The sequence below is a fragment of the Ischnura elegans genome, chromosome 12, assembly GCF_921293095.1.
Source record: "Ischnura elegans chromosome 12, ioIscEleg1.1, whole genome shotgun sequence".
NCBI lineage: Eukaryota > Metazoa > Arthropoda > Insecta > Odonata > Coenagrionidae > Ischnura > Ischnura elegans.
The window spans coordinates 45,673,633-46,827,065 of NC_060257.1; the positions used below are offsets into that span (position 1 = coordinate 45,673,633).

Below are 1,153,433 nucleotides of genomic sequence, written 5' to 3' on the forward strand. Positions count from 1 at the left end.
TTAAATGCAAAAACTACAATAAAATTTAAATAATCACAGAATTTATTCAAATAAATTTTTTATCATGCATTAATAGCTCAAGTTGTGTTGGAACAATCAATGATGATAGCCGCAAAACAGAATCGTATGGGGTAATTATATATTCCACTAATTTTTAATGAAATTACTCTAATTGTGTATGAGTGGTATAAAGTTATATTATCATAAAAAGTTATCATTTCGTTTAAATTACTACCATGAAACTTCATGATTCAAATCAGGAGTTTTTCTACGTTACACCATCATCAAACCAATGCAGCCACCCGACAAATTAACTCTTTCCTAACGGACTCGAATGAAACCGTTTTTGAGGACACAGATGCTCTCTGGTGTACTTATATCAGAGGTTATCAGGTTCAAATTGTTTCGCGAAGCACATGATTTTTTTAATAAATTGAATCACACTTTCAACTAAGAAACTGATTCTTAAAATTGAATGCGCAAACGATCAGAAAATAAAAAAATAACAGTGAATGAAATGGAAGATCATTTGTACCATTTATTGTTATAACTAATTTTATTGGAGTAATATACGGTGGTATCCCCAAAACAGATTCATATGGCTTTGTTATGTATTACACTGCTTTTGTAAAGGTTATAGGTACATTCGTATGAGTGGAATTAAGTAAAATATTTCATGATCTCTGCATATCTTCCGGGTTTCCTTCCGCGTCAGCTTGTTTGTAGACAACAGTTTCGCCGGCTATCCTGCCAGCGTCTTCAGGTCGAAAGTAAAGACGCTGGCAGGATAGCCGGCGAAATTGTTGTCTACAAACAAGCTGACGCGGAAGGAAACCCGGAAGAAATGCACAGATCAAACCATCGCCGCGGAAACCTACGTTCTAATAAAATATTTCATGTTTCACTCTAGTCATGCTTCAAATTAGATTTTTTTGCTACGTAACGCCATCAGCATACCACTATATCCACCTGACAAATTAACTCTTCCCTCTCCTAACGGACTAAAATAAAACCTCGTTTGCGGACACAGTGTACTCGTATGTAATCCTACACAAAGAAGAGTGGCCGTAGATGAAGAGGTCGAGGAGTTGGTTGAAGAGAATGAATAAGGCGAGGCAAGAGGAGGTCTTGATGGGGAGAAGGAGATGAATACCCCAGTCGTTGGAGGTGGAGACTTCATCTCTATAGAAACCCTGACTCGCGAAGGATGGCCGGGAAGAAAGAAAGAAAAATCTCCCGCAGGGAATCCGAAGGCAGGGGTGGGGGAAGATTTCTCAGGAGGTGAGGTTACGCTAGGGTTTGAAGGGGTCCAAGGAGTAGGGGGTGGCGAGGCAGGTGTAGTACTGAGTGGTGTGGGTTTGGACTTGCCTTCCGAGATCAGGACGGGACATCAATAACACGTGGTCCTTCATTGATACGTCCGCTGGACACAATGGCCGATTGGAAGAAAGGGAACTATCACGAAACCATCGAGCAGCCTTTTTATATATCCCTTTCTATATCTCTATTCATAAGAACTTACATTTCATATAATTTGCACGGGGTTACCATGAAAGAATGGTGCAATTTTGAACATGGTTAAAATGAAAATAATGAGTACTCATTGAATGTAATTATGTTTATATTAAAATAAGTAAATTTTTTTTCACTGACAGTTGACCTTTTTATGAATCAACTTGCCCCCTCAATTCTGAAGAACTTATTTTTTATATAATACGCAGATTTTCCTTGCCATCATCCTTAAATAGAATTTGAAATGTGCCATTTTACTATTTAAACAGATCTCATTGCTTTTACCAACACTATTTTTGAGATTTTAATCAACAGGACGAGGTCAAAATCATTTTCCTTGGCATTAAGGTGGTGGCACTTAGATCCATGATCTACTACAATATGATGACAACACCACGTTTTAGACACTTATATCAACTTTTTACTCGCAATATTATTTTAACTTGTCTTTATTACATCCTTCATTAGTTTTGCTTAATAGCTCATATTTTATCAATTTTAGTGTCTGTTCAACCAAATTCATTAGGTCTCCTAAGGATTTGAAGAAGTCCGAGTGTTAAAATAATGCACAGCGGTTTCTATTTCAATTGCGCCCTTCGCATGATTTAGTATTACCCTCTTCACTGCTTTCCGGTGCGATCTGCCATAGGCCCCTAAACTTCCTTCCGGACAGAACTTGACTGGATTTACATATAAAATCCTCATTTCTTCCCCAGACTCCGCTACGGGATCATTCATCATCCAATACCGCATGCACCCTACAAGGTTGTCATATTGTGTGACGGTTTCGCTCGTTGGCTCCCATTGTGATACTAATGCGACTGGATATCCTCTGGCATAACATTTTAGACAAAGGAGGAGACTATACGAGGGTGAAAATAAAATTGTATCGGGCGTGGCTTTTATTTTACTTACTTTGACATACTACCTGTCTGTATATGATAAAAATAGGTATTTATACCTTCCTTACCTACCTACACTTACAGTTACAATTGTTTGAGCCCGTGTATCTAGCCGTTTAAGTAAACTAAAACAGCTAGATGCATATTTACTATTTAGCTACCTACTACTGTACCTCTATGGAGATAATTGCACTGGTTCGTTGTTAGGAAATTATAAAATGATCGAGTTTATTGTCATGCAACGTAAATTATACTGATTAAGGCATGATACAGTGGTAATATATTTAAGTTCAACAAATTGTAGGTAGTTGCATTTTTCCAAAATTATTTTAATGCGTATGACGCGTTTGATTCACAAAGCCATCATCATTACAAAAAATCATTGTACATCAGAACATCTCATTTAAACATTTGCAGAAGAGGTGGGGGAGGATTTTACAATCCTCTTGACCTTCCTGTTCCCGTGGTTCTTTTCCCTTTGTCGTTCTTCCGCAGAAATACTAGAGTTCTAACCCGGGTTTTTCCGTATCTCTTTAGTTGTCTGTTTCCTCACTGTCCTCGCACTGTGCGTCTGTTTCCCAGACCTTCCTAAATCTTGTAAAATCCTATCCCATCCCTTCCTCTAAGGTTTAAATTCTCATGTACTACAATGTCATATGCCAGATGATGGTTCTGTGAGCCGAAATATGTCGAACACATAAAAAAATTTGTGAAAAATTGCAACTATCTTTATTAAAATACGTCAAACCTCCACTAAATCACACCTGAATTGGTTTTAATTATGTTTCATGACCACAAAATCGACCATTTTATAATTTTCTAGCTGTGCAACATTGAAACACTCATTTTTTTAAATTTAGGCTGGTGTAGTGTACTTTTTCTTCTTAATTAAGATACAATTCGGTTCAAGTTCTTTGAACATTATTTAGATGCGTGAAGTGAAATTAATGGAACCGAAAAGTTAGGGTTTAATTTGTATATAACTGTTTTAGTTTACTTAATCTTCGAGATACACAGGCTCAATCCATTCATAAACTTAGTCAAACTGAGGAAACTGGTGGTTTCTGCTGGAAAGTAATGGAACTGATCCGTCACAAATGAAAGAGATCTTGCAAGTTCTACTGAAAAACTTTATTTATATATTTTTTTTAGAACACGAGATGTGGGTCAAACCCACATCTCGTGATCTAAAAAATATATATATATATATAATAAGGGGTCGTGAAGCATAAAGTTTGAAAAACTTTATTCACTGCACGATGCGGTTCAATGCTTTCACATCACGCCACACACCTGAAAATGATGTGGAAAGATTGATACGTGTCGTGTAGTGAAAAAAGTTTTCTAATAGAACTTGTAGTATTTATTTCATTTACAAAAATGACGATTAAAAATATGATTACAAGATGGATGTTTTCTCAGAATATTTCCCTCTTCGCATAAATGTTACAGCGCCTAAGCACGTCACTATTTATGTAAATAAATTGAAGCAGAGATTATAAAAATAATGGCGCCTCTTTTTCTGCTAATTTTTATTTCATTGAAATGACCTCTCACTCTGAAAGACGCACCAATTCTTAAATTCGGCAATCAATTTAATTTAGGTGGTTTTCAAAGAATTTTGGCATTTTAACGCTCAATGACAGGTTTAAAAAATTTTTACTTGGAGTATGTTTATGCCAGAATAAAAGAAGATAAAATAATACATTCAAATGCAAGGTAATGGTGAAAATTAAAAAGAAGATATTTATGTAAGGAATTTTATTCTGCACTGCGATACAATTTTCTATGACTCAGAATTCATCGAAAACTTCTGAAGGTGCTCTATTGTACGTGGCTTTAGGGAATATTTATTTTTTTTGTTTCAAGAGGTGAGTATTTTACATAAATTATCTTTATTTAACACGTTTATAAAGAGGAGTTAGACCTGGTTCAAAACAACTGAAATTAACTTAAATACAGCTTTGGAGATGAAAACTTTTGCTTTACAATTTTTTAACTACAACAGTGGAGTTTAGGCTGTAAAGTGGAGAAAAAAATGATGTCTGTCTTTGAAAAAATATTTCCCCGGACAGGCTCAAACCACATTTATACGACAGTGGTTGATCTGCTGCTTTTCCACAGCCTAAACCTAATCAATCACTGTTAATAATGGTGCCTCGTTACGAGTTTTCTTAAGTCACCTGCGTTTATATGCTGGTGAAGAAAGATTTTCTTGATACATTGTTAGTAAAATTATTTGACGCATCGCTCATATACTTAGATGCTTCATTGAGATAAATTCAATAGCGTAAAGCCCCATTCTATTTGTGCCAAAAGAATGCTCGTTATGGAATGCGATATTAGCTATGGAGTACTCAATTAAATCAGCTTAGGAGTGAATATACAGAATGAAATCAGCAATGGAGTATATATGCATAATAAAACAGGCGATGGAGTAAATACATATATTGTTATTAAAAAAATCATTCGTTGAGAGCATTATTCCCGTGTGTTGTTCACGCTGTAGAGCTAAATGGAGGTAAAACTCTGCATTTGCAAAGCTTGAAGAAAAGAGCGTTCATAAACGTAAGTTCTAATTTATACTTCCATGCTTAAATTTCCCACTGACAGTAGATTTTTCTTTTGGATGAATTTTCTCGTCACCTGCGCTGTTCTACTGATAATTTCTATCTAGTGTCTTTCATTGCTTGTTGTGTTTTATGTTTCCTAAATAACTGGAATTACCTAGGAAATTTTTATTTTTACTTAGGAAAATTTCAGTACGTTCCAAGAAGCAACTAACAATTTTAAGTGTTCATATAACATATCATGTATATATTTACGCAAGTATTTTTATTTGTTCTGTAACTTGCGTTAATTAAATGGTTCCCTTTTGTGTTTGTACAATTAAGCGGAAAATTTCAGTTCGTGTATGGCAGTACCAATAATTGCCTGCATTTATTCGCGGAAGGCAGTCGTGACGCAGGTGATTGAATCTCAGAGGCTGCCTACGGCTCCAAATCATTTGCATGAAAAGAATTTTATCAGATATGGAGTAAAAATACATTATTATTAAAAAATAATATTGTGGGAGAGCATGAGTCCCGTTTGTTATTCCTGCTGGAGATGGAAATTGAGGTAAAACTCGCGCATGTTCTAAAGAAATGTTCGTGCTTGAAGAAAAGGGCGTTCATATAGGTTGAGCGTTGTCTGCAGAAAGGTGTAGCAGGGGCGCCGTTGCAGTCTCCTTGGACAATGGAAGATTGAAATGCTGGCTGAGGTGATGTATTGCCTTGGTCGGGAAGTGACGTCTCCAGTCCGCATAGGCACAAGCGGACGACTTCCTTCTTTGTGTCCCACGTTACTTTCTCCTCTTTATCTCAATCCCATACCTTTGTCGCCCCATTCCTTTTCCAACTCCGCAACCTTTCAACCCTAAAAAACCTCCCGCGTATCATTCTTGCGCTAAAAACCATCCCTCGAACAACCCCTCTGCTTTCGGGACAAACCTGACACATCGCCTTAAAAAATCTCCTCCTGTTCCCTCGAAGGTTTGAGACGCGCCTATCAATAACCAAGACGACGATTGACGTTTTGAGGTCTCACTTTTTTTATTTATCTCCATCGGTGAACTTCGAGGCGTTCTTCTTTTGTTGTCAATTTAATTTCGCGAAACCCGGAAAATTTTCGGCACAATGACGAAAGTTGACAGTTCCCGTGATTTTTCCTTTGAAGGGAGAAGAGGCGTTGTGAGGAGAAAATGTTGTGGTAAAGGGATGAACAATATTCCCACCAATCACAACGTTCATGCTGCGATTGGAAAGAACATTGAAGAGACGTGCCATGGATCAATGCTTCTTTTTTCGGGCTCTTTGCCAATTTGAGTAATGCATAGAAAAACATAGATTTTACCTATATACACAGGTGTATATAAATCATAGACTGGAAGAATACACAATCCTTCTTTCATAAAGTTCCTGTGTTGAAAAGCTTTTAAGCATTGATTTTTTAGCCAATTAGTTGACACATCTATCACAATGCTTCCAAAATAACACCCATTCCACTTCATTGAGATGAATTTCATAGCTTTCTCTGCAACTCAGTTATTACTAAACTCAATAATTGAAGAAACAGACACTATTGAATAAAGAACTCAACATGTATAGTGACGATATCATGCTAGCATACCATCAAAGATCCTACAAAAGAACCTTTCGTCATTTAAAAATTATTGTTGATGAAATAAATTTTGTGCTCATAATTATTTTGTTAACAGTTATTAAATGGCAACGATTATTTCTCACTTTAGAATTGCGAATGTTATAATTTTTTAATAATCATTTCATTTTCATGATTTATAATTTAAGACCGACTAATATTTGCTAGTCAGGTTAAAGTAACAACGAGAAAAAAACATCTAACACTCCTGCTAGAGCTCGGAATTGATCTCACTTAAAATGTGCTTGGATAAAGTTTACATTCATTTGAACACTACATTATATTAACGACAGTAAAATTTGGTGAATGAAGACAGACAACCTTCGTAAATTTTCGCAGATTATTTTATTTGGTGCGATGTATTTCGACGCTAAGGCGTCATTCTCGAGGAAAGTCCTTGTACTTTCTAAAGATTTCTCGAGTACATGATTCTTGTAAAAATAAAAAGATCGGTTATAAATTTGCAAAGACTGTACACCTGCATTAGCATGAATTTTCACCCAATGAAATCGGAATCGATCGATTTAATGAATCTTGGTAATAATAATATCAGAGCAACCCAAACTGGAACATAAAAACGCCAATTCCAGCAGACAGAAGGGTATGATCTCGGGAAAACTGAGTAATAACTACAGTAGTAAGCAGTAAGATAAAGTGTAAGAGGGCATTACGGTGTTTATTGTTAAATTTAGCCTACCGATGAATCCTGTCACAACAACTTCGGAAATAACGAGATCATTCGCATAGCAAGGGATTGGGAACTTATGCCACCGTTTCGCTAAAAGAATATCGCGGAATAAGGGCAAGGGGCCCATTAGAGAAACACGTCACTCACTGTCGAAAATTCCACTCCAAGAAGGTGGAGATTAATGCTCTCCGCTCCCTATTCTCTGCGCCCCTCTTGTGCCAGAAGGCAAGGCGTCAAACGACCCATCGCACCAAAGCTGCACACTCGAAGTTAAGATTGTGTGCGCAGCTGTGACGTTAAGGCGAATCGAATTATTAACACTACATAAATGCGGCTTCCGCTATGATTACCTTATTCTCTCTTTGAAAGGACGCATCGTCTCAGAGTTTTTATTTCTAAGAATTTAAGGATAAAATGAATTTTACAAGTGAAGGTGTCAGAAATATTTAAATATATTTTTGCGAAATGGTATGGTTTTTCTGTCTACGTCCAGTAAGGAAAAAAATAATTGTTTCGTGAGTACTACGAGAGAAATCATCCCCCGGACATACCCCCTCCCCCGAAATACAAAAACACAATTATTTTCCTTCATTAAAGAAAACAAAATATTGAAAAATCATGAATTTACAACTATTGCTTTAAAAAATCAAGTTTTTTCGATTGTGAAAAGTGTTAAAATTAGTTTAAATCCCATAACCTAGTACCATGTTTTCAAAAACTCCCCCCTGGTTTTGGAGCCCCCCGAACGAAATTCCTGGCTACGCCACTGAGTTAAGTAGAATATAATTGTTTCTAGGCTTATGCCGAATCATTCTCAGTTAAATATATTGCACTCAATGAATATTATTTTATCCATGTGATATTTATCTACAGATGACACGCCAAATTTACTTCCAGTCGCAGAAACCCAAACAGGAAAGTAGATAATTATTTTCATTAAATATGAAAGGTAAAGAATTGGAGTACAAAAGACATAAAGCAAATAAAATTATTAACTCTACATAAATGGGGCTTCCAATATGATTAACTCACTATCTTATAAAATCGTATCCGGCTCGAAGTTCTTTATATCCATGGTAAAAAGAAGAACACAATGGTAATTTCTACACTTTTAATGTCACAACTCAGCAACCGACCATGGTTTCAACACGTAAGTGTCGAACTATGAAATACCTTGAAAATGACACGTGTTGAAACCATGGTCGGTTGCTGAGTTGTGACATTAAAAGTGTGGAAATTACCATTGTGTTCTTCTTTTTGTCATGGAACTCATTATCTCTTGGTAAGGATGAATATCCCCTGAGTTTTTATTGCTATGAATTTAAGAATTGAATTTAATCTAGGAGTGAAAGTGTCAATCGTATTTGCATTTAATAATCTTCTGCGAAATAACTATAATGCTCCTATCTACGTCCAATAAGGAAAAAATGTATTTTTTGGGTGATGAAGCATACTAAAATCGTTTCTGAATTTCTCTTGAATTACTCTCAGTTAATTATAATTAACCTCAGCACTCAACGAATAGTATTTTTTCTACGTGATCTTTATCCACTGATGACACGCCGAATTTCCTTCTACACGGAGGAATCTCAAACAGGAGAGAAGGAAATTACTATCAGTAAATAGGAAAGGCAAAGAATCGGAATACAAAATGCTAAAGACATTATTGAATTATGTTTTACCCCATTTCCCTACGCCCAATTCTAACTTATTCATCTTTTTTTAAAGTGTCAAATGTATTTGCATCCATTCATCTTTTATCAAATAAATAAAATTTTCGTGTCAATGACCTGTAAGGAGAACAATTTGCTCCGTGGGTGATGAAGTAGAGCATAATTGTTTATATTTTTATGTTGAATCTTTATAATTTAAATATATCCCTCTAATACAAGTTTCTATCAATGTTGTGGTGAACTCCAACTAATCTGATGGCTTCTTCCTAGCTTAATAAGTTTCCCTGCAAAATTTTACTTTCATTTACCGATGACACGCCGAAATCACTACGGACAGAGGCAACTCAAATGGGAAGACAGGAAATTGATTTTAAAAATGAAAAAAAAAAAAAATTCTCTCACAGTGGTGCTTAAAATCTTCCTCAAATACCGTAAGCTATTTGGATACTTCCTTTGCACTCTTTATGCAATTTATATTTAGCAATTTATATTTGCAACATATATTTAGAGGAACGTATTCTTACTATGACCATATTCGACGCATCTAAAGCTGGACAAGAGGGTAATGGTAGTGTTAGTAATATGGATGGACAATTTGTGATTTAAAATAAGTTTGAAGATATGAAAGATCAATAAAAACCGTGTGAGGAATGATGCATGTAATTGGAGAATGCTGTGGATGAGAAAATTTCTTTAAAACACGTTGCCCGACAAAGTGTGGCCTGAGAAGCGCTCTGTCTTGTACCAAATATTATACCGATACATTTTAAGGTAGAGGAAATTGAATTTGATGTACCAAGGACATAATTACCTAAACATTTATCTGAACTTAACATATTTTGAAGTTACTCGAAGTGCATATGGAGTGACACTCTGGTAGGTGACATAGTGTCTAGAATTCAAAACCTACTAAATCTACTACTACCTTCAAAATCCACAAAAGTTTTATATTTGAACGTGTTTCACTGCACACGCTTCTAGTATTTTGAATATGTTGAAGTAACATTGAAATCTAGGCCGAAAAAATTTATAATCGTGGAAAATTAATATTATTTGTTTAAATAATTAACTTTTTTTTACTTTTTTCTGTTAGAAAAAGAAATTAAGTTCTTTTCCAGTTCATTGTTAAATGATAAAATTTTATGTGTCTATTGTTAGCAATGCATATGACCACTTCCCTTATTTGTTTTCTCATTGGTTTGTTACCGTATTAATTGCTTTGCGCACCACTGTAATAATATCTATGTTACAAAGGAGTTCACTCTTAGAACAATAAATGAGTTAATTATTATTATTAAAATACAAGGAAATACATGGTAGCCCCAGTTTAGCTAAAAACCACTCTCTCCAACCTTCCTTCCCAGCTATATCCTTCAGCGCAATTGACCAAAGCTCTCAATCGCCACCTTTAAATAGCAATGCTCTAATTAGGGTACTGATTCCTTTGAGGATCTCTTCTTGAACGTAAAAGAGCATGTCTATTTGTCTATTCGCGATGCATTTCCATACAGCTGCACGAATTATAATCAGAGGTTGTACATTGGTACATATCATTCTCACAAAGCCCGTAGCGCCACTTTCGATATCGTCCCTTGCGTCATTTTCTGATTAACGTTGTTTACGCCTCGTAATAAAACTGCTGCGGTTGAAAACCCTGCCGGGTAGGCAACCCTCATGACCCACCCAAGGGCAAAACAGTAACTCGAAGGATTCAACTCTTAACTATTAATCCTCTCGGTGAAAACCCATATGCTGGCATATGCGTTCAAACGACGTTATTGGTCAACCCCCGTAAGGACATACACTCAATGTTGCGGAGCGGGTTATTAGCTGATACCGCAGTACCTACTGCTTGAAACAAGTGCTTTTGTACGCAGTCACGCGCACGGGTGCAAAGTTATATACGCCAAAGGATGAATTTCGTCCTGAATAAATATTTGACTCAGCCGGGATTCGAACCCGGATCTCCCACAGTGTGGACTTGTGGCGTCAACAACTTGTTCGGTAAAACCCATCCCAAAGTTCGCTCTGAGAAAATGGCTTGCTGGTGTAACTTGTTAACGCACCTGGCCGGCAATCCGGATCTCCCGAAGGTCTCATGGTCCATTTTCCAACGTTGATGATGGAGTCCACACGGGGCTACGGTGGCTTCTCTGCAGGCTTAAGGGGTCCAGGCATGTGCATCAAGGGGGATGGAAGGTGAACGTTTAGTGGAAATAGAAAATAGGGGTGAAAATATGAGGGCTGGTGGAAGGGGTCGAAAAAATCTCCGTCATGAAGTACATGAGCAAAGAAAATCGAGAGATCCGGGTTCGAATCCCGGCTAAGTCAAATGTATTTTCAGGGTAAACTTCATCCTTTGGTGTATGACACCGCGGTACTTCTCTGGGTACTTTTTCTTTCGCGAGCGAGCAACACCGGGTGTCCTGCTGGCAAAATATAAAACAAATTTCCATATAGATCCCCTTCTTACTCAGAAAAAAACGGACCCCTTCATTTTGGAAGATTTTATTCGCTCGTCTACTTCACGACGGAGATTTCTTCGGCCCCTTCCACCACCCCTATTTTCTATTTCCACTAAACGTTCACCCTCCATCCCCCTTTGCTACACATGCCCCTAAGCCTCCAGAGAAGCCACCGCTGCCCCATCTGGGGGTATGTGGACTCCATCATCAACGTCGGAGAAATGGACCATGAGACCTTCCACGTCGCATCACCACGCTATCACGTCCTGAAACCAACCCCTCCTCACATATGAATGCTCAAACCTGCACAGGGAGTAGTATTATTTTACCTCATTTCCTTATGCTGTCCGCGACGCGGATGTCTCGTCGGATTCTCGTGGAGTTTCGCGGTGTAAAAAAGGGGAAGGATATCCATTCTTTGAAACTTCCACTACCCTCCTCATATCCACCAACATTCTCCACACGTGCCACATATGCCAAGAATCATCCTCCCCTTTCTCACCCCACATCGCATGCATTTCCTCTTCAGTGTACCTCTTTCCTCTCATGCATAATACCGAGGCATATTTTTATTCACTAAATTCTTAGTAATTGATATGAGTTCAGATTATTGAATGCTTGGAATTATTACTATTATAGTATATTATCGATTAAGGTAGGTTTTCATGGAGCACATAAGAAGAATTCTGGAAGCCTCTTCTTTCTTCGATACTTTATTATACAGTTCCACTACCGACCATAATTTCGATACATTTAGGTCAAGGAATCATAATCCTTGAGATTGTTCTAAAAGTGTTGAATTCATGATCAGTGGTGGAGTTGTGCATTTTTATTTTTATCATCTTTTTCCTCAAATTTTCTTCAGTCTTCATTGAGTTGTTTTAGCGTAGAGAGCACGGGTTCTCACCTAGGTAAGTCTTTACTGTTCTATTGCGTTGATAAATTTTCTAGTGATATGGCAGATTGAAATTATTATTATTATAATTATTATTATATTTCATTATTATTATTGCTATTATAGTATTCTATCGATTACGGTAGGATTCCGTGGAGTACATGAGACGCATTCTGGGAGCCTACCCTTCCTTCAAACACTTCTCTCTTCAATTCACAGTAAGACCTACTCCTTTCAATCTAAAAATCCTATTCTGTTCCTACCTCTCCCTCGTTTACCCAAAAATCTACCCTCTAACGCTGTCTTCAAAATACCCCTTCCGCTAAGTACCCCATCCATCCATACCTTCTGTCTCCTCCTTATCTCATCTAGAAGCTGCCTCTCCTCAACCACCATGTTCAGCACTCCGTCGTTCATCCTCCTCTCCGTCCATTTCTCCATCTCCTTTCGGTGCCACACCAACATCTCGATTGTCTGCAGTCTCCTCTCGTACTGCTTCCTAAATGTTTACGTTTCCGCACCGTAAAGAACCAAGGCATTTTTTAATTCCTAAGTTCTTAGTTATTAATGTTTATGAGTTCAGATTAGTCATCAACTCAGTACAAAGGGGGAGTGATGAAGCTGTAATTTTTGTTTATGGGGTATATATTTCGATGAGAGGCTAGTTGTATGAGAAATTAGTATCACATATTTACAAACAAGGAAACCTGATAGAAAACATATGTATATGAGACGTCAGTCATTTTTCAATGTTTACCAGTGAAATAGCGTTACTCCCCAAGAGTTAGTTGATTCGCAATACAAATGATACCAACATTATAAATACCGCCACTTGTTCCCATCCCGTAAATAGAAAATAAGAAGTATTTTAGTTTCTTACCTAGCAAAAACTACCGGTAAGGCAATTATTTTTTGGAAGACAACTAGCACAAGAGATCATAAGCGCATAAGTTGAAGTAAATTTCAGGAAAGCCAGTCAATCAGCTGCGTCAAATTTTAAAATCAGTGCGAAGGTTTGAGAAATAAAGCACTGCAGGAACAAGTGACTTTGTACGCACTCACGCGCACGGGTGGGTGTATTTATGTTTAAGAAATACTTCAGGAGAACCAGAAAAGTAGCTGTAAAATCAATAGAACATGTTGAAAATATCTGAGTAAATTTGCGGAGACGAATAAAGGGATTGAGTCATTAGTTGAGGATGGAATTTAGGAGTAGAGCCGTTTGAGTAACACCGGAAAATCCGTAGAAGTTAAAAAATGGAAAGGAACTATGGTCCCTGTATACATATTTTCATAGCGGAGTATAAGACTTTAGTTCTGTCTAGGTGGACGGGCGATTAATGCACTCTTCGCCGTCCATTTCCGGCTCGGATACTTTTCTCATCCCTCTAACCGTGATGCATCACGCGACATCCGTCTTGCAATACGAGATGATCCGCCGTTCCGCCTCGGACAAATGAGACGTAGGAAGTTGAAGAATTCTCCTCATTGACCCACATTCCCCACTCGGAGCTATGCACCTCCAATTCCCTCCGTAGTGCAGTACCTTCATCAACAGTTCCTTTACCTTTTCCTCGTTACGAAGAAAGAGATGTACGCACAAAATATGTCTCCGGATAGCGAAGGACTTCCTATTCACTGGCAGAATTGATGAATGGCTCGGAAACTGAAACAACATATGCACTCAAAAGGGCAATGTTCGCGGTGTTTGCGTTCTTGGTTTCATAATTATTCACGAGAAATTCAAATGAACAAAATACAAATGACGAGATCATATATATATAACTAGATTTAATCAATCTTAAAATAGTTAAAATTTTCTCTTGTTTCTGTGGATGACCGAATGAGTTTATATGTTTCAAGATTAAGTAAGTACATGATTTTTGTGAAAGTATCCTAAATCCTATCTATCAATCTATAGGTTTTGAGGTGACCAAGATTTGTCAGAGAAAAGGATTATGAGCAGAATTGCATATTTTTTATTCATGTTTGCATTTTAAAACGGAGTATTCCAGTTATTCTTCTCATGTTAATAAGCTCCTCATAAAAATATTTGATCACAATAATCGCACGATTGAATCCTAAAAAGTATTGAAGGACGGATGATGACAAATGTTCGTTGTAGTGCTGAATTCGATTGAGAATCACACTTCAATCCTAGGCCAAAAATTCATGGAAAATCTATATTTACTACCGCCAGTTTTTCATTTCAACCTAGTATCTCTTCCATATGATTGAATTTTAAAAAGGATACAGTAAGCCCTGATGATGACAACTATTTTTTTGTGACGCTGCTTTCGATCAAAAATTAAATATTTTAGCGGTGAAGCATTAAATCCATCTAACCAGAGCTTTTAAAGACATTTCTGCCGAATAGTTCATAACTAACGCTGTCTATTGAGGGAAATAAACAAATATTTTCCACGTGGAAATTTAGTAAATTTAGTAGAGCACAATTAAAAAGAATTCAATTGTCTGAGTGTTGAATTATACTGTGATCAAAAGGGAGGAATTATTTACAAAATTTCAATCTGATCCGACAATGGGAAGTGGGTTAAAAATCAATCACAAGATTCCATCGTTGAAACAAACGAAGCAAGTTAAGAAAGAGCGCGCAAAAATGGAGGCGGATCAGCGGCGGCGAAGGCAGCGCTCCTGGCGACGAGGAGTTGAACCAAGGGGTCGAATGGCGGAAAGGTATTCTGCGGTTCCACCTTACCACCCTTCTGCACCACCTTTCTTGTGTGTTTGTGTGTGCGGGCGAAGGAGTTTGTGTCTTTTCGCGCTTCTTCGGGATATTCAGAGCACGCTCTCCGGCGCCTCCTCCCTTCGTCGAGGCAGATAAGCGCTCCGGGGTCTCGCCAGCTGGGCGGAACGGACGAGGATGGCGGTCGTGAGAAGGAAGGGACAGTGAGAACGGCGGGGACGGATGGAGAGAAAGATAGTAGAGGGCGCGGCGGGTTGGCGCCACGCCCAAACGATTCCCCTACTTTCCACCTCTCTTCGTCAGGCAGCTCCTCGCCAACCCAAACCACCAACCACCTCCACGTCCAATGACACCACCTTGCAGCAACCTCGATAAGAATAGCAATACACTTCCTCATAGGCTATATTAAACTGCATTTGTTTCGTATAAATTTATGGGCATACTTTTAATATTTGTTTATCAATACATACGGATACACATTACAGAAATTCTCATTGAAGCCATTAATATTGGTCAACATTCCCAAGATTGCAGTCGACTTTTTCCTGAGAGATATCGTTTAACAGCATTCTAAATTTTGCACAAAGATACTGAGTGCATAATGATAACCGTAAGCCAGTTTTAACACGTATTGTAGAGTTTTTTCAATTAAATTAAGTTGACAGTACAATATTTTTGGGTATAATTTCAAATATTGGGTTGACGCAGCTATTAATGCAAGACTCCTATCGGCTAATCTTTTCACACCCACATATTTCTTCTTTTTCACATCCTTCTTTACCTGCTCCATATATTTTATTCAAGGCATTCCTTTCCGCTCTTGCTCTCTACTTGTCCCTAGAAATTGTTTTTGTTGTTTAAACTATATTCACGAGGTTTCTCATCTCCCCTACTTGTCTTAGGACTTTCTCATTGCTAACTCGATCGATCCATTTGATTTTCGTCATTAGTCTAAAGCACCACATTTCAAAATCACCCCCCTTGATTTCTCCGCTACTGTCATTATCTATACCACATTTCCGTAAAAAAAGCACATTTCTTCCAAAGGTAACTTCTGATAAATTGATTCCTTGCTTAAATATCCGTTCGTAAAGAGATATTTCTTTTAGTTCTCTTCGCCTAAGTTGTTATGCAAATGTTTTCATTCTCATTTCTTCCATTGCTAATAATTAAGTTTCTCAAATGACAAACTAACTAATTTATCTACATCTTTTTTTATTTATAATGAATCAATTGATTTATAAATATCTTACTATTTGTGGTACATAAATTCAATTGATTTCTTCTCATTTCTCAAATCTTATTTCACACAATCTTCTGCAAGTCATTCTCTTAATCTGCTCTAACAGTTTTATTGTATAAAATGCATTCATTGAATATATGTTATATAAACTCGTCATAATTTATAGCAAAATTTGCAACACTCAGAAGTACTCATGAACTTTCAGCCACAAAACGGCAAAAAATGGAATATGATGGGGTGGATAAATAGGTTATTTAAATAACATAAGAGTTATAAACGATTTAAGTTTTTCCTGGTGAATACTTCTGACAAATATTTCTCGGGTTTGCATCCAGGTTAAAGCTTTTATGTAAGCCGACGTTTCGAAGACGACTTGTCTTCCATCCTCAAGGCTGTGTTACTTGAATGAAGTTCAATTTCACACTGAACAGGATCGACCGTTTACGGAAACAACAATACAAGTCGTCTTCCGAAACGTCGGCTTACATAAAAGCTTTAACCTGGATGCAAACCCGAGAAATATTTGTCAGAACGTAAGAGTTGGTTATCTTTCATTTGCTAATCCCAATTCTGATCGAGAAAATATCAATCGAGAAAAGCAACAATTAATATCCATCCAGAAGTTACTGTTTGTATCGTGCCTCAATTCATAAATTTCCGTCAACAATGACGTCATCATTCGAAGACAGCTGTCTCCCCAATCACATGGGACCAAGTATAATGAGAATATACGCAGGATTAAACGTTTTGAGGATTAATTTGATTATTTTTGGAATTATAAATTCACATTACGTACTCATGAATAGTCATGATAGAAGTTCATAACTTACTTAAATTATAGACGGGCGTATTTCCAAATTTTAACGCTAAAAGGTTCAATAAATTATTGCATGTGGTTGAAATTTTGTCATTTTAGAGCTATTTAGTGCAGATATTTCTGGTGACACCACTGCCATTACCTAATATGCCGATTGCACGTTTGTCTTTAAATTAGAACCAGATTACATACAAACTAGGCATAAATTCCTTTAGCATTAAGAAGAGTCATGTCGTACTTAAAATAAATGAACAACATCAAATGGAGAAAAAAAATTATAGGCAGTCAAATATTCCACGATACGAGTAGGTATATGTGGAATGCTAAACATTTTGGCACTATATTATCAACCGTAAGCATGAATAACCGTATGAATTTTTGATTTTTCCAAAATAGAGTTAAAATGATTTGCATTAAAATGAGTCAAATAAGATGAATTGCCTGTAGAAAAGCTAAAGACACTCATATAAATAGGGAATTTAGACAGAGATACCGAAGATAAAGATTTAGATGCAGCTCCCTTGGTATTTGCTGGTAAGTTAGAGAATAAATTAATCAGGGCAATGACTTCAAACTTTAAGTTGCTGCTCCAAGTTTCCCAACTCTTCACCGAGATGCAGACAACACGGGAAGGATCTTAAACTTACATATCACGTGCCCTCTGATACCATGCTTCGAATTAAAGGATCGCTGCAATTCACCTAAATAGGTTAAAATAAATTGAGTGGTTACGGTTAGCTGTGCTGGTTCGCTGAAAATAAATCTATTCATAATATTGTGACGATGAAGTAATTCCATTCAATGTCGTATTAAAAAAATTAATATCTTCAACAAAAATGATTTTTAATTCAAATAGAAGTTTATTTGTGCTATAAATTTTTATTTAATCACTCACCTATTATTTTTTTTTCATCAACCATGACTGAGAATATTAATAGCATTACATCAAAAACAAGAATAACATGCTTTACATTGACGAACGCATTAATATAAAACGGCCGTATGTGACGATGACTACTGATTTCGGAGAATTATATCATTCGTTTCCATATTATTTAAAGATTTTCAAGAATAAAAATCGAATAACTAATTTTCAAATTGGTCATTAATGTTGACTATAAATTGAAATTTTCTAATGAAGACATCTATAAGATAAACCTTTGAAATATGATTTGACGCTTTCCCGGCGAATAATGTGGTTTTTCTTTTCTTTCACTCACTAAAATAATGATAGCACAAAAGACTAGGGCATTGTAAGATTCAATACTTGAAGAAAATTGATGGCATAAAGTCAACTGAAGAGGGTAAAGGCAGCAAAAAGTTTCAGATATAGATCAAGAAGAAATTAGACATTCTAATGAGAAATATAAAGTTTGTATACAAACAAATAAAATAACATTCCGCCCTGAGGATGAGCCCTATTCGGTGCTTGAAAAGTTAGCCATTATAGATAATTTAACCCGGTTGGAATCCCTAGAAGAGTTTACCGAGATAAATATTTGTTCAGTCAAATTTTTCCCACCAGTAGTAACTTAATGTTTAATCAGCAACATTATATTATAATAAAACTTGATTTAATCTTGGTATCTCAAAAGAAAATTAAAATTATTATAATGGCGAATATAACGGCAACTGTGAGAACGTAGGTTCTGAACATAGATTGTTGTCTAGTGTCCACTAGAAATTCTGATATTTCAACATACCCTAAGAAATCATACCTTATTTCTCTCCTATACCAAATACTGAGGTCTGTCCTAACACAGATTACTATGATAAAGCTGTATTTGCTAATGCTAAATGAATTTTTTAAATTCATTGCATAAAATGTTTCTTGCACTGAATTTGTGTCCCAAAAATGTTTTATTTTTACTCTGGATTATTTAATATATGGTATTATTACCTGAAATTTCTACTATAATGAGAATGCACTCCATACCAATTGTGTTTTTTTATGTGTCTCTTTAGTTTTTTAAATAAAAGCTCATTGTTGTCCTCTTACCTTTAAATACAAAAGGGCTCCTCCCGTAAATAAAAGGTATTTTAATTATTATTTAAAAACTTGGCCGGAGATAATAAAACGATGCATATATGTGAGGTCAAATTATTTTCTAGAAATTAAGAAAAATGACGAAAGTGGCACGGAAGGGAAGTCCAATTTGCAGAAGTATAAACTTGAAACCCCATGGCCTACTGCGATTCTAATGAATATCGATATTTTGGATAATTCAAACAGGGAAAGAAATAAAATTAAGGTCCAAAAATGATAAATGACGTGATTTTGACGTCATGGAACAAGAGTAATATGAGTTCCCCGGGGAAAGACAGTAGTCAGCTACATGATTGGATAGGCAGGGTGAACGAGGAAGTCGAATAAAAAAAGAGTTCGATGAAATGACCAAGTTTGCATAAGAGGTGAGTTAGCAAAAAAATTTGATTTGAAATTAATTTTTCCTCTCGACTCGAAAAAGCAATTCAATCATTGAGTTTCAGGGCACTGGAACTGGATGTGCAAACAGGGAAACGAAGGAGGAAAAGTAAATATCTAAACTCGGCCTGTGATGCAGTGAGAATACAATCGATACTACCATTAAGAGACAGCGAAAAAAGGAGGGACAGCGTAAAAAAAGTAGAAAATCTCGCTAATGGCCTTGGATTATTACTCCATTAGGTCAAGACACCGGGGCAAAAAAAGTTCTTCCACGGTAGCGATACTCCTAAAAATCTTAAAGCTGAGATTAAGCTTGTTTAATATAGAGGGGTCTGAAGAAACTGGGGTAGTTTATAATTCGTTCACGGAATATTTAGAAAAGGAAAATAATAAATATAATGTTGGTAAAATGATAGAATAAAATTGGAAAAAAAGGTATTTTGCTTTTTAGATTTTCCAAAACTCACTCAATCGTTAAAAGCAATCAATGGAGGAGATGTACAAATAAATCCTCACTTTATTGAATACAGAACCGCCAATTCATCCAGGACGAATACATAATTCTTAAGAGCAAGTCACATTAAATTTCTTCACTCTTCAGCTGGGCCTCATTATATGTATCGTAAACGGAAAGGATCTTTTCAAAATGGTTAAGCAAACACTGGCACTATCGTCCAAAGATACTACCCAAATATTAGTAACCTTAAAATATCTACCGATGACTTTGTAAGCTCTCAAGGTGCTATTTCGTAGGGTAAGTAGAACTACGACTTATATTGCTGTCATCTTTTATAAGGAGAAAGCACAACTCCTTTCCGATGATTACTAATGCTAATTACATATTCATTCATAAATCCGTTATTTGTAAGATACAAAACCTTTTGAAAACCTTTCAAAGAAATATTTTACGCTACTACCTCAAGCATTCGATATTGATTAGAAATTAAACAAATAAATATTTTCTAGCAATATTACCAGGATGTATAAATGAAATAATTTCCAGTTATTTTTCCAGTATATTCTTTCACCGGATATGTTTATTGAATTATTATTTACAAATTTATTTACTTACATGATGAAGAATGCATTGATGAAGAACGCATTATATTTTTCCTAATTACCTCTATAGTCTAACACTCAAATTAAGGAAGTTTAAGTTCAAGTAATCACCGCGGAAACCTGCGTACGAACATTAAGGAAGTTTCTTTTAATTATGTAATTAATTTTTTTTTTAATTCCACCATTTTATTTAAACGTATGACTAATTTCGACGTAGTGGCGTAATTATCAGATAAGTATAAATATTATCTATCTGATGATGACCCCGCTGCACTGAAACTAGTCACGCTTTTAAATAAATGGTGGAAAAAAAGAAGTTTTTCAAAATTTCATTATTACGTCCTTTTTCTTCCCTCCTTCCATTAATCTTTTTCTAAAAAACATTTCTAATGATATCTCAAATTAACCAAGTATTTACAAATTTATTTTTAAATTATAAACCTTTTAGGTGATTTAATTGATGCTGTTTTGTTAGGTGAAAGGTTTACCCTCTCAAAAAGATAGAGATACGTTTATCTTGCGGTTGCAGGGGAAGATTACGACTGAAGGAGCCATGACGTTTGTCAACGCTGACCTGGAGCCCATCGAAGAGAACACACAGGGTCGGGAATAGAGGGCAGGAAAATGCACAGAACACAGGCGCACACAGAGCGCGTGTACTCGTTGAAGGCACATCCTTGATTAATCTTGAACAATGAACTCCCACCGATTCGGTCTAGTCAATTGAATCGCAGGGAGCCAGGAGCGGAGGTACTCCCACAGATAGAGAGGAGAGTGTAATTAATTCCCTGCTTTCGTTCAAAAATAAAATAAAGAATCTCAGCTCAGTCCCTTGCGGAACCAACTACTCTTCCCATCTTATCCCTTCTTTAATGCTGCGTGGTCTCCTTCACCCCTTTACTTTCGTCCTTCGACTTCCTCTTTCTCAACAGCAGTCCATCCACTCATTCCAAAGGGATGTAGGTAGCACAAAGGCTTACGTGGGGCTTCCCTCTTCCAACTCTCGACTTGGACTGTGCCTACCTTCGGGGGGTCACACCAAAGGGAATATTCCCCCGTCAGACTGTGTGTAGCCGAACGTTGCGTGAGGGACGTAGCGGACATTTAGACGTCATCATTGCTCTCTGTGATAGGGTACTGGGACGAGACGATGCTCTTGAAAGCGCGTGTTGTACCTGTGCAGATAATGGAATGGTTACAATACGTGTGCTTTCTAGGGGAGACAGTTTAAGAGAAAGACCCAAATTATATGCGTTTTACGGGTCATTTCTTTTGACTTCATCACATAACTGAATCCAACCCACTCCGTTTCCCTTCAAATACGGCACATTTAGAGACCCTAATTACGCAATATCGTAACAACAATGGGGGAAGTATTGCCGTAACTAAAGTGATAGTTACAGAGCACGAAATTTTGGAGTTTTTGTGTAATTTGAGTGTGCCTACTTTTAGATAAAAGTTCTAAACTATCTTCTTGAGCATATTAACATATAATTTTGAAAAGGGAATAAATAAATCTTTAACTTGTTATTAAGTGTGAAATGTTTGTAGGAAATGTTTGTGCGATTTCATCAAAGCTCTCGACCCCAGCCTTCCGGATTCATTTTCAACTTGTCAGGCTTGTTGACCTTCGCAGACAATTAAATAATCCCAACTATGAGAGCTATATGACAATTAGCAAGAAGTGCACAGGGGACCAAATTCTGAAAATTTTGTCAAATTTGCTCGTAAGTACCCATAAATATCTAACCCTCGTTGCAATATAGATATGTGGAATAAGCTAAGAAAAGTATATGTTGAGACTTTTAAAGTACGATGAATCTTGAACTGCTTAAATTCTAAAATCAAAGGTTATATACGTTTAAAATTCGATCTTAAATGTTTCAAAGGAGCCTCAATTAAATTACATATTAACGTGATGATGCAAGTTATGACTACCCGGGTAAATATGAGGAAGTGAGAAGTCGAGGGTTAAAAACGATTTTAAAAAAATGGAGTTAGGCACAAAAATTGATCAAAGAAATACGATTGAGTCTCTGTTCTGTGCTGACATCGAGTGGAAAATCAAGTACAAAACTAAATATATAGTTGATTTCATTTGTTTTCATTACCTAATCTTAGTGAAAAACTGTTCAAATATAAAAATATCTCTTTCACCCCGAATTTTCTCACCCCCAAATATGACTGAAAAATAGACTAAACCTATAACAAAAATTTAAGAGCAAGTGTATTTTCCGACGAAGTTAGACGAAGTATTTTACGAACGCCAACCTACTACGGTAGATCAGATCACATAACTAAAATAAGAGAGATACCTAGACTGCTGAACAGATAGATTCAGAATGTCGTTTTTTCCACGATCAATAAGTAACTATAACGGCAGCTTTAGAACTCACAAATAGATTAGATAACTTGTAGTGGTGCCAACTAATTTACGCATTCCAAAATGCATGTTTCTGAATTTTCTTGTTATTTCTTACAGCATTTTTTGTGAATTCTATCTTTACAGGTTACCTTAATAAGTAGTTGGCAAGTTTTACATATCCTTGAATGTGGCGATATAATTTCTTAATATTTTGGACCTATTGCATGCGGGAATTCAATTGAATGCTGCATGCTGGTGATCGATCACCCCCAGTGAAACACCCTGGAGGTGGCACGCAGGGTATTATGTAGATGTAGATGAAAGTTGTATTAAATGTTTCGAAAATTTCAATGGCATATACCAACTTCATAAAGACAATAATTCACTTCACTTATCACACCTACGAAAGGGTTGAAACACGTTTTTTTTTACGTGTTGGTGTATATTATTATGCAATTTCAATGTTTATTTCTCTGAGTTGCCGGGTGCATTGTTGTTTGTTGATTCTTTAAAGTGTGAGTTTTCAGTTTAAAAGACTTACGACAGAGATTAAATGTAATTTTAAGGTTCAAGTTACCAATTAATTTCCATCCAGCTTGAAAACCAACCTGCGATCCGAGTATTGAAGTATGATCATCTTTTACAAAAGGCATGGAGGTGAGTAGGCACGGGTAAGGATCATGGATAAGGGATCAAGAAACAAGGGCAAAAGGGAAATGCGATGGGGATGGTGACCGTAGGGTGTTGAAAAGGGTTTAAGGAGCAATTTCTTTCCGACCTTAACTCTGGGATCCTCTCCCTGTGGCGGATTGGTCCACAAGTTTCGTATCGGATATCTCTCGTACCCAACTGCGATGTCCCCTTTCCGGCCGCTCACCAGATTAAATCCCGCATCCACGGCTCTTCCCTTACCACCCTATCCATTCTCTCATCCATCTTCCATTTTTCCCTTTGTCCCAGCACCTTCGACTCTCTATTTATCACCACCTACTCGTTTCTATCTTCCGGATCGGTTCGTGAGAGGGCTCTTTCTTCCTTGCTCCATCCTCACCGAAATTCAAGCCTTTTCACATTCCTCATTCGAACGGCATGCTCAATCCATGATAAAAACACAATGGTAATTTCCACACTATTTAATCAACACTCAAAGACCGACCATGGCTTCAACACTTTGTGTAATTTTCAAGATGAAAAAATGGTCGAACGTTGAGTGTTATATTAAATAGGTTGGAAATTACCATTGTGTTTTTATCATGGGTATCGCAAAATTTCACAAAATCAAGCCTGAAACGATTTTATAAGCATGCTCAGTTTTCGAAAATATGTGGCAATTTTTGCTTCATCTTATCGTCAAGGAAATTTACCATGGTGTAGCGGCGCAGTGAAAGGGGATTTGGGGCATAAAACCCCCCCAGAACTCACACAAATTTTAGCATTAATCCAGTTTACATAATTGAATAAATATAACCTATAGGATAGTGCAAGGATTAACTAAATATCCCTCAGCGATCCGTAAAAATACCGATTTTGAACCATTTATCTAGAAATTTTCTGATTTTCTGAGGGAGGGCACCCACACCTCCCGTATTCCATACCCCCAGCATTAGTTGCTCCTAAAACCCCCCTTTCCTTAATTCCTAGCTGCGTGCCTGCCATGATGGACATCTGAAAGGAACCAGGATGTAGCAGCTCTGGGGAAATGTATGCAAAAGCGTGCATGATGGTTATGGAATAAAAAAAAACCATTAACATAAACATAATCGAAAAACTGAAGGATAAAACATCTTAGTCCGTAATTACTTGAAAAATGAAAACAGTTACTGAAGTCATATTTATAAATTTATGAATGGATAGAATTAAAATCCTAACCTCTCAGTGTCTCAGCCCGAAGAATGATTTGGGAACAATTTGTTAATTTTAGGGAAAACAATAAAAAATTTACTTACTTCTGTAATTTGGGTTTTTCTGCTCTAAAAATATAATTTGATGGCCAGGCTTAAGTCTTTAGAATAATCACAGTAGTGTAGTTTCTGCATCAAACGATGTAACATAACATCTGCACATATCGTTGGAAAGGAAAGAGGATAAAAAAACCTTATCCATTATCAACCAAAGTTTCATCCAATCAATTATGGCATGGTTGGATGTTGCAGAATCCCATTTGAGTAGGGCAATTATATAATATGCATTATCTTTAGTAATTGTAAAAAAAACACGAAATTAGCCGTCCGCTTTTCATGAGTTGGTGACATCATTTGGCTGCTGCTCATAAATCAATCAGTGAGGACAAACTCACTGATAAAAATGAAACAATTATATCGCTGCCATAAGGAAATCAATTGTCTTTCCCGTCACGAAGACTAGGAGTGTTGGGGATATCGCACGATGTTCAAATATTCAATTTTTGCCAAATATCGTCTTCCGCTGCCCATGCCATCAACCATCATATCATAAACATGAAATAACAGTGATATACTGTAGAATAGATTTAGAATGCCGTTTTATCCGCGATCGATAAGATACTATAACATTAGAAGACTCTTAGACAGGATTAGGACTTAGAAATTCAGCTTAAGGTTGGAAGGCGATATTTGGTGGAACTTGTTGACAGGAAACATAATGAAGATGCACTCTTGTATGTTCATTATCATATGTACGACTTAGAAATTGGCTAGTTTAATTGTAGTGTAACTTACTAACTTAGGCATTCCTTAATGGATGTTTCTGAATGTTCCTAGTATTTATCACAGCATGTTTTCTATTTTTTAGCTTCATGTGCAATTTGCCCTGATAAGTAGGACATAGATTAATCACATAGTTTATGCGTCTTACGAAGCATTCATATGTAATATGCATTTTTGTGGAAGTAAACTATAGTCCCTATGGATGGTGTTATGCATGGTGGATGTCGGTAATGGTTTCATATTGGTACTGGCTCACCCCCTGCAAAACACCTCTGTATTTGGCTTGCAGGGTATTACGTATATATAGATGATTTAAAGAGCGGAGCCAAAGTTTTATTGTAAAGGAAATTATTTCCGCTATTTCACGCTCCGTTCACACAATCATGTTTGTAATTATGTAATATTCCCATTCGCGTTCACATAGTTTCTTAATTATGAAACGCCATCCCTTGAGAACTCGAGGAAATCCGCCATTACGTTACCTATCTAAATTATGCACGTTTTTATGTAACAGAGTAGTGAGCTTATGATTATACACGTATCGACAATATCAATAATCGCTTTAAAAAGTATGTAATGATATTTATTGATCGTTGATGTCTTTTTGACGTTTTGATTTCAGATAACAGGTTTTCAGCTGCCACTTGATCTATTTTCGTGAACATTTTTTATTCAATGCAGTAAAGAGATCATTTTGCACTTAATTAACAGCAGGCAGTTTTAAATAGACATTCATTTCCATCAACTTAAGAAATAAAGGTATGATGCCACTATAGTTCTGATGTTTGTACGGCTGAAAAGATCCTACCGAATAATACGGCCTGTTTATTAAGTTATAAAAACGTTATCCAGCTTGCGGTCATGAAATAAATAATACGCAGATATCAAGAAGGCATTGGTGAACTTCCAAATCCAACAAAGCCAATCTCAAGCACCACACCTCTTCAAACTTTGGCCCGCGGATCGGTCCTTGAATCAATAGATTTTATTTTAAAAATTTGAATCAAAAACCTACTAACTGCATCATTGAGAATTAAAAATCTGTTCTTAAAATTCAATGGTGAGTTGAGTTCCATCTCAGTTGAGATAAATATTATTCATTAACCATCAAATAAAAATACTAAGACATAATATCTGCCTATATCACGGGCAAAGTAGGAGGATAAAAAACCTCATCCATTATCAACCAAGGTTTCAATTAATGGATTACGGCAGGATTTATGACCCCATATGAGTAGGGCAATCTGTAATAATTGCAAAAAAACACGAAATTAGCTACCCGCTTTTCATGGGTTGGTGATGTCATTTGAGCTGCGGTTCAGAAATCAATCAGCGAGGACTCCTCGAGAGAAGGATTTGCTAATTAGAGTGAAAATAACAACAAGACCCTCGAGGACGATGCGACGAACAGGTCATTAAAAGGTGGCGACCCTATTCACAGCAGTAGATTAGGTCATCATATTATTCGCCAAATATTAAAACCAGTCGATTTTTCGATAGACATAGTCTCGACAATTTTGGCGACTGATTAAAAATTGAAAAAATTACTGATCTCTTGAATTTTAAAACACTTATCTTCATTGTAAAAAATTGTTATTAATAAAGTATTATACCGATTTAGGTTGGTTTTCATGGTGTAATCAGGAAGTATTTTGGTAGCCTCCTCTACCTTCATGGACTACCCTATTCAATTTACAGTCAGACCTACTACCTTTTATTCTATCTAATAATCCTATTCCTTTCCTTCCTCTCCCTCGTTTACCAAATATTCTATCCTCTAACACATTTTCAAAATCTCCTCCTCTCTAAGTACTCGCTCCATCCATACCGTCTGTCCCCTCCATGCCATTTGGTAGAAATAGTTATTATAAAATTATAATTAAAATAATTCGGTGACATATCCTTCGGAAAGGGATCTACAATTTGAGTCAATTGGTACTTGAGGCTTGGTCTTTGGAGGTGTGTAGAATAGGTACTTTCATACACGTCGCGGAGGTGATAGAATACATGCAGAAACGATTTATTTTTTTTATTTGCTCGGTATAGACGGTACAAAGAGACAAGCGCTCAGATGTAGCACTGACGGGCGTAACAGGCGGTGTGTCGATGACTGGGCAAGACTGGTCACACAACTCCTTCACGAGCAACTCCCCGGGAACTTGCGCGTATCGGTTCGCCACTGTTTTTTTGGGAGTTCCTTGAACGGCCGCAGACGGCGCGCGGTGCGCCGTTGTGAGACGGAACACCTCCACTATTATGCCGTGGTGTGCAAGACCACCACAGGAGCAATAAGGGTCAAATCTGTACAGAAGTATTGAGGAAAAGAGTTGAAGAAGATGAAGTAAAATGGACTCAAAAGCAGTGTTTACGCCCTCAATTGTTGAAAGGACACAATAAACACTGCGATCACAAATACCGCTCTTTTCATTGAGAGAAGAAGCAGCGAGCGACTTAAGATGGTTGAACCACATGACGATTTGAACGGCTATTTACTGAAAATACCTGAACGTGTTATTCTTATTTCGCAATCTAAATGAAGGCTCAAAACAATTTGCTCTCTTTCCTGTTTCATTTGCATAGCGCCGATTAAAATACATACATTGCCTCAAGGCCATTCCTTGAAATAAAAAGGTGGTTGTACTTTTCCACATTACTTTATGCGTACGACGCGTTAAATAATTGTGCTAAAGTGCCACCAGCCTTTCATTTCAATTTTTTGAAAATTCACCCTATCACGTCCAAACCTGTGGAACATCTTGGGGTAATTCTCCTAAGAAATGGCTACATATGCGTGTGAACTATGAACAATTTTTTATTGAATATTTTCGAAAGCATTAGTTTTTTATCAAAGAATAACAAGCACGATGGAAACTTTTATCGCCATACCAATTTCAAAATTACGTGGATATTCATCAAGCAATGTGTGTCATTAAACTTTATTTGATCTAATAAAAAATGATCACATAGGAGCATCACGACAAAATGAAGCTATACCCTATTCACTAGTCTGAATTTCCATGTATTTGTACTAATTTTTATCTTCCCGATGTGGCACTTGTGACTTCAAACTTGAATCTAGGAAAATTAAAAATCGAGAGCGTAAATCTGCGTGCGCAGATAGCGCTCAGCTGTGGCGCTTAGTATTAAAATAATTAAATACATATTAGATGCTAGATGCTAAAAGAGATGAGTGACGACGTGAATGCCATCCGGCGGTGGGTTTAGAACTGTTTCCACTGAACGGAGAAGTATGCAGCTTAAATAGTGGTTAATTTTGGAACTACTTGAAACTCTACCGATGAGTTTACGCACAAATCTTCTAGATAGTATAGCTGGAGGAAGTGTGAACTAATGTCTTTCATTTTCACGCATGACACGTAACCTCGCCATATACAGAATCGATATCCGACGGTCGATGAATTAGAAGAGATACCTCATAGAGTGGATGGATAAAGAAATGATTATTTTTTACCGACAGCATAGATTCTCAGAAGAACAGATCCACCTTCAAGATGATCCCGAAATAATCCCAAATTAAATTACTTACAACCTCAAAAATCACAACTGGTCCTAATAACCACAATTACAAACCCATTTTGGTAAGAATTCCCACTATACCAGGTATGTCAAGTGAAACGAAACGAAAATGCTTCGTTTGGGCACGAAGGGAAACGAAAATGTGAGGCCTAGTTTTAGTTTCGTTCCCGCACGAAATTAGTCTCCAAAGAGTTGAGTTTCCATCCCAGAAGTTGAGTGGAGGGGGAAAGGAGGGAATAGTTTCGACCCATTACGTGTGACTTACTTGTGGAGAGGTTGAAACATTGAGCTTAAAGATCAAATGGCCAGTTTGCGTTCACCTTTCTGCTGTTTGTGGTCAAAATATCAGTGCCCTGTGCATGTAATGGTGATAAGCCGGACGTTTACTTCATTCAACCATATATCGTACTCGGTGTGTGTCGAAACTAAACTGTTCGAAGGTGAAGCACGTGGTCCCACCGGTGCGGAACATAATCAGTGTTTCGTTCCGTCCCAGAGATTAAGTTAAGTTTCGATCGAAGTTGTTTTGACTCCGATTTCGTTTCAACCGTGAGTTTAACTCCCCAGGTTTAAATCCGTTTCGTTTCCACATTTCTCTACCAGGAACGAAACTATTAAAATTTACTGGTTTTCACTTTCGTTTCGTTTCACTTGCCATCCCTGCAATTTACACTACTGAATCCTATGGAGACAAAGAGGCATTAGTGCCCAGCACTAGGCAATTAGTGCCCAGTATATATGAACCGATTTCATTTTATTGATTTAAAAAATCCTATCTTTTATGCCTTACCCTACAAGAATACCACATTGATGATTGAAAACAATATAAACTTATCCCGTTTTCAAAATAAAAGAAATATTTTCCTCCAATTTTAAATATCAAGTGGTACAAATTACATGTCAGTCAACGCATGGTTACCAGAACGGAACGATTCCTCTTTAACAGTGTTTTTCGTGTTAAAATACTTGTTTGAAACTTACGCCATCATCTCGAGACCAAGATAAATGAAGTCGATACCAAATAAAATGTTTCTGCATCCAATAATTGAAAATTTTCTCGAGTGTTTCCTAATATTTTTAGGTTATAATTCGTACGAAAATGTTCATAATGATTAACACCATGCGTCACCATTTTACACTGATAATGACGTTAGTTAATGCAGTGCCAAATATTTCGAATAGAACCAGTCACCTGGGACTGATGTTTCCTCATTGAAAATTATCCAAAAAACTACCGTGAAACTCAGAGAAGACTAAACGAGGCTCGTCTTTCTAAACAAAGAATTATACGGAAAAAAGCGCACTAGGCTCGTCCGGAGCTGAAGAATGGTAGGGGAGGCTTATCTGAATGAGTGAGGGGGCTTATTCAGCAAGTACCAGGGATCGATATCCTTGGTCCTCCCCGGCCTACGGTCAATTGGCAACCGGCTTAAGTGGAAATGGGAGGATGGTTTGGGATTACGGGCAAGACACCGGCAAATGCGGAGGACTTCAGCCGGGTGCTGTTGAGAAAGGAGGCGTGGGAAATGAAGGCTTGCTTGCTTGCTTCCCATAGGAAGGGCATGAGTACCTCAATGTCGGCGGACCTCACTGGCTGAAATATTTTCAGTTAGCTTAATCCTCCGACACTTAAACTTTCCCTATGGCCTAAAACTCGGATTTTTTTAAAAATTTTATTTAGTGAGAAGTTATTATTTAGTGAGAAACATTGACTTGCATTACTTAATTCAATTTTAGAATTGGATATGTATCACTAATGCACTACTGAGGTGGGTTCTCGTAAATCTCGGAAAAAATTGTATTTTTTTGTACCCCAAATACTCACCTTACATGTTCTATTTAAGTTATTATTAAGTGAGACACATTGACTTGCTTTACTGAATTCAATTTTAGCATTGGATATTTATCCCTAATGCATTACTGAGGTCAGTTCTCCTTAATCTCGAAAAAAAATCTTTTTTTACTCCATATACTCACCTTACATGATCTATTTAAGTTATGATTTAGTAAGAAACATTGACTTGCTTTACTGAATTCAATTTAAGCATTGGCTACGTATCCCTAATACGCTACAGAGGTGGGTTCTCCTTAATGCGACAATTTTTTAAGCCATTTGTAAGGTTTAACATTTATTTTTTGAGGTTGTTAGAGAGTTTTTGATGGGAGGACAGGGAGGACTGTTGAGGAGAGAGGAAGATGGAAAAGTTGCTCTATATAGTGAGGCAAAAATAAACTATATCTTTGAGAATATAAAGAGGGTTTGGGACCAAATAAACGTCAAACTCTACACTTCAAATAGTGATGCTTTTAACATTCACCAGTTGCTAAATATTTAATAAAGACCATCAGTTCATGGAAACTTAAAAGTTATATATTTCTTTCTCAAGCAACCGACTCCGTATATTGCTAAATTATGACCCTAATTCAAGCAATTACAAGATTGAATGGTATGCTATTTGAAAGAGGCGACCGACAGCGAAGTTTTCATCGCGAGGGAAGGGTAGGAGAGGAATGGAGGAGAGACATGTAGCATCGGCATCGGCCTGCTTTAAAGGAGGCCGCCGAGGGGACAACAGCTTAACGTCCCATCCGACAGACGGAGTGCTGCGCTTGAAAAGCCTCCACACAACAGTGAAGTAGTGCTCGTGTAGTCTGCAAATTCTTCGCCACCGCTGGGATTTAAACCCGTGCCCAGGGGTGGGGAGCTTGTTTAAGCCACGACACCAACCTGATTCCCTATAGCATTGTATTTTATCTTCATATGCAAGACCATCAATTATTTAGTCTGCAGATGTCAACGGAGAATTCAGTCGACTTTGAAGAAAACCTCATTTACGTTGCAAGTGTTCAAACGTGCAACGTAATTTAAGAATTACCTTACAATATTTACAGGGATAGTGATGTGACATTTCCAGTAATTATAGCTGAGATTGTATTACATGGTTATTTACCAATTTGCATAACACAAATCATACATAGTCGGATATTGATAACTTAAACGATATATAGTATAATGTACTTTTTTCCATAATATTTTAATGTGTGAGAATGAGGCAATGAAATGAGAGTCGAATAAATTTTTAAATCATTCCAGATGGGATTCGCCCTTTCATAAATGATTCGCCCTTTCATATGTACTCCAAAAAGTGAAAGAAAGTCGCTTTAGGAAGTTAGTAATGTGTACTGAAATCAATGAGCAATCAAAGCGATATTTGAAGTTTTTCCATGCCAAAAGTCTGCTTTTTTTCTTCTTTACTTCCAATTTTAAGGATATACGCGTCATAATAATAAAAAAACTATGATAGTTCATGACACTTTTCTTTGTTCAATTAATCCCATCATTCAAAACCCGACATTCGCAGAGCTTAAGTATCTAAGTGAATGTGAAAAAATTATTGTCTTTGATCCCGTGTCTTATAAAATAAACGAATGAAATTCATATAAAATCGTATCCGGCTCGATTTTTTGGAAGTTCTTTATATCCATGATTAAAAGAAGAACACAATGGTAATTTCCACACTTTTAATGTCACAACTCAGCAATCGACCATGGTTTCAACGCGAAAACAACCTTGAAAATGACACTTGCTTGTTGAAACCATGGTCGGTTGCTGAGTTGTGACATTAAAAGTGTGGAAATTACCATTGTGTTCTTCTTTTTATCACGGAATGAAGTTCATTTTCGTAATGATTGATTGGCCAGGCCATTGGTGGGTCCCCAGGTAGACTTCCTCTGTCTCTAATCCCCCTTTGCTATTAGGCGTCGGGGTCCACCAGCCACTTTCTAAACTCCCTCCTATTCTGAGCGAGCCACTTCCAATCATCCATACTCAGCCCGCGCCGGTCTGACAGTCTCTCCACATAACCTTCCCACTCCAGCCTTGGCATTCCTCTTCCTCGCCTTCCCTCCGGTCTTGCTTCCATCACCTCTCTTGGTTTCCTATCCACCTTCATCCTAACCACATGTCCATACCATCCTAGTGCTTTACTTTCTATTGCTTCACTGATTGAGTCTTGCTGGAATTGTGCCCTCGTTGTAGTATTTTTTACTCGATCTCTTCTAGTGCGTCCTGCTACACCTCTGAGGTATCGCATCTCGCAGCTTTGGAATCTACTCCTGTGTTTATCTAGTAGGGTAAGTCTCTCCGTTCCAGACATCAATACTGGCCGGAAAATTGTTTGTACACCCTCATCTTTGCCTTCTCCAATATTTCTATTAGAAGGCAAACCCCCAAGTAGACAATAATTTATAAACACGTGCTCCGTGTACTTATACACCTACTCCGTATACAACTACTCCGTGTAAGTTTTTTGCGACCTGGTTGGGAACGGCGTGGTACCTCACCGCCAATTTGGTTTCCCTGGTAGAAAAGAATACGCATTGGAAACGCAAACGCATGCGTTTTGGGATGGAGGGGTGTTCCGATCTTAGTAACGTAAATCAGACGCGCCAAATCAATGCGACCTTTTTCCTATATAAAAATCTCCCTGAAACACGTGTACGAAGTTCATGTTGCGAACGCAGGAAATCGTAATGGGAATCGGATGGGCTCTGCAGAGTCGAAAGGAATGAAAACGACAAGAATCAAGGAACGATTTGTGGAAGAAAAGCAAAGAAACCAATATTGTTGAAAAAAGTATGCAGAAATCGAATTTGTGGAAAAAATGAGAAAACAAATATTGGGAAAGAACTCCAATTTTGACCTACCACACAGGACGCTGCGAGTGAATTTCCAAGTTTATGCCATGATAATTATTAATTAACCATCTTAGAAGGGATGGCAAGTGAAACTAAACGAAATTCAAAACCAGTAAAATTTAAATAGTTTCGTTCCCGGGAGCGAAATGTAGAAACGAAATGAAAAATAATTAAACCTATTGGGTAAATGTTAAGTACATAAAACCATCCCAGGTCTAGAATAAATTCCTTGATGATTTTAATTTCGTGCGAAACTAAACCCAGGCCTCGTATTTTCGTTTCCCTCCGGTTCGAAACGAGACATTTTCGTTTCGTTTCACTTGCCATCCCTGCATCTTTGTGTGTTATCCTACTTCCTATGGTACTGACGAAGAAATAAGGAGGGTATTTTCATAAAGTGTAGCAACTAGGAAAAAAAAGAATACAAAGCTATTTCATTACATATCCATAAGCGGTTTTTTTTATTATTGAGGTTAAACATGTTAATATTGACAAAATATTCTTACGTTTACTGAAATAAAATTTATCCATACAATAAGCTATGGCGAATTGAATAATGAACTACGTAAGAGCCGATATATCGGCCCGCCGCACTTTTCGCCTAAGCGGCAAAAGCCGATACATCGGCCCACCATATTAAAAGGGTTAATGTTGAAAATATGACCGGTGTAAACAATAAAAAAGATAAATTTTATTGGCTTTGCCTTCGCCCAGGAGTTGGTTATCGTCACCTACCACTAACGACCTACGCGTTGAATCGGTGAGTGAGTGTAGGATCTTTTCTGTGGTTCTACAGACAATCAGAACGAGATTATTACAAAATAAAAGATGAATGAAAGTATTCATCTTAAGATCTGACCGCATCATGCTGCCCGGTGTGCTTGACCTGTGCCAGGCAATCGAGCGCAGTTCCGATCAAGGCTGGCGTGAGTGGTGCGTTTCTGGTGAGGACAAACCCCGTGCCACACACCTTGGTGATGGCTTACACGATACCTCGTAGTTGTAGATTCGCCATTCATACCTTCTGACCTAAAACTCTTCCAAAATTTGTACAACATGTATGCATCATTTAATTAGATACTATTGTTTTTTCTGAAGATTTATCAATACATCCAATATCGTAATTAATGCTATGTAACAAAAATATCAATGACAATCATGCTTATATCTCTGACTAAATTCATCTATCTTAGAGCTAATTCTTTCCGGCTTCAATGGTCTCCTACATGCTAAAAGAAATAATATTGGTTCACAGCAAAAGAGAGAAAATTAATTCTAGATTATCATCAATTATGTAAACAGTTCTTTTAAAGCCTCGATGTCAATTTAATTTATTACTATGACACACAGAATGTGGACAGTAACCAAATCATATTAATCAAATACGTTATACCTGACGAAAATTTTCTCAATCAAGCATCGGAGCCTGACGAGTTAAAATCAACGAGCAAATATTATTTAATATGCAACATCAAATTCTATTCTGAACTAAATTCTACTTTACATCAGAAGTATTAAGAATCGAGTAAAAGTTTCAATTTAAAAAATTCTCTAGAGACACGGCAATATAAAGGAATCAAATGTAAGTTAGAAAATATTTTTTCAAAAATGCAGTTTGGTAAAAAAAAGTGAGAAAATTATTTTCCTTTATTGGTGAAATTTAAGCAATAGGATAAACTTGTCTTTCTTCAAGTCGTGCTCCCTGAATTAAAGTTTGGAAATAGGAGATTATTTCCAAGAATTACTAAATATTTAGCTCATTAAAATATCAAAAAGTTTGGAATTTGCACCTTACCTTACATGCATGCATCTAATTTTAGATTTTGGAAGGAGCAACAGAGTAACTGAAGCAACACTTTATAAGATTTTAATATTCTCAAAATTTATTCATCATTTTTCAAATTACAACGTCACCATCATCACCACATTAAATAAATGGAACCTTTTACCACAATGTACTATACAATGCTCATTTGTTCCATTATGACAGATTAATAAATGCGACGAAATGTGCATCACTTTATTCACGTGATTAAGGGCTGAAACCTAGATAATACTGTAATGTCATTACATTTGGCGACAAATTGAATGATTTATGTAACATTTACCCTGCATAAGAATCCTGAAAATAAACATTAGTCCACAAACGCACCGGAGTTTTTTTTAATGTATTTTATTCCTTTTTTTATAAAAAAAACGAGTGGCCTTTGTATTTGCAAGGTAAAAGAAAAATGCAGTTTCAACACGTCTAAAACTCAAACAATCAGTCGAAAGACTATTGAAAAAATTAAAAATCACAAATATGTAAAAGATATATCATTGAATATTACATCAAAATAAACTTTGAAATTACTATTTCCTTTGTAAAAATTTGTCGCACGAACTAATTATATGCAAGCAATTGATAATATGATATCGCTCTTAAGGGACAAGCTGGCCAGGACTATTTTTTCACAAAGCATAGGTAATTTATTTTTACGTCACAGTAATATACGGTTGGTTCAAGTTTTTTTTATGCCCCTGATGTAGTACACTTGGAATTTGTAATAACGCTGAGTTTTAACACGGAAGCAGTGGTTATGAGGGTATCATTTACAACAACTGACCAATCTCTTACTTTTCCTTAAACGTTATAATTACATCTTCGTCATAATTTAGTCGAATAATCAGTCAGGATTGACAAAGGTTAGTTAAACAGAGAACGTTTACGTCATTGCCCAAAATAATACACCTTTAGATCCAAAAATACAGAATTAAAGTAATCACGCAGGGCCGTAAATTATGGATACAATCACGTTCAATTATTCCCACTAAATTTTTACCAATGATTTTTAATGTGACTCGTATGTAAACGTACACTCATGAGTCAGAAATACTTTGGACCAGGTGATTCATCAAAGTTAAGCCAACATAAATTACATTGATTCAAATCTATCTTTAAGACCTCTATTTTGTTCGTCACACTGCAACAGATTGTATTTTCTATGAAAATATAATATCCTTTTGCTTCAACTCTTTTTACAACATTGCATACACCATTGGTTAACTCTGAATGTGAATCAAATCACGGAAATTATCGTGGCAAAATCTTATTGAAACCAAATTAGGCGTGACAAAATACATAAGACTACTGCTTTTGGCATTAATGTACAAAGAATATTAAGCAAACGATTGCACATCACAAAAATATCTTACCTACTACGGTTAATACTTGTATAAATCCTAATTTCTAATACCAATACCTAACTTAGGATTAATATCTAACCCTAATTAATATGCAAAATAACATGAAATGAATAAGGATTAGCATCTAGCATTCCGATCCTCGGGATACCTTTATTACACATATTAAATTTCATCACTTGAGCCTTTAAAATATACAAAATACTCTTTTTCAAATCATTACACTCAGAAAAATGCTGAAATCATAGGTTTGCGGTTATTCCCAAAGAAAATACTGATGATTTCTTATGAACCATTTAGTCCTTGATTCAAGCATTGTTGTTACAAGAGAGTTCTTGTAGAAACGGAATATCCTTTTTTATCCATTAGATAGACTTTCATGAGCAAATCTCATTTCAAAATGCCTTGTTAGTGAATTTTCAAACGTGAAATAATGCTCTTCCATTGCCCTTGAATTTGGCGATAAGAAATACAATGAGCTTTGGCATAAAAGGTGATCTCAAATGCCAAAAGAACTACCATCATTTCACAATGGCAATACGTTTTTATGAACAATTTAGAGGAACTATTAAAGAAACTGAGAAATTAGTTGTTCTGTTTTTCTTTTCAGTAAAAAATATTGATCCCGGATGAAAAAAAAGTATCCATGAAATTAAAAATGGATTCAAAAATGTACCTAATGTATGGAAAAAGAGCAGCATAATCATTTTTTGTGTTAGCAGTCAGCATACTTGGATAATGTTCACAATTTTTCATCATTCAATCAATATCGAGCAATACTATGGGGTATCAAGTTACTGCACAATCAACTTTGGATACAATTGATAAGTATTTAACAACTATGTCCTCCTTTGGAAACATACATAGCCTCACCAATGTTCTAGGCAAACGACGAAGGCCCGTAATTCAGTCTCTTCAAACGTTAATCCACCGGAAACAAATTTTATTCAATCACTAAGACACATTAAGAACTCGCAAATATAACTCATTTAGTACCGGGGCTAAGCTTTACTCGCCACTTGCCCAAAATGTCACGCTTTGTTTGTCACTACGAATTCTCATTTGCATAACAACAGCATTTCAAAACGCGCACACAATGAGTCACTCAGTCATCATTCTGAAAGAGAGTATAAGGCCCAGTAAGAAAAGCACACGGATGCATTTATATCTATTAGAGAATACGGTCTCCTTAGTGACGATGTCGTTCACATACATTCGCTGTCGCAACAAAAGGTTTTGCAAACAATTCCTCCTAACATCTGGAGCCCCAATAGTATTCCTTCATGCGTTCCATGGAAACACTTGAGAAAATAACAAAACCACATACTGGGGAGGAAATAATACTGAAGAGGCAATAGGATGATGCTCAGTGTCCGAGTGAAACAAATATTACTTCTTCTGACGATCTGTGACAGGTTCACACATCTGTAACTGTTACATTAATATTTTAACCAGATCATTCATAAAAATCCATCGAACAATTGACGAATATCACCCCACATCATCTTTAAAACAAGCTCATTCCAGCCCATGTCTCCATTTTGTCGTTTTTCCATTCCACACTCAGTTGCTGTCGAGACCTCTGTTGTTGGTTGACGTGACTCGTTCACGGTGGCAAAATGCTGTAACCCGCCATCTTGCGGTTCGCTAGCCAAGCAGAATACCAATTCTAGCGAACCGACGACGGCCGCGGAACAAAGATTTACCATAATTTCTCAACCGTCATCGTCACTCCTTTGTTCGCGACCAGTGGCATTTTCCAAACGAGTAGCTTCCGCGGGCCACAGCAGTTAGGCTCACCAACCAGACCACAAGTGGTGACTCGCATCCCCGGATGGCTGCACAGAAACGCCACATTGTCCAAGCGTACCCGCAGCGAGGCGAGAAAATCTTCCCCGCACTTCAAGAAAAGCACCCAAGCTGATTTATTTTTCATCAGAATTATTTTTTTCTTCTTTGTGTTCGGTTTTAATATTAATAATTTCAGTTTTCGCTGTCTATGAGATTCACACTGTACAACTATTATTACAAGTTACGAGTATATTTATATATTGGTATGGTTATAAGCTCCTTCATTGTTGTTTTTTATTTTAAAACTCGTTTTAAACCTGGTCTTCTTTTAATTGGAACATTTTCATGTTTTTTTGTATATTATTATGACTATCAATACATTATTGTTATTCTAAAGAGTCCATGATTATATTTTCTCATGTTTTCCCTCCTCCTTTTCACCCGTTTCCCCATTCCATTGCTTTTATTCTGCTGCAAATCGTAATTCCGCCCATGAAATCTTCCGTTTCACTTCCCGCTAATGCGGAAAAAAATGAAGTCTGCTCCGCGAACCGCTGGTTCCCTTTTTCCCCTCTTGACTCGGGAGCTGACTGCAACCCCGCCAACCCTATCCATGCTTTTTTCTTTCCTTCTTCCTGCCTTTAAAAAAAATAATAATAATAATAGACCTCATCCCACTCTCTTGTCGAAACCAAAAAGCTCCTCATCTTCTCCCTAACTTTTCCCCCTCACTTAAATATTTGTATTTATCCTTATGCACTCGTATATTTTGTTTTGTTTATTCGTTTGAGAGGCGTCGACAAAGTTTATAATGGTTTCTTCTTCCTCCATCTTTTTCCTCCAATGCCGTCTTCCATCACCAAATACTTGTGCTGTCCCCGATTCAAATATAATTAAATAAAAACAAATTCCCCTGTCTCCGCTCCTACACTCCGCCCATAGCGAAGGATGGACTCCATACCCTTGCCCTCCATTCCCTATTCAAACCTCCCACAACGCCATCTCGTGTCATCAACACGAGGCATCCGTGCACCCACGCAGACGGTCACAAAATCTCACATCGCACACATTTGTACTAGCGCGCACACACTCCAAAAACTCTCCTTTTCAGATTCCCCAGGGGGCACGGATTAATGAGATTTGCTCCTTTTGTCACTGTTATAATTATTTTTATCCCATGCTACACCTTTCTTCTGCCTTCCTCCGCGCTCTTCAAAATTTCACCGTTGGTCTCTTCGCGAGCGTGCCCTAGTTTCAGACTCCCTGCCTTGTCACTGGTCCATGCCTTCAACTCTACCCCATTCCACTATTAGAATTTTCTCCCACGCCAAAATAAAAATACGCGAACCATCCCCAATCCACCTTTACCTTTCCCATCTTTCCTCCTCCCCTTCCGAACGCAGTGATGTGCTTTTACGTCCTTATATTCCCCGGCGCACTTGGGGTCCTCCCTCATTCTGCTAGCTCGCTCGTTTTCCACCGGTCGCGCACACATGCGAAACGGAATACTGCTCTCGCACGAGGTCCCAGGAGAGGAGACGGCAAGCCATGCATCCATTGGAATCTGCGCGGATAACCATGCATATTGCACATGCAAGGTGCTCGCCCAGTAACTCAACCGCCCGCTTCGTCGCCGGTGGCGCGGATGACGTGAATTCCGGCGCCATCTTTGGGCGAGTGGGACGAAATTGAAGGCGTGATGAAATGACGTCACCGATGCAGCATGACGGGTATACGTCTTCGTACTACCCCGCAAGCCGCCTAAAAAGGCGTGTGGCAGGGGGTGTTATGACACCAGCCGTGACGGTTGCCGAGGCTTCTTGCATTTTTCCCTCCCAGTTCCATGTCTAATTTTTCCAGCGACGTCCAATTGATTCCAATGCATTCGATATATATCATTTTTTACTCGACCCAAGCACAACCAGACCATGTAGAGTTCATCTTTGGATACATAAAACGTGCTGGATACAATGTGCTACAGCACCGAAGTTACCTCTCGGGTATATATAGTTCTTTGATATAAAAGATTTTTCGCTTTTACGGTTCTGCACAAATACCTAAATGCTTGCATAGTCTTCGGGGAAAGCTTTTACGATTCTCAGGGGAACACTCTGGTGGATGGAAAATAAGAAGTATTGATCAACAGTTCAAGCTTTTCAATACGGTCATCACTTTTAGAAGCACAATGTATTGATTAACACCACTGCACAGAACAGCAATTGTAAAAACTTGGTGCATACATTCAGCGTAGACTACGGTGAAGTCTCTCAATGCAGGGGCTTATGCACACAATTTTCTCTTGGAAGAACATACAATATTATTATATTTTTTCAACTTTAAAAGGGGTTAGGAAGATCCGATGCATTTAATCATGCTTAAGGAAGGAGAGAAAATAGGAGTGGTAACAGAAATAACCCCTTGGTTAGAACATTGAGTACATGCACCTCTTAGCCAATCATCTTCGTTTTAACATTTGTGTTTTCTGGTATCACCGTCGTGCCTCCAGCTTGTGTATATTGTATTGGGCGTGTAATAATACCGGGAGGTTGTTTGGTATATTATGGGGAACGGGCCTTTTTGAAAAGGAGGAGGTTTTCAATGTCCATCAGTCACAAATAAGTTGGGACAACGTCCCTCTACCGCCTCTTGGGAGACAGGACTTCCTCTTGAGCGGGAAGTTCCAAAGACAGAGGACGGAGTCCAGCAAGTTTCCTCTGAGCCTCGCCCGAGGCCGTCCGGCTGGTCCGGTGGGGTCTTGGCGGCAGGATAAGGTCACGTTTGCTGACGACACCATCGACCTCTGCCGGCAACACTTGAGACCCTGTCGATGCCATCACTATACTGGCCAAGACGCACAGGATCATGGGCAAGACACCTGGATACAGCGTCGATGTCCTCGCTGTGGAAAGGGAACAAATCACGATTGTTTCCAACGTCAGGTTAACCATTAGGGTAGGATCTATAGATGCCAGCATGCATTTGACGTGCGATACATCCTTCTCTGAAAAATGTATCGCCTTCTTGCGGAAAATATTGAGGGACTTCCCGTGCAAATAGGATGCATGCAGATCACTCTAAAATCTTTATGCGACGAGGACTGCAATTTCATTCTCAGTAACTGATGCCTACATGTACAAAAACAAGCATGAAAATGCATTACTTAATCATGCGTTAGGTGCTTTATGATTTTGACAGATTCTTCAGCGAGAAAATAATTTGTATCCTCCATGCACATTTCCCAAAAATATACATAGTGACACACATCAATTGCAATTGGATTCATGCACTAAGAAATGAACGAAAAAGATAAAGCAATGAGTGCCTTAGCAGTAATTATGTGGGTGCAAAACATGCGATTTTTCATGACGCTGGTACAAAGCGATATATTGCGGAAAGAAGATAAGAAGCTTGAAGTCACGACTAGTAATGAATGACGAGGTTATTTTTCTGAAAACCAACATTTCAATGGAGTAGAATGAGAGCTTGGAGAGAGTTCATATTTTAGTAAAGATTTTATCTTTTCCAAGAGTCATTCATATATGCATACTTTTTTATTCATACATACATACGTTTATCTTCATTCATTTTTACTTGTCTTGCACAAAGCGTAATCATATCGTTATTTGATTGCTATAAAAATAAATTTGAAAAATTTAACAATATAAAATATTTTAGTGTACATATGGGTAAATTGTATGATTATTCCAGAATGCAGGAAACTCCATTCCTACTGCAAGTAAATAATAACATAAGGTTAAAGTATAAGACGCCTAAAGATCCGTGTGTGCATAAGGCCTCGCTCTGAAAATTCGCTGTCGAAAACCGTCATTACGAACTTTAGTGAAACCACTGGCGGCAATAAGAGACATCCTCCTACGACGAAGACGCTTGGATTCAATCCTCTCGAGTACCTACTCACGTTCCTGTTCAAACCTTCATGCACTGGAACTAGTTCACTAACAAATCTTTCTAGCTCAACCCCCTCGGTAAACACTTGCTCCTCTACGCGTCTGAATGCTCAATTTTCACTGCTCTTTGGGAGCTCTGCTTCTTCCGACTAAACACAGGGCCCTGTTAAGCACAGGAGATGTCCTCTTCCACCCCGAGTGTATTTCCTCACAAGGCTTGTGTACCTACTACAGGAAGGATTCACGGTGGAGGCAAACAAGACAAATTCAGTTTCTTTCGCGACAAACGAACTACGGAGGACATGGTGTAGGAAAAAGGAAACGAGAGAGAAGCAGATGAACAAACAGAACAGATTTGAAGACAAAACAAAGAAATAAGGTTAAGACGGATTGCAGTTCTAAACGGAAGGGGAGGAATGAAGGAATTTCGTAAACAGCCTGTCTCAATCGGAAATGCATGACAAAAGCACACCGGGTCAGAGAATATCGTGCGTAAATCTTGACAGGCAAGCCGAAGGTGATAGAAAGTCTTACCGATTTATCAAATCATACCATCATGAAAAGATAATACTCCCTCCTTTAAAAGAACACATATTGTCGGACGCAGAGCAATCTTTTTTCTTTGATAAATTAACGGGATAGAATATTTTTGGCTTTTTCATTTGTTAAGGCAGTACTTTACTACCAACACCTACCAACTAATGTTTCGCGCGCAAAAGAGTCAAATTTGAAAATGAGCATTACAAAGCATAAATAAAGCAATCACTATTTACGCCACAGACTATCTGAATCCTCTAAAATTTACATTTATTAGTTGGTTCTTCATTTGATTAGTACTTGCTGCTATATACTTGTACTTGCATTATAGAATATCAATTAATATATAAGAATATTAATTAAACTGGCGGGGAAATGCTACAACAACCTCCATATATATTTCTTCCCACCTTATACATGTGTATTTATTTTATGAACATAAAGCTGTGTTCAATAAATCGTAATAAAAGAGCCCAAAAATAATGCACATAAAATATGCGGGAAAAATACAAATTTTAGTAATTTATGCTAGACCCCTAGACAGAGCAGGAGATAAAAGTCTAACGTGCTAAGTCATGAGTCCTAAACTATAACGAATAGATGAATCTTATCAGAGCATAAATGCCTTTAACTACAACTTGAATAGGTCGAAAAGATAAACAACTAGGCCAAACTTTACTAAATATAGAAAATACCAAGGCAAAAAATTACCTGCACCCGCAATTCTGTATCAAAAACAACTATAGAAAAAGTAATGAGTTTCATATAAGTATACCGGGACTAGCCTCTGTGATTACTTTACGGAGTCACCCGCACAATTTCAATAATTCTGAGTACATCTTTTATTCCTAATAAATTAAATAATTATACTACCGCACAGTGAGAGTAAGACTGCAGGAAAGGCAATAAAAATGCTGAGTTTCGTTTTGTTTCCTCAATTCTCTGTAACAAAGCGTGAAAGGGATTTCGTGGGGGAGTGCAATGAATTCGGTACCATTCGAGAGCTTAATACCCAATTTGAGTCCCTTGTGAAACTCCTATTTTCCAATGGGACGATTCGGCCTCCTTGCTCCTCAAGCCGAGCAGAATGTTCACGCCAAAATCACTTTGGTATACCTCGTCAATTAGGTACTAAGCGGTGGGGACTTGTTGTCCCAGCTAACAAAGCATTTTCTGCGTACATTCACTCGGGTCTTGGAATTTCCTTCGGTCTGTTTCACATATCAGAGTCACAGCTGTTGCATTTCAACTTCGTAAGCCTTGAATTTCCAGCAGGTTACCTACGCCAACGCCCATAATTAGGCGCTTTAAGAACAGTGAAGAGATATTTGTTTCTCATGAAATAAAACGGCATACTGATATGCATTTTACACAAATAAAGGAAATGGCCCTTTAAATTCTAGGTCAAATCTATTTTACCATTGTCTGACCAAAACAAGAATTGCAAGAACAAATCAAGGGTTTTCATTTCTCAGTCATTGTCATTAAGATATATTTGTTACTTCCAAAAAAAAACAAAGAAAAGAATGGATATTAGCTTTTACAGTCATTTTAATTTTTACAGTACTTTTATATGCATGGAAGCTCTAATACATATAAAAGATAACTGAGTTAACTTCTCCAAAACATTAGGCATTTACCAAAATACTTAATACACGATAAATTGCTTTAAGTGATCATAAAACCATATCTGACGTGAAATAGCAAAACAATAATTTGTAACGCCACTATATCTATGTAAAAATAATTCATCGCATTTTCCATAGTTTATGCTATTTCAAATAGTTCAGAACTTGTGAACGGATATATCTACATAATATCTAGTGCTTGACATTAAGGTGAGTAATGCCTAAAGTGCATAATTTGCGGAACGCGATCGAACATCGTAACCTAATTTCAATCAAATTGTATTTTACGATTCTGACTATGCAGTATAATGTAATTAATTTTCGTAAACGATACCTCTTCTCTCACATTAAGGGTCTATACGCACGGCCTTGTACCTGTGCTATCAAATAGACTTAGGTTCCGAACAGCAAGTAATGAAAGTTGAAGTATCCTGAAAAATAGGCAACTTTAGAGTGCATATCTGTATGCCAGGAAGCAATGATTTACGGGGCACGAAAACAATGAGGTAAGCAGTTATAAAGATTCGCTAAGATCGGTGATTTCCCCTGATTGTGGTTCATTTGCCTGAATGGAATTCAGCTGGATATCACACATAACTCACATAAAAATATCGAATGCAACAGCAGTTTTGTACACAACACATGTGATGTGATTATGTCATTAAAATTAATAATAACTCTTTACTACTGGTGCTGGCCGTCTGAGACACCGACTGCGCAACGCCTCCTAAATTAAACTCTAGTTGTAGTAGTTTACTCTAGGAGGCATTGGCCTGAGCCGCCAAAAATATACTAAGAATGGTTATCACATCGTATAATATGGGCAATTCAAGCATGAAGATCATAATATTTTTGGGAAATAGATGGGGAATGTTAGTTCGTCATGAGACAGCGTTGTATCCCTTTACCTATGAGGGAGGGTATTTCGTAGGAAAATATCTAATCTATCCAAATCATAAAACTTTTTTCCACAGATTATTCCAAGTCCCATACATGACTGCATATGGTTTTCACCTCTGAAATACACATCGATTCCCATAGCCGAATCTAAGTTTTTGAATCATATTCTGTACTATACCGTGTTAAAATGAAGCAAAGAAGCATTTCACGAAGAACAGATTTGTAATATTTAATGTCATACCACGTATTTTTACTACGGGAGGGGCGGAATTGCTGAACTTTTACTTAATACTACTTAGAAAAGATCAAAAAGAATAAAAATTGCCCTAAAAAGGCTTTTTTAAGCTATATATTAATCCGTGTGAGCAAATGTGGAATGGATGAACGAATTGAGAACAAGTTCCGTTACCTATTCATTCATAGTTAAGTGGTTACGCGAGGCTTAGCTGCGTCCTCTCGCTAATACATCTACGTATTAACTACGGTACGCAAATGTATCACGTAATCAAGACTTTATTCAACGCTCGATTAAACTCCAGCAAATTTGCAAGCTGTGAGGATTTACCACCCTACTTTTGATATAGTCGACTTACGCAATAGTTTTATATCTCAATTTCAGCACCATTCCATCTGATAAATCCGCTGTGTTCTACTATTTTTTTGTTTCCATACAAATTGTTTGCCATTTTTGAATTGAATTATTCTTGTTAATGTCACAATTTAAATTCCAATGTGCTGTTTAAGAGAGAGAGACGACGAGTATGTAGAAGGAGTGGAGAGGAGAGAGCTCATGAAAAGATGAACTAAAGGAAAAACTTGACGAACGCTAGGCAAAGACTTGGTCGTAGGAGTTATGAAAGATTTTTATGAGAGTGCTCGCAGAGATGAGGAACTACGCTAAAGGGTAGGGGCAGTGAGATATGATGGGAATCGGCGAGGGAGAAAAAATGGGTGTTGAGGAATGTAAGTTGCAAAGAGGTTGGGTTGGAAAAAGTGGGGGTTTATAGCATCGTCCGCGCGAGAAAAGTGCAGATGGATTCGGATTGGGTGCCAACGGGAGGGAGATAGGGCGAAAAACACAAGAAAATTGGACGTCTCTGAGGTCGAAATCTCGGAACACGAGAGTCGAAACTTTCGGAGGAAAAAACTTCCTTCCACTCCTCCAACTTACTTTCCACAGTTCACATATCTCCTTTCCCCGCCTAAAGGTAATCCACTTTCCAAATCTCTCCACGTCACACCTCAGCAACTGCTCTTCCTCTTAATCTTTCAAAGTTTCCTACCTCAGCATCTTAAAAGCGAATTAATTTTTGCTTCGCTATAAGATGAAATATGATTAAAAATGTGAGAACTGAAACAAAACTAAAATTGACCGCAATATGCTGGGTTATAATCTTTGCTCTTCAGTGCATGCAACAAAAAATTTATAACTGCTATAAATATGGAGGGTATTCTTCAAGAAAAATTATGTTGCTTTTGTATAAATTTGAATTGCGATTGAGTTTTTGGACTTTGAGTTGGATTAGGAATGAAATTTGTTCATTGGTACAGAAAATAACAGATGTAAAAAGGATTTTCCTCATGGCAGAATGATATGATAAGCAATATCACGATCCTACTCGATTACACCAAGGCCGCTAGTATACCATGGTAAGGATTTTTATGGAGGCCACCTTATCTCACGAACAAAATTAACCGTGCATAAAGAACACACAAGAAAATCAAATGTATATAATAAGCTGCTTTGGAAGCCATAAAAAAATAGTTGAAAGGAAATCGTAAATCAATGTCTGTTAATTATACGGAATAAACTATGCACTATAACTTCTTTTCTTTTAAGACACCTAAATTAATATATGCATCAAGCATGAATGAATATCACATGCTTACATCCATCGGAATTACATCGGAATACAGGTATATGCATAATTTATTGCAAACAATTGACACAAAATTTCCTTAAATTTCATCTTCCTCGAGAAATCGTCGTTAGTACATGTAGAAAATATATATCAATATTACATAAACATATTCATCAAAGTTACATTGGAATACAGGAGTGAATATTACTTCCATACATTCACCAGAATTGCATCGGTCCGCAGGCATCTGCAAATGCGCTTGAAAAAAAGTGGAACTTTAGGTGGGGTACCACGAATGCTCTCTTACACGGTATCTTGATTAACAATTCAAAATTATAAAGTAAAAATATAAATGCAAAACGATTCAAGACCCGTGATGCCTATATCGTTAAGTTCATTACGTGTAACTTATTATGGAATTGGATTGCAATTTCTTCAAGACATTTTAGCTAATATATATAACAAATATAAAAGAATAATACATTCTTACATTTATCAGAATGGCAACAGGACACAGAAATGAATATCAAATCCATAAAATCATCAAAATTGCATCGGAATGCAGGCATCTGCACAAGCGCTTGAAAAAAAGTGGATCTCCAGATAGGGTTCCACGAATGCTCTCTTACACGGTATCTTGAGTCACCTCTCAAAAGAATAAAGTGAAAATAGAACTGCAGAACGATGCCTACATCATTAAGTCTCAAGCAATCTTCGCTTCGCTTAACATCTTTTGTCGCCGCGGCATTTGTTGTTTCGCACTACCTAAATCGCGGGAGATTCCTTCCACACGAAGGAGTCGCGTCGTCTCTCCTCCAAAAAAAAAAGGGAGAAAATGTTCCAGAAAAGTGTATGCGAATGGGAAACTTGTCCCATATGCATTTCCTCGACTCCAACCCCCGACTATCCAACCCCTTTTGTTCGCACCGCGCGCTGGCCCGCAAGACTCCTCATCCGGAAGCGACCTCCCCGCTTCAACCTCCGGAGCGGAGCCGTCACGGCGAATCCAATAGATCCGTTCGTATCAGGCGTGAAGGAAGTATATAACTCCGCCCCCCCCCCCTCCGTAGCCTACGGAAGCGGGCTTGGGGTGACGTCAGACGTCGAAAGTAGGAGGAGGGGTGCGGACCGATATAAAAAGGAGAAAGAATATTCGTTCTGGGGAGAAAAATGGGGAAAATATTCTATAGACGTTTTAGTCTGCAACGTAAAAGAGGCATAAACTGTCTTTTCATCATAACTTTATGTCAATTAAATGAAGCAATGATTCGGATAGCGTAAATTGTCGGGGAAGGGAGGTAAAACTAAAAATATGTATGATTTGTAGAGAAATGATAGAAAAAAGTAAAATTATTTACAGATTTCAACGTAGACAGCAGGTTTTAATATGCATAAAAGCAACATAATATTTACCAGTAATATATTATTATAGTTTTGCGCGTAAAAATATTTTTAACATGCTTCTGAAATTCATTGAAATGGATACAATGATAGGATAGATCAGGATTCAACCAAAACCTACGCGGCGGTGAAACCAACCAAACCATAAGCGGTGGACCAGTAAAAGAAGGAAGAAAAATCGTCCTACATAGAAAAATAAGAAAAGAGTGACTTAAATTTTATAATTATACCGTAAAAGCAGCAGGAGCTGCCTTTTATCAAAATATTGTACGAATAAAATTGTGTTAGAGCCTCAAAAACGCCAAATATCAAGGGCGCACGCTTATCTAGATGTCATTATAGCCATTGGCTTACATCCGTTCATATTAAGCCTCATGAAAGTATGTGACAATGTGAATCCGCCACCCAAACCAATATTAACTTAAGATTAGTAAAAAAGGATTGCGGGCTGGTAAAAATAGAAGATATACGTAAGAGAATAAGAAAACTGGGAGAGCAGAGACTTTTAAATGGTTATATGATTAAACGTAGTAACTAATGACGTATGAAATAAAGTTCATTGAAACTAACTAATATTTGCATTTGATGTACCAAATTAGCTCTCCTATAAATATGAAATTGGTTTAAAATGGTATAGTCCTAAAATTTCCTCAACCGGCTCAAGTGACTAAGTACTCGGCCGGAGCCGGAAACGATGGATCCGAGTTCGAATCCCGGTCAATGCGAATATGTTTTCTCGGTGGATTTTTCGCACAATTGTACATTGCGGGTGACTCCGTTAAGTCACCACCGTGGCTAGTCTAGGTATACCTAAATCGGTATAATACCATTCCGATCGAGCGTACTAGATTGCACTTCATAGCTAGAAGGGTCTGCATCAGATTCCTATCACACATACCTTATTTGTTTCATTGATTCCCCCTCATATTTAACCTAATAGCCAGTTGAAGTCAGGGGAAGAGAGTATGGGTAAAGTATGATCGCTCATCACCTTAGACTTCATAGGTCATATTTGGTTCATTTTAGTATCAGTAGCTAAGCTCCTCCCCAGGCGTAATGGAATTACGTAAACTCCAACCAAACATCCCGGAAAGAAGATGAGATGGCGTTAAATGTCAATAGAGAAGGTATGCTTTTATGATGCAGAAGAATTCGGCAGAGAAGAAAGTTAATACACATAGCAATACGTAAAAAATCAACATTAGAGTGCCGTGAAGAGGAAAAATTGGCGGGACTACCTGATGTTTATAATGACATCACGGAGGCAAAACAATACCCACATATATTCGAATATAAATGGCTTAGATTTGCTCAAACTGAGAAGAAGTACCGTCATTAATTAACTTCCATAACAATCAAAGTGCCCAGGTTGAAGATTTACGTCAATGGTGAAAGAAGACTGATGAAATGGATACGGTTACTATTTCTTGGAAGAAAATAGAATACGGATATGCATCTTGCTTAACAGCACGGGCTTTCATCCACATATTCCTACTAATAAAGCTCCTATAACAACCAATTCGCAGGTTGTGAATTAAATATATAATATTGGAACCAAAAGTAATCACGGTACCGTATACACGGTATCAGGAGATATTTTGAGCGCAACTTATCTTGGAAACAAGGATGTAAAGCTAAATTCCAAGGTTAAAAATAGTACTCTTGATTAGCCAAATCGACTTAGGCAGGATAAAATTCACATTAGGTGCGGTGCTTCAATAAGCAACGGTATATTACTGTTTCAGCATCTCAGCAGTGGTGGATACAGATGTGGGGCGCAGGGGGCGCGCCCCCATTGCCGAACATTGTAGAACCACAATTACAACTTTTTTATATCGTAAGATATTGTCTTATATACGTGTATAATTAGTTTACATAAAACTTTCTTCAACTTCGCAAAGTGGCTTGATTAATTTTTTATTGCGATAAAAGTAAAGGTAGCTCAAGACATCCTATGCGCCCCCCCCCTTGAGTATATTTCTGTATCCGCTACTGCATCTCAGAGAGCAAAAGTAAGTTCTAACGAGCAACCAAACATGCAAACATGAGGCCAAGGAATGCAAATCAAAAATACTTACATAAAAAAAGTGTCAAGAATGCAACAAAATCATGTAATATGTAATGAAAGACGTATTGAAAAAATATTAGTACTCACAAACGCTGTCACTTTGTGGCCAGTCGTAGTGAACACCTTTTCCCGACTCTTGGGAAGATTTTCGTTCTGACTTGTCGATCTCGTTCAGGTTGGACTGGTACTTCGTTCCTAAAAGAGTAAATATGACATTTAGTCCTGTTGTAAATGGTGACACATCGGTAAAAACACACAGAAGCTAAATCAAAGAGTGCACAACGGAATCATCCTATTCTAACAAAACATAACTTAAAATATGCGTAAGCACTACAATAACTATTGAGAGACAGGACAGACAGGGCCGAGAGGTGATAAGAAACAGAAAGTGTATTGCAATGAAACAATAAAGTATGCATGTAAAAGAAACCAAAATGTGCAGAGAAATAACAAAATCGCTTCAGACAACAGATAAATCACACATTCATCTTTAAAAATAGATTTACGCATGTTAATTTATTATTTCGTGGGCAGCAATATTAACTTGTAATTTACAAAAAAATACTTTTCTACATCGATAGAGCTAGAAAGTAGCTCGTGTCAATTTATAAACTTATATCGCAAAGCACATTAAAATTCTTCATCAGAGAACAGGAGTTTTTAAGTAGTTTCAACAGAGATTATACTTTAAGGATTGATATATGCAAATGGACCACAGTATATTTTAAAGAATGTTTACCTATGTTAGTGAATATTTCGCACATAAAGTATGAAAAAAGAGTGAAAGAAGGTGTTCTGGTTTCTTCGATTTTTCAAACGATTGTAAGTTTTTAATCGCGTATCTGAAATAAATCCGACGGCTCATTATTGTGACTTGAGGATGACATGATCTTTCAACAAAGATTGCAAGGGGAGATCGAAAAAGTAAACACTAACTCATTCTTGCCGTACATTTTTGTTTATGGCAGCCAATTTCTTGGAACTTCATCTACATGTAATAATTGAAGGTTAAAATAATTTACCATACTTATTTTAGAATTTCCTTAAATGCATAATTGTATTCGTTCACGTTTTAAATTTTTCCTTTACCTGCCATGCAGGTACACGTTAGAAAACAAACTAAGTGAGTAACTCCGAGCTAAAAATGAGAGAATTTCTATTAAACCTTTGTGAATACATCATCAGAACATATTTATTATGCCTTAGTGATCTTATTTACCCTATAAAACTCCTGCTATGCATATATTAATGTTAAAATCCAATTTTGCATTTCAAAAAATAATTTTCCAAGTTTCTGAGGTGTTTTTCCTCATCCTGCCTTTTTCTCCCCGTGTTAGCTCCTCGGAATATCATTTCTGGTTGTCCGTCAACAAGAAAACATTTTCACTTTACGCTCCTTTCCCTTTTCCTTGTCTAACCAAATGTATAATCAAACGTCAGTGTCCGTTCTTCCTTATTCCATACTTTTTCCTAAATTGCGAGTACCATTTTCAAAAATAGAACAACTGTGACTGCGTAGGTTTACCTCTTTCATCACCATGCCACCCTGAGTAAAATATAAATATTTCCTGCCGTCAATGTAATAACTACAAAATTTTTACGCCTTCCTACTCAGAGCATACAGAAGCTCGATACCTTTGATGGAAAATGATGAAATACTGAAACGTACTTTTGGGGAAAATACAATTCATTTCAATATGTAATAAGGTTACTGTCACATTTTGAAGAAAAAAGCCTCACCGTGGTCAATAATATTTTATATTTTATTAACGCTAAAATATTAATGTTGATGCACAAGCTTCTTTGCATCACTTTATAATTGCTTTAATCCATTTATTTCGTTCATCCTTCCAGTTTAGTATAAATATTTATTTTTTTCACTTCCATCTGCATTCAATTATTCATACATTCAGTAAATTATTCCCGTACTAAATTCTATTCTTAATTATTATGAAAGATATATTATTGGTCAAACAGGAGAGATAACTGTAACCATTTCTGTAACTAGGTTTAATTTGACTGTTTCAATGTTCTGCATAACTTTATGATTAATCTGAATCGTTGAAGTTCTGATTCCTCCGTATGAAGCCTCATTTGGATATGAAATTTGGGTATGAATCCGTATGAAGGTAATTTTAAAAATTATCATTTTCACCGAATGTCCACCGATTTGGACTGTTTATTATAAAAAAGGGGATAAACATTGTTTTCATTTCTCTAATGTGTCCCCATTTCAGCTTAGAATATCCGAATCTCCAATTAGACTCTTCAAATTACCATACAATCATACATTTTTTTTTGCATCTAATCTATGAGGGCCGTTTTTTTAACCCCTGATGGATTGTGAACAGAAGGCGGAGTTATTGATGAAAAATTATTTCATTGCAAAATGTTGAGATACTTGTGGTATCCTTTTGACATAATCGCCTCGGCGATTGAAGAGTTAGTCGCTCTGAGGACAAGCTTTACTATGCCTTCATCATAAGATGTTACCGCCAATGACTTCCAATTAATTTGGTCTTTCCCCTGAAGCTCATCGCCCGTTTGATAACGGTTCCCTCCTAGCCACATCTTCATGTCAGCGTAAAGATGGAAGTCACACGGCACTATGTCGAAATTGCACGGCGAGTGATTGAAAATGTCCCATTGAAATTGCTCAAGGAGCAGTTGGGCTGCATCAGCGCAGAAATGACGGGCGTTGTCATGGATCAGAACACTTCCAGAAGTCAGCATGTCTACTCTTGAATGGGAATGGGCATAATTTTTCACACGGTTTCCCACTCTACCCACAGTTCATTAGAAAAATTCTCTTTTATCGGCATAAAGTTCAAAGCATGTCTATGCTGAAGCCATTCGGCAAGTTTTCTGGCCCTCTTTCCGCCATGCACACTCGATGAGAGAATAAATTGAGGCTGTGTAGTTAATAAGATTGCTACTAACCTTAAACCTACAACTTACGGTCAGAAATGACTTGAGGGTGTGGTAAAAAGGACGCGTAAGTGCCCAAACTTCGCATTACCCGCATGTGGCTTGTACGGTGTTTTTGATGAGCGATAGGAGGTTGAAACAAAAGCCACCCCCGAACATAACAAGGTGAAAAGGCTATTTCAATGACTAAAGCTATATTATCGATTCACTGTAGAGGGATATGAGAGGAAAGCAAAATTAAATTTAGTATGAAGCTCATCATATTATAACAAATTTGAATTCTATCTATGCAAGGTGTTCATTTTTGACTAAATATTTTTAATCTGACTCGTAAATATTGCTAGTGATGAAAATAATACACCCTACGGCTAATTCTTATCGCTATTAAGGGGAACAAAATAAAATTGAGTATGAACCTTATTATAGTACTACAACTTTGCATTCAATCCACATATGTGGTTCATTTCCCACTAAATATTGTAACTCTCACTCGTAAATATTACCAGTAATGAAGATAACACACCATAAGGATAACTGTGACCGCTAACATGGTAGGTTGTGCCCTACTCATGCCCCGAAAACGTATTCCTTTGTTTTCCATTACAGCATATTACCCCACATCTTCCAGACCTGCCCCACAATATCATCTCTGCTAAGGGATCCTAAAACAAGGCCATACCACTTCAACTCACTGCCCGTCTCCTTTCAAACTTGACTTACGCAAATTTCATTCTCCCCGCTTTTATTTGGCTCCCACCCACTTTCACTCCCTCCAAAAAAAAACCACCTAACCCCCTCGCGTTTCACGCTCCTCACATTCATTTATTCCGGAGCCTTTCCTTCATCTTGAAGGGTGGTGGTGAAGAGAGGGGAGAGAGAATAAAAAATCTAACCAACCTCACAAAACCCTGGGAGATGCTCCACCTTGACTGTGATTTGAAAATCAGGGATGGGAACATCTGCCTTTCTTGCTCACTTGCCGGAGCAGACGTCGCTTCCTTCAAAACCAATCCCACCCTCCCTCCCCAACCCCCATAACATCCCCCGAACCCCTGTTTAAAACCTCACGGCCCTTTCCATTCAACCCCCACCCGGAATATCTTCAGCGCCTCACATATCCCTCAACCCAACAAATGCTCCCACATCTCCCTTCACGCTTCCAACCCTCCTTCCCGTGCGAAGCGTCGGTAAAAGAGAATTCCAAATGAACATCGCAATTAATGCTAAGTGGCAGCAGTGACTTTTCATTAAAAGGGTCGTCTTTCATCTCTTCTGCCCATCTGCTTCCCGGCCTTTCCTCTTCCTCGCCTACTTGTCTTCAGACCATCTTCCTTTCCAGTCAGCAATGGGCTTCCCAATCTTCTACTCAACTGCTTTTCAACAAAAACACTTCTTGATTTCCAGCACTTCGCCCACACCAAAAAAGCAGTGGCGTTATGATTGTAGCTAATTATGATATGTTTGGATATGCCGATCCACAGTTTGATCGGAAACGTGGATCAACGGTAAAAATTAGGTAACGAATAAATCAATAATTGTATTTACTGAAAATATAAGCAATAATTCCTGTCCACCTTGGACTATACTCAGCTCTGTTCCTCAAATACCTATCAAAATATTAAGGATCAGGACTTAAGAAATAACATTAGATCACTACGTCTGGCATGTCCGTTATCGAATAGTATTGCTCACATTACGCATAACTGTAGAATAGAGAATATGATGAGGAAAGAAAATCCAAACCTATATTCAGACTTTGATCAGCCCTCGATCGTGGACTTGTACAACCAAAAATCGCTCTTTTTCTACTTCATCTCTTTCCTTCCACTATTTTATTTTCTAAGAAAGCTTTTCTGGAGGACAAGAACTCAAGAAAAATAAAAGGAAGCAATACTAATCAAAGTATATTCTATAAAATGCTATTTTTGGCACTGGTCAAATGGTGAAACTAGAAAGGGAGAAACGGAAATATCGATGAGATGAATCAATGTCTGCGGATAGAGAATATATTATAGGCGAAAGCGTAAAAAAATGACTCTGATCCTCTGTGGGGTTCAGCATTTGGCCCTCTTCCGTTGAAACCGTTGCCATTTTTCTCGATTCCTTTTTAACCACTTCTCACCTCTGTCCACCTTTACTTATTCTTTTATTAAAAGAACAGAAACACAGACCGCAGGAAAATTGATCATGACCGCTAGTTGCCTTCTGGCCTTCTTCTAGGGCTCATTCACGGTGCAACCTGACACATTTTTCTCAATTTATTTTCGAAAAGGCCACTTCTCAAGGTTAAAAATTATAAATAGCACATCAGCAGACTAGTACTGTCCAGAGTTTCAGAACGAAAGTAATATTTTTGGATATCCCTAAGTCAGATAAATAGAATAAGTAATGTTAATTCAGTCAGAGAAAATTAAAGCACTCAATATTTGGAGCTAGTAGTAGAGAGGATGATGATGTCTATAATGCTTGATAAGGAGAAAAGAATTGGAGGATTACTAGGGATAGTTTAAAATAATACAATACAAAACACCAAAATACAAAGAATTACGAGGTGGTCACTTCTGATGCGGCAATTACGTGAGAAATAATTTGGAGATATAACTGGGAGCATACGTAGTTCTAGAAACAAGTGCTTGTGGGATATAGAAATATTACGGGGCAAAAGTTCCGCAAAAGGAGTAAAATGGATCTAGCAAACTATTGAAGGCTTGGTTATGGCAAGCTACAACTGACGTCATTGGCAGTCACGCACGAATTTCAATTTCACGACTATGGCTTTAACTTAAATATAGTATTTACGTATCCGTATTAAGCCACTGCCATTCTTTGGAGAATGAAAGAAAATCCCCAATAGGTGACGCCAGCCGTAAAATGATTTATCCATACTACATTTTAATAGTCTATAACAGATAAATAAGTGCCATTAAGAATTTTTTAAGTTTTGAAGTCTCGTAGATAGATGAGATACATACCGATAAAGGCAAGGATCTCGTGGCTAACACGGCTAAGCTTTAATGTTCTCCTATGAGAAGTATAGGTTATTTCCGTGTCTTCAATATACAAGCTTTATATGTTATTTATATAATGGTTAATATATATGTTTGGTATTATTATGCTCTTGCTGTTTTAATTACCTGTGCTTAATATTTCATTGTATTAAGCGAGATTCTCTAATTTTTACCTCATTAATAACTCAAAAGCGGAGAGAGGGTTAATAATTATTAGATGCTATTCCCTCACTTGCCCTTCAACCCCTCCCCAATAACCAAATCCTAAACCTATAATGCTTCCCACTCCTCTAGAGCTTCGTCATGAAGTTTCGTCGTTTATTAGAATTTCATCCTGCTCTACCTGTGACAAGAGTTGTAATGACTGCTAAATAGGGTGCTATACACTTGAAAAATATGAAATAATATGAATAATATACAATCATCACGAGTTAAAGCATATTATTCCGCTTGATTGATAATTATCAATGTGATGGGTTCATAGCCCACTAAGTATAGGAGGGAATGGTGTTTCTCCTAAATACACACTAAGAAAGCAATTTTGCAGAAAAATTCCAGTAACATTATTTAAAAATACACTCCAGATATTGGAATATCCTAGAATAAGATGTAGAATTTAAGTTTTTCTCGGCGTATGATCTGCAGGAATAGTTCTCGTGTTTCCCACGCCTCTTAAGCGGCTCACTGCACTTAAACGGCTCTCAACGGCATAAATACCAGGAAGAACTTTACTCGACATTCAAACCCTGAAGACGATGGCAGACTTCGTTATCGAAACGTTGGGACCTGTTACCCAAATTTACACCCGGTAGGAAACCCGAGAACTATTCCTGCATCCTCAATTGCTTTGGCCTTCGTATATTATTGTGTAAAAATAGATTTTGAGGGCAATGTAAATGTAGACATGCATTGCTTTTTTGCTGATTTGGTGCTATGTACATGGGGACATGTAGTGTGTAAAAACGGTTTTTTGAGGGCTTTTTAAAAATTTTTATTGCACTTAGTATTTTGTTTTGCATTTTGGTTTATGTATACTTTTGTGTGTGATGTAACCTATCAAACAAGCTGGTACTCTGCATTTTATATTTTTATCTTAATGTACTTCCTGTCTTTATGTTACCACCTGAATTCATGTTCGACTTGTAGCAATTTATGTAATAATAATAATCCTTGACTAACTTTTTAATTTCGGCTCTTTACTCCCATCAAAAATCAATTTCAGTTCCCCTCACAATTCACATCTTAAACTGCTGTATTCAATCTCTTCCATTCATGAAAAACACCTTTCTTTAGCACTCATGAAAACATTCACTCGTCTTTTGGTCTTGCGCTCAACTCCGAAAAAATCATTCTCACCTTTCTCCGTCGAGTGGACGGTGAGGGAGCTCGGATTCCTGTAGAGCGAGTTGTTCAGCGAGTTGTCCATATCTGCAAGAGGACGGGAAATGAACAAAAGAGTGCTGGTGTGTGGTTTCATGATGATTGAGCTGTTTTCAACAGAAATCTCTCCGCATTCTCCGTGCATCTCCCTCTTATGACACTAAAAATGTTCCCCACCATTAACAATGGAAGGACCGGTATCGTATGACAACTTAGAAGGACCATTACCATCATATTAACGGGTAGTAATTATTTTAATTATTTCTTCGTTTATGTTAGAATTAATTCATAACTTCATTTAAATATAACCTTTTCCTTTAGTTATCAGCACAACAGAGCAATCAAAAATATAATTTTAAAATAAAAGATTAAAAATTAACAGCGGTGACGACGCTTCTCTTTTCCCTGCCTTGGCTTACCACACGCCACTACGTGTGGCAGATATGCTTCTTATTTCCATTCAGAATGTAAAAAGGAATTTTAAATGCATGTCTATGCCAAATAAAACATAAAAATGACCAGATTTAATATAACGTAGTGGTTTGCGGAATATCACGCGCGTTGCCGTTACAAATAAAAGAGAAACGATTAACCCGTAATTTTTACGGGTGTTGGTCTTCAAGATAAAGAGGTTGTATAACTCCATTTCTATGTAAAAAATGCGCACCTAAAAAATAAATGAAAGTTGGAAAAAATGAAGACGAAAAAATATTTTATAGCCAATACCATTAAGTAGAGGTTACCCGTCAAAACAACGAACCTGGTCCTTCTAGTGTTATCGCCGTAACCATTTTCTTAAACATGATTTTGCTTTTTACGGAATGCTGAAAAAATAACGTGATGTTTCCACTAAATAAATTCATAATTTTTGTTAAAAATTCAATATGATAAAAATTTTCCAATTATTATTTCGACGATGTCAGGCGATATATTAGCTTTATATTTTACTAATATTTCCTTCCCTCTGTCCTAGGCCCTTTTGGACCCGTAGCTTTCCAGAATTTCCTGAGACTGGATCGGCAGAAATTTTGTGTTTTGACAAACCCACTCAGGAGAAACTCGAAGCATGGCCCCAGAATTAGCAGGCGAGGACTTCACCCCGGTGCTGCTGAGGCCAATAGGATATAAGGCAAAACATCATGTCACAATTATAAACAATGAAGCTATTGTGCGTTTCGCAGTGTTATCTTCATCTCATGAATCTTCGTTCAAATATATAAGTTCTTTCGGGATCCAATGATATGGGTTTATAAATAACCATTGAATGTTTTTATCCATAGAGCAACTATCATAGATAGAAAATGAGCACTGGCTTTAATAATAAGCCGTACAGAAAAAGGAAAAACTGGTGAAAAAGAGTTTAGTAGATTCGCCACTGTAATAGGAATTTTTTCAGAAACTCCAAAAAGTGATTCAATGATTGCAACACAACTATTCAAGTAATTTCATTAGTTTTCGCTTGAATAACTATCGCAAGATCCAAAGAATAATTGTAGGCATTTGTTAAAAGTGTAAGATATTTGTGTGCCTTGATAGTATTCATATGGTAATACAAATATTATATTTGGTCCTATTTTATAAAAATATTACAGTTACATTACCCCAGAGAAGATTCACTGTTGTTGCTCATACGGAAGTATCAAAGCCCGTCACTCGCCCTCAAAGGCAACTTCACAACAACCGAAATAAAACACAGGTTAAATTCTATGCTTCAGGTTTCCAACTGATGTAAACTGAGAGTTTACTGATTAGAGCATAACAGTGTATGCTAATATATTTAAGTTTTTGAATGGTGGTTAAAAATCAATAATTTGTAAGATAAAATTCTTTTTTCCTAACATGAGGGTATATATTAATTGTACCGTGTAACGAGTAATATTCTAACACATGCCTCCACTCAGGAAGTCTAGTGTCTTACCTGATGGGATACCCATTGAATAGAAAGCGGAGAATTTATTCCGATCAGTAGTAGATTTGATTTAGAACTAAGATATCAAAGATAAGTTGAAGGAGATGCATGAAGCGTGCAATTGCATTGAGCATAGAGCAGAAAGACTCTCGGCCAATTTTGATAAATGTAATAGTTACTGCAAACCTGTCTTTCAAATACCAGAGTGGAACTGAATAAGAAATACACTTTAGAAATTAAACACACAACATTCTAATACTCAGAAATTCCCACACAACAATTGGGTAATAGGTAAAGAGCACATTGCCATTTTAAATGTTAAATCTGCTCTCGGAAAATCAAAGTGAAAGAAAGCATTGCGCTCTGAAGTTGGGTAGCATTGTTGAATCGTGATCAACAGTACCACGCGAAATAAGTCATGTATAAATTATCATCATCCCCCTGTAAACCTGAAGCCAGTGTGCAATTACATTCAAACAGTTCTAATACATGCAGTGCATGGGAGTGATCATATAGAAATATTGTGCAGTGATATTAGTATTTTTTTTAACCTGTCTTTAAACTTTGATAGACAATTCCAATCTAATTAATTGGTGGTTCTAGGGAAGGACTATACCAGTCAAAATTATTATTATAGTTATCTCATATTCAAAATATTGATAATAATGTGCAAAATATAGTACTGATCGTATCAAAAAATTAAAAAAAGTACCAACCTGTTTTCTTTGATGGAAGCTCAGTCGTTGTCGGTGGAGGTGTCGTCGAAGGAGGAGCTGATGCTTTGAGAAGCAGCAAGTGGCGATATCAAAGGAGGCAGAGAAATAGAAAAATGCAAATGAATACATGATACCAAGAAAAAATCATTGTTAGTACATAATTAAAACCTTTATAAAATTCACTCCCTTATAAAAATATAAAAATGGATCATAAAAATTACAACTTCAATTCATATAAAAATGTATCCTATAAATATACAAATACCAAGATAAAGGAATAATTAACGTAAAGAGTAAACGTCCGATTACATGCCATAAACCCATGTTTTACTTAATTTTGACAGCTGGTCGCTTATTATGATTAGTAAATATGCACTGATTGTTTTAATCATTATTGTTAGCACTGATGCATAAAAGATAGCACATAACACAGGCAAAATTGGTGGCAAGTAGTGAATTATAATCTGTACTGTAATAAGAAATTTATAGCATTAAATGATAATTCATATAAAATTGTATCTAAAAAATACACATTTCTAAAGATAAGGGAAGAATTACCGTAAAGAGTTTACTTCAGAAAATAAGAATTATAACCCAAGTTTAACCCAAATTTGATACATATTCCTATGTTACGATAATTAAATGCTCAGTAAACCTTTAAATCAATGAGTTAACTGGAATTACAGGCATGTGAACACTGTTATTAAAAAAATAGCGCTGAAAACAGGCGAATCTGGTGGAGTTAAGTCGCAAATAGTTCAGTAGAATTAACACTGCTGCAAAAATATATTTATCTAAAATTCACTACAGATGGGTAATGCCTATGGGTAAAAACCGAGTAGTAATATACATCCGATATTTCCATGGGTGAATAAAATTTCCTGTAAATGGAGCAAGCAACAAATAAATTAAACGACAGGAGCAATTAAATATCTCATGAATCAAGGTAACTCAAAATGGAAAGTCATGTTTGTTGAAATATTTGTAATGGAAAGCTGACTTTCCGTCGAAGTAATAATTTCATAATAAACATTGACGTTGATATTAATTTAACTAATAATTTTACGTTCAAACATAGAAGAATGAAAATTTAGAATAGAAATTCCTAGCTCTAATGAATTTCCCTGTATACGATACTTGAAATTTCATAGAGAAAATTAAAAATTACGTCCAAGATACCAGTAGAACAATACCCTCGCCTACTACATATAAAATTTTTAAAAGTGTATATAGAGCCTCGAAAAGTATTTAAATTAGTAATCCAACTAAATGCAAGAGACATGAATGTTAATTTTAAAATAGTATAGCCACAAATCTTGTACTTATCAAATCTAATATCGAATTTTTTCAGTTATTGCATGAAGGAAAATCTCCTTCCATAATATAAAATACACGATTCATGTTATACCAAAAATAATCATTTTCTTTTAGGGACAGGTTCTGTAGAACATATTTAAATGGTGCGCACTTAGTTTTGAATTAAGTTTAAAAATTCAAAATAAAAAATAAAGAGGACTAAAAGTAATCAAAAGGTAAAAATAATATGAATTTTTTTCCTATTATAAACTTGAAACTTTTGAAATTTTTTTCTTACGGCCTCAGTTGCCAACTTACCCAGATCATTAAACATTTTTTACAGCCTAACAGGTTTTAAAGGCTTTTTTCTTAATATTATTAAATCATTATTTAATTTTATGGCACAGACCTTCAATATTAAAATAATACCCAACTTTCCTGTCGACCGGAAAAAAAATCACATTAAGTATAAAGATTTTTCATAATAACTCCGAGCCGTCATTAAATTTCAGTGATGGAAATCGAAGCAAAAAGTAATATAAGCATTCGATTATCCATAAAAAGCCCACCGATAATGAAATTAATTGCAGGAAAAATAACATTAAAATAATATTACCAAAAAACACATTAACCTGGCTATCACTCTCTCATTTTAAGGGATATATCGGCGAGAAGATTGAAGTGCCTGAAGATATTTTCCATAAACGTTAAGAACAAATATAATTAAAATTTAAAAACACAGTTACCTGGAGGTTCGTTTTATGCAGCACGAGGGCCGAGATACGAGCGTTAATAATGTGCCAACTCAGCATTAATAACCATAATTATTCATAATGACCACATATTTCACATATACATTCATCAATGCGAATTGGTGTCACTAGTAATTGCTATTTATCCTCACCAATGAAAAAATAGCAATTGCTCAAGTTAAAAACTGAATTCAATACAACGACCTAAAACATATTTAGGAATATGTGAACATCCAATCTGTCTCTCACGTGAAAGTTATTCATAATCAGCTTAAATTGATGTTACTACTATAATAGTTGAAGATCCAAAAATAAAAGCGTCTATTTTGCCAAAGTATTTCTCAAATAGTAAGACATTTATTACGTTTTCTATGCCAAAATTAGCCAATAAGAGTTAGTAGAAATGATATTTGCTGCATTTGCTGCAAAGGAGAAATGTGAACTACTGATACCTAACCCAGCAGAATGGTACTGAACAGAAACGAACTCTATTCAGGACTATTAATAATTAACTCATCCCATAACGCAGCCCATCATTACATAATACGCATTTGACTTATATTTTACTTTTGGAAAAATAAATTACTCAAGGCTATATATTACCATCTCAATAAAAATGACTCAAGTCTATCATGGAAAAATATCCACGTCCGTGTCATTAAAACCTTTTGAGTTAATTCACTCGTAGATTTAATTAATGCTTCAAGACTTATGAAAACATAAATATATTTTTCCACCTATGCCATTTATTTGATGAACAGTAGAAAAAGTGCGTTTATATATAACAGGGGATTGAGCAATCAAGGTAGATTTAAAATTAAGACTTGTTGTATTTCTAGCAGTTATAATTAAACTTTCTACCGATTTCGACCATTTCAGATCATTCTCAAGACGTAATAGAAGTAAATCTTACCGATTACCTCTTGATAATGACCTGAAAGGCAGAAACCTGTAGTGTGTTAAATAAATACTGTGCGGAATATAACAATGTTTATTTTGTACTATAATCATGTTGCCATTTCACAAAAATTCTCGCGAACAATTGATTTTAATAAAAATGGGCTAAATATATAGATAATAACCTATCTCCAAAAAGTTCAAGACATTTCAAATATACAGTACTGCCTTGTAAGGGGAAAACAAAAAATGTTTGAAAGGACAAAGATGATCATAACGTGTCAACTCTCCCACGCACGGTTGTTGAATGCGTGAGGCTCGTGAGATGTTTTCCCTGAAATACGGTTCAGGTGTGAGGGGAGAGAGTCAAGATCTCCCTCGGAAACACTAAAAGCTATGGCCAAAAAGTGAAAACGGGAGGAAACGCTGGGTACGAGGCATGATTATTACATCGAAAAAAAAAGTTGGGACAAGTTGAAAGGACAAAGGCCTAGCATCGTCATGGCTTCTCTTTTGAAGAGTAGAGGAGGTTGCGCAACAATAGGACAACGAACATTGATTTCATAATAAGCTCCAAAAACGTAATAAATACCACACGACTATCATCAATGCTACAGAAATTCATGGAACTACTATGTAATTCACGCAGCTTTATTGGCTACTCAAAATATGGAATTTTTACAGGATTGCATTTCTCATCAGGTTATCAAACATATTGTGTCAAAATGTGACACAATTTGACAATATGACAAAATTTTCATTGCAATTTTAATAAATATTTATCCATTTCCTTTACTTAAAACAAATAAAAAAGTGTCATAATTGTACGACTATTTAATCAAATGCTGAAAAATCAATGACATTGAGTTTCAAATTGTTTGGTTGCATATCATGTCTTAACACATACCAAGAAGGCCTCGGCCTTAAAAAGAAGACACGACAAAATTAGTACGACTCTGAAAAAAATTCTTTCTCTACCCATACACTTCAAAATCTACCAAATACCTAAATTGTTATGTAATTTTTCTTAAGCACTCGATTAAATAGCTCTTTGAATGACAAAGTATACCAGTGAAAATGAAAAGTGGAATAATATTCATCGCAATTGATATTTTTTATCTTTCCCATATTTTCATGTAAAAGAACCATGCAATTTCCGACTTTTAGCCTATAAATTAATAATTAACAAGCTTTCTTGAGGTATATTTAATAAAAAACGTGAAAGAATCATTTTTCAGATCGATTCGAGCTATAAATTACTATCCACACAACTTATTGTTTTCATTTTAACCAAAATTAAAATTATAAGAAATTTTTCATTTTCCCATTGCTAACTTCGACTTGACTCACACATAATTTTCCTTGCAAGAACTGTGCTGAGGTAAGCAGAAGGCAATTTAATTTATGTATCTACCCTTATTTTTATAGTTCTTGAATTAGCACTGATTATGAGAAGGAGGAAACTCTGTAAAACTGTGATCCCACGACTGATTTTCAACTATCCCTACATGTCCCACCGTTCGTTATGCGATGTTGAGAGTGCTTAAGGAAAAAAGCTAAGGGTATTCGGGAAGTCGTAGGATATCAAAGGTTATGCGTTTTGGAACTACTTTTCCGAAGTACAACTGAGGGTCGAGTAGTAGGAAAACATGAATAGGGAGGGAAGACTAGTATATAGTTAGACGTTTAGGAGGAAAGGACGTCAAGATTCGTAAAATGGCGGGTTGCAGGTGGAGTGGTAAGGGACTCTTGGGGTTCTGAGGGGTCGTGAAAAGTTTTCTCCGAGGACTCAGGGGTCTTTGTGAGGGGAAGGATATCAACAATGGTGTTTGACAATGGAGAAGAGAGTGAATGAGTACCATGGAAGGTGAATATGGAGGAAAAGGGGAGCATAACACGGGCGACGACAATGGAGCAAGTTTATAAGCGTTTTGTGGTCTTCTATGCCCTCATATCACCCCAAATCATAGTTTCCGCAACACGCCAGAGGAAATGTTAGCGAGTTTGCCTCTCAAAAACATTATATCTTACACTTTCACAAATTGCGTTACACTGCACGCTGAGATCTTGGGTGATTTGAAACGATTTACGAATTACATCTAATTTTTGTGAAAATTTGTAAATAAGCCTCTGTAATTATTATTTTATTGTTAGTTACATTACACTCTACGCTGAATTATCGGGTGATTGAATAGGATTCACGAATTATATCTATTTTTTGAGGAAATTTATTAATAACTTTCTTCATTGATTCTCAAATCGTAAAGAGGAATGTAAAAAGAGCAGCTGAATTGTTTTAAAAAACCTACAGAGGTTATGTGTTTTTGGGTATGGCATTCAAAAGAGGTAAATGTTTTTACTGTTATAAGCGGTGATGGTACTCTAAAAGCATAAAACTTACGTACGTACTAATACTAGAACAACATCTGCCAATGCCTACCTATACAAGTTGAATTCTGCCTCAACATGCGGAGCATATGGGAATACTCACTAAAAATGTCAACAATCCTTGCTTAAGTTTCTGTGATATTAGGAAAAAGGGAGCATAACATTGTTGACGACTTCGGCAAAAGTTCGTAAGTGTTATGTGATCTTTTTTGACCACCTCTCTAACCAAGTCAAGGTTTCCGCCACACGTCAGAGGAAATGTTAGCGAGTTTGCCTCTCAAAAAAACTCCTCGTATCTTACACTCGCGCAAATTACTTTAAACAGTACACATAATTCTTGGGTGATTGAAAACGATTTACAAATTATATTTAATTCTTGTGAAAATTTGAACCTCTCTAATTAATTCTGAAACTCTCAAGAATATGCTGCATAGGATACATATTTTTAGGGTATTATATACTACTGCATGTTTTCACTGTTGCGGTGACGCAACACTCAAAGTAGAAAACTTGCCTATACTAGAAGTGGAACGACATCTGCCGATACTTACCAATGCATTGAAAGTCTCTACGATACCCAAGTGTAGTATTTGTAATAAAATCCAAAAAATTCCAACATATATTGGCTCACACAGCCAAAGTTTGCCTCAGTATTGATTAAATTCCAAGGATAAAATATAAAGAGGCTATATTTCAAATATACATAAATATGCATCAATAACATGCGGTTTATTATTTTTTAATTATTTCCTTTAATCAGATCAATGGGTACGAACTTCATCCCCATTCATGTATGCATTTAATAGGCAATAGTTCAAATGAGTAGTGAGGGAAAAGCTAGCGGTCTAGTATGTAGATGTAGAAATGAAGTTAGCGGAACGGTAAGCAAATGGAGTGAGTGGTTGTAACTATTCTTAAATTTATTTAAAACATTTTGCTGCTTTAAGGAAAAAATAAGCAGTAGTCGTTAAAAGCTTTTAATCAATACCGCTACGATATTCTATTCCCCAACAAACTGAGAATGATCACCAAAATAACGTTAAGGCTCTTGTATTACATCATGTCAGGCTGATTATCACCTATAAACTACACTCTATGTCGTTAATCAACATTTGATAACTGAGATAAAGAAAAAGATTAAAGAAATGAAACACATATATTAAGGACGCATCGATATGTTGGCGTAGACACATAGGACTATGCGCATTAGAGTGTAACTCACTCGGCCAGTATGAGTGTTGTGAGGAAATTGGGAATGGGTTAGTAGCGCCAGGGGGCGTGGGAGGGCGGGAAAGCTGTGGAAAGCACAATCGGTGCCTGAGCCGTGCAAATGAAATTCCGGAGATTACCGTTGGCTTTGCGAGGGACTAGGGCCGGCGCCACAGCAACTGTTGCCCCGTGGCCTGCTCTTCTTCATCTCAACCCCTTCTTCATCCACTGCGATTCTCACCGCTATCCTTTACCCGTTCCGCAGGGCCACGCCAAGTCCCGAAGCTATCCCACAGATCCTCATGGTGACGCAACGTTGGTTACTTGTCCTTCATTCCTCGTTTTTGGAGACTCGTTTGGCCTGATTTCGTCCTCATAAAGTTCCTTGACAGACTACCTATTCTAGTGGCGTAGTCGCGGGGGGGGGGGGGGGGAGGAGGGGGTTTCCCGTAAATAACCCACGACCCCTTGAGCCCTTAGAGCTTTTACATCATCCAATTTATATAATACCTTATTTTAATAAATACCCGTACAAAATTACTGTTTTTGAGTCCTAAAAATCACGTTTTCAGCATCAAAAATCCCAAAATTTTTGGGGGTGGACCTCCTGACCCCCTTCGTCCTGGAATGTTTTCTATACACTCCGGAAGGGCCCCGAAATCTCCGGTAAATACCATCCCATTTCAGATACCTGGCTACAACTCTGACCTATTCTAGATCTTTCGTTCTACGTCACACATCTTTGTTTTCATGATTTATATTTCCCCAATCTATTTTTCCTCGTAAGGTATGAGAGTGTAGAAGTCGCAAATACAAACTTGACCTATTGTGCAATATTATTTGGTCGGGCAAACGAGCTTGCATATTGACCGGATAAGAAACCTCTCCTAAGAGTTATTAACAGAAAATAAGGTCTTGAATTATTATAATATGGAGTAAAAATTTCACTTAAATCAGGCGATCTCAATTGTTTTCGGTATTAATATTTTTCAATAAAGTATAATGTTTTAGGTATGCAAAGCCATTATGCCAAATTAATAATTGGATATTGGAGAAAAAATGCAAAACAATCGATCAAGTTGTATTAAATATGCCGGGTGTTTCAAAATTAATAGCAGGGATTTAACGCAATAAAATTTTTAATGCACGAAGTTACAGCTATAAATCATACAATAAATGAAAAAAAAACACAAACAGTTTTACACAAAAGCCTAAAAGTGTACATCGTCCGTCCATCGGTCCATATGGCACACGTCAAGACGATATATGATTTCCTCCCAAAAGTTGTTTGGTCTCTCTCTCTCGAGTATTTGTTGCCAGCGCTTTCTAGCGGATGGCGGCGGAAACATTGGGCGCAACGCTGCCAGGAAAAATAAACTGTTTGAGCTGCTATTTCATTGATTGTACCATTTACAGCATTAAGTGTAATGAATATTAAAAAGCGTTAAGACACCGCTAGTTCATTTTGACAAATCTGGTGTATTTAAAAAGTTTCAATTAATATTACATCCATTTTACTATGTTAAAACTTCATTATTTCTCCTTCAAATATCCTAATAATTGGCTTCATGCAATGACTACTGGCCAGCCGCATTAACCTTTTCTAACCCAGAGCTGCCTCTGGGAGAAAGAAAATTTCAACATATTTCATTTTGAAAACTTGAAAATTTTGCACTCAACCATAACCAAGTCATAACAATTTACACAACAAATTAATGCTTACTTTAGATAACTCCTTAATAGATCATAAAATTTAAACATTTTTGATATTCCTTGGAAGAAACATTGGGTTACAATGGGTTCCGCGTAACAGTACCAGTCATAGAAAATAATGTGAAATTAGTATAATGAAATTAGTGTCGTGATATTAGTATGACTAATATGCGAAATTAGTATAGCGAAATTAGTACTTATAGAAGTAGCATTGGTATGAAATTAGTTTCCGTTCACGCGGTTCCTACTAATTTCGCAATATTTTCTAGTTATCTATTCCCCTATCCCATCTTATTTCGTTTCAAATTCGTCAAAGTTTCTCCTGCACTTCTCTTTATCAGAGGATGAGTCAGAACGTATTCGCTCGGGCCTGGCCTCGTTCCCTGCCATGGTCAACATTGATCCTGCCGATAATCTCGGATCACAAAGTAAACTACACCTTATTAGCATGGATGCGTTAGATGATCAACGTGCCCGTCTGCTGAAGAGCGTTGGGATAAACGTTTTAATGCCATTAGTGGCTTGGAGATTATCGCGCCAGATACTGTTAGCGGAAACCTGTTGGTGAATCGGTTTTGCTAAATTGTGCACCGGGTCATGGAAAGGGAGATTTTTATTACGGATGTTTACAATATGGGGAGTATAATTCGAATTTCATCTCTTCAGCCCACGATTCCCTAATCCCGAATAAGGATCCGATTACGCTGCAGTGTGAGCAGAGATTCAATGAGGCCATTCAATAAATTGCATTCGATAGTTCAAAATAGATTTAGATTAATTTTTTCAGACTTCACCAGCCGTCATATTCATTGCTTTCAATGATCAATTTTAAGTTCGTAAAAGTCTTTGATTAATCGCGTCGCGAGGTAAATAAATGCGATATGTTTTCGCACTCAATTTATCACACTGAGCCATATTGTGACATGTGTGAGCGTTTACGAGATGAGGATTAGCGCATTGAAACATCGAATGATTTATTTTATTCGTCGCTGAAATAAATGTGGGCGATTTCACACATATAGCATATCAATGTCATTGATACACTAATTGGAACAGGGTTTAATTCTATCAAACGCATAGTTTTGAGGCTGGTATTTTTTTAATAAAAAAATATTCAGCTTTTTTCCTTGAGATTAAATCAATCAGGTCAACCCACATTTCATTGAAAGGACCTATAAGAAGCAAAAAAGGGAAATTTTACAGACAAAGACAATTAATTCATATTAATGTAATGACAGTTTTTTGGGAGATAAGTTTAAAACACGTTAAGTAGCTTCACTACGTAAATCGCTTAGGATATCAAAGATAACAACAATAGGAACGAGTTAGTGGTGCCAGATTTATAAATAAATTTGAATGAATTACTGATAGTTATATAAGTATTTATTTATCTGCGGAAAATGCTTTGAAAAATAAATTAAGTATTATAACAAAAGGACTGAGTTTGAATCCTACTTCTTGGTGCACGTATGGAAAAGTCGTTTCTTTAAAAAATATTCTGTAAACAAACACAAAAAATGGAGATAAAATATTGAGAAACTACATGATCCGGTTGAGGGATAAAAAATTATTATACTTAAGTACTATTAGCAGACTCATCACCGTAACTAAATTTCATATTATTGACCTCGTGTTGAAGATTTTAAAATTCTGGGAGGAGCTAAGGTTTTTTAAACATTGTTTACTCGAGCTAGGTCAAAGGTAAAGGAACATAATTTAAGAAGAAAACGAAGAAAAAGAATATAGGAAAATCAAATAGGAAGTACAGAATAGCTTCTGCCCCGATATTCCGGCTTCATTTTTGACGTGATGGATATTTATTACCAAGGACCAAAACCAGTACAAATAGAATATATCGGAAAGCTCGTGGGAGCGTACGGTAAGCTAGCTGTAGCGCAGAGCTTCTAGTCTCTGTAATTAAAAGCCCAGGAATTTTTTGCTTTTTGAAGTAGTGGACAATGTGAAATAAAAAATACATAGCTCAATTAACTTGCAGCAAAGAAGTCAAATCCGTAAAAAGTCTGTCATTTAACATTTTTTAGCTCTTATTTATAAAAAAAAGCATTCCTATAATCTATTGAAATTAAACTAAACAACCGATATAGGTTCTAATTTTCTTTGCAGGCTTTTACTGTGAAGATATTTAATGTCAATTGAAAGAACAACGCCAATATGTGTTAGAGATATATACCCAAACTATTTACTATCATTATTACCATTTTCAATATAAATAGATTAAATAACGGAAAACCTGTAATTAAGTATGAAAATAAAGGATTATTGCGGACAAAATGTTTAACAAAACATTAACTGCAGTTCATGCAGCAATAAATAAATATATAGGAATGGTGAGTTGACTATGAATATGATGAATAGAAAAATATGATGCTTCACGATATCATTAAAAGCTACGAGTACTATTGACTATCGACTTATTATCACACTTTCAATGCAAAACCATCAAAATTTCATCGTAGGATTTTAATTGATCTATTTTAGTTAGAATACATATATACCTATTAAACCTAAAATTTACTACGGTGATGATTATTTTGTTATTCTTAGAATAAATTAAGGTAAATTAATAATTTTGATGGCATGGGCGTATTTAGATTGCCCGCTAACAAATAAAAAGTGAACGAAACTTCATTTTAACACTGACACACAATTAACCCATTTTCAGGAAATGTTGTTTCTAAATAACATCAAAAAGGTACACATATTGAGCTCTATATTGAAAAGATCTAAATTACATGTCGATCATTATGATTGAGTGGAAATTTTTCACATTTTTAATATGAAAATCTTGCAATTTGATTTATCCCAGAAGCAATTCCAGGTTATATAGGGCTAATGCTGGTAATTGAAGCAGGCGCAAATTATCGAGAGATTTTCACCATTTGTTTTAGGAAGAACATAGAAATCAAAATGTTTTATTATGCAATACTCACGACGACTCATGTTGTAGTTTAAAGCAAAGGGAAAGATTGTGATTCCAAACTAAAACCGAGCACAAAGCAACCCCGACGTGGATTCGATCCTTAATATCCCCTCCTCAGAGTTTATTTGTCCATGCTACGATTTCCCAACGCATTTAGCAAAACGCCGGCCGTTTTGACTCGGCCTTTTTCCGCCGACCGCTATTTTTTATTCCGGCCATTTTTTACCGCAGTCCAGTGGGGGAAGGAGTCAAGGAGCTGGGCCCAAGGGAGGATTTGAAGATATCCACTAGACGTCACGGAGAAGGAACGATCCCTGCGGTAAGGATGGGGGGAAGTTATAATAGAGAGAATCCGGAATTTCCAGGCCTTGGATTGAGAGAAGTGTTTCCCCGGAAACTCACATTTCCGGGCTCCCCAGCATGCTCCTCTGCTTCCATGAGAGTTAGTTTGTCATCTTCCTGCACTGGAATTTTTTTTAAGGGGTAAGGCAGAAGGGGCTTATCAGTGACAGCTTCTCCTTAGCTACCAACGTTCCCTAAGAATGGACATTGTCTCTAGCGGGGTGCTCTTCCTTACCCTGATATGTCCATCACGCTCATCCTTTTGCCCAAACCCTACAGCTCGCCCATCCAATTCCTCCTCTGGTCCACGTTTGACTTCCGACCTCCGGTCCTTCAAAGCAATTCCCATCCCGCCGTTATATTCAAGCTATCTGGACTTCCGTCGTCTAGTTTCCCCGTTTGGATGCAATGAAATCTAAGAAGTAGTTAATGGTGCGTTATGTTAGAAACCTCATCTCCAAAGAAAATCTTACAAAACAACACTTATTCTAATGCGAGTATGTGTGTTGCATAATTTTAGTGAAAACCGTAACTTCCAGGTGCAAAATATATGCCAATTTCATAATTTAATTTGATGATATTATTATAAATTTTGATAGGTATTATGCTAATAACTTTTACAAAATTGAAATAAATTCCATTAACATACGCTATACGCATTGCTATAACACATTCCGTGTTCATAGGACATTCCTCGTTGACATAAGACACCATTTATCCCTCACACTAGCATGTCTCATAGCGATTTTGTTCCTGCCTATAAATTCAAGTTATCTGACCTTCTATCATCTATGTTATCGTTATTTGATAGCTGCAAAGTCGAAAACAAAGACATTATGCCACAGCTTTAAAGAAAAAAGGTATTGTTTTCTTGTTTCATTTTGATGAGTGAGCAAAAATTCATTACTTAAATTAACTAATTGTAAGTACATAATAGTATCCTTTTTCAGCTGTTAGAACTCATTCCAAAAAGCATTATTAGATGATATATTATAGCAATCATGGGCATTTTTTATGCCCATAAAAGTACTTCCAATTATAGCAGGTTTACTAAATGGGTTTTTCGATACAATCTCCAGAGAGTATAACACGGAGCGCGTAATTTTGCGGCCACCAGTCTATGAAGTACAGGTAAAAGATTGTAGAAAATCTTTTTGTAGAAATTAACACATTCCTCACGCCAATGTACTTAAGGAAACACTAAATTTTCCCAACTGTCTTCCATGTTCAATCATTTTGTCTCCCTCGCTTGTTCTTCTCTTTCATGCAAGACTTTTACCTCCAATTCAATATAAATTAATTCTCCTGCGATGAACCACCCTCTGAGTTCCCATTCCCAAGGTTACTATCCTTCGGTCTCATGGCTCGATACAAAATCTCAGGCGCTAGATTTTTATTGACTATCTTAAAACTCAAAATTATGTGAAATATTCGACGATTTTCGAAATGAAGTATTAAAAAAAGTAGATAAAAATACGTAAATCCTCCAAACATAAGTTTCAGCCGAAGAAAATAACACATTGCTTTTAATCCCATACGCCTTATTGATGATTACTATTATGCCTACGTTGACAATATCACGAGTAAGTCACTTAAGGTCACAAAATTGTATCACATTTTCTCCCAATATTGAGAATTCTAACTACTTAATTAAAAAATTTTGCACCATAAATATTTAATTTTCTTTCTTTCACAACTTGAATACACGAATTTGATTTCATAACTTCCATAGACGAATTTTTTCTGCCAATATTTGTTTTTGGTTACTCTCAGAACAACAATTTTACGAAGCGGGTCGCTATAGTCACCAATGAGAATAAGCTTTTTGAATAAATGACGTTTGAATTGGTGCCATGGAAATAATGACTATTCCTCTCTAATAAGTGGTACACAGTTCAAAAAATATATAACTAAATGTCAAGTATTTTGCGGATGTTTCCAACGATATATGACCTCGTCAGGTAAATTGCGACTAAAAAAATTATTACTTATCGTCATGAATTATAAGTAAATGTTAATGATTAAATTTTCGTGCACTATCTTAAAGTACTTGTACACAATAAAAATTATATTTTAATCAATTAATTTAAACTCAGTCACCACTCTTCAACGGCGTACTACTGTCGTGAATAAAGAAACAAGAGAGAAAGGTAGGGTAACCTTGATTAGTCTCGAAATTTCTTGGTTCTGCTAGACCGAGGAAATAAACGATGAAAAGAGCGAGGAAAATGATGAGACTGGATGAAAAAAGGGAATCCTTGAGAATAAAGAACCAAGGCATTTGGGATGCTCCCTGAACGTAAAAACGAAGAAAGAAAGCCATACATAGAGAGAATTCCTGCAAACAGTACGAAAAGGAAAGGCAGAAGATGTTGATGGTAGATAACGGTAGTTTCTTCTTTATATTATCACAAGTGCTACGTATTGGTATTCAATGGGTGTAGAAGGGATGAGTGATAAAAATGGTTGAAGAATAGAACGAAACGACATAGAAAACAAAATAAGTTAATTAAATTAAAACTTGAATCTTGTACGTAATGGAAGGGCTCTATGCTATCAATAAAAGATACTTTGTTACTTCCACTATATATTCGAAAATTCCAACCGGTTTCGGCTTTTATCAAGTACATAAAATATTGAAAATATTGTGAGGACAATTTATACAGGCTTTAGCTTATGCTTATATTTATGCCTCCATTAACAACAGTAGCCTATATGAACCATTTCCTCAACATTTTTTTTCATATTTCATACTAGATAATGGTGTAACAGCCGAAACCGGTCGGAACTTATAAATATATAGCGGAAGTAACAAGATGTCTTTTATAGCTAACAAAAAGTAAACGAATTTGTGAATAAAACATTTGGAGATAGGTGATTTTAGTTTTTTTAATAGAAAAATGCGTCCGAATTTCCGCGCAATAATTGTTATGCATGTGCATCGTAAAATTACTCTAATTATATATATCTAGAAACCTTTTGCAGCTCAAAGGTCGTTCGCATATATGTTATCAATTATAAATTAAGAATAATAATGGTGAATTCTTAAGGTTAACAACTTTATGTTCATTTAACCCACTTAATGCAGAAAGTAATTTATTTTATCGGAAAAATGTCTTGCCAATTTTTCTAACCTCAAACTGACGACCGATAAATTGACTCAAATTCTTATCCGTGAATATATAATATGTATTGTGTGAATATATAAGTATGGCTTATGATGCTTATGCATCCGTGAATATATAAGTATGGCTTGTGATTGTACATACAGCTATTAATTAGCTAAGCGTTAAAGGCTTAGTTTGACGAAAAAAAGGAGAGAAACAAAGAAAGCCATGCGACCAAAGATTCTTTTGTTTTCAGAAATTATGAGGGGTATAAAAAAATCAACGCCTCCCCAAATCGGAGATGAATTTTAATATATTCCGGAATTTACAATAATACTAATTTAGGAAATATGATACATTGAAACAACTTGATAATATGATTTCAATTTCATAAATTTTCATTGACGAATTTTAATGAAAACACTTGATTTTGGTATCTCACAAAACCGCGATTCAATTTAGTGGTTTGTCATAATCTCCAATGAAAATCACCTCATTCAATAAATGATATTAAAAATATTTTATCTTAAAACTATATATATTCTACGTTATGTTTCATTTAGGACTTTTAAGCATTAATATTAATAGCTACATTGCACTTCAGAGAGAATGCACTCCGTGTACTCACATTTTTCTATCGCATCAAAGTTTATTACGGAACAGAAAGAATTAGTAGCAAGAAAACCGTATCTGTTGCGGTTCAAAGTATTCTGTGCAGGGAATGTTCTGGAGATCCAAGTTGTTTACTGCCGTCGTAAAAGTTTATATTAGCGTTCTTCCATTTCAGGAAGCATAAACCACTCCCGTTTTGCATGAACCTAATCTATTCAATGCGACCACGATATCGCAGAATCTATTCCAATGTTTTGGGGAAGAGCAGTGTCGGCTACAAAAAAAACAATCGCTCTGCTTTATTATCAGACGCCATAAAAAATAACAAGTACACCATTCGGAGCTAAAAAAAAAATCTACAGAAAGGTTTCCAGCTATCATTTCATTACATTTTCCGCTAGAATATTTTCTGATCGTAAGAAATCAATGCGGTGTATTACCAATTATATTAAAGAGAAATATTGTACATAAATAATAACTATTTTATAAATCATTGCGGTGATTGACCAATTTTCCTAAAAGATATATTATACATACGCAAAATAGTAACAAGGCACTAGGACATCTTATTTCTTCTATATTCTTTTATTCTAGTACTCGTCATTAGTTCTTAAAACTGACCTGCAAAGAATCTGCAACACCACTGTTACGTCTATTTTGTACTATTAAGCGCATTAAGTTCCGGAAATGATTTTGCTATAATTAATTGCAATTGACGACACAAGCGAGATTTATGCATGCTCAGTATTGAAATGAAAAGAAGACCATTTAGTATATTTCACATGATTTGTCCGCACTATCATGGAAGTATTACAGTTGTATTTTCGTATTTATTTAGCCCTTTCGTGACAGTGCGGTGTAACTCAGTTACCTCAAATTATGTTAATGTTGTATATTTTTTTAAATTTTGTCCTTTTGATATTTTTTGCATTTTAGCTCAACCGTTTTGTCGTTATTTAGGCGACGAATGACATTTTTGCATTTAAATTGTTTTTGAAAACTTCAATGTTCATTTGTGGGTAACTGAGTTACCCAGCACAGTTGTTGGCGGCAGGAAAAAAACGTGTTTCTTTTATAAGTGCAGCGATAGAAGTTGAATTCAATAAATCTTATTATATTATAACTTCAAAAATGCCGGTTTTCTACATGATGTCACCTGTTCTACTTTTTTTTTTATAACATGTTAGTCAATGCACAGTTACATTAGCAAAAAATGAAAGATTCCTGACCTTTCGCACTAAATCAATGCACAAATCTAAATGTAGCCTACAATACATTTATAAATTATAAAAAAAACAAGATAAAATATAATAAAAAAGAGCCAAGGTGTTAAATTACGGGACAGATTAAAATAAAAAATATCATTTATGAATTACCAATGGGGTTCCTGAGATTCCCCACACAGTCGTTCGCGTAAGTTTTCTAGGCACAGTCACGGAAAGGTTAATAAAAATATTTGGGCTGAAGATGATTAATTATTTTACCGGGGTAAAAATTTCGGTTACCACAAATTTTAAAATAATTCCGCAAGACTGAAAATATAAAACAAATTCATGATTTCACTAGTCTAAAATCAAAGGGATTCTTTAAAAACTATTCAAATACACATTACAAATACACAATTTCTAATCAAGAGTCGTACTTGTTGATACTAGCTATTGGGACGGTAAATTTTATCACCGTTGGTAATATTGATTTCCAGACATTTTAATGTAAGTCTAGAATACTCCGGCCGGCAACCGGGAGGTTCTGGGTTCGAGTCCCAGTCAGGTAGCATTTTTACCCTCTGATTTATGGCTTTTTCAATCTACCCCAGCACCGCTGTTCTCGTCCTTTTTCTATTATATGTTCCTATCTCAGTCTTTCCTTAGCTCTGAAATTATTTGAATGTTTACGCTTAAGGCGTCGCGTCGTGTGAATGAATGAAGTAGTAAAGTAGATAAAAAAATATACATGATTTTTCGTTTTTAGAATTAAAGGAATTCTAAAAATATTGTACAAAGATTATCATGCAAGTATATTTGCATCCATTCTTGCATGTTGCTTGTGAAAGAATTTGTTTTTGGGTAGCTATATTTTTTATACATTGAAAATCTCGGTTTCCAATCAATTTTAACGAAAATAGCGTAACTCCGACCACTTTATTGGCCGTCGTCAAAATTCCATTTTCAAAAACTTTTCTTTTAACTATATTCTCCATGAAGTATCACCTGTTTAAAACCATTACCTTCTATCTCATCCATCGCTGATCCATTTAGCGAGCCCGTTTTTAACCGCCGCATAATTTCTTAAGCCTTCTCTTTTCATTAAACATCTTTCCGTTTTAAAGGGAACGCATAACGGATGGCGCAGTTATCCGCAATCACTTTTCCGAAAACAAACACGCCCAAAAGTTCATTATTATTTATCGCGGAATCTAATTTATGATTCTCATGACGTGAAAAAGCCAGTGTATCGGTGGAGAGGATCTCGTCGCGCTTTTGCACCAGGTCACGTACAGCCTCCGCGTTCATCCGTCAACATACCACCCACCCCTGTGGAACCTCCCCTCCTCCTCCGCACTCCTTTCTCATCCCATCCATTTTGCCGTATCTTTTTCATCCCCTCCCTAGCAACCACATTCTCTCTTTCTCATCATTCTCATCTTTCAAGTTCTCTACTATGCGTTCACAGCTTCTAATCCCAAAATATCTCGCTTGATTTTTTCCCGCTGTTTTATTATGTGCGCATTTCCATGAAAATGTCAACTTTCCCTCCCAAATTAAAATTTAGGCTGGAAATATTTTATTTAGAGAAATCAATAGCCTAGTAATTGAATTTTATGAAATCAGTATTTGAAACATTATTCAGAGCTTTATAAAAGTTTTTCAAAGTATACTTCGATTCACAGAGTTTTCGAGATGCTTGAAATCATTACATTTAGGAGGTTGGCGTGGCATTAATTCCGTCACATGTTGATTTTGGGCATATTTAGAACGTATTTTGATAACTAATTTTGTTTCTGTATATTTAAATCATCTTCATAAATGTATTTTGATCATGCGCAGCTAGAAGTAATGCAATTTTTTTTGCATTTTATAATTTTATCAATGTATCCTATTGCATAGTTTTGTCTAAAGATAATTCCGTCACAAAATGGAATAGCCCATATACATATGATTCGCTTTTTTATAGTATAGATTTTCGTTTTTTCCCAAATCAATTGCTCATTGCAAAATAAAAACAACTAAATGCTCAGGATTGTGGTTATTAACCGCATTCGTGAATACTAGAGCTTCATTTTTCTCGCGTTGAAATGCAATACATTATATTCAAATTTCTCTTAGATTATATTTCAAACCGTTCCTTAATAAAATTGTTTCTGATTTGTATAGTATAACTCCGGCGAACTTCGTCTTTTCCTAAATTAATTGCATCCTACTAAATGAAAGCATTGTTTGTTTCGGATTGAGGTTTTTAACCACATTCGTGAATAAAAGAGCTTTATTTTTCTCGCATTTGAATGCAATATGTCCTATTTAAATTTTTCGTATATTCCACTTCAAACCGTTTATTAATAAAATTGTTTCTGATTTGCATAGTATAACTCCGGCGAAGTTCGTGTCGCCTTATAATCAACGAACAGTGTAGTTATACCATTTATAAATCAACAGTGGCAGCAGCAATAGAACTTATTTTTTCAGTTATTATAATAATATATTTTTTAAAATTCCGAGTAATGAAAACAATCCGATCTATTTGTTGACAGAATCATTGCCATTACCGATAATAGTCATAAAACGCTTAGAGATTTGCTTACACACACGGTAGTGACCAATACTGACGTGTTTGTTGACGACTCAACTTGAGCTGGGTTTAGCTAGAATTAAATGATTTTAATATTATTTTAATATTTTAACTCATTGTTTTAATATTGTTACGAAGCTCAGTCATTATATTGGTAAAAACTAATATCGTGTAGTTTAGACCGGCATGACTGCTTTTTCAGTGTTACGAACTCAGGGATGCCGACTTAACAAAAAATATTGGGGGGGGCCAAAACCGGGGATCTTTCCCCAGTCATTTTTGGAAGAATCGAGTTTTCAGTTTTTTAAACATTTTAGAAGAGTCATATGATCAACATTAGAACCCTGATAACTACAATCTCGATATCTGGACACTCCGGGGAAAATCGACGAGCCTGATACATTTTTTCCTCACACCCGTAACGGATTTTTGAGGGGGGCTCGGGCCCCCTCAGGCTCCATGAAGTTGGCACCACTCCACCAACTCTTTAAAAAATACCCCTGAAATCAAGATTATTTTTTTGGAGAACGTTTACTATTTTTAATGTTTATTCTGTTATTCGGGACTGAGACGAATTAAAAAAATATCATTCCAATCGGTTAAGCTATTCATTAGTAAATAATAATACAACTACCACGATTTTCGGCTTTTTTATTATAACTATAGATATCGAGTGGACATTTTAGCTCTTTCACATTATTTTAGGAAGAATGTGGTAGTTAATGTACTGCATATGCAGTTTCAGTCATATTTTAAAATAATTCCGCAATACTGATTATATAAAAAATATAGATGATTTTTCATTATAATAATCCAAGAAATTCCTTAAACAACTATGTACAAAAATGTAATTTAAGTAGAAAAAATTCGAATCTCGAATCTTACTACGTGCATTTATTTCTAGGAAGATGTACATCTTTAGAGTTACCTATTTATGCTCAAATAACCGCAGTATTTTGATTCTATCACCGTTAATTTAAAAATTTCAAAGCTCATATCTCTTCCCGTTCTTCTATTCTTTTTTTACTTCCTCTATTTCTTCGGTGGTATAACACCTGATTCATATATCCTAGTGTAATATTTTTCTTGCGTAGTGATAGACTTTTTCCTCAAACCCCAGGTTGGTGCCCACATTAATTAAACCTACATACGATTTTCTCATCCCGCATACCTCATTTTTTTATTGTTCCTTCATCTTCGTTTTGGTTCGTAGGAAGGTACCTCATTCATAAATTCTTGAGCAGTAATACAATACTCGCGATGCGATAACCTTTTCCTAAGATCATAGATTTACTGACCAAGCCTCCGTACGTGCTTCCAGTTCCTCAAGCCCTGTGTCTTCAATTGTACTCATGCATTTGTTCACCTCTTAATTTCAATTTTAAATTTAAATAAAATTCTTGCAATAAAGGTAAAAAGATGCCAATTTTTCAAATGACGTATATGAATGTAAATAATTATTTCTTAAGCGGAAATTTACCTTAAACCATTGTAATCATCATTACAGTTACAAATTACGTCTAATAATTTCCCAAGGCGTATTTAATGAATTCCAAGTACTTTTTATGAACATGGTCCTTTTAATTAACGCTAATTTATTGCTCTCATGTGAGAACCTATCAAAATTTATTCAAATGCAACAGATTTTAAATCAATATCTAGCAACTACAATTTCATATATGCCTGCATAACGCCAGCCTTTTAAAAACAATTACATCTACAGAATAATATTGCGAAGTTGAGTGCTAATATCCCATTAGCCAGTAACATAAGCTATTCAAATGAATACCATAAATTTGCGTTTTTCCATACTAAGAGTTTTGAGAAAATGCTATGGAATACTTCATAGTTTAGCTTTCTTCTACCAGAACACTATCTTACGAGTATTTTTCTTCAGAATCCATCTAATTATTTTCTTAGGATACTAACCCAATTATTGCACATGACATAAAATGAAAATTTAGGAAAATTTGATCGCTTAGCATTATAAGCAATATAAAAAAATATGGGCTGTATATCAGAGCCCCCCAATCAAAAGTGCAATTCTTTCCTCTGAAAGTAATCATAGGTACTTAATCAATTATATCGTAACATGATATATCTTGAATGACTGCGTTAATTATAATTACTGTTTTTCGCTAAATTTTGAATGAACCAACTCTTCATAAAATTGTTTTGCGGCATCAGTTTATGGGAGAATAGTACCTACGTTATTGATGAAAGAAACGCCAGTATTTTACTAAATCTAATTTATACAAAAATTAACACGGGTCTCAGCAATTTCTTTCACACAGCTTCAAACCAACAAAATGGCACAAACTATTAAATTAAATAAGTTGGTCATTTCATCCACACAGCTTATTTGGTATTCTTCCACCTTTATCAACACTCCCCTGTCATTTTTTAGAGGAAACAATATTATGATCCATTTATTGTGGAAGTGCTATCAAGTATAAATTCTATAAATGACCAGGGAATGTTGAATCAGGTGGAAGTGTACTAAATAAAGCGTGAAGAATAGACAAGGTGACCAACGTTGAATTAACCATGATAAAATTAACCATGAGGAAATTCCAAAAAGTCAGTGCATACACAGTTGAAGATGCAGGGCAAGAAGTTGCCATAATCGGGATATGCTACCTCATTAAATATATGTTTGAAGTACTACTAGTATTTTTCATAAGCATGATAAAAAATTTACGCGAAGACAACTTTACAAAAACTTAAGCATACTGAAATCACTTCAGTTTTATGTTCACCTTTCTGCATTTCGACCGACCATAGTATTTTCAGCACGTACCTAATACCATTCTAAAGATACATAATTCTTGAATAACAGCCATAAAATATCCATCTGTCATAAATGTATAAATAGGCTGTCATCCAAGAATCATGTATTTTGGAAATGGCATTATCTACTGAAACTTAGGTCGGTCGAAATGAAAGAGTGAAGAAATGATTTCATGACTACATGATTTCACATGATACAACTATTTGAATATTAACGATTTCCATATAACTACACCGTAAACTGTATCTTATATCTTTCAAAAAAGGTTCAAATACATCATAAAAATATCAATGCATGTCTCATAACTCACTGTAAAGCCTAATGGTCCCGTCGGTCTCTCCTCGTGGGTTCTTGGCCACACACTTGTAAGTCCCGTAGTCCTTCTCCTGAATGTTCGAAATGGTGAGCTTCATGTGCGTCTTGTAAGGCGGCGTCCCAACCACGTTCTCCGCCCGGTATTTGTGGCTCTCGTGTATCATATGTCCATCCTCGCGGGTCCAGTAGTTCAGGGAAGACGGGTGGGCCTCCGTGAAGCACTCCAAGGTTACGCTGTAAGCCAGTGGAGCGCCGACCAGCTGGTGAGGAATCCAAAGCATAGGTGGGACTGAAATAGAGAGGGTAATAATGCATTAAACAACGAATCGTGAATTAACTACCTCGGGGGGAGGAGGGAAGGGTCATGCAGAGCTGTGGCGGATTTAGCTTGGGGGGTCACAGAGGTAGTTTAAAAAAATTTAGATTTAAAAATTTTTCAAAATTTAGGCAGTTCAACAGCTTTTTTAGGGTTTCTTTATTCTATTTATTCATTAATTTTATATATTCCTTTATTACGTTTGTTTCTCTAAACTGTACGAGGGGCTTTTCGTCGTGCATTCTGAGCCCGATGACGAATGATGCAGGAATCCCGGACTAGGCTTTATTATGTTATTTATTTAAAAATTTTGCAAAATATCTAGTATTTTTGTGCTTTTAAGGCTATTTATTTATTCCTCTAATTTCTTAAACGCCTAAAATTTTTCAATTTCTTCTGTTTTTAAGAATGAATATGAAATTTTAAGCTCCAAAATGCGTACAAAAAACATAGGGTTTCAGACGATTTGAGAGGGGGTCGATTCTATGACTTTTTGTTGTTTCTCGTCTCATTTATGGTTGTATGGATAAACCGAGTCTTAGAGAAACGGAAGAAAGAAGTCCTAGGAAGAGCGGGTAAAAAGAGGTCATTTGAAAACCGTAACATGCAGGAGGAAAGCATTCATTGGCCACATGACGACGGTATACCTTATCATATGTCATTGTAGTGTATAATATTGCCAAATATTAAACACTCAATGTTAGTTAGAGAGGGCTCCATTTATATCACTATATTGGTAGTTCTTTCCATTTTGTTTTTCTTCAACGATTATTTTTATAAATCCATCGTCTTTCATGGCATGTCAAATTAACCTTCTTAATGTTTTATGCCAATGAAAAATCTTAAAGCTAGCATCGCTTTGCACAGTATCGCAAAACATTTAGTGTGTCATTACTTTATTTTGATTCATGCTACGTAAGATGCTATTACTAAGTGACACATACGACTTATATACGGTCCTAATTTTTTAATTTTATGGTACATAAAAAGTAAGACAATGCACAAATTAAAATGCGGAGTTTATTCAGCACTGAATATCAGAAAAAGTATTAGAAAACAAGGATTACACACAAAATTAAAACTTTCATTTGAAAATAACTGACAAAGGGAACAGAAATAAAGAGCATTACGGATACAAATGGAAAATAATGCAGCGTTCAAGTTTTCTTGCTATAACTTCAACAATAATGCATTAAATCCAGCAACCTACGGTCATAAATAAAGAAAAAAGGTGACACTAGCATTATTAATAAAGAAATACAAAAGAACCCAATTTTAAAAGATATTAGCAAAATAAAACGTAGCGCCGATGCGGCGCCGTACCTAAATCCAACGACCGCGATGTAACTAAATTCGTAAATCCGTATGAGGGTAAAAAGAAACGGCTTCGCGAATTCCTTAAGAGCACGACTGATTACGCGGAGTGGGAAGGAGGTGATTTCAAAGCAAACGCTATGTGGAAATCGCTACAGGAATGGAGAGCGGTAGGTAGAAGCCGTCCCTCTCCGCTCAAAGTGCAGTCGGGGATTCCTGCACCATTCGTCATCGGGCTCAGAATGCACGTCGACAAGCCCCTCGCACACTTCCCCACTCCAGACCTCAAACCACCACTGCTCACTCCACTGCCCTCCAATGGCTTCAGCGGTGACCTAAACCAAATCCAACCGGGAGAGCTACAGGGCGGGACAGGTTGGGTGGGAGAGAGATCTCGCGACAAACGCGTACAGAAGGGAAACGGACCCAGGCACACAAATCGGCCGGAACACACGCACGCACATCTATATAGAAGCACACACGCACTGAGTGACGTCAGGGTTCGTTTACCCCATCCCACCAGAACGTTCCGCGAGCCGTAATTCCCCCAACCCCCTCCACCCACCCAACAGTCCACGGAACGTGCCGGGCTAATTAGTCATCAGCGTTGGCGACTGGACCGGTGGAGCTGCGTTTGTTCTCGGATTGGAGATGGAATGGTGGGAGTTGGGTGGGATTGTTTGGGGCTGGATTTTACTCCAGGAGACACATGGGTGGTAAGATCGCGTTATCACTCGTGATGGGTAGGGTAGGTGCGTGTGGGAGTGTAGAAATGTTATTGATTTGAGAGCCTGTGATTGATTCCGTTACTGTATCCCTCAAGCACGTGCCATTATTTATTTCAACCCCTTCCAAAATTACGGTATCGAAAAATTTAAACTGCCTATAATAATGCCACAGCTATAAATTTTGGTGAATTAAAGGAAAGTTTTTTTAAATTGAAGCTTGAATTTTGAAAATTTAAAGAATATCTTCAGCCAAGAACAGTTGTTAGATTACGGTATCAAATTTTTTGAATTGTCTACCAAAATTCCACGGCTCTAAATGTTGGTGAATAAAAGGAAAGTTTTCTAATTGACGCTTGAATTTTGACAATTTAGAGAATATCTTCAGCCAAGATAAAATGTTATAGCATTGTGCAGAAAAATCCATTGAGAAAAAAATTATTCGCCTTGACTAGGATTTTTCTATGTGGATTTTTCACACAATATGTGCGTGACTCCGAAAAGTTATCACCGTGGCTGGTCCCGTTATACTTAAATTGTTGTGGCATATTGAACTACGTAAATTTGATAAATTCTTCAGAAGATGCTCTACAAGGCGAATCAACAATAAAATATTTAAGCTTTGTGTAGTAATCTGTAGAGATAGTTCACGTTAATGTTTTTCTACTATTTTGGAAGTAGCACCAATTAGAACGTCTTCTCCTTGCTGATTCACAGGGAAACAGATTATTTCACGAATACTTGGTTCATCGACAAGTAGCATAACTGTTTTATCAATCCTTCATGCTATTAAAATAAAGTCATCTATAGTCGTTGAAGAATAATTGCACTGTAATTTCAAGACCCGCATTTAATTATGTTTACTTTTTACCTTTTTTACCAAAATATTGTGTTCTTGTGACAGCTTTGGTAAAGTTTTCTTTAAACTTTCATACTTATATTTTTTGTAATATTGATACTGAATCTATTGTTTAGTTTTCAAGTCATTTTTTGTCTACGATCATAGTTTAAAAATGTAATTTCTTATTCTCTCCAATATAAGAATTGTGCAATGGGTCAGATGAAAAAACTATATAACGCTATTATTTGAGAGCTTTCTTATTTGCGAGACGAAAGTTGTTTAATGAAACATCATGAAATTGGTATTGTACAAACATTAACCCTTTTCAAAATTTCTCTGAATAACATAAATAAATACATTCTACAATTTGAGAAAACATTTATTGTATTTGAAATTGTTAGGTTAATTTTAAATGCAGTATACTCCTTTTCAATATTAATGCTTTATAAGTGGTTATTATTGGTCAAGCTTTTAGCTGCTAAAATGTCGAGAAAAATAGTCAGGTCGAGCGGGATTGATCCCTCTCTTTACGTAAATAAATAACGTAAGAAATAAATAATACATTATAAAAGTGCACAAAATTACCCAATTCAAAAATTACTTGCAACTAACATACAATAATATTATATATGAGGAGATATTAAGAGTTTAAAAATGTTTAAAAAAAAGCGTTTAAAAATGGCCGATCCTTGTTGTACGCGGACCACTCCATGTCAATTTATAGCTTAAACTTTACTTATCATAACGTCTGAAAGAAGACTGATCAAGCGCTAGTGATTTTGCTTATATGAACGAGGGCAACAGGAATGAAATAAATTTCACCAAATTAAAAATAGTATACACGAGGGCCTAGAGTTTTTATATGGATAGGGCGGAGGGGTTGAGATCTGGAACATTCCGTCAGCCGAGTGGAGATTACATTCCCGGAGTGACAGTGAATCGACTAGGGGGTGCGCGGACGGACCTGGGCGTTTCCAACCCCCCTCAGGCCCAACAGCAGTCCATTCCAAACCTACCCTCTCCCCACACAGTCCAGCATAGCACATCTCCCCTTCGAAAATGCACAAGGCCGTCCGTCAAATTGACGGTCACCCTTACCGCAACCCAACTCCCACCACGCCGGCTCGCCAGCATTCCCTGTAGAGGCGACCCTGGGTTGACATCCCAGGCTGCATACACCAACCCTGCCCCTAGCTAGGGTATTCAACCCCAACGAAGTCAGCGTGTTCCTTGATCGAATGAATGGAATTCTATCCTCCGTTTCGAATTTCCATTCTACCTGTCACACTGTTTCCGCACTCCTATGGAATATTTCTGCTATCTGTTTACCTCAGAGCAAGGTGTTGACGTCTTTGGGACCTTTTTTTAGGTTGCCATGATTGCAAGCCTTGAATAAACCCCAGAAAGGAACCTTGCCTGATGCTGATGAGTATAATATAAGTCATGAGCAAATACTGCGATGAAAATAATCAACCTGAATCCACCTTTTATAATCTAAGAGCAACTGACGTGTTGCAAGAAAATAAACCGCCCATTTTGGAAAATATTATATTCCCCTCCAAATTCAGCGTGAACATTGATTGATTGAATGGAATTCTATTCTCTGTTACGAATTTCCATTCTACCTGTCACACCGTTTCAGCATTGCAAAAGGAAGAGTTTTGCTGTCCGGTTACCTCGGAGCAAGGTATTGACGACATTAGGGCCTTTTTAAGGCTACCATGATTTCAAGAATTAATGAAAATTCAGCAAGTCACCTTACTTGCACAAAAATGTGAATAATGTACTGCACAAGGAAATACTACTATAAAAAACTCAAGCCGAATTTTCATGCATAATCTAAACACACTGACACGTTCCAAGCTAATAAACCATCTCCTACCTTGGATTTTATTCCCCTCCAAATTCAGCGTATTACTTGATTGAATGAATGGAATTCTATCCTCCGTTTTGAATTTCCATTCTGCCTGTCGCACTATTTCCGCACTTCTGTGGAATTTTTCTGCTCTCCATTAGCCCCAAAGCAAGGTTTTGACGTATTTCGGGCCTTTTTTAAAGGCTACCATAATCGCAAGTATTGAATGAACCATAGGAAATTAACCTGACTCGCAAAAAAACTTATGAGAGTAATGCAGTGTATGTGAAAATACTGCGATTAAAGTGCTCAAACGGAATCTACGTTGTAGATACATTCCAAACGGACTGAAACGTTCCAAGTTGATAAACGGCCTCCCTGACGAGGATTCTTCCCCTTCAAATTCAGCGTATTCCTGAGACCAATGAATGGAATTCTAGACCCTGTTTCAAATTGTTCATTCTATCAGTCGCACCGTTTTCGCATTCTAATGGAATATCTCCGTTATTTGTTGAGCACAAGGTAAGGTGTTGAGGATATTTGGGCATAGTTTTGGCGGCAATGATAGCAAGGATTAAGAAAAACCTTTATAAAAACCTGCTTAGTAGAAACAAATACTGTGATTTAACCAGTAAATAATCTAGCTGAATGCAGGGTTCCCACTCTAACTACATTATAAAATTCGCGGTTTTTCCAGGTTTTCACGGTCTAATATCATCAAAATTCACGGTTTGTAAATAGGGCATTTTAGGCAGAAATATTGATTGCGTAACAATCATCGGCCGCACATAAACTAAAAATGTAACAAACGCGACAGATGCCTTGAATGCAAACGCAGCAATGAAAGTGCTATCTCTCATGACGTCACCTATCGTGAGCAAAATTCATGTCCGGCCAAAAGGGTGTGAGTTGGAAAATGAAGAGAGCAGGGTGGCAGGGAAGTGAAGAAGTACCTGGTTTTTGCCAGGATTAACGTCTTCCAATCGCAGGCTTAAGGTCAATGTGCTGTCATGGCACACACGGACCGATTAATAGTTGCGCTTTCGAATACACGCGTGCAGGTAAATGCGTGCACATTGCCTGCACGCGAATGACCTTGAAACCTGATGGAAATATCGTTTTTTTTTCTTTAACCCGTCTATCGTTGTTCTACATTGGGTGCTTTCCATTCATGCGACTCACGCGTCGACTTGTGTCGACTCGCGGCATTTGTTTATAACTCTCCTATTCCTGTGCGTTACCGTTTGTTGACTTGTGTCACAACAGTCGGCGACACACACCGAATGGAACACGAAAACCGCGACGCAAGTCGACATGTGTCGACGTGTGTCAATGAATGGAAAGCACCCATTCAAGTTTGAGAGATTTTTAAGGTTTTATGACGAAATTCACGGCTATTTCCAGTTTTTTTTTCACGGTAGACGAAATTCACGGCTTATTCACGGTTTTAAGGTTTTCACGGTTGAGTGGGAACCCTGTGAATGTATCTCATTTCATCTAAACGCTTCGTCAAATTCCAGGGTAGGAAGTAACCTGACTCGCAAAAAAACTAATGTGAGTAGTGCAGTGTAAGTGAAAATACACTACCCACCCAAGCTAGGCGAATCAGCCCTGCCAAAGTCAGCATGTTCCTAGATCGAATGAACAGAATCCCACCCACCTTTTAAACTTTCATTCAACCTGTCAAAGTATTTCCGCCCTCCTATGGATTGTTTGCTATTTTTAAGCTCAAGGCAAGATTTTTAAGTCTTTTGAGCCTATTTGTGGGATATATCACTGCAATCACTGAAAAAATACCACAAAAAAGAACGTGCGAAAAATCCTCAGAGAAAAAAGTCATTCACCTTGAATGGGATTCGAACCCAGATCCCCAGATACCCGGTCAAGTGCTTAACCCATTTAAGCTAGCGAGCGTCATTACTCCCTGTGGGTATTTGTGGACACTACCGAGCAAGGTGGTATGGAATGCTGAGCTTACAAGTAGTCCAAATCGGGCGCTCTGCGCCACAGCCGTAGAGCAAATCCAGGCCTATGAACACGTAGAGGTGTTTGCTCTTGACTATTTTAAGTATACCGGGATAAGCCGCGGTGATAACCTTACGGGAGTCACCCGCAATGCACAAACTATGCGAAAAATCCACAGAGAAAAAAAATCATTCACCTTGACCGGGATTCGAACCAGGACCCCCCGATCAAGAGCGAAAACCTCTAGTGTTCTAAAATCGTGCCTTGTCCTTCGGCTGTGGCCCTGTGCGCACGATTTAGACTGCTTGTGGCATCATATGCTCAGCCGCCCATAGCACCTTGTGTGGTAGTGTCCACATAGGTATGGGAAATGACGTCTCGCTAGCTCAAAAGGCTACAGCTTTCGACCAGAATTCGGAGGATTTGGGTTCGAATCCCAATGAAGGCGAATTATTTTTTTTCTCTGTTTTCGTACAATTTTTCCATTGTGGGTGACTCCTCTAAAGTTGTCACCATGGTAAGTCCCGGTATACTTAAACTACATAAAACTTTCCTTGTATAAACAACTACTGCGATTTAACTTGTCTAGCCGGATCTATCTTCCTTAATCTAAATGCCCGAGCTAATTTAGTACCCGACGTATTAAGGCTATGTAACCCCGCCAAAGTTAACGTGTTATATGGTCGAATTAATGGTATTCAGTACTTCGTTTCGTATTCTCATTCCATTTGTTACACTTTTTTACATGCCTGTAGTATTGCTTTTCTGTAATACATTTGGTTAAGACGAAGACGAAGACGATTTGGATGAAGACGCGTTTAGGACCTGATTTAGGCAACTTAACCTTTAAATACTTTAAACCAACGCAAAATAAAAACCTGTCTGGTAGAAACAACTGCCACTCGTCAACCACATCGTCCTTGGTTTTGTATTACCATTTCTCAAGCCAACACATGCCGCATTTCATTAGAAAGTTGCCTTGTCATGTTCCAGCCTAATATACCTCAAGCCAAGTTTGGCTATGCAACGCCGTTAGCTCACTGCGTTCCTGAATCGCATTACCGGAGTTCTGTTTTCACTCTTCACGGAATATTTCTGTAATTCATTAAGTTCAATTCGTATTTTTTCGTATTCTGGCATCGACGTCATTCTGGCATCAACATCGTTAAAGTGATTGAACCCACTCTAAATATTAAAAAAAAACAATTTATATGCATACACTTCCTCATGCGCGGGTACTCGACCCCAGCCAGCCGACTTGAAATCAGTTATAGAGATGGTTAGTTCGTGAACGAGCGATTCCAAATGAACCATTCATTTTGGTGAACAAAGTGAGCTTTTTTACCATTTAATATTTTTTAATATTTAATATTTTAACAATAACACGTGATTCGTTCAATTTGAAGAAAAACTTGATTTTTTAATATTGGCCAATCATACACTATGCAGTAATTTCATTTTTCACCATATTATAAAAGGTCATCATTATTTATTGATTAATTATTTTTCTCAATTGGGTTGTTTTTAGTAGTTATTGATTTTTTTCGCACTACCACAAAAAATATAATAGTTCCATCAAGGCTTTTCAAAGAATTTATACACGAGAGGCATTGTAATATTTTCATATACGTTCATCCATACAAGAAGGCCTAGAGAATGTGAGACGCAGATGTGATAAAATTCAATTTGCTGACGCATGAATAGATTAAAAATGCATAACCTCGTATATTATGCTACCCCATTTGCTGAAACATACAATTAAATAGGTAATTCAATAATAATTTTTATACAAATAAAATAGCCTTTACCCCAATTAAGATTGCGTGTTGTTTAGCGTAAAACAGCTGATTTCCTAAAAACAACCAAATAGTGACCTTTATGTAAGGCACGTACTTTGAAAAATTCAGTGAATACATAAAAAAAATGCCGGGGAAACTATTTACCGACCATGTCTGATAGCAATCATTAGAGGAATCAAGTATTAAAAGTTAATTAAGAATGGATCTATAATTTTGAATATGTTTACATGATTACGTATGTTTAAGTAAATCTAAGGAGACGTAGCTACAAAATACTATTCCGACTATTTTTAACTAACAATGAGGAATGGATAAGACGGTTAAACTAAAATTTCGGTCATAGTTTGTAAACTAAACTTTTGACTGAACGATAATGTGATAACGAGGTAGAATGGACATATTTCATGCACTGAATGGTTGAGTCCTCAACTTTGTAGAAATCAGAAACGTTGTAGAAATAGGGTAATGAAAAATCTCTACCCGTGATTTCTTGGGAAAATAATAATAAGCAATGAATAAACTTCGTGTTTAAGATATATTTAAAACCAGCCGCGTGAAGTAAATGTGATATTAAAATGCGTGAAGACTTCTCGGAATCACCAACGGGTCAGCAACTACACTACTGCCTACATAGAACGCCTAACGCCTATTTAGAGCCTGCGGAAAAACTTCCACTGCAACGCCTAGGTCCCTTAATTTGCATGATGATTTTACCAAAGTTCATTGCGCTTGGTGAAAATCCCTCGCGTGGTAACGCGAGCCTCATTTATACGCGCGAATGATTGCTGACCAAAACTCTATACGACGTGCTTATTCCTTATTCTTCTTCTAGTATATGAATAGCCTTTTATTCTTCCTCTGGTCTGAAGTCTCCTTTTGGCAATGGGATAACGAGGTATAATGGACAGATTTAATGCACTGAATGGTTGAGGCCTTAACTTTGTTGAAATCAGAAACTTTGTAGAAATGGGGTTGGGAAAAATAACAACTTTGCTTTTCTACAAACACATATTGTCGATAACTAATTTCGATACACTGTATCATTTTCAAGACTAGTTTATACTAGTATATCGATGACTAAGTTCTAACAACACGTATCACAAAAGTGGCAACTTTTCAGAAGAGCAATATAACGATTTATTTTTTTTAATTGCATACAATTCTAATTGATATTAAAAATCAAAAATATATGAAACTGAAAATAAGCATAAGTTTGCAAACATAGAGTTGTGTTTGCTTGAATTTTATTTTGTATTAACAGTGTTAGAAGTAGTTACACCGGCCAAATTTTGAGATACGTGTTGTTAGAACTTAGCCATCGATATATAGCTATATAATAACAATTTTGCTTTCTCAAGACTACTGAGAATATTACGGAGTGTGGACACTAGTTGACGACATTATAAGTGTTTGTTAAAAAAGCAAGGTTGTTATTTATCCTAACCCTGGAGAGATTCATGTTGGTCCCCCTGCAAATCATCGATGTTATTTTTTTCTGTCTTTTCGAACACGTAACGCGTGTCTATTGTTTCAGGCAGCAATCACAAAACTGTTCTCTTTGATGTAACAACGCTGAAGGGACATTACCTTCACTGAAAGGAGTGCACAACTAGGAGGATGACAAGAGTTAACTACCCAATCTCCCATTAACTCAACAGCAAAGCAGCGACTCTAGCCGTGAGGCAGTGCGAATGCCTCCCACAAACGCCTCGGTAAACAATTCGTCCATCCACAGCCCATCTGCCCAGCGGCGTTGCAAGACAACGCGAAGCGACGACAGGGGAGCTCCGTGCTTTACGACGGCCTTTATGCCCACGTCCAGCTCCGGCAATGGTCAGCACTGAGCTCGCTAAACACGCGTTGCTCTCTGGCGACTGCCGTGGCGGATGGGACAGGGGCACCACATCCTTCCAAAGGGTCACGTGAGAGTGAAACTCTACGCGGATGGACGTGGCTGACGGCTGGAAAATCGGTATGCCATGCGCGGACGAAGTGACAGTCCAGATTGGATGGGCACGGTATGTCAAAAAGACAGGGATGGGGAAAGATTGCTGATTTATCATTGGAGAGGTACATAGCCGGGAAGATGCATTTGCCTTCAGTCGAGTATTGTTCTAAGACCACTCATTAATTTTGGTCTGAGAAGAAACGAATTGTAGGTATGTAAATATCAATAATTTGCGTGATACTTGTATAATCAAATAAAACTGTTGATTACTGCAGCAATATTTGAGTGTTTTAAACAAAAACAGATAAATTTTTCGTGATATATGAAAATACAAGATGAAAATTACGTCTGAGAACAGAGTACTTAAGTACTTTTTGACTCTCATATTTATTTCAAACCGATTTCACAGATAAATCGTCGTTGTTGCTGCGATTAAAAGTCTGCCATTATTTGATCTCGTTCTCAATATGTCGAGCAACGCCAAATTAAGTTGCTGTGAATGGGTATTTACCGTTCTACCGAATAATACTAGGTCACTCATTCGCATTATGAATCCATTTTATTACCCTTTTATTTAACTTTCTCTGAATGATACATCATTCCTTTCCAGACCTCAAATATCACAAAGCTTTAATGGTCGAGATATTGAGTGCCATGGAGTAATTTACAGCTCCATTAAACGTTGAAATCCAATTTTATTTTAACGAAACGGGTAAAAAAATTCAAAAGTTTCTCCTCCTGCAGGTTTTGTATTGGATAGAGTTATTAACTCTGCTTGAAAATTCATGATGCTACGATTCTAAAACAAAATTGTTGATGATGACTTTGTGACTAGAATAAGCTAAGCGCTTAATGCAGAATATTTTACTCATCAATTACACATGATACTAGCTACTAATTCAGTGACCAAATCCTCCGGCCCAGAAATCACTTTCTAACCAGGAGCCTAGAGGTGGGATTAAAGATTTAATCAGAACATGGGCGCGGTAATTAACAAGTACCCTAATTTAATTAGTTATTTGCTAGCGCTCCTTCAAGATAAACTTACTTACTCAAGCTAACTTATCTATGATAATTTTCACCTTAATTTCTTTGGCTTCAGGTCGCCAGCCACTCGGTAAAAAAACTATTGCATTATAATGCGAGTCAAAAAATTTCAGTACAGCCACCTTATCTCAGGCTAAAAAGGTAGATACAAAATAAATTCACCATATGAACTAAGAGAAAAAAGCTTTGGTTTCCAAAATAAATATTTATAATGGGAAATTTTTGTTTCCTGGGCATTTTAGAAGAGCAAATAATGTTTTTGCTCCAATTTGGCTATTTATTGTTACAAGTAATAGTAGGTGTGCACCATCTTAACCTATACTACACTGGCTTCCGTGAAAACCAAAATTGATCAGTTTTGCTCAAAAGCTTCGGACTGGAAAGATAGTTATCTTTTGCGGATCATGGTTTCAGGTGCTCCTGTAGCGTTTAATCCCTTTTTTCCGGTAATTCTCACTGTCACCCCTGGTATCGCGAATCGGGTTCAACTGTTTTTCGGATGCTCAGCTCTGCTGATTGGATTCTCGCTTGAGCTGATGGGGCAATCTGAAAACTGCCCGCCACTTCCCATCGATGTGAACCAAATAAGGATTGAATGCATTGAAAATTTCATGTTTCCTTCAAAAAAAAAGAAAAACCACGAATCAGGCTAAAAGGCAGAGAAAAATAGTCATAAGCAAAGGGACTGCATAGAGGAGGCCCAATTCCATCCCATAGATGGCTGATTTCTGTTGCCACTTCGGTCGCATTTTAATCGGTTTTCAAAAATGTCCGCGGCGCGGTGATGAGTGCAATGCGATCCAATTTTATCCAATATTTTGGTGTATAATGTCTGACATTGCAAGAAATAGCTCTGGAGAGTAATGCATTTGATATATCACATCATCATATATGTAAATTTAGGTTAACAGCCCTAATTATGCCTTATTTCCTCGTGAAACTCGGATCACTTTGTCTGTCAGCGACGCGAGTGGCGACTTTTGTAAACCCATTTAAATGCGCGGTGGGAGACAATGCATTCAAAGGCCGACTTGAGATTCCTTTCTATTATAATCTTGGTCACAAGTTTCTTATTCTGCAGCTGTGGCATTTAATATAGATACTGATTTTGCTTGAAGGTCCGTGATACATATATTTGCTATGTTCACCAAATTTTCTCCTTTTCTGCGTGGTCTTATTGGCAAAACATTATGGAACGATAAATTCCTTATTTCAATCCTCTCACAGTTACCATCTTTCATAAGCCAATCGCTTTATCATGTGCTTTGGCTGTTTAATTTACAGTTTATGTGCTTTACATCTCTTCCCAGAGAATTACTATAAGTGATCAAATAAGATTTTGGCTCGCAAATGATTTACTCTTTCTGCATGATATAATTAATAAAGGTAATTGTATTTAATTGGTTGGGAAACTGAACATTTAGTCCCAGCAAAAAATATAAGGTTAAAAAGGACTTTCTATGGTAGAAGTATAGATAAAAATTATTTTATAAATGCACCAATGAATAGAATACGTATCTTATACAATAGGCTTCAACATAAATTTATCTATATAAATGTTTCGCCGACAGATATCGTCGATGCTAGCGACTTTACAAACTTGTAGAGAATTTTGCATGTGGAATTAAGCTGGCCTTGACTGTTTTGGTAATTAATTGTATTATTAGTGTATTAGTACCTTGTGTATTATGATTGTGATTATGATAAATTGTGAATACTTTACCCTTTTATTGTATTTTTATGTTGGGTAAACTTAAATTATTACTAAATAAATAAATAAATTTGCGCTGTAGATCCGACATAAATGTCCTTCTGACATGAATTCACTCGATTCGGCTTTTACCTTTTAATTTTATTCTCTCACAGTTACCATCTTTCATAAGCCTTTAATGTTAATTTTCTGTTTAATTTACAGTTTATGTGTTTTAGATCTCTTCCCAGAGAAATGTAAGTGCTCAATTAAGCTTTTTGTTAGCAGATTATTTAGATAATTTACTCTTTCTGCATGATATAATTAATAATCATATGGAATTGGTTGGGAAACTGAACTTTTTAATCCGAGCAAAAATGTAAGGCTAAAAAGGGCATTCTTTCGTCCTTCTGACATCCCTTAAAGTCAAAGCGTTGTTACCAACACTTTTGTATTTGTATTCACGCTAAGTACCCGTTTCATGATGATTTCCAGCTCTAAGTTGAACATAGACTTGGGTCGACACATTTTCGTCGGAAAAATAGGACAGGCGAATGAGACAAAAAAGCACAGATAATAGTCACAAGTGTTATCTTCTGCAGCTGTAATATTGGATAGAGAAATTAATTTTGCTTGAGAATTCGCCATGCTTCGACCTGTTTAGCTAAGATTATTTTCACCTTTTCCCCTTATTTTTTCTGGAAAAAAATAACATGGAACAATAAAATCCTTATTTTCATCCTGTCACAGTTTTCATCTTACATAAACTAATCGGTGTTTCAAAATATCATGTTGTTTCAAATGTTTTAAAATTTCATCGTACAGGGAAACTCAAGTGTTCGAATAATCTTCGAGGTAGACTCTTCCGGTATTAGTGTCCTTTTACTATCCCTAATAGTCAAAGCATTATAACCAACAGTTTTGTCTTTCTAATCCTTGTGAGTACCCATTTCACGATACTTTCCAGCTTTGGGTCGACTCATTTCCTTCGGAAAAATAGCACAGCGGAATTAGACAAAAAAAGCACTGAAAATAGTTTCATATTCTGCAGATGTTGTATTGGACTGAGATATTGATTTTGTTCTTTCAAATTTGGTGATACTTCGATCTGTTAAGTCTGCCAACTTTTCATCTTTCGTCCTTAGTCTTGCTGGCAAAACATTATAGATCAATAAATACAGCATTTTTATCATCTCAAAGTTTCCATCTTACAGAATCCTATCGGTCTTTTATGTACAATTTCTGACTAATTTGCATTTCATGTGTTTTTGATCTCTTCCCGGAGAAATTTAAGTACTCAAATAAGCGTATTGCTCGCAATTTCGACGTTGACTCTTCCGGTACTAGTGTCCCTTAGCCATCCCTAATAGTCGATGCATTGTTAACAACACTTTTGTCTTTCCATTCATGCCGAGTACCCATTTCACGATGCTTTCCAGATTTGGCTTGACCATAGACCTCTTCCAACGTCGTTGAGGGTAGAAAATAATCCCTCCACGGAAGCCAGGGTACACCGTACTTCATACCCCTTTTGCGGGCGACTATTTGCCAAAGGCATTAAGTGACGCGTACGGCCGCTTAACGAGCTGGCTGTGGCTGAATTCCGACCCAGCACGGATTGAGTGGAATTATGAGTAATGGCGTCGGTGGGCTGGGGAAATGGAGCGGAATCCACAGAGCTATGCAAAGGATTGGGCGTGCTTGAATGCGGGGCAGGGAAGGAATCAGTGGCGGACGTACGAAGGGAATTCTCCGGCCTTGTATCCCAGATGCATTACATACCTTCTGCAATTGCGATCTCGCGTCCCCTTTGGTGATATATGGTGATACTTTTCCCAGCATTGAATGCAACGATTCAAGCGGGACGAAATTTCATCGAGCGGGGTAGAGTGGCCGTTTGATTACGGTTTTGATGCATTCATTCGTCATTGAAAGAGTTTTTGATGCGTGTATTCAATCCACTTACTTCACTGAATACTAAATTAATGACGTCTTGGAGTATAAGTCTAGGAATGGAACGCAGAAAATGTTTGACGACGTTCTGATATATTTCTTACACCTTCATCAGGGCTATGAATAATAAAGGTTACAATAAATTAACACATGAAGGAATGAAAGATATTAACAATGTGTTCTACGATATTAAAAAAAATTCATTTGTAGGCAAATAAAAAAGAAGAGACAAGAATTTTGGTCGAATCTAGTGGAAAACCCGGGAGGAATTCATCAATAGAATTGATTTGGATTATTTCATGATAGCTATGCCTTATTGGATTGTTTTAGTGCTCATGTTGCATGGGAATTTATAATATTATCTTAAAAATTATCTCCAAGCTTTGTATGAAAAGTCTTACCTTCCCTTCCTGACCTAAGTTCATGTACTTATCCTCCGATACGCATAATTCATGCAGTCCTCGTATTAATATGTCATGCAAGCCATTTTTGATACGGCTGAAAGCCTTTTCGGATGTTTTCCAGGAAAAATGACTGAACACCAATTATGTTAACAACTGTGAAAGGATGGAAATGGGGCATTTCCTTCAAAAGAAGATCTACGCCTTTGAAAGATCAAAATATTTATGCCTGGAATTCAATCACAAATAAATATTTCGACTTATTTCTGAAATCAATTTAGCATTCAGAAAAGAATTTCGGCCCCCTATGTGCAGGAAGATATTTACATACTATTCTTTCCTAACCTCTGAAATAAACGAAAATTAATACCTTTCTAGTGGTATTCATTTCAATTGGATAATTGCCCAGACATCAGGCACAAATCTAGAATTTTCTTAGAAATTATTTGGAATTCCAAAAGTACGTGTATTTTAGATGACTGAACTCCAAAATTGGGTATGGCTCAATAACTCACACTTTGGTCCTTTGAAATAGAAAAAGAATCGTTGAACAAAACATGCTATTGTTACAGAGGAATGCTTCCCAAAATCCGGTGATTGTAGACACAGTCCCAAGGGGCCTGACCAAAGAGCATATAATTACAGCATCTGAATTTGGAATTGGTTGACATCACAAACTTGTCGAGGGTCATGATTAAGTAGAATGGACTTGTTGGCTCGAATTCAAAGGGAATTCTAGGAAATATACTGTAATTCAAGCGGCAATAATCACCTCTCACCATATAGGCATTTTCAAGAAAGCACTGACTGTATCTTTCCCTTCAGCCATTAAAATCCAATGAAAACCTTGAGCTTTTCTCTTTGTTTACGATCATTATCATTACGATCTCTCTACTGTCTGAAAAAAAACTATCCCTACAAAAAAACATATCTCCTGCAATAACTGCTCATTCTTCAAACTCATCTTCATCGCTGTGAGGCAAAGTTTAAAACTTTTGTAAACATTTCCATGCACACAATCCCTCCACTTACTCTTCTATGAGTCTTTCGTATGTCTGTACCTCCTTCTTATCACAGGTTGTAAGGAATGCCATGCCTCATAAACGTTTGAATTTTCCCCCGCTTTGATGAGTGAAGTGTCGTTAATACAACTAGTTCAGAGACTCCCGACACATGAAAGCATTGTACAAAAGCATGATTTACAGAAAGCGATAATTTTGTTTGTTAAAATCTTATTAACCACAATGCATAAAATTCATACAAGAAATAACGGTAGATATGTCCAGGGACTGAGGTGGATATATATTCACAATTTTATTTATTGAGTAGACGGGTGGTATTTCCTACTTACACAGACAATAACAAGGTGAATGAGAACTTCCATTTATTTATTTTACAAATTTTCTGGGCAGAATTGTAGCTCTAACAATAACGCAGTAACTTTTAATAATATGCACATTAACTATCAAAAGTTATAACTGAAACATGTATCCCAGAAGGAGATGATGTTCTCTTAATTTGTTAAATGTTACAGTTCATTCTTATGGTTTGATATATATGCCAGATTCAGTAAGTTATCGAGGGAAAACTTGTAAACCTCCTTCACCTATCTGTAAACCAACATCACCTATTAAAAATACTATCAGGGTTTCAGAGAGAAAAATATTATTTTAAATTTAAAAATTGACTCCAAGTTTTAACATTTTGCATTGATAATTTTAAATACTAAATTAAGAGGAAGGGATGAAATTGAAATTAAGATGAAGGAATATACAAAGTACGCCGCGCGACCAGCCGTGTGCCTCGTGCTTTTCTTTTCTTGAATGTTCTCGTGTATTCTTAGAATGTCTTTTTGAATTTCTATAACGTGAGTTTTTCAAGCACAACGTATTGTAGCATTTTTTTTAGATCAGCAAGAGGAACCCGACACCCGTGGCGTATAAATTACGCCGCGCGACCGACCGTGTACCACCTGTGTACCTTTACTTCTGCATCACCTATTAATGTATGAGCTTGAAATAATTTCTACAAACAACGTATTTTATAAGAAAATGACGTGTCTCTGGACATGTTAATAACATTGAATTTGTGAGAGACAACATATCATCAATTGCAATAGTAGGAATTTATCCGTAATCCTACGCTAATTGGCGAAAATCCTTTAAGCAATCAATTCAGCAATTTAGAGCAAGTTAAAGGGTTATAAGAGAGGAAAGGCTGTCGGTAGCAAGTATAAATTAATTTGCCCAGTGAATTGTTCCACCCATTTTACTTTATTATCACTGAGGGTATAGTGGTATATACTTGTCAAGACCATATAATCATCTGCTGTGCAATATAAAAAAAGCATCATTAGAGTGGTATTCATTTACAAATAAGAGTTTTTTTTAAGGCTTAAGGAAGATAGGAGGTACATCAACCAGAAGATGCCATTGATAGAGAAATAAATTAAAGATCCAACTCCTTGCGTCTGTTTTTTGTTAAAATGGCCAAACCCTCGCAATGATTTCACGTGGTGGCGCAAAAAATCAGATAAAAATATGATTTTTTCAAATGATTCCGACAAGAGCTAATTTTTTTATTTTATTAACTAAATACAGGTAAATAATTTTCATAAGAGGTACTTACAAAGTTGAATAGTATATTTTGACGAATGATTTTTCCTATGCTGTTAGAAATTTTATATTTATCAAAAAGTTTAACTCTCGCGAAATAGCAAATTTGCATTTATTCCTATTTGCGTTATTATAACAAATGATTTTTAATATGCTGCAAGAAATTTTATATTTATCAAAAAGTTTTACCTTCGTGAAATAGCAAATTTGCATTTATTCCTATTTGCGTTATTATATACAAATGATTTTACTATGCTGTAAGAAATTTTATATTTATCAAAAAGTTTAACTTTAGTGAAATAGCAAATTTGAATTTATTCCTATTTGCGTTATTATTTTTCATAGTGCATCCTAAGAAGGCATCCTAACGTTAAGATTTATATAAAGATTTTATCTAGTGGGTGTTTAGGCCAATTTAGATTTCCTTTCCATTTAAAAATTACTACGGCGACTTTTATACAATTTTTGCAACAAAATAGTCTAATTCTCACAGCTTGCTCGAATTTGTAAAGTATATACTGTCCAATGGTTTTCACCTTGCTGTAAGCAATTTTATATTTATCGACAAATTAAAATTTTCACCAAGAAACTAGGTTGAAACCATTCCTGTAACTGCGATATTAGTTCCCATAGGACCTGATAAATAGAATCGTAACTTTAAGAATTATATGAATAAAATTGAGACGGAATTCAGGCCAATTAACATTTCCTTTTCATTAAAAATTGCCAATGTGTTTTCTATTAAAGGCTAGCAACAAAATGGAGATAATTTTGTTCTTTACCGGCAAATGATACTGGTTTAATCATCTAGGGTTTTCCACAGTTAAAGTTTCATTGTTTCCACGTCAATTTTTTTTGTTTAAGTAACGTTTGCAACAAAATAGAGCCTAATATAGGGGTCTCCAACCTTTTTAATGCAAGGGCCAAAAATCGAATTCACATAAATCCGAAAAGCCACAATGTTTCACGCCATTTTACTACCACATCAATACAATAGAAAAACAAAGCTTCAAAGTGCAATAATATTTATCGGTAAAAAAAGTTCACTCAGTCAATGCAATTTTTAGCTATGTTCATTTTTTACGAGGTTGTCGAAATTTGGTATATGTAAATGTAATTTAATGTTTCCTTTAGCTCCCAGGGGCCGCAAGAAATTGGCCGGCGGGCCGCATGCGGACCAGAGGCCGCGAATTGAAAACCCTTGGTATAAAATATGATTATTTTTTTTCCAGCGTATGTTACTGGTTTATTCTTCTCGGGTTTTACAAAAAACTCACTCGGTGGAAAACCCGTTAAGATTTCACCACAAATAGAGTCAAAAACTCGCAGCTTGCTTTCACTTCACACTCCAGTCTGTACGTGAATGCCTAAAGAATTTTGCCACCAAGTTCTTCCACCCAGCTCAGCGAGGTTCACCTTCACTCCTTTCATTTTTCCACATAAAACTCTTCTCGGTGCTTTTATTTTTCCCCTCTTACGACCGCATGCCTTCCCAACTACGTATAAAACGGCCTATTTCGTACTTACTTTTACGGCTATCTGGAGATGCCGAGCAGAAGGCAGTGAAATCTGGTTGCGGCAATAAAATGCTTTTTATCGCGAGACGATTTCAAATTTAACAGTTATACACTCATTTTAAAGACATTACGAAGATAATACGTGCTAAGCGTTAAGAGAATACTACAGAGAGAAAATTTCCAGGAATAAAACAGAACGGAAGCACAAAATAAATGAAAACAAGAGACTTGAGACCATTGACTTCGTGTCTAGAGCGTTTACCATTGGAAATTCAAAGCCTTTATAATTTTTTAAATATTTAAAAATAGGTCTCGAAAAGGGAGATATTAAAAAAATTTAATTTACAATGTTTGCCAACCATTATGAATGTCCTTTGCACGATTAAAACAGAGAAAAAAACCTAACTGTACAGACGATGGAGGGTAATTGAAATAGAATCCAGACCTACCATCATAACTTAAATGCAGAGGTAAGAATTACAAATACTTTTTACAAATAGTCCTTGAAAACAGAGTAATTCTGCAATAATTTAAATTGCCCTATACACGATATAAACTGAGAAAAAATCCTAACTCTACAGAAGGGTTCAGGGTAATTGAAAGACCATAATAACTTAAATGAAGAGATAAAAATCACAAAGACTAATTACTCCGCCATGTGGTCTTTAACCTAGTCAGTGAAATTAAGTGGGCTCTTGAAATACGATAATATTTTGTGTAATAAATGATAATGTCTTTTTGGCATGTAAGGGCACCAGTTTTCATTTGAGAGTTTAACAGAAGAAGTCATTTTTATCGGCTAAATCTACGCAATAAAAATCGATACTGCACTCCACCTCCGCTGGACAAGCGCTCAACCCACCCACCACCCATTGCCCAGCGAATCAAATCCGCTCATCTAGTAGCCCAACAATACGAAACCGCTCCGCTGGCAGTATCCGGAGCACAAACGCTCACCTCCAATTCTCCATGCTTCGGAGATGAGCAGATTTCATTCGGTGGGCGATTGTTGAGCGTTTTTGCAGTGGAAGTATAAAACTGGTCTTCTACATTACAACAAATGGTTTTGATTTTTAAAATGCAGAAGCGTTGTCCTAATAACTCTACTGATATTTCAAAATGGTTGCTTTTCATACCCGTGATTACTAGGGAAAATAATAGCAAAAATGGAATAAATTCCACGAGTAAGATATATATTTAAAACCAGCCGCGTGTAGTAAGTGTGCTATTAAAATGCGTGAAGAGTTCTCGGAATCGCCACCGGGTCAGCAACTGCAATATTGCCCATGACCGACAGCGAAACGTAGGCGGTAATGCAGTTCCTGACCCGGTGGTACTCCCAAGAACTCTTCACGAAATCTTTCTTTAGATATTAAAATGGTTTGAAACAGGTGCCATATTTAGAACCTGAGGATACACATTCACTGCAACGTCTAGTTCCCTTAGTTTGCATGGTAATTTTACCAAAGTTCACTACGCTTGGTGAAAACCCCTCGCGTGATAACGCGAACCTCATTTTCACGCGCGAATGATTGCTGACCAAAACTCTATACGACGTACTTATTCCTTATTCTTCTTCTAGTACATGAATAGCTTTTTATTCCTCTTCCGCAGGTCTGAAGTCTCCTTTTGGCATGCAAATGTCCCCTCGCACATCGTAAGACGCTTAGCCCTTCCTTTAAAAACAATTCCTTCCCCGTTTCTACTCCTCACGTAAAATCCTTGCAGTGTTTCTTCTCCATCCCCTTATCTCCTCTTAGCACACGCCCCAGGGGGGACCGTACAGTGCGATAAACGTCAAAAGGAAAAGACGAGAAGGTGACAAAGGGAAGGGGTGAAGAGAACAGAATAGGGGGAGACGGCTTACTATGGCGACCGGGGAGGGGTGAAAATTTTTACCGAGAGAAGAGAAAGATAGAAAGAAACGGAATCCGAAACTAAAGAATGCGGAAAAATTTCTTTTAAGTAGAAGAATTATAATTGTTCCCGAAAAACTCGGTGCAATGTCTCAAGCGTTACCAAGGATACAAGTTTTATAAATTGCGACAAACATTCACGCACAACTATGGATGAAGTCAGACCTATAGGTAAGGAAATATGACCACAAGTATTAGTTTCACCATTGTTTTATTAAAAAAAATTCCCTAAGCCTCTCCCGTATCTGAGCTAGAGATTATCCCGAATTTCGTGCAAAAGACAACAGAAAGAAGTTACTGTAGACATAGAACTCTGTATTGTAAAAAAATTTACGCACACCTATGGATGACGTAAGACCTATAGGTAAAGAATCAGGACATCAAGTAATGGTTTCAGAACACCTTTATTTAAAGAACTCCTCTCAACCTCTCCCATTGCCACGATAAAGGTTTAGCAATTTTGTGAGGGTAACACAGCAAAATTGAGTAGCTACAGACAGTTTCAGAAAGTTAGCGAGAAATCATTGAATTGTGCACATAATACCTTTGAAGGATCACAGCTACTGAATTGTGCCTATATAAATACTATTCAGAATGTCACAAAATGTAAGAAAGACCTGAACATTCTTCGTTTACTCCTTGAAGCCCGACAGAAGAAGAATACGGAAGGTAGTCACCGTCCTATGCTAATAAATTTATCGATTAAACGCATCTGATTGCCATGTAACTAATAACAGTCTATATAGGTGATATTACATTCGTTTTTCATTTTTTATTATCATAATTGGGAGAGAAAAGATGGCTTACTATGGCGACCGGGAGGAGGTAAAAATAATATTTTCTGAGAGGAGAGAAAGAAAGAAATGGAAGCAGAAACTAAAAAAATGAAGAAGTTTTTCGAAAGGAGGAAAAAGTTTAAAATTATTTCAGAAAAAGTCGGTGAAGTGTTCCAAGCGCTACCCGGGATATAAGATTTCTAAATAACAAACAGTTACGCACATTTATGGATGTGGTCAGGTCTATAGGTAAAGAAATATGGCGATATGTAATAGCTTCAGAAAAGGGTTATTAAAAAAAACTCCCCTCAGCATCTCCCGTAGCTAAGCAAGAGATTATCCTAATTTTCGTAGTATATTGACGGAAAAATCGGCAGCTGCTGATTGTTACTAAAAGTTAACACTGACACACTAACAGGAACTTAACTTAGTACTAAATACCTTTGAGGAATCATAACTACTGAATTGTGCTTAGAAATGCTATTTACGCATCGTAGGCCGCACAGAGAAAATTAAAATAAAAAAGAACATCATAAGAGAAATTATATTTTTTTCCAGGAATTCAAATTAATTTCTACTAGCTTGTTAGATAGTAATCGTAACTTAAAATACAACCAACGATGGCGGGATTGATTTTAGCCACGAATCTGAGGTAAGTCGATTTTAATTTTCACGGCAAACGAGCCGATTTTCGCGCGGTGAATTTCAATAGTCTTAGCTGCACTGCAGATTTAATTACGTGCTAATCGGCATAAAAATGTTTCCCCTACAATTTAAAGTGTACTTGTACGTTGTGCATCGACTGGTAATGATAAAAGAATTTTTTTATATATATTTACACGACATTAAAATTAATTACAGCCGAACCAAAGGTCAAAATTCTCACAACTGTAAAGCAAGGTTTTTTCTTTTTGTGTTGAGTACTATCGGGCACAACGTTTTGATGCATTGTACAATAGAATCAGTTTAACAAGACAGAAGAGAAAAAGCCTATGCACGTTGGCACTTTCGTTTCATTTTTACGTTTAAATCAAAAATGGATTTTTGGTCACTGCTCCTAATCTCACTAACCCACTGCTATTATGCATTCTCTCAAATGAGTCTTAGTTATTAAAAGCATGATGTATGCAATAACTAATTTATTGGTAAATATTTTTCCAAATGCCTAAATTTGTAAAAAAATTCGATAATTTAAAAATTTGATCGAAACATTCCGTAAAAATCCTTCTCGGACTATCGCACTACTCTAACATATTCTTTAACTAAATGGTTCGCTCGATACAGTTCAATCGAGTGGGTCGATTTTGAAAGTAATTCATTACTAAAATTAAAAAACTGGTGATGACGTCTAACGTTGAAACCATGGTCGTATAACTGTGTGAATAAATATTCATGTGAAAGCACAAAGTTCTTCTTTTTAATTTTAATAATGAATCGCTTTCACAAAGTTACGCCTCAATCAATTTTATCAAGTGCGAAAGTAATTTGTTTAAAAAGCGAAAAAGCTGTTACTGAACTGAGTTTACAGTTTGCATATTTTAATAAATTATCACAGGAATGAATTTCGTTAGAATTAAGTTAGAAATCACCTATTTATCATCAGTATTCCAAGCACAAAGTTTTCTGGGCGGAAATGAGTAAACCCAAATCATACTTTAAGTTAACTTAATACTCCCACTTTTTTCACCCCTTGACACCCAAACCCAAATTCTGACGATGGCGACCGCAAGTTATCAACCTGGCATTCGAGAGAGCAGACGGAATCCTTGCTCCCAAACGGTCGCTTGCTCATTCCGATCACAGTCGACACAGCTCTGTCCACGTCCATCACCGCGACCATTCAGCGAAAAACGTGCCAGCTCGAATAGTCGGGTGCAAAAGCGTCGGGAAGCATCGCACGCACACATAATCACTCACGTTAGAGGCACCGACAAGGGCCAAGATGCCCTCCTCTGACCGTCCTACAACCCACTCTCCAACGTACTATTAAGAGGACTCAACACTCCCGTCCGATTGATTTTCTGCGAGGCGTATTAAGGCTGGTGTATAGAAAAAATGACCACTTCATTTATTTTAACCCACAGCTGCTTCTGGAAAAAATTAAATTTCAAGAGTTTTCGTTGTAAAAGTGTGATTATTTTCTTCTCAATCATAGTTATTGTGGCAGCTACATTTTGCGCCATTAAACTTTACAGCACAAAATGTTACGTTTTTCTAAACATTTTCTGTAGAGAGAGCTGAAAATATGTAATTTTTTTATTTTAATTAGAAGCAGCATTGGGTCATAATGGGTGAACGAAAAAATTTGACTTATCAACTTCGGGGCCGTCTTTTGCCTTTCTTCCTAACTAAGTGTTCTTTTATGATTGTCTTCATTAGTATCAGGTTACAAATTAGTTTTTAGCATCGACCTTGAATGCTTATTTTCAACACTTCGTCATTATAAGTCATCATTCTCATGATAGGAGATGGTAGTGGATGGTACAGGAAACCTTACGTATTCATATTTAGGATTTTTCTCTCTCTAACGCCCTAAGTACTTTTTCAATGAAATCATTCGGGTCCGTCCTTTACCTTTCATCCCATCCACTTGTCTTTCAACGATTGTCTTCATCAGTACATATTGGGACCGATCAATTAGTCGCGTCTTCTTCTTAGTGATTTCAGAAGACTTCTCTTTCTCTAATTCCATTAAACATTCCCTCATTACTTCACGCGGTTGATCCATTTTAGAGGAAAAACATTACTTATGAAAGATAACACAATAACTTTTTTAAGTCAGAAAATGTTTCCAATTTTTCACATTAACCCAACTCATACCAATAGTTTACTTTCTCTTCCGACTTTATTTTTACGAGAAATCACTGGACTGGACGCTATCTATCATTCTCATGAAGAATTAAAAATGCAAATACAAACAAACATTGCATTAAAATTGAGTTAAGCTGCTCCTAAACCGCAGCAACGTCTTTTCCATGATTAACTTCTCAATCCAATATTATGTCTCCGTAATCATTCATTCCGAGGCGTCTACCACGAATCATTGCTGAAAGTTACAAAATGCGGACACAAAGCGCATGAGCAAAATGAATATTATACTACGCATTCCAAAGTTTTACGCTCAGTGCTGCTATTAAAAATCGAGCAAACCTCATGCTTATTTTTGCATTCATTTCATCAGGTTCGGCGTCCCTTTTTCCTATGATCGCCGTCATTGGTGAGTGGGTAATAGAATATCACGCCTGGAGCTCCCTACCGATAATTCATACCTAGTTACTATTTTAACCGGGCTTTACTCGTATGAAACTTAATGGAGCCCAAACTTCCGCTTAATCGAAATTTTGGTCACGGATAACGGTCACTAAAACTTTCCTTATCATCTTGAAATGATCAGGATACGTATACTATTTTTAGAAGAATTCTTCTTCCTTCTACTCCTCTTAGTATTTATTCATAAATTACTTGGTCGATCAATTTTAGGGAACACAAATTACTTACGAAAGATAACGCATTACTGCGAGAAATTCATATTTTTTACATTAACCCAGCTCATATTATTGTTTTACTCGATACTTTGATTTAATTCGATTACCCCTTGACATCCATAACCAAATTCTGCGGTGGAGACCGAAATTTATCATTTAAGTGAAAAGGTAGGCCGTACCCCCTATGCAAGAGCAGACAGAGACCCTGGCCAACTTTAGACTTTCCAAACTTGGAAATTTTGCATCAGTACCTACGCACATGAATTTTTGTAATATTTGAGAATGGTTTACGTGGGATGGGGAGGACGGACTCTCATCGCATGAAAAGGTTAATTCAACATCAGCACCACCTCATTAACCAGATTTTCTTCATACATATTTAGATACACTCCTTTTTCAATAAATTCCAGTTTAGTACCTTCATCAAATATATGTAAACCTCCCAATTATACTTCTAAATTTACCCCCACCTACTCCTCCCAGCAATGCATACACCCGACTTGCGGCTCCTCATTCAGGCAGCTCTCTAAATGTGACGTGTAAAAGTTGAAACTGGTTGAGCTCGTAAATAAGTGTGGAAATAACTATTACTGTTTCTATCTTAATTAACCCGCCAATTTTACTCTGAATTTTCAGTGATGCAATGGTCATACTGTTTCTTGCTTTTTGATCCCAGATGAAATCAGCGAGCACCGATACTCTAATAAGTTTAACCGATTCAAGCGTTATAAAGTGGAAGTTCTATGCACTGAAATGGAAGGTACTTGAACTTTTCCTCAATAATTAAATTCGTATGGGCTCATAGAGCCTTCATCTGGTACAAAACCAGTACTTCGACCAGATGACCAGAAACGCGGCGTACGCACTAAATTATTGTGAAAATGGAATGTGCAAATACCTTTCAATGCAATAAAATTAATACTTCTTATTCACATTACATTAGGCCGGCGCTTATTTTTAGCCTAATCTTTTTTTCTAATAACTCATTTATTTAATGGGTTAATATAAAACACTTTATATCGTTGTCCATTGATTACAAGTATTCAAGGTAAAAAGAAAAAAAAGACACATCAAAAATATAAAGGAAAACTTCAAATAAAAATATCATGGCAATAGTAACAACTGAAATAAGACACATTTTATATAGGAATATAAATATCACATTAAATAAAAAAAGGCAAAACAGTCAGGAAACATTGCTTCTCATATATCTTTTGAAGGAGCTTGAAGAGGAAGCAAAAAAGTCGATGTCCCTTGAGATTTCATTTGCATCTCTCATTGCGCGGTATAGTGGCAAGTAGAAAGAGTAATTATTCAGTAGATTAGGAAGATTAAACATATTACTCAGTTTGGTATTCACCAAAGATACTCTTAAATAGAGAAATGATAATAAAGTTGAGCACTTAATGTAATTGTTCAAAACATAATATAGAAATATAACCCCAAATTGTGTGCAAATACCTTTCAATTCAATACAATTAACGCTGTTATTTACTTTGGGGTATCGCCATACACGCAAGACAACTTGGAATGATACATGCGGGACGAAGGTAACGCCCCTTTTTAATATCCACGTCACGATCCCTCACAGCGATCACACCCTTATTCCCCCAATCTTAAAACCCTTAACCCTCACCATTTCCTCCTTTGTCTTCTCGTCATACCATTCCCAAGGTGCACATGCAAGCCCTTAACGACAATCTTCGCACTAGACTCCACCAACCCTTCCCCAAGGGCGCCCTTATCTTGCGGAGGAGGCGCGGTCGCTTCTTGGGGTCTCTTGAGCGATGGAAGCGGCAAACCGCATCCCCGCACCTCACCCCAAACCTCTCTTCCCCAAAAGCGTCTGCCTCACCGAACATTCCCATCATCCTCAGCGAAGTCTTCGCGCCATCCTCAAACCCCGAAAATCCTTCAACCCAGACTGCACCTCTTCATTTTCTTTCCACTGCAGCTCGCTCGAGTGCATTTATAGAGTCATGGGCCTCATCGACTACGAATCCCATTTCAGTATTTAACGTGGGTTCTTGTACTTGGTGTTTGGAAACGAATGATCACACACAAATATGTTTCGGCCTCGGTGGCGGCGAGGTAACGTCCTCGCCTGCCAAACAAGAGGTCGCGGGTTCGAGTCCCGCCTGGGTAGGTTTCCCCTGTTGGGCATGGTTTTTGGTGAAAGTTTACATGTTAAATTTGTTGTAATGTAAAATGGCCAATGTAAACTGTAATCGATGGTTTGAGAATAAAATAAAAATAAAATAGAATATTAAAAGTCAAATAAATTCAATGAAAAAATTTGAAAAGGTGAATTTCTCCGTCTAGAGTAGCCAAAGTTGAAGATATTACCAATGACTCGGGATGGAGAGGAACCGCTTGTGATGCCACGGGTCGATAGCAAAGTGCGTCGACTTCTACTAATAGGTACATTGTGACTGCACCATCAGTGAATGGCTCTAGAAAAACCAACAGTCGATAACTAACCAATGCCGGCCTCGGTGGCGGGGTTCAGTCCTCGCCTGCCAAATCAGAGGTCGCGGCTTCAAGTCCCGCCTGGGTAAGTTACCCTTATCCAGCGCATAGATGTTTTTAAACGTTTGGTTGTTACATTTTATCATAGAGCCCGGACGTTAAGGCCGTTCAGTTATGTTTTCGGTGGTTAGGAAATAAATTAATAAATGAGACACTGGTGAACCACTATGACTGACTGTCCACCGATGGTAATGCGAATTGACCTAAATTTATTATTTCCATTTAACTATCAGTGGACCCAGCGTGGTCACGCTGTAGTATTCAATGCTGAACTCTATCATTGCGTTATCATTCTTTCCCTCATAGGCTCTCCCATTCGTCCGCACGAGATAAATTGCTTTTTCAATAGCGGAGTGTTGGAATAGCGGAGAGGGGCGGAGTCCGGCATTTTACTTCCTTTCCTTAGGTTTTTCTATAAATTGCATGCGTTACTTGATAAAAAATTCCACAATACCTCCATAGCTTTGTTCTTATTCCTATTTTAAGGCTTCTCCAATTTGTATTTTCAAGAGCAAATTCTCTCCTATATTCGGAGCATTGGAAAAAAATAGGAAAGTCTTTATAGCTATCGAAAGAAGTAACGTCAACGAGTAATGCAGCATTAATGCGATTTAATCTCAATGTATTTTACTTTATTTTAGCAATCAGCAAACCTAACGTCGTCATCTTCTAGTATTTCAGTGCGAAGTTATTGATTACAGCCAACAAATAGCTTTTTTTACAATCATAAGTTGTAATGATATCAAGTAATGCAACAGTAATACGAATTGATCTAAATATATTATTTTCCATTAGCAACACGCAGGACTGGCGATTTCACGTTCTTGTATTTTAGTGCGGAGCTATTGAATAAAACTAAAAAAAATTTTACAGTAAGAAATTTTAATGATAAAAAACGATGCAAAAGTAATGCGAGTTATTCTACATATTGATGGCTAAGTTCTGACAACACGTATCTCAAAATTTGGCCGTTTTGAGACAAGTATATCAAACAAAGTGTAATGACATTAAAAAAATAAAATTCAAGTAAAAAACAACTCTTTCTTGCAAATTCATGCATCTTTGTCAGTTTTTACTATCACGGTACAATTAAAAATATAAATCGTTTCTTTTGCTCTCCGAAAAAGTTGCTATTTTTGAGATACGTGTTGTTAGAACTTAGCCATCGATATACTATTTTATTAATCACCAAACCTAACGTAGTCATAATATAGTATTCAATGCTTAGTTATATCACTGCGTCATCATCCTTTCCCCTACAGACTCTCCCATTCGTCTGCGAGAGAATAAATCCATTCCTAACAGCGGAATGATGGAATGGCGGAGGAGGCCTGTCCACAGAGAGAAGGCGCACGGTCGCGGAGCTGAACTCGAGCCAATCATCGGCCCGTCCGATATATGTGCCAACCTCGCGGGAACAGATCCCATTCCGAGCGATAGAGACGCCACTCCACTGACGTGTCGGAATCGCCGAAGCCACAGGAGCCGTGCCCTGCATCACAACGCGGTTCGCCCCAAGGAATATTTCCACCCTACACGACGTCATCTTCCTCCCAACTATATCCGAAAAAAATACGTTTCCATTCCCTCTCCGGGGACAATTATCTCGACGAGAGACGTCACGCGGCGTAACATCCGGAAACCTTCATATATTTATTTTTTTCTCTCTCTCTCCCCATATTCCGACAGGAGGAAGATTGGTTGAGGCCGATGTAATCCCGTGGCAGCTAGGATAGGAGGCGTAAGGTGTTTGGGAGAGGTTTTTTTCCCGATGAAAGAATCAATCGAAAAAAAGCGTGGAATGGTGCGGCTCAATTTTTGGCACCGTCGCTGAAAATGGGAGATGCAAGTTCAATGGATGACTCACGGAGAATAGATGACGGTTTTCGCATGACCGAGTTTACCACCGTCTCGTGCAATGCCGGCTCGTAATGGGTAGTGCTATGTGCTAAAGAGGAAGATGCTGAAGAATGCCATATGTTAGATAAATAAGGTATTAATCAATCATATTCAATTTATTTACTCTACGTAAATATTCCACTGACTAATAGTTGGTATTATACTATTATTGTAAATGTGTCTTATTCACAGATTGTAGGGTCCCCTTATTTGCGGGGTAACTTGGACTAACGCTATATTCCGGTAAGATACTGCTGGAAATGCTCCCACGTAAGATCCAAAATTTGATTAAATAGAACATTTGGAAAGTCTATCGAATACTTTCATTCCACTTTATTTATTTATACCTCATTAATAATGAATAATGTTAGGCACTTCGAGAATGATGTAAAAAGTATGGTTTCTTAAAGAAAATCAAAATTCTGGAATAATTTCTCAGGTTTTTTTTTTAATTTGACTTTATACTGTACTTGTCATCTTACACACTCTTCTCTATTCTGGATTAATCGCACAATATTTACGCCGAACATCATACTAGTTGCAATGTAAACATGGATGGCATTAGCTAGGGCGGTTGGTTGTACATTTAGGGGTACCGGGATCAAATCCAAGGGAAATCTTCCCCTCTAACTACATTCCACGAGAGCGAGCTGGCGTAGGTTTGGTTCCTCTACTCTGTGCGTAGGAAATTAACACACCTGTTTTTTTGCGGGGTAAGATTTAACCATACTCAACAAATCAGCCTTAAGGCTGTCTTCAGCCAGCATTAGTAGATATTAACAGAATGTGTATCAATATTTCCATCGAACCTAGCCAAATATCCGCGAAATGAAAACCCATTTAAGCAGAGGATAAGTGAAGGACACAATGTGACCCTAAAATATGATTGCTAGAAAAATTTACAGGCTGAGGCCATTTCCTCTATTTTATGCTGAATAAAGTTACTAAATACCAAGTATAGAACTGAACTCAAAATTTATTAAGCTAACTTTAAATCTCAACTTGAAGTGTGTACGCGGTGGAAGGGCTCCATGCTATCAATAACAGACATTTTGTTACTTCCACAAAATATTTTCAAAATTTTTTGACTGGTTTCGGCTTTTACGCCATTATCAAGTTACTATATAAGATATTTTCTGTACTTCATATTGGTATAACAGCCGAAACCGGTCAAAATAAAAAAATATATTGTTACAATAACAAAGTCTCTGTTATTGATAATAAGAAGCTAACTTTCTTTTCACTCTCTCCGTTCGTTTATAGCACTCACTCAAATATGTATCCCCGCATATCTAAATAATATACCTCCGCATAAATATATACTTCATTCACCTCACTTTAATCAGAAATATTGATGTCTATAGCGCTAAAGGACGATGTGGATACGATTCGCTTAGAATACGCTCCAACTTCCTTTTAATAAGATCGGAAAATATATTTCTCAAGTTATCTGATTAGCAAGGTCAACGAATGCTGTAATGCAAACAAAGGTTTAAATAATTTACGATAGTTGCAGGGATCAAACAGGTTTTAAATATAAAAAAACGATCAAATCAAGGCTTGATCTTACTTTTCTATCACACAATTACAAATTATCGATTTAAATGCTAATATTTTCCGCAAATCGTATATTATTTCCTATAATTTCTGTTTCATCAAAGATTGTGAGGTGATACCATTCGTTACACGGTACAGATAAGTTTAGGGTCTAAATATTTTTTTCTGATATATATGGAAATGGCTGATTCGAGCAGCTTCGCGGTTATTTCAATACCTGCTCATCAATCCCTATTACTTTAAAATATTCTCGTATTATCGCTATTCTTCAATCTCAAATTTTCTCAAACCGGTTATACATTAATATCGCCATCAATCCATAAAACATAATATCATCTCAACAATTAGATACAATCTTAAATGTGCTTCATCAAATGGTATGGTATCTGTGAAAAGTTCTAGATAAAAAAATCACGATTTAGGAGGATATAAATCACGTTACAAAAGTAAAAACTACGGTCAGTTTTCCACAAAACAAAATCTACATGTAATGTTTGAAAACTTTAATCATGATATCTTCCCGAAAAAATTCAGAATATATTGAAATGGTTGTGCCGATAAATTTTTACTAGAGAATTGGCAGTTATTTTTATTTTATAAAAAGAACTATCGACCTAATTCTAGCTTCTGACATTCTCTAACTGTAAAAACATAAGGCATAACAATCAAGCATCAAGATGTATCCATCTTCCGTTCATAAATTTATCCATCAAGCTATTAAACATTATATCCTTTCGTCATTCAGATACAAGCTCAAACCTACTTCACCCAATATGATGAGATGGTGATATTTGCGATAAGTTCTATGAAAACATTGCAAATTAAGAGTAAATATAACATATCAATAAGAATAAACAATACGTTTTGGTCCGTAAAAACACTAATCACAAAAAGGGTTTCAGAACTTTGTTTATTATATCTTCCTGAACATAATTCATAATATATTGAAATAATAATAATATATATAATTTATTCCATTTACAATCAAATATTACATTTTAGAACATACTTAAATATTTTGGAATATATAGGTACCCCTTTTAGTAGTTTTGGGGCTACCATCATAAACTTTTTACATAGGTCTGGTGCTAGCACACATGAGAAGTAAAATTTCTTTGTATTCAGTTATTTGTTCTATTGCCGATTGCATTCATTATTACAAAACGTATTTCAAATATTTGGACAAGGATAACTATTTTTCTTATTTTTCTTATATAAACGCATAATTACATACATAGAATATACAATATACCTTTTATTGTAAACTTTTTAACCCACCTTTCTTAGTAGAAACTCTACTTCCTCACACATCATAAGCCATTTTTTAACTGCGGATTTAAATCCCCATCTTTTTTCCGAGTTTGCTACATTACTCGGCAACATACTAAACAATTTAGGCCCTAAGTAATTGTATGACTGTCGATAAATTTCGGTCGTCGGCCTAGGTATATGGAAGTTTCTCCAAGCTCTAATGTCATAGTTTTGTGGTCGGGCCTTTTCACCACTACGGTTATAGAATATTCTAAGGACTTTATAAATGAATAAATGCCTTAGTGGGAGGACATCTAATTTTTTGAATAGAGGAAATGAGTGGCTTTTCCTATACGATCGTGTTATAACCCTGATAACCCTTTTTTGCGCCACTATCAATGGTTTAATGTTGATAAAATATGCTCCACCCCAGCAGGCTATTCCGTATTGCAATCTTGAATTAACGAGAGCATAATATACCATTTTTAACACTGATTCAGGGCATATGTATCTGAGGAAGTAGAATTTTCTTACAATAGTAATCATTTCTGATTTTAATTTATTTATGTGAGACTTCCATTTACAATTTTGGTCAAAATATATACCTAAATATTTTATGTGACTAACCTGTTCGATCAAAATACATTTATCACAGGAAGTAACATTATCTTTTATACAATTTGCACATTGATAGTATAGTTTACTTTTGTTTGAGGTAGATTTACTCATGCTAAACATAATATATTTCGTTTTTTCACTTAACAACATATAATTAGCCGAAAACCACATATTGAGTGTTAATAGATCACTTTGTATGTGTTCATATAGATCATCAACACTATTAACAGAGTAACTTAGTGCAGTGTCATCTGCGAATGAAGTTAATTGACCTTTAAACCTGCCAGCACATAAATTGTTTACATATATTAAAAACAGTATGGGTCCCAACACAGACCCCTGTGGGACACCACAGGTGAGTCGAATCTTTTCACTGTAGCAATTTTTGAGACGCACACATTGATCTCGATCACAAAGATAACTTTGAAACCAATCATATGCGGTTCCACGTATACCCGCTTCCCATAATCGATTCATTAGTATGTTATGATTAATGGAGTCGAAGGCTTTGGTAATGTCTACAAATAAGCCAGCAACTCTACAGTTCTTATTCAGTCCGTCGTTCAGCTCTGAACAGAATTTTAATAATGCATCCTCTGTACTCTTACCACTCATAAATCCAAATTGGTTTTTATTGAAAAAACTATGCTGATTTAGAAATTTAAGGAGTCTGACTTTAACAACTTTTTCTATTATTTTAGCAAATACAGATAATAGGGATATTGGTCTGTAATTATTTACGTTCATTTTATCACCTTTTTTAAAAATTGGTATCACTATTGCAGTTTTTAATTGTTTAGGAAATATTCCAGTATACATACTTAGATTAGCAATATGGGCAAGGACCTCCGAAATATTTGCATTTACTTCTTTTATAACTTGTGTGGAAATATTATCAACACCTTTAGATTTTTTAGACTTTAATTCCTTAATAATGCTGCTAATTTCTTTCGCATCAGTAGGAACAAAAAACAGTGAGTCAATTGAATTGGAGGTTGGGAATATTTCTTTGTATTTATTCGTATTACTTTCAAAATAATTGTTCTGGGTCAATTCTTGAATTACTTTACCATAATGTGAACTAAATTCGTTTACAATGTCCTGGCACTTAGTGACAACGATACCATTACTAGTTCTAATTTTTACACAATTCTCATTTCCTTGCTTTCCTCCCGTGAGTGAATCTAAAATGCGCCATTGAGCAGCGGTATTATTGACATTACTATCAAATAGGTCCCTGTAATACTTTTCTTTGCGCTTTTTAATATCATATTCTAATCTTTGCGTGTACGATACGTAGTACCTATTTAGCTTTTCATTTTCAGGGTGTTTCCTCATTTTTTTATACAGAAAATTTCGCCTAGAAATTCTCCCGCACAAAGCGTAAGTCATCCATGGCCTCTTCATTCCTCCCGATCTGTTACTGTCTGACACGTATTCAGCTTTTTCAATGCAGCATTTCAATTTATTTATAAATATTTCATAGGCTTCATTGACATTTTGTTGTGAATAAACATCATTCCAGTCACATCTTAGCAAACTATTATTTAGATGGTTAAAGTTTATCCGGCAATGGCTTCGATAAACTCGTTCGTATATATTAATGGGTACATTAATATTTAAAGAACATGATACAGCATGATGGTCTGTTAAACCCCAATCGTCCGCTCTTCCCTCATACTTATAGTTATCTCTACTTCTGCAAAAAATGTGATCTATACATGTACTACCCGTTTTGCTAATTCTAGTTGGTACTCGAATAAGCTGGTCCAGTCCATGACTAGCCATAAGGGTTTGATATTCAAAGGAAATATCGTTGGGTTGTAATATACATAAATTAATATCACCAATTACAATTAAATTCCTCTCACTAGAGATGGTTAATACATTCTCCAATTCACTCAAAAAATGTTCAACAGGATTAAAATTAAGTCTATATACACCAATAATGCTTATCCAAGAAGAATCATTTATCCCTACTGATATTTTAACCATATCAGCAGTTTTTAATTCACCCAGATCAATAGAAGAACACTCATAAGTATCTGCTACATATGCAATAACTCCTCCAGCCCTATAGTTATTGTTACACACATCAAAACTCCGATAGCCAGTTATTTGATACATAGATACTTCAGTGTCATTGACCCAAATTTCTCTCAAAAGAATTACAGCGGGTTTTATATCGAGATTAATTAGTTGAAATACAAATTTATCAAAATTAGCTCTTAGACTTCTTATATTTTGATGCAAGACAAGGAACCTGCCACCATTAAATTCACTATCATTAACAGTACTCTGCATTTTGTTAGTAAAGATAGGTTGAAGACATACATAACTCACTCACAGAATGCTTACAGTTTCTCCAGGTCATCAGAGGATTTCAGAGTGATTACTTGATCATTCTCCTTCTTCCTCATGAGTATTGTCCCATGCCTTAGCCATAAATATTTGTATCCCTTTTCTTTCTTCGCAAGACGCGCAGCAGTGAAGAGTCTCCTCCGACCTGGACTCAGGCTCTCGTTTATGTACACCGGAGTATCGGTCGCCAAGCCCAGGTGCCGTGTGGAGAAGGTCCTTTTCACTCGCCTCTTTTGAAGAATTTCTTCTTTTGTATACCTACGGACGAATTTGACTATGATACCTCTCGTTCCGCCTTCGTGTCCCTTCTTTCCCAATCGGTGGCATGTGTTCACCATATCGTCGGTTATTTTAACACCAAGGGCGTCCCCCACACTTTTCACGATTTCTAAGGTATTTTCATTTGGTTGCTGGGGAATGCCGTGTATTTCAAGGTCATTAACGCGAGAATATTGCTCTTGGTCGTCTAACCTCTTTTCTAATTCACTCACTCGAGATTTTAAGCCAACATTTTCTTGCCTAAGTAAGTCTATTGTCGCTAAATATTCAGCAATCTGCGTTGAGTTTTCTTGAAGCACTTTAGTATTTTCATCTAATCTATTGTGCACAAACTCAATAGCCTTGTTCAAGTCCAATTCCATGCGTTTCCTGTCCTCTTTAGCTTCTTCTAGAAGGTTTATAATATGAGAGATATTAGCAGTGTCCGTATCCGCCAGTGGAACTACTGACATGCTCTTACGTTTTTCCGCAGCACAGGTAGGACAACGCCAACTTTGCTTTTCAGCGCCAATATACTCGATATCCTCTTTGGACAAGTGAACACAAGTAGCGTGACACTGAGTTTGACATTCACTGCAGGTAATCCTTAGCTGGCGCTTAAGAACATTCACATTACATACACTGCAATTAGCCATTTTAAACTGCGGTTTCCACTTAATATTAGTAACTCGAGCTAAATTGAGTAGGAAGTTATCCTCGTAATTGAATGCACTTATACTCTGGACGCAACTGAACACATCACTAAGGCACCTGCCTGTCTCGAGCGAAGCACCAGCCCACGTCTGTCTCGCGTGGAAGCTCAACCATGACAAATCGGTGTTGAGATTAATTTTTTACTGGAGATTAAGCGGTAATTTCTAATTTTATCAAAATTCTATCGCCCTAGTTCTAGTTTCTGATATTGTTTAACGGTTGAAACGGCTCTAAGCAGCTTTGCGGTCAGTGAAACAAAGGCTCACTAATCCAGAACACTTGAACTATATCCCATCCTTGAGTTCTTCCTCAACCTCCAGTCTACCCCTATCCTTTGTCCTAGCAAATATCAAGGCATCGTCGTCCTCTGCTCCCATCCAACATCAAGTCATCATTTGGAATTCTGGAACATCTACATTACAAATGCGGCAGTTCTTTTCACACTGCTCACGGCACCGTATGACCGCGAATTCCCTCCCCAACCCCCAACTCATTTCCTCAGAAATCTTGCGGACTTCAAAACCGCAAGCCGAGCTCACACGAAGCCGGCCCGCCCTCACTCTAATTTCACGCTACATATAGCATTCCACTCCACTCATCTGACACTTTGTGTCTCTTTAGAGGCCGACTGTAGCCTTCTACGCTTCCCCACCCATCGTAATATCTACTCCATCCTCTTCTTCATCATTACCGCCTCTCCTTCCGTGGAAACTATCACATCCCCACAACTTCGGCCGATTCTTGCGAAGAAATTGCGGCCTAGTTTCGTTACAGCCCACTTTCCTAGTTTACTTGAGTGAGGCTTGGACACTGACAGCAGAGAAGTCAAGAGTCGATACCTTCACTGCATAAACGCTCAAAAATCGCCCACCGAATTAAATCCGCTCATCTAGTACTATAAAGGCTACGTTGATGAGCATATTTGTTTCGATGGATGATTGTTGAGCGTTTATGCAGTGGAGGTATCGGAGTGGCCGCAATCGAAATGTGATCATACTCAATTTACTAAATACTGATGGCGCATAAATCGAGAAAGCCATCAATAAAATAGAATAGCTTTGGGTGTCATTATCCAACGAGAAATAATTCGTATGCTGCAATTGGGTGACAACATAGCAGTCATAGACTCATCTCCATCACTAAAATAGCCTTTCCTGGCATCCCATTGCGGAAACTATTGCATCGTCACAACTTTGACTGAATCCTGCAAAGAACTTTCGGCCTAGTTTCCTATTAGTCCTTTCTTTCGTGTCTTAGTCTATGAGAGCTCAGCTTGGACGTTGACAACAGCAGAGAGGTCAAGAGTGACAGCATTAGAAATGAGGCCATTGTCAATTCAGTTGGATGACCCATATACATCCACAATGCCAGCAATAAAATCAAAAAGAAATTTTTTGGGTGCCATAGTCCACTGAGAATATAATAGCATGCTACGAATTGGTGACGAAATTCAGCAGTCATAGCAGAAACAGGATAATTAGATGAAGAATTCGACAAATATCGTAAGGACAAAAGCCAGATCTCAGCTGAAAGTCAACATAAAGAGGGCTAAGATATTAGTATGCAGCAAAAGAGAGGAGGCAACGACAAACATAAAATTAGGAAAACAAAAGGTTGAAGAGGTGAAAGAGTTGATTACCTAGGAAGCCGAATTTCAAAGGATAGACATAGCCAAAGAGAAATAGTCAGCAGAATAGCACAGACGAAGAGGGCTTTCTACAAAAAGAATCCTCTTACAGCTGAGAATCCCAATATTGAAGTTAGGATACAATTCATCAGATGAAACATATGGGGCATGTTTATCTATGGAAGCGGTTTAGACGTTGACAGCAGCAGAGAAGTCAAGAGTAGAAGCAGGCGAAATGTGGTGCTACCGAAGAATAATGAAGATATGATGGAACGGCCGAGTAAATAATGAGGAAGTGCTAAGAAGAGTGGGAGAAAAGAGAAGACTTCTAAAAACTTTAAAGATATGACGGGACAACTTCACTGGCCACATTATGAGACATTATGGCCTGACGAAAACGATCGTGTAAGGACAGGTGGGTGAAAAGGGTTAGGGTCGAACCCTAATGAGTAAAAAGGACCAAGCAGGTTATAAAGGACGTATAAAAGAGAAGAAATACGTCACTATACGAAGTCTAGGGGATAGGAGAAAGGAATAGAGAGCTGCTCAAACCAGTCTTAGGAATGTAGACTTATGGTGATGAATCTGAAATGTCTCTTTTTGTGCAGTATTGCATCAAAGTAAAGAAAGATTGCCATATAAGTATACCTTACAAGATTTAATTACATAATAAGTAAAATTTAGCAACAAAGATTAAGCTGTAGACAATCTGGAGAGATGGAGGTGAGTATAAAAAGGATAAGGGATTCTTGGAGTAAAGTTCAAATAGGTAAAGTAAGTAAATATTGCCGTGTAGGATTTCCCATACAAGCACTAATTAAATAACATTTTAGTTAATAATATGTAAGCTTTAGCAGTATAGGTAAAGATGGGGACAATCCTGAGTGATGTAGGTGTAGATGAGAGGCATAAATGGTTCTTGGAGTAAAGGTCAACCTGATACAGCAAAGAATAATTGCCATATAAGTTTACCTATACAAGCATTAATGACGTACTAATTTTAGAATTACTAATTACCCTTAAGATTCTGCAATAAAAATGAAGATGAGGACGGTCACACGAGATGGAGGTATAGACAAAACGGGTAAAGGGCTATTGGAGTAAAAGTCGAGTAAACAACGCAAAGAAATAATGCCAAACAAGGTTTCCTATGCAAGCATCAATGAAATAATAAGTAAGATTTAGCAATAAAGATTAATACGTGGGCAATCTGGAGAAATGGAGATGTAGATAAAAGTGATAATGGGCTCTTGGAGCAAAGGAAGATTTAAAAAATTGAGTGGAGGAGAAGTGAAGTCGTGCTTAAAAAAGATAAAGGCAGGGAGAGGCAGAGGGGGTGCTTGAGACGGGGAACTAAATAATGGAGAGGGGGTGCTTCATCAAAAGGGATAGTACCTACTTCAGGGAAGAATGGCTTTGGGATGAGACTGGAAAGCGGGGTATAAACAAAGGAGGGGAGGTCGGATTTGATTGAGGGAAGGGCGTCCTGGTCCGGAATGTTGGGGAAGAGTGTGAGTTCAGGATTTTGATCTCTGGAGATGCCCTCCGGTCCTTCAAGGCACTGTTGATGTGGAAGAGTAGGAGGAGTCGGCGCTTGGGGACGGGGTAAAGGAAGACCGGTCGGCGGTAACGAAGCCAATAAGAGCGTGCTGTGATTATGATTGGGAAAATAAAGACGTCTGAGAGGAAAGGAGAGAAGTCGTACAAGTGATGTTGGGGAAGTAGACGCATTTTAGTCGCTGGTCGATTTTTAATAGCTCCTCCAATGTCAAGATGTCTGGTTTGTTATACGAATTCCATGTTAAAAACGTTTGTTAATTTTGAACAAGCAATGGGTTTCCTTCAACTGACCCATACCTGTAAATATATAACTGAAAACACTATATTTCATGAAATACCCTTAAATATCACACGTTTAGTACGCAATTGTATCCAAGGCTAAGTTATGTCCTTTACATCGATGGAAAAAGCAATGTTTGGTAATTGGACTTGGAGCATACTAATTAAATAGGTAAAATAATAAACAATAATCTTCTAACTTAATCGTCAATAACAAATGTGCTACAAAGCTCCATAAGCGAATTCCTAAACTATCCCTTATGATAATACACCCCTTCTCTTTTATTTAGTTCCCCGTCTCAAGCGCCCCCCCTCTGTCTTCAGCTTTTTTAAGCACGAATTCTCCTCTCCTCCACTGAATTTTTAAAATCTTCCCTTGCTCCAAGAACCCATTATACATAAAAATAAGCACTTTGCATAAAAATGTTTATTTTACCATCATAAATCTTTAATGTAGGTAAAACATACATAGAAATAGTACTACAAGATACTTTGCTAATTAGCCAAAAATAAGCTCATAAAATCGTATTATTTCAAGCAACATTATGTTTTAAATAAAATAAAGTCTATAATTGCACAGCAGATACTCCAATAATTGTCTAAGTATTTTATTAATGATGCATATTCGTGAAATAACTTCTGCCTTATTTGACTTAGTACTCAATCAGCGACACATACCCCTGGAATAACAAACGTTACTCGTCCAAAATTAAACGTCAATACCTGAAGTATTAATAAACCCCAAAAATTCCTTTCCATGTTCAGAGAGGGGCTTATTAAATGTGAACTCAATTCCTTTCATCTTTATACACGCAGCAATGAAGTGGAGGGGTGACACGTGGTCTCGAGATGTCGCCATGGGGATGAGTGAGGTTGGAAAGCAAAGAGGGGAGTTCAAATGCGGGAAGGGAGACAGAGGGATGAAGGTAACCATCCCATGTTCTTACCCTCCGGGGCAGCGGTAAATTTTTTTTTATGTCTGTCGGAGAAGATGAAACATTTAAGCTCCTCTCTACATACTTCCCCCAACTCTCTTTTGCATCCGCTTCAACCGTGCTTCCTTTGTTCCTTCCGCCTTTCCCATCTATCTAAGCCTAAACATTTTCCGTTGCGACCTCCTCCTTTCTCTTTCACCTTATTCCTTTCCGTTCCGCTTCATTCGATCTGATTTACTATGTTAAAGCGACATGGGTTAGATTTTGTTTCTTCACACACATGTTTTTAGAAAACCGTCTTTTTCGAGTTGTTTGTTACATGCATTACGTTTTTGAAAATCTCTCATAGGAAGTTTCAATAATCTAAGAATTTCGTTACATGAATGCGTTTATTGGTACATTTATTCTTCCCTATCGTCCTCTTTATTGAACATTACATTACTGTCCTGTAGTGTAGGTCTTGGAAAATTTTTCATTCAAAATTTTCTAACGCTTTGTTGCACTTATACGCTTTCATCAGGGCTTGGAATGAGAATGAGTAACTAATATTAATAGATTAACAGGTTACTAAGTTTATGAAAATGTTTTTACTATAATAAAATTTTAAAAAATGAAGTCATAAATTAACAAAAAAGAACAGACAAGAATTTTGACATACCGTTTTGCTCTGTATGATGGTATAAATGCAAATATATTTAATGGTTATCTATCAATTTTAATGATGAATTAAAATTTATTAAGTTATTAAATAACATTTTCCATTAGTTTTGTCGGTGGTTGAATATGCTAATAATTGCTCTTAATATCATCTCATCACCAAAAATATTTGAAGTATGCAAAGAGACATCAAGGTAAACATGGTACTTTGCTAAGACAAGGAATATGAATTACAATCGCATACCTGACAGTTCATTAGGCAGACCAAATTGTGTGAACTAAAATTAATTAAAGCTCTAAATTGTAGGGTTAGCATTCATAATGGGCCAAGTACTATATTGGCAAGGATTTGAACTGGGCAACTCTATCACAATGCCTCTACAGGCTTAAAATGACTGAAGCAATTCGGTATGGGCAACAAAAATAATATATGTATATCTTTGTTCTGCATAACGTAAGGTTCACTTAAATAACACTTATTGTACGAGAAAATATATAGTTTGAAGAGGAAAATAATGGCCTTTGCTTTGTTGAATAGTTAAAAAATTTGTCTTTGTCCTTGCAAAATGCTTTTTCCTAGCGGTATATTTTTCAACGTAATGCCCTTTGCCACCGTCTGAATTAAAAACATGTATTTTAAAGATCACAATGGTCCTTTCTTTACCGATTAGATGTGACTGTAAATTTAATTTCACTGACAATCAAATGCGGCAGAAACAAAATAGTTTTTGTCCTTACTCCGTGTCCTCTAAAAATTCCTATCCTTGCCTTTACCTGCAATATGGAATAGGTAACAGAATGAAACGTAGTAAGATTCGTAGCCTATTTAATTCAGGATGTCACCACGCTAATTATATCTTTTTAAAAATTATTGTTCCTTAACTGTCATTTACAGTAATTTTTCAAACAGGAATGAACTACATCATTCTATTAAGTAAGAGTCAGAATATAATTTAAACTCTCACAATTCTATTCTAAAGTTCCCTTTTTTCTTGGCTTTATTTTTCACTTCCAGTATCCTGCCTCATATTTATTTACAAACTGTTTCTTTATTTCCTAGCAACATATATGTTTAAAATTTCTGTAGAATAATTTCACATACATGAATGAATTACAATAACAGTCAATTGAATAAGATTCAGAATATACTTTTCGCTCCAACATTCTGCTTGAAACGTTTTCTGTTTACGTAGTTTTATATATTGATTCCAGTTTTTTGCTTTTTATTTATTTTCTAATCATTTATACATTTTTGAACAGTATTTATTTTCTAACTGTAATTTAGAATAATTTTACAAACTGTAATGAAAAAAAAAATCAATCTATGAAATAAGAGTCGGAATATACTTTCATCTCCCAAAATTCTGTTTGAAACGTCCGCTTTTTACGTGGTTTTACGTATTCCTTCCGGTTTCCTGCTTTGTATTTATTTTCTCTCCATCCCTCCAGCCTTCACTCCATTCTTTCCTTTTAAATAAATTCCCAAGCCCCACCACGCTTCCATGAAGAACCCCACAAACCAACTACTGAGATTCATTTTTCCTCCCTTCCAGTCTCCATTTTTTTCCAACTTTATTTTATTCCATTCTAAGATCACGTCTCCTCGGATACTGAAGAATCCCTCGCAGTAGGGAGTGAGGTGGGGTACCTCAATCACCCCTCAAAAAAAATCCTTCATCCTTATCCCCAACTGAACCTTCCGTTTCCTTACATTCCCCTTCAAAACCAACCCCAATTCTTCCCCCTACAGATATACTACCGCTCGTACACAACCCCAACGTTGTGCTTCCCAAACCAGCGGTGTGCTGCGTCGTTTTTTTTTATCATATCTCTCCCCAGTTTCTTCCAAACCCCTCGGAAGAACACCACAGTCTCTGAGACTTCCACCGCATATACTAATAACTTAGAACGTCGCTCTTCTCTTCACTAGTTCCAGGAGTGGGCACGAGATGGGGTTGGCTGCGGAGCTCAAGGAGAGGAGGAGTTTTAAACTGGTACCTTCCGCAGGAAGGTTTCTTTATGGCAACCTTACCCGATTTCATCCCTATCCCAAATGTTCTTTCCCTCGCGGTTCCACCTCCTGAAGGTAAGCGGGGTGGAGAGGGATGCGTGAAAAAAAGTATGGAAGGTGGGAAGGGGGAATCAAGTTTTTTTAGAGTAGGGGTGAAGATGGCGGTTGGCTTCGAAAACACGCCGGAGATTAAAAATTTCGAGACTTGGGGGAGGGTAAAAAGAAAAACTTAAAAATATAACGGCAGTTTCTGGAATTTTGTATTGCTTCAAAAAAAAGGCAAAATAGTCGATTTCAGGGTTCATGCCCCAGAATATCTCGAAACTTAAAATCACTATCTCGAGGAACCCGGAAAGAGACTGCGATGTTATGCTTGCGGTATTGAATTCTTTGAAGTGGCTTCCTCAATGGCCGTTCTGAATCAACTAAACGGTTGAAGAATGCAATTTCATAACTTGGTAACTTGTAATTATAGACATTGATTAGGGTCTTGCAGTGTAGGTCATAAAAAATAAATTAGAATTTTTGGCAAACGTTACAGTATATGTTAAAACATTCATCAGGGTTATTTTAGCAAAGAATACGAATTACTTATTACTTCTAATAGGCCTACAATCCAAGGCACTAATAAACACTAAAAATTGGGGTCATGAGAAGCGAAAATAACTCAATTTTATTTTATATAATTTCATTATAATTTATAAAACTTATTTAATAATATTTTTAATTAATGCAATTATAAATTTGAATTACCCAAAAATGATATTTTCTTACATTTTTTTGGGAAATGCATCCTAGGAAAATACAAGTATTACAAGTGTACGGTATTTTTTTGAATTAATATTGTAATAGACATACTCTTTCAATGGGTGACATTTGGTTTAACTCGAATTTGTTTCAGCCTGGGAATGCTTTTATTTGTGAAGAGGTTGTAGTTAAAGAATTGGGTTGGTTAATTGCTGAATTCTGTGGTTTCAGGGAAACTGAGAAAGTAAAAATTACACTACAACACATGATATATATTTGAAGTATAAATCAGCTTCCAGTCTCGCTAATTTGTGAGTAAAAATATATGATACCAATTACAACCCAATGTTAGAAAACAAAAACAAAAATAACGGATAATAAAATCTGAAGGATAGGTAGTGATTGCATTTTGGTTTAACAGAGGCTTTTTAAAATTCTCTTATACTTCATGAATCAGGTAATCACTTATGTATAATCAATGCCGGTTTTAGTACTCTCACATAATCTTAGACGTGCATAAAAATTTTTAAGTTGTTTGTGATAGTAGATTAGGGAAATTGCTCTGCTAGTGAAATTTTGCATTGATCCTAAAGAAAAAAATACTCTGAGATTTTGAGCTTCAATTCACTAAAAAAATGCATCAAATCAAGAAACTGCTCGAGGAATTGCAATCGTAACCATTCCTAAGGTATAAATGTCATGAGAGATTTTTCTCTCCGAAACAAAATTCATGGAAACAAAAAGCTGCGCTCTGAATAGAGATTGAATTCAATCCCGTTTTATACTGAACGTTACGATTTTAAAACGGATAGCAGACAAAGTTTCTGAGAAAAATAACCAAAAATCAAGGTAACGTTGTTGAGTCAAAAATTGTAAATATCAATTTTCTTTACCTGGTTGAATTTAATGATGTGTACATAATTTCACTACTCATTCAGATGATTCTGAAGGGTACTTTCATCGGTGAAATAGACCCCGTCCCAGACTCAGCAACAGTCGTGTCAGTTTCACATTTTCACTGAGAGGGAGCCAGAATTTTATGTCACATGGGTCTTCACGTTGATCTAAAGCGTTGTTTATAAACACATAATTCGCGAACTTATACCTAATAAACAAGGTTAATGAAGCAATGACAAATTATTAACAAGGAAATCTTAAATAATGTTTGAACAAATTGAGTATCGTTTGGACATTTTTCGAGCCTCAAAGAGGGCACATATTGAAATGTAATATATTGTACAAAAATGCTTGAAACGAAAAATTTGAAAACTATAAATAATATAAAATAAAATACTACATGTAATATAAATAATAATATGAGTATAGTATAATTATATTATTATATATTGTATAAGTATAGCCTTGTAGTATATTATATATGCTGCAAGTAATATATGATATACTAAAAGTAAGTCTCTTTTCATTGAAAAAATATTAAAATCCCACCATTCTTTTATGATAATCCTAGATATCGCAATGCCAAGATATAAAAACCCATGTGCAATTATAGAAATCAAATCTCAAGCCATGCGAACCAAACTGAATTGAACCATTGCCCATGAATTTGAGTTATATCTTCAAATTTATCTGCGAGCCATAAATTAGGGGATTTTATAAAACTTGTAAATTAACTTATTGTGCACCTAGAAATAAGTTATTGCTACAGACAAATTCGGGAAAGTGCTTTGAAACCAAACTTACAGCCTCTTATCGCCACATTGGCTGTAATGCATGGCAAAAGACGTTCATTGAAGTATAGCATTAAATTAAGCCAACTGGAGGGTCACAGTTACCTTTCGAAATGTAGCCTAATCGTCTTAATAATGTTACATTGTTAAGGATATGTTACATTCAATATTTATTCTAATTCATAACCGGCCTGGTATTCTTATTATCCTCGTCTTTAGAACCCAAGCCCAATAAGGAAGCGTTCATTTTTACCGTGAAGTTTTATATGCCAAATTTTAAAATGCTAAATGATTTCATCGATACGGAAATATTTTAAAATATTTCAGAAACTACCTTTATTGCGATTCACTTCCGTAATATCTCAGACGGAAGCTCTATGGAAAGACGGGCAAAGTTTCTGAAGATCAGAAATTGCCATCGGATTTTAGAGGAGTCCCCAGTCACCAATACGAAATATATTTGGTTGTCGGGAAAGACTCGTCAGTTTGACTTATAATAAAAAAAAACCTTTCAATCACATCCCTTCTCAAACTTTCAACCCTTCGCAAGTGACATCCTTTCCTTAATCTTCAAAGAAATGCCTTGCCCCCACCCCCTTCTTTCTAAACTTCCAATCTCACACTTCTATCCTTCCTTTTCGCTCCAAACACATTTTGCTTAAAAAAAATTCGTACATTCAACTCCCTCATTCCAAAATACCCCCTTCCTCTCCTGAAGCCTGTCACCTCCACCAAACTTGCTTCACAGTTGACCCACCATGACGTCTGTGCACCTACTTCAAGCTCACGTGACCCGATTCTAATAGCAACAATCCGTACGTATGCCAGACATTCCAGACCATTTTTTTGCACAAAACTCATCACGTCTGATCAAAGTAGTAATCGAAGTCACCATATTTTTTTCTCATTCTACCTTCCTGATATTATAAATCAAACAATTGCCTATATGAATTTGATTTATTCCAAATCTTATTAATCCTCTTATTCACATCGTTCATCAATAGTAATATCATTTAAATACATGTGGTCTTCACGATTTAAAACAACGAAAGTTTTTAAAATACACATAGGAAATATCTTAAGATAAACTTCTACAACTTCGTACTAAATCTCTTGTTTAATGACAGTTGTAAACGGACCGAAATACAATTTCACTCATTGGCATAATTTTTAAAATATTTTAATCAAAATATTTATGAGACCTTCCATTTTTATCAAATTTTATGCAAGGTCCAATGAAGTATTTAACTCTCTGAAAGTTTTACCCTACTTACATACCAATTCATGTGACAAGGAAATGCTTAGTAGTATCTACGTTTTCACCCAAAGCTATTTGCAGAGGCTTTATGCAACTTCTTTCGTAGCCATAAAACTCTAGAGTCGATATGAAACTGTTGGAATGGTGCTTAAACTATCGTCATGCGCAATATTGGAATTGCTGAGTTCTGGCGCAATGTGCCTGACAGGCAATGATGTAAAAAAAACATTATAAACTCTTAGCATAGTTGATTTTTACACCTTTAAAGTTTAAGCCACCATTATTAGTGTAGTCAAACACTTACAAAAAGTCTTTCGTGCTATGCATATACCCCTTTACATGCCGTCACAAGTCCCCGGACCGATCCAGCAAGGTGTGATTTAGCGGGCTCTTTAGGCTATTAAGTATTTTTATATGTATTTTAGCATGTGAATTCGATAAGTTCGGTGTTTTATATTTTCCTATCTTATTTCTATAATATTGATTTTATGTCACTTTATTTTGCCGTTATTTTTCTTAATTATGCTGAAAATTCGCCACTGATCTGTCGGCATAAATTTGAAGGATTTCGAAGGCTGTATAGAGGGTGTCGAAAAAAAGCTACCACGAGCGTAGAAGGGTCTATGCCGCCTAGCGGACCGAAGAAATGAAAAAAAAACACTTGCATTCTGCCTGTCAGATCCATTGCACCCGACGGAAGGTTAACTATGGTCAAGTTTACTAAAATACGACTATCGGATGAGATTACATGTGTATTTAAAGCTACGGGCAATGGAAAGCATTGATTTATCGGCCCCTTCGGTTGAGGCATGGTGGGGAATTTAGCTCTAAGACGTTTTCACTTTCGAATTGAAATATTGTTTTTCGTATTTTTTACGAAAACCTAAAATTGCTCTTCTGAAACAATAATACGTTCTAATGAATTTGAATTCAAACAAAGTAGCGAGAAATACTTTTCTGTACCGTATTTAAATCAAATGACGCACGACATACGATTATGGACGACGTGCAGGGACTCTTAAGGATATTTGTATGTTTAGCAGCAAGTATTCATCAATTTCAGGCTGAAATTATACTACTAACTTACAAAATGATAACTAAGAGCCTTATTTTAAAATTTTAACCCACATAAAGGTGGGTTATTATTTTCACCACATTTCGTGAAAAATACGATCGGTAAAAATGCAGGATATTAAAGTGGCAATGCTATCTATGTCGTCCTTCATAATCATGCCGCGCCACACTAATATAAACGCAAACGAAGTCACTATTTAATTGTATATCAGAGTTATATTAAGTATTTACCTAATTCTGCCTCACCTTCTTCACTTTGCAAATGTATTGAAATATCGTGTATGAATAATTATTGCATTTGGTTCCATGAATGAATACGTTATATTACATCATTTTAGTTGCTACTTATGTTTTCATAAAATAATGATACTTTTTTTATTATTCTTTGGTAATCGTCTGAGCACATGAAAGTTGTACCGAATGGATATGCTAGAATGTAAGTGAATTCTAAACGTAAGAATTAATTCTTCTTTTCTTGTTTAAGTGCGATGGCAACCCCCAAAACAGATCATATCTACTGCGGTAACCCATTCCATATTATGCTTGGAAAATGCGATATAGTATAATTTGTTTCTCAAGTGGTTCGAATGAAAGGCTAATTATTTTTTATAATTACTACATTACATTACTACATTACTGTATTATTATGCCATACTTAATATTATATTTAGGAGGCCGTAGAGCTCAAATTCCCCACCCCTTTCAAATTCCTCAACATGTTTCGTAAGTTAAAAGGCAGGGTAATAAAGCGACAATGCTTTCTACCTCGTCCTTCCTAATCACGTCACTCCACGATAACAAACACGTCCTCACGCATGATCCAATTCGAGATACTCCGGATGAAAACCTTAATATGTGTGAGCCTTCCGGAAAGATGAATGCATTTTTTATAAACTAATGGATTAAAAAAATATCATTTGTTAATCGTCTGAACACATGTAGGTAGTACGGAATTAATTTTCAGGAATACAAATAAGTAGTAAATGTGATAAAAAAGCCCACCTAGGTCAATATAATGTTATTATATCCCCAAAAATACATAATTTACACAGCGGTAACTATTAAAACATTGTACTAAAAATTATAAAATGGTTTAATTTGTGTCTAAAGTGGTGAAATGAAAGATTATTCATGGTAATTTAACATTAAAATTACTATGTCATACCTCCCAACTTCATTTAGTATTTAGGAGGTCACAGAATTTATTTCCCTCTCCCTTAGTGCCCCACTATGTTTTGCTTAAAATACGGCTGGTAACAATGAAGGGTTAATAAAATGACAGTACTTTGTACGTAGTCCTTCCTAATCATGTCATCCAGCGATAACAGACCCACCCTCTCGCGAGATCCAATTCTAGATAACCCGGAGAAAAACCTTTGTATATGCGAGCCTTCCGAATAGATGCATTGGATGGTCATGTGAACCAATCAGCTTCACATTTGAAATTCCTGAGCACCCTCCCTCTTTTTATTCATTTACTTATTTTTTACCGATTCCGATCTAATTTTCTCTTCTCCCCCAACCCACCAATCTCGGCCTTCGATAGGTTAGGCATTCTGTCTGCCCACCCCTTACTCGAATCCCCACACTCTTTTGGCAGGACGTACACAAGGGAGGCTGAAAGGCGAAATTCTGAGGGATGTTAAAGTAGTTCGGAAAGTCAACTGTTGGGCAGGGAGGGATGGGTCTGGAAATAGGGGGTTGAGATTTGAAAAGAGGTCGTGCGGGCGGAGGGAAGGATGAATAGAGCTGGAGGAGTGTTGTGGGGGGGGAGGAAAGGACGTGTTCTCATGGGTTGGAAGAGGAATTAGAAGTTGAGCCGTGAGGTAAGGCGAGGGAGGGGTGGAGGGCAAACCCAACAATGGATTGGTTGAGTCGAGTTGGTAGACGGGGCCAAGGAGCGGCATGCAGAGGCAAGATTAAACTGGAGCGAGGAAGAAGGGGGAGGATACGAGTTCCTGAAGGGGAGGACGAGGCTAGGAGTCAAGGCTAGGTATTAAGCACATTCAAATTTCAATGTAGCCTTTCGAAACGAATTTAGAATATCAGATTTCCCCTTCAAAATATTGTATCGACGGAAATTTTGCGATACTTAGAGCTTTAAAATCACGCATTTCTCCCTGCCTAGTTATACACTGCATGCGGTTGCATTATACTCTTAATCGTCACGCTAAACTTGGTGATATTAAATGTTGAAATTTTAAGTATATCAAGGGTCTATTAATATGAATATTTTTATTGAGAAATTAATAACTTTGGATATTTATAAGACACGTCACTTTCGCGAAATATGTCATTTTCCTTAACAATTATATTATCAACCTTAAATTATTAGAAAGATTGAATGGGCGGTCGACAATCAGGGCCAGCATTCAATATCCTGAAGAGTAAAAAGAGGCTAGGAGACTAGGCTTGGGAAATATATCGTTCCAATTTTTTTCAAAGTTTCAATGTAGCCCTCAATTTGGCGAATTTAGTGCATCAAATTATTTGTATCAACAAAAATGATACAGTGCAAAATGCGTTAAAATGACGAATCTCTCATGATCAACTAATGCATTCCAAATGGTTGAATTCTTCTTCGTCATGTTTAACTTCCTCATAACTAAAGTAGAAGTCTTCTGTTTATCACGGAAAACTTTTTAAAATATGAAAATCTAATTTTAAAGTTTTCAGCTGAGAAAATACTTCATCAGAATATGTGATAGAACCTGTCACTTCCACTGGACCTATTACTTTTTTTGCTACGAATTACTTGTTACAAGCTTAAATTACTACATAAAGCAAGAATGAGTGGCCGGCAAACATAAAAAATGGATTGGTTGAGTTGGTACAATGGGCCAAGAAAAGCCATGAAAAAGAAAGATAAAACTGGAGCAAGGAAAAAGTGGGAGAATACGATATACTGAAGAAGAGTCTAGAAGTCAAGGCTAGATGCTGAGCAATATTCAAATGTCAATGTATTTCGTAACAATTTTCGTGCATCAAATTTTCGCTAGCACTTAACTTTATCTATGGAAATTATACGTAGTATATTAAAAGCGTTATGGAGAATTTCCCTCAGACAACTTTTACACTGCAAGTGGTTGCATTATTCTCTCCTTCGTCACGTTTAATTAGCAGATGACTATGGCATAAATCTTCAGGGTATAAACGGTGAACGTTTGTTAATATGAATCTTAAATATTTAAATGTTTTGGCTGAGTAAATGCTAAATTAGAACTTTTATTAGGAATTGTCATTTCAGAGAGACCAATTGATCTTCGTTACGGATTATTTTTTTCAAACTTGAAGAATAAATAGCAATTATATGTGGAAGGAAAATATATAATTGGATTAGTAAATAAATAGTTATTAATGGATTGGTATATATACTCTTGAGTCCAATTGTTAGACGGGGCAAAGTAACGACAACACTAAACCTGGATTTTTATGAGAACGGGTCATTTTCCCTGAACATATTTTTTATCTTAAATGAAATAAAATAACTATGTTTTAATCCACACTTTATTTTAAATCGTACGACCGGTTTCAACACTTACAGTGTTGATATATGACACAATATGATGACACCTGATGATAACACTAAGTGCTGAAACCGGTCGTACGATTTAAAATAAAGTGTGGAATAAAACATAGTTATTTTATTTCATTTAACATGAGGCAATTCCACAAAGTAACGCCTGATACCGTGTCTTATATATTTTTTATCCTTAATGATTAAATATTTTTAAACTTGAATTTAAAAAATCCGGTGGCCTACAAACCAAACAATGGATTGGTTGAGTCGATTTGGTAGACAGGGTCAAGGAAAGGGGTGCAAAGGCAAGATTATACTGGAGCGAGAGACGAGGAGGATAAGACATCCTTAAGCGTAAGAGGGGGCAAGGAGTGAAAGCTAAACCTTCCGAAAAAATTTCGCGTAGCAACGGTTCCGTGCAACTAAACTATATCGACGAAATAATACAATACAAAGCGCGTTAACATCCCTCAAAGCACATTTCTCCCAGTCATCTGGTAATAATGAACAATCTGAGGTTTCAGGCGAGATGGAGTGCAAACTTCTTCATTATGGTAGTAATATGGTTTTGTTCGTCCCGTTTAACTTTCTGATTAGTAAGGAATTAACCATAGCTTATTGAAATTGATTATTTATGTTTGTATGTTTAACTAATAACTAGTGTGAAACTTATTTATAGTTTTTTTTTTCATAATAAGAGATAATATCAACTGTATCTGATCATCCAATTAGCTCTTCTATTCCTTATCGTAAGCATCTAAAGAGTAAATTTCAATTATAACACTTTATTAATAGGGAAAATAGAGAATTAAGATATTTTAGATGACTTTTTACTCCAACTTGACAGACCGTTTTTCGTAACGGATTATTAATTTAAAACTTCAATGACATTTTGAGCATATACTCATTAGAAATATTTATTATGACAACCAATATAAGGTAAAAAAACATTAAATGTAAATGACGTTGAGACATACAGAATTGTATGTAGTTCCATAGACATACACCAATATTGGGGACGGAATGGTTGGAGAAAACTATGCCGAAATAGCTCAACTCTGTAAATATTGAAACACCAAACATAACTACAATATCACAATTAAAAATAAATTGTAAGGAATAACTACTTGAAAATAAATTATAACTTAAGGAAATGGATGGTTATTTTTCTGTATAACTGATTACAAGTGTGATGAGTAACTGATAACAAGTGGGTAATTTAGCTTCTTCATAGTAAGAGACATACTAATTTAGAGTTTTCAGCCCAAAAGACACTTCAAACGCTTAGTTCACACGGAATTAAGAAATTTATTACCTTATTAGAAAGTAACCCTCCCACTTATAGCGCCCACGCACATACGCTCCACTTTGTAAACTTTATACTCATAAAAATTTACATCACACTGTTAACATACAAAACATTGATTTAAAAAAATAAAATTAACTTTTATTAGAACTAAATAAATTGACTGCCCAATAATCCATAATTATGCCATACATTCCTGGCATTATCTGCGTGGGTAAACGGCTCATGTGTACGAAAATCCACGTATTAACAAAATGGTTACATTACATTCTTAAATGGATTATTTTTTGCACTCTCAAAGCGGGTATCAAATATCCTTACAATAAGTAAAGTATATGTATTCAGTACTCACAGTCAACGCTGACCTTGATCCTTTTGGAGACTGTTGGAGGAACACCATTGGATGCAATGCAAAGGTAGGCGCCCATATCCAATCGGCTGATTCTCGTGAGTTCCAACACCTCTCCCACAAACTCGGTCACTTTGATGTGATGCGCAACATTGAAGAAAGAAAAAATTAAAGTTCATATGATAACCATCACTAACAGGGCATTATTTAAGATAAAAATCAGATTTTGACTCTAATCAAGAAATTTGACTTAAAAGATTTATTCTTAACCGCATTTATTTCTTATTCCACGTATTGGTGAATTAATATTTATTTCAAACAACAGTGCTGAATGGAATTGCAGATTAATACATGATGATTTTTTAATGGGGTAACAATATATCCTGCACAACCATTTTTCGTTGAACGGTTCATGACTTGCCACGCAAAAATTGATCAAAAGTGGTATAAGTCAACCCTTTCATATTGATTTTTATACCATTCATTTTTATTGTATTCACAGTAAATAAAATTCATTAATATATAAAATCTCATACAAAATGATGTTCTTGGTGTGCCTGGAGGGCACATTCTGTGTTCCCAGATTACACATAGTGAAAATTTTTAATCTGACACTGTAAAAATTTATGATGACATTATAATATTTTTCTACGTTTTAAAGGAAATGTGGAAATAAAAATTAATGAATGAAATGAACATTCTAATAAAAAAGTAAACAATTTGTTTAATTTAACTCATATTTTTGTTATGTTGTACAAGAGCTTGAATATTTGTTATAGATAAATATATACTATTTTTTAAATTGGAATGTCAGTCGCGTCACGTTTTGGAATGCTATTTGTCGTGAGGCGCCTCATAGACACCATTTTGGAATGGTTAAACAAAATGCATGCAAGTGGAAATTACTGTTTCATTACCATGAATAATTCATTGAATACTTCATTTCACGAATGGATACAAATTTATTCATAGTAATGATTAAGATATTTGCATTAATAAAAGACTAGATACAACTTATTGTTACTATTCTTTAAGTTTTTCTTTCATCGAAATTATATACATATGTTTAACTTGGACGGTATATACAAACATATTTTCTACAGTTTTACAGTACGGATTTTGCTAATAACCTAAAAAATCGTTTTCACTACAGGTGGAATTATTGATTTTGGAGACATTTCATGTTTACAGCGCGTTCAGCTGAACTTGAACCAAAATATTGATGGAATATATTGAATACAATTTCAATGTTTATATTTGTGAGTTACTATGTGAGTTGTTGTTTGTTGATTTTTAAAGCATAAGTTTCAGTTGAGTGAATCTTTCAATAGACAATATATGTGCTTTTAAGGTTCAATTTATCAATTAATTTCCATCCTTGAAAACCAACCTGGGTAACAAATACCTACTCTCAGATTGGTAAGTTATTATTCGATGCAATAACAAAATTGTTATGTACATGTTTACGGCTAATGTTATTCATCCAAATCAATATAAAAAGTCACTATAAACGTATGTAGCAGGGAGGAAAACGGTGTATCATACGCCAAAGTTTACTAAAATTATGTGAGAACCATAGTAAATTCGCTATATTAGTTTATTCAGGTGTTAAATGAATAGCAATAAAAAAACTCGCAGCAATAAGACGTGTATCCAAAATTTAATACATAAAATAGTTATTATTTTAAATTATAAACGTATTTAAAAATTTGCGATGAATATCACGAAGCTATTAGCATCTGACATATTGTAGTTGTCGCGGCAAAAATATAATCTCCAAAAACAACAAAACATCAAAATTTACACCATAAATGTGACAAAACATATAATCATATTGGTGACTATTTAAGAATTATAAAATAATAGTATACAAGGATTGAGTTTCCCAACTATGTTACGATGTGGGCAAAAGAAAGAAAAAGGTCTGGCGTCTGATAGACGCCACGTGACCAACGAAGAGTTAAATCCATTCTACAATTGTTTTTTTGAAGATTTTATTTTTTAGTGTTCAAGAATGTCTTGTGACAATGGACCTAAAACTGCTATAACTATCTAACTAATTGCTTATTCCTATGATACGCTAAAGTTCACTCAAATTATGTGAGAACCATAATTCGCAATAGTTGGTTTATTCAGTTATTAAATGGATTACAATTTAAAATTCGTAACTAACTGCTTTTTTCTAATTTTTATACATTGGTCCTTTTTACTCTACATTGTTCTTAAGATTGAAAGTGCTAAGGTAGAATTACATTTCTATTACAATTACAAGAGTGTGATTAGCTAACATTGGACCTTTTAGCAACAATCCTCAGAACTATTTGTCGATGTAAGGAAGGAAATTAAAAAAAAAACTCTTAATTATACCACAGAGAAATCTCAAATTATGGATAACAGAACTAGCACACGAGGTTTACTTATGTCGTTAAGGTTCGTTTTTGGAAGGCACTGAATCCTGGCAGCCGTAACGAGCGATATCTTTCATCGACGAGGAAAAACAGGCGTTCCACCTCTAGATTTAATGATTGCTTTGAAGCGCAAGCGTTACCGGACACTGCTATCGCTACGATCTCACGTCATCTCACACCGACTGCCTCGCACGCAACGTTTAGAGGTGTCAAGGGGACGGGAGGGGGACACTGCTTGCTTCCTTACGTGTGTGTGACTTGTTGATGGCTATGTTGCTGCCGTCATCTCGCTTCCAACGGACGCTGGGCGGCGGAGAGCCGGACGCGTGACAAGTCAGGGTTACGTTGGCACCTTCCCGTACGATTACGTCAGAGCTACTCAGGTTGTCATCAATATTCGGAGGAACTGAAATGAGAGAGAAAATATGGTAATGAGCTTGGCATACACAAATTATAATAAAAGCAACATTTTTACAATTAATAATAAATAAGAATAATTGTGACTGATATAATTTAAAATATTTCCCCACTCAGGGTATCAATCCGAATTTTGGTGTCATTAATTCACATGCTAACATGTGAGTAGTCAACTTTTGACAAAATTTTACGTTGCAATTGCGTAGATAAGTAAAAATATTTCTTGACACGCAGATGTATGCTGAAAAACCAAAGCCTCGAAACAAAGCATGCACTAGCTTGCTGCTTGGCTGCTATTCCAGCACTCCCGCCACACTTATTTTGGGGTGGGTTGCGGAAGAACTGCGTCGTTGTTGTAGATTATCCTACCTCACTCTCCTGACAGGAAATAGCCTATGGCATACATTATAATCGATAAAAAAACTCAATTTGTGGTCCTTTATCACCGTATTCCGGTATCCTAGTAAACTAGTTAAGAATAAAATTCTATGTTTGTATTAATATATTTATTCAAAATGGATAAATATATAACTCGCTCTCTACGATGAAATTTTACTTCTTTTGCGCGCAATAATAATTTCTAAATGTAAATAGCAGCCACGATTTATTCCCAGAGTCTTGACAAGCTAATTGCTAACTTTTAAGTCTCTTTTCTACTGTTTTTTTTTTTTGGAAAAAGCGTGTATTTCAAATTTTTATTCCTTTTATTTTTATTTTCCACATTTTAAATACGTATCATGACGAATCATGCATACGAATAAACCGTAGCTGTTAAAGAATTTTTCTTCCAAAAACTTTAAGCTAACGCCATCTATAGAGAAGTTTTAAAACTATAATACCTAATGAATCCTTTGCTAGTCAGAGCACAATAAGAGCAACAAAATTTCAAATGCCTTATTACTGAATATTGCATTGCCATCAGAAGCAAGGAAGTCTGAAAAATTTCAAGCCGATCCGAAAATTGGAAGTGATTAAAGCACAAATGGTAATATCCACACTATTTTAATTATCACGTAACCGACCATGGTTTCGTCACTTGGTGTCATTTTCAAGGTAATCCAACAAAAAAACTCTCTCGGATATATAAAATGGTGTGGATATTACTATTTGTGCTTTAATCATGGATATATCATTTTTCCACAAATTTAAGCCGGAAACGATTTTATACATTGGAAGTGAGTTAACCGTTTACTGTATATTGTTCCCATTTGAGAACAGATTTATAAAAAAATTATGTGAAAATTATATTTCGGATCTATGAATGGTTTTATAGCTCTAGTTACGTAAATAAGGTATGGAAGTATATTTCAAAGAGAATCGCATGACTTGTGCATACATTGGACGTTAATTAAACATTTTATTAAATACATCAAAGGATGAAGTTCGCCATGAAAAAATATTTGACTTAGCCGGGACTCGAACCCGGATCTCCCGATTGCCGATCAGGTGTGTTAACCAGTTCCACCATCAAGTCATTTTCTCAGATCGAACTTCTGGATGGGTTTTACCGAACAAGATGTTGACGTCACAAGTCCACATTGTGGCACATGTGGCGAGGGTCGTGCTTACTAAGCCACTGTCGGGGTGAAAAACCCTTATTTTGTCGCTGATATGCGACGACGAATTTCAAAAGCACCCCAGGAACAAGTTACTGCAGGAACAAGTTATATTTTTTCATGGCGAACTTCATCCTTCGATGTATTTAACTTTGCACCCGTGCGCGTGAATGCGTACAAAGTAACTTGTTCCTGCAGGGCTTTGAAACATTTTATTTTCATCAGCTCTGTAGTGAGCATGAGGCTTATTCCATATTTTCCTCTACACTCGCTCTTCAGAAACAAATTCACATTTATTCAAAATATTAATTCATAATACATTGTTAAACTTAGTTTTTTGGTCAAGTTATATTTATTTTTTTAAGCAATAACAACATTTTGTGGCGTGTTCCTATTTGGAGACGCAAAATTTTGTTCGGGTTTTCTTTCATAATATCTCTTGATTAGTTGTTAAATAAATAGGACATGCAGAAAATAATAAATTCAGTTAAGAAAATAGTTTGGTCTTTAAAGGGTAAAAAATCTTACAAGATTCCATCGATGAAACAAACAAACGAAGCATGTTGAGAAAAATCGTATAAAAATTAACTCAATTTGCGTAAAATAATGATGTGGCGCTTCTTAAGGAATGTTAACAATGACGGTAACAGAAAGTATCCCGGAGAGTTAGGGTAAGTGTTAAATGAGGACGTAATTTCTTTTAGAAAATCGAGCTGCGGTAAAGGCCTAATGCTTTACAGTGAGTTAATTTCGCGTGGCAGTATTCAACGGTTTGGAGACGAGGAAAGAGGACATGTGGGTGGCGGAAAAGAAAGGTCATTGGGATTTCCCAACGAACGGACATGACCTCGATTGGATTAAGCGAAGAGAAGGCGGAATGCAAAGGAACTGGACCTAGTCCGGAGAATCCTCGTGAGAAGACGGAGAGATCCTCAAGCGAAAAAGGAGCTTTCCACCATCTCCTCTTAGTCAAGAACTCCCTTCTACACCTTATCAACCCTTCTGAAATCCTACCGTAGCTTGCCCACCCCTAGTTTGGCCCAGACTCGACCGCAAAAGGGGAGAGGGGAGCCAGCCAGCCACACTACGACTACGGCGTCCCGGAGTTACCTGTTGTCACAGCGGCAGACTACGTGGCGCAAATCCATAATCGCACAAACCACCCTTAGAATCTAACCCCTTCCACGGTTTCCTAACCTCATTTGCCCACACTCCCACACACCCTGCGTCTCCGAATTCATTTGGGATTCAGGAAGCGCCAGGCCTCCGCCGTAACTAGGCAACTAACTAGGCGGCAGACGGTCGGTTGGCATCGGGGAAAATAGTGGTCAATGCGACGAAGACATTGGAGACTTCCCATCGTTTATCCAACGTTCTTACCCTGTCACTTCAAGTCTTTCTCGTTTCTTCTTTTCAATTCCACATGCCTGCCTAACACACATGTGCCCTAGCATACTCTTCTCACAAGGATTCAAGCTCATTGGGATTAATCCAGTTCCTCACAAAAGGATTACAGACCAAATGACGCGGTGATTGAATTTAGCCGAGAAAACCTCTTTCTACCCACTGATTAGCTTACATAAAACACTGTTCCTAACTAGAAGCAGTATGGATGAACGATTCTTGCGTGCAACCTTAAGAATATGAGTTTGAGCCTGATTACGTAGTATTTTATATCATCAAGGTCGACGATGTGTAATTTTAATGGAAATTAATTTATCTTAGAACTATATCCCGAGAAAATTATAAGGGTGAGAAAAGAAGGAAATACTTTCAACTTAACAACTTTATCCCAGCCATACATATCTGAGATAAAATACCAATTATAAGATTGGAATAAGAGGTTGTTGCCCTTTTCCACAGTTATTTTAATCATATTGGTTTACATGGTCATCTCATCTTAAACCAGCTTATAGCTCTGTGATTTGAAACGCGTCGTACGCATTACAATAATTGTTGAAAAGTGCAACTGCCTTTTATTTAAATATGTCGACCTTTCACTATATGTCGCCTGAATCGGTTGAACTAAGTTTATTGGTAGTTACGAGATAAACCATTCACTGCTAGTAAAATTAAGAGTCTAAATACAACTGATAGCTACGTTAACATGATTAAATATATTCGAATTTACATGCTTGCAAATTGATTAAATGTGAATGAGGCAAATAAATTATCATGTATCCCCTGAAGTTTTGATTTTGAACCGTATGTGGATCGCATGTGACTATGCTCCCAAGTCATAATGTTCCACTTACGGCCTCCATGCGGACTTAACTAAGTCACCTGCCAGGGCGACATCCCTTGATGCTCGGACGCAGAATCGAGTGGCTCAGGGGACGACATAGGTGGCGCCCCATTCTATCCCGTGGATGCTTGAATTATTTCGCCACTTAGGGTGTATTTAAATTGGCTTCCAGAAATCCCGATGAATGCGATGAATGCCGGGCCTACGCCACCTGAATTATTTACCATAGATGGAGTGGCAGGGCGATCAATTAATTCTAAAAAAATTGAAAACGTATTTCGACTTTGAGGGACAGAATTGAAAACTAATGAACTTGATAAATTATATACTCTCGAACAAAAATTTTGACTCAAATAATACACATCAATTGCCGTGAGAAAAACTTTCATTGATCCAGAAATCGAACCACGGACCTTAGGATTTCTTCTTCGCGTTGCAATCTTAGATTAACTACAAGAGCCTGACATCTATAACCATGAACTTCGGTACAGTTTCCATGGGAAATCGGGACTCTAGCGTAGGAGATCTAAAGGCCCGTGGTTTGATTCCCGGTTGAGGGAAACTTTTCCACGAAAATACAAGCGAATATCACCGCCGCACACGCGGCATAATCAAAATACTAAGTAGAACCAAATAATGATTTCCACTTAACTAAGTTAATTAATGATTTATTTCACCGTGAATTCCGGGTCCTCTGCCGTAAGCGAGGCGAGTGGTGACTACCGTAAATCCATAACAATGTTGGATAGGTAAAACATCTAGCGGCCAAGTAGAGAATCCTCAATTGTAATATTGGTGGAAGTGGCTATGTTAAGGATAGACAGACGAATGAGGTTTGTAGGGAGGTGATCTTATAAGGCGACAAAAGGAACTGCTCCCGTGCCAAAAATAAAGGGAGAATTATAAAAACTAAACACATTGGACTTATCTTCTGTATTATTCATTTTCTAAAAATAATCATTTTATCGACTGAAGTGAATCAGTGTTGAAAGAACAAAAGATAAGATTTCTTGGATGAATATATGATAACTTTTAGGTAAAGAAGTGGTAAAAGTAATTGATATTCATTTAAGAAATTTTAAAATAGAATACCACATAGTTATACAAGAGTTTCGGACTTTTAGCAGGTAAGATCATCCATCATAAAATAACACAAATGGTAATTTCCACACTTTTAATAAAGAGCTCAAAAACCGACCATGGTTTCAACACATTGTGTAATTTTCAAGGTTGACCTTGGAAGTGTGAAAATTACCATATGTGTTATTTTATCATGGAGATATCGAACTTCAACAAAATCCAGCCTGAAACGATTTTATACGTATGTATTATCATACTGTACAAGTAAAATACTGCTTCAAAGATGATTGCTACTGCTGACTCCAATGCTTAAGTAACTAATAATAAAGCCCAAGCATCATAGCTGATCAATATGTAAAACAGTGGATTCTGAAATAGTCATCTATTTTTTTTCCTTTTTCATGCATAACCTCCCTTAATGTATAATTCTTCAGTGTTAAGGATATCAAATGAGAAGATTGTATTTGTCATCAAATTTATCATTCCACAAATTACATTTATGCTCTCAAGTGAAAACTATCCAATTTTGGTCTCGATAGGGACTGATTTCCACATCGGAGAGACGGATTCAGAACTGATTGCCAATGGGACGTCAAGGGCTGAATTGTGGAGACGGTTTGCAATGGAGAGCAAGGAAAGAGGTGATCGAGGGGTTGGGAGAAGTAGGTACCTCCCGCAACGAACAACAGCAATTAATTGATAAGCTATTCATCATTTTACATGTTCTTTTCTCTATAATTCACAATATATCAGTATTTTTCAGAAAGCAAATATTCATGCAAAAAGCGAAGATTAAAACCGAAACAAACAGTTGGCTAGATTTAAAAATATCCCATATTTTACGAGTCAAATTCAATATTTTTAACGATATTTCAGCATTGCCACAATCGCAATCAAAAATTCAGACAAATTCAATCGTGTCAGGCGAAACATTATGGAACTCCTTCATGATGTAACAGATAGGAAAGAAAATGGTAGGTTCCACAATTTATTAATTACTGCGACCGGTTTCGATTACATAGTATAGCTTGATGATGATAATATGTAATCGAAACGAAAAAAAATAGAAAATGGAAACCGGTGGCAGTAATTAATAAATTGCGGAACCTGCTATTGTCTTCCCTTTCTGATACATCAAAGATTCAGACATTTGGGAGCAAAATGCCTTCGTATACAATATCATTTCCTCGACCATAGATTCCATCTAAGATCAGCATTAGTACAATTCGACTGAACTTGATATTGATATCCATAGGCGATTGAAGCGAACTCCAGGAAATATTCCTTGATGTTCGCACGTGGAATAGGGTAGCAATGGGACGTCAAGGGTTGAATGGGGGATGGGACGTTTGGAAGGGGATGGTCAGTAATGGTAGGGGTTGAGGGTTACCGTGGGGGTGGATAAGAGGGTGTTGGTATAGTTGCGAGAAGGGGAGGTTCCCGGGAAGGGTACAACGAAGGAGGGGGAAGGGAATACCACAATGTCGCGGTCAGGAAGCAAAGCAACCTCGCTACGTCCCACCTCCCACCCGAGGCGTCTCGAGTCCATAGGGGCGAGAATGGGTTGACAGGAATGAACGAGGATACGGAAGCGGACGTAAAGTAGAAGACAATGCATTTGGTAATTCTCACGTTAAATTATCAAATGAATTTCATCTAGGACCGGCTGATAGAAATAAATAGCGATCTAAACCATTTCCGCCCATAAAATTTCAATTTGAGTAATTTAAGAATACCGGGACTAGCTACGGTGAATACTTAACGGAGTCACCGGCAAATTTTGTGAAAAATCCGCTGAGAAAAATAATTCGCCCTGACCGGGATTCGACCCCGGATCCCCCCATATCCGATGGAGTGCTTTAGCCAGTTAATCTACCGGTATATTTAAATTCGTCTTTGCAATTCTCTAGCAATCCCCCTCAAGGCGAATGATTGTTTTTATCAATGGATTTTTCGCACAATTTCTGTTTGAGATTAAAAATATATTTAAATACTTTGTTCATACGGTCATTTTTAGTAATCCAGTGAAATATATTGGAGGTACACCAATTTGTTTCTTCAAACCGACCCGCGCACGAAGTATTCATATCGACTCTTAACCGCATCGATGACTTTTCCGGAGTTTAAGATTAGAATAGATTTGACTATTCGAATAGAAATTACTATTATAATAAAAAAACCTCTTTATGTTTACGGAGAAACCCAATTTATAGCTTCACAATTGCATGCTATTGTTTAGATTTTAGATACAATTTATGACATATTAAAAAAAAAACGTTCTAAACTTTACTGAATTTGGCACCAACTCACTTCAGAGAGTAGAAACAACTTTCGTACTATCCTCAATTAGTTAGACCTTTCATTAAATTCACTCTACGAATTCTTATTGATTGGCCATACACCAGTACTATTTCCAGGCTCGGTGGAGGCCGGGTAAAATCCTCGCTAGCCAAACAAGGGGTTGCGGCTTCGATTCCCACCCGGGTAGGTTTCCCCTATCCAGGGAATGGTTGTTAGTGCACGTTTAGTTGTTAAATATCCCAGTATGAAAGCACCAATATGAGCTGTATTCGGTGGTTTGGGAATAAATAAGAAATGCCAAATCACGCATTGAACCTATTACTTAAAACCTATTATCTTATTTAACCAACTGTCCATATTTATCGATCATACACACGAAATACTCAGTATTTAAATGAAGTGAACCCATTTGTCTTCAATTATATCACTGTGTACCCTCCAAAAGTGAGTTACGACTGAGGGGAAACAATCAACAATAATACCAGTATTTTCCTCAGTCCGTAATGTGCCGTGAGGTAATGAATGGAGGTGCTATGAAAGGTTCCATGCAACGAGTTGGTCGACCTATTCCTCAATCAAAAAAAACATTTCATGTTTACGCTACAGATTCAGAATAGGGTAAGCGTTAAACGTACTTCTTAATCAACTGAATTTACTTTTATTAACAAGACACATTTTTAAAGACTAACCTACGCATAAATTAATGTAAATTCGCTTAAAAAATATGTGTGAGTATATGTGTGTCATTGATTATTTATAGCATATCGACTATTTCTAAAATTTGACATTATTCGACCTGGGTGGAAGTGGTGTAAGTCCTCGCCTGTCAAACCGCAGGTCGTGGGTTCGAATCCCACCTGGGTAGGTGATCCCTTTGTGTTTGTGTCGTGTTTTGTTAATTTCTCCGTTGTAAAAGCCTTATGTGCTGTATAGGGGAAGTTGGAAATAAAGATTAAAAATATGAAAAATATATAAAATGAACATTACGCATTAAATTCATAAAGTAAGCCTATTCTCCAACCTTAAGCGTCTTATTTAATCATCAATCTGTAAATAATTGGTTGACTACAAAGAAATAACTCATTCGTGTCATTAAGAAAAGTTCTCCTGTTCTCCTACATTTACATCAATTCGTTCTGTCTGATGGTGAGTTTGACTGAAAATCTCACAATCAACAATTTTTTGGTACCTGCAATTATATCCCGCCCAAAATTCGTTGCGCAGTAAATAACGGAGACGTTATAAAAGGTCGATTTCCATGCAACAACAGGAGAGTAATTTACTTCTCAGCATTCTCCGATATGAATAAAGCATTCTTCATGGCTACCGTGCCACCGTGAGAATAGCGTGAGAGTTGAATGCACTTTTCAACATGCATTTTTGTGACGAATTTCCGATGTAAATTTAGGATATATTAACTTCAGTTATACCATGCACGGACTCATATCAAGTAGCTCAATGTCCATATAAACATTTAAGCTTTTATTTTTATCATAAACTTTACATTTAATTCGCCCTCTAAATCTCGTTAATTGGAAATGCCCACAGGTATCATATGCCGAATCCGTTCCCTGATATTTAGCCTTTAATTTCATTAACTGTCCAAGTTTTACTGATAATCTACATGAAATAAGTCTTCGTTAACATTTACATTTTAACAGGGACACCGGCCTTAAAATAAGTCGTACTGAGCAACCCGTAATCCGGAAAAACAATCAAAAATCTACTCCTCCAACCTCCTGCTCCCCTCCCTCCACCCTATGACACGGATACCTATATATATGACTTTAATACACGAGCGGGCGCCCTGGCGTATGAAGTACGCCAATCTTCGGAAGCCAAGGATTTCAACATTTAACATACATTCTGGTCTAGAATGGCCTCGTGTATTCTTACAATGTACTTTGACTGTTTACCGTGCCAGTTTTCAAAGCTCAAAGTATTGTAGCAATTTTATTGTTAGATCGGTAAGGGGAACACGACACCCGTGAGGTATAAATGACGCCACGTAATTGGCCGTGTACCATCTGTGCCACCTAGGTGGTACACAGCTAAAACAGCAGCGAACATTTATATCTATAAAGCCTATAAATATACAAGCTTAAACTAATTTCTACAAAAAAGACAAATTTTAACAAAAATGGAGTGTTATCATATGAACGTATATATCGTGGACAAAGTACGCCACGCGCCCAGTCGTGTAAAAATATCAGGCGCGCCCGCTCGTGGGTTAATTTCCCACCTCTTCAGATTCCCTTGATAAAGCGACCAATATCGGTCGAGAAACGTTTGGGCCACCCAAAAATTGACGCGGCGACACAGACATATCCCAAAAGTTTTTATTTAACACTACAAAAATACACAGTATTTTTGTTAATAAAACCTATTCTATAACATATATACCGATGGATACTGTCTGAAGGTGAGTCTGACTCGATGCTAACCGTTGACAATTTCTGGGTACCTGCAATTCTTTCTCCCGCCCATAATGCGGCGCGCGGTAATTAATGGAGACGTTATGAGAGGTCGACCTTCCATGCCACGAGTAGAGAACAAACAGGAGCGAAAGGCAACTCTCAGAGTCCTAGGGAATTGTTGGGTACACTCCGAGGGGAAGAAGGGGGGGGGGGGGAGAAATGGAGAAAGGGTCTGCCAGGGTACGGAAAGGAGTGTGAAGCGGTCGGGAGTCCGAAGAGAGTGAGAGAACCATGACGAAAAGGAAATAGAACTCAATATGACGGGTCGGGGATCTCCAAATCCCCTGTTTGACTTGCGAGGTGGCTCCCGCATTGCAAAGTGGGAAAGCTGTTGCCCCTACCTCCCAACTCATACTATCGTGGCCACTCCAACCCTCCCTATTCTGTTTACCTCTCCTTCCACAATTCTCTCCCTCTCCTACCATCTCTTTCCAGGCTCGCCAAGGCCCCACGCTGTTCCCTCCCAGCACCCAAGCTGGGCAGTCCTTCCCCCCTCTGCTATCAAAGCAGAAGTGATTCCCTTGGCCTGTGTCCACCTTATGGGGTTTCCCCCCTCTCACTCTCCTCTCACTCATGGCACCAAAAAGGGAACCCTACGCGTCAAGTGTCGGGACGTAAGAAGTGGGGGCAGGAGGCTTTCCTTATACTTTGAAGTCCCTCTTCCCTCCCCCACACTTCCCGCCCCTACCTCGCCTTCCCGTCCTCGACGGCTCCTTTGAAATGCACTCTGTAGCGGTTCGAGTGGGTACCTCCAGAGTCCTTTCATGAAGCTATCCCACTTCTCCTTCACCGTCTTACTTTGCTCCTCCTCTCACGGAAAACACTTAAAATATTGGACCAAATCAGTAGGTTGTTCTCTCGGGTCAAAAGGAAAAAAAAATAATATTCTGGGGGGAATATATTGGACGGTTTAATTTAGAGAAAATCAAATTGTAAGAGTCAAAGCAAGAATGAGTATGGGAATATTAGAGGTGCTTTGGCAAAATTCTCATGGACATCGAAGCCGAGGTCGTGTCGAACAGGTTTGTAGGGTATAAATATTCACTTGCGTTTAGGTAAGCACATTGGGCATTCATCAAATTAATTTTTTTTCATAATTTATTCATAATATATATTTCTTAATTGCTAAAAATTTTAGTTCGTCACTGTTTTCATGACAATTCGATCTCCGTTTTTTATAAAATCTGAGTGATAACAAAAGTTAAAAAGTTACGCTCTTCTTTATTGTGTACAAAAAACTTACTTAAAATATTGGGCCGATTTGGCCAATTAGCTTGCCATTTAGGGTCAAAAGAACAAAAATCAATATTTCTGAAGGAAACGACGGCACAGATCTCTATGTGGAGAAAATGAAATGGTAAGGCGCAAAGCAAGAATAAATGTAGGAATATTAGAGGTGCTCAGGTAAAATTTCTCATGGACATCGAAGCCAAGTTCATGTCGAACAAGTTTATGGTCCATAAATATTCACTGGCGTTTAAAGAAGCACTTTGGGAATTCAATTATCAATTAATTTTTCATTATTTATTCATAATATATATTTATTAATTACTAAAATTTCTTGTTCGTCACTACTTTCATAACAATTTGAATTTGGTCTTTTTTTAAATCTGATTGATAACAAATGTTTAAAAGTTTTTTCTTCTTTCTTACGCATAAAAAACTTCCTGAAAATATCTAATTTAATTATGTTTAATAGTAGGTTTCGTTTTCGGGCAAGAAGAATAAAAATCAATATTTTAGGAGGAAACGATTGCACATATCTCTTTGTGGAGAAAATGAAATGGCAAGAGGCTGAAACAAGAATAAATATGGGAATATTAGAGGCGCTTTCACCAAATTTCTCATCGACATAGAAGTCAAGGTCGAGTCGAACAGGTTTGTAGTCCATTAGTATTCACTGGCGTTTAAATGAACACATAGGGCATTCAACTATTAATTATTTTTCATTATTTATTCATAATATATATTTATTGATTGCTAAAATGTTTAGTTTGCCAATGCTTTCATAACTATTTTATTTTGGCCAGTTATAAAATCTGAGTGATAAAAAAATGTTTAAAAGTTTCGTTCTCTTTTATCATGCACAGAAACTTACTTAAACTATTGAACAGAATCAGTTGGTTGCGTTTTTGCGTCAAAAGAATAAAAACTAAATTTTAGGAGGAAACGATTCCACGTCGGCCACGAATAATCACAGACGCTTGAGTAAGTAAACTCTGTACTTGTTTGGCGTATTAAATCTTAGCCTACACAGGTAAAATTTCCAGTCTCTCACCATTTCATGAAAATTTCGTGTCACTTAAAAAGGCGAGCGATAATAAGTCTTAAAGAGATGTTGTTCATTAGTATGCAAAGAAAGGATGACCAATGTAGAGATAAGGGCCAATCCAAATCGATCGCACAGAGCCGATTAAGTGTCTTCAAAGATGAGTCCATCATGTTGACAGGCTATTGAATGGCTATAAAAATTGATTCCGAATGAAGAAAAACAAATGAGAGCTATTCTGAGAAATGATAGTAAGATACATATCTAAGTTTGCACTTGTACGGCTATTGATTGAAAATGGTTTGCAGATTTAATAATTCTGTTTTATCTCAAATGGCCTTTACACTTCCCGAAAACTGAGAAGAAGTGAAACGAAAACGTAGAGTAGACTACATTTCAGAGAGTCAGCATTAAATTACACCTCACATGAGAACCAAAGGGAGTGCACAGAGGATTCAATGGAGAAATGTGCGATAGGGGTCGTTGCAGCTAGTACCTCGGCGGCAGGGACTTTAACCTGCCTCCTTAGGCTGTCCCAAAAAAACACTTTTTTGGAAATTCCAAAATCGTCACTCGGATTTCGATGACCCTCGGGTATACAAGGATAGGCAAAAAAAGATTTTCGAAAAAGTTTAAATAATTAGGTTGCGAGGGGCGCCTAAATACCAACACCCTTAATTTATCATACGATTTCCCCAAAAATGTCCAATTTAGGGTAACCAGGGTAAGTTGTGGCCCTCTGGGCTAAAATTTCGTCGGTTTTTGCGTATCTTTCACCGTTTAGGCTTCGCGGCCCGCGCAGCCTGGCGCCAAGAGTGGCGCTAAGCGATGCGGCTCGTGCGACGCGGCGCAACTGACGGCTGAGGCGGTCCCCCTCCCCTCCCACACCCCTCCTCCTCACCTGCCGTCGCCCGCCATGTTCGCATGCTTCAGTGACTCTGTCTCTCTCTAAAATTCAGATTTTGAACTCCTTTCGTAGACCAAATCATGTCGGCACGTATGGTAATAATCAATCTTATCCTTATTTTGGAAAATCGTTATAAATTTGTTAGCCTACTGAGAAAATTATTCAACAAAACCAGGTTTCAGTTGAACAAGCTCTTTCCTCGTACCCCCATTTAGCATTTACCGAAGTTGGGAAGCAATCTGCAGTAAATATTGCTTTTGTTCTTCGTCGTTTGAGATACTGCTATTTAATTCTATGATTGGGGCCACCCCCTCTCGGCCACATCATTCACCACCTTGAACTGTTTGATGTGATGTCGAACTGTTTGGTAGCTTTCTGTTGTTTCCCAATTCTTAGGATATTTGTTGAGAAATTCTTGCGATAGCTCACGAATAAAACATTCATTGAACTTGATGAAACAAAAAATGATAAATCTTACCTGTGCACGTTTCTAGTCACGGGCAATTTTTTCAGAGATTGAACGAAATCATTTTCACGTTCATGCATTCGTTTCATCATTTTTATTTTGATGTGAAACGGCTTGATTGTCAAACGATTAATGAGAATAGTTCCTGGCTTAGCTTTTTTCGTTTGTTCCAAAGTTCGATCTGCTTCTTACGACCTTGGATCACATTCCACCTTTCTATGGCTGGTATCCGAGCTCTACCGTAAATCACGAGAGCAGTATGTACTCGATAAATAGCACTGACGCTTATGGTGTGCTTCAACTTTCTCATTTGGAATAATAAAACTGATAGTAGATCACGCAATTTTGGTATGTGCTTGGTGTACGAAATTCAGATTTTTCTTTTATCCCGAGGGCGAAGATATCGCGGGCTCTTCTGATCACCTTCTTGGCTCCATGTCTGCAGCTAAAATACAAACCACTATGTTCCTAGTATGCATACGCTTTTACACACTTAGACGCAAATTGGAAATGCAAGCGTTTAGAACGTATTGCGGAACAAGAGTAAAGCCCACTGAATAACAGCACGATTCAGTAGACACGAAGCTGCCCCACAATGAACTGACTTCGCAATTCACAATGAAGGTCCGAAAGAGAATGGGGCGTAAGAATGTAATACCATGCCAATTACAGCAGTGGTATCAGCTTCTGTCCTTTCGCAGAAAAATGATTTTATGGCTTGGACATCAGAACTTTCAAAACCCTGTCTGGCGGGGCAGGAAGGTTATAAACTATGGAGGGTCAATGAGAGAACCCTTAATAGTTGCTGCTAACCCTAGCGCCTCAGTAAATTCCATGATTCATATCTACCAGAGGTCCGTGTTGTTACATTGAATTCGCAAAAGGTGAGGAAATGCGCCGTGAGGACCAAAAGCATAATCTGTTGCAGTTTGTATCTCAGTCTCGAAAAATGGCAGGACAAATAACGGAGAAAGAGCTTCTGGACATGAGTAGGATTGGATAAGTGAGGAGGATAGGGTGCGGAGGGAGACGGTCTCAGCCGTGGTGGTCCTAATAACAGAATTCAATATCAGTATCTCAAACGACGAAGAACAAAAGCAATATTTACTGCAGATTGCTTCCCAACTTCGGTAAATGCTAAATGGGGGTACGAGGAAAGAGCTTGTTCAACTGAAACCTGGTTTTGTTGAATAATTTTCTCAGTAGGCTAACAAATTTATAACGATTTTCCAAAATAAGGATAAGATTGATTATTACCATACGTGCCGACATGATTTGGTCTACGAAAGGAGTTCAAAATCTGAATTTTAGAGAGAGACAGAGTCACTGAAGCATGCGAACATGGCGGGCGACGGCAGGTGAGGAGGAGGGGTGTGGGAGGGGAGGGGGACCGCCTCAGCCGTCAGTTGCGCCGCGTCGCACGAGCCGCATCGCTTAGCGCCACTCTTGGCGCCAGGCTGCGCGGGCCGCGAAGCCTAAACGGTGAAAGATACGCAAAAACCGACGAAATTTTAGCCCAGAGGGCCACAACTTACCCTGGTTACCCTAAATTGGACATTTTTGGGGAAATCGTATGATAAATAAAGGGTGTTGGTATTTAGGCGCCCCTCGCAACCTAATTATTTAAACTTTTTCGAAAATCTTTTTTTGCCTATCCTTGTATACCCGAGGGTCATCGAAATCCGAGTGACGATTTTGGAATTTCCAAAAAAGTGTTTTTTTGGACAGCCTACTGCCTCCTGTCATAAGGCTGGTGAAGTCTGAGCAGGATGAACCGGAGATGAACAAGTGTGTGGCCAATCGATATCATAGAGGAAAATGGGTTCATCCAAGATATGAATGAACGGACATTATCATCGAATAAGAGTCCAAATGCACTAAAAGAGTGAATGGTGAAATCGATTTCTTCATCATGACCTCAAAATTATATAGTAATTAATAGTCTTGGAGTATAGGTTAGGGAGATTTTCTCTACTCCATTTATTAATTAATACAATAGTTAACTAGCGAGTCACTATCACTAAAAACAGAAACACATATGAGGAAAAAAAATATACTGGAGCTATCATAGTATCTGCTTCATTCTCAAAATCCAAGAGGAAACTAGTAGGGTATACCATATAACACAAAAAAAAAACATTTGCGAAAAATTTCAATGCATTTAGTCATCGTATGCGCAGGAAGGATTTTTCATGGGCATTTGATTTGGTGATGATCGAAGGCTTCATTCAGAATTGTTACCAGGGACATTTCAGTCAAACCCCAAAGGCAATGCTCTCTAGGAGACCACGTTTACCTTGTGATAGGTTAGCGTAGAGCTCTCCTTGGACTAAATTTCTTGTAAGCGCGTAATGTCGTCCCTAGTGAAAATTAGCGAGTGACTGCATACAATTCATTTGATTAAAATGTAGGTACGTCTAAAATGTATTTGTACAGACGTATTTTGACATTTATTTACTTCGTGAGGTCAAAATACCCTAAAAGTCATGTCCATTTTAATGGGCACTATAACTGAAAGGTATGCATTTACAAAAAAAAAATATTTCTTCCATGCAGAACACTTAAGAAATAAAAAACAGCAGAATATTTAAATTCACCATCAAGGAATTCAAAATCTTGGATATAGGGGTCACCTATGGTGAATGGTGATAACGAGGAAAGGGTTCGAAATGCTGTTTGTGGAAGTAGGGAAACTCGCCGAACTCGCTCGCTGGATTCCCCACCTCTCAACCGATTGCGCTTCTTTGATTAATGACGGGCCCTGGCCATCACTCCACGAGTTATTGTCGTCCCCCTCTCCTCCGCGAACTAGCCGGACAAATTACCAGGCGCCGGGCAGCTCGACCGCTATCTCCCACCTCTCCCTTCGTCACAGCATCAAAAAAATTGGTTGGCAAGTGGCGAGGGGTATGATAGGGAGACACAGAGTTGGATTGCGGATGATGAAATCTGCTTTTTTTTTGATCGTTTTATTTGAAAGTGGGACCTACGGACAATATTTCTCACGAGGAAATATGAGTAACAACAGCAAGAATTTTTTTATTTTTTCTTCCGTGAAAAGTTGAAAGGGAGTATGCGTCCAGAAGTATATAGAAAGGTGCGTTTCGATTTGGGGATGATCGAAGGCTTCAAACGGAATTTGAATGTTGGATTTATTAGTCAGAACCCGAAAGCATTGCTCGTAAGGAGATCACGATTAAATTTGCGTGGGTTAGCGTAGACCTTCCCTTGGCTATCTGGCAAGTGTCCAATATAAAAAGTTTAAAAAATGAGGGCCAGTCCTTTTACCTGAGTTTCCTCGTACTTAAAGTATATCAGTTATAGATTTGTGAAGGCTTCACTCAAGAGTAGAACCCGAGACCTAACGATCAAAGGCACAATTTAAATTATACTCCTTTAATATTCTTATATTGATGATTGTTTTGTTTAAGTTTAAGGGGACTTAGAAATTTGGTTTCTTATTGAAAACAGTCTACTTAAACATGATTTCACCTTCAAAATGAATTTTCCGTTTTTTAAGCAGAAAATATCTCTTCAGAAATAACTTCCTTAAAAATTTCCCCGCAGCTATTCCTATTTCTTTCAACTCTTTTCTCTTCATTGATTAGTCCATAGTGAGTTTCTACCATTGCAATAGGAGCTACGGTCACTAATGATACTTAAGCATGTTGCATGGATTGCTATAAGACATCTTCATCTGTTGTGCTCTTCTTCAAGGCCTTCCTTTGCCACATGCTCTAAACATTTAGCATAAAACGTTTTGAATGGAAGACGGCATGTATGCTCGTCAGATTTATTTGGGTTATCATGCGGACTGCAGTGAAAAAGTAATTATTAATTTGGTTTTTTTTCTTCATAAAAGCTTCTAATTCTATTCATGCTTTTTGTTTTGTTTTCCTAGTTACATTTTAGTCCCTATCTCCTCTTTTTTGCTTCACACTAATATCTAAGTCGTCTTTTTGTTGGCTTTTATATGATACATGGCCATTACCCTTTCTATATTGGCCATAGTCTTTTTCAAATCATTTTCTTTCTCTGCTATGACTGCTATGTCGTCATCAAACTACATAGTTTAATTCTTTCTCCATGGATGTAGACACCCATAACCTTTTTTTTATTCGTTTGATGGCTTCCTCGTTGCAAACACAAATAATTACGTAGTTCAGTGCACACCCTTGTCTCACTCCTTTTCCTGTCCATTCCTCTTCACAATTGTGTCCAGATTTCATCACAACCTCTTGGTTTTTATATGAACTGTTTTGCTGCATGCTAATATGTATAACCAAACGAAAAGACGACTTCGATGACTACCACTGATTTATTTTCTTAGTACAACATGTTTCAATCCATAAAGGTCATTTTCAAATACCAAATGAGGACCAATTTTTTTCCCCTGAGCTTCCTTGCACTTCACGTATATTAGTTATAGATGTTTGAAGGCTTCACTCAAGATAAGAACCTGAAACCCTCCGATAAAAGGGTATGCGGTTAGGGACAATTTAAAATATACTCCTTGACTTGAAAATGACCTCTATGGATCGAAACATGTCGCGCCAAGAAAATAAATCAGTGGAAGTCAACGAAGTCGTCATTTTATTTGTGAATATCAACTTCCACATAGTTGAGCCTGATGCTATTGAACTAATATACAGGTTGTCCCATTTATCTTGACCACTCGAAATAACTTTTTGTCCAGATGCAAATTCAAAAATGTGTCAAGCAAATGTTCATTATCCGTCAGGTGGACATTAATCAGCATGATTGCCTTCCTTGTAGCTTTGTTATTTACAAAGATATGAACAGTGGTATGTCTTTTTTTTAAATGGCACCCTATATTTTATATTTGGCAATTCATTTCCTCTCCTAAAAAGACATTAAAAAATGTAGCACAGTGGACCATTAACATAAACACAGTGTTATGAAAAATGACTGACTCACTAGCGCTTAGTGCAGGCACACGGGTATTGGAACTACTCCACTTGCTGGCGTTGACAGTGAACAAAAGGAAACAGTAAAATCCACACCAGTCATTCATAAAAATATAGGGTGCCATTTAAAAAAGGCATACCGTTGTTCATATCTTTGTAAATAACAAATCTACAAGGAAGGCAGTCATGCTGATTAATGTCCCCCTGACTGCTAATGAACATTTGCTTGATGCATTTTTGAATTTGCATCTTGACAAAAAGTTATTTCGGGAGGTCAAGAAAAACGGGACACCCTCCATGTATGTCAACTGCTTGTCAAATTCCAGATGGTACTAATTTCATAGTCCTATGGGAAAGTATTCGGGTCGTAAGAAAGATTCCTCGATCGATTTAAACCGGTTTCACTCTCCTCAGTCTCATCTTCTCCTACCCCAGCACAGCATACACCTTTTCCGCCCTACCTCGCGCTCTGCAAGGATTTACGGTCCCGCAACCATTCCTCCCGCCCCTTCCCTTTCATCCCCTGCCACCCACCCCTCTCAGCACGGCGCGATCCCCTTATAATGCGTTTCTTGTGTTAGGCATTCGCGCGTTGAAAGAAGGGATACGGTGGGGAGGGATGGGGGTGGCAATATCCGTGTGCCTGCCCGCCTTTATGTTTCCGATGGGCCAGACACTTGTGAAGCCTCCATCGTCGGCTCATCCTGTGATCCCTTTGCGGGCCAAAAGACGTGAGGCTGGCCGAAGCTCACTCCGGTGTTGGATGCGACCACCTCTGCCGGCCATCTCCCGAACTTCTCGTCTGCCTATATGTTTCCGTTCTTCTTTGAGTTCTAATCTACTGCAGTGGGTTTTGAAGTTCGTTAAAATCTTATTTGTCAGAAAGTATAACTGTAGTCCTTCATTGATCTACCAGCAAAACTATTTAAGCCCTTCCCGAATATTTTTATATTTTAAAAAAGCGGTTGAAGAGGTAGGGACAAAGTTTTTCGTTATGATGCTTTGCATCGTATGTTCATGTTACCACCAGGCCTATGGCTTACCAGTAACAATGTAATGATGATAATAATAATATCCCATTCTTCATGTTTGATGTTTTCTCTTCTGCATTTTTGATATTTCCTCTAGACCGTAGTAAACATTTCGTTCTAACTTGTTATGTTAATGTAGAAAATGTTTCCTAAGAGTTTTTTCTCGATACTTATTTAATTTTATATGCGAGCAAATGTGGACGAAATAATTTTCTATGTAGCCTTAATTTTTTGATTTTAGATGTAACTTTTAAATAAGCAACTCGTCACGGAATGTGATGAGTAGCGACCAATCAAGATTGACTGATACATGTACTTGATAACTCTGCTTTCACGTACTTCAAAAATGTGATCAGCACACCCATACACCCGTTTTGACAGAATTTAAAATACGTAAGGCTGGCCGAAGCTCACTCCGGTGTTGGACGCGACCACCTCTGCCGGCCATCTCTCTAACTTCTCAATGCACAGCGTCTTCCTATATGTTTCGGTTCTTCTTTAAGTTCTTATGTACTGCAGAGGGTTTTGAAGTTCCTCAAAATCTTATTTGACAGGATATATGGTCAATGAAGGAATGCAGTATAACTGCATTCCTTCATTGACCATATATCCTGTCAAATACTTTTGTCCAGTATAACTGCATTCCTTCATTGACTAACCAGCAAAACTATTTGAGCCCTTGCCGAAAAATTTAAATATTTTTAAAAAGCGGTTGAAGAGGTAGGGACCAAGGGTTTCGATGTGATGCTTTGCATCGTATGTTCATGTTACCACCAGGCCAACGGCCTACGTGAGGCAATGTAACGATGATGATGATTTAAAAATAATAATAATGATAAAAATAATAATAATATCCCATTATTTATGTTTAATGTTTTTTCTTCTGCATTTTTATATTTCCTTTAGACCGTAGTAAGCATTTCGTTGTAACTTATTATGTTGGAAATGTTACCTCAGAGTTTTTTTCTATTCTTATTTAATTTAATATGCGCGCAAATGTGGACGAAATAACATAAGGAACCTTTATATTTTGGAATTTAAAGGCAACTTTTAAACAAGCAAATTGTCACGGAAAGTGACGAGTAACAACCGGTCAAGATTGACTGATACCTACACTTGATAATTCTGATTTCAGATGCTCCAAACATTATTCAGCATATCTATATACCCATTTTCACAGAATTGAAAATAAGAGAAAAAAAGAGGCCCAAGCTCATGGCGGTGTAGGACGCGACCTTCTCGGCCGGCCATCTCTCGTACTCCGAATACCCATCATCTACCTGTATGTTTCGCTTCTTCTTTGAAGTCTAATATACTGCAGAGGGTTTTGAAGATACTCAAACCTTTTTTTTTTGCAAGAATAATAACTATGTGACTACATTAACTTATATTTTGATTTGACAGGCATAATAAAATTCCTTCAATAACTCATATTGAAATAAAAGGTATTTGCAGTTTGCCACAATTATTTTTAGAGTACGACGCTTTTTTTGCTCACAAAGCCATCATATGGTACAAGCCATTACGGGAACATCACGTTGTGATGACTTGTACCATATGATGGGTCTGTTAGTCGAAACGCATTTAAGTAATTGTGGAAAATTTCGACTACCTTTTATTTCGTTGCGTCGAACTTCCACTATATCACGCCTGAATCAGCTGAATTTACCCATACATCACGCCTAATATTTTCTCTTCTGCGTCTTAAATATTCCTTGAAGATTAATCCACCGAAATTACCCTTTGTCGATCGGTTTTATCCAACAGTGGACACCATCAGGACATGATTCGCATTCTTATTTCCTCACTGAACATCCATCTGACTTCTCGATACCCGCTACGCACTTTTCGTTCATCTTTGAGGTTTTAAACACTAAGTAGGCTTTCGAGGACACGCGGAAACATTTTCGGCCGCCACTGTTCTCTTCTTCACTAAATCCCTCTCTTTATAGTTATATCAACCCCTCATTGAACTATCTAAGTCAGATCAGGTTTGTTTTTTGTCCATTTAAGTAATCAGTGAAACAGTTGACTAGTGGGTCGGAATACATTAAGAGGACGCATAACACCAGGTAGATCGCTCTATTTTGTGAATATTGGCTTAATAAAATTTTTCATTATTTTTTGGATGGTTTCATATGCCACAGAATGCATTTCTTTTCACAATTCCACTCTAATTGAGACTTTAACTTTGTAAAGTGTCGAAACCTGCGAGAATTTGTGGAAAAAAATATAAAACTGCTTATGATTATTTTTCCTGCTACACAGTTCCACTAAATATCGCAATTCACCCTTAAGTAGGAACCTGTGCTCAATCCAATTCACAAATATTTAAGTTATTGTGTCAATGGTAAAAGCTATGCTACATTACAATCGATATGACTAACTCCTCGGCAAAATTTAAACTCGTCCATAAAGACCATCATCAATCCCTTCAATCAGCATCTTTTTAGTCTTATACTGCCCTACAATCCCCACTTGCCTTCCGTTATACCCTCCCTACTCACATACGGAGACGGAAAAAGGGAGTTCACGAGAGCGAACACAAAACACACGGAAACTCAGCACGCTGTGATTGAAGCCGGTCGATAGAGCATAAAATAAATAAAAGAAAATACGCTCGAAAAGGAGAGGAAGGGGAAAAAATAATAAAAAGAAGAAATGAATGACCCGCACCACGCTCTTCAAATTATTCAAACTAGATACACGAAAACGTCGATACGGCCCTGAAAGATAAAAAAGGATAAAATAAGATTGAAAGTATATATGCGAAGATAGAATCTAGACCAGCCACTACCGTTTTCCATTTGCTGCCGCTCGTCTATTGTGTTCTTCTTCACTGCAAAGGCCTGAAATCATTTCTCTTTTCAAAGATTTTCCACAAAAAACAGTACAAATGAAAGTCGGGGATTGGTATTGTTTTGTAAAATTTTGATCAACTTCCCATCCGTAAAATTATCTTTGTAATGTGCGCAGAAACTATACATACTTTCAACTAAAAGTAAATTTTTTACCATGTATAATATTATTTATGATACATATACTTTAAGATGTTCCTCGGTGTTACACAAATATAAACCAGGTTGGGTACAAACAATATAGAGGACAATCAAAGACGCAAAAGACTCACGCAACTAAATTTTCGGTGGCTCAACCACCTTCCTCTGAGTTAGGAATGAGAGTGTTATTTCTAACATTATATTTATCATTAAAATACATAAAATATTTTTTGTAAAACAGAGACTCCTTAAAATCTTTACCGGCCGAGGCGGCAGAGGGGTGAAATCCTCGCCAAACTGAAGGTCGCGGGTTCGAGTCCCACCTGGGTAAGTTATCCTCATTCAGGTCATGGATATATGTGCACGTTTGTTAACATGAACCCCGATGTAAAGGCCGAATTATGCTATTTTTGGAAGTGTAGAGCTAAATAAAAAAGAGCTCACCTCAGAACGCCATACACGCACGAATTAAATTAGCTGAGGCAGACGATATATAGTCGAATGACATCTAGATTTAATGAAAAAGATACATGGTAATTTATACACAAATTTATTTCATTATGCAAAACGCGTTCCGACCATAAGACCATTCGCATGTACAATATATGGAAAAATAATATAATTAAATTTGAGGAAAAATTGACACCTCTCATTTTCATTAAATTAACTTTTCATACTAAGCAATAGATATTTTAGTTTTTTCTATCAAAAAATTAATGAAAAAATAAGTGTTGTTTTGAGGAATCAGCTAATGGGCGAAACCATATGCACAATAAATCTTGCAAGACGAACAGATCTACATATTATGAGCATTCCTATCGTGAAAATATTTCTCAGAGCAGTTTTCGTTTCAATACCATGACTCAGGTCGTCGGAAAACCTTTGTAGAGATTCTTTGGTAATTTAAAAATAATTGTTGGGTATATGCATAAAAAAGTGTTTTATTTACACAGTTATTAATTCATTAATTAATTATTGGAAATACCTAGTAAGTTTTTTAAAATGACTTAAAATTGTAAACTTCAACATAACCGTAAATAATTATTTATGATCCATTGTCTCTCACATTTAGCTGAATAGCAGCCAGGTTTTACAATGCCTGGTAAACGTGAACCAAAATATTATATCTATAAGTAGATGAAATTGAAAGTCATAGGTAGCGTCTGTGTAAGATCAACCATCAAGCTAAGCCAGTGGCGCAGCGAGGGAGGGATTTGGGGGATAAAATGGATTGAAGAGAAAAAATTTTGTAACTAATATTAGGGGGACGGATGACCCAAAAGCAAAACTTTGAACTATTCACACAGCCGTAAAACTCACCATTTTGAACCATTTATCCTAACGGTTTTCTGGGGAAGGGCTCTCGCAACTCCCGCTTATCATGCTGGGTATTCTATATCCCCCAGACCTCTTAACATTAGTTGCGCCTAAAACCCCCCATATCCTTAACTCCTAGCTGCGCCCCTGAGCACCGCCACTCAACCGCCGTCAGGTGAAGCTTGGTGCCTAGTATTTCAGAGGTAAAGTTACATTTTAAGCTAAAGTTAAGGTGTTAACCTTATGGTAAATTACTAGCTCTACCTGAATCTCCTAAGTATTCAATTTCTTCAATTCAAATAAAATGAAGTGCAGAAGCCCATTTGGGCATGTTTTTGAGCTCGGTTTAGTAATAAATTCCTGCATTTAATTCCATTTTTGGTTTAAATCTAAGGCTGCAGTTTAAATACTAATTTATTTACGATTCTCACGTCGTTTATAACACTGGCCGTAATTTTATTATTAGCCGTTATAGCATTGCCAAGCAGAGAGAAAGAATATATTTAATTCATCAGAGCTTGATTTTATAATTTAAATAAATAAATTAAGAGAAATCAGTTTTATTATGCATCAGCGCATTTACGTGTTGCTATTTTAAAATGCGCTTCAAAGTAAGACACAGAGCTAAATTATAGATGACTATATGTCAGCGAAAATAGATCAATGGGATTTTAAATTATGAAAAGCGCGCGCGATGCCAGCTGAGCATGCCCACACCATCTTAAGTCGAACTTATCGTAAGGCGGGATAAACTGCATTCCCAAAGGGCGTCATAGAAACCCTTAACTCAAATTCAAACCTTGTCCGTTCTAGTCCCAGACGCGTTCAATCCCTCCTCGGCCTACTCCGCTAGTACTCTCGGTACACTGTTTCGTTCACTGCTATAACCAATTGGAATCCTCACATTCCACGAATGGTTTGCGTTCATCCAACCCTCAGTCCTTCCCCGAGAACGCACTGTTCATCCCCATTCTATAAATTCAACCCTTCAACGAAGCAACCCTTCAGGTTGCAGCACTTGCGAAAATATTTGTTTCTGCGGCGACAAACGACTATCTCAACCGATCGTGTAGTTAGAAAGCTTCATGTTTGCTGTGTTAGTCGAAAATAATCTTGCGGTATCTAATATTACCCTGATTTCATGAGATTATATGAAATACGTACCCTCTATTTCATGATTAAATTTCAGCAATTCGAAATCACCTCATGAAAAAAATTTCTTTGCACAGGTGCAAAGATGAAGGTCACCATGAAAAAATATTCGAACCCGGATTTCCGGGTTCAAACCCCGGCTTAGCCGAATATGTTTTCATGGAGAACTTTACTCTTCATGCATACAATAATAATTTTAAAGACAAGAGTCAGTGCTTCAGTCCCTTTTGAATCACAAAACTCCTACCCGTTCCAACACAAATAGCTCACAAGGAGTTTTCGTCCTTTGGCCGAATCAGCCAAAAGATTCTTTTTTAAGACCAAGTCTATCATGCCGTCTCACTTACCTTTGGGCGATAATTCAAACTGACGAACATTTTTAAATTGTAAATAACACGAAATTATGACAAATTCTACTTAATTTCTTTTCAATAAAAAAGAGCTTTAAAGAATTGAAGTAAAATAAAAAGAAATCACTATGTACATGAACAATTGAGGGTAGAGCTCACCCTGAGCCAAAGGGCTTGGCTTAAATCACTCATTCACCGGTAATCACGGAAAGGGCAATTTATATTCCTGGTCAAAATGCTCTTCTTGGATTTTTGTTGAGGGGCGCATTAATCACATGGCAACCACGCTCCATTAAATAAAATATTTATTATGAATTTATCACGTTTGCGCATGAAATATCTCAGAGGAATTGGAGTGATAAGTATTAGTATCAGAAGTGTGAGGGAATATTGGATGGAGGGCCTTTATAACAAAGAATAGTATATACGAGTCCTCTTTTCATGCATAATCATGTAATAAGTAAGATAAAAAATATTTTAAAGTTTCTCTCGTAGGATGCAATGAAAATTATGCGTACGAATCGAACAACTTTTTAAAAACTCTGACTAAAATCAGTAATTTAACCAGAATTGTAAAAGTAAATATTTATTAATGGGATAACAATATTCAACAAAATCATGAATGATATAAATTGCGTTAATCCATTTTATTACTAGAAAAATATACGTGAAATTGCGAAGACCAATCAACGTTTAACGTAAGAAATTATAATATGTAACTATAGACATTTATATACCTACCTTGTGATCAATCAAGAATTTTTACATGAATTTGTGCATTCTTCTTGTTTAACCTCTAAAATTGCTTAGTCTATTTGTGATTTAAATGTAATCACACGATGTGATAATTACTGTGTGATGAACATCATGTACCTAATTTTTTAATATATGTTTTGAACCATTAATGTCAAATTTTGTACAGAAATAAGTTTGAAATATAAATTATTGATTCGAAAGACCTATAAAATGAATAACTGCTATTACTTCTATCACCTTCAGAATGGAGTGGATACATTTTGCATTGGGTTCGAGGTCAATTTTTCCATAGCTTGAATCCACATTCTTTAATCCACCTCTGCGACCATATCCTCGCAAGGTTCACCAATTCTCCCGAGCTCAAAGCTAAGCCCCGGCCAATTTCGATTCGTCTGCATGCCCAAACACTAAATCTTTACTCCCTCCCATAACGCTTATCCCATTCCTCCGCAAGTCCCACCTGTACAACCGTCGCACCCTGCTACCCGTGCTACGATTAAAATTTCTCATCGCCGCTGCTTTCCTTGTCGGATGAATTTTTAAACGAGATGGCAACAGATTGGGACTGTCTTCCTCTCTTTTGCGCTGTGGTTCGCCGCGATATCAACCCTCTTTTAACAGTCCCCTTCCCTTTTAAGGGAGTTCTTAAGTCCAAGAGGGAGAAAAATGGCTCTAGAGTTAAGAGTTATTTTTTTCCTCACTTGCAAATGCCTCGAACACAAAGAAAACCGTGAAATATATCCAGAGGCGGGGAAGATACGTTAAATACAGAATAATAATAAAAAGAAGTTTACTGTGACAGACAAGTTATAATGTTTTATAAACAATATTGTATTGCCTAAAATGTTAGGCATGGCACCACACAAGCCAATTATAGTGTTCAGCAGAAGATAATTTCTAGCATACAAAAATATTCCAATTTAATAGCTTCATTTCGAAGCGAGGCTACGATTTTCGGCCGCTATAAATTAGATACTTCGTTCGAATTTGCGATTATATAATTCTCATGTAAATATTTTACGACTAATACACGGTTTTCTTGGAGTATTTTACGTACAGGTCAACGTGGTTTAACGGTAAGTTAGGTCACGTTGAGTTGTAAACGGCCATGTTTGAGATGTAAAAGGACATGTTTGGAACCAAAACAAGGGGAACCTTTACCTCAGCGTAAAAAAATTATAAATTCCCTTAAAGGGAAGTTTGGACCGTTTTCAGAAGGATAAATAAATATGCCACTAAGTGCATAACTCACGAAGGTAATTTATTCCGAACAGATATCAATGAAGAGCATATTACACGATATACAAAGATGCCTACTACTACGAACATGTTAAACATGTGGTTATTCGAAACGCATATAGTAGACATTTAACCGTTTGTTACATTAAAGTAAAGTAAAAAGTATCTTTTGCGTTGTTTTTTATGCATAACGTATAAATTTGTCTGGAAATACTCACGCATACGTCAATATTACATAAAAATAAATAGTATATGTACTCAAGTTTCATAGATAAATTAACATAGAAATTTCTATTTAAAACACTTCAAACTATAAAATCAAATTAATGCCAATTAATTCAAAGATGACGACAAAGGTTAATCAATAATAAAACTAGGCAAACATTGTTAAGAAATTATACATTTTTAATTTGCATATTGTTGGGCTATAGCCAAGGCCACATTGGTTATCATCTTGAAGTACCACAGATAAAGTTTCAATTACTTCTATAGACATAGCTATGCATTCATAATTTGCAATTGGAATACCTCAAAATAAGCATGAAGAACATTTTTGGGGCAAAAAAAGAAAAGAAAATCTTTTCTCCGCGTCAAACAAATGAGAAATGCCCATTGAGGGAAGTTCGTGCCGTTCTCAAAACGATCATTTGAATCGGAGCTCATCCCATGCACATCTCGGCCTTTACGGCTGTCTCAAACGACCATTCCGGCGAAGAAAACGCCCTCACATTTCAGGCTTTTAAAGCCCTTAATATTTACAATGCTCTCACGCCGCATTATCCCTCTACCCCTTTCACGATCCCTTCCCCCATCCCCCATACCCATCAACACTACCAACACTCCTCCCCTTCATACCCCTGACTATTCATCTCCTTTTCGTCCAGTCACGCAGTCTAACCCTTACCTTCACCTTACCAATGCCACCTCGATATCGATAAATCGAACCGGTTGATATCGATATAAATACATCGGTATCGATGCACTGAACCACTCGATATCGATACATCTAAACGTTAGATATCGATAAATCGAAACACTCGATATCGTTTGATAGACCAAAAGTTTTTACATCATACCGAGATAAAAAAATATCATATTTATATCGAGAGTAAACATTGGAATCATTACGAGACAAAATATCTATGGAAAGAAGATTCCCCAATTTTATGACATTCATTATTGCATCGATGATTTTCAACGACAGTGATTTACAATACTTCATTCAACTAAAATTTTACTAATCAAGAATAGGTTGCAAACCGTAATCCGAAAATTGGATCACTCGAGATATTTTGACTATACATCGAAAACGTTTCGATAGTAAATATCTATGGAAAAAAGATTCCACGATTATGTAAAACTCATGATTGTGTTGATGATTTTCGACAAGAGCGATTCGCAATAATTAATTTAACCAAAATTTTACTGATAAAAAATATGTTTCAGGGCATTCAAGCCATAAAGTAAATATTGTTTACCCTTCCATTAAACCTATCATCTGTGAGTAAGAAAAGAAATGTAGGTACATAAGGTCTTGGTATTTCAAATTATTTTCAAAGTTTATTATAGCATGATAACATTAATTGTTAAATAGATTGCATTTGTATTTAAGATGTTTTTTTCAAGAAATAGTTGAAGCAGTGAGTCACTTTTAAAACAAAAAATTATCTATCATCTTATATAAACTTACAATACATTCAAAATAAATTAATGATACTAATTTGAAAATTACTCGCCTTTATACTTCAACATTTATATTACCTTCAAAATATAATAACTGATTTGTGAGAGCTCATATACACGCAACAAGAAATAATTATGGGATAGAAAAATTAATCAATAACTAAATGTTGTGAACTAATTTTTAGTACATTTGTAATTCTCTTTTTATATTTTTACACCTAAGGAATACGAAATAAAGCAAATTACCTATTCAGTGCTGAAATGTTCCATCATGTACAATAATTTCAAATTTTTACAGGAAATTCAACATACCAGTTAGCATAAAAATTTCACATTCGAAGTAAAAAAGAATCTATTTAAAACACCTATAGCTACTTCTTCATTAACATTTGAAAAGTAAATATGTGGTAAGTACTTTCATAATCATCGTAAAATTCACTGTATATTCGATATTTTTTAGCAATTCCGACTGAAAATATACCAAAACCTACGGATCCTTTTGTTACCCTCTTTATGCTCTATTGATTTCGCGTTAGTGCTACTGTCCATGTCTATATATGGGAAAGGCACGAAGAAGGGGCCTTTCTACAACTTAATTATTCACATTAGTTTTAATTAATAGTGGGTGAGTTGTGTCTAAATGCACTTAGAAAATAATAATGACTAGCTCAATGTTTCCAGCCAACTTTTGGTTAAACTTTCATCCTTTTTTCATCATTTTCAGAACTTGTAAGGCCAATATTAAGCAAATGAAGCCATCTAGCACTAGGCTGATTTTATATATTTACTTACTTCGCATCTTAAGTAAAATGCTTTCGAAAATTCTAATTATATTTACCAAAAAAAAACTTGTTTTCATCGATTTATTTAAGCAATTAGAGGTGAACATGTGTGTACTTAAATAAACATCGAATAATCGATGTTTTTAAGCCAATTCTGACTGCACATATCCCAAAACCTACGAACCCTTTTGTAACCCTTCTCGTTCCCTATTGATTTCCTGTTAGTGCTACAGTTCTCATCCATTTGGTTGGGGAAGGAGTGAAGGAGGGACCATTGGATGAAGGTTCGGAAGGGGTTGGAGGAATAGAAGCTCTCAGGAACGGCGCTGAGGGTCTGAAAGGAAGGGGAAGGACGCTTTCCGAGTGACAACGGCGGTGGTGTAATTTAGGTCTGCGAGGCGTCGTTTTACTAAAACCCATGTCAACCGTGTTCGTGGGGCAATTCATCGCCGGTCCGGAACGTGCGTTTCTCCAAACGGCGGAGGGTAGGACAAGAGTGGGCGCAGAAAAGAGTCGGAGGAGCATAGCCGACTGGGAAAGGACACTGAAGGTATGAGAAAGACTAAGGCCGTTTACGCAAAGGAAGTTAGATCACTTAGGGGATAGAAAAAAAATATCTTCACGGAAAAACAACTATGGTATTGAGACTTGATTTCTGTAATTTTTCTTTTCATGCAACTTGCTAATGATCAAAAAGTGATAATGATAACTTTTGATTTTCCACTTTGCAATTTTGGTACAAGCTAGAGCAGTTTCAACAATCCAGTGTTACTTGCTGACCATTGTATTTCCTCTCGATAATGGCGAGATAGTTTTGAAACCGGTCTAGGCTGTACCGAATAAATCTGTGCCGAATATACAAAGTTATCAATATTATTATATTATGTTTATACTTCTTTACTACTTTGGCATACTCTTACAACTTTTATGTAATATAATTAAAAAGTGAAAAGGAAGTTTTAAAGAAAGATGTGGTAATAGTATGCCAAAGCCTAAAAACCCAAATTTTACGCAATCGTTCAAGTACCTTGCCGCCAAAATGTTTTGTTCATTACCGCTTGATAAAAAAAAATGTGTGCCTCTATGTCAAACTTAAATAATTAGGTGTTTTTATGGCTTCCTTCAAATAGAGACTTAACAAATTTATGGAAAAATCATTCATTAATATTTTTTGTACATAGTTTTTGAGTATGATTGCAGTATGCAACAGGTAATTATTGCAGGAGGATCACACTGAAAATAAAATGCATTCGTCATCTATACTCTATTACGTATTCTTTAAATAAACCTAAGCTAAAAAGTATTCATAAACCATGCAAATACGAGAAACGTTTTAACACCTTCGAGAAGTTATTGCGATAAAAAGACAGGTACATCAAAAGTTTGAGACTCACTTGGTAGGTGGTTACAACCTTATAATTCGGCATTCTGGAGGTCTAGACCCAATTTATCGCCGATGACGCATGGAAACCTTTTTTGATTTTCATTCCAATAAGAGGAGAATCTGAAAATTCAACTTCAAATTGCATTAAGATATTTTTCTCCAAAAGCTAGTACAAAATATATTTTGAGCTCACCATTTCCAATACCGTGCGAGGAATTATTCTTGATACAATTGAATAAAAGTAGTTCCCAGGAAAATTTGAATACATCTGCTAAAACATAAGTTTTGTTGCCTCTTTATTAGCAATAATTCATGGATTTCCGATTGAATTTTATCTTTCATTTACCCGTACACTTAAAATTGGACGAAAATATTACCGCTACAATAAGCATGACGTATTCCACTATTCTCATGTAGCATTATATTGTTGATGGTCATACACGCAGTATGCATGACCAGGCTTGCTATAAATGCAATTTTACTGCTTGTGCATTTACTGTATTGCAAATTTACTGTTCTTGTAATTCAAACATTTATGCAAGGTGAGGTGAATTGGATATTGATACTAGTTGATATCGGTGGTTTTGATATCACTAAGGATTTCACTTAATTGGTGGTTTTAATATCCGTAGTGGATATCAGAACCCCCAATCAACCATATATTTTCCCCACATCTATTCTTTTTCTATATTTTTTTTCTTGCGACCGACAGCTGTGGTCAATAACACCATGAAGGGGAGAAACCAGGCGTCGGTATTAGCCTGCTCTTAACGAAAGGTGCTAACGAGACCACGGCTTTACTTCCCATCCAATGGTCGGAATATTGCGAATGAACTGTCCTCCACACAACATACATGCAGGGATCGGGCAGTCTCTGAAAATTTTGTGACACCACCGGGATTTGAACCTGAATTCACTGGGCGGAAAACCAACACACTAGCCACCACACCAACCCAAACCCCCGTCAATGTTTAGCTCGAGACACAGCTATGATGGGAGATATGGTTTTTTTATGCAGGAAAGAGGGGGCTTTTACATGCAAAATGATTAATATAGGTAAGAGGTAGGAGCGGGTAAATATAGGCTGAAATATGTAAAATTATAACTCACGCATGATATATTTAATCAAAGAAATTTCTGGTACACGCTACCTAAGCTCCACCCAGGCAAAATCATCAACATTCTGTCCTGCAAGTTTTTTTCTTTTCACTTCTTCTAAATTAAACTGAAAACTCTCTTGTCAATTCCCTTTTTCTTTTGTTCCTCTCGCCAAACTACCTGTCATTCCTGGAATTTGCATTCTTTCCTAAAGCTGAGGTTTAGCAAGAGAAATATTATATATTTTTTAACCTTCTGGATTTTTTTCCACTCTCACCTTCCAACCTCTCACAACTACAGTGAGATGCATTAAAAAAACATGTTTTCAGCATATAAGATACTTCTCAAATCCACAAAGTGGTCAAAATTAGCTGTTTAAGTAATCGATTCATTTTAATGTTCCCATTGCAACATTAAACATCAAGATGCTTCGCGGAAAAAATCTGAATTTGGTCAACTATTCTGAACTACTGTAGCTGTATGACCCTATGATACGTAGCAGAAAGCAAATAAAAAAGTTATGGAAGAATGTGAGGCAGACAAGTCAAAAATTAACCTACTACGTACTAAACTGGTGGTAAAGATATTTGTATAAATTACCATGATAACCCAATATCGACTTAAATAATCATAAAAAGAAATAATCCCTCTCCTCACTTCAATTACTTATAAATGGCATGCATATAAGATATGCATCCTTTAACGTCAAAACGGACAAGATGCCAAAAACAGGGATACGAATTCAAAATTAAATAGATTAAATGCACTGAAGCACTGAAAAAAATTAACAATCTGCGTCACATAGTTGCTATGATGCAGATGAGAAGTCAATTTGACTTCCATAAATTTTTTGGAATTGAATTTGTAGCGTTTCAATCCACCTGATAGGAAGAATAAATATTGAATTGGTTCGAAGTTTGCCGAGGGTCAATGCTTTGAAACCAAGACGTATTCACGTGAATCCAATATACATACTGTTTACGAGCAAACGATCTATCCACGCTATTTGGTTAGCTACACGACGCCAACTTTCCTTTGACCTAAGACTCTTAAAAAATGTAAATTTTCCAAAGATTCCTTTCACTGGTCCCTCCAATCACTTTTTCAGCAACTTTCTCTTTCTGATCAGTATACACAACCCACTCGTATTTTTTTTCTTTCAATGGAATTCTCCAAAGGATTCGTGTAGAGCAAACGGACCATATGTAGTACGGTGTGTATGTAGTAATGTTCGTATGCAGTCATGTACACATGAACCTGAAGAGATAAACTAACATAATGTGTATTTCAATTTCTTATTTTAGGTTTTGATCCACAAAAAAAAACACAAATTATGCATGAATATTTGGGAAACGCTGTTGGTTTTAAGTGATATACGTAACAATATTACTCAGAAAAAATCCTGCTGGTACAATTTTCAAACACCTGCACTTAAGGTTATTTATAATACTTAAATAATATTTTATACATCTTGATCAGAGCTATGAATAATGGTAACAATGTACTAATACATGAAGGCATATATTTACAATGTTTTTTAATAATAATATAAAAATATAAAAATTCTATTATGGATAATGAAGAAGAAGAGACAACACTTTGGGGTACCTCATTTGCACTTTGTTTGTCGACTATAACTAGACTAGTAAAATATCATGGTTACCGTCCATTTGGTTTAATTAAATAACAATGTATTTGCAGATATTGTTAGTGTCAGATATTTTATTGCAGTTATTTATATTTTTAGAATTATAATTCAATTATTGAAATCATATTTATTTTATATCATTTCACAATCTAAAATTTCACTTTTATCAAAATCAGGAGTATGGCTATTGTTTACACTATGCTTTGCAAGGGTAAACAGTGTTTTTCTTTAGTTTATTGATGATTTGTGCTGAGATATCCCGTTCTTTAAATATTTCGATATCTGTCCTATGTGGCAACTATTACAATCGAGGAATGAGATTTTATATACGGTATTAGTTTTTAGATTTTTAGGGGTTTCTGATATCATTTATGCGAAAAGAAGCGTGTTTAAATTCATTTTTGCATTTCATTTCCCTGGTCTACACTCCAAGACTCTATTTATTACAATATACATTTAGATAGTGAAAAATAAACCGATTTTGCTTTATTCTTGTTACAACCAACTATTTCATGCAATGAACATTCTTTCCTTTCTGAGCTTTCGTATCCGCAATTTCCACTCTTAAAATCAGATCGTCTTTTCTTCGTGAGTCTTGACGTCGCATGGAGGCTGCCACAAAGGAACATATTCGTAAAACGAGATTGACATCTAAACGTGGGAGAGAGGGAAAGAGAATAAAGGAGAACCGTTTGTTTATTTTATTTTTCCAAACATTCCCTGAATTTATTTCCCAGAAACGTAACGATGACGTGTGTCTCAAGTTTATACTGTTTTTTTTTAAATTCCACGGTAAATAGAACGAAAGGAAGAAATATTTTCAAAGGCTTGTCTTGGAAAGTTTTCAATAGTTTCTTCCAAGAATTCAAATTACAGAACTAAGTTTCATGAATATATTTACGTTAAAACTCAAATTCAACCAGGAGCATCCGGTTTTTTCTAATTCCACCTCATGTTTTTCGCTCGGGGGGTGATTTCAAAACTTAGCATTGAAATCCTTACATATTTGGTTTATTTTCACGACGCCAAATACGCTAAGCTGTACTCGTTGTTATTGGTGTTACACATGAGGAATAGTATTTATGCATCGAAATTTGATACCAAAATCTTTACAGCAAAAGGTAGGTTTATAATTGATGCGTAGCGTAATTTGCGTTCCAATAAAACATTGGTTCTCTTCCTTCTACCAGGACGATAATTTGGGTTTGTAGCTGGGTTTCTCGACAGGGAGTAGGCGAAAGAAACCCATCAAGTTTGACAGCCATGAATGGGAATGAAATTTTCAAAAATTCCTCAGTTGGTTGTGGAGGCAAAGGAAAAATCTAACCCACCTTATTCCATCGTTTCCAGGAATAGGGATGAGGAGGTGAACTGGAAAGAGGCGAGGAACTGAGGGGTTTAAGTCCGCAAGGAAAAAAAATGAAGGTCGAAATTCGCATGAAGAGAGACAGAGAAACGGAACGAAGAACGATATTGGGAAACGTAAAAAAAGAGAGAAAAACAATTCCTTGAAAGCTTCAAATAAAAAAACGTCCCACCGAGTCACAAAATTAGGAAATAGCACCCTTCCTCCTGGGATAAATATTTATTCAGGCACTCAAGAGGCGTTTGATTTATTTTTTCCCGAGTGAACAGGTGAAAATCTAGTTGAGAGGAGGTAATTATTTTATGAAAGGTAAACCTTGAAACGGAGCCGAGATTTTTGTACTGAAAGTGTAATGACAGGAAAAGCTAACACAATTTGTTTTCATTTATTAATCTAGAATCAAAATCTCCTATGCATTAAGGGAAAAAACATTTACCCATACAACACCATAAAAGTCTCTAAAGATGTTGCACGCAGTTTACCTAAAAGAGTATACTTTTTATTTAGCAAATAAAATAAAGTAGCTAGTCACAGAAAAGAAATTGAGCGTTACATAATTTTATTAAATATTTCCAAGGTGCAATTACTTTTCGGTGATACTAAAATTCCACAAAGTATTGACCGCTACAATTACTTGTAAAATAACGTCACTCTTCAGATTGCGAACGGTTACTTTTTCTCTGGTTATAATGGGAAACGAGTTCTAAGGAGTTCATTTTAAATGATGAGAAAAAGATTCAAAATATCGATTTAAAATTTAAAAAGAGTGTAAATTTTTGGTGTTCTTTTAAGGAATATTTAAGGTATCCTTGAATTGGCTTAATGAAACTTTGACACTAGAGAAACAAGTAGGCTGCTCAGCTAAAATCTTTCGGCTTGATAAATCAATACTATCAGGTGGTTATGATACGTTATGAAATCTTGTATAAGTCTAACGCTATTTTGCTAATATATATGCTATAAATGCTATAAATATAATATATATGCTATAAATGCTATAAATATAATATATATGCTATAAATAATACAAATATAATATATATGCTATAAATAATATGCTAACACTTATTTTATGCGTGTAATAATGAGTGATGGACACATAGTACAAGAATAGATTAAAAAAACCATTTTGACTAGTTCAGACTACGATTGTCCGAGCGATCGTCCTAACGATGATTGGCCGAAAGAGCAGTGTGAATGCATGTTCCGACCATATTTACCGTAGTTCCGAACGTTGCCACTTTACGATGGTTAAGCGCTGGGAGACCGGAAAAGGAAGTGACAAGAGAAAGACGAAAAGTTCGTGAAGCTCCCTTCGCTCTATTTTTTCCACAAATTTGTCCAAGCAATGAAGAATATCGGCGAAAGAAAAGTTATTTGCTAAATACACATTGAACACAGTAACATCTTGACCCTGCATACCTCAACACCCTTGCTAACCGTCAATTTCTCGTTCACTTTAGATGTCAGCACTAGAGGGCAGTACAGGTTTTAACCATCGTTGTGTTAATGCACGATAGTTCCAACAATTGCTGGAACAATCTCAATCCGAACGAGGCACTAGCTAACTTGCTAATTTTGAGAAATGATGCACATAAAATGGAAGTAAATTCTCAAATTCCTTGGAACAATTGTTGAAGAATTACTGCAAAGTGAAAATTTTGCGTTTGATTTTGGCGAGACAGAGGAAGTACGTCGTCTGCAAAGCAATTTTGAGCGTTGCGTGGGACGTAGGCAGAGGTGACCATGGGAAGGTTTTTTTTGAAAAGAGAAGAATTTATGGAAAGGAAGTAAGAGGACGGAAAGGAAATTGAATGAGACCCAAAGATTGAAAAAGAAGAAATTTATTCTTTGACACCTCATCCCGTATAGAACACAGTTCCCAGAGTAAGTCCTCCCACACCAGAACTTAAAAGAATCCGGTATCAAAGCTGACGTACCCCTAAATACACGCCAAGGGTGCAAAATTCCATGCGTATATAGTAACGTGAGGACAGTTTACGTTTTTTTGTGAAATACATTTCTGAGACTTAATGTCCTGATGCATACACTCGTCGGGAGATAAGTGGATGGCAAGACCGAAAAAGGAAGACCTTCTACAAAATATATGGAACAGGTAAGGAAGGGTGTGAAATAGAAGAAATACGTAATTGTGAAAAGATTAGCTGATGGGAGGATTGGGTGGAGAACTACGTCATACCAATCTCAGAAAGTTGACCAGTGATGATGATAAATGTGCAATATTCGCTGAAACCTGACTTAAATATTTTTGTGAAAGCAGGTACTAAGAATAATATGGGAGAAGATAATCAATTCTCCCTGAAAGCTTTCGCGTTGCTACTCCATATGTTGGGAAACTTTTTTGACCCATAGAACATTACAGCAAACCACAAAGATTTTTCTCGACGAAATAAATTTTTGACAGACACCTGAAGAATAAGCACTGGACTCATTCCAGTCCCCCTCCAAGGTGTAGAAATTAGACAAAAAAATTTCTCTTATGAAACTCAAACACAACGTTCATTAAACGTTCCGCATTTTAGGTAACCTTCACGGAAAAATAATTGTCAATGAAAACACATACGTTTAGCATCGCTCGTGATCATGATGAGTTCTCAATGAGTACTCTATCTTCTGCCATTCCTCGTACAACTTTAACATTACAAAAATGCAAAAAGAATTGTCTATTAAAATCTCTTAGTGTTTGGTAATTTACAACTGCATGTTTCTTTTTTTTGTCATATTATTGCAGAAACATTGTCGTAGCCCTTTAAATTGTCTGTTTACAAAATTATAGTCTCATTTTCATTTCAAGCTTTTGCCGACATTTTGGTTTATAAATATTACCAAAAAGATAAATACTAATTATAGCCAAAATCACGACAAAAATTGCATTTCAAGTTAAAAACCAACACTCCAAGGTTCGAATTTAATACAGAAGATAAAAGAAAATCGGTGAAATAAATATTCCCGTACTGGTGAAAGGCCGTTACTTTAAAACTCTGTTTCAGGAGCACTCGCGTAATATGCGCTGTGATTATCGAGAGTTCAGGTAAAATATGTAATGTAAAAAAAAGTTGGCTATCACTCCACGTTGCTCTGCTGATCTCATAATAGGAGACAACAAAAATAAGCATTAAATTCAACTTCCGCGCGTAAACAACGTCACTACATACGAATTTATCGCTGGCCAAAAATGAAGTCGTAAAAATTTAACGATGCGATGAAGAATAGGCAGGAAGTATCAAAAACATGGAGTTATGTCAGTGGCTCATGCAGAGCCTAAAAAAGTGATTAGCTCAGTAAGAGAGAAAGAAAAAATTTCCAATGGCAATGACTCATTAGCTTAAGTAGACCTTTAGGGTCTGGATTAGGCCGCAGTCAAAAGGTAGTCAAATTTCGGCATATATTTGAAATGCAGTTTTTGAGGATTAATACCAAGACTATTTGACAAGAATGATTGTTGCGGCTAAAACATATCATACTATCTGCTTGCAAATAGCAATGTCCAAAAAAGATGGAAACGAAGGTGATTTTTTTCTAATTGTATTTCAACAAGTTTAGCCGTCAATAAATATTGAATTGGAACCGACATTATTGTTTTAGTTTTACAGAAAAGTATTAATGGAACCAATTACCTCAAATTTTTAAAACTGCTATGTGGAGAAACATAATTAATTCTTGCCTATATATCTCGACTTACTAATAAAATAAGCATAGTGATGCATTTTTAAGTTTACAATAACCGTATTATTTACGTAAGCAGTCCCTTTAACTTTCAAACTCTAGCATGAAAGAAGAATGTTTCGCGTGACAGAAACTGCATACAATACGCGTTCACATTTTATAAATTCATGCCTCTGCATTATAGATGATTCCGTGAAGGTCGTTCGGGCGTACCCTGACTCTAGAAAACCGGTTCTAAAAGGGCTCGAAAGTTATTTAACAGTCAATTGCAGGCAAAAAATACGAAATTGAATCTTTCGAATTATGAAGCAACGCATTTAGAATATTTTTCACGCCTTTCATGGACGGATTCCACAAGGAAGCGGTGACAATCCGGAACAATTTCTTGCTGCTGATTTTATCACGTCTCATGGACAGATCGAACGGAAATAAAAAGGAGGTCATGTACGGCTGAGGAGTGATGATTTTTTTTCATGCTACTGTGGTTCCTAGGGGTTTATTTCGTAACAGTAGGAATAGGATAAAAGGGTGTTAAGGAAGTTGAAAGAATGACCTTTTCATTAACAGAATGATAAGTAACAACTCAATCTGTTATCTTCCCAACTATGAACAATGAAAGAATGACATGTGATGAACAATGGGTGAAATTTGGTCACTCAGTCCACGCAATGGATTTACAAAGTAATTTTGGATTGATATTATTAAATGTATGCTCTTCGTACCACCAGGGGCGTAGCCAGGAATTTCGCTGTGGAGGGTCCAAAAATAGGGGGGAAAATGTTTGAAAAACGGGGTACCAAGGAGAGGGTTTTAATCTAATTAAAACACTTTTCATAATCGAAAAAACTTAATTTGTTAAAGAATTATTTTGTAAATTTATGATTTTTCAATATTTTGTTTTCTTTTATGAAGAAAAATTATTGAGTTTTTATGTTTCGGGGAAGTCCGGACCCTCGTTGGCTTTACTTTTACCACTTTTTTCTATTAATTCCTATGTTGTATCTAGGCCATTAAGAGACGTATTCCTAACTAATAACGTTCTGAGGACTTGCTTCCGAGGTACGGACTACAAAACCAAATCAAAATCTAATTAATGGTAGAGGGCGTAACTTGGTGGAAATCCATAATCGCAGGAAAAGAAGGATCAACAACTTAGCTTTTTCCACATAGTAATTTATTGACATCGACCATGGTTTCGTTACAGAGTAACAACTCTGTAACTCTGTAACGAAACTATGGTCGGTAAATTACTGTGTGGAAATAGCAAAGTTGTTGATCCTTCTATTCCTGCAAAATCAAAATCTATTATTAAGACTAAAGGACGGCAAGAGAATCTTCCCATGCCGTTGATCTTCAAAGGATTTACGAAAGTGAATGAGCGAAAACCGTGAGAATATTTTCCATTGGATTTTCTCACACCGTTTAACTCGCAGAAGGTCAGATGAATGGAATATAAACACAAAGCAATTAAGAATTAGGACTTATCCATGCTTATTTATAGCAATAAGGCATGAAAAATAATAGTGGCGGGTAAATCAAGGTTGTAATCTTTCGATATAAGGTGGATATGTGGAAGAATTATGAATTATATCTAAAGGATGAAGAAAAAATATCAAAAGGATAGGCCGTAAGAGTAATGAGTCGACGAGAAGGTAAGTTTTTGAAGACGTAGAAGACGGGACGATGAAATTGGCTACATCATGAGCCACGATGATCTAATGAATATCGTCATCGGATTGCTAAAGGGTGCTAAAATATTGGCCAATATGGAAATCGATTGGAGAGCTGTGTCAAAACAATGTTGGTATTGATGATTGTTGGTGAAGTACATCACGATTTTACTTAGTACATAGGATTTTCCATTAAGAGAAATGATATTTCTAGGGTAAAGCATGTATATAGACCATTATACTGATAAATCTTATAACACCAGCATTTTAAGGACTCATAACGGTGAAATTATAAGTATTCATATAATTGTTTCCTTATACTTGTGCTTCTTCTCGTCCTCACCCTTAGATTGTTCTATTACTTTCACCCCATTCTACAATATCCTTGTGCTCCTGTTCCACCAATTACGTATTGGCTTTTTACATCGGGATTTATTCCATATTTCACCAATTACAGATGCACGAAAAACCATCCCTAGGTTGGGGACCACATTCCCCGACGGGACTTGAACCCGCGTCCTCTTTTTTGGCAGGCAAGAACTTTAACCCGCGGCCACCGAGGTTGGCGTGTTGATCTATATGATGATTTTTGAATTATTCTAACATATACTAATTTCGCAGCTCTTCACGTAGAATAAATATTACGCAAAATACTAGATTGAATGAAAAAATGTTGTATTTTCTTTGACTTACTTTTTCTCCGGCTGAAATTCCTAACACAGACGTAGCTCGAACCCGCGACCTCTTGCTTCGCAAGATAGGACTTCACCACGCGACCCCTGAGGTAGGTATGTTGAATGATGATTCTTGAATTGTACTGACAAATGTTAATTTCACAGCCCTTCACGCGAAATATTACGGAGAATACTAGGTTACGTGAGACACTGAATATTTTACGTCTTATTTCCTCTACGGCTTCAATTCCCAGCCTCCAATGTTATTCCAGTTTTTTCGGCCCACCCCAAGGTTGGGTGTAAGATGGGAAAAAGGGGGTTGTGGAAGGGAACACTGTGAACGAGATGAAGAGGGAAGTAGGGTTTTAGAGGGTATCAGAAAAGAAAACACTTCTCACGTGAGAGAGAGGGAAAGAAAATCTTTTCTCCACCCTGCCTCTTTCGTCTCCATTTCTTTCTCCTCCTTCTTTTGTTATTTGCGTTCCGTTTTATTGTTTTCTCTTGCCAGTCCCCCTACCCTTTGGGAATCACGTCCCATTCAGATTTTTCTTTTGATCCCAAAACCTCTCGCGATGTTGAAATTTCAACTTGTCATTCTCTCTCGACGAAAAAAAAGGGTTTGTGTTTCCTGGGAGCATTTCCTTTCTGCCTTTAGCTCCGCTTGACGCTAGAGCGCAAGAAACCACAGGGAAACCTCTGTTACCAGGAAAAAAGTCAAACACTCTCCTCAACCGTGAATTGTGTCCGTTTTTATTCCACTCGTCTGAATAAATACATGAATGAAAAACAAATGGAATGGTATAATGTTGGTAAAATATCATCAAGCATTTCATAAATTATTATTTGAAGGCATCTTTTGACTGCATGAAATATATTTTTCACGTGTTGCAGCTGAGATATTGGATTCTATTTGATTTTGTAGCCTTTAGATAACCTTCGATTAGTTTTAAATCACAGAGAAATTGAGATACTCATGCATGACAGCAAACGGATAAGTGTAAGTCGAAGAGTAAACAAATCATATTGCATATAAATTGAACTTCGTAAGCTATAATTGCTACATTTCCCAACGATTGCATGCTAACTGAAATTACAAAAATTTGAACAACACGTCGAAAAGGTATTACAAATAGACTCACTAAAGATTGCAAAGGCTTTCAGGCTTTCTGGCTCAATAGAATTGTAGAAAGGAGCGCAAGGATGCTGTAGAATGGGTTCAAGGTAAAACAAGAATCTGGACGACCAGGCGAGGAGGAGAAGTGGTGAAAGTATGAGGCTGGAATTTTGCGGATAAATTGGTTGGAAAATCGAATACGTTAAAAAATGTCCTTCGTAAATCGTCACTGAATATGATAAAAAAATAGTTATCGTAATTGATCCCTTTACTGGCCCAGTAAAAAAAAAACTCAGAAATCGATTGTTAATTATTTCATAGCAATTTTAAAAAGCATCATTGATGGATATTGCTCCAGTGTAATGTGGAGCACATAATTTAGAAAAAGTACACATAAAGGGAATAAAACTACCTTTCATGTTTTATGGAACCCTTCATATGACACTCAAATTTAGCCATCCAACAGTGATCAGTGATCAAATAAAGTTAATACACTTAAATCACACTTTTAAATTCACTAAAATCAATCTATGCTGAAAGAAAAATTAAAAAAACTCATTATGATTTTAAGAAGGTCAGCAAGCCCAAAGTGAAAAGAACAAGGAGAAGCTGGAGAGAATACTATGTCGGAGAATAGTAGGAAATTATGAGAGAATGATAGTATCATGAGCGGTTTATATGAACAAGTTCAAATGCAGACAAATTTGGCGTGAAAAATGGCCATGAAAATATATTTTTTGCAACTTATCATGCTTATGTTGTTGCTTTTGGAAAAAATTCGATCTCAAATGCTTTGAATAAATGTTAAATTGGAAACTTCATCATCATCATCATACAGGGATGAATTGAGGCATAGACGGTGATTTAATTTACATAAAAATTGAAAGTCACGTTGTCACTACCTCAATCAATTTGTCAAATAACCGTTGAAATATAACCACAATTTTAACACGAATTAGTGCAAATGACAACATTAAATCATAAAACTTTATTGACGCACTACACATGGAAGGTATAGCCTGAAGGTATAGTCTGTTCATGGTTTACCGAAGACTTGAGGTTAGCAGTTACGCAGGACGAGTTTTTCTTACGATTTCCTTCCATTTTGTGTTATAATATTCTTCTTTTATTTATTTTTCACATAGAGAAATGCCAAAAAGTTGTTAAAACACAATTTTGTTCATATTTTTGAAGGTAATGAGTGAAAATATTTTACGTATGAGTACGCCAGGAGTTACGACTGCATGAGATAAAACTGAAAGATATAATTTTAATGCGTTTTAAGTATACCGGGACTAGCCATGGTGATAACTTCACGGGAGTCACCCAAAATGCACAAATTTTGCGAAAAATCCACAGAGAACATTAAGGCTATCTCGATCAAGGCGAATGATTTTTCCTCTGTGGATTTTTCGCACAATTTTAATGGATTTTTGATTCTGAGCATTGAAATGAAAAATAAATCTTTATTGACACCAACATGGTTTACAAATTACTTTTTACCAATTGTGATATCACGATATACTAATAAAACGACATAAAATGCAAAAATTTATAACTTTAACGAATGATTTCATTTTGGCGTTTATCAAGTTCTCTATAATTCATATTTTTTCCATTCACATGCGATTCCAGAGAATTACGGGAAATACGAAACACTACTACGCACCGAGGGTAAAACGACTTTTCATAGTGTACGGAAAACTCGGGTGACAAACAAAGATATCGTACCGATTAATAGTTTCATTTAACAGCTCACAACTCGCGTTTCGATTGCCTTACTATGATTAGGTACTAAAACATTCCCATTTCAGACAGATACTTTTTTCTTCAAAGGAGTGATGCACAAATCTGTCTAAAATAGGAATTTGAATTTGTTACAGAGTAAGTTTAAGAGAGGTATCCTCAAAAGTAGTGTTATATGTGTATCTGTCAGAAATAGGAAGTTGTTAGTACCTCATGATAATTGCAAGGTTATCGAAACACGTCTTGTGAGCTGTTTAATGAATGTAGTGGGCGATACGATATCCATGTCTATCATTCTATATGCTGCTCCACGATATCTCTCCAGAAAAAGCTTGAAGACTTGAGGTTAGCAGACAAGGAGGGGAAGAAGTCAGGAGAGAAAGAAGAATGGAAGAGCTGGAAACAATGGAATACCGGAGAAAGGAATAAAGTTGAGAGAAGAATCCAGAAGTCGACTCGGCGTGGAGAAGTTTGGCTGTGCCGAAGGAAGAGAATGGAAGAAGGAAGAGATGCCTTGGAGGAGAGGAAAGGGAACAGAAAAGGCGGACGAGGTTCTTGGAACAGAGAAGAGATTGTAAGGGATGTGAAAGTGGGTGTGTTCAAACTGCACACTACACGCCGCAAGAGAATGGTCATCGTCCTCTCGTGGAACGCCTTCCAGATATTGCCGTGTACCCACGTCGCCTTTACGACCTCGAGGAGGACGCTAAGGCGGGAGGTATAAGGACCACTTGGTCGCCTTGCCTTCACCTCCTCGTGAGAGAAAAGAAAAGGGGAGGATATTTTTACACCCGCGGGATATCTCGAGAAAACATTCAAAGTTTTTCTTTCTTTCTTTTCCTCCCCGCGAACGCGACAAGGCGAGTAAATTCATGCGCCGCACTCCGAAGCTCTTTTTTTAGTAAATCTCATAAAAAATTCACGCAACCTGGGCGTTTTACAAGAAATTTATAGTGCTTGTCGTAATATGACCACATTCGAAAGTTTTATTGCAAACCAAAATATTCACTAGCTTGATTGAAAGTGCATGAATATAGTGTGAGGAATGAATCATTTAAATCGTGAATCCTGTAAATTTCTCAGTGTTTAATTATAATCATATTAATACATTGATATTGGCATATCATCATTGTGCATTAAAATCTGTAGGTAAACCTCACAACTACTGTAGACAAAAATGAATATTATATAATTATTTTTAAAAAGCTTAGTGACCCAATTTATTCTAACCTATTTTGTTTAAAATTTTAATACCACAAAAAGTTAATTATCATTTATGGAATATAATACCGACTAATTTTAAAATATTCTCTTTAAAATATGAAATTCATAAATGGATAGCTGTGCCACCATCGCTGGTTAAAGTTCTCGCCTACAAGTCCTGGCCTCCAATTAAACATTAGTATTTATAATCACATTAATGGAATGAAAAAATCTTGTTTGTAGATTTAGGAGAACCCTAGCAATTGCTAGCTTATTCATTTTTTAAACCCAACGATTGCTTAGGATTGGTGGGGTACAGCTCAACCAATATTGCTTTGCGGTAATGCGTGTTTTTTATCTTTATTTATTTTATTCTTATTTTCAATTTTTTTGGTGGTGAATCATTTAATCGATTTAACCATTACCTACAGTTATAGAAATTTCTGGCAAAATTGAAAACAAACCCATCAATTGAAATATTTTCAATTTTTTACGTGGGGTATTTTAGTTAACTACGGCGCAGTGGAACAAAATTTCAAATGCCTGATTATCGCATATTCTATTGTCATTGGAAGCAAGTAATTGTACAAATACAAAATGTCAAGGCCATCCGGAAATGAAAAGTGAGGTAATATTTAATTACATTATTCAAACAATGAAACAGGTGATGCAAGTCCACAAAAAGCGTGTAAATTAGAAGTGTATTATCCATCAAAGAAGCGATGAGTTGAGTGAGAAATGAAAGACGGAATAACATAATTATAATAACAGAATCATTTTTTTTACTTGGAGCAACAGAAATTTGCTTGAAAAAGCTTGTTTTTTTCTTCTCTTTAGCATTTTCAATGCTTTGGAAATTAGGGCGCTTTCTTTCATTTCTTAAATATTCTTTTTATTCCCAAATTTTTGATCATGTTTCAAGGATAATCATGTAAACAAATAAACCAGAGCTTTCAAAGATATTTCTGCCAAAAACTTCACAACTACGTCATCTATTGTGGAAATTCAAAAACAAATTCCATATGGAAATATTATAAATAAATTAGGGCGCAATGGAATAAAGTTTCAAGTATCTAACAAATTAATATTGTATTTTTATCAGAAGCAAGCATGTGTGCAAATTTTTAAGCCGTTCTGAAAATGGGAATGGGGTCAAAAATCAAATACAAGATTCCATCGATGAAACAGATGAAGCAAGTTAAGTAAAAGCGTGTAAATTAAAAGTAAAGTATACATCAAAGAAGGGATGAGTTTATACGTCGAAGAGGATGTGACGAAGACGGAGTAACAGAATAATGCTTTAAAAGGCTTTTTATTTACTTGCATTTTGAACTGTTTTCGGAAAAAAGTGCTTTCTTTCATGTTTAATTCTTAATTTTTTTTTGCTCTTTAATTATGTATCAAAATGAGTCACATAATCAAATAAACCAGAGATGCAACAGAAATGTCTGCCGAAAAATTCATAACTAAAGCCATCTATTGAATTTTTTTTCCATATGGAAACAAATAAATGTCTTGAAGTCGTAATATTTTTAACATAGTAAAGCACAACGGAATCAAGTTTCAAATGTCTGATAAGTGAATTTTGCATTGTGATAAGAAGGGAGGAAGACTACAAAGAAGTCCATCCGAAAATGGTGAGTAGATTAAAGATCAATGAAATTACTGTATCGATGAAACAAACTAAGCAAGTTGAGAAAAAGCTGTTAGTTACAAGCAAAGTATCCATCAAAGAAGCGATAAGTTTATGTGACAAAGTAGACGAAAGTAAGACACAATAACAGAATGGGAGCAAAAAAGGGATTAGATTCCAATAAAATTGAGGCAAGGTGGTGAAGAGCAAAGGAGGAGGTCGAAGAAGGCTTTTTTTCGCCAGCTGGCAAGAAAGAACATCGATGGAAATGAAGAATGGAGGCAAGAGGCAAAAGGCAATCAAGTTTCAAATGTCTAATAAATGAATAATGCATTGTGATCAGAAGCGAGCAAGACTACAAAATTTCAAGTCCATCGGACAATAGTAAGTGGATTAAAAATCATTGAAACTATTACATCGATGAATCAAACTAAGCGCGTTGAGAAAGAGCGTGTAAACTACAAGATTAGTATCCCTCAATAGTGCGATGAGTTTATACGGCGAAGTAGACAAAAGTAAGAAAGAGTAACAGAAAGGGAGCAAAAAAGGGATTGGATTCCAATAAAATGGAGGCAAGGTAAGGAAGAGCAAAGGAAGAGGTCGAAGACGGCTTTTTTCGCCAGCTGGCAAGAAAAACATCGAGGGAAATGAAGAATGGAGGCAAGAGGCAAAAGAAACCTCGAGGAATGTGGGCGAAGAAATACAGTTTAATATTCTTCATTCCCCCTTTCATAATTCGGAATTCCGTTTTCCCCACGGCCAAAAAAGTGAGAATGTTAAAACCCCCTGAGAAAGTAAAAGGAAGTTATAAATTCATTGCCATTTATTTGATTCTCATTCGAATGGAAAGTAGCCGAGGAATTCGAGATTTGAATTATAATGCTCACGGCATGCAAATTAGGAGGCGCTAAGCCCGTCCAGTTTCTTACAGGCCCCGCTAATTAGGTTGTTGAAATCATTAATGACGAAGGGAAATGCTTTCAGAATAGAGGTTTCCTTACGTTTTCCTTCCATTTGGTGCTAGAGTACTCCAATTTTATTTCTTTTGCAGATAGAGAAATGCCAAAGAGCTGTCAAAACGTAATATTTAAAAATTTTTTTCGACGATAAAGTGTGCAAAGATTTTCTGAATTAGTACATCAAGAGTTACCAAGATTTTGGAAAGATGAGAGAAAGATGATAGTAATGATTTTAATGCGTTTTTTATTCAGAGTATTTTAAATGAAAAATTGAATCTATACCAATCATCATGTGTGACACATTACTTACGATATGCACATCAAGGGGCGCTAAACCAGTCCCGTTTTCAACAGACCCGCTAATTGTTGAAAACCTAGGTGGTTGACCAAGAAAAATGCCTTCATAACATAGTTTTCTTACGATTTCTTCCGTTTTAGTGTTAGAATATAGAAAAAGTTTATTTATTTTACAGAGAGAAAATGGCAAAGAGTAATCAAAACATAAATTGTTCACAATTTATGAAGGTAAGGAGTACAAAGAGGAGGAGACAAAGTGTGAGTACATTACGACCTTTGAAGTTGTTGAACAATCATGGCATAGCGCTGTAAGTGAAAATTTTAAAGCATATTTTGATTTTTTCAGAGTATTTGAAATGAAAAATTGAATCTTTATCAACATCAATATGTGTTAGTATTTACTTTAACCAGTTTTTAGAAAAAGGGATACTCATGAAACGACGGTCAAGTGGAAAATGGAAATCTTATTACTTCGTTTAACGTTAAGTCACCTTATTTATCATAAGTTCATAGCTGCTCTTTTTTGAGGGAATAATGTACTTTTACCATTGCATAGCTTCAACAAATTTTTCAGGTGTCTCTCCAACAAATATTATTTTTCCGATGAAAACCAAACTTTATTCCATTAACTGGGCGGAAATACGCAAATATCATGGTTTTTACGTCACCAATGGTTTACGCATACAAAATAGTCATAATTCAATAGTAGTTGAAACCGTTGTCGAAGAACAAAGAACAAGTGTGCTACAATTATTTTTTTACAATGTTTTACAAGAAAATATTTTTTCTTACTATTGTCAAAATATAATAATTAAAAACTGCATATTCAGCAAAAAATTGAGAAAAATAAATTTCGCTTGAATACAATTTTGCTTAGTTAATTAATGGCTCTTAGGTAATTATGAATTATTCCCCACTTTTTATTCAACAATCTGTGAATATTATGCACGGTTCACTACCCGGTCTTGCTATAGCAATCGTAGACTTTTCTCGGTTCTTGACCGTTCCATCACTTTCATATAATATCCTTTTGGCTGACCCCTTCTTCCGCCGACAGCACAACTGGCACTCGACCTCACCCCTTCAATTCTAACGCCATTTCTGGCCACTGTTTCCCACGAAATTCCACGAAAATCTCTCACCACACCCCCATATATTTTTTCTTCCTCTCTCGTGGAATCTCTGACGAAGGCCGGCCGCTCATAACGTATCAGTTGTCGACTCGTCCTTGTTGTTTGTGTGTACTTGGGCAACTACCCCTTGTTTGCTCCAACTCACGCATTCGAGACCAGCCTCTTCACAAAACTTTGGCAGACCCGTCCGGCCCAACATGCGGTGCACTGTAACGTAAAACCTTCTCTTCTCCCCACGTCTTTCTCGATAGGCATCGGGACACAAAAACACGTAACACACGCGGATGAAGGGACAGAAGAAAAATGATCAGAAAGCGAATGTAAGGTGCCAAATATAGGACAGCTTATTTGGAAAAACAAGCAGAGCAAATAGATTAAAGAGGAAACCAGCCTTAAATGAGCTCGAATGATTTTTAGATTGATTTTTAACTATTTAGTTGCTTTGAGGAAGTTCCAATGAAACGCACGGCATTGACTGTGGCCTCGCGTACGGGCGACTTTTTATTTGCGGCAGCTAAATAATTGCATCAGGATCTGATCTGAGGGTGAGGAAACTGTTGCCAGCAGGAATAGACCACGCGGGGTTTTAGCTACTAAATAGTTGCTCTGAAAAGTTGCCAGTGCGCAGGGGCCCTTTGATTCATTAATATTGCAATTGCTGATACCGTGGACGAAACTTGGCGAGGTAGTTGTTATTTGACTAAATTTCGGGTCCATAATTTCAAACTACTGCACATATGCGCTATTATAACATAGTGGCAAGATTTCGATTCAATGATAGCGTATAGTTAGTGTCTTGAAGATTTATTTATTTCATCAATGTTATAATATCAGCTATGGGCATAACATCTTAAGCTAATTCTTGGAATAAAATACTGAAAAGGTATTCAAACTACTTAAGCGTACGATAACTTGCACTGACAATGAGTAGATTTTAAGCTATGCATAAGTAATTATTTCAAATTTTCCAGCAAACATAACACTATTGGCTGTATAAGTGATTAGAAACCTCTTTGACTACTTCCTTTCCGATTATAAAACGTATAAATATCTATGAAATGTTTTCATATACATAATGTCTTTAAAAGTCTTCTTCTTCTAGTTTTTTTTAATTTCAATTTCTCTTTCCGCCCATTATTATCAGCACCTTCTCTATAATAGCCAAACTAGGAAATTCCCGGAGGCAGACATTACCAAAAAAAGCTGCGTAAGAGCGAGGAGTACGTCACTGCCCTCTCTCGACAGCAATTCACAACAACACATATATATCTTTTTCCCCATTTGGGCTTGCCCTCTCTTCTCCTCTCTGGTAAGAGGGAAGAAGAAGAAGAAGGAGTAAAATGGTTCGTGAAAGGTCCATTTAATAAACGCCCGTTTTAAGGTATGTGTTCCTCAATACTTTCATGTTTAACATATTAATTATAAAATAAATATGACGTCAATGGATCTTAAAACCCCAAGGCGTTGAATATATTTCTTTATTAGGATATATAAGTTATGACAATAATCAATACCGAGTAAATTTTTAGCATTACACAGGAAATTAGCGAATTTTTCAAGTTAACACAAAACTAATTGATGCATAAATGTTATAAAAGAACTCAAAGAATATTTTTGAGAGTAATAACTATAACCATCAATAAAACGTTTAAAAAATAAATATGTAATTATTTATATGTATTTTATAGTACTCTTTAGCATCCATCCCTAAGATGACTGAGAAACCGTCGAAATTTTTAATCTAAACGCGTGAGTGAATATTTTATTTGTGCTTTCGTCCTTATTCTAAAGGCTATATTAAATAACTAGCCATAACTAATAAATTTACACCAATTATTCTTAATGCCGACTCGGTGAGAGCCAAAGTAGGAAATTCCCGTAGCCAGACATTCCCAAAAACGCTGCGCAAGGCTCCTTCGCACGGTTAAGAGAGAAGGCGGGAGTAAAATGGCTTGTGGAAGGCCCAGGAAACAATCGCCCGTTTTACGGGGTGTATATGGCTTCTGGAAGTGGGAAGGAAGGGTTCTACCCCAACCCTACGAGAACTGCTGAGAAGTGGGAGTTATTCGTTTCCTTCCCATAAGACTGGAGCGAGTTGAGGAATGCGTATCTTGGACAGATAGTGAAAGTCTTATGTCGCCTTCGGTTCCGCCGTGGGTATGTGAAGGACATAAAGGGAAGGCAATAAGGTTTGGAGGAGTGCAAGTTCCCCTGTGTGCGTGAGAAGTGAACAAAAGGAAAGGAGAAGAATGGGGACCGTCTCCCTGGACACGGATACCGGAGTGAATACCATTGAAATAAAATGAAGATCGACAAAAGGAGACAGCAGTGTTTCTCGGGGACCAAAGAGGAGAAACACTTTTAAGAGGTTGGCTGTCTCCATACAAGGGTGTAAATGAGTGTGTGGATCATGGAACCGTCTGAAAGTACCGCGAAGTTATATATAATAAATCGATTTCTTTTTCATGAACTCAATTTTTATAGTAATTAATACAGTCCTGGAGTATAAGTCAGGGAATGAAATGCAAAAATATTTCCTGACGTTTCGATATAATTCTTATATCATCTTCAGAGCGATGCATAATGGATACAATAAATTAATACGGAGGGGTATGAACTATTTTTACAATGTTTTTTTACAGTAACAAAATGAAAAATGTACACAGAATTCTCTTTTCTTTTCCATTAATGTACATTTTTAAAATAATTTTCTTTAAATATTTGAAATTTTTACTTTTTTTAATTTTAAAAATATCATAGTAATAATCATTCATGCCCTCATGTACTAATTCATTGTAAAAATTATTCATAAGCCCTGATGAAGATATGAGAGAATATCGAACCGTCGGCAAAAAAAATTTTCATTTCATTCCCTGGCCTATACTCCGAGACAATATTAATTGCTGTGTATAATGGAATAGTGTAAAGATTTTGCTAAGAATATTAACCGACATTATGAAAATTTCATATGAAAGATTTTAGTCCTTAACTGTAGATTTTATATAAGAAATAAAAATACGCGTTCGATTTTTTATTGGTGCAAGTACATACATCGAACAGTTATTCATCTATAAGTGTGTAAGTGCTTGTTAGCTAAATGAGCAGTTACAAAACCTGGCTTAGACATTGAGTTCATAGCTGCCCATTTTGCAATAATTGTGAATTTTTGTCATGAGAGCAAAAAAGTCTTTCGGTGTCTTTTCGAGAAAAAATAAATTATTTTGTTAATGAAAACCAAAATGTATGCTATTATGCAGGTGAAATAAACGCTCAGATCATGGTTCATCTTATTATATCAAGAGGGCATATAAGTGATTCCAGCCATTCACTGTCGTTATTGTACGCTTTTACTCCTAATAGAAATATTATCAGGTAGAAATACATTAAATATTTATTATTTTATTCTTGATGCTTTTTATTATACGAAACATGTTATACTTTAATTCACTTAAGTCACCCAAGTGCCATAGCTATTATGGTATCAATCTCTGGACATTTCCTAAAGTTCATAGTATGAACCTATATCGATTTGACTCGAATATTTTAAATATATGTCAAACTAATTCCTAAAGTAGCTAACTAACTCAAATAAAACCTCCATACACAACTGTCGCAACGCAAACGATGAGGCCTATCCTCACCTATTCCAGGCAACGATGGAGTTTCACCAATGAGTGAGGTGATTCAAATGGTATGCAAGACCTTGTTAGGAGCAGCAAGAGATAGTCAGAAGATCTTAATTGGAACAAAATTAAATCGGCTGTACATTTAACAAAGAAATATAAATTCAATAAGAACAAGTAACATATCATTTTTATTGACTTACTATCGTGAGCAATCTTTAAACTGGAAAATAAATAGAAATATTTATTCACATTACACTTACAATCTTGTTGAGTAAAAATTAAATATGGGATTCAGACTCTGTTTAATTTTTAGGGACTAAATATCACACCTTTATGTGCAAGGATTCAATATATCTACAAGCACCTTCAATTTCGATAGTGGCTTATTGAAATTTTAATTTCCATTCAAATCCAAAAATGAAAAAATGAGCTCGTAAGTCACCTATCGAAATAATAGCAGACTAGCCCAATCAAATCACGAGGAGCACGTCATCCAACTGCATCTAAAGTTCGAAAATTTCATATAGGATATACCCTACCACTGCCTCATCACCGGTCTCCCAACAGCACATCTGGGTGACGAAGGATTCGAATTCCGGTCAAGGCAAATGCATCTTCTCCTGCCTTCTCTGACATTGTAGCACTTAAAACCATATGATGATAAGGAGGAAAGTAGATGAATGGAATAGATTAATAAGAAAATCTAAGAACCACAGTTCCGGTAGGTGATGAGTTTCCAAAAGGGTACAGAACGATGAAAAGATGGAGATGCAAATAAAATACAACATTGAGCTAGAAAGGAATAAAAATAAGTTGAAAAGAATGTATTCGTAGACGAGGTTGGGATAATGAATGGAAAGATAAGAGAAAAACCCATAGAAGATGGTGAAGAACTGAGGTGCAGAGTAAAAAAGAGCCAAGAGCATTTCCTCGAACGAGGTGTGTGAAGAGCCAGGAGACCTAAATTATTCATCCTTTAAATTTGATATCAAACACAGGAATTCTTACTCCATCAACACTACTTTTCCCTTCATCTATGGGCCAAGAAGAATGAATAAAAAACCTCAGGTACTTACCGAGATTGAGTCCATGTTGAGTCTGATTTACCGAAACCGTGATATATATTCATTGTTATCTTTCCATCCGAGTGAAAACGGCGTTTCTTTCTTTAGTTTTAGTAAGTGCTAATAATTACCTAGATTGTTGTTCTAAAAAAATAAAGGATACCATTAATAGTATCAATTAAATATAAAATCATTTACTTTTCAGTATTACGATTTTTTTAGTCCTTTAGTTATAACATTTTTAATCCTATAGATTATAGTTCTATAATCATAGCACTTAAAACTCAAGTATGTAGCACCATTTTCACTCGGTAGGAAAGATGACATTGAATATGTAGGTATCATGGTTTCGGTAAATCAGACTCAAAATGGACTCAATTTCAGTAAATACCCTGAGGTTTTTCTCCTTTGCCCATAGATGATAGAAAAAGTAGTGCTGATGGAGCAATAATTTCTTTGCTTTAGATTGAGTCCATATTGAGACCTATCGATAGAAAACATGATACATATTTATTGTTATCTTTCGTGCGCAATGAAAACGGCGCTACGTCTTCAAGTTTGAAGTTATTTTAAGTGCATTTGAAACTTTTGGCGCTTAAAATTTCTTACTTGGAAATAAAGAAATAAAAATAAAATAACATCAATAAATAAAATTACATCATCACCTGAAGATGTAACCAAGTTACGAAAGTTTTATTTATTTATTTCCAATGTGGAAAGGTTACAAAAAGTAAAACCTAAAGTTATCAATATAACTTAACATGAAAATCGAATCACCAAATCATTGCTAGGTGATGAGCTTCCAACGGAGTACAGAAAGATGAATATATGGTGAGATTTACAAAATGCTACGCTGAACGAGAAAGGAATAAAATTAAGTATGAAAGAAGGTGGGCGTAGAAAGAAGAGGTAGGAAGAATAAAGGAAAAGGCATAGGACGGTGAAGAATTGAGATTGAGAGGAAAAAAAGAGGCAAGAGCATTTCCTGGAACGAGGTGTGTGAAGAGTCGGGAAAGGAAAAAAAAAAGATACGAGATGGAAAAATATAAGACGCAAGGGTAAGGTCTATGGGTTGGGAAAGGCAACGATAAGGGGGGGATATACGAAAACTCCTTGGCGCCAGGGGTTCCGAAGTAAGATCGGTCCCTTGTGCGGATGAAATATAGGTCTGCGGCCGATAGCGACGCAATAATAGCAGCGGGCAGAACCATAGCGGGATTGCCGCTTTTTGAAACAGCCGTGGGTATCTGTTAATCTTCCGAGAAATTGGGAGTTCCCAAAATGCGTACGATAAAGTACCGCAGTCGAATGGGAGATATGAAGACTTCTCGTCTTTACGACTTTATTTTTCCCCTCTTCATTTCCACCATCATTTTCTCCGTCTCTTTCCTCGACTCAATCCTTCATCTTTTAACGTTCGTTTTTTTCATAGGAAATTCTTACTTCATCAGCACTACATTCCCAGGCTGCTGTGTGATCGGAATGATGAGAAAAGACACAGGAGGGAATGAGATTGATTTTATGTTAGGAATCGAGGGAATGAGATTGATTTTATGTTAGGAGTGATTCAACTTTTAATCGTTATTTAAATTCCGTGTGATACGTAATGTGTTGAGGAAATTAACTATGGGAAATAGGTAAATAGGCTTGTAAATTATTGTTATATAGGAATGAATGCGCATTATAATTACGATCGATCGATTATTTTGAGATCGTTTAACCAAAGAGGCTATTAAATAAGACTTGTGAATTAAAATGTCAACAGAGACACCGGATATTAGATCAGTAGCCCTTGAAATAGAACTCCTAAAAGAATTATGCTTGCCAGAGCTATGTCCACGCAAGTCCACGGTCCTCCGCGACAACAATCGGGACTCGACCAATCCGGCCCCTGAGCTTCAACGGTCACTTCAAATTTTCTGTCAGTAGCCGTGAGAATGGGTAGCGAGTCGGTACACGAAACGTCGGCGCTCTTACATAATCTTACCTGAGGAGAGTTTTTACATGTTGTTCTCCGGGAAAGAGTAAAATCTTACATTACGATCGATGTTCACACACCTTCGTAAAATGTTCTCGGGATCGCCACCGGGTAACTGTATAACTGCCGACGTTTCGATGTCCGACTCGGCCATCGTCCTCAGGGCTGTGGCGATCCCTAGAACATTTTACGAAGTCTCTTCGCCGGGAAAGCGCTAAATCAATCTGCGATGTTTACACACGACACAAAAGTATAACCACCCATAACTGAACAATTTTTCTTGGTATTACAACTATTTAGACGCTATAAATACGAAGTATCTTATCAGAAGACTAAGTTTTAAGTCAGTATTCCTATAGCTATAGTAATTGCTGGACCATGCTTAATTCACTGTCTCTTCACGCAAAAAGTGGGTAGTTATGCTCATGATTCATGTATAAACGTCGATCAATGTGATGATATCCATCCATACTTGTTTTATTATTTTGACTTCTTCGGAAATTAAGGGATAATTGAAAATTTTGAACAGAATCATATTTTAATCGTCTAGTGTATAATTTATTCTTATTCTGTTTTACTCTTCGTTAACATTTTTCTGCCATAAATGAAAATAAATTCACATTCATCCTAACTCGTATTTCTTTCTTTTCTCTACAATTTCCTCCGTCTCTTTTCCAGACTCTAATTTTTATTTTATAACATTCGTTTTTCGTTATAGGAATTTATAACTTCATCAGCAATTTATTACTTTCTCAGGCTGCTGTGGGATCGGAATGATGAAAAAATACGTAGGCGGGGCTGGGATTGAGTTAATGCTAAGACTGATTCTACTTAATCGTGATTTTAATTTGTTTTAATATGCAATGTGTAGAGGAATTAATCTGATTATTTAAAAGTTGGATTAGCGGTGACTCCTCGGGATAATAATGCGGGAGTTCCCGCTTGCATTCCGTATCGCAATACTACATAAAAAAAGTAAAAGAAATACGTCGCCATGAAAAGGCTAGCGGTAAGGAGGGAGGAATGGAGAGATGCGTCAAAACAATCTTAGGATTGCCGACTGATGATAATGCTGATTAAGTATTATGATGATGGAGTATTAAATCATTGTAAATAGGCAGTCGTTGAGAAGAGATTAGTGAAAAATATTCCTTGTAATTACCATTATTTAGAATCCAGAAAAACGCAATATCTCATCAGAAAAAAAATTTTGAAGTAAATATTTGAATTTTGGGCATGAAATTCTCTGGACTAAGCCCCAAATTACTGTCGCTTTACGCGAAAATTGGTTGTCTAAAATCGAGTCGTGCATAAACGTCTAACAATGTGATGATACGAATTCCTAAAATTTGAATATTTATTCGTCATTTTATCCTATAGTGTTCAAGTTTGAAAAATTAACGTAATTCAACCCTTTAATGTAAACGTCGCCTACTTTTCGCGCTATTCGCGGTCAAAAGTCGAAGGCCTTAACCGGTTGCAGAAAATTTGATGACATCACGCACTCCTACCGAGAGGGTAACCACTTATCAGTTATCCCATCCTTACATTAGTGATGGCGACACGAGTGAAAAGTCAGTTGCAGCAATTTTTATCTTATATTTTTGAGAGAATTAATGAATGCGGCTAAGTTAGGGATGAACTCTACGCTCACCTCTCCAAACCACGCTTTTGATCCTTCTGAAGCACCGAAGCAAAGCAAAAAATAGTTTTTGGCATTCGCTCCGCCCGTAAAAAAATAAAATAAATTAGAAAAATACGCATTTTCCTGTTAAATTTCGTGAGGAAGTAATGTTTTCCATGGGCGTACAATCGTTATAGATGCAGACAGAAATTTTCACATGTGTCTAATCGTTCGCAAATAAGTCTATGATCCATACAAGTCTTGAGGCCGTTTTACACGGGGAACGTAATTGCGCAATCTGAATTTGAAATTGCGTCGTATATAGCTTAATTGCTAGAATGTATGCGAGAATGCATGTGTGCGAGATGGAAAAATATTCCCTACTCTAATTCCGAGCTTGCAATTTCAACAAATTTTTTCAGTGCTAACCTGCGTAATCACGAGCCTCGTGTAAAACGGCCTACGGCAGTTCAAACTCGGACTAAAGCATGAGAAATCCGAGGTAAGACATGTCACGAAAGAACCTTGGAGATCCTCCATCCCATAATGTGGCACAGGAAGCATTCCGTATAAATTTAGGAAGCATAATCGCCCAAAATTTTTATTCCACCACTCCACAGTATCAAATTGCGTCACACCCCGCGAGACCCTTCCCAGCAAGCTGCTCGCGTTCCTCTTATTTTATACCCCCACCCCTCCCTATCCACAGACACCCTTGGGATGCCGATAGGTTTGGGACAAGGGTGTGGGAGCGGCAGCGAGAGGTCGCGCGTGCAGATCGGGTGCAGATGCCGCACCCAGGGGCGACGACAGCGAGGTCGCCTACGCCGGCAAGGGCCCGGCACCCCACGCGCGGGTGCGGGAAGGCTCCGTGTCGCGTCATGTTTATGGATGTGGCCCTTCTACCGCGACGGAGCAGAGGGTGCAGGGTAGGAAGGGAAGGTTCTCTCGTGTGTCGGGCGCGGTTGGTGGAACTGTATGTGTGCCGATGCTGGGATGGCTCGATGAGGAGAAATATGACGGGCAACAGCGGGCGACGCAGCTATTGAAGAGGGGACGGCTGAGAATACTATATCAAGAGTTTGAGGGTTACAAATTTTTGCGGACGATTGGTTAGGCAAAGAGGCGTATCGTATAATGTAATGACTGAATAGGACTCTGACTGACAGTTCGCATTTATTTTTGAAGAAAAACTACCTAAATATCCAACATAAACTTCTTAATATAATTTTTATAAATAAACAACGCTGTTTTGTCTCAAGAAAACATAAAATATTTCATCGATATTATTTCACGAAATCAACTAGCATAATGAGCCACCTGGAAGAGCAATTAGTGTTTTCTATAATTTTGTTTCTATATTTGAATTCAGTTGCTCAAATTGGAAATATTAGCTCAGTATTCATGGAAACTACGTTAATAAGCAGGTATGCTTGCCATAAAAATGCAGAAAGCCTTGCGAAGACTCAATTTTACTTATTTGTGTCCCTGAAAGAATACCATTAGACCGAGGATAGCAACACATGCACATACACATAGTGTATGTATTCTGCCAGATAATGAAAAAAACTATTTGGTTTTTCTCATTATGATTTGCATAAACATAAAGGTACTTGAAAAAGAATTGAGTAATGCTAAATGAGGCTAACACATGTAATCAACGTGACTTTTGTTGTACCGTTAGACTATTTAAAATTACTTTCAAGAATTCCATTTTTCATCGATTTGATGTGTAATGATGAAGAATGTCTTTTTTTATTCTAATATCAATATTTATGATATTTGCAACTAACGTCTATTTTGCCCCTAAAATTGAATTCCAGAACCGAACAAAAAAGGTATATAGCCAACACTTTTTGCTAACATTTATTTTAGTCTTAACTGCTTCGCAATGAGTAGGCTACACTTCACGCAATACCAGGCTGGACTATGCATTAAATTAGAGAGTTAAGTAATGATCGTTTCGACACATTATGCAGCTTTAATTCATGACATTTTTTAACTACATCACATACAAAAAAAATAATTAGGAATAAGATTCTTTCTCGATATTCCTTATGCCTTATTAATTATTTATTTAATTCCATTAAAAACACTCATAAAAAGTGCATTTTTTCCTAGGAATAGAATGAATTTCTTTTAAGGCTGATCGCCTCATTTTAAATTCTTTAAAGTAATCATCCACTATCAGCTAATGAATTAGCTAACATCGTGAGAGATCTTATCCAGTAATTTTGAATTAAGAGTGTTTTTTTGGTAATCAGTGTATGCTTAATATTTAAGACACTATATTTATCCAAGCTTTGCATCATATTTATGCTTTATTGGATTCGCCTAAAATCATAGCAAAATGAAACACATAAATAGTTTTGCTACTAAAATATTTCTATTTCTACATTAAGTTCTAGCCACTGAGGAAGCAGGAATAAACCGTGAAGCCTTGGAGGAGGATGATGATGACGTTGATACGAAAACTGATGCACGTGATACTGAAGCTGATAATGAGGGCGAACGTGGTGCACGGGGAACTGAGGGCAAAACGGGTACTGATTCACGGGATGCTGAAGATGATGATGACGAAGAGCGTGGTGCACGGGGAACTGAGGGCGAAACGGGTACTGATGCACGGGATGCTGAAGATGAAGATGAGGGCGAGCGTGGTGCACGAGGAACTGAGGGCGGAACGGGTACTGATGCAAGGGATGCTGAAGATGAAGATGAGGGCGAGCGTGGTGCACGAGGAACTTAGGGCGAAACAGTTATTGATGCACGGGATGCTGATAATGATAGCGGTAGTGAATAAGGTAATATAGCGACACTAGTAATGAAGATATGACTGTAGGAGGTGATATTTTTCTGTTATAATTTGTTGATAAAAATCTAAAATTATTATGAATTACGATCAATATTGTCAGTATTGCTTGTGCGGGGCATTATTTCAAGAGAAAAAATCATTACTAGCAATAATCTTTCATAGAATATACAAATATGTAGTACTTAGCGGATAATTCAAAATTTTATTTCACGAAAAATTGTGGGCTTTTCTGCCTTTGACGTTAATCCCAAAATTTATTTTACAATTCGAAAAAAATCATTTTAATAGAGCAAAATTTTTTTCTTAACTTTTTATCATGATATTCGCTATCATTCCAGACACGAATAAAGAGCCATAGACTTTCTAGAAGCCGGACCATCAACGTCCAGAAAAAGAAAGACTTCCCATGTGGGTCATTTTACTCCTTGTGTAAAAAATGCAACAATCCTGTTGGCTTTGTTTTTTTCCGCTTCCCAGTGGATTTATAATGGTCCAGTACGTATGATTGGCTATTTTCACCCTGATTAAAAGGCACTGGAAAAATATTCTTGTCCACCTCATTTCTAACCCCGTGTGATGAAATGGCTGAAGGCTGTTAAGAGTGGATTAGGGGAATGAAAGTTGGTTTATTTTTTATACAAGGAACACATTAACGTTCACCTTAAATAATTCAGCTGATTACTTTTGAGCTGGGACTAACCCAACCAGCGTCCGTGTACTGCTTGACCGGTGTAATTGAACATATACCAGGCGAAATAGGAGAAATTAATGTGAATTAATAGGGGGAAGGTTCCCTTTAAAAAGTTATGTATCGCCTCCCTAATCATTCAATTTATGAAGAACTGAAGAAGAAATTAAGTAGGAATTGACTATTTTTAACTCCTTCACTTAGACGTGGTCCGTCATGATCAAGAAAGTAAATATCTTGTTTAAAAGGTGGGAGAATGCTCGTTTGATTACTGCCATTTCGTCGTTAAATTGTTGCTAGGCAGATAAATTTAATGGTGTACATAAAGGAAAAAAAAAGTATAGAGCATTAGACTTCTATAGAAATTAATTATGAAAGTCAAATAGGAGATAAATATTCGCCGATATTTATTTCACCTCTATCCGAAAGTATGCACTACCTACATAAAATTTAGGTAAACAAAAAAGAAATCTCGGTGAAACTTGCGCAAGTCATCCCAACATGGATGACAAACAAATAACGAGTTTTTAACAATATCCCTGACCAAAAGATACCGGAGATTGATTAATTGGATGATATAAATATTCCGTTGTAGGAATTGAGAATAAGATGGTCATACAAATTTGAAAGACTGCCGGCAATAACGGAAACATCAAGGTCTTGTATGACAAAAAAGAGGTTGTCTTCCGTTACAATGAAAATATTTGTATCATTTTGGAATTACCTCGTTCATTCAGTTGGTTCACTTGCTTATGTTTGTTCCAAAATTATCAATGGATATAGCTTTGCTGAAAATTGGAATGATTTTGAACAGTGTTTATTTTTTAATTCGAAAACCTCTATGAAAACAGGTATATACGAAATGTGCATGAGAAAATAAAATTTAATTGATAATTGTGACAAAAATTTGTGTTTGATATTGGTTACAAATCCTTCCGTCTTTTGAGAGTGATCAATTATCTTCGCTGCATAATCTATAAAATTATTCAATAGTTATTTAATAATATTTCTCACTCAATTGAAGCGAAATTGAAAGTTATATCACACGCGTAGCGGAAGCCAAAAACACTACCGCAGTCATCCGAATTATTCACGCATAATTTCGCAATTTCCTGCAAAATTCTACGATTTCATCTAAATAATTTATTTCTCGGCTTGTTCTGGTTCATCTAATAAGTGAAAGTGTTGCTGTAAAAAAAACAGTTATAAAACACGATGCCTATCTGCGTAAATTACTTAAATTAAACTGTTGTTAAACACGAGAGATCCCATCATTTCACGGAATGCCAATAATATTTATCATGAGAAATGAATATTTTTATTGAAGTGGTCACATGAAAAAATCAGCACCTTTTATTCCTCGGCGAAATTGAGTTCATCCGGTAGTTGGATCTTTGGCAACTTGGCGATATAATTTTACGTCCATTAAAATCTAAATAAACTGATGAGGCGGTTAGGGATGAGTGACATAAAATAATTACTTTATTTTTAAAAGCTACTGTAAATGAAATTTCAATTTATAACTAACTGCTGGTACTGAAAGTGCATGAAATAGTCAATAAATGTACCTGACCATGAGACACCTGAGATTGATGTACGAGAATAATAATATTATATTGCAGGGATTAGAAATTCTTTAAAAAAAACCTCAATCAATACAACCAGCTCTCATGGATGATGTTAATAAACACGTTTTGATTGTCATTCTAAATGGAAATAGAGATTGAATCTAAAAAGATGTGATGCAGGGTACAAACACAGGAATAGTTCAAATAAAAGGCTAACTTTTTAGAATATTCAGTGAACAGACCGTGCCGATTGCACTAGTAATGGAATGCAAGAAATTGCATCAAATTGAAAGAAGACCAAGAAAATGTGACACTTCGTATGACCGCCGAAGACGACGGCGGATCTTGAATAGAAAGAGATTTAGGTTTGAATGGCACGATCTTAATGATAGTTAAGTGTATTGGTTCAGTAGGTAAATTTACATTTCATCATTTTGAAGTTCTGTTGCAAGGATTAACAATAAGATAATTAAAAATTTCGAATTATACGAGCAGTTTAAAAGATTGATGTAAAAAAACCGTTTTTGACTGTTCGTGCAATTTGATTTATTGTTAGAAGCTAATAAAAAGTAAGACGGGATACATTGACAAGATAGAAAGTTGAGTGAAACAACAAACTAGTTAGAATATTCAGTTAACAGACCACACCGATGACACGAGGAATGGAATACGAGAAAATGTGACTGACTGGAATAATACTATGAAAATATGAGCTTGATATATATGCCAGCCGAATATGACAGTGGTTCACGAATTGGCGAATGAGGTTTGAATGTCACGGGCTCATGTTTGGTTAAGGGGTTACGTAGGTCAATTTGTTATATTTTCATTAGATCATTATAATACTCTGGTTCAAGGAATTAATAAAAACTAGAATATTTTCCAGCTTTACAGGCATGATGCAGGTAAAAACGTTTTGATACCTATTGCAATTGAAAGTAGATATTGAAGGTATAAATGTGATACAGGATGCAAAAAGAAGATGGAAAGTTCAGTGAAACGGCAAACTAGTTATTCAGTAAACTGACAAAACGGATGGCTTTGAGGAATAGAATGCAAGAGAATAGGTTAGATTAAAAGAGGATAAAGAAATACGAGCTTGATATATGTCAGCAGAAGACGACTGCGCGTCATGAATAGGATGAGAATGAGGGTTCGACTGCTGCTAGCTTAAGGTTGGTTAAGTGGTTATGTTGGCTAATTTGGTAAAGTTAGATTAGGTTGTAGTAATATTCTGTTGCAGAGTATATAAATAGGATCGTTAAAAAATTCGATTCACACCAGAAGCTCACATAAATGATGTAAATAAAAACGTTTAGGCACCTATTGCAATTGGAATTAGAGGCTGAAGCTAAAAAATGTTAGACAGGATACGAAAACAAGATGGAAAGCTACGTGAAACTGCAAACGTGTTAGAATATTCAGTGAACAGACCACAAAAATGACATGAGGAAAGGAATACGAGAAAGTGTGTATGACTGAAGAAAGACTAAGAAAATATGAGCTTGGTATATGTTAGCCGAAGATAACAGCGGATCATGAGTAGAAGGAGAATAATGTTTGAAATGCACAAGCTTAAATTTATTTAAGTCAATTAGTTAAGTAGGTAAGTTTGTTAAGTTGGTAAATTTACATTGCATCAGTACAATATTCTGCTGCAGGGATTTCATAACAGGGCCATTAAAAATTTCGAATAAACCAGGAGTTTTCAAGGATGCTGTGAATAAAAACGTTTTGATTCCCACTGCAATTGATATTAGAGATTGAATCTAAAAACGTGTCACAGGGCGCAATAAAGATAGGAAGTTAAGTGATACAGCAAACTAGTTCGAATATTCAGTGAACAGACCATGCGGTTGACATTACAAGAAAGTGCGTCTGATTGAAAGACTAAGAAAATATGAGCTTGATACATGTCAGCCCAAGACGACAGCAGTTCATGAATAGAGGTTCAATGAGGTTTGAATGCCACGAGCTTAAGGTTGGGTTGAGAAACGAGTTTGGGTACAAAAAAAAACAAAAGAAATACGAAAACGAAAAAGAAAACTTTCCCGCTCGACCTAAATCCATTGGCTGCTGACTTAATACGATTTACGAGAGACGCCGAATATCGCATAGGAAAATATTCCTAAAAATATTGATATTCCCCGCCCTATTGTTTTTTTTAATGTTTGGATGCCTCAACGATTCTTTTTTTATATTTCTAATCCTCCTCCCTCGAGCTCCCCTGCCATTTCTTTCTCGATCCAACCCCACTCCGGCCGCCAAAGTTCGCTCTTCCGTGGCTCCGTGATTTCATTCAGTGTGCGCAGTTGGGTATGCGGGGATGGGGAAACATAAGGCGTCACACACGAATATCAGATCGCGGATAAAATACTCAGGCATACAAATGGTCGGATTACGGCGGAGATCGACGAGGCTCTGACTACCAGCCATATTGCCGAAGCTCAAGGAAAGAAGCTCTGCTGCATAAAGAGAGCATAGCAGCTGGAAGCAAATAAAACGATAAGGATATGCTGAATTTTTAAGTGATTTGGAAACTATAATAATGCAACGACATTGACTTATCCCGGATTGAACAAGTTACGAGGCATTCTATTGATGGAAATAAATTCTAAGAAGACATGAGTTAGCCTTGGAGCCTTGAACGTCAAAGTTGAATGTAACTATTCACCATTGATCTCGAAAACTATTATTTTATTTTAAACTAACCACAGACGTAGAACCAAATTTTACTTGAACAATTATTTATGAGACAATTAAACGATAAGGATATGCTGAAATTTTAAGTGATTTGGAAAATATAATAATGCCACGACATTGACTCATCCTGGATCGTAAAAGTCTCGAGACATTCTACGGAAATGAATTCTAAGAAGTAATAAGTTAGCCTTGGAGCCTTGAACATCAGAGGTAAATAATACTGTTCATCATTTATTCCCAATGTTAATATTTCAGTTTAATCTAACCTCTACCATCAGAAATTTAATATTTTTATTTGTGAGAGTATCTAACAGTTACATTTTTATGACAATAAAACATCCTCCGTCAATCGGAATTCCTCCAAGTTTATTTGTGTAATCACAATTCCTAGATAATACTCAGTTGCAGGGATTGAGAAAAAGAAAGTTAATCAATTCTTAACCAAAGTGCTGATTCCAATTGCAACTGAAATTAGCGTTAAAAGCTAAAGCGGGGGAATCTGGATGTAAAAATTAAATGGTAAATAAAGTTTAGCTAGGCTAGTAATAATATTCAATGAATAGCCCATTCGGATTGCATGAGGAATTGCTCCCTTGACAAAACGAGTAAGCAAGAAATATCTTTCCCACAATTTTTTTTATGATATCAAAAAATATCTACCTAAGGCGATGAAGTTGATTGTTCTTAAATTGCTCTTCTTCTCTAGTTATAAGCTGTCTTGTCGGTTTTTTAATCTTTCATATGCCTGAGCCTAAATTCACCCATTGTTTTGGAGCATAATTATATATTCAGCCAAATTAGAAAATTGACGGCATTATGAGTTATTTTATTGATGCCATTCAGAATTTATGCTAATTATTTCAGAAGAATGGAGATATTAAAATAACAAAAATCTTCCGATTCAATGCAGCTTTAATTAATATTATGATATCACGCTGTACTCTAGATCGAATATTGAATTACATTCACCCGAACAGCAAAAAGCCCGACCCGTCACCCATCTGTTTTTTTTTAAATACAGCTCCGGAAGCAAAAATTCTCATTGTACTTGATATTGACCTGACGGTCGAAAGGCGTTGTACTTTCAATAATGACTCCGTGGATAAGTGCCACAGGTGCCATCTCTCTGTTCTTGCAATACTTAAAGGATGCCATTTCACTGTATCTGGCTTGCTTCTGTTACTTTTATTTTGTAGGATATCGTTTCTGCTTTCTTTTCACGTTCTGCGTCCATTTTACATGCATATTCTGATGTGAGCAAACTTAACACTCACCAACTACATGCAGGTAGCCGAACTGCGTCTTGGCCGTGACTGTGTTGATCTGGCACATGTAACGTCCTTTGTCCTCTTCCTGCACGTTGTTTATGTGCAGAAACCACGTGCGGTGCTTGTCGTGCGACACGGAGATCCGCGGGTTCCTGGTGATCACGTGATTGTGCACCGTTAAGATTGCAGACTGCTCAAAGTGCATCCACGCAACCTGTAATCAGAGAGGAAGATAGGTAAGTGTTTGAAATCATCCACTAACTGGTGAAAAAATGAGGAAAAAATGAACATTATTTCAACCAATGAATGCACTCATAAGGAAGGGAGGCATAAGAAAAATTATACCACTCCTTTCATGAGTCCAAATAAGGGTGGTTGATGAATGTTTTCCCCAAATTCGTTCTTTTGCTAGTTTTCAAAAATGTCATTGTGTATATAGGAGGCATATTCGCAAAGTAAGGGCCGTTTGCTTATATTTAAATATTGTCGTTTCAGAACAGCTATTCTCATGCAGCGCCATCTATTTATTCATTGAAAAGCTACAGAAGCATTTTGTTTTTTGTTTCGGAAGTCGTTTGCATGCCCGTGAATGCAAATAACTAAGTACGCGATAATCGTTGATCCCGTCTGCTGTGAAGTGCGTTCTGTCATACGAATATAGTATGGAAAAGGATTGTCGACTGCTGAAATTCATCGGGAGTTATGCCTAATTAACGGACTTACAGTTGTAAGTAAAGAAAGTTGGACAATGGTGCCGTGAAATCATTTTGAAACAGTGGCTCGGTGGACAACGTTTCGAAACCGAAGGGGAACTCAAGAACGGTATTGTGCTAACTAAAAGTGCCAATAAAATATGTTTCACATGAGTATTATTTTCCTCCGATCAAACGGCCCTTACTACATGTATATGTCTCGTATTACTACAGGTCCTCTTTACAATCGTGTATAAAATCATGAGTAAAGTAAAGTACAAAAACGAGCATCAGAAAGTAGAAAAAAATCTAACTTTCAACCATTGGAAGGAATAAAAATACCTCTTAGCTCATAGAGGCGATGAATAATCGTCCAGAAATTCCACAATTTTTCTATTTTGCACTCATAGCACACCATAGGATAAAATATTTTAAATCTTTAGCGGAAGAACGAAAAAAGACAACCAGAGAAGTAGAAAGATGATCATAAGCAGTGGCGCCGACTCCATGGGGCCTGAGGGGGCCCGAGCCCCCTCAAAGATTCGTTTCGGGGGGCGGAGCCCCCTCAATAATTCAATAAAATAATTAAGTTATATTTTGCTTCGTGAAATCAGAAAAATATATCGTTAATTTTTATTTCCCATGTTTGACGATAGTTACCTTTTAAAATAAATTCAACAATGTGTTAAAACAAATAATTATAAGGTTAAGCAAAACTGAATCAAGTTGTGCGTATCATGATAGTGTTTCGGTGCTGCGACACACTTTCAATTTAACCTCTTCCTGAGGCAAGACCTCCGATATGGGCCCCCCCAATATTTTTTATAAGTCGCCACCCCTGAATTCATAAGGAAGACCAAAAGAAGATACAATATCGAAGAGAGTGGATACTAATATTACGTACGTATACTACTTCCGCAAGTATCTCAACACACCCCATTTAGCATTCACGATGGTTCTGAAACTTCTACTCTTTCCAATTTATTTCACTTTAATGGAATTAAACATCTGATACAGCATGAACAAAACCTAGCCGACAGATAACTTCTGTGTACCATAATGCAGTTTTGGTCTCACATAGTGATAAGTGTGTCACATATAGACCTGCAGTAAGTGGAGTGGAGGTCGGTCCATAAAGAAGTGGGTTTTCAAAAGGGATACGATGTCGAGAGAATCGTCTAGATTATTCTGACCTTCATATGGATGACTTTAAATTATATTAAAATCATCTTGATATATTTTCAGCACGGAAATATTGTAGTATCGTCACCATATGCTTACAAAAAATTACATAGCTTGCGTTACATATAATATTGAGTTTAATGAATATGGAGCCATTAATTAATGGGCATAATAAATAACAAAGAGTGAACACCTGAACCCGTCCTACATCTATAGAGAATAAATTTACAAGAAGTGAGGAAATTTGGCAATAGTTTTTTTTATAATACCAAATAGTTGTACCTGGTGAAGTAGAAAAAAGTATCTTATAATCACCGAAACCTTTTTGGGCATGTATTTGAGCAATGAGAAGGCTAATTTCAATTCTATTTCCTCAGATATTACTTAGTACCATAATCTGAGTTCGTGGATACATACGGCTGCATTCATAAATATTGCACTGAAGAAGCAGCAAAGGTAACTAACTAGAACCCTATTAGCGGTGCTTAATAGCATATTAAGGTATATCATTTGTAAATGATTTTAAATAAGATTCAGCCTCAGTATTCTACTGGCTATATCGCAGCAGTAACAAAATTTAGCAATGGAAAAATGACTGACTTTTCTCCCACGGTGAACCTTTACCGTTACATTAAGGATCTACGTCAAACAAGGGGATACTAGCTTAAGAATCTATTCATTAATTAGAAACTTACAACGGATGAAAACACGATGTACACCATTTGAGGTTGACTGATTGCTAATTCGGCGGCTAACTTCCCAATTTCTACCTAACGAATCTATGAACAAGGTCTCTAAGCTTGTATTAAAATTCTTCAGTGAAGATATCATTCACCTTGACTGGGATTCGAACCCGCATCCACCGATTTCTGGTCGAGTTTTTCATCCAATTAATTATACCGGTATCTTGTACGGAATAGTCCACAAATTTCTTCATAGAGGAATGACCCCTCGGTAGTTTAACTGACACTCGAGGGGAAGTTGGGGTATTACGGTTCGAGTCCCGGTTGTAACATCTGACACTTTTTCCTTCCACAATATTTTTTTATTCTTTTCAAATACAATTTATTTCCTCGTCTCCTTCCTGACAGATCTTTTATGATGGCTTCTCACACAACAATCCTCTTCTCATCTCCATGAACGAGGGATGGCAAGTGAAATGAGACGAAAATGTTTCGTTTCGACCCAGAGGGAAACGAAAATACGAGGTCTAGATTTAGTTTCGTTCTCGCACGAAATTAAACTCACCAAGGAGTAAATTTTCAACCCGGGACGAAACTTTACTCCCGGGAACGAAACTAAATTAATCGATACTCCGCTGCTCATACTTATGTTTCGATCCCAAAAGTTAGGTGGAGGGGGAAAAATGGAATAGTTTCGACCCATTACGTTTTAAATAGGTATACAGAGGTCAAAAAATTGAGATTAAAAATCGAATGGCCAGTTTGCGTTCACCGTTCCGCTGTTTGCGGTAAAAATATGAGGTAAACCGTTCGAAGATGAAGCACGTTGTCCCTCGGGTGCGAAACATCATTTGCATTTCGTTTCGTCCCCGACTTCTACTTTGGTTTCGACCCGAAGTACTTCTGACTCCGATTTCGTTTCGACCGTGAGTTTAACTCCCCAAGTTTAAATCTATTTCGTTTCTAAATTTCGCTCCCGAGAAGGAAACTATTGAACTTTTTACTGGTTTTGACTATCGTTTAGTCTCTATTGCCATCCCTGGTAAGAACCCCTTAGAAACCTTCCATCCTAGTCCCTATGTCATCAATTTTAACATAAACATTAATTCAATAGAAGTGTCGATTAAACATAGAAATACATATCAAAAGTTACGCAGTCAAGGCGAATGTTTTTTCTCGGTGAAATTTTATATTGGTTTGTGCATTGCGGGCGATTCCGTAAATTTATCATCGTGGTTAGTACTGGTATACTTATATAAGGCTCTAAACTTGGTTGTAAGCTCACCTTTTTGATAAGGCATTCTCGTTTCCGCGATATTCTCATAAATATGATCGTCATTCATAAAAGAAACCACCTGATTCCTTGGCCTCCTTGCCTGCTCTTGCAGTATGGCACTGGGACGACATTCGCCTCTCCTCCAGCATTATCTCATGGTACCTTTTACTCTTGGGGCGCGGGGTAAGCGTACCCGTAAAAAGCGGAAAAAAATGAAAGCAGGTCGAGCGAGGAAGGGAGGGGGACATAAAAATAAAACCAATCGCTGCTATCAATGGCCTCATTTCCTGTCGCAATGTTTCACGGCGTCGGATCCCCAGCCAGCCTGGAACACGGAGGGATAAGAATAAATGGCTATACAGATGCAAAACCACGCGTACCGCCCGTCGTATACATACATCACCAATTTCAAGAGGGATCGGGGTAATGGCTGCCGAAAAGTGCTGAAGGATAAGGACGAGCAGTTTTTCCCCCGGTGCAATGCCGTTCAGTGAATGGAAAGCGGGACACGTTGGGAAATTTCTCGGCGTGGCTGTAGGGTTTCGTGCCGGGAAAAACTAGTAAGAGGCTAAAGGACTGGTTCACAATATCTTTACTTGACGTAACGTGAGTTTGAGATCATTGGTTCGCAAGTTCACTTTGAAGAATTGTAACATGATACATTACAAAATAAACGTTGTTTGTTCTGGATTCACTTGGTAGAACCACATGTCCATAGTGCAAAATAAATCACTTTGTAACCTCCCACAATACTTTATTATTCCAACCCTGTGTTTCAAGTACTACACACTACTATATACAACTACCTTGATAATGATTATAAAGTAGTTGGAATCCAGAGTTGAAAGAATTAGGTTTTGAGCAACATTAAAAGGTGATTCATTTCGAACTATACATATTTTTGTTATATCACAAACAGCATTTGTTGAAAACTCTACCGGTTTAGACTTTTTCAGGTCATTATCAGGAAGTAACAAAAACATTCCACCGCCAATTCAGTTACCTCTTGATAATGATCTGAAAAAGTTGAAGCCGGTAGAGTTTCCAATAAATATTATTTGGAATATAACAATGCCTATTTTTGAATCCATCTAACTTGAGTTATTATCTCACTAAAATCACGCACTACCTTGAAAACCACCTCAATGGGGAACTTGCATGGGTCGTCAATTGCTACAAAAACTATTCTGAACAGGTGAAACGGATATATCAGCTCGCAAAAATACCTAAATATTCTCCATTAATGATCAAAAGAAATAAAAAAATTGACTTTAAATCAAGCAAAATTTCTCTGAGCCGACCACTACGCGAAAATACTTGAGTGACGTCGCATGTGCCTTAACTGGCGTCGGGAGTCAGGAAATACACTGATTGTGAGCGCATGCTGCGAACATTGTTTTGAGGGAGGATTTAGCCGCTCATTATCACTTGTGTGAGGTATGTTAGGGACAATAGTGAAGCTAAACTTAATTTGTTATTCTAAAAAACAATTCTCGTAGTTGATCCGGGTGTGTTAGTAAAATAATAATCGTATAATTACAATCGAAATAGAACTAAATTATATAATGAATCTACTTACACTTAAAATACATCAAGAGTCTTGAATCAGCCTCATTTTTACTGCCAATCCCTTTACGACATCCCTGAGACATTTTCTGAGGCTGGGAAGTGTTCAAGATTAGTTTTGTACAAAACAAATATTTACACTAAATGGCTATCTATTTTTCAAAACAGAGAACAACCATCAACCATAAAATCGATTTTACAGGACTTTCTAGACTTATTATGACAGCCAATAGGGAATTCTGAACTCCTTGCAATTAGATGCGAGCATATATACGAAAAACTAGCCCTAGAACCTGACTAGCGGTGCTTAATTGCATATAATAATCAATTGAATTTACGTGCCAATAGAAGCTGCCGGGAGAAGAAAAATATATGGATTAATAATGGCTAAAATTCAGGACTGCCATGGACACAATCAGATATAATCGAAGAAAATCGGCCAAAAAGCAAAATTTAGACGCTATAGATTTGGGAAAAGGGCGTATATGACGCTTCAGATATTATTAACTCTAAAACTTTATTCATAAAAAGTTTATACTTATCATTTACCTTGGCGCAACTATGGATTGGAGTTAGTGAAATTAGTGCCTGTTGGTTCACAACAGCTATAAATGGTGAAAATTGGTTCAGAACAGAAAAGTTCAGTCCTCTTTACAGAAAAGCTCCAATTTATCGACCAGGAGCGAGGAGGTAGTTGATTTCTTCGAGAGAAATCAACTACAGCTTTAACTTACAACTTTAGCCTTCTAAAATATATTTAACATTTGATACAAATTTTTGATGCTGATATTAAAGAAATATGCTAAAAGTCTTTCTGGTTCATAAAATTCAAGTTACGCCAAGCTAAGTTGCTGTGAACGGGATATCATATCATGAAACTTAAGACAACTTTTGGCACTTTTTGAAGGGCTCAGACCTTAGCGCTTGAAGGTATTAAGAAGTTGCTAGATCATCTAAAGTTAAGGCCTTCAAGGCCTGACCTATATTCGATTTCACTATTACTGGAGAGTGCTAACTTTAATGGACTGCATACTTTCATTAAATTATTATCCTGGGTCACTATGCGTTTTGTTACGCCGAGTTACGTTATTATGAGCAGCCATAGCCAGCCAGCAAATTCGCCATTTAAGCTTTTGTGAACCAACAAGCGCTCATCTTAAGTTTCCTACCCCAAATTTGTGCTAAATTAGGTAATTTTAAGTCTTTGGGAATGAATTTTTAGAGTTATAAATTTCTTGGGGGCTTCAGTCTTAAGGGTTAGGTTTGAAAAAAATAGGTATATGGAGGCAGAAATCACGGCAGCTGGATAGATGCGATTGGGTACTCCCCGATAAAAACACCACCTCTCGGGAGACCGAAGAATCTCAGAGTATGGAATTCGGGTCGCGTGCCGATCTTAAAAAGCTGAAAGAAAAAAGAAACCGTAACGATTTTTTTTACCTTCCCGCGTACCATCGACGTTCCCAGATAACTTTTGCGGAAACGTCAGCTCCCCTTCGATGGTTTACCGTAAAGGATTGTCCTTTGCCGACCGCCTCGTGTCACCGCATGCATGAGATTCAGCACGTTTGCGATTTCAGCCTTGCATTCTACATTTTTTACCCCCCTAAAATTAGTGACAAACGCGATAAAAGCTCGCGCCGTTAACGGGATTTTATACTCCAACCTTCCATGGCTTTCGATCACAATTCATTCCGAGCGAGCGTCCATTAGGAACCAGCGCGTGTTTGAGTTTGATCAGCGCGTTAAATAAAAAAGGTGAACATTCATCAGACAATTTCGGAACGGTGGCATAAAATACGAGTATGGGAAAAGGGTCTAAAATTTACAATTTTTAGCGATGAAGGAATTTGCAAATTACGCTGAATTTTTCACGTGATTACAAAATCAGCGCAAAAAATAGCATACTTAAAAATAATCATGATATATTAAAATAATTATACAGACATTCAATTTTGGTATGTAATTAATTGACACATGATTATAAAAATGTAAATATCGCAACTAAGAAAGGAACTGAAACAAAATCTGTAAATACGCTGATCTGATGCAATTTTAAATATATCATCATGTTCATCAATCATATTTTCACGCCAATATCTTATTCTAATTAACTTGGCACGGAATCCATATCGTCAATGAATTTTAGGGGTTAGGTATGCAGTACTTCAATTGCCATTCAACTCTTTACCAGTGGTTGTTGAAAGCATCGAATACTATTGATAAGTGGATCATGCCTAAAGATCAGTTTTATTAAAATCTTATATATGAAAAACAACAGCAAAAATATTATTGCAGCAAAGACATTGCATATTTAAGAGAATGAAAAATATTTTTAGTGCAAATAAGACGAATATAGGCTCTGTAAGGATTGTAAATCATACAACCCTTTTAAAATATTCGGGAGATGGTATAAAAAAGACACTGGTGAAAAAGAATTTGAGTAATATGACGAAGATATTCATTGCAGTGGGAATAAATGGGCGAGTAATTCACGAAATCTCATAATAATCACTCTCTCCTGATTAAAATTATCCACGAGTTGCACATATTTGGAGCCGCACTATATTTCCAGATCAGAGAGCTATGGGAATACGTTTTCTACTCACACAGCAAAGGACTTACGCAGTAAAATCTCTCACAGTTTCACCTAAATATCATCTAATTAATATTTTTATTGCCATTATAAATATACTATTCACCTGAATATTATCGCACGGGTTAATGGTTTTTGAGTTAGTGCTTACTGCCTCACGCCTATTTAGGCGGCTAGCGGGATGGTACGACACATTTCCAGAAAGTAAGACTAGGTACTGTTGCACTCTCACGCCGGGTAATTTATTCAATAGTTAGTAAAACTGAGTGATAGTGGGGGTGGTCTCTGAGGTGAAAGGCTGCGGCGATCTTCGTTCGTACCGAAACTCAAGTCGTAGAGTCCCTCCTACGAAATATCTCGATGAAAAAATCCCGCCCAGTGGGCGCTGTCATAAGGTTCATTGCCGCAGTAGGAATTTTTTAATTGGTTTGGTTGGGACATTTTGTACCATTGGAAAAAAAGGAAAAACATTGTTAAAATTCCACCAACTTAATTTCATATGCAGCAGCGTCATCTTCAGGTATTGGTGCATCTGAAGATGAATAGCCGCAGCGACAAAACTAATTGTAGTTGAAAGTGATCGTGTGGAATCAAGCAAAATTTTTCTTTTCATTTACGATAAAATGAACTTTTACTAGTTTGATCCTGAGAAGATAGTGTATAATTTATTTTCAAAAGAAAATAAATATTAATGACCCTTATTTTATGGCCAGTGGCGTAACCATAGGTGGGGGGGGGAAATAAGGGGAAAGATCCCCCCCCTAAAATCTCGGAGAAATTAAAAAAAATATTTGAAACTATTGTATAGTTTTGAAATACAGTAACTGCATCTGCTTAAAGTTATATCCTAAGTGTCAAAACGATAGAAAATGTATTTCCAGACATGCCATTAAAAAAAAATAAAATTCCCGGACCTCGTTTCCTGGGAGGGAGGGGGTCGCCGCCCCAGGCCGTCTCATTCCCCCCCCCCCCCCCCAAAGCATTTTCCTAATGTGCACGCAGATTGTAATATGAACGAAATGATTTCAAATCAAAGTATGGCTTAGAAAAACTTTACACGTGGCAAAAAAATGCACGTGGACTAAAGTGTTCGAATTCTCTTTCCCGAAACAATAGGGAAGAATCCCTCGGCTGAGAACCGTCGGCCTTATTAATACGACTTCCTCTCTTTTGAGCTCCGATCCCGCCATTTTCTCGAGACCGCGGAAGGGACGAGAGTTATCGCTGGGAGACTAGTGTGCGGCGCGTAGGAAGGAAGTTGAAGCGACCCTTTTGTAACGCACCCAGAGACTAATCTTTGAGTTCTTCCCCAGAGAATGAGCGTACAAGAGAAAGGTTTCGGCGAGGAAAAAAATTGAAGTGAGGTTACCGCCGTGAAGCATTGGGAACAAAACGAAAAGATATGTGACCGGAGCATCCAATGAAAAACTAAAAATTCGTCCCTTCCTTCAAGGATTAAAAGAAAGAGGCGTAATTATCTCCATCTTTCATATGAGGCACTTCCTTCTTGTTGTTTAGATTTGAAGGAGACAACTCCAAATACAATTTTTTAATACATACTGTATTTAATTCATACATGCTCGAAAAAGTATGGGAAAACTCTATATTGGGTGATTTAACAATTAAAATATTATAATTCGGGAAAATAGTATCCTGACAAATTTTGTACTGCAAATAGTGGTGCCATGCCGTTAACGTCGGAAAGCCGTTCCGGTACTGATTAATAAAAGACATAATAGTCAAATATAAGTTTTATCAATTTTGTTGTCTCAAAATTTCTATTATAAACATTCGTAATCAAACCAAAAAATTTAATAAAATGCAAACAATAACTTATAATAAAAATATACAGTCATATTTCACTTCAAAAATAGCTAAGGAAAGTGCGTTTCCACACAGATATTTTGCCATGACGCATAGACCACCAATATCATTCTGCGAGACAATTGATCTCCTTTATAACGGCGCGCTAATCACAGGCTAAATCCCGACCAACTGACAGGAAAAAATTCTGGAAAAAAAGGTTTTATTACATTCTGTTTTCAATTCTTCTCCAGTCGAAAAAATTATGGGAACGGTATCTACATTGGGTGATTTAACGATAAATATATTATAATCCGTACATCAAATTTTATCCTGACAAATTTTGTGCTGCTACCATCAGTCTACGAAAAAATTGATTACATCTATGATGGCGTGTTTTTCATGGGCCGAATTCCGACCACCAAAATTCAAATACGTACAAAATATGCATCGCGTTAATGGCAGGCATAGATAATGTTCTACATACGACAAAAATGAGAGGAATTTTCGGATTAAAAGCAACAATTCAAAGGAATTTCTGCGAGTACTTATAAATATTCGTTATGCTCCCATTCAAGTTCTGAGGAAATCACACTTCACCTGGGGAAATCACACTGGCCGTAGACAAGCTGCCAGTATCATTTCTCCGTCTTCAACGGTCGAAGAGAATGATGATGTAACGTGTTTGATTTTTCCTCATCCTGAAATAATAGGGAATAACGCAGCATTCCAATGCAACTGATTTTTTTGCAGCACAGGTCTTATGAATGCAATCACCCGTACTCTACGAAGGGTCTATCTAATGAGGCGAAGCTCGAACTTTTGACTTTCAACTCAGCAAGCGATAACTCTACCGCTCGGCCACCGTTGCCGGTATAATACCAGCTGTAACTGGGAATCGAACAAGGCCGCCAGAATAGGATATGACGACGTAAAAGTCAGGTAAATAGATCCCGTGATAATGAGGTTTGCACTTCCTCACTGACATAAGCTCTCCGATTCGTTAGTGGCTAATTTACCACTGATCTATCGATTCGTTTTTTTTTACTTTTAAACCCGTTATTGTTTTACACATTCATAAAAATTCAATAAACTACCAAAATATGTTTGAGTAGCAAAGGTTCGGATAAACCACGATCGTAAAGCGTAAACACCAATACAGGTAAAAATGTAGTTTTATCTTACGTAGCATATTCAAAACGCTCAATAAAATGACATATTATCATACAAACAATGTTAAATATCTACTATTGACTAGATTGCGTCATATAATAAAAACGTCACCACCAGGTATTCGTTATATGACTATGGGTCATTCTGAAGAAAGAACTTTATGTATCAGCAAAATATTTAACTGGATTACTGAAGACGACCATTTTTCAATGTACCTGAATATATTCACCGTCATCAGAAGATTGTTTTCTGACCGCAAATGGTCAATCAATGCTTATTTAGCTGAAAAATGTAGATCCATCTTAATAAATACCATTTTTCCTATTTTTCAGGAATGGTAGGACGGCCGACTCCCTATATCCGCCCCTGTTCGAGCATAGCATAGGCCATTTACAAAACAACTGTTCCCCTACCACAAAACAACTGTACTATTCCCACATTACTTATGTGTGTAGATGGGTGTTGAGAATTAGAATTGCCGTATGTTTTCTGGTTGGAAAGGGAAGCTTGAATTTAAATCTTAAGCGGCAAGCTTTTAAGCAGTCTCTCTCTTCCGTTCCAAGTTAATTCACACGGGAGGATAAGCTAGAGGGAAGGGTTGAAGAAAGGGAGTCAAAAGGATTAGCGGGGATTAGCTTTGGCGAGATTAAAAGGAAGGATGCGGTCGGAGAAGATCTGCACGTTATTGCCTCACTCCGCTAACCCCATTTCCTCACTTCGAACAGCTTTCGTGGAGTCCAGGAGGCCTAGCGCTCAACGCCTCACCGTTTAGTACGTGGTTACTTTAAGAATGTCTCAATTGCAAGTACCTAATTGTGCCTTTAATCGCAGGTTTTCAAAGTCGCACTTAATCAAAGATTTTGAGTTGAAAAAATAAGCGCAGGGCTTTATTCAGTTTGTTCCTTCTCCTCTCCAAAAGCCATTTCTTCCCGGCAAGTGAAAAATTTCTTCCCCGGTGAATAAATAAACCTCTTCCTATACCTCAATTTCCACTTGTCTTGTGTTCGTGATTTTTACTATTTTAAGAAAATGGTCTTTGTTTTGATTTTTTACGTATATATTCAATATTTTATGCATCTCTCAGCTCAGCAAATGAAAATCGCTGCAAATCGGCAGGAAAGCTGTACGTGAGCAATTACTTAAATAAACAAATAATTCAAGGAAGAGTACAAAAATTAACAATTAGCGGTTCATACTGAAATTGGTGTATTAAGGCCAAATGAGGTCTATTACGTAGCTTTTTTCATTAAGATTGTTTGATATTTTAAGTTGATTTCCTAAAAACCACAATTAGCTTACGTCGGGAAGCGTTATAACCAAAACAGGTAAAAATGTTGTTTTATCTTATGTAGCTTATTCAAAACTCTCGATATAATGACATATTATCATACAAAAAATGTTAAATAGTTACTATCGACTAGATTGCGTCATATAATAAAACATCGCCACCATGACCACCAGGTATTCGTTATAAATTTAACTTTTCCCATGATGGAAACGTAATTTTTGCATCTTCCTTCAATGTAAATAAATTAAATCCCAACTATCTAACTACTTACGCTAAACATGATGAGGAGGTATTAAATATAGGTCCTTAAAGTTAACGTTAAACAACTTACCAATTTATACAGCCAAGATTTACAGTAAGCCCTTCCTCAAGTGATCTCTTCTCTACGGCTTCCAATGTTGACTAAATGATGCAAACATTATGACTCGCATTCATGTTTAAATTCAAACCTTTGCTGGAACTTATTTATCACGCATATTTGCTGTAGTTTATGAGAGACCACGTTGAGATGACGAATCTACGTGCTGAAAGCTAATTTGAATAAAAAGGACGAAGACATAAAGCGTTTTACTACCATCACTAGAGGATATTTCTTGACATAGCAACGAATAGGTTTCGACAAATTTAACATATATGGCATTTCAGTATGGTATTTCAAGCTGGACTACGGGAGTAATGATGAGCTCCAAAAAAAGGAATGATAAAAAGGAAAGAATTATTATCATTGCGGAGAGCGATTCGGATAAAATAATGACAGATTAGGCGTGAATGCGAATAATATCATCATGTATTTGGCTTATTACTCATAGTAGCAGAGTACTAACTGCATTTAAACTTTGACTACCTGTTGAGCAATGGAGTTTCTCTCAAAAGCCTGGAAAATCACTAGAGTCCACGGAAAAAGGCCATTTCCTTCTCATACTTCATCTCAGGGTATAAATTTATCAATTAAGGAACATATGAAGACTTTGTAGTCTGCTTGCTGATATTTAACATAATATTTCCCAATTTAAAGGCAACGAGAATTAGAGTAGAAGACATTATGGTAAGGTACTTGTGGAACTTTAACCTCTCTTTCCCTCAGAAAAATATATGTTTCTAATTAGACATTTAATGATGCAAATGTAAGTAGACTTTAAACTATAATACGGAACCCATTAAAAAAAGATGACTCATTTTACACTTATAACTGTGAAATTGTGTATTTACCCCTTCATTTATGCAATGATGCCCTGATAAATAGGTGAGTTTGAAAAATATTAACAGCCGAAGCTCCAAATAAAGAAATAATCCCATTATGCTAGGCGATTCAGCGATAATTGGTAGTCAGACATAATCAGAGATAACATGGTAATTCTCCCTTTGTGTTGCAAAACATTTGAAGAAATGTTATTTAAATTTGCCTTCGGATTTGAACCCCAGCATAGGTGCCGGAGTAAATATCAGAAATCTTTTTACGTATTAAAAATGAAATTTTCAACCTAAAATTCATAAAAATCAACAACATAACAATAATCACCATGACAATCCGAACATTTTTGTATTTTTCCAAAAAAAGGTCTTTGCTGTAACCTATTAGTTTTAACTGTCTCTCGGACCACTAAATGATGGTCCATGTCCTCCGTATTGTGGTCAGTGCAACAGCTTTAGGTTTTTTATATTTATAAATAATCTAACTTATAATAAAAGGCTGATTTCCATTGAATGCACTTTGAATAAAATAAATTTTTAAAAATTTTCAACCGATTATCTTCATCGCTTTATTTTTTAATAGTATTTCCTGGTTTTTACTTTATTTTTGTTATCAACTTCAGCACATTTCCTAGAAAACCAGCGGTAAAATTAAAAGATAATGAACCGTAGTTATAATAATGATCATTAATTGGTTATACGAGTTAAAATTTTAATTCAATTTCTATCAGTATTGCGCTAATTGTAAGTGCTAAAAGTTTGCATGAATGGCAGCTTCGTATTCTTTTTTACACATACTTATACTGAGGTAAAGAAATAAACAATAGCAGGTCAACGCCAATATGTTTTTGCTAGCATAAATATAAGCCATAGGGACTGCCATTGTACACGAATGTATGCCACAACAGCACGTAATGAAGAACGGCTTTCGCATTGAAAACGCCCTGATTTTCACTTAAAACTATACGGTGAAAGACTCAAGGGAGTGAAAATCACAAGCCGCCTTCGGTGTAAATATCTTTCCATTGTTTCCCCACTGATGGACGGCCGATTCCCATGCCTCGATGACCCCGTATAAACACGAACGCTGTAATAGGCCCAAGCACGGAACATTTACGCCAGATTCTGCGGCCGTACATGCCCATTAGGACGGAAGCGAATTGCGGACCGACTAGCCGAGGGCACGTTCATTTCATCAACCCCGTTTTCCTTCGCCAAGCAACGCGGTAACAATGGAGCAGTAATTACTGCGCACTGATCGGGCTGCAAGGGTCAGTAGTATTGAAACCGAGGACCGGGAGGTAGAAGTAATTGATAGTGGAAGTCCCTAAAATCGAACGCGGGCAGTAATAAGCTACCGGCTCGGGTTTACGACCCGCGCACCGAAAGTAAAAGATCCTCCGTAACCTCAAGTTACGAACGAATCCCGCTGTCCAATCAATATTGATCCGCTGGAAGAAATTGGAGCACAGCCTATATTTATACCATTTGGCTAGCTCAAACGCAAACGCCGTAATATTGGCTCCTATATTTTTGATTTAATTAAAAAGACTGATGGCAATTTTCCGCAAATATTTTTCATCATCATCACCAGTCAGCAATCCTATGATTAGTTGGACGCAGCTGCACTCAATTCTCATATCATCCCATCTTTTCACGCCTCCTTATTTCTTCTCTTTTATATCCTTCTTAAAATGATCCAAACTGACCAGCAGAAATGTTGGATAAAATATTGGCAGGAGGTAGTGTAATGACATCCTGATTTAATGAAAAAGAGAGACGGTAATTTTCCACAGATTATGTAATAATGTATGATATGTTTCGGCATTCCCAAGTGCCAAATGAAATTGCTGAAAATCAGCTTTTATTTAATGTCATCGAAGTTTCATCAATTTTTGGCAATGGCTTTCTTCTTCATTTCCTTGTCATAGCCTTCCCTTGTTTAAATTTTAATACATAACTCAGTAATTTTATCTCTATCCCATACATACGTTTTTGGAATAGGTAGGTCTTTTATTATTGATGTATCACATGACCTTAAGTTATGACTCAGCCTGTTCCCTATCAATTGATTCAGTGTTTTTAATTCTGGATTTTTTTACATATTACTTTGTTCCTTATAATCTTCTTGTCCCCACCTAGTTTTTACGATCGCTCTCAGGCACTTTCGTTCCGTCACGTATAATTTGTCGCGGTTTGATTTATTGGCGAGTCTGATCCTCGACGCTTGAGGAAAAATGAAATTGAAAAATCAGGGGCTGTATTTATACCCTTCGAATGAGTGGGTGTGGAAGGTTGAGGAAGAGGTGGAGGAAATATGTGTCATTTGGTTGTGCACTTGGGGAATGGGATGGCAATGAGTGGGGAGTAACCCATGAATGCTTGTTGGTTCTTCAAATAAATGTCCCCTTCTTGCAAAGTTTCCAATTTCTCAAGCGTGTCCAGTCTTCGGCCTTACCTCTCCATGTGGACGACCTCCGAGTTCAAAATAAAAAGAAATTACTTTTTCAAGAGATGTTTCGCCCTTGCCATCCCATTCCCCTAGTGCACTACCACCCAATGATACATCAACCTTCCTCACCAACTCATTCGTACTGTAACCGAAATACAGCTCCTATTTTTCAATGAACTTGAGAAATACCTGACGGTCGAAAAGCGTCGTACATTATTGAATATTTAAAAGTAGTAGGCGTAACTTTGTGGAAATACTTAGGAATAGAACAAATAAAAACTAGGGATGGTCGGATCGGATAACTCGGATCCAAATATCCGCGGATATATCCCTTCATCGGATGCATCGGATCCAAAGTCACGGAAGACATCGGATCTGGATCCGAAATTTTAAATAATAGCTTCAGTGAATGCAACGGAGTGAGTGAATAAGGGTGGAAAGAGTTCCGATTCTATGCGCCGTCGCATGCGATTCTCGTCCTACTCATGAACCGTTTCGTTTGAAAGCTCTCGCAGAGTTACGTAGGAGAATTTCAGCCGTGGAAAATAAAAAAGGCAAAATACGACTGGCACATAGTGTGACTCTTCCCAAAAGATTGAACAATCATCGGCGGAATCTCAGCGTCAGGAATTTGAAAAACTTGGCTATTTCCACATGGTAATTTATTATGACTACCTCTACCCTTAGGCCGTTTTCACACGCACCGGCAAAACCGGTCCCGTTACCGGAACCGGCGCCGGATGCAATGCTACCAAATACCTTTACACGTAGTCCGGCCCAGTCATTACCGGCGCGATCGACGGCACCTCCAAGTGCAGCCGGCGATGAACTCGGCAAATCGGAAGCCGGCGCCGGCACCGGTAGTCGATTGCAATGCTTCTTATCGTACACTTGCCCACCTAGGTTTATTATCCCGTTGCCGGAGAGGAGATGGTTTTCAGTCGTGTCGTTGCTCCCGCGGTTCGTAGTTCTGCAATCACTATCCCGAAAATCGGCAGTTTTTAATTACTCTCACCTAATCTCTATAGTCACAGGCTCAACTTTGTGGAAGTTCATTTCAATAAATAAAAACGAACAAACTTTGTATTAATCCACCAATTTATTTACGCGGTACGACTAGTTTCGACGAAGCGGCGTCATCCTCAGGTACAGAGGAACCTTTGTACCTGAGGATGACGCCTCTGCGTCGAAACTAGTCGTACCACGTAAATAAATTGGGGGATTAATAGTAATACAAAGTCTGTTCGTTTTTATTTATTACTCTCACCCCTTACTTACCTCTACCCTACTTGTTTCCCCCTCCTCCACTTTCTCACTTACTCATCCAACCCTCCACCCACCCCACCCACAGTGACGCCTAACCAAGCACCGAGCACAACCCCCTCCTCCCCCTAACCAATAACACCCGGAAACCTCCCAACCCATCCTTTCTTTGCTATATATATACTGGTCTAGTTACCTGTAAGTCCTCACCTAGACAATGGCACGCCGCAATTAAACCATTGTCGGCCACAATAAATTAACATATTGAAATAGCCAAGTTTTAATCTATTGTATTCCTACGATTATTAAATAAAGTTGTGGGAAATCACCATCTCTCGTTTTCATTAAAACAACCTCATTCACATTAATCGAACATTTTTTATAGGGAAACAAATTGACGGAGCTATGGAGGCTGGAAAAGATAAGAAATACGTAGGTGTGGAAAGATTAGCTGATGGAAGCATTAATTGGAGAGCTGCGTCAAACCAATCTTAGGATTATTTTTCAGTAATGATGATGAAAAATGCTTTAGTTCTTATAAATGAATCACTCCGTATTTTCTTTATTCACTTTTTTATTAACTTTTTTCATTTCAACTAAAATTAAATGGTTCTTAAAAAGCCAATTTCATGTTTTGAGCAATCCTTTGATTTTTTCATTAGTTTCCTTTATTGTGTCACGTCGCAATGCGTAATCGTAGAAGAGTAGAAGCGTTCCGAACGACATATCACAAATATCTAGGCATTCACTCAAATTACTATACTGATAAGATAGAGAGGGATATGTAAAAAAAACTTCATTTTTGCTAACCACCAATGAAATTAATATACATTTCAGATGAGGAACGAAATATATAAAATCTAGCAATTTTCTTAAGGTAAAATGTTCTCCCATACTCAGGCTAAAAGTAGCGATATGAATGTATATAGTGAATGCCATAACTTTATCAGAAAAAAAATTATGCATCAATAATTACTGCTGAGAGCTCTAAGGCATAAATATTTTAAAAATACATGCAATTAAAAAGGGGAATATTAAACTGAGGGTATTTTTTCATAATTGGCCCATTATTTGCTTATTTGCCGGCAATGACAGCAAATAAACACAATCAGTTTGTGATATTCACTTTGCCTTTTTGAAAATCAAGAGACAAATCAAAATTTCAGCATAAAAGCGGATTAATTTTCATTAAATGTAAAAAAATTACATTCTCGGAGAATATAAAGATCGTATTTCCATTTCCCATCATGCATACTCAGGTATCCCCGTCAATTATTTTATCTCATTTGTAACTATGCACACGAAGCGAATAAAAATATCAAAATTATATCTTCTCATTTGAAGGACTTAACACTAGAATGCCGGGAAAAGTGGCATTACCCAAAAATGCCGGAATAATGTTATGATTTTTGAGTATCAAGACTAAATAACGCCTAAGCATGGCCAGCAAAAATGAAGTCAGAAATAAGAACCACAAAGGTAAGATGTTTTTTGAACGACTTTTTTTTAGATTATGAAGCGTTCTTCTTTCATTGTCATCACATGCATTTTAGTAAAATAAGCAGAAATAGCATATTATATAAGCTGCTGCGTAATTCTTAAGCTAATTTAGTACACAAAGAAGACAATTTTCTGATAGGTTTTATGGCTGGCAATAAATCTATTTATTCTATTCTAAATTTGCGATTAAGGACTTCCTTACTACACCATATTCTCTCAGTACGAGGTGGTTTAAGATTAAGAACTGAAAAATAAATTTTACCCTGACAAAGAGTCATCCATTCGCATCCGGCTTGGTCCGGGACTAAGATCAGTTACGCAAACCAACAAATATTTTGAATCACTGACTAAGAGAGCTCACGTGCTAACATTTGCGTATTATATAGTTTGTACGTTGTAAATTCTAGAGGAAACGCATTCTTTTCAGTCAGGAAATAACATACGCTAAAAATAAGAAAGTCTCAATGAACACTTCAGGCCAATCATGTGTTTAAAGGAACATCATATTATTGATGTACTAATTCATATATGCATCTATTACAGTCATCCAACTTATATGTTCCCAAACACTTGAATTATACTTTTATTCTAGGGTATTCTAGTAATATTTTCCTGTCCATGTAGAATTTTATTTCCATTTTCGAATTCAATGCAGTTATGGAGCTCATTTGTATAACGGAAATTACATACCACGCATCACGATTGTATTTTATTTTATATTTAGCACGTGAAATTTTATTATCTCACCAGAAAATCATTTCTGTTTTCATTTTCAGCGGTGGGATTAAAATATCAGCTCGAAGCTACTTCCAGTAACTTGATTCACTTAATGAAATAATAATTTTTAAAATGGGTTCTAAATGACTTCATTTTTTCATTTTCTAATAAAATCACTACATACCTGATTTAAAAATCAGCGTGTGTTAATAAATTTGATAAGCTTAATTATTTGAAATGGACATCTCCGACTTCATCATCATACCGTTCATATGTTGTTTTTTTTTAAATTTGGCAGCCAATTTCAGCGGATGAATTGTATTAAAAAGTAGATTAAGAAAATCATGTTTCCAGAGAAAAGTGCAACGCTTACTTTCACTCAAATAACACAAAAAATTATCAATGACGAAATCAACAAAATTCAAGCCAGCGCATTTTCTAATCAACCAAATGCTCTCAAAACAGTTTCATTCCCCCTTGTAGCGAGAGTTCATTTTGAGAACGTACTACACTCGCGTTTACTCCAAGGCGTACTTTGAAAACGTTTAATTTACACTACTCCCTTTTACTTGGGGGGTGTTTACTCTCGCTACCGGGTGTTTTCGCGATCCTTTGTGATTTCCTGCGTTCCCGCACTTTTTTTTTCTCCGCTCCAAAAAAGGAGTGAATCGACCATTTAATTATGCCTGCATTTGAAGCACTCAGTCAGTGCTCTCGGAAAGCGTGCTTTTGCACATGATTCGCTGGCATGTTTCAAGTTTTGTGTGCATGCTTAACGAGTGAAATTCGTGCGGACTATCCGATATGGAAGATAACCCCGCTCGTAATCATGATCATCGCACGCTCTTATGACTAGTGGTAGGTTTGAGTCGAGCGTAATGAAAAGGGACCGTTCACCCTTTGACGTAATTCAACCCTCATGCCCTCAACTCGCACTTGGTTCCATAGAAAGCTACAAAATCAGGCCACCGAGGTAGTATTACGGTGGATAATGGTAGTGGGAGGACGGATTGTGGCTTAAGGGTAGTGAAAAAGGAGTGATTTGTTAACTGAAATCTTAACAGATGCAAGCATCCAATTTTACCCTAAGCGGAATATTATGGAAGTATTGGCTTCTTCAGAACCGTAGTGCCTACTTTGAGCATTAGGGAAGAACCATTTCCAACAATGAGAATTTAGCCTAATAACTTCAACACTTGAAGACAACAATCATCCAGAATGGATTTTGGAGACCTGAATTAAATCGCGCCTAAAAGCATCTCCCGCCCAGAGAAACTTCAGCTTGCGACTGTAAAGATATTTAGGTACGCTGCTCTTATGACCATCTTTAGTAACACAGAAAAATATATTGGTTATATAGCAAATCGTTTCTACAGACTGACCCGTAGCCATACAGCTAAGCGTGGAAACGAGATTAGAGTATGATATTGTTTAATTTCTATGAGTGAACTTGATTAAGAGGATGAATCTTCAGAGAAAGTATTTTTTGGATAAAGTAAAGTTTAAATTATCCATTAAGTGCCATTTTATGATTACTTTTATGACTCCTGGATGTATTTTACTGGCAGAAGGTGTGCATATTGAATCTCTTTCTCTTTTCATCCGTGGGCTTACTTCAGCCGGCTTGAAAAATAAACTAGTACGTGGACTAAGTTGTAGCAATCTTCAACCGCACATCAATGACAATTTGATAGCAAAAAGGAATGCGTTTTTTTTTCGACAGGGTAATACGCTCAGAATGGTAGGATGTAGCCATATTGTTACGGTGGGAGGAAATGGATGAAATACAGTGACAGAACAGGGGGCCCTAAAAGGACCAAGGACCCTGATGAACCAGTAGTCACGGCAAACATATTGTATATCTAGACTATATCAGGTAGAATATCGAGAATCCTCAGAATAAACCGGATTGACGCCATTCATCTTTCGCATTCTAGATTGCGAAACAGCTCGGTTGGGACCAAATATTTAACCAGATAGATGACTGTAGGCGTCTACAGAATTCCTAAGCACAGACTATCCTAAATTAGGCATCACTAACATTAGGGGATACAATTTTATAAATAAATGATTACGGTCAAAGATAGCGAATAATGAAAGGAAAAAAAGAAGTCACTTTATCAGGGAATGCAATTTTCGGTCAAAGAATTCGACCAATGTTAGAGAAAATTACTTATGACTAGATTGGAGAGCCACATTGACACGAATTATCCTTTTCTTTAGATATATGGTTTTGATAAATATTACTGTGATTGCGCTCTCAACATAAGGTAAAATAATTTTATTGCTCTTTGGTTACTTAACGCGAAACAATTTTCAAATGTTTCCAACATTGCATTTTTTAGCGGAAGTTTTTTGTTCAAATAAACACATACGGAAATGATGAATTCATTCAAATCTAGAACATAGACTGTCCTAAATAAGGCATATTAATTAGAAATAATTGGAGTAGTTTTAGAATGATAAAATTTAAAAACTTAAGATTTAGATTTTTCTCAGCGAATTGCATTGATAAATATTTTTAGGATTTCTTCCCGAGAACTATTTATTTAGTTAAAATTTTTTACACATTTAGTTTGAAACTTTGTTCAGAAAGTTGGTGCCATTGCGGTATATTAGCCAAGAATTAGCCTCATTTTATAGTTCATTCCTCTTAAAACCCAGGGTTGTCTTGAGGGCAAAGAGGGGACAGATTGGTGGGTTGAGAAGCCACGGGGTTCTCGAAAGAAAAATAATTTCGGTCTTGCAAGATGTGAACAGATGGTGCACTTGTAAGCAAGCGGTAGGAAAGGCTGTTGGGCTGGGATGTGGTGAAGTTTGAAACCACAGATTGGCTGGGACGGAAGTAGAGGGAGGTCTGGAATTTAAGAAAGGCTGTAAGGAAGGGGGGGAAGGTAAGGTTGAGAACAAGGGGAAGTTTCGATGCTTTTGCCAACAGTATCCGCGCCACTACAGGGGCGGCGATAGCGTGACGCCTGGTGTACGAAACGGCGCAGAGTATTGGCAATCTAGCCGGAAGGAACAAGGGGAAGGAGGGGTGGTTTTACACCCCTGTTGGGAGCCAACTGATGAGGGAAGCAGGAGTGGGGCGTCATTTGAAGTGAAGGGTGTGGCAGGTGGGAGGAGCTATACAAGCCCAAGTCTAAGGTGCAACGTTTTACCACTTTTTTTAGTGAAAGAAGTGCCGCGGATTAAACATTTTTATACATAATATATCAATATAGAGGTTTCGTCAATTAAATTGAACACATAGAAGAATCTTGCGGATAGGGGGCACGGGGGCACGTGCCCCCCTTTTATACCCATACCCTTAAAAAATGCAATATTTTTAATACGGCCCCGTTATCATTGCGTTCGTTTTGTATTACCGGTTATCTTTGTGCCCCCCCTCCAGAACACAATCCTTGATACAGCCTTGCTTGTGCCGCCTCCACAGAAAGAAATCCTGGATCCGCCCCTGATTGAACACTAGAAGGACTAGACCCGTCACTTGGACGGACAACCCCTACTTACTTCATCATATTGACTAGACTCAGCAAAAAATCCACAGAGAAAAAAATCATTCGCCTTAAATGGGATTTGAAGCCGGATCTACCGATTTCCGGTCGACTGTTTCTGCCTGTTAAGCTACCGAGGCGTCATTCTTCTCCGTGGAAATAAGATAACAAGTAAATCATTTTATTCTTCTCTGGTAACTTCACATGAAGTAATTTGCCAATATTCAAAAGATAAACTGGCTGAAGCAGTCGACCGGAAATCGGGAGATTCTGGTTCGAATCCCGGTCACGGCGAATGTTTTTTCTCTGTGGATTTGTCCCCCCATTCGCGCATTGTGGGTGACTCCGTAAGCTAACACCGTGGCTAGTTCCGCCGTACTTGAACGGCAGTTCAATCAAAAGTCGCTTATCAGGCACCAATATGTCCCTTGTGCTGGAAGGTAAACTAGTATCTAAGTTGAAGTAAAATCTGATGCTTTCCTGGCGAATATATTCGAAAAAGGCTATTCGGGCTTCCAGCCGGGTGGTCTCCCTCCATTCTGAGAGATTCATTTCCTTGCGAGTGTGGGCAGGTGTACGTTGGGGAAACGGGGAGAACCATTTATACCAGGATCAAAAACATAAGGGACAACTTAGACTCTGCCAACCGGAAAAATCCGCGGTTGTAGAACACGTCATTGAATCCGACCATAGGTTGAAGTGGGATCACATGAAAATTCTATGCCGATAGACTAAATTCTGGGAAAGACTGGTAAAGGAATCCATCGAGATCCGGCTGACAAGTAACACCTTCAACCGTGACGCCGACCGTGAACCGACATGTATAAATCTCACTATTCTCACACGAGAAGAAAAAATATAAGATTTAAGGGGTCAACTATTGAGAAATGAAGTATCTCCCCTATCTCTTGGATTTACCTCGATTTTTTTGCTTCAAAACTATATGACGCTTCGGGATGAAAGATGACACTTCGGGTCATCGTTTAAACAGAAATAAAAGTAAATGCTATGGTTGCCTTACCACTCGAGAAATTATGGCGAGAAACACTTATTATTATTACAAGAATTATCCTATAACTGAATATTTAATTCAATTGTCTTTGTAAAACTTTCCCTACATCTAATGGTGAAATTTATTGCTGCAATTTTGAGGTACCTGGAGATTGAATTTAGACTGGAGGTACATTTTTCAATCTAGCACTCGTATGTGCGGTAATATTCTCCAAAAAGTAGAATAAGATGCATTACAAGAATACATTGAACCTAAGAGAAGGGATGGCTTATAATCAATCCCCTAGAGCATTAGTCTTCTCCGGAGTTGCCCTCTAGACCATTATGTGCACAACCTGTGGCACTCCGATCAATCAGTGAGCTACAAGGCACTATTCACTAAAACTCTTACTCACTAATAGCTCACATTACGGAATACATCGTAGGAATATGAGGTACTGCACCAGCATATGGAGACGACGTGTAGTAGATAAAAAAAGTATGAAAAACTCCGTGAAAGGAACGCACCACACCTGTCACTTGAATCCACCGATACGAGATGCTTTATTTTCTACAATAGTCCATTACCGTAAATTTATCAACGCAGCAGTGACACCTACATCTGGATGTTTTATTAATACCGTTTCTTAAGTTTAATTCAACGAATGTAGAGATGAGAGTGCTATTATCGTAAATAACCCTATCATGCTTACCTAGTTGGAATCCTATGAATACTTATACATTAAATACTGATACTATTGCTTAAATTCCCGATAATTTAAGGCCTCAGGTTGCTTCCAAATTTTTCCTGGCACTCTGACTGCCTTATCACGTTTAAGATTAGAAGTTAGTGTAACAATTATTTCAATAAAATCAAGCAGTAATTTTCCCGCGGATCTAAACTAATGCATAAAGAAGACTCGGGGGAGATATGGGAGGGGTAGCTGTTTTAAGAAAGGTTCCAAGGGATATCCTTAGGTAAGACTATGAAGTAATGGGATGGAACACTTGGAAGAATTTGGAGGTCGCTTGATGGAGTAGATACGTATCTCGCCTCAAAAAATATTCTTCTACTAAATATTTTTAATTCACCGATTTTGAATGCGGCATTTTCTAACAGATTGCTTAAATACAGGTATATTTTATTACGGAGAATAACGATCCGTATTATTATCATTATTTATTACACAAGAGCTGAAAATAGAGAATGATATAAATACATGGAAAATCAAAGGAAAATTAAAACATTCTTATAGTTAGATCGCAGATTACCCTATCTGATTACCTTGCTAGAACCCTGAGGATATTTATGCATTATTTTTAAATCATCATCAATAGTCAACAATCCTAATTATAAGACTGGTTTGATGCAGTGATCCATTCCTCTCTCCTATCCATTTGCCTTTTCATAGTGACGTACGACTTCTCTTTTGCATCCTTTATAACCTGTCCTATGTAACTCATTCGGGGCCGTCCCTTGCCCATCTTCCTTAACACCTGTACCTCTATCATTGTTTTCATCGGGTCCTAATGCCTCAGAATGTGGCCAATTAAGTTGTCCCGTCATATCTTAAGATTTTTTAAAGTCTTCTCTTTTCTCCCATTCTTCTTAGAACTTCTTAGAACTAGTTACTTACACGGTCAATCCATTTTATCTTCATCATTCGCCACACACCACATTTCGAATGCTTCCACTCTTGATTTCTCTGCTACTGTCAACGGCCAATCCTCGCTTCCATAAAGAAAAATTCGCCATATGTAGCATATGATGAATTGTATCCTTACTTCTATGATCGCGTCTTCAGCTGTACGCAGATTCTTCATTTTGTAGAAAGAAGAATCTTATAGTATTTGTCAACGTAGTCGTTAAATCGATTATAATTTAATGGTTCAAACCTCAATGTTCCCTTTTCTGTAATACGAAATAACAGCACCAAAACGTAAAGAAGAGCAACGGTGATCAGTATTCCAATCACTATTTGTTACTAAACGTTTGACAGAGCACAACGAAGCTAAATGAAAAAATTGAGGTAGTTAGGCCTATTTTATCGTTACATCGAGGAAAAACCTATCCCTGTCGTTTGATTAAATTGGTAAAACTGGTTGGTTGAATTTGGAAAAAAGGGCCATGTTATGATGTTTCCTGGAACTTTTGTACCCTTCGCAAATTCTAGTTACAAATTAATGATATCAAAAACGTTACAAGAGGTCATGGAGTCCATTGAGCGCGATCGTAAAGCACAAATTTACAAATCAAGTGAGAAAAAAATTATATTCTAGCAATTTTAAATGCTAAACCCCCATTCCCCTAAACTCTCACTTAATACTCGCCGTATATATTACATAGTACGTTGCAAGCTCTCCAAGGACAGCACTAATGAACGATAGTCGTTTTAAAGCACGATTGAAATTGATTTGGCGGGGTAAAGTCCTCGCCTGCCAAACCGAAGGTCGTTGGGTCGAGTCCCGTTTTACATAAAGATACGTACATGGGTGTACCCAGCGAGGGACAGGGGGGGTCAGCTGCCCCCCCAGAAGCAAAAATTGCAGAAGTCTTTAAGCAAAATCAGTACTGAACTGAAACGAAAGTATTCAACAAATTTTCTTTAAACTCACGAAAAATTATATGTATTAGTATGTTAGATATGTAACTTAAAATAAAACTATTATTTCAATGAAAAAATCTCATAGACTATTAAAGCGCTGTTATAATTTTCTTAAAATGTTGGTCTCATTCACCTTTTCCGAGCTAAAATGTCACAACTTGGCTTGCCCCCCCTAGAACATGGCTTGCCCCCCCTGGTAATGATCCTGGGTACGCCCTTGCATACATAGCAATTCAGCATTTGCCAGGTCGAATATTGTCACCAAAATCCATATGCAAAAATGTATGCAATATAAGCACCATATCAGCATGAGATTGTAAATTAGATGTTTCGCCTACCGTACACCTTGACTATAATTAAGTAATTGAGTAAATTGCGCGTGGTAGAAATAAATTTGCATTTTTGAAATAAACTAAAACAAACGTTGGGTAAATAACTATACCACATTGTGAACGATACAGCCCTCGTTCCCTTAAGCTCTCTCTGATTACCAACACGGCAGATTACACAGTACATTGCATGCGCTTGATCGACAGCATCAATGCAGATTCTCAGTGGATAGGGAATTGGTAGTCGTCTTAAAGTAAGGTTCCCATAGATCTGTTAGAAAAAAGGCTGTGGGGTAAGGAGAAACTTGGTGGTAACTTGTAGAACAAAAAATATTCTAAAGGGGAAATGCTCCACGCAACATTAACTTATGCATACCAATTTAGTATGCTGTATTTTCTTCCAGGTGGAATATTGATACCAAAATCCTTGAGCAATAAAACAATGAATGCGATACATGAATCATATTACCATCAGATTAATCATGGTATTCTTGCTACTAAGATATATATAGATTAGACGTTTATGCCACCGTAAGCCTTAAATAACTAGTACTTATGGATTAAATTGCGCGATCGAAGTATAAAAACTTGAAGTTTTAGTATCCAACGAAAATAATATTAAAGAACTGCAAAAGCAAAATTACATTGGGTAATAGGCAGCCACACCTGACCGATAATCATGTGATCCAGTTTCGAATTCCGGCTAAGAAAAATAATTTTTTCATATCGAACTTCGATCTTGGTGTACATAAAATTAAAAAATAAAATTACACCAAATTTTGAACATTATAGCCCTCATTCCCTTAAATTCTCCCGAACCACTCACAAGACATACTACACAGTGCTTTGCATGCGCTTAAAGGACGGCAACAACGCAGACTCTCAGTAAATGTGGAATTGGTATTCATCTTAAAGTAAGACTCCAATGGATATGTTAGAAAAAGGCTGTGTGGTAAGGATGTGGGCTTGGAAAAACTTGGTGGTCGCTTTTGAAACAAGAAAAATTCCTTTGGAAGGAATACTGGTTCTGAGGAGAGTCTGGAAGAGGGGAGATAGGTGGAGTATATAAAGAAGAGGGAAGCGAAGGGAAGAGGGGCACTTTTAATTTAGATAAGCGATAGCAGACCCAATGGAGAATTTTTAACGAGCAATCCAGGGAGACTGGAAGGCCTCGTCTCTTAGGTAAAGACCGAGATTAATAAGTTCTCCCTGGGACAAAATAATGTGTTCTCCTTCGCTATCTCTTCGCATAATCTCTAATAGCAAAGAATTAGTGATGGACCGAGACTTTTTTACTCTCCATATCCCAGGAGAATACTACTCCTTTTCTTTCGCGCGCGACCTTAAAAAAAAATCTTTAGGGGAAGATAAACGTAAATGTAAACTAAAGGGGAACAATCTTCAAATTGAAAAATCATTATATTAAATGAATATTTTGCGTTACCTAATGCTCTTAAGTGGTTAACCTGGCTAATGCCTGGTTAATTATAGATTTTTAAATTTTAATAAGAGTATTTTGATAAAAGTTACTTCAGCGACATTTAATCGTATGACTTTATAATTAAAACTACATTTTAATGGCATTAATCGAAGAACGGTGTTCTGTGTTAGTAAAGATAAAGTTCAGTGACATAGATAATTGTTTCCAGTATTACCAAAGTGTCTTTCTCAAACACTTTCAATTGTTTACCAAAAAAAAAACAAATTTGGCATGCACATATTTTATCCCCAAATTTAGTAGAAAGGATTTTAACTAGAACTAAGTTCTGAAGTAAGATAAATGGAAAAAAGTTCAAAGCAATTCCATTTCACACGCCCCCAAGCATCAAAAACAACACGCATGAGTCAGAGAGCCTCATGAAAACCTTAATTAGAAGACGGAACAACCTTATAGGCCACATCTTGAGACATGATGGCCTGATGAAGACAATCGTCGAAAGACAGGTGGAAGGCAAGAATGGAAAAGGAAGACCTCGAACAAAATATATGGAACAAGTAAAGAGAGATGTGAAAGAGAAGAAATACGTAGGAGTGAAAAGATTAGCTGATAGGAGAACTGAGTGGAGAGCTGCGTCAAACCAATCCTAGGATTGTTGACCAGTGATGATGATGATGATGATGAGTCAGAGGAGTTAAAGCCTTATCCTCTAGTCCAAAGTTCAAAATAAGGATTATATTTTCTTCTTTTTCCTCTTAAACACAATATTTTATATAAAGCATCCAATAGAGGTCAAGAGTATCTATTTACATTTCATATTTTGAACAGCATTTAAAAGCTAAATGCACAATAAATCCGGTTGTTGCTTATTGTTAGCCTTAGGTGTTTACAACGCTATAGGGAGATAAAAGCGTTCTCAAATATGGAAACAAACATGAAATTAAAGCTGAAATATTTTGGGTCATAATTCAGAATGTCATCAAGCTGAATTAAAAAAGAAATTTAGATGCGCAACTGAATGGCCACTTTTGGCTTCCCAAAAGCTTTACATAACAGCAAACAAATCCGTGTTAATGAGTCATAATTGCTGGCACTTTAATTACGAGGAGTGTCATAAAAGTGGAACTGGTTTAAGTCCTTCGCCGTTCAAAAACTTTATGGCTGTTGAAAACACGCTTTGCAATTACACAGCAGATATCACTCAAGCTCATTTTCAAGACGATTAATTAGACATTTTTGGAGAGAATGACATCAAAACGCACCGCTTGAAGTGCATGGAGTACGTACGCAGCATAAATGAAAGTGAAATTGCATAGAATATAAAAGTTTCCTCATAATGGTATCCATTCCATGCTTGAAATTGTACCATTATGTACCGTAAAATATCGTAACAAGGTCATCAAAGGGTCAGTGTTAATTGTGGTACAATATTGGATTTATCTGGGTCATAAATAAATAATGCGTACATAGTCACTGTATCTCTCTTACTAGAGCACTTAATCCAAAGATAAGTAAAAAAAATTCTTTAGCAAATAAAATACATATCGGTTGAAAAGTGAACATGAAGAAGATCGATAATGTGCTAATCACGTTTTCTCTATCTTCAATAAAACAAAATACGCATAGATCCTATTATTTAACCGTAATATATTATAAAACCTAGTTATTTAGGTGAAGCACAAAGAATTAGAAGCCCTAACTTATATTCGCTGGACGAGTGACTCTACAAATGTAATGGTTGCCACGGTGGCGATAAAAATTAAATAATATAAGTTGAATAACAGGGGACAAGACAATATTGAGGTCGTATGCAAACGATTTTTTTTTGTGGCATAATACGAAGAAAGGGAATAATAATGGGATGGAAGGAAAGACCAAGAAACATGGTATTCGCTGTAGAGGAAAACATGGGTGACTACGCAAGTCGAAAAAAAAATAGGTTAAGGACAACTGATGGCAAAAGCACCACCAAAAATTGAGGGAGTTAAAATAATTAAATACTAAGGGAAAGAACTGATGAATAGGATAGAAGACACACGATTTGAGATTATTTTGGTTAGTTATTAGCAACAATGAATAAATTCAAAGTGACTAATAATGTAATGAAATGTGTTGCTATCCTTAACATGAAATGATATTGGTGCCAGACAACAAAAGTCTTATCCGCATTTTTTATTTTTGCCTACTCTTAACTTACAACGGCCTGATATTTTTGCCTGCCAGTCAGTGTTTTTGGTGGATATGTTTTTTTTTCGTTTGTTTCCCAGCTGTAGTTACAAGGCATTGTTTTCATGTTATTTCCCCAAAATAGGATGTATGTGTATTTTTAAGTTGGAGTTATGTACAGAAAGGGTGAAATTTAGAACCGAATTCGCTGTAAAGTACAGCTTGAGTTTATGGTTCTTTTCTTCAAAGCAATCCAACCGTAATATTTTATTTCATACTCTTAATAAGTCTAAGCTTTTCACCAAACATGCAGAAATGTTAAATGCTAAAAATGGCAAAATTTATAATTTACTAAACTATTACTTTTCTATTCACGAAATAAATATTACAATCTAATTAATTGTTATCGTTTTATTCAAAGTAAAACATATTTAAGCTTCAATATTACCAGCTAAGTCAGGAAGGCAAAATCAAAACTTTACTAGTTGTATGTGTTTCCTCCCTTAGATAGTAGCAGTAGGTGATTTAGTAGATGATGTAGGAAAACACAATATATGGTGAAAAAAATTGTCTCCCAAAGTTTTTCAATGAATTAGCCAATATTACATTCTAAAAGTAGATTTGGATGGTTGGCGATAAGACTTAACTGGTTCTTTCATTCTGAATCTGAGAAAATTCAAGGAAAAATGATGATCTTAAGGAAAAGAAATGCATGAAGTTTTAAGTCAAAAGCGCAAAACTATGCCGAATATGGATAATCAGAAGATAAACAGGAAATTATTTAATACTTAAAGATCAGGCAAACAATTGGAACCACTAGGAACAGAATTAATGCAACATATAGAGGACTTAATCGTATTTAACCTAGTTAAACATACATTGAAATGAAGACTTGAATATTAATGTCCTATTACCACTATATTTCAATCTCCTATTTTTAAAGTAATCAAATACAAATGTTTTGATCATATCAGATATAACTATCATCACATTATCTTAAAAATTCAAATTAACGAATGTCAATATTTACCTCTATTACACATCAATTAGATATCATAAACAGCTGACATTTTATTTCTTTTATGCAGTAACTCCGGCCAGAAATATTCCCAAGGATTTGATGTCATAGAAAGACTTTGGCAGCCCATAAATGAAGTTTTTTTTTCCTGCAGTGCATATAATCACAGATTTTTCATCAAATTATCAGAGGATTAATTTCTATGGCTCATTTACTTAACATTATTAACATTAATGCATTTATGCACTAACGACATATGAGAAATCTTTTACGTTTTCGTCCTTTCCGCCTCTTCATTCCATGGAGATCGTAATTAGATTGGGGTCAACGTAAACATGAAAGGATGACAAGTGTAACTTTCAGACCTACTCAGCAAAATGTTGGAATTTCTTTTTTAACCCCTCAACGCCGTCATGCGTACCCAGTACGCGCCCTTTAAATTTCGTATGCCGCCGTCATGCGTACCCAGTACGCTTCCTGACCTACTGTTTATAATATTTTTTCTCCGCCAGACATTGTATGTTAAATTAAAACTAATTACTCTATCTTTTGAAGAAATGTTTTTCCTTTTCAATAAAATATTCATAGCGGTTTTATGCCTTCAAGATTTTTAAAAAATGCTTCAATAAAATTCCGTTTTAAACCAGTGCCTTGACGACTTCGGTCCAAATACTCAACGCCTTCCTTCAACTGTTCTATCATGAAAACTTCCGCCTATTCTGCTTGAGAGACGTCTAGAAGGGTCAGCTAATTTAGCTTGAGATACGGTATCTTCTAAGCTCAATGCCATCTCTCCGTCTTCTCCTTGTTTGTCGTCACCTCGAGCCCCAAGTGTGTTTGGTCCGCCTCGTTAGTCCTAAGCGTCCTAAGCGAAGGGGCCATGTGCTTCGCTCTGCATTTATTTTTTTATTTTTTTTTCTGGACAGTAATCAACGAAGATAAGATTCCATCTAAACAGTCAGCGTATACCAGGGCCCCTTCGAGATATTTTCTCGCCTCTTGAGGGAGCTTCTAAACCACGAGCTTCAGTCCACCCAGTCCACCAGAGTCATTCATGATGTGTGGTGTTCGTTCAGGCAGTGTGCTGAAATTCTCATCGGGTGTACTTCCTGTGTTTTTTTATAATTGGGGATCCTACGAAATGGGAATAGTATTGAAAGGCAAAAAAGGGACTCGGAAGTCTGTTTGTGTGTTAGGCTATAATAAAATCATTGGTGGGGTGAATTTCAAGGGCCTGTTATTGCATTCGTACGTAATGGAAAGAAAACGCCATTACAAGTGATGTATGAAGTTATTTAGGAGACTATTGAATGAGGCAGTCCTAAATTCATATGTTGTTAACAGGAAAAACACGTCTAAAAATTTGACTTATCATTTCGCGTGCCATTGGGCGAGGTAATATTTTTGAAATATCCAACGTCATACGAACTGTTTGGACTTGGCCGTCACTCATTACACAATTTAGTACCAAGAATCACAAAAATAGATTTCCTAAAGACTATTCCTGCAGCTGGGAAGAAATCAAAGTCTCAAAGGAGGTGTGCAGTTTGTGCGTAACATTGGAAATGAAGAGTTGCGTGTACTGTTGTGAAAAATGTGCAGTGGGATTGTTTGGATTGCTTCAAATCATGTCAGAGCAGATTTTCTAAGGTAAATCATTTGAATATTTGCATATTGACGTTTGAAACATTAGCATGTGATTACCTATATGAAATGATACGGTAATAATGGAGCAAAGTCAGAGAAGTGGGCGGAGTGGTAAATTTTCAAGTAGGCGAAACGGGTAATCCTATCGAAATTATCCAATCTGTTATGAAATTTTCAACCCCAAATAACTAAATAACATCATGTAATTGTATTTTTTAAATGCATGGAATGTTAGAGATCTCGTAGCTTATTCGAAACCAAATAAAAATCTTTCAAAATTGAAAATTTATTCATTAGTTCATAAAATGAGATACATAAAACAATAAATATTTTTTCAAATCGCTCGAAAAATTAATATAAAGTAGCGCATTATATTACGCAAGTATACAAAAAATTTCAACGATACTGATCGTATATAATGAAAGATATAAATTATTGAATTATAGTGTACCAAAAAGGCGAAGATTTTTAAATCTCATCCGGCCGCTGAGATGGGATTTAATTAAATGCCTGCCGCGCTTGAGGGGTTAAGTAAATCCCTTGATTAATTGACGGCGTGGATTAAATAATTTTATGCACACTCACGAATTGGGATTAGGCATTAAATCATCATGTATTCATTATCAGGGTAATTTTTAAAATGACTTTCCATGCACATAATTGTGGGAGTGGTAGTAATTTTTAAGTGTCCAAATTGCTTCAAAGGGTAGGTCAAAAAGATAAGTCAAACGACAAATTATAAAGATTAATGAAGTGAATATATAGATCTTATATGTAATTAAATAGCAATGAAGAGATTCGGAAAGGATGGAATAGAAGAGGAATAAAACAATGGGCTTGAGTGACACACTGGCTTCAAAAAATAGAAATGTGGACGCATAATTGAATGACCAAGGCTTAAATTTGAGCACTGAACTGAAATTAAGGCAAGTAATTGATTAAAATATACAAAGAGCAAATTTTCTGTACATCTTTTGTTGTTAAGAACCTTATCTCTACCTTCAAACCATTCGAAGTGGAATCGTTTGAAGATAGAGATAAGATTCTTAACCACAAAATATGTACAGAAAATTGTTTTCATTAATAAAAGAAATGCTTTCAACTCCTATTCATTCAGTGGATCTACAACAGAAGATTGAACTTGGTAAATAAAAATGTTAACACGCTAAGCATGATTCTTCGTAAAAAAATATCGTAAAAAACGTTCGTTCATCTAATTTAAAAATTTGAGATTATTCTCTGCATCACTTTTTTGGCTGCGCCAAATGCTGACCATTTCCTGACCAATGCTGACTGCTTTTGAAGGGAATTTGGTATAGAAGGGTTTCATACACAAAAATTTCGCAATTTAATTTATGAGAGAAATGTTTTCAAGTATTTCTACTAGTATTTGGATCTTAAATACAAGAATGAACTTCGTAAATATGAAATTTAACACTCCATGCATTATCCTACGTTAAAATCATCTCGATAGAACGTCTTCTATAATTTAAAATTTTTGGATTGATTCTCCACGTCTCTGTTATGTTGGCACCAACATTTCACGACCTTTTCTCGCAGCTTTTCAAGAGAGTCTGGCAAACAAGGGCTTCTCCATTTCTATCAACTTGTACCTGCGCCAGGTGTTGGAGGAAAGGAAGCATGGCTTTTGATAAATAAGGTTTGCAATTTCATATGATACCCAACTATCTCCTTTATTTTTCATTGATTTCTTATGAAAACGAGAATAACATAAAGTAACCTTCAATTATAAGTCATTGAAGGAGAAATAAAATATTAACTCTCAAAATATTTTCAATGTACCGAGAATTCATCAATGAAAGTACAAATAACTACTGTGGTTACAAATTATGGTCAAAAGGCCACGACACATAATTTGAACAGGCTTACTTAATTTCCTAAACAAAATTGCTATCATCGATTAGATTAAAACGCGTTACAAATGTGTACTAACTCATCTACGACTAGATATTGCTCTTTTACATAAACATGAGAGCGCGATATTTTCAAGGAGCCATGGATTGATTTTACAGTGAAATCATTACAGAAGTGGGGAAAAAACTCTTATAGCCTTGACTATATTCTTTTCAAGTTTTTGCTGATTTATTTCACGAAATAAGAGTCCATATTTAGGTGGATATAAAATGATAAAAATGGAATTCTTCGATTTGTGCACTAACTAACTAATTGCAAAGAATCGTGACATTGTCAAATCGGCATACCATATACTTTTTGATAGCTAAACAAAAATAGCTACCATTGATTCTATTCTAACGGAATATCAATACAAAATGACTAGCCTTAAAATATTGCTATTTTGTATATAAATGGAGATTGCAATATGTAAAGGAATTATCATTGGACTTTACTGTGTAATCATAACAAAAGTGGAAAAACAAGAAACTTTTAAGTATTGTTTTAAGAGTTTGTTCTACTCAATTTTTTTCCCCGAAATGAGATTGCTTATATACGCGGACAAGGAAAACTTGCAGCTTATCACATGTTATCAGGCCTTCAATGTCTTCAACTCACTATCAGATCCCAAAAAATAGCCAAAAGATCAATTAGGCAAGAATTCAGTTTTAAAATGAAATAAAGGCCATTTTACACGGGGCATGTAATTGCACAATCTGATGCGTGAATGAAGGCGCGGTCAAAATGTTGCGTTGTAAAACGGTGATTAGCTAGAACGAACGCGAGAATGCACGGACGTCAGATAGCAAAATAGCTCCTGCAGTAATTTCCTTTGTCCATTCGCGCAATTGCACTTCATAATAAGAAACTAAAAGAGCAACATAAGGTCACAAAAAATGTGCCATTGGGAAAGAAGAAGACTAAGAATTACGTCCTTTTGGATCGCACCACGTGTAAGGAGGATTTCTTACGGATAGATTTATTCTTCCCCCGATTCCTCGACCTCCTGCCCTCAATTCTTTTTTCACATCTCATTCTACTCCAACCTTCATATCTACCCTCCACTTTCGTAACCTACATCACCTACGATGTATTTTCTCTGCATTATTAACCCGTGGTATCATGCGGGCAATTCGATTTTCAGGAATATGCATTAAAACATAGCAGGCAACACATCTACCTCACAGAATTCGAATAGAAAATAGCTCCTGAAGTAATTTCGTTCCTCCATTCGCGTAATAGGGTAGTTTCACGTATTACATAGGTGGATCCAGGGGGGGGGGGGGGGCACGGGGGCACGTGCCCCCCCCAGACCCTCAAAAATAAGCAAGATTTTTAATACGGTCCCATTATGATTGCGTTCGTTTTGTATTACGAGGTATCGTTGTGCCCCACCCAGAACAAAATCCTGGATACGGCCTTGCTTGTGCCCCTCCCAGAAAAAAATCCTGGATCCGCCCCTGACGTATTAACCGCGTATTAATTATTAATCTTAATGGTATAAACCTAATGGTTTCCGTAGCGATTCGTTACCCACCATTAGAGTATTCATAACATAAAAATTAATTGGTTATAGAAATCCCAGTTGATACGAATGACAACGGTCAATTTTAACCTCATTTGAAAAAGGCCAGATTGGCGCCCATGCGATTCCACTCCACGAGACGTCACAGGGACCTAGTTTCTATACGAGTAGATAGGAGTTTTACATTGTATTAGATTACTAATGCAAGCATGAGGCACAGAGCTCAGGGAAACATCTCTTAATAATCACACATAAAAAATACCTAAGTTCGGAAAGTTTCCTTCGATTGATAGGGGAATAATAATCCTTATTTAAGCCAAGCGCTACCTGCTGGCAGGGTACTCAGCTACCTGCTAGCAGCCTGCGTCGTATCAACGCTCAAGCCTCGCCACAAGGTCACCTGACAAGGCGGCAGGGGGAACCAGAAATACGTCACACGGACTTTTCCCATCATTCCTACTTAGCCGTCGCGTTTTCGCGCGCTTGAAACTTTTCGTTTAATCGCGAAAAGTTAATATCGTCATTCGAAAATCTAAGATCGTGAAATGCGAACTCCAGGAGTAATAATCTTTCAATTTAGGCAATAAAAACATAATAGGAAACCACCCTATTGCACGCCATAATGAGAAATTAAGGCCGTAACAACCTGCGAAATTACGTTACGCGCGTAAAATGGCCTTAAGAATTCGTATAAGTGCGTAAAAAATCCTGAAAAATTGCTTCAATTTATTCTCTCCGGCCTCTCAAGACTTCATGCGTCTCCCAACTACCGGAGGTCAGCGATTCCTCACATCTTCGCCGTACAGGATGATGAGGCATGTTTGTCTTTTGAGCCTTATCCCTAGAGACCACACATCACCTCTCCCATTTCCCTAAAACCGTTTTTCGGGGCTCAGACGTGAAGCTATCGGAAGCGAGAGATTGCACAGGTTAAGCACACATGCCCTCTCGAAAGGAGGGTCGCGGAAGGTTAATTGTTTTTGACGTCTGACCAAATATGGACAAGTTTGATGGCAGCAGAGTGATGGCGGGTAATCTGGCCTCTGCGATTAAGATGCCATGGAAGAGCTTAACCATAAATAAAATGCAAAAAATAAATATAAGACTAGCAAAATTATGTATAAAGTATGAATATTTTCCAGGTTTTTACGCGAAAGTTCGAGTAAATGAATGATTTAGAATTCATATTTAAATTAATAAAATATAATAGCACTTTTCCACATAATATTTTTATTGCGTACAATGCGTTTCGGCTCCCTGAGCCAACATGTGGTACAACACCTTCTTCGTCCCTTCAAGGTCTTGTACCAGATGGTGGCTCGAACCCTTCAAGATCTTGTACCGGATGATGGCTCTGTGAGCCGAAACGCGCTGTACGCAGTCAAAAATTTTGGAAAAGTGCTACGATCTTTTATTTATTAAAATATGTCTAACTTCCACCAATTGAAGCCTAAATCTGTTGAATTTATTTAGAATTGAAACTGAGTCAAGTATATAAGGCTTCGCAAAAGCTGCATATGCTTTATCTTTAGGAATATTTGCATTCGGGGCATAAAAGTGGCATAGATTAATAATTAAAATTCAAACTGTGTTCAGGGGCAAAATACTTTGAAAACGCTAGATGTGCTTTATTTATTAATGTCAGTAAATACTTTCATCCAGTGAATTCAGCAAAAATCAATCGAATACCTTGCCGATTTCCCTGACAGACATTAGAACGTCCGCCCTTATATCTTACAGTGAAGGCAATTTTTTAACCAAAGCGATCAATTAACCTTGTATCAGGTTCAATATTGGAATTGTTGAGTTCAAGAGCAATGTGCCTTACAGGCACACATACGAAAAAAAAATGATTAACTCCTATCATATCTCATAGGTGCAAATTTAAACTATGAATCATAATTAGTGTAGTCTAACACTTATGTGGTATCTTACGTACTATTCATTGACCCCTTTACACGCCGCCACACGGCTCTGGACCGATCCAGCAAGTTGCGATTTAAAGTACCCTTTCGGCTCATAAGTATTATTATAAGTAATTTTGTTAGCATATGAATTCAATAATGGCAGTGAATTTTATTTTGATAACTTATTTACCTAATAATGCTTTTATTTTTATTTTTTGTGCCATTATTTTGCTTAATTATGCTAAACAATCCGCCACAGATCTGTCTGCATAAATGAGAAAATTGGAGGACCGTGCAAAGAATGTCAAAACAGATAGCTACTATAATCGTCAAGGGTCTATACCGCCCGGTGCCAGAGGGAAATGAAAAAAAACTCGCACTGTGCCTATCAGATCCATTGCGCCCAACGAAAGGTTAAATTCGGAAATGAGAGTAATTTATCGAATAACTACATCGTTAAATTTAAGAATACTGGGACATGCCACAATGATATCTTTACGGAGTCACCTGGTCAAGGCGAATGGTTTTTGGAGGAAATACTTTTCTCTGGACCATTTCGCTCTGTGAGGGTAGAGGATATCACGTGTAGAATTCTTAAATATGGGATCAATACCCGGGACTGAATAAATTACTTAACATGGCATCACGCTACTTTGATTTTTAGCAAAAAAAATTGCAAAGTTTCATGATTTGATTGATATAATTTGATTTCGAATCTAGAATTGCCTGATGTTTATCTCTTCACCAATTGAGAGTAAGAATAAAACAAAAAAAAGGCTTTTCTAAGTCCTTCACTATTATATTTAAAAAAAAGCAATAAGATTACTTAGGTACAAATGCAGTTTTTAACACGAAAAAAGAATGTGAATATGTGCGTAGAAATGGCTAGAACGAAATATATGTACTACTACTAGTTGGATGAAAGTAACCAAGAACTGCATTACATATTCTGGTCCATTATAAACGATAAAAAACAGATACTTACGTACTTGGCCGAACGCATTTAATCCCCGTTCAAAATAACTTGACTTGAAGTATATTGACTTGCTATGATCTAGATCAATTAAATATTAACCTTTCAATCACAGTCCAAGCCTATCATACAAAAGTGAATTGGAATGATATGTAAGCCAAATGCGACAAAATATATGCGTTATTACAGGCAGTTGATGTCACAATACACAAAGATATTATCATGTGGTATAAAGAAAATTGCTCAAGTATCATCAAATGATTCCATACCAATATCCAAAAGTTCTCGCCATTTCCATAATTATCTTGATAAAAAGCAGAATTTCAAGAGATATATAACAGTATATCAAAGCAAAAAAGTGGTTATTTAAATCATAGTGGGCTCGATTTTAGGGGACTTGAACTTCATGCGATGGTAGAAAATTTATTTCAATGCGCAGGTCGGTTCATTTAGTGATGATAAATATCACTACCTTATCTGAACTCTTTTTAATAACCCAAACTTCCTGCACCAATCCAACCGCCTGCTTTTCCTCAAACTTCGTTTGACACTTTGCCCAGCAGGACTGCATCCCAAACAGCCTAATAGGAAGGTCTTTCACAAACACCAGGATTGGTCGTAGCACATCAAAGTTACGCTTCATATTAATTCGTGGGGAGTTGGGAGTTTGGCGACGGAGGTTGAATAAAGATCGGATCTCGTTACAAGCGAGTGTCTCCGCAATCAGACCAAGCCGAGGCATTCCTGGCATTCAAGAGTGGGCAGAGGTCGCTTGAAGAGGGTGGGGAAGTGAGGGTTGTGGGCGAGAACCCAATGCAAGGATAGGTTTGGCTAGAGGCAGTGATAAGAAAGATAGTAAAGTACTGCATGAAATAAGTAACATTTTACGCAGTGGAACGGACGGGTGCAAAGGGCATAGCCGGATAAGGTGAAAAGTCCCCCTCCGGGATTTTTCTCGTACATAGGGTATGCGACTTGGGATCAAAAGGAAAAAACCTCCCCACATTTTCAGCCCGCTAGATACACACCAGGGCCGGCTAGATTGAAAATACGATTTTCACACTGTTTTAAATATCTCGGTCAAGAATGAATATTTTTTAATGCGGTTTGCGGCATTTGAAACCTTATTTAATGGCACAGATTTCCAATAGTTTTCAAGAACTTTGAACCGGAAAAGAAGATATGGCGTCGATTTGAAAATTTCTAATGCATGTTTTCATAAAATATGCTTGAGAGGGCCAAATAGAAAAATCGTTTTCTGGAGGTGTTTTTTAATATATTTCGGCTGGCGTATTAAAAATATAACTTTTAGGTGGTGAAACATCGCGAAAAATGCGATTAAAAATATGCAATTTTGGCCATTTGGCTATATGCTCTGGCCCTCCATTAACACCCCTTTTTATTTATTATCGTATTCTACCGATAAAGGTGCCCACGACAGGGACAGAATTCTATGGATACTGGTGCCGAAAATGGCTTCAGGGCCTCCGAAAACTGCCGGAATGTAAGAATATAGATTAAGAAAATGAGCTTGATTTGAGTTTTCCCCGCGATGATGGATGGGTATAGGAAGTTATTTTTCCCCATCAGGAATAAAGCCCCCCGTTCACAAGAACTTAAATGGAAGTAACGTGTCTTATAATGAACTGGATCAATTAACTATAAGGGACTTAACCCTTCATAGTTAGTTCATTCTAGTCTCCACTTACCCCATCAATCACAGTACAAACCGCACATCAATAGAGGAATCGAGTTAAGAGAACATAAAACTGATCTAAAGATTGGCTGTGATAGAAAACATTTCCTTATTTGATATAGGTTGATTTTAGGAGAAATTTGAGATTTTGTGCATATTAAAACATCTCTCATCATGACGACAAAATTTCGTACTTACGCCATTTAGCAAACTATACACAGAAATGAATCGTACCTGGAAAGAGAGAAAAAGTACATTAGACCTCAGTAACACACAAAAGGTAGGTATAGCATATGCAACAAAATATATGCGTTATTAAAGGCAATTGATGTGACAAAAAAAATATTATGTGCAAAAGAGAACTTAATTATCAATTATTCTCAAAAACATTCCACACTAAATACTAAAAGTTAATAAATTACCATGATTAACAAGAAACCTGCACGAGAAATATTGTATAAATATCATATAACATTTACATGATTTTGTTAATTAGAATCACACTTATAGTGCATGAAAGTTCTTGGGGAACTATTGGGCTATTAGGAGTACTCATATAATTGGGCAGAAGGTACCATTTAACTTTTTGAGATACAGTCACGCAGCACTCTGAATGGATGATAAGGTTCATTCTTCCCATCTTAAAGGCTTACTTGCGATTCTTAAGTGAAAATATTGTAACCTCTATCTTCAATACGATTTAAATTCCCATTTGTCGCTTGTGTAAAAAGTGACAAGTACTCGGCATACAGCAAGCTGTATACAAATGCATGTTTTTTTTAATCAGGAAGAATGTATCGCTGAAGGATGTAATCAGTAGCAGAAGAAAAAAGAAACCAGAAGAGGCACATGGAAAAGGGATGAGTAACAAGGACGCATGACGCCCCAGGTATTAGCGTGTGACGTCATCAACTTATTCGCAAAAGGTTTTTGCCGTAAATTCTCCGTTGCAAAGGGCTAGAAAAGTAGACAATGGATCGTAAAATTGAAAAATGCGGGTCTCTTTACTTATCAAATTCTATCGCAATCGACAAGAAAAGACATTTTGTGAACGAGGACACTATTTTCCCCTCCGTCCCTCAAGAGTTAGCGGTTAAAAAATCATTCCTGCGGACTTTCCTAGAATAAAACCTTCAAACCCCTAAGCTACACCTTTGCTTCTCGGATGTTAATGTTTCTCTGTAGATAAAATATTGGCGCTAAATTCGTAAACCCTTCCCTGAAAATGATATAGAAGGTATTATCGACACGACATCGAGCATATGATCAATTCCGTTACCTTTTTTTCGCAGAATGCAGGAATATTCACCATTAATATTCATTCAGTAAAATAATTCGGTAAATGGTTGGGAAAGATGAGTTACGCTATGTTATTTTTTCCCACTTTCCCCGCAGCATTGGTTGACATGTTTCGCATTGAGAAGCCATTCCAGCCAACCCTCCCAAAACCCAACCTTCCCAAAACCTAGCCTTCCCAAAACCCAACCTTCAAATTCTCTAACTACACCATCGCCCATCGAGCAATATCATTCTGTCGCTAAAATCTAGGAGCTTGATTTGTTAATTATTCAATGCAAATGCGATATAAGATACTACGGAAATTGACATATGGTCAATACCCAGGTATTCCTCACTACCTCCATTGACAATTCTATCGATGAAAACAAACTTGGTACCTGTTCCTCTCAAACATAAAAATAAAACCTTTCCCGCTGAGCGTAATCGTTCGCAGGAGTGGAAAAAATTCGATAAATACGGTTTCATATCTATGGAAAACCAGCAGCGGCATAAATTTTTCACACCGAGTAATCTATTTATTATTATCTATTGACATACGTAACATAATTCCTGCAAATACCGTCTTATATCATGCACCAAGTGTAACAAAGTTTGCCTATCACCCAAGTAATTCCATTATTGTATGGTATTGATAGGGAATACAAGACGGCAATCCTCCACCCAAGCATTTATTTTCGTTTCTTTTCCTGACGGTTGCAACGCCCAGATGAGGCCCCACTCATCATGTTCGCAGTACCAACAGTTCATCTCGTGTGCACGGAGTGCAAGTTTTGTAAAAGCAAGTTTGTGCCTTCTCGGGAAGCAGTAGAATACAGAAGCAGTACTGTTCCATTGTTATATGATTTGAATACCGTAGGTTTTCCATTGGTTAAAACACGTTGTATTATGCCGCTATTTACCTATAAGCAAATGTTTTATTGTTGTTAATCATGGTTTCCCTAAATTCATCGCCCAAAACACTAGGTGCGCGTGTACATGCAAAATACGGTATACTATTATGTAAGTATTGATTTATTCCTGCATCACCGAAAACAACATCACTGGCCTTTAACACCGGGGTTTTTAACTTAGCCATTAAACGAAAATGAACATCCACGCCCTGGATAGGGAAAAACTAACCACACAAGGCTCGAACCCCCAACCTCTTATGTGGCAGGCAAGGAGTTTTAACTCGTCGCCATCAAGGTCGGATATTATATGGTGTTTGCATGTTCATGAAGTGAGGCACGCCATTTTGTTTGCCATTGGTTAAAACACGTTATATTGTGCCGTAATTTACACATACCTACGTACATGTTTTATTAATGTAAATTATGGTTTTCCTAAATTAATCGGCCAAAATACAAGGTGCGCATCTTACCCGGGGGTAAGTGTACATGCAAAATACGGTATGATAATGTGTAATTATTTATTTATTCTTAAATCACCGAAAACAGCATCATTGGCCTGTAATACCCGTGATTTAACTTTACAATTAAAGGAGCACGAACATCCATGCCCTGAATTGGGAAAAACTAACCACACGGGCTGCGAACCCACATCCTTCTACGTGGCAGGCAATAAGTTCATCTCTTGACTCCGAGGCCGGATATTACATTGTTTGCATGTTCTTGAAGTGAGGCATTCCATTTGGTTTTCCATTGGTTAAAACGCGTTATATCGTGCCGTTATTTAAATATATGTACATGTTTTATTATCGTAAGTTATGGGTTTTCTAAATTAATCGTTCAAAACACAAGGTGCGCATCTTACACGGGGGCGCATGTACATACAAAATACGGTATAATAATATGTTATTATTTATTCTAATCACTCGGGGCGCGAACCCCCATCATTTTATGTGGCAGGAATGGAGTTTATCTCGTCGCCATCGAGGTCAATATTATATTACATTACTCCAACAAAATACATGCTATCAACAATAACATAGTCACTTAGTTCCATACTTCATTCATTCTTAAAAAATATCCATCCTCCCAAAACCCAACTTTTTCCATCCCCAGAACCCACCTTTTTCCTCGTAACAAACACATCTACGGGGGAGATTTCGGTGCGGAGGGTGTAGTGGTTCGGGGGAGAGGGACGTTATTAAATTTCTGCAAAAGCGCACCGGCCGTAAGGGAATCGTATTACCACTAACGGCCACCGGAGAGAATTTGGCGCCAGAGTCACGCGCGCACGTGGTCGCTTCTCCGGGAACTTCTCGGCGGGGACGTGGGCGAAAAGCAAATGGCCGCAGCGGGTATAGTTAGTGGGCGGGACTGGAGGACACTGTGTTGGGGGGTGGGCAAGAAATGGGGTGATTCCGTGGGGTACAGAAAGGACATCTGCAGGACTCTTAAATGAATGGGATAGGCGTCGAAGAAAGGCCGAAAAAGAAGAGTAGCAAGGTTGTAGTAAGAAGGTAGCAGAGGCGGCAGGGGGAAGAAGTGGAAGAAAGGATATATTCTTTGCGGAAATTAAAAGGGAGGGACCGTTGGGCTAGCTCATGAGGGGGTCCCAGAAAGTTTCCAATTAACCACCTTCAAACAACCCTTCAAGACCCCTTTTCTTAGCTGTTCAAGTCTCCCTCGCCGGAATGACTGGAGGCAGCACTGAGCGGCCACCTTAAGAGGAGGGAGAAACTCTTCATGAGTCCCGAGCAGGGACGCCGAAAAGAGGGGGATAGGGTACCCGCAATATTTGGCTACCCCTGTGGTCTTTTAAGTAATGTGGAGGGCATCAACTCGAGGCGCAATCAAATTAAGACGCATTCAATTACGTTTTCGAGTGAGATCTGAGATGTGATGCGCCTCATATTAGGTAGTGCTAGCAAATTGGAGGGAGGTGATAAATTTCTTGCGCCACACAACCACTAAGGGTTTAGAGAAAGATATCTTCATAATCGTTGTGCATAAAATCATTATCACGTCCCATTTCAATGCTTGCATCGCATTTCGTTGACTGATAACAAGGATTTTATCTGATTTTATGACCTTTTTCGTACGTTTTATCTTATAATAAGAGCTAAGACTGAGCGTAATTAATGATCTCATCCTAAGAATAAGAAGCTAGTTAACATGCTAAAGGATGATGATTCCGAACGCCCTGATATCAATTGCATTGTATTTACTGATACTTTTCTGCTAGCATGTATAATAAAGCAATTTCGGAAAAATTATGAATACTGAAAGAGCGAGGAAGTTAACACCGCATTATTTAACACGAAATTCATTTTCATCTCTCTGAATAATGACCAACTGTATACATTTTCCACATTTATAAATATCTTTTTTTATCTTAAAGACAACCACTGAAATGTCTAAAAGCATAATAACAACTATTTATTGCTGCGCTAGCATGTTATAGGAGAGAAGCATCACTCTATGGATATTCACATTACAGAGGATTATTTTAACAGCCTTGATACTGTTTCTCTCGTTAATATATGAGTACCTTCCAGCCACATCAGTGCTAATTGTACTTCTCATGCCAAACCCCAAATTAGCACTGATGAAAAGTTTTTTTTCTTTCCGCCAATGTAAGTTCTTTTACCTTGGAAAGAGACCCTTTTCCTCTTTTAATTAAAATTTACTTACCAGTATTCTTGTTTTTTAATTGAAAATAACTCAATAGTTAACTAAATTCTCCGGATGTAGCCCACGTGCCGGTTTTTTACAATAATTTTTTATTTGCAATTAAATACGCTTCTATACATCATTTTCCATTGTTGTAAATGCACTATTAATTACAAATCATGCTGTGTGTGCCATTTTATTTTAAATGAAACGTAGTAAAGACAAGTATCTATTAATTCCGCAAAATACTTACAATTGTGAATTACGTAATCACAATTTTGAGACATCTTATGTCAACTGTAAAAAGTTGGGAAACCCATTTGAATATCTTTACCTAGTCATTACCACAGGAATATAAATAAAATACAATTCCATGCCATGAGGTAACTCCTCTTGAATTTGGTGACCTTGTTTCTATAAAGTGGCTATATATTTCTCAATAGCCCAATTGAATCCTCAGGAAATCCTTGATCTCCATGGTATCACACAATTCGTAGCCTAACGTTTTATCTGATTAACTTAGGGCAACAAAAGGCCAATAAATGTGCCAATGGGAAAGAAGAAGACAAAGAATTACGTCCTTGTGGATCGCACCACGTGTAAGGAGGATTTCTTACGGATAGATTTATTCTTCCCCCGATTCCTCGACCTCCTACCCTCAATTCTTTTTTCCTATCTCATTCTACTTCCAACCTTTATCTCTACCCTCCGCTTTCGTAAATTACATCACCCATAATGCATTTTTGTTGTATTTTTTTGCTGTATTCTTCATTGTTACCCCATGTTAGCATGTAGGCAACTCAGTTTTCAGGAATATGTATTAAAACATAGCAGGCAACACATCTCTTTCGCAGAATTCACGTATGAAGGCTAGTATATTGGAACTACTAGGAATAACTTTGAGTTCACTCCTTAAAGAAAAGTTTATAACGAAATCTTCACCGCTATCCGGGGTTCATAGAAAATATTAGCGAATATTAGATACTACATTTCATATTAATTAAGGAGGCTATTGAGATCCGGATAAAAAAAAATAATTTAAATCAAGACACGCGTTATTAGCAAAGCATACAAAGTTCAAGCCGACACGACAACGGGAAGTGGGTTTAAAACCAATTTCAAGATTCCATCGATTTAACAGAAAAACAGCCGAAGGTAAAAAGCATGTAAAAATTTAACTATAGCTTTGACATTACCAAGCCAACAAAATATACGCGGTTCAAATTCGTGGTAGCGTTTTACCTGAAATAATGCATCTTCGAGATCAACCAACTATTCCGACCTTTTTCCCCAAATTCTCCTTCATCTACTTACTCTTCCATTCATTCCTCGCCGTAAGTCTTCCCTTGTCCTCACCCTGAATCTCCTTCTGTCCGCACCCTAGTCCCTGGCGAAACCCTTTCCCCATGTATCCAGCACCCTAACCCACACCATCCCCGAATCGCAATCTGTTCCCTCAACCCCCTCCCCCTCACTGCTTCAACCCCCGCGCCTAACTTCTCCCAACCGGAAATGTGGAATCCGTGCCACGGTTACAAACCGCACTTAATTACAAAGCCAGCTTCCTCCCCATCCCTCTCACAACTCCGACCCCCCCTTCAAACCCCCCTCCACCCCACTCCAATTGTTATCACTATCCCTCCCGCTTACTCGCAAACCTCTCCTTAGTTCCGTCCTGTGGCGCTGCCTGTATCTCTCGCGCAAGCGCAGTTGCATTGGATCCGTGCGCACGTGACTATAGGCTTATGGCAATCAAATCTCCGGAGACGAATATAATCAGTGAATATTTTCCTTTGACTTTAATTGCGTTTGAAGCTCAATTGAGAGAACTTCGACAGGAATAGTTTCCTCCTCGTATATCACCTGCCCGAGCTAAACGTTTTCGCAACAGTATTATTTTACCATAAATTATTGAAGATGTGGGAATAAAACTAACAGTTAGTTAGTTGGAATTTAGATCATTTAGATCAATTTCCTTGGGAACAAAATAAATAGGCAAATAGCCTCGGTATCACAAAGTTCACAACTGATAAAATTAAAAATAAAAGGATGTGACTCATTGTTTGTTATTTTATATGCCTGTTAGAATAAATTACAACGATATTTTACGAGAAAATTTATGGCAAGAGAAATATTTCTTTTCTCACTCAAATTGTTATAACTCTCCCACTCACTCCCGAACTTCTCCTTAATTCCGTTCTGCGGCGCTGTTATATCTCTGCGCATGCGCGGTTGTATTGGACCTGTGCGCACGTAACAATAGCCTCGTGGCAATCAAAGCTCCGGAGACGAATATAATCAGAGCATTTTTCCTTCAACCTCGTGCTCCGCTGCGATTGCGTTTGAAACTCAATCGAGGGAACTTCGATAGGAGTAGTTTCCTCCTCGTTCATGACCTGTCCGGGCCAACAGTTTTCGCGTGGATGCATGATGATTATCTATTCCGCATTAAATTACTGTAGGTATAATTCGGGAATGGCACAAATGGAATCGTACAAACAATTAATGAGTTAGGAATTAGACCATGATTTAATTTCCATGTGTATAAACTCCAATTTCGCCAATTGCAGCGAATCATATTTTGTTTTCGTTTAATAAAATTACAAATAAAAGTATGACTCATTAATTGTTTATTTACTCATCATTATATATGCATAATGGAATAAATTGGAACGATATTTTACGAGAAAAGTACGTAATGAAAGAAATATTTGAAGAAAAGTTTCTAGTGTTTTCCAACGGTTGATGTTCTCCATGTGTCCATCTTCATAAGATCCCCTGAGGATGAACAGCAAGTCGCTGCTCGAAACGTCGGGATACATGTAGAACATCCACCGGGGTAAAAAACTAGAAACTTTTCTGCACCTAATACGCTGGGAAAAACTAAGATCATAAATCAAAGAAATACTTATTAAGTTAAGGACCATATTGCCTAAGAAAGCACTAGTTTCAAGTTTCACAAGGAGAAACTTATTCATAATCACTCATATGACGTTCCTTCTTTTGTACTGTGGTTTATCTTTCGTTTTTTTCTATTATGCGATTCAATTATAGCATGTCATGGAAGGGCTCAATGCTCACAAATATCGCCGCGGATCATATGTTGGTTTCCATTAATAAATTTACAAATAAAGGAATGTATGTCATTTACGTGAGTATTTGAATTAATTATAACAAACTTTTTACGTGAAAAATACGCTATTATAGAAGCATTTCTCTCAATAATATAGGATATTGCATTAGGAAGCACATATCGTAATGTTTACTAGGAGAAGCTTCACCACAATCATGATATGCTGTTACTTCTTTTTTAATTGCTTTTTTATAATCTTTCGTAACAATTTATATGCGATTTAGGACCAATAAAGTTTCATAGGAGTTCTCAATATTTATAAATATAATGGAGAGAGCCACATGAAGATGAATGATGATCTCCATGCAAATGACGACATTAAAAATATGAAACTTATTACTTCGATAAAAAAGGCAAATCCAAAATTTAGGCCTGTATCTCCTACGAATGCGCAGTTTTGTGGATCGATGCGCACGTGCCTATATTCTTGCGGCAATCAAAGCACTAAAGACGAGTGTAATCAATGTTTTTCTTAAAACTGAGACTGTGGCAGTTTCATTGCCATTCATAACCTATTCGGGCCATAGGTTTTCGGACAATCCAAGATAAATTATTCCGCCTTCAAATACGATAATGGTGCGTGAGGAAAAGTAGAGCATGGAATAATAAGAAAGTTTATTGGATTGGGATAAATAAAGAGCTAAATTGAGCAGTAAATTTGGACATGAACGGGTTAATGCTTAAGAATCGGAGGAAGTCGAACTATAGCAGGCAAAAAGGCAGAATGTAATATGTGAAGATAAATGGCTACCATAGGAACTTTGTGTATGATTTCATGAATAGTGATGTTACTACATAGAGATTGAAAAATATTTTTCGTGCTGCACCTGCCAATTTACCCGATGGAAAGTGGAATTAAGAGTCAAAATATTTAATTAATTTTGTCAGGCATTGCTTTGCGAATTTTGTTGTTCTTCACAATGAAACACAATATATTCCCCACAGTTCATCTATTATAACACAAAGTTGCTTCTAACATCAAAAGTACGTACATTTCAGTTCTACTCAAGAAAGATTTCAACTACGAGTTCTTTTTTTCTCTTTAGTTTAATGGCAAAACATATAACTGCCAAAATAATTATGATCAGGTGCATGATTTTCACATTTTTTGAATCAAAAATCTTGAAATTTAATTTCTCCCAGAAAATTTATCTCTGGGTTAGAAAGAGTTAAAATGAAGCGATATGTGCTTCGGATGCTTTATAAAGAAACTTTATTGAGCTGCCGATACCTGAGTGGGTCAATATAAGTGTAGATTTTACCATTTTTACATAAAGAACAGAAAAAGGAATTTTTTTCTCAGTAGAAAGACCTGGAAAAACCTTGACTCGCAACGTTTACCTACAGCTGACCTTCATTGAGGAATAGTGCAAGATGGGCATTAGATTTTTAAACAGCTTGACACGATACAAAACAATGGTGATGAATATTAAGTCGGATGGCCACCTTTCCGTTCGGGGAAAGATTCGCATGCGGAGTATTTCGGGAGATAACGGGTGGAAATGAGGGCATCGGAAGGCTTCGCTTAACACGGGTGCATAATGAGTGGCATGGGGGATGATGGCATTAATGCAAAGAACCACACCGCATGCACAATATCCCTCTGCTGCACGTGAAAAGCGGCGCATACGTGAGCCAACAGTTACAAAAGATGAGTCAGCGCCGCGAAACAGAGGCAAAAGGTCTCTTCCCTCGCAGAACGCGCTCAAACAGTCACGTATTTGAAGAGAGACCGCCAGCAAGCGGCGGGGGAAGAGGAAAACATATTGGCTCAAAGCTAGCTCTAGCTATTTCGCGAGTAATTCCAACGGGTGGAATCATGGCAAACTAAATGACTTCGCGCTGTGCATTTTTAATCAAAAGTTTGAAGGCTTGAGTCACGCATAATGCTCCGGTTATTTGAAATCAACTCGAGCTGCATCATCGCAGCGGCATCCTCTGGGTAAACAACGATTGATCTAAAAGATAGCTAGGCAGCTACATCACTCAAGAGATGCAGTCTAATTTTTGCTCCAAGATGGGATGTCTCACAAGGAATTCATAATTCCGGGACAAAATGTAAACAATATATTACTAGAGATACGAGACGGGAATGCGATTTCCCCAATGGTATTAGGATGCAAGGATGACAGAGAAGCAGGGTAACGGAGGAGTTTTGCAGGCTCAACAATAGATAAAATATTATGCTGGCAAAGTAATCCTTATGAGCAATAATAATGCAATATAAATTGAAGAGGACACACGGGACACCATTTACACACCAAATTCAAAGTACAGGTCGTTATTTAATAATATAATATTCTAAATTTTATTCATTCACTAGTAATTTAAAAAACTTAGTTTAATTTTCGACTATATAATTAAAATAAGACATTGAAATTTTTCCAGTGAGTTTTATTATTACACAACACGTTTCATCGTTACAAACAACATCATCAGGTGTAACAAGTCTAAAAGAGTTCCTCCTTTTATATGCCTTGGTGCTTGAAGGTTGAAGGGGGGTTAGGTGGAGGATGAGGTTTGCAACTTACTCCCTACCTTCAATCACCAAGACATATTTAAGGAGGAACTCTTTAAGACTTGTTACAATTGATAATGTTGTTTGTAACGACGAAACGCGTAGTGTCATAATAAAACTCAGTGGAAATATTGCAATGTCTTATTTTAATAATATAAAGAACTTCTACCATATCGTGCCCAACATCATACAAGATATTTCTCGACTATTTCATGCTAAACAATTTTAACTATGGGGTAAAATAAATGACGAACTAAGGTACACAAATGAACTGATGTTTGTAATTTTTTTTTCTTCAAAATAAAATTACGTCGAATGCAAAAAATAACCTCCCTACGACAGACGCAGTAATATCGTTTATTTTCTTTGCTTCTTGATTGTATTCGCTTTTGAACTGCTGTTATAAAATATAAGCCGTATTTAGTAAAATCTGGAATTTACATGGGATATTTCGCTAGAAAGCGCAACCAATAGATTATTTAACAGTTCACAATTATATCCTTGACAGCACTCGTAGCCTATTCATCATTTTGGCAGCATTAGGAAAGCATTTTTCGTTCTTGTCGTCGGGGACGATTAATTTTTTTGTTTTTCCTTCTTCGTTCTAAATGCATGATACATATTAAAAGTTCTCTAATGACCTGATCTTCTTCGTTAACTGACCAACATGAAATATATCATTCTGATGCCGATCATTTTATAAGTATAATTTACCATTAAAGCCTATGAGATTTTATCAAAAGAGATTTAGCCCTAAATAATATACTTAACGTTTATTAAAGATCTTTTAATGACTTTCTTATTATGATATTATTATAAGAGATATTGTCGTAATTTATAGAGAGCTATCGTGTATAAAAGAGGTTATGTGCGTTAATTTTCAACTCCACCACTTTGCCATTCACCTGCAGGCGTTGTTTATCAACAGCATAGGGCATAAAAGCGGCTCAGCGTGGTGACGAGTTTAAGCCTCACTACACCGCTCATTATGGTAATGAGTGGTCCTTAAAAGAATAAAAAAAGTAATGAGCCTCTCGGAGTTTTTTTAATCTTTTCGGTCGAGACTTGTTAGAAAAACCGCGAGGGAGGCTAAAAGGCATACTGTGGGAAAAGAGAAATATAAGAGGGAATGGAGAACGTGGCTTTACGAGTGGGTCCATCAGGGAAAAGACCTTCCGTAATAAGCACCTCGACGTAATAAGCCACCTTACGCTCTGGGCGTACTTCACTCGCGGCGAATATGAAATGGGGAGAAGTCTACGGATGTATGCCGAGAGAGGGGGAGACTGGTATCACGGTAAGGGTTAGAGCGAACGAGAAACGGATAAAGAGAGAAAAGACGAGAAACCTTAGTAGTGTGAGCGGATGAATACGACTTCAATTTAAAGAGCAAGTTAACCGTAACCTTTGCTTCCGCGTTCTTCAACGGCGTTCAAACTGATGCCAAGTGAAAAGACGCTGAGGTGTAATTACGATACCCTAAGTTGGAAATGATCTTTTATCAATATATATTAATGAATAACATCCACTCATTTATATTCATTCAACATTTCAAAATACATTTCCTTAATATCTTAAAATTTGACTTTTCCAATGCTGTTCATATGATGAATTTAGAAGTTTCTACAGCTACAAGCGATTTAAAATGGTTATCCCCATGAAAATTTCAGATTTTACTAAATTTGTAGCGTAGAAAAACAAATTTATGGTGTCAAAAGTTATTTTCTTCGCTGTATAGATATAAACATTCAATTCTAATTTCAAAAGTGTAGTTTATTTTTCGAGTTTTTCATGTTAAATCAACTTTATTGATTAATAAAAGGCATGATAGACTATGTTACCAACTTGAATTGAGATGCGTTGAGTATTCACTTTCTTCCTTTATATTACACCTAAATCATCGACTTCAACTTGAATTTAACCGTAACCTTTGCTTCCTCATTCGTCAATGGCGATTAAACTGACGCCGAGAGAAAAGACGCTCGGGTGTAAAACGCAGAATTATTATCAATCATTAGTAATAAATAAACTCTACTCCTTCACATTGATTCGGTTATAATTTTAAAAAAATTTAGATGATTTTTCTACTATTTCTTTGGAAATCAAATTTTAACGATGTATTAAAGGATATATGAAATTGTTCTTTGTTCTGAATCAAAGATGAATGCTACTAGTACTCTTGAATAATACGACTAAATTAAAATATCAATTTTGCGTAGACTTTTCTCTTCACTTAAATGAACGCTTAAATTAAACACGAAAATAGCAACTTAACATACACCAGAACCGGAATGTTCAGGAAATTTTTATAAACAGGATAAATGACAGTTTTATGCTAAAATATGTTAAATTAAGTGCAACATTTATGAATTTTAAGGCGCTTAAGTGAATGAATTTACCAATAATACCGGTGCATTTTACATTTTTATACTTCCTTTCTTGGAAAAATGAAGAGACTTGTTACTTGCCGATAACAGCATTTTCTTTGTTCAAACGATAGTTTTGTTTGACAACTTTAGAAAGAAGATACGGTACCAAGTACAGGTCACGATGATTATGATAATTTGAGAATCAATTATACAACCATTTTAATAACATGAGGTAGCAAAGACGACCCTCAGTAAATTAGTCACAGTAAAAAACTCAGTAACAATGTAACAAGAGTAACAACTTTGTCGATCAAAAATGTGATAAAAGAACTAAACTGCTTCTCCTACCTCAATAATGAATATTAGTCATATAAAAAAACAGATAAATGAATTACATGATTAGCATTCATGGGTCAAAGAAAGTGTGTGACAGTCTTTCTCTTGAACATTTAAATCTTTTTCTGCAAATATCCCTGGCTTTTCATTGCTGTGATAATCTCGTATATATACTACTTCAAAAATGTGGAGACTCTCCTAGGGTTTCCCAGCCGAAGAAATCATATTTTACAGTATTTTTGCTGTAATTGATTGAATTAATTAATTTTATGTATAATTTATAGTATGAAATTGAAATAAAGAGATAGTAATGTAGCGCATCTTTGAAAATAATCAATGAATTGGGCATTTCCTTTTTTGTCATTTATCTATTTCGTCATATCCTTCCCCAGCTTTGAGACTAAAACTGCAAATGATTTTCAATCTGTAGCTGTCCGGAACTGGGGGGCATACGGAAAAACATGGGTCTTGTCTTGAAACAACATTAGTGTATTTACAACTAGGGAGAATAGCGAAAAAGGTATTACGTTTTCCGTACACGTGTCGAAGGTGATTGTTGGAAAAGCAAGCATAGTTGAGGAGACAGATGGGTGTGGAAATCGTGGGCAGGCGGAGAGAGAAAAGCAGGGGTGGGGGAAGTATGGAACAGCGCTCTTGAGAGAAGAGGATGGGGGAAGCGAGAACAGTGAGTGGGGGTTTGAGACCATTGCGAGGACCCGGAGGGGGCCATAAGTCTCCGCGTCAAGCAGTGGTTCTCATACCGCTGTATAATATTTACTGCTCCCTCAAGGATATGCCTGGCGAAAGGTTAACATGGTGCTCAGGGGGAATGGATACGCGGGAGGTGAATGGACGCCAAGGGAAAGAGAAAGTGTTCGAGTGATGGAGGAAGGAAGATTGAGAAACTGAACCTATATGCTCTCGCCGGGCAAAGTCAACATCGGAAAAGAGTTTCGATTTCCATGCATGCCATGGAGTCGATGAATAAAAGGACGTTTTCTGCACAAAAAATACAACGAATCAAAGTGGGATCTTGCGAATACTTTGAATGCCCCTCTCCGTTTTCACGGAAAGGAATATAATCAAATATCATGATTAGAATTTTTACAGCATGAATTTAAACTAAACATTTAATATTGATAAAGAAAAGTCGATTGAAGAATCTAAGCTTTTCCCGCTTAATGACTTAAATGAATTCTTCTACAGCATCCAGACCCTAACCCGGTTCGAAACCCGAAAAAAAAGCATTCAAAAAAGTGGTTAATTTAAATTCAGATACATATATTCTAATTTGTGTGCTAGAGAGTGTGACTCTAGATATGAAATTCCGCAATGTCTTTCCGTGTATACAAGACAGTGAAACTTCAGGGTTTCCAGACGCTTAATTTGTAAAAAAAAATGCAGATTTTTTTCTGAAAATATACCTGATTTTCACTGCTGCAATAATCTCATGAAAACTCCTTTGAAAATTTGGAGACTTTTCTAGGGTTTCCCAGCCGATGAAATCATATTTTACAAGATTTATTTTGCTGTAATTGATTGAATTAATTAATTTTATGTATACTTTTTATAAAATATAAATTGAAATAAAAAAGTAGATATGTAGCGTATCTTTGCAAACCAATGAATTGGGCATTTTCCTGTTTATCGTACGCGCCACCCAGTTACTCTAACATTGTAACTCTTTTGATTCCATTTTCAATAAACTATCTAAACCTTGTCCTGGAAACAATTCCTGAGCATAAAATATTACCTCATGTAGCAAAACAAAAAAAAATTCAAAATATAATTAACTGTGGGTTTCATCTAAATTCACCAAAAATCGATTTCATGCTGCACCCTGCGATGTTCAATTATCCGACACTTCTATTATCTTCTAGCACAAGGGTTACTCTCTAGAAATGTCCGCGCTTAGAAGTAGTTTTAGGGTACCTACCATTCAAATTCATACCCAGACAGGAACGGTCACCATGAGACGTACAATTTAGCCCCGTTTTGGCAGAAAAGACCCTTTACCTAGCCAATTACTCTTCCAGTGCCTCTAAAAGAGCAATGGCCTCGCCACCCTTTGTAAGAATAATGAATAGGTGGACGAATACAATCTCTTGCCACCGCACTCACATATGCCTGCCTATTATTCCTTCCAAGTCTCCAGTCATTCCCTTCCAATCATCCTCTGTGGCTACTACGTGAAAATCCACCTCTAAGATTTTTTGCCCTGCAACCTTTCCAAGCTTTATTTCATTAATTTCTTAACCCATCGAAAGCCTTGCACCATACTGTGACTATCTACAGAAAAATGTTCCATTTTAGTCTAATTACCACATTACATTTGAGCAAAATGACTTGAATTTTTAATTTTCCTCATTAGATATCCAAGAAAATAACGAATGAAAGCCTTAAAGACCTTCTAAAAACTTTCTTCTTTCTTAAAGGCCTAAAAATAAGACTATTAAAAGCACGGATGTTATGTGATATTTTCATTTTTTCAAAATGTCCAGTAATTTTCGCATCATATTATTTTTAGAAAGCCGTTAGAGATAGAATTATTATTTTTGAGTTGCGCTGGACAAATAATTGTTTAACTTAATAAAATGCGAGTATAAAAATATATTTGAATAGAGTTATTAAATCGTTAATTAACAATAATTTTAAGGGATATGATTGCGTCTATCCCTTGATGGAATAGTTAGAACATTCCTAAACCTGCCCAGATCATACAATTGTTTTCAATCAAAAATGATGGCAGTATTAACTTCGTCCATAAAATACTATCCATTTATCGTACAATGTACATCTATGAATTATTGAAGTCACCAAAGAATGGATGTTTTACAGCCGTACATTAGTAGAAGTAAAAGATAACCACAAAGCCGAACTCTTTAGTATGCAAGTTAAGGGATTAGGAAGGAAAGGATTGTCTGGAAGGATGGCTGAGGAGTTAGTTTATGACTAAACGCAAAATGTTGCCCCAGGAGAAAAAAGAATGCACAAATTTGAGATCCGCTGGTAAATTTTGGCTACTCTACTAGGTGATTTGAGTGAGGTTTGCGTGCATTACAGTGATAAATCCTAGTTGAATGATGAGGAATTTGTAATATTTATAATTGTTTTTAATTCGGAATTTCCAATTAAGAAGGAAAGATTAATCTTGCATTTTTAGGCTTTGATCGTGATAGTTTTCTTTAGTAATAAAAGGTAGACTGTTTTAAAGAAATGCATTTGTTCCTGGTGTGCCAATCTTCATTATTTTTTAATACGACACTTAAATTTTACCTATGTCATTGGGCTAACTTTTATTTTATCTTAATTATTATTCTTCTTTATTCCATACAGATGGGATTACGTGAAGCTTTATTTTATTATAAAGAATTTATTAAATATCTAGACCTGAAAAAAGTTAAAACACGATTAAAATAAATTTGAATTAAGTGTTCAAACGTTGTAGCTCGAATTCGTGTTGCTATAATATTAAATCCTTAACCCTATAAACGTTAAATGCCAATTAACGACGAAGTTAATAAAACCACGCTGATTTAATGGCAAAACGTGGTATTTCGAAGGACAGACTCCAAATGTGACTGAACAAGATGTTGAGAGGAAGCGAGGGCATCTGGGCGTGGTAGGTTGCGGAGTCCCTCACTTGCCGAAAGGAAAGGGCGTGGCGTTTTCCCCCTAGGGGGCGTTGGGGCAGAACCGCGGGGAAAGGGTTTTCCCGCGCGCGGCAAAATGACGGATGGAAGGGCGGGCGATGGGGCCAATGGGCGACCGGGCCTCTCCTCCTTCTGTGCCGCCTCCGGAGGAGGACACTAAAAGGGGCCGCGCGCTCTCTCGGAAGGCGTGAAGAGCGGGTTTTCTGAGGAGGAGATGAGGGAAGAGGGGGCCCAAGGTGGCGACTGGAGGGCGGGCCGGCGTTTAGGCCTAACCTGTTGCACCACCCGAGTGGGAGAAGAAGCAAGAGAGTCTTCACTCACCCCTTCAGCTTTCACGGAGTTCCTTCTTGCCCAGCCAAAATCCTTCAGTTTTCCGTAATCCATTCAGCCTTTTTTGATTTTCACCGGAAAAAAACACCTTCTTTTTCATTACATGCATTATGAGAACTAAATGAACTTCTCTCGCTTTTGCGGGCGGGTAAGAAAAAAATTAAGACAGCCATGAAGCCTAACCTTTACGCAGAGTGATTTCTGAAATAATCATCGAGAAAGTTAATAATTCACCAATATAAATATGTATATGCAAATTATATGATTCTTTTACATTTAGTAATTACTTATTCCTTTCATAAAATATATACCCCTTGTTAAATAGTCTTGGGCATACTCCATAGGTTTTACTAAATACGACATTAGCCCTTTCTTTAATAGTATTTCCCAAGTATCGCATAATAATCCTGAGCAAAGTTAAGCAAACGCTTGCTCTCTGGCTCTAGTTCTGCAGCGCTTTGCCAGCTGATTTGCCAAATATTAGAGTTTAATGTTTCATTAAAACAGTAGGATATTTACAAGAAGTACCAAAAAATATATTTTCTATTTTTTGCCACCGATCTTTCTGTAGTTCTCTATTTCGAAAGGAAAACACATTAACAAACTGCGAATAGAATTAAACTCAGCAAATAGAAAGATGCTGTACTATTTTTTTTTTCGCACGAATGCTGTACTATATATCATGAGTTCTTAACTGTAAAAAAATATCAATGTAAATTTTTCCTCGAATTTTTAAGAATAATTATGTGGAACCAAGAGAGATAGAACACGTTTTTTAAAACCTCGAAGAAGTGTATCCATTTTAAATTCTAAGGGCCATCCTATGCTTGAATTCCTCTTATTTCCGCAGCAAAGGGTATACAATCTGTTTCAAGCCATCAGGTCATTATTTGAATCAATATTTTACCGAATCTTCAAGCAAAGCATTTGAAATTCGTCCACAAATCCCTCCAGGACTTCTCTCGATCGTCTGTAATCCCTTTTCACGAGCAGTTCTTTTAATGTTCGTCGATGATATCCCGCGTTGCGGCGCTTAAGCGCCCAAGGGTTTATGCTAGCCAAGTGACGCCATTCACTTTCAAGACCAACGTGGCTTGAATGCAAACGATCGGATGATAAACATTAAAGCCGTCCACCTTCATCGTCTGCCACCCACTTTCACTGCACCCTCATTCACCCTCCGCGCCAATCCCACCCCACAGATGTCGCCACCCTCCAGATATATCTCTTCAAAGTGATTTTACTTTAAAATTCACAGGCCTTGGTAGTTTTTTCACTTGTTAACAAATGGAAATCTTTCATACTTATGAACGAAAAATATTTGTGTTCTTAGATTCTATTAATTTTTGTACCTCACCTTTACCTACAAAATAGAAGTAGTCAGTGGCCTATACCTATCCAATACAACCATACCGCTACCAAGACTGAAATCTACGTCTCTTCGGGCAAAAAGGATAAATTTAAATGCGCATATCGTCACTTAGATTTGATGGGCTCATGGAGTTCATCACTGCCGCCCTCAGTAGGCTAAGTACAGAGAGTATAGGCTAGGATTATACGTATGTAGAGATTCTTCAATGAAACTGTTATTGCTAAATGCTGATAGACTATGGATTTCCGTATCAGAGTTTCAATTTTTAGTCCAACAATGTGCAATAAAAATTTTATCTTTAAAGAAGAGAAATAAAGTCCTCGTGAAAAGCGTTTACCAATTGTGAACATCAAATATGCAACAAATAAAAATGGAAATTTTAAGCTACAAAACATAAAAAATTTCATAAAAAGAAAAAGCCAAAAAATAAAACAAAAAAGTTTCACCAAGTTTCTAACCATCCTCCTTTTCCCTCTTTCTTCCCTCATAGCTAGAATGACCTCAGCTGCCAGACGCCTTCTTCAAACACGACACGAGATCCAATGACTCCAACTTTACAACCCAAGCTTACGCTAAATAATGCCTACATCATACGACCATTTTTTCCATTCCATTGGATGGACATCTCCAGCGATGGCGGTAAAAATTATCGTTCCTCGTAATCATTTTCCACAATGGGTTTAGGTATGCAAATCCCATCCTTTTTCCATCGCTCTGCACCTCCCTTATTCCATAGCTGAAACCATCGCTGGAACCGTCCTTCAGTCAATCAGAACGCACGCGATTGTAACGCCACGATAGGCATTTAAAGGCAGTTAGAAATGCAGAAATTGACGGATAGAGCGATGGAAAAAGGGATGGTGTGATTCAGAAAATGATGGATCGGGCAATCACTCTTTTGGTCCCTGAAAAGCTATAATTAGAGCTATCGCTCTGAGGGACGGAAAACATGATTGAGTGATTCAAACGTAAAATGTTTATCATTTCTTCTCTTTTTTCCCTACCTTTATCTTTCTCTCTCCCTTCTTCCCCATGCGTCACATTTTCCAGTCCCCTTCCTTTTCCCGCCCAAGACTTATACTTCACTCTGTCACCACCGATTCCAACGGAGAATTTCATCCCCCAAAACGCAGCTTTGGCCTTCGCTTCGTCTCCCTCTTTCGTTCCTCGTTAATTAAAATTCAGAGATCGATACCATTCGTCATTAGGGTTTGAGGATGAAAGAGGAATGGGGAGGGGAGCGCGCCTTTTTCCGGTTTTACGTCGGACCCCATTCGACCCCGCTGGACCATTAAACCGAAAATAACGAGGGGAGAGGTTTTCCGTGGGAAGTGGTGGGTTGGTTTTCTTTTTTCGGAGCACGGCAGAGCGAACAGTTTTCCGTGTTTTCTCGCTTGCAGTCCTGAGTTCCCTTTGGTCTCTGGAAGGGGTGCAGCGAGAGACGGAGCGGATGAAGAGACAAAAAGTTTGCGATAAAGAAAATTTCCGCACTATACTCTCCGCGGATTCTCTCAGGCACGTAGCCATAATAATGCTTCTGGGGTAGATTGTGTTGCATGCTGGTTGCATATAATGATATTTTTTTTCAATTTGCAAATTAATAAAACGTATATTTCATTTAATCAGCTATATAAATTTACAAACGCATTCAATGGCCCTTTCTTTCTTTCCAGATTACTCTTGAATTGTCCGCTTATAAATGCCTGGGCAATGTATACGGAAACAACTTCACAAAAGATATACTTTTTCCAAAAAATGTTTTTGATAAAGTTAGCAGAGGAGCTTGCAAGTATTTTCATTGCGTCTGAAATACGTATTTGTCAACCTTCTAAAGAGTGTGAAAAGGTGGGACATCCAGAGCTGGCTAGGAACTGTCAAGTAAAGATAAAATACAAATAAAAACAGAACTGAGTGAATTTTGTTCGTGAAGCAAGGACGGCTACCCAAGTAAAGTTATACAGGAAGTTATCCATCAAAAAACTGATCCCCTCTCTCAATACCTGCTTCAACAGCATGTGTCTCCGGAAGAATCTCACCACATTTTACGTGAACATTATTACATCTTCAAGATCGCCAGCTGCCATTAATGCAGTTGGGAAGGCTTCAATGAATGGATTCGGGGAGATTAAGAAAATGGTATGAAATCCTGAGAAAAGAAGTGGTATTGGTAAAGGTTAGCTATCCAAGAAGCCTTACGTATATTTAGTTTTTCTGATTCTGAAAGTTAAATTTACTGCTTAGTTGGCGGTTTCCGGCGATACTTCGTGGAATTTGATGAACATTTTGTGCAAACTTTGTCTTTCCACAGACCTTTTTTTAATTTAAACAAGACCACGATTAGCGAAATTCGTCAGAAAATGACGTACCGTCATCCCGAGATGATGAAGTTGACCGTCGAAACTATCGTTGTGTTGAATAAAAAAAATATGTTGATAAAGGTTTAAAACTATTCTTCCAACATGGTCATTTTCAAAATGGTATTGGCTGACATAATGAAATGAGGGGTGGTGATCGCTGAGAGCATTCAGATATGAAGGGTGTTTAAAGAGTAATACTTCAAAAGCTGGTAGAGGAGACAATTTAATGAATTTTTTGTCAATAAACATGCGGTTGTAAACTCCTTACATACTGAGTATTGGCAAAGTAAATATTTTTAGATGCAATTCAAATTACCGAGACAATGGTTTTCCTTGGGTATCGAGAATTTTCTACAATTTATTTAATACCAAATTCGAAGTAATATGCGTTTTATTTTTTGCCTCGAAAACAGGTGCAATGAGACACAGTGAATGAGGAGACAAAATGTTCGCGATTCAGATAATTTCCGCACTATACTCTTCGCGGATTATCTCAGGCTAGTAGCCAGAATTATGCTTCTGAGGGAGCTTGTGTGGAATACAAGGTGCATTAATTGAGTTTTTTTTTCAATTCGTACATTGATAAAAACATATTTTTCGTGAAATCAGCTATATATTTACTTTTCCTAATGCTGAAAGTTAAATTAATTGCAAGGTATCGACAGACGCAGGGAATTAAGGCGAGGTGATTGCTCCGAGCAGTAAGATATTTCTTTTATCTGGGTTGTATAATGTCTTTCCTCAGGGCGACTTACTGGTGTAGATATCTCCCTATCATAGTAAAATTTAAAGGCTGAACTCTAACCGACCTTTCCTCAAAATGATAACACCAACAAATTAATATATGAGACGGTACTGAATGAAAATTTTCAAATTTTCGATTCAGATAATAAAAAATAAGGTCAACTGTATGGGATCTTAAAATTCAATTCAAGATGACGCAATAAATTTAATGTTTGTAATTTTTCACGAAGACAGGATTAACTCGGTTTGACTTGCTTTCCATATATAACTTCTAATTTACTTCATTGTTAAACCTACTTCCTCACGTCATGTCCATTCAATTGCCTTCCTCAGCTTCTCCCGTTCATCTTTCATTCTCACTTATGGCACACTTTTTAGCTACCCTCATCTCTCTTTATTCCTCTGGATCCAATGTCATTTCATCGTTCGTTCTTCGACCTTCTTGTCACTTCTTCCTCATTCGTTCATTGACCGATTCCTTGTTTTAGTCTAACCCATTCTTTTCCTTACCCAAAACTCGAAACCGCTCATTTTTCGTAATTCTTCCTCTGTGTGTATTCCTCCGGTCCGAAAAAGGATACCCTTTAGATAAGACTGTTCCCATTATAAAGCATAATATTATATTTGCAATAATAGGAAATATAATACATTTTGTTGTGAAAATTCAGAGAAACTTTTAATAATAATTTTTTATAAATATTATGTGGATTGATCAGTCAACGACGAAATTTACCTTCCTGCAACGTTTAGTACTTGTTTAGATAAGAAGATAGATAATGGTAATGTTTCCTCAGGCTCCTGACCCGATAATTATAAATTTCTTAAGCCAATTTAATGCCAACTAATTAATTATATACATAACATGGTGTTTTAAATTGCGTAACAATAATTTAAGCATACTTATTAGCTATGCATGTTTTAAACTTAACTGTTATCTATGTTGTATAAGAATCATCTTATGACTTTAAGTCCTCAATTTTGAGACGGTTCCCAATACATTTTTTAAATATATAGGCAGTGCATGAAATGAGATACTTACATTACACCCCACATAAATGTCATAATAACCAATTCTAGTCAATATTTAGCCTCAGCTTATATTCACCGTATTGCAGTATTTGACGACCTTAACGTAATGACGCTCCTATTTTTAGCTTAACCTCACGAAATTGGGAACGTAATGTGCATGTATGCATCAGCATAGGCTGCGTTCTTTTTTGAAATGCATTAAAAACTCAGAATTTTTTTTTTATTGACGTGTTGGGGACATGGGGAAGAGAAAAACGGGTGGTATTGCGAAGGAGACAGGCGTGGGGATAATGCATATCACTTGCGAAAGGTCTCTCTGCGGTCTTACCTATATATGCATGTCTCAGTGCGTGTGATAGCAAACGATTTGTTCCCGTCGACAAGCCACGTCAGCTCTGATGGCAGTGGTCGAGAAAATTGCGTGAGGTGCAGCGGGAAATAATTTTCCGACGCTGAACACATCCCCGGACGCAATCAAATGACTCCCTCACGTATGCATGACTATATATCCCACGCAGACAGCTCCACGACGGACGTGTTGGTGGGCAGGGTAACGAAAGGAAACCTGCTGAATTTTCGAATCTCGTTTCTCGTCATATTTGTTTCCACAAGCCCTCTTTCTCTCGCGAGTTCCAGCGAACCACACCTCTTGAGTGTCCCCCACACCACTAATCTCTCTCTATTCATCCGCGCCCTCCAATCCGCGTCGCCCAGGCTCACGTGAAATTACGACTCGATAGTCGTTTGCGTCCCGCGAATTTATACCGTGGACGACTTGCACCTTTCCCACTAGTGCACCCTTGATATCTCTCGCCATCATTGTCTTGCCATCTCACCCAGGGTAACCCTGTTGACTCAAGTCTGCAGGTTATGATTTTTTGCCTAGGAAAAGGATTTTAACAATAGTTTGCCTGGGAGCTGATTCACAAGTGATTCGTTGTGAAGGACTCTTGTCCGTTGGCTGGAGGATTCATTGTTCCTACACCAGCACTTCACTATGCAGTATGCAACCGATTCAGAGATGCTCTCTGATATTTTATTGCTCATTTCACCATGCCTTATCTTCAAATGTGGCCGTTGGAATAAAAGAAGATACAAACAATGGTTTTCCATAGCTCCAAGAACTGGACTGAGGTTAAAAAAAAGTGTTCTCCCTTCGAAAGTACTGTTCAATTATTTTCACTGCTGATAATAACAATAATAATAATAATGATAATGCACTGCATTTTTTCTCCAAAAGAAGTGAAGCAAGGCCAAGCTACCAACTCTTTGCCATTATTCGCGAACTATTATGGCTTTTTCTATCCCTCATTATCAATTTTTTTCAGGCATTGACATTGGGGATTTCTTTTATTTCGTGAAAATAAATTTTTGATACATCTGAATCTGGTATGAATTCAAGTGCTATATGATGCAGAGTCAAGGTCTGTGTAGTTGTTATTCTGCTGCATGTTGTACAATAGATGCGTCAAAGGTTAAGATGAATGCAAGAGGAGAATAAAAAATAAAATGTAGGATAAAATGACCACAGATTATTTACTAATAATTTTTATCGATGGAGAATGAACTCTTTAAATTAATTGTGTAATTAATGGGACTTCATTCATATTCCCGCATAAAAGAAATAATTATTTTTTTTAATTTTAAGAAATTTTTATTTAAATAATTTATTCAGGAATCAGCAGTTATTTTTCCATTTGATTTCTTATTCGTGGGCCAACAAAAAGATATAACTATGGATAAATATCCATTTGTAGCGCCGTGACTGAGATGGCTTAAAAACCCCATTCTAAAATAGTTGATTCAGGATCATTTAGTTAGTTTCGCAGAAGAAATTTTTATAGTAGCAACTGAAAATTAGTTAATTGTTTTTTTATCAGTAAATAATTATTTTAAAATGTTTTTTTCCCATACCAAATTAGGAAATAACACTATTTATGAATTAATCTTGTAAGTTTCGTAACTTCTAAGAAGTTTTGAAAAGCAATTACGGCACCTACCGTATCAAAATCACCGATTACCGTTCGTTGTCTTTTCATCATAATATAGAGAGAAGAAATAGATGAAAAGTCCAAATAATTTTTATTCACCAGCTAAATTTTGATAATTTTATATTATCTCTCTTTCCTTGGACTCAAAATAGTGATGCAGTAGCAGTGCTACATCCACTATATTTGTTTTCTTTTCTTATTTGCGAATCAACAAAATATCACATGTATTGCAACGCATGTTTTTGTCTGTGAGTACCGGCCGATTCCAGTATAAAATATGTGTAATACGTTTCTGGCACTGCAGGTGTTGGGTAGCTATAATGTGTTTTGTTATTTTTAATAGGTCATGGGTATTTTCAAGGCTCTGGCGTATAATTTTATTGATATATTACTATTAAAATTTAAAACGTTATAAATCTATGGCTTATTCATTTCCCATTGTGATTTCCTTCTTAAATCGAAACTTGAAGCTTGGACGTGGTCTAAGGGTTCCATATTATCAATAACAGACACTTTATTACTTCCACAAAATATGTTTTCCTTATGCTTGCACCATGTTCATCATTTTCTCCATATTCCTTTCCCAAAATTCATCTCTTGGCGCTCTCCCTCGATTTCCGATGGCGAAAAAGAGAGCATTAAAAAGAGAAATGAGAGGCAGGCAGAGATAAATCGAAACGTGTTTCGTCCTGGAAGGGAGACGGTCGAAATAGGGCGATGATTATCGACGCACGGAATTAAATGATTGAAATTGGCGAGGGAGATATCGTCGGAGGCTGTTAACTACGCTCCCAGTAACAAGGAACGGAATAGGCCCACGATAAGTTACGGTATCGGTTTTCTCTTTCAGCGATGCGCTCACGTGAATCTCGGAAATTTGTATACGATTATTCTGTATACAGAAGCCTGCGCTTATGTAGCGACCACAGTACTATGATCAAACACTTCTATTCAGCCAAAATATCCTAAATGGTGTACAACTTAGTCCTCCTAAGCCACAAGGATTATCAAAAGGTCCCATTTCTACTACAAAGTGGCATATTGCAAGCATGCAATTTATATTAAATTTAAAATTTATATTCATTATTAAAATCAGTAACAATAATATAGTATTAAAAATTTAAGGAATATTGAAACAAAAAGAGGAGAATTTATTTTTGCTTACAAATTTCAGGCTATTAAAAGATCCTATACGTTCACAGTTTTGCTAATTACCCATTGTTTCACTTTTCTTTTAATTTAGACCATAGACTTTAGATTACACGGAGTCTTTCCAAAGATTTGAATCGGGGACCCTCTGTTAGAAGCCACGCGCTTCACATAGACTGCATCGCGCGCTTCACATAGATAGATATTTTCCTGCAAAAGTTAGTTAAAAAACAGAATATACACCACACAAAGGATCAAAATTCTTCGTTTATTCTCTAACTCTAGGTTTGTGTCCTATCACATCCACGCTTTCAGAATAATATTCCACATGTTCTCGAACTTAATCTGAGCATATGCATGGCGGTGCATGGTATTAACATAAAGGCAACAGACGAAGTAATTTACCTGGGAGTTACGATAACCTCGAACCTCACGTGGGGAACACATATAAAGAATATTTGCGGCATAGCCCTGAAGAAATTAGGATTCGTCAAACGTATTGTGGGAAGATTTTCGGATGAGAAAGTAAAAGAAAGGTGCTATTTCGCTCTCGTCCGACGGCACCTTGAATTTGCGGCGAGCGTATGGGATCCGGTGAACTGAATAAAATACAAAGGAAGGCTGCACGTTTCGTCAAAAACTGCCACGGGCGTACAGACAGTGTTACCCAGATGTTAAGCGAATTAGGCTGGAGACTCGGAGGCTGCGCGCTAGGCTTAGATTGCTTGAACAATTGAGAATGGATATCATTAAGAGCGACACAGAGAACATAATATTAGAGCCACACTATATTTTCAGGTCCGATAGAAGCGATAAATGTTTTTCCCAATGGATAGATACGGGAATTCGTTTTTCCCCCGAACCATAAAGGACTTTAATAAACGCTAGTCCCAATTTCGTTAGAGCACTTCATTTTTTGCTATAAACGGCTGGTGTCCTAACACCCCCTGCCGCACGCCTTTTAGGCGGCTTGCGGAGTATTATGTAGATGTAAAGCCGGAATCAACAATCATCAATACTACGAATGGTTTGACGCAGCTATCTACTTCTATCAGCTAACAGTTTAACACCTCTGTAATTATTCTGATTTACATCCTTTCATGTATATTATGTATCTCTGTTTCTCATGCATCTTAGGTACTTCTGATGAATCTTATCCGTGGCCAATATTCTTCTATTTGTCCTTCAACAATAATTTTTATCAGATCAGGTTCTATCGTATTTGGACCAATTTAAATGTCCCGTCTCTACCAAATGATTTCAAAAACTTCTCCCACCTACTACACAATGCTAGTCTTGTTAGACAACTTCATTTTTATGTGTAAACGGCTGGTGTCCCAACACCCTCTGCCACACGCCTTTTAGCTGGCTTGCGGTGTACTATGAAGATGTACTATTATTAGACCCCCTAATTATTCATATGATCTAATCATTTGATTTTTATCATTCTTCTATTAAAAAATTCCAAAGCTTCCCTACATTTCTCCTTAGAAGACAATTGCAAACTGATCCATTTGTTGGCCTCGGTGGCGGAGGGATAAAGTCTTCGCCTGCCAACCAAGAGGTCGCACGTTCGAGTACTGCCTAGATAGGTTACCCCTGTCCAGGGCATGCATATTCGTACACGTTCAAATGTTGAGTAAATCCCGATGAAGTAGGCCGATATGTGTTGCTTTTGGTGGAATGGATATAAATAAATAAATTAGATTCCCAAACACTCGGACACATGTATCGGGATTAATAAAATATCTTATAAATAAACGGTGGTAGTTTCTTTCCTAATCCTGCACCCCTCTACGAACCTTACTTCTGGAGTACGTATTTCACGATTCTAGATTTTAAAATGACGATACCTATTTTTCGCGATTAAATGAAAAGTGAAAAATTTCAAGCGCGCGAAAACGCGACGGCTAAGTATGAATGCTGGGAAAATCCCGTGTGACGTCATTTTGGTTCCGGCTACCGCCGTATGAGGCCACCTTGGTGCGAGAGGCTATCAGGCCATGAGCGCCACGACGATGCAGGATACTATCAAGTGGAAGTGTGCTCTGCTTGCAGGTAGCGCTTGGCTTAAATAAGGATTATCAATACCCTAAGTTATCTTGGATATTTACTATTATTTATACCACTTCTTTTTTAAATAGCGCGACGAGGGTTTCGGTGAATTATCATCATCTTCAGGCGCAAAATTATGATCTATTTATCTTATTCTTGTTACCTGATGAATTTTAAAACAGACGCCAGAATAGGAAACTTAAAATGGAATGACACAAAGTTAGTAATGAGTTAGTTAATTTTTTTAATACCCTATAAAACGAAGGAAACTTTCCGACCAGGTAATTTTAATAGCTGATTATTAAGAGATATTTCCCTGAGCTCTGTGCCTCATGCATGCATTGGTAATCTCAGACGACGTAAAACTCCTATCTACTCGTATAGCATCAAGGTCCCTGTGACGTCACGTACAGTGGCATCGCACGGGCGGCAATCTGGCCTTTTTCAAATTAAGTTAAAATTGAACATTAGCATTCGTCTAAACTGGGATTACTAAAACCAAATAATTTGAATATTATGAATACACTAATGGTGGGTAACGAATCGCAATCAATGCCTTTCATTTTCTTTGATGAAACAAACTACCCTATTATTCATCACTCCCATACCTCTGCCTTTACCCATTTTCCTCCCTCGCGCCCCTCCCCTAACGTGCACAGCGCCACTTGTCTGAGCGATCGCACGCCACCACATTCCTTCCACGTAATGCCTTCATGTGGGTAATTGAGGGATTTGGACAGGATCCTGTCGTGGACGTTACGGGAATTATTCGCTAATTAACATGCCCTCCACCCCCCCTTTCCGTTTCCAAGGTTTCGTCCACCTGTCTCCCCCTCCCGCCCCTTCCAAAAAAAAGGACTGTGGGTGGAGAACTAAGGTTTTCCCCACCCCGATTAATTTTCGTTTCATTCCGTGCGTCGTCGGGGACGAAAGTTAGACGAGCGGAAAGTTTACGTGGGGAAATACGGTGACGGTAGAAGGGAACCAACACGTGGTCTGGCTACTGGAATAAGAATGATGATTATTTGATAGTAATAATTTGAACAAACACGAAAAAACGCAATTAGAATGTATATATTTTGAGAAATAGTATGAAAACAAGTTTCTAAATATAATGAAGTGAATAATTATGTAATCCCACATGAATTTATAAAAGGATTTCGACGTGACACGTCATAATTTGGTATATTTTAATCGGAGGCAGAGGAAATATATTCACTCAAAAATTAACTTCTCAAAAAAAAATAAATTCTAAAAAAATTAACGGTTTGAGGTATCGAATTAAATTTTTCAGAATAATTTATTCGAAAATTGTTTTTTTTACAAATACTCTGTCTTCTATTCACATGTACCAGATTATTACGTGTCTCGTTGAAATCAAGGTTGTCATTTAATAAATGGAGTTTTTAAAGGTTGTACGATTGTCAAATTTATACTGTGGACTAGAGGTCTTTGAGACCTGGGGCTGGAAGAAGATGCTGAATATATAATAGACTGATATGGGACTGTTTGGGTTGAATGTCACCACCACCACCAAGGCTGGCAAAATATAGTGGTAAAGATATTGAATCAATTTAATCATTTAAAGTCTCGAGGTATTGTACCACCGACTTCTTGAATGACAACACAATTCCAAGAGATGAGAATATCTGAAGTCAAAAATGATAGCAGAATAAAGCGTCACGAATGGAAAAAAAAGTTCGTAACTGAAAGACCTGAGTTGACACGTGGGGGCGCTTTAAGACTCCAAAGCGGAAACGTTAGGATTCGGAACGGAAGGAAGTTTCAGTGGTAAAACGGTTGTGGGAGGTGGGAAAAGAAATGAAAAGGTCCTGGAGGGGACCGTAGTTGGGTGCCTGGCAAGGAGGCGATAGGGGAGACCCCAAAATGTGGCTTTGAAGAACGGAAAAAGATTTCCAGAGATATCGAAAGGCTTGGGGGTCCTGGTGGAAAGGAGTTTGGGCGTAAAGGTGCCGGAAAACGTTTAGCTTGAAAGCCTCAAGGTCCTCCATCTCCTTTTCCTCTCCTCCCGCATATTCCGTCATCGTTCTTTTTGCGGTAAGGACTTCCCAAGTTAAGGACTCCTTTTTGCAAGGGTAGCGTAGAGGGGTTAAAGGTTAAAATGCAAAGGGGACCAATCACCACATCGCAAAACCCCTATGCTCAAAGGATTTTTCCCTTCCAAACCACAATGTTTTTGGGAGAAAAACTAATGGAGCAGGGAAAAGGGGAGGGTGTTCCACAAGGGAGTGGCAAGGGACCGCTATCTTTGCACGTGCCGTTTTTCTTTCCTCAAAATTTCAATCGCGAGGGTATTTGAGACGAATCAATTTGCAAGGCCACCGGTCTTTGGTGATAGGTGAAAAGTGAAAAGTGAAAACGTAAATGAAGATAAATGATATCTCATGGTAGAATAAAACCACCGAGGTTAGTATAAACGGGAAAAATGTTACAAGCATAGTTTTCGGTGACTTTGGAATACAGCTAAATGCATTTCATGCCTAACTATGATCTAACAATAGTAAAAATGAAGATAAAATATTAGAGCCTCAGGATTTTATTAGCTCAAAGGAACTATTGTGACACAAAGCAAAAAATTGTTTCGCCTTTTAAGCAAACAATTTTGTTCTATAAAGGGAATATCGAAGAAAACTTGTTAAATTCGAAAATATAACTAAATCTTAAAAAATGGCAATACAAAAGGTTAAATATACCTTAAATGATAAATACGACTACGACTTGAAATAAAATGAATGAAATAAAAAGTCAATTCATTTCAATGGTACAGAATCAGAAGCTGTCCTCATTAAGTTTCTCTTCTTTGGCGTAATATATCTGGAATAAAAGCTTCACAACCTATTTTTTCTTCGTAATTCAAGAATAAATAAAGCCAAATATCTAGTTCCATGTTTGTACCTAGAGCATGCATATCATAGACCTATTTCTAAAAGCAAGTAGAATACTGTTCCTAACCCGCACCCTCCTTCATCTTCTCCAAAAGAAAAAATCGACGTTGCTGTTGAACAAGAACAAGGTAGGGGAATAAAAACTACCTCAGAATACCCCCATTTTATTGGATGACTCCTGAGGAATATCTCCGAAATCATGAAAGAAGAGTTTCTCGAGTGCACCCGTCTCCAATGAGGAATGAGGAAACGATTAAATTTTCTCTTTACCAAGTAAGCTGATGCAAAAGGATTGGAAAATTGTGAAATTTATCATGCGTTTACCTTGCACTAAGATAGTATTTCATTCACAATAGAGACCAGCAGAAGAATATAAATTCAAAATAGTTTAACGAATGAAATTTTATTACAAATGTAAAAATGCCAAATACCAGGGTGTATTGCTAGTACGATAGAAATGCATCATCAATCAATTGAATCTTAAAATAATATATTTATCCGAAATACGCTCAATGAGGCCTATTAGGAAATAAATATTGCGTAAAAAAGAAAAACACAGGTTGTAAATGAGATTCATTGGAAAATGGACTTCGATGTCATGACGTACGTTGGACGGTGACACATCAATTCAAGAGAAAACATCAGAATTTAAAAGTATGGAAATTGATACCTACGCGCAGTTTTTACCAAAAATAGTTTACCAATCTACAAAAACTATTACAAATAACATCAAGCTCTACTCTGAAAAACCTTCCAACTATTTATTACCATTAACTTTGATAAAAAATAGCCTCAACGGTACTTAAAAGTAAAGAGTATTCACCACGTTATCATTAAATGAGCATATATTTTACAAATATAATCATATAAATAGCAAGAGCATTTCTGTTCTACATACCTCCGTTCCCCAATAGCTTACAGAATGTGGAAGAATTTTTCAGAAAGAGAAAAACCTCGACACTTCTATCGGAAGAGAATAGGATAGGGGAATGAAAAAAATCACAGAAACCCAGCGTTATCCTTGGGGGTAGAGGGGGTTGGGAAGCTGCGAGAGATCTGGGAAATCAGGATGGAAAAAAAGAGCAGGAACGTTTCAAGAAACTATTTATTTTCCACGGAGAAGGAGGGGGGAGAGGGTACGTTGAAAACGATTAAATTCCACTTTTTCGACGCATTAATCAAGGAGAAGGGACGCTGAGAAGAAACGGCCGTGACGCCAAAGGGATTGCCAGGGTACGGGGCGCGATTTCAGGGTACGAGTGAGGGTGAGAAGAGTGAAAGAATGGGAGATTGGGGAGTGAGTGATGTGAAATTGAATGAAAAGACGCCGACCACCTTTCGGAAGGCGGCAGGAACTACGGTTGCCACCTCTCTCTCTTGAATCTCACAAAGAACCTGCTTAAACGGACAGTAAATTTTAGAAGTGAGTCGTGCTATATATATTGCCCACCATATTACTTTGATTTTACCTTAGAGCACGTTGTGTGTTTCCCATTCATCTTAAGAATGCTGCTATAAGGTTTGTATATGATTGCTTGGTATACGTTGCTATTGAAAAAAGGAAACTTATTTATAAGGCAATTTCTTTCGGCGAAAAATCCACATATTTTTCTCTGCAGATTTTTCGCACAATTTGTGACTTGATGGTGACTCCCGTAAAAGTCCCGTAAAAAAAGATATCCGTGGCTAGTCCCGGTATTCCTAAAAATAAGGCAATTTATTTATTTAGCATGACTCACTTCTAAAATTTGCTCTGGTCCACCTAAGCCGGATATTCATAAGGTGAGATAGAGAGATATATATTGCCAACCATATAATTTTGATTTTTATTCTAAAGCGCCATGCATGTATTGCAGTAATGCTACGGGTTTAGCTTTGAGAATTGCCATCGCCACCGGATCATACCATCAACACTAAGCAAATACATATTATCCCATGACATAAATATATCCGTGGAAGGAAAACATGTTACTTTCTCATTTGCGATGGTAACTTTCACTACGTCGTGCCAAACAAAGCCTTGTAATGTTCTTATGTTCTTTTTCACGTTTCGATTCATTTTTTACGCGCTGCGGAGACTGATGTTGACAAAATATTTATTCTATTCATCACTTAAAAGTGTCCCAAATATGCTTCAATTTTCGATTCCGGGATAGGTAAAAATAAATCGAAATCATTAACGTCAAAACGAAAGTGATTCACACATGCTCGCATAAATCTTCCTATGCTTGTTTCAATATTATTTACCTATTATGAAAACAAACAAAATGAATATCTCGAAATTAAAATAAGAAGTTTACACTACAAACACATTCTGTGTTGTCCCCGAACTTAAGTTTCTAGCAGTTGGTACTTCTGGATGGGAATGCAACAGAACGACAAATGGGAAAGGCCAGATTTCGATCGTGGAAAATAAGGCAAATGTAGACTGGAGATACGTTTTAGCTGAAGGGATAAACGAGGTAGGTGTTGAAAGCAAAAGCGTGAGGGGAAACCTCGATTAGATTGGTTTGAGAGTGGGAAAATAATCAAGATGTCAGCAAGTGAAATAGGAACGGGAAATATCAGGGGAAGGGGGAAGAAATGGTTAAATATTATTTACGATGCCTTTCTGACGTAATTTATTCTTCATGAGTTGGTAACGTCATTTAATCATCGGTTCACATATTCGCTCAGAGAGATTCAATCATGAGTGATCAATAATTGCTCATAATAATGTAAGCAAGAAAAAACGACGTTGATGCACTAGGCCCAATAGTAGCAGGGAAGCGGTAAACAACTCAGCATGAGTTTATGTCGTCATCAACTTTCCTGCGAAAGGGTTAAGGCGTTCGATTATTTTCTTTGCGAATAGCTTGAGAAAAAGATGACCTTAAAATGGAATGGGAAATGGCAGGCGGAAAGTGGCAGTAATTGGACGAAAGAGAAAAAAAGTTATTCTGGCGTAAGTTACCACCACTTTTCATGTGCTGATGATGACGTACTTTAAACAATGGAACGTTATCTCGCTCGTGGTATCCGCTCTTTGAGAACGATTGCTGACAGGAGTGTAAACAGCAAAAAAATCACGTGGAGCCGATGCTCGAGGCCGAGGAGTAGCCGAGAACTGGTGAACTAATCAGCATGATTTCGAGACGTCATCAACTTACCTAAGAAAGGGTTAAGGTGTTATATTTTTTAAATCTCGAATAGTTTGAGAAGTAGGTAACCTTTAAACAAAAAAATGGGTATCTAATAGTTTTATGATCTATTTAAACCAACAATAAGTAAAAATACAACAAAATGGCAGATAGGAAAGACCCGCTTTAGACGGTGGAAGAAAAAAGGCAAATTTGGACTGAAGATATGTTTTGACTGAGGTGGAAAACGAGGAAAGCGTTGAAAGCAAAAGAGTGTGGAAAAACCTTGATAAGATTGGTTCGGAAGCGAGAAAAATAATCAAGGTGTCAGCAAGTGAAATAGGGAAGGGAAATGGCAGGAGGAGGAGAGAGCAATGGAAAAGGGGATGAAGGGTAAGAGTGAGGAATTTAACCGGAGAAGGAATGCAAGGGGGGAACGGGTCTCACTACGATAGCAAATACGAAGGGAGGAAAAAATCCCAGTGGTATAAAGCCTCCCAGAGGAAAAAAATCGAGGAGAGGAAACAGTTGAAGGACGTAAGAAGGGAAGGCCAAGATGGATTAAGGTGATGGAATGGGATAATGAAGGAAAAATGAAGGAGGGAACGAAAATAACTGAAAAAGAATCTGTCGGTTTGATATTCCTCCGCTGATGAAGCCATACGGCAGGAAGAGTACAGTCAGCACCCCATACTTGGGACAGTGATCTAACGTGGGACGAAAGGGGACTTTTTACTCTTTCAGGTTGGCTACCATGATGCAAACATTGTGTATACTCAGAGTGTTATCTATATCTGTTCGATAATGCTGTATATATAGTGTAGTGTGATTTTTTTATAGTTGTGTTTTTTAGCGGGAAAGTTTTGTCAGGATGGCTACCATGATACAAATATTGTGTGTAATCAGAGTGTTATCTATAGTAGCATAATCATACCGCATTTAGAGAGTAACGTTGCATTTTAATAGTTGTGTTTTTTACAGGAAGGTTTTGTCACCGTTTAGCATTAACAAAAAAACCAACATTAGGGTTCCAAGTTAGGGTATTTTTGTTTTAAGATGCAATAGGCATTAGAAAACAAAGATTTTCCAAGTAAAGGGGAGGTTACTTTTACTTGGGACAGTGCAAAAAAATGATACAAAAAATGGATATTCAAGGATTTTATGTGGATAAAAATGGATATTCATGAATTTCATATGGATAAAAACGGATATTGATTTGGACAGTATTACAAAAAACTCAAGAAAGTTGTAAAAAAATTATACAATCAACTATCATTACTCGGTTATTTAAAAAAATACATTATATTGACTTAGGAACTGATTAATTTCACAATCGAAAAATGTTTCGAATTAGCTTTATTTTATTCTTATTTAGAATTTATCAAGATAGACTTTTTTTTGGTTACTGATAGTTTTTACCAAATAAATACTTACAATTTGAAAAATATTGGGCGAAAGCAAATAAAATCTGAGGTATTTGAAATATCAAGAACTTTAATTCTTCAGCTCTCAGCTTCGAAAGGTAAGGGCATGTTTTTAAACTATTCTCCCCAAATTATTTAGTTTCTTTTACTTTGACACATTGAAAGTTATGAATGCAAGCCATTAGGAAAGAGCCAAAAAGAACGACGAGTGAAATCACGAAAACCGCGTGCTAAATTACTGGTAAGATATGGATTTATGTATCTACGTATAGCTATTTTCTTCATTACTTCAACATAATATGACATTCAAAATATATAATCATCAGGAAATACAATACAGTCATTTAAGAAAAAAAGATTGCCTTAGAATGACTAGCCAAAACAATGGATTGCCTTTTACTGAGTCTCTAAACGAGTTCTCTAGCAAACAACATAAAGCACAAATGGAGGTTAATTTGTGTAGAAGTAGTTATAAAGCTTGACTGAAGGGAAGAGTACACTAATAGACAATGATTTTGAAATCCCCCCACAATAATTCACGCCCATTTCTTGCGAACGACTACAATACGTGAGACGCCAGGATAAAGAGTTAGTCGCAATAACACCCAGCCATAACCGGTTTCCGCAACCATTTTGCAGAATGACATCCCAAGACGGTCTTTATTAAAGGCAGCAAGGCGCAATTCCGCGAAGGAAACTACCCAACGACGCATCTCGGTAATAAGGACGTGAGGTTACCGACCATGGTCTCCAGATCGTCTGCACCCCTCCTCCCACCAGTGTCTCAAAAAAAAAGCGTGGGTGTGCGCAAGGAAGAGTTGTGAGGGTTGCAGTACGGTAGGGGGAAGCAGGATTGTATTGGCCGGGAAGGATGGCAATAGGGAAGGAAGACAGGAGAGGAATGGGAATTGGGATCAGGGGGAAGTTTAAGAAAGGCCTTCAGGGGAAGACGGAGCAGCGGAGAGGGGCAAGTCCAGGGAAAGGTTGCCAACCTAAAAAAAAGGGAGGTAAATCGCTTGACAAAATTTCTGTACTAAACACTACTTTTTTCCGAACTATTTCCACTCTCTGAATAAAGTTTCTAGCAAGAAGTATTATGATCACCCCATTCCGTATTATTTCTGATTACATATTTTTTTTATTTTTTCTTATAAAAATTGATACACATTTTCATTCTATACAGTTTGTTCGAGAACAATACCCATAGGATGGACGAGGATGAAATTCCCAAATCCACCAAATATTTAATACATTAATTTTTCTGGTAACGTTGATTGATTATTATTTTGATTTTGTCACCCATATCGTAAAATATATTTGTAAAAAACTGTTTGACTGAATCTGAATAAAAAGTTTTTACTCGGCTTTCACGGGGTCTACTCTTATAAACAATACGTAGACACTAAATTATTAGAACACTTTTAAAATAAGCACGTGCCCTACCAATGTTCAAACTGAAAACGAGTCATTGATCCACTAAAAATATATTTAGTGAATATGTTAAAAGGTCAAGGATTAAGGTGGTCTAACTTTTATCGCAAATAGCTTGAAATGTAGGCGACCTTAAAACTGAAAAAAGGGTCTCTTGATTTTTCTAGCTCCTTTTACACCAAAAATAAATACAATTCATTGAATGAGCCCATACAACGAATACACGATGTCTCAAAAAGTGCGGGAGGGTTGGCAACCCCTAGTCCTGGCGTAGCTGGGCCCAGGTAGGAGTTGTGGGGTTGAGGGGATGGCGGGAAAGCGGGTTGCTAGGCCAGGGGATGACTTGAGCAAAATTGCCCTTATCTCTTCCCCCACGGACCTCCTCCCTTCCCTCCTAAAAATCATTCTTCTTCAACCCTCCAGTCCCGGACTAGGGCCGCCTACCTACCTTCCATCAACAATACCCTCCCTCCCCCCCAAGGTCCCGCGCCATGAACTGGGATCACCCCTTATCAAATGCTCCTTTTCTTTCCGTATCCCGTTCCTTTCTCTCGGGTCCAACCTAACTTGACGTCCAAGCATACCTGAAGATATGTTCCGTTGGACACATTTAGCAACATTAACAGTGTTTATTCCGAAAATCATTTGACTGAAAACGATGGATTAAAGGTCGCTGTGTATCAAGTACGAATTACCTGAAGCGAAGCTGTCTGGGTGCTTTAAAAACATATTCGGTTCATAAGTATTTTAAATAGTAAAATTCATGGAATTCTATTAAAATAACAGTGCATTTTAAGGCGAAAAAAATTGCCATCTGAGTTGTAAGTACTTCATTTTTCGCAATCAATCAAGTCGCATCCACATCCGAAAGGGAAAAACTAAACATTTTTTTAACGTAAAAAAATGCATTTTTTCCTATCGTTTTCTCTTTCCTAGATGACGTTCGCACCAGTACTATTGCACACATTCATCTTTTTAATTAAGTAATTATTTATCGATAAAATTTTTCATATCATTTACAGATAATGGCATAACGCTGTAAAAGATTTAAAGGTACTTGCAAAGAGATTGATCAAAGAACAGACCCGAAAATCTGAAACAGAACGTAGCTTACAAACTTCGGTCATTCCATGTGTAAAATTATAAAAAATGAAAACCTGCGCGATTTCCTCCCGATGACTCTCTTAGTAATATATGGATACAACTGATAGATCCCTTCTTGAAACTACGAGATCCCTTTTTGGAGAGCACTTCAAGTACACAACTTTGCCCGTTGGATGGGACGTTGAATCGAGGTCACCTTTGTCCTCTTGAACACACACCGATTTTCCATCCTGCAAAATATCGGCCGTTAAATTGGATCGGCCATGTAAGTAATGAGAAATTGCTCAGAAGAGTGGGCGATAAGAGAAGTCCTCCAAAAACCATAGTGAGAAGATGGTCAACTTGGTTGGCTACATTATGAGGCATGGTGAAAACAGTCGTAGAAGGACAGGTAGAAGGGCAAGGGTCGGCTTCGAATGAGTTATCACATAGGACAGGTTATATAGGCTAACGGGCGTCTAGGGTACAAATATGTTGTTCCACGACCACAATTTACTCCTACACACGAAACCTAACAGCAGTTACTCTGTCAGTCCTTTTCTGGAGATAAACATCTTTTAAACAATACAACCGATACTTGCACAGTAAGGTGCATGGGCGTACCCAGCGAGGGGCAGGAGGGGGCAGCTGCCCCCCACTCCCCCTTAAGAAGCAAAAACCGCAAATGTCTTTGAGGAAAATATTATATTTTAACGAAAATAATTTAAAAAGCTAATAAAGAGGTGTTACAGTCTCATTAAAATGTTAGTTTCATTCACCTTTTCCATGCTTAAATCTTACCTATAACTTGAACAACCATAGTTTTGATCCTGGTTTCGCCAGTGGTAAGGTGAGTTTTGTTTCCTAACCTACGGCCTAGCTTCCTCCCGTTTCCGACTCTGGAATACTTTTCTCCTGCCATGCCTTATCCTTGGCTCCACTGGAGCGAGGGAAACTATTCGAATTCCAAGAGGGGGCCCCAAATGAAAAAAGCTTGTCAACGCATCACTCCAAGTTTCCCCGTGTACACTAGCTCCACCTTTCTCGTTCTAACTCGATTCCATTTCGATCCGCTTAACTGTCAAGATAGAACCCTGGCAACTACGTGAGGCACAATAAATAAAAAATAAGGTTAATTTTATCTTCTCTAATCTGCTGCTTCCATAGGTGACACATTTTAGGTAAGTCCAGAAATCAATGATGAGTAAGTATTGCAGAAATGAAATACAACATTTTGCATTTAGACATACGTGTGGATAGAGATCGACTATATCGAATACCTATCCTAAATAACATATATCTACGGAAATAAGCTAGGAAAACGCTTGGTATTACTAAACAATTTTTAGGAAATTTATACAAACAGAGACTTTCAGCAAATTTCAGAATATACAATTATAAATAGTGGTAGGAATCCGGAAAAAATTACCTAAAAATATAGTACACAAGATATAAATTTAAGAAGAATTCTTTGATTATCTTCTAAATCTTATTAACAATTTGTGGCAATAATAACCTTTCGCAAACCGTGTGTATTGCATTTGTTCCTTTGCACTTATTATACTTGATTTGCGGATAAATTTACGCACATGGCAGCATTTTAAAGTCCTAATGAATAGAGTAACGCAATTTTGCTTCTCGGAAGTACTCTATAACAACATATTTAAAGTTTAATATTTAAAGCAGGATTAAAAAAATAAGTCTTTTTACTCCTTCTCAGAATCAATCCTTCTATTTATGCCTGTAGGATAAATGCATGCATCATATGTGTATGTATAGTTATTAAAATTTTCCGAATAAATATGAAATACTGTAATAGTCATCCTCGTTTACAGCTCAGTTGGCAGCAGACTTTTCCCAGTTTCGCAGACATTACTGCGCTATCAATAGCAGCTGGTTTGTATTGCTTGAAAGATATGTACCCAAGCAGCAGGTAGAAGTTTGAAAGCGGAAATGGTCACAAAACGGGACAAGGGAAGAAGATGAATATATGCCCTGCGAATCAAACAAAGCGAAGAGATCGACCCCCAACAGACTCCGAAGATTTCTCTCAAAGAAGCCACAGGGTATATTAAGGGGGTTCCGTCATCCCTTTACAGCAGCCACGGGAGACATAATAGTTGAAGAAAAAAGATAACGACGAATAAAAAGGGAATGAGGAGAACGCACTCTAGCAAGGATTCACCATCATGAAACCGTATCGTCTTTTCCCCCTTCCATATCGTTCATAGAGGATAGCGGGGAAGCCTGTTTCCTCAGCAAAAGAGAACGCAATGCATAAAAGGGAATCCGGCGCAACAGTCCCGTGGGGAGAGTTTGAAAGAGGAAAAAAAATGAGAAGCGGATTTCAAATGTAGTAGGTAGGGAGGGAGAATCGTAATGCGAACAATCACAAGTGGCGCCACGGTGGACGGAGCGGAGAACTTTCAACTTAGGGAGGGGAAAAACCGTCAGTTGTACCCTAAATGAGTTCCTTCTTATTTAATAATTTATTATATACAACCCAAGAGACTTATTCTCAGAGATCCGGCTCGTATCTGGTTTTACCATCTATACCACCACACAGTGTACACTATCTAAAAAGTTCGAATTCTTGGCCAAGTTGATCATTTGAGGTTGTGACCGGAAAATCAAGACATTATTATCAAAAGTCATGCTTGCTGGTAGGTATAAACTAAAGTAAGCTAAAGTTTAGAAAAAGATGATAGAATTGAGTGAAAACAAATGTTTTACGTGGTGCACCGTCAGGATATCAGCTTATCCTCCAATCCAATGGTACGTACGCGCACTTCAAATACAGTAGAATGTAAATGAAAACATTTTGATCGATCGTTATTGCATCCGGGAAGGTACGAAGAAACTTAACTAAATTTATTAAAAAAGGGGATATAATTGAGTGAAAAGAAAGGATTTATGTGATGCACCGTCAGAATATCAGCTTAGGACTTAGTACAATGGTCAACACACGCACTTCATGCACAGTAGAATATATATGCGATGGAAGATTACGAAGTTAAAGGTCGCCAATAAATACGCCAATCGAGCGTATGCATTTTACAGAAAGAAATTAAATTTAAATTAACTCCAATTGTAATAACACTATTGTTCTATGGAATACATGACTTATGAAGTAAAATTCGAAGCTAACGGAATCAGTATATTTACAGCTCTCAGGTACAAGTTCCTCATGCAAACCATTTAAAAATGCGAGATTATTTTTCAGAAAATACTTCAACTGTAAGGTTGGTTTGTATAGATAGACCTATAGCTATGTTCAATTTTAAATTCATTCTACTAATTGCAGTTTCATTCGTAATTTTTGCTAAATTGCAATGTGCTTGAAGTCTAAACTTTTATTTTTTGACAATATACGTTCACCGTAGATTAGTCAGTCTTGTCCTTAACATTTTCAACTAATGTCGTTGAAATGGATTTTCAGTTTTTACCAGAGGTTTGTTTTGTTTCAGAACCTATGATGTCGAGTTTTCGTTGGATACGATAGTTATAAACAGCATAGCTCTGAACCACGATGGTATTCACATTAAAATATGAAAATACCATGGCCTAAGACCTCAAACAAAATTTGGCAAATTCATAAATACTAGGATCCACATCTTCAATTGTATGGCAATAGGAAGCCTCGTAGTTCAGTTTTTCTAAGTATTTTTAGACTTCAGTGGTTCGGTTTAATTTCCTAAGCAAATAAAGTTGTAAAGCTTGCCACAGCTATTAGGTGAGACATACTCTGCTATTTCTGTATTTTCTTGGAATCGAAATGAAACACATTCTCCAAAGCTTTTCTAGCTGAGCGATTGGGGTCAAGTTGGCCAAATAAAAAGAATCTTTTTTAAAGCGAAATGATTGAGCAGGAATAAAATCAAGGGGGAAGCAGATTTCATGGAGAAATATCGTAAAAAAGAATCGATCTTCCTGGAATTGAGACCCTTAATATCTCCACTTAACAAAAAATAACATTCTATTATTAGATCGTTTTCCTGCAGTGGGTTGACTGAGGTTGCAAACTCCAAAGTGTATCGTGGAAACTTTTTATGTTCGATAGTATCTTCAATGAGGAAATGCAATTGAACCACACCTACACGTTTTTTAAATAACCTTTTTCATTTGTAAGGCACAGGCATCAGCCATGTCTTTGTACAGGAACTCGCTTGAAAAGTATTCAGCAGATATACACAAGAGCATCACTAAATCAAATTATTCGGACAAAAACATTAAATTATCACAAAATAGCAAAACGGAAGCTATAGGTCATGCAGTTCCTAATTCTTTGTATGCCTAATCAACAGTTTTTTTAAATGGCAACCACACGAAATGCAACGAAAGAAAAAATCTCAGATTAACCGCTAGAGAAAAAGTAATTATTAATGTTTTGATAATTTTCTTCAATGAAGAAATGAAATTGAACTACGCATGCGTCCTTTTCAAACAAACCATTATTTGTCTGCAAAGTACAAGCATATCCTCCTGCCTTTACATTGGAAATAATGAGAGAAGAAACCAGCAGATATATACAAAAACATCATTAAATCACATTATTAGGGGGAAAAAAAAAATTATCACTATGAGCGCTAAACAATGAAGGATGTTAGCAGGCAGCAGAGTACCCTTCCAGGAGGTACTTGGCTTAAATAAGGATTATTAATACCCTATCAAACGAAGGAAACTTTCCGACCATGGGCAATTTTAATAGGTGATTATTAAGAAATGTTTCCCTCAGCTTTGTACCCCATGCATGCATCGGTAATCTTAGACGATGTAACACTCCTGACTCCTCGTATGGAATCTAGGTCCATGTGAAGTCACGTGGAGTGGCATCACATGGGCGCCAATCTGGCCTTTTTTCAAATGAGGTTAAATTGACCCTTGCCATTCGTCTTAACAGGAATTTCTAAAAACCAAATAATTTGAATATTATGAATACACTAATGGTGGGTAAAGAATCGCAATCAATGCCTTTCGTTTTCTTTGATGAAGGAAACTACCCTATATTAGGTACAAAGAAACCATTACACATAAAAAAAACTTTGAAATTTTGAAACTTTGAAAAATGAAATAAATTGGAAATAAACCATGAATTACGCGGGTGATATACTGAAGAATTAATGGTATATCGATAAATTAATAAATATTAATTTGTGACATTAACGACTCTGAATTTTATAGTATATGGTATATAGTTTATATCGTTTTATTAAGAACCATTGTAAGTGCAAATTAAGCATTACACATGAAAAATTTCGAAGATAAATTAAAGCTAAGATAAATGAAATGACGTGGAAGTTAACCATACATTATGCGTGTGTTAAGATGGAAAATTTGGTGCATGGCTAAATTAATAAATTTTAATTTTATACATTAACAATTTCAAAGTGTATGGTGTATTTTATATACAGTTAAAAAATGTCGAACCATAACGCAAGATGCAATGAAGGAAAATATGTCAGATGATCCACGTGAGAAAATGTAATTTTTAATGTTTTGATTATTTTCTTCAATGAGGAAATGAGATTGAACCACACCTACATGATTTTCAAACAGAGTTTTTTATTTGAAAGGTAAATACTCCTCAACGTATTTACACAGGAACTTACTAGAGAGGTAGCCACCAGATATATACGAAAAAAATCACTAAATCAAATTAGGAAAAAAACGTTAAATTGCAGAAAAACTCGCTTATGACGATCACACATGTAACGAAACCTCTCCTATAAAGAGTTGAGTTCCCGGTTCCTTGGACTTTCCTATGATCGCCAATGTTAATTTCCCCACATACAACGAGATCCGATGATAAGAAATCCCCGCTAATACGAATTATTCTTCGATCCTTTTAGGAATTATTTCATCTTTTATAAGCATATAATGGCTATCCTCGCTACTTACCCGTTCCTTACCTCATCATCAGTTGTTCTCATTTGTGACCATCACCACATATTTTTACTGTTGATTTTGAAATCCTTCTCATTACAGCCCTTAGATAGAAAAGGTGTAACTAAGGTTAACGTTTAAGTATCTACATTGAAAAACGGAATCCTTAGGTAATGCATAAGCTATTTATTTGAACAACTATCTCAAAGTTTTTACAATCATAACCAAACGCAAGATGCAATGAAGGAAAAAATCTCAGATGAACCAGGAGAGGGTACGTTAGGGAGTGTAAAAGTTTTCCCAAAAAAAGGAAACGGAAAAGAATAAAAGAGACAATAAAACGAAAGAAGACTGACGAGGAGGGGGGAGATAATCAGAGAAAAAGTAGGAGTTGGGGGCGGGGGAGAGGAAGTTTTTCCCGATGTAACAAAGAGATAAGGCTGAAAAATTACGGCTGAAACAAAACGGAGGGGAGGCGGAGATAGAGGCAGCAACGTTTGAAAAATGAATGGCCACGGATTGTGGGTAGAGAAGTGGGAGGAAAGAAGAGAATTCCGAAAGCAAAAGAAGAGGACAAAGGTTAAAGGTTCGATAAGTCAAGTTGCGGAGAAGGACACGAGGCAAAGGAGAGAAAAAAATAAAAGTCGGGATTGAAGCGGAAAGAAAGTAAGGAATGAATAAAAGACAAAATATGAAAGGAGGAGTTTAAATATTTGTCCACAAGTCAAATGGAAAGAGACACGGAAAGAGTTTCCTACGCCAGATAGTGGTCCCTGAGGATTTCCCCCGAAAGAGAATTTTCTTTCCTTTCTCAAGCGCATGCGATACTTTTTCATGCTGCGCATATGGATCGGGATGCTCAATTTCCTCCTCACTCAATAAAAACAGCGGCATACAATTTTTTCAGAGTATGAATACTATTCATATGGCGTTCATCTATTACAGCGGTTCCCTATCGGTGGAACTCGGACGAACCAGTCGGGGGTACGCCTAAATTTATTGGTACTAGTGGACGCTAAGATCTATGTATCCCTTAACTAGGAAATATGTATAAATGTATTATAAAGGGTATTTAAAACAAATTTTTTATTTATATAAAGTTTTTATAACTAAAAAAGTCACCTATATGTTGTGAAATCATGTATTAGAATTATATTTATATGCATTCATAAAGGTACGGGAGGATAAAAAGCTTGGGAACCGGTGATCCATTACGATAGATAGCTATGTAAAATTTAGGATTAATTCTGTGGATGAGTTGGGAATAAATTGCACTTAAGATACAAAATACAAATTACTTCTGAAAAAATACTTTTTAATGAAAAATATAGTTGTAATTAAGAAGTACTTTATAAAAAATCGAAATACGACTTACCATATAGGATGACATTCAAAATTTATATAACGCAAATAAAAAATTATAAAGTTATCTATATACCCAAAATTCTCCAGTGCAATGCCCGTATATTGCATTGCCTACTTTCAAGTTACTTCATTTATCTTCGCTTTATTTAATCTCCGACGTATTTTTTGTGCAATGCGTTAAAAGTTACTTAATTTTATTTTAATACACGTATTTATGATTCTGCTTGCAAGTTTTCCTATGCACGAAAAATATTCATACAATACTTGAAAAATAAATTATTACAGTCATAAAATTAGCTATTCTATGCATGGCATGTCATTTAATAAATGGTGGAGATCGCTAGTGTAATAATAAACTGAACTTATCTCTTATATATTTAATCAATAAGGAAGATACGATGGCACGCATAGGGAAACATACCATACCATGTTCCAGTTTTGAATCAAAGCAACATCGAAATTGAAGGTCGTTTGAAAAATGTGTAAAATATCAGCTTTATCAAGGATAAATCAGGGATTTCATATTGCGCTACAAATTAAATGGCTTATACTATAATTATTATGAGCTGAGCACACATTTTTACAATGATAATTCTCCTATTCTTATTTTCCTCAAACAAAACTGCGTTATAAAGGGGTTCAGCAGAATGCGTAAATTGAATATGGAAAATATGAAGCTAAAACTGAACTACAATTCAAAATGAATCACGACTGTACAAAGCATATTTTACGCATTTGATGAATATCAAGAACAATTGTTTACGGTTGTATTCACCAAAAAGGATTATATAAACTGGAAACCTCATCCTTCCCGTGTATTTGTATACACATATTTTTTTCTTTTAACCTCCCAATTACTCATTTATCTCTAGGAAAATTCTGTTGAGACTAAAAATACCATGATCTCAATAAGGAAATGAGCAATTTGCATTTGCAGAAAATAAAGATGTTAAGTCCCTCCAGCAGCATCAGCATCAGCCTCATCCGATTAGGTTACTCTTTTTGCTCACTCTCTCAATGCAAAATTTGTTTGGTGAAGCAAAACAATAATAAAATATCGACACATAAAAACGGCCTGAGAAGCAGATAATCTCACTTTTCTACCACGTTACTTAAAATAAAAGCCCTAACACAGATCTATTTCTGCATTTGTCCGAATTTTTCAGGAAAATGGCGGCTAAACCTTCGAGACGTTACATAAATTTCGGCTTGTAACTATAACTGCAGGATTAATTAAAACAAATCGACTCTCATATTTACGATTTATTTGTGCGATAACAGGAAAACTTTCAACGTCCCTCATAACTGAAACAAACAATGTCGTGAAAAAATATGAGAATGTCGAATCGTTAACTTCGCGGACATTTACGATAGGACAAACCTCCCAGAAACAGTGATATCCTCTAATTGGAACGATGTTGTGAATACGAAATGGCAAAGAAAAAAAAAACAAAACTTAATTAAGGAAATGCGAAACGGTATTGTAGCGATGTATTAAATGAAGCACGCCCGAAAAAAATCGTCTTGGCAGCCACACCACACCAGATTTTTAATCTAACTACCAGCGACGAAAATATTGACGCTGATCACTCCTCGTCTGGACAACTAACAGGCTTCACTTGTCCGTTTTTCTGCCCGGGATTTCCCTCATCGCAAGGGAAGTGGGTGGAGGAGATGGCGTCACTTAATCACTTCCGTACGTCCACCCTGTTCGCAGGGGGCACTTCCCGCCGACGATAGCAGAGAGATGGCCATCCCTTTCCCTCGCCCAATCCGCGACCCCTTCCCCTCGATAACAACATCTCGTTCTGATACTCACACCACCTTCTAAAACCCGTAGGCGCCACGGGGTCCAGGCATTTTCCCCGTCACCTTTAACAACGCACGAACGATGAGCCCCGGCCTGGCTGGCCCAGTCAATTCCATACTTTTCCTCTCCCTCCACCACACTATTTGAGAGCACCGACCTCCCGTGGACCTCCCAGCCGACCCTGTTAGGATTTCCCCGATCACTTTTCGCCCGCCCCAGTATGTCGCTAGATAATCCTTTTCCCCACCCAACCCCCTTGATCCTCCACTGAACCGTGGCGGCTTGGGAGGGGTTGCGTGGAGGTGGAAACCTTCCGAGATTTAATTAATTCGCGCCGTAGGGCTGACAAGCATTCCCCATTTCGCATAGATTATGATCGAGACGTGTTACAATGCCCACATCCGCGCGGCCGTATAGGAAAGCCAAAACTAGCCGGTCGCGCTGAATCGTTTCTGGTTTCGAGGTTATAAGCTATGAGAATGGAGGGTGGAGACACTTAGCTTTTTTTTCTAATCAGGGCTGTGCCCCTCTTACCCTTGTTATGCTTGCATAAATTAATTCGAGCTAGGTGATGACCTGATAATTTACGGGTAGAGTATACGTAATTTGATTAAAGGGCTAATATCGGTTATTTAAAGTTGTCATGATATGTAATTTTGAATCTAAAGCATTTTATAATAATAAAAACACGATGGAGGATTTTATTAAAGGTAGAATGTAAAGCTTCTCTGTTCAAGCATTAGGATATAAGTATCTCAGTATCTGAATCATAAACGTTCGGTTCCCCATCGGTCTAGAATTTTGTAATTAAAGTATTTTATAATGATACCAAATCGTGGAAGATACTACTGTGAATAAAACTTATTCACTAAAATTTTAGGCAATAGAATCTCAGAACCGGAGATTGGATAAAAAAATGTCTTTCAGGTAGTGGTACCCAATCAGGTTAAAGCATTATGGGCAATTAAATTGTCATCATAAATACATCAGCATAAGATAAATATACAAAGGATAAAATATTACAATGCATAAAGCAATAAAATTTATTTAATTATTTATTTTTAATACGTAAAGTTGTCAAACACAGGCCTAAAAAGCATCCGAAAAAACATCTCATTCAGCTAAGTAGTAATTTCATCATTCACTACTCCATAGTTATTGCATTATTTACCTTGATTTATAAAACAACTTCATTATCGTTAAAAAAATAAAATATATTAAATGCCTTATGCAATAAACTTGTGGTTTTTTATGTACTTTTCTAAAGACAAACTGGTTTCATAATTTACTCTCGGATTTTAGCCGAGTTAATCGTTTTGTGGTAAAATTGTCCACAGAAAACTCTTTGGTAATCTGATAGCAGTAATACAACCGTAACCTAGCCGTACATATAACCAATCACTTTTCTGAGGACGATGTTGAACTGCACTGTCGAAACGTCAGCCACAAAATATTAAACTTAGCTGAAGTCCCGAGAGTTATTTATGAATATAATTCGCTGAGAAAGGACTATATCTTAAAATTAATGTTTTGTGATTCAGCTGCACTCGTTTCTTCGACAAACACGTTGCCAATGAAAGTGTTCTTAGCTTTAAGCGAGGACTACACTTTTTGAGACGAAATCCAGAAGTAATAGACTGAAAACATTTCATGTATACCATAAATGATGAAAGAGTACTTCAAGCGGTGAAGTGTCCTCAGTTTCCTTTATATTCAATAGCTCGTTAGGATGTGACGGTACGGCAAGCACATTTTATTTGCGCTTATCTATGTTATCTTTGACTTTTCGCAATGTCTAAATCTTTTTTTCCCGTATTAGGCTACCCTTGCTTACAGTTTAAGGCACCACACCGTTCTTATCTATCCAAACTGTTACTTCTCGGGATAGATAAGTCTTTGATGATTAATCCCTCATTCATTTCAAAGTTTTTTTTTAAATATTTGGTCGACTGCTCGCGTATAACGTCTGCGATAGCTCGTTTATGGATCCGCGATGAAATATATATGGTATCATAGGGGTAAGGGATGATGGTGTTGTTGGTCAACCACCGTCCAGAGGGAAGAGGGATTATCCTCCCACCTTCTAAATTGGCAATCCCCTTCTCATCCTTCCTACAAATTCCAGTCGCCATTTTTTTAAATCTCAATGATGAGCGGCGTTGGTACCTTGTTATTGCGACTACCTCCTTTATGCCCCATCCGCCCATTCACTCAATGAATGACGTCGCAATTTCCATGGGCGATGAACACTTGACAACGGTAGTCCATTCTCCTCGTCAAGTAGAAATTGATGGAAGGAAGTGCAAAATTCACTATGAACTAAAACCCACTTATGATTAGGGGAGGCCCGGGCAAGATGTATAGTGCGGGCAGGAAGAATTAACTGTTTTCCTACAAATCGCTAATACACGTCGATAGCTTATCGCTAGGCAATCGCTCGTGTAGAACATCGGATTAGCTCATCGGCCGGGTGATGAGATAACAGCTAAAAAATACATGACAGGTGTGCGTTTGTCGTTAAAGTGAATATGAGCGATTTTTGCTGTTTTCTTAAGATTTTCGCAAATTTTTGTGCACATTTTTTTGCATTAATTGTCTAGACATCAATCATGCGTTCTACTTGTTAGATGATACGTTTCTTAAGGTTTAATTTGCTATTGTCCTTTTCCACTAGCTGCCAAATAAATGTGAAAGTCTTATACATCTTTCTAATATTGCGGCTTTGGGCATGACGGAGAGGTATCCGTTTTGGAGCAGAAACACAACTTTGATATGACTAACATATATAACATGGAAGAACAAGTATTACGATGATATGCGATACGGTAAAAACTACATTTGAACTATAATCGGGGGTTCAGGAGATCTAATAGGTATCATGTAGGCAGTTTTATTACGCACCACTTTCCCAAATCTGTCTCATTCTACCCAACTTGAAACTTTCCTTCCTTCTTTTCACATCAGGCTTCAAGGCCGTGTTTCTTTCAACATTAATTCCCCGCAGCCGTTCCTCATTTGTCCTCCCGGCATGCTTTGCATTCCCGCGCCCACGGAATGCCCCCGTCGCGTCGTCACTCTCTCCTTCCTCTTAGACTCGCTCTCCAGCTCCGACCACACATTCATTCCCCGTCCACACACACGTTTGCTTAGCTATTCCGAGGACCTATCTTCCTCTCTCTTTTCTTCAGCCCACGTCACATTACGCCAGTGAGTATTTCGGACACATGAAAAAAATCTCCTGAATTTCCTGCATTTCGTCAAAAACTGCCACGGATATACCGATAGCGTTACCCAGATGTTAAGCGAATTAGGCTGGGAGCCGCTAGAGACTCGAAGGCTCCGCGCTAGACTTAGATTGCTTGAACAAATGAGAAAAGATATATTTAAGAGCGACACTGAGAATATCATCTTAGCCCACCATATTTACATGCCCGACGTAAATGATAAATTAAGAGCGATATTATGCTGAATGGATAGATATGGGAATTCGTTTTTCCTCCGAACCATAAATGGCTTTAATAAATGCAAGTCGCAATTTTGTTAGAGCTTTTTTTTATATGTAGATGGCTGATGTCTTAACACGCCCTGCCACACGCCTTTAAGGCGGCTTGCGGGATAATAAGTAGATGTAGATGGAAGTAATACCATGTGGCTGCCCATTGATGATACGATTAGCCAAGAATAAATAGCTAGTATCAGGGCAAATCTAGAGTCCTTACAGCAAACAAAGATTAAAGGTGGTGAGAGAGGACTTTAAAAATATCTCGGGGAAAAACAACAAAAACATTTTACAAGAGCCTCTTCGAGAAGATGGATGGGCATAAAGTCACAAATTTAGCAGTGTTAAACAACTGAAAAAACATTCGTAATACATGCATAATTAACACTGATGTTCATGTGATATAATAGATATGTTTCCTCTGTCTCTCTGCGGATACATGGGAACAGGCTCAAAAATATTCTTTACATCATTTTCCTAAGCGTGAAAGTGTTTCGTAAGTTCAGGTGCTTCAAATCAAGCTAAGTCAAAATACATCTTAAATGCTCACTCTGAAATGGATATTTCAGATCGTTTTAAATTTTTTGAACAACTCAAAATTTATCTTTCTCAAAATATTTTACACATGCAATGCGTAAATATAAAAAACACAGTGTGTCCTAAAATTCAATCCATTCTTAAGGTTTAGAGACGTTTAAATGAAATAGTAGAGGAATTCATCATCATTCATTCTAGACATTCATTGATATTAATCCAAAGAAAGCTGTAAGCATTAGATAAATGTCTAATACAGGTCCAGTACTTAAATATATGGGAGTAATAACCTCGAGTACATTTCTCTTGGATGTTATGTTTTACACATACACAATCATACAAAATATCTGTGGGTTATCAGATTGGTAAAGCCCCAGTATTAGACATAGCACCAATTACTTTAATTGGCGTCTAAAAACAAAAATTTCAAACAAATATGTGGTAAATCATTTAAGCCCAGGGTAACATTCCCTATGATTGTAATTCTACCACTTTCTGGTCATATCTAAATTATTTTGACATACTGATCATATTTTGGTAATTAGCAACTGTAAGAAATAATTAGATTAATTTGAAAATACATCCAATTAGACGTTTTTAATCATCCCTCATCGGAAATTTAACTCTAGGATAACCCTATAAAAATGAACTGCCAACCACAGAAAAAAAATTCTTCATTTTCCATGTAGCGTATAAGTTGACCTTTCTCAGTAAAAATATTAAATGATTTCTCATAAAAAGTTTTCTTCATTTCCAAGAGGTCTGATTAAAAATAATATTTATGCTCGCAATCTAAGAAGGGTGCAAGTGAGAAGAAATACGTTGCTATTACAAGGCTAGTGGATAGAGAGAGAGGAATGTATGGCTGCGTCAAACTAATCTCAGGATTATTAACTAATGATGTTTATAATGGCAGCAGTTAACCTGCAACCTCCAAAACATCATCAAATGATGAATCCCACCTCTCGAAAAGTCACCTAACATAAAATCACAAACTAAAGCCTACGCACACAAGTGTCGACGACTGGTAATCGCTGTCAGTTCCAGGTACCGGCCTAATTGAAAGTACTAAAATACCTACTGCCCTCTAATTTTGACCCATTTTGAGAACACCGCGAATCTCTCTCTTTGCACGCCAACGACATCCACTCAATCAAAGCACTTACTTCTGCATGCCATCTTTGAATCCACGAGTCTTCCCTTCTCAAGGGATCCTTCTCAACGATACAAATTCCTTTAGCAAATGTAGGTACCCTCAATAGCTACCGCAGGCACGAGAGGAAAAAAAAGAGACGAAATCGTCTACCTCTGCCAAAATCGTCCAAGAACTCATCTCTGATATAGGCACGCCGCGAAAGCAACATGCGTACCTCTCGTAAAGAGAATATTCAAAGTGTTTTGCATCTGACTTCGGGAGCCCGAGGCTCTTTTGATCACTTCGTAAAACCCTTTGCTTTGAACATGCACCGATTCACGTAGACGTTGAGAAGGAAAGAGGGGCATTATCAACTGTTTGTTGAATCTAGGTAACTCAGCCGTTCTCGCTCCCTCTCACTGCGAGCTACCTTAAATAGAAAGCAACAATTTACCTTCATGCAACTCATTTGTGAAGAGAGTAGATGTCGTTACTTAGGGCAGTAAGTGCCACGGACCGAATAAACCACTTCAAATCCTCAGACCAAGTAAAATTTGCCTCGAAATATTGGGTCACATATATATCATAATTTTAAAAGTTATATCTGCGCATTATTCTCCCATCGCTAAACGTGTCAGCAAAGTTAAAAACGAAAATATTAGATAGAAATAAAGGATGTATCGAGTCTTCAACAAAGCGGTGATGATTCGCTAGTAATTTTGAGGAGATACATAAGAAAACTTCAAGTTACAGCCTGATACACAAAAGCCCGACGATATATCCTGTTCATTTAGTGAGGATTAAAGTAGAATACAAAATACGTTGTTTACATTATTCAAGATTGATGCATATAAATGTGCGGAATGGTCGCGGAGATATTAAAGCTATTTGGGTTATTCTGAAGCAATTATATACCATGAAGAGGGAGAATTCATATCAATAGCAGTCAAATAAGGCATGAAAATATGCCATATCACTGCTTAAACTATATTGTAGCAATAGAAAATAAAGTTGGTTGAAATATATGCGGTACAGTGAAAACTTAACGTAATGTTAAGTTTGTTGACTACATAAGAGAACACGAAATGTGCTCCAAGAAACTTAATAATTCATTAAATTAATAATTTTATAACTATTTCCAGGGACAGTAATTCGTTTTTCTGCTAATTATTACTGCTAACAATTGAAATTACAGTTATATTTCGAGACTCAAGAGAGCAATAATGAAAAACATACCAAAAAACATAACAAAAAAGAATTTTTATATTCGTCAAATTTGCAAGGTATTATATACATTTATAGCACCATAAAGAATTTATTTAAAATTAGAATAATATTTACGACCCAAAACTTGAAATTTTGTAAAAAAGACATACGCTTACTTCGACCAAAATATATATTTCATCGCACTGAAGATAAATGTAACTAATTTCAATTTACCAATTATCCATCTGATAATTTGACAAATATGTTTCAAGGGTAATCATGTGAAATAACTTTTGCTTGAATTTATACAAAAATTTATAAAGGGAAACTTTCGAATTTCCATTCATAAATTTTATTTATAACACGACCCTGGTTTAAAAAACTTGTATTATCACAGTTCATAACAAATGCAATTAAGTAATCGTCAGCACACATCAGCAAATATCCAGGAATGGTATTTTTTAAATCGCCTGAAGATAGTGAAAATATTTTAAATCTAGGTCGTGCTATAGTTAAAATTCATAATACGAAATTTTTAGTTTTAATTTATTAACATTATTAACTAATGGCTTCCGATGCCTCCCTGAAATAAACCTGCCAAAACAGATAGTGTTCATGAGTTTTTGCCAACAATTAAACTTACTTTCTCCCATACAATGTTATAAATTGTTTCAAACAGCTTTCATGGGAATTTTAACTCATGGTAGTGAATTCAAATTAATGGACGATCGGAAATGAAAACTTTCCCGACCAAAATTATGACAGATGCTCCTTCGAGCCTCTAACAGCCGCGAACAACATCAACAATCTTAAGGCCAAGATGACGCTACACACAAAGCAATCAATAAACGGAACAAGCCCGCTGCTGGCTGTAATAGCAGGGTTAGCTTGCTGCCCAACCGCTCGTAAATCCGCACTAGGGAACAAGTTCGCGGAAGAAAAGAACTCGGGACTCCCTCCGGATTGTGTGCACTGGCACCTACACCACTACCCACGACAGCGGTGACGTCTAGTGACAAAGATCGAACACGGAACACAGTGGCGCCCCATGTTACCCCATCAAAAACCCAAGGACGCAGTGGTATAGGGGTCAGTGTGCACAGAATGCCGGGAAGGGTGGTGTGACACCATAAGGGGGAACCACGTGCACCAAAATTGAAGCCATTGCCCTCCCGCGTCCAGCCATGTTTCTCACCTACAAACTTAACACCGGCCGTCATAAATTACAGAACGCGCTTACCTCCAATGCTTCGATTTTCACCAACTGCCGACATCATCATCACCTGTTAGTACTCGAAGAAACAATCTACAATCAAGAAGACCATCAATTTGACGAGGAATCTCTAATTACTCATTATGCCCATACCAACTTACTCATATGCCCATACCAATTACTCATAATGCCCAACTAATCATATTGCCCATAGTTTTATTTCTGTAGTCTCAACCCAGTATAGCCCAATATTGTTTCTAAGCAAAATCAAAAATGTATAAATTTTCAACTGTATTTAGGAAATAACTAAAATACGTATTATTTTGTGGTGTCAATTTTAATGATGGGATATTTTGCTGCCACGATAATTGTGATTGAGTGCCAAATTTTCAAGTTTTCAAAATGAGAAATACTGAAATTTGATTTCTCCCGGAAGTAGCTCTGGGTTAGCAAGGGTTAATTTCTTCTGACTTTACATATTTTTTATGGTAAACATTGTGTTTTGAATGTAGCAGTCGAGAGAAACAAAGAAGGGGAAAGAGAAGAGGAAGATGAAGGTTGAAGATTACAAACGCGGTAAGGTTAGGAAGAAGCTATAGGCAAACTAAAGAGGCCTTGGACAGATTATGGTGGAGATGACTTTGGTGTTTGGGACCTACCCGTGAAAGGCAGAATACCAGCTGATGATGACTGTGTTAAAATATAATGTATTTTTCCACGTAAAAATGGAGTTATACCACCTGTTTATCTTAAAATAGCCGTAATCCCTTGGAGGGATAAGCCTATTTTTTATATTTTTAACGGTGCCCCGTGCTTTATTCAGGAAATCAGTAAACTATATTATGTATGTCCATTATGGTGTTTTATTTAGCTAATTTAGGTATTTGACATTACGTATTACATTTTGAATGGAAATAAGCAACGTAACTGTCATATCGAGTGGCGTGTGGTAGGCCAGGGCAGAAGAAGAAGGAGCGTGGACGCCAAGTGTCCAGCCAAGACGCCAAGCCAACTTTTTATTGCATAATAATTTTTTTTTAAATCCTCGGTAGCACAATGTGTTGACGTTGATAAATAAAGTACATTGTTATCATTAATGCAGTGATCAATTAATTTTAACATAAATTAAGAAATATTTTAAACTATTAGCACCCATCGAAATGAAGTACCCTTCTAGGTAATCATAAAAAACCAGTTGTTTTACTGCTAAGCCTGATCATTTTTTTCCATTCCCTTAGAGGGACAGCTCTAGCGATCCCACCAATGATAGCAGAAAAATTACTGCTTCACGCGATCATTTATTCCGATGGCTCAGGGATGGGAATTCCATCCTTTGTCCATAAATGAGCTTGCGCTTTTTTGCTCATCTTTTTATTCACTTGCTGAAAATATCGCGACAACTGGGTCGCTGGGAACAATGTTAAACTTATATTCTGGAAAGCATTAATCACATCTATAACGATTGCAGCAAATGTATCGGATCTTGGTGGCCATTTTTGTATTTAATGTCTTTATTTATTTTTATATTTATCAATATTAATGGAGATACCGTTCCAATCATGGTAATAGTGAAATAACGTCAGCAAGTTTTTAGGTATCTTTTTAGCACTCTAATTTATCGGGAAGTGGTCGAAAAATCGATTGCAAAATTTTGACTGAACTTATAGATAAACCCTAAGTAAATTTAAGAAAAGTGTTATAGTGATCGATTCTTGCATTGAAGAAAACAAAATAAATTGATTATAAATGTTCAAGAAATGACTACAAGTACCACGAGCACTATTTAATCCCATTAAGTCATAAAATTCAAAATATTTCTGCTCACATGCATTGAAGAAACATCACCCTAGAAGAAATTCAAAGTGACCTGTTTCAGATGACAGCTGATATAATTCTTAGTCTATTAATTCTTAGAAAAATGAAACTTTATAAAAGTGAATTGTAACAAATGATAAATCTAAATTGTTTTGGACAAATTGACACGATATTTTCATTAACTCCGATTTTTTGGTTTCTACTGTTGATTCGACAACCACTAATGACTTTTAGGAGCACAATATACTTGAGCAGACCTTCTATATCTGTCGCTTGAGGGAGTTATAGCACTGCCCTCAGCGTATGGGACGCGGCTTGTAGTTTGTCGGCAGTCGCCTACAGGTCGACCAGGTCCGCTGCACCAGCCTCACCCGGGACAATGTCCTGCAAACGACCAGCACACTTTCTTGCCCTGGCGGCTGCACACAGACGCACGCGTTGGACGAGGTTGGGATAAGGTCCCCACGCGTTCCGAAACCGCGGTCGTCCGCTGAAACATACGGGAGGCCCTAACAAGGGCCGTTGTCTATGCACTGGAGGGACCCAGATGGCTGGACATGGGGAAGTCGAGTGACAAATACGTTTTCCCACGTTTCAACATCTATAGAGGTTGGGTGGAATTTTAGGTGCTTATTAGGGCGTCAAATTCAGGGGATATTATCTAGTTCGGACGAGAGTGAGAAATCGATTTTGGTTTCCCGAAATTACCTTCCTCGCGGTCGCTGGTAAAAGACGTCAAATATCCACACTTAGCCCTCCAAGTTGCAGATGATATGAAATTTTCATGAGAGACTTTTACTTATTTTAATTCAATGGAATATAAAAAGATTTACACAAACGATGAAGCTAGCATGGTATTTGGAGGAAGCGACCGACAGCTGAGATAATTTGCGCCATGAGGGAAGGGTATGGAAGGGATGGTGGAGAGAAACCCGGCGTCGGCATTAGCCTGCTCTTAACGAAAGGCGCCAAGGGGAAAACGGCTTAACGTCCCATCCGACGGACGAAGTGTTGCGCTTAAAATGTCCTCCACGAAAATTCTCTGCCACCCCCGATGAAATCTAGGTGTTGTGCACAAGAGACTTGATAAAAAATTTGGTTGAGGATATCTTTTTAATAAACGCCTGTGTTGGGTCAACAAAATAAAAGTACACTCTACATTTTTGGGATTATAAAGAAAGCAAATATATTCAAAAGATATCGATGGAAAGTTAATATTCGGTTCTTTAGAGATTTACATCCCAACCATGCACCGAGAAAAAAATTCGAATAAGGAAAAAAATCTGTTAAAATTCCGTCGCAAAATTAAAAAAAATAAATAAAATGATAAAACTACTTCTGTGCGAGAAAACATACCGGCATATTTTACATCACATGAGTTATAGCATCAAATGTTTCATAAAATTTGAATCATATTACTTTCACGGGTATTGAAAGGAAATAATGTGTGTATAACCACCCCCAAGTTAATTTTCATTCGAATCTTTTCATAATAATCTCCATTGAATCCGTATATCATACCGCATTAAATTTATCTATGGGTCTAGGAATATTTACCAAAGCATGTTGTCACTAACGGAATTTGAGTCGCAGCATTTTTCACTATGATACACTTGATAAGAGACCTCCTAAGTAAATCAGTTATTGGAGGAAGCACTACAAAATCTGCATAAATGAATACCCGTTGAACATCAGGTTAATTGCCTGCAATACCTAAAACATGTAACAGTCCATACGTTCTCTTAAATGTAGATAGTTCTCCGTCCGCTTCCCTTTGACATCCTGAAGCCAATATTTTTAAGCCAGTAAATGAGACGTAAGACCTTCACTTACGCACAATGAGGTTTCATTCATATAAAGCTCTTCTTGCTTTGAACTGGTACCTAATCCTCACGTTATTCCATAGAATACCGTGAACTCGATTTCATGTAATCAAACAGCTATCGAACAAATATCCTTTCACTAGAACATCAATCATGCGTTATATGGTTCCTGGGCAGCTGGCCAAAGGAAAATTAGTGTACTTACAATTACGCTCATGCTATGAATTACTAGAATATGAGCAGTGAACACTGACCATGAAATTAACCTGCCTCAAAACCCCGTATGAAAGCATTCCACACAGGTCGAAAATAATGAGCATACCTTCTCTTTTAAGAGCGACTTATATGAGTTATCATTTCATTTTTCGTTGTCAAAAGGTCGTTAAAAGATATTCCAGGTGATTAAATAAGCAACTTAAGTTTGTCACCGTTAAAAACTAGTTATTTCAACTTTCTAATTCACAAAAATTATTGAGAATTTGTATTTACATTATCTGTTTCATACAAATAATGTCATTTAACTTGCTCTCCGATTACTAATTGTTTGAAAGGGAATGGGAATATGGAATAATAATAATAATGATGATAATAATTTTACGGAATAACGAAACAATAAAAAAATTATATATTACCGCTGTAAAATTAAATTTTTATAATCTTTTTCATAACTAAATGTATTTATGATTAAATTCTGTCAACTATAAAGCAATGAGTAGGCCGATGAAATTATTATTTCCTATTTTTTCTAAATTTTGTGCTGAACATTTTAATTTCCATTCAATGTATTCACCTCTGTTCTTAATTGGCTTGTCACTGAATATTAATATATAAATGCATGATTACTATGTGAGCAACCTAGCAAAGTGGAAACCCAGAAATATAACGCTTGAAAGCGTAAGAAATGGACATCGAAAAGTGTTCCTATTTAAATGCAGAGAAAAGGGTAATTATACTACAAAAAGTAAAATCAGACTAGCCAAGTGATCTGCTTCCGTGGGAGACGGACGGTCATTGTTGAGGATACGGAAAATAAAAAGGATGAGAATGGTTTAAAGCATTTTTGCTGATAAATAATAAATATTTGGTCAGCGGTCTATACAGAAAATCTATCGCTGTTCAGAAGAAAACAACAGTTCTATGCACGCGGAGATTGCAAGATAACACTTAATTTTAATGTTAAAAATAAATAAGGTAAATACCACGAAAAAGGGGACTTAGCAGCGTACGATAAGGGGCGAACGATAAGCAGCTATGGTTAGTTGGAGACAGTGAAAATAGGAGACGATTGCGGAATATAAATTTTGTGTACTAAGAAAAGCAATAGTATGTAATATCATTCATCCAAAAGGAAGCACATCCTTATGGGAGGAGAAATGTCAATGCCAATGCTGAAATTTAAATATTAGAGCAGTCCAAGATTGACTTATCAGAGTGGGATTCACCATGTAGAACTTCGGGACGTTGCCGGAAAAGCAACAAAAAATTATAATTATTTACATGGGAATATGTGGTAGCACCCAGGAGACAAGTGGATTTTGATAGTTACAAAGGTACATAAGAATTAATCCAAGCAGACTCAGGAGCCAAATAAGAATGCAAACTTTAGAAAACAGACGATGCATATTATTGCTCAAGTAATGTACACTGACAGGTTGGACTACCAACGTTAGGTTAGCATAATTTAATCAATGGTCCTTTGCTATCAATGTTTAGCCGATGCTGAATTTATCACACATTAAAAGGCCACATTATTTTTTGTTTGAACCGAGTCATTCATTGCCAAGTATTTGATGTATATCATTCGTTAATTCATAATAATTAATTATATATAAATAAGATATATTAATCGCTTTTTTTAAGGTTCGAATAACTATTTGCCCGTATGTAAGTCAAACCTACTTAGATATCCTAAGCAAATTTTTTTTATTTTTTGTACAATATCCGATAAGGAACGTTTTCACGATGTATGAAGAGATGAACTGTGGAGAATAGTGCATTGCGGTGTTTATAGTGATACAGAAAGAACAAAAATAAAGTTCCAAAATGACGACAAGTGCATATCCTTTAAAAAATCTCTTCTTGGAATAGCTTCTGCGAAAACAGAAGAGAGTTTGAGAAAATATAAAGCTTGCAAAGGAGGAAAACGATATTAGAAAACACAATGGGAAAAAATGAATTATCAATGCTCCATGAATAGAAAGGAGGAAAATGTGTGGTCCCGCGAGAATTCAACAAAACGTCAGCAAAACAGATATTATTTTTCTCCTGTATTTTCATAACCAGTTTAACTGATGTACACACCCCTTTAAGAATGAAAAATATTTGCAGTAGGAATGTGATGCCTGTGACCTTAACAAACCCACGACCTCGACCTGCGATGACATTTTAAAGAACTGCGTTAAAAATGGAACATTTGCCCAAAAATAGGAAAAAAATCAACTACGCATATAGCCTGGTTATTCCACTGAAAATCTAAAATACGTACTGTAAGGTGTGTAAACTCGTCCGTCCGGCCGTGTACCACGTGGTTCGCTTTTCTTGAATGGCTTCATGTATTTTTACAATGTTATTTTGACTATCTGCAGCGTGAGTTTTTAAATCAGAAAGTATTGTAGCAATTTTTTTAGACCGGCAAGAAGAACCAGACACCGTGGCGAATAAATTACGCCCCGCGACCGGCCGTGAAACAGCTAGCTGTACCACTTGCGTACCTTTATATCTGTATCGCTTATAAAGGTACAAGCTTGAACCAATTTCTAAAAATAAAGATGAAATATTAAAAAAAAGAGAGTTATCATATAAATGGACAAAGCGCCCGGTCGTGTAAAATTATCAGGCGCGCTCGAGGGATATTTGTGTGGTCCCCAAAATGGCGTTATATCCATGTTATACTGTAGACAATAAAAGGAAATTAAACAACAAAATGAAAAACGTACATAAATGAATACACAGCGTAAAAAAGTTCAGTTTGATTAGTCGAGTGAGGAATAAGCATAACTGTTTTCTTAATTTTTGCAGGGATGTTATATGGTATTTAATATACGGAAATACCTCGAACTTACGAATTAAGTTGTTAATCTAAGTCAGAATGGACAGATTAGACAGGAGAACATAAGGAGAGAATAAGGACTGTTGGAATGATAGCAGCGGATGGGTGAGACAGGGCAACCGAATTCTCAGAACTCTTGAAAGATGGATGGGCCATCAGGAAGTCACATCACGAAGACGGCGAACGGAAAAGAAGAGAAAAGAAACGGAATGAAAAGGAGAAAGGCTGAAGGAAGAGACGGAGGGAAGACAGGAAAAGGGGGGGAGGCGTAAGATGGATAAAGGGAAAAAGAAAAGAAAATAAGAAATCCACCACTGTGAAAGGACAGACGGGGTGTGTCCAACGTGGTTGGAATAAGGAAACACTGCAAAAGAAGGGAGGTAAACAGAATGAGGTAAGCTGAAGTAGATTTACCTTGCGCATTAACACTAAGAACTTAGACAACTCTCCTAGAACCATGTGTACGTTAACATTTCAACTTTGAAATCACGCTAAAATTACGTAATTTTAATTGATTTATTCTATCCCTGTGCCATGTTTATGAGCGAAAATTTAAGCACAGAATCTCATTTTAATTCATTTGATACGGAAGAGACAGAACGTATGGACGGAGGGAGTACTTAGCGGGGAGGGGATGTTAAAAACGGTGTTAGAGGGTAGAATGTTTCGTAAACGAGGGAGTAGAAGGAGGAGAATAGAATTTTTAGATGGATTGAAAGGAAGTAGGCCTAACAGTGAATTGAAGAAGGCAGTGCTGGAAGGAAAGGGAGGCTTCGAGGTTACCTCTTTAGCACTTCATGGAAACCTACCTTAATTGAGAGAATACTATAATAATTATAATACTTTTTCACGTACATATCTACCATATCAATTACTTTTCCTAAGATACACTCATTTAGGTGTTCTATTAAAATTCTCTGATATTGGAAATAATTTTGGCAATGGTCCAAGAGATTATTATTATTCATGATGAAATGTCCAATTTTAATTTTGCATCTCAAACTGTCGTGAAATTACTTTAGCAATTTTCACAGATAAAAAATTACTTGCACAATACTTTTAATCACTGTAAACTAAAGGCACAAGACACTTTCCTATAAGACTTGGATAGCACGAGAACAAGAAATATTATGGAAAAATAACAGTAATCATCTAAATGTAACGCAAATTCTAAGCCAGTACGTGTTCCTATTGCTAGATAACTGTAATAACTGCAATACTGTAATAACTGCATAGCAAAGTGCATTAGATCACGGAATAAAATCAAATAAAAATTAGGAAACAGAAATAGAACACCGCAACGCATTTTATTTTAGCCTAAATTTATCATCGTCACTGATGCTGATGGTACGAGAAATAGGATAGGATACCTTCTGCTGAACGTGTGCATTGTTTTATTTTTATCGGAACGAATGCGATCGCTGTGCCTAAAAAATAAGTATTCACCCCACTAACATGATTAAAATAGCCATTTTGTCTGGATTGATTTCTGATTAATGACGATCCAAGTATAATCAACAGAAATTAGTCGACATGCCACATCAAGCAATACCAGCAGTCATGTGAAATAAATAAACAATTTTACTAGATCTTGAAGACACTTGAAGTATCCAAAATACTGAAATTTGCCTTAACAGGTTTAACAATAACAAGGCAAGGGATAAAAATAAGGTAAAAGCTGCATTTAATGACCTTTTAATATTATTATTATAGTATTCTACCGATTAAGGTAGGTTTCCATGGAGTACTAAAGAGGTGATCTGGGAGCCTCCCTTTCCTTCCAGCACTGCCTTCTTTAATTCACTGTAAGGCCTACTCTCTTTCAATCTATCTAAAAATCCTATTCTTTTCCTTCCCCTCCCTCGTTTCCCCAACATTCTACCCTCCAACACCATTTTCAACATCCCCTCACCGCTAAGCACTAACTCCATCCAAACCTTCTGTCTCCTGCGTATCTCATCTAAAAGCTTTCTCTCCTCGCCAACCATATCCAATATGTGAGTATTCAAATCTAGAGGAAAAAATGAGTTACCCCCCTGCTCTACAACAAATTATTTCTCTGTGAAAGACAATCCTTTCATTTTCCAGCCATGTAATTTTTCCCTATGGGGCTTCTAAATGGAGATAGAATGACACACCGATTTAACACTTAAGTTGCTAAAACCGCTGGAATGGCTCATCCAACGATCTTAGTCATACGGTAACACTAAAGTATCTAAAACGTCCATCACATCTTTTGACACACGTGTACAAGAACGAAGACAATACTTCTAAACATAGCGGCCCACACATCAATGATGGTGGCACGAGAGCTAAAAGATGAGCTTGAGGAACAGAAGGAAGGCAGAAAACAAGAAGAATAGAGGATAGCTTGCAAACAGTGTTCCGTCAAATTGGACATATGGAAGGAAGCTGGGCCAATGTCAAGCGTGGAGAGAGCTCAAACAGTGAGGAGGACATCGGAGAAGCAGAATGAAAACAAACTGACGCCAGACAAGACAATAAATCTCCGAAAATGACATGTCATCAAACAAGCATGCATGGATCGCTAGAACGTATCCTTCGTGAGGATCGCTTCCGGCTCAATGAGTATTAGGGATGTGCTTAGGGAATACTCCCCAAATATGGTATCTCATTGTAATCTGCAAAACACTGGCGCATGTCAAGTGTACAAATGTCTAGTAATTGATAACCAGAATCACTTTTTGTGTTTCCTCATTTATTCATCCTTGTAAAATTGAATTAATTTCGTTGCTGACTATTGACTTTTTTACACATTCTTATCGATTTACTATTGAGATAGTGATGAAAGAAAGTAAACAAGGGATTGCTGGAGTGATGTAGTAATAAGAGTTGGTGTCCTGTCAGATGCAATCACAATCTGAAAAATATATAACGTAATACAGTTTCATGGGTAATTATATCGTGCAAAAACGGTTTCCTTTAATATCCCTCTAAAGTTTTATTTTGCAATAAAATTTTATTCACCATCGCTGATACAGTGTCAAATGCAGTTTCAAAAACAGTTACATTTTTAATATTCTATCTTCCACTTACATCATCGACTCTCATCACTCATCTACTTAAAAGAAGTGTTACACCAGCATTCATAATCAAGCCAACAAAAATAAGAATATAAAATCTAGATCAGATCATATAAAATAAGAATATAAACTATGAATAACATATATTACTCACATTCGCATTACTTAAACTATATCTCTAAACATTGTTTAAAAAAAAACTGCCATAATACTTCTGAAATACTCAAACCATGTTCAAAACCGCAGCATTCACTTATGGAAACCCTCTGTATTATTAACCAAAAAACACAGTCTAACAGTTATTAAATAACTGCAACAATGCTTTTGAAATACTCCAACCATGTTTAAAACCGAAACATTCACTTATGATAACCCAGTGGAATTTTTGGAAAAAATACGGTCGAACGATTATTTATAAAACTTCCACAATACTTCTTAAATACTCAAAACATGTAAAAAACAGCAGAATTCACTTATGATGACCCTGTATATTATTGGCAATAAAACACCGTCTGACAATGAGGAACTTGCATGGGTCGTAGATTGCTCTAAAAACTATTTTGAATAAGTCAAATGATTACATTAGCTCGCAAAAATACCTTCAGTTTCTCCATTCAACATCAAAAGAAATAAAAAAATTGCATTTAAAATCGAGAAAAATTTCTCTGAGCCGACCACTGCGCGAAGACACCCGAGCGTTGCCGAGGCCAGGCGTGACGTCATAGGTGCCTAAACAACCGTAGGGAGTAGGGAAATACGCTGAGCGGATGGTGTAAAATTTGTTTTGAGGGAGTATTTAGCCGCTCATCGTCACTTTATTTTGTTCTGTTATTCTTGGGCAAGTTTTCCTATTGCTATTGTGCCTAGATTATTACTTGGGATATTAATAATGCGGCATCGGGATGATGAAGTACAAGCGTTTCACTTCGTGTGTTTTGGTTATCAGAAAAATGGATGATAACGTTGCCACTCGTTCAATTAGTACACCTGAAATTCATCTACGTCTACATAATACCCCGCAAGCCGCCTAAAAGGCGTGTGGCATGGGGTGTTACGACACCAGCCTTTTTTTAGGACACCAAAAATTGATGCCACGACCCTCATGAAATTTGTTAATACAAATTATTGCTATACGTCGGCGGCAAATCGAGTTGTAAAAGAAACTTGTAATACTGGAGGATAACGATCGTAAGCTGTGCTGTTGACATTAGAGTAAGCTGTGCTGTTGAATTTGGCAACGCCGGATTAACGGAGAAGGTAGTCCTATCCGTCCTACCGTACGAATTCACTGCAAAACAGTCTGCACACAATCCACATGTGAGATCGCGAATCGGTTCCGCTGCCAACACACACGCAAGCTACAACCTATTTCAATATTAAAGGTAAATCCATAAACAATATACTAGCATATACCATAAAAATATAGTGGGAATTAGGCAAATACTCTTATCAAAAACTGGATGTCACTATAACATTCTTATATTCATCACGTACAACTTACAATAACAGAACTCGTTATGATGAATACAACTATTTATTCACTGATTTAAACCCTTAAATTAGCCCACACAAGTGACACAGGTGACATTTCTCACTACTATTCGTTGAAATAATGGAATAACAAACTTCACACACAGTTTTTATTTCAATAGCGTGATCGTGAAATGTCATATCTACGGTGAACAACGGAGATTAGTACGGCACTGACAATTTTTACACTACTGTTAGACATTTATCGATAGCGTAATAGCACTTTTTACAATTCAATCACGATGGAACACTGATAACTCTTGGCCGATATTTTTCAACCTTGTCAAACTTTGTGCATTACAACCACTGGCACTGTGATTATTAGCAGTAGCTTAACGGGAGATGTCACGTTGAAAATAACACTATTTTGGCACAAAAATGTTCCTAGATGTCTCCAATCAGCGAGCAAAAGTTGCATTGACTGGAATTCACCCCATAATACAAGCACAGACAGTCCTAAACGACGAATTCTCCGGTACCTACGAATAAACTGATGAAGTTATTGTGTATAAAAGCTAAGCGGACATTAGTAAACATCAAAATCGTTCTAATTACATACTTAAATGAATGATATGCCGTCGATAACATCAACTTACAATTAACGTATCCCCCTTCCAATGGCCGTGGCTCAGACTCCTACAACGATGTTATTTAGGTATTATCAAATTTTTGGTTTAACTGCTCCAGTTTTATATTTTATGCCCTTACTCAGATATTAATATTATAAATAATGCATAATACGAGGGCTTCCAAGCCTCTATCGTCGGATATTTATCTTTAAATATAAAATAATCAACACGTCTAAGAAACGAAGCTCTCACAACTGCTGGCAACTATTACAAACAATCACAACAATAGCTTCGCGTGATGTTTAGGCACCTTTGACGTCATCGAGGCTTCGTCGGCAGTGGCTTGGGGGGTGAGGGAGTTTTTCCCGCGCTATAAAATTCGTTATATTTATCATTAAATATCTCGCGAAGGAAAACTCAGATTTACATGCGGTTTTCTTTGTTGTATTCAGAAAATAATTTTATGTCCGCCTATGAAATAAAAAAAATTCATGCAAGTTCCCCATTATTAAATAAAACTGCCACATTACTTCTGAAAAACTCAAACCATGTTCAAAACCGCAACATTAACTTTTGATAACCCAGTATATTTTTTGCAAAAAATACGGTCGAACAATTATTAAAAAAAAAACTCCACAATACATCTAAAATACTGAAAACATGTTCAAAAACGCTATATTCACTTATGACAACCCTGTATATTATTGGAAAGAAAACACCGTCTAACAATTATTTAATAAAACTGCCACAATACTTCTGAAACGCTTAACCCAGGCTCAATTGATAAGCCGGTATATTACTGGCTGAAAAAAAACGCAGTCACTTCTCTGAGCCAGCAAACCGTCCATTTACCCGTCGGCGCCTCACAAATACTATTCCATCCCTCACCTCGGTAACCATGGCTTCTAACCCTTTAGACGGATCTTTCGCCAACACCAACACTTACGCAGCGTGAAAGGGACACTTGGTCCACCCTGTGCTGACCCTTAACTCCCTCCCTGCTTCTCTCTACATCAACACCCTCCCATTACACGGTTCAGCAGATATCAACCTCATTTTCACCACCACCGGGCCCAACTTTTCCTCCTACGTCTCGTCGTCTCGGTAACCCCGCAAGAGACGGACCGTAGTCTCTCACACACACAGTAATGGGAAGTTCCGTTCCTCTCTGTCCAGTTCGCCAAAAGGAATCAGTTCAAAAATTAACTCTTCTCGTTCATTTTTCGGACTGCAAACACTATGCCACTCTCAGTAATGGAGAATTATGTTCCTAGCGGTTCGGTGCACCAGAAGAAATTGGTCCAAAAATAAGATTATTTCCTTCTTTTTCCCGATACTAAGCCTTTGAACATGTTTTCTTGTGCACAACAAGATAATTTTCAAACCTATCTCGACTACTGTTTAATTTATAAGTCAAAATTTGTCAATACCATCCATGGTGAGTATATCCTCTATACAGTTTGATCAACAATTTTTCACATTTATAAAACAAATTTTTGACGATTAGTTGACTATTAAATATCGAATTGTTTAGACAGTATATAAAAGCCTTTTCTTCTATGCCTTAAAAATACTAAATGTAAAATTTGAGATGAATCGAGGAAAAAATATTGCTTTGGTGAGTTAGATCAGAATCTTTCCCCAATTTGAGTTGTTTGTTTAGAACAAAATCACCCTGAACGACTAAAATTAACAATTCTTTCAAAATCTTAAGTATTGATGAAAACATAGCCTTGTCTATTTTTTTGCAATTTAACCTCTGATATCCTATCGCCACTACTTGGATATCCGTCTTGAGTATTGCATCAGAAGTCATAATTAGGTTTATAAAACTAAATAGCACATATAAAATAAGGATAGAAACTGAGAATTACAAACTTCCTATCAAATTACGTACAATATTTTTTTTAAAATTTTTGCAAAAATGCTTCTGAAATACTCCATTAAAACCTCTCTCAATCGATAGAATACTTTAATTATAATATAAATATTTGCTTTAGATCGAGGAAAAATAACATTGCTTTGTGGGGTTCGATTCGAATCGTTCCCCAAATTGATTCGTTCGCTTTCAAAGAAACTATACTGAACGACCCATTTCTCTTACACAGGCCAATCCCAACATTTCACCTCAACTTGTCACAGACACCTACATGTACGCACGCACACAAGGCTTTGGATCATCAATGACCCCTTCGCAGGGGGCACTGCTAAGCCGACACAACCTTTCCAGTCTCCATCTGACCCATCCCTTTCATCACCCGAAGCGTCATGCCTCTATATCCTTCTCGCCTCTTCCAACAACCCTGTTTCATTCCACACAACCCCTTCCCTCAACCAAGGTGATGCGTATCTCATGGTCCTTTTGAGAGCAAAAGCCATGTTTATGCCCTCACGGACCTATACGTCATGGAGAAGTCGATTTATATTAAAATCTAAAATAATATTTTAGTATAAAAAAACTGGGGAAATAGAGATCGAGCCATTATCCCCGAGTTTCGATCCAAACTCGATTCTCAACCGACTCGATCTAAACAGTTATTCGTGTTTTTGACCATGTTCCACCAATTTTAAAAATCTGAAAAATTTAGGATTATACTTTAACGTAGGGGTAAAAGCATATAATTTTTCGGGGTTCTATTATTTCCAAAAATTTCTAATTTAATTTTAAAAATTTGAATGTTATGTAAAAGTTAAGTTTTCGGTCAAAATATTTTGAAAAAAATCAGGATGGTAGAACATAATAATATATACACTTTAAAATCAAGAAAACGATTTTACAAAAATAAAGTTGGAGATATGGTTAAAAAGTAAAAATCGTATTTCAATTTTTTTGGGGTTGTTTTCCATTGTTAAGGCCTTAAACTTTGGGGAAACGCATTATTTTGGATGCAATTTAAGTGTATATTTTTTATTTTTCAAATATCTGAGGGCACTTTTCACCGTCTTAACCTGCTAGACCCTTATTGTTATTCATAATTCAATCATATATTTTAAGTAGATACTCTCATTTCGATTAAAATCGATTGCTCGAAAATCGATTTAAACCAATATTTTTCCATCACTACATCTGCCCCATCCTTTTCACAGGATCCTGTCTCCATCTTCATTGACACTTTTTATTATTTATAATTCAACCATATATTCCAAGCAGATACGTATGTTTATATTAAAATCGATTGCTCGAAAATCGATTTAAACCAACATTTTTCCATCACTACATCTGTTTCATCCTTTTCAGAGGACCCTGTTTCCATCTTCATCTCGCCTCTTCCAACAACCCTATTTCATTTCCCACAACCCTTTCACCTCCACAAGATGACGCGTATCCAATGATCCTTTTGAGGGCAAAAGCCTTGTTTGTTCCCTCCATGAACCTATGTTTTCCGCGTCTCTGCGCATCGCAGTTGGAAAGGGAGAAGACTGTGAGAAGATTCGTGCGTTTTCGATAGAATTAGTCCGCCGCGTTACTCTTCAATGGCGTGGATGCGTTTCAATTCGTTCTACCACATGAGTGATGATAAGGTTACTGCGTAGAGAGAGCTGTACAACACAACTTTAGAGGCAAATCATCGACGCTTGATAATTGCCTCACCACTCGTACCAATATATCTACTGGATGCTCTCACTCCCTATTATTCTATCTCTTAAATGAGTGGTTTTAAACTCAATGCGCTGAAAGAACTAAATTTTACGAGAATATATAAATTGTAAGTGCAGATATAAATGGACCTCTTCAAGAACTAATGAAATATCGCTCGCGTACGGTATTTAAAACTTAAGCGCAGTGAGCCCGAAAACATATCATTGATTAGAAGCATTGACCCAACACGAGAACGTTTGATTTTTTTGTGGAGCGGTTTATTTGAAATATGGTGGTATCGAAAAGTGATGAAGATAATATGGATCGATCGAGAAAATAATGAGAAAGTGCTAAGAAGAGTGAGAGAAAAGAAAAGTCATCTATAATACTTACGGAAACGAAAGGACAATTTAGTATGCTACATAATGGGACATGATAATCTCATGAAAACCAGATGATATAATGATATTAATAATGATACTGTCGTTCATTTTCGTAGGCACTGGGGCCTATGAGAAAATAAAAGTACAACTTTCTACATTTCCAACTTGGTAGATAAATAGAAGTAAAAAAGTAAATAAATATAATTACAGACAAATAAAACCAGTGCAGATCGCCAAGAGCACGAAAAAAAAACAATTAAATATTTTCAGCAACAAAAAAAATAAATGTACTCAGATATAACATACTAATCACAAGAATTTTAGGTGATAATACGTGGATATTAATCGAGAAATATCATGGTAGCGGTTCACGCCCCGCCGGATTAAATATTTTTTTTTTAAGTTTTGCATATAACGGAATTCCTCTCCTTGGCCCGTTGGAATTTGAATAAGATTTTATTTTTTTAAATAGCTTAAAATTAAATGCAAAATTCTGCAACGAATTCGAACTAAATCTAAGTATGTCATTTGATCGCTTCACCTCTCAAAGGCTCAGTTCATGAACCCCTGTAGCTATCTTGATCACATAAGCCCACACGTTTCGTTAACCCTCAACGACCATGCAATGTAACATAGTACTGGCTCACCTACTGAAACACTAACTTTGCTGATGATACCATAAAATCTTGAAAAAACAAAATAAAATCTGAAACACGGGACCCTCCCTTGATACTAATTTCATTTGTGGTAAAAATAATCCTATACTGCGTCTTACGTTTAGAAAACGTTAGAAAAGACATCTGATATGTCTGCTTGACAACCCTAACGCTTTGTAATCGCTTGGCTCGATCAACACCATAGCTGCTTCAAATCCGAAATTACTATCAGTTCAGATTTTCTATTGAAGTTCAATGCCTGAAATTCAAGCTTAAATGTAGGTTCGGCCTTTGAAGTAACTTATAGATACAAATAAAAAAATTATGTAATGGAGCTACGTAAGACAAGGTAACGTTACACATGACTGAATTTTATAATTGGCAGGGGATTCAACATGTAGAAATATAGGAAAATAATAAAAAGTTAATTTCCACATCCTTTTTTCTATAAAATAAGTTTTAGAGCAAAGATCTGCATAGAACAAGTGACTTTAAACGCAGCCACGTGCACAGGACGAAACTTATATTCACCAAGGATGAAATTCGCCATCAATAAATTAATTGGCTTAGCCGCGATTCGAACCCAGATATCCCAATTGCTGGTCAGGTTTCCATTCGTTTCACCATCATGCCATCGTGATCTGCAATTTGCATTGAAAAAAATATGGCCAGGGCATATAACTGGTAGCATATCTGACCGGCAATCGGGAGATTCAGGTTCGAACCCAGGTTAAGCTAAATGACGTTTTCATGGCGACTTTCCGCCTCGGTGGATATAACAAGTTGTGGAAGTTAGTGATCTATTTAGTGATATACCATCAAGGTAGTGATACTAGATATAAGCCGCCTGAAGCTTTGTTCGCTCAATTTGAACGTCTGCGGGAATATGCAAGTGTTCACTGTTAAGTTGGAAACGACACCTAATGCTTTAGCGCCGACCTCTAGGTTCGAAGCATGTATATTGCATGTTCCTTCAAGCTAAATCTGGTGGAATTGAAACATTTTGCAATTAAATATTTCTGTAAATTTTCCACAAACATTTTTATTCCCTTTGAACGGCCATATTAAAACATTTTGCATCATCATATTTACCTGCCGATAACAAAAATGTATTGAAACCAGTCATGCTGAGATTTTGAGAGAAAATTTTGAGGAAAATTGCCATTAATTTTTAATTTACATTGCGAGCTAGATGTTATGGTAAAAGTGTCATTTCCCAAAGACAGAATTTTTGCTAGATTCAGGATGGATTTAAATTTAAAATTTGTTCCGTTTCACACAGTATTTATTAAAAGATTCGGCCGGTTACGAATTTTTCATGTCATTATCAAGAGATGAGATAATGACCTGAAAACATCGACTTCGGAAAAATATTATTATAGTTCCTAAGTAAGTAGTAAAAAAGACAAAATTATCAGGATAAAAGTTTTGATCAAGTCCGAAAAAAAATTCGGTGGACCTCACATAATTTTTAATATTTTTGTATTACACCTAGCACGTAAATGACTGCACCTCTCACACTAGTTGCTTCTTAAAACATGAAAAGGAATATTTACATTGGGGTGAGCTACCCAAGATTCGCTTTTTGAAAAGTAACAGCAAGGAATAAGTTAGCTAGGGTCCAATGGAACCCTGTGTGCACTTCTAGATAAACACTTAATAAATACTGCGTGGAATACAATAAAGTTTACTTTTTAATCTACCATGTCACGAATCCACAAAGTAAACTATTGATGCGTATCAAATGACTCTTTGTTGAATTGAAATTTTCCAGATGAAACAGAAACTTTGAGCTTTTACATGAAATATTTATTTACATGACCATGGTTTCAGCGTTAGACGTCATTACCAGGTGCCTATTCAATAAATATTTCATGTAAATGCACAGAGCTTCTTTTTCATTCTTTATAATGAATCACTTTCACAAAATTACGCCTGAAACCATCAATTACATTGCATTCAGTTTAACAGAGTCAAGTCGAATTCCTTCCCTTTAACTTTTTTCGACAAAAACATCTCAGAATCTTTACGTCAGTAACCCTTTCCGCAGGTTCAGCTCGATCAACAGTATATCCGCTTTGAATCCACGTACACTTCCCCTCCCACAGCTCCGGCAACCGTTTCGGCAGAAGCTCGATGTCTTGGGGGAAAAGGGGGGACCTCGTCAGGCGGATTCGTTGTCACTGTCTTTACTGACGTGGAGGTAAACTTTGCGACACCCAATGGCCGTTAGGTTATGATGTGGGATAGACGGAGTGCCGGATGGTAAACATAAGAACGCGCGGGCGGTTGATAATTCGGCCTCCCCTAGCTATGCCGCCCACCCCCTCGTAATCCCCGCGCTATGTCTGGTGTCGTGTTTACCGAGAGCAAAATCGACTAACTCACGGCATGAGGCCATGGTGGCTAAAGGTGGGGGTATTTGGTAGGGGTAAGGGGGTGGAGTATGTAGAGATGGGTGGGAGGGATAGGGTGATGTTATTTGTGCGGTTTTAACGGCGACATTCGGCAAATTGACTTCAGGAAACTGCCTCGCTGTTGTGCTGACAGAATTAGGAAGTTTACCGAGCTTTTACGTAGGTATTTTTGTCTCGTGCTTCGTCCCAGTTCCAACGATAAATCCTCAGGAAAAAATTCTGCCGGAAATAATGCTAGGATGATCCAAGCACACTTGTCCTTAATTTCTTTGATTCTTTAAAAGCACATAAGAGGCAAAAATTGAAAATATTAAAAATTCGTGATGCTAAAGCCGCCAAAAGATTGTAAACTAGTCATAAGTAAAATCAAAGTTTTGTATTATATTTGTATACCATATTATATTCCAAATTGTAGCTTACAATTTCAAGTGCTGATATAATAAGCTTAATTTACAGTAAAAAAGAGACGCATTAATTTTTTCTTTGTCCACAAACAGGCATAAATAAAATGTTCTTTATATACACATTCGGAAAATTTCATTTTTTGTAAAACTTCACAAGCAATAAAATGTATTTTTTTAACGGAAAGCAGTCTCGAATAAGGTGCTTGTACCTTTGAGACGGCTTAAAGCTCCGAATAATTTTTACTTAAATGACCTTAAACATCTAACAGATGGAGTATATATATTATTAATATTATTCTTAAAAATAAATTGTCAAAACTTGAACGGAAATCGTTCGCTAACTTCTGAGTTTGACATCTCTTGATCAATGCATTAGAATTTCAGTCGATAATTTGAACTCTTGGTAATGTGACCTACTTGGGAAACTAAGCAGATACTACCACTGATATTAATTGAGAATATTCACATCAAATTCGACTTATTGATACAATTAATTAATTGAAAACGAGATCGTTTTAACACACAATAACTAATTTATTATAATTTGTTTTCATATTTCAAAATTAAAGTTTCGGAGAATAAATGTGTAAGCAGGTTTTTTTATGAATTATTATCCCCTACACGTTAATTATATGACACAAACTTCCATAAAACGGACATGAGATTGAGGAAAATATAATTTAACTATCTATGCAATGAGAGATGACGCAAGACGGCCTGAAATTTAGCAAGATTTCTTCTTCTACATGATGAGTAAAATAAAATTTGTGTCCTGCATTATATTCCAAAATTTAATAAAAAAATGCTCGCCAATTTGAAAACAAATTACTATCTGCACACTGCGGTAGCAATAATGGGATCTACTTCTGGTAAAATAGCATGTAACAATATTCACTTATTTTAAATGCTGTATACTTTACGTTATTTACTAATTTCAGACACTCTTCAATAAATTTTTCTCAAGTTTTCAACCCGGTTAGGAGTGCGTGTTTTAGGTAATTACAAGAAGACCCTAAAATAATTAATCTGAAAATCTGAAAATAATTAATTCAAGTAATTCACCGGGAACAAGTCGAAATCTTCAACAAAAATTCTATTGAAGAAAGGAGTTAATAGATCATTAAATTTAAATTATATCCACAGATTAAAAACCTTCTTCAAAAATGACGTTTTGCTAACATAAATCTGATTCTGAATCGCTCTTGGCACTGTATCGACCGGGAGATTTCATTCAGGTTATTCCACCGAGGAGGAACTCGACCGCAATGGCATAGATGACTTGGTAACAAGTGACTCCCTCATTTCCTTTCCCTGCTTGTTCATCCCACGGAGGGATAAAGCATTGGGACGAGCGCGTATAATGGGACAGCGGAAGAGGTCGCCACAGTCGGGAGGGCAAGAGTTGAACGAGGAGTGTAGGGCTGAAGTAAGCGGGGTAGGGAGAGATGTACATGGGCTTTGGAGTTGTCGGTGGTGAAGATGGAAACAGAATTTCATCGCAACTGCTGCCGTCTCCAACGATTTGAAACCTTTATGAGACCTCACAGCACCAATGCTGGCCATTTTCAACATTTAACTGTTATTTGTCAACAACAAATCTTTGATGCGAACAATTGGTGTTTGGTATTATTTATTAAATTTTTTTTGTTATTGTTCAACAGTTTAACTAAAGGTTAGTATCACTCTGTTAAAAATGGCAAACTATGATTTTTCATATGAAAGATAACGAAATATTACGGATCAATTACGACCAATTGTGATGTGGAAAGCTGTGATTTTAGTACGATTTAGGAAAATCTTAACACATACCATGCTGGCCTTATTATTGTAGATCTCCACCGACAGTACTGGCCATTTTCAAAACTTATGTTTTATTTGTTAACAACCAGTCTTTGATGCGAAGAATTGGTGTTTGGTATCATTTATAAATATTTTTTTTCTTTTCAATTGTTTATCTAGAGGTTGGTATCACTTTTTTAAAAATTGCTTACTACGATTTTTCACATGACGAATTACGTAATATTACACACCCGTCGCAAAACTCGAAGGATTTCACGTGGCTTAATATTACGGCCATTGCACGCGGTGTCTTAAAAATATTATTGATTCTTATGAAATTTGATACTTGAATTGGCATCAGAATTTTTTATCTTCGTTTCCTGATTCACAAATTTATAAAGATTTATATGATTTCTTGTGCAGTAACTTTACATTCTGTGTGCCAATATATTTATATGGGCTCCAAAGGAGCTTTCTAGATCCAATAATAATTTATTTATGTTATAAATGCAGGAATTTGTTGAGGTAATCGTATTAAAAAGTCACCGGTGTGCTTTTAAAATTCTCCGTGTCAAAGATTATGGGCTCTATGGTCCGGCATTTCTAATGATGAGTGAGAAATTCACAACCTATATACCATCAGAAATGCGATGGTGGTTGGCGTAACATGGTGAAACTCCTTCATGATGCACAAAGGTTAAGAAAAGACTTCGCTGTTTCACAAAATAAAATATATTTGCGACCGGTTTCGATACAGCGTATCATCATCAGGCCAGATGATGATACGTTGTATCGAAACCGGTCGCAAATATATTTTATTTTGTGAAACAGCGAAGTCTTTTCTTAACCTTTATGAATCTTTATACCATCGCTAAAATCTTTGGGTGAAATTGGTTAATTGTTCTACCTTATTATTCAGTCTATCTAAACTTTATTCCTGAAATGGTTCGTTCTGATCTACCGAGTGATGATGGAAATGGATATCCCTTTCTACTGCTCGCGTCTGCAACGAGTCACAACCCCATTGGGACCGTGGAGAACTACAGCAGAAATCTCCACCCCAAGTACTACTACTGCTGGATGCGAAAATCATGGGAAAAAACCTTCCCTCGCTATATCCGTCTCTCTATTGCCACTTCCTCGTGCAACTCACTCCGTGGGTCGTGGGTACACATGCGTTGGCGTACGAGAGTGTATCACGGTGCTCCACGGAGGAAGCTCGGCACGGGTGGTCTACGGTCCCAACGTTTTCCACGCAGGCGATACGGAAGTGTATTGCGTGCGTCCTCTTGTGGGTGACACAGTTGGAAAAGGGGCCTTGAGATGCAGCGAGCGCCGCATAGTCCGTTATGTTCGTCATGCATCCGATTCTGACATTGCGTTATCCCCCTGAGCCATACGGTGAAGAGGATTATTTGGAAGTCAGGCACTTAAATCATGTAAAGTGAAATGTATTGCCCCAGTATAATGATATCATTCATGATACCTATTAAATAATAGCAGAAATACCTTACGAAGAAGATAAAAAATTTTGAAAATTGCCGGCCTCGGTGGCGGTGGGGTAAAGTCCTCGCCTGCCACACCGTAGGTCGTGGGTTCGATTCCCGCCTGGGTAGGTGGTTCCTTTTCAGGGCTTGAACGTTTATGTTTTGCTTTGTTAACCCAGCGTTGCAAAGGCCTTTATGTTCTGTGCACAGGACAGTTGGAAAATAGAAAAAATAAAAAATAAATGAAGCAATGACTGGAAATAGGTTCAGCTTTCACTCGATAAAAATTCATGCTGAATGTGGATAAGCAACTCTTGTAAATTTTGTGAAAATACTATGTGTACATTTACAAAGATTGTTTTTATTTATTAATCCATAACCTAAACAAAAGGCCAAATGTCAGTCAGTCCACTCACGTAGGAACACGTAGTTTTTGACTCACTGATTTTTAGAAAATTTACCAAGTCGTAATGATTGGATTAGAAAACAAAAACCCCAAAGTCTTTCTGTAATATATGCAATGGTTTAATAGATATTTCAATGCTGGTACCTGAAATTTTACGAATGCAGCGTCTTTATACGAATTTGGCGAAAGTTTAGCATCTTCGTATTAGACGTATTTCTATCTCCGGATTCAAGGGAGGTATAAAAGCATGCAGTAGAATATTTTATAGGGTATTTATTGAAAAGGATAATTAAAACAGATAAATAAAGTTTATGGCAATTTCAATAATATTTTTAACCACTTAATGCCCTAACGATGAATTAAATTCAAGTAAATTTTAAGCAGGTCTCCGGATGTTCCAACACACAAGGGATGTCCCCAGTTGCGTCAATAGCGGAGTTTTAAATGACTTATTATATTTAAATTTTATTTAAGAAATAATAAAGAGAAAGTAATAAAATGTCAACGACATTCATCCCAATATGTAATTCAATGTGTACAATTGTGATTAGATCTTTTTTCATATTATTATTGACCAATAATAATTGTAACAGCCATCTATCCCCTTAAAAACCTTTAAATTTTAATTTCGTCCTGATAGAGAGATGGTGGATTTAATTTAGCTGAAAATAAGTTTGACATATTTTCCCAAAAAATGAATTTAAAAATTCGAAAATTGTAATCAAATTTCAAGTTTGAATTTCAGTAGTACCATCAAGTCATAACTTAATTGAACACGAGGATAAATTACCTAGTGCTGCAAGGAAATAATAAGACGAGACCGAACAGTGGCATTTCATTTAGCTATAGGACATGAAAATCTAATTTTCGTTCCATCCAACAAATAGCATCACGCAATTATACACTTTTGTAAGGATAAGGGAAATTAAATTTTTCTCCACCTTCTGCCATCTACGATTGTGCTACCCCGGAATAATACAAACTTGGATGTACATCTAAGCGCAGCAGCTTGAAGCAGGTCGCTTGGACGTTCCGTCGCACGAGAGATGTCTCCGGTGTTGTGTCAAGAGCGGCGGTTCAACATTGCGTCGCTTCGCTCGAGCAATGCTAGTCAGTCACTTCCGTCCGACGTCCAAGCATCAGAAGCGCCCTCCTACGCTCATCACTCTATCCCGCTCCAATTCCTGCATCATCTCTCGGATGGTCCCTCCACAGCGAACGCTGGTCCTGTCCCTGTTTTGCCAGCTCAAGAGTCGGACGGCGAAAAGCAAACTCGTGACGGAATAATCCAGTTTTTTGAAAGCCAACACGAATGTGGGCATTTTTTTTCTGGCGCGGTACTCGCAGCTAGAATTGATAGGATAGGAGAATGGCCCCATCTTCAATAGCTTCAAACTTTGAATTTTCCATGATAAACAATTTATTTGTCGTTTCGACATCAGGTCATCACCATCATCAGTTGAATGACACAGAAACATGTACACTTTACTTGTATTCCACTTAAAATATATTTCTATACAAAAATGGTTTTGATATCAGAGAGTTTTCATCAGGCGTAATAAACTCAAAAATGTGCATTCAATTTGAAAAGGCCTATGGGGATTTAACAATATTGGCTACACACCGACAGTTAAAATAAACATTACTGATCATTACTAAATAAACTGATCATTGAAGCTTACATTTCGATTCGAATCATGCCTCAGCGGACAAAGTATATGTAGTTATTGTCCCACATTCCCGAAGAAATGTGCACACGAGTAGTGTAGAAATGCCGATTCCACCCAGAGTGTAGAAATGCCGATTCCACCCAGTTATCACTCTCCAGATCTCTTCTCACGCTACACACGCTTCCTGTCCCAACGCTTCGAGTTTATCAACTCGAGACTCGAGCGTGGGAATGACTCTGACGTGATCCGTGGGAGCGTAACCAGTTCAAGTCAGTTATGCTTGTCCCCCTCTGAGGATATAAAAACGCGACTCGATCGGAGCAGACTCATTCTCTTCCATCAAGCAGTCAGCATAGACATCTTCACCTAAAGAAGTCAGTAAAATTAGGAGGACTGCCCTTAGAGCCAGCACAGCAATCTTCACTTAAAGAAGACGGTAAAAAATTCGAGAACCTTCCTCAGGACCAGCATAGCTATCGTCGATATAAGAAGTCGTCAGAAATCAGGAGGACCAACTCAGACAGTGATTTGGTGAGTGTCAGCCTGATTCCATATTATTTTGGTTATATTTATAATAATATACCTCTTTATGATGTACATTTTTAATTATATTTAACCATGTTTCATATATAACTTAATTATTTTATGCAGGTACTTCATTTGATATCGAACTTTTAGCGAGAACACTTGTATCCCCAATTAATTAAGTTTATCTCTCCTCTTCAAACAGGATACTGAATCATCAAATATGTCATCCTTCATATCCACCATCCTAAACAATTTTAATGCCGGGCGTTATGTGACCCCACAGGAGCTAGAACAAGCGCTTACGTATGTCAATGAGCGCATTATATTTTATGACGAAAAATTAGATGATCTTCAAACATATAATCAATTAAAATATACACTTGACAAGGCGAAAGGTAGGAAATTTTGCAATTTCTGTGAAATATACTATCAGGTAGACCAAGCCTTACCGCATGAAAACACTAATGAACACAGACGTAATGCAACAGCTCAGTTAGGTAGGGGTTTCATGGAAGTAGAATCAGCTATTGGATCCCGAGTAAAAACATTTTGGATAACTTCAGTTGATGAGGACGGAAGCCGTGACGTAGTTTCCTTTTTGAATGATATAAAGGCACAAACTGTAGACAAAATAATTGAAACAGTGAATGAATATAATTCATTAAAGGTCAATCTTATTCTAATATGTCAATTTAAGAAAGGTGAGGGAGAGCAAATGGAAGCATCTTTCAAAACACCAAATCGTCGCGTTTTCGTTTCTGATGTTATTGAAGATTATATTGACGAGGCTTTCTCAAAAATCTTAAGAGAAAAGTCTGAATTCCAAGCTAAAGGATCAGGATGGACTTTAGATCATGTTATTGGGATGGAATTGCGGATTAACAAATATAAACCATTAAGAGGTTCCACTTATATTCCACTTCCCACCAATATCGCTAGGAAAAATGCTATAATTAATGTTAAAAACAATGACCATTACTGCTTCAAGTACGCTGTCTTTTCGAAGAATGTCCAACGTCCCGATTGGATTCCAAATTTTGACACCATTGAATTTCATAATGCTTATGATTGGGATTGTATTACATATCCCGCCCAATTGAAAGATATTCCAAAATTTGAGAGAGTCAACAATATTTCGATAAATGTATTTGGATTAGATGAAAGAAATAACGTTTATCCCATGAAAATTGTAGACGTTGAGCTTCCGGACCATCGAGACTTGCTATACATTTCAAACGACACTACCGCGCATTATTGTTGGATTAAGAATTTCAATAGACTCTTAAGCTCCCAAATTACAAAACACCAGCACAAAATCTTTATTTGCAAACGCTGCCTCACTCATTACAATGATGAAGAAATACTAGATGCTCACAAAGAATTTTGTCGAAGTACGGGCGAGCCTACCAAAATTGTTATGCCTAGCGAAGAAGATAAAATTTTAAAATTTACTCAAATTAATAATTTATTTAGAGTACCGTTTGTAATTTACGCGGATTTTGAATGCCTCCTGGAGAATATTTCTTCTTGCGAACCAAATCCACAAGCCTCTTTCACACACAAGATACAAAAACATACTCCATTCAGCTTTTGTTACATGATGATTACACCTGATGGATGTTTGGAACCCAAATTATACAGAGGAAAAGACGCGACACGGGTTTTCATCGAATGCATGAAAGAGGAAGCGCAAAAAGTATTTTCACTTTACAAAAAAATAATTCCGATTTCATCCCTGAGTGATGAAGAGGAAACAGAGTTTGTAAATGCCACTGTTTGTCACATTTGTGAGAAAGGCTTAGATAATGAGAGGGTTAGAGATCATGATCATTTGACGGGGAAATATCGTGGTCCAGCACACTGATTGTAATATAAAATATAAAATGCCAAAATTTCTCCCAATCTTCATCCATAATCTCTCATCCTATGATGGACACTTTATTGTTCGCGAATTGAATTACGACGAGAGGGAAATATTTGTTATTCCAAATTCAGAAGAAAAGTATATTTCTTTCGGAAAATCTATCGATGAAAATTTTAGCATAAGATTTCTCGATACCTATCGCTTCATGGCAGCATCTTTGGCCTCATTGGTTGCGAATTTGAAAGAGTTTAAATTTACGCAGAAGGTTTTTGGTGAAAAAACACATTTAGTCACGCGAAAGGGAGTGTATCCCTATGAATACACCGATTCTTGGGAAAAACTCGATGAAAATCGTTTACCTTCAAAGGAAAAATTTTTCAGTAAACTTACACAGGAAAATATTTCAAACGAAGATTATGAACATGCAGGCAATGTGTGGAATGCTTTCAACTGCAAAACTCTTGGCGAATACAGCGATGTGTATCTGAAAAGCGATGTAACACTTTTAGCGGATGTGTTTGAAAATTTTCGCAACATGTGCTATAACATTTACAAATTAGATCCCGCATGGTATTATACTGCTCCATCATTAACCTTTGACGCAATGTTGAAATACACCGGAATGGAATTGGAATTGTTGACGGACTATGATATGTTGTTGATGTTCGAGAAGGGAATTCGAGGTGGAATTTCACAGTGCTGTAAGAGATATTGTGAAGCCAACAACAAGTATATGGATATTTATAACTCTAGAGAAAGTACGAACTACTTGACATATTTGGACGCTAACAATCTCTACGGTTGGGCCATGTCTAGACCACTACCATACTCAAATTTTAAGTGGCTTTCATCCCAGGAAATTGAAAATTTAAATATAGAAAACATTTCAGATGAAAGTGAAGTGGGATATATACTTGAAGTAGACATCCATTATCCACAAAACCTCCATGACTTGCACTCCGATTTTCCTCTGTGCCCTGAAAATAAAATTCCACCCGGTGGCAAACACAAAAAATTGTTGACAACTCTTTATGACAAGGTAAAATATATTATTCACTACGTAAATCTAAAACAAGCTCTTTCCCTAGGTCTCATTCTGCGAAAGGTACACAGAGTCATCAAGTTTAATCAATCTCCATGGTTGAAACCATACATTGACCTTAATACTAACCGTAGAAAAATAGCAACAAATGATTTTGAAAAGGATTTCTGGAAATTGATATTAAATTCACTTTTCGGTCGTACATTATTGAACCTACGCAAACATATTAATATGGAATTAGTTTCTAGCGAAAAAAGATTGGAGAAATTAATCAATAAATCTCAGTTCTTGGATAGGACAATTTTTCATGAGTCTCTTGTTGGCGTTCATTTAAGAAAAACCTGTATCAAAATGAAAATTCCCATTTACATTGGTTTTTGCGTTCTAGACATTAGCAAAACGTTAATGTATGACTTTCACTATCGAACAATGCTACCTAAATACGACAAAAAAATTTCTCTTGCTTACAGTGACACAGATAGTTTTATATATGACATAAAAACTATCGACTTCTACAGTGATTTGTTAGAAAACCTTGATGCATTCGACACTTCAAATTACTCAAAAGATCATCCTTGTTATTCTGACAAAAATAAGAAAGAAATCGGGAAATTTAAAGATGAATGTGATGGACAAATTATGACTCATTTTGTTGGATTGCGAAGTAAGCTCTACTCGTATAAGGTTCACGGGTGTAAAGAAAAAAAGAAGGCAAAGGGAGTATCAAAAGCTGTTATTACCAAAAGCATCAATTTCGATGATTATATACATTGTTTACACAAAAATTCTACAGAATTTCGTAAAATGAGTGTAATTCGCAGTAAATTGCATCGAATTTATACAATGGAAATGAACAAAGTCACTCTAACTGCTTTTGATGACAAGAGATATATATGCGAAGATGGTATCAATACCCTACCTTGGGGTCATTACAAAATTCCGCGAAAAAGGACACACAGAGAAGCTTTTTGTGACGATTGAAATTATAAAACAGGCTTCAAAATAATATTCTTTCAGTGTTAACCATGACGTTAACATGGAAACATCCGTTTACCTGCATCTGCGCAGGTCCATCGGGATGTGGAAAGACCACATTTGTGGCCAAGTTTTTAAAAAACATAGATTACATGATTGATAGTCCAATAGAGCGGGTAATTTGGTGTTGTAGCCCAGGAAGCGAACCTAGAATACGATCATCTATTCAATTTACACATGAAATACCTCCTTTCGAGGAATTTGATTGTATTCCAACAGTATATGTGATTGATGATTTAATGAGTGAGGGAGCTTATAGCAAAGACGTATGCAAATTGTTCACCAGAGGTAGTCACCATTTTAACATTTCTGTGTTTTTAATTACGCAGAACATTTTTTATCAGAGTCCTCAATCGAGAAATATTTCACTGAATGCTAAATATATAGTAACCTTTAAAAACCCTAGGGATAGGTCTCAATTTGGACACTTAGCGAGACAGGTCTATCCAGAAAAATCGGGGGAGTTGGAGAGGGTATATAAACAGGTTACTCAAGAGCCGTTTGGTTATTTGGTTCTAGATCTTGGACAGGACACAGACGAAAGGTTTCGTTTTAGAACACACATTTTCCCCAAAGACGGGGCAACTGTAGTTTTCATGCCTCAACACGATGAAAAGACTGAAGAACAATAAACATTTGCTCCATGCATTAAAGTGTGCAAGACCAAAACTACGCGCTGCGATATTAAAATCTTCCGACGACGAATTGATCAAAGCCATTTGTGATTGTTGTCTGAATACTCTAAACGGAAATCATAAAATTGATAAGCCATTGAAACAAAAATTATCCAAGCATTGTAACACACTGAGAAAGTTGGCTGAACGGGGAACGAGTGTAAAAAGAAAACGAGCGCTTCTCGTGCAAAAAGGTGGCTTTTTGCCATTACTACTGGGTTCGATTTTAAGCGGTGTGATCGGGAGCCTGCTAGGAAAATGAGTTTGCAGAAAATGCTCGTAGTGAGTCCCGAAGTCTTTGATCGAAGTCATGCGAAGGCTAGGTTGAGTACATTGGATAAAGAAATGAAACTTGTGTTAGCAAGTAAAGGGCTCAAGGATATTGACAAGTGGCATTTGTATAAAAGAATACTCGATAAGTATCTCGACTCAGTTTCAGAATTTAAATCTCCCCTACACGTTCCGATAGTGAAACACTCACCACCAACACGACTAGTTGAGGGTAGCGATGCAATGAGAAGGCGGTTAGCCGAAATTAAGAGGACGAATTCAGAGTTGGATTCGACATGGGCACGAATAAAGGAACAAATCGAAAGCGATTCTCCACCGAGAAAAATGAAGCGGATAATAGCAACTCCAAGAGAGCCAAGCACACCTCCAAGGGAGCAAAGAACATCTCCAAAGGAGCGATGGACATCTCCGAGAGCAATTCCAAGGCGAACCAAGCGAAAAAGGGTACCAAAAATTTTCGGGTCAGAGTGGGACACGACGTAATAGCTAGCGTGTACAACAACCCCGCACATCCTGCTGGTTTTTCCACAGATAAAAAATTAAATAAAGCGACTGGAATCCCGATAAAAACAATTCGCGAGTGGTTGGAATCTCAAGAAGCGTACACGCGTCACAAGCCGGCGAGAAAAAAGTTTGTTAGAAACCGTTACGAAGTAAACTATATAGATGAGTGTTGGCAATGTGATTTAAATGATTTGAGAAGTTTGAAAAAAGACAACAATGGGTTCTGTTACATTTTAACCGTAATAGACATATTTTCCCGTTATGCGTGGGCTAGTCCTCTCAAGTCAAAAAGACCAGAGGAAATTATAGAAGCATTTAAGGTCATATTTCGCGAGCGCAAACCAATGAAAATTCAGAGCGATAAGGGAGGGGAATTCGTTAATAGCAAGTTTAAAAGTTTTCTCTCGAATCAAGGTGTAAAGTTTTACACTACAAATAATCCAGAAATTAAGGCTAGCCTCGTGGAACGCTTTAATCGAACTCTGAAGACAAAAATGTATAAATATTTTACAAAATACACAACTCACAAATATATCGATGTGCTTCCAAAACTCATTAGTTCTTATAACCATAGCACGCATTCTAGCATTGGGATCGCTCCCTCTCAAGTGAATGCTAAAAATGCATTTATCATTGCTAGTCGGAGAAAAAGCTTAAAGAAGACGGATGCAAAATTTAATATAGGTGATTATGTGAGGATTAGTAAAGAGAGGATTCCATTCACCAAAGGATACACACCAAATTATACTAAGGAAATATTTCAAGTTACAAACATTGATCGAATGAAACTAATACCAACCTATAAATTGAATGATTTGAACGGGGAGGATATAAAGGGTAGTTTCTACGCGGAAGAATTAGTCAAAGTTAACGTGTCTCCCGACACGGAGTACAGGATCGAGAAAATATTGAGACGTCGGGGGAGTGGTCCTAAGTTGGAGTATTTTATCAAGTGGGACGGATACCCACCGTCTTTTAACTCGTGGATTTCAGCTTCTTCTGTCAGTAAAATATGAACGAATTTTATCTTACACTACCCAGCGATAGCTCGAGGGATTTTTTCCCAAGAAATACAATCGCTCATTATCGTACAAAGTTAAGTCATCGCATCGATTTAGAAAATAACGAGTGGTATGTCGGTCTAGCTGAGATTTCGATTCCTTCTATTGAGGTAAAAAAAGTTCCCGAAGACACACCTGCTGTTATCGAAAACCTTACTCCAGCGTCTCGCGTAGCAGACGAATTGCCTCCTAAGGATAATAGGACCCGGACTGAAGAGGGATTAGTTCGAGGGGATAAAGAAGTTATAAATGTGAAACTTTTAAATGATTCATACTTTACAATTCCCATTGGTACTTATGACAGTATTGCGGTGGCATTTGCAAGACCATATATTACCTCCAGTACACAAAAACAAACTTACATTTCAAATGAAGTAATGCGTTATATTGATAAACTGAGTGTAAGGATTAATCAGGTTGGAGTTGATGAACGCATATTACCACGGTCTGTGCAAATTTTTGCGAGCGGAGTAAAATACTCGTTGTCTCCAGGAACGTATGATTCGTTTGCTAACTTATTCAATAGAACTTTGTCAGGCTTTAGTGGAAAAGGCAAGGAAAAGATAAAAAATGACCTATCATTATTATCGGCTGTTCTCATTAGACTACAATTTAAAGATTCAACGTTGACAAATGATGAGCTAGCTGAAATCATTAATGGTGCCAGGGCAGAGATAAACACTGAAGGCGACATAGGAAAAAGAGAAAAAAGAAGCATTGCAGCCTCCTCAACAAATATTTACGTTTACACAGATATAATAAAACCTCAACTAGTCGGAGACACCTTGAGTCGTTGCATCCGCATCTTGAATTCAAAAATTGGGGAATATCAAACGTTCAACCCTATTTACTATTACCCCGTCGAGAAAAATAATATCGAGAGTGTTGAAATTCTTTTGGTGGATAAACTCGGTGAACCAATATTTTTTCATAGTGGAGAGCAAAGCTCGATAGTGGTGCTACACTTTATAAAAAAGAACTGATTGACGTTAATACATCATTTAACGGAGAGATGGCGCCGGTGTCGGATCGATATTATGGTTATTATTCCAAACAGGTGGGAGGAGAGATAGGACCCTTGTATAGGGCTTCTTATAGAGTGCAAAAAGGGCGGGGTATCGGGAGTTTTCTCGCGGGTCTGTGGCGATTTGCAAAACCTTTGCTATTTAGTGCGCTTAAGACTGTTGGTAAGGAGGCCGCGAGCGCTGGAGCAGCAGCTCTTGGAGACCTTGGTATAAAACCGGTTAAGGAGATGCTGCGCAGTAGAATAAACGATGCGGGTCAGAACTTGAAACGCAAGGCTGAGGAAAAGATAAAAGGTATGTCTGGAGGAGGGTTGAGGATCGTGAAACGTCCTAGGTTAAATAAAATAAAACCAAGTTGCGTAAACAAAAAGCGACAGTCAATCAGAAGTCGAAGAGGAAAGAAGGTCGTTGGAGGAGATATTTTTTCGCTATAATGGCAGAACATATGCTATCTTCGTTGGATTTGTTCCAGCCCAATCCACCGGTGCAAACTAACATTTTAGCAAAAAGACTCGTGTCCTACAAACCCATATCTTCGCTAGATAATCGATCGGTTATAGAATTCCTGATCAAAGACTCTGGGGATGCGTACAAGGATTTGAATAGCATATATCTTAGACTTAAAGTGAAGCTTTGTAAAAAAGACGGGACTGATTACAATGAATCAGCTACCAATCAACCGGGGGTAGTAAACAATATTCTGCACTCTCTCTTCGAGCAGTGTAACGTTTATTTCAATGGGACGTTGGTCACACCATCAGAGGATAATTACCATTATAGAAGCTACATGGAAAATGTGTTAAACTATGGTATAGATGCGAGCAAAACACATTTACGAAATGTGGGGTGGGAGTTGGACTCGGGAGACGATATTAACATGACAGATGCATCAAATTCCGGTTATACAAGGCGCAAGGGTTGGTTTAAGAACAGTGCAGAGGTCGAGTTGTACGGTAAACTGCACGTAGATGTTTTTAACCAGATGCAGTTAATGATGGATCGAGTAGATATCGGTGTAAGACTATTGCTATCTAATCATGCTTTCTATCTTATGGGAGGGAGTGACGATGGACTATTGAAAATTTTAGACGCAACTTTATACGTTCAACATTTCGATATTAACCCATCCATTTTAGTTGCACATAATAAAATCCTGGAAAACAACAACGCTAAATATCATTACAAACGCACGGAACTGAAAACCTTTACTGTTCCTTCTGGTGGACGAACTTTGAGCCTCGACAATGCGATCGTGGGACGAATACCGAATACAGTTATTTTTGCGATGGTTGATAATGAAGCATATGCGGGAAGTCTGAATAAGAATCCATTTGCTCTCTCTCACTATTCGCTCGAGAACTTTTCACTCTTTGTGAACGGTGTGCAAATTCCATCCGAAGGATTACAATGTAATTTTTCAAGTAAAAAGTATTGGGCACGAGCATATGACACGATATTCTCAGGTAGTGGGATTAAGCATTACAATAGAGGTAATCAAATCACTTACGACATGTTTGGACACGGTTATTTTATGTTAGTCTTCGATCTAACACCCGATGATTCGGGTAATGAGGATTATATAAGTCTAGGTGATAGAGGGGTTGTGAGAATAGAGGCGAGATTTGAAAACGAATTATCGAGAACGGTTACGTGTTTACTTTTCTCAGAGTATGATGCAACATTAGAAATTGATAAAAACAGAAACATTATCACAAACTTTTAGTCATGGATGGGATTCAAATTAACAGGTTACTAAGGCCACTCAGTATATTTCGCGGAGTTTACGCATCTGATAGGTTACCAAAATCACTACAAAATGGGGTTTACATAATAAATTTAGATCCGTCTAAATTACCAGGTTCACACTGGGTTGCAGTCTATTTACACAATCATTTGGCCGAGTATTTCGATTCGTACGCCTTGCCTCCTTTTGTCTCAAATATAAGAAAATTTTTAAAACCATTCTCAGTTGCTCGCAACCGCGTTCAAGTTCAAAGCTTTCGTTCGGACATTTGCGGTGAATACTGCTGCCTCTATACCGCAAGTAAATCATTAGGTCAAACACTACACAAATTCCTCACACACTTTCATCACACCATCCCTCATCTCAACGACTGCCGAGCCCTGAAGCTGTTTCATCAGACCTTCAAGCGAGTGAGGCGGGCCAAATGTCATCCCAGAGCTCAGCGGTGCTGTTCCCGAATAAATATGATGAGCAGGAGGAGGAGTTGATTATTTGAGAAGAATCTGTTACAGAATGCAGATCGTGGTATCTGCGACTTATAGTCAAGGCGGGGTGACGGAGCTTGCAGCCGTCGACGTTGATTCAAATCGTCTATTTTGGGGCAGTTTCAAGAAACATGGGAAGCTCACCGCCGGAGGAAAGAAGCTACGTTTCCCAGACCCCCTGCAACGAGATGAGACTTCCTTCAACGAGGGATTCATTTCTCACACCGAACTTTCATCTACCCTGGAAGCTATGACTGAGGGTGCAACCGCTCTCTACGCATTCAGCGAAGCAGAGTGTGAGTTCCTGACCGATCTCACGGGACGCACTTTCATCTCTCTCGAAAAAGAGTTAAACTGTCCCCCTCCCGAAAAATGTTCCTTCCTTGCCTTTTCCTGCCTCAATCCCTGTCACAAGTTGCGCAACAGCACTTGCGCATTGAGAGATGCACATTCATTAGCGCAATGGTTTCAATACAACCGTCTAAAGGTGGAAGTTGATCCATGTTCTGATGAATGTTCCCCCACCCCTCCTCCGTCATCATCCTCTAAATAAGGACAATAACGTCACCATACATCAGTCGTCATGCAGACGTCGGAGACCTCGGATCTACATCGTCCACCGGTGAAGAGAAAGAGACCCGCTGAACATCCCATTCCTACTTCATTCCACAACTTAAAGAATTTAGTACTTCAAACTGTGTACTACTTGAACAGTGCAAAAACAAAGAGTGTGTGTATTGGATACGATCCCAGCTGTGACTTTGAATCAGTCGTGCAATTTAATCAAGTTGGAAAAAAAAGTGTAATTGTTTCACAAAGCGAGTGGAAAAATATCTTGAACTGTGAAAAGGACGTGGATTTGTTCTTTTACAAAGGAGAAAAACATTTTTTAACTTCCTGTTTGTCTTATGCAAATTACTTTGGGAAGAAGCATTTGGTTATTAAAAAGACTTTTAACTTAAAGGAAGATGAGTGGTTTGCATTTGTGAAACTCTTCAAGCTGATAGATCTTTTCCTCCAGAGACTGTTGGTTGGTCGTGACAAAGTGATACATTTTCTCGCCACAAAACTAGCAAATAATATCACGAATTGTGATTTTGAACGTCTTGAATTAGAGATGGCACTCATAACGTATGGTTCGGCTGATGAATAGCCTGTGTATGAATGAAAGGCTTTTTAACCTCTGGCACGAATGAGAGTTCTGTAAGTTAAAAGGTCTTGATGTAAGTTCAACCCCTGGCATCGGGCGTAAAAACCTTGTAAGTTGGACATACATCACGATGGGTGCTATTATCGAATTTCAAGGATTTACAGACAGCGATGGGAATTTCATTGTCAAGGAGTTGGCAATCATCGCTGTACAGAACAAATGCTGTAATACGTGGCTATTTAAATTACCACAGAGACAGCTTTCTACAAAAGAGTCATTCTGGCTGAAAAATAACTATCACGGCTTGTGCGAATACTCTGGAGATGTGGATTATTCAGAATTGGAGAGTATACTTCACAATTATACTAAAAATTTTAAATATCTATTCACAAAGGGTGCTCAAAAAGCTGCCTTCTTAACAAGTCTTTTTCCCAAGGGAATTTGTGTGGCTAATTTGGAACTTTATGGGTGTCCCTCATTCGCGAAATTAACCACGAATGAGGGTTGTTTAATTGAAATCCATATGGATGGTAATCTACAGTGTGCCAGAAAAAATTGTTTTAAGCTGGCTGATTGGTGTATACGAAATAAAATTTGTTGAAATAAAAAATGTTAACCTTTACCCTGTGTTGTTATTTAATAAAAGAGCATAAAATCTTTTAAGACATTTTTTTATTGTCAATAAATATACATATCATCAGCAATTTTGAGTATAAACTTTATCACTCTCAGACGAGTACCTTTAGTAGCCTCTGTGGTACCATAATCCACTTTTGATTGTCTATGGTCTGTGTAACACACAGGTTTTGGACCGTCAATACAATCACTTTGAGTCCTCGTTCCTCCTCCTTTTGCGTAGACTCGAGGTCGGATGCATTCGTACACATCACACCAGATGATTGGGTGCTGCTCTTCCGCCAGGCGCCGCTTTTCCGGATCGGTAATGTCATCCTGAGTGGTTATATTAAATCTCTCCACTACCCCATTCTCATTCTGGAAGCCGGAGAAAGTCACCTTCTGTCCGACCACTTCAAATGTCTTTCTTTGGTGCCGGAATACACAGAAGTAAACTGTCTTAAAAGGTACCGAGAGCACAAAATCTTTGCCTCAATGAGGGATGTATACGATGTAAGTATCAGGATCTGACTGCTTCTCCACCCGGAGATTGGTGTGCTCCAGGGAGGCTTCGGGATCTCTTTGCAGCTCAGCGACAGTTATGGAGGCCATGGTAACGTTGAATGAGCTAATAATCATTCGGGAGTCATTTATATGCGGGAGTGGGAGGAGTCACGTTGCAACCGCACGTGTAGGGTGATGTAATGTCGGGGGAGAGGGGGACAAGCATAACTGACTTGAACTGGTTACGCTCCCACGGATCACGTCAGAGTCATTCCCACGCTCGAGTCTTGAGTTGATAAACTCGAAGCGCTGGGACCGGATGCATGTGGAGCGTGAGAAGAGATCTGGAGAGTGATAACTGGGTGGAATCGGCATATCTACACTCTGGGTGGAATCGGCATTTCTACACTACTCACACGTGGTATGAGTAAGATGACATGAACCCAACGTGCGATTTTTTCACGAGTAAAAAAAACTCCTGGAATGGAGAATGTAAGGACCTGTAGAGTGAGTACTCCACGAGAGGTGGCCTTGACCCAGAACACGGTATGGCTGAGTAAGGTACTTTGGCAGACAGCGTAAAACCTCCCCTGAATAACAAGGAAACGTATTTTTATGCAATTTATTTTAACTCTCTTTTCATTAAAACCCTAGTGAATTCACAGGTCTCAAACAGTCCTCGCGACGCGATGTGACAATGATAATCTGAATCAAAAGCCTTTATTCACACACCAGTGCCTTATTTCGGGGTAACCTCTGCCCAATCCCATGCTAACCAAAATTTTAGGCCTCGGCGCAGAAGGGTACAAAATTATCCATTCAGATCCTTTAAACAGAAAACCGAGTTAGAAAATAAAGTATTAGAGATTTTCAATATAACCATTTTATTAGTTTTGGTAATCCAATTTTGAACTAAATGATATTATTATAGTACTCTTTAATATATTACTGCAGAGAGTACATCATGATAAGAAACTTATAATAATATACTAATTTGGTCGCTGATTTGATGCCCACGGACGTTATCCTTATATTATCCATATTTTTTAGTAATGTCTGAGAGACTTTTGCACATATTTCCGACCAAAGGAGAATACTTTTGTACTTAATAGATTAAATCACACGACATGTTCTCTTAGTTGCTTGAAACAAAGAAAGTGCTGAAAATATGCAGTCACTCATTCGCTAACTAGTTATGCAACAAGAGTTACATGCCACTCATGCCAAACTTAAGGCCAGCCATGGGAAAGTGCACACCTACTGTATGCAAAAAAAGAAAACTGTACCCTAACTCAGTATCTAAAAGTCTAAAGTAAATGAAATTGTACATTCAAACATCAGTTTCACGCTCAAGGATATTAAAAGGCCGGAATGGGGGTGCTTCGGTTGGAAAGCCACGCCCACTTTGACCAAAACATTGAAATGGTCATTTTGGTGATTGGAAATGGTTTTTGGTCATAACTCGTTAATACATTAAAACAAACTATGGAACGCACAACGTAAACTTTTTTTCTTACTTCATCGGTAGGCTTCGCGAAGTTAAGCCTCAAATATCTTTTCCCAGGGGAAAATATTATCAACCACCACGGTTACGTTCTACAACCAGCGCCGCTGAAAATAAAATTTTATGAGAGTAAACCAGTCATTTACCTGCACTTATACAGGTTTTGAATTTTATTATAGGCAATGGAATTAAAAAAAATTAACATACAGGCAATTTGACAAATATGGTAATAAAGTATATTTTCAAGGATATTCCCACCAGTAAAGTGGCTAACAGAAACAGAATCGCGAATGATGAAGAAAAACGTATGACAATCATTGGCGAAATACAAATAATTATGGTAGCATTTTTCACTTAATTAAGTTCATTTTTAGAAGAAATCTTAATCACCTCAAAATATCAGTCGGAGACCAAGTCCAAAAATTGCCAAACTAAGATGGCGAAACTTTGACCAAACCAAAAACCTGGAAATAGCGTCTTCCGGATTTACAACCTCCTTGATGCAAACAGACATTAACTAGTACGTGTTAATGTACGCATCGTGTGTAAATGCCTTAACACTACAAAGTTCAGTTGAATTATGAGACCCGGAATTCAGTTCCCTTGTTAGAGACACTGATTTTTATTCCCAAAAGCACGGATCCCGAGCATAAATATGAAATCACTCTTTCACCATCAAACAAAGAAACCGGCGTAGATCCCCTAAAATTTGAATGCGGAGACGACAAAAAAATCTGCGGTGAATAAATAACAAAAGAGCGAAGTTACGAAAAAATGCATTTAAACTTTTGGACATCCAATGTATTCCAGAAAACCATAACCAATAGATTACGACACTGACAATACGCATCGGTTCTTCAAAGGGAATGAATTTTACCTTCAACGTTTTAATGCTTCTTCTGTTTAAACCATTGATAATATAACCCCATAAGGGGGTGATTTGAAGACAGCGTTCTATATACTATGAAGGCCTGTTTACACGGCTCACTAACCCGTGCGAGTTAATGTCTAAATGTATGAAAGCGTGTATGAACACGAAAATGCACCGAGTAACCACCCAACTTGTGCGAACGCATGAGAGGAGAATAGAACTTGTTCTAATTTGGTTCATGCATTCGTACATGTTCCGTTCCTGTCCACAAAAATCATTCATGCAAACAGGCATTACCTAGTACGTGTTGAGTTATTGTGGATACGTGACTTAAAACTACGAAGTTTGGTTGAATTCTGAGACCCGGATATCGGGCATTTCCCTCGTGAGAGACACTGATTTTTATTCCCAAAAGCACGGATTCCGAGCATAAATATGAGATCACTCTTTCACCAGCTAACAAGGAAACCAGCATGGGCCCCCTCAAATCCTGACGCGAGAACAATAAAACAATCTGTGTCGAAGAAATAATAAAAAGCCGAGCTGCGAAAAAAACGCAGTTAATAGGGTGGTTTCCTATTATTTTTTATTGCCTATATCGGAAGATTATTACTCCTGGAGTACGTATTTCACGCTTTTAGATTTTTAAATGACGATATCTATTTTTCGCGATTAAATGAAAAGTGAAAATTTTCAAGCGCGCAAAAACGCGACGGGTAAGGAAATCTCTGCGTGTGACGTATTTCTGGTTCCCCCTCCCGTCTTGTGAGGTGACCTTGATCGAGGCTCTGAGCGCTGATACGACGCAGGCTGCTAGAGGGTAGCTGAGTGCCTTGCTGGCTGGTAGCGCTTGGCTTAAAAAAGGTTTATTAATACCTTATTAAACGAAGAAAACTTTCCGACCTTAGCCAGTTTTAATAGGTGATTATTAAGACATGTTTCCCTGAGCTCTGCGCCTCATGCATGCATTGGTAATCTCAGACGATGTATAACTCCTATCTTCTCCTATAGAAACTAGGTCCCTGTGACGTCACGTGGAGTGGCATCGCATGGGCGCCAAATTGGTCCTTTTCAAATGAGGATAAAAATGGACCATTGCCATTCGTGTAAACCGGTATTTCTAAAACGAAATAATTTGTATATTATGAATACAGTAATGGTGGGTAACAAATCGCAATCAATGCCTTTCGGTTTCTTTGATGAAGGAAACTACCCTATTAAACATTTGCAGGTCCAATGTATTCCAGAAAACCATATTCACTGGACTACAGAACTCACATTGGCTCTTAAAAGGGGACTACATTTGACCTGTAAGTATATAAATGCGTTTTGTGTTCAAATTATTGGGTATAAAATAACATATGGGTGGTTAGTTGAGGAAAGCGGTCCATGGACCACAACACTACAAAGCTTTTTTGGAAAATGAAATAATAAACTTTGCAAGTTTCTGTCCTTGACACCCCCCCACCCCCCTATATGGGTTGTATAACACACAGTTTAAACAAAGAACGCATTCAAATATATTGATTTTTAAATATATTTCTGAATCCTACAAAGTAAATTATTTCAATTCCCATTGTGGAAAGTTTTCATAGAGTTGAGCCTGGAATCATTAGTTATAGTACTAAGTTTGGTTGAATTCTGAGATTCAGATTTCTAACATTTCCCTTGTTAAGGCCTGGTCACACGGTACATTAACACGTACAAGTTAACGTACGTTTGCGTGAACGATTTTGGTGGACCGGAAACGAACATGTACGAATGCATGAACCAAATTAGAACAGGCTCTATTTTCCGTTCATGCATTCGCACAAGTTGGGTGGTTACACGGTGCATTTTCGTAATCATTCACGCGTTTATGCATTTAGACATTAACCCGTACGTGTCAATGTATCGTCTAACCAGGCCTTTAGAGACACTGATTTTTACTCCCTTAAGCACAGATTTCGAACAGAAATATGAGATCACTCTTTCGCCGGCTAACAAGGAAACCGGCATGGTCCCCCTCAAACCCCGACGCGGGAACAATAAACAAATCTGTGGCGGAGAAATAACAAAGAAGGGAGTTGCGGTTCGGAGGGAAAAGGAGATTGTTGGGATTAGACTGTAAATAACAATTAATCCACACAGTCCTCACGGAAAACCCATCCCCCAAAGCTACAGAAACCTGCGAAGCGGACACACATCACAAAAGGCCTCAATGGCTTAGGCCCAATATGAAAAAAAATAAAGTAAAGAGCGGAAGAAATGCTGGTGAAAGAGAGGAGGAAACCATTCCACGGTGAGCGTAGTAAGGAAAAATTTGTTTCGACAGTTGGCAAAACATTTTACCCCCCCTATGACGATGGAAAGGAAGCAGTGTTTTCTTAGCGCTGCGTACACAAAAACAACGGCGGCGAGGATGGGATGGGTCGTTTCGGAGGGGGGAGTAGGGGTACGGCGAGGATATAGGGAGGGGTTTGAAGGAAGGGTCCCAGGGGGTAGGGGAAGTGAAGTGCTGTCGAGTGTGGCGGGGGAATTGGGAACACTAGGACGAAGTATTCGCAAAGCACTCAGGATGGCTTCCAGGGGGGGTTGGAGGGGGATCGGAGAATAGGGACAGGAGTCAAAGGGGTAAAAGTAGGAGGGGAAGGATTTTATTTAGAAAGGTACTATTTTGTAAAGTAATCACATATATTATTACTGAAAGGTAAAATATATTGTAAAAATATCACTGTAAAAATCGTTCATCTATTCATGTATTAAATTATGGTAACCATTACTAATCTACACTTACATACTACCCTGCTAGCCACCTAAAAGACGTGCGGCAGTGCGTGTTAGGACACCAGCCATTTGCACATAAAAAGGAAATGCTCTGAAGATTTTAGGACTTGTATTTATTAAAGTCCTATGAGGTTCGGGGGAGAAAGGAATTCGCTTATCTATCCGTTCGGAAAATATATCTCCTAATTTATCACCTCTTTCGGGCCTGGAAATATACTGGGGCTCTAATATTATGTTCTCTGTGTCGCTCTTAAAGATATCCATTCTCAATTGCTCGAGCAATCTAAGCCTAGCGCGCAGCCTCCGAGTCTCCAGCGGCTCCCAGCGCCATTCGCTTAACAACTGAGTAACGCTGTCCTTACGCACGTGGCAGTTTTTGACAAACCGCGCAGCCTTCGTTTGTATTATGTTCAGTTCGTGGGTTAAGTCTTTTCTGCACTGGATCCCATACGCTTCCTGCATATTCAAGGTGCGGTCGGACGAGTGCGTAGTAATATATAAATAATAGTCCTGATGAAGGTACAAGAAAACATCGAAACGTCGGCAAATATTTTTCATTTAATTTCCCTGACCTATACTCCAAAACTATATTAATTACTATGCTTATACCCAGATATTACCATACTTAACCCCTAATAGCGTGAAAGTGAGACATTTTCCCACGGGTTACACAGTACATTTTATTGGAGAAAGGTCTGTTTCTGTCATTCCGTATATTATGCTCCGTTATTACTGCACCTACTGTGATAAACAAGGTATCATTTCAAATTTTGAGTCACCGGCCTCTGACGAAAAGTACAATCTTAATTTAAAACTTCACGATTTACATATTAATTTAACTTAAAAATTTCGATTTTTTTCAAGTTGATTACTCGCTTGAGGTAAATTGACTCCATACATTTTTATTCTAAACTTTAAAAAAAGTTTAAAAACCTGTGAAAACCATTACTGAGCCAAAGAAATGTAACATAAGCAGGAAAAATATTAAAATAAAATATAATGAGTATGAAGAATTTTTAACGTGCCCCAAGAATGCAAAGACTAATGGCAGAAGCAGTGGCAAAAGGAACATTTTCATCTCCTCTTTCTCATTGGAGATTGGGTTAATGCGGTGACTAGAGTTCTGGCCTCCCACCCTGAGGGTCCGCGTACAAACCCCGGCAGTGGTGGAGATTTTTCAGTGGCAGCACGACCCTCCTTGAGTGCTTCCTAGTGAGCACTTCAAGTAGAACACTTAAATGTTCATAATCTTCGAGATAAATCCTAAACAAACATATTTATATATAAAAAATACATGTAATACGTATGTAAAAGTCGGGAAACTAAATATATTTCCGTAATTTAGGCAGTCGATGTAGTGGTTTATGTTTTGCGATATTGGTACCAAATAATCGCAGCCGCCTTGCCAGTTTTAGACAGTTCTTCGCTAATATCTTTCTTATTTTATCTTAAATATGAAATTATACTTTCCTGCACATATTTAAAATTTGCTTCTAAGCGGTGTCGTATCAACGAAGTCTTGTAACATAAAGCTTCGCTAGCTTAAAATCCATGATTAACATGAATAGATCCATGTTAAATTACCCTAATTTTACCGTCAAATATCTCAAAAATGGCTGATGGGAATCTCTTTGTCTTTAAATCATTGAAAGTGCGTCTTGCAAAAAATATATATGACCAAAGTTTCATCAAATTCTTGTAGCTTTACCGAGGCTCTCTACGCTACTTAAGGTTAACGTACGGATGTTCAGTTAAAAGTGGGTTTTGTTATTGAAGTGAATAGCTCAAATTGATCGATGACACAATTTCGATGATTTGCGTCGATTTAAGAGGGATATGCCCCCCTACCCTGCATGGTCGACAGATGTCGGAGCCTGACCCTCGCTTTGCTAATCAATTAAGGCCGTAGTTCAGCACAAGACTCAATCTTTTATCTTCACTCTACCTCGGCGGTTCAGATCTGGGACACAACTTGAGTTTGAGTTAGAGGTCGAGTTCAAGAACAATATATAATATTCAAGAATATTCAATACAAATCACTTGATCCAAAGCAATTTTCGTAATGTTCAGAGGTGAAAGTCCCAAAATAATACATTTACAAGAACTTTTGTCTCTTATAGTCTCCATTTAAAAGTAACATTTAGCTATTCTGGTTGCCGGCTTCGGTGGCGGCGGGGTAACGTCGCCTGCCAAACAAGAGGTCGCGGGTTCGAGTCCCGCCTGGGTAGGTTTCCCCGGCCCAGGGAATGGTTGTTTGTGTACGTTTACTTGTTACATTTGTTGAACACCTCGGTGTAAAATGGCCAATAAGATCAGTATCCGGTGGTTGGAGAATAAAATAAAATACAAATTATATAATATCACACGTGGAAGCATTTTAGAAAGAGAGAATTGATAATTTTTTTCTCTTTCTCCTACTATATAATCTTCTGCAAGTATGTCGATTCAATACGCATTGAAAGAAAATGTCATTAGAAAAACCACTGGCATTACCTCACGGAGTCCCCTGCAAAGGCACAGGATATTAAAAAATTCCACTGGAATGTAACAGTAATAATTTCGGGGGAGATTACGCTGCATTGAGCAATTTTGTAAATCTTTCATGTATTTTTTCATGCACAGTGAATGTGGACGTAAACAAAACGTCTCCAAAATTTTATTTTTAGATTTTTTTCTAAATTATACACCAAATAAAGCATTTTACAGTCATGAGGAACCATGCGTGGGCACAATCTTGGATAGATGAGAGGACACAGCAGAAGCTAACCCTTACTCTACGTATTTATTGCCCATCTAACTCTATGGCACACTTCAAACGGCCCGATCAGTGGTGTTTCCATCATCCACACGTCTATACTCGCTCAAGGAGGGTGGATGGGGCAAAGGATAACATCTGCATGTGACGGCTGTGGAAATTCTGGAGTAAAATTGACAGGAGGTGGTAGTGAACATTGACTCACCACAAACATAAAGGCGGAATGTGAATTCAGTTTCCATGCAAAGAATCTATCCTCTTCAAACACATTAAAAGCATCCATGAATCCAAGTTTTTAATTCTTAGGTCCTTACTCGAGTTATAACACACTTATAGCTGTGGTAATTTTCCACACTATTATAATCAGTCAACCGGTTTCAACGAATTTGCTAAACCAGCTGAGCCAATAAAACAGAGTGGAAAATTACTACAGCTGTTTGTATCATAATACTAGTTGCGATTTTTTAGTAAGTACCGTTTTGAACCATAAAAAAACTAGTAATTTTTTTGTGAAAATTATATTTTTACATAAAAGCCCACAATTTAAACTACGTTTCCGCCCAAGTCCTTAAACGCCAAGAGGGGCTTAAGTTATACCTCCGCATACTTTGATATCTCTGAAGGAACATCGATGAGAGGTCGTGGCTATAACGGTAGGTCAACCTTGTCTCCACACATCTAAAGGACTGAATGTGAATTCGCCTCCCATCCTATTGCCTTCAATTTCCTCCACTTTCTTCACAGTCGCAGCATCCACGCGTACAATATAGGTACATTCCCCGAGCCGTTTGATAGCTTTTTCACACACTCCAATCAATTCCCTACTGGATCAAAAGTGGAAGCATAAACTTAAAATTATTATTTGGTACGTTTACTTATAGCATTTTGTACTCACTCAGCATAGGTTCTTAATTATCGCGACGTTCAATGCTTTAGATAGAAATACAATGCTTGTACATGCCGAATCAACTGCGGATATAATTCATTTACGAAGTCTCCCAAGTTTAAGCCTAATCAGGGCAAATATCTGAGTTCTTCACACATTCTAATGCTTAAAACATGACTAGAAGAAAAGAGAGAATGTTGAAACATAGTGTTGTGATTTTAAATTTTTATGCTTTCTTATTGCAAAAAGGCTAGGTGAGGTGACTAGAGTTTTGGCTTTCCAAACCGCGGGCCTGCGTTCAAATCCCAGCGGTGTCAGAGAGTTTTCAGACTGCCCAATACCTGATTGAAAGTTATGTCGAGGACATTTCAAACGAAAAACTGTGTCCATCGGATGAGACGTGAAGAGGCAGTCCTTCCCCTTGGTGCCCTTCGTTAACATCATCCTAATGGCAACGCCGGGTTTCTCTCCGGCCTTCCTTCCATACGTTTTCCGCAAATGACCTCCGTCGATAACCACCTCTAAATACAATTCTGCACGTATTTCATAAAATAAAACCATTTCTGGGACCGCGACGAAAGAGCTAAGAAAATTCAACAGCTGGGATTGATACCACGCTGCAACACATATTTACCACTTATCCCCACATTTATAGCCCCTATAACTCTATGGCATACTTCGGACAGTAGCGCATCCATCATCAAAACGTCTATACACACCGAGAAGGGGGGAAGGTCTATTTACGCGCCCCACGCACGCAGCTGCCCCTAAAACTCTCAAGCAACATCAAGGAGAGGTCGAGCCGCAAAGGAAGGTAAACGTAGTCTCAAAACGATAACCCACAGCCTGAGGGTGAATTCATTTTCAATGCTATTGCACTAATTATATTCCACGTTCACCTGTACAGTATCCACGGCGCCAGTATTTCAATTCCTAAGTCCCTACCCGAGCCGTTTCACAGATTCTGTTTCCTCACATGCCTACTGACCCTAACGGAAAAGGGTAGACCTTAAGAAGAAGTCAACTAAGTTTACTTAATTCCATTTTTGTTATTTTACAATGCTGATTTCTGTAATTAGACTACTTAACACGCTTTGGAAAGAAATACATTTTGGATAACTTGCGATATTAAGTTGAGCAACCCTATTCAAGGCAAATAATCTTCTATTCATAAGTGTAGCACCTAAAGCCAATCATTTATTGGCTTTTGGATATAAAACTACATTTCATTTCAGCCAATTAGCATCTCCCCCCTATTTTGATCACAGCTTTGCAAGGTCAATACGTTATTGACACTCAAATTTAAGATACCCACACAAGGGCGTACCCAGGATCATAACTAGGGGGGGGGGGCAAGCCAAGTTGTGACGTTTCAGCATGGAAAAGGTGAATGAAACCAACATTTTAATAAAATTATAACAGCGCATTATTAGCTTATTAGATTATTTCCTAGAAAAATAGTTTTATTTTAGTTACGTATCTTATAATAACACACATCATTTTTCGTGGGTTTAAATAAAAATTGTTGAATATTTTCGTTTCAATTCAGTACTGATTTTGTATAAAGACTTTTGCAACTTTTGCTTCTAGGGGGGTCAGCAGCCCCCCACCCCCTGCCCCTTGCTGGGTACGCTCATGTACCCACAGTCAAGGCAGACACACGGTTTTGGAAGTGCTTCATCAAAAAATAAAATAAACGGCTTTAGAAGGTTAACTTCTAAATTATATTTCAGCCAATTCGCAACTCCACCAGGTTTTGCTCAACTTCTCCTTCCTCTGGTGTAAATAACTTTTACTAGAAATTAGTTTCATTTGAATAAATGCGTGTCAAAGTATAAAAGGTGAATGTGATTTTAAGAGGCGTATCTTTCATACAATTATGATACTACAATATTTTACGCCGCATCACACCACAAGGATAGGTGCGTATCCATAACCAAAACGTCGTTACAAGGCGTGAGAAGGGAGTCGAAGGTCTATTCAACTCCCCATATTCAGCCGCTTCGAATATCCCTCAAGCAACAGTGAAGAGAGGTCTCGGCCGCAAAGAAAGGTATGCAGTGTTTCAACACGATAACCCACAGCCTGAGGGTGAATTCATTTTCAATTCTGTCACCCTAATTATATATCAGGTTCACCTGTATATCATAATCCACGATTAGAATATTTCAATTCTTGATTATGAGTCCTAACCCGAGCCATTTGATAAGCTTGTTAATTCCTGTAAATAGCCGCCGTATTAAGTTTTGGAAAGATTTGGAGGAATTGAAAGATTTGGAAGAATGGAAAGAATTATTGGCATTCATTCACGGGGTAGCCAAGATGTGAGTATTGCGAATGGAAATTTCACCGGAGAGCAACCCTAGTAATAACAGATAATCGTCAATTTAAAAGTGTATCACCAAGATTTCCAGCAATTTATTGGCTTTACTTTTACTAACACATACTTCTTGGCCATACACTACTAAATTACACATAAATGAAAATGAATGAAATACAGATTAAAAAAATTGAAATTTTTTAATACACTCGTAGCATTTGAAAGTTCAATCCAATTTTGTTTATAGGTTAATAAATTGCGAGGTCAATAAATTATTGATACTCAAACTTAAGATACTGACCCTTTCTGAAACGCTTCATTAAAAAAATGAAAATGGTTTTAGGAGGTATACTTCTAAATTTCATTTCAGGCTATTCGTAGCTGCACCAAATTGTGTTAAAATAATCTTTAACGGTGATAATTAATTAACCTGACAATGAGTTTTATTTTAAAATATGAGCACGACATTGTGTTTATAGTAAGTTGTATCCCTTTTCAATCTATTTTAAATTATTATTTTTTAATTTTTCTCTACCTTGTTCAACCAACATTCTTCCCTCTTAAACTGTTTCAATATCCCCTCCCCGCCTAGTAATCCCTCCATCCACACCTTCTGTCTCCTCAGTGTCTGATTTATAAGTATCCTCTCCTCGCCAACCATATCCAGCACTTCGTCGTTTCTCCTCCTCTCCGTCCACATCACCTTCTCCATTCTCCGCCACACCCACATATAATCGTGAAATGAATTTTACCTGGCAATATTAGTTTTATTTGAATAAATGCATGCCATAGCATAACTCGTCACAATGAATTCAACACCTGAGGTATCTTTCATGCGATCTACTACCATATTTTACAGCGCATCATACTGCCGGGACTGTGACGCATGCCACCATGGCATCCATAGCCCCAACGTTTGTACACGCCATGAGGAGGGGGCGAAGGTCTACACAACCTCCTGTACGCAGCCGCTCCGAAAACTACCAAGCAAAATCGGGCGGCCGCATCAGAAGCTAAGAAGAGGTTTATTCATGGCAAGCATTTATTCAAATAGAACTAATATTGCCAGTTAAAATTCTTTTCACGATTACATGTGGGTGTGGCGAAGAATGGAAAAGGTGATGTGGACGGAGAGGAGTAGGAAAGACTAAATGCTGGACATGACAGATGGGGAGAGGAAGCTTTTAAATCAGATAGGGAGGAGATAGAAGGTATAGATGGAGGGATTACTAGGCGGGAAGGAATGTTAAAACAGTGTTAGAGGGAAGAATGTTGGGTAAACGAGGCAGAGGACGGAAAAGAATAGGATTTTCAGATAGGTTGAAATGGGATAGGTGTTGCTGTGAACACATTGTCATTTTCACATTTGAAAATGACATTGTGTGAAGTATCGAAAACTAGGGTCACACTAATATAAATGTTTTGGAACACATAATAACAGTGTATCTGTGATTATGTTTCGCGCCACTAAAATTTAATTCACATAATCATTAATCGTGAAAATAGTGTTGTCTGGAAATAAGTTTTACCTGAATAAATGAATAACAAATTATAACGTGTCACCTTGATTTTAAACCCCTTGCGCTATAATGCAAAGTCTAGCTCGTCATGAACTTTCGATGCCACAACGCTCAATGAAGAGTGTATCTCGTCATCGGATTTACATAAGTTTAGCACTATTCAGAGGAACAATATAATTATTAAAATGATTTTTTTCGAATAGCGATAGCTGCCTTCTCCATATAAAATTTTTGTTTTTTTCCCGGCGAACACTTGCAGTGAAGTTTTATCGGGTTTCACACCGGGTCAGGTCCTCCATTTCTCCTTACAACGTTTCGATGAACAACTCGCCCGTCGTCTTCAGGGATTCAGGAAGCCAATGATTGGATTCCTGAATCCCTGAAGACGATGGGCGAGCTGTTCATCGAAACCCGAGAAAACTTCACTGCCTTCTCCATGTTTAGTAATAACATTTTATTTCATGGTTCTGCGTTGATTAGAAAATATAATTTCAATACCTATTATTTAAAAGAGAACCACAAAAAATAAATAGAGAATAGGAGCACTATATTCAGAATATTAATCGAAGTAGAAGAGTGTAACCATCGTATCTTTCAGTAAACTACCATATTTTACGGCGCATCTCACGGCCGGGACAGTGTCGCATCCATAACCCAAGCGTCTATACACGCCGTGAGATGGGGGCGAAGGCCTATACAACCGACCCCCCGTACGCAGCCGCTCCCAAAACTCTCAAGCGACATCGAGGAGAGGTCGCGGCCGCAAAGGAAAGTAAACATTGTCTCAACACGCTGTTTGCCCTCGGAGACTCGAAGCGGAATGGAAGGGGAGGAAACGCGGATGGTGAATCAAAGGGGTGGAACGTAGAACCCCGTGTGACGGTTTCCCTTCTGTACTGCGAGGGATGAAGACAGGGCCGGGAAATTCCAAAAGGAAGCGCGGAAGCAGAGAGGATACCGAGCAAGGAGGCTGGAATGTGTGGAGGTGCCGTTACCGAGTTTGTATCGTGGTCAAAGTTGCGCCATCTTGGTTTGACAATTTTTGGACTTAAAATTAGTCTCTGACTGATATTTTGAGGTGACTAAATTTTGTTCTGAAAATGAGTTACATTAAGTGGAAAATTCTTCCATAATCACTATTATTTAGCCAGTGAATGTCATCGTGGCTTCGCCATCATTCGCGATGCTTCTATTAATGAATAAACTTTGTTTGTTGCTGTTCTGTTAGTGTTCTGTTAGTCACTTTACTTGTGGAGATATCCTTAAAATTATACATTTGTAATGTGATTGTTAGATTTCTATTCCACAATAAAATAAAAAACCATGGAAATTACTAGTTTACACTCATAAAATTCTATTTTCAGCTGAATTGGTTGCAGAACGTAACCGTGGTGCTTGATAATAATTTTTCCCTGGGAAAATATGCTTGAGAGGTAACTTCGCAAACCCTACCAATGAAGTAATTGAAGAAAATTTACTGCATATGCTCTATGGAGTATTTTAATGCAGTTTTGAAACTAGCTATGACAAAATATTTCACCAAAAAAATTGAGATGGCCAATTTTTTGGTCAAAGTAGTCGTGGCTTATCCTACCCAAGCAACCCCACTAATGCAACTCCCATTGCTGCCACTCTTAGCTCCACGCTCGGAACCAGTATATTCCAACCTCCTTGATTCCGAGAAAGAGAGGCTTCAGAGAACTCGAGGCTGCTCCCAGCATTTGCTTGGCTACACCCCACCCCGTGGGACGCCATCCAGAAGCGATCCCGTTACATGGGCAAAGAACCATGCGCGGGAGAAAAACAGATATAAGTGGATTGGGAATGGAGACGAAAGAGATTGCAGCCTTGCGTCGTGCAGCGACGAGATGTTTGGGTTTGCGTCGTGCACGCTGGGGTTGCCACGAGGACACTGTGGGCTTGAGGGTTTGGCTTGGTCTCCCAGGTGGAATTAAAAGGAATGGATATTGCTATTCTTGATGATGGCAGTCAGCCGCATCTGGATTCAAGTTTGGGAGAATGCGAACGCAGAGTAAATACACGGTTGATGTTTATGCTGCTGATTTGATTGGATGCCACTCATCTGCAGTCAATGTCAGTGACACGAATGACAGGTGGGAAGGTACGTTATGTTAAGGAGATTTTTAGACGGAACTTATCTGCAATCAATAATACTAAATACAGTTGGGAAGGTATGTCAGGTAAGGAAATTTTTGGAGGTAAAGTAGCTCTGCATAAAAGCTTAGTAACGGGGCCGGCCCTTAGAAAGTCTTTTAACGATGAGTTTTAGCATGTAGTTGACCAATATTACCACACGATTCAATATATCATGTATTTTTCATGAAAGAATGAGATATACTGCCACCAAATGTTTCCACCTAAGGTATTGAAACCTCACATTACTATTATTATTATTAATTTTCTTCACATGTTTTGGTACGAGGGTCGTTCAATAAGTCCTTAGAATTTCAGAGAGATTGCCCTTTTTCTATCAAAAATTAATTTTTCCCAGAAAGCAGCACTCTTGACTAGTCAGCTATAGCCATGCTGTAGTTTCATTGTTGTTGCCGATTGTAGTAAACAAATTTCCTTTGTTTATAAAAATGGAAAGAAAAGATTTTCATGCCGTTATCAAACATTTGTTTTTAAAAGGGTCATCGCCGAAACGAAACAAAACTGAGCGGCATGAAGTTCATGTCGTATCTGCTCTTGTGTGTGCAACTATTTACAATTGGGTAAATGAAGTAAAACGTGGCCCTGAGGAATATCCGACCCCCGAAATGAACCAAATCCACGTCATAAATAGTCGAAACGATAGAATCCTGAAGGGGAACAGGCTCTAAAACTGGCAAAGTAGATGATGGCAAAATGAGTCAGATCATGCCAACAACATTTTGGGATGCGGAATGCCTATTTTGAGGAGACCCCGAAACTACACTTCCTGGACGACTTACAATACTCAGAAAAATCTTAATATAAATCTATAGAGCTGAAAGGAGACTAAGTTGAAAATTATTTTAAAAATTGATCTGATTTTCTAAGGACCTAGTTAGGTCTTTTTAGTTGTAGGGAGAGTTTAGGGAAAGTTTACCCTAGTAAGTACATACAGCAGTGTTGCTTTTTTACAGTGGTCAACTAACACCACATATATTTGAGGACATAAATGTTACATAAAAAGAAGACACGGCAATCAACTTTTACAATCAAGACAACAAGAACAAGCAGAGGGAAGCTAGTTAGGTGACAGATGGGAGAGGGAAAAGTATGAACATATTATTCTAAATAAAAAGTATAGTATTTCTTTTCAATAATGCGGCGAGAGTGAAGTCTTGAATATAGTCTCAAAATATTATATATAAATATAATATTTTTTAATGCATTGCATCTCAATGAGTAGTTCAAAGTTGGGCATTGAGCTAGAGCATTACATGAATTGTACAAACACTGTGATCCAAAGAGTGGACCCAAGTGAATCACAAGTATTTTGACCTCAAAACTTTCTCAAAGCAACTCAAGCCGTGTCCTCCCGACTCAGGGAAGCAATTATTAACTATGTTGACACTATCTTGCCTTAAGGCGGCGTTGATAGTAAAATTTTGTTTGCTCAGTACGCTTAGTGATGGCGACTTCGACCAAATTCGCTTTCCCTTCACTTTTCTTCTTTCAACTCAAACATTAAAGCCACCTAAGGCGTTCTAAAGGTGGACGGTGGATTTTCGAGAAAATTTGAGAGAAATTGAATTCAATCCCAGTCAAAGGTCTCACTTTCTCCTGATAATAAATAAATTTGTTGGTTATGCAAATTGAATTCTTGCTAAGAATATTTATTAACCACAATTTCATTCGGTATGCCTTAGTTAAATGGCTTAAGGCTTAGTTTTTCATCCCAAACATTATTGGAACGAAATATTTTTCCTTGTACTCACTAGTGTATAGTCTGGTGGGATAATTAATTTTGCACTTAACTTACATTTAAATATTTTTATGTTTTATTCATATAAATGAAGGCACTTATGGGCGGACACCTGAATCTTAATAAGACGCATCTCGATTAGCTGTGATTTAAATTTTTAAGTCACGTATTACTACCACATCACCTTAAAGTTTTCGGGGTATATAAAAGATTCCAACCTCTCTGTCTCAAGTAGCATTTTTTTTTCTTTTCACTGGTCTCTAAATTTTGAATTGAAACATTACGCCGGAGATTCCGTCTTGTAAAAAATTAAATGCTATTTTTGCATTACATTTATGCAACACATAATCTAAATTGGCCGGAAACCAAGAATTGCATTATCTTCGCATCAATTGACGTCAGAAAACGTGCGTCAAAATTATAGTCTCTTCTTTCTGTAGATTTACAACTGAATTTGTTTCTTTTTTACAATATATTAATGTAAAACAAATGGTTGAATTCCCTAATTTTTTATGTTTTAAAAGTATATACTAGTTAACATTTCAAGCCCTGATGAATGTTGAATGAGAAATAGAAATGTAGCATTTCAAATTTTTCAATAGGTAACTTTACTCCTAAATATTGTTTCAATGTGTATCTTAAATATAATAAATACATCTGATACATTACCTTGGAGAAAAATGTAAAAACTAAGATACACGATAATGACGAAAAAAGTCTAGGTACTATGTGGCATTACCAGGTACTACTTTCAGGTGAACATTTCAAGATAAAAGATTTTTCAAGCCACGAATTTACCTCGTGCAATGGTGACATGATAGAATTAAATGTAAACGTTGCTATATACGACACAGTATTTATTGAAGACTCGCGATACAAACTTCAATATATACTATGTGTAATATAACAGCGTTCATATTTGAATATTTAGTCAAAAGTGTCGTCAACAGTTCGGTGTGAAGAGGTTGGAAGCAGTGTTGACACTAGTCACGTTGACTAATGTAAATACCGTTTAAAAATCATTTTTAACGTTTGGATGTACTGAGGAGCAAAATTGCTCTCATATTTTATAATTATTTTTAATTATGTTTTGATCCGGATTCTGTCTTACTTTGTTTAGATAATTCTTTCGGCGACTCTTTTTCGTAAATTATAGGCCGCATCAAATATAGAGAACATCACTTGACTTCATCGGAAGGCATCCTAACTACCTTAAGAGAGGGTAGTGAATAATTAAGCTATGAAAGATGTGAAAGTGAAAAATAATTGAGTGAGAAGAAATTGACACATTTGCACAAAAAAATTAACATGTGCTCATTAATAATAGGAGTGATAAAAGAGGTTAATCAAATTCAGTGTTCAAGCACGGCGCTTCACTCGAACACCACCACGTTGAAATACAAATTTCAAGGGAGAAAAAAACCACGAGCGCTCGTTTATGACTGTATTTGAAAATGACAGGTGAACTGGGACACAAAAGAATATCGATTATGGGAACGGTTGCTTTTTTTGACGGCACTTGGGTGCCAAGCATGCGCGAGAACAATAAAAGATTCCGTTTGAAAATTGCTTTTCATCCCCATGCTTGATGTAACGCAGGTACATTAATATTTATACTTTGATCTGAAAGCTCGTACATATTTCAAATATTTTCCTCAGTCTCTAAACTGATATTCATATGAATAATAAATTGCGAGCAAAAGCTAAGTATTACATTTATTCGCGTGCATCATACAAGCGGGACTATAAATTCCTTTCTTTCCTGTGGACGCAAGAGGAATTTTATGGTGAATAACCGGCCAAAAAAATTATTAAAGGTCGAATATAATAAGATTTTTTAATGTTATGAAATATTTGATTATTAATGAATTTAGGGCATCGTTAGGATGGCGTCAAGGGAGCTCTAAAATAGAATAAGGGAGCTGTAAAATATAATCAAGTCACTCAAAATAGAGGAGTAGCAAACTAAAATGAATTGTTTGACAAACGAGTTTGCAATTTGCAAGTGGATAGGAAATTTGCTTGACCTATGAAACAATATATGCTATTAAAATATTTTATATCAGTTGAACATTATCTCTCTTTGATCTTAGTAAATCAAAAAGCCTTATGTGTGTAAAACGTTTTCCACATCATCACTATTATTTCCAATTGGGAAACCAATAAATATTATTTTATTTATGAATTATAACCAATTACTATCAATCATATATAAGTTTTTTTTATTTATTGATGAAAACATTCAGCGTATTGACCCATCTTGACCGCCATCTTATACTAATTAATTAAAATCTTCGTCTTAGAAATCGTACCGCAACAAAAAACATTAATTTCATCGGTATGCAAGACTTCCAACAATAATAAATAACTGGTAACTTAATTGGCGATTTAATTTGCTCATGGATATAAAGTTGCTGAGATAGGGTAATGATTGGTTCACAAATTAAATGCTACACTAGGTAACCTGCATATAATTGTTGGAAAAATTAGCGCTCATTTTATCTTTCCAATTACGATTTATTATGAATAAAATGTTCATGAAATCAGACGTTGTGATTCAATTCGTTGATTTCTATCACCGCACATCCTTTCGACGGTAATAGAAAAGCTGATCATCAATGATATATTCTTTGGCTTACACTTCATCTGTCACTTATATCAAAAGCATTTTTTCCAATTATCAACAACATCAATACGGTACTTAAATATTTTACTATGAATTTACTTAACGATTTTATACCAAGTAATGAATTTATCGAGAGATTAAATATGCAATCTAACTTGCTATCGGTTTAGAAAGAAGTAGAAGACATGTCACCATACCGAACGAACATAAAGACTGAAGATATGGATGAAGTATTTGTGCGCAAAATAATGATTCATTTGTAGTAGAATTTATTTATGCATCGGCGGTTGGATTTTCCCCGAATACAATCGAAATTAAAAAAGAGGTCCACTCATGGAAATTTTTGTGGATTGAAAATATATACGTATAATCCAATTAAAATCACAAAAGAGCCGATTAATGGCGAGCGCAGCACTCGAAGGGAGATAAAGTCATAAGGGTGGAAACGATGATAAGGAAAATAATAATTTGCTGACCAAATGCTTCAAAGGAGCCTCATGGCATCGCTGTACTCGTGTATGCGGCCTCCACAACTACACGTGGATTTTCCCTAATCTCCGCGAGATTGGAATCAAAACTCAGCCAACTAACAATGTTCATTACGGTGATAACATCCGATTTTCGGGTGGAAGTCCCTCAAAGCAGATTGGAACCGATGGACCAGGATAGATTTTGTTTGGAGGGGGGTAAAAGGCGAGGACTTTCATCACGTCAGGGTTAGTGGTTTGTGTGCACGGGAGTGACGATGCCGGGTCAGCGGGCTCCATACGGAAACGTGGGCCTTAATGCGATATCCCCATGCGAGACGAGGGAGTAACAGGTTTCCTGACCTCGCATTCATTTTATACGCGTATGCGAAATTCGTGGAATACCACCCGCGACTCTCTCATTCCACGTGCTGCGTGCTCTCGCGGCAAAAGGACAAATTAGACCAATTTTCGAGCACCGATATTAGCTTTAATTGCTAATAAGTTCAGCAGATTTCCATTAATTTAGCCAGCGTACATTATGAGCATCTGCTTATTCGTGACAAATCTCTAAGAACTGGACCGAAATATAGAACTATCATGAGTTTTATTTTTCGATTAATTTGGCCACCATATACTAAGGGCATCTGCTTGTTCTCGCAAAATATCTAGGATCGGGACCAAAGACCGAAATAATAGATATTCTTAAGTTTCATCCGGTTAATTGCTACAGTAAGCCAATTTAACGTTATAGTTCTTAGCTAAAAGTTTCCACGGGCCAAATATCGGAATTTGCTCATACTTACGTGAAGGTATTAATGAGTTACTATATTAAAAAATTTATTGTTATAATCTCTATCATAAATGAACAAAATTTAAGCATCTACGTAACAGTTGCTTTTCCGTGATAAATCTCTAAGAACTTATTCGAAATAAAGGATTACCATTCATTTTTCTTTCATAGCCCTGGGGATGATTTAAAATAAATCGAAACGTTGGCTACAACTTGTTTTACATTGACCTAAACTCCAAGAAATATTATAAAATGTATTGAAAAAGGTCAAGAATAGAAGAGGAAAAAAATAAAGGATTATCTTGAGTTGTTGCACGGAAACGTGCAACTTAATGTGAAATACTCATGTTAGAGTTACAAAAGAGTTACATGCATACTCCCTCGCATTCATTTTATACTGGCATGCGAAATTCGTGAAATAGCACTTGCGACTTACGTTTCTTTGTCATTCCAAGTGCAGTGTGCTTTCGAGGCAAAGTACATATTGGACAAATTTTCGAGAATCAATATCAGCTTATATTACACTACGGTGCGGAAACGTGGACACTGAGGACAGAAGACGAGAGAAGATTGGAGGCATTCGAGATGTGGGTATGGAGAAGAATGGAGAGGGTGAAATGGACGGAGGCGAAAAGGAACGACGAAGTTCTGGATATGGTTGGCGAGGACAGGCAGCTTTTAGATGAGATACGCAGGATACAGAAGGTTTGGATGGAGTTAGTGCTTAGCGGTGAGGGGATGTTGAAAATGGTGTTGGAGGGTAGAATGTTGGGGAAACGAGGGAGGGGAAGGAAAAGAATAGGATTGAAAGAGAGTAGGCCTTACAGTGAATTAAAGAAGGCAGTGCTGGAAGGAAAGGGAGGCTCCCAGATCACCTCTTTAGTACTCCATGGTAACCTACCTTAATCGGTAAAATACTATAATAATAATAATTACAAATAAATTTAGTAGATTTCGATTAATTTAGCCAACGTACCTTATGAGCATCTGCTTCTTTAAGAAATGTCTTTAGTTTTTTTTCCTATGACTTGATTAACGGGCGAATAATCGGTATTTTCTCGATGAGTACGTGAAGATGTTATTTTCAATAAAAAATTGTTTACATTCAACAAATAAACAGTTTTTAAAAAGTAAAACATTTTTTCTCCGAATGTTGAACAAAATTTGGGCATCTTTGTAGCAGCAGCTTATTCGTGACAAATCTCTAAGAACAGGACCAATGTAAAGGACTATCTTTACTTTTTCCGTTTGGTGACATAAAAGAAGTTTTAACGGGCCCATTATCGGCATTTGCTAAATACATACGTAAATAAATTGTCTTTATATAAAAACAGGTTTTTTAACAATATCTTGCATCATTGAACAAAATTTTGTCATCTATGGAGAAGCTGCTTATTCGTGACAAATCTCTATGAACTGGACCGAAATAAAGGAATATTGTGAGTTCTCCCGATTAATTAAAAAAAAATCGCGCATGTTTTTTGGCATTTTCTCGATAAATACGAGAACCCATTTTAAAAATTTAACTGTCCGAGGGTTGAAGGTGTCCTACTACGAAAAATTAAAAAGTACGGTAGCTTCAAGTGAAAAATTTAATTATACCACATAAAACTGACTCATAAAAGGCACTATAAAGATGGAAATCTTCAACATTCTGTATGTAGATGTCAGACCTCTCATTGTATTCCCGTATTAAGGCAGTGAGTGAGAGCATGACGACGATTAAAACTCTTTTACGCCAGGCGTAATTTCTTAACGTTCTTACCTTGAAGCTTTCACCATGGTTATTTCCTCCACAATAAATGAAAAATTAACCAAAACCGTTAAAAGACAAAGCCACCCTCTTAATTTGATAGAAAAGAGGAGTTCCCTGAACTGAGAAGGAGAAAATAAAAACTCGGTGAAGATGCCCCCCTGAGGGAATTCTTTACAGTGGGAGAGAACGACAGGGAGTGGAAAAGCTTTCTAAAATGACCTAAAAAGCAACTGGAGCTGCAAGACTGAGGAGTAAGCGTTGTACTTTTAAAAAATACAAATAAAAACATTACAGCCACACATTCCCTGAGCCATCGGAAAAATTTTGACCCCTTGGTGCTGCAACGAGAAGAAACATGCACTCGTTGTCGCAGCTTAAGTGCCGTGCGCGAGAGAGGGAAATTTGATGTCAAAAATGAATGCTTAAACTTGCCGCCTTTGAGTCGGAGAAGAATTACGGAAGGTTCGGGTTTCTCCTCTTTAATGCATGCCAAAGACCAGGGGCGGGGGAAATAAGAAGTGAATGAAGTAGAGGCATCGCAGGCTTTAAAGCCGCATTCTGTATTGCTAATCTGGTGCGTGGAAGAGAGATTAAATTCGTTTTAATTAGCTCTGAAAAATATATTCCTTGATCCGCGTTTCATCGATATAAATAATAAGATCAACAGATTTAGGCTTCATTTGGTGGAAGTTAGACATATTTAGATAAATAAAAGATCGTAGCACTTTTCCACAAAATATTTGCAGCGTACAACGCGTTACGGCTTACTGAGCCATCATCTGGTACATGACATTGCAAAACATTTGAAAATCACCTTTATACCATTGAGAAAAGGGGGTGTAGGGGAGGATTTGAAATCTTTGAAGAAGGGGGTGGGAATAGACGTACAGAGTAGAGACAGTGGGAAAAGATACAACTACGGGATGAGGGGAACCCACGTTGGGAGGAGGACTCTAGTCATAGCTGTAAAATAACGACACGTGGGAAGAACCACTGAAAAACGGGAGGGGGGTTGAGAAGAGTGAAAAAAGGGGGTAGGGAACAAAGGATTTTCTAATGTTTTGCAGTGTCTTTTACCAGATGATGACTCAGTGAGCCGATACACGTTGTACGCAGCAAAAAAGGTTGTGGAAAAGAGCTACGATCTTTAATTTATTTGATAAATATATAATAAGATGTCTGTTTGTCCGTCCGCTATACATTTCCATACGGCTTACGACCAAAGTTAGTACATAGGCACATCTCATTCTCCCAAAGCTGTTAGTGTTACATCTAGTTGTGTTCGACAGGTCGTTTTCTCATTAGTGTTTGACACATCACGTCATACTTCTTCTGTGGATGGACATCCTGCCGGGTAGGTAAACCTCTTCACTCATATAAATGGAAAACATAACTCAATGGATTAAACACCAACCTATAAATCCTCTTGGTGCAAACGTTTTTGTTGCGGTATGAGTTCACTAGACGTTTTTGGTGTACGCACGTAAGGACACAAAGCGACCACTGCTGTATAGTGGGTTATAAGCTGATCCCATGCGCGTTAAACGGAACTCGTTTTATCCATTGTTTTTTGTTCAGCATGCCTAAAAATCTTACTATGTGACCAAGAATTCCTTCCATACCTTTCCGAGCAATGTGGGATGGCGTCCATGTATACCATAAAATACTTTATATAACAGCTTAAAACCGATCGCCACTACAAATTTTTGAGCGATACTTATCCCGGCGAGGTATTGTGCCCCCTAGAAGATTAGTCATTGGCCATCCGAAGATTGTCACAACAGGTTGAACAGAAACACAAATTTTTAATGCAATATCCGATTTTTGTGGTATTGGCTCAAATCCGGTACAAAAATAACTACACTTATTTGTCGAAAGTAGACCTAGGGGTCATAAATGCATGCTTCAAATACCAGGTCCACGGGAATATAAAACGGAAAATTATATGAGACCTATTTCCAAGTTCCTTTATTATGGGTTTCACTAGGGTAATTAACTCGTAAGTTATCAAGGGCATTAAAAAACCTTGATATTGTGGTGCTCTTTGCATTGGCCCGAATACCACAATATAAATGGCTTGATTTCCTGCCCAGGAGAATTTCTACCCATGTATTTCAAGGCATAGTATATGTTAGACAATCCTATAAGTCTGAAGAACGCTCAACTTGACATTAAATCATGTAAAGACTACTTCCAACTCCCCATTACATGGCTTTACCTTTCACCTGTAAAACTTCCTCGTAATCATATTCATGGTGATGATGTAAGACACGTACTAGTCAATTGGCATCGTCAACAATAGTCTTTAAATAACACCTATGTTATGGCCCGGTCTTTCTTTTAACATATGCATCAGAATTGCTTTTTCTCGTTCCCCCCGACTGGCAAGCCATCACCTTAGCCATTCTAGAGGCCGTGTTACACGGGGCACGTACTTGCACAATTTGCCGTGCGTACAAAGGCGCAATCAAAATTACGTCGTGTAAATCGAGAAGAGCTAGAATACATGCGAGAATGTGTGATCGTGAGATGGCAAAATAGCCCCCGTTCTAATTTCGTTAATGCATTTGCGCAATTCCACGCCATTTTAGAAATTAATGCAGTTCTAACCTGCGCAATTCCGTGCCCCGTGTAACAAAGGCGTTAAGAGAATTATTATTCATTTTTAACGTCGCAAATTACAAAACGGCTTAAAAATTAAATAATTAGCTATTAGAAATTTTATAGAAAAATGACTCTTTAAACATCAATAGGTTTTTCATTACAATAAATATTCATTATGTCAGGAAATGACCTTTTTTATATCTTTTCCTGACAAACAATTTTACTGGGATCAAGGGAGGATGCATTTTCAGCTAAACTAAAGATGACGCCGTCTATAAGAAATATAAACGTTAAAAGTAAGATAAATAAATGCCAAAAAAGGTGGCGAAGGGGGGGGGGTTAATTTCTAGACAGTCAACCTCTAAGTTGTGGGTTTCCAACGAGAGTAATTTTCCCATTGAGGGCATAGTTGTGGTTTAGTTACCCTATGTTACACAGGCATACAATCCGATATGAACGACCTAAACGAGGCTTTTTACAGAGGTCTGAACGTGAACGCCTACACATGGTGCATTTTCAAAGAAACACATATCGAAACAAGATAAGGTAAAATAAATTTCTTTTCCAGAATGGAAAGAAACAAATCACGAATGAATTTTTGCGTAGGATAACGCTGATGCATCTAGACAACTGATGGTATTAAATCGAAGCTTTTCCCTTACCTTATATGTGCCGAGGTTCTTTACTGAGCAAGCAAGCTTCACGTTTCTCCCAGCAGGAACGGTTATATTCTCAATCCCTTCCGAGAACTCGGGGTCTTCAGTCGGAGTCGCTGCCACAGCCGTCACTGAAAAGGATAAAAATAAAGACAATGAAGAAAACACCAAGCAAATAGGGGAATATTTCATTTAATAAGTGTTCTACAAAATTCCAAAATTTTTCACTGGTACTTGAAAGGCGTAGTCGAAAATTCCAAGTATGAATCAGTGAATATTGTACATGGCATATTTATATTATGTGTTTAATAGAGTTTCTACGTAAAAGTTTAACACCAATCGCTTTTTCAAAAATTTTGAGCGTCACTCATTCCTATGAGGTAGTGTACTCCGAATCGTACATGGAGTTTTAATATTAAAAGTTGGAGGAAATCGAGATCGAGCCATGATTATAAAGTTACGATCCAAACTTCATTTTTCTACTTAGATTTTGACCATTTCGTTTGATCTTAGAAGTATTACTATTGACCTATGATAACGTCATCTGCCCCCTATTATAGACTTCTCTCTCGATCCGATAAAAATTAGAAAGACAAGCCTTTCGTCAAATAGAAATCATCTTAAACAGTAGACCTTTCATAAAAAGTTAAGGGAATGGAAATGGTACCTAGCGGTGATTTTAAAACTTTAATATGTGTGCATCTGTAAGTATTTACCACTACTAATTCATGAATTTTTTATAGATCCTCCTTCTCCAACTCAAATGCGTATTTTGAGTATTTTCCTAATGTTTTCGATGCAAGGTTCCGCGACAATCAGGTTTACAGTTGATTACATTCCCGAGTTCCGCCCGCGCTGCCATTTGAGCGCTTTTTGCTGAAAATGCATCCTCCCTTTGTCTCAGTAAATTTTTTGTAATAGTTTATGAATATGTCCTTTTTTACAATAATAATTAAAAAGGCAATCAAATGTCATTTTCTTGTCATAATGAATATTTATTGTAATGAAAAACCGTTTAAAGAGTCATATTACTATAAAATTGCCAATAGCTTATTGTTTGATTTTTAAGCTACTTGGTAATTTACGACGTTAAATATGACTAATAATGCTCTTAGAATACTTAAGATGATGGCTTGCCAATCGGGGAGAACGAGGAAAAGCAATTCTGAGGAATATGTTAAAAGAAAGACCAGGTAATGAACATAGTTGACGATGCCGATTGACTAGTCCGTGTCCTACATGATTGAATAGGATTATGAGGAAGTTTTACAGGTGATAGATAAAGTCATGTAATGGGAAGATGAGTATAGACATCAGACACTCTTGAAGTGCTCTCCACTTCAGCCTAGTCTTAGGACTCCTAAGTACGGTGGGTGATACGTTGCCATCGAAATGACGAGGACGAAACCCAGAAATGTAACCTTTTTTTTTCAAATGAATAATAAGCATGTTTTTGCACGTACGTTTTTATGAACCGCTGATTTGGAATAATCGATGTTTTGGTTCAAATTTCGAATTTTGTTGAAAATTCATGCTTGTCATTTCGCTTAAAAATCGATTCATACCGAAACTTTCCATCACTCTACGAAACATAATTGATTCATAAACACCTGTGTATTTTGCATCGTTAGAATCAGAATACTGTGTTTCTCATAGGTACCACTAGAAATCATCCCTTCCCAATTCACCACCTCATGTTCACCCCCCTCCCAACCTAGAGCAGCGGTGAGGGCATACCATCTGTCTTCGTGGTCGGGAGACGCGTCAGACAGCTGGAATGGGCAGCGCGTTTATCTTCTCCTGCGTCCCACTCTCCTCAGTTCCCGCACCCGAGGGCCACTCCCAGACGTCTGTCTCTCCTCCACACCCCCGCCCAACGCCTTGTAAAAGCATTTCACCCCTTCGTCCGAGTCACCCCTTCCATCATTCCCAAACTCATTCCCGTCCGCGAATCTTACATTTCATCCTCCATTGCAAAACCTACCAACGCATAAAATTTTTAGCAAAAACTTATCTTCCAAATGTTTAAGATGATTACAATGTTTTATATTTTTGTTTCACTGATCTATATATTTCACTGTAGTTAATACTTCCTCTACCGTTTTACATATTTTTCAGCACCTCTTTTCAATTTAAATACTAAGTATTTATTAAAATTTCTCAATTTTCTCCCGCATATTACAATGATTTTGATCTTGGAAAATATTTTTACTTAAATAACTCTCGAATATGAACATACATCTAAAGGACGTATTCATTAGCCAATATGGATGATAGAGGAAATGTATTCAAAGGCATTTTATTATCGCGATACTAACTGTATGATCTAATGGAGGAAGCAATATCTATTATACTGAAAGGATGATTTACTTTTGACCATGTTCATTACGTCGAGAACTACAAAGATTTGTGAAAGACACTAATGTCAAAAAAATTGTACAATAATGAAAACTAAACACAATTTACAAACATAAATGAAGGACAAATCTATGCCATTGAGATCCTGTTCAGCAATTAGACACCTATAACCAAACCCGATCCACCAAATAAGAAATATACGATTTTTTCTATATTTTTTCACCAAGTTGTATATATTATATTGTAACCAGCACTACCTCTACTGTATTCATATCCTTCACAGCATTCTTTTAAATTTAAATACCACGTATCCACTCTAACTTATTGATTTTTCAAGCATATTAATAATGAATTTCACCTTGAAAATTGTAAGAACTGAACAGCTCTTGAATATGCACTCATAATATATGTAGACCAATCATTAACTAATTTTGACAATGCAAGAAATATATCCGAATGCGTCAAATTATTATGATACTGACAATGTGATCTCATGGACCAAAACATATCTGCTTTACTGAACCGAAGACTTACATTTACCTTGTTTAATAATTCAACAACGATAAAAATTAGCGAAAAGCACTAGCACACATTTTTGAACAATAATGAAAACTTAACAACATACATTTATAAAGTTTACATAGTTTATAAAGGCTATCTCTATGAGAATTTGGCTTGCGTCAGGGCACCTTTATCCAAACCAGAATAAGCATATTATAGTCATTTCAAGTCACCATGCGATAAGTTGAACATCGTATATTTCTTTAAGATAGATGAAGCTTTGTAGGCTCGTACCAAGAATCAAACCTCTTTGGAAATTTTTGGAACGATCTACGCCTTCTCCACGGCTCACTATGACCAGCTGAGATTATTCCAAGAAGTAAACTCAAGATAAATATTAAGGTAAAATTGACCAAACGAAGGAAAATAAATGCTTACAAAAACCCGCTAATTGAAAACCGGGCGACGGATTAAGGCGAAGAAAATAATTTATTAAAAAAATTATTCTCCTCTCGGTTCAGTAATAGCAGTAGCCAATCCGGCATTAAACAAATCAATGGAGAAAATTTCAGATGACATCACTATAGTTAATAATTATACGCGAAAATACATTCCATTTATATTATTTCAATATATCTGCCACAATATATCCGCTGGTTTATACTATCCTCTTCGAAGGACTGACATGGGTGCAGGAAAATTTACTAACTCATTATTAACTTTGCGGCATTCCATTATAAGTTTTCCTGGATATTTCACTATTACTTAAACCACTACTGTCTTACAAAATGAGACCCGGGTTTCATAATAACTCATCGAAACCTGGGTCACATTCTGTAATAAGTAGTGGTAGTAATAGTGAAATATTCAAGAAAAATTATGGGTGCAGAAAATTGGAACTCATACACTGAGGATGATATGATAAAGATAATAAAAAGTAAATCAAGGTAATCGCGATTTATTTCAGATACAACCCAGATTCTTATAGAAGTTATATCAATTACAATTTTCAAGATAGCGGATGCAGAGAATAGCGAGTAGTTGAGATAAAATGGCCAAAAAGCCGGATGTAAAAAATATGGTATGACGCGAGCTGCAGGAATGCCATTAGCCAATCCCGCAATGAAACAAAGCAATGTAACGTAAGGTAACATCACTAGCTGCAAAAATTAAAATATAACAACTATAATTTCTTTTTAAAAAAACTTTTTATCAAAAGGAGAAGAAATTAACGGCCTACGGCGCCCGAAACTATTGAAAATGTAAGAAATATGTAAGCAAAAGTACATTCTATTTCCAACATTTCAATATTTCCGCCAAATTTTCCGGTTGATAATATCCGAACCGATTGTAGAAAAGTGGAACTCATACACTGCAGATGATTTATCATAAATATATTTAAGAAATAATAAGTTAATGGAGATTTATATCAGAATAATTTAGATTTTTGCAGAAGTATAATACAAAACTAAAATTTTGCGTGAGACAGGATGGAAAGAATACCGAGGAGGTAAGTTAAAACAGCAGAAACTCCGGCTCTAAAAGAATATGGATATGACCCGAGCTGCAGTAATAGCATTACCTAATCCGGCAATGAAACAAAGCAATGGAACAACTTTTGGAGGCTTGGAGGCATCCGGCGTCTACATTCTTTTCGTGGGCGGAGCTTGGGAGTGAACTCATCCCAGTGTAACGTCCCATACTCCCGAAGGAGGAGAGGTAAAGAACTTCCAGCCCAAACCCACCCTACCTACTCTCCCTTGCACCCCACACCAGGCTATCCTTACCTTGCCGGAGACCACCCCCTATACTCCCCCTTTGGCATCTCTTGCGGGGAATGACTCCGTGAAGACTGGAGGAGAGGGAGGGGACGAGGCGAAGAATTGGAGAAGACTTTATGGGTCGGAAAATTGTTTACTTCGGCTCGGGGTTGTCTTCATATCTCTGGCAAGAGTTGGAGGAGTAGAGTGGATCATGAAATGAAGGGGGAGTGGGATAAAAGGATGAGAATTTAGGGTTTGGATGGGGCAGGGGTCGATAAAGTGTGGTATAAAAAAATTTGAGGTTGATCTAAGGGAGTGGACCGTGCTGATACCTTGCAGAATTAAAGTAATAAAAAAGATATTTTACATGATATCCGAGGAAGAAATTTCTAATGAATATTCGGTACAATTGACCCGAAGAATTAACATATATCCAATCTATTGGCAATGCAATGCTTTGTCTACGGGTATTGGTTAACTGGACGCAGCAATTTCTCTCAAAATTTGACATTATGCCTTTTGTTGTGACAAATAACCGGTATAAAACCAGAGTTATCACCTTTCCAAGGCAGACCTACTTAATATGTTTCACATTTTATTGCACCTCAAATGAATTAGTCTACGTATAATAGAAAATGCGTTGCATTTTCAAATTTGACACGCAGGTGAATGTTGAGAAGTGGCCTAAATGTTGGCCTACCCTGATTATTTCTGCACAGTTGATATAGCCTCAATGAAGGAATGCTTTCCAAAATAAGACTGGTTTAGCGGGAACGATGTTTCATATACACGCCACTTATTTAAGTATAAGAAATATTTGTTTTTCCCAAATATGTTTAGGCATTAAGTGAGGTTTTCCGAAACTACGATAAATGAGTTATCTTCATTGGCAGTGTCATTGCCTCATTACCTACTAAATGCCATTTCTGTCTCTTCAGTTATACCCACCCTACGCAGAGTCTTCTTTTTTGCCGATTATTTATTTTTTTGTCTATTTTTTCGTCAAGATAATTATATTTTTGTACCTTCTCTGAGCTTTAAGAACGAATATCTCTCTTCCATCAGATGTTTTCCTGTGAAGCGAGAGAAAATATAACCACCTCTAAATCTTCTCCGATGCAAAATCCTCTCACACGCAATTTCCATGAGCAATCATAGAGATTTGGTATTAATTTTTTATTAATTCCTGGTAAATCATATATATATATTATTTATTTAAAATATACTTATATAATGTAAAAGTACCTTCACACACTTAATTCTATCCATCTCCTTTTTGTACTTACTCATGCATAAAAATATTAACATTAATAATGGAACATGTAGGTACCCAATGTATCTTCCAGCAGGCATGATCCGATATGAATTTGAAATATTAAGAGTTACTCATAAACTTATGCAATTCTGTCTGTTAAAATTACAATTATATTACAGCGTTTAGAATCTCTACACATTTTTCAATTGCTTTTCCAAGAAAAATAAGTACAAAACTGGTTAAAATGCTACTGGTAGTAATTAAAGAAAAATTATACCAGAGAAAATGCTTACATTCTAAAGCAAATTTTTGTATAATTAAAACAAAGGCTTTAAAGCATGTCCTTTGTGAGCTGTGAATATAGCTGTGAGTACTTTCATTAGCTGTCGATCGCATTTGAAGGCGAGATATTTTATCATGGATCAACGATAGCAGTCATGACAGGGGCAAGCCTGATCATTGGCATTTGCCAGTTCTAAAGGCCTATTTTCACAATACATTGGCCAGCACGAGTTAACGTCTGTTTGCGTGACTGATTTTTGTGGACAAGAACGGAACATAAACGAACGCATGAACCAAATTAGAACAGGTTCTATTTTCCGTTTATGCATTATCACAAGTTGGATGGTTATACGGTACATTTTCGTGTTCATTCTCGCGCTCATACAATTAGAAATGAACTTGTACGGTTTAATGTACAGAGTAAACAATCCTTAAAAGACGACGGCATTCGAGTAACGATTATAGATAATATCAAACGAAAAAAAAGCCTAATTGAAGATCCCAGCTCACCACAACTACAGGTAATGGTTGAGGATATCAATAAAAGAGGTATCTTCATATGGGTCTCTAATTCCCGCTCAAAAGCATCGATATGAAACCAGAACTGCAAGAAAGGAATTTATTTCCGAAGCCTGCGATCGAAATCGAGGCCAAAGCCAATTTTGTTGTGAATGTTCACACTTGTAGGTAGCTAACATTATCTTCCGTGTGCGTGAGTTTCCATCCTTCTGACTCTATTCCTTTGCTACGATACCCATGCCTTTCCCTCATCACTCCACAGTTCGAAACTCAATTAGCTAATTCCAGCGTCGAAACCTTTTCCAGGTATTCCGGAGACAAAGGAGTGGAGAAGGTTTCATCTTGCGCACGAGATTAACCCGAAGAAAACTTAAATAAAATCAAAGCTACAAGAGAGAGACAAATAATCAAAGTAGCAAGAGGGGAATAATAACTGAGGCTGGAATTATCTGAAAATATCCAATGTAGGAAATGAAAAGATATTGTTAATTTCAATTGCATTCTATGAGAAATTTGGATGCTTCCAAAAATTATATTTCAAATTTTACCTAACCACACGCCCGTCTGGAAAACATTGTGCTTGCGACTGAGTAAATGTTTGGATGTGTCTCTCGCACGATCGTTTTTAATAATCCAGTGAAATATTTTGATGATACATCAGCTTGTATCTTCAGAACGATCCTTACCCATGCCCCTGTACTTGGCGGTAACTACATCAGAATCTTATGTTCAATTTCTACCTGTGACCTGATAGAAGGATGGACCTTAAGGGCAAACATATTTTTGGATGAAGGAAAGTTAAAATAATCTGTACCATGCTATTTTCCGTTTACTTTTATATTACTCTAGCTGACCCGGCAAACGTTTTTTCCATTTAAATTATTTCTAGACAATATTTTGGAAGTCAAATTAAAAAAAACTAACTTATTGTAAGTTTTTGGGGATGTAATATATATATATATAACTGAAAGAGGGTTAGCGCGCAGTGAACGATGACGACATAGAAAACTAACACAAAAATTCTTTTTTTTAATTAATTGTACTTTCATTATCTCAATCGATAATATCAAATTACATCACTATCACAAATTTAAAGCCAGTGGGCGTCAATATTGAAGTTCGTTTTTGCATCCGTCTCGTACCTCAAGTGAGCGAATTTCGACCGAATAAAAAACGCACTCACAAGTTGATTTAACTATTGCAAGCTTGAGCAACATATTTTTGTTTATTTTACAGTGATAGGGAGTGAAATTAATTGTGAATTATAGGTTAAATTGGCATGCGTTGCTAATGTCCACCATAGAAAAATGTCACTCAATTACCCCTGAAACCGTTGTACCTGTCTACGTTCTCTCTTAATTTTCTCCCAGCCCCTTAACTCATTTAAATGGTGAGTGAAATTCTCAGGTATTGTTCATTTTCACAGGGGAAGTATAAAATTATGGAACACTTAAGCTGTGGTATAATTTACTCCCTAAAAAGATGATAGTCAGTTAATCTAGAAACGGTTCCATTTATTATTATTCCCTTTACTACCTCTATATCCCTTACTCAAATGAATTGAGAGAGAAACTCTCAGATTTCGTTTATTTTCACTGGGGATGTATTAAATTGTGGAACACGTAAGCTGTGAGAGAATTTACTCCATAGAAAAATGATAATCAGTTAATCTAGAAACAAGTCGATTTGATTTTATTCCCTTTTTTCGTATTATTTACTCAATTAAATTGTGAGTGAAATTCTCATGTTATGTTTATTTTCACTGTGGAAGTATAAAATTGTGAAACAAGGGAGCAGAGTGGGTTCCTATCTTTGCTAATTTATTCCATAGAAAAATGTTAATCGGTTGACCTGGAGACAGTTCAATTCGTTATTATTCCCTTTCCATATTCTTAATAGAATTGAATTGCGAGTAAAATTCTCTTGTTTTGTTTATTTGCACCATTTAAGGAAGCATAAAATTGTGAAACGCGGAAGCTGTTGAGAAGGTTGGCGACGCTGAACGCTAAACAGGAGCGAGGAAGGGTACGACGCTTTACGTCGGTGAGACAAGATGGAAAGACAGATCGGGAGTTGTGAAACGGCAACGGGTTATTTTTCCCCTTTCACACCGGGAGTGGGAGGGAGAGAGCGGCGACAGATGCACACAAAGGAACGAGACGCGGCTGTAACCGTTGTCGGCGCGAGCGATACGAAAGGAAGGCCGGAGCGCAGAGAACACAAGAGTGGACGAATTGTCGATACTCGGATAGTGGGAGTGGGGAAAGTGATGAGGACTAGCAATCAGGGGGGGCAAAGTGTAAAGATAAGGTTGAGAAAAAAATTAAGCGTACAATAGAGGAAGGATTAAAAACAGCATTTCGCTTATGATGAAAATAAACTGTTGTTAGAGGCGACTGTCGTCTTCCTTGCCTCATTTCCTTTAGATTCCATTCCATCCAAATTCAGCGATAACTCTTTTCCTTTCGATTCCCACGATCCCCCACCACACAACCCCTTCGGCGACAGGAAGTGCTTGCATGGCCACGTAAGGTCAAACCTCTTGCTTACGAGCGTGATTCTGCTATGCACCCGATCGAATAACGGAAACGTTGACCAGAGGAAGGCGAGAGTACGCTGGGGAGTCAGTGTGTGTACACGACTGAAGTATGAAAAAGTGTGATTGTTCTTCGACATGAGTTCTTCCCTTCTCCTGTTCGATTTTCCCCATCAATCCCCGGGCGACTGCGACAAGAGGGTCTTGGCGACTTAAGGCCGGGAGACAATGAACGCTAACGTGAGACGCGAACCGTGAACGGGAATCGGTAAAAAGATGGCGGAAGGGAAAGCTTATGGAAGGGACATAACCACCGTTTACGGAGAGTACGTAAACGCGAGAGATAGGCAACTTTCATCTCTTCCCGTGTCCCGTACACGGAAAGCCAATCACAGCGATACAGTATTGTTGGCGCCCATTGGCGCGCATTGCAGATATGGAAGGAAGGGTGGAGAGAAACCCGGCGACGGCATTAGCCTGCTCTTGACGAAAGGCGCCAAAGGGGGCCGAGGCTTAACGCCCCATCCGACGGACGGAGTGTTGCGCTTGAAATGTCCTCAACACAACATTAAAGCAGGGATCGGGCAGTCTCTGAAAATTCTCTGCCACCGCCGGGATTTGAACCCGAGCCCACAAGAGGGGAAGCTAACACTAGCCACAACACCGACCCGATCCCCTCTCATGTTCACTATTAAATTCAACTCTCTTTTGAGGGGGTAAGAAGCCAAGGGGTACAAGTGATTTTATTTTCTAAACAGAGTTAGGTACAAAAATTGGATAAAGAAACAAACGATATCAAATAAATATTTAGGGGTACATTTGAATTTCCATTCGATGTAAGCATAGAACACAGACTCAATTGTACGCCTTGGCCATTAAGTTTTTAATATTTTTTCTAACAATCTCTGTACCTAACCGTGTTTAGAAAAAAAATATTTTGTAACCCTTGGCTTCTCACTCCTTCATGTGTCGTCCAATTCCTCTGAAAATTTGCGAATTTGTGTATAATGGCTAATACTATGCTTAAATAGGGTGGAGAAAATTTGTCACGTAATTTTAGCCCTGGATAGCTAATGCTAGTACAAATAAAAAAACTGATGATGTTTAGTTCCAAAAATCACCATTTTTAACCGAGCGAAACTTTGAGTCAAGCGCTCTGATTGGCCGCGAGTTTACCATGTTGCCGTATACCTAAGATGCATCACTATCTCCGACAGGCAAAGTATGAGTTGTTCCGAGCATCCGGTAAGAGGACAAACTTGCTGCCAATGGGAGGGCTTGGCTCAAAGTCACAGGCCCAAAGTTACAATGTCGAGACAGAATTATTCTCCATAAAAATAAAATTTTGTTTTTAATCGTAAAATTTTTATAAAGAATTATATTCGTATAAGACGACGATGAGACATTTTGACTCATAACTGGTCGTCCTCCATTTCACCAATTAATCTTTGAGCTTTATTAAACCATAGCTTTGAGCACTAATCAGCAATACGTTGCGCAACCATTTTAAGATGTAATGTTTCATGCAGTTATAATCCAACATTTTCGTCCGACTTTAATTATTTAATTTCTATAAAAATCCAACAAATACAACAACCTACACACATCTTTCATTGCAATCATAATCCTTTCATTGTAGTAATACGGTCACAAGTATCTCACCCACACCTCGGAGTCGTTAATGGCTACGCTACTGCGTTTATAGACATGCCTAGGCTTTCGGTCTCATAAAAACGTCTATTTGTTTTTTTTTTTCAATTTTCATGAGCCCACGGATCACGATGATGAATTATTACGGCATAAATCACGCTTTTACTCTGCTCTTCCCGGCATCTTCTTTCTCCCGAGAAGTTTTATAGATGCCTTTAAATGCCTGTAAATTTGTCTCGCGGCAGATTTAACGACCACCGGTGATTACTCAATCGCTGATTGCTTCCTGCATTTAGCGCTTCTTCCTCTGCAGCGCTACGAAATTATGACGGTAGATGGCGTTGAGGGTGAGAGGTATCGTAGTGAGAAAGGCTGGTGAAAGGAAGGGCAACAATAGAAAGGAGGAATGGGGGCTGTCGTATCCCAGGGTGATGGGCCAGGAAGCAAAGTTGTGAGGGTGGAATTTGGAGAATAATAAGACAAAAGGACAGATTTATTATTTTTTCCTCTCGGATGTCTAGTATGGTGGCTTACCATTTCGGAATCTTTAATTTTTTGATCTCGTTATTCCTGGGTTGATGCATTTTTTATCGTTACTAGAAACGATTTTAGTGATAAAAAATACTTTTTAAAATTTATTAAGTTATAAATAATGAGTCAAAGTGTAGGCTGAATTTTCTGTGGTGATTCTGATGATGAATTCTTTTATAAAAACTACATTTATGTTAGTTCATAAACTCTATTTTAAAATCCACTGATAGCTATAAACTTAAAAAACTAAAATAAGCAATATTTAAGTCTTGAAAAAAAAATCAAATCCTATTTATTGTTAGTATATCTGCGCACAATCCACCTTTGACAATCACTGACATTCTATCATTTTTAATTTTATAAATCATGACAGAGTGATCAAGATTAAACTTATTTCAGTTAGTTCATACTTTCTTGTTGGCTTCTGGGATATTCTTATGGACCTCTTCTATGGTAAAGTCAAGAAAAATGGCCAATGTCAATCTGTACAGGTCAGTGAGGATTTCTTTTTACTGATAAATTACCATTAAAAACGGTAAAAAGATTTATAATTAATTTTTAAAGTTAAATTTTTTCATCTACGTTTTGTAAAAATTATTAGCGGAATCACCTTTCAAATTGCTTCGGTGACTTTTTTCACTCCTTACCCTTGGACATAGCCCGGATTTAAATCTGCTTGATTTGGCAACCCTGATCGGGAGGCAGGAGTTTCAGAAATGGGTCGGGTGGTTAGCAAACTGAAAAATTGGAGGGAAAGACTGTTGACGAGGAAGGTATTTAATCACCCATGTCGGAAGGGAAAGAAAAGCGGTTGAAGATTTCTTCTTCCAATGAAGACATTTGGAAGGGAAGTCCGACCGAAAGTGGGGAACAGGACGAATTGGTTGAACGGATGACAAAGAAGGAATATAAAGGGTTGGGGAAAGAAGGTACGCCAAGAATGGGCAGACTGTTTTGAGGGAATAAAATGGATTTGGAATAAAGGTTAATTCTCATGAAAGAACGCCAGCGATGCAAAAGCAACTTCCATTTAACCCTCCAAATGAAACAAATCCCTGCGTTTTCCTTTTTATCCTCAAAGGTAGCCTTGTAATGGAAGGGATACTTAAGGAGATCCTGTTTTCTATTTTTTGATTAAAGATGAGTAATATACCTAAGTTGAGATTGTTGACTCTTACGTAATCCTCATCTGTTAATGTCGTGAGTAACGCCTTCCCACTTGGTTTAACCATCAGATATTCACTATTTCTCTTTTTTGCATGATTTTAAGTCCATCGTAACTCATCCTTTTTTTTAAAATGAATATTTCATATTTTTAACCTGTGTATTTCCGAGCACATTCCTTCTTTGACGAATCACTGATATTTTACTTAGTTATTTTCTATATTTTTTATAGATAATAGGGTGATGAAGATAAAACTTGTTTCCGCATGTATATACTGTGCTATTGGCTTCTTGGAAAGTTTAATATCTCTACTGTATGATTAAGGTAATAAAAATTGGTCCTAATCAACATTTTCAAGTTGGTCAGGATTTTTTTTATATAAGCAGTGAAAACACTTATTTTACTTACAGTATACCTCCAACTGGGATCTAATTTCCCTTAAACTAGCAATTTCTTCCAAAAGGTAATAAATATTGTGAAAACTTCGATATTTGGGGGAATCTTTTATCGCTTGAGGAATGGATAATTTAAATTTCTTTGCCTTCGCAGCAGCTAATTTTGCACATAGTCATAGATCACATAAATTTCCTTTCCTGTTCCTCACGTTACGTAAAGAATATAGAGCAATGAGTTTTCTACATATTCCATCTCATACTCTAGACCTGAAATACAACCCTGGAGTGTATCTCCTAATTTTGTACCATTATCCCACCAATATCAAATTTTTGTCACCTATTTTGAATAAAGTACAATAAAACATTGAATGTGGGAGAAATTTGTTTCAATTATTTGTCTATATAAAATGTATTAGTTTCTTTATGCCGTCACTAATGAGTTCTCCGTGAGTATGAGTCGTTATAATTCTTTTAATAACCGTAACTTGTAAATTATATCAAGAACGATACGCTTTAGGAATTCATACCTTTTCACCCTCATCTTATGTTAAATGTATGAAAATATTTTTAACATTTTACAAAGCTGCCAATGCATATAGAACTAACAGTTGCCACTAAATGATTAAATGAAAATTCATTTGTATTTTATGAGGCCACACACAGACGCTTATCAATTGTTATTCCAGCCTTATACATTAATGCTTAGTATTATTGCATCTTAAATGTATTTTAATTAACTTGCTATTTTTTGGAACTACTTGTTAGCATGAGGCAATATAAGATTCCAGTTGTAGATGTATTTTCTCCCCCAAAAATACGTTGGAGTTAGGTTATCATTTACTTCAATACCTTATTTGTGAACTCCTGGATTGAAAAGGAAAAGAACTAGCTGAAAAAGTGGATGTTGACTGTTAAAAATTACATTATCAGGAGTGAATAGAAAGACGAACGGGCTTCTTAATCTTCGAAGGCAAACATTGTGCAATTTTGTTTCCCTGCACCGGTTTAAAGCCTTAAAATCGCAAACCAAGTGCTTAAAAAGATTCTTAACCCCGGAGAGGAACACCATTCCGTAAATCAGAGCTGTTCGTCTTCACTTTGCCCACACTTTTTCCAATAATTACTCTTCTCTGTTATCCATACCTTCCTCTTGTCCTCGTTCTGCCAATTTTTTCTTCTCATTATTTCTCTCTCTCTCTTCTCACTTTGTGGTCCTAAATATTTGAGCGGTAAGATTGATATGGGGTTTGTTTATTACGCAAAAATACTTGGTCATTAATCAAATTTGGATTTTAAACCTATGTTTAAAGTACCAACGGGATTTAAAATACCAATCCCGAGTGAAATAACTTTGAAAAATATTACATGAGTAAAATTGAAGAAATCAGTACAAGAACTAAATATTGACCAATTGCGACGCATGTAAGTAAACATTGACGTTTTCAACAAAATGTTCTACATAAGTTAGGCTGACATTTGTGAAATCTTACGTCCAATTTTTCAAGTGCAAATAACATTAATTTTCTCAGTCTCCTCAAAGTATTTGCTCTGATTACTATATGTATAGCTCCATCACTTAGGCCTTCAGTAATGCATTTAAAATCTTACATTACGCACCATTTTTCATTTGCACCATTTTATTTCAATTTATTTGGCGACATCTAGCTCAAGAGTGATTCCAACTGGGTGGATTAGGGAAAATTAACTCTCCCATTTTTCCTTCACCGTTATTTTTTTTTATTTTTACGCATCGTTCTTTACCACTCCTCCTCGAGGAGGAGTTGGAATGAATCCACTGGAGTAGCTTGCACAACTTGTTGAGTAAATCCCCTTAAAAAGTGACCCCGCGCTGAGCTGAATATTTACCCGGATATACATAAATCTTTCGGCGCGGAAAGATCGTTCCCCGCCTTGGAGGATTTAATGCCCTTTAAGTGCGGACCATTTTGAGGGAGTAATTTTTGTGCCGAGGAAACAAAGAGCTGAGGTGGAAGCGAGGAGAGGAAAAAAACATGCGTAGAATGAGAATGGGGGTTGGTTGGCCAGATGAGGACTGCGCGAAGACAAAAAATAAAGAAATGAGTAGGAAGACAGGTTGAGCAGAGTTACGGAGTAGTCCAGAGCGTCAAGATTACTCCATGGGGTGGGTGAATTGTCGGAGAGGAAGGGGGTAAGAAACGCAGGGAGAATAATGAGAACATACTGGTGATGAAGAAAAGAAAACATCCACTTTAACTTATTTTCTCCCAGAATACTTCCTTCTTACGATTGTGAAGATATTTAAGGAAATAGCTTTTCCCCTATGGCCGTCTTTAGTGATCTACTATAATATATTTTGGTGATAAATCACCTTGCTTCTTCAAAATTACCTAATACAAATATAGCTACACAGTTTACAAGCAGGGATGGCAAGTGAAAAGAAACGAAAATGCATCGTTTCGATCCGGAGCGAAACGAAAACACTTGGCCTGGGTTTAGTTGCGTTCCCGCACGAAATTAAAATCACCAAGGAGTTTAGTTTCGACCGGGACGAAATTTTACTCCCGGAGACGAAACTATGTTAACTAAAACTCCGCCGCTCATAGTTAAGTTTCGATTACAAAAGTTGAGTGGAGAGGGGATAAGAGGGAATAGTTGCCACCCACTACGTTTAAGATGCGTGTAGAGAGGTTAAAACATCGAGCTTAAAAATGGAATGGCCAGTTTGCGTTCACCGTTCCCTTGTTAGTGGTAAAAATATGAGTGCCACATGCATCTAATGGCGGTAGGCCGAACCTCTACTTCATTCAACAACACTTTGTACTCGGTGTCTGGGTCGAAACTAAACCGTTTGCAGGTGAAGCACGTGGTCCCTCGGATGCGACACAGTATCTGCGTTTCGTTTCGTTGCAGAGGTTTAGTTTAGTTTCGACCCGAAGTAGTTTTGACTCCGATTTCGTTTCGACCCTGAGTTTAGTTCCTTGGGTTCAAATCCATTTCGTTTTGTTTCTACATTTCGCTCTCGGTAACGAAACCATTGAAATTTTATTGGCTTTGACTTTTGTTTCGTTTTACTTGCCGGATTTCGTTTCACGGATATTATGACGGTAGGCAACGATTCTTTCGGGTTTCCTTCCGCGTCTATCCATTTTACTGGAAAATATTTCGCCAAAGTTCCAGTAGGCTTCCCCAGGTCCACTGAAGTGACGATGCAGAAGTTTGGTCGTCTTTATATGCACCCTGTTTGGCGCCAATGTTTTGGAGGTGAGCCCTGAATTGTAGCAATCATTGAAGACCCGTGGCGAGAGTATAGCCGTTGATTTAAATTGTCGCCCTGATGATCCTTGGGTAGTAGCAGCCTTATTTATTTAATAGAGAGGCATCGTTGACTTCGAAAACAATTGAAACTGCCAAAAAACCCAAGAACTTCATCCTTAAAGACGGCTACACTCTCGCCAGCGAAATAGCTGCGTTTTGCCGAGCTCAGGAAAAGGCTTGATTTCTCATTTATGGGCTCATAGATGATCAACAGTATTATAGTGTTTGATCGAAGGTAGATAGAGGGCAGTAGCAGCTGCCTACTGGGCTGCATATTCAAAGATCGGAATCAGGGTTCCCACTGTAACTACATTATAAAATTTCACTGTTTTTTCCAGGGTTTCACGGTACAAATGTCATCAAATTCACGGTGTGTACGTTAGGCATTTTTGAGAGAAATATTCATCACGTAACAATCATCGGTCGCACGTTAACTAAAAATGTAACAAACGCAACAGATGCCTTGAATGCAAACGCAGCAATGAAAGTGCTATCTCTCATGACGTCACCTATCGTTAGGAAAATTCAGTTACGGGTAAAGGTTGTGAGTGGGAAAATGGAGAGAGCAGGGTGGCAGGAAAGTGAAGAAGTGCCTGATTGTTTTCCAGGGTTAATGTCTTCCAATCGCAGGCTTAAGGTCAATGCGCTGTCATGGCTCAAGGACCAATGCGTAATCGCGCTTTGAATACACGTGTGCAGATATATGCGCGGACAGTACCTGCACGTGACTCGGCCTTGAAGCATGACCGAAATATCGACTTTTCTTTTAATCTGTCTATCGTAGTTCTACAATCAACTTTGAATGATTTCTAAGTTTTTATGACCAAATCCACGGATTTTTCCAGCTTTTTTCACAGTAGACGAAATTCACGGCTTATTCGCGGTTTTAAGGCTTTCACGGTTGAGTGAGAGCCTTGGAAATTGCACTACATGGTTAAAAATCTATTTGATGTCAAAATTCTCGAAAAAAATATTTTTAGGAATAATACGTCACGAAAATTGGCCGGTAATGTGGTAGTGGTTAGCCATGATGTCATGGGGGATCACCCTTTTCCTAACCATACTGCCGAAAGCTAACACTGATTTCTATTAAAAGATGTCTTGAAAATTCCAGACCTGCTTCTTTCACATGGGGCATTGACTCAAAACAGAAGTAAAATAACCAACCTGTACATACTCAAAGTTATTTTTTGGTTGTGCAGCTTCCCGAATAATATTTACTTCTGGTCATCCTGAACCAGGGTTGATTGATTTAAATCACTTTGATTTAAATCATGATTTTTACATCACGATTTAAATCACTTGATTTTTATTTTTTTTTTAATCAGGTGATTTAAATCATAATGTGATCTATATGTTTGATTTTTAAAGAGTCAAGAAAAGGAAGTTGTAAGTGTATAATTTTGATTTTTATTTCTTAATTAATACAATGAATCGACAGTTATCAGCACAATGGTGGCTCTTAAATAGAAATGATACTTTAGGAATGCATGTAACATGAAAATTTAAAAAAATGGCTTTGGTTAGAATACTAGTGTATCCGTTGAAAAAAATTGTTTTCTGATTTAACTTCTAAGCGTAGGCACCATACAAAGTTGCAATTACAGAATTTTTCTAAACTTCATATGCCTTAGAACCGCATAATATTGCACATTTGATACTTCCAATGGCAATTTTATATTATGCTGGTGTAATTTTTAATTTGATACCATTGCCATTTCCATAGTTTTCTCCCCTGATTGACTAAATGTTGTATTAAGTTTAGAGTATGTTGCCTCTTATTGTTTCTGCAAGCGATCATTCTCCAATATGCTGCCCAAATAGTCAGTTTTGCAAATAACTGAATTTTTGATAAATAGAGAATCATAAAAATCTCATTTAAATCAATAAAATCCGATTAAAATCATTAAAATCTGATTTAAATAAAAAAAATCAACAAAAATGATTTTTTTTAATCGTGATTTTTATCAACCCTGTCCTGAACATTATTTTTTATCAACAAATATATTATATTATAACATAATAAAAATAAAAAAACATTTTAGAAGTACATACAAGGGACTTAGCAATGAGGATTCGTAGAAATAGCCTCACAGCTTTCTCAGTCGAGTCTGAGAAAAATACGGATTTGTCGGTTCTTGATGAGCAGACCGTGGTAAGAATAAAGGAGAGGATGGTCTACGGGAAGAGTTAACTGGATGAAGGGCCAAAAAAATCTGACATCACCGTTATAATGGAGCTGAAGGTGGAGCGAAAAGAGAGAAACATAGGTTGTGCATTATCCAGACTCCTGTAATCCTGAGGAACTACCAGTCCTAGAAGAAAATGATGATTTTTTTCACCGCCATCCATATAACATAATTCATCAATAATGTTATCATGATAATGATAAATTTAGGTTAGGTGTGCACATCTTTTTTAAATGAATTAATTTTTTTATTTTTTTTCCATCTTCCTGGTGGTACGACAAACTAAAAGTTCACGAAAGTTATCAGGTTTAATATGTGAATTAATAAAGATAATTACAATAGATGACGAGGCCAAAAGTTCTCTTAAAAATCAATATATTTTTTATCATTTTAACGGGAACTGTTCCCTCAGTTGTAGGTACGTATCACCGTAACGTTTAAATAATGCTCAAATTCCCAATATTTATAGTATGGATAGGACTTTGATTTTTAGATTCGGCCATTTTTACCAGCCATTCGACCATTTTATGATCAAACCTCGAATGGTGTTTAAACGTTTCGACCAATGATTGAATGTTTTCTAGCCTTCCTAATGCTACCTTGGAGATAAGGTTAGTACTGACATCAATGCCGCTTGGGCGAGAGAAGTAATTGAGGCCATCATTATATTTTACTTGGAGAAAAGGTATGGCACTGAAAAACATTTGTTATCTGAAAGTTTAATTATGATTTTAATTATCTTGGTCACGCTTTATGCTATTCCAATGTCAACCATTTTGTCAAGTCAATTTAAGCTCTCTAAAAAGTGTGAAAGGCATTTCAACTCGATTCAAGATGCTTTGAACAATCATTCTTGAAAGACCGCCTCGAATGATCCCAATCTCATTTTAGCTTTCAAGACATGTTCTACATTCCTTGTACAAGACTTCTGAGGTAGTGTGAAAGATGTTTTCAGCATCAAATTTTTCATTCAATACAACGCATCATTGCTCCCGTTTTTTTTTTCAAATTTCTCACTAAATACACCGCACCATAGCTCCCATTGTATCAAATTTCTCATTCAATACACGGCATCTTAGCTCCCGAGTGTCAAATTTCTCATTTAATAGACCACATTATAGCTCAGTCTCGGTAAAAATAAGAAGACGACAAGAAGGAATGAGAATTACCAAAAAAAAAAGAATAAGTGGAGAGTTGCAGTAAGGGTTAAGGGTTATAGGGGCGTTGCAGAGAAGATTTTTACGAGTGTGCTCAGGGTGGTGAGAGAACAAAAGGGTTTGGACTGCGATTTGAAGGGGGAGGAGAGAAAAAAATAAGCAGAAGAGTGCGAGAAAAAAAGCTGGGAAGCCTGAAAAGGATGAGAGAGAGAGAGACGGGGTTGATTTGAAGACAAAGCTTTCCTGGGGTGGGCGGTACCCTGAGAGCTGTAGGGTGGGGAGGACAGGGTGCTATTGGGGGACAAGGCGGTGGGAATAAGAGTGAGGGTACTACTACTACCCCTAGGGTGCGGGTGGAGGGTTGAGGAGGTAGGAGCTGGGAGACTTATAACGGCATTAAGGAGAGGAAACGGGGCGACAATTAAAAGGGCGAAGGGGTCCAGGGGATGGTGCGGAGGAAATGGTGGAGAGGGAAAAAAAGGCCATCAGGAAAAACACCGAAAAAAGTGGAGGGACATTAAAAGGAGTCAACGTTTGGATTTCTTCGCCTTTTTTTTTGGACCTTCACTGTAATTCCACGGACTATTTTCACCTCTTCCTGAAATATCCCTCTTCCTCCTGACCCCTCAAGATGTGACTTCCTCCCAAATGTGTCTCAGCCATTTGTCTAGGAGTGATCGAATGGCTCTATGATTTGTCTTAATCAGAGTTATTAGAATGACCTATATTATCGATTGGAATAAAAAGGCACATTCGTAGGTTGTAGGAAATGCGAAATTACTTCAAACAAATCTTAATCAGGTCTATGGTTACTTATTGTTCATAAAGCCTATCAAATTAAATCGAAACTTGAAGGTTAAAAGTGATGGAAGGGATCCTTTTTATCAATAACAGACAGTTTGTTACTTCCACAGTATATTTTTTAAAATCTGTTTTTCTGTACTTGATAATGGTGCAACAGCCGAAACCGATCGTAATTTAAAAAAACATATTGTGGAAGTAACAAATTGTTTGCTATTGATAATAGGCCTATTAAAGTTTTAGAAACATCACATATTAATGTTCGGGCTAGCATATTATTATGATTTATTTGAAACTCATTATTCCTTCTTGCTGCTCCACTAGGAAAAATATTACATTAACCTCACTGTACTAAATTCATACCATCAAATAACTACAAACATGACACTCCAGAGAAATATTGATTACAAACGCATGGGCAACAATATTTAAGAGTCAACAAAACCCAAAATATTACATCCTAGACGTAGTTTACAGTAATGAAAACAACATCCACCTACAACATCCACCATAGCGTAAGTAACGGATGTCACAACTTTTGGCGTTTAAGTCCAAGTTGATTTCATTTAAATATGCATCACATATTAATTTAGATTCTTTTTGAATGATTTCTTTTCATGATTAAACAAACTTCGTTAAGACTATTTGTGCTTCTTTGATATCCCTGGGTACCTACAGAGAAAGAATTGAGGGCAAAGATTTCCAGTCTTCCTACGGGCAGGGAACCTTGGGCTGAGACGGGGAAGATTTAGCGCTACGGAAAGGAGGGCGAAGGATGAGGGTAAAGAATTAGTGGGGCAAGAGTGAAGAGACTGATATCGCGAAAGGGCCCGGAATGATTAATCTAATGAGATATGAAGGTAATTGGATACATCCAACATTTCAAGGATCACAGGACTGTGAGAGTTCATATTTTATATAAATACACAAAAGTTTTTACTCAATTAGCGATGTTTCTCCCTGTTCCCACCAAGTGTAACGCTCCTCATCATGAATTTATGATTCAGTTGGATGGTCAAAAAATATGTTTTCCCTTAAAAAGTGTCCTCTAAAAAGAAAGGGTGAGATTTTTGTAAAAATTGAAGTTAATTATCCCTTGATCCCCCCATTGGCGTTGGAAGCAAGAGGGGAGATTATTCAAAATTTAACTCTTATCACCCAACTTAAGAAGTCAAACATTTCAGAATAACAGAATATTGGTTGAATACATACGTTTAAAATGAATATGAGGGAAGTAAAAATTGATGGTATACTCCAAACCCTACCAAAAATTTCCACTTTGAGACCGAGCTTCATCAATTGATGACGGCTGACTACGATACTAAAAATTTTCGGATCTCGGCAAATTTAAAAATTTTACCTTCGAGCTGAAAGTATTAACTACGCGTAGGTACTATGCTGAATAATAGTGATTTAGTTTTTGCCTTTTTTGACAAAATATTACTCAAATAAAAAATCAAAGCATCAAACAAAAATTCAGAAGTCATATTTTCATCCCCACCGCCAATACCTACTCCATATATTTATTTACATTTTGTTTTATGTTCCCTGTATAGATTTAGCAATAGACATATCAAAGGGAGGCATTCCTAAAAGATTTAAAATGCAAATTATTTGACTTCCCTGCCTTTTTCTTAATAGAAGCAGAGATAAATAACGCAAAATGTTTCATAAGTAATTTATTTCTGAAGAGTCCAATCTTAATGCCAATTACTACGTCATCGCAAGGCAAAATCATGGGTGGCCTGCAAGTAGATACTGAGTAACGAAAATTTATGAGCTCACAAAAATGTTTTCTTACTGCATCAAGGCATATTTTTCTGTGAAAAGAAACATTGGTAAGGCGGTTCAGTAAGCATTGATGAAAAAGAAAACATTTTAAAATTAATTCAGTGAATTTTATCTTGAAAAAAAACTTAACCAAGTACACTTAAAAATGACTCTACATTTAAGGGCATAAAAGTGTTGGGGACTTAAACACTGATTAATTCAAAACGTCATTGAAAAGTTTGAGACAATCTTCAATTATCAAAAATTATTTATGAGTAGCAAAGTAGCAGTCTCCGATCTACATGCGCAAGAGAATATTTTCAATCCGAAAAATAAAACAGTTAAGAGTAAAAAAAATGCACTGAATCCACATTTGAGAGCCATTTACAGGAGGTGACAAGGACTGAAAGTATAAGCACTCCATAAATTTTCCAACGCCAACATGTATACGTACGCTTTTTCTCTAACGGCCTTATACACCGGAGACCGGGTAGCCTAGTGTGTCACCTTGCCACTAGGCTCCCTTGTTCCAATTGATCACCGGTGAAGATTAACTAAGACAGGGATTCCGCAGTAGTCACTGCATAAACGTACTGAAAAATCTCGCTTTTCGGGAAACGTGTATGCACAAAGAACGTGTGCGGTAAAATGACTGGTTCAAATCATAAATAACGGCCTTTTTGAGTGCAGCGTCCTTCTGAAATTGGGACAGAAGACAGTCGCATTTGTTTGAAGTATTGCGCCGCGTGGTGTAAGCGTTGAAAATGAAAAGAAAACAATAGCAAAGGACGATTAATACTTGACCATTCCCTGCGTCGGGATCACGATTCTGAACAGTGAAAAAGTTAGCTGTGGTCGGAAATTAAATATTTTTTCGAGTTTAATTTTTTTACTTTAAAAAATACTACACCCTAACTAAAAAATTGTTTTACCCTACGGACTCCTGGCTGTACTCTCATTTTATGCACAAGTATCAAAACTCGACAGGTGCTATCCTGCATATATCATTACTTCGGTAAGCACGTAAATAATGATAAACAATAGGAGTGTATTTTAACACATAACATTTAGCGCTCAACACAAGTAGATATGCTGTTACATTTCATAAAAATTCTGTAGTTACTATCATGGCAGAAATAACTACCTATTACTTTTAATACCGCTTGTCGAGGAAATAGAGTGACTTTATTTTCAGCGATGTACGAGATATTTTTAATAAATAGGAAGCGTGAAATTAAACAAAAATTGAAAGAAAAATAATTTTCACTTATTAACATGAGTTTTCTCACTTCATCTTGCCTTAAAGTTCACAATATAATACGATGGAAAACTTTACGGAAGAAAAAAGTTATTCGCGCTGTAAAATTGACGTGTCCATTTCCATTTTTTTGTTTAACAGGTTATTCACAGTAAATTCAAGCATTATAATTTTATAAAACAATGCTAAAACACCCTATATTCCAATCTTAGCCGTATATTTACAGTTTACTACTCTTTTTACACCTCGACCATGCATAAGAGTAGGTTTTTTTTTAACAAAATGGGTGAAGGATACTGACATCCATTCGGTTTAGGGGGTGAAGTCTCGAAAGAAGAAAGAGGATCTGATTTTTTTACAATAATCTTATCCCAATCCTGCTCATTAATCATTACAACATTGACTTCACAAATCCTTGATTCAAAATCCTACGACCTTATGTGGACTTGGTAAAGGTAATTCTTTTATCAAATTGTCATCGGATTACCATGAGTTCTAATCTGAAAAGGAAATTAAGTTAAAATAAAAAAAATTATAAATTAAATCAAATAAGGCGTAAGATAATTTAAGTTCGACACATAAAATTAATTTAAGTGATTTTTCCACAGTTATTTTAATTTGAACGCCACTTATCCGATCGTATCAGTTCGGACAAGAGTTATATCATCATCCCTGAGGATAAAGGGTAAGTCCCACAAGGATACGTTTACCTACAACGTGTAGATTATAACCCGGTTGGAAACCCGAGAAGAACTAAAGCAAAAAGTACTCTGAAAAATATTTCTTTCTCTCTTCATTCAAAAACTTAATTCTCAATATTCTTCATACAGATGAACACGATTTACTCAAAGTTCACGTAATGAAAATGCAGGTGAAATAAAGGAAAAGAGCAAGTAACTTAAACCTTGAAGCAAATTTACACTTATTTCTCCATTTATTCCGTATTTTTCTCCCAGAACACCAGGGGCTATGAATAAAAGGAGTTTGTTAAAACGCCGCGAGTGTGGGGTGTTGACATCTATTCGGTGTTGGCTATGGTGGGGGTACGTGGAGTAAGGGGTGGCGCTATACGCACTGGGTGAGAGATTGGGCCAAAAGGGGTCGTTTGTTTCCGGCCCTGCCGACCGGCCCTGGAAGTGGATATAAACGGGACACGAGGAAAAAAAAGAACAGCAGAAGAAAAAAAAAGATTAAAAGCGTCCCCATTTTTCTTTGTTCCGCGCGTACAAGAGAGAGAAGGAACTTTCTACACTCCCGAATATTCTGTGTTTTTTTTTTCTTCACGCCCCTTCTCCCTGACGCCACACCGTGGCCAAAAACTCCACCATAAAAACTCTCCACTCTTCCTTCCTGACACCCCTTTTCTGAGCAGTGTCCTTGTCTTACGCTTCCCATTCCTGTCAGCGTGGCTTGAGATGGGAAGCGTAGACCCCTTCTACTAGCACCATCTACGAGACCTTTAGCACTTTGCGTGCTAACAGCGTAATATTACGCCACGTGAAATCCTTCGATTTTTGCTAAAGGCCATCCGGCCATTGAAATATCGTAGTTTGCCATTTTATAACAAAGTGGTACTATGCTTTAAATTAACAATTTTAAAAACAAAATAAAAAGTCATGAGTATGTAAAACAGGGGCGCAGCTAGGAATTAAGGTTAGGGGAGGTTTTAGGCGCAACTAATACTTACGGGTGTGGAGGTATTGCACCTACCAGGGTAAGCAGGATTTGCGGGGGCCCTCCTCCAGAAAAATTTGAAAAATAATGATTGAAAATGGCGAGTTTTATGTCTTTCTGAGGGATATTTGATAAATCTTAATACTATTCTAAAAGTAATACTCATCCAAATAAGTAAAATGGATTAAACTTAAAAATTTCCCCCAAAACCCCCCCTCGCTGCGCCACTGATATAGAATGATACCAAACACCTATTGCTCGCATCAAAGGTAGGTTGTTAAGAAATATCACAATTGTCAGCACTTGGCTATAGATCTGCAGCACCAAGGTCAGAGCGGTAAGGTGTAAAAGGAGGTAGGCTGAGTGATGGTAACGTAAAAATAATTTTTTCGATTCACTTTGCGGTTACTATAAGAACGGTTTCATGGTACTTGACAATATGTTGGTGGAACGGACGGATGCGGGACATGATCTATGATCAGGAAATAATATCCTTACAAAGACTGGTGAAATGTACGTTCGCATATATTTAATTAAATACCTATACATGCACATTAGGCTTAACTTGGTTGAAAATGGTAATGCCCGGATAACAACTTCAAATATCAGGAGAAAATATCCACATCGGTTGCATTTGTAGACATGGATAGATCATGGATTTTACAATTGTGCTTTGATGATGACACCATTAAACAAAGCCTCATTAGGTCAAAAACAAACTTTGTGTAGATATTCGCAAATTTTATTTTTTGTGTACCATTTTATTACATTTAAAACTAATGCTCCTACCACTATTTTAATTGAAAATGGCATCCACATTGACATATCTTCTTAGGCCTACCACTTTCCCGCCTCCAATTGAATTGAATCCAACGAATTTTCGAATAGCGAACTACTGAAGTGGAATTGGTGCAACAGAAGGGTCGTTTGCAAGGTTTTCCTCGCCGAGAGCAAAGGAGAACGTAACCGCATCCTCCAGTTGAAACCGTGAACGGGTGCAACGTCTGTTTACAGTGAAACTTTCCTCAATGGAGACAATCAAGCAAACAAGCGACCAAAGTGACTCTCAACAGGAAATGGCCCGTAATACGGCGGCTATAGAACGCGAATTGGCTCTCACAGCCTAAAGACAGCATTTTAAACAAACGTCCAAATCAAATGATGATTGAGGATTGATTCAAAAATAATCTGTCCCTATGCTATCGCACTTGTTCATTTGTTTAACTTCAATAATCGTTGCAAACGCTTCATGAGCTTCAATTTATTTCTTCCCTGTTTTTATCTCTAAAATGACGAATGATTAAAACAGGTTATCGATATACTACAGGGTATTCCACATCATCAAGATAAGTCAAAAATCTTAGGAATAGTTTGACGCAGCTCTCCAACCCGCCCTCCTGCCCCGCTAGCGTTTTCGTAGTGACGTATTTCTTGTCTTTTACAATTGTAACCAATGCGTTAGCAGCGACAGATAATATGTTATTGGACTATTCTTCTTGGTCATGTCATTCCCCTTTAAAAATGGAAGGCCAATTTAGCTAAGTCTTCCGGAGAAAGAACACGTTCCACTTAGTTTTCGGTGCTACATTAATATTTTTGATTTCTATATTTCAACGCCTCCTCGTCACCAAGTCAAAGACAACGCTGTTGACTAAAGCAATTGATAAATACCGGTCATTGATACCGAGGCCCTCCTCAAATTTAGCCAAAAAGAACATAATTATTCCTAATTTTGAAAGAAGCAACCGCCAAAATACTCTTCGTGTGCTCAAACGTGCACCATACAAATAAAATTACTTCAATTGCAGTCATCATTATTATCAATTATTAATCCTAGGAATGGTTTGATGCAGCTCCCCAATTTCCTCTCCTATCCTCCATTGTTTTCCCGCATTTCGATTACTGCTGTTTGGTTTACAACAATATCCCAGATGATCTAGATTTAAAACTCCAACGCCTTCTTAACTCCTGCGTAAGGTTTGTGTTCAACATCCGACGAGATACCCATATTTCACCCTACCTTAAAAATATTGGTTGGCTTCAAACTAAAAAACGCCGGAAATATTTCCTAGCAGCTTTTCTCTACTCACTGTTTCGTCACGAACAGCCCGATTACTTATATACGCTATTTAAAATTAAGCAACAAACTACTTCGATTACCACGAGATCAGATATAAATTTTATATACTATCCCGCCCATCGCACAACTTCTTTCCAGAAATCTTTCCAGGTTGTTGGGTCAAATTTCTGGAACGAGTTGCCTAAAAGTGTGAAAGAAATTCGGTCTCTGAAATTATTTAAGTCAAAGGTCTATAGCTTATTGCTTACCGCCACGCTGTAATTTTGATTTTAATTGTATGTCTTACCGTTGTATACATTATATAAAACTTGTATCACTGATTGGATATTGTATAATATTTTTTTTTCTCTATTACTGCTCACAATGAGAAATTGAGCAAATATATTGAAGTATGTATATATGCTTTGTGAATTGTTTTGTTCTGAGAGGACATCAGTCCTAGAATAATAAATAATCTTTCTATCTATCTATCTATCTATCTATCTATCTATCTATCTATTCGCCATTCAATCAAACCTGAAATCAGAATACAGTATGTTTCTCAAACAAAGTCAAATCACGTTAATTACAATAAAGTTGTGCCCTGGCATATTTAATTATTGGAAAAAGTATTAGCTTACATAGCGACGTATTTTTACTCTTTTTCATCCTTGACAACCTGTTCTATGAAACTCATTCGGGGCCTCCCTTGCCCTTCTTCTCTTTCATCTATCATTCTACGATTGCTTTCGTCATGCCTAATAATTTGGCCAACCAAGTTTCCCAGTCTTCTCTTCAAGGCTCTTAAAAAACTTCTATTTTCTCCTACTCTTCTCAGCACTTCCTCGTTACCTTCGATCCATTTTATCTTCATCATTCTTCAGGAGCTTCACATTTCGATTGCATCCGCTCTTGAATTCTCTGCTGCTGTCAAGGTCCTCGCTCCCATAGAAAAACATGCTCAATATGTAGCATCTGATAATATTCGAAGATGAAGAGAAAAAAAGTACATATATAACATTTAAGCAGGATGCATTGAAACTCATATGCGCAAAAAATAGATTTTCTCACTTCCGTACGAACAGAATTATATTTTTCATTTATCTTTTCTACGAAATTCTTAAACTATGTCTATCCTATCATCCTGTTATGAAAGAAACTAAATGTTCACATGTTTTTCCTTCAAGAGTAATATGCAGGGCGTTCATACGCATACAAATTATTGAAATTACCTTTGTAGTAGTGGCCTTTAATCCTAATCAATTATTGAAATTATATTAATGTCATATCTTTAATATAATGATTTAATGCCAGCCACTTGACGAACTATATAATACACACTCGCTATCGCTTCTCCTTTTTTTCGTTTCAGCTTCTTCTTCTTTGTTTCCCCTTATCCTATTTTACTTCTTTTGTTTTCAAAAACAAATTTTCTCTTACGATTTTCAATAATTTTCCTTCAATTTTTATGATCGCAGTGCTTTCATTGGATTTTGGTGGCCTTTAATCCCTATATTTAATTTTAAAAGAATAGATAGCTTAAAAGATAGAGAAATTAGTGCTTCGATAATTTTTGCCAGAGTTTCAGATGAATTTAGAGGGGGTGGTTTCTAAGCCTTTATGTAGCAATTCGTCACGTTTACACCATAGATATGTATGAGTGAATCACTGAGTGATTGGACGCGTGTTTTATAAGACATAGATTCACGCAAAAACTAAGAATTCACTGATATATAAGTGAGTGGTATTGGTTCACAATCAATCTAATGGCAGGAATTATTCCCATGCTCTTCAATCAAATCATGGAGGGAATTAAGCAATGAAGTGGGAAAACCTAATTTCATTGGTAGGAACGTTCATCAGTTCAAAATCAAATGCCGGGCGCAGAGGACCAATGTTAAAAAATTTTCATACCTGAATAAAACAATTGAAGGTTGGAACAGATTGCCTGCAGAGTTATTTGAGCCCTTTCCTAGTAATGTAAAAATATTTAAGAAAAAGCTGAAAAAGTATTATTTTTTTTAGAAATTTTAATTACATTTTTTAATTTGTACAATTGTCTAGTTGATATGTGACTTTGTGGGGATGTTGTGTTTTTCTTTTTGCATATACATGTTACCACCTGGCCAGTTGCCAAATTGTAACTTATGCAATAATAATAATAAATAATGCTTTATGCGCGAATTGATATGAAGAATACAATAATATGGTACAGTCTTGCCTAGTCATACATGTACTTAACGTGTCGCCACTTTTGCTTTGAGGGTTTTTCCATCGTTTTTTTAAGGGTGTTGGAATCCCTTACCACAATTTCAATTTTCCCGGATTTTCTTAAGAAGAATAATCGAATCGCGAATGTTTCTTCAAGGGTTAAACATGAAAGAGACAAATCAGCATGTGAACCAAATGTCAAGTATTCATCTTTTGATATGATCGCTCGCAGCAGAATTAGCACGCGAGAAAGTGAAAACATCCCACTTCCTCAACGGCTCACTACAAGAAAAGGGAGGCATAAAAAATCAGACGTCAACCTCCGCAGCACAGCATTCAGTTAAGACAAGATTCCACCCCAAAGAGAGGTAGAGAGAGGGATGGAAATTTTCGCCCATACTAGTTCGTCGTCAAAACATCCTTCGAGACGCAAAAGGTGGCGCATTGGTTTGGCCTCCCAATTAAGACTCGAGGGGAAGCAAAGGGGCACCAAAAAAAAGTTTGACTGGATGAGGGATGAAAAAATTCTTCAACATCCCTCTCCTCTTTGCCCTCACAAAAGGCTTCGCATAAGAAGCACGACTGTTCTTTCATTCAAAAAAAAATTCTACCCCCACCACCGATTTTTTAAAGGCCTCCCTTCGATTCTACGTGAATCCTCAAGCTTCTATCAAGTCTGCGAGAGTCGCTCGCTTTTGCATTCCAAGGACTTTTCCCTTGCCCTTTACCCGAAGGTTCCTTCACAAGCATCGCCCCCTACACATGAATTCTCCAAGTCTCTCCCGCCTCCTCTTCAACACGCTAATAACGATTGGGAAGCAGCGGAGGTAGGACTCCTGGGGTAACTAGGCCATTTTTGTCGGTTCCCGGAGTGGGGAAGCAAGGGAGGGAGATAAAAAAATAAAATAAATTCAAACAGAGAATCCTTGCCGATCTTTTGGAGGGACCATTAGGTTATTTTTTTATTATTATTCGAAGGAAAGAAGTTTTCCTTCGGGAAAACCAAGTCATCTCCCTTCCGAGCTCAATAATGGACGTGAAGGAGGAGACTAGCACGCTTCCCTGCTCAAAATTCTCATTGAGGACGCACGTAACCTTTCATTTGTTTTTTTTTTCTTCCTCAACCTCATCGCCGTCATCATCCTGCCACTCAAAAACCTCGGTTACTCCACGATTCTCCTTCATATTCTGCATCTTCTTCACCTCCGTCGGCGCGATTATTATTTTTTTTCAAAAAATAATTCCCCTCCCTCATTATTTCGCCGGAATTACCATAATTCGGGGAAGCGCAGACGCTAAAAAGTCTTCAAATATTCTGATAATGGCGGGCGGTGGTTGAAGAGGCAGAGTGAGACAGGAACTTCGTTATCTCTGAATTGAAGAGACTTTTGTTCCTCGTTCACACTTAACTTCTTTGAAAGAAGCAGCCACCAATCCATGCTTGACATGTCAGTCAAATTTGTAGTCACTCTATGTTAAAAGCCTCTGAGTGGAGAGAAAAGGATGAATTTTCAATCATAATAAGCTAAAAAATCAACGTTTTGACATTCACCTCATATGGTTTTCAAGAATTTCATCTGATTATCCAGGAGTTTGGATTTCAAAGGATAGTTTTAATATTTCAATAGTTATGAGCCCACACAAGATTAGGAAGATTATTGATGCATGAGCATATATGCAAACTATACAGGTAATGATTTTACTATCATGTATAAAATATGCCAAAACTGCATGAAAGTTTAACAGGAATAAATCAGCACATTTTTATATACAAACAGCACATCATACACAAATTTTGAAGCCAATCAGAACTATTTAAACATTTTATCTGTTTAATAGTCTGCTTTCTTTCAAGCAGGTGAAATATTATTAGGAAAAGTTTTTCATCGTGATTCGTGTAGCAGGAAGCAAGAAATATTATCGAACTTGGACTTATTGCCACTTCTGCCGAAAAATAAAAATAAAATTCAAAAATTCGAAGATAAATACGAAGATCAAATTATGTATTCGCAAAGATTAAAAAAACCCGCTAAAGTCTGAAAATATCTTTCTAGACATAGCGAAAGAAATACTCAAGAATTGGTTTGATGGACCATTATCATTTTTTGAACTAAAGATGGCTAACAAGGGGAGTGTACCAAATTAAAAATTCAAAATCCAAAAGAGATTTCAATCAAACTTCGTAGAGTCGTAGTCCATCGGGAGCTGTCTACGAATCACCCCCCATCTGGGGTTATATAACCAATAGTTAAAAAGAAAACGCTGTTTAATATTTAGGGGCCTAACATATTCCCTTGAAATTGATATGTACCCAGGACCTATTCCCGGTGGTGGCAGTTTTTTCATAATTTCTTCCCATTTTCCATTTTATTTTTTTCATCATTTATTCATCATAATTTTCATTATTTTCACTGAAAATTTTAATTTTCTACGTTGTTATCTTTTCCTGCAAGGCGGCAGCGTCTTTGTTACAAATCAATTCTAAGGGAATATATTTGGCGTGTAATTGTTCCGCTGAGTTTTTGTTTAAACTAAATGATATATAAGCTACTAGCACTCAAGATAATATATATTCATGTCAACTTAATGTCAATATATTCAGATGAGAGATGAAGTGCTCAAGTGGCGCCACACTAAAACATGACGGACAAACCACTTCCATAAGATTTAAAAAAATGCTCTTCTAACTGTACAGCATCGAGTTATAACTAAGAAATAGATTTTCTACGCTAAAATATCTAAAACTAGTACTTGAAAATCAGTATTTTATCATAGGCTCCAAGGGCGACGCTTGTATAACCATTCAAATAGTCTACTACACCTAAGTTAAATGTGGTAGTAACAATAAAAATTGTTATAAATTTATTTAATGTAACGATAATGATAAAAATATCACATAGAAGATTCGCCAACCATTTGAGTACTTAGGAAATGAATGTCATAATTGAATGTTCACTTTAGTAATTGCACGAAACGGTCGCTAGGGTCTGTTCACAATGCTGTAAAAACGATGCGTCTAAAATATATGTTTTTATCAAACAACACTCTTACCTCAGCATAATTTCTTTCTCAAACCAGTGAATATTAGAAAGCGCTCGGAGTTGCTTCGATTTTATCTTCGCATGCGAATTCCCATTCTTCCTTGGGAAACACTGAACAAATATTACTCTGAAGACATCATCAAGCACAAAATGCCCTACAGCGGATGGTAATGACTACTTGTACGTAATATGCATCAATAAAATCAACCCAAATTAGCATTGATCATCTCAAAAATATTACCACGACAATTTTGACACACGCTGTTTGTAATTGAAGTTGCATTTTCAACAAGAAATTTTTATCATTTAACATAATTTATTTATAATAAAATATCATATAATTTAGCACTAATGTCAACATTTTTTAACAAAAAAGTAGTGTTTGTTAATAGCTTTGATTTTTACCGGAAACAATATGTTATGTATCTGTGTCCACAGGTTTACAATGAAAATATGCGGGTAATAAACTAACTCAATTCTTCATTACAACTGAAGTTTTACGTATTTTTCATCGATCCATAAGATTTAGAGCCAACTACTACTGGCATTAATGGAATGGCTAAGAGCAGATAAACCGAAAAAAACGGAGATAAATTATTTGGGCCTTACAGATAGGTTGTTCCCCTCTAATTCCGTCCTTTGGATCCAGTCTGCAGATCACGTACGCATCATTACTTGGGACGAGACCGGGGGTTGGAAATAGAGAGGAGGGGATGAAAAGAAGGGGTCTAGTGGGGAAGAAAATACGTAGAAAGCTTATTACGGCCTTATCAAAGAATTTGAGGAAATTCAAATTGCAGCATTCGTATATCCTCCCTTACGGACCATTCATTCTCATTTCCATTCATTTGGTTCTCCTAGGTGCATTTAGAGAAAGTTCTAAGAAAATTGAATAATATTTACGTAACTATGCAATTATCCGCGCACAATTCACTTTTTAATGTTGAAACGTTATTGTAATGAATCTGAATATGTTTTGTTTATATTATGATTAACCCTTAACCGGTGGCGTGCCGACTGAAAGACCGCTGCGTTTCTAAAATTATGAATATTTTCAAAATTACTATTTTAAAATGTCTATAATCTTCGTGAGCGTCATAATGTTGTATAATAAGGACATTTCACTTTAAAATCTTATAATGTATTTCCGAAAAATGTTCAACTGGATTTGATTAGCGGTCTGTGAGACCTCACGTCACTAAATTGGAAAAACCAATAAAAGTAATGCTGGCTGGAATGATTCAAAAAGTTGTTAAAAACATATCCTAGTGATTTTTCAAGAATAAGAACAATTAATCATTTGTAAGGAAGCATTTTAGTGGCATTAGGTGGATAATTAAATACTTAATTTAAAAAAGTACGATAAAAATAACGACTGAAGTGTTTTTTATATCAGTTTTTTTATCCTGTTTCAAATAACAATTTTTACTGAAAAATTGGTTCGCATTAGGAATTCATAATAATAAATATAGGTTTCAGAATATTTAAGCAGTCAAAGAAAGATTAAACTAAGCAATAAAAATGAATTTACAACGTTATATGATTTTTTGTTTTGTTGCGGTTTCCCGGACCGCACGTCACTGGTATTGTAACAAGAATTGCACGTCACTGGTTAAGGGTTAATTTTATACATTGTTTTTCTACAGCATTAATCATTTTATAGTCGCTATAGATTTTGAAATCTATTACGTACAAAATTTTTTCTTCAGGTAATGAGTATTTTTGGTTTATATGTTGTATTTAAATATTAAAGAATTCTTGAAATTAGCCTAACTACACTCTTATTTCCTTAAAGGCCACCCTTACTTCCCTAAATTGAAATAATATAACGTATTTACACATGAATGTATATAAGAAAATATATTATTATATGCGTGAAACTAATCGTATACTAGGTTAATTGAAGTCCTTAAAAAAGCTAACGTCTTTTACGCGCTTCACAGCAGAATTGAAAAGTGTGAAATTCATAATGAAAAATAGAATAAGGAGAAGCAGTTTATGGTAAACAGAATGGTCAACAAAATGACTCGGCATTTGACAAATTTCAAACTATGGATAACGTTATCCATAGTTTGAAATTTGTCAAATGTAGTGATAATATCTTAAAATTTAATTACTCTCGAAGGAGCGAGATTTTTAGGTGATATTTAAAAGTTTTTTGCAAAATCAATCGTAAAATATTGACTTTTTCATAATGATAGAAACTGTTAAGAGTTATAGAGACCACTTGGGAAAGATAAACTGAATGAGAAAATATTCGAAAACGATTTTATCTAATGTAAATTTTAAAAAAAGTTATTTTTTTGCGACTCCACGAAAACATTTCTTTTCTCTTCATCCTAATCAGTTTTATTTTTGATTATGTAAGTAAGATTAAATTTGGTCCAGTAAATACTACAAATTTATTTCCATGGAAACAAGTTTTGAACTCTCCACAAAGGCTTTGAGATTGCAATCCTTGCAAGTCCTTTTAAAAGGTTCAAGCTCGTGTGGTAAAGCTTCCCGGTTATATAGCTCAAAAAGACATTTCACTAGCATCAACTATGCATAAAATTCTCGGTTTCACCAAAGGAAATAGTCAAGACACTTGGCTATTTTCATGGAAATACAGGAAGTATATGGTAACTACGATAAAATATGAGACCCAAGGAATGACTCCACCACTGCGGAACTTTCATGCTTAACGTGATCCTACAAACATTGTCGAAGCATTACTCTACGCCGCATGGATTTCAAGGTCATGATCGTTTTAATAATCATTTCTCATGGCAATCCTAGAGGAATAGATGAAGAGGAAAAGCAAAGATAGAAATGAAAATATTAAAGCCAAAATTCCATGGTTTTGATGGCTTCGTGGTGAACAATGTATTTTTTTTATTTTGTACTCTGCTTCATATTCTCCACATTTTCCTAAAAATGATTTGGGCTCTATAATACGGCATCGAGTATAGTATTTTGCAAATTCGAACCTTTAATTTTTTGAAACCTTTTATCGTAAGTTAAATAAAAACGTAAAATATGCATGCATGTTTATAAATTTACCATAGAAATATGGTTACATTTATATTTTAGGTTTTTACTTAAAACATGATAAAAGGAATAAAAAAATGTTCGAAAATTTTCTACGCACAGCCTCATCATTGAGCCCAAGCCCTATTTTAAATGTAAGGCTCTATAGAGTATAGCACAGGAAAAACAAGTAGGTGGAGTCGGATTCACACGGAACCCATCAATAAATTTATAAGTATATATCCCCATACTCACGATGCTTTCGATATCCCCATACTCACGATGTTTTCGATATCCCCATACTCACGCTCCCACGCTATTTCGTAAACTTACTCTTTCAAATGTACTACGTGAGTCATTTTCCACCCCCGCCGAAAAGGCTGCTCATCCCCTTGACCAAAACACTCCACCATCCCTTATTACAGACCACCCTCACGCCACTCTCCAAGGACTAGCCACAAAGGTAACAACGTTAGCGGAATCCGAGAAAAGTCGGAGCGGAGTGTCCAGGCAGACACAAAGCAAAGTGTCGAACACGAATGCACTCAAGTGAGGGTTTTAAGGGCGGCTCTCAGTTGTTTTCTCTGACATCCCTTCGCGGATGTTTCAAGGGGTGGAGACCATGGCCCTTAGCGTGGACACAGTACGGCTGATGGGAAGTGAAGTGAGGGACAAGGGATCGAAAGAAAAATCAATGCAAAACAAACAAAATGTTGACCAAGCCTCCAGATATATCCCATGATTTATTTAGGAGAGGGTGTGTGCTGAGAAGTGATGGAAAACTCAATTTTGATTAAAATCAATAATCGATTTCCATCATAATCGATAATCGATTTCGATTAAAATGATACTCGATTTCGATTATCATCGTCACTCGATTTCCATTATCATCGTCACTCGATTCTGATCAAAATCGATATGCGATTTTGATTAAAAGCAATACGTGATTTCGATTAAAATTGACTATCGATTTCGGTTTGAATCGATACTCGATTTAGATTAAGATCGGCACTCAATTTCAACCAAAACCTCTACTCTATTCGATTCAAACCGAAAATCGAGTTTTAATCGTCAAAGATCAAGTAAATCAAGATCGAGTCATGATCTTCGTGTTTCGATCCAAATTCAATTTTTAACGTCGATCTTGACAATTTCGATTGAACTTATCACTACCGGCCTATGATAAGGTCATTCTTTCCATGTCGAAGACTCCTTTGATGCCGGTAAAATTGCTAAGGAATGTCCTCAATCACATTTAATTGATTTTTATCAAAAATTTTAGGGAAGCCAAATGGTTCAAAGCGGTGATCTCAAAACTACTGTGTGCGTTCCTTTGAAAATATTTACTGTTAATAATTCAAGTACGTATTTTAAGTCAATATATTCTGCTACTCAAAATGTGTTTCAGTGTTTTAGAATGAATATCAAATTGTTTACTGCACAAGCTCTGAACAAACAAATGAGCCATAGACTTTTTCAATTAATCTATTTTTTGGTTCAGATTTCGATTTTTTTTAATTCTAGCTTTTAACTTCGATTACATTCGATTTAAAGAAAAATCCATTTCGACTGATATATATATCCGTTGCTAGTTCTGAGCCCAATGTATGTCAATTGTTCCCTTTAGCACTGTATCTGCGGCAGAGGTCGAAATGATTGTCAGTCAGATGATTTCAGATATTAAAGTTACTCATATATTGTAGGGTTCGTAGTCTTTTTTATTTCACGAAAATTATTTCACATGAAATTTTCCACTGAATCGATTTACACAGCTTCAGCGCTAATTTGATTTCACCATAGAAATATTATTCCCTATGTCCTAATTAGGTTTGGCACTTTATAGGTTCGGTATTTTTAATTGTTATATCTTGACTCGACAATAATTATAATAACTCTATTAAATACAAAAGGAAGAGTCACATAAGAAAAAGAGTACAATAAATCTTACTTTCGAGTAATTCAGATTGCCTAACTCAACGTGCGTGTCCAATTAATCACGAGAAACTTTAATGCTAACTAAAACACAACATACGTACAGGGACAAACTACTTGCTATGGTGTGAAAAACTACTAAAATAAGTAGGGTTGAAAATTACCCAAGGTAAAGGTTCACTTACGAAAATTTCGGCAGTCATAGTGTTAAATATCAAAGGTATGCAAACTCCTTAAGGGGCATACACCACTTAATGGAGAGATTTTCGTAAAGTTCTAGAATTATACGAGCGTAGTTCAGTGAGTAATTCAACTTTTTATGTAGGGGTTGTTTTATTCAGCGTTCAAATACAGAATATTTGCCCCCAATTTTAGCAACATTACACTTTTTTTCAACGTAATCTCCATGCAATACTTCCACTTGACGCCACCTTGAAGGGAGGCCCAGTGCGTCTCACATTTCACTGGTCGATTACAGAGAAAAAATAATGCTATGGTTATAAAAAAATTAGCGCTTAAGTATTGCGAAACGATTCCCCCAAAAGAAACTCAATTACTGCCTGCTGTTTGGAATGCATCTCCGTAACAGATACCGTCATTTTAACAGCTCCGTGTAGCGTGATCACCAATCAAAATTCAATGCAACAATGCGAGACAAAGCGGGAACGTTTTAAATTTTTGTTCCCCAAGTAGTGCCAAGTTTTTTCAACCCCAAATCGGCCGCAAAAATATTATGTTCCATTACTTTTTGATCTCTCCTCGTACATTTACATAAAAAAACAAACCTTCAGACACCTTAAATTTGACCAGTTGGTGATACGCTATTGCTCTGGAAAAATTGAAATAATAGGCAATGAAGCACCATTCCTGCCTATGAGTCTGCGTATCTATTTGTTTGTCACTCTATTAAGCCTACTTTGAAATTAAAGCACATAAAGCTAGTACAAATTCATTGAAGTTCAAGTAAAAATGGTGTGAAAACAAATGAAATCTTAATGAAATGCTTGAATTATCAATTAGAAATGAAATAACTAAGCATACAAAGGGAAAGGTTCAAGTACAAATACTTTGTGAGCAAGAATTAACTTGATTGCCAATGTTTTTTTTTGGAAAGGGCAAATAACTTGTCGCAAAATATTTAAATTACCTCCGTGAAAAAAAATTAACGCTAAATTTGAAATAAAAACTAGCATGAACGTCTGAAAATAAAATAAAAATGCAGCGGAGATATTTAGAAAGTACATTTTTTAAATAATTAGTAAAAATCAAACTTTTAAATTGAATCGCTAAGTATTTTAACCATCTATATTAAAAATGACAAGATATGAATGCCATTAATGCTGTCCTGAGTTAATAAAACTAATGGGTTTACAATCCTCTAAGAGTACACGTAAATTCATCATTTAAAAATAAATTGTTAAGTGTATTTTTAGAGAAAACGTACTCCATTGTGGACACCTACCGCTATACCCTTGTAAGGGGAACAGAATTGATAAAATGGGAATGAAAGGAATTGTTGTCCCTCCTGATGCGCCCCATCTCTTTTGCTTGCAACGACAGAATAAAACAAACAAATGAGAGGCGAAATGCGCCGTGACCAGAGGTGAGTACGGCGTCCGAAGGTGAGCGGTCCAGACACATTGTGTCCTCTGCCTTTTCGGGGCACGCAAACAAAAGGTAACAGCATCTCTTTTCACATTATGTGAGCCGTGCACGGAAGAGAAGTGGACGGCACAGAAGGCATTAGCAAAGCCGGCGCAAATTCAGAGCAAAAGAGAAGAGAAAATCAAGGCTCGCGATATCGCATTGGATTAAATCTGAATTGCACTTGTGACTGTAAATTCAAATGTTTGGAGGAGCACGACAGGTAAGGCTATGCGGTTTTACAATCGGTGCAATTAGTTTTGGATTAATACTCGCGGCTAATGCGGGTTCCGCTACGAATAATACTTCCCAACAAAGTGGCGTCGAACTCTAAACTACGTTTCCATGTTTGAAGATAGGAACCGCACATGTATGAATAGGTGCACATGCACGCAAGCATAGAATACCGTTTTTTTATCGGCCCTTATTATTTTTCGCCGAATTGGATTTAATTGCGCGCGGCTCGGGAGTTTTTCCATATTTTTTAAATTAATTTCCCGTGTGCACTTCTTGCTCGAGTGAGTTTAACACGTGCTACTGCTGCATTCCCCGACTGCCCTCTCGAATATATTGACCCCGAACTTTATATTTGTTTCCAGATATTTGTTCCTTTTTCCAATCCGTGTTTAATTGCTGCATAATGCAATTAGCTTCCTCTCCCTCGTGAAACGTCGAAACTATTCGCAATATTTCTCGATGTTGATTAACGTATTTATCGGATGGCTCAGTTTTATTGCCTTATTCCGCAAAATGAGCTTATCTCGGTAACTTTGAATTCTGATTTGACTCGCAAAACGATATTTCAACCTAACAGATAGTTTTGCTGGACAATTTAAGCCGTGATAAATTTAAACACTTGCACTATTAACTTATTCTCCTCCAATTTACTTAATATTTTCACATAGGTTTAACATAATTTTCTTAAGAGCGGAATATAAGGCTGAAATCGAAAGATGAATTAGTGAGTTTTAAATATTTAATACCCAGCAGACGTTTATATTTTCATATATCCTACAAATAAGTTCATAGTAATTAAATTAAAGTGAACAAAATAGTAATTAATAGCGAAGATACATTAAATTCACATACATGATATATAACTTAGTTCAAAGTAGGAAAAAATAGAATTAAAAATAGAATTTGAGCGAATACAAAGACTATGATCACATAACGAAACGACTCAGGATTTGAAGAGATTGGAAATCATACTATCATGTCTTAGTGACGTCATTTACACAGTTGGAATAAAAATGTATGCTTCTATTTAATAGGAGAATATAATTTAATTCAAAGGATCACCAGACGTCTTAACCATATATAAAGCGTTAATGTTTCGGTGCGGTTGTAACGGCTGGAGAAGATTAATTAAATAGATTCATAGAAAAAGGTGACGCCTAAAGTTTACAATTTATATGTTCAAGAAGCTTGAGCTTTCTAACCAAAAATGATTGCACAATGAGATTATTTAAATTGTAACAACTAACCTTAATAACTGAAAAATTTGACATGTCCATTACCAATAAAGAGTATCATAATGTTGAAGCATTTGAGCACTCACATTTTTGTTTCTCTAGCTGTTAAAGTTTTTGAGTCATAATTATGCAAACGGATTCATAAAAAGTGCACTTAGTTCTTCGGTTTAAACAAAATTACATGCGAAATTAGAAGCAAAAAATGCTCCAGCTATATCAAAGCTGCTGATTTGCGTCAGAAATACTTATTTAATAAGTGAAAAACAAATAAAACCAAAACATATCTATTAGCGCCGTAATCGAGAGATGGTATGAAAAGTTTTACACAATTCAAGAAGTAAATATTTGGAAATATATATAATAGAAAAACAATGGAAATAAAATATACATATCGCGTGCTAATGTGGACGTTCTAAGAAGAGAAGGAGAGAAGATTTGCGGAAACCTTGGATCAGTGGGGTAGCAACAATTTCGTTCAGGGGAGGGGGGGGTCCAAAACCATGGGGGAAATTTCTGAAAATCTGGATACTGAGTAGAGGGGTAGAGGGTTTTAAATAAATTTTGACCACTTTTCATAGTCTAAAAATATTCATTTTTCAAATAATCTTTTGTAAATTTATGATTTTTCAATATTTTGTTTTCTCTTTGAAGAAAAGTACAAAATCCTATCAACCATACCATTAGGCATGTTGGTATAATGAAAATTATGATTGAAGCCCACGAATAGTGAAAGAACGGCAAAGATTGGGCGCGAATAAGATAAATAGACCAGGTGATGAAGGACGTGAAGAATTACGCAGGTTTTAAAATATTTAGTGACAAAAGGAATAATAGGAGGGCTGCGGCAAGCAATCATAAACGTGAATCAATTGATAATATTTCCATCCCGTTGCAGGGGCAGCTCTAACGATCACTCCAATTCTGGCGGAAAAAAATGACCGCTATTATCAAGTGAATAAGCACAGTGGCTTCATATCCGCAATCAGTCGTAATTTCTAAAATAGATTGTGGAAGTCACGACGTTTCATAATGGCTAATATGCTTCCACCACGTTCAAACAAATCTAGAAATTTCCCTTTTTTTCCATCCCTTTTTCCGGCAAGGCCCTTTTTTCGGTCACTGAAACCATAACTTCTTCCTCCTTCTCCTTCAGCTATTCAGAACGCAAGTCAGCTGAGAGCGATTTTGAAGCCAGACTTGGCATTTAATTGAATGACACTTGCAAATACGGAATTAAATTGAAACCAGAAGTTTTAACTTGGTGGAAGAACTCCATATTAGCAATAATAAAACTTCGCGACTGTGTTTGTGTTTTTGATAATGGATTGATAACCGAAACCGGTTGTAATAAATTATGCCACAGATCACAGTCACAAATTGTTATTATTGCTAATAATGAAAGCGGAAAGTGACGGAATTAACTACGGAAAAAGAGACGGTGAGAATGAACGTGTGATTCACAAAGTGATTTTTCGAGCGATCACCCTTAGTACTTGGTTGTACTAAGAAATTTGGTATAGTAGTTGTACTATGTATGGTATTCGGTTCTCAACTCGAATGATTCGAGTAGAAATGCGAATGTCAAGTCGAGTCGAGTAGTTTCGGTTACAGAGTTGTCGACGACATTAGGTTCAGAAATCTGTCGACAGGGGGCGCTATCATGAAACTCGTGTGATAATTTTTAAGGTCGTTCTAATATCCAGCCACAATAGTGTGTGGCGAAAGAAAATTTTCTGCTGCCAGTGAAACTTTAACTTGGGGAGTCATAACCTGCTGCCTAAACTTGTAAAACAATTGTTTTTTCTGCATGAGTATACGAGAGGATGAAATATTACCCGATTCATTTGCGTAAATAATATTTATTACAACTGTGTAAATGCATTTACTTGGGGCTCTTCCCAACAGTTTGGGTAAATATATTATTTAAATTGACGGCATATTAGTATATACTAATTAATTTCAATTGTTCTCATGCAACTATTTAGAACGCAATTTTTTTCATTCCTCTCCTAATTCTGACCCAATTACAATTAACTTTCGTCATTATCTTTCAGAAAAATGATAATATGTTGGTGTATGCATTGTTGTATTGCCTGGTTCAGAAATTACCATACTCGACTTGACTCAACTCGATACTCGCGAGTAGTTTTCAACTCAACTTGATACACGAATCGGGATCAAAAAGTACTATTCGCTCATCCCTACATCAATCACTGGAGCCAGTAGCGTAGACTTTGGAATGGGGGGCTTACTGGAGATTTCGGAGCCCTAACGGCGTGTATGGAAAAAAACCCAGAGCAAAGGAGGATCTGAGTTTTGGGTTTTTTATGCTGAAAACGTGATTTTTAAGACTCAAAAACTATTTTATTACGAGCATTTTTTATATCAAAGTATTTTTTATCCATAGAGGCCATCTTAGTCGATTTTGGCGCCTCTTTTAAAGGCTTACGGGAGGAGGTTGTAACCCGAAAAAGCCCCTTCCTTACTTATGCCAATGAATGCAGCCATCACTGAATAGGGATTGAGAAAATGATCATAAAATTCAACGCTTTGCGATTGATGAAAGCATAAAAATCCTAGTACGAAATTGGCAACAATATTGCTAGCGTATAGAGAGTTTCAAGGTCCCTCACGGAATAGCGAACAGAGCTGTATGCCATGGGCAACATGCCCGCGCAAAGGAGTCCCAGGGCATTAACGTGAGGCACTGCAGCACGAAAATGGAGACGTAACCGCAGATGGATGGAGCGAAGGCAATCAGATTGTTGACGGAGTCCAGGAGTTGGGTCAATGATTCCCAAGTCTGCTGCACGCCATTGCCAGGTACCAAAGGTCTTTTCTGCTGAGCTGGGAATATTGGCCAACAAGTCTGAGCATCCCTAAGGAAATGAGGCACCTGACATTACACTGCCACAAGTCACGCTAAGGCAATCATCGAATCCAGATGATCTCCGATATTCCTGGAGGCTTTGTCTTTCGCCATAACTTTTTGAAGACAATAACAATAATAAAATTAATTATTCTGCAAATTAAACCACTGTTTGGTAGATTAGAAATATGAAATAAGAATAAAAATAAGGGCTTCTACATATTTTAAATTTGAAATTTATTTAAGCTTTCTCAGTCAAGCAAGCAAGATGTACAAAAAATTATTTTTTATCACTTAAGTGTTTCACACCTATTTCTTTCTTCTTGACACTCCTACCTATTTAAAACTTCCCTGCATATTTCAAAAAGGGGTACAAAATGTCATTATTTAAACAGCTAATGCTATATTGGCCTAACAATACGCATTTATTTTACAGTGCAAGTAAAAATAGATACTAAACTGCAGGGAAAGTTATTACTGCATTTAGATCATTTCGAATAGGAGAGACACTTTCATATTTTATCATGGAAAACCCCAGATTACCTGCACGATAGTTTAACGCTTAACAAGAAAGAAGCTTGTCTTCCTTTACGAAAGTGAAGCCAACTTGAATAAAGAACATGCAGATCTACGATGTACTAATTTCCATCTTTAAAATCAATAATTAAAATACGGAATTATAAATATGATACGATTATATAATTAAATGCTCTACTCTTCATTACCTCAAAATAAATTTTATTCATATTTATTTGAAAATACGAATGTACTTTGAGGATTTTGTAAGTTTAATAGATTGTAAATTAAATAAATATTATAGTAATTGTATTTTATAATGATTTTGTACTGTGGAATAAAAAATACCTTTCTGGGATATCATCCTCTTCTGTATACACTGAGACTCGTTGCAAAAATAATTTATTTTCCATAGCATAAGGTCCCAGAACAACTAAATTATTACAATTGTTTCACTGCATAAAGTCGTCCTCAAGGAATGTGTGAGTTAGAATTTCGTCAGAACGTATAGACAACAAATAATTCTACACAATCTAAGTCACGAGAATGTTCTATGCATTGAGCGAAGTATTTCAATGAATGAAGTTAAAACAACTTTTGTAAATTTTTACACACATTTTTCATTGATTCAACGCGTTTCGAAGCTAAAGCATCACTCTCCAGTAAGAAAAATCACGCATCAAACCACGTCCTACCAAATAGAAAATTCGGTGAAATTTTACTAAGGTTGTTTTGTCTTTATTCAGCATGAATGTCCACCGAGTGAAAGCCAAATAGTTTTCAAGTAGTTCAATCGTCATTTTTCAATTTCTTAAACGATAGGTGTTTCAATTATCATGTATTATGTAGGATGGCAAACCGAGCAGTGCCTGACGAACTAGTGGAAGTGAAGGTTGCAAATGAAGGGGTCCATGGAGAGAAAGTTCGATCACCATTTGAAGAGGGCGCTGAGAAGGAGGAAGACAGGCGATGGTAGCGTCACAGGCGGAAGATTAAGGAAAGAAACCCAAAGTCGGGAACAAGAAGATGCTGGTAGAGTTTAAGGGAGGAAGGACGATGGGTGAAAGTTTAGAAGAGTATGTGGAGGTGAGTAGGTGCTTCCCCATTGGGACCATTAGTGGCCGCCTCGCCTGAGGCCTATGGTGGGGCTATGGAAACGCCAGAAGAGCGAAAAAGAGAGCTTTAAAGTAAGCAAGGAAGATATTGAATTTGAGGATGGTATGGTATTTAGAGTGAGCGGATGAAAGCTGGTAACTATAAATACCCAAAAGCCTAGAAGTCGTTAGACGATATGAGTCGACCCAGTGTTAAATCCAATGGTTTATGTGTATTTATTAAATTTTATAGAAACAGTAATTTATACTAGTGTTTTATACTAATATTATATTTTTATACTAGTTTTATACTAATTTATAAAAAACATACAGTTTATACTCATTCATTAATTAATAGAACGTCATAAGCGCAAACGAATGACAATATAATAATATATAACGATGTAGATGCATAGAGAGGGATTGAAGAAAGGGATAGTACCACATTACATAAAAAGGACGAGGACAATGGTGCTATGTCAGATGGAATAAGCCAGAAATCAGAGGGTTAATATTCGGCCTGCCTGGGACTCAGAACCTCTCCATTACCGGTCGAGCGCAGTTGCGCTACCAGCACTGATAAAATTACGATGATTTCGGAGGGGGGTTTTGCACACAAAACCACGATATCTATGGTCTACAAGAATAACCAATAGATGGCACTGGGGCAGGTCATCACACACCAACAGAAGAAATGGACAAGGGCACAAGAATGAGGAAAGATACCAACTCAAGCGATAGCATAAAAATATATACTTTACTATTTACATAAACAAAAGATTATGTCTCTTCTTCCAAATGCCTGACGCGTTCTTGAATGGGATTTCTGGCAGTGTAAACGGAAATTGACAGGCACAGGTTTAATTAAATATCCAAAATTCATAAATTATGGCAATTATAAATATATCAAGGATTGCATTCGCCATGATAACATCCTTTTCCTTAGGGTCTCGCACCCATATCTTGCGATTGTCGGTAGCTGTGCTTTCAGCAACACTACCAACCCATCATGTTCAAAGGTGAATCTCAGACTGGGTATACCGAACAAGCCGTTGACGATGAAGAGGAGGTCGTGGTTACTAAGCTATATCGGGGATTTTTCCTTGGGGTAAATTTTCACTTGCGCATGTGACTCCGTGTGAAGATCCTCTTACATACTAATAATAAAGTCTGATCTATTCGTATATGATGCATAGTTTATTCAAAATCTGAACTCTCCTTCAAAATAAATACTTCCCTTTTTCGTATGTATTTTTCTGAATGGTCATACCTCTTCTTTGGACGATAAAATGGTCAATTTCTAAGATTTACAATTTTCTAATATTTTTCAGAATTGATTAAACCGATATATGCAGTACTTTCCGGACACATTATGCTTTATTGCAGTAATTTAAAAAATTAAAAATCACGAAAATCGTGGAATAATTTATTATTAACCCATTGACCCCATTTATGAAAGCTTGATTTGCACTCCCTGATGTGCGTACTTCATATGTACATGTCTAATGATTCCTGTAGTGCAGATGAACCGTATGGACACAAAGGTTTCTTTAAATATGCGTTTGAGAGATCACATGTACATCTGAAATACTGCTCTGTAACGGATAGTAAAGGAGAATGGCCATCAGGGAACCGTAATCACCATAAAAGCCAAGCTATGTTTCTTCCCCGGCTGCTGAGTTGAAGAGTTAGCATACACGAAAATCGATCTCTTTCTCAAATATGAGCTACAACCGCATACCTTTTGTTTTTCTGCAATTGAATTACCCACTTGTAGACTATTGTGCAGCATTACCACCAGTGCTATGCTAAAAAATAACTACTTAAACTACTACGACTACTTAGACATATTCAGCTACATACTAAGGTGAATGCTGCGGATATTTCTGTGCTTAACGGAAACATTTCATGAGTGACTTTGTGTTCATATAATCTTTAAAATACCCCATGGATGAAATTTACCATAATAAAATCATTTTTTAAACCCGGAATCCTAACCCGGAATCCTAACCCGGACCTCCGAATGCCTGTCAGGTATTCCACTAGATACATCACTTCCAAAACAAATCTCATTCATCTTTTTTGTTTTAAACTAAACAGATTTATCGATGTTATTGCAATGGAAACTAGAGTTGTATAACCAACCTAATAATTCACTATTTTTTTATTTTTGCAATGATAGATAATATGCATACTTATTACGATCAACTTCAAACGAACCCTCGTCTACATTATAATATGTCATGCATGTCTACCCTGATCATGTAGATCTTTTCGCTGTTTAGGTTATCGCCTATTTGTTAAAGGGATAAGACCCTAATTTACGGTTTAGTTAAAAAAATCTTTAGGGTTCAGCAAAGGATAAAATTCACGGTATACACCATAAGATATGACTAACAGGATTAATGAAATATGCAACAAATATTAATGATGAATAACGTCTTGGAGAAAAGGTCTGTGAATGGAACTAAAAAATGTTTGCCATCGTTTTAATATATTTCTTGTATCTTCTTAAGCACTGTGAATCATGATGGTCGCAATAAATAAATATACGAAAGCATAAAAGATTGTTACAATATTTTTTTACAATAATACAATACAAAAATTGGTTATCGAGTCTATTATTATGTTCAAACATTTAAAAAAATTGGTATACTCAAATATTGGTGTTACACGTCGGGATAATACCGTCTTAATTCTCAATCCACGGCCTCATACTCTCATTGAATTTTCCGTCTTCTCATTTATTTTTCACAACTCCTTCACTGCCAAACATTTTTTCTATTTCTGCTATCCAATCTTATATCTGTTATGAACTAGCTGATGCTACTCACTAAACATTAAAAGAGTGATATATACCAATGATCTCAATTGATAATTAATTAATTCACAAGGCATGTTTATATTTAAGTAGGAGACTAAAATATATTCAATACATCACCAGACGCCAAAACTAAAGAATAAGCGTTGATACATCGGTACGGTTTTAATAGTTGAGAGAGATGTATTAGATATATTCATAGATAAAAGTGACGTTAAAAGTTAATATCTTCTAGGAACTCTATTTTAGTCGTCTCACCAAACGTGATTGAAAGATCAATTTATTCAAACTATTACCACTACCCTTAATAATCGGAAAATATAAAAGGCCCATATCTTCGAGCGCAACAATGAAGAGCATTTATAATCACATTGAGACATCCAAGCATTCACAGTCATATTGCTTTAGCTGTTGAAGCAAACCCTTAAGTAGTTATTTTGTAAACGGATTCATAAAATATCCACTTCTCACCTCGCTGAAGACGGAGGATTTAGACATATAGAAGACATGTGACTAAACGGAATTCATGCCAATTTGCATCAAAAATGGGTTTCACTCATTGGAAATGTAACGTCCTAAATCTCAATTCACACTCTTATGCTCTCATAGAATTTTTCTCCGCTTATTCATTTTCCACCGCTCTTTCACATCTTATTCACATTATTTTGCTTCATCCCCTTCCATGGACCATCTGATGCTATGCACTAAACGATATAAGTGTGTCATACACCCATTCTCTTAATTAATAATAAATAAATGTAATTAGGTTCGTTGAACTCATTACTTTTCCTATTAGCAAAATTCTGGACTTATTCCCGGTGGTAGACAAGAGATCCAAATGTATGAATGCATCACCCTACTACGAATACTAATTAAGTTCTATGTTTACATTTAGAGCTGGTATTCTCTGAGGAACAACGACCAAGATTCAAATTCATTCGTATTACGGTTTACAAAATACTCATTTTAACGTATCACTCCTCTGAAATCACAAGGGTGATATTTTTAGTCATTATTCGACGAATACTAATTAAGTTCTATGTTTATGTATAGAGCCGCTCTAAAGAGCAACGACTTGCATTTCTTGCAGAGATTTCTTGCCTAGCATTTCTTGCCAAAGCGGTTATTTGCCACAATCTCTCTTTTTTGTAATACAAATTCATTTCGAAGGTTTTAAAAATACTTACTAAAAAGTAATACTTCTCTTAAACCACCAGGGTACTATATTAACTCTACTAATACTAATTAAGTATTATGATTACCTATAGGGCTAATATAAACTTAACAGCAACAACTACCATTTGTTTCAAAGATAAAAAACTTTGTGGTAAATTGCCGCAATCTTTGTCTTTTAAGGGTTCCAATATCATTCGTTTAAGAGTTTGCAAAATACTCACAGTGACGTATAACTCCTTTCAAACCACTATTGTGCTTTTTTTAAGCATTACTATGCGAATACTAACTAAGTTCTATTTTTAAATATAGGGCTGCTATACTCTTAAGAGCAATGACCACAATTTTCTTGAAGAGATAATGAACCTTGAGGTGAATATGCCACTATCTTTATCTTTAAGGAATGAAAAATTCATTCGTTTAAGGGTATGCAAAACACTCACAGAAACGTATAACTACTCTTAAACTACTAGGGTGATATTTAGGATTACTCTACCAATACCAATTAAGTTCTGTGTTTACATAAAGGACTTCTATACTCTAATGAGTCACGACCAGCATTTTTTTTAGAGATAAGGACACTAGCGGGAAATTGTCACAACCTCTGTCTTTAGAGATCCAAATTCAATCGTTTAAGAATTTGAGAAATACTCAACTGAAGGTATCACTCCTGATAACAACAGATAGACCTGACATTTTGACGATTAAATTCTACTCACTTAATCATGTTGCCTCGAATTTTTTTGTAACCCTAATTTTTTCTGACTTTCGTAGATTTTTTTGGTATGCATTCTGTAAAAATATAATTCGATTTTCTTGCATAGAAATTGAGTTACACGACTTGCCTACTTTAAAATATCAACATCCGTCGACACGACCTGTTAAGCGTTTCTATTAAATTTGTACCGGTTTATTCAGAAAATAGCAGCACCCTTTTAAGTTTGGCCATTATGATATTTTAGTTAAACCATTTATGCAGTTAGCATTCCTTATTACATTTTGAATGGAAATCTGCCATACCGAGTGGTACGCCAGGCCAGAGGAAAAATAAGCGATGTGACCGCAGTTCATTTTAAAACCTTTATTGTAAAATGATTTGTAAAAAAATACATAAAATATTTCTCTAGGTATGTCATGTATTGAGTTTAATTGAGGAACTAAAGACGACAGAAAGAAAAGGTTTTTAATCCATGGAGAATGTAAGATATTCACGCAGTTTTTGCTTCGTTTACAAAGCACTCCAAGAGTTCTGACAGCTAAACAACGCAGGCGAAATCGCTCCGTTAGGAGGTCTAGATTTCTAAACAAATGGAGGCCAAGTGAATTACATGACCAATGAGTAATGTTTCATTGTAACCCTAAATATCAGCTCCAAGACTGAGAGATAAGTCGCTATAAATAAATAATTAAATTAAATTAAAAAAGAAAACTGCCATATTTAAGAAAGTTGTCAATTAATTATAACATAAACAAAGAAATATTTAAACTGATAACCATCCGTTATAATGCTCCTCGGCTGCTGAGTAGAAGAGTTTGCATACACGAAAATCGATTTTTCCTCAAATGCGTGTCACAATTGCGTACAAATGTTTTCTAAAATTATTTGATGTAGTTAATTATTTAATTACTCAGAAATTATTGTTAGTTAATTTGTAATTAATAATTTAATTAATTTATGCAATAATGTAATATAATTTTCTGCAATGAATTACCCACTTGTAGACTATCGTGCAGTTTTACCAACAGAATCATTATTAAAACCATTATGTACTCATAGAATTAATTAGTATTCGTAGAGTAATGCCTGAAAATATCTCCCTCGATGGTATGAGAGGAGTGTTACGTGCAAATTAGTATTTTGTAAACTGTTATACGAATGAATATGAATCCCTAAAGACAGAGATTGCCTTAATTTATCGCTAGGGTCTTGATCTTAGCAATAAATGTTGCTTCATGTTCTTAAGAGTGTAGTAGCCTTATACGTAGCCATGGAAATTAATTAGTTTACGTAGAGTAACGCATTCGTCCATTTGTATCTTTTATCAACCTCGAGTACAAGTTCAGAATTTTGGCAATGGGAAAAGTAATGGAGTACAACGAATGCAATTGAATTAATTAATTATTCATTGATAACTTGGGGTATGGCACTCTTTTACTGTATAGTGTATTGTATCAGATGGATTCATGAAGTGGGATAATTCAAATAGAATAAGATGCTTGGTCATTATTACGGGTAATGGTCCTTCTAGGAAGCCATACGATCCCGGTCCTGTTTAAACTGGTATTAAACCACCGGGGTGATATTTTTCTCTCGGACCTACTTTTTATTTCAGCCTTTTATGGAGGCCCATTAAGGCTAATTTTCCTCAAATCTCAAGAAATACCTTCAGTTGTTATGATGCTTCGGAGGACTCAGTATTGCTTCTTTATACATTATTGTGTGTATGTATATGCAAGTATACACACACAGTAATGTCGAAAATGATGCGTTTAGCACATAATAATAGTACAAGAGCGAGTCACTATAATTAAATAAAAAACAAATTGAAAGAAATAAGCGGTTATTTTTCGTAAAATATTTCGCGGGTACCTACTCGTCATGTTAAATAAAAACTTTTGATGCATGTCGCCGCGTCGCGCGTTTTTAGGTGGCCTAAACATTTACGACCGATCGCTGGTCGCTTTTCAGGGAATCTGATGAAGTGAGAAAAATGAATTCATATATATATACAAGTATCCTTGTCGGAGGGTGGAGGAAGGGGAGCTGGATATTAGAGGAGTAGGTTGTTGACTGTTTTTCTGGATTACTGTCTGCCAAGTACGACTTAGTTCAAGGCCCGTGTACTTGTTAAAATTGTACTTCGTCATTTTAGTTATTTCTATCGATAGTAATTTCTATGGTCGGGAAACCTAGGGCAACCCAAAAATATTTACGCGTCTACATAGCCCAAAAGTTTTTATTTAACATGACCTACACGGTTGTTCCTTAGATGTTGAGAAAGAAACTTTTCGCTACGAAAGCTCTAAAAAAATTCCCGTATGGGTATTTCTCCTTATGTGTGCAAAATTTAGTGATAGTGACTAGTTACTAGAAATTTATTTAAATAATAGCTACTAGTACATAGATAGATATCAATAATTACCACCAGTCAAAATAACGGTTAATGGTCCTTTAAGGTAACCAAACGACCCCGGAATTTTTTGTTTTACAAATTTATAAACGTATCACTCCTTTTAAACCACCAGGGTGATATTTTTCTCTCTCGTCCTCTTTTCATTTCAGCCTTATATGGAGGCCCGTTTCGGCTAATTTTCCGCTCCTCTCGAAAAATTCTTTCAGGTGTCATCATGCTCGGCGGACTCACTTTTTCAGCGTCCAAGCGTCACGCATCGCGGGGCTAACCCCGTTGGAAATCATCGCGCGCTTCCCGCCTTATCCCTCTCTCTCTCTCTCCAAAACCGGCGTCTGCCTCATCAACCCACCTCGCAGCACACGCGTCGCCCGCCCGTTAAAAATTACCCTGATTCGCCCCTGTTTTCATAACCCCCTCGAGGCCCTCGCATCATTCCGATGAGTAATTGGAACGCCGGCGTGAGATTGGCTCACTTCGTCACTATTCCACGGATTCTCTAGAGCCGACACGCCTTCGACTTCGCGCGAAAATGAAGCGGAAAATGGAAAAAAAGGGGGGGCATGAGGTGAGGAAAGGTATCATAGAAATGGAATCAGCATTAAAAATTAAGGTATGCAGTTGAATCTATCAAATTACTATGTTCCATCCCGAAAGCGAAGTAATATATATCATTTTATTCCATGATTATAATAGTGTATAACGTAAAAATATTCTTAATACATAAAGAGGGGGCGAGAAAACCAAGGTGTACAAGTAATTATTTTTTCTAAACAGAGTTAGTTACAGAAATTAGTTAAATAAAACAAACGAGATCAACTAGATATTTAGAAGTGCATTTGATTTTCCACTCCATGTAAGAAAAGAAGAGAGACTCACTCGTACCCCTTAGCCACCAAGTATTTTAATGTTTCTTCAATTTTGTACCTTACTTTGTTTAAAAAATCACTTGTAAAGAAACGTAATGGTGAAATCTTAAACGTTAATACCACTTCCGTATTTGGGAACACCTTAAAAAGTTTCAGGGCACATATGTTGATTTCTACATTTTCAACATTAACTTCTATCATTACCGTAAAAATTTTCCTAAATTGGTGAAAAGTACTTGAGAGAAATTTTCAAATATTATAATAACATTTATAAGCGTCATACATATTAGGGTGGATCTACTTTACGTACTATATAAATGTCATCAGGATTACTTAATTTTTTTAACCAGTGATAAGTGTTGATGTTGATATGTAGAATGAATACTATACACAAGATTTTAACATCCACATCTACATAATGCTCAAACAAAATTACAGCAAGAATTTGCTAAGGTCCTTTACGGTTCGGGGAAAAGGCAAAATATCTCTCTTAATTTATCTATTCTGATGGACCTGGAAATATAGCGGTGTTCTAATATGATGTTCTCCGTGTCGCTCCTAAAGATATCCATTCTCAATTGCTCAAGTAATCTAAGTCTAGCGAGCATTCTAGGAGTCTCTAACGGCTCCAAGCCTAATTCGCTCAGCATCTGGGAAACGCTGTCTGTACGCCCATAACATTATTTGAAGAATCGCGCTGATTTCCTTGGTATTTTATTCAGTTCTCGTATAAATTATTTCTGCACCGGACCCCATACTCTCTCTGTATATTCAAGGTGTTGTCGGGCCAGTGCAAAATAGCACCTTTCCTTTACTTTCTCAACCAAAAACCTTCCAACTTCTTAATTTTTGGAACACCTTGATTTTTCCGGCACCAGGTTACTTCAGCATGTTTATCGTTCACAAAAGGTGAACTGCCTCACATTAACAAAATAAATACTTGCGTTAAGATTAATCTCAAGTGAAACTAAAGACCAAATGGTTATCTTCTCGACTAAATGAGCACCACAGCCTTTGAGGATGGAGAATAAAAACGAAAGAGGCTAATGCATTTTAAGAAAGAATGCATTTAATTTTTTACCACATAGCCAACTAAATGGCATAAATTCGTTTCTATCATACTTACATAAAGTTGGGTATTTTAGAAATAGTGGCTTAAATCGTGTCAATGACTGCAATCCATTTTGACACCAAGCAAATTAATACCGTCAATATTGTAAGAGGACACGGAAATGTTCATAAACCGTGAAATGGGAGCAGAAGGTTTCCGACTTAGAGTTACAAATGAATGGCACCCACCCTACTGACACCCACGCGTTCAGTACGGGGAATTGAAGTAAGAACCAGGCAAATTGTCCTAACTGCCATTGTTAATTATGCCATTTATTGAGTTTAGAGGAGGAAATGAAGATGACAGAAACGTAAAGGTTGAATCCGTGGAGAAAGTAAGACACTTAAGCGGTTTTTGCACTGTTTACAAAGCTCTCCAAGGGTTCAGAGACTTCAACAACGCTGATTAAAAAGCTTGCTTGGAAGCCGAAGGAGAGCTCTAGTCTACTATACAAATTGAGGCCACGTGAATATCGGGGTAATGAGGAGTGCATCAATCTAACCCTGTGTATCACTTCCAAGACAAATAGATAAGAACAATAAAATGGCGGACGCACAGCTAACTCTATAAACTTAAGGAAATAGGTCGTATCAACATATTCTGGAAGAAGCCCCTCAAGAGTTTTCATTACGAATTTTTCGTAATGACCTTTCAATGCGAATTTTTCATGAAGTAAAAGCTATTAAATCTTTTCTCATGATAGGATATTAGGACATTCAAATGGCTACAATTAAATAATCTTAATTTCCTACAAAATTTCCGATTCTTCAGATAGTTACCTTATAAAAAAAAAAGCCTTTACCGTCACCAACAATGAAAAAATATCTTACTTACGAGAAATATCTGGAATTAGTTGACTGGAATGTTATGGCATGGACATCGAGGGTACTCACCTGCAAAAAATAAAAGTAAATATAAATATAAACAGTGAAAGTGCTTCAATATAATTAAAAATAACTTTCTTCACAAATTCATTAAATTCATCACAAATCAAATATGAACATAACTAACCATTTAAACTCAATGTTAATTCGATTTTAATTTTCAAAATCGAATTAACAAACCTGGCCGACTGAATTCCAATATCACACCACAATTTTGACACATATTTTTTAGCTGATTTATCGCAGATTAAATTAATGATTTAATATAAGAGCAACTCTCACCCACATACGACAAAAGCTTTTTAAACTAGGTACGACACCGATAATGTAAACTAAAACTCTAATATCGAAAATGAGTGACACAAATGTTTATTCATCTACTTTTTACCCTGCGAATAATTATGTTGAAAGTGTTAAGATCGAGTTTTTTTTACTGCAAGTGAAATCATATTTCAGTCCGTTTGATGGCGAAAAGTAAAACATAATATCACAATATAAATATTAAAATTTTATTATAAAAACCTATTTTTAATAAAAATTAGAGAATAACGGCAAAAGGCTCCTTTAAATATTGCAAGTTTCAAGTACCAGCGATGAGAGATACGATAAATAATGGGAGAACTTTTCAAACACCAAAAACCAAACGATAGTTCTTGTAACCAGATGGCTATACCTTTTACCTGGAATATTTTTTCGTTTAAGATTACCATGTTAGATTTTATTTGCTTTCGCTAAGAGAGAAGGTTGATATATACTGACCAGCAAGCGTTAATTGTGGAGGTGGTGAATATGAGTAGCAAACTTTGCCCTTAATGACAAACACACAAACGAGAAAGCGTATATAATAAAACGTGGTAATAAAATGAAGTACACGTTACTTATTAAAAGTCCTTGACGCCTTTAAAACTAATTGAGTGCCCCACTTTTAGATTTTTCTCGGCCTCTTCCTTCATATCTTGTGTCTCTCCTTGCTTCTCATCGCCTTCCTTCAGCGGTGTTTCACCCTATCACTCAAGGGAACGGCAATACGGTGGAGGAAGGAGGTGGGGAGGATTGAAAACCGACATAGCGCTTCAGCTGCGAAGCCTTCTTAACAAACGCACACAAATTCGAGCGAACGAAAAGAGATGGCACTCGCAAAACGTGCGCGCGCACCCTCTCCTTCCTTTGTTTTCCACTTATATTTTTCCCCGCGCTTTTTTCCCGCCTTTTTTCCGCGCTTTTATTCTCCCTCCACTCACTCTCTCTCTAGGTCGGACCGAAACAATCTTTGCCACTTAGCGCACCACATCTCGAGGGAACGAAAGAGCTCTGTGTCGGCTGGAGAAAGAAGAACAGAGGGGAGGGAAGGGAAAAACGGATGGGGAGATGAGGCAAAGAGTAAAAGCGATGAGTGAGCGAACAACATGGAGAAACGCCGCGGGAGATACAGAATTGGAAGGTATTGGCGCCATCTCCCCTGTGTTTGGCCTCTCCCACCCTCGATCTCTTCCCCCCACCCTTCCCCGTGGCCCAATCCCTTTGTTTGAATCCAAAAACCCTGAGGGCGCTAAAGGGTGTGCAGTGCCTCTCATTTTCTCCTTCTCTCTTTCCCTTTTGCTCCCTATTCATCCTTTACCGCACACTCCTCTTCATCGCGTGGCGTAGCGTCGCACGATTGTAAACCCTTAGGGCCACGCCGATAAAAACCCCGTACAAATAGGAGAGATCGTGGGAAATGAATAAGAGCAGAGGTAGAAGGCAACGAACGGTTTGTTTTTTTTTATTTACTTATTTTCGGACCGAGATATCGGGGTCATTGGGTCTCTTCATTCCCTGTCTCCAAAAAAATTAAAGGGGCTCAATCATTCCCGCTTGATTGCTGCAACTTAAAAGGAATCAATTTCATGCTCTCTGAAAATTTTCATTTCTCTGCTTTAGGTCATACTTCAGTCACGTAGAGTTACTCAGACTGATATTGCAACTGACATTCAGTAAACATATAAGTATTTAAATGAATAAGCAAGCATAAAAATATAGTGAATAGCCTTATCAGCTTCAGTAAAAAAACATGGTTGCGAATTTCTATCAAGCTACCCTTATGTGGAAAATAAACATCAAGTTCTCCGCATGTTTATCGTTTTTATCAAGTAAAATGTACCTCATCATTCCAACTTAAAAGAAAACTTCAAAATTATCTTTATTGTTTCAACAGAGCCGATAAGATTTTTTATCTTCTCCCTGAGCAAAATGAATATTTACCATCATTGACTCCTGGGATATAAACTCTATCTTAGCCTGGGTATGTAATCAACCAATAGGCCTTTAATTTCTACATTAGTTCAAGATTCATTGTCTAATGAAATCATTTCAACGAAATTTCAGTCGCCAGAGTTGGGGTCATCAATAACACTTTCTTACGAAATCTTCGTTTACATTTCTCCATAGGATGTGGCATTATTAGCTAGTTACTTTAAAATAAGAGTTCACAATAAACGAATGGTTAAAGTCGTTATAAGTGAAATCCGAATTCGGAGTCTGAGTCGCTAATGCCTTATCATTGAAAATTATAGCCTCGATTAGAACTTTCATCTCTAAAAATTACAAAATACTAAACAAATACTGATCTTAAAATCATCAATAACTGTGAAAGTTAATTTTATGCATATTTTTTCTATACGTATTGGATTCTCTCAGTTTGCGTCTACCGTCCGTGTTCCACATGCTTTTCAATTGGGAAAATTCTGAATTATCAAGTCAACCACTGCTATTTGTGCTATCAACACCGTTTAAATAGAAAAAAATTAACCCTTAATGAACAATATCAATGGAAATGTACCTCAATGGTTTTGGTTTCGGAAAGTGAAGGATTTCGTAGTTTGTATAGTTAAGGATATAACTTCATGTAGAGTTACATCAAGCATGTCAAGTTCATAAATTCAGGTTCGGGAGACCGATCTATCACCGAGTTCACCTCGCACTTAGAGAATTTTTGTTTTGGGGTCTCCTTCTTGTAATGAGCAAATGATTATAACTAACACTGTATCTAGACATTGTAAACAGTTAAGGGAAGAATACTCTTTTCTTTTCGTTTATTTTCTCCCATAATTTCTTTTCATTTCTTCTCGCCAAGAGGACTTCATGAAATTGCATTTCCAACACTGGTTGGTTACAATAGAGTTTCCTATGTGCATTTTATTATCTCAATTATTTGTATGAATTTAGTGGAATGTATGAAATAGCTATCAATCTATCCAAACACAAATATGACGCTCAAAGGGTAAATAGCTACAATATAAACGCATATGCAGCCAATGATCTCGCCGTCCTAACATACAACTAATACACATGCCGATCTTGCCCCCATGGTTTGCTTGGTGTCCATGTTGGCACGCCGTGAATGCGCTGAAGAGACTGTGTTGACGGGCTGGACAAGAGGAACGCTGCCTTTGGTGATGACGAGGTGGATAACATCGGAGAGAGGTGTCAACGCCTCCTTTTTGACCCGAAACAAGGCTGTTTTTCTGTCCTCTGTCGGCAACCCTTCTCCCTGATGCAGCACCAGCCTCGGCGATAAGAAAAAGGACGAGAACGCCGCCTGTGATGGGTCATATATAGCCGTTGTGGAGTTAGGGAACGAAAAAAGTAACTACTACCCCTCTCCCACGGACAAACAGCCGGTACTTTAACCAAAACATATAAATAACAAACTATATAGCCCATTGTATAATTATGTAATCTAACTTTTAAAGTAACTCCATCGTTTAAATTCTACAGCACACAGTGGTATCAGCCAATTTTCAATTGATCCATTGGTTATGAAGTTACAAGAAGTTTTTATTTGTTAAAATAACTGCATTAATTTTACTGGAAGCAAAAAATGTGCTTTCTGCAAACAGGAATATATCCAGCTTTCTTACGTCAAAATTGTAAGTTATAAGAACAAAAACTATGGACATACGAAGTGTTCAAAATTGGGCTACGTGCGTAAAACCAGTACTTTTTTAGGAAAAATTGAAGACAAGAAGTACTGAGAGACATAGAGTATTTTAAAGTAAATGATGCAACGTAGAAACAAACATCCTCATGCATGTTTTTTGCAGAAAAATTGCTTGCTTCGTTTGGCCCTTAGAGCTTCTCAAACTAAGTATTGTTTTTTTTTCAGACGGAGCTTTCCGACCACTAACATGGAATTTCAAGGCCTGTCAACCTCCGTAGATTGACTCTGATATGATCAGATTGTTGGATAAATTTCACTTTTCCGAAAAATACGAAACTATGAATAATTACAATATATGACAATAATTCAACTGAAAACTATTATCTTTGAGTTACTCATGACTTAAGGACTTGCACTTCTAAAACCAATCGAGTAATATATGATAAAATTGTTCTGAGCTATGAAAAATATTACATTTTTTTATAAATCATCATGGTGAAAATCTACGTACTGGAGCCAAAGAGGATTTCTATCCCGTGATGTCTCTAATGCAATTGAAAAAAACTTATTCACACTAAAAGATTCTAAATTACCTATATTAATATTTTCTGCATCATTGATTCCTTTTTTTTTAACCTCATTGCACCTCATAATGGACATATTGGCATACGTTCCTGCCGGGAGAATATTTGTTTAAGAGATCTTTTTTAATTCCTCCGATATGACATAGTGGAAAGTAAATCACCTGCTTGCATGAGGCACAAGTTGGAGCACCATATACAAATGCTCTCTATTTTATACAAAATGTATGCCAAATGGACGATTATTAAGCATGAAAGACAGTTAGGACATCGACATGTAAAATAAGTGGTGAGAAAAACTAGAAAGCATGCGTGGGAAATTTTTGCGACTCATCAAGTGACAGAATCGGAGTAAATAAATCCCTTTGTTATTCCCCATATAAAAATTTATGTGCTTCAACGACCAAGTTTTCAGACCGTAGAGTTTTATTCAGGAATGTGTCACTACATGTTGAAAGGTAGGTCATTGCGGAGAACAATTTATTCGATACGCGACCATATCGTACTTTTACATCATTAAAAACGTTCGCGTAATATTGGGTACACTAAAGCCCTCATCTAATACAAACCTCTAGGATCGATGAATTAAATATTATTCTTGACTTCCACAATAAAACGCAAAATAGTGATTTAAAAAAATAGCATAATTAGACATTAAATACTGTAATGTAGGCGATTTAAACGATGATATCTAACAGCGAGCTCATCACAGCTCGGATCATAACAAAATACCAAATTAAGACCTAACGCGGCTTAATAAGTTGCAAATTAAGCAATATGGCCGTAAAACATGCTTCACTCGAGAGAATTTGCACGACGAGGCGGCCGATTATTTGCTAAAAGCAAGCACGTCTACAGTTACTCGCTTTGAATTTATAATGTAAAAAGAAGAGGGTTTAAATTTCACGAGATAAAAAAAAGACTTTTTTCGCCTAATTAGATGCATTATTAGGCGTATATATGTATAAAGAATGTTGGATGGGGGAATACAATTATGACAGGGTGGGGCTCGGAAGATATATAAAAAGGAGGGGAACCGGTAAGTAAAGACGGTGGATGAAAAAAAATTGAAGAACGAAAAGAGAGTTAAGAGAAGGGAGGAGATGAGACGGTAGGCGCTGAATATTTTACTTCCAATTTTAAAGGATTAACTAAAGAGCGGGCGATGGTAGGGGAGTGAATGAAGGTAGGGGGATCACCCCAGGGAGCCTCAAAAGAGAAAAGAGGGAGAATGGAGAAAGACGAATTGAAGAGAAAGAGGAGGTGGAGGAAGCGGCGTTAGGGACAAGATGAGCCGTGAGGGAAATGGCAGGGGTTGAAAGGACAAATAGCGAAGAACCAGCATGGCGTGAAATGTGTGTATGGAAGGGTCCGGCTAAGTGAGGTCGAGCGATACACTGCTATTTAATGTCTTATTATGCTAGTTTTGTTTGGAAAACGTCACTTTTTGCATATAAGGGCTGAATTTGTGCACCATTATTTGGTTCAAGAGGTGTTACATTATACGAGGCCAATACTGCACCCAATACTTAGCAAAGGTCCTTAAGGATGTAATAGTTCCATATAACAAACTGCGTTCGCTGCGATATGACTAATATCGATACGATTTCTATATTAACATAAGGTTGGGTTGCTTCGGTGGCTGGTGGCATACTTAGATATTAGATATTGTAATGAAGGTGATATAAACGATGATAATAAACAGTGTACATGTTAAATATTGATATTAGATTTTAATTTCGAGCTTATCACAGCTACAATGATAATAAAATACTATATTAAGACCTCACGTGGCCTAATAAGCTGAAAATTAAGTGCTAATGTGGACATTATTTCTATATTAATACATGTGTGTGTTTCTATGGGAGCTTCTGATGGCTGCGGGAAGGAGTTTCTGTACTGGCTGTAATTTAGAGTCAGAGGATAGATGGAAGGATATATGGTATCGGTGCCCTACCTTTAATAGGAAATATTAAACGGTATCAGGGATAATAACGCGGAAAGTAAAATTAGCACAAACAGATAACAAATTCCTAATGTAAAAGTAACGGCATAAACGATGATATTTATTAGCAAGCTCATCATAGCTCAGATTAAAATGGGATATTAAATTAAAACCACACGTGGCTTAATAAGTTTGCAAATGAAGCACGATGGCTAATATATGTATGGCGGGATTGTAAGGACAGGAAAAGGAGTCAGTGTTTGGCTAAGTGATAAGGAGCGATACAACGCTTAATAACCAGTTGCATTCGATGCAATATCACTAATTTCGATACTCTTAATATCGGGTTGGTTTGCTATGGAGGCAGCAGGAAACGAGGTTGTTTACTGACTTGAGTTTAAAGACAGAGGAGGGATGAAGGGTGTATGTTATGAAAAATGGGAAATATTGAACGGTATCAAGCGATATAACATGGAGTCATAATTATTACGTGATATCACAAATTAGTATAACTTGATAATAAATACTGTAAAATAGGCTATGTAAACGTTGATATTTAACAGTTAGTTCATCTCAGCCCTCACGCGACTCAATAAGTTGCAAAATAAGCAATATGACCAACATCGATTCCATTTCCATATTAACATAAGGTTGGGTTGCTAAAGTGGCTTTTGGTGGCAACGAGGATGAGTTGCTCAGTGGTTGGAGTTTAAAGTCTGGAGAGGGATGAAAGGATATATGGTAGAGGTTACCTATCATAATAGGATACATTCAATAATAAAATTAGAATAAACAGATAATGAATTCCTTCTGTAAAAGGGTCGATATAAACGATGACATTTATTGGCAAGCTCAGCACAGTTCAGATCATAATGCACACGTCAAAACGATATGCGAGTTATTCCCAAACGTTGATTATAGTGTCTCTCGAGTAATTGTTGTAAAGCTGCTTCAAGCCATTTTCTTGATTCGGAAAGGTTAGCCGGTGTTGGAGGTATTATCACCTGGAGGATCTCAACGGAACTTAATGCGGAACGTGTGTGCAGAGTATCTACCGACTCCGTCTTTGCAAAATGTAAAACACAAAAAGTTCTCTATTCACTAGTAGCCATCCATGCGAACCTACGATTTGAACATTATTTCCCTACATCGTGGCTACTTAATTTTTAGCCAAAAACCTAAAAAAATATTGAAACCCTATTCAGAAAGATAATTTATCGCCCACAAATATGGTATTGAATTGAAGTGAGCACGCTGAATTCAACCATTTAAAAATGACACTAAAAGTGTAAATCCAATACTCTAAGGACTGTATATCCTCTTGCTAGGATATACAGTCCTTAGAGTAAAAACTGAACAATATGCCGCTGGTATCCGTTGTCGTTTTGGAAGCCACTTAAAGATCGGCCGGATGGCTGCACAAAAATTATGATCACCCAGTTCAAAAGACTTGTTTCCATTCGGAAATGTAATTTGTTGCCCACGAAACTAGCATTCAACGGAACTGAAGACATTGTAGTTAACCATTTACATATAACACTGAAAATCTAAATCCACTTGCACCAAAACTTTCAAAGAGAACTAAAAACTCCTTAGCGTCAATAAAACGCTATGCCGCTAGTGTCCGTTGTACATTTTGGAAGCCACTTTTAAAGGAACCGGGTGGTTGTCTCTTCGAGCAAACTGGAAGTAAAAGGGGTGGACAGCGTTGAAAGTGCCAACGAGTAGGGTGGATAATGATGAAACTCCCGTATTTTCGAGAGCTATGCGAGACAAAAAGGAAGATGGGCGAGACAGGGGTTGACGACGTTCAAGTGGGAGGAACTGAGGCATTAAAACGCTTCGAAAGGAACGTTTTCGTGGAGAAATTTAAGGGAGGTTATAGGGGTGAGAGTACGTGGTCGAGTCTTTGATGACAGAGACAAAACTGATTATTTCAAGGGTAGACTCACACTCAAATCAGCTCTAAGTGCGCTTGGAAATTATTCTTGCCTTTTTTAGCAAATAAAATCAACCGCCCAGGTTCATAAAATATTTCAAAGTAATTGATAACTTTTAAAATATTTACTCCAACATGGCCAAATATATACTGCAATATAAAGTCTTTGTGTAATCCTATGTAGAGCTAAATGTGCACATATTATTTATCATATTTGCACTTGCTAATGAACCGCAGGAAATATTTTTGGATTTAAATACGTCTGACTCGCTTTGAGTGATATAAGCAAATGAGCTTTCAACGGCGTTAAAAAAGTTGAAAGAAATTAAAATGTTTTTGTCCATTTTATTAGAGTGAATGGGTCACTGGCGTATGCGAAAACTCATATCAAATTCAATATGAAGTTTAGCCACCAAGAGACACCTGAAGGAGGTTCTTTCTTAACACTTTGAGTGCCGGCTGCTAAATTTAAAGCCCTACTGAAAAATCCAGCCATTTTTACTATATTCGTAAATTTTTTTAAAACATTAGCATCAAAAATATATTTATATCGATGTGCATTTCAATAAAAATGGACTTTGCTCTTCTTTATGAATGAGTTGAATAACATTTACTGCTAATTTTTAAATATATAATTTAACAATGAAAACCTACTGTTTTTGAAAAATAAAAAAGTTGCAACATATGATGAACCGCCATAACATGCATAATAATTTTTAATACGCTCAATTTGAACTATTTATAGCATGGAAATCATTAAAAAACATTGTTCCAAGCGAAGCATTAAAAATCCTGGATGACAAAAAGAGTGAATGCACCCTCAACGAATGGTCCATTGGCCCCAAGAATTTTCACACTAAGTGGCCTAAGATGAGGATGCCGGTAGCTACGGAGGACTTCTCGTCCTCAAGACATAATGTGAACTCTTTTTCCATCGAGCAGTTGATTTTTGAGAAAACAGAACCACTAAACAGTAAACGGGAAAAGTACCACGGGCGAAATATTACGGCTTCACGCATACAAAGCCAATTGAATGGAAAGACGTAATATTACGTCCATGGCAATCCTCAGAAGGATTAGCAGGACGTAATATTACGTCCATGGCACGCAAAGAGTTAAGGGATATGTATGTCAAAGTGGAACCGAATTTTTAGGATTAATGGATCCATAATCCAGTGACTCATTTTACACTTTATTAATTATCACATCATTCATTTAAAACGGAGTCTATTTAGTTAATCATATGGCGGCTGGTGTAACACAAAGGTTGCTATGAGCTAATAATCATCATTATAAAAGTTTTCAAGCAATATAGATTATTTTTGAAAAATATTTTGAATGCACAAAAATCTTTGAATGGATTAAAAATATAAAAGCATCTACGAAAAACGCTAATGTTATTTAGAATAACATATTATATGTATACGAAAATTCATATAATAATTAAAGAATAGCTTCTGATGAGTAAGGAAAAATGCTTCTAATAGCATTAATTTTTATTATACTTATTCATAAGTTGTATAATTTAAAGATTAGTTAAAATATTTTATTTATTTTGTTAGTGCCTCGTTAAAATATTTTGTTAATACAATTATCAAATTTTTGCCCTATACATTTGTACACTGCCTTATTTATATATTTCACTTGCATAGATATAAGCTAAAATAAACATTAAGTTCAACAGATTCAGGCTTCAATTGGTGGAAGTTAGACATATTTAAGTAAATGAAAGGTCGTAGCACTTTTCTAGGTCTTGTACCAGATGATGGCTCAGTGAGCCGAAACGCGTTGTACGCATTAAAAATTCTTGTGGAAAAGTGCTACGACCTTTCATTTACTTAAATAAAATAAGCATACTCTTCGTCACTCATGTTTCCGCAGCGGATGAGCGGAAAAGTAAGTAGGGACACCGAGAAAAAGTGGTGACACTTGTCTTGTTGAATGTGTGTGCATTTGTGTGAGCTTGCTGTTTGAAGGGGCGTGGAGGGGAGAAAGATGGATAGCGGAGAGGCAGTGATCGATTGGGTCAGACAACCGAGAACCGCCTCTGATCACCTGCCGCGTCGCATGCAGCCCAAGTGCTGAAATAATGGATAAAATTCTCTACCTCTGAGTGAGCGTCGGACGTTACGTAAAGTTTCGACTGCATTGCAAAAGGTAAATCTGGGTTGATAAATATTAAATGTTCGTAATCATCATTTATTATAAATTAAATAAATATTTAATAAACAATATTTATTATAAATTAAATAAAAATAAATATTCATGAAATCATCTTTATAAATTTAAATTGTCAAATAGGAAGTGTTCTTCTGTTTCAGGAGATAGTTCAAGGTAATTTACTTAACAGTTGTGTTGGAGGTTATCACTCCAATCTATGCAGCACGAGGTCGTATACAAACCGGATACTTGCATCACGTAACAATTTAAATGCCAACATCTCTTTATATACTACTACTACTACTTTTTCGTTTCCTTCAACTACTTTTTCGTACTTATACTACATTTTCGTTTTACATAGGCATTAACTAAATTCCTCACACGATTCGCAAAGTTCTGAATTAGCATGAAAAAAGATGAACATGCCAATAAACAAGCAATTTTGAGTACGAATAACGGCCTGAAGGACCTTAGGACTTAGGATAGCCTCGGGACTAAAGAGGTTAATTATAATTATATATACAATTATATATAGATTTTACGCTCGTATGTATCACAATTGAAGAGTTAATCGGTAAAACCGTATTTATTAGGTTGCAATAGATATTTAAAAGCAGTTACACGATCAATTTTTAATTTCTTGAGGATGAACTTGGGATAAATTTAATCTAATAGACTGTTTCACAAATAATTCATAATTTTCAGCGGAGAAAATGAATTGCTGAATTAAGGATCAAGTACAAATGAAAGTAGAGCTTAATATCATCTTTTAAAGTGTTTTGAAGTAATGATAAAAACTTGATATTTCACGATATATTAAATACAAAATGTGACTGCGACCAAGGTTTCGGGAAAGAGCTTCATAAGCAGGTCCATTGGAAATACAGGATATGGAGTTTATAGCCACTAAAACTTGATATGGGTAGAAATGGAGGAATCGGTTGGGTATAGACGTTGGGTGTAGTCCAACTCCGCCTCCACAGCGTCAAAACCAACTCCTTCCCCATGTTTCTACCTCCCTCAATGTTGAGTGACAATTAAACCGATGTGAATGTTTCATTATAATTGTTTTAAAACCGCTGATATTTGAGCTTAATTAAGCGAGAGCTTTGAGCGATGATCCCAATGTTCTTAAAAAATTCTGAGCATTAAATAAAATGTAAAAAAGGCTGGATGTACAAGAAAAACTGGTTCCATAATACCTGCTGAGTGCATCCTAAAAAAATGTTTGCGTTGTCATTGGTCGGTAAGTATGGAGTTGCGACAAATGTTTATAGGACAAAAAATGACTAAAATTATGTCCTCTACCACCTCCTGAAATGTTGTAGGTTCCTCCTCAAATACCTCGCAAATATATAAAAACTAAGTTGTACTTACTATTTCTATTTATTACTTTATATATATATGAATGTAATTATGTTATTATTATTACTTAATATATTAAATGGATGATAGCAAGTTAAACTTTCGGACTAAAAAACTTTCGTCATTTTTAATTATTATAGCGAAAATTGTTACAAGCCGACCATAAAGTCGGGTGGTAACATAAAATCAGAAAATATATAAAGACAAAAATATAAAATAAGTACCAGCTTGGTTGATAGGTTTCATCACACACCAAAATATCTAAAAAAAAACAAAATACAAAACATAAAATACTAAGTACAAAAAAATTTTGAGAAAGCCCTAAAAATCAAATTTTAATCAATTAATAACAGACAATAATAAATGAATACCAAAGCGTAAAACATGTAGTACCTGATTCAAAAAATAAACTTTTTGATAAGAGTATGTATAAATGATTCATAATTTCATCTACCATCCTTGAGTTTGCTCAAAAAAATTTTCATTGTAACATTTTATAATAAACAAAAACTTATTCAAAGCAGCATAACCCATTTTTAATAAAATTTTCATTAAATATTCTTTTAAACTTTACTATCGATTAATGAGAATAAGTTTTTATGAAGGAAATAGAAGAGACATTGAAAATAGAAAATTAAACCTGGGCCGTGCGACATAAATTGTAGCTCTCTCAGCAGCTTTTCATGATGGCGGTGATGACTCGGGTTTTAAAAGCAGATATTGAGAGTGGAGGATTCTTTGAAGCATTATTCTCTCAAAATACACTCACGCATATAAAAAAAGAGCCAACGAGCGTGAGTTTCCCCTTATTGAATTAGCATGCGGGGATATTATAACGCGCTCAAAGAACTCGACAGATTCCATACCTGTGTTGCTTCCTTGATAAAATTAGGTACACAAATTGCGAGTAAAAGCTACGAGCAAATGAAAAAACAGTGAAATGCAAACAAATATAACATGAGCATCAAGAAAGAGAAAATAAGGTTTTCTTCTTGAATTAGGAAAGAAAATAGATTACTTTCTCTAAAAACATTCTATTTTCAGCTGCAAATTTAGTAAAACAATTCAGGAAGTATCCGTTGATGGATAAGGTAGAGGTATTTTAATATCGGCAGCTAATGCATTAACATAGCTTTTACATGCAGCATCTGAGTCTTTTCCGTAATAATTAAATTTTTTACCCGAACAATTTTTTTAATACACAGATTTATTCCTTTCTGTAAATTGTGAGTAGTTTTTGCACAACCCATTCATAAAATCACTTAGGCTGATGAATTTTTTATCCCAGTATAGACGTTGGAAAGAAGGTGCAAAACACTTTTAGTTCATAACTCTGCCAAAGTTCATATAATAATCTTTCTCTTTGTTTATACTCCTCCAAAAGATCTAAATAGCACTATTTTTCAAATATTCTGTATAAAATGCAAAGCTTTAATTTCATCACTGAATCATAGACACATAACACTCTTTTCATAGGCATTACGAAACCACGTAAGCATATGACTATTGAGATGTGTTTTAAACATATAATTCCCCTATGAACTCGGGATGTGTAAAACTCCAACTAGATTGTGTACAGCTTACACAGCCTCCTTTCTTCGGTTACACATACCTTTTTTGTTAACTTTAGAACTCCTAACAATCATTTTTCTGAGAACTACCAAAACTTGTAATTCATTTTAACAAATTTTTCTTCGTAATTCCATTTGTCTGGGACACTAATATAAGGCATGTGGAGCAAGAACGATAACGAACATCATTTCACGGTGAAAAGGTCCAGACTTAGTGAGAAAATGAGGGAAAACAGAGATGGTAGATGATAATGCTTTTGGGGGGAAAACGAGGAAGTTTGTACAAGTGCCTACTTCACTCCGTGGAGAGTGCATAAGGGCCTTCAATGGCTTTCCTTCCAAAAATGGCGTGGGGAGTGGCTGAAAGAAGAACGCTGATGACTCATCTGCCTTAAACGTCCACTGATGAGAAGCCATGAGGGCTGTGGTAATGGCTATGCAAGGGTCACTAGATCATTAGCCCAGAAGAATTCAATAAAACCCATCAATAATGTCAGGGGACACCAAAAACCATCCCTTTCCGTTATTCGTGAACATTTCCAATGCAGGGTTATCATAAAATAATAATTTTAAAAATAATTTCATTTATTGCTCAGGAGACTGAACTCCTTTACAACATGGCATTTAATTACAATGTGTGCATTGACAATAGACATGGGGGTAAAAAAAGGATTCATACAAAAATATGAAAATACTAAATTTCTTCTCCTAACACTAAATAAACATTAAAGGTATCATTAAACAAAAAAATCTATTAATCAGTTGAAAATAGACAAAGGGGTAAATAATATTCATACAACAATGGTGAACAAGATTATTGCAATGATGGTACGGAATTGAACATAGTTTAAATAAAAACAATGTTACCTAACGTTTATGTTTTTTTTTATTTCTCAAATATTTCGTCTCAAACTGTTTGTTTCGTATAACTAATAAATTTCGATATGTGCGCCCTTGGTTGCTCGACAAATTTCCAAACGATATACAAGTCAAGTCCAAACCTTAGTTAGCATTACTTAATTAACGATTGTCATTGATTCATTAATTCTGTTCATTAAGTGGTTCAGGTTGCAAATTTTTCTTCGTGACTTCATCAGCACTACATGCTAGGAAAACCCAATTTCTTTCATTACACACAGCTCGATTCCAAAATTTTTGAACCCAAAATTATGATTCAGACTATATGGAAATGTTTTTCCGAACTTTATATTCTGAATTAAATTGTCTGCATTGAAAAAAATGTTACTGGACTAATTGGTATAGACGTAGTGTTTACTCATACTCCACCTCCACAACGTCAGATCTAACTCTTCTCTTAAATACATTGGAATCCAATAGCTCCAAATATCTCTGTTCATAAGTGATTGAATCATAGTCGTAGTTTGCCATACCATGAATAGTTTTTCATTCAACACAAACAATAGGCGATAACACATGAATTTGATGCAGGTAGTAAAAAAAACATTATTGAATGTTACCAAAAGCATACATACTTCCCCAAAGTATATCAAGTTAATTAACAAAGTGAAAGTTTGTGAATGCTCATTTTTTTATAACAGCATCAATTAGGGTAGGCCGAAAAAGAGAATACAAAATCATTACCGAGAACTAAACTGATAGGTAATACCGAGAAATATCACAGTAACTTCATTGTCAACAGTTATCAATCCTAAACATTTTTCTGAATAAATCTCTATTCTTCTTCAAATTCATGATTTATTATTGTATTTTCCATTGTTATTTTTACTATTCTTGAATTTAATTTTTCTCCTTTCCGATCATGTACAGCAAACATATATTTGATAATCAAAAATTTTTGTCCCTTTATGTTTTTTAATGCTTTATTATGTTTTTTTAATGCTTATAAATCAGAAACAGCCACTGCTTAAAGAAATAATGGCAACCCCTGTTCAAGTATACCTAAGGGACACCTATATTCGACTTTATTGCATTATTGATTGCATACATGCATTTTTTCATTCATGAATGAGTAGAGGAAATATTATTATTATACTTAGAAAGCATGCATTCAAAGTCAATTCGGTTTTTTTTATAATTTCTAAGCTCAAAGTAAATAGGGATATCGGAGTGTATGCGAGGTAAAACTATTCCTGACGGCTATAGTAAAAATTAATCTTGAAGAAACAACATAAATATCAATTTTGATCTTTTGAAATAAAAATGGGACTATATCGATCGAATGTTCAATTCCTTTGAACGTAACTTTAAAGTAATTCGCCGATACGGCAGATAAAAAGTTGGATCCCGAGATGCTGGAGGAAGATATCTTTAAGATCCGAGTGTCGCATGAATTTAAAATTCCGACCCAAACTTCTGTAAACTTCCGTACCGGGATAACCTTTGGGCTGATACGCAATCAGCAAGAAAATCATACACTATTGATGACATTAAAGCAACACATCAAAGGCCAATCTCTTTCCTTGGGAGACAAATTAGCAAGCCAAAAAAGTATAAATTGAGAGCTCAGCTTTAGCAAAGCCAGGAAAGTCGGAGACTGCGTCTCCGAAAAGAAAAGATCTCCTGAATCTTTAATGCCCCAATTCCTCGTTCATGGCTTCACTCTATATCCCCTTTCTCACTTCCCCTATTCCTTTCCTGCACTCCTTCACTCGATGAAAGAAATTCTGACCCGTCTTTCAGTCCCCCTTTCAATCAAGTCGAAACTTAAAAGCCATCTCAGCCAATTACAAGGCGTTAAAGTTAGCTGAACTTAAAGCTCAAGGAGTCTCCAAACGGTGGCTACTTCCTGAACCCTGGTGAAAGGTGACCATGATTTATGACTATGATCGGAATTAGCATTTATCCATTTCATTGTTCAAGAACAGCCAATAGGGACTTTATATTGAATAACTATTTCGATTAATAATCTGCATATTTGACTAGTAACTACGACTTGTATCATCATATTTCAGATTAAACTTATAACATTTGCAACTGCTCCCCTTTTTAACAATTCGAAACTTAAAAGCTACCTCAGCCAATTACAAGGAGTTCACGTTATCTGAACTGAAAGCTCAAGGAGTCTCCGAACGGGAGGCTGACCCCTGGTGAGTGGCGACCAAGGTTTATGATCGTCATATACATTCATTTATGTTTATTTAATATTAATAAAGGTTAATACGGCCTGCACATTGGAAATCACAGCTTGTAAAATACATCTTCCACAAATATATGATACGCATTTAATTTTTAGGCCTTATCCTTGATGAATTCCATTTAAATTAAGGAAAATAATAACTTTTCAACAAATTCATTTTTTATCATCGACTAGTTTCAATAGACTGTATTATTTTCAAATCGAGTAAAGTCTTGAAAACTTGACGACGATTGAAACAAGTCGATAATTTAAAATTATGTTGGAGAAAGCAAAGTTGTTATTTTTTCTGAATTAAATATATAATTGAAAAAATAATAAAAAAAGGATAAAACAATAAAATTCAGGAGAATATGGCTTTTTAAAGCAGCTTCATGAATGATAAGGGCGTTAAGAGGCACAGGAATGGTGGTTAGACAAATAGTTTTAAATAAGGTAATGCTCTCTTTATGTTGTGCCACCAAGTAAAACCTACAATGCGTTGCACAGTTCCGTCGTCAGAATTTGAAGAATACCAACTTTTAAAAAAATTTCGAATATAAAATAAAGTTTATTTCATAAAAGCTAGTCTTTTTCTTTATTTATTGATAGCATATAAGCTCATTAACAACAATTAATAATAATTTAATTATGCTCTCAGACGCATTTTTCTAGTTAGGGAAAGCATTCCGTACATGGCGTTTTAACAGAAACAAAAGATATGACAAATCCATATTTCATTTCCATATGTCGTATCACATTATGCCGCTAAAACAGGGTAACCTGGTGAGTTTAGCGATTGGCTGCTGATCGAGGAGTCCTCGGTTCAAATCCTGGGTGAATCCTTCCTACACCTATATCCAAACTCTTTTGATATTTTGTTATTTATTTCTGCATCGTTTTCAAACCTCACGCAATTTACTCAGATAAATTACAGCAATCTATTTGTTTAAAAACCATTATTCAGTAACAGGTAAACAGACGCCCTAATTTGTTAGCACTATCGTAAAGTTTAAAATAACATGCGGGAAATCACATTTATGATACATATCAGTATCAGTAATTACCGAATTAAATACGTAAGTGAGGCTGGAAAAAAATGTACATGAAAAAGATTACACAAAGAATGCCTTTTTGTGAAGTTTTGATGGAAAAAAATCTTCTTAAGTTTTTTGAGTAGTAAAGTATTTTTCCCCCTAACTACTCTTCATAGTTCACACAATTTACACATAAAGATGAAAGAAATGTCTTCGATTTAAAACCAATAGTTAGACTCGATTGATTCAGGCTTTACTTTGTGAAAATCAATTGTAAATAATAGATAGTTATGGACTTTTTCACACGATTTATTCAAGACGACCGGTTTCGTCCCCTACCAACGCGTCATAGCAACCAGATAAACAACAACAAAGTAACTGTAAAAATAACGATATCAATACCTGATGATGTCGCCTCTGCGACGAAACCGGTCGTCTTGAATAAATCGTGTGAATAAGTGCCATAATTATTTATTGTTTACCAATAGTTAACATCAGAGATGAAGCGGTCATTACCTACTGATTACCACTAACGTAAAATATGAAATGATACGCTGGAAATCATAGCGGAAATAAGTATCACTACGGTGTACCGTACGAAATTCACGATTGAGGCTGGGAAAAGAGTATATGAAACATATTACTCACTGAGTTCCTTTTTGGGAAGCTGTGATGGAGACAATTTTTCGTACGTTTCATAAATAGCGAAGCATTTTTCCCATTAACTATCAACAAAACTGAAGTTTGAATGACAAAATATTTCAGCCAATGGGAGGCTCAAATCCAAGTGACAACGAACAGCGATTCAAAAATAAAATAAAACTCGGCTTCCCATTCACTCGACAGACTACTGAATAACTCTCAATATGTAAAACCAGCAACAGCGGAGAGAATAACCCGTGCATGCTCAACGTGACATGGACAGAGTTCGCTTATTTTACCAACGAATGGTCACCCAAGGTGATTCACGGTGTGGACCTATTCACCAGCGAATAAAAACTCAATACAAGAGATTTGTTTCTGTGCTCGCCACTGGAACATACACTCCGACGAGCAGTTTTTCCATTTAATTTTCAAAACTGTTTCCGGATGTAATTCTTTCCGCTGCATTCCACATGGAAAACCTTTTTTTTGTCCATATTTTTCAAGCTTGCAACGAATATTGTCTAATAGCTCAATAGATTCCATTATATTCTCCATTCTGAATTCTGCAATCCCCAAGAGGGTAGTAACAACATGAGGATTTCCCTAACAATGGGCAATGATGAATGACGTCAAGTCGTTGTATAGATGTAGAAAGCCAAATGACTGCACGTTTTGGATAATAAACTGAGAAAAATTGTGTTTGATAAATCACATCAAAATTCAGTGAAAATAGCATTAAAAACTCTCCGAAGGTCAAAACATAGTCGACGGAACGTTAAATGAGAGATGTTTGTAAAACACAAATCACAGATAAGGAGGAAGTTTACAAAGGCCGTTTTAATCAAAGAGTAATTTAGGAATATAAATGACACATAAAAGAATGTATATTTCCCAAATTTTCTCGATGGTCAACGACATAGGGCGCAGCATATGTGAAGAATAATTTTCTATTTTCAAAACCAATGCCAGGGACGCTTTTGAAGACTAAATTGAACAATCTGTGTAAACAAATAAATATAACTTATCTAATAATGCTGTATTTCGTTGAGATTATTTCTAATGTTAATGCCTTGTTCAGAAGGAAAGGATAAGTAACCAATTTACTAAACACTACATTCTGTACCACAAGGGCTCACTGCAGTTCCGTCTTAAGAAAATATTTTGTGTATTTTATTCGGAATAAATCCGCTGTAGTCGGTAGTAGTAGTATAGTTAAGTAGTTTTTTTTTAACAATAGTTACAACACCATCATTCGTTATAAAGCATCTGTTGAAGTGAATAATGAGGTAAGTATGTGTTTGCTGCTCCTGCAATACAAAAATCTATTATATATGAGGTAAGCTCAGAAAATAAGGGGAATTTCAGTTAATAGAAAAAAATACTTATTCACCCACATTAATGCTCTTGCCTTCAAAATATTCCCCATTATCCTTTATACACACATGTTAGCGCTTATTCCGATTCTCGAAACACTTCTCTAACTAGATCTTTGGGATAACCTTTAGTTCTTCAGCGATTTGATTTTAATGCTGCCTATGCTAGTGAAACGATGGCCCTTTAAGGTTCTCTTTATTTTAAGAAGTAGGAAAAAGTCACACACAGCCAATTCTGACAATATGGAGACTGGGGCATCGCTGAAGTATTTTTTTGGCCAAATCTTCACGAACCATCAATGGAGTAAAGGCTTAAAATCGCCGAGCTCATAAAACACGTCTAATTGTAGTGGCTGTCACAGTCTAAGTAAGCAATGAAGCCAATACTTTACACGACTAATGTTAAATCCACCGAATTTCTGACGGTTTTGATACGCATTAAGTTGGCATTATAACATTCTATGCAAAAAAAATATTAGGTAAAGAAGAAAACTAGTAAAAATAAAAATAGAGTGATCCCTATATTGAGAAAAAAATCGTCCTTCATTCATAGTACAACATAATTTTAATTATTCTTAATAATAATATCACCTAAATCTTTCTATGAGTTAATTTTACCCTGGCATCTTAACTATTCCTATTAAAAAATTTAAGAGCTATTCAACATAGATGCCATTCGAATTCTCTCCATATAGATATCATCGTCTCTGTTGCGGTAAAGCTAATCTCCCGAGTGGGTTTTCCTCTTCGAGACACTCAAAGTATTGAAATCATCCAAATCTTCTCGGATGGCTTAATTTTTAGTGATATTACTCTTGGGGATGAATTCTGTAAGGTGAGGCTGAGGTAAGAAACACGCTGAGTCATAGAGTGCGTATCGGAAAATGGCTATTCTACCAAGTATGCCTCAAAACCTGGCGACACACATCTAACACTATGCACTAAAAACATCACTTGCACCATTAGCGCACGAGTACAGCAGCGCCCCGATGCAGTGATAAAGACAACATCACTATTAAGACGTGGGCTTGACCCATTTCCGCCAATGTGGCTACATCCTACCATGCTGGCAAATTAGGCTCATGATTAAAAACTCCTGACTTTTTTGTTTTCAAATTGTTGTCAACATAATACGTCCATTAGTTTGCATTTGAAGCTGGTAGAAATTATCCAACTAGCTTAAAGGGACGGGTGAAAATCGGAATTTCAATATGGACGCCTACTGTCTATATTTAAGATCCAAAGTATAACACAAGAAATAATGGAAAAATAACATTCAAAAGATGTTTTTAACTTTCCTTCATCCATAACAATGCATTTTCTGAAAATTTAATCCTTTTTTTATGCTGGCAAAAATGGATCACATTAGATTTTGATACAGCTCAGCGTATCCATGTGATCACGGGCCATTTTGAGAAAACTGCGTGATGAAGGATCACCAAAATATTTAAAAGGGATAATTTAAACCAACCGTAGGAACTAAACATTTCAATATCTTCAAAAAAGCAATCAGAAAGTTTTTATAGGCGGCAATGGGCTAAAGTTACACACTAACACCCACGTAAGAGACAACCTCGCTCACATTTCATCCTGGGGAGTTCATTGAAGGGCAAGATAGGGCTACCTATCTATAGCACACACCTTGGGTACATTTACTTTTATCTCGGAAGAACAATCTCCACGTATTAGAAGTACGTACTTTTTTATGATACTTCGCAGATTCATATTGACGAACACATTTGACGTACTGTGAAGTTTTTCCACACCTTTCTTTTCGACCGTTTCAAAACTTCTTGCCATTCATCCCGCTCTTATGAGAAAATTAGTGGAATTTTTAATGATTCTCGTTCGTGCTAGTACTTTACGAGATTTTATCGGAAATTTTCCTTTCCGGAGAAGCATTGAGTAACCATTTATATGAATGATTTTAGAAAAATTACTGGGATCTAAGTCTAGTCAACGGCCTATCTGCGCCGTCTCTCGCAAGATATTACGTGTTTGAAAAATTCACCTCTACTTGGGTAAAATCAACTATCCTACTGCACTCATAAATGACATAATTCATTGCTAGAGTAATGTGAGCTTATCCGAATAATCTTGATTCCGGAAAAACAATATAAATTAGCAAACATCGGAGCTTTTTACTGACATTAATGTAACCGAACACTATCAACGCATTATTACTCCTCTTTACAAAAATAGAGTGAAATAATTATGGTTTATTAGTAGAAACACGAAATAATATCAAAAACCAATTTCATTCATACTCCAATTCGTAGGGGTATCGGGGCTAAATATTTGCAATTCAACCGTGGTGGCAGTAACCTAGATGCCTATTTTCAAAACACAGTTTCGATTGGGACACAAATTTGCACACACGGGAGGTATCCTTTGAGATAATCCGGGATTTGCCGTGATCTGGTACCGCCTTGAAATCAGTCAGGCCCCGACCGTAGCAGGTGAAAACTAGGGAGTCCTCGGCCACCCCTTGCTTTCGCCCTACCCATCTCTCGTGGGAGGATGGACCCCCGACCGTTTCCCGCCCGCCGCACCCCGAGACGAGCCCGCAGACGCCGATAAACGTTCGCAACTCGGAGCGCCACCAACTGACGTGCACTAATCCCCGCGAGGAGAGCTAAACACGTAAACGAGCCAGCCACGATGCCACGGAGTGATCGCTCAGGGAAACAGAGGACAAACAGCAGGGGTTGTTGCGTGCGAGTGTGTGTGTGTGTTGGGGATGAAATGAGTTGAATGCTTGCCAAAAAGAGGGGATGAAAAAATTGAATTATATGCTACGCCGTGGAAGTTATATATCAAAGTAAAAAAATATTAAAGTAGAATCATTGTCACTATAATTTCCAATACCTTTCTTCCTACTGATCTAAGAAATCATTACCAAAACTAGCGTATGGCATAGTTTCTGACACCTTTTCTTGGAATTTCGATACATCCATGCACTGGAGTAGTCAGGAATTCTGTTCGGTGGAGAGCGGGGGGAGCAAAACGAGGGGGGAAAATTTTTGAAAAACAGGGTGGTAAGTAGAGCGTTTTCAACTTATTTAACTGATCTCATAATCGAAAAAACTCCATTTGTTAAAGAAATATTCTGTAAATTAATGATTTTTCAATATTTTGTTTTCTTTTATGAAGGAAAATAAATGTGTTCTATATTTCGGGGAGGGGGCTCCGGACCCCCCGGACTCCACTCTAGTTAAGCCACAGTATTCATGATAAATTAATACAAATGGTAATTTCCACACTTTTAATTTAAAACTCAAGAACCCGTCATTGTTTAGACACATTGTGTCATTTTCAAGGTTACATAACCAGCACGCACTCTCACTATTTATGCCCGAGCCGAGGTAGGAGGTGGGGGCATATGGAATTAATATGAGGAATGGGAGAGAAATAATGATTTATGATAACGATTTCGGTGATTAAAGGTATCCGAAAGTAGATAATATTTTCCAAAGATTAGGTCATTCATAAAATGTAGGTCAACCTGGATGGTACAATTAAGCTAATACTGCAAGGATACTATAAATAGACCACTATATTGGCTTCCTTGAAGTACTGAAAATCTTGGTTGGAACAAAAGCAGAATTTATTTATTTATATTGCGCTAATAATGGTTAGAATGTGTGTACTAATTACAGTTATCCAAAACCATTTTTCACAAATATTTTTGTTTTATGCCTATCATCGATTGATGGCGGCGAGTTTTTTTTAATATCTCTTTATAAACCACCACATGCTTCTCTCGAATTCTCCGAGCTTATTTAAGTCAATGAAAACCAATATAATGCAAATATATGCAGCATATCACTATGCGGCACACTGCGACTGTCCTTTAGCTAAATACTGCTGCATATTATACCATCCCTTATATTTGTTCGAGTTATCGCCCATAAATGGAGCTCATTAATTGAAGAATAATTTAACTGGTCATCAAACTTTTCAGGCTATGAAAAAGTCTTATTTTGAGTACATATAAAATCAATATATTGTTTAAAGAGCTCAGTTGTGCAGTTTCCGCTTAATATTTCACTGTTGTTCCGACGATGTGATGGCGTCAGTAGTTATTAACTAATACTAAGTGTTACCCCTCTAATACGCATGTTATAATATAGAAAAACGTATGCTTCAAATAAATGAAATTCAAAAAAATAAAAATAAAATTACTATATAAAACCAAGAACTAACTTCTGTAGAATCCCATTTTACAACGTATTTTAAAGGAAAACAAGAGTGAAAATTGAATTTTTATATGAGTGACAGTCATTATTAATTAATTTTTTTAACTATATTTTTTAAGGAAAGTTATAGCCAAGCCCTTTCGCAGTTAATACATTACCAAATCTAAAAAAATTACCGCTGTTTTCTTAAGTTATTAACACATCAAGTACCTTCATTTTCAGATAACGCTAAAGCAAGGGTTAGTTATTCGTATTCAAATCTTGAGAAGCCTTCTATACGCGATTATGATTCTAATTCACGTGGTGCAGCATAATTATTATATTGACCGGGTATAAAAATGTATGCTCCGTGTGTAGATATTTGTAACCATTGAATAATTCTGTTTCGTCCACCAATTAGTAAACCAATACCAATTTTGGGATGACATAATATTATCGGATAAATGCAAAAACTTCAAAGATAGATGTAACAAATACAATGATATGTAGAAGCATTAACTTTCTAAAACATGATATATTATAAGAAATAAATCCAATGAATAAGTTAACAATTAATTAGGTTAAAGATTTTAAAACCTGAATTTATTTATAATCGTATGAAATCATATTAGGGTAGACGTTAGAGAAAATTCGATATATCCGTGATAAAATATAAACGAAAAAGGTAATTTACACAATGAAATAAATAAATGCACCACTTATTATGTTTTCAACTCACTTCATTTTTCGGATGGTTGATGAATATTTTTTTTGAACATGCGTTGTTTTCCTACATTGTGGCGATTTTTTCGATTAATCGATCAAAGTAACCAATTCGATTTTTTCGATTACTCGCTCGAAATTTTTCGATTAATTCAAAATAATCGATTTTAGTTAAAAATTCGATCTGTTCATTTAGAATATAAATCGATTTAGATTGGAATTTTTAAATCTCTTTGAGTGATGCTTACCCATATTGTATGATTGGTAAAAGGTAGAGGTTCTGGTGGATTGTAAGGGGCTCGAGACGGACTTGGGGAATTTTACGGAGATGGAGAAACGGAGAATTTGAGACTGGGGGCACGGGAAAAGATAGGTGGGTGGGGAGGTAGAGGAGGTTGAAGGGAGGTTGACACTGATTGCTAGACGGCGCGGGGGGGAAGGGTGTGGACAGACCTTTATAAGCGTCCAAATGCGTTGGCGGTGTGTTGCGGGGGAGATTTTGGTCGGGCGGCCTCGCTGTAAAATGGACAGCCGGACATGAGTGCGAACGAGCTCCGAAGGGGGTTGTGCAATCGGTATTTCCCGGCGCCATCCGACAGTTGGCGCTGTTATCGGTGGGAGGGAGACCAAGGGCATTGACGTGGAGCAAGAGGAAAAGACAGAGCAGGAGAGACGCTTTGTACGTACTTTAAGCCTGGTTGATTCAACCCGACCGGTTTGTCTCGGGTATATTGGCCGTTTACCACTTCATCCCCGGACATTGGCTTTACGACATGTTGCCATGCTCACTCAATCAGTTATTCAGCCAGACGGTTGGTTTTAATAGGCGAGGGCAGAGGTCAATGCTGAAAGAAGCCACTGGTGTGCTGATTTTATTATATTTTCTATTCGCAACATGGTGGGGGGTCGTTCCTTCGCCTAAGTTGCATGATTTCTATAACCAGAAAATTGCGTAGAAATTTAGTTTCTAAGAGCACATTTAAAGTAAATTATTTTAAAGTGAAAGGCTTATATGCCATGATAAAAAATAATTTGGGCTACCTATGTCACCACCTCATTTTTTGGGTGGCCACAAACGTTTCCCGACCGATGTTGGTCGCTTTCTCAAGGGAATGGGGTAGGTTGTTGATTGCTTTTCTTTACGGAACAATCGAAAAACAACACCCAAGAAAACGTTTCTTAACAACCAACTCCTACAACTTCCCGCTCCCTTCCCCACCCCCAGACACGGACACCTATACAAATGATTAAAAATTCCTACTTTATCAGATTCCCTTGAAACAGCGACAGCATCGTTCGGGAAACGTTGGGGCCACCCAAAAAAATTGACGCGGCGGCATAGCCCAAAAGTTAATATATAACATGACGAGTATCCGAAAAGTTTTAACGACGGCTTCTATGCCATTAATAGACGAAAAAATGATCGAGCTTTAATTTGTTACGCTTTATTTGGAACTTTGTGCAAATTTTAAGGAATCCTTGCGGTACGGCATCACTCACTCAGTCATTCAACCTGTAGGTTTTGGCAGGTGGAGGTAGAGCTCAACATGAAACTTAGCTAAAGGTGAGTGAATTTTACACTCTCCGTGTAGATAGACCAGTTCCTTCTCCGGAGCTATTTCACACTTCGTGGATTGAGGTTGTTCCAGTGCTTCAATTAGGAATCGAAACCAGGACCCCTCAGCTAGCAGCTAATCCCTCAACTTATCAGACTACCACGCTGCCATAATAAAGATTACATTGAACGAGTTTGCTAATTTCACAGAGATATGATACAATAATGACCAAGTTTATTGTTGCATTAAGATTCGTATATGATGGGGGTTCAATAATCTCTGGTTAGTGCTAAACGTATATTTTTTTAGACAGTTCTTTAAGTTAATAATGGTAGAAGGCTGAAAAAAGTAAATAAGTATCAACATCTATCCCAGAAAAAAGTGAGGAAAGACCAGTGACGAAACTAGGAATATGCTTTGGGGGGATGGGATAGTGAGCGTTCCTCCCCCCAGGCAAAATCTGATGAAAGATTTTAAAAATGACAATCCTTAAAATATATTTTACATTATTTTGGCAATAAATTTAACTATGAGCAGATGAAGTTACTACATGTCAAAACTAGACAATAGTCTAAATTTTTTTTAATTTTTCTGTGACTTGGGGGGGGGAATCTATCCCCTCATCCCCCCCTATAGTTACGCCGATAGGAAAGACAGTTTGAGAACATAAAGGGTTTTCAGGAGGAACCTGCAATACTTCAGGAGGTGGTAGAAGAGGCAATTTTAAGCGTTTTTGTCCCATATATATGAGTGGTTTGGAAGCCAAGGGGTTCAAGTGATTTCGTTTTTCTATACACAGTTAGGTTAAGAAATTAGGTGTGGAAAATGAACGAGCTGAATTAGATATTTGATGCAGTGCATTTGATTTTCCACTCGATGTCAGCACAGAATTGAGACTCGCTCGGATCACTTGGCAACCAATTTTTGTGTATTAATCCGTTAACGCTTAGCGGTACCAAATGGTACCAGCTGGTAGTGCAGGGCTATGCGTTCATTTTTTGTCATTCATCGTAATTTGTTAGGGTTTTTGAGAGTTTTAAATTAATAATAATATTTACAATTATATTTTCCCGAAAAGTTTTCTATTTTAAAGCTGTAATTAACGCATTTAGAGCCGTTTCGAAAATTGAGAATTATCAACTAGCCCAAAAAACGGAATTTTTAGAGCAAGCAATTCAATTTTCTTTACTTACGCCTTATGTACTGTTAATAAAAAAGTTTTATTATGTAATTATGATTGTTATAACATTTTTATACCATATAAAGTATGGTTATTTGGTCTGAGCCTAATATTAATGATGCAAAATATTTTGGCAGTACCATATGGTACCGATAGGCGTAACTGCTAGAGGCAAAAGATAAATTTAGCACCTAATGACTAAGAATTTCATTGACATTTAGTTACATGATTACCACAAAAATCACATAAACTTTTTAATCCAAGCGTTACCGGGTTAATATTACAAAAAACTTTACCTAACTCTGATGAGGAAAAAAATCACTTGTACCCTTTGGCTTCTCACCCACTCATATTGGGTCGCAACTGCTTAGTTACTGAGCTATTGCAACGCAACTATTTTTTAACGCCTTTTAAGTAACCGAGGAAACGCATTTTCGTGGGAACCCAGTCTTTAGGACATTTTCTTAAATACTCTGGATTTGAAGGACATTATATCATTAAGGTTAGACGGAAATGTGAAATTATTATTGTCTGAATGGATCTCAAATTGGGTGAGATTGCGCAATCACATTGTTGATACTTGCTCAAAGCACCCATTTAATTAATTAAGGTTAAAATAATTAACCCTCGAGCGGGCATGCATGATATTTTTACACGACCGGGCGCGTGGCGCATTTTGTCCACGATATACATATACATTTATGATATACATGCATTTATATGATAACACTTGATTTTTGTGAAAATTTATTTCTATTTGTAAAAATTAGTTCATGCTTGTACATTAATAGGTTATACAGATGCATACACTTAACAGGGTGAGATAGAATGACAAAATCCAGTTCGGTGGGAGATGGGTGAGTAGAATTAAAGCTACTAAGTAGCTAAGATGAAGGTACACAGGTGGTACACGGCCTGTCGAGTGGCGTAATTTATACGCCAAGGTTGGTGCGTTCCTCTTGTCTATCTAAAAGAAAATTGCTACAATACTTTGTGCTTTAAAACTCACGCTTAAGACAGTAAAAATGACATTGTGAGAATACACGAGGCTATTCAAGAAAAGCAAAGCACGAGGATCAGGGCCGATCGCGCGGCGTACTTCGTCCTCCACGGGTGTCGGTTCCTCTATCGATGGTCTACAAATAATTTAGCCACATTACTACGAGCTTTGAAAATTCGCAATATCGACAATCAAAGTTCAATGTATGAATACACGAGGTCATTTTGTAACAGAACGTACGTAAAATGTTGAAATCGTTGAAACAGTTTTCGAAGATTGGCATACTTCCAGGGCAGGGGTTCCCAAACTTTTTTGTACCACGCCCTTCCCCCCCCCCCCCCCCCCCGCTACACATATCAGCTTCCCATTTTGCAATACCCTATTTCCACGGTGCCGTACATACCAACTCCTACTTGTACAAGTACTTGTACTCGTACAAGTATGTGCCTACTTGATACGGTGAGTAGGTAGATTTTTTGTTCACCGTTGAATGCGGTAACGCAGAATGGAAAGATTCAATAATTGTACGTATGATGAAAATTAAAACAAGTATTACATGAAAAACGAATATAATTTCTGATACAAAATTTAACATTGTAACACAGATACATTATCAATTTAAGGAAGGTGAAACAACAGGCCTGCCTACTTACAAAAACAAAACATAAAATGTAATTTAGTGAGATGGGTGCGCTTGCATGTTCTGGATAAGTTGACAGATCCTGGGTTGAGTTTCAGACAAAGCACAGCGTAGGTCACTTTCAACATCAAGTTGGCTGCGGTACTTGGTTTTGATCGCCACAAGAGTTGAAAACGCTTTTTCGCACATGTATGTTGTTGAAAAAGGCAAATACATCCGAACAGCTTTCTGAACAGAAGTATACGGATATCGCAACCCAAATCGGTACACACACCCGTTGCATCTGACAGTAACTGCTATGGAGGGGGACGGTTTTGAGAACCTTGAATTCTTGTGTGTTTTGTAGTTTTAAAAACTGTAACCTTCTTTGATAAAGTTTACAACTTTATTGAAACTTTACAAAAACAATTGTGAAAACTTAGAAAGACTTTATGTCAAAGATCTGAGGAAATTATTTTTGTAATTTTTTTATTAATTTCATTTAGGTGTCAAGCCCCCCCCAGGGGGGCGCGCCCCCCAGTTTGGGAACCCCTGCTCTAGGGAGATTTGGCAGCATATCTTAGCTACTCAGTAGCTTCAATTCTACTCCCCCATCTCCCACCGAACTGTATTTTGTCAGCCTATCTCACCCTGTTAAGTGTATGCATTGTACGAAGTGATCTGGGGCCTCGGTATGTCACAGCGCCACTAGTTGCGTTATAGATAACTCGATTTTTTGCATTGAAAAATTACCATTGTGACGTGGTGTATATTACTTTATTTTGTATTTAGTTATAATAATTGAGTTGTGAGTTCCCAGGACTTGAACGAAGAGAAAATCAAATACGATCTTACGTTTTCACAAAAAACTTTTTTCTAAAATATGAAAAAAAATAATAAATATATAAAATATTAAAGTCAATAACTGTTGAAAACAAGTTAATATATCAAAAAATGCATTGTTGTTTTGACAAAATATTAGTAGTAATTAAGAAATTAATTATATAATTTGGGGACCCGTTATGTCCCTACGTCAGTATCAACAATGGGACTAATAGTCCAGGAAAGTAAGCATTTTGGCTTGCAATTTTTTCAAACCGAATCTATTTTCTTAAAATTTTCACAATAATTAGGGAATATACCAAGAATCAAAATGATGATTATTAATCAAAATCATGATTAGTCTAATCCCAAATACTTATGCAAATCCATTCGGTTTGAAAAAAAATTTTAAAGGAGGTATGATTAGTATAATCACAAATTTTTATGCTAATCGATTCAATTTGAAAATTATTTTTTACATTTACCCCCAAAAAGGGTTGATTATTATGGGTTGAAACACCTTAAAATTATTTTCCAAACAAAAAAATAAATACACAAATAATTTAAACTAAATTTTACACGTATTTAGCTTTAAAGTATAATTTTTTAAGTTTTTGCTTTTAGGGGTAGTTTTCACCCCTAAAAAATAAAAAGCGCCCTTCGGCATAATATAAATTTTGAAGTAGGGGGTATAATTAGTCTAATCCCACATTTTTGTTCAAATCGATTCGGTTTGAAAAAATTGCAAGGTTTTTCACTCTTATGAGCTTCATTTCCTGGACTATAAGCAATCTCTCTCATTTTGAGATTAACAGCTAAGGAGACGCGACCCCATATTAAGGAACAAATAATGCTTAAAATTTTCTCTTCGACCACCCCCTGAGGTATTTTAAATGAATGTTTCTCCAGAAAGAAACCTGTATTTGGCGTACCTAACCAGTGTGCCATGCCATGGATCGCCAGTCAATAATGCCCCATGACATTCAGTATGCAGTGGCTTTTCGGGTCACGCGCGGGCTATGGCATAAAATGTACGCGCTGGGAAAAAGTCTACGAAGAGAAAAATGAAGGATAGGGACGAAAACAAAATGCACTGCAGCCATCGTTGAAACAGGAGTAATGAGAAGAGTGCGGACGACGTGGTGAGAGAATAAAAAAACAAAAGAAATGTGTCAAGCGCTATTAAACTTTCAACGGGCGGAAAAAAAATCGCAAAGAGGTCATATGTGTCTTCTCGAATTAATGTTCCCATTTGAAGTAGCAAAACAGCCACGCGAAACGGCAAAAATAACGCTCGCATCGTAGCTATGGGTCTAGACTGCTTTGGAATTCACCGCGCGCTGATGATTTTATGGGCGAATTTTCAGCAAAGCTTTGTCACTACGAGCAAAGCATTGGTTGTTAATTTCCGTCGGATTTTGATGGGAATTTTATGGGCGGCGACTGTTGTCGTAACAGGGAACGTTAACGTGAATGCTTTTATTTTCACAAAATTGATAAAAAAAAGCTCGTAGTATAACCAATAATATTAGTCATATCACCAATAAGGGGTTGGTCACACGAACTTTGCATTCTGTAGCCAAATTCATTCAATTTTTTGTTTATTAATTTTTAACGATGAACATGAATATTCAAAAATGGACTTTATTCATACATGATGAAGTCTTATCATTTCTTCGCAAATATGCCTGCAAATCATCCCATAGAAACTTAGGCAAACAATAAAATTTTAATGCAATGACCTCGTTTTTATATTTGTGACAATTTGCACATAACTGCAAGCTACCAGCAATACATTTTGAATTCTTGAAGAGTTACCAGTCAAATTAGAACAAATATTTGTGGGCGCTAAGCTATCAGCCAAAATTTAAAAAAAAATATTATATAGTAGGCTAATAGAAAATGATATGTATATCTAATAACTTTTACTGAGTTATGGGTAAAATTGTGATACATTTTATTGAATAGGAGACATTAAATTGCAAATCGTAATATGCCGTGAACGCTTTATAACTTTAACATCAGAGATTTTTTCGGAGTTTTTTTGCTTATTCGTTAAAAACTGCTTAGGTACTGCCCAAGCATTCAGATACACACTTAGTTTTAAAATTATATTGATTCCTTCTTGCTTGAGGGAGTGTGCCCATATGGGCAGTGCCAATTGGGCACGCTATCACCGGTTCCGGTCACCGGTCTGCATTCTGCAGATAAGTCGCTCATACCTTCATAATTCTCATTTTTTACGTGATACGACATAATAATTTTTTTTGCATTTACCCAAAATACTTCATATGTTTGTCAGTTTGAAGTAATTTGAAATCAATATACCTGAATTCTTCGGTATAAACAATTTTTTGAGCTGTCTAGGGAACTCAAATGCTTCAAAATCAGTTTTGGAAACAGTAAGAGGAGTGATAAGACACATCATCAATGAATTTATTAACCTAATAACACCTATATTTCCGGTAAACTCTTTGAAAAATAGAAATTGGGTCTACCATTGCCAAGCATGATGATTAGAATTTCACTATTTGTGTGATATGACGTTTTCTAATGAAAGTAAACGATGAAATTCTAACTCTATTATTACAGTGCAACTTATAATCTAAGCTAGATAAATTCATAATTTTCGCAAAAACTGGGAAAAGATTGCGTGCGCTCAAATGAATAATGGAAATACTAGATAATTAGTAAGGCATTATGATGATGATTGGATTAAAATTCGTTTTTGTAAGGACTACAGGGTAAAAAGCTAGGTTAAATAAACGTTTTCAGTCATCACCCAGAAAATATCTATCAAAGAAAATTCCTCAGGAAGGATTTTTTTATTATGAAAGATTTTTTTAATCACGCGACACAATCGGAGGGTACTCAAAGCGCAGGAGGTAGTGATTCGTGGAGAAGACCGCCAGGAGGCAGCACGGGAAATGAAAAAGAGAAACACGTAAATCCATTCTGACGAGAAGAAAGGTTTCAGTAGCGACCCGTTCCTCCATCTTCTTTTGCGGATCACAAGGAAAACAAAACACGTGGGTAAACGACTCATCATTTGCATTAAAAAGTTAATTGAATGAAAACTTTGCACCGGATGAGTTCCGAGAAGGATTAAAATACGAAATTAATTTACCTTTCACAATGCTTTCATTCATGCACGACCCTCTGTGAAAAGAAAACGAGCAGATTCCGTTTGTTTTGAAAACAAGCGATGAAATTACCAATTTCACTGGGAATTCATTTTTTTTCTTGGAAGACACGGTCCATCACAAACCCACCCCCCCCCCTCCTCCCCGAGCAAAAAATATACACAAGCTCCCTCTCAAACTCATGAGGGGACTACTTACAGGAAGAACCAGAATCGCCTCTATATACTTTTGTGTCCCGAGTTCACATGAAAGTAGGAGATGAATTAAAATACACAAGTGATATAGGTCAGGTAGAAAGCTTTTGAGTTCAAAGAAATGAATAACAGTAATTTAAAATCACAAGGTTTTTTAATGTTATTTTGTGAGCATGTAAAGGAATGATTTCATCACAAAGTGATTCAATTAGTACAGATTGATGAGTTGATGTTGAAACTTCTGGCAAACGATGGATGCGAATTTGAAATAAATTTTATCAATTAGAGACGTGTTGTATTTTTACAGTGCATGAAAGTTTTTAATTGCCTATCTCAATGATTTAAAAGAACGATTTAATCATTTAAAGGGGATAATACTCTGCCGAAAAGGATAAACTATTTCCAAATCCAATATAATTATCATCAAAACGCTTCAGTGATTAATCCCACATTTTCAAAGCTGAAAAATAATTACCCATTTATTCTAAAAGAATAACTGAAAATTCAGAGTATTTTGATATCCAATTAAATGAGCTTACCGATTAAATCCCAGAATTTTTAACGAAGATAATTTTATTTGATTAAAACATGCTATAATGCTATCCTACCCCAAATACAAGCCATTGCAGCAGTTTACTATACCGTTTAAGGCATAAAATGCCTCATCGACCTGTGTACCAATTTTAAAATTCACTCAGTCCGTCCATATTCTCACATGAAATTTCCTCTTTAGCTCGGAATGAAAGTTTTTTACCGAAACTTTTATCCGTGAACTCTGTTTATTTCCATTCCATTTCCAACTTAATATCCTTCCACATATTACAGTTATCATCAATGCCTTTCACAATAGTGCATGCCCCACCCCTTATTCTCTGTCTCCTTATAATATCATATCGCAGCTTCATTTGTCTCACTACATACACTCATTCAATCTTACATCTCAGGCTCTGTTTCCTGATTTTTTCTGTGGTCTATAATAGCGTCTTACAGTAACCTAACCTATTTTAGATTTTTTCTACGACTTTCAGATTCATACCTTGTTCAACAAAAAAGTTATCAGCGAATGAATCGTATCCGAGGACATAGCTATCCATATAACTCGCATTTGTATTAAGGTGAATGGTCATCATTGCAAAGTTTTTCCTGCTAGATGATGGTAATGCCCTGAAAATTTCTTTCATCCAGCTCAAAAGGTTAGTACCGAGAAAATCCAAATCGTATCCTCTACATAAAAATGGCGACGATTAATTTTTTAAGTGCATGATAATTTTTATTTCTCACCATCACCGCCATCTGATGGGAGATATCAAATATCCTCACACCTACGTAATTTTTCTGTTTCACATCCCTCTTTACCTATTCCTTACGAGGTCTTCCTGTTCCGATCTTGCCATCATATTATTCCTCGACGATTGTCTTCATCAGTCCTATCATTTATCCCATCTCATGATATGGCCTATAAATAGACATTTCAATAGACTCCTCTCCTACTCTTCTAAGGACTTCATTACTAACTCGGTAGATCCATTTGATCCTCATCAACCTTCTGTTGTTCCGACTTTTGAAGGCCTCTACCATTGGTTTTTGTGCGACTGTCATTGTCCAGCACTGACTTCCGTAGAGAAGCATATTCCAAATGTAAGTTATAATAAATTGTTTCCTTACTTCTAAGCATAACTTTCCACTTTATTAATCTTCCTTTTCGTGGCATGCTCTCTTTGCATGGACTATTGATATATATGCTGATAATTGACTATAATCTAATAACTGCCTTATAACTATCCTCCCATCAAATCTTATCAGTCCTTTGCCATCCAAAGTCAAACCATTTTGTTAGTTATTCCCTGTATTAAGAACTTAAGCAAAACGATATAGTCGTTTAGGCTTGAAATCAAAGAAATATTCCATTTATTTACTCTACAATGGGTTGGGAGAGAATGCATGTTGAATGCAGTGACGATAATTATAAAAGTTTTGACCCATTCACGAATTTACTTACGGTCGAGATAGGGAATTGTTTAAAGAATAGAATCCAACGGTGAATGTTTCATTGTTTACCTCATCAATCCTGTTAACATAAAGTTTATATTAATATTAATTTAAAGTATCTATGGAGAGGCAGGTACAAAGAAAGACATAGGAAATGAGACAGGATTTTATGGATTTTTTTTAGCCGCTACTCAATTAATATCCTTAGGGGTCAGTCGTCGGAGTCGGACCGTCGAAAAGGAAATCTTTTGTGCAAAGAAACAGGAGTGCAGGATGAAACAATAACCCTCAGAAAAACAAAAGAATATCCTTTCCCGGCAAACACGCCCGGGCCTTGTGCCGACCGCAGTCAGAGAAGAGGTACCGCTTCCGTTACCTGTTGCTGTAGTGAAAACTGGAGCCGGGGGCGGAAAGAACACTACACATAAGGAGAGAATTTATTGATAAAAGTGAAAAAGAACGAACATAGCAAAGGAAGTAAACCCAATCTGCAATCCTTGACTCCTACACATAGCAACGTGTTAAGGACACTTTTAAGTGCTCTTTCAATATGTATTTTGAATTTTGAAATTTGTAAAATGAACTACGGGGCCAAAATGTCAAAAGTGAGTATGTCAACTCACAATGATGATCATATGGAATATGAAATAATGAAAACGCAACAACAACTATATTTGATAATATGTGAGTCGCGATAGTATTTTAATATATGCGAGTAGGATTCATGTATTATTTTAAGGAAAATAAAATATTCAACTTGGCAAAGTGCCAAACACGATAGTTTTCACATTTGTTTCTTATTTTTAGAATCCATCTACACAATATTTGAACAAGACGTCTCCATGTTCCTGGGTCTAGGAACAAGGTTCTCCATGTTGGAATACCGGCGAAACTGTCATCACAAAGAAAATCCACGCGGTGAAACCCAGGAACATGGAGACATCATCTAGACAACGCCGCGGAAAACTACGCATTAATTTCAACAAGACAATTATCAAAATTTTTCAGGTTACTATGATTGTGATTTTTCTCCCACAACCTACCACCTAGCTGCTCTCTTCCAGCAATAATCGAATACTTCCTTCCGGAAATCTGTGTGTTAGCTAATTTTTATTCCAATCGATATATGCTAGCTCGGTCCATCCTAGACATAATACCTTAATACCATAACGTTTGACGCCTTTACCGCAAAATTCAACTTTTCCTTTCCTTGTATTGCCTACACACTTTCCCTCAGTAGCCTTCGCCAGACGCAACTAAAAACTTATAAACGGATGTAATTTTACCTCGTGGGATATTAAAAATAAGATGACTGCGTACTCTTTCTAAATGAGAAGTTCTCTTCCATCACACCTTCCTCACACTTAATAGTCTCTTACCTAGTGTATATATAGACGTTATGGTTGATTGCTTACAAAAGTATCGGTGAGCCCCTTATATGCTTACACTTTACCGTCTCACGCTCTCTGAATTTATTATCCTTATTCAAACGAAACCAACCCTGTACTCCTGCTAGCACTCTATGAATCGTAATTTTTATTCTTCTCCAGCGGAAAATCGTAATACATTTTTGGGAAACGGAAAAATTAACGGAATAATACATCTTTAGAAGAGAAGAGGGTTTGCACAAGGTTGGATTTTTTTCCACTCTTTGGACGGCTTTCTTCCAAAATAAATTAATTTAAGGACTGCTTCACCCAAACAAGCCATACACAGCCTCCCCACTTGCTAAAGTCCCAGCACGCTATCCTCTCTCTGTGGCACCCTTACCTACACCCGTCCAGCGGTAACGCGGCCCGGAAGCATATCCGCACATTCATAAACACGTCCAGGTGCCCTTGGGCGACAAAGAGAAGGAATTTGAGGAAATTAGGGTCCGCACAGAGGGCACTTAAAAAAAAGTGAAAACAGGGAAAGGAAATTAATAAGAGGCTTTCTAAAAGAATTAATGCGGTAACGGAGGGAAGCTGGGAAAAGGAAGTGTGCATGAATAAAATTCAAAAAAATACTTCCCAAAAAGAATAAATAAAGCTTGGAGAAAATGAGATTAATCTCGAGAAATTAGAGAAAGGGAAGTCTACACGACAACATGAATTCTCGCTTTCCTGTTCAAGAGATTGTAAATCTCTAGCACTGAGAGGTCCGTCTACTTCCGTTCATACCCTGCGGTCCAGGCTCTTTCTTTCTTTATCTCTCTAGGGCAAACAGGAAATTACCTAGTGAATGCGTTTCACGACCAAGCTCTCATTTTAAAAGGGATTGTAATCATATAAAGTCGAGCAAACTAGAAATGAATTCTCGAATTTCTTCAGCTTTCTAGCACATTTTGAAGGTTAATATAAAACTTATCATTTGTATAGATAAATAAATCATTAAATTTCCTTCATTTTAAACGTCAATTCCAGTGTTTTTCAACAGAAATATACGTACTGGATGTCTTCATACCTAACTGTGACAAACCTTTCAATAATGAAAAATAAAAGATTAAAGTTTGCTAGCTCACGATGTAACCATACTACCAAAGCCGGGTCATGCTTGTTCAAATATATTAGTGAATCAAAAAAAGTTTGTTCTTCCATTTTCCATAAAAATATTCATATTGTTTCGGTATGTGATTTTCAAAACATGAACCTTGAATTTTGTAGTCGGGGTCAAACATAATTTAGTAATTTTAGTAACAAAATAATTGTACATGAGAATATAAGCGGATGAATCTAGTGAACAACATTTGGGTGTGAAAACTGTTGAAGAACTCTTTTTTCTTCCCGCACATACAAGCTAAAAGCCACAATTGACCTTAATCAGAAATTAACTAATGAAATACTGAGGCACATCATTTATTTGGAGCAAAACTGCCTGTATCTTATGAGTAAAATTAACTTCAAACCGTTCAAAAAAGAACGAATAATTCTGCATAACAGAAAATTTCTCAGATACAATTTTTTGTTTATTTTATGATAAATCAGTTTACTTCAACTTCCAATGCTGTCAACCGAAAATAAAATTTCGTCTTCTTGTAAGGATTCATCCGAAGTTGTTCCATTTTTTTCTCCAAAAAAAGTGTTATTTATGCATTATTTAATATATCATGAAACTTAAAATTTTATTACTTCATTGAAAAACTAAGGAAATTTCTTCAAAGTGAAAGATGAAACGAAAATTCATGTCCTTAAAATTTGAGAATGAAGTGTAATGCCACGTCTGCTGATTATTTTTTCACTACATCTAAATAAAATGTTCAATTAACCTTGGTTTAATAGGAATTAGTTCAAAGGTGCAGTTGTTTTTTTATGTGAAAAATAGTGTAAACTTTTTGCATCTTTAAATTCAAATTTCCATCAAATTTTGCAAAACCGTAATTAATGTAACCTGTCACATTTAAATGGCTTAAAATAGAATTTAGACAAAACTGAACTTGAAGCAAAATGTCAGTTACAGCCTCGTCAAACTGATTCCTTCGCTATAGAGAGTGACTAGCGGAAGTATGAGCTAGTAAACCAATAACCTTTCCAAATGCAGTTCCGAAGAGGCAACCTGTCAACTTTCCAAAAGTATGAATTCACGGCAATCAAGCAGGCCTTGGAATGCCAATCACCCATTCGAACAATGGACAGTGAGAATTAAAAGACCCTCCCTTGAATCTGCACCCTTTTCCGATGAATTCGAACGATTCGGGATTCACTCACTCACTTAGACCCTTAAATGCGAACCCCAAGGGTCTTTTACGTGAACCTCTTCTCCTTCGTCGTAGAGTTTGTGGACATTCTTTGCCGCCGGGCCCGATTGAGGAGAACTGAGTTCCGGCAAGGGTACGTGGCATAAAAGACGTGAAGGGAACTTCACCAAAAGCATTCGGAAAGTTCCTTTAATCGAACGATTCCCTTTCTTTGAGGCTCGTCGCCAATCAATTCTCCAATGGTTTCAATCGAGGATGGCTGTTGAGGCCCTTTCCTTGTCCTTTCCAACCGATCGATGCGTCTGCGAAGCCTTTTCTCTACTTTTCCATGCCCTCCCTCCATTTTTTATGTTTTATTTTTCCTCCCTTTCCGTCTCCTTTGCAGAACTTCCCTTCATTCTTAACAAGGTGCCTGACACTCAAATTCCAGATGCATATTCCGATACCTGAAACAACCAATAGAAAAATGACTCACCAGTTTAATACCGGATACATGGATTGTATACCCTTTAAGTGCTTAGATACGTCGCGTCGTTTTCAATCCTGTCCATGCATGTAAACCTTTTTTTTTAATCTTGCATTGGTAATCTTCTACAAAATTTGCTCAGTCATTCGCAGTGGCGCCGACTCCATGGGGCCTGAGGGGGCCCGAGCCCCCTCAAAAATTCGTTTGGGGGGGCGGAGCCCCCTCAATAATTCAAGAAAATAATTTAGTTACATTATGCTTTGTGAAATCACAAAATATATTGGTATTTTTTATTTCCCACGCTTGACGACAGTTACCTTTTAAAATAAATTCAACAATGTGTTAGAACAAATACATAAGGTAGCATGCATGTTAACTGAAAACAAGTGGTATGAATCATGATAGTGTTTCGGTGCTGTGACACACTTTGAATTTAACCTCTTCCCGGAGCAAGGCCTCCGATATGGGCACCCCCAATATTTTTTATAAGTCGGCGCCCCTGAGTCATTGTCTGTCTTTCTCCTCAAAGATATTGTCAATCAACCATACATATTACCTATAAAATCATGCATTTTGATTATCAATATTAGATATATGTGATCCCAAATATTGACTGCATGAAATATTACAAATGCTCAGTGAGGAAAAAGCCAGTTTCTTTATTTATATCCGTCCAAATTGGTACAATAATATTTTCTATACGAAAATTCTTTCGCATGAATAATTCAATTTCTAAGAATTGAATATATCCGACATGACGGCTTCTAAATTTACAAAAATAAATACACAGTAGGTAATGTGGGCTTTGTCACCTTTGTGTGCAGTGATAATGACTTCCAAAGTAAAAGGAGTTTAAAAAAATGCTCACTGTGCAAACTGAAATCATATAAACTGGAGTTTTATGAAAAATATTTGACTGCAAATATACTGAACTGAAAACAAATATTTGATGCCAGTCTTTTCACCAGAGAATATTTGGTATACGTATCAGAGCTTGTCGCATGAGAGTAACCGTAACGCAGACGTGATATACAGCAATCAAAACATAACGTAAGTCTTGATTCACCGGTGGCGGACTGATTTAGTCTCTCAGATTTAAGAAAAGTCGTCCATCGATGTTTTTAAATGGACACCATTTCACTTTCTGATCTCAGTTTTCCGGACCAAACCTCTACCACCGTCCAGCCTCGAAATGATACCGTTTAACGTCAAATCGTCCAATTAAATCCTTTATCTTATTTCCACCTCCTACTTTTAACACTTTGAGTGCCGGCCCCTAATTTTAAAGCCCTACTGAAAAATCCAGCCATTTTTACTAAATTCGCAAATCATTTAAAACATAAGCATCAAAAATATATTTATATCGATGTGTATTTCAATAAAAATGGACTTTGCTCTTCTTTATGAATGAGATGAATAACATTTATTGCAGACTTTGAAATATATATTTTAATAATGAAAACCTACTGTTTTTGAAAATAGAAAAGTTGCAACAAATGATGTACCGCCATAAAATGCATAATATTTTTTATTACGTTCAATTTGAACTATTTCAACCATGGAAATCATAAAAAAGCATTGTTCCAAGTAAAGCATTATAAATCCTGGATAACAAAAAGGGTCAATGCACCCTCAACCAACGAGCAGTTGGCCCCAAGAATTTTCACACTAAGTGGCCTAAGATGAGGATGCCGGATGAGGACTTTACGTCTTGAGGACTTTTCGTCCTCAAGACGTAAAGTGAACTCTTTTTCAATCGAGCAGTTGGTTTTTGAAAAAACAGAACCCCTAAGCAGTAAACTGGAAAAAGTACCATGGGCGAAATATTACTGCTTCACGCATACAAAGCCAAATAAATGGAAAGACGTAATAATACGTCCATGGCAATCCTCAGAAGGATAAGCAGGACGTAATATTGCGTCCATGGCACGCAAGGTGTTAATTCCCCTTTACGGTCTTCTTCTGCGTAGGGAGCATCTTTCAATTCACTCCGGAGGTTTCTCTGTATATTAAGGCTGTGATTCTAAAATGAGCTGCAACTTTTTCTACATTGACCTGAAAATACCGCACTTCTTTATTGAAATTAATTAGTATATTTCAGGTAAGTATTTTTTAAATAATATCCTTATTCCTTTAACAATAACTTGATTGTTCTCTTTCCATTACCATTAAGAAATTTATTTATTAATAGCAATAGATTATTTATGTGATTAAATTTTATGAAAAATCATTTTTTTACAAAATATGACAATTTACTTCCTTATTCAAAATTTTCTGCTTGTTAAACATGATAGGGATGCGATTCATTTATGGTGTAGTGATATGGAGTCGCAGCAATGAGAAAAGTCGTCTGTTGATGCTTTTGATTGACACTAATTCATTTTTTAACCTCAACACTCGATTAATCCCTTTAGTATCGTAACTTATCTTTACTCTGTCATTGCCTCTACATCTTTATAATCACCTTCCATCTTGCTCTTCTTCTGAATTAAAGAACATATTTCATTTTAGAAAGTCTCAATGACATTGAAAACAAAGGGTTTATATTGGCCTTAGAATTTCCCGCTTATTTATTCTAAATAATTAGGGTTGCATAGAGATGCTATGTAAAATGATTTACTAATGCTCACTATGTTCAGTATTTTATCCCCATTATCAATAATAAAATTGATATAGCATTGCAAATAGCGAATTTATTTGAAAACATAATCAAAAAGGATGATTTTTTTAAACATGGACATGGCCTCAATCACAATATGCTATCAGCGAAACACAGAGGACGTTTGCGATTCAGACGTGGTGTGGATGATCTCAACTGTGAGAAAATTGTCTCTCGACACTATTGAATTGACATCTATTCACTCTTTGACCTCGAATATTCGGCCCAATCAAATAAACCACAAATTTATCGAGCCTCTCAATCAATCCCTTTAATGTCGAAGTTCCCTCTTTCCGCCTTCATCGTATCGTCGCTTCCTCCTTCTAAATCAAGTTTCCAATAGCTATTCCTTTGAGTTAAAGAGCATACCTATCAGCAAAAAATTTTGCTGTACTAGGAAAATATTGTTTCTAGGTTGAGCTTAAAATTTCACGGTGATTTGTGTGAAACTATTAGGAAAATATTAATTCAATTATTATTTTGAGGAATCTTTCAATTCTACTATTTGAACTACAGCGTTTTCATCCCATTACCACAAGTGAGTTCACGAGTTAGAAGATATCACTTGGACGCCAAACAATTTGAAAAATATCGATAAAGAATGTATGAAACGAGTGACGCAATCCTGCGCACGGGTGTATACATATCGTATGAGAATGTTTTTGCAACACAACATGAACTTTATCTCCCTCATCCTCGATACCCTTCAAGCAAAATACTAGAGATACTACTGCTAACTGTTTATTCATATGTTATGTGCTTACGTAGAACATAACAGTGGAAGAAATCATCTGTCGATGCTTTTCACCTGACACCGATTCACTCTTTGACCTCGACTCTGTGGACAAACCACACACAAGATCACCTTTTCCTCTAACCTCTCGATCAATCCCTTTAACGTCGCAGCTTTCTTTTTCTTCCTTTATAGCAGCCCGCCCTCCAGTCCTTACATCAGCCCTTCCCTCGCCCTTGTCCCGTAAGAAACGGGCATCTTTCAATTCAGTACTTTCTCCTTCCATCTTCCCCCTGACAAATACAGAGACTTCTTCTCCCTCTATGCTGCCTCTTGCAACATTTCGGCCTCAGGGTCTTCCTCCCCACACCAACGAGGCATAGGTAGCCGAGAGGTATCCGCAGACGTGGAAGGGGGATGGAGAGGCTAAAAACTTTGCCCAGCGGTGCAAGCTTCTGGAAAACACGACCGGTCGGATGGAAAAGGGACCAAATGAAGTAGGCACCCCAAGACCAACCCTGGATCCTCTTGATAAAATAAAAATAGTGGGATATCACCCCCTCTTTTTACCCCTCCTTCCTTGAATCTTCAGTATCACTGCCTACCAACCGTCCTAAAGCTACCAAATTTTGAAAAAAAAAAAATTTTTTGCCAATGAAAAATTAATCAGTTTTCCACTGACTTCCTGTATTTACCCAGAAAACACAAATATTATAGAAAGATTTAGAGCTTTCACGGCGAATAGCCCAAAAGTTTTTACTGAACATGACGAGTACTAGCGAAAGTTTTACGACGGCTTCTATGCCATTAATGAACGAAAAAAAGATTCATCTTTAATGTGTTATGCTTTATTTGGAACTTTGCGCAAATTTTAAGAAACCCTTGTGGCATGGCATCATTAACTCTGTCATAAACCCGTAGGCTTGTTTTGGTAGGTGAAGGTAGAGCACTCTTTGTTTGCAAATATATGCTTTTTTCTTGAAAACTTAATCTCGTTTTCCACTAACTTCCTGTCTTTACCCGAAAACACAAATATTATAGAAAGATTTTGTGCTTTCCCGGCGAATAGACCGCGTGAGGAGTACACAGGATCGCCACCGGGTCAGGAACTGCTTTACTGCCAAAGTTTCCATGGCCGAGACAAATATCTAAACGTTGGCATTAATGCGATTCCGAAAACTCTTCACGCACTAATACTTCACTTCAAGCGAATACTTCTAGTAGTCAACAATCTTTTTTTACCGTCTCCCCTCCTCTTTTCTTGAAAACCCCAAAATTTTACCTCGCGGCTGAGTAAAATACGATGCTCGCGAACAAAAGACCTTTTCATGAATTCATTTTGGAATGTTTTCCGGGGTCATTGTTTTGTGAAAAACTTGATCGCGAGTTGCTTGTTTTGCTCAACTTAAAACAATTTTCAGCCCCCAAGGAAATGTGGTACATAATTTTCTTGGAAGTTGAAAGCGTAAAGGTATGCTGATAAAGATCCACCCGAACAATAGGATGAATACTTAAGTTAATTCTCAATACAAACTGCCTTGCAGTATCCCAGTTTGGATCAACAACTGAATATTTAAGTGGCAAAATTACATGCAACTTAATTCAGAAACTTAAACTTTAAGCGTTTATGAATACGACTAGTGTACAGCAGGCAGGAAAGCTTGTAAAAGTTTAAAAAATAAGTGTTTCCACCACGCCATTGCAAACTTTGCTAGTGCTTCTTATAATTAGATATAGGAATAAGACTACTTATGTAATATGACCTCTTAAGTTGTTTCTATGCTTGAATCGAATATCAAAAAAAAGTAAATAAATCCATATGATTCCATACTACTAGCCAATTCATGACTCTACGACAGCATCCAAATGAAAAATCCTTATTTAATGAAACTAATCCATTACTACACGAAATAGGGCACAGAGGTAAAAACTAGACCTTGTTGGCTTATAAAGTTTGAAGGTTTCATCGGTAATCTTGCACTGTGACTGACATGATTATAAATTTCAACCTTATTTTACGATATTACAAATATTGTAACCTTGAAAATATTTGAAGGCTCACTAAGTTTGTAACATTATTTTTATAAATTATGATGGAATCACTAGATTTTCCGCTGTTGAATTTTCTAGGGATTAACATATACAAAAGTAATTGGTCTCCATTCACGGTATCTTGGCAAGTAAGTAAGTAAGTATAAGCCTTACGGTTCAGAAGATTCTCCTATAGTGTACTCATTCCCGGATAAACGAAAATAGAAAGATTAGATAATTACGCGTTGGTTTCGTTGCGGGAAAGGCATCAACACGCAAGGAGGTTATGAAGTGAATAATATAAAAAAAATAGCATCGAAAATCTCCAATATTACCAGGATTTGATGGAGAATTAACGGGAACCATCAAACAAATACCACCACTAAATATACCGTTAGTAAGTTCGAACAGTTATGTGACGTAGTGGACAAACTTATTTATTTATAATATTAGAAAGGACATTAAAAAAAGCTAGTAATAAGATGCTATTACACATTTGTCAAATATATAAACACAAATAATTAAACATATAGTCGAAGCACCTTTGCTAATTTTTGTTCCTCTTTTTAAAAGAATACATAAATGTCTAATGAAATCAAAGAAAAGGAATTGGGAGTGAATATCCATGGAGAAAAAATTAGCATGCTAAGATTTGCCGATGACATAGCCGTTATAGCAGAAACAGAGAAGGATTTGAAAAATATTCTGGTTCATATGGGTAGGGTAATGAGTAGATATCAACTGAAAATAAACACGAAGAAAACCAAGATCTTACTATGCAGCAGAAGAGAAGAAGTCAAGACCAACATTAAAATAGGGAGGTAAAAACTGATAGAGGTGGATGAAGTCTGTTATTTGGGAAGCAAGATAACTAGTGACGGGAGAAGCAAGAAAGAAATTATCAGCAGAATAGCCCAGGCGAAGAGAGCATTCCACCAAAAGAGAGACCTGCTTACAGCGGGAAACTTAAATATGGAAGTAAAGAAACAATTTATAAGAACCTACATCTGGAGTATGCTCCTATACGGAAGTGAGGCATGGACAATGACCGCAGCGGAGAAAGCAAGGATAGAGGCCTTTGAAATGTGGTGCTACAGAAGAATGATGAAAATCAAATGGATCGACCGAGTTAGTAACGAGGAAGTCCTAAGAAGGGTAGGAGAGAAGAGACGCCTCATGAAAACCTTAATAAGAAGGCGGAACAACCTTATAGGCCACATCTTGAGACATGATGGCCTGATGAAGACAATCGTCGAAGGACAAGTGGAAGGCAAAAATGGAAAAGGAAGACCCCGAACAAAATATATGATGTACATATAACAAGTAAAGAGAGATGTGAAAGAGAAGAAATACGTAGGTGTGAAAAGATTAGCTGATAGGAGAACTGAGTGGAGAGCTGCGTCAAACCAATCCTAGGATTGTTGACCAGTGATGATGATCCGCTCTCTTAGGCTGTTTCTTTGAATTAAACATAAAAAATTATTATTTTCTTTTCTGAAAAACCACATTATGCATTAAATTTTCATAAGATAGTAACAACGTATAGCATGACAGCAAAGAGCATTTAAGCTGGATGTGTTGAAACACAGATATTCATAAATCAAGGTTATTTAATTTTTTCCAAGGGTATAAATAAGACCAATAAACGAATACTAGTAAAAACTAAACAAATCCATATAAACGAGGTGTCATTGATGATATCCATGGTGTCTTGTCAAGGAAATGTAAACGTAACTCCAAGCAAGGAATCTCACAAAGTGTTCTCGCGCTGAAAATCTACGAAGATCGATGGATAGCATATCCATGTGTTGGTCGTGTTGCGGGAAGGTTCCCTACACTTCGGGCGGTTAGGAAGTCAATATTCACCAACATCCGTCGGCAAAAAAAATAAAAAAAGAAGAAGACAAATGCATGAAAAACCGCCGTGCGGGATACCACGTGAGAGTGTACACGCAAGGGGGAAAACTTGCTTGGTGCTGCTACTCTTTCGGTAAGAGAGGGAATTGGCCGATTTCCGACGCGCGACGTACCGCAAAATTGCGGTAAATCATATGAAAAACCTTCGCAACAGTCGGTAAAAAAAAAAAAAAAAACTCGCCGCTCGCGTTGTTCGGCGGTGTTGGTAGTCGAATGGGGCAGAGTTGTGAGTAAGGGAGTGGAGGAAAAGATTTTGCGGCATTCGAAAGTGCAGGAAAAAAATCGATGGAACGCCGTTGGAACGGGAAGTGATTGCTGAAAGGGCTGGTGGACCAATATTTTTTTTTCGGAAATGTGGAGGAGGGATCTCTCTTTATTTTTTTTACAGTGAAAACACAACCAAAAGCAGTCCGTTGGGATGTAAAGAAGGGATGAGAATGGACATTAAATAAACTCGCAATTTGCCATGGAATAAAAAGGTAATCAAAAGAGAGGGGATTTAAAAAAATCATCATGAACAGCCAGCAATTTCAGAAAAATAATCAGAAAAAAAACGATCAACTTTTTTATCAATTTACCACCCACGGTTGATCGAAAAATATTTGAGCGTGAAAAACTTTTGGAAAATTACACAAGGGTTCTCTCAAGCCAAAAACAGGCAGCAATTTGTTGTGAAATTGTTTCGTGATTTTCATTTTTCCGGGTATCGTTTATGTTTAAAATAAATATTTTCTAACAGAAAATCTCCACCACATCACTGAAAAACAATAAAGGGTGGAATATTTTGAGGTTTTAAAAAACAAGGTTCGTCTAAAGAATTTTGGAAATATCCGCTCTCATAAATAGTTGTGAGAAATACTTTCGCAGATACTATAGTACCCTCTACTGAAAGTAGTATCAACGGTATGCCTCGTTTATACCTATTATAAATAAATCTCTTTTTAGCTCATGAAAACCTGTTATGCGCAATTGTAGAAATTGCAGACTCAATGCTTACTTTTAAAAAATTTCCTCATCTCTCTATTTTTCTACATGTTGCAAGCAGTCGAAAACAACCAACAAAAGTATGAGTAAATTAACAAGAAATAAATTCCATCAATCATCTCATATTAATGAAAGCATTAAGTCTTATCAGCTAAATGAATTAAAGAATGTTGTAATAGTCCGTGACCAATATTTTGCAATAGGCAAACGGAAAAATTAATGAATGAAAATGGAAGAAAATGAAAGAAAAAATGAATTAAACAAGGCGGTGATGAAAAGACTTTTAAACCTTTTAAAAAAACCGCCCTTTAAATAATAATATCCTAACATAATAATAAACTATTTTATGTATCATTATAAATGGATAAATAAATTAGCGAATTGTAAAATTGAAACCATTTGCAACCGCAAAGAAGCAGCTTCTGCTCGCAATCAACGCCGAATGTGAAAATTAATTTAAACATATATGGTCAAAAACATTCATTGTCGATTGACCACTTATTCACTTCCACGTGTAATTCATTTTCAGTTATTTAATATTGTCTGCTAAAAAATTACGAACATCAACCACAACTTAAACTTATTAAAATTTTCAAACAAAGAGTTACGTTCGAGTATTAGAAATGGAATGAGTTTTTTTGGAAAAGCCAGAAAAAAAAAGGTTTTGAGGATAGTCCTAAATGAAAAGAAGTAGATATATTCTCGTAGTTACTCATAATTCATAACAGTCTTTTACTTTATATGCATCAACTTCCATTGAAAAAGGCTCAGGTGTATTACCTAAAATGGTTCTATGCTCAATGACTTTATATAATAAAATAGTTGATTAATGCATAAACCGTTTTAGTGAGCCAGTCACGTCAATATTTTTGCAAAACACAGATATAAGGGATATAAAACAATGAAAATCATTGCAATAATAAAGCAACGGCCCATCAACATTCTAAATTCTTAGTAATAAGTAAAAAAATAGGAATAAATTCAAAATATATTGGTATCACAACAGAATTGGTACTACTGTCGCCTAAAAAGGTTGTGAAATTTAAAATAAAACATTTTTTTACAAAGTATAATCGTCCTTACGTCTAAAATAGTTTGTAAAAGTGGAAAGAGTTATCAATGAAAGAAGCAAAAGAATAGTAATACACTGGCATAATTTACCTTCCCCCTAAGCAAAGTCGAGGTGGAATCGAGTACTACACTTTGATAATAAATCTTAAGGATTCGGTAATCAAAGTAGGTACACTTACTCTTGTGGCCATTTGAAACCTAGAAGGTCTTTGGCCTCACCAACTAGGCGCCTCCACATTCTACGATCGCCAGCCATATCCACCAGGGCTCCCATCTTTCTCCCATCCTTCTTAACTTCATCGCCCCAGCGCCTTCTTGGTCTCCCTATCGGTCTTTTGCCTATGTGTTTGCCTTTCAGAACTTGTTTCAGTATTGTGTCCTCACCTCTTCTATGAAAGTGACCCAGCCATCTTATTCTCTTGCCTTTAATTATTCCCACGATATCTGGTCCTTTGTATAGGTCTCTAAACTCTTTGTTCTTCCTAATTCTATCTTGCACCTTTCTCCTTCCTTCATTGGGCCGAATATTCTTCTTATAATTAGTTTTCAAAAGTTATGTGCTTCTTTTGCGCTACTTTTCTGAAAGCCCATGCTTCAGGGCCTTATAATAATATTGGCATGACTATTGTTTTATATAGTCCAAGTTTTGTTTTATTTGATTTTATTTGAATCAAAGGGAATTTTTAAATAATTTTACTAAGCTCCAATATGATCTTTCAGCTGCTGCCAATCGGGCGTTTATTTCTACATCTTCTTTCTAAAGTAGGTATAACAACCGAAATAGAAATGAAGGGAGGATAAGACTTTGTAATCCTTGATTTCATTCATGAAAACGAACACTTTGTGGTACTGAGCGTTTCATAAATTTTTGGTGAATCCTGAAAGAGGACGGGGGTGGAAAAATATGGGATGGGGAGCTTATATTAGGGTCTGGAATGCCCGAGGAAGGAATTTGAAAGGGGAGCATTGTCAGCGGTCAGTTAGCCAACGCATGTTTTCACCGTGAAACGGGAAAATACTCCACCCATTCAAAGAGGAGTTAAAAAAAAAAAAAACGGAAATTGCGGTTTCTGTCTGCGCTAATTTCATAAACTCAACAGTTTCATCGATCGTCAATTTCTTTAGAGTTTTCCAAGAGCACGAAACAATGCCAGAATTTTATTTTTCAGGCACTGCTCGCTCTTGGACCAAACGGCCACGAATTAGGGAAGCAAAAATTAGTTTTTGGAAGCAGTGGCCGGATATTGACGGAAAAATAATCACGAGTTCCCACTATCATCATGAAAGGCCAAGTTCATCTTATCGTATCGGATGTAAAGTTGGATCTCAAATTCATAAATATTGGGAGCTGAAGTCTAGATTGATCAGAGTATACATTAGGGAAAACTTAACTCCAAAGTTATTCAAATATATGACTATCACAAAGAACGTTGCGAAAATTCTTATTTTTTTCGGAAATTGCACGCATTGGGACCAAGTGGTCACGGTTATGGGACACAGAAAACGAATTAAAAAGCATTGACATGATATGTACACTAAAATTATCTGAATTTCTCTGCGTGATCACAAAAGGCGAGGTTCACCTTTCTAAATTGGATACAAAATTTTATCTATAAATAATTTGGATTTTAGTCTGATATGCAGATGGATGGAGAGTAGGTTTTTTTTGCCCTAATAGTACTCAAATGCATGCCGATTGCAAAGAAGTTCCACTAAACTGATTCGGTACCAATTTTCCGTTCTCCTACTTTATTCAATGGGCCATTTTATATTTCACAGTGAGAGATAGAGTCGGCTAAGTAACCAGGGCCCTACAGTTTTGCGGAAAATATCAGGAAAATCATACACTTCTGAAACCAATTCCGAAATTATTCAAGCACTGACTTAAGGGACTTAACTAAGTAGTTCTCAAGTCTTAGTGTTAGTCTTTCTTTGTTCAAAATGAAGTAAACTCGAGTTACGATGGCCATATCTAGCAAAAATATCTCAATAGACATAACAAGCTTCTTAACGAATGTTAGAATGAAATGCAATACAAAAGATGATGAAGAGATATAATTATTTCCAATGCTTGCAAAATATCAAAAGCGAAATAATACCTGCTAGGGTTCCCAACAGTTCTATATGATTCGTATTTGGTCATTAAATAATGAGGCCATCATCCTCTTAGCGTAACCACATTCTTCAAATTTAAATGCCCTGCCAAGAAAAACTAATTATGAGTATGTGTGAGAAAAAATGTTCCCTTCATTTCATAAAAATTTTCATTCCTTTATTCACGGTACATGAAATATAATTACTTGTCAACATGAACGATTTTTTTGAAAAAGTAAATTCAATCCATTGCATGTATACATACTCCCAGCGTAACGAGCAACAAGCAATGGCGTTTGAGACGGAACCGCAACCAGTTATACGTTGAGGGAGGCGTTGGAAAGACGCGGTTAATGCATTAAAGTGCCAGGCGACCATCCTATCCCATATCCGCGGGCATACTTGTTTACTTTGCTCAGCGCCTCATGTCCCATCTCGCCGAAGCACCAACGGACCCACGGCAAATGAAAAAAGCAAAAAAATAACGCTACGCTCGCGACTTAATATGTTGACCAAAGAAAATTGCCCGCGCCCATTCCCATTTCGCTATTGATTCTTCCAGATGAGCAAAGTCAGTAGTTTTTTCCTCTTACTACCCGCATATGTGACATTCCGGATCAAATGACTAAGTTTCCGTCCCAATTCGTCACATATCCGACACGCCATCCTGTTGGCCGCCGGAAGAGATCAGTAGAGATAGGCGAAATTTATTTCAGGAGTAAAAAATCAAGAGAATAAATGTCTCTGCGAAAATGCAACAAGGATATTAATTTTAAAAACCAAAAAGCTTAGATAAAGACTATAAACTAAAATAGGGCATATTCATTAAATTAAAAATAAATTCAGCATAACAAGCAATTAACCTATAATTTCCTAAAATTGTAATTGCTATTTTAATAGCCTCTGAAAGATGATTTTGAGTTTACTTTATAACTATTTCTTCGAAATGCATTACTGCCATTCACGAATGTTTCTCTTAAGAGTGGATAAATACTTTATATAACATCTCATCATTAAATAATAAACACATAGCATATCTCAGTGTATACACTCAATGATTCTACCGTGAACGATTCGAAGATTTTACAGGGAGAGTATTCTTATTTCCATCCATTTATAAAAGTAACTTATAAAAATTTGTTTAATCTTGCTATACTGTCTTCTATTCGCAAAGAGTGCACAAATACACTCGCAGCAGTGTCAACCTCAAAAGTGGGAATTTCTTCAAAAACACGGATACGTAAAAGCAACTCATAAATAATAAGCTAAAGATAACTTTGCTTCTCTTCACAGCTGAAAGATCGGAATTTGCGCACAGCAGCTATAATATTCCTTCATTAATCAAAGGTTTAATTTTATTAACACATTTAATTAAAACATTTAATAAAGCAATTACTCCTAACATAATTAAAGGTTGGATTATTTAATGGACTTAGACAATCAAAATATCTAAACACTTTGCCAGCATTTAAATTTATGAGGCGAATTGCATCACGACTTGAGTGTAAATTTATGGGTTGGGACTGTTGAACAAATGTGTACTAACGCGCGGGAACGATGGACAGTGGTGTAGCGAGGGGGGAGGTCCGGACCCACCCCCTGAAATATTATAACAGAATTACTTTGCTTCATAAAAGAAAGCAAAATAATGAAAAATCATGAATTTACGCAATATTTCTTTGATAAGTAACGTTTTTTTGACAGTGAAAAGTGTTGAAATCAGTGTAAAACCCTCTACTTAAAACCGTGTTTTTCAAAAATTTCCCAACCTGGTTTTAGACCTCCGTCTAGAACGAAATTCTTGGCTACTCCACTGACGATGGATAAACTAAGGCTAGGAAATTTTGCATTGCCATAAAATATCTAGTACCACCCTCATTATTTTAGAAAAAAAAAACACTCTTCCCTTGAAAAGAAATGTGACAAGGATAACATAGACTGAATATGAAGAAGGCATAACTGCGAAAGAGGCAATTGTTAGATGTACATCTGCACATATGGTCTGCAAGAGCAAAGGTATTCCATCATGGTCCACAGCTTCGGCATCCCAGAGGACAGGAGAAGAGAAATTGGGAACAGGACATACAAATTCGCCACTTTGCCTGAAGACTGTGCCCTTAAGCAAATTGTGTCGAAGGAGAACGCAGGGAATAGAAGGGCACCGGAGCTGCTGAGGCAAATATTTGACCTGCACGATTCAGGAGACTGAAAAGGGGGTCATCGGAGCGTGTGCAATGCATTTCGTGTATAGGACGCTCGCACGGTTCTGAATGCGATCCTTCGCAGCAGAGAAGTACGGATAACAAGAAAAAATCAGCCCCACAACTTGGTCTTCAATGAGAATATTGGAAATGTTATTACTTCATTCATACGCACTAAATCCACTGAGAAGTACAAAAAATATTATTCTTCTTGGGAATCAAGGGTAAAGGTAAGGTAAACCGCAATAAATTAGACTTTGCTAGCAAATGGCTGAAAATATTTAGGTGCAGGAATAGTATTAGGTGAGGAAGAGAGCACGAAATATTTTATACACAAAACACAAGGGAGCAATTAAGAGGATTCTGTATGGGGCACACAAAAATTGTCAATAATTCGATCCGGAAACTATAATATTTATTTTTCGCGCATTGTTGAAAAAAAACTTAAAATATAAAGAACATGATAAATTTGTGTGTGATCTTCTGTTGTTGATTGTTTAAACTCCCGATGTAAAGGCCTCATTAATGTTTTCTGGGGTAATTGAGATAAATTTAAAAATATTTTAAAAAATCTATGGAAATCAAATTTTTGTCAACTACAATAATTGTTTCTGTCGGCCGTGAACTGCTAAGGCAAGGGAAATAGAAGAACAGTTAACTCGAGGATAGTTTATTTGCTATGTCTTTTCAGTAATAAATAATTTGATTAAATATCCTCACAGATACCCTCACAGCTTTCCTATTTCCTATAGATTGCATTTTATCTGGTAGAGGAGCGTATAGGACTTAAAAATAAAAAATGCCTTTAAATTAGAGTTCATCCTCAGTGTGCGCACTTCCGTTTATATCTAAATTGATCGAAAATTCAATTAATTAAAGTTTTCAGCCAACATACGCCAAACACAACAACACAATATTACATGGCACCATATACATCACTATTGGGAACTACAAATAACTCTAATTCCAAAGTATTATACTCACTAAAACAAAAAGGGCACAAATGCAGGAAATTTATTCTACAATCATATAAAATTGAAGTGATGCCCAACCTTCCTTTAAACACAATAAAATCTACTGAAGAACTAGAGCAAACTTTGCTTACGCCTTTGAGCTAAATGGCAAAATTTTAATTGATATATTCCATTCATACCTAGGCTATACACAATGGCCTTGAGAAACCCTTTAGTGATCTGACTCATTGCCAAATTGTAAGAGAATCCTCCCTTATTAGCCACACTAAACGTGCATGTTATTGTATTTGAGATGCAGAATAATGGCTGTAAAATGTAATATGTACATGTGACCGTGGAAGGAAAATAAAAGTATTAGTGCAAAAGGTGACTTTTTCCAAAATAATTTAAATGGAACAATTGGCCGTGAAAGTAAAATTAAAATATTTGTGAAAAATTGAGAAATAACCTTTTATTAACCAATCTAATACACGATATATAATTTTCAAAAGGAATCGTAATCCAAAAATGCATTTTCGCCACATCAAATCACGGCCATCAAATCCGCATAGCGTCTCATCAGAAAACGAGCAGAAACGCATCGCTTTGGAATCGCATACGCAAGGGACTTAAAACGGGGGCACAAATGAACCGTAGCTGCTGTTGGTATTGGAACTAAACAAAATTTATTTTGGATACCAATTCTCATTATGAATGAAAAAATACGTAATACATAGTTGCATCACGCTTAATCTGGTGGACCTCTTAACATATTAGTTAATTAAATTGTTAGTGGCAATTTTTCGGAAGTACTCTTAGTTTCCTTACATGACCGGTATAAATTTTGTATAACTCCCAGGTGGCTTATTCACAAAAAATTCCATTTGAATCAAAACGAAAATTTAAACGAAATATTTTGAGAAGTAGCCACCTGAAGATGATATATAACGCATAAAAAACGAAAATCAAGGTAATTGTGAATAATTTGCAGTTAATTCTAACTTTAACGACATAGTATATGCTAAATTATTTTCAAGACGGGTTCTTATTCAAAAATACATATTCCCGCCAGTCAATCACGGTCAAAAATGACTTGAACTCACATAGCGTCTCATCAGAAAACGAGCAGGAACCAGGGCCGTGGAATCGCAGACGCTAGGGACTTGGAACGGGGACACAAAGGATCCGTAGCTGGTGTTGGCATTGGGACTAGACCACCTATTCCGCGTTGTCACTGGCCCAGGTGGCCTGGGCCGTCGCCGTGTGCTTCACGGATCGCCGACACACGAATAAACAGAACGCCGCCTGCGGTCGTGGGGAGAAATATCTGCCAAGGGGGAACCACGGCCTGCACCCAGCGGGTTTAGCGGTGGAAACGCAAGGCATGACGGGAAGGGGGTGTGAGGCGGATGGTGGGGGAAAACGAGGTCTAACAACCGAGAGGAATTCGCGCCGTGATTCATGTTGCCGAGGTTAGCCACCGCGACGCCACTGTCGGTTCGGGCAGTCATCACCTATTCCAGGACATATCGGCGTGCAAAGTCGCCGCGTTAAAAGATTAATATTATTTAAAGGTAGCTATGCATGCCGGCTTCCAGTCATCGTTGATATCTTAAGTATGCGATAGCTCTGGAACTGGACTAATAAGGAAGGCAATTATTTAGCATAAAAATTAACATTACAAAACTTGAAAATATCACAGAATATCGGAACCATTTTCAACATTGAAGTTTTATATAAAAGTGTGGAAATTTCCATTTGAAGTTTATATATTTTATCATGGACATCATTTCGTACCTAAATCATTACGTTAAATCAATAATGCTAATTGAGCAGAAACTGTAAGCTATGACGTGGATTATGGACTCCATAATAGCAATGACGACACTTAGTGACTTCCACAGTTTATATTAACACAGAAACGACCGGTTTCGGCGAACAAGATATCTTCAGGTAAATTGAAAAACAGTGGGCACAAAATATATTTGTGGAAAAGTGCTACGATCTTTTATTTATTTAAATATATCCAACTTCCACCAATTGAAGCCTGAATCTGTTGAACGTTCAGGGAACAGGTTTATGTATACTATGGGAAGTTACTATGGGAGGGGGTGTAAAATTTGTTAAGCGAGTTAGGATGGGACTCTTTAAAGGAACGTAGATCAAAGCATAGGCTAAATATATTTAGTAAATTCGGAGAAGATATTTGAAACTCAGACGGCATGAAACATCCGACGTTTACCTTCGTAATACGGTAGACGTGATCACCAGAATAAAATAAAAGAAAAAGACTGCAAAACAGGTTTAAAACGTCATAGTTTACTTATAGTATTAAGGATAGATAGCAATGTTGTCTCAATTAATAGAAAATGTATGGCGTCACTCGCTAGGACGACAGATTGAATGTTTTTTTTTGTCTTCCAATTTTATAACCTTGCAAAGATTTGCTATAGAAATTGCTAACCATCGGCCAGTTTTTTTGCATTATAGAAAATATACGTGCATATTGTACAATGCGTAATATTTCTATGATCATGTAGCGTGCATGTGGCGGTCCTCTTGAATACTGCATGTTGGCGATGGATCACCCCCTACCAAACAATCTATTGATGGCTCGCAGAGTTTTATGTAAATGTAGTAATTGAGACTGTTTGGCAGGGAGGAGAACAATGTATGATTTGTAACTAGGGGAGATAATGGGGGTGGGGGTAATAACTCTGTTTGTGGGGGAGGGGTTTTGGGAGAGCGATGAGTAATAAGGGATATGGGTTACGAAGGATAACGTAAATTGAAAGGGTTGTTTCCTTGTAATTTCCCAAATTTCTCTGGCATGATTCACGGATCGCCAATGCCTCCGTTGGAGGAAAAACTTAATATTAAAACAAGAATCAGCACGAATCGTATGAAAAGAGACATCTGACGTTCAAACAGTGACATGAAAGCAAATGAAAAAAATGTTCACTCCTGGGACAACTAAGTAGTGATGAACGTATTATTTTCACCCTGAATACCCAGACCGCATTTTTACCCTCTGATTTTCCGGCTTTTCCCATCTACCACAGCATCATCGTACTCGTCCTTTTTCCATTTTACGTTCCTATCCCTTTCTTTCCTACTCTATGAATTAATTAGTAGGTATGTAAAAATTCGAATATTCTCTATCAATCGCTGGGTCGGTACCCTGAGTAAGATTTCCTCGCGCATTTGTGTTCTAGAAGCAGAAATAACTAGGCGGAATAAAATGGATGGAAATTTATTTGAGCAATGGGTGAAAGTGGATACATTGTTCTTATTTCCATACACCACACGTGAGTCAGATTTACACCGCATATTCAAGAAAAGATAAGATATATATATTCTAACAAATAAAAATTCTGTTTCAATTTAACTCTGAGTACCACTGCTGGGGAATGAGATACTTCTTATTATATCAAGCGTGGAGAAATGTATCTATATTGCTACGAAACAATCTACTAACCCCGAATCATTTGCTTTGGCACTCCGTTCTTTATACCCACAAAATGAGTATGGATTGTAGAACAAACAGCCACGTAAAAAGATAAATTTGCTACTTATTACCAAACGTAATAATTGACTTCAGGCGAATACATACTATATTGTAAGGGAATAAGAATCACCGTTCATTATATTCTAAATAGTTTACACGGTCTTCCAACCTAACGAAGTCAATGCCTACTCATTTTCGGGAAAACATTTATTTTATTTTTATTTATTTCCAATTCCCCGTAAACAGCACATTGTGGCCTTTACAACGGGTTTTCAACATTAACAAATCACGACACAAACATCCATGCCCTGGTTAGGGATCACCTACCCAGGCGGGATTTGAACCCACGACCTATGGATTGGCAGGCGAGGACTTTACCCCACCGCCACCAAGGCCGGCTGTTTAGTCAAATATAGAGAGTTGTTTCAAGATTAATGTGGTGGAATTCTAGAATATTTTTTTTAAATTCAACTAGTAATTATGGAGACTTGAAATCAAAGTTTACCATACCAATATTCAGCAAAATTTGTCGCAAGACCTGACGTTGACATATAATCATTTGTGAGCCCATCTCTCTCTTATATTCCATTAAAAGCCTTTCCTCAACGAAATAAGCAACCTGCATCGGCGGTCGATTCCAACAACCCAACCACGACATTGGGTCTTTTAGAAAATTATTGAATAAAATTAAAAATATTTTGTGGACATGACCAAAAGTCACAGCAATTCCTCGAGATGTGGCCGGTTACACGCATTTCAAAGTCTTCGCCATATCCCCGCTTGCGGAGGCTACGTTTTTTGAGCACATAAATTAAGTATCCAATTCCATCACATTTTCATCTACAGATCCCCCCTCGTATTTTCACGAAAGAAAAAGCAACACAGCTCGAACACTTTATAAGCATTTGACAGCGGAATGAAATCCGAGACCTTGAAAATACCATGTCTTCATCACAAATATATCAGGAATTCGTTACCGCAACGATTTCCACTAAGCTTTAATTCCAAAATTTACGACGTGGCTATTTCTATTTGTGCTTTAAAAAACTCAGCCACGGCAGCTGCAGTTGAAGACCACCATCAAAATTTTAGCGGGATGCAATTAAGCGTTGTACGTGTTGACCGCTGGAAATAAGCAAAATGGAATACATTAAACGCTCGTCGGTGAAGCTGTCAGACCCTTAGGTCTTCGCATTCGGGGGCATTCGACAATGGCTGGCATATGTCGACGCAACTGTCGTAGCTCAGCGAGTTTTGAGTTCGTGAACAGCATTTTCCTGGCCGTGATATGACATGCGGTCCGTGCCTAAAATAAAGTCTGGCGTGAGTCAAAGCGCAGGGGGTTATGGGACAGATTTAACCCGAAAAAGACCGAAATAAAGGGGAAAAAGCTAGACGCAGGATAAAGGCCAATGCCGACTCACACAATGACAACATCTCCTTCGCGAGGATTGATTTCATTAGTAAATAATTACCAACACTTTTCAATCCAACGTTTATTTACGTTCTGTTTGTGGAATTTTAAAATTTTTATTTGTTTTTTATTTAAAATTTCTGTGCCTTTAAGGGTAAGGACACTATGTCCGTTTTCCCAATTTTTCAGGAGAGCTATTTAAGATGTTTAATAAATTTAACCAGTAATTTTTAGAAGGTTAGGTAACAAGTTTACATCATCTTTAAATTAAGTACTATTGGTTTATTGACCTAACCTTAGCGATAGTCAATACTGGTCAAATAAAAATATCTTAAAACTAATCTCCTGAAAAAATAGATAAAAGGACAAAACCTTAGGTGGTTCCTAACCCTCCAAGGCGCATATATTTTGATTCACATGCTCTCGAAATTAAAGCGAATAAGAGATAAGAAAGTTAACGCCGGGGATATGCAGAAAATGCATTTTATTTGTCAGTTCAAGTTATGATATTAGATTTTGGTTCTTCTTTTTCGGTTTACAGCGCATCAGTGGCTGTAGCGAAGACAAAATTATCAATGAGCAACCGACGCGGTAGCAAGCGAAAATTAAGAACTTCATCGTATACTGCGGAAATCTCCGTTTTCGCACATTACATATTATCCTATGCCATGTTTCTCGTAAATTCCTTGTATGGGAATCATTTTATTCATTAATAATAATAATACATAATTACAATAATTCGACTCTTTGGACAAGATTGTGACTAGAAGGTCCCATCTTTAATCTAACCCCTCGTCATACATAAAAAAGTTGCAGTTTAATATCTTGCCGAGTTACTGTTGAAATTAGATTCATTCAGTTATTGCAAAAGAGACATAGAAGTAAGTTTTTAAGAATCAACATACAAAGTTCAAAGTAAACAAAGTTACATTTACCAAGTGTAAAAAGATGTGGACAAACTTGGGAAAATCCTAAGGATATTGACTTTTGTCCTTATTAAAAAAAACTGCAGGAAAATACCATACTAGGAGGGGGGTTTGAAAAACCTATTATTATGATTATGGGCATGGTTACCTCAACGAATAATCTTAGGAATGTTTTGCAGTTTTAGATCTCACAATCAGTAATTGTATGCGTCCATCCCAAATAAGCAACCTATGAGCAACCAACTTATAACTTAAGGTTCTTGATCCATAATTATTTATAAAAGGTGAACCATTTCTAGGTAAGGATACTTCCTTGCCTAAAATAAATCCTATTTAAGTGAAAAAAATATCTGTGACATGTTTTACCTGTAAAACCGGTAAAATAGCGGAATAGAATTGCTTGAAAGAAATCAGACTGAACTGAGTGAATACATGACCATAGCTATCTCGTAAAGATTGATTCCATTATCCACCGATTACCGCAAACTCTTCATACAAATTACTTCCAACCGATGCGATTAAAAAACTGTTTGTTCTCGCAGTTTAAGTGGCCCGATTTGAAGTACGAACTAATTTTCGCGGTGTAAACGACGGAAAAAGAGCATAATTTAATGATAAAAGAGGTCGTTAGTTCTCATTTGTGCATAATTTCAGTGCCGAATAAGGTTGAAGTCGTTTCCTTTTTTTTTCGAGAAATAAATGGAATTTTTTGTCGGAATTTTAATTGCCCCTCCCCACCACTCCACACACTCCCCGCTAGTCATATGTTTATTTTTTACATAATGGATCCCTTTTCGCTCCAGCCCCGTAAACTCTTCCTGCATATGCTGGACTGGTGACAGGGTTCACTCAAAACTGCCGTCAGTCAAAGCGACATATTCCGATGCTCATTTTTTTTATTGTGCTCGCCCACGTCTGCCGTGACTGCTCTGCCGTTACAAATGACGGTGAACTCGACCACAGATTAATGAACACTCAAAATGAAATATTCCCCACAAAAATGAACTGACCAGATCTGATAAGCGGCGGGAGAGGAAAGGAAAAAAAGAAAATATGTTTCGAATCACGACATGTCCAAAATTTGATGCAAAGCAGAAAATAAACGGGGGGACAGACACCGATTTTTTATTCGTTAAACAATTGACCATCGTTAATAGCTCTTCATTTGCATAATCAAGGGATTAATAAATCGGAACGCAGAAAATTTGACGCTTTTTTATGGAGCTAATGTGGTTTTCGACGGAAGTCAATTTGAATGAAGCATATAGATAAATAATTGAGGCAATGTGAGAATATGGCACGTGCCGATATATCCTACATTATCATTGAAATAATTCAATAAGTCAACAGCCGGCGAAATACGATCCCTGCTTTTTGTACCAGTACGAATGCATTCAACCGCAGATTGTTTTCATTCAACTACCTAAATACTAATATGATTCTCACTTTCCTAATTTTTTTAGCTCAGTAGAGTAGTATATCATTGTAACGGTCTTTGTGTAAGTGCAACGTATTAATATTTTGTAAAATAATTGTGGACCAATCGTTACTCACCTATCTTCTATGCTCATTTTTTACAAACCAATTCAGCATGCACGATTTAATCTCCAGGAGATGAAAAGTATAGTATTCACTCTTTAGAACACTTTCTACTGTTTTTGAAAACCTCGTTGTTATTTATTCTTATTTCCATTCGCATCTTATCACAGCAGTTTTTTATGGGTTGCGCTAGTTATAAATTTTTGGCAGCTATGTATTTAAAAGTTATACTTTAATCGATTACAGGATTCACCACTGAATAGTAGAAACTAAAACTAAAATAAAATCACATTAATAAACAGTAAAAAATGCGCTAAAAAATAAGCTTCTCATCACTCATATAAAAATGGTGGGTACTGATCAGGTTTACATGTTAATATTGCTTGACAATCGTTGCTCACCCACTAGGCTCCATCCTACACTCGTTCAGCTCATCAGCACTCTCCCTAAACCTAAGTAGCACCCTCCATTTTTTTCACGGGTGATGAAAAGCTTTTATTTTTACTTTTTAGTACACATGAAACTGTTTTTAGAAAAAGTGTGTCCTAGCCCTCCAAGGCGCATATATTTTGGTTCACATGCTCTCGAAATTAAAGCGAATAAGAGATAAGGAAGTTAACGCCGGGGATATGCAGAAAATACATCTAATTTGTCAGCTCAAGTCATGATATTAAAATTTGGTTCTTCTTTTTCGGTTTACAACGCATCAGTGGCTGTAGCGAAGACAAAATTATCAATGGCAGTACTTCCAATAGCCATATTGTTGCCATCGCCAGAGCAACCGACGCGGTAGCAAGCGAAAATTAAGAACTTCATCGTATACTGCGGAAATCTCCGTTTTCACACATTACATATTATCCTATGTCATATTTCTCGTAAAGTCCTTGTATGGGAATCATTTTATTTATTAATAACAATAATAATACATAATTACAATAATTCGACTCTTTGGACGAGATTGTGACTAGAAGGTCCCATTTTTAATCTAACCCCTCGTCATACATAAAAAAGTTGCAGTTTAATATCTTGCCGAATTACAGTTGAAATTAGATTCTTTCATTTATTACAAAAGAGACATAGAAGTAAGCTTTTAAGAATCAAAAATCAAGGATTTTGACTTTCGTCCTTATTGAAAAGAAAAAAACACTGCAGGAAAGCACCACACTAGGAGGGGGGTTTCCTCCCTAAACCTAAGCATCACCCTCCATTTATTTCACGGGTGATGAAAAGCTTTTATTTTTACTTTTTAGTACACATGAAACTGTTTTTGGAAAAAGGAATTTTATATTTTTTTACTTTATTTTTATTCCCATTTGGATCTAATTAAAGCAGCTTTATTGTGGGGAGTACTGATCAATTCTTAATATTTTATCCACAAGCCTTTGGTATTTTACCCCGATAACTCTATCCATCACCTAGTCTGGCCACTTAACTCCATATGTATACTAATACAATTTAAACATTTGGTTCCCGATCCACGCGCCATACCCGCAGAGGCTCCATCTGTTTCCCTCAGACGAGCCAAAGGTTATTTTCTCGGCCATCGAGCCTAAGAAAACACGGAAAGCCGAGCCTTTATCCATAAAGAAGACCATTCCGCTTCATCCGAACAAACATGATGCCTCTTAGGAAGGCGCTCAGGGCCACAAGTAGAGAGCGAAGTGACGTTTGTATTTGTATACATGTTCTGAACGCATATTCTCCGGGATCGTTAGTTGGGAAAGATTGGATAGAGAAAATATTCTGAAAAATGATAATTTCCTTATTAACCATAGGAAAGATTAATTTACGCTCGTAATCATTGAAACTCCTTGCTTAATTGCAGTGAGTATTGTTATTGATGTATGTTATTACGACTAATTTCGGGTATAATATGTCGGACCAAACATCTGTCGTACTAGGAAATATTGCGCAGTTTTAGCATAACGTTCTCCGTGTCACAATGAAGTGAATCGATTCTAAATTGAGGAAGCCGAGCACATAGCCTGAGTGAATCCAGTGGCTGCCTGGATTCATTGTTGGCAATCATTATGATCCCACTGAGTTATTTTCATGCAGTAAGACGAATGGATGATATGGTAAGGTATTTGGAGGAGGCGACCGACAGCTGAGGTCATTTGCGCCATGAGGGAAGGGTATGGAAGGAAGGGTGGAGAGAAACCCGGCGTCGGCATTAGCCTGCTCTCAACGAAAGGCGCCAAGGAGACCACGGCTTAACGTCCCATCCGACGGACGGAGTGTTGCGCTTGAAATGTCCTCCACATAACACTCAAGCAGGGATCGGGCAGTCTCTGAAAATTCTCTGCCATTGCCGGGATTTGAACCCGAGTCCGCCGGGTGGAAAGCCAACACTCTAGCCACCACACCAACCCGATCCCCTCGGTTGGATTACAAAGACATTAGAAAAGAAGAAAAGCTATGGGAGATAGAATTAATTTACGATTGTTAGCATTAAAACTCTTAAGATAAATACATACAATTAAAGATTCTAAAGATAATTTGCTAAGACCACCTGAATTAATGAACACCTTCCTATTCCAAAATCTTTGACTCACATGAATAAACGCTTTGGCACGCTTTGAATGAAATAGGACGTTCCTGTAGTTCTAAACATCATTAAATGGTCTATCTTGAAAAATTTTGACAGCCTTAAATACATAAATAGTTGCTAAAATGCATAAATAATCTGATAAGAACAACCCGAACACGATAATTCGATTAGAATTTCAAATTAATTAATGATAAAGATAATAAAATATTTCCAAATATCGTACAGTAAATAATGTAAAAAATTCATTTTTCACATGATTTATTGTCTATTGTAAATATTTTTGCCTAAAATCATATGCAAATATGCAAGACTAAACAAAATCAATATTTTTTTTACAACAAAAACCTCACCTAATACGACGACGATCTTCCTCTTATGTGCCTTACATCTTATATATACCGGACAAAAGTCCAGCTGTCGGTGTGTGGGTATACCACCTCTTCAGTCGGAATGATTGTGCATTTAAGAATCACCAATTAAACAAATGACACCACAAGTGTAAGGAACCAGTATTACCTCTCCAAGGTAAGTGAAATATCCTACTAATATGCAAACACAAAGAAAAATAATTCTAATTCATTATTTCTTGTCAATACAGACAAATCAGTGTGTAATGCATACAAGGATGATTCATTTACCAATTAACACGGCTGAGTAAGAAAACTAGGTTTGAATTATTTTACCAATAGACACTCAACATTATAAAAATAATGCATCCTTCGCTTAGGATAAATGTGCTCTTTTTTTGAAAGATTTTAATATCTTTGTCCTGAAATTCCAAACGAACTATCCTGTTTGGTGTTTATTCTTATCATAATATTTTTGTATTTTCACAATTATTTTATAGATTAGGCGTTCAAAATTTTTTTGATACATCATTACGTATTTTAAAAAAACTTCATAAACGTCTGAATACATTCTAAATGTGCCAAAGTTTTGATTCATATAAGTCATGCATTTTAAAATTAAGGTTCTTCATTGATGCATGTGAGAATTTTATGCCTGAAAACTATGCTTGAATAAAGAAAAACAACAACCTCACGATGAGAGGAACGAAGGCCAAATGAGACGCAAATAGCAGGGGGTGAATAAGATAAAGCTGGGGTGCAAGAATGAGAAAAGAATGGGGAAAATAAAGGGAAGAACGGGGAGCGGGCAGCTGAATAAAAAATATGTGAACAGCAGCGGAGAGGTGACACCGTACGCGGAAACGCTGCCAAGAAACGGGATATTTTTATGCTCCAAGAGGTGAAAGAAAGGAGAGCTTGGCTCTAGAGAATTTGTTTCGATAAAAACATCAAGGACGACCGTAAAAAAACACGTAATTCTGGAGAATCTCCACTTCTAGAGGGCCTGGTGGAAATATTATTCACATCGAAACACAAAAAATGACTTATACCTCTGTTTAACATTCATTCAATTCTGCAGATGGGATAACGTCGCCAGGTGATAAATAAAAGTATTAATTTGAAGGCAAGCCAGTTGCACGCTGCTTTGATTTAGGCAAAATATCAAACAAAGGGACAAGAAATAATAAACATGGCTATTAATTATATGAAGAGGGTTAAATGAAGAATCGAAGTCGAAGAAAAAAAGTCAAAAAGTTGATATTTGTCATAAGTGGTAAATTCCGAGCAAAAGAATTTACAAAAATATTTGACTCAATCAATTGCTGATTACAGTGTTTATTTATTATCTATACAAGCGATGTACTATGCTCTGCTTTTTCCATTCTTCCGTTCCAGGTGGCATGTCGCGGTGACCTGTGCCCTGTAATAGGTACTTTATAACGGACAGTGGGGTCCCAGATAACGCTATAATAGTCTTCAGATTTTGGCTAAGTTTTCCCGTTGTCCTGAAGGTCTTTTGAACAGTTCTCTTTTCTCCTTATATTCTGAGCACTTTCTCATCACTTACTGAGTCAATCCAATATATTTTCATCACCCCATTAGCATGGAATTTTTTCCTTTCAAACTCTATAGCTTTCCGTTTGTTTTGGGATCTGAGGAATTTAAACAAAAATTCTATGCATCCGTTTCAAGGAATGACAACAAAAGATTTCCTAATTCATTGAAAATTAACCCATTATAACCCAATATTGTTTTTCAGTAGCATGAAAAATCTATAAATTTTCAGCTCTATTCACGAAAGTTTAAACTAGTGCTATAAAGTTTAATGGCGAAATTTTCGGCTGCTTCAATAATTATAATTGAGTAGAGAATTTTAACAATCTGAAAATGAAAATTCTTGAAATTAAATTTCTCTCAGAAGAAGCTTTGGGTTATGAACGGTTAACCCTTTCTAACCCAGAGCTGATTCTGGGAGAAATATAACTTCAAGATTTTTCATTGTGAAAAATTGAAAATTTTGCACTCAACGATAATTATCCTGGCAGCTAAATATTTCGTCATTAAAATGTAATCTGCAAAATAATAGGTAGCCTAGATATCTCCTAAATAGAGCTGAATGTTTAAACATTTTTGATGTTGCTTAGAAGCAACATTGGGTTATATAGGGTTAAGAGGAAGTTAAACCCGTTTTGCGGTAGAGTGAAGGAATTTGATCGATTATATATTTTTCCTTTCTTCACCCTCTTTCGTTCCAGGTGGCATGTCGCGTTGTCTTTTTCCCTGTAATGTGTTGCAACGGACGGTGTGGTTCCAGATCAAGTTATAATAGCCTCCAGATTTTGACTAAGTTTTCCCGTCTTCTCCTGAAGGTCTTTTGAACAGTTATCTTTTCTTTTTATATTCTGAGCACTTTCTCATAACTTATTGAGTCAATCCAATATATTCTCATCATCCCATTAGCATGGAATTTTTTCCTTTCAAACTTTATTGCTTTCCGTTTGTTTTGGGATCTGAGGAATTTAAACTAAATCTATTCATCCGTTTCAAGGAATGATAACTAAAATTTTCTTGTTTAAGTGAAGTTCAACCAATAATAACCCAATATCGTTTTTTAGCATCAAAAATCTATTCATTTTTAGCTCTACTCAAGAAAGTTCTAAAATACGTATTCTTTTGAGCTGTACAGTTTAATGGCGAAATTTGTAGCAGCTTCAATAATTATGATTGATGAGAAAATTTTAACATTTTGAAAATGAGAATGCTTGAAATTAAATTTCTCTCAGATGAAGCTCTCGGTTACGAATGGTTAAGAAGGTGAAGTTAAACTGGTTTTGCGGTAGAGTGAAGGAATTTGATCGATTATATATTTTTCCTTTCTTCACCCTCTTTCGTTCCAGGTGGCATGTCGCGGTGTCTTTTGCCCTGTAATGTGTTGCAACGGACGGTGGGCGCCCCGATCACGTTTTCACAGCCTCGGGCTCTCCCGCAGCGTTCAGTGTCGTGCCATTGGTGGCAGAGGCTATTCCCGTTTGTTTACCCTCCTCATCGATATGCAACAGAGTGGAACTGATGCAACCTGCAATCCATGCTCTTTGATCTTGCGCAGAATTCGCTCGCTCGTCCCGAGCACATGCGAATCGCGTATCTATATATTCCTCCGTTTATGGATTGTATCACCCGCCCTACTTTTACCTGCTGCCGATTCAATTCATTATTCCGTGCGAATAACTTTAAATCGAGTAAAAAATTTTACACGCTTTTATGAATCGGATTCGTAAGCGTGCATGTTTTTCGAAATTGCCCATCCGAATATCTTTTCGCGATTCAATTATTGCGTGCCTTGAATTAGCCGGTCGAAAAAAATGTCGATTTAAAAGCCTTATTAGTGCTTCGCGAGCCATTTTCAAGCGCATCCATGATCTTTTATCAATTAATTAACGGAGAGATATATTTTCCTCACGAATTTTCCATTTTATAGGATTACATAACATTCTCGCCAACTAATAGGTGGGTACATTTTTCCTACCTACTGAAAATATTGCTGGAAAGATTGTCCTCACAGGCGAACCAAAATTTGTGTTTGTATGTTTTAGGGTAAATTTCCGACGATCGTTGAATATTCATAACCCACTTTGCTCATTGAATAAGTACTGATACAATTCTCCATTCATCTCATAGCTTAAACCCTTGAAATATAACTTATTGGAACTCCACACTCAAATGGGTGTGTAAGCTTATTAAAACTCCTCACCTTCAACGGTTATTCTACATACTTTGCTGCCAGAATAGAAACTGTAGCGAATGAACCCAAAAAAAATTTTCCGCGGCTAAGACTTTTAACGAGGTTAGTAACGCCGTGGCTAAAAATCTTCACATTTTGGCTTACCTTACTATACACGTAAGTTGCTTCACATTTTTTGTGAAATTAGTGAATGTCGGAAGACTGATTTAAAATTGAATAAAATAGAGGAAGAGATGCCAGTTTCTATTTTAGCTCTAGGCAAGAAGGATTATAGGATTGATGGATAGAAAGGATTGAAAGAGAATCTTAGGGTAAAATTAATTATGGACATTCACGTCGGAAAAAAATAATGTTTGAAACTTATAAAGGAATAGGTAGCTTAGCATGCGTCTTCGATAATTAAAATCAAAATCTTGGATGTAAGTAGACATCATTTAAGTGTCTGTTAAGTGTAATTTAAATTTTCCATTTTTAAGGAATAATGAAGATTTTTCATAACCGGATATTCATTGATGGCCCTCAAAACCTTTTGCTGTCCAAGGGAGAGCGGAAAATCTAATCATTTTGTTAACAAAATTTTAGCATAACTCTGGAATTAATGATTTTAAAATGTACGATCACGCCCTTTAAGCCTGCATTTTTGAGCATTGACTTGATATATGAGAGCATATTGAAGACTAGCAATGTACCATAGGATTCAAGAAGGATACAATCCGATTATTTAACAAGATCTAAGATTTACGGTAACTGGAAATTTTATAAATAAATATTTTCATTTATTTCTTCAATAACTCTTCCACAGAATCCTAATAGTTTACGTTAGTTATGTTATCCAATAACTGCTGTTATTAATCCAATTTTTCCGTTCACTTTCAGCTGTACAATCTCAAATTTGAACTGAAGGACATAACCTTCATGCATAAATACAGAAGTGGATTTTTCAATCATATTTTATGATTCCGATTATCATTTCGGCACTATATGAGCATTAAAATACAGCCTATGAGTACAAAAACTCAAATAGGACGGCGCCGATCCAGATATTGATCCCGTTCTATAAATAATATCGGGAACATCTTATGAATAATGCAGGTGAAAGAATGATAGAGGTCTCGGGTCGCGAGGCGCGAAATAGAAAACATGTGGTAAAGGGAAATAAGAGGTTGGTAACGGAGTTAGAAAAGGCTAGAAAAAGATTTTCTACCGGCAATAAATTACTCTGCGCCACAAATAGGCAGTCAAATTGGTTGAAACATAAAAAAAGAGTAGGTCATTTTATATGAACATGGTACTAGAGATTCAACCACTCATCTAAGAAATTCCATTATTAATGATGTAAACTCTCCCCTTTATAGCTACGTTTATTATGTAGATTTTTTGGGGCATATCATAAAAATACCCAGAAAATAATCCAAAGAAGCTTCAAAAATGAAATGAAACTGAAAACAATAACTTTGGGATGGCGAACGTATATATTAAATTTAAAGGGAGAGTGCTAAGGGCTCTGTTGGTTATTTTACTCAAAGAGACTAGTACGAACGTATAATAGAAAAATATTATAATTTGCAGCCAATATATGTGGAAAAGTAAACTAATATTATTGGGAGAGCTCACTTTTTGGAAATTATCATTGTTCTTTTAGCTGAAATTCTCAAAGATACAGCGCTACTTAGCATAATATTTTTTGTGTTAAATCACATGTGAAAAAAGCTAAGAAACATATCCAGAATCAATCAGAAAGGGCAATATACGGTTATATTTTGTGAAATAAACCATTAGAAGTGTACAAGTTTCAAGTTCATAAATGATAAAATTGGAAATTTTAGTCATACAATGACCTCATAAGAAGTTGAAAGGAGAGTATACAGGATGATTTTTTAATTGATCGTGAACATTTATTGTGCAAAATAATCGAGCTCTGGTAAATGTTTTACAATTTGGTCGTAAAAAAAAAGTCCATTCCAGCGCTGAATATTGGGAGAAAAAGTTGAAAGGATTCGCAAATAGTAAATGTAAAGAATGCATGGTCGAAAAATTTACGATTTTTATTAATAATATAAATAATTTGTTCACGAGAAAATTGGTACCTAAACTTATAAATCGAAGATACTAAAAATGATTCTTCATTAATGCAACTTTAGATTGTTATATTTCTTTTGAAACTTACCAATTGAAAAGAATGGGCCCCAGAAAAATATAAAACGAGAAAATACGAAAAACGCCGCTAAAAATCATTTTAAAAGGTCGGAAAATGAGAGAATAGAGAACCCTAGAACTATTTTTCGATCAACGTCCGAGTAGAATCTCCAGAAAAAAAGTGCTCAAAGGTAAACATAAGGAATGGGGATTTTTCATCAGCGGATGAGTACTTTCATTCACGTGAACGAAAACGTTAACCGTGTAAAAAGAGGAAGTAGGCCAACTCGTCCGTGAGATTCCGACAAGTGGATCACCCACATGAAATGATAAAAAGAATGTGGAGGTCAGCTTCAAAGGTTAATGGGAGGAAAGCAATGGGCTTTGTGAGGTCGATTGGTGAAACTGAAGAAGACTATAAAGGAGTACTCCATTCGTTTTGAAGCTAATGATCGGTACCAATAAGAGAGGTTCATATAAGGTATAGCTCGCAGACGAAGTAGAGTGCATATTGAATACGGGAAGAATGGTTTTGAACGTGCCTGAGAAAAAAATCATGAAATTATTTTTAAAAATCAAAGCCAGAATTGACGGTGTGTCAAAGGGAGGGAGTATTTCGGAAGAAGAGGGAGTTAATGGAGTTAGAAAAGGGGCTGTTTCATTACGGCTAAGATATCCCATACATGATTCACTGTGATTTGATGGGCCATTTAAAATTGTGAGATGGGTCTTGAAACAGCGTTCCAACAAATAAAATCAATACTCCCTTTCAATTTGATGCGCCCATTTGAAAATCTTCGGTGTATACATTTTTTAAAGAATGCGTCATTGAACAAAGCTATTTCAACGGCCAGTACCTAACATGAATTCACTGTATTTATTTTATTCTCAGTATGAAAAGAAATGTCTACTGATTGGCTAATCCATGAGGAAATATGAAAATCCGCAAAGACTATGCTACAAACAGGAAATGTACATGGGACTTGCTACTCATGAGATGCACGCCGGGCCAATTTCGTAGGACTGTTGCCAAATGTTTTTCCATTTGCTCAACGACTTTGACGACCTGATGATTTCTTATGTTTTACTGAGCACCGCGTTTCTACAAAACATATAAGCCACTCATAAATTGTTGTCATATTAGGAGGATATTTTGCGTACTTGCAACAAAAATTGCGCTGAACTGTTCTCGTCAATTTTTATTCTTCAAACCAAAACACACAGCTAGCAAGCATGTCCAGTGAAGGCAGCCATATTTAACGTAATTGCATCTTGCGCTTGCTGCGGCGCCTTTCTGCACTAAGAAACTACGTGATTCAAAACTTGATCTTTCAAATAATATGTAAACTAGCTCTACAACTTTTAGAATAAAATTATATGAATTTTCAAAGTTTTAATCCATTACCGTCCAGCGAATTTTTTGAGTCTGAGGTTCCATGTTGGTACGAGGGGATTCCATTTCATATATGAACTCAAAAGGCAGCAGCTGGTTTCATCATGTAGAAAACATTACCTGGCAATCATAGATAACGTTTTATCTGCAACATCTACTTCTTTTTTTGCATTAACCACAGTGCTCTGATTGATGGTTTGTAAACGACCCACTTGGGCGGTTATGAGAGTCAGAGAAAATCAGAAAATCACAATATTTTGTCAATCAGCGTAAAGAGGGTGAGATTGGAAGAACTTAGCACGCTATGTTCATGGACACCATTGGAATAATGTGTTCAGAGGCACAGTAAGGAAGGACGCAATTTAAATTGGGTGTGAAGTATCAGCTTGGACTTTAAGTGCTGACAGACAGTTTACGAGCACGGATGGATACAAATGGGGAAGTTCAAGATACTCTCTCCTCTAAAACAGAAGCGTGGAAAGCAAGACCCATTTAATACCATAATTATGGCTGGCTTTTCTGTACCAGCCATGCGATATTTTAGTCATAGCTGCTTGGCAAGTACATATTATTATAATTTTATGCGGAAAGATACAATTTTCTCTCACAAAATTTGCGTTGCTCTGTCAATTTGTGCAAATAGCGTGAAATAGATTTTATATCTCCAGGATAGTCAAAAATATGGTGGATAACATTTTAGTGTTATCTGCAAACCAAAAGTTTCCTCTCCCCACGAAAGTGATAATGATGAAGCATATGCCGTCCTCGTACACTATCAATTTCATTTCTTGCTCATCATCCTTTCCTTCATTTCATAGGATTAATTAAATTAAGATTCTCCCTTGGTCAAGCAAAACCTCCAGGTCTCACCTCTGTTCACCGTTGACAAAATTCTTTAATTTCACTGTAGAATTCGCCTTTTTCTCTATGTAAGATTAAAACCCATTCAATAAGGTTTGAATAAAACTTGCCAACGTGCAAAGGGATTCCGTGTTTCACTTCAACTGATTCTGGACACCTCATGTAAGACCAATACATTCAGAAGCCTCTACTTGGGAAAGATTTAATGTTCCAACATAAATATTAATTTTGAAGGAGAAAGCCACAAACTGCAAATGTTAACCAAACATCTGAAGAGCCCTTGTACATGGAAAACAACGATTTTTTAACCTAAAATTATGTGTTTATTTTTATTTTTTTTGTGTTTTCCCAAGTTAGGAAAACCTCCTCTTAACTTAAGACATATTTATTTTTCTAATGTCTTACCATTTAAAACTAAAATACTCACACTTGCCATACTAGTAGGTTATTCATACATGCTTTAAAAACATTTACCTGCAGAAAACACACGAACTTAAGAAAAAATCTAATCGACCAGCACTACTATATGAAGAGAGTATGACTATGCAACAATAGATGCTAATCTGAGCAATCTCACAGTTTTCATCACAGTAGCCAACCTGAGAAAGTAAAAAGGGCCTGTTCCCTGTTCCAAGTATGTGCTATTGACTCTATTGTCATATGGAGGTTTCTTCTACCATTCTAGCGAGATAAAATTCCTTTAGCTAATTCCAGCGCTGTTACAGCTCTAAATGAATTATTTTCGCTCAAAATACGAGCACGGTTTGTTCACCTAAATATATTATCGATATATTTATTAGCTAATGATTAATTATACTACTTAAGTTGATTTTATGCTACTTCGAGTGCTGTGACAGCATGAAGTAATTAAGTTACGCTCAAAGTACGTGAATGAGTTGCTAAGCTGAAAAATTATCTGATAAAGAGCTAATGATAGATTATACATTCAATATAATCCTCCAATTAGATAAATTTAATTTCTTGCTTTTCAGTCCTTCCCCAGCGTTCAGTGAATTTACTTTCCCACTTCGCCCAACAACACCTCTCTCTTCTTCGACAAATCCCTTATCTTCCCCAGTGCATCTATTTCTCCATATATTTCCTCCACTCACGGCGTCAAACTAATCTTAGGATTGTTGACCGGTGATGATGATGCTGATGGTGGTACTTTAAGCGCTGTGACTGCACAAAGTAAATTCATTTCGCCCAAAATACGTGGACGGTTGGCTCTGCTAAATATTTTATTGATTTTCTTAGTAGCTAATAATTGATTCCACTACAATGATTTCTTTAATACTATTTCTAGTGCCATGACAGCATGATTTAAATGAATTTTGCTCAAAATACGTGCATTGTTTGCTCAGTTATATTTTATTAACCTACTGAAGAATTAATTATTGACCATACATACTATATCATCCCCTAATTAGATTAATCCCATTTCTTGCCCTTCAGTCTTTTCTCAGTGTCTAGCGAATTCACGTTCCCGCTTGACACAGCATAACTTTCCACCTTTGTTCTGCTTCGGCATATTTCTTAACCTTCTTACTGCAGTTATCCCTATTCCAAGAATGGGCTATCAACTGTACTTTCACAGGGAGGATTTTTAAAAACTATTTTAGCGAGATAAGCCAATTTGAGCGCTATGACAGCATGAAGAAAACGAGTTTCGCTCAGCAAAAAGAAAACGTACACGGCATGCTCAGCTGAAATTTTTATCATTCTACTAAAGAGCAAATGATTGAATGTACTACTTAGCTTGATTTTATGCTACTTTGAGTGCTATGACGGCACGAAGTAATTGAGTTTCGTTCAAAATACGTACAGGGTTTCCTCAACTCAAACATTAATTTATCTAATGAAGAGCAAATTATTATGCATATCATATCATCCCCTAATTAGATGAATTCCATTTCTTGCTGTTCAGCCTCTTCTCAGCATTTAGCGAGTTAACGTTGCCACTTAGCACAGCAAAACCTTTTCACCTTTTTTCTGCTGGGACATTTTTCTTTACCTTTCCCAGTGTATCTATTTCTCTCTCTTTTCCTCCATTCACGGCATTCTTTTTTCCGCACACTTGTCCCCACAGCACATTTCAGAACACTTTCGCCAGTCCATACCCTCCCTGGGCGGCTACGCCCAGTGCCAACTCATTGCTCCCTTCCGTTGAGAGCCCGTTCTTCCTCCTCACCTCCATCCCTTTTCTTGCCTTCTCCTTAATTCAATTTGTCTTCCCTTTTATCCGCTAGGGTTGAAGCGACAACCCTCCCGAATCCTTACGCACTTCCTCCCTTCGCTCAGCCACCCTCAAGCGGCAACCCTCCTTAACGGAGTCCCTACCGTTATATCCCAATTCACATCCCCTTCACAATTTCTGCCCTTAAAAAAAACTTTTCTCTTCGTTATTGTACTCCACTTCTACCTCAAATTCTATTGTCACCTTCGCAAGTTACCACTGGCTCCAGTCATTAGTTTTACTCTTGAGTATTGTACACAGAGTGCAAAAAATACAGGATTTCTTAGTAAGAATCTGCAATACTTCAGGAGGTGGTAGGGGAGATAATTTAAGACAATTTTTACCAATAAACATAGGGTCGTCACTCCTTAATTACTGAGCTATGGCAACGCAAACATTTTTGGAATGCACTTTACAGTTACTACGGAAACAATTACCCTTGGGTATCCAGGTTTTGTTGACATTGTATTTATTACAATGTATTATTAAAGGGTATTAAACAATTAATGTTGGAAAAATATGGCTGGCAATACATCTCATTATAGTCCGAAACAATTAATTTCGAAATGGGTGCGATTTCATTATCACATTGATGATACCCTCACAAAGCTCTCGTTTAATTATGCTTAGAGATTAACAATCAATACCCTGTAAACAGTGCTTTGTCTAAGTATCAGGATTAGAGCCACATGAAGCGCCCCCCAAGCTTACCAACTTTCACTCGGCTGGCGGTTAGTTCACTATGCTATTAAAATCACTTCCGATCAATGACAGGCTGACTCATTCATACAAATTTTTGGGGTAAACGAGACTAGATACGAAAAATTGAAACATTCGACCACAGATAAATCAGTTCCAATAGAATAAATAAAATTACTATTACATCGTTTGGATATGTTCTTAGATATTTCCTTTAATTTTTTCCTCGATGTCATGGCGGTTAAATTAAAATAGAAACGTATCGGCTTATAGTTAAAAATAGGATAGTAATATAGAAAAACACGTTCTATTTTCACCATGCACTGTAGAACTATTCATCTATCATTCATTTTTCAAGAGTCACATGGTTTCAAGAACATTTCCCGAATATATTTATACATTGTATGAGTGCCTTTTGAACGCTACGTTTCCGATGACGTTTACACGATTAAAATATACGGACTTGGGTATTAATAGGAGGCTAAGATCACTTGCAACAGGAGGATGGGTAAGCAAAAACACGGTGGGGATAAACCCGGAATCGATTTTGGTCTGAAGTTAACTAAAGACGCCGAGCAGAAATAGGCTTCGCGCCACATCTGACAGAGAAAGTATTGTATGTACTTAAGTTTCATCACACAAAACCCCCAAGCTGGTATCGGGTGATCTAGAATATACCTTTATCTCTGCCAGGACTAAAATATTGTCCCACGTGGTGAAAATCCAACACTTAATCCATACACATTAATGAAATAATCCCAAACTGATACTTGAGGAAGTACAAAGAGCGATATTTTGACAGTCGGGTAGATAATCATGGCAAATGCGTGTTTTAAAAATTTATTCAAAACGGCATTTGTTTCTTTCTCAATGGTAGCTCCATGACACTTTAACCTCCATTCTTTCCGCTCTACATTCATAAAACGTTCTTTATCTCCTTTTCCCGACTTCATCCTAGTCTTCCTCCTTTTCCCATCCATTTTTCTCCTCTAAAAATCTCAACTCACGTACAACTCTGGCTTCCACATGCTGACATTTCAACCTTTGTCATCATCTCGCCACATCTGGCGAGAATGGTGTATTCATTCGCAGGCGAACGTGAGTGTTATGTTTTCCAACCGTGAAAAGCGGAAGATTCGATATTTTGGTTACGAAAAAAATTCAACTTCACAGGGAACGAAGCCTAAGGTGTTTGTCTTGTGGCACTGACAGCCTCTTTAATTCTGATTACACTTAGCTCTGAGGTCCTTTTTTATAAAAATTAGTATTTTAAGTAGTGTCTGTGGCACAGCCTTAATCTCGTCTTATCACTCCAGCTCGACTGGTATCTTTTTACCACGGATTTCTTGTTTAAACCTTAAGCTAAATCATTGATATCTATAGGATTAAAAGTTGAGACCCTAATAAACATCAGACTGTATCTCATAAATAAAAATTTAACCCTGACATGTTTCTCTTTTTAAAATTTTAAATAGCTTAATTTTGGATATGATCTTTAACAAGGGACCCAGAAAATATATACACCCAGAAAATATCAAGATATCATTCCCATTTAACAATTATTTTGTCACTAAAACGATGCTCACCGGATAGGAGAAGCTGATGAGTTCCCTTGACGCAAATGCGTTTGTAAGTTTCAAATCTTAATTTGGAGAATATTTTACTGAAGAAGGTTATTTATAATTCACTTTTCTTCCCAGAATATAATGCATTCTATACCGCAACGTTTCATATCGGCCAGATGACAACCTGAGAAAGAAGAGAGGTAATATGATTGGTAGATTACGTGAATTTTAGCCGTAGATTAAAGTTAAAGGAGCAGTTGAAAGTATTTCACAAGCCCAAAATTCATCAATTCAAGAGCTTGTCCGCTTATCCTTTCCTTCCAAACTACGTAGGACCTTCACCACCACTCGGGAAACGCGAGTTGTTTTCTTTACTGTTCAAAAGAAAATTAAAATCTCCAGTTTTATACTTCTATGAGTGATACTAAGTCCCATAGGCATTTTTAAAATTGGGATTCTATAAAGATTGATTGCCAGCATCTTATCCAGACAGCTAATTTCTGTGATTCCACTTCAAATTCCGGTGATTATTACTACAGTAATGGGCGAGAATCGTATCAATCCACCTCAATTCAACAAAGTTTAGTATTACCTTCTCAGCTTATGATCAATGTTGGTAGTATATTTCTGTATATGTGAATCCTCAGCTCACAAAAAAATAACTTTTATTCTAACGTTCGTGAAATAAATGCAATAATGGTATCAGTGATATAAGCTTCTCAAAATGAACATAAATTGCATATGGATGGCTAAGTTCTTACAACACGTATCTCAAATTCAGTCGTTTTGGGAGAGGTATCTAATTCAAAGTGTAATACCATTAAAAAAATAAAATACAAGCGAAAAACAACTCTTTGTTTGAAAATGAATGCTTCTTTTTTATTTTTATGAACTTTTGGTTTGTAATGTACAAGTAAAAATAAATTAATCGTTTTTTTGCTCTCCTGAAAAGTTGCTATTTTTGAGATGCGTGTTGTTAGAACTTTGCCATGTATATTTATTTCACGCAACGGCCTTTAAAAAGTTATCTTCAAATGAATACGGAAATGATAACTGAAATCTGAGATGTTAACGATAAAAAAATTGAGTTTAGGGGAAACGGCGCAATATATAACCTTAAGGCCAGTGCAACTAAGCATAAGTTACATTCTTACTTACCCCATTTTTTACGTATGCACTGCAGAGGTGGTTAATCTAGTCGTTTTCCATCGACTAATACACATGCCTATAAATTGTAGGGAGAACTTAAAACAAGGAAAAAAGGACAAGAAAAAATTGCTGGTCGATAAAATATATACATTTACAGTCACACTCTTCTAACTCCATATACACGCGCTTACCATTTACGCACGCTCTTCAACACGAACAGCATTCCCCTGCCTTTCGATTCCTTCATTTTTATGCCTCTCGGGGGTGACTCGAGTATTCTCTATTCTTCAAACGGATACTACCTCCTTCCTGCTCCCCCGGGGGGGAAGGGAGGCCCTCAGCTCCCGGGAGGAAAGCATCCCCTCGCCTGGAAGATGCCTCCGAGGCTCTCGCGCTACTCCAACTAGCTTTAACCACTCAAGGCCCCCTTGCGGGACCGACGGCAGTCACCGCGCTAGTCCCAATGCACCTTGAGCGTAACCCCCCTATCTTTCTTTCCTTTTACAGGTTCTTTCACACTTCTTCACATACGTATACCATGGCTTCCTATATCCCTGGAATATTGTACCAGGTAAATCTCTGGTTCCTTATTTTTCTTATGCACTCATACGAGTTTATTAAATGAATAGTTACCCCTAATTTTCCCCAAGTAATTAACTTTTTCTTTCTCGACTGGTGGAGCTAAGACAAACACATGAAAACCCGCCGTGTAAAGATTGTATACTCTCATGATTAGCGTTAAACAGTCCCTATTTATGTCAAGTTTGGCTAGGAAAATGTTTTGAAGGAATTATATGTGAAGGCATTTATTGATGATCAGTGAAATTAGAAGTACACCAGTTTAATCTAGAAAATGGACATTTATATGGACTTGTTAAAAAATATGAGCGTACATTTTCTTCACTATTTTCTATGAGCAGTTCATATTCTTCTCCATTTTATCATAAATCAACTTCGTACATCATCATGTTTTTTTACCCTCATCATCTCAGAATTATTATGTAATGTAATGTACTAAAACGAATTCATTCTATTTACATTACTAATAATTGAAGAAAGGGTCCTAAAAGTACCATCAATATTTACCATACATTATTAACTTGATCTTGAGGAAAAAAGTATGGTACCTACTCAATTTAATAGAGATTTCAGCCATTACCAATCAGCTAGTGAACATCTGCAATATATTTCCAATCTTTTTTCTAGAACGAAGTTAGGTAGTTAGCCACTAGATTAAAATCGAGCAAGAATTGCACTTCATCATGCAAAAATAACAAGATGTGGTGGATTCATAAACAGAAATTTTATAGATGGTTAAGTAAAACATTCTACACACTGTTCATGTTAATGTCTCTCAATTAATGGCATAGGAAGTCAACCATATCAAATACGGTTCATTTAGCTATTTTTAGAGGTAGCATATGCATATATTTTATAATTTTTCAGTGAATACCAATAAATTTAATTACTTCTATTTCCTTCAAACAATTTTGATACTCTAACGCCATGCAAATAAAAGATAAAATATATGCCTGTAACTGCAAACCCAGAAGAGAAAAATATTTCTTATGATAGATATCAGTGCCTTGTAACAATGTCTCCGTAGCGTAGAATTGATAGTATTCGTACTCAACACCGAAATTTACCTAGAATTACAAGTGTAAACCTTTTATGATTGCGATTCCCTCTAATAAGAGCGCACTTCAAGCACATTCCATTGTACTGTTTCTAAAGCCCTAAAAGCGGTATCAATTCATCCCCAAGGAGAGAAGCATAGCCTAGAGCTCAGTCACGTCTCACATATAACGAGTCAGAAAAAGAGAGTAGGGGTTTTGCAGGAGGAAGATGAGGATGGCACCAAACCAAGGGGTGGGGTGAGAAAAGGGGTGGGGAATATAAGGTGGGGGTAGGCGGATCTTCAGGGACAAGATGCGACGCAAGAGAGGGTGCGTTGGACAGGGGGGAATGAGGGAAGCTTCTATAATTAGGAGAAGGATAATAGGGGAAGCATTAGCGAGACGATGGTACCCTGACTGGGAGTTTGGGGAAGGAGGTGAGAATAGAATTAAGTTCCAATGGGTGGGATTGACATAGAAGTTAAAGGGAATGGAACATTGGGTTTTTTGATCGTTACCGCACGTAAAAGCAGCTTTAGATAGACAGAAAATTGCGGGCTTATAATATTACTCAATGTAAAAAGAGAAAAGAAAAATGTACTACAACAAAAATCATCTTGAAGAAAAGTTTAATCAATTCAAGGGAGATATACAAGAGAGAATACATGTGTTTGAAGTTACTTAACTTATAAAAAACACCAATCTGGACTATTTATAGTTATTGCCGCTAGCGCAGCACCTTTTTTTGCACTTAGAATCGCTAACCCCGTTCCGCCCCGGGTCCCCCTACGTAAAAGAAATGTGTTTGTTTGTCCGCTATGCATTTCCATTTGGCTGCACAGATTGCAACCAAATTTGTTACGTAGGTGTAATTCATTCTCCCAAAGCTTATACAACTACGTTTGGTAGTGTCCAACGTGTCCTTTGCGTCGTATTCACTTTACCATTTTTTTCGTGACGTCATAGAATTTCTGTGGTTGAACGTCTCACCGGACAGGCACACCACTTGAAACGTTCAAAGGGAAAACAGAACTCAAACTATTCGAAACTTAACTATTAATCCCCTTGGTGCAAAACCTTATGTTGCGGTATGCGTTTACAAGACGTTTTTGGTCTACGCACGTACGGACACACATAACGATCAATGTTGCTGAGGGGGGCATAAGCTGATCTCATGCGCGGTATATGGAAATCATTTTTCAATTGTTTTCTGTTATATATGAATACCATCATCATACCTGCTTCGTTTCTTTACCTAAAAACCCTGCCATGTGACCATGAATTCCAAGTTCCAAGTTTCCCTCTTCTCTGGGTATTATTCTTCCCGAGCAACGCCGGGTGGCCTGCTAAAGAAGTTCTAAATCCTTCTCCCCGTGGTATGAATCCAAGTCCCGGAAAAAACGGAAATTAAATAAGGGGAAATTCATCCCTACTTCATGTGTATTGTACAAGAAAATAATACGGGCTGTATTAAATCTTGGGAACGGCAAATCAAACTGAGATCCACGTGGAGTTATACTTTCAAGAGAATGCCAATATCTTCTACTTCACTTCTTCGAGCACTCATAATCAAATATAAATATTTCCAGTGACGCAGTAAGGGAGGATTTTAGGGTTTAACCGGCCTCCCCCGAGAGCTCAGCGAAATTCTTAAGTTGCATTCATTTTACTTAATTGGATTGATATTACTAATAGAATAGTGTAAGGATTAATAAAATATCCCTCAGACCGTAAACTCACAATTTTGAACCATTTATCTTAAAATTTTCTGGAGGAGGGCCCCCACACCACCCGCTTACTCTGGTGGGTATTCTATACCCTCCCAGACCCTCCGGTATAACTTACGCCTAAAACTCCCTGGCCTTAATTCTTAGCTGCGTCCCTGCCCCCAGCCACACGCCTTTTTTGTCGGCTAGATGCGTATTAGCGCGTAGATGTAGATGAAGAACAGAAAGTTAGGATTAACAGACGAATATAAAGTTTTGCATTTGCAGTGTAATAAGTATAAATTTTCCACCCACATGCTTCCATACAAAACCAGGCCTTTGCTGCTGCAAAAATTATGCATAAATAAGCCTTGCCTAAATTCATTTCAAAGTGAGACCAACGTTCTTGGAAAGCAAAAAGGTAATTCAGAAAGGAGGGAATCCTGAGAACAACTTCGGTTGACGAACTTTACAGAAAACAACCGCCGTGATGGAGGAAATTGGCTCAAGTTCTCAATAGTTCAAGGGAGTAGAGCGCATCGAGGTGTCCTGGAGACATACGCCACGAAGGCACACCATTGGTAGAAGGAAATATGATATGATAAGTTACAACTTCTATGATCGAAATAATACTGCGTAAGATGTGAATGTGAGTTAACAAGGCCTATAAGAAACAAAATTTCGCTTCCAGGGCTGTGCAAGGATTAAGAGACACGGGAGGAAATTGGAGAATAAAAGCGGATGCATATGTATGAACATAGAGGCTGTAAATTTTAGCGTACGGTAATTTGATATAAGATGACTGGGAAGAAACATCGAACCACATGAATTATGCAAGAAGCCGTTGCAAAGAAAATTCTGAGCAAATTCCTGAGTTGCAGCTGAATAATTGCGACTCATTTTGTCTCTTTCAAGGAAGAACTCATAGTTCACGAGCTTGAATAACCGAAGATAAAAAGATGTTAACCTTCAGCACCAACACTTGTTATTATAAGTTAAGAGGCATTGCAGGAATAAATTATTAACAAATGCAATTGAGAAAAAATGAGGAAAAGTCAAGACAATTAAACACGAAATGAACCTTTTTCAACCTTGCTGAGTGGCTACTATATACGAATAATCCATATCGAAATAATATTATTATATCCTAATCTTATAATAACTATTTTAATACCTAAATTGATACAGCTATAAAAGATTATCGAATAAATAATTGAATAAATGATTTTTTAATGAATTATTAACATTTCTTTCATCAGTAACATAGCTCACTTACGCCATTTATAAAGCATATTATGGTTCAAAAAATTTAAAAAATTAATTTTTTCATTTTTGTTTGTTTCGCCTTAAATTTTTACTACCGCTAAATCCACAAACTATTCCATCCACATTGTTTTCGTAACTAACACTCCGAGGTTTTTTAAATTTATCTCAATGACTGCATCATTTTATCTTGATCACTAATTTTGCCGAAGTTCAAAGATAACAGGTGAGTACACTGTATTTATGATAAGATTTTTTCATCTCCGAAAGTATCCTTGTCTTTCATATCTATGAAAAATCCAAATTCCATTTCTATGAAAAATTTCGAAGATTTCCGGTTTTAATTTATGCACGTCATGATTGATTATAAGACAATCTCAAATAACGTCCGTTCTCCTATTGCCATTAAAGTAGATAAAATAAATGGTTTGAGTAATAACCAAAAACAACAGATAATTCCGGGGCTAAAGCCCGATGAGGTCCACGCGTAACCCAAACCAAAATAGACCAATTCTACTCACACATTTAATACCATAATTCAGGAAGTACGTTAATGGAATTCACATACCTGCAAAGAGAAAGAAAATATTTCAGTAGAGCAATATTTAAAGTAGAAAATAAAAGGAAAGCACAAGTTGAAGGTAGGCACTATTAAATAGGTAGTTGTTATTTGATATAACCAGGTAAATTCCATACAAACAACTCCATAATATTTCATAAAATTGTACAATATAATTTATATTAAAACTCAAAGATAACTTCAAATAAAATTAAATAAGACTAGAAAGTTAGTTTTATTAATAATATACATTTTTAATAAACCCATTCCGCACTCGTTAAGATTTATGCTTTCTTCGTTAGTTTAATTATTTTTCTACGGCAAATTTCAAAGTTATAGCATGCATCTACTTCTTCAGAGGGTTCCGTTACCTTCACATATTCATTTAAGAGGCATAGTTATCTAAAATGCGTCATGCTGAGATATACTGGATTCAATATTGAATCGTTTCATTTATGCCCTTAAATTTTCCATATACAAATAATTAGTACTCCAAAACCTAGACCCAAACTGTCCAAATATTACCCCAAATATTTTTACGGCGAATATACGGAAATAAACTGTACAGACGAGTAGTTTTAAGCACTGGTTATTAGAAAAAATCTCTCGAAATTCAACTCGTATTTGAAATCAACATCGAGTTGTTTCATTCATCCGCTTCAATCTCCGAAACACTTTCGACTATCCGGAGTGAATATATCGTCATATCGAACTTCAACACCCTGTCATCCACCTCCACGGTTTCCACCCTACCAACAACACGCCCCGCTTCGCTGCCACCTACACCTCGCTACCCACAATTCCCCACGCGTTCACACTCACACACACAGACATACCAGTGTATCCCATCGCACCAGTGTAACCCCCGCAAACAACCGGGCCAGCCCTAGTCGCCGACGTCCTGCGGGTTTGAAGCACAGTCGCCAGTCATATTCTCCCTCGCGAGGGGAATGGGGATTTAGGGGGGGTAAACGGGGTGCCAGGGAGAAGAGCAAACCCCAGAGAGTACAGGTGAAAACATGGAGGCCCCGATGTTGTTCGCGTCATCGTAATTCATTTGGCTGTGGCATGGCGGCGGTGGTGGCGGAGGGAGTAGTTCGAAAAGGGCGGGAAAAAGGGGTCGAATGGGATCTGGGGCATTCAACACGGTCGAATGGGATGGGTAAGGCTGATCTCTGGAACGAAGCCGTGGGATGGGGATGCATGAAAGGGTATGGAGAATAAATGAGGGGATGGAGAAAACAAGAGGAAAAGGGTTGAGAATCCGTGGAGTGTTTTTAGTGGAGATGAGGGGGAACGCGAATATATCGGAGGTGGATCGTCGAATGGGGTGGAAATGAAGGATGGATAACATCGAGTCAAATGGGATGTTTTTGAAATCGAAAACATGGCGCCGAAGGAATAAAAAAGGTGGCGCACCAATGAATAGTCTCTCCTCATGTTTACAAGGGACGGTAATGGGAGTGATTGTAATTTCACTTTCCCGGTGAAATTAATACGGTTCCAAAACGAGTTGCCATGGAAATGGGTGAGTGCGAAAGTAATTCAACACCGTTGCCGTGTCCCAGTGATTCTCCCTATCAGCGCTCCAGAAAAGGCGAACAAAATGATATTTTTTAAAGGCCTTCTAGTTTTGACAGAGCTGAATGCAAAAATGGTTTTTTCCACGAAATGGGTAAAAATACAATTTTACGGAAATCTCATTTTTATGCACAAAAGAGAATACAGAGGAAGAATATATTCGCTCTTATACCCCAACGCGAGATACTAACTCAATGCCCTGGAATTTTATACGTCCATCTCAAACTATAACAGTAGCAGAGACCTGTCATGTGAAATTGATGCTTGCAACTGGTACAAAATGGTCAGTGAATTATAGAAACGTTGAGAGGAAATGGATACTAATTCAGTTTTTATCCTTTCAAATCAAAAGAGAGAGAATGTTTCCAGCAAAAATAAATTCATGCACAGGTAATATCGGGGTAATGCACCTATAAAAACAGACTTCACAATAAAATCTTTTAGAATATCATCACAATGAATTGTCCAATATATATATTCTGCAATATTTCAGTCAACTCGTACTAATATTATGTCTTAAAGGCAATAAGTCACGTAACAAATAAGAAAATATTTTTTAATCGGTGAATAAAGAAACTTTGGGTATTTCCATTTAAGTTTTAATTCGTGCATGTATTCCTACGGTATGGATCCAAGCGAAGTAGGGAAGTTGATAGTATCATACAGTGTCCAATTGTTTCTTTCATCTTTCATGGTAACAAAAAAATAGCATTTCAAAAAAGTGTGTAATATATACCTATCTCTTTTATATGAACTATTAAGCACGAAGTTAAATGCACTCACAGTTACTTCCTTCTTCTCTGTGATATTGCTTTGACAGGTCTCAAAAAGGTCTTTAATTTAATGATGTAGGGTAAATGTTCAAAGAAGGAAACATACATGAAGACAGTGACTATTTTGACTACATCAATGGGGCATATGTATCTGACTCTAACGTAACAAAAATATACTGATCACTATAGCATTGAACTACACTTGAACTACTTTAAATTTGAAAGCCATTCTATCATCGCACATGTCGAAACACAACCGAAAGAACATTACGAAAAACAAATGGTCAATGATACTCTCACAAAAATTGAACAAAAAATAATTACTCAGGAGCCATATACACAGCGGATAGAATTATTTCCGAGCTCAAAATTTCCTTTAAATTATTTTAAATTGAAATAAAAACATCATTAGCTAAGATTAAAAAAACCATGCCGATGATTTATCATCGATCCCACAACTTCGAGGATGCTTCAACATGGAGGAGATGAATAGAAAAAGCAAGCCCATATATTATTCGGTACATTCCAAAATCCGTCAAATGAAAACGTTTAAAAAGGAATATTATCGTATCAAGAAATATTAATGTCCCCACGGTAAAAAAATACACGAAGAAACGTTATGGAGGAGTTATAAATGTGAGAAAAATATTAAGGGAGAAGAAAAGATTGAAACTTCCAGCGAGGACAAATCCGGTCGGGGAGACGGTAAGCTGGATATTGTAATAGGAAAAAGTAGAAAGGCCGAAAGAATGTTTCATTTTTTTGTAAATTGAAGTTGGTCTCGGGACAGAAATGTTACGCGCCAAGTAGAAACGGCCGGTTATAGTGGGAGCTACATCAATAGGAGAGTATGGGACTAGCGTAGCTGAAATTACTAGTACACACAAAATCCCTACACTCTCAATATTAAGAGTTAAAGCATAACAATGACTCTTGCCTCTCCAATTAAAATTTTAATGACTTCAATTCATACGATGAAGACACATGGATGTCATTGTGATGTAGTTAATGCATTTCATTCGCATATTCTACACCATCTCTTTTCTGGACTTTAAGCAAATTAGCCTGCATTGTTAAGATTTGGAATATTTTGAAAATTTATGAAAATTACGCATGATAATAAGCTTTTAAAAGAAGTCACAAAGAACGTAATACCTACCTGTTAATCGTTATATATATTTATATCATTTCAAACGATCTCATTATGCTTACTTCGTCCATAAATTATATTAAATACAATCAGTATAATGCTTACACCAGGTTATGAGGTTATATTTTTGCTAGAATGGTCGTATAATTTACTCTGAAAAATTCACATTTATAAAAATTCACATATAACTTCCATTATTAATCTGTTTCACAAGCTGTTTATGCTTATAAATTTGATAAAACCTTAATTTTATTGTATACAGGTAGTAAAGGTGTATATTAATTTCTTCTCTCTAACTACGCTAAAACCAATTATTCTGCTCTTTCAATAGCAGGGCACATTTATCAGATTTACGACTGACTTTCTGTCATGACAAGAATTTAATATTTTTCTACGCATGAAAAGGTATATAAATTAAGGAGGGCTATAAGAATTTTTGGATCACGAATGTGAATTCTGATTTAATATATAGGGAGAAACTCAACACGATCATAGTAGGAGAAAAATTAATTGAATTGAAAAATAAAACTTTGAATTTTCACGAAATTTACGCTCATATTGTTTCACAGTAAGTTCAATAGTGAAAGACGAAGCATGCTAAATCTCATACGTGGTAGCTCAGTAAGGAAAGGCAATGGTAGGTTCAATAATTAATTCATTAATGAGACCAATTTTGACGCAAAGTCTCAGCTGCAGGGCTGATGATGATACCTTGTATGGAATTTGGTCGTATAAATAAATAAACCATGGAAACTGCCATTGCTTTTTGTTTCAGTGTTACTTCATTGCAAGACAGAAGCATGCAGTGGGTACCACCAAAACTAGTAATATATTTTTTCCATCCCAAAAGCGTAAAAAATTAGGATATAAAACCCGGTATGAAAGTAGCAATGTAAAAAAGGGTAATGGCAGGTTCCAAAATTCACTTATTGAAGTGACCGGTTTCTATTCGAAGTGGGTATCACCTTCAGTCTTAAGGCCGCAATACACGGTGAATGATCATACGAATGATCATGCTGAATAATCACGTGATCATTCACAGGATCATGTGAGCAAAATAGAGCATGTTCTAATTTTCACTGAATGATCATGCGCATGAAAGTTTATTCGCGAATTGTTCCGTTATACACGGTGAATGATCATGCGCACGATCATGCTGAATGATCATGCGAATAAAATCATTCGCCGTGTATACCGGCCTTTATAGGCGATACTTTGAATGCGGCCGGTTTCTATACAATGCTACAAGAATTACCTGTAGACTTACAAGTGATACCTTGAATCAAAACCGGTCACATCAATAAATAAATTGTAAAAACTGCCTCTGTCTCTTGTTCCACAGTACTTCTTTCTTGAAAGACAGAAGCGTGCAGTGGGCACGGACGATTTTTTTGCACATTCCAAAAGCTTAGAAGCGTGGGTCTGAGAGGTGTTGCGCTCTGGTTTTCAAACCTGGTGGGGGAGCGAAGAAGTGGATGTCTGTAGAATGGAGTGAAGAGAGGGGGGCGGAACCTCAGCGCTACTAATGGGAGACTGGAAGGGGGGAGGAATAAAGAGAGGGAGGGCATGTATAGCGGGTGGGGAGAGTTACGGCGGGAGCGACGTAGGATTTCGCGCTATGCGGTGGGCCGAGGGAATTTCGAACACGATTGAGGATAATTGTATCTGTCAGAGGCTGGCGTCGGGCGCCAGTTGGACTCGCACGACATATTGCGAAGGAAATCTGATTGTGGCTACAGTTTTATTGGACACGAGGCCCTGGGAGTCGCCCGTTCCACTCCCCCCGAACCAGTCTGGGCTCCATTCGCCCTGCCTCACACCCCCAGAACCCTCCGCACCAGACCAAAACATTCTCGTCTCCACCTGAAACGGGAGAGAATGCAAGAGGGGTCGGAAATGTGAGGAAGACGGAATAAGGAATAAAATGGCGAATGAGTTATTTCAGAATAAAGTGTCGTTCAAGGGTGCCTCGAGGCCTATACCGGAAATCCTTTAAATACATGCATATATCCCTTTAATTACATATTTACATTAAACACACATTTTTTATATATCTGATATGCGCGTTAAAATTTAAATGATTCCCTATATTATCGTAGAGGAATTAAAAAAAAGCAACGCCTTAATTTCATTCACGTTTCAAGTACTTTCAGACTCGCACGATGGCGTAGTTAATATTTCAGTATCGGGTGAGAAAAACAAAACTCTTTTTGCGTATTACGTATTATTTACGTATAGTACACTAAGGTCCTCGTAATGACGCAGTATACGTATATTTAAATAAGAGGAAACAAAAAAGAAAAAATACTTAAAACAATTATATACATTCAATATCTCAGACCAAGTTTTTATTTAAATTCTACGTCTTTAATACAAACTTCACTATGATTTATTAATATAAGTTGTTAAAGATCGCCAGTTTAAAGTGAACCTTTGACTTTCTGACCCGCAAAATTTCTGCTTTCCTGCATGGACATCATCACATTCACCTCTCTATTTAGTCCGGGATACCATCCTCACTCCTCTATATCCTCCTTTCCAGGCCAAAACATTCTCGTCTCCACCTGAAACAGCAGAGAATGCGAGGGGGGAGCGGATATGTGAGGAAGACGCAATAAGGAATGACATGCTGGATGAGACATTTCAGAATAAATTCACTTTCAAGGGGGCCTCGGGGCCTAAACCGGAAATCCATTAAGTATATATACCTGATATTTGAGTTATTTTTATTATATATCCCTTAAAAATTGAAATTTTTTCTCATATTATTTTTTGGAGAGGAATTTCAATGAAAACAACGAGTTAATTTAAATCATGTTATGTAAATTCCTAATATATTGTCTTCACTCTTTCATGATATTGAAGAAATATTTAATTTACTCCGAGGTTCACGTAGGAATTATTTAAATACGAGGTGACGAAAACAGAAAAAGTAAACTAAGTTTATAATTATAAATGGAAGTGAAAGAAACTTTGTGAATGTCCACAGTATTTAATCAAGTACGACGCGTTTCAGCGATTCATCGCTATCATCAGGTACAAATGCATGGTTTACGTCAAGAAGTCATATATATGTACATGCGGAAAGGAGGGGGTATGGTTATGAGTTGGTGGAAGTGGGAGAAGGGGGTTGAGGGGCAAAGGATGGGGGATGAGGGAGGGGATGGGGCAAATGGAGTGGGGAGGCGGTTGGGATACGTAAGGAATTGGGGTTCGGTTGAAGGTTTTAGCGGGGGCTGGGCTAACAGCGGGGAATGACTAAGGAACTCAATGTCGTTCATGAGATTTACTTTGCGTTTCCTCCTTCTGGTGATCTCCCACTGCTCAAGTGCGTCGAGCCGACGTCCTTTATTCTCGAAGAGCAATATTTTTGGGGTGAAATTGCACGAATGGCCCTCGTTGATAAGATGAGCGGCTACCTGGGATTTAGTGTCTTTCTTTTCATAACACCTTCTACGTTCGCCTTCCCGTACTTTGAAATTGCGGCCTGTTTGACCTATATATTTTGCGTCACACGAGTCACAGCTTGTCTTGAAAAAGGGTCCAATTTATCTAACGATTTGTCGAATAATGTTTTAAGTGTCACTTGGGAATAAAAACAGAATTTGAATCGGTCACTCGGAAAGCACTTAGAGACTTTGTAAGACTCTGCCAAACACCGTTTAATACATAAGTTTATAATCAAAATCTCAAACTAAATGTATATTCAATCTTCCTCTTCATTCGTATTTTACTATAATTTATTGCTCTACGACCCTAAACACTAAGTGCTTAATGTGTGCCTTTAACCTTCTGGTCCGCAAACGGTATATTTTCCAACAGACCTCGCTACATTTACCTTCCAAACTAGCCTACCCTCTAATCTTCAGCCCATTTCCCCTCTATTCTAGCAAAGGGAATGCATAGAGGAGGCCCAATTCTATGTTATAGAAGACTGATTTATGTAGTCACTTCGATCGCATTTTCTTCGGATTTTTTAAAACTGTCCGCAGCGCGGCGCTGAGTGGAATGTGATGCAAATTTTTTCACAATTTTTTTGCATTATAATGCTTGTAATTGCGAGGAATATCATAGAAAATTTATAAATTTGATAGATCAAATCATTACATATATAAATCTCGGTTAAAACCCCTAATTACACCTCGTTTCCCCCGTGAAATTCAAATCAATTTGTCCGTCAGCGACGCTTGCGACGACTTCTGAAACTCATTTAAATGCACATTTAGGGGTAACAGGTTGACAGCACATTTAGAGGTAACTTGAGGATCCTCTTTCATAGTATTCGTGTATTATAGGCTCTACCTTGAAGGAGAGGATGCGAAAGGGAAGCGGAAACCCGAAAAAGACACTATAAGGAATGGATGAGACATTTCGAGACAGGTCACTTCATGGCCTAACTGGAACTCTATTTAATACATGTCTGAGAAAAAATATGCCTTAAAATTTAAATGACTCGAGGGTTATATGAGAGGAGTATCAATAGGCAGGACGACTTATTTCATTTTTTGTCAAATTCCAAACATGTTGCCAAGAGTAATTCGTGATATGATAGAAATATTTAATACACTCTGAAGTACACATTATGACATGGCAAATATTTATTCATTAGAAGACAAAAATAGAATAATAGACAAAATGAGTTTATTTAAAACATAATTAACTACTTTTTATTAATAGCCTACCCCATTAATTAAAAATGTAGCGTAACTTATTGCTAAATATTAAAAAAAAACGACTTGTTTAGTTATTCCTTTGACTTTCAGTCCTGACAAAAACTTTTACGAAATGAGCACCCATTTCATCAATCTCTTCAAATATTCCAAGCTCTTAGCCCATTCTATAGCCGTAATTTACGCCTAAAATATAAGACAATTTAAAGCTAAAAATAGCAAGCATACGAAAGCGCATTAATTTTAGATTCTGAATTGATTTATCCATGCTGACAGAATTGCATGTCATCCCTAATATCAAGCAGTTATACCCCATGCAATAACTTTAAACATCAAATTTTTGTTGAATATACTAATGAATAGACAAAATACAAATTGAAATTCGCCTTATGAATACAATTTTCTCAATTTGATGCATTCTGGTTAAAACAGTGGTGTGCCAGGAAGCAAAAAAAGGAAATGTGGTAGATACATTTAATACACTTTCATGTACATATTATGACATGGTAAATATATACACATAAGAAGACAAAGATAGAAAAAAGGCTAAATAAGTTCATTTTCAACACAATTAACAATGTCTATTAAAATTGCCTAACCCATTAATTCAAAATATCGTGTAACTTGTGTAACTTATATTGTATTGAAAAAAGGTCCTCGTGAGTGTGCATTTGGAAGAAAAAAACTCAGTATGTAAAGAATTTCTGCTCCGAACTGCTCCGAAAGTCGATGTCAGAAATAATATTGAATGATAGCAAGATAAGTTTTTTACGAGAAGCTACAAGATTGATTTCCACGAGTCATCTCGTCCTTTCATCGATATCAGAAATTTAAAGAGAAAATATCAACGCGCCGATACATAAGAAATTAACCTCAAGAAAAGGAGAGAGAATGAGAGAACATGCTGAGGATTTGATTTATTCTCATGACAAAGTCAAAATAACGCGAGTTTTAATCGCTGGTAAGAATGAAATCAATGCAGCGAAGTTGAATACTGTTTTCGGGATATTGAACGAGCGCGCGTGAAAGATGGAGAATAACGAGTCTGGAAACGCATACCCGGAAACAGAGGACGAACGAGGAATACTCCTTCCTCTTCTGCTTGAACTTTGTTGGCTTCCTGCTCTGCAATGTCTGTGCTGTGAATTAATCCCAACTTCGAGACTTACGGACCAACAATGTGCACTCGCTCAGTCATTGTCACAACTTAAGTTCATGTAGCAGAAGCTAGTAATTAATTCATCTTTGAGGTAAAAGGAAATAGGAGAATATAAACTAAGGAAAAGTAATTCAATGAGAACACTCCATGATTTTTTATAACAAAATATTAGCTACACTTACGTTGATTAAATACGGAAGTAGTCGTTGGTGCATTGGAACTAAAACATCATCTCTAACTGGTGGGCGGACAGATTACAAATTTTCATTTCCCGTAATATTTGCTTCTGTTGTTTAAATATCAAATATAAGGCTATAAATTGGAGGTCACAGTTATATCATTTAGTTATCCGATAATCGCAGCCGCCGTTTACACATAAATATTTTGGTAGGAAAAATACCAATTTTTCATAACATAGCCGAAGCCGAGTCTAAGTTATCTGATGATAATAATAGTATATAATAGTCCCTGAGAAGGAAAAAAACGATTTTGTTAATATATTCTGCCGAGATGGAAAAGTTAACGTCAATTTATTTTATTCGCATTAAATTGTGGCATAAGTGTAGACCCGGATTCGGGATGCCATATCAATTGTTCAGCTACTTTTCCTATAATTTGCTTGATCTTCGAGGAATTACTGATCAATATTCTGCACGTACGTTTCATCACCAACCTAAAACTAGCATCATTACCATTTTCTAAATATCTATTAATTAATCTCTATGCCGATAAAAATGCCCAAAAATTAAGACAGCTAGTCAATTAAGTGCTTTTACGAAATAGGTTTGTATTGACTCCACCATATACCTTTAAATAAATAAATATGATAACATTTATAGTTTAAACGCATGAATACTTCAGTTTTATTGCAAAAAAAAACAAAATGTTTTTGTAATATTTATGATTTATGACCATTGAAGTTTTTTACTACCATTACAATTAGGATACAAATTCCTTTTTAGTCACTGCTCAGTGATTCAACTCAAAGGTGTGTATATAGAAGTGTGGCGGGAGCTAAGGGTGTGAATTCACAAAATCATGATATGTGGACCAGATGTTTTCCCTGAGGCCCTTAGTACTTCGAGTGATTCGTATGGTACTACCCAAAGACTCAAAATGGGACTCAAAGACGGGGCTGTTCAATTAAAAACCACCGCTCCACTCACTAGCGTACCACGTTTGTAATATTTATTATGGTCTTAAAATATTTTCATGACCTATCAAAATTTGATGACTAACAAATTCAGTTGACTTATATCCGGAAGCGATTTAAAGCATGGGCCTGCATTGAATAACTCGATAACAAAGGTGCCTAGAATTGTGACAACCCGCAAAAATAAAGAGGCGAATGAACCTAGAGTCAATGTAAATTAAGTCCACCATATTGTTCGTGGCTTAATGAAGTGCTGGGAATAAAATTCTGTCAAGCAGAGGAATGTGCGAGAATCGAAGATTTTTCCACTAATCCCTTTTTTTTATGGCGTGAGGCATTCAAAAAATGAAAGTAAAATCCGATACAATCTCCGTGGGACACTTTCTTCAACCTTGGTGTTTGCCTGTGGCTGTGTTTTTTTTTTTTTTGCTCATCCCATCGTTTGCTGATATTTATGGAAAAACGATATCGTTTTTTAATCGTCTGGCGAGCGGCCGATAAAAAGGATTTGGTACGTTTTATTGTCCCTCCCCCCTTATGTAGCTTCTGGCGGTTACTCAACTTGAGAGAGAAGAATTTCATAAGGACGTCATTTTGAGAAAATTTTGGTATCAATTTTCCGCCCCGTTTCACTGGAAAGTACTTTAACCCATAATGATGTCCAATATGCATTCTTTGCATTTTTCATATATCTCTCCACTTCCACAAATATCGCTTATTCGGTTCAAATAACGCCTTATGCAATATAATTAATGCGTCGTTTTTTTAATTAATACGGAAAACACAAGCATACCAATTACACTTCACCCTATTCTCACCATATTAGGATAATCAAGATAGCAAACTATTTAATCTGCAAATTAAAAATGACAAAAAATTAATTATGAATCGCATTGTTCATATTTTTCCATGGTTATAAATTTTGGCTTTCAGACTATGTTACTACTAATTTTCAAATAGTATAATATACCTACATGGTTGTTAATTTCCATTTCTTGATAATTTTAGCTACATTGTTGCCAGAGTCATATTTATATACTATATTTTCCAGTGTTCCTTGACAAGCTTTAGAGTCCACTTGACTTATACTGCTTGAGCAATTTAGAAATGAATTCTTCAAGAGAGATAAGGAGATCATCATATTAGAACCCAACTAATTCCCAGTTCCCACATAAAGGATACATTAAGAGAGATATTTTGCTGAGTGGTTAGGTACAGGAATTCATTTTTTCCCCGCAATATAAAATACTTTAATTAATGCTAGCCGTACTTTTGTTAGAGAATTTCCTTGTTATTTCTAAACGTCTGGTATCCTAACAACCCCGCCATATACTTGTCTTTTATTCTGTCTTTCAACATTAAAATTGGTAAAAGGATTTTAAGTTATAATAGATAGATAAAATAATATATTTAAAGCATAAATATGAAGGTTTGGGAAAATATATATCTGAAAAATAAGGGTTAAATCAATAATATTTATTGTTTTATGTGTATAAACATTGTTGTTTTGTTTATATGTATAAACAATATTAATATAAACAAATAAGGGTTGAAAATAATACACCATTTCAAAGGCAAAAATCGCAGCTAAGTGAAATTGAATTGCTTCATTCTATTTTTTTTACTAAACGTCAAACGAAATTGGTTAATAATTATAATTATGTCTATTATTCATTCAGAGAAATCAAGTGAATATTCACCGAAGAACAAAAATTAACACGAATAAATTTTTTAGAGCGTTGAAAATTAGGAAATGCTTCCGCACTCTCAAGTTCAAAAACCTTTGAAGACCGAAAAATATGGAAGTGCACGAGGAAACCTTGCCTTGGGCAAGGAAAATATGGACCAGAAAATTATTACCAACCGGATGCATATAAACATGGCATGTAGCGAAACGTGAGGCAGATACGATGAAATTAAGCTTTAATTTTTCACTCCCTTGACTATAACATTTTTAAATATTTTTCCTTTTTAATTTTTCACTGCCCCGGAGATAAAGTAGCGTAATTACGCGGGTTGAACGAGGTGTTTACGCCACAGGAGTGTTTTCAAGGTGAAAAATGAAAGCTGCTACTTCCTTCCCCTTCAGGCTACGGAAAAACCCCCTGGATGGCGGCAACACTCAGCCCTTTCGCGTCAGAATGGGCAGTCTAAGTGGGCGGGCCCCGAAGAGTGAGGTCTTGCATGAATGCGTGTTAAAGCTTGGATATAAACGGGAAGAGAAAAACGAGCCGGTGTTGGTATGAATGGTTGGTCGGACGGTGATATCGAGAGAGGTAGCTGCGGGTTTCCGTGGTGACGACTAGGGTCCGAGGATATAGGGAAATGGTGGCGTGAATGGTGGAAGGGATTACGGCGGCGACAGCGTTCAAGGGTCAGCCCTTTTAAAGTGCTACTACCAACCCCGTTTATGCCGCGCGTTGCGAAGCTGCGTAAATGACGGTCGGAGACGTGGGGAGTTGTCGGGGGAAGTGCCGGGTTCTGTAGAGGGTGAGACGCGGCGTCTCACCCTCTCTGCAACCGGGAGTTGGTGGGAAGAAAAGCGAGTTTAGAAGAGGGGGGCGTATAGCCCTGAGGGAGCATAAAATAAAGCGCAGAATGATGCGGAAGAATGGAGAAGAGGAAAAAAGTAACGGGAAAAAGGAAAGTGAAGAAGTTGGCATGGAAAGAGGAAGAATTTAAAAGGAGAACACCATCAGTTAAGGAGATAAACCATGAAAGATGCATTTTTAGTGTAAATGGCGAATGGATAATTGAACATGAATAGAGATGATTTTTTAAAGAAAGGGTAAATCCAGAAAATTCCAAGATAAAGAGACTAGACATTAATCTAGGAGTAACAAAATGGGAAATTGAGATGAAACGGATGGCTTATATTTTGAGTGAAATATTATATTTATTGATTTAACTGAGCAATAAATAAACGGCATCTCATGTTTAAATAAAATAGTTTTGCTGTTAGATCAACATATATTTACATAAGGTTCTAAACAAAAAAACGGATAAAAATAGGAAATGCAGGAAAGAAGAAAATTGATTACATTTTCCTTAAGAAAATAGGAAGAGTGATTTCAGAACAAAAATTATTAAAACGTTCGATTGTGTAACAGGCATACAAATATTGCCCCACCTGTTCCAAAATGTTAACACTGTGCTCAAAGAGAACTATCAAAAAAATCACACCCTTTCAAGAACTCTTACAAATTATTTTGAAAAATTTACGATGAGCACACAAACAATGTGAGCAATGAAAGCAACTCTGAAATATCTCAATTAAAGTGTTGGTAAAATTTAAGAGATAATCAATTTTACGCATGCCTCTAATGAAACGTTTTCACCACACTGTGATGCAACAAGAATAACATACGGGACATAACTCCTCTGGAATCTTCTTCGAAAGGAAAACATTTATTTTATCATGGTTAATAGCCGAGAGCAAAATTTAAGGGCCAGCGTTTCCATAGTCAAATCAGAACCGAGCTATTTCGGGCGTCTTTAATTGCTGGTAAAAACTACGTTTTCGTTATTTTCCTCAAAATACCGTTTAACCTTTTTCCTTATTCCAGTAGCAACCATGCATCAAAATATTCAACGAAGCAATAGCATTACTACCAACGAGGTATGCAAACTTATTTCATAAACTAACGCCTACCGTTGCAAAAGCTGTGAGTTTAACAGAATAAATAACTAAGATCAGAAATGAAATGATTTCCAGCTAACAGTATTGACTCTCTAAGCATGCTAGAAAGTATTCCTAAATATATAATTTCCTAACCATTACCGTCAATGATGCGCTGGTATCATATTGTACTAAATCAATTCCAATATAATTTTTAGATGGATTGGCAACTTTTATCAGGGCGAAAATATATTCAGCCAATATAATACGCACTGATATGATTAACTGAGTAAAGAAGCAAGATCGTAACAAAACTCTTTCCGTTATTAGCAATGTGCTCAGCATAGTTTTGTTACCACCCCACCAGGTTTCTACTTACTTCATATACTGTAATTTACTATTCATAAATATTCATTTTTCGGGTACTTTTCGACATTGCAGTTTGGCATGTTCATTGGAGAGATAAATGTGCCGAAAGATGGTGACAGTAAAACCGTAAACTATTCATTCAATGCTGCTTCCTACTACTGAGCTTCAAAATACGCTACCCTCAGCAAAAGGGAAGGTTGAGCCTCCAACACTATCCCCTCGATAGGGAAAAGCTACGGAAAGTATGGATCGTAAGACAAGGGAAGAAAGTTTGCGTAGGAGTTATGTGTTTTTGGGAAGCCCGTTGGACCAAGGAGGCCTTGAAGGAGGAGTTGAAGGGGATGGGAACCCCTTGAGACGGAAGAAAGAAGGGTTGACCGGACAACGAGGCTGAGAGGGAAGAGGGGACCTGGGATGACGGTAAGAGGGGTTCAGGAAGCGGACCTGGGACGATGGGGGAAAATTTTGATCGTGGTGGTCGGTTTCCAAAAAAGCCCTTTGCCAACAAACCTCAATGTGCCTCCTCAAACCACCCTCCTCATCCACTCCCACCCAAAGCATATATCGATTGATGGGCGTAAATCCACAGGAAAACATCCCCAAACCTAAACCCCCACCGCTGCCTACCAGAGATAATTGAGTGCCACTAACCAAGAACTAATAATATTTACTTGAATACAATTCATGCCTATACTCGTTAAAATTTAAAATATTTAACTCTTACGTTAAAACATGTAACTATTACTTATAATACAACAATTTTCCATAGAGTTGATCCCTAAGTATCCCAAAAAGTTTACCTTAAAGCTTTGGTGCACTACAAGGTAAGGACGTGTAAGGATCGCAAAATATCCAAAGGAAGAGAATTTTGCGTACGATGTACTAACAAAAACTAGGTATATCTAAAATAAAATGTGCAAAACTACTCCTTCAGAACGCCAAAAAACATCCCCAAACCCAAATTCCTACCACTACCAACCAGCTATAATAAAGTCATATTAACCGAGGTAACTCGTAGACAATTTACACATTTACTCGTTACACTTACTTGCGTGTTGCTTGTAATACGAAAATTGTTTCCTAGAGCTATCCATTACTTTCCATTACAAGTCGTACCATAAGGCGATGGTCCTTGACGTCGTACAGCCCGCAAGAGGCTCACTAAAATATTCAGGAAGTGATTTGTACGTAAAAGGTACGAATTAGGTAAGCCTTTAACGAAAATGTGTACAACTACTCCTTAAGAACGCTTTGCAATATATTATATTAGAAAGCTGTTCACTCGCTCTGAGACTCAACAAGACGATTTATTTCGATAGGCTAAGTAGGCTTACCCCAAACTACTGTCGGCGTCAAAATGATGTGCCGCTGTACTTTGCAAATTTATATCTGGACTTCCATGCATGCTATACTAGTGAATAATATGTCACTTTAAAGGAAATTTTATTTTCAATTCTTATTTATTTTTTATTTTATGAAAATGTTAAAAATGTAGACACTCAAGAGCAATAAATGACTCCGTGCACCATAAAATCAGCCGTTTTGTCAATTTCATGAACTTTGTAACTCAACCTAGGGAAAACTACTTCGTCTTCAAAATTTATCTTCCACAAAAAGTTTCAAACATTAATCTAATTTAATAAAGTGGCCTACGTGTATTTTTAAAACGCATATTTTGTAGTAAAATAACGAAAATATTAAAACATTATCTAGTCCTACAATTTACCCCGAAAGAAAAAATAAAATTAATAGAAACACTCCTTAATTTATTTGAAATTTTTCTATGATCCGAAAATACATGATTTTTATGTATTATAGATTATGTATGCGCATTAAAAAAATACGCCAGAGCGAAAGAAAGCTGCGTTGCCACGTCTTGCGCGATAAACTTTACTTCCTGGTAACCACCACTGGCCTGGCGCGGCCCCGTTTGGCAACATGACATTAATAGAAGTTATTGACATTCACAAATATAAATATTGTTATAGATTATGGATCCATGTACTTCTGTATCCATGATCTTAGTACCATGTTTTTTTTTTCAAAACTTTTCCCCCCTGGTTTTGGACTCCCCACATACGAAATTCCTGGCTACGCCACTATACTTCCGTATCAGCTGAACGATTGTTATCAAAGACTGGAGCGACGGCTAATGAAAAAAGAAACAGACTGACCACAAAAATGCTGAAAAATATTGCTTCTGAACTCTTGGAAAGGGGGAGAAGTTTTTAATTTGGAGATTTCGAATGACCATGATTAGACAATGCTTGTATTTTTCAATCCCAGTAATGATGTAAATTATTCCACATAACCCACTTTGTAATTGCTTGTAAAAATATCAGAATGTTTTACTGTTTTCAATAAAAAATCGTGCGTATTTACATTAACTGAATTATATAATCTACAATCGAAAATTAAGTAATCCATTAATTGCGCACCAATTAATCAATTAACTGGGAGCACTTTTCCGATTAACCAAATGATTTTTTGCCATCCCTACTTATAAAAAAAGAGAGGTATTATTCCCTGAAATTAGTTATGGGCAAGTTTCATTGTATATCATGCTGAACTTTATATTTTTTCGTATCTTTTCAATTATTAGTAACTACACATGTGAGTTGGGTCACTGCAAAACGGTGCACGTTAAGAGGTTGAAAGGAGATTCTGAAAGACGGTCCCTGGAGCAACCCTTATGTTCTCTCCCCCTCCATTTTCTCGCCCTACCCTCACTTCTTAGCTCGGCCTTCTTCTAATCTCTTCAATCCTTTCCCTTCCTCCTCTTTCACTCCTCCGTACCATCCAACGCTGCAGGCATAATGCCTTCCTTGAGTGGCTCCCCCTATGGGGAACAGATTGAAAAACGATTGCTTCCCCCTTAGCCAAATTCTCCTCTCCCTTATACTCCCCATCCTCAGGGAAAACCCCATCAGGGGCACGTGCGTTGAAGTGCCACAAAAGGGTCCCGCAACGTGGTATTTCCTTATTCACCATGTATTTTTCGATACCTTTTGACTCTTTGGATCAGCATAGTAAAAATAGAAACGGTGATGTTCCTAAGCTATTAAATTTTTACTACAATAAAGAAAATATTTTATACATGAGGGGATGTGATATCGTCGTTTGGTACTTAAATTGTATTTATTCGTCAACTTGTACCAGAAAAGTTTCACCATTGCACTATTCGAGCATTCTCAGTCTTAAATCCAAAAATATTAAAATGAAACAATGTTAATTAAAATACATAATAAAATGAACGATATAATGATATGCTGAGAAATGTGCTTCGACACTGTAAATATAGTAGTAATCTGCTGTAATTGTAAATCTGAAATAAAAATAAAAAATAAATGTGTGCACGTAATAAAGTGATATGACTATTCTTTAACGTGAGGTTATATACTGAACACAAATCTCACAAAATAATGGGGATATTTGGTTAAAATGCATACAAATCGCCCAGAGAGAACAGTTGTTTTGAAAGTCAATTGAGACAGGTACTAGGAAATTCTCATGTCAATTCTAGTCGAAGAAAAATTTTCACTTTTTTCGAGATTCGTAAATTCTTTACTTCTCCAAAATCGCAGCATGAGTCCGACGCTGCGGTGATTTAATTTTTTCTGCTTTGAGCTTGAAGCCAAAGAGTGAGGCTATCAGACAAAAATTAGACTTCAATTTTTGCACATTTTTGTGCTCTGAAAGCAATCAAATTTTATGAACTCCCCAAATTCAAATAAGACTTGGATATTCTGAAGTCAAGTTCTAGGCTTAGTTAATAGCAAAAAATTTACTAGTCACTGAAAATAATAAATTATGTGACTTCGTGTTTCGAAAAAACAAATTACAATTAAATTGCCTTTTTTATGAATAAAGAAGCCATTTGTATCCTAACCCTTAATTGCTGAAAACTTACTTAAGATGGTAGTTTGAATATAGTCTACTTTCCGCTTTTTAACTATGCTAATCCGGTAATACCTAGTGGTATTGTGTATTTTTTCATTTTAACTACTTTCCAGCTACATTTTATCAAAAAATGCAGCCGCTTAAATGATTTTCTCACGTAACAACGGCAAAATAAAGACATGCGTTTGATTTCTTTCGTGGAGTTAAGTAGACAACGTCACAAGTAGCAGTAAGTTATTTTGTAACAAAATGGTATAACACGCCTGGTGATAATGATTATTTAAAAAGCAACTAGGAAGAAGCACTTGGAGGTTTTGATTCCAATTCCAGTCGAGGAAAGCATTTTACGTTTCGTTCTGAGACCCGCAAATACTTCACTCCTCTGAAATCGCAGTAGCACGGGAACGACGCGACGCTGCGGTTCTTGAATTTATTTCTCCTGCACCGAGGAAAAGGCGCCAAAGAGTGAGACTGGCAGGCACCAACATGGGACTTTCCAATTTCCGTACGACTCAACACGATCTCTTCCCCAGGCATGTAGAGACTGCTCCGCACACACACAGAAGTAGGGCCTTCCTCACCGAACTCCTTCTCCCAAGGCATCTTTCCCGGAGCCGACAACGTCCGTCGAGTATTTTATTCCCCTTAACCTGCCCGTGGCGTTCCCCAGGAAAATTCTCAATGGTCAGACAGATCCCACACCCGACACCATCCAAGCATTTCATATCCGCCCACCACATCCCGGAGCAAGTTTTTTTGTGGGTTCAGTTTTTAAGCGTTTAGATTTTTATCATTTCCGAAATCTGTTGTGTAAAAATGGAAATTACGAGACGAAACCTCAACGCTTGGGTAGCTAAAAATTTTAAACGAAATTTCGCAAAGAATTTGATCCTATATTTATCCTGAAAATAAACATGAGTGACACTTACGCGGAGAACTGCTGTTTAGTATTACTGAGATATTTATTTTTCTTACCAATCCAATATTTATGGAAACTAAAAAACACTTAAATACGAAATAATGAATTATATTTATGGTGAGTAATTACTCGAATGAGTTATTTAAGCAGGGCTGTTTCACCACAATAGAAAATTCACAAGAGGTAAATGCATTCTATCGGCATGGAGTTGAAAATTTAGTTACTTAAATTATAAACCGTAGGTTCAATTGTTCATTTGAAAAAAAAAAACAAAAAATATAATAAGAGACGATTTATTATCCTTTTAGATTTCAAATTCCTTATCTTGGTAGGTAAGTTGTCCTTGCTGAAATTAGTAATAAAATTAATTTTTCCCATTTATATTATTACATCAGAGCCGTTTTTTAAATCACGAAATCTTTCATATTTATCATAACTTTAATACTTAAAAGTTTTTTTCCACTCCTTAGTTTACTCAATTTTATTTTTCCCTGTTATACACAAATATCTTTCAAATTTAACACAGATCTAAATATTTAATAAATGTACCTCACAAGTCAGTCTTGGAGCTCATGGTGTGAGGAAACGTGTTGGGGAACGCGATAATGATGGACGGGTAATGGAATCGCGCATCTATTCTACACCGCGATCCGTGCCTAGCTCGTCAGAGAGAAAATTCTCCCTTGCCGCGAAATTATCATCTCCCACAGGTTCGCTAGAGCCGGTGTTATTGGATTTTAAGCCACCGCGGTCGATAAGCTTATGAATAGGGCTTAATAAATTCCCGAAGAAGCGCGGCCGACCATCAGCAAGGGTTTCGCCACGTGATCCACCCCAAAGCGCTCGAGAAACGCTGTGCTAAGCCACTGGCTACGTCGACGAAACGAAGCGACGACGTTAGATGATATAGGTAGGGCGGGGGAAGCAGAGAAGGGCCGCGTCTGCTGTAGACGATTTTGATGGGATGCCCTCTCCAAAGCGAGGTGGGAAAGGGGAGACTTTGATGCCCCGTTCGGCCAGGGCCTGACATCGTTCTTAGGGAAACGGTTCTGCACCGTACATAACCCCTCACCCCCCTCGTACAAAATAGTAGTATGTTATCTCAGTAATAATCTTGTATATTATTTCTACTGTATAGATACCATTTTCTCAACTTATACGCAACCAAACTCTTCAAATGAGGTACCGAAATGCACAGAATTTATCAGAGAAAATGCGACGGCATATCTTGCTTCCTAAATATTCCTAAAATTGGTTTTTAAATAATTAAAAAAAAAAACAAAAAAAAACAAAAACCGGTAAATATTCCTGACGTTAACGGCGCAAAAACTGATACATTTGTTCCTTTGCAACAATATATTTCATTCTTTAAATAACTTTTACCAAAAGTGCGGCTGATTACACATTCAAGTCTCCTGTTGATACGTAAGTATGAGTCATCATGTGCGTTTAACAGAGGCTAGTGTAATTACTTCCAATGTTGTGTTAAAAGAGGTCCTCTGACCTCAATTTGTACACGAACATTTCAATTAAATTTGTACATAAGACCCTGCCTTTTGTTTTTTTTTTCTACATTTTGAAATTAGAGACGCGCCTATCTCTCTGTGGACCTGCATTGAAAAGAGCGGGGGAAGCCCGCTGGGAGCGGGCGCAGCACGCTCGTAGGTACTATTTTACAACAGTAAATTAAAATCTAATATAGAGAACGTATAAAATCGTCTCTGGCTTGATTTGGTGAAAGTTCGGCATATAAAAAGGAAGTTCGATATATAAAAGGAAAAAGTAAGGTGCATTTACTATTTGCTAGATAATTTGATATTTATATCACCACCGCCTCTTGCATATTTATATATCGTCTCTTTAAAATTAAAATTAGCCTTGATTTGGAATAATTCTGCCCGTTAAAGTTAAGCTGTCACTCTCAAAACTACTCTTCAATAGATCCACGAAGAAAGAACACAACTGGTAATTTCCACATTTTTTAATTCCAAAACCATGGTTTCAAAACATTGTCATTTTAAAGTGCAAATTACCATATGTGATCTTTCTTCATGGATTTATTAAAGAATAGTTTTGAGAGTGACAGCTTAACTTTTAGGGGAATAATTATTCCATATAAACTCTAATTTCAATTTCAAAGAGACATTTTATAAATATGCTAGAGGTGGTTGTGAGACAAATATCTAATTATCTATAAAATAGTAATTGCACCTTATTTTTTTCCTTTTTCTTCTTATTATTCCAATTCGCTCAAAAACTCACAACTGGGGTGAAGTATATTATGGAAAAAAGTATGCTTGAAGTAATGCTGATCCATGATATAGTCGGACGAAAATTTAAAAATCACAATATTTTGAGATCATCGAAGAAAATAAGTCTTGATAAAAAAAAACCTCACAACAAAATTCCAATGAATTTGCGACTTCGATGCTCTGCTCGACCAGGACCTGACATCGTTCCAAGGGAAACTGTTCTGCACCGTAGGTAACGCCCTTCCTCGTATAAAATAATAGTGTGTTATTTCAGTCATAATTAGATACTATACAACAGCAATAAATTAATATTCTAAATTCTAAAATAGATTATTTTTGTGCGGTATAGAAGTGTGCTCTTTTCAATTCCAGCTTTCGACAAACACAATCAACTCGGGGGTAAACTTTTAAGGGACTGCAGTATTCCATATCAACGATAATTTTAATTTCAAAAGCAAATTTTATAGATACGCTACAGGTGGAAGTGAGATAAATATCCTGTCCAAGAAACAGTAAAGGAAAAGATTTGAAAAGAATTTCGCGTGCTGTGAGCTTCAAGAAAGTTGGCTTTCCTTGGAGTTTCATAATAACTTGATTCGGGAAATACTAATTTCACTGAGAAGCAGTGAAACCTAATGTCACATAAACTAGCATTATTCAACATCAAGTTTTCATGTACCAAGACTTCAACGCATATTCATGGAAATTATTTAATCTTTTTTCCTAAAAGAATTAAGACCGGTCTCGGTGGTGGCGGGGAAAATTCATCGTCTTCCAAGCAGGAGACCGCGGGTTCGAGTCCCGCCTCAATAAATTTACCTCTCTCCAGGGCATGGTGGTTCGTCCACGAGTAATTGTTAACTTCTTGAAAAATACCAAGTGTAAAACGCTAATGTGTCCTGGTTTCGGTGGTATGGGAATAAAATAAGGTAGAGCCTTGATCATTACAACATAATATGGCTTACTTACGATCAAATCTAATTTGTTATATGCTCCCGCATTTACCGATAAAACTACTTAAATTCATGAATAAGTTTCATAGGGATTTCCGTTGTCTTTGGAGGTATTGATATAAACTTCTATTTTATTTTCCAATTGTTATATACTTAATATTTACTGGAGTAGAAGAGCTTCACACTAAGCCCATGAAGGAAAGTGAACCCTAAAATATTTAAGCATTTAGGTGGAAGTGTAGGAAGGAGGAAATAAAAAATACATGAAAAGGAAAAATCGGAAAAACGTAACGGAAGATAAAATAAGAGGTGGTCGTAAGTTTCGACAGGGTAAAGGGCAACGCAGGGGAAAATGAGTGAGGAAGGAACATTGATGTGGGCGGCAAAAAGAGGCACTTGGTACGGGTCAGTCTGGGCCTAGGGGCGATCGTGTAGTGGAGGTGGCCCTTCGGAGAGGGAATAAAAAAAAGTCTCCCTTCTTCTCTCGGTTCCCGCCCTCGGGGAGGAGTGGTGTCAAAAGGCCACGCAGGATGGAGAGTAAATTTTTATCGAGCTCATATCCCGAGGCTGCAGGCCGACCCACGACCGGCGATTCCGACGCGAGTGTATGGGGTGCGTGGATCGAAGAGGCGCGCGCTCTTAAGGAACGGATCACCAGACAGGCAGGGTGTGTGCATGCGGTCTGGGCTAAGGATACCGGATTTCTAATGGATGAAAGGGGAGTATATAGGCTATTTTTGGCAGGGAAAGACAATGCGTGGAATCCATATGTTCTTCAAGAGTTTTAAATTGCTTACCGAGGCCGAAATTATCATTTTTCAGAAGAATTTTTATATGCTTTGGGCCAAAAGTCTGCCACTTATAACCATCCAAGCATGAGAGGGCGGTAGATATTCATATTTTTCTTAAAATTGTAAAAAATGTCATTTATACATAACAATAAATACATAGTAAAACAAATTTTATAGTTTCAATTGTGCCTGTAGTCAAAGACAATGTTTTTGTTGATGTTGGTACAAGCCCTTTTTCCAACATTTATAAACCAATTTATGGAAGATTATTATATGTATAATGATGACTCCCTAAAAATTCCGCTTTCTAGGTTAACTAAACCTCCTTACGTTTTGTACATACTTCGTTTGAAATTAATATGGAGTACTAGACATTTTGGAATCCACACGTTCTTCAAGAGATTCAAATTACGTACCGAGGCCGAAATTATCATTGTTCAGAAGAATTTTTAATTGAATTAATATCATCAAGACTTCCCAGAAACTTAATGTTTAGGAGAAAAATCAAATGGATAAAAATCGGCTTAGAAATATTTTCAAACAAAATACCTTCCGATCAAAAATTAAAAAATTACTTGAGAAGAAATCATTAAAACGAATAGCCCACTAAAAAATCTGCAGAAAATTTTTCATTTTGGCGAGACAAAAAAAAGACAACCTACACATGACTAAGAAGGCAGGTGTTTATGGCAATATTAGTTAGGATTGGCTGTTGGGCATGGACCAAGGATATGAGATTTCAAAAGTAAGGAGGGGGAGTACATGGGCAACTTTGGGCATAGAAAGACAATGCGTGGAATCCACACGATCTTCAAGACAACTCATAAACTTAATATTTATGTGAAAACTTGAATTGGTAAAGAGGTGCCCAAAATTATTTTAAAACAAGATGTAGTCAAATCATATATTTAAAATCGGTTTTAAAACCAAAAGTTCTTTATAGACATCTTAACAAAATGTTTCAATTTTCGTTTCGTTACAGGTTCCGTTAAGGTGCGACAAAAAAGGCAACCCTCTCATAACTAAGAAGGCAAATTTCAATGACGAATTTGTAGCGATAAGTCTTGGGCCAGAAACCTGCCTCTTCATTTTTTTTCTGCTTGTGTCAAAGAAAGAAGCTCCTTCATCGTATTTTATACTTACCTTGAATATCGTTGCATTATAAATGCCGATCTAATGGCTTGACTAATTTCCATGAAGACCAAACGACACCACGCGTTTTACAGAAGACAAAAAATTGATTGATAAAATGTTATCAGAAAGTTTTAGAAAAAAATTAAGCCGCTAAAGTATATCAAACGCATTTATCTCAAGATGAGCATGGCTGCATTCTTGTCACATTAATGATGCAAGGTATTTTAATTCATTTCATACTTGAAGAGAGAGATGTAGAGTTTTATACCAATGAATATCCCCCAGATTGCTATTGCATTCAAGATACTGGTCCTACAGATGGAGGTCAGAGTAATCACTAATTGCGTTTCAGATAGAAATCAGAGACGAAGATCTTTCTATTCACAATTTTCTACCAATGAAAATTCCTTTTATCAATTCATTCAAGACAGTGGTAAACATTTTCCACACTACAGATAGGTTGGCACGTAGGCTCTCACTAGTTGCGGCTCAGATGTAAATCAAGACTTTTTGTTCATCACACTATGTCTATTTCACTTTACTATTTCATAAATAGATTGGTCCTTTATGTCAATCCAATGGTCTGACACCAACATTAGTCTAATTTTTCACAAAAATTTCGGTATAAAAATGATAATTAATTTATATAAAGAATGAATTATCTTTCTGACACATGGATACAGAGTTAGACATGTACGCAAAAATTTAGAATTCTATGACGGCGGTGTCAGGGGGTATATCAGCGGTGAGCACTGGCGGTCAACGCCGATGGATTTAGTACACGATTCGGTCTCTAAAAATTGAAACACGAGGCCCAATAATTTAAGAGAGTAAAACTTATATTAACTATCGAGCATGCATTTTAGTACTGAATATATCACGGGAGATTTACGAACTAATTTTCAGCTAATTTTCAGCAGAGTCGACGTTACGGTAGGGCAATTTTTTCGGAGTCAACTGCGCTCATCGCTGTGTAAGGTAAAACGACATTTCCTGGGTAAGAGCGCAAATTAGAAATTTTATAGTATTTGACCAGGGTATTAAGGTAAATTTGACGGGTGAAAACAATAAAACTATATTAATTCAAACGGCTAATGTTCTGAGGTTTAGGGAAGCATTTTAATTGTTAATGTTACCGAGTGCTGAACATGGTGGGTGAGGTCAGACATCTTCCAGATGAGATACAGAGTCAGAAAATGAATGATAGAGAAATTGGAATGAAAAGGGGATAGACATGTTATGAATTCAACAGGGAGGTATATGGCGGAAGGGAATGCTGTCAAATCACGTTTTAAATAATCCAAGCAAACCTACTTTTAATAGGTAGAATACCTACTCTTATAGTAAGAATCGTTTAATTGCACGAAAATAGAAGCCATGCCAAGCACACAATCCTTCCTTTTTGAAATAGTACATACCATTCAGTGTATGCATTCAATTAGGTTAATTTCATATGCTAACGGATTAATTTTCATTGTACTCTAGGTCGTTTTAGTAAAACAGGTTACGGTTTGATCCGCCTATAGAAGCTGGATAACTGCCTTACAATGATCCTGAAGTAGTTTTTGGGATATAATCTGAGGTTTCACGCGAGATGGAGAGGAAACGGAACATAATTAAGAAGCAGGAGCAATTTCCACAAATTTTATATTCAGGTAGTACCGCTTTCGCTTTACATGTTTGCGTTTTACATGTACCTGATGATGCTGTAAAGCGAAACTGGTAGACATAATTATAAAACTTGTGGAAATTGCTCCTGATTCTTCATTAGTTTTTGGGAATTGAAGTTAATGTACGAGGGTAAACTCGCTTGGTCAGTCGAAGAAGTATGGAAGACTCCCAACGGAGGTCGATATGGGGAAAGTGTTAGGTGCTCTTGAAAGGAAAAGTAGTTCGGGAAAAGGGTGAGGAAACGGAAAATTTTGTCGCACGACTTGTACCACAGCTCAGAGAGCTCTCAAGATACCAGAGGAATTTTCAAGGGCTTCAGCTGGGTTAAAGGGAAAAGCATCTAGGAAAAATAATTCGTCAATCGTCACCAATTTGAATATTTGGTGAGGATATGTGATACCTTTTAATTGAGGAACGATAAAATTCTTTTAAATCTACCGATTAAATTTTGATATTTTTTGAAATTTTAACTTTCAACTTGTGAGAGAAACGTCTATTCTCAGTCCTCGGAATACTTTTCATGATTTTTAAGCAGATGAATTGGTGAATGCGGGAATGCTTCTGTTACAATATTACGTCACCAATGGCACTTGGTCACTTCATCATAAATAAGCCAAGTTACCATAATTGAAATAGTAAACACTAAGACTTTTCTTACAGTTCTCCTACGTTTTACTTATTTCAATAAAATTAACCTTCCTATTTGATGTTAAATAAAAATTTTTGTGAATTTCATTAATTATTTGAACATGACGATGACGCACAGCGACGAAACTTTATGTTACTAAAATCATACGTGGTATTTACAAAGTTTTTTATTTAACATGCAGCAATATCCAAGTCACACCTCAAATCATGAAATTCCTTTTTGAGGAAGTTTTAAATGAGAAAATAAAATTAATGGAGTATTTTATGCTTATGAAATTCGCTTTTTCAGACTGATGTTTCTTCGAAAGATTTAACTCTCATCAAAGCAGCTCTTCTTCGCATTTCCCTTTCATTTTTTATTTAAAGGGAGTGAGTACGGATAAATTAATGCTGAAAGTGTACGCACATTCTCAACATACATTGGGTAGCCCTCATATTTAAAGTGGTATTCACGCATTAATTTTTTTAACGACCATTTGGAACTAATTTTCTTTGGAAAATGCGATGAAAGCATCCCAAAATAACTTGAATATCGCTTTTGTAAGTGTTTTTTAAGAGCAAATCTCCGAAAATAAATGCTTAAAGTATATCCTAGAGTGTTCTAAGTTTGTAGTAATTCAAGTTTTAGCGGGAAAAATGGACAGCAATTGTTTTTTTGTATGCATAGATGAAGGAGATACGAAGTTCACCGGGTCATCTAGTTACTAATAAATCTCAATATGTGTGCCGTTAGTCGCTCGAAAAGAGAGAAAAACGGCGTCGACGTTAGTCTATTTCTAACGAAAAGCGCCAAGGGGACCGCGGCTTAACGTCTCATCCGACGAACAGAGTGCTGTACTTCAAATTCCCTCTTCAAGGCAGTCAAGTAGAATTAGGACAGCCTCTGAAAAATCACTTCAACCGCCGAGATTTGAATCCGGAACCAATTTAAACCAATTTTGATGATTGGGTTCTTTCTTGTCGAGTCGCTGAGGGCAAGGACAGATCCGAAGAATAAAAAACATAAGTTGTATACAATTTTGTTTTCATTTAAACCATGCTTAAAACAGCACCATTCTTGCATGATAGCCCTGTGGATGAATGGCTGAAAAAAATGCTTCAAATATATCCTGTAGTCTTGATACTGGAAATCATGGTGCAGCGTCATGCTTCTTCATATCGCATGACGTTTGAATTTCCCATATTTGAACTAGTATTTCCTGAAATAAGCAATTATATCATTCCAAGAATTGACAACTTCCTTTGTGCTCACAGCACGCGAAATGTATAATCTCTGATAACAGAAATATAGATACAAAAAACGTTTCATTAAAAGAATAAGTAAGTGAAGGCATCAATCCTGAGAAATCGCTGCACGTCGGAATTCATATTTAATTACATCGATACAGTAGAAGAAAGATGGATATATACGTAGTTGAAAGATGAGCAGAATACGAACTGATGAATGAACATAAACGAATTTTGTAAATTCTCACTGAATTAATTTCTGAACTGAGAACGAACAAAGATCAAATCTTCAAATCTTTCCATCAAACGGGTCATTCTATTTATAATACTTCACTATTAACACATAGAAAGGTATAATAATATCTTTTATAGGTTATCGCATTCAGAGGAATCAATAGCAAGTTAATTTCTTTGGTTTTTCATACTTAAAGTGCGCTCGGACGTCTGAACGTACACGTTTCTTCGCAAAAGACTTCCACCATGTGAGTGAAGCAAGCGGCGTGGCAAGGAGGTGAAGTTCCAACCGCGCCGCGTATGGCTTTATGACCCCGTGAGAGTTGTAAAAGCCACCTACATTGTGTGCGAGGTCGGGAGTTGGATCAAAGGAAGCCGGGAGGTTGGGGGAGTTAACGTACGGGGGAGGGGGGGCCGGTGTGAGTGGGAAGGGGGTCAGTTGGTCGAAGGACGGAGTGCTATCGGCGTGATTTCGGTATACACCCCTACCTCCCCAGCTCCGATCCAGTCCCCTGTAAAAGGCCACCGCACTCTGGCGCCATTCTTGCCACCAGTCTGCGGCAATCACGCGAAGTTTTCTAAAAACTGCCCCCAACGGGATATTTCGGAGGGGGTTGAAAAGAGAAGGAACCCTTTACCTCAACGCACAAACACCCGCAGGCCGTTTCGATTTTTACAGCATTTTTTTATATCGCAGTGGATAGATTTTATTATTATATTTCCCCATTCTATTTTCTTTTATATATTTTTCCCGTCCCACGCGGGCAAGTTTTTCCGGGTTATGTGAGTAATATACATCCATATTTTCGGAGTTTTTCCCTCAAACTCTCACGGAGGTCCCGTTCGAGGGGAACTTAATAGGCTAACGGCCTTAGGTAGTTTTTAATGCTTTCTGAGGAGAGGTTTTATTTTTTTCTTTACCTCAAAGGGTAAATTAGTTGCTTGTCTTGTTTATTGCCACTTTCCTACGGCTAAATTAAGGACAATCTGCATGTAAACATTGATATGGGCCATAAAATGGATGCGATATGGGTTTCGTTCTTATATCTATAAAAAAGAGAAGGGTGTTTTTATGGGTAATCATACGATGTGGACCTTCGATAAGCTCCGGTATCATGATTGTTTTATAATAGCTTCTTGGCCACAAATATGGCAGAAATATTATAAAAAGGATGAACCGTTTGATGGAAATATTTGAGGATTTGATCTCAGTTCGTTCTCAGTTCAGAAAATTAATTCAGTGATAATTTACAAAATGTGTTCAATATTCATTCATCAGTTCGCATTCTGGTCATCTTTCAACTGCGTCCTCCAATCTGCTACTGTTTCCATGTAATTAAATGTGGATTCCGACGTGCTGCGATTTCTTATGATTGGTGCCCTCACTCACTTACTTTTTTAAAGAAATATTTTTGGTATCTATGTTTCTGTTATCTGAGAGTATAAATGTCGCGTGCTGTGTGCACAAAGGAAGTTGTCAATTCTTGGAATGATGTAATTGCTTATTTCAGGAAATACTGGTTCAAATAAGGGAAAGTCAAACGTCATGCGACATAAATTAGCATGATACTGCACCATGGATTCGAGTATCGAGACTCCTGGATATATTTTAAGCATTTTTTTCAAAAATTCATTTTCATTATATAGATAGATGTAAAATATCGTTTTGGACGACAAATTCAAAAAATAAAGTACGTGGCTTTAGAACTCTCACTCGAGCCATTCGTGAAGCGAATTGAGCTTTAGATCCTTACCACAACGCTTGTTTCCCTCACACAATAGGAGTCTTTTGCGTGGAAACGTAGTCTTTTAAACGTCCGAACATTCTTAGAGCTAGGAAAAACAAAGAAACTAACTTGGTAGTCGCTCCTCTCAATGTATATGATTAAAGCGATAATCTACAAAGATGTCATTATGTCTTTCTTCTTTAGGCATGTAGGTAATGTTCTGACTCACACTTGTTTTAAGGGAGTGCTGGAAGCAATCTTGTTTTTACCTAAACCTTTTGTAAATACAAAATCACCTCTTTAATAATAGGAAGGCCGCATTCCTGGGTTCACTATATGTTGAATTCAAAGGAACCGTTACGCAAGTAATTATCGCTTTCACTAGTAATTCCGCTAATATTAGTATGTTTTCGTAAAAGAATGGAGCAGTTTCAGGAATTCATAGGAAGAAAGCTGGGACAGGGTTTTAGGACACCGTTTTAATGCCTTGAGGAGGACACTTCAAGTGTAACTTATCGTTCGTTGGATGAGACGTTACGTCGAGGTCCCATTGGCGCCTTTTGCTAGGAGTAGCCTAATTGACCGTGTAAGTAACGAGGAAGTGCTAAGAATGGTGGGAGAAAAAAGAATCCTCCTAAAAACCTTAGGCAGTAGACAGGACAACTTTGTTGGCCATATTTTGAGGCATGGCCTAATGAAGACAATCGTTGAAGAACAAGTGGAAGGGAAGAAGGGCAAGGGACGACATAGAATGAGTTACATAGTACAGGTTATAAAAGATCCAAAAGAGAAGAAATACGTTGCAATGAAGAGGCTAGCGGACAGGAGAGAGGAATGGAGAGCTGCATCAAATCAATCTTAGGATTGTTGACTAATGATGATGATGATGACATTGAGTCTAATGTCGACGCCGGTTCTCTCTCTTGTCAAGAGACAATAGTCGCACATATTGAAATTTATAGATTATGTAAAAACCGTTTAAGACAACAAATTCGACAAATAAAAAACATAAACTGTAATCAATTGTTTTCACGTACAAAACCGTACCATACTTTTATAATAACCTTGCATTACCAGCGAAAGGTATCCATTGAACTCAAGGTGTAGTATATACATGAATGTGGCCTTTCAATTACTAAATAACTGCATTTCTCTTTACACAAGGTAAAAATAGAATACTTTCACCAGTCCATTGGACCTCTACATTACATGGCTACTGAAGGTAATTACATGATTTATATTTCCAATAAAAAATCCTGCCTCTCTTTCTTTCTCATTTATTGTGACAACGTTCGGTTTCCATTATTGTAATGGAAGTGAAATGAATAAATTTATAATTATCAAAAATATTTAAATAATAGAAATAAACAGAAGGCTTTGTAAAAAAGAAAATAAGCAGCTTTACTCATAGAGTCAAGAAACTACCTCCAAAATAATTTCTCGAAAAATGTTTTCCTAGATCACAAATATAGGACACAAGAAAAATATTCATCCAATATGAAAATGCCACTGAAATGAAATGGCTTCAGCATTTAGTTAATGCTGAGATTCGACGACTGCATGAATCAAGTCAGTAAGGACACATTATATGAGCCGTTATCTTCTTTTTTTCAAATTACTAAGCCTTAGATGAAAGAATATATGCCCGTAGTGAATACAAAATATAACTTATGAGAGGTGTAGGAAGAGTAGAAAAACATTTTTGGATTATGCGTATCACAACAACCATTATGGCGAAGGCATGTTAAGGAAATTTCTATACGAGTGATTCAACATTGGGTTAATTTTGTGTTTCCCTAATCTATCATTTAATTTAGAATATTATCCTACATTGTTCGCTGCCTCTTCACTCAAGCGAGAGAAGCCGTTGCGTAGGATCGCAGATTTAGGGTGCCAGGATTCTATTTAAGAAGACAAAACAAAGCAGGATAGCCACTGAATATCACTTAAAATATTTCCTGTGATATCCAAGTTTTCCAAAAGAAATGCTTTCTTTACCATGGTCTCACATACGAACATTTTCAAAATAAAATAATATAGACGGATAGACTTGAGTTTTCTTCAAAAATTCAGGCAAAAATAGAATTTTCTAATGATAATAATAATATTAGAGTTTTTAAAAATGAAGATGATAGTGTATGTTTTAAATGCACAAATTCATCAATGCGTATTCCTAAACGGTACTACGTCACGATAAAATACAGGTCAAGCGATCAAGTGGAAAGCATTCATGCACATTGAAACACTCTTCACGCCCAACGCTTCCACTTATTTTTCAACGAAGATGACTTCTAGAACGAGCAGAGAAAGAAACCGCAACAAAATAGATGTATTGCGTTCTAAGCGTGGGACGAAGGAACCATGGACCATCTTTCATTCTCGTCTCGGAGGGTGAAACTAAAAGGTTTTGGATTTACTGCGGTCGGTCGACTTCGGTACAAACGGAACAGGAGAGTGTGTCCCCCATTTTTTTCGCTACTTCGTTAATAATAATACCCATCGGATTTGTGCGTCCGTCATAAATCTTCAACGCCGAGAGGACCACCCCGGGGTCCGAATGGCGACGGTAACCCTAGTTTGGGGGGTGAGGAATGAATGGGGGTTGGCTGGTCGGTCATACGCACGTAAGCGATTTCGGGGGTACAAGGGTCGAGGATGGAGTTAAAGATGGACTGACGAATGTGCGGAGATGGCTCTGTCTGCGGTGAACGGAGCCACTAGGGACTTGGGGAATAGGTTTAGTACATTGTGAATCTACTGGGGATATAAGAATACCATCAAGCTTGAGGGCATTCGCCAGCTGTTCATTAGGCTCGACTTTTCCGAATGACAAGCGCAAATCGCTTCGTCTCGCTTCGTGATGAATATGGAACCATTTATTGGACATAAGTCCTAAAGCTGGTAATATATGATGGGTTCTCGAAGTGACCGTGGTTTTGCGGAAAGAATGATGTGGGATTTTTGCGTGGAAAAGGGTGGAGCTAAAGTATTGCTTGTTCCTCGGGAAGTCACTCCTATATTCCGATATTTCTGCATTGACTATACCGTCTGATTTTGATTTGCTACAAAGCCGAGTAAGTTTCGGTAGTGTTTTACTCCTTGCAGTGCTGAAACTCTTCTTAAATAAAAGTCAAATGTATAGAGAGATTAACATGCAAATAATTTAAAAAATTCTTGCCAAATTAGACCAAATTCACGCAATAATAATAATAAAAATAATTTCAAATACATCAAAAGATTGTCCCATCAACTAAAGTAAATACTATCCAAATTTTGCAATGGACAATAGCATAGTCACATCAATTTAATTATATTTTCTGTGCGTGAGTAGACAACGTATGCACCACATTACATCTCTTGAGCTTGAAACAATGAAGTAATCAGTTTCGATTAGGATTTTAAAAATCGAAGCCTTAAAGGATAATAATCGCCGCACTGATCGGTGATGTGGAAAGGAGATCGACCCCTAAAACCGATGAAATTGGGCAGAAGAACAAGCTTTGAGGATGTCAGCCTGAGTAATCGGTGGTGAATTAGCGATTGTTTTTGTGTCGCTGTGTAACCGCATGTGAAGTTCCAATCACCTCACTGATTTCCGAGTTGCATACTCAACCTTAAGTTTAATGCGACGAACAGGTTAGAAAATTGACTACTCCAGGAAGTTATTAATTTTGAATTATTGGTCTCATCATTATACTCTAGAGAAATCGTTCCATGATGTCAACCACATTAAAGAGCCACAATATTAAGTATGGAAAAAAATTATGAATCATTAAAGTTGGTCTATAACATAGATTATTTTGAGGAATATCCATGATATTGACCCCGCACTAAATTCATGTATCTAAATGCAATGGCCCTACAGTTTGCACTTTCAACTTATGTCTCTAGATGAATTTAAGTATATTTATAGTAGCCACGGTGAAGACTTTACGGAAGTTACCCGTAATGCACAAATTGTGCGAAAAATCCACAGAAAAAAAATCATTCGCCTTGACCGGGTTTCGAACCCGAATCCCTCGATTTCCGGCCGAGTGCTTTCCACAGGGGAGAATGACACCTCGGTAGCTGAACTAGCTAAAGCATTCGGCCGGAAATTGAGGGATCCGAGTTCGAATCCCGGTCAAGGCGAATTATTTTTTCTCTGGGGATTTTACGCACAATTTAAGCCTCTATATGCTGGAGCAAGAGTTCCTCTTAAAGAACTCTCCCTTTCAAATCCTCAACGCCACTTAAACATGAATTCGTTCCGTGGATTTTCACATCGGACACGGCACTGCTACACTTCCTCCCGCTCACCTTTTTCCGCCGGGGTGTGACAAAGAATTCTTCAGGGTCCGCTTGCGGCCTCGTCTCCAGAGGCCATTTTCGCGGCCGACGCCTCCTCCTACTTATTCGAGATGCCACGGGTTGATAGGGACAATGCGACCCTTGGGACCACCCTCTCCCACAGTTGCCCCCTTGGCCCTGGGGGGGAGGGGTGCTCGAAGCTAACCCTGCTGAACTCCCTGCTAGGGACTAAGAGGGGCGTGAGCCCTTGAAGCCTCCCCCTCCATCCTTCTTTCCCACCTCCTCCACTTCACCACCATCCCGGGAGTCTCCTCCTGGCGTAACCGCCCGAGAATCACTCGCGACTCGGACCTCTTTTCTTAGGATGAATGGAAACGAGTGAATCGAGGGATAAGGATGCCTTTTAAACTTCTTGAGTATTTACTACGAAACCACACGGCTCAATACAATAAAGGAGGTGAGAAGCCGAGTGGTACAACTGATACTTTTATAAACAGAGTTAATTTCAGATAATTTTTAAAAGAAATATACACAAACATGGTTGCCAAGGGATACGAGTGAGCCTCCTTTCAGTACTGACATCGAGTGGAATATAAAATGCACTGCTAAATATGATTGATCTCCTTTGTTATATTTACCTGATTTCTGTACCTACTCTGGTTAGAAAACAGAAATCACTTGTACCGCTTGGCTTCTCACCCGAACAATTGACTTTAAATTTAAAGATTTATAAAATGGAGGAAAAAAAGTGTTCAGTAAAACTCTCTTATAAAGCATTTTAGGGCACCATCGTTCTATTTTGTTATAAAGGGGATTTCGTTTTGTCCACAATGTAGGATTTCGCCGCATGGATCATAGGATTGTCGGGTAATATTCCATTATTCTCCTCTATTCAAGCCATTGATACGTAACAATTAGCCATCGCCTCACTTTTTCCATCGAAAGGCTGTAAAGGATAGGATTTCAAGACTATGGTTCAAGACTAAGATAGGTTGAACTATGTGGTGCTGGCAACACGTGAGAACAAGTGAAGTCATAATTGCGGGGATTACATATCATTCGAACTCATTATATGCGGGGAAACTAACTCACCTCGTCAAAGGCGGGATAACGTTACATGCGTGATCGTTGTAAGCGAGTTTTACTGTTTTAATGCTTTAGAACTATTTAAAGTTGTTTCACATGGAAAATTTTACGTTCCAGGCTTCACTGTAGTTCGCTCTAAGAAGATTGGTTTTGTAATAGGCTAACACGCTTGACCAGCAAGAGGGAGATCCGGGATCGACTCCCGGTTAAGCCAAACTTTTTCATGGCCAACTTTATCCTTCGTGACTAGTCACTGTAATTAATTGATTATTAGGTATTCCGGTTTTTCCACTTTGGTGCATTTGTCGTTAATAACAGTTCCTCCCCAGTCAGCGTATGGTAAAGCCAAATTATAGACTTTCCTTGGTGTAAATTCCGTTTGATGCTTATGTATGACCACCGTTATACAAAGAGTTTGACTGCATTTATACGATTTTGTAAAGCATCGCGAGCAAAGAACGTGAGGCATAGAATAAAAGAAAGTGCGCCCTAAATAGAGTAAGTGTATTAGTTAGTATTGTAGTAGTAATACGGCTGCATTTAAAAAGGAGAACGTATACAACAGCAAGAATATCGAATGAAGAGTTGCATTAGCAAAAGTGTTGTGTATTAATTGTCTTGACCAACATTCTACCCTATACCACTGCTTTCAACATCCCATCCCCGCTAAGTACTCCCTCCATATATACCTTCTGTCTACCTCCGTATCACATCTAAAAGCTGCCTCTCCTCATCCACCACGTGCCGCACTTCGTCGTTCCTCCTCCTCTCCGTCCACTTTTCTTTCACCATTCTTCACTACACCCACATCGCAATCGCTTCCAGTCTTCTCTCGTCCTCCTTACTAAGTGTCCATGATTCCACGCCGTAAGGCACTACACTCTAGATCAGCCGTTCACTGACATTATCATTAAACTCCTACATAACGACCCTATCATAATCTCCTTCCTATTCATGAATGCCTCCTTTGCTAACGCAGTTCTCTTCCTGTCGCGTAATGACAATCGAGGAAATTTGATCAGGTATTCAAAATAGGGGTGATTTGAATTAACCACAGGTAAATGCAAGAACAATAAATATGATGATATTGGTTGAAAACGTCCTTCCAGCACACGGCACATACAATTTGCATATATCTGATACGAATTACCATTTCAGAGAACCGGTTTTACGATTATATGCGAATGATAATCATGCGCGTGGATTCTTTAAGACGTAGGAGGTATGGATTGGAGACGTGATGCGCTGAAACAGCGAATAATTGAGAGCAGAAAATTGAGTATAATTCCGATTCACGACTAAAGTAAACAGCTGCATATATCTGACATCAATTACCATTTCAGAGAACGATTTTGATAGTTGTGCGGTAGGTCAAGTTTTAAAACCTTAGCAGGCTTGGATAGGAGACGCGATGCGCAAAAACAGTGAATGTTTTAGAGCATAAAATCCACGTAATTCTCGATTCGCGAAAGATCAAAACTGCTGATTATTATATTGGAATAATTTTATGTATGGTCTGTTAGTTAAGTATGTAACTGTAACAACGAAACGCGTCGTGATCATACAAAGTCAGTGGAAAGATTGCAATATTTCATTAAACAAATTTTAATAAATTCCATCACATCCTTCCACGTATCATTATCATTATTCAATAAGCAATTTACAGGAGAAAGACGTGTCCACTGACAAGTGTCCGTAAATTACTGGAGGTAATGTTTTCTTAAACTTTTCACAATGATTTTCAGGGACCACGATAAAAATCATGACAAAGTGAACACTGTTTAAAAAAAATATTTAATCGATCTAGGAGACCGCTGCGATTTTAAAAAGATGGATATTTTCAAAATGACTATTTTAAAAATGTCAACAATTCTCGATAGATTCATATTTTTTATATAAACATGCTAAAACACCCTTAAAATTTAACATTATTATAATTTAGTCCTGTAAATTTGCAATTCAACTCTATTAGCGGTCAGAGACACCTCACGTCACTAAATTGGAGAAATCAATAAACGGTTATAAACATAATATTATCATAGCTTACTGAAGGGCTAACTTCATTTGTCAACGGGTACTAGCATAGTCAAGCCTGAGAAAATTCAATATTTTAACCATCTTTCTATTATCTGACACCAATTATCATTTAAGAGAACGATTTTGCGCAATTTTTAAATTTTAATTATGCGCTTAGGCCAAGTGCTTTAAAGCATCGGAAGCGATAGGAGACGCGATGAGCAGAATCGGTGAATGTTTGAGAGCGGAAAATCCAGGAAATTCTCCATTCGCGACAGAACTAAACCGCTCTCCTCTCCTTGCCCTCTATCAGGAGTCGAGAGTCGGAAAAACTCTTTTTTACTCCTTCTTCCTTTGACGCCCTCCGAGCCGTAGAAGCCCATGATGCATTGCCCCTCATGACTGCTAGGGAAATGACGCAATTTTTCATCCCTGCCGACGTCGCCGCCGTGATCAATAGCCGAACGCAACGCCGAATCTTGGTAGTTGAGTCCTTCCCCCACGGCAACGGCCCCTGCCGATCGCGCGAAAAAAAATAACATTAAAGGTGTCCCAAATCGGCGCAAACGGAGTCCAATTTCTGACTCTGTCGATCCATAAAGATACGAATGGCACCAGTCTCTGTTAGCATGCTAGGGTGTAAAGGTAGTGTGTCTGACCGTGCGGAGTCGGATGTGTGCCCAAACAAACGTTCTCGTTGCACGATCATACCCTTGAGTCGGATACATTCCTGAGTCCATGAGTAAGGCAAAGGATAGAATAGTGCGTAAATATTAGTTGATTCAAGCATTGCTATGAATTAGAAGCTACAGAGATTTAGGAAGCGTGCTAACTGAAGAATGGAGGAGTCAGACAGAGATGGTATGGTATGGGTATGGTATTTGGAGGAAGTGACCGACAGCTGAGGTCATTTGCGCCATGAGAGAAGGGTAGGTAAGGAAGGGTGGAGAGAAACCCGGCGTCGGCATAAGCCTGCTCTTAACGAAAGGCGCCAAGGGGACCACGGCTTAACGTCCCATCCGACGGACGGAGTGTTGCCCTTGAAATGTCCCCCACACAACATTCAAGCAGGGATCGGGCAGTCTCTGAAAATTCTCTGCCGCTGCCGGGATTTGAACCCGGGCTCGCCGGGTGGGAAGCCAACACTCTAGCCACCACACCAACCCGATCCCCGACAGAGAAAAAAACAAGACTAGCTATGGGAAAGTTACCATTTAATTAGAAGAGATAGGTACAATATTATTTAGCAGCATTAATTTAGAGCTGAGGAAGATAATGGTGAAATGCTATTTGTGGAGTGTTGTGCCATATGGATGCGAAAGGTGGACCTTGGGAAGAAGAGATAGGGATTAGATCAACGCTTTTGAGATGTGAGTGTGGAGAAGGCTGGAGATAGTGAAGTGGGTAGATAAAGTGAGGAATAAGGAGATGCTGGAAAGAGTTGGGGAGGAAAGAACATTATTTACACCTGTACCAAAGAGAAAGATGAATTTAATCGGACATATTTTAAAGGGAAATGGTATTTCAAATACATTAGTCGAGGGAACAGTAGAAGGAGTAAAGAGAAGAGGAAGAATAAGACAGAAGAAGACAGAGGCAGTGAGGTTAGGAAAACGGTATAAGGAAACCAAAGAAGAGGCCTTGGACAGAAGAAGGTGGAGACGGCATACGTGTTTGGGACCTGCCAGTGAAAAGCAGAAAACCAGTTGATGATGAAACACTGCACCATTTCCACTAACTTTATTTGAACACTACGCTTTCTGTTGTTACAGCAACATTCTCAAGAGTAACAACAAAACAGGTCGTGATCAAATAAATTAAGTGGGAATACTACAATGTTTCATTTAATTAATATTAATAACTTCCACCGCAGAGTGCCTTATGTCATACGGGAAGTGCGTTAATAGATCATTTGGGGGTGAATGGGAACACAATATAGATAATATTATAAGGCTATCTGCCGACTTTTGTCCATGCTCTTCACAATTAATGCTTCTTTAGTTATGTTATGACTACTTCAAACATTTTCTGGCTCACACTACATGGTGAGAGTTGTTGTCAAACTTCTGGTATAATTTTTACTCTATTAAGAACTTGTTGTATTAGGTTGGTGTATTATGGCATTATATTAGCAAGTTTCATCATATATTCACTAAAAAGTGTCCGTAATTTGCCGGTAGCGATGTCTGCTCCAACTATTTACAATTAGTTCCTCACTATTAAAAGGAGAAAACAAAATCATCGCTATAAATAATATTTGACGTAGTTTACTGCCTTTAGAAGTCAAAAGGTTCTTATCAAATCAATTCCAGTAAAATTCACTTATTTTGGCCCCTTTCACCTCCATTCGCCGATTTTATTCCAGTTTGCAATCTATTATGCCATTGAATTACTAATCTTTAAAAATCCTAACTGGTTTTCATATATATTCTGTATCTGTCGTATAAATTAAAGTTCAACATTGATTTTACAATTTTCACAATTCCATCCGGGTGGATTCCCTTTCACAATGGAGCATGCGATATCTACGATATAAATTCATTAAAAAAGAAACATTAATATCATTATTATTGATGTATTGTTTTAAAAAATCTGCCAATATTTATCGTTCACAAATTGAAAATATAGGAAAACATGAGCGCTGTTGTTATTGAATCTAGAATATATTCTCATCAGTATTTTTTCAAATTGGCAATATAAGTATTGATGCTGTATTTGGGCGGTGAAGACAGACATCCATTTGAACTTAATATAGTATCAAAATGTAGCCCAAGTCGATTAGAGCCCAGAAAAAAATTAAATACGCGCGTCCTATGTATCGGACGATGTGCACTAATCGGTTAAGCTCTCTACCACCAGCCACTTAAGAGATATATTAGTACAGCTGCATAAACCTGCGAGTAGAATCGAAACTCCTTTTCATTTAATTATCATGATGTGTCTCCATTACGAGTAAAAACTTCGAACCTTTGCATAGATCATTCCCTCACCAAAGATATATCCTAAGTACGCTGCTGCGCTGATGCACTGTGAATATATAAAAAGACAGCCGGTGCGTGAAGTCTTAACACGAGACTGCAGTATTGCTCTTTTTCCTACTGGTTGTCACGAGACTAACAAACAAGAGATCTAATGTAAAAAGCGTTGAGAAGTGGCGCCCTTTGGGGGCTCTTTTTGACGGACTTTTATTGCCTCTAGCCTTTGCCCAAGACCCTGGCCCAGTTTTATTTCGCTGATATTTATGGATTTATGAAGGTAAAATTCCGGGAAAGGGCTAGAGCGATATTCGAGATAGTAAAAATTGTTCTCCACCAAGTTAATGCCTCAATAGTTATTACCATAAACCAGATTACGAGGTTTACTGCACCAATAGAAATCAGAAATGGCTGGCCCCAGCTATTTCTGCTTTCGCGTTGGAGAAACGCAAAGGGCAAGGAAGGTTTATTGTGGTGAGTCAAGAGTCTTTACTTAATATATAGACGCACTCACAAGTAATTTCATAATACGCCCTACGTTAAATGTGGTAACAGATATTAAAAATGGATGTTTGATTTAGCTATGTAATTCAAATGAATGTTCCCTGATAGAGGCTCATATTTCTTTAATATCCTACATAACTTACTTAAACTAATTGTCGCCATTTAGCTCAAGGGCGTTCCCAGGATTGAAACTACAAGAGTTTGCATTGCTTGTTCAAGTTGAAACGAAGAAAATGATACGGAAACCAATATTTCAATAAAATTATAATGGCGCTTTATTAGCTTTTTAAAAATATTTGCTCGAAAAATATTTTTATTTTAACTAAATGTTTTATACTGACATCACTTTTCTCGGATATAAAAAAAATAATAAATATACTTTGGCTTCTGGGGGGAGGAGGGTAGATTCCCCCTGCTGCCCCTCGCTGGGTGCGTCCATGAAAAAAATTAAATTAAAAAATGAAATAAAATTGCAAAATGTATAAATAAAGAATCTCGGAAATAAAAAGTAGATCTCATGCAGCTACACTCATAAACGTAGCTAATTTCTGTCCTGAGATACAAAAATATATCCTTTACCCTTTTTCAATGATTCTATTCTCTTCCACCGGTCACGTTAAATGCTAGTAAAAATAAAAGTAAATTTACAAATTGAAATAAAAGTAATTTTATAAAAAGCAATTCAAATGAATGTTTCCTGTTAGAGGCTCATATTTCTTTGAAGAAAATAAAAGTGACCTTTTTAATGGTAATGGGTATGTCTTAAAAAACTATTGCTCCTAAAGTACTTCTAACCGTGAATTACAGGTCATAATATATTTGCTAAGACTTTTTTTAAACACCGAGTTTTATGGATACCATTTTGCAGTAATGAATCAAACAAGATGTTTAAAGATTATAAGAAATGAAGCTCTGTGAGCAATGATGCCCATCAGACGTCATCCATACTTGTTGGAATGAATAATACATTACGGGTAATGGGCATTATTTAAAAGGAAGATCCCTATTCTAATTTAGCAACAGCAATGGACCACAATAATGGATATTAGATGATAGCGTTCGTGCGAACGTAAACCTCTTCCCCAGAGTTAGGTTTACTTTTTTCTAAGATTTTCGTTTCGAATATCCTAAATATGGAGTTATAAAAATGCCATGTTATTATTTCAATTTAGATACAGTTTATAAGACATAAACAAGAATAATTGAAATAGGGTAGAACATAGATTTTTGTCTCTCAGGACAGAAATTCACTATGTTATGTGTGTGGCTGCATGAGGTCTGCTTATTATTTCCGAGATTCTTAATTTAAACGTTTTGAAATTTACTACTGGGATGAAAGCAGACAAAATATTAGTGCGTTAAAAAATCACGTTGATTGGTTCAAATTAAGAGGCATCTCAAGCGCACGAAGTGCAGCATTATTTCATTTCCTCTAATAATACAAAAAAGGATGATTTCTAGAATAAAAAGTTATAGCTCAAAAAGAAAAAAAAAGAAAATTTACTCCGTTTAAAGGCCCGAGGAACTTTTGGTCAGATATTAAGTATTTTGTCCATCAAAACGGCCGCGCGCAACCCCCTAAAAAACCGCACCGGGTGTTCTCAAGTGGCAATCAGGGACAGTTGATTGATCCTGTACTTCTCATTGCCCTATGTCAACCCGCGACCTTGACAAGGGCCGAGGAAGAAATTTCTCGTGGGCGACAATAGCAGAATTCCTGAAAAAATGGGCACCCCAATAACTCTGATTTGCTCAAATACATATTATAGCCGTGACCTACCCTTTGAAAAACACTCTTTGTTTCATTTAGTAATAACTTTACTAAAATATAGAATATTACTCTATAGTTTAACTGTCAACTCCCTGGGCCTGAAACTCTTAAAATAAATTCTTAGATAGGGAAAGTCAATTTACTAATTCACAAACTACATAGGTAAATACTATTTCATTGATCAAAACTGAAGGTATACCATAAAAAATTTAGGTCAATGCTCAGAGACCCGATACCGCTATAGTCTTCATTTGAACTTAGACCTATACAATACTTCATCTAGTAACTCAAACGTGAAAGAGACATGGAAAGGGGTGGTGGCGAGAGAGCTGGCCTCCCTCTGAGTGGAAGTCTAAATACAGGAGGTGGTAGATATTTTTCATAAACTACCCTATCCCCGCTTGAGTAAAAAGTAGAGGGAACTAAAGCACTGAAATCCGTCCACCAGATGGGGAGTTAAGCCTCTATTCCCATATTGCCTTTCGTTAAGATCAAGCAATGCCAAAGCTGGATTTTCTTCACCTTCCATAGGCTGGGTCCTGCTATAGCATGAAGTGACCTGGGGTTGAATCTATGGCTCTCTGGACAAAATCACGGGGTCAAACCTTTTGGAACTCTCATTTCCATCCCTTCGTGAGTTAATTTATCATTCATCATAACATCATAGAATGAAAATATTTTTAATGCCAAAATATTCCAATCCCTAAGTGGCAAAAATTGGTTATCAATAGAATGCTGAGAAGTCAAAGTTATATTCGAATAATACTGCACTAGTAATTTCAAATACTCTGCTAACATGAGTTAATTTATCATTCATCATAAAATGAAAATATTTTTCTGAGTCAAAAAATTGTCATCCCTACGGAATAAAAATTGATTTTCGATAAAATGCTGAAAATTTAAAGTTATATTCGGATAATAATTCCCTACTAACTTGAAATACGCTGTTAAATACTACTAATTTGCACACTCTGGCTTATTATCTTGCCTGTCAGTAGCCTCCTCCAAGTAGGTACCATAGTATAAAACACCCAAAATCGCGGTTGATTATATTTGCTCTGAGACCTAAACAAAGCTGGATGCGGTAGTGACCATAGAATATGGAGGCTCTCGTTAGATGAGGCTTAAGACCAACAAGTTTTCCATATACTTAGAGTTGAGAGCATAGTAACCTCTTCAAAACTTAAACTAGTAATTCAAATTTTTTTTCCAAACCACCAAAAAACAGCGCAGCAACATTTTAGTCTCTCATCGATTTTTTTAAACATGTAAACAAATACACGTAAACGAACAGCCATGTCCTGGAAAGGAGCAAGCAACCTGCCCAGGTGGAACTCGAACCCACGACCTTTGATGTGAAAAAACCCCTGAGAAAAAAAATCATTCGAGTTGACCGGGATAATGCGAATTATTTTTTCTCTGTAGATAATTCGCATCATCCCGGTCAAGGCGAATCATTTTTTTCCCTGTGGATTTTTCGCACAGTTTTTGCATTGCCGGTGACAGTCAAGTTATCACTGTGGTTAGTCCCAGTAAACTTAAAGCTACCTCTTATTTGGTAGGCTGGCAGGGACTTTAGCTATGCCTCTACCGTGACCGGCAAATATAAGGAAAAAATCTCCTTTTCCCGGTTTCGATCCTGCAATCTTCCGATCGCCATGCAAACGCGTGAACCGTGACACCTGCAAACTTGAAGGAGTGATGGATCGGAACACGTGACTTCATACTAAATTGCAGGAATACGCACAAAACACTTTCCTCCCTCGATCGGACACCAACCCACAGGCCCTAACAAACCCGCGCCGAAAACAACCCCCATACTGTGGGCCGATTCCCTCATCCGCGCCGTCCGGAAAGAGTCGACGCGATTAAGTGTAATCCGCAGTGCGGAACAGTGGGGCGAGGATGAGGGTGCGAGGACTAGGGGTAGGGTGGGAGGGGAGGCTATGGGTGGGGGTGGAGGGGATGGGGGGAAGGAGGCTTACGAAAACCTTTCCCACTATTTTGTTCCCTTTCGACCGTACACACACGGCCTGGGCGTTCACCCGCCGTAACTCGAAACGAGCACAGTGCTAGGAGTCTTGAGTAATGGTGTGCGTACTCTATCACATGCATTACACTACCTAGGTGGCAATCGCGTTCATCGCCACCATAAGTCGCCATCCTAGGATTGTAAGCAGGGATGGCAACAGAAACTAAACGAAAGTCAAAACCACTAAAATTTCATTAGTTTCATATGTATTCAAAGGTGTTCGGCGAGGTGTTGTGGAACATATTGCAATGATAAATGAAAAGGAAAAACTTTGCGTATGTCCACAGTATTTATTATCGTACGATGCGTTTCAGCGAATCGTCTTCACCATCATCAGGTACAATCATTATAAGGTAGGCACTATTTGTACCTGATGATGGCGAAGGCGATTCGCTGAAACGCGTCGTACGATAATAAATACTGTGGGCATACACAAAGTTTTTCATTCTCATTTATCATTTATTAGTTTCGTTCCCGGCAGCGAAATGTAAAAATTGAACGAAAAAGAATTAAACCCGGAGAGCTAAACTCAGGGTCGAAACGAAATCAGATTCAAAACTACTTCGGGTCGAAACTAAAGTAAAACTCAGGGACGAAACGGAACGCAGATAATCTTTCGCACCGGAGGGACCACGTGCTTCACCCTCAAAAACTTTAGTTTCGACCCAGACACCGTGTATGGAGTATGGTTGAATGAAGTACAGGTTCGCCCTACCGCCGTTAGATGCATGGGGCACTCATATCTTTATCACTAACAGGATAACGGTGAACGCAAACTGGCCATTCGATTTTTAAGCTCTATGTTTTAACCTCTCTACACGCATGTCAAACGTGATGGGTCCTAACTATTCCCTCTTATCCCCCTCCACTCAACTTCTGGGATCGAAACTTAACTATGAGCAGCGGAGTTTCGATAAATTTAGTTTCATTCATAAAGTTACGTCCCAGGTTGAAACCCCTGGGTGATTTTAATTTCGTGCGGGAACGAAACTAAACCCAGGCCTCGTATTTTCGTTTCGCTCCGGGTCGAAACGACGCATTTTAATTGCGCTTCACTTACGACCCCTGACTCTACCACATGCATTACAGTACCCAGGTGGCAACCTAGTTCATCGCCACCGTATGCCGCAATCCGAGGATTGGCATCAAAGGTTTATCGGGTGTAACACCGGGTAAGGTCCTCCAAATTTTCTTCCAACGAAATTCTTCGATTCTATCAAAAAGCAACTTTTACTTTTACTACTACTGATTAGAATTTTTTGACCTTGGGCTTTTACTACTACTTATTGGAAGTTTTTGAGACCAATAGCTCTAAGAAAATATACTCGGTTGATGACGAATGATAATTTAACTCATGTAGAGAGAGAAATGAGAGTTCCGAATGATTTTATCTCAAGATGCCGAGTTTTAGATTTAACCCCAGGTAATTTCAGGAGAATTACAATGGCACCAAAGAATTCGTAATATTGATGGTACAAAGTTAATAAAATGTTCTCAAATACCATAGTGAATGCAGAGCTATGACATTTGCGATATTTAGCATTATCTTCTAACCTTCACAAACTATGGGATAAAATAAAATCATCATTAAATTGAATCCGAAATTTGACTTTTGATTTCAGATCGTCGTTCGTGTCCTGGAATATTTTCCCGCAAAAGCAAGCGCGTGGTATTTGAAAATGAAATGCAAATATTTTCTTACTCGTATTTACACACTAAACAAGTCAGCAACGCCGACAGGCATTCCCAGAATAATATTTGTAAACAAAATTTGCGCAATATCGACTGAATGAGGCATCTTTTGGTTAGTGACTGGTGATATCATATGAATGAGGAACACGGAACGGCAATATGCGTAGAAACGTTGCGCCATCAATTATGAATGCCAAAAATTGAATAAATCTCTGGATGTATATTATTAGCCTCCAAATGTTTTTCAATATAGCTAAAATAATAAGAAATGTCAAAAGTAATATCCTTTTATTTAAATTTCTTGGAATAAAAACAAATATAATTAGATAATTCTGTAAGAACTTACCTGAAAGTTAATAAAACGAAGATATGCAAGCTATTTGAGGAATATGAAGTACTTTAGAAGGTGGTACGGGAGACGACTTTATACAATTTTTCCATAGACATGAGGTCGCAACTTATTTGTTACTCCTTAGTTAGTTAAAAATGTTATTGGATGTTTGTTGCTGTTATTATGAAGACGGTTTATCTTGGGTGGTCTGAAATCTCTAACTGGGCGAGATTGCACATTTTTATTGCTGATACTCGCCCAAAGCTCTCGTTTATTTAAGGTCAAACATTATTTGTTTTAGACAGTTATAATCGTACTTACCATCTGTAATTACTTAATGTCCTTAAAGCCCAAAATATTAGATAAAATGTCGAAAAGTCTGAATACCCAATAAAAACCATTTTTATTGTAACTGCAAGGTGCATCCAAAATTTTTTTGCATTAACATACCTCAGTACCGGACGAGTTGCGACCACATATTCATGGAAAAATGCTTAAAAATGTCTCCCTTACCATCTTCTGAAGTATTAAAGATCCGTCCTGAAATACCCTGTATAGTCTTGTCTCTTCAATATTCACCGGCCAATTTAATTGCTTAATCCTAAACTCAACAAAAGTGAATGAGTCATCCGCCTCTGTTCCCCCGTCCTATGACATCCTATCCATTCAAGCCCCGAAACCTCACCCCCCATTACACCAATCCACTTTCCCAATTTTCCCAGATTGGCATCATCCATTCCCTTAGTCATCACTCATGGGATGGCCCGCTGTACAGCGCGCAGGCGCAGAGCAATAGTATTTTCCGCCCGATTGAGATCTTAAGCGAGGGCAGGAGAATATTCGACTCGGCATAAAGGTGAAAAATTGGCGTCAAGATTCGGCCAAGAACCCTCATGGGGGTTGAGATGTTTGCCTCCCGGACTTGAGATAGGCATCGCGAGGAATAAACAGTCTCGCATCCGAATGTAGAGTATTGCAGAGAATGAGAAAGGAAAAGGAGGAAGAAACACATTTTTGTTAACCACAAAAGTGACGGAATATCGTAGTCCACCATCACCAATGACCTCAGTATGATCGGAATAAGCTACTATTTAAAGAGAGATTTTCAATTCGTTCATGTAGGCTCATTAGTGAAGCGAAAAATGCTCGCATTGCGCAAGGTTATGACGCAAAATTATTTCATATTCATTCTTGACGGTGTCTTGATATAACACAAATTTTACCCTTTATCCAGACAGGACGGAAGTGATGCTTGATATATTAAGTTTAATAATAAAAATAGGATTTCAGCAACGGATAGTTACTGCACACAAGGTATAAAAAGATGAATACTCGACCTTACGATATTCTGTTGGGTAATATACCTCCTTGAGGAAGTTCGTAAGATTTATAAGACATTAACTTCACACGTTACATTCTAATAAATTCATATTACATTCTTATGAAACGTGAGAACAAAAATTAACACTAAAATAAGATCAACTTAGCGTCATCTGTTTAAAAGCACTTATCTTCATCCTTATTGGCATTTGGCATTAAGAAAAATAACTGTATATAAATTAGTATTTTTGGGCTTCAAAAAAGTATACAATTCTAACTCGAGGACTGAATCAAGGAGTAGTACCATAGGAAAAAAAGGAAAAGTGGAATCTCATGCATACGATAATCCTCCTGATTTTGCACAGATTGTTCTCAGTAGTCCAAAATACAAGAACAAATAGAATACGGAAATATAGAATAATACATGTAAACGTATTTGCAAAGCCCTTCATATATCTCTCTATCTCATTCCCTCCATCTTTCTAACTTTATCATTTCCCGAAACCAAGGATATTTCATTGATTTTAGTTTCACCTGCTTTTTTTCACGGACATTTAAGTCTCACCCCCCACATGGCCACGATCTCCAACCTTTCGCCAATCTTTTTGTTTTTTTTTTTTACGCCGCTACGCTTTGTTCGCAGACGCACGCAAATGTCCCGTCGGGAACGCTGATGAAAGCGGTTTTTATGATTCAAACTCTCTCTCCCTCTCACCCCGTCAAACAAAACACAAACACATGCGCAAGCGAAAAAAAAAACCTTCCCGCTGGAATCTCTAACGCATCGCTCTCCATTCCCCGCCTTCCTTTTCGCAATCACCCTCACACATTGCAAGGGCTAACGATTCATTTGCCGTCGAGACCGAAAGAAAACCACGTGGCATATGAAGGGAGTAGATGGAACGGGGAATTAAGGCGTGAGCCATGATTCCCCTCCGCTCGTAATATGCCCCATTCGCCGCCATCACGAAAACAATGGCCCCATTTTATTTTTAATTCCGCCATCCCTCCTCGCGACGCGACGGGGGCGACACCGAGCAGCGGGAAGAGAAAGTAGCGAACGCAAAAAAAAGGCGCAACGAAAACAATGCGCGCCATTTCTTTTATATATATTTTAATTGAAGGGGGGAATGGGAAAGCATATGTTTTCCTGATTATTCAATTCGGAACTCGAGCAAAGTTAATATTCTCCCTTTTTGAGCACCCCTGCACCTCAAATACGCCGTGAACAAAATTATGAGTGTGTTCCCAAAAATAAGAATAAATATTGTCAAATATTTTCATTGCTCCTCTGCATAAAAGGAAACAAAATCGTTCACGAACACTCATTTTGTTTATAGAGAAAATATTTGAATCCAAACTTTGAATTGAAAAAGGGTGTGTGTAATTTTTTTCCGAACCGGAATTTAAATTTTTGATCAATCTATGCCCCTCAATATTGTATCATACGAGAATGCCGAGAAATATAAATTTACCGAACCCCTGGCTGATGGAAAAAATGTTACATTTTTTTATGCCTGTTTCGAAAACAAACTCAGTGTTGACAAGTAGCAAATGAACGCAGTGAGGGATGAAGAAAATTAAAATAAACTCGCACCTTCAAAATATTTACCGGTGTTCTAACACTAATATCTCGAGTTATAAAGCGCTTGTCTCTGCGTTTACCAGTGTGCTGCAGTCTTTTTGTTCTCTGAGGGGAAAAGTTGCAATGAAATTTATTTTTATCACGACCTTGAATACGAAAATGCAAATCTTAGTACTCCACTAACTAAACTCTTGTAATTGTTGTTACAATGACAGCAATGACTGCAATTAAATATATTGTTGATTAACGATTAGCAAGTAAGCAATAGGAGTGATTGAATTTCCTCGAGAATTTAGACAAATTAGTAAAATAATTGGCTAAATTTTCCAATTACGTATTCACAAAAAAATCCTATTCCATAAAGTGAACCGTTTAAACTATCATCCTTCATGTTCAGCTATTCCCTCGAACAGCTAGCTATCTGGTCAATCGTGTTACAATTCATCGGGGTATGCCAAATAATTGATTTTTAATTTAGGCCAGCCACTGCCATAATTAAGACCTCGACTTTCTTTATGCTATTACACAAACAAAATCCGTCACTTTTAACTAAATATATTACGTCACAATATAATGCATTCACAGTGAAAATATATACATACATTTTCTATAATTTCACCTAACATCAACTATAACTGCAAAAACGGTCAACCTAGCATATCTAAAAGAATAAGATTGATATGATTTTGATTAGATTACGTAGCTCGGTGAATAAGGAGAGGTGTACAAAACTTAACGAGAAATAAATATTTGTCAAGAACTGCAAGTATAATATGTGGAATGAGTTGATATTTTGTGTGTATATAACCGATTATTTTAAATTCTTATCCATAAAAATAGCCCGCCATTCTTTGGCACGATTGGTAAAAACACAAAACTTTGTTTTCCCAGTCTGGGCTCCCTTTTTATTTATTTTCCGGTAACATTTTTGGGTTACGTCATATTAATAATTTTACAAGTATTTAAACTAATACAGATGACCAGAATCCCGGTCAAGGCGGATGATTTTTTCTCTGTGGATCTTTCGCACGAATTTGCATTGCGGGTTACTCCCGTAAGAGTTATCACCGTGGCTAGTCCCGGTATACTATAAAAACTAATACAGAAGAGATTTATAATTCCATTATCGTCGATGAAGAGGAAAATATAATTGGTTCTTTCCGATGAATAGTTCCTTAACACCACTATTCTCACGGCTCGAGATAATGTATCGCCAAAACGCAAGGTAATGGATGACACTTCCGAGATCAAACCGAGTTAAGAGATACGTGCCCTGAACTTCAAGTAATTCTAGCCGAAAAGAAATATCACACGAAGTCCGGCGGGGTGTAATGAAACTCGCTAAAAACCGCTAATAAAACAGAAGAGCAAAGAGAAAGATATCCACGGGCGCGGGATACGCCTTTAGTGGGACTCAGAGATTTGCAGCATTGTACGAAAGTCGTTCAAAACTTTCTCGTTCTACTGCCTGCCCTGCTAGGCTGAGGAAAAAGAGATATGGCCTTAGTATTGCACTGAAAAAGGATATTTCTGGACTTAGATGAAAAAGTGGGATGTGTGGAATGACCCTTGCTCTTCCACCTTATCCGCGTCTAATATTATTAATACGCAATCGATAATAGTAGCCATTAAAAAGTCGGCTATAAAAGCAAATGAAAACTCTAAAAATTGATTTTTGTAGATAAAAATGCGTATGAAAATCGATTATATTTCATTTTTCGTATTAAAAATCGAAAATTATTGAGATTGTCGATAGTACGGTGAGAAAATTTAAAACCAATGGTAGTGACACAAGCTTACTAGCTCTGACTATCCGCGATTGATAATATACGCTAAAGTATTAAGAATAACAACTACAGATGACATACAGGAAACTATCATATTGTATCCGTAAATTTTGAAAAGTATTAATCAAAAATCTTGAAAATCCGAAACCACCAATAAGTTTGAATTCAAAGGTCATCGAAGATTAGCCATGCAAGGCTATTGATGATTGACAACACAGTAAGTATATAAATCAATGCTCATTATAGATATATATATCTATTACTCACGGCATTAACAGCAAGAAACGGGTTAAAAACACATATTGCTAAGTAATTACTGTAGAGTAGTTTTGATGGCATTAAAATTAACTTTTTCAGATTAACTTTCGATGGCATTGTTACAACAGAATACTCGGCAGAATAATTTCCAGCTAAATGTTTCAATTCAATAATTTTCAAGGCGAATAAGCCTTTAAATCCAAGAATGTGTCAATACTTAAACCGCTCATTTCAAAGCACTTACTATTAGAAGTAGGTATGCAACGACGACAACATTGGAGACAATGGATAGAATCACATTGGGAATTGAAAACCACCAGCAAAAAGTTCACTGCAATATGCACATATCTACATAATTGACTCTTTTATTATTGAAATCCTCCCTTGAATATCAACCCTGGCTGAAATTTGGATTCAAGTCATCGAAATCAGATTTCATCGATTAACTTTAACCTCGGGGAGTCTAAGGAAAAAACGCTCGATATTCAAACCAGACTATCCCGCTAACAATGGGCGTACAACCCTTTTTAAACGATACAACCGCCTACACGTTATTCCTCATACTCTGACTCAATCCTTAAAGTCATCTCCCCATTTTAATCCTGGACCCATTGGAACCCCATTCTGGATAGTAGCTGGGGTGGGAGGAGCTCATGAAGCCATCCCCCGAACCTTCTTCCCTTCCCAACCCCATCTCTTCCTTTCCCAACTTCTTTTATTCCCCAGCGCCCCCTAAAGGCCTGGCCCCACACACTAGCCACCCCTTCCTCCCACAACCCCCTTCCGAACTCTGAAGTAAGATCCCTAATCTGCTCCATCCTGGTTATTGTCCTGTTCCTCGTCCTGTCTCCCCATATAGGGCAAAGCCCTGCAACCCCAATCCATTCTTCAACGTTGAACACCCCAACCCCTGCCGCACACCATTCATTTTCCTTCTCCCCCTCCATCGAAATGATTCCTCACCCCTTCCCCTAATCTCTATACCCTCGTCCCCGCGAAAAATTTCCTACTTCCCGTGTCCTGCACTGTTCATTCGGTGTCCTCCGCACAGCCACCAAGGCTTCCTTGACTCCCTTACGACATACCGTCCAACCCAGATCGTCCATGGTCTTAACACTAAACCGCTGAAATTTCCAACTCCACCAAAACCGCGGCATGGGACATTTTTGTCCCATTGACAAAATACGTTGATCCTGTCATGTTTAAGTATAATTGACGGTTTTTTGTAGTTTGTGTTAGCAAAAAACGTGTTTAGGTAATGCTTAAAACGTTTTATTAAGTATAACTAGGAATACAGTAAACTTATTTTGACGTGCTGGTTGCAAGCTCAGACCTGCAGACGCGCCGGGCAGAGGTGACGCGGCCGGCGCTGCGTGAGTAGGCGCGGCCGGCGCAGTGCTCAGATTATTCCCTTCTGCGCTTCTAACTAGCAGAATAACGGTATCTGTGCATCGATCCCCTTCGTAATAAACTGTTACTATGCTAAATACAAAATAAGTGCACAAAAAAAACTGAAATTGTATGTTTTCCCCATGTGGTACAAAAAAGTCCCCTCCCGCGGTTCTAGGTAAATCGTCATTTTTCTCGCGAACCAAGCATCGTACAATATTTTCGATATGACCATTCGAAAGAGCTTAAAAAATGAGTAAATGTCAGTAAGTTTCAAAGGAATCAAACCACTAGAACATGAATGGCAAACATTTGCAAAGGGCGATGGGACAAAAAAGTCCAGTCCGCGGTTCTAGTGTTAAGGCCGTTTTACATGGGGCACGGAATTGCGCAGGTTAGATCTGCATTAATGTCTAAAATGGCGTGGAATTGCGCGAATGCATGAGCGAAATTAGAACAGGGGCTATTTTGCCGTCTCGCATCCTCGCATTCTCACATGTGTTCCAGCAATTCACCGCTTTACACGACGCAATTTTGATTGCACCTTCGCACGTACGTCAGATTGCGCAATTCAGTGGACCGTGTAAAACGGCCTTTAACACTTAAAGCGCCCAAACGGTCATTTTGACAGTTTTTGAATTTCAATTGGTCTTCTCTTCTTTTACGATGATTAAAAATTATTTATATTTCGTGACTTTTAATGAACGTATAAAATCTTTTCAGGCTTGATTTTGTGTAGTATTGTTATATCCATAGTAAAAAAACAAAAGGTAATTCCCACACCATTAAATTTAACACTTAACGACCGACCATGGTTTCGACACTTTGTGTAATTATCAAGGAATTGCCTTGCCTAGATAATGACTCAAAATGTCAAAGCCATGGTCGGTCGTGAAGTGTTACATTAAATTGTGTGGAAATTACCATTTTTGTTTTTATTATGGATACTTTAAATGAATTTTTGTCACACGCCAAAAATGTTTGTAATCGACGGCATGAATTATGAAATATTTGCTGATACCTATACTTAAAGGCGCCAGAGCGGTCATTTTGAGCGGTATAATTAATGTTCTGCTTATTAATCGAGTCCTCTAAAATCAGATTTCTTCTACCATCATGAGCAGCACTCACGTAAGCAGATTGAATTCACAACTAATTGTCTGCATGTTTCTATATGATTTCTTTTTTATGCTATACAGTTATATCACAGAGTAATTGCATAGACTACCTCGGAGATTACCCTCCAAATTTTGTGATCAAGTTGAAAATGCAATTGTTTAAAAATTTTCTTTATTATTTGAAATTATAGCATATCAGAGATTTAAAAAACGAGCGTGCTGCGCCCGCTCCCAGCGGGCTTCCTCCGCTCTTTTCAATGCAGGTCCACAGAGGGATAGGTGCGTTTCTAATTTTAAAATGTAGAAAAACAAAAGGCAGGGTTTTATGTACAAATTTAATTGGAATGTTCATGTACAAATTGAGGTCAGAGGACCTCTTTAAACACAACATTGGAAGTAATTACACTATCCTCAGTTAAACGCACATGATGACTCATACTTACGTATCAACAGGAGACTTGAATGTGGAATCAGCCGCATTTTGATAAAATTTATTTAAAGAATACGAGATATTGTTCAAAATAAACAAATGTATCAGTTTGTGCGCCGTTAATATCACGAATATTTACCGGTTTTTTTGTTTTCTGTTTCTTTTTAATTCTTTAAAAACCAATTTTAGGAAACAATAGCAATATTTATGAAGTAATATATGCCGTGTCATGTTGTCTGATAAATTCTGTGCATTTTGGTACCTCATTTGTAGAGTTTGGTTGCGTATAAGTTGAGAAAAAGGTATCTATACAGTAGAAATAATATAGAAGATAAACGTACTTCAAAACATATTATGTGGAAGAAATTATTTGCACACACCATCACAACGAGAAAATATGGGTAATAATTTAGACATGGGAAAAAGACGACGCTTCTAGAGTTAACTTTTATAGCCCAAAGCATGAACATATCCGAATTGTGTTTACTAATGGCTTACATGAGTGTTTATAATCCTCCACGATACACCAAAATTCTTAACAGTCGAGAAAAAATTAAAACGGAACAAACAACCAATTATTTTCTACTCGAGCTAGTCAATTTCTCGACCGCACAGCAACGATGTCTAACTTATATTCATAGTCAATATTTGTAAATGAGAGCCATGATTAGCACAATTTCCACGGATACAACCAAGAAGTCCATAGGGTTCTCTAAACCCAGAAAATGAACGAACCACGAGGGCGTCTCCCCTACCTACACTAACTCAAAACTGCCTTGACTGTGCAAAGTTTTGTTTCATATATTATACAGAAATATTTCACTCAAAATAAGTAATGAACAGAAATATAATTTTGTTTTACGATTTTGGTTATTTACCTTGTATATGCGTTCAGATGCATCGGTGCGAGGAATCAATGAATGAAAAATGGCGTATTTCCGAAGACTGAGCGAGATTAGCTATAATATCATCCATCGTAAGGTTCTCAAGAGGTGCGCCATAATTAAAAAAGTAACTTCTTGCTCCACGTAAACTTTTGAAATTTTTTTAATGATTTGTGCAATTGATTCAATTTGAAGGCTAAAATTCTCATTTCTTTTTCATATACGTACAACTGAATTTTTTTTATTTTAAAATTTTATTATTGTAACAAATTGTAAAAAAACGTTCATGTTTTCATGTTTTACTTTATTGTGACCATTATTCATTACCCTAAAGAATATATAAGAAAATATCGAAACCTCGGCAAACATTTTTGAATTTCATTACTAAAATTATACTCCAAGACGTATTTAATTATTAAAAATTTTATCTCTGAAGGTGCTGGGGTTGTTACAGCTTTCTTGATGGTAGCTGGGTCCACGTGGTACCCCAAATCCAGAAACTGCAGGAAGCGCAGGCAGGACTCCCAAATCTTCACTGCATCCCAGTCCACCATATTTCCCCTCTACGTCATCATCCATTTTTCCAACCCCACCCCACACTCCCACAAAAACGTTAAGGTACCCCCACCCCTTTCAAAAACACCTCCCACCCCCTCTCTTCGTCCTCTCCACACTCCATTGCCGCCCCGTACCCTGGGAGCGATGAGCCGCAAGTAATTGCTCCGCCATTCCCTTTATGAAAGGGGGTTGTGAAATTACGCATCCATAAAATTGTGACTCGGGAGGATAAACGTACTGCTGAGCTTTAAGGGATAATTAATGTAGCGGTTAATTTTGACGGAGACGGAAGATAGCGGGGAGCGGGGTGAGATCCGTGTTCCACGCGCATTCTTTGATTAAAGCTTCAACCGATAGCTCCTGAGAAATGCTTTTGATGCAGCGTGCCGAGAAAAACATTCTCCCGCCGCACAAGTCGCGAGCGAAATGCCAAAAGCGAAGTTATCGGAGTGGTGCAACGGTTGATCCACGCGGCGATTCGCCCGATGAAAATTCAAAGGGATTACTCCGCTATCAATACTACGGTTCTCGTGCAATGAATAGCGAATGCAACGGTAGCCTATTATTCCATATTAATTCAGGTAATTGCAAAATTCCTCAGCCTCTGGCAAAGGGTAATCCACAATTTGCGTGACGAAAATAACTTCGGCGGCATGAATTTGATTTTAATGACAATGTTAATTCTGTGACACTGATAGCATGAGAATTTCTGAATAGTTATAATTAAATTATCGGGCTTCATTTCATTTCAGTATTTTTCTTTTTTTAGACACAACTTTAATCGAAAATTAGGTGCTTTCTATGAAGAGAACTCGGATAAATAGAATACTAAGTAGCAGTAAATTGAAAAGTTTTTTAATTGAACACGAAGAAATACCACAATTATTTGCCTTAAAATTAATTACTATGCCATTTAAAGTATTATTAATTGTAAAATATGAAAGTTGCATGCATTGTAATTCGTTAACTAGCATATTACCGAGCAATCAGAGGTAAAGCTACCCATTCAGCAATTATTTCATGGCCCGCCTTATTACAACAATGTGTTAGTGATAGGAGGGTACAGTGCAGTGATACAAGGGAAGGAGATACGTTGAAAGGAGAGATTAATGCCATTGATTGCAGCCAAACGGATTGAGAAACGACAGAAAACAACTCACTCGTATTAAGGCAACCATGCAGGCACTACCTTCTCTTCGAAGAATTCGATCGCTTCAAAATAAAAATACTTTGCTATTTTCCAAACTTCATTTCAAATGGCACGACATGAGTTTCTGCGTCAGTTAATGATAGCATGATAAGTAGATAGAATGATAGCATGACCTGATGATAGCATGATAAACAGAAACCCGTGTCGTACCGTTTGAAATTAAGTGTGGAATATAACAAACAATTTTTATTTTTAACATGAAACAGTTCCACGTAACGCCAGAGACCGTGTCTTAAATTCTTACACTCTCCAGCACGTGTACGCAAGATAACAGTTATATCGAGTGCTTGTATGATAAACCTGTGCCAACACTAAGTCCCACATTAATATGAGTATAGCGAATTTTTTTGGGATGTAAATTCAATAAATGAGTATTATGCATGCCCTAGTACCAGTAGCTCATTCAAAATTAAGTCCAGACAGTTTCAAAAAGGAATACCTAAAAATTATTGTGATCGCATTGTGTATGCACGAGAAAAATATCTCCCTTGGATCGGCAGAAGTGATTACTTTAGCTGAATTTGGAATCGCATAGATAAAATTCAGAATTGTAACAACTTCTGGGAAAACAATGTTCCTGAAAAAAATTAAGGTTAAAAGTTAAGTGGAAGAAATAATTTTTCCTGTCTTCCTCGAGATAAAAACCCTGTTTTCATTTATTTTACCCCGAAACGGAACGGCATCTGTCATCTCGTGCATGCTTGCATCATGCCGTGACTGGAACGTTTTCTATAAGGTTGAATCTAAATAGAGTCGTAGAAAAATATAATGGGCATCCGTAGTATAAACACATGATAACTATAAGTAAATTGTTGGTCCCGAATACCAATTACTAAAAGAAGTAGTTTTTATTTTGAAAATGATAGATATATTCGTTCGATATCTTACCTCCCAATAGGTCAAGGGAAGAATATAAAGAATAGGACAGGTCAAGGTCATGCAGAAATAGAGATGATTCTTTGATATACTGAGGCATCAAGCTAAATTTTTATTCAGGGAGTTGTGTAAAAATGCGCATAAAAGTTTTAAGTGATAAAATTCAGTATGGAATTATGTCACGTCAGGAATAATTTTAAAGCAATCGACAAGGCATCATGAAATAGTCCCTGTTTTAATAATTACAAGAGCTTCAGAAGTTTAAAAAAACAACTACCATATCTCCCAATAATCAAGTAATCAATAAATTAATGTTATGTGAATTACCAAACCTTTGCATATGTACATCTAGATCGAAATATTAGAGTGCAGGTTCAAAATACAGATATAAAACTGTGTTTACGGTCTTTATAAGAAGCAGTGAAATATTTAACCGCTAATATCTAATACAGTTATAATAAACGAGAATAAACGAGTTCGAAGAATCTTGAGGTAAAAAGTATGACATCCAAATATATCACACGCTGCGCGTAAAAATATGTGCATACTTCAGCGGTGACCTATTCCGTCGAGTACTAAAATTAAAGAGCAAATACGAATAAATAAATGGCCGTGATTGACCGAGATGTTTATCGATGTGATAGACCTATCTATAAATAAAGACGAAATCATTCATTTAGATATTCTTAAGCATCATAGTGTTCCCAACCAGTTTTTTTCCATAATCTTTCCATTCACTCAGCAATCCACTGCCTCGTAATGGAATGTCTGGATATGGCTCGCAATACTCCACTAAATAAACATGCTGCACTGCGAATATCTTCTCATTGAACCTCTTGAGATGCTCCAAATATGCGATTGTTAAGAATGCCTCGGTCGACGAAGGGCACGCCTTCATTTTTATTTTTATTTTTCAACTGCTCTCCTGTTTTACTTCCAAACCTCGATTGCTTCACCGAATCCACAAGTCATATTTTTAAGTCGCGCGAACAGTTTCCCGTCCTTGCACGTGGGGCATTCATTAAGACAGCATCGATTGCATTCCGAAAATTCCAAAATGATGCTCCCCTTTTCGCAGAAAAATTTACTCTCTGAGCATTACCGCAAGGACCCACAGTTGGAATGATTACGGCGAGGTTTTAATAACCATAAAGTAAGGAATAAAACCATCATTTTTGTACATAGCAATTAATTTTTACAGCACTATTGCGTCATTACTCACATCGTTTATCTTATTTAAGAATCATAATAAGCATTACTTTTCCAGGATTTTTCAGATATTACTTTCCGATTATAAAATCTAACCAAATATATGGTCTTTGTATATTATCGCTAACCAAATGTCACGGAGACATCAATTGAAGCGGAATTCTAACTGAAATTGGCCTCTTTTTCAAATTTTAAATAGAAACATCCCCTGTACATGACTTTTAATTCAAAGCATGCGATGACAGATTTAATATATTTTTAAAGTAAAACTAATTATGCTAATTTTTCCTTGGCCACATTTTCACATATTTTCAAATAGGTGACTTTGGATCGAAAAGTATACCATCATAAATATACCCAACTCAATAGTTTACGTCATAAAAAATGGTGCCCATTTCATTGCTGAAAATAAAATTGTAATTTCCCAATTCTAAATTCTTAAGTAATTTTGTGAAACATTTTGATGATGCATCCTCTGAATTCTTCATTCCGTGTTAAAGATAAACTTACAAGTGGATTTAGCTATTTCAAGCTTCAACAGCATATTTGTGACAATTCAACAGCAAAAATGAGTCCGGGTTTTCTTCAAGAGCTTCGGATGCTCAGGATGGTGGGATGTGGCCATATATCTACGGTGGGCGGAAATGGGTTAATGCATGAACAAAGTTTCAAACCATTTATTGATGAGTAAAAGCCACAGAAACGTATCGATAACGTAGATATTCCTGCTTCTGCTTCCCACATACCCAACCATTTTTTCTTCAGGCGTTGAGCAAGAAGTTATTGGCTTCAAAAGCTCCGGTAACTGTTTTTCCTGTGTGATGGTCTCTTTTTATGTGTTTTTATTCAGTGCTAGAGACTCGCAATTGTTTTATTATTGTGTGCCACATTTTTCGACGATAGAGTGTAACAAATGCATAGAAGTACATAAAATTTACACAACATATACATATCATATTCGTAACGTATACATGACATTTCCACACGCCTTTATGAAAACGAGAAAATGATTCGCCAATTCAGAAAACTACCCAAACGTCCCCGTATAAGGTTTTGTCAATCGCAGAGAGAGAAATTGCATCCTCCTTACGCGTTCAGCGACTGCGATCGGGGGGAGTGTATATCTCCACTGCACATCCTCCGTTTCGTCAATTTACACGAGACGTGCTCGGCGAATAAATAAAAAGAGAGGGGCCGACCGACTTCGGCATCCTCTCGATCATCGCGTCCCGAGGTCCCCCGTCTTCCTTATTCCGTGCTTCGAGAGCTCTTTCGAGGAAGGGAATAATATAATGGAAAGGGTGGGTGCGGGAGTTAGAACTGACTGCTCCGGCAGAGAAGAAGCGAGAGTAGTCTAGCGAAGAAGTACAGGAGGGAAGATACGACTGGCTCCTAAAAAGGGAGTCTATACGGACGTGGTGAATGCTGCTTGTACGAAATGTATGGCAGTGGTATTTTGTCGTAAGGAGAAAGGGTACATTCCCCTCACATGACAAGGACGTGTCGATTCCAAAGAACCCGGACTACAGTGCGACGGCACACTCATTTGGGGATGCACAGTTCATAAAAAAGCGCAAGACTGGCTCCTTTTTCATCTTCCTCCCGGCGGACTTGAAAACGGTATCGTTTCAAAGAGTCGATGCACACTGCTGTTCCCGGGAACAGAACTAATACACGCGCTCCATTTTACAGGGAGAAAAGCATGACGTTGCCGGTAAGAAGCAGTAAAATCCTCAAGACATACCTACACGTGTTCCTCAGTATTTTTTCCGACGATTTCGAGCCAGGTAACAAATTTTACGATGAATGATTTTAGGAAGAGACGATGCTTGCTACTGTTCACTTTTTAGAAAAGCCATTCAGGAACATCCCTTTAAGTGATGGATGTAAAGTACGCCTTCTTTGACACATATGATACCTGAATGGTATTCTAAACTGCCACGTTCCTCGTTTTCATGCATCTATAATTTAATTTATAATATTAAAGTCCCCTACTCACTCCTCATAAGAATAAAACGCACCTTGAATATGCTGCGACTGTATGGGATCCGGTGCAGAAAGACTTAATCCCCGAACTGAATAAAATACAAAGGAAGGCTGCGCGTTTCGTCAAAAACTGCTACGGGCGTACAGACGGTGTTACCCAGATGTTAAGCGAATTAGGCTGGGAACCGCTGGAGACTCGGAGGCTTCGTGCTAGCTTAGATTGCTTGAACAATTGAGAATGGATATATTTAAGAACGACACAGAGAACATAATATTACAGCAACATTATATTTCCAAGTCCAACAAAAGCGATAAATTAAGAGAGATGTTTTGCCAAACGGATAGATATGGGAATTCGTTTTTCCCCCGAACCATAAAGGACTTCCATAAACGCTAGTCCCAACTTCGTTATAGCACTTCATTTTTTTGCTGTAAACGGCTGGCGTCCTAACACCTCCTGCCACACGCCTTTAGGCGCTTGCGGAGTATTATGTTGATGTAGATGAAAACACTCGAACAAGCTGGTTTCATATACAATTAATAATATATATAGTCATTGAAAGTATGTTAACGGCATCGGTATTAAAATTAGAATTTTTCATTCAAATAAACTCATGCTTATTATGATAAGTTGACAATAAACTACGTAATCTCACATAAATCATTATAATTTGCTGAAATATGATTACAATTTTAGACAGCATCATTAAAAGAGATCCCTAGATTACGGTATCAAGTTTTCTGATTGGTTAGTTAAATAAAGAGGAAGCATACGAAGTAGATAATAAAAATAAGTATACGCATACTGCGAATTATAGTATTACAGAGGATCCTATTATTGCTCCGATATAAGCTTAATTTGTCATTTAATACATGGTAATCATTCTTTCCAATAAAATAATCATCTTACCATCGTAAAACGATTAAATGAAATATTTCCTTAGTTCAGGAGATGAAATTATTTCACATTGACCCGGTGATGTCTAAAAGGCTTCCATAAAGAATACAATATATCAAAGCAATGCAAATACTTCGACAACTTTCTTGGTACTCCGCAACATATTTTAATCAATGACCGAAATAATTAAACAAATATGCATTACTTGGAAACAATAGTCGCTATAATAACGAACTCATCTCACGAAATTGATAACATCATAATATAAATACATAACACTTATCTCTAGATGGATATAAATCAGCAGCGACATCGCAAATCATTAACTTGGGATTTTACAAAGAGCCCGCTGAAATTTTAAACACTCCAGAGGCCACTTTATTACATCCGCGACTGCGATAGCAATATTATTTTTCCAGAAAAGAACGGCCGTGACCTTAACAATTCATCTCATTAATAATACGTCAGATGGAGTTCTTAATGGAATGATTAAGCGGAGCGACGTTCCAACCTTTAATGGCAAACTTTCACTTGGGGAAAAAATGAATTACCTGGAAAATCGTGGGATTGCCGAGTAATCCCTAGCAATTTGAACCTTCATCTTAATCCAGCCTTTATTTATACCTTTGCCTCTTGAAGTACTTTGTCCTCATTTTTTCCTTTCCCACCGGAGCAATTCCGTCACGTCGACACCGGGAGAATGATTTATATATACTCACTGAACTACATGGGAACTGGGACACAATTTATAAATATTAAGAAAAAATAGCGAAATGGCAAGAGAAAAACTGTTCATAAAATAAATATTTTCCACAAGGACTCGGCTTTGTCTTAAAGGTTACCATAAAAATGTTATTGATCAAAGAGATGGAAACAATTTCACATTTCTTTCATACTTTCGCAACGAATCTTGATCAAGGTATGAAATAATTAATCAAAATGCGTACCTTATTAACAACAGCACCTTGGAAATATTTTAAACTCATTACATGAGATTTATATCACCGGGGCAACACGGAAAAATCGCGCTAATTAGTAATACTGGACTGCGAGGAAACTACTGCAAAATTAATAAATATTCAGAAAGAAATAGGAAAATAGCTAGAGGAAAACTGCTTCTGGAAAATTTTGAAATTATAGAAAGATAGAGCCAGTGATAAATGAATCCCATTTCTTTTTTGTTAGGAAATCCATGACATTATTAATTTATAAAAAAACTCTTCATACATTATTGTTTTGCTTTCAAAAGCGCTCTCACCTTTACTTAAACTCTCAATTATTACTCCACATTATTAACAAACAACCGCATGGTAACCAGATAGGTATGCAATTCAAATAATTCCAAATTTAAAGATAACAAATAATTCTTTTGAAGAAGATTAATAAATCATTCAATACACGCAGTTATGCATTATTTGTTCAAGAGGCGATAAATCCTTTTTTAATATATAAATAATAAATAATTTTTGCTACAAATGCTAAGGTTTACACAATCAAAATCACGTAATGATTGGCAAAATCGAAAAATGTTTCTAAAGCCAAAGAGATCTGTACTAAAAATCCCGAAACCATTCAATAAGAGTATACGCTATATGCAAGTGTACAACCTTACGTGGATAGTGGATTCAAAGCTGAAAACGAGAAATTAACGTGAGCACGGATTGAGGAGCTGTTAATGAAGTTGCCTGACCAATGTACAATGCAAATGTTTGATTTAAAGCTCCGATACGGGGTTTCATTGGATTCAACCGGTATTTCACTTTAAAAGGTAAATCAGCCGAACCAGGTCTGAAGACGGATGATGCTATCTTGTTTTGCAAGGAAGAGTGTATATCATCCGATTTAGGAGTTCTTTGACCAGCTTTTAGTTCAGTGGTTGCGATTAGTTTGACTGAGCGACTGAAAGCAAATACGTTTTGCAAGTATTGTTACGTAATTTTTAGGTTTTGCTTAGATATATCACATTCAGTGTTGTTAAAAGAGAAAAATAACGGTAGACACAATGCCTTATTTTTCAACTAATGATCTATCGAACTTTGTGACCCCACCAATAAACATATTTTAATCCGATTCGGTTACGACATCCATTCACAAAAATTCAAAAGTAAGCACGGTAAAGTTTCTACGCTTTATTTTTATAACGATTTTTGGGATTTGAAAAAACAACATATCAAACTTTCATCGCAAAATGATTGATATTCTTGTTGAAATAACCGATAGCATAAAATAATTACCAGCAGTGAAGGTGTGATGGAATATGCTTATGAATCGACGATTTATTATATTAAAAAAAAAACAAAAAAATCTCTAGGGAAATGATAAATCCTGACTTTCATACAATGAAGCGAGTTGAAAATTCAAGGTGAAGAAGAGATTATGGTCATGACGGGGTAGGATTGAGAATTTTGGCTACGATGGAAGAATTTGCATCATTAAATACGAGACGGAAGAAGAATGATGCTTAAACCATATCTAACTGGAAGTATTTCACTTGGAACTTAACAGTACTTTTCCATTTCTAATATTATCAAAATACACATTTCATTACAGCACAAATAATATGCGAGGATTAAGTCAGGTTATTGTCGCTGGTAAACTAGGCTTATAAGTGGGGGTAAAAGATTGGTAGCAACAAAATCACTCAGTTCCAAAACGGAAGAGAAAATATCAATATTCCAAACTGTAGTATACGACACTAGGCTACTATTAAATTATTATTTTTTTACAACGTTTCAATAACACATGTTCAAGGCAAATTACGAGTAAAGTCATATGGATATGATTTTTTTAATACTCCCACTTAATACCCTTATACACATGGATTGATTTGCGATACATGCAAAGTAATATGAAAAATTAATTTCGGATACATCACTGATATTATTGCATCCCTGGAGGTAACAATACGTTAAAGTAGCAAAATAATCAAGGTTTTATGGAAGGGCGAATGGAGTAAATAACTTTGTTTTCGGCAGATGGCAGGAAATATATCGAGACAGCACAGCCTTGTGGTGAACTGAAGACATAGGAGAACAGGAGAATACGAAGTTTTTGTGATCGAAGATTTCTGGTTTGGAAGAGAACGGGAAAAGACACGGGAAAGAGGTTTGCAAGAATATCGCACGAAGGAATCGAAATAATAGGAAAAGAGCCAATCCTATTGAAAAGAAGGGAAAAGAATGGAACGTTGAAAGGAATGGGGGATTTGACCTGAGGTTTTTTTCGCCTCTCTTTTTCCGGTGACAAGGGAGTCAGGAGCGAAAGATATGCGGATGGAAAAGAGGCAAGGAATAAACAGTAATACGATCGGGCTGGAAATAGCATTGCGATAGGATTTCCTGTGGCATTTGCCGTGATGGGGACTGAATACATTTCAAAATCTGTTGACGCAACAGCGACAAGGTCATGGAGCTGAGGTAAACGCCAAAGTAGAAGCTTTATCATGGAAATAGAACCACGAAAAAAAACGTGTGACTCGTTTTTTTTTCACAACTCTTGTCTCAGAATAAAAATCTTTCTACAACTTTGAAGAACCACATGATTTAAAAATAACATGCAAAATTTCTCAGAAAATTTATTGATATTCTTGTTTAAAATAACATTTATCTGTATGTTTTAAAACATTCCCGGCGAACAGAATGATTAAACTTTTTTCACGTCCCCGTGTGGGTAAGAAAATCTAATTGTAAGAGCGTCAAAAACATACGTTGTGGTGTCTAGATTTATTTCCTGGCGCCCTTAGATTTTCTTACGCGCGGGGAAACTCGAGAAAAGTTTATTTAAAATTTAAAAAGAGATGGATAAATTCCCACGAAGTGACTCACCGCTACGATATATTAGGTGGAAAATGAACGGATATTTCCGTGAATACTTCGATTGGACCTTAATTTAAGTGAAATTGCTTATTTAACATAAATTTTCGCAGGGCACACCAGGACAAATTAGGACATCATAATTGAAAATTGTTTTTCTCCATGTTATTTGGTGACGTTACATATCTCTTAGTGCTGTAATACAAAAAGCTTTGAGGAAGATTTTACAGTCAAAAATGAAAAAAAACTGATGGCGAGAGTTACAAAAACTACCACACGTGGAATGTTTTTGACTGAACATAATGAATACCGGCCACATTTCAGCCTGCAGAAATATACCATTCTATTTAAAAGGTAAATAAAGAAACTAAGCTATAGTCTCAATCCACTGATATTCGTTGACCATGTCCCAACTAATCTAATACATTTTATATTTTTCAAAGAAAATGTCAGGAGGCCACAAAGAAGGACACAGTATCTATAGATGGATAATAATTCCGATTTCTAACACAGGCTAACAAACTAAATTGAGCAGTAGGCATGTTGGTGAGCAGAGGAATAACTATAGGGGGATGAGGAGATAAATTCCACCAAAGCCTCAGAGAAATAAAAAAGTTATTTAGAACTATTGTATGGTTTTGGAATTTAAGAACTGCATCTGCTTAAATTTAAATTTTAGTGCCAAAATGATATCAAATTTATATCCAGGCATGCCATTCTTCAAAAATTTACCCGGACTCGAAGTCGCCTGGAGGGGGGGGTCACTACCCTAGGCCATCCCATCCCCCAAAGCATATTCCTAGTTACGCCACTGTTGGTGAGGTCGCCTTGCGAAGATAGCTTCCACTTGATGTATTGATATCGTTAGGGGGAAACCAGGGGCGCCGACTTATAAAAAATATTGGGGGGCCCATATCGGGGGTCTTGCCCCGGGAAGAGGTTACATCCAAAGTGTGTCGCTGCACCGTAAAACTATCATAATTCACACCACTTATTTTCAGTTAATCTGCTTACTACTTTATAATTATTTGTTTTAACACATTGTTGAATGTATTTTAAGGATAATTATCGTCAAACATGGGAAATAAAAAATACAAATATATTTTGGTGATTTCACCAAGCATAATATAACTTCATTATTATCATGAATTATTGAGGGGGCTCCGCCCCCCCTGACGAAGCTTTGAGGGGGCTCGGACCCCCTCAGGCCCCATGGAGTCGGCGCCACTGGGGGAAACATACAATCTGCATTCAGCAAAATCAAACCCCATTCTCTTGAGAAATAGCTCCACCTTATCAAAGGAAAGCTTAGAGATGGATGTTAGAACTTCGATGGAAGCGCTGAAGTAACGGGCAAAATATTTTTCCGCAGAAACTCGATACGTGCTGAGGGTGGCACATGCAGTGATTTCCAAACTGTCTTCATCACCTTTGAGAAACGCACTCAGCAATTCAGCCCCAAGGTTGAGAAAATACATAGGTTCAATTACGGCATTGGTAATGAACATTTCGAGCCACCGCTATTTGAGCTATTCAACTAAGATGGTGCACATCACGTAACATTCAAACATATCCAGAAACTGAATTCAGTATTGTCTCAGAATTCAATAGGAAATTTGGTTTTAGAGCAATTACTGAGAGATTCAATTCAAATTTGAATTTAAAAAATTACAAATGCTTAATTCAATGAGGAAAGTTTCCACTTTTTTCAAAATCAATTAACTTTGTGGAAGTGAACAATTTTCCGCTAAGATAGTAATTAGATGAATTAATGATCAATTTCTTGGAGCGAAGATAGCAATTAAAATTTTTTTGTTGATAAAAACCATTCGGATGGATAAATAAGTTATGTATTCGCCAGATTAAGATACCAAAATAACTGAATAAAATATTCTAAATTTTTTAATGGTATACCACGCAAATAATCGAAGCTCAATTCGGAAGAACCATTCAAACGCTTGTTACGCTTTGAAATTTTTATTTATATATTTTTTTCTCTTCGTTGATGAAAACTATTCTTTTTACTATTTAACCTTAATTATGGTGTCATGAACACTTTGCCAAAAATATTGAATATATTTTTCGGAGTAAATTTTATGGTGTGCGTCCATTATTATGGACAAATATAGATATTGGGAGGTTTAAATCCCCTGAAACTCATTTCCATTTTCATGGACACACTGATTGAAAGGTTAAGTTGCACTTTTATGTAGCGCTTTCAAGTAATGCTTCACTAGAAACGACATGGGTGTGGTATGATAACGCAAAGTAGGTGAGCAAGGTTGAAACGGTTTCGGGCAGGCTGAACTGAGGAAGGCGTTGTTGTTTTGACCCTCGTAACCTAAACCACAACCCTGCAATGCCACCCCGTTACTCAAATTCCCATCTGCGTTCGACCGCAAAACACCAACCCCCTGGGAAACATGTGAATGCAAAAGCGGGTTGAGTTGGAATTGGGGAGAGCCAGTAGGAGGCTTGTGCTCCAGTTGGTATAGAAAAGTGACGAAAAAAAATGAGACAGAAAAAACTGGGATCGTCCACCATCAAATTTTTGATAAAATTACCAGTGGTTCTAACGCGATGTTTTTCCTGTAAAACCTTAATTTAAGGTGGAGAGAAATTTTGTCACGAAATTTAAACCCTAAATAGTTGATTCCGGTAGGAAACAAAATTATTAGTGATATTTGGTCGTAAACGCACAATTTTTTAAACCACAAAAACTTTGAGCCAAGCGCTCCGATTAACCGCGAGTTTGCCCTATTGCCGGATGCTCTGGACGAAGGCTAAGGCCTCTATTAGCCGATGAAACCTGGACACTCCACCGGACGTTCCACCGGGTTTACTCCGCCCAGGCCAGCAATATCGGTTCTAAAGATTACCCGGCACACAGAAGCAGTTAAAATGGTGTTGTGTTATGAGGACGCACTATTGCTAGCTCTTCTCATAAAGAAGAGAAGGAGAAGGGTTAGAGGGTTTCGGAAGCATCATATGTTGATTTTAAAACTTACCAAAGGGCTTTAATACACACTGTAAGATGGTCTTTGTGCTAGTGGAAGTAAGTTTTTTCAAGAGCGAACAACTCACCACTAGTTTATACGGTGAACTGAGATTGTGTGTCTGCCTGGAGCGTCGTGGTCAGGGCAGAATGGTGCGCGCGCATGCATTATTCAGTCTCCGGTGGCTTGCTGGGTAGTAGGTAGGTGTAGATACATGGACGGAGTTTTTGAGTTTTATGTTGGGGGGGCAGCAATCCTGCCGAGAGAACAGGGGCTATGGAATTTCCCCCAGTAAAATCGGGGGCTCACGAGGCCTTCCCTCTGAAAACAGTATTTTAAGACTTATTATTATTAAAGTACTCAACCGATTGTGGCAGGTCTTTCTGGAGTACAAGAAGTATTCTGGGAGCATCCCTTGCCTTCAAGCTTTTCCCTCTTCAATTCAGTGTTAAGCCTGTTCCCCTTCAATCTACGAATCTGCAAATCCTATTCTCTTCCTTCACCTCCCTCATTTACTTAACATTCTATCCTTCAGCACCGTTTACAACATCCACTTCCCGCAAAGTACTCGCTCCATCCATACCTTTTGTCGCCTCCGAACCTTATCTAAAGGCTGCCTCTCCGCACCCACCACGTCCATCACTTCGTCGTTTCTCCTCCTCTCCGCCACTTCACCTTCTCCATTCTTAGCCCCTCCTACATCTCCAATGCCTCCAGTCTTCTCTTGCCCTACTTCCTTTGTGTCCATGTTTCCGCAGCGTAAAGCGCGACAATTCAGATCAAACTCTTCACCGACTTATTGTTTAAACTCTTACACAACGATCCTCTCATAAGCTTCTTCCTGTTCATGACCACCTCCTTTGCAATACCAATTCTCTTTCTGATGCCCTTATTGCTGTATTCCTTTTTCCTCTAACGTTCTGCCTAAATAGTCGAATTTCTACCCCTGCTCAATTTTTTCCCCACCCACCTTTCCCTTTATTCTCGCATCCTCGCTTGCGATGCTTTGGTCTTCTTGTGATAAAATGAGAAATGGCTGTCTTAGAGTAACATTTATTGAAAATTTTGATGCTTTTGTTTTCGTCATAGTTGAATGTAAGGATTGTATACTTAGATCGAACTAATTACCACAGAAGTTGGGAGTGTCATAGTCCTCCTGGCCCCACAAAAATCGGTCCATCTGTAGATGCAAATGTCAATAACTCGTTGAACAGGGGGAGGAAGAGCCGCAAGACGGAAAATGAGAACAGCGAAGATGCAAGTCGGGAAAAGGGAGAGAGGAAAACAATAGCAAAAAAAATTGAGGAGAAAAACATGTGAGGAGGTTGAATTGGAACAGGAAAGAGATTAGGCGTCGAAGTGAGAGGAGGAGGACGGAGAAAAAGGGAATCTTTTCGGTGGACCAAATTGATATGGGACTGTTTTGGGGAAAAGAGACAGCCTGTCGTACACGGGTAATATACAGAGCGGCCGGAGAGGAAACGGAAAAAAATTGTTGAGGGAAAGAAGAGAAATATTTAGGGAAATAGGTTACTGAATAAATGAGATGGAGAAGGCAGAGAAAAACGTTAGGTGAGGTGGGGTAGTTTCAGGGAAATAAAGGGACTGATGAAGGCAAATAAAGGGTTTCGTTGGCCTTAGAAAAGACTTATGAAGACAGAATGGAGGAACTAATGAAAGGGAATATTGTATATTGCTGCCAATATATTGTAAGATGTTTCAATTGATTCAAGAAAGAAATATACTCGTGTCATTTTCTCGTCTATCAGGGAAGATAGGTGAAATATTACACAAACCAGATAGCTTTCTCGGTCTTTTATTTTCAGTTACGACTTCTTTTGGCCCATATAGTTTTGCTATAGAAACATCTGCAATATTTTTAAACTTATAAGGTTACCTTTGAAACTAATTAAAACTTTAAATATGTACTTATGCGAAACTGAAAATTATGAAACTTTATCAAGAGAATATTGTTTTTTATCGGCATCGTTTGTTATTACTAATGCACGCATGCCAGTTATATTTCTTAAACTGCCATTTCCATTTATCATGAAGTTTTTTTTTATAATGGAGAGATGCTTACTTGGTGGAAGGATGGGATAACGGCACTTACACATAATGCAAAGTATTGCAAATGATGCTAAAAATAACTTGTAAATGCTGATTTCGACCATACTCAACTAATAACTTACGTATGAGCATAGAGAAAACATAGGTTAAGTGGGAAAAGTATACTGGCAAGTACACAAGGCGATATATCAGTCAGCTAAATTAAACGAAATTATCTACAATTCTATTGCACAGTCTCACCTATTTTGAGATTAATTGTTTCAGACATCGCACATTTCGCCCAACCGTAATTATTTCATATCCTTGAAAGTTCATAGCATGAAATAAAATTTCAAACAGGCTAGATGCCCTAAAATAAGTTTTTTATGGTACTAACAAAGTGTATAAAAAATGTTTTCGTTGTCAAAGCTCAGTTACTACTCTAAGTTTAAGGACAAAGAAATGCTTAAAATTGTCTCCCTTACCGCCTCCCGAAGTATTGCATATTTCTCCTGAAACACTCTGTACAGTGGTAAATATATAGTTTGAGATAATAGGTGATTACAAAAATTATGGATTATTGATTACTGATTATTGATTGAAATTACAGATTTGTGTAGTATTTCAATAGGTGGTGTCAGGGCTGGAACATATAAAATTGTTTCATGCTTGATTTTAAGGAAGTTCGATATATCCATGATAAAAACACAAATGGAATTTTCCACACCTACATTCAAAACTCCACTACCGACCATAGTTTCTAGACATTATCAATTATCAAGTCAATTTCAAGGCGAAAAAATGAAAAAGACATATCATCTTGAAACCATGGTCGGTTGCTGAGTTTTGAATTTGAGTGTGAGAATTATCATTATTTTTTTATCATCGGGGCTGGAAGTTTGAAGGGAAAATGAAGACACATGATGTCTACGGAAAGGGTTTTACGCTTCTAAAGGGCTCTGTCTACCCCAAGATGAGAGTCATGAGGAAAAAGAAATAAATATGGGTAGTGCATGGGAAAGGGATAAACTGGGGAAATAGAGGGTGCTTTTTGGGGCAGAACAGGATTCTGGCGATGTTATGAAGTGGAGATGGAACCGGCCTAAAGAAGTGAATGATTGAAGAGATACCATGCGTAAGAGCTTGGCGGAATATTAAACTGGAATCGACGAACAAGATGTAATGAAAACCCAGGCAGCAAAGTGTTTTGATTTTTATTCAATATGGAGCGGCAGTATTCACATTTTGAGAGGACTAGCAATAGTATGTTCGAAGCCAGATTCAGTCCAGGGAAATTTAAGTGCTCGCCTACCGAACTCTATTGGAAAGTCAAGGGTTCCTGTCCTGCCAATGTAAGTCACCGCAACTCAGGAAATTGATAAAATTTAACGTAATATTTTTATTACATATGGTTTTAAACCCCAGAGTAGGAAACACAAATTATAGGGGGAAATCAAATGTTTAAATACACCGTATAAAATTATGAAAACGAAATTATAACAACAGAGTAACTTATTCCGAATCAGTGGAATTATTATTTTTATGCCTAAACAGAGATTCTTTTAATAAAGTGCCTCTTTAAGTATGACAATTTCACTTTTTATTCTTGCTAACTTATCATTTTCCTCTCGTGATTGCTTCTGATTCTGAAAATCAATGAATTCATCGTTCAAATTGAATTTTACCTATTTTTGAATGCACACTTATCTTGCAATTTTTTTGTATTTTTTGTGGTTTTCATTAACTTTATCCAGTAATTCTTCCAACAAACATCATTGAACGTTAATGCTTATACTGCAAGGAAACTGTCTACGTTATAAATAATCAGGGTCAATTAATTGAAAGGAGGAGCTTCCATGCATTAACTTTATAACGCATGCATGCATCAAATTTCATACAACACTTCTTCATCACTTAACGTAAAAATGCTGCAAGATAATCGTCTATGCATTAAATAATTTGCAACTTTGGTATTTAACTGCAAATTTGGATTTTTTTATACCAATTATAGTAAATAAAATATAAAATAATTGAAATAATCATATTTTTATGTATGTTCTTGATGAAAAGAAGCTCATTTCCCCGATAAAACGAATGTAAAATTTAAGAGTTTTATAATATAAAGAAAAAATAAGTTCCGTAGCCATTGTTTTTGGTGAGAAAAAAATGGGACGCCTACAACAAACCTGAAAAGCAGACAGATGGCCGTTGGGATTATTAAACACGAAGCTTTCACTTTGAGGCTAATTTGAAGCAGATCAACATTCTACATTAATTAAACAATCGGAGAACTCGAATCGGATGAATAAAAATATTACGAGGCTAAAATAATGCGTCACTGAACTACCTCCATTTTCATTTCAACCCCGTAGCAACTCACGCATCCAAAAGATAACACGAGGGAAGTATTGTACACTTTAATTAGCGTACAGAGCGTTAAAGCCGCTTCGAGTTTCCGAACGAACGCCATTGAGCCTGTGGACGTGGTTCAATAACCCGACTGGAAACCTCCACAGCTGTCATGACCAAACGTTTTCAAAGGCAACAAAGCGAAATTTTGGGGAACACGTTCGGCCGGCGAAGAAATGCAAGGGGAGAGGGACTTCAACGTCGATGGATTCGTTTGCATGAGCTGGGTATACACGGCCCGCCTTTCGGGATGGGTGAAACAAGAGGATTGGACTGCCCTAAAAAGCATGACTTGCCCTTGAGACGATGGCTGCGATGGATTGATCATTACTTTTATTTCGTAAGGGTCGAAAGGGTAAACAAAAGTGCAAACGGAAAAGTTCAAAGTCTATTAAATCCAAAATATTACATACTAATTTTTGTACAGGGGTGGGTGGGGTAAGACGACAAACCTAGGTATCACATTTGCCCTTAGTTTATTAATATGTTTAAGTACCTGAAATTTGAGATTTGTATCTTAATATAATAATAATATAACTTTATTCCATTTAAATTCAAATATATTACATTAGAACATACTTAAATAATTATGGAATATATAGGTACCCCTTATTGAATAGTTATGGGGCTACCATCTTACACTTTTTGCACAGGTCTAGTGCTAACACATATGATGTAGTACCATAGAAAACCTGGTTGTAATAAATTGTATAATAGTATAGAATTGCAAGTATTTATTTCGCTAAAATATATACAAAGCATAAGCCATCAGTATCTGGTCTGCTTGGATGGATACGAAGTTTAATACTATCTTCACCGTGAGTAACAATGATATTGTGATCTTTAATACAAGAAAATTTAGGACTACATTTTCCTTTCTTACAATTTTATCGCTTGAAAATCATAAACATCCATGATCTAGATGATGGTAATTCAACCCAGGCGAGATTTCATTTCACTACGATATGCACAAAGCATCAGCTGACATTATCTGGTTTGCTCGGATGTATACGATGTTTCATGCTATCTCCACCGTGGGTAAAAATGATAATGTGATCTTTAATACAAGAAAATTTAGGATTAGATTTTCCTATCTTACAGTTTACTTATTTAACCATCATATATATCCATGCTCTGGATGGTGAAAATCCACACAGTCGGGATTAGAACCCGCGGCCTTAAGGTTGGCAGACGGGGACATTACCCCGTCGCCACTGAGGCCAGGAGCGCAGCCAGATGACTCGAAAGCAGACGACGTGGTAAGTGTTTGTCCTACGTACAGGTAGCTGGGGAGTTGGCCGTGGGCGGTGGAGGAGTACGGGGGCGGTAATTAGCGTATGTCTGGTCGCCACTACGACAACCCAGGTCCCCGCGTCGCGAGACCTTAATGTATGGTTATTGCAGCTGCTTCCTTGCGTCCGAGAGGGTTGGAAAACGGCATTGCTAGCGGTGAGCCCGAGGTGCTGTGACGAAAAGGTATACCCCACATCGTCGGAAGCCAACTCAAGTCGCCCTTTCCCTCGACCTCTTTACAACTCATCCCGAAAGGGTGGATAGCCGCAAAGGTGGATTCTGCAGGGTCGTGGACCGGGGAGACAAAAAGGCGGGGAAGGTAAATAAATAAAGGTGACGAAAAAATTCACAGCGAAGATGCTGAGTTTGTAGCAGACAGACGATTAGTAATTGCACAATTTAGGATGTGCAGATGTTAAGTGCAGTATTCATTTACATACTGATTACTCTTCTTAATTTCATTAACACTACAAAGGTTAATCAATATTTTGGGTTAATTATAGATTTCCGTTATAATAAAAAATAGTTCCTTGCAAAAATAAAAGAGTTCCGAAAAAAGACAAAACGGCTCATTTGACCCAGGGAACTCCCAATATTGCACACAAGCAAATGTATCACCAACGGCAAACTAAAAACAATAAAAAATATAGAAATCGATAATTTGCCTTATTTGAGTCTGTTTTATTGCTAATTCATCAAAATATTTGGAATTTTTAAGTTATTAACATGCTTGGGATTTCATGGGTTAAAGTTGAGGCACGTTTTACATAGAAAATCAAGACGAAGGAATGTTCACCCGTGTGGTCGCAGCACAGGCTGTATTAATATGATACTTAAGCCGAGAGGGAGAAAATTTATGGTGGAAAACCTCCCTATTGGGCAGCCCTCAATTTCGTAAATTCTCCGCGAGAGCTACCCTTTGGCGCTGGAAATGACGATTTTATTAATTAACACATTGTATCATAATCACGATAGACGTTGATCAGAAATAATTAAAAACATTTATTACAAGACAAGACTTGAATGCAATACCGCATGCTATGTATAAGCTAACTTTATTATTAATTATTATGTTTTAATCAAAATAACATTTCACATACCAGTGAAAATAGATGAAATTACTGTTCTAATTATTCTAAAAATATGACTAAAAACGCACATACTTGTTCAAAATTTTCCCTGCTAATACGATTACTGGACTTAAATTCTCCGAAAAAAGTTACAGACACAATTATCCTCTTTTTCAAAGAAGCATACCTTGTGAGGAATGCTTATATAAGCGAAAATTAAATCCAAGTGCTACAATCTAAATACAAATTAAATATCTGCACATTAAAAAGAATCAAATATGAGTAAACAGCGGTATACTCAATCGCTTTAATGGCCAATAGTACAAAGTTATAATCTAGTTTTTGCTGTAAATGTTAGAAGAATTATGTTAAATATATCAGCAGCATTCGGCCACGTCTACAACAACTTATATTGTTTCTAGTTGGTGGAGCTAAGGATTTGAAAACATAGTAAATGCGTGCACTCGTTCACAACGATCTCAAGCGGCATAACTCAATTGGGAATGGTCATTGACAAAGAAGGCCACTACTTTCTCATACATTTAACCAGTTTCTACATATGAATCAAAACGTTCTTGATCACTGACAGAAGGTCTCCTCTCCTGATGCCATGATTGAGAAACGGTGTGAGCTTTGGTTGGTGGATATTTCATCGGTCGGGGTGACATTGAGTCTAGTTACGCCAAGTTAAGATGTTAAGAACGGAGCTTTGCGGAACCAATAATTAATCCAAGCGTAGCCTGCATAAACCATCGATATTGATATCTCACCCGATAGGATTTCAAGTTGAGGCACCCCAAAAATAGCTACAAAATGCACCTCATTTCCCATTTTAAGCCCTCGACAAACTGGAACTGGCGCTCGCGACGTGGAAAAATATCAAACCGCGTGGAATAAACGAGTCCAATTGTGTGAGAGAAGTGGAATGCGCTCAAATGAGAGTTTCTGAATGAAAAGCATTAGGTTTTAACACGCACTGCAGACGTATCTGATTGATGGTTCAACCGAGCTTTGATGACGCAACGGACAGATTACCATTATTCATCGAGCAAGGGAAAACATATATGCACACACAGAGAGATACATATACATATGTACACAGTAGGTCGTTTACAAAAGAAGAGGAGATGGGGGATGGGTGGGGTAGGTTGGCTGCGAGGCAGTTCCATTTCCGCCATTGGCACCGTCAATTGTCACCTGCAGCCATCCGTCATCCTGTAGTATCAAATGTTTCATGATTGCCCGTAGTCGAGGCATTAGCGTCCATGAACATATATAGCCATCCCTCCCCCTCTCACTAAAATACCAAGACCTCATCTCCATCCCCACATTCGACGATCCATTAAATAAATACTCGGGTCGCTTTGCATTAATGCGGTCATTTCGACGATATCATCAGAATGCATGCCAAGTAAGTCGCGCTTTGATGCATGGATCCAACAAGGATACACTCCCTATTGGGTAGCGTAAATCGGTGATGAAACAAATGAATGAATTCCGAGGGTTGAAGATGGTTTCTAGGTGTTATCAGTTGCTCATTTTGTAACTTAAAAAAACACGCAGTTATCTAAAAAACGAATCCGTGGTTTTGTACTAATACGGCACACGTTTAAAAATTTTCCCTATTGTATTTCCCCAGTTGCAAACACACTAATGTTGCTACAAGATAAGACCCCTCTTTTTGTATGCTCCACAGTTCCGCACAGCTACAGTTAAGAAGTCATTTACTGTTGTTGCCTCTCAATAGTCTCAATTATGATTTCTTTCATAGAAAAATTCTGTTATCATAGAGAAAAAATGCTAGAAAAGCCTCTAAAATGGTGAAAAGTTACTAAAAAAAGGTATTTTATATGCACGACACGAATGAAATGAATAGGTATTTATGACACTGCGCCATTTTTCGTCAGAATACAATTATTGATGAATATTTTTAAAATGACGTATTTTCAGAGGGACAATGAGGGATAAAGGGAATAATGCGCCAAAAAAGAGCTGTGCTTGAAATCGTTATCACAAAGAGGATTTTAACAGATAAAAGTAGATCCTGATACCAATAGGGAAGGATGGAACTATTTATATTCCAATTATTTCTAATATTGTTTCATTGGGATTTATTTCCTCCTTATTATATTCAAAATGCAGAACATATATTACCTTACATTCTATATTCATGTCTGTACTTTTATATGCTCATTTACCTAATTTTTCATGAAATTACTCCAACTGTTTTCGGTAAGTTGAGTAAGAACACACAACTTTGAGGAACAAGCTATCGCCTTCAATTTCTTGTTCAACACTATTGTTAAAAACAGGGACTAAAACATTTTCTCTGATTTCTCCAAGTTCTTAGAAACCACAATATTTTAAGATAGGAGATGATTCTTGGATTTCACCCTTGCCTATTTAAATTTAAGATTTTTTTAGTACTTAATGAGAAAACAAAATATGAAATTACCATACTAGATATCAAATTTGCGTGTTTTTCATTTTACTGAATAGGAATTAATTGTTGTTTATAATATGATAATAATTGAATGAGAGATAAAGGTATATTCATTTAATAATTACGATTTTAATCCTGTCTGAGTTCGAACCGATTTATCGGCTCGAGGGACTAAGATGGTTAAACCACAAAACTGTGGTAACATTTCGGAAAGAACCCGAGAAAAAAATAGCTATTAGCATGCATTCCTTACGACTTTTCGCATTCACCCGCAACTGTATGCGAACCAACGAGCTAACTTTTTATCATGTCCTACAAGTACACTATCATAGATGTAGAGGGCATAAAGGCAACGGAGTATCCCAACGGAATCGACATAATAAATCAAGGAAAGGTATTGTCGTAAATTGACTCGCTACACCTTCCACTCCACGTAGTAGACAAATACGTGAAATGCTTTTTTTTCTCCTCTTTCCAAATCTTTTGTTCTCTTACTGCAGGCGCTTGGGGTCATAACAGTGGAATGACGATACGAGAACTTTACCGATTGGTTCTCGTCCAAAGAAAACTTTGCACGAACGCGCCTCATGGCCTAACGCCGCAACAGCCGTATAACTCCCATCCATAGGTCATAATCCGGAACAAATTGGACATTAAGCAAAGCCAAACAAATCTCTTGCCATTTGAGAGGCAATAAAAGCACAAAATCTCCTTTTTCCTTCCAGTAGCATTAAATGCCTAAAGGCAGCATTCTCGGAGATAAACCTCGGAGATATGCGTTTGACCGAAGGAGACCACGATTTTCGCTCGGAGGACAAGTTAAAGCCTCTTGACCTATTTATCGCCCTTAACCTTCAAATAAGGAACGGAAAAAAACGTTACTACCACGGAACCTGCTTCTTGGGATAATAAAAGGACAATTGGCGAGAAATTCAGGCTGAAATTATTTTCTTAGCGTTTAAAGATCTCTTAGTTGTTAGTAGCAAAGAAATAGGATCTGAATAAAATTATTAACGGTTACATTATTCATTTATATTCCTGTTACGCTTATCATTTTTTAAATATTAAATAAATATAACTTATTTTCGTAATTTAACATTAATTTTTGATCAATTTTATTAGTGAAATAATCCACATGATTTTACAGAGTACCCCTTACCACCGATGAAGGTTACATTCTTGAACCAAAAATTTGGCAAAACAGCACACCTTGGGCATTTTTCTCGATCAAACTTCCATAGAAAGAAAATATTTCATCATATAACCTTCGAATGGAAATTGATGATCGAATTCTCATTGATAAAAATCACTGAAATTCAATAATATCATCTCACAGCACGAGAAAATTTCCGGGAAGAAAAATGAAAGCGCTGTGCCTAATTCATTTGCCACTTCCTAAAAGTATTTGCTTTGGTCGTTCCTTAAAGAGTTTCAAACTAAAACAACGGCGGTGATTTTATAGCTTTTCATGCTCTGTTATATAAATAAATTCTAGAGGACTTGTATTGGACTTCATGTTTCACCGTTCTTACGTATTTTCTGGGAAAATAAATGCAAACACGTTTCTTTAAATGAATACTTTTTAGTTTGAAATTTCTAGATGATGCCAAACTTGAATTTTTCTATATCTGCCAACCTTAAAATTATCAGCGAATGAATTCCTGGACAAAGAGAGATTTTCATTTTGAGATTTCACTCAAATGTACCAGATGGTAACCTAATTGAATAACACACTTGGATAAATATAGTTAAAATAACCAAATAGGACACATTTAATTTTACCATAGCACTTGCGTTACATCTGTTAGTCTCTATTCGGCAGAATTCTTCCTATCTGATTTAACTATATTCAGTAGCGCTAGCTCAACTGCGGCTTCAAAATGCTTTTTTTAATAACTTATATAAAGCCGGATTAAAACCTGCTCATGCATATCGACTTTTAGGGCGTATTCTGAGATGCCCACGCATTTCCATCATAAAACGCTTTAAAAACACTACGGATACCTAAGCTCCTTCTAAAATGACCACTGGAAAAATTGGGAGACCGCAAAGCCAATATCATAATCACAGTTAACCACGGGCTACTAGATAATAAAGCTAATTTCGCTCATGAAATTGCTGTGTCCCAAAGGACCAAGTCAAGCCTTTCACCCAGCAATTACTAGGGTGCCCAAAAATGTTTTTGGCGGAAAGGAGTATCCACATTTTCGTCTTAATAATTGTGTTGTAGTATAATGCACCTTCAAATCCTTTTTTCCCAATGGCTTTTAAAACTTGGCTAAAAACCTCCCCATCTAAATCGACTTCTAGTGCGTATTCTCAGATACCTAGATATTTCCATAAAATATTGGCATTAAGAGCACTGCGGCAATCTTTGCTCTTTCAAAAATTTCCACAGGAAAAATTGAGAAACCGCAAAGCCAATAACATAATCACAATTTACCACGGGTAACTTGACAGTAAGGCTGATTTCACTCATGAAATCGTTGTATTTCAAAGGATCAAGTCAAGCCTTTCACCAACCATTTACTAGTGAGGCCGAAAATATTTTGGACGTAAAGGAGGATCATTTTTTACCTCGATGATGCTCAACTTCCCCCGAATTTGAGGGAACTCGTGCCCCGATGCGGAAGTAGGTTTTACAGAAAAAAAACCCTGAATCCGATCTTTCCTCAAATTTTTGGTTTCGAGTAGCTAGGCTGGTCCTCGTGAAGTCGGAAGGCCACCACCATTTTGGTCCGACATCAAACATGGAGAAAATTCGATCAGAGTGGGAGAGAGCACGTCACAAAATTTTAAGTCCGATTCGCTTGACGTGACGCTACCTTGCCCATTAGAACGCATGTGGTGGTGGGACCAGAAAAATATTTCCGGAGCAAGACGGGCTTCGAGCATTCCCGTTTAATTCAGGGACGCAAAAAAAAACCTCGGGCATACATTTTTAAAGGAGACAACTTAAGGGAACCGAAATGGAAGAGGAGATTCCACGTAATTTTCAAACGGAATAGCCGAATACACGGCCAAAAGGAATCTTCTATGTTTTTTTTCCTCTTTCCTCTCTCTCGTTCCCTACCTGAAAAGCTCTACACTTTTTCCTCCGACAAGAATTATACATCACAAACAGGAAGCTCCTACGGTTTTGGACCCGGCGTCTCAGGATTTATTCTCTATGGTTGATATTTCATGTGCCTTCCGAAGCCGTTACATGTCCGAAGAACGTGTCTCCCACCGAAAAAAAAATACCCTTCACTTGAGTGCCCGGGTGCCTGATATATTTATTTGCATCGACGAGAGTGTATCCAGAAATAAAAGTACGCTTACATCGAAGCGAACCAATGAATCGAAGCACGGCGTCCATTAGGATGACTTCAAATGTTCATGCCGCAGATCGGCCTCGCAGAAAATTTCATTCCATTTAGACAAGTACGCTCCAACCGGGTATAAAGGAAAACCCATGATCCATTACACCTATTTCAAAGCCCACTTTCATTTTGGATTAGGTATCTTATTGGAAAAAAACGTCAGTTTGTAGCATGGGTCAAAATATTTTCCCAACAAATAGTGCGGTGTCACACATGGCCTTAGACAAAATTTGGCCTCAAAATCTCTATTGCCATGTGTTATTCAAAGGCCACTCAAATGATGTAGGGTAGCATGGTTACAACATTATTGAATTTATTAGTAAAAGGGGGGTGACGTCACTATATTGGTTCCGACATACCTCGAGTGTCTCAACGGTATGCGGTAACGTCGTATCTAGAGTCTCGTGATTGCAAATGATTAGCGTATGGTAACATGTGGCTATGGATTTGGGTACTAAGGAAAACCATTCAAGTGAAGTGCAGTGATCTTATATTTGTATGTAAAGTTAAAAATATTTTAATTTACTGTTTTTAATTTTAATATATGCCTAATGTTTTCCTCCCGGGCTCATTGAAGTGTAAATTTTGCGCGATACATAAAGATGGGCACACGCGTTTACAAGGTACAGTGCTAGTTACCCGCCATCTACTATTAATCACATTGCAAGGTTAAAAGTGCTTTTGATTATTCGTTTTTCAACCAGAAAGTACATCGTGTAACAGAGAATCGCACTTTCAAATACCGCGCTCCATCGTCCGCGAGGAAAAAAATTATAACACCGCAAATTTTCTCGTTCTCTTTGCTCTTTCTTGTATCCTAAATAAAGCTTCAGAGAGAAGAGCTTGGAAGCTTTACATAGAAACCTAGAGAAAGCAAAGCAAATTATTTTGATCCCCTGGAGCACAGCAAATAAAATATCATGCAACCTTTAAATCATTTTCTATTAAAGAGAATAAGTGGCGGTACTAAAATTTGTCGGGAAACTTTTTGAGCCATTGTATTTCACACATAGTCCGGCCAAGTCTTTTCAAAAATATACGTCAAACAAAATATTATGCGTAGTTGACACCATTACCATACCAAGATGTACAACGTGCTGCATTTTTTTCTAATTAATGAATTCCCAAAGTAAAAGGAAAGAATACTATTTTGTTATAAGAATTATTTTGTGGTCGCTACTCGGTAATTTTTTCCACTTTTATTATATTTGGTAATTTGGCAATGACTATTAAGTAATTGTTTTCTCTAACGTGGAAAACTTGCTCAAAGTCCTTCGGGGGTTAATAGTATTCACCAAGTAAATTCTGATATAATTGATGGTGATCTTAAGGCCTGGTTACACGGTACATTAACAAGTAAAAGTTAATGTACGTTTGCGTGAACGATTTTGGTGAACCGGAATGGAGCATGCACGAATGCATGAACCAAATTAGAACAGGTTCTACTTTCCGTTCATGCATTCGCACAAGTTGGGTGGTTACTCAATGGATTTTCGTGATCAGTCACGCGTTCATACATTTAAACATTAACCTGTACGTGTTGATGTATCGTGTAATCGGGCCTCTAGAGAAAAATGAATCCTCAAAGTGTGAGGCGATCAATGGAATAAAACTGCCCTTCAAACCATGAAATTTTGAAGTTCACACGCCTGATTTAGACTGGAGTGAGCCCTACTCTACCCCATCCACACCAACGTTTGAGTTTAAGTACTGTGTGACATTAAAATGAGTATCCAAAAATATCCAAAACCAACTATTGCACATAGAGAGCCAAAGTGAAAGCGAAAAACTGAATCCAGATCTTATCGAAATAAATATTTGCCATTTTCCACGATTACAAATTTATTACGATTTGGGTTTCAATGTCACTACATCAAATTCAAGTTTAAAAATTTGTGCCTTGAATACAATGTAGTAACATCAAAACCTAGTTCGTAATAAGTTTTATAATCTTGGAAAATTGTTAATATTTATTTCAATTTGGAAAAATTCCACTATATCACGCTTGAATCTTTGTGTTTTTTATCTAAATCTTCACCTAAAGTCTCGGATAACATTTTCCCATTTCATACATCACCATTTCTTTCCTCTGATCGTGGGTATCAAGATCGTTTCAAAATCTGTCGAGCCAAGCGCTTCCACTGCTTTAAAAGTGAACTGCGGAACATGAAAAGGCCGTACAAAATGCTACATACCCTTTAAAATCTTTTCTAGCCGCTGAGTTTTCCGGGAGGGTTTGACCACTACAAAGAAACACCTTCGGACTCAGTATAAGCTTTCCCTCACTCAGTTTATAATTTTCAGATTCTCCAAACAGACCTTGTGATATCTATTGTGATGGAAGAACCCATATTTTGCAGTCACATGATACGGTCTAAAATACAATGACGGTACTTCACCAATCCAATGTCGTTTCTGATTATTTTTCAGAGATTTGGCGTCCACTATAATTACGACGACTAGGATCACACGCAAGCCTGCAGATGAAATCTGCTACGTCTATAGTTCCTAGGAAGAGTTTCCCGCAATTTCTATATTGGCATTATCATATTTATTATTTTCATTGACAATATTATCTCATTATCAATACCGTGAATGAATAACATGCGTGGTTGAGGACTAGCACCCAATACTTCATCCACTCCAGTATTTCACTTCTAGTCAGTACCGCTAAATTAAAAATTATTTTATCATTCACCTAAAATATGCCAATGAAATGTGGTCAATGTTTTAAATACGAAATGCATGGTCAAAATTGAGATAGCATGCTTTTGAAATGAAAGGTAACTAAGGGGCTTTCTCCCGAGAAAGACTTTTTCAAACACCATTTCTTTCACATTTTGAGGCCTTAAACTTCATTTTATTCTTAATAACATATGAAGTTGAACAATTTTAGACATTAAACTAATTAAAACTAAAAAATTTGATAAAATTTGGGGGGGGTGTCATGACCCCTTTAACCCCCACCATAAACCCACCACTGACAATACCGCACAATCACTAACGTTCACGTTTAAAAACAAGCTTGAAGATTGCTTTAAAGGGAAACACAACGGTATATCGTTTTCTGAAACATTAACATACTTCATTGAACACACACGTTATGCAACGTATGGCTTTGGAAACCGAAACAACTTCTTACACGAAATAAATGATTTAATACTCCAACAGTTGAAGATCGGCTTATTCAGTGGGGTGACACGTTGAGGCAGAATGTTTCTTGGTGGCACATACTTTTTTGGATTGAGTAATCGGCTCCAACTTCATTTACCTTCGGTGAAAGCATCCAAAACAGTTTGACACGTGGAAGTCGGAGAAAATAAACTTCAACTTAGACTATTTATCATGGATTTCTGTTGACTGAAAAACCAACTCACAATGGCAAGCGAACAGGAAAAATCCGTTTCGCCACGTATGCTTTGGATACTTCGGGACGAAAACAACGCAATTAAAATGTAATTGATCAACGCCTCGAAACGTTTTTCACCGGGAACCGGGCGATGAAAAATGACGCGACGGAAAGCGTGGATAATGAATGACTTTTTTAGTCCCAGTTCCGGAGCCAGAGGAGGAACCCTCTAATGAAGTTGAGACAACGGGAGAGTTGGGAAGTAAAAGATGGTGGAGGTTAACCTCGGAAACATTTTTGTATTACCAAGACGACGTTCAAAATAAAAAATACACAAAAAAAAGATTCACTACCGTGAATAAAAATAAATGCTTCTGAAAACTGAATCCAGACGCGCGAGAATCCACGCACTCAAGTGCACAAATCTTGTGAAACCCACATAAGATGGCCGTGGCATTCAAGAATGTCTCCGAAGATGATAAACACGAGGAGAACGAACCATTGTTTAGAGCTTCAGAATGGAAAAGGAGCACGAGTTAGGTACTTGACGAATGAATGGCTTTTATTATCCTGCCTCGAGGTGTGTATATATAATTCACATTTTTTTACGCGTTTGCACATGCACACATCTTACGGGGGAGTTGGTTCGCGTGTCGTAGCAGAGCGATTGTTAAGATGAAGAAGAAGGAGATCTCAGCTTTAAGGACTTGCTGCTGCCGTTCAAGAGAGAGAGAGAGGGACTTCTTGAATTGCGTTGGGAAGCTTCGAAGTGAGGGTATGGAATGCAGCGAATCACACGAACAGGCGCGGGAAACAAAAGAAGGGTGAGGAAGCGTAATGTGAAGTGGAGGAGGAGTAAGGAAGGAACAGACGGACTGAGGAAGCTTCCGAAGGGCCGGGCACTAAGGAAGTTTAAGATTCCCTTTTCCTCTTCCAACCCGTCCATACATCCATTCTCCCTCAGTTTTAACCACTTCTCTTTCCACATTCCCTCCTTGTAGCGTGCTCCTGCAGAGTTCTGAGCGGAGAAGAGAGGGAGAATTGTTCCCTTTTCAGTGGGAAGAACGAAGAGGTAGAACAAGGCGTGAACGAGTCGAGAAGTTGGTGGATTAAATCTTTTTTTTCAAGATTTGGAGGCGAGCTGAAGGTGTCTTAGACAAGGATAGAGGTTGTTTTTGGTGTAGATTATTGTTTGAAATGCAAAACTAAATGGTGAATAGGTGGACGCAAGTCGAGATGGAAACAATGTTGCCAAAAAATTTAAGAATATTTTCACGCCAGTTCATCAAGGGCACGAAAAAATGATTCGACCAGCAGTCGAGAATTTTGAGATTGACAACATGAGTAAAAGAGGTATTGCAAGAAGAAATACGCATGAGTTAGAAAAGCATAAATGTTACTTTTGGTTTAGTTCGTGGTTATAAATGTTAATAACAATAAAAAAATTAGATACATGTCTATAAAAATAACGCTTTTATCGCTTATTAAATTAAAAAATTACATCGGTATTTTCAAAATTTAGGTAAAGGTGGTAACGCTCTAGAATTATAATTATCAAGAGAATTACACATTATTAATACAGTCAGCTGCTTAATTTAGATAGTTCCGAGAAGTTCATAGTGATAGTAGAGACGTTAGTGTGGAGGAGTGGATTAGTTCTTTTTTTGAGAATTGTAGGCGAATCTAAGCTGTCTTAGACAAGGATGGATGTTGCTTTAGCTGAGGCTCATTGTTAGATTGTAAATAATAATACAAAATTAAGATAAATTTTATAAAAAACTACGATTTCATTACCAATTAAATTCAAATATTGAAATGTAAATTTCAACTTTCGGTAACGGTAGAAACGCTCTAGAATTTTGGATATCAAGAGAATTACACATCATTAATTCAGTTGCTTAATTTAGATAGTTCTGAGCACAGAAGAGGGGAAGAATTGTTCCCTCTTCAGTGAGAAGAACGAACAGGTAGAACAAGGAGTGAACCGGCTGAGAAGTTGCTGTGGAGAAGTGGATTCTTTTTTTTTAAGATTTGGAGGCGAGTTTGAAGTTGACTTAGACAAGGATGGAGGTTGATTTTGGTGTAGCTCTTTGTTAGAAATGTAAAAATGAACGATGAATAAGTGTACGGAAGTTTTGATGGGAAAAATATTACCAAATGTTGTTTAGAATTTCTCTGTAGAGTTCTGGATTCGTAGATCTCTCAATCTTCCGGGGTTTTGCCGCGTTGGTAACAGAGGTTGACGACAATTTCGCCGAGATTCTACCAGGTGTCGACGTTTGACCTGAAGACAAAACTGGAGAAACTGTCGCCAACCTCTGACAAAGAACGCGGTGCAAACCCGGAAGAGAGAGATATCCACGAATTCAGAAAGCCACGGAAAACCGAACGAAAAACGAACCAACATTTGGTAAACCAAATAACAATATTGATATAATGTCTAGTTCTTTCCCGGCGAACAATAGTAGAGAGGATTTCTCGGGTCATGCACCGCTTAATGTCCTCCATGTCTTCTTCCCAAGGCTAAAATATCATATCCTTCCAACAGCTTTGATTTAATACTGCCAGATGGAATGCCGACGAAACTGTCGTCAGACCCTGACAACCAACGCACCGAAAACTCAGAAGATGGAGAATGTTATCTAATAATTTAAGAACAATCTCACACCAAAAAATTTCTATTCGAATGGAAAATTGATAGGACCAAAATTCAAGAATTTTGATAAATGACTACAAAAATATTGACGACCTACAGGAAAAAATGGTGCATGAGTTAGAAACTAGATTGCATGAAGAATCTTAAAAAAAATGTTCAATTACTTGATCAATAAGACAAAAATTCTATCCAAATGGAAGACGGACAAAAGGAAATTCTTTACTTTTGTACTTGGAGGTTGTTACCAATACTTTGATGGATTTCCGTTCTCATTTACGATTTCCGAATATCATTTTTCCGTCAGGCATCCATTATTCAATCATATTAATGTATAACAAACATCAATAATGTACAGTGATTTTGTAATTCTTTAACTGATTTCGTTGTAAATTACTGTGATTATCAGCAAAAACTAATTATATAGTTTAGTTGGACTCACCACATACCTGTTACTTAAACCAAGTCATAATTTGCGTCATTTATTACTGAAGCAATCAGATGGAACGAGTGGATGAGATAAAGAGTGAACCAGACATCGGTGTCGACGAGTGGATTACTTTCTCTGGAAGGCTTGGAAGTGAATGGAAGTTGTCTGGGACAGAGATGAAAGACGCTTTAGGGATTGAAATGAAGAAAAAGCGATTTCTTGTAATTTCAATTTCCCTTCTATCAATTTGGAAAAACTCCCCATTTCGTGGACTTTTTCTTTTCCATTAAATATCCAATGAGAACTATTAGGGAGATTGCCTAGGTAGCAAGCATAGGGCGTCGCAATAAATTAGTGTACTTCGAGTATTTTTTCTCGTTTATAAACCTAAGATCATTCATTTTATTATAGCTTCTGAGCTCACTCACCCTACTTTGCGTCTTCATATAACCCTACAGCATATGAGGTTAAACTTTGGGGTTATGCAACTTTCATAAAACAAACTCTAATTTTACAAAAAAGCAGTAAAAATGAATTTCCCTTGTTCACACGTTGGACCTTTTTAAAACTGTCTTCACATAGTTGGAAGTTATGACTGTGGTCAGCCTCTTTTTACTTAGAGCACTTTCGTGCGTAAAGTCTAATCCTGAGTGGTTTGTCTGTAGATCTGTAGTACATAATTACTCACAAGGGGCAAGTACAACTTAAATGAAGAATATTATGAGCTTTTTAAAAATTAAAAGTCATATCATACGGCGAATGTGAGGATTTTTGATGTTTTAACATGTAAGGTAACAGCTGAAAAGGCATCCACTTTACTCAAGTGGGGAATTTCATGGATGCAATTTGAGTAAAATTTACAGGATTAAAACTCCATGCGCATTTCTCATGCATATTTTCGTTAGCTGCTAACAGATCGTACAATCTGACGACTCATATTATGACGCGCACCATTTTTTAAAGGCGAATAACAAATTGTAATTGTAATCATGGCAATTCACAGCGTCCAATTACTTGACAAGTGGCTTGTAAAGCTTAGAAGATAAAATTCTTAGGAAGGAAGAATAGAGTAGGAAATGGTTAGGGGATTATGTTTGTTTCCACTTCAGGGAGAATGAAATTTTCGCTAAAAAATAAGGCATCACCGTGTTCCTCTATCCTTTCAGGACTTTGTAACCCTAGAGGAGACATACTTCCGCGGGAATGTAGCCCGATTCTCCCACCAGTGCCGTTCGCGTAAGCTGCGAGATTCGCCGGGAGACTTCTTGAAAGGAATTCTATCCCTTGAATATAGAGGACTAGATTATATTCCTTCCAAGTCTAAGAGCGGAGGGAGTTTGCTCAAAATTCTCCAAAAAGTCATCGGATGCGAATTCCGTAGCGGACTCCTAAAATCACATTTCCTACATGCATTAGAACAAGTGCGCTACAACTGCCGTAGGAGACATTGAGCAGTTTATGTTTAGTATTAGCTATCTTGTGTGGGGCATTAGGTACAGAGTAAGTGAGTTCCTTTTCCCCTAGGACATATACTCCTTAGATCTTTCGCCTTCCTTGAAACTGTAACATAAAAGTCATAGACGACGGCAGAAAAATTAAAGACAATATGAAAAATCAAGATTTAGATTTGAAATGGAGGTTACCAATTTCTAGCTTTCCTGTTGACGGTTTCCAGTTGACGCATACAAAATAGGTTACCACGGATAAATTAAGTGATTCATGTAAGGCAAATCTCAACGAAGGGGAGAACCACCTCCATATTACTGTATTTGCATATCATATTGTGCGTATAACATTAGAAATGAAGGTTAAATATGACCAGTTTTAGTAAAAGTACTGAAAAAAAATAACTAGGATCAAATACAGCTGCCTCGTAAATAATCAATTACGCGTGCAAATTACTGATTTTAAAAAGTCATCAGTAATCTTGATGTTACAATTATAGTAACTTCTTCTATGATTATCCACTCTAGATAACACCTTGCAACTGTCGAATAGAGCAGTAAATATGTTAAATTTCATCATAATAATGGTTAAAGTTGCAATTTCACTTGTGTTACATACGATACTATAACTGCTGTAATGACACAAGGGGTATCATATTTTGTATCCATCGTAAGTGGGCTTTGACCTAAGGGTGGCTGACACATCATATGACATGTTATACACACATTAAGTATTAGTAATTTGTAAGTAAATTTCACTAATCTATCAGACTATGTAAGCAAACATAAGAAACCAGTAATCAAATAAAAATATGAAAGTATAAAAAATAACCGTTTTATAAAATAAAATTTCATTAAAAAAAAAGAAAGTAACGGCCTACGGCCTTAAATTATTGAAATTTTAGATGTGATTACTGAGAAAGTTAAAATAAGTTTTAGAAGAGAATTTCAGATTTCAAAAACGAAAAAAGTGGTGCGCAAGTAAGATAATATTCGCTTTCGCAAAGGGACAAGTCTGAAATGCAGTGACCAGCAAGTACCACATTTATAACCTTACATGCGCACCACGCATTACAGCAAAAACCAAATCACACATACTTTAAGCTTTACAAACAGATATTTCATTGCGCCTACTATTATTGCAGTGCCTCCATTGGATTTTAGCGGCTATATTTGGAACTCCATACTGAATTTTTATTTCTGAATATTGATCGAGATACTGCTCCAATCGTGGTAAAAGTACAAGAGCTTTGCATTGTCATCCAGTTCTGTGCTGCCCTAAAAAAATCCAGCCCTCAGGAAATGATCGAAATTTGAGTTGCAGCAATTTTCTCGGAAGTACAAACAACAAAGCGAGTAAAATAAAACGTGGTAAAAATTGAATCAACTAAACCAAGAATTAGCATTAAATATGTGTACCCATCTAATCACCATTACTTTCTCTGGAATTTCTTTATTAATTATCCACTTCCTTCCACCTATATTGATATGATCACCTGAAAAAAGAATGTGATTCGAAACATAGTTTAGCTCAAGTTATTTTTATATCCGAGTTCCTTAAGATTTCAAGCAGGGGAATAAAAATTGAATATACCATTACAGTAGAGCATCATAAAATTGCAGTCATCCCCAGCCATTCCATTCTACATTAACATCACATCAAGTGAGTTACACAACACAGTGTGTGCATAAACTTAGGTCGCAAATGCATCACGCCCATTCACTGCGTGGCACGAATTTCGCCATTTTCGCTGGAATTCCGGCGAGGGACCTCGCTCGTAATTGGACGTCGCCGGAGAATATTTTGGAACCCCCAAGGTCTTTTCCCGTCCGCGGAATGATTTTCATTTGCATTTTCCCGTGGTGCCCCTTCCCTCCGACTCTCCAACCCTCTCGCCGCGCCGTGCGTCTTCTGCGGCAAGGCGAGAATTCCTAGGGAGGGAGGGAAACGGTCTCCAGAGAAGGGGAGTTCTCAGCAGGGCCGGGCTAATGGCATGAAAGCATATACACTCACGCGTAGTTCTCGGATACGAAATTTAGCGATTCATAGCACTTCGAGTAATTACATCTATATACTGTAACACCCACTTCAGACCACAGACAGAATGACTGACTGACAAATGTATGGGGTGAACGAGACGATATACGACTAAAAGTCAGAGATTGGCCCCCTCTAAAATTGTCTGAAAGCCTAGGAAAAAAGAGGAAACACTAATTTTTCTATCGATTAAAGTGTTATTATTGTGTCTCCTTTTTGGTTCTCTACATAAGGGGGTTTAATTTTTCAAATTATATCATCATCATCGTTAGTCAATAATCCTAAGTTTCGATGTTACTACATCATTTTCAAGGTACAACTTGAAAATGATGTAGTAACATCGAAACTCGAGTCGATTTGAATTTTATTTTTGTGGAAAATTGCAAGTCAGTGTTTCATTATGAATCAATTCCACTCCATCTCGCTTGATTCTTCGAATTTTATTAACAATCCTAAGATTGGTTTGACGCAGCTCTCCATTTCTCTCTTCTATCCGCCAGCCTTTTTACAGCGACGTATTTCTTCTATCTTACATCCTTTATAACCTGTCCTATGTAACTCATTCGGGGGCGTCCCTTGACCTTTTTCCCTTCCACTTGTCCTTCAACGATTGTTTTCATCATGCCATTGTGCCTCAAAATGTGGCTAACTAGGTCGTCCCGTCTTCTGCTTAAGGTTTTTAGGAAGCTTCCATTTTCTCCCACTCTTTTTAGCACTTCCTTGCTACTTACACAGTCAATCATTTTACCTACATCATTCTTCGGTAGCACCACATTTCAAATGCTTCCACTCTTGACTTCTCTGCAGCTATCAATGTCCAAGCCTCGCTTCCATAGAGAAACATCCTCCATATGCAGCATCTGATAAATTGTTTCCTTACTTCTAAGGTTGTCTATGGTTTCATTCTCAGCTGTAAGAAGATTCTTCTTTTTATGGAAAGTCCTCTTCGCCTGCGCTATTCTACTGACTTATTTATTTCTTGCTTCGTCCATCGAAATATTATATTTAATTATATTCGAAAATTATATCATAATCAAAAATAAAGTGGAATTGGTCAAGAATCCCATGATATGACTACCTGATATATCATAAGTATTATGCTGATCACAATTTCTTATCATTATTTAAATATTGTAACGATTTGGGTACGTTCACATGGAGTATTTAAGATGTAAACTGGTAGTGCTCTAGATTTTAGTCCATCATCCACTGCCGACCAATGACAGACTGATTCATACAAATTTTTGGGGTGAGTGAGACGAGATACGAGAAAAATTCTTATATAATCAGCCGCCTCTAAAATCATAAGAAACCCGAGAAAAAATTGTGAATATACTAAATTTTCTACATATTACACTGTTGCCAGTAGCCTCTACTTTTTGGGGGCATTTGGGGTGAAGGAGACTAGATGCGACAAAAAGTCATAGAATCCACCCCCCTCCAAAATCGTCTGAAACCCTAGGTAAAATTGCCGAAAAACTAAATATATCATTTATTTCAGTGTTTACAACTGCCTCCGTGCCGCTACTTTTTGGGGGCGTTTGGGAATCAAAAATCGGTGGTAATGAGGAATTGCAACATCGCGGAGGAGCTTGTTAATGGCACCAAAGTCACTGTGGCAGCCATTAGCCCATACCTTGTAGCAGACAGAAGGCCTCCAATGAACTGTTTGGTATTACAAGGATTTAAGTTGGATGGATGTCACCGAAAATAAAACATTCTAAAGGAACAAGCAGCAAAAAAACAGCATACGAACCAGAAGAGTGACCAGAAAATGTCGCATTCCACGAGCGAAAGCGAGTAGCGATATAGAGATGAGTCAAAGTTATTATTTTAAGACAAAAATGTATTCATTTGGCCCGGTAAGATAATTTCCTGCTTTTAGGCACGCATGGAAAAATACTTTGATAATTCAAACAGTAGTTGCGTCGCGAGGGGAATGCTCGAGATTTAAGTGTAAAACCACTTTCTTGGCAATTTTAATTCCAGCGAAAAGAATGCGACAAGTCCCAAAAATAATCTATCTCGACAGTCCCTCTTTCCAAGGAGAGCTTACCTAATGCTTGAATATCCCCTGGGAAAAATATTAGTCTCAAAATGACAAATTGTTTCGCAACGAGTCATGAGGAGTTTGCTCTAGAAAACTAACGTCATACATCACTGAAGACCGACATTCTCATGTAAAATTGAATAAAAATGGTGAAAGGTAACAAGTTATATGCATGAACGGGCAATCCGTTTGCGTAAAGGTATACAAATTTGGTGAAAATCGAAGGTACATTACGAAAATTGTTGGCACAAGGTTTTATCACTAGCACTAAGACTTATATTTTTGTAAACCAATATAATGTTCAATCTTAAAGTGCTTATTTTTTCCACCATGGCAATTCAGACTCAATGAATGATTTTTTTCAGTACTTGCAGTTACTAGCATTTCTTACAGAAATAGAAATCAACAGCGGTTCACGAGAATTCAATCACTCTGATCATCACTAGTCAGCAATCCTGGAAATGATTTGACTTGCCTCTTCATTCAGTTTTTTTATAAGCAAATTTTTAAACAAATGCGTTCGATGTATTTATTAGTGACCTTCCTCGCACGCTCACTAGTCCCTTCACGTTTGTCTTCATCAGATCATATTCAATTGCCTCATCTAGTTCTGTGGGTTTTCAGAAGAATTCTTTAATTTGGTAACAAAATTTACAATTACGATCTAAACACATGTGAAATGTAACTTTAGAATTATTTAGAGAGAAATATGAAAAAAAATCACCTTGGAAAAAATATCACCTTGGAGGGAAAGACGAGAAGGACAGTAGTATCACAGAGAATGAAGAGGGAAGATGCGGAAAATTCGAGGCGAATAACGTGCTAAAGCATAAAGAGTTTGATGCAATGGAGGGCAGGCTGAGAGAGGGACAAAATACGAAGTGCCAGGAAGATTGTGTGCCCGGTTTTTTTCTCTCAGAAAGACGAGGACAACAATAAATGCAAAAGAGCAACGGAGAGAGGTGCGACAAGCGCAACAAAAAAAGTGAAGTGAGAAAAAAGGAGGTATCTGATGGCATGAATGTCTACTTGAGGGGAGACAAACGAGTGTATCACGGCAGGTGGAATGAATTGAGGGCGTGGCGAGTTTCTTTTGTTTTCTGTTTTTTTTTGCGAAGTGAAGGAGGGGTAAAAGAAAAACCTGTCGCGGGCAAGGGTGAAGAGGGAAAACGAAGAGGGAAGAGAAAAGAGAAAGAGATATGCGCGAGTGTACTGGTGGGAGGTGGTAACAAAAAAAAATGAAGGAAGAAGAGCCCTTTTGGTTTCGCAGACGTAATTAGTGGGTGCAGCATTGATGATTCAAGGAAAAAGAGCAACGAACGAACGAGTTTCGATGTACCGTGTTTCCCGGTACCTGAAACGAAATATTTTTACTCGCACATGAGCCCCAAAAATCAGCCAGCGTCAGTATGGGCATAGGATATATCTTCGTCCTAGCACAAACTTTTCCGTGAATATAGTTACCTTCATAACAAAGGTCGATAATACTTTGGTTTGAGCAATTTCAAATCAAAAGAGTTCTACCGTTTTTGTGACAGAAATTCCTTCAAAAAATTACAAAAAAGTCTTACAAAGGATGGTTTAAGTGGTATACACAGTGCCCTCTAAAGTAGAAACCCTGTAAAAATATTCACTAAATCATTATTAACTTTGTGGTATTCCATTATAAGTTTCCTACTTTTTTTAAACTGCCATAGGAGCTATTTTTAAATGAATATTTTAAAATTATGCAAAGACCGCCGTGAATTGGACTCTAGAAAGCAGTTGAAAATTTTAAAAATTGCTGAAAGTCAGGACAGCACTCTGATAAATGAAAATCTTTACCCATCCTTTTCCCCTATTCCGGCGTCCGTTTTAAAATTCATCTCTTGCTCCGTTAGGTAACTAGGTTTACAATAATAAGATAAATAGATCATAATTTACGCCTGAAGATGATGATGATTCATAGAAACCTGGGTCGAGTTATATAAAAAAAAACAGTGGCATAAATAATTGTGTAATATGTTTTCCTGGAGTTTTGAAATCAGGAAGAAAGAACATTTAAGTGCTTACAAATATAACAAAGATGAAAAAAGTGATTTTGATAAACACTTAATATGCAACTGCCATAGGAGCGATTTTAAAATGAATATTTTAAAATTTTGCAATGACCGCCTATAATTGGACTCTAGGGAACAGTTAGAGATTTTAAAAATTATTGAAAGTCAGGACAGTAATCTAATAAAGATTCTCCTATCTATTCTAAATTTCTACTCTATTCTCCTATCGGCTAATCTTTTCACACCTACGTATTTCTTCTCTTTCACATCTCTCTTTACTTGTTCCATATATTTTGCTCGAGGTTTTCCTTTTCCATTCTTGCCTTCCACTTGCCCTTCGACGATTGTCTTCATCAGGCCATCATGTCTCAAGATGTGTCCTATAAGGTTGTTCCGTCTTCTTATTAAGGTTTTCATGAGGCTTCTCTTCTCTCCTACCCTTCTTAGGACTTCCTCGTTACTAACTCGGTCGATCCATTTGATTTTCATCATTCTTCTGTAGCACCACATTTCGAAGGCCTCTATCCTTGCTTTCTCCGCTGCGGTCATTGTCCATGCCTCACTTCCGTGTAACATTATGATAACCCAATAAATTCACATTGCCAATGAAAAAAATTCTCATACTGCGGACCTTAGTGGAGCATTTTTATGGAAGCTAAAATCTTGGAATGCGTGGGCTGTTTCGGTTTTGATTTCACAGATTTCATAGAAATTATTCCCCACGGCTGTAACTATAGATTTCACCGCCATAGAGTCGGTATAGTTAAAATTTAACACTCTACGGCAAGGGTCTTTAACCCCCGGACCGCCGGCTAATTTCCTTCGGTCCCTAGCGGCTAAAGAAATGTTTGTTTCGCGAACCAAATATCGACATACTCGCCACAAATAAACAATATAATTGATTGATTGAACTTTTTAAACAATAAATATTATTTAACTTTAAAATTATGTTTTTTTTTATTTCATTGATGTGGTAGTAAAATAACAATACGTGGGTGGACATCCGGTCGATGAGAAATAGATAGAATAGACCCTTGCATTAAAAAAGATTGAAGACCTTTGCTCTACGGGAATAAATGAACACGAATACATAAAAAAATGTGCATGCTCAAATCACGGCCGATCAAACTAGGCAGCAATTATTTCCGCGGCCTTCAGCTTGAAAAACGAATATGTAATATTTCGAACTTTTCCTCACGAACGGCGGTGAAATATACATTAATTGGCGAGAGAAGAAAATTCCCCTGGACCGGGAATCGAACAAGAGACTTCCCGGGAAAACCACTATGATATCCAGGTTCCTAATTTCCCATTGTAATCATAGCGTAGTGCTCTGCGTAGTGGCCCGAAAGGCCAAAGGTATGTCGTTCGATTCTCGGTCGAGGATAATTTTTTCCTCAGGGCTATTCATGTACATTGGAAATAGAAGTCGATGAACCACCATTGATACCGGCGTCGAGCAATAAAGATGGGAAAAATGAATAAAAAGTGGAGATGGTTTCGCTTGGGGCTAATTAATTAGTTTTTTCTCTTACAGCTTTGCTCGCTGAGGAATGAGATTGGTGAGCGCGTGAATAAAGGAGCGATCTGAATGAATGGTAAAAAAATATTAAGAAGACAAGAAAGAGAAGCAAGGAAGAGGGTATGGGTAAAGAAATAAAAGGTGTAGGCCATACATTCGGGTCGTCATAAGTGCAACGGGAGATAAAGAGAGAGAAGACATTCGCTGAAAAGGCCCAAGAGGTGGAAGTTTTAAATGATGACGTCCCTCACCCCACCAAGATTTTTCTCCGCTTCCCGACTTTACCTCGTATATGCTGCCTTTTCCCCAACCACCCTCCAACTCAACCTTTCTGCTTATCTTACAACCTCAGCCCCACACCTCAATGAGACCACAACATCACCTCGTTATTAATATCCCAGGATCGGAGATCGAAGGAATCCAGTTTCGTTTGTGGCAAAGGTATCTGTAAATCGAAAGATCGGCATTTCTACTAATTGATTCTTCAAAAGAGTAACAATCTTTCATGCATTTAGATAAGGTTTGATGTAAATAGTATTTATGACGAAGTGGAATTAGTTCTACTTAAACAATTTTCTAATAATTCCGACCGATTTATTCATTTCCATGTAAGATTCCACTCTTTTCCGATTCTTTCGAATCGATTCCCGATTCTTGATTCCAATTGTATCGATTCCTTTTCGTACTAACACTTGGGACATTGATTCGTAAGAAAAATTGCTGCCATTCAAATAGGATTTGAAATATAAAAACAAAGACAATTACGTAACCAAAAAATATGCTTATAAAAAAACGAATGAGTGATATAGTAATATATCCTCAGGTATAGAAAAATAATAAACACTTAAAGTGCTTCAAACATAAAACTGTACTGTGCACAATGGATCAGGCGAGTGGCGGCCTTTATACTCATTACTTATAGTCTGTTTTCCAAATATTTAACACAATAGAATCGATGGAATCAGAATCGACTTTCGCGTTCTTACGGCCGTTGGAAAAATGACGCTCTAGTTTTCCTAAAGTTACTCGTCAAGTTTTATTCTCATTAAGTTTTAATTTTAACACAAATGTTAAGATCTTCCCACTCGGCCAGAGAAAGTCGACGGAAGTCTTCACCCATCATTTTTGGAATAATGATAAATATTTTCGTCGACCAGGACGATTTTATTTTATTGCTTAATTAATTTCACGAAAAATTTAATGCAATGACATTGTGACCACTTCACATAATTGCACAAAAATATACAAATCTTAAACTCTTTTTCATGTTTTATACTTCATTCAAAACAAATATGGATTCACAACAAGGCAAGGAAATATTCGTCATGTTTTATTGAGAAGTACATAATTGTAAAAATAATTAGAAAAGAGGCAGCTGTGCTACTTTTCACTGTGCTAGTAATGAGTGAATGTTTCATTTTGCCCTGGGGTAACTCAAACGAGCAAAACAGAAATTATATGTTTACCAGTAGATTGCTGAGCACACACATGACGTATGAAGCGTATATTCCTCTTCTCGATTCAATGATGGGTACTCCACAGTGATTGTCTGCGATACCTGGGTGCAACTCCTATTACTCGCACAGTTCCGACCCGTGTCCATCACCGTCGCACAACGAATATTCCGGAGGCTCCTCGGTATCCGCTCTGGGTTGTAGTCGACGGTAATATTCCAGGGGCAGAGGGGCGAGTCCAGCATGATGGAGGTATCCTTGTCCGACTCTTTCGGCTCCTCCATGATCTGGATGTTAGGTTCACAAGGTGCAGGTGAGGATCTCACTCGCGGCATACCGTTAGGAAATAGCAGGACGATGAGAAGACCGCCGGTAAAGAGCCCGATAGTGGTAGCCATCGAGTACGCCATGCCGACTAATAATGAATGACGGTGTAGCAAAGCGAGGTAAGGCAAAGAGATAAGCTCAGCGTCGATCAGAGAGGAGTGGTCTTCTGCTGTCTTGAGTGCCGGCTGAGCGGGTATTAATGATATTTGGACGTCGCGCCGGAGATTATATAGGGGAATGAAATTAAGGAAGTGATTCCCCGGACTGAGTTCGAATTACTGCTGCCTCTTGAGTCAACCCTCACCCAATCTTCCGATTATGCGAAAAAAGCGCACGCATTGGCATTTGCTGTTTTTGAATTTACAGAGCTATTATAATACCCAACTAGAAATGATAGAATCCGTAAAATATCAAGGAGTTAGGCTCAAGAATGATCTATCGTGGAATAAACATATTCCGGAAATAACAGGTCAATCCAAAAGTAAATTTTACTTTGTTAAAAGAAATATACACGATATTTTGTTTCATCACAATGTTATATGTAACATGTGACACGGATTCGTAACTTTTTTCGTAAAACAAGTTATACGTAACTTGTTTTATGTAACATGTTACACAGTATAAACGCACATATTGGATGGAGGCGGATTGGAACTGTGCAAGTCATAGGATTTGTCCCGAGGTATCGAAGAAAGTCAGTGTGAGTTAGCCATCATTGAACCCAGAAAAGCAATATACACTTCATTTTTCTTGTGTGTGCTCAGTAATGTCCTAGTAAACATGAAATTTCTCTTTTTCTCATTTGGGTTACCCCAGAGAACAATGAAACATTCACTCATTAACAGCACAGTGTAGAGTAGCACAAAGTGGCAAACTTGAGATCACATCTCCCAAACATTTCTGAGGGGTTTGTCACCTCAAGGTGCGTTTACACTGAGCAACAAGTTACATATAACAAGTCACTTGTATCAATTGTTTTATACAACATTTTTTTATAACAAGAGTCCAGTGGAGCTTAAAATGCACAAATAACATGTTACAGAATCAGTCCTAGCCCACGCGTCAACTGGCTATACCCATCCTGCAACTCACCTCTTTTGAGTAACGAGTTAAACATTTTCCCACTTCGTGCGGGAATTTCTGTCATGTAACACAATGTTGCATGTATCATATTACACGGTTTTGTGACTTTTTCGTAAAACATGTTATAAGTAACCTATTTTATGTAACATGCTACACTGCATAAACGCACCTTTAGACGTCCTGCTTCCCACAATATTGAAAATGCATACTCAGTAGGGAAACTCGAGAGAAAAATTGTCTAAGGTAGTATCGTGTGAAGAAAACGCTTCACCGAGGAAACAGAAACGATCAAGGTCACACGTGCCGACTCTGCGAAATTATCAAGCCCGTTTTGGCATCTCTAATCTCGGTAGTTAACATTTCTCCCACTTCTCTTAAGTTTAATTAAATTTGCGAGATAATATTACTTTTAACCTTCGGAGCGGATGATACCAATCATGTATTTTCCGGAATTTTCCAGCACTGAAATTATTTTTGGCCACCACATTTCGACACTGTGCTTCTCTCTGCTCTTTCACTCTTATCACCCTCCGAGTTCATCGAACTTTTTTCTATTCCTGTGTTGAGTGAATAGTTTTCCATATTTTTAGAAAAATATTTCATTTTTTGTGAAAACGTAAAATCGTATTTAATTTTCTCTTCATTCAGGTCCTGGAAACTCATAATTCAACTTTTACGATAAAATGAAAAATAATGTAATACACACCACTTCACTTCTAAATGGTAATTACTTCGATGTAATAAAAAAGAGGTGTATATAACGCAATTAGTGGCGCGGGGTCATACCGAGTCCCCGGATCATTTTGCAGAATGGTTACGCTTCACAAGGGTGAGATAGAATGACAAAAACCAGTTTGGTGGGAGGGGAAAGGGAGTAGACTTGAACAGCATTCCCACTCAACCGTGAAAACCTTATAACCGTGAATAAGCCGTGAATTTCGTCTACCGTGAAAAAAACTGGAAAAGGCCGTGAATTTCGTCGTAAAACCTTAAAAACATCTCAAAGTTGATTTTAGAGCTACAATAGCGTGGCTTCCTATGATTTTTTTATTGCCTAAATCGAAAGATTATTACTCCTAGAGTACGTATTTCACGCTTTTAGATTTTTAAATGACGATATCTATTTTTCGCGATTAAATGAAAAGTGAAAATTTTCTAGCGCGCGAAAACGCGACGCGTAAGTATGAATGTAGGGAAATCTCTCCGTGTGACGTATTTCTGGCTCCCACTGCCGCCTTGTGAGGTGACCTTGAGGCGAGTTGAGCGCTGATACGACGCAGGCTGCTAGCGGGTAGCTGAGTACCCTGCTGGCTGGTAGCGCTTGGCTTAAAAAAGGTTTATTAATACCTTATCAAACGAAGAAAACTTTCCGACCTTAGCCAGATTTAATAGGTGATTATTAAGACATGTTTCCCTGAGCTCTGTGCCTCATGCATGCATTGGTAACCTCAGAAGATGTATAACTCCTATCCTCTCGTGTAGAAACTAGGTCCCTGTGACGTCACGTGGAGTGGAATCGCATGGGCGCCAATCTGTCCTTTTTCAAATGAGGATAAAATTTGACCCTTCCCATTCGTCTAAACCGGTATTTCAAAAACCAAATAATTTGTGTCTTATGAATACACTAATGGTGGGTAACGAATCGCAATCAATGCCTTTCGTTTTCTTCGATGAAGGAAACTACCCTATTGAAAGAGCAAAATAAAAATTGATACGTCGATCATATTTTAAGGTCACACGCAGACGCTGTCCACGCATTTACCTGCACACGTATATTCTATGCGCAATTATAGTTCGTGATGATACATTGACCTTAAGCCTCTACCAAAGCCGGAAGACTCGTAACAAAAGTGTTCATTGACCCTGGCAAAAATTCAGACACTTCTTAATATCCCTGGCACCCTGGTCCCTCCATATTCCCACTCGCAACCTTGAGCCAGAGCTGAATTTGGTAAACGAGATGTGACGCCAGAAGAGATAGCACTTTCACTGTTGCGTTTGGATTCATGTCGTCTGTCGCGTTTGTTACAGTATTAGTTAACGTGAGGCCGATGATCGTTACGCAATCAATATTTCTACCTAAAATGGTTTATCTAAAATCTGTAAATTTGACGCAATTTAGACCGTGAAAACCTGGAAAAAACCGTGAATTTTATATTTTAGTTGGAGTGGGAACCTTGTTGAAGCTACTAAGTCAGGGTTCCCACTCTAAATTATAAAATTCACGGTTTTTTCCAGGTTTTCACGGTCTAAATTGCGTCAAATTCACGGTCTATTGATAAGTCGTTTTAGGAAGAAATATTGATCACACAAAAATCACTGGCCGCACGACAACAAAAAATATAGCGAACGCGACCAGCGCCACGAATGCAAACGCAGCAATGAAAGTGCTCTTATGACGTCGCCTATCGTTCGCAAAATTTAGGGCCGGCTAAAGAGTGGGAAAATGGAGGGTGATAGGGAAGTGAAGAGGTGTCTGATTCCTCGCCAGGGTGAGCCCTTAACCGGTGACGTGCGGTCTGAGAGACCGCTGCGTTTCTAAAATTATGAATATTTTCAAAATCAAGATTTCAAAATATCTATAATTCTCGTTAGCTTCATATTTTTGCTTAACAAGGACATCCCACTCTTCAAATTTAACGTTCCTTTCATTAATTTCTATACATTTGCAATTAAACTCGATTAGCGGTCTGTGAGACCGCACGTCACTTACTAAGAATGCATCAAGAAAAGGAATAAGCGGGATAAATTTCATGGCTACTTACTACTTAGCCTTCCAACTTTAACATTTAAGGCCTTTTTGGCATCTGGCGAAATATTGATGCATAAATATAATAATTATAACTCAAGTGTTTTTGGCAACAGTTTTTTGATCCTGCTTCAAATCACAATTTTTTATGACAAATTGGTTCGTATTGGGAGTGTAAAAATTTTAATATAAGTTTTAAAATAGTTAATCATTCAAAGAAAAATTAAACAAAACAATAAAAATGGCGTAGCAATATTTTATGAATTTTTTATTTATTGCGGTCTCCTATACCGCACGTCACTGGCAGTGTAACATGAATTGCACGTCACTGGTTAAAGGTTAATGATCACTTTGGCTAAAGGTCTTCCAATCACAGGTTCAAGATCAATGTGTCGTCATGGCACACGGACCAATAATTGCGCTTCGAATATACGTGTGGAGATGTATGCGTGGACACTGTCTGCGAGTGACTGACCTTGAAATATGAGCGACAAATCGATTTTTCTTTTGATCCGTCAATCGTAGATCTACAATCAAGTTTGAGAGGTTCTTAAGGTTTTACGACGAATTTCACGGCTATTTCCAGGTTTTTTCACGGTAGACAAAATGTACGGCCTATTCACGGTTTTAAATTTTCACGGTTGAGTGGAAACCCTGAAAGTAGCTAAGCGATGTTGCCAAATTTGCCAAAAAGCGATGTTGCTGGAAGTAAACATCAAATTTTCCAGCCTGGGGATCTATCATCACCTCGTACCAGTAGTTAAGGGTTTACGCAGTCGGAATACTTTTTAATAACTAAAAGCACTTTAAATATTTTTCTCTTTCGTTTATAAACAAAAATAAAGCATAATAAAATGCCAATTTCTTAATAAATACTTTGAATCCTTTTTATTAAGGTATCGCAGACGATAACGTTCTTGGTCGAGGAAAAATTACAGAAATAGATTACCAAAGTGTGCCACCAGTGATCTACACGCAGTAAACGAACTATTTCGTATTTTCGAAAAATCCCCGCTTAGCATGTAACTAAGGGTTTGCATTAACTTTCATCATTAAATTATAAACATTTACTCATATTACCAAAAATTCGTCAAATCGTACATTAAAAAGGAGAAACCACATGTAATAATTATTCCCTAAAGTTTTTGAGTGTAAGTCTTTAAAAATCTTTTGTTGTTTTTGAGACGTAACTTTTTTTCCTAATGCACTGCAAAATCAGCAAAAATACCTCGGCACTTTTAGCATAGTACCTATAAAATTGCTTGGTACTCAAAGGGTTATGATTGGATCAATGGAGCATGCAATGCATCATAAGTATGAAACCCTGGAAATAACACTTATTTTTTTCCTAAGAAAAGGTTCGGATGTATTTACGAATCGTTTTCAGTCATTAACCCTTTAAGTTCTATCCTTCTTCCCGGGGTACATTCGAAATATGCGGAGGGTATTTTAATAAAATATAGCAACTAGGAAAAATAAACATTATATAGTTAATTAATCGTAGAGGGCGTAACTTGGTGGAAATCCGGATAATATCACGAATACAAGGATCAAGAACTTTGCTATTTCCACATAATATTTTATTAGCACCGACCATGGTTTCGTTACAGAGTAACATTTTCAAGGACCTTGATAATGTTACTCTGTAACGAAACCATGGTCGGTGCTAATAAAATATTATGTGGAAATAGCAAAGTTCTTGATCCTTGTATTCGTGATTATATAGTTATTTTTTTAGATATCTTTAAGCGGTTTTTTTAAATTAATGATATTAAATTGGACAATATTCACAACATTTTTATTCGTTTACTGATGTATAAGTTTTTTTATTTCAATGTCCTCAAATTTAACAACAATAACGTAAAAGCCGATATATCGACTCGCCGCACTAAAAGAGTTAAATGATCACACAGATTCCTCGAACTCTAGAATAAGCACTCCTCATGGATTTAACCGTTTCATTTCGCGATCTCTTCCCGAATAATATGAACTCGCTTCCGAGAAGCAGCGGCATACGGAAAAAGGAAGGGAGCCCAGCTATCAGTACCACACAATCGTAATAAAGGCAATCATAACTCGTAACACATCTGAGATCCCTTTTGCCGGTCAAGTTACAGTATGGATGCGTTCATCGAGTCAGATCATCATTAAGCCGTACTAATTATCAGCTGAATCAGGAAGAGCGAGCATTCTGGATACACCCACTCCATCATGACCAAAAAAGCTTAATCCCTGTAGCCCTCTCCCAAATGCATGCTCGTCTTTTCTATTCGCTATACCATAATAATGAAGACACAGTGCAATCTTGAATCATCCCATTGTTTATAGAGACGAGCATTACATTCCTTTTCTACTGAGGAATTATTATCGTGCGTCATAATAATGCTGTTAAAGAGGCAGTACTCGTATACCCATTTTCTTTAACTCTCATTCAAGCCATTAAAAATTATAAAGAACATTATAAACGAAATATCAATGAGAAAATTGTAAAAATAATATATTCAAAGATGGATCGACGATATTAGATAGCCATGAAAGATATTAATTTTTTATCTCTGTTATTCTCTGTTCTGTTATTAGATTATGGAACACCGGATGCTAAAGATAGCGTCAAGCACAAATATTTACCAAAAGCATAGCCATTATTGGAACAATGATGAACATAAACATTATCTTCGTGACAGTTGGAACGTTTGCCTTCCTTTATTACAGCATAACAAATATCTACAGTAAATAAAGCTAAGGGGTGTTGAAGTTATTGAAGGTGCAATTGTTTTTCAGAGCATTAATGATAATAAAAATGATGCCGTCTTTATTTATAATCGGAATTTGGGACTATAGTGTTCTCACAATTAATTTGATGGACACGTACTCAGGCGGGGTTCAAATCCATGACCCCTGGATTAGCAGCCGAGAACCTTGGCCCGTCGGTACATAGCTATGTTGAAACATTACTGGAACATTGTTGAAGACGAACACGATTCCATTTTTCAGTCTTGGACAGTTTGTCTTTTTTTCAGCAATTTCTGTTTCCAGTCAAAAGGATTGGACAAGAAAAAAAACGCTAAACCCGACGCAAGTCCCGCCGTTAATGTTGGTGAGGGAGTCATCGCCGCCACATGAGGTAGTCATCCAGTTTTTCGTGGCGTCAGAGTTACAAATCAGATGACAAGGGAAAATGCAAATGCATCCGTCCCATCGACGTGGAAACCTTGGCACACCCTTCACCATTGGACGAAGTGCCAGGGATCTCATTGCCATTTCCCTGGCTCCCTTCATCCCTTTCAACACCAACCCCCTTTACCCCTAACCCTGTCCCATTCCACCACCGAACCCTGTCTCTCTCCCCCAAACATTGCACCCCACCGCAACTCATAACTTGCCCTGGCCCTAACCCCATACCCTCCCCACTGCTATCAGGGTACGTTGACTGCTATTGCAGTGTTAGAGATGAAAGATTTCTCTTCCCCTCCATATCCTGTTCGAACCCCTTTTGGTCTTTTGTTCGTCGATATTTACGGGGTGAAATGTGTGGGATTTGTAAGTTCTTAAGATCAGTAGAGGAAGAAACGGTGTCGTAAATTATATGAAGTTAGGATCTCGGTCCTATGTGAACAAACAAGGACACGCCAGGGATCAACGGTTCACTTATTTCCGCAAGAAATTGTCTTTTAAAAATTAGGGTTAATATAGAGATGACACAAGACTAGGAAAATAACAAGAGTAGAAATATTAAATTCACAATGGAGATAGAAGAATCCGGAAAACTGCCATTTCTCGAGGTCTTGGTGAAGAAGAATGACAACGGAAGCCTAGGCCACGCCGTGTATAGAAAAGCGACATCAACAAATCGGTATCTCCATGCCAGTTCTCATCACCACCCTGCTCAATTAAACGCTGTGATGACCTCTCTAATTGAACGCTCAATCCGGCTGAGTGACCCGAAGAATCTATCTTCAGATATTAATTAGCTGAAATCCATACTACGTCTTAATGGTTACGACAACGGAGCTATATCCCGAAATTTTAGAAAGATTATCAACAAGGACAACAGGAACAATTCCCAAGACACAGAAGACATAATTCGCCAAAAGAAAGCCTTCCTCCCCTACGTGAAAGGAACGACGGATAAGATCGGTAACATCCTCCGGAAATTTGACATTAAAGCCATTTTCAAACCACACGCCCAAGTACGACACTTCCTCGGAAATGCCAAGGATAGGACGCCTCTTCAAATTGAAGGAGTATACGAAATCCCCTGCCGATCGTGTGAGAAGAAATACATCGGGCAAACCGGACGAACAGTCATAACTCGGATAGAAGAACACAAGCAGGCCATTCGACTGGGCCATTACCCCTCCAAGTCAGCCGTAGCGGAGCACGAAGCCACCGGACATGCGATCGACTTCGAAAAATCAAGAGTCATCGCGAGGATTAAACATTTTAAAACCAGACTCATCCGCGAGGCCATAGAAATAAAGAAAAACAAAAACAACTACAATAGAGATACCGGATTAAGAATCAGCAATACTTGGAACCCAGTCATCCGCAACATTTCGTTATCTTCCCCCTCCAGTCCTAACTCCCCACACCCTCCGCCCACCCCTCCCACCTGAAATATAAAAAGGCAGCAAAAAAACCCAATCCTAACATTATTCCCTCGAAAAAGTGACCAGCAGTCGGTTGCGAAACGTCGGGGCTATCTCCATCACGACACGCGGCATACACCCGTATGTGACTTACTTTTAATCGACAAGAGTAGAAGTTAGATATATCAACTGTAAGAATTAACACAAATTATGAAAACGATTGCGCCCAGTATTTGCAATAAAAACTATAATTATAATGTCGTCTTCATTTACCAACCGATTTTAAGACCTTACAGTCCTCTCTTACACATAAACTAATAGATACGGATATACATCCAAGCACTGAGTGGAAGAAAACCCACACGGGTGGATATTGAACCTGCTAACCCTGGGTTATTAGTCGAGGATCTTACCCCGCCGCCATCGAGGCCAGCAGTTGATAGCTGCACGAATAAACGTTGATGGGTTCAAGGTTTAGCTTTTTGCATTGTCTTAAAACTGAAAAAAATAACAATGATTTATATACGAACAAATTAACTTCAAAAAGAAGAAAAATATGGGAACATAACCTTCCATACATAAACTCAAGCGTAGAGATGACAAGAGGAATAGTGGCAACGTTGAATTACTTTGGTTTGCTAAGTCCAACGAAAAACATGCCACAATATCTACTAACACGATTATTAGCAACAAAATACGTAAATAATTGTATGTATCATCGTGCCTAACGCGCAATCTGAGCCACTTTCGGGCGCTTGGAATAAAATTTTGACGGGTATTTTCACCGAACCTTGAAAGTTCCATAGAAATATAATTGTATGTATTTCCTCTTTTTGTGCAACGAACGCTTAGAGTTAATTAATGAGCGGAAGAGGAAAAACGCATTAAAACTTTAGAACAAAAAAATACATAAAAGTACAGTTTATCATAGAAATTAAACAGATACATAGTCCATAACAATGACATTTTTCGTAATCCACATTCAATAATGCCAATTACAGTCAAATGAAATTGCAAGGAAAGACGTAGAAAAAAGTATTCCAAGTTTTAGTAATAATAAGCAAGGTTTACCAATCTCTTTAGCGCATAGGCATAAAAAACATACGATCCCTATGAATAATCTGATTAGTAATCCACACTTAGATTCAAATAAAATTGCAAAATGAAACGTAGAAAAGGTACTTTTTAAAGCAATAATACGCAAGTTTTCCAAATCCCTCAGAATATTCGTTCCTCTCTTCCCCACAAAGCAATAGGGTAGTTTCCTTCATCAAAGAAAACGAAAGGCATTGATTACGATTCGTTACCCACCATTACTGTATTCATAATATACAAATTATTTCGTTTTAGAAATACCGGTTTAGACGAATGGCAATGGTCCATTTTTATCCTCATTTGAAAAGGGTCAGAATGGCGCCCATGTGATGCCACTCCACGTGACGTCACAGGGACCTAGTTTCTATACGAGAAGATAGGAGTCATACGTCGTCTGAGGTTACCAACGCATGTATGGGGCGTAGAGCTCAGGGAAACATGTCTTAATAATCACTTATTAAAACTGGCTTAGGTCGGAAAGTTTTCTTTATTTGATAAGGCATTAATAATCCTTATTTAAACCAAGCGCTACCAGCCAGCAGGGTACTCAGCTACCCGCTAGCAGCCCGCGTCGTATCAGCGCTCAACTCGCCTCAAGGTCACCTCACAAGGCGGCAGCGGGAGCCAGAAATACGTCACACGGAGAGATTTCCCTACATTCATACTTACGCGTCGCGTTTTCGCGCGCTAGAAAATTTTCACTTTTCATTTAATCGCGAAAAATAGATATCGTCATTTAAAAATCTAAAAGCGTGAAATACATACTCCAGGAGTAATAATCTTTCGATTTAGGCAATAAAAAATAATAGGAAACCACCCTATTTCTAGATACCGAATACACCATTCTTTCACTCAATAAATACGATTTTTTAATTCCGCCGTGCTGGTATTCCCTTGTTTCTCGAGCATTGATCATTATCCTCACATCCTAACTACCATAAGATAACATACATTTACCACTTTCATCTACGTTCTCTACTTATTCCCCAGTTAGTGGTAATTATTTCAAGGGTGAAGGAGGCAAAACGAATTCACTTCACAAGAACAGAAAACATAAATATACACTTTATACATAAAATAGAAAACATATAATACACACTATAACTTAGGGATTAAACAGATGGATATTCCATAAAAATAACCTTATTGGTAATCCATAGTTGTAGTTTTTAAATATAAAGGAGAAACGAAGAAAATGTAGTTTTCAAAGTAATAATAGGTAAGGTTTTCCAAGCTCTTCAACGTATTCCTCCCACTCTGCTCCACGAAGTAATTCCTATATGTCTGGCGAATACACCACTATTTCACTCAATAAAACCGGTTATTTAATTCCGACGAGTTGGTCTTCTCTCACTACCGAGCATTGATGTTTGCTTTCAGCGATCAATAAAATTGTACCTATTTCCTCTTCCTGCACAACGAATATTGGGAATTCATTCTTGAGTGGATGTCAAACACTAATCCCATTCAGAAACAAAGAAAACATAAAAGTACAGTTTATTCTTGAGATGAATTGATAAATAGATATTCTGCTACAAAATAGCTTCCTATCCCACACTCAAACTCAAATGAAATTGCAAGGAGAAACTTAGAAAAGGTAGTTTTTCAAGTAATAATAAGCTAGGTTTTCCAAGCTTCTCGACCGTCTCTACTCCACAAAGCAATTCCTAGATACGCCACTGACGAATACACCATTCAGCCGCTCAATAAAACCGATTATTTAATTTCAACGTGTTGGTCTTCCCTCACTTCTTGAGCATTAATCATTATCCTCACATCCTAGAGCCCACGCGATGACACCCATTCCCCATCCTCATCTATGTTCCTTTGTCTTGCGGGCAGGCACCGCTGTCGAGCAATTATGGAGAGTAGACCGAATTGGCGGGAAAGAGAAAAAGGACGCCGAGGAAAATGGCGGAAGACAGACGACGAGCGGAATGCGCGCGTGTTGGTGTGCGGCAAATGACTGAGAAGAGAGGGCGCCACCGCCACTCGGGGAGTCAAATGAATAGCGGAAAGCGCAAGAGGGAGGCGATGTTCATTCAAAAACCGGGAGAAGAGGAAAAGGAAGAAAGTAATAAGAGGAAAAACAACCGAGTGAGGGCCCCATTGAGCAATATTGAGAAATGGAAGTTTTCATCGCCCGGCCGGGGTGAAATGGGAAAAAGGTTCATTAAACGGAAGACGGGATCCCCTGGAACTAATGGCCGTGAGGAGTGGGAGGTATTTATTCGCACCGAGGAACATGATGTTATCAAAACCCCTTTTCCGTTCACTACAATGAATCTAATAACCCACGACTCTTAATAATAGTCCACGAGGTTATGAATTCACCTGAATGCTTTTCATTAACGTCTAGGATTGAATTCATATCCCCGTCGTCATTGCACCAAAGACGAAATACAAGCTCTAAGAGGTAGTGACTCCGAAAGAGGGTCATCGTTTTATTTCATCGTGCTGTAAATATCATTTCCTCGAAAATACTTGAAGGGTAACGTATAGGAGACAGTAAATTGCTTTTAATAGAGAGGTTTATAGGGAATACAAAGTAAAATTCTGGTATAATGAACTTCTTCCCCATTCGTCATTAATATTAAAATGAGCTAATATACGGTGTATAATGAATAAATTAATTGATGTCAATTTTCAAGGAAACGAATCGATCACTCACGTACACTATAATAGGCCATAGTATCGTAATTAACTTCATAGTGAGTTGTATCGAGTCTAAATAAAGATATTAATGCACGTAAATCAAAATTAAGGAACAAGAAAAATGCCAACTCTTTTAGTAGAGTCAGCGAATTTCCAAACGGCCCGAAGTTTGTTAGCTTCACTCGCATTGGGCGGAAGATAAAGAAGATATTTTACTATGAATAAATGTTTAGCTCTATTTTTTTAATTTTTTTCATTGAGCTCCGATCAATTAACTAAATATCCATATGGTAAAATAGTAATAAATTTTCTCAGCAGATGGCGATAGTTGTAAATTTTTTGGTAGAAATTTCTTTTATAGCTCTGGTGTCATCACTTGCATGATTCACCGCCAAAGAGTAGTTCGCATAAAATAAAATAAAAAACATATATAAACAGAGCACGCCTTTTCCAAAACCAGTGTAAAACGCACATGTAAGTAAAAAAATCAACTTTCCACCACTCGAAGATTAAAGCATTAGAGCCAATCTTGTACTTGCATATCCAATAAACTTAATCAGCAACTGCTCTTTATTCTATGAGTAATGAAAAGCTTACTTTTACTAATTATTGCATTTCATACTGCTTTTTAAAAAGTATTTTATATTTATTTTTATTTTTCTCTATACTAACCTAGAGACATGGCCCTCCAACAGTGATACCCGGTGCCAAATCTGAGAGCATTTTATAATCCTTTTAATAAATTAATATAAATTATTTTTCATCTTTAACATAGCCTTATAGTATAACATATGTTCTATGCCTCCGATATTCCGCTTTCGAAACACAATAAACTTCTTCAAATAGCTACTTCTATTTTACGGTCACCCCTCATTTTTTACCCGGATCGGAATGGTTTTCTCAATAATCCCTATGTAAAATGACCAATATGGCAGCCACTCCTCTTGCCGGCCAGTGGTCAGACATTTAGCTACTCCGAGCGGCCACCTCCAATTACTCTAAAAAAAATTTTTTATTCTTGGAAGACAGTAAAACTGGAGTAAGTAAAGCCTTCAAAGCACCAAAACATAGATGCACGTGAGTGGAAAGAAAATAAATCTGAAATTGAAACAACCGATTTGAGTATCCAGGGGGGCTGGATTCAATTCTTCAATCAAAATCCTTCTTCAAAAATATTTCTATGGGGCACATTAAAACTGCGATGAGATCCAACGGCAAACTTCATATTTGTATAGAAAATTCAAAGCTGTATATTTCAATGCAAAAGAAATGTAGACAAACACTACATTTTGTTAAGGAAATTAAATAAAATCGTAGACAGAATATGAAATAAATGGTGATAAAATTACGATAAAACCCTCAATTGATGTTTTATTCTCTGTAGGTATTTGTGGGTATATTATATCTTATGTATTTATTCTCGGTTTATTCTCTGTATCCTCTATATATTTGAATAGTTTTATAAATACTAAAAGGTGCTTCGTAACCTACCCCGAAATCCCATTCCAAGTGCATAACCCTCAAAACTGTCAGTTATAGTGGGGCTTTACCGTTTAATACATTAATTTTTATCTTATTTTAAACAACCATTTATTAATACAAATAATTTTATAAATGCTTATGAGTGCTTAGTAACCTTCCCCGAAATACCCGATGGAGCATCTGAGCTCCAAACGGCTACTTTTTCCTGGAACCAGAAATCCATTCTCCACTGAAGCGATCCGAAAGGTCCATTTTGGATAATTATCAGTCAGACTTTGTTATAAAAAATCCCATTTTTTCGGAAAAATATCATTTGACTCATGTTACATAGCCTAAACAAAAATAGTGGGAAAGATTTCATCGAGCTCCTTACATAAAAATATGGAAGATATTATTTTCAGCAAGATTTTTTCGATATCAGCCTACTCCTATAAGTGGCTGCCATAGAGAAGTTTTACTATACTTTCGTGTCGGTATAGGTAAGCTACATTTGCGCTCATTACAGTTTAAAAAGAGCAAATTTTTAGTTAAAATGTAATAAACAGCATGCCTATCAACTTAAAACCCTCAAAAATCCAAATAAATGACAAAAAAGTAACTTTTATCAATTCACTACCAGCCGGTACAGTATGCTACAGCTAGGCGTTAACGGTTAAATAGTCGTACAAGGTTGAATGAGGTGAGATGCGTGAAGTTGAGGCGTCTGTCGCCCCTACCACCTTTCCTTCAGTGGGTGCTAGTGGAGTATTCTTGACCGCAAACAAACAAGAGACACTTAGGGGGTAAGGGGATGGGGTCAAGCCGAGGCCATTATCTCAGGAGCCGAGACCAAACAATACGAGTTGCACCTCGTACCGCGCGCTCCTTCGCAGCCACCCAACCCCTGGACCTGCGGTCTAACCCACTTACTCGCAAGCAAAACCGCTTCTCCCCGTTTCAGACCGGCCGCGGCCCTCCGCTGCAACCTCCTTGCCCGTCGCGTCGTGCTATGTCACGAATGCCGAGAAGAAAACTGAATATTCACGTTTTTACAATACTAAGTTAGCTATTGAGTCATTTTTATTTTAGCTGAACGATTGCTAAACGAATGGCAAATGCATTGAACGATGAAATGATCCAATAACCCTGATGACGTCATAAACTCAAGTGGGCGGCAACTTTTGTTTCCTTATTTTACTCATGCCAGGGAATGGCAGGTTTTGGAAAGATATTTTTGTAGCATAACTTTTGTAAAACTTCCATCTCCGATTAACTTTGACAAATTGCAATTTTAGGGTCCGAGTGAACGACCTAATTGTGTTGTATTTTTTGTTGTTTCATCATCGTCATTACATCTGCGCATCATTTTCTCTCCCCCCTTCTTCAACGCTGATCAATCATTCTTCCATCAAACACGGTTGTAATATCCCCTTCCCGCTCAGTATTTTTTCCGTCCAAAACCTCTGGATCCTACTCATTTCAACCATAAATTTGCTTTCTTCGCCCACTATATCCACTGTTTAGTCGCTCTTTTTCCTCTCCATCCACTGTCATCATCCTTATTTACTCCCACGTCTCGAACGCCTCCATTCTTTCCTTGTACTTCTTAACCAGTATCCTTCTTCTCGCACTGGAAAGTGCAAGATTCCATAGAAGTTGGGCCGCAGTCAAAAGGCCAGCTCCTAAAATCCCCGGTGACAAAACGCCCGAGACAAAGCCCTCTTATAATACACACGGGTGATGCGAGGATTAGAAAAAGGAAGCATGAGTGCATAGAAAATCAGTTACTAAAATTGTGCCAAGAATATGAAGGTGATGAAAAATTATTATTTTTGCAAGGTGATTCTGCAAATGTAAAATTTTACATGAAAAGCATTCCATTTCCTTGAATTTGAGTAATTTGTTTATGATTTTTGTAAATAAATTGTTTAATGTTGTAGTGAAATATCCACTTCAATTATTTATGGATTTTTTTCCTAATTGTATTTGATGTTGTCGCCCGGGTATTTTGTGATCGGGCATTTTGTCACAGGCCTTGTGTCTTTAGGGGGTTTTGTCGCCGGGCCTGCGTCCTCAGGGGGTTTTATCATCGGGGATTCTGCGCCGGACCTAATGTCGGTAACCCATAAAAGTTCCATCGCTGGCCGTTTCTTTAAGCCCTTGCATAGCGATTCTCACATAAGCCGTTTCCTTTTCAAAAATGCCTCCTTTAAAACCGCAACTCCCTACCTCAACATTGCTACTGCTGCGTTCGTTTTACCCTCAGGTGCAACCTAAATAGCTGCTAAAGGTCTACTTTCTGATAACCTAATTTTATCTCCAGCCTCTCATTCAAAAATATAAAAGTCAACAACGGAGACCCCAACGTGAAATGGATAATTACGTTATATTTTAACGATATTCGCCAACTCATTTTTAACGATAAGCTATTCCATTTTAAGGTTTCTTGAATGCATATCTATTAATTTATATCCCTTCTTTTTGAAATAAAGGGACCTGGGTTTTAATTCATCACCATCAGGGGCAAAGTTTTAGCTATTTATATTATTATTTATCTCATATTACTATTATTATTCTTAACAATAAGATAAAAAGCTAATAATTTGTGACTTAATCTGAAGCCTGAGGCTTACAGCGAGAAGTGATCTACCTTTCACCTTTGCAAACAAACCTTTGGATTGAATCACTGGATGAGGGAGTGAGTATAAATCTAAAGCCATGATTAAGTGAAACACATATTCTTTAATTGATTATTCTTCAAAACCCGGGTCGCTTTATTTTTAAAAAATATGTGATATATGTAATAGATATTCATCCTGGAAACCTTAAATATCAATCGATCGGCACAGTGAAGGAGTTTGTTTAGGAGGAGGGTTTGTGGAAAAAAGGGTTGGCTCTTAAGGAGTGAGAGATGTTCTGGGAATAGGCCAATATAACCGAAGATATCCGTCTTTACCCAAATAACATCAATAAAGATCGAGGACTGCAACTAAGCAGCGCTTGGAAACCGGCAATAAATAGGAAGAGAAAGGAGGAAAAATCCCGAACCAATCAGAGACCACCTAGGTGAAGGATGAGGGAATAAATATCGAAACGCAGCGACATCGGCATCATTAGCCCTGTGAATGTTGGGAAAGACTCCGAGCGAAACGTTGGCCTACGCCATGCAGACCCTGACCCGGTTGAAAACCCGAGAAGCTTTCATCTATTAAGTGCCAACGTTTTAAGAAAAATTTATATTTACAGTGATGGAATTAATTTAGGAGGCCGATTTGGGGAAATAAGGGTGGGCACTTAAAGGGTGAGAGATATTCTGGGAATAGGTCAATGGAGTAGGGAATGCATGCGGGTGGATGGAGTACGTATCCTAAATATGAAGATAAAAAACAACACAAGCTATTAAATGGTAGAGTCCACTTGCATCCTATATGTGACCAATTTAACTATTAAAGGTAAAAAGGAGGTAAAAAATGGAAGGATATTATGTATGGTGGCAAACAAAACAAGTTTTTTCATTGTTTTTGATGGATCCTTCAACTGATTGGTGGATGGAAGAACTTTTCAACGGCATATCTGACATAGACTTCCTTTATTTTAACTTTTTTACCTTTAGAGCTGTAATGGAGTTAAAGCAGTGTCTCTCTTTGATCATCAACGCAGCACTTGTGTATTTGACAAGTTATCTTTCCTGAACCAAAGCCCTGTAGTTCCAGCAGAACTATCTCGCTATTTCAGCCACGTTCTGTAATCTATTTACTCCAGCAATATTTCCTGTAAGCATTGAAATTGACATGTGTCGTATTCATGCTCATAAGTAGCAGCCATCAGATATCTATAACATCATACACATATGGAATGATTGATAACTGGTCTGTTGCCAGATAATCTATTCCGTGTATTATTAGCCCATGAAATTACTGATTACGGCAAAGAATAAGTAAAGTGAAAACGGACACCAGCACCCTTTAGCCAGATTAAATATTATGAAACAGACTAAACGCATTTATCTACCTCAGTTAAATCCACCGCGCCCATTTTCCTTTTTCTAATTCAGTAATTGATCACCTTGCTCTTCTTTAACATTCTTGCTCCCAATGCATTACCATCCTCACTCCCAAAAAGCTCAAGCCAGATTTAGAACATGTCACGCGTTGCATAAACAAATATCTATACAAATAAATTATTTTTAAATATTATAAATAAATTTTATTTTTATAGAGCACTAAATACCGGGGAAGAAATGCCATTCAATTAGGAGTTTTGTATAATCTCAAGGATAAATGTGGAACTAACTCAAAACATTTGACTTTGCATTACGTTTTACATGATCGTTATAAGGCGAAAACTAGCATATCGGCACCTTCATCTTCTAAGGGATAATATATCTTATGGTAACAAATTGTCCTCCCTACCCTGAATGCGAGAAATTCAAACTCCTATTCCTTAGAAGGAGGTGAGCTCTACCCTCACATTTGCAAACCTTCGGGTTGAGTCAATGAGTGAGTGATTAATCCCATGGCATGTTTTAATCTTCGGTTAAATTCCAACCAATGCCTCTATTATCCATTACCTACTCCATATCATCTCCCCTCACCCGCAGATTTTGTTCCCTCTAATCAAATACGAAGTACATCCGTCATCGCACATTCCACATTTTTCACTTGATCTTTCATCCGCATTCGCAGAGATAACATCTTAGTGCACTCCCAAATCCTCTCTGCAAATCTTTCTGGACTAAACAATGTATACTTATTTATGCTCCTAACTTGTTACGATGTCCGTTTATGAAAGAAGTATTTTTTAACCAATGTTTAACTAAAATTTTTACAGAATTTTTTCATTAAAATTTCTTTCGAAATAAATTCTGTTTACCATGTCCAAATTTTGTTGTGGAGCCCATAATATGATACTTTTTTACGACTTTTAGCCTTCTTTATTGAAATAGACAATTTATTTCTTACGGTTATGTCTATTGTCTCGTATTATGATGAGGAAAATTGTTCGAACTCTTTAATGTAACCGATTATTTCAACCGCAGGCTAGGCACTTCGTTCCGTAAACAAACTATTTTTATAACCTAAAAAACCTGTCACTCCATCTTAAATGGCTTGGTGGAAGTAATCATAAGCCAAAGGTTGACCCATTACAAAGAAACAAAGATAAGGTACTGCTCCCAGTAACCGAGAAAAAGAAAAACTACGACGCATCAAAAAACATGAAACTCTGAAAATTACCATTATACCATGAAAAATCGTTGGGACCTCCCATGCTGATATAGAACAAGATAAAGAAACTATACCAGAACAATTGGAGCGAATCGGATATCCTCATTTTGGGAACGGTCGAAATTAGGTCATTCAATATCCCGGAGACGTCTGCCTCAAGTTACGACGGCTAACCCAAGAAGTAATCTGCATCCAGCCCAATTAGTTTGGTTACCGCGGTACGTGCGTTGTTAATCTGGACGGGTCACGTGGGAGGGGGAAGAGGGGTAAGGTAAGTTTCCCACCTCATCCAAGAGAGGGCTCCTCGCGTACCCTCTTCCTCACCTTACCCCTCTTCCCCTCAAACCCTTAGAACCCTGGAGACCGACAATAATGCAAGTGTTGCCATCGGCCTTCGCCCGAATGTTCCAGCATAGGGAAGGACATCTTCGTATTCCCGTGCACCAATTCTCTCATCCATTGATTAAGACACCAGCTACATTGCATCCGTGCCGTCCGCTCACTTAGACCACGCGCAAGGACCAGGCAGGAAGGGAACATTGCCGGTTACACTCCAAATTGCGATAGTCTCTATACCCAGGCAGAACGTTATTAGGCCTCCCAATTCGTTGTATTTCGCTTCTAGCGGTCAAATTAACTCGTGCGACGAGGAGATTGGCTTCCTAGTTGTGTTGCGGGAATTTGTGATTGCTCACTACTGATGAAGAAACTTAAAAAATTAAGCGTTCCTAGATTACGATACGTTTTATGTCTTGATGGTATCAATATATGTATTAAGTGGAACTCGAAGTCGTGGATTATTACGCCAGTATAGTAAAGGCATGACTTGGGCTCTCAAGTAAGTCATAAATAAGTATTTCCTGACTGCATCATGTTAAATAATAATTAATATTTTGAATTATCATGTCCATTTGATTTTCACTGCTATTAGTATATTGGATCCAAATATGATACAGAAAACTGCAAATCAAGTAGATTCAATAGGAATAAACATATGCTTCTTGCGATTTTTCACAATAGGGTGGTTTCCTATAATTTTTTATTGCCTAAATCGAACGATTATTACTCCTGGAGTACATATTTCATGCTTTAAATGACGATATCTATTTTTCACGATTAAATGAAAAGTGAAAATTTTCAAGGGCGCGAACACGCGACGGCTAAGTATGAATTCTGGGAAAAGCCCGTGTGACGTCTCTGAGTTCGGTGCCTCATGCATGCATTTCTAATCTCAGACGATGCAAAACTCTACTTGCATACTCGTATATAATCCATGTCCCTGAGACGTTACTTGGAGTGGCATTGCGTGGCCCGCAAATATGGTCTTTTTTCAAATGAGGTTAAAATTAACCATTAACATCCGTTTAAACTGGGATTTCTAAAACCAAATATTTTGTATACTATAAATACACAAATATTGGGTAACGAATCGGAATCAATGCCTTTCGTTTCCTTTGATGAAGGCAACTACCATATTGTAAGTGATAATTAATTATTTACAAACTGTATCATATTTTATAATAATTAATACATTGATCCTTATATATTACAGAAAACTGGAAATCAAGTAGAAGCATTAGGACATCTAAGTTCACACTTGGGTCCCGAACGAACAACCTGTTAGGATTTTTCACAATTGTAAGTCGTATTTTAGTATTTCCTAATTACATCACATTTTATAATAAATAATACACTGATTCATATATGATACGGAAAACTGCAAATAAAGCAGATGGAATAGGACATTTAAGTTCAAACATGAGCCCAGAATGAAGGTACACCTATTGCGATTTTTTACAATTGAAGTAAGCAACGATAATAGATGTCGTTACATAGTGAAAGTTATTTAATTTTGAATTTTAAATTACAGAAAAGACTTAAGCTGCCTTCTAAATCATTTATTTTGCTCCGGATTACGAATAAATACGGTAAAAAAATAATGCTACGACATTTAAATATGTTAGAGTCCACAGGAAAATCGGAATAAATTGTTGCTTACAGGGCAATAATTATCTGTTTGAGATTTTAAATTTCAGTTTTTAGAGTAAATTTACCTTAAATTAGCATAAAAATATTTCCGTAACCCTGCCTACCTATGAACAACCCACCGTCATAAATTTGAAAAGTCATCTCATCGCTAAATCAGCATGAATATCTATCTTTAAAGTACTAGTGAGCAACTGAATTTCCTCGTAAAAGCAATTATCACGGATTGAACATCGTTTGTTTAAGTATCAGATCTCGGGATATGACATTAATGAGTATTAACGTGGAGAAATGAACATCATGGTATTTCAAATTATCAGGGAGAAGACGAATGCGATTACCATTGAAAAAAACAGATTAGTGAAGTTCGAAGAAAATCGCAAGGGCCGTACGGGAAACCGTTAAAGTCAATCGGATGAAGAGATAGCAGAGATGTAACGAGCGTATTCCAATTACTTGGGAACTTCAGCGCCACACGGATAATGAGCTAACTGCTTTTCTCGTGACGCGGAGTTGCTGATAATTGACATTGCCATTCGACGACTCTTGATTGGCAATATAACTACAGAATGTTTGGAGTGTTTACAAATCTCACGCCCACATCAACCTTCTCGCGCGTGCAAAAATCCATCATAACAAGTCATTCCATAGCCGTCAAACATTTACCCTGTAATGAGATACCACGCAAATAACGAGTGGCTCAGGTTTTCTGTGAAACAACGATGAATAAGAGTAGTGCACCGAAATTCGCCGTAAAAAATTTAGTACTTGGAAGATTTAAGTTCACCGGGAATAGCCGCAGTGCTTTTACGGAATAATCAGCAATATTTTTTTCTCCGTGGATTTTTCGCACAATCACTAGTATGAATATATTTCTCATAGCTCATACACTATGAAACAAAGTGACTTATTCAAAAATGGCTATAATTAAAGATTAATCACTTCAATTACTAAACTGAATACTTCGAATATATTACCTGATAGCCATTAATAATCTGTGAACCATACGGAGCGACCTTACAGGGCCATGGGTACAGAACAAGATAATTCTCTTGAATTACTAAAAGGTTCCACTTTAAAATTTTCGTAGGAAAATAGTGTCTCAAATGACTCTTGCGGAAAATTACAACCTAAGAATACACGTAAAACCTGATGAAATCATTGTATTTATCCATTAAAATTAATTAAAGGGAAATTAATAAGATTTTGTTTTGCTACATTTAACTTGAATTGCATAACAGCTCTATTCTCCTAAAATACGCCTAGTGCTAGGTGTATAATGACATTGAAATAAGCTACACGCATAAAGAGAACGATGAATTTCAGAAATTAAGGTCAAATTGACTAAATGAAAATAAATTCATCAATTTCACATTAACGGTTTTTAACGATTTTAGTGATTGCATACAGGTTGTGTGGTAAACACTGGTCATATTAAATGCCCGACCTTTAAGCAAAAATATTCGATACGAAGAATTTAACAGCGCACCTGAGACTATTTAATATCAACATTACTATTTTTGGTTCACCTTATGTTGTCTCCCAACATGCCTACTTCAGGATACTTCATGTGCATTGACTCATGAATATTTGAAAAAAGTTATAGTTGATAAGGGGAGCGTAGTGGCCTGATAGCTGGAGAGCTTGGCTGCAGATCTCGGGGTACCAGGTTCAAAACCCTGATGAAAATTTCCGACGCTCCTGAACAACATCCTGGAAAAGCAAAATGGCCCAAACTAGAAATATCTCACCTCTCACCCAATTGTTTGAAATTTATAGACTTGTGGCTTAGAGGAGCTCTAACCTATTCTACCCTAACGAGCCTGCAAGTGAAACAACTGATACAGTGATTTTTTTTCATTTGGAGGAAATGCTTGTAATTTGCCGCTATGTAAATAATAATGGAGCCTTTTGACTAGCCGAAGGCTAGTTAAAAAATAAAGGCTCCATTATTATTTACCATTCTTAGCGGCAAATTACAAGCATAACATTTATTATTCTAAATAAGAATTACCTCACTGATGTATTAATTACATTACATTCATATTACAATGATAACTTTAGTTTTGTGAATAAATGCAATGACTATAATTGTCATAAAAAACATTAAGGAATATTGAAACCAAAATAGGAGAATAATATTACTCATAGCTATCAGGTTATTTTATGTTTGTAAATGTTCACAATTTTTCTAATGAAACGATGCTTCACATTTCTTTTTATTTCAGATTAAAAAGAGTCTTAGGTTTTCAATTAAAGGAATGAATATTGATGATTCATAAATATTTTACTCCAGAATTTCCTTACATGTAGGAGGGTTACTTAGCTTTATGTTGGGGTCATGCTCAATGGTTATTTGCTAATAATGTCTAATATTGATCTTCATCGGCAGCAGCAATCACTGCACACATCATATCGGTAAATTTCAAAACAAATGCGCACGTACAAAGACAGTTTTAACACTAAACGCTGCCATCCAGTTGGATGTGAAAGAACGTGAACAGCTATGAAAAATATGAGGTATTCATCACGATTTTTCTTTAAAAATTGTCATAGTTTTATACGATCACAGGACTGGTTAGGAGGCAATGAAGATGGAATTTTTATATATTTTTCATCCCAAACAAAACACCTTTAGTGGGGAATAGTTTTGCACTAACCACATGGTTCATCACGATTAAAAGAACCCGTGCGAAAATTTTAAATTTCGCGATCGATATAGAACAAGGAAACAGACTTTCCGAGAAAAACATAATACAAAAGTAAAGGACCTTTCCGCGACGAACAAGTTGATTCATAACAGTTTTACGCCCCATTTATCACTACTTCTCTTGTCTAAAAATTTGGAAATGGAGAATAACACGTACTTTTACGCTTCAATATAATAGAAATCGCGAAAATATATAACATTCTGATCATGGTCTTCTATCACACGAGCCGAATAAGGAAAACAGAATTAATAAGTACGAATCACTTATCCATGGTTAAAATAAATAGTAGCTGGAAACGATATTTACTCAACTGAAACCATATCCTATAAAATTTTATACAGTAGGAAATGGATTTAATCTCTCAGGTATATTACATTACTCCAGAGTTAATACTTTACCATATCCCTTTCATAAATTGCACTGGCTCAACGTTTGAAATAAACATGAGGTTTCATTTGCCACTGAAACGAATGAATTTACTTACTAAGACGGGAAAACATGCGGTTCACTTAAATATTAATCTAAATTAGCCAATGATATGCACATATAAGATTTAATTAGCTACTTTCACTCATTTTTTCCTCGTTAAAATCATCTCCACGTCTCATCGTATTCATAAACTTACTACCACAACGTAATTACTGATAAGAAAATGACTGAACTTGGTGATAACAGAATGAAGTCGTATGAAATGGGGGAAAAACCCTCATTTTAAGAGAGTCTGCTAATTTCATTGAGTCAGGAATGGCCAAGCCTTTTCCTATCAAAGGAATATATTCGAGTTGGATATGTTTCGTAATCAATTAAGATATATTTATTTTTGCCCATGATAAATACTTCCAATGGTAATTTCGACACCTTAGTACAACACTGAACTAACGACCATGGCTTCGGCATTCTATGCCAGGGGTTCGGTTTTGAGTTGAGGTAGCCGAGTTCTGTGTTACAGTGTGGTTATTGTCATTTGTAGTGTATATCATGGATATATCGCACTTCAACCAAGTCAAGCCTGAAACGATTTAATACGTTTATTTTTGTCCTTTACATCTCACTGAAACATAGGTCATTGTGAAGATTGTTTGAGAAAAATCTCCTTTTACATTCATCAAGTAAAAGTGGTGGTCAAAAACCGTGAGATTTTTTATTTCTACTCCATTGATACTTGAAAATAGCAGGTTTTATATTCATTAAGCAAAAGTGGAGGCAAAAAATTGGCCTTCAAGGCTTTCATCTCACCTCGAAAAACTTATTGAGCTCGTTATATACAAATTTGGGATGCTATACACATTATTAAGATGTCAAAAGCACTTTAAGGGAAAAGTTTCAACAAAAAATATTACTGTGAGTCAAAGAAAAACGTCAGATTCGATCAATATTGGTCGCCAACGGAGAGGAGAAAATGGACACTAATTTCATCAAAACATTTCCCCGCGGGTATTGTGCGTAAAAGATACAACTAAGAGGGTCTCTAAGGGAACAGAGATCCAAGCAATATTTTCCATTATGTTAATCAGAGTTTAAACTCAGGTCTCCGCAATTATCGCTCGTAGTCAAGGAGAGGTCGTGCCGGTGAGATGAGGAGATAATGCCCCAGTCTCTCCATTTGCTCTGAAAGGTTGTTTCCAGGACTAAATGGAATCCATAGAGAGCGAGGTTAGGCTTCCAAACTGGATGAGAATCTCAAAATAACACCTATGCCCGCCCCTTCCCCACAATAGCCCTGGCGCTTAAATACCCCCACCTCTTCTTCCCTCCAAACCCCCACCCATAAAACCCTCCCCTCTAATCTCTCCCTTTCGCCTGCCTCAACACCTACACAAAAACAGAATCATTTCCACGCACTGAATAGGCAAATATTACGGCGGCGATCTGGTGGGTAAGACTACAGTTATGGCTGCCCACTACATCTACAGCGTCTAAATCTACGTACTGCCCCGCAAGCCATCCAAAAAGGCGTGTGGCAGGTGGTGTTAGAATCAGCCGTTAGCAGCCATTTACATATTAAATGCAAATTCTTGAACAGAAGTACCACTATCATTCATTAAAGTCCTTTACGGTTCGGGGGAAAAACGAATTCCCACATCTATCCGTTCGGCAAAATATCTCTCTTAATTTATCGCTTCTGTCAGACCTGGAAATATAGTGGGGCTCTAACATGATGTTTTCCGTGTCGCTCTTAAAAATATCTGTTCCCATCGTTCAAGAAATCTGAGTCTAGCGCGCAGCCTCCGAGTCTCCAAAGGCTCCCAGCCTAATTCGCTTAACATCATGGTAACGCTGTCTGTACGCCGGAAATGTTTGACGAATCTCGCAGCCTTCCTTTCTATTTTATTCAGTTAACGGATAAGTCTTTCTGCACCGCATCCCATATGTTCGCTGCATATTTAAGGTGTGGTCGAATGAGTGCTAAATAGCACTTTTCTTTTACTTTCTCGGGTTCAAATCCCGGTGGTTAGCGGAGATTATTCTGGGACTGCACCACTGTGTAGATGGCACTCCAAGTACAGTAAACAGTACATTCTTCGGTTACAGCACATTTTGAAAGCTTCCACTCATGACTTCTCAACTTCAGTCAACGTACAAGCCTCGATGCCATAGAGAAACATGCTCCCTATGTAGCATCTAATGAATTGTTTCCTTACTTTCTATCCTACGACATCGAATAAATACGCGCAACAAATAAGCACGGAGGAGGAATATTCAACCGCAAGCGCTGGAGGGAGGGTATAGGTCAGGGTACCAGATTAACGAGAGTTGGGGTAGGAAAGAGCAGACGAGGTAAGACCCGCGCAAAAAACTGGTTGCCGAAAGGGGTAGGTAGACGTGTACAAAAGGGAAGTAGCTCAAGCAACTTCTTCTCGGTGAATTCTGGAGACTTAGGAGATAATCCACCTGACATTGAGTTGAGCCCCCTCAATGAAACAGAGTCCGGAAAATAAAGATACGTTAGATCAGAGAACCATCCAATATACTAGCTTAAAAGATAATTGAAAGGAAAAATTGATGGTTACAGTAACCAATTTCCATATTAACAACGCCGGTTAAAAAAAATGAACTTTATCCACTCTTAAAAAAGGATACGTAAATGATTTGAGATAAAAAAGAAAAAATAGGGATATGTAATCTAAAGCCAAGGGAAATGAACATATTCAACTATAAACCTAAGGGATCAAATAATGCTGAAACAAGATGGAGCAATGAAATGAAAATTCCCAAGAGATATTTCGAGCACCGCGAAGTGTGAAACGTGGTATATAAATCGTGCGAAATTCACCTTGATTTTCGCTACTTCCAATTTTACCTGGAATAAATCCGCTCAGCTAAAAGAAACTCAATGGCAAGGTCAGAAGGCCAAGGTATAGGTCAGGTCGCAGGAACGAGATAGGGAGAGAAAAGAACAGACGAGGTATCGTGTATACGTTTTTGAAAAGGAGGAGACTTAAGTTCGCAAGTTGACTCATTCCCTGTTGAATTTCATTTATTTTAGTTAAATTGTTAGAAAATAAGAAATCAAATACATTGTTCAACTTTTCTTACGAATGGACGCAAATGGAAAGAGATTATTGAACACGAAAAAATTGATTGTTAGACTAACCGAACTAATTTTAGCAAGACTAGTTAAAATAAAACTGATTACCTATTCCTATCAACTAGATATTTAAATGAATAACAGAGAAAAGCAGAAAACAAAGAGTAGTTCAATGCCGAGAAGATGAGGGTGTTAAATATAGTTAAAGATATATGTGAGGGATGAAAAAATTGAGAAATAAATGAAGAATGGAAGGAGAATTCCCAAGATAAATTCTGATAAGCATGGGGTAATCAAATTGATCAAATAGCAATTAGTTGATTCCTAGAATTGTCATTAAATTTATATAGATTACAGGTACCTCCACTTTAGCCTTGAACAAATCAGAGGAACGAAAAGCGTGTCGAGCAAGGCCATGAAAAAAAATTGAAAAGAAAGTTGAGACGACCATAACAACACGTTAGCTTTGAAGATGACTGAAATTTAAATGAAAGGGATTACCGAGAGTTAAGAAACTAGCGGTCATTATAACCAGTTGCCATATTTGTAATACCTGTTAAATAGTACAGACCGTCTCTTCTGAGAGATGTACGTAAACGGCTTCCGGATGCGAAAAAAGATGACAAATTAAAGATATAAACATACTTTTAAAAATCCGAGGGATGATATAATTCAGGAGCAAGATAACGAAATGGAAGGAAAATTCCCAAGAGAAGTTTCGCCCAGCGGGACATAGAAACTCATTTCAATGTATCAATCCTTGAATACCCTGTATGCATATCGATATTCAGCATCTTCTCATAGACGATGAATAAATCCATGCAACAAGAAGCGACTGACGACCTCAGAAGGCGAATGGGATAGGTCAGGTTCGCGAACAAACGAGATACGTGGGAGGAAAGAGCAGACAAGGTTAGCCCCGCGCAAAAAACCGGTTACCTAGAAGGGTACAGAATACGCCCGGGAGAGGGAAGAGGTGATCCCGGGGAGAGAAAACGATACCGGTATTGGTCTGGAGAGGAAATTGCACGATAGCACGGCCGGGAGATACCCATGTAGCGGCGACGCTTCGTGTCGTTCGTTAAAGGCAACAGAGGAGCATCGCCTTCACCCAGCTGCTACGTGATACGGAGTAGTAGGTGGGGATGCCGTGCTGAGCGAAGGGGGATGATGCTGGGATACAAGGGGTTTAGTTGGTGTGTGGGGTCTGGGAGAGCAAGCGAGCCTGGTTTCCCGGGTCATTAATTTCCCCTTGCGGAGTGAGGGGAGCACCCCATGGAGAAGTGACCACACAGAACAACATCCCGTGCTTGCCTTCCTGCTACACCGCGCCCGCCCTCGACAACCCTGACATCCCCCGGCGAGGTGGAAAAACATGAAAAAGTGGAAGAGGACCCTTAAGTGTCAGCACGACCGCTAATGTTTTCGCTTATTCACCTGAATTCCTTCATGCGATCGTTAGTATATCTCAATCCTCAAGGTCCTCAATATTCCTACATCATCATCAGTCAACAATCCTAGAATTGGTTTGACGGAGCTCTCCATTTCTCTCTCTCATCCGCTAACCTTTTCATAGCTACATATTTCTTCTCTTTTACATCTCAGCTGTAAGAAGATTCTCTTTTTGTAGAAAGCCCTCTTCGTCTGCGCTATTCTATTTAGTATTTCCTTCTCGCTTCGTCCATCGTCGGTAATTCGGCTTCCCAGGTAAGAAAACTCTTTCACCTCTTCATGCTTAGAGTTTTATTCCTACATACATCGCTAAATAAAATACATCCTTGTCAAATTCTAGTCTTTGTACTGCTAATTAAGTGCTTCACAGTTCTGAGCACGGGAAAAATGGTTGCAAAAAGCCTGTTAAAAACGAATACGAGTGCATTGATAGCTAAATAAATATCATAAGAAGACAAACTAGAAGATAAATAAGACATTTAATAAAAATACATATCGCAAAACGAAAATATTGAGGGAAAAAATATGCGAAGCCAGTAAACCAATCTTATTTATTATTTAATACTTTACAGCAAATAAAATGAATAAACAATTCTAGAGTATTGCGCGAAGGTGAGAAAAATTAAGACAATCGACGATTCGTGTTCCGTCTCGTTACTTATTCTGAAGTCCACTACGTATTATTATTACCTTGCATCACATTCAGTAGCGGATACAGAAAAAATTCAAGGAGGGCGCAAAATATATCCTGAGCTACCTTTTCTTTAATCGTAATGAAAAAAAATTAGTCATGTACAAAGTTTAAGAATGTTTTATTTAAATTGATAATACACTCGTATAGAACAATGTCATCTTATGATGTAAAAAGTTACAATCGTGCTTCTGCAATGTTCGGCAATGCGGGCTGACCCGCATCCCCATATGTATCCGCCACTGGTAATTTAATGCCACCGAATCAATTCCACCTAAATACTAAACGCCGCAAATATAAGTTAATCGTCTAATTATACATATTGAACAAAACTCATCTAAGTTTTAACTTCGATACGAACTCCATAAATGACTGTATTGAAGTTCAAATCAACCGTGGATAAAATTTTTTCTTTAAATCATCATGATCATGAAAAGTTTATAATTGTCCCTCTCAAAACTTTCATTGCTTAATTTCACTCCTGCACGTTTACTGCAGGCATTAGGACACTTTATTCACCTGAATGTTATTTACTACATTTAGCGCACTATGTTAGGCACATTCACACATGGTGTTCAAGGTACACAGCTTTTACAGTGCCGATTCCTGATTCATAGAATAATGAGCACAAAAAGTTCGTTTGGAAGATGAATTCCAAACTGTGGTATTTATAGCATTTTGAAAATTTGAGAGGCTAAAATGAATGATGATACAGATTCTAGACTCGGGAGTTTAATTGGAGCTTACCCGAGACTCATTAAAATCGCTCGACTCTCCATTAGAGCGGTCAGGCAATTGGATTTGGCAAGTAATCAGAAACAAGAAGCAGGAACTTCAAAAAAAGAGAAATAAGACGTCAACTGTAGCCTAAGGCACATTCATACCGATACCTTATCTCTCGATTCAAGGAATACAACAATGTTCAGGACATATCTTGATATAAAGACTCTCGCAATGAGTAATGAAGTCGTTATTATTCCTTCACTGACACTGTAAAGTTACACTGGTGCGTTTTACACTTAAATTGCCATTTTCTCCTGCGTGAGCTTCACGCTCGCAATTATTGCCGCAGAAGAGGTGGTATTATATACTCACCGGAAGCTGGACCTTTTTTGGCAATATAAGTCATCATTTTGAGATGGATGGATGGAGTCATTATCAAAGAACAAGTGCACTACGACCCGTGACGCACCTACAATAGGGTGATTTCCTATTATTTTTTTATTGCCTAAATCGAAAGATTATTACTCCTGGAGTACGCATTTCACGCTTTTAGATTTTTAAATGACAATATCTATTTTTCGCGATTAAATGAAAAGTGAAAATTTTCAAGCGCGTGAAAACGCGACGCGTAAGTAGGAATGATGGGAAATCTCTCCGTACGTCGTATTTCTGGTTCCCCCTCCGCCCGGTGAGGTGACCTTGAGGCGAGGCTTAGCGCTGATACGTCGCAGGCTGCCAGCGGGTAGCCTAGTACCCTGCTGGCTGGTAGCGCTTGGCTTAAATAAGGATTATTAATACCTTATCAAACGAGGAAAACTTTCCGACCTTAGCCAGTTTTAATAAGTGATTATTAAGACATGTTTCCCTGAGCTCTGCGCCTCATGCATGCATTGGTAACCTCAGACGATGTATAACTCCTATCTTCTCCTATAGAAACTAGGTCCCTGTGACGTCACGTGGAGTGGCATCGCATGGGCGCCAATCTGGCCCTTTTCAAATGAGGATAAAAATGGACCATTGCCATTCGTCTAAACCGGCATTTATAAAACGAAATAATTTGTATATTATGAATACACTAATGGTGGGTAACGAATCGCAATTATTGCCTTTTGTTTTCTTTGATGAAGGAAACTACCCTATTGTTACTTCATTAGTGCCATCATGTATCAAATAATACTTCATTCCCAAACTAGAAGTGATCGTTACTTCCAACTGTGTTCGCGATTACACAAAATTCATGATCAGTTTTAAGTACACCGGGATTAGCTACGGCGAGAACTTTTTATGGGAGTCACCCGCAATGCACAAATCGTGCGAAGAATCCACAGAGAAAAATATAATTCGCCTTGACGGGGATACGAACCCGGATCCTCCTATTTCCGTTCGATAGCTTTAGCCAGATAAGCTACCGAGGCGTCATTCCTCTCTGTGGATATTTGTATGCCGGTCAAGGCGAATGATTTTTTCTCCGTTCATTTTTCGCACAAAATGCATACAATGAACACGATAATATGAGAAATTCAGGCCAATAGATACAGATAATTCTTGCTAAAATTGTCCATTTTTGAATTTATCACAACAACTATTATCATTTGAGCCATAGTGAGAGGAATATAAAATTTCTGCTGCGCATAAAGCGGAGATGATACGTCCATATGCACCACCAACTGGACTTGTTCTATTAATAAAACCTTAAGAAAAAGTTTGTGCATTTATTAATTACTCTAATGAGAATGAACAGTAGGCTGATAAAGTGTAAAGGCATTAATTATTCAGCATTAGCTATGAATAAGTTTTGCACAAAATATTTCTGTTCCTAAATCACATAATGTTACCTTCGATGATTCTATAGAGATACCCTCCGTTAAAAAGTTAAGATGAAATTAAAATATATACATGGGTTCCGGTGTACATTTCAAGATGTTCTGCAGAATACTATGCATAAAATTGGCATTTCTATATTAAACATTTCAATTTGAATTTCTATATTGCTTTTATGTTTCTCGTACATACTTCTAATGTACTACAATTGAAGATAATAAAAGGCCCAAGGATGGAAGGACGTTCTTTGAAAATAATTGGTCACCTACTACCCCATTTGAATGCAAGAGATCTCTTTACGTAACTAATAAATTGCACAACGAAATAACAATTAGTTTTCAACATGTGACAATTACTGCGCAAAGCAGCGTAATTCCTCAAATCGATCGCGTTCTATGTTTCCAAGAGACTAATTGAACATGTCGCATTGTTGGGGCGTGTATGTTTTCTCTGATTCTACTCGGCACCATTCAGGACTATCAGTTATATCAACAGCGTCCCTAATCGCGGGAAAATCTCTCGTTAGGAGAATTTTTACGCAGGACGATATGTTAGAGTGAATATTATTTTAGCATTCCAACCGTAAGCCAAACCACCGTTAAAAAGCATCGTACGTATGTTTTTGCCTTTACAATTTCGATCCAACTCGATGGGTTGAAGTAAATATGGTACATAGGGCGATTGTATTAGTTTGAAAGGATATATTTAAGGATGTATTTGTTTGGTCAGACAGAATAAGAAGGACGCAATCAAATTTTATTACTTAGGGTTGTGAGTAGGTCAGTAATCTACAATGTACATGAATGTAAATAAAAAACAGAATATGTCCCTAATTAATAGAATATTGAACTCATACACTGAGCTTTAATGCTTTCTAAACCGTCATATTATGTACCTATCCTATATTTTTCATAAATGCTTATTATTGGTTATTATTGTGGTATTTTTATCAAATATATTCACATACTTGTCTACAACATTGGAGAGCAAAATTACTTAGTAGAGGTACGTCTCTATTCTATTTCACGTGTAACAGAAATGTCTCTACGACAGGCATGAGTATAGCAACTAAATACTTATCTTTTCTTAAACTCATGCCTTGAACTTTATACTTTAAACCTATAAAGAAAGCATTGTACCCAAAATATCAGCATTAAAATCCATAGTTATAACATAATGTAATATTTTTTCTCTGTTATTGATAGTAAAACTAAAATGTTTTACGGAGCTCATGACGGAACCTTATCTATTCTTGATATGACTATTAGATTAAACGAGCCGGTTGGTATTACAAATATTTTGTGGCCACACTATGGTAGGAAATATGTATCATCTAACTTTTGATCCTAAATTCGTCTATTAAAAGCACTAGGGGATAATTTTGTGCTCAGGAGAACTGATTATTATATAAATTACAGTGAAAATAAATACATCCATTGTTATAATCTAGCCATTTAGGGAGCTAAAGTAAAATTTATAAAAAATGAAACAATTTCTTATTTTCAGAATTACCCTCTCATGCATATATCCAATTACTCTATCTGTATCGAATTAAATAAACATGTTCCGAAAAATCTGAGTTCCTAGAATCGCTCTCTAGCCAGGATAAAGTGGGGAAAGTCATTCTTTTCCATTCTTTGCAGCTCCACAACTTCGTCTTTCCCTAATTAACTCTTATACGGGCTCCTAAACCTTGCCTTCCTTCCTTCCTTACATCCGGGTCGTTATTCCATTCTATTCCCTTCCATCACACGGCGTCATTTCTTTTCTCTTTACCAGCCGCGTTCATCGGCATCCCTGCACGATATCTGTACGCTCCGCACTATCCTTTCGCCATCAACAATCTCCCTTCATGTCTCCAATTTCCCGCTACTTGCTATGCATTGCGTCCCTCTCCGAAAGTCTGTTATCCCTTACCCCTTCCCAGATGTTCGCCCCAGGGCCGGCCCATAGACTCAAGTCACTTCCCCTTTTTCTCTGTCGCCTGGGTAGGGAAAAAGGACCGTGTAAGCACCTTAGTTTTCAAAGCAGCGACAGGAAAAGGTCCTGTACATTCTCGACTGCAGAGAAAGCGGGATGTAAGTTGCCTTTCCTTTTTCCAATACATATATTTGAACAAGCCCATATTTCAAGTTGAGCAATAAATGGGTGTTGAACTACATGAGAAATGGTGGGTTACTCTTAGTTTTTTTACTTGAACTTGTGTTTCCGCTGGTGGACACTGGTTTTGGGTGTAAATGAATAACAGGACTGATATTGATAAACACTTCATTTTAAAAAGGATATATTATCTTTAAGAAAATCACACGGGGAAATTATTGATACCGAGTACATAATTAAAATTGTTGAGTCTCCAACCAATGGGGAAAAAATATCTGATATAAAGAAGTAAGCACGTGAGACCACGGATGAAATTAAAAATATCAACAGCCTGAATTACTGTACATAGAAAAGTTGCAGAAAATTAATGAATAAATGATGACAGAGATTCTGTTTTAATCTCTGCCTAGGGTATTTTAGTACTTTAGTACTAGTATAGTAGTCAGTCAGTTAAATTAGCAATGCCATTGGACGCTTTAATTTTTTCAGTGTTTGTTTGTTTCCGAAATAGGAATAAAAAGAAGCTCTCCATCAGTAATTACTAAATTACTTTTGTAAAGAAATAGAAAGAGCAAATTCCACATAGAATTACTATCGAGCTCGAATAAAAGAGGTAAAAGAAACAGATTTTATCATGAAAATCTCAGTTATTCGGCTCTTTTCCTATCACTAGGGCCGTAGAAGTACCGCGTAAGCATCTTTGATTCTAGAGCACAGATAAAGTTTTAGTTCATTCTCGACCGCAGGATTGGAGAAACCTTGATGTGGACGAACAGTATGGTAAAGGTTTGGCAAAAAAATTGCTAACACGATACTAGCGGCTAACTAATTGAACTAAGTTATCTTGAAACATTCATATTTTATTGGATTATCCTATTGGTAAATTAAAGCGGTAAATACTGGTGATACACGATAGAAATAGTGCACCTTTTGGTCAAATTTTATGAAAAACCAAGTAAAATATTTAAAGCGGATGAAATGAATCCGTATTGACAAAAATTTAGACCGATTAATTACATTAGAAACTCCTCCTAATAAATTTTTTATTTAGGTTCCCAATAATTCATTATATTAGGAGTCATTCCTTTTATCGCTTACTAAATGGTGTCGTATAGATGCCTATTCCTAAATATTAGCAAAACCCATGCAGTTAGACCATTTAAAAAGTCACTAGAAATCTGTTAGTAGGGTGCCTGATTACAATCCTTGGTGAAAATTCGGGTACTCCTGAATAAATATCTTATTAAGAGTGAGGTAGGCCTGGATCACCTCTGCAAATGGTATAAATTCACACACCAGTGGCTTAGTCCAGGGTGAGCTTTACCCTACCTCAAGCAGAAATTAGCTTAGGGTTTATGCACTTAGTTTTATTTCATGGTTTCATGGATAGAACGGCTTCATGGATTAATTTTGAATTGTTTACTGCTTGACTCTCTAATATGACGATCTGATATATCTTTTCGCATTAAAATAAATAAAAGATGGTAGCACTTTTCCACAATTTATTATTACTGCGTACTAAAACACGCAATAAAAGTGCTACAATCTTTTATTTATTTAAATATGTCTAACTTCCACCAATTGAAGCCTGAATCTGTTGAACAGTTTCGCATCAAATATATTGTAACATTTTCAGAGACTGCAACAATGACATTTATTTTTCAGGTCATGTTAATTTTTTATCATAATTAATTATTTCACGCTGAGCAATTTAAAAACACATACGGATAAATAAAAATAGAGTTTCATACTGTGTTCCCTATAATGCAAAATTATATTAAATAGCCCTCAGAATTTTCCCTAGTACTCCAGGGATAAGGTAAACAAGAAGAGGGTTGAAAATGACTGAAGCAAGATTGAGTGTTACAAAAACGAAACGTGCGCCAAAAATAGGCAAAACAGAAACAGTCATAACATATTCAAGCCCGATAACTCATAGATCAACTCCGCGGGAGCAGTAATTTCCTTCACAAGTATCGACGCGAGAGGCATGTTCCGGAAGTCGATCCTTATCTGTTATGCGGCGCTTCTTAACAAAAGCATACGAGCACTTCCTTCGTTCCCGAGCAGAGAGAGAGAGATAAGATTTTTTCCTCCGAACGCGACATCCTCTTTAGTTCTCCCAAAACCTTGTTACACTAGCGCGAGGGCGCCGCTGCCAGGCGTAAAGGGAATGGAGGAGGAAGGACGAGGGGTACGAGAGGGGTGTGAGTTTCGGGGGGGGGGTAAATTCGGGAAGGGGTTGAGGGGACCCACCCAATGGATGGCATATCCATGCTGTGTGCGTATCCCCTTGGATACCCCGAGGCAACCTCACTAATAAACAAGATTAGCGGGGTTATCGCTGGAATTCTCGGGCGAGACCGAACATTTTCCCCGCTCATCACCTCTTTCTCCCGACCCTCTTTCTCTTTCCCTTTTCCCTAAGTTGCAGCGACTGCAAAATTCCTCTCCGGTAAGGTACACAAGAGTGCTGGCGCAACCAGGAATTTGACCGCAGTAAACCACGGAAAAAAATATGACCGACGAATTTTGGGATACCGACGCAGGAGTGGTTTTGGTCAAAAAACAAAATTTACTGAAATTTCACCATCCATAAATACTCCGTGGGCGTGGAAGTGCTGTCGATGAACACGAACTACACGATGATGCATCAAAGCTGTTCCAAATTTGATAACTTGTTGAACTGACGCTTATATTGCACTAAATAACTCTTTTCATGTAAAGAATGATCGTAGGCTTTCCCGGCGTATAGAATTGTGGAAGGTTACACGGGATTTCCACCGGGTCAGGTTCTCCAACTCCGGAATACTTATCCATGCCCTGAAGACGATGGACAACTCGCCCATCTAAACGTCGCGTCGGCCGAGATGAAGTTAAAGAACCTGACCCGGTGGAAATCCCGTGTAGCCTTCCACAATCCTTTCATATAAGGTTACGAAGGCTAAATACTTGGATATAATGAAAATCGGTAACTGATGATGACACCACTGCGTCGAAAATAGTCATACTTTTAAATAAATAGGTGAAACAAAACAATTTTTTTAATTTACTATACAAATAAACCCACAAATTTGAGTCTGAGACGATACAGATAAATTCTTTGATATGAGAAATACTTAAAATGCTATTGATAACTCGAACGATGGCGCATCAATCTGTTCCAATTTTGATAGTTTGTTAAACTGGCGCTTAAATTTTACTAAATGACTCATTGAAATCGTACAAAGAGGTTTGCGATAGCAAAATACTTGGATGTCCAATATTTTTGTAAGTACTGCTATAAGTTTTTGCAGGATGTACTAAATTACTTATACCACTTTTTTGTATATAAGAGCGCGACCCGGGTTTCAATGAATAATCATTATCAGGCGCTAATTAATTAATTATTATTAGCGCCTGATGATGATGATTCTTCATTGAAACCCGGGTCGTGCTCTTATATATAAAAAAGTGGTATAAGTAATTGTGTACATCCTAGGAAAAACTTATAATGGAATACCGCAAGGTTAACCAAGAATTAGTGAAGCACTGCTATTTATATTAGATTAAAAATATTACAAAATAATAGATACGTTGCAACTACTTCAAAATTCCTCTCCGGTAATGTACACAGACTGCTGGCGCCACCAGGAATTTGACCGCAGTAAACCACAGAAAAAAATTAAACCGACGAATTTTGGGATACCGACAGAGGAGTGGTTTTGGTCAAAAATTAATATTTAATGAAGTTTCACCTCGAGTTTCATCGACCATATATACTGTGTGGGCGTTGAATTGATATCGATAACACGATGCTTCATCAATGATATGCCAACTTATATAATATGTTGAACTGATGCTTACATTTTACTAAATAGTTCCTTTAGATCGTTGATAGAATGTTACGATGAGAAAATACTTGAATGTTCGGAATTATTGTGTAAGTTCTTTAATCGAAATTAGTCTAAAAGTATTTTTAAATAATTTATACTAATTCTCAGAAATGACAGTGTTTACGTCGTACTCTTTTTATTGTAAAATATTGTTGTACTTGAATTATTTTATATATTTCATGTGTGTATGAAGTAAGAATTGTTAAGAATTACTCGGTCAAATCTTGATTTTGGTGACACACTAGGCCTAAGAAATATAATTTCATGCCAAAGTATGAACGCGCTTTTAGCGCAATTATGGCATCATTAATAACCGAGTCATTAGCCAAGTTAGCCAAGTCAGTAAAGCTGGCAGTACGGAGAAATGCATGAAAATAATAACTTTATGTTGTTCTACCATTTTTAGCCACAAATTTAACTAAACGGCTACTCACAAACCTTGGCGACGGACTTTTTGCATAGATATAAAAATTATGAGCTGGATTTGAACTGTGACCAGAAAATATGGATAATATTAATCTCCTATAACCTTATTTATTTTTTAAATAACGCTTCTTCAAAAAGTAGCTTCCCTTAATAGATTCGAGAATAGCGCTGAAAAGATGTGGAAGCAGTACATTTTGAATTCCTACAACTCCTATGGTAAAAGATTTCCATCAAGTCACGCCACTTATACTTCAAAATTATTTATAATAATTTGAATTGTGTTCAGTTTATGGCAATTTTAATTGTTTATAATATGAATTGTGTGCAGTTTATGGCAATTCGCAAGAAAAATAAATAAAATGACAAATTCTAAGTTAACTTGTACAGCATTATTATGTTAATTAGTTATGATATTACGTTAACTTGATACAGCATATCTTTCGAATGAACTAGAAGATATTCCATTAGTACATAAAGTTATATTTGTGCAATATCATTCAAATATTAATAGTTTTGACTATAAGGATTCATTTTAACTCATTCTTGCAAATTTTTAATCTTTACAAACAACAGCTTACACCTCAGCAGTAACAAGTAACAACAGCCCGTCCAATATATCGGATATTGTGCACAAAGAGCAGTAGTGTGGGTTAGTATAGCACAGTTCAATAAATGAATTCGATAATGATGACAGTGGTTTGCTATTTAAATTCAATGATACTACACCACATCTAATAGATACATAATTTCTTACCTACTTTTACACGATATTTACACAATCAATTTGGATAAAGCTCAACGCTGCATTGGCTTCAAATGAACTTTGGCAACTAATTTCTATCAGAGTGAGTATTTATGCCTTGGAAAATAACTAAGTTGTAGTTATAAAATACGTTTTCATTAGGGATGATTCCATGCCTCCATCATCACTTTCCTCTACCCTCCTCCTTACCTTGTTTCCCCTTATTCCTAAGGTCTACACCTCCCTACCGACGGGCATTAATTGTGTTCCACTGAGACCCAGGTTTTTACGCGTCGTGCAAACGTATTTAGTCGTCGGCACTGGATTCTGTTTCCCTTCCATCTCCAACAAACCCTTTTCTGGGACTCCCGTTAGCCCCGTAAGGCTTGCGCTTAAGGATGACTTTGAGAGTTCATCTGCCGAAAGAGCCTTTCTCTCCCCCCACCCATACTCTTTCACCACCCACGTTTCCATGGAAACCAGAGATGCTTCACGGCTACTCGTGAGAAATCAATGAGAGGATGCTCCGACTTAGTCAACAAAAATTACTGCATTAGCCACGGGGCGTGTTTCTTTTTCTCCTCTCCAAAATTTATTCCGGTCTGCTTCATCTACTCATGGTGTATTTTTATCGGGCTGGTTTCCTTTGATACTCAAATTATCTCGGCTGCTAAGGCAGCGATTTTTATACCAGCTTTAAAGAGTAAATCTAGTAAGTCTCTGCTATTTTTATGGTGATCGTTAAATGTATAAAATAGAATACATTATCTATCCACGATCATCTCAATGCAGAACCCGTAATTTAAGCTAGAAATTATACACCCAATTTAAAGAGGCGAATGCTTATGGATGCATGGATTTGGATTCAAATAAAAGAGAAGGCAAAAGTATAAATATTTTCAGAGAATTAGAGTCAATTGCCCTTATACTTTTTATTTTAAGAGTATTCTAAACATAAATGTTATTTGAAGTATATTTGAAGCATGGAGTGATTAGGTGAGTACCTAACGACGTCAAACGCTTGGGTGAGGTAGAACAAGGTATGAAGTAACTTGCACTGGCGAAAGCCTAATATATTTATTTTCTTTACTTCCAGTTACAACCTAAACAGTACTATTAGCTTTTTCCATGTTGTTTTTAACTTGCCAATCAAAGGAGCACGAATATCCCTGCCCTGAATTGGAGGAAACTTACCCAGGTAGGAATCGTACCCTCGACGTCTTGTAAGGGAGGCAAGGAGTTCACCCCTCCGCCACTAAGGCCGGAAATTTTACCGAAAGAATTACTTTCACTACCAACAACCGTCACTTAGCCATTTAAGATAGAGTTCAACATTATTCAACATATTCATAAAAATTCACTTCAGGCGTTCAACTGTTGAACGCCGTTTATGAGGAAAAAATAAAATGTTGAATTAAATTAACCGTGAGATTAGACTGAAGGGATGTAATTGAAGTTTTCAAAGGAGTCCGATAATTGACGTTATTTAAGCCCCGAAATATTTTAATCTCCGGCATCAGGAACACTCTCGCGCTACTCCCATAATGCAAACAGCCTCCCTCAACTTTCTCCCGAGGCCAGTACGAATCTTTCTTCCCAAACATTTTCCGCTTCCCCTACGAGATCCCTCTGTTCCTCATGGTTCGCCTTTAATCCCGGGGGAAATTACGGGAATTAATAAAAATGTACGTAAACAAAGCGGAAGAAGTTTGAGGCCGCACGGTTCTAATTGCCGGTATCCGGCCTTTTCATCCCTGAAACGTTTCTTCTGCGGGGAAAGCACTTATAGCCTAAACCTTTTTTTTTCCTCAAAAGCATGTCTCTTCGCCAATGTTGATCCCTGGAGACAATTCCCAAATTAACACCAGTGACGTCATCACGCGTTATAATTACCCTATTTATGACTAATACAAATGGTGGTGGGGGTAAAGTTCTAAGGTTAAGGTCGGGGGTTCGCGTCCCGCCAAAATAAGTTGCTCCTAACCAAGGCATGGTTGCTCCTGCACGTGTGAAAGGGTAGTTTCCTTCATCACAGAAAACGAAAGGCATTGATTACGATTCGTTACCCACCATTAGTGTATTCATAGTATACAAATTATTTTGTTTTAGAAATCCCAGTTAAGACGAATGGCAACGGTGAATTTTATCCTCATTTGAAAAAGGCCAGATTGGCGCCCATGCGATGCCACTACACGTGACGTCACAGGGACCTAGTTTCTAGACGAGTAGATAGGAGTTTTACATCGTCTGAGATTACCAATGCATGTATGAGGCACAGAGCTCAGGGACACGTCTCTTAATAATCACCTATTAAAACTGCCTAAGGTCGGCAAGTTTCCTTCCTTTGATAAGGTATAAATAATCCTTCTTTAAGCCCAGCGCAGCCTGCTAGCAGGGTACTCTGCTAACTGATAGCATCCTGCGTCGTATCAGCGCTCAAAGCCTAGCCCCAAGGTCACCTCACTTGCGGCGGCGAACCAGAACAACACAACAACCAGAACAACGTCACATGGCGTTTTCCCAGCATCCATACTTAGCCGTCGCGTTTTCGCGCGCTTGAAAATTTTCACTTTTCATTTAATCGCGAAAAATAGATATCGTCATTTAAAAATCTAAAAGCGTGAAATACGTACTCCAGGAGTAATAATCTTTCGATTTAGGCAATAAAAAAATCATAGGAAACCACCCCATTGTTAAATATATGAACAGCCCGATGTAAAACGTCAAATATGTGCTGTATTTGGTGGTAAGGGAATTAATAAAATAAAAAAGGTTGATATATCGTAGGTATGAAAGTGACGTAAGTGGTGGTTAGAAGCCAAGGGATACAGGTATTTATTAGGTGGAGTACTGGTGATTATTTTTGTAGAAAAAGTTAGTTACAGAATTTAGGCAAAGGAAACAAACGAAATCAACTAAATATGTTTTTCCCCGGAGACACTTCCCAAATTAACATCAGCTACCTTATCACGCTTCAGAATTACCTAATTTACGACTAATGCATATGACGGAGGAATAAAGTTCTCCACTGCCAAAAAAGGTCGTGGGTTCGAGTCCCGCCTAGGTAAGTTACCTCTACCCAGGAAATCGTTTAATTGTTTAATCGTCCATGAATACCGTGTGGGCGTTGAAGTGCTATCGATAACAAACTTCGCGATGGTGCATCAAAACAGTTTTCAGTTTTGATAATTTGTTGAACTGACGCTTACATTATACTTAATAATTCTTATAGATCGTTCATGGACGGTTATGATGGCTAAATTCTTGGATGTCTAATATTTTTGTAAGCAATGCAAATAATGTTAGCTTAAAAATATATTTCTAAATACTTGCTTAGTTGTAACGACTGCAAAATTCATCTCTGGTAAGGTACTCGAGACTGCTCACACCACTAGGAATTGGCCGCAGTAAACCACAGGAAAGAAATGAAACCAACCCATTTTCTACCACGCTTCCCTTTTTCTATGAAAAATAAAATTTGTTTCCAAAATATCGTGCAGTGATAGACGATTTCAATTTGAAATTACAGGAAAAAAGTATTTTCTCGGGTAGAATGCTACTATACTCGATACTCCACGAGCTGTAACTTCGTTACTTGTTGCAGTTGATTACTCATTACGCCGGCCTCGGTGGCGACGGGGTTAAGTCCTCGCCTGCCAATCCGAAAGGTCGCGGGTTCGAGTCCCGCCTGGGTAAGTTACCCTTATCCAGGCATGGATGATTGTGATTGTTAAATGTTATCAACCGTGATGTAAAGGCCGAGCAGTGCTGTTTCCGGTGGTGTGTGAAATAAATAAAATAAATAAATAAATAAATAAATAAAATTACCTTTTTTTACGAGTTACCGTATTTAAGACCCATAAAAATGGCGTCGCGGTAAAGTTCTCACCTCCCAAACAAAATGTTGCGGGTTCGAGTGCCACCTGGTTACGTTGCCTCTAAGCAGGGCATGGTTGTTAGTACACGTCTAATTCCTAAATTAGTTGAAAACCCTGATGTAAAATGGCCAAAATTTGCCACATTCGCAATGACTTTGTAGAAATAAATCAATGTACTTCGTGGCTTCAGCAACCACAGCTTGAATGGGAAAATTGATCAATTGAATCGAAACTAGTAAAAAAAGGGGCATTATTTATAATGTTGGTGTAAGTAAAGTTATAATGCAATAAAATGTATTTCATTCAACTTTAATCCCTGCACTCATGTAACAAACAAGGTTTTTTTCTTCCCAACAACAGCTGTGCGGGGTAACTAATATACCCACCAATAAAAGAATTTCAGTTTTCAAAAACAATTTAAATTACAAAAATCATTCGTCGCCTAAATAACGACAAAGAGGTTGAGCTCAAATACTAAAATAATCAAAGTGACAAAATAAAAAAAAATATACAACATTAGCATTATTTGGGGTAAGTGAGCATAGTCACAGACTGGTTAAATATAAAAAACAAATGCAATGATTTATGTGAATATCTAAAATACAATTCATGTGAATGTATCTCAGCAAAAATATATCCCTATTGACATTTCCCTGAGATATCAAACGGCCAACACTTAGGAGACACCAGGTTTTGTATTCACGCCTCAAATCGTCACTAAGGGATGGAACTAAGCCAATTTGAACGCAAACTTGTTATTTTCCTTTTACTAATGCCTGCTATGCTCCCACTATACCATTGCAATATTCTCCACGAGTGAATATCCAGCCTCACGAAAACGTACTTCCTCAGCAGACACACATTTTCCCCAGCACAAAATAAATAGCATTCCTAACCGCTACAGCCCCCTCCTCTAAATTCTCTCCGTTATTTCTTTAAAAGCAATATAAGCTCACAGATTGTTTTATTTTCCCACCGTGGAGAGGAAGAAGACAATCGCGGGTAGTGTTGCGCAAGAAAAATAAGGATCAACAATTTTACATTACTCTAACATGGGTCGGGCAAAACACCAGATATTAGTATTAGACGCAAGCGCGTGGAGGATTTTGTCGACACTACTTCAAATGAATGATCTCTATGTATGTCTTTTTGTAGAAATCATCACAGCTTCTTTCAATTAAATTTGAAGATAAATAGAAAAAACCTAAATTGATTGATATGACTTCTTTACATGTTTGTTATGCTGCTAAAAATAATATCAATTATTATTAAAGTAATTTACTGTTTAAGGTAGGTCTAAATGGAGCATTTGAGAATCATTCCGGCAGTCTCCCTAAAATACTAGGACTTCTTAGGATATAATTCACAGTGTCCGGCGATATCTGGTGGAAATGTTTTATATCCATGAGAATAAAATAAAATTGTGTGGAAACTTATCATTTTATTTTATTCTCACTTCTTAGGATAGTATAGGACTTCTTACCAGGACTTCTTAGGATAAAGGATTAGAATATACTAGGACTACTTACGATAACATAGTAGGACTTCTTCTAGGATAAAACTTTAATTCATATTAAGGTTATAAATTTTTCCCCAAACCTAGAAATATATATAATCGTTTCAGGGTTGATTTTGTGCAAGTTCGCTATATCCATGATGAAGAACACAAATGATAATTTCCACCCTTTTTAATTCAACACTCAACAATCGACCGTGGTTTCAACACATTGTGTCGTTTTCAGGGTAAAAATCCCATGAATATGACATAATGTGTTGAAACTATGGTCGGATGTTGAGTTGTGAATTAAAAGGTGTGGAAACTATAAATATATTTGTATTTTAATCAATAATAGTTGCGCGCGTTTGGAAATGATAAAGAGACGTTTCAAATTTCTCAATACATTTCGATATTTGAGCCGTTTATTTTGAAAGTGGCCTAACTCCATTTATCTTCAAATCGAGATATTTAAGGGTTTAAGGGCTTCAATGAATTTAAAGATATTCGTACAGGATACTAATGAGTCATACTGATTAAGCGTATCTAAGGGTGTTAAATAAATAGTTCCTGTTAAAATAGTGGCAATTATTAAGTGGATAATAAGCGTTATCTTATTGGTATGTTAGTTAAGTAAGAATGGAGTTAGGCCACTTTCAAAATGAACGGCTCATTTATTTAATCCTCATTATTTCGCATTGGATATGCAATGGTGAGAAGTGTATATCCCGTACTCTCCTGAAATATCCATCTTTTCTCGCCCAGTGCCAGGCGCTCCACCCTTCCTCCAGCCTGAACGACGACCGTGGACTTTGAATCCTCACCCACCCAACTCTTCACACATTCTCGCATGCAGCCTCGCCCAGGACCCTTCAACCACCCTCATCCTACCCTACCGACCGCGCCAACCGTGTCCCCTCACACCTTACCCTCAAACCCACAAGCTACACTCAAAATCTCACCCCCTCCATATTCCCACCCTTCCCCATTCCACAGTTCCTCCCCCTACGGCACCCTCGCCAGGGGTTCCCTATCTCGTTGTTTCAGAGTTTCATGGACAAGAGTAGCACCTCTCCCTTTCCATGCCTTACACCTTTTTTAATTCGTGTATTTTCCAATATTAATAGCATTTTTCTCTGATTTCGCGATGAAATTTCCGTGAATATAAAATACTAAAAAGACAAATAGTATTTCTCACTAATTATTTGCTTTCCCCTCATTGCTATAGTTCTCTCTCTAGGATAAAATGTTTTCATGCATTTCTTTAATTTTTTTATGTATTTTTGCAAAAATCAGTTAAATTTTAGCCTCCTTGATTTGTATAATTTAAAAAAATATAATTTCGATATATACGTTATTCTTTTTTGAATACTTGGGATGCAACTTTAACTCGCGTAAAATGCGAGACCAGTCGTAATGTTTTCTCGATAAGTTCTTGTATATGAACTCTTCATATACTAAATACCCTCCCTCATTCCATATTCTAAGTATAAGCTACCCTATCCTGGGGTTTCCTACCTCGTTGTTTGGGATAAATACACAGGATTTAGAGCTCTTCTTTTCCCCGCCTGTCTTTTTTTCAACCATTTATATTCTAGACTTAAATTAGTATTTACTCTATGATTTCGAAGAAATATCCAGGAACATGTTAACCCCTCATTAGTTTTTTTTCTACTAATTACATTATATTTTTTCCTCAAGTCTTAAAATATTTTTCTTGGAAAAAATACTTTCTTGGATTTTTAACCATATTTTCCACAAACCAGCTAAATTTTAGCCAGCTTGAATGTTTCTCCTTATTTTTTTATTCAACTTTGGTATCTTCATTATTACCTTTTGCTGCTCGGGATACAAATTTTTAGTGATTATACAATTGCGTAACATGCAAGTAAAATCCTATGGCTTGTAGAATCAAAAACATTTTTATACATACATTCTCCACGTACTCAATGCCTGTTATAACTTCTTTTTTCTCATTTCATTTCCTTCTGTTAAGCTACTCTTCCCTGTGGATTCATATCTTGTTGTTTCAGATCCATACACAAGAGTTCCACACCATACTTTCCCTTACACCATTTTACTCTTATACTCTCCTCTCCCAAACCTGGGCAACACAGACCACTTCCAAAAATTTTTTAAGTTTCAACCATCCAGTTCCCAGAATTTTGTTTTACGATTTCGCTGAAATACGATATATGCGAAAGTTTAATACTAAAAAGCTCTACGTAGCCATTTTTCTACTTATGATTTATTTTTTTCCTCTTGGCTTAAATTCTCCCTCCACGAAAAAATACTTTCGTCCATTTATAATATTTTTAGAGTGCTTCATCACAAAGCAGTTAAATCTTAGCCTACTTGAATTTTTCTACCTTTTTTATTACAAGCTACGGTTGTTTTTTATAATTTGGGATGCAACTTGTTAGTCGTTAGGCAATTGGGTAACATGCTAGTCAAGTCGCACGGTTTTGTGACTCGGAAACGTTCTTATTCCTGTACTATTTATGTACTTAATACCTCTTACAACACACACTTTCACATCCCATATCCTAAGTCTAAGCTACTGTCGTCTGAGGATCCCTACCTCGTTGTTTCAGATCCATGCACAAGACCATGAAGAGGTGAACGAGTTCTCTTACCTGGGAAGCCGAATTACCAGCGATGGACGGAGCAAGAAAGAAATACACAGTAGAATAGCGCAGGCGAAGAGGGCTTTCTACAAAAAGAAGAATCTTCTTACAGCTGAAAATACCAGCATAGAAGTAAGGAAACAATTCATCAGATGCTACATATGGAGTATGTTTCTCTATGGAAGCGAGGCTTGGACGTTGACAGCAGCAGAGAAGTCAAGAGTGGAAGCATTCGAAATGTGGTGCTACCGAAGAATGATGAAGATAAAATGGATTGACCGTGTGGGTAACCATGAAGTGCTAAGGATATTAGGAGAAAAGAGAAGCCTCCTAAAAACATTAAGCAGAAGAAGGGACAACTTAGTTGACCACATTTTGAGGCACGATGGTCTGATGAAGACAATCGTTGAAGGACAAGTGGAAGGGAAAAAGGGCAAGGGACGGCCCCGAATGAGTTATATCGGACAGGTTATAAAGGATGTGAAAGAGAATAAATATGTAGCTATGAAGAGATTAGCGGATAGAAGAGAGAAATGGCGAGCTGCGTCAAACCAATCTTGGGATTGTTGACTAATGATGATGATGATGCACAAGACCACTCCATACTTTCACTTCCTTACATCACCTCATCCCTTATATTCTCCAATTTAAATCAGCCGAAATTTCCCTGAATATGAAATACTAGAAAGCTCTGAGTAGTCAATTTTTCTACAGATAATTTATTTTTTTCCACTCAACTTAAATTCTCTCCCTATGAAAAAATACTATTCTGCATTAATAATATTTTTAAAGTAGTTCATCACAAAATTATTAAATTTTAGCCCGCTTGAATCTGGCTCATTATTTTTGTAACTTTTATACATATGAACGTCTTTTTTAATTAGTTGGGATGATAATTTTAGTCCTTATGTAAGTGCTCAACATGCGAGTCAAGTCGTTAGGTTTTGTGACTCGAAGGTTCTTATATATTTACTCCCTACGTACTCAATGCGTCTCATAACGTACTCTTTCTCATCCAAAATCCTCAGTCTAAGCGATCCTCATCAGGGTATCCCTATCTTGTTGTTTCAGATGCATTCACACGAGCTCCACCCCTTACTTTCCCTGCCTTACACAATTTTACCCTTATATATTCTCCACTCCAAAACCTGGACCACACAGACCACTTCCAAAAACTCTTTAAGTTTCAACCCTCCTGTTCCCCACCATTATTTTTAACTCCTTCCCTTTCCTCGCTTTCTCCCTTCCTTTTTTCGCCTCCTCATCCATATCCATTGTAATACCTCCTCTCGCTTCCATCCGCTGCGACAAACTTCCCCTGCAACTACCTCAACCCGCCTCGCACTATTTCATTTCATTACGTGGAAACTCTATAGAGTCTGGCTTCATATCCGTATCTTATGATTACCCGCTGTACATTTTTTAAACAGGATTTTTTCGTGACCCTTTCCACATTTTGGCGTTTTCTTTCTTTCATCAAAATTATTTTTTTTAAATATAATTTTTCACCTCGGTCATTCTTTCTGTAATTATAAAATTTGATGTCTACCTTATATAATGCTCGGATACTGTGCACTGTTCTTTTGTTCCTTCATTTAGACGAAATCATTGTGGAGATATTTATACGAATATGTAGTTTTTTAAAGGGGCGGTCTCCTTGGACTTCCCCAACATCAGCAAACGCTCAATCTGAGTGCTTTGTAAGAGAGGCATTTGATATTTGTGATGATAAAGTTAGATGATAAGCGCTAGAAAACAATCTACTAAAATTTGACTAAACCAAATTATAAATAATTTAATTATATTTAATTGGACGAACTTTAATTTTTTTTGACCAAATATCCGATGCAATTGAATACTAAAAAAAAAAGCAATAACACTACATTACTCGATGAAGTACCACTCTAGGCAGTAATGGACGCACTTGAATGAGATAACTCGGATATTTTACGAAGCATTGCAATACATGGAGTCGTACTCGGCTTCCAAAAGCACTCTAAAAGTTATGCTCATGCTGTATACGGACAAAATATCACCACAAAACAGAGTCAACAATAGCAAATATCTGAGCATCAGAGAGTACTTAAGTGCTGTTGGTAACAGAGATAACGTAAATTTGAAGTAACGTCTAGCATTTTTTTCTGTCGTGACCGTTAACACTTAAACAATGTTATAGTAAGGGAGAAATCAAAAATTTCAGACTACGAGATGCAGTATGTCTGCCACTATAATACCTTTTACATAAATAACAAAGCAATTCTCAATAAATTTTATGATTATCCCACTTTTAAATTTATTCTACTAATCAGTATATTATTTTATTATGACATAATTCTACATTATTAACAACTTTAACATTTATTTACTAATCGGATTATGATTTGAGATCTCGCGTGTTAACTATGAAAAATAAATTACATTCCTTGACATAGCACAGTTCCTATACTGGCATATTGGACGTATCCCGCGTTATGAGCAATCTTTCAACCATAAAAGATTATTTGAGGAATAGGTAAGCTTGCCCTGATTTAATTGCCTACTTCCATACAGGATTGAGCATCCAAAACGACCGCACGGCGAAAAATCAATACTCGGGCTGTTTTTTCACCACTGCTTTCCACCAATTCACGACGAATCAACTCCTGTCCCGACAGCATGCATCAACACAGTCTCCCCTTTCTTCTGCACCTCCGCACGCACCACCCGCCTCAGATTTCCAGTTTCCATCGCCCATTCACACTTCCCCAACGCCCTCGCAACCGCTGCTTGGACCCCATCGAACGAGCGTGGTAGTCATGTGCGTCGAGAGCACCCCTGACACCTGTGTCGTCGTTCGCAAACCCTAAAAACCCTTCCTGCATGTTCCCTTATACCCACACCCTTCTCCCATTCCTTCAAAATAAGATACACAAAAGGCAGATTGTGGGTATTAATAATTGGAATGGAATAAATGCAAAAAAAATCCAAATTTGTTTCCGTAATATAGCTAAGGTTACAAGGGCGTACCCAGGACAAAAACTACGGGCAAGCCACGGTTTTTCAAGTTGTAGGTTAGATTTAAGAATGGAAAAGGTGAATGAAATCAACATTTCAAGGAAACTGTAACAACTCTTCATCAGTTTTTATAATTATTTGCTTGAAAAAATATTACTTTCCTTTAAGACATTTGCTGCTTTTGCTTCCAGGGGAGGGGGGCAGCTGTCCCCTCCAGCCCCTCGCACGGTACGACCATGTAAGTTTAGACGTTTCTTTTAACTCGGCGATTTTCGGATCAGACGTTATCGTTTGCTCGTGAATTTTTGGTAAAAAAAAATACTGAACTACAACCATATACAAGTTAAGAGAAATCGCTGACAGATCCAAAGGCTATACCAAAGGTTGAGTTTGAGAACTGTTCCGAGAGTTGGCAGAAGCTCTAACATATCTATCCGACATATCTAATCAGGACTATTTTGAGGACGACAACATTAAGGTGCAGGAATAAATAACTTTTTCTCAAATGATTAATATCCCCGTCATTTTTGAAAACATCTAGCATTTATACACATTTACTAGGTGGATAACATCGTCACATAACAACGGTTATGGGGCACCCAAAAGTACACTAACACCTTTACGCAACAGGGATAAGGGGTACATGGTTTTGAGAGGACCCAGATGGATGCCAGGAGAGGCCAAATTTCACCCACCCAAATATTCGACGCGTTCAATGGTGGAACTAACCCTATCAAAGCGCTTCACGAAATATGCACGCCCACACTCTCCATGCCGAATTCCTCCCATACAGGTGCAGGTCGATGCCATATTTTTAAATTTCAGACCTCAACTTTCTAATTTCAATTCCATTGCCATCGTTCTGATTCTATCTAGCCCATTTATACACGTCATTATAATATGGATATACAAAGAAACTATTTTAACCCTTCCAGTGCCGACGCTTAAATTGTCGATATATCGACCACGTAAATATATTTGTTCAACTATTTAATTTGTTTATTTTATTTTTAATTCATCTTCACCTCCATGAAAACAGCACATTTAAGGCATTTATATCATCGGATTGTAACAATTTAAGGGGTGATAATTCGAGGAACAAGTGATTTTGTTTTCTAAACATAAAGAAATAAGGTAAAGAAAACCAACGAGATCAACTATATATTTAGTGGTGCATTTGATGATGAGGTGAAACGCTACCATGAACCCCGGAGTTCAGTTTGGCAGGCGACGACCTTATCCCGCCACCACCGAGGCTGTCTTTAACTTATATATAATAGAAAAATAAAATTACTATGTAATATTTCTAACCCTGCCGCGTGAAAGGCGGTGAAATATACAAGAATTGTCATGAGAAAAAATTTGCCCACTTAATGTAAACCTTCCTAACACCTAGTACCATGACTATCGGTATAATTGCCATGGGAAAGAACCTGGATAACGTAGTGGTCTTTGCAGTGGGCCGGAAAGCCAAAGGTCCGTGGTTCGATTCCACGTCCAGGGGAATTTTTTCTCATGGCAACTCTTGTATAAAATTACTACGTTAACATTCACATAGGTTTCTATTCAATCAATAAAATGTTACAAATACCAGGTTAGAATTCAGCACCCCAGTACAAGAAATAACTTTGCAAAAACCATTTTAAAATCTAAGAAAACTCACGATTCTCAAACTCTGTGCCTTTGAGATAGATATTTTTGAGTTACAAAACTGCCTTGATATGCTTTCAAAATATTTATAATATTACATTTGTCAAAATCGTCGAACTAAACTAAAAATTATGTTGATTTAAAATGAGGAAATCTTCGTTCTGCTGGTGGTAATACATATATCCATATTGAAAGTCTTTATTCGCAATAAACGAAGGGAGTAGCATTTAGGGTGATTTTTCCACGTTAATTTATTCTATAAAATCGATGTATGTGGGTACGTCCTATACAGATAAAAAGAGATATCTAGTGAGGTACCAAAAAGAAGCATATACAATTTAAATATATTTTCCGAAGTCCATAGTTTATTCTGAGAACATATTTGAGAAGCAGTTTCTCAATGCTAACGCATCACTTATCTTCGCTGAATATTGTGCGCGCCCTCACGGCCAGTATACACTGTACACGTGGATTTTATTTCAATATCGATGTGATTATCAAGAACATCTCGTTCATACAGCACCTCAAAAAGAGTGATATTTGCATAATGGCATGCCATATTTAGAAGAAAACTGTATTCCAATGAATATTAACCAGGGGTTTTTAAGACGTAGGGGGTACTGTTTTTCATCTTGTAAGTGCTTGGGAGCAAACGGGTGGCAATTCAAAAATTTATCCTTCTCGAGCACTCAAAAAGGCGTTATTTCCCACTCGCTTCACTTCTAGCTACCATCATGGGCTATGGATAAAAAAATGTGCTATCGTTAAAAAAGGAAAGTAACCGTGACATCGCGAAGGGTTGAGAGGGAAGATACAGCGCCGTAGAGCCGACGAAGTGAGAAGTGCAACGTATTTTTTTTACAGAACCTTCAACTTCAATTCGCATTTCTCTTACCCACTCCAAATTTCTCATGTTAGTCTTAAAATCAACGCCAGCAAGGGGGTTACGGGCACAAAATGGTAAATTTAGGTTAAAGGGTGATCCCGTTTGAATTGAAAAGCATCGAATTTTATAGCAACATATCTAGCCCTAATATACCTTGACTAAAATGCACAAACTTCAATGGTAGAAGGCGGGGCACACTAAAATATGAGAACTCCTCCCCGCAAAGGTACTTGAGAAAGTACGATTGGTATATATTTCAATCAAATTTTGAATTGCCCTGGAAAAAACTTTTCGTGGCTATAACACGAAGTTTAATACAGTTGACAGCAGGCATTGACCACACACAGAAATAAATGTAAAAGAGCCTGGTAGATGAGAATATCCGCGGTATTACATGCTGAATATCGTTCAGCAATTGACTACTTAGCACTACTGGACTCTTCAAGATTGCAATAGTAATATATAAACCTAATCAGAACCCACGCTTATTTCCCCAAATAATTAAAAGCTTTTTTTTTGATTTTCAGTGCATAACTGTTTTAACATTTAAAAGTATTTTACATTTAATTTTATTTTATAATTTTTATTGGCGAATATTCAATCGATTAAGCCAGAGAATTAAAGAAATTTCTGCAAAAAAATTATCACTCATATAATGTATTGAAAAAATTTCAAACCATTTTCCCTCATAATCACCCAGTTAATTTATTAGATCACATTGGAAAAATATTTCAAAAGTTTGATAATTGTAAAATATGTAATATCGTGAGCAAGTAGTGTGCAAAAAATCAAGCCGATCCGACAATGGAGAATGAGTCGAAAATTAATTACAAGATTCCATAGACGAAACAGACAAACAGACGAAGCAAGTTAAGAGAAAGCGTGTAAAAAAGAGGGAGAAAGCAGAGGCGAAATGAGGAAAAAGGGGAAGGAAGATAAGAAGAAGACCCCGGAAGAGGGGTAAAAAAATAAGCTGTACGAAGAGAACCGCCGGATCAGATTCCCGCCCATTCTCCCCAAAATCCAAGTCCCTCTGGGGAAACGATAGAGGAAACATTTCCACCGCTGCGCAAAACTTTCTCCTGACTCCCTCACTGCGTATCTGATCTTGTCGGCAACACACGGTCGTTCCTGGTCCAGGCGATATTCTTGGGCACGAGGACGAAGCCATGGGAAGTAAATATTTAAAGAACGAGTATGATATTACTCACATTTTTTCACGCACATTAAATTTCATTAAAAAATAGTAGGAAATTTCCCCAATAGATGGCGGCAGTTGTATTTATCTGAAATTCCCTTAACAGCTCAAATTTAACTGATTACTTGATCTACCACTAAAGAGGAGAAAAAAAGTCGTGAAAAGCAGTGAGTATTATCTGATGCTATGTGAGAGTGAGCAATCAATTTGATGATTTTAATACTACTTCAAGGGCATAACTATTCCACTGACAAAGAAATAACGAAAAAGAATCAAGAAGAAAATGCCAATGATGTTCTATAAGATATAATTCCAATTCCTTCTAATAAATAGATCCCTTTTCAGTTTAGCATAAATCGGTTGTTTACACCGCATTATGCAAGTGTTCAATCCAGAAAAACATTTAAGTAGAATTCATAGGTATAACAACAAAAACTTTGACAGTAAAAATAGGTAGCTCTGCACAGTAACTCTTCAAAAATCAAGGAGTAAATAAAGAGAAAACGGAAGAAAGACTGCAATCACGATTTTCTAAAAAAAATTACCCCAGTAATAATCGGGATACTTCTGAAAAATATACGTATGCCATTGTTGGATTCTGAGGTCAAACTTTTTAGATCGGTACCCATCACGCTACGCTACTTTTTGCATTGTACGTAAGGCCAAAACTTTACAGAGACAAGGTCGAAAATCACATCGAAAAGCACGGATAGTTCATTACCGCCAATCAATTACCTGCATTAACTCGGGTCTCCTGCCGGGCGAGTCATTCATCCTCGCCAAGTTTCGATTACTAATTCAGTAATCATCTCCAGGACTTACGTTTGATCCCTAAGGAATACAATAAAATAATACGGAAATTTATTCGACGGAATAGCACAGGTCGCTTTTCCTACGGAAGTCTAGGTTGATCAGCGAACGGTAATTGAACGGAGACGAAGCTATTAACCAAGTTGGAGATCCGAGATAAGTTCACATGAATTGAAATGGAATATAACAGTTTAGGTTGCGGAAAATATAAAAAAATCATCAAAAATACATTTCCATAATAAATGTGCATTGATAAATTAGCTACAGAGACGTGATACTCAGTCCACCACTTGATCCAATATTCGTACGAATCTGGTGTCCAGTGTCACCCCCTAACACCAAGGCATATCACCCATGGACGCAGCAAACCAACCTTTCCCCCTGACAGCCGATACCAACCCCTCACAGCTCATAACAACCCCACGTCCGTCTGAAATTCCCCAAATCCCACCCCTGGCGCCCTCCACCATCAAAACTGAAGGGCGCGAGACGAGATCGACTCAGCTCCTGCAGTGGGGATGACAAGCATGTCTAGTCGGGTCGCCCACTCCATCGAACCTTTCCCAATAGTCATGTGCCACCGCCGCATACATCATTGAAGTTTCACGAATCCCCACTGAAATCAGGAATAGGTTTGACGAGATGGTTCGGGTGCTACCTTGAGAGAGAGTTAGGGTTCGAATCCCGCTGGAGAAGGAGGGAGATCGAAGACATCACGAGGCAGACTGACTATCTGAAAATTAATGGATACGATATGGTACCTGCTAATCAGGTGGATACATTAGATGACTCAAGTCTAAATTAAAATAAAGAGAGGACAGAGAAGTGGTTTGGGTATTTAAAGAAATAAACGGCAGAAAAATATTGAAAGAACTGGTAGAGTGACCACGATGGACCGCAGGCCGAAGCGAACGAAATGTATTCTTCTTATCGATTTACATGATTATGTCGAGAAAAAAATTCATCACCGAGAGGGGTTGGCAATCACCTCCACTGTGGAAGCCTCAATCGATGTTATGTCACAATAGTCGTTTACACACATTCTACTTACACACAAAGTTTAATACATCGGTATATGTTGGATTAATTCTGAGGCTATAGCGAGTTTTCATCTTTAATGACTGGACTAGCAAGGGTTATAATAAAGTTGTATGTAGGGGAACAAGGGGAAGAACGGGGAAAAAAATTCACTAACTCTTGGTTAACTATGTGGTATTCCATTATTTCCTGGTAATAGACAGTTACTTATACCACTTATTTTATAAGAGCGCGACCCGGGTTTCAATGAGTAATCATCATCATCAGGCGCTAATTATAATTTGTTTATCATCAAGTAACTAGGTAACAACAAGATTAACAACAAGATAAACAAATTATAATTAGCGCCTGATGATGATGATTACTCATTGAAACCCGGGTCGCGCTCTTATAAAATAAGTGGTATAAGTAACTGTCTATATCCAGGAAATGAAGGAAGAACGGGGGCCGGGGCAGAATGAGGTTCGGAGTTTTTTCCGTCTAGGAGGTGCTGTCATCTATTAGAGAGTATTGTAAAAAGATTAGCGTGTTATTATTGATCTTCCGCGGCCATGCTGGTTTAGTTAATAAAGTTTTAACACGTGAACTGAAAATTGTTTGAATTTAGCCCTTGTTTTCTAACTTCGGAAGATTTTTCTTCAATGGAATAGGGTTTATAGATTTGAATTCAGCCTGCCTTTACCGGTAGAAAAACATCCGTAAAATATCAATTTAGCATTACTTTCGTTCCTTACTTGCTTAATTCAGCGGAATATTAACAGTTATTAATAAGAATCAATGGACGCTCTACCTTTTTATGCGTCAACATGCTGCCAAAATATAAACAATGACCTCAGGCTTAACTTTTTTAAACATTATGAAAAATGAAAGTGCCAACTTTGCTAGGTTATCTTATATTAGTGAGCCTAAAAGAGTTTATTCTTTCATTTTCCACACTGTCTAAAATTTATCTTACATATTCAACATCTATATTTTCCCTGTAAATTACTTCTTTGAAAGCTAGAAATGTCAAAATACGGGGGAAAATTTGCCCAGCCTAAAAAAAAGCGTTGGTAAAATAAATTGAAGTCTTCGGTTGCTCCTCCACGATCAACGGATCGTTCTATGTTATTCATAACTATGACTTCAATAATACAACAGGAAAACTGGATTATTACTGTGAAGTTGACCTGGATCATTCATGGTAAAATTCATGGATTAGAACGCGCTTGGGTTTGCCAGAACATCCATTCTGTTTGCTCCGACAGCGAGAAATAAATTTTCCCACACCACCCTGCACCACATCAGATCCTCAACAGGCAACCCTGCAACGCTGCCCCTTTGATTATATAACCCCTGCGGGGGACAAGCGTGAAGAGGCAGGGGACAGTCAAGCCAACAGCGTGAAGAGAGGTTGGCAACAAGGCGTATACAAGTTGAACGAGGCAAGAGGAAATTGCGAGTGTACAAGATAAAGAAGAGGTCTCTTCCCATTGTTTATATCCACAAGGCCACGGGACTCTTACCTTCCCTGGGGTTTACATATGTCGCATTGTATTACATGCCCGCCAAGATCACTTGTCGAAAGGAATAATGCCGTCAAGTTCTACCACCGTATTCTTTGGTACTCATTATTTTATTCAAAAAGAGAAACTTGAATTATTCTCAACAACACAGAGAACTGGGAAGCAGTATAAGTTTGGTAGATATGTTTAAGTTAACTAGTGAGATCGCGAAAAACTCACGAAATTATGTTTAATATTTTCCAATTAAATGAAATGTTTTCTTCTAATTTTTTGCAAGAACAACAAACCATACGAACATTCTGCGATCTGAAGAAAAATTTGTATCTCATCACAGAATGAAAATCAAATATTCTCTGTAAAAACCTATGTTCACTCTACCTCATAGAACATTGTTGCAATCCTGCCTTGGATTTTATGCATTGCTGCTAGCTTTTAAAGAATTATCGGATTTACAATGAATCGAGTTTAGAAGAGTAATGACCATGGCACAGAAGATAATTTTTTTCTGTTCCAGCATGATAATTATTTGTATGTGAATTAGCTCTAGAAAGCAAAACAATATGCCAATCCTCATGTACATTTGGGAGAACAGGTACACCATACTCCCATACTCATCTCTTCACTCAAATAATTAAAAACCTATCCTCTAGTTTATATATTTAAGATATCTAATATAATTATCTAATGAAAACAAACTCAGTTATCCTTTACTATTTAACCCACGGAACATTTATTGTTAACCAATGCAAATTAATAAAACGATGAATACCGAAAAAGTTTTATTATATAATACTAAATCTTCTACTGGTCCCAGTAGTTGTAACATGCAAGAATTTATTTCAATAATTGATCATACGCTGCATCTTACAGTACAATCCGTGGTTCATCACTCACTGAAATTATCTTACAAAAAATCGAGAATAATTACACAAGCCGCCAGAAGAATACGCTTATAAAGCGAAAGGTTTATCCGGTGTAAGTATGAGTGCATAAAGTTAAAAAAAAAATTAAAATACATCAGGATTTACTGTGATTGAAAAGAATGAGCATAATGATTCTATATAATTTATGCATAAGTACATACCTGTATGTTAATTACTTGTGTTTGTATCTGATAATGAGGAAAACATAATCATTCAAATAAATTAGAAAGAATTTCCAAGTCCTTGTTTTTCAATCACAATGATAAGTAAATTAAACGACAGAAAGCCTAAGACAATAGGGTGGTTTCCTATTGTTTTTTTTATTGCCTTAATCGAAAGATTATTACTCCTGGAGTACGTATTTCACGCATTTAGATTTTTAAATGACTATATCTATTTTTCGCGATTGAATGAAAAGTGAAAATTTTCTAGCGCGCGAAAACGCGACGCGTAAGTATGAATGCCGGGAAATCTCTCCGTGTGACGTATTTCTGGTTCCCGCTGCCACCTTGTGAGGTGACCTTGAGGCGAGTTGAGCGCTGATACGACGCAGGCTGCTAGCGTGTAGTTGAGTACTCTACTGGCTGGTAGCGCTTGGCTTAAATATGGATTATTAATACCTTATCAAATGAAGAAAACTTTCCGACGTTAGCCAGTTTTAATAAATGATTATTAAGACATGTTTCCCTGAGCTCTGCGCCTCATGCATGCATTGGTAACCTCAGACGATGTATAACTCCTATCTTCTCGTATAGAAACTAGGTCCCTGTGACGTCACGTGGAGTGGCATCGCATGGGCGCCAATCTGGCCCTTTTCAAATGAGGATAAAAATGGACCATTGCCATTCGTCTAAACCGGTATTTCTAAAACGAAATAATTTGTATATTATGAATACAGTAATGGTGGGTAACGAATCGCAATCAATGCCTTTCGTTTCCTTTGATGAAGGAAACTACCCTATTATCAACATTGGCTTTATGGTTTTTGCATTCGTTCATACTGTAACTAAAACAAACTTTTCAATTAAAAAAAGGAAGCCGTCCTCCTGTCAGCAAATAAATGTAAAGGTTTCACCTTTTTAAAGACGAATTTAATTAAAAAGCACCGTTAGAGATATCAACATTTCAATAATACGCACTCCACAACTTAATTGGTGAAGTTAGGGCGTAGCTATGCTTCATGTTTATCCGGAAACTCATATAGAGGGGATTATAATACTCTGTATAGGAGAAATCTATTGAAGCTCAACTCATTTCCTTCCTCATGCCGGCAAACATAATAGCTTTTCTTCTGGAATAGCTACTTACATACGCATCTTCCTGGCATAGCCACTTACGTCTGCATTCATACAAAGAGAAGAGCCTACAAAACTTTCATGAATAACCTTTCCGATAAAAATCCAGTTTTCTGGGTGTATCATTGAATTAATCGCTATACATAACAAAACCAGAAACATAGATAGTGGAAGACCAACTGATGCCTTCAATTTATTTTTACAAACGCATTTTAAATAAACTTGGCAAAACTTCTTTCGTATTATGATATTTATTATTTTTAAAGCAGTAACAACCGCAACAACCGGAAAAATATAGATTTCATGGAATTTAGATTAAAGTTAAGACAGAATTTCGACGCATACGGTGTAATAAATTTCGAATACCGCAAAGGTAATGTTACTTTTACATCTCAATAAATATTCTAAAAAATTTAAAGTGTTTTGCAACATTGATTTAGTAATTACAATATCCTGTTTTTCAAAGCACTGCTACAGGTATACCAATGAATTTATCAATTTCCGGAATCGTAGGAAATCATTCTGTACTGACACAAATTTAACATATGAGAAGTAAAGTTAATACATCCTGCCTAAATAAGCTGCCTACGAGTAAATGTTATGTTAAATGCTTGAAATGATTATTGCAGATATTAAGATATAAATACATACAACATTGCTATAATCCTTACTAGTCCAGTCATTAAATATGAAAATTTGCTAACACCTCAGAATTAATTCAATCTATACCAATGGCATTAAAAGTTTGTGTATAATTAGAGTGTGTGTAAATGATCGTTAGTGACTTCGGTTGAGGCCTCTACAGGGTAGGTGATTGCACCCCCTCTCGGTGATGAAAATATATTCTCAATATAACCAAAGAAATCGATAAGAAGACCACATTTTACCAAAATATTTAGTAAAAGATACAGTGTCCGGCGTGATGCGGTGGAAATCTTTTATATTCAGCTTATTAAAACAACTTGTCTGTTTCCACACTATTTTATTTTCACCGACCATGGTTTCGGCAACTTGTGCCAATGGCACTTGACCTTACAATGACCTTGACAATGGCATAAGTTGCCGAAACCATGGTCGGTGAAAATAAAATAGTGTGGAAACAGACAAGTTGTTTCAATAAGCTGAACAAAATATTTAGAACTAAGTTTTTGATAAATACACACTTTTCCAAACCAGTATACTTCATTTTTTTAATTAAGAAAAATCATTCACATAGACTGCATACCACCTTTAGTTTCACACAGTGAAAATTACATGCAAATAACAAAAATGATGGAATGTGTCGCCTCAAAAATATAATGTATTATCGGCAATCCAGAGCACTCTGCTTTTTAATCCATCCGTGACTGTGCGGGGTAACTCAGTTACCCCATAATATGTGCATTTTGTATATTTTTTATTTTTTCCTTTTGATTTTTTTGTATTTGAGCTCAATGAATTTATCGTTACTAGGCGACGAATGATATTTTTTACATTAAAATTGTTTTTGAAAACTTCAATTTTTATTGGTGGGGTAAATAGGTTATAATATAACACATTTAATTGCATTCAACTTTTATCCCTGACTTCTAATGACAAACAAGTTTTTTTCTTCCCACCAACAGTTTCTCCCCGCACAACTGTTGGCGGGAAGAAAAAAACTTGTATGTTATAAGAAGTCAGGGAAAGAAATTGAATGCAATGAAATGTGTTATAATATAACTTCAATAACGCCAATATTCTACATGATGGCAACTTTTGTACCTGTTTATTCATAGCATATTAGTTAATGAACAGTTACAATAGGAAAATATTAATTTTCCTGCCTAACAATGTAAAAACCTAAATGCACCCCACAATACATCCACAATTTTTATGAAGCAATATAGTATAGCATTAAAAAGAACCATGGTGTTGCATTATAGGAAAGACTAAAATATAACACATTATTTATTAATTACAAATGGGGTACTTAAGATACATCATACAGTCGTTCACGTAAGTTTTCTAGACACATTCAAAGAACGGTTAAAGGTCTTAGTGATGCTTAAAAGAGAAATAATACCCCCACTACAATACAATTTCCATTTCATACAACAGGAGAATATGAAATATTCCTGCCATTTTGCATAAAATCAATGTAATAACCTCAATTTGCCGTACAACGTATCTATAAACTATGCGAAACAAGATATTATAGCATTAAAAAAATAGTCATGATTTTACATTTCAGGAAAGACTATAGTACAGTACATTATTTACTTATTATGTATGGTGCCTGTTATACACCATACAGTCGTTCATGTAAGTTTTCTAGGCACAGTCACGGAAGGGTTAAAGGTCTTAGTGATGCTTAAGAGGGAAATAATACCCCCAGAATGAAGGAGGGGGTTGGAGGCTGGTGTAAGAATCACCATCGAAGGAAGGATCCTGACTTCCCTACCTTTCCCTCGTCTTGTACCAAGCCATCCGTCGGATTCCCCGCACGTACCGTCCGAAGACCTCCTGGGTGACTTGCATTCCCTCAGTATCGATCAAAATGATTGGGACGTGCTAACCCGCCCGCCCCATCTCCTGTTTCGGCCTTTCTTTTCCCTTTTATTACCCCTTCCCGCATCGTCCCTGCACTACTCTACCCTCTAGAGGGCCCCCTACGTCTGCTACCCTTGCCCTTCCCTACCCTCATGGGTTACAGAAAAAAAATTCTCTCGGATCCGGGAATACCCTCAGCCTACGCACCTAACACATTTTCCTCCGTCTTCCCAACGGCCTACCATTCTTGTCTTCTCCTCTTTATACAGTATTTTTGCGATTTCTCTCCCCTTGTTCTCTGCCTTCACATGCCTACTTTTTACGCTTTTCTGTATTCTTTTCTCCCTCTTCGCATGTTTTTCACGCCCCCCTTTCCCGGGTGGCGTTTGCCTTGAGTAAGTTTTTACCAATAAGGACGAAAGTCAATATCTTTAGCTTTTTCTCACGTTTTTTAAACATTTTTTTAATACTAAGTATATGCAAAATTGTTCAAAAAGAAACTTTATGTTGTATTTTTTAAAGCATACTTCTACGTCTCTTTTTACTAATTTTACTGTTTTAATTTCAAGAGTAATATGACAATGTATTCATCATCAAATATGTAATGTATAACGAAAGGACAGATGGAAAATGGGATTTCTAGGCCAAATCTAGCCCAATATGACGAATTATTATTATTTTCAAGCCAGACTTTGCATTTTCCTTTCGATTTGGTATGGTAGTGGTGTGGTATTTGAAGGGACTCACTACTCAGGTCGTTTTCGCCATGAAGAAAGGAAGGCTGGAAAGAAACCCGGCGTCGTTACAGGAGAGAGGGTAAGAACATTGAGCTCCATAGCCAACAAACATAAACAACACAGAACCAAGAATAAACAAAAAAATAGAGATATTATTTATAGCGCCTATACTGAACACGTCTTTACCTATTTTTATAATACCTTTGCGAAGTCCCTCCTCTTATTCCTGGCCAAAACCTGCTTAATTTTCACGCTTTTCTGTAGTCTTTTCCCTATTTTCGCAGGTTATTCACGCCCTCCTCCTTAAGTAGGCGTTTTCCTGTGGTGAGTTTTTCTAATAAGAACGAAAGTAAACATCCTTTAAATTTTCTAACGTTTCTTTTTACACTAGATAAATGTAACATAGTTTTTTTTTTGCTGATTTTTAGCATACTTCTATATCTCTTTTGTACACATTTTACTGCATTCAATTTCAAATTCAACGTTACAATGCAAATATTTCATGTATGTCAAGGTGTTAGACGGAAGATGGGACTTCCACGTCCCAATCTTGCTAAATGAAGACGAATTATTATTATTTTCAAGTCAGCTTTTGCATTTTCCTTATGGTTTGATATGGTTTTCGTGTGGTGCATTGATGAAGCGATCGACTACACTGGTATTTTCTTAATTAGAGAAGGGTAAATGAAGTAGGGTGAGGAGAACCCATGCATCGGAATTAAAGCCAGCTCTGAACGAACAGCACCGAGCGAACTACGGAGAAATGTCCCATCAGACCGACAAAATGCTGTACTTGAAGTTTATTTAGCAAAGCATCCCAGCAAAGTTCGGGCAGTCTATTGAAAATCTCAGCCTCCCAGCAGGATTCGAACCTGGAACCACTGTATGGAAAGTAAACAATCTAGCCACCACACAAAACTTATTCCCTACTTACTACAATCTACTGCAATCTTGATTTATTCCTACATCATTTCCTGCACTTCGTTACATTTATTTAAATGGCCAAACGATATGATAATGTGTTTCAAAGTCATTCGTTCATTCATTTTATTGTATTCCTAAGATTGGTACAAGGTACCCTTCCGTTCAGGGGTGCCGACTTATAAAATATATTGGGGGGGCCTATATCGGAGGTCTTGCCCCAGGGAGAGGTCAAATTGAAAGTGTGTCGCAGCACCGAAACGCTACCATGATTCAAAACACTTAATTAACAGTTAACCTGCGGGTTAACTGTTAATCAAGGTTAAGCAGGTTAACACAAGTTAACCTGCTTAACCTTATAATTATTTGTTTCAACACTCATTGTTGAATTTATTTTAAAAGGTAACTATCGTCAAGCATGGGAAATAAAAATCACCAATATATTTTTGTGATTTCACAAGGCATAATATAACTTAATTATTTTCTTGAATTATTGAGGGGGCTCCGCCCCCCCAAACGAATCTTTGAGGGGGCTCGGGCCCCCTCAGGCCCCATGGAGTCGGCGCCACTGCTTCCGTTTCTCCCTTTCCCATGCCAGTTCATTTAATTTTTTGATGATCTTTTCCACGTATCCTTCTCAATCCGTTTTAAATACTTGTCCTTTGGTCTTTTTCCGGGGACGTTAATTTTTAAGAGTATATGCTTCCCGTTCCCGGGTTGTAACGTGAGAACATTATAATGGCTTCATTTAGTTAATTAATCAATTCTTTTGACGATGACACAGAGGTGATACAACGCGACGAAATACAAGTAAGTTTCCGTGCATCACAAAAGTTTCATGGCAGCATTTCCCTGCAAACAGTACGTAAAGGCTTCACGGCCTCTTCCTTTAAGAGCATTTCAGATGAAATAGTTATTCAGAATAATTTTTTGTATAAAACTTTAAGAAAAAATTAAAAGAAAAGTTTTTTCACATTACCTTCCGGTCATCCTCACAAATAGGCAAAATAATGGAAATTATTTGTCGATTTTTGTTCAATATACACTCTTCCTCTGTTTGTGACATGATCTATGGATTACTTACCGTGCATATTTTTTTAATTTCAATATTATTTATCTCCAGCTTCCCCGTAAACAGAACATAATGGCCGTTTAAACGGGGGTACCAACATTTAAAGTGCACAACACAATAATCTATGCTCAAGATAGTGACCATTTATGAAGGAGTGAGTGGAATCGTCGACCTTAGACTGTCACTACTCTATTAGAGTGTACCGATTATTAGGAATGTACCTACTAATATGGATGAAAGAGTGCCAAACACAACTATCTCATATCGTTTGACCACCTAAATAAATCTCATAACATTCTCCTCCGCCGTACATCGCAAGATGCCGTTGAATTTATCCCATTAGAGTTAGGAAACCCATACCATACATCTCCTTCCATCCCTCCCATGACTTCAAACTCCAGCCAATACTCAGCCTCCTTCCCCATAGCGAACATCATCCTTCTGCACTAAAACCTCACCCCATCGCCCATTTTCGTGAGGCTATCCGTACGCCGCCGTAAGATAAAAACTACCTGCACCTTCTCCACCCCTCGAAAACGTATATTCTTGCATCTATATTCATACCACGCAGCGATCATAAGGTTACGGCTCCTGTGGTTGCAGCGGTGCTAGTACGGTCCTTCCCATACGTTTATCGCCTTCATGTCCCACGTTCTCAGCTTTCACCTTTTTTTTTCTTCTGACGCACCCTCGTGCATGGCTTCCGGGCAAGATTTCCTCCCGGCCGTTTTACGGAAATTTCAAGCGATTTTGAATGCCAATTTTTCTGAAAAAAGAAACCAGTCTTAAATCCGCAAAAGTGTCTTCCTTCGCCAAAGAACCATCATGATCACTCGTGATATTCATGGCCACTTACAGCCAGTTACAATTCCTCATATTTTCTTCTCGAAGGTTATGTGACATTTTTTTAAATAATAACACTTGAATTTAACCAATATGTTCCGGTTTCTATTTTAGTACATGAAGCTCAGTTTAAAAAAATTAGAAATGAAATAGCGCATTTGTTGTTCCCTCTTGGTCAATTTTTACGTATCCACAACATACAAATGTTTTGAAAACCTGCTCCAATTCAGTTTTTTAATATTTTGTAATTATTCTTTGAATAAAAGGAGTTTCAAAAATGTTTGAGCAGTCTAAAATTAAAACATTCCCAGATAAACATGATGGCAAAGTAAAATTTATTTCTCTGGCACTATAAATAACATTCATGAAAATTTTAATTCACTAGTAATTCATCACTATCATTAATCTACGGTTGCAAAAATTATTCTATATTTTGGACGTTAAAATGTTTTCTATGCTACCAGTACTTACTGAAACGATGCGATGATCATTAGTATCTATCGTGAACGTGTTATGTACAATGCTAATTTAAAATGCAATATGATTTTGCTGTAATTTTAATACCATATAATATCTAGATCTAAAGATTATCTCAGGTGATAACAATTCACCTACGTTATTGTAATTAACCTGATTTAAACGCTATTCATTCCCTGCTGCTACCGTGTAATTCTTGAGAAATTGACCACGAGAAAATAAATGGTTGGTATTCTTTGTTAAAATTAGATCACCTATCCCTCAAAGGTAAAAATACTTTTTCATGCAAATAGTATGAAAGTAAAATGTAGACATTGCCCTAGGCTGTGCATGGTAATTTTTAGATCGAGTATAAGATTTTTTTTCCAGCTTTGTGTGCCCGTGGAATCAGAATTTAATCAACCTAAATTTAATGAATATTGTTGGCACGCTGGATTTTTATCCTCGGATAACTTTTAGATGAAGAAATTTTATAGTATATAGATGCGAATGTGTTCTCGCAAGTATATGCCTATTATATCGTTTTTTTATGGTTAAACATGGTTTTAATGTTGCCTAGATGATTTTCACTGACGTACATAATACCCTCTAAATTCTCCATCACTTGCGTTCGCCGGTCTATTTGTTTTTTTTTCACATAAAGTTTCCTTCTCTTAATACACTTCTAACGTCTCCGTCTTATTTACCCCCCTTACCCGTGATATTTTCCCTTCCTTATTCCTCTCTCCATATCTGCACGGTTTCATCCAATTTTCCGCTCGTTGTCTGAAGCATGGACCTTATCCTACCTCGTGAGGGAAGACCTTCCCATTCAATAGATTCCCTAGTGATGCCTTAACTCTGTCCCCACAATCATCCAAGTATATGCTTTTCATAATAGTTTTATCACTTGCATTACCTCAGTAGTAATCATGAATATTAATACAGCTTTTAAATAAAGTTATCAGCGAAATTAAGTTTCAAAGTTATCCTTAGGGTTCATTGGATTTCAATTGAAAAATATAAAGGGTTATCATAAAATATTGATTTCGATATTAGTAATTCATAGTGGGATAGTAGGGATACGGTGTCAGAGATTTTTCAGAGGCATTTCGATCCCAGGTTGAGAGCTAACTTAAAGCAGCACTCCGTCCGTCGAATGGGACGTTAAGCAGTGGCCCCTTGGCGCCTTTCGTGAGGAGTATGCTAATATGTACGCCGGATTTCTCTATAACGAACCGTCGAACGATACTGACGAAATGCTCAATGAAAACTTACGTCAACATTTTGAAAATTTTAGGTTTCAAGAATAAGTGTTTTTTTAAGTCTTTTTAAGTCTTCACATGGAATCGGCATTTGACCATTTAAGGCGGAAATTGATAAATACTATAGTTTAATTAATATTATTGCTTGCTGAAGACTAACGTTATCATCTTGAATTGCGGAGTAGTTACGGTGAGCAGAAAAATGAATTGTATTCGGGAACCGGAAATTACTAAGAAACCAGCACAGAATATAGGCTCGAAAAAAATATTGCGATCGTTTCATGACATTGGCGTTCATCAAGAGAGTATTCTTCATCGTTAAGCATGAGATTTTAAAATTTTACTCAAGGGGTACGCGTTGAGTGAGGCTCATCGCCAAATTTAAAATCTATTTATTTGGCTTGTAGGAGATATTAAAAGAAAAATGGCAAGAACTGGAGAGCTCTGAGTGCTGCCAGCTCTCCTTGGTGGGTATAGACTGCTCCGATTTAGACAAGATATATTTGGAAAGGAAAAAAAACACTAAGCTACCCTGTTGCGATTAAAGCATGTAATAACTCGATAAGTTTCGAGCAAGAAGTATTTTAGAATAATTATAAAATTTGTTCCCACAGCATCGGGCGTCATAATGACTTAAGCCTTATTTTGAAAATAAAAGAGTTAAATATCATCAATTTCACAGAGACTATTTAGGTCAAAATTAAAAAAAAATGGATTTAGCAGATTACTGAGAGGATAAGGACGTAAGTTTGATGAAAGAACTAACAGTTGCCATAGCAATAGAGTGAAAATAAAATGAAGTCAAGCTATATGATATTTGAAATGGAAGTTAAGACAGATTCAAAACACGTTCATTACATTAAAATAGTGATATGGTTGGCTAAATTAGCCAGACAAAATATTAATTAGAAAATAACAAGGCATTCCATATTCTGTGTAACTAAATTTTGATTTTCAGCCACGATGGTTGTCGGTATTGAGGCAGAACGTGCTGTCAACAACATATAACGCGATAAGTAATTATTTTGTATCGCACGGTCATAAAACTACTCCCTTACCAAACATTTCTAACGGCTTTAGAGATAAAAAGTGAAGATATCTGTGTTGATTGTAAACAAAACTTGCGAATTTCACAGAACGAATTTTAATTTAAAACGACCCTGGTTTAAATACGTATTATTAGTATCATCCACAGCTACCTAAAGACCATACTAACAATAGTTGTAGAATCCCTTGCCGATATTAAAATAAAAATACACAAAATGAATATCGCGAGTTATACTTCCAACATAAATACCGAACCTTAATACACCAAAACATTTACATTCACCCACTGCCTGTTAAAGTGAATAATCTCCTCGGGATACGTGAAAAAAATGGCAGCGTTAAGAACGGGACGCTTGACATAAATCCAACACAGCTCGGTATTTCGGCACGTGCGAAGGGATTTTCTGATCTCACCCGCACCACTTCTTGGCGTCCACTCATCCCCCTTCGCCCACACATTGTGCTTTTCACGCATATATATGTGAAAATGAGCATACACATGAATATTTTTACAAAGTTTCGCAGGAAATGATGCGCGTAGCACATAATAATACAACATTAACAAGGATCAGAAATACGTAGGTGTGAAAAGATTAGCTGATAGGAGAATGGAGTGGAGAGCTGCGTCAAACCAATCCTAGGATTGTTGACCAGTGATGAACAAGGATCACCTCAAAAAGTCATTTATTCCGAAGGAAAACCAATGTTATTGCTCACCGTTAATCTTTCGGTATGTTTTTGAGGAGGGTAGCGAGTGTAGTCTTCATATCTCCGCGTTTTAAATGGCACTGTTTTTATACTTAAACGCCAAAACGCCATTATGATGATAAAAAAATTCTCTCATGCCTATATGTACTGCAGTTAAAATCAACGAAATAATTGCCGCCGTATGATCAAAATGAAGACTACAAAATATACTGGCGTGAAGAAGCCCCGAACCCTATCTGGTTGGTGTGAGTCGATGACGCTAACCACTACACCAACTAATAGCAGCCGCGTAATTTCATAATTATATAAGGGTTTGTTACAGTACCACATGAAAATTAATTAATTACAGCCAAACTAAGGCCCATTCAACGGAACCACTACCGGTTCCGAGATGTGTTCCCCATTCCAAATGCCATAAAAAATACGGCATTGAAAAAGGCGAAGGAGGTACGTGGTCTCCCCTAGTAAGTCAAGAGCACTCAATAAAATTGTTTTATTTTTTCTGTGTTATTATTTTGACTTACTGCTGTTTTATATAAATATTAGTATATACTATAGATACTTTATTTCTTCGTGTTTTTTCTGCCATCGTTCCATCTCCACGCCACCAATGTGTCATCGTCTCATGTTTATGTTCCCATCGCTTCGTTTCAACTTCTATCTGCATTTATGTTTGTATATTCGCCTATGGCGACGTATGGTAATGTGAAATGAATATATATAACACACAATGCTAATGATTGATCATATGTTCACGAAATTCTAGTGTACAATGCCTCATAAATTTGCTGTATTTAGATTATGAGATGATATCTCGATCTAAAGTAAATCTCAATAACAAAATAACAATTCACTTCAGCTCAATGCTTCGTTTAGCAGTCAAGACTATATGCGATCTTCGATATTCCGATTTATATACATAAAGAGAGATAGAGAGTATAATATATGCACATACAGTGGTGTAACTATGAGAAGAGGATGACTGGGATAGATCCCCCCGAAGCCTCAGAAAAATAAAAATAAATAATGCTATTGTCTGGTTTTGACATGTAATAACTGCATCTGATTAAATTTTAAATTATATTTATAATTTAGGGCGAAAATGATGTTAAATTTATTTCCAGGCAAGTTTTTTTTTTTAACTTGCCGTTGACCCATTCCCCCACCCCACCCCTTGTCACCACCCTAGGCCATAACATCCCCCGTAAGCATATTCCTAGTTACGACACTGTTTATACGCATGCATAAATATATATGTATATGTATATGCATATAAATACATATATCCCAACCCCAGTTCAGAACCCTTTCCCAAAACTCAGGCTTCCATGCAATTCTCCACTTCCCCATCCCATCATATGGTACGGTCCTACCCCCACCACGCATTCTAGACTTTTGCAACGGGTTGTTTGTTTGCTTCCGCGAGCTGCGTCAGCTTTATATTGACTCCGCTGGGGGCACGTTTCAAAAACCCGATGCTTTGGCATTCTCCCACTTCCCTCCCCCACCCTCACCCATCACTTCTATTTATTTACGCACTTCCACCCCACTTCCTTCCTTCCTTTCTCCTCTCCTCTTTATTTATATCCTCCTCCTCCTCCTCTTCTTCCTTTATCCCCCTTGTTCTGCCAGAGATACGCATTCATTTCGGTAGTCCGCTTCATTCTTTCCAGCCGACAGTTGCTTTAACAAATTCCTTCATCCATCCCGACTTTAAAAGGGTTTAAAAGAACGAAGTGTACACTGTACTTGTACGTCCAACTTAAGTATAACTTGAGGCTGATTTTACGAGCAAACCCGTATCAGACACTGGCAACGCATCAATGCCGGCAATTCCCTTCATTCTTTCCAGAGAATCGTTGCATTTACAAACCTCTTTATACATCCTGACTTAAATGCGTGAAAACACGATAGGCACCGCTCTTACCAGTCCTCTACACTATCTTCTATTTTTTTCTGGGCTAGTCTTCTTCTACTCTATTTTTTTCGAGGGCTTCCTCTAGATAGTAAAAACGAATATGTTTTCCTGATTTTCACTGCGTTTTTCTAAGTGGGAACACGGTACAAACTGTACTTGTACATACGTCTATTTCAAGTATAATTTAAGGCAGATTTTGCGATCAAAGCGTGTCAGCCAGTGGTATAGCATTTAAAACGGCAGTTATCTTTATCCTTCCCTGACGACAGTTGCATTAACAAATTTTTTCATCCACCCCGGTTTTAATAACGTGATGATACACACGGCACGTGTATGTCTACTTCTAGCATAACTTGTGGCTGATTTCACGTGCAAACGCGGATTTTCTTCTGGCAATGCGTTTAAATCGAAAGTTTCTTCAATTTTTTTCCGGGAAATAGTTGCTTTTACGAACTCCTTCATCCATCTCGGCTTTAAAAGCGTGGGGACACGGTACGCACAGTATTTTTATGCCCTCTTCAACAGAAACTTGAGGCTGATTTTTGATCAAACGGAGATTAGCAGGTGGTAACGAATTTTTCTTTAGTTCATGACAGTTCTTAAAGAAAAGTATTCTTTCAAGCTGAAACTAGCTTTACCAAATTCCTTCAACCGCCTCGGCTTTAAGCGTGAGAACCTGGTTCATATCATACCTCTGCACCTACTTCCAGTGCAACTTAGGGCTGATTTTACGTGGAGACATAGATTAGCCAGTGGTAAAACAGACACATAGGCAATTCGTTTTAGTATTTCCAAATAACAGCTGCTTACACACTCTACTTGTACCTACTTCTACTTCAAATATGTTCTGTGCATGTAATTTTATGTAATATGTGGCTGATTTTATGAACATACGCGATTAAGCCAGTGATAATTCATTTTTTATTTAGTTCCCTATATACTTTCCAGCCAGCAGTTGCTTTAACAAATTCTTTCATCCATCACGACTCTAAAAGTGTGATGACACGATACACACTGTACTTGTATGTCTACTTCAAGCAAAATTTAAGGCTGATTTTACAAAAAAAGCGTATCATCCAGTGGCAACTGGATGGTGGCACTGCCCTCAATTACTTTCAGTAATATTTGCTTTGAAAAACCATTTACCAATATCCACTTCAATGCTTGAGAACACGGTACAAACGGTACTTGCATGTCTACTTCAAGAATAACTTGAGGCTTAATTTATGAGCAAACGCAGATTAGGCATTGACGATGCATTTTTATTGGCAATTTCCAGCCAAGAGTTGCTCTGACAAATTCCTTCACACATATTGACTCAGTACACACTGTACTTGTACCTCCAACTTAAGTATAAATCGAGGCTGATTTTACGAGCAAACCTGTATCAGACATTGGCAACGCATCTATGCCTGGAATTCCCTTCATCCATTCAAGCCGATAGTTGTTTATACAAAAATCTTTATAAATCCAGACTTAAATCCCTGAAAACACGATTAGGACCGCTCTTACTAGTCTACAGCTCTATCTTCCATTTTTTTCTGGGCTAGCCTACTTCTACTCTATTTTTTGAGAGGACTTCCGCTAGATGGTAAAAGCGAATATGTTTCCCTGACTTTCACTAATTTTTTTTGTTGCCTGATAATATGAACCAACGTAGTGGAAACTCTGGAAACATAATCGCAGCATTCGAGTCTACTTGAGAGAATCTCATTCTGTGTCCAACATTATTCTTCACCCACAGAGAAATGGGAATAAATGAGAAGCTAATCCTAAAAGGAAACACCAACACACTGTGTTTTGTTCCCATACGTAATTAATTCCAGGCTAAACTACGGTGTGTTTAGTTGGGGTGCAGCTTATAAAAATTCTATAAGATCCATTGTTGTATTGCAAAAAAGGCTTATTAGAGTAATTTTATAAAGGAGCCGTTTTGAAAGTTCCTTTCCTTTATTTCATAGTATAGGCTTGCTTCCCTTGAGACATCTTTTCATTTACAAGGTTTTACGTCGTTTTTTCATGAGAAGTGGAAATACGGGGTTATTATTATACAACCATCCTTCCTTCACTCTACGAAGATCATGTATTGCTTTACCTAGGACTAACCTTACGCTGTATAAACGTTGTTTCTTGTTTATAGGGCCAAAAGTGTACAACTTATTACCCGTATCATGTCTGAAAACAAAAAATAATAATGTAATTATGAAAAATATTCGGTCTTGGCTGTTTAAAATGCAAAGTGTGGAGGATTTTTTCCTATGATGTAATACCATGTAATATATATGTACGTACTTGTTTCAATTCAAATGTTGTGCTTGCTTCAATTCAAATGTTGTGCTTACTTCAATTCAAATGTTTATATGTCAGCATGACCCTAAACATATGATGGTAGCCAAAAAACAGGTTGTCCCTAATGGCTACCTAAAGTTACTCCGTGTTCGGTAATTAATTCTATTCTGTACTTCTATTTTTTGGAGTAATAAACATTTATTATTATATTATAATTAGAGTGGTCTAGATTTGAGCGGTCGAGAGGGTAGATTTGTCATTATTGGCAGATGCGAAACTTATTTTTATACTTATCGATCTCAATGTATTTTTAGCAAATCTGACATAAAAATACGTAAAAGCTGACTGGCTGAGTCAGAAAAAGTTATATGCCAGGGAGTTAACGTAACTTCTAAGCCAAAGCTGGCAACAAATACAAGAAATATTTGTGATGGAGCCCTGAAATGGCTAGAAGAATCCTAATTTATCCACGGGCAACAACACTATTGTTACGTGTCAGCATTGCCATAGCAAGAAGAAAATAAGGATAACAGCATTCGTAACTTTTTTTCGAAGGTATCCTCGGTGAATAGTATATGTTTCCCGGGCTTTCTCCGCGTTTTTTGTTGCATTAAAGCAAAAAGCAACGTGGTGGAAACTCCGAAAATCTAGAGTCAACTTTTTTTCCGGAGATATCGTGGAATGACATATGGAATGATGAACAAAGATATCGCATTACCTACTAAATTTCTATAGCAGCTCAGAGAACGTGTTTTAATTGCTTTACAATCATCATCAGGTCCTGATTTCTTTACCGATTGAGTTACGGATTTCAGATCAGTTACTGGTGATGACTGCAAAGCAATGGAAACACGAGGTGTGAACTGTGAAATAAAATTAATGGGGAGTACGATATCCTTGTTTATGATTCCGAAAACATGATTGCAGCATTATAGCCTACTATATCACTCTGTGTCCAAATTTATTTTTCAACTACAGAGGAATGATTGAGAAGCAAATTATAAAAAAAAACAGCTACACATACTGTGATTCGTAGGTATGGTATTTGGAGGAGGCGACCGACAGCTGAGGTCATTTGCGCCATGAGGGAAGGGTAGGCAAGGAAGGGTGGAGAGAAACCTGGCGTCGGCATTAGCCTGCTCTTAACGAAAGGCGCCAAGGAGACCACGGCTTAACGTCCCATCCGACGGACGGAGTGTTGCGCTTGAAATGTCCTCCACACAACATTCAAGCAGGGATCGGGCAGTCTCTGAAAATTCTCTGCCGCTGCCGGGATTTGAACCTGGGCCTACCGGGTGGGAAGCCAACACTCTAGCCACCACACCAACCCGATCCCCCTGTGTTTCGTTCCCGAATGAAATTAATAAGAGAGTAAGAATAATGTATTTGTGATAATAGGCAGAGGCAAAACTTAAATATCAATACTTAACATTCTCCATGTATTTTTACGAAAGCTAACAAACGAGTAAGATGAAGTTATATACCTGGGATTTAACTTAAATTCAAACCTATCGTTGGGGACAAATGTAAGAATTATTACAGCTATAGTCCTGAAGTAACTAGGATATTTCCAATTCATCAACTAGCAACAACATCGTCGTTGTAAGTAAAAGCGGATCCAGAATTTTTTCTGGGGGGCCGAAGGGTCTGACAGACAAAGGATCTTTTCATACTTGAGAGTAAAAACAAGATGCAACAATTATTGTGCGTAATATTCACTTTATGTTAACATAAAATCTATTAATATTAAATTAAATGATTGAGGTTCTGTAATACAAAAAACAAAACGATCGTAATTGTAACCGTTGCAGAAAAAATTTTCTATTCATTTAAGCGTCTGGAGGGAGTCACGTGCCCCCATGCCCCCCCCCCTTATATCCGCCTAAGTTTGCATGAGTAAACATAAAAAAAGGATGCACGATGCAGGCATTCATGTCTTACTTACGAAGGCTTCCTCCGTGAGAAGAAGATGCGAAAGTGTTTACCGGGCTTCTACCACGTTTATTGATGTCTGATAACATGGAGCAGCGTGGTGTAAACTCAGAAAAAAGTGGTCGTAGCATTCATGTCCACCCAAGAGAACATCTAATTGTGCGACCAAAATTATTCTTCAACTACAGAGGAATAAATGAGGAGCTAATCCTAGAAGAAAACACCTACTCACTGCGTCTGGTTCCCGGGCGAAATTAGCGAGAGCGGTCGGGTAGATTTGTGATAATTGGCAGAGGCGAAACTTATAGGGCAAACATTAACTTCATCCCGTTGAATCAAGTGGTATGGGGCTTTGCTCTCACTGCTTCCACGGTGCATATCGCAGCGTTGGGTGGCGCGGAAAGCAACAAGGAATTGCTGGATGTTGTTTGCGGGGCAAACAGAGAAAAGTGTGTTCCCAGGTGTAAACATTTCGACCACAGTTTCCTTAATTGGCACAAAATGAAGTAGTCTAAGCTACGACTCGAACGCTAATTCCCTCATCCGAAAACACCCTCATCAACGTGATGGAACGTACTCGCAGTTGAACCAAATTAATGCTGCACAATATATGAGGATTTATTTATTTTTCACACAATTGAAAGATATACAGTGACAAACTCATCACCAGTAAAATAATTACATCAGGACCCGAAGGTAATTTTATTTCACTAATTAACAACGGCTTCATTCATAATCCATACTTTTCATCGACAACAGAAAAGATTTTAAGATAAAAACACATTTTATCTGTACTGAACTAAAAGTACGAAGCATGATTCCTGTATAAACCAATATTTAAAACAATGGGAAAATATAAATATGATTAAGATCGTGTAAAGACGTGAAGAAAATTCACAAGGTAGGAGTAAAATGCTGACTACGAAAGTAAAACTCGAAGGCATTGTAACGGCTAATAAAATTTACATTATAATAATGACGTAAAAAATCTTCTTTTTATCTCGATTTACAGATGGCAAACAAAAACTTTTCTCAGGCAAAACAGTGAATAACTACGTTTGAAAATTAATCAATATGCTATTTTTTAGGGTAGGCAAAAAACAGTGATTATTAACCTGAGCATTATGTTACAGTGACATTTCCAATTGCGGAATAAAGTCTTGAAAATATTATTAAGGACAATGTTACAATGTCATTAAAATAGTTAAAGGAGTAATGAAGGCGACTGGAGCTTAACATGTTTAAGACCTTACATTCAAACATCTAAAAAAAACCGTCATTATCAACCGTCACCATCAAATCAACTTGATACTACGCATTACGTGAGCCTGTTTTGAGTTTAGTAAGATAATTTCATTTTTCCTTGTCCTCTTTATTAGCTACAAACGAAAGACTTCAATACCAACATAAACATTTTCTCAGTTTCTGCGTATCAAAATAGGCAAAGAATACTAAACAATGGTTATTACATGAACGGCCGAAGGGCATCGAGCTAAAATGCGCATCACGGATTCAATCCACCATATGTCGTCGCAATGTTCAAATGATAAAAGGCATAATGTCTGCACAACATGGACGAAAATAGTTTTAATCCATATTTGTTATGGCATTTATACAACGCTTAATTTAGATCACTCCCTAAAATATAAGGGTGTACATCATTATTACAAATTTAATAGCTATCAAAATTTTATTTGATCATGTATAGCTCGAAATGTCTAATACAAGGCTAAAGGATTTCTCGGAACGCAGAGTTTAGCAGTATGTTCAAAATATTATTTAAATAATTAAGGAATTGCTGAATAAAACAGCCTAATAGATTAGCATTATTCGAAATTTTACCGTGCATGATAAAACTTCCATTCCTGAAATGTAGTATAAACCACCCTCCAATTTTAATTACTACATTGGTATTATTATAAAATACAAGGAAGTTCAAAACATGGTAGCTAAGCGGAGTAATTTTTCCCAAGGCTACTTAAAACTTTCACTTAACGAGGAGGAACTTTCACCAAGCGATTTAATCAACCTGGACCATATTGCTACCCCAAACTTTGAGCGCAACACATCAATTGTATTTTCAAAGCATTAAATTTGCATTCATTTTCTGAGAATCAATTATGAATTAGCCTTACCGATGCATGATTTAAAGCAGAGAAGCGCTCACTTCATGAAAACGTTAGGCCTTAAGAATAATTAAGGCCGCTCGTAAACCAAATATGAATTAATGTACTACATTTTAAATAGAGATACGGCATTATGCATTCGGGAAGCAGAAGTGGGAACAAGTGGAGTAACACGAAAAATGTTGATAAACTTTTCAACGAGAGGCAGATCAAGGCCCTTCTTAGGCAGGGAAATTGAATATCAAATGTGCGTAAGTTTGTTTGCCTGGTTTGCGGGAAAACGTCCCTCCAATCACTAGGGAAAGATAGAAATTCTTCCCCACACACGAAGAGAAAATATACAAACAAACTGTGGATGCCCCATGTACTTCAACATTGCCAATACCAGTGAGCAATATTCCGATTAACAGACTCTGCTCATAAATCCCTCAAGAAATTCTCGGTCCCATCATTCCCGACGGAGAAAGAGAGAAAATATTTTATTTTATTTCGTAATCCCAATATTGAATTTTTTAACAAAATTTGATACATACTCGGAGACTACTCAGCTTCATATGAGCATTCTTTACATAGTTAAGGTAATAATCGTCCAAATGATCAAAAATATCCAGCATTTAGTGGGCCATTTTTTTGAAAAGTAATATGATAAGAAGAAGACAAGATAAAGTGACTATTGGCAACTAAACAAGACAATTTATAAACTAATACAGAAACAAAATTTTGTACAAATATGCCATTTGAACATTGTATTGAATTACTTTTATTTCATACACATATGTAAACTAACACAAGGCCAATTAATATTGCATTATTGCATTGCATTGCATATAAAATATGGGAAGGCTGATGGAGAAGGCTATGAGGAGCCGGCGGATGAAATAGACTAGCCAACAATATGTCTTCAGGGGATGACACTCGGTTGATGACAGTTTATCTTTCTTTGACTGATCTCTGCCCCGTATCAAAGATTTGATCCTCAATCCTGAATCGAAGTAAATTTTCCATCCCTCAGAGTAATATCTCCAGAGTAATAGGCGGAATTTGGGAAAAGGAAATTTCTCCCATTCCATTCTTGAACCGCCACATACACTTAGTACTCTGCGAAAATGTTTTTAGAGAATAATACCTCAGAACCCACGGTCTACATAAAAGAAAAACCTAAAATATCTTTGTACATACGTGGTCTTTGGATATGAAAATTAAGATTAATGCATACACAGTTCACAAATTGATAATTTCAATGCAAATAAAAATATTAAATTTCTTCTTTTGTAAGTACTTAACAAGTACTCACATATACCTTGCATTTCATGGCATTTGATTGCAACTTAATAGTAGATTTCTCTCTCAAGGTGTTGGATTATAAACAAATACTTTTGTACGACAACTGTGCCAGGCGTCGTGACGTGTTTGTTTTCAAATCTAAAGTGAATAATTTCGGTTGAGGGCTGTAATAAAGCAATCTTAGGACGGCCGATTTAGGTGTGATAGTGATTATGATGAGTACAGGGAGATTTTTGTCAAAACAAGGATGGGGTCTTTATTACGAATTTAATAGTTGGTTAGGGTACTTGGTGGAATCTTGACATGATAGATAAAAATTAATCCTGATGGTATTCCGTACAGATTTATTAAGCACTCTACCTATTTCAACCTTTCCATATCATCATCAAGAAATAATTGATAATTACCCCTGTTTTATTTCAGCATGACCTGGAAAGGATGAAACTGGTGGAGCGATCAATAAATCTCTGTGGAACAGAAAAATGTTTAAATTTTAACTATCAGAGTCCACAGTAGCAAAATAAGTTTTGAAAATCATAGAGCTAAAGTCTCGATCAAAACGGGCACCATAAAAATGGACTATAGACGAAATCATCTTCGTAGTAACGGTGATTAATATGATCCATTTCGTGGCACACTACAAATCGGCATCACGAAATCTATTGGCATTAGAGTTTTTGCGGACCACCACTTTTGCGGACAAGAGAATAATACCTTCGAACTCAAGTTCCACTTCAAGAAACCTAGTCAATCTTTGTAAATGTGTATTTTTCGCTATGAAAATGTGTAATACATGCCTTAATGAGAAAAATGATAATTTTAATGGAAATGAAAAATGTGTAATTTCTTTTTCTGTACGTAAGTACTCACGTGGTACCTACTACTTACTGGAATTTGATTACAAAATATCAGGAGATATTTCTCTTGAGGTGTAGTCATCTGTAATCAAACCTTTCAGTACGAATACTTTACTAGGTTTACTGAATGCAAACTACAAAATACTATTTGCAAGTCTGAAGTGCTTGATTTCGGTTCAGAGCTGTAATAAATCAATATTTTGCGGACAGCCAGTGTTGGTGTGATTGTGATTATGATCAATAGAGGGAGATTTTTTGTCAAAACCGAGATAAAGTCCTTATTAGCCAAATATGTCTTGAAAACTCATAGTGCTCAAAGTCACGATAAAAACGGACACCACAAAAATTGACAAGCAGACGCAATCATCACCGCAGTAACTGTGATAACTATTCTTCGTTTCGCTGCACCGTGCGAATCACCATCGCGAAATCGATTGGTATTACGAGTGTTGCGGACACAGAAAAGGCTTAAAGTGCGATGCGACGACAGACGCTAGGTCCTTTGCAACATCGTTTCGCGCGCGCGTGACTCCCGATCGCACGCGGAGTTTTTGCCACCCATATCCCCTGCTGCCCTCATAAATTTCCCACAATGCCACACGCGGGCACGTTGTTAATGCGCGTTAAAATTCCGAGTGCGTGGGGAAATGTATGTGTGAAGCACAGAGCGGGGGTTGACACCATCCCATTGCAATTCCAATGGAAGCACTTTAAAACTCACGAATGCATTACGACTTGAAAGCGATCGCGGAAAAGAACGTCTATACAAATTGACGATATTTGCCTTGCGCATAAACGGATGGATGTATGTAACGCCGCTGAAAAAAGGATTGATCCTGTTTTTCTCACGAGATACATGATAGGGTTATATTACATGCAGTCAATAAAAATCTCATTTTCTCTTCAGCAAAACAGAGTGGCCACCGAGAAATCAAACCGTAAAATCACAAAAGAACTTTAACACGACACTTTCATTAGTCATCTATAGTTTAGTAATCCATGCTATAAGAGGAATAAACATTCAAGGAAATCGTGGAACTCCCGTCAGCAAAATTCTCTTCCTCTGAATTTTCTTTGGTGAATCACACATATTTCAATGAATAAGGTCCAAGGTAATAATATAATGGTATAAAGATAATGGTAATGGTCCAAGGGATACGTTTATTGGATTAGTTCGATGGATTATCGGAATAGAATTCTAATTGCCTGTGCAATAAGTAGGACTTCGAGAGGATTAATAAACGAAAACTCAAAAAAATGTATGGCAGATAAAAAGTTAGGTAATCAAAACTAAAATCGAAATCTAATGTCACACTCAAATTCGCTTAACTAATTGAATAAATGTTTCTATCTGACGCAGCCAAGCAACATAATTTGGCTTACTAACCTTTGAGGCTATTGTAATTGAGGACCTTATTACAAATAGAGGCTACGTATTCGGTTTTGTTATATTTTTGAAGTTTTTAAAACAGTTACTTTGCCCAGTAAACTCTATATACTCACATAAGTATTTTTCAAAAGACCGGTAACGATAGCAAGAGTTAAAGAAGGCAAAAGGTCCAGCCAAGGACATCTGCCTCGAAAGCTGACCAAATTAAGCGTTCAAACTACGCATGTTTAAACATCATGATTATTCAGAAGCCCACAGGAATTCAAGCCACCTCTTTAATTATGCTATCGATGCATGCAGAAGTACGACGACAATTTCATCGACGCTAATCAAAATATTTCGTTTCTCATCTTATAATTCTGTTCCAGCTGCAGACGAGCGTTATCCAATTATGGTTCACGCAATTAAAAGCGAAAGTAAGTAACTAAGTGAGATTTGAACGGAAAACAGCCCTTTAAAACAATTCAGCTGGAGTAAATATGACCACGTTAGAGTAAAATGTCCCTTAGAAGGAGATGGGGTTTTTAATAGTTCAATGCACCTAGGGGTAATAGGCCATAACTGTAACCGCTAAATAAATTATAAAGCATTACATTATTCTGTAATTCAGTTGTACATAGCTTTAGTTGTATTACCGAAGACGCAGATCATATTCGAACGCCGTGGAAGTCGATGACAATAAAATTAATATATCGTCAGCAGACATTATTGATTTAAATATTAAGTCATGTAATTTAATAATAGATTGCCAATTTTCAATCTGTTACTTATAGGGAGGTCACCGTGGTGGCCTAGTGGGGAAAGCACCTGGCTGCTGACCGAAGGGACCCAGGTTTATATACCGGATGAATCCATCGGATACCCCAAAACAAAATCCTCAAAGTGCAAAGTGGCCCAGAAAAAGGAAATGTCCCCCCTTTACCTGCGCGTGTGAAAATCACATGTCTGAGGCTTAGTTCGGGGAAGGCTCTACCATCACCTATCTTAACCAACCTTCCATAAATACTGTGTGTGTGAATAGACTCTCGCTTTCACTTTTTATGGAAGAAGAATAACCCAAAAAAAAAGGTTTAACTTTCTAACAAAGAGGAGAAAATGAATATTTTCTTCTTCGTAACTGCTAATTCTTTTATTTCCCAACCCAGGCCATCACAAAGCACATTGTCACTATTGGGACACTCCTTCGTAGACAATAGAAGCGAGACGTCGTATTTGAGCCACTCCTCCAGCAGTCTACTTCAACGCGTAAAACCCGAATTTAAAATGGAAACTTCAGTTCTAACCTTCACACCGTATCCGAACCCGGGAGAAAATAGAAATATATAGACGCAGTCCAGCGCTCACGGGCGGTTACGTCCGTTGTATGACCCGACGCCACGTCACAAAAGGGACCGCGCGGAATCGTCTCCCATTCCGCAGATTCCAATATGACGCCGAGCAATCGGAGAAGGCATTCGGCGAAAATTTATTGCAATGCCGTTATGAGTGGATACAATGGGGCAACGACTGTTCGGGAGACGAGGGGTTGAATGGGGTATGATGCGCCCGGAGGGACACACACGCACGACGAGGGTTAAATGGGACCGAGTGAGGAGAATGGAGGAGTAAAATGGGACGAGGTTTATGGGGAGGGGGGGGGGCTGCTCGAAGCATCCATGGTGTGACAGACAGAGATAAAATACAAAAATGGAAGGGACGAGAGAAGGGATGTAACAACAAGCGTCGTGGGGCCTGAAAAATTCGGCCCTAGCCCTGGGGCCGGGCTGAGTTAAATATTCCAGGAAGGTGGGGCAGGATGCCTTGCAGGTTATTAGTAAGGGGTAAGTAGAATATGGCGTCGGTGAGGGCCGGTTGGTATCCTGGTAACTGGGGTAGAAGGGGATAGTAAAGATAGGTGGGTGGTTTACGTGAGAGAAGATGGAAATGTGAGACCAAAATTCACTAACTCTTGGTTAACTTTGTGGTATTCCATTATTTCCAGGATATAGACAGTTACTTATACCACTTATTTTATAAGAGTGCGACCCGGGTTTCAATGAGTAATCATCATCATCAGGCGCTAATGATGAAATTAACGATAATGCGGATTCAGGCGATAATTATTAGCGCCTGATGATGATGATTACTCATTGAAACCCGGGTCGCGCTCTTATAAAATAAGTGGTATAAGTAACTGTCTATATCTTGGAAAGAAATGTGAGACCACTCCTACTTTAGCTCAAGTGACCTCAAGGGAGCATGTAAGTATTGGCTTATATGGGCAATTCCATTTCTGACGGAATTACCTTTAGAGAAAATTATGCAATAGGATATTTCGATTGATTTGTAAAATATAAAAAAAAGGAAAACTTGTAACTGTGGATGATCAAGAAACATTTACGAAGGTGTTTTTCATGTACATTAGGGTGTCCCAAAAAAATCGAAGTCGTTTTTTTGGAACGCATACCCTCTTAATTTATTTATACGACGTCAAATCAAATGTAAATAAAATTTTATATGCGTAGGACCTCGGAAACCCGTGCCGACTTGTGTTGAAACATGTCAGTATTTGCGAAGGAAGACGCCGCGGAAAACCTTCCATATGATAACCCTATGGTGACTGATGCAGCAGTTTTACCTGAATAAAAATTTTTTTAAGCAATGGGAAACTTACATATGATGTTTGAACTTGGTCTGGTGACTAGTATGATGGCTGGTTTTTTGATAACCAAGAAATACAAAGTATGCCGCACGGGCGGCGCGCCCAACGAAGGGTCCCACCGCAAGAAAAGCACCAAAACCCAACACCTCAAGTTTGAACGCCCGAATGGAACTGGCAATGAGATGGTAAGCACACAATTACTGCCACAATGTGCACAAATTAGACGAAGTACAAATGGCTAGACTCACAGGTGGCGCACCCTACAGTTTTTTTGATACCATGAAATACAAAGTATGTCGCACGGAGTGCGGTGGCGCGCCCACCGGTTAATGCGAATTTAGCGAAAAATGCACCACATTGTACAATTGTACATTGTACAAGGTGTGTAAATAAACAAATTAGACTGATAGCTTAGTGTTAGATCGGGCAATACTGGTGACGCGGGACTTGGACGGGAGGCAGGTGAACATGTGATACGCCATCAGTGCGAGCTGGAACTCGCTAGAGTCACGTTGGTTGTCCGTAGTGATTGTTTAGTGAAGCAGGTCTTGCTTGTGCGTTGTGAAAGCGTGTTAACGCGTCGATGTGTTTGTGATCACTTGATATTTTGTAAGTAAAAGTATTGTTTTAACGGAAAGAGCGTGCGGAAGCCATAAAAGTTCGTTTTCAAAACGAGGTACCAGATGTTGTGACTGTTCACTGGGATGGCAAACTGTTGCCTGCTTTAGATGCTCGAAAATCAAAAGAAGAACGTCTTCCAATAGTTATTTCATATGCAAATAAAGAACAACTTATTAATGTGCCAAGGTTGGAAAGCTCTTCAGGAAGCGGAAAGGCGCAGGCTGTTTGGAACGCGATTGTAGATGGAATCTCGAAGATAAAGTGCAAATTCTTTGTTGTGATACTACGGCTTCAAATACGGGTCATATCGATGGTGCCTGTGTGCTTCTTGAACAAAAACTTAATAGAAATATGATTATTTCTGCTTGCCGCCATCACGTGTATGAATTGGTGTTAAAAAGCGTGTTCGAGGTAAAAATCAGTCAAGTGACAGCAAATCCCGACATTCCACTCTTCAAAAAGTTCCGAGATAACTGGAATGGTGTCGATCCAGATAAAGCACAGTGCTTTAAAGGAAAGCTCGTATTGCACCTGACTGTTTCCGAAATTGACAATCTCCTTGAGTTTTACCGAACTGAACTGACCAAAGAAATAGTCAGAGATGACTATCGACAGTTGATAGAGCTTTCTGTGACATTTTTAGGCGGAGATACACAGAGAAAATTTAAAATTCGACCTCCAGGTGCCATGCACCAAGCTCGATGGATGGCGAGAGCAATTTATTCCCTAAAAATATCATTACTAAGTGATCAATTCAAATTTACGATCAAGGATAAGACAGCGCTGTTAGAAGTTAGCCTGTTCATAGTGACATCCCATGTCAAGCCATGGCTCCAATGAATTTTGGCAGTAAAAGCACCTTACCAAGATTTGTGCTTTTTGAAGTCAATGAAGGCTTACGAAAAAATTGATAAAAGCATCTCAAAAGCAGCTTTAAAGAAGAAAATCCAGCATTTATGGTACTTGACTGATGAAATTTTTATCTTGTCACTGTTTGACGATGATTTGGATCAAGAAACTAAAGGCAAAATGGTTGAAAATTTAACCAAAGAGAATTTATCAACTCATGGCAAACGTTACATCCCATCTAAGGATGAACTTTGCGGTCCATTGTATGGTAAGTTAAATAAGTAAATATAGAAGTTGTTTCTTTAGTTTTCTGTTTATATCACAATTTTGTGAACTGACTTTCTCTTGTTATATTTCAGAGAAAAACATCTACGACTTCATTTCAGTCAGAAGCAAGTCATTGCTCGATCGCCTCAAAATTGATGACAGTTTTCTCCACGAATGTCCTGCTACGTGGTCAAGTAATGCATCGTTTCAAGAAGCCAGAGAGAAGGTTTCAATGCTGAGGGCAGTCAACGATGCAGCTGAAAGAGCGGTCAAGTTGATCCCAGACTTTCACGTAATCACGGTGGAGAAGGAACAAAAGCAATTTTTGTTACGTTGGGTACAAGAACACCGGAAGATTTATCCTGACTGCAAAAAGCAAACTTTAAAAAGAAAATTTAAAGAGTAATTTTATTTACTTTTCAAACACTAGACACGATTTGGGCATATTGTTGTTTTATTTAATAAATAAGCATTAATTTCTGGAACCCTTCCATACTAACCCAGGACAAATTTTCATTTCTCATGTTTGGGATCAAGTCGGCACGTGTTATCATAAGTCAATCGCAATAATATTTATTATGTGAATTTTTTAGGCCAAACAGAAAAAAAACATAGGGTATGCGTATTTGATTTCGCGAAAAAAAAATTTTCCATTATGTCTTGGGACACCCTAATGTACATATACAAAATTTATTATCGAAATACCTTCTAAACAATCCCATAATTAACGGAATTAGTGCGAGGTCAACCTCCAAAGTGCAATGATTTTAAACATCTTCAAAGCTCTGTGAATCGAGTATAGTTTGAACACTTTTAGCAAGGCTGTGAATGATATTTCAAGCATTGATTTTTTGAAATTCAATCAATTAGCTGTTGATTTATAAAGATAAAATATTTCCAGCCTAAATTTTAATTTGTGAGAAAAAGTTGACATTTTCATGGAAATGCCCTTATATAAGGAGTTTCCTAGGGTATATTGCATCTCAAATAGTTTGATCCGCATTTTTCATTGGCACATTCTCAGTGTTTATAAATAATTTTCAAACCCACTATTGTAACCCTTAAAATATTATAATGCGATCTCCTTGTGTCGCCCAATGTGTTATAGTTTTCTATAAAACAATAAGGGATTTTCAAACCAGCGAAATGCCAGTTAGAGAAAAGTTAAGTTCATAATTTCTTATCTCTCTCGCATAGCATAGAAAAACTGAGTAACGCTGAAACTAATCAAATCACGACAGGAGAATACAATAGAAATTTCTTAAAGTTAAAAAAGCATTATTCCCCCCAAAATAAATACCATATTCGCATAATTCCACTTTTGTCGCCCGAGAAAAATGAATTGCATTTATTGAATAGGAACCAGAAATTTCAGCATAACATGAAGAAGAATATAATACCATTACGAATGAAAAATTCAAGGAATAACTTGTATGCGTAATTCATGCATTAAGTATAAATATTTCTCTCAATTATTCATTTACACATTGAACTTATTCATAAGAGGTGAGATTATTTGCAAAATAAATCGCATTCTGAGGAAAGATTGAACTAAGAGATAGCATATTTCATCGTATTCGTAAAAAATTGTCGTGAACTACTACGCAAAGGCAGAATTAATACCTTGAAAACATTTTCATTAAATTTGCCTTAAATAACCTAGCGTAAGCAACTTTGGTGTATTGAAATGAATTGCAATAAAAAATGGACTCAAAACGCCGACTTAAACGTCAAATATGCAGAGAGGGCCACATAAACTTTCACTTTGATACACGCAAGGGTGCATATGAATGACCGTGAAGGCTTTACCTAGTCTCTGAGGGAATGAGCAAACGAAAAACTTTTTTTTTGAAACCCTCCACATGTTTTTTATTGATATACATTGAGCAACCACCTTTCCCTTTTTAATAACGAAACACACATTCCAGAGCACCTTCCGTAGGCGCTGAAAAGGTAACGCGGAAATTTGAAAGGATAGCTTTTTCCCGAAATTTCCATTCTGAATATCACCCTTCAGATCTGTGCTTTACCTCAGCTGCTTGAATCTCATTATGGTTCTAATAAATACCGGTAAAATGTAACACCATGAAATAATGTAAAAATGAGCAAATATCATGCCATATATTTCATAAAATATTTTTGGATAACAGAATAAATCATTTCTAATACGACACTGGTCCAATAAAACAAATCTCTACCCTATAGCGAACGCTTTCGATGTAGCAAACGCAGTCAGCAGTGTTTTTTCTTCAAATTTAATGGCGATTCTTCAATTATCTTATGTATTTAATCTACAAGGATTCTATAATTTAGAAAGTTATCGGTAACAACACTTAGAATTTCAAAAATTCTAAAGTCATGCATGCCTACACAAAATACAAATTGTATAAGAGAACGATGCTGAGATGGTAGAAACTAAGAAATCGAATCTGCAATATAGGTACATTTATTTACTCTAAGCAAACCGGGGGCTATCAAATATGCATAGTAATGAGAAAAAGAGAGTTTTTGAATAACAAGCGCAAAGCAATACACTATGCAAAGCGTAAGTTGAAAAAATGCACGTATTTGGAGCCATCATTAACCTATGACAAAAAGTTCATATTCATTCAAAAGAATCATCACTACATAATTATGTTCATCAGTGATTCTCAGGCAATATGGCGATTCTATTGAAAACATATGATACAGTTAACATCAAAGTACTTCTAAGGTACTTAATAAAAACTAAACTTTACGTAAAATTCACGAATTATAACTATAATCATCTTGTGTCTCTCTACTGCGATTTCATTGTTTCATTGAAATTTCATGAAAAATTAGCTCTGGCACTTGAAGGAATTTTAAGTTATATTTTTGAAATTATTTTTATATTATTAAAACTAAAAATAATTCATTAATACTGAAATTAGTTAAAATCGTAGGTCGATTCAAATAAAAAGGTCCAGAGCCTAATGAATGAAAGAATTCCCAAGAGTCTGTGGGTAGATATCAACTGAATTATATTAAAGAAGTTTTGTAACTTCTATGATATTCAAGAAATAACTACCTAGTGTAGTTAGAAGCTCAATCCCCATTTTTCTATCCAACTAAATTATAATAAAATGTTTACAAACGCATGAATATTTGAAATATACATTTAGCCATGATTCATACAGAAATTTAAAAAATGGCGGTTGAATTCCTACATTGTCGGCCTATCCTGTCACACAGATAATAGGGAATAATTTATTCATATATTCAATGATCATAAGGGGATTTATTTAGCAAATCATACTCCTAAAACTAGGAATTGAATGCTATCTGTCGGAATCTAAATGAGAAAAGATAATGAATTGTTTTATCTCAGTAATAATGAAAAAAATGTTAAAATATATTACTTGTTCCAGAGTTTAGATTGAATTCACACGATTACATGCCAAATAACTATTGTTTGAAGCAGTCCCGATTATTTTGTTACGTTGTCATATAATCTACACAGTCTGAAGGATCAGTGTCAATAATTCCAGGGATAATGATATTATTAAGTTTTCATTGCATAATTTATTTACCAGCGCATTTGGAGCTAACTATTTTAATGTACGAAATAAACTACAACAGTAAAAAATTTCAATTGGCATGAGGAAAAAAGAAAGCATTAGAAAAAAAACGAAATATTAGGAGCAATCCAAAGGAGAAGAGTAAACGCAATACGATGAATATACTACTCAAAATGACGACAAGAAATACTTGAAATCTCAAAACACCGAATACAGTTCTGACTACCTATGAAAAGAAACTCCACACGAATAGTTACTAGTAAAAACTTGAACAACTTCGAAAATGATAGCTCATACATACATGTAGGGCGGATGTGTAATTTCGTGCTTGTCGTAGTTGAGTCTGTAAAACAATGAACATTTGCTACATTTTCTAGGACACAGTGATTGCAAAAGTCAATGTGAAGATAAAATTGTGCATTATATTGTGATTGGACAAATATTAATTGCAGTGCGATAAATAATTTATATGAATTAGAACTATACCTCAATGCAGACCAGCAAATGTAATTTTGTTCAACATCACATCCACATACCTGAAAGAAAGAGAAATACATATTAATATTATTTTCGCGTGGAAGAAATTTAGCAGCCATTTACATTTATATGTTCAGTATCAAATTCAGACACATATAAATAATTATATAAATAAATATTAATAGTCACTTCGAAATGTTCCTCGACGAGGTAAATAACATTTAAAAAACCCTAGGTTGGGCAGAATCACAGAACACACAAAAAAGGATAAAAAACACTCGCAGTAAGTACTAAATTTTCGGTGGCGTATTACCACCTTACTCACAGTTAGGTAGGAGACTTTTTTATGTTAAATATTAATAGTAATATTTAAAACATTAAAGCATAATTTTTAGGGAAATAACTACCAAAATAAACCTCCAACTGGGTGGCTTGGGATGGGAAGCCCAATGAGATATGTGTGCCATCAGGGATACAGCTCGCAAAATATTTATAGCTACAATGAAACAAAATAGATCCTGTTACATGCAAAATACAGGGTGGGGCAGAATGGGCTCCCTGATTTGAGAATTGAGACCAATTTTGATTCCGCTCATCTAGTGCTATCACGCCTCTTGCACATTACGCGTTTTCGCCCGTGCGGGAAAAAACCGCACGGTTTTAAATCGTGCACGGCTGAAACCGTCTAGTGTGATATTGTGCATTTGCTTACGTGGATCACAAACCAGAAAGACAATACGGTAGCCGTGAGGCCCCGGTGGCACTTGACGGCTGCAGTACGGCTAAAAATCGTGTCCGTGTTTTAACCATACAATGTGAAATGTCTTGTAAACTTCTTCAGTGGACTAATAGAAAAACATCATGATTATTCAGTTTCACCCGTGCGGTTTTTTTCTCGCATGGGCGAAACTGTGTTATGTGCAAGGAGCGTCAGGGATACTAGATAAGCGGATTGATTCGATGGGCGATTGTTGAGCGTTTGTGCAGCGAAGGTATCGATTTTTCGTATGCTTAAACAAGAGAATTTCTTTAGCCATGCGTCCGTAGGGAGTCCATTCTGCACCACCCTGTATAATAATGCCCGTCATATATTAATTTCACTAGAACCAAAAGGAAATCTAGATCGCAGATGCATAAAAAGCGGTACAATGTGTTCTCTTATTAACCTCAGGTGAATATTATTGGGAAATGCCCCAAATTCGGATGGTAAATATATCAAATAATATTTTTGATCTGCTACAGATACGCAATAGGTTTTAAATAGATCTAAATAGTTATTTAGAGTATAATGCTACAGAACTCACGGTCTATTTATAAGACACCTAGTCAATATTTGCTATACGTAATCTTTGTCCATGAAAATGGTTGATACATATATATTCTTAAAAAAATTACAACTTAAATGCAAATATAAATATTACTTTTGATTTAGCGCATATGTAACAAGTTCTCACGTAGTACCTAGCACGTCAGGCAATTAAAGTACAACTTGTTGATATATACTTCTCTAAATTAATAGGTCTGTAAACAAAAAAATCAGTACGACTCCTATACGAGACGTACTGTAGTGTTATTTTATGGATCTATAATTCCAGAGAAATGTCTTCCATTACTTTTATACTGAAGTCGAGAGGACTTAACAATCAATTTCATTTCAATACCATTTTCATTCAAATATTTAGATTACGTGAATTGTTTAGCTTGTCAGTCGATTCATTCAATTAATCCTCATTCCCAAATTTGGGAACAATCGGGTCAATCTGAAGATAAGGTGGCCTACATACAACTCATACACAACAGTATAAAAAAACGAGAGGCGACAAGCGAGAAAAACAGCCAAAGTGAGCGAAAACGGAAGAGATATTGGGAAAACTGAGAAAAAAATAGGGTTTGGGACTTAGAAGGGTATAAAGAGAAGATACGGAGAAGACAGTCATGTCTGATATTTCCACTCCAAAACCGTCTCGAAGGAAATAAAAACATAATGTTAGTAGCTGGACGAGGACAGTGGCGAGAAGTAGTGAAGCAGGAGAGAATGAACACACGAAGTGAAGGGGCGGAAGAAAGAGGGAAGGACCTCTCTTACGGATTTATCGCCAGAATAGGGAGAAAATGGAATTGAATGGGACAGTGAGAGGGTCCAAAGAGTGTGGTTGAGCTGTGAATTCGGGTACAGCCACAGCGCCACCTGGGATAGGCTGGCTGAAGAAATGGTAGTGACTTTCCTGTGAATGAGAGAGTAAGTGCTCCATTAACTTAAGTTGGACACCCGTTCATAGAAAATAAATTTAAAAAGTAAAAAAAATATTTCACAACACTCCTTTCTCCAAAAATAGTATCAAATGCAACAAATAGTGCAAAATAAGTTTTACATCACTCGAACAATATGCATGACTGTGCTCGCATATTCTTCGAGTAATGTAAAACTTATTTTGTACAATTTCTTTAATTTTAAATTGCTTTTAAAAAAGCGTATTTATAAATCGTTTATAACTATTATTATATTTTTTACGGAGAAGATGCATGAGGAAGGGATTATAGGTAGTTTGGCTGAGGAAATGGTAGCGACTTTCCTGTGAACCAGAGAGTAAACGTACTATTTATTTTAGTTGAACCTCGTAGCTAGAGAATGAATTTTAAAAATATAAAAAATTCAAAAAAATAAGACTAAAAAATAAGCTTTTTCCAATCACATTAAAAAATGCACTAAAAATTCTAAAATACGCTTTTCATCACTTGGAGAATAAAGCCTGGATGATAATAACATGAAAAAAATAATAATATAGAAAAGAATATAAGTATCGTACTTGGTGAGTAAAGAATGGCACGCAATATTCATGTATAAACCTAGAAAATCAGCACCCACGCATATTTATTCACGAGAGAAAAGCCTTTTTTCCATTTTTATACCGATTTAAGAAAAAGTATGTTTTTTCCTTCTTTACTTTATTTTATAATTGTTAGCTGTGAACCACGCGATCGATTTTGCCAGATATGTCGAAGAAAATTCTGCCAAAACATTTGTAACTAAAGCAACCCTTTGAGAAAATTTAAAAATATTTTTCCATCTGGAAATTCAGCTAATTGATTAGAGCAACACGGAACAAAATTTCAAAGGTCTGATTATTTTTGACTTTGAAGATAATAAGAGGATGTCAATTACAAGATTCTCTCGATGAAACAGACCAACGAAGAATGTTAAGAAAAAGCGCTTAATATAAGCTATTATTTCCGGCTTGCGTTGCGATAGTTTACAATATTCATAATTAAAGAAACTTGTTTTTAATCCAAATATATTTAAAGCAATCATCTTCAACACCTAGTACCATCAACTAGGAAGAAGATTAAATTATCTGAGCAGAGGGTACTAAAAAGATTTTCACGAAATAGACAATACTTAAATATTCGAAACATATTTAATGACATGATATGTTCTCAACGATGTAAGATCTACTCAGAATCAGACTATAAGACCCTGCCAGAAGATCTAGAAATTAGCAGAAGACACAATGGCTTCTGAGTGGTTAATATTAATGTTTGTACAATAGATATAAGACCTCATTTCGATATTAGGAGAAAATAACAAACCATTTGTATGATTATAATTTTTATCGGCAATAACATTTAACAACCACTCTTCAATTTCGAAATACTGGGTATCTTTTAATTTGCATAAACAAGGGGTAACTTGTAACATTGAGCTTGTCCAACCACCAGAATTCTCTTCAGCACTCATGCAGCATAAAGTACAATTACAATAACAGTCTTCTCAATTACAAGGCTATCAACGCACGCAATCCACTGGCTGATTTAAGTTTTCATAAACAGATATACCATGGGATTCGTTTTCTCAAATCAGAGACCCATTCACGGAAGGAAAGTCACGACAAAAGAATCTCTCTCATTCAGTCATAATCTCATAAAGTTAAACAAAAACACACAAAACTTTCCGTTGACTTGACGATATTGTGAATTCGGCTCATTTTCAGTTTCAGGGATTATTTTTCATTGCGGATATGAATCGCTCACTAGAGTGAAAAAATAACCTATGAAAAATCTCTGCGATTCTACCCCGAGTACCTTCCTATGAGTTAGTGAAATTTCACCATTATTTTATGATTAACCTGTATTTTCATGCAAACGGCTAGTGAAATAAGCAAAAAATGCCCTATACAGGGTAATACTGAGGATAATTTAGTGCCCCCCTCCAGGTCATCAAGCAGGGATCGGCCGGCTGAATAATCTCTGCCACCCGATTCCTAATTATCTTCCTATATGTTACTCAAACCGTACCATTCTGTTATGATAACCCTGTATTATAAAAATGACGACTCTTTCCCTGATCTGTTTTGTCCCTGAGATCCTATGTTAAATATTGTCAGATGGTGGGAGAAAGTGCAGAACAGGAGAGAATGGACAGGCGTCTTTAGGGAGGCCAAAGCCCATACCGGGATGTAGTGCCGAGGAAGCAGAATCCTATGTTAATGTTTCCCAGGGAACGGACCAGTAGTGCTCTACACTCTCACATGCCCCGGAGAGCTAGTCTGTTTTCCAAATTTGGGATCAAATTCGGATGAGGTCACACATTTAGCAAAATGCGGACATTGTTTGGAAATTCAATAAGTGGCCGCCTACGAGTGAAGCCTCACTTAAAGAGCTCACTTCCACGGGCACGGTTTATTTCCATATTATTATACAGCAGAACCTCGTTTATCCGGACCTCCTTGATCCGGCTCTCTAGTTTATCCGCACCAAATATCTGGGACAATATTCCACAAAATGTACCGAATACGAAAAAAAATTTCAATTTAAAAATAAACAACAATTGTAGCTGAAAAACTACAGAGAAATTTAGGTCTACACATTTAGTTAATACCTGAGCTTTTGACAATCAAGCATTTAAGCGATCATGCAGCGGTTAAACGTCACAAAAAATTTTAAAAATGGAAGATAGACGATTTATTTGAAAGCAAAAACTAAATAATATCTCCTTTGTATGCGGTTTTTGTATGGTCGACATCATTATAAATAATTCTAAAATATTTTCTATCACATTACAGTACTTTTTAAAATTTATATTCTAAATTGCATCCACTTTATTGGGATAAACAAAATTCTAGCGCACATGTTGCCTCGAGCAATGAATGACTCATTGAACGACTCATTTTAACCTCCAACAGCTCCGACAGTTTGGCAAAACAGAATATTCTCCGAGTAGTTAAAAAAAATCCGGCGGGACTCGAACCGGCAACCCGAGAATAAGGAACGGCGGACTTAAGCCCCGCTATCAACAACGTTGCCGACGATCATGACGGTCAAAGAGAACCCCGAAATTCATTCTAGTGCATCTGTCACTACTATTTGCCACGGCCATGGCGTTAGTGGCCGAGTACAGCGGTTCGTTTTGGGTGGGGGGAGGAGCAGGGGGAGTGGGAGGTTCCGGTTGGGGTGATGAGTACAAAAACACCATCGTGAGAGGGGAGCAGGAAACGAGGTGCGACAGGAAGGTGCTGACAAGTCTGGGGTGCGGCAGAGGGCGAGGTGACAGGCCGGGAGATGTGGGCGTGGAGTGAGGTTGGATTGGACCGCCCTGCGATGGGAGACAGTGGCGGATTCTGGTTCCCCGCTGAGAGAGGGAAAGAAAAAAGATGGAATAAGGGGGACAAAGGGAGAGTTTGTCGTGAGGGCCGAATTGGGAGGAGTGGAAAGGTTGACGAGGGAGAGGAGGAATATTTAGATCCGAAAAACAGCATGGTGAAGCATATAAACATCAGAGAAGGGTTTAAATTTTAAAGCTTAGAAAGTGGGGCATTTACCCCATTATCGTCACCATTAGTCAACAACTCTAGCATTGATTTGAGGCAGCTCTCCATTCCCCTTTCCTATCCGCAAGCCTTATCGTGCCGATGCACATGTTACCTGTCCTATGTAACTCATTCGGGGCCGTCACTTGCCCTTCTTCCCTTCCACCTGTCCTTCTGCGATTGCTTTCATCAGGCCATCATGCCTCACACTGTGGCCAACTAAGTTGTGCCGTCACCTGCTTAAGGTTTTTTTTAATGATTTCTCTTTTCTCCCACTCTTCTTAGCGCTTCCTCGTTACTCACACGGTCAATCCATTTTATCTTCATCATTCTTCGATAGCACCACATTTCCAATGCTTCCACTCTTGACTTCTCCGCTGCTGTCAACGTTCAAGCCTCGCGCCCATAGAGAAACATGTTCTACATGTAGTATCTGATGGCTTGTTTCCTTCTTTCCATGCTTGTATTCACAGGTGTAAGTAGATTCTTCTTTTTGTGGAAAGCCGTCTTAGCCTGCACCTTTCAACTGACTTTTTCTTTCTTGTTTCGTCCATCGTTGCTAATCCGGCCTCGCAGGTAGGAGAACTCTTGCACCTCTTCAAGCCTCCTTCCCCAACAACGAAAAATCAGTGCCGTAGATAAATGTGTGTCAATTATTTAAAAAAATAATGATTTTTATGCTATTTCCTAGAACCAACTTCTCCATTCACAAGCTTTTGAGTATTCTTTATGTGTTGATAACATACGAAGATTCAAGTGTGATGGAGTGTAATTGTTCCATAAAGAAATAAATACTTGCTATTTTCCACGACTATAAAATTTTTAAACGCTGGTTCGCGGGAGAAGGATAGTAAAAATCACGTTCACTCACTTCGAGGTCTCAAACTCAACTCTTTATTTTTTCTCGTTTTACATGGGCCAAAGCCCATCTCCCCATCTACTTCGTTGTACTTTTCTTCGTCGTACTTTTCTACACCTCGCGGGTTTTCCCTTATGGGCACCGTGCGCCGAGAGGCCGGCCGTGGCCCTTTACAAATTTATAGCGACCTACGTTTCAATGTTATGACATCATCTTTAAGGTACAAATGGTGTTTTGTGCATTTAATTTATACAATTTTTAATCTTTATTCTTTTTTTTTAATATTTTTGCTAATCGGCTTGGTTGGCAGCATGCTTCGAAGACACTCAGCTGTCACCACCATTCACTGCCTCCCGAAATAACACCCTCAAGTTCCACCAGAATAAAAGACCACCACGTGGATTCTTCACTGTTTCGGTAGAAAAATTTGGTTAACCCAAAACATAAACCCTGTAAGAGGCCGGATGCTGGCTTATCACGCTCCAATCCAACAACATAAGCATCCCACGCTCTCTCCGTTGTTTCATCTGTTTGTACCTCACCTGCATATTCCTTTTGATTTTCGATAGCTTATTGCCCTTCTATAGCTACTGCAACATCAGCGACCTACGCGCCTCAAGGCCATTTTACACGGGTCACGGAATTTTGCAGGTTAGAACTGCATTAATTTCTTAAATGGCGTGGAATTGCGCGAATGCATGAACGAAATTAGGACAGGGGCTATTTTGCCATCTCACGTCCATACATTCTCGCATGTGTTCTAGCAGTGGGAACGAAACCCTTAGGACGGGCTCGCGGGATACACTCCTGGAGCAGGGACTATAAGCGATCAGCTTTTTTCCTCTGCCACCAGAAGGGGAAGGACGGGAAGGAACAAGGAAAGGAGGCGCCGCCGCGATGAGAGCCCGACGACGCCTCCAGGGGAAGGACGGGGGAGGAAGGGAGGGGACGAGGAATCCTGCACCGTCACAAGGCGGGCAGGTCCTACCATCAGCGAAACCAAGCTTACGCAATTAATATGTAACCAATTTTAGTAGATTTTCCTATGAGGAAGAAAAATCTATCGATCAAATTGGTACATCATGTGTTCTAGCAATTCACCGCTTTACACGACGCACAGTGCGCCTTCGCATACACGTCAGAATGTGCAAGTGCGTGCCCCATGTAAAACGGCATTTACGCCACGGCAATGACAGCGAATGGGAGAGGTGAGTGCTGATCACGTGGGGACGCCAAAGGTAGACTTCGGAGAGCAAGCGGCTTCGCGGCGGGCAGTTGACCGCGAGATGTAGGGTGATTAACAGTAAATCGCAGTAAAAAGTATGCTTTTAACGGCGCCAAATCTTTTAATTCTGTTCCCTCTACTACCCCTAACGGACTCGTTGAGGTCGTAATTCTTACAAACCTGCATTTCACACGCCTCCTTCCTTACAAACCTCCAACACCTCATTATCAAAAACAGACATTTTTTTACTTCCACAATATATTTTAAAAATTTCTATTTTTTGATCGATTTCGGCTGTTAGAACGTTATCAGTGCAGAAAATATGTTTTTTTTCTGTACTGATAACGATATAATGGTGTAACAGCCGAAACCAGTCAAAAAAAAGAATTAAAAAAAATATATTGCGGTAGTAACAAAATGTCTGTCATTGATTATATGGAGCCCTTCCACCACGTACAGGCTTCAAGTTTTTATTTAAACCCACCACCTCGTACTCCGGTTTGTCCAGGCATCATCTGCCCCTCTTTTACACTCCTCTCCATTATTTTCACGTTCTTCTTCAGGTTTTCCCATATCTTATCCCTCATCTCCCGACACCATGTAAAATTGTATAAATTCAATACACTACACACCATTTTTATCTTGAAGATTATCCAGTACCATTGAAACCTAGGTCGCAAAAAATGTTTAATGGTGGAATATTGCAAGTTTTTATTTCAGTATTATCATTATGTATCACTTTTACAAGAAAATTTGCAGGAAACCTATAGGCTATTCATTTTTCTAGGTTAATTGATAACTAGCTGTACCATTACTTCAAGACAATCAATGTTAGTAATTCATCGCAGGTAGTATAATTTAAGACTCGGGAGCGGAAATGTGGCAGAGAGTAAAATTAAATGATATTTCAAAGTATGCTGATATTTGAAATATACTGATATTTCAAAGTATTTTATCCCTTATCCATAGGACTCAAATAGTTTAGCATTTTAAACACGAAACTGTTATCAACAATTCTCATAGGGTCATAGAAAATTGGATTTTCAGTCTCCTCATTTTTTTACCTTCATTAGGATAGTTTAAGTTAACTTAATTATAATTTGAAAGCAATTGTGTTTAGATATTATAACAACGCCATAGAGTCTACTAAATGATCCTTTCTTTCAAGGAAATCTAAGAACGAAAATACAAGGCGTAGAATGAATTGGTAATACGTTCGACCACTTTCTAGATGGAAAGCGAAGCACCTTTCAAGAGGAATGGTATATGGACCGGACAGTGGATCGTCAAAGGGAGGGCTGGACGTAAGTAATTAGGGAGAATTTGAGTGGATAAAAGGGTGACTGATGAGTTGAGGCTAGGGCCTCGGAAAATGGGGACGATCTGATGCTGACCGGAATAAAAGGCTATTTAAAGACATGTGGAACGTTTTGAAGGGGATGACTGATAATTTGAAAGTAGCTATAACGATACGTTCACGAACAGGAAGGAGCTTATGAGAGGATAGTTATGTAAGGGTTTAAAGATAAGATTAGTTAAGAGTCCAATCTGGAGTGTAGCACTTTACGGCACGAAGAAATGTACACTTAAGAAAGGAGGACGAGAAAAAACTTGAGGTCTTCGATATGTGAGCTTGGAAAAGGTGTGGACGGAGGGGAGGAGGAACTACGAAGTGCTGGACATGGTGGGTGAAGAGAGATGGCTTCTAGATGAGATACGGAGGGGATAGAAGGTATGGATGGAGGGAGTTCTTACAATTAGCTGGGAGGGGATGTTGAAATCAGTGTTTTAGTGTAGAATGTTGGATAAACGAGGGAGAGGAAGGACTAGAATAGGATTTTATTACATATTATAGTTAAAATGAAAGTGAGTAGAACGTATTGTAAACTTAAGAGGGAAGTACATGAAAGAAAAGGAGACCACAAGAATAATTTATGCTCATGTTCTCCACGTAAACTTGCCTAAATAAGTAGAATACTTAAATAATACTATATGGCAAACCCCATTCCCCTAAAAAAAATCATGTCTGCATATACCACTCGTCTCGTATTGGCGTTCGAAATGGAGTACGGGGGAGAATCGGACTTGGCGACGTTTCGACCGACCAACTACCCTACCGTCTCACGCCGTAAGTCCCTTTCTCCCCTCCTCCACAACCAATTCCCTGCCCTTCCATTACCTCCAACCCCCACTAAAGCCACTCTTGCCCCACCCCACCCATGAAATTCGGTCAGACAGGCCTTTCGGACCCTCTTCAGTGGCAATAGGGGGGGCTATCCCATCTCTCTCTCTACCCTCAAACCCACTCTCATCCTTTTCACGACTCCACAAGTCCTCCCCGACTGAAAGCCATTCCGACCGAATTCCGAGACTCCACATACGAAATCCGTTTACGCGTTACTTTCAATTATTCAGTCGCGAAGGGCGTGGGTGGGTTAGAGCTCGAATCTTCTCTCCCACCCATTAAGTCCTTCTCTCTTTCTCCATTGAGCATCGACACAGGCTCCTTTTAGCCTCCTCCTGGCTCAGCCTTTCCCTCTCTATTCTTGTCACATGGGGGTAATGTACTTACTCTCACCACCTCCATTCAACAATAGATTACGGGTAGCGATGGATAGGAAGAATGATAAACAAAGATATCGTTCTATCCACTAATTTTATTAAATAGTTCACAACACGAAGTTTGATTGCCTTACAATCATCATCAGTACCTCTCAGTATCTATCAGTACTTACTATATGGTCTCACCTTCTCCTTTCAACAATAGATTACGGGGAGGCAAGGATTAGAATAATGATAACCAAAGACGTGCCGCACACTAATTTTCTTTAGAAACTCACAACGTGTTTTTCGATTGCCTTACAACCATCATCACTACCGGTCGGTATCTTTCATTAAATACCACTTACTTTCGCCTTCTCCATTCTACGATGGATTACGGGGAGGCATGAATAGGAATAATTGTAAACGAAGATATATCACTGCCCACTAATTTTATTCAACAGCCCACAACACGTATTTTGATTGCCTTTCAATCATCATCGGTACCTGTCAGTATCTATCAGCACGTGCTACTTACTCTCATCTCTATTCAATAATAGATTACTGGGAGGTATGAATGGGAAGAATGATAAACGAAAGTATCATTCTTCCCAATAATTTCATTAAAGAGTTCGCGAAACGTGTTTTTATTGCCTTACAATCATCATCAGTACCTGTCAGTACCTTTCAATACACACTACTTACTCTCACCTTCTCCATTAAACAATAAATAACGGGAGGCAATGGAAACACATGTTGTGAGCTGCTAAATACAATTAGGGGGCAATGCGATATCTTTGTGTACTTTCAAGCTCCTTTACCTTCCTCCTCGTCCCTTTAATTTTTCCCTTTCCGTTCGCGTCACATCTGGTAAAGTACGTACTACTTACTCTCAGCAATAAAACAATATTCATTCTCCATTCAACAATAAAACACGGGGAGATATGAACAGGAAGATGTTGATTTGATCCGTTGTCCATTGAAATCATGGAATAGGGAAGTGCACTAATTTTTTTTTATTGCTGAATTTGAAAGTTTAGCCTAAAAAAGAAACATTAGTATAGTCACTTTTATTTTCTGCATCTGGGGTATGCACTTTAAAACGTTTTGAAAGTCGGAAAATTTCATGTTGCGCTGAAACACAGTGCCTCCATCTTGATTGAGATGTGACGTCACAAGGCAGTAGTCACCAGTGGAGTATCGCTGAATTCCGTCGCCTTCTTTAGCGCGGCGAGAGTTTCCGGGAATCGGTGGAGTTTGCTTCCTAAAAATGTCGTCTAGTACCGAAAACATGAATTCAAAATAGAATTATAAATGATTTTTTGTTCCAAATTTCATCTCGACGTCGAAACAAAAGCCTGGAGAAGATATTCATTCCCGTGCCTTAAGCACAAGCTATACGGAATAAATGGTTCAAGGCTGCTCCTGACTCTTACCTATCGATGATATTCTGTTTTGAAGATCATTTGAAGGTATTGTAAGATCAAATTGATATTTATATTATAATAATTTACTTAATAGGTACCTCAGTCACATCAGAAAGTGTGTTGAGTCAAAATATAGCATCTCCGCGTAGACCTACGTAATTTATAAACTGAAAGTAGTTTGGTTAAAGAATTATGGCGCGACTGTTATTTTACACGACCGGGCAAAATGCGTACTTTGCCCATGATATGTGGATATATGATAACAAACGATTTTTGTTAAAGTTAATCTTTATTTGTTGTAATTAGTACATTTATAGGTGATACAGATATAAAGGTACACGGCAGGTTGCGCGGCGTAATTTGTACTCCACTGGTGACGGGTTCATCTTGCTGATCCAAAAAATTAGCTACAATACCTCGAACTTTGAAAACTCGCAATATAGGCAGTCAAAGTACATTGTAAGAATACACGAGACCATTATAGCCCAGAATGTACGTACAATGTCGAAATCCTTGGTTTTCAAAGATTGACGTATTTTATACGCCAGCGCGCCCGGTCCAGGGTTATCAACTTTTATTTCATCCTATTTGGTAGTTGAAATTATATTTCAGAATGGTTCTTTTAGCACTGCTACTGAGGTAAACTGGTAGGTACTGAGTACAAGGTACTGAGGTATGTACTGAGTAAGTAAACTCCCTTTGGAGTAATGTGAATTACAAGTGTTCGAGATGTATGGCATTTTATATTCGCTTTGTGTTCTTATTAATTATGCCAGTACGCATATTGTTGCTTGCCGCGAGCCTTTAATGGTATGTGCTCTTGCAAGAGTGGTTTTCATTTTTAATGTGGAAGTTGGTCAGTATAAGCAAATAAAAAATTAACATTTTAGCGCACACCAACCCTTGTAGTCATCGTATCTCTGCGTTTGTAATGACACTGCTAAAATACCTAAACGCCATAACGATGATAAAAAAATGTCTCATGTCAATGATTGCTGCAATTATAATTAATGATAAACTTGATGCCGTATGATCACAATGAAGACAACAAAAAATAATGCCATGACGCAGTCTTGAACCACGGTCCTTCGGGTGAGATCAATCCTTTGAATCGTGCACGCTACCACTACCCCAACCGACCCATTAGGAAGTGGTGGATATTTTAAATTTATATATATAATTTGTAAAAAGTAACGCATGAAAATTAATTAATTACAGCCTAACTAACGCCCTAATTGAAAAAGATGCAGCAAGGTACGCGGTCTCCCCTTGTTAGCCTTAACGTCTCGCATTTCTATGGAGCGTTGAACCTGTCCTCCTTATTCAGTAACCATAAATACATCAAAGTTTGGTATACCATTTATAAATCGTTGGAATTTTCCTTCTCCCAACAAAGATTATATTTTCTTGAACCCATCCTGGACAGCGAGCCATTGCAACAACCAGCCAGCTCGGAAATAAGGCTAACATCCCATGATTCTAGTTGCGAAGGGCGAACGTTCCGGCCGGCGTGAATACATACGCAACGAATAAGTCTTGCAGCAAACGTCTGAAATAGGTTTATTAGTTTGACTCTGTTCTTACAAAAAAAGTTTTGGCATGATAAACGGCATTGTGTCAAAATATATCCAGCGAAAAATAAATGCCATGATGCATTTATAAAAGATTCAATGTGCTATTCGTACTACTCTTTCCAAACTTGAAGTTGACACGTAAATGAATATTAATCTATTACGCAATGATGAAGTCGTTTACTCAAAAGAGAAGCAGCCACATATATATTCTGAAGATATTTTATGACAGCAAAAAACGGATACCCTCAAATTCTGAAATTTTTCTATGCAATAATAGTGGTAGAACTAAACGGTGTAGAAGCTGCCTTCTGCTACTGCCTTGTGACGTCACGGCCAATATTCAACATGGACACCCGTTTTCGCGGCCTTTGAATTTTTCCATATTTCAGACGGTCATCTCGAATAAAGTATTCACTATTAGGATTTAAACTGTGGTTTTACGACATTATGTTATTCTGAACTCTAATTTAATAAATGTGTTTGGTGCATTTGAAACACTAGTGCACTTCCCTATTCTCTCTCGCCGTTTTACACGGGGCACACAAGTCCACAATCTGAAGCGTGTACGTAGGCGTAGTCAAAATTTCTTCGTGTACATTTTGAATTATTATGGAAACATATATCCAAATCATTGAAATGACTTGCTAGCCCTTAAAAATTACAAACTGATCATTATGAACGAATGAAATTTTCAAAATTGTTGGGAATAAGCTGAAATTGCTACCTTATTAGCTCTGTTAGGTTTCACTGTGTAAACGGATATTTAAGCTTGAGTGCTAGCAAAGTAATTTTAATGGAGATGATTACTTGAGGAAGTAATGACTGTGAACCCGCTTGATTTCGCGTAAACAATTAACGAAAATATGAGAACAATATAAATGTAAATTTCATTTTTAAAAACTGGCGTATCTACACACCCAAGTAATGTAATAGGCCATGTGAATGCGCTGAAGTAATAATTTTCAATTATGGAATTATACATTTTCAAATTTGTATTTAGTATAGAAATTTATACAATAATTATAAGGTAATATTGTATTGGCATATACATTCTTCAGTCAGCAACCCATAGGCATCGTGATAAATTTATAACTAAATACACCCAGCACACCATTCTACAACTTAATGTATTAAAAAATAATTTTTCGTGAGATGATGGCCATAGTTAATTGAAAATGGTGCAGCATTACTATTTCCAGGTGGAATATTATTAACAATATTCAATGAATTAAAACATTGAGAACATGAGCAAACAAATAAAATATGATAGAACATGTATTGATTTCAGCAATCACTTATGAAATCGATTAATCGTTCTAGCAGTAACTAAACGTCATAATATCATGAAACTACGAAATACAGTGAACTACGGTTAATTAAATTTTAATACACGTTAAGTATAAATTGAGTGTTATACTAGAACATGCGCCCAGAGTTTTTCGTTGTATGTGAAGCAATATTCTCCGTCAGGCTGATATATAATTTATTGCATTCTTTTTAGTTCGCGATAAAAATGCTTTTTTTCATAAAACTTTATTTTTACTTTATCACGTTCCATTATAATCCTTCCCTTGTTTGACCTTACAGAAAAAATCTTGCTATTCAATTTCGATTACTTCCTGATTACCTATAACGCTGAGTTTTTCAGGATAGCTCAGAACTGGATGACTATGGAATAACGATCTTGAACGTTTACCACGATCGGAACATTGTTTCCAGTAATATAAAGAAATAAAAATTAAAGATGGAATTCCAAATGTGGCCACTTCGATCAAATGCAGGCGCTGCAATCATAATAGGCTTGATAAAATATCTGTTTGTAATGCGTGAAGTAACTGTTTATTTTGTTTTGCTATTTGTTTTTAAAAGAGGACTGCGATTTACCATTTTTTAATTACTTTCACTGTAAATTCCATATTTCTGCGTAGTTTTAAAAGACCATTTCTGATATCAAAAACGAAAAACGTGCGCATGTAATATTATATTTGCCTTCGCTAAGGAATGAGTCTGATATGCAATGACCAGCAAGTATTAAATTTCTAATCTTACATGCGCATCACGTTTTTCGTTTTTGATATCTGAAATGCACTTTTAAAACTTATTCTCATTAATCACATGTGTAATTTTCAATAATTAAAGGTGCCGCAAGACATAATTTTCTTCTTTTTTATAAAAACATGTTTTTTAAATGTTATATTTATACTTTAATATTACTGTGTTATTATTTTCTCCACTTAAAGCTAATACCCTTTTTCCCAGAGCATTTCAGATTTAAACCCCCTCAGACCACACCCCACTAATCACTCACCTCTTAATATCCCCAAATATCACTCACCCCCACATAATCACTTCCCTTTTGGGTCTTTATATGAATCTGACGAGCCACAATAACACGAGCTGCTAGGACAATGAAATCCCGGCGCTAAGTGGCTCACGTGATAAGCCGACGGAAAATTGACAGCGACGAGGCAATCGCCGGTTATTCCCCTGCAAAACGCTGACGAGCAAAGTGTATTGAACTACGTCCGAGGTTAAGCCTGTTGTTCACGGAACTGATGGGAAGAAAAGATTGCCGAAGGAAAAAAGGCTTCTAAAATGATGCTTTCACGATAAGTAGCCGCCATAAAAAATAAGTTACCTAATTGAATTTCCTTTTCACTCATACCTTGCCCTTTCAAGAGTGTATTCACAAGCATTTCAGCTGCACGATATTAAAAACAATTAGGTACGACAAGAATTTAACTGTCGCTTTGGGTACTTCAGTTTTCATTCCATGGAAACTATTGAGAAGTCGAAAATAAGAACATTAATTAAAAAATATTACCTGGGCAACCTTCATTGATCAGCATATACAATATGCCTATATATAATGAAAATGGGCTCGATAGGAGAGAGCCAAATAACAAAATTTTTATGCAAATAGTGATAACACTGAATAATAAAAACTTTAACTTGACGTATACAAATAACTAAACATACATAAAATTTCACAGCTTGAGCGCTCAGAAATATTAGGGGATCAAAATAATATTGATGTATTTTTTGGGAAACAAAAAAGGCATCTTTGTCCTAAATGATTTATGAAATGAAAAATGACTACTTCACGGCTACGGAGACTGAATGAAACAATGTCAAAATAAACGGTAATATGAAGCCATGATTAAAGCCAAAAGCAGTTATATCTCTAAATAATTAACCTACCATTTGAATAAAACTGAACAATTAATATATGACGAAACATGTTATTCACGAAGTATATTGTGGGGTTCGGACCCAAAAAATTAATTTGAGGTTAATTTGATTAATGTACAGCATCAAAAATAGAGCTTAATATATCATTTACTCGGCATAGTTACAGCGAACACCGTAGGTGTATTTTCAGGGTGGGTTACGAGATAATACTGATGTGAGAGTGAATTATAGGTAAGTTAATTATAGTAAGGATATAGTGATTGATAGAGGTAAAAATACGAGGTAGGAAATGGTAAATATATCTTGGTTTCATAACAAAATTCTGGCGAGTTCGTGGTAATTTCTCGAATTGGAATGGCGTGAGCGTTAAATTTATTGTCCTGGGACAAATGCATCCCTTGAGAATGTTATTTTCCCGTTCCAGTATAGTCTGAGTGACCTTCACCTTTGCCTGGACGAACAACCCATAATTTTCCTTTCCCGAATTGATGAGTTTCAACACGAATCAGTTTTGTTTTAAATCATTCTGATTAAGATTTCAGAATCACGAGCATAACTAGAGATGGTGAATAGAAGCAGAATGAGTGAAAAAAATAAATAATCCATAGTGACTCATCAATTATCAAAAGTAAAATTCAATTGATTAATACATCCCCTTTTTTGGAAACTCTGTAACGCCCAACCTGCATTGTCGAGTTCACGATATAAATTGGTTGCGGTCATTTCATCGATTGTTTGATAACTGCTTTAAGGGGAGACAATCTCCCGCATGACCAGCCTTTTCGGAGACGAATCAATCCTTTGAATATTATGCTATCACACTAAAAATTAATCTAAAAATGCTCAAAGCATTCGTTCAATCAAGCTCAAAGATAATAATTTCAGGCAATTATAATCTCACATTTCCATGCAACCTTAATTATTGAATGCCTCCATTTGCGGGGGCAATGGATCTGACAGGCACAGTACGAGGTTTATTTTTCATTTCTCCGCACCACTAGGCGGCATAGACCCTTGATGCTTGCTGTAGCCTTTTATTTTGACGCGCTCCATGAAGCCTTTTACTTTTCGCATTTATGTCGACAGATCAGTGGCTGATTATTCAGTATAATTAAACAAAATAATGGCGCAAAAAATCAAAATAAAATCATTATTAGATAAATAAGGTGGCAAAATAAAAAACACTGATCTTATAGAATTCACTGGCTAAAATACATAACATATCATAATACTTAATAGCCTAAAGAACAAGTTAAATCGCACCTTGCTGGATTGGTCCAGGTGCTTCAAAATTTAAAGGTATACCACAGAGCCATACTAAGACTTACTTATGTTTTTTTTCACATTTGTGCCTGTCAGGCACATTCCGCCTGAATTCAGCAATTCCAATATTGCATCTCACGAAAGGTTAAAAATCCAAAATATTAAATAAAATATTGCAAAGGCTATATACGCAAGAAAAACCGTTTCCATGATAACTGCAAAGTGCATCCAAAATGTTTGCGTTGCCATAGCTCAGTAACTAAAGAGCTGTCACCCCAGTTTAATGGACAAAAAATGCTTAAAATTGTCTCCCCTATCACTTCCTGAACTATTGTATATTCCTCCTAAAACACCATGTAAAACATGTCATTGCAAACGTTAGCCTAAGTCTCATATTTCATAATTTCAACTTTACCATTAATTACTTTTTTAAATTTGTAATGCTTGATGTACCGGCAAACGATAAATAGGTCACATGTAAACCCGTATATTTAATTCATGTTAGGTCTTTTGTCTTCACTGAGAATATTTCCATGATCATGACTCAATTGGTCAACTCACAACCCAGCTCAACAGGTACACAGTTTAGGAAATGTACACAATATTCCCAATAGAAATAATATTTGCCCCAATTTATCCCATATAATATGCCTCTATTATTAATTATATCCCAATCCCAATAGAAACCATGTTTCCCAACAATTCCATTCAAATTTCATAGCGCACACAGATTTATTGACATCCTGTGGCATTCGATTCCATGTTTCACAACGCAAGACTCGGCGCGATCACTAATGGGGGAATTCTCTTTCCTCCCTACGGTCTGCCGCGTCTCCTCGGCGCCACGTAATGACCAACTTGAGACTCTCCCGCTGGAAAGGAACTTCGGAGATACGAAACTCCAATTCCCTTTTCCCGCCACACAAGCCTCGACCAAAGCGTGATTGAATCCGCCGACTACTTGAGTGAAGAAGCGAACAACTCCCTTTAAGACGCCGCTGACGCAAGAGGATTAAGTAAAAGCCGAAGGAACTAATCGCGATGAGCACCAAAAGCTTCCACGAATTCACGGAACGTCGAAGCGTAGTAAAAATCTGTGCTCTGGAAGAGGGAAGAATATATTGTTTTTCTCCAAACATCTGTTAGAGATTAGGACAATCGTAAAATAAAGTAAAGAAACCGACAGTTTTTCTCGTGAAGAAACGGAAAATGGATACCAGTCACGAATATTACGAGCTTGGCTGGAAGGAAAAACGGCTCATTTTTTTTCCTCGTACTTCCATACACAAATATTTTGTTTTCCTTCAAACATTCTTCTCTCCGAGTATAGGCATGAGATTACACCTGAGCTCATACTCAGCTACATAGCCGTTTCTTTTGTTCGGGTAGCCAGAAGGCATTCTATCAGGTGACTGCGGAAGATGAAAAAAACACGTATTTGCTACCATCATTCTTTTCCGCGAAAATTTTCAAGATATCGAGGCAAGCTCTCGAAATAACGAAAAAAAACACTCTCGCCGCGCGTATAGGAAAATGAATGCGATTTTTTTTCTTCTTCGGGGAGGCAAAAAATATCAGGTTTTAATCAACTCGCATTCAACGTGCGCCGAAAAAGATTGAAAAATTCCTCTTCCCGAAATCCATTGGCGAAACAGCTGCGGTAGGCTACTGTAACACGGACCCTCCTTATATTCGGATTACATCCCAGTCGCCGTCGGAATCGAAATTCTGTGTCAAGGTGAAACGCGTGCCCGACGAAGACCGAGACGCAAACAGATTATAAGAGGATAAATAAACTAGGAGTGGGAATTATTGGATCAAGCGGGAAAAATACCATTGGGGGATGGAGTTTTGCTGTGAAATCTTCGATACAGATAAGCTGAGCACACTCTTTTCCAAAGCAAGTACTTGTACCCTCTGTTGCAGACATGGGCGGAGTTTTGTTTGGGAGGGGGCTGAGGGAGTTTTGTCCCCCCAACTTAAAGGTAATTTGTCTGAAAAAGTACGTAACCTGTACATTCAAGCACAACGAAAACAAAAAAATATAAATATTAGGTAGTAAGCTTTTCGGTGAAAATAACAAGAATTTTATGGACTACTACTATGAAAAACTATGGACATATATCCTTTGATATACGCGCTCTCAATGATCCATAGCAAAATTATTCCTGTTTGCCGTTTATTGAGTTATTTGACGGTAAAATTAGAGTGATTTAACAGGTGTTCTTATGGAGAAATACGGTTTTTTCGAGCTTACAAAGCTTTTTTTAACAATAAGTTGTTGAGACGGCACTCATTAGATGCCAAATTTTGCGACTTATCTAAATATGTACGGGAAAGTACAAGTCCATGATAAAATAAGAAAATATTCGCGAAAAACTACCTGAAACTGGCAATGCGACTGGAAATCTGTTATATTAATCGCAAAACGAAAACCACAACGTTTACTTGGCCTAAATTACTCTCTTCCACAGGAATGGGGAACATGCATGGAATTTGTTCATCATCCTAGTTAGTCTCATTGAATAGAAAATTTTCTCACGAGTCCAAATATATAAGCCAAAACTCTCCTGGTACTCCACAAACGTCAATAAATGCTATTTAAAAATGCTCGAATATCGCTTGAAGTCACGTGATCTGAAACGCCATCTGACGTCATCGCACGGAACACCATTCACTTCGCAAAGAGAGTAGAGTGTTAGAGGCTTGAATGCAAGATATTTAAAGTAAAAATTGCAATTATTATCGCCAAATTTGCATTTGAGCCCTCGTAGATCGATTTTCTATCCACTTCCTCAGTCTGTCATCAGTGGATGCCGTTCCGTGACGTCACGCTCCGATGACGTCGTGTTTTCAATCAGCCGATGAAGATCAATTTTTAAAGACTCATAACTCAGCTAAAAAGCATCATTCATACGCGAAATTTTCGACGAGTACATTTGAGGTAGAGGCCTTCTTATTCCAGTACTTTAACAAAATTGTGCATGTTCCCCATTGTTATTACCCACTGTTCCAGGCATGGGAGGAGTTTTGTTTAAGAATAAGTTTCGAAAACGAAATGAACTTATAATTTATTTTTAGCATTTGTAATAAATGTATTCCACCGATCGAGGTTGGTTACCATGGAGAATGTAAGAATTATTTTGGGAATGTACACTCCATTCATTGGCAAACATGTTAACTCCACAGTAAAGAACAGACGAGAAAACTTCAAGGGAAACAAAATGAATTTTATAGTTTACAAGCAGGACACCCGGCGACGCTCGGAATGCACAATACCCAGATTATTGTGAGACTTGGAACTTGGATTTCATTATCATGTATGATTTTCATATTTTCTCCTTGAGCGTGTCAAGAGGTGTGCCTATCTGGCAGGATATCCAACCGCAGAAGTTGCATGACGTGACGAAACAATTAGTAATGAAAAAACGACACAAAGTCCGCGTCGGACGTAACCAAAATAGCACTAAGGGTTTGGCAGCACGAGATGTACCCATGTACTAACTTTGGTTGCAATCCGTGCAGCCGTATGGAAACACATAACGCACAGACAAACAGACATCCTCTTTCATGTATACAGATTTATGAAAATCACAGAAAGCCCAGATAAATGTCTTTTAGAAAGGACTTTTTATTTCCATGCTCTCAAGAGCGAACGATTCATGTTATTTCATGCCGCATCCATATTCCTTCCCATTATGGCCATTAATCTGCTTCGAAATGGTCCCGATCATATTCGTCACGGATATTCATTCACAAATAAAACGTGTGATAACGGGGAAATAAATAAAAAAAGATATGAATGAAAAAAATAAAAATCTTTTGCGCACCTGCATCAGACAAATCCCGGTCGAATCTCCGACAAATGAAGGGCGCAATGGAGTGGAAACCCGATTTGTTGGACGCGCGAATTCACACGCTCCTCCTCGTGTTATTCACTAATGTACACCGTGGGGCACGAAAAACGTTTTACGCAAAAAAAAAATGAACGAAGAGTGGAAAAAATAAAAAGAGTTGACTGGGAGGGGATAAATACATAAAAAGAACAAAACGGAAAGAGAGATACAGATAGTGGGAGAGAGAACTAAACGGGTCTTGTTTCCGGATGTGAGCCACCGCGATGTCTCTGGATGGGAAACAAATATGAAACGAGAAGGGGAGCATTACAGAAAAAAATGACGGTGAGGAAGCGTTGCTAAACGGCTTGCAAAACGTGTTGAGCGAAAATGAATTGCCCTATCTCTGGCAGACGCGATGTAAATGTTCAAAATGATTTTTACCGTCAATATTCCCCATCATTGCCTCTTAATGAGTTTCAATGCTGATGTTAGGCCCAACGTGGAACAGCAAGCAGTATGAGAACCTATAATTGTTGTATTTGACAGGAAAATAATTTATCTACATATTTTTTATCAAGTAATTGAACCAATGTAGGTTAATCAGGCGTCCTACTCTCAAATCGATTTATTTTGAATGCAGCACCCTACGATCGTGTCTACATGGCTGTGTAGTGTCTACGTGATATCAAACGGGACGTATGCTTTCACAACAAAAAATTACTTAAGTGAAGATGACTCACTAAATAATCTTTAATGAGTACAATGCAATAAGTATATTTATGTACATAATAATGTAATAAGAATGGGTAATACAGGTTTATTTCCTAGTTTAAAGTCATTTTTAAAACAGTAGTCACCACATTTTCCACATCCATAGTTATCCCACATAGCGTACACATTTTTTATCTTAAACGGCATTAAAGCAGAGATACCTATACTAATATTTCACTAATTTAAATTTACACCAGACACTGTCTCCTCATGTCACACTCCATAAGATAAGGTGGAGACACGAGTATTCACTTCTTTTTGAAAAAAAAAAACAAGAAAATGAATAAATTAAACAATAGACACTTTGAAATGTTCCTCGACGAGGTAAATAACGTAAAAAAACCTAGGTTGGGCAGAATCACAGAACACACTAAAAAAAAAGGATAACAAACACTCACAGTAAGTACTAAATTTTCGGTGGCGTATTACCACCTTCCTCAGAGTTAGGTAGGAGACTGTCAAAGACTGACTGTAGGTGACTCGTTTTAAATTAAGCAATAAAGATACTAAGCCTGGCATTTTATTACTGTTTACTGAATTTACAAATATCGTCATTATAGAGATTATTTTAAATAAAATGTATCCCACTCGTTTTACACGTTAAATACAGTCTTTATCAATTTCGGAAATCACCTGTGGCTTACTAACGGACTTAAGTTCGATAGCCCAAACACTTTGATGACTTTATAACTCTACGCATTAGCCATGATGATTCCCCGTTAATCTTCTATTCCAACCCAAATTTTCTGAACGCTTTTGTCGGACTTAATACGTTCAAATGTCTCTGGGACAAATTGAACGAAGAGGGAAAACAAATGAGCGCCACATTGGAGAAGGCGTGATCAAATCACGCGAGATTCACATTCTAAAGAGATTTCACGCCACGCCAATCCGTGCTTGCCTCTTTGTTTCAACCGCCATGAGGGCATAAACGACAGTCCGTTCACCTTTATTTGCGTGTCCAAGGTCATATTTTGTTGGGCGCGAAGAAAAACGGAGAAAGGCAATGAGGATGTTTTTCTTGCAGGGGGTACCACAACTGTGCTCATGCCCTTGCAAAAAAGGCGAAGTCCTCGAAGAAAAAGCGTTTAATTTGCCACAAAGGAGTTGGTAGACACGGTGTTTTGTTATGATTAAAAACTTTTGGGCTATGTCGCCGCGTCAATTCTTGGGTGGCCCCAACGTTTCCCGACCGATGCTGGTCGCTTTTTCAAGGGATTGTGAAGAGATGGGAATTAATGATATTTTATATAGGTATCTGCGTCTGGTGGTGGGGGGAGGGGAGCCGGAGGTTGGGGGAGTGGGTGGCCGCTTGTTTTTTCTTATTACGGGTTGCCAAGTACGGCTAATTTTAATGCCGGTGTCTCTGTTGAAATTATTCTTATCTTCTTTGAATATTTCAATGGCTTCTCTGACGAGTCTCTGTTTAAAACCTTTAACTTTGGCGAGGATTTTGACTTCCTTGAGGTCGATGATGTGGCCAAGCGCTGCGTGTTCGGCTACCGCGGACTTTGTTGATTGCCCCAGTCGAATCGCTCTCGCGTGCTCTTCTAGGCCTGTTTTGACCGACCTGCCTGTTTCGCCGATGTAGTTCTTCCCGCAGGTCTGGCAAGGAATTTGGTAAACCCCTTCCACTTGTAGTGGAGTTCTAGCCTTGACGGTGTTTAGGAAATGCTTTATCTGTGTGTGAGGCGAGAATATTGCCCTTATCTGGAATTTTCGTAGGATATTTCCTATTACGTCAGTCGTCCCCTTAATGCATGGCAGGAAGGCTTTCCGCATGTACTTGGCAACCAGTGATAGGAAAAAACAAGCAGCAACCCACTCCCCCAACCTCCGGCTCCCCTCCCCCCACCACCTGACACAGATACCTATATAAAAGAATTTAAAGTCCCGACTCTTCAGAATCCCTTGAAAAAGCGACCAGCATCGGTCGGGAAACGTTGGGACCACCCAAGAATTGACGCGGCGACATAGCCCAAAAGTTTTTAATCATAATGACGAGCACCCGCGAAAGTTTTGACGAAGAATTACGGTATTTTATATTCGCCGTAATTATAATTCCAATGTTCATATGCTAGGGCTGGGGCGGATCCACGATTTTTTGTGAGCCGCCACAAGGAATGGACAGGCGAACGATTTTCTCATATTTGGGATTAAAAAGAAGATACAACAATTATTGTACAAAATATTCTCTTTATTTAATGTGTAATTTATTTATATAGGTATAAGTTATCAAGATTCCGTAGAACATAAAACAAAGCGAATGTAATGATAACCGCAATACAAATTTTATCAATGTCTTAAGCGTTTGGGGGGAGGGGCAATATGCTAATTGTCGTTTGCAGCTTATCTTTGTAAGAGAACCCATGAATTTTACTCGGAATGAACTTAATATCGAAAAGTTGTTTTTTTATACAGATTAACAACCAAACCAATCAGAATGAGAATTCTCGAATTTCAGGAAAGCATTACGTTCAGAAAACACGCCGTTCAGCTAAGTTTTGAGATAAGCCGCTTCTTGTAAAGCTACGTTAGAAGTCGCCTGGAATTTTCTCCATGTATACTTATAGTTATTTGAATGTAATCCACATCAATTGATTAAAAAAGAGATTGCTCCCGTAATTTCAAAGTTGCACAACAGATATTTCATCCCATACCCCTACCTATCCTTCATTGGACCGTTCTAGAATTCATGGTGCCATCCTTATCCCTACCTATCCTTCATTGGACCGTTCTAGAATTCATGGTACCATATATTTTGTGAAGTGACAAACCAAACCATTTTAGCAATAATCTTAATGACATAATAATGCATTTTAAAACTTCCGCATGCCCGAAAAAAGGCATGGAACATTTTAGAATGGTAGAATTGTGTGTGAATTTTATTTTTGAAAAAAATTGGTTAAAGACCCATATGACATGTCAAAAATCAAATTTAAATATTAATTTCTGATCGAATTTGATTGTAATTTAGAGAAATTCTGTATAATTGTCAATGCCATGCTATTGTAAAAGGGAAAATTTCGTGGTTGCTGGTACGAATTTTTCAAATGGATATTACATAATAACATGAAGGATGGCTATGCGTCAGTGTGACCCATAACGGATACTCTTCCATGACCTCTCTTCGTCCTCCGTAACTTCTCTTCCATAAACTCTAACATCAGTGCCTCCACTTGCAGCTGACCTTTCCGAATTAGGTAACAGGAATGAAGTAAATGTTAAAATATTAATCGTGAGACACTAATCAACGTAAGGAAAGAACTCCCATATCGCCTTGACGCGTGCCGTATGACAGATATTGCTCATATTGAACACTTGTTGGATTTTATATTTACCAGTTTTAGTTGCTCTTTCATTTTATTTTTGATATACAGCTGTAATTTTAGTGCAATAAGCATTAAAAAGTTTGGAAAACTTACAAATTTCCTTTCTACAACTTAACATTAATCGTTATAATTACCAGCTTTGCTTCCTACAACTTAACCTTTTAATTTAAGTTGCGGAAAGCAAAGTTGGTTTATAATTTCCTAACTAAAACATGGAACTCTACAAAGTTTCAACAATTAAGTGTATCAATACTAGAACATTTAAAAACCCTGCCATTCATTTTTTAAATGCCCGGTATTTTAATAAAACTGCCAGTAAGTTTTTATTTTCAAAATTCGAAGTATATTGAACGCTAAGATAAGTGCAGCGTTCGGTTGGACGGTACCTGAGGAATCATGTGGAGAGATTACCAGAGTGGTAGACCTCCCGTCGGAGCGGCACGAGGGTGGGACAGTTCCAATCACTGCACCGCACGGTCGCGTCGAGTCGCTAGCGAGGCGTCCAGCCATTAGCACGGAAAAGGCCTTGCAAGCGATCCAGCCCCGGCTCAGGCGACGAAGGCTGGCGATGTAGCGTGGCTATTACACCCTAGCGGGTGGATATTATTTGCAGATTAGTGCGAGGTAAGCGAGGGGTATGCCTGCTACGCAAGTGTGTTGGTAAGCACGAGGCTCGCACTCACTCTGAATGCATTTCGCAACGCATGATTGATGTGGGTTCATACGAACTGTTTTCGCACACACAGCCACCAACGGGTGATTAAACCCGAAACATATCGACAAAATTCGAGCTAATTTTGTTTGTACGACCGTTTTCCGCGGCGCGGGTTCAAAATTGATAAACAAAACCACCAGGGAAGGTCTCATTACGCAAACACTTGGGCTGGGAAGGAAAAGTTTTTTTTCGAAAAATTAAAGCGGAAGCTCACGGTGGAATTTTATTGCCTTTCCGGATTAGCTCAGAGCAATGAACAGCGGATATACATCGGTTTTTTGTTGCAGTAGTATCGCACAAAACAAATGATAGTTGTACATGACTTTTTATTTTACAAGAATAGGGAGAAATGTTCCTAAACGTATTGAGCGATTGCAGGTAAAGGGAACGTTGAAAAGAGCAATTGAATATTTAGTGTACTCATTTACTTTCTTAGTCAAAAATATAATATTTAAGTGCGATATTTTTTATGAATGAATTATCAAAAAATTACTATATTTAGCAAATCTAATCTCTCCGTATAACACTTATTTCCTGATCCCTTTGTACATTAATCACTAATCGCAATAAGAATAGTTATTCAAATTAAATAAAGGTCAAAGTCCAGATTACATTCATAGTGATCATATATATTTCATTCTCACAGCTTTTCACCTCAAACGGTCCATATGTAAAATAAGTTATAACCGCCTGTTTGCTAATTCACAAAAAAGGCATTAAGAACAAATCGTCGCTGGAAGCTGTCTGAGGTGCCTCTATGCTTTACAACATTAAGCTACTTAATACGTTTACGATAATTCTCAAAACAATAATGTTTTAAACATCTTTAAAGATAAAATTGTCGTTTTTTGTTCCATTGGAAAGGGATAGAACCAAATTTTGTCAAAGCTTAGGTTGATTCAAATTGCTGGTTTCATTATCGTTTTTTACAATCAGAGAGTTGCAATAAAACTATTGCAACTTAAATCGAATCCTGAAAGGGAAACAACACCGGGGGGCTATTTCAAAACACTAAGTGACGGGTACGCACTCCAAATAATAATGCGGCAACCAATTTAAATCACCAAACGGTCTCGGGAAAGTGCTCAAATATCCCCTCGTTCTGGACGCCAATCCTCATTAAGGGTCCTTTGAGAAACGGAAGAAAAGGGAAAGACATGGAAAGGATTCGATTAATTGAAAAGGCTGAGGATGGTTTATTGGAGTTGGCAGCTTTACCTTCCCCTTTCAACACTCGAAGCTACTAAACCCTGGTGTGCGCAACTCTGCAAGGTATGAAAAGACTCAGACGGAACTAAGTGGTTTCTAATTCTTGAACAAAACCTTGCGCTTGGCACAATGTGTCACTCTCTTCCATGGGATCAATTACGGGATTTCATCTCGGCTCAGTATCTGCATTAATATCTGATATTATTCTATGATTATGGAATAATATATTTTTCCTAAAAATTGTACAGGTAATATAGCATATTAAAAGGTAAAATGGGAAACATTTTAGCAAAATTCCGAATTAAATAAATACTGAGGGAGTAAAAATTCAAAGGGAGGAAGAATAAATATTCATAAATTTAATCAATCAAAAATAAATTGATAACTCTGATTACTCATGTTACCTCTGAGGTAATTGATGTATCGAAATAGATCTGAGAGAAATATCACTTTGTAAGGCAAACATTTACAACAAAATATTATTGAGGACTCAGAATGGTGATAAGCAACACGAAAACCGAGAATTTCAAATCTTTTTTAAATGTCTAAACCAAAAAACTAAACCTCATTGGTTCAATATGAACTAAAGCTGGCGCAATCTTCCGGAATAATCATAACGTAATCAAAATTCACTAACTTATTCTTAACTGTGTGATATTCCATTATAAGGTTTATTGGGTAGTTAACTTTTAATAATACCACTACTTTTATTCACATAAAGAGACCCGGGCTTCGATGAGTAATAATCATCATATTCTAGTTCTTATGGAATAATATATTTTTCCCACAAATTGTTCAGGTAATATAAAAATTTAACAGGTAAAACAGGAAAAATTTTGGCAATATTGCCAATCAAATAAATCAAAATGGCAGTAAAAAATCTTAAGTGAGGAAAAATAAATATTTACTAATTTAATTAATCAAAAACAAATGAAATTAAAGAAATACTAATCATTTATGCCTGACGATGACGATTTTTCATCAAAACCAGGGTCGCGTTATGTAAAAAAGTAGTGGTACGGGAGACCCGGGCAAGAAGCATATGGAGGTAAAAAGAATAAGCGTTTTTTTTCAGCGATTTAATAGATAGTGTAACGATACGCGTGGGCTGGGTCAGAATGCCATATCAGATTTCTTTTGCTAGGGGTGTACTGAAAAAGACAGAGATCCGAATATCGGATATAACCGAAGACTGCATATAGTGCAGCCAGTACCATGGATGGACAGTGTCCATTGGGCACACAAGAACTGCATATTATATGCAGGAGTAGGCAGGTACTTCTGACATGATTGTCAAGACTAACTTTTTGATTTTCAAGATATCCTTCTTGCCCTTACGGCGTATCTGTTTTTCCCGGAAACGACAGGAAAAACAGATAATTGTTACCTTTTTATTTATTTTAGGTGAAGTTACCGTAAAAGTTCTCATTATTTTCAAAATTCTCAGTGTGAAGTTAGTGAAACATATTACTGATTAATAATGAAGAAAGTCCTGTTGAACATAAACGTTTGTGGTTTTTGTCTATACTTTCCCTAAGCCTATACGCCTTGGCCGGCCCTCCCCTATAAGCAAAAGTGAACGATGCAATACACTTCATAACGCAATCATTTTTTGGACGTAACTAGCCAGGGATGGCAAGTGAAATGAAACGATAATGTTTCGTTTCGAGGGAAACGAACATACGAGCCCTAGGTTTAGTTTGTTCCCGCACGACATTAAAACCATCAAGGAGTTTAGTTTGGACCCGGGACGAAACTTTACTCCTAAGATGGAAACTAATTTAATCAAAACTCCGCTACTCATAGTTAAGTTTTGATTCCAGAAGTTGAGTAGAGGGGGATGAGAGAGAATAGTTAACGACCCATTATGTTTGACATACGTGCAGAGAGGTTCTCTCGTCGAATAAGCAGTCGTGGACAAAATCCGACCACGAACGGAAAGTGAAACGAAAGGAAAATGTTTCATTGTGACCCGGAGGGAAACGAAAATACGAGGCTTAGGTTTAGTTTTGTTGCACGAAATCAAAATTACCAATGAGTTTAGTTTCGACCCGGGAAGAAACTAAACTCCTTGGTCTACCTTTCACTCCCGGGAATGAAACTAAGTTATTCAAAACTCCGCTGCTCATCGTTGATTTTCGATCACAGAAGTTGAGTGGAGTGGGATAAGAGGGAATAGTTTCGACCCATTGCGTTCGACGAAATTTTTTAGTTTCGACCCTGAACGAAACGAAGATACGAGGCCTGGGTTTAGTTTCGTTCCCGCACGAAATTAAAATCACCAAGGAGTTTAGTTTCGACAGGGGACGAAACTTTACTCCCGGGAATCAAACTAAATTAACCGAAACTCCGCTGCTCATAGTTAAGTTTCGATCCCAGAGGCTGAGTGGAGGGGGACAAGAGGGAATGGTTTCGACCCATTACGTTCGACATGCGCGGAGAGAGGCTAAAACTTTGAGCTTAAAAATCGAATGGCCTGTTTGCGTTCACCGTTCTCCTGTTAGTAGTATAAATATGAGTGTTCCTTGCATCTAATGGCTGTAGGCCGAACCTCTACTTCATTCAACCATACTTTAGTACTTGGTGTGTGCGTCGAAACTAAACTGTTCGAAAGTATAGCCCGTGGTCCCTCCGGGGCGAAACATTATCTACGTTCCGTTTCGTCCCAGAGTTTTAGTTTGGTTTCGACCCGAAGTAGTTTTAACTCCGATTTCGTTTCAACCATGAGTTCAGCTCCCCGGGTTGAAATCCATTTCGTTCCGTTTCTTCACTCCTGGTAACGAAAAAATTGAAATTTAACTGGTTTTGACTGTCGTTCAGTTTCTGTCGCCATCCCTGTAACTAGCACACAGGATTGTACATTTATTTTACGCCCTTTAATTTTTATTAAAATATTATCATTTTGTTACACCGATCTACCGGAAATACTGAATTAATCCATGACGCGGCAGTAATATCATTTTACCCGTGACAACAATAAATAAGACTTTCTTTTGTAAGGTTTCGCCTCCAAAAGGCCATTTAGCCTCCATGCCCAACTTACGGAAATTAATATTGCTCTCGCTAAACAAAGCCTGAAGAGGTCACTGAAACGAATCAGGAACAAAGAAAGACCCAAGGGAAAGTGTTTTAATTATCGGAAAACCAATATTTATCAACATAAACAGAAGAAAACGTTTTTACAAGCTTACTTTTTTCAGCCTGGGGCGCCAAGTAAAAATTAATTGTTTTATAACGTTCTTTGACTTCTGATGCTGTGTCAGTTTTTATATTATTTTTAAATATAGAACAAGCACTTCCTTTCATTTCCCCATCATCATTTTCCAGCAGCTTCATCGTTATTCAATAATTTCCTTTTCCAAGAAATTTAAAATAACTTTCCGTTTAGCAACCTAAACGAATTCAAAACACTTCGAAAGCGTATGATTTGTACAACCATAAGCACAAAAATACATTATTTTAACATTGGTGAAAATATCTTTCAAGCACAATACTAATTAAATCCTTGTTCCTTATTATAGTATTCATTTCTGACAAGACAGATGTTAATAGTGGCTTGCTGAGACATTGGACTTTAAGGAAAGACTCAGAGAGCCATGCCAAAAGGATAGGAAACCCAGTAGTGAGAGTAGCCAGATGAAATTATTCATCGTTGAGGAAGATATTACTTAACTTGTGGTACGACCACAATTTAACGTACATACTCCTGATTTCATTAATGCAAAAAACATTGTAATAACCTTTCATGCATATGTGTAACAAATTATTGTAATCATATCCGTTCATAACCCAAAAGAAGGTTATTAAAAATTAACCAAAACATTGCGCAAAACGTTTGAAGTCAACTCTTTAATTATTATTTATTATATTCCATAATTATTTAATTATATAATTAATAAGATCGGTACTCCAAGATACTGATCAACGTTAAAATTGAGGTCAAACGAAAGAAAAAATGTTTTTGAACGCACTCATTATTCGTTCATATTTTTATTAAAATTAAGACCTTGTTCGTAAATGCTTGTAGTCTTCCTATAAAAATACGGCAATTCCATACAACACCTTATCCTTATGTAATTTAACCAAATCTTACAAAGGGAAACCACACAATCATCAACACCTTTTTCAACGCCATATGTTTTTATGGTATCCGGAATGCAGACCGCTTCAGGAAAGGATAACGGTTACCTTAAATGGGCCTAAGTTAGGCTGTAATTAATTATCTTTCATGCGGTACGTTCAACATGCCGTGCATAATTTAAAGTGAGGATTACTAATTGTTAGTCATGCCTTGGTATTTGATGGTATCACAAATGTCGAATGACTCATAATTGACGTTATCTAATAATTGTTATTTATCCAAAAATTTCCTTTTCCATGAAATTTCAAATAAATTTCCGCTTAGCAACATAAACGAATTCAAAACACTTAGAACTTATTTGATTTGTATAACCATAAGCATAAAAAATTTATTTTAACATTGGTGAAAATATCTCCTTTTTATTCATAATTATAGTATTGCTTTCTGACAAGGCAGAAGTTAATCGTGGCTTGATGACGCATTGAACTTTAGACGTGTAACAATCCCTCCTTCGCAAAAAAACGCAGGTGCATCTCAGCGACGCGGCGCTGCAGACACTGCCTCTTCTGCCAGCAATCAATCAATAAATGCATCCCGCCAAATCACTCCGGGTACAACCGTCCCGAACATCCCGCCGATAAACACCGTCCTCTTCGTCGCTATCGCCCCCTTCTGACGGCATTTCATTGCAGTCCACTAGCACCGCGATCCCAGCGCAGTCTTGAACGAGAAAATTGCCGGGAAATGCGCACGCGTGAAGCGTTACCACTAGAAGGACCACGGTCGCTTTACTACCAAAATACCACATCATTTTCACGGGTAGTAATTATTTTAAATATTTCTTCGTTTATCTTAAAATTAGTTGATAACTTCATTAAATATAACCTTTTCCCATATAGAACTTGAACACGGAGAATTTTTTTACAATTCATTTTACAATACAAAATTTAAAATGAATAGAGGTCACGTTCATGAAAACCTTAACAAGAAGACAGATAAACCTTATAGGCTCTATCTTCAAACATGATGGCCTGATGAAGATAATCGTCGAGGGACAAGTGGAATGCAAGAACGGAAAAGGAAGACCTCGTACAAAATACATGGAACAAGTAAAGAAGGATGTGAAAGAGAAGAAAAGCGTAGGTGAGAAAAGATTAGCTGATAACGGAGAGGAGAGCTGCGTCAAACCAGTCCGAGGATTGTTAACCAGAGATGATGATGATGATGATGAGATGTCACGTCGCTCCTTCTTCTTTTACCTTGGCCTACCACACGCCACTCGGTATGATGGATCTGCAAATTGTTTCCATTTAAAATGTATTGAGGAATGGTAAATGTATAGATGTGCTGGCTAAAACACTAGAATTGCCAGACGTAGCATATAGTAAATAATTTCCAGAATAAAACACTTCTAACCGTCACAAATAATACAGACACACCTCACCGGTTATTTTGACGGGCGTTGATTGTTTAAGGTAGACAGGTTGTTTAACTCCATTTATACGTGAAAAATTGAATTACATTTTAACAGAATACGTGCATAAAAATAAATGTAAGTCAGAAAAATAAAGATGACAGAAAATAATTGTTGGCAAATTCGTAATTTAGTTCTTTTATTCGTAGCAATCCTTTATCATAAAAGAGGAAGAGAACTAAAATTTTCACATATTCGAAAAAAAACGACATATTTTATCATCACCCCTCCTGCACGGCATTCTTCGTAATTTTTTCATATTTTCCTCCTTCGTTTTTCCCCCTCCATCTCAAGGTTTCTGAGATGACGAAAAGCGATGATCCGCGAAAACATTTCACCAATATGGATAAACTCTTCTCGGGATTCACACCGGGTTAATTTTCCATAATGACCAACGCTTCAAGCTCCGACTCGGGGCTCATCCTGAGGGCTGAATGTTGTTTTATTTGATTTAATGACCAACAAAGAAAACAACATTCAGCCCTCAGGATTAGGCCAGAGCTTGAAACGTTGGCCATTATGGAAAAATCAACCCGGTGGGAATCCGGAGAAGAGCTTACCGATTATCATTATCATTCGCCGGGAAAGCATCAAAGCCTATTACGTTACGCCGATAATTCATGGCTGATAATATAAACTCGCAAATTCACCACGAAATAAAACAACAAATGAGATAATTTTTCCTGCTAATAATGGAACTGGCAGAACTTCCGCGTTATAAACAGTAAAAGTTGTACCAAATAAAGCTCTGAGGAAAATGCATATGTATAAATACGTTTTTTTGAGAAACTGAAGCTACTTACTTTGATATCCAATAATCGAAATTACACTACATTTTTTAATCGATAACTAAGTGAAGGAAATCTCCCAGCAATACTAAGTTAACCTCACTTTCGGGAATAAACTATTTACTTTTGATGATATTCTTAAACGATTATCTTTAAAAATTGTTTTACCAGTAAAAGAGATTCTTACATCTTAAATAATTTGTAAATTTCCCGCCACAAGACACTAGTTATAGTTTAAATGTAAAATAAGACTTCAATTCAGATCCATTGATACTTCATTAAAAGATTATCACATTCGAAGGTATTGTTGCAGAGAGTAAGTAAATAAATATGTTTGGTCGCCAACCACCGAGGACAAAACATCAGCGATAAAGAAGTAAGCATAGAACATTGGTGAGAGTTATAATTAAAAACATAATCTCCTTCACGATGGCATTTCTTAGCATTTTTTTTTTTAATATTTCCTTTCTTCGTCGCAAGGTTTTTGAGACGTCGAAAAGCGACGATCCGCGAAAACATTTCGCCGATAATTCGCGGTTCCGAGGGTTCTTTAACGGGTGCATACCGAGGAAGGAGTGCTCAGCGGAAAAAACTCGTCGTGGTCTGCACACGTAATAGGAGGAAGGGTTAAATGGGGTATGGGATTAAACGGGGACGGGGTTGAATGGGGAAGCGGGTTGAATGGTGTAGCGGGTTAAATGGGAAAGTGGTCGAGTGGGCGAGTTGAATGCGGTAGAGGGAGGGGTTAGGTGAGGAAAGACGAGGGGGTACCTCTCAAGAAAATGAAGCCAAAAGTCCGTACCCCCAGAGGGGGTGTCCCCGATGTCTGCTTTCTCCTCCCTTCCTCCTTTCCATTATTGACGACTTCGGGAGTGGTTGGTTTCTGTCCTTTCACTCTCACCCCACCTCCACCTGGGAAACTTCCCTCCTCGTCATTGTCTCAAAACATGCGTTTTGAATAGAGGGGTTGAGAAGCTAAGGGGTACGAGTCAATTTTTATTTAAACGGAATTAGTTACAGAAATTAAGCAAAGAAAACAAAGGAGGTCAACTAGATATTTAGTAGTGCATTTAGTTTTCCACGCGATGTCACTACACAACATAGACTCAATCTTAACCCATGGCCACCAAGTTTTTGTATTTATTTTCACTTTGAGTGCCTTAATTGGCCGACTCAAGGATCTTTTTAATACAATATTCGTAATTTTTCATGAAGAGTTAGTATTGGGAATAAATATTCCTGCATTATTATTAATATTAGTTCTATAAAACTCCTAAAAGCGTATACAAATACATAGAACTTTAGAATAAAAAATACACCATTAAAATATGAAATTGTGAAATAGATTTCTCTCAATAAAAAATTAAGAAAAATATACTTTTACTATTAATACTTTGCGTGCTATGGACATATAATTACGCCGCGTGAAATCTTTCGATTATAATAAGGTCGTAATATTTTGGAAACTGTCTTTTAAAATATTGTAGTTTGCCATAGTTTAACAAATTGGTACTAAATTCTAAATAAATAAATGAGAAAAACAAATAAAAATTATTTTTTCAATGGATGCCAAACATCTATTCCTCGCATCATAGGTTGAATGCTAATAAAAACACATTACTATTGAAAATAGCCATCACTAGGGTAGAAGTGTACAGCATTAAGGTCAGCACGGTAGGTGTTATATCAATTTCAGTAACTAACTCTGTTTGGAAAATATCTTTGGTTTAAAAATATAGAAATTTTCACCTGATTTTGAAGTCATCTGTTGCCTCTGCCACTTCCACCACTTTTTGTAGAGGAGTAAGGTAAATGTTTAAGACTGTTGGAATGCCGTAATTGCTGACTGCGCTAATCACAAGTCCGTAATGAACTAAAAAGCCTAGGATCCTATTTCAAGTCTTATGGCACACATGACTGAATGTTTGTGGAGTGCTTCAAACATTTAATTTGAGCCGCAGCTGAATCCGTGCGTATTACGTGCCGAGCGGAAGCATTTGATTATACGGTGTCAGTAGTTTACTCAGTAAAACTCACAGTGGGACGGAGAAAAAGAGAATACAGGTTCCAGGGGAGAATGAAATTAAGCCAGTCGGGAAATTTATCTGAGATTTCACCCTTAAAACTCCGCAGGAAGTCAGACTGCTTTTATATTTTTGCCCCAACAACACTAGATTGCTTACTGTAATTATTGCGCCACGTACTTATTGAACAGAAAAACTGATGCCTAATTACCAAAAATGTGTAACTGCACCTGCATTTTATTTTACTTCCATGCACACATGAACAGACTAAGATAACTGTGCCACGCGTAATATACCTACTAATGAGGAACGAAATAATACGTAAAGGACAATGGTGTTCAGGGTACCTTTCATGAAAAACCTAACTAAAGAATACTTGCAGGACCCATAGACACATACTAGCTGCCATTTTGTATTGATCATTGCAACTAAAATTAGATCGTATTAGTGACGACAACGTAATTAATTGAAAAAACAATTCATTTAAGAGAAGTATAATTTGTTAAGCATTTCTAGCCTTGGGGTATAAACATAAATAATATTTCTAATGTGCAATAAAATGCTTGGAAGAAGATAAAGTGAAAATTATTGCTAGACGAAAGGTCACAAATTCAACCATGCATTTTTTAACGTCAACAATGGTATGAGTAACTATAATATGAGGGGGGTAAGCAACCAAAGTGTTAACTAAAATAAAGCTGCCCTATTAAATATCCCTTTACTATCACCAAATGCTAGAAATAACAGAATTCCACTTCTTTAACCTTTTCCCCAAAAAGTGATAGCCGGTCTGCAGTTTTGCATGCAGGCGCATTCCACCACCCACAGGTATAACGACATATCAATATCTTGATTTCAAAGCCGCGGCAGAGAGAGAAAATGTAAAGTAAGCAGAAAGCGAAGTGAATCCGCGATAATCAAAACCGAAAAAAAATAAGGGTGCGCAACGAAGGTAAACTTTCCGATTTGGTGGGAAAAAAGGAAAGTAAATTAGTTTCCGATTGATTTTCACCCTCCGAGATGGGGAAAATTGATCCCTGAAATCCGCGCCTATTTGCGAGCCCATCTGGGATTTCCGTTTTTTCCTCTCATTTTAACAAAACTGTCAAAATCAAACGACTGGGTATTTTGTTAGCTAGAGAATTCATCTCTCATTCAAATAAACTTAGTACGAATCTCTGGCTCCGTAAATGTTATTCAGTGCTATCTTCATGAGCAGATCGAAATTACTGCTATTTCTCTTCATTTTGGTAATAAAGTCATCGAAGAAATATAAATCGTGGCACTGCAATATATAATTTCGAGATACAATAATACAGGATGAATAAATGCATTGAAAAAGTTTGAAGACCCCTAAAGTAGACAAACATTTATAGTTTTGATTTTTCACAGTTTCGAATATCGAATTAGATAGGTGACGTTCACTATTCTCCGTACACTGGGTAAACACGTCTCTAGCGTTTGTCAATATTCTTGCCAGCATAGCAGGGGTTAGATGTGCGGCCAATTACAACTCCTTTTTTTAGTATAAACGTCATTCAGTCGCATGATGTGGTAGCAGAGCGCTAGTAGTCTCGTTCGAGAGCCGTGACAATAAAAGTTTTTGCCCAAAGAGTTCAGATGTCAGTTGCGTTAAATACAAGCGATTCCAAAAAGTGCGCCGGGTTGAGATCACAGAAATTGCAGAAGAAAAATAGGACTCAACGGCAAAAGCACGCTCTTCACTATTCCAACGCATGATGGCAACAAAATATTGTAGAAAAAACTAGCCACGCCTCTAAAACGAGACCATTAGCGCTGCGCTAATACATCAACTGGGTGAATGACGTGCATTTTATAAAAGAGAGTCATTTAGACGCACCCCCGTGGCCATACTTAGAGAAGGACAAAATCAAAATAAAACTGTGTTTAGTAAAATTCAGCCTACATATTATTCAGGTTGAAGAAAAATTGTCACGAATTTTTAGCCCTGGATAGCTTGTGTCAGTAGGGTTCAAAACTTCCAATGATGTTTAGATCGATAACGTACCATTTCAAAAATACGGAAACTTTGATCCAATCGCTCCGGTTGGCCGCGAGTTTGCCTTGTTGCTGGATGGCTTGGATGCATCGCGATCTCCGGGATTCGCGGCCAATCCGAGCGTTTGGCTAAAAGTTTCTGTGGTTTAAAAATGATGCGTTTTCGACCAAATCAATTTGTCTCCTTCCTGTATAATTAACCAGATAACCCCAATCGTAAATTTTCTTACTTTACCATTGAATCAATTAGTTCCCATATCACCTTAACCAATGATTTTCATCAATACCAATCTATATTTCAATAGGGTTCAGCTGAACTTCTCCAAACTTCTATTTTTACAAAAACACATTCATCTCTTGATCTCCCTACCATTCTTCAACACTTAATTTTCTTCTCCGTCTTTTCTTACGTTTCACTTTTCCTTCCATTATTGCAATCAGGACACAGTCCTACCTCACTACATGACTAAAACGGTTTGCTTTTCTCATTCCTAACTCTCAGCATGGTTTGATCTTCTCTCTTCAACCCATTCCAAAACTTATAACCCTCTAGTTAACTTTATGAAACCAGAATTGAAGAAAAGAAAATTAATTTTGTTGATTCCGACACTTAATACCTACCATGATTTTGACACTATTGTCATCATCAACACAAGCCTTATTAGTGACGTAAGTATCAAAACTAATGATTGCGATAAATTGTGGAACGTAATTTCCATTTCCTAAAATATTTCGTACCAAACGTAATCAATTGCTAGAGTTACAACTGTTTACAATAGCTCATATAATGCATGAAGTAAGAGTGAAATCAAATTGTCAAGAGTAGACATCGTCACAGATAGGAGTATGGTATTTCTCAAGCTCGCGAAATTGTTTTATAGGGAAAAACGGCTTTTAAAACAACCCCTCGGAGCCATCGCTCCTACACTCGCAAGATAAGAGTGTAAAAATGCATTGGAGCCGGATAAGACTTCTCACTTCTCCTCGAAGGAAGTTGGCGGGAGAAAAATAGGAAGGCAGAGATTGAGAGGAGATAAAAGGGAGACGGACGAGTGGAAGTTCTCCGGGCCTTCAATCCCATCCACCCCTGCGAGCGAGCGGAAATTCCCACTTCCACGAGCGACCTGTCTTCCTCTCCGAGCGATCTCGACAACCTCGATGCCTCGCACATAATCCCACTCACTGCCTCCACCGAATCCTTCCACACTTCTCAGCCTGATATTTCCTCGTCCGTCTCCTGAAGGTAACGCAAGGGAAGGCTTCTCTTCACTTCTTATCCTACGCAGCACGTAATTTTGCGGGAATATGGAAATGCCCATCACGAGGGTAATAACACTTTAATAATTAAATTTACCGTACAGCTTAAATGTCTCTTAAAACCTTAAAATTTATCCTCATAATCGATTACGATTCATTTACATTAATTGTACATATAGTCCTAATAAATATAAAATAAAAAAATATTTAACAACCACGCTCTTTCAAAGCTTTATTTTTCAAAAACAAAGTTGGCCTTTAACACGACACGTCATAGGCTACACGGCACGACACGGCCTACGTCATTTTCGACAGAAAAAATTGTCATGTTTTACAAAACTGCGAATATCGTCTCATGCAATATTTAGCTACTGCAAGCGTAATATTTAAACCTAATATTTCAACATAACCTACAATTGCATGAACAATCTAAATTTTCTATTTTATTATTAACTTTTTCATGCACACAATATAAGCTTTTCAATCCATCATGAAAGTCATTGCTGAACTTTATATTGAAGTAACTGGAAACCCGATATCTTATATAATTTTCTGAGCTGTTCTAATAATGGTTTGGAATGTATTGATATGATGCCAAAGTTAGAAGCACCACAATTGAATAATTCCCGAATACGATAATCCCTCCCTTGCTTCTCTGAAGCCTTTCATAATCCCGTAATATACTTCTTCCCCACGCAGGCCCAAGATTTTGACTCTATTATTTTCAACTTTTGATGGAGCGGGTACGAATAATTTTTCAGCAACCAAGCTTTACTCTCCGAGTGCTGAAAAGCTTATTTTTTTACTTTTTAGCGCCTTATTTTCCGTTTTTGGGAAATTTGTTTCTTGTGATATTTTATTTTATTTTCATTTTCTACTTTATAGTGTTAAATCATGTAATCGATTAAAACAGAGCTGTTGAAGAATTTCCTGTGACTATATTTATAACTAACGCCGTCTATTGACAAAATTTAAAACTATTTTCCCACATGGAAATTAAGTTTATAAATTAGAGCAAAATAGAACAAATTTTCAAAATTCTGATTACATTAGCGTTTTCATCAAAAGCGCTCAAGTGTGCAAAATTTCAAGGCTATCTGACAGTGACAAGTGGGTTACAAATCCATTGTAAGATTACATCAATGAAAGAGACAGACGAGGCAAGTTAATAAAAAACTTGTAATATAATTAATCATATCCGGCTTAACCTAATGGAAACTTTCGATACTCATATATAAAATAACTTCGTTTTACTCCTTAAATATTTTAAGCAATCGCATACCCCATGTGCAACACCTTGTGCCATCTACTCGGGAGAAAACTAAATTTTATTTTGATGGGATATTAAATTTTTCACAAAGTAGACAATAATTTAATCATATCTATCACCACAATCTCAACTTAGTAGATGTTCATTTTAACGTCAATGAAATGCAAAAATTTTGTTGTACTACACCAGTGTAAAGTATCTTAAAATAAAATGTGGAAAACAACAAAGTTTTTCATTACATTAACGCCAATAATTTAATATTAAACCCTTGGTTGCACCCCAAAGCTAATGTAACTGGTCGTGTCTGGTCATTGTGACCTTAGTTGTGTTTACAGCGATTTGCAAAAATTTTTATCAATTTGTTGGTGTCATTTTACTGCTACCCAATAAGTGTGTTGTTCGAATAAGGTTGATACATTTTTATCGTCAAATTTGCAGTAAAATACACAATATGGCATAAACTATGGCCGATGAATAGAAATCGGTTTCAATATTTAAGTAGAGAACATATATTGTAAAGTGAATTTTATAAAATTAGGAAAATATATTCAGCTTTAAAAAATAAAATAGATCAATGAAACACTAAATTAAGAACTAAATTAACTAACGAATTAAGCGTCTGGTCAAAGGCGGAACAAATCTGATAAGCTCACCGTCTCGTCGGGTCAAAACAACGTTTGCAGCGAAACAAAGCAATATTTTAAAAAATCGAACTTTACTCAGCGGTAGAATTACAATAAATAATAGACTAGGAAAAAATTCAATTTTGACCGGCGTTATTTCATATTTTTTAAATCATCTAAGAAAATCTAGTCGGGTCAATATGACCCAATGCGACCATTAAGGGTTAAAACGTATAACATAGGATCAAATATTTTCCACAATACAAGATTCCATAGATGAAACGGACAAAAATAGAAAGGAAAGCAAGTAAAAGTCATGTTATATGTTAAGTAAGACCTTACGACTTCTATGGTGGATAGACCTATACTCTGGATAGTGCATCTCCTTCTAAGTTCCCGAACACTCCTCCAAGTCCCTTTTCCTCTTTAACTCATACACCCTCACTCACAGAAAATCCCACCGTCTGACAACGCCTCCCCACCCTCGGGAGACCATTTTCATCTTCTTCGGAATTTTACCCTCCACCGCGGAAACCGTATTTCCACCTCCTTCTCCGTCGCCAAAACTTCCTGTCCCCAAAAACCCTCAAAAATCGTACCCTATACTCAAGCGGGACATTCTCAGGGTTTCAGGGATGCCCTGTTCTCCTTCTTTTCAGCGGTGCCAACCTCAACATAAGTGTTATCAGAATGCTCAACCTGGATACAAAGTAGTTGAAAGTTGAGGCCAACATTTAAACCACGTGACGATGGATATTCCTACTCCCAATATCTTTCCCCTATCACTCAGTTTTCACACCATGATGGTGTTAATCGGCCGACTTCTGGGAGCCCTCTGAACAAATCTATACTACAGCAGTTATATAGACTTACTTTCGCTGAGGGTAGATGCAGAATTTTCAATATTTACCGAATTCTCTCATATCCTACTCAATTAGGATTGGATTATATAGTTTCCCAACACAGGAAATATATTCCTATTGTTACAAGTTTCTTTCCACAACTCCCATACATAAGCCATATTTAACCTTTAACATTGATTTCGCACAAATTTGTTGTTGATCTACCTTTTTCAATCCATCTATAAATATTTCTGCACTAATTTGGACTCTGTGAATTTTTATGCACATACATTTATAAGAATTACATGCCTATAATATTTTAATCGTATCCCTAATAATTTTTATTCTCGATAATATCGGTATTCTGATGAAAAAAGGAAAAAGACAAAAAATTACTAAAATAGTATGTTATGTATTCAAAGACTGATAACATTCCTTCTTCGTGAGTCCTGAATTTAAGAGTAATTAGACCTTCACTCCTGATATATGAACTTAAGGCTTCTTTTCAAATAATTAACTCAAAGAAATTGGTTACTTCCTCATAGAGTCGTGACTGGTAAATTTTGTAAGAGCAGAATTTTAAGCAATCAACCAAATATCGGTAGTCTTAAGAAGTGCAGACCTGGTGATAAGATAATAAAAGGCGATGAATGTCCCTTATCTATCAAATTAAATTACGGGCAGAAAATTCTGCGAAATTGAACTTTGTTTTTTGACCAGTAGCTGCCGTCCTACCATTTATGTCTGGGTTTGGCTTTGGGGTATCATGTGAGTTACGACAGCGAATTAACACTTCCGAACCGGTGTAATTAATAGAGATATTAATTGCTTAAATCTCATGATTCAATCTTGAAATATTCTTGCCATACGAAGAACATTATTGTAAATAAATGACTTTCATTCAAATATTTGAATCTGTACCCATTGACCAGTTTATCCTTACCAGCTATACCTATCCGGAAAAGCTTTACAAAATTCATCTCATTTTGAACGTTTAATAATTTTTTAAGGATTTAAAAAAAAAAATCCACAAAATATCCGCCCCTACAATTGCTTTCATTGTATTTAATCTTGGCAACATGTACGGAAGTAAAAAATTTATCTTTTCCATGTAATTGCTATGAGGTCCTTCCTCCCAACTTCCCGCATCACATCCAGGAAGACTTAACCGTTCCACCTTTAAACGTTTCCCCTTACAAGGTCCTTCATGGCTCTAGCTACGAGAGAGAGCGGATATTTTCCACCATAAGGAAACCCTTATCCTCTCTTCTGCTCCCTCAACACCGTCTGCTTCACCCTACACTCGTCCGCCACTGCAATACACAAAAATCCTACTTCACCTTAATCTCTTGAGCAACTAGGACCAAGAGAGGAATATCCTTCTTTATCGATGCCAGATATCCCTCTTTCTCCTTTGCATAGCCTTGAATTGTCTCGAGATGGCCGAAAAATCAAAATATTAAGGTGGTTTTTTTTTTATTAACATCCATTAACGCTGAATGTAGACTGAAATTACAAGTTTTCGCGGGTAGAAAGCTATCACTTCCCAGGAATTGTAAAAGATTTTCGATTTAATTAACAATACGTATGCCATTCCAAGCAAAATAAAATGGGAGTTTTAAAATATAAATTTATTTGCAAGCAAGTGTTTCATGAATTATTTGTTATATTCGCGTACTCCTGTCCTCTATTGTGAGAATAAAAGAACATTGTACACAGCAGCAAACCGTAGAAAGCATTAAACTTGTGCATCTAATCCTTGCGGAAATCTATACACAGAAATTGAATCATTCATTAATAAAAATTACATAACCTTTAAAAATTTTGAGGAACTCACCGACCTACATGGATTTAGTATTCAAATATTAGCAAGTTTAACAACTCAGCATCCTTTTCATTCTTGCGAAACATGATACATCAATATTACTATCATGGGACACCTACTTCTGAAAGAACAAAATGAAATTTTTATTTTTTGAAATGATAAATAATCCCAAAATGAATGATGCTACGCGCATACGCCCGTATTTAGTTCGATCAGATATCAACTTTGTAACAACATTTGACTAAGCATATCACGGTGATGCTTTTCATATCAGTCCTATATTGTCGAAACTACACAATATGCAATATTTTATTTTTTTGATGTATTATGTAATAATAATTACTGATAATTCTTAAAATTGATTCCAGGTATTTTTGGTGACTTTTCCACGTTGGTAGCGAAAAATCTTTAAATATTCGTTTTGAAGCTTTATACTTCATCGGCACTCACAATATTATAGTGGCATTGCATAGCGTTTTCATTCCAATACGCTGAACTAATCTTTGCCATTTTTTTGTAAGTGCTATTCTTTACGCCGAGGTAGTGGGTTAAGAGAAGGGACAATCATAGGACTAAGGACACAAATGGCTGAGGAAGGCTCCCCATGCGTTGATATCCACGAGAAAAAGAATCTTAAAGTAAAGATATTACGCACTTGGATATTAAGTACCATCGGATTTCAACTTGGTAACAACATATAACTAAGCATATCACGGTGATGCTTCTAATACCGGACCTATATCATATAACGTAAACAACATTAATAAATCTATCTATCATTTGATAAATACAAATTTGGTAATAATAGACTACGTTAATGACAATGCTTATAATTGATACCAGGTATTTTTGGTGGCGTTTGAGAGTCGGTACCGAAAATAGCTCAAAACATTTATTTAGATGATTTATATTACATAGGCACTTATAGTATTACAACGGCATAGTAAGTATAGCGTTTTCATTCTAAAACATTGAAGCAACTTTTTGTAAGCGCTATACTTTACTCCGACGTAGTGGGTTAAGAGAATGGACTCCGGTGACAATCATAGGACTGAGGAGACGAATGGCTCAGGAACCCTCCCCCTGCGTTGATCTCCACAAGTTAAAGAATATACGGGGTCGGAACGTTGGTAGAATAGGGTGTTGTACACGAGGGGAGAAAGGGGTCTCTTGTCACAGCCTGCGGGACAAAGTGTGGTACCCATAGCGCCTTCCACCCCATCTTAAGGCGACTCGCTCCAGCACGTGTACATGACGGCGGAGAAATATATGCAGCCACAAATAAACCTGTATATGACTCGACGACGGCTGCCGGCGCGGTCGGAAGATTTGGTTCACCGCGAAACCGTGAGGTTTCCCTTAAAGTGGTTCGGGTCCCGGATGTAGGGAGTAGGGGAGAAGTAGGCGAAGCAGCACCTTATGGCAGATTCAAGTGGAGGAGTTCAAGGCGGAAGGATGAGATGTTTTGGAGCACTATATGGTACTAAGGCATGGACGATGATAGCAGCAGAGGAATGAAGGTTTGAAACTTAACAAATGTGGTGCAATAGAAAAATAATTATCCAGAAAATATCATCCATTCCTATTGGGTCAGAAAAATTCTGTATTCCAGTGATTGAGACATGGGCCTAAGCTACATAAGGTAATATGAGAGGCAAAGAGGTAACTGTAGTATTAAAGGCGAGCCATTCCTAATCGTAAGAATATTGGGACTATTTTCTGAATAGTTTAAACGCTGAACAACCATGATGTTGATTTTATTGTAACAATAGAATTGGGCAAAGTCTGAGCTTTTCAAGTAAATGAATCATTTTTTTTTCTAAAACTTCTTAAACCTTAAGAATTTATTTTACTTTTTTTAACTCATGTTTTCTAACTAATATTAATCCATTATTCCCTAGATTTACTTTAAAATTATATCAATGTAACGATAAACAGATAAATTTGATGTTATCATTAAATAAGCGTTGAGGTGGATTTAAATCATGTTTTGACCAAAAGTGCTAAATAGCCACAAAATTTCATTATTTGACTACATCAATAACTTTACATATTTACCTCCATTTTCATATGGAAAAAGATATAAAACTTTTTTCCTAAAATCGTTTCTTACAAAATGAACTCCCTTCAATTTTCCATTTTTTAACAAAGCGCTATAAATATTTCCTACAATCATTTTCTGTCATATGATTAATCGCCAAGAGAACTGTTTTGGACAACTCATTGATTAATGAAATCATGTTAATGTATTCCATTTATGAAACACGGCCCCCTAAGGTACATGGATTTTCAGAGGACTATATAATTATGACTGAACCGGATATAGACTAATTTAAAATGTAAAATATTTGTGTGAGGTCAGAATATTTGAATGCCTAAGTTCCGTAGCATTCCGTACACAGCACTGCTTGGACTGTACTTAGGTGTACTTTGGTCACACATGGCGTGATCCCACAGGCTCTTAGATGACCCATCCTCCTATCCTAGTGCAGTATTAGAGCTAGCAAACTCTATCCAGCAAGTTCTCCAACGGGAGGGGAATGGTAAACTAAATTTTATGCTCCATCCCAATTCTCCCACCTATTTCTCCTTTAAGGCACTGCATAAACCCTAGACACCGTTTAGTTTTCCCTCTATAGTCCCAAGACTTCCCCCTATGCTCCTCATTAAACTTAGCCAAACAGTTCGGAGAAATGAGTACCCTGAAATGACTTCGTCCCAAATAATCCCCAGCCCAAAATGCAGTGGCAGCTGTCATACGGTAGGGACGACTGCTTTCATGGCGATTCTATTCAGCCAAACTTACAAGAGATTTTCGGGCGGAAGTTTTCCCAATTCATCGGCATTCTCTCGCATCCAAGGGTTAGCCATTGGCAGAATACCGACCCAATTATTAGGCTAAGTGAACTTATTGACGTAGTCAAAGAATGGAATCTTGCAGTTGTTTAGTTTTTTTTTTGTCAAAACATGATTTTAATCCACGTCAACGCTTATTTGATGCCAATACTCTCATTTATCTCAATATCGTTACATTTATATAGTTTTAAAGTAAATATAGGAAACAATGGGTGAGGATTACAGAAAACAGAGAATATAAATTCTTGAAGTTTAGGAAGTTTGAGAAAATTATATGCTAATCACGCTGTGGAGAACCAACCTACTTACGGTAAAAGGAGTCAAACGAATCGAAATTATACAACACTTCGCACCGGTAAAATTTAATTTCAAACGAAAGCAAAATGAAACGAAATCAAAAAGAAGTATGAACAAATATAATTATGACGGGGAACCAATAGTATCGATGTTATCTATGAGACAGGATGGCCTCCATATCAAACCAGACCCCTGACGTGACACTTTATACTTTTACCTCAGGGACACATTCCTAATATGGTTTTCATGTCTTTGCGCATACATTGCGCCTCTCATTGGGCGGGATATGCTAGAGGTCCAGAGCATTCTCCTTATGAAAGTTTTGATGCTGGAGGAATACTTTTCCCCAGCGACGTATCTACTGAATTAAAGCTCAAAATGCCCAGATACGTCTATAGGACTGTTTACACGGTACATTAACCCGCACGGGCTAATGTCTAAATATATGAACGCGAGAATGAACACGAAAATGCACCATGTATCCACCCAACTTGTGCGAATTCATGAACGGAAAATAGAACCTGTTCTAATTTGGTTCATTCATTCGTACGTGTTCCGTTCCCTTCCAAAAAAGTCATCCACGCAAACAGACTATATGACAGAATATTTCTTAAGTTATCCACACGTGATGGAATATCTTGCATTTACATTTTTGGAGTGGATAATATATTCAGTATTGAAGTTAAAATGTTGAGTAAACTAAGGAGAGCAAAGAAGCGACTAAGATTTTAAGATAAAATGAAACGGAGTTGGCCTCAATGAAGTTGAATTGAAGATGGAAGTCCGTGAAGGGAGGGGAAGAATATTTCTTAAGTTATCGCTGCAAACCTACCTTATTCCGTAGAATACTTACTATTCATAATAAATAATGGAATCGAATGGAAAAGAGTTCATTTAGAGAAAAGTCAGCCACTGCATCACAGCATGCAACAGTTGTAAATCTTTTTTTATTACAAGACTAGAACTATGGCAACCAAAATAAATAATACCACTCTAAAAAAGGAAATTTTGTTCCTAAGACGTACGTTTCAGCTTATTCAAACTGATATTTCATGAAATTTCTGTCGTAAGACATTCATCATCAAGTAGGAAAGCAAAAGGATAGAGCTCTAACTAATGTATTTCCATCAACTAATTTATCTCTTCGCCCTAATTTGGATTTTTTGACTCGATGAACGTCTCTCGTAGTGGTAAAACATTTTTTTTTTTTCACTGATAAAAAAATTATTTGTTTAGAATCACGCAGTCGAGAGCCAACCTTAAGGTAAAAGGGGCCAAATGTATCGAAATTATAACACAACACTTCGCACCGGTAAAATTAAATTTCAAACGAAAGCAAAATAAAATGAAATTAAAAAGAAGTAGGTATGAAAAAATATATTTATGACGGGGCACCAATCCCGCTTTCGAGTGGTTTATATATTGCCAACAATGCCTGATTTAAAAGAACGGAATGAATGGTTGAATAGCATACCCTTGCCGCGCCGAAATTCCAATATCGTTACAATTTTTTATCCGAGAAGACCGCCGATTTTAATCAAACTCCTCTTCTCCCTAAAAACATGCCGAATTCGTTTTGCTTTTTCAGGAAGGGAATGGAATATGAACGATGCAGATGAGTCGAGATATTGAGGTGGAGTAGCAACGTGACGACAGCAAGGATGTGGTTTCGTATGAGCTAAAAGTTTTCAGGTTACTCCAAAGGGAAATCTCTGCAGTGATTGCAGGTTAGAAGGAAAAGGGGAGAAAATTACACAACAGAGCCAGTGGAATAAAAATATTACGGGTAATTTTAAAATATTCACTGAACGTAGACACACCTAAACCGAAATGGGTCTGGCATAACTTTACTATAAGGCAAAGATACGTGTTATTTAACTCGCACCAAGCCATTCACGAATGCGATTCTCATGTCAAATTCGAAAAATAAATTATAAAAAAAATTAGCTATTAAAGTAAAGTATATTTATAACATTTACCAAAATTCAGAGAATTCGTCTGTTTAGTATAACCAAATGGGACTGGCATAACTTCCGCATAAGATAAAGGTACTTGCAAAATATTTCACACCTACTCCTTAATCAATGTTATTCTCGTGTACTATTGGAAAAATATTTTATAAAAGATTTCACACATCTACAGCCATGATAAAAGAAAACGAATGGTAATTTCCACACTTTTAATTCAAAACTCAACAACCGACCATGGTTTCCACACATTGTGTCATTTTCTGTTTATGGCATATGTATACTTTATAAAATTGACTAAATGCATACACATCTGCCTTTCAAACCAAAATTGGACAGGTATAACTTTCCTTTAATGTAATAATACGAGCATTTAATGTTACACCACCTCATTCACCAATCATAATTGAAAAAATAAATCATAAAATATTTATGAACTCATTTAAGTTTGAAAATAAGTGAGTTTTTAACAAAATGTATGCATAAGCATTTTAATTCTAATCCGTTTCACTTTAATACATAAAAATATAGTTTCTAAAACAACACCGTTGTAATTCGTACCTATATTTCCAGTAAGAAGAGAAATAATATCATCAACACTTTTGGTTGCATCGAGGGATATGCACAACATTCACTGACTAAGGATACCATGAACAACTTTAGTTTAAAACGGCATTGCTTAAAAAATAATAGTTGATGGTATCGTATGCCAAAAAGTGAAAAGCAAAATGTTCTCCTTAATTTTATGGTGCTGCAGCTAGTTTCGAGGTAAGTGCCGGATACATATTTATCATCCCGTTACAGGTAGCGTTTTTCGGTCGAAGTGATTTTAATTCAAATTAAATCTGCGGATTTACTGACAAAAATAGTTGAATTAAAAACATCAATATCGCAGGGACGACGAGAAAGTGAAAAAACAATTTCGATAATTCCGTAGATACAGATAGTAACACTCAATAAGTAATGCAACTCGTTTTTTTTACTGCTAATTTTGGTTTAAAAAACTGCTATTTCTTGTGGAACCTTTACAAGCATTCCCGCTTCGTCTAGTATAACTGTATTGACTTCCAATGTGTGACTGCGCTATACGGAACAGTTAAACTGGCGTTTGTAACCGAGTTGCGTTCCAAACGAGGGTCAGTGATTGAATTTCTATCGGCGGTAAACTAGAGTATATCACATACTAATAGGCGCTCGCATTATGTCTACAGTGATCTAGCAGTGGAAAAAAACACGGTAAGTTTAACTAAAACACTCTCGAAATTTCCATTTATATCGTCTGTGATAAATCCTAGAGGGACTAGTGCAAATCGCTACCTTGGTTTGACAAGGTTCTAACTGACATTTTTGCTAAATTTGGTGTTTTCACTCTAGATAACTAAGTTTATGTTTCTCTATTTGTTGCACCGGTTTTTATTCCTCTATGTAAAATAATAACAGATTTAGAACAGTGACAAAGTTCCAACTGCAAGGAGAAAAAACTAATATTTGGTGTGACAAGGTTCTAACTGCATTTTACTTATTTTATTACTCATGTAAACATGTAAAAAAATAAAATAAATAACATATTTTCTTAAAGTAATAATTACTAGTGTATGTAGTGGATCACTAGTGTATGTGCCAAAAATCAAAAATAAATTCCTATTAATAATAGAAATAGAGCAGTTTAAAACTTTGACAAGGTTTTTCTCAAAACCAGCTGAAGGTCAGTTAGAAGATTGTCAAACCAAGGTAGCGAAATGTGAAAGCTTGTTGGCAATGTAGAACCATAGCCTTTAGGGCTTGGGAGGTACTGTAGGCTAGCACCTTATCAACTTCTTGGCCTGCTTCTTTAGTAAGCCTGTAAGAGCGGTGACAGTCAACAACGTTTCCACATTTCCCTCACCTAAATGTGTTCTGTCTACTACATCACCTTTTCGCCAGTTTCAGAAGCCGATGAAGATTATTGGACCCAAGCCCAAGTGTAAATGGGAAATTTGGGATTTCCTATATATGAAAAAAGCGATTGTTTCCGTAAGAGAAAAGAAGAACATTATTTGTGCGCTAGTTGTGAAAATTAGAACTACATTACAAATGAACATTTTATTGAAAATTGCTATTTTTAAGGATTTGCGTTACTTTTTCAATTACTAATAAGTTTATGATCTGATACTTAACTTTGCTACAGTATTATAGCCAGAATACAAACGTTTCCACATTACCAGCACATTTTGAAAATCTAATCAAAGTGTCAATTTATACTTTACTATTCTGTCTATGATGTCAAATTTCAATCCTTGTTACGTGTTATTTCTTTTTTATATGTGTGTATCAAACAACTTTACTTGACTTTTTCATGAACATTTTGCTTTGATGAGCCATTTTATTGTAAATTGTGTTTTTGCTCCATGGGTTTTTTCCCAGAGCATAATAAATATCTATTCTATTCTATTATTTTTACGAAGTAAACGATAAATTCAACATAAAATCAAAAGCGATTATAAAGAGTAATTACTTAGTGAGTATCTTATCTTTCATGAATTTAGAAAAATTCCTTACGAAAACAAGCTAGTTACAACAAAATTTAAAACAGGATATCCACTTTTGCACAACTCCCTATCTATATTGTATTGCAGCAGACGCAGTAAACCATAAGAGTTTTCGCATAATACGAGGGGAAATCAATAAGTAATTAAACACATTTTTTTCAAGCTAAATATTACGAATATTACTCTATTTTACTATATTATACACTATATTTATTGTAGTACTATATAATATTATTTACTATATTTTTCTGAATATAACTCTTTTTTACTATATAATTAAGTATATACTATCGTTGAGGTATAAAAATAAAAATTTTATAAAAACCACGTTTTATTATAAAGACGAAAATAACTGCCTAAGCCCCCTTAAATGTTTGAACATTTCAAATATGATTGATGAGTAAGTAAAATATGTTTTAGAAAAACATTGCAGGTATCATAAACGTAAAACGTTGAGCGCATGTGACATTACAAAATTATTAATTGCTTGTCAAAATATATATCAGATTTCTCTCCTGCCGAAAGCGAGAGTAATCTTACATTTGCACCACGCAACTTCATATTTAATTTTTATTTCTGAATATTACTCGGGACACTCCCCCAATAGTGATATAAGAGTAGGAAAATTGCATTTCCATCCAGTTCTGAGCTATCGTGAAAATAAAAGATACAGCGTCCGGCGGGATACGGTGGAAATCTTGATATTCAGCTTATTAAAACCACTTTTCTGTTTCCACACACTTTTATTTACACCGACCATGGTTTCGGCAACTTGTGCCATCATCAAGTGGTCAATCACCTTGTACCTTGATAATGGCACAAGTTGCCGAAACCATGGTCGGTGTAAATAAAAGGGTGTGGATACAGACAAGTGGTTTTAATAAGCTGAATATCCTGAAAATTTCAGCGGTCTTGTTAATCAGGAATTGGTCGAAATGTGAGTAGCAAGATTTCTCCCGGTAGGACAAACAAGAAAGCAAGTGTAATAAAATGTGGTAAAAATAGTGTTGTGTAGGTAAAAGGTTGGGGAATCACGAGCAGTATTTGAATGCTGAATAAAATAACCCCCGTCTCAGAAAAAAAAGTAGTTGAATTACTTGAAAATCAATTGAATAACCCTCGTTTTATGCGAAAACTTTCACGGTTCACTGCGTCTGCTGCAATATAATATATAGCATTTCTCATGCACGAAAAAATGGAAAATATTATGTTTTAAACACAACAAGCATTTGAAAATAAATAAGTTATGCTTACACTATGCAATCCAATCAGATTTGATAGAAATATTTCGAGCACATAAACTCGTTCATACTTTTAAGGCTATGAATAGAAAAGCATGTTTGTTCTTCTTTATTTGAAATATCGAAATAATAACTTAAGAGGATCGCAAATGAATGAGTCCCTCGCGCTGGAATTATTGATTTCATATCCAAATGTAAGCCCTTTTATTTCCTTATTAATTCCTCGTCTCATTATTTCGATTACGAATCATATCGCCCCGTGGAAAAAGTGGCAAAAAAAGTCGCATTGATATGACCTACATTGGAAGCGAAACATACAACATTTAAAGAGAGATAGTTCAATCCAATCATTAAGAAAGAAATAGCATACATATTCACTAGCAACACGAATTTAAACATTTAATACATATAAAAGGTGGGCACGTAAAACTTAGAATAAAAGTTTAAATGTGATGGTAAAATAATAATTGGTTAACATAATAATCCCACTAATGCACCCCATATAATGATATTGTATAAGCAATGCATTGTGATATATTTCTATTCGCATGGCAATTAGTGGCGACATAAAAAATAAACATGAGAACAATTGATGGCATTGAAAATGAAAGATAACTTTCTCCCAATTCATTAACCCAGAAACCTAGTTTGAAGGAAGTATTAAACAACACTAAATATAAAAATTAAACTAAGACAGGCTCATTTCACAGAAAGAGAGTACTATGTTTCCGTGGTTTCAGCTTTCATGAGCCGTGGAAGTTTAATGTAAAATTCATTTATTAAAAGTAGCTGGATACCCAATGTGGAAGCTTCAGTGGCATATTATATACGATGGAATAGGGATTTGTAGATATTAATCATCATAAGCCAACAATCCTAAGATTGGTTCGACCCAGCTCTCCTTTCCGCTCTCCTATCCATTAGCATTTCATAGTGACGTATTTCGTCTCATTTACACCCACTATAGCCTGTCCTAATTTATTCATTCGGGGCCATACCTTGCCCTTCTTCCATTCCACCTGTCCTTCTAAGGTTTTTTACACCAGGCCATCATTCCTCATAATAAGGCTTACTAAGTTGTCCAGTCTTAAGGTTTCTAGAGAATTGAAAAATTAGCTTTTGATGCGTGAAACCAGCTAAATTTTGTGGAGTAAGATTTTAAAAGACGATACGTCAAAAAACCTTCGTATTTTTTTTAATTAGTACCCACTGAAGCATTAAAAAATCCTCAGAGTTACATTAATAAGGGTAAACATATGCGTAGTTAAGTGACGAGTAATATTTTAAAGGAAGATAAAGGACAAAAACGCTCGTAATTTCTTTAATCATGACTAACTGAAGCGTTTAAATATTCTTACAGCTATATTCATAAGGGTAAACATACGAGTAGTACAGAGAAACTCGATAAAACTACAAAAAAGGAACACATACACATATTTTTTTCATCAATAACCTTTGACCTTTCACTAGGGTTTCCCTGAATTCTAAACGGCAGCAAAACACGCTCTTTGTGTCTTCGAGTAAACCGGGCAGGAGTTAAAAAAATATATATATATTCACGTCAATGTCGGACGATTTATTTGCTCAGCTTTGAGTTTTGGTTGAGGACCATCAGTGCACCTTGGGACGATCAAAACATACAATTATGGAGCGGAAAAGGAGTCGGTGGATATGGGCTTCTGAAATGCCCGTTCGTACGATCAATCCTCCATGTAAAAACGATTGGTCTCCACGCTTAAATCCCGCCCTTTTGGGAGGAATATTTCGAAAAATATAAAAAGAAAACACTGAAATAATAAGCGTCGCGGTGAAAGGCCTTCTCTCGTCGGTGATCTCTGCGTACTGGGTGCATCAACTCCCGTAACGAGTGAATGTAAAAATTCGTGCAGATGGGATGAAACAAAATACAGGCATGATTATTGCTGATCCTTCATCGCTCCTTGGATCCATTTGCTTCGATCGTTATGGGAAAGCATTTCCGGGGAAACCAGCATTTCCCCAGTTATTCCGAGTTGCGAAATCGGGATTAAAGGTTCGATCTCTTTTTATACCTACATCCGGAAAAAGTACCATCGATTGATTTTGAGATCAAAGAGATAAACTGATGGGGGTAGGGGAGGCTAAGAATCTCTTAAAGGGTAGACGGGCTCGATTAATAGTTATCAAATGTATTCGAAAGAGAGGTTCCAAGGTATCAAATCTCTTTTTCTCACCTTCCACTTGTGTATCTAGCTCTTATCCTTCCATACCGCGTACTCAATGTCAAAAGCGTATTTTAAAGGGCAATGATCCTAACGTAGCACTTCTAAAAATACTTCTCAACTCGCGACGCTTTCTAAATGAAAATACTTCTGCATTCAGTACTTGCTCTTTACTCTACTTAGTGTGCACCTAATGACGTTTAGACATGTCCAGGAGCCATACTTCTTGCTCAATCAAATGTATTGAGCTTAGTTAAGAGCCACTGGAAAGCTTAGTATTGATATTCACTTCCTGACCCTTGTCTGGCCAACCCAAAGATATTGATTTTCAGGATCAAAGAGATACTCAAAAGGGGGCAGAGAGAAGATATAAGAGCTCTTTAAAGGCAGATAGGATCTAAAGATTTTATGAGGAGGTATGGACTTCAATTCAACGGCATGTTTTAAAAAAATTCTTCCGCATCTACCTAATATTTTTAACCTTGTTGTGCGAAGTATTTTAAAACGAGAAATTTTTTAATTTCTAAACGCACAAAAACTGTATTGTACTTTTTAATTTAATCTATCTCATTACATTAATTAAGTATAGTTTTACTCTCATCGGTTTACACAACAGAAGTCGATGAGGAAATCAATTTCATTATTGAAAGAGCTCGAAGTGAGTGAATAATCCCTAACAAAAGGTAGGCTCTTTTAATCGTTAGGAGAGATATTTGAATGCAAGTTATGGAGAAAATATAAAGACATCTCGTTTTTTATCAAATCATTTCTTTCACTCACTGATTTTAACATGGCTATGGTAATATCTGTCAAATATCTGGTAGATATTTGAAAGTAGAGTTAACCATATTCAAACCTCTTAAAACATTTATTATACTTTATATTCCTCAGAATCGTTAAAAGTTAATTTTAACTTTACCAATTATAGCAATTACAGATTGGTTTTCACATTATTGTGACACAAGTAATCGATACCAAAAATTTGATAAAAACGCACGAAACCCATTAGAGGGAACGCTGGGAATAATTTGTGCGCAAGCGACGAAATCACAATGCAAAAATAATTCATTTCTCCCAACTAATTACATTCTTTTCCTCACTTATTGCCATTGTACATTCAACTCGCTCATAAAAACCTCACTGTTCTTCGACAAATTTTTGTAATTGACCCCATTTAAATGTTGTGCTTCAATTTTTATCTTCGTTTGCAATAAAATTTAACGCTTTAATTGTTATGGGTGTCGTTTTTTTAATATTATCATAGCTATCTTTATTTTACGATAATGTCGGTAAAATGCGAATTCATATAAATGTTTTCCAGCATTAATACGCTTTTTTAATAAATATATTTTTGTTTCTGTTGGTTCAATAGTAGTTATAAACTTTACGGTAACTTTCACTTCATTACCTATTCCTTAATATTAGAGGCATTACATATTCCATTTGTAACAATTACATTTCGATACCTTTGCCTTTTTTATTCACAATCAGTTTCACCATTGCAAAACTATTTTAGCAAAAGCAACCGCTTAAAGCAATAACATATCTAAAGTGTACGTATGATTTTCAAGAAAATATTAATTGCTACTTTGCTAAATTAGAAGGCAATTAAATTAATACATTAGGTTCATTTTTTCTAAACCTATTTAACCTACTGAGTTAATTTTTTTGCGGCTAACGTTTCCGCAAGACGTAGAATTGCACAGATGTCTTGCAAATATTAGCGCAGAGGACAATGAATGAGTGTAACGTTAGCTACAAAAAAATTAACTCGGCCAAAACAATCATACTAAGTACAAGTTGCAGTAAAAGAAATAAACACATATATGTCTCACTAATTTTTTCAGAGGCATTCGTTATTTTTCACTAAGATTTTAAACACCCTTCCGTCTAAAAATTGTCTCTCATGTCTAACTAAAATTAAAATGCTTGCGGCTAAAATTTCTACACAACTCAGAACCAAAAAGATCTGAAATATAAAATATCGGCGCTCTGAGGATGTAAGAGCGAGCAGTCGGCATTTTATCCACAATGTACAACAATTTACAACAATGTACAATAATTTTTATAAATACAAGCCGCAGTGTAAGGAATAAACACACACATGTCTGATTAATTTTTTCATGGATTCTTCTTCGTTATTATTCACTAAGATCTTAAACTCTAGCAGATTCATTCCCTTGGACACCCATCGATGCCATTCAAACGAACCAAATTCGTTCCATTTGTTACGGAGGAGAGGAATGATGGCGATACTGGACACACATGAACCGACCACAGAGAACAGGGCCATCACTACACTAAAGCTACTCCCTGGTCAAAGCGCAGAGTCATTCAATAGCCATCGGAGGACGCTAATGGCCCACTCCTTACAGCGAGGGAGTGTACTGTCGAAAAACGTCCCATTCCGCCTTGCTACACCTCTGAACACTAACCTGTACCCCCAACTTCCCCATTAAATGAATCACCAACCTATCATCCAATACAGATGACTTCAAGCATCGACTTCAAGACGACGGAACAACCTTATCTTCCGCACTTTCCTTCTTTGTGTCATAACATTTGCCTCAATTTTAATAACTGATCCCTCCTTTGAATATTCTGTGTAAACGGTCAATGATCTAGGCTTTAAAAATGCGGTTTTATAGAAGAATTATAGGATCACATGGATCGAATGAGTAAGTAATGAGGAGGTCCTCAAAAGAGTAGGAGGAAGAGAAGCCTCACGAAAACGTTGACAAAAATACGGAGCAACCTTATCTTGAGATATAATGGCCTGACGCAGACAATCACCGACGGAAAAGTAGATTGGAAACAACGTAAAAGGGATATTTCGAATAAAATAAATGGAACAGATACAGAAGGATGTGAAAGAGATGAAATAATTAGGTGTAAAAAGATTAGCTAATCGGATAATTGTGAGGAGAGCTGCCTCTAACCAATCCTAAGCCTGAATCACGCGGTCATTTTATCCGTCATTTCCGAGTGGTCACTGAAGCGATCACTAGAATCAAAATCAATCAAAATTAATGGTTACTAGGTGTGGCAATACCTTAGTAACACAACATCAATAAATATGTGCAAAGTTAAGAGGTATGTCAAAATTTTTTGTGTATTCTATTCTGTTCTTAAAAATTTTGTATATCGTTGTCATCTTTGTATTTTATATTGTTCATGTTTTCTCTTTCATAGCCCTGAGGATGATTTTAAATAAATCGAAGCGTTAGCTATAACTTGGTTTTTATTGACCTAAACTCCAAGAAATATCATAAAAAGTTATTAAACAAGGTCAAGAATAGAAGAGGAAAAGTAATAATAATACTAAGCGATAACTAGAGTGATCTTTCGCAAATGATCGTCGCCGGCAATTGTTTTTCACGATCACTCTAATGTTGAGGATTCCCGTCACTTTTTTCATCACTCGTCTTGTCGCTCTTTCCTTCACTGAAACCGTCACTAAAATCCCATATTAGCCAATCAGAACGCATTCCCGTAAGGAGCGATTGCAGCGCAACGTTTGGCAATCGTGGGAACGACATAGATAAACAAACACGCTATATCTTTTCGTGATGCGGTTTCTATGACAACGAGCTGTGATATCGGAAGTGATGCGAAAGGCGACGGCGGGAGGGACCGCGTGATTCAGAAAAATGATCACTCGAGCGGTCGCTTATCCGGTCGCGAAAAGCGATCGCTCGAGTGATCACTTTTCGCGACGAAAGAAAATGATCGTGTGATTCAGGTTTTAGGACTGTTAACCACCGATGATGATAATGATTCAAGATTTCCTTCCACTTGAGAAGTAGATAGATTCACGTCTGATTATAGAAGAGGATTCAAACTTCTACACTTCTTTTAAATTCCTTGCAATACCGGAAACTCCTCTTTTTGATCATTAGCAGTAATTAAAAATATAATTAGGTGTTTTAGGCTTACTCCCGAGGAATTCTAACGTAAAAGTGCTATAAAATTACTCCAGATGAGCAAATTATGCGTGGGAATTATCTTTACACTTCTTTCAATGTTAATATTAGATTCCTAAAAATGAAATTAGTATTAATGAATTAAAAGGTTCGGAGCTCAGAAGGCATTTCATATGACAAAGAGAGATCAACATTTTTTTTAAAAAGCAAACCCAATTCATAACTTTAATTCTTCTGCTCGAAAGTTCACTACTTTCAGGGACGCAGTCTGTGGATCGGATCCAAGAGTCAATAATGCTCTAATGACCTGACATGATGGCCTGGCGAAGACAGCCATCGAGGTACAAGCAGGAAGCAAGAAATGGAAAAGGAAAACCTCGAATGAAATCCATGGAACAGATAAAAAAGGATGAGAAAGTGATTAAGTAAGTAGGTATAAAAACATTAGTAGGATTTTTATGCAGGATGAAACAGAGTAAGCTGAATTGTGATTTGAAATGTTTTGACCATGATGGGAGTGGAGACGGTCAGAGTGCATTTTAAGAGCTCCGTGCAAACCTAGTTACCTAATATTAAGTTATAAAATTTATAAAAACACTGGTGAATGAGTAAACAATATATATACAGATGAAATAGTAAGTGCTCTTTTTAGCGCTGCAGGCAACTATCCAATCAGAATTCAAGCCCTGCTTCAAATAATCACGTTATGTTTGTCAATTTTTTTAATATGTTTTTCAAAGTCATTATCATATTACTAATATGAAATTAACTAAAGTTATTACTACCTCAAATCATATTTTCACATTGAATTGAACGTCTTTTTCAAATTATGCCAATAAATAGTCTTAAAAAATTATTAAAACTCTTTGGTTTAAGTTTTAACCAGTTTAAATAATAGCTGTTACCGACAGCTAATCTTCGATAAGATTACCAGTCTTACATACGCATTTGATGTACTTGGCTTGAAAAGAAAAACCATCGTGACCATTGTATTTGTATTGAAAATCATAAAAGGTATAAAAATAAATTATGCATAGTATCTTGTTGTATTATGGAATTAAAAGGTTATAAGTTCAAAAGACGTTTAATATGGTAAAGAGGAAGCAATAATTACAAGGAAAATAAAAACTCAATTCAGAACTGAATTCGTCTGCTTCAAAGTTCACTCCTTTTTCAGAGCAGTCTGTTTATGGCGGTGTCAAGGGTCAATAAGGCTCTACTGGGCTGTTGAATACAGTCGTCGAGTGACAAGGGGGAGACAAAAACGGAAAAGCCTCGAAGGAAATGTATAAAAGAGCTAAAGAAGCATGCGACGCCAAACAAATACGTAGGCATGAAAATAAAAGTAAGGTACCATGAATTGAATGAAGACCGGGTTGGCGGGGAGGGGAGGAGGATACTAGAATTTTTAGGAAGGATGAAACAGAGTATGCAGTATTGTGCTTTGAATAGGGTTGTCCATGATGGGAATGGAGACGGCCAGGGTGATTCTAAAATACTCGATGCAAATATACGTAAACCGGCAGAATACTTGAAAATTAGAGATAAAATAGAAATAGTTTTTTTTAGTGCTGCCAGCACTATCCAATTAGTTTTCAATCCCAGCTCTAAATAAGCACGTTATCCATGGCAATTTCTTCACATCTCTCCCAATATTATTATCATATTACCACAACATGAAATTAGTATTATCGAATTATAAGATTAGGAGCTCAAAAGGCATTTAATATGGTAAAGAGGAATCAATAATTACAAAGAAAATGCAAACTCAAATCAGGACTTGAATTCGTCTGCTCTAAAGTTCACTCCACTTGCAGAGCAGTCTGTGTATTGTGGCTTCAAGGGTCAATAATTCCATATCCATAATGATTTCGGACGATCGGTCGCGTCCATAAATCCGCTCCTTTGCTCAGCACGCTTTAATTACAGGTTATTGGATATTTCGAGCGGCTGTTATTCAATTGTGTGCCTCACGCTGCCCAAGAATAAACGAGGCTGGACGTATTCGTCATTGTTCGTTCTCAACGTTTCCATCCCCATTTTTATGCTCAAAAAGTTACTGTTCGTGCATCTGGGTCTAGCGGTTAAAATTTGAACTACGGTACTATGCCAGCTTCAAATAACGACCCCTTTCAAAATGGTCTTGCAAAAGCCGTCTCGCAATATACTATGCCACTCACGAGACACAACTTCAATTGCCACACAAAAGAAAGCGTTCAAAAATCTGTCATAGCCATTTAGCAATGGTATGTTAAAGTTTAAAGTTATCCTAAATGTGGAACAGGCTAAAAGGAGTGACCTAAAATTCTTCTTCACGAGAAGAGGTTCAATCATGATAAATTGAGAAAATTCTTCCAATGGCGATGAAAATTACCTCTTGATCAGGAAACTCATCGTGAAACTAAAGTTATTTATGAGAATAAAATTATGCATCGAAATGACATGATCCTGCAAAGTTAGCCAAATTGGGCATGATACTTTCCTGCAGTTAGCGGTTCATAAATGGACCGGGCTTATGGTTGCATTCTTGATTTATTAATATCCTTGTAAAAACAGAATATCCACGCCCGTTGTTTAAAGTTCACCATGCATTTTAAACGGCGCATATATAAATATAGCCATGAACACCAATCATAGCCTCATGCAGAATTTTATTCGGTAATATCGCTTTTAAGAGCTACCTACGTTTCCGGAAAAATAAGATATATCATGATGAATAAACGACGTTAATCCACAATAATACCAAAAAGTAGGTCCAAAATTTAAAAATAAAATGTGTCAAATGCCTGCATAAATAGTTGAGCAGCACATAAAAGTTAACATGCTTGCATTAAAAAATTTTGTCCGAAATTTTCTGGAATAATTAATGAGTAATTAATCAAAGGCCAACTAAATTGAAAACTAGTCGAAAACATAAAAGGATACATTTTATTTAAGCCTACTCACAAATTGTAGAACGAGATTAATCATGAGGGACTAATAATTTTTTCATGTTTTTGATATCCGAATTCATCCACCATTTTATTACTTTCCCTACCAAAAATTCTTTTTTCATTAAATTGCATCCATTGTTATTTCGCAGATCACGTTTTATTAAATTGTTCCACAAAATCTCTGGCTTTAAATTATCCCGGTTAATGCACTCAAGAAGAGAAGAAATACGTAGGTGTGAAAAGATTAGCTGATAGGAGAACTGAGTGGAGAACTGCGTCAAACCAATCCTAGGATTGTTGACCAGTGATGATGAATGCACTCAAGCTTATTGGAACCTTTAAATGATAAAATCTGTCGATTTAAGTTTTAGCCAGATTTATAAATTGCTGTTAACGACAGTTAATCTCCGGCATAACGACCACAGTTTGAAATGCGTATTTGATGTACTTACCTTGAATTTAAGAATAAACATCGTGACATTTGGATTTGCATCTTAAAGAACATAAAAATAAATTGTCCATAGTATTTAGTTAAACTTGCCACTTGGCATCACTCAAGAGATGGGCTATTTTGACTTTAACTACCTTCCCTACTTAAAAATTCCCCCATCCTTCCTTTGGCGCAATCCGGTCATCATTTGGTTTTATCTTTTACGCTCGAATACGCAGAGAGTTTTCGTTTCACGAATATTGCATTAAATTACAAGATTGTAAAGTCCATCGCAAGAATTGTTGTCATTGCGCCAGCATTAAAATCATATTTCAAAATCGACACCCGCGGTGCTATCAATCATCTTTATCTATTATATATATAGTCTGAGTTGTTAGGCGAGATGGAGTGGAAACGTGACATAATGAAAATGAAAAAGCAGGAGCAATTTCCACAATTTTACATTTATTAATACTACCGGTTTCGCTTTTCAGCATCATCAGGTACAAAAATATCAAGTTCGCTACGCCCGCCCACCACCCCCTCCTACCTTTCCTATTTAAGCGTAGCGCACTTGATATTTTTGTACCTGATGATGCTGAAAAGCGAAACCGGTAGTATTAATAAATGTAAAATTGTGGAAATTGCTCCTGCTTTTTCATTTTCATCATCTTTATCTACTTTTCACGAAGAAATGCACGGCAGTAATATATAACTGAGCCAATAAAGTATATAAACCACACATTTAACGCATGCTGCGAGACGACTGTCAATTAAATAAGTCCCCTACCTCTACGGCTTATGGCAAAAGTCACACAGAACGAGTTACAGCTGCCTAGTGGTGTCGCAGAATGAAATTCATGGTGATACATACTTTCTTATGCAGAGGGAATTGGGTGAAGGAAACGGGTGTTAATAAGGAAATAAAATCAAATGGACGGTGCCATTACAACAAAAACACATTATAAGGTGGGATTTGGAAGCGGAATGTGTTTGAAACATTGCTTAGATACCGTATTCATTTTTACGAAGGTCATATTTCGTCATATAATCTTCCAATGGCAAACAAAATAAATTCTCGCACCCATTTCAGAGTCAAAAATATCAATTCTCCAGGGGAATGCAATTAAATGCTTAGTTCTCAAACTTTATTTTCGCTCTCGCAATAGAATGATAAAACTTGCTGAACTGTCCACTGGTTTAAGCATTTCGAGACATTGCGTCATCATCAGGTCAAATATAAATAACAAGTTATAATTATTAAGTTATATCCGTACACAAAAGTTTTATCGTTTTATTCAGCATGCTGTTCCACCATATCCCGCCAGACGCATTTGAACTTCGCACTCGCAATCAATTAACTATGAAAGAAGAAGAAAAAATTGCGGTGTCCGTAATTAAACCCCCTCATCAGAGATGAGACAGAGGCGAAGATAAATTATAATGATCAAATGTATACACACACTTCCATTCTCTAAGAGAAGGCGGGAATGAAATCCACGTTGCAATTTGTCACGTGTAAGATTCTCGGGATTCCATTTGAGCCTTTTGTATACCGGCCATTCTCTGCATTCAAATTTCAATTACACTTAAGTTTCACACCTTCACAGACCCTAGCACCGCAAACTCTCGCCCTGGACTCATTATATAACCTCCATTTCTGCCCACGCTAAACTTGCCTCCACGGTAGACAAAACCAACGACGCTGCACTCACCGCCGGGGGTGTGAGAACAAACAGTATATCGTCTTACCTGTCCCCTTTTATCGCGGCGAGGAACTAACGAATGCTCCTTCTCCTGGTCTGGGGGTAATTAACTCCAACTATTCACCATCTACTCCCGCTCACCTCATTTTCTGTCCTCCGTTATGCTGATTCTACACGGAGTTTGTCCACCTTTCCCTCTGTCAACAGTTTTCTCTTCACTTTCAACGGCATTACAGGACACTTAACACTCATTACGTTCACAACAACATAACTTTACGTTGATAGAAACTTAACTTATCGTTTATAACAACTTAACCAGGCGGAAATTGACTAAATATTACCTTGTAAGCAAAATCATTGTGGAGAAATATGGTTGAACAATATATTGATAAACAAAGATATCGCACCCACTAATTTTTTTATAATAGCTTACAACACGTGTCTCGTTTGCTACCCAATAATCATCATCAGATTGATTTGTGTGAGGTAGTAATTGAAATACGTGTTTAAAGCCGTTAAAAATAAATTAGTGGGTAGTGTGACATCTTTCTTTATCATTAATATTATCAGGACTCCTAAGGCCTTTAAAATTTGCTTTAAAATTTACTACTTAAGAAACTTGGAATTTTCTTACCTTAATTTATAACAGCTTATCTTGGTTTGGTAGTTTGACGTAATATTACCTACACTCATGTCTGAAATATTCTACCATTTTAACCCAAAGCGTTAATGAATCGTGAAATAAATTTGAGCGACCCTTGAATAGTTCAAATGGCTGTCGATAAATGTAATCCTTGTCCTCATTAATAGCCAATTTCATAAAATATCTGATCTTCCTTTATATAATGATCATTACAAGAACAGTAACACCCATTTAAGCTATTTTTAACCAGTAGCCGCTCTTTTCAATCGTTCAACTAAATTGTTACACAAAGCCAATTCAAAAATTCAGTCATCACGAAGATTTAAAGGTGTTCACTACCACGGTTAGTATAAAATTTAAAACTGGGTGTCACTTTTATAACAAAATTTAAACTCTTTTTCGCTATTTTCGTCGTTGATATTAACGTTTGGTGGACCAATAATAACACTATTTAAAATTATAATTAAAATATGCAGTTCCCTTCATGATTTTCGTGTTTGCTGCGCCGAATTTTTTTTTTCAAGCTGATGTTTCGTGGCCTATGCTGGCAACATCTTCAGATGAGGTCTGAGTTCCAATAGATGGAAATGGCCCTCTATATATACCATCGTAATAGTTGCCTCCTACCCGTAACGCGACCAATTAGCGTCGAAATCCCAATTATGGCATGAGGCTTTCCCTAGCGGTTTTTTAGTCTATGCCCAACACCTCTATTGACATTTTCCGCTACTTTTTTTAAATTTCAGGAGCCCTAGACTTTCATAGAGATCTGCAAGCATGCGCTGCGAAAGCCTCAGGCAAAAATAATTAAATTATATCTTACCGTTCGTCGAAAAAAAATATTTTTATGGCAAATATCGACGGGAGTTAACTACACTGTTTATTCAAAAACCTTAACATTTAAACCGTGTCAATTTCTATGAGCACTTGGTTTACGTAACTATCGGTTGGAAAATTTTCTGAATAATAAATCATTTTACCATCCAGCGAGTAATGTCGGCATTTTCTTACGACTATCTAGCAAAAGTAATTAAATAATTTTTTACCGTACGTCGAAAAAAATCGTTGTATGGCAAATATCAACGGAAGCCAACTATCTTCTATATTATTTCTACGGTATAGATACCTTTTTTCAACTAATACGCAACCAAACTCTACAAATGAGGTACCAAAATACACAGAATTTATCAGAGAGCATGCGAAGGCATATCTTACTTCCTAAATATTGCTATTGTTTCCTAAAATTGGTTTTTAAATTATAAAAAAAAAACAAAAACGAAAAAAAAACGGTAAATATTCCTGACGTTAACGGCGCGCAAACTGATGCATTTGCTCATTTGCAACAATATCTCGCATTCTTTAAACAAATTTTATCTAAATGCGGCTGATTCCACATTCAAGTCTCCCGTTGATACGTAAGAATGAGTCATCATGTGCGTTTAACAGAGGATAGTGTAATTACTTCCAATGTTGTGTTTAAAGAGGTCCTCTGACCTCAATTTGTGCATGAACATTCCAATTAAATTTGTACATAAGACCCTGCCTTTTGTTTTTCCACATTTTAAAATTAGAAACGCGCCTATCCCTCCGTGGACCTGCATTGAAAAGAGCGGGGGAAGCCCGCTGGGAGCGGGCGCAGCACGCTCGTACTGTATATTCAAGAATCTTAAGCTTTAATCTAAGTCAATTTCTACAAGCACTTGGTTTAAGTAGCTATACACTTTGAACATGCCTGAATCATACATTTTGTGAAAAATAAATCAAATTACCTCAAAGGACTAACATAAAAAAGTACACATACTTACACAACCTGAGGATTAATGAATGGAACAAGACTCCCTGCAGAACTGATTCAGCCGAATCCTAGCAACATAAAGATTTTCAAGAAGAGGTGGAAATAATTTATCTAGGAAAAGTAATTTATTTGTTATTTTAAAATTTCACTGAATTAGTTTCATTTTGGTAACATATTTTCATTTAATAGATTTTAATTAAATATAAACTTACCACCTGGCAAATAGTCAACTTGTAACTTGTATAATAATAATAATAATAATTACCACTGGCATCGTACATCCGATAAGTGAAAGCCTTCGTACCTGGCGAGTATAGCCGGAATTTTCTCACGACATTCTATTTTTATAAAAACCTCGTCCCTTGTTCGATATTCCCGCTCCTTTCCAGCATAATCGAATTGATCCTATTTTATTTCCATCTTTCAACCTTCTGCATGCAATTACGCGAGCATTTATTTCGTCCCCATCAAACCCGAGCTAAAACACTATCCCTATCTCGACGAAAGAGCTGGGTAAGGAGTGCGGGGCAAACGTCTCGCATATACACAAAAATGAAGCATCCTCTGCCCAATTCCAAATACCTCGAGGCATTTTGAGAACGACTCAAGCGCCTCTCTCCCCCTTCATTTTTCGCTCTCCACTAGTCCTGTAAAAATAAATAAACCTACCTGTCGCAGAATTTTTTCGCTCGAGGAAAAATGTCTCTAATCGAGAAAAGGAAGGACCTCGCCTTAATGGCACCTCTTCTCTCGCTGTATTTTTCTCTGATCTAACCCACTCCCAGAGTCTACCTCTTCCCTCAAATCTCTCTCCAATTGAGTTGATGGTTTGAGGCATTACTTTATGGAATTTGTTCATATTGAATGAAAATTAAAATGTTATAATGTTTTTCCACATAAAATATTTATTAAATCACTACTACGGTTTCAATGCATTGCGTAATCCTCAGGCAATCTTTCCAATTATTAAAGAATTAAGAGATTGGTATCTCCGTGGGTGCTAATAGCCATGAAAACTTTTAAGACTCCTTTTAGCGGAGAAACGTGTGAATATTTGCAGTCATTTTCTAACGTGGGCAACCTCGTCATTTGAGTATCTCGGTATAGCACCTCACTTCTGACAACGGAGTTCTACGTTCCGTACGAAATTGCACGCTTATAGTGTATCTGCTGCACGTATTATCAAAGTTAGATCAGAAATGTCATTAGCATTAAAGCTTCATCGGAGGTGCTCACACAAACACAAGGTTGAATAATTACAAATATCTTTAGAGACCTTACACAAACTTCTATTCACTTCAGTAATTGCTACTCTTGTCCCTTCCAAGAGGTAATATTCAAACCTTTATTATATTTCATTCTGATAGTTTTGTTGGAAATTTATGGGGTTTGGTTTGATATTTATGAAGGGTAAGGCGTGAGCAGATAGACATAAGGCCTGATAAATAGCAGAAGAGAGATACAACTACGTCTAATGCTATTTCACCAATCTATTAATAGGCTCTTAAAGACATATCCTTCCAAATGTAATTTGATCGAGTTATGTTTAATACCTCACCTAAAGTAACTACGAGAAAATAGTCCTAATTTTATTCGTATGCAAATGATAACTTCGAAATTTCACCATATTACACATTCATCTTCAGCTCTGGTTATTTGATACAAGGTCACCAAACTAATTGCAATCACTTTAGTTAATAGCAATCGTGCCAAAATTCACTAGTTTCCAGCAAATGGCAATACATCAAAGACAAGAAGGAGAGGAGCGTGGATATGACTGGGGTAATAGTGGAAGGGAGAATAGGAACACGTGTAAACTGATTCTACGAAACTAAGGACACTTAATAGTTTGGGTGAATTTCGGAAGCAAAAGTTTCACACTTAAAATCCTATCAAATAAACCGACACAGGTCTGCATTTATCACAGATAACTATGGGAAAAATAAGATTTTACTTTTCTACATTTTTTAGATAAAACCCTACTTTCAACTCACAGTCAAAAATGTTCTTCCATAAATGTACTGAGATTCTTTCATCTATTATGTATTTACACGCTGAATTTCCGTTACATCCTAGTGAAACTTGACGATTGTTCCCTGCGTGTGTTGAGGCGTAAATTGGGGAAATAAACACGATTACAAGGAATAGTTGAAGTGTGAGTGGGAAACTACATCACATGTAGAGCTACTTGCGTTATTGCACGTTTCTTAAAGTTTGTACAAGAACATAATTTGCTGCATTGTATTATTCCAAGAATTCTGAAAACAGCCTCAAAGCGCTCTATCAAGAAACTTTTTCATGCAACAACAAAAGCTTAAATGGAAAAATAATATACTTAATGATATTAGCTTACAATAAAAACTGCAAAATATAATGAGAATATTTTCCAAGATTGAAATTTCAAAAAACGAGTGATAGGCCAGCAGAATAAAAAACACCTCACCCAAACTAATAAAAAGGGGGATGCAATGTTATTTCCTTTCATCAATTACAAAAAAATTAAATAAATATAGTAAACTAGAATTCAGAAACTCAGCGGGATAAAAAAAAATTTCTTGATGTAATTGTGTTGACCCTTGCGTATAAACTGAATGAGCTTTCAAAATAAATGACGGCAAATTTATTTCAAAGCAATCAACCATACTTTCAGCAGCATAATCATAGTGTTTTTCACAAAAAATGAATTCATTTCAGCATAGAAATATTTACATTTTAAAAAAACGTCAAGCTAAGGAATTAATTGATTTTTATCAATTTCTCTTCTGACTGACTTACTCATTATGGAGGCTATTTGATGCAATACGCCTTCGTCACTATTGTAATTACTGTGGTGGGAATAGCGTAATTTTTTGTTCAAGTGCCTAGTATTGAAATGAAAAATTAATGCAAAGATCTTAATTTAAGATAATATATCTTTCTTCAGAAAACCCATTATAAAAATCCTCAAATTACGAGGTTGCCCACGTAAGAAAATGGCCCCACTGCAATGACTGCGTGAATTTTACACGCCTCTTGTACAGCCTCGGTTAAGCTCTAACCTCATGTACTTCCACTCATTTCGGGTTGAAAATTCTTTGGGTTCCTTCGGTGAGTGAAGTTTTCCTCAACTCTGAGAGAAATTGAAAAAAAATCGTTAAAAATACTCCCACGAAGAAATAACACTATCCGCACTGTAAGATGCAGAGTATGTTCCCAGCAGCCGTATTATACCACGCGTTGCAATAAGGTTAATTAAGGGAGGTCAGTGAGCACCAGCCGTATGGTCGCTGATTGTTTTAATTAGAGATCCCTCATCTTTCCTTATTTTTTCGTCGGCATTTTTATGCTAATGGGATGGAACGAAATTTAAACTCATACGTTCCATTCCCCTTTGCGAGCAGAATCATCCAAGGTTGAGTGGCAACGTTTAGACTCACTAAAAGGCAGGGCTCTCCCAGTTTTTTAATCAACCTTCATCCTGACGGACATGGCATGAATTCCTCATTCCCGGGAACATAATCAAAGAGCCGTGCACTGGACCTCGATGCTCAACTTTTTCGCTGAAATTCATGACGACACAAACGAATGTATATGCGCATTCCAAAAAAAATCCTCTGTTCACATTATTGGCTTTGAGAGACTTGGGGAAAACCTCTATCAAGTAAAATGTTTTGTTCCAAACAATTTTAGGCAGTTATCCCGTTCGGTGGTTCCAACAATTTCGCTTTACTACCCCTTATCTAATATGTTAATCAATTTGTGGTAATATATCTCGCAGACATTTCGTAAACACCTGAGTTGAAAAAAACTTAGCAACATAACAGAATATTCCTCTCCCACACTAAATTTGCAATCATACAGATATACTCACCACTTTTTTCCCATCAATAGTATAGGAGTACATCTGACTCAAAGTAAGTACAATCGAATACATGGAATTTATTCTGAAGAGTATAGAATGCACTATTTATCACTTCATCATGGGTAATTCAACCCCTTTGTTTAACATAAAGTTTTCTTTTAGAATAACACGACCTCATGAAGACAAAGATTCTATTAAAATTTTCAGCATAACTGTAGTAATTACCTATATGTGTCCTTTTTGCATTTATTGCATGAAATATAAAATATGTCTATGTTGTTATCAATAAAACTAATAAAAAACTCTCTTGAATAATTTTTTACCAAACCGGGTGACGTTTTAATCATATAAAATGATTTGAACGTATCATTCATTAGTTTTAGCAATTATTTGTTCGGCTGAGGTATCGTATTTATAGAGATAGAAGAAAGGTAGGCCAGAACTTGGAGGGATATTATTCGAAGATTTTCGATGCCTACCGTATTAATGTGAACTGCCAAAAAAGTAGAGGAAAATTCAAATTACCAGCTGGTGTGTTGCATGGTAAATCAGAATAGTCAATTCTGAGATCTCAACCATTTTAAGCATGAAAAATACTTAAAAAATACTAAATATTTGAAAATTACTCGGCGTTGTTAGATAAAGAAAAAGAATGAGAATGATAAAAGCCACGGATTTGTCTAAAATATGCACCTGATATCTAATAAAGATCCAATTGAAAAGAGTCGTTTTCACCATGAAACCGCATTTTTTTTTGTTTGACCTGCAGAAGAACCTGAGGAAATGAAGTGGGGATAAAAACAAAAATTTTACGCATGCAAATTCATTCAAGTTCACGTTATTACGAAAAGCTCAAAGAAATGGCGCGCTAAAATCTCAAATTTCGGCATCGTAGCGGCAGCAAAAAATTTTCAGGAGATAATATCAAAGCTCCAGCAATTACGGATCGGAAAGCAGCGGCTAATTTATGCGTGAGGAAACAGGCGGAGGTCAGTTCAAAGAAGTGCGGCCACGTGCTTACATTCCCACAAGTAAAGCACGAAATCCATTCAAGCGGACTTGGTTTCGGATGAAGGCAACGTGTTGCGGCAGGTTGAATGATACCGAGAAGTGCTCGACAAAAACCAGCGCTTAAGTGAATATTTGGCTTTTTTGGTCAGATACAGTGGTGCCATGGTGCTGGAACGTGCCGGAACTCGGTAGCGGAGGGATAAATCCCTCGCCTGCGAAACAGGAAGTCGCGGGTTCGAGTACCGCCTATGTAAGTTACCCCTAACCAGTTTGTGCACGTTACACTGTATAGTATTGTAGCGATGGAATTAATTATCTTATCACTACTTACAGTTTTTTTACTTTCTTTAATCTTCCTCTTTATCTTTTTAAGTATAAAAGGTTATATCAACTTCCGTGTTCTCTCTATCTCTCTCGTTCCTCCAAACATAAACCCCTACCCATTATTGGTTATTTTCCATGACAAATTTATAAGTGGAGTTAATGAGGATTTTCCATTACATTTATAACATACACGTCAACCGTTGACATATTAATAACCCCGATGTAAAAAGCCGTATAGAAAATGAAGAGCTGTTTTCGGTGGTTTGGAAATAAATAAGTAAACTCCGTCCCGGCACTGGTTAACAATATGCAATTTAGTCAAATAACTATTTTATCTATTTTACTGTTTACAGTAAAAATTTCTAATACATACATTCATAACCTAAAAAATGTAAATAATAACTTTAAATAAAAAAACACAAAGATTAATATTTAACTTCTAAAAAACGTTATGGAAAGTGCGTTCCGGCGCTGCTAATTTTGCCATGATGTCACTGGTTAGAGAGACTCCCTTGTCCGGAGATATTTGCGTGAGATTGACATTAAAGGTACACTACTTGTGCAAAATAACCTGGATGTTCGTATTTACCTATCATAATAAATTATTACAATCTTAATGATAGGAATCGGCGTGCTGTTAGCGGTCATCTTAGATTTCACTTTAAGATATGAATTACAAGATTTCATAGCAAGCTTAAAATTTAACATATAAATTAGCGCTCTGGTAGAGTTCTACTAAGTTAGCAAAACAATACACGAAAAATATTATAATGTAAATTGAGAAATCCATTCCTGGTACCTTATAGGTTCTTTAACACCACCCATGTAGTTTAATACTTATCAATGAACATAAAACAATAAACTGATTAACGATGAGGGAAGACTGTCGTGTTCGGACGCAGTTCCCAATCGTATGGTGGGCATAAGGTAGCTCACCACTGAGGTCGGACAGGTAAACTCCTTGACCCTCTTAACCCTTGTACGGGCAACATATTTTTCTGACGTAATCGGGCAAGGTGAGTCCAATGGACTCTTTTAACTTTTGCTTTTAATTTAAAGTATTAAACAGTGAAAAATATTACTTTTCACATCAATTTGTACATATTGTGCACCTTAGAATCATTGAACATAAAATTGATTATTATTTGTTTAACGAAAGTTTTACAATACTTATTAATTTCATACATAGTCAAACAGCGAGTACAGTGGACTCTTTTGACTAATTGTTTCTGTTTTCACTACATAAAACACCAAATATTTACTGTTACATCTACATAGTGATAATTTTACATTATTTTGACAATTCAAACCAAATATTTGTAAAATGAAAATTACTTTTTACAGTTCGTGCAAACAGACTCACCTTGCCCGGATTTGTGGAAATTCAGGGGAAAAACATTATTTCTAAGTTACTTTGATTCCGAAAGAACTTTGAATTACTCTAATTTATAAGAAATATACCATTAGAAGAAGTAAAAAATTAACAACATGCTGACATTTCAATAATATAATAAAATTCTCAAAAATGTGATGCGATGAGTCCAAGAGACTCACCTTGCCCGTATTAGGGTTAAAGCTCTAACTGATATCATGAATAACTTTTCAAAATAAAATCGCTCTTTCGCAAGGTGATAGTGACTGATTCCTCACCGATTGTGACGCAATAAATGTTGAGGAAATAAAATAAAATTCTTATCGCTATAGTAAATCAAACATAATACTTCAATACAACAAACTTTATATTCCTATAATACCTCATTACAAACTCATCCTTAAAACAATTTTGTCACCGATCCTATGGATTCCATGCAATTACCAAATAACGGAAATACTAGGATTACAATATATTTCAAAATTAATTAGGGAAAAAACATGATATATAATATTATATAAAAAAATTCTATATCCATTGTAACACCGGATGATGACGCTTTAGTGTTGAAACTTGTAGTTCCATATAAAATAAATGATTTAAAATTAAGTTGAAGTCTTATGAAATCCTATGGATAAGGCAAAACAACAAAGTTGCGAAAATTAGAGGCATGATAGCAATCATAGAAGGATAGGTGGAAGAAAAAAGTGTAAGGGACGGCCCCAATGTTATATAGGACAGGTTATGAAGGATATAAAAGAGAAAAAATACGTCGCTATGCAAAGGCTAGCGTATAGGAGAGCGGAATGGAGAGCTGCGTCAAAACAATCTTAAGATCGTCGACAGATGATGATGATGAAAAATAAGTTTACTTCCCTATTTCACTTCCAATAAACTTTGCCTCATGATTTTGCGATATAGATAAAAAGTCGTTACTCAATTGAAATAAAAGCACTGTAAGAGTTAGATGTAGGCAGGTAGTTGTGTGTTAGTGTAGCCCCAAGTGATGAGTGGTAGAAACGCCATGCTACGAACTCAGCTTTAGTTCACAGGTTTCATTGTTCCTCTGACAGGACTTCTCCCTACCAACCGTAAAACCATGGCGGAAGCAACTACCAAATTACTCCTTTAAACCAAACTCTCAAGAACCCGTCGAATTTTCCTACGCACGCAGTTTGAACGCATGGGTACCCCTTCCAGAGTCGTAACTCGGCCCGGGGGCACTGCAGAAGTTTAGAGCCGCGAACGAGGAATCCTCCAACCTCATCTGTATGCCACCGTTGGGATCCAAATGGGGTTACGGGAGCAAATGTTTGTCTGCTCGGAGATTAAACACTATAAGTTTCAAGTTCGGCGGGCCAGGGTGGAAGTGCGTCGGTAGCTTCTGGTGTGAGTCGGTAGAGGGGGTAGAAAAACGAAGAACAAGAGTTGAGGAGGAGAAGAAGGCTTAGCAGAGGAAGAAGGTGAGGTGGCAATGGTAGGAAGCAAGGAGACTGCATAAAAGAGGTCCAATTCCATCCCATTGAAGGCTGATTTCTGTTGTCACTTTGGTCGCATTTTAATTGTTTTTTTGAAAATGTCGTGACGCGGTGATGAGTGCAATGCGATCCAATTTGTATTTTTTTTGGCAGTGTTTAGCAAAGGAGGCGTTCATGAACAGGAAGGAGCTACTGAGAATATCGTTATGCAAGAGTTTAAAGAAAACGTTAGTGAAGAGTTTGATCTGGAGTGTAGCTCACTACGGTGCGAAAACGTGGACACTGAGGAAAGAAGACGAGAGAAGATTGAAGGCATTCGAGATGTTAGTATGGAGAAGAATGTAGAGGGTGAAATGGACGGAGAAGAAAAGAAACGAAGAACGAAAAGACGAAATGCTGGCTGGATATGGTTGGCGAGGAGAGGCAGCTTCTTGATGAGATACGGAGGAGACAGAAGGTATGGATGGGACGAGTACTTGGCGGGGAGGGGATGTTGAAAATGGTGCTAGAGGGTAGAATCTTAGGGAAACGAGGGAGGGGAAGGAAAAGAATATGATTTTTAGATAGATTGAAAGGGAGTAGGCCTTACAGTGAACTAAAGGAGGCAGTGCTGGAAGGAAAGGGAGGCTCCCAGATAACTTCTTTAGTACTCCAATGAACCCTACCTTAATCGGTAGAATACTATAATGATATTAATTGCAATATTATGCTCGTAATGCGAGAAATAGGCCTGAAAATAATTAAAATTTATTTGATAGATCACATCATCATACACGTAAAATGCTGTTAATACCCATGATTATACCTTATTTCCGGCCTCGGTGGTGGTGGGGTGAAGTCCACGCCTGCAAAACCTTGGGTCGCGAGATCGAATCCCGTCTGGGTGAGTGGTCCCTATTCACGGCATGGATGTTTGTGTTGTACTTTGTTAATCCTCCTTTGCAAAGGTCCGCTGTTTTCGGGAAAGTTGGAAATAAATAAATAAATTTCCCCGTGAAACTCCACTCACTTTGTCCGTCAGCAACGGGAGTGGCGATTTTAGTAAACCCATTTACATTGTTACATGTTAAGCGAATTAGGCTGGGAGCCATTAGAGACTCGGAGGCTGCGCGCTAGGCTTAGATTGCTTGAACAATTGAGAATGAATATCTTAAAAAGCGACACAGAAAACATAATATTAGAGCCACACTATATTTCCAGGTCCGATAGAAGCGATAAATTAAGGGAGATGTTTTGCCGAAGAGATAGATATGGGAATTCGTTTTTCCCCCGAACCATAAAGGACTTTAATAAATACCAACCTCGTTAGAGTACTTCTTTTTTTTTTATTTTAGCTGTAAACGGCTGGTGTCCCAACACCCCCTGCCACACGCCTTTTAGGCGGCTTGCGGGGTATTATATATATGTAGATGTAGATGTAGATTTAAAAGAAGAGCGATGGGTGAAAACACATTCAGAGGCAAATTTTAGGATCCTCTACCGTATTATTCGTGGCAGGAACGAAGAATGCTGGCGACGTATAGGGAAAGGTGGGGTAAGATGACGAACTTAAGCTTCAAATTTTTTTCCTCTTATTTTTAAGAGGTTATACCATAAATATGAAAAAAAAATTCTTTCAATTTCTACGTATAATGAAAAAATAAATACCACGTATTCTTCTTTTTAAATACGAGAAATATTTACCAAAATAAGCGAGTAATTTTCGTCATTTTTTCTCTTGCCCCGCTTGAAGGGTGAGAAAGAGCTCGTGTATTTCACTGAGACTATTTAATTGAAAATAGGTCATTTTATAAAAATTGGGAAATGAAGGCCACACCTCGTGGTAAATAAACAAGACCAATTTTCGGTATCTGCGCATCGGGTTATAATTGAAAGGGCAAAAAAATCTGTGATCACGTGATTCATCAGACAGCTCTCGATGAATGACTGCTAGGATACTGTTTCGTTTAATGCCTTTTATTTCCATTGGAAATTGTACGTCTATGTTATTAAAATACAAAAAGAAAGAGAAATATTGAGATTTAATTTAACCTTATTCTTAAGTATTCCATTGGCTAGCTATTTAGATTTCCAAAATAATACTGAAATTGTGGTATCAATGCCAGCTAAGGCTTTGTTTACAACGGAGCCACCCCAGCGATCTAATATATATTTTATCAAGGGGTAGGATAATTAGGGATATTTGTGGTTGACCCAGTAACCTAATTGTAAACATCGTTTCATAACAGAATGCAATCTAATCAGTTCTATAGTATTACTTACAAGCGATTCTCACGAATTTTCAAAACACAAATTAAAATGAATTTTGACGGTTAGTATTAGTAAAATTCTAAAATACAATATTTCACAAATATTGGAAAATTTTCGGAAAAAATTAAATTTATTAACTCTTTGTTATTTATTAGTATTTTATTAGATGGTGGATATGAGGAGACTGATATTGAATTGAGCTTATAATTCGATGTCATTCGCTGCAATGCTACCAATAATCATTCCAAGAATTGAAATTAAAATTTGTACCGTAAGGTTATTCTATATAACAATAAAATCGGTGACAAATAGTCAAAGGAGATTACGCGTCTTTTGATTCATGAAATAAAGTCTTAATCAACAAAGAGCTCAATATTGTAAAAAGACCATATGAAAATGTAATTTTTACGCTTAAATTCGTTGTTAAGTAAGTACGCATGCCGAAAAAAATTAAATTCGTGCTTTGAGAGTTTTTGTATGCACATATTGCCAAAAAAGCCTCATCTAGAGGGTTTATTATGCCAAGAGTGACACATTTTCCAAGTGATGATTTTTCAGAAGCAAGAAGAAAGCAAATTCTATACGTGAGGCTCGGTTACCAGACCAACTTGTAGGTAGTCATGCAGTAATTGACAAGAACGAAAACTAAAAAAATCGATCAATGATCGTAGGATGCCCAGAAAAATGACAATTATTTCATCAATACTATTAAAAAAATAAAAATATGGATGCTCTGACTGTTTCAGTGTGTTTTCAGAATATCCTTTCCACATTTTGCTTTTGAATCCGTCCGTCAATTTTATTATGCGGCGAAAGCAGACGCAAACAAAACAGATATGGGTACAAATCAGATCTCTATCACTTTTTGGCAACGAATCAATGCCACGAAGCTTTGAAAGTCCAATTTATGCTAGGGTTTAGGCATTGTATCCATCAATACAATAGAGCAGCGGAATCGTAACCGCAAAATAAAGGCTGGGAGGGAGTATCATGGTAATTAAATGCGGAAATAGCGAAAATCAAAGCTAGGACAAAATTTTGTCTAGCTTCATCCTATTGAGCAATATTTCTATTAATTTCGCATAGAAAATTCAAACATTTTACCGTGGCCCCTTTCTAAGCTTATTTACATTTGTTCTGGCAAATTTTACAAATTCAGCTTCAGCTCACAATCCGGAATTTTATCCAGTTCTCATTTTTATCCAGAATTTCGAAGAGTATTTTATATAAGAGCCTTCAAAAAATATAGTGTTTCAATTATAATCACAAGTACCTGATTATATTCCATGTCGCATGGCGAATCTCTTCCGTGAAAATAAAAATTCTTCTATCTGTATATACCTAAGGAAAATTGGCTTAAAAAGAGCACAGAAGTCGACAAAATTGTGTACTTAGTTTTTTGATACTCTTCAAAGATTCAGAAGAAACAGGTATTTCGTGATCTAGATCAAAAGATTGCGTACTCATGCTCTTCTCCTAAACTAACCTGTCGGGAGTAAAAATAAACATGCACGGAGATAGGATATAGTGAGCCAAGGCTGGGGTAGGACGTGTACAGAGGCCGGAGCAGGCAGGCATGGAAATTAGTTCAAAGAAAATAAATATTTTTAATTAAATGCCGAGGAGATGGGATCTTCCACTTCCTCCACTTCTCCCGAACTAACTTTCAAGTTATTTAATTTTCCGTCTACTTTTTCCGACGGCTGATGGTGTGGGGGAGCAGTTTGGAAGAGGCGGAGCTTTGGGGGGATAGGCGGCTTCCTCAAGCAGGGCTCTGAGGGTGAAAGAAAGTGGGGTGCATATTCTTGAGAGGAGAGAGTGTGGATGGACTGGAGCTACTGGCCAAATGAGCCCTTTCTGAGGCCCTGATACGAGTGAAGGTGGGGCCGATAGAGGTCTGAGGGAAAGGGTAAGGTTTTATAACTAAGAAGGATGGCCAACTATTAGGGAAATCCCGAAAAACTGGGAAATTTCTGAGAAAATGTTTAAAATTTTCGGGAAAAAAATCCGGGAATATCGGGAAAACTGGTAATTTCAGGCTATTCGGAATAGTACGAGAAAGATTCAAGTTTGATTTGGGCAGATGAAGGTCTAAGGTAAGAGAAAGACGGTCTAAAGAAAGTTCTTTCACGAATAGGGATGAAGAACGCGAGGTTGGCAATTTTCGAGAAAAATGGAAATTTTTCGGGAATAACATTCGGGAATATTGGGAAAGTTGGAAATCTCAGGCTACTAGGGAAATAAAAATAAACTCAGGTTTGATTTGGATTTGACATGCAAACTTCGTTCTTCTCCACAGTTTCATCAAACTTAAACAGACCTTGGTTTAAATGGATAACCGTCATTATCAAGGTCTCTTCATTCCTTGAAGCGAGAGCGAAAATGTCCTCGAAAATGACGGTTATCCATTGAAACCAAGGTCCGCGTAAGTTTGATAAAAGTGTAGAAATTTGGAGAAGTTTGAGTGCTATTTTGCTAAAAACTCTGGAAAGGTTCGGGTATATCCTGATTTATTGGATAGAAATTCTGTTCATCCATCTTAAAATGGGAAAGAGGGGATGAAACATTTCAACCAATATTTTATAAATTATAATTTTAAACTTTCCAATCATAAGAGAAATCATGTTGTTATTTAAATAATATTACTTTTATTACTATTAAATGATGTCTTCGATGTGCGTATCGATAATGACTAAAATATTCCCTCCAGACTAGTCAGAATGTCATTACCTCAGTTTGACTAGTCTTACAAAGGTATTAGTAAGGTAGTACATAATATGACAAGTCAAACTAAGGTTATATCATTCATATTAAGTACAGTCTACTAGAGAAGGTACATTGTTATCCAATGATTTGAAAACCAGGATATCTTTTGGCTTTGCCGAACCAATTATAAATACGCCGTCTCCTATACATGCATGTGGGAAAACGAATTTTAAACTACCAGCTTTACACTATGCATAACATCTTGAAATAACTTCCTGTTGGAGATGATGTCGCATATTCTGTAGTCGTCATACTGTACTCCCAAAAATGCAAACATGTGAAGAATTACAGAATAATTTCTGTGAAAAATTGAATTCTACCTTAACCGGAAAATTACTTGAATTGTAATAATATTACCATTTACCGTTTTCTCAATTCTTAAGCATTCTATTTTTGTTATGATGTTTCACTGAAGTAGAACGTAATAATGTAGAGTTATTGAATAACAATATTACCATTCGCTGTTTTCTCTAATCATTAGCATGTAATCTTTAGTAATGGATGGATTTGGAGTCCTTAGTTTGATCACATTCCTCTATTCGGGTGGTGGAAAATGACGGAGAATTATTCATTTATTTCTTAGACCACCGAAAACAGCCCTATTTAGCCTTCTACATCGGGGTTGATAACATTTAACAATCACGCGTGCAAAAACATCCATGCCCTGGATAAGGCTAACTTACCCAGGCGGGGCTCGACCCCGCGACCATTGGTTTGGTAGGCATGGGAAAGCCGGTAAAAACTAGGGAATTATATTTCTGCAACCGAGAAACCATTCTGGCAATGCTATAGCCGTAGCAGGGGAAAGAATAGGTGGTGTTGGTGTGAGAAGGTAAGGGAAGGGATGGACTAAGAAATGACGAAGAATTGGGACGTGACCCGTTTCCAAAAAGGAATTTAAGTCGCTCTCCACGCTTTTTTTATTATTTCGGCAACACTCCCTCAGCAAGTTCACCGAGAAAAAGGAAAAGCTTAAGGGGCTTTCTTTTTTCATCTTTTTTATCCCAGAGATGGAAGGGGATGCGGAAAAAATGCCGAAACTAATTACGTTTTTCGTTGATTGCAGTCAAAATAAGGGCTGTTTCCAGAGGATGAGCTGAATACATCTCCGTACATTATGATCCATTCTCGTTTGCGAAGGAAAGGTTTCAAATTGTTCCTCCTATTTTATTTTTGAATTTCCTGTGATGAAAATAAAAGCAGCTTTCATTTTGCACAACGAAAAATGAACTTAATTTTGTAGCATTCATTAAAATTCATAACTTATTTCCGTTAAAAATTGAAATTTTCACGGATAAACTTAGCATTATAAATTTAGGTAAACATTAGCTTTATAGGATTAAATTTGCCTGATTCCTCACGCCAGATGATTTAAAATAAAAACCTTTTCATGCAAAGAATTGTACGATACTTTCACAAAAAAATAAGAAGGACATTATTAAATTTAATATTGATGGAACAATTGCTTAGGTTGTACTTGCGCCTTCATTAACAAATTTATAAAAAGTTAATGGATTTTATTTGAAAATGAGCCTTTAACAATTCATTTCTTGTACTGCTAATTTACCTCGCGTCACTAGTGGACTCTTTAAGTGAACAATTCCGATTACAGTTTCACGCCAGAAAAATGAATGGTCAACAATAATCTACAGATGTTGAAAAGGATTAGCAGTGCAGGAAAACATTAATCTAAAGAAATAAACGACACTTTCTGGAATTCCCTTTACAAATATAGTGCCAATGAGCCTAATATGAGAATAGTTAATAACCTTATAAAGGGAACAGTTTCAACTAAATAATAACTATTTGTATAACTCATTATGATGAATAATTGGTTTTATTTACATATTTGTAGATGGTAATTACGTATTTTTTCATTAAACTCAATTCTTATTTGTAATTTATTCGCATGATATTGGAAAGTATATTTCCATAGCCCTAATTTACTCATTTACGTGATGTTTTACCAATGATTGTAGCTGATTTTATTTAAATATTTCCGGTTCAGATGATCATGTTAGGACCAGCATATATTGTAATTAAGGCAACTCATATGCGGTGAACTAAATTTTCCTGCTAAGAACATACCAAACTTACTAGCTATAAAAAACGCTACTACTCTTGATCATACTCTTACTACTCTTGATATTAGAGCCCAACTATACATATTTCCAGGTCCGATAATTTAAGCAATAAGCAATAAATGAAGAGAGATGTTTTGCCGAACGGATAGATATGGGAATTTGTTTTTCCCCCGAACCATAAACGACTCTAATAAATCCTGGTCCTAACTTCGTTGGAGCACTTAATTTTTATGTGTAAACGGCTGGTGTCCTAACACCCCCTGCCACACGCCTTTTAGTCGGCTTGTGGGGGTATTATGTAGATGTAGGTTTTCCGTGGCGGTAATACGCGCACAAACCTAATTCTTCCCATCAAAACCTGGATGACGTAAAATCCATAGGGTACACGTGAGTTCAATAAAAATTAACACATGCTTGCTACTCAGGGTTAGACAAACAACCTCCCTGAATGGGAGCAGCGATCCGTCGGAAATTTCAGACGTATGAGAGAGTAGGGGAAGCCAGGTTAATTCGATTATGCGGAAACAGTTGCTCCGTGCGATTCAATCTACTTCCTTAACAGACGGTGCGTGCCAATCCGCATCTATGGCGAGCTAAAACTTCGCAGAGGGGAAGTCTCGAGGAGGAAGAGTTCGTTCCCCGCAGGGAATTCACGTCAGACCACCTTTCCCACGTGTAGTCCGTTTGCTAGGCGCCGGTGGATCACGCAAAAGAAGAAAGACAGCGGGTTTAGGTGGAGGTAGTCACCTGCTCTTCAAACCATGAACGTTAGTCCGACTGACCCCGACACCAGATGAGAGAGATAGGCATATTTCGCCTTAGTTTCAACTCCTCGGGATGCACCCACGTGCATATAAAACTACTCTGGAGAGACCGCCTACACGTGCAGCTGCTCGACTTGAGGACAAAAGTCGGTCAATCCTGCTGTGACCGTAAAACAAAAGGATTTACGATTGATTGGAAAAATGACATGAAATTTATTAATTGCTCTGGAAATATACCCCTTAGGAACAAAAAAATTTTTAATTTTTTTTAGCAACATAAAATGGAGAAATCGATACTTTCGAATTAACATAAGAAAAGCATTAAACATTATTTAATACAATATAAATTAATTCCTTAATAAAATGCAATATAACTTAATGAAATACCATTAAATATAAATTATTGCAAGACACAAAATATTTCTGATAAAATATTTTAAGTTTAAAACACTTTTCCAGTTAAATTTTAAAGCTTGGGAAATTATGTAACAAATATTCATCAGCTTAATTTCGGATTTGGACGGCTCGTGAGCTTAAAATGCTGACATCGTCTCATTTGATGTCGAACGGCAAGGTTAAAAAGACCGTTCAACTAATTGTCCATCGCATTCCATTGTGGAGAGCATAGTTATCGAGCTAAGGACCCATTAACATTTGAACGAATGAAGCATCGAATTCAGGAACGTAATTTAAGCTGAGTGAAATATTCATTATAAAAAATAAAACGATTGAGATCAGATTAAGCAGCAAATGTTAATATTATTATTCAAGTATAGTACCGGTCAAGGCAGATTTAGTTGGATCACTTTGAGGATAATCCAAAGCTATTTACCATCCAAGTTGACTCGTCGTTTCAATTCGAAGTACAGCCCATTCTCTTTCCCTCTGTCTATAAACCCTATTAGATGTCGCCGTTGTTGAGATTTCGCCCGAGATTTAGACAAGGAAGACTCAATTAAAGGGGATAAAGTGTGCCAATGATAAGGTATAATAATCATCTAATTCCCTTCTAAGCACAAAGCTTAGAAAAATAAATCTGCGTGTTTTTTGAAGTATCATTAGTTTTGCTGCCTTAAGCCGTCAACGGGCACGTTCAAACTAGCTATACTACTTAATTTATCTATTCTATCTTTCGGGAGGTTTATATTGAGCATTTAAGAGGTACTCTAGCAGTCTCCCCTCCCTTCATGGACTTCCCTCTTCAAGTCAATGTAAAGCCTACCACATTTTCATTACATCTAAAAATTCAAATCCGGCTCTTCCTCTCCCATGTTTACCCAGCATTCTAACCTCTAATACCAATTATTTAGTAAAAAAAATAATCGAAAGTAATTATAAAAGCTTTAAGATACTAACAAGCAGAGATTAGACTGATCGATTCCTTGGATAATTTTCAGCATCATCACAGTTTTGCTTTTTTATTCTAACTAAAAACAAGGAAACTTTAACTTTAACTGCATGAATTTCTAAATACGCGCTAATTTTTATTATTACAAAATATATGCAGAAACGCCTCAATTACTAAATTTTAATACTTTTTACTGCTATTTGTTAATTTTTTAGGAAAAACTTTAATATTTGTCACCGATGGTACATTATGGTTAAAGACAACTTTAACATCAAATGGATATGTACCACAGATTTGGCAATTTTCCACAAAAGTTATTTATTTCACATACTCTTCGAAAACCTCTCATTGGCGCCCAAACCTTTACTATTTATATATAAAGATATCGCTAAGGTAAGTCTAGTAACTCGTCTCTCATGAGGGGAGCTGACTTCCTTCAACATAATTAGAACCTTTGGCACCTACGGACTGCTTCGATAACCAAATATTATAACTACGGGGTGTGTCATACCTGATACACCAATCGTTATAGGAATAATTGTGACCTTCGGAAATAACAGGCAATAAGTGTGCTGCATCATATACTAGCTGACCCAGCGAACTTCGTACCGCCTAACAATCAATGAACAGTTTATAGTTACATCATAAATCATTCCAGAGCAGCTATACTGTTTTTAATTATATTTGACTTATTATAAAAAATAAGGAAACAAATTCAATAAAACTACGTAAATGAGTATCACAATTGCTTGTAAATAGACATTTTCTTAATGAATCTACATAGGGTGGATCGGAACACGCTTACGCAGATTTTTTTCAATGAATTTTCTAATTTTAACGTTTTAACTGAATATGTGCACTTCAGAAATAACAGGCAGCACTCTATCATTTATGATACTAAATGTAGTAAAGGGTTGATTAAAATTTTCAGCTATATATATTCAGAATTCTGGCAAGTACAGATACAGCCAGCAGTAAATACAATCGAGATACTGCTGAATAGTACATGCAGTAATATATAAGTAGTAGATAATATATAAGTAGTAGACGAATAGTAGATACAGTAAATAAAATGCAGATACTGCTGAATCTAGGAAAAAAATAGTCATTTAGAGGGGTGAACTCTTAATATAATATTTCGGGGTATATTACGAAATACTGGTGAACATTCATTAAATAAGGGTAACCTTATTCTAAACAACAAATTATTACATATTCGGTCAACAATCGCACCAACTTCCTAAAAAAATGATATGTTTCAATTGAATACATTTACTAGCAATAAATATATATGCTGCATGACATTGAGGTTTTCAAAGGATTGCATTCTATTTTCTTTGTTCCCTTAACCAATTTTTTTATTGGAGATATTGCAGATTATGATTTAATCATTTTATTCCGGGAAAAAATGGCCGTTCACAGCGGTGGCCGTTAAGTTTTGAGGACTTTCGGAGAGGTTTCACTGTGAATAAAATAATTATTCATAGAATTTGGAATTGTATTTCCAAATCAATGCTACAAGTAATGGATAGCTTGATTGGACTGATAACCTCCGCATGTTATCGTCTGCCGACGATGTCACCGAAAAACTACGGTCGTCACCGACAAACTATGTTCGTCACGGGTCAAAGGGAATTCGTTTCCATTCTCCTCTTGGATTTTCCACAGCGGCGTTCACCGTATCGGAGTTAGGATCGCATATACATTTTATTCACCAACGAAACCCGTCACCAAAGTAAAAACGAGAAGGAAGGGAAGGGAATAAAAAAAACATCACTGCAACCCCCTTACGAAATAAAAAAATGCGTCTCAAATTCGCAACGCTCGAAATTCCAATTGGCCACGCGAAATAAAAATGAAATAAAACTGCGAATCCTTCGGATGTCTTCATTTTGTGCAGATAGTTGACGAGGATTAACTTATCTCCCGTGAAATGCCAGTGTATTCTTTTTTTTATTCCAGGACAGAAATGTTTGCACGAACACTGCCGAGTTCTCTTTTTTTTTCTTCTTCAAACGCCGGACGTTTTTGCTTTATTTTTTCAAACCAGCGCTGACGGGAAAATGACGGCGGGCTAATGAGATGTGAAAGGGGAAGAGGGTTTATGGGATGATGGGACACTAGAGGGCCGACTTGCTGAAAGTGACCGTTGAGGATGTGAAACGGACGGAATGGTCGTTGAGGGGAGATGGAGAACTGTTTTGGGAGTGTGAGGGGATTGGGCGTTGAAAAGTCCGAGTGGGATACGAAACCCGGGGACGCGTGAAAAAAATATGGAGATTGAAGCGGGGTGGAGGATAAAGGATGTTAAAAGAGAGGAAAGAGAATTTATCCGACTTGACGGCTGGTGGTGCAAAAGGAAAGGGAAGTTTGAAAGGGCAAGTGAAGAAAGTGAAGAAAAGAAAAAAGATGATGAAAATAATAGGTAAAATATGTCAAATTACTAAAGGTTTCGCGGTCCATGTTTGTAGATTTATGGATTTTTTGGGAATATCCCGCGTCGTGTTATTAAAATGGCCGACGTTTCTTCTCCTATGCCGGAGACCTCATCAGGGCAAATGACCGTGTTGTCTTTATTTCGCATCAATTTATAGGTGGTGGGTGGTGGTAGGGAGTTTTCTGGAAGCTTGTTTTCCTGGAAATGGCCGGAAGCCATGTGTCACTGATCTTCTGCCCGCTGGTAAAATATACCTTGGTTAAGCGTACATAAGAGGTAGATAGATATGTTAAGCGTACATACAAAGCGTAAGCGTACAAAAATTGAGACAAAAATAATATAAACACTCACACGGGTAGATTAAATTTTTTCTCGGACTTCCTCCTAAAGAAGGCAAGTTGGGGACTAAGACTAAGAATCTGAAGCAGTGAAGAACACATTAAGAAAGAGTTTAAGTACTTAAGAGTTTTATAGAGAACACCAAAATGTTATGAAAACAGCATGAAAGGGACTCATAATGAAGTAAAGAATGAGTAAAGTAACAGTGAAATGGTTCTGTTGAGAAGATGAAGGAACTCGTAAATAAGTAAACAATGTAAAGAGTAACACATAATCTTAGATAAAAGGAGGTCAAAAATATTTACCACACAACCGTCGGTATATATGTTGGAGTGCGTTGGAAATAAGGCTTTGAAAAGTCCGAATGGGTTACTTCCCCATTGCAATCCAAAAGAAATACGAATATTGAAGTTCGGTCAAGGAATGAACGCGTTAAACAAGTGAAAGATAATGCATTTGACATGACGGCTGGTGCCAAAAAGAGGAACAGGAAACATAAAAGGGCAAGTGAAGAAAGGAACTAGCATGGTGAAGTGCCTTGGAAAAAAAAGCTCAGATAAATGTCACAATATATTTTCGCAACTAAATCGAACGAAGGTTAATAGGTTAGCTACCTCGAGAGAACGATCCTGATATTGAGGAGGTTGATCGAGTGAGGAATAAAGAGGGAAAACCTAAGGGCAGTGGAAGTATAGAAAAGATAAGAGAAATACACATCGAGAGGATTGATGGTGTAGTTGGCGTTGTTAAATCAACAGGAAGAATTGAATCATAAGTAAAGTAAGCAGCTGGCTCAGTGAAGAACAAATGAAAACGAACTGAGCCCAACTGTGTAATATTTTTATAGTGAGCATCAAATTGTTCTATCAAAGGACTTATCATTAAGAAAAAAATGGGACGAGTAATAGGTAAGCGTACAGAGAATATAAAACAATGAAGGTCAACAATCTTTCTCATACGGTAGCCGGTGGAATTGTTTCATAACGCAGTGAACAACGCTTTTAAAAGTGTAAGTGGGAAACTGCGCCGTGAACTCGAAATAAAAAATATGGAGATTGAAGCGGGGTCAAGGATAAAGAGTGTTAATAAAGAGGAAAGAAAATTTATCTGACGTGTTGACTACCGATGCGGAAAGGAACAGGAAGCATAAAAGGGCAAGTAAAGAAAGGTACGGGCGTGGTCAAGAACCAGGTTTTAAATACGCGCACGTAAAGCGAATAAAAATATCGCGAATGTTTGAAGCATATGAAGAGATTATTAAGGGTCAAAGGGCAATTAAAGAGAGGAAAATGTGAAGTAAACGGTAGCTGAAGCAAAGAGCAAGCAATGGGAGCAAAGGTTGAGATGAGATGTGTGTGTGATGAGAAGTGTGGTGCTGCAGAAGGAACGGGACGAATTAAAGTTTAAGTAAATAATGGAACTAGAGCGCTAAAGAAAAAGTGAAACTTGCACACGTGAAGCACCTAATATTTTTACAGCCAAAGACCAATAATTAAGTAAAAATCGCGATGAAAAGCAGGTAATATTATGGAACACATACATTGATGGAGGAAAACAATATTTCTGATGAGATACCTAGTGGAATTGTTTGAATATGCGGGGGTAATAATAATAGATGTCTTAATTAGGGCGAGGCTAAGACTAAAATAAGTCCCCTTTTCCACCTAACCCCCCGAAAGCGTCAATGTAAACATATTTAAACACGGTAAATAAACGTCAAAAATACAAAAAATATACAATATACTAGTGAAATAATATATTAGTGAAATGTCAAACAAGGTAAGCAAGTAAACGTGGAAATTTTGCTCAAGAAAAAAATTGCCTGTTTGTGGAAAAAAAATATAAGAATAAGGGAGACGTATCCTTCAGCGAAAAAACCCACTGCAGGAAAACGCCCACACAAGGTCTGTAAAACCTGCGAAAACCTACTGAGTGAAAACTTATGTCATATTACATGCAAAATACAACAAGGGGACAGCCCTGAGGATACGAAAAATACACAATTGACGGAAGGACGAGGAATAAGGATGTGCTGCATAAATAAAAGCCGAAAGTATAAAATAAAAGATAAAAAATAAACGGTACTAGAAAAATGAAAGGAGGAAAGTATTATGAATATCATATAAAATAAGAACATTTGATATTAATTTTATTTTTCTGGCGTTGCTGAGAAATCAATTTCATAAAAGAAAAAATAATGGTCATACGTGATTGATATACAGAGAACCCGTAGCAAGCAGAGGTTAAAAGAATATCTTGAGCTATAGCGGCTGGTTGAGAACAAAAAAATTATAAATGAAGTTTAAAGGAGAACGCGGAGAAGAGGAGTTAATGTGCAGAAAAGAAAAATAAATACTAGTTACGATGATTTCTGATATGATATCTGCCGATTATAAAAGAATGCGAAGGAACGGTAAAGAAAAAATATAGGTAAATACAGAAGAATTGGTCCATCAAAAGCCAGTCAATCCTGTAATACAGCTTCTCTAACTTCAACGGTGAAGAGCAAACGGCTCTAATGGGAACAATAAGTATCAAAGTACAAATGAACCGGCAATACCTATAATAATGGCAGGAAAAGTAGCGAACGGGCAAAGCACCGAAGGTCAATATATATGGTCTATTTCCCGTTGTAACTATTTTAGGGTAATAAGAATGGAGTGTATATTATTTAAAGAGAAGGATGGCCGATTGTGCACTGAATCACGATGGAGGTTGAGGCAGGTATGCGCAGAACTTAGTAGAAAGGTGCTTTGAGAAGAGGACTATGGTCTGATTTATCTTTAGTGAATATGAAACTAGTTATAAAATTGATAGGGAGGAAAAGAGGACATCTTTTGCTCGTAAAAAGAACAAAGGATAAGAGGAAAATTAATGCAAGCAATGGTAAACAGCAAAATCTTTATGCAAAAATAGACAAATCATGTGATAACAGAAAAATCATAGAGCGTGTAGAGTAATAATATGTAAGAAAAAGAACAAATAAAGCATTGCGCATAAATAATATTAAACAATGTACGGAGTTTTATGCTGCAGCACTGTTTAAATTAGATTTTAATTACATCTACACTAGTTCTCATAAAAGTGAGTTTAAACACTCTGTTCTTTCATTTATGACACAAGTCAATTACCATTAAATTACATAGAAAGTTTTTTTGTATTAATCAAGGAAATTCAATTTTTCATAAAGATACTATTTCATCAAAGATATTTTACCACGCATCATTTCCTCCACCAAAAACATATCAGCAAGAATCTTCACAAACCAATGCAGCAATCTAGTAGCAATGCTTTCTATCTCGGAAAACAGGGCAATGACAAATGCTGCCCTCCCCCTCCAGGGAGATGATTTGATAGCATATCGTATCTATGATGACGATGCTGACCTTATAGCGGCCAGCAGCTACAACAAATTCTTATTTTAATTATAATTAAGATAATGAATGTAGCCATATTTTTTCTTCTGAAGACTCATATCCCTATCAATATACTGATTCGCCAATGTAAAACTTCGAATTAAGGTCATAGAAGGCCTGTAATGTTTCTTTTTCTCAAGCACTATGCGTCGTCCTTATCATAATATTCACACTAATTGAATATTTAGGGGTATCTAGGGAGGAACTTCAGCTGAAGAAGTCATTTTTCCCGCATATATTTTTAGATATAATAAGGAAGTTGCTGCTTGTAAAATACTTCAGAGAATCACAAAGTTGACTTAATATACTTTCTTCTTAATATACCACCCGACTGGTAATAAAAACTTTTATTATTTTATGATATTTAGTCATATGTAAAGTGCCCTAGTTGCACCAAAAAAAGATATTTTTGAGATACCTGAATACAGCACTATTTCACTTACAAGGAGACGTCGCCAAAGTGATGTTCAGGATCTGGATACGGATGTTATTTTCTCAAAGTATATAGGTAAGGTAGAAAAAGTGTCGCGGCTTTCTTCCACATAGGCCCGAGTTCGATAGATATTCGCTTGCAAAGACTTCGCGCAACATGACATCCCTTGAGTAATCGCCGTGGTAAAGCACATTCCGGAGTTTCGTTTAAAATCCATAAATTCATATCAAATTTAAAAAATCGCGAAGTAACTAAATAAAACGAATGGGGATAAAGTGTAACAGTGATTTCAAAAATTAGAAGAGAGAAAAACACGGCCGTAGTTAAGAGGTAACGATTACTCAAGGGAAGTCATGCTGCGCGAAATCTTTACAAGCGAATATCTCTCGAACCCGGGCCTATGTGGAAGAAAGCCGTGACACTTTTTCTGCCTTACCTATACAGTTTCAGTTAATAACATCCGCATGCAGATCCCGAACATCACTTTGGCGATGTCTCCTTGTTAGAATTTCCGTGAAACTATTTTTGAATCAAATTCTGTTGCCTGACTATTTCGGTTCTTTTTTCTATCAGAACATGTGAAACTAATTCAGCCTTCTAGATCTTTTTTTTTTCGGGAACCGCATAGTCACACTTCGTGAGTTTCACCTACCAACACTTCCTCGAAAAACCAAGCTTCGTTTCATATATACGTGGGGTTTCACGAACCTTTGAACTCGATTTAAGATGAGATCGTTCATCTGAAATATCGACCACAACTTCGAGCTGGGCTATGGAAACACATCACGACTCTGTGTTAAATCATGGGCGCACGAAATGCTCCCGGAATTACAAATACTAGGTCAAAACAGCACAGGGCGCGTCGCAAGTGATTGGTGTTTCGTACCCATGCCAATAAACAACCCTAGAGGGTGCGTCAAACACGCGGATGTGATGAACTGTACCAAGTCACTCTGAGGTCTGCGCAAATAATTATTAACATGAATGATAGCGGAACTAGACTTGGTAACTAGTAGATAAATATGGTTATTGCTAGCAAACACACTCAATTCCCAGGGACACATCAAGTATGAACGTGGATAAAAAAAGTCCAGCAGGGGACCTAAATGTCAAGCATTAGAGGAGGTGTTTCAGAAGGTGTCGGCTATAGTTCAGCCGGTAGTAGGAGAGACAAAATTAAGCATTTTTGTCAATAAACGTTTGCCATTATAACTGTCTGAAATAATCTCTAAATGGGTGAGATAGCGTAATCGTATTGCGGTTGTATGGGAGACAATTTTAAGCATTTTTTTCCATGAATATGCGGCCGCAACTCCTTAGCTACTGAGAGCTATGGCAAGGAAAACCCAATTTTTTTGGGCGCACTTTGAAATTACCATTAAAAAAGTATTTTTGGGTATCCAGCCTTATCAACATTTAATTTTATACTGTAGATTTTTTAAGGACAATAAATAACTAACAGAAAATGTACGAATTTAACTGTCTGAAACAATTCGTCTCTACATAGGCGAGATTGCGCAATCGCACTGTTGATGCGTGCTCAAATCTCTCGCTTAATTTAGCTCAAATGTTTATTGTTTCAGGCATTTACAAAAGCAAATTTTTCGTCCAACCTTAATTATTTAAAACCCTTAAAAATCCAGAGTATTATATAAAATGCTAAAAAGGCTGGATAACCAAGAAACAGCGTTTTCCTAGTAAATGCAAAGTGCATAAAAAAATGTTGGCGTTGCCACAGCCTAGTAACTAAGTAGCTGCAACCCCATTAATGAATAAAGAATGCTTCAAGTTGTCTCCTCCACCACCCCCTGAAGTATAGCAGATTCCTCCTAAAACCCTGTATGTCATCAATGGGAATATATGAGCGAATCATGTAAAGGTACACGTAATTAGTATTTTTCAAGGCTGACATATAAGGAAGAATTCAACGATTACCCCCTCAAATAAACCTAATTAATATTTCAAGGAATAAAGAAGTAGTTTGCAGTAATAAAAATTATTTTAACAAGAAGTTTCATCAGCAGCTTTGATAATGCAAAATCAGGGAAATAGCACCGTAAATTCTTCTCTAATTATAAAGTTACTGTTGATGAAAGTTTTTTTTACCACCATTCGTGCATAAATAATACTAATTAAGCATTCCGTTGACTAGAAAAGCAAGAAATACATAAAATCTCTAAGTCAAAGATTATATTAACCTTGAAATACTATTTTTAGATGGTTTTTTTCCACATATATGATCAAAAAGAAGTTTAATTCAGCCAAAAAGTAAATGGAATTGATGAAAATGACTAATACGGGCAATCCTATTCGATCACTTTTGTACTAAACATTTGACATGGAATCGTCATTCGGAAACATCAAATGTAACACAGCAATTTTTTTAAAGTAATGTAAACGCTAGATTCGGAGCTTCCTTGATCTAATTTAACATAGGGACTAAAACTTCTTTTTAAAAAATCGAAAGCCATGTATTTGTCAGTCAAATACGTCTCCCCATGTTTACGTATCATTCCACAGTGTATCCTTGTTGCATAAATGCTTTGCCTGTACTATTAAAGCAGGATATATACCAGAACAGGACTCCCGGTTGAAGCTATAGCTACATTTTCCGATTCAAGCGGTTGAACGCAAAGCATTCCGTATCTAGATAAAACGATTAAGACTTTCCTGTCGACTACGAAAGGGAGGCTATAGAGGAAACAGAGAAATTAATTTTAACTTAACTCAATTTGAATACTTTGCGCCAATTTGGGGAGTATTTCTCTCAATCGAGGTTAAATTTCCTCTTGCCATCCCTGCATTCCAGCGTTGCAGTTTCGGAGCCAAACGAAAACGTGCAAACAAAACAACTCCCATCACATGAAGAGTCTTTATCACGACTCCAGTTCTAACGGGCAAGTTTAAAACGACTCGATATTACTCAAAGTATTATAGAAATTAGTAACAAAGAAGCATTAATTTACTTTTAATATCATCATTTAGCATAATATTTACGTGAAATACAGTTATCTCACATGCTACTGATACAGTTAAGTCCTAAATCTTTCGACAAAATAAAGTATTCATTTTCCTAAACCCTCATATACCATGGATAAAAAGCTAAACTATAGATACAAAATTTAGCATAAATTTGATATAAAATACAGGTACCATATTTGGTACTGACATAGTCAAGTCTCAATTCGTAAAAAAATAGAATCCATATATAAAAAGCTTATGCAATTCTAACTTGAATTTTAAATTTTCACGTCCTACAAACACAACAGTTCGATTTGTTGTTTTGCATTGTTTATCATGGCTTAAATTGTGTCGTATGATTCCTATTGATTTGCTAAGCATTTAAAAAAAGCGAAATCAAAACCACTGTTATTCCACATAAAGTTATGAGCGAACGGTTCCCACTCACACTGCGTGAGGATAAATTTAAGACTCGAAACTTATCATAAATGAACTCATTTTTGATTTCATTTATTTTACATTTAAAATTACCTTTCACGGCATTAATTCAATTAACTTCCTTATTCATTTGTAGGCATTTCCTCATTACCTGTAGATTCTACAATCTTTTCCATAAATAGAAGTTACTTTTCGAACCCTTACTTAGAATGGACTAGCAGTTACTTTGTACATGAAGCTGAAACAACCCCCAATCTATCTACCAAAGTGCCTCTTGTATTTTTCTCTTTCTCTTCCAACCCATTCCGCCGTCGGAGAGGAATTTTGCCAGCCAATCCCCTTCAGAGCACGCGCTCGCTTCACAAATGTTTCCCTTTCACTCGTTCAACCCGACGAATTCACTACAAAAGCTACCAGCAAAAATGTACTAAACACTACAATGGAACTAAATGGTAGTGGTAACGTAATTTCTACGAAAAAAATTTTCAAATTTGAATTTTAAAATGTGCAACCCCAGTAACTGCGAAAATTTCATTTGATAATGCCATCATTTACCTTTGCTTGAATTGTATCAGATGATACCAAGTGAATTTGCTAAACATTAAATGAAAAATGCAGGATAAACCCTTGTAATTCCACATAAATGTATGGGCAACCTATTTCAACTAAATATGCACATAAGTCAAAATCGGTTGAAAATAAATGTATATGGAAAAACTAAGCTTTCACTTCTATTTATGTAAAATACATATATATCATAACTTCTCGTGGCACTGTTTCAAGTAGTCAATAGTTCCAAAGTATCTCCCTTCTTTCACATAAAAATAGACCACATTTTTAACCCCCACTTAACATGAACTAGGAGTTAAACTGTAGGTGCAGTTGAACCAACCCCCTTACAACAATTTCATAGGAGCATTCATGATTGTGGTTACAGAAGGTGTAAATAACAAAAATTGAACTTTGATTTTTGTAAACTTTTTGGTAGAAGATAAATAGTAATACAAGTATTTAAGCACAATTTCGCTGGTAACCTTAGAAGTGTATTCGTCGGATTGAGCTAGAGAAATGAATACAAATGTCTCGTTGTGCCCCTTATATCTCTCCCCTTGTCTTCCCACCCATTCTTCCGCCCTGCCCACAAACCCCTTTAGCGCACGCAGTCGCTTCTCAAATGTTTCCCTTCCAATCGCTAAAACCGACGAATACACTGCTAATACTACCAGCGAAACAGTGCTAAACATTACACTGGTACTTAAAATCAGTGGTAGCGTAACTTTCACCTAAAAATACTTGCAACTTTAAGTTTTTAATAGGCAACCCCGATAACAACAATCATTTCATTTGGCAATGCCATACTTAACCTCTGCTTCACTTCTATCATGATACGTAGTGAAATTTAAACAAATTTAAAAAAGGAAGGCGAAATTCTTGCTATTTCACATATATTTATATGCAATCTATATCAACTCAAACTTTCTCAGGACAAATTTGTAAGTTATAGCATTTTATTTTACATTTTGGAGTAAATACTTGTATTGTGAATTTGTATCGCACATATTGTGCATACCTACTAGTACTGTACAAATTGTACATTTCGGAGTACATTTATAGTTAAAGTAGGTGTAGATTTAAAAAATTGAAGTTTGAATAGCATAAAATTATGGGTAGAAGATAAATTGTTATTCTATTATTAACGTGAAATCGTAGCACAGTTTTCCTGGTAACCAGCGCAGTATATTCGTCGGATTGAGCTAGAGAAACGAATACGAATGTCTCTTTGTGCCCCTTACATCTCTCTCCTTCTCTTCCAACCCATTCTTCCGCCCTGCCCACAAAACCCCTTCAGCGCACGCAGTCGCTTCACAAATGTTTCCCTTTCACTCGCCCGAACCGACGAATACACTGCGGGGCATGTATCAACGCGAGGGCGGTTATGGCTCCAAGCCGATTATATCAAGTATTCATTCAGGGATTCACTCCATTCGCCTCCCGGTCATCATTCAGACACGGCTTCGCGCGCGACCACACACACACCCCTTCCATTTCCCTACACTATTACCCTCTCCCTCACCCCCTTCACGCTCACACAAAATCCTTCCTTGCCTCTCAGATTCACACCCACCACTATACTACCACTCTTTTCAGCCCCGTAGAACGAGCCGGGAGATGTAGGGGGAGGACTTGAGGGCTTTTTCCCCCGCTGTCCCGTGCCTAAAGGGTAAATTTCCGTAAGGGTATAGCTAAGTCGGAACTGCGGGGTAGAAAGAGAAGGCGAAATACAAAGGCCGTGAACAAATGAGTGAGTAAGAGAAGGGTGATGATGCAGTGAGTATTCTAAAAGAGAGGAAATTAAAGAGAAATATGCGGAAATAACGCGAAGAACAAAAGAGAAACGAAAGAGTAACTCGATGATGATTCGGGCAAACAACGGAAGATCTGAGTAACCTTTTTCAAGTAGAGACTATTACGTTTCACCTACAATATGGCAAATGTACAAGGTGATGATTCAGGTAAAGAACGGAAATACGTAGATCCTTTTTCAAGTAAAAATAACTCGGGTATTCTATTCGAAGGCTGTTTGGGATAAAGAGAGGTTAGAGCTCTATCCTTGAAAAAATAACAGGTGTATGACCATCACAAATTCCTGGTGAGAAGCCACTTCCTTTCCTTGGGTCACCTTACACGTCCAGGATTTTGTTTTTGGGTGACATTATTCGGTTTGAATTTGGGGAGAATTTTCGGTTGCTACAATGGCTGTTGCTGTGTCGAAGACAGCAGTTTCGCTGGAGTCTTCGACCTGAAGACGCCAGCCAGGGTCTTTTTTCCCCCGTCGTCCCGTGAATAAAGGTTAATTTGCGTAAGGCTTACGTAAGGGTATAGCTGCCGAAGTCGGAACTGTAAGATTGAAATAGACGGCAATATACGAAGGCCGTGAACGAATAATATAGCAAGAGGAGGGCGATGAGTGAGTATTTAAAAAAAGAGAGAAAATGATAGAAAAAATGAGGAATAAATTCGAAAAAACATAAGGGAATCGAAAAATAAAGTCGATAATAATGATTACTATGCCAATTGTACTCTCAACCATCATGAAATAAAGTGCGAAAAATGTGAAAAAAATACAATTCTATTCATTAAGTTGTGAACTAATATGAATTTCCGGAGGCATTTAGGGAAAATTTAAGAAAAATTAGTGGTGCAGAGTGTTCATAGTCCATTTAATAGCTTAATAAACTCACCATAATAATAATGCTGTATTTCTGAGGACAACTTAGACAGAAATATGATGAAAAGTAATTGATTTTCACAAGAGTTGTATTGATGTGATGATTCAGGTAAAGAAAGAAAGTTTGGAGCTGCCTAATTCAAGCTTGGATCATTAAGTTGCACCTGCACTATTGCAAATGAAGAAAAATGTTTGGTGTTGGGGTACGCCACTTAAATGTAAATAAATATTTCTCGTACATACTTGTAGTTTAAATGTAATCGCTAGACATTCAATAACCAGAGAAATAATTATTCCCTGTATTACCTAACCACCAAATACAAATTATGTGCTATTTTAACCTGGAATGATCAACAAAATTAACAATTACACGTATGATAACAACCATGCCCTGGGTAGGGGCAACGTACCCAGACGGAACTCGAACATGCCACCTCTTGATTGGCAGGCAAGGACTTTACCCCGCCGCCAGCGAGGCTGGCATTGGATTGATGATCATGGGTCATGACTTGGTCTCTTGATAATTTCCCCATTATGAGGCTACTCTTGCATTAGGCCCAATTTTTTACATAAAATTTTCAAAGGTACTATTAGGTATAGAGGCCTCACCCCAAAAGTAACCCCCCTGTCACAAATGTATTGTGAATTTTTTTCAAGTTTTTTTATCTAAAGTTATATTCAATCCGAAGGCTGGATCGCATAAAGAGAGGGTAGAGCTCAGCCCAGATAAAATTACAGGCATCAATGAACATCATTTATTCATGGGAGGGAGCCATTTCCTTTCCCTGGGCCACGTCACACTTCCAGGATTTTGTTTTTGGGATGTCCAAATACTTCACCCGTCATTTCAACACGAAGCTATTTGATCAGCAGCCAAGTGCTCTATTCACTAGGCAACCGTTCCTTCTCATGTAATCCGAACAACTTTATTCCTTGAACAGCGAGTTTCTACGTCCAATAAGACCTTAATTATGCACTCAAGCACTTAGCGAATGAATGCGTAAACTACGGAAGATATTCACGATTGAAATTTATAAATTACTCCTCACCAGTGCATACCACTAAATGTAAAGCAAAAAAAATTGTATAAATTAGAGAATTTATATTATTATAAGTTTTATATTGAAAAAGTGATGAAAATTTTAAATTAATAAAAACCATTGTCCACAAAAAAGTTCTACAAGTGTCAGTCAAGACATTTATGGTGAAACAGACTATACATACGAATAAAAAACGGACAAAGGCCAAACGAAAACTATTGACCCCGCATGAAACCTAGGAAACCCAGAAAGGGATGCGCTTCAGTTAGACACGATAGGCTACATTATTTCTTGTTCCCAGTTCATTAAGATAGTAGCAGAGGTAAAAATTAGACATTAAATGGCACTTTTTCGAATTATTAAACAAATATATGAGTCATTGAATTTAACATAAAACTAAAAAGGTCACATAGGAGATTGTGAAAGAGGAGGTGAACAGAATTAGCATGTACGAGTGAAAAAAATACGTGAGTGAAAATGAATAAGTGGGCAAGAAAATCGGCTGAAAACCTTGACAAAAATGTTATGATTATAAAAAACAAATGATAAATGTGATAATTAAGGCTAATTTATATCGACATTCATTCCTTAATTCAATTCAAATGCATGTAATTTCGTTTCTAAATCTATAAAATCGATTTCGAAAGCGCAACTACTCAAGTTTCTGGATAATCGATAACTAAGGAATGGCACTTCGCTTGAGTGACTACGCATATAACTCGAAATTAAAATTTATTTCCGACATAAAATCAGGGACTGGGGGCAAAGGATAAGGGTACGATTAAGGATTTTTTATTTGGATATGAAAAATACAACCTTACCTCGTGACTCTGACCAATAAATGTGAGCTTGTGGATTAAAAGCTGCCAATATAGAAGCGAGTTCAGCACGGCCCAGTTTATTTTCTTACCTGAAAAGATGAAATTAAGAATGATTAGTGACTTAAACTAAACATTTTATTAGGTAGTCTCATTCAAAAGTTCATAAATGCAATTCATCATAATATTTTTTGGTCCATTAATTCATTCAGTAGACACATTTCTCACCCATTATAGACCGAATCAAAGTAGAATGTAAAACCCTAAGCGTCATTAAACATTCAATTTTTCGATCCTCTAACACCTAGTACCGGATGTATATAGCTCTTATGGCAAGGACATTGATTTGCCAGAAACAAATTTTATCATTAATATTCCCCTATGAAAGTGGCTTCTGACTGCAATTAGAAGGAAAAAACCTAAGCTCATATGCATAAATGACATTGAAATGATGTTCGGTAACATAGGCTCTTTTTCTTTATCTTTCGTGGTAGATATTCAATTTCAAAAATCAAGTATGTATCCAAATGATAGTGCCATGTTCGATTTTCCTTTTCAGATAAGTTTTTCACGCCGCTTGCGAACGCTATTCTTGATATAGAATGATAACATAACATGAATTTAGTATGGGAAGAATAGTTCAAAATATGGTTTGGGTTAGAAAAGTCACCCCCAACTAAGTCTTAAAAGTATGAACTTTAGGCAGTAGTTATAGAGTAGACCAATGTTTTTCCTAAGCACCAAGTACTTGAATGATTTTTTTATGAAAATAGTACTGTAAACCCATTACTGTCAAAAATTCCACTAGTATTATCGAAAATTTACTAATGAATAAAATGCTGACGGTAAAGGCAACCATGATGAAAATAAGGGCAAACATATGAAAAATTTTAATTCTGTAAATAAAATTGTACACCCATATGATTTTTCTGATGCATACAGAGAAAGTTGAACGAGAAATTTGTAGTGAATTCTGTTCATGGTCCATTTAAACCCTACCTCAAACTGAAATGGCATTATAATGCAGTATTTCTGAGGATGATTGTAATTAAAATGTGATGAAAACTGATTTTTCTAACAGTTATACTCGCATTGACTCTCATTGGCTTATACATTATTTACTTTACCCGATCCCCTAAAATGATACATCTGAATGTTTAACCTGCGTCTAAATTACAATTGCTGCTGCTTATAATATAATTATAAAAACCGCAGTAGTGTACTAACAACACCCATTATATGGAATTTTTCATATAAGTATAGAAAACTAAATGACTTTTAACCTCTATATAATGACTTCCAATTAATTAAAAGCTGTGCAAAAAATTGCAAAAAAATTCTTGTCAATATTTTTAATAAGTTAGCATTGACAACTTATTTTATAAAAGATACCATTTTATGCCTAGAGAAGTTGTTAATTAAGCGAACCATATACCTTAAGATAATTAAATTGTAGAAATGAGAATATGAAAACTTGATACTTATAATCTGTTGTTTCATTTGCACTAATACAACTGTAATCTTTTACCAAATAAAAAAAATACATATATTTATGGACTGGCTTTTTGTAATTTTGTTTTTTGTATTACAATAAAAAAATTAATTTAATATTACAATGCGTCGGTGTTATTAATGTACCGTCAAAACTATCTGTCAGCAAAGAAAATTATTTATTGACCACTTATTTATCGATTAATTATTTATGTACACTTATTAACCTTTGTACGTATCAAAATCGATCCGAAATAATAAAATTATATTATTTTCTAATCTATTCCAAGTTTTCAGCGAAATAGAGAGCGCTGGAAAGATAAAAAAGCGAACCTTCTACCGCCATTCTGGCTAAAAAATTTGTATCGCATGCTATCAGATGTGCTTTCAGCGGTCCATCCCAGATAGTCCGCGATTCTGAAGAGATGAAAGATGGCTCGCAAATTAAACATAAAAAAAAACGCTTGGGAAGGGGGACAAGGAGAAATAAAAAGCGGATGTAGGAGGGGTCCAGCCAGAGAGAACGATGGACAGCGTCTGACTGATTGATTGAGATGCAGAGATTTTTAAAATCCACATTGAATCACACGTAACTCACGCGGAACCCACACGCCAAAATCCCCATACTACCAATCCACGAAACGATAGCTCGTCACATGTTCTCTTGTACCGACGATCTTTTACAAACCCCTCCCGGTTCCGCAGCGCTCTGAAAACACGTCGTTCCAAGTTGACAGGCGAAGCAATCCTTCGGCCGATACCCCTTTTTCAACTCTCCCATCCCAGGCGGAAAAGTCCCCCTTTCAGATATTTCCTGGCGATTGTAACTCGAACAATCAACAGCTCTCCGAGTTTATGGCCCGCACGTCATCTGCGCGGATGGAAAATCCGACGGCGTTAAACGTTCACCAAGTTTTAGGGGTCCTCTCTCGCAGGCAGTAAAATTGACGACATAACGCAGCATTATTTTTTTCAGATGCCAACGCTATGAGTAACATCTCCAGGCTTTCAGTGGCTAGGACTTCAGAATGAATCATGGAAAACGACCTTCAGTAACCACTCATAACTTTGGCAATTTTTTTCAAGTAAACAATATGAGAGAGTAACATCTCCTGATCTTCAGTGGCCTAACTTTTAAGGCCGTTTTACACGAGGCACGGAATTGCGCAGGTTAGAGCTGCATTAATTTCTAAAATGTCGTGGAATTGCGCGAATGCATGAACGAAATTAGAACAGGGACTATTTTTCCGTATCGCATCCACGCATTCTCGCATCCACGCATTCTCGCATGTGTTCAAGCAATTCACCGCTTTACACGACGCGATTTTGATTGCACCTTCGCACGTACGTCAGATTGCGCAATTCCGTGTACCGTGTAAAACGGCCTTTAGAATGAATCACTGTATATGCCTTTTATAGCCAGTCGTAACTTAGATCCTTTTTTTAAGTAAGTATTGTCCTCTAAATAACGCCAGGAATTCGCCTAATTTTACCTGAGAATTAGCGGCCGCAGACTTTCGCTTAATTACTGTCCGCGCACTTTCCCTTAACAATTTCACCAAAACAAGCAGCTGAATAAAGGCGTCCATAGCTTAACAGGGTAGCATGACCTGTAACGGCACAACTTCTCGTTTTCCATTTTGTTAATATCTTAGTTATTCTCGCTACTATGCGGAAGTTCTAGGCAGTACTGTGAGTTAAAAATAAGCATCATTCATGTCAGAAGAGTATTTTTCACGATTAAATATTCGTTTAAAATGTAACGCAGTCATAAAAAAATATTCAGAGAAACTACAGTAAACCTTTGTTAACAGGTCTGTACCTATATATCATACTGAAATATTTTATCTCGGCATTTCCTTAGATACAACATCTCTTTTACATTTCATACACTTACAATTATTAAAGAACATCTAATGAATTTTCCATGCAAATTTCAATGAGGCAACACAAGTTAACGAGTAATTTGCCGCAAAAATACACCGGTTGAGAAGGAATGATTCGCCCCAAAAGCAGAATTTTTTGGAAGATGCATCACTTAGATTGTATGGGCGAACTTTTGAAAATTTTATTCAACGCAATACTTGTTTATTACTATTAGTATCACGATTTTATGTGAACATATAGATTTAACCACTAACAGCATTTCTTGATTCTCAAAGATAGATTGTTCACGACTGAGAAAAACTATAGTAAAATTTTTACAACTTTAGTCATAGAAAAGCTTATGCTTTATGTACCAGGAAAACTTAAATGCGATTTCATTAGATTCAAGCAAGAATGCTGTTCACGAAAAAATTCCAGTGGAGCGGGAGTAATGGGTCTTCTTTAGCTGTCTTGTTGGCACGTAGTTTCAATAGCTATGCGAAATTATTTTTATCGTGAGCTACCGTCATAATAGGCAAAGGCTTAAAAGCAACAAAATATAACAACAGAAAATCTTGCATAACGGAAACTTTAATTGCATGGCACAGAGCATGCATTAAAAAATGCATTTTCAGACAATACCACACAGAAATACATCTCGTTTGAAGAAATAACATACCAATTTAATACGTCATGACATGTCGTAATCCTCAAACACACGGATAAAAATACCCTGTTAGGTAATCAAAGAATACTATGGTGCCTGAAAAAGCAGTTATTCCTATATTTCCTCAAATTCAATTCAATTTCTGCAAGTTTCCGATGGAAACATACTGAACTGTAAGACTTTTACCAAAAGGTGTGTCGAGATTCGAGTATTGAAACTTTTTCCTGTATCCAATTATCACTTATCTAAGATAAATTATACTCATATTGCATGGATTCAGTATAGAGCAGCTTCTTTGAGAAGGTAACTTATGGGGATTCTTTGTCTTGATCAAATTGATATGCTGAAAGCATCAAATATATTTCTGCAAAAAATATTTTTCTTCTTGCACTTGTCGAATTCGTGACTAAGTAGTAAATTTACGTTAACTTAGAAGCTCTATTGCCACTTTTTTTGCTCATCAAATTTATCTCCGACAATATTCGAGAAAGCTGAACAACTCTTGGCCCTTAAAATGACACCATGAGTAAAATCATGAATATCATCGAGTAAAATGCGTGTGAAAATTCACGAGCAGGCTAACCTACTGCAAATGGATGGGAGCTTTAAAACGTCATCCCCGAAAGCGATTACGAACGTCCCATGAATTAGAAATATGTGCAAAGATTTATGAAATACCGCCTCTTGGAGCAGGTCCATAAGTTTTCGGTCCTATCCCAGTATCTACAGCAGTGCAGGGGTCACGTTGCGTTGCTTTATCGAAATTTTTACCGCGCAGCTTGCTTGCCCCTTGACAGTGAGCGTTTATCTAGTTCCCTTTCTCCAGGTCGTCCAATGCCTGCCAAGCAGCATTTGCTCTTGCATGCCCCAAATACGCCTGCACTTCATTTTACCCTGTCCATATGTTATAGCGCTAAATTCTATTCCATAATATTCTCAGATGCGTACAAGTTTTATAACATGAAGGATATTTTAAAGAAAAATATATCGAAACAGATGTATCAAGACCTCGTCAAGAGTCTGTTGAGGCATGGTCTTTCGCGGGGGACGTGTAGTGTACTAATCCATTCGGTCCGAAATGAGAATTGTTTATAAGTATGTTATTCCAAGAAGCAACAGGGTTACAGATAATTAAGCATATCAGTTCCTATTAAACATTATACCTTGCGATATCTTTAAAAGTGCGAAATCTAAAGGGGTAGTCAAAAGTAGCATGAATAAAGGGAAGTCATGTATTTTTAAGTATCAATAATATATATATTTACTGTTATGGATATAAAATGCCATCATTGATAAAGTTATACAGGCACCCTCTGATAAACCATTATGCCTTAGTGGGACCAAAACGTCTTTTGACCAATATGCTTTTAATTATTTATTAATTAAAATTATTAATTATTTAACTATTAATTGAGACAATATGCGAGATAGTGCTTTGATGTTGGTCAGGATTTAGAATTTGCATTAAAAATAGATACTATTCTAAAAGAAGGGTATAGTACAATAATTAAGTGTACACTCACCATCGTCAACTATAAAATAATATTTTGCACGACCATAGATGGGATGAATAAGGGCCAGATTTGTAAACTCTAAACTCAAAATCGGGGCACCAGATTAGAGCTCTTCATATTTATTAAATGGCAATTATTTTCACTTAAGATATTATATTCTGCCTATCCTCGTCATTTGATACTTTAACTAGCTAAACCTTTGGACATAACGAAATGAAATGTTCGATCTAATTTTGCAATAACACAAAAATATTCCACTCCTTCAACTTATCTTTTTTCGAATACTGTTCATCCATCATGCACCTTCAATTTTCTATTTATTTCCTCTGAGGGACCACAATGCTTCAATTAATATAAATTATACATGTATATGTATTATGCAATATTAAATTGAGGCTGCATATAAGTTACGGAAATAAACTTGCCTTAACTTATTTTTTATCTATTGCCACATGTACGATTGGAAATAGCTCAAAGCTAAGGAAATATTTTTAATTTTTTTTACTTCGTCATTCAGTGGTAATGTATTACGAACTTAATATCCTAAAATTGTTTCCAAGTCCAAATTCCCCCCTTTCCATACAGTTTTTCTCTTCCTCAACATAGTGCTAAGACGGTGTCCGTCCATGAATACTCAAGCAATGGAGTTCAATTAAGGCGACGATAACGATCAGTCACGTGTTTGCGCCCACGTACTAGGGGGGAGGGTCCTCGTCCTTTTCCTGAAAATAAGCGTCGGTTATGTAGCGAACGGCGGCACTGGTCTTCGAGCGTTTATCATTCACCTCCACGAGCTAAATTAGCGGGCGTGAGAGGCAAACATGAATTTCCCCGAGGCGCTTTCGACCCACCGGGGGAAGGGAAGGCGGGAAGGGAAGGCGGGAAGGGGTGCAAGACGCAGCCGCCGACGCCGCGGCGGGTGGTCGGAACGTGTGTTCGCTTCCCTGTGTGCGTGAGTGTAACACGGCGGCATCTTCTTTTGAGTCTTCCCGTATGCTCCAACTCGTCGCGCTCCAGTTCGATCACACTCCAGCGTTGAGCGACACTCAAATACTCCGTATAGCTTCCAGGTAGAGGCGGCGAATTTTCGCAAACCGCGAAAATAAGGCTCCATTTTAAGAGTATGCATCACTCTCTCGTATTTAGCTACTTTTTATTAACATAATCTATTTTTATAATGTGATTCATCGTTCTGAAATGTTATGGGTTTAAAATATAAAATTATTCAAAATATGCGTAAACTTTTCTCGGAATTCCGCGCGGGAAAGAGTTTGTAAGAGTGCCTACATATCTCTGTAACTCATATCAAGATATTTAAAGCTGAGAAAATACTGGGTAATTTTATTCTGATTCAAGAAGTAAGCAAACATTACAACGGGTCTATTTTATATACACACGGAATTTTAAAGAAGATGAGTATGCGAGAAATGGATTAAAAGATTCTTTGGAGCGGGAGTGATGAGTCCACTCAACCCATAATCATTGCTTCCGCAACTTAAATGTAGAGTAAATTTAAATGTTTCACGTATAATTTATATTGAATAGACCATGGAGCCCTCAGGGTAAATAAATAGAAGGTGGGAAATTAATGAGAGGTTGGTTTTGAAAATAACGGTAATTAATTTTCGCGGGAGTTTGGGGAGTCCGAGTGTTAATTTTTTCATACTTTCGCAGGTAAGAACTTTCTAATGTAATTCATTCTGTATCAATAAGAAATCAAACGTTGAGATGGGTCTATTTTATACAAAATCTGAAAATATATCAAAATGTTGATTAGAAGATTTAGTTGCCTACAAACCTACTTCACTTCTCTAAATAATCAACGTTCACTTTTATGCATTATTCTCACCACTGCACCAGCTTATTTTACCCCTATGCATAGAAGCTCACAGCTTGAGAGTTGAACCAAATGGACGAAGCTGCAGACTCACACTGCTGTGAAAACCAATAAGAAAATTCAATATTTTCGCTGGGAACTATTTAAACACCCACCGTACAGTCCTTACCTTAAACCTAGCGACTATTTCCTCTTCTTGCACTTGAAACAGTGCCTCTGTGGACAGCATTTCAAAACCGAAGAGGAACTCAACGGCGTTGTCAATTGGTTTAACACTCAAGCGGTGAGCTTCTATGCATGGGGGTTAAAGATACTGGTGCAGGTGTACGAAAAATGCGTAGAAGTGAATGTCAATTATGTAGAGAAATGAAGTAGGTCTCTAACTAACAAAAATTGCCGATAAAATGTGTTTCATATGCGTATATTTTTTTCTGTGACCAAACGGTCCTTACTTTATGAATTAGGCTCGTATAATTGGCCTCGCCTCCTCTATGCAGCAGTGCTACATACATTTTAGCACCCTAGAAACTGTTATAAATGTAAACAAGGTTTCAGCATGATACCCTGCTTCGTATTACTTTAGTAGAAAATAGAAAACGGGGCCAAAAACATGCATTTAGTTATATGCATCATATTTACTTCTTAATAAATTATATAGGCCTGACTACTGTTTTTCTTATCCTTTGGCCCTCTAATTGTTTTGTCAATCTTTGCCCTAAGATGGACTATGATAAGCCTCCTCTATTTGATCCCCTTGAAAGAATCGATCTCAACAAATATTCGCGTCTAGGAGCCTGCAAAAAGGCATACCATGCCATACACACCCCGACGTCCTGTTGGCGTTTTTGGCGTTCTGGGAGACGCGGACCCTATCCTCCCCCCCTACAACCCCGGTTATTTGCGACGTTGTATACGGGGCGGAGTGTCTCATCCTAAACCGCGGTCACGTCTCCGTCTCAATTTCCTTCATCTCTTCCCGTTGCTCGACGGGCAGACACCCCATACCAGCCAGCTTTTGCAATTCACGCCGCAGAGAGAGAAGGCCCGTGGAGTAAGAAAAAATGGACGCACAGAATGATGGTGCTCCGTCCCTACACGTAAAGGAATCGTGCCACTCATGAGAGTGGAGGGCATAATCTTCCTATGCTTGAGGCCCATGTTCGATTCGCGGTTATACAGGAGATTTATTGGCAATGTTGCACTCAATGGTACATGGTGGAGGCCGTTTATATTCCATTTTGTAGAATCTTAATTTATGTTGACTCTAAGGGCAGTGATTGGTAAAATTTTCAATGAGATGGTCAAAGGAAAAGGAAAATTTTAGGCGGGACGATATAACTTCATCAGTAAAAATGTAATATATACACATTACAAAATTAATGTGCTTTTCAAGGCACCGTGTCCTGTTATCACCTTAAGTACAGCGAAACCTCGGTTAGTGAACGCCTCTGATAACGAAGAATTCGGATAACGACCAAAAATTTCGCTAGAAATTTGCCTCGGATAGCGAACAAAATTTCGGTTAGCGAACAGATGTGTAGCGGCCGTGTTTGTGTTTGGTGATGTGAGATCCCAAATGGATACAAAGTAATACAATGTCTACAATAGTAAGTCTACAAGTAACAAAATCTAATACAATACCTATACATCCAGTACCTTTCATATAATAGCGAGTCAATAGGAGCTAGGAACCAATTATTCCTATTTCCTTTATTTCTTATGGGGAACATTTTTGCGTATAGCGAACATTTCGGATAACGTATGAAGATTTTCACAGCTTCTTTTATCAATGTTGGCGGTTGTTTTCGGGAATTTCTGCGTAGGTAACATTTTCTAACTGAACGTTTCGCTCCTCCTACTGGGAGCGTTATCAAGGGAATAACGCAACGAATAACGCTCCCAGTAGGAGGAGTGAAACGTTGAGTTAGAAAATTTTACCTACGCAATTCCCGGAAACAACCACCAACATTTCGGATAACGACCAGCTTTCTGGAACGGACTGTGGTCGTTATCCGAGGTTGTACTGTACTACGGAGGAGGATATAATGAATGAAACTGTGGCTGCATTTCTAAAATTGATGAAAGCTTTTCGGGTTTTCAACCGGGTCAGGGTCTGCATTTTGTAGGCCGACGTTTCGTCGAGAGACTTTCCTAACATCTTCAGGGCTGATGATGCCGATGTCGATATTTATAACCTCCTCCTTCACCTAGGTGGTTTCTGATTGGTTCGGGATTTTTCCTCCTTTCTCGTCCTATTTATTGCCGGGTTCCAAGCGCTGCTTAGTTGCATTAATCGATCTCTATTGACGTTACTTGGCTGGAGACGGATCTCTACAGCTTCTTTAGTAATGCTTCCATATAACCTCTAGTCCTACCGAGTTGGGTAATCTCTTCCCAGTGGCTGTCATGGTTTTCCATAGGAAATTCCTCACTACTTATGAAAGTTTCTTATAATAAGGAATTCTTTTTGGTGATAAGGAAGATAGCGACAGCAGAGAACTCAAGGCCGTGTGTCGCTAACTGAATTACCGGGTATCACTTTCTTACGCAATGAATCGGAAGGTTGGTCCTGATAAGTAACGATGGACCAGACCCCAGTGATATGAAATTCAAACGTTGAAGGTAGAAGCACCAGTCCCTTTCTCTAACGGGAAAGCATGCATATTTCAACAGCTACGCTTCTATGCAATATTATAATATTTTTGCGTACATTCAAACGAAAACTATTTATTAGCCACCTAATAAGGTCATCAAATTTGATTAACATCTTACATTATCATTCTAATATCATATTATTAGTTGTTTCAGGGTTTCTTAAGCCGCTTCATGATGTAAATAATGTCTCCAGAACCTAGTGCATCGGACATTAGTCAAAATAGGAATGAGTTCATATTTTCCTGATCTATTAAAAAAATGAGGATACCACTTTTTGGAATGTTTCTTCGCTATTACTAGCATTAACTACAATCTAAAAACCATTGACTGCATTAACATTAGCGATAACATCTATGGAAAACGGTTACATTTCTAACAAATTTAATTTCGTGAGATTAATGGTCTAACGCTACTGTTTAGCGGCTAGTTTGAAGTTTTCAGCCAGCTTTAAGTCTTAATAAATTTTGTTTCGAATTTTAATTTTTACAAACTAAGATAATCCATCAATTTTCTGCCATTAGTAATCCATAAAAAAACTTATTACCATTTTTATTTGGACAAGGCTAATACCATCAAAGCGCTCACGGCAAGAGGATGAATTTTGAGAGGGAGATATCCTTTGAAAGAGTTTCTGCACTTGGCAGAATTCCTCAGCCAGTGCATTTCAAATGAAATAGAAAACACAGCTTAGTTTTCCCCGTAATCGCGAGAGGGCACAGTTTCTGCAAACGAAAGAAAAAAAATGAACGCGAAGGGATGGATGCTTGCTTCTGGCACTCGCCAGCGCGTCATTGGATCCGCTGCGGACGAAAAATAAAATGAAACGAAATTATAAAAAAAACAGAAGAATGACGACGATAGTTTTCCCTTCGCGGGGAAAAGGCTTTTCATTTGGCTGTCGATTCCTAAATCCGAACCTTCCCTTGGCGCCCTGAGATCGTTCGTTGCGGTGATATGGAATTATCTACAGCGTATACTCTTTTCCAGCTCCCGCCACGGTGCCATAAGAGTTAGAGACAGACGGAGATAAGCCGGCTTCAGCCTGCCAAGAGAAATGAATTGCGCCCGTCAAGCTTAGTCGGTTCCGGGAAATTACGAAACAAATCGCTCTACTATACCCTTCCTAAAAAAAGGCTAACTTTTTGACCGCTCTAAGGCCCACTAAGCGTAGTAAACGTTATCTACAGACGTACAGAAGAACGTAGGAAAACTTTTCCAAAGCAAAGTATTAAACTAGGTCATACCAAATGATAATGAAAAAAATATTTTCGCCGGTATCGGTGGCGGTGGGGTTTAGTTCTCACCAGCTAAACTAGAGATCGCGGGTTCGAGCCCCGCCTGGATAGGTTGCTCACCTTCAAGGGATGGTTGTTCGTGCATGTTTAATTAATTGTTGATTAAACAACATTTCAAAAGGTTATTATGTGCAACGTTTAGTGGCATGGGGATAAAATACTAATATCTCGCTAAAATTAATAATGGATTCAATCAAGCTCTTAATCAATCTCCCTATCACAATAATAATTTAAAGTCACAATATCCTAGGAAAAGAGGAAAATATATAATGGACCAGGAACGGAACCACGGACCTTAGGCTTTCCAGATAACTGCACGGGCCACTAAGATATCCAAGGACCTTGTTTACCATGGAAATTTACCGAGAATCTAGGTTTTTATTTAAATTTCAAAGCCTTATGCATGATAAAAATTGAAAGCTGAAACCTCATTCGATTCATATACTATAGCCCAATCATTAATTAAACGTTTAACTTTTGTAAATACATTTTAACTTTAAGTGGCTGTATCACTGGATACATATTTGACTAGCGAAATATGAATGCGTTTACGTAAATTGGTGAACAATTTACGTAGGAATTTGAATGATATTATAAACAGGGCAGAGCCCATATAGCAGGAAAACATCTATCCATGAAAGGGTCACGCCAGAACATACGAGAATAAAGGCGGCTAAAAAGATCTCCATTACCATGCTCTCATGTCTACATTTTTACAAATACTTAGGTAAGTTTTTTTCCACTTGTTCCTGACCTCTTTATTCAATACCACATTTAAATCTTGGAGTGTAAGACCAAGATCCAAGATTTAAAATTCATATCAACTATGAGGCATGATGGCCTGATGAAAACAATCGTAGAAGAGCAAGTCGATGGGAAGAAGGACAAGGGACGGCCCCCGGGGCAGGTTATGAAGGGTGTAAAAGAGAAGAAATACGTCGCTATGAAAAGGCTAGCGGAAAGTAGAGAGGAATGGAGGGCTGCGTCAAATTAATCTTAAGATTTACAGATTGTTGACTGATGATGATGATCAAATATTAAGGAGTAATCTAAAGTTATAGGGATATCGTGATCTTTATATTAATATCCTATTTACATTTTTATTCATTAATTAAAAAATCTTGCAGCATAAATCTTGGAAGTTATACCTACAGTTCATGATTTAAATTTGATAATAACTATTTAGGAGAATCTACAATTATACAAATATTTAAGTAAAATGAGTTTTTTTTCTCCAACACCTGACGGATGCAATTTTTTTCCAAATTTTCTCATCGTACAACATTTGCTCAAACATTTGCTCGTATTTCTAAATCGTATTCATCCTAAATTTTTGTATCAAATTTTAAATCCTTGAATGTATGTGTTACAGCATTTTGGAGTGCTATAGCCCAACGATGACATCTACCAACCAATATTTTAACTTTATAGTAGATGAACAGGTCGGGAAAAAGAGGAAAAGATTAGTTTTACCGAAATATTTGTGTGATCGCAAATTTCTCCCATTATCCAAGATTTAAATTTGGTATCGAATATTTACGTTAAATATTCAATTTTATAAATATTTTGGTAAAACGAGTTTTAACTCCTTTTCCTGACCTCTTCATTTTGGGGCCGGTTTTATAATGTCTAGTTAATGTCAACCGGAATATTATATATTGTCGTAATCTTAACTTGTAGGTCTTTTAAATTTAAATTGGTGAAAAGTAGTTCAGGAAACCGGTTAGTTTAACAGGTGACTCCAAGTGGAATATATCGTTAACTCTGATTTTTATGCTCCGAAAAAAATTAACTACACATTATAAAACTGGCCCTTAGTATCTTAATTAAATCTCTGTGCGTAGATCTCATAGTTTAAATTCTTTTAATCTAAAATTTGGTATTAAACATTTAGGAGGAAAAACGTAGGAATTTGATTGATATTCTCAACAGGGCAGGACCCATGCAGCAGGAAAACACCCACGCATGAAAGGGTCACGGCCGAGCGGACGAGACTAAAGGCGGCTAAAAAGACCTCCACTGCCGGGATGGGAGAACGAGGTAGGAGGGTGGTGTATGACGTGGATGGGAGAGATGAGCGGTCCGTTTTAATGAACATGGAAATTAGCGGGAAAAGGGAAACTGGAGGGCGGGTGGCGGGGGTTGCTTTAGCACCGCGTGATGGGAATGGGCGAGAAAGGGCCATACACACACATCGCTTGTGCTGAAAACCAACACCAGTCCTACGCCGATATGGAGCCGAGTGATAATCGAATTTTATCCCAGTGCTGAAGCGTACGGTCCATATCATGCAACATGAAATAAACTTTTGAAGGCAATGATCAGATTGATATGCTGGATAAAATAATATCCACGCACGTGAAGTTCCAAGAAATTGTTCGCCTTGATCTGGGTTCGAATCCCGGTCAAGGCAAATGATTTTTTTCCGTGGAATTTTTACACAATCTGTGTATTACGGGCGACTCCGTAAATTCTCCACCAAGATTATCCCGGTAGACTGAAATTGTTCGATAATATTCGATGCGTAAATAATTCGATAATAAACGCCGATATGGAGCCGAGTGATAATCGAATTTTATCCCAGTGCTGAAGCGTACGGTCCATATCATGCAACATGAAATAAACTTTTGAAGGCAATGATCAGATTGATATACTGGATAGAATAATATCCATGCACGTGAAATTCCAAGATATTGTTCACCTTGATCTGGGTTCGAATCCCGGTCAAGGCAAATGATTTTTTTCGAGGAATTTTAGCACAATCTGTGTATTACGGGTGACTCCGTAAATTCTCCACCAAGATTATCCCGGTAGACTGAAATTGTTCGATAATATTCGATGCGTAAATAATTCGATAATAAACGCCGATATGGTGCCGAGTGATAATCGAATTTTATCCCAGTGCTGAAGCGTAAGCTCCATGCCATGCAACATGAAATAATGTTTTGAAGGCAATGATTAGATTCATACACCTAATAAAATAATATCCATGCACGAAAATTCCACAGAGAAAAGAACTTGTTCACATTGATCTGGGTTCGAATCCCGGTCAAGGCAAATGATTTTTATTTATTTTTTTTGGGAATTTTAGCACAATCTGCGTATTACGGGCGACTCCGTAAAGTCTCCACCAAGATTATTCCCGGAATACTGAAATTGTTTAGAATGAGTCACGATAGAAAATCGAAAGAATATTTTTATAAAAATTTATGCGTTTATGAGGACAATAGAAGCCAAGGGGTATTTTTTATACTTTCAATTTGCAAGTGCAAATTTCAACTAGTGCAATTTTTATAATTTCAGAGAAAAATAGAGATAATGGTTGGTGAGATACGCAATTATGCTGTGGCAATGGGATACAATTGAATCACTAAAATTAATTATGCATACTTATATGTGATTAACTAGTACGTCTTTTCCACAACAACATTGTGTACCTCATCAGCTATTATCTTCACTCATCTCCGAAATTATAAAACTTAACTTGTGCCCTGTTTTCTATGGTCCGCATATATCAATTAAATGATCTGATAACTAATACATCGATGCTTTTCTTATTTCATCCTGTGTAAAATTAAATATTTTGATAAGGCATAAGTAGATATTTAAGGTTAAAGATACAGTTTCCTGCGTAATTAAGTGCTAATCGTTAATATGTATTTAACGCAATGAAATCACGTATAGTTTCCACACTGTTTTATTTCAACCGACCTAGTTTTCAGCAAACACCGCCGTATTCACGGTTAGGTTTAACACATTGAAAATGGCATTAAGTTCTAAGTTTTCCTGGATTTCAGACAATGACTTAAATACCACTTATTTTTTATCAGAGCGAGACCCGGGTTCCGATGAATTATGATCATCTTCAGGTGCATTTATAATTTTTTTATCTTATTATTGTTACCTAGTCACTTGATGAATTTTAAAATGGACGCCAGAATAGGGGAAAAGGATGGGTGGAGATATTCATTTATAAGAGCACTGTCCTGACTTTCAATAATTTTTCAAATTTCTAACTGCTCCCTAGAGTCCAGTTCACGGCTGTCATTGCAAAATTACAAAAAATTCATTTTAAAATCGCTCTAATGCCAATTGCATGTTAAGTGTTTAGCAAAATTACTTTTTTCAACTTTCTTATATTTGTAAGCACTTAAATGTTCTTTCTTCCTGATTTCAAAACTTGTCTGACCCACGTATACATCATTGCAATCGCTGCAATTCAAGGAATATATTCCACATCTATCCAATTGGTCTAACTGATCCTTATATTTAACTATCAGTCTCCTTAGAGTGGCATAAGGTTTAAAAGCCTTGCGGAATTTGTCCTTGGGTAAATGATGAGCCATTTTCAGAGAAAGTGCATCGAGGTACGTCACTGTGCACCACTGTGGATCCAAATCCTATATTGTTTGTTGCTGCTATGTGTGCTTCGACAATGATAAGTTCTACATATTCTACAGTGTCGCCGGAATCGGTGGCGATGCTGTAAAGTCATTACCTGCCAAATCGGATGTCGTGGGTTCGAGTCTCGCCTAGGTGGTTGTTAATGTTAGAATTTCCGTTATCAAGGTTCTTATATGCTGTAAACGGGTAAGTTGGAAATAAAATAAATAAATAAGGCATACATAACATTCCTACAGTGAACGCTGGTACAATTTCATCAACATAGCTTTGAGAATATGGTGCCGCGTGATAATTGGATCTAAATGGAAACTTAATAGCGAAAACTCAATATCTAATAACGTGAAATTCGTTCCTTACCTAGAAATAAACGGCCACGATACATTATCGAATAATGGAGTATTAACAGTAAGAAATATCATTCAACAACAATCACTGCATCTAATTATATCCTGCCCCATCCAATAATTAGCACTATATCTTCTCACAGTTTCTGCTCATTAGCATTTTTTTTAAACCAAACGCGAGCTAGCTAGCAGTAGATCCAGACCAGATCGCCTGCAATTAGATACTACGTCCGTACTATAATGCAGAGTGAAAATCATTAACAGTTACCCGGATTTGGACCAAAATTTCACGAATCTATGAGGGAAAAGGAGGACTAACTGGCTTAATTTGGTAAAGCAGCCAACTGAAATTCATGATATCCTATGCGGGACCAGGTCAAAATGAATGAATTTCCCGCAAAAAAAGGTTACGCTAGTCCTACAGAGGGAATCAGAATGAATTTAAATAATTTTAGTTGATGAATAAGAGAAATCTATTTATTTCATTTAGTATTTGCCATTTATTTTACATTACTGTCTCTTTCAATAATTTGTCACAAACATATTTACGATTTCTACACCCATAAATTATCAATAACATAAATCATACCAAGATAATTAGGCATTTCCACCTTCATTCCGGATAAGAATATGAACTTTTTAGCGAAAAAAGATACTAAACACTTTAATTCGCGTTCTATAATAAAATGACCGCGTGAAATACTATAATGGCAAGAATACAGCCACTCAATGAAGGCGCAAAGGACTACATCAGGAGGCAAAGTGAAATCCATTTCTGATACACAATATTTATCTCACATTATGGCAATTATGGTTAATAAGAGAAGAAAAGACTTAAATTAAGCATTAAATTATAAGTAATAAATAAATTAAGAGGCTTGGACGGTGACAGCAGCAGAGAAGCCAGGAGTGGAAGTATTCGAAATGTGGCCAAACCAAATAATGATGAAGATAAAATGGAACGACAGACTGAGCAATGAGGATGTACTAAGAAGGGGGGGGGGGAACAGAAATATTCTAGAAACCTTAAGAAGAAGACCAACTTAGGTGGCCATATTGAGACATGATGGCCTGATGATCGTCGAAGGACAGGTGGAAGGGAAGAAGGGCAAGGGACAGAGCCCCGAGTGAGTTACATAGGGCAGGTTATAAAAGATGTAAAAGAGAAGAAATACGTCGCTATGAAAAGGCTAGAGGATGGGAGAGAGGAATGGAGAGCTGCGTCGAACCATTCTGAGCATTGTTTATTAAGCATGATGATGATGGAGAAATGAATATTGAATAAAAGGATGAACTAGAATTTCATGGTAAAATATACTTTGATTTTAAGGTATTCACTTCAAGTATACCCAGATTCGATGCGTAAGCAACGGTAAGTGACATAGGTTGAACGACTACGTAAAATTAAGAAAGGACTCACATGAAAGCACCAATAGAATCATTGAAAATTAAAACTGAAATTACTCAAAATGACACACGCAAAATCAATCGAAATTATTCATGCATGAGAGGATAAGTAGTGATAAATATTTGAAGTTTTTTACCATTTGGTTCCTCTTCTGCGTGATCACCTTCTTTCAGTCGCATTTTAGTTCCATTCAAACTTTTGAAATGCTTTGCAGACAAGACTAGAAAGAAGGTGATCAGGTTAATACTATTGAAGCACACATCAGAGCTCAACATTTCAATCTGATAACTTTTCGCACGTATTAAAATGAATTATGATAATATCGTGTACATGTAGGTATGAGGAATATAATTTCTCAAAGACACACTATTTTCTAATTACTATCATGTATTTATTATTAGAAATACATCAGTTAATAACTTATAACTACTTAACTATAACAGAGGAAGATTAGATAGAGCATTCCAATTAAAAAAACAACAGATAACTGCGTACAAAGGAATGTTATTGAAGGATGTTGATATGAATAGTCATTGGAAAAATATTCTTCACACCATTAGGACGTGATGAGTCATTTCGACACATAGACAATGTTGAAAATTAAATTTCATTTGAAACTCTCATTTTCCATCCAATTCCTCTGAAATTTCACAAATATTTGTGTAATTACTGATAATACTGAGCTGATATACAAAGAAAATTTCGTAATGGCAAGAAGATTTTTTTATTGGATATATTTTTTGTAATGACTGCTGTGGTCCATTTTGACCAGTATATTGGCTTCCCCCATTCTTTCTCATTCAGGCCCGGTTTCCCTTTTTCTTCCTGCACACCCTAATAATATATTCACGGATCAAAACACGTCAGAATATACTTTAAAAACAATATTTTAATCCCTTATATATCCTTCCAATGTTAATCTCGGATAATATGATTACAATGATATGCGGGTGGCCTACATCACAGCAATTAACACCACCATCTTAAGGCCGCTATACATGGCATATAGTCATGAGAATGAAATCATTCGCACTGCCATCATTCACGGGATCATGCGAGCAAAATATAAGATGTTCTAATTTTCATTGAATGATCATTGAATGATCATGAGCATGACAATTCATTCACGAATTTATCAATTATACACGGTGAATGATTTCACGGTTAAATAATCATACGCATGGTCAAACACCATGTATAGCGGCCTTTACATTGCGCTAAATATTGCATTTGTCTAAGGAATTTCATTAATAGCAAGTTATTTACCCTCCATGAAGGCCTAATTCACTCTGTATAATGAAAATATGCCAAACAATTGGGCAGAATGATGGCAGATATGTACATGAACCTAGAAAATTTAATGGGTCAGAATGACTAATATCAGGTCTTCAAGGTAATAGCAAGCACACTTACTTCTCGCGTTAACAATGAAGCACGCCCCAGTTGTGCCAAATCTATGTGACAGAGTACATGAATAAAGTGCTTAATAACTTAAAGTAACTACATGATAAAAAGGACGAGAAACAGCAAGTCCTTTACGTGAAGAACAAAAGGAAGTTTACATTTCATTAATTGTCATTTTCCTTAGCCTCCCTTAATTTTCTAAGCAACTTGTTTCATTCAAAGTCATGTCCAAGTTTTCATTTAAGTTAAGCAAACACGCCCTTGTCCTCTACACTATTCATTAAAAAGTTAGCACAATGAGATGGGAAAGCAATTTACCTTGAGAGTTGAGACTTGAGAGGTTGATACCTCTGATAACCCCAAAATGAGTATACGGCGACTGAAAATGAGATTCAAACCAAGAAAACTGACAGAAGAAGGTATTGTTGTGTTTCTTACTGTGATTTCATATTTTTCCTTTCTTTAATATGAAGCGTATAACGTTTTCCTTTCGTTTGTCGCTTGAATGAAATAAAAAAGCCAATTTTGACCTGCCCTCTGCTCGCTTCAACCTTTCGCTCGCGAAAATATGGCCTCTGAATCACAAAATGACCGAGAGGGGCGAGTCTACAAAGAGTCGCAATTTCCATCCACTCAAGTAGCTTTCCATTTCCTTATTAGAGACCTTATTGGGCACGAGTGAACAGGAAAGTGGTTATAAGGCGGGCAGCTTGTTTTCCTCGGGAGACGTCATGCTTCTTGAGCGAAATAAAAGTTATTACATGCTTGCAATGTGGAAATGATGGAAGACAACGCAGAAGAAAGAGTTTGAAGGGCAGGCCACAGCGAGGCACGGCCAATAAAGGTAAATTCAATCTACAATTCATTTTTCAGACTATACATCTATGCTAGTTAACCATTGAAGAATATTGCCAATTTTAGTAATGAAATAAAATATTTTTCAAAATGGCTCGAATGAAAGAGAGTGGAAATAAGACAAAATGAATTATGTTAAATACAGGTATGCAATAATTTACTTGAAATGTAATCCATTTAAACTTGGCTAAAAATATTTTTTATATAAGAGCAGTATAAAATCTCTATATTCGTAATTAATAAAGACAGTAAATCAATGGAATAGCACGTAAAAAAATTTTCGGAGTTTTCCATCCTTAAAAATCGATATTATTCTTATTTATTTCATTTATTTATTTATTTTATTTTTATTTATTTCACTCACCACCGAAAACAGCACTGTTCGGCCTTTACATCGGGGTTGATAACATTTAACAATCACAAACATCCATGCCCTGGATAAGGGTAAATTACCCAGGCGGGACTCGAACCCGCGACCTTCGGTTTGGCAGGCAAGGAATTTACCCAAACCGAAGATCGCGGGTTCGAGTCCCGCCTGGGTAATTTACCCTTATCCAGGGCATGGATGCATGTGATTACCTTAACTTGCATCTAAATAAATATCGTACTTAATGAAATGTTAACATATCTACCTTCAATATAACACAGAGAATGGATGGTGTTTAATTTGGCGGCGAATAAAATTTGTTGGTCTTACTTCGTCTTACTCAATGACTGAGCTTTCAACGCTTCCAAGATTTTCACATGACTCGTACTTATTTATGAAATAAAGCATAATGAGCTCTCCAAATTTACCTTGAATATTTTGCGCATGCATATGCTTATTTGTTTGCAGAATTTATACACAATGCGTTCCGTATTTTGTTCGGATCATTAGTCTTCTTAATTCAAAATATGTTAGGATTCAATCCCTTGGGGAGACCATAATTGCAAGAGCAATGAGGTCCAGAAAATGATACTGGCTTATCCAAAATTAACTCCTCATGTACGTTAGTTAGGAATGAGCTTGTCCATACCCTCCCAAACCAAATATCCGGTTGTAGGACTGATTGAGTATTCATATGGGAAAGTTACATCTACTTACATATTGTTTAGCTGAGTACAGCTTTTTATAAGTAAGATAAACGCAATGGTAATTTTAACCAATTACACTCCCAAAAAAGATTCTAGAAATATCAGTTTATCCCTTGTTAATTAACACAATTCATTGCAGGTTATGAGATACGGATATGACTCTCTAACACCGGTTAAGCCGAAAAATTTATAGCTGTAAATACTTTTTATTAATTTAGATATTTTATTAATTTTCTTAATTTTGATGCTTATTTGCTCTAATAACCTGAAAATTTACATCTAAAATTTACTTTTGAATGAAGATTACCAAATTAGCAGTGAATTATAGTGACTAAAACATTTTTACAGCTTCTTGAACTATTATTCCTACATTTAGCATTTTCATATCATTTACAGTAACGTATTCCATGGTTTCTGGAGCATTTCAAATATTTTTTTACAAAATATCATACCAAAATAAACGTATCGAGCGGCAGTTCTTCTAACGCTAAAATTCAAGTCATCTCACAACGACCAGTATATAACCATAATCTATTTCCGCTCAACCATACTCTCTAATCTAAAATAATGAAAAAGGAAAGCTTTGTTAATCCAAATAAATGTATTACTTGGACGTATTGGACGACTTAGATTTCGACGTGAATCATACGTGGTTCATCTGGTTACAATCATTTTGTAAAATGTGAAAAAAACTAATCTGGAGACATCGAAAAGTTATGAGACAACGAACAGTCTCGAAACAAATCCACTGACCCTTGACCAGGATTCGAACCCGATTCCCCCAATTTATGATATTATGATGCCACAAGCAGTCAAAATTGTGCACACAGCGCCACGGCCGGAGAGAAAAGTCCGACCTATGAATACGTAGAGGTGTTCACTCTTGACTAGTTAACTTTTACGGGAGTCACCCCAGCTCATTTGATGCCCAGCATCGGTTTGAATCTTGGTTAATGCGAATGATTTTTTCTCTGTAGATTTTTTGCACAATTTGCGCATTGCAGGTGACTCCCATAAAAGTTACCACCGTGACTGGTCCCGGTATATTTAAAACTAGGCAGGAGACAATGAATTTCTATGACTTTACGCTCAAACTTTAACCTCTCCCTCATTCTAACTTTCCTTAATCATCTTAACAATTCCATGAACTCTAACATGCATAATATCGAGGATAAATTTTGAAATAAAAAACTTTGTAAATTTTTCATGTGAGTTTTACATTTATAAAAAATATTGTAAATACCACATGTGATTTTTACATCACGTTTGAAATTTTAAAAGTTTTATTAATTTAAAATGAAGATTTTTAACCAAGTCACGCCTCAAACGGTCAATTTTTAGTGGGATACCCCCCTTAATAACACACTGATAAAACTGTAAATTTCTCAGTGTTATCTGTGACCAATCAAGTGGAGTGATCATCAGTTATGCTCCTCTGTTTGGTGGCTCATAAGTTCATTACTTTAAAACAAGCGTTTCATACAATGTCATATATGTCGCAGCCTCAAACTGTGGTTGTATAATTTTCTAAAAATTCAGAGCGCTCCATTTCAGCATCAATTTTTACCTTATTGCTGACTCGAGGAGGCTGAGAATACCCCTCGCTCACGACATTTTTCAGATTTATGGCCCAAATGTCACCCATTTTTTTGTTTTGCAAAATAGACTATTGATCTATTCACTTCTTCTGGTGCCATGCCCATTGAGTGAATTTTGAATTTCATATGAGTTTTGGTTAACAACTTCGTAAAAAAGAAGTGTATTTGTTTTCTATGTGCTTAACTGAGTAACATAATTATCCGTGTCAGCCATTTTTTTGGCCGACATAACGTTACGTCTACGCTTGCAACTGCACTCGCCATCTTTTGCTCGTTACAATACGGCTAGAGCACCTTAGTAACATGTTCCACCTGTTCAAGCAGCATCAACGTATGTTTTCGTATTCAGACACTGCGCCTAATGTAATTCATCCGCTCCACCCCACATCCACGTCGCATTCTTTCCGACATCCGGAGAAGGATCGAGATGTGATAGGGAAACAAAAGAGAAACGGAAGGAAGAGAAAACTCAGGGAAGGGGAGAAATTGTTCACTGGAGGGCTGTGGCAGGAAGGAAGAAAAGAGAAAAGATAAGAAGAATAAGGATAAAAGACGGAGAGAAAGATAGAGGAAATTTAGGCGGGAATAAGAAATGCCGGACGCCGCCGATGGAGCGCTCGTGTCAAGGTCTTTAATGGGCGAAGAAAAGGTCGTCTGATTGATGAATGCGCCTGGTGGCAGACTGTGAGACGCGAACAAAAGGAATTGTGAACGGGGAAGCGGAGGGGGGTTAGGGGGAGGTTGAATAGGGGTGGCCCCGCGCGGAGTCAGAAGGAAGTGGTAAGGGGGATTGAAATTGGAAAGATGGGGCTTCGGAGGAAAGGGTGAGGTTTGACAGCAGGGCAGGGAGGGGGGGTGTGACGAACAGATGGAAAGAAGTTAGAATGAAGGAGAGGGGAAAATCCTGAAAACGTAGCGGATATCTCAGAGTACACAGAGTGTTTCAGGGGGTGGTAGGGGAGACGATTTTCAGCATTTTTGTCCATAAACATGGGGTCGCTACTCCTTAGTTACTGAGCTGTGGCAACGCAAACATTTTCTTGGATGTACTTAGCAGTTATCACGGAAAGGCCTTTTCTTAGATATCCAACCTTTTCGACATTTTATGTAATACTCTGGCTTTTTAAGGACTTAAAATGATTAAAATTGGAAGACAATGAGTAATTATAATTGTCTGAATCAATAAATCTTTGAGCAATTGGCGTACCCAGCGGGGGGCCGGAAGGGGCAACTACCCCTCAGTAGCAAAAATCTCATAGGTTTTTGAGTAATTCAGGACTGAATTGAAACGAAAGTTTTCAACAAATTTTCTTTAAATTATCGAAAAATGATATTAGTATAAGACATGTTACTTATGTATTTTTTTCAAGCAAATAACTTTGAAAAATAATAAATTGCTGTTATAATTTTCTTAAAATTGTGGTTTAATTCACCTTTCCAATAAACATAATTTTACAACTAGCGATTAATATATGTTTTCAATAAACATAATCTTACAACGACCATAGCTTGCCCTCCCCTAGTTTTGATCCTGGGTACGCCTTTCCTTTGAGCTTAATTACACGAGAGGTTTGAGCGAGTATCAGTAATACGATTGTAAAACTTTCCCATTTCGAAAAGCTGTTTCCATGGTAACTGCAAAGCGTATCCAAAATAATTTTTGCGTTTCCATAACTAAGTAACTCAGGAGTTGTGGCCCCATTTCTACCCATTTACATGATATCATCCTTTTGGAGATAATACTTACAATCGTCTCCCCGACCTCCTAGTCCTAAAGTATTGCAGATTCCTCCAGATTACACAACACCCTGTATGTTTGAAACTAAGCATACATAATATATAATATATATTCACTAAAAGCATTTACTTGTTAATAAATGAAATAGCAGGATTTATTTTTTAAAGTAAGTGCCTAAATATCAGGTTAATTTGAATTGCAAAGTGCATGGGCGAACTCCTTCGTGATGCACAAAGGGTAAGAAAAAAAGACTTTGCTGTTCCACAAAATAAAATATACATTTGCGACCGGCTTCGATTCGGCATATCATCATAAATGGATACAAAACGCCATATGGCAACGCCCTATCGAAACCGGTAGCAAATATATATTTTATTTTGTGGAACAGCAAAGTGTTTTTTTTCTTGAATTGCAAAGGTAATTTAATACAACAATAATTTAATTTCACTGACATTGAAGGTACCGCAAGGACCGCATTAGAAATAATATTCCATAAAGCGCCCTTGACAGCGAAACCGATTTTTCTGGGTGACTTCACTCTATGCTGGTCGATAAATATGACAAATCTAGGATATGCAGAGCATTGATTGCGGACGATACGATGAAATGTTAATCCAACATGCTGAAACCAGAGAAAAAGTGTAGTTGACTATCGCTAAATTTATCGATAACATTAATTAGTTTAGTAATCTAAAATCCATCCGTATTTCACATCACTTTTGAGTAACGGAATATTAGCATTCACCATGTTCACTATGACGTTCCCCATCAAATGGAATCCTGAAAATTGAGCTATTCATATATCTCAATGAAACAATGACGAGTGAATACGTTCATTTCTTTGCATGGAAGTAGGTTTTACTGTCTCTTGGCGCAACGTCAATCTGGGTACCGACGCGACGTACGGAAGCTATATATATTTCACTTTTTTATATGTGCCTTTTGTCCCACTTTATCGAATACTTTACCATTCGTACTATAGAAAAAAATCAGGCAAATGTGTAGACTGCATGGGAAGGGAGAGATTATTGAATCCAAAGTAAAAAGAGTTACTCGTAAATGAAGTTTCGGATAGGATTTTTTTAAATTATTTACGGGAAGACAAACACTTTTGTTTGTTTCACAATTACAATGGTGTCGCCGAAAACACTGGATACAAACGAAAGTATATCTATGGTGATGGCACGTACAAGTACATCAGTGGGAATATTATAATTTTTCTCAGAGAGAGGAAATGCCATTGTGGATAAGCATGGAAAGCTTAGCATTTCATTCCTCTTTTCGTCGAAGCATGCAAACTGGTTAAATTTGTCAGTAAATACAAAGTATTTCCTATTCTTGTGTACCAAAATATTTCTACTGACCTTCATTTGTATCATATTTGAGGCCTGGATAACGTTCTTCTTGTTTTTGGAGTATCAAAAAGAAGAAAATTAATACGTTTGCTCTATAAAAATTATTACTTTATCGTATTGCCTATTTGCGTTTCGCTGTCTATCTCTAAATTGAAATTTTTCCCGTTATGCCTCACATCATCAATCAAATAACACCATTAAGATAATTGAGAAATATATAGACGGTCACTATATACAAAATAAATGAAAAATTGGATTTAAGTCTTGCCACATAAACTTGTAACTCCAGAAATTTGGTTAGGTATACACTGTTATAAATTGACGAGTAATTTGCATAATTGACCCCTCAGAGAGACGATTTTTTAGGAGTCAAATACTTCTAAAAAAATTCATCAGTACGAAAGTATACCCAAATGAAAGGCTAATATTGATAAATTGATTTTATTGGATTGGAGAAATGAAGCATGAAGAGAAATGTTTCAATTATTTCCAAAAGTAGATATGTGCAATAATTTAAGGAGTGAATTCGTTTAACACATGGTAATATCTTTCAAACAAAAAAAGTAATTATTACTAAGCACCAGCATTATTTTATATCTATCTGTCTAATAATAAATCTAAATTGTGAACTATAAATTATTCTTGTTTTTATGTTCAAAGAACATTCAAAATGAATATCCATCAGCAAAATTAGACATCGAACTTTTTTGTATTCTCAAATTACCTTCAACCATTAAATTCTCCACGCAGCATTAATGTAAGCATTCAGAGAGATAATATACTTTAATTCATGACACAGGTTAAAATCAACATTTTTCTAGAGCTACAGAGACGAGGTAAGTAAATGTTTCCGACAGTAAAATAAGAAAATTTATTGAGTAACGGAATATTAACATTCACCATGTTCACTATGACGTTCCCCATCAAATGGAATCCTGAAAATTGAGCTATTCCTATATCTCAATGAAACAATGACGAGTGAATACGTTCTAGCATCTTGTTGGGCACGATATGGTGAAAGTTCTTAATATAAGTAAAATTAGACATTACAATATTTCCACTAAGTTTTATTATGACACTTCGCGTTTCATCGTTACAAACAATCACTTAGTAATGTTGTTTGTAGCGACAAAACGCGTAGTGCTATAATAAAACTCAGTGGAAATATTGCAGTCTAATTTTACTAATAAGAAAATTTATAATACCGAGGGTGACAACTATGAAAACTAAATGCTGCCATCGATTAAGTGATTGATTCCAGTTAGTGATATTTTTATTTTATTTCTTATTCATTTATTTTCAAGATAACCATATATATTGCATTGCTGCCGTTCTACAGTCGCCAGTAACAATAACAATGTTACAATGCATAAATTTGAGCACATACGAGCAAGAAATACTTCAAGAAGAAACAAAAATCAAAGTTGCCTATTAATAATTGGAAATCAACTATTTTAGTTTATCTATTTTAGGAAAAAACATTTTAATACCTTATCTCCCATTTGCAGAATAAAAATAAACTTTATAGCACCTATTTTTCTTGGCAGCTGAGGTCTGTGTAGATACTTACTTATAAAAAAACTTTGTTGCCAAAATGGAATCAAATGGAAATCAGAATGTTGACTGATATGAACTTTGTTACGATGCTGCGGATTGATATCGAATGAATATTTCTTGACTCAACTTGTACCTTCAAAAGGCAAACTTCAAATACGCGAGCAAAGATTCACAAAATACGGGTAAACTCATGACACCCATTCAAAGACGGCGAACCGGAGCCTTTTTTCTTGCATCCAACCTCTGACCTTTGCTTCCTTTGAGGATGAATACTCCGCAAGGAAATTTGGAGCATCAGTCACGGTCAACATTTACAAACGCAATCCCCCAGTTCCTTTTTCACGGTTCAAGAGGAACGAAAGCAACAAGTTACAGATGGAAAAATACAGCTTACCACCATTTCCGAGGAGAAAGTCCAAAATAAAAAAAATGGCAGACAGTGCGGATCTCAGGCCTATATGTTCAGGGAATCGCTTCTTGTAGTTCCGCATCCGATATTCATTCGCCATTTACTGTCTCCCTCGATCGAAGTAGAACGAATAGGAGTGGGGAAATTAGCTACAATTATCTACATATGCATAAAACCCCGCAAGCCGCCTAAAAGGCGTGAGGCACGGGGTGTTAGGACACCAGCCGTTTACTCATAAAAAAATGAAGTTACATAACGAAGTTGGGACTAGCATTTATTAAAGTCCTTTATGGTTCGGGGGAAAACGAATTCCCATATATATCCGATCGGCAAGACATCCCTCTTAATCTGTCGCTTCTATCGGGCCTGGAAATACAGTGTGGCTCTAATATAATGTTCCCTGCGTCGTCGCTCTTAATGATATCCATTCTCAATTGTTCAAGCAATCTAGCGCGCAGCCTCCGAGTCTCAAGCGGCTCCCATCCTAATTCGCTAAACATCTGAGCAACGCTGTCTGTATGTCCGTAGCGGTTTTTATTATATATTGGCGGTGCATCAAAATATTGGGAAATATCACGATATTTAAAACATTCCTGTCCAGCGTCGATTCGAGCTTGACAGCGGCGATGATACATACAAAGGCTGGCAAACAAATACAAGGGAAATGTTTCAAGAAATATCACGCATTGAAAAATATTAAAGAACAAACTCTTTGATGGAACAAGAATACTATTACATACTGTGTTTCTAATGTAAACAATACAGCAAAAAATTAAAATGGCACCAATTAATCCTGTCAATTATTTATTATTTCCTAAAAATTACTGAGGAAGTCTTCTCGGGAAATCAGCCGGGTCAGAATGGACGTTGCTGCCAACGTTTCGACGGCCCTTTCTGCCATTGTCAACAGGGCGAATGATGACAATTGCAGAGAAGGCCGAAACGTTGGCACGAATGTCCATTCTGACCAGGATGATTTCCCGAGAAGAGTTTATCAGCATGATTCGCCTGGAAAGCACCAAATCCTGGAAAATATGGAATAGCCTGTGGGGTGGAGCATATTTTATCAACATTAAACCATTGATAGTGGCGCAAAAAAGGGTTATCAGGGTTATAACGCGATCGTATAGGAAAAGCCACTCATTTCCTCTTTTCAAAATATTAGATATCCTCCCACTAAGGCATCTATTCATTTCTAAAGTCCTTAGAGTTTTCTATAACCGTAGCGGTGAAAAGGCCAGACCACAAACTTATGACATCAGATCTTGGAGAAACTTTGATATACCTAGGCCAACGACTGAAATATATAGACAGTCATATCAATACTTGGGGCCAAAATTATGCAGTATGTTCCCAAAAAATGTGGCAAAGAAGGAGAAGAGATGGGGTTTTATATCCGCAGTTAAAAAATGGCTTATGCAATATGAGGAAGTAGAGTTTCTGCTAAGAAAGGTGTTATTAACCTTTTTCAAATAAAGGTATATTGTATGTAATTCTTATGCGTTATAAGAGAAAGTGTGTTATGATAGTATGTGTTAAGAAAAGTTATTCATGAGTAAATTACTGTAAATTCACAATCGAATGCAATTGTCAAGAAAAAAAATCACTAAATTAAACGAAATAAATGTATTTTTATGTATGTTACCACCAGTCATGTTCTTAACAGTGTATGATGGTAGCCCCAAAACCTTTCCACAAAGGGGTACCAATATATTCCACAATTATTACAGGGTTTATTTTTCTCGATGTAATATATTGAATATGAGGGGAATAAAATTCTATTATTATTATTATTAATTCTTCATCCTAAAAAGTAATTTGGACCAGACTACTTGAATTTAAAAAAATAATCGAAAATGGATAATTGTATCGGGAAACCCATGTGGGGCACAATTGGCGGTACATCGCCGTCCGATAAAAATCGTGATACATTTTCATATCACAACTAAAACAAAGCGTCACTAAGCCCAGAGGTTGGTTTGCATAAGTGAGGGTAGAGCTCACCATAAATTAATTCACAGGCATGTTGACATGTCGTGGTTTGAAGCCGGGACCCCTCGAACAACAGCCTTATGACTACCATCGTGATATTTCATTGAAAGACGATTCCGTCTCGGGGGTAAAGCACATCGGTAGTATTTAGTATTCTTATTTGTTTAGTATTAGAACGACATGGAAATTTCAAAACAAGAGAATGCCAAATATTTTTGGTCAGCGTGTAGAATTTCACTCAGACATGAGGTCCTGTCTTGCAAATTTTCATATCAGACATTTTAGCTGACAACATGCAATAAGAATTAAGTCAATGAAAAGAACAAGTATAATTAATTTTCTATCTCTAAAGGGAAGATTAAGGGTAACTAAGCAAACCATTGCATATTAATCTTCGTGGTCGGTATTCTTCATCCAAAAACTTAAATGAAACTAATACGACAGTGTAGATATTTAGTTTTTGTATAATTATTATTTAGATAATAGGAAGGAGACAGAGATTAAAAAATAGTACTATTCAAATTTTTTTTAAGAAACTCACTTTTTCCTCAATTTTCTCAATAATTTGATGGCATCCAGAATTAAGAACCTTATTTCAAGTTTCGCAATCACAGAAAAATAACTTTTTCCACAAAAAATATGACTCACAATTTAACAACGGATTTAATATGCTAGAACAAAGCAAGGTTTTCAACAGATTACGGATGAGCTCAACCAAAAAACGAGCGGAAACAGAGATTTTCCCTTCCACTGAATTCCCTTCCTCCGGCCTTCAAAATTGTCATCCATTACAAACTCTACCCCACACAAAAGGGAAGAGTGCTTTAGCGCTTTTAAAGAGGAGAGGGAGACGATTACATAAATATAACAAAAGAAAAGGAAAGTGGAAATAAATCCTTTCCCCCAAAAATTGTTGGAAGCACTCTCAATCCCCCACAAAAACTCTCTCGATGTTTGCGAAGGGGTGGAAAAAAAACGGTAAAAATTCCATTGATAACTCTTGCCAACTCATCAAAGTACTAGAAAAAGAGGAGGCTTAAAGACGTTTGCAGTCAAACACGGTTTCGATCTTCAGAAATAGGGGGACGATTGAGAAGGGCCATCCAAATAAGAAGTGGTCGGGAACAAAGAAAGAAGTCGACGAACGCCCTCTCACGGTGCATTAATCGACACTAGCACAATCTCTATGTTCCCTTACATACATGTGTGTACCTACATTGAACTCGATTGCTCTTGAACTTGCTTATGCCCCAAAATGTAGGGGCATAGATGCAGTTGGCAACACTGTCAAGTAAATGAAATATAAAATTTAGTGTTTCCTCGGGTTTCAGACGATTTATACAGGGGGTCTACTCTACTACTTTTTGTTGTATTTACGTTCTCCATCGCCCGAATTGCCCACGAATCGTAGAGGCATAGAGGTAGTTGGCAACAGTCGTACAAAGAAATTATAAAATTCAGATTTACAACAACTTTTCTAAAGGTTTCAGATGGTTTTGTATATTGTCAGTTTTATGACAGACGATTTATTAAGGGGGTCTGCTCTACGACTTTTTGTTGCATCTACGTACTCCTTCCCCCAAAATGCCTACGAATCGTAGAGGCATAAAGGTAGTTGACAAATGGCGTTGGTGGAAATTATAAAATTTTGAGTTGCAACAATTTTTCAAAGGTTTCAGATAATTTTGATGAGTGTCAGTTTTATGACTTTAGGTCGTATCTCGCCTCGCGTTCACCCCAAACCTTTGTATGAGTGAGTGATTCTGTCGGTGATTGGATGGAAGTGCGTTTTATTGTATAATAATTAATATAATCTCCTTATTCAAGTATGTATTCAATGAGAGGCATAAAAGAGGAAGGAGTGAGCAAAAGTATTGTGCAACAAACCTTCCCGAAGGACGCCGTTAAGAAGGCAATCCTAAAACCAGAAAAATATACTCAATATTCGCCTACACGGACAATATTATTGTTGGATCTCGCTATTCAATGATAAGGAAATGGTAAGGCTACGTTATGTCTTTGCATTCTTGCTAAACTGCAACGGCTCAACCGTGTAACAAGGCTTTCTAAGTAAAAGAAGCGATTTATATTACTAAAGTATAAATAAGAATAAAATCAATCATTCACCTGAAATATCTACAATTCTAGCAACGCCTACGGTTAATAAATACCCCGTTATCTTTATCATTTTCTTGCCTCATTAAGAGGTCCAAAATTTCAATCCCTATTTTTTCTATCTAAAACTAACTAATTTCATAACGTTTTGCTCATATAACATACCACATAGATATCCACATTAACCCTTAGGAGTGCGGGAGTCGTTTTTATAAGTTTCGCTTACTGACTGCAGTATTTACCCAAATTTGGGCATTTTTCCTCGCCATAAGGATCACTAAGGGGCTTAATTTTAGCAGGGCAGCCCTATTGGCAGGGGGTCTTTTCTGCACCGGCTGGCAGCTGAAATCGTGAACTCCCGTAGTCCAAGGTATAAAGACGGTGGTTTAACAGCATGCAGCATGTCAATGCCTTTTAATGCACGGGCTATTGTCTTCCAAATGCTGTTCAAACAATGAAAATATCACTCTCCCTATTGGGCATTTGAAACCAAACCAAGAAAAAGGCGCTTTCCAAGGAAAAGGCGCGTCCTCAATCATTGGCGTAGCCAGGGGGAGGAGGGGAGGGTCCAAAACAAGAGGGGAAAATTTTTGGAAAAACAGAGCACTAAGTAGAGGGCTTTAAACTAATTTTAATGTTTTTGGTAATCGAAAAAACTTCATTTGTCAAAGAAATCTTTTATAAACCTTTAGGATTTTTCAATATTTTGTTAACTTTTATGAACAAAGCAACTGTGTTATTATATTTCGCGGGTTTCGGACCCCCTGGACCCCCCTTGTTACGCCACTGCTCTCTACAATTCCAACGTTTCCATTAACATAACACGAACATGCACGACGCCTGTGGAATTTATGCCCTTAAAACAAACTAACTACACAGTGTCCGCAATAGCTCAACCGTGAAACGATGTCTTTTCAGTAAGGAAAACGGTTTTCATCAATAAAGTATAAATGAGAATAAAATGTATCAATCATCTAAAGCACCTAAAAATCAAGCAACGCCTACAATTTCCAAATCTTTGTACCATTTTCCTGCTTTTATCAGGAGCTGTAATATCTAACCCTTGGGCTAAGGGAGTCTTCGAATTTAACTGCCAGCCAGTGCATGAAGGACTTCCTGTGCAGGAGGTTTCCCTGTCACTAGGGCTGGTCTGGTAGAATTAATCCCCTTAACGATTCTTATGGTGAGGGAAAGTGCCCAAGAAAATTCACTAACTCATGATTAACTTTGTGGTATTCCATTATAAGTTTGTCTATATTATACAATTACTTATACCACTTTTTGCGCCTGAAGATGATGATAATTCATCGAAACCCGGGTCGCGCTCTGTAAAAAAGAAGTGGTATAATTAAATGTTTAACATCGAAGAAAACTTAATGTGCCCAAGTGCTAGATATCCAGGTAGCAATAAGAATTTTCTGTAAATGCTGCAGTCGGCGTGCAAACCGTATAAAAACTTTCCCGAACTCCAAGGGCCAAATCCCTTTTCTTTACTCTATGACCATCATTACCATAGTTTGTCCTTATAACACACAATACATCCAGTAAATGCGGTGATTTAACAACATGCAGCATGTCATTGCCTTTATATGCTCGGGAGCTTGTCTGCGTAAATGCTGATCAAACAATGAAAATATCACTCTCTCTTTTGTGCATTTGGAACCGAACTGATTCCAGAGGAAAAGCGCGCCCTCAACAATTCCAAGGTTTCCATGAACAAAATGTGGAATGGAAAAAAAGGGAAAACGAAAGTGGAAGTTTGCAGGCTTTTTTTCTCTTCCAAGGGATTCTCTTGAATTTGCGAATCCTCCTCTCTCTCTCTCCCTCTTTGTTTGCCTTCCTCTCTTTCAAGCCCTCACACCGCCGAGCCACGGGAATAAAAGAAAAAAGGGGAAGGAGAATAAATACTTCGAACCAACAGTCGAATACCCCTCGCAGCAGGCTTCGTATTCCGGGCAAAACTACAGTTTCACCACCCTCCCGCCACCCGACTCGGATTTGAAATTCATAGTCGACGCATACCCCCCACTGTTGGCACAGCTCATTCAACTCGTGGTGACTTTTTGATTGTTTCGTCCGAAATGCCAACACTTCGGCACGGGGCCTTGGGTGTTTGGGTGTGGGATTTGGGTGGGTTGCATATGCCCCAGGGTCGGGGAAGGGGGCGGGATAGGAGTTTGGGGGAGGTTGACGTTTGAGAGGAAAATTCCTGGTTGTGAAGGGGTTCCCCCGCTAGGAAAAGAGGAACGAATTTCTAGTACATGCGTTCATGCATTCGCTCACGCGCGCACATGCAAAACCCCTGAATCTCGTATTCTGGTGAAAACGTCAATTCCGAAATTCCGGGATTAGGTACAGTTGGTACCGGAATTCCGGGAATATTTCTGTGACGGAATTCCCGAATTCGGTAGAAGGATACCTTAAAATATAGAATAACATTTTGACTCCACATTGTAGCTGGTTGAAAGGCTTTCATATACGATCTTAAGTTGTCATAAATTAATAGTGGTACTCCGCCGGTTAAGGTAATATTGCAAGACACATCTAAATGCAGAGTTATCATAAAAAATGGAGAAGTTGTGAGTACGTTTAAATCAAAGCATTATAAAAAATAAAGTTCATGATTATTTATATCTCTGAATTTGTCTTTTCCAAATATTTTTTAATATAATTAATAAATTTCAATATGTTCGCCCTTAGCCGCTCGACAAATGTCTAACCGGTAGGCACTTAAATTCTATCCAAATATTAGTCACAATATTTTCGTTGTCATTGGTATGATTGTGTCATTTATCCAGACCAGTAGGTGGTTTATGTCGCGAATATTTTTCCAAAAACAATGCTTTTAATGTACCCCCACCATAAAAAAATTTTAAGGAGCGAGATATGTACTCCTTGGAGGCCAATCGATTCATCTCCCTGGACCGCACCATTCTTTCATAATATCCCTGTGTTATTCCGACATAAAACATGGAAATGAAACCTAATAAATATAAAATGTATCATACCAAAGGTGCCCATATCTAAACTCTACATGATAAAATACTCAGAAAATCTTGCACCGTTTTTATATCGCATGTTTTATAGTCTTACTTGTAATTAAAACAATTTTGTCAATGTCTAACGTTAAAAACCGCACCTATCAAAAATAAATTTCTGAAAGTTTTCTCTTCAATTTTACTCGATCAGTTAAGAACTTAATAATATACTTTCCCATGAATGTACTCGAAACACCTATTATTTTGAATGTATCAATGGCTTTCCAATTTAATGAAAGTGGTGACATGTAATAGCGTTGTAAATTAGGGTTCTTTTCCAGCCTGAATTGATGAATTTACACGCATAGTTAAATATAAATAATATGGGTTTAAATTGAGTCCGTAAAATAAAGTGCTTAGTCTACAAGAAAATATAAAAAAATGGTAATATTGACTGAAAAATGATTAACGAAAATTATCACAATATGCCAATGTACATTTCCTTCATTATTCAAGTTTAGATAGGAAAGAGAACGAAGATTATAGGCGTTAGAGATACAAGTGTGGAGAAGAATAGTTAAGGTAAAGTGGACGGAGAGGAGGATGAACGACGCAGTGCTGGACATGGTGGGTGAGGAGAGGCAGCTCCTAGATGAGATACAGAGGAGACAGAAGGTATGGATGGAGCGAGTTCTGTTCGGGAGGGGATGCTAAATACTGTGTTAGAAGATAGACCTCCATATTAGGCCTTGGAACCGTTCCTACAATTTAGTAGCATGGTCTGAGCCATGCTCAAAAGAGTAGGGAGACAATCGATATGCTTGTAGATAGAGTTGGTCCTACAAACGAAGAGGTACGTTTCAAAAACGCTTAGAGGTTGACTTCCCCCTAGTAACGCGTCATACAGGAAGAGTCGTTCCTCTAGGAACGTCTTAGAATACGGCCCAGAGTGTTGGGTAACGAGGGAGAGGTAGGAAGAGAATAGAATTATTTCATAGAATGAAATGAAGTAGGCCTTATTGTGAAGTGAAGAGGGAAGTACATGAAGAGAGTGGAAATTGTCAAAATATTTCTTAAATACTCCATGAAAGCCAACCTTAATCAGTAAAATACTTTTAATACTAACGCTATAAATCTATGCATATAAAAGAGGAGTCTGTTTGTCTGTCCACCATACGTATCCACAAGGCAGTATGGATTGCAACCAAAGTTAGTGCATAGGCGTATCTTATGCTCCAAAACCCCTTAGTGCTACTTTTGGTTGTCTCCGATGCGCCCTTTGCGTCGTTTTTCTATTACCAATTGTTTCGTCACGTCTTACTACTTCTGCGGTTGGACATCCTGACAGATAGGCACACCTCTTGACACGCTCAAGGAGAAAACCTAAAAATCCCATATGATTATGAAATCCAAGTTCCAGTTCTCCCAATACTCTGGTTAATAACCTTCCCGAGCAATGGCGGATAGCATGCTAGTAAATAATAAAATTCATTTTGTTTTCCTTGAAATATTCTCGTCTGTTCTTTATTGCGAAGTTAACAGGTATGTCAATGAATGGAGTGGATATTGCCAAAATAATTCTAACATTCTCCACGGGAATCAACCTCAATCGGTAGAATTATTTTATTTCTAATAGTAAATGAAAATAAATTATAAAACTCGTTCCATTTTCGAAACTTTATCGTTATCACTGTTCCAGGATCTCTGGAATGAATCAATCGAAATCGCCAAATTTCGTCACCAAATAATTCCTTTGGTGTCGCAGTACCTATTGTGTACACATACCAGCGCCACCCAGTGAGAATTGGAAGAGGGTGGGGAAGCGAGGAGTGGGGGGTATTGGTCACGTGGGTGGAGAAGGACCCGCTTGGATCGAAGCCGATGACGCGGAAACGAATCGCCTGCTAACGATTTTAAACGCATAAAGGCCTTCGGATCTATGTGTAGCAGTTCCCGACTCAAAAGCTACACACTATTCGCCCGTGGATCATGGCAGCCGTGCCGCGTCCGTTAAATCCATGCCCCAATTATGGGGGAGGCTCAGGAAAACGTTACGTCCACGTTGAGGTGAAGGTGAAAAACGAATCGATAACGCAACTGCACTGATACCATCTACTGTAAAGGTTAGGAATGTCCTATTAAAACAGAAACTGGTCTTAGCAATATCGTGTATGTGCGCTATTTTTAGCTCGTATATCAAGTTCAAATTCCATTGGGACCTCTTGGACATTGACATTACCATAGAAGCCGCGATAACAAAATTAGGTGTTTTTCTAAAGTATAGCACCTGCACCCACATGACTGTTAACCCGTTTCGCCTCCGTGATAAGTAAGAAGTTTTTCCATCTGTTGAACAACCTAATTTTACGTTGGTCGGTTCGACTTCATATGAGTATGGTCATCTGAAACTTAGAACCCAGGTTTGAATCTACACCATAGGAGATGCTTTAATGTGAAAGATACACCGCTTCCAGTGTAGCCAAGGTAAGGAAAATAGTATTTAAAAGCCATAAGTTATGAAATAAAGATAATTATGGCGATTTCTTTGTCACTGACTCGGCTACTTTTCCAAAAATGGTCATCACCTTATCTTATGAATTCAAAAGTAATATTGAGCATTAATTCTTCCTTAAAACAAGTTCTCTACTTCCGCATTAGTCACAAAGAAATGGTAATAGAGAGTAACGACATCCAGTTCATCCACACTTAATTGCGATTCTCAGATACTGTTACCAGCCAATGAGGCGCACTCTTTATGACCAGTAGGCCGGCCCTAATTTTTCATAATTGCGAAAAGTTATGTTTTCCTAGACATTCTTATGGCATATTCTAAAAATGAACGTCACGTGTATTCTTGATAAACTAGTTATTTCGCCATTATTGTCCTTACATCCTAAAAAACTTAGCACTTCCTATTCTTTGCATACTATACACTAGAACTATTTCTCCACTGTCCGTGAACTGACTGCCTTGTTTCTTCTTCCCTGAATATTTCTATCTACTGTTGGAGCCTTGGAAGCCCTGATCATCTCCTTCATTCCTTTATAATTAACAGACACAATTTTATCACATTCTTATAATATTTTGTACATAAAGAGCATTTTGGAACTTGCTGGAATGGTTCGCGGCCGTATTAATTAAGGTTTAAGGGGTCGGTACCCAGTGCATACGATGGCACTGAAAGGTTAAAATTGACATTGTAGGCTTGAACAACATTAATCATGACACAAGAGGAACAAGCTGTTCAATTCTGTACCACTAGCATGTAAATATTATTATCAGGAGGAAAGTCTTTGTCGAGGGAGGGAGTTGGAGGGGAAGTCTCTAGTAAGTGGTGCGGCCCGTACCTCAGCGGCGCCGCGGTGCGGGATAGCGCCCTGGGGGGTGGATTGAATTACGACGGACGATATCTCGTAAACGCTTACAGATAGAGCAAAACAAACATAAAATCGACCCTAAGAGACTGTACTTTTAAAGTTTTACATAGGGATAGCACTTTATCTGCTCAAAAAAACTCAATTGAGGGTCCTCAGTACTAAGGCCCTTGGGGCACGGGTTGCCGTTATTTTAAAGTAACCAAATTTTAAAATGTGAATATAAATTTCATTTGAATCATTTTGAGACTAGTAAAACATAACTTTTCGCAATTCTGAAAAATAAGGGCCGGCCTAATGGCCAGTGCTATTCAAATAATTCTGAGTGGCGAAGTTGTCGGTGAAATGACCCGATAAGCCATAGGTCCGAAGGTGACTTTTCTCACGATAACTCTCGAATATCATTTACACTTACGTCCAACTCAATCAGAGAGACCATCACATATGGTGAGACGATCAGATAGGTCTAACGCAGATTGTTATGTCTAGCTTAGTGATTTAAGACTTAAAAATAGGATAACTAATATCAGTACAATAATATAAGTAGTATTTTCGTGAAACATTAACTCAAAATAGAATTCTCAACTAAAGTATCATAATCCATATTATATAAAAGTAAATTTCACAGCTTCTACTACTTTGCGTTTCATTTATTCGCAATAAAATAACTAAACCAAAGTTCTTTCAGGAATTAACCTCCAATTCTCCCATTCCTATCAAAAGTAAACTGCATTATAGCAAATAGTCAAAATGAATGCTCAATTTGGACAAATGAAGAACTACGACATTAGAGGGAATATAAAATCTCAGGGATTACGAGCACTTGAAAAAATTAGGATTTATACCGCAAGCTATATTTTAATTTGTATGGACAAAAATACGTAATTATTTCATCTACTTCAAAGCCGCAATCCCAAAATGAGCAAAACGGGAATCATAGCATTATATCCAGTGACGTCGGAATCCCTCAAATAACATAAACTTCCATGGCATAATCTCAGTTTGGCATTGCCCCCTTCACTACAAATCTTCTCTTTTAAACTTTAGTTTTAACATTACCCTTCTTTATATCAACAACACATAGTCAAGTACTTCTAAACGTACAATATACGATGTTAAACATCAACCTAGCAAAACATTCATTAAAATATGAATTAATACAATGAAAACTCAAAATGACGACCGAAATTAAATAAATAAATCTAAGTAAAATAAATACACAATACTTTAATAAGGAATAATTTTCTATAAGAGACTTATTTTCTCGCTACAGTTTTGCAAAAAAAATTTATGCAAAATGAATTATAGTTTTTTATCATGCTCCTTACTTTAAATGATCGCAGCAGCGCCATCGGATTCTGGTGGCCATTTTTAAAATAAATCTCCATATCTAACCTTAAATTTGGAATAAAAATCAAAATTCCTCAGGGCATGACAATCTGAGAATGGTGCATTTTATATAGCGGTATATTTCGCGCAAGCCAATCAGAAGGAACTTGACAACTTTTGGCGCGAAACAGACCATTATATAAGAAGGCACTATTTTAGAATTTTCATGCAATAAGGACGATGGTCAAGGCAGCTATGGAAACGTCGCACAGTGGGTGGAAATCGGAAAAAGCCGGACAAAATTACAAAATGGCTTTTTTTGAGTTATAAACTTGAAACTTCTCAGGTATACTAAAAAATGTTTGAAATTTATTGATGAGTAATTGTCGAACCTATGGTTATCCAATGCCCTAATGCGTACACGGGGAGGAACGTATGGTAAACGTGTAAAGACATGGTAATCTGTATGCCAAAGTAGAACTGAGGGTATGATGCACATTTTAAAAAAGCTAGAAGTTCCCATGGAAATACCTCCGTTAAGACGGCCAAGGGCTCCGCTCCATGGTGTCATAAAACGGCCGTTTTCGAAATTAGAATCCTGAGGGTCAGGGATCGGTGATTGAAGAAGGTATAAGGGTTTCAGCTGGTATCTTTCTGGTAGGTCTTTTTGTATGAGTCCCAGGAAAACAACTCACTTTGTCGAGGTTTGAACGCTTTTAATAGAAGCATGGTCTTCAATCGTATCCAAAGATAACGAAATGAACTTCGATGAAACGTGCAAGTGCATCGCATGAAAAACCTCCACTGTCTTCACCATAGACCATTTGAGAATCGGTGTCTTGAAGCAAAACATAAAAACGGTGAATGTTCAGCGTTAAAACCCGTACAGCTTCAATAACCTTACCGCGGCGCGGCTAATCCAACTCCCGACGCGCGGAGAAGAACCCTGCCGCGCGATCGAAAAATCAATGTAATTTCCGGCGACGCAAACTTATTTCAAAGAAAACTGCATAAAGACCTCAAGAAATCTTCAAACAATGCTCTCATATAAGTTACTCTGCGCGATCTTGCCGAAAACCTATTTGAAACTCTACCTAAATGTAACACTTCGTCGGAAAACAGTATCCGCCATTTTGTTACTGCACGGTAAGAATTTATGGGCTGTATTCTTTAAGATTACGGAAAATTAAAGAAAAAAAACCATGCTAACAGATTGTGTGGTTTTTTATTCGTCAAGAATCCACCCATAACTTCAACATTCACTTACTTTGGCAGATTTTCAGAGAAATTTGAAGACGGGCGTTTTTATGGAAATTTGCTCACGTTTGAGCCTCTGTATCTCAGTAACGGGTAGGATCTATGTCAAATGAAGTACACATCAATAAATTTCAATAATGTTTTAGTATACCTGCGAAGTTTCAAGTTTATAACTCAAAAAAAGCCATTTTGTAATTTTGTCCGGCTTTTTCCGATTTCCACCCACTGTGCGTCGGCCTGCAAGCAAATCACCTGGTGGAAAGCCCCAGAATATTTCAGCCACATCATTCGTCGGGAAAGAACAAAATCATATTTTTTATTGCCCAATAAGAACGTAGCCCAAAAATTTTTGGGGAGGTGTGCTTTGATGAGGAATACAACTAGAAGGAGTTTCTGACAAGCAGATACAAATAGGGCGTATCTTGCGTAATATATCATTGCGGTTTGAACCTCATGTCCGCTGGTTACGTCCTTGGTATACCACATTATAAGATAATTAATATTCATGACCGTGTAGTAAGTAGACATCTAGCAGCCATGACAATGAGCTTGAGCAAAATAAATCATCCAATTTGGATAATAACTTAGGATAAAAGGAATAGACACTACCTGTATGATTCTGCATAGGAAATATAATATTATGGCGATGATTTTTCTGAGCGTCTCACTTCATTGTCTTACCTGAAAAGATAAAAATGCAACCATAAATCCAAACAATTCAACATTCAAATCAAGCATCACACAACAGTTTATTAATGTGAGCACGAATTATTATATGCTTTCGTTCATGCTCTCTGACATACATTTCATTCCTTATTAAGGTAAAATCTTGTTATGAACTACTTCCACAGGCAAGAAAAAAATTTCAAGTCAGCATATGGAACTGTAATGATATTAATTCTTTAAGGGACGCCAATATCTTCATTTCAACTCAACCCTAAGCCTAGGAAAAATATAACAGGCATTTAGGTTAGCAATTTCCATGAAAAATTAAGAGGCGAATGGGTTAAGTATTGGCGTTTGCCAAATCAAAAGTTCGCATTTCTAATATTTATTATTTTACCTATATAGTATGGTAAGCCTAAAGGAGCCTAACAAGACAGACTAAAGGTAATAAATAGAAGAGTGGAGAGAAATCAGACGTCGACATTAGCCTAATCCGAACGAAGTGCACCAAGGGGACCACGGTTTAACGTCCCATCCGACGGACGGAGTGCTGCGCTTTATGTGTGCTACATGTGTACTGCTACACAATACACAAAGCACTCAATCGGGGCTTGGGCAGTCTCTGTAAAAATCTCTGCCACAGCCGGACTTTGAACCCGGACCTTCAGGGAGAGAAGCCAGAACTCCAGCCACCGCAACAATCCGATCCATCAAATCAATCCGATCCATCAAATCAATTGCACGATCGCAAAGCTAAGTAAGCAATTTGACATTCAATTATTCCAAAGAACTTCATTTAGTACCGACAGTTATGCTACACAACGTAATTATGCTAAAAGAAAACTGACAATCACCTATGCTTTGTAAGTGCCGACGACATCCAAATCATATTAACTCCTACCGAAGAAAAAGCATCCACTACGAACAACCAAGAAAGAGAATATAGGGCCAGATCCGGTCGAGACGCTGAGTAGCAATTTCCACGATGAGATTGTATCCGAAAACCGCGGAGCGAAATGAAAATTTTAATTTCGTGCAATACCTTGAATCACTTTCAATCTCAAAAGGAAACGACACGCAAAAAAAAAAGTATCAACCGCTTTCTTGGATCTTGAAGAAGTTAATTAGCAATCATCATCTGCACGGGTCTTTTGCGTCGCGCCGCTTCCAGCGTAAACGAAATTGAGTATAAGGACTCTTAAACTTAATAACCCCCTCGCCATTGAAACGCGGGACAAAGGACGGATATTGTTTAGCCTTGATGAAACAAGGCACGGCACTGAAGAGCATACGACACTCTAAAACCTTCCTCTGTGTCACTTCCTTGCCTTTGTCAACGCTTTATTTTTTCACTCCGTTGTATACCTCTACAAGCCAACTCCAGGTACTCTTGAAAAAACAGAATGAACTAATTTTCACCATAAAAACACATCTACGTGAAACCGTGAAGGAGACAAAGGGACTTAGATGCGAACAGGAAGAGCAATTCATTCCTCCAATATTACAACGCTACCCGTCCACCTGAGGCCTTCTTCAGGGTCTTACTTCCTTATTTACGATGATTACTGACGCGAGAAATAAATTCCGCGATGTTTTCCAATGGTCGTGGAAACCCGGCTTTTGAAAATAATGAATTCTGAATTTTGATCAAGAGCCTAATTTTCAAAACAGAACTTCGACGTGCTTCCCCATCTCACAGCGCTAAACGAGAAATACGGCACATCATCGACAACATTTGTCAACACTACCTATTCAATCCGGGTGGTTAGTGAAGTTTTTTAGATATACCAATTTTTTTAAAATAACTACTGCCATAAGTAAAACCAAATGTCATTTCAAGATGATGCAGATACGGAGATCTTAACGAAGAAAGGCAAAAGAGAAGTAGTAATGTCAATTTTGCCAGAAAGACTGCAAAAAAAGCTAATCAGTGGTAAATTAATCGAAATAGTCCAAAAAAAACATTAAGCCATAATTTGCGTAAAAAAGGATGAATCGATCAACAAAAAGGTTAACATGCAATCAAATGAGTTTTGGGGTTGCAGTTGCTGATAATCAGTTGAGTTTCGACGATTTTTTCCGGGTTTATATCTTTGATAATATCGTAAGAGCTACGTGCAAAACTCTATATTCGACTATCATAATAAAGTGTAACTTACAATAGCGAAATTTACATTACATTACTTTCCTCTCAACAGTCTGCCTATAAACACCATTTTAGAAAAAATATTTGATATAATTTCATTAATTACATGTTTCCAACTGGTATCAATCACCTAATTATGGTATTTGCATGAAATAGTAGGTGTCAATAGTTAAAAGTACTATTTATAATTAATACTTAACTACAATTTGGAATTAATTGTAGGTCATAAAGATTTAAACACAGCGTTCTCTCCCAATTAATTTCACTGACTCAATAATTCAATTGGTAAATATAATGTACATTATATTTTTAATTGCGAAAAAATGTGCTGCCTAAGCGGCAATAAATATATCTAGTCCAAATCGATGTTGCTTAAAAGTTAAGCAACACCAATCTGGATTAGTTATAGTTATTTCCGCTTTCTTCACACTTAAAAATCGCTTACCCTGTTCCGCTCCGGGTTCCCCTACTTGTACCACCGATAAAACTGCTGTTGCAACAAAACACATAGGTAAGTACTCCAAGGGGTGACGGAAGCTAAAAATCTACTCTTTCAACGATGAAGAACAGGTGGAGCTACGTTAATGATAAACTACGCGAGAAGGAAGATTTAGAGGAGGGACTGCTAACAAAAGCATCCTATACATAACTAAAGAATACACACTCCCGCCGACAGGAAGTTGATCTACGAGGTCTCGGCCAAAATGGCACGGGACTCACAATGTCCCAACGCCCGATAACCTTAGACTGGAATCCATAGAGAGGGATTGTGGGTGGGAAGATAGAACAGGGGTGTATAAAGGGAGGGAGAATTGAATACAAGGGAAGGGGTGGGATAAACGCAGAGAGGAAGCGAATACAGGACGACGGAATGGGATTTTGCAAGCCGGAATGCGAGTCTAACCCTCAGGCCAGCGGGCGTTGAATGGGACGGCGTGGAAAGTGAAAACGCGGCCCATTCATCCACGTAAGTGGAACAAAATGGAGATGAGGAAGGACGTGTGGAAGGGAAGAGAGAATTTCGAGAGAAGAGGAAGACGATGAGGAATAGACGATGAAGGAAGCAAAGCGAGTGGGCGAAGTGAGTAAACAGCCCGCGGGTAGAAAGGGAAAACGCGAAGGGGTCGGTCATATACTGTGACGTCTTCCCGGAAGGTTGGGCGGTGTAAGTGGGGTTTGGGGACCCTAGGAAGAAGGACGTGGAGTTAACAGTCATGAGGAGGTTCCATCACGAAAAAAAAGTAAATAACACTTATTTGAGAATCTCAGAATTAGTGATGGCACAATTGATTTAGATTAAAATTGATTTTTAACACCCAAAGGTCGAGGAAATAATAATTATAGTGATAATTTAAATTCCTTATAATATAGTCGTGCATGAAATAAAAATATAAAAATACTTGGAATTAGGCTCCAATTGAGAATTTCGCCACGCTTTAGGATTACCTACTCAATAATTAACAAATTATCCCAAATTAAAAATTGTAATTTGGCCTGTGCTGCAAACACATTTTACTATTTTATACACTGTCACCCAATTATCGGCGTGCGAAAGTAAAAATAAATGAAAAACAAGTATATTAAACATATAAAGGAAAACATATAAACATGTATAGTGCCCAAAAATGGAAATTAAGTATACATGCAAAGAAATGAAAAAAATATTACAACACTTCGCAACATCCCTGTATCCCTCCTCGAGTGTTGATGGTGTCTCCCATTTAAAAGAAGATAGCAAAAAGTCAACCTCTATGTCATCGATCCACCAATTTCTTCTCGAGATCGAATCATGATACTCGAGTGGAGACAAAACGAAATGCATGGTTAAAAGCCATATCTAGTTAATTTTCCACAGAGGTAAAAAATTAAGTGCCATTCATTTGAAAATCTCAGTATTAGTGAAGGAAAAATTGATTTCGATCAAAATCTAAAATCGAGTTTCAATAATCAAAGATCGAGGAAAACGAGATCGAGACATGATCTTGTAGTGGAGACGAAAGAAAAGGTGGGGTTACCAGCCCTGTCTTCAGGAGGTTCCGGAGATAAAAAAAATTAAGTGCCATATATTTGTGAATCTCAGAATATGCTACATTATATTACGTTGAAAATGGCTTTTTAAATCATGAAAATCCTTTCGACACATGTTCGAATTCTGGAAATGCATAATGAAATTTTGATTACAATCACAATAGAATGTCTATTCACGAAAAACAAAATACAGGGTGTGTCAGTGGCAATGCGTAGTACTTCGGGAGGTGGTACGAGAGATTATTTTAATGATATTCTGAAACAATTAATCTCAAAATGGGTGAGATTGCGTAATCGCAATTGTTCATCTCTCGTTTAATTAATCTCAAAGGTTACGTAGTTACTTCATGCATTACAATCGCATATTTTCGCCCAATCTTAATTATTTAATGTCCTAAAATATACAAAGTGTTGAAATAAATGTCGAAAAGGCTTGATACCCAAAAAAAACATTTTCTTGGAAAATGGAAAGTGTATCAAAAAATGCTTACGTTACCGTAGCTAGCTATGGAGTTACGACCCCGTGTTCATGGACAAAAATCATTAATATTGTCTCTCCTGCCACCTCATTACATTTTAATCCACTTTCCGATTAGCTATCAAGCCGAAATTTTCAGGATAACTCAGAACCAGATGACAATTCAATATTATAATTTTTACTATGATAGTACAACTATCTCGATTTTAATTCAGAATATAAATTTACATATGCAGATGCCTCCTAAAAAATCATGAATGATGATAACAATACAATAATGATACACCGCGTCGCGTGAGCGTTAATTTTTTATTACGTTTATAATAAGTCACTTAGTTATTTATGCCGTCTTGACAGGTTAATATCTTGCAATTCAATTTTAATCCACTTTCCGATTAGCTATCAAGCCGAAATTTTCAGGATAACTCAGAACCAGATGACAATTCAATATTATAACTTTTTCTATGATAGGACAACTATCTCGATTTTAATTCAGAATATAAATTTACATATGGATATTAGTTCCAAAAATCGGATAATAATTATTTCAAGAAAAGATAATAATTCTAGAAAGTTATGGTTACAAATTTGCTTAAATCAAATTTTTTGAAAAATTTATTGGAATAAAATATTTTAAAAATAAAGAGAAACATAATATAATAGAGAAACATAACATAAGGTAATATTAAAAAAGTAGTACGTAAGATAGACGAGAGAGGAAATGACAAGAAAGGAATTTATAAAAAATGAGAAACAAAAAAGTAAAAAGATAGAAGAAATATTAAAGCGATTTAAAAATAAATGTCTATAAATAACAACTTTTTTCTTCCCAGCTAAAAAAGAATTATGTTAACTTATTTTGCGCCGGTCAGAATCTATAAAAAATCGCTTCAAAGCAACGAATTCCAATGTTCCATTATAGCATTCACTTTAATTTTACCGGGAAGTAAATGTCTACTACCTACCACCCGAGAGCTGTAAAGCTATTTTTTGTTAAGTGCTCAATTAAAATTTATTTTCCTAAACATTACCCAAAATGCGATAGAATTTCTCAGTAGCATAAAAAATAAGACCTATTTCACTACATTGGACTGCGGATTGATTCCGATTCTTTCACCACTGAGGGTTGGCAGACACAAATATTTCCTGGACTAAAGATACCATTTTTAGCGATGAGACATGTCAGAATTTAACGACCTCGATGTAAATTACGTTTTGACTTCGTCGCAATGGACTTGACTTGCTATGGCTAACATTGGCTAGCCACAATAAGCTGAAATATCAACCGTGGCGAGATAAGTAAATCCATTTCCACCCACCGCAGCCATACGACCACATCCTATCATTCCGATTATGTGAGTCTGTTGATAAAAAAACTACGCACTGTTTTGTTTTCAAATTGTTATAAACATGCTGCTTAATATACCTTTTACCCTAACCTGTCTAAAAGTTTATATTTGAGACTTATATAAACAATCCTGGGCAGGCGCATTGGATCTAACAGGTACAGCGCGTTTTTTTCATTTCTCGGCGATACTAGGCGGCATAGACCCTTGACGCTTATAGTAGCTTTTTTTCATTTTGAGACGCTCTATATGCAGCCTTTCACTTTTTGCATCTATACCGACGGACCAGGGGCGGATTATTCAGCATGATCAAGCAAAACAATGGCACAATACAGCAAAATAAAACCATTAATAGATAAATAAAATAGAAATTTTTAAAAATTTGATCTTATTGAATGCACATGCTAAAGTACATTACATTTAATAACACAAGAGCACGTTCAATCGTACCTTGCTGGATAGGATCGGGGCCATATGACGACATGTAAAGGTCATATATGCACAGCACGAAAGACATCATGTGAATGTTTCGACTACACTAATAATGGTTTTTTAAACTTTAAAAGTGTACTACCGATCCATGCCAAGATTTAATAATGTTTTTTCACATCTGTGCCTGTTAGGCCTGAACTCAGCAATTCCAATATTGTGCCTGATGAAACGTTAAAGAGACGTCTGCAAATCGGAAAAACAATATGGACGTCTACTGTCTATCTATAAGATGTCGGGGTTGTAAAGGTAAAATTAGAAGGTCGTCGAAAAGATAATTTTAACTTTCTTTCGTCCAAAGCTATGCTTTCTCTGAAGATTTAATAATTTTTAATGCTGGTATACTGCGGATCCCATAAGATTTTGACACTAACGTCTAGTGTAGACTTGCGGCCACTAATAATTCTGAGAAAACTGTTTAATGAATGCATCACTACGATTTTTTAAAGCATAAATTAAGACGGCCAGAGGAGCGAAATAGCTAAATTTCTTCAAGATCGCAAACGGACATTTTTCTGGGCGGCCATGAGTTAATTTATCCGCTATCTATAGTTCACGACCGCTGATAATAAAGGAGATTATCGTTGAGAACGTTTTGGTGGATAAAACTTAACATAGAGCTAATTAAATAAATAGAAATAATAAGATTAACACGATTCTACTACTACCAATTAACGCATGCCTATTAGGCCTTGGCGTGGTTCACCTTATTTTATGAATGCAGACATAGTCCGCCAACCCCACACATATTGCAAGACACACGGTCTACCTCGTATTTATCTTCGAGTTAAACGCGGGTACCAATGCGAGCTGAATCCAACGTCTAACGCCACAGCAGTGCGACACACGTCTTCTATCAATGAATCCGGGGCAAACGGGATTATGTAAACGGCGGTTTCACGGCTTCAAAATGTGTACGGGAGGAGTTGTATACGATGTGGAAGGCTGGGGAGAGCAAAGATGTTCCTGAAGCCCGACCCTGGCGTAGTTTCCCAATCCACCGCATTCAGCTCCGTCGCGCCACCAGGCGAGGAGAGGGATTGCTTAAGGGGAGGGAGGGTGGGGGGTAACTCCATCTCAATTTTCCGCTCCTATAAGAAAGCCCCATTCGACCCAATTCCACCACCTCCTCTCCCCAAGTCGTACATACATGAGGCCCATCTGCCCAACCCCGCTTGGCGGAATCTTCGTCAGCATAACGTTTATCGCTCCCCTCTAAACCAGAGCCAACTTCGTGGAGTTTCCTCGCAAACAGAACCCGCAACCCACATTGTTTTCTGTAGGAGCCACTTCCGTTTTCGTTCAGGTAATATTTCCTGGAATATATGATCATATTCCGGATATTACGAGGCCCTTTACGGCAACAATGATGTAAATTAAGGTTTTAGTATTTTTATCCGATTCATTTTTGTGTAACAATGTTACCTTTTTAACCATAATGTTAAAATATGTACTTTAACCACCTCTTACAAAAACCTTGAGTTAAAATCAATGTAGCATAATTTATTAAAATTATACCTGGTTGGCTTAATTCAAATTGTGGGTTAAAACAAAAAATACAAAATACATTTGGGCGTAAAATAAAATATAAAATAAAGAAATAAGAGGTACTATTGATGACTTTTTCTTAGTATAACAGTACTTTGATCAAATATCGTTACCTTTTATTAAGAAAAAAAATTGTATACCAGTTGCAAATAGCGTTAAACTTCATTGCTACCAATTAACCAGTTGATTACAGTATAAATCTGATGGATGTCAAACAAGGACATTAACGTCGGTTATTTTGATCAATTATTAAAATTTTATCCCCAACTTCAACGTAGTCTGAAATACTACATAGATGTAAGTCGACATTTTCTAAGATATACGTTAAAGGATATCTATAGTCTTTTCCAAAAAGTTTACGCATGCGTGACAGGCATTATATGAAGTTTTAATGAGGCGTTAGATGAGTTTTTAAATTATTTTCTTAACTAGATTTTATCTTAGCGTAAGTGAAAGGAAATATTATCCAGCATTATAAGGATACTACTTTATATGAAAATCTAAATATACCACAAACTTAATAAAAAAGGTGACTTTTATTAAATATTTAGTAACTCTATATGACGATACACCCGGAGAATCCAGGATATTCTCACGGAATGGATCGAGATTTAAAATCAATACCTTAGTTTAAGTCATGAAGTCCTCACCTTGTTTAGGAAATGAATGTTGCTCAACACCTACATTAACTATTTCTCGTAGCAAGAATGATTGGTAACATTCTCTCTTTTAGAACGTTCAAAATACGGTTAAATGAAACGTTTTTTCCCGAGCAATCATGTTGGACTAACAACAAAGATATATTTACGTGAGGTATAAGACCGTCAAAGCATTTTTAACCAGGGTTCGAGAAAAATAAATCCATATAATTATTGACGAAACATAACGGAAACAAACAATTTTTATACAAAAAACACCCAAAACCTTCTCCAATGTCCGTTAATGCAACAGGCTCTATCCGGGAATTAAAATTATTTTCCCAGATTCAATGTGGACTGACCTTTTAGCCATTTTCGTCCAAATTCTCTTCCCTCACCACTTCACCGTTTTCCAACCCCACCTCAAATACTTGGCTCCAGACCCACCCGCTGACCCCCTGGGGGAATGGTAGGGGGAGGACTCTTGCCTCGATTTATGCGAGGAGCCGAAACTGGCAAAGGGGGGCGCCAAGAGTCTTTTGTCCACGCCGCCTGATGAAGTAGCGCCCCCCGGCGACGGAGCGGCCTTTGGCGGCGACGGGGTTGTCGGAGTTTGAGTGCGGGGAAATGAAAAGGGGATGGGAGGGCGGGAATGGAGTGGCGGGAAGGTTTTTAAAGGGAGGGCGGTTAAACGGGGCGGATAAGAGAGGGGGCGTACAATGGGGCAATGGCAGGAGCGGAGACCACGTCGCGTCGTCGAAGCCGAAAGTCGCACGCACAGTCCAGAGCACTAAGATTACAGAGGGGGATTCTTCACACAGTCTGTCGGTTATTGTATACGAGGGGATGAGAAACCAAGGGATACAAGCTATTTCTTTTAAACAGAGCTAGGTACAGAAATTGAAAGAAGTAGGAGGTACACAAAAACTTCGTGGCCAAGGGATACGAGTGAGTCTCCGTTCTGTGTGGACATCGAGTGGAAAGTTAATCGCAAAACTAAGTATCTAGTGGATCTCGTATGTTTTAATTACCTAATGTCTGTACCAAACTCTGTTTATTTTTACTTGTACCCCTTGGCTTTTCTCACTCTCATATGTTGTAACCCACCGTGCATTTAACACTTAGAAGCACGTGTTATTTTCATGTGCGGCTTACAAGAAGCCCTGAAATTTTGCTGCTTTTTGTAAAATAATTTCCTAATCCCAAAAAATATATTTTGGAGCCGCTAAATGACATCACCTAACATGCAAGAAGACCAGATAGCTAGAGGAAAAGGCTACAAAGTTGGGGTCCTAGAAAAAAGCACGGAATATTTTTCCACGAAATTAAATACGACAGACCGAGCTCTACTCGGGCTCTGGTCTTTGACAGAAAATATGCATTCCGAGGTATACTCGGGCTATGTATTTAAAGTGCTCAGTAATTTAAATGTGGTTTATTTCAAACCGCCAGCGAGAACGGTGGTGAAATTCACATTAATTGCCATGAGGCAGTTATTGTCCTATGAAACCCTTTCAGGTGAAGCGTTGGTGGAAATACGTAATATCCATGATAAAATATGAACTTTAAATGGTAATTTCAAAACTTTAATATATGACACCACTACCAACCAGGACTTCGATACTCAATGTCAATTACAAGGCAGGGGCGGTCCGGCCAGGTCGGCAATCGCCGAGCCCCGAGCTTACGGGCCCACAACGCTCGCTTCTATAGTAAAGCGTGTATGAAAGGTGTAATAAAATTAATACTTAGATTACTTGAACCAAAGTTATTTTGTCATCTTAAAATTCTACGTTTTCATTGCCTTAGCCTTTCAGATGCCTTATTTAAAGCATAGTAAAAGTAAAAAGATATTTAAAAAATAAATTAAATAAAGGTGTCAGAAGATAAACGAGAGACTAATGTTTTTTTAAAGGGTTATTCGAAAAGGTTAATTTAATGTTTAATTCAGCGCATTTTAAAAGAAATATGAAGTAGCTAATAGAAAAATATCACATTATAAAATTTTTTAAGCTGTGAAATTCTCACTTTCAGGGTATTTTTTCTTACGACATTCTTATTAACTTTTATCTAGTTTTTGAAGGCCAGAATAGCGTCGAAATACATTTCTGGGAAAAAATTACTGAAATTTTCCAGGGGAGGACTCTAGAATCCCTCGGTAAAGAGGGCCCCATCATGAGCCTTAGTCGAGGGCCCCCAATTACCACAGTCTGCCCCTGATACAAGGTGACAGGGTGAAACTAGGATACAGTGTCGAAGCCATGGTACAAAAATCATGGTGTTGGAGTTATGTATTAAAATGTGGAAATTGATATTTTTTGTTTATATTTTATCACTATGGTACCTCTCGATCGGTTAACTCGTGGTGGTATTAAGTACACTAAGTGCATACGGCAAAATACATACACTATCATACTTACGCCAAAAACGGCAACCCTCATAATTTAAAATGCACTCAATCTACGCCAAGTACCGTTCTGCTACACTAATGTCATCAGCAACAACCAATAAGAAGTTACTTCCTCAGATTTGTGCTCAATATTCATAATGTGAAAAGTTCCTTAATTCATCCTAATTATCCACTCACCGACAAGAGCATGTTTCACCAAACTGCGGCCGCTAATAGTGTCGCTTCCACCGCACAACGCCGCTCATTTTTTTTAATATCGCGAGGTTCGTTTTTTTTCCGCCATCCACGTGGTGGGAGGCGCTATCGGCGCTCATTCCCTCAACCCCCACGCTCTTTCATCCTCCATTATCACCGGCGACTCGAAATGGCCGCAATTTCGCGGGGACTTCCTCGTCTCTTCCGGCGTATGTCCCTGCTCCCTGGCCATTTTCCATCCCATTCCAAACATCATTCCCCGCCCGCCGAGAGCAACAAGTAATAATTTCATTTCCCCCGCGCTTAATAAACGATCCCGGGGAGGAAGTTCTAACAAGTCTTCCCCATCTAGACCCATTCTTGGCATGGCGAGCCAATTCCAGCGAAGCAATAAATGGTCTATTCAGTCAAATGAGTTATGTCTTATGCAGTAATCGTCCGTCGAGAAGAGGATGCTTTCACTAATCATTTTTCATGTATTTTTTAATTTATCAGGGCAATATAACTTGAATTATGAGTATTTGGAGCAGCAGAAAAGTCACTATTGACAGCTGTCGAAACACTGTGATACAGAATAGTAAGATAAATATCGCATAGCTAAAGTGTCTGAGTGATGCTAAAGTCTCGAGAAGAATGAGAGGCAGGTCTTTTGTTAACACTGAGAACACGGCAATTTAAGAGCAATGAAAGATAAATTTTAAGCGTTTGAAGATGCAGAAAACTCAAAGTTGACAGCTTTCAAAATACAGTAATAAAGATGTATGATGAAGACTACTTAGATATAGAAAATGAGTAATGAGAATGTCTTAAGAAGCGTGGGGGAAAAGTCTTTTGAAAACACGAAGAGGAGGTCGGGAAAACGGAAATGATCATGTAATGAGACACGATGGCCAGATGAAATCAACCGATGAAAACAAATACAAAGGAAGAAGGGGAAAAAAGTCATCGAATGAGATATGTGGACCAGGTGACGAAGTATTGAAAACAGAAGTATCAAAGTGTTTAAATATTTATCAACTAGATTACTGAGTGAAGAGCTGTGTCAAAAAAATATTCGAATTTATCGCTGTTGATAGTGACTAACGCATGCAAAAATTGCATGCAACAGAGACGACAAAATTACTTTTAAAAGATCCGATTAGCGTTTGAATAGATTCACTGTACAAAGTGATGGTCGCAATAACAAGAACTCTCATTTGCGCAAAATGTACTAAAATTCCAATGAAAAAAAAGATTTTATTTGATCTGGTGAAAATATAAGGATGTAAAACAAAATGGTACGCAGCCTCAAGCAGATACGGCACAACTCTCACTTTTTTTACATAAGACATATGTATACGTTTATATATGAACATTTAAATTCGACGCCAGCTAATAATTTACATAAGAAAAATTATATTTTATAATCTTAATAGAAGAACAAATTTTTTTAATGAAATGTTTTTCCATATGATGCTCCTAGACGTATTCGCTCTAAATCATTTACCACTGTTGTTTTGTTTAACCTAATTAGATGATTTTTATTTCATTTCTTTCCAAATATACGTCAGATATATAATTCTGCAAAACGAAACGTTTTTTCATAAGATGCGACTATACGTTTCCACGTTGAAGAACCTAGCACTTTTTTTGTAAAAACTACTAGGATTATTTTTTTCAAAAACACGTCAAATATATTTCTACAACTATTTTTCAGAGACTATAAGTGCAATACGCATATTTTCACAATACCATTTCCGTGTGCCAAATGCAAAAAAAAACTTGAATGAATTTAGGGTTCATTATCGTTTAAAAGGAGATGATTTCAAAGCAAAGTCATCAAAGAAAGAGCCCAGCTCAAGTAGTTGTTACACACATAAATAGAAATAATCAATGAAAGCTCACTTTTAGGCATGGAGGTAAATGCCATTTTGTTATTTCTTAAAGTGTGCAAACGACACGTGCCATGTAAGACAGTAAAAATGCCTTTTCAGTTTTGCCGATAGAAATAACAATATAATGAGAACTTTGCATCTTTCAAAGTAAACATTCTCAAGAAACTTAAATAATCGAAGTTTTACGAAAGCCAAAAAGTCACGTTCACCCACCATATCTTGCAGCAAACAGTAGTCAGACTTCACTTGCGGTGAAAGAGAATTCAACTGGAGAATAAGCGATGAAATCTTGAGGTCTTAAATCAACAACTCGAAAAATTATTATTTCTGAGAGTGGGATTGGATTTTGGTTCAGTCTAACCGGCTAATATTCCTCAGTTTTTATTTATGCGTAGGTATTTAAATCTATTCATGGTGATAAAATCTTCATTTCCATCAGCGTTATACATTGATGAGCAATTTTAGAGCAATACTGAAAACAAAATCCTATGCTCGTTAGCTTAAAAAACATGTAAAACATACGACTGCACATTATACAAGAGTGAATATAGCACTAGCAGCAAAATTTTATTTTCGATATTGGTTCTTAGGTGATAAACGTAGAGCCATAGATTTACCATCCTCAAAATTAGCATCTCCCGCAAAATGTTATCCTCCACTACTACTTACACTGAGGTACCATCACTACATGAACAAACGCAAAAAGTAAACATAAAAAGTGAACCTACATACAATATATTTCAGTAATTTAAAGTAGTTCAATGAAGCTCGAATCTACATATAAATATAACTGATTACATATTTTTTGCCCTATTCTTTCTCAAAGGAATAATATATTTTACAATTCTAGTATGCCAAACAGGATACCCACTATCATGTCGAGAGAAATTCAATTGTAATTACAAAGTAAATATTTTTCTCTAAAGTTAAGCAGTTCCGATAATTACCCAGAGTGAAAAGGGGTAAAAAAGACGTCCATTTCGTCACAAGTACATTTTTATTACATTAAGTGGTTCGAGGAAGCTCGAACCTATTGAAGAATACTACTGAAATAACGTTATTATACCTCATCGGAGTTCGTAATCCGAGGAGAAAGAAATAATCTCATCCTGCATCCGAACAAATCGGACGCTATTCCATCTATTGACCCATTTATTCCAAGAGAATCCAAAGATCTGATCATTATCCAGAACAAATGGGTTATTAGTAGGATTTATTCCTCTAAAATATATAATGTTTGCATAAAATAGTTTCAGAGAGTTTCAGACCTGTGATATATTCAACTAAATTTTATCCTTTCCCATTATTAGTCCTAGAAAAATGATTTTTTTTCTACTAAATACGAAAAAATCGGATACTCACCACCATCCAATGGATAACATCAAAATGGAAGTAATTTCATGAGACGTCCTTATTTTTCCCAATCATTTATCATTATCCTTTACGAATAGGAGAACAGAATCTCTGTATTCCCCAAAAATTTGTTTGGGTCGTACCTAATAGTACGAAAAATGTTCAACCTATAACTTTACATTATATTATATTATATTATATACATTATTATATAATATTATATTATATAACATTATCTTATATAACTACTGACAAAGTTATTCTCCTCCATTGGCGTTCCTAACCTAAGGAAAATAAAATTCACTTACTCTTAACTCTGTGGAATTCCATTATAAGGTTTCTTGGATACTTAACTTTCACTTCTACTACTAATTTTTTTTACATAAAGCGACCCAGTTTTTATAAATAATGATTATCTTTAGGCGTTATGTTGTATAAGTAAAAATTAACTATCCGAGAAAACTTTTGGTAAAATATGAAAATATTTATTATTATCTATCCGACCATGCCACAATGTCACACAACTATGGGGAGAAAAAATTGTAGCAAAATTTAAATTGGTTATAAAGGATCCCTTTTTTCACTACACCTGATCATTAACTTATATGACTAGGGGAAAAGAATTCAACGAAGTAGGGCAGGATATACTAAACGTTCTTTCTGACTCACTCAGAGAGATATGACTGTTAACCTGCATTCGTGTACCCTAAAATAACAAGAGATCAAGATAAGAGTTGCTGAGAGAAATAGAGGAAGGGGGAACGTTGTTTGAAGGATGCAGGCAGTCTTTTCACTAACGACCTGGCAGTATTTCCTTAGCGACAGTCGTTCCTAGTCGCTACCGGAAGAGGGAATGACAAGGAGTTCAAGCAGTGTGAAAAGGCGGAGAGAAGAGTGCAGAGTTCCTGCCTTTTCACGCCCGTTTCATCGCTCTTGAGTCTAGGGCTGTCAACTGTCCCAGTATCTTCGGAGAACTCTCTGAATCATTGAAGGATTTTTCCCATCTTACTCAAACTAGATCGAGACTTTTGCACCCAATTTTGGAATAAGAATGGCATTGAGGGGCCTCACAGTAATGACGTGATTAAACAAAGATAATTGATTCGAAATTTGCGATGAAAATAAGATACATATAACTACTGCCTACGATTTGTTTGAAATGAATAAATAAGATTTTTATATTGTGTCAAAAAAATAATCTCATGTTGAAATTTTTCATACAGAATCAAAAAATATTCAACCAACCATTGAAATTCTCAGCAGACAAAAATGAAAAATTGTACATTTAAATAGAATAGCACGAAATAAATCACTTAAAAATGTTCCAAAAAACATGTGGAACATCACAAAGTATTTCTTTCGTAATACAGATATTTTTCTCCACCATGTAAATCCTGAACACTTGATGTACATTTAAATAGCATAATACATGGAGATACGTAAGAAAAATATGCCCCAAAGCGATTATAGTAGCTCGCGGGTTATTTATGTAGATTCATGGTGGCCCTCTTCGAAATAATATTACCTATCCCATATACTGAGATCCCGGCCCAAGAGACAAACAAGCAATAATCCGAGAGGAGTTGAGACGATCACTTAAGTATTTAATGTGAATACAAATAAATATACTTGTCATGCTTCTTAGTCCCTGAATGTGTTAAATCTAAAACAAAATCTCTTACCATCTCACTTTAATACTCCTCCCCGCCTCGAAATAAAACACCCATACTACAATGTTATTCTCCTTTACTGTAAAAACTACACAATTTAAAATTTTTTGTTGCAACCGCACAAATTCTTCTTTACACAAGGAGCATTTCTGTCGTTAAAATGAAACTATTTCTTTCCCTAAACAGCCTTATCCAATACAAAAAGCCGAAAAGCTTTTATCAGTTTTTCTCTCCCTCTTTTCTGTAATGTCGTCTCGACCTCCCGCAAATGTGACCTTTTAAAAAACTCCTTTCTATCCAAATTTAATACAAAGAATCCCTATTTTAGAACTGAAAAAATATTAACAATTGACTGTCTTGATGAAATTAAAGAAGCAAGCAAAAATATGCCCTAATTTCAATACAATCACTAGGTTAAAATAAATTTTCAACGTCTGTTCTTTCAACAATTGGAATGTAACTGCTTATTAATTCTTCAGATTCGTGATGGAAATGTATGAATATCTTTCGTCACACTGATGGGTGTGTAAATTTTATGCAACGAGAATAGCAAATTGAGGCGGTAGTTCCGCATATAAATCTAACGTTTGAGTGGGGCGAGTTTGAACAAATACGACCGCTGAGATATGCATATTTGATGTAACGCAAGGCCCTAAAAATTGTACAAGCTGCTGGTATTTCCTATAAATGCGATGCACTCGAGTCTTTTCGGCGGTTTTTTTGTGATTTTTATACGACTCGAGGCGTCCACCATAGGACATTAGGACCACGCGAGAGGGTGGAAAAACCGTCTCAACGCATTTATGAATTTGGATAATTATCTTTCTTCTTCCTTGATCATCCCTCACCCACCATTCTTTTTCAAGAGGATTTTCCAATCCCCTTGCACCGGGAACTGTCCAATGTTCACCCATCTAGATATTCCCTTATCAATTTCCCCTGTTCTATTACAATCCCGATTACCTTGAATAAAATATGAATTCGTTATTTATTTGACACTTATTATTTTTCAACTTTGATAGCTAGTTAAAGAATAAACGGCATGAGTGAAGCTCCCACTACTTGCATTTGAGTGCACGACCAAGTCCAAGGGGCGTGTTGCATGCTGGTGAATTATCACCTCCTGCTATATACAATTACGTCAACTCATAAGGGGTTACGTATATGTATACTTGAAGATTGCAAAATTATTCTGGTAAACTGACTACATTTTAATACCAACATCAACCTTCCATCCATGCACAACTGATCATATATAAGAAGGGCCCGTCGGATACAGATATCCTGGTTACGCTATGAATAGTTTTGCTTTACTATTGATAAGTAGGCGATATTTTCCATTAATTTTAAACTTTTCTTGTGACTTTTTCGCATACACAAAGGCACAGAAGTCTAGAGCACAGAGCAATAATTTTTTCTCATGTTATAGCTTGAAATGAATGAGATGGGGCCCGTTGGAGTGGGCGCGGATTCAGCATCAAATATTGGGGGTTCATGACCTGGGTCTGGGGAATATAGTATACCCCTCTAGAGAGAAGGGTTTTCTCCAGAGTGCAATTTTTTTAAAAACCCATTTTTTACATATATTTACGACTGATAAAATTGAAAAATTTTGAGACATTTAAGTATAAATAACTATTAAATTCGCTGTTTCGGGCGTAACTTCATGGGATCGTCTTCACATAATTAAATGAAAAAATCTAGATAATTCCACATAAATTTAATAAAGTACGACCAAGATTCGACGTTGTACGTCATCTGATGCATTTCTTCGATGTGAATGTGCCAGAAGATGACGTGCCACGACTAAACCTAGGTCGTACAGTATTAAATTTATGTGAAAACATAAATTTTTTGCATTTCGCTTCGAAAAATATTAAAAATAACAAATATTTTAATATTATAGATAACATTTTGGGGGGCCATGACCCGTGTGACTCTCTCAACTCTCCGTAGGACCCACTCTACCCGGATAAGAGTAAAACAATAAGTTATGATGAATGCTTGGTACCCGTTTTGAAAGTAACAACGCATGTGCTACGTCATGGCCCAGTCCATGAAAGTGTTACACTTAAAACATGCCTTCCTATCCCACTTCCACAAGACAAAAAGAATCCTTCCCTCCCCCAACGAAAATAAAATGCCTAAACAGTGCCCTCATTCCTTCTCTCAGTGATGCCTCGTTTCCCGTCTTCTTTTCCCGATAAGGTTGGAAAACATGTCATTACGACTGCAACCGCCCTCCTCCTCCGCCTCGTCTCCCTATGTCGCGGCAACTGCGCCAGCCGGAACAAAACGGTGCTCCGACGATATTCTCCGGGCGGATCACATCACTCTTCCTACTTCGATACGTCACCGAAAAGAAATAATAAAAAAAAAACAAATGAGAAGCGAACAAAATAACGAAGTAACGAGGGAAAACGTGTCCCAGTCTGAACTCGCCCGTCTTGCCGGAGAGGTCGACCTTTATCTCTTCGTATTTTCTCTTTCCGGCGTCCTCGCAACATCCGCTCAACCTCCTTTTTTTCCCTCGGCAAACTCGCAAGATCCAGATGCGCTATCTTTCTTCCTTTCTTTCTTTCTGCACTGCCATTCCTTTACACTTCCCTCCGTTTTCGCTGCAGCGTTTCCTCCGCGCGAAGTTTTTAATATCACCTTTTCTGACTCTTCCCGCCGGCGACGGTATCTCGGAAAGCAATCCACCTCCGTCCCATTTCAACCACCTCCCCTGTCCTTCGGCATAGTGATGTGTTCAAGCATGACTCCGGTCTGATTCTTCCGCAATGTGCTCTTCCTGCGATGCTATTTGGTGACCTCGCGACTGTATTCCGGCCCGTTGACCGAAAATTTCATGTTCCGCATTTAATAAAAGGGGTTTCAAAATGAATAGCGGGTTTTTAACGCTCTCTAATATTTGTTATACTAAACTTAGACCTATACTTAATGCATCAAATGAAAAAGTACTCAAAGAGTTTTTCATATAAACTTACAAATATCCAAGGAGTACCCAATTCTTTACACACCACACGTAATGATGATATGCGAGTTATTTCCAAACTTTGATTAGTGTCTCTCGAAAACTGTTGCAACAGCTGTTTCAATCATGTTTTATTAATTTGTAAAAATCAGCTGGTAGTGTACGAAAGGATTTTATTGTCACATGGAGGATCAAAACCAAATTTAACACAGAAAATATGAAGCACAGCAACTACAGATTCCGTCATTGCAAACAGTATAACACAAAGTTTTCTGTTCACAAGTCGCCATATTTGCTATCAGCGCTCTCTAACGGATGGGGACAAAAGCATTTGGTTCACATGCGCATTTTTGCGAACAATCAAAACTATTTCAGTAGCTCTTTCATCTGATGCATCATTTATCGTTGAGAGATTAGTATAACATATATTTTAAAGTGTTTAAACCCCAATATTCATTCTCAAACACCCGCCACTTGTTATCCTGTGTATTTCCCACGAATGTTGCACCAGAGATCCTAAAGACGGCCTCTGAACGTGTTGTCACCCAGGTTCATTGTCGGTGAGTTTCAATTTTGGAAATTTATCGATAGTAATAACACACACGGCTGTGGTAATTTTCCACACTTTTTTAACTTTAAAATTGATCAAACCAGAGCCGTACACGATATTTCTGCCTAAAATTTACAACTAACGCCATTTACTTCAATAGAATATTTCAAAGTATTTCTCCATACAAAAGTTTTGATAATTACTCTTAGTTAGGACTCAATGGAACAAAATTTCAATGTTCAATTTATTGAGTATTGTGAAATCATTAAGGCCAAGCAAGTATGCAAAATTTGAAGCATGGAAAAATGTAAAAACTATATTTCAAGAACCGGAACACATTCTAATTGTTTCCACTCAAACGGATAAATAAACATTAAAAGGTGACTAAACAACCCTAAGTTTTACAACACATTTGTGCTAACCCTATGACTGTTCCTGAATCACTATAGTCACACATACATGATGAATATAATTCAATATATCGTTCCTATTAAATCACATATATTATTTGGCAATGATATTTGATCACAGAAGTAACTATCCATAAACTAAATGAATTTCAAAATGCTATTTCTTGATTGAAGCTTTCGCGGCTCATGACGATTAAAAATAACTCACATACGAGGGTATGCCGCGTGTCGTACTGGAGATTGCCCCGAAGTATCGCAGCAGTCAGTCGCGAAACGTCGGGGCAATCTCCAGTACGACACGCGGCATACACCCGTATGTGAGTTATTTTTAATATTCAAAATGCTAGTTTTAGAAAAAGCAAGTATGAATGACAATTCACACACTGCCGAATCAGAATTACATGAAATTAAACTGTTGTTACATATTACCTGAAGCAATGATTTAAGGCATCAAAAAACTGGAAGGAGATTTAACCAAAGGTTTAGTCAATACGGCCATATTTTGGAGACGTCCAAATTTTAAATGTTTCTGCTATTTACCGCATTCAGCCCAAGGATCATCATGTTATTTTGGGTCACATACGATTCCGAATATTATGAAGCTGTAAAGGATAAGATGCACTCAACACACGGAGGACTTTTGCGTGAGAAAGACAAAATTATCACACAGAAACAGAGAGACAGAGATGTATTTTAGAACGTAGTCTTATGGGTGATGAAATTGGGACGTAAAGCTACTCGCGAGAAGAGAAAACGGCCCTCACAACAAATTAGAGCGCACTCCAGATTCACTTTCGCGTGATAACGTTTCGACGCAAAATGTTTCGCCGCCGCTACACGCCCTCATCTCCACTTCAACGACTCGAGCCGTCCCTTTAAACACTCCTTCCCTCTAAGCCCTCACAAGAAATTGCGAGTAATAACCACTTGAAGCATTCTCCCTCCCAATCCTTGTTCACATAGCCCCGAAAACCCTTGCCAGGCCACGAAGGCACACGAAAATACTTACGCCCCGAACTTATATGCAACCCGAAACGTACATATGTACTGAGGGAGGGTGATAAGCAGGGGTCTGGAGTGGAAGCGGAACACGTTGATTTCATGGCAGTTATTAAACTTTACCTTCACCTCTAATAGGAGGAGGAAGTCCCCCCTTGCCTCTCTCCCAGCGAGAACCGTGCTTAAGCACTCGCAATGACTGCCTTGCAGGCGTGGGGCTTGAGCTCAGAGAGTCGTGGTGTGTAGCTTGAATGCTCCCTGACCTATCCGCGGCTTTTGAAAATCTTAACATAGCCTCTATCTTCCCCATGCAAATATTAACATCCCCCCCAACACATAATACCAATACTTACGGTCTATGCATACATTTACACCTTCTCAATTTTTTTGCCGTAACCTTCCTCGAATTATTAATAGATATACGTAATAATGATTACTTGATAAGGGACAACAGACACTTGTGCAATGCATGGGTTCCTTAACCAATATTTTTCTTTAAAGCCGATGATGAGATGAATTTAAATAAAGAGAAATTGGTATTTTTAATTCCTTTCTTAAGCTTATCGCCTGATTTTCGAGATATTCGCGATGAAAAATCGAATCCTATAAACATTTCACACTTAAATTGATGACGTCATGGACTCCTTACATGTAGGTCACCGATTTGTAGCTACTTCTCGGCATCGACAATCGGCCTCGCGTCGGTCTTACTTCTTTAGAGTGCTATTTCACACCTAAGGTGATGACGCAATGGACTCCTTCCGAGCGGGTCACCGATTCTGAGCATTTCATATCGGACTCACGTGGTTCTTTGTTATTACACTGCTATAAGCGATTCCTCTCTTAAATGAATGATTCTCTCTGAGGAGTTAGCGATTCTGAACTCCAAGCTTATGATAACTGGGAGACAAGGCGGCTATTCTAGACTCATTAAAAAAATACTGCATAAGACACGTGATAACTTGTTTCCAAGGTACTTTACTTTCCCTTACATCTACCAAATTATCATAATGAATTGCGTTTTTGGGTCTGAATGAACGGTGTACTAAAGCAGACAGAAGGTATTAGACTCCATAAACGCGCACATTGACCATCTTACGAGGGAGAGGTTGACTTTGGAGAGTGTCTCATTCAATTAACGTGTAATTCAAAAGCTTTCCATCCCATCCGCGAATTTTGTTACACTTAACATAAACTTAACCCCCGAGTACATACAGTTATACCCCATTACACTATCCAATCAATAAAGACCCCATGGATTGTAAGTGCACCTGCTCTTTTGACGTGCATGGTAAGAATGACATTAATAATTAACTAAAATATAAACAATAAATAACATAAATAAAAATATGTAATAATAGCAATAAATAACATTAATGAAAACAGTACGGATTGGTTCACGGTTTTAATAAAATTCAAGGTTGATTTGGATATTATAGGAAATGCTGGTTTAGATAGGTGAGGGTAGAGCTCTAGAGCTCACTTTAGACTCCCAGACTAAGTTACAGGCGTATGAATATGACACATTCAGAATACAGGCCCCATTTCCTTTCCTTGGGTCAACTCGCACTGCGTTTATGTTCGATTCTGTTTCGGACTGCTCGCAGGCTTCAGCCAGGATTTGAACCCCGGACCCCTAGATCAATAGCCAACCCAATAGGCTACCTCGCACCTCCAATTATGCAATTTATGATCTCAAATGTCAATGAATTGAAGGAATTTTCTCTGGGATTTCCTCATCAGGAATGCCACGTAATAACCACCATAAACCTATCCCGGCAGCTAATTTTCCTACATTTTGGTTAAAGTTCTCGAAGCAGGAGCCTATAAACGAGACACGTTCAGAAAAAAAGTTCTGTTTTGAAGTTAGAAAAGAGCACGTACAGATACTTCGAAGAAATTTTTGCACACATCTCTGCCACTCTTACACTTTTTTTGACGTAGATCCCGTGATTTTCCAGGTATTTGTCATAGCGGGGTCTTATTTTTCGTACACCCTCTTTGTAGAATGTTGCCGCCTGTGAAGTCATCCATGAGGTAACATGTTGTTTCAGCTCTTCTTCGCTGTTTGTTGATGTTTTTGACCAACCTCCGTACAGCACCGACTTCGCTCCAAGCGAAATTCACTTGTTTCTGCATCTCCAGCCTTTTATATGCGGTACAAAATCGACGAAGAGCTGAAAGAACATGTTACCAGTGGCGGATATTGATGGCGCCCCGCAGTGGGCGCGTATGGCAATACGGGTGGCGTCGGGTGGCCCCCCTTTGCGGGGCCACCCGTATTGCCAAACATAGCATAACCGCAATCGTTACTTTTTTGTATAATAAGATGGCATTGTCTTAAATATGGTAATTAGTGAGGCCCCCTTCGCATTTATAGCGTTGGGGTTTTTTTCCCTCTCCCATTTCCCTCCGCACCTTTCCTCTCCCAGAGGCGTCGTCGGGCTTCCATCACGGCGTCGCCTCTTTCCTTTTCCCTTCCTTTCCTCCCCCTCCCCGGGTGTCTGGGCGTATTAGCCACTGGCTTGGTTCCCGGCCCCGGTGTGTTGTATCCTCGAAGGGCTTCCCTGAGCCCTCATTGGTTTTCTTGAATATGGTTTAGTGGGCCCTCTCCGCTTCTATAGCGGCGAATTGTTTACTCTATCCCTCCCTTCCAATTCTATCCCCACCCCAGAGGCTTCGACGGGCTCCTATCGCGGCGGCGCCATTTTCCTTGTTCCTTCCATTCCAAATCCCTCTCCGGGAACGCGGGCGTATAAGTCTCTGACTTGGTTCCAAGCCCCGGTGTGTTCTTCCCTTCAGAGGACCCACCTAGGAGTTCTGATCTCTTTGTCTTGAATATGTGTACAAACGTTTAATTAAAAATTTCTGAAGCTCTGGATATGACTAGATTATTTTTTATTACGATAAAATTAAAGGTAACTGAAGATATCTTTTTTGCCTCCCCTTGAGCTTTCTCTGTATCCGCTACTGCATGTTACACAATTACACTGCATGTTACAACTACACTGGCGGCAATATTCTACGAAGAGATAGCACAAAAACTTGTGCCACGCTGTGACAAATACCTGAAAAATCACAGAATCTACGTCAATAAATGGTGTAAGAGTGATTGCAGATGTGCTCTATAAATTTCTTTGAAATATCTGTACTTGTTTTTTAAATTTCAAAACGGGACTTACTTTCCGAAAGTACCACGTATTTCTGCGGAATTACAATTCCGTGTATACCCGCTTTCCTAAGGAAAACCGGATTATTCCTGAAAAAAAATCCAATACGGCTATTTCCTCCGCTTGACAACTTAGTTAACAACAAGTTACAATGTCAAAATTTGTCGGGATGTCAACCGAGGACTCCTCAATCTACAGCGCTTAGCACTACCCACGCTCTAGGCTACAAGGCTACCAAGCTCCCCAAAAAGTATATTTAATGATCTCAAATAAAAATTATAATGATGGATTGAAGAAACTTGCTATAAGCATTCCTTATGAGAATTGCCGTGTAATTACTACCATAAACCTATTCAGGAAACCAATTTCCCTAAATTTTGACTCATTTCTCGAAAAAAGATCATCCATATTTCTCAGAAAATATAATGCCGTGTTTACCTGCTTCACTATGAAGAGCCGGATTGCTCCTTTAAAAAAATCGTCAATACGGCAATTTCCTTCGCATAACAACATTTAAGTTACACGGTCAAAATCGGGCGGAACTACTCACCCACACATAAACAGTTCTTATTCTTTTTTCGACCCAAGTGCCTACCATACGCCAGCTCGCCAGAATTGAATTTTAATGTGAATCCACACACGAACAACGTAGCCATTTACGTTCCCTTCCCCCGCCATTGTCTCTCTCGCAACAGAGAAGGAGGGAGGAAGGCTTTCATTGCACACGGACCTCGAGCAAATAGACCGCTCTCCGGACCCTTTAACTGTTCCAATCTTCCCTTTTGCACGCTCGCCTATAGAGGAAATTCTTTCATCTTCCTCCAACGCTTCCTCGTTTTCTCAAGGACGAACGCTGTGGAAGCCCCATGAAGGACGGAGGCGGGCGGAAAGGACTCGAGACGACCCCGACGGAAATAACGATAAAAGGGAAGATTTGACCGGGACGAAATTGACTCAATGCCGCTAATAGCCATACCATCCCTCCACTTCCCCCGAGAGAAATGTTCTGGATACTTTTACGGTATTACAGGATATTTTTAGAAATATGAATGAGCACGAAAATATTTGTATATATCAATCCTGGCTTACGAATTGCATTTTTCTAAGAAAAACTAGTTATATACACTAATACCTTCTCCGTTCTCTTCTGGAATATTATGTATAAAGAAAAATTATACCCTCGTATCGTTTCGATAATTTGATTCAATATTTAGCTCTTTCGTCAAGAGATGTTTTCGAGATACCTACATATATGGTATTAAATGATATTTTTGGAAATATGAATGAGCATGAATATATTTTTTTACGTTAATCCTGGCTTACGAATTGCATTTTTTCTAAGAATAACAAAGGATATACACGAATGCATTCTCCGTCGTCATCAATTAATATATATAAGTAAATATAAAAGACAAATACAACTAGGTAACGTTTTGATGATTCGATTCGATAAAAATTCGACATTTAGCCCTTCTGTCGATCGAAATGTTCTAGATACTTAAATATAATTGTAAAATTTAACCCTGGCTTACAAATTGCATGCTTTCTGAGAAATAAAACAAATTACGTGCATGAATACCTTCTTCGTTCACTAGGTAGGTAAATATGAAAGAAAATTTCACCCAGATAGAGTTTTGATAGAACGATTCAATAAAAAACTGATAAAACTTCGATAATCAACACTTCCGCCGACAGAAAAGTTCGAAATAATTACACGGCATTGGAAGATATGTTTCAAAATAGGAATAAGCAAGAATATATTGTTTATTTCCGTTAATCCTGGCTTACGATTCACAAGTTTTCTGAAAAAAATATATGCACGAATACCGTCTCCGTTCTCATCTATGAATATATAGTTTGAAAGAATAATACGCCCAGGTAACGTTTTACGTGTCGAAGAGAATGCGACTTCCATTTATCTAATCTCATTACTTAAGGTAAGATTTCAAGGGTTGATGATGAAGTTCTCGCTAAAACTTGAACTAACGTTTTTAAAGAAAAAAAACTGTAAGCAACAAAGTAAAAACTTCAATAGCAAACACTCCCGCCAAGTGATGAAGGGTACGTTGCAATTTAAAGACAACTCTATTTACCTTATCCCGTTACTATAGGTACGATTTCCAGGGTCGATGATGAAGTTACCACGAAAACATGAAGTGAATTTTTAACACAAAAAACTACTGTTATCAACAAATTAAAAACTGAAACAGTAAATAGTTCCATTAAGTGACGGAGGGTACGTTGCCTTTTAAAGACGGCTCTATTTACGTTATCCCATTACTAAAGGTACGATTTCCAGGGTCGATGATGAAGTTAGCGTTGAAACAAGAGCGGAAAACGGTTTTACAACAGAAAACTACTGTGAGCAAATTCGCTGATTAAATAGAATACAATAGCCGGGTCGCATTCACTGAAAAACAATGACGCAACGTCTCCCGCTTACCCCTTCCCACCGCACTCGGACTAACAACGCCATCCTCAGACCCTTTTGACTCAAAATCCTACCCTGCTTTCTATTCCGTGCCCACGCGCTACCCCTCCACATTGGCCACACTGTCGTGGACTCAATGAGAGCCATCGAGACGTTAAAGGAAGCTCAGCCAAGCGGCAAGGGAAGAGATGATGACAATAATCCCATTCTATAGTCGCCGAACGAGGCGTTAACTGTGGTCGCCGGTCCCCGCCAGACAATGCCGACTTGGCTCCTGTTACCCCTCCCAGGACTTCCCAGAGGACCATTGTTCTTCGGAAGAACCCTTTCTCGCGACCCTCATACCCTTCAAAAATCCTTCACTTTTTCCATCTCAACCCTCCGTGACCCCATGCCCTTTCCCCATCAAACCTTTTAATGCAGACCCTCTGCACACATCGGTATCTTCCCCTACGAATTGATCACGTGGTTTTCCCCATAACCGTGGAGACGTTTCCGCCTTAGAAATGAAAACACCACAAACAGGTAAGCTTCTACCTTTATCCTACGTCTAGATACCACGAGGTAACTGAGAAAATTACGTACTCCACACGGTTCCCGGAACGGTAGAAAGGAATTGATCCCGTAGTTCTCCCCTAACCGTGGAGATGTTTCCCCCTTAGATATGAAAACACCACAAACACGTAAACTCATAACTTAATCCTATATCTACGTGTATTCATACCATGAAGTAACTGTGAAAATCACGTCTAACAAGCGTGCAAACAATTATACCCAGAACGGCATACATAATTATACCCAGAAATGAAAACATCATACCGAGATACCTACGTCTAGCTAGCAGGAGATAACTTTGGTCATTCCTGTAGGTTTTTGTTCAGCATATATTTTTTCTACGGATACGGTTAGGATAGCAGAGTATATATTTTTAACTGGCAATCTGCTCAACAAAATAAAAATATAAAGCTTTTAAAAATATATGATACTAAAATAATGCCCTTAATAATAAAGTAAAAAAATAAAGATGCAGCCTTATATAAATTCGGTGGGCTTGGGCACAGAATGAAATACAAGAAAAAGTTACGTACAGAAGAAATGGAGGGAAAATAAAAGAGCCTAACAAGAAAAAGGAGAGAGCAAATATCATGGCCAAATATATACAGCAAATCAAGATGGACCTTGGGAACAGTACCATAGGGAAACAAAGAAATTGGTATGAGGTCATCCGGCTAGAATTGTATTACCAACGATATTCTCCGGAAGCAAAGGTCAGCTCAATAAAATCTGAAGCTAAAGCAGCACAGGATTTGACAAATAAATGCATTCTATGCATTGGAAAAACAAAAGTCCATTTAATTATATTTTATGGTAATTTCAGAGGGCAAAGCAATATACCTACTACGATATCTGCCGAACACTCTCATTGGAATTGCGAGTCGAATTTTCGAATAATCTTACGTTCACGGACGAAGGAACAAGCTCCGCATCGCAAACACACGCAAAACCGAACAATGGAATAATCCGCTCATGACCTATTTACGTTTCGATTTCGACGCATATTGTCTGCAATTGAACCTGAAGGACAATTAATTTCTGCGTCACTCATAAGCTACCACCAATTTCTCCCTCCATTTGAAGCCATTTAAGCAGAGAGTTCAATTGATCATTGATTCGAAACGGCGAGCAATCCGAATTCAAAATGTGGCGGGCGCATCTTTTATGCTTTAATATATTGAATATGCCACGTTATCACGTTGAGAACAGCCGACAGAGTATGCTGCATATGGGAAATGAAAAACCTCGCTCTCTACTTGTCGGTTCTGACTTCAGTAAAGTTTGTGTAAAGAGATAACGGTTTTTAATAATAAATTATTATACCTTTTCCAACATAAGGAAACGGGTATAAAAAGGTTAAGTGAGATCAAAATAGTAACATTATTATATAGAAATAAATGAGTAGAATAAAAGACCAATAGTTTTTACAAATTAATAACAATATTATGTGTAATATGATGGTTTGGTTATTTTACGCCATTAAGGTTTGTCAGCAGGTGCCATTTTCTTAAATTTAAATTTAGTGATCGAATATATTTTAACGCATTGTATAACACATACTAACTTTTTTGTAATTTTTTTAAAATAATAGTTACCAACAAGACATTCAAAAAGTTTTTTACAATACAATAGAAAAAATATAATTTATTTACATATAATTTACACCTTTTCTTACACAAAATCAGTAATAGTAAAGTGGAAATATATATAAGTAAGTATATAAATAAGAAAATATGTATAAATTACATAACAGGTGTTTCACTCCGTAAGAAAAATGTACTGTCACGACTGTATAAATAATGTAATAACAAATTTGCGACTGAAACTCAATGTTATAGGCTGAACGGGGAGAGGCTATTTAAAGCAATTTATGTCCGATGAATATCAGCTCAAAACGATTTCTCGAAACGGAAATTGACGTCCTGTGACTTGGGGAAGTCATTTTTGCGTTGGCATTAGCAATGAAAATATCAAAAAGCTGTGATATTCAATGAGAATCGTTGAAATTATCAAAATCGGAAATAAGATGACTTTGTCATTCTTTCCCAACTATCAGTTTTCCTCCTTGGTTGCAAGTTAAAATATGTTATTCGAGAAACAATAGCATTTTTATCATTTAGTTATGCGATGTAATTTCGCGTTTAGTAATGACGCTAATTTGCCTCGTTTATAATTGCACTCTCCCATAGTTACAATTTGTATTCATTTCACAGGAATTAAATCTTGTTTTCCGACGCAGGAAAGGTACAATAACTCACAATAATTAATTGTGTTATTGCTTTAAATTTTCGAAAAATCATATGATTGATTTTTAATAAAATGATCAATCCAAAATATTGAATTCAACAGGAATCATTGCAACAAACAACGGCAGGAATCGTAGACTGAGCTGCCTATAGCGATTAAACTATTGACATTCTGGAATTTTGGAAGAGAAAACATCTGCTCCCTACGGACGAGGTCAGTGACGTCAAAAATATGTGGAATGCGCGTTGCTATGAACACCGAAGTTTGGAAAGAGAACCACAAACACTGCACGTGAAGCCTGATCTCACAGGCTACCCACCTTCCCACTCCAGAATCTATGAAATCCAGCAACCATGGAGTCAAGGACGAATTTGGCAGATGGAAATCCCCATTTTCAAACAGTAAAACATGGTGGTACAAGACCTTCTAACGACGGTATTAGTAAATTAGGCAATATAATTAGGCAACTATAAAATTTGAGGATCCAAGAACTCAAAATCCATTAACCTGTCAGCTTATCTCCATTGCTTTTTCTCTTGGACGGAGGTGATTAAGTAGAATAAGTAGATACATAATCACTATTCACGTAAAATATACTGGAATGAACGTATCGCATATCCATGCTAAACTTTTTCACATCAAGCCAACAGCAACAAAAAGGTTGATGAACTCTCCGCTAGAATTCTCCACGGCATTGCTGTAGTTCTCGAATGGAAATCTTAGCAATGAAAAAAGCAAGAATAGACAACGGTGGTAATAGCATACTTTGCGCTGTGCAAGGTGTGTGAGCGCCAAATAGCTGGCGCCGAGACACCAAGACGCCGGCGCCAATGGTCATAGCGTCGCTTGGTAAAACATCCTCATCCACTGCTACTTCATATTTTATTCCTGTGAATACTCAAGACATCACCTCACTCCCTTCACTTCAAATATGAAAATCTAATTTATAAACCCCTCCAATATGGTAATTAACTGAACTACTTGTTAAATATTGCTTATCAAAAGTCAATGTTCCAGACAAAAATTCGATAAATGGAGATGGCCTTATTGTAATCAATGTTGACAACTACTTAAAAATAAATACGTTCCAATACTCTAGAGAATATCAAATTTGCTATACTTGTGCATCACACACTATATCCATTGAAACCTATTATTGAAACAATAAGACAGCATTCGCTGAGGATATTTCAAACATAAAATGTTATTAGTTTTCCTCTGAACATTTTTCAAGCAAAATCCAATTCAGCAACCTTAGTATTGACGAAGAGGGTAACGGAAAAATATTAAACGTACAAAAAGGTCATTCACTCCGCGCCTTTGAAATTCCCACTACGGCAGCCCACGTTACAATTGGTCGCTAAATATAAGCAATTAGCCCATTATAAGCAACAATTACTGAGAAATAAAAAAATAAATGGGTATGCATAAACAGTGTTCAGTAGGCAAGTAACGTGAACTTTAATTGCTCCCCGGATAGGTGGGTATTCGTAGGTCAATGACAACTTAGGTCAATTACTTTATGAGGATTGGCTTTAGTAGAAAGGGCGGAGAGAAACCCGGCGTCGGCATAACCTGAGCCAAACCTGAGGTGCAAAGGAGATACACTGATTGCTGTACATGAAATTCCCTCCACGTAGCACTCCAATAGGGATCGATAAATCTCTAAGATATTTCCACCATTACGGGGATTTCAAACTCGGGCTCGCAGAGTGGGAAGACATCAAAATAACCACCTCGACAACACCGATATCATACAATGAATTATAAAGAACCTGGAATTTTAGAAAACAAAAGTGTTCACACGTATCGAAATAAAATATTTGCTAAATACAATCCCGAGTCAGAGCAACGTAACCGAAACTTGAAATGGGTAGCTCGTTTTCTGGGAATACTGCTCTCAAACATTGCCGTACAACACGCTTGATTTCCATAACCTGGTTCACTTGAACCGTTCGCCCATCTGTATGCTCAGGTATGAGTTTACAGATGCTGCTCAAATCAATGATGCGGCAAATTATTGCAGCACGGTATACGGTAACGAATCGTTTGACAACGACGTCCGAAATAATTGGCGATAACGAACGGAACCATATATCCATCCGCGGATTAAGTGCCTCATAATGAGTCTGAACTCGATTCGACTCGACTTCCTTTCTCATTCCGATGGACACCAAACTTAAAAACTCAAGAGGAGTCATGCTTTGTTACAAAGAGGGAATTTCGGAAATGCAAGCACGATTCGGAACATACTTGCTGCAACACAACAGAGTATCCCGAAATATCATTATGTACTCACTCAACACTCATGCCTGGAGATTAAATGTTTGTTATCACCAAATCGAGCATTTTAAGTCGCTATTTTCCGCTTGTTTGAGATACTCGTGGTTAGTTATTGGCGTGGATATTATTTTTCACCAAATACCAGTATATTTCAACGCATAGTGCATACATTTTAGATTACGACTACGTCATAAAACCTTCACAAAATAGGATCAATATTGCGGAAGCATTTTTGTGAGGGTAGACAGCTACTTAAAGTAAAGTTTACTCAACAGAGATAGAGCCCCACTTCGTTAGATGACGTCTGAAGTAGAGGAGTAGACATAACTACCAATAAATTCATAGGAACTTCAAACCGTGGCAAATGGCACCTATCCATTATGATCTATCCAATGCCTCTCCCTCCTGTTACCGTCGCTATCTTCAATTTCCGACTCGCGTCGGAGTTCCCATATCCACGCGGAAATCCGAAGCTTGCCTTGAATCACCTCGTGAGGAATGATCTCCATTACTCTGCTTGATGCATGCCCTGTCTCGCGCGGCAAGTCGCCACACGCAATCGGCCAGCGTTTCCTACCTTAGCGCTGTGATAGACAGGTGCCGATAAACGCTTGGAGCGAACGGAGAAGCATAGAAGGTGACGGTGGCACAGGAGTCCACGGTGGAAGTGTTTGAAAAGTGGTAGGTGCGACATAAGAACCAAGAATATCACATGAATCAAGGAAGTAGGAATTAAAGTAGCGTAAAAAAAGATACCTTATGAAAATTGGTAGAACTCAAACAGGAATATTTGAACATTATTCTCAAGCTTAATTTTCTTAACAATTTATTAATAATGAAACGTTATTTTACTTTTTCACACGATTTAATTAATACGACCGGTTTCGTTTTCACAAATATATTTTGTAAATAGCAGCCATTCTATAACCTTGAAAACTTATAATTTGATTTAATTTATGGCAAAAACAAGAACAAAATAACTGTTATTATAACGGTTTCTGTACCTGATGATGTCGCCTCTGCGATGAAACCGGTCGTATTAATTAAATCGTGTGGAAAAGTATAATAACGTTTTATTATTAAGAATGGATTTTCACAAAGTAAAGCCAGAAACAATCGAGTTTATTAACAATTTATAATTGAACATTTCTTTTGATGTTATTTCTTTAAAACACTCGAGTATTATTTACTTATATTATTATTTATTCTTATTGGCATACATTTTTGTATTTGATGGTGGCTCCATTCTGGTCCTATGACCTTGTATACCATCTAAAGCTGCTTCTCTGTGTTATTCATCAGTAAAATCAAAATGTAGGAGTAAATAAAAGTATTAGTAAAACTTAACGGGGTAAGCTTACTTCCATAGATCTCTACGTCAGTGCCGGCCATGTTCAGTTATTTTGAGTTATTTATTAATAACCAACTTTTGATGCGAGTAATAGGTGTTTGGTATAATTTTAAAGAATGAATTTGGCTTTTAATTTTTCATTTGTTAAGTTGGTACCAGTTTGTTAAAATATACCACACAACGATTTTTCAGAAGACGATGGCGTTCTATTACGCCCGTACCAAAAATCTAAGGATATCGCGTGGCGTAATATTACGCCCATAGTACACAAATTTATATATATTACCTAATTCAATCATCTACAGTCCATAATCATATTTCGTCACCATAGAACAACAAAATTCACAACTGGATTCAATTGACTCAGGCAGACTCTGTGCCCCTGTGTTTAAAAATAACTGGTCTGTATAAATTGTTATTTTAATGGATTTCTTGGACATAAATTAAATCAAATTATAAGTTTTCAAGGTTATATAATTGCTACTATTTATAAAATATATATGTGAATTACTCCGCCAGAACACCGTTGATGCTCAGGCATTGATACTTTGCAGAGAATATACGAGTTTTCAGCTGCGTTCAAAGAATCTAAGGATGGTAGACTGAAGATAACGTAGGAAATTTCTCGTACAGTTCATCAGATCAAAAGGAGGGAAATAAAATTAGATGGACAAAGTATCCTTAAACAGCCTTACAGGGTGCCAAACCCGCGAAGATTTTATAAATAGTTTCCGTCGGGAAAGTTTGTGAGATGAATTATAAATGTGCATGGAAAACTATGCGCGAGTTTCTGTTAATATTGATGAGAGAGAAAATTGAAAAATATAAGTAGGAAGAATTTAAATGGAGTTCATTGGTAATTTCCCTCATTCGATTTCTCCATTACACCCAATCATTTGCAACGTTGTTCAAGGGTTTGGTGAGTAAAATCACTTCCATGCTGGAACCGTAGGCCTAAAACGAAGATTTAAAAAAATATTTTTATAAATAAATGACTAAGAGAACGAAAGCTGCTGTGGCGAAGCAACAGTCATCTGTTTCTGAGTCGAGGATTTTAACAAACAATGAGTGGTACCTACAACGGTTTCCTAAACTTAAGTGGCAATTAATATATTTTCTCACTAAATCATCTCCAGGTCGCAAACGTATTTCATCGCAATCGAACGAGGAAACAAAATTGTTCAACCTTAAAAACGTAATCATAAACGGACTCAGAAAGAATACAACTTCAACGGTATTAAAGTTCATTTATTCACAAAGAAAAGGTATTAATGTCCCACATACCATCTACACAGAACCATGCTTATGAACAGATACGATGAAAAGAGCTCGGGCCAAAAAAAATTAAAATCATTCATAACGACGCAAAAAATCTTAAAGCAACAGGATAATGGAGTCAAATTGAAAACCTGTGCATCAATAATATCCGGATGGGACTTTAAAAGCGGTATTTTGTGGTGTATAATTCCAGCACTCGGTGAGTGGGTATCGTTTGCAAATTTAAACGTAATTTCGTAACCATCGCATCACGAAATCCCTCATGACCGACAAAACAACGTGATGTACAAATGACGCCGGTTAGCGGCGGTGGGGAATGGATGGATTTGGGCAGAATACGACCAACAATTAGCGAGGACGGAAAGGAATGAGGGCGTTGGAAAATCATTTTCGCTAGAGATGTCGGTTATATCCCTTCGCCTGACCAAATCTTCAAGCTCCGGATCTATTTAAAACGCTAATGATATATTCATAACGTGAGAATTTCATTTCCTACTCGTGTAGGATTCAAATGGCTGGGATTAAGAACGGATAAGAGTAAACAGAAGCAAGAAATAAACATAGAAAGGATGATGAAACAAGTCTAAATACGATTTAATCAAATTTATAGAGTTAAAAATACATATGAAAAGAGAAATGTTTACTGTTCTTGGACCCTAGATCCACTATTCGTACGTTCGTATTCGTACTATATGTATGATAGTCAATTGTCATCTGGTCCTTATCTGAGATCCCTATGAATACACTGACACATGCAACGGATTAAAAATGTAACGGGATCAAAATTCGAAAGAGATTTTTGTAGCCAATCTTCGATTTTTCATTATAGGTTTTACCTTTTGTGTATTGCTTACATTGCTTTTCAAGAATAGTAGACAGGCGCATACAATAATGATACATTCTATTATTTTAATGTATAATTTTATAATTGCCTTTTAAAGTTATTTATTTATTTATTTATTTATTTATTATGTTTAATGTTCGCCCAACATGTACATAATTATAGGGCGAACAATACATGATTATAACTACAAAAAATAGAAAATAAATTGGTCACAGCCACAAAAAAGTAACAATCATGATAACAAATGGTAAAAATATTAACTAAATACTATCACAGTCGCGAAACATATTCTTAACATCTTTTAAAAAGCAGTTTTTCTTTTGATACAGGTCTAAATCATTGAAGTTTTTGTTATATAGTACACAGATCCTTCGTATTGGCGTATTGGAACAATAATTTGTTTTAACCTTAGATATGTAAAATGTTCTTTTGAACCGGCTATTAACATTTGGTACTATTATTTTTATTTCCTTAAGCAATTCATAACATAGGCCCTTATTAATGACATCATGCAGAAATAGCAGGTCGTTTATGGTTCTTCTATTTTGCAGGGTATGGAGACCAAACACTCTTAACAAATCACTATAACAAACATAATTCTCGAAAAGCGGATACACATGATATAATACAAAATATAGAAATCTTAAAAATCTCTTTTGAACTTGCTCTAGCAGTACAATATGTTTCTTTAAATAGGGATTCCAAATAACTGACCCATATTCCAACTTACTTCTTACATAAGAGTAATACAATGTCTTAAGTACCATCTCAGAGTCAAAATATTTTGACATACGGTGTATAAAGCCCAAAAGTTTACATGCAGTTATGCTAATATTCAATATATGTGTGGTGAAATACATTTTGCTATCAAAGGTGACCCCTAGATCCTTCCATTCATTAGTCCTATTCAATTTGGATTCTTCCATATGGTAATTGCATTTGATTACATTTTTTCTCCGTGAAAAAGATAAAACAAAACACTTATCAACATTAAAAAATAAACCATTTTCATGAGACCAGGTGACCAGACTGTTTAAATCTGACTGTATCTGGAGACAATGTTGTAAGTTGTTCACCTTTCTATATATTTTAACATCATCTGCAAACATTAGACATCTTGAATGATGGATACATTGTGGCAAGTCATTAACAAATATCAAAAACAGAAGTGGACCCAGGTTCGAGCCTTGAGGCACACCAGACACAACAGAGTATTTGTCAGACACCACGTTTCGATACACTACGTATTGTTTTCTTTCATTTAGAAATGAACTCAAAAGAGTTAACAAAGAGCCTGCAATGCCAATACTTTTCAGTTTGCTTAGCAATATGTTATGTTGTACAGTATCAAAGGCTTTTTTAAAGTCTAGGTAGACTGCATCCACCTGAGAACCGCTATCCATGGAATTCATAACATAATCAGTTAAGATAGCTAGGTTGGTCGTTACTGACCTATTAGCTATAAAGCCGTGTTGTGTATCACTTATCCGATTTTTTAATAGAAAGTTAATACGCTTACATAAAATACCCTCAAATATTTTTGAAAAAACAGACAATATACTTATAGGCCTATAATTTTTTATGTCGTTTCGTTCTCCCTTTTTAAAAATAGGACACACCTTGGCAGTTTTCCATTTTGTGGGAAATACTCCACTTTTTAAAGAGTTATTAAACAACTGACATAAAGGTTGAGCTAAGATCTCTTTACAGCCTTTCACAATATACGTAGGGATATTGTCAGGACCAATAGATTTTTTGGTATCTAAACTTTGGATTGCTTCAAGCACTTCATCCATGCTAATACTAATAATGATTATATTATCATTGTTTTGGGCAAGGGTTTCATTAGCATACTTTATCTTAGAGGGATCTACTTGAGTAACATAAACAGACATAAAATATTCTTTAAATGCATTAACTATTTCTCTTGGTGAGGCAAATTCACAACCATTTAGTGTAAGCACTTCAGGGATATGACCACTAGCCTTATTTTTTCTCACAAATTTCCAAAAACTACTATAGTTCCCGTTGACAACTTCATATTTGATATTTTCCAAGTGAACACTTAAAGCTTTATTAATATCTTCTCTAACTTCTATTCTCAAAGTATTGTATTTGGATTTGTGATAACTTGACCCAGTTTTCTTGAACAGTAGTCTATGTCTATCTTTCTTCTTTATTTTTTTAATTACCTCGTAATTGTACCACGAAGGATACTTGTACTTTAATATTTTACATTTTGGAATAGATATATCAATCGCTTCATTTAGGTAACTGTAAAACATTTCCAAACCAATATTGACATCATTAGTAGATGAAATTGCGTTCCAATCTTTACTCCGCAGCTCCTCATATAATTTCAAGTAGTTACCTCTTTTAAAGTTATATGAATTGGCAAAATCATCTTTTGTTTTTTTTGTAATACCACAGACATAATGAGCGGTTACTGCTGGGTGATAGTGATCTTCTTTAATCACTGGCAACGTACAGCGAATCACCTCAATATTACTCTCGACCACATTAGTAAGAACAAGATCAAGAAATTTTCCGTAACTGTTTTCCACATTGTTCTTCTGTTTCAGACCCAATAAGTTCATGAACATCAACAACTCAATACATAATGGCGTTTTCGTCTCAATAGATGACATGAATGAGGGGCAATTAAAGTCACCAAGGATAAATATTTCATTATTAATAATTTCACTATAGGTCAATTTGTCAAAAAAGTTAGTATATACTTCAAGCATAGCATCTGGAGGGAAATAGACAACACATAAATACACCCATTTATTATTTTTCACCTGCACCTTGATCCAAATATTTTCATCACATGTCTCTAATTCTCTTAACCTCATTGACTTATACGTATCCTTCACCATTACCATTACTCCACCACCTAGTTTTTTTCCAGTCAAAGTCTCATTTCTGTCTTTCCGATGTAATTTGTATCTGCCACTCATGCATACTTCTGAATCACTTATGTAATTATTTAACCATGTCTCACTTATACATATTATATCATGGTCAAGATCACCTAACGAGATGTTGAACATTTTTAACTTACTTCTCAAACCTCTCACATTCTGATAATAGATCGAAAGTTGTTGATTCAATGCACAAATTGTTCCATTCCGATCATCCGTCCCTGGTAAACAAGGATCGCTTCCTCATTGTAAGGTTTCTATATCAGAATCACTTCGAATGTTTATTCTATCCCCGCCTTCACTTTTGCGAACAAATATACGACCTCCGCGCACCCATAAGTACTTTACCTTACCATTTCTTTTAAGGTCTCTTGCTAGGGCATACAACCTTTTGTTTGTTTGTGTTAAAGCTTCATTTACAAAAATTGGGCTAGCCGCGTTAACATTCCCTGTGTTCAGGTGAAGGTCCGAGAGTGAAAGATTTCTCTTCACCCTCCTGGATCGAACAAATTCTTCCGCTATGCTTGACTGGGCAAAACGTACAACTAGCGGCGGATGCTTAGACCGGGTGGAATTTACTTTGTTATAACGACGATATTGTGGAGTTATGACGACCTTTGGACGGGTCACTTGCCCATCACCCACTGGACGTCATATAAATCCTGTGACAGAATTCACACGGAATTAAAGCGTCATTTTGGATTCAAATTAAGCAGTGAGAACACGTCCTAAAGGCAACAGAGAAGTCGTCCGTCGAAACGTCAGCTTCATTCGCAAACATCAAACCACGCTCAAACCACGAGAGACATTTATTCATCCCATTTACCGGAAAAATCATGCTAGGCATTAGATTACTGAATGACATTTTGTGCTCATAGAAAATATTTTACCTGTATTGGATTGCCATTATGCAAAGTAGTTTTTTGAATGAGTTAATTCAGGAAGTTTCGCCGGCTCTTTCTGATACATCTTTAGGTATGCGAGACTCGCAACAGAAGAAGCTGTGGCAAAATTATAAGCAGAACTATTCATAGCTCATGAACCAAATTACCTAAAATGGAAATTACATGATAAGGCAATAAAAGAATACAATCTGTCGTTTTTTAAATGGCCATTCTACTAAAGTCGTTTTAAAATTGAAAAAGTTATAAACAAAAGGTAATAGCTTTGACAAACAATCGCAGATGGACAACAAAAATATTATCTGAGTCCCAACAGGTGTTTTCGACGTAAATTATGCGAATACCAATTCAGTTATTACTACCTACTTATAATTCAGTTGAACAAAATGAGAGCTTTATGTATTTCACAAGATTAACTTCGCAGGATATGCACGAACAGAGAATTCAATTTTCAAAACTTTTCGCAAGAGATCAATTACGAACAAGAAAAATTGCATCCTAAAGCAGTAATAGACAATCAAATAAAAACTTGCTTTTAGAATGAGGATTAATATAAACCTTTATATTGTGCCGATGTGGCTGACTTCAGATTCCAGCAAAGTATTTTATTCATTTATTTTTTTGAAAGAGCATTTGAATATTTCCATTCATGTACATCCCATTCCCTTAGAAGAAAATCTGAACTATGAGGAGTTTTTATTACAAAAAATTAAGATTAGACAAGACTTATGACAAGAAGAATAGCTACCTCGTTTCGTTCAATTCACATATGCCCCTTATTTATGTTTATAACAGGAAAACAAAATTACAGAAACTGCACTGAGTTTACCGTCTTTCATCTGAATGCTAAATTATTTATTTATTATCATAGTATTATACGCTTTGTAATACTGAAATAATACCATAAATTCCAACGCATAATTTCGATTCCTGTTACTACCTCAACACCACAATAATTACCATGCCGAAGATTTCCACACGTTCAAAGTTGAAGTTCGGAAAATTTACTAATAAATCAAGTTATCTATTTTTTTGAGACTTCTGGTTAAGCAAGAGATTACTTTATAGCAAGAAACCTGAGAGGAATAAAAAAAAGCGGAAAGGGTGAAATAGAAATAATTTAGCAGAACATAGGATAATTATGACACACTCAATGCCTAAAACTGATATTAAGCAATTGTCACGTTATTGCTAAAATTTGCGAAAATCTGCGTAGAAAGTCCACATAATTTCCTATTGAAAGACTTGAAAAGGATTTGCTGAGAGTAGCCTTTGTACTAAGACGGGTTTGACACCGGAAATGAAAACATTTACCGGAATCAGGTACCTTGAGAACATTAAGGAGAAAAATTCTACGCATAAGTAAATGAAACTTTACTACAATCACAACTAGGATAACCTAGGTCCTTCAACTCTTCTCATTAATCAAAACATCTTTACTCTCCAAGCAATGACGAAAGTGAAGGAAAAAACATGTCGGCGTGGAATAAATACAAATTATTTACCCCTTTCAAAAATTTCGCGGTCGAACAAATTACCCACCACCACTTCTTTTTTCTTGTCCGAACGATAAAAGGCCCTCTGTCGGTAGTCCGCGAGCAAAAAGGCCGGAAAAAAATTTTTGTATTAATGACCGCGGCCACTCCGGGGGATAAATCCGGGGAAAAACACTTCCCCAAACCACCGCAACTCATCGTGATGGCGCGGTGAGCACCAATACCAGGGGGCAAAAACCGCAAGGAGGTCATTTATTACGGCGGTGTAGAGACATGGAAGCAAACAGGCCACGTCGCTCCCCCCACACGTACATATACCGGAGCTCACATTCACGCATGCCAACAAGGGCGCGTCCTGAATTGCCTTCCATCCAAAAAATATCACGCGGGAGAGATTAATAGAGGAAAACCCCCTTCCCAACAATTCAGTGTTTAACAACACTCCCACGCGACAAGGCTACAAGCGATCATCACGCCCACAACACCGTGTCCACGGCCTCCCCCTCCACATGCATATTTTTTTCGGGTCGTCTTAATTTTATTGTGGCGCTTTTCGCTTTTCTTTTGTTTTTTTTCCTTTTTATAATCGCGTCCATCCCCCTTCACGCACAACTTGCGAGCTCGGTTCCCCTTCGCGTCAAAAAGATATTTCTCACAGGAAATGTGGATAAGTGTCCCTTCATTTTCTCATACTCCACCGTCCTCTTTCGCAGAAAAGGAAAAAGGTTTTTCTCCTACGGTTACTAGCTAGAGTAGTAGCAACATGAATAAGATAAAATACATAAACTAACATTGGTTTTATGCATTACTCAATTGTGCATGAAACATAATCACGGAGACACTAGTATTTTATGTATTACTAATTTTTTCTAGTCTGACCCAGGTTTCTACACTGTTCACTTGTGTCATTCTCATAGGTCCTTTTACCTATATTCTCTAGATACGTATTTTTTGCGTTGTCTTAATTTTATTGAGGCGAATACCGTTTTCCTTTTGCTTTTTTATAATCGCGTCCATCCCCCACCACACACAACTTGCGAGCTCTTTTCCTCTCGGCCTCAAAACTCCACGCGTCAAAAGATATTTCTCTCAGGAGAGGGGATAAATGTCCCTCCATTTTCACATACTCGCTCTGCCTCCTTCACATAAAAGATAAAAAGGGTATTATCCTACGGTTACCAGGTAGTTTAGAACCAAAAAGAAGAATATAAACAAAGAAACTACGTAAAATAATATTGGTTTTAAGTTTTAAATCATGCAATATTTTATTCATCCATCCCCCTTCACACACAACTCCCGATCTCTTCGCCACTTCGCCCTCAAGAATCTACGCGTTAGAAAGATATTTCTTTCACGAAAGAGGGTAAGTGTCACTTCATTTTACCATACTTTCTCCACCTCTTTCGCATGAAAGAGGAGAGGTGTAAAGGTTACTAGCGAGAGAAGTACCAGAAAGAAAAAGATAAACAAAGAAAATACGTAAAATAATATTTCTTTTATGTTTTAAATCATAAATAATGCAATATTTAATGCATCAGGCCACATTACGAGTTTCCTAGTTAGCACAACATAATTGAGTGGATATATGGTACATGCAATTATGATTGATATTAATAGGTTTGGATTTAATTCAAGTACCTGCAAGTTAACAAGCTCTGACACTGCTAAATACAATTCAGTCACAAACGAGAACCTATCATCATTACCAACGCATCGACAAAATTAGATGCAACCTTGTTCCACAATGTCTTTGATATTTTGCACGTTAGGAACAGATAATTACTAATTGTAAGTGAACTCGAAGATTATCATGTTATTACGTCCATACAAATTTTTTCACACGGTAATATATTTTTACACTATCTCTGTTTACTATAAAGTAGGTAGTTATTAATTTTAAGAGAGTAAAATAATGGTATTGGGAAATAAGCTGCAATATTTAACAACGTTTTGAAACATGTTTTACCTTTTAGGGCTTCATTACTATTTATTTTTTGAAGACGAACGTTACTGTACATTCTACAAGTCACTTGATGTTCCGCAATAATGTTCATTAATTATAGCAATTTTATTATTCCATACATTATTTTGAAGTTTTTGACCCGGAAATAATTCATATGTTCGAGCGATAGATAATGTCGATGCCGGATTTCTCTCTCGTCGAGCGAATAAGAGCGCACACATTGCAATTCATTCATCACGTAAAAAGAACTGCTTCAGACGGCATATTCTAAAATTAAAAAACATAAACTTTGAGTGATTCTGTATTCATTTAAATCCTGCTCAACACCACACTATTCTTTTACGATTACTCTGCATCTTTACAAGCACCTTTTTACGGGCACATTCTCACATGCGGACATTGGTGGCCGGACCGAAGAGATCTTCCACCCTTTCCCACCCCTCTTAACAACCTATCATCCTTTCCCTTCAACTCTTTCCGGGACGCGGGTACAGAGCAAACCTCCCACCACTCAACCGGCCTCCGCCTCCACCATACCCGCCAAGCTGGACGCTCATTCAAACGTCGCTGAGGGCACTGACGTGGTCCACGGTCCCCAACTCTCATGCAACGTATTGTATCTTTTATTTCCTTTTTTACGCCCACCTTTGCACCCCAGGGGACGGCCGTCAGACAGAGACCTATGGGGCCCTTTTCCCTCCATACTTTAACCTCACTTTCCCCCATCCCTTTTCAACCCTTTAAAATTACCAATCCTCCCCACTCTTGCCATCAAATACTTTCCCGTCCCGGTCAAAACTGAGCAAATCCTGGTCTCATTCCAGAATAGTGGTTGGCAACGCTGAAATATCCTGGTATGTTTCATCACCAAGGCGCATATTTTTTTACAGTTTCCGATAGACAACAGAAAAGGAATTGTAAGCAGATCGACTTAAAAGTGTAGGAAAATAGAGAATACTTCTTTACATTAGATAGTATTGTCTTATCGTGGTTTTTCTTTGTCAACAACTATACGCATGAGCAAGAAAAACGTTCGGAATTGTGTATTGATAACAACAGTTCTATAATTTATACAAAATTCAAATAATATGAAGAAGTGTCTGATATTTTGCAAAATATCGGCTCTGTTTTTTAAATTGCGACAATTGGGCATTTAAAATTTTAATATTGCATATTATACCGATTTTCTTAAAAATATGTTATGAATGGAATGGAATATGTTACAAATTGTGGGGCACACGATATAGATAAAATCGTAGTCAATGAGTGATATTTCCTGAATTAACGTTATCCAGAGCAAAAAAATCTATTTTAGGATCTGAAACTAACGGAATTTCATTTTATATACCAATCAAAAGAATAATTTATAAAAATATTATTAATATTCACCACGCGGACGTAGATTTCACGTTCTTTAATATATAACTACGGGAAAGAATTGTAAACAGATCATGTTAAAAAAAGTGCTACATAAAACAAAATTGTGTGACGTGAAGAAATGAAAAGAGACAAAGAGTAAAATGACAAATGTATGTTATCGTGGATTTTCATTACCTAGAACTATACGAATATGTAACAAATAAGTTTATATTCCACAGTGTAAACAAAATTGCTCTAATTGTAAGTCATGTGAAATGTTTACAATATGATATTGTAACTGATCCTTTGCAATATGTAAATTCTTTTTTTGGATTTGGCCAGTTGAAATTGAAGCAATTCGACATTAAAAATATATCTTTGTATAAAATACCGGTTTCCAAAAAAAAAACATGGACTTTTGTATAAATTCTGGGGCATAGCTAAAAGAGTAGTCAAGAGCTGGTATTCGCTGAATTTACATTACTATGTACATTAAAAATGTCTTTTAAGTTCCTCAATTCACAGAAAAATTATAAAAATATTATAACATTTTTTTGATGAAAAAATGCATTACTAAACGACATCTGTTGTGAATACCATAGTCTTAAATTGAACGTTCATGGTGAAAAAAACAGTACTATTCCACAAACTTTTATTTTAACTGTCAACTAGTTTCGACGTTTACACCGTCATTATCAAGACAGTCTTGACAGAGTCTTCATAATTACGGTGTAAACGTCGAAACTAGTGGACAGTTAAAATAAAAGTTTGTGGAATAGTACTGGGTTTTGTTTCACCATAAACATTTCATTGTTCCACCAAGTAACGACCAAATCAGTTGATTTTAAATTGAACGATTTGAAGTTAATGCATTACAAAGTGACCTCGACCTATTCCTCTTTAATACTAAGGACATCACTGATCATTAAATTTTCTCATGATGACGCTGAAGTGTTCGGCACTTATTAAAACTCTGAATAAAAGTGAAATGAATGGTGGAGGCTGATACCTAGTGTAAGTCCACTGTAGGATATGAATTAAATACACTTTGCACGTTCCCACATAAATATTTAACTAAAAATGAGATAAAATTTTTCACTGCTCTGCAGCATTATCAGGACTCTAGCTGCATCGCAATGAAAAATATTGACTCGTTTTCAAAATAAATATATATTTGGAAAAGTGCGAAGTGTAAAATATATTTACTTCGTATCCTGAATAAAAGTGAATATTTAACGGTAACAATCTTTCAATTTCATTAGTATCTAGTGTAAAATTTTATCTTTGACTGTTGAATCCAGTAATATCCAAATATAAAATAGGTAGAGGATTGTAACTATCGTTCAACTTCCATCTTTCATCAACGGTTTTCCCCTCGTTCTGCTTACAGTCGGGCACTCGACGTGCAACTCTTCTGGGGGGCGTAACATTACCCGCGTCACTTCCAACACCCTCGACCAGTTTAAATGATCATTCGTTTATCATGAGGTCATTAGTGGCAAGTAATGACCTTCGTATCGAGCTAAATAAAACCGTGGATGGAAAATAATGCATTGGTGATCCGTGATTCTGGGGCTCATCTCCAAAATTCAAAAGGCAGAAGCCACCACGAGTCCTGGCAACTAGTTAAACATTCACGAAAAACGGACAGACCCACGCAACTTTCCCCCTGGCTCATTATGAAAATTTCGGAGGGGTACACCTGCGATGAATTATTTTCCGCAATAAAACGATTATCTTCGCAGCAATTTCACTTTGAGAAATTACGATATCCGAATGAAGTGGATCGATCAACGCGTCCGAGGAAGTGAATTTGCAATCTCGTTTTCACCACCAAGTTATAATATGTAAATCTACCACAACTGCTGATTTAATATCTGTTATTTTCTAAAGGTATTAATTATATACATGTATAAATTCGAAATAAAATGATGATAATCAAATTTTAGCCGTTAAAGAGGGAGGATAGACCGTGGCCATTGCAAATATTATTACAAAAGGTAGTTGGTTTGAACCGGTTAAATAGCAAGACAACAAATTGATATTAGTTAGATATCACCCTATCTATTACAGTGACCTCATCAAATATTTTGTTTTTTAATTTAGCACAAAATTCGATGGAAAATACTATAGGAATGAAAGGAAACATTTTTCATGACGAATTAAACAACATTCACTTTGAGGAGTGCCTATTAGGGTCCTTAATGATGAAGCAAGTAGAATATGGTGCTTAGTCTTCTTCAAAATGAAAAGTTGTTGATACATGAGGTATTCATCAATGAATCTCAATTGGATTATGACAATTTAATCATTCGCATGAAAACTGACCAATAAAATACAATATCCGTCAAACCTTGTTTCCATCACGCTCATCTTCTTTCGTTCATATGAACCGGTTGCTCTTTGGTTTAGACGAGATTTTGGCCTCGTTGGTAACCCGAGAGCAGTAAATTAACAAGTGTATACTCCACAAGCACTATAAATATATATTAAAATATAAGTGTAAGTTTTTAAAACCTCACTAAAATGGGCCAGTTGAGCAGGAGTGATACGCTGTATTAACACTTTCCTATATAATCCTCATAGCTTCCTCATCCGACTCGAATCAACTCCACTCTTTCCTCCCATTAGCAAGCATATTCCCGCCATGGATTCACAATACCGCTTCCCGTTTGCACCATTAGCTCCACTTTCCTATCGTTTAATCTAAAATGACTAAATATATATTCTCAATGTTCCCGGAATGGATGGAGTAAACCTTTTTCATACTATTCCCGTATTTCAGATATAAAAAATCAGAGAAAAAACGTGGTTTAGTTTCGAATTTGAAAAGAAAATGTTAACAAGGAGATACTGAAATACAACGTTCTACAACGTTCAGCACCTTCATCAGGAAAACGACTCCTTCCCATGGGAAGTTGACTCATTTCCCTGGTGAAGGTTCCCGCGTTGGGAACCGAAACGTTGGAAGCACATTATGTTATTGACCCGGTTGCGAACCAGAGAGCGGTTCATAAACTATGACGGTAACTCCACACACACACTAAACATTAGGGTAAAGTCCTCGCCAACCAAACAAGAGAGCGCGGATTCGAGTCCCGCCTGGGTAGGTTGTCCGTTCACGTGTAATTTTTAAATTTGTTGAGCACCTCGATTTAAAATGGCCAATATGTTCTGTAGTCGGTGGTTAGGGGATAAATAAAAAATATTAAATATTGAAACAATAGCGAAAGTCATTAATGCGACACTAAACAGGATCAGTCAAGCGGGAGGGATACGCCCTATTAACACCACATTCCCATACAATCCATCTCATAGCTTCCTCATCCGACCCGAATCAACTCCACTTTTTCCCCACGTCCATTCGCATATTCCCGCCACGGGTTCATAAAACCCCTTTCCGTTCGCACCATTATCTCCGCTCGAAAAAAGAGGGAATTTAGTACCGGAGGACGCACGAGAGGGAAAAAAAACTGTCGCTATCTCGACTTGACTTATGGTTCCCGATTAATTGGCGGCTTCTCGAGGGTCAAAAGGACGAGGATGCGACCCTCAGAGAGCCATCCCTGTGTCCCTACGGCCCTCAAAAATCCCTCATAGGAGGACAAACGAGTTGCAGTGGAAGGAAGTGGCGGATCCGACAGGGCTCTGGATAAATGTTCCCGCGCCTTATCGGCCGAATTCTTTGCAGGGCCGGCAGAGAACCTTCCAAAAAACGCCCGGCGTGATCCGAACTGTACCCTTGGAGTAAAACGGTAAGAAAGGAAGTGCTTCTTTTGCCATCGGCGCTAGCGGTCAAACGGAAATCCTAAACAATGGGAGTTAGCAGTGAAAAACACTTAGTCTGCTAATATCGCTAATATAGAACCTTTCAACCACGTACAAGCTTCAAGTTTCGATTACATGGGAATTACCCATGATCCTCTCTCTTCGTATGACACGTAAGGCAGCTGATTGTCTGATTTCGTCCATGTAAATCATTATGTCGAGGCAAAACGTTCGTTCGCTACTACGCATCAATTAAAAACTACTAAAAAACTACGCATCAATGTTCAAATACTCATTTACGCCACGTTAATTCACGTTAAGTTGTAGTGAACTGGGCGTTACACTATGCCCTCCGCAAACCAAAATGCGTGACGTGAACTTTTCGAGTACAGGAATAAGGTGTACTATAGGTGACAACACATTCAGGTGCCAATTTGAGAAACCTACGGTAATGTTAGTGGATAAAATGATAATAAACAGGCCTCAATTTGAATTTAAGTGAAAGTTCAACGAGGGAGAGGCGATATTTCGAGGTTAAAATCTATATATTGCATGCAAAACTCCATTAATTGGTAGTAAATCGCCTTTTGTTTGCACAGATCAGTAACTGTGCAGCCAAGTGGACTGTTCTGTTTTAAGGTACTTCTGAGACGTGCCCTCGAAGGAGACCAAATCGAGCCACTTAGTTTTACCAGAGTACCTAACATACAACGACATGTGCTTGGGCTCTTTTGGTACACAATCCAGGCCCTATATCACTGGGATGCTCCTCCATTGCCTTTCCACGCATGGACTCACATGAAGAAGCGAATACACACGCGCCTTTCTCCACTCACTTGTTTTTCTTTCGCCCTCTTTTTTTTCGCCTCGCTCCTATCGTTTGTTTCCCGTGCGTGCCCGAAATCGATATCGCGGCCGCGTTGTCATCCCGTGCGCTAACGTCGTCGATCATATCCCGCTCTCTCTTACTAGACTCTAAAGCCCCGTTCATAAAAACTTACCACGATTATTGCATTGGAGGATCGGAAGTCCACGTGAGAATTGTTGTCGATCCGCGTACTAAATCAGATTTCATAATCGCCACTCGCGGCGATATCGGTCATCTATATCCACTGTTCATGAGGTAATACACGGCAGTAACCTGTAACTGAGCCAATAAATCATGTAGACCATTTAACGCATTAGAAATTTTATATTCCTTCCACTCCTACGAATTTCCAATGGTTTAGAGATTGCATCACTAATGCTGGAATGGTTTTGCTCCGTCATGATTTCCTGGCATAATTAGTGCTTGTTTTATTGTAACGCAATTATCTTGGAATTCATACACTAAACAAATTAGAAAGCCATTAATTGCATTATTGCATACGGTAATTACATAATCTTAAGCATATAAATCTCATTAAATATGTATTTATTTTCTAATGCTAATCAATCGAAACTATTACCCACACTTTTAACGCATTCATTTTCTCATTTACAGATTATGAGATATAATGTCCACATTTAGGATAAATGCACTAGTTCCTATTGATATCACTATACTCTATGTGACCTGAATAATTAAAAACGAGACCTTCCTCAACTATAAAACGTATAATACATTAGACAGAATACGGCCGTTAGAGAAGCTGCAATTCGTCCATTTAATCCTCCTCCAAATTTATAATATGAGAAGTATATTATAAAGTGATGACTATTTATCATGAATCTTATGAATACCCTTTTGGATTAGCTTAGCTGGTCCTGTGTCACACAGTACATAACTGAATTGCCGTGAAAACACTACAGCATCGAATATGATATGATCTTTGATACAATTAGTCGATATTCAGATCGCTATTTACCAAAAATCATATTTCTATGCAGATGGTTGGCATAATATGGTCCAAAACTTTGGAAACATTAGCAGAATTGAACTACATTATCAGCCGTAAACTGTAATCTCAATAAACGTATGTGATCATGAGACGATTTTTTGATTACGCCGGCGGTATTCTGAATCCAAGCACATTCTTGTCTCAATTGTAAACCTATTCTGAATTTTTTTTCACTCTTATCTTTTTATTGTCTATCGAAGCATTTTCGATCTCTCGAACCCAATTCTGATTCAACATTCGTAATTTTATGAGTAGATTCAGGTCTCTGTCACCAGTTCCTATCGATAAGCATCGATCAATCGAGTGCTATAAAGAGTGGCGCTACTATTAAAAAGCCATGTCATGTCCACAAGGATGTAGCAAGATGAAAAAAAAATGTCGATTCACCTCGATCGGCGGTTAAAATAGAACTTCATGTGAACTTAGCCTCCGCATATTCAAGCGGAAGAGCTTATATGGATCCGCGCATAACCTATGTTTTCAACATGGAAAGAGGTTGTTCGGAAAACTGCGAATACTAACAAGGGGGTATTCAATTCGCTGTAAAAATGCACCTGCTGATGTTTACCTCTCGTAAAGAATGCTGCAGAGTTTTTCATGCATAAGAGCGCGCGGGATTACTCCAATTTTAATATATTTTAATATATGTGACCCAATGCCTCTACAACGCTGAGAGAAAACACGTTGCATGTTGGATGAAGAGAAGGATCAGAAAAACGTAACACGAATACGGCAAGGGAAGAAGAACTCGTCAAATTTGACGTAAAGAAGATGGACATAATCAGAGTATTTTATACGCCGACAACGATCAAAGGGTCTAAGCAGGTTAACATGGTGAAAAGTTCCCCCAGAGCATTTGATAAATAAAAAATATACACTTAAAGTGCATCAAAAATTATGTTCCCCCAAAGTTTCAGGCCTTAACAATGGACATTAACCCCAAAAAAATTGAAACACGATTTTCAGTTTTTTAACCATATCTCCAGTTTTTACTTTTGCAAAGTCGTATTTTTTTCTTTTAAAATGCATATAATAGTGCGTTATATCATCAAGTTTTTTTTTTAATTTTTTTGGCCGAAAACTAAGCTGCTACATAAGATTGAAATTTTAAAAATTAAAATGAAAATTTTAGGAAACAATAGACACGCCGAAAATATTATATGTTGTTTCTGCTACATCAAAGTATAATTATACTTTTTTTCAGAATTTTAAAATCGGTGGAGAACAGTCGAAAACACGAATAACTGCTTTGCGCCATTTTCATCTATGCATTCCAGGGTAAATTTGATTTGATTGTTGAGAGCAACGATTGTTGACCAGTTTGTAATATTTTTAAGAATAAATTTTCACATAAACAATACCTATCACATTAATATTAATCGTAATTAATGTTTATACCCATACCGTTAAGCTTCAAGTTAGTCTTCAAGCCTCGAGAAATACAACGTCTGCCGAAAATGATTTTTTCATATCTCCTGACTCTAAATAACCATGAAGTTATCGCCAGCATTTGAGCCACACGAGAAAGTTTGAGACATCAGAAATCGCAAGAATTAAAAATAGATAGGTGTTTTCGTCGATAGGGGAACAGTTCATGGGGGACCTAAATGCGAAGTATTTATGGCAGAGCCCTGAAGAAGCTAGGATTCGTCAAACGTTTAGTGGGAAGGTTTTCGGATTTAAAAATGAAAGAGAAGTGCTACTTCCCTCTCGTCTGGTCACACAATGAATACGGAGGAAGGATACGAGATCCAAAACAGGAGGACTTAATCCGTGAGTTCAATGTAATGCTACAAAGGAAAGCTGCACGATTCCTCCAATAATACAACGAGAAAGCAAAGAGCGCTACATGGCTTTAGCACATTTAGTAAGGAGCCGCTGGACCATCAAAGGCTTCGTGCAAGGTTTAGATAGATTATCTGAGCAATAGAGAACAGACAGCCCACAGGGCGAAATTCAGAGCATTATCTAAGAACAAGCCCGAAAGAAACGATTAATAAAATTATTTTGCCGAATTGATCAACATCATTAATTAGTTATCCTAAGATCAAACAATAAAAAATTATGATACTTTTTCACACAATGTATTTAAGACGACCGGTTTCGCCGCAGAGGCGACATATTCAGGTACAGAAATCGTAATTTGCACAGTTATTTTGTTGTTTATTCGGTTTCTATATTAAAACAACAACATAGCTATAAAAATGACGATTTCTGTACCTGAAAATGCCGCCTCTGCGACGAAACCGGCCGTCTTAAATAAATTGTGTGAAAAAGCGTCTTAAAAATATTACAAACTGGTCAACAATCGTTGCTCTCAACAATCAAATCAAATTTCCCCTGGAATGCATAGATGAAAATGCAGTTATTCGTGTTTTCGACTGTTCTCCACCGATTTTAAAAGTCTGAAAAAATTATTATTATACTTTGATGTCGGGGTAACAACATATAATATTTTCGGCGTGTCTATTGTTTCCTAAAATTTTCATTTTAATTTTGAAAATTTCAAACTTATGTAACAGTTTAGTTTTCGGCCAAAAAAGTAAAAAAAAACTTTTTCTTTGTTTACAATGGATTTTCACAAAGTTAAGCCTGACACAATCGAGTTAATCCTAAGATTGGTTTAACGTATTTTCCCATTTCTCTCTCCTATCCGCTAGTCTTTTCATAGCGAAGTATTTCTCCTCTTTACATCCTTTATAACTTGTACTATGTAATTCATTCAGGACCGTGTCTTGGCCTTCTTCCCTTCCACCTGTCCCTTGACGATTGTTTTCTCCAGGCAATCATGTCTCGTACTGTCGTAAAATCCAGGGGTGGATCCAGGATTTCTTTCTGGGGGGGCACAAGCAAAGCCGTATCCAGAATTTTGTTCTGGGGGGGGCACAAGGATACCTCGCAATACAAAACGAACGTAAAGATAATGGGACCGTATTAAAAATCTTGCATATTTTTAAAGGGTCTTGGGGAGGGGGGCGCGTACCCCGTGCTCCCCTCTAGATCCGCCTATGTGGCCATCTAATTATTCCCGTCTTCTCCACGCATTTATACTTCTCTTTTCCAGTTACCACGGACTTCTCTTTTCTCCCACTCTTCTCAGCACATCCTTATTACATTATCGGTCGATCCATTCCATCTTTTTCATTCTGCGATAGTACCACATTTCAAATGCTTCCATTCTTGACTTCTCCGCTACCAAAAGGATAACCTGCGATTTCGTTTTTTCACGGAGCAAAAAATGTCTTACACTCAAGCAGTCAAATCTCACAAAACAATTCCCAAATATTTTTTTGTCTTCCTTTACAGCAGGGGTCTTCAACCTTTTTTAATCGAAGGGCGAAAAATCTATTTACCACATTTCTACCACAAATCTATTTAATCCGGAGGGCCACAATGCTCCACGCCACTTACCACCACATCAGTAAAATTAATAAAAAAGCATATAATTCCGATGTATACTAATATTTATTGGTTAACCCGGGAAAGGGCGCGCGGGGTGCATATCACCCCGTGGTTCTTCATTATGCAATAAGAATAAATATTAAGTAGCATAAATTAAATTCGGTGAACCTAGGTGGATATAAACGAACAGCATAACTATATAATTTCAAGGAAAGAGAAAATAATATTTTCTTTGCGGTGACAATGACACTCCACGCGCCGTCTAATGTTTCATTTCGCCGCGCGCCCTCTTCTGAGTTAAAATTTTCAATCAATGCAAATGCGATTTTTGACATTGCTTATTTTTGACCACAGTGTCAATATTTGGTTAACAATTAAGTATTTTCTTTAGTCAATAGGAGCCACAAGAAATTAGCCGTTCGGCCCCATGGGCTGAAGACCCTTGCTTTACAGGTAAACCGCTGGCGCCATACCACACGCCTGACTTGGCGTCTTACGGCGTGATAGCATTTTAATGAAGATGAGGAAAATACCACAAGCCAAGGCGGCGTAGTTTCTCCTATATAGCGCGGACGTCGTCATTTTCTCATGTACGCCGTCCACGGACGAGTAACAGAGACGCGGGCCCCAAACAAGATGACTAGCCGAGGTTTTTACGAAAGAGCACTCCTCAGTCAGGGTTCGAGGTATTTCAGTGGAGCAATCCATTGGACGTCACCGAATTTGACAGCGCATACCAAGTCCTTTCAAGCACGAAGAGTATGGGAGAACCAAAGATCGGGTATGGGTAATAGATCTGAAGGACAGGAGAGTCCGAGCAATGCTAAAGAGTTAACGGAAGTTGACGGGTTTTTTTAGGGGTTAAAAAAAGCAGGTTGGGGATAAATATTGGGTTCTGAAGGAGGCGGAAATAAGTACGGGTCAGATTGGAATGAGTGCACTGCTGGTTCCGTATGGGGGAAAGAAGAGGTGCAAAATGACAAACGAGAAGCGCGTGGCATGCGAACGAAGGGCAGGGGGAATGATTATCGGCCAAGGCTCGCAGAGCGCACAGCAACGACTGCGTCACAACAAGGGCCGGAATGACAGAGAGTCGTCGAATTCCCCTCCGGGAAAAAAGCGGGGAGGGGCCCATTTGACTCGCTTCTCCCAACCCGCGGAATCTGGTCGAATCGGCCCGGTCGAATGCTCCTCACTCTTCCTCTCTCTTTCTCGCTCTTTCTTTCCCTCCCTCAACCAAACGTCTGTTTTCCCCGTTCTTTTCTTTCTTTTTTAATCGTGTTTCTTTTTTTTTATTTGTCGGACCGATTTCGCCACGATTCCGACCGGAACCTCTCTGCTCTCCAATTTACCGAGGCCTCGATCAAGGCACAGCACAGCACAACACACAGACAGGCACACACAAATACGACAACGCTCGCGTACAAACGGATTTTTTTTGTCCGATACTACGCTCGACTCTTCGCCGCCGTGGCGGTCTCATTACACACACATGCAAAACGGATCCCAGTTGATCACAAAGAGGGATGAGGAGTTAAGGGCGACAGAAAGCTTTTTCCATGTTACCCCACACTCCGATCCCATTGTGGCTAGTGAACGGAATGGGGTTTAGGTAAGGTTTGGGGGTGGGAAGGGTGGGCTGACCGATTGAGGTGTTTAACTAGATCTCATCTTTGCAGGTGAACTTAATATTTTCCAACTCTTAATCCTCACCAAAAGCGTGAGTTAGTTAAACCAAAAGTGATGAGAAGATCTAACAAAAAATTGAAACAAATAATTATTTAATTATATACATCCAGGATGATATGGGTCATTGAAAAATAATTGATCTTACAATTTGCCGGGATTTGAACCTGGACCTTCTGATTTCCCGTAAGGTATGGTACCTACTAGTTATACCACCAAACGCGCTTCTCCCAAATCGAATCTCGAACTGGGATATCTCTAAAGGAAAAGCGGAATCTCAACCTCATCAGCAATCGGGAGATTCGGGCTCGAATCCCGGCCAAGCCAAATAATTTTTTAACGGCAAACTTCATTATTGGTGTATATAAATTCGCACCAGAGCCTGTTACTACGTACATGGTTAATTATTCTATGCAGTGCTTAGGAGAACGTCCGTCGCGGAATAGCGGCAAAGAGGAATTCACTCTCTGAAAATGGCTTAGTAAGCACGAACTCCATCTTCTGCGTCACAGCGCGGACTTGAGACGTGAACATCTTGTTTGGTAAAGCAGAGATTCTCTTTGGGATCAAATGGTTTGATAGTGCAACTGGTAACATACCTGACCGGCAATTGGGAGATCCGAGTTTTAATCCTGGGTAAGCGAAATGATTTTTTCATGGCGATTTTCATTCTTGGTATATCTAACTTTGCACCTGTGCGGGTGACTGCGTACAGAGTTAAATGTTCTACATAGTGCTTTAGAATTATTAATTAGTTGTATATTTCGCTCGAGGGAAACAGGTGAATGACAGTAAGAGGAGACAAGAGCTTAGGTCCAGATGAAATTCTTTAGAAAGGAGAAAGCTAATGCTGTAACAATTACGAGGATTTCTCCAAAACTAATGCAAACAAATTTCCTCACACAACAATTGTTACTCCAGGAACTTCCAACTGATAGAGTGCATAGAAGCATCCTCCCCGCTTCCATTAAAATTTATTTGAACGCAATGCAGATCGTAACTTGGTAGCAGCAGTTCTATAACATGACGGATGCACCTGGTGTCTGTCAAAAGCAACGCGCTGTAATTGAGCTCCTTAGTTTTGAGAATGAGACGGTCGTAAACCATTCACGAAAGGTTGAAGAGGGTGTATGGAGATGATTATGTCGATCGTAGCACAGCTAGTCAGTGGGCACGATGAGTATCTGGTGAGAACGGGAACGCTAGAATTGAAGATCGTATACGCAGCAGTGGAACCCATACAGCACAAGCACATTTTTCAGCGCGCCGTGTTTGAGTTTTACCGAACAGGAATACACGCCTCAGTTCCAAGGTGGCGTATGGTTATCGAAAAGGACGGAGATTATGTTCAAAAGAGACATGGTGTTCCTAAAGGATGTGATAATATAGTGTAAAAATTGGAAGTGCCTAGCATAAATGGTGTAGTGTCAAGAAATTTGGGTGCATTAATTATGGTGTGACCCTCGTGCATTATACCCTAAATCAGTACTTCCATCGGAAGATTCGTTAGAATGGGTGTGAATTGCGTTAACCCCAGACCTAGCTATAGGGGCGCGGATTCTACTGGTTGCGTCTGCTTTACCTTTAACAGTTCTCCAGCATAACATATAAACCGCATTAGGGAGCCATACCATTAAGGAAAGATACATTTTAATATTACACTATCAGGGTAATACGTTTTTTATAACGTAGCGGCTACGTCAAAAACAGAGACAACAAAGGTTGGCAAGAGACAAACAGTAATATAAAGGCGCAACAAATTAACTACGAAGAATATATAAATTTACGATTCTCAATAGTTGCATAGAATTCGCAGAGAGATAAGAGAGCACGATTACTTTTCTCAATACTACAATGGCGAGCATTTATATTAACCCATTATAACCCAATGTTGCTTCCTAGTAATATCCAAAATTTATACATTTTCATCTATATTGAGGAAAGATTTATAGGTACTAATAATTATATTTTGCTGTAAACTTTAATGGAGTAATATGTAGCTACCACAGTAATTATGATTTAGTAGGTAATTTTCACTTTTTTTAAATGAGAAGTCTTGAAATTAAATTTCTCCCAAAGCAGCTCTGGGTTAGAAAGGGTTAAGTTCAGAGGCTTCACGCAGAATCGAACCGGTTATCCTTCAATTCCATGAGTAAGGTCTTTTCCACGCAGTAGCACAGCGAGAAGGGGTTTTGTGGGATAACCCCCCCCCCCCCCAGATCTCAATGAAATTTTTCAATTACATCCATTTCACTTAATTGGATTAATACAACTTATAGAACAGTGCAAGGACCATTAAAATATCCTCAGAGAGCCCTTAAACTCACTATTTTGAACCATTTATCTTAAACTTATTTTCTGGTGGAGGGCCCCCGCACCTCCCGCTTGCCCTGGTAGGTACTCCATACCTCCCAGACCTCTTAGTCTTAGTTGCACCTAAAACCCCCACTAGCCTTAATTCCTAACTGCGCCCCTGCTTCTATCATTCCGAAACGCCCCCAAGCTCCTCCATTGACCTAAAATTAGAAATTATTATTTTATTTAACTTTCACTATGTTGGATTTGCATCATCATCATAATGACTAAAAAATTCTAGAGGCTTCCGTGGAGATTGAATTGATAATTTTTTCGGGTTGGGTGGTTTTCGGACCGCATCCACTCATTTTTGGTCCAACAATCGAAAAACAATCATCAATTCTAAGATTGGTTTGACGCAGCTCTTCATTTTGCTCTCCTAAAGCCTTTTAATATTGACGTATTTCATCTTTTACATACTTTAAAGCCTGCCCTATGTAACATGCTACCATGCCAGCAGTGAAATGGGAACTGTACTGGCCACTGTGGTCTCCACTTTCATTCGTATGAAGTATAGCTGCTGCCCTCTCCCCAGGATGATGTGAGGCATAATCGTTGGCGGCCTCCCGTCGCCTTGGATTGACATACATACAATTAATCATATGCCGAATAAGGGCACCGTTGAGGAATAAAAAAACACCTGTGGTGGGGTGGACAACTAGTAAAATTTAAAAGCCTGGTGACAGCAAGCAGGTGCAACAGTAATATATTATTATGAGAGTCATAAATAATATCTACTATTGTGTGTTCAGTATAAAAACACCTCATGAAATATAATTAGGGCTATTAATCAAAATACTGCATGAAGTAAGTGAATTTGTACGCAGTCACGTGCTCGGGTGCAAATTTTCGTCGAATTTCGTCGAATAGCGAAAAAAACTTGGGTTTGTGTATCCCACAGTACACGACTTCCGTCGCGTGAGTACAGTGTGGACTTGTGACGTCAACACTTTTATCAGTAAAATCACGAATATTACTAAAGAGGATCCTCAAGTTTCTCTTTAAGTGTTGTCAACCACCGCGCATTTCAATGTATTTTCAAAATTCAACACTCGTGTCATTGACGGACAGATTGATCCGGTATGGTATAGTTAAATATTGGGAGGAGGCGAACGAAAAATTAGGTCATTTTCGCCATAAGGGAAAGGTATGAAATAAAGGGTGGAGAGAAACCTGGCGTCGGCATTTGCCTGCTCTTAACGGAAGGTGCCAGGGGGACAACGGCTTAACGTGCGATCCGACGGATGGCATGTTGCACTTGAAATGTCCTCCAGATACCATTCAAGAAGGGATCGAGCAGTCTCTGAAAATCTGCCACTAGCGGGATTTGAACCCGAGCCCACGGTGTGGGAAGCCAACACTCTAGCCACCGAACCACCCCTATCCCCAAATTGATCCGAGTTTCGCAGGGAAATTAGGTATAATTAGGGGTTTGAATCGAAATTTACACATATGATGATTTTATCCATCAAATTCATTACTTTCTAACGCTATTCCTCGCAACTACAAACATTATACTGCAAAGTATTGTAAAAAAAAGTGGATCGCATTGCACTCATGACCGCGCAGCGGACATTTTTGTAAACCGATTAAAATGCGACCGAGGTGGAAACAGAAGACAGACTTCGAAGGGATGGAAATGGGCCTCCTCTATGCAGTCCTCTAGGGTAATTCCCATCCTGAAGTTCCCTTTTAGAAGATTGCTTGGTGGTATCATTGGCTATCACGCCCAACCTGCAATCGTGAGATCGGGGTTCGAATCCCAGTTTGACCAAATATATTTTCATTGTGAGCTTCATCCTTGGTAGATATCAATCAAAATGTTTGTGCGTAAACCAATTTCACTCTTGAGTATTAGGAATACTAAAAATATCAGTTGTGGTAAAAAAACAGGAATAACTAGGGAAGATCATCCTTATGGAGCTAATAACGATTTACGTTCAGAGTTGGGCAAACTACAGGCCGAGGAGTATTTGAAATACAAAATACCGCTCCGAATGCATTTGAAATGCAAAATACAAAATACTTTTCACTAGGGTATTTGAAAAACAAACTACAAAATAGTATTTTAAATACATTTTAAAATACAAAATACATTTGCACGGAAACTAAGAGATCATAATTGAATTTTACCTGCCTCGGCACACAATGGATAGTTGCAAGCGTAAAGAAAACGATTTTCACGAAAACGAAATAAAATATGAAGCATAATTTACAGACATGTTATCAGAGCTACTTGGTGCGCATGAGAGATTATAAATAAATAATTGCTGGTCAATATATATCAGATTTATCTCCTGGCGAAAGCGAATGTGGGCACCACGGGCACCACGTTTATCGTTTCAGATTTCTGAAATGTTTTTCTATAACTTATTTTACTTTCTCATCAATCAGTTTCATGTCGTCCATTTCAGATACCAAATACAAATTCCAAATGTATTTCAAATATATATTTTAAAATATTTGATTTTGAAATATTGCCCAACCCTGTCTACGTTCATGTACGAAACAGGTATAAAACATGACGTCGGAAGATTTTTCCCTCGCGCTCTTCATTATTATGCGGGATCCAATATTTTTTGGAGATACAGCGCATAAGAGGGCAGCTCGGAGGTGGAGAAGATGGAAACGAGAGAAAATTAATCCAAGGAAATCTCATTATGTGGATAGCGAAATTGACAAAGTAAAAAGTTAATTTCGGCGCGCCGCGGAGGCGAGGTCAGATATTTTCCCCGCTTTTTCCTCAACTCTCCCACACCAACTCGGCCCACATCACAAAATATTTCGATGAAAAAATTCCATCCATGTACGAAAGAAGTGAAGAAACTCATCCAGCATGCCGGGTATATAAAATAACTTTTCCTTCTCACCAAACGCGGATCGAATAAGTCCGCCCACCTATCTTACTCCTCCACGGATTAGGAGGAGTGGTTATTAAAGCCAGCAGGCTAAATCCGGAAGGAAATTAATCGCACAGGAAGGTGCGTAAATAAATACAGGCAAATGGAACGAAAACAAGCAACTCCTCACCTTGAAGTTTAACTCGAGGGTTTATTATGGAAAACCGCTCTTATCCTACCAGAGCCATTGCTCATTACTTCAACCAATAATGGGACAACTACCAGTGGTGTCATGGTGCCGGATCGCGTCGGAACGCCGTTCCGGCACTGGTTAACAAAATACATAATAGTCAGTCAGCCAACAGATATATTAACAATAATTACATTAAAAACACTTATCAATTCTGTTTCCTCAAAATTTGTAATGTAAAAATTTGTCGCCAAAAACATTTTTGTATAAAATTTAAATAATAATGTCTAACAAAAAACACACAGAGTAATATTTCACCTCCAAAATAAAGTTAAGGAAAATGCGTTCCGGCACTGCTGATTTTGCCATGACATCACCGACAACTATCCACCTTTATTAACTCGGATTTTACTCATTCCTAGATGCACCGATTTTTCGCGAATATCTAAACCTAAAGGTTTAATTAAATGATAAATGTGTTCATTATCCTAAAGTACATTATACGAAAATGTTGTGCATACTTTGTAGGTATAGTTTATCGCTTTATCACAACAATGAGTATCAATATCGTTAAAAAAAACTGTACTTACAAGAGCTCTTCGCGGACATTCGGTGCCTCTTCTCATTTCCATAACAAATCTATTAATTACAAGACATTCGTTTCCTGCATTAATGTAACTAAATCACAGCTCACAAAACAGTGACAATTTAAAAAATCATATAGTACCTACGTAGTAATCACTATCCAATTGAGGAATAAAAACATACCTGTATCGTGGTGGCCAACTAACAAAATTTAATTGGCTGTTGATATAAAATAGTTGCAACAGCAATATGTTATTATGAGAGTGTCCATATATAATGTCTTTAATGGTATGATCAGTGGAAAAATACCTTGTAAAAAAAATAGATCGATGGAAATCCTCTTTGAAACTTTGTTTTTTGAAATGCTTGAAACGCTCCAGACGCTTACAAAATAGACAAGATTTTTGATACGGTCCGGTTATCATAACGTTCGTTTTGTTTTGTGTAATCAGTAATGGAGTTAAATTAAAAGGGTACTTGAAAAGTACTTCTTATGCACGCAAATTCAGGTATCAAAAGTAATATCCCCAGTAAATTTAAAAAGAGAAGGTAGCGAACCGATATGGTATGACGGGAGGGGTAGAAAATCATTAAGGTGACAGGGAGTATGCTTTGCATTGATGAAAACAATCCGTACTGAATTATCTACTTTTGGTCGTAGTTAATAATAAGAAAAATACTAGCTGTCTAGAGGAAATAGAAAAGAAAACTGTCGTTATTATGGATGCAACTTGTTCCTATTTTCACATTAATAAATTTTACATTTGAATAAAAAGTATATTTCGTACAGCGTGTTGTTCTTAATCCCAAATATAGGAGGACCCTTTTGCTTATCAGACCCTCCCCGATAAAAGACTCCTGGATCCGCCCTAGGATATTTAGGATAGTTGCGTTAGGGAAAAATGGGTCACAAATGGTGGTGGAATGTTTATTTGGAGGAGGCGACCGACATCAGAGGTCATTTCAGCCGTGAGGGAATGGTGGAGAGGGAAATTTGTGAAGTAACCCGGCGTCAGTATTAGCCTACTCTTAACGAATGGCGTCAAATGCGACCGAGGTTTAACGTCCGATCCGTCAGACGGAGTACTATATTACACTCTTCAGAGCAGATATCGGGAAGTCTCTGAAAACTCTCAGCCACCGCCGGGATTTGAACCCCGAACGCCTCATTAGGAGGCAAATATTCCAGCCGCCGCACTAATTCGATTCCCGCATCAATATTTAGGTCTCCATTGCAAGATAATGAGTAAATTTTAATAAATATAGAAGTTAAAAGCCTTTAACTGGAGGAATATTTACGAAATACGAGAAAGGATTGATACTAATAACACCGAAATAATTTTAATGCCAACTAGTGAGGATGCTTTACATTATAATATCTCCTAGCATGATTCACATTATCCTCCTGAGGATTTATATTATCTTCCAGAGAATAATGCAGTCATGATGTGTTGTACTTCATACTCCTAAAGACTCGCATAGTATTCCAGAGGATATCACAAGCTAAACCATAATCTTTCGAATGCATAATATTTTTTTGGAAAGTTAGCAGTATTTTCTTTCGATCAGAAATTTTCAATAACGCTATACACGAAAACAGATTTACTAAGCTGGAATTAGCAGCACCTCTTTCACTACTATTTGGTTCCACTGGTGTTTTATATGTGGAAATACGCTATGAAAAAACTGTAATGATCTCACGAGGACTTGACAGGTATATAATACAATTTATACCCGACTATTCGTGACTAAAATCGATCACAATTGGAGGTGAGTTTATGACGTCACGAACTCATGCCGAGCGTGTCATCGTTTAGTCTCAGCTATTCATCGGTTGTGTGCATGGGCCTCACGAGGTTCATCGTTGTTCACACGCTTTTGAGCGTTTCTTTTCCTAAATGAAAAGTTCTCCCTTAGTCCGGTGGGGAGCTTAGACACCCCAAGATTATATTTTCGCTTATATTTTAGCTATGGCAGCGCTGATAAACCTCACACCTTGGTGACTTCCAAAATGTATCTAAAATTAAAGTTTCCATTTCTCTTTTATACATTTTCATGACCTGTGCGCTAGAATATATAGTGTTTGCTGCTGGGCTTTTCTAACACCCCACTGCAGTAACGAAGGTATGGAAATACAAAATTGCTCTTTTTTATATATTTTTTTACACAGTTTCTCATGTTCTTTAGTTTGTACTTTGTTATGACGTAAACCATGACATATATTTCCAAGATTTATACGTATGCTCTGATAATGAATAAAATTCGGGTAATGCTCATTACGCCATCTTTATCTTTTTCTGAAGTGAATGTTTATTTCAGCATGTTAGATTGTATTCTCTTTCCCTATGAGACAAGGATGATATCAATTGATCAGCAAGTATTAATTTAAGAAAAAATAAAACACCTCCGATGGTATCGTAAGACCTAATTAACGTAAAGGAATTCCTTTGGTAACACAGGCCAACAAAAAATTTTTGTTTGAAAACTTTTTTATTTTAATAGCTGATCTTTATAGATTTTGATGCGCCAATCCAAATCTGGCCTTAGTTTTTTTGTATCACCCATAGTTTCCAAGCAATATGTATTTAATATTTAGTCTAATACCCCTATACGGTATACAGGGGAATCAATGAAACACTGCGTTACATCATAATATTGTTTGTACTTACTGTTCACTTCATCGTGATAAAATTGTTTGTATTTGCTACAGCGTGATAGTACAGGGTTCACTTGTCAACTGGAATTGGTCTACATTTTCTTTCCCTTTTTTTCCTTGTGTAGCTTTTTCTGAGATGAATCGCTTGCTGAACTTCTCGGTGAAGTACCAACAGTAATCCCCATTATCTTCGTTCTTTAGACCTACTTTTTCAATTTTATTATAACCATAAAAAATCTGTTAAATTCTAAATATACAGCTTGATTTCATAAATTTAACTGTAAAATGTGAATAAATGGTGGGTGATACAACTTTAAAACCATCATATTTGGATTCAGCAACTTTAAAAACATGAGAATAAGGTATTTTCAGTAAAAAAGTTTTTTCATTGTTGGCCTGTGTAATCATCATGAAATCGAAGCCATGAGTAAAACCCGAGCAATAAGCAGATATCAAAGACGGAAACCTGAGTGAGCTTCGGACCGTACGAGATTGGAGGCTTCGTAACGATAAAGAAAGCGAGCAGGCATGGAGAGATGGCATCGATTGGGAGATGAATCGGGCAATGAGAATGTTGAAGCCGGTCGGTGATCATATGAGCACCAAAGCATCAATCGCGCAAAGGCACCAAATTGCATCCATAGTAATGACGCAATTATTGGTGCCAGGGCGCAACTGCCGAATGCCCTTCGTAACCCTGTCCGCGTGTGGTGAAGGGACAGCCTAATTAATTGGTCAACGACTATCGATTCCTGGGGTTTCGGGAATTTTGCTTATTCACGCCGCTATTTTGGATTCCTTCCGCGCATCGGAATTGATGAGAACCTTTCACCTTTGATGCCCACCTTTTTTTTAACGGCAAGGAAAGGGTGAGAGTTGGTTGAACACGTTGGTGCGAGAATTTTTGTGGAATTGGAGTGGGGATGAAACGAAGATTTCTCGTTCTGACACTATCCATCAAAATACTACCTCGAAATTCGCTTCCAAAGGCGTTTCGGCAAGTGTTATACATTACCTACGAGGTGTTTTCAGAAATTAACGGGAATTTTACTGTTTTTTTTTATATTTATTCGTATAGATTTATCATGTTATGTACGAGGTTTGTTCAGAAAGATGGTAAATATCAGTTTTTTGAAAACAAAACATTTATTCGTATAAATTTATAATACTATGTAGGTGTGTTCAAAAAATCACGGAAATTTTAGCTTTTTGAAAAAAATATTAATTCGTATTAATTGACCACATTATGTACGAAATTTTGTCAGTAAAAATGATGAAAATTTTATTTTTTAACAAAATATTTATTCGTATAAATTTATCATATTATGTACGAGGTTTGCGCAGAAAATAATAGTAAAATATAACATTTTTGAAAACAAAATATTTATTCCTATATGTTTATCATACTATGAAAGAGGTGCGTTTAGAAAATAACTGGGATTTTATTCTTTTGAAAAGAAAACATATATTCGTCTACATTCTATCCTATCGCCTTCAAGATATTCCCCAAGAGATTAAATATTCATAACCATTTCTTTCACTTTTTTCACGAGCTCATCGGTTGTTGATGTACTGCGGCGTCTGGTTCGTCATCCTCAATATCTTCATGGCCATCTTTATACCACTCATAAATCCTTGTTTTATACATATAACCAAACGAGGGGTTCTCGCTCCGCCACTATCCATCTAAATACTACCTCGCAATCAGCTTCTATAGGCATGTTGGCAAGTGTTAAACATCAGCAAAAAGGCATCAACAATCATTATTAATGGAAAAATATTCAAAGTCAATCAAAATATGTCATTAAAACCTTTGCACATACTTTACATATACTCATTTTCTCTTATATTATGGAGTTTGTCCTAATATTTTTGAGAAATGATAAATAATAACGTTTCATTTAGCAACCGTTTCGGTTTTTATTAAAACAATCATCTCGCCTTCAGAATTTTTCTCTACCCTTCATACAATCGCTGGATTTACTTCAAATACAGAAGTATTAATCACTAAATCTGTATTGGCATTTGCATTTGGACTGGTGAAAGTAAATTCGACAGATAAATTTTATTTAAAAGAAGAAAAATAATCAGTAAACATTCAAGTAGTGATCGGGTAGTTTATGAATAACCTCCGCCAAAGCTGTTTGATTGCGTGGTATTACAGACGAATACATATGGATCGACACCGTGAGCAATAAGGAAGTTGGAAGAAATGTAGTAGAAAAGAGAAGCCTTATAAAAGCCCTATTAAGAAGACGGGATAACCGTTACAGACATATATTGAGACATGACCGCCTGAAAAAGACAACCGTTGAAGAAAAAATAGGAGCCAAAAACGGAAAAGGAAGAACTCGGGTAAAATAGTTGGAACAGGAAATGATGATGAGAAAGAGATGAAAGGGATAGGCGTAAAAAGATTAGCAGACAGGAATTTAGTGGCCAGGTACGCATAACCATTCTCAGGTTTGCAGTTGAGTGATGATGGTTAATCATTTATTTATTCATATATATTATTACAGAAAAGTCGTATTCTGATATCGCGTAAATTTTCCGTTAATACTACACCTACAGTGATAAATGAGGCATCATTTAAAACGCTGGATAACCGGCTTCTGACGAAAAATACAATTTAAAATTTCACTATTTACCCATTAATTTGGCTTAAAAGATTCGATTTTACCATGTCGATTACTAGCTGGAGGTATATCGACTTCACACATTTTTTTATCCCAAACTTAAAAACAACGTTTAAAAACCCGTTAAATCATAAAAACAAAAAACAACGTAACGTAAGCAGGCAAAAATATTAAGAATAAAATGTAAAAGGATGAAGAATATTGAACGTTCTCTAAAAGAATAGCATGAAAGTGCGAAATTTTCGCGCGGGTTATCGAGCATTAAGTTAATTTTATTCACCCCTGGTCCGAAACGAAAGGTGATAGTTACTTAATGCAGGTATATTCAAAATGATAGAGCTATTACCGCTGCCTAGGTCGCAGAAGACGTAAAGATTCGACTAAAAAATCATTTAACTTCAGACCTTTCACTCCACTTCTGGCCACCGGAAAGTCTTGATCTCACGCCCTGCCACTATTTCTTTTGGGGTTATTTGAACGACTCTTTAAACGTCCCACCCCAAGCAACCACTCTGAACGATCTGCGGAACCGGATCACTTCTGCCCCGCACTCAAACACAGCAGATACGCTTTCGCGTACGTGGTAAGAGTTTGGCTACCGCGTCGATTTTTGTAATGATGCCAACGGTGAAATATTTATAGCATTTCTCACATTTACAGCTATTAAATAATCAATAAAAACTAATTAATTGTTATAAATTACTAACTTAAATTGACATCAAACCTTTTATTAATTTGAAACTTCCTCGTCTTACAGGTATAAACCCTGTTCTTTTCGTATTTGTACTTGGATACGAATATGAGCCCATCATTTACAATAACCCTATATAACTGATAAGAATTCTTCTTTCACAAATACATCCATTTCGATGGGAAAAGTAATTATTTAGCTGTTTCTGCATTTATCCAGGAAAATGTGTCATTGATGAAAATGGAGGTGAATCTCTAAGGAGCTCTATCCACCAAAATTTACCTGAAACTACAATATTTGTCATTGAGCGCAACCCAACCGTACATGACGCACTTAACCGCTCATCCTCTACTTACATTGCCAGCACGTAAATTTCAGAGTGCAGTCAATAAAGCAAAGAGCATCTTGAAAGAGCTTTTATGACCTGTTGTGTGATTTTGCATCATTCCCACAATCAGTAAAGAAGGCTCTCTATGTGAAGAAAGTTAAGTGGCCCTTTGATATCCGAACCGAAGGACAGCACATCCTCTCACTAGTGAGTCGAATGCTGAACCTTTGTAAATACTGAGGAGTGGATTCTAATGCATGCGTTAACATAACGATTCCAGTCTGCTACTCATGGCTTCGATAGTTCCACTGCTAACACGGTGAGGTCGTTTCCCGTGAGCAGGAAAAAGAAGTCGCTTTCGATCTCTTTCAACTTCAATGACCAAAACCGATTCAAGGAAAAGGAAAACAGGATAAAAAATATCGAACACTAACGATTTCAAAGTTCCTTTGCTTTGATGCATTAACAAGCCACGCATTGCAACAATATAATGCTGAAAATCTCTCATCGGTCCTAAATTTAGTTGAAGAACAGGTAGTTGATCTATGATAATCTATTTCTTAATGGTAACATTTATGCCTTTTATTTCAAAACGTGGTGATTTCATGGCTTAGAATGTAGGTTAGGGCTCAAGGAGGAGCTCAAGAGGGATCGTCTTAGAGTGCAATCAACCAATAAGAGCAAGGCCTCTTTCAAACGGAGAGTAAGAGGCCAAAAGAATATGTTCGATAGTGGCAGTTGCTTAGAAGAACAACATTACATCCCATCTGTTTTTCGCAATTAAGTATGTTCTTAGCCAACAATAATTTGATAAAATTGTAAAAGAAATAATTAAATGCAAAACAGAAAATTTTACACTCTTAAATTTTGACCCAGGTACAAAAAAATGCGCGTAAAGTTAACGAAAAATTATATTTTATACGTGTAGTCCACTGAAAATTAGGATTAATCTGACAGCACCACTTTCACCTTTCACCGTTGATAAAAAAAATTGGGATGCATCGCATCAATTTTTTCAACACATCACGTTTACCATAAGAATAAGATTGCGATATCATCCTTAATAAGATGGGATTGGAGGAATAACCAATCCAAAGAGTATTGAGGAGAAATTAAGCTATGCATCTCAGTTTACAAAAACTTCCTTTAATCCTGGCCTTATTTCCAAATCCATACTCGAAAATACGAAAAATCGAAGCCAGCATGTCTTGACCCTTCCACCGGATTTCCCCTATTTATGCCCTGATTGTGGAAAAAATAGAGGAACCCTTGATCCACAAATCTCGTTTCGTCTGGAAAGCTGAAAGAGCCTTTTGATTCTTTGTATTCATTTTTTTCTTTATTTAAATCACGAACGAGCTTAGCTCTTCCATCAAGTCAATTCATCGGTACGATCCTACCAGTAATTCCGTAGGATTCTTTACGTGAGCAGTCAAATTCTTCTCCGTGGATGATTACATCTCCCTATATTATATATTTCATAATGAGAATACCATCACTGCGTGATCATGCGCTTCTCAATAGGGTAGTTTCCTTCATCAAAGAAAACGAAATGCATTGATTGTGACTCCTTACCCACCGTTAGGGTTTTCATAATATACAAATTATTTGGTTAGAGAAATCCCGGTTTAGACGAATGGCCACGGTCAATTTTAACCTCATTTGAAAAAGGCCAGATTGGCGCCCATGCGATTCCACTCCACGTGACGTCACAGGGACCTAGTTTCTATACGATTAGATAGGAGTTTTACATGGTCTGAGATTAACAATGCATGCATGAGGCAGAGAGCTCAGGTAAACATTTCATAACAATCACACATTAAAAATACCTAAGTTCGGAAAGTTTCCCACGTTTGATAGGGGAATAGTAATCCTTTTTTAAGCCAAGCGCTACCTGCTAGCAGGGTATTCAGCTACCTGCTAGCAGCCTGCGTCGTATCAGCGCTCAAGCCTCGCCCCAAGGTCACCTCACATGCCGACAGCTGGAACCAGAAATACGTCACACGGACTTTTCCCATCATTCCTACTTAGCCAACGCGTTTTCGCGCGCTTGAAATTTTTCACTTATTCGCGAAAAATATAAATTGTCATTCGAAAATCTAAGAGCGTGAAATGCACTCCAGGAGTAATAATCTTTCGATTTAGGCAATAAAAAATAATAGGAAACCGACATATCAGCAATTGATTCTTCTTCCTCTGCAGGGCAACAGACATAGGCTGGTTAAGGGGGGGAGGGCATGCTGGAATGGTTCGCGGCCGTATGGTGGCAACAAATTAAGGTTTAAGGGCTTGGTACCCAGTACCTAGTACATATGACGGCGTTGAAGGGCTAAAATTGACATTGTAGGCTTTAACAACATTAATCATGACAGAAGATGAACAACCTGTTCAATTCTGTACCACTAGCATGTAAATATTGTCATCAGAAGCAAAGATTTTGCCGAGGGAGGGGAGGGGGTGGAGGGGAAGTCTCTAGTAAGTGGTGCGGGCCGTACTTCAGCGGCACCGCGGTGCGGGGTGGCGCCCTAAGGGATGGATTGCATTACGACGGACGATATCTCCTAAACGCTTAGAGATAGGTCAAAACAAACATATAATCGGCTCTAATGGTCTTCACTTTTACGTTTTACATAGGAATAGCACTTTTTCGGCCCCAAAAAACTCAATGAGGGTCCTCAGTACTTAGGGCCATTGGGGCACGGGTTGCCGTCATTTTAAAGCAACCAAATTTTAACACGTGAATATAAACCTCATTTCAATCATTTTGAGACTAGGAAAACATAACTTTTCGCAATTCTGAAAAATAAGGGCCGGCCTAATGTACATAACTAAAACACGTATGAGCAGATTCGCATACCCTTTCCTTAGACTTCAATTTTTTTCAACCGAGAGTTCGACAAAATTCTCGTGGATTGGAAACCAGACCACTATGAGCCAATATGATAGAAATTCAGAAATAATACATATTTACTGAAGGGTCGTAAAATTGTGATACGTTAATATGAGAGATACCGGGGAGCTTGGAAGTTGATTTGAAAGCTATAATGGAAATAAATATTATGGAAAAAAGTATTCATAAGCAGCTACTGATTTTGTTCTTAGTTTTCTTCATAAACTACAATAATTACGGTGCTACTCTCCTGACGGAGTAATTAGGTAAGGTATTTGGAGGTGGCCACCTACAGCTGAGGTAATTTGCGCCATGAGGAAAGGGTAGGTATGGAAGAGCGGAGAGAAACCCGGCGTTTGCATTAGCCTGCTCTTAACGAAAGGCACCAAGGGGACCACGGCTTAACGTCCCACCCGACGGACGGAGTGTTGCGCTAGAAATATCCTCCTCACAACATTCAAGCAGGAATCGGGCAGTCTCTGAAAACTCTCTGCCACCGCCGAGATTTGAACCCGAGCCCACGGAGTGGGAGGCCAACACTCTAGCCGCCACACCAACTCGATCCCATGCTTAATTAGGCGCTGGAGGCATGCTGATATCTTATTTTCCGAGTGACAACTGTAAAAGCACAACTCGCTTTAAGATTCTACACTTTTGCATGGCGCTTCGAATTCGCCAAAGTGATAGGCTCAATCTTATTCTCCCATCGTAATTGGTTTCCTGATTAAGGTCATACCAAAGTTGAAACTTCGATTTTGAGAGCAAGAGAAGGATGAGATAGGCAAATGCGGCAGCGTAATCAACGAAGCAACAAGGTTACGATGGTCAAAATTCACAACGATCCGAGGATGACGCCGTTATTACTATTTTTCGTTCCTGAAATGATTTTTTAGTCGAATTTTTGCAGTCTGAAAAATCATCGATTAAAATTGCTGCAATATTACAGGTACAAATCTACAACTACCATTAAGTATAAAATTCGAGGAATCAAGCGAGATGGAGTGGAATTGATTCATAATGAAAGATGATTTGCAATTTTCCACAAAAATAAATTTAATCCGACCCGAGTTTCGATGTTACTACATCGTTGACCTTGAAAATGATGTAGATACATCGAAACTCGGGTCGGATTAAATCTATTTTTGTGGAAAATTGCAAATCATCTTTCATTACCATTAAGTAATGGGTTTCCCCTCCGCACTGTACAATTCATACGTAAGAATGCATGCCACTCGTATGTAGGCAAAGATGAGAATCTGGCGAAATTTTTAGTTAGCCGAGGATAGCGTAAAATTCACCGTAAAAGATACATTTTATCACATTTTCGAGGTTTTTACTCGTGGCACTCATAGTTATTGATTGATATTTAACACTGGCCCATCTCAAGCAAACGAAGGCACACTAAAATCACTGTGAATACTAAAGTTTGAATGAAAAATCTAATATCCGCATATATGGAGAAGCACGAATAATAGAAGAACCAATAATAATTACATGATTTTGTAACAACCACGTTGAAGCTCAATAATAGGGCATTAGATGCCAGAAATAATGGCTATAAAAAGCAAAGCCCCTTTTACGTGTTAGTCTAAGAAATGACAACAGGCAAAAATGAACAAAAGTTTATCTAATAAGAAAATATTAAAAACATTATCTTTCCCATCCCTACAGATACTGCCTTACTATGGCTATATCGCACTGACTGTGCGGCTAGGAATAAAGCATACACTTTAAATATCTACCGCACACTGCTCACCACTTGTCACCACAATTCCCATTTGTAAGCGTAGCTAATATGTGTGATTAGCAGGATTTATAGTATACTGCATAAAAGCACAAAAAATCTAAGGAGGGAATTGCTGATCGTTAGACTGGGGCCAGAAGTAGTTACTGCCCCACGAGTATCTTTCCTCCATCAATATTTACTGATGATGACAAATATGGATGATCAATATTTTTCTGATACGACTACCTTATCTTTTCTACTCATAGTTTCGGCAATGAATATGGAATTTAATTTAATTATATACATATACTTCTTGATATATATATGCTCTTGACAATAAATTAACGAATCACAAGTGTCATAAAAAGCATTTTGAAACCAATTAGTGTTCCTTGTTTAGATTCAGCTGGTCTATGTTACATTGGACATGTTGCTCTCGCACAATTATTAAGTATACTATACCTTAACAGCTATAGATTTTAATACCCAGAAGCGCACGTCTTTGCAAGGCGATGCGGGGAGAGTTACGAACATTAAGAGTGAATTTTCGGAAGCCCTTAACGGATATACGAGGAAAATTAACACCAGCGATGCGTGATAGACAAATTTTCGACCATTTCCAAGGTTTCCGCACGGACCTTCCGAGAGTAGAGGTAGATATTCGGCGAAGGTCCGTTTCAATCGACGCAGCCGTTAACAGAAAAGGCGAGAGGCGCTGAGATAAATAGCCACGGAGAAATCGCATGCTTTGGGTGTGAGACAACTTAAAAAAGAGGCCGGTGACAAGACAAACTTTAACATGACTACCACAATGGCAAAAGCGTGAGAGGGGAGAGTTCTGCGATAACTATCATAAAATCGCAAAAGTAAGACAGCTGAACGTTTATTCCCGTTATGTCGTCACTATGATTTAACAACTGGTAATGATTGAGGGGGTGAGAAGCCGAGGGGTACAATGATTTTTTATGAAGAGAGTTAAGTACAGGAATTAGGTAAATAAAACAAACGAGATCAACTAAATATATGCCTAATAATGCATTAGATTTCCCATTCGATGCCAGCACCAAAAAGATTCACCTGTATCCCTTTGCCACCAAGTTTTTGTACATTTCTTTTATAAATTTCTGTACTCAGCTCTGTTCAGAAAAAAACCACTTGTACCGCTTTGCGTCAAACCCCCGCAATTGTTAGCCACAAGACGGAACTATCTACAGGGTTGCTAATATCGTCGATTACTAAAGTCATAGTCATATAATTTTAACCAGAATAAACGCCCTGGAAGTGAAAAAAGAAGATTACTTGAGGCATCTTTGCCGTATTTTTGAATCTTTCGGAACGTTGTCTTAAACCCTAGGAATTAATACGGTTGTAGTAGAAAGGCTGAAATATTCACCAGGTATCTCTGTCATGCCAACTTTATAGTCTAAGCGCAGCATTTATTAGTAGTAATTATAAAGAAGTAGACTTGCTAGCAACTTCGTTAAAGGGACCAACACAAACCTCCACGCGGCAAAAAAATAAGATTATCACACGAATTCTTCAATGAGAAGAATTTGATAGCGAACACCGACAATCAAAGCATAAAATCTAGCTTTTAACCATGAAGGCCATACATTCAATAATACTCATGCTATTAGTTTATTCTAAGATAATTTTACAATACTTATGCAGATCACAGTGCAGCTTTGGTATAGAAAAGGAGATTATCTGTGTAGCAAACTTGCATTCAGCGTGAGGCTACTTATGACACTTAAGGGTAATTTTTAGCTACACTGGGCATTGAATTCCTCTCAGCACTTCTTCGCTCACGCATATCTTATCCTATCGTCAGCGTATTATAACTACATCCTATAAAGTTCTTTTAAAAGCATTATTCTTAAAAAATCAAATTAGTATTTGACGATTTATTGAAGGATATAACAGATCCTTATTGCATAAAATCGGGATTAAAATAGTAAAGAAATAACAAGTTAATTCATTAAATGTAGCAAGTATACTAGTGATGAAAAATAACACAAGAATAAACTTTTGTTTAAGGCGAAGCTGAGGCCAAAATAAATAGATGCCACGAACGATATAAATTTTACTACAGCTCATTCAACACAAGTTTTGCTTAACCGATGACACAATGGGCACAATGGGAAATGCTTGAACCTAATGCTTCAAGATAAATGTTTGAAACTTATAAGACAGAAATGCAGATCAAGAACAGACAGGAGCGGGCTCAGGTTAGAGCGTAAACTCAGATACAAAAAACAAGAAAAATAATAGGTTGCAAGCGTATATTTTAATCGAGTTGTAACTGTTCATATCACCATCAAATGCTCTTATGCTATTAAATTATTTTCTACTTATGTCACTTATACCTCAACTGATTCCATGAAAAAAATTAAAAGCCTAGGAAAACGGCCCTGCACTATTTTCAAAAACGGATTATAAACCAAGCATACAAGTTTGTATTTCATCAAAACTGATGAATTTGATCTTCACCAACAGACATACAAGATGAGACCTGTTCTCAACTATCCTAACATTGAATTCCCCCTCCTTAATAGATAATGGTTACTGTTACTATTCGCATAAAGACAGATGTAATATATGGATAAGGTATTGGGCTCACTCGTTTCTCTCTCTGAGACTCTTCGCTTTCCTCTATTATGGTGGAATCAAAATAAAATTTACCACTTCAAGAGGCTTCAGTGCATAAAGGCACGGGAGATAAAGAGATAAAAGTATATGGGGACTATAATCGAATTATTCAACGAGTGATAACAGCGAGATTATAAAAGATAATTAAGATTGGAGGCCTTGGGCATAGTAATTTCTATAATAAACATACTCTTTCCAACAATAAGAGTGAGTGAAATATAATTTGATGCTTTCCCGGCGAATGATGTGGGTAAAATCTTCTCGGGATTCCCTCCGGGTTAATTTATCCATAATAGCCAACGTTTCAAGCTCCAGCTCTTTCATCCTCAGGGCTCACAATCAGAGGGGTTTATCCTCAGGGCTGAATGTTGCTTTATAATAATAATAATAATAATTTATTACTCCTACATTTGTTTTTTACATCTTAATACAATGAAAAAAGAGAAGGAGCTTTAGGTGTTCTCGAAGGTCATAGGACCAGAATTAGCCCACCATCAATTAACAAAATGTATGCCAAAAACATAATAATGCAGTACATGATACATTAAGTTTTATGTAAATAACATCAAAATAAATTTCAACTTTTTCTTGCGAGAAGAGCCAGTCTTTAGCAAGTCTCAACATGACATTTGTGTTTTTAATTTTTTTAATTCTGGCGGGCAGTAGATGAAATAATTTTGGTCCCATGTAAATAAAACAGCGTTTATATACAGTTAACTTGGGTCTATTTGCAACTATAAATGACTCATTCATTTTATTTGTTAGTGGTTGCTAAAATCGCATTGTTAACTAAATTAACTAAATTTATCATATCAATGAGACTTAGCAACCACAAATAAATAAAAAAACAGTTAGCCCTGATTCGGAGCTCGAAACGCTGGATATTATGGATACCTCAACCCGGTGGGAATCCCGAGAAGAGTTTACCCACAATAAGAGTGAGTGTTATCTTCGAATAAGCAACTCTCTACCTCACTGGAAGCTGTGATAAACCACAGAACACTTGGAATTTTGGCAATCAAATGACAATTTAACCCTAAGAATAAATGCTGCGAACAACATTCATCCAATTCGGATCGTTAATGAGCTTCATAAAAAACGTCTAGAATAGATAGAAGAAATAATATATCAATGGTTCATATTGACTATTTAATTCCTAAGGATATCGTGATCAACACATTCCGTGTTTTTCAATTGCTTCTAAATTATATCCCTCAATATCCTCAAAATATATAAGAAATAATTAAGTTGCAAACGTCCTAAAAATGGATTCACCCTCCAAGCCACAGTATAAGAAGCTGTAGAATTCAATGGCAATGAATATGCTTGCGGTCCTTAGCACATAATAGTCATTTACCTTTAGGGTTTGCATTTAGACGAGTTCATATGAGAGAGGAAAATGGCAACAAATGCTAATAAATTGGACACTCATTTGCAGTCGTAAAGTTGTTTTTGAAGGGTCCAGCAATTAGAAAACCACCTACGTGACATCGGAAATGAATTCAAATGGCAAATGACAATCAACTTCCTACCATTATAAACACCCTTAAATAGATTCCTAAAACAATATCACATATTCCAATTAGGCGATAAGTGACCGTCTACTTTGATGAGCACGATTAACATTACTATCACATATACCGACGCTTATTCTACGTACTCATGACCATACAGATAATGCTTCCTGAAACATCAATGTCATCAGATAGAACAATCACATCGCATCAGATGGAAAGTATTAATTCCCCTATGCCTACGTTAATGGAGAATTAGATATTTTTTTGATAAAAATTTAGTCGCATCAGTCATTTTCGAGATATGGGATCAGCTGCAGTGGATATAAAGCTCTTGAGCAACGGTAATACTCGTCACCACGATCTTAAGTCGCACCGAGTATCCACATATTTATGGTCGACCAAAAAAATACCTTTCCACCCACTCTCAAGCTCTATCTCAACCTATCCAAACAAACCGTGGGGCTTATAAAACTGTGTGATTTTTAAATGGAGAGACACACGCATTTCCAGTGCATATGTCTCTTCAACTTCATTTCAATTTTAATAGAAGTTGGTATAGGAAAACGACTATTATTTTCAGAGCCATGCTAAAAATATCAACGCTGCTCCTACATATTTGGCGAAATAACTGCAAAATCACTCAGTGTAACTCAAAATATTTTCCTAGAACACTGAGTATTACAAAATAACATGTATTCCATTAGTACAATATGTATATTAATTAAAATGTGATCAGGATTAAGAAGCTTGAAAACAGCTGAATAAAATCATTTCTAAAACGCCACAAAGTTTGACATAATAATATGCTAATTGGCCATATTGAGAGAGATTATGTATTTGTGGTATTTGATAGAACTATCAATGACTTTGGGCGTATTTTAACGTAAAGTTTACGTAAAAGCAAGGTACATTTACAAGGTACATCCTACACACGCCAAAAGTAACAGCGATGTACCTACATAATGGCCGAAACAACTATAGAATCTGACAACTCAGCTCAAAGGCTTTTCATGGAACATTAAATTTTATAAATCAGAATGTAAATTATTAGCAGAATATATCAAATAAAATATGATCAGGACTAATTCATTTGAAAATCGTTTCTAACAAGCCCAAAAATTAACAGCCGAAATGCATTATTGCCTTTATTCAGAGAAGTGATGTGTATTAGGTATTTAATTGAATTAGAACTGATTTCGTGTACATCTTAACGCAAATTCTACACACAAGGAACACGGTTTATTACCAGATGAGTACCCTCCACATGACCTCGGTCAAAGCAAGCGACCTTAGGCAGGGAGGTACCTCTTTTGCGTTTCTTGAGCATAGTAAGGTATGCGATCAGAATTTTTCGCTTCTTCGGCGATAAAATGCTCGAAACATTTCTGAAGCCAAACCTCAATCATGACGTGAACGCTGAATTCCATCCGACTACCCCGAATTCCAACCCGGCCGAAGCCCGACCGTCACCGCGACTGAACAACCGCGCAGGCCGCTCGAAGCAGCGTCAAAGCACTGGGGAGCTACGATCAGAGAATAACGAACACCTGTCAGGTAACTTATGAGCCTAAATATGCTATAATTCCGGCACGAAAAGTACAATGTCATCGAAGTTGAAGAAATGATTACGTGAAAACCAAGGCAGTATGCCAATGAAATAAACTGTACCATCAAGAGAATGGAACACACGTAAAAACTGCAACAATCCATTGCAGAAAAATTGAATAAGTTTCACTAAATGCAACGGAGAATTGCTCACTGAGCCATCATCCACATAAATTTGAAGTGTTGTGAAAAAAAACTTGTGAACTTATAGCTTGAAAACTATGCCTTTACTGATAAAATTACACTGAAAATGTGAGCTTACCTACCATTTCTAAGTAGTAATTTAAATTCTCACTGCGTTATAAGCGAAACTCACCTTGCGGCACGAGACTTTACTGCGTAATACATGAAATGCATGCTACTACCTCACTCCAAAATTGTAGTCAGGAAATTGAGTGATTGCTAAATTTATATTAAGGTCGTATTTGCCTCGAGTAAGTAATTAAATAATATAATAAATACGCAATAAATACTTCGATATTTATTGCATAATTCTTAATCGTATTCACGATTTTCGATGTAAGAAGAAATATTTTTTCAGCGCCCCACCGTGAACCCGCAAATAAATCGAAAATACAATCGACAACTAAGTTCGCTAAGGCAAATATTACTAAGAGTAACTCCACCTCCTCTATCTTCTGTCTTACTGTCTGTTATTTAGCAACCTTTCCAGATGTTTTATGATCATTAATATATGCGATTTCCTATTATATTGGTCAAATGGTGGTTGGAATAATGACATCCTAATAAATGATATTCAACTAATAATTCGGCAAATATCCGTCGGAATTCTTACTTTACGCACCTATGGCCCCATCACTGTTTTCCGTATTGGTTAATGCATAGTTGAAATTTCACAAATAAATAAATGCTAATTTTTGATATTCTGTGGGGATTCAGGCAACTAATTTATTTGCCCAAACGATGATAACACTAAAATGTAACATTCACTAGGATCATCTAACAGTCACTTAACTATGATTCAAGGATATTTTAAGTAAACAATATTTCTTTCCTTAAGACGTTACTGACCTTGCGGCTTCTTAATGCAGTATTTTTTTCACGCCGAAAGTATTTCACCCGAGATCATAGACTACGGTGCAGACTTGCATTGATTACACTTCCAAATAATTCAAAAGCATAGACATAACTTGAAAAAAACCGCTGTTTTCAATTCAGATTTAAAAGGCTAACAAGTTGACTCCTACGCTTCGTAGAAATTGCATGAATTGCGGAAAGCACAATTCTAGCGTACGTAAACATGTCTTAGAAAGCTATATGCGTGGATGAATACTTCGAAATAAACGGATGTCGTATTTTCAAATCTCGAAGCAACATCAATAAATATCAATTATTCTTAAAATGCTTGATATTTTTCATTTCAACTTAGGTATCTCATTTATTTCCTTGATGATAAAGTCACCTTTAAGCATTACTTCCAACTTTTGCCCTCACTGGAAGACTTAATGTTTCCGAGTAATAAACTCAGTCAGAAAGACTACTATTTTATCTTACCATGAGGGTCAATCAATCAATAAAATACAATTATTCAATCCATTTACTCATGACCCAGTTTCCCATCGCGCTGCACCATAATTTTTTTCTCGACGTAAATATGAGGAGCCAACGATTTTCTGAGAGAAGTTACGTAATCGAAGGCAACACAAATATGCACCACAAAACAAACACGAACGTAAGACTTGTTCAATGCCGAACGAAGCGATTCGGATAGGTAAACAAACACTCCCGCACTCCCCCAACATGGCCAAAGATTAAAGAGACTTGGTCATATTTATCTTCCCACTCTGCGCGCGAATAAATCGCGGCGTAAAATGGGACCAACGCTCAACCCCGACACTCCCAATTCTCCGGACGCGACGGTCGAATGCTCGAGATGAGGGCATCCCTTCGTGGGGAACGCGCTGAAGAGGACTAGTTTTCGCGATCCATCGGCGAGGGATGAGTTCATGCCGGTTTAAACTGCCCCATGACGGTAAACTGGAAACCGAAGCTTTGTTGAAAGTTCGTGGCGATTTTAAGGAGCTTTCGGAATGTATATATAATGAATATGACACTTTTAGAGTGTGTATTTCTTGCGCGCCAAGTCCTAGAAGCTACGGGTTTTCTGCGTGCAATTACTTATTCGAAACAAGGTAATACAAAATACGGTTTTCGGCCAATTTTTTGGGATGAAATTTCTCCCCGGAAAAGACACTCCCAGAGCATGTAATTCGTTTCCGCACAAGGGCCAACAACTTTTAATCGAAGAATGGATTCCACTCCGCTCCGGTTGAATTGAGACTTGAATAGAACTCGACGAGCATTAATCAGAAGAAGAACTTAACCCATGTATTTAATAAAATTCGGGGAAAACGTTTTATTTATCAATTATTACGGGTAAAAATTAGATTCTACCAACAAATACATAAAATTATATGGACAAAAATTAGGAGTCATATGGGCAAAACAATTTCTTAAGGACTAGTTACGCGGTACATTAACATGTACAAGTTAATATCTGTTTGCAGAAATGATTTTTGTGGATCGGAACGGAAAATGTACGAATGCATGAATTAAATTAGAACAGTGTTTTTTTAGTGTACGCCAAGTCTTAGAAGCTGCGGATTTTCTGCGTGCAATTACTTGCACGTACAAAGATAACACAAAATATGTTTTTCATTCTCGTCTTTTTCTGGGGATGAAATTACTTCCAAAAGACCAATCAGTCCCAAAGACTATATTTTTTTCCACGTAAGGCGCCAGCAACATTTGATCGTGCAGTACCTAGATTCCACAACACACTTGCCAGACTGAAACTTGAATAGAACTCGGCGAGCAAAAAGGATCATAAGCTAAAAGCTTAACTCATATATTTAATATTTTTTGGGGGAAAAACGGGTGCTTCAACAATTATTACGAGTAAAAATTGGATTCCACAAACAGATACATAAAATTGCACACACAATATCTAGGTGTCACGTGGATAAAATAATTTCTACGCACTATTTCTTACGATATAAGTGGGAAAAACTTGACACACAGGGGCTGAAAGGTAAGAAAGAGATTGCCTGAGTAGAATAGGGCAGAAATGTTCTGTTGCGAGCTTGAAGTTATTATTTTGGAGCGGAATTATTATATGAAGGTCAGAAAAAGTTACGTAAAAAGTATGTATGGTCAAGCGGATAAGAAGCAGAATTAGTTTTGTTGCTCGTGCAACGAAGGGCCGAAATAAATTCTGACGCACAGTCACATCGCTTCCTTCTAGCGCAACCTTAATACATTCACAGAGAAATTCTTATTTTCGCTGAACTTGTAGTCGCCCACCTGACATACAGGGTAAGATTTAGCTAAATGTTTTTCCAATGTCCAGTAGGAAGGATAAAATAAAGACGCTTTGTCGAATGCATACGGGCAATGAAGAAATTTAACGAAAACTCTAACTCGATTTATAAATACAATCAAACCTGAAAGCCACAATCTTAACACTGAAAACGCGACCTAGAACAACTTTTAGTGAAGATAATTTACCTTTTTCTTTAAGTTGGCAGCTAATGACACATGTAACAAATTGTCTCCGGCGATTCTTTGCCAAAGTTGTTCATCTTCAAATTAGACAATTGTAAACTCACATACTTTAATGTTCATATACCCAGGTTTAGGTCGCTCAGTAGGTACTCTTTTTATGTTTGCGGCTAGTGTGAAATATAAGAAATCTTCCCCGGCGATACTTAGTGGAAGTCGCTAATCTTCGAATTACAACACAATTGTAAACTAGGCATACATTTTAATGTTGATATACCGGGTTTAGGCAGGTCAGCGCCATTTTCCTGGGCATAGAAAATGGAAAATAATCTGCTGAAACCAAGATATGGTAAGAATTAAACACAATAGGAAAACTCCTCACGTATTTTAACGTTGATATATGTTTCGGCAGATCAGTACCCTTTCCTACCTAGAAACAGGGAACTAGTCCTGTACCTAGAAAATGGGAAAGAAGAAGTCGACAAAACCCGGGTAGATAACATCAACATAAGGGTGAAGTTTACAATTGTGTTTCATTGCAACGATGTACCCCTAACGCCTGAATGGGTAGCTAACTGGATTGAGTGTCGTTTTGTAGGTGAATGCTCGCTCACCGGTATTTGCTGAGGACATTCCCAGTCCCGCGAAGACCACCACAAGGAAGAACAGGAGGAGAAGACTGGCTGGGAGTTTGGTCATGGTGGAACAAGCGTGACGACGCATTCCACATAGCTTTATCCGACGTCCGGCCAAGTTAGGAATCCTCTTCGGGTTCACTCCGGCTTCTCTGCCGTCGACAACACTGTTATCGCTGCATTCGGCGGCCGGCGACTGACACCGACGAAGGCGCGGAAGTGGCCTTGCTTCTCCACGGCGAAGAGTCATCCTCACCGCTCAATGGGACGAACTGCGTAAACAACCACCGGCAGGCACCTTTCCTTGGTCTCCACCACCAGGTTTGCCGGGACTTCCCTCAGGAAAAGTGGACAACACAAGCTCTGCTATTTCAATGGAAGCGAAGAAACTGGCGTCAGTCCTATACGTTAACCATTACGATGACATCCTGATGATAACCAATGGCTAAGGATCCACATGGCCTAGTGTAACTTCCCCAGGCACACAAAGACCCTAATTAAATAGTTAATTGACCAAAATGTTGCCCCTAAAAATACACCATCCAGGGAATAATATGCGTAGAGACTGACCCTAAAAATGTGTGATGATATCTAAAGAACCCCAATACCAACGAGACCAACTGTACTGCCCCACTGCAGTATAGATCAACTTCTCCCAAGAAGCTTATAGGCTAGATAGTTAAAAATACTAGTCCAAAGACTAGAACAGGGGAAATGCCTTCAGCCTGGCTGAAAACGTAAAGCACGCGTCAGTCAAGGAATCCCGAAACACCGCAGACAACAAAATCGGGGGCGTGCCTATACCGCACGCTTCGTCAGTTGAACCGCTCAAACAGAGGGAGAGAGACACGCTTCTCGGCCGTGCGCTGGCGAGCCCAACCGCACGCGTGACCAGACCGTCTACACTGTGGCAAGAGACTGCGACTACGTAGGGCGGGGTGGCGGTAGGACCAGGAGTGGGAGGAGGTATGAGAATGGAGGGATGGTAGGGAGAGTACCGGCGTTGGAACGGTTGCGCGGGACACAGTCGGGCACACGCTTATGGAGCAAAGGGGAAGTAAGGAGTAGCAGGAGGGGGGGGGAGGTCCTTATGGGAAGGGGACAGGGTAAAGAGTAAATGCAGACTGGTATGAGTAGGGGGGGGTGGACCCCCCTCCTTAACCCCACTGTCAAAAGGGGGAGAGAAATGCGTAGGAGGGGTACGGCAAAAGGGGGTGTCTCGCCTCCCCCTCCTTTTTTGGGACACGTAAAAACCCACCCCTTGCTAGCTCCCTCAAGAAGGCCGCGACACATATTCCGCCGTTACCTCTCCTCTCCGCGCTTCGGACCAGTCAGGAGTCTCGGCCGGGCGGTACGGCCAATGGGAGGCGAGATTGTGCGCCGCCAGGGGGTGAGGCGAGAGGGGGGGAGGCTCCTGAGGGAGGGCTGGAGGCTGTTTTGAGGGGAGGCAAAAGGGGCGGGGCCCTGGGCTCCGGAGGCGGCCTCTATCTCTTGAGGAAGGGCCGTGAGGGGAGGCAAGGGTTTTTTTTAGCACGGGTCCGACGAGGCGAGCGGAAAGAATCGGGAGTCACTAAAGAGACGGCGGGCAGCACGGACGTGTCCTGCCGGTTGCTCGTACGATAAAACTATCATGGGCATACTCAGAATCAAAACTAGGGGGGAGGAAAGTAGCTTGGTCGATCAAGTTGTAACTTTTTTGCACGGAAAAGGTTAATAAAACCAAAGTTTTGAGGAAAGTATGACAGTTATCTTTTAGTTTTTATAATTATTTGCTTGTAAAAATAATGATTCATATTTTAGTTCCATGTCTTATGCTAATATCATTTTTCTTCAAAAGATAAATAACTTTTGATTTGAACTAAATTTATTTTCGCTTCTAGGGAGGGCCGTTACCTCCCCCATCCCCGCTGGGTACGCCCATGAAAACTATAAGGAAAATTGTTACTGGGCAAGACGTCGGCGGGGATAAATCATCATCGTAGCGAAGGTTCGATTTCCGCCTAAATAGGTTATCCCTATCCAGTACATGGATGTGTGTGATCGTCAATTGTTAACTGTCGTTGAAATTTTCGATAAAGAGTAACCTCCTTCACACGCCACCAAATAAATTCAACGCTTTCCATGGCTTAAGTCTCATTTCGCGTTTGATCTCTCTGATATGTATGTTGGTATTCATATATTATTTATTGATTCGTTATTCAACCAATGCATAAGCCTTTTGTGAATTATTTGTAGTGAGAAATAAAGTGTTTATAAATAAAATAAGGATTACAGGCAATTTGACAGGAATAAGAGCATTTCTTTGGGCGGTAAATTCCCAGTAATTTCTATTTCATTATTACTTTATTTGATGTGCAGAGGTGTGACGATAGTTTCCGGTATTTTTTACCATTATTTGCGACATTTAACCAATCCAGAGACAAGAAATTTTGTCTTTGGATTGGTTAAATGTCGCAAAGACTCTTGTACATATAACTCTCACAAAAATTTCTAAGGCTACTTTTAATTCCTCCAAATACTTTCGCTAAAAAGTTAGCCTTCATTATTATTACAGCTTCTATAAATTTCACTTAAATGGCAGCCAACTTGGTTGAGTACTTTGCTTCAGACCACAGCATTCTTGGTTCAAAATCTCGAATATTTCCCTCGGGCATCGCCAGTTAAAACAACTTTCGAGATGGCCAAAGAATAGGCAATGGAACCCTGTCTTAAATGTGAAAATTCAAACGTCCTTGGTTTAGTCCTGGGTGAGCTCTATCCTCACCTATAGTTCTGGTCGAATCAGTTCGTCACTAATGTCAAAAAATCAACTTCGTTATTTCCAAGAGACTTACATTTGGAAGACACGCAGCACGTTTAAATGCGAGAAAGCACTAAATCGTAAAATCATGTTCATAAAGGTACTTGTGTCACATGGTAGTTAAAACTATGTTGCGGTTAAAATAAAAAAAATAAAAAAACCTTCGAGGAAACCGAGATAAAGTTAATAAATATTGATATCAAGCATTTTCAACAAATAAGATATTCCTATAATTATTATTTGTTGTGTGTCATTTTCGCTCATAATTGCTCAATGACTTACTCAGTGCTTCAGTCCAATGGCGAGTTGAGTAAGAGACCACAGAACTGACCACAGACTACAACGCAGGCATGTGAATATCACACCCAAGGTAGGTGGAGTCCTTCCCTTTACCCTGTGCCCCTTACTTTTGGTAAATCCTTGTTGGGTTTGTCGACAGGCCTCACCCGAGATATGAACGTGAGATGCCATGGACAGTAGCTAGTACGTACCGTCAGCATTTCTCAATGCTAAATACTATCGTTAGGAATGAATCGTACCTTAAACATTACATTTTTCAACCCTTTGATAAATATGAATTTTCGTAAAACGAAAACGCCATAAGTAGTCCCATTTTTATGGAAATCATTAATTTTTCAAAACACTTAATTGAAAACTGACGTGAGCCATTGGTATACGGAGCAGAAGGTGACACATACAAAGGCATAACAAATTATTAGCGTTATCGCCACGAATAACGCGAGCTTTAATTGAACTGGTCACTGAATGCATTGAGCAAGAGCTTTAAATACGTAAAGAATTTTAAGGTTCTAAAATGCGCCTCTTTTCAACCAAATGAGGATGACAGGAATGCCGAACAAGAATTCCCGAGAGCTCTCATCCAAATACAGCTTATATTCTCTAGCCGAAGATTAATATGCACATACTCTCATCTAAAACAGTACCAATAGTCCATTATTCACAACACGATAATAAAAGTTTACCGCCTAATTTTACTACACTATAACCATCTTTGGATTGGAAATTCTTATGAGAAATGCAGAGATGAAACATGATATCATTTCACCAAACTTACTTCTAAGGAGGGCATTTGAATTTTCAATCGACAGGTATTCTTTTTATTTTGCAACAGAAAACATTTTTTTCAACGGTTAGGAGCGATTTTTCCCCATAATGAGGCGCAAGGTAAAGTCTTCTTAAATTTTTAATATAGCTGATGCATATGCTTTTGCGGCAAGAACGACGCACAGGGATTAAATATGTATATGTTTATTAAATTAGGTTGGGAGCCGCTAGGGACTCGGAAGCTATGCGCTAGACATAGATTGCTTAAAACTTGTGCATGAATATCTTAAAGAGCGACGCGGAGAATATCATCTCAGAGCCCCACTATATTTCCAGGTCCGATTGAAGCGATAAATAAGGAGATATATATTGCCGAACTGAAAAATATTAGAATTCATATTTCCCCCTAAACGTAAAGGACTTCAATAAATGCTTCAAGTAACACTGTACTCGCATTTTTTCTGGGCTTGTATCCTAAGATACGGAGCTACACACCTATAGAGACGAATTGTGGGGTAGTATGTAATGTAGATGTACATGAAATTATTCAAAGGAACTTCACTGCTTTAATAAATTCTAGGCGTGATTTCGTTACAACAAATACTTATTATTTGTAGACGTTTTATAATACTTCGCGCCACAAATCTATAGAGGCGGGTTGCGGGGTAATATGAAGACTTAGATGTAATAGGAAAAGTAAAGCCTTCAATTTTCTGTGCACACCACTCCTATTGTCGTATGTGATGTAGGGAAGTTGTATCTACAGTATGTGGTATGTAATGTAGTCAGATACGTGGCATGTAATCAGTGGTGTCATAGTGCCGGAACACGGTGGAACGTTGTTCCGGTACTGGTTAAGAAAAAACATTAAAGTCAAATAAAACTTTTACGATTTTTGGTGCCTCAAAATTTATAGTACATTTCTATTCCCAATGCATACATAATCAAAGCAAAGCTTTTTTTAATGGTATGTAAATAATAGCTTGTAATAAAAAACAGAATAATATGTCCCTTGTAAAAAAAATAAGGAAAGTGCGTTCCTGTATGGATGTCACTGCAGGTAATGCAATCTGGTGGTATGTAATGTATATATACGTGTAGTTATTCAAAGGTTCTTCACTACTTCAATAAGTGTGAGGCGTGATTTCCTAAGAACAAATCCTTTTCATTTGTAAATGGCTGATTTTCTAACACCTACCGCCATACGCTATTTGAGGCGGCTTTCTATGTTTTACGTAGATGCATATGTAGAAGGAAACTTAGAGCCTTCAATTTTCAGTGTACACCATTGTTATTGGCTCACCGGCCACAAAGATATTGCCTCTCGAACCGGGATATCTCGACATCTTGAAAGAGCAGTTGGGAAAAGTAGAAGTGGTAGGGGGATGAGAAAAACCCTGGGAGAAGGGGTAAAAGACACCGCAGAGGTCGACCCTGAGGGATAAAGTCAGGAGGAGAAAAGGATGGAAGATAAAATTGAGACAAAGAGGGAGATAAGGGGACCGTATCGCAGCGCCGTCTCCGCAGTGTGGGGACGGCCGAACGGGGAAGCTCCGGAGGGTGAGGGAAACGCAAGGAATGGGTTTAAGTGGAAAAATGGGGAAGAAAAGTGGCAACATACATTCCACTTAAGGAAGTTTCGCCGTAAAATGATTCCAATGACACTTTTTTTGGGTACGAGATATCCATACCAAAAAAGGCATCCCGTTATTGCGAAAAACGTCACTAAATTCTTAAGAATATAAGCTTAATTTAAATCACGTGGGACCGTTCCAAATCCGTATTGCGTTTTATTGCTGCTGAAGTGAAAATTTCAGCAAAAATCCATCAATTTGCGACGACAAATACAAATCACAAGATACTCATACCAAAACGGGAACCGAGACGTCACTATATTCCAAAGAATATAAGCTGAATTTAAATAACAAGGGCCTTTCTATATCTTTGATTCGCTTTATTAGTGGTAAAGTAAAACTTTCTGCAAGCAACTTTTCATTTGCAACGAAAAATGCAAATCACAACATATTCATACCAAAAAGGGACAGCGTTATGGGAAGAAACACAAAGAATTCCAAAGAATATAATCTGAATTACGCGGGATCATTCTAAAACAGTATTTATGTTTTGTTGCTGCTAAAGTGAAAATTACTGCAACTATCTATCAACGACCAAAAATACAAACCTTGGATAAATTTTTAAGTATAATTATACTCCACTGAATGGCTAGGATCACTAGAGTTTTATTTAACATGAAGCAATTTCGCCGTGTATCGTCTCAAACAATCAGTTTTAATAATCATCTAATTCTTCATGACTGTATTACTTAATGTCCTACAAATACAACTGATATTGCTCTACAATTGCTCTAGCATTGGTCTACCAATGCCAATTAAGTTTGTAGGACATAAAGTGATGCGATCAGTTAAAGCTGAAAGTTTTTATCCTATGCATCTCTCAGGGATAATAGCATAATAACAAATTTATCTATAAATTAATACAATTTCTAACTAGCATTTAAATCAATTGATTAGCTGTCTTAATTTTTCCGACCCGTGAGCAAACCCGAGAGAAGATCATTCAAATTGTTTTTAATTTAAATTAAATATTCCACTGCATAATAGTCAAACTTGCAAGATATTTCTCTTTTTTTCATCGCACAAAATTTCTATTGCTTTTGTCTTAAGGGGTATATAGCCCTAAGGCTACATACAAATTTTTCGTTCACTCATTCTCCTAAACCAGGGGTCTCCAAACTTCTCCATGTAAGAGCAATATTATATATTTCCCACATTTATGCGGGCCGAGGGAATAAAAAATGTAAAAAAACAAGCCAGTGCCAGTAATTTAATTTCCTTAAAAATTAAAGTGCAACTGGAAAATTAAAAAAAATCTCGTGGAAAAAAATCAGGGTAACAAAATAGGTTCCTGCTTTAGTTTTATGCAGTCGAATTAGTTTGACAAATGATTCTGCCGTTTTGACTTCAAAATTTTATTGAAATCAGCTTCCAGGTTAGATCGGAAAATTTTAAGAATTGATTTCAAATGATCATCAGACAAGTTTTTTTGATAGTTAGATTCCGCATACTTCATTTTGGAAAATGTTTGTGCACACACGTATATTGTACTAAAAATGGACACAATATTAAAAGGAAACTTTATCAAATTTGTATACGGATCTGGCTGCAGGCATTAATAAATATCAATCCTTGATTTCCTTCTCTATAGTTAAATTATAGCGATGCCAGCCGTACGATAATTATTTATTCAAGGCCAACACACATGGATTTAAACGATTTTAATTTCTCCTGGTGAATAATATTGAGGAATTATTCACGGGTTCTCAACCATGTTAATTCAGTCGTTTAGGCCGACGCGACGTTTCGGAATACGATCTTCCATTTTCAAGGGGTGTTACTCAATGCATGGTCAATTTCACACTGAAATTAAACATTAAAACCAGGGGCGGAAACAGTATTATTCTGGGGGGCACAAGGGTCTGACAGGTCTTCTCATATTTGAGATTAAAAACCAACACATAACAATTACTGTAGAACATATATGCTCTTTATTTTGATATGAAAGTTATTAACATTAAATGAAACGATTGAGGCTCCGTAATACACAAAATAAAACGAACGTAATGATAACTGCATTAAAAATCTTGTCTACTTTTTTGGGTCTGGGTGGGGGGTACGTGCCCCCGTGCCCCACCCCCCTAAATCCTCCTATGATTGAAACTTAAGTGTGAAGTTGGACAACGCAGGGATTTGTTTGGCGGGCCTGATGAAATTATGTGTCGGGCCGGATGTGGCCCGCGGGACACAGTATGGCGACCCCTGGCCTAAACCTTCTCCACGATACTCTGCTTCGACCTTCGGGCAGCCAATCTCCATCCACGACTGCAGCGCGAGACACAAAAGTGTCCCAAGTTTAATGGATATAGCGGAATCGGGGAAAGGGGGAAATGGTGCGTGAGCCGCAGGAAGGAACGCACAGCGAGTTATGAGGAGAGGGGCCCTTGGAGGGAGGTGGGGAGTGCAAAAGGGTTTCGCCCCTGTTTGATGACTGTGCGTGCTCACGGGGCGGAATCGGATTTCTCTCGCATTCTCCCACTGCGATATTGCGATGCGATGCACCGATTGCATAGCGCAATGTCCCCGGTGTAAAGCATTGAAATGAGGGGTAGGTATGCATTGATCGACCGAACCATTCATGGAAAATCTGTTCGTGATCGAATAATGATAAATAAATTTTGGCACTGATGTCGCTCGTAGTTACCGCAAAATTATCAAATTATTTTCAATATGAGGTATTGATCGCCCAGACCATGTGAATGACTTCATGACTTTTTATAAATAAATAAACTATGACCCTGATTTTGTTCGCCATTATTGCAACATAATAAAACCAAAGTCTTATAAATACGAGATTGTGATGCATAGATCGCCAAGATCTTGAATGGAAAACGTGTCACTGATCGAATAATCTGTTATAAAACGAATAATTAAATTACGACACTAATCTTGTTCGCAATAATTGCAACGTATTCAACCGAAGAATTTTAAATATGAGGTATCGATGAACTGATCGCCCAGACCATGTTAATGATTGAATACCTTGTGACGAATATATAAATTATGAAACTGGTCTTTTTTGCTATTTTTGCAACATATGAAACCCAAAGTCTTTTAAGTACGAGGTATTAATGCATTAATCACCCATACCATGCTTAAAAAATCTGTGAGTGATTAAATAGCATGTGATAAATAAATAAATAAATTATGACACTGATCTTGTTCGCAATAATTGCTACATAATCAAACCTAAGTCTTTTTAATGCGAGGTATTTATATAATGATCGCCCAGACCATGCATGGAAAATCTGTCTGTGTTTGAATGGCCTATTATTAATAAGTAAATAAATTATGACGTTGATTTTGTTCCCAATTATTGCAAAATAATCAAACCAAAGTATTTAAAATATAATTTATTGATCGCCCAGACGCCATTTCGTGATTGAATAACTTGCGATAAATGAATAAATCATTCCATCGATGCTCGCAAGCATTGCAATATAATAAAACCTAAGTATTTTAAATGCTAGGTGTATTCATAAAATAACGGAGAAAATTTAAGGATTAAAGTGGGTTTTGATTCCATCTCAACCCATCACGTTAAGAATGGAAGACGAGGAGAGACCAGAAGCGTTAAAGTCGAGAGGTGAATGCCGAACGTGAATGGGAAGAGGAATGACGAAGTGATGGACTTTATAAGCGAGAAGAGAAAGATTTTTAATGGTTTACACTGGACAGGTTATAAAGGATATAAAAGACATGAAATACGGACATGCTTGCTGATAGGAGAGAGGAATGGAGAGCTGCGTCAAACCAATCGTAGGACCAAGGGGACTGCATAGAGGAGGCCCAATTCCATCTCATACCAGGCTGACATCTGTGGCCACTTCGGTCGCCTTTTAATTGGTTTTCAAAATGTCCGCGGCGCGGTGATGAGTGCAATGCGATCTAGTCAATTCCAATATTTTGAGGTATAATGTATTTTATTGCGAGGAATAGCATTAAAAAGTTATGAATTTTATAGAACACAATTATCGCGCTTGTAAATTTCGATTAACAATTCTAATTGTACCATATTTCCCCATGACACTCATATCACTTTGTCCGTTAGCGACGCGAGTGGCGACTTTTGTAAACCCATTTAAATGTACGGTGGATAAGAACACATTCAGAGGATGACTCGATGATCCTCTTTTGTAATGTTCGTGCTTAGGAATGTTGGCTAACATTGATGAATGAGGAATTGTGGTTGATTCGCAGAATAACGCCCCTAGAGGAATACCACAACTTTTGCTACGGATGTACGAACGGTATTGATGCGGGCTCACCTCAAAAGAGATTCATTCCAACCAGAATTGTGCCCAGCAAATGGAATGGCCACGTACACAGAATGTGGTCAACTAAGGGACGCATACCCTAAGGGGCTGCTCCCCTAGTCTCCCTTCGACTTATCCCGCCCTTGCAGGTGTCGCGACCCGTGAAAACCCTTTCGCCAAAGACACATCCGGTGACTGATGAGTCAGAGACTCAAATGTATCTAGTCGCAGTAAATCTACACTCCTCTTAAGGTAAACAGCTCCCCTGTCCACAAAGTAAAATTCGTTCACACTGCAATGTTTAAAATTTTGAAATACATAAACCATTCCCTCACCTCAACGGTCTACAACCCGCAGCCCGCCTCCTTATTTCATGCGGGGCCTAGAGGATAAAGAAAATATTGAGTCGCGCCACACGATATAAAATATATATCGACACACTCGTCAAAAGTCGCATTGATTGATTGAACTTTTTAACCAATTAGGATTATTGCACTTTGAAATTATATGAGTGGGTTGGGAGCCAAGGGGTGTAAGTGATTTCTTTTTTCTAATCGCTGTTAGGTACAGAAATTAGCAAAAAAAAACGAGATCAATTAGATATTTAGAAGTGCATTTGATTTCCCGATCGATGCCAGCACAGAACAGATAATCACCCGTATCCCATGGCAACCAAGTTTTGTGAATTTCTTCTAACAATTAACTTTACCTAACTCTGTTGAGAAAATAACCACTTGTACTCCCTGACTTCTCACCCCTTCATATGTTTTATTTTTTTAAATTTAATTGATGTGTTGGTAAAGTGATGTGGAGCATTGTGGCCCACCGTACGATGTGAAATCGATGTTTGGCCCTTGCATTGTAAAAGGTTGAAGACCCCTCCCTTACCTGATTCATGTCATCGTGGATAATTTTTGGTACAATGGGACTAGCCACGTTGATATCTTTACGGAGTCACCCACAATGCACAAATTTTGAGAAAATTTCACAGATACAAAATCATTCGCCTCGACAGGGATTCAAACTCCCGATTTCCGATCGAGTGTTTTAGACGGATAAGCTACGGAGACTAGGAAGAGGTAGGAAATATTTTTCTATTGAAATTGATTACTCCTCAGTGGAATATTCGCACAATTCGTGAATACTTCAAATTTGCAAACAGCCTTCTCTACTCGGTTCAGATGATAACGACTGCAGAAATGACAAGTTTTACATTTCATTTGCGTAATAAAAAATCAAACAACAGTCACAACAATTCATATTTGCTTTAATTGTTATATTAAAATGTGCTAATGGTTTCCGTAATTCGTTTCTTTTCATTGATTTTATCGAAAATGTTTTTCGAAAAAGGTAATTGCTACTAATTTCCTGGATATAGACAGTTACTTATACCACTTATTTTATAAGAGCGCGACCCGGGTTTCAATGAGTAATCATCATCATCAGGCGCTAATTATAATTTGTTTATCTTGTTGTTAATCTTGTTGTTACCTAGTTACTTGATGAATTTTAAAACGGACGCCAGAATAGGTGAAAAGGATGGGTAGAGGTATTCATTTATAAGGGTACTATCTTGATTTTCAATAATTTTTAAAATTTCTAACTGTTCCCTAGTTTCCCTACCCATCAAGTAACTAGGTAACAACAAGATTAACAACAAGATAAACAAATTATAATTAGCGCCTGATGATGATGATTACTCATTGAAACCCGGGTCGCGCTCTTATAAAATAAGTGGTATAAGTAACTGTCTATATCCAGGAAATAATGGAATACCACATAGTTAACCAAGAGTTAGTGAATTTTAATTGCTACTAACATTTCACATCATTTTCAGAAAAATAGGTGAAGGTGCAGTAGTGTTATTATTAACAATATGCCCTCTACCCAAATATTACTAAGTAAAAATGTTTTTTTTTTTTAATAATAATAATTTCGTCTTTATATTCAAGCGAATTTAGGACAACATTTTCCTCTCTTACAATTAACATTATTGACATTCACAAACATCCATGCCCTGGATGGTGGTCAAGCCACCCAGGCGGGATTCGAATCCGCGGCCTCTAGGTAAGCAGTCGGAGACTTTACCCCGGCGCCACCAAGGCCAGCTAATTTTAGTGCAAAATACAAAATTTTAACAGAAGAAACCGCGAATAACAATTTTAACATATGGAAGTCATTTAAAGACGAGGTCACTGTGACCCCCAGGACGATAAAATTGCTAATGAAATTGAAAATACCAATTACCTAAAATATTTTTTCTATTAATTATGACTGAAATCAAAGTTTCTGGTAGCTACTGAATGTATCAAAAATGCTCATCACATAGTTAAAAATTTATCAAACATTTTCTTAGTATTTTTTAACAGGGTGTTGTGTGCGTTCTTTCTTTATTGGCAGATTGCCTTCATAAGTAGTAGCCAAGTTTTGCCTTTGCATTAATGTCAGCTATCTCATCATTGCATGTCATGTTCTACAGTCTAGTACTAAATCCTACTCTCTTCTTTCCCCTCCCTACCTTACCCAGCATTATTCCTTTTGTTAGAGATTTTAATATCCCCTTTCCGTTCAGTACTCCCTCGATCCAGACCTTCACTCTTCATTATCTCGTATAGAAGTTTCCTTTCCTAGACCACCATGTCCAGCACTTCTTTGTACCTCTTCTTATCCGTTCACTTCACTTCTCCATTCTTTTCCAAATGAGTCACGGCTTCAGGGGGTTCCTCCGGGTTTTGCTATCCATAGGTGACGACAAAACGCTAAGGAACGCCCGAAAGACGTGACTCGCATTATAGGGTATTCGTTGAAAAAGGCATCGCATGTGAAAAGCTTATTCCTATCCGTTCCATCTCTGGTAAAATGACTATGTCTCAAAAGTACTACTGAGCGTTTATTGATACTTTTAAGACTATACAATAATCATAGCAATAGTCATAAGTGTTTTCGCTGGCTTGACCTAGCGACCACCAACAATGACCTAAATATATTCCCAATAACTACCACGCCAACAATCACCTAATTTAAAACAGGACTTCGAGCGCCCCAATTTATTTGTTTTCAAATGAGCTTTAAATGACCAAACTAGCTGACCCGGCAACTTCGTACCGCCTCATAATAAATGAAAAGTTTAATTACATCATTTATGAATCAAGGGCGGCTTTAATTAATGATTTTAATCATTTTTGACTTACTATAATAAAATAAGAAAAAAAATCAGAAAACTACAAAAACAAGTATTACAATGGCTTGCTAGAAAGGCATCTCGTTTGTTTACTCTATGTAGGTTAGAACGGGGCACGTGTATGAGGATTTTTACATTGAAATTTCTAGTTTTCATGTTTTATTTTGCGAAAGTTTATACTTTGTGGTGTTATAAAGCATTCAATAAAGTCAAAATTTTATGCATTCTCTTGTTGGCCTACTTGTGTTTTTAACAGTTAAAAAAAATGCAAAATATAAGTACACAATTAAATTTTTTATGCGACCCTATGTTCCCTGAGAGTTGCCGGAACGGCGTTCCGGCGCGTTACGGCCGAAATTAAGCACTGAGGCCACGGTATTCATACAGTCCTACTCTCCACACTTCCGCGAAAACATCAGTCGCTTTTACACCCTACTCTCGCATGCACATATATATCCTTCTCCTTCAATCCTTCCTCTGTTTCTCTTATACTCCGCCACTCCCCAAAACCTCCTCTCCTCAACCGCCACGCCTTTCCACCGCTCCCATCGCATTCCTACCCCTAAGGGCAACGATTCCGCCCCACCAGCCACGCGTGAAATCAGGGACAATCGCCGCTGTTCCACCCCGCCTCGACCCTTCCAGCCTCCTTTGTCTATAAAACCCTTCGCAGCGTTTCCCTCCGTTCCCTTACCAATGCTAACACGTTCCACGCCTCTCTCCAGAAGAAGTCTTCCCTCCGCGGTTACGACTGTTTCAACAACAGACCATTTCGTTCCCTTTCATTCATGTTCACACTCCATACCCTTTTACCAAAATCTTCACCATACCATTCCTCTTCCTTTCCAAACGCTTTGCATGCATTCAGTATCTTTGAATTTCCTTCGCAATGGTAGTAGTCGCTATTGATATAATGGAATTTATATTTATTTATGTTCTGGACATCATCTTTGGAGCAAAACAAAATTTACAATGATTGGCTCATCAAAAATCTCATTAGGAATATGTAAAACCAAACAGGAGCAAAAACAAAGTAGCTGTATGCTCAGCAATAATAACAAGATAGCAAAGAAACGAGGGTTCAAATTTAACAAAATATATTTCATAAAATATATATTAAGGCTGTATTTTACCAGGCAAAGTTTCATTCTGCTCTGCATCGAATAGTGTCATGTATAATTTATAATTGAATTCATTTTTAACAACTAATCAATGTTTGGTTCTTCGTTTTAACTTCAAATTAAGATGCAGCAACAAGAAATGATTTATGTTACGCAATTGTACGTGGAATTTGGTAACGTAAGGAATAGCCATTTGTGTGAGATGTCATCCGAGTGGTTTTTGCAATATTCTTAACATTTTCCGGGGATGTTACGCAATTCTGTCCCTGAAAATATTAAAAGAAGAGCCCTAAGTACATATTTTCTTCTATACGAAGATTTAGCCAACTTAGGCTGAGTCTGTACTGTGATATGTGAGCATCCCTTCTTAAATTATATACATGTATTACACATGAATTTATTTGCAATCGAATGATGAGGCTCAAATACATGAACTGAGAAGGTAATGAGGATGTGCTAAGAAGAGATGGAGAGAAGAGAAACCTCAAGAAAACCTTGACAAGAAGAGGAAAGAACCTTATAGAACATATCTTGAGTCATGATGGTCTGATGAAGACAATCCTCGAGGGACGAGTGAATAGCAAGAATGGCTAAGGAAGACCTCGAACGAAAAATATGGAACAGGTATAGAAGGATGTAGATGAGAAGAAATTTGAAGGTGTGAAAATGGCGTAATTTATGGCAGAACATTTGAAGGTAATTAGATGTCTATCATTGTAAGTAATTACATTTCATATTTTCCATAAATTATTATTAAAAGGTCATAGATTCCGGTTCATATAAAAGTAATTCAAATCGTAACATTTCTTCGATGTTTATTTCAATTTTGCGGCACTAAATTCTGTGAACAAACTCCAGGTTTGGTTTCCCAGGAATCCCAAGAGTCATTAAAAGGGGAAAAAATGAAACCTAATGAAATTGTTTCTAGGCAAGACCACGTTTTTATAGGAATATATAACCTCGATCATTGAAAAATATTTGAGATTCTGAATCTGAATCCGTAGATGCTCAGCGTAACTCCTAACGCACTATTAATAAATTGTGTAGTTGTCATTAATTTTCAATTTAATTCATTATAAAGAAGTGTATTTCATCCAATTCAAAAACAAAGTTCCCTTTTTTTATTATAAGTATCACGAAATTCCGAAAAGTTAAGAAGAATGTGGTTTGTTATGTACAATTTAATTTATTATTGAAAAAGCGAAATTGAATTATTTTCCATGATGTATTTATGTAAAGCTGAAAACACGTCCCACTTCAACGGCTTTGTCTAACAACCGCCATCTCAAATGTCACATTTTCTCCTTGATATACTTACATATCCCGAACAGTTTCAAGTGTTGTGCCTTTCCTATTTTTTGGATGTTACATTTTATTCCTCATATGATTGTCACATATTGGTGGTATAAAATACAATAAATAGACACTTAGACTATTTATATACAATACATGTCTGCAATTGTCAGATTTTATTTTATTAATAGTAGTCAAATTCAATGATTAACACCCATTCAAAAGATAGGCACTGAAAATTCTCACTTAAAATTAATACTCGTTGATGTATAGATGTAAGATTATTTATCAACAGTTATTGTGTCAGATCACTCACACAGTCAATGTTGGTTTTGGTAGGCGAGGATAGAGTTCACCTCGATCTGTTTCATCAAATACCTTAGGATTATTAAGACGGAAAGTAATTAATGAAAAAATAGGTACGCATAAGCGAGACACTCAGCTGCTACGGAAAGTCTAGCGACCGCATGAACTGCGACTAGGAGCAATTATTATAATTTTGCGGGTCAGCAATGGCTTGAAGACGGTGGATGGAGGTGAAGTAGAACAATGAGGAAAATGGTAAAGAATGAGATGAGAATCCGACCTCGCTCGACGAAGAAGCAAGCAAAATGAAAGGCCTAACTACTTACGCACCATCGAGTTCAGTGGGATGCTTATTTCTCGGAACAAACACGTATAGATAAGACTTCCGATGTTCGCGGAAGATCAAGGCATTGGACTTAAATGCAACCGTCTATCCGGCACAATCGCTGGTGCGAGTCGAAAATCACGATATCGGGATTATTTTAGAAGGTCTTTAAAAACTACGAGGTTATATAATATCTTGGTGGACATGGATAGACAATGCAAGTCGAAATCAATGAATCGGTCGAATAAACGCTTTTAGTTGTAGGTAGATAAGAATGCTTCCCAAGTGGTCATACACTTGCTTAAGTTTTATACGTGAAAAATTATTGAATTTCTACAAGGTATGAAGTATACAACAACTCCATGGAGCGTCACTTGAATTTAATGAACCACACGAAATGATAACATGATCCTTGAATAAAATTACAAACCAAGAATCAATCGTGAATCGTAAAAAAACATTAAGCAGAAGAAGGGACAACTTAGTTGGCCACATTTTGAGGCACGATGGTCTGATGAAGACAATCGTTGAAGGACAAGTGGAAGGGAAAAAGGGCAAGGGACGGCCCCGAATGAGTTATATCGGACAGGTTATAAAGGATGTAAAAGAGAATAAATATGTAGCTATGAAGAGATTAGCGGATAGGAGAGAGAAATGGAGAGCTGCGTCAAACCAATCTTAGGATTGTTGACTAATGATGATGAATATCGATTATCTAGGGTCACGATAGTTTTTAGATCTCTCGATTGGCAAAACAAGTCTACTTCCTGCAGGTTAATTTGAAAGAAATCATATGATTTTTTTCAACAAATGAATGTCCCAAGTTTCGGCATTCTATGTTGTCGTGAAGAAGAGGGTTTGCTTGTTCTCTACTCCACATCATCAACGAATAAAGCAATTTCAAGTAATATTTCACGTTTATAGTTTGTCGCAATACCATTTTCCAACCTTTTTGCCAACTATTGTTACATTGCTAGAACTCATTCCTTTAAAATAACACTGTTTTTGCCTTTCCAAAGACTATGTGGAGACTGTACTCATAAATATCTTCCAACCATGCAGGTGAGTGGTTATAAGGTTGCGAAGCACAGAGGATTGGGTGCCAACAATGGGTCAAAGGGCCGTAGCATAGAGAGAGAATGGGGCAGAAAACAACTGTTGTCCTGGTCCATCTGGATGACACGGTGGAATCCAGTGTGTGAAGAGGCTTAGAGTACATTTCCATTGGAGCATGAGACTGAACCTTCAACACCATCAAAGGATTTCCTGAAATTTCCGAGCATCTAAGGGAAGTAGTACAAGTCCCGTAAACTTCGTCGTGTGTGTGTGACAAGCGTATTCAGCTTACAGCTGTCAAATCCGTATTTGGCCCACTTCCACTTGAATACTAATAGTTGCTATTGGAATATTAATACAGGGCGTTTCACATGGAATCTGCAATACTTCAGGAGGAGGTAGGGGAGACATATGTAAGCATTTTTTTACATAAACATGGGACCACCTACCCTTAATTACTGAGCATTGGCAATGCATATATTTTTTGGGTGCACTTTGACATCACCATGAAAACGATAATTTTAGGTATCCACCCATCTCCACATTTTATTTAATGCGCTATATTTTTAAGGAGATCAAATAATTAAGATCGGGTGAAAATGAACGATTATAATTGTCTAAAACAATCGATCTTTGAGATTAATTTAACGAGAACTTTGAGCAATTGTCAACAATATGATTGCGTAATCTCACCCATTTTGAGATTAAGGAGTGGCAATCAGATAAGGAATTGCGACCCCATTTATGTGGACAAATTTGTTAAAATACTGTTTCCCATATCACCTCCTGACATGCTGCAGATTCCTCCTGAAACGCCCAGTATAGCTATAAAGTAAATAACGGAAAAATTAATTGCATTTTGTCTCTGCATATGTGATTATATTCATCTTTATTATATTCATATTGTTATTATCATATGCATTTGGGAGAAATAATAATCATTAATTTACAACGATCATTGATCATTGACAGCGGAGGAAAGTAAAGGACGATTCAGATATCAAAGGCACACTGGTGAAGTGGGAAAGCAGTCCCAATAATTTTTATTGATTTAATTAGATCAGGCTTTGATTAACAAAAAAAAACCTCCAAGACTTCGCCTTAAAATCATACCAAGCATCCATAGCAATTCATCATGTTGGCAATAACTACGCTTTCAATTTGAATTATAAAATTTTGAGAGGGAAGTAAACGAGATGTTTCCGCATGTCACAATAACTTTTAATCATTATCAATGTCAAGACTTCACTTCATTTCGCTCGTCCTTATACCTTTATGAATGTAGGATTCCTTTAGCATATAAATCCTCAGAGGTCTTAGGGGTAAAAACTTATTGTTTTCATATCCATTCCTTGAAGCTATAAAACTGTGCTGCTGCACGTAGCTTTAAATTGACCAGAAGTAGTAATTACCAATCCAAAAATAACCAATAAGTAATTTATGAGGTTTTTAAGAAATAAATACCAAAAGTGTGATATTTTCAACTTTTTCCATTATAAAATTAATTAAACTGTGACAATCTTAGCTAGCTACTACGGTTTTGAACTATCTATAGAGTTTCAAAGACCCAACAATAGCATATGTATAAAAATAGTGATTTTATAGATCTAATTGGATCCAGTTATGGATTCTGATATGAAATTCAATATTTTTTTCTCTACAGAATTTTTCACACTCCGAGTATTTTCTCAAAGGTTATTATTAGGAAAATTATTTCTTAAAAATGTAAATACTACGACTAAAACATTGATAAGTAAACATGAAATAAGGAAGATAACACGCTTTCTCCAAAAACAGTACTAAACGCACTAAAAAGGAATAAAAATAAGATTATTATGCCTCTGAAAATTAAAGGAGGGTAATGAAAATGTCTATGAGGAATGATTGTCAATAAGCCTAATATTAGAGTTAGGAATTGGAGTGCAATAATAATATGTGAACCTAATCAGCCCAAACCTTATTCTCCAAGTGAGGAAAAGCTTATTTTTTTACTTTTTAGTGCACTTTATATTGCTTTTGGAAAAGCGCGATTTGTTCATCATGTTTGAAAATATTTTTTTTTTCTACTTTATAGTGGCAATTCATGTAACTGATTTAAACAAAGCTATTAAAGAATTTTCTGCCAAAAATGTATTACTAACGCTATATATTGAGAAAATTCAAAACTATAATTCCTTATGGGAATTTATTCAATTATTTGAAGCGCAACGGAACAAAATTGCGATTTCCTTATTATTGAATATTTCATTGCTATCAGGAGCAAGCAAGAGTGAATAATTTCAAACCAATCCGACAATAGGAAGAGTGTTAAAAATCAATTACGTAATTCCTTCGATGAAACAGACGAAGCAAGTTAACCTACTCAGTCCCAGGACATTTCTACCACCTGATTTTCATGTTTTTGGTTAATTAAATTTTAACAAACAACACTACCGATCAATGTGCATCATGCACACGCACGATACTGTTGCCTGTCAGGAAGCACTGAACAAGTTGCAATAACGATATTTCACTTAGTCAAGCGGTAAAAAATTCAAATGTCGATGTATTGTATATAATACGCCAGGGCCGACGAGGTTAAGAAAAATCATGTAAAAATTATATATCACCTAAGGTTATTCAATTTCTTCCACGCAAGAAACACATTAGGGCAATAATTTAGAATATACAGAATTATATGCATAGAAACCAGTAGGTTTTGCGATAATCACAGTTAACGAATAGTCATCAAAGGAGGAGACACTCGATGAACATCCCCAGTTGGAACTCATCCAGTTTCATGAGTCACCAGCCGTTGGCAAACAAGACGTAGTGCTATGTGACTCCAGCCGAAGAGCATGTACCCCTATCATTAAAGGCAATGGGGAAAATTGGGAAGGTGCTTTGCGAAGGGTTTTAGGGGTGGTGAGGTGGCAAACCTTACCCTGATACAAGGGTCCAGTCCCGTATACCCTCAGACCCTGCCCTAGTATCTGCCGCGGTACATGTCCTTCCCCACTCACAATTTCCCCCTCCTGCCAGGGTCCAATCTGCGATAGACCCACTTATTCCACGCCGCCTCTTACTTGAGCACCCTAATCCCCCAGACCACCCTATGCTCCGTGCCTGCAAGACGTGGTCACCCTCACCACGGCGAGGAACCCACATATTTGTCCAGTCCAGGATGCAATCTCTCCTCACTTTTGCCCTTTCTAGCGCATACGGTGCATCGAGGCTTTAATCGACCAACTTGCACGCTGGACCTCATCACTAAACACTCACATTCTTCTGTCAATTTTCTAAAATGTAATGTCTGGTTCTTTCCCGGGGAACAATTCCTGCCGAACGGATGGATATGGGAATTCGTTTTTCTGCCGAACCATAAAGGACTTTAATAAACGCTAGTCCCAGCCTCGTTAGAGCACTTCATTTTTTTTTATTTTAGCTGTAAACGGCTGGTGTCCTAACACCCACTGCCACACGCCTTTTAGGCGGCTTGCGGGGTATTATGTAGATATAGATGAATTATTATTATTAATTAAGTATTCTACCGATTAAGGTGGGTTTCTATCGAATACTTAGCCCTCTAGCGGGCGCGCCTGATATTTTTATACGGCCGGGCGCGTGGCGTACTTTATCCACGATACATGCATTTATATGAAAACATTCGAGTTTTGTTAAAATATATCTTTTTAGCAGAAATTAGTTCAATCATGTACATTTATAGGTGATACAGATGGTGCAACTGGTACACGGCCGGCGTGATTTATGCGCTACGGGTGTCGGGTTTCACTTGTCAATCTAAAAAAATTGCAACAATATATTGTGCTTTAAAAACTCACGCTCTAGATAGTCAAAATTACATTGTAATAATACACGAGACCATTTAAGAAAATCAAAGCACGAGGTATACGGACGGTCTCGCGGCATACTTCGTACGCCAAGGGTGTCGGTTCCCCTTGCCGATCTAGAAATAAATTAGCTACGATACTTCAAGCTTTGAAAATTAGCATTATTGACAGTCAAAGTGCATTGTAATTATAAACGAGACCATTCGACATCAGAATGTTCGTACAGTATTAAAATCCTTGGTTTTCGAAGATTGGCGTTTTTAATACGCCTGCGCGCCCGCTCGAGGGTTAAGAAGAATTTTGGGAGCCTCTCTTTCCTTCAAGAACTTCCCTCTTCAATTCTTAATACGGCCCACTCCCTTTCATTCTATCTAAAAGTCCTATTCTCTTCCTTCCCCTCCCTCGTTTACCTAACATTCTCCTCTCTAACATCGTTTTCAACATCCCCTCCCAGCTAATAGCCCGGTCAAAATAGACATTGACCCTTGCATAAATTGCCAACAAGCTGAAAATTTGCATGAACCTCAAGGATACCACTCTAATGAAATCCTGAAATTTCCCCATCGATCCCGTGTATGCAAAAATTTTATTCATGGTCAAAGGTCAAAAAAATGAGTTTTTTGCATTTTTTGGCCAAACGGTTAGTTTTATGATAAAAATTGCTTAGACAAAATTATAGATCAAAAAATGATCTACAAAATTATGATTTCACTTTTTTCTCTAAGATTTACCGATTTTGAGAAAAAGCCATTCGAATGTAGGCTGGAGCTGTATTCTTCCTATTATGCACGACCATATTGTTGCGCTCTCTGAACATTATTGGACGCGTAACTCGCATACATTCGAATGGCTTTTTTTCAGAAACGGTAAATCTTAGAGAAAAATGTGAAATGACAATTTTGTAGATAATTTTCTGATGTACAAATTTCATCTGAGCAATTTTTATCACAAAACTAACCGTTTGGCCAAAAAATGCAAAAAACTCATTTTTGTGACCTTTGACCTAGAATAAATTTTTTTGCACACACGGGATCGATGGGGACTTTTCAGTATTTTATTAGATGGGTATCCTTGAGGTTCATGCAAATTTTCAGCTTGTTAGCAATTTATGCAAGGGTACCCCATTTTTCGGGCTAATTTGACCGGGCTATAAGTACTCGCTCCATCCATAACTTTTGTCTTCTCCGTTTCGCATCTAAAAGCTGCTCTCCTCGCCTACCATGTCCAGCACTCCGTCGTCGTTCCTCCTTCTCCCCGTCCACTTCACCTTCTCCAGTTTTCTCCTCACCCATATATCGAACGCCTTCAGTCTTCTCTCATCCTCCTTTCTAAGTGTCCAGGTATGTAGATATGTGTGGCTTTATAGTATATAAATAACTACATATTTATACGAAGTAATAAAACAAGTGAGACTATCCAAAATTATAAAAAACACGACTGCAAATGATTCATTGGCATTATAACTCTGGTCATGTATAGCGTATACCAATCGAAGTGAAAGTGATTTCAAATCCTAAATTCGGATGATAATCATACAGCCTTCCGCATTCGGTTAGAACTGGAGGAAGTTTCTAATAGTTGTTAGACGTTAGGTCCCGCAGAAAATTTAGCATAAGTAACAACGATCTCTCTATCAACTTTGGAGAATATTTACTGGTTATGCGTCGACTTAAAATTTCAACAAAATCTGTGCTACAGTCCAATATAAATTATGCATTTAAGTTAAAATATTTATACTGCAGATGTGTTTTCACCTAATTTATCAGTAACTTTTTGATAAAGCAATAGCCAACGCTTTGATAGAAAATAATGTCCCGCTCCTCGTATACATCTACATCTACATCTAACATAATACCCCGCAAGCCACCTAAAAGGCGTGTGGCAGGGGGTGTTAGGACACCAGCCGTTTACAGCTATTAAAAAAAAAGAAGAAGTGCTCTAACGAGGTTGGGACAAGCGTTTATTAAAGTCCTTTATTGTTCGGGGGAAAAACGAATTCTTATATCTATCCGTTCGGCTAAAAATCTCTCTTAATTTATCGCTTCTGTCGGACCTGGAAATATAGTGTGGCTCTAAGATTATGTTCTCTGTGTCGCTCTTAAATATATCCATTCTCAATTGCTCAAGCAATCTAAGCCTAGCGCGCAGCCTCCGAGTCTCCAACGGCTCCCAGCCTAATTCGCTTAACATCTGGGAAACACTGTCTGTACGCCCGTAGCGGTTTTTGACGAAACGCGCAGCCTTCCTTTGTATCTTATTCAGCTCGCGGATTAAGTCTTTCTGCACTGGATCCCATACACTCGCTGCATATTCAAGGTGCGGTCGGACGAGAGCGAAATAGCACCTTTCTTTTACTTTCTCATCCGAAAATCTTCCCACAATACGCTTGACGAATCCTAATTTCTTCAGGGCTATGCCGCAAATATTCTTTATATGAGTTCCCCACGTGAGGTTCGAGGTTATCGTAACTCCCAGGTACTTCACTTCGTCTGTTGCCTTTATGTTAATGCCATCCACTGCATAAACATTGTTAGTGTTGGACGAATTCCGCAAAAAATGTACCGCCATGCATTTGCTCAGATTAAGTTCGAGTCCCCACTCTTGACTCCACAATTGAACGTTGTTTAAATCCGATGATAGATTTCCATAGTCAGAGTGATCACTAATTTCGCGGTAGATGACAGCGTCGTCAGCAAATAAACGTATTTTACTGCTAATGCGGGAGCAGAGATCGTTAATGTATATAATGTATAGCAGGTAGGCTTCAAATTACAAAAAAAGCATTCCTCAATATCGTGTACTTGGTATAGTCAAATACTTCTGAGTTACAAGTCGCTTTAACTGTACCTTTAGAGCGCAACAACTTTGACGAAATAAGATTTTCAACAATCTGCACTCCTTTTACTTTAATAGAAATTACTTATCCTTTCATTATATACGTGATTTTTAAGATATTCTCTAAGTAACTTTAAAAAAATAAAAACTCATTAAAACGCAAACACACAGTCAGCAGTAAAACATATTACTATAGTAATATATTTCACTGCTGAACAAGAACCATGTTGATCCCGCTTTAAAACAGTAGAAACTCCAATACAATAAGGAATAGGTTGAATTATGTAGTCCGATTTCCAAGACCTAGGCCTTCCATCTTCTGAAGAAAAAAAGAGGAAAAAATTTTTCCGTATGGAAAATCATTAAACCTGCCATAAAATTCTCATCACCCAATCTCAAGCAAGACGTACGGATAAAGTGTACCCTGCCATTTCTAAGTGCACAGCCACTTGAGAAATTAGTCCCCCAGTAATCCTTTTCAAGGTTTAAGTAAACGCTTCAGGCAAATGCTTTCTTGGCGCATATCCCTATCCCTCCTACAGATTTCCAAGGCGTGTTGCCGTCGCATGGTAAAACTAAGGTAACGAAGAATAATCGATGCACAATGTAAAATTTCAAACAATTCAAAGGAATTAACGCAGCATAGTTTTTTCTAAAAGTTTTGTCGATTATTAACAAATGAACCGTCTACTACAGAAACAGACATTTTTTTATATTTTGAATTTTCAGAAAATTATGAGTCTACAATTTTAAATACATCGTATGATGCAGAAAGTACACAACTGCGACTATTCTACAGGCTAAAGACTGAGGTTAAAAGTATTCATTTAGTGCAGAAACCCCTAGATTATATGAGTAAGTAAAAATTTTCTTGATTTCCCTCAACTTACAAATTTTTTGGCCTTTACGTAATAAATAATTCAAATGAAAGATGATTTAATGCTTTTTATTCGTTTTTTATAAATAGCCAAACATCTGATAAAAATACCATTGTTTCATATCTTTCGATGTCCCTGGCACCGCTTGACTCCGTTTGCTACACGATAATTAACCCTAATTTCCACAACTGAAGTTCTCGTAAATATAGCACAATCATACAAAATACAAATTTAAAGAATACATTGTCACTTAATTAAGAGTATGAGTAGCCAACGGGGGCAAGTGATTTTTTTAAACAGAGTAAGGTACACTTAATTGTTAAACGGAATATACAAAAACTTGGTTTCCAAAGGATGCGAGTGAGTCTCTGTTCTGTGCTGACATCGAGTGGAAAATCAATTGCACGACTAAATATCTAATCGTTCTCCTTTGTTTCTTTACCTAATTTTGGTACCTAAGACTATTTAAAAAACAAAAATCACTTGTACCCCTTGGCTTCTCACACTCTTAATTAAGTCTCTCAAGGTCTACAGAGGAGAATGTAAATATGAAATTGACTACATTCCTTAAATGGCATTGAATATACTAAAATGGTTTCATTAAAGAGCGTTTATTTTTTTTCGTTTTACCCATGGATAACCCATAAAATTATGATTATTATGCAACTACCACCGTTTCTATCAGCTAATTTAATTAATGAATAGAATAACATTATACATTTTATTATTGCTACATTTCGCTAGTCGAATACAAATCATTTACTACCCTTAAGAAATGGCCCAGCCATAGAATGAATATGGAAGTTACCTAAAAATAGATCATTAGTGTAGCTGATATGAATTTCAATTTTGTTGCTCGTATAACATAACATGAATTATTCTTTCAGTAATGCGAATCTAAGATATCAATAAAGATACATATCTTCTTTCAATAGCCCTACACGCCATCCATCGGTCAAAACTTCAACTATCAGTGGAGTGCTTCATATCAAAAGGGTGAATATTAAACCTTGCACTTCGTATATTTCAATAAGGGAACTGAATAATAATTTCATTCGCATCATACTTCACAAATAATTAGCCACGAAAGGAAAATGCCAACTTTGATTTATTTTTAAGATAATGAACATGGACTGATTCAGATACAAATTTCAACGACGCCTGTACGTATCATTATTTGTTACTAACTATGTTTGGATTGGGAATCATTACAAACCAGGTACGGGAATTCTATTGAAAATACTATAGAATGGAAGAGGCCACAAAAAATATCTAAATTAATATTTTATTTCACTTTGAACAAGATAAATTTAGCATGTTCCAACAACGCTAAATATTAATTACCTTCCACTCTATTATAACTTCTTTCAATAGCCCAACACGCCATCTATCGGTCAAAACTTCAACTATCCGTAGAGTGCTACATATCAAAAGGGAGCATATTCAACCTTGCACTTCGTATATTTCAATATGAGAATTAAAAAATAATTACATTCGCATCGTACTTTACAAATTCACGCCTCATATTCATATTGCAAAATATACAAAGTTATCCCAAGTAAGATGATAAGAACCATTTCGTTGATTTTGATGAGTTATATTACATATGGTCTTCGTATATTTACTTTGGTCTTCGTATATTATTGAGTAAAAATGAATTTTGAGGTCAATGTAAATGTAGACATATATTGTTTTTTTTGCTGATTTGGTGATATGCACATGGGGAAATGTATTGTGTAAAAAATGGTACTTTGAGGGCTTTATAAATTTTTTTGTACTTAGTATTTTGTTTTATATTTTAGTTTATGTAATATATTTTTGTGTGTAACCTATCAACCAAGCTGGTACTTTGCATTTTATATTTTTGTCTTAATGTACTTCCTGCCTTTATGTTACCACCCAACTTCATGGTCGACTTGTAACAATTTATGAATTAAAATAATAATAATAACTGTGGGGACTCAAGGGATGGATCTTTTGTTTTACGCAGCTCTAAATGGTGCTAACTATAAATTAAATGGGTAGCATTGCATTACATTATATATTTTTTTTTTTTATTTACAAACTCTGCTTTATTGCCAAGGATTTAACATATTAATAAATAATGTGTTATAATGATGATAACAGCAGTAGTTTCAAAACAATTGCTTTAACCAATATAACAAAAAAAAGATTTTTTATAACATTAGCAGCAATATATCTTCACGGTCCTGCTAAGCCAATCAAGGCTTGTCAGCAGGTGCCGGCTGGAGTGTGTAAACATAAAATTATCCATAAAAATACATATTGAGTGCGTTCACAGATAAAGAAAAGACAAAAAGAAACAAAACCATGTATGTGGAATTAACACTCAATTAAAATACAACAAAATATTTTCATTTGCAACAAGCAGAAATATCTCTCATTTAAGTAGTACAATTTCCATCACAAAAAAATGCCTTCACCCACAAGAAAAAGCATCCACTGCATATAAAATCTTAGTCCAGAAAGATTAATGTCAAGCTTGTGCTAAGATATTCATTAAGCTTCTTTTTTTAATTCACTCAAATGATTCAGGCATTTAAGGCATTCAGGTAAAATCATTAAAAATCATTGGTATTTTTTACCTTTGATTTGTTTTTTCTATACTACCATACTATAGGCCGCTGTCCTTTAAAACTTACAAAAATCGCGGTCGTAAAAACCTCACCATAACCTTGATCATAACTGGTAGCACCCTGAGTGCTAAAATAGTAGGTTCTGGTAACTTGCGGATTTTACTTCATATAAACATTCAATATCACATGTAATTCGAGGTGTTATTAAGGATCTTGAGTATTATCACATTAATCAAGGGGCTGCATAGAGGAGACTCAATTCCATGCCACAGAAGGCTGATTTCTGTTGCCACCTCGGTCGCATTTTAATCGGCTTTCAACAATGTCCGCCGCACGTCTCTCCAATATTTTGCAGTTTTTTCCAACATTTTGCAGTACAGTGTTTGTAAATGCGAGGAATAGCATTGAAGAGTTATGAATTTAATAAATAACATAATCATGAATGTAAATTTTGGTTCATCATCATCATCATTAGTCAACAATCCTCAGATTGGTTTGACGCAGCTCTCCATTTCTCTCTCCTATCCGCTAATCTCTCATAGCTACATATTTATTCTCTTTTACATCCTTTATAACCTGTCCGATATAACTCATTCGGGGCCGTCCCTTGCCCTTTTTCCCTTCCACTTGTCCTTCAACGATTGTCTTCATCAGACCATCGTGCCTCAAAATGTGGCCAACTAAGTTGTCCCTTCTTCTGCTTAATGTTTTTAAGAGGCTTCTCTTTTCTCCTACTCTCCTTAGCACTTCATGGTTACTCACACGGTCAATCCATTTTATCTGGTTAAAACACCTAATTATACCTTACTTCCCCGCGAAACTCAGATCACTTTGTCTTTCAGCGACGCAAGTGGGGACTTCTGTAAACCCATTCAAATGCACGGTGGGCGGCTACTCATGATGAGGCCGACTTGACGATTCTCTACTGTAATATTCGTGGCGTAAATGGTAGAGAAAAGACTACGTGAAGATGTGAAATTATTTAAGCACCGAAAATCTTTCCATTGTGTCTATCCATTTAACCAATACTACGCACCTGTCCTTTTTCACCGTTTAACTTGCCGCAACTTAAGTCGTGTTCCATCATTATTCATATATTTTTATAAATTTGTAGAAACTTTAATTTAAATTAACGTCGAACTAAAATCGCATCCTTTAAAATTTTCTAAGTTCATATTATAATAAGCAAAAAAAGCTTAAAAAAATTACACAATTTTTGGCTTTTTTACCATTTTTTGCAACGCTTCGTAACATACTGTTTTTATCAAACCTCTGTTTCAGTTCAAGCAACTCATAAACCATGTAAGAGCGAGATATAATAACTATCCCAAAATTTTCTGGCAAAAACTACAATTTACTGGACTAATATCAGAATATACGGTCTGAGACCATTCCTATTCCGTCAACTTCCTTTCGCTCGTTGTGGAGATTAAAGAGTGGCGTATTATGGAGTACTCGCTTCTGCTAGAAGAGGGGCCCCCAAGAGTGTTGCTTATTTGTTATTTTTTCTCGGATTTTTTATTCCTACGTCTTAAAATATGCTATGGGGAGCAGAATGGAGATCCTGGAAATTTCAGCTCGTTTTTTTTACATTTAGAGGTCGCCCAAAGAGCAAAAATGTAATAACATTTAATTTTCTCAATTTTTTTAATTACCATCATTTTAAGGGGTAACGCACAACGTTACAACCCTACCTATTGACTAAAATTTGCTCCACTTTTACATCCGCTCCACAATTTTCCAGGAATACAATATTTTTCCGCGAGCTACAGCCGCGCGTCACAACCCTGACGGCGAGCTGGTCCCTCGAATGGAGCAACTTTTAGTCCGAAAGGACTGTAAAATTGTTCGTCACCCCTGAAAATGATGGTTTTTCAAAAAATCGGAAAAATTAAACGTAATTGCGTATTTATGCTCTTTGAACCATCGATGTTGTTAAACAATCGAGCTGAAATTTTTAGGATATCCATTCTGCACCTCAGAGCATATTTTAAGAAGCAGAAATCAAAAATCTGAGAAAAAAAAATAAGCAACACCCTAAAGTCCGACTTGCCTGCGCATAGGTCCTACGACCTTTTCTGGTCACCTTGACAGTTCTTACAATTTTTATTGAACCCTATGATGTAACACCTTATCTTTCGAAATTTAGAGAATGGAGAAAGAGTCAACTATCCGCTATCCCCGACAGCAGCGCCAAAACGGAAAAATAAACAACTACTTGCAAGTACACAGGGCCACTAGTGGAGTCTACCGAAGTTGACTCTTTTAGTCGATTTGTTTTGAATCTTATGCTCAGGAATTAAACAAATACTTAATGCATAGTTGAGTCTAACTAATAATTTGATTCTTTCTGTAGATTTTTATCTGTCTACTGAGGATTTAACCAAATTTATTGTTCATAGTTGAGTCTAGCTAAAAGATTGACTCTTTCTGTCGATTTGTTATGAAAGTTTTACTGAGGAATTATCCAAATCTTTAGAACATAGTTACGCCTACATAATATATTAACTCTTTCTGTGGAATTGTATCGAATTTCCGAAAGAGGATTTAACCAAATCCATTGTTCATAATTGAATCTAACTAACAGGTTGACTCTTTATGTCGATTTGTTATTAATGTCATTATGAGTAATTAACTTAATCTTTATCTCATCTGAGTCCACTTAAAAGGTGCACCATTTCTTTCGATTTTTTATATACTAGAGAGATATTAAAATAATTTGTAGATCACAGTGGAGACTACCATAAAGGTTGACTTTTTCTGTCGATTTGTTTATTGACCAAATCCATTGTTCATGGTGGAGTCTACCTACAAGGTTGACTCTTTCTGTGGATTTGTTATTAATGTTATACTGAGACTTACTAAATCTGTGACATCCTTCGCTGTTGGGATATTAATTCACAAAAAAAGTGAAATTGATCGGTGCGGTAAAAATCAGAAGTGCCGCAATCGGTAGGAAAACTGATTTCTCGGCGTGTCACAAGGTCTACATTCGAAAAATGACATTCGTGAAAAATCAATTTTTTGACCCCCTGAAAGTAAGATAAAGCGATGGCTGGTAACTGTAAAATTGGTAACACTGTAATAGATGGAAAATTTTGTGATTAAAACCATTTTCCAAGGGGTTACCCTTAGCGAAAAAACTGCTGAAATTTCAACAGTTTATCGGGACCACTGTTGAATCCAACAGTAACTGTTCGATCCAACAGTAACTGCTGAATTCATCAATAACTGTTGGACTTATCTGTTACTGTTAGAGCAAACAGTTATTGTTAGTTTTTACAGTTACTTTTAGTTTTAACAGTTACTGTTAGTTTTTACACATACTTTTAGCTTTAACAGTTATTGTTAGTTTTTACAGTTACTTTTAGTTTTTACAGTTACTTCTAGTTTTAACACTTAGGTACTGTAATTTATAACAGTGGTCCTGATTTACTGGTGAATTCAACAGTTACTGTTGGAATTTCAATAGTTTTTTCGCTAAGGGTAGTTTCAAGCGATTTTAGAGGGAGTCGATTTTTACGAATTTTTGCCGTATCCCCTCTCGTTCACTCCAAACATTTGAAGGAATCAGTCAGTCAGTCAGTGGTCGGAAGTGGATATCATTCCTTCAATACTTCCACGTCTATCTCCTCTTCCGTCTTGGAAGTTCGGATCGTACAGCATTTGTCTCCCATTCACCCTCTTCCCCCCACGCTCTTTCCTCTCTTCCCTCAACGCACAACCCAACCCGTTTCGAGCAACGCCCCCGCACAATCATCTTACCTTCCCTCAATTCCTTTTTCGTCCCTTTCATCCCTTTTTCATTTATTCTAGGTCTATCGAACGATTTGATCGTTGGATTATTCTTCCTCATAGAATGATCCTCCAACATTGTTAGAACATTAATGGTTTGCCGGGTTTCGCTTATAGTAGGGCCCTCTTCGCTTCTATAGCATTGAGGTGTTTTTCCCCGTCCCATTACTTCCGCTCCTATCCTATCCCAGAGGCGTCGACGGGCTCCTATCGCGGCGGCGCCTCTTTCCTTTTCCCTTCCTCTCCAGTCCCTCCCCGGGTGATCGGGCGTATAAGCCACGGGCTTTGTTCCCGGCCCGGGTGTGTTGTATCTCTGAAGGGTTCCCCTTGAACTCTCATACTCTTTATTCTACGTCTAGACAAAAGAAGTTCCGAGGACCGTCAAAAAATCTTAACTTTTTAAACCATTTCTACTTACATAGTGGTGTTTCCTTCAGAGTTGGATGAAAAGGTGATTTTAAAGAGCATGCTACGAGATATCACTATGCTTATGGTAATCTACGTGTCTACGTAAGCACATAATTGTCGAGAGATATTCCTGTGGACGAGGTATAGCTTGAACTGAATGTAATGATTTTCTTAATCGGAATTACAAATGAAGTACTTGTTAGTAAATCTAAAAGAGTGGGATAACACGATGGTAATTGAATTTCATAAAGATGAAACATTTAACCTGAAAGGATAAGATGATTTAATGAATAAATATTCGAAGAATAGCTGATTCTAGGCAAGAGAAGTTCTGAGGACCGTCAAAATTTAAACATTTTAAAGCATTTCTAATTACATAGTGGTAAGTTTCCTTTAGGGTTGGGTGTGAAAGTGATTTTAAAGTGCATGGTACGAGAAATAACTATATTTATGGAAATATACGTGTCCATAGATTATACTTGTGGAAATTTAATCCTGTAGAGGATTTAAAGATTAAACCGCATGTTATTAATTTCTTGATCGTGATTAAAAGATTCGTGCCATAGGGTTCCTGCCAACATTGATACATTTTAAAAGGTGAAAAACTTAAATTATCAGGTCTTCATTAATGTTTTGTAAAAAAACACCGCGCGTCAAAACATTTTCCATGTGGCTGTTTGAAACCAATCACCGGCGATGGTGCTGCCACCATCGGTCATTGGATTACTGAATAGGAAGACCCCATGTCCACGCCCATAAACTAACACCTATGAGACTCCTGGAGACATCTAGGAGAGTCCTGAGGCTATTACCCGTTGGTAAGGTCAAATTCGGAAAAAAATCGCAATAAGGTGTATAATATTACAATAAAAAATATCTACCAGATGAACCTTTAATGCACAAGTAATATTCGGTGAAGATACATTTAAAAAACAACAATGGAACTCAAATCAAATTAACGAAATTCAAAAAGGAATCTGGTTTGAAAAGACCTCTATGATATATCCTCTACAATATTTTAGTTGCTAAATAACCTATTTCCCTAGCTAAATGAATGTATATATATTGTTACTCTCTATAATTGGTTTTAACAAACAGTTGTAATTGTTTTCCCCAAGAAAAGGAAGCTTCATTTAAACGAATTAATATTTGCTTCGGGTAATACATATGAAGCATTTGTTCGTAAATCTATAAAAAGTGGGATAACACGATGGAGTATGAAGTTCATAATGATGAAACAGTTAACCTAATGGGAGAAGATGATTTAATGAATTAATAGTCAAAGGAGAAGTGGACGTGCCGAATAACAAAAGGAAACCTCGGGTGACATACTTCAAGCAGGTGAAACACAATGTCATAGAGTGACTATTTAAGCGTAAAAAGATCAGCTGTTACGCGAAGTGAGCAGTTAGTCGCGTCATACTAGTATTAGGGTTAACTCCTGATGATGATTAGATATTTATTAACAAAATTAAATAAATTTTCAGATTAATAAAAAATTATAGTCTCTAGTATTTAATTAATTTAACCCTGAATATATTTTCTTTTTATATTTTTATTGTAAGGAACAATGTTATAACCTTTTATGCCTTTTGGTATCAACATAATGTACCCGTATTCATTCATAGCCTTGATGAAGGTGTATAAATACTCCGAAAAGTTCGCAAAAATATGCATTCAGAGTTCTTCAAGACCTATACGCCAAGACATTGAATCAACATCAAACATAAAGGTCATGAGAAGGAAAAAAATTCAATAAATAAAAAGTAATTACATGGTATCTATATTCTTATTCTAGAATTTCAGTAAAAGTCTCGACCGTTTCATCTTTTCAGTGATTGACAAAGTGTATTAGAACTCTGGAGAAGTGTTTTGAGAAATCTTATGACAAGGGAAAGAAAAAACTCAGTTCATGTAAATAGTAACGCCATTTGTACCAATATTTATTGATTCTGTAAAAAAATAATCAAGATTTTCGATTCAACCTTAATTCAACAGGATTGAAATATTTAAAAATCCAATTTTAGCTAAGGAGGAGGAATGTTAACGCCCAAAAATACCCTTTGGACTGCACCAATACCATGATGGCAAATAAGTCCGCTCATTTTGATAACACGCTTTCATCAGTGGGATTGAAAGTTGCCTAAATTCGAACACCTGCATCAGGCAGCTCACTACGTCTTTGAAGTTGCTTCACGACACCCGCTCTTACCCTCCCTGTTGGGGAAATTATCTCAACGTGTCTCGAAGCGGAATTTTGCGGTCAACAGAGGCAGCCGAGAGGTGAGAGAGTTTGCTAGAAATTCCACCGCCTGAGGGCACCGCCGTTGACCTGAGCCAGGTGAGTTGGACGTTATGGCAAAGGCGTCCCACATATCTCCTCAATTAGCAAATTAAATCTTGCGGAGAACACCGTTTAATAGCTCGACTGCGTCTACTCATGCCTTCCATAAGTACGTCACATTCCAGGCATCGTGCAACTACAAATTAAGTCGTGACAAAGAGCAACTCCAATTTATTTTTTCGGAAGCACCTTACCACATAAGTCATTTACGCAATTAGCTCTTCAAATCCGTACACTATTTTTTGATTCCAATGCTATATATCGCGTAGGTAAATGATTATGCAATATAGAAAACTTAACAAGATATTCTATATTTTAACTGTTTTTTTTCTCTGAGCTCTTTAAGTCAGATATTTCTTCCCCATTATGGGTTTTAGGGCTATTTAACTTCTATGCTGGTCTCATGAGCACCTATAGCAAAATACTTGACTATATTTCACGCAATAAATTTTGCAATGATGAAAAGTAAACGAGATAGTCTATAATTTTGACTAATAGTTTTCATATCTTAATCCTTTGCGATCCAACGTCGAGGCTGGCTCGACAACACAACTATAATGCAAGAGCAATGTTTCAGGAGCTATTAGACATAGAAATTTTTCAATGAACACACTCTCTGATAGAAAATGCATAATATTACTGCTATTAAATTGAACAAACAACACGCATAATATATTGCAAAGCATTCAGAGGATTTAGTGATTTACTTAATGAAATAATGACATTTATATGGTCAACAATCAATCTTATCAATGGGCATTTCCATGAAAATGTCAACTTTTTCTCACAATTTAAAATTTATGCTGTAAATATTTTATCTTTATAAATCAACTGCTAATTCATTGAATTTCAAGAAATCAATGTTTGAAATATTATTCACAGCCATGCTAAAAGTTTTCAACCTATACTTCGATTCATTGAGTTTTGAAGATGTTTGAAATCATTACATTTAGGAGGTTGACCTGGCAGTAATTCCGTCACATGTTAATTATGGGCTTATTTAGAAGGTATTTCGGTAATTAATTTCGTTTCTGTACATTAAATTACCTTCATAGATGTTTTTTGATCATGCACAGTTTAAAGTTTTACAATTTTTTTTTATATTTTACAATTCAATCGAAATATCCTATTGCATAATTTTCTCTAAAGGTTATTCCGTCACAAATGGAATTGCCCCAATTACTTTTTTCCTAACAGCTAATTTTGACCAGACTGCTCGAATAAAGAATTGGACCTCAAAGGGTTAACGCTCATTGAAGAGGGGGTATGGATAATACTGAAAAACAGAGAGCTCAGAAACTTGTACAGTAGACCAGATATTTTGGCTGTAATAAGAAGTAGGAGAATAAGGTGGCTTGGTCATATAAGAAGAAGGGAGGAGGATGCAATGATAAGAAGAGTGTGTATAGGTCCAACAGAAGAAAGGCGCATTCGGGGAAGATCAATAATATGGAATGATCAAGAGTGAGACCAAAGAGGACAGAGTGGTCTGAAGTTAACTTGTTGGCCAAAAATCGACTTGGATTTAACTGGCCACAGGAATAATAGTAAGACTCGTGTAATGGTACTTTTGAAAGCACCCAGACTTCAATTCTCATTTTGTCGAGTAGAAAAATTCACAAGTAAGTACATATAAAGAGTCTCCTTTCTCAGTTCCCGCCTGAACACAAACAAGCACCTCTTCTCATTTGACAGGAAGAAAAATGAAATTTTCAACTCGAATTGGAAAGAGAAAGTTGAAAAGACACTAACAAGAAAACTTCAATTTCGAGAGCCCTGTTTCTCCCTTCAGATGTTTCCTTTTTCCCATCCACGAAGTAAAGACGTGAGGCCACGCTCATATAAATAAGAGTTTAAATTCCTCCAGGAGTCGGATTCAACAAACTTCTTATTCCTCAACTCGTCAGCCAAGAAACGAGCACTTATTTTCACATTGCGAGAACGTGTTAGTCTGGCCGTGGGAGTCGCATCAATCACGCGAATATTATTTTTTCAACACTTCCCGCATTTATCCCTCCTCCCACAGGGAATCTATAAAAAAATAATTGAGAAAAAAGTGAAAAGAAAATCACAAAGTGCGGATTTGTTACGGTCTTTGGATTAAACGAGGCTAAATCAAACCCCAGGAGACAAGGCAATTTTCACAGCCGTTATCCGTCCCCGGAGAGAATGTGGAAAAGGGGTTGGGAGGATATTTGCGCAGATTAAGGAAGTCGGAGATGGGATCCATAGGATGGAGGGGGTGAGTTTTTGAGGGGGGGGTTGGTTGGAAGTTATGGGGAAGGGGTTACGCCCCCAACGAAGAAGAAATAAGCGCGGGGGAGGAGAGGAAAGGAGGTGATTGATCTAGATACAATCCCATGTTGTCAACCGGCGAGAATTTACGAATATGAGGGCTGTCTTCCAAAAGACGAAGGAGCTGGAAAGGGTAACTCAAGGCCGGATGGGAAAGCACAAGTTTCGGGAAACCTTATACTTTGGCGGGACTTTTGGATAGAATCTGGATTTGTTGGACCTAATATTGCAATGCAATACTGATATTACATATATTTAAAGTAATATTAATAGTCAATATTAAATATAATTGATTATATTTGAGTTTCTTCAATCAATATATTTCACAATTGTAGCCACTCAGTGCTTTAGATTCTCCAGCAGAAAATGGTATCGAGGTATTTTCATTTCTGCTACCGTAATAGATTATATAACAAATGGCAGTAGTTACAATAATCGATGAGAGAGTAATGCATTCACGCATTATTCCCGGTAGACTGGTCTTTTTAGTGACGCATCGCCTGACGAAAGCTTCTAAAATCTAAGGAAATTTTCAGAGTACATACCTAAAACAAACGATAGCTCCCGTTTGGTAAAAATAAAAGGCTGGCAGAGATTTCTGGCCCAAATATGAAAACCAAGTGGTGCTTGTTCACATTTGTGAAGGTGGTCTCGGCACAGTTTTTTTCTTGGAGGCCACCTAAAGCTTCCGTTTTTTTCACAATATATCGATGGCTAAATTCTAACAACACGTATCTAAAAAATAGCACCTTTCTCAAATTCGGCCGGTTTGATACAGTTATCTTAAAGTGTAGTAACATTTTAAAAAATAAAATACAAGCAAAAAACAACTATTTTTTGCAAATGGATGCTTCTTTTTCAGTTTTATGAACTTTTGGTTTTTAATTTCAGCGTGCAAGTAAAAAAAGTAATGGTTTTATTTCTCTTCTGAAAAGTTGAGATACGTGTTGTTAGAACTTAGCCATCGATATGTTGTTCAGTAGTATAAAAAATTATATTAGGAAGCAATAAATTATTACACTGTTGTCATTACCTCTAACTGGAGTGTAGCGATTTGCGGTGTGGATACGCTGGAGATAGGGATGGAGAACGAGAAAAGACTGGAGGAGTGGGCTCTAGACGTGGGCCTGAGATGAATTGCGTTGTGGCCGGAGAGAAGGATGAATGGCGAAGCACTATACATGGTGGACGAAGAAAGACTTATAGATGAGACGCGATTTTTCTCGCTGAGGGGGATCTACCCCCCCCCCCCCCCTCAAAACCCACGGAAAAGATGTGCAGACTTTTACTGGCTGAGTTGCTTTCTCTATCACTCTGCCAGTTCTTAATATATTTTTTGAACCCTATGAAGTAAGACAGTATATCCCCCCTTTTTTGTGATGATGATTCACGGAATAGTGAAATTACACGATTTAGCTAAAATTAAAAGTGCTCCGATTAGTCTGCAATTGGTTTCTCGACGTATCACTCGGTCTTAATTCAAAACTGATATGAAAAAAAAGCCTTCTCGAGAGTCTTGATCCAAGGCTCCTCCGCGCAGCAGTCTCGCACAGTTGTTATAACAACTAGGCTACGGCAGATTTTGCTGCTGATACGTTCTGAAGTCGGTTAAATACAGCTATAATAATAGGGTAGTTTCCTTCATCAAAGAAAACAAAAGGCATTGATGGCGATTCGTTACCCACCATTAGTGTATTCATAATACACAAATTATTTGGTTTTTGAAGTACCGGTTTAGACGAATGGCAAGGGTCAAATTTTATCCTCATTTGAAAAAGGCCAGATTGGCGCCCAAGCGATACCACTCCACGTGACGTCACAGGGACCTAGTTTCTACACGAGAGGATAGGAGTTATGCATCGTCAGAGGCTACCAATGTATGCATGAGGCACAGAGCTCAGGGAAACATGTCTTAATAATCACCTATTAAAACTGGCTAAGGTCGGAAAGTTTTCTTCGCTTGATAAGGTATTAATAAACCTTTTTTAAGCCATGCGCTACCAGCCAGGAAGGTACTCAGCTACCCGTTAGCATCCTGCGTCCTATCAGCGCTCAGAGCCTCGATCAAGGTCACCTACCAGGCGGGAGGGGGAACCAGAAATGCGTCGCACGGACTTTTTCCCTTCATTCCTACTTACGCGTCGCGTTTTCGCGCGCTTGAAATTTTTCACTTTTCTTTTGATCGCGAAAAATAGATATCGTCATTTAAAAATCTAAAAGCGTGAAATAAGTACTCCAGGAGTAATAATCTTTCGATTTAGGCAATAAAAAAATAATAGGAAACCACCCTATTGTAGGGCCAGCGTTTCGGTGACCATTTTTGGAATCCCAGATTTAATTTTTATCCCTAAATATTACACGAAATACTGTTACGATCGTGTTAAAAGAATAACAATATTCTGTCCAGTTCTGACCTATCCTGTAAATTTCAGCGCTCTAGCTGATCAAGAAGTATTCGAAATTTGAGTTGCAAGATTTTTCCCGGAAAAGAAACAAGAAAGCGAGGGTAATAAAACGAGGTGAAATGGCATTTTTGAAAAACCGATTATTATGACCCAAAAAGAGGCTCAGAGACAGTTGTCCACACTGAAATAGGTAGAAATTAGATAATTAAAATTTTTCGACAATATTTCTTAGGTCTTTAACAGATTTTAAATGGGGTCGATGACTTTTTTTGCATATCAACTATTTCACCCCAAGCTTTTATACGAATCACTTTTTCATGGTCTGAAGAGGGTTTTTTTACCATATAGACGCGGTGGATGTGGATTAAGAGAATACTGAGTTGGGAGGGGATTTAAAATTCGCGTCGGAAAAAATATTACTGGGGGAGAGGAAGGAAGAGAACTGAACTTGTAAATACCATAAACGGAAGTGAATATTATTGTGATTTGAAAACGAAAGTTCAAATTTGTTAGAGGACCCAAACTAGGTATTTCTCAAAAAAATCCGTTAAGGTAATAAATGTTAGGCCCTCGCGGTTCATCAGGGATGGCAATACGTGAGAGAAAGGACAGTAATACAAAGGTCCCCGGTTCTACACCCGGTCCAGGGGAATTTTTTTCTCGTGGCAATTCATGTAACATTTTTAGTGTCTCAAATAAGAAGATTTTGGCATTTAATTTGATCGGTGGTCTCTTTTTTGTACGTAGGAGACAAAAAGCAAAGTCTGAAAAAGGTCTACTCCATTTTTAATAAGTGTTTCAAGAAGATAACCTGAGTTTTGAAACAAGCATTGTGTGTCCACTAAATTTCAAGAGTTAGTATAATAATGCTTTCATTGTACATTCAATGGTTGCCGGCTAAACTTTATGGAAGTTGGAGTTCAATCACTTTTTCATGGTCTGAAGAGGGTTTTTTACCATATAGACGCGGTGGATGTGGATTAAGAGAATACTGAGTTGGGAGGGGATTTAAAATTCGCGTCGGAAAAAATATTACTGGGGGAGAGGAAGGAAGAGAACTGAACTTGTAAATACCATAAACGGAAGTGAATATTATTGTGATTTGAAGATGACATCTTAAGGTTGAAACATGCCGTATCAAAAGAATAAATCCCTGGATGAAAACGAAGTCGTTTTGTCTTTTGTGATGCTTTCATTGGTTATTGATGATATTTTCCCAAATATTAGATTAGAAATCCAATAAATAACAGCGCTTAACTCAGCTGAGTGTCCTATTTGTCTCTTAATTGAGAATTTCAAAAAAAAAGTATCATCCACCGTGCTTCATTTCGAACTAGCATTCGTCACATGATCCGCCAGTATTTGAAAAAGTTTTGATAGGAACATAACAAGTTACTTTTCAATTCTATCCCAAAGAGCGTACACTAAAATCTTCCCTTATTTTTTTCTGTACAGACCCCTTTGTAAAAAAATAAAATATACTCATACCCTAGAATTCTGAGAAAAGAGGAAACTAATGAAGTTTAGAATATAAATTCTAATTTAACAGAATATTGTTTCAAGGAAAAACTGCGCCAACCTATTTGTTGCTAATTTTCCTTGAATTTAGCCATTCAAAGCCACCATCTTTTCAAAAAATATCGTTTAACATTTCAAGACTAGATTGCGTAATGATTTCATAAATACGCCTTAACTAGTTTGCAACAAACGCTTTAGAAATTATGAAGCTAAATCATGAATATATATAAATAATGTAATACTTTCTATATAAAGTATAAAAACTAGAAAAATGTTGCTGATTTTCCTCATATTTATCCATTTGAAGCCTCACTATTTTCCAAGATAGAGAGAACCCGGGGAGGAACGGGGTAAGCGATTTTTTAAGTACGAAAAAAGTTGCTGCGCTAGCGGCAGTAACTATATTCAGTCCAGATTGATGTTGCTTATAAGTTAAACAACACTAATCTGGACCAGTTATAGTCATTTCCGCTTTTTTTCACTTAAAAATCGCTTACCCCGTTCCGCCCTAGATTCCCCTACTTGAAATATTTTAGACAATCTTATGAAATGGTATTATAAAAATGTCATAACTTTATAAAACTCAAACGGAATCTGTTTTCCATGAATCTTTAATAGATTTAACACGTCCATATTCAAGCAACAATATGTTTATCTTTCCGATTAAATATAGCTGGCATCAATGCCAATATCAAATAATATGCCACAGAGTTTGGAGTTGCTTGAGAGACAGAGAAATGCTTGGGAAGCATAAGACGGAAGAGAAGGAACTGAGAAAAGCCCTGCGATGTATAGATACCTAATTCGGAATGAAGTATGGGGGAATTGGGAAAGGGGATCAAATGAGATAAGGTGTAATGGAATTGTCAAATGTGATTCCGGAGTGATGTCATCGCTAACATGTGGGAGTACGAAGAATCCCTCCCGCTAAAACGGAAGGAACATAAATTCCCTCTGACATAACTATTATTTAATATGAAAGAATTCTCACGTGATTTCTCGAAGCTATTTACCAAATATTTATCCCACGAAAGAATGAAAATTCCTTTTCTATCGTCAATTTGTAGGTAAAACATCATACTTTAAATTTTAACCTTCAAAGTAGAGCTATGACCTGTATTCAATATCATACAAGATAACGATGCCAATTTACTCGATTTTAAAATGTTCGAATAAACCTGGAAAGCACCATTATTATAATCCCGATTTAAAAATCCTGGCAAAGACGAAAATTTACATGGCCCAACGACTAAAAATATAAAAAATACGGCTAAGGTGATTTACAATTTTACTCTACATACTTATGGTAATCATAGCAGATTTATGTGGAATCATTTATGACCGATGAAGTGATAGGCAAAATGCTAAACGCCCGAATATAACTGAGGCAAGGCAAACTATTTTGGGTACTGACGTATAAATTCGCGTTTAATGGACAATTTATATATGTATTACAAAACATGCAACACCAAATGAACTACTTTGAGTGGCACATTTTCATATTGTAGCAAAGTCAATTTAGCCTCTTTAGAATCCTAAAAAGGATTTTGAGAATTCTGCTCTCATTTCTTAGCTTTAATTTTCAACCACTATACGCTCAACCAGTTGGGGTGAGTTTCTTAGTCAGCAGGCAATGAAATTTAATTCAGCACAGTAAATGTGCTAAAGGAAACTTATTCCCGAAGAATCCACCATGAAATATGCTTAACAAAGCCAAAGTTGCCAAAACTCGGGTAACTTCCCGATAGGTGATCCCGCAAGCAAATTCCTACGGGGAACTCCTTGAATGATGGGATCTACGAAGCAATTTTGAGCCCCCGTAATAATGGAACAAATTTCTCGGATTTATGTATTCTCTCCCCCCCCACCCAAAAGGCTTTTCCTTTAGCCACCGATGCACGAATAACATGATTTATCCCAGTGATTCTAATAACCACAGCTCTATGGGATTCTCCCCCCCGGCATGGGATTCAGTTGCCATAGGAAGTAATTACAAAAGAGGGTCTAAGTTGAAGCCGCAAGGAGTAGTGTGGAAAGCAGGGCACTCAACTGCCAAATTACAACGTTCGCTGCATTAATTAGCCATAACACGTGTGTTTAGGTTAATTTTGCACTATGGATCTATTCATCAAGGATAACGTAACGTAGAGAGTCATACACCCGACTTCCAACGCAAAAGTTTGTAGCTTCGCAATAAAAATGTACCTTTACTTCTAGCCCCACCTTTACCAAACTCGAAAGGAAAATAGCATCTTCATAAACACTGAAATTAATGCTTGCCAATATAACGGAAGATCATTGCAGCAAATTCTCTAAACTAAACAACGTAAGTTATAATTATAACGGTATACAGCAAAAAACTACCAGTACAAGTAAATTTATTTATTGAATCGAAAATATGTATCTCAATGTTGTATTTTGCTATCCATTGTTGTTAAAACTAATAAAATCAATCATAACAGCCGGCGTAAATACAGAGTTCAAAGCGTTGAAATAGGTCAAATGGAAAGAGTTTACGGTAAAAAGTCATTTGATCTAACTATGGTTCAGAAAAAGAATATTCGGCCAGATCAAAATATGTCAACGTCTATCATTGTAGGATAGAGAAAATACATAAACCTATTTGAATAAAAGTTTATGGTAGGCAATCGAAACCAATTAATAAATGTAAGCCCTTAGATCAAAATTGCATGGCTATGGCAAATGGAACAGAGTTAACCTTTGTTTTAATTCGATATTTTCAGATATACGTAATGTTACTTAATTTATGCCATATGCACACTCCCGTCTAAGTACCCGCTAAATCTCAAGACTCAAATTAATTAATATACAATGTTTTTGATCGCCCTATTGAATTATTTCTGGGCCCACATCCGGCGTGTGGCGTTGTCAAACCCTGCAAACGATTGAAATCATTTAAATCTCAGCCTTGAAAAACCCGCGTATATCTTTATACTATGCTCTCCCAGCATTGTATCAAGATGAAGAGACTGTGCACAAGAATTTCAGCAGTAACTACGCGCGGTAAAATTTGTAAGGGATACTAAAACCTTCCCAACAAAGACTTGAAAATTTCTTTCGAGTTGTTCCAAGTTCAACCTGGATTTCTCTCAAAAGAGTTTAAGATTATTTGAACGCTCAATGCGTATAAAGAACCGTGTTGTTACAAACGAGAGCAATACCATAGTATCCAAGCACGCCATCGGGAAGAAATAAGCATTTGAAAATTTGTCGACCTGCATTGTATCGTGGGATTCGATCCACATCGTTCTCAGTTTAATTCTCCACTTCCTATCGTCTCTCGCATGAACTGCTTCGAGTTTTATTTGCGTGAGTATCGTCCGTGCAACTAATCCAGAGGATTTGACAGCCGTAAGTTGCCGAGTATATGGCTTCGTTCGCAACAGCTGAACTGCGTCGCTATGGAACAAAAAACTTGAGAAGGGTGTCTAGTGGTTCACAATAAATTGACACGGCTTATTTCGAGCATAAATAGTCATCAGTAGGAAAAAGCTGAAAAACCTCTCAAAAAATTAGCTAAAAGAAAACAGGAGAGTAAAATATTTCCATAATCCTTTTCAGCAAGGAATGCGGCCATATTATCTATCCAAAGCTCTCTTTAATGGATGTCATGAAAGATGTATGGCATCAGCTATTATAGATGAATTTATCAACTTAAATATTTGGGTGATATTAAAACAAGATACGCTTTCTCACACAATTGGAACTCCATTTAAATCGTTCTAAGTTTATTTACCCCCCCATTACCTCTTGTCGAATAACCTTCCTAAAACAATCAAAGACACTTCTCTCAAAAAGATTCAGAACAAAATAATACCAGCCCAATATAATTGAACATTTGAACATTCATTAAGTAAGTCATACATTGTTTTAGTATATTTTCCTTTTTTGTACATCTTTTATGTTTTAAATGTTGTATGTTTTCATATTTTTATGTTTTACATTATTATTACATCAATGTTAAACTTTGCTTAAGCTTTGATGCTTGGCATAAAAAAGACTAGTCCAGTTATTTTGGTTAATTTTATAAATCGTTCAATGACTGCAACCAGGCATGCAGCAGGAAATTTTCTTCCGGGGATTTAGGCGGTACGAGAAATTTGGTACGGTCACTGGTAATATGTTGTCAATTCATAGGAATCACAAAAACCATACATTTCATTGAGCCATACATTTAGCTTGGATAGAATTGAAGCTTATAATCATCGTTGCTTTCCAACGAAACGGGCGTTTTTATTTTGACTTGGACTCTGTTAGGCTTGTGGGGTTTCAATGTTACTTGCCAAATTTTGCGAAACATTTTCAATTCGTGGCAGACATTATGCACTATACTGTATCGAAAAACGGATATCAGAGAAGAAGTGTTCCAGTGATAGTGGCTTCCCCAGGATATGTCGTGGGGTAGTCGCTACTTCGGAAATGTCAAGAAATTTCGTCAATATAAATTTGGGAGGGGGTTGAAATTTCGCTAACCCTTCTACCACCTATGGATTCGTGTTTATGTCCCCGTTGAACGGCATAAAATATACCACTGCTTGAATTTAAACTATTTCAATGGTGATTGTGTAGGATTTTAGAATGCATGAAATAAACGGCAACACTTTTAACAAATCTTTTCCTGGCAAAATAATTTTGATGGCAGACATACTGGAATGTAATAGGGTAGTTTCCTTCATCAAATAAAACGAAAGGCATTGATTGCGATTCGTTACTCAACATTAGTGTACTCATAATATAAAAATTATATGGTTTTATAAATCCAAGTTTAGACAAATGTTAATGGTCAATTTTAAGCTCATTTGGAAAAGGCCAGATTGGCGCCCATAGGATGCCACCCCACGTGACGTCACAGGGACCTAGATGCTACACGAGTAGTCAGGAATTTATATCGTCTGAGATTACCGATGCATGCATGTGGCACAGAGCTCAGGTAAACATCTCTTAATAATCACCTATTAAGCTTGCCTTTGGTCGGAAAGTTTCCTTCGTTTGATTGGGTATTAGTAATCCTTATTTAAGCCAAGCGCTACCTACTAGCAAGGTACTCTGCTATATGCTAGCAGTCTGCATCCTATCGGCGCTCATAGCCTCGCACCAGGGTGGCCTCACACGGCGGAGCGCGGAATCAGAATGACGTCATACGGGCTTTTCCCAGCAATCATACTAATCCTTCGCGTTTTCGCGCGCTTGTAAATTTTCACTTTTCATTTAATCGCGAAAAATAGATATCGTCATTTAAAAATCTAAAAGCGTGAAATACGTACTCCAGGAGTAATAATCTTTCGATTTAGGCAATAAAAAATAATAGGAAACCACCTTATTCCCTAATAATAGGAAACCACCACCCTACACCGGAGACTTCCGCGGTGATTAAATTGATGATGATTTTTAGGGTTACCCGTCAGCGCCCAAAGCTTTTTTTTAAATTCACACATATTTCACTTTTTAAAAATATGATACATATGAGCTTAACACAATGAACACAATTCAAACTGACTTCACAATAGAGGAAGCCTCCTACTAAGTATTTGCACCAAAATTCACATTAAAATTCACATATTAAATGCATTGCAGGAGTATTGGCTCAGCACTGCACTGGGTGCCATATGGCACCCGTGGGCGTTGACGGGTTCCGCGTCGACTCATGTTTACGGACGGCAGTTTCGGGCGCGTTCCAACTCCCGTCTTCGGGTCCAAATGATATGCAGAGCTGCTATTCCTTTATATATAAGGCTAGTCAGGCGCACGCTCGTTTGCTTTTTTGGAATCCCATTGTTGGAAGAGCCCTTTGAAAGATGAATCTAAAGGATAGCTGTCCTCCCTATGGAAGTTCTTTTCATTATGCGCAATTTCTACCGCCTGCCTCATTAGCCGAGGGAAATATTTATCCTCTCTTGCGATGATTTTTTATTCTTGGAATGGAATAACGTGCCCAGGTTCCGACCATGCGTGTTCCGCAACCGCAGAAAGAAACTATGGAATATAACCGAGTCGACAAATGGAGGGTCAGAGGAGAAGTGCCCCTGTGATTGGTTATAAAAGCGGGCGACAGCGAGTACTTCAGTGTATCATCTACATTTACATAATACCCTCCGAGCCACCGCTAGGGATTTTGGCAGGGGATGCCTAATCACCAGCATGCAGCATGCAAGAGGATTCCTACATGCACACCACATGGACATAAAAATTTTACGCATACTAACAAAATATACTTCCACATTTATGCAAAGACAAAACTTGCCGACTACTCATGAAGTAAATATGCCAATCAAGCTAGGACACAAAAAAATGCCGTTAGAAATACTAAAAAAAATTATAAGAAATACTAAGAAAATTCATAAAAATACGCTGAAGAATCACAAGAAATATTAAGAAATTTCATAATAAATACTTCGAAAATTCATTAAAATGTACGTGTATGCGACTGCATATTATTAGCAACATTACCTATCCTCAACTCCCTCACTTAACTTAATAAACATCTTCTTACTCACCCCTACGGTCCCCATACAATACCCACGCATTTAAATTTCCATGCCAAAGCCACCCCATTCATTTGCCTTACCCACCATTGTCTCCTCCTATGCCCTTCTCCTAAGCCTTGCCCTCCCCGACCAGTTATCGTCCAATCCAATTGAGCTCACCTCAATTTGAGCAAGTTTTAACATGGCTCAAAACCACCCTTCCGTCTCGCCTTACCCCATTTCCCCCTCTGGGAGTCAATCGAACGGATTGCATGAGTCAAATAACCTCGTCACCAAGTTGTGCAAGGAAAATGAGACTTTCGTAATCCATGGATTTAAGAAACTTGGATTGTGGTGAAAGAATTCGAACTATTGAAAATGAATGCATTGTTTTGTTCTGTCTTCCATTTCTGAGGAAAGACTACTCCAGAGGGGTTTAAACTATATACGGGATGTTTAAAAATAAATAACTGTGAGCTCACTGATTTTTTCAGGCCTCTGCCTTCTTTTATTTAAAAATATTTGAGCTTAATTAAACAAAAAATTTGATCGTTTATCTACAATACGATTTCCCAATCTCACCCATTTTGAGATAGATTGTTTCAGGCAATTTTAAATGCATATTTTCGTCCAGCCTTAACTATTTAATGCCCTTATGAAGCCCACAGTGTTAGATCAAATGTCAAAAAGACTGAATACCGAAGAAAAACCGTTTTCATGGTAACTGCAGAGTGCATCCGAAAACATTTGTGCGCTGTCATAGTTCAGTAACTACGGAGTTGCAACCCCATGTTTATGGATTAAAAGAATGCTTAAAATACAAGGTTTGATCATAAAATAATTCAATTGGCTGCTTTCTCATTCTCTTATTGGCTCAATTGCTTCCCCGATGATGAGAATGGAGGAGCAAGTCATCAAACTTCCCAGCACAACTTCCAGCAGTCCGCTTCGAATCATTGCTGCGTCAGTATTGTTACTGCATAGCATATAAACAGGACAATGAGTCACATATTTTTATATCAAAGGTATAAGGTCACTCAAAGAGCGACAACACGTGGTCAAAATAGTAAAGGGGTATTGCTGATGGGAGTATATCGCTATTCAAGTCAACAACTTTGAAGAATTTAAATAGATTGTCCGATTGCGGTCGATTAAGTTTTGACATTAAATAACCAAACAGATAGTTCTATTTAGGTCTGTAATACTTTGTTTATACTGGCATAATTACATTACTTTTTGATCACACCATGCACATGAGTTTTTAGAACATATAAAACTGTTAATTTACTGCTACCAATTGACTGTTAACAAAGAGACGAACCTCAACAAAAGTTTATCGAGAGATTAAATATCTTACACGTCGTAATAATTCATTTCTTGAAGGCTTCTCATTGACGCACTGATACTGACGTGCGGATGAAACTTTATCTCAGCCTCCAATCCCCATCCAAGATAAGATTGCTGAGTGCGAGAACACACGCAACTCGCGGCAAGTGTGCATAGCCTCCGGGAAGAAACATACGGACGTATTTTCTCACTAAACGTATTCTCCCCGCTCCTCCAAAGAGTCTTGCGTTCACTACCTCAATGAGGACTGCTCCCCTTAGCTCGTTCTCGGAGCCTCGCGCCACAGTAGGACTATTCCTCCGCTTGCTTCAACAGAAGGAAAAGCTTCCTGGGGGTACCATCAACGTAGATTACGAATTGCAAGCAGGATTTCCAACTCTCCCCTCCCAAGACCGTTGCATAGTCTCAGCATCAAGCTTTTCCCCTATTTCACCCCGTCCCAAGGCTAGGACAAAGCGGGGGAGAAAGAGCCTATCGCACAAATCCCAGCACCTTGCCATGCACAGTACCAACACATACGCAAGAAATAGAGGGCGTATCGGAGGAAGGGTATGTCGAGACTTAGGTAGGGGAAGTTTCGGGGAGTGCGATAATTAAGTTAATGCAGTGCTAAGAGAGGTTGCGACAGGGGTGCTAGAAGCCCCGGCCCCTCCACACACAGTAGGGTTTTCGTCGCACTAAACCCCCCACTCCCATTTTCCAATCTTTCAGTAAACCCCTCACCGGAATCTCTTGTGCCCTGACTGTGACGACACACCTCCTTTCCCCAACCTCCCAAAAAGCAGAACAACGAGTCACAAGCAACATTGCGACAGAACGGAATCGAAATCTGCAGAAAGATTGCCTATGCAATGGCCCAGGATATAGAAATCCAACAGCAATATCATTCTAATAGCATACCAATAATACAATAGAGGTGGTAATTTCACTTTTACCTTTACAAATTTCTTAATACACGCATATCTTTCCATTATTCCCAACGTTTTTCCCGCAGAGTTAAATGTTCTTAAACACATTTTGTTTTTTAAAGGCAAAATTTAATTCAAATGGTAAAAGTACATTGAGCTTTAAATGTTTGTTTTATGTTTACACCGTCTTTTTGGTGAATACAGATACAAAATTCTGCTCTTATTGTAGTTTTACATTTACCACTTGACTGTAAAGGTGGAAGAAGGGACTACACCTTAAGCCACAACCTTGCCAGAAAGAAGAAAAATTACTTTTATGGTACAAAAACCAGGAAGAAGTCAACCTCCTCTTATGATGTGTATATTTCTTCACCTAAGTATAAAAATACCTACCTGTGTATTAGGTAATACCAAGTAGAAGAGGAATAGCAATTTATGCATTCGAAATCTGCAGATATATTTCCTATACAATCGCCAAGGATATATGTATGCAACAGCAATAGCTTGTATACTAGCACACCCTTCTTTGCGAATTTCTAAATACACCCAAATGCCTCCAATGCTCCTAACGTTTTTCACACAGATTCTAAAGCACTTTTTCATTTTTACATACAATGTTTAATTATAATCGTACAACGACATTGAGCTTTAAAGGTTTGTTTTATATTTTTGGTGAATATTTATGGCAAATTCTGTTCCTATAGTATTTTTTATACCTTGACTGTAAAAATGTAATGTGGGACTACACATTCATCTGCAACCTCACCCCAATGAAGAAAAATTATTTTTATAGTAGAAAAACCAGGCCGAAGTTATCCTACTCTTCTGATGTGTATATTTCTTCACTTTAGCACAAAAATACCTACATGTGTATAAAATAACGCTAGGTAAAAGAGGATATGTTATCCATGCAATCGATATCTGCAGAAATATTGCCTATACAACCGCCAAGGATACATGAATGCAATAGCCACAGCATGTACACTTGTACACACTTCTTTACATATTTCTAATATACCCCAATACTTCCAATAATCCTTACTTTTTTCACGGAGATTCAAATGATATTAAACACAATTTAATTTTTAAATTAAATATTTCATTCTAATCATAAACCGGCATTGAGCTTTCAAAGCTAATTTTACTTGGGTTTGTACTTGGGTAATGGGTAGGTTGGAGGGTACAACATATTGCTTTGATCAAAATATCATACACTAGGAAAGTCTCAGTGGATATATAGAGATAATCTGAATACAGATATACAGGGAATTCGAGGCAAAACTTTTTTAAACATATAAATACCCAATTCTAGACATAGGACGAAGAAAAAATTTAAAACTGCAATATATACCTCGTTTTCGCGCCAAAAGTCGTAACATATAAGTATTACGTAAGTATATAGAATAAGTATTACGTAACTATAGTATAATGTATAACTATATAAGTAATCCTTCATGCATATCAAGTAAATATGCATTAAGGTTTTCTAGAAATGTGTTTATCAAATCCAGTCACTGTTCATGTAATAGTTTTAAAAATTATTTAGACTCAGTGCACTTTCACACGGGAAGAGAAGTTATGCTAATTTAAGTGCAAGTTGAAGTAACTGAAAAAACCTACCAAACAGTTCCACGAATGCGGATTCACGTTACGATATCGAATCGCGTAACTCAATAACTTAATATTCGTGTTTGGGGCCGTTTCATCACATTTAAAAGAGCGTATAGTAATCATTTCAGGCATATGCTTTAATACTCATAAAGTTTCAATATTTTTCCAATACATATCTTTAATGCATATTTGAAACGAATACTACACCTGAAAAATGTAGCTTCAACCTCATAATTGTGATAAAAACAAATATATTCACACAAAAAACATTCGATTGGGGTCATTAGAGTATGTATTTATGTTTACCGTACAAATACGTTTTAACTTGTGTTGCATTCAATAGAAAACTGAACATCATGTCCCAAAATACCTATCTTAGATCCAGAAGAAAACTACACCATTCGTACCAAAGTAGCTATGTTATACCTACTCAGGAGAAAACTGCACCTCACGTCCCAAAATAACTATGTTAGATTCAGAAAAAAACTACACCTTATGTCCCAAAATAACTTTGCTACATTCAGGAGAAAAACTCCATTACATCCCAAAATATTTTTGTTACGTTCAGCATAAAACTGCACTCAAATAGCTTTGTTACAATCAGGAAAAAATTCACCTCACGTCCCAAAATAGCTGCGTTCTAATCAGTACCAAACTGAAACTTTAATCCCAAATTGGCCATGTTACATTCAGGAGAAAACTGCTCCTTACGTGCCAAAATAGCTTCCTTACATTCAGTAATAGACTTACGTCCGAAAATATATAAAATTTACGTCCGAAAATATATAAAATTTACGTCCCAAAATAGCTGTGTTAGATTAAGTATGCATCTGCACCTTATGCCCCAAAATGGCTGTACTATATTCCGTAGAAAACTACGCCTTACGCTCCAAAATAGCTGTGTTGGACTCAAGAGAAAACTGCCCTTAATATCCAAAAATATCTGTACTCGATTCGGTATAATATTGTACCATACGTACCAAATGATCCTCGATACATTCAGTAATAAACTAACGTCCAAAGTATGTAAAAGTTACGTCCCATACTCTTGTTACTGTGCAGTTGTATACTGTGTTAGATTCAATATACAATTACTCCTTATGTCCCAAAATAAGTGTGTTACATTCAAGAAAACACTGCACCATACGTACCAAAATAGCTTTCTAAATCTACTATTCAATAGGAAACTGCACCTCATGTCACAAAATAGATTCAGGAGAAAACTGCACCTTATGTACCAATATTGCTATTTTAATTTAGGAGAAAATTAAACCTTACGTGCTAAAATATGTATTATATTCATTAGAAAACTGAACCATACATCCCAATATAGCTGTGCTAGATGCAGGAGAAAACTGAACCTTATGTCCCAAAATAGCACCGCATGGAAGTGTAGCGAAGGAGAGCGAATCGTCATTTCTCCTCCTGCCCTTGTCACCACTTCCCCAATCTCCAATTCTCTATATCCTCGGGTCTTAGTTCTTCGCTCCCCCGCTCCGTCGTCAACCCCCCTTAAGGTCTTAAGCCCCCACCCTTAAACCACCCCCCTTTACGTCATTCTCTTTCCCTTCCGTCTGTCTGTTTCCTCAGTGACAAATCTTTCAGCCCAGGCCTCTTATGAATCCCCTCAGCCAAAACACATTCGCTCGGAGCAGAGACGTTTTGTCCACTGTTTGCAATGAATTAGTTCCCTTCGCCAAGCCACGGTCTTTAGGAGGAAGAGTAGAAGGTGTTTTCAGCGTTTGTCTTCACAGAGGGTGCGGAGATTCACATGAGGAAAACGATTCAGCACCTACGACCGTACTCTTAAACAGGGAAAATTTGTCTCTTGGAGAATAGTAAAATCTGTTTCGTTTCAACACCTTGAAGACCTAAGGCGAGAGATTCCACTAAATAGGCAAGCAAGGTCCAATGAATAGGGGTGAGAAAGGTTTTTGAGATTATTTTGAGAGGAACAGTTAGTTTGGGGGCAGTTAAGATAGGACTTAAATGTAGCTACAAATAGTAATACCCGCATTGTAATATAGAACTCTACTACCGACCATGGTTTCCACATGTTTTGACACACGAGTTTCAAGATGACATAGAGTGCACCGTGAATGATTTTCTGTGACTTGAAAATGGCAGAGTAGGTAGTAGAGTTATATATTGAAGTATGGAAATTACCATTTTTTTCTTTATATTTTATCATGGATACATCGCATTTCCACCACGTCAAGCCTTACAATATTTTACAAGATAGGAATTTTTTATACCATATGCATCAGAAAAAAGTGACTTACACAGTTTCTTGTGGAGTAAAACTTGAAGTAGTACTCAAGCGTGATCACAATAAAAATGGCTACATAAGGATAGGTCAAATGATGTTTAATGACATGAGTGGAGAGATAAGTTTCTTCTTCCTATTCCAGATTATCTGCAAGATTCTATGAGCACGTCCAGTATAAGTGCACGATTTGTCTATTCATCGAGGATAAAAGCAGCCTCAAATGAAATATGTTATGGATGGCACACGACAGTTCTAAATTTCCATGATATATTTAATATTGGAAAGCTTAGAAACGGAACACTGAGGAAAATTTAGCCTACAGCCTTTACGTAAAGGGAAATTCCTTATAAATAATTATGTATGAAATTATATACGTTACTACGACATTTATTAATTATTTATTAATATTAAATATTGCTACAAGTAGGCTATTGTCTATAGATAGCATGAGATATAAAATAAATGAGTGAAAAGCTTACCTACCTATGATCAAAGTATAAGGACAGAAATTGCATCTATATGATAAATTAAAATGAATTAATTCGAATACCATACAACTAACAAATGAATGTTTAACCGTATAACCCAATTTCCAACTCTCCCTAATTATTCGGAATTACATAAACCAAAAATCGAGGAAGAATTACTCTTTAAAATTTTAATATTTGCGGGGAAGAGCTTAAAATTTTCTTCAGGAAGGTCGTTCCACTCCTTATTCCTCCATGCTAGGAGGATTTATTCAAAATATTCGTTTGCCCTTTTTCATTCTGTTCTGATTTATGATTCTATGATATTCTACGATAATATGTGAGTTTTAAAATTATTCCTACAAAGTGGCATTGGAAATTTGAAAATAACACGTCATGATGTATCGTAAATTTCTGGATATAATAAAGGACATGTCAAATCAAGGCGTTTTAAGAATTTAACCTCTCCTATTACCACAAGTCCCATGAAAAAAACAACTAAAAAGCCTTGGTTAAGAAACCAGAACACGAGTAATACTGATATATAAAAGCGGAAGTTGGCAACGATGAATCTGAATGTGTCCAGCAGGAAATACAGCAGCTCCAGCAAAGTAAATACACATGAAGACTTAAGAATCATCCAGAGTATATGCAGATTAAGGGGGAGGGCACGGGGGCACGTGCCCCCAACCCTGATGCGTAAAACATAGCCAAGATTTTTAATATGGTTATCATTACGTTAGTTTTGTTTTGTGTATTACGGAGCCTCAATCGTTTAATTTCATATTAAAGACTGTCATATAAGATAAATAGAATATTTCGAACAGCAATTGTTGTAGGGGAAACAAGGGAGGAATGGGACAGTTCAAAAGGAGTATGGTATAGTTCAAATTTCTCTCTCTTGATTTAAGTTTATTACCTCTAGCTTTTCTCACATGTATGAGAAGCAGTAGCTGCATTTCCACCTAAAATGGCTCCTTGCTCACTTCTCTGAATGTGAATAAAGAAGAGGATATTGGTTTTCACACCAATTTTGGAAACTTTCGTGAGATGTTTTGACTTTAAATTTCTATTATTTTAATCATGAATTTCTCTCGCTGGAAGGACTAATGCTAATGTATGTCCTTTTGGTTTATAACTGATATTTAATAACATTTATCAGTTTTTAGTACATTTGAAATACAAAATGGCCCTTACTATTTACCCGAAGTACTATTATTTTTTTAAGTTTAATTTTATAAGGCATTTTAATTTTTAGCATTAAGTAATGGTGCCTAATAATGGTAAAAGAGAAAAAATTCAGACATGGTTCCAGTGCCAAATTGTACCATTCTGGAAGCTCTGAAGATGGTTGATGATGAAGGAAAAGTGTGAGAGAGGTAGCAAGAGTAAATAAATCATCAAAATCTCCATTATCAAGACATGCAATAAAATAATTTTCTTCCAAGGACAAGGAAAGTATAATTTTTCAAAATCTAATATGTGGAATGGTTTTCCTCTTTTACATCAAACAGGGAAAGGTTTTAATAATGAGTATGATGATGGATATAAAGTAAAATTCGTGCGAAAGAGGGGAGCCAATTTAAAAATGTTCCTCCCTCAACAAGATGACATTATTTTCATAGAGAAAAAAGATATTGTTCTGAAACTGAATTCTCCAATTTTGTTTAAAGTTTTAATGAAAGAGTGAAATCATTGTTACACTTACCACTGATACCGTAAATCGTATTGATATGATCAGGAATAACTAGGACATCTATGCAACATTTTTTTTAATCAATCACTTATTTTTTCTAGCTATTTTTGCTCATTTACATTAGTGCCCCATTCCTCCCACTTAACCGCCCCATTCTTACCGGAATGAGGGAGGACTGGGACATATGTCATATGTTCAGAAAATGATAAATTCCGCTGTAGGTACTCACCCATTCTAATTTTTCGAGGAATTTTCTATGGATTTAGAAGGGTCCAGGCAACTAAGGGATGTAAAAAAGTTTGATTTAAGCCGCTAATATTTTCACCAAAATTGTATTCCAAAATGTGTCCCAGTCCTCCCTAGTCTCCCCTAAATTGTTTTTCATCTCAAATATGAGAAGACCGTTTGACTGTCGCACACTTGTGCCCCAACCCCAGATAATAATCCGGGATCCACACTTGATGCTGAGCACAAGACTGAGAAGAGAACGACAAAGTATAACAGTAATCTCTCCCTGCATGTAGATTTGTGTGTCCATGGGATGAGAATTCATGGTAAGTTATGTGTCTATCTGAATTAAAGGAAAGGTGGAATGATTCCATCCATATTCAAATGACGCCCGAAATATGCAGAGGCGTTAAAACGATGCAATAGTTTCTCACAATTATAAAGGACTCCACGCGCCTCGAACCTACGCAATCTTCAGGCCTTAAACGAAGAGAGATTCAGGTTGTGAACGTGTACATAATTGATGAGTGCAAGAGCCATTAGATAATTGAGCCTAGATGAAGCTTCGTTTCACATTCAGCTAGGGTCTATATTAGATGAGTGTGTACATAAAAGCAGTCTCGTTTATAACATGGAGTGGGAGACACCCAACAGTTCTTACAGTTCGTAAACAGGTTCTAAGTATGTCATTTAGAATCTCAAGACAAGAAGTTGCACTTGCGCCGACGTTTTGCTTCACTTTCAGAAAAAGGATTGTCGTATAATCTTATGTAATTTCCGTGACTCCAATTACATCGCTTTCTACACTCACAACTCAGTTTTTTGTCGTAGGTGTAGATAAATGTGAATAAAATATTTATTGCAAACAAATCAAATCGAAGACATGAGCTCCACGGTTCCAGGTGTTCAAATACAATCCTTCAACAATTTCTAAATTTATTGGTGATTGCTGAAATGATGGAGATAAATTATTTTTAAATATGATATAAAGCCATTAATTATAATTCTCATTTATTCATTTGTTGACCCTCAAAAGAGTTGTTTTGTCTTAAAACCTACTCTATCTTAGATTATTGAACATATTTTATTTAAGTCGACTGCGACTCATTTCATTATTGACGTTCGAATCTCACGGAATATATGAAACTTCACCACAAATAAAGAAAACCTATTTGAAATGCCAAAATTTGCTAAAGTTGAGTGAAGATTAACATGACGCCATTTATTGTCCTACCTACCAAATTGTAGCTCCATATTTAATTACGTAGCAACTTCGAAAACTATCATTGATTACTATACAACAACGCAAATTACATAGGATTGGGACATCATTTTTACAAAATGTACGAAATTTAGCGATTCAGATATCATTTATTAAAATGGAAAGAAAGAAAATACTCATGCGCTTCATCCACTATAATACCGGGGATCAAAACAAAAATGCCTATATGCTACGTCAAAATTGATCGTTCACTCATTACTTCTTTTAACAATGACGTTTATGGTCCCATTCGCCAGGACACTTAAAGGAAAAATTTTCTAACATAGCTTTCAAGAGCCTCACCTGTATTTGAAACTAATAACATTTACTATATACAAACACTCAAGCTAGAACATCAAATTCGCCCAATTTCTCAGCGCTGAATATACTTGACAATAGGGTAGTTTCCTTAATCAAAGAAAACGAAAGGCATTTATTGCTATTCGTTACCCACCATTACTGTATTCATAATATACAAATTATTTCATTTTAGAAATACTGGTTTAGACGAATGGCAATGGTCCATTTTTATCCTCATTTGAAAAGGGCCAGATTGGCGCCCATGCGATGCCACTCCTCGTGACGTCACAGGGACCTAGTTTCTATACGAGATGATAGGAGTTATACATCGTCTGAGGTTACCAATGCATGCATGAGGCGCAGAGCTCAGGGAAACATGTCTTAACAATCACTTATTAAAACTGGCTAAGGTCGGAAAGTTTTCCTCGTTTGATAAGTTATTAATAATCCTTATTTAAGCCAAGCGCTACCAGCCAGCAAGGTACTCAGCTATCCGCTAGCAGACTGCGTCGTATCAGCGCTCAACTCGCCTCAAGGTCACCTCACAGGGCGGCAGCGGGAACCAGAAATACGTCACACGGAGAGATTTCCCGGCATTCATACTTACGCGTCGCGTTTTCGCGCGCTTGAAATTTTTCACTTTTCATTTAATCGCGAAAAATAGATAACGTCGTTTAAAAATCTAAAAGCGTGAAATACGTACTTCAGGAGTAATAATCTTTTGATTTAGGCAATAAAAAAATAATAGGAAACCACCCTATTGTGTAATATACCTTAGGTATGCTCAGCTTTCAACTGAAACATTGAGTTAAATGGCTAATTTTTGGTCCCAGAGGCATTTTCCTACAATGCAAGGGACCTTTATACATTTTTTAACTCAGGGCTATTTACATTCATTTCCGTTAATAAGAATTCCACCCACCACAGCCGATTTCCGTAGCACATTTAACTTGGTAGATTAAAGTAGCTTTTACTTATTTTCATTTCATTAAGGAGTTAATGTCGTCTTTTAGACTTTTTTATTTTTTTAAATTTAACACAAATAATGAAAGCAAAGCTGAATGGAAAAATAAAACAAATATTTATTCCCATAAGCTTGATTGATGAATTATCTCGTCGCGCTTTTCTTCTAAAATCGTCATCATTTAATTACCATTATAAAAATACTGGAGGAAGCTAAACTTTTCCACGGCTTCAAAGTTTTTATATTTTTATAGTAAGCTATCAAAACTTTAAAATTCAGATTAAGACGTTATGAGAGCAGAGGAAATGGTTAGGCATTTTTTTAGCAGCTAATAAAGAGGTTACGAAGAAATGCATCTAAAAATCTCAAAAATTACGAATAATTTTTTTTACCATGTTGTAAGACTAATATTTTATTTAAGTGTCATTTCCCTTTTCTTCGCCGGCCTTGGTGGCAGGGTACAGTCCTCGCCGACCATACTGCAGGTCACGGGTTCGAATCCCACCTGGATAGGATACCCTTAACCAGGGCAATTTTTCTTTGTTCTGCCATTGGTATTTGTTGTAGCCTCCCCCTCACCCCCGTGTAAGGGGCAAATAGTGCTGTTTTCGGGGTGATGAATGTAAATAAATATATGTATAACTTTTAAAAATACAGATAAGAATTTCATATATTAGTTTGGAGATTATGCTCGAACTAACTAATGAATGTAGAATATTTTTCCTTCAAAGTAGCTTTTTCGGATAACGTCCACCTGTCTACGTTGAATTTGGGGTCACCTCAGAATTTAAAACTGGCAGAATAGTAGTCTTACCATCAAAGCGTTATTTTTCAGGTGGTTTACATATTTACGTTTACAGTTCATACGCTACTACGTAGCATCCAGATAAATACCGAAGGAAGTTTTAAGAAAAGGCAGAGGTAAATGTATAGTTTTTGACTCGTTCCAATGTTTCGATATTTCACTTCAAAGAAATGTAGTAAGTAACAAAATGTGTGTAATGAGTGCCAATTGAAAATACAGCGTATTATTATCGTTTATACCATATGATTTGGAGTGATGGGGAAAATGGTCAGATTTCGTCAGGTAAAAGACAAAAATACACGTCGAAAATAATTTATTCAAGTGTTATCAAAATATATAGAAATGCCTATCCTAGCCTATAATAAATATTAAAAAACACGTCAGAAATTAAAATTGAAAAAGAATAAAAATATATAATTACGCCCCAAAAATATTTTATCAATTAATTCAAGTGTTGTAAAAATAATTAGAAACGATTGCCTTCCGGATTATAATACTTATTATTACTGACGATAGAGAGGAAGACTGCTCTTAAAAGTTGCAAACCAAATTGAGCACTACTTAACGAATTATAAAAAAGGATGACTCAAGCTTGAAAAGACATCGCTGTTTAAAAATTCATTAAAAATTTGATTTCAAAACGATGGAGTACGTATCCAAGGTGGGAGGAGGAGTGGATAAAAACTTGGATTCCCGTTTTCCTAATCCCTTCCAACGGAGTTAACGGCGACAATCTCTGTTCTCCTTACTTTTTAATTACTTGGAGCAATCATGCCGCCGCTCCCGAAAATTTTCGCAGAAAGGAGAGGACGACATTATAAAAATATTTACGCAAAGAAGAACCGTTCCTCGAGAATGAAGAATAAAAAAGTACGAAATCTCCGGTAAGGGAAGGGAAGATGTTTCTCTTGAACTAAAAAGTTTTTTTTCGAGTTGAAAATAAAAAAGTAACTAAAGTTAGCTTCGTTTTCCATTCCTTTGCGTCATCTTCATTCACAAAAGCGTCCTCTTCTCTCTCTCTTCGCTAACCAACTCCCTTGCCCGACCGCCCACCCAACAGTTTTAATTACACGACGCCTGATTCCAAATTCCGTCATACAAAGGGAGAAATTTGGAGTCGAGTGCGGATGAGTAGGTAGGGATAAGAAATGGTTAAACTCCCGTTTGAATGGAGAGGGGGCAGCTTCTGGAGAAGAAGACAAAGTGTCCGGGAAGTATAGCTTGAGGTCGGACTAAAATCACACTCCCTCCACCGCCACGAACAACAGACTGAAACGCCTCCTACTCTTTTTCCACATCAAAATGTTACACGAGTCGACTAAGTCGTTATCAAAAAATAGCACGTGTTCCTCAAGGTGGATGGAGGAAGAAAAAAAAGTCTCCTTATCTCCTCTCTGAATTTTTTTCTTTTTTTTTGTTTTTCATCTTCCATCCGGACGACCACCAAACCATGGTGAACAGTCTTGGGGGAGGAGTAAGGGAGGTCTTCCTATATCTTATTCTCTGCGAGCTACAAGGATAAGGAGTGGTAAGGGTGAAGGTAGGGCTATTGTTTGGAACTTCCTTCATCTCTAAGTTTAAGACGGGGTTTTTCGCTTCGGTCAGGAGTTCTCTGCCGATTTTTTTTACCTTCGGTTTCCTTGTTTTTAGACCTCTTTTCCTCGTCTCCTACCTCCCTGGTCCAACACTAACTCGCCACACACCATCCGTTCTCGAGGAAAAATGAAAATCTTCCCGTTGCTGCTACCCCTAGCGGAAAAAACCGTATGCGGCTTCCAGCGCAGGATTCAAGATTCCTTCCCCGTTCTTTCGCTTCCTTGAAAGTAGGAGGAGTTGGATCTGATCGAAACTCATTGGGGTAAAAGTGAAAATTCTCCACCTACTCCACGAATATCACCCCATTTCCGCCCACCATATGGCTACATCCTACCATTGTGAGCATGAGAGGTTCTCGAAGAAGAAAACCCGCACTCCTTTCCTCTGTCAAGTTGTCACAAATATGTTGTTGAAGCTTACAATAAATCAAATAATTTTATTTTTTTAAATTTTATTCCCAAACCTCCGAACACAGCTCTCATAGGCCATTTTAAATCGGGGTATTCAACAAATTCAACAATGAAATGTACACAAACAACCATGCCCTGGATAAGTGAATTTTACCCAGGCGGGACTCAAACCCACGACCTCATGTTTGGCAGGCGAGGACTTTACCCCCCCCCCCCCCCGCCACCGAGGCCGGCAAATTATCGTCCTATTAGTTAATATTTGAAGTCGAAATAAGCCCACTGAATGTAAGATAATAGTGTTAAACGGAAATTCAATATTGACGCAAACTTTCTATAAACTACATGTAATTATTCTTAAGTGAACAGTAAATGTCAGTAATTAGATTATTTTTACTTTCATTCAGCCAAAAATAAGCTTTCCGTGAAGATACATTCTTTCTATCCAGGGTCATCGTCATCATCATCATAAGTCAACAATCCTAAGATTTAATAAACGATTTTAAAGGCTTAAAATTAAGGTTAAGGCTTGTATAAAAGTTTTAACCTGGATGCAAACCCGAGAAATATTCGTCATCCTTAGATTTGTTTGACGCAACTCTCCATTCCTCTCTCCTATCCGCTAACCTTTTCATAGCGACGTATTTCTTCTCTATTACACCCTTTATAAACTGTCGTATGCAACTCATTCGGGGCCGTCTCCTGCCCTTCTTCCCTTCCACTTGTCCTTCAACGATTGTATTCATCAGACCATCGTGCCTCAAAATGTGGCCAACTAAGTTCTCGCGTCTTCTGCTTAACGTTTTTAGGAGGCTCCTCATTTCTCCCACTCTTCTTACCACTTCCTGGTTACTTACACGTTACTATCAAGGTAACTAGTAGAAATTGAACAACATTATTGATACTTATTGATTGATTATGACCTCGTTAGCACCCACTATAACTACATGGCTCCGGTTTAATCTGAAGAAACAAGCTCATGTACCTATCCCCAAAATATTTCACTGTCACAAATATGTAGTTGAAGCTTGCCATGACTTAATCCTCTTAATATTTTATACTTCAAGTCGGTCGAAATAAACCCACTGAAAGAAAGAGACTGGTGTATAACTAAAATTCAATATACACGCCTAATGCCTGTAAATAACATGCAAGTATCATAAAAGAGAATATTAAATGGAATTATTTAGATTATTTTAACTTCCCTTTGTCCAAAAATATGCTTTCCGTGAAGATTCATTCTTTTTTTCCAGATTACTCGTAGTCATGGAACAACATTATTGATTATGATACTGATTGATCTGTTATAGTATGAGTTATTATTCCATGAATAGAATATTCAGCTGTTGCCAGTTGCATTTCCTGATTTATTAATTTAGTTATGAGATGTTTCTTTTGCTGTAACCCTTTCGTGACTGTGCGTGGTAACTCAGTTACCCCTAATTATGATAATGTTGAATGATTTTTTATTCTGTCCCTTTGATATTTTTTGTATTTGAGTTCAACCACTTTTTCTCTTCTATTCTTGACCTTGTTCAATTAACTTTTTATGATGTTTAATGGAGTTTAGGTCAAATTGAAACCAAGTTAAAGCCAACGTTTCGATTTATGTAAAATCGTCCTCAGGGCTATGAAAGTGAAAACATGAACAATATAAAATACATAGATGACAACGATATAAAAAAACTATTATACATCGTTGTTATTATTTATGTGAAACTATTGTATATCGTTGTCATCTTTGTATTTTATATTGTTCATGTTTTCACTTTCATAGCCCTGAGGATGATTTTACATAAATCGAAACGTTGGCTATAACTTGGTTTCAATTTGACCTAAACTCCATGAAACATCATAAAAAAACACTTTTTCGTCATTTAGGTGACGAATATTTTTTTTACATTTAAGTTGTTATTGAAAACTTCAATTTTTATCGGTGGGGTAACATAATTACTTTGCACAGCTGTTGGCGGGAAGAAAAAAAACTTGATTGTTATAGAGTCATTGCATTATTACTTCAATAACTTCTACATTTTACATGATGGCACCTTATTTTCTTGTTTTTCATAACATGTTAGTCAATGTACAGCTATAATAGCAAAGTATGAAATATCCCGCCATTCCGCACAAAATCAGTGTAAAAACCTAAATGTAGCTTACAACTTATTTATTTATTTATAAATCATACAAAACAAGATATTATATCATAATAATAAGAGTCATGCTATCGAATTACAGGAAAGACTAAAATACAACATATATTTTATGAATTATTCCCCTCTTATATTTTTTATTATATTAATCCTTTAAACAATGGGGGGTGAACAGTGTATTCATCCCTTAAAAACGTTTCCATTAGATACCATATCATATGCCATAAAAAGCGTAGAAAAATGGTTATTTTAATGTTTTTTTAAGTTTTTTTTTCAATTTTTGCCCCCTTAATCTTTTTAACCCCTGTCAATTTTGTCTCTCTCGTGACCCTGATAGCCTTAAAACGTCAGTTTTTTTCAATCAGTAAAAGTCCCTTGAAAAGCGATAAGTTTAGATAAGGGGTTGTTTTCCCCAATTTAGTGGTTGCTCGTAAAAATGGAGGGCGATAGAAAAAACGGAGATCATTTTCGGATTCAGCGACCCATAATTAGCCAGAAACACCCTCAATTGTAGCCGGGCATTTTTTGAACATTTTTTTTTGCAGAACAGTATTATATGGCTACTTTTCAATCTAAAGAGACAAGAATATATATCTCCAAATTATTTCACTGGATTACTAAAGACGACCACAGGAGCAACATGCCTTAATATCTTTACGATCGCAAGCAGAAAGTTTTCTGGGCGGATATGGGTTAAAGCCAGTAGCGGGTACAAAAAAATCCTCAAATGGGGGCGTAAAAGATATCTTGAGCTACCTTTACTTCTGTAATAATGACAAATAATTAAGTCACAGGCGAAGTTTAAGAAATTTTTCTTCAAACTGTTAATACGCATATACAAGACAATGCCCTCTTATGATAAAAAAAATTAAAAATTTGTATCTGAAATGTTAGGCGAATCGGGCGGCCCCACAAGAAGAGGCCCACGCCCCTATTGCCTACCCACCAGTGGTTAAAGAAGGAGAAAATCGACACGATGGAATGTTGGAACGAAGAGAAAAAAGTATTTTTTTTTTGTCTGGTAATTGGCTGGATGACAAGAATGCCCCAAAACCCAAGAGGCGGTAGTTGACCGTGATTCGAAATCTAATGTAAGTCTTAAAGGCACGTCTCCATTGTGGATGTGTAGCGTGTAAGATCACAAATGTCGTAAGAACTCACGAATAGCAATATCAAACGCCATTCCTCCGGGGACAAGCTCAACTATATGATCACCTAATTACAGCAACTACAACTACTTATTACACTATCATCCTCTCATAAAAAAACACTTGTAAAGCAACGCGAATGGCCATGTTGGAAAAATAATACCTGTTTTTTCCCATATTTCCTCTTAATTTTCTGAAATAAATGCTGTTACTTACATCGCATCTCTGATAGAAACTCTATGGGTTAGAAGTGAAAATTCTTCACCATCTCCTCTACAAATACTAAAGGAGGGGACAAGCTACAGGATGGAATGATGGAGCGAGGAAAAAACAGTAAATTTTTGTGTAGTAATTGGATGGACAAAAAGAATCCCTCCAAAATGTAAGGCGCGGGAGTTTGCCGTGATTCGAAATCTAATATAAAAGTCTTAAAGGGACGTGGTCTCCATTATGGATGTGGAGAGCGCAAGAGCACAATATGTCGTCATTTTTAAGGAATCAAGAACAGCAGTATCAAAGCTGATGCAGCAGACAATATGGGATAAGCTCACTTCCATGGTCACGTAATTACGGTAACCAGAACTAATTTCCACACTATCATCTTCTCATAATAGCACTTTTTTTAGCAAAGCCGTATTGAAAAAATAATATCAGTTTCATTCCTATAATTTCTTTCTATTTTCTTAAAGACGTCGTTACATCAGAATTTTGTACCGGCATATAATTCGTTATCTCCGTGTAACTTCATAGAATCGCCTTAATATAATGAAAAGTAAAGCTTTGTAATTCCGTAGTATAAATTTTTTCAAGGACGACGAAAGTTTCAACCTGGCATGTCATTATCTGGTGATTCACCTGTACATTAAAATTGGAAGAAACTTTGATAATGATAAGATACTTAAAGATACAGAGATATGCGGATACCTACAGCAACATACAGATGAAAAGATAGCTACATATTAAAATTATTACTGTAAGTGCTATGGGCAAAGATTACGCCGCATGAAATCCTTCGATTTTTCCTACAGACGTACATAATATTACGCCATCCTTCTTTTTTTTAAATCGTAGTTGCCATATTTTAACAAAGTTATACAAACCTCTAAATAGATAAACGAGAAAAATACAAAGCCAAATTCATTCATTCAAACACATATTCCTCGTATCAAAGTTTGGTTGATAAGATATAAAACAGAAGTGATGAAAATTCCCACTACGGGGTACAGATGTACAGAACTAAGGTCAACTCGGTAATTGATTAAGAAACTTAGTTCATTTATATTAGTTACGAGGATGCATATTAGTAACCCTGATAAAAAGGTTCAGAAAAATTGCAGCATAAGCCTACCATTACATTTCCACACCCAATTCTTGTATACATACATCGAGTATCCGACCGGTGTCGGTGACATGATAGTCAGTACAATTTTAAAGATCATGCGGACACTCAAAATAATTAGGTTAAAAATTACAAAATCATTACTCATGCATGCTTCATGCAACTATAGCTTAATTTCTGATCACAATATTTTACCGAACTTTTTAATGCAAAATATTTTGTGTTTTTCCATAAATTAAACAATCACTTATTTAAAAATAGGACTTGACTGCCTTGAGACAACAAATATTAGCATAAAATCTTGTTTGAATGAAATAGTAGTCCTCGTAAATTCTCACAAAAGAATCAGCGAGGATATCACACGTCGAAATAAGTTACTCTGATGCATTCCAATACTCTCACCCTAAAAACAAGTTACGGCGAATTTACGGCATTAATAAGAAAAAGATTATTTGTGCTAAAATTCTACCATTCGTCGGAACGGGGCCAAACGTATCAGCGATGCGTAGACCGAAGGGAACTGAGATACGCGGGAACCCAGAGTGAATTAACGTCTATGAATGATGAGGGTGGACAGAAAGATGGAATTTAGTAGACGCTTACGTGGAAAACATGGAGAGTTCGCCAGGAATGACAAACACGCCATCTCACTAGGTGAAGAAAACGGCTGAGCGGAGTGTGCCCAGTCTTCAAAGATTAAAAGATCTATGGGAAAAAATAGGATTAGAAAATATGTTTTCTTAAGATAGTGTTAAAATTACCGCGTTGAGACGCGGAAGAGAACAAGTGAGATGCAAAACTTAGGAAATAGTGTGCCACAGAATTAATTTTACAATATATCAGGTTAATTTCGAGTCTCAAGGTGCCATTAGCTTGTGCTATGTAATACCTAAGTAATGCTGCATGTAAAAATTATTTCCGCCCATTCATCATATAAAATAATTTCTCAACAAATAGTTTTCAATGTGCAATAAATCATGATTGTTCCTATTCGGTATTACATTTTTTCTTTTTCTAGGATGAAAATATGTGGTGATTTGTCCACTGTTAGCACCACCTGCATTCCGAAAAAAAAACTTGCACTGAGAGAATAACTGACATTCCACTTGTTAACATCGAAAAATGGTTGACAACCTTCTCGTGGGTAAATGGGGTGAATGCGGGCACGGATGGTAATCGTAAGGTTAACGAAAATAATATTGACGCTGGTGCATGTATAATCCAGTTCTCAAACAGAACATTCAGTACATATCTCTCTCTTCTTCGTTAACTGCTAAATTCTGGGAGAAAACATCAATCCGCGAATTAATTCGGCATTTTTTGGCTATGCGATCGGGATCTTACGGGTTTTCTATCTCAGAAAATTATTGATAGGTCTCTTAGCAAGGGTAAAATCTTTTTAAGTATACCGGGACTAGCCACGGTGATAACTTTTTACGGAGTCACCCGCAATGCACAAATAGTGCGAAAAATCCACAGAGGAAAAATCATTCGCCTTGACCGGGATTCGAACCCGGATCCCGGTCAAGGCGAATGATTTTTCATCTGTTGATTTTTCGCACTATTTGTGCATTGCGGGTGACTCCGTAAAAAGTTATCACCGTGGCTAGTCCCGGTATACTTAAAAAGTCCAGAGCGAACACCTCTAGTGTTCAAAGTTCGGGCTTTGCTCTCCGGCTGTGGCGCCATGCGCACGACCTAGACTGCTAGTCGCATCATATGCTCAGCAGTCCATACCACCTTGTCCGGTAGAGTCCACAAATTTCCACAGGGGAGAATGACGCCTCGGTAGCTAAACTGGCTAAAGCACTCGGCCGGAAATCGAGGGATCCGGGTTCCAATCCCGGTCAAGGCGAATGATTTTTCCTCTGTGGATTTTTCGCACTAAGGGTAAAATCCTCAAGCTGCACCATTAAAATAGCGCGATCAAGTGAAATGAACGCCCAGTAGATACGAAAAGTATGGCCATAAGCGAGCGCCGACTTGGAAAAGTTACGGGACCGCCTGAACCGGTGTTGTGGACCAGCTTTTGTGACTCTATTTATCCCTATCTCTGCGTAAGTTGACATCTCTGGAATTCTACCACTTTGAATTTTGTAGCATAACCAACAGCCACGGATACTATCATTGTCAACTTTGAATTCGTAAATATTGGCTAACTGTCAGATAAAAACTTAATGAGAGTGAGTGAACGAAGCAACTACCATTATCTATACCCGTAATAGATCAATAAAGTGAGACTGGATATGATGAAGTAATTTTCCATTCCCATTCATCTAAACTGGAAATTAACTTCACTAAATATCAATTCAAATATCTGAATAATCTACATAGGAAAGGTCAAAGGTAATAATATAGTGGATTTTTAACTTCGGGAATATCTTCATTTTTTATGAAAAAACGCCAAGATAATCATGAATGTTAAATACGCGGCTACACAGCTCAATTAATTTTTCGGTTACCCAAATGCCTGCGGCACAAATTCCCAGTCAAACATTTGTTTCAGGGGACAACTCATGAGTTATTAATTACTGCATTATCGACACCGTTAATTATCACAGCCAAGCCATGAAATGAATTGCATTTGCATCATTTTACGGATTGATGAATCGAATAGAAAAAATAATTGTCAAATGACTGTTCTACTTATTCAGTTTTAATTTGGGCATTTAATTCAAATCTATTAATGTAAAAACTACATTGAAATTTTTAAAGATAATATTCCCTAAAATGTTAAACAGTTTCCCAAAAATCGACGAATTCAGCCCACATCTAGATCAACGGCCAGCCAGTCGCATGTAGTTGAAAGGATAATGAGAAATCATCCGTAACAGCTCCGACTGCAGAATCACTGATTATAAATTAGGTTGTACCTATTTTCGGCAATACAAATTAGGCTTAGAGCTAGAATCACTTGTTTCCCATGATTTTGGAAATGTATGCACTGAATGGTGAGAAATAGGCGCAGTCGCATAAAATCATACTTTGGCGCGAGGACTAAGTTGCACGCGATTTAAATGGAATGAATGGAATTCATGGATTTCGGAAGGCTACTCGGGATTTACACCGGGTCAGGTTCTCCAACTCCATCTCGGCCGACGTTTCGATGGGCGAGTTGTCCATCGTCTTCAGGGCATGAAGACGATGGACAACTCGCCCATCGAAACGTCGGCCGAGATGGAGTTGGAGAACCTGACCCGGTGGAAATCCCGAGTAGCCTTCCATAATTCAATACGCCGGGAAAGCCTACGATCAGAATTCATGGATATTCAGCTTTGAAATCCTTTGTATAGTACTTATAAAAACAGGTGAATAAAATATAACATAATATTTTATTACAAAAATGATGAGGATCAAATGGATCAACCAAGTAAGTAAGTAATGAGGAAGTCATAAAAAGAGTAGGAGTGAATAAAAGCCTCACGAAAACCTTAATAAGAACATGGAACAACGTCATAGGTCAAATTTTGCGACACGATGGCGTAATAAAGGCAGTCGTCGAGGGACAAGTAGATTTCAGGCCGGATAAGTAGATAAATATTACATAAATATGAGCAAATATGGAGTAAATGAACAGAAAATAATTGACGAAGTTAAAATAACTTAAGACGAAGTTACAGAGAAACTAAGGAGTAGGCCTGCAAACGGTAGGAATGTGGTGGCAGCTTCGGTGATTGGCTTCCACTGGGAAAACATCCAGTTGAATATCGATAGACTAAACCCGCTACAGCATTTATCTGCATTTAAAAATTAATTTTTACCTCAGCATAATTTCAGATCCAAAACTTTCTAATTAAAGATACAGGAAAGTGTTGAAAAAAGTAGACATTCGACAGGTACACATCGATTGGCAAGCGATTGGTCATATTTATACCCTTGAATTGTTCTCTTTGAAAATATTCACGTTTCACTAAAATTTAGTCATAATATTAGGGTAAGATAGCAAGTTAATTGAAAATTTGAAAATATTTTTGCTCATGAAGTCCAGTGCAAATGAACTTTTGCCACCTAAGGTAACTGCCGGTGATATAGTAGCGTTTATTTAGTACTTTAGGTGACAATCCTTCTTTCATCCATACTTCGGGAAAGTGAACGTCCACGTGGAAAATATGTTTATATGACTAAACATTTGCAAAAATAGGCACAAAAATTCTATCAGGCAGTCAGTTTTCGAGAATTTTAATTTAAGTTGCTCAAAATGCAGTATCTATGGTAAAGAGGAACATGGAATAACGTTTAAAATAAAAACTTGATTCAGAGTTTGAATTCGTCCACTGCGCGATTTTTAGCAACGCAGTTTGCATTTGGAAGATAATGTTATTTACATTGTTTTTTCGAACGATCGGTCGTGTCTATGAATCCCTTCCTTTATCGACACTCATTCATTATACGCCGCTTGATATAATACACGAAAACAGCCAAAGTATCACTGGTTGAGCAAGTGTGATGCGTCATATTAAGTGCCACACTAATCGCCAAAGAAGCGATGACCTATAATAACAACCTAAGAATGAGCTATAGTAAGGGATGGATCAACACAATATTCTTTTTCTTCGGTGGCCAGCTATTGCTCTAAATGAAAATAGTTACATGAAATTTGCTTTTTCCTTGCCTTTCTGAACTGCGACAGTTGGCATTCCCTGCAACACACTTGGTGGCTCGTGGGATTGTTTGCTGATGTAGAAGTGGGTAAAAGCAAGTTTTGAATTTCAACCATTTCACTGAGTTTCCTGCAAGAGAGAAAGTCAATGTAATCATGGTTAAAATTAAAAACTCTGCATTCGTAATGGTATTCTATAAGCTAAATGGAAAATGAGCATTTCCCGAAAAATTTTGGAAAAGTAAACATTATAAATGGAGACACATCTATAAGGTCGCATGTTAAAGATCCCCTCTGATTAGAAGTGAGTGAACAGCTGATTAAGTGTCACACTGGTAGGCGTATATAATAAATAGTTTTAAGGTTTCGAGGGAATGAATTAGTTTTCAATCAAGTAGTCTCGGTGGAGTCACCTTCAGTTCGCGATTCAAAACCAGTGCCTCATTGAAAAAAGTTTGGCGATGATTGAAAACACCAATCATTTGTGGGTGGTTTTAATGCAGCCACATCATTCTCCACAAGCCTCGTTTTTTTATTTCAATAATGATTTTTTTTTGTAATAACGGACATAAAGTTTTTTTCTAATTGATACATATATTCCAGGATGAATCAGCATGTTTTGTGAACTTAATATCGACATTACAGTCCATTTATTAATGCTGATTTCTGAATGCCATGGGAAATTTCACCATTTTTTATTATTGTCGATTGTGATAGTGCTTGAAAAATAAGAGACTATTATTCTTATTTTTACGTTTCTCGGTCCACGCCCACCTCTCAAGCTACTCGCAAAATATCAACGGGGTCTTTTCGCTAATAAGTTCACTGACTCGTTTTAAGCGACTCACCGCTCCCCAACTCTTCTAGGCCTCGCGCATCTGTCTCACGACGCCACGTCCGTTGTCATTAACACTCTTAAGAACCGATTCTTTCCGTCAAGGATCGGGTTTCTCTGGACGATGAAGTGAATCAGAACTTCAATGACGTCATTAACTCACGAAAAGCGGGCGGCAACTTTACATTTTATTTATTTAAAAGCTATGAAAAAACGGCTGAATGAGAAACTTTTTTTCGTCATAACGTATCATTTCACGACCTCGGTGGCGGCGGGGTGAAGTCCCTGCCTGCTGATCCTGGGGTCGCGGGTTTGAATCCCGCCCAGGTGGGTTTTCTCCCATCTAGGACATTGACGTTTATGCTTGTCCATCAAATTAATTGTTAGAAAGAACTCTTTCTTCCTAAATTCTGTTGGTAAATAAAGAAAAAATTACTATTATTATCTTTCCCATCCATGTTTTTATGTTCATTTAGTGTCAGAAGAAGAATTTTTTTTTAAATTTTGATGCATGAATATTTGTTACCCCTATATCTTTCATCAACTGAGTTAATTGCTCTATTTACTTATGGATAAATCTAATGTTCATTTAGCGTTAGAAGAATAAATTAAGTTTTTTCATATCACTGTATGATTTCTTTAGTCCCCAAATGTCCATCGTCAACGCACACCATGAAATTTAATACTTTTTTCTAAAGGATTTCAGACTCCTAGAACAATGAATGAATTTATTTATTACTTATATCTCCATCTATCAAATGACCTTATTAAAATGCGAATTCGGGTCTGAGTATACGAGCTCATTTCAAGGAAATATGTCACCGAAACCTACTTTATTGCTGTTGACAGTGAATGAAGCACAATTAAAAGAGAATATTTTGCATATATTCAACGGTATATAAAGGCAAACACATCGTATTGCAGGCCAAACTCCATAAGTTTCCCAAGGAGTCACGTTTTCACCATCGATCTGAATACGCGAGGCAAAGACCTGCATTTGGCAGGGCATTGAGAGTCAAACGGGAGAGTAGGAGAATGAGGAGTATGTGAATGGTAAGGTCCACGCCGGTTAAATGCGAGGGGAGGGAGGTAGTGTGAAGCAGTAGCTCGGGGGGGAGTTGAATGGGGCAAGAGGAATACGAGTCAAATGCGGAGTAGAAAAGATGGAAGTTGTAGTCGGAATAAAGTTGGGGTGTAGGGGAAGGGGGAGACGTTTAGATTGCGCGCCGAACGGGGGACGTTTTTGCAAGGGAGGAGGTCAGGGTACAGGGAAAGAGGGGGAATGAGAGCATGAAGGGGTCCCACGTTCAGGGAAGGAGAGGAGGGGGTCGGAAAGGAACAAATTGATGTAACGATATCATGAATGATGCATTATTTTAGAAGTTGGGTCCCTGGGAAACTTTAACGTTGAGCTATGCTCTTGGGTTATGAATTGCCGAGGAAAAAGAAAGTCGTTTTTGCCAGGGTTTCGGGGATGAGTTGGTCCCTGAGCGGGAGGAAGATTTTCTGGGGGGGAAGGGGTACGGTGGGAAGAATATCCTGGATGTGGGAGGGATGGAACATGAAGGAGAGAAAAAAAGCATAAAGGAAAGACGGTTGGGGAGGAAAATCGTGGGCTTCGTGAGGTTTGTAAGGGTCGAGGGAGTTGGCTGAGACTTCTGGATGGTAGAATGAAGAGACTTTTTCCGAGTGTAGGGATGCGGGGGAGGGGTGAAAACCGAGTGGTATGGGGTACAGATGTGAATCTCGATTCATTTTGATGATCCGGTTCATTCGATTCGTTTCAGTTCAATGAGTCGTTTCTCCATATCCATAATGAAAGAGCGTGTGGCAAATGACGATTCTGAGGGTTAAACCGATTCCACGAATATCAAATTATTGGTAAAAGCATCATGCTGAAATAAATGCTCGCAGCTTTCCACGATTATAAAGTTTTATTACGACGTAGGTTTCAATGTTAGTACATCATAGCCTAGGTCGTAATAAAAATGTATAATTGGGGAAAATTGCCTCTCGAATGAAAAGAAACTATACCTGAAAAACAACAGGATATCTAGTAAAAGTTCTCAAATGCTGTTCTGCTGCACACGATGTTTGACGAACCAAGATACTTTTAAATAAAATGTGAGAGAAATTCTCTTTCAGAAACTTTTCTTCTTGATTTAATTATCACAGAAATTTCTTTCTTGTTTGTGTTTTAATACATGATTTTCCTGTATTCTTTATGATGTTATTACTAAGTGCATACGTTCCATAGCTGTATGTTTATGGAAATCAGCATATATTATAATATTATTTTCATGTATCGAGTTTATGCACTTTCTCAGTTGGTTAAAACCAGCTGGAAATATTCTCCTATCCTAAAGCCGAAGGAAATTGGAATTAGGCTCGGATGTTAAGGAAGAGAATTTACCCTTTCCTACACTGTGCGATCATGCCCAGGACTCTTCTCATAATCTGACAAGTCTGTGGTAAAACCGCTTTTTACGCAAGGTCAAGTGTTTTTGAATTCCCAGGTCTTCAACTTCTTTTTTGAATCGTTTTCATAACACTACCTATGCAAAGATTATTAGTGATTGAATGCCGACTTCTTTCAACTTCCAAATATAATTTGTGTCACCGGCCACAGATTTTATATTTTCTCTTTTTATAACCCTCAAAAATATAGTAAAAATCGTGAATGCCTTCATTTTTTTAATTTATTGTACTTAGACATTATTCATAGCCCTGAGGAAGAAATAAGAAAATATCGAAAGGTCGGCAAATATTTTTGCGTTTCATTTCACTGACTTACACTACAAAAATGTATTAATGACTATAGAAATTGAGGCTATGATGAAGTAATCGACTTCATTATAATAATAACAACAGCAATATTTTTGAAATAATAATAATTTATTGAATTCTGATTTCAACAAAATACAGTTATGGAATGTATTACACTAAGTAAAAACAGGTTAAATGATAAAGAAATGTCATGAATTAAAAAACAAGCAAGAGAGGTTTGGCAGGACCAAATTCATACATTTTTTCTTGGTGTAATTTTCAGAAAAGTTTCTTTCTCGTTTGAATTTTAATATTTAATTTTTCTGCATTATTTATTCAGTTGGAACTTGGTGCATACATTCCTTAACCTTATTTATGTAAAAAAACATTAAATACATTACTATCATCATTATTAATATCATCTTTTTCAGTTTCCACTGACTTATTTTTATGTAAAGATTACGGGCATTAACTATTATTATTACGATCATTACAACACTCATCATAACCCATATAATATTGTAACATTGGTATGGCTTAGCATAAATTATTGTTTTCTTGTCTTTTCTTTATTGATATTAGCGTTATCATTACTATTTATCAACATTATTATTATTCTTACCATGATTATTATAATTATCTTCTTAAATGCCCAGTGGAAGCTTACCTGAATATAGGTAGAATACTTGAAAAAATTTGAAATTGAAATTGTGAGCCAATTTTTTCATTCGGTATATGTTACCAAAAATCGTTCACTTCGAACGATTCATTCATGACCAACTCATCTCTTGTGTAGGGGACAAGGGGTTGGGAGGGAATTTGTGGAACGGGAGGAAGTGATGAGACCAGGAGGGACAAGGAGAGGATGAGTAAGAGAAGAACATGGTGGCCCGCCTGTTCTCAAACCCGTCGCAACCTCTCTGTTGATTTTTATCTCGTTCCTTTCTTCTTTTTTTTGCTCGCAATAATTATCCACCCCAACTTTCGCGTCGGAAAACAAACAAACGAAGAAAAAGAGAGGGCGGGGGGGAACATGCCCGAATCAAAACGTTACCATAACATGGCATTATTTGTCTTGATCCGCACTTAATGCAAAGGCATTCAGAAAGTTGCGGGTGGATGTTTGTTATCATCATTTTTTTATCATTCAGGAGGTCCTGTTCCATTTTTTCCAAAACTCACGACAAGATAAAAAAATTGCATGTTTTCCGAACAATACTTACTGCAGTTGACAAAAAGACTTTCAAAGTTGAGAAGACAAAAAAATCACTTGATGACTAAAAATGTAAAACGTAATCGGTCCCTTGTAGCTTTCAAAAAACAAAAAAATAGTAAACTACTCCCATTCTAACAGTGCGAAACTATAGGAGAGAATAAAAAAATACCGTGGGAGCCAGTAGGGTGGGTGACAGGTAATGTGGTGAATTTCAATCACAATTTTGCCCGCGAGTAAATAAATAGGACACTCCCTACTTGTTTGCGTTTTCGGGAGCATCAAAACATTTGAGAATCGAAATCGCTCCATGAATTTGAATTTCATCCCACCCCGCCGAACAATTGCGATTCACAGCGCGTCATTCGTCTGAATAAAAAATAAACAAATAAATAAGGCAGAGCAGAATACGAACAAATTAAAAACTTGTACTATTATGAAGAGGAAGAGGGGGGTAAAATAAAGAAAGAAAGTTTCGAAAAAAAAAACAAAAAAGCAGAGGCTGGCGCACCAGCTTACGCACGAACGGCGTAACACTACGGACGAGTCTGCAATACGTACACAAAACAGATTGGCCTGCACCCTCCAGACGCGGATGCTAATTCGTCATTATCATTTGTTCACTTTTTATTCGCGACTTTTTTTATTCCATCCACGAATTGAATTAGGCTGAGACGTGAGGAGTGTATTTACTTCGGAATGAAAGGATGTGAGAAATGGAAAGGTGAAAATAATTAATAAGTAAAGTCCCGGGGAACCACGAGCAGGCATCATTATCATATCGTAGCCAACAAAAACTCCATTCTAAACCACAGACGCGGCAACGTGATGAGACGAAAAGGTTCATTTTGCCGCAGATTCGTGGAGCACTGAAGCGCTAACCACATTTCAGAGATTTGCTCTCAACTCGCGACTGCACCGACGAACCTTTACAGTCGGCTACCGTGTGACCTTACCTTCTTTTTTTTTTAGAAGTCACGTCCCATGATCCTCTTATTACCCTGCTTCAAAATTATACTCTCGAATATGAGAGCGAAGTACAGCCGAACGTGTGTTGAGAGGCTATATGAGACAAGCGACACTGCTCAGTTTTGTAAACTCTATACGGAGTAATATTTTTTATTTCATTTTTACGGACGGAGCCAAATTATGCAATTACACTTCGCAACACTCTTCCGGGAGGCACGTACGTTAGTTCTACTTCCTGGCATTATTTCGGAGGTGCATGTGTGAAAGGTTTGAGTGTGAAAAACAAGAGAGAATCGTTTGGTACGTGGGAAGTGAAGGGATATCCATGCATGTATGTGGAAGGCCGCTGGGAAATGGAAAGAAAAGACACCGAGTGAGAAACGGTCTCAGGGTACGGCCCTCTCATTGAAAAGGGTTGTGTTGCCATACAAACGGGTGGAACGTGTTTTTTGGGAGGAGAAAAGCCGCGTGTGGTTACTCTCAAACGGAAGAATGACCGCGTTGCATTCTGAAGAGATAAGGAAGACATGAAAAGCGTCGCAGAGCCGAAACCAATCGCAAAAAATGAGAATGGCGAGGATGGATTGACTAAAATGACTGAAGCGTGAGTCACAGTAAGACGATCATTCTGCATGCCGGTTAAAGTAGAATTTCCGTACCTCATAACAACGTTTCGCAGAGTCAGAAACTCTGCAGAAAAGAGCAAAACCTTTTTCCTAATTAAAAGGAAGAAATGCCATATAAGCAGCCATAAAAATCCTAAATATAAACTTAAATATACTAAACACAAATTGTGGTCACATGAAGGTAATTCTAAGATAGAAAAAGATACTAATAAAATGGAGTGAAAATCATTGTCTTCATATTTTGAGGGTAAATAAGAAATAATGAAGCAGCTAAAATAGCAGAGTATAGTTATTAAATCCTGTAAACGAAATAGACAATTAAATCTTGCCGTTTTTTTTAACCAACTCATCATTGGAAGCAAGCCGTGTGCGGTTACTCTCAGACGAAAGAACGACTGCGTTGCATTCTGAAGAGATAAGGAAGACATGAAAATCATCGAAGAGCCCGTCGAAGAAACAAATGGAAAAAATTAGAAAGACGACGTAGAATTAACTTTAATGAGTGAGGCGTGAGTTATAATAAGGCTATACCTGCACACTGGTTAAAAGAGATAGTCAGATAGACATATTAGCGCACGATTTCTCATTAAGTACAGAATATGCTAACGTTGTTTCATCTGTAAACACTCGATTTTCATCCTTAAAAAAAATCGTAAAGGATCTTGAATGACAAATTATAAAAAACAGACCCTGAGAAACCGCCAATTGAAGAAGAATGGATTAGACGAAAGCAGGATAAAATTTAAAAAGAGGTTAGTGGATGGATTTGGGTAACCATTTAATCCTGAAACATCTAACCATTTGCAATATTTCAAACCCTGCCGCGTGAACGGCGGTGAAATATACAAGAATTGCCATGAGAAAAAATTCCCCTGGACCGGGAATCGAACCACGGACCTTTGGCTTTCCGGGCCACTGCGCAGACCACTAATTGCCATGAGAATTAAAGAACCTGGATAGCGTAGTGGTCTGGGTCGTGGCCCGGAAAGCCAAAGGTCCGTGGTTCGATTCCCGGTCCAGGGGAAATTTTTCTCATGGCAATTCTTGTATATTTCACCGCCGTTCACGCGGCAGGGTTTGAAATATTACACATACCGCTTTGCGCGGCTTTAGCGCAGGTTTGAGGCTCTCAACCGGTTGTGGCTTCTTGGAAGTCCTTTCTCCCTCGCGTTATTCTAGGATCCCTTGATGGACCGCGAGGGCCTAACACTTAGTACCATGAGCCTCGGTATAATTACCATGGTAATTAAAGAACCTGGATAGCTTAGTGGTCCACTCAGTGGCCCTGAAAGCCAAAGGTCCGTGGTTCGATTCCCGGTCCAGGGGAATTTTTTCTCATAGCAATTCTTGTATATCTAACCATTTCCTCTGAAATTAAACGGTACACATCCACGTTATTTCCAGCAAGCCCACGGATTGGCTTCAAATATCCTCTTATTGAGGCAGGCGTCCCCACGAAAAGTTAATCGGCATCTTGCTTTCCTGTTAAGGTCTCCCGTCTCTGTAGATTTTATTAATTCGTTCGCTTTGAGGCTCATTTACGATTAAACGTTATCTCTTTAGCGCCAACTCAATTCTCATTCCTGGGCGTAGTGCCAGCCGCTGCTGTTAGGGGGCAGCACCGAAGGAAGAGTTCACCTTCAGCACTGAGGATAGCAAGTCAACCCGCTGAAACGTCTGAACGTTTCTTTGTGAGTGTCCCTTTTTTACGTGTGTCTATGTTTTTATTAGTACCATTTTTGTCCATTCTCCTCGATCGGCAACATACTAATATAATAAGGAAGATAGATATAGAGACGACGCAAGATAGAATATTTACGTAGTTTTATCGTTGAAATATATTTTTCGGTATTAACTCGTCAGACATTTCATTCTCTTTCTGCTAAAACTTTGGCGAGATAGCCACTCTCTAGATTAATTTTCAGAAATAAACGAGGTACTTATAAATAAAAAGCCATAAAATAAAATTTAGCAGGGTGAATATAAAAGGAAAAGGTTGTATATTAGTATCAAATAAAAAATTTTCATTCAAAATGAGGCCAAAGCTGATGCCTTAAATTAGTTCATTTACATGTAACTAATCTTATCCCTCGTTTTGTCGTACTTCCTAGTGCGTGCCCCTGAATCATATGGTATTAAAAATTCATGAAGTCTTAGGTTTGTGCCTTTCACTATTATTCCGCAGCTCAAGGTGCCGTCCTTCTGACGCAAAATTATTTCAGATGGGTAAAAGTCTCGTAGCTTCCATCGTTTTGCAAATCAACTGCTGCTTAACATGATGGTCATTAATTCATTCAGTTTCTTCAAGTCCAGCTGTTTATTTTTATTCTATTTTTTTATTTAAATTTTTGTTCCAAACAGCCGAATACAGCTCATTTTGGCCATTTTATATCGGGGTATTAAACAAATTTAAAAATTAAACGTACACGAATAATAGCAATGCCCTGGTTTGGGAAAACCTACTCAAGCGAGACTCGAACCCGCGACCTCTTGTTTGGCAGTCAATATTTTACCTCGCCGAGGCCAGTAAACAGAGTTAGAGCAGAATAACTAAGGGTAGGCGTTAACGCATAGATTTCACATTTACGTTAATTATAAATCATTGCAAAATAGGTTATAGTTTAATTTTCTGTCCTGAAGAGCACCGCGCGAAAAAGATGACGTGAGCTTTTCTGAAATTTTTCCTCGACGAGAAAAGTTATCCCTAGTAGGAAATTAAGTTCATTTATTGGTATCTTATTATTTCTTTGATTATGATTTAATGATGACATAGCAAAGTTTCTTCAGGCATCCATTTGAAACGAATACCAAGACAAGATACCAATCATTCTAATCCAGAAGCTAAACGATATCTTTATATAAATAAAAAAATTGTGTGTCCACTTTGCAATTCCTTAGGGCTGCTTGGATTACAAATACAGTTGGATCATATGTGCATCTTATGCTCCATTGATCCATGGTGCTACTTCTGGTTGTGTTTGACGCGTCTTTGAGTCTTTTTCCCATAACCGTTTGTTTCGTCACGTCATACAACTTTTTTAGTTGTATGACGTGACGTACCTCTTGACACACTCAAAGAGAAAACGTAAAAATCCCATATGATCATGAAATCTGGGTACTATGCATCCCGAGCAACGCCGGGTGCCCTTCAAGTTAATGGATAAAGTGAGAAAATATTGGTTTAAGGAAATGTACATCATAAATAAAACCAGAGTTGACGCCATAAAGTAACTGGCTTTACTAATAACAAATTAAGTCCAATTAATTATTGGCTTATTATATCCTTAATTTGAATTGAGTAATGACATGAAAAATCGTGTCACGGATTGCCTCCGATTGAAATGAATACCAAGAGAAGATACTGATCATTCTAATCCAGGAGATAAACATACATCTCATAAATGAATATCCATCAGCTGGAGATTCTCATTCCGAGCAAAGGATCTCAGTTGAGTTAGGAGAGCAATTTAAAATAAAAATTCGTGAGAGATATACTCCACCCTCCTCATTATTTCCTTATACGGAGGATCAATCGGATAAGATTAAGGAAACGGATGAGACATTTAGATGCTCAGTTTTCGAGAGGGGACACGTGGCTAGAATGAAACGACACCAAAACTAAGATAAATCCTGGCCGGGAAATAAATCAAGACCAAAAATAGGTAGATGTTTCCTTTCCTCGAGAAGATTCATAATTCATATTCTTATCTTAGCATTTATGTGCCAGAAACCTATTCTCATCTAAAAGACATACGACTCTTCGAGATCGCAAAGCATACATAATCGGAACTCAATAACTCATTTTTAACGTTGCAATATTCCATTTTAAATTTTATTGGTTGGATAACTATTACTTATACACGTTCTTTTTTTCATTACTATTGTTTATGAACCTGGAACTTAAAATGTAATACGAATTTTATGCTCTCAATGTGCCATTATGTAGGATAAAGGTAACCTTCTGACAATCCTTATGACTTCGAAGGATCAAGTTGTACAGGGTGATTAAAAAAGAATCGCACAACTTAAAAAAATGAATTTAATCAAAGAAGAATGATATAAACTTGTTATACATTAAATTAAAATAAAAAGTCATGAGAGATATACTCCACGCTCCTCATTATTTTCTTGTACTGAGAATCAATCGTATAAGATTAGGGAAACCGAATGCCCGGATGTGACATTCAGATGCTCAGTTTTCGAGAGGGGACACGTGACATAAGAGAATTATGAAGAGTGTAAAAAAAAAAGTTTTTTTTACTTGAAAACAAAGCCGCAATTGTTTTAAGTATACCAATACTGGCCACGGTGATAACTTTTACGGGAGTCACCCCCAATGCAAAAATTTTGCGAAAAATCGAGAGAGAAAAAATCATTTGCCTTGACCAGGATTTGAACCCGGATCCCCCGATTTCCGGTGGCTAAAGCACTCGACTGGAAATCGGGGGATCCGGGTTCGAATCCTGTTTTTTTTCCTCTCTGGATTTTTCGCACAAGTTCACATCTATGTACTATGAAGCCCCTTAACGACCACTCACTCACTCACTCATGCAAATGTTTGGGGTGAAAATAGAGGTATCTCTGAAGTGGTATTATTCGCGATCATGATAAATAATATTTCGATAAAATTATTCATACTAACCACAATTCATGCTAAGGATCTCCATCTAGCGCATTTGCACTAGATATTGATAATCAGTTTCTAGGTAATTCTGACTGGTAGAAATTTATTTTAATTTTTAGTCCCTCAGAAAAACGTTTATCTTCTATAAATATTTATTTTCATATTGTAGCCTACGTGCCATGCGCTCGTTTTACGTGAAAGTGGAAATATTGCTTATATCTAATCTAGCCAACTTAAAAGTAAACGATCCTTGAGTAACAAATGGCAAACAAAAAGTGTAAGATATTCTACATGGACCATAACAGGCCGCAGGCCTTTTTTGGGGGGTGTCTTGGGGAGGGAAGAGCTCCCCCACCGAGCATAGCGTATATGTTCAATATGACCCCCACCAGACACTCAAGCGATATCAACCTGACGCTCAAACTCTTTCCGCACTCTCAATAGCATATCGGGTGCAAAAGTTGGGATAGCTGCTGTTATTTCACGTTTCAGATCTTCAATACTAACTGGCGTAAGTGGTCGAAAAACTATATCGTTAACACAACCCCATAAGGAAAAAATCACAGAGGGTGACGTAAGGACTTCTTGGACGGCATTGATGATGTGCCCATGGGTACGCCCATGTAGCCAGTGACAATGCACATTGTGCATTGCTAATAACACAAGTTTCTATTGTGCTTATTTGATTAAATACAATATTTTAATTATGGCATTTTTTATTCGCCCTGAATATAATAAATAAGGCAATTATTACAAATAATAGAGTTTCCCTCAGAGAATAGAGACCTCAGTTTCGATGAATAACCCTCATCACCAGACGTAAATGATTGGCTATCAAACGGATAATAATTTACGCCTGAAGATGATAATTATTCATCGGAACCCAAATAAAAGTGGTAAAAGTTTTTCAAAACTTCAAAGGATGAGGAAAAGGAAAGAATTTTGGAGATATTTTTTAAGAATACAGTAAATTAATCCACTAAATCTTTAATATGTAAGTTTAACTCCTAATATAGTATCCTCGTGTACGAAAAAAATAAATGTAGATACTATCAATCAGAAATGACCCTGCTCTTGGGCCGAACCATCTGAAGGAAGCTTTGATATTTATGTTCAACTTTAACCCCAAGTCGTTCAATATTTATTTAATAACCCCATAAAAAATATCTAAAATTTTCTCCGAAAATTTGCCTGAAATAGACTGATTGAGCACGTATTCCACTATCGTTCCCCATTTTTGAGAGCAGTTTCTACTGACGACATCAGATAAAGCAGGAAATGGTTTTCAAGCACGCCTTCAAAACATATCGCCGGAAAATAATGCAAGATAAAAAGATGTTGCGAATGAATTACGATGATGGCGCTGAGAATTGAAATTTTTCAAGCATGGGGAAGTGTGGGATCCTTCAAAACAGCAAAAACGCCATTTGCAGACGACACAATCGTAACTGGAAAAGAGTGAAGGCAGAAGATAGAGTTCGCAAAGTTCGCAAAGTTCGCAAAGAAGAAAGGAGTTTGCAAAACATATAAATAACCTTCAAACATTTAAGGTAAAAATAACAACTATGGAAAAATGTGTAAATGATGCTGCTTACTTCTATTTTATGTTAAGTGCTCTCACAAAAAGTGGTTTTTTATTAGAATTGGAATATTAATCAACGTAGATATTGCCCACATTTTTTTAACAGAGTACTACACGTGTTTCAATTGTTATACAATCATAGTTCTGTTAGTACCTAATGATGATTGTACAATAATTTGAAGACGTGTAGTGCTTTGTTGATTAAAATTGTAGGCAATACAATATCTTCGTTGATCATTAGTTATGTTGTTCCATGACATCTCTCCACAGAAATTTGACTTTACTTGATTTGTATGTGAATCAGTTTAATCTTTACAAAACATTTAAATTTGAGCGCAGACCAGCCCTTTCAAGTATATCCTATTGCTATCTACGCGTTCAGAATGAGACATTAAGTCATTGCGACGAAAATATTTCTCCTCCTGCCCAGACTTGATGCAAATGAAATTATAATGATGCTGGGAAAAGATGATCAAACTGAATACGTCAAAATATTTCACCGTGTTGGATCCGCAAACTCTTACCTCCAAAATGCCAGTACAAAATGGCAGTAATTGCATCTAAACTAAAGCCCATTCAATGAAACCACTACCCATTCCGAGAATAGTGTGCGGTATTCCGAATGCCATAAAATTGATGGCATTGAAATCAGCGTGGCATGTGACGTCGAATCCTATTGTGAGAGAGAGTAAAAGTAATTCTGATATAGTGACCACGATAAAAATTAACGGTTTAAGATAGCTGGGCCATGCTTGATAGGGGAAGATAAAAGAATGATATCAAAATCGTTCGACGAAAATCTAGACGGCAGAAGACCTGTGGGAAGAAAGACTGCAGTGGGACAACCAGGTACAGAATGATCAGAGAAAATGTTGAACGAATATGGAGGCTGCTGAAGATAAAATAAATTTGAAGGTTATTGCTGACGAGGGCTTTTGGGACTGCGTGGCCACATGAATAAGTAAAAGTAACAACCAGCTATTACAGTTCATGTCTATTTATCACATTGAAGCTTTTGTAAACACTACATAAATAAGCACGAACACATTTAGTGCAACGTTGAAGCACACTCCAGGGCATATTGTTGTTAACTCCAACGCTGGCGATCCCACATACATACAATTTAGGATTTTACGAGCCTTAAATATGTAGGTGTCAACAACTATTTCAAGATTATCTAGATATGCTCCTCTATACCCCTCTTATTCAAAATATCACCGCATTGATGGACAACATCCATGAAAGAATTTGAGGGCAAGGAATAGTACACAGCCATTCCTAGCCATGGAATTTATCGCTTATTTCCCTTGTACAGAAGCCCTTAAAAATGAAAATGTTATTGATTCGCTTGAATAAAATACATTTTTATAAATACTTGAGTCAAATTACCCTTAACAATAGGACTCTACAGTCTTAATGGAATGAATCCAGAATTATATCAACAGCAAAAATTAGATGAGATTCACCCAGGCTTCCTATACCTATTTCTATGCTCAAATTGACAGGTTGGCATATAAACAGAATATTCTGCGAAGACAGGAAAAAACCATTTCAGAATAACACTTAAAAAATACTAACACCTACAGGCATTCTAACTATCCTTATTATGAGAGGAAACAAGTACTGCAGTTACCGACGATTCTGAAAAGTTAGCAGGGATATAAAAACGTTTATTTAATCTAATATATCATGCCACCATTCCTACAAGCGAACTCTCGAAACCATCTATTTGATACAGCAGAAACACGGTATTCTAATTTTTATACCAACATTCTGTAATGTCTCCACCTTACTACTATTTTTACTCAGATACTTTTCGAAAGGAATAATTACAATCTCTAAAACAGTCAACCATTCGCAAGCTTGTTTATTCAACAACTCAACAATCGGCAGGGCTCCCAGGTAAGCTTTTAGAAATAAATTCCATTTTACACAAACAGAAATTAACATAAAATATTAAATTGAATACATTACATCCATTTTTAAATCAAACCCGACATTCGAATCGTATCGAAGGTTTTGCTGGAGCACAGGGGCCCTGTAGAGATATAAAAAAGGGATATTCTGGCAGAAAAAGGGGAGCGTATAAGTGCGAAGAGAAGAATAGGGAGTGTTTTTGTGGGGAAGAGGTGAGAAAAACACAGATCAAGAAGTGTATGAGAGAGAGAGAGGAGAGACAGGCGGAGTGTGCAAGGGAGCGAAATGAAAGAGACGTGAGGAAGTGCGAACGCATAAAGAACATTCAACCGCGGAGTGCGGAAAGGGAGGGAAGGAGAGGAAATAATGCTGGGGAATAAATTTCCGCGGGGAAGGGTGCGAGGCGAAGGGTGGGGCATGGAGGATTCGAGGATGAGTACGTGCACCAGAAACATAAACACGACGAGAAGGACAAAATGGGGAGAAAAGGAAGAATAGGTGACACATTCATTGTAACTGTTTCATCAGACATGTAAGAATATTTATTAAATACTGTAAAGTACTCAATAATAACTAAAAATCTATTGCTAAAAAATTAAATAAATATCAATAGAAATATATACTGTATCATCAGCGTACACTTTTTCAGCAGTCATATTAAAATACTATTAAAATACAGTTAAATGTCAATAAATATCAAATATGTAGGTCAAAAGTTAAATAAAATATGACTAATAACAGGAAGCAGAGGAGAACAGGAGGACAAAAGAAGAATGGGTGGCACACAAATTCCAACTTCTTCGGCAAATATGTCAAAATATAAAGTATACTTAACAGTAAAACTCTCAATAATTACAAAAATTAGGTGGTCAAAAAAAACATAAAGAATGAAGTATGCAAAATTACACAAATTGGAGAAGAAAAAGAAGATTATGTTAATATACTAATAAAATACTGTTAAATTCTCAAAAATCACTAAAATAAGTTAGTCAAGAGATACATAAAAAGTGACTCAAAACGCGCAAAAGACAACCGGAGGAGAAAAGGAAGATTATGCGCCTCATACATGTAAACTATTTCAGCAGCCATATTAGAATTATGGTTAAAAAATAGAAAATAATAATCAAATATACTAAATTACTTAACAACTCAAATAAGTTCTCGAAAAAATTAAACGAAAATTTACTATAAGATCAACACAAGGCAGAGGACAACAGGGGGAGAAAAGGAATATGTAAAAGGAAGAGTAAATGACGCATACATTCCAAATGTTTCAGTAGCCAATATAAATACTAAGTAAATACAGTTATATAACCTATAGCTCAAAAGAATTTGATCAAAAATTAAATATATAATGGCTATGAACATAGACTCGACGCAAAGGACAATAGAAGGAGGAAAGGAAGAATAGGTGGCAAAAAATTCCAACTGTGTCAGCAATAATATTAAAATACTAAGCAAATACATTGATATAATTAATAATTACTTAAAACATTTGGTCAAAATTTGAATAAAAAACAAGAGGAAACATAAATACGATAGAGAGGACAACAGGGGAAGAAAAAAAAACAGGAATAGGTGACACATATAAAACTATTTCAGCAACCAAGTCACAATACAAAGTAAACACAGTTAAGCAAATAATAGCTCAAATGAGTTGTACGTAAAGTAAATGAAAAATTACCACAAAGATGACTACAAGTGTTTCAGCAACATGGTGACAGAAAGATGACAGACAACTGTTTCGGAAATCGTTTTACAATACCACGAGTATACGGTGAAATTCTCAATAATTGCTAATGTATGTTCAATAAAACTTCAATAAAAATAGTATATTGATATAAATACGACGCAAAGGACAACAAGGGGATAAAAGGAAGTTGAGGTGACAATAACATTCCATTTCAGCAACTAAGTTACAATGCTACGTAAAAACAGTAAATTATTCAATAATTTCTTAAATAAATTGGTCAAAAATGATATAATAATGACCAAAAACATTAATACGCTGCACAAGACAACATGGAAAAAGGAGTTTGAGGTTACACATACATTCCGGATGTATCAGCAAGCATATTACAATACTACTTAAATACAGTAATATACTCAATTGGTGAAATTAGTAGATAAATTTGTATAAAAAATGACTAGAAATATAAATGCGAGCAGAGGACAACAGGGAGAGGAAAAGAATATGAGGTGACGCTTTATTCCAACAGATTTAGCAACCACATTACAACACTGAGTTAATACCGTAAAATACTCAATTACTTACGGCGAAAAATCAGGAGCGCGACACTTACCTATGCTAGACAAATCACACTAACACAAATTATAGACACAAAAGTTAAGGGTAAGAAGAATATTTGGGAGTGAGGGGTGGGACGACATGTAGCATTACTTCATAAACCAAATTAGCACAATTTTCATGTACCTGTCACAATTTACATGTCAATTTCAATTAGCACAATTGGTATTTATTTTCGCATTTGCGAAGAAAATTGTTGTCCACCATTATCTGACTCACATTGTTTTCTCCCGTTGTCAAAAAGAATTGTTACACGATAGAATACTTTCATGATAACGAACTTACGCCACAACATTGTTTAGGTCCCATCTCAATGAGTCAACATAAGATTCAATGTTCTCTCTAAGAATACTCAAGTAGAGATTGCGTTTCACCAACTAACTCGTTCCTCACTTGTGCCCTCTGAAAACGAGAGCATCACTCTAACGAACACGCAAATACAAACAATTTAAAATATTTTCTCCAAGGACACTCAAGTTGAGATGGCGTTTCACCAACTAACTAATCGAGTTTCTAACATTAGCCATCTAAGAAATAAAACATAAATCAAATAAATACGCAAATACAAACATTTTTCAACTTTTTCTAGAAGTACATTTGAGTAGAGATTGCGTTTCCACAGCAACTTCATCAACGGACAAGAGCTCTTTTAGAAGACCCTAATAATTACGAAAATATAAATAATTTTCAATATTCTCTCTAAGTACACTCAAGTAGAGATGGCGTTTAACCGGCTAACCCATCGTGTTCCTAAACGTGAGCCAAGAAGGAAAGCAGCACTCTAACAAACACGCAAATCCAATCATTTTCACCCGCGGTCTCCTGCAGAGAGGTGGGTGGCAAAAAAATAAAAAATGCTTGAAAATATAGGCGGAGGTGACGTAGAATAACGAGAAGGGAAATTGAGTCAAAGTGACGAAAAATAAAATAAAAGAACCACGGAGGTCCTATGGGAAAAGGGTTGATAGCGGAGGAGAAGAAAAAAATAATAGGTCCATTTTTCATTTGGAGGCAATTTGGATGCGTGAAACGACTTGGCATCTTTTAACGGTAAGAGGGTAGAGTGGTGTGAAAAATAGAAAAGATGGTTGATAACTGTGATACGCATTCCATTAGGTGGAGACGTATAATACCGTCATAAAAAAACGACCTATCTCTAGGAAATAAGTTGGCCGAATATTTTCCGGAATAAATTCTTTTCCAATTTCATCTCTGCTGATTCATGGAACTTCCATGAGTTATAGTCATTAGATGCCATCATTCATTCGAAATGCGTTTCGTCTATCTCAAATCTCAATGGTCGGACATATAACTAACGTGAGTTACACGTGTGAAATGTTATCGGATACGTCAGAACGTTACAAATTACATTCGTAAGGTGATCATATTCAAAGTACATACATGGTTCGTTGGCGATATTTTATGTATACCCCACACGAGAATGAGTTCCACAACCAACCTATAGAACCACAATACTGATATCATCACTGCACGTAAAAGACTGATAGGCATATTTGATAGTCCTCATGCAATTATGTCCCTGCATTCGGACCAATTCGAGAAGTAATATTCCACAAATTGGTACAAACAACCCCCAAAAGAAACGTATATTTATAAAAAGTTGATTTTTATAATTTAAAATTCTTCAACTGAAGTTTTCGACTTTTTTTCTCTAACCTACCACCTATCTTCTTTCATCTTTATATTGTGTCATCTTTACTTTCACTTCTCCTTTAGATATTGTGTATTACATGTCAAAAATCGTACTCACTTCATTAAAAATAGGACTGTCGTTTGTTAAGCGTACTTCACAATAAATTACTTTTAACAGTTTCAAATGGTCAATGTCTTTCTTAATTGTGTTTTACGTCATTTTTTTCTGTTTGTTCTTCGTGTTTCACTCAATGGATACAAAATCTTCAAGTTATACTTCGAAAACGAATCATGACTAAACGAGCATTAATAATAGGTACTCTACTCATATTCTAACGTGAAATAACAGTTTGATTCGTCATGAGGTTAAATCCTCAACAATATTCGTAAATCAAGGCATCGATCGTGAGCTCCCTGAAGAACAGGCTGAAAATCTACAGAATTGTGAGAGTGAGGTTGAAAGACGATTCCGATAACCAGTCGTATTTATGGCAAGTAAATAAATTGGATTCATTTCTTTTGAAAATTCCATTGCCGTCGTCCAGTAAGACAATTTTTTCATCAAGATTTTCCAATATGAGTCGTAAAATTCATCTCGTTTTTGTGTAATGTCATAAGTTTTCTTTTAAAAGTAAGATAGATATTTTATTCGTACATGAAAAAGTCACTTTTTGAGCTATTTTAGCGAGCATTGATATTTATTCACTTTTTCCTTAACAAGGGCATCGTAAAAGGACAAGCTAGAGGATTTTAAAATTCACTAAAAATGCTGTAACCTCCTTACCATTTGACCAAATGTGTTGGAAAAGTTTTAAAATATTACATTGGCCTGTTAATTATTCCTAAAGTCAAATCGTTATCCCAAATAATAACAGGCTTTCATCGTACAGTAGTTGTATTTCTACTTTGCGTTTAAAATAAATTCAACTTAAAAAGAACATACGCCCCACACAAGAAAGCACACCAAAAGCATAGGTATTACTTCAAATTCTTGTTGAAGTCACGCACGATGTAATGGATTGCTTTCACGACGGTGGGAAATTTCATGAAAGAGCTTCCTATCTAAACTTGGTTGGAAACTATTTCTCCATGATAGAGAGGAATGAGGACAGTGCCATAAAACATCAAAAATTTCGTAGACTAAAATGCCATTTAAATATACAACATTTAATAGCTTCACTAAAAAATTAATACCGATGAATGAGATTCTAAGCAAATCAAGATTAATGGGTATTTGAGAGAATAGCGAAAATATTTCTACCACAAAGAAAACGCTAATTGCCCATTATGCTTTCCAAACTTCAGCACATCGTAACCCATTTTCATATTTCACAGAATGCTATTCTACAAGTAACTTATGCATTAATCAACTGCTAAAGTGATCCACAGCATAAATGTCACTAAGCTTAGTACTCTTAAAAGACCAGAACTAAGTGCACCAACCACTTACCTCAATTTAACGAAGTAGTTATTCATAAAGCACTAAGGACACATTCACGTGACATCTTCATTTCAGCTAAGATGCATTATTTAAGTGCTTAATTAGGCTAAAACAAACGTAGTTAATTGAATTTTCGAAGTTTTATTGGATAATTAACAAAGGAGAGAAGGCTGCTCCTACCAATTTTGTGAACTTATATGATGATTACAGAATACAAAAAACTTCATGTCATATCAAAGTCTGCATTTCAATACTGATTCCATTTCATTCGCACGTCCAAATATTTTGCCTGTTTTAATAATAAACATTATTATAAATTATGAAACTGTGATTTAACAAAATCCTATTTAATAGTCCATTGCGTAAGTCTAAAAATATGCAAATAACCAACTTTCCCCGATTCATATTTTCATCAGCGTCTAGTTTCATTTGCGTTTGCCTTGCGACGGAAGGAAAATATTGGCATGCATAACGTTACAATACGCTACAATTCAATTGTATAACTGCACTGATATAAAAATAATTTAAACATGAGTATGATGCTTTTTCACCTACAGCCTAAGAGAGATATTTTGGCCAACGGATAGGATGGGAATTAGTTTTACCCAGAAGTATAAAGGACTTCAAAATTGCAAGGCGTGATTTCGTTAGAGCATTTCTTTTTGAAATTTAAACGGCTGGTTTCCTGAATGATCGCAGGCTTTCCAGGCGTACAGAATCGTGGAAGGTTACTCGGGTAAGGTTTTTCAACTCCATCTCAGCCTATTGTATCCATAGAAAAGGCCGAGATGGAGTTGGAGAACCTGACCCGGTGGAATTCCCGAGAAACCCTCCATGGTGCTTGTGTCCTGTTAACCCGCGACACACGCCTATTGAGACAGCATATGGGGTAGTATCGTATGCAGATGTAGATATATCCTTTCCATCAATATCATGCGCAGAAATTGAAAAAAATATAGATTATGACCTTGTAATCACGCACTGTAGCCATATAGCTACGTGTAATTCTGGAGAAGCAAATTGATGTGCCACCAAAATTTTTCACTTTGTAAGTAAGGACGACCATTATTATCTTCCAAACAGCAAGGAGAAAGTTTTCTAGACGGACATTTGTTAACCTGAGGAATACTTTAATATGAGTGGGTTGGAAGCAAGGGGCACAAGTAATTTCTTATTTCTGTAGAGAGTTAGGTACAGAAATTTGACATAGAAAGCAAACGAGATCAATAAGATTTTTAGTAAAGCATTTGATTTTCCACTGGATTTCAGCACAGAACTCTCACTCGTATCCCATGACAACCAATTATTGTGTATTTCTCGTAACAACTAACTTCACCTAACTCTGTTGAGAAAAAAATCACTTGTACCCCTTGGCTTCTCACACCCTCCTATGCAAAATAATTCAAAGACAACGCGGAACCACGCCATTCTGATGTCGAAAAATTTCACCAAAATTCCTGGATTCCAACCTGTAACCTCAGTAAAAAACCTTGGCTTCTCACCCCCTTTTATGTAAAATAATTAAAAATGAACGTGGAGCCACGCAACTCTGATGAGAAAAAGTTTCACCAAAATTCCTGGATTCGAACCTGTATCCTCAGGATTGGACTCAATTGGCTCAGCGACCGTGGTGAACCAATCCGTTTCAGGAACGTTGGTCACGTCCGAGCACATGTTTATAAATTCACTCCACAGATCACAGGCGTAGTTATTTATCATCGCGCTCTTATTCGAGGCACGAATACGAGGAATACCGCAGAACGGTGGCGCACTCTGATGGATAAATGACAAACTTCCCTCCCCTTCGTCTTAAGGCGGCGGCCTCCTTTCCAATCACCGGTCGCGTCCAAGAGAAGACAAAGCACACACGAGACAAACGAACCAAACTCACCCGACCCTCTTCCGCAACCTTTAACGACAAGAGTTCCGCACACATACACATACAAGTTCCGAGAAACAAGTGAAGTAGAAAACGCACTGGCTCACGCATTGTTTTCCAAGAGGCGACAGAAGAATCAGTCGCGCAGAAGAGGCTTCAGAGCGAGGATTTTGGGGGGGACTAAAAATTCATCGCTGATCTTCAACCTCTTTGGAAAAAGAAATTCCGTAACCCTAATCGGGAGGAAGTGTAACATGTTGGATAAATAAAACAGTTACTTAAGTGAAAGTACTTGACATTCTTAAAATTATGATTTAAAAACACATCTATTTTCCTAGTTAAACTACGCCATTTAAAGAATTTTTTCTATCCTAATTCATCGCTATTTTTGTGCTTCTCGAACAAGAATTTTGGATGTCCAATCGAGAGGAGGTAAAAACACTAGGGATACATACAAGATGTACTTAAGTACAAGTACTATACATTTCTAAAATCTTGATTTTAAGAAAAATCCATTCACCATGGTAACTGCCAAAAACCATCCATTTTCCTAGGTAACCTACGCCATTTAAAGACATTTTTTCAAACTTTATTCATCGCTGGTTTTCGACTTTTTGGGAAAGGCAGTGGCAAATATCTAATCGGGAGGAAGTGGAAACAGTGGGGCACTTAAGTGCAATTAGTACTCATTCCTAAACTCGTGATTTTAAAGACAATCCATTTACCTAGGTAACCTATGCCACTGAAAGACAATATTTTTCATTCCTAAATTCCTTACATCAAGGGAGGATTAGCTTTCGAGAGAAAAATTAGGAGGGAACTTAAACTTCTTCGCTAACGTAAGTCCTCCTCGGAATTGAAAACTGTACACATTTCTAATATCATGATTTCAAAAACATCCATTATCCAAAGTAAAATACACCACCGAAATTCCAGGGACAATTATTAATTCTAAGTAGTTTACATTAAGAGATTTACTTTGGGGAGAGTATACAGGGGGATCTCGAAATTAATTGCTCGTTTTCGTCCGCTTCGAAGAGGCAATTACGATTCCTAAAATGAGCTGTTGAAACATATGGGAAGAATACAACATCAACTGAAGTGCAGACACTATTTTTTTTTTATTTTGGATTCCAGAGCCATGTTATGTAGTAGCTAAGACCTTTTAAAGACAATTATGAATGGAATATGTTGTAGGATTGGTGAATCTTACGCCTAATGCTGTCTTCATTGTCATACACCTCAAGATAATCAAAGGTTCGTTTAAAAAATCCCTTTATTATTAAAAAAAAATATGGCATGAAGTTAGCTTAAAAATAAGAAAAGAAATTTTCTAGATAAATAACATCACGTAAATCTCGAGTTTATAGGATACAGGTCGACAAAGAAAAGGGTGTATTCTAGGATTGGTGATTATTTCGCCATATGCGTCCTAATCGTCGTATACCTTAAGAAAATCAAGGAGGGTCAACCAAATATTATTACAGTAATAGGTTATAATACTCCACATAAAAATTACATTTCAATTGAAAATGTTGATTAATTTTAGGTAGCCTTGACTCAGAACGTGTTTAAGGTTACCATTAAATTACAATTCATTATAGTTTTACTTAAAAACACATTTAGCTGGCGTAGTGATACCATGGTTATCTCTTAACGTGTGGGTGAAAAAGTGGGAAGGATATTTCAAAGGTATTCTTTTCTAAATAACCCGAATAATTCTTTTTTTTTTTAAACAGCAGGTTTCGAGGAGTTCAATAAAAGATAATAAAGATAATAAATAGATGACGTAAGATTAGCATAATTGTAATAAAAGGAATTTTCTAGATTTATAATACTGGGCAGACTTCGGGTTTTTAGGAAACAGGTCGGAAAATCTGTGGGTATGTTCTATGATAGCTGAATCTGTCGCATTGTGCTGTCTTCATTATCATATTCCTGCAGGTAATCAAACGATCGTTTGCCAAATCACTTGTTACAACAAATAGATGCCAAAATATTAGCATAATAATAATAACAGGAACTTTTAACATGTATAATTCCAGGTAGACCACGGATTTTTGAAACTGGTCGGTAATGAATATGATATTTTCTAGGATTGGTGAGTCTGTTGCCTAATGCTGTCTTCATTGTCATACTCCACAGTGAAATCAAAGGAGTGTTAGCCGAATCCCTTAATATTCCAAAAAGATAAAATTTAATAAATAAATAAACATGAAATTAGCATAAAAATAAAGGAAATATTTTTTGTAGATTTATAATACTCGGTAGATCCCGGGTTTTTAGGAAACAATTCGGCAAAGAACAAGCGATGTTCCTGGAAGGCAAGGATCTGTCACTTTACGCCAGCATCCCTGCCACATACCGCAAGAAAAATGAAGGAGACTCCTGGGAGGGTGGTGGGGTGGGCTAGGGTGAGCTTTTTTTCCCACCCCCAAACGAAGCCGCAGTGCGTGCCGCTAAGGGTGGATGTGCAGGTTTTCGGAAGAGGGATGACGCCGCGCCGGCAGAAGTTGCGAGCGTTGGGAATGGAAGAGGCGAAGGGTTTAAGAGAGAGAAAACATACACTTTGGCGTGAGCCAGCGTTTGACTCCGCTACGTGATCCGTTTGCAGACTCCACTCTCCTGTCGGTCGGAGTAGGAAGAATAAAATAACGCGTTTTGTGGGGAGGGAAAAAGGGTTGGGAAGTAGGGAAGTCGACTCCACCAAAAGCTGCCTCAACTAGTCCGCATCCGACTTCTTTTCCACCCCTTTGCTCAGGAGACAGTGGAGAAAAAAAGGAATCGGGTGAAGAGGGGTGGAAAGTCTCCGAAAATTGTTGTGCAAGCATGGGGAAGGGTAGGACTTGAAAGTGACGCAGATGAAGGTCTCAGCTAATTGGAAGAAAAAATTTCGTCTCTCTCTCCTGTTCCCGGTAAGGAACTCGAGAATTTCTCGAGGAAGGCTATTCTTCCAGTATAGACTACAAAATTATTCGAGAATACGAGAATGAGGAATAGCAATTAGTTAGTAAAATACTCAACTTTGAATTCGAAAAAATTAGCACATATTTCTACCTAATTATTTTAATTTTTTATATACAATTAATATTTTACGGATTAGATATTTTATGATAGTAAATTATAAAAAAATTACCATATATTTTTTTATTATAAAAATTATTACCAATTACGATAGATAATAATTTTTCGAATCCACCAGTAGGTAAGTTTTCCCGTTAAGGAACTTGAGAATTTCTCATCACGGCTAATCTTCCAATATGGTTGGCCAAACTATTCTTGAATACGAGGATAAGGTATAGAATTGAGCTAGTAAAAATACTCAACTTGGAATTATTACCTATTGCGATGCGTAATTATGTTTAGTACCCAACAGTTAGATAACTCTCTCTTCTCTTCTCGAGGAGTTCGAGTATTTCTCGCCAGGTTTAGTCTTCCAGCGTGGAAGACAAAACTTTTCCTGTATACGCGATTAATGAATAGAATCTAAATACACCAAGGATAAAGCCATTTACACCATGAAAAAATATTTGGCTTAGCCGGAATTCAGACCCAGATCTCCCGATTTATGCCACTTGTTTTATACAGTGCTTTGGAATAGAATGTACCAAATAAAAATATTCAACTTAGAATTCTAAAAAGTATTACCTATTGCAATAGGTACACAATATTTTTTTTTAATCTATCAGTTAGGTAAGCCTCATTTTCATCCCTTTAAAGAACTGTAGAATTTCTTTAGACTAAACTATTCCTGAATACGAAAAGAAGGAATAGAATTTAGAGATAAAAATAATCAACTTGGAATTCGAAAAATTTTTATCTATTGCAATAGGAAACGATTTTTTGGAATACGCCAGTTAGGTAAGCCTCCCTTTTCCCCCGTTAAAGAACTTAAGGATGTCTTACCACGGTTAATCTACATGTATGGAAGGCAAAAAGAATACTCCTGAATAGGAGAACAAGGAATGATTGCTACGTAGAATAAATACTCAACCCGGTAGGCCAAACAGTTTTACATAAAACAGTAGGTAATCCTCCAGTAAGGCAAAGCACACATCAAATACGACATGGCAATTTTAGTAGATAATAAATCGGCCTATGAAACTGGAAATGAGTAAAGAGCACACGTAGAAATGGTAGAACGTTTACTAAACCGAAACCACGAATATTTAAATGGAAGATCCTCAAGTCGACCTCATGATGTGTTGTCGCCTACCGCGCATTCAAATGCGTTTACAAAAGTCTTCAATTGCGTCGCTGACGGATAAATTGATCCAAGTCTCTCGGGTAAAAAACGTATAATAAGGGGTGTCGACCGAAATTTACATTCATGATGATTTTATTTATCAAATTCATAACTCTTCAATAATATTCCTCGCAATTACAAACAGTATATTGCAAAATATTGGAAAAAAAATGGATCGCATTCGTGCTGCGGATATTTTTGAAAGCCAATTAAAATGCGACCGAAGTGGCAACAGAAATCAACCTTCAATGGGATGGAATTGGGCCTCCTCTATGCAGTCCCCTTGACCGAAACGTGCATCCAACATCTGATTAATAACGACGAAAAATCTGCGTTTTCATACCAATTATGTGGGTTTTCAGATTTTAGTAGCGATTAGATACACTTCACCCGAAAATGCTCGATGCTAGTGCACTTCTGTGTGTAATTGTTTGCAGACTAGAGTGAATATAATGTATAGATGAGCAGAAGGTAGGATAAGGTGACAGATATACCAGCCCTATAACATCTGTTCTTTGCCTGTTTTCTCAATATTTCCAGCACAAAAGTAATTTTCCAATGTCTTATATTCCAAGGTTTTCTCGTGTTTCCAAAAAAAAATACTCAATTCTATAGCATTTTCAAGGAAGTTGGGTCCTATTTACACGAAAAACGTAATTCTCTAACGTATACGAAAAATATTCTATTTTATCCCCACCTTTTCATTTCTTCACTTCCTCAGATTTACTCCTGAAGTTGTAGAACAATAGGGTTCAAACATTAATAACCCCTTTAACATAATTATTATTATTTATTATTACATAAATTGTTACAAGTCGACCATAATGCCGGGTGGTAACATAAAATCAGGAAGCACATAATACAGAGAAACAGAACCAGAATAAATCCATGATAAAAATACACCCTAATTCTAATCACATACAACTAAGAATTTAACATTATCCCAATAAAACAATTTAAAACAATCCATTAAATACATTAATTCTAATATAATACAACTAAAAAATAAGCATTGACCCAACTTCAAACTCTCTTTTTGAACCATTATGTACTAAATCAATAGGTCAGTGCTTCACACTTCTACCTAAAAATTTTGGCATTTGAAGGGAAGATCTTAAAAATCACTTCAGGTAGGTCATTCCACTCTTTAATTCCTCTATGCAGGAAGGATTTTCTCAAAACGTCTGTTTTCTGTTTTTTCAATTGAATTTTAAATTTATGGTCTTTCCTTCCTATGTAGCAGGGTGAGCCCAGCTTTAGACCTAATTCTTTCCAACCCTGCTCTTTTGTGAATGCTTTGTATACCCCGCATAGCCTATTAATGGTTCTTCTCACTTTTAGAGGTTTCCATCCTAAGCTCCCTAGCATTGCTGATACACTTTCCCCTCTTCCATGTTTTCCTAGAGTGTACCTGGCTGCCTTTCGCTGAACCCTTTCAAGCTTAGAAGATTCATTGTTAAAGTGGGGATCCCACACAGAAGTTGCATATTCAAGTACAGGACGAACCATGGTCCTGTAGGCCATTTCTTTAGTTTCTCTTTTGCTCTCTTTTATATTCCGCATGACCCAATGCAGGGTTTTAAATGATCTCCCTACCACCTGATCGATATGCACTCCCCAATCAAGATTAGATGTGAAATTAACCCCCAAGTATTTTAAGTCCCTAACTTTGGAAATATTTTCCCCGAGCAAGCTGTATGACCGATTCTCCGTGTTTCTCCTTCTCGTGAATGTAATTTGCTTGCATTTTCCCGTATTCAAATCCATTTTGTTGGAGATTATCCATGAAGATATTTTTTTCAAGTCATTTTGAAGGATACACGGGTCTTCCCCGGCTTTGATACTTCGGTAGATTATGCAATCATCTGCGAAAAGTCGTATATTGGAGTCAACTCCCACATGGATGTCATTAATATAAATTAGAAACAATTGCGGACCTAATACGCTTCCTTGCGGGACCCCTGATGTTACCGCTTTCTCCATAGAATAACCTTCACCTACTCTTACCCTCTGAGATCTACCTTTCAAAAATTCCCTAATCCATACTTTAATCCTATCATCTATCTGTAGCCTACTAATTTTCTCTATCAATTGAGCGTGTGGCACTGTATCAAAAGCTTTTTTGAAGTCAATGATCACCGCATCAATTTCACTGCCTTGATCCAGGACTCCCGCAATGTCTTGCGATAACCCTAGTAACTGGGTCTCACAAGAAAAGCCCTTCCTGAACCCGTGTTGATACTTGAATAGCCAATCATTTGTGGCCCAAAATTCGCGCAAGTACCTAGCGATAACTTTTTCAATTAATTTACACACTACTGACGTTAGGCTTACTGGTCTATAATTAGGTGTTATAAAATATATAGTTAGGTGTTATAAAGGTGTTATAAAATTTTGGGGACGGTTGTGTGTGCTTGTGCCCCAACCATTCCCTTAGTTATATCCGACATATATCTGATACATGGAACAACAAGATGGTAGAAGTATTTCCCGACAAATAGGTAAATCCTCCTACATTTCGAAGCTTATCCAGCAAAAAACATTTCCCATTTAAGATCCTTCCAAACATTCCTGAATTTCACTGGGCAAATTGTCTACTTATCTTCCGGAAGTAAATACAAATAAAGTCTGAAGAATGTTCACCCTGTTTCCGAAAATATGCTTCAAGAAGTGAGAGAGTTTTACTTCCTATAAAGCCGAGCATACAGCGGTTACGAAGAAAGAGATTAATCGTCTGTAGAATAAAGCATTCTATAAGACGAGATATCTACTGATAATACAAAAAAACGAGGGTCACTCCATGACTAATGCAACCATATTTCCTCAAACCTTAATTCTAGGCACTTCAATTTTTACAGTGTTAGCACATCCTTCAGGAACATTATGTCATTTTCAACATCCGTCTTTTTCAACAGCCTTACGCCAAGTTCAACATATTCAGGCTTCAATTGGTGGAAGTTAGACATATTGAAACAAGTAAAAGATTGTAGCACTTTTCCACATTTTTTTACTTCGTACAACGCGTTTCGGCTAATAGAGCGATCATCTGGTACAAGACCTTGTACAACGTTCTTGGTACAAAGGTCTTGTACCAGATGTTGTACGAAACACGTTGCACGAAGTAAAAACAAATTATGGAAAAGTGCTACAATGTTTTATTCATTTAAATAGCCTTACGCCTCCTTGAAACTGAGACTTGTATTCCTGTCCGGTAAAACACCGACTCGGCCCACTGAACAATTAGAGGTGATTCTACAGTATGGGGTCCACAGCTGCGTATGCGATCTTCAACACTGGCGAGCCCGTTTTCACCAGATACTCGTGTCCACTGCCTAACTGTACCACGATTGACATCATCATCTCTATCCACCCTCTTCAACCTTTTGTGAATATTTCCGACCGTCTCATTTTCAAAACAAAGGAACTCAAATACAGCGCTTTGCTTTTGACGGACATCAAGTTCCGCCGCCATCTTATAAAACTGGTGCTACCCGGCCACGATCCGTATTACGTTTAAATTAATTTTAATTAAAGCAGGAAGGATGCACTCTGTTAATTGGAAGTGCCTAAAGTTACAATTGTGAGGTCATGAAATTTGTGTGCATTAGTTTTGGAGTCCCGCTCGCACAGTAAGCAAAGTAATAGCAGTTACAGCATGCTTCTTGGCGCTAGCGAGACATAGACACTGACTGCTGCAGAGAAGCTGAGAGTGGAAATATTCGAATTTTGATGACACAGGAAAATAATGAAGATAAAAAATATCAACTGATAGAGTAGTGATGAAGCCTTAAGAATTTTGAGCTAAAAGACAAAGCGGGATAAATATTATAAGACGTAGACAGGAGAACTTAATCGGCGACAAAATAAGGCATGACTGTCTGATAAAGCATACCATCGAAGGCCAAGTGAACGGGAAGACAGGCAAAGTACGGTCTCGTGTGAGTTAGATAGGATAAGTTACTAAGGACATGTACGAGAAGAATTACATTATTATGCAAATGTTAGCTGCATGTACGAGATCAGAGAAAGAAAGCCGAGTTAAACCAAATTTCGGATAAGTCCTCGCCAACCATACCGAAGGTCGCGGGTTCCAGAGCCGCCTGGATAGATCGTCCTTATCCAGGGCATGGATTTATGTGATTGCCAATTGTTAATTATTGTTGAAATCCCCGATGTAAAGGCCTCATGGGGCTGTGTTCGGAAGTAATTGAGACGAATATAAACATACCAAAATATGGATAGTATCATTATATGGATAGAAGCATTGTTGCCTCGGCTGTATAGTCGTTACTTTAATAATAAGTTATCAGATCATAAAAAAATATAAGCTTCAAATGTTTATGTGCACATTATTTATCAGCCTGCTACGATCATTAAAAACACTTTATGCGATAATTCGACAAAGAGGAATTAAAACAAGTGATGTTATAATTCGAAAAGTGATTTATCCCAGCTTGAATGACATTGACTTCCTGCGGTAGTTCACAAACAATATGACCATATTATTTGATTTTTATCACATGTAGGTCTAAATGCTTGTTGCTTTCACCTCCCTAATAAGTTAAATCCTCTACTTTTCAAAGCTTAGTCGGCTAATTCCTCCATAGTTTTCCGCCTTAATTTTTATCTCCCTTTCTCGTATTTCATTAGGGAACTTTTCCACTTCCGCTCTCGAAGCAAATGCTACTTAATCCGCGCTCCTCTTCTCTGGGAAAACTTACTGTTTACAACCTCCCGAAAACCCAGATCTTAAGTGCATCCTCCAAAAGGTTCGCGAAAATATTTACCCCCTTCCACCAAACCCTCATCGAAATACACGTGCGCGGGATACGCTATTCCTATATTCTACTTCCCCCTTCTCGGAGAACTGTGCGAGTGAAAACTTTGCTGTTGTAATAACGACCGGGTGAGTGTGAGGATGGCAGACTATTTACGCAGTAGCTCAGACGTGACTTTCAGAGGTGAGTCGGGTCTAGAAAAAAAAATTCCGTACGAGTTCATGGAAGGAAGGAGAAAAAAACTATATATATGAGGTCACAGACTAACCAAGGAGCACCAACCTCAAGTGCCGAATTCAAAAAGGTTATACTTTTTCTCCTTTTTGAATCTACTTCTTTTATCTCGACGTTGGGCTTGCGGAAACCGCTCTAAATTAGGCCAGAATGGAAACTAGTTTTTCGCCAAGTGGCGACCAACCGCCGTCTAGCTCTCTTGAGTGCTGGAAAGGAAAACATACCGCAAAAGGGCACGGGCCGAAATTGAAATTGGCGAGTAGTTTCGCGGGGGGGGGGGCCGCTAAAGTCTTTTGGCGTCTCTTTGAATAAACAAAGAAAAGGGCGGAGGAAAACGTAGGCCGAGTCACTGTTTACATAATCGAGTTGGAAGTTCAAAGTGGGAGGCGAATCACGATGACCCTGATGAATGTACATACGTGGTCAGTGCATAAATTTAATGAATAGAGTTCTTGGAAAATTACCTTAAAATTAAGTTCTTGCATCCTGCAAGAGCGCAGAGGGTAGACGAAATAACTCGCTACCGCCTTCAAAGGTGTGTTTCATGCTTGGACGAAGATAAAAGTTCAAGCAAGATAATTGAAGTAATAATAATGCGAGAAAATGTGTAATTTCGCAGGTAAAACTAAATTGAAATCCTGATAAGGAATTTATGCCGTTTAAAACACGCAATAGAATGAAATCAAAGGAAATATTTTAAGATTTATATCATAAGACACTACGTAATACTTAGTCATCGAATAATGTGAATACGAGTTACTTCTATCGACGGAAGATGGCACTAACGCATTAAACACCAAACAATAGAGCTTATAAAATATATGTAAATAAAACCATGCGATATGATAGCCCTTAAAACATTCAAAACTTGATAATGCTAGCAAACACATGTTGAAGAGTTCATACATTATTTATTGTTAATGCCTTTGTTTTCCGAGTCAATTTCATTTGCAGCAAATATACTTGCCGCATGAAGGAGTAAAATATAAAAAACTCAATGAATTCGATTGATCTCTCATATTTTCCGCCTAAATTTGCAATCTCAGTGTAATTATGTATTGTTAACAGAAATAAGTAAGCTTAAAGAAATTAAAAAATAGAAACGAGAGAGCCAAACCTATGTGACGAATCTCGATATGGTGTCAATTTAGTTCACGAAAAAAAAAAGGATTTATTTAAGCAGATGCTATATAACTGTTTTGAAATTTTTATGCAAATGCCCAATTTAATGTGGATGGAATAATAATAAATATATAAATTGATGTAGGCAATTCAAGACACATTTCTGATTTAAATAAATAAAAATCAGCAAAATGTTTTAAAATATTTTCGCCCTGAAAAGCAAGTCAACTAACAAGTACAACAATCATTCGTAAGTATTTACGACTGGATATAATGTTACAAGCGTCCTTCTGCAGAAAATAAAATAGTACCGACTGTAAAGGTATCACATGTATGTAGACCACAAAGGGGAGTTCCTCTATGTACTCAAGTAAACCAAATTTCCCTCTGTCCCGGAAATATTTTTAATTTTTTTAACAACTTGGCTCTGTAGCAACAACTTGGGGACACTCATGGCATTCCACCAATACATCTCAGCGGTGATTCTCCAAATTTAGCCACAATCAACACTTTGGGACTTTGGCGACCTTCTACAAAGCGTGATTCACACGGAGGGAAAATAATTTCTCCCCCCAAGAGCGTGTGTGCGAGAATATTGTCTACTTCAACGGTCTCAGATTTTTGCCGCCTCAAGCACTGTATGGAAGTAACAAAAGGTAGCCGCAGTGATCACAAATAATTCTGTGGCGAAGATCACCTCTTTGTGACCCTCTTCCGGAAGCACGGAAAACAAAAAAAGGGTTCGACGTAGCACTTTCCCCGCATTCGACGAGAAAATAAAAAATGAAGGATGCAGTCAATGCGGTAGAAATGCAGTCATCAAACATAACTTAGCACCAAAACATAAGTAACGCAGTGTCCTTATCCATAACCTTTTAGACTATTCTTACGCTCCTGAAGTTATGAAAATGAAAACAAAAATAAACAAGAATCTAAAACACTATAAAATGAGAAAAAATCTCTTGCAGACTTTTAAAATAAATAGAAACGTTATCGTAACGCATTTAAACTTGAAATATCACCAACCTAAGTCTTACCGTCTCCTCAACGCCAATGTCATTCCTACTAGCACAAGGGAAACTTTCTACTTCGCTAGATTGATAGAATTTGGTCTGCATCAGTTTTTGCATCTACACAAACGGAATTGGCTTCGCAGGCCGCCACAATAGGCGTGCGGCGGGAGGTGTTAGCCCACACAACACAATGACATCCTGCGGACATCCCTGGTATATCATACCGGGTTATTGTGATATCCATGGGATGTACTCAAGGTCCCACTAACCAAAATGGGACGTCTTTAGGTTATCCAAATGTCTTATTAACGGCCCCACGACGTCCGCAAGTCATAGGTACAAGATATAAGTTCTCAGTATATATCATTATATTTCTTTATGCCTGGAACCACTCCTCAATGAAATGAGGAAAAAACTCATTGACACAAGAAATTACCCTAAGATTGTAGAAAACCGGCGGGATACCTCAGCAACGTCCAAGGGATACCTCAGACGTCATCAGGACACACGAGACAAAATTAGGATATCTTGATGACGTCTTGTGCTATTTGCGAAGACGCCAACCATTTACCAATGCATGTACTTACGTAAAAAAATAGTGATAGCTACATTGGTAGAATTATTTGATTACGGGATTACGTTTATTAAATTCCATCATTTTCAGAGGAAAAATTAATACTCAGACTTATCCGTTAAATATCTCTCTTATTTTATTGTTTATGTCAGACCTGAAAGATGATAATCCCCAAGACACAATGACAGGTACCTATCTGTTCCAAATTACTCTAAAAATCTTAGCTTAGCCTCCGAGTCCATGGAGGCTACCATACTATTTCATGGAAAAGCTATGTAACTTAATATCTTCGCCTGTAGCATCTCCTAATGTATTCGCGACGCTTTTCAATATATTTCATTTAATTCATGGTGTAAATCTTTCAGCACCGGAACATCTTCCGCCCATCAGAGGTGCGGACTAATGATTGCGATGAGAACTGACTGAGAAGAGACTGGAGACTGTAGAAAAACATATGAATTTTTTCCATCTTTCTTTAAAGCCAATTTAATAAAAATCACTAAGCAATGAGTAGTATTTGAATAATTTCTTTGGACTAAAATGTCCTCTTTTCGAATCACACGCGTCGTTTTCAACCATATAAACTTGACAAAAATATGGGCACTTCTTGATATGAGAAAATAATGAATTATTGGTGACTTACCATCCTAAAAACCAATTTGTAGTCGTCTTTGTTCAGTTTTCTTCACAACCTGAGGAGAAAGAAGCAATAAATTATTTCATGATTCCGAAGTAAATCAAGGAAAACAGAACATATGGCAAATTTCTTAATTTCAGAAAAAAATACATGGGCATTATTTTGGGCTTGCACCGCAACCCCCTGATTATGAACTGACTGCTTATGTAACTTGGAGTTACCATCGCGGATTCGGGGGCTCAAATTTAATATCGTGCACTCAATGGAGGATACCCACGGAGTGGAATATATTTTTTCTAGAAAGAATTACTGATTACTCAATCTTGACTATTCTCAAATGATGAAAATCAACTTAATTCTATTTTTGACCGACATTTAACATAAAATAATTTTGTATGTATTTCATGAAGTTTCAAAGGCTGTGAAGGTAGTTAAAACCGTCGGTTATTTCTGAGGCTGATACAAGCAATGATTTTAGGAAAAAATTAGATGGATACAGACCATTGATTGGATAAAAAAAGCAATGGATGTTGACCAGGAACCACAATTGTAGTCACATTTCCCCGGATAAAACTAAAACTAGATGTATTTAGCAGAACTGACACCTTCAAGAAACTCTGTAGGAGAAAAAGTCACAAACATTTTAAAATGTAGTACCTTTTATGCATACAAATGTTGAATTAACCTACTACAGAACAAATGTCATTCCTGTATTTTATGTAAAATACTAGACTCAATCCATAGCTGTATTGCTTGAAACATCAAGCTGAGAAATACGATTTCGGGAGTCAAGGTATTAGGATATTTCTTTAAAAAAACATATATACCATAATACCTGTGTAACTCGATAAAAAAATTAACATAGAAAATTAAAAGTGAGCATCTAGTAAATCATTCACACCAGTGTATAAAATAGAGGGTGGTCACAAAAGAAGTATAGAAGTTTCAGTAATTCCTAGGAACATTGTAAGGATAGATTGGCAAAGATGGATGATTTTTTTATGAAAATTCAACATTGCTGTGAAAAAATGGTTATAAATGAATCATTCGAAGTATTTTCCATGAGTAGCCATAACTATTCCCCATTACTGCGACAGTGGTAAAATGCTGCACCGGTAAAAGTGTTCATCCTTTGGGGCTATCCACGAATCAAGTCATTTTTTGGTGTCTGCATATGAGCGCAGCTCCTGGTCAGCCAGACCATGATCCATTGAACAGAACAAGTAATAATCAGACGGCGCAATATCAGGGAAATATAGCGGGAGGGTTAGAACTTCCCATCTGAGCGTTTACAGGTAGGTTTTAACGGGTTTTGCAACGTTGGGTCGGGTGTTTGCATGCTGTAGAATCAGTTAGAATCATTAGGAACCGAATTTCCTTGCTTCAGCATAAATCTCAGCGCATGCAATCACATGGAAATGGATTGGTGGTGGACTTCTTATGCATAGAAAAGCTCTTCTTGAGTTTGGCATGGATCTTGAGCAATGCTTCTAACTCAGCATCTTCTAAAGATTTTGGTCTTCCTTCACACGGACGGTCGTCAACATGAAAATGACCGTGTTTGAAGCGAAGGAAGCAATCACGGCACGTTGTTTCACTTAGACAAGCATGTTCGTGAACTCTTTGGAGCTCTCAATGCACTTCGGCCACCGTTTTCTTCGAATGAAAGAAGAAAATCAATTCTTCCCGCAAATCATTATTGCTTGGCACAACTTCGGATATTTTCATGCAACAATAAGGATATGACGCTAAAAAAAACTCACCACTGTCGTCGAGCGGTCAGTTTACCAAATGTCTAACAGCTTGATTCATGACGATTCCGGTATATCGAAATCGACCAGCAATCGCTGCTATAGACATCGATGTAAAAATAAACTTAATTGCGCAACTTATTATTCAGTTTTCAATTAAATTATGTTCAAATAGGCACCATTATTTTATGATCACTCTACATGATATTTAAATAAATATCCACGATGGTGAATACGCACTTTTCAATGGGACCTGCATGAATCCGAATGGTTTATTAACCTAACACTCTGATTTATTTACTTACATTCTTCTCCAATTGACCAAAATTTCTCACTTATTAGAATTCCAATCAACCACCATCAACGACGCACTATCCGTTGATAATTAATTTTACTACGCGGGCTGGAGAATTTCGGACGCCATGCCAGTATAAGCCATTCCGCGACTGTTGGTTTATTTCTTCGCTTTACACGTCACTCTCACAGCCACCCGTCGCACACATGGCGTATTCGGCGCATTCATATAAACTGGGAGGCCGGGCATAAACCGTCACAGCCGTCGGGCGACGACAGGGAAGAGTGACGGGCAACGCCGAGGACCGACCGCCGTCAAACCTGAATGGTACGCAAATCACCGTATAATTGGGTCACAGCGGCGACGAACTTTTGCTCCCACTGACCAAACACGATCAAACCACCGCCCGCCTCTCTTAGGACCCCCTTAAGCCTTTGACTCCAACCCCAACCAAACCCATATCTATACGCGAAAGGCATACCACCCCCCTATAACTCTATATATGATGCAAATCGTCACACTCCATTTACGACGAGCAATAGCGCCCAGGCACACCAGACGTTCAGACATGTTTTTGTTCACATCCAAGCAACGAGTTGGAAATTGAAGAGACTATCTTAAACCTATATTTTAATTTGCATTAAATTTAAATCTAGATTAACCCTTTAAGGTTCATATACGTCCCAATTTTTTTAAATTCTTTCAAAATTAAATGGGGAGGTCTACGATTGTTTTTTTTTCTTTCAAGATTAAATGGGAAGGTCTAATATTGTAAGAATTGGTTCTGTTGAAGAATCGGCTATTGGCTTCTACTTTTCAATTCTTTTTGTGATAGCTTTTAGATATTGTAGTTTCCACATTGATAAGAAATTTCACTTGAAATGCTGTTTACGAAGTGGAAATTTGAGATTCTATAATAAATCAATGAGAAGGTCAATTATAACGAAAATAGCAGTTAATCCGTTATGTGAATCTAGCCTATGGAGTCAGCACGAAAAACACCGCATCTGTGCTTTAATTTTCAGAAAATTAGTGCTTTTATATCATGGGACACATATATCCATATGGACCATAAGGGAGCTAGAATTGGTATTATTTCACGTACCAGACTGTATCTCAGAAATTATTAGAGATTTCGCTTTCTTATAAATGCTATTGGAACTTACGCATAAATATTAGCTTAAAAATGAATATTTTTATGCAATCTAATGGCTACAATCTTTATGGAGCTTAAAGGGTTAAAAGCATATCACCACAAAGAAGATAAATAATAAACAAATCCTATTCAGTGCAAAAAAGTCCTGTAGGTATAAAAATACACCGAAGAGTTGACCAAAGCTATTGCATTTAATTCTTAAAGGCCTAAATTCTAAGTCACTAATCAATGTTAAAAATTGAGGTTAAAAGAAAGAGGAAAAAGAAAAAAAAACTCATCAATAATTATTAAATATGTATTAGTATTGACCTATACCCCGAGAACTATTTTTACCATAAATATGTATCTTTTACGCCGTACATAAAAGGTACATTATGCCATCTGTTTAAAACGTTATTAATTGACAGCAGGTGGTTATGAGCTTCAGTAATTGTAACGGATAAAACAGAAAATTACATAGGAAAAAACCCAAGATTTTAATACTTGACTCTTTCACTCTAACTCCTTTCAAACCCATATCTATATACGAAAGGCATGCCACCCCTTTATAACACTATATATGATGCAAATCCTCCGACTCCATTTACGACGAGCAATAAAGCCCAAGCAGACCAGACGCTTCATATTTTTGTTCATATCCCAGTTAAGAGCTGGAAATTAAATGGGCGATCGGTGGAGGAGGTTACTTTCCTTTCTTAAAATCCTAGATTAAGTTAAATTAGATAAATAAGCTTAAAAAAAGAAAAAAAAGCGATCTGTAAAGGAAATTTCTTTCCTTTCTTTAAATATTACATTAGAAGTACATAAATAGGCACTAAAACAATAAAAATTATAAACAAATCATATTCATAGAAAAAAAGCACTGTCTTAATATGCATAGATGTATAAAGAGTATATGAATATACATATATAGTAGATGAATTGGAATGCAAACAAAAAAATCATGAAAGACTCCGCGTAAATTCCTTAACGAATGAGATAAATCATATCATCGACCTATTTAAAACGTTATTAATCGATACCACATGGTTATAAGCTTCAATAATTGTAACGGGTAAAACAAAAAATGACATGGGAAAAAAGCCAATATTTCAATTTTTAGTTAATTCCAAAGCCATATTTATACGCGAAAGGCATACCACCCCTCTATAATTCCATATATGAAGCAAATCGTCGGACTCCATTTACGACGAGCAATAGAGCCCAGGCATGCCAGACGCTCATATGGACACTTTATGTTTTTGTTCACATCCGAGCAACGAGTTGGAAATTGAAAAGGCAATCTGTAAAGGAGATGTCTTTCCTTACTTTAAATCCTAGATTAAAAGTACAATAACTAACACTAAAACAGGAAATATATAAACAAAAAATATTCATAGCAAAAAAAAGCCCTGATGAAGGTACAAAAATGAACGGGAATGTTGGCCAAAAATGTTGTATTTAATTCTAAAAGACCTAACTAAACTCAACGACAGTAATCAACGTTAAAAATTAAGGACAACAGAAAGAAAAGAAAACAGAGAAAAAATAATGAAAAATATGCCATACGAAAGATGCTTAATTTGTCATCTATCTGTTTTAAGCGTTATAATTTGATACCACATGTTTATGGACTTCAGTAATTAACACCTATTACACAGAAAATCAAAATGAAAAAGTCAATATTTTAACGTTTGACTATTTTAATTCAACCCTTTCCAAATCCATATTTATGCACCGTAATTAGACAACATCTATGTCTCAATCACTAGATGATGCAAAAGGTCCTTCTGAATTTACAATGAGTAGTGTTATCATACAAGCGAGACGCCGTAATATACCACTCAAGATTCACATTTAAAATTAAGAATAAAACTCGTAAGCGTTATTAATTTCTCTAAAATTAAGGTGGATTAATTTTTAATAGATGTCAGATAATTATGAACGCTGTTGAAAGCAATATGTCCTACGAGAGAGATACAATACTTTGCTCTATGAAATTTAAATGACGTAGAATAATTTTGAGCGATAATTTTTGCGGTGAACTGCGATTTATGACTTATGTTCCACTCCATTATACTAAACCCATATCTATGCCCCAGAGTAAATCTCACTCCCCGAAATTTATGTACCTCTAAGTATGTGATGCAAATGTATCTATCTACAACCAGCAGTATGGCTCTTATAGGAATTCAAAAATGAATTTTCAATATTCGTTTGCCATGCTTGTCGAAACAGGATAATCCAAAATTATTCTGCTGAAGGATAAATGATAAACTTTAACCCTGTAAAATGCAGTTGAAGATATTTATCTATAGCCCAAAAAACGGAAGACTGACATAAATATCGCAACTCAAACGTTAGTAATCCACGTCAAACATTACGTTAACTTTCGTATGCCGAGTATTCAAGAGAATGTGTTAGTAGAAATGCGTCTGCCAGCGTGTGTAGAGCATAATATTTGACCCTTATAGCAGTCAACAGCGACTTATGAACCAGGCTTTAAGATTGACCGTAACTAGTAAATCAACCTACTTTGTTCTACCCATTTGGTTCCTTTATTTCGATTTATATTCATCTACATCGCACATGAATGAAGTAGAACTATATATCATAAAACAGGAGTCAAATTTGTATCGAATCTTTTTTATAATTTTATAGCTCTTAGTATAAGGGAAAAATCTTTCACCTACCATTTAAAACTTTGCACTTGTGCAAAAACCTTCAGCCAAAATAATGTATCCATGCCAGTATATTAACCTTTAGTATCAAACTTGAAAAACTTATTCTTTTTTTGTAAACAACCCCAACTTGACAATAAAAACTTACAAGCTCAATCAAACTCATTTTAGGTGGCAAAGACAATTACACTGCTTTTGCCTTAATTTTGATATTCGATAATATTGAATGTATTTGGAAACATCAAATACCTTAAGTTTGACGCAAAAAGTCGCTGCTTCGGTCATGAAGTTCAGACGTGCTTCGACATTATAAAAAGAAATATATAATTTTTTCTCTATGTTTCCATTCTTTTAGATGGAGGGCATGATAAAATCCTCCGAAATTTTAGAGTTTACTCGTTTTCCTTTCAATGATTTCAATGCATTACTTTTGAAGAAATATGAGGCTGCGTTTCATAGTTACGGCAGCATAACTCAGAAAAATCCTATGAGAACTCTTCCAGATTGTAAAGAACCAACCATGTACGCCTAACTATCGCCATCATCTTTATCGAGGTACTTCCTGTAACCTATCTCCCTTCCAAAATGGCCTTCGCCCCGTTCTCACCCTATTCGTCGATAGATTTCCCCACTCACCCGACCTCTCCCTACCCAAAACATTCCCCGACGGTGATGGGCGCATGCATAATTTCTCCACGGCGACACTTATCTGCGGGGAAACTCCATCGCTCGAAACATTCTGTCCAAAATAAAAGAAAAACCGGTGCGCGCAACGACAGAAAAAAAATGATGGCAGCGATTGATTTTATGTCCAAACTGCCGTTTGAAACGAGATGGGCGGGCGTTAAAATCGCCGCAAACCCTAAAGAGAGGTATGGAGACATAAAAAACCAAAGTTAAGGGTGTCAAAATGTTGGGAAAGAATACTTTCGTTGGCGAAGGTTTTTTTTCATGAACGGAATAAAGGTGTGCGTGGAGGCTATGACGGAAGCGAAATTCGGTCCCGTTATTAATTTCCGTGATCCCAAGGATGGCACTGAAAAGGTTTATGACACCATTAACGTTTAACTGGATTCGCCAGAGGTGAAATGGTTTTCTTAAAATTAAAACGAAGCGGTTATATTTTTTAAGAATAGCCAAGGACGGGGTTTGCCATTTTTGTGACTTAAGTTAACGATATTAAATCAAGCATTATATAAGTAGGGTGCCATGATCAGTAGCGGATAAGAATAAAATCAAGGGGGGGGGGCGCAAAGGATATCTTGAGCTACCTTTACTTTTATCGTAATAAAAAATTAATCAAGCCACGTTGCAAAGTTGGAGAAAGTTTTATTCAAACTCATTCTGAGCGTATATAAGAAAATATCTTACGATATAAAAAAGTGCAATTTTGGTTCTACAATTTTCGGCAATGGGAGCGGCGCCTCAAGGGAGCGCCGCGCGCCCCCAATCTGTATCCGCCACTGGCCATGATCCGTCAAAGCAATTCAAATTGCTTGTGATGAAGTGCCTTTCATTTAGTATACAGCGAAAGTCTAAATGAAATTCTATTCGCTCTATCTCCAAAATAAGTAAGGTTTTCTTCGAACTTTTCATATTATTTTTTCCAATAAAGGAGGAAGAAGTAGCAGGTTTCGTAATACCTATCAAAGGAATTAATTGTACATGTAGCATAGATTGATCTGAGCGTAGAATACTGTTCCGAATAAATAGTCACACTAATAGTTATCCGAATATTTCATAGGTTCAACAGATTCAAACGGCACATGGTGGAAGTTCGACATACAAGACTTGTACCAGAGTTTTATATATTTAGGCTTTAAGATGACGTGTATTGCCACGAAAAAAGCCGAAATTTTTAATTAACGTGTACTTTTATTTAAGCTATGAATAAAAATCTCAATCTGCTTAGCGATAGTTTAAGTTATAAAATAGTTCGTGCAGATTACACAATGTTGTTACCATCTATAAATATCCACGCGCAACTACTTAACATTCCTACCGACGTGGCTTGAGTGAAAAAAGGTCCTTTTCGAGTCTCATAACACTGGTAAAGGTGCTTAAGGTAAAAACTGGTAACTTTTATGGATAACGTAATTAACTTTTATGGATTTAATTTGACTATTTCATGTGCACAAAATCCAAAGATTTTATTTTGGCTACAGCACGTGTAAAAGACCTGAATACCGGCAAAAAAAATCTTTCTCTACGCTGTTTTATCAGGTAATTTATTTAATAACTTGTTTAATTTCTGTACCCATTCCAAAGATATATTCACTCTTCGAAAGCTACATAATCAAATAACCTGACTTCCCGTGGAACTATGAAATATAATATATTTATTAAACATTGAGACAAAATAATAAGACAAATCATGAACAACTCTGACCTAAATCGATTTTCTTTAATATACCTCAAGATCTGCAACCTAATTTTTCATTTTGGGATTACTATATCTGTTCACACATCTAAACACGTATTACATGTCACCTCCAATTCATTACGATCATTTTATAAACAGTTGGAATATTACAGGAAGTTACGTGATGCATCATGAACACGAAAAATGCCTATAATTCAGTTCTCTGGGGGTAAGACAGCGATGAAAGAGAAACCTGATACAAAATTGTTTCAAAAGCATTTATAAAACGTAGTTTTTTTGCAATGAATATGCATGCAAATACATGCTCTATAAATTTTTAAAAAGCAGTAAATATCCTGCTCCACAAAAATGCGTAAGATCCACTTCGTTTCGAACACATCCACGTAAGAGACTGAGTAATAATTTAAACGTCAGCTAGGTAACCCCTATTTTTGTCTTTCGTCGTTTGAAGCCCGAGAAAAACACGAGTTGAGAAAATAATTTTTCATGCCGCGATGGGAGCGCCGCCAGGCGGCAGAGCGGACGACTAAGTGACTGCCGGAAGGCGGGAATAATATAAAGGTCGCAAGTTGGTATGGTATAATGTTTGGAAGAGGCGATCTAACGTCCCATTTGATAACATTGAGGATATTTGGAAAAAGATAGGGTTTGAAAAACTTAGTTTTTTTAACAAAACATGGCGCCCTTTGATAAAACTCCAATCTTCAACCGATAGAGTTAAGATGTCGTTATTTCCGCGTAGAATAAGGAACTATTAAGCTTGCAATAGTTTATCACTGGAATAGCTTGACTTGGACTAGGGTAAAAGGTTCTACATGTATAGTTAATAACTTACATTATTTATCAATACTAACTATCTGCATGCGTTTCTTGACATTCTATAGCTCAGTCATGGATCACTTACTACGCTAACTTTTCGTTTTCTATTACTAACTAGTAGTTTTATTTGTATGGCATATTCGTGTCCTTAACACTTTCCCAGTATCTGGTCTTGCCGCTTGTCGTTATCCTGTGTCCCGAATGAGTATGAGAATGAGTATCCTGTGTCCTGGGATGAGTATGGAATAGTATTTTGGAGGAGACGACCAACAGCTGAGGTCATTTGCGCCTTGAAGGATGGGTATGGAAGGAAGGGTGGAAAGAAACCCGGCGTCGGTATTAGCCTGCTCTTGACGAAAGGCACCATGGGGATCACGGCTTAACGTCCCATCCGACGGACGGAGTCTTGCACTTGAAATGTTATCCACACAGCGTTCAGGCAGGGATCGGGTAACCTCTGAACATTCTCCACCACCGCCGGGATTAGAACCCGAGCCCACGGGGTGGAAAGCCAACACTCGAGCCATCACACCAACCCAATCGGTCGAAGTTGATTCGACGAACGGGCTAGAGAGAAGATACATAGGGAGATGAGGCCCGGAAAATTACGGTGGAGAATTTGGTTATAATCAAGGGGTGAAACGCAGAAGGGGACCGTACGAAGATTGGACATTGGTCGAGGTACGAAGTCTATACGGAAGTGAGGCATGGACAATGACAGCACCGGAAAAATATAGGGTAGAGGCATTATAAGACCTGGTGTTTTCCTGGCGCATGATATGGATGACTCCTTCGTGGGATTGCCACCAGAGGTGAGCTGTTCAGTCAGAGCCCACGTTTCAATGGCTAACTCTGCCATCCTCAGGGCGTTGAGTGCTGAGTACCGAGCGAAAAACGGCCAAAATACGAGCAGAGGCTCCACAAAGTGATTCTACAGCATGACAACGCCCGACCTCATGTTGCCAAACACGTTAAAACCTATCTGGAAACACTCAAATGGGAAGTCCTAACCCACCTGATATATTTATCAGATATTACGCCGTCCGGTTACCACTTGTTCGGTTTGATGTCATATGGACAGGCTGATCAGCAATTTCACTCACATGAAGACCTCAAAAATGGCTTGATTAGTGGATTGCCTCATAAGATGAACACCTCTTCCCGTAACGGTATTCTAGCTCTGCCAGAAAGATGGGAAAAAGTTGCAGCTAGTGATAGAAAAAACTTTGAATGATTCGTTTGTAACAATTTTTTTACAATAAAGTTGTTATTTCATTAATAAAACAGCGAGAACTTAGTTGCGCACCCAATAAATAATAAATAATTAATATTTTATTAATACTCCGTAGAAAAAAATTACAGTTTTAGAGCAAATTAATTATCTTAGGTAGCCTTGAAGGAGAGAACCTGTATTAGGCTACCACTAAACAATAATTCATTTTGCTTTTACTTACATATGCATATAGCTCGTGCAGTGATACCATGACAATTTCTTAACAATATAAGTGTGTCCCTTAAAACTACTAACATTTTATTCATAATTAATTTACATCAATTATTTAAAACAAATTTCTCTGCCCTCTCCTTGGTGAGAAGCCATGAATGAGCATTTTCCAAAATACTTAGAAGCTGAGAGTAATAAATAGCGTTAAAACCCTGATATTCGTTTTGAAACACCCAGTACTTTTTTCGTATGCCCTGCCATTTACCCCAGTCTCCCACCCCACTCCCTCCAGCCCATTCCTAGGTCAAGTCTCTCAGCGACACTCTCCGTCTTTCCTGCTCTTCTTACAAGCTCTCTCTTCGGCAAGGAGAGTGCTTTCTAGTCCGGAGATGTTGCAGAGAATGGGAAGGATACCACAAAATTTGATCCGCGCTCTGCAACGGCAGCTCATCATGGATTCCTTTCCTCTCTTTGGTTCCACGCTAAAGCCCCAGGGGGCGCTGCTTATGGGGGGGGGGGCCTCAACCAGCCATCGCTCACCCTCCTTCCCGCGAAGCTAGGGTTTCTCCTGCTCTTTCGTCCCCCCGCACATCCAATCGCTTCTTCCAACGGTAGAGTCTTTCAGAGCAATGCCCACAGGCAATGCGAGAAACACTGGTGCGGGGATCAAGAGCAAGGTGAATCTCACCTCCTCCAAGGTCAAGAAGTTAAGGCCAGCTTTTATTTTAAAAAATTGAGAAAAATTGAAGAAGTCAAAAGAGCATTCACTGCTAATTAGGAGCTAATATTAGCATGAATCATCATCAAGAGAAAGGTAAATCTCACTTTTTCCAAGGTAAAGAAGGTAAGGGAAATATCTGGGGACGCTGTTTCCGAGTTTTTAGCGTGGTCAAAGTTCCGCCATCTTGGTTTCACAATTTTCGGACTTAGTCTCCGAATGATATTTTGAGGTGGCTAAGTTTTATCCTGAAAATGAACTACATCAAGTGGAAAATGCTACCATAATCATTAGTATTTCGCCGGCGATTCACATCGGCCTTTTCCCATAATTCGCGATGCTTCTATTAATGTATAAACTCTGTGCCTGTTAGCCGCTTTACAGGTGGGGATATCCTTGAAAATATACTTTTTTACTGTAATTTTTAGATTTGCGTTGGCTACAATAAAATTAAATACCGTTATAAGTGCATGTAAATGACTAGTTTACTCTCGTAAAATTTTATTTCCAGCTGATCTGGTTGTAGAACGTAACCGTGGTGATTGATAATAATTTTCCCCGGGAAACAATGTTTGAGTCATAAATTCGCGAAGCCTGCCAATGAAGTAAGAAATAAAGGTATACATTGTGCGTTTCATAGGTTATTTTGATGTTTTAACGAGTTGTGACCAAAAATTTCACCAAAGAGTAAGCATTGACCTTTGTGGGATTGTCAATGTTTTGGTCAAAGTGGGCGTGGCTTGTCCTACCCAAGCACCCCCATTCCGACTACGCTTCGCCCCACGCTCGAAACCAGTGGTGCCCCCTCAAAATATTTATAATCTCTTTGAGGTAAGGCCATTGTTATATTACAGTAGATTCCGTTTCATGGGTCCACCGGTTACTTGGGGCAGCCGCTTAATAGGGTAGTTTCCTTCATCATAGAAAACGAAAGGCATTGATTGCGATTCGTTACCCACCATTACTGTATTCATAATATACAAATTATTTCGTTTTAGAAATACCGGTTTAGACGAATGGCAATGGTCCATTTTTATCCTCATTTGAAAAGGACCAGATTGGCGCCCATGCGATGCCACTCCACGTGACGTCACAGGGACCTAGTTTCTATACGAGAAGATAAGAGTTATACATCGTCTGAGGTTACCAATGCATGCATGAGGCGCAGAGCTCAGGGAAACATGTCTTAATAATCACTTATTAAAACTGGCTAAGGTCGGAAAGTTTTCTTCATTTGATAAGGTATTAATAATCCTTATTTAAGCCAAGCGCTACCAGCCAGCAGGGTACTCAGCTACCCGCTAGCAGCCTGCGTCGTATCAGCGCTCAACTCGCCTCAAGGTCACCTCACAGGGCGGCAGCGGGAACCAGAAATGCGTCACACGGAGAGATTTCCCGGCATTCATACTTACGCGTCGCGTTTTCGCGCGCTTGAAAATTTTTCACTTTTCATTAAATCGCGAAAAATAGATTTCGTCATTTAAAAATCTAAAAGCGTGAAATACGTACTCCAGGAGTAATAATCTTTCGATTTAGGCAATAAAAAAATAATCGGAAACCACCCTATTGGGGCAGATCTTGAAGAACAGAACCCAATAGAGGAATATCCCAGAGTATTCTTCGCTAATTTGGTACAGCATGCCGCTTTATTGGGCCATGAATCGGTGACATAGACTCTATACTCGCGACGAAATTAAATTTTTTGTTTCAGAATACTATTTTTTTTATTTTTCTCCTTTGATTTACTCTTATTTTTCACAAATAGTCCTATTCTTGACCTATTTTGAAAGCTTTTGTTTTTATACTATCCGCAAGAGGATAGGACTTTTCTTTAATAGGACTTAGTAAAAGACATTCATTCAGCGTCGCCCGGGGAGGTGAAAAATATTTTTAACAAAAATGTTATAATTTTTAAAAATGATAATAAATTAACAAAACTCGCTGATTTATTCATCAAATTGATTGGTTAATAAACTTATGTTGCATTATAAACATTCTTTAGTCTTCATATATAATTTAAAAGTTTTTTATGCCCATGTACAAGGGAGTACGCCTAATTGGGGCAGCCGCTTAATTGGGCACAAGACCCGATATGTCCCAATTAACCGGAATCTGCTGTATTATACCAGTAACTTTTACAATACACTATGGCCAAAGAGAAAACTTGCACAGGCCGGATTTCAATGCTGGAGCAATGCTGGTGCTAGGTCTCAAAATACATGACGTGACAAATGACATCAGTTGCAATATTTAAAATTTACTTCCAACATAGCACCTAATGATGATGCCCCAGTATTGAAATCCAGACTACAAGTTTTTTTTGTCATAGTGCATTGCAAAAGTTAATGGTATAATTGATGGAATTCCACAAAATGAGCACTACTGCCATTTCGTTCGTAACTAAACATCAGTATTTGTTTAAAAAATTGCGATAAATTTGAGCATTTGAGAATATATTAGCATGCAGGAAACGAGAGGAGGCTGAGACAAACACTCAAGGACGCCGAGGGATGGATCCGCACAGCCTACCACAAAACGTATTGCTTTAGGAAAGAGCATGATGAAGTCACAGAATAGTTCATAAGCTCGGCCGTCTTCACAGCAAGCTAGTTTATCACAGCTTTCTGTTTGTCTTAGTGGATAGTATTTCTATCGCTGATCTAACGTCCAATTTGATAACATAGAGGATATTTGGAAAAAGATAGGGTTTTCAAAGCTTAGTGTTTTGAATAAAACACGGCGCACTTGATAAAATTCCAATCTTCAACCGATAGAGTTAAGATGTCGTTATTTCCGCGTACAATAAGGAACTACACAGCTTGCAATAGTTTATCTCTAAGATATCTTGACTAGGACTAGGGTAAAAGGCTCCACATGTACAGTTAAAAATTTACGATATTTATCAATACTAACTATCTTCATGCATTTCTTGGCATGCTATAGCTCACCCATGGATCACTTACTACGTTGAATTTTCGTTATCTATTTCTAACTGGTAGTTTTATTTTCATGGTAGCATATTCGTGACCTCTCTCCCAGTGTCTACTCTTGCCGCGTGTCGTTGTCCTGTGTGCTTGGCTTGTGTCCAGCAAGCGAGCGCGTATCTTATTAAGGCTAGGATGAGTATGGAATGGTATTTTGTAGGAAGCGAACAGCAGCAGAGGTCATTTGCGCCATGAGGGAAGGTTATGGAAGGAAGGGTGGAGAGAAACCTGGGGTCGGCTTTAGCCTGCTCTTAACGAAAAGCGCCAAGGGCATCACGGCTTAACATCCCATTCGATGGACAGAGTGTTGCGCTTGAAATGTCCTCCACACAACATTCGAGCAGGGATCGGGCAGGGTTATTATTATAGTATTCTGCCGATTAAACTCTTTATAAACTCTGCCACCACCGGAATTTGAACCCGAGCCCACGGGGTGGGAAGCTAACGCTCTAGTCTTCACATCTACCCGATCCCTAGGAACTAGAGTTAGTGCTGAATACATGGTATGGAATCACCCCGTGCCACTTACCGTGATAGTGATTTACACCGTACCTCGTAACGCAATACGATTTGCCTTAATAAATAAAGACAAGAGATAAAGGCACAGAGTCCTTGACTGGGTCTATATCACATCTAGCTAGTTTATCAAAGTTATTTCTATGTCTCTCTTCATAGTAGCTAATTATTCATCGTCCTCTCACTTTAATCAAAACGTCCCATTTGACAACAGTAAGGATCTTGAGAAAACATAGATTACAATGTTGCTATTTGTAATTTTCTGTCGTTTTCTGCGTTTACTTCTTTCTTAATCTCTCATGTTTTTTCCTCGTCAGTTGGCGACCAAACATATTTATTTGTGTACTCTCAGAAACAATACCTTCTTATGTATTTTTCTTTAAATAAAGTGTCAATCGATCTGAGTTGAAACCGTATCATTCATTCACGCAATAACCAATGTCTTTCAGCGGGAATATAGGTTAGCGTTAAGAAACTAACGCAGAAAGTGTAGTGCTTTGCACGAAGCATGGCGCCCTATGACTATACTTCATGGTTTTACCACTATCTAGTCCACGTTCGATTCTAATATTACTTTTCTCTTACTCACCATTTGCTCAGTCACTTAGACTGTGCCAGTTGGTAGAACCAGTAACTAGTCCGCGGTTGATTGTGATATTACTTTTCTCCTGATCATCTAGTGCTCAGTCACTTTAAACGTGCAAAATGGTTTTATCACTATCTAGTCCGCGGTTGAATGACTTACTAATTACTAACATTACTTTTCTACCACCCACTGCCCACCTACCTACCACCCACTTTGACCATGCTAGACGGTTTGATTATCACTAAATGGTTCATGCTGCTGGTTCTACTCGGTGGTTCAACCAATATGTAGTCAGCGATTGATTCTGCTATTACTTTTCTCTTACTCCCCTATCCTCCACCCACTGATTTTACCTCGTTGAGCTCTTTTCTGGTTCCCTATCCTTTCTTTTCTACCTTCCCCTCATACCCTTCCCCGCCCAGAGAACCCTGTCCCCTTGTACCATCCTCTCCGGCGAGACCTCGCTCCCTGGGGGATTTGCGAGGCAAAGAGGGTAGGATTTCCCGGAGATGTTGCCGGCTTGAGAGAGAAAGAGGCGACACGGCAGGGGGCGAAGATCTCAAGAGTGGAGATGTAGTGGGGTTAGGCCGGAGAGGAGACCAAGGGTCCAGGAAGGTAAGAATCCTCTCGAGCCAAGGTGAACGAGGGAAAGAAAAGGCCGCATTTTTCTTAAGAGGAGATGGAACTGACTGTACAGGAATCAGAAATGGAATACGAAATGACCTGCGGTATGAGCATCTCTTCTCCTTGTGCAAGGACATCGCCGGGCCCCTCAGGGTTTTCCCTTCATAATCTTCTTTTTGCTTCCTCCTGCGATCGCCTCCCACTATCGCGTTTGCTTTGTAGCGTTGATTCTGGGGTTGGTGCTTTTTCATCCGCAAATTCCATTTTTCAGGTTCTTCCGACTATTGCACTTACATTCGTAAAGTGGCGGGATATGGCAAAAGTAATCTTACACATCTGGCGTATTTAAAAGGGTATCATAATGCCTCTCCAAAATATGCGATCTTCCTGTTTTTTTCCTAGTACTTGTAAAGAAATGAGAAATGGTGAAAGTAATCTTTTACATTAGGCATTTTACGCTGCACCAAAACATTATCTCCAAAACCTGTAACGAAAACGAAACGTAAACGAAAAAGAGTCATGGGATCAACCCCATCAAGAATTGCTTGAAACCTTAGGAAAGTAAGTCGAAACAGTAAATTTTCTGTCTGTTACAGAGTTGCCAATTAAAACATCGCGGAGAAGCTTTTCAGACGAACTCTGAGCAACCCATTGTGGTCCGCATTATTGAGAAAAAATAATTAATCTTTCATACAGTAATGATATCGACATTCTGAATGATCTAGGTTGTGCTACATGATGTCATCACTATCATTTTCTAAAGGTAAAACCGTAAAAATTGCCGTCATTTGCCTCAGACTCCTGTGGGGGCGCCTTTTATTCGTATTACAACAATAGGTGTTGAACTTTTGCAGGAGTATTTTTGCATATTTTTACTTGGCTTAGGGCACAATTTTTATCTGAAGGTACCATCAGATGAAACGACTCCTAAAAATAAATATTTCATTATAAAGTGAAATAACTATTTCGTTGCACTAAAAAATAAGTATAACTCATAGTTTTAGGGGTCTAAGTTGCTAATGGAAGAGAGTGACAGACGGCGCGGCGTACGTCAGTTGCACATATGGAAAAGGTGGACGCTAGTTGGGTGGAGGGACATTAGGCATCGGAATTAACCTATTGTTGACGAACTGTTGGCAAGTTGACAGCGGCTTAAAGTCCCATACGACGGACGCTGTGTTGTACATAGTACCATCCGACGAAGTATTCTGCCAGACATCGTACTAACGAACAAATTTTATTATTTCCTTAATCCTTTCTAACGAACGATTTCAATAATGGTGCAAGGAAAATGCATCAAATAACCTTTTGAGATGCATGGCTTGATCCCCTGGCGAGACCTGATAAAATAAAATTCAAGGCGATATCCTTCCCCTAATATCGTGCACATTTATTCCAAGTCAGGAACCATTGCCTTGTTGAGACGTGTGATATCACTTGATCAGCCAAGATTGATCGAAGTCTAGAATCAAAATAAAAATGTCTGTGTTATAATACTTTAACATGATTCCTCCAATCTATACTTAAAATACAAATTGTAATGTAATATTTTAAATATCGATTAGTTTAATTGTACAAGCCTCATTAAAAGGCACCTATTTGGGTCTACTGCCGCGTCATTATTAGGGCGGAAACCAGACCATAGACTTAAAAAATAGAATTTATTAAAATTTTAAGTGAGTGTCATGGCCGTTGTTAATAGGAATCCAGGGATTCAAAAATCCCTCCCCCACCACCCCCCAGGCCCGAATCGCTTTGGAAATACTGTCTGAAGACAAACTTAAGGCCCTTCTAATAATTTCCCCCTCCCCCCTTCGAAATGTGTACCTTGTCAAAATAAACCCCCTTTCCCGAAAAATTACCCTGGCTATGGTTACGATGAGCTTAGAGAGATTATTACTTTGGCCCCATTTTCAATAGCTCCTTTACTCGTATTTAAAGCAATAAATGAAAGAATTGAATCGTGACTGACGCATTAATGAATCATGTTGAGCGAGGTAAACCAATTCTGGTGGCATGTTGGGAGGTATTCAGTTAAAAGACGGACTCTCAAGTAAGTACTTACGCATGATTATTGGATATGACCGCTTGAGGTGATATGCACCAACCCATTCTGCAACAAAATCTACCCTAGTCGCACCTAAATCATTGATTCTGGAATTGCTATAAACGAAAAATATAATGTTATTAATGGATTTAACGGACTCTGTACATCTCTAGGCTCGCTACTCATCAGGGATTTAACCAACAGGTAGTTTTTATTAGGTGGGGGTTAATCCCGCGCTAAGACTAAGGCGCGTAAATTTCACAACCTCACAATAAGGTAGCCAATCATTTTCTCAGGCCCACATCTCACTAGATGAATTTTGGGTAGGGGTTTCCCATGGCTTCACCGGTCATTCGTACTCGAGTCCCTCCGACACATTCTGATAACACGACATTTTTCCTTAACTTTCCGCTTACTTCTGCGTAGTTACCAAATGTCTCTATATTTTCAGGCATTTATGCAGCTATAAATTCATATTTCTATTCACCTATTTATTTATGCATTTCATCACCTATTTATTCACATATTTTTAACCTATTTATTCACCCTTTTAATTATTACATTTATTCTCTTATACACTCGCAAAGTAATTTACGATAAGTTTCTTTATTTTTTTAAAATCTTTTTACGGCTCTATACACCGATTCCATACGAAATTGTCGCAGTAGTGGTAAATTTTTATACATCTATATTTTTAAATTTTTATTGCATTTCAAATCAGTTTTATGTACCCGAGTCCTTATTTTATGACAACATATCCTCAAATATGTTATTTTTTATAAGGCAAAACTTTATATTGTTAGAATAAATTTATTTCCAAATGGCCTTTTTTGACTTCTTTTAAACTTTCATTTCATGATTACCAGAATGTTATAATGATTTAACGTTTTTATTACAACTTTTAAGCATCTGATTTTTGTTCATGTCCTTCACTGATTGGTGAGAATGCTGCCTATACTTTTATGTATATTCAAAGCATTTGTCATTTATATTGCTTCAATTAATTATTTTTTTTATATTTTTAATATGCCTACATATCGTATATACTGGATTTCCTGAGATGAACTCGAATGAAGCAAAGAAAATACTTGACCAGCCCGACATCTAATGACCATTGAATGTCCACGAGGCTGAACCAAATGTACTAAAAGAAGAAAATAATACATACCGATATCATATTTTGTACTGTAAGAATGAACTTAAATACCTATGTAAATGAGCCCTGGCTCCGGGGAAGAGGGGACCGGATTGTGGCCTCACCCGAGCCAGGTAAAATAAAACAAAAGTCAAAGTCTGATCATCAACCACGCACTCTACCTACTAATGCGCTGCAAGCGGAGGGGTCTAACCGTGCCTCAACCCTCCCCCGCCGAATGTTTGGGAGATACAGTTTTAAAGCTACACCCAGCTATTATACCAGCATTAGTGAATGCGCGGATCATAATGCGTATATAATGCTTCAATACTTCAAAATAGAGCAATATGCGGTGTGGATAAAAATTGTGTCACAAAATTTAAACCCTGTATTCCAGTTTCCAGATTCCAGTACGAACCAAACTTAATTATGATGCATCGGTCGATAACGCACCATTTTAGACTACAGAAACTGACCAATCGCTCCAATAAGCCGCGAATTTGTCCGGTTCCCTTATGCTCTGGAAAATCATGACTTCAAAATTTTTGCCTGCAGGTGTTCGCGACGTACCCAAGTTAGCCGGCAACAGGGCAAATTCGCGACCAATCAGAGCGCTTAGCTTTTGGGTTGATGTTCTCTATGTCTCCAGACGTTTCGAGTGGCGACTTTCTGTTCATTCCCTGAGGAATTCCTGAGGAAAGGAAATCCTCTGAGAATGAACAAAACGCCGCTGCTTGACATGGAGAACATTAACCGGTGTAAAACCCGAGAAACTTTTCTTTTAGAATCCTATTTCAGAGATATATTCCCACTTTTCCTCCCATCCGTAAATGTGCGTTGAGTCGCTGCGGGGCGCCGGTAGGCCTTGGTGTGTTTTTTGGACCTGCCAGACTATTTATCAGGGTGAGAAACGCCAAAATAGAAACTCATGCCTCGCCTTGAGCTCTTACATAGAGAGTTGGGGATAGGTAACCACTGAAACTACTTAAAGCCTCCATTTTTTGTTACCAAATTTGTAAATAATAGACATTTTGAAGAAATAAATTTTTCATTATTATCATGTTCAAAACAGCGTCATTCTTTTATGAAAACCAGCATATAAAAAAATCTAATATGTTCTCCTTCGAATGAATGGGATGGAATATCAATGAGTTCGAACGGGGAAAAGTCTCGGCGTGCCGGGAAATGTGTATGCAAGATGATAAGGTGATGTGACCTTGGTCCGAAACCTCTTTCCGCACATCCAACCGACGACGTCAAACTCAAACAGGATTTGACCCATCTTCACCTTCCATCCTTTTCTTCCCATCACCATCTCCGTTTCCTCCCTTCTCTCCCTCGTCTGCCTAGGAGACTTTGCGCGCGAGAAAAAGAGTGGATCTCACTGGGCTCTCCGCCTTCCCGACTTCCTTTTTGCGTCTCGAAGGATTTGATTTCGCGTTTGGAATGCATGAGTCCGTCCACCTCTCCCAGTTCGGAGGGGACGATTGATGTTTGTGTTTGTGAACTGGAAGAGGTAGGTAGGGGATGGGGAACACGCACCAGGGTATGCTAAGCTTAACGCGAGTGGGCGTGAGTGCGAAGGGAAACTAAGGCCCGTATCATAAAAGTCCCCTCGAAGCCGGCCTCCACCTCATTGTCGTCAGGAGGAGGAGATGCGATATCATAAAACCGACCTCAACCTCAAAAACGTCGAATTTTGAAGCCAGCCTCGACTCAAACTTTGAGGTTAGATTGTTGACGGCTCAAAGCGTTTGAGGTGACTTCCGCCATTGCGAGAACATGGATGCTTTCCCGAATGTGAAGGATTAATACGATCTGGAAGAGTTTTTGGGTCATATTGAGGAAGATGCCTTCGTATATGCACCCAGAATCCGTCTAGCGGATGGAGACAATCCACTAGATTGGTACACGAACGAGGAATTCTTCGTCAGGTACAGGTTTCAAAAAGTAAATATAACCGACGTGTTACTTCCGATGCTACGGCCGGGATAACGCCGACTTGAGAGGCGTTCCTGACCCAAGGTTATTATAATTGCTTGCTTTCCTAAAGTTTTATTCCACGGACAGTTTTCAGGTGAGTGATTTAAATACTTTTCCTTACATATTTGTAGTGGTGTAGTAGTGCATTGATATTTTTTGTTACGTACATCATTGCTTTTATTCTTCTCGCGGTCACTGTATAACTAATAATCATGAAACACCAGGCGTAAATTATATTAGTTGACGAAAGCATTTATATATTAACTTATTATAAGCTAAAGGTGTTACATACGTGCAACGCTCTACGAATTTCAGATAAATGTTTACATAGTATATCATTTATATTCTTCGAAACGCCATAGATAATTATCATGTGTTTCTGTCATTGTTGTAGATAGTCTCTGGCGATTTCCACGAACTGGCTCAGTCGACAATGTCGAAGTTAATTAAGGCATGCGGTTTTGTTTATTTAAGCTCAATCATGGGCGTACCCAGCGAGGAGCAGCTGCCCCCCCCCCCCCCCAGAAGAAAAAATCGCAAGTCTTTTAACAAAATCTATTCTGAATTTAAACGAAAGCATTCAACAAATTTTATTTAAACCGGTGAAAAATTATACGCACAATACATGTAACTAAAGTAAAACTATTTTTTCATGGAAATAATCTCATACACTAATATTGCATCTTGGTTCCCCCCCATTTAGACCATGGCTTGCCCCCCTAGTCATTATCCTGGGTACGCCCTTGTGCACAAATCTGAATTATCTCTCTACATTTATCTTTTGCCTTGGTCAAAGAGAACAATAGAGTTGGAAACCTACTTAAATTTAACTTGTGTTACTACGTCGTAAATGTAATGATTAATACTTCTTTAAAAATATACAATACATTGGTTTGATGATTTGACCCAATTAAATTGCAGGTTATTAGTACAGAAATTACTGGGAAGCTGCCAAAGGTAGTGAAGATTCTTCAATCACACGAGGAATTAGCCACTGCAAGAAGACTTTTGTATCGAGTGGCACACTTTCCTGGGGTTGATTTGATATGATTATTTACCTTAGTATTAGAACAAATACAAGTGATATTTGCTTTGCTCTGCATGTAACAGGTGGTTGCTGGTCCCAGGCTGGAGATTTTGGATATTGTTTGTCAATGGCCTGGGTCTACACACGATGCTGGGATCTTCCACAACAGCTGACTGTGTCTCCGCTTCGACAGAGATGAAGTCAATGGCTTATTGCTGGGAGATAGCATAGCTAAGATACCTTTACACACCAGTGCGCAACCCAGCCACACCAGCTGAGCATAGGTTGGTTAGAGGAAAAAATAAATTGTCTAACTTTTATTGAAAAGGGTGATGTGCAGTGACAAAATGATTTCATGGAAATGATAGCGGTTGTATACATATTATTTATTTTTTTCAGGTACAATGCATCACACATTGCAACCAGATCTGCAGTGGAGAGGGCATTTGGGATATGGAAGAGGCGATTTCCCTGCCTCTCAATGAAAATGAGAACAGCCACTCAAACATCAGCTAAAATAATACTGGCTTGAGCTGTGCTCCACAACGTGGCCATCAGCCAGAGGGAGCCAGTTCCAGAGCACATACAATTGCAAGATCCCCATGCTGATGTTCCAATACCTGCCGTGCAAAATAGAAATCTCAGTGCCATAGTTGAAAGAAGGGCTTTCACTAATCGCTTCTTTACCTTCATCCAAGGATAACTGCATGCTGTAAGGTGAAAGAGGGAGGTGGGGAAACTTCTCACAACATGATTGAAAATAGGAGAATGGGATGTCTGGGCTCTGAATAGGAAATGAAATTGTCAGGAGGGTAATGAAGCAATGCAATGTAGGCAAGACATCAAGAGGCCGCAAAAGCATAGCATAGAGTGCACAATGTCACGCCATGATCATTTTGTTACATACATACATGAAAACAGAGATAAATCAGGTTTTAAATTATGACAAATAATGGTTGGCTGCTGATAGTGGTAAATGATATTTTTGAGGGGTTAAACAATATTAGCATGTCTATATTGTGGTGCATGTAAACTTTTGAGATCCAGTTTCAAATTAAATTGGCTTTTGGTAGCATAATCCCTGATATACTATATCATGTTCCACAAAACCTTATAATAGTCTGACTTAGGTTTCGACTTGGTACAATATGTCATTCTCAAAAGATAAAATACATGTTTTATGTTCTTATACTGTTTTGGAAAGGTGAAAGGGGGTAAAGACAAGTCATTTGAAGGTATAAGATCAAACAGTATAAGGTATAAGAAAACAGTATAAGATCACCAAACATGTATTTTAACTTTTGAGAATGACATATTGTACCAAGTCGAAATCTAGGTCAGATTATTAAAAGGTTTTGTGGAACATGAAATAGTGTATCAGTGATTATGTTTCAGCTGTCACACACCTCCACCACCCACCAATATCACCACCCACCCTTGGATTGGAAATTGGTTTTTACTTAAAATACTCCCAAGTACAGTGTTTGTTTAAATAAATGTTGTGACTAATTACAGCTTTTCTTATTATAACTAGGTGATGCTGCCTTTGACACTAGTGGACATGCTGCACCGTCTGCTCCTTGGCTCATAATAATTATCACTGGATATTAACTGATTAGATTATGTAATTATTTTAACAAAAGAAAATTCTCTGAAATCATATGCTTTCCTACTACCTGTAACTGTGTATTACATCATATTACGTTATTTTCTTTTCCAGATAATATGTTATTGTTAACTTGTTATACCTGCTAAAGTATATGATTACTGAGGTTTCTGCCAAAATTTATGTATTTTATCCCTGCTCTTGCAATTATTAAAAAAATATCAAGCAACTGATGCCTTTTTTTTCTAATATATTATTGAATAAAATCTTAGGTGATTACTTTCCAGATAAATTTAAATTCTAACCAAAAAATAATTTTATTACTAACTATATTGTAAAAATCAAAGAGTGCAGATAGTGATGCAAGCAATGATTTAGTAAGATAATGATTTAAAAATTTCCTATTTAGCTTTGCATGAAAATGTATATTTTTTCCAAGGTCACTACTTGACAATGTTTATTGTGGTTTTTACCAACTAATGACAAATTAATTGATTGAATGACCCAGAGGAAAATTCTGCAAATTCCATACCCCCGAAATTAATAACTTTCTTAAATAAATACAGTTAAAAGAAGCAACACCAATTGACCAGCATGCATATTAAGGGATAAACAGGCATTGTAAAGAAAACAATTTCATGCCATATCAGATAAATATATTTCAGGCCATGCAGGCAGAAGCAGATTATTTTGTGCAATTTGGTAGTACAAGGACATAATTGAGTGTATGCAGTCCGTCATAAGCAATGCAAGATGTTGGCAGAAATAATCATGGACATGCAGCAATTGAGGAAGGTGTTGGAGTGAGGAAAAGGGTGCTTGGAGCGAAAGCAAGCGACAAGCACCACCCATAGCTATAGGCACATGGAGTGAATCACAGCAGTGGAGGTAAACCAACAGCACCAAGGGCACTCAGGAGAGATGGATGCAAGGTTGTAGCACTCGAGGAATTGCAAGTAGAATATAAGCAGCACCTTTCACTTACTATGTTGTTGCTAGAAAGAAAAGAAAATTAACAATTAATCATCTAAAATTCCAAGGCACTCTTCCACAATGCCCCTGCAAGTACAAATTGTCATTATTAAATGTAACTAAAAATGCAGCTCCTGTTATTTATATTATTCAAGTATTATCATGAATTTATGTAGGTACGTGAATGCCATTTTATGAATTATAAGTTACTCAGGAATCAGTCAAATCCACATGGAAGACAGGAGAGATAAAAAACATACTATTATTTAAATGATGCAAGTAAGATATAAAAACAATAAGCATACATTAACATAAGAGTTCCTAAAGTGACTAAGTTATATAAGGATCTACAAACAGAGATACCATACCCGCTTATGTTCTACTTCCATTGCATGCAATGTTCTTTGATGCTCCAATTCCTCGAGTGCTGCCTGAATCCTTATCTGCCGCAGAAGAGCTTCATCCTCTGCGGCAGCCTGCCTCATATTCGCTTCATCATCTGAGGCAGTCTGGATTCTGGCTAACCTTGCATCCAACTCCCTTTGATGAGCTTCAGCTCTTGTGAGAGCCCTTGGTGCTGTGGTGTTTCTGGTTCCCCCCACACAGTCTGTTGGCTGCTGTGGAGAGGGACCAGGTCCCATAGGGGACTGTAGGGTATCCACAGCCTGCCTTGGCTCCGAAGCAGAGCCAGAGACAACAGCTGTGGATCCCACAGCTTCCACTATGGGTGTCTCCTCCAACTGGTGGGGTTCACTCCATGTCCCAGCGGCATCTTCATTTTGAAAAATAAAATGGATAAACGAATTTAATTTTTAGTGGTGAATACTTCTGATGAATATTTCTCGGGCTTGCAACCAGGTTAAATCTTGAAATTGGACTTCCATTAAATAACACAGCCTTGAGGATGGGAGACAAATAGTCTTCCGAAACGTTGGCTTGCATAAAAGCTTTAACCTGGTTGCAAACATGAGAAATAATTGTCATAAAATGGATACTTTCAGATATGACTACATGGAATTATTACTTATGAAAGTTATGTTACAAGTTTCATAGTATCATGGAAAATCTTTGAAAATCAATAACTGATTATTTTAAAGGCCATTGCACAGCACAACACCCAAGATCCCCGGCAAAAATATCCATTGACCTAGGCAGTGGCAGCCTGTGACTTAGCCAGTGATTCTTGATTTTAAAACAAATCACTGGTCATGTTGAAATATGGCGAGATAAACTATTCTTAAATTGACTGATTTGTTCAATTTTTGACTTAATATATCTATGTTTTAACTTAAAATATCAATTACATATTGATCACTGTCAAGCCCACTGGCCCAATGTCACTGGGCAAATCACGGTCTCACTGAGTAGTCACTGAATTCACTGTGTACATCACTGAAAAGTCACTGTATATTTTTGCCAGGGATAAGAAAAATAGTGCATGGGTATTTAGGTATCCTTGAACATTACTTCCACTCATTAGTGCAATCTAATTATGTCTTGATAAACTTTGAGGTGTACAGTTGACAGAATTTTGTTCGACAAAAATATTAAATAAGTAATCAACATTATTAATGAATACATTTCAATGACCCGTTGAACTTACCTTCTCCTCCGAGGTCTCCATCAATGATAACAAAGTCTTCAGGGCCGCTGGGTGCTTCCATCAATCGATCACTATCCCCAACTGACAACAGATGGTGATCGATCGATGGAATTGCCACTTCCAACTCTGGGATGGTGCTGTCTTTCGACGTGGATGGGCAAGGTCCTCCGCCTGTACCCATCCGACGTCGTGCTTCCTCTGCTAGCACCCTTTTCCTCCTCATTTTTATATTATCCCACGCCTTCCTCAATTGTCTACAGTTTCGCTAAATAAATGGAAAACAAAGAAACATTTCGTGAAAGATATAACGGCTAAGTAATAACAAATTATAAGTTACACGAATAAAATAAAACCGAAATACATCATAAGATAAGCACAGTTGAACTGATTTACATATATATTCCAGAACCGATCTCGAAAGCGTTATATATCAAAAACTATTTGATTATTAGATCATTCTATATGATGTCGACTTACCTGTCTTACACATCCGTGATTATTAAATTCTTCAGTTAATTTCTGCCAACATCTTGCCTTGCTCAAAACGGACTCCGCATCCGAGCGCTTGCACTCAATTACGTCCTTGTACTTGACCACCAAATTGCACAAAATTTCCTGCTCCTGCCTGGCCATCCGCTCCGACTTAGCCATTTCTGTTTATATTGTTGATATTGGCGGGTATATCCCCGGTCGCATTCGGTGTATCGCTACTGCGCATGTCTGCGAAATTACGATTCGAAAAATTTAACGTGGAACAATACTGGAAGACTGTCAACTCTGAAACCCGAAACATCGTCGACAACAATGCGTCATTTCCGCTGGCTCAAACCCCTCCTCCTATGAGCCGAGCTGGAGGAGGGTTTTATGATATGATGTGATCGAGGGATCTCCTCGTCGAGCTAGGCCGGCTTCAAACGAGGCCCTCCTCAGCTCAAACTTCGAGGGGACTTTTATGATACGGGCCTAAACCTTCAGACTTGCGTTGAGGCTACAGGTATTCGAGACTGAAAATCGGCGGCGCTGAAGACGCTGACGTAATTTTCCAATATGTCCGACGCATCGAGGATAGCAATCACGAATATTACAAAAGAGACAATGGAATAAATGCGCACGAAGTTAGAGGAGGATATTGGCTTGAAATTTTTTATCAGGTCACACCAGGGGATACAGACCAGCCAGGAATTAAGGCTGGGGGAGTTTAGGTGCAACTAATACCGGTGTGTGTGGGGGTATGGATACCCACCAGGATTCAAAATTACCTAAGTTAAAAAAAAAGAAAACAGACATTTTGAAAAAATCCTTCCTACATAGAGGAATAGAGGAGTGGAACGACCTACCTGAAGTTATTTTTAAGATCTTCCCTGCAAAAGCGAAAATTTTTAGGAAGAAGTGTGTATCACTTATTGATTAATTACGTAATGGTTTAAAAGGGAGAGTGTGAAATTGGGTCAATGTTCATGTTTTAGTTGTATTATATTAGAATTAATGTATTTAATGGATTGTTTGAAATTGGTTTATTGGGACAATGTTAAATTCTTGGTAGTATGGGATTAGAATTAGTGTATTGTTTTTACCATGGGTGTCTATTCTGTTACTAAACTTTGTATTAGATTGATATAAACTTGGTATGTACACATTTGTTATTCATGTACACCTAATGCTGCCACCAGGCAATAGTCTATTTGCAGCAATGTATAATAATAATAAAAATAAGTGGTACGTGCGAGATTAATAAATTCCGGAATTTTAAGATAAAAGGTTCAAAATGGTTAGTTTTACGGGTTTCTGACGGATATTTTATTAATCCTTGCACTATTCTATTAGTAATATCAATCTAATTATGTAAAATGGATTAAACTTAAACTTTCTCTCAGCTCTGGGGGGGGGGGTGTTTAACCCCCAAAACCCCTCCTCGCTTCGCCACTGATACAGACATGTATCTCAAAAGCTTATTTGATACTTTTTTCCTTGCACAACTACTGACATTTTATTGAAAGAACTTAAAAGTAATAGAATTTTTCGTACGATTTCTGTTTGAGTGCTATGCCGGATGGTACAACCCAAAAGTGCGTCGTATGTGACCTAAACGCTGTCTCCTTGGCTCCAGTTCATTAAGATTAGCTTAATGCCGATGCCTAATGTCCCTCCAGTCTTCCAGCCTCCACCATTTCCATATGGTTGAACTAATGTACTCTTCTCGTCTTTCACTATCCTCCATTAGCAACTTAGACCCCTAAAATTTTGAATAATATATATACATTTTTTTAAAGCAGAAAAATGTTTATTTCACTTTTCAATAAAATATTTATTTTTAGGATTCGTAATACCTGGTAGTATTTTTAGATAAAAATTATAGACAGAGTCAAGTTAAAATATACAAAATTAGTACTACAAAATTCGGCCTCGGAAAGTGTTGTCATCCACCGCGAATTTAAATGAGTTTGCAAAAGTCCCCACTCGCGTCGCTGACGAACTAAGCAATCCGAGGTTAATGGGGAAATTTAGATATAATCAGGGGGTGTAAACCGAAATTTACATTCATGATGATTTTATTTATCATATTTATTTTATTTAACATATCATGACTCTTCAATGCTATTCCTCTCATTTACAAAGGCCATGCTGCTAAAGTCTTTGTGTAGGCTTTCGCGGTGTGGTTAGGATTCAGCGTGGAGGTTTTCGGGGTTACTACCGCGTAGATTCATCTCTGCATGCGACAGTTTCTCCGGCATTTCAGCAGGCTTCTTCATGTTGATTAGTGTTGTAGACATCTTTTACATTTAATGGATATTTATCATAGATTTAGCAATTTTTTCACAAGGTTTTCATTTCACATGCTCATTGAAAAGATCTCCTTGGAAACATTTCACGCATATTCATGCGGGGAGTTGACTTCTTTCAACATAATTAGAAGCTGATCACCTTAAGCACCTACTGACTGCGTGGAAAACCACATAGTATAACTACGGGCTGCATCATATCTGATACTTCGTGCATTAGATAGGAAGACTTGTGTCCTTCAGAAATAACCGGCAATGAAAGTAGTGTATGATATATGATACAAAATTCAGTGAAGGGTTAACTTATAAAATCATTGAAAAAGATTCAACATCTTCCCACAGTTGATTCATATGAGGAACGGAATGAGAAAATCTACACGAAAATGACATCTCACCTGAATTATTGTCGAAAGAGAAGCTCACACTAAAAATAGTAATATATCTCCTTAGATTGAAATCACAACCTTTTTTCACCGTTTTGATGATGAGCAAAATTTTATTTTGATTTCTATTAAAAAAACTTATATATACTATAGCATAAAGTGCTACTTAATAATATTCGCGAATTGGAAATAAATGATGAAATGCCTACAAATAATTGTGAAACTAGAAAATTAACCTTTGTACCAAATAAAGGAGTTAGAAACATATTGGTGTAAGTCGAAAATTAAAGTTACAACAATCAAACCTTTGCATTTATAATTGTCCACAGGATAATAATCATTATTATCATCACTACATCGGTATTTTTAATAGATTAAACGCTTCTTCGCTTTTGGGTTTCATTATGCATTATTGTGATTCATCAATCATTGTCAGCTGCTTAAATGCACAATTGTGCGACTCCGACTCACTTCACTATAATTCACAAAGCAGTTGAAATTGTGCTGAGGGCTCCCAGTATGTGCTGCAACCAGGCGGTCCCAAGTGTAACTATATCTTACACGACAGTGTTTATGGGTGGATAGACTATTATGGAGTCGGTCGTCATGGATATCTCAAAATTAACAAAATATGATTGCTCCCTCAGAGTACTCTGAGCTTACTACACAAATATGTTTCCCAGTCATTCGCATGTATGATCGATATGTACGAATCGATCGATCGATTGATTTTGCCCACACTTTCCACATCTAATATCACAAATTTAATTTTCAAATCTGATTTTAAACTAATCGATACCTTCATTGCATAAACGCTCAGCAATCGCCCAACGAATCAAATCCGCTCATCTAGTACTGCAAGGGCTCCTAGATGAGTGGATTTGATTCGGTGGGCGATTGTTGAGCGTTTTTGCAGTGGAGGTATCGTAATACGCAGCGTTTAAAAAAAATTAAACCCTGCCATGGACTATCCTGAACTCATCTCCAATTCCAACTTTAAATTTCCATGTAGACCCACTCGCACGCATTCGCTCCTCCAGATGCCCATTTCCTTATTATCACTGACTAAACGCTACTTTCCACTTTTCCCTCATAAATTTTCTTCCTCACCACATTGACCCGTTCTCTCTTCCTAGACATACGTTAACCAACCGGACTCTTTCCCATCTGAATGGAAATTCTTGAGGTTATTATAATTAGCATAAATGCATTTTAATTTACCATTTATTACATTTTTATTAATGCTTGAATTTATTTATAGCTTTATGCGTATTATATTTTGCTACTATAAAACGGCAAACATGATGTATGTGGGCAACTTATTAAATAAATAAATGGATATTATTTACATCATAATATAGCGCTTGGGTGTTTTTTTCAAAGGACGGAGTTGGGGAAAAAGGAAGGTGTACGACGAAGGATGATGAAAATATCGATGGGTAAAAATAAAGGCGAAGAGAGCTCAGATCCTGTTCCGACTGACGGCATGAGTGGGTGAGCGAAAAGAGATTTTGACCAAGAAAATTCAGCTTTGTCACCTTGGACAAAGACATTCCAGCATGGAGTCTAAAGTCTATTTCTCGGCCAATCCATTGAAATTCTATCCAAGCCTTCGGTGAAGGAAATGAATAAAGCTAAATTACGTTGTTAACATTTTTGAATTGGAATTTCGAAGCCACGCCTTGTGGTTTCTAATGCCGAAGCCTGATTGCCCAAAGAGAAGTATCTAGCCATTCTACCCTGGAGTATAAAATGACACACAAGTGGCTTATTATGGTATACAATTCATCCTCAACACATAAAACCAACCACCTGTATCAAAAAGATAAACGTGAAAACCTATATATAAGCAATGACTCCATCTTCATCTTTGAAAAAAAATCACCCCACTTGGAAATATGTCAAATAAAATGATACGAATATCCGCTATTACTATTATTATTTACTATTTAAATGCAGTAATTTTCCCTTCAAGGAAATGGTGAAAGCGATTCTAAACATGCTAGGATTTTCTACGTAAAAAAGAAAGAGGTCAAAAGCCAATATACTTGATGGTACATTACTGCGCGGGAAGCTCAACGGAAGTTCGAGAAAAGTCAACGGTAGTATAAAGAAAGGAACTCATTACCCCAGTGAATGATTAGATATAGATTTTTAAGGGAAAAGGAATTAAAGTAGAGTGCACTAGGTAAATTCTAGTTGAATTTTAACCATAGAATTGAAAATGAGGAGAAAAACACAATCGTGTTAAAGAGATGAAGCACAAAAATAAGGTAAAATTATTAAGATACAGAATGACAATGATACCATGAGTCAGAAACAAGAATAGATGAACGGGGATGATTTCAATCGCATCAAAAAAGTTATTAAAATTGATTTTGGCTGTATTTGAAAGGTAAGGAAACAAAATCATCTCCCGCGTACCTAATATTTAACCCATTCCATATTACAGTCGATAAAAAAGCGTAATCCCATGGGTTCCTATTAATTCCATCCACTACGGAAGATAATTGAGAATCGTGTAGAAGAAATAAATTAAGAACATTAAGGTAACACTTTCAAATAAGAGAATACAAAAAATGAGTCAGAGTATTGGTATTAAAAATGGATGAGTTGGGTTGAATTCAATGAAAACAATAAAGAAGAATCAATTCTATGAATGAGAGAGAGAAACACCGATTTCACTGACTTGAAAAGAGCTACACCGCGATATCAATTCAACAGACACTCGTCTTTACAGATATACCCTTGTTTTCTGCCATCATGAACGCATTTGAGAGCCAAGGAAACAGAAAAGTAGCCTCCATCAACCCAAACCACAACTTATCCCTTATCACAGTCGATAAATAAACGTCATCCGTATGGGGTTCGTATTAATTCCATCCGCTTTCGCCACGGAATCCAACCGCAAATCGCTCCGCATGTCGTGCGTGATGAAGCGTGGAGCGAGGAATCCACCAGCTTGCCTTCCACGCTCACAGAGACATTAAACCCCATCTCCCAAGTCACAGGGACTGGAAAGGGGTTTCGGGCTAATCAACCGCCGCAGATTTCGCCACCCCAACACCTCCATTCATCCGCTTTCATAGGCGAAGGGCGAACATTTTCGCGCCTCCTTCCTACCGCCGACGGTGGCGCCGGGCGGGAAAACGCTCGCTGCGCTCCCTACCTCCCTCACTTGAGCTTCCTCCGCCCACCGCCGCTCCCTCGGGAGGAGCCACCTACGGCGGCGAATGCCACGATAAAATTAGTCGCCGTCGCCTCGGGAGCCCGCGAGAGAGGGCGCTAACTCACCATAAAGGAGTCGTAAGCGCGCTCTCAATTCGTTTACAGGTGATTTTGTGGAATCGGAGAGTCTTCCACAAGTGTATACAGCTCGTTCAGAGAAATAATAGGGGGGATAAAGCGAGAAAAAGATAACTGCTCGGTAAAAATCTAAAGAAAGAGAAACTAGGTATTGACATTAGGCCAAGATTTGTCATCGATTCTGTTTTGCACTTAAAAAATCTACGTACAATAAATCTTCCCTGATATTCTCTTAAATATTTCATGAAACGTCCCACTGATTCAAGCGTGATATAGTGGAAGTACGACATATTGAAATGAAAAGTAGTTGATAGTTTCCACAATAATTATTATGGAAAAGTGCTACTACCTTTCATTTCAAAATGTTTCATAACAATTATCTAGCGTTCTACATTTCTTATTTCACAGCGATTGTTGCTCTCCAAAATAAATATAATCCTCAATAATTACATCGATCAATGCACTCCAATTTAACTTCCTTCGAATAGAAATTAATGATCGCCGTATGCATTTGCAATGCTTTCATCTTATCAGGCTACACGATGATTAATCCGGTATCCGTGGGAGAGTGCGCTAGGTTACCATAAAGGAGTCGTAAGCGCGCTTTCAATTCGTTTACAGGTGATTTTGTGGAATCGGAGAGTCTACCTCGAATGTAAACAGCCCGTTCGGAGAAATAATATTAAAACGAGGATTAGGCGAGAAAAAGGTCACCAGCATAAGTCAAGAATGCTATGATTAGCTGAAAACTTTCCGGAGTCATCCGCAATGCTCATAATTGTGGTCAATGCGAATGATTTTTTCTCCGTGGAATTTCCGCACAGTTAAAGCATTCGTCCTCCTACCTTGGGCAGACTGGGGCAAATGACAGAATTTTTTGCTTTCGGGAAAAAAATATACAATTAATATTTTTCCGCATATTAATATATTTTTGTGTTCAATACATTTCAAAATATCTATTAAAATACGAGGTAATTTTATTTAACCGTATTGTGCTTCTTAATCTTTGGACTTCATACCCATTCTGCCCCGGTTTCCCCTAAATACTTTTCCCTTTGATTTCGCGTTCACGTTTTTTCTTCAGAAGTTACTAGTGGTCTTGCAGGTTAATATATACAATTCAAGTGTAACGGGATTAGCCAAGGTGAAAACATGACGGAGTCATCCATGATGTACAAATTGTGGTCAAGGCGAATGATGTTTTCACGCATTTTATGCATTGCAAAGTATTTACCGTGGCCAGTTCCAGTAAACTAAAATTAGTAAAGAGCGAACAAATCTTAGTGTTCAAAGTCCTGGCTTTGCTCTGCGGTTGTTCTGCAAATCGCACGAATTAGACTAGTCATATGCTCAGCAGTCCACACTATCTTGTCCGGTATAGTCCACATATTTCTATGGAGGGAAAAAACGCCTCGGTAGCATCACTGACTAAAGGACTCAGCCGATCGAGAGATTCGGGTTCGAATCACTGTCAAGGCGAATTAATTTTTCTCTGCGGAATTTTCGCACAAGTAATAACCATATGTAAACATCTTCACCATCATTAGTAAGATTGAGATCCTAAGATTGGTTTGACGAAGATCTGCATTCCTTTCTCCTGTCCGCCAGCCTTTTCATACTGGGTATTTTTTTCTCGTTTACATCCTTTAAAATCTGCTCCATGTGACTCATTCGAGGATGTCCCTTGTACTTCTTCCCTTCGACCTGTCCTTCTTCGATTGTTTTCATCAGACCATCATACTTTATAATGTTGCCAACTAAGTTGTTCCATTTTCTGCTTCCGGTTTTTAGAAGACTTCTCTTTTCTACCACTCTTCATAGCACTTCCTCATTACTTACAAGGTCGATCCATTTTATCTTCATCATTCTTCGGTAGCACCACAATGCTTACTGCACTCTTGGCTTCTCTGCTACAATCATCGTCCAAGACTTGCTTCCGTAGAGGAAAATGCTCCATACGTAGAATCTGATGAATACCGATTGTTTTCAATCGATTGTCGATACAGTTATTATAAGTATATTTACGGTAATTGAAAAAAATCCAACGTAAGCATTAATGACATGACTTTTTTGGCTATTCATTGCCCTTTTAAGGAACATTAGCATGGATTTTATCTTTGCCCATTTTATTCTCTAACATAGTGAGATATGATCACTTGACTGAATATGTAGTGTCACTTTCTATGTAGTCAAGTCTGTCTCCACGGCAAGCGCTAGGACCTTATGTCCTTCCTTTCTGTTCATTTAGGTACATCGGTAAACTGTGAGAGAAAGACACGCGAGGGAAATCGAAAGAGAGAGGAACTAGGTGTAGACAGAAGGCCAAGAGTTGAAGAGTCAGTTCTGTCCATGACAAAATATAAAACACAAATGGTAATTTCCACAGCATAATATATAACTCCGCTATTAACAATGGCTTCGACATTCTATGCCATTTTAAAGGTAATGAAACAGACACTCTCACATGTACACTAAACCAGACCCAAGATAGGAGGAGGGGGTATATTTAAGTGGCTTGAGGGGAGTGGGAGGGGGAATACTGGGTGACCAAATTAATGAAAGCCGATGACATAAACACAACAAAGTGGGGTGAGGGTGAAGGTCAAGATTTTTTCGTCATAGGGACGCTTAACTTTAACAATGGTGAGTACGTTTAGGATTAGACATCGTTTAAAGTCCATCCAGGCCACTGAAAATTTCAATTTTTTCCATAAAATTTAATGCTAATACATTGTCGTTACAATATGAAATACATATGCCAAAGTTTAATGATGGCAAAGGAATGAATGATTTACAAAACTAGATTTTCAAAGCAAAAATAGACCGAAGGCACTGAAGAGGATGGACGTGGAAAACGAAATGGACAATGCTGAGAGGCTGTTCTTCCTCCTCCCTTGCCGAATCGAAATGTCCTCGGAAATGTCAAAATGCGTCATCTCTTGCCGCAAACGCGTGGGAGGAGGTGCCCACCACAATTAGATTTATCATCCCATCTTTACCCGAAATCGATACAAGGATGGGGACAGGGTCCTCCCGGTTTTGCATTCGCAATCCAATACGGGTTGGGGGACGACGTGTAACCGTAATTCTATTCCCACGCTCCGGCAGAAGAGGGGTTGAGGTTCCCGGTGCGTGGGCGTGCGTTATGCGTACGGTGTGCGTATTTACCTCGATACTGCTCTCCCCACATTCCCTTTTTTTCCGAATATCCATACCTATTCTCGACCAACCCTCAGGTAATGCTAGAATATAATCAAATTTCGATATCCCTCGGTGATATGCATTATGGATGACAAAAGACGTAGTTTCTCTCACGTCCCTTAATTTAGCTACATCTATATAAGGGGCGTAGCCAGTGGGGGTAGGGGACTTCAGCGTCCCCCTACCTGAAATTTTTTTCCTTATGGCGACTACCCGGGATACATTTGCTGTGGAGACCATTGGCTCAGGGGCATCTATCCTCAATGCTCCATTTTTCGATATAGTTTCACTTCATTTCGTCTTGCAATGACAAACGATGAATTTAAATTTCAGAATTACAACTAAATGAAACGTATGGTTTTCCGATGTGTGCGTATTCAAAAAAATTAAAACAATTCAGTTATGAAGAAATACGTGTAGGCAACCCGTATACCAAACAATCACCCATCCCCCCCCGAAGAGTAGGCAACTCGAATACCACCCAAGCAACCCCCGAAGCATATTTTCGGCTACGAGACCGATCTACAAACTATCAAGAACATGCGTGCGGCGGGGATTGCTAGGATATCAGCCGTTAAACTATAAGAGAATAGTATAATATTTAGCTCAGCGTTGAGAAATATTGTACTACGTGCGTTCGATCCTGCATTTATATTCAAAAACTCCCTTTATTTGACAAAGAAAGACGAATTTCTAAACCTATTCGTTCGGCGAAATTCCATTCGTTTCTCTCCTATTATTTCGTTCCCGTCGGACCAGGAAAAATAGAGCTTTCCTATGATGAATCCTGCATTACCTCTTCAGATTTAAGGTACAGTCACGTGCACCTCCACGTTTTTATTTTTATAATCCTTCAAGTGTGAATTATTGTCGTTTAAACGCACTGCTGCACGTCTTTGTTCCTTGTAGTACACGATTCTGCCACTACACGCCACATCTGTTTTGTTTCTGCATTAGTAAAACATGATGGATGGCACAACGGCAAGCAAGATGAGTGTGCCTCGTCGATTGTTTTCTTTAAGCTATCTATTTAACTGTTTAAAATGATAAATAATGTTTATAAAGATTATATCAATTGAAAATAATAAATGATAACAAAATATTTTTTTAACGTTGTATGTTAAAAATCTGATTTCTGTACAGAGTATGGAATATTTCTATGTATAATGGTAATTAATGTATTTGTTTTCATTTGTTTTTATGTTCCAATCCTTCACAATATTCACAAAGGAACACACGCAAAAGAAAAGCGTACTTTGACTCATTAGTTAGGGCATATTCTTTTGTTTTGGCCGCACCAGAGAGATGTCAGCTTGTTAATTTAAGAGGTGGCAACCCCAACACTGGTCCTTACCATTGGGGTGCCTACATTCCACCTTGTAAAAACTCATGCTTAAGTAAGGTATTAAAATTTCATGTACCATAATGTGGAATAAAATATATTATTTTTATTATATTCTTGATGAGAATACTTTCTTTGTATTATCATAGTGCAAAAAATATCGTCGTAAAATCTCAATGCTTTTTATATCACAAGGGCAAAAGTATATGTGTACTACACTGTAAAATATTAGTTATTTTCAGTTTTACTATGATGTTATTTTTTCCATCCACTCTGATTATGAAAGGAGCCTGAAACATAAATGAAATAGCTCAGACACTCAGGGTCTGAAGAAGCCAAAATAATCAATGATAACGCAATGCCATGATGAAATTATTCATGCTCTCAGGCAAGATGGTTATTTATTCGTCAATTTAGTGGCAAGAGAACTATAAGAGTGAGATGTTTCCTGCGAGAGTTCAAATACCAAAATATTAATCGCAGTGTATTATGAGCATCTATCGATCTACAATAAATAACAGCAGGATATTTGTGTAACATCAGGTGATATTTGAGACATACCTAGAAAAGTTTTCATTCTAATAGTGAAGAATATACTCATGGTAACCAATTGATTCTGTGTAAGGTCAATAACCCTTCTTAGAAGCAACCATGTTACTCTCTAGTGAGAAACATAATAGCACAAGTTGTATATGCCAAAAATAATGTAACGTTCCCACCAGTGGAGTAGCCCGGAATTTCGTTGGGGGGTCCAAAACCAATAGGGGAAACTTTTAACAACAGGGTACTCAGTAGAGGGTTTTAAACTGATTTTAACACTTTTCGTAATAGAAAAAAATCATTTTTCAAAGGAATTGTTAATTCATGATTTTTCAATATTTTGTCTTTTTTTATGAAGGAAATTAATTTTGTTTCTATATTTCGGCGGGGATGTCTCCACTCACTACGCCACTGGTTTCCACACACATGCAATATTGCATTGCAACAAGCTTTCGCACTCGTAAGACAAGCATTACAATGAAAATTTGGAAAAATATACGTTGGGATGAGAAACACGTGGAGATGCGTTGAACAACTTCCAGAATTGTTGAAATTATTGACAATTGATGATAATGAAAGAATTGAGTCACTGAGAAAACTGATTGCAAAAGCTTACATAATATGAACAAAATTCCCCCAAAATACGATAGATAGACGTTATTTACGTATTTATAGTACCTGACGTATTTATATAGGATTTATCCGGAATGTTCCTGCTTAACACCTGATCTAAATATCTTTTAATCTGAATAACTATAAATATAAATGTATAATTTAACTAAACTTCTGACTTAACAACTAATATTCATCTTTATTTCAGACGCCTACACGATTGTAGTCAGTAATTTAAAAGTGTTATCGGAGATTTGAGCAGTTCAATCTTTCTTTTAAAATAAAATGAACACGTTTAATTAAGTCAAACTTGTTCCTGATGGAAGCCCATTTGCATAGAAACGATTTCCGTTATTTAGTTATTCAAAACGAAATCTCATATATTCCCTTTTTTATTCGTTTTCAAAATTATTCTTGAAGGAAAGGAAAAGCTGCAAATCATTATAATTCATAGGATAGGTGGGAGAATGGGAGAATTCATATCGTACATAAACGATGGCGCTCCGACGTTTCAAAATGTATGCTATTTTCAATTTATATTTCCCGTCATTCCTAAAAGTTCAGATTTTTCTTTTTTATTATAACTTTTCATATAATATCTCCATTGTATATCACTAAACCTATTTCTTCCACTTAAAAACTACTTTTGGTCATCTAAGGTCTTAATCTCAACAAATTCTTATCATTCATAGATTGTGTCCACAAATCAGGGACACAACATTTTTTCGAAAGGTTACCAGGGACACAACATTTCTATAGGCAGGGGTTGTGTTCACATATGTCTTAGCTAGCGCTAATAATAGGCCTCCAAAGTCGTAACCTGGATTTGAAAAGGGCCATTTGAATCCGACATCTCCACTGGGGAAAACTCGTTTGCCTTGATTTCAATATGTAGCCAAATGCTCTAACTACGATGCAACCTCGCTTTGAAGCCATTATATCATCTAAGAGTATAAATTCTGTACTACATTTATAACAATTGCTTACCCTAACATATCAACTTCATATTGATCGACATGAGAACAAATTTGCCTTGTAAACGAATCATAAGCATTGTTATCTGTTGATAGTTCTATTATCCTTCATTTGGCAAACACACTTATTTTCCTGAGTGAAACAGAGACAAAAATTTAACGATTTGCTTATAAAAAGGCCGAAACTAAAAACCAAATGCGGTTCTAACACAAAAAGTGCATTCTTGTCAGCGACCTGTGGTGAACTTGTGAGATTTGAAACTTTGAAACTATAAGCAATTTATAACAAAAAAAAACATCAATGCCGAAGCAATTTTCAAAGCTCTATGCCATCGCAAGGTCCTTTCAATGGTTCAATTATTACCTATGCTGTGAATTAATTGTATGCTTAGGTGATTTTACCGATCGGATATTTTAATCATGAAAGAAATACCGAATTAAAAAAGAGTACTATAAAGACTAATTATAAATGCACTAATATGAAACAAAATGCAAATGAAAAAAATTGTGAACTTCAGTTTCGAGTACACGAAGAAAATTCTCAACCCACGGCAAAGTTCAATATCTATTCACGATTCAACAGCTAGAGGAATATCTGTGAGATTCAGTGCAGAGATTTAAAAAAATGAAGAATGATTTGAGTTTTAGGAGTGGGAGAAAGAAATGCGAGATACAGGCTAAAAGTTCCTCAAATTCTCAGACAGCGGCAAAATCAAGTTACCAAAAGTGTGAGGGGGTTGGGGGAGGGAATTGTGGAGTTGGAAGGGTCGAGATGGGAATATCGAAGTTCGATTCTACCGCTTACCAACGTTTGGACATAATGGGAGGGTGAGAAAACGCCACGAAGTGATGGGTTGGGAAAGGGGAGGGTATGGAAAAAGAATGAGGGCAAGGGATTTGGACGAAATCAGTCCCAGAAAGAGTTTTTTACACCTAAGTAAGGAGAGACTATTTGTTGATTTGCTTGTCACTAAAACTTTTCTTCTTTCTTGTGTATTACTTATAAATATTTACAGAATATACTGGAATATTTGCACAATACGGTCGACTATCCTCTCCTAAATTTATAAAATGCTCATTAGGGGCTCATCAAGAATTTTTTTCTATTAAAGAAATATTTTCTATCAAGAAATAGAGAGAGAATAACTATATTCGTAATCCAAATATTGAATTTTAACAAAAATTTGAAAAATACCTGGAGGCTACTCAGCCTCGTATGAGCATTTTATAAATTTAGAAGAGAATAATAGACCGTATACAGCAAATATTCCAGTATTTCCTGGATTTTTTTATAAGTAATACAAACGAAAGAAAAAAGATAAAGTGACAAGCAACTCGACAAGACAATTTATAAACTAATACAGAAAAATGTTTTGAACAAATATGCCAATTTATCATCGCATTAAATTACATTTATTTTATACAAATGCATAAACTAATACAGAAACAAAGTTTTGAGCAAAGATGCCATTTGAACATTGCATTGCAAGGAGGAGAGTGGTGTAGGAAACTACGCTATACTTGGACAGACACCAAATTATGAGACCCCAAGAAAGCTAGTGACAAGTAGCATTATCATTATTATACAGAGATCGAAGAGGTGACTTACATAGTAACAGTCAAAATATTTCATATTTCATAATGGGAAAACTGATTGAAAACTTTGGCTTTCATAATGTTAAATGGGTTTGGCTATCTAAAAGAAATTTAGGTGAGACTCACTTTCATTTCATGAGTCGAATGTCTAGCTTGATTCGTGGATTTGAGAAAGGACTAACTAGTGTAGCCAATAGTCATTTCCCTGTACAATAGGCCTTTATTTATTTATGTATCAACTATTTACATCATGATTCTCTAGATATGTTTCAGATATTGAAAACCACTACGGTTGTTTAAATATAATTCCAAGTAAATCTTTGTCTGCTTTATGCTGTGGCGCATCATAGTTTAATTTGATTAAAATCACCCACCCTGGAACTCCGTTTATTGTAACACTTAACTTATCCAGAACTCTGATGACCAAGAGTATTTCCTTTCTCCTTTCGGACTTCTGAGACTTAGAATAAGACACAGCAAAGACGGGATATGATAAGAAGATATCCTTCTCGGAATACAAAGTAATAAAGATTTTTTCTTTATTTTTTGGGAATACGTGGTAATAATATAAAAGTTCAAGACGCATAGAGTCAGGGATATGGAAGAATTGAAGCAGAAAAGTCTCGCGTCCTGCGGATGGTGATGGTGTAAAAACTGCAATAACTTCGAAATTAGGTCGAATCGTAGTCTGAATCGCACTCAACTTTACGAAGACTTCACAACTACTTCCTTGCCATTCCTTTCGGGCCACCAATTTTCTCAAGCAGTACTGCTTACAGTACTCTAGATTCTAAAGTTACAACAGAACTTTCCATCTTCTACTCCAGTAGGTCAACCAATCCATTAGATTTAACTTAATATATCCGCTACAGGTAAATATAAATGCCGCCGTGTTTTCCAGTCAAAATTAATACATCACATAGCCTAATGTTTCTCTAAGAGCTGCGGACGTACTTTCCATTAAATATATAATTCTATTAATCAAGACATGGCAATATTGGTGATTCCTTAAGACGCTTAGGACGAGATACAAAAAAATCTCCTGATTATTTTCAGCAATAGGTACGTACTAGCGATATTTGTAGACCAAATAATATGACAATAGTTGACTAGAGATTAGATACCAAATACATTCGCTGGAAAGCTTTCATCCTTCTTAAATTGTAAGTGTTAACGCATGCCAAACATTGACTCGTATAATACATAGTTCAGACCTAAAGTTGCTCATTAAGATACTACTGGAAAATGGAAACAACCCACAATATAGGATTTTTATAATGCTTTCATTACTATGTCAATACAGTTGAAAATGGAGAGGGTGAAGTGAACCAAGTGAATGAGGGTTGACGTGCAAGGCATGGTGGAGACTGGAGAAGAATAGGAAATTTCAAGATGAGATATGGGAGAAGACGGAGGGTTTGGATGGAGTGAGTACTGAGCGATATGGGATGTAAAAAACCGTGTTATAGAGAAAAATGTTACGTAAGCTGAAGAAGGGACGGAAGAAAAAAATATTTATAGTCAGAAAGAATGTGAATAGGTCTTACCTTAGGTCATAGAAGGGTAGAGTTCAATTTTGGTGCGGGGGACAATTTGGGTGTTTATTTTTTTTTATTTATTTTTTTTTTTTGTTTAAAAAAATAATCCATATAAACCTATCTAAACCGTTAAATACCTTTAACGGTAATAATAATAATAATAATAATAATTAAAATAGTGAATTATACCAAACGCAGATTCCCTTGTAACTTAATAGGCAATAAAAAATATGGGAGGACTCTACACAGAGGGACACTAAAGAAGATGCATCAAATGCGAATATATCGCAAAAAGTATAACTAAGTTAAAACTTCGCTACTTCCTTAGGAGTACAACGTTTCAGACTCGAATCCTTAGCCGACCTTTTAATCTAATGCAAATAAATGATAAAACATGTTATACTGTCCACTTGTATATTAACAATAACAACGCGTTTCGACACTTTGCGTCATCATCAGGTCAAATAGAAATGACAAGTGCGTATCGCCGCAATGGTAGTATTCTCTTGTTATTTATAATCGACACAATGATGACGCTAAGCGTCGAAACGTATTGTTCTCATTAAAAGATCATTGGACAGCATAATAAGTTTTATTATTTCATTCACGTTAGCTTGAGAGGTCGGCCAAGGATTCGAGTCGAGAAGGATGAACTCCTAAAGTAAGGAGCGAAGTTGTGACTTGGGTATAATTTTTGTGGAATATTTGGGTTAGATGCATCTTCTTTAGTGCCCACCTGTGTACATCCCAGCCATATTTTTGTTGTCCTTAGATGTACACGGGAATCTGCAGTTAGTATGATAAATTACTTTAATGGTTATTACTATTAAAGATATTTTACCAGTTTAGGTAGGTTTACATAGGAGAATATTAAAAATCATCCCAATTGGGGCGGAGCGAAATGTAGGTATCACCCTTCCGGCAGAAATTAGACGAAAAAACCACGGAAGATAAGACGTCGGCCAAGTATTCGAGTCGGGAAGGTTTTACTTCTAATAGAAGAGGCCAAAGTTGTGATTTGTATATCATTTTTGCGGAATAATCACATTGGATGCATAGTCTTCAGTGCCTATTTCCGTTGCTATTATTAATAAACCAGTGGGCGGTACAATAAATTTTATCATTTCATTCAGCATGCTGTTCCTCCATATCTCGCCAAACACAGTTCCATTAATCTAACGCGGTTCTTCGCCTAATTTCTGCCAAGGGGGCGGTACGTCAACTTTGCCCCGCCCCGATTCGGCAACAGCGCTCCTTCTCTCTCTAGAAAACTTCTCCCCGATGCCCCCCAAACTGCTAACTGGTCCACCATCACCGTGCCGCGATATTCCCACCACTTCAATGGGCGCCGTAAAACAAGGGAAGCATATCGGAGCGGGAGTTGGCATTCACCAGCCTCCCATCGTACCCCGAATAGTACCATATCTTCACCACCTCTCCATAACCCCACCCTCTCCCCTCATGTACCCAGCATCTCGGGCTCCAGGGCAAAACTTTGGCCCTGGACGCCTTGAGGTGGGGAAGAACTTAGCCGCGGAAGGAAGATGTGGAGCTTCCAAGTCTTTATATGAGGTTCTCATCCTCCCCCAGAGTTCCGTATTGGGGGAATTCGCCGTAAATCCTTTAGTTCCCGGTGTCTCAAGCTCCTACTGGTTGAGGGAATAACGCAGTGTTGCCAAATGCCGTGGATTTCCGTGAACCCGCGGAAAGGAATATATTGGTCATGTTTTAATTGGGCACTCTCACAACTCTTATAGAGTGGTAAAAATACGATTTTATGCTCCAAACGGATATTAATTAACAGGGACAGCAGATATGTGGTTCAAGACATAAAATCCTAAATCATGTTAATCCGTCTAATTGATCTAAGAGTAGACTTTTGCTAGAAATTTTTAGCAGTGTGCTTCGGATAAAATAATATTTATCTTTATGAATTTTTATAAATTCCTCTACGCTAAATCGCCAAACATTTCATCCTGAACCCTATCGCATTTTATCTTTTCAAGTATCATACTGATCAAAATTAAGAACTTTTAGTCAAATGAGGCATTGCAATATTTCCACAGGATTTATCCGAATACGGCGCTTTTCGTTGTTACAAAAAGATTATAAAATGTCCGTAACAACATCATCAAGTACCTTTGTTGAAATAACGAAACGCGTTGTGTTCGAATAAATTCTTAGTAAATATTGAAATGTCTCATTTAACAAATATTAAGAACTTACACCGCATCGTAGGTACTTCATATCATACAAGAAGATTAAGAACAATTAAAAACATATCAAATGGAAACAAACTAAAAACACAAGTAATATATTCAATTTCCTCATTTAGCGTAAAACTTGGCACTAAGCTAAGGTTGCAAACATCAAGCAATAATTTACGAAAACTCCCACTCCCTCAGTAATTAAACCTGTAGCAGTGTACCACTCGGGTTGTGACGTCGGCATCCTTAGACCAGCAGTGTTACACTCTTCCCACTACGCTCCCACAGCCCCAAATCAACATCTCATGCTACTCAAAATTTAAATGGACTCGGCGATCATTATCAAATGTTAAATAACAGATACCATACCAACTTCGAGTATATTCTGAACGCAATCGCTTGAGAATCACCTAGTGCCGGAGATGATAAATTTGTTTCCAAATATTTCACTAGATGGCGTCCGCGATCGGAAATGACTGACATACCATTCGACGCCTTTGCCAAGTTTGGAAACAGACGTTCAATAGTTAAAAACTAATTACCAAAATCATTTTCTTGCATATTAGTTTACAAGATACGAAAAAAGAACCTAAATAGTAAACCACGGAGTTTAAGTGCATGAGATGCACTTATGTACCAATTTTGTTCTCAATCCGTGCTGCCGTATGGAAACTCATAGCCGACAGACAAATGAACAACTTCTTTTACATATATATAGAAGATTCCATCCATACTCCTCCCATATTTGACCTATTTCTTAGTAATGAAAAAGTATAATTTAAGTAAAAAATGTCGCCGTAAGGTCAAAAAATTTAAACCAGTTCAGCGCTGTGCAGGAGGAATACAGTACGAAGGAGCCATATCTTGGCTTAATTTCGGCCAAAGGTAAGTGTTAAAGTTAAAGTTTGCAAAACGTTTTTACGGAATGACCCTGATGTTTGTAAAAGGAAAGGGAAATAATCTTTTCCGTGTCACAGATTATTTTAAACTTGTTTGCAGAAAAACATCCTTAAGACTCAATCTCAAACATATTTCTTCGAGCATTTCAAAAGATTGATAAATATAATTTAAGTTCAATGACTGATGGATTTAAAAAAAAAAAAAATTTGAATGCGAGTCAGTGTTAAGTTAGAAACGTTGGTATTCTTTTCGGATTCCTTTTAATTAGGCCTATCACACCATTGTTGCGTGTATCTGATCGAGATGTTTGAATCATATCGCATTTCGTCGGTACATTTTTAGAATCATCCACTTCTACTTATAACGAATTCTATCACTTCACCTGCCTATCCCACAAGTGTTTACTCTAAAATCATCTAATTTTAGCTTTCTCAGAGATAGGAAGGACGATTTTTCTTATCAACACCTGTCTAAAAAAATTTTTTTCTGTGACTAAATTTCTTTATCAGTAAATTTTCAAGGAAAAGAACTGCCCTCTGATTACGAAAGTAAAAATGTTAGCAAAATGATTGGGCGAAGAAAATAAAGAAGGATCGGTTAGTGCTTGCAGCAATATTGGACCGATAATTACCACTCGTGCACTCAGTTATTCAACCCAAATGCTGGCTTGGACAAGTTAAGTTAGAGCAGGCCCCAAAATAATCAACGGGAGTGTAAATATCATGTAGTAGGAGGAAGAGGGTTACTTCTCTTCCCTGGGTCACCATGAACTTAGACGATTTTTGGTTAGTCGTGTCTGAAGGCAACCAGTCATTTGAACCCAAGTCCTTCCCACTAGCAGTCCAACGCACTGCCTACTAGACCACCTCACTCCTCTTCATTTCTTATGAATGATAAAAAGGGAATAAATCGCCAAGAAATGGAAAAAAACTCGTAACGAAATCCAAACTCGACCGAACCGACTCAATCCCCTATTTAAAATTTGTAATCGTCTTCTTAAAGCGACCATCGTATATTTCCGAATTTAGACTTTGTTTCTGTTCACATTTCACGCCTAAAATATATATGAGGGGGTGAAAATCCAAGCGATACAAGTGATTTTCTTTATAAACAGAGTTAGGCTCAGAAATTTGTAGAAGAAATATGCAAAAAAATTGTTGGCCAAGGGATACCAGCGATTCTCTGTTCTGTGCTGACAACGAGTTGAAAAACAAAAGCACTACTAATATCCAGAGGGTCTCTTTTGTTTTCTTTACCCAATTTCTGCTCTTAACTCTGTTAAGAACAAAAAATCACCTGTACTCCTTGGCTTCTTATCCCCTCATATGAAATACATCCATTGCTGAGTAGCCTTAAAGATAACATCGCAACGAAAATGAAATAATTGAGATGCTAAAAAGGAACTATGATTATAGCAGAGTAGAAATAGCAAAGATTACATTCATGAATACGCAAGGTAGGAAGCTTAATGAAAGACACTACAATAGGGTAGTTTCCTATTATTTTTTTATGGCCTAAATCGAAGGATTATTACTCCTGGAGTACGTATTTCACGCTTTTAGATTTTTAAATGACGATATCTATTTTTCGCAATTAAATGAAATGTGAAAATTTTCAAGCGCGCGAAAACGCGACGGCGAAGTATGAATGCCGGGAAAACTCCGTGTGACGTCGTTCTGGTTCCCGCTGACGCAAGTGAGGTGACCTTGGGGCGAAGCTTTGAGCGCTGATACGACGCAGGAAGCTATCAGGTAGCAGAGTACCCTGCTAGCTGGTAGCGCTTGGCTTAAATAAGGATTATTGATACCATATCAAACGAAGGAAACTTTTCGACCATAGGCAATTTTAATAGTTGATTATTAAGAGACGTTTCCCTGAGCTCTGTGCCTCATGCATACATTGTTAATCTCAGTCGATGTAAAACACCTGATTACTCGTATAGCATCTGCGCCCCAGTGACGTCACGTGGAGTGGAATCGCTCGGTCGCCAATCTTGCCTTTTTCAAATGAGGATAAAATTGACCTTTGCGATTCGTCTAAACCGGTATTTCTAAAACCAAATAATTAGTATATTATGGATACACTAATGGTGGGTAACGAATCGCAATCAATGCCTTTCGTTTTCTTTGATTAAGGAAACTACCCTATTAGGTGTTGAGTGTGTAGTGAATCAACTAGAAAGAATAATGCGAAAGTGGGTAAGGGAAGAGAAAAAGGGTGAAGTATTGGCAGCGGGAATGAAATATATCGCTCGCGAACCGCACATTAAACGAAAACTATAAAGGAATTTCTCTGCTAAGCCTTACTCGACCCTTCACAGTAATTAATATTCCATTACACTCTATTCCCTTTTCTGCATACATACATACAGCAGGTTAGAAAAGATGTAAAACAAATCACATAAGTAGATAGGAAAAGGTTAGCAAATAGAACAGTGAAGTTGTGAGCTGCGTCAAACGAATTTAAAATATTAAACTTTATTCCCAGAAGTCCTGCATCCAAGATGTATTGCATCATCTAAATGTTTCCGCCTTTCTCACACTACGCATAAAACAGTATCATATTTTCAAATGGAATTTTTCCAGACACATAGTGCCATTATCAGCGTAATGTTAGTCCATCCGGCAAGATATTTAAGACATCCATTTGCATAATATTTAGCTTTTTAAAGCAGCTCTAGATGCCTTTTTTATCGTACCCCATCCGTTTTCTCGACTATGATAATATACACTAAGCAACTAAGATTCACATAATCAGTAACTGCATGCTTCGTCAACTTCAGTAGCCCAGTAAACCAACAGCAGCGAAGAGAGAATAAGACATGATTACGAACTTCAGACTGGCGACTTCATAATAATATTTAAACAACATAATATTTGACTATACTTCCGGAATTGCATCATCTAAATTTTTCCTACTCATCTCTCACAGCTCATGAAACAATTCCATGTTTTCAAGTGGAAATATTCCATACAAAAGGTGCCATTATCTGAGTAATGTCAATGCATCCTCAGAGACCTGTAAGATATCCATTTGCATAACATTTAATCAATTGCACTCAACTCGGATGATTATGCCGTAATCAAAATGACACAGTAGGCAAGTATACTGCGGGAACATCCATTTCCGTATATCAGTCCTCGATTGAAGGTCTAATGAACTTCAATTATCTTGGATTTTTTCGGTCAACGCGTCATTGGATGCAGGTGGTATGCCCTTCAATACTCACTCGTATCAATGCACTTATAGCTGGCATCTTTTCCGTCGCACCTGTTTGTGAATATGATACGCGACTATTTCTCAACCAGCTGTCCAGTCTTGGCCTGATAGTATCGTGAAAGAAAAAAACGTTGCACGTGATACTTACGATAGAGATATCTTTTTAGTATGATAGCGGATTTATCTACAGCATCAGCACTCTTAAAATGATCCAGATCTAATTCAAGGTTTTTTTCTGACAGCATGCGATTAATCCTGACACTCGGAGACAAGTTTTTAACGTCAGACCGGCACTTATATTCTTCATTCTGTCACAGCTATATCCCTCCGTAGCTACTAAGATATGTTGAAGATAGCAATGTACTATTTATATTCCTTTCGGAAAGGTCACTGAGTACTCAGTCCTCCTGTATCCAAGGAAGAATATTATGAAAAATAAGTATAATTTTACTTTCATCTTTGCGTCGCTTATCGGAATAAAGTGTAATGTAGACATTTCTGGTGCATGCAATGACATACATTAAGGAGCAAAAAAAATGAAAGTAACATATTAAATAATTTAATTAAATCCGAGAATCCAGGCAAAAGAGACGACAATAGGGTAGTTTTCTTCATCAAAGAAAACGAAAGGCATTGATTGCGATTCGTTACCCTTCATTAGTGTATTCATAATATACAAATTATTTGGTTTTAGAAATCCCAGTTTAGACGAATTTTAGTGGTCGATTAAACTTCATTTGAAAAAGGCCAGATTGGCGCCCATGCGATGCCACTCCAAGTGACGTCACAGGGACCTAGTTTCTATACGAGTAGATAGGATTTTTACATCGCCTGAGATTACCAATGCATGCATGAGGCACAGAGCTCAGGGAAACATGTCTTAATAATCACCTATTAAAACTACCTAAGGTCGGAAAGTTTCCTTCGTTTGATAAGAAATTAATAATCCTTATTTAAGCCAAGCGCTACCAGCTAGCAGGGTACTCGGCTACCTGCTAGCATCCTGCGTCGTATCAGCGCTCAAAGCCTCGCCCCAAGGTCACCTCACTTGCGGCAGCGGGAACCAGAACGATGTCACACGGAGTTTTCCCAGCATTCATACTTGGCCGTCGCGTTTTCGCGCGCTTGAAAATGTTCACTTTTCATTTAATCGCGAAAAATAGATATCGTCATTTAAAAATCTAAAAGCGTGAAATACGTTCTCCAGGAGTAATAATCTTTCGATTTAGGCAATAAAAAAATAATAGGAAACCACCCTATTATCGGCCGAATTCGGAAGTAGGGCTCTGAGGGCACCAATAAATTACCTTAGGAAAATACATAGAGTAGGGATATGCGAGTAGTGCTTTTTGATCTCGAGTAGAGTATCGTTTCGAGTTGAAAACTACTAGCGAGTATCGAGTCGAGTATGGTAATTCATGGGCCATGCAATAAAACATTGTCTCCTCCATCAAATTCTTTTTTTCCAATCCTCTAGTGCATTTTATATTCTGAATACTTATCCTGATTTAAAAACGGAAAAAATAATAAGGGACGTTAATAATAATAATCGTGTCAGCATTAGGAGATGAATGGAAATTAATGTATCTTTAACAGCTGAAGCACAGTTTTAATATTTTAACCCCAAGTAATATGTCGAAAATTTAATTAATACATGTATCCAAACGGCTTGAAAGAGCCCTGAGTAAAGGCTTTTGCACAATAGTAAAAATGATTATATACGTAAGTTAATCACTGGCTTACTGGCCTCGACAGCTCTGTAACAGAAACTACTTGACCCGACTCGACATTCGTAATGCTACTCGTAAAACTCGAGTCGAGTACCAACTACTCGACTCGACTCAAATTTTCTCGAGTATTCACATATCCCTAACATTGAGAAATCATTGGCAAAGTTGGGTATTTTCTGATTTCTCTTCATTAATTTTTAGGTAATAAGCTGTCACAACGTCGTAAGTAATACATTTTTTAGCATTCATATGTATGTATAATGCCTATTAGTTGTCATTCTGTGTTGCTTTTCATAATATATAATGACGGTGGTTCGTAGGTTGAACGTTTTTTAGGCAAACAACGTATACTTTCTCTTAACTACCCAGTTAAGAATAGTCTTTTTTATCGGAGTCACGCATTTATGGTCATTAGAAACCCTTTGAGTAATCGCCGTGAGCTGGTAACCGATATTTCAGTTATAATTTACTACTTTCTGAATATGTATTGCTATTAATAGTGCCCCTAGTCATCGAAATACTTCCTCAAAACCATGAGAAGTCTTCCTTGACGTTTCTACTTCATTTTTCGCAGACTCTCGACGATTCTTTCTATTACACAAATGTTATTATCACAACACTATCCTCTATGCGTCGGCAATAGCGGCAAATCACGACTGCCCCTTCAACGCCAACACCATTAATTTGAGTCTGGATTACCACCATTCACAGAAAATGATAGACATATCGTTTCAATAAGCTTAAAATCACCGACTGAATGCTCATCCAATGAATGAATCCAACCAATGAAATCACCACTATTTATAGTCCATAAATTAAGCAACAAAGAAACAGTTTGATTTTTATGTAATTTAGGGTTGAAAAATATCGTTTTAATTTTTTCTTTTTAGGGGAGTGTGAATGAATAGTCAGATTTTGCGGGGCCTTCAACCGTCAAGTAGTGGGGGTAGTCAATGCTTTGGAAAATTCTATTACCATTTATGAACCCCAGACTTAGCCCCTTTGCACAACTTCATCACACGTGTTCCATTTTTTTTACGGTGTAACAAAAAAGATATTGAATTCCTATGCTACAGTCACAAGCTAAAAACCCAAAACCACAGTATAAGAGCATTAGCATGACCTGAATAACTTTAGGTACTCATATGTGTTTGAATATCTTCCCAAATTATGCATCGTACAAAAGCTTGTTGAAAATGTTTAGTTGTCAAAGTACAGAAAAGAGAAGGCATATTAAAGATTTTATGTGATTGTTTTAAATTATAAATATGCCACTGCCAGTTTTTATTGAAAAATATAATTTTTAATGCTTCAAATTTTCATTTGAGAACCAAGTCTTTATTTTGTTTATACTATGTAAAACACAATTATGCCACAAATTCGCCATCATATAGAATGTGTGAGAAATACAATACATTGTGCAGCGAACTTGATAGCATTGGAGAGAAAAACAATTTTTGTAAAGCTATGATGTTATTCATGGATTATTATGACTAAATCATATGAGGGAGTGAGAAGCGAAGAGGTACAAATGATAGTTTTTCTAAACAGAGTAAGATACAGAAATTAGGTGAAAACAGAAATTAGGTGAAAAAAACAAACGAGATCAACTAGATATAGAGAAGTGCATTTAATTGTCCACTTGATGTCAGCACAGAACATATCTCACTCGTATTCCTTGGCTACCAAGTTTTTTGTATATTTTTTCTATCATTTTCTTGACATAACTCGTTTTAGAAAAAAATCACTTGCACCCCTTCACTTCTCACCCCCTCCTATGCGATTGATACATTATATTGACTGGGACTGTACATCTTTGTGTATGTATACATACATTTTGTATGAATAGTTTAATTGTGTTGTTGACAAAACTATAAAATCAATAAATAAGAAGAAGTATCTTCCATACGTCTCTAGCAAGTTATTTATTCCAGGAATTTTAAGAAACTAAAATACTTCACTCCCTTTGAAGAATTTCAAACAAATTCATCCTTGACTACACTTAGGGCACGTGCACTGAGCAAATAAACTTCATATTCACCAAAGATGTTATAAAGGTGTTTATAAATTGAAAGGAGTAAACTTTTCAGCGCCATCATAATCAAGTTTCTTTTTCTCGGGGAAGAAAACTAGATTTTCACCAAAAATCGGTTCCCGTTATCGTGGAATAGATTATCTCCTCTTTTCCTTTCTGTTTCCTTGAAAAACTTTTAATCCGTTTCCCAGTTTTAAAAATTTAAATAATTGACGAGAGATGTCCTCCCCTTGAATCACATGCAAAAGTACGCAGAAATATTCAGTGACTATTGGAATATGAGTCCTGAAGAGTGTCGTCTAGCTCCTAAACCACCTTCCCAAAACTTCTGACTTGTAGTAATTCGCAGCTGTACTCCTTAAAAACTTTTCTTTAGAATTCTCTATTTGAGAAGTACTTTCGGAGCTAGAGTAGATATTCCCATTTCAGGAAACAGCGCGGGAACAAAAAACAACCCTTTCCACAGTGAATGAATGTTTTCTCATGTCACCAAAAATACTTGAAATGCAAGGAACTGATAGCTTTATGCAGAAAAGGTACATTTAGCCATGTGCAAAGGATGAAATGACAGGTAATAGATGAGTGAGTTATGATGGGCTTATATATAGGGCGTTACACAGATTTTAAGCAGTATCCCTAATAGTATGGTTAAAAAAACGTAGGGTTAACTATTCGGGAAAAACAGTAGTTAAAACCAAATGCCCATAAAAATAATAAACAACATTTTAATTCATCAAAACTTAATAGAAGCATTTTACAGAGGTAAGTTATTCGTCATCCAATCTCAACCTGCCCAAAATAAGAATAATAATAATAATAAGAGCTCAGGGCCAGAATGAGTATCTAGGAATTCAACGGATAGTTCAACTCTGGTGAAAGAATTATTGGCTTTATTTGTAAAAATACTCGTTGACACCATTGAGGAAGCTAAAATTCCGCGAATTTTTTTACTGCCTATCGTTGGGATTTGCCATTAAGTAAAGGTTTGTCCGGGAAACATATTTAATGATATTTTATAAATTTTCTTCTTTTTCTACAGACAGAAGTAAGTCTTCCCAGAAATAAAGAATTTGTGAAAAACATTCTTCGCAAACCATCTGGATGTATGATAGGTGTACTGAACTGACTTGCTAGGAAATATTTAACTGTAAATACGTAACTTTGGTCAGCTGCTGTTAATATTTGTTTATTTATTTATTGCCACACCACCGACAAAAGAGCTATGTGCCCCTCACACATCAGGATTTCCATAGTTTTTAACAATTTCAGTCCCAAAAAGGATATCGAGGCCCATTGTCAGAAACATCAATTTTGGAGAAAAAACTATTGTCTATGCGTGAAAACATTCTCCATGGCATTGTTGAAGTAAAGAAAAATTCGCGTATATTGCCAATGCCTACGGGTGAAAGGTATGATTAAGTCAAGGTGTGTTCGGAAAACATATTCATTGATACTTAGCACATTTCCTTCCTGTTTCTATAGAGTGAAGGAAGCCTTGCCAAAAATAAAAAAATAAAAAATAAACTTTTATTCTTTGTAAATCGTCTGGATGCATGAAAACTGTACTTTATTGACTTTCTGAGACAAATTTAAATGTAAATATGACAAATTTGTACCCTGAGTTTATATAATATATAAATACAGAGGCTGACCTATATCCACGGCTAGGTTCTAACAACATGTATCTGAAATTCGGCCGGTTTGAGACGGATATCTTAAACAAAGTATAATAACATTACAAAAATAAAATACAAGCAAAGAACAACTCTTTATTTGCAAATGAATGCTTCTTTTTCAGTTGCATGAACTTTTGGTATTTAATTTCAGTGTGGAAGTAACAGAAATTAATCGTTTTTATGCTCTCCTGAAAAGTTGCTATTTTTGAGATTCGTGTTGTTAGAACTTAGCTATTGATATATAATTTATATATATGATATGTAATATGACCTATAACCTGACCTTTATATAATATGGGAACCCCAAAAATATGATTTCTACTGGGGTAGCTAATACCACACTGTACTTGGAAATAGTAGTATCGTTTCATCTTTGTCTAAAAAAAATATAATTTATCGATGACAACAGTCAAATGACACCTAAACGGGACGCATAGTACAAGAGGAGATCGAAAAAAATCAGTCCCAAAGGTTATCGAGGGCGCTTGTCAGGAGGGATTTAAAATATGCAGGTCTACGGAAGGTGCGGGACCCGGAAAGCGAAGGTTGGGCGAGCGAAATAAATCAATAAGCGTGGAGAGGGTCGGAAGACAAACAGAGGAGCAGGGGAGAAGGATTAGGGCACTATACGATAACGAGACACCATCCACACAGGCACCCCTTTCATCAGAACAGAGGAGAGGCGGTTATCGACTAAGGTCCGCTTAAGCCATTGGATTAATTAATGGTAATTAAATGAAAAAGGCAAAATCCTGTCGAATCATTTTAAATACCCAATAACGAGCAAAAATTAAATTTCCACCTCATCCATTGATATACATTCATAAAAAAGGAAGGTGAAAATTGCTCTGTAATTGAAAATATTCTTTCCCTAATTTATATTAACAATAAAACGATATTGCAATTGCGATCAAAATTTACATGGGGCTTCATCCATTGCATCACATTAATTTTTCAAGGAACCGTATTGCGACAAAGAGTTTTACTTTTCATTCTTTTGAAATTTGTCTCATAGAATCATCATTTACAAGCCACCAACTTGCATTTCTACACTTGATGAACCACATTGATGCAATTCTTAAGAATTCAAATTGCTCCGATCAGCCTCTCTTATCCGCAACGGATTACTTACTGCTTACGCAAATTCGAGAAATTTTTGTGATGGAGAGAGGAGACCCGATTCAAAATTCGCCTGCATCACAAGAGTGAAAATAATTCCTCAGTGCTACTAAGATTTTCAAACTGTTACTATTGGGATACAGCCAACTTAAAAATTAATAATTGCATGCTAAGTCAGTGCACGGTTAATAATATGACCAAGCATTTTGAGTACCGAGCAAGTTCCCAAATAATTGAGCAATTAACATCTGGGGAAACCTACTTCCTGCCTCAGTTACGCTAATTCATACTCATTCATTCGTCACTTGTCATTAACTATTTACGAATGGCCTCTGCTCCCTAATTAGCATTAAAATACGTTAATTTGACAACAAGGCTGTCATCTATGGCAAATTCAGTATTTACTATGACTTTGAAATGCTATTACCGGGTCACAACAACGTCCATGCGTGGAGGAAAGAGTAGGGACTGTAACTCAATCTCAGCAAATGCACCGCAGTGCAATTCTTGAGTATGTCGTCCAACTATCCTCACGTAAATGAGAGTTGCGGGTACAGTTAACATAAAGGTAAATGATGAAAAGAAATATCTGGGAGTTACGATAACTTCGACCCTGTTGTGGTGAATACGCATAATAAATATTTGTGGCAGAGCTTAGAAGAATCTAGGATTCGTGAAGCGTATTGTGGGACGATTTTCGCAATAAAAAGTATAACAGCGGCGCTATTTCGCATTCATCAGGCCTCACCTTGAATACACAGAAAGAAAATGGAATTCGGTGTTAAACAATCTTAACCCGTGAGCACAATAAAATACAAAGGAAGCTGCGCGATTCGTCAAAAACTGCTACGGGTGTACCGACAGCGTAATACAGATTTTAAACGAATTAGTTCTCCCGGAAGCTGCTAGGGAGACGCCGAGGCTACGCGCTAGGCTTAGATTGCTTGAGAAATTAAGAATAGATATCTTTCAGAGTGACATGAAGAAATAACCAGAACCTCACTATATTTCCCGGTCCAACAGAAATGATAAATTAAGAGATATTTTCGTGAACGTATATGAATAGGAATTCGTCATCCCCCACACAATAAAGGACTTTAATAAATGCCACGCGGAACTTCGTGTGCGCATTTCCGTTTTTGTAAATCTGTGTTTTAAACCTCCCCGCCACACGCCAACTGACGCGGCTTCTGGAGTAGAAAGTAGATGTAGAGGAACTGCTCTTCTTACAAACAATCCTCGACGATCATAACATCTGGGATAGAGATAATATTGGCTTCATCATCATCATCACAAGTCAACAATCCTAAGATTGGTGAGATGCATCTCTTAATTCCTATCCGCTAGCCTTTTCATTACGTATAGCTTACGTATTAGTAGTTAAACGTATACGTATTACGTAGTTAGCTACGTATTTCTTTGCTTTTACATCCTTTATAACCTGTCATTCTATGTAACTCATTCGGGGGCGTCCTTTACCCTTCTCCCCTTCACCTGTCCTTCAACGATTATTTTCATCTGGCCATCATGCTCTATAATGTCGCCAATGAAGTCGTCCCGTCATCTACTCAAGGTTTTTATAAGGCTTCTCTTTCTTCTAACTGTTCTTAGCACTTCCTCGTTGCTTACACAGGCTTTCATCAGGCGATTTTTTTCATCAGACCATCATACCTCATAATGTGGCCAGCTAAATTATTCCGTCCTCTCCATATGACTTCTCTTTTCTCCCGCCCTTCTTACTACTTCCTCACGACTTACTAGGACTATCCATTTTACTATCATCATTCTTCATCTGGCCCTTGTAAAATGTCAGAGAGCATCCCTGGTCGTCAAATACCTGTCTTAGACGAAGCGGATAGTTAGAACGTATTGCTGGAATGCTTACAACGAAGACGAAATGGTTGAAGCGAAATCAAAGAACCCATGGGAAAGGAAGAAAGGGAGTTATTAGATGAGACAAAGGGATAAAATTTTTACAGAAGGAAGTGTAAGGAGGAGCACTCACTCAACGACCCCAAAACCCCTAGAAAAGACCTACGGCCTTTTCTGATCACTCTGCCAGTTCTTAAAATCTTTGCCTATCGTTTATTTAAAAAAGAAACGTTTTATTCGGTGATATCTAACCTACTGAAATTGAGTCAATAGGATACCATATAGTTCTAGGAGGCTAAGAGAGTATTACGTACACGTAGATATAGGTATTGATAATTAAAAGAAGAAAAATCCTAGGAAATCGACAACAAGGAGGGAATAAAAATTCCCAAGGGTTAGTTAGGAAGGGGAATAAGCATAGGGATGAAACGCTGAGGGGTGGTATGGAGTGAGGAGAGGTTTACGGGGAGTATGGGATAGAGGCGGCCTAAATAAATGATATCGCGGTGAGTTCCATGTGTGACGGAGGGACGGCCAGCGGTTGAAAGGGAAAAGAGAATTAGTGATGCGATGTGGAAACGAACGGCGGGAGGAGAAAGATGTGATGATGGACGCCTGCCGCTACGTTGGCCCTCTGGGGGTCTCCGATGGATTTGTTCCTCCGCGTCGCGCTTACGAGGCAATGCGTCAGTGCGCATGTTAAGGGAGATAACCGTCTCGGCGAAAAGCGTCATTAAAAACCAACTCGATATCCCATTTCCTTACTTAGCTTTCACCATAGAGCGCTAAAAGTTTTCATTATATTCTAAATTCAACCAAATCTTGAAGCTTTTAAGTGATGGAAGGCATCCATAATAATTATGGAACTAGTTTTACTTTTTTTACTTCCACAGATTACACCCCACCAGTTTCGGGCGTTAGCTAACAGCCGATAATTTCAATTTGAAAATGTCCAAACTGCCGAAATCGGAATCGTGTAATAAATCTAAGGAAGTAACAGAACTTATTTCATTGCCATTATTGCATGTTATAAAGTTTGAATCACACGATCTTACGGTATGCAGTACTTCAAGGATACTAGAGAGAATTTATAGAATTTCTAGCGCGAAACTTATAATTCTCAAACAGGTCCTTATGTGATTCACACCATTCTTGGAAATCTTTGCTATTCTCAAAAAGGAATGAAAATTGATGCAATGCAAGTTATTCAAAAATTAAACAAATACACGCGAAAGGTCCTAAATATCATTATTTTATTTCTTAGATACAAGGAATGGACGACGGATATTTAAAAAAATTTGAACTTCAATCGCCGCAATTTCCTTTCGAGTGAAGTGCTTTCCGCAGATGTGGGGTTTCTCCTCAAAAGAACGAATTACTCCTGCCTGATCGGTTGCAAGTTTTGCGACGTATTACACGTTAGAAACTAATGATGGATTTACAGGTCAAAGCTGAATGTCAATGTAGTACCTCAAACACGATGTCTCACTACTTTTATTGACAAAGTCCCTCCAAGAGGAACAATAGTACGCTCCGAGATGCTATATGTGGAAAAACAAAAGTGACGCCAATTGCGAAAGGGAAATATTTCCTCCTACTTTTTTGATTTGGGCTAAACTAACTTGCCGTCCTCGATTGCTGCGGGGCGAAGTCTAGCCTGCCAAACAAGAGATCGCAGGTTCCAGTCCCGCCTATGATGCTCCAATCCAGTGAAAAGTTTGAGCACGTTTAATTGTTTAATTTGTGGAAAACCCCTATGTAAAAGGCCATCATGTGCTGTTTTTGGTAGTATGCGAATAATTAAATAACTGGGAAAAAAACTGCCCTTCCAAAAGAAAGACATAGGAAAATAACAAGCTGTAGCAACAGTTTCCCTCTATGTAGTCACATCTACAATGCCTCTTACGGTACATACCTATTATCGATTCCTTCTTTCTTCAAAGTTGAACTGCTTCAACTTTTCCAATAACTCAAATCCAAATGGACAGCGTATTTAATCAATTCCCGCTCCCTTCTCAGTGCTGGGTCTACACGTATAATTCGAGCATATAATTTGCAACTATTCATCTGATATATTTCCTGGGATTCCTTCCATGTTACTTCTCCCTTTCAACAGATTTCGCCTGACCTCCTTCAAGCTTCTTCAAGTCATTATGAACAGAGCTTCCGAACTTTTCAAAATTCCCTCTTCTTTCTATTTAAATGCGGATCCATGTTGTTGATGAAAATTTGGAACAGAGCCGTTTTTTGGTACAACATGGACAGCACAATCAGACACTAGAAATCTCAACATGTTTTAACATTACTTTGAAAGTTATTAAAACTTGAATGTAGTTGGATGAGACTTTGATTGCTAAAGCCGATGTCAAGTAGGAATACAATAAGCATTGAAAATTTCAGCGGCATTAAAAAAACCTACAATATCCTAGAATGGTAAAATCGGGCGGAAGAAACTTCCTCAGCTTCATTCATCGTTTCCTCCGGCTTCCAACGTGAAATATTTCCTCCCATACGAGCCTCAAGGGGCCGATTCGATTGAAGTCGAATTGAATGACGTTGACGAGATGACGCCGTTCCAGGATCCATGGCAGATTCTGTAAGGTGGGGAGGAATGAGTGGTGGTTGAAGCAGAAGAGTGAGATCAGGAGAAGAGTGAAGAAGGACGAGAAGGAAGAATACAAGCAGGAGATGGGGAAAAGGCGTAACGGCGAGGAATGCCATCAAATGGATAGGTGCAACCTGCATCGGAGAGATAGGAAATTGCCTTCATTGAATGACCACGTGCGGGCGAGATTCTAGTGGGGGTTGGACGGGACGAACAATAAAGAATGGGAGGTGCGAACCAGGGAAGTTTTTGGCCGTGGAGAGAGCAGTAAAGGCCGGAGAAGGGAACTAAGATCAGAGCAGGGGATTTAGGGAGCTCAAGAGGGTGCGGTTTCACTACTGAAAGGCAAAGAACGGTTCCGGTGGAGGGCTGATAAAATGGTCAAGCGGTTGATGCCGTGATGTGATCACATTGGAGGTGACAAGACTTCGTAGAAATGATTACTGCAGTTTATAGTTCGTTACAAATGAGTGGGTAAGAAGCTAAGAGGTACAAGTGGTTTCTTTTTTTTTTAAAGAGTTAGGTACAGAAATAAGGAATAGATAACAAACGAGATCAATTAGATATTTAGTGGTGCATTTGATTTTCATCTCGATGTCAGCACAGAACAGATACTCACTCGCATCCTTTGGCAACCAAGTTTTTGTGTATTTCTTTCAACAATTAAGTTTACCTATGCTGAAAAAAATATCGCTTATACCCCTTGACTTCTCATCCCCTAAAATATCTTTGAGACTGAGAGGCAGGCCCACTTTTTTGGACGGAGGTAGCCAACCAGCTCCTTCTGTTTGATTCCAGGTATTCAAACCCAGTTGCATTACGTCCTCTTCAGCTCTCGACGACGTAACACTCTTCCAGGGATGAACACAGTTCTACTTTCGGTGCAAAAAAAGGTAGATCGCTGAACTTGGAGCATTTGTATGAAATTCTGCAGTAGTTGCATAGGGTCATGTAATAAATCATTTTACTAATTGCTCATTCAACTACAACAATGAATCATTAAACATTGAAACATAATGGTAACTATGAAGTAATTCTTCCCCGGCGAATCAATTGCGTGAAATCTTCTCGGGATATCGACGGGTTTAATCTGCTGTATATCACCAACGTATCCCTGAACGAATTGTCCATAGTCGTCAGGGTGAAAGATTAATTTTGACTGAACAAAAAACGTTGATAACGATGTAACTATAAACAATTTAAACGACATTAAAACGATGTAACTATAAACAATTTTAAAAAATAGGGTTACCCCTGATCGACCGAAAAATCTAGTAAATTGGGATAAAAATGGCTTTAATCATTTATATTTTCATTGAAATAGGATTCCAAGCATTGCTAATTTTATGCCCTGTTTCTCGTTTGTATTAAGTATTATATTACTAAGCCTGATTTCAATGGCCACCTTAGCCAGCATGTCATTAAAGTTGTTGGAACGGCAGGTTCATTTGGCGTTATTTTATTTTGGTTTGTGGTACTATTGACGCTAAATATGTTCAGCCACAGCAAATTTATCGGGTTGTATAAGTATGAAATGCCTAAAATGCTCCTTAATCCTGGAGGCTATCGTTTTACTAGTCCCCCCCACGTAGACGTCAGGAGTCATTCGGGCTAAAGGGCCTTTTACCTTCCCTAATTGGTCTCTCGGCATACTAATTGGCCATGATAATGGCGGTAATTGCTTGAATTCTCTGTTCCGTCCCACAAATATCAACACTAATCAAAATCAGTATTTAAGTAATAGTATAAGAGCCATTTCTCATATTATCCACAATTTAAGTGTGATGCAGTTGGTGTTCTTTGGTTTCTACATTCTCGTTGAGTTTTACGTCTCCTTACCTACTGTTTTAATTTTGATATATGTCTTCCAAAAAGCAATGACCTGATTTTTAATAAAAAATTGCCATACTTCGTCCGATGTGCATCTGCTCCCATCCCCATAACCCAGAAAATAACAAGTTACGAGTATTTATAGAGAGGTTACGATTCCTGTTTCAGTATATGGAACATTATAAACATTTTCGTGTAGCGCTACATCAACCGATGTCAAATAAAAATTCTTCGAGCCCATCAATTCTTTTCCATACCCAAAAAAAAGTCCCTACTTCCACTCCTTACGAGTCTCTTCTTCATCTGATCCCACTCTCAAACTCCCTTCCAACCCTTACTGTCCCTCCAAAGCCTTATCTTTCAGCCCTTACTCCACCCATTCCCTTTCACTTCTGGCGGTCTCTGAGATCCTTTTGATATGCAATCGCAAACCGCAAGGGACTTCCCCCGCAGCCCTGAGGGCAGGAGCGGAGGATTTAAGGGTGGGGTTCCGTCTTGCAGGGGTGTGGAGGATGCGGGGTGACGCGGCGCGGCGCCTCGCTAAGAGGGAGTGTGGTTAGCCAAGGGCCTCAAGCCCCAGGGCACATCGCTGCCACCGCAAAAATATGAAGGATTCTCACCGCAGACTCCCTCTAAAATGTACCCTAATTTGCCACCTATATCACATTCTGTACTGGTATCCTCCCCATTTATTCCACAAATTCTAGATCTCCAGTGCAATGTTTTTGATACAACTACAACTTCTTTGGGACTTGTAGCCATGCGTTCGCATATAAACTCTCTTTAATACTTTACAAGTCTACAATAACTATTATTCTTAAATAATTAATGATGACATTTGGATGAAAATCATAGTGACCTCTTCCTAAATCCTGCAGTTATTGTGGTAAAGGCGCCTTGTGATGATTGAGAACAGCTGGTTGAAGGTTGGATGAGAACAGAATATATTTATCTTTTGAAATCGCTATTTATTGAATTTAAATGACAATTTTAACTGTGCAAAACTTTGCAAATGTTTTGCCTACTTCAGTGGCGGCGGGGTAAAGTCCTCGCCTGCCAAACAAGATGTCGCGGGTTCGAAACCCTCCTCGGTATGTTACCCCTATCCAGGGTATGTTTGTTTGCGTACGATAAAACCGTTAACCTGTTTAATAACCCCGATGTAAAAGGCCTTATAGAGCTGTTTTCGGTGGTATGGAAGTAAATTAAAATAAACAAGAAAAAAGTAATACAAAATACAAAATAGTGAGTACGATAAATCATCAAACCATTATTAAGTATGTATTATTACACAAAATATAGAATACCTACGGAGAGCTCAACCCAGGATAAATAATATTTAAGAGTAATATTATCATTACCCCAAGCATATAAGAAACCATAAATAGCCTCAGTTGCACGGAATAACATTTGTATTACTAGCGAAGCAAGATATTAGGCCCTAAAAGGTCAGATTTAGCCCAGGGCCTCAGACTCGGGGTCCTTCGCAGAGGTAAGAAGGGTTCTCACAAATGCCTCCCCAAAACCTACCCTCATTTGCAACCTTTATCACATTCTGTACTGTGTACCTTTCCATTTATTCCACATGCACTTCTCTCCAAATCCACTCAGGTTGGATGAGAATAGCAGATGCAAAATACCCACTGTGTTCGTGCAGTATCAAATCATCCGTTACTGAGACTTGATCCGTGTAACCTCTCATTCGCTGGTTGATCCTTTACCCAGTGCAACGCCGTAATGATTGCGTCCTTCAGCAGTTTCAATTCCTAATAGATCGGCTGTGTTCACAGATGTCTTGACGAGGGTAAAATCTATCATTCTAGTTAAGACGAGGGCGAAGTATAATTTATATAAGAGAATTTGGGGAAGAATTCTTAACCCGCTGTCACGATGCGACGGATATATAATTTTCCCGGTGTAAGGAGTGTATAGTCAATACAATTCCCAGTTGTGTGAGAGCATTACGAAGACAAAATTTGTGAAGACAGACGTGTTCAAGTAGTTCCTGAGCTGTCCGCTTTCAGACGCCAATGAGCTTTGCGTTGATTTTCCCGCGAATGCACTTTCATTAGGAATATTCAATAACACAGAATGGACAAATTTGAGCGCTCGCCCCAGAAAAAATAATTTTAAGGAGTAATATTTATCAATACTTAAGCATATATTAAACAAAGTCAGCGTCAGATGCAACGAGACGTCGCAATTGACTTACTTGCAATGTAAGATGTTTAAAACGAAATTAAAACATATCACATGTCACTCATGTCACTCAGTCTTATATTCGTACTCAAAACTGCTTTTTATTGATTGTTTCCGTTGTTCTAGATCCATTCAAGTTGGAAGAGAGTGATAGAAGTCTATCTTTTGAAATATTTCATCTCTATTCATTCAACGATCATAATCTACTGAAACTCCATACAAAAAACGGTGAAACAAGACGAGACAATAAGATATATTGAATAGGAGAAATTATTATGGAATTATAAATTATGTGTTGTCACGCAAAATGGAGAATGACTTCTCAGTGCTCACCCCAGAATAAATACTTTCTGTAGCTTTATATTTATTAATGTTAAAGCATATACGAACATAAAAAAGCGTCAGTTTCAACAAGGTATGAAATTTGACGAACTAGCAAAGCAATATATTGACGAAATATAAATACCTTCAGATATTCCGCGCAAGGCTTCAATTTTAAGTGAAAATTAAAGACTGAAAATCAAAATGTCACAGTGACGTACTCATATTCAAAACTACCCATTCTAATTGATTGCTTCCGTTTTCCAAGTCTCTAGGACATAAAAACCTTAAAATCAAGAGCTTGAACTGAAATGCTTAAGTATGCCTGACAAAGTCGTGAGGTGATACGTTAAGATAGTATCGCCTTTCACCAATATTATTTGCCTTTATCTTACATTTCCAGTGACTTCTTTATTTCTTTCCCTGCACTGTAAGTATATTCCTTGCAATCTCAGCAATCCCGCGCATTCATATCCTCCATTCTTCATTCTATTCCTTCATTCTTCCTTACATATTTCAGATATTTTTAATCTAGTGTAATTTCATTTTGAATGAATGAAATGAATGAATGAAGATTGCAGGCTCTCCCGGCGTATAGAATCGTAGAAGGTTACTCGGGAATTCCATCGGGTCAGGCTCTCCAACTCCATCTTGGTCGACGTTTCGTTGTACGAGTTGTCCATCATCACCAGGGCATGATGACAACGGAAAACTCGTACATCGAAACGTCGGCCGAGATGGAGTTGGAGAACCTGACCCGGTGGAATTCCCGAGTAACCTTCCACGAAATGAATGAATGGTTTTATTGATTCTCAGGGGAACCCATAAGATCAAAAAATACAGTAAGAATTAGATAGGTAGTACAGTTAGGATTCTGTTCAAATACAATAATTATGAAATAAGCATAACATAAACACAAGAGTATTCGGATACAAATGTTCGAAGAAAAAACAAATTTAATTAAGTTTTAAGTTAAACATGAGGTTTTCTCATTCCTCTTAAACCTGACCTTTCTTCACCGCCTTATTTTTCTTTCACCGTCACTACAAACCTCCTTCATTCAGTTTCCTGCCTTTTTTCGACCAAACTGCGATAGAAATTGGACGATAAATAGGCTTGAGCCCAGTTTCAAACCACCCCGAAGCCTGAAGGCCAGGGAAGTGGAACGGAGAAGGTAGACAAGGGAAATGGCCATGTTGCGGTGTTTGTCGCAGGTGGGAACGTTTTGGAAGAAAAAGAACAAAAAAAAGTGGTGGAGTGGCAATTTGGAACCAGCTCCCCCTTTTAAAATAATGCCCGCGACGCAGTGCGCGCACGGTAGATTTTCCCCCGGATTTGTTCCCGGGACAAGTAAACGGCCATTGGAGGATTGTTCGCTACGGTGAACAAAAATCCCTAGCTTAGCACAGGAGACCTCCTTGTGCGAAGGGTTCTAAGCCTGAAATTTACGCCTCTCCACACCACTCTCCTCCATGAAAGCAACAGCGCGATGGTATTAATGATTTCAAAGAGGTGTAGAAGTGAAACTGAAAAACTTTCCCTGATTATCACGTTATTAATAAATAACACTAAAGGTAGCCGCTAAAACTTCGTAAATATTTCATTTAAATCGTTTCAGGCTCAGCTTGGTGGAAGTGCGATATAACCATGATAAAAACTGATTCCATGGCTTTTAAAGTCCTTGAAAACATCTCGAAACCATGGTTTTCAAGGTCCTTGAAAATGGCGTAACATGCTGAAACCATGGTCGGAAGTTGAGTAATGTATTAAAGTGTCAGCGGCAACGTGATAGCAAAGATTGCAAGGGATATAGGACAAGATATCTTTCAGAGCAACATAGTGAAGATCACCTGAGATCCGCACGATATTTTGAGGCCTAGAGTAAACGATACATAAAGTTATTTTCATCTCCATCAAAAGAGTGTAAAACAGTTTTTGGCAAGAAATCTAAAGGGATTATGTTCACAATTTAACATAGGGGTATTCGTTATTTTAAAGTTTTTTTCTATAAATATTGTAACATAGTCTAGTCATGCTCTAGTCTGCCAAGTTGGATTGGGCCTTGGGGTCAAACTCGACGCCTGTGATATTGACTATATTTATCGACTTAAAGCCCGCTCTAACACTAGCAATAGACCCCCTCCTATCAGAGTTCGCCTCATGAAGTGCAATCTAGTGCGTGAATTGCTAGAAGCTCGCCAAGAAAAACGTAATTTCTCTACAAAAGACATTGGCTGGAGCGATTCACATACCAATATCATTTACGTGAATGAATGTCTTAGCCTAATAAATCGCAAGTTGTATGCGAGGGCAAGAGAGTTAAAAAGGGATGGTAAGCTAAAATATTTATGGGTAAGAGGTGGAAAAATATTCGCTCGGCAATACGATGGGAGTGATAGACACCTTTTGCGCACTGAGGATGATCTCATGGTCTTCCAATGACAAAAATCTATGGGGCCAAGAGGCTTCTCACGTGAAGGTCTTTTAAGCTCGACCTTGAATATTTGCCATGTCAACGCTCAATCTTTATCAGCTCATATTGATGAATTCCGAAGTTATTTTTCATGCAGCAATTATCATGTTATTGCAGTATCTGAAACCTGGCTAAAGCCTTCAATCCCGAATGAATACATGAACTTGGACCATTTTTCATTGATTCGAAATGATCGTTCAGTCAGAACCGGTGGTGGTGTATGTTTATTTGTAAGAAATCACCTTAGTTGTAAAGTGCTATCTAGCTGCAGTGAAAATTTTAAACCGGAATTCCTGTTTGTAGAATTATCCTGTAAATTCGGAAAAGTTGTAGTGGCAGTTGTCTATAGACCTCCTAAAGTTGGTTATCTTAATGACGACTTCGAGTCAACGTTGTACAGTGTACTACCTCATTATAAAAATGTAATTGTGTGCGGTGACTTCAACTCTGACTTGCTTAAGGTCACGCATGATAGCAAATGTATTAATGATATTTTTTACCGTTGCAATATGTCGATTGTACCGCTGCAACCTACCCATCACCTCCCTTCCACAAGCACTTTATTAGATTTATTTATTGTCGATGACTTATCTAAAGTTATTGATTATGGTCAATACTCTATTCCATTTCTTTCAAATCATGACTTGATATATGTTAAATTTAGATTTAATATTCCTAAAAGTAAAACCAATGCTATATTCTCACGTGATTTCAGAAATTTCGATTTGACGAAGTTTCAAGAGGATTTTGATGGTCTTTCTTGGGCCAATTTTCTGTCTGTCCACACAGTTGATTGCAAATTGAGCATATTCATATCCAATGTGCATAAACTACTAGAAAAGCATGCCCCTTTAAGAAAGACACTACCAAAGAGAAATCTTATTCCATGGGTGACTCCTGATATCAAGGACTTGATGAAAAGAAGGGACATAGCGAGGCGTAAATTTAAAAGAAATAAAACGGAAGAACTTTATCATCAGTATAAAAGCCTGAGGAATGCGACCCTAGGTCTTATGAAAAAAAAGAAGAGCGAGTATTATAATCAATGCTTTTCCAGTAAATGGGATTCAAGGTCAATCTGGAATGAGATTCGACGGCTAGGGCTTGTTAAGACTAGTAAAGAAAATGAAAAAAATGAATTTTTCTGCTGAGGAGTTAAACGCATATTTTCTTGACTCACTTAACCCCAGCTCCTCCAGCCTGTCAGGGAGAGGCCCATGCCCCCTTGTTTCCAACTTTACTAACCCAAGAGATAATCAGGAGTTCGGTGATGACATCTTTTATTTTCCTTATTTTACTCCTGAACTCATGTTGAATTATTTTCATTGCATCAAATCAAATTCAGCCGGAATAGATGGGTTAGACAACAAAACGCTAAAAAATATTCTGCCAGTAGTTTTCCCAGTGATATTAGATATTTACAATTGTTCCCTAAACTATTCATCCTTTCCCGTCAGCTGGAAAACGGCTGTAATCAAACCTATCAAAAAAACCACAATCCCTCTGAACTCTCACTTTCGCCCAATATCTTTGTTGTGTACCCTATCTAAGCCTCTGGAAAGGTTTGTGTACAACTCAACAATTGCATTTTTAGCAGAAAGGAATCTTATCGATAAATATCAATCTGGTTTTCGCAGCACCCACAGTACTCAAACTGCTCTCATAAGAGTAACAGAAGATATCCGTGTCGGCAAAGATAATAAGGAAGTTACTATTTTGGTACTCTTTGACTTTAGCAAGGCCTTCGACTGTGTCAATCATGACCTCCTCCTACTCAAAATGAAAAAACTTGGATTCTCTGTACCTGTTCTAAAATGGTTTAAATCTTATTTGTCAGAGAGAAAACAAGCAGTTAAAGGTAGTGATGGCCAACTCTCTAGTTTTTCTAATGTATCTTGTGGTGTTCCGCAGGGGTCAATCCTTGGCCCCCTACTTTTCACGATTTTTATTAAGGATTTGCCTTGTTCCTTAATTCATTCTATGTATCAATTATATGCGGATGATTTACAAATATATCTCCGCTGCCATCCAATTCACCTGCTTAAAGGCATTGAAAAAGTAAATGACGATATCAGCCGTATTTGTAATTGGTCCCGTGAAAATTTGTTGAAAAGTAATCCTCTAAAAACGAAAGGGATTATAATTGGCGCCCCACAATTTATTAATAAACTTAATTTTGATGCATTACCCAAAATTTGTGTTGATGGCTTTGAAATTCAATACTCTCAGTCTGTTAAAAACTTAGGAGTTACTCTTAACAATGTACTCACTTGGGAGGAACAAGTAGCACATATTTCAAATAAGTGTTATATAACGTTGGCCCAGCTTAAGCATTTTAAGCATTTAATACCTCTTGAATTGCGCAAAAAGTTAATTCAATCGTTGTACCTTCCTCATATTCAGTATTGCTCGCTGGTAATGTCTGATCTAACTAATGACTTGTCTAATAAAATGCAAATATTGTTAAACGCTGGTGTAAGATTTATATTTAATGTGGCATTACATGAACACATTACTCCTTACTACTTAAAGATCGAGTGGCTAAAACTTGAAGAACGAAAAAAGTTACAGTATTCTATTTTTATGTTTAATTTATTGTCAAGCAAGACTCCTGATTATTTATATGAAAGAATAATGGTCAACATTAGCAATTGTGATAGGGTTGTTAGGGCGCGGAGACGGTTTAAAATACCTAAATGCAGAACAAACTCGTTCCTGCAATCCCCTCTAAATACTTCTATGAGATTATGGAATGATATCCCAGATTATATTGTTAAGGCCAATAACATTAAACAGTTTAAAAGGCTTATGACAGCTCACCTGTATCAAATTTTCCGCGCAAGCCTTAATGAAAAACCATCTGGTTCATTGGCCAATGTATAATAATAAGTGTATATATGTTATGTTGGTATATTTTGTAACTATTCATTTTCTGAAGACGTGTATAATTTATTTTTTGTTAATGTTTACCTGGGTATACTCTGGTATGTGTGTTACCTTTTGTATTAATAAGAAAGTGCACTTATATAAGTGTATATGTATGTAAATTGTAATCCTGTTCCATAGGACACTAGTCCTCGAACAATAAAATCCTATTCTATTCTATTCTAACATATTATTGCCTTTTATGATTTAAATATCGGTCTGTATTGTTTGTTTTCTTTTTTGTATGAAGCCCCATGTTGAATAAGTTTCGTGCCTAAACACAACTACTGTTTAATGAGGCACACGGAATTCGTGTGATTTATAATATTGTTTTTTATGTTAGCTGGTCATTGATTGTAAGGCCACTGAATTAATAAATCTACCTATTTATCAAAAACACCATTATAGATGGCTTTACACTGAATATCAATGCAATATGAACTATTGTAGCCGCATTTGATGCAACGAATTGCTATCACGTCAACACATAAACGGTTTTTTCGTAATCGACATCTCGTATGCAACATTAGGTAAACGGACAGTTAGTAACCACGACATGTCGTAACCGCGACAATTTATGACCAGAAAATTCAGAACTGACTATATTGTAAACGCAATAGTTCAAATAATTACGTTCCGCAACCGGAAATGGTGAAATCAACTCATGGAGAGTATGAGAATCATTAATACTCAAGCTTACAACTGTGCAACAGTGGCTTAAAGTTGCGAATTTCAGAATGTTTTCCATCCTCTGAACACGTTTCTTTTTCGGACGAAATATTTCACCGGCACGACTTCCATTACGCTCCCCTCTCATGATCCCAATGCAATGCCGCCCCCTCTTTCTTCCTCCCCCACATTCCCCCTGAGAGACGAATTTAAGGACTCCGGGGGCGTTTGCGGGGGGGAGAGAGAACATAAGGGCTTGTCTGATGGGGAGGGTCGCGATGAGGGATTGGGAGTACAGTGGAGGTTCATGGGGAGAAGAAATAGTCGCGAAGCGTGATGCGAAGACAAGGCTGGTTAAGAAAGGGAGTGCAGGATAAGTCTTAGGGGAGGAGAACGTGGAACGTGGGAGGAGGGATCCATTGTGGGCGTGCTATCATGGAGTGCACAGCGGTATGACCTCAGAGACTTTGTTGGCGGTAAGACGCCTTTATCTTTGGATCCATGAAGATGGAGAAGTCTGACGTGTTCCCAAGGTGGGTGGGTACCAGAAGCCTGAGAATGGACGCGAAGCCGGTCGACCCGTAACAATTTCCTTGTCCGTCCCAGACCGCGTTCGCATCGATGACCTTCACCCGAGTGTGCGACCACCAACCTATCGACGATGAGCTGCCTTCATCTATGACGCCTGGTGGGGCGTGCATGGTCTCTCTTTAGTTGATGACATGACGTGGTCAGTAGGAAAATTTCGTAAATATTTCATTTAAATCGTTTCAGGCTTAGCTTGGTGAAAGTGCGATATAAACATGATAAAAACTGAATCCATGGTTTTTAAGGTCCTTGAAAATATTTCGAAACCATGATCTCAAAGATCCTTGAAAATGGCATAACATGTCGAAACCATGGTCGGAAGTTGAGTTTTGTATTAAAGTGTGGTAATTACATTTTGTATTTTTTATCATGGATGTATTGCATTTCCACCAAGTTAAGCCCGAAAGGATATATTAAGCCATTTTCAAGGACCCTGGAAATGACATAACAATTCCAAAGCATGGTCGGCAGTTGAGTTGTGTATTTAAGTGAGGAAATTACCATTTGTAGTTTTTATCATCGTAAATATTTGTTACACGGATTAATTCTTTTATTTTCCTTCCCCTGAACGTACACAGGCGCATGCGGAGTTCCATCGCAAAATCCATGACACAAAATATAATTTAAAATAAATTGGTCTGTATGTTGAAAAAGTGTATCATAAAACGATAAAAAAGCGAAGTTATAAACGTGCATCGTTAGAATATGGAAGTAAGACCATAACGTAGCCGTTTTTGCAACATTTCAATGTCATTATGCACACTAAGTAATCATTAGATCATAAAAAGCACAGTAATAGTGTATCTTTAACGGAAATGGTCAAGGAAGTATTTTGCCTACTTACGAATATGAAGGGAGGAAAATGTGAAATATATATTCAAAAGTTGTGAGTGAAATTTGAGGAATTTTATTTTTTTGACTGCTTTGGAACTACTACTCCGTCAGAAAAGCTCCTGAGAGCTCATGATAGCTAGCACAATTGCCACTATCTTGAAATTATGCTGAATTGACAACTTCACGCTACTAAAAGTAAAAAATGACAAAATTCGGACAGCAAATCATTCGGACAGATTACAATACTCTGCTTACATAATATTTTCATTTACCAATATTTGATGCTCTCCTTGATTTAATTCACTTGCACTGACATCGCAAGGTCCCTGCATAACAGGAGTGATGAATACTAAGGACCAATGACATCTTCGTTTCTGAAATAAAAATCATTTGTGAGCTCAACTATCTCAAATTTCGAGTATTTTGCATAAAAAAGTCAGCGGAAGAAAGACTTAAATAAAAGGTCAGCCAAAGTAAGCAGGCATTAAAGTACGTAAACTCAGGTACTATAGAGGTAAAGTAAGCAGCTCAGGTAAAGTAAGCAATAAGCGAAAATATGATACGATAGTTGACATTGACGGATTATAAAAAATATCAAACCTCTAAAATCGATATCAGTTGGAAATATTTATTTTTTAACATTTGCTTTTAGATGTGCGGTGGACAGAAGAGGCAACCATGCATGAGCAAATCATCATAAGCCACCACTCAATTTTAAACGGAGGAATACACATTGGTTTGTGATCATTCCATTCCATAAAATTTCCCCCACGGAAATCCCTCCCCTCGCTACATTCCTGCCTCAGACGCGAAGTCTCTTCATAATCCTGGACGCCCTTGTTGCTTCGGTTACCACTTCCCCCGTCTCCCTCGGGGCTATGGGGGAATCTGACCGAAAACGTGGGGAGGGATGCTGGTTAGCTTCATCGCGTCACCTAGCAACGTGTCATTTTCACCTCCAGAACTCATCCGTCCACTCCCCTCCGTCTCTTTCGTTTTTTTCCGTTAAATCTCCCCTGAGATTTGAAATCCAGTCTGTCTCTCCCTCCCTCGCCACAACCATACTCAGCCTGCTCTCTCTTCTCGCAATACCTACAAATTCCTTCCTCTCGTCAAATATTTTGTGATCCATCATAATTCTCATATAGTGTTGGGTGAAGTTGTCTCGAAATTATAGCCATGAATGGCTGATGCCAGTGTGAACCAAAATTACCAATGATGTTTAGTTTAAATATATCGGGACCAGGGGCGCAGCTAGGAATTAAGGCTGGGGGGGGGGGGGTTTAGGTGCAACTAATACCGGTGTGTGTGGGGGTATGGAATACCCACAAGGATAACCGGTAGGTGCGATATTAATAAATTGCGGAATTTTAAGATGACCGGTTCAAAATGGTGAGTCATACGGCTTTCTGTGAAATATTTTATTAATCCTTACACTATTCTATTAGTAATATCAGTCCAATTAACTGAAATGGATTAAACTTAAAAATTTCTCTGTGTCACCCACAATGCATAAATTTTGCGAAAAGTCCACAAAAAATCATTCCACCGGGATTCGAACCCGGATGTACCGATTTCCGGCCGAGTGCTTTATTTAGTTAAACTACCGAGGCGTCATTATCCTATGTTGAAATTTGAGGATTATACCGGACAAGGTGGTATGCACTGCTGAGCATGTTACACGATAGTGGAATCGGGTACCCAGGAATTCGGTTACTCTCCCGAGGGCCGGGAACCAAGTCGGAGACTTATACGCCCGAGCCATCTCAAGAGGGGAAGGACTGAGGAAGAAAAAAACGTATAGGAGTCATCGTCGCGATGAAAGACCGACGACACCTCCCAGGAAGGTATAGGTTTGGAAGGGAAGGATATGGAATACCCGAGCACCTATGGAAACGACGGGGCCTACTACTAGCGAAACCATTTACTTGTTGTTATTATTATTATTATTAAATAATTAGTTACAAGTCGACCATGAAGTCGGGCGATAACATAAAGTTAGGACACAATAATATACATAAACCAAAATGCAAAACAAAATACTTAGTACCAAAAAAGTTTTTAAAAAGCCCTCAAAAAACCATTTTTTACACAATACATGTCCCCGTATACATAGCACCAAATCAGCAAAAAAAACAATACATGTCTACATTTACATTGCCCTCAAAATCCATTTTTACACAATAATATACTAAGACCAAAGAAAAAAAGACAAGAAACACCAAATTCAAAAAATATACGATTACAAAGCCCTCAAAATTCAATTTTATTTATCCTACTGATAAATATAGTGGCGTGAGTTGGAAATGGCTCAAAAAACATTTCCTCCGGTAAGCCATTCCAATCCTCTATCCCCCGATACCAACGAAATTGGAATATCTTCCTATGAAAGAGAAAAATCCAATGTTCATTTCGTTGGATATTATACGATAAGTAGTCAGAATCATGCGCATTGCGCCTTGGAAACGTAACTGGCTAAAGCACTCAACTGAAAATCGGGAGATTTGGGTTCTAATCTCGGCCAAGGTGAACAAATGTTTCTCCGTGGAGTTTTCGCGAAATGATATTTAAATCAAAAACACTTCATTTTTAAATTACGGAAACTTTGCGTCAAGCGCTCCGATTAGCCGTCAGTTTGCCCTGTTTACAGATGCATGTTAACAGACAATTCATGACATCGAATCCGATGCCAGCCGGATATCGTAATGTATCCAAGGCAGGTCGCAAGCCCACTGACAGCGCGGCAACAGGGCAAACTCGCTGCCAATCGGAGCGCTGGGCGCAAAATTTCTGCAGTTTAGAAATGATGCGCTTTCGACCAAAACATCGTTGGCAATTTTGATCTTATTGACATCAGCTATTCAGGGTTAAAATTACGCGATACAATTTTTCGGGGGGATCGGGTTGGTGTGGTGGCTAGATTATTGGCTTCCCACCCGGCGGGCCCGGGTTCAAATCCCGGCAGTGGCAGAGAATTTTCAGAGACAGCCCGATCCCTGCTTGAGTGTTGTGTGGAGGACAATTCAAGCGCAACACTCCGTCCGTCGGATGGGACGTTCAGCCGTGGTACCATTGGCGCCTTTCGTTAAGAGTAGGCTAATGCCGACGCCGGGTTTCTCTCCACCCTTCCTTCCATAACCTTCCCTCATGGCGCAAATGACCTCAGCTGTTGTTCGCCTCCTCCAAAATACCTTTCCATACTCATCTTAGCCTTAATAAGAAACGCGCTCGCTTGCTGGACTCAGGCCAAGCACACAGGACAAAGACTCGCCGCAAGAGTAGACACTGAGAGAGAGAGTCCACGAGTATGTTATCATGCAAATAAAACTACAAGTTATAATAGAAAACCTTCCTTCGATACCCTTCACTCAAGGCGCAAATTACCTCAGCTGTCGGTCGCCTCCTCCAAATATCCACCGACCGATGCAATTTTTCTCCATCCGGTAGAGCCACTATTTCACCTAAAACTTGCAATCATGTTAGAACGAAGACTGATGGTCCGACGTCTGCATTTTCTCGGAATTCTTTCCGCTTCAGTTGACTTGCGGACAACAGTTTCGTTCGCTATCCTGTCATCGTTTCTGCCTCGCTCATACAGGGTGTTCCATACAGTTCATGAACCGCAACTCTAATGGCGTCACCAACTTATGAAAACTGGTCGTAACCTTTTTTCATATTAAACTTATGAGAAAATGTTTAATGGAAAAGTTTTTAGTAGCACCCCGAATATCCCTTCCATATACAGAAATCTTTTAATAATTTGCGATCCAAGTCTGATCAACGAAGAAAGCTAAAAAAATACAGCAATCCGATACGTCGTGAAACCATGATTACCTGGATGCCTTTTATAAATGTCATACTAATAATGCAACTATGGACGACCTTGAGCAATTCCAAAATTCTTCCTTTATCATCCGAAAAATCCATACTTAATACAATATTGTAATCTAAAACAATTTGAAATAATTTTAGGCAAAAATAATATTAATGAGCAATATTTTTTATATTAAATCTAAGCCATTCATTGACATATCAATTACATAATGCATCTCAAATTCCAAAGAAGCTAGAATATTGCTATAAAATAGAAGCAAGATTAAACGATTTCTATTCGTGGAAAACTCTCTGCGTTTGCAGCAAAGGATATAGTTATTAGGGTTTACACCTAGAGCTACTCATAAATAATAAAATTGAATCTTCTAATTGTGCTCCACAACTTTGATATTGCAGGTTGGAACTTAATTAGATAAATGTAATGAGAAAACAGAACAATTAAAATAACCGTATCTGTATGGCAGATGAATTGGCCTGCTTTGATCCATTTTTCCTTATAGTTTTTAACTGTGCGACTTTTTCCTCATATATAAATCTAGACAGAAAAGAATGTAAAGGAGTAAATATTTCGACACAATCATGCATTTATAATGGACGGAAACAGAAAACGTTAACATTTTACAATAATTAACTATCCTATTATGCAAATATAAGGTATAATATATTATTGAAACGTAATTTCCAGCAGTTAGAAAATGAAGAAAAATTTTGATTTTTTTCCGAAATGATAAATATTTTTTTTTTAATAAAATGGTAGAGTTCAGGACTAATTCCTACCTCAAAAAAGACTTGCAATTAAATCAACTCAATCAGTAAAAATCCGTTAATGATAAAATATTAATCTAGCACTGACAGATCTCCAGTATACCTGAATTTCACTGAAAATTTAAAAAGATAGGAAGTCAATCTGCTTCACTACTTAAATTCTCTCCCGAAACAAAAATTCTTTTAACGCAACTGTTCCCTTCTCGAAATTTTTTGATCTTTCATCAAAGGCTAAGGATCTTTATTAAACCCAGATCTCATAATTAACTTTTTCTACACCCTTGCTCGTAAAAAAAGAGTAGTAAAAAGATCACTGGAAACTTCACCGGAACCCGAGATCTTTTATTTTTTTCGATTGAGAGGTCGATTCACTTCAATGGTTGAACGACAGACGATGGCATTATCCATGCAGGTCATTTAAAATGTGTAAAGATACCCCGAACGTCGACTTTGGAGCGTGTATTGGCTCCTATCTTGGCTTTATCGACAAAGGTTGACTTTTTCCTAACTTTTCTTCGAGCACGTATGACTGAGCTGAGAAAAAAAAGCAGGACGATTGAAAATATCAAAAGCCTTCGGCGGAGGGAAACTTTTAACGAACCCACGACGCTTTTAATTCAACATGATTTCCGGGGAGAGGCTATGCGATCCAATTAACTCCCAGCGCCGTTAGCGAACCAGTCTAGCGCTGCTGGAGTGAAACAAGAGGTGGGGCCGATAGAAAGAACAAGCCATTGCAAAGAAAGCGTTATTTACTCATCTCCGTGACCAGAAGGAGTCGAAAGAAAAAAAAAGAATGTTGCACCAATCGATAATTCACTGATCCCCATGAAGTGCAGTTCTCTTTAAACCACTTCAATGTGAAGGGATTCTGCACGTTTGAACATGGTATCTATCTTAACCCGGGAAGCGCCATCGCGCTCTTCCTATCTCTCGCGAAAAGTGCCAGGAGGGCGAGAGCGATCCTCCTGCAATGCCACTCTTAGATGCTGATAGTTCAATAATCATTCAATAGTCATTATTCATTTTATTTTAGCATTAACTATTTTCTTTAAATTATGAAAATTAACACATATTACCAAAAATTCGTCAATTAATACATTAAAAAGGTGAAACCACATATAATAAAGATTTCTTGAAGTTTTTGAATATATACCTTTAGTTGTTTTTGACACATAATTTTTTTTCCTTGCCTACTGTAAAGTCAGCAAAAATGCCTCGGCACTTTTCGCATAGTACCTAGAAAATCGGTTGGCACTAAAAGGGTTAAGGCAGTGGCGCTTCGTCGCGGCCGGAGGGCTCCGGGAGTCCAGACACCCCTCCCAAAGTATAAAAACTCAATTACTTTTCGTCAAATTACTAAAGGTTTCGCGGTCCATGTTTGTAGATTTATGGGTTTTTTGGGAATGTCCCGCGTCAGGTTATTAAAATGGCCGACGTTTCTTCTCCTATGCCGGAGACCTCATCAGGGCAAATGACCTGATGAGGTCTCCGGCATAGGAGAAGAAACGTCGGCCATTTTAATAACCTGACGCGGGATATTCCCAAAAAATCCATAAATCTACAATTACTTTTGTTATTAAAAAATTATGAATTTATAAGAGATTCCTTTGAAAAATAACGTTTTTTCGATTATGAAAAGAGTTTAAACCGTCCACTTAGAACCCAGTTTTTTTTTTAATTTTGGACACCCCCAATCCCCGAAAAAAAAATCCTAAACTACCCCAATGCTTTAATGTAATGGGACACTTTTAATCGGATGCAGAGATTTTTTTTCCTAAGTAGGTATATATCTTTTATGAAATATCAGACTTGATTTTCAGCTCTTAAACCATTAATCTATAGAATAAACGACAAAAAATTGTTGTTATTATGAAAAATTGCTAGTTATACAAAAACATTGGTTAAAAAACTTTCGTGCTCCTCAGTTGATATTTCTTTGTGTAATAGTGTCCAGCCTTTCAAACTTAAAAGGCTAAATCATTTCCCTTTAACATATTTATTGTTCAAGTAAGTAAACATATGAAAACAAATTAATATGCGTAAGCATTATCATCCCTCATTTGTTTTCAAGAACTATCCTTAAGATGCAACCATCTTCTTGGTAACTAATAACAGTACATAAATTGATATTGTTTTTTAGTGCAAGAAGGTTAAGGTTTGGTTTTTCTTTTTTAATTGAAGTAATTTATCATTTAACATCTCAAGTCAAAGAATCGACATGTGCATAGAGGATTATAAATTATCAATGACATTGTACATGCATATTTAATAGAGTTCTTACGCTCAGTTAAACCTACATTAACAGGTAGATTACCCTTGCACATAACCTCAAGGTTGGCCAACCACAAGTACATCACTATGTCGGCATTATTGTTTCACCGTTACGATTCAAGCAGAAAAAAAGTCATGTCAATCTCTATCTTGCCATCTTACGACGCGAATTCGTAATTAATCATATTTACTATTCCAGAAAGGTATTTTTCTGACATTCCGTATATGCTCCGTTAATATTACAATTACAGTGATAAATGAGGCATCATTTTAAATGTTGAATCACCGGCTTCTGGCGAAAAATGCAATATCCATGGGCGTACCCAGGGGGGGCAGAAGGGGCAGTGGCGTAGCCAGAAATTTCATTCGGGGGGGGGGGGTGTCAAAACCAGGAGGGTCCGGGGGAAACTTTTTGGAAAACATTAGAGCTAACAAGAGGGTTTTAAACTAATTTAAACAGTTCTCATAATCGAAAAAACTTTTTTTTCAGAGAAATCTTAAACTAATTCATGATTGTTCAATATTTTGTTTTCTTTTATGATGAAACAAAGTAATTTTGTTTTTATATTTCGGGGGGGTCCAGTCTCCCCGGACTTCCCACCTCGCTACGCTAATGAGCAGTTCTCCATTAGCTAGTAGTAGCCCCCCTAGAAGTAGTAGTTGCCTCCCAAGAAGCAAAAGTAAATTTATTTCAAAACGAAAGTTTTGAGCAAATTTTTATTGATCCATGAAAATTGTTAATTTGTGTCAAACGTGTAATTAAAATAAAAATACATTTTCGAGAAAATACATTTAAAAACTAATAAAGCGCTGTTATACTTTTCTTGAATTTTTTGTTTCCATAACCTTTTCTGTGTTACAACTTGAACGATCTCAGCTTTCCCCCTTCTAGTTTCAATCCTGGGTACGCCCTTGAAAATATCAACATCAAATTTCACTATTTACCCATTAAATTTGAATTAAAAGTTTCGTTTTTCCGCGTCGAAATAAAATTTCTTTTTAGGTTTTAATACGATATATATTTGGGTACACGGAGGAGATAATTTAGTTACAGTATGCTCCCATGAAATAACCTTTGATATGACCAAGATTTCAACACAGATCTCTCAAATTATAGCCAGGTATTCTACTACTTTTATCACCATTTTAGCATTATCCTTAGAGCTTATTTAATAAGGAGATAACCAGACCAAGACTTCAGATGCCAAGAGAGCAGTTTAGCACAGAAGGGGATAACACGCATTTAGTTCGATTCGAATTACCTCTTTGGATTACCTAAGTATGCATACATTTGGACTATCCAACGATACGCGTGAATGCATTCAATACTATGATTGTACTATATATTGTTACAGTTTAATGTTCCGTCTGTCAGATGCGACTCTTGAGATGTGATCTAACCGTTTTTCGTAAAAAGAAAGATGTTTCTCGCGTCCAATCTTTCTTCTTCCTTTCAAATTACATTACACACTCACTCAATGATAAAAACAATAAGGTTGTTTTGGATCACTCGGCAAGGGTAAAGCTCGCCCAAGACTGAGTAAGATGCGAGTGATTTTCAAAAGCGTCAAGGTAGCGTCATGTATTACTAGCGCCCCAGACGGCACACAGAACTTTCGTTTGCTTTGATGGCTATTAAAATAGAAAGGAGGCAGTCAGTCGTATCTCTTTTCACTTTGTCAAAGAGAAACCCAACGGATGATCAATGATTGGTATGTGCTTCAATTTTATCACCTCAGCGGCTTTTTTGTCCCGTAACACATTCCTGGCCACGTTAATGACTCGTTCACATTACGATTGTCCGAGCAATCGTCCTAACGATAGTTGACCGAACTACACTGCTACGCACTTGTAGCCGTGTGAATGCATGTCCTGACAATAGTTCACGTAGTTCCGAAGGTTGCCACTTTACGATGGTTAGGCGCTGGGAGACCGGAAACGGAAGCGAAAAGAGAAAGACGAAAAGTTCTCTTCGCTCTATTTTTTTCATTGATTTGTCCCAGGAAGGAAGAATATGGGCGGAAGAAAAATTATTCGGTAAATACACATTGAACACAAAAATATCTTGACCCTGCATACCTCAACAGCTTTTCTAACCGTCAATTTCTCGTTCACTTTTGATGTCAGCACTAGAGTGCAGCACAACCGAATGTACGATAGTTCCGACGTTTGTTGGAACAATCGTAATCTAAACAAGGCATAAGTGACGGATGTTTCCACCTTAGACAGACTTCGGTATCCCCTGGCGTTTGTACCAGTTGGATTCCTCAAAAGATAACATCAGTTTCAATTGTATCACCGTTTTTCTATCATAATGTGCACAATACCTTTCCTCTATTGGACGTTGGATATTTTTAAGTATTTCTAACCTGCTCCGTGATCAATGGTGATATTCACATTTATTCCAAGGGAAAAAGTACCCCTCGACTAGGTTTTGAACAAAGGGCTCTTCTGAGACCCTGGGCCTACCACCACGCTATCGGGAATCCATAATTCCCATGGAAATGTTAGCTAGATTCACAGTGGTAGGTAATGCAAACCGAATCGTGAACCTTGGGACCTGCAGGGAAAATATAACATAAAATATTGGGTAAAATTAAGATTCTCAAATAAAATGTTAAAACCTGCCAAGCCTAGCTTATTTCTAAAGACAAAATTGAAAATTTACTTTTATTTTATTGCATTGTAACAATACATCAACTTTTCTCGGGATTCCACGCGAGTAAGATTTTGTAAGAGCACTGACGTTTAGGGTACCGACTCGTTACCCATTCTCACGGCTACTAAAGCCGTGTAGAATCTCGAGAAAAGTTTATATCTGTTCGCCGGGAAAGTTTAAATCCTTGCATACATAACGTATATAATAGTTACTGCATTTATTTTTTTAGCTTACATTTTTGTTATTTGCTGATATTCTGGTCTTATGACCTTGGAGACCGCCTTAAACCCCTCTCCTTTGTATTATCACAGTAAAATAAAAATATTGGGAGAAAATAAATTATTATTCTTAACAAATATTTTGTATAGGAAATTATTAATTACAAATTATTGTGTAAAAAAAAGTGATGAGTCGATATTTTTAAGATTGATATGGAGTACGTCATCACGCCACAAGGTGGTTAATATACTAATTTAGCTAGTTTGTTAATCACAAACAATGAGTAATACATCCTTTTGCAATAAGAGTGAACTTCTTGCACTACTTTTTGAAGAGGAAAGCAAACAGAGGAGGTCACTGGATGCTCTACAAGCCTAAACATAAGAATGGAACCCTTCGGCACGCTCACATACGTGGTCTGATATCACCCCGCATTGCTTGAGACGTAGTCAGGTCGAGAATTTTACTCTAGGTCTTGAGTTTACCTTTGATCTTAGCACAACCTAGATTCATGATATAGATGCTCCGGATTCCGTTTTATACTCGTGATTATTTTACTAAGCATTCCGACTGTATTACGTTACTGCACTCGGATACTTCCGCAGTGTTACGCAAGGGACAAGTAGGTCAAAATGTCGTTATTTACTACTGAACGGCTCATCGCATCGTTCATTCGGCATTGCGTTGCTAGGAAACGAGGGAATAAACAAGGAATTTCCTCCCGAATACCCTCTCTCAGACGCAATGAAGGTTCTCGCTTTACTCTTACTGAGCCCTAATTACTCCCTTCACAATTGGTGCACAAAAAAGCGCAGTGGAAGTTGGGTAATTTTTATAACGTTTACATAAACTCGCGTTGTTGTTTGTCATCTTGTCTAAGTCAAATCCTGCAACTCACAAGTTCCTACTCACAAGTTCAACTCTAAACCACTTTCCGATTAGATATCAAAACCGAAATTTTCAGGATATCTCAGAATCAGATGACAATGCAATAGTTTAGCAGTATTACTTATTTAATTCAATATTTTAACTTTTATTATAATTTTAACTGTAACTGGATTCTTAATCACAATTTAAAATCGAACATGGAGATTAGGTTAAAAAAGACGGACACCAAAATCCAATGGCGGCACTGCGACTACTTAAAAGAACGAGAATGATTAAGTGTTATAACAATATTTTTCTATCATAATACATTTAACATTTGATTCAACAAAAATTTACTTTTATTCTTATTAATTTGCGATAAATACGTTTTTAATATTTTTATTATGTATTATTGTTGGGCATACAAACAAAAACAATGTGCTTACCTTAGAATAGAGTATATGGCTATCTAGGACAAGGAGATATTCATTAAATGGATTTAATGGCAACAAGCACTACTTTGGCTTCAGTGAAAGCGAGAAAACACCAGTTTTACAACGTTGGTAGCTCTGCTTGTTTTTTTTTCAATAAAAAGTACACCTACTTGAACAGAAAAATATTTTTGGCCGTCATTATACGCCATTTAGTCATTTTTTAATCAGTTTTCCAGCACACATTGCACACTTTGACCACGTGCAATTACGAATTTCACATCAGCAACTCTGTTTCAAACGTTTTACGGCTTAGCATAATGATATTTACAATGATTTGCAAATCCACATGAATTTCATTAATTGTGCCCTTGTTTTCAAGGTGGTACGTTATCTTCGGATAATTCTTAAATAAATTCACGTGGTAGTGCGAATTATTTTATTTTTCATTATGTTACGTCGATTACATGACTCCACGTCCGAGACAACGAATCATGCGCTTAATGTAAGTGCCGTTTGAAAAATAAAGAAGCCGTACAATCTTTGTCACAATTATATTTTTACATAAGAGCCCGCACTTCAAACTATCTTTCCAAATAATTTCGTTTACATTAAGACACTTGCCGTATCGGACAACAATCTTTTGTTCACCGTCGTAATAGAAAATTGCCGCCTGAGTTGATAGCCACGAAAAAACTGTTGCTCTTACGTTTTTGTCGCCATCATGGCGCTGATCTCCTAGATGTTTCTTCAGATGAAAAAAGTAGCATTGATGCTATGTCAGAACTTTTGGGTTGATGATCAAATTGTTCCCAAACAAATGATGCAGTGAGATTTTGAGTTAGATTAGCTGCATGTGGACGGGGATTGTCGTACAGCAAAGCGATCCCTTTACATTCCACGTCTTTAGTTCTAAATTTCACGGCTCAATTTGTTTAAGACCTCACAGCATTAATTAAGTAAACACGAGGCAAAAAGGTCAACCCTTTTCCTGTTTCAAAACACACGCGGGTCCACGCGCAGCCAATCGAACTCAAAAGGCTGTCAATTTAGGCGGCAATTTTCTTTGACAACGATATGCAAAATCTTGTTGTTCGATACGAAAAGAGCCTTAAAATTAACGAAAATTTTGTGTAAGTGTAATTGAAAGTGTGAGCTTTTATGTAAAAATTAAAGGACTTACTGTTTTTTTATTTCAATACGGTACTTGCTTTAAAAAACGCCCCTAGAAGCTTAGCGACTTTTTTGGCATGTATATTAAGCTTCCGAAACAGATGCTTACTTCACTGGTACGATTTGATTCAAGAAAAAGTCGACTGAGGCATATATTTCCTCTCGCGGGTTCGTATGCTTCCTCGAAAAAGCCACCTCTCTTTATTGAATTTTTACGATAGCATGATTTTCCTCTTGTCCTCCTTTCTCCATAATCTCCCGCATGAGCATTTTCTATTGACTTCTCCCTACCTACGCGGTCCAAAGTCTCGAATGCCTTTCTTTCCTTCAGAGTTCCGAGAAAATCTTCAACTATATTAACCGCTACCCATTCCCCATATCTCAAAGTTACGGCTCTCCGATCTCCCTCTTGTGACATCTGTACTGTTGTCTCCGCACTATTGCCAATTTTCCCTGCACAGAACTCTATGTAAAGCTCCCTAGAGATTTTCTAAGTTAGTACAGAACCTTCTATACCCCAAGATAATCTCGGCAGATAGAAGCGTTAGGGAAAAAATAAATCTATAAATAGATGTGAAATACCGTAAAAAATCGTAGCATTTATCCATAAGGCCATTATCATCAACAAAAGATCGAATGTGATAATTATCATCTTTGTGGTGCGCATCGGTATGCATCTTTGTGGTGCGCTTTGCATAAATTCAGGTGTTTCCAGTTACTTTCCGTCGCTAGTATCGCAAATTATTGAGCGTTGGCGTCTGAAACAAAACCAACATCACATGGGTGCCCATTTTCTGTCACCCAGAAAAATTCGAACGAGATCTGTTGGTGACATCTGAGCAACTTCCCTAGTGAGATCAGCACGGTAAGTGTAGAAAAAAGTTAAATAAAATAAATAAAAACGGACAAGGCACGACGTTACACACTTAGCTAAGGGATCACTGCGACCGTAAGCAGTCTCCTAACCCCTTTATGAAGCAGACATTCCCTCACAAAAGCCATCCTCTCTTCCCTTCAACCCTTTTCAAATAAGAACCTCCCACTCATCCCCCTAACCCCGAGTCTCAACCCCCACGTATCTCCCTTTCACCTAACCCAGACTGTGCAACCACTAAACACGCCCAATGCCTCCTCTCCCCTGCAAACCCTACAAACCCCCGACCATCTCCACCTCCAACCTCACCCTCACAACCCCTTTAACGTTTCAGTCCAATCAACTGGGACCACGCACGTTCCCCCAGAATAAACGAGTGGCCTTGCCGTGGGCCGAGTACGAAATCCTTCTTAACGAGCCAACAGAGGGGGCTGGGGGGGTTGGGACGTGGGAAGGGGTGAAAGGGGACAGGGAGGTTACTGAAGAAAGAAGCGAGGGGGTTAGGGAGGAGGGATGAACCCACACAAACAGGTGAAAAGGATTTCTCAGGTGAAATAGGGGAGGAGATACGTTACGTCGCCCCACATACCGATCCACTTCGTTAAGTAGTCGGAAGATATTATTTTATTATTACCTGTATCGATGGCTAAGTTCTAACAACACGTATGTAAAAATTTGGCCGGTTCGACACATGCATCTTAAACAAAGTGTAATCACATTTAAAAAATAAAATGTAAGCAAAAAACAACTCTTTGTTTGCAAATGAATGCTACATTTTCAGTTTTATGAATTTTTGGTTTTTAATTTTAGAGTAAAATTAGAAAAAATTAATCGTCTTTTTTGCTCTCCTGAAAATTTGCTATTTTTGAGATACGTGTTGTTAGAACTTAGCCATCGATATATTAACTTCGTCTTCGTCATCCTTGGAACAGAAATTTTGTGCATTCGCAGTGATCCCTGAGCTAAATGTGTATTAGGTACATGAGGGGGTTAGAATCCAAGGGGTACAAGTGATTTCTTTTTCTAAACACAGTTAGGAACACACATTATGTACACAAAATATACGAAATCAACTAAATATTTAGCAAGTAGTGCATTTAATTTTTCACTCAATGTCACTACAGAACCTCGCAACGCCAGATCTCGTTCAAATTTTGCTAAGTGATAGGAAATGGATTATGTTTCAGCCGCATTAGCTCAATAGCTTTCGAGATATAAGCGACGGAAAGTAGCCGGAAACTCCTTAACCCCTTGCGCTGTAATGACGAGTCTAGCTCGTCATGAACTTTCGATGCCAAAACGCTCAATGGCTAGTGTATCTCGTCATCGGATTTACATAATTTTAGCACTATTTAGAGGAACAATATAGTTATTTCGAAAGCTTAACAATGTTAAAACATTCATAGTATACATGAATAATTCATATTCCATGAAGCGTGATGCATTGGAAGGATTAAAATGAATTTATTCAAGCAGCGATAGCGATGTTCTCCATTTTTTAATAATCACATTTTATTTCACGTTTCTACGTTGATTAGAAAATATTATTTAATTACTTATCATTTAAAAAGAGAACCACAGAAAAAATAAATAGAGAAAGGAGCTCGATATTCAGAAATTAATCGAAGTGGAAGGGGTGAATGTATCCAGCCCAAAGCGCAACAATATACATTAGTGCTCTTCGTCCTAGCAACGGAGTATAAGTGTCTATAGTTGTCGTGATAAATTTGGTTTATCTTTTGTTTATTTATATTTTGTTAATACATAAATTTGTTTATAACTGTATAAATATAAAATGTAAATAAAGTGGTGTATCATCAATCATCACCAATGATCAATCCTAAGATTCGTTTCACGTACTCTCCACTCTAGCAATGAAAAAAATGTCAATAACAACCGATTTAATCGAAATTAAAAAAGACTAACTCGTATCCCTTGGCGGCTAAGTTTTTGTATATTTGGTACAGATCGATTGCTGACGAGTTCATTTAGTGGAAATTGATGAATAGCAATGATACAAACAGACAAGGACGAACACAGGATTTTTTCTGGGGAGTGGGGTACAAGGGTCTGACAGCCAAACGGTCTCCTCCTATTTGAGAAAAAACAACATACAACAATTACTGTGAGAAATATTCCCTTAATTTAAATATGAAAGCTTTAATATAAAAATATTTATAAGTTTCGTATATAATAAATACAGTTCAACTCAATGTAAGCACAGAACAGAGACTCACTCGTATCCCTTGGTCACCGCCAGACCCGGCCCCCAGAAGTGTAACCTGCGAGCCCGCCCTAGGGTTTCTTATCCTCTGTTAAAATTTCGCGACATAATTTTTCTCGGCCCTGTATACATTCAATGCGGAGAGAGGGGTGTGGGAGGATAAGAGTTAAAGTGGGTAGAGATATGAATAGCGATGCAAGGGGATTTAAGGTGAAAAGGAACAAAGGAGATTGTCTTGGGAAGGTGATATCGTGAAGAAGGCCGTAGGAATTCCTCGCAAGACCGATTGCTTGGTGCTATCAACCGCCCATTTGTTTCTTCCTTTCGCTGTTTTAAAGCAAGTTCAGTATTTTGTCCTGAATGTAAATTACGCTCCGCAAGGACGATATGAAATAGACTAGCAAGATATTTTATTTTGCAATATATTTTATATATTTCACCTCCTAAACTAGTTTCTATATTAAATAAACAACTAATGGCAGTTTACACACTTTAACATATAACTCCACCATCAAACATTGCTTCGACATTCAATATGATTAACATGTCAACATGTCATGTCAACTTCGACATGTCAAGAAGATAAAATGGGTCCACAGGTTCAGTAACGATGAAGCCTTAAGAAGCGTCAAATGAAAAAAAAAGTCTTCAACAAGCCTTTACAGAAGAATCGGAAACAATTTCAGGCATGATGGACTGATAAAGAAAATCATCAAAGTACAAGTGGATTGAAATAAAGGTGAGAAAATGTCCGAAGTATTTATTTTCGACAATTTTCAAGGATTTTAAAGTCAATACATATATAAATATGTGAAGGCTAGATGACACGAAAGCGGAGTAGAGAGATACAACAATCCAATATCCAGATCGCCAACTTATGATGGTGAAGAATATTTTTTTAACCTAGATATGACCTAACCTATGGAAGTGAGGTATGGGCAATTACAGCAGCGGAGAAATCAAGGGTAGAGGTTTTTGAAATGTGGTGCTACACAGTAATGATGGGGATCAAATAGATCAACCGAGATAGTAATGAGAAAATCATAAGAAGAGTAAGAGAGAAGAGAAGCCTCATGAAAACTTGTAAAAGAAGACGGAAAAGCCCCATAGGCCATATCTTGAGACATGACGGCCTGATAGAGATAATCGTCAAGGGACAAGTAGATGGCAAGAACGGAAACGAAAGACCTAAAATGAAATATATAGAACAGATAAAGAAGAATGTGAAAGAGATGAAATGCGAAGGTGCAAACAGATAAGCTGATAAGAGCAGGGGCGCAGCTAGGAATTAAGGCTGGGAGGGGTTAGGTGCAACTAATACCGGGGTGTATGGGGATATGGAATACCCACCAGGATAAGCGGTAGGTGCAAGATTAATAAATTGCGAGATTTTAAGATAAACGGTTCAAAATAGTGAGTTTTACGGTTTTATGAGGGATATTTTATTAATCCTCACACTGTTCTATTAGTAATATCAATCCAATTAAGTAAAATGGATTAAACTTAAAAATTTCTCTGAGCTCTGGGGGGATTTATCCCCCAAACCCCCTCTCGCTGCGCGACTGGATACGAGAATTGGGTGGAGCGCTGCGTCTAAGATATCAACCTTAGGGTTATTAACCAGTGATGGCAATAGGCTATCTAAGAATTAAAACGCATAAGCATGATTCATACCAACAAATACAACGTAGATACTGAATGTAATGATCCCAATCTTCTTAGCACTTCCTCATAACTTACTGTATCCATCCATTTTATCTTCATCATTCTACGGTTGCACCAAATTTCGAATGCTACGAATGCTACCTACTGCTCTACTGCTTTCAACGTCGACCCTTGCTTCATAAAGAAATATGCTACATATATTTCAGCATCTCATGAATTGCTTCCTTACCACAATACTAATTTCGGTGAAATTTGTTGGTATGAATTTTTTTAAACTCATCCCATGTCATTTGAATGTCCCAGTAATTATGTTGAGCTATAAGGAAATAACAGTTATAACTCCAATACGACCGATTCCGAAAGAAGAAATTACTTCTCAGCAGCACACGACACGATTTTCCAGTTTCCGATATTTTTTTACCCATCCTCCAAGGTCTCGTCATTACATCACAGGGCGCACCGCTCCCTACCGATATTTCCCTGCCCCAATATCATTCCTCCAACCTCCGCCCCCCGATTGCCCCCACCTCCTTTCGTCTTTTCATCCGTCCCCCGGGAAACGAGACACGTGCAAAGCGAAGAGGAAACGCTGCCGCCGCATCGTCGAGGTCGCATAATGGAGATTTCTTTCCTGGGGCGACAAAAAAGGGCGCGGACTCCCGCCCTGGTGGCTCATGTCTGGCATCCACGTATGTACCCACCTGCTATATGGGCCCCTTCCTCCCCAGTTACGAACCCTACCTAGTAACCTGCCTCTCCTTAAAGTGCAAGCGAGAAGCGAATTTGAAACGGTTACGATTGTGTTTTACGTGTTCGTGGTGAGAACTTATGACCATAAGTTTAATTAAATGAAGAAATAATATGAACCCAGGCTCCCCTTTTATTCGTATTAATTTCTCAAATTAACCATAATCCTTATCATCATCAAGGCGACCACAAGTATATATCTGCTGCATGGGCCCCTACCTCCCTTATTACAACCACTACCTACCCGCCTTTCTTTCGAAGTGCAAGTGAGAAACGAATTTCAAGTTGCTGTGCAAGTGGTTCACATGTCCGTGGTGAGAAGCTTTAAGCTTTTTAAAAGACAAATAATATTTTACTAGATGCTAAGGATGTAAAAGCGAAAATTCATTAGATTGCGAGACACACAACTTCATAGTCTTAAATTAGTAGGTCCTTCGTGTTAATGATAACGATTACGTACCAAAATACTCCTTTAATGGTGAAAAAGCGCATAGTAAACCGACAGTGAAAACCACAATCGGCTTCATAGTAGCAAAACTCTTTCATACTAGGTACTTAAATTGAAAACGATTTTAAAAGAATTTAAGTAAGAAAACTACCTGTATAGATAACGTCCCTCAACATTATATCATCTATTCTTGGCTACGGACTCAGAGAAATAAGACTCAGCCTTATGTGCCTTGATACTATTCAAATTATTCGGTTAATAGAAAAGATAATTTCTCGAATTAACCATAAAAATCCTAACTCGGGGGAAATTTTTACGACAGTTAATGATATAAGATATAGATAATAGAGATTTCTTTCCTGGGGCGAAAAAATGGTTTAATTAAATTAAGAAATTATAGGACCGCAGGCTCCACTTTTATTCGTACGAACTTCTCAAATTAACTACAACCCTCATCATCATCATTAGATCTCAATCAATCCTAAGATTAAAGTCAACTTTTTCCAGAGATATATCTCTGAACAACACGTCGAATGATAAACAAAGATATCGTAATGCCCAATTATTTTATTAGTCACTACTTACTCACTTGAAGTGTGCTGTCAAATAAAATTAGTGGGCAGAACGACATCTTTGTTCGTCACTCAATTCCAAGACTGGTTCGACAGAGCTCTCCATTCCTCTTTCCTATCCGCTTTCCTTTTCGAAGTGAAGAATATTTCCTCCAAACGACGTATTTCTTCTCTTTTACATCACTTTTAACCTGTCCTATGTAACTTATTCGGGGCCGTCTCTTGCTCTTCTTCCCTTCCACCTGTTCTTCTTCGACTGTTTTCATCAGGCCATCATGTCTCGGAATGGGGCCAATTAAGTTTTCCCGTCTAGTTCTTAAGGTTTTTAGAAGAATTCTCTTTCTTCCCAGTCTTCTTAGCACTTCCTCATAACTTACTCTGGCCATCCATTTTATCTTCATCATTCTTCGGTTGCACCAAATTTCGAATGTTACCAACTGCTAGACTGCTCTGCTGCTTTCAACGTTTAAGCCTCGCTCCATAGAGATACATCCGCCATATGTTGCATCTCATGAATGATTTCCTTACCACAAACCTAATTTTGGAGAAAATATGACGATGATTGATGGTAAACATGGATTTAATGGATATTTCTTTTCTTGAGTGATAATAAAATGACGCGGACTTCCACCCTGGCCGCTCATATCTGGCATGCACATACCAACCTACCTGCTATATGCACCCCTTCCTTCCCAGCCACGAGCTATACCTACTTACAATTAGTAACCCTCCTCCTTCTCGAAATGCAAGTGAGAAGCGAATCGAAATTTTATATGCACATACCTTACATGTTCGTGATGAGAAGCTATGACGGTAGTTTTTTGATAAATTAAGAAATTATAGGATTGTAGGGTTCCCTTTTACTTGTATTAACTTCACAAATTAACCATAATCCTCATCAACATCATCATCATTATAATAAGTCAACAATCCTAGGATTGGTTTGGCGTAGCCCACCATTCCTCTCTCCTATCCACTAGCCTTTTTATAGCGACGTATTACTTCTCTTTTACATCATTTATTATATGTCCTATTTAAGTCATTCGGGGCCCTCCCTTGCCTTTATTCACCTCCATCTGTCCCTCTACGATTATTTTCATCAGGTCATCATGCCTCATGATGTGGCCAACTAAGTTGTTTCTGTTTCTCCTTGTGGTTCCTAGGAACATCTCCCACTCTTATCAGCACTTCCTTATCACTTAATCGATCGATCAATTAAATCTTCATCATTCTTCGTTGTACCACATTTCGAATGCCTCCATCCTTGACTTCAACGCTCCAATTCGGCGCCGATAACGAATAAGAGGGAGATAATAATTTCTTTCCTGGGGCGATTAAAAAGTGCGCGGACTCCGGCCCTGGCGGTACGAGCATATGTACCTAACTGCTCTAATTTACTCGCTCTGATAATATGACTCTCTTCCTGCAACACAGTATAATCACCACTATTAACCCGACTATTTACCCTTTTATTCCTAATAACTTATGAAATTAACGGCAATCCTAACTCTGGGAAATATTGCGACGATTAATGAATAATATAAAACAGTTGCGGCGGCAATTCAAATTCAAGGCACCTTGTTCAAATTCAAATACAGAGAGAGTATTCTACCACCCAGTCACCCATAAGACACTCACTTAAAAGTCTCGTAGCCAGGGAGGGTGTGGCCAAAATTTTTCCCCTTGTAGGGACTACCCGCGATACATCTGCAGAGGACACCACTAATCCAAGGGCATTCCATTCCTCCTATGGCCCTCGATTTTTCGATACAGTTAAATTTCATCATGCAAACCAATAAGCAACGATAAATGTACCTTTCATCATTATGCAACGATGAAAATAATTGAATTAAAATAAGCAAATGTCTGGTTTCCTGATGTGTGCGAATTTACGATAAAACGAAACCCTCATACCCGTGCGAGGAAAAATCATTCTCCTTGACCGGATTTCGTACCCGGATGCCTCAATTTCCAGGCCAGTGATTTGGCCAGTTAAGCTACAGAGGCATCAATTTCCTGTGCGGAATTTTTTTGGACTATAATGGACAAGATGCTCGGGACTGGTGAGTATATTATGCGATTAGCAGTCCAAGTCGTGTGACACTGCGTCACAGCCGGAGAGGGAACTTTGAGCACGAAGTTTTCGCTCTTGACTGATTATAGTGTACCGGGACTAGCCACGACGATAACTTCACGGAGTCACCTAAAATGCACAACTAATCGAAATTCCACAGAAAAAAGCAATCGCCTTTACCGCGATTCGTACACGGATCTCTCGATTTTCGTATCGAACCTCATACAACACAATCACCCCCCTTAAGCATTTTTCTGGCTACGTACCTGCGACTTGCATTAGGTTGGACTGGATAGTTTAGGATAGAGCTCACCCAATACTCTGCCACAGGCGTGTTACAAACAATCAGTTTAGGAGGACCAAATCCCATCCCAGATTCAGCTCGCATTCCGATGATTTTTATTCGAGGGTGTCGGAATGCTTTAAAAAGGAATTAGAACCCCTAACCCATCGACCGGAAGCCCAAAATTAATACCATCACGCTTCACGCTTCGTGCCTGACACAGAGCAAACTCGGCAATCGACCTCATGGATGACTCACCTATTTAAATACTGGCCTTTAAAATCTTATGCTAAGGCCATACCCTATGTAACGTATAGATTTTTCGGCCAGAACCTATAACGTTTTATTAGTGAGAGAAGTGTTATCAATATTTTGCTCAAACCTATCAGCTATAGAGATATGAATGTGTGTCACTATGCTAAGAAAATGAAGATTATCAAAGGGTAGGAGAAGATTTTGGGAGAAAGACTGAATAAATATTATCAAGAGACGCGAGAAGTCATATATGGTGCCGAACAATTTTTGAGCTTTTAAAAGGGCTCTAGCATCTTGCAAATCTAGATTATCAATTTACGATAAGCACTTTGTTTGATCTAATTAAATTAACTGCCTCTGATAGATTGAGCTAATGGTGATGATTCTACAATTTAGAGAGGAGTTTAAGAATTCAGAGAGGCTACCTAAAAAATCAGCACAAATATTGCCACAAGTTTATTTATAAAACGATACTGGCCGCAAATAGAGCAAAAATTAGATAATTTAAATTTTTACTGTGTTCACTCGAAAAAATGAAAAAACTTCTGTGAGCATATACAACCAAAATGAAACTAACTAAATAATTCTTATGATAATTTACAATCCTAAGATTGGTTTGACGCAGCTCTCCATTCTTCTTCCATATCCGCTAGCCTTAGCATAGCGGCGAATTTATTCTCTTTGACATCCATTTTTTCTCGTACATCATCTTTGTCAAAATGATATTTTTCATAGCAAAACATAGCATTTTTTCTTTTTTTTAGGTTTTTCCTAGAGAATAATAAATGTTCTATCATTCATAACCTGTCCCATGTAACTCATGTGGGGCCGTCCCTTGCCTTTCTTCCCTTCAACTTTTCCTTCCACGGCTGTGTTCATCACGCCATCATGTCTCATAAGGTGGACAAATAAGTAGTCCCGTCCTCTCCTTAAGGCTTTTAGAAGACTTCTCTTTTCTCCTACTCTTAATAGCACTTCCACATTGCTCACATGGTTGATATATTTTATCTTCATCAATCTTCAGAAGCACCGCATTTAGAATGCTTCCACTCATGACTTCTACGCTGCTATCAACGCTCAATCCTCGCTACCATAGAGAAACATGCTCCATGTGTAGCATCTGATGAATCGTTTTCTAAATTCTTATGATAAAAAACTGATATACCCTAAGGAATAAAAAGTAATCATAAAAAATCTTGTCATACGTTAATAAAACATTTTCTCAGAGCTAATATAAAAAAAATGTTCTCATCTCTTGATTGTCAGATCTTTTAATGTTTCTATATTGCTGAAAGCGAATGATCTCAAGGGAATTCATGTCGTTTTCCCTGTACACGAACTGATCCAACTATACATATCCATTCCTTTGGAATTCCTCTGAGGGCCCCTTCCCAGGCACACTCTCGAAAAAAATAGCACGCGGAACAATAAAAAAGAAAAAAGAAATTAGAAAAGACAGAAATAACCCAATAAAGAAAGAATATGGATCTATACTCGTTCCTCTCAGCAAAATTGTGTCGGGCTAGATCACGCTACAGTGATCAAACAGGTAGATGAAGACTGGAGGTAGAGAGAAAGAATTCCATTTGATAAGGGAACATAAAGCGACTCAGCTCGAGTCACACGTCCGAGAATTTTTCATTATTGCGTCGAAATTCCAATTCCCGAATACTTTTGCGCACCCATAAAGGCGTCAAAAATCACCTCCAATGAAAGAGGTAGTAGTGACTGATACGTATGAAATTCCATTTGAAGACAAAGGAATGATTACTTTGCCAGAAAACTTCAGTAGAAATTTCATTCAGCTTGCGCTTAATAACTCTGTTATCTCGTAAAGACTAATTACCAAGCTAACCTTTACCCCGGAAAACACCATTACGATGGGCAAATGTATCTCCTACTGTCCCTTGAGATTACACATTCCAGATCGAGGTTATATTTTTATTTGGTCATATTATAACCCCGTAGTAAAAAATAGTGAAGAAGAATTGTGTTAGATTTGATGAATACCAAGGGCGATAACCTGACAATGAGATCCGATAAAAATGGCATTTTATACAAATAGCTAAATTAAATATCCCCCAGAGTGGCAGTGGCAGTGGCAGAGTGGCCTAAAAATCTTTTATCAGAGCCCATTCTTTTAATAATAAGTTGAATTATAATTTTGTGCCACTGACATTCTGCTAATTAGATATATTTACCTTTAGTGGTAGGTAATATAGAGCTGGAAAGTGAATAAAAGGAAATCAAAGAATGAGAATACGTTAAGAATTATCGTCTATTATTAGGTGGCATTTTATAGGCCTCATCCGTAGCAATAACCAGGTTCTTACTTAGCTATAGAAAGGAGGACTGTTATAAGTAGGCATAAATAAGCAGGCGTTTTACTGCAGTTCTAATAGATTTAAAGCTAAGTTTTGGGTACCCCAGAATGTGGTAAAAATACATGCCAAAATAAGATTTACCCCAATGAACCTTAAAAAAAATGCACTCCAATCATATTTAACAAATGCAAAATTATAGTTAATTATAATTAAGAGGCTAAAACTAGGCACAGACGGCTGGTAAGAGCCACACACTAATTGAAATGCACCAATGTCTTATTCTTCAAAGAGCGATATTGAGTTTTAAAGCTATTAATTACATTAAACAGTCCATCCTCTGAGTTTTTATTCCACTTTGCACTCTAGTAAATTGAATTCGGAAGCTCACAATGCCACATGATCCATATTTCGTGAGATTTATGTTTGCAGAACAACTTCATCCTTGTTTCTTCTTCATCATTACCTGATGAGATGCCCAAACGTTTAATGCTTTCCTCAATAATTACGCGAAACACAGTAAAACAAAGGAAATGCTTAGTATGCTCCTCAGTCATTGATCACCCATATCCATTGAAGCAACTTGCTCAAAGATTTCCCCAAGCAAAATTCCGTGCAACTCATCTGCCACACAGATTCTTTCTCCATCTTTTAAGAGCGTGTTGAGACTTCAATCTACTACAGATGAACATATTCGATTTAAATCATACAAGAAACGTTTGGGGAAACTATTGAAAAAAATATTTATTATTCTTTCAAAAAGTGTTATGCAGTGAATTGATTTTAACGAGAACTCCAGGACACAACTAAGGATCTGTTGTTGTGGCAGTGAATTTTTTTCCATAGAATACGAGTAAAACATCACCACCGCTCAAACATGTATTTTGTGTATATTTCCTGACTTCAGGCTTGTTTGAGATTGAATTTGTCATCTTAAAATTTTCATGGAATACAACGAGTAGGCTGTAATCCATTGCATCTCAAATCTGCCATTGCGAGCATAGTAGGATAATTATCATGCTCTAAATGAAAATCTTTTGGTGAAGGTTTACTCTGTTTCTTTAAATTTTCATGAGGATAGAGCAAGTTTTTCATAATATAGGTCAGAAATTCATGATAAAAAGCAACCAGTAAAGCGAAATTTCTGCATCAGTTTCATCAAAATGGTTTTTTACTTATGAATGATTTATAGAAAAAAAATTATAAACGTAGCATACACAACGCAAGCATTTTACACACTTCTGGAATACATAATTCATGATTTCATTGGTTTAAACTACTTTTAATATCGGAAAGAAACAGCCATCATGTTACATTGGAAAAAATGTATTCGCAGAGATCCCATAACCAAGATATTTTTAGCTCCGAAAAAATCCATTTGTGAAAATATTACATCTATTTCGACGCTAAACCCAGTTTGGCAGGAGAAATGGCACCGTCAACATTCATGTATGTAGGGGGTGATTTCTGCGGGGCCACACAGGGATCGAAATCAGATATGTGCGATTGACACGTGATGTTCAATTCCGAGGGGGTAACCGGGACCGGCTGCGTATCTTGGAAAGGCTTTGAGCGGTGAGACGAATATAGCAGGGGGTCACTTTTGCAGGTTTCCATCAAAACTTTTCAAAGTTACATTTAAAAGTGTTACAACTTTTAAATGACATGAAAATCAAACTGATTTCACTTCCCTGAAGTAGTGATTGGTGTACTTAGCGTGCATATATACATATGAAAATACAACTGTGCTTTTAAATTTAGGTAATTAATAAGCTAAAATAACAATTTGGAATTTCAACCAACGATAAAGGATATAAAAACTCCATTTATAAAAATATATGCATCTCTAAGCAATTTTTCAATCTCTGATTGCTTCTAATTTTCAATTCCTCTCGGCTACAATACATAATTTAATACGATATTCCTTCAGCTCGTCTGCGAATATTATCTCCAAGGTTATTTCTTCTATCAATCAAAGGGTCTATTTCTCTGTGAAAAATAAATTAACTAAACCAATAATTAAACCTAGATCTCGCAAATTCTGGAAAATGTATTATGCCAGCTACGGCTACGAATCATAACTCCTCAATTTTACGAGAGGTCTACCGAACAAGCTGAGAGCGTAAACAAACACATTTCCGCACCGTGGGAAAAGAAATGAATCAATCCCACACCATTACATGAGGGAATAAACGTTTTTCTTCACCCATTACATCCATTATTTGAATCACTGGATAATCGTGCACCACATTTATAAACCATCTGTCTTAATAATTCCACAAAAAAGTATTATCTATACGTGATCAGATGTTCCGAAGTCAAACTACTCGCACATACTTTCAGTTAAGGTAGGCAGGTCCCCCGATGAATCTTAATTGTAAAATATCCCTCAATGAAATACGTTTTCCACATGTTCTTTCCCTAATGAATAATTCTTATTCACAAAAACATAACTTGGGGTAACTATGGAGTTAAATGCAATAAAATAGTCTGCTGGTTCACGATAAAACTTACGGCGTAATTTGACTTAGCTAATACAAATATTGAGAAAAGCTAAGACATCTTATCAAAACAGTGAGTAACAAGAAAGATAGTGAAGTCTCCTGAAAGTGGTATAAACAAATGTAAGTTATCCTTGGTATATTTTTCACGGTGAATGCGCGGTCTGAGATGCGATTGGTTGAACCTTTCAGGTTTCGATCTGGATAATAATAAGTCAATTTGTGCCAATTTAAGTAATCGTGAACGGGGCTTCAGAAGTTGGCCATCTTACAATTATTTATTACTGAGAGTCATATATCAATAACGTATATAAGTTACACATTTTAGAGTCTATGTTCTTAATACAGAATTATGGCTATAGAGCTAACCTTCCCCGGACAAATATTTATTATTTATTAATTTCCATTTACCCGAAAACAGCTTCTGTGGGTCTTTTATAATATTAACATCACTCAATAATCCTAGCATTGGTAATGACACAGCTCTCCATTCCGTTGTCACATTCGCTAGTATTTTCCTATTGACGTATTTCTTCTACTTACATCCTTTATAACCTGCTCAATGTAGCTCATTGGGGGCCGTCCCTCATCCCCTTTCCCTTTCACCTGTCCTTCTACGATTGTTTTCATCAGGCCGTCGTACCTCATAATTCTGCCAGCGGAGTAGTCCCGTACTCTCCTAAAGGTTTTTAGAAGACTCTTTTCTCCCACTCTTCCAAGCACTTCCTCATTACTTACTCGGTCGATCCATTTTATCTTTATCATTTTTATCTGAGAAAATGCATGGCGGTACATTTCTTGCAGAATTTGTCCAACTCTAACCATGTTTATGCAGTGGATGGCATTAATGTAAAGGCAACAGACGAAGTGAAATACCTGGGAGTTACGATAACCTCGAACCTCACGTGGGGATCACATATAAAGAATATTTGCGGCACAGCCCTGAAGAAATTAGGATTCGTCAAGCGTATTGTGGGTAGATTTTCGGATGAGAAAGTAAAGGAAAGGTGCTATTTCGCTCTCGTCCGACCGCACCTTGAATATGCAGCGAGCATATGGGATCCAGTGCAGAAAGACTTAATCCGCGAACTGAATAAAATTCAAAGGAAGGCTGCGCGTTTCGTCAAAAACTGCTACGGGCGTACAGACAGTGTTACCCAGATGTTAAGCGAGTTAGGCTGGGAGCCGTTGGAGACTCGGAGGCTGCGCGCTAGGCTTAGATTGCTTGAACAATTGAGAATGGATATCTTTAAGAGCGACACAGAGAACATAATATTAGAGCCACACTATATTTCCAGGTCCGATAGAAGTGATAAATTAAGAGAGATGTTTTGCCGAACGGATAGATATGCGAATTCGTTTTTCCCCCGAACCATAAAGGACTTTAATAAACGCTAGTCCCAACTTCGTTTGAGCACTTAATTTTTTTTTTTTTTTTTTTAAGCTGTAAACGGCTGGTGTCCTAACACCCCCTGCCACACGCCTTTTAGGCGGCTTGCGGGGTATTATGTAGATGTAGATGCAGCACTACATTTGGAATGCTTCCAATCTTGACATCTCTGCTGCCGTCATCGTTGCAAGCTTCGCTTCAATTGATAAACATGCTCCATATTATAGATCTATTGCGCCTTTTACATCTGCGCTTATAACAAGCAACATATGCCCTACATAATCATTACCCAGGCGAGACTCAAACCCGCGAGCTTCAGTTTGGCAGGCAAGGACGTCTACCTGCCCCCACCGAGGATGATCATACGGGGGCACTAGAATCCAAATGTTACGTGTGATTTTTATAATTTCGCAGGTAAGTGGAAATAATTGCTGGTTGGGTACACAATATTGCTGTGGCAAAGGGATACAACTGAATCACTGACAAGTAAGTATATACATTTCAATGCCGAAGTTGTAACAACGCGTACCTCAAAATTTAGCCGGTCTGAGGTAATACTGCTAATACTGTTAATAAACAATTAAATTCAAGCAAAAACAACTCTATGCTTGCAAATGTATGCTTCTCTTTCAGTTTTCTGTATTTTTTGGTTTCTAATTTCAATTAAAATTATATACAATTAAAATAACAAATCTTTTTTTTTGCTCTCCTGCAAATTTTCCATTTTTGAGAGACGTATGGTTAGAACTGAGACATCGATATTTATATTCAGTGATTCATTCGTCTAACTTTGCTACAACAATATTGTTTGCCTCACCAACCACTATAAAAATTTCACTTGCACCCCTTGCCTTCTTAGGACCTCAAATGAAGTGATGAGTTGACAAAAATTACACACGAGTATCGAAAACTAGCGTAATATCCTTGCATTACGCGATGCTTCCAGAGCAAGAATGGATCCCCCTGGACCGCGGGAAAGTGCGTGCGATTGGGAATGGAGAGTGGGGCATAGGAGATGCGTTTGGCAGGAGGGAGGAAGTGCTGTGGGGAGTGGATTGATGCGAGAAGAGGGGGGAAGAGGTTGCAGGTCCCGTCGACGTGGTCGAAGGAAGTGTACATGGGGAGATATCCCTTGATTCAATTTCGGAGATATTCATCTCATCCCTGGACGTGCGGGACGCCCAAAATACTCCAGCTCCGGCCGCTGCTTAAATCACCCCGGCCCCAGAGCAGGCGCCGTGAAGTCTATACGATCATTTCATACCCATATCAGCTACATGTCCATCACATTCACTGTCATCCTCGTCACTCAGTTCGTTTCGGACATGCAGGTGCGTGATTTCTTTCCATGTGAAATGTTAAAGCCTGAATAAGACGGTCATTTTTTCCCTCCCTCAGAATGATAGCCCGGTCAAAATAAACATAGACCCTTGCATAAATTCCCAGCAAGCTGAAATTTTACAGAAACGTTAGGAATATCATTGTAATGAAATCCTGAAAAGTCCCCATCGATCCCGTGTGTGCAAAATATTTTATTCAAGGTCAAGAGTCATAAAAATGGGTTTTGTGCATTTTTTTGGCCAAACGGTTATTTTAAGATAAAAATTGCTCAGACCAAAATTGTTGATCAGGAAATTATCTACAAAATTGTTATCTTACTCTTTTCTGTAACATTCACCGTTTCTGAGATAAAGCCATTCGAAATTTAGCAGGAGCTGCCACCAGTTCACCACTTCACAATTTATGATTAGTGCTTTCCCACACTTAGACCTTCAAGACTATGCTCACAGTAAGGACTCCTTAATTTATATTACTGTATAATAAAATCCAACGAAATTATCTTCGATTTTAAATGTAAGCACCAAATCTAAATAATTTCATTCATTTCTACGAAATCACAATCAATTTATTTTAGATAGTTTACATTAATAAAGAACATCTCAACATAGCAACAGCCACCACAAGGTAACAATACCTACTTCTCAATAGCAATAATTTTTTAACTGTTCCTTCTTCTGACGAAACGCATGCAGTTCTAAATGATACCAGTTTGGACAACAATCGCAGACGGAATAAACAAACGCAAAACAGCTATATAACCGGAAATAACGGGCTGATATGGATTATCAATTCCTAACTGTCACACAATAGCGGCAGAAATACCACGGACCCCTGATGTCATGGAGAGAGTCAACATGGAGAAGATTCATCTCCGAATTGAGAGGAAATGTTGGATTAAATAATGTGATACGCCCTTCGTAGCCTGCGACCATTTCCTCCGAGGTCTGACCCTTTTCTCCGAATAAGTGGGGAAGAGGGTCGCACGGTCTCCTTATTTAACGGAAATAGGGTTGCCATGTATGTGCTGCTGGTGTGTGAAAAAAAATATATCTACAGAGGAAAATTAATTTTATTTTCACGGACAAAAGGCGGGATAGAACTGGCGCCCCCGTTGGCTAACCATTGTTGACATCGGCAGCGGAGCGTGTGCCATAATAAGTGGCTTTTTTTTATTTTCTCATACCCCACTAGCATTGGCGGATCTATGGGAGGGCTAAGGGGGCTATAGCCCCTCCTTGAACATCCAATTTATACTAGATAAAATGATAACTTTTGGTCGGACCCGCAATACTTCTGGGAGGTTACCCCATACTTAGCCCCTCCCTTGTCCCTATCCTGGATCCGCTACTGCCCACTAGTAGATATATTTTAAATGCAGTACAAGAATCAGGCATGTAGAACAAAATGCATCCCTTGCCCAAAGTGTTTCACTTCCACAAATATTAAAATTTTATGACCCAAATTGTATACTCCTCCTCAAATGCAATCGGGTCCTCACTTACGAGAGCCATGGGGACACGATTAGGATTTTGCCGCACGCCTAATAATGATAGCGACTTTTGAGGCGAGAATTGCGCTCGGGGGAGGAGAGCGATTCTTGATCAATCTAAGGTTGAAAATCAGAAGTGAATGGGAAGGGACATGAACGCAAATTAAAAGGTGCATGGGGTAATATAATTATTTTTAGTGGGTCTGAAAATGCGAACGAGTTTTTGAGCGATATTTACGCAACTGAAAATTGAATACCGCTTCATCAAAATTTTCTAAAAATAAATTTCTCGTACGACTTCAACGTTTCTGTTTGTTACATATACACATAGCGCTTCAAAAAATGAGCTAGGTATATGGAACCTGCTTCTGGTTAAAATTAATACTTTCCAAAACAATATACACTCCTGCCCAAACTGACATGTTCCGAAAACTTGTTAAAAACGCTAAAGCATAGGTTTTGTGTTTGAAAGTGATTACTTCGACTATTGGAGGAGCCATATTATATCCATAAATATAATAATAACCATTTATATATGTAAAGTACTCAAACAAAAAATTTGTAGCATTCACCCTGATCACTGATACTTCTTCGGCCCTAGGAAATGATATATTTGTAGGAACTTGAGGTAAATCATCATAAGGTATAGACATATTGTCCGGTATAGTCCACAAATCTCCACAGAGGAGTAAGACGGTAGCTTAACTGGCAAAAGCACTCGGCAGTAAATTGAGGGATCGGGTTCCAATCCCATTCAAGGTGAATTAATTTTTTCTCACTGGAATTTTCGCGCAATATGAGGTGCCCGTATATGATAATTTTTGTGTGTTAATAAGCTTAAAAAGTTTAAAATTTCGATCCAAACCGCATATCCAAATGAAAACTGGTCCTCCCTTATGAGAGGCACGGAGACGAGATTAGCATTTTGTCGCGGGCCTGGAAATGATAGCGACTTTTGAGGCGAGAATTGCGCTGGGAGGGGGAGAGCGATTCTCGATCAATCTAACGTTGAAAATCAGAAGTGCTTGGGGGGAAAACGCTAGGAAAAATGGGTGGAAGGGACAGTGCGAATGGGAAGGGGGAAGTAATGAGGAAATCTCACGCATACACCTGCGGATTCTAGAATGAAAAAAAAGAAAGGTCGCGAAATTGTGTGCCATCAATCAGAGCGGCAGCAATCAACCAGGAAAGGCTCCGGAGTGAAAGAAAGTGCGAGAAGGGAAGCCATTCCTCTTTTGCCCTCCGAAGAGTCGCGGACATTTATATTACTCCGAAACACATTAACGATCGCAACGTGACAGTGGGATGGGAGGGGTGGCAAGAGGAACATAGAGACAGATAAATTGAAGGAGATAGTGAGATCCGCTCACCTACGCCTCGAGGAGCTGATGGCACATCTACATCTGCAAATCTGGTCTCATGCAAGCCTCCCTAACGGGCTTAAGCAAATGCAGTTTTACACGCCAGCATTCACAGCTATGCGTATGGCTACGCATACATTCAACATGTATACATTATAACACTTATTTTTTATTTGTTTTGGGTTGGATGTGGCTGTGACGATTTATGGGAGAAGGAAAATGAAAGGGGCAATAATGAGTAGCAGAGGGGAATGGAGCAATTGCTGTTGACGGCGCATGGGGGAGTGTATAGGTTGGATTGTAAAAGTTGTGGCGTGCGGATGTGTTTTTGCTCCCGAGTTTTTAACTTATAAAAAGTGTTTTTAAAGTGTAATAACAATATTTGTGAAGTTTGAAGAGGAAATAAAAAACGTTACATCACAGTTCTTCCTAGTTTTCACAGCATGGATTGCAAAACATTTTGAGAGCACTGAAGGAAATATCCTCTACTGATCGGATATCAATCATATAAATTAAAATTCACAGGTAGATTTAAAATATTAATATCTCGCTTCAAGTTTTATATCTCATTTTTAAGATCCTCCTTGAAAATGGCATCGAATGTCGAAACCAACGTTGGTAGTGAAGTTATATACATATATAAGTGCGGAAATTAACTTTAGCCGTTTATATTTTATCACTGATACATTTTAATTCACTTTGCAAGTATCGTTAAAAAAATATTAAAATTTCACCACTGATGAAAAGGTTGATAACTGAAAGATAGCGCTGAAAATTCCCGAGAGACTAGCATCTTTAGGAGCACTGGGGCGGAACCCCTGGAGAGAGTAATCAATCATTGAATCCCGGAAGTGTACTCTAGGGATTATTGCGATAAAAACTGCTAAACGAAACGGAGAAAGGGCGCGAAATAAGGAAAACCTGGGAAAGCGACTATCTCCGGATATTAACGATGTTAGAAAGTTTCCAACTGTTTCAATATACAGCTTCAAGTTTGACAGATATATAAGATGCGGAAATGACAGCCCAGATATCCTTTTCAAAGCGTACTCGTTGGATATTTCATGCCAATGTTAATGGGAGAGGAAACAATGGTACCTTTAATGTAAAAATCATCGAAAAAATAACAATAAATTAAGTATAGAACATATGTACCTCGTCGTAAATGTGTAGTAGCTGAGCAAAATAAAACTTATTTACTCCTAGCGATTGCTTCTCCGTCAAAAAGCAAATTTATGCGGAAATAATACCCGAAACGGCAAAGCGAAATATCATCCGTAAAATGCATAAAATACTACGGAAAGAGGCAGGGTTAGTGCAAAACTGCTATGAGCGATCAGGAAGCACTAAGCAGCTTTTTCACGGATTGGGCTAAGACTAGTGACTCGGAGACTATGTACTAGGCTTATACTGCCAGAGCAATGGATATTATTCGGAGTGACACGGAAAACAATATAATGGAACCGCAATACATTTCCTGGTTAGAAAGAACAAATGAAATGAGAGAGATGTTTTGCCTAGCGGTATAAACAGGAATTATTTTCTTTCCTCCGCAAAATAAAGGATTTCAATGAATGAAAGATCGAACTCAGGTAGTAAAGTATCTGACAACGCTCAGCCATTTTTTCTGTTTTTCCCCCTATTAGAACAACGCCTGTTGTTCTATTACTTCAGCCATCACGCCCATTTAGGCTGTTTGCCTAGGGTAGAACATCATCAGTCATCAATCCGAAGATTAGTTTGGCACTGCTCTCCATTCAATTCTCCTATCAGATGGTCATTTAAAGCGAAAGTAATTCTGCATTACATTCCTCATCACTAGCTCCATGGTCCTATCTTTGCCTTTCTCTTCAACAACAATTTTCATCAGACTATCGTAGTATTTTGGTATGGTATTTGGAGGAGGCGACCGACAGCTGAGGTCATTTGCGCCATGAGGGAAGGGTATGGAAGGAAGGGTGGAGTGAAACCCGGCGTCGGCATTAGCCTGCTCTTAGCGAAAAGCGCCGAAGGGACCACGGCTTAACGTCCCATACGACGGACGGAGTGTTGTGCTTCAAATGTTCTCCACACAACATTCAAGCAGGGATCGGGCTGTCTCTGAAAATTCTCTGCCACTGCCGGGATTTGAACCCGGGCCCGCCGGGTGGGAAGCCAATACTACAGCCACCACACCAACCCGTTCCCCCGAAAAATTGTAGCACGTAATTTTAAACCTGAATAGCTGATGTCAATAAGATCAAAATTGTCAATGATGTTTTGGTCGAAAACGCACCATTTTTATACTACAGAAACTTTGCACCTAGCGCTCCGATTGGCAGCGAGTTTGCCTTGCGACCGACAGCTGAGGTTATTTGCGCCATGAGGGAAGGGTATGGAAGGAAGGGTGGAGAGAAACCCGGCGTCGGCATTAGCCTACTCTTAACGAAAGGCTCCAAAGGGACCACGGCTTAACGTCTCATCCGACGGACAGAGTGCTGCGCTTGAAATGTCCTCCACACAGCACTCAAGCAGGGATCGGGCAGTCTCTGAAAATTCTCTGCCACTGCCGGGATATGAACCCGAGCCCGCCGGGTGGGAAACCAACACTCTAGCCACCACACCAACCCGATCCCACAGACCATCGTGCCTCAAGATTTGGCCAGTCAAATTTTGCCGTCTTCTTTGCATGGTTTTAAAAAATTCTACCATTCTCCAAAAATATGTCCCAGAAGATAAAAGAGGATTTCATTCTCACAAATAAGCCTTAACGCTTTTCTCTGATTTCAAATTTCCCTCGAAATTTCTCGTTTGTGTAATTTAGATAGACGAGGGTGTTCACATAAAATAAAGATCATTGATTCCATCAATGAATACTTTCACCAGGTGGAAATCTCGAGTTCAACTACAAGACATCATTCGCCGGGAAACTACGAGATCATACTTCTATGGTCACAGGGTTTCAGCGAGAAGGGAGACTTGACGCAAGGAGCATACGAAGATAAAGGAATGATGAGGGTGGGGGAGCAAAAACTTCATGAATACGACAGTGCCATCCCCCTCCCTGCGCGGGAGACTTGCGTTGTGTACAGTGGGTACGTGAGGTGCCTGAACGCATACGTGGGGATGCAACTCTTCACGAAACCGGAACCGTATTTATTTTTTGTGACGAGGGGAGGGCAATGTGATGGAGAAAGCATATGCACCGGGGAGGGTTGGCATGTGTTTTTTTCCTCCGTGTCTTAAGAGGGTGTGTCTTTTGTGACTGATATGCGTGTTCAGATCCCGACTGCGATAGCGGGCCGACGGTTGATGATGTCGGCGGAGCGAAAGACTGTTTGGACTGACGCAAGGATGCGGAGATTTATCCAAATGAGGGAGACGGAGGGTTAGAACGAGGAAGAGAAGGGTATAGCCGTGGGGTTGCATACGGAAGGAGAAGCAGCGAATACAGTAGAGAGAGATATGCTGACCTTGGATCGGAATAATTAGGGTTTCTTACCTTAACATTCAATCATTGAATCAACCTCAAGTTTAATTTGAGTATACCGGGACTAACCACGGTGATAACTTTACTGAGTCACTCTCCATACACATATCCACACAGAAAAAAACCATTCGCTTTAACCGCGATCTATTTAATGTAAACCAATCCGAAGGTAGGTTTACATTAAAATAGACCCCTTGGAAGTTAGAGCTCACCTCAAACTAAGCCATGGACGTATAATCATCCTTAGGATCACGATCACCACGTACCATTTCCCAGGTCCACCTGACACTTACACTTGAATCAACCTTAGGTTTGGTCGACAGCTGGATAGATGAGGGTTGAGCTCACCTCAAACTAAGCATGATCACACATTCAGAGTGGGAGTCCCAGTTTATTTCTCATGTCCACCTGAAATGGTTGACGGTTGAATCCACCTGAAGTTTTGTTTAAATTTAAACAGATTAGGGAATAGTTAACCTCAAACTAAGCCAAAGACGCATGATCACGCATTCAAATGGGGAGTCTCAGTTAATTTCCCAGGTCTACCTGACACTCACAGTCGACAGAATTGGCATTTGCCATTGAATCAACCTGAAGGTTTGTTTACATTTTGATAAATGAGGATAAAACTCCCCTCAAAATAACAAAAACATAGATTTATGATCACACATTCCGAGTGGGAGTCCCAGTTTATTTCCCAGACAGTCGACGCAGTTGATACTTACAATTGAACCAACCAGAAAGTTGATTTATATTTATATAGACGAGGATAGAGATCACCTCATACTAAGTCACAGTCGTATCACCTCACATTAAGAGTGGGATTCCCAGTTTATTTCCCAGATCCACCAGACACATATAGTCCTTATTTAAAATAACCAAATTTTCGGGAAAATCCAATTATCTGAATTTTTGATAATCCAAATAGGGTAAGATTCCAAATGATTCGAATAATTGGAGTTCTACTGTGACCCCCTCCAGTAGGGGACCTAAATATTTTAGCTCACCCCACCAACACCCTCTTCCCACCCTCTTTGACACCTTTATCTGGGCAACAACCCTCGCGCCTCGCGACATGGGGGAACCAAAATGGACACGTACCTTACCCAAGGGTAATAAGGGTTTGGAGGGGACGATAGAGTTCGGGTCGAGCCCTAAAGGCAGACGAAACTTAGTAAAAGGATGAAGGAGGTTTTAAGGGTGAGTAAAAGCATATCGTTGCCATATGGAAAAGATGAATATCGCTAAGAACTTTTACAAAATGAAGTGCATCTTAAACCCTTTCTCTCTGGGGGCATGCCGTTATCTTCCACAAGATTGAATGGGCTGTTCAAAACGTATGTAGATTAAGGTGGGTACGCGGTAGCTTGGAGGGCTGAACAGCGAAGTTGCGACTTCAATTTCAGGAAACGCTTGTGGATAAACTTCTTTCTAAAAATGCACGCGTAGTGACATTTTGATTAATAGCGCAATTGGTGTATAGTAAGTGATTCGGGAAATTAAACCAATTCCATATAAATGTACATTGGATTCGGTGGTGGCGGTGTAAGTCCTCACCTATCATACCGAAGGTCGCCAGTTCGAGTCCCACCTGCCCCATGTATGTTAATTTATAGGATAGGTTGCCCCAACCCTAAGTATGGATGTGTTTAATGTTCATTTCTTAATTGTTGTGGTTCCGATGGAAAGACCTCACTGAGCTATTTTCGGGGCTAATTAAGATACATGAATACCAATATAATAAATGAAAATCACTCACCCACTGTTAATAGCCGAACGCATTTTTAAACAGTATACGACAGAAAAAAGAGTGGAATTAGATATTTGAAACATATTAAGATAAAACTTGACTCTAGCAGCATTATAACGGCATGAGTGTCATCCAAAGTGATAGGGTATAGTAGTAGCTCCAAAACAAAAGACGAATTTCGTTCTTACACATTCTATTTTTTATCTCCTGAACAGCGCCAAATAATATTTTTAAATTTAAACTCCCCCTCGAAATTTTTATGTCAATCCGGAAGAAATCAAAAATCATGCAACGTAAAAGCCAGGCATTGGCATTTCTATAATTTACTCGATGTAAATATTCATTCGACAATTCACAGAAAGTCACACGGTGGAAACATGAAATTTTTCTCCATCGACGACAGTAGAAGTTACGTATGTACTGCAGGGTGTTTATGATAAAGTTCTCCAATTTCACCTTTGTTTCTAGTAGATAGATTCAAGGTCCATTTAATCTTCCTCTATTTTTCTTTGGCTTATCATGTTGTGAGATCAAGCATCATCAATATGTACCACCATAATTTACTAACTGCGTAATTTAGGAACGTAACTTACTAATTACGTAATTTAGGAGAAGGAAGTTAACTTAGGACATGACAAGGTTTGCTGCGTTTTGCTACATATATATAAATGAACTCGGTTGCGGAATGGTTAAGTCCTCCCATGCCAAATCCAAGGTCGCGGGTTCGAATCCCATCTGAGTAGGTTGCCCCTATCCATGGATTGCGTATTATGATGTAAATTGTTAAATTTTATTAAAAAAACAAGATTTAAAGACCAAATAGTGTTGTTTTCGGCGGTGCAGCATGAAATTTTTAAAAATAAATTCAAAAATCCTGGCCCCAATACTCTGAATGAAGGTATTCGCAAGCCTGTGGCTTAGTTTGTGGTGAGCTGTACCCTCACCTATCCCAACCAACATTCGAGCTGAATTACCGAGTGAGTGAACGTATCAATTTGTTTTTAAGTTCATATATTTTTAGGGAAAGAATTTGGAGGTCAAAGATGGCACAGAATTTTTAAAAAATTCTGCCTCTGGTAGAAGGTCTTAAGAAGAAGATAGAAAAAGAAAGAGCGGGAGGAAAAAAAATGAAAGAATCGATGCGAGAATTTCAGCTTCAGTCGACCCCTTTGATGTGGCATTACACTAATGAAAGAATCCATTTATCCCAAATTGCCCTCAACCCCCCGCCACCTCCCAACGGTTTCCCCCTCCACCTACACCACCCACGCTACTCTCCCATTGTCTCCTTCTAATAAATCAAAATTCCATTTGAGCGGACCGCGTTTGGGGCTTGAAATGAAAGGAAAGGGTGAAGAAAAAAGTGAAAAAAGATTTTCTTTTCCTACCACCAACAACTTCTTTTATAACCAATCGCCCTTTTCTCTTTCCTTCTCGCTTGGGGAATAAAAAAAGGACGAGTTTAAAAAAATGCATTAAAAAACGAACGCTCGAACTACCACAAGTGATAATTGCCCCTCAGGAAACCAACCCCTTTTTCTCCCTCCTTTCCGCGGTCGGACCCCCTCTTTTGCGAGAAACCACCCCTAAAGAATTCTTCCTCCTTCAGTAGTCTTCAACATCACCATCCTCCGCCGCAAGTCTACCGAGGAAAAGTATAAGCACCCTAATACACATCGGGAACTCTTGGGTTCTCATTAGGAGCCAATCAGTGTTGAGATAAATTAGGAACAACCCGTAAGCTTCGTGTGTAGAACGGTAGAAATTTTGGATACTTATGACTGAATGAATAAAATTTGTAATTTTTTTCTGATTTATTTCTGAGACAAGTATAGTGTGGTAGAACTCGATGTTCGAGTCTGACACAAGTCTGTGGAGATAAAAATACACACATTCAATCAAGAAATTAGAAACTTCTAAAAGACAGAGATGCAAAATGGATGATAAAATCCTATTTCCTAAATCGTAATTCCTAAATGAGTATCTACCTTTTAAAAGAGGGTACTAAAGTGATCATTAATGTTAACTCCGTGTAAAATTTAATTTAGCAAAACAATTCAGCCATGAACGTTCCGGTGAAGCTGTTTGTTAACTATAAACGACTTTCTTTATAACATACATATTCACTGATTTTTTTAGCAGTGGCGTAACTAAGGAGATACTTCGGGGGATGGAATGGCCTGAGGTGGCGACCCCCCTCGACAAAATTGTGAGGTCCGGGAAATTTTTTGAAAAATCACATGCCTGGAAATACGTTTCACATAATTTTGGCACCACAAATTCAACTTTAAGCAGATGACGTTATTTAATGCAAAAACTAGGCGAAAGTTTTAAATAACTTTTTCATTTCTCTGAGGCTTTGGGGGGGACTTATCTTCTCATCCTCCCATATCTACGCCATTACTGCTGATTCACTTCTTCTCCTGCCGCCTTTTTCTGAGCATCCAGCTCGATTACGTCTTCCTTCGTGAGTTTCTCGTGTTCTACAGCAAGGAGTTCAATGAATACCCTGAAACCAATGGCGAATGCAGAGAGGGGCTAGAGACTACCAATTTCGGCCAATCAATTGCAACACACTATCACGCACGCGACAATAATGCATGAAAGTGAACTGTGCTGAATATATTTCAAGAAAAAACTCGTTTTCCTTAGTAAGAAATACTGAAAAAGCAATCCTAAAGGCCTGTTTACACTGTATGTTTTGTTGCATGTTTTATTTCTCTGAGTCTTTGGGATTTATCTCATCATCTCCCCCCATAGTTACGCCACTGGTTTTAAGGGTATGACACGAAGGAGAAGGGTATGATACGTACACGGGGCATAGGAGGGAGGAGAGATGTTACTGGAGGCGTATGCTAAGTATTGTCTGAGTTATAAACGTTGCAAAATATTTATTCTAAAAATAGATTAAAAACGCAACATATTATTTGACATATTGTTATCCATAAATAACATATTATTTGACATATCTTTAATTTTTAATAATAAGGTTAATTAAAAATCAGTCACAAGATTCCATCGATGAAACAAACAGGCATACGAAGCAAGTTCAGAAAAAGCGAGCAAAGAAAATCAAGGGCCAAGCCACGGCAGCTTAGAAAGACGGAACGTATGTTGTTAGCGCACATTTTTGCACAACAGTCCCAGTTTACATCTATGCATGCTTGACATAAGTAGTGTTTTTAAATATGAATTCTAACTCCGTGTTATTACCTTCCCAAACCTATATGACCGAAGTCTGCCATAACTGAAGATCCTGCTAGAGTCAGCCTTCATAAGTTGGCACTAACAGGTTATAGGTTAAAATTCCCAAGTGCCAATTCATAATGGTGAAAGTAAATCACAACTCCAGCTTCGCAAGAATGCGAGCATTTTTTACAAATAAATGGCCGTGCTGAACTGTCTTCAGGAAAAATGTCTTCCCCTCTACTAAGTCCTTCAATCCGCACAGAATACAAAGGGAACTTGCTGAACAGAAAAAGAATAAAAACGGCAAATGAAGTAATCATAAATGCAACTATTTTCTCGAATTTCTCACAAAAGCAAAAGAATGATTTAAGGAGAAGAGCAAGGACAGTAGAGCAGGCCCTCACTTTAAAAGCAGAAGATGAAAGAAAAAGGAATTCAAAGACGATAAGAGAATATGAAGGAATCAACGATGAAAAGCAAGGCCCTGAGTCAATGGAAAGAGGCAGTGGGAAAAATATTAACCCAAAATGAGCAAAGAGAAAGAAATGGAGAGGCATGGCGCCAAATCATCTTCACAAAACTTTAAGTATCAAATCAATACTAGAGAATTTAAAATTTTCAAAAAATAAAATAAAAAATCTAAAACTGCTAAAAGAATGGACACAATCCATAAATAAAATCGAATACTTGTGCTCAATTTTTAACTCATTTCACGATCCAAATCGTAAATAAACATGGTAAATGTTTATTTAATATACACCTTGAGATATTGTAAATTAAAAATGCCGCATGTATTTTTTCTTGTTCACGAATTGGCAAAGATGAAATGGTCCTTATATGTATTTAATTAAGGAAGGCAGTCTCAATACAGATGCTTGTACATTGTGGCTGTCTAATGCTCCAAATTACTTCTATAAAAAGGATTTAATCAGCTATGGAGTACAATACACATTATTACATTATCACTTCTTGAGACTTAAGCCTTGTTCAAAAAAGGTTATTTTTGTGCAACTTTGAAGTAAAGAACTAAAAAAGAACGCATGTTGGTTTACGACAACTTTAAATAGCAAATCGACTTTGGATATTCATTACTCCAGAAAAGACCCAATTCGTCTGGAAATAAACCACTGGTAAGAAAGATCTACCGACTCTAACGAAAGAAGTTATATTAGAAAATAACGTTATTTCTCCAAAATCTATTCTACGAATAATGCGGGTTTTCTGCAGCGACTGAAGAAAAATGTCTAAAAAATTGTCAATTTCATAATAAATTACACCAATCTGTTACGAATAGAGGTATGACGTCTTTATAATGCTGATAGTCCAACTTACATTGATGTTGGATACCTCAGCATATTTTATCCGTGCAATGCGACGAGAAACTGCATCAACACCAAGTTTTGATAGCATTTTTCTCATCATCATATTCAAGATAGAGAGAAATATAACAAAAATTTTAAGATTAAGGGATTAAATTAAATTAAATTAAGGGATTTTGGTCAGATTGTTCCAACTGCGCGAGCCATCCGCGGTGGAAAATTTAATTTCACTATATACCAAGGCATTTAACATCACACCTATAGCCTAGAGGAAAATATGCACTCCTAATACAAGACTAAAATGTATAATTGAACGAATGCAGCTAACTCCAATCCTTCTTTTCGTAAAGGAGTTCATCTCAACTCGAGATAGGTTTTATTAACGCAACACATAATCAACTCGAGCTAGCTAAAGTGCGAATCGATTAAACTTCAGCCTGACTGGAGCAAGTTATTTACGAAGAATGATTTGCCTCTATCCGCGAGACACCGTCGATTAAACTTGCATCGAGTATTCTGTGACAAAGAATGAGGAAAGAAACTTTCATCTTCCTCTGACTAAAAGGAATCGTGCAGGGTAAAAAGACTTGCCTCGAAAACTTCTCCTTATCTAGCTCAGCCCACGTCAATCCCCCACTCCGCCTGACATGATTTGAAATCAGCGTCGAAGAATTGGTTTCTCACTTTGGAAACTCCTCCGGGACGACTTGGAAGTACGTAGTGCGCCACCTCGCACTTCTTTTGTTGCACCAATCCAGCCTCTCCGACCTCCCGTATTTTCCTTCATCTTCATCTTCATCTCCTACTACTACTTACCCAACTTAGAGGAGACATTTTCTGTCATCATACTTCCCGAATCAGGGGCGCAGCTAGGAACTAAGGCTGGGGGGGTTTAGATGCAACTAATACCGGTGTGCGTGGGGGTATGGAATACCCACCAGGATAAGCGGTAGGTGTGAGATTAATAAATTGCGGAATTTTAAGATAAACGGTTCAAAATGGTGAGTTTTGTGGCTTTCTGAGGGATATTTTATTCATCTTTATACCATTATATTACTAATATCAATCCAATTAAGTAAAATGCATTAAACTTAAAAATTTCTCTGCGCTCCGGGGGGGTTTTAACCCCCGAAATCCCCCCTCGCTGCCCCAATGTCCCGAATATCCATTTGCACACACCTTAAACGAAAGCTCATTACCACCACAAATATGGGTACACAGGATGGAGAAAAATTGTCTCGAAATTTATAGCTGATGCCAGTAGGAATCAAAATTATCAATGATGTTAAGGTCGGAAAGGCACAATTTTTAAACTACATAAACTCTAAGCCAAGCGCTCCAATTGGCCGCGAGTTTGTACTGTTTCCTGATGCTTTGGATACATCGCGATCGGTAGTGTAACCAGGGGGAGACCCGGGGGGTCCAGACCCACCCCCGAAAAATAAAAACATAATTACTTTGCTTCAGAAAATATAACAAAATATTGAAAAATCATAAATATACTAAATATTTCTTTGAAAAATGAGGTTTTATCGATAACACAAAGCGTTAAAATTAGTTTCAAACCCTCTACTTAGTACGTTGTTTTTCAAACATTTTCCCCTGGTTTTCGACCCCCCCCCCCCCCCCCCCCGGACGTAATTCCTTCCGGCAGCAGGGCAAATACGCGGCCAATCCGACGGCTTAGCTAAAAGTTTTTATAGTTTCGGTGCGTTAAAATTGGAGCGTTTTTAACCAAATATCATTCATAATTTTGGTTCTTACTGACATCAGCTATCCAGGGTTAAAATTTCGTGATGTAATTTTTCTCCAAGCTGTATACATAATTGACAGGTGAAATCTGCCTGACAGGATAACATCTACCTATGAATTGTCGCACGTTTTTATACTTTATTGGCCTGATTGTCAGCGAAAATGAATCGATTTTTGATATTAATATTCGCTTCCAGCAAGCATTTTATTATTTTTAAGGGGGAAACTTTCTTGGGAATGATGAAGAGTTGTACGGTTTTCATACTTATAACCAACATACAGCTTGTTAAATGATTTGTAATCAGCGTCGAAGAATTGGTTTCTCACTCTGGAAACTCCTCCGGTATAAGTACGTAGTGAGCCACCTCGTACATCTTTTGTTGGACCAATCCAGCTCCCTTACTTTCCCCCATCTAAATCTCCTCCAACTACTCCCTACACTACTTAACTTTAAAGGACAGATTTTCTGTCAACATACATCTCGAAAGTGCCATTCCATACGACTTAAACGAAAGCTCATTACCGACGCGAACGTTCGTATACAGGGTGCTTCAGTAGAAACCTGAAATACATCAGGAGGTGGTAGGGCAGACAACTTTATGCATTTATTCCCCAACCCCGTTGGCCTCGGTGGCGGCGGGGATAAGTCCTCGCCCACCATACCGAAAGGTCGCGGGTTCGAGTCCCTTCTGGATAGGTTGCCCCTTCCAGGACATGGATGTGTGTTATCGTTTGATGTTGACTGTTTTAACTCCCGATGCAAAGACCTCATTGTGCTGTTTTCGGGGGCGATTGAAATAAATAAATATAAATAAACAGTGATCATAACTCCTTCGTTACTGAACCATGGCAACGCAAACATATTTTTGGATGCACTTTGCAGGTACCGAGAAAACCACACTTCTTCGGTATCTAGTCCTTGCGACATTTTACATAATATTCTCAATTTTTAACGACATTAAATAATTAAGGTTAAAATGTCCAATTACAATTGACTGAAGCAATTTATGTTTGACCTTAATTAAACGAGAGCATTGAGCGATTATCAACAACAGGATTGCGCGGAACAGGATGGAGGGTTTCCAAAAGTCTTCCAAGAACGAATAGCAAATTTAAAGGCGCATTGTAATCTTCTGGAAGAATTCCATTGTTAAAACAAGCTGGGTGAGGACACAAGCGTAATGTGCGACATGTGACTGAATCGGTGGAAGCAGGAACTACTTCAGTTCAAGACGCAGAAAGCTTATCTATCACCACCGCATGAAGAATTGTAGATACCTCCTGAAGCAGCCTGTATACCCATGTCGACAGGTGAATTCTCACTGTCAAGAAAATAAAAACACTGATGACTTGTCACACGATATTTTATCTTCTAGCCTATTAATTAGCGTATGAGGAATCGATTTTTGATTGTCATTCCATTTCAGCTAGCATTTTATATAATTTTTCAGTCGTCAATTTTCTTGGACATGATGAAGAGCAGTACACGTTTCATACTCGCGAATCGAGTAGCGTATTCTCACTCATCGCAGATTCATACGATTCTTTCAATGCGCATTCATTTTCACATACATAATCTCAAAGTTACAGTCAGTTGTGACCATTAAATAATCCATGTTTACCGTCAATGCTGCATGTTTCTTAATCGCGCCAATCGTGTTTTTCACTATGGCCCCAAGAGAGCAATGCCGTCTACTGGCAGTTTTCTTTTTTATGAGTGCACGTTTTATCTATGACATTAAGAAGTTCCAAACTGAAAGCAGAGCACATATGAACATCATTAAACATGCCGTAACATCACCTGCATTGGTAAGCCGTAAATTTCTTCATAGCACTAAGCACTGCAAATCAAAATCATTCTTAATTCAATGCAAAAGAATCATTCCTCAAAATTTAAGCCAATAGAAGGCAAGAACAGGGACACTTCTTCAAAGGTGCGTAGTTTCCAAATTCGCGAGAATTTGAGAAATATTTATCACGTATGTGCATTGGCCAGAGTGGTAAATATCCTCTTGATTTGATAAATATTCGGATGTGATATCATGGCATCGGTGGATTAATTTTCCGCAAAGGATAAGCTGATTCAGAAAATTTTAGAATTTTTGGCCCAACCTAATCGTGATTGTACCTCTCCTTCAATAACAATCCACAGCAGCAATATGATTATTATTAAAGTATTTTACCGATTAAGGTTTCTATGGATCATTTAAGAAATCGCACCGGCAGTCTCCACTACCATCTTGGATTTCCTGCACCAAATCACAATACGGCCTACTATCTTTCAGACTGTCTGCAAATGCTATTCTCTCTTTCCACATTCCCCGCCTACCAAGTGTCCTTCCCTTTAGCGAGGTTATTACTATCACCTCACCACTCATTACTTGCTCAATCCAAACTGTCTTTTACATTTTTTAGCTCAACCCATCTAAAATCTTTCTATCCTCGACTAGGATGTCTATCCCTTCATCATCCCTCTTCTTATCTGTCCACCTCATCATCTCCATTCTACTCCATACCCACATTTCCAACGCTTCACGTCTCTTCTCGTCCACCTTCCTCAACGTCCAAGTTTTGCATCGCTTAGCGCTAAACTCTAAACTAGACTCAACACTAGTGCAGTTTTTTCTTCTAATTGCAACACAATATACTCTGAACAGGGGCCGTATTCTGTAACTCCAAACCGATCGGTGCGGCACCGATTCGTCGGGTGCGACGTCACACCGACTCCCGGTAAGAAGTCGTGCGATTCTGTACGAACCCGGTCGGTGCGGCACCGACGAGAGGACGGGAGATCGTCGGTACCCGTACCGACAGCAAAGAGGTGTCGGTACGGCCACCGACTAGTGGGTTTCATGAATTCCCCGGTGCGCATTGTACGTTTTATTTTGTTTTTACCTCATCACCGAGTAAATAATGAGGTTTTCTCCAATGTTATCTTTTTCTGCCCCTTCGAATACGCCTCTATAATTCACTGTGTCATCATCTATATTAATTACCTTGACAGAAATATAAGATAATGGTTAATAAAAATGAGGTTTGCTAACATATAATGACTTTCTCTCATTTATGTTACCGCACTTTCACTCGCTTGTAATAGGCTTTATTTCTCTCTATCATCATTTATTTGCTCCTTTGACATAAAAAAGATATTTTTGATTAAATATGAGTTTTGCCGCAATGTTATCACTGTATATCACTCTGAATAGGCGACTGTTATTTCACTCAATCATCAATTTGGCGTTTCTCTCGGCATAGAAATAAGATCTTTTTATTTAAGTATGAAGTTTGCCACCACGGTATCAGTTTCTTTCATTTGTAACGGGCAACTATATTTCATTTCATCGTCAACCATTGATTCCCTTGACGATAAAAGAAGATATTTGTTAATAAGTATGAGGTTTACCGCAATATTATCATTTTCTCTCACTTGGAATGCGCAACTTATACATATGTATTTCACCCAATCACAATTTATTTACTTCCTCGTCATTACACTTCTTTCAATTGCACGGTGCCAATGGCATAACCTTCCGTTGATAACATTTATACGGAACTTACTTAATGACAACTATATTACCAAATCATGAATAAATAGCATTATTCGGAACCAATATTTAAAAAAAGAAACTACGATCTCAAGGATAGTTTCAATAATTCATTCCAGCAACAACAATCTCCATCACATACAAACTTTATTGTGATGTTGTAATATTGTTTCCTTCGATTCTGTAGGTACAGCATTACTACCACACATTATATAAGCATTGTTAACAACTTATCCAAAATCGTTTATCTTAATCTAGCAATAAGTCGTAATTTTCGCAAATAAAAAGATTGAGAATGACGACAACAAACTGTGCCAATGAGTCTTCACTTGTTTTTACCCTTCTTTCATTGGTGGAGACACGTGAAACTTCGGATATATTCGGATTTTCCCTGTTTGGGAAGGAAGGGGAACCGTACCGACTGGTTGTAAACCGACGACCTTACAGAATCGCTGAAAGTGTCGTCGTCGGTGCGGAATCCGTTGTCGGTACGGTTTGATGTCCAGTCGGTGGGCTTGAAAGGGAAACCGACCGGTGCGGCACCGACGAAATACAGAATACGGCCCCAGCTCCCTCCTAATCATGGATGCCCCCTTTGCTGACGCAAATTCTCTTCCTGATGCAGGGGTCCATTCTGAATCAAATTTGGGGAGATTATGATCTGGTTTCGGGGAATATGTGATATGACAGATGAACTGTTCATTCGTACAAAAAATTTTAAAATACCTAGTTTTTACATATTTTGGAGCCTAAAATGTCACTTTTACTACTATTAACAACGGAAGAAATTGAACAATTTTAGACATAAACACATTCAGTGCGGAGCACGTCAATTGACGTATACTTTCCGTACGTGACTAATACTTTCACCACTTCCGTGTCTTCCGATTGTGTGTATGGCCTTCAGCAAGCTTCCCTCTTTTGAACCGTGTGCGCCATTTGTTAAAAGCAGTATTTGAACGGAAGTTATGGCGCGGTAACCTCCCTCTATTTTTCTTTCTTATTTTAACGGCCGATTTTGACGACTTTAATGAAAATCAGGTACGCATTGAATGTGTTTAAGGATTCAAAAACTATAAAACTAATAAAAATTAAAACATTTTGATAAAATTTGGGGTATCATAACCCCTATCACCCCTCTCTTGATGTCTTTACTGCTTTGTCCTTTTTTTCTCTAATGTGCTGCCAAAATAATTGAACTTCACCCAGTCCCCTCTGTTAAATGCTTTCTTAGAATCCACGAAGATGAAGACAAAAACCTACCCCTACTCTTGCATGTAGCAAGGGTGGCTGTTGGTAAGGGAGAGTAGTTGGTTGGAGAGGTGGGTTATCTCGTGGCAAACTCCCCTTTTAACTCCGCCACAAGGGGGCTCAGACACAGACACACCTGCTGGAGAAATCACGCCCTTGGATCAAAGAGGGGAAATGCCGCTGCTGTGGCGGCTTTAACGGCAGAGACCGCCTGGGGGCACCACGCGAGGCAAAGAAGCGGAGGGACTGGGTCGTAGATGTACAGGCCGAAACCTCTGGATTTCGATTGTCATCTGTTTGAAATTGGTAGAGCTGTTTAGTGCACTTCTTTAAGGGGACACTTTCTTTTATAAGCGTCATTTGGGCTGCTAACATATGGCTTGTTTTGTAAATTTTGATACAATAATTATTATCGTTATAAATTAATCGCTATCGATGGCTCACGGTGGATAGATCGGTAAGATCGAAACCTTTGCTTCCAAAATCAACTGATGAAGGCTTTCATGAAAAATTATATCATCATCATCATAAGTCAACAATCCTAAGATTGGTTTGATGCAGCTCTCCATTTCTCTCTCCTATCTCCGGTAGCCTTTTCATAGCTATGTATTTCTTCTCTTTTAAATCCTTTATAACTTGTCCTATGTAACTCATTCGGGGCCTTCCCTTGCCCTTTTTCCCTTCCACTTGTCCTTCAACGATTGTCCTCATCAGACGTATCATCATTATCATCATCAATAACAGTCAGCAATCCGAAGATTGATTTGACGCAGCTGTCCGCTCTAATCGGAAAATGGAAGGATGAACTAGCTGCAACCAACCAACACTTACTACAACTGCCACTCTCTCCTACTGGGATAGGAATCACGCTTTTCGGCGGACACCAATAACTATATCACAGCAGTAGACTTAGGTTTTGGTTTCATTTATAATGCCTATCACCCGCGAGGGTAGACCAACACCTCATAATTCCAATGATTTTTGTCCTCGGCTACTAATTCGGTTTATAAAACTCGTTTTTATTGCTGGTAGCCCTGATTTATTCCCACTATACGAAAACCGGTGGACGTACTCGGTGACTTTAAGCTTAGCATCACTGAAAAAAAACCACACGGTTTTCTTCGAAATGCGGTGTTGGCAAAAATTGATGAGGATAAAATTGATCGATCGAGTTGATTATTGATGTAATTCAAAGAAAGATTAAAGAAATAAAACGTCTTCTAAAACCCTTAGGAGAGGACGGGAGTACTAAGTTGGCCACATCATGACTGACTGACATTGCTTGATGAATGACATCGCTCACAGAACTAAGTTGGCCACACTGACTGAAATTGCTTGATGAAGACAATTTTCGATGGACAGGAGGACGATATTAAGTACAAGGGTACCCCCGAATGAGTGAGAGACAAAGAAGAGACTAATAATTCAGGAACCTAGATAGCGCAGAGGCCCGAAAAGCCTAAGGTCAGTGGTTCGACTCCCGGACCACAAGAATTTTTCCTCATGGCAATTCATGTATATTTCACTGCCGTTCACGCGGGTGGCTTCGAAATATTACACCTATCTTACGATTGTTGGATTATGACGATGATAACTGTTTTTATCGTGAATATGTGATTTTCATACCAACTGTTATCACCGTAAAAATGTCATAGTATAGTAAAAAGACGTCACTATGAAAATGCTATGAGATGGGAAAGCGGAATGGAAATCTCCGTCTAACCTATCTTACGATTGTTGACTTATGACGAAGATAACTGTTTTCATCGAGAATGTGTGATGTTCAGACCCACTGATTTCGTCGTAAATATGCGCTGTTCAGACAACTATGTTCTCCTTAAGATGACCATAAAAACCTTCATAATCCATCGAGATGCGTCGTGTAATGATCTGAGGTGAAGAAGGAGGGGGTTGTACATAAGAATAGTCGGGGTACAGGGGTTTCATCCGGCGCCCAAAGAAAGGGGTCGACCAGAATTGTTTGAAGACGACGAGAGGAATATTCGTCAGTTTGAAAGTTGATTATGGCAAAGGAAAAGTTTTCACGAATACATCTCGCGGCATTTGAAAAGGAAATCGAGGTATTGTCGCGTTCGAACTGATTCAGGAAGGCAATTTAGAATGAATGATATTCCTTCTCAAACCCTCTGCCCTTTCCTCCCCGTCGTCACAAAGGAAAGTTATTTTCGCAAAGTTAATTTCTCATGCAAACGTAACGACACGAGAGCTTACCGCTAGGGGGTCGGGTGAAGGGGAGGGGGAGGAGGAAGGGTAGAGGTGTGAGGCGAAAAGAAAAAAGAAAAATGGAATCTTCCCAGAAGTTTAGCTGCGGGAACCTCTTCGAAAGGGGGGCCTTATTTAAATTGCAAAACTAATATACAAATGGGGAAAGATTTTTACAGCCTCATTCGAATGGGTTTTGCGATGTTTTGGGGCAATCTGCACAAATCAAAAATGAAGCTAAAGGGACCCCAATTACTCTAAAAAAAGAACAAGAGTTAATATAGAGGGAAGAGTGTATGTAAAAATATAATTGCAAACTAGTATTCAGAGACATGAATCATTAGAACGGTGAAAGGTAGGAGCAAAAACCGTAACATTGGCGTAATGAAGATTTACTTAAGCTGAAAGAGACGCACTTTGGAAACAAGAGGATAATGGGACAATACCTGCATTAAACAAGAAACAAAAAAATTAAAGAATTTCTGAGTAATGAATCATTTAGTAATGAATTATTGAGAAACTGAATTACTAAGTAATGAATTTCTCAATAACTAATCGCTATAAAAAAACAGAACCACAATGCTAAAAGCTTCTCATAAAAGTTTTACAACAGCAATCGAATGGATTTTTCAATGCTTTCAGATAATCAGTACCAGTCAAAACCGAGGCTCAAGAGCCCAAATAAACTCAACCAATGATATGATTAACGATAAGAAAATCGCTCGATACAATGCAGAATATGGACCTCAAGGCCGTAGAGAGATGATGTTTTAAATGTGTGAGAATATTAGAAAGACAATCTTTTACAGTTAGTGATTTGAAACTGCTTCTTAAGTATAAATGGACTGATGTCGGATTAAAAAAACAGGGAATGAGTGAGGAATAGTAGTAAAGAAAACAATATTGTTGCAAGATATCATTTGGCGGGAACTGTTTATATAGTGGGAGACTTTCTCTACAGAGAACTGGCTTGTTAAATTACGCAAAGCATATCAACACCTCGACTGCACAAACGCTCAACAGTCGTCCACCGAATCAAACCCGCACATCTAGTAGCTTAACAATAGGAATCCGCTCCGCTAGCAGTGTCCGGTGCATAAACGCTCATCTCCTATTATTCAAGGTTGGAGGTGAGCGTTTATGCTTCAGCCAGCTGAGCAGATTCGTATTGTTAAGCTACTAAATGAGCGGATTTTATTCGGTGGGTGAATGTTGAGCGCTTGTATAGCGGAAGTATCGGTATTCCTATTGTACGATGGATGTTATTAGAGTTCATTTCAAATATCTTTGTGACTGAGAAGAAGGTCCAAGTATTTTTAGGGGGTAAGAGCGGAGGGCACGTGACTTCCTGAAAACCAATAAAATGCGATAGGCGGAGCCTAGCCTCCTGGAAATTCAGTTGCTTTCATACCTCCGTCGTATACGCTTCGTAAGTTAGTTAGCTGTGTTGCCAAGTGGTGGGTTTTTGGCACAGTCTTCCGTTTCCATGCACTGACCAAGTCTTACGAGACAGCATGGCAATGCCCGCGTTTCTTTCTCTCTCCTTATCCCAAATCCTTAGTGTCGCAGGTCCCATCTCCTGCCACACTAGGGATGCTGCTCGAGACATTCCGAGCCTGCACGACTGGGCCAGTCGCAAAGATGTTTCAAAAGGATTATAGTATGCGGCAAGAGGGAGGAGGCAAACACCAACATTACTTTAGGAAAAAAATACTTGAGGTGATGAAAATGTTCTATTATCTGGGAGTTCGAGTAATCTGCGAGGGGAAAGCCAATATATACATGAAGCAGAGCAAGAAAGTCATAGGCTTAACCCGCGTTGTCAGGAAAAACAATGTAGTGTAAGGTATGGAATTATTATCATTATTATATTCTACCGATTAAGGTAGGTCTCCATGGAGTACTACAGAAGTAATCTGGGAGCCTCCCTTTCCTTCCAGCACTGCCTAATTCAATTCACTGCAAGGCCTACTCCCTTCCAATCTACCTAAAATCCTATTCTTTTCCTTCCCCTCCCTCGTTTCCCTAACATTCTTCCGTCTAACACCATTTTCAACATTCCCTCCTCGCTAAGTATTCCTCCCATCCAAAGGCATGGAATAGACAAAAATTTGGAAAACCCTCACGAGAAGATAATAAATAGATATTGGCAGGTTAGATAAAAGAGAGTGTGAAACGTGTTTTTAAAACATAGTGATACCGTCTTCTACAATAGCTACGTGAATGACCGAGTCTTAAAAAGACAAACTGTTGGGGGAAAATATTCTTTTTCAAATATTCTACTAAGATCTAAATCCTTATCCCTCCATGCTTCTAGGACTTGAGAGAGTAAAATACACCACGAAGTGTTAGGACGAATGAGATAGGTTGCAGAAATATTTTGAGGCATTGAATATCATGATATGCTAATGACCAACTGGAGAGTAAAATTAATACTATAAACATTACCTGAAGTGAATATTTTTCTGTTGATAACCAAAAAAATACGAATTTAAATACTAACATGTATACTTTCACTGTGCCGGAGTCAAAAATCGAGTTTATGTTAATCAATAATCTCATTAAATAATGAATTCAAACTCACAATTTGCTTAACATTTTATGGAGACAATATTTCAACATTTATATTTACATTTACAACGACTGAAAGTATAAGAAAACTGATAGCTTGAAATAACAGACTAAAATTATGGGGCAACATTTTAAATAATTCAAAATGTGTTTTTTCGGAAAAATAGTGATATTTTGATAAAATAAAATTAAATAAACCAAAAAAACAGAAAGAGAAATTTTGTTTTCTTAAAATAGCTCAACACATTTTTCATAGCGATGAACAGAAATAATACCCACAAATCAAATATTGCCTCAGTTGGAAAAAACATGGTTGCCTCCCTTCCATAAATCAACGCTCCTCTGAATGAAAAAGACGTCCATGACGAGGAAATAAAAGATTGGGCTAAGGGAAGAATGACCTTCAGGTTGCCCGTAGGTTGCGAAGGAACATAAATTCAAGCACAGGTGAAAGGAATGTTTTCCCTTACTTCCATAAACAACGCTCCTTTAACCAGTTTTACCAGCGCCCAAAAAAACATCAGTTAGTTTTCAATGTCATTTTGGCAAATTTAAAAAAGGTATCAATGAACTACGCTAAAAAGAAATACCGAAAACCTCTTTTCTGTGTAAGGTTAAATATATTTCGCCTTGTTTTTCTAACATTCACACTGTTATTCTTGCACTAAGAATCATTGTTGTAGTAATAGATATGTAAATGGAATCACACACAGGGCTTCATTTAACAACCTGGCTATGTTTTCAATAATCAATAACTATTTCCAAATGTCTTCACACGTGACACCTGACGAAGACTTTCGTTCCTAATTTAAATTAACGATAGTATAGTATCGAAAATTTTAATTTCCTTTTTCCCTGAAAACAGAATCACGTATTCCTATTTACGGCTCTTAAAAATATAAATCAATAACTGGTCATCTCTAATAACTGGCATGGCTCTAATTCGAAAGTCATTCCTTCGTTCACAATAATCTTGTTATTGGAATCAATATACCATATCTTGCTCCTTAATTTCTGTTACGCCTCGTCGTGGCTCAGTGGATGTAACTTTAATGATCCGGAAATAGAAGATTTCCATTTCCCAAAATATGCAAAAATTAATTGTTGTTTGACGTCTCAGAATAGCCAGCTATGCTAAACTATGCCACGGGATTTGTACCATATGCTTTCGAGAACGACTTACCCTCATTTGTTGAAAACATCATGATTTCACCATTCCTATAAAATGGCACGATGGAGATGCTATCGGGACTGGTCGTCGGACACCGCTGGACAGTGATCACTCCTCTCTAGTCACTTGTCAGTCACACTGTAGCTGTAGATGGGAGTCGAAAGTCGAAGCCATGCGGCCCGTGCTACCGAAGAGCCTCACTCGGGAACGGGTGGAACTCGGAATGGAACGGGTAGTTTCTTACATGTTTGCTATTCTAAACTATTTATTCTGTATTTCAAAAAATGGCATTGAAATTTATGAATTTGGCATATCACATTAATTTTTATTTAAATTTCGGTTGACAAACCTAATTATACCTTATTATTTCCCACTGAAACTTGGATCTCCTTGCCCGTCAGCGACGCAAGTAGCGACTTTTTTAAACCGATTAAAATGCGCGTTAGGTGACAAAACATTTAGTGGCCCACTTGAGGATCCTCTTTTTTAATATTCGTGATCATGCCTGTGAAATGTACGTAAATAACCACGAGAAAAAAATTCCCCTGGACTTGGAATCGAACTACGGTTTTATGGCTTTATAAGTCACAACGCGTTGTAACGTTGCAACGTGAGCTATCACATCCAAGCCGAAATACGAAGCACGTCAATTGACGTGCTCTGCTGATCGGACGAATGGCCTTTCTCCGACTAATATCCACTTCCGATTCTTCCGACCATGTGCATGGCCTTCAGCAAGCTTCCCTCTTTTGACCAGTGTGCGCCGTTTGTAAATAGCAGTATTTGAGCAGAAGATATGAAGTGAAAAGTTCTATTTTTCTTTCTTATTTTATGGGCCGAATCTGACGACGTTCATGAAAATCGTCCCCGCATTGAATGTGCTATTCCGCTATCCATGTTCCTGACTTACCATGACAACTGTGCCGAGACTCATGGTCAAGAGGACTGCACAGAGGAGGCCCAATGCTATCCCATTGAAGGTTGATTTCTGTTGTCACTTTGCAATACGTTCTGTGCAATACGCTCCACTTTTTTCCTATATTTTGCAGTATAATGTGTGTAATTTCTGGGAATAGTATTGAAAAGTTATGAATTTCACTTTGAATATGAATTTCAATCCGATGCTAGGATTTAGGAGTGAGGAACAAAGATAGTAATTAATACTGATAATACGCTTTAATAAAAACTTGGGAAAGGCGACCCGAAAAACAAAAAAAAAAAAATTCGACCTCCATAGATACTTACGGATCCATATCATTAAAATGATAATAACTGTACTATTAATTTAGATTTGTAGGAATATCTTTCCCATCCATACTCGTATGAGAAACAACGATAATAATTCATGCTAATTATTCAATTTTATGAAAAGGTTTTGGATAGGCAACCAACAACTCTCGATCTCCACAGATCTGTACGCATCCAGTATCATGATAAGATAGTGCCTGTGTAAACTATCTAATTTCAAATCTATACCCTCCAAATCATCTCTTTTGGATTAATCAGCGATTAGGTATTCTGTGCCACGTGAGATTCAAACCTCGAGGATAACAGGGGGAGAGAAATTCTTCTGTTTTCCCCGCTATTTTTCCATTCTTTCCCAAATTTGCTGTTGTAGGTATAATGAAAAACGATACTAATTATTACAAGTAATGCAATATGTATGATTTACCATGTGAAAATTTTCCGAGGAATCAGAGCACGAACCTTTGGCCGCAGCGCAGACCAATACGCTCTCCAGGTTCCTGAATTCCCGTGGAAATAGGGTAGTTTCCTTCATCAAAGAAAACGGAAGGCATTGATTGCCATTCGTTACCCACCATTAGTGTATTCATAATAAAAAAATTATTTGGTTTTAGAAATCCTAGTTTAGACGAATTTTAATGGTCAATTGTAACCTCATTTAAAAATTGCCAGATTGACGCCCATGCGATGCTACTCCACGTGACGTCATAGGGACCTAGATGCTATACGAGTAGTCAGGAGTTTTACATCGACTGAGATTACCAATAAATGCATGAGGCACAGAGCTCAGGGAAACATCTCTTAATAATCATCTATTAAAATTGCCTATCGTCGGAAAGTTTCCTTCGATTGATAGGGTATTAATAATCCTTATTTAAGTCAAGCCCTACCTACTAGCAGCCTGCATCGTAGCGGCGCTCATAGCCTCGCACCAATGTGGCCTCACACGGCGGCAGCCGGAACCAGAATGACGTCACACGGGCTTTTCCCTCCATTCTTACTTAGCCGTCGCGTTTTCGCGCGCTTGAAAATTTTCACTTTTCATTTAATCGCAAAAAATAGATATCGTCATTTAAAAATTGAAATGCGTCAAATACATACTCCATGACTAATAATAATTCGATTTAGGCAATAAAAAAATAATAGGAAACCACCCTTTTGTAGCGGGGCTCATGGTACTAGATGCTAGTGACTTGTAATACAACTCAGTAATCAAGTTTAGGAACGGGCTTGAAGACCTTGTAGTTCCAGATTTTTTTTCCTCTTTTCCTTCAGGCTGTTGTTGCTGAATGGTGTAGGTTTCAGGAACCAGGATACTAATTCATGCTTGTTAATAACTTCGTAAAAAAATTGAGAAAGGCAAGCACAAAAATGCTCAACCTCCATTTACTATATGTTCCCATCTAGCACCTTCAAAAGACAGTACCTGTGCAATTAATTAACATTCGAAGCCATACTTTCCCCATCCATACCCTCCCACTCATCTTATTCGGATTATCTAGCGGACAGATATTCTGTGCCGCGTGAGATTCAAACTCCGAAGATGACAGGGTGTGAGAAGTTCTTGTGTTCTTCCCGCTATTTTTTCATCCTGTTCCGATGCGAGGGTGGAGGATTGAGGGATAGGGAAGAAAAAGGGGACTGGGTTCGTTTGGTTAGGGGGGTGCAGGCGGAGGGGCGCGCGTGAAGAGGGGGAAGGAAATATGGCGAAAAGCAGCGCCTTATGGGGAAGGGTTGTAAGGGTATCAGAGGGGAGGTTCGTGAGGGACAGTGTTGTATAATAAAGATTCTTCCCTCGCCCTTCCCACCCTTCGCGTCGACTGTTTTGCATGCCAATGAGTCTCTCCCCCGTCCTCACTCCGACGCTAGGGTATATCCTCACCCCCCACGTCCCCACCTCTTGAGTCAGGGACACCTTCGACAGCGTGATAAATCCTCTGAAAGGAGCAGCCTCCCGGCATGCCCCTTGCTCCCATTCACGTCGTGCGGGCTTCATTTCCGGGGGTGAAAAAATATCCGTGGAATGAAAAAAATGTCCTCTCCTTCTCCCTCAAAACCATCGCCACCCCCACCGCTTGCTTCCCTCAAGGATCGCATTGCCTCGACGGGCAAGAGCAGAAGCAGGAGTGGCCGCCTTTGAGAGGTTTTGGTGTGCAACAAAAAATGTAGCAGAAACTGGACTGGCTGGCAGAAGTGACAATTTGGAAAGATGTTTATTTATAGCTCACGAACTTATGTCCTCTAAGAACATAAACAATTTACTTGTACAAAATCACAGAGTATATTTAAGCATAGAATTCATCAAACATAAAATTTAGAAATCAATTCACTCACTCCTTGTGAGCGAAAAACTAGCAGGGCAATATAATTGATTGTTTGAGGCGTAACTTGGTGAAAGCGATTCATTATTAAAATTAAAAAGAAGAACTTTGTGCTTTCACATTAATATTTATTCACAAATTTACGACCATGGTTTCAACGTTGGACGTGATGATGACGACTGATGATGACGTCTAACGTTGAAACCATAGTCGTAAATTTGTTAATAAATATTAATGTGAAAGCACAAAGTTCTTCTTTTTAATTTTCATAAGGGCAATATAACAAAAGAGTTCCATTATACACGGTTAAAAAAAAAGAAGAAAGAAAAAGTTATCATACACAATATTCCAGCGGAAAATCACAGATAGCAGAACCAATGAGGAAGAATATTTGGGAATAGCATGAAGTTAAATGATGAAAAGAACATACTACCAAAGAGATATAAGAGGTATACGTTTTTTTATACGTATAGCACAGAGTTGTCGTCAGAAATACTGACAAAATGGTATTCGGGCCTTGAGCAGTAAGCAGCAGGGGAGTTGGCAAGCAAGGGTCACAGAGAGGTTTAAACGCACAAAGATTCCAACGCCACCACTTTCTTCCCGATTCTATCAAGTCTGAGTAGGTTAAAGCCAGGTAATTTTACCATATCATCCAAAAACATTACGAGGGTACGCCACTGTTTACGCCCATTTGTTAAGAAATTTATGTTCACAATATTTTATACATATTTTAAATACTAAACAACAGTAACAAATCAGCAAATATATGGGGGATTTTGGTCCAGTAGACATTCTGTCGCAATAAGTTGAGAAATTTATTAGTAATTAGGCAGCAGGGATCTTGAGTGAACATTAATACATGGTAATAAATAATCTTAACATTATCCTTCGAAAATACATTATTCTTACCATCATTACTTTCTTCCTACCGCTTGCTCCCCTCAAAGATCGCATTGCCTAGGCGAACAAGAACAAAAGCAAGAGCGGTCGCCTTAGAGATTTTTTTCACCGAAATTTAAATAAATATTGTTGTGACATGTCAAATTCATAAATTTTCAATGCTATTCCTCAAAATGACAAACATTATAATGCAAAACATTTTTTTTAATTGGTTCACATTATACTCTACACCGCGACGCGGACATTTTTGAAAACCGATAAAAATGCGAACGAAGAAGCAACAGAAATCAGTCAACAATGGGATCGAATTGGACCTCCTCCCGTCGGGAAGGATATTACTTTGTAAAAAGGCCATCCGTATTTTTTTCTAATTTCACTCAAAAAGTTGGTGCAAACAATTAAACTGCTCGGAACGGACTGATATCACATACATCGTTACCCAGTCGAACGCCCTAGACAAGAAAATGCAGCGAAAGAGCATCGATTACGAAAAATATGTTAGAACTCAAGGGATATATAAAAAACTTGAGACGTATTCACTTAAGGCCAATACAATTGTGTGACACTAACCGAGTGATAGCAAAGAAATTCACACTTCAATTTCGACAATAAAATTCATAAATCACAATATAAAACGACTGTACAAAACACGCAATTACTAATCAATATCACGTTTCAAAAAAGCAGTTACGACAATAATCCTAAATCTGATGAAATTCGACCTGGGAAATAAATTATATAACCCAAATTATAATCTAACGGACACCTACTACTGCTAAGAATTTTAATCACTATGGATGAGTTGCGTTGTAATTTGAAACGAATTTCCGTGGCTGTATCACGAATACTGTTCTCTTCCAACTGCATTATTTCTAATTATACCGAATCAATTGCTGCAATCGATTTAATTAAGGTATATTTGGAATCCAGAAGTTTCAAAGAGCGTTAACCAGTGAGGAAACAGTAAGTAACGAAAAAGGATTCCAATTTAGCCAGCCAAAACGGTGTTCTAAAAGGGAGTCACACCCATAGAATACCATGAAATGGATGAAATGGTTCTACACTGAACATGGAACACACAGACATCACAGACATGTTACCCGGTTGAACACCAGCGACATCTAATAAATGCAGCGGATGAGCGATTCCTTAACACGGGCATATGGATAACTACAAAAATGTGTTCCAGAGATGCGTAAAAAAAACGAAGAACTAGGATGAATGAACTAAGGGCCAATAAAATTGAATAACGATAACTGAGTGAAAGCATATATAATAACAGGTCAATACAGATAAGAAATTTCGGAAATCACAAGCTAAAACAATCGCACAAAACACGCTATGCTAATCAGTTTCACACTTCAAAAAATAAGCAACTACAATAAGCCTAATTTAACACTGATGAAAAACAACTGAGTCAAAGCCTAATTTAGCACACCTAATTTGATGAAAAGCAACTACGCCAAAGCTCAAGGTATAATCAAAATAACACTCACCACTTCTAGGAATTGCAACCACTCGGGATGAGCTGCGTTGTAACTTGAAACAATTTCCATGGCAGTATCACGAGGACTGCGCTCAACTGCGGTAAACAAAAGAAACCGAATATTAGCACGTAATGCAGCACTGCAAGAAAACTCGCAAACACCATACACATAGCTGGTACGAAATACACCAACCAAGGCTCCACAGACAGTTCGATCTAGATATAGTTTTACCTCATCTTTCTGGGAAGCTGTAAGTTTAAAGCATACTTTTCCCTAATGTAATTAACAACAAGAGGGTGAAAATATCTATAACTATGACGGGGTCCATTAAAATTCATGAAAAGAGAAAGGAACTACCTATAAAGGAATGAATAGGTAATTTTGTAGAGAAATAGGGCATTATTGGAAGATAGTCTGTCGTGTAAGGGTTTTAAATTTACAAGGATATGATGTGTTGTGATCAGAAAGTGAGATTCGTAATTTGTAATTATTAAATTTGAGACATTTTTGGACACGTTCAAACCGGATTAAGTCTGTATTATAATAAGGTGACCAGTTAACAACAGAGTATATTCTAATTTGGAACGTACCAGAGCGATACATCTTCTGTCTTTAAAGTATGAATATTGTTAAATTTTGGACTGACTGTCTTAATGAATCCTACATTCTTTATATTTTCACAGACAGTTCGGTCTAGTTTTATTTTTACCACATGAAAACGATAATATCATTTTCCTACTTAATTTCCTGGGTTTCAATTTTCTCACGTCCTCAGTCACGTCCTCAGTCACGTCCTCAGTTTTTAACTGACAAAATTCCACAACAAAGGTAGCACTGAATTAATATAATAACTTTAAACGTGTAAACGCGCGATAGTTGCGACCGTGATCAGTACGTGCGTAGTATAAACGGGGAAAAATGTAAGCTTGAAGTCATCAGTTATCACAAAGAGTAAATCAATACACCCAGAGATATAAATTGAAGAAATAAAACCTTAATTTTTTCCACAGGGTGATTTATTTTTCCCGACCACGATTTTGTTACAGCGTAACATTTTCAAGTTCCTTTTTCCTTTAATTCATTCAACTCCTAAGATGAAGGATCTCCAACTAGTCACGCCTGCTACCACTACTTAATGCACTAAGGATTATCACCGATTGGTATTACTTTACAGATCATAATACACGCGTTTCGTTCGATTGTTATTTCACAATATATTAAAGGCGTTTCGTCCGTTCACTTTATATCGTGCTAGCGTTGTTCATGGTGTCTGTAAGTTTTCATTCAAGGCAGTATTACGTGCTCATACCCGGTGGCTTTTGATTACCGTTGTTGAGTGCAGTCTTCGTGGTAAAGCCACGGAAATTGTTTCAAGCTGCAACGCAATTCATCCCAAGTGAATAATATTCTTGGCAGTGGTAAGTAAGCTTTGGATCATACCTTGGGCTGTATATTTCTTTACTCAAGTTCCTTTTATCAGTGTTGGTTTAGGCTTATTGCATACACCACTTTTACGAAGAGTGATCCCGATTCATATCTATATCTACATACTGCCCTACAAGCGTGTGGTGGGGGATTTTAGGACACCAGCCATTTACACATAAAAAGGAAATGTTCGAGCGAAATTATACGACTAGCATTTATTAAAGTCCTTTATCGTTCGGGGGAAAAATTCTTAAAGCTATCCGTTTGGTAAAACATCTTTCTTAATTTATCGCTTCTGTCGGACATGGAAATATAGTGGGGCTCTAATATTATGCTCTCCGTGTCACTCTTAAAGATATCCTCAATTGTTCTAGCAATCTAAGCTAAGCGCGCAGCCTTCGAGTCTCTAGCGGCTCCCAGCCTGAATTCAGTTGACATCTGGGTAACGCCGAGTGTACGCCAGTAGCAGTTTTTGACGAAACGCGCAGCCTTCCTTTGTATTTTATTCAGTTCGCGGATTAAGTCTTTCTGCACCGAATCCCAAACGCTAGCTGCATATTCAAGGTGTGGTCGGACGAGTTCGAAATAGCACCATACTTTCTAAATCTTCCGATTGTACGCTAGACGAATCCTGATTTCTTTAGGGCTATGCCATGTGTTCCCAACGAGAGGTTCGAGGTTATTGTAACTCCTGGGCACTCCACTTCACCTGTTGCCTTTATGTTAATACCATGCACAGCATAAACATGATTATAGTTGGACGAAATTCACCGACATGCATTTGCTCAGATCATGTTTTTATTGCGTTCCGATAGTTATCACGTTCAATTAGGATCACGTTCAATATGCTTCACAGTGGGCGAAATTATGAGTATGGACAAAGAGAAATGACAATTAATTAATATATTGAAGTCGCCCGCTGAAAATGAGAATTCTCGTATCACAATACCCACGATTGGCTTTTGTTAGAGACTGAAACGGAGTCCAAAGAGAGGAACAAGAAGTGAGTAGGAGGAGAAATGAGAAGGACAAGATTGAAGGAGGAGTGGGAGGGGAACAGACTCTTCCTACTCCTGGCCACAGTCGCCTCCCCAAGGAGGATGTGGGGTTGAACTCTGGTCGGAGCGGCAGGCGGGGCGAGGTGGAGAAGAAATTGATGACTCTGTTTTCCCCAAAGGTCCAGATGGCATATTTCATCATTCTCTCCGCGGAAAAGACGACAGATCAGTCGATCCCGCAACGCAGACACCCCATCAAGAGTCCTCCCTCCAATAACCCCCTCTTCCCACCCCTCTTGTCATAAGGTACGCCGTGCGCTTTACAAAATATTTTCACCCCTCACCACCGCCACTTATGACAGATTTCATTGTTTGCATAACTTAGAAATTCATCTGGATCCATCGCATAGTGGGCGGGAATCGATAAAATGTGGACAAACTAATGAAATAATGTTTTTGAGAAGAATAAGTTGTGAAAAAAGGAATTATCACACTTTTTCTCAAAAATTATGAATTTTTTATTATTTACCATCAAAAAAACATCATCAAACTATTCTATCCTTATTCATGTCAAACTACTTTCCCCAGCACATTCTCGCCGGTAGAATTGCTGGTGTTCGTGTCCAGGGCTCATAATGACTTGTGTTACCATAACTGTACGGCTGTAATGCCAACTTCCAAGCAGCTATAAAACTCCTATTGAGTCGGATAAATTCTCGTCACATAATCGAAAGCTATAAATAAAATATGAAATAATAACATTGTGTCGGCCAGACCATATGCACAGAAAAATGGAAAACTATCTACCACTCTGCGGAAAACTAAGAGGTAATACGAGTTATAGAATTAAAAATATTAATAACTCGAAAAATTATCCCAGAAGCACTCCGACAGAACCCTGCTTTAAGGTCATATCACGGAAACATGACCTTGAACATGAGTTACCTTTCATCATCGTTTACGCTTACTATTGGGATCACAATATTTTAAAACACAATTCCGACCACTGACCGACTGATGGATTCATACCAATGTTTGGAGTGAAAAAAAAACGAGATATGACAAAAAAATCATAGAATTGACCCCTTCTGATTGACTTAAAACCTTAGAAATTTTTTCAAAAACTCTACTTATTCTATCTATAAAATTTTTACCAACTGCCCATATTCCTCCACTTTTTGGGGGCTTTTGAAGGTCAAAACATCGTTGGTAATGAGGGATTTGAATATCGCACAGAATAGCTTGTATGATGTTGGGCACGATATGGTGGAAGTTCTTAATATTAGTAAAATTAGACATTGCAAACTCAGTGGAAATATTGCAACGTCTAATTTTACTAATATCTAATATCTAGTAAAATTACACATTGCAAACTCGGTGGAAATATTGCAACGTCTAATGCTACTAATATTGCACAGAAGTTTGTTAATGGAGCCAAAGTCATTGTGGCAGCCCTTAGTGCACACCTTGTAACAGCCAGGAAACCTAGAAGCCAAGCAACTGTTAAGTATACTTAGAATTCAATTTAAGTTGGTTAGATATCAGCGAAAACAATCATTCTTATGGAACAAAACTCAGACAAAAAATGTAAGAACTAGACGAGTGACAAGAAAAGGTCTGCGAGCGAAAGAGAGTAGAAAAGTAAGAATATGTAGTTGTGTGACGTCTTTTTCGACCTAGTTGAGTAATCCATTGATTTTGGCTGCAACCCTTGTGTCACGGCACGGTGCATTCAGCCCTAAGCTTTCTAAAGATGAGCCGAGGTCAAACTTAGAGATAGGTGGAAGTCGCAAAGGCCGGACATCAGCAGTTTGCAGAGATCCATAGAAGGGTGGGGGTACGTCACAGTCACTCTAGAGATACAAGTGGCGTGCTTAGTTGGTGTTTTTCGTGCAAGAGGTGTTGATGGTGTCTGTGAGTTTTCTTGCGGTGCTGCATTACGTGCTAATATTCGGTTTCTTTTGTTTACCGCAGTCGAGTGCAGTCTTCGTGATACAGCCACGGTAATTAGTTTCAAGCTAGAACGCAACGCATCCAGAGTGACTGCAACTCTTAGCAGTGGTAAGTGTGCTTTTGATCATATCTGTGACAGTATCTCTCTTTCTTCTAGTTGCTTTTCATCAGAGTTCATTATGGCTTATTGCATTTCTTGCTTTTTTGAAGAGTGATCCCGATTCGTATATTTCGTGGTTTATGCGGTTGTTTTGTATCGTGATTTCTGAATTTCCCTGTCGTTGTTGAAGTGTAATTTCGTATGCTAACACTTCGTTACCCTTAATCATTTGTATTGGCACTTACTTCTTACACCATGTTTCTTTATTTTTTTATACATCCATGGAGATCTAACATTTTTGAAGTTATCTAAATGCCATCAATAAGGACGCGCTCTTCCGCTGTTCATAGCGGATGTCTCGGGTGTTTCAGCGGTCTCACTGGTTAAAGAGGTCTGTGATGTATGTGTGGTCCAGGTTGAATGTGAAACAGTTTCATCCATTGATATGGTTTTCTTTGGGCATAACTCCCTCATAGAACGACATTTAGGCAAGTAAAAAGTTGAATCCTATTTCGTTATTAGCTGTTTCCTCACTGGTAAACGTTCTTTGTAACTTTTGGATTTCAAATCGGGTATTTTAATTGTTTGCAGCAACAGTTTGAGTGTTATTGTAAATAATACAGATGACGCTTTGTTTAAGTAATATCCTGCTATTAGGAATATGAAATCATCTGAGAAGTGATCAGTGATTTTCGTAATTCCTCGATTTCTAAAATTATCATACATTTTTGCGGCACTGGGAGGGGTTGCCTGAATCGTTCCAGATTAATTCGGTATTTGTTAGTAATTATCCACACTCATCATTTCATTTTTAGACCAATCCATTCAGACACACTCCAACTTTTTGGTTAAAGGCGAGATACTTTCACGCGGAATGTTCTATATATATATATATATATAGGGCTTAATTAT

At 37.2% G+C, this 1,153,433-nt stretch overlaps 2 protein-coding genes across 4 annotated transcripts; one reads left to right on the plus strand and one right to left on the minus strand.

Annotated features, from left to right (window-relative positions):
- Positions 1-35,733: 35,733 nt before the first annotated feature.
- On the minus strand, positions 35,734-913,265 carry LOC124169058 (lachesin-like). Of its 3 annotated transcripts, XM_046547528.1 has the most exons (11): positions 912,336-913,265; positions 690,701-690,742; positions 365,077-365,201; positions 206,918-207,125; positions 140,258-140,416; positions 137,606-137,734; positions 83,237-83,530; positions 61,093-61,155; positions 58,444-58,515; positions 51,239-51,346; positions 35,734-41,746 (listed from the first exon to the last, which is right to left on the minus strand). In XM_046547528.1, the coding sequence occupies exons 1-11, from the start codon at positions 912,604-912,606 to the stop codon at positions 41,484-41,486; spliced, it is 1,734 nt and encodes a 577-aa protein (XP_046403484.1). In that variant the 5' UTR covers positions 912,607-913,265; the 3' UTR covers positions 35,734-41,483. The 3 variants fall into 3 exon arrangements, with proteins under 3 accessions (XP_046403484.1, XP_046403486.1, XP_046403487.1); XM_046547530.1 differs by lacking the exon at positions 690,701-690,742; XM_046547531.1 differs by lacking the exon at positions 58,444-58,515.
- Positions 686,755-687,455, plus strand: LOC124169059. The gene is made up of 2 exons (XM_046547532.1): positions 686,755-686,861; positions 686,953-687,455. Exons 1-2 carry the CDS (start codon positions 686,774-686,776, stop codon positions 687,264-687,266), a joined length of 402 nt encoding a protein of 133 aa, XP_046403488.1. The 5' UTR covers positions 686,755-686,773; the 3' UTR covers positions 687,267-687,455.
- Positions 913,266-1,153,433: the final 240,168 nt, after the last annotated feature.

Bases quoted from the DNA above. Each gene is read 5' to 3' on its own strand.
- LOC124169058 (XM_046547528.1), bottom strand. From the start codon at position 912,606: ATGACTCTTCGCCGTGGAGAAGCAAGGCCACTTCCGCGCCTTCGTCGG. The intron at 365,202-690,700 runs GTATGTATGAGC...TATCCTTTTCAG, and splicing joins ATTACACATCCGCCCTACAT to TGACGGCTGTGGCAGCGACT. The intron at 140,417-206,917 runs GTGAGTGTTAAG...CTCTCATTTCAG, and splicing joins CGGCTACCTGCATGTAGTTG to TTCCTCCGAATATTGATGAC.
- LOC124169059 (XM_046547532.1), top strand. From the start codon at position 686,774: ATGGTTGAAAATTTAACCAAAGAGAATTTATCAACTCATGGCAAACGT. The intron at 686,862-686,952 runs GTAAGTTAAATA...GTTATATTTCAG, and splicing joins ACTTTGCGGTCCATTGTATG to AGAAAAACATCTACGACTTC.